Below are 871,760 nucleotides of genomic sequence, written 5' to 3' on the forward strand. Positions count from 1 at the left end.
ATGGCGTGGTGTGTGGCCACGAGGTGCACCGCGATTGGATCCTAGAATGGTGACAGCGGCAATCAGTTTGAACCTCTTATCAGCGTGAGAAATGCAAAGGAATTCTCCACTCACACCACTCACACCAATGGCTGTGCCCCGAAGGAATTTAGTGGCCCGCTTATCCCGTCCTCATCATGTTACTGTCAGGGCATGGGAAAGACAAGGCATAACGATCGACACGGATCTAAACAACCTCGGAGGCCCATTCCCCCCGGTACATTCGACCCATACGATCAACATGTGGAAACTCAACTTCTACGCGGGGCCTACACAAGAAACTAAGAAGAGACTAAGAAGCCCGGCTTATCCATGCCTCTTTCGGGGATCATTCTCATCTACCTGCATGAACTTGAGCAGTTATCGCTCACCACTTGCCGATCAAAGGCTCAGTGTACAGACCGGATCATAAAACAGTCCGGATTGGCTCTGGTCTTTTTTCTTTTCTAGTTTCATATGATATTCGGCCAAAGTACAACAGTAATCCCGTACACCGTAAAAAGAACTGTTTCTCGCGTAAGTCGTGATAACCCCCAAAAGTAATAAACGGCCCCAATTAGTTCACAAATGGTATACCTGTAGATACCATCGATATGATATCGATCGTCTTCTATCACCTTTATTGGTTTCTTTTATTTTATTTTATTTTATTTTTCTTACAGAATAATCCAATGAGGGAATTTTCGTTGCCTTTCGTAACATTTGAAAGTCGCCACATGGAGTTCGCGGGATTTTTGATTTTTCTCAGCTGTAAGGGTTGTCGCAAAAGACATGTCAAAGCACACCAAAGGCACCACTTAAAAAGAAAAATTACAAGAGGCAAAAAAACAAAATACAAAACAGGAAATCTGTCCACTGTGATGTCTTCCAGTTGCGCGGCCTACTGCAGGAACAGTGTTGTGGAGGCACAGTCCGAGAAAAGAACCATCACTAGGTACCATCATTGGCTGCATGAAGCAGAGGCAAGGCTCAAAGATGCAGTGAGGTTCAAGTTCGCAGTCAAATCAGCAGAAAATTCCGGAGAGAGAGTTCCGATTACTCTAAGATTCTCTCATGATTGGATCCCTTCCCCCGAAACAAACTCACCCATGACATCGCGCCTACAGGCTACAGAGATAAAACTCTCAGCTGGAGTCCCAGCTAGGCTCAGTCCTTGTCTAAATCATGTAAATTTATGGTTTTTTGGGTCTTTTTGTGTGTGTGTGTTCAGGGCTTCATATGGTTATGTGATACATCTTATTGGTAAGGTCAAGTTCAGCCACGTCGCCAAGTAATGTGTTCCGATTGCATGAGATAGTGTGATGGCACTGCTTTTACTCTCAAATGTTCAAATGTCCTTGGTAGATCCGGGGAACAGCGCCTGTGATCAGTCCTTCGAGGAATCCGATACATCGAGTTGCCCTCTCTCATCACTCCAGTCCCATACGTGCACACCACAGCCACCCTGCACGCCCAAGACCGCCACGCAAGCAAGGTCGGGTGTCAATCTTTGGGTAACGCACTTGAAAGCTTGTGGCACAAACATGATAATTCACTTTTTCCCCCTATCACTTCTTCTTTAAGATTCGTGGGTTAAGTTTAATCGGAAGTTTGGGTTATTCCCACATCAGCTTCAGTTACTGGTTCAAGTTAACTTCCAAGTTATCCACAATTATACCTAATAAACAACAAACATTGGAATTATTGCATCATTTTTGAATTTCACCATAATCATACAGTAATGTGAAATATTTCATCTCCTCTCAAATTTGAACTCGAGTCCAGAACAGACTCGAATTCCATCATCGTCCATCTTTTCCTTCGGGGGACCAGAGCGCACATCAACTCCGTACAATTGGCCGCTTCTAAACATAGCGCGTCTCCACCTCTTACCACTATCCCCAGAACGGATAAAGTGGACAAAAGTGGCTCGTTGCGGACGGGATTCGCTCATCTTCCGCTGCCAATCACAATCTATTATCGAGCCAAGTGCCACGAAAGTGGGAAATTGGAAAAAGACGTGTGTAACAATCCTGGTCTTCCTAGTCCAGGTGGTGTCTTGATCACCTCTCCGTACTCCGTACACTGCCAACTCCACCACCTTGTTTAGTGCTCCTTCTGGTCCACAATCACTCAAGGAGAAAAAGTCCAGGTTAGGTTAGTTGGACCGGGCACTCTTTTTCCCCCCTTCCCAAGCATTTGGGAGAGTGAGAGAACCTTTTTTTCCCATGCATGGAAGGCTGTCAATCCTTCTTCGAGAACCCAATTTCCCCATGAACTAAGGACTAGGGAGTTTTTTTAATTCTACTAAGGATAGACCTTGCGTCGGAAATGGAGAACTTTTCCGTCTCATGTCAATTATGTCAATTAAAATGTGGTTATTGCCTTCAAACATTGACAAACATTGAATCAAAATGTTGTTTTACTCCATATCAATTAAAAGATGATCATGAGACTTTCTATATGTGAATCATTCATTCAACTTATATTAAATACTTTCTCACTTATGATCCGCATAAAGATGCCCAAATTTTCGTCCAATTTTAGCTTTCCTACTATTGTCCCCTGGTCATAGCTATCGGAGGTGCCTGGCCCGCCGTTGTCGCACAGACAGTTGTAAAAAGACTTTCGAGACCTCAAGGCAGCCAATGCCACACATATCCACTCAATGCAAAGAAAAAAAGCAAAGAAACAAAAAAGAGCTCAACTATTGAGAATGAAGCCCTAATGATTAACGTACTAGAAAAAGCAAAAACTCACCGGCTATCCTCAATTACACTATGACCTCATATTACTTGCATTTACGAGATAGCTAAAAGGAAAGCTCCGGGCTACGGGCTACGGGATACCCCAAGGACGGCTAGAAATGAAAAACGGGGAATGATCCCAAATGGTGATGGTGTCTATACGGAGAAAATGAATTGGGCAAATGAATTGGCGAGCACTCTGGATTTTCCGGTGGAGTAAAAACTGGAGATAGCGCACCCGTACCGGGCGGCTGCTAGCTCGAATGGCATTTGTCGCGGAAGGTCCTTGGACTAGCCGAGGGAGTTATGAGTGGCTCGTATGAAGGTGAGTCCACTGGAGTGGATGATGAGCTCTGCCGAGTCAACTTACTCCATGGTTATCATTTCAAATGTTTCATTATTAACACAGAGTATGTCTCCGAGGTCTTGAGAGGCAAAACGGAGTATCATACGTACTCCGTAAAAGAAATGTATAAAATGGAAAATTCCAAGAAAATTATGTACAGAATTAAATGAAGCTAGTGAGTGATGGGTCACGCTATTACAATTAGAGACGAAAATGGTCAAAATGAGAGCGACCATTTGTCCATTTTTTGCCTCTTCCCCGACGAATCAGAGCTATTCTCTTTTCTAACAGAGAAGATGGGGCTCTCGGGATTTGTAACTGCGAGATGCGAGATGCGAGAAACCGTTGACGACCATTTTATGCTTGTATCCGAGTGACAGGATTTACAGAGCTAAATTGGATTCGTGCAGGTCCAAGGCATAGGAAAAGATTGATCAGTCGAGTTTCAAGAATGCACTTCGTGTATGACACCCGTTGTAGATCGTTTGACCTCGAGGTTCAAGTTCAAGTTGGCGTGTAAAACAGCCTTGCTGCAAGGGTCCAACGGGGAAGTGCACATCAGAAGGCGTTTCGAATCTCTCATACGTCGGACGAGCTTTGCCTTCATGCACGATGGCCGGTGCGGAGCACGCCACTGGACTCGTAGTCTCGACTGGTCGTATGATTGTCAATAATGATAGTTTATTACTCCGCTCATATCATTTATTATGCATTATGTATTATGTTTTATTTTTTTTCTTCGGAAGATGTACTCCGTGTGAAATCCTCGAATCAGAACTCTCTTTTTATTATTTCCTTAAAGACAAAAGAAAGAAGACATGCTGTGGATCTAAGTGGTTCAAGTGGCGCTCACAGGAATGTACAATTCTCGTAGTATGACAGATGGAATTTCATTTATTATTTTTCTCACCAATAAGATGTTTATCACAGAGTAGATACGTATGTTTCTCCGCCGCTTCTTTCACGCGTACGCCATCCGGCCATCCGCCGGGGGCCCTGGCCAAACGAAAAAAACGGCCAGTAGTCGCCGCAGGGTTTATCGGAGCTCCAATTTCTAATTTCTGTCCAATTCATATAAGTGTGGAGTGGATGGAGTACCATGATGACGAAGTCATGAACAGAATCACACGCACGAATCAGGTGATACTTAGCGATACATTATCAGACTCCGCTTGATTCCGAATACATAGTATCATTACGGAGTACAGAGTACAGAGAGTACAGAGCAAGTGAGTGGTTCTGGTTTCTGCGGAGTAACTGAATCATGCTATCTCCCGACCAAGACAAATGCAGCCACCCAAGCGCGGCGGATATAGCGTCTGAATCAAAACGGTTACCAGCTCGACGTTACTGATACTAATACTGGTACTGATACTGAAATTGAACATTGAGTTCTTCACACTTTGAGTTAACTTCTTTATGGATTCGAAGCTTCGCCTTTACTGAACTCTCCCCTAATTACCAACTCTTACAACCTTAGAAAAGAAACTAGTACCGACTAAACTCTCTACCTTCTCCGGGAAAAGGGTATGCCAAAGGGTGTTTACTTCTCCGCAGATCCTCAAGGACCCAAAGTGAAAGCCGACCCGTGTGTGTACTTGGAAACTTGGTTTTTTTGAATTCCTTTGAATTCCATGTGGAGAGCATGAAAGATACGACCCAGCCACGTCAAGCCACTTACAATTCCTAGGTACACACAAAAAAAACCCACCAAAATCAACAAGCTCTAATTTTCCAAGCTACGATAATCTCGGACATAGTGTTGTCTTTTTTTTGATTTAATTCGGGCCTTTCCGCGTTACTATCCAGGTAAGCTTGAAATCTGAAACACCAAGTTCACCGTACCATCGCTTGGCTTCAACGGAACACGCGTTTTCGAGGCTATGAATGGCGCTAGGCATGCGCCGGAGCCTTGGCTATTCGCCCCACGCCCCCAAAAATTCGAGACCCTCTCATGCCATAATTTCTAAATTTCTAATTGCTCCGCGCTCCTTCTCCCCGAGACTCTGGTAGCGGTGTAGCTTTAGAATTCTCGCCATACACTTGCTTTGTTACTTTGACTAAGCGAGTTGATCCCCGGGGGCCCTAGAAAGGCCCTAAAAAGTACTACCGCAGAGCTATAAGCCGGAAGGATTTTCGGCTTGAAAGTTCAAGGTTTACAAGGGTTGAAGGGCCCAGACCTGTAGTGAAACCGAACGTGTTCACTTTAAAGACAAGCTGCATGGCAATCCTAATTAGGAAATAAGTCATGGCCAAATTTTTGGTTTAGTGAGAGAACTATTAGATCTATCAATCTCACTATGTACGCGAGTGTCATAAGCCATGGTACACTTTCTCATAAGCACTTAGATTGTACCAGTTAAATAGCATCAAACCAGAAGCTTATGGTAAGGCCGGCTAGACAATGTCTTGCCTCGGATGGCCCGGGCTCTCTGCCCCATTGCCACGTCGTGGACAATTGATTCATGTAAATTCGTTCGTCTATGACTGGACGCCTCTACTAATCTTGTCATCGTTGCCGATGTTAACTCTCTCTAACGGTTTATCGTTGCTAAGCCCCATTCGCTACGCTCAGGGCGCCCGCCACGATGCCCACAATAGTCGGGTCAACAGGCAGTTGGTAAAATTGTAGTGTGGGAAAGTGGTAAAAACTCGGGAAGACACCACGGTCCCCATATGTCTATCTCATGTGAAACCATAGAACCTCAAATTAAACATTGATAAACGTGGTTCCGTAATTTGTACTGTAGCATCGTATTTTGTTCCTACCTAGGTAACTAGGTAAGATAGAACCAAAAAAAAAGAAATGCGGGGAATACGATTTCAGACCATTTCCCTCGTTTCTCGGCTAAAACCAAGTTCACGGACGGCGATCCATGGGACAGAATACACACCGGTCAAATCTGGGTCAATCTGGGTCAACCTGACCGGGTAGAACATCTGGATCAATTACCCAATCGGGGATTTCCTATCATTACTAGGTACTTCCAGTGCTTCCAGTGGCTAGGTACCAGGATTTGAATCCACCTTTTGGTATTCTTATTTAGTGTTTATTGGATGAATGGTATGGGAACTAATAACTGGGGAAACAAATAATTGACGGCTGATTCCGATTGTACTGTAAGATCCCATCACTATCACAAATAAATTAGAAAATTGTACATTCAAGTTCCTATATGTACTAATTGTACATGAATATGATGTAAGATACTAATAATTGCACGTGTGAGTCCGAATCCTCGGTATCAATGCACCTCTTAAGTGCTAGTACTTACTGCTAGTACGAAGTCCCTGAACACGTAATTTTTACTCCAGACTATTCCAAACTTTCCTCTGTTGCACCCGACACTAATCCCACTCCAGTATTTGATCCCCCTGCCGAGCCGGCAAATGCTGAAATTTGGTACAGAAGCTATGATCACTCTGCTATCGCGTACTTTTCCCGGGGATAATCGAGCCAATCTGCAATCCGAGTTCCCGAATACGCTCAGACTTCCCTTCGTTGACAGGATAGCACCCACTGGCACGAGCAAGAATGAGAGAAAAAAACCTACACTTGGACCTTCTCCCCGGTACTCTCTACCAATGTGGCGTTCACGGGTTCAGGAACGTGGAAATAGCACCAAGATTCTTCCAGGCAGGATCTGCTGTCTATCACAACTAAACATTGGAGTCTAGTGGGACTGTAATCCTAGCGTCTCGGCATCAACTCATTTGAACCAATGGAAGTTTCTCATCTTGAACTTTCCACCAATTTCAACTAGTCTATCTCCGCAACCACAATCTTCACAGGTTTGGGGCAAACAGATTTTACTTTGCTTGTTCCCTCTTTTTTTCTTCTTTTTCTTCAGTTGTGAAAAAAGCTTCGCTGATCTTATCGGAAATTGGTTGCGTTGTCTTGTTATCCTCCCCCACTCGTTCCACTTTCTGATTACGGTGAACCGCAAATCATTCATGCAAGAAACGCTTTTCCGGTACTCTTCGATTCATATTGCCGCGATCGAATATGATCCCGATTGATTCAATTCACATACACTTCTGTGCAATTCCCAAAATTGCAAATGCGCTAAAAACACAAAAATGCGGAGTTGTACAAAGTTCAACTTGTGGCAAATTGGAATCCACTAGCGTGACTCTGTACTGTTCCTGGACCTAAAATGCTGCATTAGGGCTCCCGATCCTATGCAGGTCCTGACCCAACTGAACCAACAAGATAACGTTCTTGGTTCCCAAGAATCTCCACGATGGGTCAACCTGCAGTTCTGGTTTTATTTTCCTTTATCCCAACTTGTGAGGTTCTCCGCGCCTGGAAGTATCGTAATTGGTGTACTCAATCCGAAACGTGGTACCTGGGGGTCAACCCGCACTTTCAAACGAACGCCTGGGTGGTTTGGTGGTTCGACTCAGGTACGGAGTCCCATGTCTCCATTCCCAAATCTCTCTCTTCCCATATCGCCCCCACTTCACCCAAACACTCCGTCCGGAAGTCCGTGTCTCGTCCTATCCGCACAATCTACAGCACTCCGTTACCACACCCTCAATCTTTGGTTCTGGTTCACTACTGGATCCCACAACATGCAAGTCCCCAGTGAAATGATGCCATTCCGCTTACCATGCCGAAACCCTATCGGACGAATATAGCAATCAATGGTTCTTATGAAGTCATATGAGTCCATTTCTCCAGCTGAGCCCTTATTCTGACCCGGTGCACATCCGATTTCGGTCACTAGATCATTTTCCCTCTAACTAGTATTGAACACTTTTAACCTGTGCTTCACAAAAAGATCATTACTGGATAGCAGTCCCTCTTCCGTTTCCCCATTTATTTCTGTGAATCTCCCGGAAACAGTGGGAACTTCCAAGGACACTCAGCCCGTCTCACCGAATCACAGAGATGAGTGTAGGAATGCTGAAGTTTCCGAAGCCGTGTCCACATCGTTGTTCCTGGATATTCGTTCTCTTTTCCCTATTTTGCGCGATCCAGATCGACGACCCCGGTTCCTTCTCTTATCTGATAGTTCCACGACACGGCTCATAACCAAGGAAGTGGACTCTGCAGACAATCTGAGAACCGGAAGAAACAGACAATCCTCCGGATTTTCAAAGTATCGTTTCGTACGTAATGATAAGATGATTTTAATGAGCAAGAATGTATCAAACACACCACTCCATATCTCATACCACCACTGTTCGGGAGTGCCCCAAAAAAGAAAAGAAAAAAAATTATAGAATCCACTTCCCAGCCCGCAAATCCAGAATTCAGCGTGGCGATTAGATTAGAACGCAACATTAAACTTAAGAAATCCTAATAGAATTTACCTGAAACTTGGCCCTGTAAACCTTCGCGCCTGGAACTAGTGCTTTAACAATTAACATTTTTTTTAACCCACTTGATACGACCAGCAATTAAAAAAACAGCACCGCCTCACGCCTCACTAGCGCTGAAGAAATTTTTGGCCCCTGTTAACGGAGTACTCCGTTTCCTTCGAATCCTTCTGGAAGGTCAACTAGCCAAGTCTTACGCTTGCACTAATTTTTAGCGCATCTCATGGTCTTTGCCGACAATATAGCTTCATACTAGTCAGATACCTAAATGGAGTACATACGCATGTTCTGACCGCCGTCCGACGGGGAGAAAAAAAAAGATTGCACGTACAAGACCACGACAACAACTCCACCATTGTGAGAACTGGCGCGCCAAAGAAGATTCATGTATTTCTACACGTGTATCCTGCTGTGGGGACATACCCTTGAGCGTGTGCTGAAATCGTCAAAGCAGTGGTCAGTTACTGCGGGCTCTCGTGTCGAGGCGGGTAATGACCTTGGAAGCGGGTCGTATCCTACTCAGCACCCGATATACCCACGAGTATCCTCCACGGAAAACACTGAACTGCGAACTGCCTCGCTAAACGCGGACTGACAAACTATTAGCAAATAAGTTATGTGGAATGGAATCGTCTGAACCGAAAATGGGTCACTACGCTCAAGGCTGTGGATTTGAGAAATTGGTTCAGGTGTTTCAGCCGCGCACGTGGATATATTTGACGAGATGTGCCCACAGTATGGCATGATGAATGCTGCCTACGAGGTTATTACGAACGAACCAGAGTTCTGTCAGTGACGATGGCACCTGTCACTCCACCGTGACGATATTCAGATCTACTCAAGTGCTCCGACGTCGGGAGTCCTTACTTTGTACATGCATCGAATGCAACTTGAATAACCATCCAGATTCAGACATCAGCACCTTAAGTCAAAGCTATGCAAGCTCCAGCTACAGTGGAGTCCAACTACCAACATTCACAAGAAAATCTTCAGCCCTGTTAGCACCTCCTGTATACGGCAATCTCACAAACTAGCGCAGTACTACTCAGTGCTAGTATATACGGGTCATCCCCATCAAGAGATCCATATCATCCATACCGACTCTCGAGCGTATCGGAATACCAGCGATGTCAGACCGGGCCGGAATCAGTGGACATTCGGCCCGCAAGGTATCGTGGGTCTGAGTCCATAAGTGATTTTTTTTTCCCTTCCTCTTTCGTGCAAATGGGGATATCTGCCTCTCCGCGGGAAACAAAGAGAAATTGAAAATGGGGCCCAGAGAAAGACCTTGAATGAATTGCAAAAATCCTCGGCCGAAGGCTCCATCTGTGCGTCCAGGGTCCTCGTCTTCGCTTCGCTTGTGGCGGTTCAGGTTGGATTTCCAGGTTTGTGATGTCCTTGGCAAGAAGGGACGGGATGGAGATACGACGAGTCGAGATTGATGGAGTGAGAAAGGGAGCCTGAGCTGAGTTTAGGTGCTTAGGTTTCCAGGTGGCTTGCTAGTCACTGCAGCCATGGGGATCTGGTGCTTATTTTAAGTCCTGCAGGAGAGCTTCTAGCGCGGCTTTATTTGGGTGTTTTCATTCAAATTTGCTTTCCAAGGTTCAGGGTCATCATAGGCTGAAGTGCCAGATGAAGATCTCCAGTCGTCTAACTAAGGGTTCAAGTTACAACATCATTTTGTTGTAACTAGGCTTCAGGGATGGTTCAGTTGAGATCACGCTCCCAAAGGGAGTCAGTCTCTTCCTATCATAAATTTCCATTGTTCTCATCATAAGCCAAAATATATAGAGAAAGAAGAAAAGGAAGAAAACAGAAAATTAAAAGAAAAGTTCAACTCTGATGATTATGTAATTGAATCGGTTAAGTAAAAAAAAATCGGAGATATGGAAGAACCATTAATCCGGGACCCAGTGGCTCGCAGCTATAAATTCTCATCTTTCAATTCGAAATTTCCTCTTTTCTTTTTTCTTCTTCGTGCGGCGGCGCAACTATCAATATTACCCGTGTTGCCTGGACATCCACAGTTTCCTTCTGGAGGCTTTCAGTGATGTTACCCAGGTGTCAGTTGTGCCACAGACGAACGGAATTGCACACCGGTTCTTACTTTTTTTGGTCTTTCTGATTTCTCAAAGATGAGACCTCCTAGTATGGAATCGGACATACTTTTTAGAATATTAGCGATTTATTAATGGATCCATATTTGAACTTCAACAATATTCAATGTATCATTATGATATTTCTTTTCGGACTTGGCAATAATGGCAGTAGGACTAGGACTGAGTAGTGTGCCCTGATAATTCCCATATGGGCAGCTAGAAACTTGAACATGGAACATTTGAACTCCGGGTCTACCCATAGCTTTGTCAATGGACATGTAACTTGAGCTTTGATCCTCAAGTTTATATCCAGCTTCTATTCCATAGGCACATTACTCGCCAGGCTCATCACCAATCTTCTCCAACTTGCCCATTTCCCTCTTCTCGCCCGCATCACCAATGATACGAACCCGATCCACACGCAACTTCTCACTATCACCATCACCATCCACAAAGAAGACCACCAAAGAGGTGACATTCTGAAACTTAACAAACCGCAAATCCACCTTCGCAGTACCAGTCTTCGCATCCCAATCCTCAGCCTTAATCTCCACAGTCTGCACAGCAGGGATATCCTCCGCCTCATCAAAACCAAGCACATGAGAGCGGTTTGTATACAACGAAACGGTCTTCGGGCGCATAGGAACCTCATCATCATTCTCGTCGGCATTCGCATCCGCAAAAGAAGTAATATGTAACGAGTGCACCTTCAGCGTCGCGTTGAAGGGGATATACAGCATAAGCTGTTCATCCGTATCACTCTCCACCCAATCACTCTTGCTCTCGGCTTTTCCCTTGCCCTTCCCAGAGAGTCCGGATGGCTTGCTCTTGTCGAATAGTACGCGCGCTTCGCCTCGCTCGCTGTCGCGGTTCAGTAGTTCCAGTCCCTTAATCTCTACTTGGTCGCTCACGTCGCTGTAGCCCTTGGCTGGTGTTGCGCCGATCCAGCTACCGCCTGTGCTGGATTCACCGGTGCCGCTTGCGTCGGACTTTGTAGCTTCGGATGCGAGGGTTTGGATCACTTCATTTAGTTTGCGAGGGTCTGCGCCCGCGACGGTCTGCTTCTTGCGGCCATTTTCGAAGACGATGAAGGTGGGGTATCTAGTTTCGTTGTTAGCTGGTGCTCGTAGATTATGGGATTCGGTAGATTCTTTATGGAGCGGATTGAGAAGATGGGGTATGGGATGGTTACGTACGCTCGCACGCTGTATGCCTGTGCCAGTTGCTGCTGCTCATCGCCGTTGATCTTGGTGAATGTGATGTGGTTTGGACGGCTCAGCTGGCTAGCCAGAGAGTCATACACTGGGGCGATGGCTTTGCATGGTCCGCACCAGTCGGCGTAGACTATATTCGAGAAAATATTTGCATCAGTGATGGGTCCAGACGCTCAAGTATCTCATCGTTGAGGGGTGCTAAGCAAGGCGGGGCTGGAAGGGATTGACATGCGGGGAGAGCGGTGGGACTTGGACTTACAATCGGCGACGACAAAGCGAGAGGAGGTGAGGAGGTTGTTGAATTGCTCAACGGAGGAGATGTTGACGACCGCCATTATGGAGGGGGATGTTATTTTGTAAAGGGGTGATGGTGGTGAAGAGGTTCAAGTTTGAAGTTGCCGGAATCCTTCAATATGTCATCAATCCTCCGCGTCAACAAAGCTTCCATTGCCGAACGTCAACTTCCAGGATTCTATATGCAGGGTTAACAATATATGTAACAGTATCAATCGCAGTGAAATTCTTGTTTCTGTTTTAGAATAGCGTTTTTTTTTATGATATTCGGGAGTCTTATCCCATGTAGCTGATTTCAAGTTCAACCTTGGAAGTTGAATCATAGCTATGAACTCAGCCGAATATATAATGGGAGTTACTAGGTAGTTAGTAAGCTCAGAGTCTCTCTCACTTCTCACGCCTCAATGCCCAGGTGCTAAAATCGAGCTTCAAGTTCAAGAGAGAATCGACATAATCGGCTGGAATAATTACATATATTGTTTTCAAATCTCAGGTCAATATGCCCTGGTGTAGACGAACCGAATTTGAGAGCATGAAGCTTCGACTGTTCCTTACCGGAGCCAAGACCAAGCACTTCCAACTTGAAGGTGTAGCTTGCGACCACCCTCTGCTGCAAGATGAGGTCACATCTGTAGATTCGAGCATGATGATTAGCTTTAATCAAGAACTATCGCAGCCTAAATAGAAATCATCTCTCGGAAATTGGCAGTAAACATCGCCCCTGTTGAGTGACCTGCCTAATAAGGAAGACATGCAAGCACGGATCCACCTAACGCCACACTTCGCAGTCACTCGCAACTATAACGCAAGCGTTTAAAGGAATTAGTTTTTGTCAACTCATTTCATCTTCCTATCCTTTCTGAATACCCCTCTCTCACGAAGCCTCAATATCGGAACTACCTAAACGTCACCCGACATGACTACCTCGAAAGAATGGGCAAAGATGCTCCGCGGCGAGCTGTACAAGCCCTGGGATGAAGACCTCCAGGCCAACCGAACACGCTGCAGAAAAGCATGCGATGAGTTCAACGCAGCTAGAGATGCAACACGCCGACAGAAAGTTGAGTTATGGAGAAAGTAAGGCTTGTCTTTATTCTTCATTTACTTTGACTGTACCAGGGTTTCAAATGTTCTATCTAGCATGTTGGAGGAGATGCATCGCATCTCTTCAACTGAACGACTGACATATACCTTCAGCACCAGCCCGAAGTAACGCTAACTCTTGACAGAATAATCGGAGACACTCGTCCACTCCCACCAGTGAACCCCAACCCCAAAGAAGACGAGGAATTATTCGATGAGACAGACCCATTCGTCGACGGTCCTCTCTCTGTTGACCACGGTCTCAACTTCAAAGTTGGAGCAGGGACATTCCTTAACTTCAATCTGTTAGTCCTGGATACCTGTCTAATCACCATCGGTGAGCGAGTCCTGTTCGGACCCAACGTTTCTCTCCATGGCGCTATCCACCCACTTGATCCTGCTGTTCGACAGGGTCTGAAGGGTCCGGAGGCTGGAAAGGAGATCCATATCGAAGATGATGTGTGGATTGGAGGTAATGTGATTATTCTCGCCGGTGTGAGGGTTGGGAAAGGGAGCACAATCGGTGCGGGATCGGTGGTTACACGAGTAAGTTCCTGAATCATTCGAGTCCATGGGCGTATCTGTGATTTGTTCGGTGTGCTGATGAACACTTAGGATGTCCCTCCGTTTTACTTTGCAGCGGGGAACCCGGCGAGAGTTATTAAGCGAATTGAGAGTAAGATGGACCCAGAGCAATGTTAGACGAGGAATGGAAATGCCGAGAAAACACAGAATGGTTTACAAGATCGATAGAATGGTATGACAGATCTGCAGCGAATTGCTGATACAATTCAGTTGTATATTGATTTCTTTGAGTATGTGATTATGACTAGATACCCAAGTGGAGGTATTGCGACATGTAGGGTTGTGTTCCATGAATGGCAAGATGAATCGGGCAACGGTTATCCCAAGTGCCACAGTCATTGCCAATTATCTCCATCGGAGATAGCGACTGTAACTTCAGACCATGTTCATGTATGTTCACAAAGTCAATATTGTAAGACACCCAAACGCATAGTTTGATGCGAGTACGGATTGAATCAGGATTGGGCAAAGCCAGGACCAAAGGCGTCGACATCGCCAGAGGAGACTATGTTACACTTCGCCGATACTCTTCGCCGATACTCGACTGATTCAGGCCATCCGCTTACCTGCAGCGTGCAGAAGTAAGACACAACTTCCTAAGTTGGTCTGAAAACGGTTCTTAGGCGTTTCGGGTCCTTGTACCACTGGCATGCGCCCATGTTTCAGAGCGCCGGACGAAAGATCGGGCAGAGATAGTGCGACTTGCCGCATTATCCAAACGAGCTCGTATAACATCGGGCAAGATAAAGACCGAAAGTTCGGATTTCAGTCGTCATCTTTCAGCCATCCTCAACAGCAAAAAGAATCTTCAGCCAGAGACTGCATCCGCGACATCCGATCACAATCTCCCCATGCTCCGCCTCCCTTTCTAAATCATCTTCAGTCACCAAGAAACCCCTCTCATCTCCACATCGACAGCCACGGTACCAGCAAACCACATCGGTTGTTCCATCACCCTCATCACAAGCCAAATCCTCTAGGTCCACAATCTCTAATCCGGTGTGAAACACGTCGCCCGTCTTCTCCCGCTCTGCGACTTTCAGTCGATCCAGACGAAGGGTACGATCGTATTCGGCTCGCTGTCCGGGGTCTGATAATGTCTTATAGGCCGTTGTAATTTCGTCAATGGAGTAGGTTTCAGTGCCATTTCTCGACTGGGTGGAGGTGGAGGAAGCATATGTAGAGCCTTGGATACTCGAGTCCGATGTGACTGCGCTGGCTTTATCAGGATGGTGCTTGAGGAGCGCTTTATGGTATGCGAGTTTGATTTGCTGCTTCGAAAGGGCGGCGGAGGAACTCGTAAATGGAATATTGAGAATTTGATAATAGTCCCTCATGATGGGCAAATCTTGGGTCATTATGGGCGATAGCCCTAAGCCTCTTGTATATTGCGAATGCGGGGTTGTGGTGGACGACGACGAATTCGAAAAATCTGGATAGCCGCAGCTGTAGTCAGCAGGGCAGAACAAAATAGCAGAGAATAGACAGCCCGGGAGGCGACACGGACAATGGAAAACCTAAGCAAAGAAAAGAGGATTATATCGTCTAGTTCTCAAGTTGATATCATCCAAGCGTGCCAGATGGAATTCAACTTCAAGTCGATACAGAAGGCTGATGGGCGCCCATACTAGGTACTGGATACAGATGGAATACGAAAATCTTGGAAGAAAATTTGCATTGAAATTGACTGGAATGTTCGTCGTAGAAAAGTCCTGCTGCTCGATTGGGGACGAGCACCAGGGTGGAGTAGACGCAGCCCTGCTAAAAGCTGTTTGGTTTTGATATGCCACGAACGAACGATATAAAATCACCCAAGAGACGTCGATGCCAATAAAAGGCACCTCGCGGGTTATGTGGGGTTATAATACTAATAAATACTGATAAACTCTTGACAGTAACTTGCGGTCCTCACATTACAGGACCGAAGAACTGGGAGTAATTCAGTGTTCAACACAGAGGAGTGTGTAGAAGAGAAGAAGATGAAGTTGCAAAAGAAAAAGAAATATTCAATTCCAGGATCACGTGAGAACACGACACACGTGACATATATCCATTATAGAGAAGGTCACGTGTACATTTGTACTATTTCAACGGGAAAATTGATCCCAATTCTTCCTCTTTCTTTCTTTACACTTTTTACGAACGCATAATCAACCTCCAATTTCCTCCTAATTTTAGGTCATAGGATGGCAGGTCATATTGGCGTACTAGAAGAATCTCTTAGTATCTTAAGGCTCCTCAACGGCACTCGTTGGCTTCGGCTGGCTAAAGTGCAGTGGGTGAGAAAGCCACCTGGTGCTTGGACATCCTATGACCTTTAGTCCCATATTACCAATATGACCAATATGACCAATATCATTTTGATCCAATTTTTACCGATAGAATCCGTTCTTATCTTCAACCAAGAGCAATCCAAGTAAATCTTACAGAGCAAATTACCCGGAGACAAGCCCTCTTTTAGGACTTTATGTGCCCGAGTCCAATGGCTTAATGCCCAACCCCATCAATAGCAATCCCATTCTAAAACCGTTCTAGAAGCACTCTCTGTGACGAATTAACTAGTGGAGCTATGAATAGAACCAAGAAAGTGGCCGCGTGTGAGTTTACTAAGGAGCTTGTCTGGGGTTGCAATGCCCCTCGATGATTCGATCTTCCCTTTCTCCGCCCTGGAACTTTTTCCTCTTTCCCCTATTCATCTCTCACGTACTGTGTGTACGCTGTCCACTCATTTCATTGTTTCATCATGCCGAATGGCATCAGCAAGCGTCAGCAGCTGCGCAATGAGAAGGCTCTGGCCGATTTGATCCGGACCGTCCCTGGTAATGATCGATGTGCCGATTGCGATGCCTTGACCCCAGGTTAGTATTCCTCCCGCAAAAACAGTATCAACACGCCAGACTAACGGGATATTGTGAATAGGATGGGCAAGTTGGAACGTATGTCCTTCCCCTGAATCGAAACGAAACCACCACCTCCATCCCCGTATATTCAATGGCTGATTTGTTCCTCAACAGATGGGTATCTTCCTTTGCATGCGGTGCGCTGCAATCCACCGCAAGTTGGGCACACACATTTCCAAGATCAAGTCATTGTCCATGGACACTTGGTCTTCAGAACAGGTTGACGTGAGTAGTCATTTACAAGACTGAATAATACCAATTTCCGAAAACTGACGTGAATCTTCCATTAGAATATGAAATCCCATGGAAACCTCCTGATGAACAAGATCTATAACCCCAAGAATGTCAAGCCGCCAGTTCCGACAGACATTGACGAGGCCGATTCATGCATGGAACGATTTATTCGTCAGAAGTACCAATATCGATCGCTGGAGGATGGAAAGCCAAAGCCTCCTAGCCGGGAAGACTCAAGCTACACCAAGTCACGCCATGATTCACGACGTGGTTCCTCACCGGACAGATCGCCCAGGTCGCGCGGGTCACCCGAAGGCTCGCCGCCTCCCCTGCCACCAAAGTCGGGCAAGTTCTTTGGAATTGGCCTTCGATCATCTTCGTCTACCTCAAACCTCCGTCGATTCGGTACAAAGAGACCCCCGTCCTCGGATCAACGGCCATGGTCCCCGCCTTTCTCGAGTCAGACCACCGGGCTGGGTGCGCCCGTTGCTGATGTGACCACTGCATCACTCGAGGCAAAGATGGCAGCGCTGCAGGAATTGGGCTTTACCAACAATCGACGTAATGAGATGGTTTTGAAGGGCCTTGACGAGGATTTGGACCGAGCGATTGATACATTGGCGAGACTGGGCGAGGGGGATCCGTCTTTGATACGGGCTAGGAAAGCCGCAATGGCAAGCAACGCAGCGCCAGCAAGATCTGTATCATCGGCTGTGCCTGCGGCTGTTTCTAGGCCAGACACATCGAACAATCCCTTTGATAGGGCTGTTTCGAATCCGGTTCCTCAAATATCGCAACCTGCACAGCCTGCCCAATCACTTTCATACAACCCCTTCGACCAAATGGGCCAGCAGCAGCAGCAGCAGGGTGTTCAACCTTTGGAAGCTTCTTTCCAGAACCTCCAGGTTTCTCAGCCTCTGTTCCCCCACTCTACTGGCGGTTACCCAAGCCAAGCAAGTTCTTTGATGCAGCAGTCTACATACCAGCAACCTTATACACCACCGGTCACATCGACATTCTCTCAAGTCGGATACGTTTCCTCGCCTCAGGCTCTGGACAACAACTATAATCCTTTCTTTCAGACAGCACCCCAGCCGCAGGGCGGCATCGCTAGTCAGACTTATCCTAACCCAGGTGCTCCGCAAAACAACCCATTCTTCAGCAGTGTGCCACAGACCCAAGCTCTGCCACAGCAAGCTCAACCAGTGTCAACAATGGTGCCTCGTCCACTTCAACACGCAAATACCATGCCGGTAATGTCATCTACTTCACCATTCGGCACATCTCCATTCGGCCCGACACCTACTTTCCAACCCCAACAACAGCAACAGCAACAGCAACCACAGATGACCCAACCGGTCGCTCAAGGCTCTTATAACCCCTACCAGCAATCTATGGGACAACCAACCCCTCAGAGTGCAGGCGGCTATCAGAACCAATTCCAGCCTCAGCAACCGCAGCAATTGGTACCCCAAGTCACCGGTCGAATGGATAAAAATAGCATCCTCTCTCTATACAACCTTGCTCCTTCTCACACCAACGCAATCCCTCCTATTCCAGAGCAGTACCGGGTCCAGCAGGGTGTTGGCGCCAGCCCTGTTCCCCCTCTCACCAACTCTTACAATTCCACTCCACAATCTCAAGGGGTCTTTAGTGTTCAAACGCCCCAGCCCCAGCAGATTAATGGTAACCAACCTGCTCCATCCCGAAACCCATGGGGTGAATCCACCCCTAATACCGGGGCTGGTTCAGGTCTAGCTGCCCAAGCAGGTATGAATCCCTATTCATCCTCTGGGCTAGGTATCGGAATGGGTGGACATGGTGCTACAGCTCCTGCTCCTCCCCCTGCACAGTCAACGGGAATGGGCCTTGGTATGAACACCGCCGCTTATAACCCCAGTCCCTTCACTTCCGTCAATCCCTCTCTGCCTAGGACTCATATGAGTCAACCAAGTGTTGATATAAATGGGTTCCAAAGCGGGCGTCATAGCCCAGATGCATTTGCCAGTTTGAGTTCGCGTTACGGTTGATCTATATGCCAAATTTGATTGACTAAATGAGATGCTGTGCCATGTTTATTCTCATGAGATAAGATGTGGTCATGTACCGTCTTTTTTTCCCTTTCCTCTCTTTGCGAAAATAGATTGTTTTCTTTTGTTACTTTGTCACAGGAACAAGCCGTTATGGATATGCAATGCCTGCAGATACTAACCTAATGACATGGATATAGATGGATCGATGAGATGTGGTTAAATGTACATGGTGCTCGGTTGGTGCATCTTGGGATTTGTCTGGTCTTTTCTGTTCATTCTCTAATACTGTTTATCATTCGTTCCTTTCCGGGTACTTCATTTGGGCCTGTATACTCATCATTTCCTTATTTGAGCTTTATTTATCAACAATTTACTATGGGATATAAAAATTCAAACAGATCTGCATACTGCTAATGATAGTAGACCTACACAATGAACCTCAAACTGGAAGTCCTACATGTCGAACCAAGAACTCTAGCCCTGGAACCACAAAGTCCAAGAATTCTTGATCCCCTTCTTTCAATGTCAAATCAAGCATATGGTCCTTCCCAGGAACAAGCAGTATCTCCGTAGTTACACCCAATTCCTGTAACTGCTTATGTGCCCTTTCGCTTAAGGCACAGCTGGTAAAGGTATCAGAAATCCCATGAACAAACATAGTCGGTGGATAAGTCTTCGAAAAACCAGTTGTACCATCAACGCGTGCAAGATTTCCATCCTGAACAACCCCATTCAACCAAGTCCCATTCTTCAAGTGACTCGTAAGCCACGCATCCCTCGGCGGAGGAGTTTCAGTTCCAAGGTACGGATCCGCAAAAGAAACCTGAGGACCCTCAAAAACATGATTCGCATACCCCTCATCCCAAGATACAACTATATTAGTATACCAGGGATGAGGCTCATGGTAACTAGGATGATCCAGGTATTTCGCACCATAGAAATCCAGCACAGCCGAAATCTGAACTGGGAGATCGGATTGATTAGGCTGTAATAAACGATCAGCTCAGCACAATTTAATAATGGGAGAAGTAGAGTAGATATACCATAGTCAAAGCAAGTCCACCACCAGCAGAATGTCCCATCACAGCCACCTTCTCCGAGTCTACCCGATACGCATCAGCTGCGTCAGTCTGGGCTAGCAGGGAATCTGCATTCTGAATTGCCCAAAGGAGACAATCCTTTGAATCAGTGATCGGACCTTCGAAGGCTGATACCTGTGGACAGAGACGGTAGTTCGGTATCACGACGAGAAAACCGGCTCTGGTTAGGTATGTCATTTGAGCGTATGGGATGATTTCCTTTGCGCCGATGACGAGGCCGCCTCCGTGGAGGATTAGTGCTGTTCAACCTTAGCTCCATTACTGTGAGAATGAATATCTGGGATGACCAAGCTGGGTTATAGGGTGGATACCAATTGGATGACCGTTGCCATTTATGGTTGGAGAGTCGTTTTGCCAGTGCAAGTCAGCGAGGAGGGGGTTTCCGTTGATTAATTTATATGGTTGTGTTATTGTTTCCATCTTGATGAGAGGATTCAGAACATTTTTGAAGCGACTTGGTGGTTGAAGTAGAGACTCGGAGTGTTCGATATGATTCCAAGTGGGATAAGCTCACGCTTGACTCAGGCTATACTAGATAGAACTAAACTTGATACTTCAACTTCATTTCACGATGTTCTGAGGTTGCCCACCTGGTGACTTATTGGCGGGGGCCTGAGGTCATGTGGTTCGCGCCTATGGGATACATAATTGATTAGTATCATGATCATTTATCCCGAGATTTATAACTATCTTCAAGTTACCAGAAGGGCTCAATCCCAAGTTGACTGTCTCTTAGTCTCGCTCAGCTCCTATGTGAAGAGGACTTGTGACCAATGGATATTTCAGAACTTTCGATTCTACTGAATAAGGAGTTGGGATAAACTTTGAAGAAGGCGACGTGTGAAAGTGTACAAAAAGAGTTTCATTTAGTAGTAGGTAAATTACAGTGTATATGCAGATATCACCGATTATTCTATATAAACATTGAAAGAAATTGTCCACCATGAAAAGACTGAAAAGCAGCGTGAACCAGCGCGCTGACCCGGGATAAGACCCGACTTATCCTTTCAAACCCTGTCTCAACTTCCAATTATTCGGAGTCGAATTGTTCAACTAGGTCGGAGTCCTCTTGACCGTATAAGTCTGCCATTTCAAGTAACAGTCGGTAAACGTAGATCGACATATCGATCTCCCGGAGAACTTCTCGTGACCAAGAGGACCCAGCCTCAGCAATCTCAGCAGATAAAGACTCACCAGCGGGATCATTGATGAGAAAACTGATGACCGCAGGGAGCTCTTCCATGGTCATAGTCACTGGAATATAGTGAGCCCACGGGACCAGGCGATCATCGTGCCATTCGTGAAACCAAGTTTGCTTTAGTACCACAGCATTCTGAGCCAGGAGACGATAGAATCGAGTACTCATACTGTTTCCATCAAGATCAAAGAGGTACCGATAGTGGGTGGCCGTATCCTCAGGCTCAATATCCACTGGACCCAGTGTGCGCTCCATATCTTTACAGGCTTCGTCATCGCACTGGATATACGCGCCCATATGCACATCGAAAACATCTTTGAAAAGCTTGATCTGCTTTCTATCCAAAGCATCAATATTTGCCCCGAAGAACTGTCCTGCATCGAGCGTCTTGGCTGTATTCTGAAGTGACTGGATAAAAGACACGAATCTTTCCCGGTGCCCGAATTGCCAGTTGAAGCGCGTCGCCTTCCCACCCGTCGAAGAGCCGCGCCAATAGACACCAGGCTTCTTTTCTAAGAACGGAACGGGATCTTGTATATCCGGAAACGCATGGGCAAGATAACATGGACACGGAATCAAGATATCTCGAAAGGCGGACATGCGCCCGAAGCTCAGGAGAGGAGCAAGTGAATAAGTATAGGAAAAGCTGCTTGGCGATGAGATGAGAGCATGTAGTTCTCCTGGATGAGTAGCTTGGCAAACATCTTTGGCGACACCAAGACGGCCAGTAAGATTGCGTGGGATCTGAGCGCATGATTCAGTGATCAGATCCTCTATAGACTGTCCAGGGCGATCATGGAATCGAACGGTATCCGGATGTGATTGCCCGCTGGTAAGTACTCTGGGTTCATCGATCGTGCTCATGAAGAAAGTACCATCTGGTAATGCATCGACAAATGGCTCGAGTAGTCTCCTCCATTCATCATCGTACATATACCATATGGATGCAGTCATTGTTCCATTTTCAACAGTGACACGCCGCGTGCGAGGACTATCGACTTTTTTCGCGCTCAGTTCACGGAAAACTTGCTGGGCTTCAGGTGTACGGTAGGGCAGTAGGTCTCGATCAATTTGATCGAAGTCATCGATTATCTTAGATCCATGATCTAGCGCAAATTGGACCCATTTTTCGAATCCTTTCGGAGGATTTCTCTGATAGCGACGGATATACTCAGTCACTGCTTCTTTGGGTGTAGAAGACTGGGACTTTAGACTAGATTGAGCCTGTGCCTGCGCAGATTGAATGCGACAGCGAATCGTGAGAGGGGAGAAGTCATTATCCGCTATTGTGGGTGGACATGATTGTGATGTTGAGGCTAACTTGGCTGAGGGTGAGGGTGAGGGTGTGGAAGTTGATATGCCTGGATCCTTCCAGGGTTCGACTATTACGACCCCATCAAAATTTGGCTGAGAAGAGGTACGAGCTGAATTGTAAATGAAAAATAGAAGAGAAAGAAAAATGGCAGTTATTTTCCGACTCCGTGCACGGAAGAGAGATTCGAAGAAGGATATCATCACGATACCGCATTCGAGCTCAATTTTTTTTTTTAGAGGAATGGAAGACTTAGGAAAAGTGTCGGTACTTTGCATTTATAAGACTTGCCTGGCTCGCACTCTTGCTGGATTCTCCGAGGCGCTAAAAAGAGCACCATACATATCACGGCGCTACACCATTCTGGCCTCAGGGGCCCCCACTACTAGGGGAGACCCATCGTGGCTCAGGGTCATGACCCCCTAAATCCATTATGTGCGGTGCCCCACGATATTGTAACAATAAGCAGACCTTAACGCAATACTAGTTGAGGATTATAATACTATATACCCTAGGTATGCTTACGGAGGATACATCCAGGGAACCTTAGCCTTTGTTGCCGCATAATCTAAATCAAGAACCCAGATTGTCACTAACTCGGGATCATCAACGCCACGGCGTTTCCCGGATAAGGGAAGGATCGTCAAAATGGAGAGCTGAGACCCAGTTACTCCGTACACTCTCCCGTACTGGAAGGATCACCTTGGCGCCATGGTAGATCTTAATGTTGTTTCTTGATATGATAATTCTCTTTTCTCGCCTCAAAGAGAATTCGATGGGCTGGAAATATCTTCGGTATTTGTAATCCACACTCTGTGTCCGTTGACTAGTACTAAAATGAGGGACGTAGCTAGGTAGTGATCTCAAACATTAGTGAGAACTTTGATGTAAGAATTTCAAGTTACCACATGTGCACATGCAGGTTTCAAACATTTGAAAAGATGTCTGAAAAACTTGTAGAGAATCCTGGTAGGTGGCCTTAATTGACGGCTGTGTAGGAGATTGATGTATGTAAGAGTTCTTCCTTCTGATTAAATTATTCTAATCCCTCACACTTCTTTGTAAAAACAAAAACAAAACAAAACTATCTGCCAAAGATATGTCTGGTTGCTCGAAGAATAGATATAGATCGTGCATGACAAGTCGTACATATGGCACACGTAAAAAGTCATTAACTAAGCTCGTAGAAATGAGTGGTGGAACTAGCCATCATGCCATCGGATTTCCTGGTTGAGCTCCGCGGATCGGTAGCTGCGCTTGTTCGTGCCGAGCTCTGTTTGCCATAGTAGGCCTCAACTGAAGGTTCATAACCCAACTCATGCCGGGTATCCCGTCTACCTGTGGCTCCCATCTCCAAGGGTGGACCTTGGTAGATGAGAGGAGGCTCAGAAGAATACCGAGGGGGTAGAGAGTGAACCTTTTTGGCTTTTTGACGACGACGAATGCAAAACCAAGCTGCTAAGATAATGATCACGAGAGCAGCAAATCCACAGCCGGCACCGATGCCTATCTTAGCATCCGTGGAGAGACCCGTGCTAGAGCTTGACGCGGTCGCTGAAGCAGTGTTGGTGGCATTTGTCTGAGAGTTATTGCTGGCAACACTGGATGGAAGGGCCGTCCAGTAAGATGCCCAGGTATCTTCCCAATTACTTGAAGTCCCTGTAATGGAAGTCGTAGTTGGCTCTATGCTGATGACATCCTTGATGAAGTTATAATCTGGCCCAGGGGCCTGCGAGAGGAACCAGTATTGTTCCGACCAATGGACACCATAGAAGGTTGACTGTAGAAAAGCTCTGCCCAGTACTGAGGTACCACTGGTGGGCATGAGAGGGAAATATGCAGTGTCAACTTCCACAAGAGGAGCGGAAAGGGTTAGGTTGAGTAGAGCGAAAGGAACTTTGATGACAATTTCCTCCGTATTCACATCGTCCTTGACGAACCGAAAACCTAAGTAGCTGGGAGATGTGATGATTTTAGTGTAATTCTCATTGTCTGTGTCCCATATGTAGAGACCGAGATTGGCGTTGTAGGTGACAGGTAGGTATGAGGTGATGGCATCACATGTGCTCTGGGGCAGGTAGATGTATGGGTTTGTCGCGTCGATTGCAACATTCTCTCCCGATGATAGGGATGTGTTTGACTTTGCCATCAAGCCAGTGATGTTGGAGGAATCCCAGACTGAGCCACCATCTAGAACGCCGATGTTGATGTCAAGCAATTCGATGGGCAACTCGCCACTGTTGACAGGTTGGATTGATACATCTCCAAGCACTCGGTTTTTGTCGTAGCCTCCAAGATACAGAGATCCCGGGATTTCAAACTTAGGAGTGCCAATATGCATTCCGTACGAATAGGATGGAGTAACATCGTGTTCGTAAAGCCAACTTGTGACGTAGGTACCGTTGATGGGAACTTCATCGGTCCTAGTGAATGTCATGTTGATGTCTGGCGTTCCGAGCGCAAGAATGCCCACTTCCAGAGGGTAGATACCACCCGGGTAAGACAGGTATCCTTGCTCAACGGCAATCAAGTTCGAAGCCGATGTGCCTGTTCCATCAACATCTATGGAATCGAGTGCGCGATAGGCATAGGCCTCAAAGCCCACTGCATCCGTATACCCCCATTGCAACGATTCCCAGTTGCGGTCAGGGGCTAGAGAGATAGAACTGCCATCCCAGTTGTCCGAGCTGTCTGGATTGTAAAGACCAGCGAGATCACCATAGCAGTAAGATGCGATTTTTGTCGTATTGTCGCAAAGTGTATCTAGGAGAACATAAGATACCCATGATCCGCCCGGGTACATGGCTAGTTGCGTATCATTGCCACCCATCTTGATGATAACCGCATGCCATGGTCCATCATAACCGTATGTTGAGTCAGACCAGGTCATCTCCCAAGGAGCAATGGAGGCAGAAGCATGGTTGGCGAACACTGGCAGACCCAAAAGGCAGAGAATCGTATTAAAGAACAAGGATCTCATTTCTATGCACGTAATATAGAGAGTTAGCTATGATTATATGTGAATAGAGTATGATAGTATTTGGCTCAGGCTGTAACACGATCATGATAGTATTTGGCTCAGGCTGTAACACGATCATGATGTGAAAAGGAACCAAGAGGGTTTAAATGGTGAAATGTAAACATACCTGCCCAGGAAATAGAAAGGGACATAAGAAACCGACCGTAACGAGAGGAATTGCGATGATTACTGGTAATCAAAGCACCTGGACAAGATTGTAATTAAAAACAATCGACTTCTTCCAAAATACCGAGGATCTGACGGGCGGCAAGCGGTAGAAGTATTATTTAATCTTGGGAGATCAACGAACGCATAAAGGAGAATCTACCTTACCCCGAGGCCTTAATCTACAACCGAGCCTCATAGCCAGTAAGTCAAATTCAGAAACCAGGAGGCGCTGTGGGTTCAGAGGAGATTAAAGGAAAACAGAGAGGGGTTCTGAGAGGGTCTGAGATGTGATATTTCCTGGCAATATGCTTCTCAAACCCCCAATTTGGGTAAGTGGTATGGGCCTCCAATTCCATGATTTGTCCCGCCCTACACTAGTAATAATTAGAAGCGCAGGGATTCAAGCGCCGACATAACAACCTAGTCCCATGAAGGATTTGAATTCTTTTTTTTATCCAGTTCAATCTCTTCCACACACAATTGTCCACGCAATGACGTTCACTGGGAACTATCATTGGAGTTGATGAACTACTCCAGAGACATGGGTCGACGATCCCTGGCGGCTTTCATGCATGATTCCGACAATTTTAAGAAACAGTTCGGTTTTATGTCGATGTTGATATCAGGTACACGTATACTGAGACTTCGCTCAAAGTGGGTGCCCAAAACATAAGACCCAGGCGCGTATGGAGGGTATATAAGCGGTCTATCATGATTCATGATGCCTCCGTTCATTTTGTATCCGAAGGGTAGAAATTAGGGTTAACTTCAAGTAAACCTTGTTATTATCCCGTTCCTGTTAATCGGTATAGTTCATATGTATTGTTATGATGATAATGATAATAATAATAATAATAGAAATAATAATAATAGTGAAGAATAAGGATGCTGATGCCATCTGAGCGCTGGGCCTCTTTGTGGTCTGTGTTTTCGCCCCAACTAGTTACATGTTCGGTGGAGTCCACATGGCATCTGCCCTATCAGTGTATTTCAAATGAACAGGGTTGCTCCCGCTTGGACCGACGATCCCGGTATAAAGACGGAGTTCTCTGTAATGAGTCCGTATAATCATGACCCACATAATGTGATAGCCCTCTTTATTGGGTTTACCACGCGCATTCGCGCCAGGCTATTATAGCTCGGTTTCATTTTACGCCACTCACAGGCTCAGGTCCGATCCCCCAACGAGCACGAGACAATTTGGGCGCGAATCTAGTGGAGGCGCTAATGCTGCTGGTACCGCCAATTGCACCGCGCTCCATAGATAGTGCAGATGCAGTGTGGTTTTTTACTCGTGCGTGCTATAGCGATGACGCTCATTCACTTTTGATTGACCCCTGGGCCAATTGCTGAACCCCCCGCTGGGTTCTGAATCTATTTCAAATTTCCCAGCTGCAGGCCATAGGTTGATTTGGTTTGAATGTCTTGGGGCACTTCTCCGCAACAGAGACAAAGAGCATCGGAAGCAAAGAAAGCCGGTCTGATAATCTGGTACCGCGAGGAGATCAGACACAGGAGATCGGATAGATGGACTGATAAGTTGTTCATCATTTGACATGACTTGATCAACTATCAGCGGAAGTACGGAACCATGGAGTCCGGCACTACCTACCTCGTCACCGCTATCACTGCGATCGCTACAGAATACCTTAGAAAAGAATTTCAATCCAGCTTCGATATTCGGGTTGAGTTGCTTTGTTGGATAGTGCTGTATCTTGGACTCATCTTGCGACGCGCCGCATGGAAATCACCGGCCGCAGATCTGGAGGACGGACTGCTGTCACAGAAAGTTGAGTCCAACTTCACTTGGATGGCATGGAGTACTTCATTTTGCATCGCGCTTGCGCGTCTCTTGATGGTGTATTATGGTACATCATTAGCTATGGTATGCTCTAACTACAATTTATACCCCACACTTCTACCATTGTGACTCTTGCTGACATGTCAGCTAATCCCATCTAGCCACTGACAGTAGTCTGCACCTCCCTTGCGCTATCATATCGAGATTCAAAGCTAGCTATTCTACCAAAGACGGGATTCTCGACCCGGTCATCGCGATCAATCTTTCAATTCCCATATTCTTTCCAATTACCAACTCTCGGTTTACTCGCCCTGTCGTCCCTGTTCCTTTTTCTAGATATTTCAAATGGGTCTTCCGTCTTGGTACTCGTCCTTTTTCTCTCGGCAAGATCGTCCAGTTTTGTTTTACTTGATATGTACAAGGAACATAGCCAACAGCTATCGCATCCTAAGATGCTCGAGGCAATTGTCCTCCGAGTATCCGTCATTCTCGTTGGAGCTTTGCTGGTCATTCCTCCATCTCCCATGTTAGCATGGCCCATGATACTGCAGGCTCTCTGCACATCGGTCGGACTAACAGGTACTACTTATTTGGTTCGTATTGATCCTCTCTTGAGTCAGTGACTGTCCTAGGATGCCAAGCTAACAGAGTAAAATCTCATTATCGACAGGTATTGGGTGGTCATACATTCGTAGCCACCACGATTGATTCCTATTCTACCTCCGCAATCCAGAGTTTTTTGCCAGGAACAGTCCACAAATCTCTCATTATGCCTCTAATCTCGATCACTTCATTAGCGTTGGGAGTGACCAGTCTTCCTCCATCAACAACACGACGGAAGATCTTCGCCCTCGCCATTATCCCATTCTTATCCATCTTGACCGGTAACTCAGCCTTATTGCACACAGGCTCATTCCAATCAGCGGTTGGGAGAATTACACCAATGGGTCTGGGCTCATCAGTACATCCAATCCAACAGCTTGCTGAAAAAGCCAATCGCAAATACAATACAATGATCAACACGCAGTCCCAAACATTGGAAGCCTGTTGCGCAGAGTACGAACGAAGATATGGACGAAAGCCTCCTCCACACTTTGATACCTGGTTCCAAGTAGCCCAGGAACAAGGATTTTTGTTAGTTGACGAGTTTGATTCCATGATGGCAACTATGGAGCCATTGTGGGGCGTGGCACCTTCTGATATCCGAGCTCGAGTTGAGAACGTCATCGAAGCAAGTCAGGGACAAGGCATGTATCGATTGACGGTTTCTGAAGGTTCGTTCACTAATATCGGTAACTGGATGTCATCGGTATTTGGGACTTGGTTCAAGCCCAATGTTCTTGAAACCTTACCTAACATGACCCTTGCGATGAATACGATGGATGAGCCTAAGGTCGTGGTACCCCATGATATGCTCTCTCATGCCATGAAAACTGCAAGAAATCGCCGGAAAGACACACCTTCTCCTGGGAAAAATCCCGATCTCGCACAACATGTCGATTTCCTGAGTATTGGAAAGCAGAATACATGGGATGCTTTATCCGTATCCTGTGCCCCTGACACTATGGCGCGAGACTTCTCTCTAGAGGCCAGGAAATCCCCATATCTAACAGAAATGGGCTTCCTTTCCAATGTGACACTCAGCAAGGATGTTTGCCAGTTTCCTGAACTTCATAATATCCATGCTGGTCTTCGTCACCCAGACTCAATGACATTGACCCACGCACTCGTTCCAGTTTTCTCTCAGGCGAAAGCAACCTGCTTCAACGACTTGTTATACCCAAGTCCGTTCTACGTGGAGAAAATGCGAATGGAAGAGTACAAAGAAAAGGAGGACACAGAATGGGAAGAAAAAAAGAACATTGTGTACTGGACCGGATCAAATACCGGCGGTCGCTCCACGCACGAGAACTGGAGATCTCTACAACGTCAACGCTTAGCACTAATGACACTCGATAAAAACCGGCCTATCAACCTGCTCAACCGAGTCCAAAAATTTGGGGGACTTAGCTCAGAATGGGTGTCTATCAATTCAACTATTGCATCGATATCCAACAACACGCGGGTCCGAATCTCAGCCGCTATCCAGTGCGAAGAAGACGCATGTGCTGAGCAGAACGAGGAATTGCAAATTCAAACTGGTGAGCGAGATGAGATTAGTGCAGGCTATGAGGCCCGGTATAATCTCGACATTGATGGAAATGGTCTCAGCGGACGCTTCTATCGTCTCCTTATGTCTAAATCAGCCGTTTTGAAACAGACTCTCTACCAGGAGTGGCATGATGACTGGTTGATTCCATGGGTGCATTACGTACCACTCAGTATGGATTTGAGGGATTTCCCTGAGATTGTTCGTTACTTGACTCAGGAGCCCGAAGGAGAGGCACTGGGGCAGAAGGTTGCTCAGAACAGTTATGAGTGGTCGCGTCGTGTGCTTCGCAGTGAGGATATGAAACTCGTTTGGTGGAGGCTTATGCTGGAGTATGGGAGACTTTTTAACGACGATCGGGATGAGATGTACTATCGGGTTTAGCTGCCATCGCAGTCACGGCATTAACGGATATCCTACGGACCTCGGGAGTATGTAGAATGCAATAAACTGTGAATTATGTTTTCATTGTTTCTACTACTCTGGAAACGCATCGCAAAAGATTCCTTGGTTGAATAAATGCTCGATCCGACAACCTTGGAAAATGATGGAAGAAAAGTTCGGGTACAGGCCAAAATTGTGAATGCCGAGTATGATAGTGATATATACCGACTGTTGTTATTCAAGTTCAAATGTTTAGGGTAGGGTGATGTCATGATGGGGACCTACTAAGTATGTAAGGTGCCAGTGAAAGTAAGCTTTTCCGAGTCCTTTTTATCTCTTCCGTTAATCTAATACTACCTATTTCTAGTAAGAACTCGAAGGGAGTATCTGGTACTTGATGCCGCGGAGTGATTATGATCCGGAAACAGAGGCAAAGTGATGTGAAGGCTGAATATCTAGATGAACTTGAAATACTTGGGGGCTAATCGAGTACAATCTCATAATCAATCTTATCGGGATCCCGGTCTCTGTATGCTTCCTCGTTCATGAGCCCATCAACAAAAATATCTCCCATAAGTTTGTAGGCACTTCCACTTGCAGATCGACGGATTACAAAAAGCCGATCAGCGCCTTGCATGGCTACAATACTGTCACCGTGGCACACATTATCCATAGCATTAAATAAACGCCCTGTGGCAGTACGTCCAATAATTCTGCCTTGTTCCAGGACGTATCTCGAAATTCGGTCGTATGCAACGCTTTCAATTTCAGTCACATCTTCAAGCCCTTGCAATGCATATTTGTCAGCATCTGAGAGTAATTTCCCGGTGTTTCTCAATATCTGATGGCAACAGTTGATTAACTGCAACACAGCTGGATGATTTCCATTGGAAGAGTCTGATAGCGTACGCAGCCTATGCCGAAGATAGGCCCAGAAGTGGAAGACTATGATTTCATCTGAGCCTGCCTGAAGGTTAGAAGGGGCAGACCATGGGCCTTTTGCCGTGATTGTGCGGAGCAGACAGACGATATCCTCGATCGAAAAAGCGTCACGTATCAGATATTCAACGCTGCAGAGGAACTTTAACTGTAGTGGGACACTCGGATCCTCAGTCAAGGAGCAGGTGATGTCTGAGCCTGGAGTAGACACGTAGTCCAGAATTCTTCCTTTGACTGCAAGTAAAGAGTTATCTGTATGGAAGTGTGCCGGAAAATATCTGTAGGGTCTCGGATGTGGCGTGTACACCTCAAAGGGAAGAGGCTCAGGAGTGTTGAGACTCACAGGTTGATCAAGTGTCAGACACCAGGACGGGAGTGTGGAATTTAGTGAGCGCCAGGAAATGGCGTAGATGAGTAACTCGAGATTGATAGCTTTCTCCAGTACTCGAATCGATAGCTGCTTGGATAGTAAATCTACAGTATTCAGAGGCGAATAGTCGGGTATAAGATCTAGCACATTTGCGTCACGCGAGATAGCGAGGATGGCGTAGACTCGATCTCGGGCATCTGCACAAAGCAGAGGTTGATACCACTGCAGATTGTGAAAGAGTGAAGACCATGAATACTCATCTCCGTGTTCTTGCCGAGCGTGTCTGTCCCACCATATTCCATACAGAATTCCCTCCACTTTATCCCAAGTAAGCGAGGTTTCACCCATCATGATGTTTCTTCGACCTATATCATGGTACTGTTGAGGTAAATGCCCAACTGCAAAGAGAATAGGTATGGTAAGAATGGTATCCCAATCTATCAGTCGAGGACCCCGAAGCATAATGATCTCCTTATTTAGCAGTTGCTCTTGTACAATCCACAGTCTCTGAGTCAGTTCGCTGTATGCAACACCAAAAATCCACTCCCAGCCTTGCTCAGCGTATCGTTTGGATAATTCATCATCGTCATATAATTTTCCAGCCTCGAACTGCAAATCTGGCGAAAGCTGCCTGAGCTGTATGCTTCCATCAAGTATCAGCTCCTGGATCTGCTCTAAACTTCCAGCTTCCTGCATCTGACCCCAAGCTTGATCTGGGATGCTTCCGTATATTTCCTTCAATAATTTAATTCCTCGTATCTCTTTTGCCTCTGGACCAGCAGGCCCAAGATAGGAAATCACCCGCTTTGATTGCGTGTATATCTGCCTCATCATGGCAACCTGATAACCCTTCTCTGTCTCATCTGCCTGATTGATGCAGATCTGATCGATCCAGAAAATCTTGCTCTCCAACTCTTCGGCATCTCGGAGGTCGCTCATCGCATTTCCCAGGTTCATCGTTAATGGGATCCATCCGATTTCCGTGTCCGATTCATCACAGACAACAGCATAGTTTGCCTGATCTGGCTTTCCCCACACGTATGAGAGTGCCTCGAATTTGCATTCTGACACTGAAACATGATAAATGTGTACTTCGAGGCGAGTTCGAGTTGGTCTGAGTTTAAGCACACGAATCTCATCTGGCTCATTCAAGGCCGTAAAGTCGTATCGAGGGATATCCATTATGTTTGTTTTCTGTCCCAGATCCTGGGCTCTTTGTACGAAATGCTAATAGAATTCCAAGGTTGGGGGATGATGAGGAAGGCGGGGCACATAGACTTGGGGCAGTGCTGCTTACACACTCTTGCAGTGTCTGGGATCACTGCTCAGGTGGTGAGTGATTTCTGATGGACAAAAAAATCTCGATGGTTTTTTAGTTTCGGTCGTTCACTCCGGCATCATGTGTTGAGTAAGTTGAGAACATTCTGTATTCAAGTTCTTGGATTAGTATACTATCATGGAGTTTAGTACTTGGGGGTGGGGTACCTGGTGCGCTGACTGCATTTTGACAACTTGAAAAACTACAGGTTGTGGTAAAGAGGACTCTTCCAATGATATGTGAACAGTTTAAAAATAATATCTAATAAACAATATTTATTGTGAGAGGAAACTGTCTGTTACTCTTCCAATGTATGCCTTTCACGTGACTCCCTCGCTATATAGCAACTTGAACTGCAATTCCGGCGTGTAAAGGAAAAAGTGGACCCGCGATCGCTGCCAAATTTCATCATTCGATATCACTAATTCCAGTCAACCCCACTGGAATATAATCCTAAATTGGGACTCAAGCACACTTTAATTCCCAACTAGGCTCGAGGACTCCCACAAAGCTGGATGCCATGGCCTCACCACAAGAGTATGTCACAGTCATACCAAATCGTTTTGCGGCCCTATATACCCACCCCACAGTAGCAAGCATTGACTAAATCCTTCCCAGGGACAAAACAAATCACTCATTGGAAGCGCATCATGCCCTCCTTGAATGGGTTTGCAAAAATGGAGGGTACCTAAATGATGCTTGCTGCATAGCACATGATACCCAACGGGGTGTCCACGTTCAGGTGAAAGCCGACTGGCCTACAGCCATTTCATCAGAGACCAGAGTGATCAATGCTCCACTAGGCGTGACAATGTCTTATTTCAACGCGATAGACTATACCTCATCCAGGGGAAGCTTCTCATCTCACGGCGTGCAGTTTCCGCGTGCATTTATTGATGCTGCCGGCATCAAGGAGACCATGGCTTTCTTTTTGATGGCACAGTTCCTGCGTGGAGAGCAGAGTTTCTGGTATCCGTATTTAAGGACAATACCCCAGCCTGGCCAGCTGATCACGCCTCTTTTCTTTGGAGAGGAGGATGTGGATTGGCTGCAAGGGACTGGAATTCCGGATGCATCGGTGCAGAGGTTTCAGGATTGGGATCAGAAATATGATTCTATGATTGAGAAGTTGGATGCGGCTGGATTTGAAGGCGTAGGAGCATTTACCTGGTGAGTTTACGCAACTTGTTAAATCATTCTATTGAAGAGTAGCCTTGAGAACCAAGGTCTTGATCCAGTAATTTGCTAATTTTTTTTTAGGGACTTATATCTCTGGGCATGGACAATTCTCACTTCCCGTGCTTTCTCGGCTAAGGTACTATCCAGTGCCGTGGAACCCTCCGACCTCCCTGAGGAAGGACTTTCAGTCCTCTTGCCGCTTATTGACCTACCTAATCACCGACCACTGGCCAAGGTCGAGTGGAGGGCGGGTGAGCAAGATGTCGGCATGATTGTTTTAGAAAATGTTTCTCCTGGTCAAGAGATTTCAAACAATTATGGCCCTCGGAATAATGAACAATGTATGTGCTCTCCTTGAAATACTTCCAGATGACCGAGGTGGTAGGAACAACAGCTAATTTGTGTTAGTGCTCATGAATTACGGATTCTGCATTGAAAACAATCCAACCGACTACCGCATTGTGAAACTAGGTGTTCCGTCAGACAGTCCACTTGGTCAAGCCAAGGCTCGCCAGATCCAAGAGTTTCCTCATCTAGCAAAGGCTGACGACCAGTACTACATTTTCAATGTGTCATATCCACTACTGGCGTCAGAAAGATCCATGGAGCAAGGAATTATATCGCCAGCCTTGTTCAACGCTCTAACCATCATGGAAGCAAATGAGCGAGAACGGAAATCGGTGGAGATTGAAGAATCGGGGATTTCAATCCGAAAGACCTATGGCAATGGTCGCAGCGCACTGGCCGCTCTGTCTCAAACTTCTCTTGAGCTTATTGCACACATTCTTCAGCTGCAAGCCAGTGGACAAGACCTACCAGCTGAACCCGCAAACCTCAAGCAAATTTTTGCGCAAGTCTACCGCAACGGTCAAATTACAATGGATAAGACAGCATTAATTATTGCATCCTGGACACTTGCTCGGGCAAGAGAGCATCAGCGAGGCGAAGAAGTGGAAGATATCAAGATCCTTTTGCATGAGCACTTGTCTAAAATCCCAGCTGGATGCTTGTCCGATGAGATTATGTCTCAAGTACGCGTTCTTATTCTTGAACGCCAATCACTGGTCCCTAAGAATGGCGAACTATTCCGACTCGGAGAACTTTTCAGTCTCCTGCCAGAAGATCTGCAGGGCCCAAGTCAGAATTTCTTCATGACTCGTCTTGCAAATGGGCCTTGGGCCACAGACCCGCAGGTTATGTTTGCGCTTGCAATCAATTTCTTAGCTACAACAACTCTGTCAGATAAAATGAGGCCCATGCTTTCCTCTCGGTTGACTCGATGGGTAGACTTCTTGATTGCTGAATACCCATTGTCCACCATGATTAGCGATGATGCCGATTCCCCTGCCCAGCAATTGCTAAGAGTTCTCTCGAAGGACCGAGAGGCATTCATTGAGCTGGCAGTGCAAGATGGGATTACCTGGTTTGAACAAGATAGCAGTTGGTTGGTCTCAGATTGGCTCCAGTGGGCATGCACAGTTGGTGATGCTGAGCGGGTCTTAATACCATTTGAGCCGCTCCAGGTTCTGGGGACAGATGATCCAACAATGGCCAAACAGGCAGTTCTGTATGTGCCACAAGAGGAGTAAATCAACACAAACAAAAGAGATAGATGAGAAATGGAAATGAAATTAAAAGAAGCTTGAAGTCATATACAATTTATAATTTTATATAGTAAAGAACGTCAGGTATCCCAAATAGGAAAGTACTGACTCAGCATAAGGATCACATGACCTCTAGCCAATCACATCACACGTAAAGGCGGATCGTTCAGCACGCAGGAATTGCCAATTAACGCAAGCTCCCCCTTCCCTTTCTGTTCATGACCGCTTGACCCTTTGCAAAGCATAGCTGCCAATCCGCCATCATGATATCCAGAGCGGCGGCTCCCTCCACTTCCTCCCTCTCATACCTCTCTTCCCGCTCCCTCCGCGCCCAGGGGGCGGCCGCCCGCTCCTTCGCGACCGTGCAAGAGGCTCCTCCAGTTAGACATTATGGCGGACTGCGGGACCAGGACCGCATCTTCACCAACCTCTACGATCACCATGGCGCAGACCTGAAGTCAGCAATGAAGTATGGTGACTGGCACCGCACAAAGGATATCGTTCAGAAGGGCGATGACTGGGTAGGTGGATCTTAACCTTGGAGATTGGAGAGATAGCCCGGATTGGGCGGATGGATGGGACCAAAGATTGTGTGCTAACCATTGGGATCAATAGCTCATTTCCGAGATCAAGGCCTCCGGTCTGCGTGGCCGTGGTGGTGCTGGTTTCCCCTCCGGTCTGAAATACGTAAGTTGGACCGCAATTGAAGCATTGGATGACCCTCGGCATTGATATGTGTCTAACCGTTGCTCGCTTCTTCAATTTAGTCATTCATGAACTTCAAGGACTGGGAGAAGGACCCCCGTCCCCGCTACCTGGTCATCAACGCCGATGAGGGTGAGCCCGGTACTTGCAAGGACCGTGAGATCATGCGAAAGGACCCCCAGAAGCTGATCGAGGGTTGCTTGGTTGTGGGTCGTGCGATGAACGCCAACGCTGCCTACATTTACATCCGTGGTGAGTTCTACCACGAAGCCACCGTCCTCCAGCGCGCTATCAACGAGGCCTACGAGGCCGGTCTCATCGGCAAGAACGCCTGCGGTACCGGTTACGATTTCGATGTCTACATTCACCGTGGAATGGGTGCCTACGTCTGTGGTGAGGAGACCTCATTGATCGAGTCCATTGAGGGTAAGGCCGGCAAGCCCCGTCTTAAGCCTCCTTTCCCCGCTGCTGTCGGTCTGTTCGGTTGCCCCAGTACCGTCACCAACGTCGAGACTGTCGCCGTCGTCCCTACCATTGTCCGCCGTGGTGCCAGCTGGTTCTCATCTTTCGGTCGTGAGCGCAACGCCGGTACCAAGCTGTTCTGTATCTCCGGTCACGTCAACAACCCCGTCACTGTCGAGGAGGAGATGTCCATCTCCCTGCGCGATTTGATTGAGAAGCACTGTGGAGGTGTTCGTGGTGGCTGGGACAATCTGCTCGCCGTTATCCCCGGTGGCTCGTCGACTCCCGTCATCCCCAAGTCTGTTGCTGACAACCAGCTGATGGACTTCGATGCCCTTAAGGACTCACAAACTGGTCTGGGTACCGCCGCCGTCATTGTCATGGACAAGTCCACCGATATCGTCCGTGCCATCTCCCGTCTGTCTACCTTCTACAAGCACGAGTCTTGCGGTCAGTGCACTCCTTGCCGTGAGGGTAGCAAGTGGACCATGCAGATGATGCAGCGTCTGGAGACCGGTAACGCCCGTGAGCGTGAGATCGACATGCTCCAGGAGCTCACCAAGCAGGTTGAGGGTCACACTATCTGTGCTCTGGGTGAGGCCTTCGCCTGGCCTATCCAGGGTCTGATCCGTCACTTCCGTCCCGAGCTTGAGGCACGTATCCGTGAGTACGAGAAGGAGCTCGGTGCTGCTCCTTTCGCTGGTGGCTGGAAGCCCGAGAGCCGTGCTGAGGGCAAGCTGATCTCCCCCGGCATGTAAACGCAAAAAAAGCTCTCTTTTTCTCACCGTCCTCTTACCTCTCTCCGTCCAACACCTCTGTTCTCCCTACGCCATTTTTGCCTCTAAAAAAAACGATGCAGGAACAGATCAGTTGTTTCATCTATACAAACTAGATCTCTCTTAGATCTCCCTCTCTTTGGCTGGTAATGTCTACGTCCGCCCAGCGAGGGAGGTTGTTTTCATACTTTCCCGATTTCCTTTACCTGTTCTATCCCCTTCCTGTCGCGTCTAGGTTTTCCCCTTCTATGTACAGTCGGTAGCAATTGATGCATTTTATGTCTTATTCCAAGTGCTATTCCTTATATTTTAATTCAAGTGGAGCGTAGATCTAGGTAAATATAATTGTGACTTTCAATCTGCCACCATGAACTGACTGGGGAATCTTAAGTTGGATTTATTGGTCTCTACCTATGTATTGAACTTGAAGTAATGCTGCTGGCCCGGGATTCATTAATGACTCGGACGCGGAGTGACTTTACTATGTACGAGGACTCGCGGGTGGGTGTACTGCAGCCCTGGAGATGCTACAGCCTTCAGCTCACAATGATAAGCCCTGGAGCCTTTACGAAGTGGAAATAGCACTAGCAAAAGTCTCTTAGTGTTGACTAGCAATTGATAGATTGGTCAAGTAAAGTACATGTTCACGTCGGGGATGGTACAAAAGGAATTATTGGGGAAACATGAAGCATGCTGAAATAAAATGAGTAGGAAAGGAATTCAAGGACGTTCAAATGAGCAACAGATGTGCTTTTGATCTTTTCAAAATCTTAGAACCCGCCAGCCATAATGGTACCATAGTACCGTCGGCTCATCTCAACAGTTTGTTGAATGCGTGCATCACCATTCAAGGGTAGACGAAGGGCAGCAGCAGAATCGATGGACTAAATGAGATCAATTAGTATAACTGTAGAAAAGATAAAGTGGAACTTGCGTTCCATAGAAGGAAGCTTACCTGAACGTCTTCGTGAGTAATCCAGCCAGCTAATGTACGGCTCATCTCCTTGAAAGCAACAAGCTCTTCCAGGCCATCAATGCCAGAGCCAGTACGGACACGATCGCCCATGGCTACGAGGGCATTCACCAGGCGACTCAGACGAGTAGGGTCGCGTCTGCCACGGGGTGCAGTGGCCAAGCGCAAGAAATCTTCATAAACACCACCACCGCTGGCCCAGCCGCGCATCTTTCGTTCAGGGCTGTCACCGAAACCGGTAACGAGCTTGTCGAGAGTTGGATAGTCTCGCGAGATGATGGTAGTAGGACCGACGATACGGCAGAAGGTTTGGTGAGCATCATTCCAGTGTTTGCCGCGAATCAAGCAGTCAACTTCACGGATGGCATCACCACGGTCACGGGCATCGAGAGCCTTGGCAACCCAGATCCAAGCATCAGGAAGCTGCAAATCACCGGTAAGTTGGAGCCATCCTACTTCAGAAGCAGGGTCAGGTAGTTGGGGGCCGAATCGGGCGAGGGTTTCTTGGACGGCACGCTTGCGATCTTCGGATTGCGAGAGGTGGAGAAGAACGAAAAGAGCTGGGGTCAGTTCCCCACGAGCAATGATCTCAGATGCATAGTCCCAGACAAGTCGATCGGCCTGATCTTGGTTGATCTTGATCGCCTTGTTCTCTCCCACGACCGAGGCGAGAACATGGTGCATCTGGAAAGAAAACCGGTTGCTCAATACGTCACCAGACAAGGACTCAGGGAGAAGAGCTGCCGGAAGCTCGATGGGTGAAATCTTTGCTTGTCCAGAAAGTGCCGAATGGGCCTTGAGAAGAACCCAAAGCGGAGACTCACGACCAACAGTGTCGGAACCAGGCTGCGCAGACACATGAGTATCGGAAATGTGCGCGGGGTGAGGGAAAGCAGGCTCGAATCCGGTAGATAGATCGTCAAGGAATTTGGTGACAGCGGCCTCGATTGGCTCATCCTCAGAGGTACCATACCAGAGGCGAAGACCAAAGGCCTGTAACCAATCCAGTTCAAAGTGCTCAGAGAGAATGAAATTTGAAGCACGGTTTTCCACCTCAGCAATCAGGTTACCTTCGCTACGCATACAATTGCCAGCAAGTAGCTCGTAGATAGCGCGAAGGGGCTCCACAATCTCCCCCAATGTGGACTCGTTGCGCCAAGTCTCAAGTTGTTTCGCCATATCGGCTCGTGAGGTAGCGTCTCGGCCAATCTGCGCAACCAGTGTAGCCAAGTGCAGGTTACCACTGTCCATCAAGGTTTTGCAAGCCTCGTCGATACGATGAGAGCAGAGAAGGAGGAAAGCACGTTCTTCTGGGGAGCGGACAAGATCCAGCGCTTGAGTGTGACGGTCACGAATAATGCCTTCCCAAAGACGTGTTAACCGATCTTTCTTGATGCGATGAGCAAATTTGGATCGCAGCTGTGCAGGTACACCCGCCGAAATATCATCCTCGATATCATCGTCGAACAAGACATTGGCAAGCTGCCAGGTCAGCCGCTCTTCCTCCGGTCCGTGGGAAAATGCGAATTGGCGAAGGTTAATTTTGGCCATGCGAACTAAGGGAATGCCATCGATGCGCTGAATTGTAGACTGCTGTCTTTGAACTTCAAGCATCTCCTGAGACTAGATTCTGAATTAGCAAGGATGGCCGGTATGAAGGATTAATAAGATCTGGAACACACCTCAAGGGGTTGGTTGGCATCCAAGATCGCGACATCTCTTCCCTCACTGAAAACAGAGAAACGCTCGCGCCAGCGATTAGTTGCGCCAGGGATAGGTGCGGTCATATCATTCTTGGCGCAAATAATTGTGTCCATGGGACCCCAGCGAGGCTTGAAAGACTCATGGAAATCGTAATCCTTCTGATCCATTGGGTTTGTATCATCCGCGAATGTTTTCGGTTGTTTGTTGTATGGCCACTGTACAGATGAAAAGAGAGAAGTTTAGCTCGTATGGTCTCGAATTCAGTTAAACTATCTGTGGAAAGTGAGGTGGAGGTGACTAGGTACATCATTGGGAGTAGTGAATGGAAATCTGAACAAAGAAAGAAGAATCAAAAGGGAATGGTGAAAGGGATTTATGCAGGGAAAAATGGGCAAAATGGGCAAAATGGGCAATGGGAAAATAAAATTACGCAGAAGCCAGAAGAGGGGAGCGAACCTCAAAGCCCTTGGGCTGGGATTTTGAAGCATTGAGCTGAGAAGCGGCGTTCTGCTTCGGGGGTTGCTCGAACAACGAGCGCATCAGATCAAGACTGTTGGTAAAGCCTTTCTTCGGAGATTCAATTTTCTCACTTTGGATATCATCCTTGATGAGGTGTCGGTCAGAGAAAGCGTTGGCTTGAATTTCTCGCAAAGCGTCACGATTCTGCTTCCGGGGGCTGATTGTTCGCTGCAGCTGCTCAGTCCAGTCGCCACTGAGATTCAGACGAGGCTTAGGGGGAGTGCCAAAGGGCTTGAAAAAAGGCTGGGTGGTGTCCAGAACGCTGGTCTGGTCATCGTCCTGCTCCACGGTGCGATGAAGATTGGGGAAAGAACCCGCCATGTCCATTTCCTCATTCTCATCAGATCCAATTATCGAGTCGCCAGAGTGTTGGCTTTCGGTGACGTCGTCATCGTCCTGCTCAATAGTTGAACCCGCGGAGCCTTCCTCTAAAAAAGACTCGGTCTCGCCTTCGGAAAGCATCTCTTCATCGTCGATAGCCAGAGCCTGAGCTCCGAATGAGCCCGGGACAAGTTTGTGCTTCTTGAAATCGAAGGTGTCATCCTCCATACCAGCCATTGAACCAACGAACGATTCGTCAATAGAAAAGGTCGCAGACTGCTCAAAGCTCACAGGGTGGTCGCGATGGGCCTTAGGAGTTTGATTGTCAGGGCCTGCACTAATAGTGCTTTGGTCAAGGCTCTCACCTTCCTCATCCTCATCATAATCAAGTCCATAAGTGGTGAAGTGGGGCACCTCGAAAACCCAAGTACCGGTATCGATCTCATAGTCGACGAATGTGGTATCCGTAACCTTCTGAAGACGGTCAATGTGCTTGTCGAAAAGAGGACCACTGGTGATGGGAGATGGCTTCTTCTTGTCGCGGCCACGCGGCCAGGAGTTTTCAATGCGAAGGGTGGAAGGCACGTTAAGACCCTTACCCATGGCGGGCTTGCGCAACTCGTCGGGGTACACGGTGATCTTTCGAAGACCGATGTCAACGATGGATCCGAAAATGTCGTTGATGTCAACGGTGTTGAGATCAACAGGACCGTTGAAAGTGACCTGTCCACAGTTCTGGCGACCGACAGTGAAGTCCACGACTCGCTTCAACTGTTCACGGTTCATCTTGGTCAGCTCAGCAAGGGGAGGCTTCATGAAGTAGTCGCCGGGCTTAGGATCAGTTTGCGGAACGGTTATAGGACGCTTGGAAGTGACCTCGGGGGAAGGTGCAGGCTCGCTGTTCTCAGGGACAACAGCAAGGTTCATCGATTCCATCTCTGGGCGATCAGAGCTATCAATACCGTTGAGGCTGCCACTTCTACGAGTGGAACGGAGGAATCCGAGCTCCTGAGGTGTAGGATCGGGGCTTGTCGAGACCGCAAGGACAAGCTCTCCACCGGAACCAGTGGGAGAGCTAGAGTCAAAGCTGACCTTCTTCTTCAGCTTGTCAGCCGATTGAGATGCATCCTCGCCATTGGTGATGGGAGCAGGGGAAGAGCTGGATGGGCGAGCAAAAAGATCATTGCGCAGACTGCGATCAATAGTAAGGCGTTTCAAGCCGCTGCCTGTGCCGCGTCCACTGCCAATTTGCAAAGCACCAGGGGACAGAACACTGTCGGACTCTGGGTTGAAGGAGTTGCGAAGGTTACTCGTAGAGTAACTCTTGCTGAAACTACGGCCCATGCTTCCACCGCCACCAATGCTTGCGCGAAGACTGCCGGTGCTAGGACCAGATGCTAACAGGCTGCTGCCAAAACCTGGAGTGCTGCTTGCACTGGAAGGAGTGCCATAGGTCGAGTAAGAAAATCCGTAGCCCTGGCTTTTCCTGGGGGGAGTCACAAGGCGGTTGGCAGCACCAGGGGTCATATTGTACATAGGCAGGGGGGGTTCGCTGCTTCTGTTTCATGGTAGAGGCGAGTGGCGTAGCAAGAGGACCAGGGGATGGCGCATTTGGCGTGGGGAGACCGGAGAAGATAGATTGGCTACCATACGGGTTGCCTTCAAGGAGAGATGAGGTCAAACTTCCAGGAACGGGCTGCTGGGGTTGCTGCTGCGCAGGCTGTGAAGTACCGAACATGCTGGCGCCAGCTGGCTGTTGCTGTTGACCTGGGGTTCCGAAAAGGCTACCACCAGCATTCTGGCCAGGAGCGCTTTGATTGAAGAGACCGCCACCAGTGGTGCTACTAGGTCCGAAAAGTGAACCAGCTGGCTTCTGTTGCTGCTGGTTTTGTGGGTTACCAAACAAGCTACCGCCAGCGTTCTGCTGAGGCTGGCTGGCACCAAATCCTCCACCGAACGCACTACCGGTGGCCCCAGTGGTAGAAGGACCGAAAAGACTACCAGCAGGCTTCTGCTGCTGCTGATTCTGAGGGTTGCCAAATAAGCCTCCGCCGGTGTTGGCGGATGGAGCTGCGCCGCCAAAAATTCCACCGGTAGCTGGTTGCTGTTGCTGAGCAGCAGGTTGACCGAACATCGAGGTGCCCGTTGCTGCGGCACCAGTGTTGTTGCCGAACATTGTTCCGCCTGGCTGTTGCTGAGTGTTGGCTGCGCCAAAAGCACCACCTGTGCCGCCACCGCCAAAAATTCCTGGCTTGTTCTGGGTCTGGTTTTGGGCACCGAAGCCACCCAAGGTGTTTGTTGCAGGTTGCTGCTGAGCTCCGAAGGGCGAGGCTGTCGCTGGCGTGCTTCCGAAAGCGCTGGGGGCACTGGTTGTTTGTTGATTACCGAATCCGCCAAAGCCACCAGTGGTGTTGGTGGTAGCAGCTGTACCAAAACCTGTTTTGTTTTGTTGATTGTTTGTTCCGAAGAGAGATCCGGCACCCGAGTTTCCAAAGGCGTTGGTTCCCGTGTTACCTCCAAAGCCACCGGTAGTTGCACCTGCGCCGCCAAAGGCAGACGGCTGAGCTGCACTAGTAGTTCCTGCGCCTCCGAACATTGTGGTTGCAGGCTTAGGTCCGCCAAACAAAGGGTTTGAACCTGTGGAGCCAAATCCACCGGTGGTCTGTGTTTGTCCAAATGCGCTGGGTGCAGTGGTAGCAGCAGCGCCGCCGAAGGGAGTAGCAGCAGCGCCAAACCCAGTGTTTTGCTGAGTTCCAAAACCACCACCAGTACTGTTACCAAAAGCAGTAGAACCGAAAGCACCAGCACCTTGACCACTTCCGTTGCCAAACCGACGACCTTGTTGATAATCCGCAAGCCTCAGCTCCTCAAACGAAAATTTGCTGTATGGCTGCATGAAGCTGATGCTCTGGTAATGGTTGTTGGTGTTGGAGGTTCCGTCCTTTTCGGTGAATGCGCTGAATGGAGTGCTGCCTGTTCCTTCACAGGCAGGCGGGCCACCCTGAAAAGCGGTTCCAGAGGCTCCGAAGCCAGTGGCAGGCGTGGTAGTGTTTGTTGAACCGAAACCAGTGCCACCAGTGCCAAATCCACCAGTAGAGGTGTTAGAGGCACCAAAACCTGTCGTGGGGGTTTTGCCAAAAAGGCTTCCACCAGCCGCGGTGTTTGTATTGGCATTGGTACCAAAGCCACCTGTGTTTGCAGCCCCAAATCCACCGCCAGAACCAAATGCTCCGGTTCCTGTAGAGGCCGTATTTCCAAACATACCGCCGGTTCCAGTTGTTGTGTTGGTTGTCCCAAACCCTCCAGTGCGGTTTTGCTGACCGAAGAGAGAACCAGATTGATTGGCGGTGTTGTTGTTCGTGCCGAACCCTGTGGAATGAGAACAGTTATCAGTAAACCCAGTCGGAAGCAAAGTGAAAAGTAAAAAAGCAAGCTAGATGGAAAATTATGACAGGTGCAGGTTGACTGAATGTTGTGGGCCACTCAGATTTCCCGCGAATCCAAAGGCTTGCCGATCGACGCTAGTGCCCGTTGTTATCCCGGCAAGGCAATGAAAAAAGCATTCAGTGTATTTCCCACGCGCAATTGTTGATAAAGATCCCAGGAAAGAGCATGAACCAATTGATAGAGCACAATGGAAAGGCGCTCCCAAAAAACCGCATGAATGAATTCACAAAGCGCTGTCGTCGTGAGCACGTACCTCCACCGCCGGAGCCAAAGCTGCTGGTCGTATTACCACCAAACATGCCCCCGCCAGTTGATCCAGTATTTCCAGATCCAAAGGCAGAAGTGCCGGTAGATCCAAAGCCTAGATTGCAGGGGGGATCGCGGTCAGAGGGACTGGTTTTTCAAGCTGGGATTTGCACCCCTGGTTTTGTCGCAGCATCGCGGAGCATCGAAATTAACCGCACCGAGGTCCAGCGTGGCACCGCACAGTAATATATTGCAGGAAGAAGGAGGCTAGTTCCTTGCGCGTGTCATGGCCATGGCGGGTTGATATCAGGAGCGCCGGTTGTTGTTCAAAAGCAGAATCGAAGGGCGCGAGAAACAAGCGGTACGCAGAGGGGAGAAGCTCCAAGGAGCTTGGGGGAAAGGAAATCGCAAGGACACAAAATCTGAGACCTACCTCCAGTGTTATTATTGTTGCCGAATCCAGTAGAGCCGAATGTTGAAGGTTGGTTGTTCTGCCCGAACCCTCCTCCTCCGCTTCCAAAGCCGAAAGACATGTTGTCGGTCGGGAGCTGAGGACACTATGAGTGCATAAGGTGGGCTCGTGCTGCCAAAAGAAACACTATCGCGGTGAACGATAGATGGAATGACGAGAGATGCGCGTGCAAGGAAGAGGAGAGGGAGGGACGCGACAGAAATAAAGTCAAGTGTGCTGAAGGCAGGAGAGGATTATGTCAGCGCGGTAGACAGTGATCCGTCACGTGTTTGCTGCCTAATTCGGAAGCAGTTTGTGACTTGACAGATTCTTGCAGGAGTTCCGAGGTTGTGCATAAACGAGGTACACAAGTTTCTGTGGCTAAAAAGAATTCTTACCAATGTGACACAGAAACCTGAGAATTGAAACGAAAATAAAACGTGGTCGGTGGAATTATACATTGGCATATATGTTTAAAGTGAGACCTTGCTCATCATTACATACTTCTAATTACTTGGAACAACTTGGAAGCTCTCAATATTGACTTGCGATACCAGGACATTAAACCAGGGCCAAAAACGATATTCAGGATACTGCTGGCTATACTGATAGGGAATCTCAAATACACCAAGGAGGAAATTCATAACCAGATTGCGAGGGGAACAAAAGGAAATTTCCAACTCCCACCGGAGCCTCTGCTATCAAGCCTAGTACTAGAATGTTAGCACATGATCAGTACTAATAGAAAAATTAACGAAAAAGTGTAACAAACATACTCTTTTGATACGTATCATCATAAAATCATCAACTGCTTTACTTCTGACGAGCAGCGTGGACGGTTGCAATTATAGTGTCCACAACGGAGGGGTCAGAAAGCTATCATGTCAATTAGCATCACCGAAACAGAAAGATCAGTAAAAAGAGAAGATTCATACCGTTGATGTGTCACCCAAACTATCTTCTTCGCCACTGAGAATCTTGCGCAGAATACGACGCATAATCTTGCCGCTGCGGGTCTTAGGCAGATCCTCAACAATAAAAATGGCTTTTGGAGCGGCAAATGGACCAATTGACTTGCGGACCTGCATAACCAGATCCTTGCGCACTTGATCGGTAGTCTCATTACCCTCCTTCAGGGCAACAAAGGCATTGACAGCTTGACCTGTCAACTCATCGGCAATGCCGACCACAGCGGCCTCGGCAACCATAGCTGTTAGAAGTTAGTTCTTTGTTCTTTTGCAACTCATGAGCAGATAAACTTACAGTGCTCGATAAGAGCTGCTTCAATCTCGGCAGTGGAGAGTCGGTGACCGGAAACGTTGACAACATCGTCGACACGGCCACGAATCCAGTAGTATCCATCATGATCACGACCAGCGCCATCTCCAGTGAACTAGAAAAACAATCAGAATATGAAGTGCAAAGCGAGTGCAGTTTATCACTTACGTAGTAGCCCTTGTAAACGTTCAAGTATGTGTCCATGTAACGCTTGTGAGCACCCCAGACGGTACGGGCCATGCTGGGCCAGGGCTGCTTGAATGCCAAAACACCCTCGACATCGTTACCTGTAATTTCCTCGCCAGAGACAGGGTCGATAATAGCAGGCTCAATACCGAAGAATGGCAAAGAAGCACTACCAGGCTTAGTGGGGGTGATACCACCCAGAGGGGTAATCACGTTAGAGCCTGTCTCGGTTTGCCAGTAAGTCTGCAAAACAAAAATTAGTAATAGTCATAGGTGATATCACGGAGAAAATACAAACATCACAAATGTGGGCCTCCTCCTTTCCAACAGCCTCGAAGTACCACTTCCAGACCTCAGCAGCGATAGGCTCACCAACAGAGCCCAGAATACGCAGGGACTTCATCTTGTGGTGGATGTGCTCATCACCAGCACGCTTCAACAAGCGCAGTGCAGTAGGAGCGACATAGAATTGGGTGACATCGTACTTGTCAATGACATCCCAGTAACGGGAGAAGTTAGGGTAGGCAGGGGTAGATTCGAAAACAACAGTGGCACATCCCAGGAGGAGAGGAGCATATACGACGTAAGTGTGGCCAGTAATCCAACCAACATCACCACCACAGAAGTAGCGATCGTCGTCATGAATATCAAATACATACTTTCCGGTCATAGCTGCGCCGAGCAGGTAGCCAGCAGTTGTGTGCATGACACCCTTGGGCTTACCAGTTGAGCCGGAGGTGTATAGGAGGAAAAGAGGATCTTCGGAGCTCACAGGCTCTGGGGCAAGGTAGTTGGGGTACTTCTCAACCTCCTCGTGCCACCAAATATCACGGCCGGAAGTCCAGGGAACCTCCGCGCCAGTGCGCTTGTAGACCAGGCAAGTGGTCACATCGGGGCACTGCTTGAGCGCCTCATCGACGATTCGCTTAGTGCCAATAACCTTGCCACCACGCTTGCCCTCATCAGTGGTAATAACGACCTTGGACTGGCCGTCAATGACACGGTCCCGCAGGGAGTCGGAGGAGAAACCGGCAAAAACTACAGAGTGTACAGCACCGATACGCGAGCAGGCCAAGAAAGCAATGACTGCTTCCGGGATCATGGGAAGGTAAATCGCAACAGTGTCACCCTTCTTGACACCGCGCATCTTCAGAGTCCAGGCAACCCGAGAAACCTCACGCATGAGCTCTCCGTATGTGATGGTGCGGCCCTCGTTGGGCTCATCGGCCTCGTAAATGATGGCCACCTTATCGGGGTTCTTCAGCGCATGACGATCGACACAGTTGAAGGAGGCGTTCAGGGTGCCCTCCACAAACCAGGCATTGTCACCGTTCTCGAAAGAGCCGTGGTGTGTGGTCTGGAAATCTTTATCGAATGTGAGGAGCTCACGGGCCATACGAGCCCAGAAGGTATCGGGGCTGCGAATTGACTCCTCATAGAGCTTCTTGTATTCGTCGAGATCCTTCAAGTGTGTGCCGGTGGGGTGTTTATCGTGGAATGCCTGAGGAACGTGGAAGGTGTCGACCTCGTGGGCCTCGAGGACCTATATCGCGGGGTTATGTATTAGCGACGGAATATCTCAAACGCGCACGGGCGGAAAGTGTAACACATCCGAGGGGAACAATGATAATAATGAAATCAAAGACCAACAACGGAAGGATTCCAGTACTTACCACTGAAGGTTTAGGGGCAGTGGACATGATTGTAGCTCCAAGGCGCAAAGAAGGACGAAAAGAGAAACGACGCAAACCTCTGGTGATAAGAGTTAGTGGGCGAAATCCCATGAAGTCAGGGGAAAAGTTGAGCTAATTCACGTACATAGAGGGGTTACAGGAAGAGATGAGAAGTTAAACCCACGGGGGATCCGCGAGGGTTTAGTAGTCGGTCCATTCAGACCGTTGCCCACACAATTGAACCGGGCAGGTGGAGATTCCATATTCCCATTAATACGGACGGAGTACTGGACCTGTCAGGACTCAGTGGGGATTCAGTACGAACTCCCCAGTATCGTTAATTACCAAAATTACGATATCCTAGACCTCCAGAGATGTTTCTTAACATGACTTAACCTGACTCTTATGCATAGTAAATTAAATCATGGAGTTCGTTAATATTGAAGATCCTGGATGAATCCACCTTAATCCGAGTTCCGAGTATTTGCCATGGCTGTTTAAACTACATAGAACTACGGGCACCTGCCAGTGGGACTACAGTATACCTTGGAAGGCTCCAGGGCTTACAACTGCATCAATGCGCTTACTATATTATTGGAAATAAATATCAATCGGAAGAAAATAATGAGATTTTTCCATCAATGAGCTAGTACTATTAGTACTGTTCCAATGGTTGATTCTGTTTAATCGTGATCATGGGGTCAATTGTCCGCTAGCACAATAAGTTAATATAGTTCCCTCGTTGATAAACACTCAAAACATCCATTGAAAGATGAAACAAGATACAACCTTGGAATTTCCAATCTGTATTATCAATTACCACCCTGAGCCACCAAGGCTCATAAATAACCGGAGTGTAGCGCGCCCAGCTGCCTCATGCGGCATGGGCCGTGCGTTTCCCGGTAGCTAAGGAATGCGGACTCGCGACTGAGTGCAGCAGTGCTCAACCATAAACTGAATTCTATTAGTAGAGATCTGATGCCTGCACATCTGAGATCTACGTTCGCATCCATGGAAGATGAATCCGGAATCAAACAGTATATGTATTTTCTCTCGTAGAACGTTATGTTCTTCCCCGTAATTCTGAGCCAAGACGTGCTAGAACTCCAGTTTTGGGTTCGGTGACGGTCATGCGGGGTCCATGGCTCTTCCGTTCCTCCGGGCAAAGCTCAATAATTGGCCTCCTTTCTCTTTTCAGATGTTTCCCGTCTACCATTAGACCGAAGCGATCGACCATAGTCTAGGTTCTGTGTGGCGTGGGGTTTTCTCACTCAAGGTGGGATGTGTTGTCCACGGGATAACGGGATAAAAGGCGGGGAATCGAAGCTCGGTGTAAGCACTTGAGTGTTCGTCTTTGGGTAATGCTCGATGTGTTGAAATAGAATCCGGGAACCCGTGAACCCGGATCTATCAAATGGTGATGATCTTGCCACTGCGATGTCATTGGTAGTCTCGAATGTTCTTTTTCAAGTTCTCTTGTCTTAAAGGTCAGCTTTATGAACCATGATCTCAACTCCGAAATGAACTGGTTCTTGAATCTCACTCGTTCCTCATGGAAATCTAGGAATGCTGAGTCAGTCGTTGATAAGTCCAAATGATAAATACCTAGAAGTTAATTCCACATGTATTGTACTCGTGTCTTAACTTATATGCATACTACTACCTCGGGAGTAGTAGTCTCGGATGTGGATTGGGCAAAGGATTTAACCATAGGCTTTAAGTCACACCTGATGTCCATCATCTCCCTTTTTATATCCAGCCTAGCGACTAGCTAGTATACACTTAAGCACAATAGTGGAGAATTACGGGAGCACCTCAACAAGTGTGGTAAAAGGTCCGTAATGTCTCCTGGTGGGGGAAAACGATAGAAAACAATAATACCGAGTGAACTAGGTGGTGATAACTCCGTCTACCGGTACGGAGTACTCCGTCTTGAGTGGGAGATTCGCAGTTTGTGGGGTTGGAATAAAACAAAGGTGGGACGAAAGGGGCGTGTGCCTGAGTAACCCAGCATTGATAGTAGCGGCTTATATGTACCAGGTACTTATGGTATTGTTTGTCTGCCGAGATCATCGGTTGCATTAACAATGGGGCTCTGGAGCCTGATTACGGAGTACAATAGCGTCTATTGAAGTGAGGATCTTTTACGGTGTCGACTGCGTAGTACTGTAACACCGAGAATCGCCCTCATGATGTTGTGTTGCCTTGAAGAGTCTAGAAAAATCACTCTTAGTCCATGTGAAACAGAAGATCAGTGGGAATACGAGATGCATATCTGCAGTCTGAAATACTTAAGGTTCATCGTTAAAATAAAACAATTTGATTAAAAATAAAAATAAGAAAAAAATACTTGAAAACACCCCTGAGGCCCACTCATCCCACTTCGCGTCCCAACGAGCTCTCCTAGGCTCTTCCAACCTTCCAAGGTTGGACCAAAACCGACCTGGGCGTTAAAAGATTCACCCAGAATAAAATACAATTCGTAATCTCAACTCACCGGAGAGCTCTGGAAGCCCAGGATCCAATAGTGGACGCGGGAAATGCTTTACCGTGGGGCAGTCCAGGGTGTGGATCGCCGAGAAAACACCGTGTTATCTCCTTACAATGGAAAACTTGACCTTTATCTTGTTTGACCATATGCAAGATCTATTAAAGCAGGATGGAGTCTACGCTGTAGTTATGATCAACTGGCTCCGTCGTCTCCTCTAAATTATCCATATATCCTTGATATGTTGGGGAAACATTGACTTCCGCGTCAGCCCGCTCCCATAGTGGTTTACCCACCTCGGGCTAATGCGAGATTTGCTTAACTGGCGTGGTCATGCAGATATGGAGTACTTGTGGATGAGTTGGCGCCATCTATATGCAGGTCGGTGATATTGATGACGATTGCGCTCTAGACGGTGTTGGGGCAGTCAACAAAATATTGCTGAATCGCCACTGTTTATCAAAGAATATTTGTGATAGGATCAAGATTTGAGGTATTCAGATGAATTGGAGGGCCACGTCACACCGGAGATTTTCAGATTAATCTGATCTATTGAATAACTTTCATTTGATTTTTTGTATCAAGCTATGCTCTCGCATCTTGACTAGCCTTTGTCTGGTCGTAATGGACGACGGTTTCAAGTAGAGCCTGTGTTCCGAGAGCGCTAGAAGCATGATGAATTAGTATCATGATGGAACCATTGCTGTAGATATTCTCAATACTCACCAGTCTTCTGGAGAACAATATTCTGTTGGATGGTGACTGACTCCATCCTTACAAGGCACGAAAATCATCGCCGTAGGACAATGCTGATTGGTGTAAACACTATCATGACCAGCGCCACTAGTCATGAGCATTGAACCCTCAGGTCCGACAAGATTATCCGCAGCTGCTTTGATAGACGCGATACATCCCGAGTCGAACTTGACAGCAGGTGAGTCGGTGTCCAAAGTCCAATCGAAAGTGACACCCTTGCCATCCTGAGCCGCGATCCTGGCAAAGGCTTGAAGGCATTCATCTTGTACAGCATGAACGACATCATCCTGTGGGTGTCGAATGTCCAAAGTGAAAGTCACATCCGATGCAATGGTGTTGGTGGACGCATTCGAGGGAATCTTAATGATGCCTGTTGAAGCAAGTGCATCATGGCGCTTGGCAATATCATTAGAGACAGCAATCATCCTGGATGCTGCAAGCAGTGGATCATGGCGGGAACTGAAAGGTGTTGTTCCAGTATGGGCATCTTTGCCTTGAATATTGATGGTTGACCATCGGTAACCCTGAGCACCCTGAACAATTCCAATCGATCGCCCGTTCGCTGGCAGGATGGGGCCCTGTTCAATATGTAATTCGAAGTGAGCACCTAAACGGAACCCATTGACTGCGTCACAGGGAATGTCCCCCAGATACCCGTGTCTCTCAAGTTCAGACCGAAGAGTCACGTTTGGGTCATGGATATCCCTCAAGTCCCAGGCTTTTTCAATCAGAATTGCACCTGCCCAAACACCTGAAGAGCACATAGATTTCGGGAACCGAGCTCCCTCTTCACTGAGAATTCCAATGATATTAGAATTTGGAGCTGGCAGGGAGCCGGGTTATGATTATTGAACTTACTTTGTCCAGTTCACCACTCCAACATCAAAGTTCGTTCTAAAGTTGTTCTCTTTCATCGTCCGTAAGACTTCCAAAGCAGCCATGACGCCCAGAATCCCATCATATCGACCACCTCGAGGTTGAGTATCCAGGTGACTGCCCATAGCGGTCATAGGGGCAGTTGAATTGAGCTTTCCTGATTGGCAAGCAAACATATTTCCCATCTGATCAATGGAGAGAGAACATCCTAACTTTTGAACTTCAGCAGCAAACCATCCACGCACCCGAGCATCGTCATCGCTCAAAGTCAAGCGGGCCATTCCCGTTTTGGTTGTGTCGCTATTCATGTGTTAGAACCTCACGAGCATTCGAATGTTACTTCAATTGATGGATAGAGGAGAGTGTGTGTGAGAGGAATGTCCATACTCGCCATATATATGAGCCTTACCCCAGTTGCATGTCTCATGCAATGTTTCCATAAGCCGATCAGCATTAATCTTCAGTCCTGAGCTTGATAGTCGGGATGCTGTGGTGAATGTCCGTGTCGGTGCAAAGCGCAAGGCGTGTGTCAGGTAAGTTCTGGTATACATCTCGTGGTGGATGCAACTTGAAGTTACCCCTGGGTTTGAATTCAAATAACAGGGAGTCCGGAACTTGAACTTGAGCGATACTAGCTTGAGGACTCGAAGCAGAAACTGACTACTATATAGTCCGCCTACTATGACCCTGTTCGATGAGGCTTGCTAACTTGAAGATGCGGCGAATCCTTTTTCGACGCCTTCTTTGAACAAGTGGATATGGTGGAGTATTGGAGCTTATCCACTCAAGCATCCCCCAATTGGAGTCTTATCAAATCAAATGCGTGATTTTGCCGATGCAATTGAGTGCCGGGATAGAAGAGACGGCGCCCTGGCGGGGCGGCGCCCTCCCGCGACATCTGCAGGCACCGGCAGTAAAATTGTTTCCCGAGCGACCACGGCAGGGGCATTCAATATTGGAGGAATGAAGTGCTTTTTTCTTTGAAGAGACCAAATCTCCATTGACCTTAAAATTCAACTCGTCCGAGTCGTTCATATGTGCATGGATGCATAATACTTCAAGCTGATTGTCTGCTGTTTCAAGTTGATGGCGATCTTCCACGATTTAGGTACATTGCACAAACTTGACATCCAATCCAGCCTTGATAACATATAAGTAGGTATAACTATTTGGTCACATACAAACCCAGCTGCAAAATCATAATAAGGGTTCAGCAGGTAAACGATAGCCTGAGTTGAACCATTCCAACCATTTCCAAGGGAAGATATCCAACTCCGAGCAGTTTACCGAAGAATCCCTCTTCCCCGACAACAACTACCAAAACACTGATCTCCTGGGAACTGTCAATAATCATTGAAATGGTCAACTGGTTGATTCAAAGTGCAGGAATACCGTTATAAGGAGTTGGTGCACTCTCTGATCTTCCTCTAGAAGATTGAACACTGGCAAGAGTTAGAGGACATGACGTTATTATCATTGAGAACACCTTACTACACTGTTCTCATGGATTCGGTTTCATAGTCTTTGGATTTGAAATCATCATTTGTAGCCAAAATGGACCGGACTTTGGCCTTGAGGCTTTTGCCATCTTCTTTGCCGAACATTTTGTGTATTGTACTGGTGGTTTCACCGCAGCAGATGGGAGTTTTGTCTCAGTGTTGATTTTGAGATCAGATCGGATTGATATTGAGACGAAAAGGCGGGGAAATGATCATTTATATAGCTTCAAGTTTCAATCCCTTTATAACATTTGAAAGATCTGGGGATCTCCCTGGGCGTCATTTCAGATCAGCGTTCTATGTAACATGATGCGTGGTGACTGCCGTGTTGATTTCGGTGGACGCCGATATCCACGCTTTACATTAGATTATCATCCATAATCTCATATTCAAGATGAAGAATTTCGGCAGGTTCCTATTTGATCTACAAATTACTTAACATAAGGAGCTAATTTCCAATTCAATCATAATAGAGACTCTATTGTCGACGTATCCGAGACTCATGATTAGTCCTTAGATCTTGACTTTGACCTCGCAATAGCCTGTCATTCCCTTATCGAGATTCTAAGTGAAATCCAATATATGTAGATAATATTATTTGACGTAATGGATTGAATTTGGCGATTGAATAGATTGCGCTATTAGTTAAGGATCTTTGGAGCTTAGACCTTATAGTGGCGCGATGGAGACGATTGATCAATGTGCATGTTTCTCCTTAAAGTTTCAACCTAAAACTCTCAGTACTAATTTAGTCTGAAAGGTAACAGACGCTTTAATTTGAAGCATAGTCATTTCATCTCATATCGCATCGATGAAGATATACGACAAAAGCTCACTTTTCCGCAACCGGACCAAGGTCGAAGTCAGCATCTTCCAAGTAGCTATTACTCCTATCGAGTATTCCACAAAGGATGAAAATTAATGACAAAAAGACGATATTAGAAAATGACTCAAAGGCCATGGAATCGCGTATCTCTTAGCTCCGCTAAAATACTGTGTTGAATTTTCGCGAGCTCCACCTACTCGGCATTAGATGTTGTCAGAGGGCGCTGTTATCAGAAGGCGTTCTATGTCACTATGTCCACAGAAGGCCACGAATCAAACATTTAAATTGCCGAGTGACTAAGTCGGCATTTATTACTCATAAATTGAATGACAAGCCGCATTCAACAAAGCATCTCTGAATCTCAGAATACAGAAAAATCCTTCAATGTCCTCCAGACGTCCAATCTACTTGAACCCCGCTGCCGCGGGCGAGCGCTGTGACTCTGTGGTGTCTCCCCACGCGGCCGAATTTCACAAATCGCTCCCCAAGTATGCACCAACTCCGCTTGTACCTTTACCAGAGCTTGCAGCTGAGCTCGGAGTCAAATCGGTCTTCGTGAAAGATGAGAGTAACCGCTTTGGTCTCCCCTCATTCAAAGTCCTCGGCGCTTCATGGGGATGTTTCCGAGCTGTTACGCAACATCTTGGATTATCGCCAGAGCAGATCACTTTGGAAGACCTTGCCGCTAGACCTGAGATAAAGTCACTTATTCTGGTCACTGCATCTGAAGGAAACCATGGACGCGCAGTTGCGTATATGGCGAAGCTGCTAGGCGTTGCCGCTGAGATCTTTGTACCTCAATCTATGGATGATACTACAAGCAGTCGCATTTTATCCGAGGGTGCTCGGGTGACTGTTGTCCAAGGGACATACGATGATGCAGTCAAAAGAGCAGCAGATCAAGCGCACAAGGAAAATATACTCTTGATTCAGGATACTGCCTTTGAAGGGTACGAAGATGTGCCCGCCTGGATCGTGGAGGGGTATTCCACCATGATGAACGAAACTGAAGAGCAACTCTCCCAACTCGGTCTACCCGCTACCATGATGGTGACCCCTGTCGGTGTTGGAAGTCTTGCGCATGCGGTGACTATTCATTGCAAATCAAGAAACGTGGCCGTTGTGGCCGTAGAGCCTGATTCTGCACCCTGTCTATATTCTAGCCTTCGTGCTGGGAAACCTGTTCCTGTGCAAACATATTTGACCATTATGGATGGCATGAACTGTGGAACCGTATCAAGCACGGCTTGGCCAGACTTGCAGCGCCTTGTTGATGCTTGTGTCACGGTGTCATCGTATGAGAGCCATTGTGCAGTCCGGTATCTGACTTCGAACTCGGTTCCTGCTGGTCCATGTGGTGGAGGGTCTTTAGCTGCACTGAGACGTCTTGCTAGAGAGACTCCTTTGTTGAATGCTGATTCGGTGATCGTTCTTCTGAGTACAGAAGGGGCGCGAGAATATCAAATCCCTAGAGATGTATCTGTGGAGGACGCTGTGGGCCTGACTCAAGTGCTCACACAAATCAATTCATCCAACCCTACATTGTCTGTTAGCGACGGAGCAGGCGAAAGCGAGATCGCTGATTACGTGACAGCATGGTTCGCTCATCGTGATATAGAGTATCATCGCATCGAGTCTGTTGCTGGTCGGCCCTCTGTCGTGGGTGTTCTTCACGGAACTGGCGGAGGCAAGTCACTTATGTTCAATGGACATATCGACACTGTCAGCCTTTCAAGCTACGAGCATGGTATAGATGCCCTCTCAGGAACCATAGCCTGGAAAAATGAACAGCAAGCTGTCTTCGGACGAGGATGCTTGGACATGAAAGGTGGCTTGGCAGCATCACTCGCAGCGATAGCAACTATCAAAGCTGGAGACCCTGATCGGGTACCTCGAGGCGACATTATCGTGGCTGCTGTTTCTGATGAGGAGGACGCTTCTCAAGGCACACAGGACCTTCTAGCTGCCGGCTGGAGGGCTGATGCTGCAGTTGTCCCAGAACCTACCATGGAGGCTATTGTCACTGCACACAAGGGCTTTGTATGGGTTGAAATTGACATCCTGGGAGTTGCTGCTCATGGCTCCAACCCTGCAGCAGGAGAAGATGCCATTATGCATGCCGGATGGTTCCTTCGTGCCCTGGAACAGCACCAATCAAAGTTACCAGTGGATGGTCTCCTTGGCCAAGCGTCATTGCATTGCGGTCTCATTCGAGGAGGTGAGGAGCCTTCTTCTTATCCTGCAAAATGTACAATTACCATTGAATTCCGTACTATCCCAGCTCAGAGTGAGGCATCGATACTGGAAGATATTCGTGCCCTCCTCGGGAATGTGGCAGAGGAAAATCCTCGCTTCAAATATGACCAGCCTCGCATTGCCATGTCACGACCACCATTCAAACTGCCAAGAGACCATCCTCTAGTAAAAAAGGCAGTTTTATGCGCTACCACTACTTTTGGAAAAGCGCCTGCTCTTGAGTGCGCGCCATTCTGGTGCGATGCAGCGTTGCTGGCAGAAGCAGGGATTCCGGCAATTGTATTTGGCCCCTCTGGTGACGGCTTGCATGGTAAAGAGGAATGGGTCAGCGTCGCGAGTCTGCAGCGAATGGAAAGAACCTTCGTTAGCTTGATTGAGGATTTTTGTAACTAATTAGTGAACTTTGAACAGTATTAGGTTTTCTATAGACCAGTTTACGGAAGAATCAGAAGATTCTTTAAAGGCATCGGGGGTTCGATGTACATGACTCAGTGGACCTGGTTCCGACTCTCGCCTGGGTACCTAGGGACGAAACTAATGAACGGTCTAGACCTCCGGACGGAGCTTAGGAGATAGGATCAATTATGGGAACAGAGTCCGGGCGAAATATACTAAGTAGTACCATACTAGTACATGTGTGAGCCCAATAGACTAATTATTGAACTTCTAAGTGATTACCACTAGCATAGTGCTAGGAATAGATCAGCCTTCAGATAGCTACGAGAAAGCTAGAGAATGTGGGACTGGGCTCTCACTGCTCAGTAGCCCAATCCACACAACTCAGTGAGCATTGGTTTAATTGGCTTGGTTCCTTGCTAAGGAGACGGCCCGGTTGTTTCTAAAGTGGGGTGTTTAGATTTACTTCATTGGACGGTAGAATTGATCAATAATGTGAAAGAGATATCATATCCCTCCACCGTCTCAGGCCTGTCGGCGAGTTTGAAGAAAGAAACAGCCTTCAAAATCACCCAGGAATTAGTTTACATGGGCCAAATAGTTACTAGTAGCTCCGGTGTCTTTCTGGTCTGGGGAGCTCAACCACTTTCCCTCGAGCGCTAAATAACGCCAGTGCCAGTAGTGTAAGGCTAATGCATGCAGCATAACAATCGCAACACTAGCGTGGTGTATTGTCTTGCATGCACACGTGTACATAACACCTCAAGATATTTGAAAGCGCAAGATTCAAATATTCGAAGAAGGATGCACATGTGCACATGTGGCGTTTTAACATTTCTCTGCATCGGAGCTCGTTCATGTATACTAGTATGTTAGACCAGTCAACAGATCTCTCAGCACTTAATCTCGTTTTCAGTCCAGAATCCCAGAAATGGTTCGTTGAATAATTGGCCAAGGCTTCAAAATGGGGCCCAAAATAGTATTCAGTGGGGCTATTATTTGTGACCCAGGTTTTAATATCAAGGACCGTGACCCCACTGATACTATTATAGTATGCATTGTTAGTAGGAATAATTATAATTGGGGCTAAAAAGTTCATCAAATCTCCTTTTCGCTCCAGTAAAGCTTTCTCTTTCGGAGATTCGCAACTTGGTTTCTGGTATCTTCATCTCATACGATATATGCACCCACTGGCAATAAGATATCATGGCTACCAAAGATGCAGCAAAGCAGGATGTGATAGCGATTGCGAAAGACTATGGTTTCATCAATCCTAGTGACCTAAACGAAATTGGTCAAATCCGTGCAGCGTTTCGACGCGAAGTGGAGGTTGGGATGTGGGCGAAAGACAAGAAAATAGCACACTCTATCACAACGTGAGAAACATCAGCCTTTTACGCACGGAGGCCCTGTGAATTATCACTGGAACGCTCAAATTCTTACTTTCTTTATCATATATTAGACTTGCCAAGAACGTCTACAGCAGCAACGCTCGTTTTATTTTTGAGCTGCTTCAAAATGCCGACGATAATCAGTTCAAGCTGGCGGTTTCGAGGGATGAACAGCCCTTTATCTCCTTCAAAGTTTTTCCAGATAAGATCATCATCGAGTGCAATGAAGATGGATTCACCAAGGCAAATCTTTCAGCGATTTGCTCGGTTGGAGAGAGCACCAAGGCGGCATCCCACGGCTATATTGGAGCCAAAGGCATTGGCTTCAAATCTGTGTTCATTGCGGCTTGGAAAGTCGAAATACAATCAGGAAATTATAGTTTCTACTTCAAACACGATCGGGGCGATCTTGGCATTGGAATGATTCTTCCTGTGTGGCAGGATGTCAGCGATGAATTACCTAACTCATTGACTCGCATTACCCTACATCTTCACCAGAAGGGCGACCCAGAAGATATCGATCATCTTCACCAAACAATCTTCAAGCAGTTGAACGATTTGGAACCGACATGTCTTCTTTTTTTGAGGAAACTTAAGGAAATACGGGTGTCATTCTACGATCAAGATGAAGAACTCCAAAGATCTAAGATGTTTTATCTCAAAGGGAATACCACAGGGATAGTTTCTCTTACGACTGAATCAACTGATGAACATGGCGAAGAAAATATCAATATTAGCAAGTACTATGTAACTCGCTATATAGGCTCTCGTCTCCCAAAAAGCGACAATCGAGAGCTTCCTGCAACTATCGAGGCGGAAACTGTTCTCGCATTCCCGATGGGACAGGATAATCAACCATTGTTTGCACCTCAGTCTGTTTTTGCATTTTTGCCCATACAGAAGACATCCTTCAAGGTAAATAATGACCCCAACTTGATTATCGAACAGTTCCTCATTTATCACAGTTTCTCATCCAATCCGACTTCGACACGAGTGCAAGTCGGCAGAAGATATCTTCGACATCCAGACGAAACATTAAGCTCCTGGATCATATTGCTGCCGCATTCTGTCAGGCTGTCCTGTATTTCACATCAAACAAAGACTTTTTACATACGTGGCCAATGTATCTTCCTTCCCCAGAAGATGCCACCGAAACATTCTGGAGCGAACTGCACCTGAAGATTCTTGCAAGTATTTCTCAGCACAGAATTATTCACACTCAATTCAACAAGCTTGCAAAGATAGCCCAAGTAGTAATTCCAGCTCAATCCTTCAAAGATGACCATGGAAACGTCCTGCTTAATCACTATGAAATTGACCCGTTCATCTGCGACCACTACTCAAAGGAAGCTATAAGCTCCCTTCAACACTATGGCCTGAAGATCAACAGGGCTGGACTTGTGATGCGTATCCTTAAAAAGGATCTGGAGAGTCCGTTTTCGCGAGTGAAATGGAATAATCTTAGCGAAGACTTCCAAAGTCGCATGGCAAAGCTTTTGTCTCAGTTTGCAAAAGAAAGCGAATCGATACGTTCTGAACTGTCATCTCTCACTCTGCTCCCCTTGAGGAATGGACATTGGGTTTCTTTCTCTTCAGGGTCTGTTAGCTTTCCACATTCAAATGGCATAGTCATACCTCCAGGTCTTGATTTTCGCATTCTGGATCCAGTTGCCACTTCCAATCCAGATCGCAAAGCGTTTTTCTCAATCCTCGGTATCCAGGAGCCAGCAGTCGACACAGTTCGAGAATCAATCTTGAAAAGAAACTGTTCATCATTTCTCGATGAGCATTCAACAATAGGTGAATCAAAAAAGCACTTGGTATTCTTATATCAAGCACACCGATTTCCAACAACAGCCTTTGGAAAAGGAAATATGCTCAGGAACATACATATCTTCTCTGATGAACTTCGTCTCATATGCCCAAGGCGAGATGGATTGGAGTGTTATGCTCCATCAAATGATCCTTATGGACCAAAGTTGCTCTTGGGAGCCACAGATGCCTTGCCTGGTATGAAGTTACCCTTTGTTCATCCAAAATACCTCGAAGAAACTCCAGAAAAACCGAGCCCTGATCACCCTTCCTGGATTGAGTGGTTTAAAGAGACCTTTGGCGTCAGCGAAAGACTGAGTCTTATCGCTCGGGATGGCCATAGTCTCTCACCTACCTGGTATTACCTGGCCAAGCACCAGCCACAGAAATTACTCGGATATCTCAAACAAGCCTGGAAATTTGAAGGAGCGCAGATAATTTGCTCTGAGTCACTCAAGCTGCTCCTTCAAAAAACAGATGTGAGCCGACTCTCGAATTGTATCGTTAAGCTTCCAAGGCAATGCCGTCTCGACGAAGCATACCTTCCATTGCCGAATCTTGTTGAGCAAAGCAGGGTATTTTTGGGAAAAAACGATGCTTTTCCATTCTTGCATTTGAAAGGAATGTCAAGCGAGGAGCAAATCAAAACCAATTGGTTTTTTCTCCACTCTGAGCTTGGTGTGAAAAAGGACGATGACATTGAGTTTTTACTTGACATCTTGAAGTGGTTGAAGATTTCAAATTCCAATTTCTTGATGAATAAACACGTCCAACGAGTTTTTGACCTATATAGTGCCATTTTTACAAAATACAGTGGGTCAAGGGATAAGATGCAGTTGAGGGAACGCATCAGGTGAGTTGATATATCAACCAAAACCTAGGAATCATCTGGATTCTTATATACTCAAGTGCCAGTACTTGTGCTAAATACAAAGAGCAGTTCATTTTTCAAAAGTGATGACTACATATATGCTCCAAGATTCGCTAGAGCTAGTGTCACCGTGGCCACCTGCCCCAGGTGGATTAGTACTGAGCTTTGCTTATTGAAAGGGCCAGAGAACCTAATCAGCAAATATCCGCTTGAGACAAGATATCGGCGCTCTTCTGCTGATGAAAAAAAGCTCTCCTCTATCATGAATCTCTTTTCCCAGGTTCTCAACATCAACTCTCCATCTTGGCATGACTTGATAGTTGAATTGGCCTACCACAGAGATCATCAAAACGACCCTTACTTCACTTCCTTCACACCAAGCTCAATCTTTGATTTGTATAAATGCATTCACGGGATGAATTCCGTTCTTTCCGTTAAGGAACTCAGGTAACACAATGAGTCCAATATCGATTAATATCCAAGACATTTGAACTGACTTTCTATTATAAGGCGGGAGTTCCATGAGAATTCTCTGATCTTTGTAAAAACCGATTCCCAGACTGGCTGGTACAAGTCCTCTGAGTGTTTATGGTCGAGCACCACAGAGATCCGCGGAAAGGTTGCTTTGAATGACCATTACAATGAACTGGAAGAGTTTTTCCTCCATACTCTTGGGGTCCAGACGCTCACTCTTCAAATGGCATACGATGATCTTCTGGCTATTTGCTCCGAAGCAACAAGGGAGGAGATAATATCAAAATTGTGGTGTCTCAACGCACTTCTCCTTATGGACGATACTTATGTTGACCCGAAGCCTCTTTTGAGAAAACCCATATTTCCTGTTGTCTTCCCTGATGGTTCAAATGCTCTCTGTTCAACAGATACGGAATTTGCGATTGGGGATCGTGAATATTTGGCATCCCGATTCCGAGGAAAGATCAAAATTCTTGAATTCACCCAAGAAGAGGTTCGTAGTCTGAAACCTTTCTTCGATTGGACCAATCTTTCACATCGCTACCTCTCTGCTTCCCTCAAGCCACTGACATCAATTTCTGGCAAAACGACACCTTTCAATCCATCGCCTATGCGTGACTTGACTCGAAAAGCTCATGCCCTTCTTCGGTAGGTTTGCCCAAGGTTTTACACAAAATGAAAAGCGGCTTATAATCATGTGACAATACAGTATTGCATGTAGTTTCAACAGCCCCAGATATCAAGCCAACAGGCTAGAGCTTTACAATCTCCTTCAAATGGTGACTTTTGAAGTCAGTGATAGCATTGTCTCTATCCTGCGTATTGTTCAAGATGGCAGGGCAGCGGATGTGGAAGAAACAATTGCAAAACTTCATATTTCTGAAACCCCTCTCGGACTTATCATCTATATCCCGCGCGACAGAAAGGCCCAAGAAATTTGCTTCTGTGATATCCTGCCAAAGAATATTGTTGATTGGCTTATGAGGGATCCCAAGACGCAGATTCTTGAACCGTTCGGACCTGATATGTTGAAAATAGTCATTATGATGTTCAGCATTCATCCTTTCGCGATAGATTCGGTTTTGGATCGTGAGGGTATAGCCGAAATCGATATAGCTAACGAGGATAATCGATCTCATGGTGATTTGCCCGAGGAAGATGACTTGTCCTCGGAGGACTCGGCGCAATCCGATGCAGACCGCAATGAACTTTTTGGGCAGCCTGCGTACATTGAAACTTCCACCACCCAGAATGTACGATTTCTGGCTCAATCTTTTGCCACGCGAATTTTGACGAAGTTCAAAGAGCCTGTTCCCAGGGAAAATCCTCCAATACCGGCTCCATTTTTGAATGTTCCTTTGTCATACAACTTTCAATATAGGTGCCTACTTGATCATGTACTTCTAGCCGCCCGACGAATGGTTTTCCCTTCTCGTGGAGCTTTTAGCATGGCCCAGTTGAATCAAGCATTGCCAAGGGAGGAAGAGCTCGGCCAACACCACGGGTGGGACGGCCTTAGAAGAGTTTCCTTTTTTTCTAATAATCAACCTCAGTTTGAAAGAGACAAGAAAATTGGAGCTGCGGGAGAACTCTATGTAGGTGTCATTTCCTGGCCACCTCGTTGAGCATGACTCCCTCCGATATTCAGTATCTAATTTCACAACAGGTATTCGAGCTTCTAAAGGGTCTTTCGTTACCAGACTGGAGTGATTTAAATTGGCGAAGCATAATTCGTCAATATGTGACTATTCATCCAGACTATGCTAGAATGGCTCTGTGGCACGAAACAGAAACAGCGGAAATCGTTTATAATGACACAGAGGGTATCTTTACGGCCTTGCTGATCGAACGTGGGTATATGGAAGCCGGCGAATGGAAAACCATGCGTCCGAAATATTTCATGAACATCAAGACGACGACGGGACCAGTTGGCACGCCATTCTACCTGAGCAAGAATCAATTCGAGCGAGTAAGTGAACGAAAGACCCATGAAACTATGCACCCCTAACCGAATCTAGATGGGCAATAAGAATCGCAGAGGCGGCTGGTCCGAAGTGTATCTGATTCTCCGCGTGTTTGAGATACGTGGATCTAGTATTGGGATGCGCGTATATCTCGATCCGGATCAACTCAGGATGGAAGGTGGGCTGGTGTCTACTATTGGGACGTGGCAAGATTGATGTTCATGGGTAGTTTGGCCCACTGTCACGTCACGTTCATGAAGGAACGGAAATCAAGATGTTTGAGTTTAATTTTCGATAATGAATTTCCTGATACACATTCAATTTAAAATTTAGGTTTTAATTGATTGCGTGAGGGTGGTATGAAGTACCTAGATAGTCCTGGAGATAGTAGTGGTGGGAAGTGAGTTGGTACTGGCAGGATGACGCAGATTCGACGGATGGCCAGGTAAGCTTGGAATTACAGATTAATGACTCAGATTGGGATGAATAATTTTTTAGAGAGATATAAGCCTAAATTTTCTAAAAGCGAGAATTCTAGTCATTCCGTCAGATTAAAAGCTATATTAAAAACGCGACTTCGCACATGCAGTTCTGAACATGTGCACTCCTTCTTTCTTCCTAAATGACAGCAAATCCATCTCACTACTAACACAATGCCAGAAGTTACTTGGTAGTGCATTTAGCTTGAGGTGTCATTGAGTAGGGCACCCGATCTTTATATCTTGCAAGGCTAGGTCAAGCGATTCATTGATAAGGTTTATTTGATCTGGATGATGATTAGCTTTCAATGTTAGAAGTAGTTTGTAATTCACCTAGGCAAGATCATACCGATTCCAGTCATAATCAGCATCCCTAAAGTAGTCATGGTAGTATTTAAAATGTTGCATCCTCGGCCAAGCAAAATTTCTCTTAAACTCCACTTTATATTGTGACGGGGCCTTTAAGCGTGATACCACATGGGAATAACTGCACTTCTGGCAAAATTTGGATCTTGGGATTCGCCGATTGCTCAGAGCTTGAATTAAATCCAAGACACTTGTATGGGGGCAAACCATAATTTTCGGTGACCCAACCTCTATCTGATCCGTAAAGATCAAATAAGTGAAATGAAAGATAATCAATTCCCGGTAGGTGAGAGAAGCGGAAATTTCTGCTTCATATACAAGTTTCCCATGTGAATTGACGAGGTTGCACTTATGCCACTTTGGAATGAGTCTTTCAAATCCATCCTCGTCAAAGCCTGCTTCTGTGAGCTTGTTCCCAATATTTATCAACCTCTTGGGTGATAGTCTGAGGCAAGGGCAAAGTACAATAATACCTCTCCACTTGCAGCACAGATCATCTCTTTCAAGTCGAGTATCAGAGAGATCTCGGAAAACAATTTCCGTGGGCCTATGTAGCTTCAAACATGAAACGCAGTATACCCAACAAGTAGACTTGGGGTAACAAAGGGATATGGAGATTGGAGCTTTCTGAGGAATCGTCCTCGGGTTTCGATATCCACTGAAGGATTAAGGCCATGTTTGGAGTAGGGATGCTGAAACATGGGTTCTTTAAATATGGGCTTAAATTGTCCATAGAGCCTTTTGCAAGTAAGTGCTAAACAGCCTTGCCAGACTCGAGGAAGAAACCTGAAAATCAGATCCAATAACTCGTAAGGGAGATCGATCAAAATTTTGACTTCTTTTTTATGAATCACTGTAGGTGATACATCCTCGAGCGACTTGCTCGACGCGATGACGCTGGGCGATAGTGTACCATCAGTCAAAGTTTTGACTTCATCTTTATGAATCACTGTAGGTGATCCATCCTCGAGCCTCGTGCTCGACGCGATGACACTGGACGGTAGTGTACCGTCGATCAAATTTGATGAGGACCCTCGCCTGGAGCGCACTGCAGCTATGTGAGTTGAAATGGCTTTAAAGAATGACATGATTCTCTGAATATCGATCCAAGTCACCGTGACGTTGTAGTAGTTGGCCAGGTCGTGAAAATGTGAAGTATGATGTTTGATTTGCGCGAAAATATTTTTGAATGTTCCAGGTTTCAAGTCCAACAATTTGATGTCCAGATGTCAAGATGACCAGTATATAGACTTCCGATTCCGAGTTGGGATATTACCTAAATACCTACTGCTCCGCCCGGGCGAGAGTCTACAAGTAGTTGAAGGTTTTTCTTCCCCTGGTTCGACCGTTATATCAACTTGAATTGATGCGTGTACCGCAGGGCACATATGTGCATCCCGATTAGTCGCGCGAATACTACTCACCTGGGCAAATGTTAAGGCCTAAAAGATGCTAGACGCAGAGGATATCCAACTGATTCCAAACTGATTATCTTAGCAAAGAAAATGTTGCTTGTTGTCAAATGTCGCGTATAAGAACCTTCAAATGTTTTATGCCATGCTAATCATACTAATACAATTAAGAAGACGCAGAACCAGCAACCTGCCATTCACGAGTGTACCAGGCTCCCAATCCCAATGCAAAAAGAATCAAACTGCCATCACGAATAACATCCTTAACAATTTTGAATACCGTGCGGATTCCCTTTTGTCCCCCAATCAATACCCGTCCTCCAGATAGAAGCAGCTCGCCCGTAACAAAGATAACAAATGGATTCTGCATAGTCGCAGGCTTCGGAGGCAAGCTACCGAAGACTGCAACAGATGTTCCAATGATAAAGAGAAGATAGAAAGCCACAGCAAAGGCAAAGAGGATGTGCAGGGTCTTCCATACTCGTACACTCTTCGGGTCTTCCTGCGGTGTCTGGAGAGCTCCACCGATCAGGTTGGCAATGAAGGGCGGCAGACCGAGAGCAGATGCGATAGCCGCAACTCCGAGTCCAGCACCCGCGCCTGCATCCTGGCCGGGGAATCCACCTGCTGGGCCTGGTGCGCCGGGCATTGATGGAGGCGCGTTGGGGTCGCCGGGCATGGCACCAAGGAGGGAGTTAAGCAATTTGAGTGTGGGGTCCTCTACTTCGTTGGCATCTTCATTTTGTGCCATTTCAGGAGCGGCTTGTCGGAGTAGCGCGCGGAAGGCATCCTGCTGAGCTTGAAGGGCTTCTATCGATTGCTGGTCTTGCAAGGATGGGGGAGGAGATTGAGAGATGGCGGGTTCGGGGCGTAGGGTGGGTTGAGGAGAGGGGGAGGTCTCTTCGTGGACTATCAAGAAGCTTTCAAGTTAGCAATCTAGCTTTTGCATGTTCGATATTGCTAGGTCTCTTTGAATGTCATACGTGACTGCGGGGTGCGACCGCTGAGACTGGTGATCTTGTCCAGACGTGCGGAGCCTCCTTCCCTGATTTTGGCCTCGCGACGCTCACGACGAATGCGAGCGGCTCTCTGTGCCGGTGAATCCTCCGCTGTTGACATTTTGATGCGATGAGAACGTTGAAATTATCCAAGGTGGTTCTCTGGGCGTGGAGAGACAGGTCCGTGATGTGGATCGGAGGTTACTTGATGAGTCGTGGTCTAGTGCGATAAGATCCGCTGACCAGTTGACCTTTGACGGTACTATAGCTTTTCTATACTGTCAACCATGATGATCACAATGGTATAGCGCTCTACAATAAATTGATTCCATTTCTCCAATCGAAAGGGCAATCGGCATATTGATAGTTCAATGCACTACTATCATATATTTTTATGGCATGATTAATCGAATAGCTTTCAATATGGTACTTAGCAGAAGCTGAGATGGCCACATTGAACTTCAGCTCAAAAGTATACCACAGAAATCTTTCATTAGTACTCGAGTCCGTAGGGGTCGGAGCGATTTAATGAGAACGCACTTTAAACTCTGAGTCCCCATCTTGTCGTGCATCTCAACTCACAACCCATTATAAATTCGCCTCCGCGATCTATGAGACTACCGACAGCCCTGGAGGAAGATGCCTTCTTCCAAGGTTACCATCATCGATCAGCATGAACAAAAATAGCAATTTCATAGCAACCAACCAGCTAGCTCTCGCTATCCCTTGTCAGTGAACGCGATCTACCCCAGGATCAACCTTGATCTCATAACTAATGCTGTCGATCTCTGAGCTGAGATACCTACATTCATTCGAATTTTGAATTCGACAATTAGCACACAACCTGCAACCGCAGAAATACGTGGAGCTTGGCAAAGTTCATTGGGTCCAGGGACAGATCAATTTTTTTCATGGCCAAGCAAGATTGAAATAAGAAAAGTGTTGGCATTGATTTACAGCTGCGTTGGTGACATCATGTACGGGTCTATCCCTTGGTGATGTTGACGATCGATCGTAAATGATAATGATGGAAAGACTGAAATTGTCAGCTAGACTCAATCATAATTTTCATTTATTCAAGATAAATTTATCAAAATAAAAACAGAATCTTCATTAATAAATAAATGAGAATGAAGAACTGACTAGATCTCAAGTATGAACTAAATGCCAAGACCGGAATCCCGCTGGTCCAGGACGGAGCCTGAGATACCATTTCAACTCTACTACTAAAGTGGAGAAAGAATTGATTGAAAGACTAATCGTTATTGCCTAGAAGTCACAGATAAAGTACTGGAACCACAGATGACACCGCGTTTGACATCGTCATAGCAGATTTCCGGGTTGTGTCCACCGATGACGTAGTCCTGGGGAAGCTCTCGGCTGCTCCATCCGCCCAACTTAACAGCGGAGTTATCACTCTTGGTAAATGTGTTTTAATACCTATATGAGAGGAGCTTATAGCTACTTTTCCTTGAGATCAACTGCTTAATCAAATCATCATCAACGTAGGGGCTGTTGTCGACAATTCAGTTACTAGTCTATACCTATACAGCCCCCATCTAACTGCTTTTCCGACTAGAGCTAGGTATTGACCTAGCTCGGTGCGCAAGAACAGGTCTCAAAGAGATCGCGATGGCCGAAACTACGCGCGAGGTCGAAACGACCGCTTCGCCTCAGCGACACCGTGTTGGGGAGCACTGGAGTGGTGCGAATCCCGTCCCAACTGTGCAAAAGTTCATTGAGAATCTCGATCACGAGAAGAAAGAGCGTGATCGTAGAATTGATGAAGAGAACCGACTCAAGCTCGAGCAGGCTCGACGGCGGCAATGGGAGGATACACGTGGGAAACAGCATGCTGGGGACCAGGGAGATGTCTATACTCATAAAGCCCGCGAGGTATCCAAGGCCAAAACACGCACAGTGACCGATCCGACTACTGGTAAAGAGATTGGAGTGGAGGATCAAGACGAGACTTCCATGGAAGCTGTTAAGAACCCAATGGTTGGTACTTCAATAGGATGGCATGATGCCTTCAACCCCACTAACGAGTATTACAGTTGACGGTCCCCAATGCTAATCTTGGACAACCTACCGTGAGTCTGATCTGTAAGAAATCTTTGGACCAAAAGCTAACTCCAGACTAGGATGTACAAACTAGCCACGACCAAGACTTGCCCGAGTACAAAGAAGCACAAGATATTACCGCACCTCCCGATCCCATCGCCGAAGGAACTACGTCTGACGTCCCCATTCGTGGCGAGAAGACCAATGTACTCTTCCATCCGACGCCCACAATCACCTTCGAACCCATGTTCAAACAACTAGAATCTCGTGCTACAGCGCTATGCATCGGTATTCCACTTGCGATTATTATACTTGGTCGATTCTTCGGTGGTTCGCTCTGGGGTCTAATTCCACTGGCTCTGTGTATCGCTTGTGGAATATGGTTATGGGTACAAGAGGTTATTCGAAGTGGCCGGGAAATGGAATGGAGCAGTGAGCAAGTTCGAGGTCAGACGGTATGTATTCTCATTTCAACATATCCAAAGCTTATATTAATACTTACACTATTCAGGCCACCGCAAACCTACTTCCTGAGTCTGTCGAGTGGATGAATTCATTTTTGGGTGTAGTCTGGGGTTTGATGAACCCTGAAATGCTCACACCAATGGCCGACACAATCGAGGACATCATGCAAGCCTCCGCTCCAAGCGTGGTTGAGAATGTCCGTATCGCAGAAATCGACCAGGGTAATAATCCATTTCGTATACTCAGTATGCGTGCTCTCCCAGATGGCCATGTCCAAAATCTCAAAGACAATATCCACGAGGAGAATTTGAAGAATAAGGATCCCCAGGAAGCTGCTGCCACGGAAGAAGGAGGTAGCTACTACAATCTGGAGGCATCGTTCGCTTATCACGCCAAACCGAGCGCTGGAACTGCTTCATCCAAGGCGCGCAACATGCACATGCATCTGGTGTTTTACTTGGGTATCCGCGGTCTATTCGGTGTTCCGTTCCCCGTCTTTGTTGAACTCACCGAGTTAGTTGGTACAGTGAGAATACGTCTTCAGATGATGCCGGAACCTCCATTTGCGAAGGACCTTACCTTTAGCTTGGTCGGTATCCCGCATGTCAAGGCTAGCTGTGTGCCGATGCTTCGCCGAGGTGTCAACATTCTCAACCTGCCACTGATCTCCAACTTCGTCAATTCCGCTATCGGTGCCGCATGTGCCATGTTTGCGGCGCCCAAGTCCATGACTATGGATCTGAGCATGATGCTTAAGGGTGACGATATTCACAAAGATACACTTGCATTGGGTGTGATGTGGATTCGTATTCACCGAGCTGTTGGTCTAAGCAAGCAGGATCGTCGTGGTAGTGAAGGAGGTGGCAGTGATCCATACATTAATCTTTCATTCTCGAAGTATGGCAAGCCGATGTATTGCACTCGAGTAATTACAGATGACCTGAATCCCATCTGGGAGGAAACCGCCGCGCTACTTGTCACGCCTGAGCTGATCAAGGCTGATGAGAACTTGAGTATTGAGCTCTGGGACTCAGACCGGAATACAGCCGATGATATTGTCGGCAAGGTCGAACTGCCGATTCGTGAAATGCTTCAGCATCCAGGCCGTATGTTCCCACAAGTATCTAAATTGCAAGGCCTTGACGAGGGCAGTGAGATGCCTGGTCAATTGCATTGGGAAGTCGGATACTTCGGTAAACCAAAGCTGAGACCTGAGCTGCGGACTGATGGTAAGAAGAAGGATCTTCCTGAGAATCTTAAAGGAGATCCTACATTCGAGGATGATAAGGGTATTATTAATAATGAAGAGGAGGATGCTGTTGTGCATACACCTCCCGATCCCATCTGGCCCAGCGGTATTGTTCATGTTGTCGTGCATCAAATCGTCAATCTGCAGCTTGCAAATATCAAGGGCAGTGATGGAAATCGCAAGGGCAAGGAGTATGAGTCCGCAAAGCCTTTTGGCGAGAATACAGAGGAACAGGGTGGTGATTTACCCACAAGCTACTGCAAGATCATGCTAAACGATCAACTAGTACGTTGATATCACTACACAGCCGCCAATAGCAACAATTCTAACATTGAGTACAGATCTACCGCACCCGCCCCAAGGCCGTGAGCTCCAAACCAATCTTCAATGCCGGAACGGAGCGCTTCGTCCGCGACTGGCGCTCCTCCATTGTCACCATCACCGTCCGGGACTCTCGCTACAGAGAACACGACCCAATTCTCGGTGTCGTCCCAATCAAACTCTCCGACATCTTCCAAACCAGCTCCCAAGTAACACGCTGGTACCCACTAGACGGCGGTATTGGCTTCGGTCGTATCCGTATCTCACTACTCTTCCGACACGTCGAGACGAAGCTCCCACCAAAAATGCTAGGCTGGGACGTGGGGACCTTCGAGTTCGCCGGCGAGAAGATCGTTGCAAAGGATTTCGGACGTATCGCCAAGATCAAGATGCGCACTGGCGGTAGTACAGGCAAGATCCCACGACCTAGCGGAAATCTAGATGGTAGCGACGTGGTCTACGAGACATCTGATGAGACTTTCCGTGACTCTCTCCGCATGCCAGTAAAGCACCGATACAGATCCCCCATTGTCTTTGAATTCCATACTCAGGGTAAGCGTGGCTCGGCCGCGTACGCTATTCTCTGGTTACAGCATCTAGTTGATAACGAAGATACGGATATCGATATCCCGATCTGGTCAACGAAGAGTGGTGCTCGTCTTACGCAGAACTATATTACAGAGGAGAACTGGCGCGCGAAAGAAGTACCAGGATTAGAGGATCTGAAAACAGTGGGTAGACTACAGTTCCGGTGTAAATTCTCACCAGGAATCGACGAGTCGCATGAACAATTCGTCATTGATAACGATTCTCGCGAGACGTTCGAAACATGGGAAGCGTGTGTTTCTCAAGGTGTACGCTCACGCAGCGTCTCCGTTGAAGTTCCTGAAGAAGTTCAGGAGAAGCATGAACAGAGTCTAATCGACTCGCGCGATGTGCTGAAACATGCTGAGCCGGCGGAGCGTCGACGCTGGCTTGATCGTGAAGGCCATGATTGGAGTGGTGCGTTTGGGCATGATCCACGAGCATATACGGATTCCATGGGGAGAAAGGTTGCTGAACCGGGTCAAGATGAGCCGAAACATGATCCTATTACACCGCCGCCGTTGAAGGGGCAACCTTCTGTGCATCGGAATACCCTGGAAGAAGATGAGAATATGAGTGAGGACTCGATGGATGATGAGGATAGTTCTCAGGTTCTTTCTAAGGGTCCTTCTACTGTTAGTGAGAGCGGGGCGACAGCGTCCTCGTCTAAGGGGAGTCTCGATCAGTCAAATAAGGCCAATCGGAGGAGTGAGCAGCGACAGCAGCGTGGAATGATGCAGTGGCGTCCGGCGCGGAATGCTCTTTTCGCAAAGGATGAGGCTAAGTTTGCGCTACGCAAGATGAAGAAGAAGATTGGTGTTGGTGGGCTTACGGGCCGTGAGCCAGATGTTGAGACGGAGACTTGAGGCTCACGATGCCCGGGTGGTGGTGTCATATTCAAGTGGGGGCTGTGCCCGGGTGCCTCACTGGGCAGTTCATATCTCCTGGGCATCTTGGAGTATGCCATATGGCAGTGTATACTCAAAAGGATTCGGCTATTTATTTCAAGCTTATTTTCAAGGTTGTTCATAGTATACAAATGACGACATTATGAATCCACTTCTTTTTGCGATCGGCTATCTAAGAGTGTAACATTGCCCGCATGTGCAGGTGGCATTTTGTACTCTCGAGGCTAGGCATACTCCGTACTACTGTGGTACATAACTCAAGGGACCCTATTTAGGAAATTATTGCATCACTAATGTAAGTGACGACTTAGTCTCTGCACGCACAAGGTACTGGGAGATCTTTCTAGGACATACTGTTAAGCGATTGGATGTTCTGAACTTGAGTGTTTATTGTGGCGCCGTCATTATGCATGATGCGTCACTTCTGCCAAGACACATTGGCGCTGGCTAATGTGATGACGGAATTCATTGGAGCTTCATCGTAACACAACTATGTACAATTGGAATAAATTAAGTGGATTCTAGAAATGAAATCCAATGAAGTTCCTAATAGAACCAAAAATGCCCCTCCCAAAATAATGGTGTATCGCTTATAACCAACAAAGAAAAAAAAACAAATGCCATCCAGCGCCTCTAGATGAAGAAAACATGAATCGTTGGGTGTATACATCACCATTATGCATCAGAGGAAGGATAAGAAGTCATAGCAGGATCATGAGTGTTGGCCCCCAAATGGGTTATTGTTCCTGTTCCTGACAGATAGGAAGATCAGATTCAGGTTTCAGATCATCCACTGTAGAAGCCGAAGAAATGGAAAGAGTCTCCGGGCTAGTCGAGACTGAGGAAAGACTCCAAGGACTCGTATTTTCAAGACTAGATTGAGATTGAATCGGTCCCAAAGTCCACTTCCACTCTCGACGGCGCTTAATTCGCCCCTGTCGCGGGGTTTGAGGCGTCGAGGAAGCAGTATAGTGATCCGAATCCAGTCCATCCAACAACGCCACAGCGCGCACTTGTCGCTCCGTCCGCATAGTCCGCCTTTTCTTGCGTTCCAGTTTTGACAATGTTGATTTGGGTTTATTTTCTTCTGCACTGGCCTCGTCCGATGTACTAGACAGGCTCGAGTCCGAGTCATCAGTGGACTCGGCGGGTACCTGCTGTTCTGGCCCCAGACCTGTCTCAGACACAGCCTCACACTGGGTCCTTTGTTCTGGTTCCTTTTCCTTTTGTTCCTCCGCTTCATGGACTAGGTCCAGATGTTGTGCCGTGTAGCGTTCCGTGTGGATAATATCTTCTAGTGGTTGTCGGTAGCTCACTTGTTTCTTTGCTGGGAAGAAGACGCGGCGAGTCCCTGCGCCTCCGGGCCCACCGGCACCTGCGGAGATGGAGCCAGAGCGTCGCCGTGAGGCAGTGTCGAGTGGAGAATTGCGCAAAATGCTCCGCACACCCAACGGTAGTTGGTATGCGCTGCGATGGTTGAAGTTATTATTGTTTATGGGATGGTACACGTAGGGAGAGATGGCCTTATCAGTCGGAAATCGGTGACTGGGACCTTTTGAGGGAGAGACTGTTGCCGAAGTCGGTGATGGTACATCGTATGCATTTTTAAAAGTGTTTCGTACAGTCGGTGATGTACCTGGAGCAGTTGTAAAGGGACGAGAGAGGCCTGTTGTTGAAGTGCCAAATGTTCGTGGGAGAGAGGATGTTTGTAGTGTGAGTTTTGGTTTAGGTCGCGCAATAGGACGGTCACCGGGGGTAGATAGACAGGACATTGTGGATGAACTTGAAGAACATGAGGATCTCAAGTCGGAAGGATAGAGTGACATTTTAGTAGTTTTTTTTTTCTCCCAGGGAAATTCTTCTAGGCGGGGTTAATAGGCGCTTCTGCAATGTGACCGGGGAGAAGACCCAGTTTAACCAACACTAATGATAAGGGGAAAACAACATTTCTATATTAAATCCTACTTTATGTTCCCACTTAAGTTTATTTTATGTTAGAGTTATTTGGACTCGATCTTCAGGTGCAGAGTTTTTTTTTTTCCTTTTCCTTTTCAGTAAAATCAGATTATTATTTTTTTTTCCTTCTCTCCCACGATGGATTTAGAACTATCGACGCCACCGGAGGTGGAGATCGGCCTGGATCATTGCCCGTTCTAAATTAATCTTCAACTGGGAAAATCCCGACCTTTTCCTAAACATTTTGGGGGGCGCAGTAATACTTAGATTATGGATCTTAGTTCTCCTTAAATATTATCATCTGAATTAAACCATTTCATTTAATCTAGACTCTCTAATAAATTTAGGAGCCTGGATGTTCCGGTATTCACAGTACATTCATAGTATTCAGTGTTCAGTCTCTGTTTCTATTTAAAGATTTCGGGACACGAGCATTGTGGGGCGTGGAATGACGAGATCAAGGTGTTGAGATGATCATTTACATTTTATGCGGTCTTATTTGCCTCTCGATAGTATAGTAGTACTCCATAACAAAGTATAATTGTATAATAATATTATAATGTAGATACCTAATTCTTCGTATCTCGCACTTCCTCGCTTACGAATATCACTACTCCAATCATTTACATCAAACTTGCTAACTTCTGCCCCGTGCGCCAAGTCTAAGCCAGTGGAGTAACCAACAGCGCCAGTCATGTTAAGCAGCAAAATACTAACAGCGCGATCTTCCTGGTTGTCAACTTCTGTCCCTTCTCTTCTCTACATGTTGGCTACTCTGATCTCCACCCTGACGGCTCACGGCTCCTTGCAGCAACTTCTTTGTGATCGGCGCCTAACGTCTATTGGACTATAATCCAACTGGATTTTGATCATCGCTTTTTCGCGGTCTTGCGGCCCCATATACGGGGGGAGAATAGGCCTCCCGGGTCGCACAGGGTCTTCATCGTCAATTCGACCATTCTTGGAGCTATGTGCTCCTGTGTGCTCCTGTACGGCCTACCCATTGCTATCATCAACCACTCAAAGACGAGCTCACCCGCATAGCTTTGATATATCACATCACCCACATCCCTTTCCTTATACATTATACCCGAAAGCTCTCAAATATTTGGAGTTTTGTTACGAGGCATCGGGGACTCGGGGACCCGCCCTCCGTCACCTCTTTGTTCCTCCTACTACGGCACTTCGCACTTCCACTGACGTCTTTTTGAAGATTAATATCTATGGAATTAGTAGCGGGGACCCGGGGAGCAGTCCCGAGTATGATCAGCTGCGTCACTTGATGTGCGGCTTATTCAAATTTGATCTTACATGCGATGTTCAGGAGCCTCAGTCAGAGAACATCGCGGTAGCGATCAGTCCCAGTCTCTGCAGCTTATGATGATCTCGCAGTAATGCTGACAGTCAATCCCAGTTATAAGTTGTCGGTAGCCTTCCAAGGTTGTAACTGAGAAGATCAATGAAAATCCTCGTATCACTCTGAACAGATGAATCCCAGATGGTTAGGAACACTCCACATGTTCAGGATCACCACTCCGTTCATGTTTTCGACCCCAGACTACTGCATAGATGATCGCGCCGATCGATTCCTTCCGTTGAGGGCTCTTCGTGCGCGGAATAGGTCGGATGGGGCTGAAGGATGGAATTGGAAGCGTGGATGACAAGTTATTGCATATGTTTGTATCGGTTATTCGGTGGTTCGGTGGTTCGCAGATGCATGGTGATGTCGTCGGTGAGGTGTACATTCACCTGGGCATCCATATGGGGATGATCAAGCGAGTCCTAAAATACTGACCAGTAAACAAACTCGCAGCATTCAGGCTGCTTTTAAGGATGGTGGATAGTAAGCTCTCGGAGATCTCGCGGACGCGCATAGTCTATGCGCACTTGTAGCTCCGAGCTCTGTGCATTAAAATGGAGGCCCCGGGGGCCATCTTGAGGTTAGCGGTGCCATGCGCAGGTCATAGTGGACATCAGATGATAGAATCAAAGGATACAGTCACGGTATTGTCTGTGCTCAGGGCTTGATTCAAGCTTACCTTTGAATCGGCATACGGGACATCATGATATGACATATGCGACCTAAACCTTGGAACATTTACAATATGAGTCTTATTTTTATTCATCTCATTTATTCACTCTCTTTGAGATCTATCTCTAAATATTGTCCTACTAATCAAAAGCCCGCGATATACGCTCCAAAAAAAGGCTTTCATTCCTTTGGCCAGTTTGTGGTGGCAATATTCGGCAACGCCGAAGCTGAGTCCTGGAGGGATGATTCCTTCAGATTGAAACCCACTATTTCCATCTTCATGGTCGATTGATATACGAGCTTGATTTTGGGACCAAAGTCTTGGAATGCTTCAAAGTTCCTTCCAAGGTTGGAGTGTATGGCAATACCAGTAATCCATCATGATTTAACCTCGGGCTCCAGGCCGTTCTCTAATCCCGGATCTGACCAGTTGAGGCAGGTCAATATTTCAGCTTCCATATTTAAGCAAGTGATACTTATTCAGAATCCTGAGAGTTCAAGATCACCAAAAACAAACATTTTACCAAGTTTTATTTCGGGTTGTTATTGCCATGGCGTTGAGCGAAGCTCACCTGGAGGTGATTGCCATAGGCACCTGGGCAATGTTAAACACTTCAACCTTCGAACTTGACATCTGAACCTTGGAAAGTTTAAGGCGTACTTAGGTATGAGATGAATAATAGAATGATCTTCAAGCTTAGCTTTGATGCAAAGATTCACGTTTAATTGAACTTACTACGTGTAGTATGCTCATGGATGCTAGTAACAAATATTCCTTGCATAGATATATCAGGAATAGATAGATATATCCAGTGCTTCAAGTTGAATCTTCGCTAATACTAACGAATCTCAAGAAAAAGTACTGATCCCTCCAGGGCTGACATATTTGCACATTTTACATCCATATCGACTACTATTCCGAGTCCCTTGGTCTAAAGTCAAGATTTCACCTATATTATCTGGCCATTTTCTATGTGTGACACCTTATGATGGTAGGCAAACATTTGAACCGTGGAAATAAGCCGAATAGCCAGTGGTCCTTATGTATAGAATTAAAGTATACAGAAAATCAATCTAGTTTCAATAGAATCATATCTCACAATATGCATTTTAGAATAAAAAAAAATTTGATGAATTGAAAGGGTCAATATCAATGCAGTGATCAGTGCAGTACCTAGTAGTCTCCCAGCCACCCAATTATCCGTGGGCGGAGACGCGCGACCAAAACATTCCCGGTCCCAAAACAAACCCATCAACACTTACAATTTACTACTACCTCCACTTTCCTCCACATGAACCACTTGGTACGGCTGTGTGAAAATGCCTTTTTCCGATGCCAGTCTAACAATGTCTGACTTCGACCCTGAACACGAAGCACTGGCCTCCACTCGAGAAATTGGCAGTCCTCGACTTCCTAATATGCATGATATGCACGACGACGACGAACCCGATTTCGCTATCAATACTTCCACCCTCGACCGTGCCTTCCCCGAATTTTCTCAGTTACATAGCTCCGAAGAAGAGCTTGAGGCAGATCTAATGTCCGACAATAACAGTGAACCCTCAATGGAACTAGGTCGCGCCGCAGGCAAGTCCGCGCGTCGCCTGGACGACTCCCGAAGCTCCATCATGAGCTTCCAAAACAGCGTGCGATCCTCGTCCCCAGCTGTGCGCGTGGAATACCCCACCCCCCAGAAGAGTGCTCCAGCCCGCTCGACCACAAAACGCGCTGCCAGCGAGAATCTGCGAAAGGACGCCCAATTGCGACGGGCCAACCAGGCACAGAAGGAACATATGATGATGACCTCACAAAGCTCCAAGAACCAGCGCGAGCAACGCCGTACTCTCTCAGATATGCACGAAAAAGTGCGAGAGAACTACGAAGGCTCATTTTTGGGTGATGAACGCCCCGCGCCATACGAGGCCAAGTCCCGATCCACGCGTTTTGCCCACCCCAACAACTCCCAAGAGATTGCGGATGCAATTGAGCGCGTCTCTAGAGAAGCCTACGCGAAAGAAATTCGCAAGGCCAATTCAACAGCATCTCCACGCCGCCCAGCCGCAAATAATACACACACTCATGAGATGGGTGATACCATGACTCGCAACTCCTTCCTTCTTCCCGACCTCCCCAACATCTCTGAATTGATTTCTGGCGTATACGAGGATGGAACTCCTGTCTTCTCCCACAAGCGTTCTACTCGATTTGTATCTCCCCCTCATGACGCGATGGAGGTGTCTATGACCCGTGAGCACCTGCCTCTCGATGCTGTTCCAATCCCCGAGGATGAAAAAGCTTTGTTTGTCTCTCTCCGACTTCTACAGGACAAGGTGTCCGAGCTCGAGATGTATAAGTCAGATGCGGAGAAGAGACTCGAAAATTACCGTGAAGAGAATGCTGTCCTTAAGGCAAGTAAATCTCGAAGCCACGACAAATATGCTATGGATGAGGGTGAGAGCAGGAAGATGTCTAAGCGAGCCGCCGCCGAGGTGCAAAGTATGTGTCTACCTTTTTAATTGATCCTAAGTGACTCGACTAACGATTTGGCCCAGAACTTCAAGCAGAGAGCATTGCTCTTCAAAACCAGCTCGACATCGCCGACCGGAAGGCTCAGGTCCAGGAAGCCGCTGTGCGACGTCTGAACCAGGAAAGAGAATCCGCCATTTCTCAGTTGGGCGTGGCTTATCTCGAATCACGCGAACTCAAGGTCGAGAATGAGGAGTTGAGACGGGAAAACGCAGACCTGAAATCCCAGCTGAGCCAATGCTCCAACAGAAAGACTCGTGAAAAGGAGACTGTCGAATCTGAGACTAGCCTCACTGGGTCGGATCTCGATGACAGTCAGATATACACAGAGCGCAGTGCCGACATGAGCCGCAGTACCAGGGACGTAACCTCGAAGAGTGCCCGCTCCGCTACCAAGCCCAGACGCCAGGATGAATCTCGGACCAAGATCTCAACCCAGGTGGACAAGGAGATTTTGCGACTGGAGAAGGAACGGGCAGAAGAAGCACTATTCTCGATCGAGATGCCTGCCACGAAGCGTTCGTCCAAGTCATCAAAGGAGTCAAGGAGTGTTCGAAAGCAGCCCAACACTAGCAAGCAGCGAGTCAAGCGGGTTGTTGTCGAAGATGTGAGCGAGCCAGTGGAGGCGACTGAGCAGAGCAAGAGTTCCTCCCAGGTGGATGAGCTTACCCTGCTGAGCATTATTGATGTGAGTACCCCTACACGATGCTACATATTAGCCCTCGCTAACATTTGGATTTTTAGGAAAATGAGATTGCACGTCTTCGCAAGACACTGGAAGAGGAAAGATTATCACGCAAACAGCGCCGTTCTAGTGCTACAAAGGAACCAACTACTACCGCCACTACCACCACCGATGCCATCAACACTACCCGCCAGGGTATTCTCAAGACACCACTTCCGCGCAAATCGTCTCTGCGTGAGCCCAAGATCCAGATCCCTCGACCTGCATCGGCCACCGGTGATATCACCTCTCGATCAGTAGCAACAACTGAGGGTGAAAACAGCTTGGTGGTTCCTATTGTCGAGCGTCCTAGACGCCATTCCGATCATTCAGTGGCTTCAGTCGCCTCTCAGCGCAAGAAGCGCAAGAACATCGAAGACATGACATCCGCTTTGATTCTCCCTGATATTACCCTGAGCCGTGTAGAGCTGGCTGCCAGTAACCCGACTCGCCTCCCAGAGGCTGACCAACGAGCCTTGGACAACCTTGCCCAACACGAAGGCAAGAACTGCATGATTTGCAAGAACGTGCTCCCCAACGACACCTGCAACCACGAACCCGTTAAAGTTCCCAAGCCTGTTCCAGTTTCGGAGCGCATGCCCAAGCCAGCGCCCTACACCGAGGAACCGACTATGCGTCCTTCTCAGCCTCCTGCTGTAGCGCTCGCTACTGTGCTCAAGACCCTCGAGGATGAGTTGGCTCATTTGAAGATGCAGCTTGCTACCTACCAAAGCGCATACAACAAGCTGGATGCATCGCTTGGCAAGCGACAGCGCAAGGCATTGTTGGAGAAAATTGAGACTGTTTTGAGAGACATTGATATGAAATCTGACCAGATCTATGCGCTCTATGATGTTCTCGAGGGCCAGAAAGGCCGCCGAGAGATGACAGAACAAGAGATGGAGATGACATTGGAGTCTATTGGCCTTGATGCCACTATTCCAGACGTGACTGGAACGACAAATAAGTCGTCACATCTGGCCGAGTCTGACGACGAGGATGAATTGCCCTGGGAGGGCATTGAGAGCACTGCAGAGTTGACTGGACGTTCTTAAGGGCAGATTGTGCCTTGTGACTTAGCATTGAAGAGTGTTTTAGCGTTATCCAGGTTGTTGTAATCATACTGGTCTTTACTGACCACTATCGTCTTTACATTATGGTTCTTTTGTTATGCAATGAATGAAATTCATTTCGCAATTTTGATAGCTTACTCAACGTAGTACTAGACTGATTGATAGCAATATAAGCTCATATTAAAAACGCCGTCGCTATGCCTTATGCCCCATAAATCAAGCTCTTATCAAACAAAAAAGGCAATGCACTTCCACCTAATTGCCACCTGCTGCCATTGCAGCACCAGCTGTCGCAGCAGGCTTCACATCAACTCCAGCATCTCGCCGCGAAACCTCTTCCCCAACAAAGCATCCCAACCCTGCAAAAGCCTCTAACATGGTACGTGAGTAGTACTCCCGCAGATCATAGCCACCAGCCGCCATGCGCGTATCATTCCTGATCCGATCGAGATATGTAGACGGATAGAACGGCTGTAAGGTATAGTAATCCCTCTTCTCCGGAACGTACCCCATAAACGGATCATAAGGCTTCTCCGGCTCAGGCGTCTTAATCCTCCGCAGACCCTTAATAAGACCCGAGTCAGACGGACCTCCCACTTCACCAGCACCAGATCCACGCTTCATCTCGCTCCGCAGGGCAGCCTGCTTCTGTCGGATTCGATCCTCCTCACTTCGTCTCGCTGACGACTTCTTCAACATCACCTTGTGACCCTCACGAGCGATAGCCGCGGCATCAGCACTTGATCCCGAAGCTAATCTGTTTAGCATATCCTCGCGGCTTGCTTGTATCTCGCGGCGCTCGTTTTCGAGTTGTTCGCGGGCTAGTTGGCGACGGAGGCGCGCTTCTTCTTGTTCTTGCGTCATGCGGGCTTGGAAGGAGGATGCCTCTTGTTCCTCCAGTGCTTGGTTTGTGCGGATGGACTGCATGTTCTCGGATGCGTACTTCTGGAGTTGGGCTTCTGTTCTGGAGACATCAATGCGGGAGACTAGGTTGGCGATCATATCTTCGCGTTGTTCGAGGAAGTCATCGTAAGCACGTTTAGAGTCGAATTCTTCTTCACGGCGGTTTAGACTAGAATATTGTTAGTTGCAATTGTACCTTGACAGAGTGTCTTCTTTGTGAGAGGCGTAGGTATCGTACATGTGCATCACTCGTCGCCGGATATCCACTTCCCTCTCTACCCCGATGTCCTCGAATGTCTGTGCCCGGAATCGTTGCTTGCGCAGCGTCTTCCGACAGCCAGCTACTGGGCAGTTCGAGGGACCGGAGGAGAATATTCGCTCCACGCAGGACTCGCACATCTTGTGGTAACATTCTGGATTGATGAGGAACCGCATGTTCGGGTTGAGATATCGAGAGGATTTGCAGACGGGACAGACCTCTGAAGGAGTTGAATATTAGTCCTGTGCATATAAGATCTGAGCTTGAAGCTTACCGTCCTCATCTCGACGGTCGATATCATCCTTGGAAGCCATATTGAGAGAGAAACACCTAGGTGATTGAGGATGAGAAGGTGGAAGATCGGCTTAACAATGATATAAGACCCACCATGCACGGACCACCTCCGGCGGCATTCACTCTTTACTCTTTTTTTCTCCCTCTCTTTTTTTTGCACCTCGACCGTTGGACTTTTCTTTTTCCAATCCTTTTATGAGCGAGATCTCACTATTTTGAATAATAGCGGATCTTCTAATCTCTAAAACCATGGGTGTACCCGCTCACAATCTCGACGCCCTCGAGGAGCGCCGCCTTGCGCTGGAAGGCAATATCCTCGAACTCCAAAAATCCCTCTACCACTGGCGCACCTGGGAGGCAGAGTACGATGGCCTCCGCGACGAAATCAAAGAACTCCCGAATTCCGCCACGACCGAAGACTTTCTTGCCGTGGGAAACGAACTTGGTGGTTCCGTGGTGACCGAGGAGGAAATGCAGACCATCATCGGGGCGCGCTCTCGTGGACAGATCGTTGATCTCCTCGGTCGACGAATCGACTATGTGAAGCAAAATGTGGCGACAATGGAAAAGAGACTGCGTGCCGCAGAGCAAGAGCTATACTCGTTGGATGCGGGCGAAAACATGCCATCCGAAGAGACTACGGAGTTTGCCATGAGGGAGATCATGGAGGAGCTGGATGAGGAGGGAGAGGTTGTTTCCAGCTCGGTCAATACCCCTGGTGAACACGCACCGCAGCTTCTGGAAGTCTTGAAGAAGGTTGGCGTGGAGAATATCCCGGACAAATCTAGTGCAGGCGAGGGTTCGAGCAAGGCTGCACCTGCTGCGTCCCAGACGAGTGCTGATGTGGTCGATGCTGGCGCGGTGGAGTCTCAAACCAACGAGACTGTCCAGGAACCAGCGCCTGTGCCGGAAACCAATGGTTCTCAAGAAGAGGCATTGGATCTCTCAAAGCCAGTCTCTATTGTGACCGAGGAGGACCGTCAACAAGCATCCCTCAGCAACGTTGATGAATCCGAGGAAGACGCACAGTTGCGCAGAGAAATGATTCAATACGGCATTGACGAGGTCGGCGCGATTGTTGCTGAGTTAGAGCTTGACGAGGATGCCAGTGATGTCTCTTATGATGAGGATTACACCTGGGCTACAGATGAGGAGGATGAAGAAGAGGATCAGTTTGGTCGTACTCGCACAGAGTTGGGTGATGATTATCACCAGCAAATGCGCGAGCTAGAAGCGAAACTCAATGCTCGCGGAATGTGGAATATGGGCAAGGATACAGAAACCTTCCCGCTTGAAGTTCAACAAGAAATTGAAGAGTCAGCCTCCACCGACAAACCTGAAAAGGAAGACGCTGTTGAGGAGTCTGCCAAGACAAAGAAGCCTAAGAAGCGGGTGGCGTTCGCCGACGAACTCGATATTGCACCTGCCCCAAAGGCACCGCAAATTGAGAAAACCCCTGCAACTGAGCGAAAGACTCTTCCATCTGTGTCTGAACCTTCTCCATTGGCAGATGCCATTGTTGAACGTACAGACCGAGTGCAAGATGCTAAGCCAAGCGCACCAGCTCCTGCTAAGAAGGCATCTCGATTCAAGAGTGCCCGATCAGCAACTACAGACACCGAGACAAAACCCACATCTTCCATTGAATCCTTGTCAAAAATCTCCAATGCCGCAGAGCCCCGCGAAACTTCAACGCAGGCTAATGGTATTACCAACCCAACATCCCTACCTCTCTTCCCTGCGAAGTCTCAAGGGCCCAAGCCATTTTCCGCTCCGATTATGGATATTTCTGAAGATCCCTCAGCCCCTCAGCCACCAAAGGGAAAGACCCTGGCAGATAAACTTTTTGAGCGTAACATTGCTCCTGGATCAGCCCGAGCACCAGAGCCAGACAAGCTGGATGAGGCCATGCATCGCCGCGAAATTGCCTCCGAATTCTACAAGATGCGCAACCGCATGATCCAGCAGAATGGTGGCTTTGTGAATGAAGAAGAGGAAGAAATGATTCCTATCGAGACTGAGGAACCACCGAAAAGGGTCAGCAAATTTATGGCGGCTCGTATGAAGTAGCTTGTCATTACAAGTTCTAACGATTGTCGATCCATACTTATACCCAAATACAAAACATAGACATTTTCTTCCCATCATTTTGGAGTTACGATCTCATAACTTTTACTTTACTCACATGATCATTTTCTTTAAAAGAGGAACTCATTGCCATGGAAATTTCCATGACAAATATGGACATACCGTTCTATGGTGTGCCCCATTCTGAAGAGTTCCAAGATGAAATAACGAGGGCATCTCTGGCTATATCACCATCAGATTTCCATACTGATTCACCTGAACACAGATGATTCTCTGTATTGTGCTCGTCCCTTGAATACCTAGTATTCATTGGGCACAGAGTACTTACGAAGATTGACTCCCAATCCAGTTGGCCCGGGACGGCGAACACTATGGTTATCTGATTCATTAAAGTGGAGATATGGATATATTGAACCCCCCGACATCATGGTCTTTGATTTAATTCTACATTTTAGTACTAGAACTACATGTACTTTTTCATCAAACCAATTGTAGGAATTTCTCAAATTCATTCATTTTTCCAGGAAAAGTCCTTTTCACACTCCAAGAAAATCACACTGGGAAACCTCCCAAAGTTTGTTGCTTTCCTCATTCATATCAACCTTGGAAGTGGTTTTGGTATTGACACGAAGAAAGCATGTCCGCTGATTGCTATTGACACAGAAAGTAAGAATGCACTATTTCAATTGGGAAGTTAGAAGATATCATGGAATGCATAATCATGGACGATCGTTAGTGTTTCGTATGCGATATGTTGAAAAAAGAGAAGAGGTATCAAAAAAGCGTTGGGTCTCCATGCCAAGCGCAAAGCATGTTCGTACGCACACCGAGTCCAACGACTAGCATATGTACTGTGATGGCGATACCCTGTACTCGAAGATCATGGGTACCGAGAGTTATGGCAGCAAGAAGAAGAAGAGGGTAGAGGATCCATGGCTTGACAGATAGAGGTGAGCATGGGTGAAAAATGGAGGCAACCTTAACGAGAAAAAGCGAGAATTGTACGCTTGGCGAGGAGATAGACGATGATATGTAGTCCAGCGAAAGGAAACGGCTTGGGGGGAGGAGGAAGAAGTTGTTGCTGCCGTGAGAGTCTTTGTGGTTGGTCATGGATAGATTCATCATCGTGTAAGGGTCTGGTTGGAGAGACGGGTGGTGATGGAGAATATCTGGGATGTACAATGATATTGCGATCAGGGCTGAAAGACGGACGTCCATCTATGATTTCTGGTCCAGAGGCTGGGCTACCTCCAGATCCACTGGAGTCAAACATCGAGTCACGTCGGAATGCGATATTGCTGTGAGATATCTTCTTGACTGGCGAGAGAGCTCGTCTATCTGAAGATGAATGGGGACTATCAACAGGGCGAATCCTCGCGCCAGAAGGATGTTCAGGGCTAGAAGAGCTGGCTCTTTTAAAGCGGAATTCGTTGATAGTCGCACCGGGTTGAATCCCATTCAAAACTTCCTCTGCCGTAGGTCTGCGATTAGGATCTACCGCAAGTAGCCTTTCCAAGAAGGAGTACAGCCTCTCTGGGAGGTCGGGTCGCTTTCTTCGAGCTTGGTCAAACCCAGTCCAGCTGGTGATCTCCTCACGGAGTTGATCCAAGTCCTCTTTCTCCTCGTTGATGATATCGGCGCTTGCATATGGAAGTTCCGCAAAGCATAAGAAATAGAGGATCATTCCCAAGGAAAATATGTCGGACTTGAATGTGAAATTTCCGAATGGACCATCTGGATATTCACGACGAAGAACTTCGGGAGCACAATACGATAAAGTCCCTGTCGCACCGGTCGACTTTCGCATAGAATCTTGTGATTGGACCTCACCAAAGTCACTCACCAAAACTCGAATACCATCTGGAGTTTCATGGAGAAGACAGTTCTGTGGTTTCAAGTCACGATGGATATATCCATTGGTGTGCAGATGACGTAAACCCGATGTGATATCTCTGAAGAAAGAATAGATTTCATCCAGCTGTAAAGCCCGAGGTCCAACTGGATCCAAATCTGGCTCTCCCTTTGATTTTCGTCGAAGACGTGCCTTGAGCTGCTGGGCGGTGGTTGAGGTTTGCACAGACCCGCAAATGTAATTGTGCAGATCACCCGCATTGCAGTATTGTTGCAGAATGAAGGCACATGGTACGCTGGGTCCAAAAACGTTAATCTTCGCATCTTCCAGCCAGACATGGCGGTAAGATACAAGATTCTGGTGAGATAGATGCTGCAATAGCTGTACCTCACCCAGCACCTTCTCTAGCCATTCGTGATCATCTCCAACGGGGACACGTTTGCAAGCATATTTTCCAAGGGAAACACCATCCAGCACATGTTTGACGAGCAGGACAACACCTTTCCCTCCTTTTCCAAGAAGCCTTTCTTCCACAAAGAACTTTTTGAAATAATCCTGACTGAACGCCGCAGATGAGATTCCTTGGGATGTAGTGGGGCGAGGGGCGCTTGTCGGTGCACTGGCTTCACCATGACCAATTGTACCATTGCCGTCAGGAAGGGCGGGTTGAACTAGACGTCGACGAGGGGATGGAGGGGCTGAGGAGCTGACAGAGCTCGGGAGGCTGTTGTCAAGCATGCGAAAGTAATTTGGGTTGATAAATTCCCGCTCCGAATCATCAGAGCTTCCATGTCGCTCCCGACTGCTCTCGCTCATGGGACGGTGGCATAATGGGCAGTTTGCAAGCTCGACATCACTCCCATGTGTATCGGCTGCACTGCGGAGAACTAACTGCTGCGAATCATGGTCATAAACGACGACCGAGTCGTTATGTCGGCTATGAACGGAGTACTGGTTAGTCAACAAAGGCACTCATTGATGTGAAATACATACAGTACAACATCGAGATTTCCCCCGTTGTAAGGGATCATAGACATATCTTCTGGCATGGCTGCAGAGACATGTCGAGTCAACTAAAGATCATGAGCTTGGGCTGGTGAGGTGACGAAGGTGGAGACCGACACTTTGAGGCGGTGAGACCCCACAAAGAACCACAGTTGACGCTTGAGATCAATCTATTGTGACAAAGAGAGCAGGTACTGATACTTAACCGTGAGCAGCTACTAGAAATGTCTACAGTAGAGATTTGAACATAATGTAAGATGGAACAAGTAATTTTCATTCAATTCATTTAAGAATTGGGGTATCTAAAATCCCAGGTGTCTCACTTGGAACCCGAGGTTTGACCCAAGACGTCCTGTAGCTGACTTGTACACCGTGTGAGCGTACCCGGGATCAGAGTCTACTGGAAAGGCCAGGAAGGTGTCTCTGGAAATGCCGCTGCTTAAAAGTGAAAGTTCATCTCTCAAGTGGTTGGCAACCGACTCTGTAGAGTCGACCCAGCGCTAGACGGCGGAGGTGGGGATAGGTGAGCGTAAAGCTCTGTGCTCTTAAGAGCCGCGCAAGTCATCTCGTAATGTTGAGATGATTCAGGGTTGGAAGATTCACGTGTTGAAATGTGAATGACTCAATCTTCTTCACCACTCTCCACATCGCTGATCTCCAAGTTGGCAATGGAGTCATCATCATCGTCGTCCTCATCAGCATCAAGGCCTTCAGATTCCTCATCCGGCTTGGAGTCTGATGACTCGCTAGCGTCAGCGGTTTCGGCGTTGGTCTCATCAAGCTTACGCTTGCGACCCATCTCTCCAAGGCGGCCGTCACGTCCTTGGATCTTCTCATCTTCACCAGCAGCGCCCTCTGGCTTGGGAGGTGGGGTGAACCAAGGAATCTTTCCACGAAGGAAATCGTTGATAACCATCTTGGCCACACCATCCAAGTCAGGCTCGCCACCCTTGAGGAGACGACCGCCCTTACGAGCGAGACGGCTGAGGAAGTCAATGGCATCAGTGGGCTCCTTAATACCGTAGGTACGCTCCAGGTGACGGGGTTGGACCCGGCTCATCACAGCTGGAATGTACTGTTTGGGGTTCTCAACGTTCTCCACACGGCAGACACCACGCAGAAGAATGTCAGTCTCAGTGTCGTTCTGGTTAGGAGGGACAACACCAGGACAATCAATCAGGTAGATTCTCTTCATCAAAGTGATGTACTGCCACACCTTGGTCTCGCCAGGAATAGGAGCAACTGTGCAGACCTTCTTCTTTCGAAGAGTGTTGATGATGGAAGACTTGCCGGTGTTGGGGTAACCGATGAAACCAACAGAGATTTGCTTGCGGTCAGAGTGCAGAATAGAGAATTGGCGCAGCAGCGTAATCAGAGAACCCTTTCCAAAAGAGTTGTTGATGGAAGCATGGAAAGCCAGGGCAGGGTAATCCTTAGACAGGTGACGAACCCAAGCAGCCTAGTGAAAGATGCCATGTTAGCAAAAGATCACCAGAATCAACAAATATGATGAAAAAAAAAGAATGTGTGGAATGTTACTAAGAGTTCTGCTATGAAGCCACCAGAAAAGGCAGAAGCAGAACTCAACTCAAAAACAAGACACATCTGTCCCTTACGACATGCTTTCAAGACGAAAGCAAGTCAACCTAGCTTCAGAAAGAAATTCGGTGCGGGACAGTCTTAATCTACCAAAGCTGTAACAGACATACTCCCACTGAGAATAGCACGACATGAAATCGTAGGAGAAGCCTTGACTTAGCGATGGAACGGCACGAAGGCCAACGAAACGCATGGCAGAAAAACAAAGAAAAGAAAAAAGAATCATATAAAATAAAAAGGCAAGCAAGATGTTTGATGGGGATAACAAGTGAAGAAATGAAAAACTTACAGCTACACCGGTTGGGACGAGATCAGTCTTGTTCAGCACGAAGACAAGATGCTTGTGAGGTGCCTCCTCGCGGATGTATTTTTCAACGCTCCGGCAGCGAGTACCAATGGGATCACGAGCATCCAAGACGTGAATAACCACGTCAGAAGAGTCAATGACCTTGTAGAGTTCGTTCCAGATACGCTTACTCTGACCCTTGGAGAAGACAGCTTCACGGGCAGTTGTGAGAATAGCGTCATCGGGGTTGGCATTATCGCCAAGGACAATGGGTGAACCGTCATCGTGGGTGCCTTGGTCCAGCTTCTCGATATATGTATCCATATTCTTGACAGTTTCGCCGGCCAGATCCTCCAACGAGGTAACTCCGAGCTTGACACGCTTGCGCTGAGCCTTAGGTCCAAAGGTATCACCGAAAGGATTGTTCTCAATCGCCATCTTGGCTTGATGTTGCTTGATTCCATTAACGGTATCGCTCTTGTCCCGAATCAAACTCATAGGAAGCTTGTTTGTCTTGAGCAGAACCTGGTAAGGATCCTTAGTTTGCTCAGCGACAGCCTCACGGAAGGAAGTGAGAGCCTCCTGTGAGATGACACGAGTGTTTCCGAACCATTTACGGTTGGGTTCAATGCGAGCAGTTGGAGTCTCACGAGACTGGTAGGAGGCAGCTACGGTAATTTCACCATGGGCGTTGCGTCGAGCTTTGCCATCCTTGAACATGTTCAGGGTCTTAATCTTCTTCGCATCGCTAGACGATAGACATTAGTCTTCCATATTCCCATGTATCTTCGACTAAACTCGACTGAGTTTTCAGGAGACATACCGGTAGAAGTTTTCACCTTTGGTTTTGACATTGCCCATGCCATCGTCAACCTTGCCCTGCCGCTCCTTACGAGCGGCCTCCTTCTTTCCGGTACCCATGATAGATGGGATAACCTGTAATAAAGGTGTAAAAAAGGTTGGGTTGACCTTCGGAAAATTTTTTCGAAGGCAAGACCAAAACAATTAGGAATGGCAGAGAGCGAAGAAAGGGAAGAAGAAAAAATAAAGGCGGTAAGAACTATTTTTTTTTGGCGCCAAGACTATCCGGGGCACGGACCACGGGCAAAATCGCTTCATGTTTCTCCCGACTCTTCGTCTCCCTGACCTCCTCTCCGCGCAATTGTTACGGTCCTTTTGACCGATTCTATTGTTTCCTAATATCTTCTTTCATTCCCATCTTCTGTCAATTCCTCTCCCCTTTTTTGCGCGTAAAAGAGGGTTGATTGGTGCAGCATGTCTGCCATTCGCTACAGCCGGACTGCCAGAGTGCAGGTCCGCAGTTTCACAACCTCCCCGAATCTTCGCGTCGGACCCGAATCTCCTCATTTCGTTGATATCCCTCAAGTCCTTCAACCAACCAATGCGAGCAAGCCCAGAGTTAAGGGTACTCTCCCAGTCCCTCGCGAGCTCTTCCCGAGCCGCCGAACAGACAAGCCCGGAAAGATGTACCTCGATGCCGTCACACCCGCCCCCAAGACCGAGCGCAAGGTCAACGTGAAGAGCAGTGATCCCGAGAAGCAGGCCTTCAAGATTAAGATGGCGGAATTGCGGAGAGAGAACCTCCGGGAAGGTCTCGAGGGTCTATACAAGCGGAAGACATCGGCGGAGGCAGTTATGTCTCACCGAAGTCGCGAAAACCAGAAGCGACGAGAGAGTGTTCTCCGACAATCAGAGCCAGAAGATGAACGCTTGACGCGGTCCTCAATTGTACAGGCGATGCAGAGTCAGAAGCATGTCTTGGCCGACCCCAACCGGGAAGAACGCCTGGCCATTTCCAAGGCCCGTGTTGAGGCTCAGGAGGCACAAAAAAGTGCTGAGCGACAGGATGATCTGCACTCGCTCTACATGAGTGCCCGTACTTTTATTACCACAGAAGAGCAGCTTTCTGCTGAGATCGACCGTGTGTTCCCCGACGGTGAGAACACGGCCTGGCGTAACGACTGCCAGCCTGGTGACAACATCTGGAACCTGGGTACACCTCCGACCGTGCAGAGTATCGTCAATGAGTCTCGGAAGAGCGAGGTTGCCCGTTGGGACGTCCTCCAGGGCCGAGTCAAGAAGCTCGGTGAGCAGCTTACTGGCGGAAAGCTGTAAACTGGTATTATATCATCATGTACAATAATTGTTTGACGCTACTGCATTGGGATTCTGTGCATTTTCTACTTCCTACATCCTGTCCTGGATTTCTAAGGAATTTTGTTCAATATAAAGTCTTTCACTCTCAGGTCTTGATGGCAATAAAATCCCCATCAGATGATGCAAGCATGATTCCTAGGCTCCCACTTAACTAGAGTACTGGCGAGGAAGAATAGTTACATCTATCTTTGTCGTCTAAGGTCGAGTTGCCATTATACACAATCATCTGGTTGGTGCGACAAGGTGACGAAGGTATTCCATTGTGTATGAGGCGAAAGTAAGTCCTTCCGGGAAGTCTGTTATCCCACGTTATTCTCGCGTGTTCGAATAGTTTCACGCGGATCTCGATGCTAGCTTCATTCATTGGAGGCGCTAGACCATTCCCGATCACATCTTGGTTGATCTTGGGAACTTGCTCTTCAAGGATCAGGAAGTGTAAGGGGCAACCCTGCTATCCGCAGATCCCAGTTGCCTGAGCTATTAGGACCTGATCGACCTCGAGAAGATGCAAGCTGAGCTCCATCTCGGCGATGAGTCCGCAAGGACAAGAGTGGTGGTTCTTGGTTCGAAGATCAACTCAGAATGCCCACAATACTCATCACCCATGGAAATGTTAACTCGGAATTGAGTCAAAATGTTAGATTTGAATTGGTTCATAAAAAATCACTTCATCCGATCTTGAATTGGCGTTTTCGAATCGGATGCATGGGAGGATTCTCCATCGTTTCCAACTCTTTAATGGTATGACCATGGTCAAACTCAACAATACTCTTCATCCTTTCGTACATCGCAGGCGGACTGAGCAATACATCCGAGCCAGAGGGCTCATCTCGCACCAAAGCCAAAGCTTTCAGACGAATCGGCAAGTACCGACATCTCAGAATTACCATATCCATATGTGCACCCAATTTAGATTCCATTCGAAATTCCATCGAGGAAAGTCTTGATTGGACCTGAGCTCCAAGTCTGACAATGCGCTCGAATTCGACAAGATGCATCAAATCACCCTTTGGATCACTCTCTGCCTCGTCTTCGAGGAGCGTACTCAGATTAATTTTGCAGATAAGCCAACGTACTTCAAGAATCAGAGCAAGGGCTTTGTGCTCAGGAATGGATCCGGGATTGGCTTTGAGATTTGAAAACAAGACTCGCCATTCTCTGAGGTATGTTTGGGCTTTGCGCTGCTCTTGAAGGATGTATGATGGCCACCCAGGTGATTCTGGAGAAGCTGCAAAATGATCATCGACAAGGCGCCTCGCTCTGAAGAAGTAGTATTCAACGAATAACAATGCATCTTGCGCTCGGCCTAAAGTCGTGAATGGCACACTTGCGAACGAACATTTTCCTCCTGGGAAGCACTGTCCGTTACACGCACCATAGGGACACCCCAGATTCGTGAGGAGGGGGATGAACCGCCGTGCCTGTGTATTGGACAGTGGGGCAACGCTTATGTAGCGAAAGTAACCCGCCAGATCAGAATAAGGACAGCATGTGTTGATGATTGTAATCCCATGTTTCATATGTTGTAACACCGCCATAAAGTTGCCTCGGACAAAATCGAGGGCTGTAAAACACATGCACGCCGTTAAGATGCAGTCGATCTCATATTGACTCAGTGGGCGTTCCTCGACTAGGATGAGCTGTCGAATTCCTCTTATAGCAATATTGTAGTTTTGATCAATGACGGCATCATTGAATGGTAGGTCTTGTTGCTTATGCACACGTTGTTGGAAGCATCCGGCGATAGCAATCAGAGCATGTCGGGGAACAGGATCTTGAATGGCTCCTGGGGTACCATGATGTACCCAAAAACTCCGAGTCGATGGGAAGGAAACCTCTGAAGATGTTGCTTGGAAGACGATATTGAGACTTGTAAGGGCTTTTTCATTGACTCCAGGTATCGACGATAATCGAACATGGCGTAGGGCTCGGTTGAATACTACCGCTGTTGAGGTCCTTGAGGATGATGTAGGGTTGCGATCGTTACTAGTAGTATTTGTTGATTCAGGTACCGTATATCCATCACACTTTCGTCCAGTAGATAGACATCTGTTGCAATGGGGGCGAGTCTCGTCACACTTAATTTTGCGAATTCTAGCTAGCTGTGAGCCTCATCCTGTCAACGTCATAGGGATTGTCCCGTACTTGCATGTAATACATCCTGTCCGAACTCGCTTTCTACCTGAGCGACGCGTACTAGTGTCAGGCTGTGTAGCCTTGCTACTTTCACTCTCAGCCGACATCGTCCAAAAGTACTGAGGTGATATGGAATCCTGCCTGGAAATTAAGTATTGCGACGCTATGAAGTACTTAGAGGCTCGGAAGGGTATTCCCCCACCTCCAAGCTACGAATGATAAGAATCAGGGGGCCAAGCCCTACGACATGGTGATTTGGAATGATTTGCACAGCCCCATTTAATAGCATTAGGCCATACTTAATTCAGTAAAGATTATGATGAAAGAAAGCATCTAGCTTTTTCTCGTTCCATAATTTCTCGTAGCACTTTGTCTTTTAAGCATATTGATCGACAAATCTCGACTAATGGTATCCACAAAAATCTACCACAACTCCGTCGCTAGCCATTCAAAGAATTTTTTCTGATTTTGTGGGGATTTTTGGAATACGAAGAAAGTGTAAAACGAGATTTTTGAGGCTAAAGGCGGGGCAGCTGGAATGAAAGAAGCACCAACATGTGAACATGCATCTTTGCAGGTGAGAGGTTTCAATTACTAATGACTCGGATGAAGTGCCTATGCGGGCAACTGTGCCTAGGTGGATCTCTAGATAACACTAGTTCGCCGGAGTATTCGGTTCAATTGAGACCTACTTCCGCGCAAGAACAAGAATTGACGTATAAGTGGAGGCCACATAAGTATGGATTTGTTCAACTCGCAGACCAACGAGGTCGACAAGGGAATACCATTGTTGGGTTGATCGCTCCTTTCCCCCAAAAGCAATCATCATCGACAGATCAGCCATAGTTGCTTGCCAGTGTGCCCCAGTATCAGGCAAAACGACCTCGTCAATCAAGATACGTGAGTCGGATGACATGACGCTGCTTATGTTGCCGAGAATGACTGCAGCTTCCTTGTCGGGCCAATCGTGCATGATTCTACGCAGATAGTAGAACTTGGCATCTGCAACAACATAAGCACATGTGAGCTGTGCATAAGATTTTGGAAATATTATGCGGGGAAATAGGTACCTGTGATTGTTTCTTTTTGAAAGAAGTCGTAGGCTTCAGCCTTCACACCCTCGATCGGAGGCAGTCTGTCTATTGCTTCGGGCAGATCCTGCAGTACGAGACGTCCGAGGAGGTGGGGATATTTTTTGCCCAGTTGAACACATTGATGACCATGGCCACCACCAACATCGACAAAAAATGGTCTTTCCGATGGCTGTGGGCTTGATTGGATCTTTCTGGCTTCTGTCTCAATGAGATCAAATCCAACTGTCCACTCTGCACCTTCAAGGGCAGTCATGACCTTTTGCAGAGACCCAAAATGCTTGGGATGCTGAACAAGCCAGTCAAAGCAGCTGAGATTAGTATTGAAGGCTTTCTGGAATGGCGTATCGGTATTGCTCGTAATGTCTCGATACTGATTGTTCTTGAAGAATTCGGGCATGACTTGAACAATAGGACCAAACACATCAAATCTATCAGAAGATTAACACATAAGACCGAAGAATCGGAAAGTGGACTCGATTTACCCATGATACGCCATTCCCTCTCCTCGAGGATCGGCGAGAATGTAGGTGATGGTGTTTGCCCGATATTCATTCATAGAAACCTCGGTTATCATGTTGTTGGAGGCGAGATAGCGAAGAACTCGTTCTGGTAAGGAAAAGGTTAGACTTTACGTCGAGTAGTATGTGCCAAGGGCTATGAAGATCACTCACGCATAAAAGATACCGATGCATCATTAGCCTCAGCCAGTTGCTGTACAGTCAAAGGACTATGGGATTTGGTAAGTTGCCGAAATATACCAATATCGACTGCCAGACGAAGCATTGCGATAAGTAGATTCTATAGTAGTCAGAAGTGGGTCATTGAGGCTATCTCTCAGGAGCGCCTACAGCGTTTCCAAATTGCATCAAAACATCCTGCGGGGATTGAATCTCCATTTGCACATTTTGAAGAGCTCTTTGGATGTTCAGTCGACCCGCATCATCGGTGGCATGGGCCAAAGTTTGGATTTGAGCAATAAGGGCATCCATTTTGAGTGGGAGAAGAGATGAAGGGATGGTATTTCACCCGCAATCTCTCCAAAGAAATTGAATTTCGGATTCTGATGATGAGTATATCCAAAATCAGTGTGACAATTCCTGATTCTTATAATCGACTGATCTACTGTATAGATTCGATCCTAAATCCGAGCCCGCGGGAATTCCGCGGAAGGTCACCGCTCACTGATTGGCCCACACCCCTTTACTCTCACTTCATCTCTCTCTGTCGGTGATTATTACAAAGTTTCGGTAGGCTATTCAGTCACATTGATTATGGGTCGGGTTGAAAAGAATTTGTCCCGATCAACCCGGTCACGCCCGGTCTCTTGTCTGTTTTGTCGATCGCGGAAGTTGAGGTGCAGTCGGCAGTTCCCTTGTCCCAATTGCACTAGTCGCGGTCTTGCGTGCCAGCTTGGTGGTCCAGCCCCTTCTTCTGCTGGAAGCATCGAGGGTTCACCTGAAGCCCCACCTGATACCTTCAGGCAAGATGTCTTGGAACGCTTACGCCGGCTGGAGGAGATCGTGGCTGAGAAAAGGAAACCACCAAACATTGTGGATGAACAAACATCACAAGAACAACCTCTTCGGCCTTGGCAAAAAGGCAATCCCCCTTCAGCATCTGTGAAAGGACCTCAAGATTCAGATATCGATGTGGATTGGCTGGAAGGAGAGGTTACATACTCTATCCCGACGGTATGCTCTATCCACCCAGAGGAGATAATACAGTTGAAGGTTTGGAAGTACTAACTACTCTGTACACAGGACTCACTTGTCGCTTATGATATAGAGTTCAAAACATGCTCAATTAAGAAGGCTGCCCATGCTGCTTCCGTCTTCGAAAAGAGGCACAATTCGGCTGTTGCAACTAGATGTGTTTGGTTGCCCTTTCATGATGAGGCTAAAGAAATTGTCAACAAATATCTGACGGACATCACATATATTCACCATGTGGTGCACATACCATCAGTGAAATCAAGTGTGGATGATCTATACCGGGGCTTATCTACAGGTGATCCGGGTTCAATAAAGTTGGGACATGTTGCATTGCTCCTTGCAATTCTAGCGAGCACTACTTTTTTCTGGACTGAACTGGATATGAACTCGCCATTATTTTCCTCGGTCGCGGAGGCAAATGAACAAGCAGCTCTGTGGTTGAAGATTTCTCTTGACGTGCTTGAGTACTCTCGTCGCAAGGCATTGGACTCACTCGAGGATGTACAGGCAATGATAATTGTTGGCTTTATGGTCACCAACCTGGTTGGTGTCGCATCGCAAGCGTGGTATGTATTCTCAAATGCCATAGCCGTCGCACGTCGATTAAGTTTACATCGTATCGATCATCCCCGACATGGCACAATTGATGGCTCCCACCCAGGCTCGATTCAAGCGGAAATAGGTCGGAGGGTATGGTGGTATTTAGTCGCGACAGATTGGCAATTCTCCCAATACGCAGGCCCACAAAAAGGGACATATTCCATCAACCCAAAGCACATGGCTACCAAGAAGCCTCTCAATGCAAATGATGAAGATCTTGTGGACGGAGCCACTTATGTGAACAAGCCGATGGACCGACCAACATCGATGTCATATTCTCTTCAACGAATTCAATTAGCAGAACTTTGCCGGGAGGTAACTGATAGAATTCCCTTCGCAGAATCGTGCTATGAAACCTCCAATTATCAACATATACGGGACGTCGACGCGCAGATCTGCAAAATCATCAACGAAATGCCTTCGTTCTTTTCTCTTGATAATAGCTCAGAGAAAGTTGCTTCGGATAACCCACAGACCCCACCTGGAATCATCATCCAGCGCTATGTAATCAACTCTTTGCTTCATGCTCAAAGATGTAGGCTCCATCTACCCTACTTGTCTCGAGCAGCCGTAGAATCCGAGGACGATTTCTCAAGAGAGGCATGTTTACAAGCTGCGCGGATGGTTATACGGATGGAGAGACTGCTAGCAACGGAGCGTATCCCTTTTGTGATCGCAAGATTAAGATTCTCGGGAGTACTACATTGCGTGTGTATGGCAATCATCGTCTTACTGATGGATGTCTGCCTTAACAAAAGCATTCGGCCCGAAGATGACCAACAACGACGGGCGGAGATTTACAATGCATTCAGCGTACTGGAAGAAGCCAAGGGCCAGTCTCCATTTGCCGAGAAGATCTTAGAGTCATTTTACGCAGTCCTTTGGCGACACAAAGCCCCCATTCCAGGCGTTAGTGGCAAGACAGTGGTCCGAGCCGAAAATGACGGCGAGCACCCACCCTCTGAGTCGATCACGGATTCTACAACGTCAATAAATATCCCGATTGAGTGTAACGAAAATGGCCCATGGGATCCGACTCTTCCGACATTTGATGATCTTTGGCAACAATTTGATAACAGTGTGGACCCTAGTGCTTCCTTCGACTGGACTTCTCTGTTCGCAGAGTTGGATGCACCTTTCGTTTCGATCTCGAGGTGATCAGACCTATGATCATACAAAGGCGCAGCATGCACATGCGGTCGCAACGAGCTATATCGTGCAGCTACTTCTACTTGTTAGCTATGGCCAAGAGCTCATTTTGGATCAACAATTAGCTGCCGTACGACCGACCGCAATTGATTGATCATATCAAATTTTTGCAACAACTTGATTTATTGTCATATTAATTATTCGATCATTGTCTCATACCACAAAATAACAGCAGGTTCAGATCTTCTATGATGCAAATTACAGAATCATTTTATGTAAAGATGTTGCCTCGCGTTGCCCCACTCAGACCCTGAGATGCTGAGAGGCCCTAAGATATCTCATTCAGGGACCGAAATTTGAAAATGGGGCCGTTCGGGGCCGCCAAAACGAAGCCACCACACAGAGAAGATTTACAAAAACAAGCAAATTTGCTCGGATGATCGCTACCTCTTGGCCACATTAATTGGCCACATTAATTGACTTGGCTCGAGATAAGACTGCAGTATCAATCAGGAATCCAATTGGTATCAAAATGGCAGAGCAGGACAAGTGACATTTAAACACTCCCATCATTGAGTTAACCTGAAAATATTGCACAGCCCTGGAGTCCATTTGACAGAACTTTTCAACCAGTACGGCCTCGAGCCTTGCGATTTTGGGACCGAAATCTCCTATTAGGTGCCCAGTGCTCTTGTTTCATTTTGTTGTTGCAATCCATCATTATCAGTCTCCTTCTAAGTTCACCCTGTCACTTCAAACTTGAAATAGAATGGTTGGACGCCGGGCGTTCAAAGCTCAGACATGCTATCGCCATCTGGCTGGTCTTCAATGTCCTCTGTTTGTCTGACATAGTATTCAATCAATGTCAGAGTGAGATCGTGGAATTTTGCCAGGTTTTCATTATACGGAGTATGCACCTTGAAAGATCCCTTGCAAGATCCCTTGCTCTAATAGATCTTGTTTCTTTTAGAAGAAGATCAAAATGTCTATGCCTGACTTCTCGCATATATCGTTTTTGCTGTATACTTGGTGAAAATAACATGTGGACATCGGGATTGACGACACCGAAGATTCCCGCCGCAAGGGAGACGGACGAGAGAGAACACACAAGCACAATGATAATGAGAACAGTATTGCTGACCATTGTGATTTATTGGGTGATTGTTGGAAAACTCAGGCTATCTGCTAGTTATAAGCGGGTCTAAACTATCCTTAAATACTGAAGCAGAAGACCAATTTTACGAAATTAAACAAACAAAGTGGAGTGAGCTTCAAGTTCTCCCTCTCACTCTTCTTTTTAAAACAAAAATAGCGAGTACTAGTTCGTGCCAATGTGAAATTAGAAGATGAATTAGATAATTTTAGGACAGAAGAAACATTTGAAACTTGAATGTGGATGCCTAAATATTATGTTGAAGTTTTCAAGGGTTTTCCACTGGTATGAGCCTTGGAACCACTAATTCATCCTGGCGTTAAACTTGTGAAAAGGGAGTACAATCAAATCACTAGTAATTGATGCTATCCTATGTATCCGAGTGAGAAGCGTGAGAATGAACTGTGCCACGCACACCGTATTTTGACCAGCGGTACTATACTCTCTCATTCGACTGGGAGATTAAATTATTTAGCTTAATTTCTTTTAACTTACAAAGTCCATACAAGAAATTTATCGAAGTTATCGTTCACTATTAGAAGTGCGTTCCCTGTATAGAGCGTTGGGACATTGGACAGTTATATTCGGGCTCGGGTTCGTATTCGGGTTAAATTTTCAATTGGTCCAAATGTTCTCCCTTTTACACTATATACGTAAAATATTCAAAGTAAATCAATAAAATCTCTGAGCTCTATACATAATTGGCCTCTTATATTACCTACTCAAGGCAACCGTCTTTTCTGGTTATAGGCTTCAACCTCAGATCATTTTTTTGATTGATTGGTGCTATGTATAAATACCTCCCGAGCCCTTAGTATAAATCAAAACGCGTACATTTATCCCAAGTGCTTCATACTGTCTTTTGTCGAATTTTCAGAGCCACTCGTTCATCATCTCTCCGTTATCGCATTTTTACAGCCCCGTCTTCATCAATCATCATGTCCGATTATGTCCTCTACAACTATACCCCCTCACTTGCGGCCGCAGTTATTTGCATGCTTCTTTTTATTACTTTTACGTCCGGCCACATATTCTTCGTTTGGAAGCATAAGACAAAATTCTTCATTACATTTATAATTGGTGGCTTATTCGAAACAATTGGATATGGAGCACGAGCAGTCAACGCCCACGAAGCCCCGAATTACGCCACTATGCCCTATGCCTTACAGAGCCTTTTTATTTTACTGGCCCCCTCTCTCTTTGCCGCATCGATTTATATGATTCTTGGCCGAATCATATGTTTAGTGGATGGTAATTCTAGATCTCTGATTCGCTCAACTAAATTGACAAAGATGTTTGTGCTGGGCGACGTGTTGTCATTTTTTATTCAGAGCGGAGGTCAGAAGTTATATTTCCCCCATAATATTCATTTCCTAACTTCCATATATAGGAGGTGCAATTATGTCTGGTGCTAAAACATCCAGTAAACTGAAACTCGGTGAAGATGTTATTGTCGTTGGTTTGATCGTCCAAATTATCTTTTTTGGGTTCTTTGTCGTTGTCTCTGTCGTCTTTCATAAGCGCATGGAGAGCAATCCCACCTCAGCAGCAATGTCTACTCCAGTGAAGTGGCAGCAGTACATGTTTGTACTTTATTCAGCAAGCGCTATGATTATGATCCGTTGTCTATATCGCGTCATTGAGTATATTCAAGGATCCACTGGCTTTCTGCAAAGCCACGAGTATTTTGCGTACGCATTTGATACTTCGCTGATGCTTATAGTCATGCTCATCTTCCTGATTTTCCACCCAAGTCAAATCACTTCTCAGGGACGTGCTAAATTGGATGATGTGGAGCTCATGCGTGGAGACATATAGAAAGACCGCACGTACTCGGTCTTCCAAGGTTAGTCTCGGATCAATTTCTCCCTCAATTATTCAGACTCGAATGTTTAGTTTAACAACCTTAGAACATGGATCGTTCCAAGGTTGGTACTGGGCCGTCGATACTGGACGGAAAATTGAACACATTTTCATGTATTTTCAGATGTTCACTCCACAGAAATGGATTCATCCCATCTGATATGTCAGGACCACCAGTTGACACATGCATAAAACTCTCTTTCCGAGGTTCTACCTAGTAGCTACCATCAAAATAATCCTTGCACAGGCGGAGGGTTCTCAATGATGTCCTCCGTATTCAAGAATTCAAGTGTTTTAAGTTGCGATGCTCAGCAGCTACAGCATCTGGAACGATCCATGAAGAGATATGGCGCTTGACAAGTCTAGATAGCGCAGGGTCTCGGTCGATCTCAATACATCAACACTCGTCCATAAAAGCCGCAGCTAAATTCTAAGAGGTACAGTCAAGACTTAGATAGAGAGCCTCAAAAATAACAACTTTCGATTTCGACAAAATGGCAATATCATGGAAGTTGAAAATGGCCGAGCGGAAATCAAATCAGGGTCGAATGGACAGGTGAAACAGGAATAGTAAGACTGAGGGGAAATTTCTGGTGAAAGTCCTGGAGACCAGTTGACAGTATACCTGGCCAGTGTTTATCCGATGTTGATGATTGCCCAGATGATGGTGTAGCCTTGGAACTGTTTTTGGAACAGAGTCGTAGAGTCATCCATAACTTTGGAACACTGACAGATCCCGACCCTCATGGTGGCGAATAAACCGCTACTTCCTCGACCTGGGCCTTCAGTAGATACGACTCACTACGACAACTTTCACTTTCATTTTCTAATTCTGCAGTTCATTTAATAGCTGCATTTGCAGTTATGCAAGACCTTCGCCAGCCGCGTTGCATCTTATAATCGTGATTAATTCCCCGGGCTGCCGCGCTATGGCTGCATCCTCTCCAACTTCGTTGATGTCCGCAGAGCCAACGCCAGCGCCATGGTTGAGAATGACAAATACATTATTGGTAGCAATTGGAGTTGCTGTAAGTACCAGTTGTCTCCTGATGCGTCTTCATACCAAAATACACATCATGAGGAGCTTTTGGTGGGATGATGGTAAGATCTCAGATTTTTCAGCATTCCAACCAACTCGGTCCACGGGTAATAACTAACCTGGGAATGTCATTTGATCTGCTAGTCTTTCTCATTTTTGCTTTGGTAAGTAGCCCTTTGATACATCAAGAGGAATAAATATTAAACATTTACTTCATCTAACACCCAAGTTTAATACGACCAATAGATATTTTCGATTGCGGCTCAGGCGATTATACTTTGTCAGCATGAACATCTTGAACAATCTTTGGGAAGAATCCAGCTAATTTACATCTTTCAGATGGGTTTAATAAGGCTGGGATCGGTGTTCATATTACAGAATTGTCGACCCCTACTATCGGCAAGTTGCAAAAGGTGAAGTCATAACTTCTCACAATTCTTCAAACATTCAAATGAATCTTGATAAGGTCAATTTTACTTGAGGCTGGTAACTGATTTGATCCATAATGGTTGCTAGAGTTAGACGGTTCTAGCAGCCTCGATCATTTATATCCCTTGTCTTGCATTTGCGAAACTTGCCTTGCTTATGCTATACTACAAGCTCCTAAACTTGATAAAAGGCTGGGTATACACTCTCTACTTAGTCGGGTTAGTGATTGTGGGATACAGCATAGCATTATTAGTGGCATTGATCTTCGCATGCGACCCGCTCGCCAAAAACTGGACTCCCAGCTTTGTTGGGGGGGTCGTGCATCAACCGTCCGGCCTTATACCTCACAACAGCTGCCACAAATGCCGCCAGTGATCTAGTGCTGTTATTTATCCCAATTCAAGTTGTCCGGAAACTTCAAATGCGATTTGTCGAAAAGATAGGAGCGATTTGTATGTTTGGTATTGGCTGCTTGTAATGACCCCCCTCTTGCTATGCAATACCCCTCTTTTTGCGGTTGATTGACTCCTTTACTGATGAATCTTCTTCATTTAAGAACCACCATTACGAGTGTGATACGCCTAGCAACATTATGGCCACTTATTACTGCGACTGACATCTCATACAAACTTGCATTGGTTTGTACCTTTGTGTAAGCTCTTTCCATCTCACTAAACCCTCCTTTCTTCCACATACAACTTTACATCAAGACTGTAAAGGTCAACTGACATTATTACTGGATATAAATTTGAGAGGACCTCTAGCTCTATTGAAGCAAACTTCATCATTTTATGTGGATCTATTCCTTATTTCCGCCAATTCTTCCGCCATTACATACCAAGATGGGTTCCAAGTTACTCTGAGTCCCAATTACGATCTGACGACTAGCAAAGATCATAAGAAATTGTTAAAGGATCTCATGGATGATAAGAAGTGCAACTGTGTGTGGAGTGGTAAGAAGTGATGAAAGCGATGTCAATATCACGTCAAGAGGAACAGGTAGAGCGGGGATGGGACGAATCCCCAAATTCTCTGACGCAATGAGCATTATCAAAAACCCTGGAGCAAAGAATACGGCCAAGATAGCAATCGTAATTGGATATCTCGCCAAGCTGCCAAGGGCCACCCCCGCATTTTCCCCATAATCAGTGTCTCGAACCTATTTTCCCTATCCAGATGTCTAATTCATCCCCGGATTTCCCCGGATTTTTGTACTTGAAGTCTTGAATCTAAAGTTCCACTTTTTCACGCCTCTCTATTTCCCCTCCTTCCTTGTCGAAGAATTATGATGCCTGGGTCTTTTGAAATGCTGGCTTTTGCCAATGAACCGAGGCACTTCGCCTATTCAGTCCGGCTATTATGATCTAGATCAGGCTAACAATACTGGGCATATCTAGGCATACCTGGGCATTCCTAGAGACTAGGTTCAAATAAGCGAGAGAGTTCGTGCTGTTTCAGAATCGTATTGTCCAGAACTGTGGATCATATCTAGCATCCGATCGACGCTCTTTTGTATACAGCGGGGTAGTATATGTATTTAAAGCTGGGATACTTTCCTGTGGAGCTGGGAATCGGAGGTCTATAACGTCAAGTTGAGACCAGAGCATCCGCGTGCGGTTATTATTCCAAGGTTCTGGATAAGACAAGTTTGTTGCAACCTTATCTCCAACTTGATACTATCATTTGTCTCATTTTGGGGGGAAAATGGCCTCAATCACTCCCAGCGATGAGAAACCACCTGGCGTGGAGCGTGTTGAGGACGTAATGGATAAAACTCTTAGCCAGGGAGAGGAAATGTCACTCGAAGAACAAGCGAAGATCATTCGTCGCATCGACTTTCGTCTGGTGACAATGACCGGGCTGGCTTACTGTATTTCTCTGATGGATCGGACGAATTTGAGCATGGCGGCCATTGCTGGGTAAGGCGATACATTCAAATTTTGCCTTCAAGCGTTTCCCTTGAAGTTCACGCACTGAGGCTAACTTGAATCGCTCGGTTGACAGTTTGACGACGGAATTGGATTTGGAGCGTGACAACCGCTATGTTCGAGCTCCATTTTACCTCCATGTCGTCTTCTAGACTGATGCCAGTGAGCGTCATACTAATGAACCTGTGGCTAGTCTATCGCAGTATTGATGTTCTTCGTGCCGTATGTCATATTCCAACCGCCGATGACTATTTTAATTCGAAAAATCGGTCCAACCATTTTCCTTTCGACAATCATAATGAGTTGGGCTGCGATCATGATTGTATGGTGATCAAGTTCCGTCTGCTGGCTGTGATATCTCAAAATTCGAACATTGAGCGAATGGGTGCTGTGCTTAAAAGATAGTATATTTTGCTAACTTGAACTCCCCTATTCACAGGGAACTGGTTTCGCGAAGAACTTTGGGCAATTGGTTGGACTGCGAGTTCTCCTTGGTGTGTTGGAGTCAGGATACTTCCCAGGATGCGTATACTTGCTGTCTTGCTGGTATACTCGATGTACGTGTGATACTGTACCACGATCAAGATCTGGGCTGACCCAAGTGAATAGATGATGTCCAGAAGCGATTCTCCATTTTTTACCTGATCGGATGTGTTGCATCTGCGCTCTCAGGTATTCTAGCATTTGGATTAATGCAATTGAACGGCAAACATGGCTTATCAGGCTGGCGATGGATCTTCATTTTGGAAGGTGTGGTAAGTGTACAATTCACACTTCACGTCTCAGGCGATCACTCACAATATGTCATGGACTCTAGATCAGCGGAGTGATTGGCATTCTTTGCTACATCTTCCTTGTAGACTTTCCCGACCGTGCATCCAAATCATGGCGGTTCCTGAACGAGGCCGAGTGTGCCTTTATCGTCCGTCGGATTGACGATGACCGAAAGGATGGCCACCCGGAGGCATTTTCGCTTAAGAAGTTCCTGAAACCAGCGCTTGATTTGAAGATTTGGGCCTTTGCTATGATCTTTTTGTCAGTATATTCTCGTTCTTCGAATCAAGTCGTATTCTCTTCTAATGAGCACTTGCAGTTGTCTCACCACCGTCACCTATGCCATCGCTTACTTCCTTCCGATCATCCTCCGCTCCGGCATGGGCTTCGACATCGGCCAGTCGCAATGTTTGGTCGCACCCCCTTACGTGTTTGCGGGCATCGTCATGTACACGGGTGCATGGATCGGTGACAAGTACCACATCCGTGGACCGGTGCTGATTGCTAACGCACTCTTGGCCATCATCGGACTTCCAATGATGGGTTTCGCCAAGGGGAATGCCACCCGTTATGCTGGAGTCTTTCTGACAGTAGCAGGAGCAAACGCGAACATCCCATCATGTATGGCGTACCAAGCAAACAATGTGCGAGGACAGTGGATGCGCGCGTTCTCCAGTGCTACTCTGGTAGGTTTTGGTGGGTTGGGCGGAATTGTGAGCAGTTTGGTGTTTCGCGACAAGGATGCGCCTGGGTATCGGCCAGGAATGTATGCGGCTCTAGCGTAAGTTTCCCGAGGCTCCAAGTTGCATGTCTTCCTATGTTGATAACGTGCTGAATTTATCCTCTGCAGATGCAACGTCTTGATTATTCTCATAGTGTGCGCTCTGAGCGTGTGGTTCCGGTTTTGCAATCGACAGGCCGATCAGGGTAAGCGAGTCATTGAAGGTGAACCCTCATTTCGGTATACTATTTGATTGAACATTTGAAGGCGATGTATAACCACTGCCAGTGGGAGTGAACATTCATGTTGAGTTTTATACCTCACTGGAGCGATTGACGATAGTTCACATAAATCAATCGCTAGGCAATTTATTTCACTGCAATGGCGTAACTTAAACGAAAATTTGTGTATCACCCAGGTGTTTTTAAAAGCTCCTGAGGTCATTTAGGTTCAATTTCCTTGTAGTTTTACTCCATTATTAGAGCCCTGGAGGGGGACTTCAAATGTTAGGATAAAACCTTGAAATGCTCCGTTCCAGATATAAATCTCTTACATACTATAACTGCTCTGCGAAACTACCACATAACGCATTGCCTCGACATTCTTACCCCACAGACTTTGATAATGTCTCATGAGCTCCTGGAAGCCTTCTCCATCAGATGTATTGGCGGCAGTGTCCCAAAGGCTCGATGTCATCCGAATCCTCACAGTCAGCCAATTGATCTTGAGGCTTTGGAGTTTATAGCCAGTATCTTGTAGTCCAAGGAGATCTTTCGATGACAAAAGTGAGTTTGCCCACAAATCCAAGTCCAAATGCACTGCTCGCTCGGCTCTGTGCATCATGGAAGGACTCGTGGTAGAATTATGCTGCGACAGGTGTTCAGAAGTACTTTTGCCTAAAGCAAATGCAGCTAGTAATGGCCAGGACTTGGCTACAAGACTTGCAAAAGATTGATGGGCTTGTTCCAGGCTACTGAAGCCTCCGCTGGGTAGGAGAAGCCTCGGCTCACTCGAAATGTCTTCAGTTGTAGCATGGTGACCAGAGAGGTGTTCATCAAACAATTGATACGAACGAGCAATTCCGAGGCTACCGATTCCGAGGTTATCCTGACTTGACTTGAAAATTCCCGCACCATGTCTGGAATGAAGCAGTGCGCCTCTCGGATTGCCCTGTAGAAGCTCGATATCCGAAAAAAGGATGGTGCATATATGGATGAGGTCTAGATTTCCCTGTTGCGACAAAATTATGGCCTGTTGGATAGCCATATCATAATGAGGCAGCACAAGCTTTTCCCTGGGGTTATCAATCATGGAGAGAGTGGAATGGTGAATCTCTTCATAGAGATAGCTTATAGCTATAGTTGCATGCCGAACAGCGTTTTCCGTATGTGTCATTTGAGGTATAAGTTTGGTCCAAAACGAATTATGTAGCGGGCCAGGCAACGATGGCCCTACCATTCGGCGAAAGAAATCCAATGCCCTCATGTCACAAGCCCCCGCTCCTGGGATGGTAGAAGGTTGTATGCGTCGTAGGGCTTTTGGGACCCATGCTTGGTATCCGCCGCATTGCCAGCCCGATGCGAGGCATCGCTGACAGGATGGATGGGTCTCGTCGCATTTCACTCTTCTGGTTCTGGTATCTTTTAGAATAGCCTATTAGACCATGTGTAGAGATGGGATACTAACTTGCAGGTTATGCATCCTGTATGAGTTCGGCGAATCCCTGCGCGTGCCATTTTATAGTGGTGTATCAATTTTCGGACAGATATTGTTCAATGAAAGCAAATTATCCAGGATGATGTTGAGAGTATTCTCTTGACTTTTACCTATCACTGGTATCAATGAGCTATTTCAAGAGAGGGAGAGAGGGGAAATGACAGCAGGATCGGAGCTAACACACATGAGGGATAGGTCAGATGACTTGGATAATACATTTGGGCTTTAACCGAAGATACCAATTACTACTACGGAGCAGTAGCAATGGAAATGGAACGGTTTTATTAGATATGCGTACTATGTACCTTCTCGCAAGTTTTCAAATGTTGAAACATATCATGTTCAATACCAATATTTGAATAAATAGAGATCTTCAAGGCCCTCAGCTTTCAGGGCAGCCGAAAGCTTATTGTTTTTATTTGGTACCTAATAAGGTCCACCTGGGCACTGGCAGGTCACAGGTGGTGATAATGCTATAATCCAGCCTTGGAACTTTCCATGCTATCAAGTATTCTCTGCGTCTTTCAAATCTTCAAATGTTCGCCACACATGCACTGGCATGTGCACCTAATAAATACCGACGTAACCTTGGAACTTTTCTACTATGATTATATCAGGCCTTGAACTCAAACAGCACCAGTTGACACACTCAAGTGCTGGCACCTGGGCACGTGCGGTGGTCCTAAGTGCTTATAGTAGCTAATACATTTAGATACATAGAAAATAGACTGTCTTTTATGGATATTTTTAAAAGTAAATATACTCGAGTAGTAGCGCCGTCCCAGATCGCAATGTGGGCCTACTTCCGGGGCGTATGGACTGAGAAAGCGGGCAGAGACTCTGTATAGAGATGAATTAAAATTTAATTTTCAATAAGTTGTTACTCCAAGTTGATGCGCATCACTTGAGCTTTATGAGCTTGAGAGAACTTGAAATGTATGTTTGGCATTGCGAGCCCTAAATTTATGTATTTTCCAGAAACGAGCATCTCAGGCTATCACGAGCACGGCCAAGTTCACCGGCCAAATGTCAGGCAAAGACCGAAGTTTTAAGCCGATACACCTTTGATGTGGTAGCTCTTCAGCTTTGTGAATCCTTCGTAGGCTCTGGGTCCAAGTGTGCATCCAAGTCCCGATGCCTTCCAACCGGTCCACGCGAGATCCTTGAGGAGAGATTAGCGGTGTATAAAAATTGAAGACGGAGGGGAGGCTTACCGGAGCTGGATAGTCACAGCGATTGATAAAGACGGTGCCAGCTTCGATCTTATCAATCAAACTCTCACCTGAGGCGATATCCTTTGTCCACACACTAGCAGTCAGCCCGTAGGTACTATCATTCATCAATGAGACAGCCTCATCATCACTGGACACCTTCATGATTGGCATCACAGGCCCAAAAGTCTCTTCCTTCATAGTCACCATAGAATGGTCCACGTTAGCCAGAACGACTGGAGCAAGCCAGTTGCCCGTTTCAGTGTTTTTAGCTGAAGCAAAGGTGGCGTTTTCAGGAGTGATATCAATGGCACCCTTAGCTAAGGCGTCATCGATATGTGACTGAATATTCTTCTTTGCGGCAGCTGAAATGACCGGCCCAGTAGTTGTAGTCTCATCGAGTGGATCACCAAGCTTGTATCTATAGAATAATGATTAGCAATAGCCCGTGCAGAGTTAAAAAAGAGAAAGAAACGTGGCAAAAAGGAAGATGGATGTAGAACGCACGACTTAAGTTCCTCTTGTACAGCTTGCACAAATTGGTCGTAAATCTTCTCATGAACATATACACGTTCAACGGAGCAGCAGCTCTGTCCGGAGTTGAATACGGCACCATCAACGAGATTCTCAGCTACATCCTTCACGTCAACATCGGGGCGTACGTATGCCGGATCCTTGCCACCGAGTTCCAGATTTACAGACTTGATCTGATGTGCGGTAGCTTTTCGTAGTCTGAGTCCACCAAGTGTAGAGCCTGTGAATGAAATAGATTGAATTTCAGGAAGTTGAGCAACTTCGTCCAGGACATCCAGACTTCCAATATGCACAACCTGCAAAACGTTTGGAGGCAGACCTGCCTCGGTGAAGATCTCCAAAAGGCGGTCACCGAATAAGGGAACCTGGGGTGAAGGACGTAAAATAACACTGTTGCCAGCCAGTAGTGCTGGGACCAAGGCATTCACAGTAGTGAGGTATGGGTACTATAAGGGAGTTAGCGGTCTAGAACCTGCTCTGGTCGGGCCGTGCCCCTCGATCAGGCCTGCTTACGTTCCAAGCTCCCGCAATCAAGATGGGTCCAACTGGGACACGCTTCACCATCCTCTTAAAGTTTTCCTCTGGTTTACCCGGCAGGTCATTCAAGCTCTCTTCGGCGATATCGATCAGGTGCTCGGCGCGAAGGCGTGCGGTCTTGATTTCGCCAGCGCAGTACCGGATGGGTCGTCCCATTTGCAGGGTGATTTCCTTGGCCAGCTCATCAATTCGAGCGGAAATAATGTCTAAGGCTCGAATAATAATCTGCTTCTTGGAATCGAGGGTCAAGGATCGGTATGATTCGAAAGCTTCCTTAGAGGCGGCTGCGATTTTCGTTGCTTCGGCCAGAGAGGTGCCTTGGTGGCTGTAGATCACCTCATGGGTGGCAGGATTGATGGTGTTGATTTGATTGGACATTCTGAATAAGTTTTCGATTTGAATTCAAACAAGATATTTCAAATATGTTGTAAGTGTGAAGAGGGGAGTGGGCGGTTATATAAGTTGGAGGCTTATCTACTTATCACTTCCCCGCGGTCCGCTTATCGGTCTTGTCGACGTCAACTTCAAGTTGAGCTTGCACTATGGCTTATTATCATTTGTTCCGTTGTCGTGTTATATTACATAGGGAATTGACCTTATGTATGTGCTTTTTCTATCAATTCCTTAAGAGTAATCTACTCATCATATATATTATTCATTATAGCACTGTCCTAGTTCGCCGTGCTCTCACCTAGGTTCGAGTTATTAGCGCGCTTCTGCGCTGGTGCCAGTGCCCCACTACGCGGACCGAGGGGCCACTACTTGCAAGTGATAAATCATCCATGTTGGCCGTAAATCTGTGGAAATAGCAAACATTGAAGTTAATGGATTTGAGTTAAACCATATGTGCTGCAAATTTTTTCTGCTGTCTTTTTGAAGAACCTTCCAAGTATTCAATACCACATGGGCAGGATAATTAAAGTGGAGTTAGGCTAATCTTTGTGTTAGTTGGGAGACTACACTTTGGAAAATGCCACTTTATATTTATTTGGTTCTTATCGAGTAATTGAAGTGCGAAGGCAGGGAGTAGAGATAAGCCAATCTAGATATCGACATTGCAACTATAAAGTGACTCCATTCACCAACCCTTCTGAAGCTTCTGTTGGGGGAAGCAATACCCAGTCTCGGACACCACCCTTCCAATCGGCAATACGACCCTCACGGACTTGCACAGTCACCACACGAACATCGTTATCAATGGAAATGCTGGGGCGACGCTGAGTCTGGCCTTGGAGCTGCTGCTGCTGCTGGCCAAAGAGATTGATCTCCTCCTCCTCAAAGGTGTTGTTTTCTAGATGACGTTCCTTGCACCAAGCTTCTTCCTCGGAGCCTGGTTCAAGGAATCGTGCCTCCCCAGTGATGGTGGTCGAGATACTGGAGAGAGCGCTGGTGTTTAAGTTCAAGAGCAAACTGGCCAGAGATGAGCGAGTTGCCGCTGGCGGGGGAGAGCCGTCACGCCCACCGCTGGGATTCACTGTGCGAGTGGGCGGACGATGAGAAACCCAATCGTGGACCAGTAAAGACACCCGTGGATTGGAGAGAAGATGGTTGGTCTTTCGAGATGCCAGGTTGGTGGTCATAATAATTGTTGGGTAGGGATCGAAGGGGGTCGAAGGAAGGTATGTATAGGACATGAGCGAGATATGGGGGGTCAGATTGTCGCATGTTGCCAAGTGCAGCTAATTTGAGATCAGAAATTACTCTAGCTTATGGAATAAGGGAAGCAATAGGAGGTGTGATCATAGGATCGAGCACATACGAAGCGGGAGTTCTTCAGGCACGAAATGACTTCGGCAGGCAAAGAGGTGGCTTCATGGGGGTGAGTAGTGGTAGCGGACGCCTCATATGAGAGAGGAGGGTTGATTGAGTCAGCCATGGTGTCAATATTCTCACAATGTTGGAAGAAATGGTAGATGTGAAGTTGAAGATCTCGAAACGTCAATGGGATCTGCCGGGCGGTGGGCTGATCTCGACGTCATGCATTGATTCCATTCGAGTTCTAAGGGACAAGTTGTCATACAACGATTTGTGTATAGGTAATGAGATAAATAGTAACATAATTATTTTCAAGGTTTGATTGAAATTTACTACAGAATTTATGATGCATATTGCTGTAAGTATAAAACTACCTAATATTGCCAGGTGTCATAATGCATAAGAGTAATGATAATAACACAGTGCCAGTTCCTGGTGAGATCTGACCTCAGGAGCGGAGGGGGAGATGCTGAATAAGCGGCAGAAATTATTGAAAATAACTTGATGATAATTCTTGACCCCTCCAAAGATCACCAACACAAGATCACCAAGACAAGATTCTTTCTTCACTCCCCGACATCATGTCGTCGCCACAACTTGCGACAGTCTTGTCGACATCTACTGCGCTCATCGCCCAATTCCAAGACACTCTTGCCCAATCGACGCAGCCCACGCAGTCTACACAATCACCAAACGATGTAAAGGCCCTGCCCCTCCTTTCAGCCTCATGCAGCACCCTCAAGGCCCAAGTCACCAAACTCTCACTCCTGGCCATTACCACTCCTTTCACACACTCCGCTTTGGTTACCGTGCTTCGCGCCTGCAATGAATCTGTTCTCCCTTCTTTGTTGACAGCCACCCTCCTCGTGAACCCCGCCGAGTACACAAACGCCTTCCATTCCGAGAGTTTGTTGTTGACGAAGACTACTTTGACTGAATTTTCTCAATTGGTTACCCTCGTGAAGAATGTTGCCGATAAGAAAGACCAGGCAAAGAAGGGGAGCCCCAAGGCAAAGGAGAATGAATTATCCAAAGCTGAAAAGAATACCGTTACCCTCGCGACTGGTCGCGTGTGGGACGCATGCGACGCGGTCGTTAATATGGCAACGAATGGGGTGATTGGATTTATCGCCCGCCGGGTCGAACAATGGAGAGATCTGGTACGGGATGCCGTGGAGGAACTTGAAAGCTGGGACCCAGAGGACGCAGACGATGATTTCTTCGATGACATTATGGGAGACAACTCGGATTCCGAGGGAGAGAACAGCAAGTCTGATGAAGATTCCGAAAATGACAAGGATTTTGCGGCCCTGCAGGAACACAAGAAGGCCACCCTCCGCTTCCTGAAGCCCGTCATCCAGGTCTACACTGCCATTGTCAAGAACCGCCTCAACAGCTCCCAGGAGTCTCACTTGACTTCTTCCGCCATTGCACGTCTGGAAAAGTTAACGAAGCACCTGCAGAGCATTCCTGGTCAAGTAGACGAGGCAGCCGGAACATTGTACGAAGATGATGTTGACTCATCGGTGGATTTCCTGAACAAAATTCAGTACAGTGCTTCGGAAGCCATGAATGTGGCTGTATCACTATGGATCTCAGATAAGGCTGAGGTCCAAACGAGCGATGATAAATTTGTGGTTTGGTCAAAGACTTGGTCGAAGGTCATGCACGAGGTCAGTAAGCCATTTCAGCTCGACGCTGCGGGTGGAGAAGAATAGAATCATACCCAAATGATAAAGAAATAAATCCCAAAATTTCCATATCCTTCCGTGAAACTTTTTCGATATCATTGAATTGCTGTCCGAGTCAGAAGCATCACTGTTAGACCTCCAAATGTTGAGTACATAATATGTACCCGGCATTTGTTGCGCGTGCTGATACAGGAGATTCAAGTTCAAGTTACTACTACTGACCGCATTAACATCGATAGCCTTCACTTCACAAGTTTTCCAATGTCGAAAAGCTTGAAGCAGATATCATGTGCTAGATTACATCATGATATTCACAAGTGTACATACTCAGTCAAAGGTCTGACCACTCCCGAGGTCTCTATTAGTATACATTTTTGCACGTATGAGTCTAGGTGTCTGCATAACATCCTGTATAGGTACTCCCGAGGTCAAGTTACGGTGCTAATGTACAGACGTCAAAGAGATGAAGCAATACATATGCTGTGTTATTCCCTCGTACATGGCAAGTAGCATTCCAGTTCCTCGCGATGATAGAGCCAACGTAAGAAGCGGACATTTTCTGGAAGTGCGAAATGTTTAGGGCTGTGAATCCCAAACAATCATTTCACTTGCACTTGACCGGCCAATCCCGTACGACAGACCCACTTGAGCTGTTGTGGTATCATGTCGAGTTACAATGCACCACCAGGAGTAATCACTCATGAAAGACAGCATATACTTAGCCGGAATTGAGTTGATGACAGATGCAGCTATACGGCACTCATCATAAGCCCATTTTACACCGAGGCCAGTCCAATGAAATCGTCCATCGATGGTTACCGGGCTGCAGAATGCGCACGTCAATTAAAACTCTTTCTTTGGTAAATTGCACCTTTTGGATCCTGTTTGATCATCTGATGGCGGTTGACCGTTCTGATGAGAATCCTGACTATGATGAGGCATTCTTAAGTGGCGCAAAGATATTTTCCCATAGCTCACTCGCCTCACCCAAGTAGTAAGTTAAGCTCACATCGGCCATACTCGCGTCATCTCCACCAGCCATGGTCTCCAGCTGCGAAATTATGTTTTCCAAGCCAAAGGCTTTCCCGGTAGCCTGTGTAGCACCTGCCTCCAGCATAACATTAACGACGTGAATATGGAAATGGTAGTAAGTGGGTTGATCTAAGAGATAAAATAGTTAGGAGTTGTAGCCATCACATAAGGGGAGGAAATACTCACAGTGGACATAGAGTTTCAACTGATCCTGATCTAACTCGGGGTACATTGACACTGTGGCCTCTAATACTCGCTGTCGCAGGTATTTCAGCCAATGAATATGTTCTTTCCGTAGATCACGCAGACTCCAGATATCTCGTCGGTGCACTAATGCCAGCAAATGCAGGGAGCCCATGGTCTTCCGATCCCAGTTGAGATCCGGCAGCATCAAGAACGCATCCTCTGGGCCGTGCCCTGCATCCCGCATTATCACATCTTCCTGTTCTGTTCGTCCCTCAAGGATGTTCAAGACCCAATTCAAGCGGCCCTCTTCACGCTTGGCTTGCATGTATGGGCGCACTTGATTCTTATAAATCTCCGGCGTCTCCGTTACCATTCGAACTTGCTGGTCGGAGTATTTCTTGATATGTTGCTCAGTGCATGGCCAAATGAGGTTGAGTTTTAGATCGTGTCGCAGGCTCGGGTGAATAGAATCGCTATCATTGTTTGAGGATGCAAGGTACCAGCGATAGATGTCGTTATCGCCAAGATTGGTGATCTGGCGCAGAGCTGTATGGAAGGCCTGGATAACTTCGACGGATTCGGTTGCGAAGGGCGCGCGTTCGGCCGTCAGAATGCCTTGCTCTCCATCGATATTTCCAAGCAAGGCAATGCGGCGACCATTTTGATCTTTGGACGGCCAAGTGTTATTTTCAAGGCCATGATCAGTTGCTTGCTGAGCTCACTGAGCTTACTGAGCGGGAGCCACACTTACCTTGCTTTAATAACCTGGCAACTTGGAATTTCGAAATCAACGCTTCTGGGGTCGCCATATTGATGCAGAAAAAGTGTTTTGATGGCCTGGGGGTGTGATTGTGAAGTTGAAAGGGAGAAAGATTGCCGGTTGAAGTTCATCAAGCTGCCCAGGTGTAGAAGAATGATTGATACTGTATGTGGGGCCGCTCATATGGAGAAAACAACCTTGGAAATGAACACCGTAATTTCCAGGCATCAGTTTACTCTCATCAGCCTTGGAATGAGTTCTTGTTTAGCACCATACCCGTAATGATTGGGTTACGATGAGAAACAAGTGTAATTTTTATAATATGGTCCTATGACCGTATGTGTAGTTACTGGAATTAGTTACTAGCCTGGGTTTTAAGTTCTTCAACTTGAAAGTTTTCTACTCAAATTCAAAATGCTTCAACTGGGCATGATATTTTCAAGTTCCCGAGCTCAACTTGTTGAACATTGAACTTGAAAGATTGAAACATTTGAAACAGAACCTTGATTCATTCAATTGCTAAGGTTTGGATACCTCAACCTTGGAAGTTGTAGCCCTCAAGTGCTGCACATGTCACGGTGGAGTGATCTCAAATTTCAAGTTTCAACCTTTGAAGTATGCCTTACTTGGGCGAATGACAGAGTACAAAAATGCCCACACCACTTGCCAGAACATCCATAAAAAGTCCCTTGTTGGTCCATTCATGTATTTCAAAGGACGAGGGGATATTTCGGCGGCAGTAAGAATGGTGTTTACAAGTGGTGCTGGATATTTTTCTCGTAGATATTCAATCACAAGATCATTGCCATTCGTGATTCCACCTAATATAGAAGGATATTAGTATGAAGACAAGGCTCTAATGTATAAGTACTAGTAGCAACCACTGGCAGTTGAAGACTCGGATTCTCATACCACACATCCATAAATTCCCATCCCTAGTAATGCGAACTGTATCATCCCAGGCCTTCGCCTCCGGAAATGTCTTCCTTAACTGTGGTATCAGAAAACGTGGTGCGGTAGAGATTCTGTTCTTGGTGAGACCTGCATATGCAACAACCAATGCGCCTGTGCATACACAGAGGATTGTCGTCTGAACTGCATCATGCCGGCGGAGGAAATCAAGATATTCCTTTGGAGGTGGCATATGCTTAGGTGGTGGACCAGGAAGATAAATCAAGTCCAATTTTCCGGGTGCAACGTCCATATCAGTAAGGGAATTGGTGATAGGAATTGAGGTATGAGATGTCAAATCTCGGCTCGTCGTTGGACCACCCAGTGCAATGTAGGAGACTTTACATGGTCGTCCTAGCTCCACGAGAGGCTTTGGGACGCCAAGTTCCCTAAGATATTCCGGGCAGGTCATAAAGAGCAGGTCGATAGCGGCCAAATCAAGAAGCTGGACAATGTCCACGAGAAGAACACCGATATGTAACGGACTTGAGGTCATTTTCAATTGAAGTATTGGAGGATGGTAGGAGGTACACCTTGAACTCTCCCAAAGAATCGAAATATGAGTTCCAAAAGGCTATGTAGTAAGAGAGAAGCTCACCAGAGTCAGTTTTTAGATAATATCAATCCCTCGCTAACATTCTGAAAAATCTTTAGCACACACCTGGTCATATAAAGGAATAGAAAATTACACTGTAGCGTCACGACTTAAGATACTCTCCAAGGTAAGCGGCCATTAACATATGGGGCGCAAGACTAATATGCGCAATTCAACGCATATAAATGCTCTCAATAAGTACATTGACGTGTTACAATCTGAGAATTGGCTCTTTAAAATTCCTGTATATAATCGAAGATGAGTCAACCAACTGACCAAACATGAACTGAGTGTCACACGGACACAACAGGATCCAGATTGTTTGACAGATTCAAGTCGGTGAACCAAAAATTGAACCTTAGTGGCCAGCCCCGGGCTTGAAGTTGATACACATGTGCATGTACTAATCTAGATGGAATCCAGATTAATCCAATTCAAGTGTGATATATCGTATCCAAATCCTCTATTGGATTTGATAGATGGTTTTCTGCTCTTCTTATGGGTGCCGATGCTGGATAAAATAAAAATGCATGCTTTGAGGGACCAAGAAAAATTTGACCACCTTGGAAGCTCTGGTGATGACTACTTAGCTGACCAGTGTAGAGACATGAAGGACATGAACAGGACCATCGGCGGTGTGACGAAATGACTAAGTAGAATATTGCCACCCCTGGAGGTGCCCGAGGTGTAAAGGCAGAAGGAACAAAAAAAAAAAAAAAAAAGAAGGCCCGAACCCGGGATTGAACCGAGGACCTCGCACATTCGTATAACACTACTATTTCTAGTATATGCCCAAAGCGCGAATCATACTATCAATTTGTTAGAAGTGATTCGAGTGTTTTTTGGTGAGAACACATGACATACCCACTAGACCATCCGGGCTAATCGTTACGTAACTGGCGAAGAAAGCTTCCCATATCCTAGATAAACCTCTAGTAACTAAGTGTTGAATAATGATTTGTTCAGCTCTATACAATGATTTTCCACTCTTGCACGCATATTTGTCACGAATGACGCGGTTCAACTGGCAGAATGACTACTCTTTACCTACTCTCCAGGGCTCATGGTCCACTAGTCAAGATGAATATGAGAGGAAAATATATATTTTGACAAGCCCCGGAGGCAAGCTTCAAATGTTGGATGAGCGTCGAAACTTGGTGGATATTACTACATAGTACATGTCGCATTCAACAACATTTGAATGGCTTCTTTCAATGTTCAAGTTGTCAATACATAGCATGGCCACCTCAGGCTATGGTTTCAAGAATTTTATCATCCATGGATGCTCTACCAGTTGACCTAGGTAATTGACGCAGCTTGGCGATATCCTTGAAATTCATTTCAACTCACGAAAATTTAAAGTCTGAGACGACTGACTTCCAAGGTTGCATATGCAGAAGCTTCTCAACCGGTGCGGGAGCCTTCCAACTTGAACCGCGTTACTCCATTTTACTACAGCGGATTCTTTTTTTTTTGGAACCTTGGAAGTCAATGTTTGCGATGATTTCAGCCATAATAAGGAGCTTCAAGGTCACGCAATCTGTCTCGGGTACCTAGGTATGATGATCACAGGTTTTTTTGACACCGCAATTAAAGCATCTCTCTAGATGTTATACTATCTAGGTAGTAGCCTTGACACTTTGAAGTGAGATGCTACATATGTCCGGAGTACTAGGTACGCCATCAATAGTATCCCACTACCAGCACTTCCAAGGTTGAGCGGTTCTTAAAGCATCCAACTTAAAGCTATCAATGTCACCTTTCCCTACCTATCTATGGATGGAGTACCTAGCTACCAAGCTGAGTACACATACCCCAGGTGCCCCATTCAATTTTGCATTGGCACTTGAGCCCTGGAGGATGTATGTACCATGCAGGCTCGCAGGGTACTTCTGCATCTGCATTTACAACTTCCAATGTTCAACTTGAAGCAGTCGACCTACAACTTCCAATGTTCAACTTGAAGCACTCGACCCGAATTCAAATGTTCAAGCCCGACATCGGCTTTGGAGTAGGACTCGAGAGGATTTTTGCAATCGGATCCAGGCTTGGCTGCCAACTGCGACTCGGAATATCGCGATAACCTGAAGATGATGTATGTTGTCGACTTGAACTTGGATTCAATACAACTCTACAACGCATGCCCATAAACATGATTGATTCCAAGTTTTTAACGTCAACTTGAGGACCAACTACGAACTTGAAACAAATATTTACTCTTAACACTTGAAATGCTTCTGAGGCCAAGGAACAGTGAACATTTTGAAGAGATATTGAATTCATGTGCGGAGGACTTCACAGTCAATGCGCACCCAAGTGTTCAAGCTGGCGGTGTCGCGATCTACAGATCTTCAGACGCTATTGAATTGCCGCGACTCCACAGCCCAACGCGGCCCAAAATTTGAACTAGCCATCGTCATCTTGCATAAAGTTCACAGAATTTTGGACTTGACTCAAAATTAGTGGACTAATGAATGTGATACCTCGGCTGACTCCCAAGGAGACCTCTCTACGCTAACTACTCCAGATGCCTGTACTCGTGCGGGTACTCCGTAGCACGGGCATATGAAAGTACATCCAAATGTCATATCCATTGATGTATTTTGATGGGTAAAATAGGCCACTGCCTTGATTGAAATCAAGCTCCACTCTAGAGTACATGCTTGCAGTCAGGCCCGGGGTAACAATCCACTTCTTCTCTTTGCGTGCTAGTCATGCTACGAAATATTATGGAGCAATGAAGGACTTTAGATCCACAGGAAGTGGACCATGGGCCATCTTTCGCAAGCGCACTTCAAGCTGTGCTACTGATCGTATGACTTGGTTCCCGCTCTGAGTATTGGAAACTTGGAATTCTAACATTTTGAAGGATTCATAGTAGAATTTAGGGCGGAATCCAGATCTTTAAGTTTTGGGCACAGGCAGTCATCCGTCTATCTCAAATCAGATCTATGCAGGTAGTATTGTGTATGTGTGGAGTATCTCAGGCTGCATCTCCCTATCACATCCGTCACGCTGCATACATATGGGCATACTCAAGCCTGCCCAGTTGAGTGCTTCAAGGCTCCCTACATACTCCATACATTTCACCCATTTTTGAGGCAGAATGCGACACTAATAATAATAGAAGCGTTACTACTAGTAACAGTCTTGAATTTTAATACATGTAGTATCAATCAATTCAAACATCCGAATTGTTATTCATTCATCGTATATTCGGGACAAGACTCCATTCAGCGCTACACTAAGCTCCTATCCAGACTTGAGATAACTGATAATAGCATGTGCAGCCAGTGCCTTACATGAACTTAATGCAAGGATACCTGAGTGTAGCGGCAGTGAAACTTTAGCCACAGCCCCAAGATTATGCGTACAGACCTTTATTATCTCGAGGAACCGAAAACGATCTAGTACACAATTCAAAGAGTACTCCGCTGTTTCAATCGGTGGATTAAGGCGGGTCTACTGCGTAGGAATCGACCATGTCACATCTGGGGCCCGATTAGTGCCATTGTAATCTGTTCAAACCAGACGCTTGGGATCAAATGGTACTTTTGTCCCAAAATAACAGTGGACTATTCTCAAATGATAGCAATTGTGGAAGCAAATATGGACCAAAAGGGAGTGGATCAATGCCGAAGATGGAAACACGGGAAGAAGCCCTGGAGCTAGATTGACTCTTCTTCATTAGGTAGTCCTTCATTAGGTAGTATGGTTAGTGCGACTCTGTGCGAGTATCTTTGCAATAAAAGAATCTTAGCCCCTCCTGCTCTTCTTGAATGTGAGTTTCCACTTAACAACCCCCTCATTAACTCTGACCCCTCTAGCACCAACCCACTGATCCCAGTATGTCTCAGTATTGATATCCATTGATAACCTCCTGGAATATTTGCTAACACCTCACCGTATGGTAGAGAGACCAAAAATGGCCAACGCATCCCATGTCGAGCTCTACCAAAGCCTCAGCGCTTTATGGAGCTTCCCCGATGATAATCACAAGTTATGGTGGCATAGCACCGCTCCTATGTTCGCTCATATGCTGCAATCCGCAAACTACGACTTAGACAGCCAGCGCCATCACCTGGAAATTTACAAGCAAGCCATCATCCCCATGCTGGGCGCTTATCCTATCAACAACCATCCCCGCTGGATGAGTATTCTCACAAGATATGGAAACCCATTTGAGTTATGTCTCAATTGCTCCAGTAATGCCGTCAGCTACACATACGAGCCGATCTCCTCAATGACAGGAACCGCCGATGATCCATACAACACGCATGCTATCTGGGACGCGCTACATCGCTTGCAAGAATTCCAACCAGATATAAACCTTGAGTGGTTCACTCATTTCAAGAAGGCTCTCACACTCTCCTCTGAGGAATCAGTCTCCCTTCTGGAAACCAATATTGTCGGCGACCAAATCAAGACCCAGAATAAGCTTGCTATGGAGCTCAGGGACAACTATTTTGTAGTCAAGACATTCATGTACCCTGCCTTGAAATCTCTTGTTACGAACAAGTCGATTCATGACTTGATCTTCGATGCTGCACATGACTTGTCACTCTCTTATCCCAGCTTTGCAATGCCGTTGAAAGTTCTCGATGAATACCTCAAGTCTCGTGCTCCCAATAGTACAGTCATGCCTCGCCTTTTATCTTGTGATCTGGTAGATCCATCTGAGTCTCGCATCAAAATCTATCTCATGGAGCAGATGGTTACATTGACAACATTGGAGGACCTATGGACCTTGGGAGGTCGGCGGAACGATTCATCGACGCTGGAAGGTCTTGATGCACTACGAAAGCTCTGGAGCCTTATCAACCTTCCGTCGAAATTTTGCTCATACCCAGCTGGATATTTGTCCCGTGATGATCCGGTGAATGAGCAGCTACCCCTGATGGCTGATTTTACGCTTCATCCGAATGATCCCATTCCCGAGCCTCAGGTTTACTTTCAAACTTTTGGAAGGCGAGATGCGAAGCTAACCAAAGGATTGACCACTTTCTTTGAGCGACAAGGATGGTCAAAGATTGCACAGTCTTATGAAAATGACCTACGATCATGGTAGTAAGTGGAATTCATTGGTCATAGGTGACAGGAATGCTAATGATCCACAGCCCATGGGCAAATCACAGACACCTGAATAAGATACATACATTGGTATCTTTTTCCTACAGGAATAATAAGCCATCTGTGAGCGTCTATTTGCAATCCTTTGAGACAGGCGAATGGGAAATCTGTAAGGCTTCACACTCTTTCCTTATTGAGAACAGATCAGCTAACAATATTGGCACAAAAGCAAAATTTGTCGGAACCTCGAACCTTTAGCTTCGCTCGAGCGGTAAATGACATTGAGAAACTATTCAGGATCTACTGCACAGAATACGATTTTCCCCGGGGCCATAATGCTTTCTTATTCTTCAAGTTTAGTTCAATACACCAGCCTTTATTTTGCACTTGAAACCAACTTTAGTACTGAAATGTGCCTAAAAATGGCAGACCATAGCTCTCAATAAGAACAAGAGGAGACTTGAAAGTCAAAGAGCAAGTTCAATTCTAGTATCTATCCTTTTTTTCCCCTCCTGTTTCTCAACAAATTTCTCAAACGATAATCTGGCATAATAGGCCATGAACGGAATGTAGAAAAAGAGCAGAGAGATTCTACATGACAAGTACTAAAAAATAACAATTTGTGCAGGCCATATATAAGGGATTAAATTGTAATCGATTGGCTCATGCTCAAGTGCTTTGGACTGAGGTTCTCTTCCGATCATTGGACTTTTCCCCTGGAGTCAACAGGCCAAATTTCCTCAATGACACCTTGACGGTGAGCATAATAGAAGTCATGGAGGTTAACAGTCGGATCAATATGGCTAGGGATCATTTCCACGCGATCGCCAATAGCCAAATCGGGCGTACCGGTCTCCCAGCTCAATGAACCATGCTCATCACCCAAAACACCATAAGAGTATCTGGAATCCTTGCACTCAGCCAGACCACTATCGGTCGTCAGTGACTTCAAACCAGTGTCAATTGTAACAATCCGAGGGCCTTGTTTGCTGATGACAGTTGACAGGAGAGTAAGACTGTTGGAATAGAACGTGCCCACAGCATTTCTGTAATCAGTGTCCATGAAAATGAAAGATCCTGGCTGCAGCTCTGTTACTCCGGGTACGGTGGCACAGAACTCTGCTGTGCCCGTACCACCAGTAGTGACGACGTCGATTTTGAAGCCTGCAGCTCGGAACGAATCGGCGGTGGCAGTGAGAATTCTCATAGACTCTAAGCACTGAGCTCTCCTGTCTTCCTTGTCATGCAAATGCTGTAAATGGCCTTCGTATCCTTGTACACCAATCAAAGTCAACTGTTTCAATCCTGCAATGTGATGGGCGAGTGCCATAGCTGGCTCTCCGGGCTTCACACCCGTACGGTGAAGACCAACATCCAAATCGATGAGAACGGTGATCGGTTCCTTGATACCTGAGTCAATCAAAGCCTGATTGATAGCAGATGCGCCGACTTCACTATCGACCACGATTCGAATACTTCGGTACTTGCGATACAGCTCAACCAGTCTCTTCACTTTGGCAGGTCCGATAATTTCGCATGTAATGAGCAGGTCGTCAAACCCGGCAGCGGCAATGACTTCGGCTTCGCTCACTTTCGCTACACAGCCTCCCTTGGCTCCGGCCTTGGCTAGCTTGGTTGCGAGAATAGCACTTTTGGTTGTCTTGAGATGTGGTCGGATGTTCAGCCCGGTTGGTAAAAGCCTATCCATCAGTTTCTTGATATTGGCTTCACAGAGATCCAGGTCCACGATCATCGAGGGTGTATCGAGGCTATCGATGTGGTCGCCGACTTTGGGGGAGATCATGATGACAGAGGGAGAGGATAAGGTAAGCCCAGAGGAAATCAGTCAATGTTTAGTTGATTTGGCGAGGATTCCATAAACAGAATCAGATCAAGAAAATGGGAAAAATGAAGTGAGAAAAGTAGAGAATGAAACACTGATGTTGGGAAGTAAGGGGTATAACGATAAATATGCGATAAAGTCAATACATACAGTGTTCACCATATCCCACTTTAACCCCTCGATGGAGACCAGAATCCCTTTTCATTCGTGGGGGTGGAGGTGCTCCCACGTTAAAGAGTGGTACTCCCCGCATGTGTCAATAAAGCTGAATACTACTATGTAGTAGTATTAAGAGTATTATTATTAGTAGTAGTAGTATCGTTTGATCGGAGTTGTGCCGAGGACTAGACCACATTCCCAACCCTCTTTGACTCTTTATGACTTCATCCGTTAGGGACGGAAGTGCTTTACCAGTTGACTGTCATAACTTCGAAATCAGACACAATTGTCCTAATACGAATATCGAGATCATTAGGTTGGTTTTTATAAATAAAGAAACAAATTCGAGTATAAGAGAATCTTTGCATCATAAATAAACATTTGAACTATACCAATTTTCATCACTAACAGGTTCGTATCCTCGCTAAGCGCCGAAAAAGAGAAAAGAAATCCAGGATATCAACGTTTGAGGTCCGAAAGAGCAAACAGTTTTTCAATTTGGGAATCATTTCGCCAGGTTCACCCTTTCATGACCTACTTCTGACGTCCACTCATGAGGACGTACATGTTAAGGGGTTTGATGCTGAAGGCACCGTTGGCATGAAGCTGGTAATTGGGATCCTCCAGCTCAAAGGTCACATCCTTCAGGATGCTAGCCAAGGTAAAGAAGGCCCATTGCCAGGCCCAAAGTTTACCGATACACTCACGCTTGCCGTTGCCGAAACCCTTCTTAGCACCCGCGGGCAACTTGTCCCACTTCTCTCCAAGTACTTGTTCGGGCTTGAACTCTTCTGGGTATTCGAATACCTTCGGGTCACGGTTGACTGCATTCAAGATAGCAATCATGGCCTGGCCAGCAGGGATCTGGTATTCACCCCCGCCGAGGAGAACAGGGGATTTGTCATGGGAGGGGATGGGCTCAATGTTGAAGCCTGGTGCAGTGGCAGAGAGACGAATGGTTTCGCGAAGGATGGCCTCGACGTAGTTGAGCTGCTTCAAGTGAGCAAGATCCAGGGGACCGTCGCCAACAACAGAGTCGATTTCAGCTTGACCCTTCTTCAATTCTTCGGGGTTGGTGCTGAGGTAGTAAACTGCATAAGATAACAGATTGGCAGCGGTCGCTGCACCAATAAAGATCGTGACGATCTCGTCCAGAACCTCGGCGTCCCTAAGCTTTTGCTTAGTCTGAGGATCCACTCCATTCAGCAGTGCATTAAGCATATCCTCGCGTGCCTGTTCGGGGTTATTCTTGCGGCTGTTCACAATATCGGCGGCATAGGTACGCATGGTCTTAGTAAGAGACGAGAAACGACCCTGGTACAGCATATTCAGGAACTTAGGTCGGGTCGGGCGCTTCATCGCTTCCATTGTAGCCCCCTCCCAAGCCTGGACCATGTTCCAGGCCTTTTTCCGAGTCTCATCGTTCTCGCCCAGGACATGCACACGTTGGTTGAAGAAACACTGCATACACGATGCCAGCAGAATCAGATCAAGGTCATCACTCGCCTTGACGCGCTGCTTGACACCCGAACTCCACTTCTTGGTCAGATCGGGAACAACCTCCATCATATCGCTGTACAAACTGTCGGTCGCTTCTTGAGTAAGATAAGGCTTCATAATTTGGTGAGCGACGCCCCAGCGCTCATCGTCGTCGTCTGCTGTAAACAGACTTTTATGGACCGAGTATCGAATCTCTTTCACCGGGCCTTCCACGGCTTTGCGGAATCGAGTTTGGTCGCAAATTTCCTCGAGGAGAGCCACGCTGCAGATGAAGACGATCTGCTGGCCCAATGGCCTGATCTTGAAAATCGGTCCTATGAAGGAAAAACAAGTTAGCGAGGCCTTATACTACTACCACAAACTATACTGTAGCATCTCACATACCATATTCGGCTGCCAATTTGTTCAGAGAGTTCCAGGTTTCGTTAGGATTGACATCAAAGATGTTACCCAACAAGGGCACACCAGGCGGGCCAGGAATCTCAGACGGCATATCGCAGGAGTAAAATGTCAAATGGTCTGCAGCACTTCAACTTCCAATGTCGAAGTCTTTCTGGGTTCTCTGGAGTAAATAGAAAAGTGAAAATAGCCTTTGAAATGGAGAAGATCAAAGGACACGAGAAGAAAGGAGAAAAATAAACTAAAAAATCAAAATAAAAGAGCTTTTCATTCCGATAGAGCGGGGGGATGATGATGACCATAGTACAAAAAACCTTCAGCTTCCACCAATCTTCAGCTGAGGTGGAGGTCCTCGATCATAGATAATATTTAATCCAATCATTTGACTTCAAAGGGGGTTGGTGGCCAAGGAATTCCCCATCGTTCACCACCAGTCCAGTTTGGTTGGTAAGATCAGCGCGATCGCGATGTAATAGCGCAGATTGGCGAGCGCCGATCGAACCTGAATTGGTAGTCAAACAAGCTATCTGGATCCCAATCTGCAACTAAATGGGCCCCCTACGGGCTGTAGTGCAACTTCTAGGGGGGGCAATGGGGTTCCTCAGAATTGTCAGCGTGCGCCCACTGCAGGTTTTTTCCCGAGGTTCGTCTCCACCTTTGACCGCTCCCACCTTGAAGGGTCAATTTGCAGAGAATCAGAGGAAGGAATGCCATATGAGTAATGAGTTCTCATCTACTCTATACATCTTGCTTCTTCAAACATACACAGATTTCCAAATTCATCCAGCAATTCCACGGTTTTTCTGGTCTCGGTGGGTCATGACTCGTGTGTGGGAAACTTGACATCATCCTCTGTGGGGCTCAGAGGGCCCAAGTTCCAGCCACCAAGAGGACCTGCTCCCTGCTCTGTATCTGATATGTGGAGTGTCAGATTGGAGAATGAGGAAGATCTCAATGTTTCGACGACGAGGCAGAATCTGAATGGGGGATGTAATGTGCTCCTGTGTGGTGTATAGGAGTGAGGAGGAACGTGATATCTCACGGAGGATCAGGTGTTCCACATCTGGTCTCAACAGACGGGCTGATTCCCATGCTATCATGTTACGACTATAAAGGTGAACTGAGAACCTTGAAGAACTTGAGATAATAATTAATCAGATTTCGAGTTTGAAGATAGATTTATAATGTATCTTCACTTGGCTTATCATCCAGTACAAGTACCTTGGCAAAGCCAGACTGCTCTAATGGTAAAGTATCTCCGCCCGAAACTTCAACCACCAAACTCCTTACATCTGAGGGTCCGGCGAAATGATTTCTTGCGCTTGTAAACCAGGTGATAAAGCTGAGGAGAACGACAAGACCTATCGCTGCACAGGTATAGTTCATTGAGCTTGAGGTTATCGGGGCTTCAGAAGGGAAATTAAAGGTAATTGAAGCAAATAATAGGAATACCAGTCCAATCGCATTGAATGCAATTGAGACGGAAACCGGAAGAGCGTATGGTCCTGTAAAAGTGGACGTATGATGGCTAAAAACATAGCCTAGAATCCGTGACAAAAGAACAAGACCGTAGGATACATCTGGTAATAGCCATGGTTAGCAATGTATCCTCAACGTTGCTTCTATCTCCCTTGGGTATATCCACAAGATGGCTCAACTTACAAAACCCAGTTGTGGCGATAGAGATTACTGTTTCAAATCCCGTCTCTGTTCCAAAATATATGGCATTCAAAGCTAATTGAACGATAAGGGTCAGGAAAATGGCGTAAAGAGGAATCTTCTGTCTCGGCTCGACTGTGGCCCAGATTCTTGAGAATGGGAGTCCTTGATCTCGGGCAAAAGCATATACCGATCGTGATCCTTCAGCAATGAGACTCACAGATGCAACCAAAATGATGATTGTCATCATACTTGCCAGTATGCAAGTGGCAGCTTTGTTCTGAGTTGAATGGTAGAAAATCTCGAGAACAGGCACTCCTGTCGTCGAGTTGGCCGTGCTTTCAATATCGCCCATACAGAAACATAAGGTAAGAATGAAAAAGAAGCCTGTCACACTGCCCATAACGACTGCTAGGATGATTGACTTTGGAGCGTCTCGACTGGGATGCGTCATTTCTTCTGTCATATGACAAGGTGCATCATAGCAACACATGCCGAAGAAACTCTGTAGAATGCCAACAATTGTCGCCATTGCAGCTCCCAGGCCAGTCATATTGCGAAAGTCCTTGAAAACGAATTCTGCATCTTGTTTATGGTCATTGGTCGCCAGAAGTGTGATAATGATAATCACAAACGACCCAATATTCCATACTAGTATAAGGCGAGAAAGTCGATGTAGCGCATGCGGTACAAAGACATTGACAGCCAAAGCAAAAAGCGCTACGGCCCAGGCAACTAAAACAGTATGCCATCTTTGTATGGTGTAGCTGGGGAAGACTAGATTTGCCTGCCCTAAGATGTAGTTGGACGCCACAGAATTGTTCACTGAACCCATAGCCAGAATACCTAAGAGACATGTTATAAATGATCCTTGTAAAAAATAAAGTAGCGAAGACAAACCTATGATCATGAACCATCCAGTAATGTAAGATAATTGTCGGGATACTCGTGGTGGTGCAAGCAGGGCCACCCATGAGTACTGACCTCCAGCCACCGGCCATCGGGCACACATCTCAGCCATAGCAAGGGCAATCAGTATCGTAATAGCACAAACTCCCACCCAACCGAATATCATGACTGGTGGTCCGCCAGCCTCAACACCAATGATGAATACACCGCTCAATGCAGTCCAACTGGGTTCACCAAACAGAATCAGCAATTGGAAAGGTTCCACAGAATCAACTTGAATGAGCTCTTACCATGTCACAATACTGAAGCTAAATCCTACCATGTCAAACAAGCTGAAAGTCCGTTTGAATTCTACAATAAAGATTAGCTGCAAGATTTATGATCAGATTGATGTTCGCTTTGTGACCTTGCTGATATCCGAGATGCTCAAGAGCGACATCCTCGTCAGTGGACGTATCGAATACTGTCTCCTTGCCTGCCATATCCGCTTTCTAGGAGCCGATGAAAATCTGACGGGTTGAGCGACATGGATGCGGGGGTGTGAGAATAAAATATAAGTTTCTTAACCAGAGTAGGGTCGCCTTATCTGAAATAGACCTCGTTATCACGATTTTTGGGGGTAGAAATGACACCTGCTCCAGGTGCCTCGGGTTATCAACTTATCACCATGCTGCAGATAGAGACGCGTTCGGTGGGGCAGGAGATAAGACTGTTGATCCATGTCCAGGACGAATGAGAACTCATTCAAATGTCGGGGATACCGTTGTCTGACTATGAATAAATAATCAATTTTCGGATTGACCGACCTAGACTCAGGCTACATAGTGATGCCTGATATTGATTTGATCACCCCGCACTCGGCATTTGGATGTTCGCAGTTCAAGTTTGGATTCCTGCTAGTTAAAACTGCACGTGTGGAAGTTCCACTTTATTATTTACTTTTAGGAGAGAAGGGTCTACTTAATCTCCATATATCAATCGAGGCTCAGATCAAACCCTCAAAAATAACCACCCATGTCTTTCTTAGCAAATATGGATTTCACCGTACTGGTGTGGCTGGGACTTGTTGTTGTGATGGGGGGGCCTTGCCGTCAAATGGATCTACAGACTTTACATCCACCCACTTTCGAAAGTACCGGGCCCAAAAATTGCGGCATTTACCTCCCTTTGGCTTGCCTATCACACATATATTGGTGATGAGTGTACTGTTGTGTTCAATCTGCATCGCAAATATGGCTCAGTATTACGGGTTGGCCCAAATGAGGTTGACATCTCCAACGCAGACGCAATTGAACCGATTTATATTACCCGCGGTGGATTCCCCAAATCTTCGGCATACTCCAAATTTGACATTGATGGACACAATACGATTTTCTCCACTCTGACCCTTGCTGAAAGAGCGACAAGAGCCAAATCTGTCGCGCCTCTTTTTTCCAGGGCCTCACTTCGCCAGTCTGAGCCATTGCTGTCGCAGGTTAGCAACGACTTTGCAGTGAAGATCCGAAATGAATTGCGCACTGGAAAACCAGTCGATGTCCTCAATCTGTCTCGTTGTATGGCGATTGATTCTGTGACTGCGTATCTATTCCAAAATCGGTATGGTGCGCTCGGAGAGAACTTGAAGAGCCTGTCAGCATCTCCTTTCGTTGATGCCTTTGTAGGTGTCGGTGCACTCTTTAATATGGTTCCTGGGAAGATCAGCAATTTTTTCATGGCAATCCATGGAAATATAATGTCAAGTGAGGGGTCAGTAAAAGCCTTTGGGATGATCGATCGCTTCACAAGCAACCTCATCAGGACCGCAGTTCCTAAAAGCGGAAGTTACCAAAGCCGTCTGTTAGAGAAGCAGACGTCGGCACAGTCTCGAATTGAGGTTAAAGATATCTGCTTTGCTGGAACAGACTCAACTGCTATGAATACCGCATCAATCATTTGGTATCTGACCAAATACCCAGAGATGTAAGTTCAAACCATGACCATAAAAGCGAATGAGACTTGACCGGTGTGAACAGATATGATAAACTCCATGAAGAGGTCCAAAATGCAGTTTCAAAAGGAGACGATCCTACAAAATGTCCCTATCTTCGTGCAACAGTAAAGGAGGGACTCCGATTATCTTGGACCAATCCCATTCGGCTCCCGAGAACAGTTCCTGCGATGGGCTGGAGCTACCGCGACTATTACTTCCCTGCTGGAACAAATGTTGGAATTTCAGCTTTTCAGCTCCATCAAGATGAGGCTGTCTTCCCAGATCCCCTGCGTTTCTCGCCTGAGAGATGGCTATTGCCCACACAAAACATGCTAGACCACTTCTTTGCCTTTGGCAAGGGGACTAGAAGCTGCATTGCACAAAGTTTGGGCACGTTAGAAGTTACTATGGGGGTTTGCAAAGTTGTAGAGCAAGACTTACTCCGTGGAGCAAGAATCTTCGGCGATGAAAATATTAAGATAAAGCAATGGTTTAACTCTCGCGTGGAAGGAAAGGGTATCATGATCCAGTTCAAGTTGAATCATGATTAAGTCAAGGTTGGGAGTCTGAGGCTTCATCAATCTAGATAAGATAGAGTCATGCTACGTTCAAGGTAAAATATTACTACACAAGGAACATTTCCAAGGTTGAAATTTAATCTTCTTCAGACTCTTCCAAAATTGGCGACCGGTCTGATACGGGATGTTTTTAATTTTATTCGCAATTCTCTCATTGAATCCATCCATGTCATTATTCTATGCACATGTGTACTTCTTTTGATATATGTACATGGCGTTTGAGACATGAATATTTCAAAGCACAGCGATACATTCGATTTCCACATCCGTGTTAAGTGGCAACGTCTTAACCGCAACACACCTGATGTATGTTAGATTGATTTCCAATGTGATTTCCCAGATCCGCTGCTCAAGATGATCGACTCACGTTCTGCATGGCTTTACATCGCCCCAATATTGCATATAGACAGAGTTCATTTCCGCAAAATCATCCATGTTGGACAAAAACACATTAACCTTCACAACCTTAGTGATATCAGTACCCGCCTCTTCCAAGACGTGGGTCAAATTCTTGATGCATTGATGCTGAATTATGGCAAGATGTATAGTCAGCATTGCAAGGCTCTTCAATCATAAACAGCCTGAATATCATGGAAAAATTAATGAACTCACAGTATGAGCCTTGACATCACCTTCAATTAATTTACCGGTAGTCGCGTCCATCGGGACTGCGCCGGAGCAGTAGACGACTCCATTGGCAATGATAGCCTGTGAATAAATGCCCGGTAGTGGCTTAGGAGCCTTCTCGGTAAGAATGGCGGCCTTGGTCGTCATGTTGTATGAGAGAGGAAGTAACCTTTTGAAAGAAGTGTGAAATGTTGTAGTGAAGAGAGTACTTGACACTGGATGGATTCAAGTAGAGACGGAGGTAGCCGATCACGTCTCAATTATATGCTGCAAGGTTCGGTTGTGGGATTTGAAGCGGTGAAGTCAAAGACACACATGTACACGGCTCAGGATGCTGAGGGGTATGTGGTGTATCTACGATCCGAAACATGAAGTATCCCACCTTGCGCGTGGGGGTGGCATTGCGTGGGAGAAGAGATCCCGCCATGGTAGGGAGATACAGTAAACTGAAATTGTTCAAAATGCAAGTCCGATGCTCCAGTGATCTAGATCTCTCAAAGTTACTATTGCTACTACTATTAGCTCCAAACTTGAACCTTTGAACTCTGCCCTAACGCCAGTGCCCTGCCAGTGGTGTATAGTAGTAGCGGGTATACTACAATGCGACTAGTGGCCGAGTCGTGCACTGGATAGTACTGCCCATAGTGTACCTGTGGACCGTGGTACCATATAAAAATTGAACCACCTATCAAAAAGGACATTCAAAACTACTACGTAGATATCAGAGCGTTCTCTATGTATTAGTGAACTAACCATCATGATCTCCAGTGTCAGTATACAGAGAAGAACGATAAGAGATAAGATAAATAAATTCTTATCTTATCTTATTCCTTATCGATAAACCCCCATTTTGGCTTAGTGTTGCTGGGAAATTCTCAAGATAAGTTGACGAGTTCACAGCAGAAGTGACAAGCACTGCGCCGTGGAACATAATGCGATCATATAACCCCAATGCACGAAGGATCTGGGCATCCTTTCCGAATCTCCACCGATCGCCCATTCCGAGTCAGTCTTGCTTCACTCGCCTTCGTTTCCAAAGCTCGTCTTCCAACGACCAACCGACACGTCATGAACCTTTCAACAATAAAACCTCCCATCGCCGCCGGTTAAAGTCACAGGCTGTGGCTTTGAAGCTAGAGATTGGAGTGGACTCGTTGGGACAGCCCGGTGAAATAGTTGTTCTGCCTCCGCGGCGCAACAAGACCTTGCAACAGCTACGTCGCAAGGACCAGCTTGCAGCTAGAAAAGATGCGCCAATGACCATATCTTCCATCCTGGGGGATTTGGAGGACGAGGCATCTGTAACCGGGCCTGAAACTGTTCGCAAGAGACTGGAAGAAATACGTGAAACCTACCAGCCCAGTCAAAAATTGACTGTCGAAGACTGGGAAGACCTTCAAACCACCTTATCATCATCATTCACAACTGAGCAGCTCTCCTCCTACCTCGCTACCCTCAAAAACGACGAATCTATACCAGAAGTGCATGCGGACCACCAGCGACCGGAGGGTTATATGCCGTTAGGGACTAGCACCCCATGGCAGGGTACAACACCGAGCCTGACGGGAAAGCCTATGCTCGCAGAACGGATCATTCGAGAGCACTGGGAACTTTCTCTCGTGGATGAAGTGGGCCATTTGGATCTTTACCTCTCTCGACCGATTATTACTCTGCTATTGAATGCGGATCACTTCTCATTTGACCAATTAGCAACCCTCCACCAGTCTAGCATCGACATCACTCATGCCCTTGGATTGGTGAGAATCACGGGATTGAAAGCTGCGTGTGGTTCAGTTCGCGATATCATCCAAGATGCTACAACAAGAATTCGCGAGGATGACACGGGCATAGATCTCGCCGCCTATAGTTCACGTTTGACTCCAACTTTCATTGACTGGGTGTGCCAAGAATACAACGTGATGATAGACCAGGGACGGTCTAAACGTACCGCCAAGGTACTTTATCTCGTTGAGAATAAGACTGGCGCCGACCATGCCCGAAGAACGTTAGGATTGGCGGTACATCATCCTAGCCCCACGAATCGGCTATTCTCCACATACCTGCCTGGTTCGGAGCCTGCGCATATTTACAGCTATATTCCAGGAACCAGTGGATCCTGGTTTGACAAGCAAGGATCATGGTTTCGATGGGCCATGCCCGCTGTTCAGACTGCGGTCCCGGCTCTCTACCGCACTCCATTTTTTCTTGCTCATCAAACACGACTGTCTGATGAATTACTCAAACTTCTTCGCAGTCAGCCTCGCACAAGGATACTCAAGGATCATGAGAATAGCTTCAGCATCCGTGAATCAATGACAGCCACAGTTGGACAATGTCTTTTCGGCCAGAAACCCATGTTGAATGAGACGGCTGTTACGGCATCACAACTTGGAAGGCTTTCCCTTCCCCGGACATTTGTCAATAACATCCCTCGGATGAAGCCTTTCCTGGACACTCTCCCAGAAACAGAGCGCGAAAACGATGATATGGAAACCCATTTTATCCGACTGGTTCCTTCGCCTAAGTTTGCTGCCCGTCTTCCCGAGATAGATGTGCAAATTCTATCCAAGCCTGGCGAAATCGAGCTTCAAAAAATCAAGATCATCCTAGACACAAATAATCTTGACTATTTGCTTCCCGAAAATGGCCTCGATCTCCGCTTCACCCACACTCGTTCCTTGGAGTTGTCCGCCGATGCCATTGCTGAATCAAGCGAATACGAAGGCCTTCTAAGTAGCGTTTTACGACCTATACGTGACGCATTCACAGCTAAATCATCCTCTGAGCATGATTGGTCCACACCCACGCATTCTTCATCTCTTCCTCCGTTCTGTCAGGTTGACCTACCGCGAAACATTCTTTCATCCTTGGTCTCTACAGGGTCTCCTCTTCCAGCTAGCGAAGATCAGTCATTAGCCGAATATATGTTCTTACCTTTCAGGGGTGTGCGAGGTACTGCTGTACGATACTACGATTTCGAAGGCAGAAGATTCAGATACCGCTTCTACGACAATGGTCCCTTCCTTGCGTCGCAGATCAATGAGGTTCAGCTAGATTTGGAACTTCCCCAAGCCGACATCAAACCCTCGGATTCCCAGGTTGAACTTGAAGATCCCGCGGAAGAGCAGTTCCATTCATTTTATCAAACGGCATGCAATTTGGCATTTGAAATTCACAAATCGCGAGATGTGTACGAGCATGAGTGAGATGGACTCTCTTTCTTGACTACACAGTGTACTATACTTACTTCGACAGTCTTCACCAACATTGAAATGGGGTGAATGATTCGAGAACCTCATCATATATAATGTAAATAACAATGCAAATTTGGAAATACCCATCTCCATCTATTTATTCAAATTTAGATCCTACTGATCAGAACGAAGAAGTTGAAACCCGCTCGCGAGAGCATATTTCTAGTGATATTTTAATAATTTATTTCACATATCCAAAGTTAACGCCGCAAGGTTTCATATCTGAGCCCCAAAAGCCCTCAAGTGCTTGGGCATTGCACTTGACGTGTAAAATCCCACTTAATGTTCGGGAAGCTAGGTCTACTCAACTCCTCAACTGAGTCTGCACATGTGAGATACCGCGCTTCCCGACCGTCCGAATTTTGCTTTTAAGGATTCAAGCTCTGACTATGATGACATATGATGAATCTCCAGCTGACTTGACTGGGGCGACTGTGAGCAGACCATGCAGGCTTCTGGTGTAGCTCTCCTCATCTTAGCTGTATAGCCTTGCCACCCTTGCAATTTCTCCGGGGCAAGGTTTTGTTTTAACAAAAATAAGCCATAACTTGGAACCCAATGACGGGTATGATGGATAATGAATTGTCAAATCATTGATAGTTTGACTTTTGTCAAATGGCGACCACGGATTGAGATAGCCATTTGTGTGCGTGTGGCATGTTGGAAGCCTTGTTGAGAATATGGGCATCTCAATCAAGATGTTCCTGATCGAGGCCATTTGAATAAATCAAGGATCATTTCCGCCTTTAGAATGAAGTGACCGTATTTGTTTTAATTGTGTCGAATAGCTTTTGAAGCGCCAGGAATTCATCCATCATACATCCATTGAGCAGAGCCATGAGAGATGAAAGCGTCCTGAATATCATGAATGTCCTCTGGGGCGAAGCACTCTTTTGGATTCCGACCATCTGAATATGAGCATGATCCAATTGTGAAGCCAGCATTTGGATCTACCGGAAGCCAGTTGCTGTTCCTGCGAGTGGATCCGTCGGGCATCTCCAGAACTGCAGGGTAGTCATTGTCGGTTGTGAGGGGATGGCAGGTAGTCGACCAACTAGGTCCACTGCGATTCTGTGTCCCAGAGTGAACATCAGACATAGAATCTGAGATAGGGGAGCGGAATTCGTCACGGTCTCGGTCAACCTCCCACTGGTTATATGTGATGTGGCTGAATTCCGTTGTACTGGAGAGGTCGGATAATGGGGAACCTGGAAAGGTAGAGGTAGATGTCGCTTGGGTCAGAGGAGTCATGAAGAGAGCTCTCTCTGCTGCCAAACGCGAGAAGCCTTGTTGTTTCTGTGCTTCGTCTGGATGTTGCATAGTTTGTATGTCGCCGTTGTTGTTCAAGAATCTGCAAGGAAGGTTCTCGTCAGTCATAGTCTTAGCAGATTCTAACGAGATTCAAATCAATTTACCTTGTCATGAATAATCCCTCGTCGCCTTCTGGATTAACAAGGTTTGCCTGATTCCAGAGCTGCCATTGCTGATCATAATCCTTGGGTAGTCCTAGTGGGCTACCGAAATTCATTTGATTCTCGAACGCCCATGCGTCTGGGTCATTTGAAAACCCGAGTGGGTCGCAAACAAAGGATTGCTGCAGCATCTGCACATCAACCATCTCATTGAGAAGATCGTATTGGGTCTCTTGGTCTTGAAAATGGACCTGTGGCCATTGAACGGCACTAGCGCATTCTTGATTGTTGCTCATTTTGAAGGAGAGCACAGTCGTGCTTTTTGATTCTCTCAAGATCGATCAAGAAGTCTAAGCTCAAGCTTCTCGGAATAAAGGTGAAGAAATGACCTTTAGAGCTTGTTTTCCTCGTGAGGTCGGCACTGTGAACACTTGAGTAAAATGCACATGAACAATGTACACCAGAATAAGATAAAAAAAAAACAAACGATCAAAAAAAAGAAAAAAAAAACTGTTTCCCCGCAAATCCGGGGCATATTTCAATTAAAAACAAATTGCGGAGAAAAAGCGAGGAAGCTCTGCAAGCGAGCTAGGAAGCTCAACCTAACGGGTCAATTCATGTAAGGCACGCTTTGATAACGTTGCACCACATGCACATGTGATGTATATTAACCGAGTTCTTTTCCCCAGATTATATTACATTATATTAGGCGGATCGGACCGAGTCTTATGATGGACCAATCGGTCAATTCCACTATGCTCGGTAACCAGGTCTACATTCTCTATTAACCGAGTAGCCCCGCAGGAGTAAGAGAAAATTGACTTGATTTATGCACTTGTGCAGGAAGATTCCCCGGATTTGGCTTATAATGTTGAATGATCTTGCAGCAGACCACATGGAGACCAGGTTTTCTTCACGCAAGGTACAGGAATTCAAGTTCCCGAGAACCTGGAGATTCAAATGTTATGTAGCACTTGAAAGTACACTATAAATGCTAGTAGATTTCAACCGAGGATGACCGGAAGAATTCACATCCACCTGGGCAGCCCTGGAGGGCTCAGACTTTTCACGGCTATTTTACCTCGATTGAAGTGAAGGCTTGAATAGAACATACTTTAAGGCTGAAATCTTCATCTACACGGTTAGTTTAATTTAAGGCATACGGAGAAAAGAGTGCGAGTACCCATGGCGATCGGTAAAAAGAATTTGAAATTATCATTAATCATTAAATCCCTCTCTCAGAACTTGAAACAATATACTCTAAGTGTATCATAAGTTGCTCAGACTGCTCGGTTGAGACTCCTTGTCATCTGTGCTAGCGGCCTTTCTGCGCTGAAAGTAGTACTGCACCGAGAGGAATGCTCCTTGCGCCCATGCCACTCCAGCCAGAGCACAAATTGCCGTTAAACCCTTCACATATTTGGGAGCGTCTGCAGTACGGAAGATCTGGGAACCTGAAATACCAGCACAGTTCGCAGCCATAACAACCAGCCTGATAACATATTAGCATTTTATACAGATCAAAGGGGGCATGGTGAACTTACGCCATGGAAACACTTCGTTCCTGAGGAGTTTTGCAATATAAGGACAGCCATCCGACATTAAGAATACTGAGATGAAAAGTCAGTTCCGCTTCCAACCAATTCGGAGTGAGAAATACATACTGCATGCTGCAATAAGAGACGTTGGCGATGGTGATCACTCCATATCGGTGCCATTTGGGAGAGTCGTATGAATCAGTCCGCAGGCAAACATAGGAAATCAAATTCCAGGTGAGTGCGAGCATGACGAATGGACCACGGTGACCAGTTCGATCCCTATTTCCCAGTGATTAGTTACTGAACAAGTTTTCAACCTAGATTTTCGATGGACTTACGAGCAGAAGGCCAGAATAGTCAACCACACAATACCACAATAAACACCGACAGAGGCTAAGGCGTTGGCTTTAACAGCACTGAACCCAATCGACTTGATCATAGACGGGCTGTATTGAGTCAAGCCCTGGAAGCCGGACATGGAGACGAGAGTCAGCATGACATGCTGCCAAATACGGGGCTGCTTGACAGTCTTCCAGATATCCGATCGAGAGATCTGAATCTGACCACGAGCCTTGCGTGGATCATCCAACAAAACTCGGTTGACAATGATTTGAGATTCGCGCTCGGTGAAATAACTCCAGCGGCCCATGGAAATAAGTGGTCGGCCATCGCCCGCTTTGGGCGGTACTAGGAGTGTGAACACAATTCCAATGAACAAGGTGATCAGACCCTCGACTGGGGTTGAGATTAGCCTTTGGACTTGATTCTGACAGAGCTAGTCTGACTCACTGAGGAAGATCCATCTCCAACCCGCCATTCCGCAAGTTCCATCCAACTTAAGCACTCCAGCAGAGATCAAGCTTGACGTAGCGGAAGCAAACATCTGACCATAGAAGAAGAAACTTGTGCGCATGCTGGTCTCCTCTTTCTTATACCAAGTCGAAAGGTAATACAGAGCACCTATGAGGAAGACAAATATTGTTAGTATGATGGAAATACGGGGCTAATGATATGAAGGAGATGTTAAGTACCAGGAATGAAACCGCCTTCACAGAGACCGAGCAGGATGCGAGTCACCAAGTATGCGGGGTAGGACTGCACAAAGGCCTGGAAGGTAGCCACCAGACCCCATGCGAACAATTGTCCTGAAAGCCAGACACGCGGTCCAATGCGTTGCAGGATTATATTTGAAGGGATTTCTGCGAGCACGATACCAGCCGACAGCAGCTGGGTACCGACATTGACTTGATCAGTGGTGATACCGAGATCCTTGGTGATGGTTGATGTGAGTACGGCGCTGATATTGCCTCGGTCGAGCTGCAGGGCGAAGAAAGCGAGTGCAAGGGTTGGAATTAGGATGAAATCGATTCTATTCATTCGACTGTTAGTGGTCATTGTTCCCAATCTTCATCATTGTTGAGATCAACAAGCTGAGTATAACATACTTGCGTCGGATACTGGCTTCTTCATTGTCCCAGTCTTTGATGATACCATGTTCTACCTCGCTGGGAGGAGAATCAATGATCTTTTCATTGACTGCTATCTTTTCAGGAATGGTATCCTGATCAGACATCTGGTCCAGGGATAACCTTGTCATGATGAAGTGCACAAGACTCCAAACAAAAGTCTTAAAAATGTATCTCAGTGAAAAGGGGAGGAATTGAAGGGTATGAAAGGTCTGGATCACTTCATGATTTCTCTTTTCACCTGGATGGGCAGCTCCCTTTATAACAAACACTTTTTTTTCCGATCGCTTATCGGGGATTGCGTAGCTCCCTCATTCCAAAGTAATTGGCTTCTAGATCTTGTCAAAGCCTGTCACTGTGGCCCCGTTGACTGTCGCGACAAGACGTGGAGGTATGGCGCAATCATGGCGCCCTTGACGAGCTGCGGAACAACGGACCCACTGTCAGTTTGGGCTATAGGGAATTTCTGTGTGGTCATTATCTCTGCCGAGGGCATATACCGGCAGATTTTAATTATTTTATTCTGTAGTCTTTTTTTAATTTCAGGCTCAGTGCACATGGTATGATTGATCCTGATGGTTCGGTTGTGCGGATTATGCATGGTAGTATGAAGTAGTATGAAAGGGCTTCCTTCACGTTCCTCATCTCTCTTACCTGTGGTTTTCTCGCGTGAATTCCATTAGAATTATCGGTCTCAATTTTAATTACTACTTCAAATAATTTCTAAATAGCGAATTGTAGAATCTATTCCACTTCCAATGCTATCTACTAAACTGATCTTGTCATATGGGGTATATAAGTTGAACTTGAAATTAAGATCTTAAGAATGTTACACCCAGATGTGCCAGGGAGCACCATACCTCGTGGTTAACGGTTCCTGTGCACCCTCAGCTGCTATGACATAGCCAGTGTCACACCAGTTGAATGAGACTTCAGGCTGCTGGCTATACGCCAGATCGTACCGTTCGTCCAAGGCTTCACGTAAGGTACTAATGGACTGTCCCGGCTGAACGCTCTCCCAAGGCTCGATGCAAGTAAATCCCTTGCAGGATTTAAGAACGAGCAAAAGGGCATCAAGTCGTCGGATAGTGTGCGAGATGCCACGTCCCAAAAGTTGAGGCTCGATCCCATCGTTGCGAAGACTACTTGGGTAGAGATTGTGCAATTGATACGGATCCGTCTTGTTGAATCTATTAGCCCGAGCTAAATAGTTAGGGATTTTTGGAAAACTTACAGAAAGATCGTAGAGCTCATGCTCATTAGTACACCAGACGGAATAGTAGAGGTTGTAACCCGGACCCAACAGACGAACGGATTTGTAGGTGTTGTTTGGCATGAAAGTAGAGCCACCAATGCCTAGTAATCCCTTAAGTTAGCCTCAATTTCCATGTTTAGTGGGAGACTGGCTGCCCAGGTGGGTTAGTCTTACCAACATGACCGTAATCTCCTTCAAATACCGAAGAACCCCAGAATTCCACGGTGACATGTTCATGTCGTGGTCCAGCAAAATTGGGCGTCACTGGGATCGCAGTACCGTCAAAATCAGAACGGTGAGGGATGCCCGCAAGTTGGAAGATGGTCGGCGCAAGATCGATGTGGGTTGTCACGGCATCTTGCACATGCCCCTCAGGCACGCCTGGGCCACGAACAAAGAGCGGGACTCGAATATCCTCCTCGAAGCCACAGGTCTTTCCTGGTGGCAGACGGTGCTGTCCGATGTGGAATCCATTATCGGATGTGTAGATAATATATGTGTTGTCCAGCTTATCACTCTCTTCCAAACGTGTAACAAGAGAATCGACAAGTTCATCCACGCCCTGAAGAGCTTGTAAACGGGAGCGATAGAAGAAATCACCATAGTCGACGACGGTTTGGTTCTGCTGTTCTAATCCCTGTATCCAACTGACACCACTGGGCTATCCATTTTGTTAATATGTATTCTTGACACCCAAGTCGAATTGACTCGTTACTGACCTCATTCGGGTTGAAGTTTTCGGTACGAGGCACTTTCACATCCTGGAATAGATGCTTATGCCTCTCCAATGGAATGGGCGCTGACATTGAAATCCCCGTGTGATCACTCTTGTCATGGTTGAGCACCATTGGATCGACATTTGAGTGGGGTGCAATAGGTGCCACTGTGACAAAGAAAGGTCGATCCCCTTCCAGCGCGTCCTCTAAGAATCCCAGTGCCTTTTTCGTTATAACTTCAATTGTATGTTGCCCTTCGTAGCTCACTGGCGGGTCATGATTTCGTTGATAGGTAGAGTTTAGGTAGGAGTAGGTAAAGGGATCGAGGAGGAAATCGGAGCCGTTGAACCCATTAATGTGAGGGCTATGGTAGTTATCGACTGTATGAGAGTTGAACATTTTCCCTGTATAGTATGTATCGTAGCCGGCTTCTTGCAACCAGACCGGCAGGAAGTTATCATTGAATCCACGGTCCACGAATTTGGGATATCCGCCTTTTGCTTGATTAGTCGTATTTTTTTTGGCTTTCGGTCGCAGGGGCCACTTACCGTGTGGTGGACTGACATCTGTAACATTAGTATTATGTGCTTGACGGCCAGTCCATAGGCTAACTCGAGATGGACAACAAAGCGCAGTCGTGACGAAATGATTTTGGAAAAAGGTTCCCTTATCCCGCATATGCTTCAAGATGTGCGGTGTGTATGAGATTGAGTCCAGTTGAAGATCCTGGTCATCAGTGATCACAAAGAGGAAATTTGGTGGTTTTGTTGATTGATGCGATTCTGCTATGCTGAGCACTGACTGAAGTACATTTTGCACATCGATGCCATGTCCAAGAGCAGCGCCCTCGGCTGCCGCGACAAGACTGGCAATTGTAGTGAATAGCTTCATCTTGGTATAGGGTATGAAGACCACATCAATGGGGGGAAAATGAGAAGAAAGAAAACCAAAATGAAATTAAAAATAGAATAAAATAAAATCCATCACGATAGCCGAGTAAGTACCGTTATCAGTGACGATGATTTCGAATTAATCTGGACTCTTATGCGGAGACTCCATAACGGCAAAGCACGAGGTGGATCCCCCCCATGTGGAGATGGTGATGATGCCATCTTTGCTCACAATGGCGGAGAGTATCCACCATCATATTCCTATCATCCTATGATTATTATATTATTCAAATTTTATATAGAAATCATTATCAAAATTGGGAAAGAAGTACAGACCCTGTGTCAAGTTGCACCAAGGATAATTGTAACCTCTGTGTCGGTAGTGGACGTGGATGAATGATAAGATTGATATGTGATGGAGAATATCAAGTGGATCTCAAACTTGAAGCTCTTTCCAGGTGGAGCCTCGTCTTAATGACGTGCTTTTCAATAAGAATGATAACAGTTCATGCACATGTGTATACGCAAGCGTGGACAAGAGTGAAATTGATTAGATCCTAACCATTATCGGATATTCCGAGCTCATGCAATGTACTCTATACACCGTATTTTGACAATGTTCAGATGATTATATTCCTTGGAATACATCACATTATTTTGAATAGATCAAACTCCAGGGATTCCCATATTGCAGGATAGTACTAGGTACAATGCCAATACGCCATACTCAAAAGGTTGAAAATGTACCTCCCAAACACCTAGATACCCCAAAACAAGCCATACGCAGAAAGCGGTAGCCCTGAAAAAAAAACCTCACAATGCCAGTCCGGTCCCTTTACGAGTCCATCTGTACAGAGCCAAAACAGCCTTGCGGCGATGTCGGATCTCACTGGGGTTGACAGGTCGACCACGAGCCTGTGCAACCGCACTGCGCATGACCTGTCGAAAACTCCGTTGATATTCCGTGTTGAGAGTGACGACACATGATTCAGTGGCCCGAATCATTGTTTCGCATGCGTTGAGAATTCCTTCGCCAGCCTCCTTCTGTAACCTTTCGACGATAAGAAGTAATAGAAAACTGCCCTGAAGCAACTGAATGCCAAAGAAATACGGCATAAAACTGATATCCGCGTCGAACCTTAAGATCTGCTGCACCGAATCTGCAGCTTCCAGAGCGTGCGAGATCGTAGATGCAAATGCTGGAGAGGATGTCCAGAAATCCTTATCCTCGATCAGGGACACAGGGTCCCACTTCCCGACGAGTAAAATGTGGAGAACATGAACAAGGTAGGATGCATAGGCGATCACGGTTTGCGTATGCCACGAGTAAGCTTGTGATAGTTGTGCATCCACGGGCGGGTCGGCTTTGGAGCCAAACCCACATGCAGTGGAGAGAGAGGAGTCGGGGTCAGCGGCCGTTGCTGCGGCGAATGTCGTGAGGCTCGCTTTGTAAATCTCGAGTTGTCGCAAGACCTCCGCAACATGGACCTCCCATGCTTCTTTTCCTTGTAGGCGTAAGCCAAGCGTGGGGTGATTGCGCGCTTGATTTAGATCAATCAGCTCACCAGTAATGGTCATCAGGGGGAGGAAAAATCCAAGAATGGAATGGTCGTGACAGATAAAGTTTGGAAAAACCCGACGTTTGTTACGATCACCGGATCGGATACATTGCGGTCCATCAGAGCGCGGGCTGTTGGTGTGGATATTCCCACTTTGCCATGCGCCCTCATCTAATGGCAATAGTAAATCTTCACTTTCAGCATCAAGCAGGGCAAGTGGTCGATTGTAGCACAGTGCCAGGTGACGGTCCATGATGTATAGAAGCCACCAGGTGCGTCGTCGTTCTTCGCGGTACTCTTCAGTAACGATGAAGTTGTTATGAGGATTAGTATTCTTCTCCTCGCAGACACAATTCAAGCTAGGGCGTGAAGGGTTTGAATAATCAAAGACGGGGCCACCTGGGGAGCTTGCCCAGCCTGCCAGAGGATAGTCAAACGAAGGGCTTGATCCAGCGCTCTGCCCTTCTACATTGGAGGCGATTTCAATCTCTTGATTGAGCTTCAGCTCTCGGGCCAGTGTAAAAGCCGCATGCCACCTACAGTCATATTAGATAACTCAAACCCCAATAATTGAGAGATTGTGAGAAGTGAATAGAAATAGTACGTACCATCTCATACTAGCAGCCTTTTGCTCACTAGAAGAAATAATGGAGGCGACATGAATGTATGTTATCACGTCATCGAGCGAGCCAGCTGGACCGATCAGTCCCTTGTCATCGCCCGCTCCTTCAAACGGACGGTGGGTGGAAGCTGAAGCAAAATCCTGAGATCCATGGGAATTCTCTGACTGTTCTTGGTCCTTGAATGAGACATGAATCAGCGGTCGAAGCAGTCGCATGGTCAATGCGCAAAGAAATTGGCATATCTTGCGGCGTTGCAGCGGGGAAATAGACAAGGAGAAAGCTCGGTCATCGACAGCAGCAACCCAAAGCATACTCGCCAGCAAGGCCGGGCTACTCGGTCGAGGATGATCGGGACTCAAAAATGAAGCCTTTCGCAAGACATAACAATGAATATGGTGGCACACTGGATGCATGTGAGTCGAGAAAGCGCTTGTGAAATAAAGCTCCAGCAGGTCGCATACCAAACGACGGGGAAGATTAGACTCCAAGAATGGCATGATCGGTTCCAACACAGGGTACTTCAGCGTGGATCGTGGCGCAGGAGTATGAGGTGGACCAGGTAGATTTGGCGCTGGCATGGATTGAACTTGCGGAGGTCGTGGAGGGTGGTGGCCCGTCAGGTCCACTGGATTCCATATATCCATCAATCGAGGTAAAGGGCCATCTCCTCCATTCATTCCGTTTATCCCTCCAAGCATTTCATATGAATCTGGCGATAATTGCGCCGCCGACAGCCATTCCTCCGTCGGATTATTTCCATCGGCAGCCGATCTGGAGGCACGAGGGCCATCCCCGACACTGGGCGCAGAAAGACTCAAGTCATTAGTCGCGGGCGAGGGTTGGTGAGAGGCTGAATCAGAAGAACTCGGTCGCGGTGGTGAGACCGACCGTGGAGGAAGTTTCGGATCTCCACTGGATTCCCTTCTAGTATAGTTTGAGGTAGAAGTCTCTGTAGTTGGAATAGTTCCTCCTTTGACACGCGCGATTCGTCCTCGTTTCCTTCTTTCGCGAGTGAACTCACAGTGCGTATCACTGCGTAGGCATCGTGAACAGGGGAACGCCCGGTCGCATCGGACTCGGCGAGTATGGCACGAATCGCAAGCCACGCGATTTCGACGCCATCGTCGCTTTCCATTTGGAAGGTCAACGGGACCTGACTGTAAATCCCCTGGTTGGGATTCCATGGGAATAATTATAAGTCATTAAAGAGAAGGTATGAAAGTACACGAAAGTAACAAGTCTCTCTCTCTCACTCATTTTAACAATTTGGCTGCGGGGAAATTGTGGAGAGAGAATGTCTTAGATGAGACCACCAATCGGAGAGGAGATATGATTACTGGGGTATTTGGGGTGCATGTTCATCTATCATTGCTATTGATTGTTATCCTTGCATAGTATTTATTATATTCAGATGATACGATATAGTCTATATATAAGAACTATTTAACGTAGAGCTTGAAGTTATTATTCTGGAATTCAAGTTGATTATACAAAGACTGCACACCGTAACTTCATGCAAATACTAGTACTAGGAATAGCCTTGAGCTACACATTGGCAACTCCAACCGAGGGTAATTTTGATGTTATTGAATATATTAAAAACATTACGATTACATCAATCCGTTCTGACATCTGGACATCTGGACGGTCGGACCGCTTACTTCTGGAAGGCACTTTTGTATTTTGCCAATGCACGCTCACGACTGGCTGAATGGTCTACCATCGGTCGAGGGTAACCATTCTTCTCAGCAATGGGTCCGGCACCGCGTTCATAGGGTTCATGGATCGCTTTGCCCTGTACATCTCGTAGCTCAGGGATCCATTTCCGAATGTAGTCGCCGTCAGGGTCAAATCGCTCGCTCTGTCGCAAGGGGTTGAAGATTCGGAAATATGGCTGTGGATCAACTCCAGTGCTAGAACCAAATCCCCAACCTCCATGATTCGACGCAAAATCTCCATCGATCAGATTCTCCATGAAATATCGCTCTCCTCTTCGCCAGTCAATCAAGAGATCCTTAGACAGAAAAGACGAAACCACCATTCTGGTTCGGTTGTGCATCCATGCAGAGTGCCGCATCTGGCGCATCGCAGCATCCACTATGGGAAACCCGGTCTTACCCTCACACCACGCTTGAAATTGATCAGCATCGTACTCCCATTCGATATTAGTGCTCTCCGGTTTGAAACACTTGTTCATACTAGGATTACTCTTCGTTAGCTTCAACGCATCACTAAGCTAAAGAGGACGGGCGCTCTCACCAAATGAAGGGCCAATGTGCCAGTACATGTTTGTAAAAGTCACGCCACGCAACCTCGCTGATCCAGGTAATGAATCCGTCGTCATATCGATCGAGATGATTCTTGTTCGCACGCTTGGCTGTCACTACCGCAGTTCGAGCACTGAGTGCCCCAGATGCAAAATAAGGGCTGAGAGCCGAGGTGTGCTCGCCGGACACGATACTTCGCTTGTCATTGTATTCGCGAGCTTTCTTTTCCAAGAAAGTATCGAGACGACGGAGCGCTTCATGCTCACCAGCAGGATATAGCTCCTCAAACCGCTTCTTTTCTTGGTCAGTGAGCTTCTTGTTTTCAGGAGTAGCCGGCAGTTGACAATCAAAGAGCTCCGATAGTGTTTGTCGAGCATCCCCAGGGTTCGGGCCAGGTTTCTCCGATAGCTCCAAGTAATCGGGGTTTTCCTTGAGAAAGGCAAGCCAAGAGCGATACCAAGGGGTGTAAACGGCGTACTGTCTACCCTGCTGAGTACTCAAGGCACCGGGCGGTATGACACAAGTGTCATGAGAGGGTGCAAAGTCGATATTTTTCTCAGCACACAGGCGAACAAGTTTCGCGTCGCGACGCAGCTCATCCACTTCGTACTCGATATTGGCACAGAGGTGGTTAGCACCCCACTGTTGCATTAACTCCACAATGCGACCCGGTATATCCTTGCGTTTCTCTTGGGTCTCCATGTAAAGGGGTATGTCCAATTCGGCGAGGTCGCGCTGAAGCTGTCGCAAAGTGCGCAGCGTTAAATCGACGCGGGCAGGGCTTGCAATATGAGCGGTCAAGTCTTCTGGCGACAAGATATACAGGCAAATCAGAGGTACCTGGTTCTCCTTGGCAATTTCGTAGGCCATATGGAGGGCCCGATTATCCTGAAGACGCAAGTCACTCTTGAACCAGTGGACAACCGCTTGACCTGCAGACACGTCGCGCACTCGATCGGTTGTCTCTTGGCATGCTTTCTCCAAACTTTGAATGGGTCGTTCGAGGGTCCCATCGTTGTATGCCTGACAACGCTCGTTGCTCATTTCGGGAGGGTAGAATTCGCATAGGACAATACCGAAATCTTCGGTTTGCTGGGCATTGGGATGCGGCGAATTGAGATCGAGCCGGCGCTCTTTCTTTCGTGAGTGTTGGGCTGCTCCGGCATCGTGATCTGCCTCCGGCTCTGAGCTCTCCTGTTTAGGTGCTTTTCGCTTTGGTGCCATTGAGACTCTGTGAATAAAGAATCGGGTGGGAATAAAGGGACGGCAAGGGAATACAGACGAGGATTGAAGCAAATGTTCCGGTCGCAATCGCATTACCCTCGATGTTTTTGTTGTGAAAGGGACGCGTGCCAGGCTTTTGAGCTCTGGGAATGTGTCCGAGTCCAAGGATGTCATGGATCGAGGGTAGATCGAGGTTCCTGACGTCACCCGATCTGGGATCGTACGGGTGTTCCAGTTCTGGCCATGGCCTATTTCCATGGCTGCTTTGGTTGAAAGTCCTTGCAGGATCAAGTTCAGGTTTTGGGGGTTTGGATGAGATTGAACGGGATATAGGCGACTGGATTGTTTATATGGAGTCTTCAAATTCTTCCACCGTGACAAGTGGTAAGTTGACGTTGAAGTAGAACTTCAAGTTGAAATGGAATATATATTTGGCACCTGAGACCACCGCCAATCCCGTGACCTCTCAAACCACCAGTTGACTACTCAAGAGTCCTACTTCAAGTTGGACTACTAGTATGAAAGTGCTCATATTACTAGGAAAGGTATCACGAGTCAATTGATAAACTTCAAGTTGAATATTTGAAATCCATGTTTCCGAGTCACTGACCATGTTATCATCAACTTGAACCCGCCACTATGAGTATATCTTCAAATCTTAACTTGAAGCAACGCCAGTTCAATGTTGGCCCCTTTTCAGTATGTATGGAGTACTAGTACGCGCCACATCCATATGTAACCTTGATGATAACTTTAACATAATTAAAATTACCTCAAACCCCGCATTCAAGAACTTGAGTTCAAGTTTGAGATCTAAATAGGAGACACTGGCACGAATTGGTCCTTATTATAGCCGGGGAATCCGGGTTATAGCCCCGAGGATATGAAGCACCAATCAACACATACTCTTGTAGTGAAGCTTTTTTCAGCTTCAAATTTTGATACGCAATGTGCATTAGTCTGAACTGCAGATCCATAATTGTGACTTTTATGAAACATCGAACCTTTCAAATGTTAATCCCACATGTGCATCAGGATCGAGATGAAGTCCCTCAAGTGCCAGTGCTCGTATTCAAACGTTGATTTGAACCTTCAAGTTCTAACTTGAATTTGCATATAACTTTAACGTTACAAAGCACTAATAGTATTTTGTAACAAGTTCCTAGTACACACTTCGGTGTACTGGTAGTGTGCAGCAGGCATTGAGAACTCGACTTTGACTGTTCTCTACTACTAGTAAATGCAGAACATTTGGAAGTCACCATCCACATTCTTCCCGTCCCAACTTCAAATGTTGAACCCCTTACATCCAATGATGTCCACCTTTGGAGCAGATTGTCTCGTCGATCCCGAAGATCCACCTGGGTACAATGGGGGGTTTCCCTCTCAGTGCATGAAACATCACCGAGTGCAATTTTTGGAAATCCAAAGTGGATTTTGGATCGTCTTCCCCGCAAGTCGAGTTTCTCATAGGCTGGGGATTCCATGGAGACAACGTCTCTATATCCATGGAACCAATACCCCCTGAGCTGTCAAGCATTTCAAATTCTGCGTGCGGGACTCCGCAATACTCTTCGTCCGCTTCCCCTCGTTCTTGTTCACTCGCCTCCCGGAGTAGCGGAGAAGCATAGAGCGCAGGGAGACCCGCACGATCACATACAAAATGGTCTGACCGCAACATCATCAATAGTGTTAGGGTCCAGATCTCCGACCAGCAGGAACCTTATGAGAGATCGACAGATCTGTGAACTAAAACCCTTTCCCCTCTCCCGCGCAAGGGTATTCTTTTTTGGCACCCTTTACCCCCTTAGAGTGCTGGAGGAGAACTTCAAGGGAAAAAGAGACTTCTTGTTTCCAGTCTTTCCCAATTCCATGAGCCATGCGCACCCTTCGCTCATGATATGCCGGTTGATAGCGCTTCCGATGTCGCGGACGCCCTAGTACGCAAGTACTCCGAAGGAAACAATGTCCTTACAAATGTCTTTGCGGCCTTTGCTGCAATTGCCTGGCACAATGCCATTGAAGTCATTATTCTGTGCTTTGCATCATTTAAGCGGCGTCGTGGATGCTACTTCTGGAGTTTGCTTATTTCGTCCGCGGCTATTATCCCCCATTGTCTCGGCTACGTTCTCCTCTTCTTCCCAACCGGCGTCTCATCCTACGTTTGCGTGACCTTGATTATCTTGGGTTGGATTCCAATGATCACAGGCCAATCGATGGTCCTCTGGTCTCGTCTACACTTAGTGCTGCAGAATTCGAAAATCCTCTGGGGAGTTCTAGGCATGATCATCATCAATGCGATCTGCCTCCAGATCCCGACAACAGTGTTACTCTACGGAACTGTGGCAGAACCGACCAGTGCCTTCGCAAATGGATACAACATCATGGAACGAATTCAGCTCGTCGGGTTTTGTGTCCAGGAATTGATCATCTCCGGTCTCTATGTCTGGGAGACGGGGAAATTGCTACGTCTTCGTCCACAAGGCCGACCACATGGCATTCTGCTTCAACTTTTAGCGATAAACATCGTCATTCTTGTCCTTGATGTGGCCGTCGTCGCCATCGAATATATCGGCTATTATGCTGTGCAGGTCATGTTCAAGCCTGTGACCTACGGGATTAAACTGAAACTAGAATACGCAATCCTTGGAAAACTCGTCGCTATCGCTCGAGGATCATACCAAGATGAGCTGCCCTCCAGCTCTCAGGATATCATATCGTTCCCTTCCTCTCAGATATCGCCGTCGAATACCGACTCTCGCCGAAACATTCATCAACAGTACAGCGTTCCCTGGTTCATGCAGAGATCGCATCCCTCTACCTATACATCTACAGGGAACTGAAACGCCATTCATCACTGGCGCTATTTCTTTTCAAATGTTATATGTAAATATTCCTCGGACCTCCTTCCATCATGCTCTCATTTATCTCAATCCTTCCCTTCACTCTACATTTCGCATGTCAATACTACAGCGTCACGGTACAAGGTCGTAGTTGTGCCTTTCAAAAAAGTATAGTGTTCAAATCCAAGTTGATAATACATAGACTTAATCAATCTACACTAGCAATTTAATCGGATAGATTCATTATTTACATACATACATCTCAGTGCACATGTGTCAATGTTTGGAATCTCAGAGCTACACACATGAGCAAATACTACTAGCAAATATTAACGAGTGTTATCCGAAGATACATTAGTACCAGCCTGAAGAACCAATATGCTTCCATTCACCTTATTCTCAGGCTGCACCATCACAGAGCCCACTGCGCCCAGTGCCTGGCGAGTACGAGTATCGATAACCTGATCCTGATCTAATTCAACGATTGATTCAGTAGGGTCATTGCGGCGACCAACTACCACAATGCTGCCAGGCTTATTGGTAGCGTGAATCAGTTCCGCCCGTACAGCAGCAAGGGCAACCTGCGCGGGATCACTAATGGTGTCCTGCGCCGGTGATGATTGGAAGACAACTCGGTCTTGAAGTTCCGCGGGGATAGAATCACGTAATGTTTCGAGGAAGACTACGTCCGATGTATCACTCGATGACCCAGTGCCTTTAGGCGAGCTGGATCGTGAAGAACCGATCTGAATGATAGTTGCGGTGACATGATCGCTTTGAAGCAATTGTATGACGAAACGAAGAGCAAATCGGTCATCCTCGCCACCGAAGAAGGGGAGTACAAGGTGGTGGGAGCGACTACCTGTTGGCGAGGGCCGAGTCCAAGTAGTGTCCTGGGTACCGAAATCGCTTGGTGACCGCTGCAAAGCCGGCCGTTTGCTTGAATCATCCACGGTATGATCAATCAAGATACCCACATTACCCGAGACTCGGTTCAAGATCTCAGATACAAAGCCGGCGTATTCACCGTTTGCGAATCGGCCGCTTGTATCGAGCTCAACTCCATTCTGTCGGTCTGCCAGTGCTCCGGTCTCACTCCATGGAAGTAGAAGTAAGTCGGAAGTGTCCTGAACAGCCGTGCTGACAATACTGTCTGCGTAGGAATGTTCGGGTACTACAGAGACACCGGCCATAAGCGACAGATCATGCCATTCGCCAAAAGCGTGGAATGTGTTGATCACAGGATCTGAGAACGCGTATTCACCCGCTGAGACCTTCATAACACTAGAGTCACGATCTGTCAATTCCACAAGTCGCATTCCTTTGACACGAAGAGTGAGATTTTCATCTTCAACCTGTTGAGCAGCAAGATCTTCCAAAGTCTGCTCAGTTGGCTTCGGGATCTTTGAAGGGTGCACCTGAGGAGATGACAGGGTCGCATTTCGGTTGGGACTCAGGAGAGCGGCCAAAGTACAGAGTCCAGACAGGCCATCCAGGCGGAGATAGACCAGCAGTTTCCGCACAGGCACAGTCTTGAGCTGATCCTTGACAGCCGTAACACTATCCGAACGATCTCCCTGTGGGAGCGGATTCTCATTCCAATCAATCTCTCCACGTCGCCAGCGAGCCACCTTGATCTGATACCAGCTGGGATAGAGCGACATGGTCAATGGAGTAGTCATAAATGTTGTGACAAGAGCCATGACAACAAACATGGTGAATGTACGCGTGCTGAGAATCTTGGCTTGGAGACCAATATTCTGGAATTTCCGATCAGTGATCCATTTTCCCCAAGACGAAGATTGACAATTGAAGATTTAGAACTTACCAGAACAATCAGCTCTACCAATCCCTTGCAACTCATCAAAACTCCAATTGAAAAACTTTCGCGCCACAACATACCGCAGTACCGGGAAGCAATAGCGCCTCCAGTGACTTTAGCGATAAAGGCAATGGCAATAATACCCACAACATAACCCCAGACGATGCCAGAGTCCAGGAGTCCCAGATTGGTGCTCAGTCCAGATAGAGCGAAATAAAGAGGCAGGAAGATGGTCGCGACCAAATCTTCGATTTTCTCCGTCAGCTTAATGGCAAAGCCTCCCTCATGTGGACACATCAAGCCAAGAACAAAGCCTCCAAAAATGGCATGAATACCAATGACCTGTGTGAAGAAAGCTGAGGCGAGGGTACAAACCAAGGTAGTCATCACAACGGCCTGACTTGGACCTTTCTGCAAAGCGCCAGTATACTTAAGGAAACGAATGAACAGAGGTCGAAACACAAAGATTAGAAACAGCACATATCCGGCAGCCACGAGCAAGACGTATAGCGCAGTGATACCACTATCAGCATTCACCAGGGCGACACAGAGGGCGAGCAGAATCCATCCCACCACATCATTTCCGACACCAGCTGAAAGCACAATGACACCAACATCAGTTCCGAGAAGTTTCAGCTCGGTCAAAATACGACACAGCACAGGGAAAGCTGTGATCGCCATCGCGATACCAATAAACAGAAGAAAAGTGCCAAAGGACGTCGGAACAGTGTCCGGATCATCTTGAAACTGATTATATAGTCCATAGGAAATGGCACAACCCAACCCAAAGGGCAGAACCATTCCCAGAGCTGAAACACTGAATGCCACGCGCCAATTTCTCATAAGGAAGCGCAAGTCTGTTTCCAAGCCAACCAAGAATAAAAATAAAATTAAACCCAGGTTAGCCACAACACTTAGCGCGGGAGTACTTTCTGATGGGAATATAGTCTCGGTAAATCTAGGAAATGATCGGGTTTAGTTATCGGGTTTTCGGACCCCACGGTAGAAAGAGCACAAGTACTTTTGCACACATTGACACTTACTTTGGGATTCGTCCAAAGCAACTTGGGCCCAAAAGAATTCCAACGATAATCTCAGCGATTACAGTGGGTTGACGAATTTTGGAAAGAGGCCAGTGGACGAGTCGGCAAAGGATGATGATGATACCCGCCTAAATCGAGCCATGTTAGTATCTATGGAGATTTCTTTTAACGCCGAAGAATAAGAGAGAAAAAAAGGAGTCAGTAGGGATACCTGGATAATGAACATCACGATAGGGTTCGAGGAATCATATTTAGCGGGATTCCCTCCTTGGAGGATACCCTGGGCGGCAGCTCGAGCCATGATGGGTAGCTAGAACAGCTAATCGTAGCCCAGGAGTAGCTTAGTAGCTCAAGTTGCACAATATGAGGGGGAAAAAGAAGGTGAAGAGAGGAAGTTCAGAAATTAGAGCTATACCACGTTTGAACGGGAGCTGACAGGTGACAACGTAAGACCCGGGACAAATGTACCTTCGGAACCAATGAAGTTGATTGAAGTTGAAATTGTACCCCAGTTCACCAAACCCCGCATGGCTAGACTGTGCCAAGCTTTTCCATGTGGTTGAATACGAACACGAGTCACCTGGTGATCTATACATGCACGTAGCACATGGCTATATGTACATGCAGCTCTCGGATAATTTGACTTGTATCACAGTTGGGAAGTTGAATCGAGAGAAAATAAATTTAGAATTAAAAAAGCCCATATTTGCTATGTATGGCAGGATAATTATGAACATGAATGAGTAGAGTCTATGGTATACTTCAAACGCCAGTGTCTCGGAAAAGACAGTGCCTCAGAAAAGAGAAGAAGAATTTTTGAAGAGAAAAAAAAATCACATGTGCCCACCTGGGCAGTCATGAGTTCCATGGAATCTTGGAACTCGACTTAACCCCGGGCAACTTTGGCTTTGGAGGTTCTCACTCGGAACAAATAGTACAAGACGATCGCACCAAAGATATTGAAAACGAAATAGCACCAGAAGATGCCATAATCCCGCCAGCGATCATCATAGTAGATCTCTCTGCCAGCAAGGTAATCATCTGCAGATGTCATACTGCAGTATTCACAGTTCGAAGTAGCGTTGGGGTTGTAGATTGCTCCACCAGCAGTGTCAAGATACTTGGACATGTACTGATAACAGGTTTGGTTGGCTGGAGGATCAAAGACGTTGAGCTCATCGCTGCTACAGATCACCTCACGACCATGTAAAGCGGCACCGCTGATTCCACCGATGTAGTAGGTAAATGGAGACACGCGGTACATGAAGATCCAGAAGCGCGGCAAATCACTGGGTGGTTGCATCACTCCATTAAAGAGGAAAGACAGACCAAACATGAGAGTTGCGATCATAGCAGCAAGGGTAGGCTCGGGAATAGCACAGACCACAAACTGGGCCATACTCGCTGCGTACATGAAAAATTGACAGATAAAGAGGAGCACAATGACGGTGGATTGAGAAGATTGCCCTGTGCCGAAGACTGCCCAGTAGAACGAAGCCCAGGAGCAAACTCCGAGACAGAATTGCCAGGGCACCTCTACGAGGATTTGGGAAAGGATGAACACCTTCCATGAGTATGTTCTGGACGGTCGCTCACGAACCTCATAGAGCGATCGCTGTGCCACCACATTGGGCATGATCGCATTGGCCAAGGTGTTGAAAATCGTGCAAAGCAAGAAGATACTGAACAGGGCATTCTGGAAACCCTGCTCGGAGTTATCCGCAGCATAGAAACTGAAACCGATGAACAGACCAGAGACAATACCAAGAATGAACTTCGAATAGATGTAGTCAGGTCGGCGGAAGTAACCTTGGAAGCAGCGTCCTAGGACAACCCAGAGTTGTGTCGATATGGGCATGGCAAATTCGGCATTGTCGTCATCGCTATCATTTTGAGAGTGGATGGAACCTTCATCTGTCGAACTTTTCGCGGAATGAAGACGGTTGACCTCATCTAACACTGCCACACACTCCGGGCTTTCCTTCCAGGCCTTAACCCAGTCAACATCGGGGCAGCCATCTCCGGCAACCATGTCAAGAATATACTCGGCGGGATTCTCGAGGGTCTCACATGGTCGGGCTCCGTTCTGCTCAAAGTAGTTCAGAAGGGTAGTGGATTGATCTCCAACTTCACCAAAGTAGACTGTTCGGCCTCCCTTGGCCAAGAAAAGAAGATGGTCAAAGGTTTGGAATAGCGTGGCGCTAGGCTGATGAATGGTTGCAAGAACAGCTTGGCCATGGTCTGCGAGACGTCGCAAGAATTGACAGATCGTCCACGAACTTTGTGAATCCAAACCACTGGTGGGTTCATCGAGGAAGATTAGAAGAGTTGGCTTTGCAGCAAGTTCGACTCCAATACTGAGCAGTTTGCGCTGTTCAACGTTGAGTCCTTCTCCTAGAGATCCCACAACGGCCTCGGCGAAATCCTCCATACCCAGTACCTTGATGACCTGTTCCACGTAATCATACTTTTCTTGCTTGGAGACTGTTCTCGGTTGTCGAAGAATTGCACTGAAACGAAGAGCTTCTCGCACGGTGGTAGTGTTCATATGAAGGTCTTGTTGTTGAACGTAACCGGTTCGTCGGGGGAAGTTGGCCGCTGGCAATTTTCCATTAACAAAAACATCTCCAGTGACGACTCCAATCGAGACTCGCTGGGCAAGAACATCTAGGAGCGTGGTCTTTCCAGCACCAGAGACACCCATGAGCGCAGTCAAAGTTCCGGGCTTTACCCATCCGTTCACGTCGTCAAGCAGTCGCCGAGTGCCCTCCTTGACAGGGATGTCGTAGTTCAGTGACTTCCACGAGAAAACGTCAGTCTGTTCAGGTAGGCGAATGGTGTCATTTGTCGCTTGGATTTCGAGCTTAGTGAGATCGGCTTCTCCAGTTTCAGAGTCTTGACTCTCTTGAAGGTATTGCGGCGCATGTCCTGGTCTAAACACTAGGGCCTCAGCCTTGGATGAGTCACGAGAGATGTACTCTGTTGCTACCAGGTAAACACCGTTGAAGAAAATCAAGAAGGCAATCAGAATGCCAAAATTCCTCCACAAATGAGAGTAATAGTACTCATAGTTGTCATTGATGAACCGATCGCCGTCCACATAGTTTTGGCCAGCTATGGAGCCCACAGCTGAGCATATGTAGTTTGTGCCGATACCATATGATGGAATAAGCGATGAACATTCATACTTCTTGTTGTGGAACTCATTGGCGATCAAGGCTTCAAATGTGTAGTAGACCGGGTTAATCCATCGAATCCAGGAAAACCAGGGGTGCATGTAAGGCTGTGGCAATGTGAACCCAGTGTAGACGACAATGCAAAGAACCAAAACACCGGCCATCGCCATTGCTTGTCCGACAGACTTGGTAAGAGCTCCCAAACTGCGAAACATTCCTGACATGGTCAAGACAACAACGATGAGGAACAGATAGAAGATGAAGAAGGGCCCAGGCTCCCGGCGCAGATTTGCCATAAAGTATAGCACAATAGTGAAAACGGAGATTCGAACGATTTTGATGGGGAGGTCAATGATAATGCTAGCCAGAGCTTCGGTAAAGGGGTGAACAAATGCGTAACCAGCCTGTTTTTCCACTATCGGGCGTTGGCTGTAGAGTTGAAGAATTTCGTTGATTGTGAGAAGGGCATTCATAAGGACAGCAAAGTAACACACTCCGCCCTTTTGAAAGAAGTAGGCTGAAGTATCCGGGGTATTGTAGAAGACCGAGCCGATGATAAGTGACAGGACTAGCTGAACGACCAGAGGAGATAGTGCGGTTGGAAGATCGTTGAGCATTCGTTGGTATGCTCGTTGAGTACAGAGACGAATTTGCATGGGAATAGAGAGAAGGTAAGGGCTGCGAGTGCGAGTATGCTTTGCCTGCTGTTCCTTGTGGCTCATCTGTAAATGCTTGGCAGCTTCGCCATTTGGGGAATTTTGTTTCTCGTAGGTGATGATTTGCTCGCGCAAGGCTTGGTACTCTGGGCTTTGTTTCCAGTATTCAGAGAATTCCTTTGCAGTACGTGGCACCTTGCCCTCCATTCCATCGCGTGCGGTCCGCTCGTTAGGGTTGGTGATAGCAGTCAAAAAGTCGCCTGAAACCTGACGCTCTGGTCGAACCCATCCTTGGGTTTCGAAGAAAGCAACAGCATGCTCCCGAGGTCCATAGTAGATCTGGTGTCCCTCATAAAGAACCACAATTTTATCGAACAGATCGTACATGGATTGAGAAGCCTGGTAAGCGGCGATAGCGTGACAGGAGTTCCCCATATCAGCTGCAAGGCGCTGGGCTCTAATGAACTTCAACGCAGAAGCTGCATCCAACCCACGAGTACTGTTGTCCCAGGCACCGAGACGACAGCGACTTAGGAACATCTCGGCGATACTGACTCGCTTTCTTTCTCCACCACTCACGCCACGCACGAATTCGCTTCCTACCTTGGTGTTGTAGGTATGAGAGAGACCAAAAACAGACATGACGACCTGAACAAGGGTTTCGCAGTACTCAGATCGGCTCACTTCATCTAGTCTTTTATGCGGGGCTCGAGCATGGGCCGCAAAGGAAAGTGTCTGGCCGACTGTAAGGTGGGGAAAATGGAGATCGACCTATTTAAACTCTGTCAGTTACTGCTTTCAGCATTTCTTTTTATTCAGATTGAGAAAATACATACCTCTTTGTTGTAGGTTACCTGGCCACGATGGAATTTGATCATATCTTCAAAGGAAATTCCTTCATAGTGTATCGTGCTCTTTGGGTCCATGGTCAATCCTCCCAAATGGCCGGTGATGGTCTTCAGAAATGTGGTACAGCCACTGCCGGGGCGTCCCAACACAAGTAGAAGCTCACCACTCTGTAGGAGACCATCGAAGCTCTGGAGAATCCGACGAGGTGGAGAAGACTGTCCTGACAAGGCTCGTGTAGCTGCACGGAAAGGAACAGTCAAAGCTGATGTCAAAGTTTCTTGATATTGAAGTGCGGAGCCAGAACCACTGATAGATAGATCTTTGAAGACCACTCCTTGTCGAGGAACCTCTATTCCTTCCTCGTGCATCTGGCCCAAGATTGATTGAGCCCATCGATAGTGATCAAATTCTGGATTTGTTGGATCCAGTCGTGGATCATCTTTAGCTGCTGGGGCCGAGATGGTGTGGCCAAGTTTACTCGAGGCGATTCGGGTCAACTGTTGAATTTCTCTTTCATCTTCTATGGTTTGTGTTCGATGAGTAATAGGCTCGAACTCCACCGATGAATCGTTGGAATCATCGTCTTTCAAGTTCTCCATCTTAGATAGAGAGTATGAATTCCGAGTCCGTCCACGGGTTTGCCTACTAGTAGACTATAATACTAGTAGCCGGCTGAACTTCAAGTGCTCGGGGATTCCACAGGTAGGTAAAGCTTGAAAATTGAATTTGTTACACTCCTTAATGGTTGAAGAGAGCGGACACGCATCCTATATTATAAATCTAATGGACTTAACCGGCCTGCATCCCTGTTCAAAATTTCCTCTCTACTTGCCATCGGGGTCGGGGACGGAACAAATTGACCGACTTATTCATTATTTACCACGGAATCAGTCCACCCGACCCTCTTATATTACTCCATAGTGATCCATAATCTATGATAAGTTTCTTCCCCAGGCCTCTGAGCCACTCAAATTGGCCACTACGGAGGAGCGGAGCACCGAAGTACCGAATATTCCCAGTCGGAGTTAAGCGGCGCGGCTATTTGCGAATCCCGTTCTGACTCGTGGGGTCTGTGGTGTCTAGAGTATCATTGATTGGGTTAATATTAAGTCCACCGGAGGTATTTTCAGGGAATTTCTTTTATCTTTTATGGTTTTATGGTGATAAATCTCCGCAACACGTTGCTCTGAAACTTTGCTTTTTTCTCTCTTTTTTCTGTGGCGTTCTATAAGGCATCCCGCGGGTACTCCGTGCATCTACGCAGTAAGTCCGCATTATCATACCTCTTAACTCCGGGAGCCCCTGAGCTTCATGTCCACTATCTGTGACTCAGGCTCCATGCTTCTAGATTAATGCAGCCTGCTCAAATGCTCCGTCCATTTTGGTTTTGTCTAAATACATAATGATGTAAATAGCAACTCCGTACTCCCATACATGTGCTCCGGTATACGTTATGTTACACAAACTGGAGCTCAAGGGCTCCAGGGCTTCAGGGGTTACTACATAGTACTAAATCGGGATGCCGACTAGTACCTACTAGGTAGGATCCGGAGTAAAGGAGTACACGCAGTTCCAAGGTTCCAATATTCAGACCATCATAATTAGAGACTAAGTAGGTACTAGTAGTAAATATTACTAGGAATCGTTAACTCGGACGTGACAATTGCCGTATAGTGGGGGTACGTAGTAGTACTCCGCTAACCCTTGTATAGCCTGAGATGACGATCATTCAATTCAATTCCTAGATCAATGTTGAACCCATGTTGATCCTTCGAAAGCACTCTAGAACATTTGATTGGTGTCCTACTAGTAATAGCAGCCGCGCGGACAACGGTTTATTGTTCCACCCTGCTGAAATCACTACTATTCTGATAGTTCAAGTTCAGTTGAATCCAAGTTATACATAGGCAGTCTGGAGGAGCATTGACTTATGCATGCTGGAAATGCGCACATTGATCTGTATCGTGATATAATCTACATCACTGCGAAGTGGCGACTCATGGACGTTGAGAATTCTGCTAGACCGCGTCATGATGCATGAGATCTGCGCCACCCGCGGACGGTGACCGCGCCCGCGGTCATTCTGCCGCTTAGTCAGCGTAACGTCGCGTCCCGCCGCCCGGGCGAGGTCGCCCTGGAGAACCTTAGCCGGCAGCACCCGCGCAAGGCTGGACACCTGAATAGTCCGGAGCTCGGACAAGGGTCCAACCTCTAACTTTGAAATTTTTTACGCAAATGTTTTAAGTGTCCGGGAAATATCAGTGAAACTACATCGATGATCTCAAATGCCTGAGTTTATCGATCTCCCCAAAAGAAAAGGTTCGGCGGCTCCCCACCGAGTCAAAAGATAGGCTAGAGCCATGGCTGCGGATATATTAGATGCAGCTTTCGGGTACGAGGAACCCACGATCACAACTCTCCTTAACCAGACAGGATTTCTGTTGATTTTAAATATCATCAATGTCTGTCTGGATAAGCTTCTATACTGCGGCTTGGTCGGTCAATTGTTTGTTGGTATTCTCTGGGGTACGCCTGGAGCAAAATGGCTCAGTCGGGACACAGAGACTGTTATCCAACAACTAGGCTATATCGGCTTAATCATGCTAGTATATGAAGGTAATTCCACTACTTCAATAAAAAAAAGGGTACAGTGCTGACTTATCCAAAGGGGGACTATCAACATCTATCAAATCCATGAAAGCAAACCTTCTGGTTTCACTCAGTGTGGCCTTGACAGGAATTGGAGCTCCAATAGGCTTATCTTTCAGCCTTATGAAGCTGATTTCCGCAACTCCCCTTCAAGCCTTTGCTGCCGGTGCAGCTTTGAGCGCTACCAGTCTCGGAACCACATTCACTATTTTATCAACCACAAAGCTGATTGATACTCGCCTCGGCACTGTTACGACAAGTGCCGCGATGTTAGATGACGTCGTTGGTCTCATCATGGTGCAAATAATCTCAAATCTCGGTGGTGATGCCTCGTCTTTTACTGCAGTCACTGTGATAAGGCCCTTACTCGTCTCTGTTGGTTTTGCTGTGGGGCTGTTTATTCTATGCAATTTCTGCTTAGAGCCAATTTTGAAGAGAGTCTTCGCTCTAAGGGAGCATTTTCCGAATTTCATGGGTACTATTCGATTTGCCTTCCTATTTCAAACGGCCGTTCTCGTTGGAATGGTTGCTGCCGGCACTTTCGCTGGGACCTCAAGCCTCTTTGCTGCGTATCTTGCGGGAGTGTTAATCTCTTGGTTTGACGAACTGTCTGTCAGACATATGAGTTCCACCCATACAGAGATATCTAGTAATCGTCAACCAAGCTCCGGCGTACTAACAGAGACCACATCGCAAACTCGGTCGCATAATGCTGATATGCACAAAGCGGATAGGACCCGGGAGTCTACGGATCCTAGTGCTATTGATAATACTACCACAGGGAGAAAAGTATACGAAAAGTATTACAAGGAACCTGTTGGCCGAATCCTCATTCCATTCTTCTTCGTATGCTTCGTCCTCCCTCCTCTTTATGTTCAATACTAACGCAGAACTTACATAGGCCTCTATTGGATTTGCGATTCCAATAACAGAAATGTTCCAGGGCAGAGTTGTATGGCGGGGACTCATCTACGCTATCCTCATGATAATTGGAAAAATGCTCACTGGATTATGGCTTGTGCGCTTAAACCTGAGTCCGATATCCAATCTCATCTCGTCAATCAAGACACACTCCCCCTCTATTCTCTTTCGATGTACTACTTCTCTATGCGGTGGTCAAGTCCAACAAAAGCCGTTGGGAACCACCGATCATTCTACGGTCCAATCCCCAGTTGCCACAACACATTCTGAGCGAAAGCAACGCCCAGACGCAAATAAGCAAAGTGAACCTCAAAATGACTCGTCCTCGGACCGCCAGAACCCCTCAGCATCTGGAAGCGACCCTCAAACCCCTTCCGGTCATCCGAACGCCATTTCATCCCCTCCTCGTCCTAAATCCCTCTACCCGGCAGCTTTACTTGGGCTGGCGATGGTGGCTCGGGGAGAAGTTGGATATCTCATCGCCTCCCTCGCAGAAAGCCAAGGCATATTCTCAAGCGAATCTAATGAGGGAATCTCTGACATCTATCTTGTCGTCATATGGGGAATTTCGATTTGCACGCTTGTAGGCCCAATTTCGGTTGGAACTCTTGTCAAACGAGTAGAGAAGCTTCAGAGATCCAGGGAGTTCTCTGGTGTGGATCCCTTAGGAGCTTGGGGGATCTAGTCTCAACCTTAAAGCTTTAACTTACGTGGCCCTACGGTATTATGTACCCACTAGCATCCTCCAAAAGTTCAAATGATAATTTATTTTAACACTAGTTGCAGAAGGTAAGGCCCAATGATTATATGTACATTGAAAATCAATTAGACAAATTCAAAACGAACTTGAAATCAAAGGAAATGCACCTACTAGCTAAACGACTTCGACAACCCTTTCCACCGTGACACGCAAGGTTAACTATGCCTACTAGTACTACTACCACCACCTACTACCTGGTACTCATATCGGTCATCATACATAGCATCCAAATCCTAGTGATGACAGTGGATGTCAACTTGAAACATTTCGAAGCTCAGCCTGAGGTACTTGGAATATTTGAAGTTCTCGTGCGGCTACAATAGAACTTGGAATTCAAGTTCAACTTATTCAAATGCTATATACTTGAACGATTCATGGGCGCATGCATGCATGCCAGTGCATGTATGTGTCAAATGAGCAACATTTAAACCTTGGAATGTCCGACTTCATGACTCGGAATGATTTGAAGGGATATGGGTAGCCCGTACTATGATCGTGCCAATTTTCATCTATCTGATCCACGAACCTTGACTTGGGAAGAACTCGAAAAATTCCGAAGAATCTTCCATCGAAACTCTGAATTCGCCGAGTATATTAAAGTGGGTAGAAGTGAGGTAGAAGTGAGGATTGATGATGCAAGCCTGGTCTAGAGCTCAGTGGGCCCTGATTATCAATTCCCTTATTAAGTCTAGTCGCCGCATTCTCATGATAAATGGGTCTCTACCCGGGCACTAATTTGACACTGCATGAGTTCACTTGGGAAATAGACATTCAAGGTTGACTCTATGAAGTGGTTTCAAAAACTGATTGGTTTCATCATTCTTCAAATACTGGACTGTGTTCAAAGTGTTCTATAATTCTACAGGAAATAGGACTGGGGAACATGCACAGTACGACATCACTACTCCATAGTAACACCGAACCATGGAAGAATTAAGATGGATCTTCAACTTGAAATGCCTGACTCCAACGGTTGATCACCCCCTTCATCCGGTAAGATTCTCCGCGTTCGAACACAAACTGCCTACTCAATTGACTGATAATCCAAGTTTATCCAGAGTACGCGCGTCTAGAGTATCAAATGGGACTCTTTAGTACGTTTCAGACCTCGACCATGGCCTTCCAGATACCATCCAACTCAGACCACGGTAGGAGGATGAATTCCGAGGAGTGATGGACTACAGGAGAGAAAGCTATAGAGGTCGCAGATCAGCTGCTGCTGATCTTCAGAATTCAAGCTTTTCTTCTCTATACTTCCCTCCCTCGTGTTGATTGACAAGATCTTCCGGGCTGTACAAGATGAAGAACTCATTCATCTTCCCTCTTATCGGACTGGCTGCAGGTGTCCAAGCTGTCAAAAACTGCTCAGTAGCCAGCATCTCCCAGTTTCTGCCCAAAAACGCAACCGTCTACTTTGCCAAAGATTATCCTGCGCACTACAACTTTACTCCTCCGATCAGCTTGAACTATGGTTTGACCTCTGATCCCATGGGTATCAGTGCCTATGAACTCCCCGTTGCTGCGTGTATTGCCCAGGCGAACATCACTCTTCCCAACAACACTCAGCACAGTGTTGGCTTTGTCTTACCCGACGAGTGGAATGGTCGTTTCCTGACAGAAGGAAACGGTGAATTCTCTGGATCGGTTGGATGGGACTCCATTATCAGCGCCTCCTGGTATGGATTTGCGGTTGTATCTTCTGACCTTGGACATGAAGGCAACAATGGCAGTTTTGGCTACCACAACGAGCAGGCTCTTCAGAACTGGGGTCATGTGGCTCTCCACAATGCTGTTGTCAACGGAAAGGCTGTGACTGAAGGTTACTACGACCAGAAAATCTCTTACTCATACTACCGTGGATGTTCTGCTGGTGGTAAGCAGGGTCTGAAGGAGGTTGAGGAATACCCGGAGGACTTCGATGGTGTCATTGCCGGTGCCCCTGCGTGGTGGACCACTCACCAGCAACTTTGGAACGTCCTCACAGCTGTGTGGAATCTACCCGAGGACGCTGATTACCATGTAACCGATGATCAAATGTCAGCTGTTGCTACTGAGATCCTTAAACAATGTGATCCGCAGGACGGCGTGACGGATGGCATTCTTCAGAATCCATTTGGATGTGTTTTCGACCTCACCCAGCTCACTTGTAACTCGACCTCAAGCAATGACACCTGTTTCACCTCTGCGCAGATGCACACCGTCAACAAACTCTTCAATCCTTGGGTTGACGCGAACGATACCTTCATCTTCCCTGGATACACACTTGGTACAGAAGTCGGGGCACCTAGCCTGGATTCAGACTTTGTTACATACATCCAGTACATGCTTCAAATCGGTGGAGACTGGACCTGGGAGGACTGGAACAGCCAGGAGCTCATCGCGCTCTCTGATAGACTGAATCCTGGTAATGCCACCGCAGACAACTTTGACATCGAGCCTTTCTACAAGCACGGCGGCAAGTTGATTCACTACCACGGATACTCGGATCCTAGCATCGCCACGGGTGCATCCTTCTACTTCTTCAACCATGTCGCGCAGGCACTGAAGCCCAAGGGTGTTCCCATCTCGGACTTCTACCGCTTCTTCCCTATTCCCGGCATGGAACATTGTACCTCTACTCCCTCTGATCAAAATGCTCCGTGGTACCTCAATGGTGATGACCAGTCTGACTCTTTGACCGGCACTGTCTGGGGTGTCCCCGGTTTCAATGATAGTAAGCACGATATTGTGTTGGCAATCATGGATTGGGTTGAGAATGGTACCGCACCTGATTATCTGATCCCGACAAAATGGTGGAATGATAACCCCGATGATGGAGTTGAGATCCAGCGCCCGATCTGCTCTTACCCTGAGTTGGCCTTGTATAATGGAACTGGAAATACCAGTCTCCCAGAGAACTGGCACTGTGGTCTTTTGTATTACTACCTTCAAGCCTGAGTTGAAAGATGTAGCTGCTAGGTAGATTTGTCAGGTTAGTCATTCCAGTGGTTGATGTACCTAATACATATCATTTTTTATCATAAGGTGAAGGATATTATTACAAGAATAGAATCAATAGTTAAGCTTGGAAAAGTGATATATCATCTAAGTTCAAGTGCCATGTGCCTCAAAAACGTAGATCGCCGATCTATGATGATCCAGTGCATACCCATAGTCATAGAATAGGGGGCGACAGAAAAAAGCCGGTTTTTGGCCACATTTCAGACTCCACTTTGTGTTCCTGAACCAAAATTCATGAATTGAAGGAACATAGGTTAGAAGTCAACATTTGAAGTACAAAGCTGATTGTCTTGACAGGATAAAATAGGAACAATCTAGATCATACTCCATACTCATCTCCGAATCTCTGGATGATCGACACCATGTTAAGCTCCCTCGAATAGGAACCATGTCGATCCAAGTGGACCCCGCGTGTTTATGGAATAATGTATACATGGTACATGGTACATGTTAGCAGTGATCTGATGATCCCTTGCAGGAATTCAAAGTCCATTTTTAGTACGGAGTATTTCATGACTTGAAAATTATTTCGGAACTCCACATATTCCAAGAAGTTCAAAGGACTTAACACGTTCCAAGACTTTTAGCTAGTAAGCACTTGAGACATCCGCGGGATCCGACCACTGACCACTTTTACCCTCTTTTTCCCTCACCTGCAGTCGACCCGACAATCTCGGATTTCAAGTTTCCCCGGATAAATCCTATATTCGGATTTTGATCTGGTTTAATCCGAGCTTGCAGTTCTCAGTTTGTAACTTGCAACATCTCGGAGATACCAGAATGGCTGACGGTAAACAAAGCTGGTCAGTTTCAAAACCCCCCTCAACAGAACATGAAGAGAGAGACTAACCATTCGGCACTCACAGGTGGCAGGCTCATTATCGATGGGTGATCATGGTCATTGTTTTAGTGATCGGGTTCGGTTTAATCGCCGCTGTTGGAGTTTGGTTACGACGTCGCCATGACCTGAAGAAAGGTCGACTGCTTGGTCCTGGTCGAGTCTACGGAAATCCTCTCGTTAATAAAACACTACCACCACAAATACAATCCGCCTCTCTTTCGCAATCGCAATCGCAATCCGGTGTTCTACCTGTCTCTACTGTTCCAAGTCAACAATCACGCAGTATCCCAGCCTCAACGAGAAATAGTTCCCATTCGAATATCTCCAGTGTACCTGTACCGACTAGCAAACGATTACAAAAACCAAATACGGTCGCTGAAGTTGAGCATCAACCGGAGACAAGTCAAGTCTCTCAATCATAAAATTATGATATTGCTCTGTTGATTTTGTCTTTCTTTTTCTCTGGAGGGGGCATCTTGCTTTCATTCTTTGTCGTGTTTTTCACACATTCCCTCTCTTTTTTTTTTTGCCATTTCTGCGACTTACTTGCATTTATCCGGTGTTTTAAGGGGAAGCATTTCATTTGTGTCATTACTCGTTATCAACTTCCCAGGACTTGCATCATGGTGGGTATCTCTTTTTTTCTCTCTTTTTTTTCTTTGAAGTTTCACTAGTACTTGAGTTCAAGTTTTCAAGTTGGATAAATAACCAGATTTTGTTATGACATCCAGAATACGGAGTACATAGAGGGTCCAGTTGAATCCAAGTTCAAGTTTGGACTATCAGTGCTCATTATTTCATACTATTGATATACATATATGTACGGGTACCTAGGTACGGGTTCACTCCTCCCTTATGACACACTGATACTCACAATCTTGATATCCACGGTCGGCTTTTCTTTGAAAGTCGAGGTCTTCTCAATCTTGTGGATAACATCCAGTCCCTGGACAGCCCGACCAAATACCGTGTGCTTATTGTCCAACCACGGCGTCTTCTCGGTTGTGATGAAGAATTGACTGCCGTTGGTGTTGGGTCCAGCATTAGCCATAGAGAGTGTGTATGCTTTATCGTGACGCAGGCTGGAAAACTCGTCTGCGAATTCCCCACCCCAGATGGATTCACCTCCTGTGCCGTCGCCCTGTGGGTCGCCACCTTGAATCATAAACTTGGGAATCACACGGTGAAAGATCGTGTTGTTGTAGTATCCTTGTCGAGCGTGGGTGACAAAGTTCTCCACGGTGCGAGGTGCCGCCGATGGGAAAAGTCGGAGGTGGATATCACCCATAGTCGTGTGTAGAACAGCTGCAGTACCACTTTCATTGGCCTTGGTGACACTGGCCTCAGCACCGCCTGTAGCTTGGGTGGGCTTCTCGTTCTGCACATCTCGCGAGGATTTCGAGATATCGATGTCGTTGGTAAACATGTAGAAGCGCACCTTGGCGAATCCCGTGCTGACCAGGATCGCATCTCGCTCCTCGGCTTCCTGAAGCAATGGGTTACTGCTTGCAGCCATAGAAACCGTCACGACGCCTTTACGTTGAGGCTGGCCCTGGTAAAGAGCAATATTCAGGGATCGGAACGGTTCATCCCGACCATACACGCGTACAACACGGTTCGTGTAGGTATTGATGCACTTGATGCCATACAGAGATCCGTAAAGCAGAAAATGGCCAGACTCGTCAAAGGAAACATTGACCTGGTTGCGCATCGACTCATTCTCTAATTCTCGCTCGACTCCCAACCGTCGCCCAAATTCCACCTCATCCAACTGGTATGGGGCAGTTCCTGCTTGTTGCATCTCCATCAAAGTGGCTATTGACTCGTCATAGGTGCGGTACAGCTTTCCTGTGGCAAACTCAAAGACCCGGATTTGGCGATCCGGGAAAGAGACGGTCGCAAAGTGCTCCCCAGAGGGGGAAATGGTGATGGCCGTGGCAAATGACTTGGCCTTTTTGAATGCGAAGAGGTTGGTGGATGATTTGAGCTCAAACACATTGTCAGGCTTTTCGAAAGATCCATCACCCGCTCTCCAGTACTCTATCATGCCGGACTCATCGGCGGAAACCACGCAGTCATAGGCATCATTGAAGGCAATGGAGACCACGGGACTCCGATGAATCGACCGCACGGTATGCAGGGCCTGAGGATTCTCGCCTCGTCCATCGAAGATTTGAATGGTGTTGCTGGATTGATCTGTGACGGCGAGTAGTGGTAATGACGCTCCTCGGCGATGAACCCAGCAAACACACCGGGGTACGAAATCCAGTGTGTACATGGACAATAAATCTGGCTCCGTATTAGTACCTCGGTAAATAATTTAACTGCATGAGACATGCGTCTAGCTTGCAATGGAATGAGTAACCCACCGAAGGTAATCACATCGAATATCTTCACCGTCTTGTCTACTCCCGCTGTCGCAAAGCTGCGCCCGTCCGCACTAACACTCGTACTGGTGATCTCGCTCGGATGCGCACGAAATTCCTTAACGAACTCGATTCCCTCCGCCATCTTTTTCCAGAACTTCACAAATCCATCAACAGAGCTAGTAATGACGAAGTCGGTTACTGGGGTCACCGTCACGAAGGATAATTGCTCCTTGTGCATGAGGGATTTGGAATAACGTGGGGAAGCAGGCAGCGCCTTCACATAGACCTTCTCGAAAGGAAGCTTTCTGCGCTTTTTCTTCGGCGCAGCCTCCGAAGGGAGCGCTGGACCGAAATCATCGTCGGAGGAGGAATTGTCATCATCTGTACTTGCGCAGTTAGTGACCGTTAGGTGGAATTTGCGGAAGCTCGGAGGAGCTGCATACGGACCATTGTCTTCACCATCAACAGCAGAGTGTGGACGCTTGGTGGGAGGCACAGTCGTACCTTCGGAACCCGCCATCTTGAAACAACAACCAGAATTCGAGTAGAATATAGTGGTCAGTTAAAGAAGAAGACGATCAAGGAGCAAAGTAGTCGGAGAAAGCGGGCGGTGGGAGAAAGCAGAAGCTCGGGCCACCCAACTTTTCTCCTTTCCATTTCCCCCCCACTGTTGACGAAATCCATTGCTTTCTCTCTTCTCTTTTTAGTCGTCTGAATCGGTTTGAGTCAACTTTTTACTCTACACTGATCAATATGGTATGTGTCTGATTCCAGAGGCCCTAATTATTGGGTTTATGGTCGAGAAATGGCCGTGGTCCTCATCTATTCCCCTCAAACTGCTAACACAGTCTCCAGGCGTCATTCGGCAATCCCACACAGATCTTTGGCGACAATGTGATCGAGGAGAAGGGCGAGAACGCCCGTCTGTCGGCATTTGTTGGTGCCATTGCAGTTGGTGATCTTGTCAAGAGCACTTTGGGTCCCAAGGGAATGGATAAGATTCTACAGTCTGCGTACGTGGGGCAACAACCCAGTCCCAAAACCGCCAACGACCTACTTCTTGAGATATCTATGGGCGAGGGAGAGAGATATATACATTTGCTGACATGACACACTGGGACAACAGGTCAACCGGAGAAATCCTCGTGACGAATGACGGTGCTACGATCTTAAAATCCATTGCTCTCGATAACGCTGCGGCCAAGGTGTTGGTCAACATTTCCAAGGTTCAGGATGACGAAGTAGGCGATGGAACAACATCTGTCACCGTGCTGTCCGCCGAGTTGCTGCGTGAGGCAGAGAAGTTGGTCAACGCCAAGATTCACCCCCAGACCATCATCGAGGGATATCGGATAGCCAGCCGGGCTGCGCTGTCCGCTCTTGAGAACATTGCCATCGACCGAAGCACGGACCCCGAGGCTTTCCGCAAGGACCTTCACGATATCGCCCGTACTACTCTGAGCTCGAAGGTTCTGTCGCAGGACCGTGACCACTTTGCCCGATTGGCCTGTGAGGCCGTTCTACGTCTCAAGGGTTCCACGGACCTTAGCCACATCCAGATCATCAAGAAGGCCGGCGGCAAGTTGAACGATTCCTACTTGGATGAGGGTTTCATCCTGGACAAGAAGATTGGTGTCAACCAGCCTAAGCGTTTGGAGAATGCGAAGATCCTGGTTGCCAACACCGCCATGGATACAGACAAGGTCAAGATTTTCGGCGCTCGTGTCAAGGTCGAGTCGACCGGCAAGCTGGCCGACCTGGAGAAGGCTGAGCGCGAGAAGATGCGGGCTAAGGTGGAGCGGATCAAGTCTCACGGAATTAACTGCTTCGTTAACCGACAGCTCATCTACAACTGGCCCGAGCAGCTGTTCACGGAGGCTGGTATTATGTCCATTGAGCACGCCGACTTTGACGGTATTGAGCGTCTGGCTCTCGTCACTGGAGGTGAGATTGCGTCAACCTTCGACCACCCCGACCAGGTGAAGCTGGGTTCTTGTGATCTGATTGAGGAGGTCATCATTGGTGAAGATACCCTGATCAAGTTCTCTGGTGTGGCTGCTGGCAAGGCCTGTACTATTGTTCTGCGTGGTGCTACCGAGCAGCTTCTGGATGAAGCTGAGCGTTCTCTCCACGATGCCCTGGCTGTGTTGTCCCAGACCGTCAAGGACCCCCGTGTCACCCTTGGTGGTGGTTGCGCCGAGATGGTGATGTCCAAGGCTGTTGAGCAAGCTGCACAGAACACCACCGGCAAGAAGCAACTGGCCGTGGACGCGTTTGCCCATGCTCTCAAGCAGTTGCCCACCATTCTGGCCGACAATGCTGGTCTGGATTCCAGTGATCTGGTCACTCGTCTGCGACAAGCTATCAACAATGGCATGACCAGCTCTGGTCTGGATCTGCTGACCCCCGGTGGAGGCATTGCGGATATGCGCGAGCTTGGTGTAGTGGAGGCATACAAGTTGAAGAAGGCGGTAGTGTCATCTGCCTCTGAGGCTGCTGAGGTATGTGCATCTTCTAATATAGAAGCCCCCACTCATTCTGATAAGGTTCTTTACTCACATTCTTTCTTCCCCTTTTTAGCTTCTCCTGCGTGTGGACAACATTATCCGTGCCGCGCCTCGTCAACGGAACCGGATGTAAACATGAACGATGCGATGGGTGATGACACTTTTGTACCTTTCCAAAATTCTTCAATAGAAAAAAGCACCATTCCTGTGTTCTAGTGGGATTATGGTTTAAATTTATTATCTAAGTTTATACTTCTGGTCATGTCAGATCAAGGTGCTTTTCAAAGGGTGCCTTAATGCCTTGTTGCCTTGTTGCCCTGATTATTAGGCTACAAGACTAACCAATCTTGGATAGTGCGGGGTGTATTAGTCATTATCCTACTAAACCCCATTTGGTCAGTTTTGGACCCTGTTGATCACTGCTTAATCCTTTTGAGATCTCCTTTTCAACTTGCATAGATCATTTTCCATTTTAGCAGCTTATGCTCAAAGCTCAAATGTTCCGGATTGACCTTGATATCATATGGATGTATCCCATGATGTCCTTCATGCCAAGGAATTGGCAATAGACTATTGTCAATGGCCTAGTGTTCAGGTTCCGCCATCCCATGACAGGGTCCAATGTGGCTTTCTTTGGGTTCAAGTTATTTTTAGACAAATCCAGATCGTGACTATTTGAATCTTGGATCTCTCAAACTGAATTTCATGACTGGAAATCATATCATGTATTAATGTCTACTCCGGTCTTCAAGTCTGCCCAGGTGTACACCATACTTCGTACTACTAATACATTCTGCTATGTACAACCCTCAGGCTCAAAGTTTCAACCTCTTGACTCCCCGTTGTCTATACTAGATTATGGTCCATACATACCTTCAAAAGTGTCTTTACTGGCACAAGGGCCCAATTTACAATCTTATTTGATTTTTAGAGAATACCGATACTCTCCCCTATTCTAGAAACATAACTTTATTCGTCTTATTTTAACATTTGAACCTCGGGTCCCACCCAGGGGACTCTCACTCTTGGACTCCTGGGACCTGTCACCCCACAACTCTAGGCACTTTCCCCTGCTTCATCTTTCTCCTCCCCCACTTCTCAAAGATCATCATATTCCTTTCTCTCCCTTTCACTCGTTCAATATGATATTCTCTTCATGGGTTGTCACTTTGCTGAGTTGCACTCTGGCAGCCCAGGGTACTCTCGCGATCACCGTCAATATCGATGATCTAAGTCAGTGATCATCATCCCGGAGCCGCACCTTCTCCCTCACATGGTGTCGATCATTCATACACATGGACTAACAGCGGTGCATTTCAGGTTCCCTAAAATCAGCCGCCAAGACCGTCGCTTCGGATATGATTACTTACTACAATGACCGAGCCTCCAACAATATTCCAGGAAAGCTGGATGACACATGGTGGGAGGGTGGATCGATGTTCATGATTCTCATCCAATATTGGTTCTTGACTGGCGATACTCAGTTCAATAATGTGGTCCAAGATGGCATGTACTGGCAGAAAGGCGACGACAACTTCTTCCCATCCAATTACAGCCAATATCTCGGTAACGATGACCAGGTCTTTTGGGGTTTGGCCGCTATAACAGCCGCAGAACTCAACTACCCGGAGCGTACCGGTCAACCTTCTTGGCTTTCCTTGGCTCAAGGTGTCTTCAACACACAAGTTCCCCGTTGGGATACAAGTAGCTGTCATGGGGGTATGCGCTGGCAGATCTGGCCCTATCAGGCAGGCTACCAGACCAAAAATGCGATTTCCAATGGAGGACTCTTCCAGCTCTCGGCACGCCTTGCTCTTTATACTAACAACGACACGTATGCGACCTGGGCAGAGCGGATTTGGGATTGGAGTGCAACCACTCCACTTCTCCGAAAGACCTGGGTGATTGCTGACAGTACCAGTCCAGAAAGCCAATGCACAGACCATGGCGATTTTCAATGGACGTACAACTATGCAACTTACATCAGTGGTGCTGCCTACATGTACAACTACGTATGACGCCTTACTTGAATTGATATATAGTATTTTACTAACTTGAATATGGGCTGACTCCTTACTATATAGACCAAAGGGGACCAAAAATGGATGGAAGGAATCACCGGCTTGATCAAAACCTCGGATCAGTTCTATCCAACAGGCAAGACCTTCGATGACGCGGATGGTAAAATTCTCAGTGATATTACCTGTGAGCCGATTGGGAAATGCGATCGAAATCAGATCACGTTCAAGGCATACTTTTCCTCGTGGCTTGCATTCATGACAACAATTGTGCCTGACACATATGATCTCGTCATGCCGAAGCTGAAGACTTCAGCACAAGCCGCAGTCCAGACCTGCACTGGACTGAGTAGTGGCACCCGTTGCGGTATCAAATGGTACGCGCAGAGTTGGGACGGGACTGATGGATTGGAGCAGCAAATGGCGGTACTGGGGGTACTTAATGCGAATATGGTTCAATCCAAGGACCAGGCGCCATTTACTTCTGATACCGGTGGTACTTCTAAAGGCAATCCGAGCGCTGGCACAAACAGCTCTGACGATGATGTACCGCAGCTCAACACGGTCAACACTGGCGATCGAGCTGGTGCTGGCATTCTTACAGCTGTCTTCGTCACTGGGTGGGTTCTAGCTGTCACCTGGATGATCCGAGGAGGTTGAAATGCTTTTTTTCGCTGACATTTTCTTTTTTTCTTTGTCTATTCTAAGTCCGATTTATAGCTACCGGTATCTAATAAACCTCTTTTGCTACTCGGGTACTAGGACTTTTAGTATCGAAGACTTGAGATCAAAGACTTTTTATGGGATAAAAGTATGATAATCCACCTCTAGGGCTGCCATCCTGCAAGTTAAAACTTAATGACATAGCTATGAGTATAAAAGCTTCAATTTGCTTTTTGTGAATTATGAATCAGAGATCGCGTAACAGACGGGGTCTTACCCAATACTACTCCTAATATAAGCCCAATCATATCTGACCAATTTTCAACAATCGAACCAGCGAGCCGCCCTCGGGGCCGTGGACACAAGTTTTCTCCACTGACTAGGATCAACTATGATGTGTCGTCGCCTTCGTGGGTCCGTGTCTTGGGGGCCAAAAGATTCAAAAGTTGAGGCCATTCATCTTGATATTTCTCCTCGGCCTTCAATCATTACTTTATTCCACTTCTGCCCAGATCCAAAAACTGAAACCTGGTGCGTTGCTCTCAAGTGCTTCGTTCACATTCAGTGCTTCCAAGATGCATCCAGCAACATATCTCATTCTCGGCCTACTGATAGGCTTTTACTTTCTTAAACGGCGCAAGTCCACCTCGTCTTTGCCTCTCCCACCCGGACCCAAGCCACTGCCGATTATTGGCAATGTACACCAAGCTCCCAAGTCGCATGGCTGGCAGACGTACCGCGAATGGAGCGAGGAGTATGGCCCGATCGTGCATGTCAATATGCTTGGTCAGCCTGTTATTATTTTGTCGACCTCTAAAGTGGCCCACGAACTTCTAGCCATGCATGGACCCAACTTTTCAGATCGACCTCGTCTTTTCGTAAGTTTTCAAACTCCATCATTCTGGATATGCGAGGGCTAACCCTGACTACAGTTAGCTGAATTAGCTATGAAGGGTCTTAATATCCTCATGATGAACTATACAGAACAGTTCAAGGAGCATCAGAGGTTACAGGTCTCTGTATTAAATGCAACACCGGCAGCAGCGTATCTCCCGTTCCAGGCTCTAGAATCTCAACAATTGCTACTCGATCTCCTGGAGAATGCGGGCGGCAGTGGTATTGATGTTCAAGGGAACTTTCAACGCTCCACTGCTAGTATCATCCATACATTACTATATGGATTTCGTATCAAAGACTTCAACGACCCCATACTTCAGACCGTCGTTAAACTGAATGAGGAGTTTTCGGACTTTATTCAGGTTGGCGCACATATCGTGGATCAGTTCCCAGTACTCAACAACCTCCCTAGCTTTTTAGCTCCATGGAAAGCAAAGGCCGAAAATCACTTCGCGACTAAACGCAGTCTGCGCGACAAGAACTTCCAGCGTGGCATCGAGTCAAACTCATGGAACATTTCAAAGCATCTCAAGAAGACTGTCGAAAAAGATAATCTCACAATGCCCTTGGACGAGCTAGCATTTGAACTGGGCGTTATGATCGACGCTGCACTAGACGGTACTTCAGATAGCCTGATCTGGTTTATAGTGGCTTGTATTACACAAGACAACGGCTTTATTGCCAAAGCACGCGAAGAACTCGATGTGCATGTTGGGCGCGACCGACTTCCAGTTCCAGATGACAAGCCCAACCTGCCGTACATCACCGCTATTGTCGAGGAACTATTCCGCTGGCGACCGGCTGGACCCGAAGGTGTTCCTCATATGAACAGAGAAGAAGTCAGCTACAATGGATACACTATTCCCAAGGGATCAGTGGTTATACCCAACATTTGGACAATCTCCCGAGAAGAAGCTGTATTCGGCCCAAGCCCAGATGAATTTATCCCAGATCGCTGGATGGGCAAAGATGGGAAAACACTGCAACCTTTCCCTGCTGCAGCATTTGGCTATGGAAGACGGACATGTCCAGGGCGCCATTTTGCTCGCAATGTGATCTGGATCGTCATCGCCCGACTTGTGTGGGCATTTGATATCAAGGCGGGCTTGTCTGAGACAGGCGAACCTACTGTAGTTGATCCCATTGCATGCACATATGGCATGGTTATGAGGGCTTTGCCATTCAAGGCTTCTTTCAACCCTCGTGGACCTTGGGTTCGTGAGATTATCACTCGAGATGGTGACACATACAGTAAGGATATTGGAGCTATGCTTGACCAAATTGGAGGGGAGTTTACTAAGATGTAGCGAGACTTCTTCTTGTTTTACTTTACTTAAGTTACACATACATCTCGCTCCTTCAAGTTGTACAGCTGGTATATCAACGGAACAGACTCCCACTGACCTAAAATCCCGAGTCGGCACCTGGGCATGTCTTCATTTCTGTCGAAGAACCCCAGATGAAGGAACCACGGTACTAGTGGATATCAATGCCTAATCTACCGGTAGACCCACCACAATCGAATTCCGCCGCTCAAAGTGAGTGGGAAATCAACCGTTTCAGGAATCCAAAGCCGTGAATTCCGCCGGTCCCCAGATTCTAGTTTATACCACCGTATTCCTTATCAGGCTCTGCGTAGCATGAATAACTCTGAGATCCCTCGACTGGGCATTTAAATTTATCCGTTGGGTCTGCAATTAGGCATCTTGATTTCCGTGTTTCGCCTCCTTTTCTGGCAATCTCGGGGGTATACGGTACATTCTGGTACATGTGACTTCAAAGAATTTCCAACCAAACTAACTAAAAATGCAAGACTAGATAAACCATTAGAAATTGTATTTGATAGGGATTTATTCAAATTCTTGCTAGCTTTGGAATGAGCGAGGTTCAACTTGAAGTCTTGAAGGCTCTAATGAGAGGAGGAATCGAGATATAGAGCCATGTATGTGAGAGCTCAGAGTAGTAAGAGTACCACGGTCTTAATTATCCTGGGAGTACACACAACTCTATCAAGGACTAGAGAATCACTCAGACACCAGAAGTATATGTGTTCAATATTCCATTGGGTCTATAACATTTGAAAGATGTACAATGGGTTTGGCCGCTGATCTCGGTAAGCCGACCCGCTTATCGGGGGATTATATTACTAGATTGGAAAAGAGGCGGTTCACCTGATCGGATAAGTCAACAAAGGTTGGTAGCATGAAGAGAGCTATAAAGAATAATATAAGATCGAGGAGATATTACTTTGATTGATCTATTCATTGTGTCAATATTCCTTTCAAGGTTATCAGTCTACTCCATCAGAACTTGAAACCCTCAACAATCCTAGATATCTCCATTTCAATCTTAAATCTACTATCTTTCAACTAAGTTGCTGGTACAATTTAGCTTGAACCTCTATCATGACATCCTCCATGTTACACTATTTTGGCTTCGGCAGCAAACCCCCCCTCGTCCGATGAGCAACTCAAGGATACACCAGTTCGTGCATTGCCTGCATCATGGTATACATCTCCAGAGATGTATGAACTCGAGCGCCGCGCCATCTTTTCACGCAGGTGGCTTCTTATGACGCATAGCTCTCGAGTGAAGGAAACCGGGGACTGGCTACGCTATGACATCGCAGGATTCAACTTCATCATCACTCGCGACCGACAGGGAGAGATCAACGCATTCCATAATGTATGCAGACATCGTGCATACCCAGTAGTTGAGAAGGAGGAATGCTCTGGAAATGCAAAGATCCTTTCTTGTCGGTACCATGGCTGGTCGTATGGACTGAATGGCAAGCTTGCAAAGGCCCCCGGCTACAAGGACTTGAACCAATTCGACAAAGATCAGAATGGGCTGTTCAAGATCCATGTGAAGGTCGATGTCAACGGGTTTATCTGGGTAAATCTGGATGCCAATGAGGTACCAGAAGTTCCATGGGAAGAGCACTTCCGAGACGTTGATAAGCAAGAGCGATACAAGGCCTATAATTTCGATGATTATGATCTTGACCATACCTACGAACTTGATGGTCATTACAACTGGAAAATCCTCGCCGATAACTTCAACGAATGCTATCATTGCCCGACAACACACCCTGATATTCCTGAGTTTCTGAACCTCGACTCTTTCGACAGTGACCTCAAGGATGGACACATCCAGCATCATTGTGTCTCTACGCCAGAACAAATCGCAAAGGGTCTTTACACAGCCAGTACCTACTACTTTCCAATGACTGCTATGGTTGTCTCGTATGTCCCCCCCCTAATATCATCGTTCTTGACTTGAAAAGTATCTAATGTTTCAATCTCCAACAGACCCCATTTCATCATGATCCAAAAGTTCCTCCCCAACAGCGCGAGAAGCTCCAAGATGGCCTACGAGATATATAAGAACAAGAACTCCTCTGATGAAGAATTCCATCTGATCAGCGATATGTATGAGCGGGTCATGAGAGAAGACAAGGTTCTTTGCGACAAAGCACAGAGAAACCTCGACCGTAACGTTTTCATCAGTGGGCAACTGCATCCTAAATTCGAGAAGGCCCCCCCTCTTCTTCCAGACTACCGCCCGAGAAGTCGTAGTCGAACATTTCGAACGAGAGAAATGCGAGGGACATGAGGTATGGCCGGCAAAACAGAAGGTTCCAGGTAACTCCCAAGTGAGTGATAAGGACGAGGCATTCTGTGCAGGTTTGAGCTGCGGGGTTCAAAAGGAAGTCTTGGCATGGTGATATGGTGATGATGATTCGGAGTGTGAGATTGATGACCTGGAGTGCGAACGACATATGCGAATAAACATTCAATGAGACAAATTGAACAAATTGGAAGATTTGATATTTCAATTCTGAATATTTCCATAACTAAACTTGGGTGCCCAAAGATCATAATGGGTTGCAGAAAGCTTGGAAGAGAGATAATAAATGGACATGCTTCAAATGTAATGACGAATATATGCAAGATGCGGTGGACTTTTCTCGTCAGCATATCGAGATAGCCTCATGCTGGCAGCTATGTACGTAATATAGATTTTTGACAATAGTGAAGACACTAGATCATGCCTTGCGAATATCTTCCAAGTATGCCGTGACTCTCTGAACCAAGATCTGTCTTGGTATAGCTTGATCCGGGTCACTTAATTGATGCGACGCATTAGGGATGACCAGACTGCGCGAATCCCAAAACTTTTTCCCGTCCACATTGACCGCTGCCTCCCATCGCTTGAGAAGGGCGCCTTTGTTCACCGATGGTGGGACCGATTGGTCGCGACCGGAATATAACACCAAGAGTTTCTCCTTAAGCAAACCTCTTGCTCCGATCATGCCAAAGGTCTGGGCTAGTCGCTCATCACTTAAATCCGAGCTGAACAGATCATCTTCTTCGGGATTTTCCGGGCTGTCGGGACTCGTCAAGCTTAAGAACCGGCGACTGCTCACGGGCGCGGAAGTAGGATATCCAATGCGACCGGTGACTGAGAGTGGTACCAGGGTATCTACGGAGTTCTCGTCATCGTAAGTGTTGTCTCGAGCATTCTGCACCGCTTTTTCGTATATATCACGCATCTCGGCTGGTGTATTTCGGTCGGTGCCTTGTTTAACAACAAGGAGAATCCCTTCACGATCGGAGACTGGCGATTGCATAATTGTACCGTCAACAGGAGGACGGGTGATGGGATCCCAATCACGATCGAGGACCGGGTGCGCCGGTCGCGGATTTGGGCAACTGATGTAGTGCATTACATCTTGGCTGCCGGTTGAAGAGCCCATTATGACAACCTTTCCAGGTCCATAATGAGGTTCCTTGTACTCTCGAATATAATTGACACAATGTGTAATCTCATCAATGTCCTGACCTAATCGGCCCATGCCCCAGCCCCCGTAAGAGCAACTCAGAACCAAGTTGAACAGTGTCCATTGGGTTCCTTCAAGAGCTTGTGCAATATCCTGGAGATAATCCACAGTACCGAGACCGTCGCCTAATCCGCCAACAAAGAGGAGTGTGTGAGGTTTAGAGGGGGAGCCGCGGGTATGCTCGAATGCGACCAAGCTCGATGTCTGCATGGAATGGATTGTGTCAGGGAGTTAAATTGAAGGAATTGAAGCAGGTATCACATACAATATGGTGGAGAATACCCGGTTGGCCGCGAGCCAAGGAACTAGTTGATTTGATTTGCATGATGTGGTAGTTGTTCTTGGAAGAAGTTGAAGTTGAAGTTGAAGCTCTCGCGACGGGAGTACGTAAGATCAGATAAGCCTATTTCCAAAATTGGATACGATAATACTGATACCGGAGAGATACGGAGTGCAGTTACAGGGCATAATTACACCTGGGCACTGTTTTATCACATTTTAACTCATCCATTTTACCCGATCTATTATTGTAAGCATATTTGAAGATGAAAAGAAGGTCTATGTATTCTGTTGCGTTCAAATTCAAGTTCCACTTCGTCTCAATCTTGGGCTCATCAATAGAATTAAGATATACTAATTAAGCTCGGCAGGGGTACATCTCAAATGCCGAGGCTGTCATTCCGAATCATTCCCCACTGCACCACTGGCAGTTTACATAGTATCAAGGGGAAGCTCTATTCCTCGATTTTGTATCCATTCTCAGCGAGATACTCCTCCAAAAGTCTATCCTCCTCAGCCAAATCAAGCTTGCTACTCTCAGGTAACAGACAGTATGCGAGAATACCAACAATGGCAACCGCACCAGCGAGATAGAACGTCGAACTATTTCCATAAGCATCTTCCAATGGCGTGAAACACTGGGTTCCGACCGCGGCACCCGTTCTTCCAAAAGCAGTTGCTACAGCGAATCCCATACCCCGGACTGCGGTGGGGAAACTTTCAGAAGAAATCAATCCAATGGTAGCGCCTGGACCCAGGTGTCCGAACGCCTGCAACAATCCATAGAGAACAACAAAGGCAGCGATGTTCTTGGAGAGTTTGGAGTAGGTTCCTCCGATTACGAATCCGAGAATAGCACAGCCTGCGAATCCAACCATACCAGTCTTTCGTCGACCAATTGAGTTCGTCAACCAAGCACCAATGAGAACACCGGGAACTGGTAGAACAGACAAGATGACTTGCCAGATAGCTGTGTGACGAATGTTGCTATCCTTGACAAGGGATGAGATGATAGAACCCGACATGATGCTATTAGGGAAGTTGATGAAGTCGTAAAGGAAGTAAGCCAGCGAGGTTGTGAGCATTGGCCACCAATAACGACGAACAAGCAAGAGATAGAGTCGAGGTGAGCGACGCTTGTTCTTCAGATTGGATTGGTGGAATAATGTCGAGTCCGTCATAAAGAAGCGAAGCGCCACGATACCCAATGGGAGGATTGTCGCGATGGAGTATATGGCATGAAAAGTGATTGTCAGGTTATTATCACTGGCAATAAGACAAATCAAGTAAATGATTTGTAGAATTGGGCCTGCAAGGGTAGCCATGAGAGTAGTGAAAGAGACGAACATCGGACCACGATATTTGCTCATCAACTAAAAGATTCAGATGTCAGCCAATGTTCTGGGGCTCTATCCCAGCGTCTTTCAATAATTACTCACAGCCTCAGACTCTTCAATTCCAGCTGCTCCACTTGGAGGATACTCTCCTCCTACTCCGAATCCAGAAATTCCACGCGCAATGACAAAATACCATAACATGTTCTGAGAAGAATGAACTGAGAGAGCGACTGTCGCCATCAGAGTACCAATCACCACGAAGGATGCAGTGACCAAAAGACCACTTTTTCTAGAGTACATATCAGAGGTGTATCCGAATACCAGAACTCCCAGAATGGCTCCGACGATTAAAGAATTGCTGATGCGAGTTTTCATCGCGGATGAGAATGCCTCAGAGCCAAGCAGTCCCTTGAATATGACATTTGTAGGGTTCGAGATATTGTTTTGAAGTCCATCACTGAAATTGGCCATATACTGTACAGGATTAGTATTTTAATTCGAACTGGAAACTTGGAAGTTGAATGGTTAAACATACACAACTGAACAAAGTGATATTGCTTTGACTTTTAGTAGGACGGTATTCATCTTGCGATCCCTTTTCAGTAGCTGTGTTCACGACGGCCTTGTCATCTTGATGTTTTTCAGGCCATGCTTCCACATTGGAATCATTGGTGGATCTAGCGTGTTCCATGTTGAAGTTGCTTCAACTTCAAATTTGAATATTCACGAGAACTTAAATGTTTCTGTGCGAGTCCTTCACTCTATAATCATTCTAACCTGGTTGGGCCTCAACAGGATGATTTCAAGGTTGTTCCACTTTTTTCTCATTCTCGGCTCGGGTCCATTCGGTCTGTACTCCATTACGAAGTACGATATTCGGCGAAAATTTTACTTATCTCTCCCGACCCACGGCCGATCCCGTTGATTCTGCGGAGAATCTAAAGACGGGAGACTCCAGCCTAAATTCAACTTGAATGCAAGTTTGGAACTTATTTAGTGCAGTGAATGTGTGTTTAATTCGCTAATCACCATATGTGACGGGTCCTATTAGGTAAATGGTCAGTATTTCGGCATTGGATTCGGAGAAATCCCGTATGCAGGTCTTACATGCAGATACCCATGGCTTTCGGTATTGGTCAAGCCATTCCAAGCATATCGGGATCAGGACGAGAATGGAGTACCCATATCGTTCAAAGTAACCACACTCTAAAGGTTGAAGCTGGTTGGAGATTTCAATATTGCTTAAAAAAGGGCAGTTCCGAGTCTAGATCCTCACCAGCACTCGCGGTGGATTTCCAAAGATCCATTCGAAATCCCGAGATCCACCAAAAACATCAGCTGCAGGTGGGTACTGCTAGTGTTCACGATGTTCTTGTTTCCCTTCTCATAGTCTGTGATGTAAAATCATCTCGTAGTAACTTGAAGCGTGTAAATATCAATTCCAAGCTTGCACATTTCCGGTCCAATATTGAACTTGTATTGAAAGTGAGCACGATATTATGCCCACGGTAAAATTGGCGTATTCACAAGATGTATTGATGTACACAACGTCGACAGGTCTATTTGTACAGAACTGAAAGCTTAGAGCTTAGCTTTGCCAGGCGCAAAATTCGAGCCATTCCCCCCTCCAATGGCCTCCACGATAGCATCCACACTGTTCAACATCCAAGTATTACCCTCATCACTGGCCAACCAGCGCATACCTTGCTCACTCTCAACATCACTGGCCCAACTGCCATCTTCCAAAGCCTTTCGAAGACCAAATATATGCGACACAACCTGAGGTCCGACACCAGTTTGAGCACGCAGACAAGCAACGGCGGCGATAGAGGTCAAGACGCGACCGACCACAGCGGTGCCAGAAAGTAAGGCACCATAATTGCTGTGTAGAATATGAACAGGCAGATCTGGATGCGAGTCCCCTAGCTTGTTGTATAGCTTCTTATCAAAGGGTCGATAGATAGAGTCCCATAGCGCTTGACCCCGTTCGCTGATCTCAGTGATATTTGCTGGGGTTGGGAGGCGGGTCGGGGTGGTTGATAGTTGATTGGTGACATTCTCTGGTAGACTAGCCTTAAACGCATTCAGGCAGTTGATCGATCGGGGAATTCCGTTGAAACTGATGCATTTCAACCCAACCTCGCGCATAAGCTCGGCAGCTTGGACTTTATCGAGGGAAGTGGAGGCTAATTGGTAGAGAGCGGCAAGGGATTCAGGTGAGTTCATTGTCATTGTAGCTGCAGTCTGAAACAGATTTTGATTAATATCTAATTCTCTTTTTCTCTGTATCAAGGCATGGACTAACCGACAGGGCGATCCATGATGGGGGTGAAACCTGCTGCGCTTGGGCAGTCTGCTGGATCTTGGAATATACAGAAACAATATTAGCGGGCGCTGGCACCGTGTGTGGCCGGGCAGCCGGAGAGTTGATCAATGCCTTGAGGCTGCTGGAGAGTTTCGACATGTTGTGTATGGGAGTTGAAAGTGAAGGAGAGGGGAAGAGGTGCCGATGCCGGTTTTAACTGCGCGTCATTCCGAGGTTGCTCGGCATCCAAAAGTAAATGCCGAAAGACCCACACCGTATGAGGCGACAACTGAACTTCCAGGAAAAGAGAGTAGAAAGAATACGTAAATCGTGATGATCTTGGTAATAAAGGGTTTGATTAGGATGGCTATCCACAAGCTGAAGCCCCATTTACTTGCTCTCCAATTTTCTCTTCAACATCCCACAGAAACTCTCAAATAACACACTGTCTGTTCCTCTGATCCAGCTAATCAAGACCTCCACGGTATTCCCTGAGGATCCTTGCACATGTGTGAGTTTTAATTGAACTCGCACTCCTAGCTCAACCTCGGGGGGGATGTTGGTTAAGCTGGCCATCGAACCTTGCTCCCCTGCAATCTTCAATTTGCGACGTGCCTGGCGAGACCAGACATTCCCAGAAGCAAAACCGACACCAGCACTTAGTGATTGATCCCAATTCCAATACCACGGGAGCGATCCCAAATCAGCATTCATTGCAGTCATCACAGCATCATAGGTTGTGGATGAAAGAGTGAGTGTGTAATCAGCGGGGAATGGAAGTAAATGTTTTGGGAAACCTGGAATTCCTCGCGCGGAGGTCTTTCAAACTTGGGATTAGATTCGGTTGAGGTGTATGAAAATGGTATATGAAAGGTGAACATACCATAGAAGGTCGCATGTCCCCCCAAGACCAAGCAATGGCCCAGCGTTTCGTCTTATTGCCTTGAACAAACTCGGTCACGGCATAGTTATGGTTGTCTCGCTCCATGAGCGCTTCAACGAGAGTCGTGACACTACTCAACTTGCCAAGCATAGACGTATACCACTGTATCTTAGCACGTAGTTGAAGACTTTCATCAATCATCCGTATCACAAAAGCAGCTTCCCCACCGGGCGTGATCATCTCCACATCAGCCCCAGTGCACGTCTGTAGAAGCTTAGTACGTTTACGAATTAGAGATATGTCAAGGGAGTCCTACTGAGTGGGGAGCATGCGATTTAAGTTCAGCAGTTGCGGTCATCTCTTCGTGGGAGGAGTAAAATGGCGGGTTGCACATTGTGAAATCAAGACTGCCACGGCGTGAGCATAGGATTCTCTATACTTGGGAATTGATACTGACCTTTCGGCTCCAAGTCTGCTTAATGGGAAGAATGGGCCACTAGGGCTGGTCTGAAGAATACTGATCCGCGACTCCAGGCCGTTCAATTCTACATTAGCTTGCGCAGTTTGGATATTGCTCTCGTCGATATCTAGCGTGAATTAGTGACATGTGCCCGCCTCCAATGGGGATATCATACCCGTTGCAAAGAATTTCCACTGGTCTCGAGTCTTGCAGCCTAGCAGAGGATAGATGCTACAGCATCCGGTGCCACTATGGATCTTGTTAGCATGTGTCATGGCAGGGGCTATCGAGATGGCATACATGTCTAGACCTGATACCTTTCTGTTCGGGTCGAAGCTTCTTCGAATACTTCCAGTCGATAAATCAAGCAAGTCTTGAATCCAGAGAATGTAATTTAACCTGAAATGTCAGCAGGCATCCGGCTGAGATTTTCCGCTTTTGGCAACATACCTATTGGGTACCTGTGGTCGTGTCAGTCCGTGATGTTGACTAGAAAGGAAAAATGACAGCTGTACTCACTGGAGGGCAAAGTCGATCTTCTGGTAGTTTGACTTTGAGGCCAAAGTCACGTTGCAGTAAACTGATGGTAAGCTGTCTGAACTCGAGTTAGCCTCTGTAGCACACAGACGCTGCATGGTTTTCTTCTACCTCACAGCGACTGGATCATTGAAGTCTAGCTGCTTGTTCGATTTAAGGCTGGTTTGCTATCAGCATTGACTCCCTCAGTTTTCTAGCTCTTGATTGAGTCTTTTCTCCACACTTACTGCTTGGCGAACTCCGATGATTGTAACGCGAGGGCTTCGAAGTCGACGTCATTCTGGTAGAGGGCGCGTGCGTTCTCCATCGCTGTGATTTTGATAAGATGTCTGGATTTCTTCCTTGATTTGTCGTTTGTTATGAACCTGGATTAATCTGCAGTGTTTCGATTTAGAGAAGTCCAGTGAAAGACTGCCCAGGTGATGTAAAGGTGAAAAGGCAAGAGTTCACCCGTTGTGTTGCGGTGATGAGCTTAGTGCCTGAAATATGAGGCCTCAAGTCTATCGCGTCGGTGATATGCTCAAGTGCTCTGACTCTCTACTACTTTTTATGCTTATTTGAAGTTGAATAAATAGGGAGTTATAAATATTAATAGGGATGTTTATCATGCATATGTAAGCAACGAACCAATGGAAGACCATGAAATAAGAGGAAAGATCATTATGCTATATTGAAATCTCACACCACACGACTCTATAAGCGGGGTTTCGGCTGCTTCTGCAATGTTTGATCGATGAATGGCTTATCATCAAGCAGGCGTCTTGAATCAGGATCATAGAGTGGATCATTGGCGACCGTAGCTTGAATTCGACGACCAAAGTATTCGATCTCAACAACCTGCCCCAGAGAGACAGTGGAAGGAAGCCAAGCATAAGCCACTGGTTTGCGAACCGTGTAACCAAACGCAGCAGTTGTCACATATCCGACTGCTTTTTCGTTATAAAATACCGGCTCTTTACCAAGAACCATCGAACGACCATCATTAATAGTGAGACAACGTAGCAGACGGGTAGGTTTCTGCTTCACAAGGAGTTCAAGTGCCGCTTTGCCAACGTAATCCTCCCATTTGCTCGCACGGACAGCATTCGCGACACCTGCCTCATATGGATTGTGCTCTGAGTTCATATCCACACCGTAGGTACGGTAGCCCTTTTCCAGACGCAAGGCGTTGAATGCACCTCGACCGGCTGCAATGATACCATGATTCTTGCCTGCGCTCCATATGCTATCCCAAAGCCGTCCACCGTATTCGGCGCTTGTTTGAAGCTCCCAGCCTAGCTCACCAACATATGACTTGCGCAGAGCTGTAACTGGAATGCCGTTGACGGTAATATTTCTGACGTCGAGATATGGAAACGATTTGTTGGAGAAATCATCCGGGCTGATAGTGGTTATCACATCTCGTGAGCGAGGACCCCAGAGACCGATGCAGCAGGTGCTACCAGTGATATCTCGCACTTGGACCCATTGTTCCTGTCCGCGAGCTTCTCGGGAGATATAAGCAAAATCAGTTGCTGTGTTGGCACCAACTTGGAAAAGGTCTTTGTCAAGCCGAGCAATAAAGAGATCACTACGGATACCCCCGTGGTTGTTGAGAAGAAGACCATAGCCGATGACGCCCGACTTGGTATTGACATCAGCGGTAGTCAGACGTTGGAGCAGATCAAGTGCACCCGGACCTGAGACTTCAAACCGATGAAAAGACGTCATATCGTACATGGCCACAGCATTGCGGGTCTTCCAGGCCTCAAATGCAACAATGGGGGAATGAAACCTGGACGACCAGGGATCTCTCTCAATGGCTTTCCACTCTGATGGAAGAGAGTTCAGCAACTTCCGGTTTTCCTCGTACCAGAATGGGCGCTCCCAGCCTGCAAGTTCGAGGAAGAAAGCTCCTTGGTCTTTTTGGCGAGAGTGGAATGGGCTGACACGAAGATTGCGGGGAGATTCTTTAGGCTGTGAGGGATGAAGAATGTCATAGATCTCAACAAAGTTTTGTGCGGAGGTTTCGTTGATGTAAGCGCGAGTAAGTTGTACGTCCTCGAATCGAGATAATTCGCACTCGCTTAGATCGATCTGGGATCGACCCGTGGTCAGAACCTCAGCCAAAGCTCGAGCAACACCAGCAGAGTGGGTTACCCAAACCGCTTCAGCTACCCAGAAACCATCTAGATTTGGGGCTTGTCCAACGATGGGTCCGCCATCTGGAGTGAACGAGAAGATTCCATTGAAGCCATCTGCAATTTCGGTGTCGCGGAGGGCAGGCAAAAGCTTCTGGGACTCCTTCCAAGCCGGTTCAAAGTCCTCCTTCGTAAAGTCAAGACGGGATGGCATGTGCTTTTCATCGACATGCTTGGGGGTGAGACCTAGTGACTCTGCGACAACAGGCATCGGGCGATGGCCATAGTATCCGATTCCATATTGCTCGCCATGCTCACGGTAGTAGAGATCCTGGTCTTGGTGTCGTAGTATAGGCAATGTTGCATTCATTCCATTTATCCGTTTATTGACTTCACGACCAGCAAGTTTTGGTACAGCCGCAGTCTTAGCATATTGATGTGCCAGTGGAAGCAAAGGAATAGACACGCCCACCATCGCGCCCAGCTCTACACCCCAGAATCCAGCACAAGAAATGACGATATCGGCTGGAATCGTTCCATCAGGGGTAGTTACGCCTGTCACTCGCGAGTCTGTCTGTTCGATTGCCGTAACAGGTGTCTCACCGATATAGCGGACTCCGGCTTTGCTGGTTCGTTCAATGAGTAGCTGCGTTGCGCGAGCAGCCAAGGCAAGTCCGTCACTGGGAATATAGAATCCGCCTAGTACGACATTTCGATCGAGATGTGGATATAACTCGAGACATTCCTGAGTATTAAGAAGTCGTGACACAATGCCCCATGACGAAGCAAAGCCATGTCTGCGCTTCAGTTCCTCCACTCGAGCCGGCGTCGTGGCTATCTCGAGGCCGCCAACCTGATTGAAGCAACTTTGACCGTCTTTTTCAATTGAGAGCAGTTTCTGGATTGTGTAGCTTGCTAACTTGGTCATAGTCTTGGAAGGACTCGTCTGGAACACAAGGCCCGGTGCATGAGAAGTCGAGCCACCCGGCATATGTAGAGGGCCCTGTTCGACAACGGTAATGTCAGTCCATCCCCGTGATACCAACTCGTCAGCAACATTGGTGCCAACGATCCCGGCACCGATTATGACAACACGCTGTGTGGGGTTCATCGTGAATTAAAATATTAAGTTTGGTACTCGAAAACAGCGGAGTAGCAGGGACTTTGCTTTATTTCAATACTTAATTGATGACACCTCAGCCAAAGCTTGCCCCTCTTGCGGAGAGCTTCTTGTGCCCCTCCCCCGCAGGCATGCTATAATGATTCAATGCGATAGGATTGGCAAATGGTCACAGACGCCCCGCCTCAGCTGGTGGACAGCAGGCTGGATTGCGATACAGGCACTGGGTACACGGTCCAGATGTGAGAATCCGAGCCGGGTCTCGGGTTGTTGGATAAAGTTACCATTTTAGATGGTCGCACCGAGTGCTGATTGGTTTACCAGACATGAATCCTGGAGGAATTCGGATAAGAGCCGCTCACGTGTGCGGATTAAATGCATGATGATACCGGGAAAGGTGGAGAAATTGGGTTAACTTGGCTCGGTTAGATCCAGTAGTGCCATTAATAGTTATCAAAGGTCAGTTCATGGTTGAATTGTGGTAGGGATTGTGTCCAAGTTGGACCGTGATCAACTTTGCTGAGTGGCCATGATAAAGTGAGTCCTGTATTTTGACACTTTTTATTCCGGGAAAACGCGATATTGAACATTTGAAGTCCAAGATTGTATCCGAAGGTCAAATCATGTAAGTTGTGATTTAAGTGTCATTTTGGACAACTTTATGTACTCAGAAGTGTCTTCAAAGGTTGAGGATCTTGAGGATCGAACCCCTTCAATTGGATCGGATTAACTCATTATCCCGAGACCATCATGATTAATAATGAGAACCAACTTCAACATCCATTTGAATCCTCTGCTCTTCTAAGAGTCTTGATAATTGATGATCTATTGTATGCACGCCTTGTACTTCCTCCCTTGTCCTTATCGGGCCGATCATGGTGGATTTGTCCCCCACGGAGAGAAAACGTCAACGAGATCGCCGAGCCCAACAAAATCTTCGCGACAAGAAGTTACGCTATACGGCCAGCCTTGAGCAACAGGTAGCTCACTGTGAGGAGCATCACGATGAAAAAGGTGTTAAACGCCTTCTTGAAATAATTGCAGGACTTCGCAAACAGAATGAAACTTTAATAGCGCGTCAAGCCGCTTTGAAGGGCTTGGTTTCATCTTGGGATGACAAAGTCCAAGAGACCAATGTCCCGAATCCGTGGCTGGCTCAAGGCATGGATTCCGGAAAGTCCAGCAATCCAAAGCCAATGCCAGTTCCAGAAGATTCTGTACCTCTGACGATAATCAAAAATGTCTCGTCTTCCAATATTTGCTCGGTTGAGACATCTCCTTGGAATAAACTTCCGCTTTACTCGGATGATTTTTCGGATATGAAAACAGTGTCTTGTCCCTGGTTCGCCTACCCGGATAAGATCAACGCCTGTCCTGACACGCCATCTTCCCCGCTGGATATTCTCTACGGTAGCCAGACGAACATACTGGCAAACATGATCCACCTTGCGTTAGAGCGTCGTCCAATCCGTGACCCAGAGAGACTGGCTATTGGCTGGATAGTGTATCATTTCTCGCGTTGGATTGTGGCACCCAGTCCAGCAAATTATGAGAGACTCCCTTCTTTCTTGAGACTCACTGAAGATCAACTGACCATACCACACCCAATTGCATTGTCTGGTATTCCCTGGCCCAAAGTACGGTCAAACATGATTCGGCAGTGGCATATATACGATTTGAATCGGGAGGCCTTTTTTGGAATGTTTGCTTGCTGTATAAAAATCAGATGGCCCTGGGGCGTGAAGCTTCTGGAGCGTACAGATGACAACCAGCTACGGATCAAACCCGCTTTCTACGACACGTTTATGAGAGAAGAGGGGTGGGGTATTACCACAGAGTTCATAAGTCGATTTCCTGATTTGATGACGGATGTAGATGTTGATTCGATCATTTTCACAATGTGATTCAAAATGAGATCTATGCCCATATTACCGCGTATGTTCTTTTACCTACCTTTGACCTGTGAGGCCATCCATAAGCATCCAAATTATGCGTCAGTTGAGAGTGCCCAGCAGCGCCGGCTTCAACGTCAAGCTTCGACTTGCAGAGTCCACGATGGATAAGGCATATTGAAGCAAAAACCTGAACTTGAAATGAATTTCATTGACAACTCGTGAACATGTACACATGCGGATGCAGTTCTATTAACAATTATATGAAGAACCTTGAAATATGGAAGTTCTCCGCCAACCGTTCGCCGCCCATGCAAAGATGATCTATATACTATCTAAATCTATTTTGAAACAACTCCAACCTTCGAAGTTGCCTTTGAATTAACTCGCCAACGGCGTATGATTGCCCCGGCGCCTCGGATCCTCCAATTTCACTCCAGCCTCTGGCTTACAGGTTGATAGGCCACTTCTCCCGAATCGTCTTTCCATATTTGACAAAGATGATAGGGACTGGGACGAAAACGAGAGCAATGAAGCCAAGAAGCGAGTTTCCCCAGCCCAAACCAAGAGAGTCGAACATGGGTGTACCAGCTAGGGGAAGCAGAGCACCAACAAGCGATCGAGTCGCTGTCAGAGCGGCATTGGCAGATGCGGCGTAAGCGGGATAACAATCAATGACATATGTCTGAATGGGAATGAAGACACCCATCATGCCAACGCCGAAGGGGAACATGCCAATGATTGGAACAATCCAGAACACATGCTTATCAGCAGTCCAGCCATACCAGAAGAAACTGATGGGGATGATGCAGGCAAAGATGATCATAGTCGGCATACGCATCTCAGGCTCAAACTTGCCACCATTATTAGCGGTCATCTTGCTAACGATCTTATCGTTCGTGATAGCCATGATGAAGAGACCACATGCAAAGCCCAGTCCGATTCCCAGGTACGCAAGTCCTGATAATCCAACACTGAATCCGTAAGTGCTGGTGAACACATCGGAGATGGTTGTGAAAAAGAGGTACAAAAGTCCGTAAACAAAAGACTAATCCCAATATTAGCAACTTTACCATATCAATAATTCATGATCCACTGGTCTTACCATGTATATGCAAAGGAAAGCAACAATAGGCGACTTAACAAGTAACAATGCCGGCCGCAAGAGGCTGCGCTTTAGAACCTGGCCAGGCGATAGTTTCTCCTTTCCAACATCATAGACACTTTCCAAGTCGGTACGACCAAGCTCCTTTGCCATCTTGGCCACCTTCCATTTAATGATAACAGGAGCGTATGTCTCTTTGTTGAATACCTCAATGCCGAGCTGCATAGCACCACCAACGATGAGCAGAAGCCAGAAAATCCATTGCCAGCTCACCTCCTCACCGAGGAAGCCGCCAGCAATTGGACCGACCACGGGGCCAATCAAAGGACCCATACTCCAAATCGAAGTCGCTTTTCCACGAGTCTCTCGTGGAAGAGATCGGCAACGACACCAGCACCGAGGGTGATACATGCGGATCCTCCGATACCAGCGAATAGACGACAGACGATAAGAGTTTCAATGTTCTTCGAGAGGGCGCATCCAATCTGCCAAACCACGAAGAACCAGTTGGCGACACTTAAGACGACCCGACGACCATAAATTTCACTGAGAGGGGCGAGAAAGAGAGGACCGAACTAATAGAGACGAGCTTGTTAGATAAATAGTTTCTCCAAATATACTGCAAAAGATAAATCTCCCAGGACATGGTGACATCAACTTACTGTGTATCCAATAAGGTAGATGCTAACACTGAGCGCCAGAATGATTTCATTAGTCTCACCAAATTGTTCACCCATGTAAACAACAGCTGGTGAGAACATGCTAGAGGCAAGTGGTGAAACTAAAGTGAAAGCACTGATCAAGCCCAGTAAGATCCATTTTTTGCTGTCAGGGAAATTTTGAGGGTTTTCAGGATCATCTTGACCCTCCCAGCCAATTATCCCCTGGCTGAGATCGGTTTCTGGGTATAGTGGTTGATTCGTAGGTTGTTTGGTAGGCTCATCCAAGTTGCTAGGCTGTTTTTCAAGACTAGATTGCTTCTCGAAGGATAATTCCTCCAAAGTGGAATTCGCCGAGCTTGTATTGGGTTCTTCTTCTCCCATCTTTGTTGAAATTGGAACTATTGATTATATCGATAGGAAATATCAAGTAGGAAGTTAGTGTAAACGTCGTAATACCCTGGCGTCGAGTGTAGAGGGAAGGTTTACTAGTAAGGGCTTGTACTAGTAGACTAGTGAAAATCAATATAAGAAAAAAGAAGGGACGAAATCACTAGATGGATAAGAAAAAACTAAATTATCAATAGGGATATTTACAGGCTATATATGAGTCTACTAGTATTGATCCACCTACACAATGGGCCCAAAAAATCAATTTCTATACGTGCTTAGCGACCTTCCAAGGTTGGGGGGGCTTCGTTTTGCCGTATAAGAGAGCTCCACATAAGACAGAAATGATTCAGCGCTGCTAAAATGATCATATAATATCCAATTAACGTGCTTAAAAGTTATCAAAAGTGGAGCTCTGAATCAGCCCCCAAATTTTGTCCAATTAATACATAGAACATATTTTATTATGCGATTCATAGTGCACTTCTTCATTTATGCTACCTATTATGTGTCCATTTTTATGTCTTCGGATGTTAGACATCCACGGATTATGCAGCCTTGTGCCATCAATCCATGGATACACCCGAGTCCGTAACTGAATGACTCCGGTGTTCTTAGGATGAGATCTTCCGACATCTAGAGTCGTGGGTTAAGTTCTTAGACCAACCTCATCTCCGGGTAAATAGTATAACTCCGGCCCCCTTTCCGAGTTCAACTTATATGGCCTCCAATAGTCACCTGGGCAGCCCTGGAGGGGTTATCGCATGATGATATACATGTGGAGCCCAAACTAGGGGCAAGGATATAAATGATCTGGAATCACAGCACAGAGCCAAAGGTGGAGCCCTGAAGAGAAAGACTCGTGGCTAATCTACCCACTATACAAAATCACGGGCCCGCTCTCCTAAAATGGGTAAAGGTGCCCAAGAAACTTGAAACATTGAAGATCAACAATTGAACATTGAATGGCTCGAAAATAGTCATATTATAGTACTGTGTCAATGTACATATTATGTGATTCCCAGACAAGCAAAGTATAACACAAAGGGGTATCTCGTTAACGTCGTATGTATTAATGCATAAAATAAAGTAAGCGGGCTTGACCCACAAAAGTAAGATTCAAGTTGGAAGATTCCAGATGAAATCTAAAGCACCCCCTTCACACATGGGGAATTGGGCACTATTACTCATTCCGAATGGTGCCATTGAGGGATCAAAAGGCAAAGAGAGCCAGTCATCTGACATGTCATTTATGGATGGCATGAAGCCTAGGTCGGATGGTAGGTCTTGTGATACCGGAGTATTGATTTCATTGGTGCGGTCGCCTGCATCAGGCCAACCAGGAGGGCCCATGGATGACCGACGAGGAGGACCTCTACTGGTTTTGATTGCTCGAGAGGATGCCAACAGATGATGGCGCAAACGAGCGACATGCATATCCAAAAGCGTGGCGTAGCGAGTGCTGAGATGAACATCATCCAGTGCATTGGATTTGAGAGCACTGATGCTTTTCTCAAGCACTTCGAGAGACTCTCTCAATGTTGCTTCTCTAGTTCCTAGACTGAGAGCCTTCATTAGAAAGATCGAGGCACTTGTGATGCGCAGGACAATGCGAACTGGTGAGAATCGCAATGCCCCTGTCTCGGCAAGGTGGACAACTTTGCGCAGTATTTGACAACAGCCGTCAATGACCTCTTGAATGTACTCATAATCAGTTGGATCAATAGTCATCGGGCGCATATCATCGAAGTTTGGGTCAGCATCTGCGATGGCACGCTCGACAACAGCTTGCATACCAACCGAATGTGTGTACACACGGACAAAGTGATATTCGATAAAAAGATCATTATAGAAGAAATTGTCCAGCATCTGCGGCTGCAAATATTTGTCTTTCCACTGATTGAGTAAAGGTCGGAAATGGTCGAGCAGTCCAACATAACGACCACTGTGTAGTTGTTGGCGTGCAAATTTAGCTGATGGAAAGAACATATCCGTTACCGATTGTGCCAACTTTGTCAGTTCGATCCAGGAGTCCATAAAAACTAGCCAGGTACTTCCAGGTTGACTTAAGCCTCGAGGCTTACGTCCGCCTAAAACGGCATGATTGAGCGATTGAGGAATGGGTGACATGCACCCAATGCGCCAGGCCAGCTGGTTGATATAGACATATAGCAATCGTTGGACTCGCTGGCGCCTCAGAGCCATTTGCTCTCTCCATTGTACATCATCGTCTGTAGACTCGTTTTCCTCTGTCTCAAAAATGCCTAATTCGTGTGCAAGAGAGAGCGCACAGCCCAATAGCATCCACGACATCTGGTCAGACCTTCTTGATGGTTCAATCATATCCTCTAACCATCTATTCGCAGATCGGTCACTGGAATCTTTAGAACCTGAGACTTTCTGTGGCGTAGAAATCAAATCATCATCCCAGCCATCAGTCTCGGGTGGAAAGTGCAATGACCGGGGGTGCCACTCTGCCATCAACAACAATGCCTCAACGGTACCGAGACTTCTAACCTTGGACTTGGTTGACTTTTCTTGTCCAAAGATTAGTCGCATCGTCAACTGCTGACAATGTTGCCAGAGTCGGTGGTGAATGAAAAAATTCCGCGACTCGCCACCAGCTCCTGGCAAAATATGATAGCGAGAAGAGATCATGAGGATTGTACAGCAAAGAACTGGCTCGCGGGTGATAAGAGAGTAATGGTTTTGATGATCGGAATAAAAGTCAGTGAGAATGGGAGATAAACATGACATGTTTTTGAAGAAGCTGCAAGTTTATTTGTCAGTAAACGAGCTTGGGTTTGTTTCAGAGCCAGACAGAAAGATAGGCATAACCATATAGACTTACAGGTCAATGAAGGTCACTGCCTCTCGAGCTGTGAACCATCCCATTCTGACAAAGCGACATGCTTCCCATATGTCCAGAGTACTTTGCCTTGTTTCAGCTAGGTCTACTGGATGTGCGGTACGCGGAACAGGCTCGAAAGGTATTGGACTTTCATAGTTGCGTGATGTATGTCTTTCCTTCATACTCGAATATCCATTCTTCGAATTATCGCCACCTGATGGGCTGGGTTCATGCAGCGCATTATCCTCTTGGTTTTGCGCTGTGGCTGCCTCGAATAGAATATTCAAGGCATCATTTCCACTCGCAACGACTGTTCGCATCATGGAGTTCGTCAAACTTGAATTGGACAGGTGCCGATGATCTTTGCTAGCATATGGCGATGCATGATTTCCATGGCTTAGGATGTCCGCTGTAGTCCTTGGGCTGATACCGATACGAGGACTCTGGTTGTGTTGAAGGGATGCAGAACGTGTATTACTGGGAGGCCAGCCAGGTTGAAAGGGACTTGAACCCGGATACTGCGAGGGTGACTGATCTGAATGTGCAAATCTTTTTCTGGATGCATCTGAGATCGCTTCAGGAAGTATCTGCTCTGTTCCTGGAGATATTTGATCTTCGGCGTCTATTGATCGACCTGCATAACTGGTGAGCGAGAGCTAAAAGCTGTGTTATGGGTTCTAGGATCAACGAACCACGCTTGCGGGACCTCTCCCAGGCCCGCTTCTCAGGGAATACGCAATCCCTCATTTCTCTGCGACATCGAGCACAGGGTGGGCCGATCGGTAACCCATCTGGGCCGGTACCTAAATCGCACTTAGCCTTGCGTTGCCGACAAGGAATGCAGGCCTTGTATGTGCGCTGATACGGCCGGTCTGGGCGGGACGGCCTTGCATCCATGATCAGCCGTGCCGCTTTGAGTCAAATGGATAAATCAGACGACTGATATTAGCAATAGAAAAGGCCGTAAAGTGCCTGGTGAGTGTGGATGTTTTGGAGGGGAAGACACGGAACATTGGGTGCGGGCCTCAATTAACCGACGTTTTCCGCGTGAAAGTTCCGTCGATAAGCCGATAAGATACCTCCTTATCAGCTTATCGAGCCTTGTGCTGCAAATCGGATGAGTAGATCATATATAAGCCTCACTTGATGTATCAATTAGAATATCTGGTCTCAAGATTTGAAACATTGCAAGGGCGATGTTTGACTTCTTATATCTGAGTTATAACCTTGGAGAGACCTGTGGCTTCTCACTATCTTAACAGCCTGAGTGGCCCTACCTAGTATAGTATGTACTTGTGAAGATGGAGGGGAAGGATACCATGAGTATAAAGAAAATGCCTACCTGGGCACCTGGGGTGTTTGAATCAATGTCCACGGTTTATGTTTGAACGCACATGTGCATGTGGTATATCTAACACGTCACGGTCCTAGGTAGGTATATCCGAGTCCTGGCAATTTGGGATTGAGGAAGGTCAATAACTCATAGTCTGTATGAAATTGAAAGACATCTCGCTTGAAAACCACTGGAAATTAGGTATAGATACATCATTTTGAACCAAACATTGAGGAACTTGCGCAACCATCATGTGGAACATCGAACAGCTCGAGTCGGAATATCAGAATCACAATCATATATGTACTAACAAACAGAGCATCATGATGAAGAATAAAGCTTGAAGAACTGGAAACATCAAATATCCGACATTTTGAAACAGGCAGGCATTCAACCTGAACACATGAAACAAATAAAAAGAAATCAAGCAGAAAGTTGTTAAAAGCCACTGGCATGAATTGTAAGAAACCAACAAGCATTTGAAAGCCACAAAAATAGGGACTCAGAGCATGAATCAAAGATTACCTTCACAAACCGCATTACTTTCCACCCAGGCCGAGCGCATCTGTCAACGAACCCAGTCCCAGTCCGCTGATCAATTTATCCAATCCCAATCCTCCCAGGATACCATTCAGAAGACCACCCAAGCCAAGACCATCCAAAAGACGGCCAACCAGAGTCAAGACACCATTCAACAGTAATCCAACAGCGGCAATGATCTGGAACAGTGGCTCGGAGAGTAAGCCCCAAAGAGGGTTGAGCTTCTTCTTGGCATGAGGCATGTCTGCAATGAGTCTCTTTCCTTTATCAATCGTTGTGACAACAGTCTCAGTCAAGGTCTTCAGCAGGTCAGCCAGTTGATTCTCTTCCGGAGTAGCATCACGCGAGGAAGCGCGAGCCTTGGCTGTTGCTGCGATACGACCATCGGGATCGAGAGCACGGACTGCACCATTGCACTCTTGAAGGATCTGGCCTCCTTTCTCGAGAAGGGGCTTGACATCCTTCACAAGCTTCTCTTCGTCAAGTTCGTCCTTCGGGGTGCGATCGGCTTTCTCGATTTTCTATAGTGAAGAACAATGTTAACATTTATCCTGGAGTCTCCATTCAGAGGCTTGGTGGGCAACATACATCGGTGATCTGATCGCAGATCGGCTTAATTTGATCCAAGGTCTGTCGAAGAATGGAAATCATCTTCTCCGCCAGCTGACGATCATGTTCAGCTTTAGCTCGGGCTTCTAGCTCCTCTGGAGATGGGCCTTCTTCTTCCACCTCGGGCTCCTCCTCAGGCTCCTCCTCAGGCTCCTCCTCAGGAATGTGCTCAAGCAGAGTACATTCACCGATCTTGTTGCCCTCATTATCAACAACATAGCCGTTATCGTCAATGGTCTTGCCAACCAGAGTGGCCAGGTTTCCAGAAGTCAGCTTGCCAATGAGTTCTCCATCAGCATCGCGGACTTCACCAGCCTTGTTGATCTTGCGACCAGACATTGGGCTGATATCACGGGCCTTTTCCTCAGGCTCCCACCGTTCGGCCTTGCCGATGGTGTTGCCGTTCTTGTCCACGACATCACCATCCTCATCCACCTTACGGCCAAGCAGGCGCTTGGCATCGCCCTCAATCAGACGTCCAATGATTCGACCAGCATCAGTGACGACACCATCCTTGCCGACTTCAGCACTGTCAAAGCCGAAGAATGGACCTTCTGCCTTGTGTTGTTGCCCGCCAGGGATGAGCTCGGCACGACCAATGACTTTGCCATCATCGCCCCAGATTTGACCTTTGCCATCGACCTTACGACCAGCGAGACGCTTGTCACCTTCGGTGATTCGTCCAAAGATAGCGCCGGTAGCAGGATCAACGACATTGCCGGATTTGTTAACAACCTTGCCCTCGAGGATTGACAAATCCTCCTCAGCGGGGGCTTCCTCCTCAGGAGGCTCATAAGGCTCAGCACGACCCTTGACATTGCCGTACTTGTCAGTGATCTCGCCATCCTCGTCAACAGCACGACCACGCAGTCTCTTTGCGTCGCCTTCAACAAGCTTTCCAACAATAGAACCTTCTTCATCCTCCACAAAGCCATCCTTTGTGACAACCAGGCTCTCCAAGCCAGCAAATGGCCCTTCAGGCTTGTTCTCAAGTTCCTCTTGAGGGATGAGTTCGACGCGGCCGACAACCTTCTTGCCGTCATAGATTTCGCCATCCTCAATCTTCTTGCCGGCAAGTTCCTTGGGATTACCCTCCACAACGCGGGCAATGGGGAATCCCTCAGGTCCGATGACATATCCGGCCTTGTTGCATCTCAATCCATCGAGAACAGAAAGGTCATCGACAGGTTCCTCCTCCTCAGGCTCAGGTTCGGGTTCTTCGTATCGCTCTGCCCGTCCAATGACGGAGCCATGACGGTCAAGGACTTCACCGTCCTCGTCAACGCCACGACCAAGAAGCTTCTTTGCGTCGCCTTCGATGAGCTTTCCGACGCGTGTCTGGTTCTCGTCTTCGATCCAGCCGTCTTGGCCAACAACGAGACCTTCCAGGCCAGCAAAGGGACCCTCCTCGTCTTTGTCATCTTCGACTGGAAGGGCCTTCACCTTACCGATGATATTGCCTCGGTTGTCCCAGAATTGACCCTTCGCATCAAGAGTGGCACCAACCCGTGACAGCTTTTTGGGATCGCCCTCGATAACTTCACCAACAGGCTTGCCAGTGGCTTGATCGATGACGTATCCGCGCTTGTTGCACTTTAGGCCTTCAAGAGTATCAAGGGTTGGAATATGCTGGGAGACCTGGTCGACTGCATCCTCGGCGGCCTCTTCAATATCTTCAGCGATGTCTTCAACGTTCAATTTTTCGTTGGCGTCGTCCAGGACCTCTTCAGCATTGACATCAGCTCCGTCAACAGCGTCTTCAGCGGTCTCCTCGACTTCATCGAGATCGGGAACATTCTCTTCGATGGTTGATTTGGCTTGGTCGACATGGTGGATGTTATCTTCAGCGGTTGACTTGACTTGGTCAACTTCTTCCGGTACGGCCTCATCAGCCACGTTGTCTGCAACATCCTCGACATCGTCTAGAACGTCGTTGGCTTCATCAAGAGGTAGACCATCTTGGGCGTCTTCGAATTCGTCATCAACATCCTCCTTGGCGCCATCGACTTGTTCGGTCGCATCGCCAACAGCGTCTTCAATGGCAGCCTTTTGCTCCTCCACAGGGATCAACTCAGCGCGACCGATGGCATCACCTTCGTCATCGACAATTTCACCCGCATCATTGAGGGTGTATCCAATCAAGTCCTCCGGATCACCTTCAACGATCTTGCCAACAATCTGACCTGCGGAGTTCTTGATAACACCTCCATCCGAGACTGGCAGACCTTCAAGCTGAGCAAGATCGGTAACCACATCCTCAAGATCCTCGAGCTTCGACTGAGCTTCGTCTGGGATGTTTTGAACTCCATCAACTGCATCATGCAGCACATCGACACGGCCGATCAAGTCACCTTCCTCATCGATGATCTCACCCTCATCGCCCACAGTCTGGCCAACGAGGTCCTCAGGATCACCTTCGACAACTTCACCCAAGGGATTCCCATTTTTACCAAAGATCTTTCCACCATCTGCGACACGGAGACCGGTCAAGGAAGACAAATCAATTGGGATAGCCTGAGAAATCGACTTGGCACCATTCTGAACAGTATCCTTGGCCTTTCCAGCAAGGCCCTTGACCTTACCGGTAAGACCAGAGGCAGCTCTCAAGGGAGTAGCGGAACCAGAAGCTTGAGAAACAGCATCATCGCGAGGGGAGATAGGACGACGTTGTTCGGAGGAGAGAGACTTTTTCTTTGATTTGGGGAAGGAGTTTCGGGGATAGATTGCTCGTAGATATCATCTTGAATCGGCTTAGGCTCCTTGGTAGCGAGCTTGCGGGTGGGTGTCTTCTTCACAGCCTTGGGGCTGTTAGTGACACTGGGTTTCGAGGCGGCACTGGAGCCGGAGCCTTTTCTTGATTTGATAGGGGTTCCGTTCTTTGAACCGAGTTTGGGGGGTGCTTTGCTCACTGCAGGGGATGACATCTTGATGTTGCGATTGGAACCTCTGAGTTGATAGCAGTAAGGTTGGTTGAGAGTAACTAACTAGTGTTGTAGTATTGAACTTGGATAGATCTCGATCAAAAGGGTCTCAGACTTGAACTAGAGACTGCGATGCTTCGTAGTGACGTGTTCTGAAGTTCGTAGCGTTGAGATTGTAGATTGAGACAAAAAGATAGGAGTACAATAGCTTAGACCAAATAGCTAAGGTTTCGGACTAATGCAAAAGATATTAAGAAATTGGAGTAGGAACAGGAAATTTCAAAGAATTTTGGAATGGCCTGGTGAGTGTTTGAGTGAAATATATTGGAATTCTAATATCATTCAGGTTGATCGTGAACTAGGCTGGCTATATACCTCCTACGATGTATCCGGGAACTGAAGTATGAACCTGAATTGAGATAGAAACCCTACTACGTCATGGGTATTGATATCATCTTTCATCTCATGTCCTCGTCCAATCCCTGCTATCCAAAAGGTAGATCGATCCCAAAGCTTCTGCAGGGTGCAACAGGGCAAAATCGTAATATGGAGTGGATTCTAGAGCCACAATGTACCCATCAGTTAACCCTTCCCGCATCATCATGGTGGGTCTGGCAGCTCGGCGTTTGATCAAAACGTGTCGACAGATGGACGATCCTTGTGTCCAGCCCCGATGATGGACGAATGAGCTTGTGGATCTCGTGTGACAGATATTGAAGGATGTGGAGTATTGTATGACATGACGCGGAGGAATAAGTAAAGTTGCATGAAAGTTCTAAGAGTTATAGTTTTGTAGAGAATTATCTAAAGGATTACTGCCTTTTTGTATACTGATTCAAACTTGAAGGTGTACGACATACATGATAGAGATTGTTGTATGTATCCATTCCACCCCCATGCTCTTTTGTCTCAATATCTTCCAATATCCCTGCAACTTCATATAAGTCGAACTTCGCAGCTCATTCCCAAATTCTAATACACAAGATACTGGATATACCAAGGGGAACTTTTCCATATTAAACAGGCACTTATTATGACTGGTCACCTAGGCGTTGAGCCATGGAAACAAGTTGGCCACCTCATTTGAATAAAACAAGCCTGGACGAATAAGATATCAGTATGCAATATCGGACACTTTTTCCACAATGCGGTGTAATTTGCCCCCCTCATAAGGTGTTATCAATTACTATTTCGTGTACCTGTGTGGCTGATGACTTGGAAAGATGAAACTTGTTTGGTCAACCTGTCAGCCTCCACGTCGAACTTGCAGCACAATTTCATTAAATTTACTATGAGGCGATAATCATGGATCATCATTACATCAGATAGGGACGATGCACATGTGCCAGTGGTTGTTGGACAGTGCAACACGGCTAAAATCTGACAGTGATCAGTCTATTACTAGTACAAACATTCCAAGGTTAACTCAAGAACACAAGCAACTACTACGGTTGAGTCTCTTTTTCTTAAGAGAAAATTAGTAGTCATTCTCGAACAACTTGAATGTCATTATTTTCTCCAGTCTGACCCAACTTGGATGATGCGTTTTGGAAATACTCGAATTTCCGGGGTAGTACCTTCAAGTTGTTCTTTACCATGAGAATAAACTTGGCAGAGCACATGTGCAGTACACACCTGGACACCATATATTGCTATGACCAGGGTCACCTTGTTAACCGCCACATTACCTAGGTAATGGGGGGAGAACCGAGCACCAATGACCCAAAACCCCCCCTCGGCCGGATGAGATCATGATCGATCGGGCGCTTCATCATTTTTAATCTATTTTGAGTGGAGCCTTCAGCCACACAAGTCATCCTCCACGACAACTGATATCATCAAGAGAAGTTGAAATTCAAGGCAGGGTAACTCGTATGTTCAACATTGATTAAATGATGTCCTCATCTTTTGATATTCATTTTTTCATCAATTCGAGATCTGTTGAGGGTTGTAGGTAGGACCAGGTCTATATACTTGACATACTTGACGCGTGGAGTCTCGGGCAAAATCAAGGTTCTTAGTGTCAATGTCTTCAAGTTTCCAAGGTTACACAGGTTTTTTTTTATTCATGACTCATTATTCATTATTCATGATTCTTTTTGATTTTTCTTTTCCTGATTCAGCTTTGGACCATGTGTTGTTCTAGATTTTTTGAGACTAAAAATAGCGTCAAATTACCCCAGATAATGTATCTCTCAGGCTACTAGTAAGTAGTAACCACTAGTGGGGCTGCTTAGATCCACCTATTTAATGCATCGAATTATTACCCACCTGTCCACCCACATAGATACAGCTTCATTTCCCTTTTTGATCCTCAAATCTGATTCTGACGTGAAAGGTCGCCTTCCAAGGTTCAAGTTTTTCAGTTGCCTTGAGATTTCCGGTACTCTTGCGACCCGTCGCGAAGGATGAACCAAGCAGGCCAAGACATTAAAGACGTCTTTAACTTATACCGGGCGACCTCGGATTGAATTGACAAGCCATTTATTCTATTTTCGACAAAATGCCGCTATCGCTATACACACGCGAAGTCGCTAGAATTCTTGCGACCGTGACGCGCTGGCATTCTTACTCCAGCTGGAATGGTATGAGTACCCGTCTCGACGACACACTATATTGATCTTGCTTCAGGGCTTTTAGCCCTGGAATATAGCAAGAGATGTGTAAGGTTGATATTGCAGGTTTACTCTCAGTCGGAGCACCCTCTTGTGACCAAGCTTGAAGTTGTTTGCAGCACGCGCAATGAGGAAACTGGCTAGGGAAAGGTCCCGGGCTGCGCCATCAGCCTGATCAAAGGAAATTTCCTCGTATTTCAACGCCTGTATCAGTTGCAAGGGATAGAGAGAAGAAGCTCCTATCATCTGCCATGCGCAACCTCGCCACAGCATTCGAGCGCACTGCTGGGTTGTCGAAACTGGAACCCAGGAATTCCAATGCATCATTGACATCAATCTCCATCCACTTAGGCAATGGCTCAATAGTTGAGGTTCCCCATAATCACGCCAGTTTGCCGATTTGGTCAAAGCTCGCTTCTCTTGGATCAGATAATAACTGAATATCCATACGAAGTGCTTGCCATCGGCGGTGAGAGACTGAGTCGGCTCATCCGATAGGATATCTGCCAGAGTAAAAAAGGATGATGATGGAAGATGTGCTACTGTGTGGCAGTATGTAGTGAGGAAGGAAGTCATGCGTGTAGAGCTAAGGACTACAGACTACCTCGGATCTCGGACCTACAGTGGTCCGATGATATTATCTGGGTATTCAACTCATGCCGGATCTTTGGTTTCGGTTTCAGATCTTGATCCATGAATCCAGCTCAGTGGCTTCGAATTAATCACCGAACCCAAAGTAAACCTCAAAATATCCTTACTCACTGGCAGCCCATAATGACCAGGGCTGTTCAACCTCTTCCAGAGACTCTCGAAGACCATGATCTGAGACTCAAAATGATTGCTTGGATAAAATTAAATCCAAATGATGCTATTACAGTTGTAAACATAACCAGTCACGCGGTGTGAACAAGAATACACATAAATTAGCCCAGTCCATCATACAGAACTCGGGGTTTCAACCAAAGTAGCACAGGAGTACACGCAACATCTCTCCGTCATGCTATCTGGGAGCTCTCGGTCACCTTAAACGTGTGTGCTGGTGGTATATGCTGAGCTTCATAATTTATCGTTCTCGTATATTTGAGAGTGCCAGTGTCTCCTTCCATAGTTTGATGTTTTCCCTTGAGAGGTAATAGGCTGATGATGAACCTTGGAAGTGGAGTAGATGAGACCTCGTGGGAAATGCACCTAGACATACCGAGTACATCCATATGTTAGTGTCAAATCAGTGTCATGCTTTGCTCGCTCGCGGTTCAACGCTTAATTTGCACAGATTCCCCCGGCATTAAAAGTCACCGGACATTTTGGGCTGGTTGCATGGGTAGACTGGTCTCGTCAATCAGCGGTCAGCTGGGAATGATAAAAAGCCAAGTCACGCCACAGCGACGCCAGTCCAGCACTAGCACTTGAGAGTCAGTGCGTTAAAGGGCACGTGCGTATGAGCAAACTTGGTAAGAGCTCTAGGTCAAACCGTGACAATATAGCATATGCGCGCATAGATGCATGGACGCACGGGTCACGGCAGAGAGTCGGGGGCCGATGGAAGAGCCCCGGGGGCTCCAGCCCGCCCATGTGAGCTCATTATAAATGAGTAGCGCAGTACATTAGTATCCCTGCAGTGCAGGGCTGGGCTGAGGGACCACGGCACCTGCCAGTGGGAGTTTGAGGCCACTTCCCGAGATCATGTAGTAATCAAGCCGAATGAGTCGGAAAATATGTGTTCCAATAATTCTGAATAAGAAAAAGTGTTTCTCGTCACTATAGAACATCCAATACACCTTGCATCTGGAACAGATTGCAAATTGCATCGGTACATTCGGCCACCAAGATCGCGGGCCTGATTTCCTGTTTAGGTAAGTGTGCATTCGAGTTAAATAAATGGATGGAAAATCGAGAAAGCCGTTCCGCTCAGTCAGCATTAATTGAACTTCATATATGGAGCAAGAGGGAGGGAAATATCTGGCGATAGTGGTAAAATGGATAAGGCCCCCCTTTTTTCACCCGAACTCCTCTAAGGATCGTGTCTAGCTGGATTGGGAAAAAGCAGGGTACATCGGATGTGAGGCCCCAGAACGTGGCGCCCGTCAGTGACGCAGCCTCAATAAAGACCAAGCTCTAATATATGCAACGTGGAAAAAGAAATATTTAGACTTGTTCCAGAAGCAGATTGGAATCATTCAGATTCATTCATCCTGTAGCCTTCTCGTCCCTCAATGTTCATGGATGTATGAGAGAAGAGAGAGAAAAATAAAAAATGAAAAATAAATAAAAATAAAAATGAAATCGCAAAATATTGCTGACTCTCTCAGACAACAATCCAACATCACGTAGATTCATCCAATCTTGAAGTTCAGCGCTTAGACGCAGAAAGTACTGTACGAGGCTGGCTAGCAAGAGGATATCACATTGCAGAAAGACGCGTAATCAAGCCATCATATAAGGCGTGAATCGGTTGTCACGGCATAGAGATGATCCACATTATGCACAAATTATCCTCATTATCCGTAGAGAGAATGTGTAGATCAGGAGCCCAGTCTAATTCATGCAACCCAGGATGAACGGAAGGCCCTTGTGGATCATATTCAAAAGCTGTAACCTATCAATTGTGACTAACATGCATGGACCATGTTACGTTTACCCTAATTTGGAAAACGCATGGCTCAGCGATACACTTAATGCGGATAGACTCGACCTATAGAATGGTGTTAATGGGTCGCGAAGTGGAGAAGCCGCAATTTATCTTCATTTTTTGTCTTTTCTTTTTCTTTTCTTTTTTTCTGGCCCCCGGAAGTTCTTGGTGGAGATCAAAATTGGTGGACGGTGCTGCACTATCTAAAATCACTAACAAGCAGCAGGAAGTCATTGCCAATGGTTTGGTCGTGGGTCTGCAATAGTGTATGTTGATCAGAACTGAGATCCTATGAACAGGCATTTGATTGGTGATTTATCACTTATTTATGACACAAGCCTTCAAATGTTGTCACCAATTGCAGATTGAGCTGAGACTGAGCTGGCAATATTAACAGAGTGGACTCAGTGGAGTACTAGTGACCCGATCATGTCACTTCTCGAATAGAGCTGCATTTTCCAGTTTGGGATATCTCATTCCTTTTTTGATTTGATTTTCGCTCCATTCTTTCCTTTCACAATGATTCTTCAAGTGTCCACTTTCCACTTTCACAATGTAGCATGAAATCATATCATTCTAGTACTCAGCTGGCGTAGTTTGTCAATCCTACCCTCGCCCCAGCATGCATAGGATTTGCTCGGGGCGAGATCCTTCTTATTCTGTTTTGATCTTGTTTATGTGTTGAATTTTCCATCAAATATAGATATTTAAAAGATCCTCCTTACAAATCGAAAAGAAAAGTCATATGGAGTTTCATGTCAAACTGGAGAATGCCTGATTGTTCAAAGAACATGAACCCAGGCCGACGAGCGAGTATCGAGTTTGAACCCCAGGTATTTATTCTAACTCTTTTCCGAAAGCTTACCAGTATGAAGCCGGTATCCATGCTTTCTCATGACTCCCTTGGACCTCCGTGGCGCCCATAGCTCCATGCATCATGACCCCACCCTCGTTTACTAGCAAACATTGAATTTCTGACTATTACCACTTGTAGTCCTCCGAGCCGAGCTTTGCTCTGTGCCTCAATCAAAACAAGGTGCCAGGCCAACAATTTTTGCGACCTTGTCTGACTCGACGGGATACAAAGGCTCGTTCAATCTCGCCGGCTTCAAGTATCTCATTCGCAGCCAAATCTATCACGTCTCCACCGATGATGACCGATCCGAAGCTACATTGGACTCACATCTCGACAGAGACAGATAAGACCAATAGTGGTCTACCAGTTGATATGGCCTCGGAGGAGACGTTGGGTTTACAGGATCTGGAGCTTATGATGCACTGGTGCACCACAACATATCGATCCATGGCTCGAGATCGTGCAGCAGAAGCTCTGTGGCAGACTGTCATTCCGCAACTATCATTGCGATTTACACCATTGCGACATGGTCTTCTAGCCTTATCCGCACTGCAGGTGGCTGGGAGTACCACTCGTCCAGATCGGAAATGGCGATATCTTGTTTCAGCACGAGAGCATCAGAGTCAAGCTTTGGTGGGGATCCAACTTGACACAACAAAAGATCTTACGGATTCCCAATGCAATGCCCATTTTGCACTTTGCTGCGCCTTGACGGTATTTTCTTTTGCATACTGCCTGATAGATGACGACATCGAAGATACAGATGAAGAACAGCCCGATGTCCTGGATGAGTTCCTGGAAGTATTCCAACTGACACGATGGTTTGTCAGTGCCATGGTGCCAAATGTTGAACGTGTGGGATCTGGCGAACTTCATTCATTGGTTCGACCTGAGCAGGCGAGGCCAACAATGCCTGATATGTCTCGACTGGTGATCTTATGTCTAAGTCGACAGAATGAGACTGAGGCCATGCGAGACCCCAATCATGAGAAACATACATATACCCAGGCCATTGAGCATCTGGGTAATTCATTGGAACAATTGATGAATGGAGGTGAACCCAAAGACTTTGCATTTTGCTGGTGTTTTCGTATTCCTGACCGATTTTCGGTACTTGTCGCTGCGCGCAAGCCTTTCGCATTGGTCATACTCGCTCATTATGCGGTTGTATTGCATCACCTACGAGACTCCTGGTGGATGGGGGATTGGGGTATCCGCATTTTCAACAAAATCGTGGAGACATTGAATTGTGAATGGCATGAGTCGCTCAGCTGGCCTGCTGATGCCATGGGGGTTTTTCTTCCTGCATGAGCAGATACAAATACGAAGCTATATGTGCACTGTGAAGCTCTTAGATGAGAGAATTTTTTTTATTTGCGTGATTCATGCCGCATATCAGCTATGTGAGGGGGAGGTAAGAAGATTGACCGAAGGATGGAGGATTCGACATGCATTGCGACCGGGTGATTTTGCTATCAACATGACAAAAGCGACCAATCTTCTGTTTCTGTGCATGCATACCTATTCCAAGGTTATTAACTTGAAAAAAACCATAGGTACGCCAGTTGTACTGCATAAATAACGAGATAATGAGAGCGTGTCATTATAGAAATTCTATTCATAGCGGTTATCTTTTCCACCGAATTGGCACTGTTAAGAGCGTATTGGACTAACATAATCAAAATTCTCTTGAAGAAAATAAAAATAAAATAAAATAGAATCCAGACACCATGCGCCAGCCCCTTTTCGCAGATCTGGTAATTCATGGTCCCATTGTACAAGATAAAGGGGGTGAAAAGATAAGGGTGAAAATATGACCAAATCACAAAGAAGAAAAATAATGAAAAGCACAAAAAAAAAGAAAATAATGACCGAGAGATAAGGAAGAAACCCTACCACAACCCCGCATTATAACGTATTAAAGTCGTTCTCCGTACTGCCTGCAGTACTTCTGGCAGTTTTGTCTCTTCCAAATTGTCTCTGGAAGCGGACTGAAATGATTGAAAAATAGCGAATGCCCTCCCCGTTCGTTACTCCAGGGGAACAAACGATACCGCTAACGCTAGGGAACTCCACTCCATGCCCTCGGACAGTCTATCGAGTCTATGGCATCGTTGATTGACGATTAACTGGCAGGGGATTGATGGCGCAGTTCTTGTCGTTCGTGTTCGATTTCTTTGATGCGGTCCTTGTCCTGAGTACGCACACGCATGAGTTCAGCCTCCTGCAATCGCGCTCGCTCTTCCTCTTCTGCGGTAGGGATATAGGCATTGGCGACACCTCCTATCGAGATCAGATTGGTTATTTATTGTGTTCTTGAAATGATTTCGGGGCTGCTCCATATTTGCGTACCTCGTCCTGTATGGTGGGGAATCTGCTGCGCCCGCAGTGGAGGAGACTCAACATCTTGACTCTCCCGAGCGATCTCCGGTCGTTCCGGATCATTTTGGACCATATTTCCTGATCCTCCGCGACCAGTGGTATAGACTTCCTGCTTGATTGTCGGGGTGACAAGGTCTTTGGGCGTGGGCGCGGTCTGTTGGCGGGAGATATTGCCTGCGCACAATGGAATGTTAGGCGCTATTCAATGTCATGGAGGAGTTTGACAGTCTACTCACCGGCGCCACCACGGCCATATGAGATATTTCGGCCACTCATGTTGATGTGATCTAAGCGATCGAGGAGGAGGGATCTCAAGCTCGACCAGAAAGTGGGGGAGACACGGGCAGATTCGGTTCCGCCTCGTGACCAGGTATGCTGATCTGGTTCAAAGATTGACCCAAGATGAGAAAGAAGAGGGAATTCTTTGTTAAATTGAGATCAAATAAAGAGTTCCGAGTCATCACAGGGTTGTGTGTTTCCACCCTGGATAGTCGCAGCCTCACAGTGTGGAAATCTTTGTCAACGCCAAGCATCATCCGATGAGGTCATGCACCCGGATCGGGATTGATCTGATATTTCCATTCTGATATACTACAATTCTAGAGATATGCCTACTGGTTCCCTGCTAAAAATGTCCTTCTTTATAGCCAAAAAGGAAGGGATATCCCAACATTCAAAACGAAAAACGGTGGTTCAATTCGCTATAAAGTCCTCTATCCTTTAACACTTGTGCAGCACTGACGACGACTCCAAGCTTGAGGGATTCAAAGAGAAAGCATTGTACTACTCGATCACTCACTTACTTCCAACTGCCTAATATCACCATGAGACGTGTCTTAGGGCACAACGTGAACTTTGCAGTGTGTTTCATCTCGTCAACAGTATCACTTGTCAAAACCCAATATCAGAGCACCGAATGCTGTCCTGGGAAAAGACAAGATTTCTGGATCTAACATTTGAATAATTTTAGAGCATATTTTCAAGTCCACCAACATTCCCTCGATACGTATAGCAGACACCCATATTTTTGTTAAGCTGCGAGTTATCAGTTGTGAAAGCGGCCATCAAATCACCAGACTACTAATACGATATTATGTACTACCTATTCCAAGGTTCAGGATTGAAATTGGGACTTCAAGTTCCACATACGAGCTGTAGAAAGCCAACACATTGAAAGAAAATCCATCTCAAATACCGCTCTGGGTCCTAATGTAGAGTACCCCATCGATGGAGCTATTTTTCTACCATTTCTCTCACCTTGTGTGTACTATCTAGTAGTAACATTGATCGGTCCGAGTCATTCTTAAGCTTCTGCGGAGTAAAGGGAATAAACTTCATTCAATTAGAAAACCTGAGCCTTTCAAATCTTCCAATATGAAATTTGAAGTGTTTATTCATCCGAAGTAGTATTTTAGTCAATTTTGTAGAGTTTCCAATTATGTTCTCTGTCCGTGAAATGTTCAGATGCTCGAAAGGGCGATATCTAGGATAGTACATTCAGACAAAGGCGTAAATTCTCAACTAACCATAATATAAATGATGCCCTGGTATATGGGTTTTCAGCTAGGCACTAAAAGTCCATGTTTCAAAATACTACTAGTACTTTTCACCGCTAGTGCGAATCCGAGGAATAGCCCCCACACAGGCTTCCCCGCAATGTCAACAGCCGTGGACACCGAGCCGAGGTCACTATTTTATACGAGAATAGTAATCAAAGAGAGTCTGCATAAATCTTCAGATTATATAACTGTTGATAAAGCAGATAAGTACTCTTTCTCACCGATTCTCTTCATCTCACTCTCATCGTCTGCATATCTTCAACTCTGTGTCCACCATGATTTTCGACCCAAGCCCCTTAGACCTTCCAGCATCATATGAGACATTGCCAACATCAGGGCATGTTATTGTTAAGCATCATCCAGCGGGCTCACCAAGTGTGACACCCGTAGTAGTGGTCACACTCAATCGTCCCGCTAATCATAATGCCTTCACTGGTAACATGGTTGAAGATATCGAAAAGCTGTTCCCCTTATTTGATGTGGATGAACGTGTCAAGGTTATCATCTTGACAGGCGCTGGCAAAACATTCTGTGCTGGAGCAGATCTTGATATAGGATTTACTCGACACCTGGCAAATGAGAGACCAGCTGATCACCGCGATGGGTATGTTCTTCCTCGTCACTTCTAAAGAGGGTTGATTCGCTCAAGTGCTAAGAAAAGTACCAGAGGTGGACGTGTGTCACTGGCCATTCATCATTGCCGTAAGCCAACTATCGCGGCTATGCAAGGGTCAGCAGTTGGTGTGGGCATGACGATGACTCTTCCCGCAATTATTCGGTAAGTGGAATCAGTCAACTTCGGCCCAACAAGTCTGACTTGCTATATCATTAGAATTGGCTACGCGAAGGGCAAATATGGATTTGTCTTTGCACGTCGAGGAATCACAATGGAAGCATGCTCATCCTTCTTCCTGACTCGTCTAATCGGTCACTCGAACGCTAGTTACCTGGTTAGCACAGGAGGCGTGTTCCCACCTACTGCAAAACATTTCGGGGATCTGTTTAATGAGATTATGCCCGAGTCCTCTCAAGTTCTACCTCGAGCCCTGGAATTGGCTTCGGAAATTGCTGAGAATGTCAGCCCGATTGCATCATACCTCAATCGGGCTATGATGTGGCATGATGCGGGTTCGCCTGAGTTGGCGCATTTGATAGAATCGAAAAATATCTATCACATGTTCAGATCAAAGTAAGTGCCTTACTCCCCTGCCATCTCTGTCATATTGAGAACGAGGGAGTGGAATATGAGACTGACTGTAATACAGAGATCAGAAGGAAGGAGTCACGGCTTTCTTCGAGAAGCGTAAGCCAAACTTTCGCGCGAATTTGGATGATGATGTACCTGCACATGTGCCTTGGTGGACTGAGGTGGACACTGGCCGGAGCCCCAAGGCCAAGTCAGCATCAAAGCTGTAATGATCGTCTAGCTATTAAGCGCAATGCTTCCAAGTATTTCATGGATCTTATCATTGTACCATGGGTGAAGGTAGAGAAAACATATCCAATTCTATAACAGAGTCTCGTCCAAAACTCCCCGGAACACCTTGAGCGCAAGATTGAAGATTTTGATCAGTTTCATATAATAATGGTAGGTATTGGTTTTATAAAAGGTCATTTTGAATCACATGTAACACCGCAGATCGCATAGACCGCTAATGAGGTAAGAAGATAAAAACACAGAACACCGATCCATATCCCTATCAAGAAAAGAAAATGGCTAGGCTTGACCAAAGGCGAGTATTGACAAAACAAGGTGAAGTACAGGTTTTAGGTATGAAAATTAAGCAATGAAGTTGCGGCGCTTCCGGTTATAGGCCCGCTGGTCCTTAAGCCACTGGCGATATCCTTGCACGCTTCCGATCTTCTCGCCGTAGTAGTCGGGAACGGGGTTCGCGATGGAGTTGGTTGAAGGGTCAACACGGAATCGGCGAATGCGATCGAAGAATTCCTTCTCTTTCTGAAAAACAGGAGGATTAGCGATTTTCCCATTTAATTGCGTAAAAGTGATATAGAAAAGTATGGCTGACTTACAATTGCAACAGAGGGTGTGAAACGACGGTAAACCAGACCCCAGAGGCCATTTCCAACAATTGGACCGACAAGCCATCCAACCGCACCACAAGCAGCTGTGGCCATTCCCAAAACCACAAAGGGGTCCAGGCCCATAACTTGAGCACCCAGAGATTCCAGGTCCTGCGATGACAGAACCTGCACACCAACAGTAGTGGTCACCAGAGAGCTCATGACAGAGGAGGCCAAGGAGTAGCGGCGACGGGAAGCACGAAGCTTGAAGAAAGAGTTCCAGTCCAGTTTCACATCATCCTTTGGAGTAGAGGAAGTTGACTGCATGCGCAAACCCCGGTGGGAGATCAAGGAGTTAGGTTGGACATGACTTTCGATGGCAGTCGGCGATGGACGGAAGACAGTAGAATGGAGTGAACCAAATTGTCGGAACCCGATTTGTGAAGGGAGGGCTGTGGCGGATTTGATTGTAGGGGCAGCCGTGCGGCTAAATACTGGAGCAAACATGCTGAGAGTATTGGCAAGGAGAGTAATTTGCGGGAATTAAGAAACAAGAGATTGATGCTAAACAGTGATGAGCTACGGCGGTTTATTAAGGCCATGAGGGACAAAACCAAATTGCCCAGTTGATATTCACCGCCTTTAATACCGCTTTCCAAGGTTATAGATATCCATCAGAACACCCTAGACCAACAAAAAAATATTCCAAGGCACAAATTTATGCTCTTGCCTGTTTTAACATCTAAAATACTATCTTTCAGAGCCCCAGTTTGAATCCACCCCAACTCAGGCGAGAGAAGACTCCATCCGGGTCGTAAGCAGCACGAATCTCCCTCATGCGTTCGACGTTCTCCTGTGGAAACCCAAGGAAAGGATCCTGCCACTCTCCAGCATCGCCCATATAGACAAATTCAGACGCCAGACCCTTCTCTTTATTGATGGAGTGAAGATGTTCCGTAAGCTGACGAGACCAAGCATCCACACGAAGGTCATCTTGAGCCAAGGCCCACCCAGTACTAAACTGCCAGACTAAAAGTTTATGTTAGCTACGATCTTGGAATATTGATATATTCAAATTGAAAGTACAACTCACTCATCAGGGGCTCGGGGTCGAGACCCCAGACATTACCAACACCGTTGGTCTTTGCTACTCGAAGAGATGATGGAGTAATCTCGTTAAGTACCATGGTTGGATACAGTCCCTCAACGTCGGCAATCTCATTAACAGCCGCCTTCCAAGCTTCGTAGATGGAAAAGATCGTATCAGAGTCGGGTTTCATTGTCTTGTGAGAGATCATGACACTTCACTCATTGTCAGTTACAGATACCAAGAAAGATAATAAGGGGAGAAGAAATACCGGAACATTTGCTTTGGTGAGTCAAGCTCTGCAGACCACAGGTTCATTGTGGTCACATTGTTGATCCGTTCTGTCGCTGGAATCTTGGTAAAATTGGCGAATTGAGAGGGAGGCAGACTAGCCCCTTCCTGAACTCCAAGAAGTGAGGCAGATGCCGCTTTTGTAGTAGCATTATAACTGATCGTTGCAATCATTCCAGCCGCAATGGGATTTGTCTCATCTACCTTGGCAGACTCGCACATAGCGTCGATGAACTGAGGGAAGTAGGTTTCGTTATAGACTTGAATGGTCGTGGAAACTTTTGGAACATCGTAGGTTTTTAAAGTAAACTTGGTAACAACACCGAAGTTGTTGGCGCCGCCTTTCAGAGCCCAGAAAAGATCAGGATGAGAGGTCTTAGTGGCAGTGACCTGAGTTCCATTGCCAAGAACAATATCATAACTGACGACATTGTCCATAGCATATCCATATTTGTTGTTGAAATAATGAAAACCCCCAATCAAGGTCAGTCCTGGAACGCCGATTGTTTTCATACGACCGCCAATCGCGGCACGTCCGTAAGGAGTCAATGCCTCATAGACATCATACCAATTGAGACCGGGGCCTACATCAATTGTGTCTTTATGGACGGCATAAGAATTCAAGCTACTCAACGCCACAAGGACGCCACCGTCGATGTTGTTCGATCCGGGATACTGCACGAGAATATTAGCTAACCTCATCCGGATTGAGGAAGATGGATATAAAAACTCACATTCATATGTCCTCCGCCACGCACTGCGAATTGGGCATCGCAAGAATATCTTCATTGCACCGGCAACTGCGTCTGCCGTCTCGGGAACAAAAACACATGCCGGGGATAGATCAGCCCGTATATCCCAATAACCATCCACTGTCTGCTCGGTGTAGTTGGCTTTCCCTGGGAAGATCACTTCGTTCTTGAATATCTGAGCAAGTCCTTTGCATGCACATCTCTCTGCCGTTGTCACCTTCAGGGTACCTGTGGGTGTACTGATAAAGGCCCCGATTGAGACTGCACTAGCACTGGCAGACGCGCTCGAAGCATCACAGCCAAAAGCCAAACAGGACAGCACTACACCGATATGGGACAACTTCATGTTTTCTGTGACTTTGGTTCAAAGGAATGGAGCTCAAAAAGCGCATACTAGCCAGGAACGAGAGACATCGCCTGCTATTTAACCCCTTCAACCGTTCGCAATACGGAATATCTCTCATTATTACGATGCCTAGTTCCTTGTCAGAGAGCTGGTTTCACCCCCTCTCAAGGGCTATTTCCAGGAACTGTATGCCGATCACGGCTCATTAACTGGCCTAGTGTCCTTCTGGATGGAAGTTAAACATCAAACAGTCAAGTTTTCCCGGTATGAGTGGATGCATTACGTTGTAGATCAGTCTCCAATATTCATTATGAGGAGCTATTATCGAATATCCCAAGGCAACAATGAATGTATGCAGATTAACATTGTTGTGGAGACTACTTCTTATTTAGATCAGATAACTACAGCATCATGATTTGACATCCATGGACCAGGGATACCCCAGAGGCGAGGAACCTTGCTCTACACCGAATACGAACCCGAACCCGAACCCGCCGTGTAATTGCATGTGCACATCAATGGAGTTCGCAAATCCTGCATTGATTCGGATTAAAAGGTCGGATTTCAAAGTTTATTTCAACTGTTTCATCCTCGGTATTTCAATATCTTGATATGGGTGCAGAATTACTATTATACCTTACTCTAACATTTGAAAACTTGGAAGATTTCGGCTATAATGATGATACTACTCGTGTGGAGGGCTATGCCTACAAGGCGAAAACATTCGAGAAGGAGCATCGTACCATAGCTAAGAGGAAAGTCATCCTGGGCGCTGTGAATAACTGTGCTATGGACTGCAGATGGCAGGCGTTGCTCATGGCTACTGCAATTTCAGTCATGGAAGAACATGGACAGGCCACCCACGTCTCACTGCTGAGCCCGAGAAGTATCCAGCGAAAGATCAGGAGTGCTAGGAAACCACTACCCGAATAGTTGCCGAATCGGTATATGATCAATATCATTTTGAACATTGACATTTATTGGAGGATCAAGCTTCTTCAAATGATATGGATCAATAGCCTTAGATTGCAAAATTATTCTGGTCATATTGCTCTTTCATGAATCATGATAAGCTACCGTGATATTTCTTGTTGTTCTATCCCATATTTTCGTTTCGTTGTTTCAAGTTTGCGCCAATATGTAAAACGACCTTTCACTGTAAAGTTGTAAATACTGGAAGTATGACCGAAAAAAAAAGAGCTGCAAGTGTGCGAAAATCAAGCTAAATGGCTTCTCAGTATGTCAAGATCGAGATACCGGACTATGTAAATGCAAGGCCTAGTTTTCTCATCAATTTACCAGAGCAGACTCTTCACAGTTCAAAGACCATCCTTTCGCTTGATATCACCAGGGCGAGATTGTGCTGGAATGGGAACACCGAATCCGTTGATTCGGCCATACAGCCACTTGAGTGTGGCCGTGCTCAGAGCCATCACGACAGCACTCATTGAAAAGAGTGCAATGCGACCGGGAGTTGGCAACTGCTCGAAGATGGGGTATGGGTACCAGCCATTGTATTGGAAGCATCGCTCGACCCAGAACCAGTAGCCAAAGGCAATGGACCCAGATAATCCTAGTGATGGGAAAATTGTGATGGTCCATGGAGGAGATAAAAAGAGCAAGTCTATCAACATCACAATAGATGGAATCGCGTGGAAACTGATATCTGTGTCTTGTCAGTACAGTAGGGTGATATCAGAGGGCTGCTTTGTAACGAACCAGCATGAAGTGGAATCACAGCCCAATCCGGTAGGACCAAGCGCTCGTCAATCTAGAGCTCTTTGTCAGTACTATATCAAATAGATCAAATTTCCTGAAACCACCCACCACTCGAAGTCCCCAGTATAGAACGCTAATCAGAACCTCCATTGGGGCGCTGCATACTGACAGCAAATTCTTGATCAAAAAGAGACGGCGTGATAAAGTAATATCCGCGAGGAGCGCAGCAAGGAAAGTTAATGTGGACAATGTTAAACCAATGACAGTCAGATACTGAAAATGCCAGCCATAAGCCTCATTTCTGCGCTCATTAGTATCTGTTTCTCACTGCCAGACATAGTGAATATTGTTCTCATTGAAGACATACGCCATATTAGGGTTTTCATGCATGCTATTTTCACTTGTTAGCGGTCGAGTACAATGCGAGGCTCCCAATGAGAGTCACAGTCACTTGGAGAACTTACAACTTGAAAGACCACAGGAAGCTTGCAAGACCCGTCAACTGCATTCATCAGCCATAATTTTCTTCGAACACTGAATCCATAACCAGACTATACGGAACATACGTGAACCAGAGCGGAGATCCCCCTTGACGGACTTGTGAGCTTCTGCAGCGGATGCCGCCGAATGAGAGGCTCAGCCATATCGGACGAGAATCGAAATCCGAGATTCAGGGGCAGAGGCTATTGACACAAGTCACTTGCCGCGTTCCAACCTCCACAGATGAATGAACTTTCGGGAGAACCAGGTTAACCAAGGAAACTATGTTGAATTCAGGACAAATCGGAGTCCGCGGACGCCCTATGACGATGACTCCATGTGACCGGTATCCCCCGGCATCCCGTGTCGGATCAGAAAATAATCCGACCTCCGGCTGAGTCAGCCTTATCGTGGGCTTTCCCCACACTTTCTCGGGTCTCGAGCACTGTCATTCCTCAAGCGTGCCTTTTTTTTAATTCTGATTGCGTGCGAGATATACAAGAAAAGGATACCACCTCTTGGTGAATATTTGGGTAAGAAGTTACACTCTTGAAGTGGACCCTTACCCCAGGTCTTCCCAGGTTCTGCCAAGTTCTGCGATCATCACTATCGCCAATAGTCTTATCAATCTTGGTTCTGCAGCTGCAAGTCACTACTGCCAAAATTCCCATTGCTACAACCGTCGCTGGATTTTGACATTTTTCTTGAGCACATCTCCCTCCCATACCTCGATGGGCTTGTCTACTAGGTGTGGGTGCTTGGTCGACTATCGTTTCGTCGCCACTTGGGGACACAGTTCTAGACGCAGAAAGCGATCCAATTGCGTCTGGAGTGTTCTGTGAACAACCCTCCACAGATCTTCTTGGACTTGGGTTCTTGCTGAATGGCCGTTTCTTACATCCATCCGTCAATTCTAGTATTTGCCTGTTTGTTGCCCTTGGGGCTCAGGCATTGATCTAGTCCTTGATCTGAAGTGAAATGCCGCGTCCTCGGAGGCCTGGTGCGCCGGAGCCAAAACGAAGAAGCCGAAAGGGTTGTTGGTGTGTATTATCTTCCACTAAAAAATTCACTGCGGGCCTACTCAGATGACTAACTGGTTATTGAGATTGTAGGCCATGCAAGGCGCGGAAAGTCAAATGGTAAGCAGGCATCGACTCGTGAAATATACCAAACTTGCTGACTAGGTTATACAAAGTGGTGAGGAAAAGCCTTCTTGTGTCAATTGTCAACGGCAGGGCGAGGCGTGCGATTACAGCGTTCGCCTGAACTGGGGTGGTCGAACAAAACGAGCGTCTGTTGACTCACCCTGTTCTCAGTCCAGCGGTTATGGGGGTACTATTATCTCGTTCTCAGACGCCCCGACAAATGCTGTGAGCTCCAATTCCATGCCGATGCCGGCAACCAGTGCGCCAGTGGATGGGTTTGTCAACATGCATTCTGGTGACCTGGGCTCCATCTCGCCAAGCACTCCGGCTGTTGGCATTTTCGAATCTCCAAGGCCTCCCTCGATATCGGAAGGTATTAACTCTCCAGATCGAATTGATCATCATTTTTCGACCTGGCCAGAGCAGCCCCCACTCTCGCCTCCCGTTTCCTCAGACCCGTTGTCGCATTATCCGTTTGGCTCGACATTTCATGGAACATTTTCAGCTGCTGCCGACCAGGGAGTGGGTCTTCGATCTCTCTCTGCGTTTACATTCCATGCCAACTCCGTATCTCAACCTGTCTCTTTTCTGCGAAACTCCGTGGATACCATGAATCACGTATCCGATCAACATGAAAGCCCTCCATCGGCTTCCATGACACAGGATGAGCACAACCTGGGATATTCCGTCAATGGAACGTCGCATCAAGATCATAATTCATCTCTTTCAAATGCGGGTAGTGCATCAGCGTTCCTTCCTGGGTCCCATCACTCTATGGCTCAGAACGACGCGTCATCATCTCCAGGCTACGATGGAATGTCATCCTTCAATCATACGGAGACCTCTTCAAATGAGCTTTTGGAGGACCGCAAATCTACACGGGAGTTGTCCGTCGCTCAAAGTAAATGGCGAGCGTATCTCACGAGCGTGACCGATAATTATGGCTTGGACTCCGGGCGACCAGATCAAGATCTCACACTGAATAATGACCATGCTGCAATTGATGTCAACTCTGCTCTAGATATGATCAATTCGCGTGGAAAATCTGAAGAGGGGTCACCCAAGGCATATCCCACGCCGACGGGTCGTCCACATGCAGAATATGGCGGATACTATGCATCAGCAGTGCCTATCAATATCCCGAGGTATCTGTCTCCTCTTCCGTCTTCGCTGCTGGAGAACCCAATCAATTTGATGTACTTTCATCACTTTATCAATCATACCTCTCGGATGCTAGTACCACATGATTGCGATAACAACCCGTTTATGTCAGTTTTACCATCGAGTAAGTTAACTCCGCAAAACCATAAGAGAAAACAAGCAAAGTGCTGGAATCCAGCCCCTTATACTAACGCTGTCCCACAGTGGCAATTGCCGATCCTAATTTGCTCAATTTATTACTCGCATACTCGGCGAGTCATCGTGCGCGGTATTTAGGACATGCAGAGCCCGCCAATCGGATTGCACACTGGGTCAGCAACGTATTTCCAACATTGCGTGTCGCATTGGAAGCATCCCATGAGGAAATTACCGACAGCCACTTAGCGACGGCTATTCTTCTGTTATCCCTGAAAATCGTCTCTCCCGGGACATTCGAAGTTCCGATTACTTGGCAGAGTCACTTGAAGCTTGCTCGCGACTTGTTCCTGGCACGTAGCGATCGCATCGCTCGACCCGGGAACAAGATCGGGGCTTTCTTTGCACGCTGGCTAGGGTACCTTGATACAGTCGGTGGCTTGTCATGTCGTCACGCTGGTCGGCCGTTGATATTATACCATTCTGTTCTAGAAGCTTGCTCGAAGCCCGAGGGGTTTGACGAGTATAGCGTAGATTGTTTCACAGGATTCACGCCGCAGACCGGACTTTTCCTCATTCGCCTGGCAAAACTTGTACAGGAATGCGATAACCAGCAGTTTGACGAACTTGGGAACTTCCGATCGGGTTGGCATCCATCTGCAGATATGGTTCTCGAAGCGCAGGTTGTACTTGGTGAAATGGAAGGATTGAGTGAACGTGCTCATGCCGACCCAAACCATCACCATGGTATTGAAGCCCAGGACATGATGGCAGCCGAAGAAGCGTTCCGATGTGCTGGGCTGATTCATCTCCATCGCCGTGTGTTGGGATCATCGCCAGACTCGTTTCCCGTCAAGGAGGCTCTTCGCCAGCTGTTGAGTGCATTGGATCGAATGAGACTTGGAGCCTCAACTGAGGTTTGCTCGCTTCTACCCTTGTTCACTGCTGGCTGTGAGTCTCGAGATGCCTCGTCGCGATCAAAAATCCTCAATAGGTTTCTAGTGCTAGAGAAATCAGGCATGAAACAGGTAATGTTGTTCTCTATCAAGTTTTGGGAAAATAAATTAGTGTCACTAACTTTTGAACTCAGATTCAAGATGCGCGTCAACTCATGCAACGATGCTGGGAGGAGAATGTACCGTGGGTTGCATTAGCAGGCGGCGAGTTTTTCGGATAAATTTCAAGTTTGAATAGGGCATCAATATACTAGAAAAATAGCTTCGAAATTCTTGAGATGTAAGTAGTCGTATAGTTCTTTTGATTTTCAATTGATCTTTTTTTCTTTCAAATATGCATGTGATTTTCTTTCATCTCGTTGTGCGAGACAGTGAAGTAACAAACGGATGGAAGGCCACCACTGTCGCTGTCGCTGATATTGGCTCGCTTAAGCTTCGCTAAAAACCTCGCGTAGTCTTCACAGCTCTCACCCTTCCTCTCTTATAACTCTCTTCACTCTTTCATCTCTACCTCAGCGACAGACTCTTGGACTCAATTTTCTGGGTCCTGTAACATTCTCAAGGGTCAATTCTCACTATTTTCGTCATGTCGCTGGTATGTCTCTTGGAAGAGGCCGTTCAAGGCAGAAGTGAAAAGGTCCTTCCTTCACTGTCTGAAATGAGCTTAGCCCAAAAGACTTGTGTTAACCTCCCCACCCATACCTCTGCTATTGCTAAGCTCTCTATTCAGACCCTGATTGACCGAGAGTTGGACCCTATTCCCCACGCAGCCCTTCTGCCAGCAAAGTAAGTATACGCGGGTGTACGCGGTTGATTTTTTTCTTTTTGGGACTGAGTGGAACCTCTGACTTGTTTGACAGAGAGGACAAACCCAACACCATGGATCATCCCATCACTCGCGTGAGAAAATCCCTTTTTCAGTTCACAATAATAACAACTCTCATTGTCAGTATTAACCATTATCCAGTACGTTCGCAGCCCGACTGTTCTCCCATTTGGAGAGGATCCTTCGACTAAGTGGCACACCGGAGGCGCAGTTCTCGGAGTGTTTTCAAGCGTTCATGAAGTCCTCGAGGTTTTCAAGCGTTCGGGCAGTTCTCGTCACGATCCCACTGAAAGTCTCCTGCTCAAGCATGGCATCCGATATGAAGCCGAAGACACCGATACGGAACTCGCTCGCCGAACCGTTATTATCAAGGGCATCCCATCCAACTTCACCATCGCCCAAGTTCTCTCTGAGATTCGAGGCGGCCAGGTTTTTTCCGCAACACTGATGAACACCACTACCTTGCTTGGGCGTGAGAGTGCACTGGTCACTTTTGTGACTGCGCGGGGCGCGAAAACTTTTGTCAATACGCTTGCCCGTGGAGACTGCGGCCTTCTTAGTCTGGTGGGACTTAATGCGATTGTGCTGGGTTCCCCTACCTTCCCAATGAATGACATTTTGCAGGATCGTATTACACGCGGAAAACTCACCCGATGCATTCGTGTTGAAGGCAACAAGATGAAGAAAGCCATCTCAAAGCTCAACAAAAGTACCACTCGCAAGATTGAGTTCATCTGTGTTGGCCGCGGAGCTGAGAATATTCTTGAATTCGCCTCCGTTAAAATGGCAGATTGGGCATTTGGAGTTCTGACTGAGGACCCATACTTTGATTTCAGTGAAGTGAGATTTTACAGGGACCCGTGCGATGTGTGAGGAAAAGTGAGAGGAAGGATTGAATTTGGTTCGTTTTCTCTTTATTCTCCCATTACGATTTACGATCCGTTACGCGACCTACGCTCCGTCAAGCTCTGTTTGTTGTCAACCTCTACTATAGTAGGGACGTATGCTGATCCGCTAATAATCAAACAAAAACGAAAAAAAAAATTGAAATAAAATCTGTCAGTCCCTATTATCGAGTTTATGACTATTATCAAAGCCCATATAGACATTATCCATAGATGTTAATCCCTCAATCCCCGATAATTCCGACTCGGATCTATGGATCTATACAGAAGAACCATAATTAACTTCTTCCGAGGTCTATTTATTAGCGTACTTAATGTTACACCCGAGGGTACTTCAGCAGTATATAAGTTCATATCATGATATACACTTATCAACACCTGGGCATGGATTATACCAGGATATTTTCTACTTATATGCAATATTCTTGAATTATGCAGGTCCAGAAGTCAATCTTTATTATAGAACGTGTCCCTGGTATTCAGATTCCCCTACAAAGTACTCTGGTATTCCTCAACAACCCAAACAAGTATATCCCCGCGATGAACTTAATTCCTTGTCGATCACCAATTCATTGGAGTTCATAGCAATAAACAGCGATCTGTACTTAAATTAGAATATACTCACTCTTGTAAGTTTTCCCCTAGACTTGAATAACTTCTTTTAATTGGTTATTTTAAACCTTGAGTCCCTTGCACTGATAATCCCCAATTCATAAGCTTGTCTTCTTCTCCCCGCTCCGTTAGCCCGTTCATGGGAATGTCAGGTCCTTGAGTCCTCAAACTTGACTCCTACACATCTTGTCTTCCTGATCCTTTTCCCTGCTCAATTCTCAGCATATGCAACTTTTTATCTTTATTTTTCAACTTCAACATTTGAACATCTGAACTTTCCCATTCTACACATCTCGTGTTCCTTTCCCTTTGTGACTCTTCACATCTTGTCTTCCTCTTACCCACAGCTTTATCTCTTTCACTTTTCAACTTTAACACTCGCGCTAACAAGTATGTGAGTCTTATACCCGTCTCTCTCATAAGTACTCCTCTCTTTGTAACTTTTGATTTTCTCTCCTTTACCTCTCACATATCTCTACCTTCCCTTCTCGCGTCTTAGATATTTTAACATATCCATTTTATATCACTCCTTACTTTCTCCCTCTGTTCGACCTTGACTAACATCTTGCGCTAGAGCCAAGCCCTCCGGAACATACCCGATCAACCATCCAACCCCAGTTGAAACTTATGAACAATACCTTAGTTCTAAGGGTTGGATGATGGCGACTATCGAGAGCGCCCCGGGTAGCGCGGACTCAGAGAAGGATCCAGTGACGGAGGTTAAGGTCGGGCACTTGGAAGACCCAGATGCTGGTCTGAGTGAGGAGGAACAAGCCAAGATTGTGCGTGGAAATAACACGCCCACATATTTATTGTTTCCACAGTGCATACTAACATGTTATTTATAGGATCGCCGCCTTTTATGGAAGCTCGATCTTCGTCTCATACCTTGGCTCAGTTTACTGTACTTGGCCTCATTCCTTGATCGGTCTGTATTACCTCCATTTCTCCTTGAGGAAAGCATGGACTCACATAGTGTAGCACAAACATTGGAAATGCGAAGCTTGTTGGTCTGACCAAAGAGCTGAATATCTCTTCCAACCAATACAATGCCACTCTAACCATCTTCTTTGTCTCCTACTCCATCTTTGAGCCTGTCACAAATATCCTGCTCAAGCGCCTCCGCCCGAGTATTTTCATCCCGATCATCATGATCTGCTGGGTAAACATCTCCTCGTATAGGAATTGCATGTGATTAGTCTTGCTAACTACCATTCTATCTTTAGGGAATATGTATGACCCTGATGGGCATCGTTAAGAACTACGCCGGGCTATTGGCAGTTCGCTGGTTCCTCGGTCTTAGTGAAGCCGGTCTATTCCCAGGAGTGGGCTACTTCCTCTCATGTTGGTACAAACGCTCTGAATTCGGCGTTCGCATGGCCATATTTTTCTCCGCTGCCGCATTGGCTGGATCCTTTGGTGGATTGCTAGCAGCAGCCATTGCCAACATGGACGGAGTTGGCGGTAAATCTGGCTGGTCATGGATTTTCATTCTCGAGGGTCTAGCTACCGTGGTTATTGGTGTTGCTTCCTTCTGGTGTGTGCATGACTTTCCAGATCAAGCCAAGTTCCTCTCAGACAAAGATCGCGCACGTGTCATCCGTCGTCTGGCATTGGACCAGCAGTCGAGTGCGGAGCATGAAGATTTCAAGATGAGCTACTTCTGGGCCAGTGTGAAGGATTGGAAAACCTGGACTGGCGCTATCATCTACATGGGCGCGGATGGCTCTCTCTATGCATTCTCCCTTTTTATCCCCACAATCATTAAAGAACTAGTGGGTTATTCCCTACAATGAGCTGTTTTAGTTCAAAAATTTGTGAGCTTAATGCTAACTTCTATCCAGGGTATTAATTCAACTGGAAAGACCAACGAAAAATGAATGAATGCTTACCTGATATGTTACAGGTTACAGCTCAATTCGGGCACAGCTTCTCAGTGTCCCTCCTTATGCTGCTGCTGCCATTTTGACAATCAGCATTGGCTTCATTGCCGATCGAACGCGCCAGAGAGGGTTGTGTAACATCGGGACATCGATTCTCGGAATCGTGGGCTTTTCCATGCTTCTGGGATGTGAGTCTGCAGGAGGTCGTTATGCCGGAACCTTCCTTGGTGCGATGGGAATTTATCCAGCGATTGCCAACACAATCTCATGGGCAAGTAACAATATTGAAGGTACGTAAAAGCCTATCCAACAAACCATACACTGGGTGCTTCTTCGATTTCTCGGATAGCTAATTGATAAATAGGTGTCTACAAACGTGGTGCTTCATTGGGTTTTATCATTGGATGGGGTAACCTCAATGGTATCATCTCATCGAATATCTACCGCGACAAAGACGCCCCTCGCTTTTATCCCGGTCATGGTACTGTGCTGGGATACCTCGTGGTTTTTTTATTCGGTGGATCTATTTTGCAGTATTTCTTGCTTCGCCGAGAGAATGATAAGCGACGACGTGGCGAGCGAGACCAGCGGATCGAAGGTCTAAGCCAAAGTGAAATCGAGGCGCTTGGTGACCAGCGTCCTGATTTCAGCTATACTTTGTGAGCATCACTCATCCTTGGGAAATTTGCCTGTGTGTTCCTGTGAGTATTTAGCATAGTTGCCAGTCACGCTGAAATGAACTTTTCAATTTTTAACTTAAAATTCAACTCAAGGCTTGAACTTGAAGTTTACAAGCTCTCTGGAGTCCGAGTCCTACTACATAGTAGTTCATTATTACATACTAGTGCATTATATATAGTGCCCAGGCGATATTCCAGCTCTGGACTCAAGAGGTTCGTTCGGATGAAAGCTTCAAGTTTTACTACTCAATTCGAAATTCAATATCCATCATGTTTCCCACGTTACTGCTGACGAAAGTCAATTGGAATACCGTGACCGCGTCTCACTTGAAAATACACAGTGAAGATCGGTGAAGATCGATGCCCGATGTTCTTCAGGCTGAACGGACCAAGTGGGGCACCAAGATGCTGGGGTATGCACTTGGTATTCCATCCATGGTTCCCCAAAACTTGAAAATCAATATTGATGTCATGTACATATCGATATCAGTGTAACCATATTGCATGCAATTGCATATGAGATTACACCTCACATCTCACACCTCACACTATTCTCTCACTTTAACCGTTGGGACCAACCTAGATTCTAGTCTAGATTCTAGACCAAGAGTCATGTGACACCCCGGGATTGTTTTGATCAACTTCACCCCCTGTTTCTCTTGTTTGCCCCATTTCAGAATTTCAAGGCAAAAAAAGAAAAACAGTAAAGAAACGGCCGATCATCTAAATTACGGTGGCAAGTGTCTGCATTTTGTCCGCTTCCTCAATTCGAAGGTTCCAGTTTCATGTTCTCCTCATCACTCTTGGCCCGGGCTCGCCCGCGCCTGGGTCGCGTGACCACATCGACACGATGTTTCTATACAACCAAAACAGCATCATCAAACTGGGCAAGAAATGCCATGCTGGGAGGCGTCATTAGTGTTCCAGGTTTCTGGTGGGCAACATCCACACGGGAAGATGTGTCAGATGTGCCACGGCTAGACACTCACTCCAAGGAGCAGTTGATCTCGGAACAGGGCCTTTCCAAAACTCAAGTGACTGAGATTATTTCACAGAATGCCTACTCACATGCAGTTAAAGATGTGACTGGTGTCACACGGTATGATGGGACGCAGGTAGCATCCAACAGTCCCTGTGAGGATCATTTCTTCCACGGACAATTTGCATCTCCGTGGGACGACGGTAAGCAGTGGATGGCCTGGGCTGTTTTCGATGGACATGCCGGTTGGCAAACATCAGAGCTTCTGAAACATCAGCTGCTGCCTCATGTACGAGATAGTCTCAGCCAAGTCGGTTCGTCTCATAACGGGTCGGCTGTGCCGCAAGACATGATTCAGCAAGCACTGGTCAACGGGTTCTTGAATCTAGACGCCTCTATTTTCAAAACAGCTGAGGATGCGTCCCGAGACAAGACTATGCCACTTGCGGAAAGAGTCAGGAAGTTGGAACCTGCGTTTGCTGGTTCATGTGCTTTGTTTTCAATCTACGATTCCGTCACGAGTACCCTCCATGTAGCCTGCACTGGTGATTCAAGGGCAGTGCTGGGCCAGCAGAGATCAGACGGCACCTGGGAAGCGATTCCTTTGTCTGTTGATCAAACTGGCTATAACCAGGAGGAGATTGCACGACTCCAGAAAGAGCACCCTGGTGAACAGACTATGATCAAGGATGGACGATTACTCGGACTTGCGGTCTCTCGTGCATTTGGTGATAGTCGGTGGAAATGGTCTTTGGATTTCCAAAAGGAGATGCGCGAGCGATTCTATGGACCAGCACCCCTGACACCAAGGTATGATGTTCGGACACCACCATATCTAACCGCTGGACCAGTGGTGACTAGTACGAAAATCGATCTGAGTAGGCCATCCTTTTTGGTCATGGCCAGTGATGGGTTGTGGGATCATTTGTCTAGTGAACAGGCTGTTGGGCTAGTGGGCAAGTGGTTAGGATCGGCAGTGGAGAACGGGAACAACAAGTCCGCACCAAGCTACAAACCACTGGATTTCGGGGACTTTAAACAAGGAACCAAGGAGAGATTTGAGGATGGGAGAACGACTGTTCAAGATGAGAATGCAGCCGTGCATCTTACTCGTAACTCCCTGGGAGGGAATCATCACGAGTTAGTCTCTGGTCGACTTGCCTTTGGCTCTCCTTTCTCTCGATATGCCCGAGATGATATCACTGTCCAAGTGGTATTCTTTAATTCAGATCAGAAGGGTATCTAGATAGATTCGGATACAGGTTTAGATTCAAGACTCCCGGCACCGTGACGGGTGTGGCTGCATCAAACCCGACGCTTGAACCCCGATCCGTTGGACGGGATATCGACCAATTATCTATAGTATCTCGGTGTTCCAAAAATTGTTCACTCCGTCCAGAATACACATGTGCACACAGTCCACTTCACATGTATCTAAGCATCCACCTGCTGCCTAGTGATTCAATTAACACCTCGGGAGAATTCCATTCCAACATCTGATCCATAGAATGTTTGCATTTCAATTAGTCAAAATTTCTTTGCCAGTCTTGAAAATGCACCCTAGCGCATCCGTCACCTCTTTTTAACGGAGGAGAGAACTCCGTCGCAACCTTGGAAGTGGATTACAATCTTGATATCCAACCCGGGCCGTGCATAACGGTTCAAACGGAGAAAGCACGGCGATCTATATAGCGCTAAGTATCCTTTGCATAGACAACACGGCTGAGGCGTCCAATAGAGGAGAACTTTAAGAACCAAAGATCCAGCGGTGACGCAAACTTTATCATTTTCTCATCTTACGGCGTCAAAAACCCGCACGCTCCTCCTGAAGAATCCGAAATTTTAGTCGTCGGATAGTGGAAATTGCGGCATTTAATGATTTTTTATTACTACGAAATACGATGATCACATCTGGCCATTCTTCTTCCGAGCTGAAAAGAATTTAGGCAGTTAATAGATAAATACGATCAAAACTTGGTCGAAGAGGAGTTGGTGGGGTATATTTGCTGTGTAATATGTATGGGACTGCGAGGGGCCATGAGAAACGTGGCAGTGAATCAGGTACAAAGTATGAGAGCCAGGGACCTCAGATGTGGCTTGGTTTGGGGCTTTGGTGGAAATTCATTGATTTCATTTGATTAGAACAAGGGGCATCTACCAGACTCTCCAGTCTCAATTATTCTATAATCAGTCACCGCGAGCCCTATATGGAATGAACGTTCCGATTTCCCACGATCAATGGTAGTTAGTGGCCAATGATATTAATGAATCTATCAAAGGGTTTAAAGGGGAAGAACATAATACCGTAAAGAGATCCGAGATATTCCGATTGAATCTTGAATTTCAATCTTCACCTAAAACAGAATTAAAATCAAAATAAATTAGAAATAAAATTATATTTTATTTCATTCGTTTTCATTCGTTCCAAGGTTCTTATTCGTTTCGGTGTTCAGCATCATCGGCAGCATTATGTCATCGTGAATGGTCACTGAAGACGGGAACAGTTACCCTAATCAACCCAATCAGAATCACTAGATAAGAACCCGCTGACTAAGTCACTCTCCAACATTCCGAGTCCCGTGACTTTCTCCGTCTTCAACTTCGGCATCGCTTTGACCCTTTTCACACTTAACGCCACCCAAATCGCCGAGATCCCCGAAACAAAAAAATCTCTGTACTCCGTATTCGAATCCCTTGCAATGCACCTTTTTGTTTCGAATGCACATTTCTCCTGCGGCAACCCGCAGGTTACATCTCCGACGCCACCCCATTCACAGTGGATCGGAATCCACCCGTATCCACAATATGTCTCCTTTCCGGTTAGCCCGTAATGGGTAAACCCGGAGGGGTTGGAAAGGAGAGAGGGAAAAAAAAGTCCAATGCATGGTCGATTATTGGCAAATGCCACTACGTCATGGAGGGGTTCAATTCAGGAACTGCAATGAACTTCAAATGAATCTTATGGTGAAAGATGAAGCTACTGAAGGGTATATGCTGAAATAGTTAAAACAGCAACTATAGCGTTCAAGGGTCCTTACTCAAGGCAACTTCCCCGAAGCTCCTGGGAGAGCAGCAAGCTTAATCTAACATCCCACATGTTGCAAACTTGAAACATTGTTCACAGTCAAGGTTTCTAGTGACGTCAACATAGGAATTTGGATATCTGTCTTGCATAAAAAAAAGGGAAAAAAAAGACAGAACTAATTCATTAGGTTCATTCCGTTTAACGATCTCAAACTGATCCTCAATGCCACGTCATTTTATCGGCTCCAATTATTTATTCTTTTTGGGCTTAACTAGTCTATGTTGAGACATTCGGGCGTTTGGTTGGGCGTTGACCGTACAGAGATGAAGGAAAATATGGGTCTTTACACTCAAAGCTCATACAACTCGGGACTACTGGTTAAGGGAACCGATCAGCGCGTCATCGTTTATGAAATTGTATAAGTAAACGCTGGTCCCAGTTCGTCATTATCCCACTATTCCACTTCTTCGGTACTCTACTCCGTGACCCAGTTTTGAGGGGTCTAATTGAAAGCTTCCACACTTTTTATTTTTTTTTTATTTTTTTACATATACCCAATATATACCCCAATTCTTTCATTCTTCCTTTGACATTTTTCACACCTCGAAAACACACACCTTGCCCACCATGCCTCGTTTCTCTGATGCTGATTTGGGCGTTGAGTCCGCCGCCCCCAGCGATGCGCCGGCCGCTCGCTCCCCACTAGACCAGGCAAGCATTGCCATTCCTACTCAGGATGGCGAGACTATTGAGATTCCTGCCACTCGCAGCTCAATGAGTGGTACTTCCGCCATGATGCACCATCTGAGCCTAGGTCCCTCCATGCGGGATCGTCGTGGCTCTCGCAATTCCTTTGGAACTTCTCTCCCCATCCCGCGGTCCCCGCGGATGTCCCGCAGCTCCCGCTTGTCGCGTGCTTCTCGCCCAAGTGTTGTTGGCCGCGATATCATGGCTTCGCAAGTGCAAGATCTTTCCCCAGAGAAGGTGGCTGCTGTGAAGAACATGGCTTTTGCCTTCGATATTGATGGTGTCCTGGTTCACGGTAACAACTACATCCAAGAGGGCCGCGACGTCCTCAAGATGCTGAACGGTGACAACGAACTCGGTAAGTCCATTTCAGCAAAAAAAAAAGTATCAAAATTCAGAATTGATAGTCTAACAAACCTTTTTATGCAGGTATCAAGTTCCCCTACATCCTTTTGACCAACGGTGGTGGTAAGACCGAGCAGGCTCGTTGTGACCAGCTGTCCGAGATTCTCGATCACCCCATCTCCACCGACCAATTCATTCAGTCCCACACTCCCATGCAGGCTCTTGCCGAGTACTACGACACCGTGCTGGTCTGCGGTGGCGAGGGCTACAAGGTCCGCGAAGTTGCCGAGAGCTATGGTTTCAAGAACGTGATTCACCCCAAGGACATTGTCGCCTGGGACCCCACGATCTCTCCCTGGGGACGATTCAGCGAGGAGGACAAGAAGCACGCCAAGCCCCGCGATTTCTCCAAGGTCAAGTTCGACGCTATTCTCTGCTTCGCCGAATCCTGGGACCAAATGACCGAGTTCCAGATCATCAACGATCTGCTCATGTCCGAGAACGGTGTTCTCCTCACCCGCACCAAGAACCCCAAGGAGCACAAGCACATCCCCATCTACTTCTCCCAAGGTGATCTGCTCTGCCCCACTGAGCACAAGGGTCCCCCACGTCTCCACCTGGGTGCTTTCCGTCTGGCTGTTGAGGCTATGTACAAGGCTACCTCTGGTAACGACCTCGAGCGTGTTCTGTACGGTAAGCCCGAGCGTGCTACCTACATCTACGCCGATGAGGTTATGCAGGACTGGATGGAGGATCTGCACGGCGAGAAGAAGCTTCCCCAGAACATCTACATGGTCGGTGACAACCCTGCCTCTGATATCGTCGGTGGTAACATGTACGGCTGGAACACCTGCCTTGTTCGCACTGGTGTTTTCCAGGGTGGTGAGAACGATGAGGAGAACCCTGCCAACTTTGGTGTGTTCAAGAACGTGAAGGAGGCTGTTCAAACTGCTATTCGCAAGGAGATTGGTGATGACTTCAAGTTCAAGTGGGAGCACAAGATCAACCCTGTTATGCACGGTAACTCTACATCTGCTATTGAGTAGAAAAGGAAACTCGGAAGCAAAACAAAAAAAATCAAAGCCACAAAAACAGCAAAAAATTGGTCAAAACCAAGAACTATTGGGACATCTGGATCTGGATCTGGATCTAGACCGAACATGTATTTTCGGCAGATGAACAAACCAGTGGATTTATCACTGAACGAGTTATGGATTATTTTTTTACTATATACCACGAATAGAAGTGCATAGAGGAACTTTCAACCGTTCACATTCAACTTTAAGTTATCGTTTTGATTTTCATTTAGTCTAGTAAACATGTGCAGTGTAGCTGGCCCTATTTATGACTCGGGTACTAGTAAGAGTACTACTAGGTAGTAGGTATAGTATATGGCTTGTGGGCTAATAGACGCCAGTGCTCGGACCTACGGTCATATCTAATGGATGCGTGCTGCATATCCAATGATGAACCATTGATAATCTAAGCCCATTTTACTACTTTTATTGTTGAAATTGGAAGAATTTTAAGTTGCCCACGGTCGGGCATGATATCAGAATCAGCCTCCAGCTTCAAGCTTGGAAGTTATTTCTACTAGGGCTGCCAGTGCCTTTCATACTGTATGTACCGGTCACTCTTTCCCTCTTCATGCTCTGCAACTCAACCAACCTTCATTCAGTCCCCTATTTGGCTTTTATTGAGTCCTTAGGTCCCCCGTTCATTTGATTTCTGAGCTAGAGGAGCGAACTAAGGAAAGGGAGGCTGGGCATATCGGGTAAACAACCTGGGTGATTTCTTCTGGTTTTAAAAAAGACTCCCTTTGATGCACAGCTCTGTTGGGGCTGGTGTTGACTTTGATTTTTGATGACTAGGTAGTGAGCCGTGAAAACTGAGGCGTGGCCCTTGACGGTCGCATGGGGTTGCACTACAAGCCCTTGGTGAAACGATTGTATAGATCAATGAATTTCTAGGTATAGCTGCAAAGAATAAAGCTTGAGAACTCAAATTCAAGTATGAAGTTCAGGAATGAAAATCAGTTTCGACAATAGGCACTTGAGAATAGGTACAGAATACATGCTGCCCCTGTTGCATATGTGGCAGCGCTTCATGCAAGTATCGACTTGGATCACATTATTCTCAGCCGTTCTCAGCCCCGCGCCTGGCGCCTAAATACCCCTCTCTATACCGCCAGAAAAGCTCATCTTAAAATCCCTAGCTGAAAAAACTTATAGCTGACTCGCCATCGCACCTCCTTTATGTGAGATATGTGCTTTATTGCCGCGTCTCTTGTTATTTTCTTTTTTTTCGTACGCCTGGAAGGTTGTGAAATCTTACTATCCGTCACACCTGTGATTGCCGCTGAGGTGAGGCTCTGATCAGCATAAATCAAGTTGACGACTGCACCTGGAAAGTTTCGCCATCAGGACTACACGGTCGCGTGGATCTGTGCCCTTCCCTTGGAGATGGCCGCGGCCGTGGCCATGCTGGACGAGAGACATAATGATTTACCTGCCAGACCGAACGACAGTAACACATACATCTTAGGTCGGATATTTGGTCACAACGTGGCTATTGCATGTCTTCCATCGGGTGTTTACGGTACAACGTCCGCCGCAGCAGTGGCTATACAGATGCAGTCCACTTTCAAATCGATACGTTTTGGCCTCATGGTAGGCATCGGAGGAGGGGTTCCAAGCGGAAGCGCTGATATTCGGCTGGGTGATGTGGTGGTTAGCAAGCCGACAACAAACTTGGGAGGAGTCATCCAGTATGACTATGGGAAAACAGTGGCTGGTGGCCGCTTTGAACGCACTGGTGTGTTGAATAAACCACCACCCGTGCTCTTAACAGCGGTCTCAAGACTACAGGCAGAGCATAGACTGAAGCCAAGCAAAATTCCCAGTCTTCTTTTAGAGGCAGTGGCTAAGAACCCTGAGATGAGGAAGAAGTTCACATATCGTGGTGAAAATCAGGATATATTGTTTGGTTCTGAATACGATCACCCTGACTTGGGAAATAGTACTTGCGACAACTGCGATGCAGGAAGACGTGTGACACAAGTTGCCCGGCCTAGTCATAATCCGGTAATCCATTATGGTCTGATTGCATCTGGCAACCAGGTGGTGAAGCATGGCCGCAGCAGGGATTAGCTAGCCCAAGAACTTGACATCCTCTGTTTTGAAATGGAGGCAGCCGGCTTGATGGACAACTTCCCTTGCCTTGTGATTCGAGGGATCTGCGACTACTGTGACTCGCACAAAAACAAGCAGTGGCAAGAATACGGAGCACTCACAGCAGCTGCTTATGGCAAAGAACTTCTCTCCGCGGTTCATGCAAGCCATGTGGTGGACACCCTGCCAGCCGGCTCAATTTCCGACGGTATGTTGTCTCCCCAGCTCCAACAATGACCACAAAGTCACTTTTAACTAACCAACCCTAGTATCATACTACCGAGAAGGCCCATTGTGCATGGCCCGGCTCCCTAGGGGCGAAATAATTCGAGCCGGTGAGTGTTTTAATAGTCTTCATGAAGTGCTAACTGATGAATTGTAGATACCCAAATAGACGATGAAATACTTGAGAGGATTTCAAGTTATGACTACGAGAGGATCCACCAAAGATTGGCTCGAAAACGACTCACTGGCACCACCCACTGGTTCACTGATCATCCTGATTTCAAAGCCTGGCTCACTGAGAAGACAATTTCAAGTTTATGGTGTTCAGGAAAGAATAAGTCTTCTTTTCATAGAGATACTTCGAATTTAACACTGATGTTTTACTGTTCGTTAGTTGGCTCCGGGAAAACAATCATAGCGTTTGTCTCACTGTACTCTTCCTTTGGATATGATATGATCTAACAATCAATAGAACCGCAGTGATAGACGCAGCGAAATATGAACTCGGATTTCCCATTATGTTTTTCTATTGCGAAACTGAGTATCATACAGAAATTTCTGCCTCATCTATTCTCTCCAGTTTTATCAGACAAGTCTGTGAATTCATGCGGCGGACGTCTCGACCTTATCCAAGGGATCTCTCAAGAGATATTAGGGAAGTTTTTTGGACACAAGCGGGTCCAGGCAGATCTTGACGACCTGAAGGATATTTTCACTCTCTGTTTCCGCTGCGTGCCAGACACAGTGTATGTCGTTGATAGACTTGATGCTTTGGATCAGGAACATACCAAATTCTTTTGGGCCTCTTCAGGTCCCTATTTCACCACTCTTGGTCTCAACAAGGATCGCGCATTTTGCCACTAAGTAGGGACCAAGTTTCAGGGTACATAAACATAAGCACCTTCATCCCTGGGATTCGTCAGATCTCGACGTCAGCCAATATCATGAAGGATATCGGCACTTATATCGAATCCAGTATCGCTGATAAGACCATGTGCGGAAAAATTACAGATGACCTTCTCCTGATCCAGAAGATTCAGCAAAGGCTTCTAATAGAGTCGTCTGGAATGTATGATAAACCTCACACTCTATCTGTCACGGTGGACTATACGCTGACTGATGTAGGTTTCTATGGGTATATCTCCAGCTGGAGATCCTCTGGGACACATGCCACACAGATGCAGCAATACGGTCAGCATTATCTGCGCTACCAAGAGGCCTTGAAGAGACATATAGCTGTTGTATCGAGAGGATAAATCAAAAGGACAACCGGGCTCTCAAAGTACTCAAATGGGTTAGCTTTGCCACAAGACCACTTCACATCGAAGAATTGCGAGAGGCGGTTGCCTTTGGCTCAGAAGACCTAGCATGGAATGCAGAGAAGGTTCCACGCCAGGAATTTGTTATCGGCTGTTGTGCAAACCTTGTCGTTGTGGATGCGACTGATTACCATGTGCGCTTTGCACACTCTTCGGTAGAACAGTACCTTGAGAAGGGCCGAGAAAGGAAAATTATGCCATGGTATCCAACGACAGCACAGGGTGTGTTAGAGTGTGGGGAGTTCTGTCTCACTTATCTCTCCTTCTCGGACTTTAGTCTTCAACTAAGCATGCAAAGGAACGAGAAAGCCGCAGTCGCTGTTTCGCCTCCAATTTTACTTGCGCAACAGACCCTCCCTAGACTTCTCACCAGAAAATTCTCGCAATGGCCTCGGAATCAGAAGCCTTCCATCTCCGTCCAATTCCGTGAAATACGCACCTCATCAAAGCCAAATCGGATGCAGTACAAGTTCCTTGCTTACGCAGTTACAAATTGGGCTTTGCAGACCAAAAAGATACGTCTTAAATCATCATCCTGGTATAAGTTCGAACAACTCGCAATGTGTTTCAATGAGACTTGGAATTTCCACCCTTGGACCCCTGGTGGCCGTTCGTTTTCCTCTCATCTTCACAGTCTCTTCGGATGGGCGGTAAAGGAACAACATAAACCTCTCCTGTCCGTTGCACAGGGTGCAGGGCCTGACTTCTAACATATTTGCGACCTTCCACTAATTGGTGAAAGCCTCCCTGCCCTTCATGTCGCGGCAAAGCTTGGGTATAAAGACATAGTTGAGATTCTCCTAGGTTTCTGCAAAGTAAACATGCCTGACCTAGAAGGATATACTGCCTTGCATCATGCAGCAAGCAAAGGTCATATTGAACCCTGCAAGCTGCTTTTAAAAGTAAAGCTGACGAAAATGCACGCTGCATCAAAATCACAATGCACACCACTCTGGCTGGCTGCAAGTAACGGACATGAGGATGTTGTGTCGTTCCTTACTATCCTACCGAGGGAACAGAATATTGAGGCAGAGGACACTTTATTTCAACAGACACCTCTCTCACGAGCTGCACAAAATGGACATACTGCAGTAGTTGAACATCTACTTAGAAACGGTGCTCAGTTAGAGTCGAAAGATGCGGATGGCCGCACATCTCTATGGTGGGCCGTAGAAGGATGGCATGAGGCGACAATGAAAATGCTGCTCGGAAAAGGTGCCAAAATAGACATAGAAGATTTTGATATACAGACTTTGCTACTGTGGGCGACGGAAAATGGACATAAGGCGATTGTCAGTTCACTTGTCACCAAAGTTTTGGAATCCAACTTCGCGGATCATGATGGTCTGGAACTACTCATATGGGCTATAGAACATGGTCAGGGGACTGTGGCAAATATTTTACTTGACAACGTGTCAATATTGAGTGGAAAATTGTCATGGGTCAACCACCTCTCTCATGGGCTGCAGAAGGAGGTTATGAGGGTATGGTGAAGCTGTTGCTTGAGAGAGGTGCTAATGTTGAGTCGAAGGATGAGAGAGATCGGACACCTCTCTTATTGGCTACAAAAAAGGACATCAGGCAGTAGTCAGACTATTGCTTGAGAGGGGTGCCAATATTGAGGTTGAAGATCGGGAGCTTGGTAAAATACTGCTCTCAGTGGCTGCGGCAGAGGGGAATGAGGCTATGGTGAAGATCTTGCTTGAAAATTGTGCATATATTGAGGCTAAAGATTGCCCATTTGGTCGAACACCACTCCTATGGGCTGCAGAAGTAGGGTGTCGAGCGACAGCAAGGCTATTGCTTGAGAATGGTGCTGATATCGAGGCTAAGGATGAGAGACGGGGTCAGACGCCACTATTACTAGCTGCACACAAAGATCATCGGGAAGTAGTAGAACTATTGCATGAGAGAGGCGCCAAGTCCGAGTCAGCCCCAGTTCAGTCAACCTAGCTTTCGCAGGAAGACACTCTCATGTCACGAATATGCTCTTTGCCCTTTGCCGCTGAGTCCGCGCTGACGAGGCAGAGCCTCGCCGTCTTCAAGATGTTTCAATCATAAAACAGTCCTTTTTCTCGAATATAAACATCCATGAATTCAGCCTTGTTAATATCAATGTATTTCATGACGTAAATTCCTAGACACCTGGCCCCGGGGGCGGTTCAAGATGTTTCATTGTTTTTGAACAGGCTAAATCCCCACCACTTCTACATAACTCCAAGTTCCTCCCACTTCGACATCCATCGAGTCTCCTTTATGTCACCACGCATCAAAATTCAACATAAAAGTACCCAGATATGTCTTTCCTACTGTACACACACCTGCTCACATGCAGATATATGCTAACTATCTGAGCTAGCCCATCGCCTTGATTCTCAAGCCCCACAGTTTCTACTAGTATTGCCCCGCTCCAAGTGCTGAAGCTATCTCTACAACCTACAAGATGTTCGACTGGGTCAAAGGCAAAGGGTCAACAAATACTATCCAAATCACGAAGAGCGAAGAATCCCAATCCGATGAAAAGGCACGGAAACGCATTTCCAAGGAACATAGTAAACGAGTTCGTGCGCGAGAGAAGGAGCTGGAGAAGGAACGTAATGATAAGAACAGTATTTAATGCAAGGAAGCTTTCACACTGCTGGAGGAGGTGGATGTTGAGCACACTGAGTCGGTTTATGCATAAGTTTTGAGTGTTTCTTCGTATCTTTGATTTTCCACCTCCATGTCCTCAAACAGATGCAAAAATCATGAGTCCATGAGTCTTACTACTCAGTCAATACTTTTGAGTGATGCAAGAATAAAATATGTGTATTTATTATAAACAGTAGTGACCGGCTTGACGAGTCATGCTCTGTATAGGCCAAGACAAGGTCACGGTTCAATGGGTATCCCACAAGGAATGGCGACGAGAAGTCGTTACTTCCTCATGATAAATATTATGCAAAAAGAAGAAAGAAAAAGAGCAAAATGAGAAGAGAGGAAAGAACTTATTACGAGGACGAGGACCAGGTATTAACATTAGACAAAGCCGCCAACGCGAAGTGACTGCCGAGGGTTGGACGCGCACGGAACGAATCCGACTCACCAGCGGCGTAATCACCACTAGCCGTAACAAAATACTTATCTGAGAAAGGAGCAGTATTCAGGCCATTGGAGATATACGTCCAAATATCATCAATGAAAATATCGCGGGCGTCACCGCTAACAGTTGCGGCCGCGAATCCTTGCCAGTTAGTCTGGCCCCAGGCTAGGGAGCCATCCAAGGGAACACCGGCATCTTCTCGGACGGTCGGGTAGAAGTCCGAGGTAGCATTATAAGCATCTTCTGGGAAAACGTCCAGACCGAACAACACGTCCGGGTAGTGGTTGTAGACAAGGAACCAGGGGGTGATACCATACTGGATCAAGAAGCGAGTTCCGTCTGCATCTGTGCCCAGGTGGTTTGTCCAAATCTTGTCACCCCAGTCTCGGCCAGTAGTAAGGTATGAGGTGTCATCGGCCAACTTTCCATAGACTGCTAATCCGACAGCAGCCTTGACTGCCAAGTTCGTCTGGTTGGCCAGGGCACCGAGAGCGTCGTTCAGAGAGAGTTGCGCGACAGGGTATAGTCCGTTATTGTATAGGTAGGTCGCGTAGGTCTCGAGCTGGGAGGAGTAGGTATCGTATAGGTCGGTGTCTCCACTGGCAACCTGGTACGCATAAGTGAGGAAGAGGACATTGCCACTCTCCTCAATAGGCATACTCTCGCCAGAAGATTCATGACCGGTCGCATTGGGATAGTTCGATCCGATGTCGTGTACCGCGTAATTCTCCGAGTACGCATCCGTGGCCATGTACTCAAACACTGGGGTGATGAGCAATTTAATAAATTCAGGGCTCAGGATATAGAAGATTGGGAAGGTGGCATAGATAACATCGACCGTGTTAATGTTACCATCGCTGGAGATTTCCTTGATGAAAGCACGGACATCACTGGTATCCAAAGAGTCGTTCGGAATAGTCACTTCAGTACCGCCGTAAACTTGACGCACAGAGAGGGCCAGAATATCAGAGTATTTATCTCCAAAAGTATCTGAGCCTGCATCCGAGATCAAGTCATCCAGCTCAGTAGACTCGGAGTTCGCATCGTCATAGTCGTCGAGGAAGTAGGTAACAGCATCGATGTTATCCGCGTAGGTTGCACGGTAATAACCAGTCTGCGTGGTGCCGAGAAAGTTGATGGAATCCTGTCGCACGTGACCAATAGCAAAAGTGACAGCAGATTCATCCGCAGTAGTGCCCAGATCATGAGCAAATCCTGTTACTGCACCAGGGGTCCAGTCCGCGTAGTCACCCGTGAGAGTTCCATCATCCACGAATTGCGCCCGTACAGCGACGCGCGGGCCCGCCTGAGTGGAGAGAGTGCTAGTACTGGACGGGCGGGTGGCGTAGACGGCACTGCCCCACAGAGCCTGACCATAGCTGTTTTGCGAATAGATCGCCTGGCCGACCGCTTCGATCTGAAAGATGCTTGTTGATCCACTAGTGGAATGACTCCAAGTGGAATCGGTGGACTGGCCCGTCCAACTTCCACTAATATCGGAGTAGATCTGGACAGAGGTCGAGTCGCCTGCAGCGACTGTCACCGTCAAGTATGAGAAGGGCAAAGACTGACGCAGATAGTTTTTAGGTGAAACTGGAGAGAAAAAGTCCAATGTGAAGCTCCGAGCTCCGGCCGTCACTGTGAACGTGGAATGCGTTGACGTGTACGTGGCCGCGGTGACAGTTCCTGTTTCGGTGTCGTCGTTGGGACTAGCGACACCAAACAAGTTGTATGTTGTGCCATCTACACGAGCAATCACTGTCCAAACCAGGGCATTTCCAGCCCAGAATTGGGCATTGCTATTAGGCAGAGATGCAACATCGTTGCCAGGAATCCACGCTATATCGATTTGTGTTAGCCGGATCAGCGAGTTTGAGATGATTTTCCGGGGAATAGTCAACACCAGACTAAAAAAGGGGGAAGATCAGCGCTTACCTGATAAGTATGGACTTCGCACTGCCAGGGGATATGATGGAGGTTTTAATGGGTCATAAGTAATCCCAGAACTAGGTGATATCAAACAAGATCCTGCTAAGGCAATTGCCCCAAGGGCTCGAGTGAACATCATGATGATGAGCAAAGATAGGATTGACCTTTTGGTCTGAAGCTTCCAATGATCTCAACAGGCTCCTTGTATAAGTATCTCGGGAATAAGGTGGGAAAAACAAAGGAATATCAGGTTCAACCCAGAACTAGGGATAGAGGAACCTGAATCAGATAATGCACCAGGAACCTAACTCTTCACACGCTCAGTCCAAGCTAGAATACTATCCCCGGAAACGGGGGAATTCTACGGCTTCAAATACCTGAACGGGGGACTCCACGCGAGAATACAGTATCCAATCTCGCATGGTTGCGGTGATCAGCCCGATCACAACATGTCAAGTGCTCCTTGCGCGAGAAAAGCCCTAATGCACATCAGCACGGGCAAAGAAGGTGGGGAAATATCTTTTTTTTTTTTTTTTTTACTCCCAATGATGTGACATCTGGATTTCTGTGCTGACCAAGTTTGTATAGTTCGATCTAGTTAGATTGGAGCTAGTCGACGCTAAGCACGCCATCTAACGGATCCATGGTGAGCCACCCATTAATATGAAGTGATGGATGATCGACCACTCTAAATGTTGTCATAGTCGAGAGGCGAGAGCCGAGCAGATATAAATTACTCGCAAACTCTTAGCAGAATCGCGTCATGAGGATTCACATGAAGCTATTTGATTTACTGTCTACAATACTTTGTACTCCAGAGAACTTCAAATTTTGTTTAGTGGGGCGCCTTGCCAGCTCATCTTACAGCTAAAAAACTTATAACCTTGGAAATGAAGCGACAGGAACAAACATTTGAGCTAGCTGGTTGCCTAAGTTCCCAAATGAGCTGGAAATAGCATAGACTAGACAAGGGATAGAGAAGTGGCTTGGAACTTGACAAGTGGAATGTATGGAATCTCTAAAAGAACCGCTAAGGGCATGGGGTCCTGGGGTGGAAATAAGGCTCCACCTTTATCTTTCACAAAGATAAAAAGCTTGTAAAAAACAAAAGAAAGTCGTACTCACGAATTTCCACTCGGAACGAAGACTCAATTGTCAATAGTCAATAGTCGGATGTGCATGTGGATATGGAGGCATCACACCAATTCGGGCGTGGCATGCGCCATATCATTCCCAGTGGATCTGCAGAGTCCTTGCAAAAATTGAATTAATGTACAGAGTATGTACGGAGTACTCAAAGTATTCCCTTCTCCATAAGCGGAATATTCTTTTTCTCTCCACTTATCCACACGTTTAATTCGACTCTCTTTCACCGCTACCACTACAGTTATGGCCGTGATGCTCCGTAAGACATCCGGTGCCCTGTGCGGGGGTACCTACAGCCTACAGATATCAATCCCGATTCGACACGCCAATCATCTCATTGATGAGGCTACTTTTCTTTTCCCGGATCCTGCGATCTAAGTGCACGACCCTTGGGGCCATTTGGTCATCAGGCATCTATCACAACCTTCGCTTATATCGGGCCTTTGTGCCGAATATGAAAGTGCATGGCCATGTGTCTCTCGTCGTATGACTCAATGAAACGGGCTGCATGAAAGCATCGCGTCACCGCTCTTGAATATGATCTATTCCTTGCTCACCATCCAAATAAACTCGGCCCTTGCCCCAACCGAGGGAACAGAAAAGAACAGAAGATACAAAGAAGTCTTGGCCCCATGTGAAACCCATTTCCCCGCCCTGTGGTGTTGTTTTTAGCGGTATGGTATGCGAGTCTCCCGTTATTGATCAGCAGAGCTGGAAGAGAGGGGAAACCCAAATTCCGAGTCTTGAGATATCTTCTTCCCTGTATACAACAGAAATCCTCTTATCGCACACAGCCCCAGATCTTTGGTACGACAGTGGGCTCTCAATATTTGCTCTATGTTAATTTCAAGCCTGCATGGATAATCAGGGGCATGCAGATCAGCTGACGACAGCTGACGACGACTTTGGCCTCAATCACCACTCATCGACCTCGACGCGTGGTAACTCCCCAGACGTTACCAAGAAACTGGGCTCTTCATTTAAGGATAACTGGGCGATACATCTGCAAGGGGCCGTTCCTTTGATTGTTTTCCCCTGAATTTAGGGCCCTTATGCGGAAGTTCGGTTTCGGCTGCTCAAACCAACCCCGAGATATCGATCGATTTGTTTCCGACCGGGAGAAGAGTTCACGAGGAGTCGATTTTAGATGCCTAGGAAGTTGTTCGCAAATGCGTGGTATATCGACTTGCGACGATAAGACACCTCATTGATGACGAAGGAAATTAAAAGGTGCTGCTGTGGAGATGAATCATATTTACAATTCAACGGGGATCTGCTAGACCTGAGTCTAGATGATCTGTTTATGCGGGATTCCACTTTCCACCCCCTGAATTTATTTATTGAGGCCGATCTAGGAAATTAACACCGCGATTTCTACTTCTTACTCCGTAGATATCTTGTTTTACACAGCCGACAAAACACGCAGCCTATGGTGTGATCCAGGAGTGATATGTATAGATGAGGAAATAAAATATACCTCACATTGAAGAACACCGTCAAATATTTGAATGGTTCATTTTGGTTTAGTCCCATCATTGCCCAGGTGGTTCAATCTTATCAATCAGTTTTTCGTACTTCGGATGGGCGCTTGACCGAATGAGTGACTCGAATCTAGATCATCTAGGTACTTGAGCTTCTGCATCCGCGAATGTGACTGCGACATTCTACAGCAAAATTCAATTTAGACTCTCCAGGACTCATCTGGTTCCAAGGTTACTGGTTCGAGTATCACTCAGTTCACTCCAGGACCCGTGGACCAATATTTGAAGTTGAAGTTCAACAGCTATCTCCACTGACAATGCTGTCTCTCAATAACACTATTTTCAACTCTCGACTTCGATCTTGTAAGCAATTCAATTCACATTCATGATGAACCGTTGCCTTGTGAAAAGTTACAACAGCATGCATGTATAGTACTGGCAACTTAGAACTGCTGACTGTTCTTACCTAGGTAATCGACCTTGGAAATTTATACACATAGTTGAAGACTTGACAAGGACTACGCCTGTCGGGAGAACTTCAAGTTGAGCTCGGATACTATTTGTTAAACTGGACAGCTGTCAGTAGACATGATCTGCTGGGTTCACCGAGGTCACGGTATACCACCCAATCCAGATGTCTTCAAGCCTACGATCTGATCTCATGCACATAACATATGTACTATGTGCATTCAAGTTCAAATGCTGCTAAGACAATCATAACATTTGAAAGTGTACTACCTAGGTAGTGAGAACACCGATTCAACTCCAAATGTTCAAGTTGGCATGCGGCTCTCGTAAAATTTGAAGGTTTAAGTGGCATCCAATGGGATTATGGGCCTTTTTCGAATTATCATATTCGAGGCGGCATCCCAGTAATCTGTAACTATCGCCTTCCGTGAAACAGATAGACATGCTAGGTAGTTTGACTTTGGCGTCAATCTCAAGTGCTTAGATATCCTAACATTTGAATGAGGAAAGAGGAACCAACCTTGGAAGACTACCAGTGTCAGCCCTGAAGTGCCAGGCACTTTCCATTTTCTACGTATGCTTGTCTGCTACTAGTAAATAGTACCTAGTCCAGGTAGCAGATCGTGCGTCCACATGTGCATGATCAATATACCCACCTGGGCAAAGTAGTAAATCCATCTCAGCCTACTGCCAAGTTAGGATGTAACAGCACTTGAGCATATGCACTTGAGGCCCCGGAGACGGCGTACCAACATTTGAACGTTAGGGTCAACTGGTGTGTTGTATCAGTCTACTAGTTCTCTCAATGACGGCGATATGCATGATATCGCACAGATCAGTAATAATTGCAACTGTTATATATTATGTACTACATAGTATGGTTATGAGGCTCTGTTTCTCATCATCCACGGACGTGATATCCCCGCATCTACCACCCCTGACAGATCGTACCACAGGACAAGCGGATGAGGATCGAGTGTTCTTGGAACAGGAGGCGTGCAGAAAAACATGGGCCGCTGAGGTATAGTTCCGAGGGACAAGCTCGGGACCTGTCTCCAGCTCAGATTAGAAACAATGGATCAGGGTATTGTGCATCTCAACGTCGAGAGAGAGACATTTCAATCTCAGCCTACACCATCAACTTCGTTTTGTACCACCAAAGCTTCAGGTGCCTGCGGGACATTCATCTCCCCCGTAATCTCCGAGTAGCGTGCACGGCCCCGAGAATCAGCCGAGTGGCAGCCAATGCGAACTGTTTAAAAAAAAATAGTAAATGAATGACTGAACCAAACCTCTTCCGGTCAAGTTTAATTTTTTCTTGGTCTTAGCCGTGGTGGTCCGGTGAAAGGGACCCGCTGAGTGGGACGGAGATTTCCGTTTGCGGTAATGACAGGAAGTCTCGAGTGAGAAAAGAGTCTTTCTTCTTCTTCTTTGTAATGATTAATTTCTCGAATCATTTTAAACAAAGGTGAAACCTGCAAGATCGCGGGTTACATGGAGCAAGTAGAGTAAATAGGTGAATCTGATTCGTCAAGACCGGGGTTGTGAAGGAAACCCGAGGGTTTGGGTTTTGGGTGATGGTGGCAGACCAATTGGTGACAAAGGGTTGACCGCCCTCCTCTCCGCCGGTCTATATATGATCTATACTCTATTAATTGAACATCTAGTATTGGAACATTGAATTGGAATATATTGGAATATTGGTTGAAATTGAATATTTCTCAAGTTTCAATTTTATCTCAAATATTTGCATATCTCGATCATGTCACCTGATTTAGGAAGACCTATCATTCCTCGGATCTCACTTTAAGAATACCATAGATCTAGAAAGCCCTTTGATCAAAGCATCCAGGGATACCATGCATTAAGACTTGAATTATCTATTCTACCAGTGATTGTTGTCCTTTATATTCAAGATGTATTTATTTAATAATATTCCTCTTCATTCCTCAACTTTTATTAAATATCTCTCTCACGCACTCTACTACCTTCAGGTATCAAATGTAACTCGGATTCTGCCGGTCCAACCCCGCTTAGCTAATGGCCGCAATCGTTCACAGTTCTAGGTTCCTGCGCGGATCTTGCACGGCGAGACTGCAACCAAGGTCTGCTTCGAGAACGTCACTCCTTTCTCTCTTTTTCCTTCTCTTTTTTTCTTTCCCTCTTTCATCCTTCTCCTTTTTGGAAGAAAGAAAAAGACAAGGAGAAAAAAGACAAAGGAGAAAAAATATTAGGACTTCTTTTCCCCTCTTCCCTCCCCTCCCTTCTTCCTCTCCCGCGCTGCGCGACCGCCCCAACCCCGGGAAGTCGATGCTTCAACTCTGACGTGTGGATTTCTAGCGGGGTCGCATGCCACTTGTCTCCCCGCCTCTATTCTACACCTTTTTGGGGGTCCACCATATCCCGTTCCCCAGAGATAAATAAAACAAGGGACCCGTTCTTTCGATCGCGAGCGTGGCCCTCGGTTCATTGCCTGCACGAACCATGTACGCCGTCGAGCAGGAAAGGGCCCATCCGGTGCCGCCGCCACCTCCTCCTCTCTCAATGGACCGCATCTCTGGCCCGGCTGGCGCCTACCCTACCCCAGGCTCGGCACCACTAAGGACCGCCGATCATTTAGCTCCTGTAACGACGATGCATGATGGCCGACTGTGGTCTTTGGAAGTCGTCCAACAACCTATCCGAGCTCGCATGTGTGGCTTTGGCGACAAGGTATGCGATTTTTTTTTCATTACTCCTCATGCAATGCACTAGAACCACTGGACTGTTATCCGCATCTCCCTACCACCCATGGCCTCTTTTTTATCTCATCTAACATATCTCTTATAGGATCGAAGACCAATTACTCCACCACCGTGTATTCGGCTCATCGTCCGAGATGCGCAAACAAACAAAGAGATCGATATCAAGTAAGCTGCTCATCTGAAAGCTGCCATTCGTCTTTTTTACCCGTCTAACCCTCCTCAGTGAAATCGATACTTCATTTTACGTTCTCACCGTCGACCTATGGAACGCCGACGGCAACAATGAGGTCAACCTCGTGAAGCACTCTGCCACCTCCCCCTCAATCTCAACCGCCATGTCATCCTCCTACCCACCTCCTCCTCAGCAGAGCATGTCTTCCGCTTACCCATCCTACACCCAAAACGCATACGGCCAGCCCGTCGCATACCCACCCGTCAACAACTATTACGGCCAACAACAGATGCAATATCAGAACGCGTACGGCCAGACAGTGGGTTATCCCCAATATGGCTACCCACCCGGCGCCCAGATTCCACCGACCATGTCACCCGCACCTGTCGGGGGTGGTCCGGGAGGAATGTTCACGCGCAATTTGATTGGAAGCTTGAGCGCCAGTGCTTTCCGACTGACGGATCCCGATAACAAGATTGGCGTATGGTTCATTTTACAAGATTTGAGCGTACGCACGGAGGGTACTTTTAGGTATGTGATTCCATCTCATGACTCATTTTAGCACCTTTGAGAGCTCTTTACTAACGAATAACAGACTAAAAATGAGCTTTGTCAACGTCGGAACTCAGTCTGCAGAGGCCAGTAATGGGGCACCCGTGATCAACCACGGCACTGCACCCGTTCTGGCATCAGTCTTCAGTGAACCATTCCAAGTATTCTCCGCGAAGAAGTTCCCGGGTGTCATTGAGAGCACGCAATTGAGCAAATGCTTCGCGCTGCAAGGAATCAAGATTCCCATCCGAAAGGATGGAGTGAAGGGACCTCGCGGCCGAGGTGGTGATGGTGACGATGATGACGAGGGATACGATTAGAAAGAGCATAAAAAGTGATCTTCTAGATGGGAGCAGGGAACCATGCTCCGATACGAAACGAGTCCCCTCCCTGGGACATTTTCTTCTCGCGAAGATGGATGGGATCTGGGTTATTCTTTCTATTGCTTGGGCGGATTAAGACGTGGGGAAACTAAAAGGAGGGGGCGTGGTGGCTTTAACGGTGTTTTCGGCGGCCTCTTTTATTCTTCCTGATTCTTTCTTCCCCTTATATTTCTTCTTTGGGGTCTTTTCTATTGCTACACGGTTCGGTGCCAGGAGGGGAGTGTCTTTGGCTTTTATTCTTTTCTTTTTCTTAATTATTTCTATGTTGGCCTCGGTCATGTTCATATACCTCGGAAGGCGACTTGACTGTCGTATAAATACATATTTTATTTGGTCAACTTGGGTCTTCAGCGGTATTAAGAGTATCATCCGATCACTTCAAGATTGAAGATGTCATTAGACTGATGAGTTCGAGAAACCCCAGAAATGGAACTCCGAACCCTGGAACTTCCAAGGTTGAGCTTGAAGTTGTCATACTAATCATTCGATCCATTCTGGGATCGGAGGCAGCAGGGCATTCGAATGTTGACATCACACCATTTGTATCGTGCGAATGGATTTCTCATCAAATTTTCTTGCTCATCCCCAGTAGCTCTAGTACCCAATCCCACCGTCACCACAAAGATTGCAAGTTAAGCAAACATGGAGCATTGCAGATACGGGGCCCTGATGGGTCTCTGGTATATTATCAATTGTCTGGTGGTCGCAATGATGGCTCTCAGTTTACTCGGGATGATCGCCTACCAGTGCACATTATTGATCGTATCCAAGTTCCAGGGGAGCGAAATCGACATCTTCGAAGTACTCGAGACACGTATGTGTCGAGCGGGATGGGCATATCGATGGCCATTGATAATGATCAACAATATTGCCAAACAAAATACGTCGTTAGAAAGTCGACAGATCCAACTTGGATTCCTCACTGAAAAGGAGAATATCCTTAGTCGACTATGTGAGCTCCAGCAACAAGAGATATACATGGTAGAGCAAGGCGAGAGCGTTCAAGTTGTAGAGGAAAACCTACCTCAATATCAACGTATCCCGGAAAGAAGGCATTCAGTCAACTCCCAAGAGAAGCTTCAACAGATTGTGGGCGAGGCTCGGGATCTATGGATAAGGTATAAGGAGTTACCATTTCGGCAACCGAAAGGAGCGTGGATCAGGGAGGATATGAGGAAGACGAAACGGGAACAACATCACAGAGATGAGCATCAGTGTCGACAATATCGAGGGTGTTGCACCTTTGATTGTGGGTGTTGCATGAAGCCTCGATCCACTCTAAATGGTGAATCCCCGATAATTGTACCGTTGTCTACTTCACATTGTACGGCTTGGTGTTCGTGTTGTCGTAAACGCGATATGCCGTTTCTGGTTACATCTGACGAGGCCAGGAGGCGAAGTGAAGAATGAGAGATAAGAGATCACCAGGAGAGCCACATGCAGGTGGATCTGTGCGCTTATCAGTTTGAGATCAATGTTTACTTATTGCTTTTCTTATTGGGTGGCCTTGCAGGAGTACCATTTACTAAACATGTATATTGCTGTCAGTTACTCAAATACCAATGCTTCAATGGGTTTTGCTTCAAGGGCATCTCTTATCTAATAGAGACTCGGCAAAGATACTACATCAGTAGGAACTCCACTTCTCAATTATTTTATCTCATAGTTGGATCTTGGCTATCTAAGTAACAAGACCAGATGCATGCCTCTTTCTTACATGCAGGTATATGCACGATGACGTCTGACTTTTAAGGTACTTACTACCTGAGTATTATACATGGAATATTTCTCCACTAATATTCCATTCCCTTATAAGATGAAACTAAACTGTATATAGAAGTCACTATCAAAGTCATGTTATCATCTGGCCAGAAGTCCGAGTCTTCCCCGCACACCACGCTCTTCGAGCCGATGTCAACACAGAACAAAGCTTATATCTCGGATTCCTCAGTATAAGTATGGTCTCAAGACTTAAGGACGCATGACTTTACCTAGGTATTTTGTTATAACTACTATACCAGTTGAACCAGCTATAAATAGCCTCATCTAATATCTTTTAATCCCATCATGCCCGGCCTCACACAGCCTACACTATTCAACCACCTCACTATCACAGAACTACATCCTAGCTTCGGCGCCGAGATTAGTGGTGTAGACTTCTCACGCCCAGTGGAAGACGATATTTTCCAAGAGATTCTAAATGCCATCAGCAAGGTATGTACTTCTCCAGTAATAACAATAGTATGCACTAAACCATATGGGTATCTAGTACGGCGTATGTGTATTTCGAAAAACGGGTCTCGACGACGCTCATCACGTCCAGTTTGCATCTCAGTTTGGCGAGCTGGACGATGTTACACCTTACATAGCCGGTGGACGGGCACACCGACTTTCCGATGAGCGTTTATTCGATGTTAGTAACATTGATCTAGATGGAATGGTATTTCCATTAGACAATGTGCGACGAGAATGGAATAAGGTAAGATGTTCTTAACATAGTTCCTTATCGGATTCAAATTTTGTCTTTGTATTCCAAGGTTCAATTCCAGGATCTAATAGATAATAGGGAAATGGACTATTCCACGTGGACTCAAGCTTCAACCCTCGGCGAGCTGGTTACTCACTCCTCCGAGCACATGAACTCCCACCATCAAATATGGGCGGCGAAACCGATTTCGCCGATGTGCGCACTGCATTTGCCGAGCTTCCTGCTAGTATCCAGCGCGAATTACGAGAGAAAGACTACATCGCCGCACACTCACTCTGGCATTCTCGTAAAGTCGCAGCGCCGGCTACATTCGCAGACATGAACCCAGAAGATTACCCAATGAGTCGACATAGACTCTTACAATGCCATGAATCTTCCGGTCGGGAAACCATGTATCTGGCAGCGCATATCCATCACATCGAAGGACTAGACGAGATAGAGTCTAAGACACTATTCGAGCAGTTATTCACGCATGCGACGCAACCGCGATATGTACTTCGGGTTGAGTGGAAAGATGCAGGCGATTTAGTTCTTTGGGATAATACGAGTGTTATGCATCGAGCTGTTGGGGGAAGTTTTGAGGGGAAGTATCGACGTGATATGCGACGGGCTACAGTTCATGACGGGAGTAGTATGGCGTGGGGGTTGAATGAACACAGTGAGATTCGACAAGGGTTACCTTGAGATGACAGTGGATGTGACATCCTGTGCATATTATTCTTTTAACTTTGAATGACATTTTCTCGTATTTTTCTGGATCATATCATCTTGGCGAACCCATCAGCATAAGCTCCATACATAATACAAGAATAGAGTGAGACATGGAGCATACCTCGGTACCTACTCCACATCTCCCCAGTCAATTGTTATCCTAGCCTGGAATAATTTCATCAATTCAAGTTTCTATGTGGAGACCGGATATTCACTTTCGAGAAAATTCTCTACTATCATTTAGTACGAAGGATCTCGAATCCTCGATGATACTGAAAAGTCACATTCCAAATGTTATAGAATCGGTTATAAACGGGTTGCTCGATAAGCGAACCAGATCATCCTGGAACATGGCAAAAAAACCTTGGAACAACCACTGGCATACACAGGTGAGCTTGAACATACTCAAATGTACTCCGTACTCATTGAATTGAAGTGGCTGTGATGACCCTGTTGAAGTTCAACCACGGATACGACACGGACCCGCCAACGTCCGTCCATTAGACCCTTTTTCCTTGTTTACTATACCGCTTGTTTCACTCAAGCACGGCCATAATTGACACTGCACTATACCATCTCTGGATTGTGAAGAGAGACATTGGTAGCTCGGCGCCACCAGCGATCTCTTCAAGAGGGTCGGTGTCACATCACAACGAGCCTAAAATCATCTTGTCTCACTCATGGCCAATCGTAATCGCCACTCGAAATCCCCGCTGATCGGGTATGGCCGACCCTGAAGAGCTCTGTCCTTGTCATCGACTTTGGTTCCTTGGGACATACCACGATGGACCCTTATTTTATTTTTGGACGCGGGGTGATTGCATTCCTTATGAGGGATATGCAAGCTCCATCCCTGGCTATATAAAGAGGGGGAGCATGCAGCTCGAAATCTGAGAAACAATCAACCCGACAAAGAACTTGAACAATCTATTACATCTCACCTTCCATTCTTCTATTCAACTGCCAAAATGAAGACCGTCATCGCTTCTATCGCTCTCCCTCTCTTGGCTGCTGCTGCTCCAGCTGCCTGTGTCGCCCCCTCCACTCCCCCATCCTTCGGTGTGATGGCCGTTCGCTCCGGCTCCCCCATCCACTACACACAGATGAATGCAGACGGTCAGAAGTTCTGGCTCGGTGGTAGTACCTCTTCATACTGCCCCGACGTGGATGGTATTGTTTGCCCTCCTGGTAACCAGACCATTTTTGCTTCAGGTGGCAACGCTATGGTACGTGATTGGCACAACCCTCCAATTCCAGATAGCATGGGACAGAAAATGTGAATATAGAGAGACTAATATGAAATCAACAGGACGTCGAAGTTCCTGGTGGTCAGCAGGTCTATGTTGACCCTACTGGTGCCCTGAGCTTCACTCAGGCTCACTCCGCCTCTATCCCGGCCGGATCAGCTGTCGGTGGTCTGTCTTATGAGGCTGGCTCGCCCTGGAATCACTACACTTTCAATGGCTGGGGTGCTACGGGATTCATGGCTTGCCCAACTAGCGACAACCGTTGGCAGGTGTTTGCCGCCATGCAGAACGCTACTGTTCCCTCTGGCGATGTGGCTGACTGCCTTGGCTTCTCAGCTTTGGCCTTGACATACACAGGCGGTGTTCCTGCCTGGCAGTATATCTAAGCGTCATAGAACCTGAGTGTCTTGGCAAGTGTTTTCATTTCTGGCGTTCATAGTATTGCTTTATTTGTTGAATACGTTGCATAGCTTTGTACATAATTCCAACTATCTCCAATTCATGATTTATTAAGACTTGATTCAACTTGAATCATCTGTAGCTCACTACCAGTGCACACATTGATCGATTTTATATAAACAATTCTTTTGATTGATGTATATCAGGAAAGGGTATCTGTCATTCTATACTTTTGTCTAGTTGCGCCAAATCCGAATCGCCTTGTCCTTACCTCCACTGCCAACCTTTTGACCATCGGGACTCCAATCCACAGCAAAGACCTCGTCTTTATGACCAGGAAGATCCACAGACAGCTTGCCGGTGCGGACATCCCACACCTTGAGCGTTGTGTCCTTAGAAGATGAAACCAGAAGACGTGAATCTGCAGAGAAACAGCACTGATAAACGGCACCAACGTGACCACGGAAAGTGGTGATAAACCTAAGAGGAACCGTTAGCAACTGGGACGAGCAAAATATCATGAATGTTCAACATAAACCTACTTTCCATCTCGTCCATTCCACAACTTGACATGGTTATCAAAACCAGCAGAAGCGATATAAGCCATATCCGGCGAGAAAGTAACATGATTAACCTCCTTCTGGTGACCCAGTAGTCGGGCAACCGGCTTGTTCGAGCTAGTTGGCTCCCACAAGTACATAGTGAAATCATCACTAGCAGAGACCAATCGCTCAACAATCTTATTATTCACCGTCGCAGCCTCTTCAAAGCGTTTCTTGGCCGCAGCAACCCTCTCAGCTTCTGTCGCAGGAACCTTGCCAGTATGATCGTGGTAAGAAACACGCAAAGCGAAATCGGTAGAAAGAGCGAGATGGTTCACACGGTGAGCATGCGCCACCAGAGTCTGAATAAGTGTGCCATCCTTCGGGTTCCAGATCTTGATAGTCTTATCATGGGACGCAGAATAGACGTTTCCAGTACCACCCCATCTCACACAAGTAACAGAGCTCTTATGTCCAGTCAAAACAGTCTCAATGCGTTTCGACACAACATCCCACACACGAATAGTCGAGTCCTTAGACGCCGACGCCAGAAGAGGTCGTCCAGATTCTTGCAAGTGGTATGGCTCCCAAGCCAAACTAGTGATCCACTTCGCATGTCCCTTCAAAGGTCCACCAAGCGCCTGGCCCTTCTTCGCATCCCACAGTCGCACTGAGTTATCCATACTACCAGTTGCGATCATGGCTCCGTTAGGCGAGTAAGCAACGGCCAAGACCCAGCTGGTATGACCCTTTAATGTGTGCAACGGGGTTCCTGTATCGCAGTCCCAGATTCGAGCGGTCGAGTCGCCACTTCCGGAGACCATGGTTGAGGAGGAAACGGGAGAGAAAGAGGTTGCGAGAATAGCCTCGCCATGACCGGCGATGGAGGCAGCACAGCGGGAGACTGCCTTGACTCGGAAGACGGCTTGCGGGGTAAAGTAAAGAGAGATTGTGTCTTCGGTTGTCTTGATTCCGGGTTGAAGGAGCGAGTGGTACACATCGCGAAGAATGTCAATGGTTTGTCCTTCCTTGTCGGACTGGTGGGTGAATCGGTAGGGAACTCGTCCATCATCATCCTGTTCAATAATTATTTGTTAGAAAGGTACCAAAAATCAAGGTGACAGAGGTTGCGCCAAGGAAGGAATTGATTCCAATAACACAATACATACATTTCCTTGCAATGTATTCAACAAAGTCTCGAGGTTCTTAACGTTCGCATCGGCGACGGGGACCGAGACTGCGGGACCGGTGGCATTGCCAGTGGCCTGGTCGTAGAATTGCACACGGACACTGCCGAGATCAGTAGGGATATTTTCAATCTCCTGTTGCTCCCGGGCCTTTTCGGCCTGAGCGAGCTTCTGGCGCTTGCTAGGAGGGGGCAAGAGAGTCGCCATTTTGTTCTTCTTTTCTTAACGTTGCGGGAGTTGAAAAAGGAAGAAAATTTATCGCCTTATCTTATCGGGATAAGCGGGATCAGATCTATGAGACATCTATCTTAGATCTACATGAGATTGATAATTTATCTTAAGATCAGTCTAGAATTTAGTATTCCAGAGGTTTTCTTATTATGCTGGTGGTTTCCCCCATTTACTATGATAGGAGAAATTCTAAGATTCAACATACTACATTATCACACAATCATTCTCCATCGTCAACAGAGCTTTACTCAACCAAGCCACTGGCAACACAGACTAAATTGCAGAAATAATTCAATAAATTCAAATTCGAGTCCTATTTACAGGAAACTGACTCATCCTATCATTTATCACTTTTTCAGACCAATGACTGCCAAGTTGCGTGGACTGGCACTATAATCAAAAACAGGTTCAACCCAGCATTCTTTAACAGAGTCCTGCTCCCGTAAGAATTGCCATCGATCCACCACAATGATAGCCTCAACAAGCTGAGCACTGAATCCCATCAAGCTCCACATAACACTGATATGCTTTTTCGCATGAAAGTAGCGGGTTTCATACTGGTGGATTTCCTCATCAGTCATGGTAGCGATATGCTCCTGCACCCGAGCACCATATATTGGATCTTGACTCATTTTAACCGTAGCGGCACGAAGATATGAATTGAATGACTTGTAAGCCGCCTTGGAAACCGATCCAATGATAATGGAACGCTGGGCCGAGTGGGATCCCTCAGAGGTGTTGTCCGACACATGGGGCTTCGCAAGAACATTTCGATCAACGAGAATACGCTCGAGAAGAGCACGAAAGTAATGCCGAGTAAAAGACATCTCACTATCTTCAGAGCCCCAGTTGTATGGAGCTTGCACGGCCAAGGCACGTGCTGTGATATTAAGCTTCATGCCCGTGGTTGCACCGGGACTTTGATAATCCTCGTAGTATTTCGACATAGGGAACCCGTGCGGATCATATGATTTGCCAGTTTCATCGAGTCGAGGATGTAAAGATTGAAGGATAGGGAGATTATGAGTGGCTGGACCGAGGCGTTCAGTCAACAAATTGTAACAGCAGCCGATCATAGCGACGGCCACAATCGAGGGATTCAGAATCAGAGATCGCAAGCCGTGATGAACAAGGTTTCCGCAAGAGTGAAGGGAAACAACCATTATTTGGGCATCATTATGTGCACCGTCTCCTGCATCTGAAATCTCAGTAGAGTCGGTGGGTGGATTAACGACATGGTCAATGATAGGCTCCAAGTAGCCATCCTGAATTTCATGTTCGATATAGCTGAGAGTACCTCGATGATCCATCTCTGGCTTCACCGTCTTTGTTCTTGAGGGATTTTTGGTGAGAGATCCGAGTAACTCGTCTGGCTCAAGGCTGATTTCGTCCAGCATCTGTGTCACAGCTGTATCCTTGTTGATCGAGATATCATTTGTAAGCTGATGACTATCAAGGCTTTTAGGAATAATCACTTCCACAGAAGCTTTTGACCCATCCTCTGACTTCAAGTCTTTATCATTATTCGAATATACAGCCTTTGGATCCTTGGCCAACTTGGCTCGAATATCCATGTCTCTCGCCCCGCTGATGTATTGATGTTTACGCTCAATTGCGATAACATGTTTATGATACGGCGAGCTGGCCAGTGTTCGTCCAAGATAATTCTGCCCAGAGCCAAAATCCACAATATGAGAGACTGGTTCACCTCGAGACTCATGAACAGTGTCTGATAGGGATGCAACATATCGCGAAAGGCATTCGACCTCGTGAACTTTCTTTTTGTTCATGCGCATGGCTACCTGCTTTGGCAAGTCGACCTTTTCCAGAGTTGAGGTACAATTTTCTCGTTGAAGTGTCAGTTGGCGAACATTGGAAATGTAGTCTAAAAGACTCTGGGGAGGGAATGCCCCTCCCTTCCAAGTGCGACAACTAGGGTCGACAGCATGTTGTAATTGTTCAATATCCTCTCGTAGCAAGAGATGGATAATATCTTGAACATCATGGTATTCAAAGAAAACTCTCCATTCTTCCGGCAGTAGTGTTGTATACATATCAGGTTGGCGGGTCAAAAAGTCGACCATATGTACGCCACCACACAAATTCAGGAAGAGTAGCGATGTAGTTGAGAAGGAGAGGAGGGCCTTAATGTAGGCATCAGGACTCTCCCATACCCCAGACATGGGGAGTGGGCGATGAGAAGACATACTGTATGTTGTAAGATTATCCTGTCAAAAAGAATTCCCTTAACGCATCATCTCAAGTCAAGAGAAAAAGATCATAAATTACTGAGAAACTTCAACTTGGGTTCCGCATTTTCTTCGCCTGATATGATTGGATGAAAATAAAATAGGAGCATATAATTGGTTTATAGGATCAAAGGATCCACATTTCTATACTATAGGAATTTCTATGCTATTATATAGTAGTAATATATTCTACTCTTGATGTGCAATTCATATTAATGAGTATAAATTCTGAATACTAGCACTTTCCTAATTAGTATACTTCATATGTGGTGGGATGTCACATGTTCAGGACGAGAAAGTAGTCTCGTCTGAACTTCTCTCTCTTTCTCACCAAATTCCCAATTTCATTTCATTCGACAAAATGTCCTTCTCTATCCGGCAATATTCAGTAGATTCATTCATTCCATTGAATTCAAGACCGTCTTCAAGTAGACGCCTGGGAACTGCCAGACCGACCACTACAGCAACAAGTGTCGCGGCTCAAGAGATTGTCTGCGCTGTGAGTGAATCACGAGGAATCTCATCCACAGTTGGTCTGGCTTTTGTCAATCTCGTCACAGCCGAGGTTGTTCTATGTCAGTTTTGCGATAGCCCAACCTACGTGAAAGCCGTCACCAAGATTGCCGTGTTTGAGCCAAGTGAGATCCTATTCATGAACACCGCCAATGATTCCAAGCTGCGCCGGATGATCCAAGAAAATTTGTCAGATCCCATATTCACTTTCTTGGATCGCAGATACTGGTCAGACAAAACAGGGTTGGAATACTTAAATCGACTGTCATTCCCAGACGATGCCGACTCACTGAAACTAGCTTTGTGTGGAAACTACTTTGCCGCCTGCTGTTTTGCTGCGGTACGTTATCGTATCTTTCAGACGATGCATTCATCTAACCACCCCACTATTGTTCACAGGTATTGAAGTATGTTGAATCGGAGCTTCAACGTACATTCGTGTCTCACTCCTTACGAATCAAGTTCGAGCCATCCGAAGGGTCCATGACAATTGACCTACAAACCATCGTTTCCCTTGAGTTGATTCAAAACCTGAACAATGCCAAGTCCCGAGATAGCCTTTATGGCTTGCTTAATGAAACACTCACACCCATGGGAGCAAGGCTACTCCGAGCGACCATTCTTCAGCCTTCCGTTCAGAGGGTCAAATTGACGGCCAGGTATAATGCGGTGGAGGATCTGTCAACCAAGGAAGATATGTTTGTGTCTGTTCGAGAGGCCTTAAAGGGGTTCATTGATGCCGATAAAGTCCTCAGCTTGGTAGGTATCAACCATTCTCAAGATTAAACTTTTCTGACCCTGTATACTTAGGTCGTTCAGGTCCCTACTAAACAGACCATCCAGTATGTCGAACAGTCTGTCAACAACGTAATAATGCTCAAAACATACGTATCGGCCATCAACAAGATATATCAGGCGCTCGGTGCAGCCGATAGCGAGCTTCTCATGAGTATTCGCGAAGTATGTTGGTTTTCCTCAGTCGGGTACCCAGGCTGACAATTTAGTTATGCCGTCCTGCGGGCCATCGCGCTGTCGAGGAGCTCATCAATAGTGTGTTGAATGAGCACATCACCTACCAAAGCAAACCTCTTGATCTTCGGAATCAAAGAATATACTGCGTTAGAGTAAAGCTTAATACTCATTTCCCTTCCAATTAACCCTTGCTAACAGATTTGGGTAGGCTGGTGTGAATAGTCTTCTCGACGTGGCAAGGCAGACTTACAAGGAGGCAAATGCTGATGCCGCGGAGCTTGTCGCAAAGCTAGCAGGTAGCTATTGATATACCAATATCATTTATCCCATCCCGTTGCTGATGCAAGTATTTGAAGAAACATGTGACATCGAACTGGATCTCAAATACGACTCTGCCCGCCAGTATTACATTTCGCTTCCTTGCAACGATACGGAGATCCCTGAGATTTTCATCAATGTGTATCGGAAAAAAAATCACCTCGAATGCCAAACTCTTGACCTGTTGAAAATCAATCAAAAAATCACAGATGCTCATAACGAAGTGATTGGGCTTAGCGACGAGACAATTCAAAAGCTTCTCCATGATGTCTGCTCAGAGATTTCAGGGCTCTTCCGAATCAGTGAAGGGATTGGCATGATTGACATGTTGGCAGCATTTACTCAACTAGCAATGAATAATGATTATATTCGCCCAGAGCTGACGAATACCCTGGCCATCAAGGCTGGGCGCCACCCTATTCGGGAGCAAATCCATGCACGACCATTCATTCCGAACGACGCTTATGCGACACCCCAGACCCGTTTTCAGATTATCACCGGCTGCAATATGAGTGGCAAGTCTACTTACATCCGATCGCTGGCCTTGATGACGGTCATGGCGCAGATTGGGTGCTTCGTACCGGCTCAGTATGCATCCTTTCCGATTGTTCATCAGCTTTTTGCCCGTATAGCAACAGCCGATGATCTCGACGCCAACGTCTCAACATTCGCTGCAGAGATGCGTGAAATGGCCTTTATTCTGCGTAACATTCAGGCCCAAGGCATGGTCCTCGTTGATGAGCTTGGGAGAGGAACAAGCACAAATGATGGACTCGCTATTGCCGTTGCGCTGGCTGAAGCCTTACTTGCCAGTAATGCATTTGTATGGTTTGCGACGCATTTCCATGATCTAGCCCGAATATTTTCCGAGCGGAGTGGTATTGTCAATCTACATCTGGCTGCTGATATTACTCCCGATGCAGCCAAAATGAGTATGCTGTATCGCATAGCGGAGGGTCCTGTTCCAGACCGTCGATACGGCATTGCACTCGCCAAATTGGTTGATCTTCCACCTGCCATCCTCGATGTCGCTACCACGGTCTCAGAGGCTCTTGATGAAATTAGTCAGCGTCGAAACAGTCCATCGCGTGCTATCTGCATCGCTCGAAAAAGAAAGCTGCTACTCTCTCTTCGTGAACAGCTTGTTATCGCTCGTGAGGGTATAATGGATGATGACTCTCTTCGACGTTGGCTAAAGAAGCTTCAAGATGAATTTCCAGCTCAAATGGCTCGTATTGATCAGGATTTTCCACAAATTGTTGAAACCGGTAGCGAGTCTGTGCAGCCACCCCAATCTCGAGGACTGTCATTGTTGTCTGAGCCTAAACAAGATGATTCGATGCAAGAAGATGAGATGCAAGAAGAGGAGAGATCATTCCATCAACATAATTCTGCCTCGAGTCCGATTGTAATCGATTCGGATCCTATTAAAAACGATTCGAACACTGACTCCGATACTGACAGCCAGGAGACCGACTCAGATTAATCAATTATGAGGGTGACAGTCAATAGCATGACTTTAAAATCTTTGCAGGGATATTTACTATCAGCTTCTATATGCTTATTCAAAGGTGGGGAGAGAGGAGACACTCGCTCAAGTTCAAGTTTGGCCTTAGCTGATTATTTTCAAGTTTTGCATGTCTACCTAATCATCATTGTTATTATAGGCAAGAAGCATGGACTGTGGATTGAAACACCGGAGTACTGTCAACTACCATTAACCTTGACATGTCATGCTTATTCTACTCTGTTTGTATATTCCAATATCCTCTCACCAAATACACCAATACTAGTACTTCATTTTCTTTCCGTTGAAATGCTACTGATTTAAGGATTGTGGGGCATAGAATACCTTTCACCAATAAGAAAGAGCAAATACCGACTGCCGCCGACGACCGAGTATAATGTGGAGTAGTGGATCCAGAAGCATTGCATGCTCACACGATTTGATCTTTCTCCGCCATTCAATTTCCTGCAAGAAAGCAGGCTGCGGGGTTCTCAAGAAAAGTGTCGCAAATGACACTGCAATAAGATCCAACTCACTCCAATGGCGCAACCCAGCTTTAAAATCATGCCTTCGCCCTCATAGCTCCCCTCCTATTTTAAATTGCAAGATTTCCCAGTTACTCTCTGTGAATCATTTTTGAATTTGATCTGTTCTTTTACCGTTTAGCATCATGACTGACCCATGTCCAAACATCCTATTCATCATGGCTGATGACCATGCCTCCAAAGCGATTTCCTGCTATGGAGCGGGTATCAACAACACTCCCAACCTCGACCGGATAGCCAACGAAGGAATGAAATTCAATCACTGCTATGTCACCAATAGTATCTGCACACCTTCCCGAGCCGCGATTCTCACCGGAACCCACAACCATGTGAACGGTGTCATGACCCTCGACTCCAAGATCAACAAGCACTTACCAAATGTAGCAAAGCACCTCCGTGTTGGCGGCTACCAAACCGCAATGGTCGGCAAATGGCATTTGGGCGAGGGAGAGGACCACGAGCCCACAGGCTTCGATTACTGGGAGGTAGTTCCGGGGCAAGGCGAATACCACGACCCACAATTTATCGGACCGAGTGGGATCGTGCGGGAAAGAGGCTATGCAACAGACATCATTACAGACAAGAGTCTCAATTGGATAAAAGAGCGAGACACAACCAAGCCTTTTTTCCTTATGTGTCATCACAAGGCACCTCACCGCAGCTGGGAATGTGATTCCAAACACAAGGACTTGTATAAAGACCCGATCAAAGTGCCAGACACATTCACAGATGACTACAAAAACCGTGCCAAGTCTGCCGCCGCTTCCAAGATGCGTGTTGCAGACGATTTGACATACATGGATCTGGGACTGGCACAACCAGATGGACCAGCCCACATCGTTGGAGAAAAAATGCTGGATACATGGGATTTCTACGAACGAAAGATTCCCAATCCGGAAGACGTTACCAAGATGAAGTTGATCGATAAAGAGGACGGCACAGTGTTCACCTTCAAGACAAGCAAGGAGCTCGCCGAGTTCAAGTTCCAGCGGTATATGCAGCGCTACCTGCGCACAATCCAAAGTGTTGACGACAACGTGGGTCGCGTGTTGGATTACCTTGATGCAGAAGGGTTATCCGAGAATACCATCGTGATCTATACATCCGACCAAGGATTCTTCCTCGGAGAGCACGGGTGGTTTGACAAGCGACTTGTCTACGAAAACAGTTTCAACATGCCCTTCTTGATTAAGTATCCACGGGAGATTGCTGCTGGAAGCGTCTGCAACGATATCATCTGCAATGTGGACTTCGCGCCAACCTGGCTAGATTTTGCCAAACTACGTCTGCCCACCTATATGCAGGGTGTGAGTTTCCGTGCGCTATTGCAGCAGAAGACTCCTGCCGACTGGCAACAACTTGCCTATCATCGGTACTGGATGCATCGGGATATTATCCATGATGCCCATGCCCACTATGCTGTACGGGATACGCGGTATAAGTTGATTTATTGGTACAATGAGAGCTTCGGTATTGAGGGAGCTCGGCTGGGTGGAGAAGAGAAGGAGTGGGAATTATTTGACCTTGATGAGGACCCATTAGAGCTATTCAACTGCTATCATGAGTCGAAGTATAGCGATGTGGTGAAACAGATGACACATCTGCTTGAGCAAAAAATGGAGGAAATTGGCGATGAACCTGTTCATCCACGACACTGAGCTCTGTTGGGTATTCTATATAGCCATTTTCAAATATTTGTTTAATTTGCTAATTTGAGTTCTAACAAAACGAGTAAGTAGTAGGTATAAAATATTAAACCTTAAGATATCTCCTTTAAAATCCTTCCTGTAGCCCGTTATTCAGACGGTGAATAAAATAATCACTGGTAGTTATTCTAGTATATAAGTATTATATTACTTTAGCTACCTCTTGACCTTAATCTTATTTTAAGTACTGTTAGTATCTATTCACCTTAACCTCTCACTTTACCTTAACCTTTTACTTCTAAGGCTATCTCTTACTTACCTCTTAATTATCTCTCATTTGTCTCTCACTTATCTCTTACTTACCTTAATATCTTACTACAGGTACTCTAACACAGCCTCCTTATAATTATTTGTCTTTTCTATTGACGTATATAACAATACTTACAATAGCTCTTGTTCCTAACTCTCTATGTCAGCCAATACCCAGAATGACCTGCTGTCTACCATATCCTCCATCTGAGTTTATCTCATGCCTCCCTAATGGCTACATTAGCTGACACCTTCCTTCGAATCCACATTTACACTCAGCTATGCAAAAAATCCAGTATGTTCTTTCCAATGGAACGTCAAAGAACCAGTGGCTTGATGCACGACAGTGGCTTGCTATGTCCGATGGTGAACGACGCATGGTAATGGTGATCGATCAGTTTCGGGCGCTCTATGATCGAGATTGAACTATGGCAACTGGCCCCAACTCCACCATGATATACGATGGTGGTACGCCAATTCGGAGTCAGGGAATGTGCACCACACCAAACTGATCATTGCCATCAATACCAGAAAGACGCCAACTTACTGGGCTGAGATTGAAGTTTGGTATGAGCAACCAAACCCGCGTCCAGGGCCAGCAGGAGCCCGGTTCCCTTGAACCTTCCCTACATTGCCACGCTTTCGCAGCAAATTCTTAACATCTCGTCAGACAGCCCGCCGTTTCCCAACAGCCATACTGTGCACAGGACTCGGAGATCACAATTAACGAGAATGCCGTTGTGGGCGCACCACTTATATTACCATTTGTGGCTCTGTATGAGAAGAACCCGACATTCTTCTTTACTGCACAGAACTGCCGTGACATGGCCCGCCATTATTGGTAGTTGCTTTCGGGGTTCAAATTTTCAAATCGCTTTCGCTTCATATTTCTTACAACAGCGCAGTTTACTGCATGAATATCACCTCTTATTAGCTGTTGCCCAGGTGCTGCGACCATTTTCCTAAACTTCCATGTCATAGATTAGATAGCCCCATGAGGTTAAGGATTATATGAGATTTCCAAGGTTAGAATATTCCTCATATAGAATGGCAGGTATGTGGTATAGAACTTCCCCTGTCATTGACACTAATATGAATGATGTTAGCGGTGTAGTAGAGCTGGCAGTAATACAAGGCGGTGACATGGACCCTGCCGAACTGATCGACGCCTAACTTGGCGTTGATCCTCGTGCTTCCGATACGTTGAGGAATTCTTTTTTTTTTCTGGATTGAGTTTCTGTATCCGACAAGGCTTTTCCCACGTTCGTTGATATCACAAAAAGGCTTCACTTTGGGGTTTGGGGTGGCTGTGGGATCAAAACTACTATCTCCGCCCCCAGAAACACACACCCCGCGAACATTCTGGCCGGGCCCCGATGAAGATTCCGAACAACAGATATGCCGAACGGGAAGAAAGGGACGGTTCCGGCCAAGCCGCGCAGGGATGTGCTGGCTTCGCTGCGTATGGCATCGCTCGAGGAGATCTCTAGAGCCTCGTTACCTGCAGGTACGCTTCGAGAATGAGTGGCTGATAAGGAAGGTACTGACCCTTTACAGAGATCGTTTCGTCGATTCTCGATTATCTTGGTCCGGTAGATCTTATTCGAGCGGCACGTTCGTGCAAGCTGCTACACGAAATGGCATATGACGACACTCGATGGGTACAATTGCTGAAACGAATTGGATGCTGGGATGAGTCCAACGCACGAAAGCATTCGGAGAAGGTTTATGGGACAGTTGCCGAATTCGATGCCGTCGAGGAACAGGATATTTTGGATGAAGCAAATGGTGTCATTCCGAAAATTGCAGTTGAAGGCGTCCCCAGTTCTGGGGTTGATGCTATATCCGACGGCTTCGACAAGATCGAACTTGGCAAAGCAGCCGCTCAACTTGAACCTTTGGGAAATGAAGCAAACGATCCCGATCTGTTTGTGTTGAAGCAGGTCAGTTCAATACGAGGCGAGGCCCGTCAGGAATATGGAAAGATTCACGCCGCATTGAGCCCCTTGTACGACGACATTGCGAAATCCGGGCCCTCTACTGAGAATCTGGTGTTCACCAAGTATAAAGACCCTCAAATCCAAGCACAAATGCTTTTTCAATTACAAGCGTTCTCAAACAGTGATATGACTACGGGATGGCAATGGCGGGTCCATCGCCTGGAAAGTGCAATTTCCATGTTTGAAACAGCAGCGTTAAACGAGTTTCGACAGGGTTACGAGACGGATGACATCGATGGACTGATGCGTAAATACGCTCATATTCTGTACAGTCTTAACGGTGGACAATCCGCCTTGGAGCTGTTCATCCATCACAACCATCTAATGACTCGAAAGTCCGAACTGGGCACATTGGCAGATTGCATTGATGGTGTGGCTGGGCAAGTGAAAGTCCAACATACCCAAGCCTTTTTCACCCGGTTCAGTGTCGCCTACAACGAGGAGGTTACGATCATGAATCGTGCATTCCCTTCTGAACTAGAAGTGGCATTGCCATTCATGGAGAAAGTTCGACAGGACGTTCTCTTTCCATTTGTGACAGCTATATTTGACGAGCTGCATCGTACCAACAAGGAATCCTACCTCACTGCGGTTTCCGTCACATTCATTCAATGTATGAATCTATCCGAGACTTTACTGCCAATCCGAGATTCTAGCAACAACTTCGACCAGTATCTGGATACTGTTGTGACCAAAATTTACGAACCTCATATTGAGCTTTACTTGGCGGAAGAACTTGACTTCTTCCGCAGGACCTCTGAGGGGACAATTGATGACTGGGATCGCCAGCTCTCGGAGCAAGCTGCCTCGACAGAGTCCTTTTTGATGTCCAATGTCAATCGCCAAGCCGACAAACGAGATTTCTTGACATCTTTCAAGAAAGTGATCATGATGCCAGTCAACATTCTCCCCAGTTTTTCAAGCACAAAGAACAACGAGGACGCCAAGTCTGATTCAGACACAAATGGAACCAACACTCCCAAAAACCTCCATCGTTTCTCAACGATCTCCTCGCCAGCTCCATTGCCCATCGAAGAGGCGCCCAAGACGGAACTGGCAGCCAAGGCTTTGTTAATGAAATCGAAGATGGAAGGCATTCGATCCTTGTTCAGTATTGAGATTGCTCTCAGCCTGGTACATTCCGCTAAATCCAGTCTTGAAAGAGCCGCACAATTTGTAAGATTGGGTGGCGAATATGGAAAAGCAGCCAAACAACAATGTGAAGCCATTTTTGTCTCTCTCCTAGGCATCTTGGGCCATCGACACGTTATCATTGGTTTCAATAAGGCCGTTGATCATCTTTCGAATTACCGGCCCCGAGAGCAAGACGAACGCGATCAGTCAGGTGTTGAGCCTCTGGTAACATTTTTGGAGTTGGTCAACGTCGGAGACCTGATTCTGCAAATGGTGGATGTATTTTATGAGCAAGAATTGATCAGTACTCGCCTGACCGACCGGAGCGATTTCTTAGATCCAGCCGTGAAGGAAAAGAAGAAGTTCGAGCAGATGCTGGACGAGCAAGTTGCAGCCGGACTCAACAAGGGTATTGACGTACTCATGGAAGAAGTGGACTACATTCTCGCTACGCGGCAGCTGGCCACCGACTTTAATCCTGAAGTCTCGGCAGACCCTCATCGACAAATCATGGATGTCGGCCTTAGCGAAGCTGCCGCGGCAGTTGTTGATGTGGTTTCGTCGCACACGCAGATGCTGGTGGGGAGTACTGACAAGAGCACTCTGGATGTATTCAACCAGGAGGTCGGGCTACGTCTTTTCACCGCACTGTGCAAACATCTCAAGCGTCAACGGATCAGTGTCGAAGGATCCTTGAAACTGATCAGGTAAGGCATCAATCTATTTCGATTCTTTGGGCCACGAGTAGCGCTAACTGATTTTAGTGACATGAACCACTACTTCAAGTTCGTCCAGACCCTGAAGAATAACGAGCTTCTTCTGTACTTTAAGGCATTCCGCGAACTCGCTCAGATCTATCTAATCGACCCGTCTGATGCTAAGGAGCTAGCGACACTCATCGCCGATGCCGACCGCTTCCAGGGGATCTGGCGTGTGGAAGAAGTATACGAATTTGCGGAACGCCGGGCCGATTGGTACCAGGTGAAACGCGATGTTGAACGAGCCATGTATGGTATTGGATGCAGCGTGATGTAAACAACAGATACCCCGAGAATTGCATAGCGTATTGGTTGTATAGAAAAGCGAGTCCTCGAGGTTTGTATGGGTCTATGAGACTATCACGATGTACATAGCACGAGTGCTGTAGCTACGAAGTCACTTTTTACATAACAAAATACTCGGTCATTTAGAATATTTCAATTATATAATGCTTTTTCCCATTAGACGAATTCAGATCTCTTCTCTAATTCATCTCCATCTCATTGTTCCCACTCTTCCTCGTGACGTCAACGGCGGCTAATGGAACAACACACTTGGGCTGAAACAAGATCCAAACCCTCAATGTTTCTGAAGGATCAATCACCTGTGTGCATTTGCAGTCTAAATCAAAACAAGATCTCAAATCTAGAAATCTATTCGCTGAAATGCTTAACTTCTGCACGGAGACTAAGCTCAGAACCCACCCATGTTCCTGGCACGATTGGATATGACGCGTAGATCTACTTCAAGATGCGGGTCCATCTTAACAGTCTTAGCAGCTTGAAGGCTGATAAATGGTTCCAGAACTATTTTTGTTGCATCTGAAGAAAATCCTCAAAGTCATTTAGTCCTATAAATATGCTCTGGAGATGAGACTCTGACACACCTTTGTTCTCATATTCATTGTTCTTTCATTCTCTAACAGACCTGAAACCATAAAGATCAGATTAAACAAGTGAATGACCATACCCTACTTGAATCATGTGGATCTGCAGACCAATCGGTGCCTAGTCTCTTTGAGTCGGTATTTTCTTTTTTATAAAGTAGAAGAGAGTGTTATTCTACGAGTCACCAGCATCATAAACCCTGCTCAACTCATCGACTATTCAAAATGTTGTTATCAATAATTTTCATGTGGATCGGCATCTATACGACTGCTATCATCGCCCAAGAAGTCGTTGTTGTTACTACCTTTGTAACCACTATCGAAGTCACGACTGTGAAAGCATCCCTTACCGTTCCCAGTCCAGCATCATACACCTCACTCACAGACTTCGAGGACACGGTACTAAAAGTCAGCAACGAATATCGAGATGATCACGATGCAGAGGCATTAGTCTGGAATGAGACGTTGACGGAATTTGCTCGCAAATGGGCTGAAGGGTGTATTTGGAAGCATTCAGTAAGTACTCAACAAGTCATATTACACTGGCACAGCAAAGCTGACATTTCAATCTACAGGATGGACCATATGGAGAAAACATCGCATTCGGATTCGCGAATGCCTCTGCTGCTGTCAAGGCTTGGGGCGACGAAGGAGAACTATACAATTTCTCTAAGCCGACTGGATATACTGAAGAAACAGGACATTTCACACAGCTGATCTGGAAGTCTACGATACAGGTTGGATGCGCAGCAGTGAACTGTGGATATCCAGATGATTCCAGTACCTCCAAACGAGATGTCCTAGCTCCAAGATCTACGGGCAGTGAGTCTCGGGCTCAGGGCTGGTATGTGGTTTGTGAATACACGCCAGTGGGAAATGTGGTTGGAGATCATGACGCCTATTTCAAGAAGAATGTACTGCCGAGTAGTTCGTTTAACTCGACAGGATCGAATACATCTACCAGCAGTACCACTGGATCTGCGTCTGCATCGATGACTGATGCAAGTAATGGTTGTGCCAGTATACAACCTAACATGGGAAGGATACGAACCATGTTACTATCCCTCATTATTATAGGGATCGGAATAGGCATATACCAATGAAAATTTTAAGAGAAGAAAAAAAAGAAACTGGAAATGACGAGAACGAGTTGTTTCGTAGGCATTTCTCATGCTTATCCGCATTGCACATCAAATGAGCTTCGGACGCAGATAGCTCAATCTAAAGATTTTTGGGACGCCCCGATCCTTGCTACAAAAAGACAGGACCAAAACACACGGGGGGCAGAAGCCCGGGCCTCAAGCGCAGAGAACACCGGAGAAAAAAAAGGAAAAGAGAAATTGAAACACATTATATGCGAAGAAAAAAAAGAAGAAAGGGTTCGTTCAGGCAATGACCTCCTCGGTCTCCTCGATGATCTCCTCCACAATTTCCTCCACCACGGCATCGCTTTGGTCGTCCACGTTGACGGGAGCATCCTTGGCCAACTTGGGGGAATCGACATCCTCGGGGTAACCGAAGGCCTCCTTCTCCTCGCTTGACATCTCCTTCTCCCGACGCATCCAGGCGAGCCATTCGTTGAGAACACGCTTGCGCTTCTCCACGACGGCGGTGTTGGCGATATCCACGGCGTAGCGGTCCTCCTCGTCGAACTCCTTCGAGTACTCGCGCAGGTTCTTGCGGACTTGCTTCTGCTCCTCCTTGCTGAGGAAAGTAGGGGGGGCGTGGTCGCCAGATGAACTGCTTGAACTTCTCGGTAGGGTTTTCGGAGAGAGTCTGACCGGCGAAAGTGTGCAGGTTCCATCCGTTCTCCATCTGCAGGATTTAGTTAGCTTTTGTAATATAGATAATCAAAAAAGACAGTTCTCATAATCTTACCGAGTGAGTCCAGACACTAGCACTGCTGACCACGAAACGACCTGTGGGGTCCCACTCAATATCTGTGACACCATAGTGCTCGTTGGTCTTCATCAACTGCAAGTTGGCAGCAAGATCCTTCTCGCCCTCAATCTTCTCACCCTCAAAGTCCATATCCCAGAAGTCAATATCGAAGTTAGACTGGGAGTGAACGGTAGCCACAACGACGAAACGACCCTTGGGGGACCAGTAGATTCCGTTGCTGGTCTTCTTCTCAACTGTGCGAACGAGCTTGAAGTTACCAGCGGTGTTACCCTTCTTCTCAGGAGCGAAGAAAGAAACGGAAGACTTGGGGGGGAACGGCAGCACCAACGGGGTTCTCGCCAGTGGTGATAAGAACGAAGCGAGATCCATTAGGCTCCCAAGCGAAGTTGATAACAGTGTCCTTCAGACTGTCAACAACCTCAACAGGCACACCCTTCTCACGAACGCGGAAAATCTCCAGGTTGGTAGCCATAGACTTCTTGGACTTGGAGTGACGGTCGACCTTAACACAAACGTAGGCACCCTGTGATTGCCAGTGCAGCTTGACATCTGAAACATTGAACAGGTTACGGGTACGGACAATCTCCTTGGAGGGAACGCTCATCATGCCGACACGGGCAGGGTTGCTGCCAATCTCGGGGGTCCAGAAGCAGAGCAATTGCTCGTACACCTTAACACCCTCCCGGGTAACAGTAGCCGGGGACCACTCAAAGTCGTTCACACCCTCAATCTTAACTGAAGTCTTGCCCAGAAGGTTCATGTTGGGCAGCTCGTAGATAGAGAGGGACTGGCCCTGGAGCATACGACCAACGTACTTCTCATCAGCAGACCACTTGAAAGCGGGCCACTGCACCTTCTTCTTAGGCTGAACCTCACCCTCATCGGCAGGACCAGCAGCCAGATCGTGAGACACGAAAGAACGGAGGGGCTTTCCGGTCTCAATATCCCAAACAATAATGTTCTTGCCGTCCTCCTCGTAAGTCAAGATAGGTTGGCCTTCCTCGACCTGGATAGGACGGGCAGACCATGTGGTCAGGTAACCCTCAAGGGGAGAGAATTCGATGAGTTGGACGAAGGGGTGAGGGAACTGTTTCTGTTTGGAGAATGAGGCTCCACCCCAGAGTTGGACACCTTGAGGGTGGACGGAGGCGAGGAAGGTACCCTTGGGGGACCATTGAACGAAAAGTTGTGTCCAGTGTGCGCGGTCGACGACGTTCTCTGATGGGTTGGACTTGTTGTTCCAGAACACACCAACCTTATCATTTCGGTACAGGGCGAACTGATCACGGGCGTTGGAATCTCCCATCCAGGAGCGCAGGTGCTCCTTCTCCTTGAATGGCTCCAATTCGGGAGCGACGTACTCCTCCTCAATGCGACCTTCACGACCATAGCGCTCGATATCCATCAACTTGTTCACGGAAAGGGTGTGCTTCTTGTCGAGGGGAACGCCGTGCAGCTGCTTAACGGCGGCGATAGCCTGCTCGGGGGTCTCGTACTCGACAAAGGCGAATCTATTAAAAAAAACCAACGTTTCCAGTCAGAATATTCCACCTTATCATTCGCATCCACCTCTCAAATAGGCCATCTTCTGTGTCTCGGGATACGCACCCTTCAGTTGAGCCCTTGTCGGTCACTGGCATAAAAACGGCATCTTCGGAGGTGTTGCCAACGCTGGTCAATTTCCTCAACAAGAACTTGACAAGCTTCTGGCGAGATTCTTCGGGAACGATGGGGAGACCGTCAATGACGACGAAGGTATCAAGGCCCTCATCGAGTTTGACATCGAGCTGCTCCTTGAGATCTAAAGGCGATCATTATTAGAGAGGAGGGGCTTTTTCGGGGAAAAGTTTTCTGCACACGCACCGGAGAAGTCAATCTCCTCCTCCTCCTCCTCGTGGAGGTCCTGCTCGGATAAAGTGTCGAAACTGGGCGCCATGCTGGGTAGATCGATATGCGACAGCCGGGCAGCAAGAATGGCTTTTGGGAACTTCAAAGGGAGATTTTTCGGCCAGAAACACAAATCCACAAATCCACAAATGCTGCTTTGTGCGGGCTGACTAAGATCAAGTCATGTGACTTTATCTCTGCTGAGTCAGATTTCCCAGATCCCGTGATCTAGGATTATGTCATCCTGTCACCGGTGCGCAGGTGCCAGAGATGCATCTATCAACTGGTACATATGATCTATTCAACAATCCCTGCTGCCGGAAACTCCCTTTTCTCGAAGTTTAAAAACATCTTTTTTCATACCTTTCTCTCATCTATCATGTCCGTCAGTTATTAATGTCTCTATTTGGACAAAAAGAACTGGTTTCTTTGTGTATTTGACTTAATAGAAAGTCAATCCTTTATTCTTTGGTTACCCTGTCGGGGTCTCCCGTACCTTCTTCTTCCACCCCCACCGCCGCTAAGCGCCAGTGCGACTATACCCACCTGACACCATCAACCTCCAAGTACCTATACCCCCCATTGCGCAATCGACATCACTCCGATAGAAAGCTCTGGAGCTCCCCGTCATATTCACAATCAATATACCGCGGTCATCTTTACACAATTCCACCGGCGATTTACTCGATTGACCTGCAAGATGTCGCGTAGGTTACCTCGGCGTTGTCCCGGGGCCGTTGTCGGGTTCTCTTCAGCTGGCATTCTGTGATCCCTAATCTGTTGTTATAGTTACAACCGACATGCGCGATCGGTTTACCGAAATTATAGACTCGATCTTGGCCAAAAGTGACCTTAATACCATCTCCGAGAAGCGCATTCGCAAGGGTCTGCAAGAGGAAGTCGGCTATGACCTCACTAAACAAAAGGTCAGTTTTTCGCCCGAGATCGGACAGCCAAACCTACGAACACAATCAATCAATCGAGGGAAGCAATAACTGATATAAAAATGTCTAGAGTGCGCTCAAGGAACTCATCATGCAACGCTTCGATATTTACGCGGAGAAAAACGGAGTAGGCGAGTCTCCCGAGGAACCCGTCAGCAACGGTCACAAGGATGATGAATCCGCCTTTGTGGCACCCTCTCCACCCCCGTCGTCCTCGCCTGTCAAACGCCAGGCTGATAGTGAAGAAGCATCTGATCCGAGCGCCTCCTCCCCGCCACCTAAAAAACACAAGCCAGACGCCGATGCCGATGTCGATGCCGATGCGCTGTTCGCGGCCAAGCTCCAGGCGGAAGAAAACATGCGCGCGCGACCAACACGAGGAGGCAATAGCCGCCGGTCAGCTCCTTCGAAGAAAAAGAGCAAAGCCAAGACGTCCAAGAGAGTCAAGGCAGAAGATGACTCGGATGTTGGGTCAGGTTCAGACACCAAGAAGGAGGTGAATCGAACAGGTGGATTCCATGTAAGACCCGACTTGATATTTTTGTGACATCAAGCTTTTCTTTTGCTCACAGGCGACTAGAAACCTCTCAACCTATCACCTGCATTGTCTTCACTCCTCGGAGAGGTCACAGTAAGTTCTATCCCACAAGACTGTATTAAGTTGAGACCCCCGACCTCCTGCTAACACAACTGGTAGCTTTCGCGACCTCAAACTGTCAAGAAAGTTTGGCAATATATTCGCGAAAATGATCTACAGGACCCGAGTGACCGACGCCAGATCCGTTGCGATGAACCGATGCGCGCGGTGTTCAAACAGGACCGCGTACATATGTTCACTATGACAAAGATTCTCAACCAAAACTTGTATAACCCCGATGAATAGCCCCTTGGTCTTGGATGACCTTGGTTCGCGATAAAGTATCAGATTGGTCCATCATCTGATCTAACGATTCTTCTTTTTAATTATTAAACTATTGGGCTTTTTTCTCTGCGATGCATGGGGATGCTGGCGTGACTTTTTCAATCTTTCGGCCCTTCGAGGCTTTGTTCTGTTATACTTGATTCGAAGATTTGTCTTCTGCCCTCCAGCGGGAGTTGGTGCAGCCCTCCAGTGGTGATTATTATTAGCAATTGCATCTGTCTTTAAGACTTCCATAGATTGGTGATTACAGTAGATTGACATTGACCTGTTATAGAAAGTTCTAGGCACTCACCTCATTCTTGGCAATACATCTTTTATCCAATGCTATCTAGATCTGACCTGGCGCTGATCATCAACAGGTGCTTATGCAGGAAGAGTGGAGAACTGTCTTAGTAACAAGAGGGGCAACTCCGAGAATGGAGATTCCGCTTCATATGCGGGGTGGAGTCATCCAAGTGGCCTTATCTCTTTACGCCGTGAGTACCAGGGCTTCAATATGCCGTTCCGACATCGATCCTTTCAATTTGTGGCCAGTGATGTCAATGGGCTTCCTCAGAATCGCAAGAAAGCTCAACGTGCATGCATGAACTGTCGCAAACGGAAACGACGCTGTACTCATGGATCACAACGACCCCAGGTATCCGGAGATACTCAAACGCGAGTTATCTTGTCTCCACCAGTGAACGAAGAAGAAGAACCCACCAATATTCCGGGTAGTTCTGAAGTGAATGAGCATCAGAATGCTCAAGCCCCTCCCCAAGGGGCATGTATTGACGGCGAATCCTGGTTTGTGGGTGATTTAGATCCAGAAGGTGCATTCCTAGTTGCAGCGAGTCCATCTTCAAGCTCTAGGTCAATGCGGCGACATGGTGATGTTGGCGTTTGGTTATCCGCAAGGAACGCATATTCTCAGCTTGCAGTCAAGAAGCCCAGGTCCAGTCTGATGTCTTGTCTGGATCCTTTGCTATCTTCAGTCTTTCTGCCTTACTTGGAGCATCAATGTTTGGGGGCACTTCCAGCTCCCAACGATATGAAGGAGCTTCTCAAGATTTATCTTGAAAACGTACAGCCTATGTTTCCAGTCTTGGATTATGAATCCTACCAAATCCTCTCTGACACATCTCCCGAAAAGATCCTCTTATCCCAGTCAATTTGTATTGCGACGAGTATAGATCGGGGTGCAAAGGAATACCTCCGTCTACCAACTGTTAGTAGTCCCGACAGCGATTTTTCTCGAACTCTTTTAGACGCGATGAATACTTCAATCGCACTGGGTCTAGTGAGGGATAAATTCATTTTGATTCAAGCCTTGTCATTAGCTTCACTCTTTACTCAATTCTCAGGGAATCGACAAGAGTCAGCAGAGCTTTTATCTCGTGCCATATGCCATACATATACCCTTGGCATACACCATCATTGTCCTTCATCAATGCATCGAGAGCGAATCTCGACCCGAATATTCTGCTGTCTCTATGCACTGGATGTGCTCACTGCGGCATTTCTAGGGAGACCTATGCAATTTCATCGACGGGATACCAACCGTGACATGAAATTATGTATAGCGGCACAGGATAGCTGTTTTCAGCTATTCCTATATACCATTCATCTTATGGAGCGGGTAATTGAGCTCTACCAGCCTGCTGTGAACTCGACATGGAAAGAGGAGTTTCCATCATTTGAGGATTTATTGCAGCAAGTTGGTGCATCTGACATTCCACTACATTTTATAGGTAATACCATTCATATCGTCTAAATGATAGGGTGAAGCTCTAACAGAAATAATAGCCACGATTGAAGTTCTATACCATGCAGCTGCCATTATATCCTGTCGCTCAGCAAGTCCAGATGGTGTTTCTCCAACCTCAGAGTCCAAGTTGCGCCAAAGCTTCTCAGCATCTAGGGTGACCTCTATAGTGGGCGAGGAGATCCACAATGAGTTGCGCTTGTTCCCGATTGTTCCCTATGCAGTCGCTCTATCCTTACGGGTATCATATCAAACTTTGCAACAGAGCAAAGCGCAGATCTTCCAAGCAAGGGCACGGAAGCAGCTCGTTTTGAACTGTCAAATTCTCAAAGAGCTTGGGAAGGTCTTCTACTCGGCCTCGCTCATGGCCGATCTGGGTGAATACCTCATTGACAGAAGAGATGGTCAGACAGCAGCAGGTGGAGATGGAATGCCAGAACGGAATGATGGGCCTAATCTCCTCACTAGAATGAATATTGATAATTCGCTCCCTGGTAAGATTCCTGTGTTTTTTACTGGTTTTTCTTTACATTAAATCTTCATTCTGTATAGGAAATTCTGCAATGCAAAGTAATCAACAAGCGGAAACAGAGCCTTTCCAAACACCATACCAGCCATTCGAAACAGGATTCTTTGATTCCATGTCGACATTAGGCATATTTGACAACTTCGATCTCGACTCTGGAATTTTCGGTTCGATGAACCAGGGATCTGCATGAATGATTATGATGACTGGAACTTATGGGAGAGATATTTCAAATTCTTTTAAAATTTCTTCTTTGAGTTCCTTGAACTCCTTGACTGGAGAATCTATAAGGTGGTTCTAGGTACATAAAGTATCAGTTGGGAAGCTCAATGATATCCATCCCAATCACAGTTCAACTTTTGTCTGATTTATGGCAAGGTATAGCCTCCATCAACGACCAAATCCGCACCAGTTGTGTAGCTAGAGGCATCAGAAGCAAGATACAGAAAAGCTCCCTTAAGCTCCTGTGGCAGACCTTCTCTGCCCATTGGAATCTTGCCCTTCCAAATCGTCTTCGTCTCGTCGGGAATAAATGTAGAGATCTCTGTCTCAATATAACCCGGGGAAACTGAATTTGCGCGAGCAAATCTTACCCATTCCACCGCGAGAGACTTGCCTATGTGCAGTCAGTATAATGTACACTTACTTCCTCCTTGAAAAGCTCCATTAAATGCATCAGTAGTGTATCAGGGACTTACAAAGATGAATAACACCAGCCTTGGCAGCGTTATACGCAGCCTGGAGCTGAGGAACATTGACAATATGACCACTCATAGAAGCAGTAGCAACAAAGCTACCGTAGGTGAATCCTTCCAGTGGCTTACCAAAAACATCGGTCTTTTCAGTCTTTTGTCGCTTCCAGTGCGTGGCAGCAGCTCTCGCACAGAAGAAAGTTCCATCCAAGTCTGTCTGGACCACATCCGAGTAATGGGAGATAGGAGCATCCACCATCGCACCTTTAGTCCAAGGAATGCCAGCATTAGCAATGAAGATGTCCAGTCGGCCATTAAATTCTTGGACACATAATTCCACGGCTTTTTCCACGATCACATAGTCCTTGGTGTTGACTTGGTATGCTCGGCCTAAGTCGTAAGCAATCATAGTTAGTCACCACCACGATATTCATGCGTGGGAATATTGAGAACATACACTGAACAGCATAGGTCTTCTCAATGTTTGATGCTTGTTCAATTGCCTTCTTGTTGGAGTTGTACCAAATAGCAACATTTGCACCAGCCTCCGCGAGGCCATGAGCGACACTCAGACCAATACCAGCACCTCCTCCGGTGACGATTGCAGTCTTTCCTTTTAATGAGAACATCTTCAACACACTGTTTTCTCCGGTGTATGTGTTGTTGTAATGGCAGAAATTGCCATTGACGACTGGTGATTCGGACATGATGGATATGGTATGTGGGGTTGGATAGTACACAACTTGATAGTAACCTTGAAAGTTTCAATGTTAAAAGTAGATAGGAATCATTAGTATATTGTGCAGGGAATACCCATTTAAATAGTTACAATTGTACACTTTTAGCTAAGATCACGAATCAGCCCAAAATCCCTTTCTGTTATTCCGCATGAACCCAACCCGCCCGCAACAAGTGGACGCGGCTGCGGCTCTTCCTTATATGGTAATAGCCGCTAATATAGTATGGTATTATATTGATTTATATGGATATTAATTTAACCTGATTAAGGCTACTATTTTCTGCAAGTTGAACTACCAGATACATAGTGACTATCAATCTATCGCTAATAACCCAGGAGATAGATAGATACTCACTGTGTGCATACTCCAAACTTGAAACTCTTATCAAGCAAAATCAATAGCACTTCAGATGTTAAATTTTTATTAAAAATTTGATTCATTTTTCTATATTAACACTACTAGCAGGCCTCAAAGGATACATTTTCATACTACTTTCCATTCAGCTTCCAGACATCATCAACAGAGTCCACATGCACGGTTTCCAAGGTTCCAAATGTCAGTAGTAACATTTGAACCTTAATGTTATAAATTCAAAAATTCAGAGCCTTTTTAGCTACTAGCTAGCATTAATTATGTCTGAATGTGACTATAGTACAAGCAGTACTTCAAGTTACACGTATGTCATCATCTGGGCAAATGAAAACTACTGTATCTAGATACTACTACTAGTATGTATATATACCCGTGGCACTTCAAGTTCAAGTTCAAGTTCAAGTTGAGTAGAACTTCCAAGCTGTAGCGTCATACTACTACCACTACTAGTAGTAATGCCTGAATAGAACAATCGAGGAAGCCTAGGAGCTGACTGTTAACAAGAACTCCTCGCTGTATATGGATTTTGCAAACCGCCACTAGCGACAGGGCTCTTTGTTCCAGTCGACGCTTGTGGCTATGTCGTCGCGGAACGGATCAGTCAGCCACGACACAACTTTTTTTTCCCATCCCCCACTCTAGCCCCGAGCTCTCTAGCTCCTCAGCTCTTTTGTTCTAGAATATTGCCATTGACTCATTGATCAAAAAAGTTCTTCTTGTTTACTGTTTTCTCCGATGGCTGATAACGTGTCCGCCACCCCAGAGTCGTCAAGCCGGGGTCGTGGTGGTCGCCGCCGCGGCCGCGGAGGGGCTGCCCCCTCCGGCCAGCCTAATGGACAACATTCTGCAGGAGAGGCTACCAGAGGAGCCAGGTCTCGAGGCCGAGGAGGCAAGGGATCTGGAGGTCGTGCTAAAGAGGGCCTAGATGGCGCTCAAGATACCAGTACTCCGACTGCGCCGGCCTCTACTACGACTACTGCGACGGTCGGATCCAAGATCCTCCCCGCTGCTACTGATGACGCCGACGATGGGGAGGTTTGCTTCATTTGTGCGTCCAAGGTTGAGCATACATCCGTATCTCCATGCAATCACCGAACCTGCCATATCTGCGCCTTGCGACTCCGCGCATTATACAAGAATAAAGGCTGCGCACATTGTCGGGTAAGAGGTGTCCTTTTTATCCTTTCGTCAGCGACGCTGAGAAAAAGCTACAAATCTGACCTATTAATATTTAGAGTGAATCGAGCTTTGTCATCTTTACCGACGACCCAAACCGACGATTTGAAGATTTCCAGAAGAAGGACTTCGCGCGGACCGACGAGAACCTGGGGATTCAATATGAAAATGATGAAATTTTTGAAGATACGGTCCTCTTGCTGCGGTATAACTGTCCGGATGAGGGCTGTGATGAGGCCTGTCTGGGCTGGCCGGATCTACATCGCCATGTGAAGAGCAAGCATGGCAAGGTTATGTGGTAGGTTTTCTAAACAGGAAATGTTCAGAGGATCACTGGTACTAACTGGAGGATAACATTGTAGTGACCTTTGCACACGAAACAAGAAAGTCTTTACTCACGAACACACCCTTTTCACTCGAGAGGAACTGCGCAAACATGAAAAGCATGGAGATGATAAGCCTGGTACCGTCAACCAGAGTGGATTCAAAGGTCACCCAGAGTGTGGATTCTGCCACCAGCGATTCTACGGGGATGATGAACTGTACACTCACTGTCGAGACCGCCATGAGCGATGCCATATCTGCGACAGACGAAATTCCAACCGACAACAGCAATACTACGTGAACTACAATGCCCTCGAAGACCACTTCCGACGCGATCATTTCATATGTCTCGACCAGGAATGCTTGGAGAAGAAATTCGTGGTATTTGAATCTCAGATGGATCTCAAGGGTCATCAGCTTGAGGAGCACCCTGATGGTGTGTCAAAGGACATTCGCCGCGATGCACGACTGGTCGATCTGTCCGAGTTCGATAATATCCGCAGTTCTTATCAACCACAGCGCGGTGGACGACGGGGTGCTGGTCGTGGTCGCGACCCTAATGCGGAGCCAATACCCGCCTCAAGTGCACAGCCATTATCAAGAGCCGAACTTGCTTACCAGCGGCAGATGGCCATCCAAAGCGCGCAGTCGGTCTCGACTCGTAGCTTTGGTGGTCAACTCACTAGACCGGAAACGCAACCCGTACAAGCACCAGCCCGATCTGCGGGTGCTACGCCGGTATCATCCAACTCACGTCCTCAGGCCCCTCCCGCCGAGGAGCTTGAACGTCTCAATCTTGCGGCCCACCCAGAGTCATTGGGTCCGCAAGACCAAGCGCGAAAGCTCCGCCATACAGCCGTAGTAGAGCGAGCCTCAAATCTCCTCCACAACGATGCCACAAAGCTTACAGAATTCCGCACTCGAGTATCCAGCTACCGAACCTCTGCAATCTCCGCCACTGGACTTATCGACGCATTCTTTTCTCTATTCGATACGTCTAGCACTGAACTCGGCAAGTTAATCAAGGAGCTCGCAGATATCTACGAAGATGAATTCAAGCGCACCGGCCTTCTCCAAGCCTGGAATGACTGGCGCGCCATCAACGAAGATTATCCCGCTCTACCCGGACCTGGCGGACTTTTACCGGGAATGTCACCGGGCACCGTGAATACAGGCGGCAAGCGCGTTCTGCGTCTGAAATCGTCTACCGCGCAATCCTCGCGCTCAGCCGTCGGGCGCAGCGGTGCCCTGCCATCAGGATCCTCCAATCCTTTCCCTCCTCTCTCCGCTGCAACAGGACCCTCATCTGCACGACGATCTCAAGCCACAGCATCTACGCCCTGGGCCGCATCTAGTACCCCTCCTCTTGTTCGACCAACCTTCCCCGGTCCCAGCCGTTCTTCATCATCCACCCCTTCCATATCTATTCGCCCCTCACCTGTCAGTGCCAGTGCCAGTGCCAGTAGCAGTACTGGTGCGGATGCATTCCCAGCTCTCCCAGCTGCGGTGAAACCGAATGTGATGATGGCAGGTAAGACACGCGGATATGTTCGCTGGGATGATCGTCGGGGACCGGCACCGAGTGCATGGGGCTCGAACCCTTCATCGGGGTTGGCATCACCGGCCGAACCGGCGGATTCGGGATTTGACGAGGAAGGAAGTTCGGGGAAGAAGGGAAAGAAGAAGAAGGGAAAACAGACGCTTTACCATTTTGGTTAAATGAATACCCTGTACATAGCACCCGTGGGCATGTCTGTGCACGGATCCTATATGAATTCAAAATAAATTAGATTACACCTGCCATTAGGCTACTGTAAATGTAAATGTCTATTAGTATACAGCTAGAGCTATGGCATATAAAATGAGATCCCTTAGTATAATCCATTGTTGACTCAATTAGCGCACGTGGACTCAGTTCATAGGGATATAGCGACTGTCTCGGAAACAACCGCCGTGCGTCGTTAGAAGTGGAGAAGGGGTTTTCAAATCATCCCACCTGCACAGCACATGTGCGTGGTATAGTGGGTAATGCGGTTCCATATGATCTGAAACTGGGATATGGGGCTTTTTACAGATCACCCGAGTGGTCCATTGGCGTTATTAAACCTATGGGGCTAATAGCATAGCTTGAACCTGAAATCTTCCCAAGGTTCATGGTACCTATGGTAGTGATGGGGTGAGTTGACGGGTGAACTTTCTCGAATTGCTTGGAATTGCTTGAGTTCAAGTTGGGTAACTCAAGTAGGATGGTAATCGCGTGATGAGGATACTTCCATATTCCTGATTCGGAAAGATCATGGCATGATATTTTAACTATGTTAACTGGGTAGTACGAAGCAAGCTCTGAACCTGAACGTAATGGGAATCTAGACCAGTCAGTCCGCATAACCCATACGGGTGCTCCATAGTAACGCCCGGCAGACTATAGGGTAACCGGCAGTTAGCGTCTATCATTACGGAGTTCAGCGAACTTGTAATGAACGGAGTATCCGCTGTGCAGTGGATCTCTCGATCTGTGGCGAAAGAAGCAAGGAAGAAGGAAAAGAACAAAGGAATTGGCCGTCGGGCTGCAGGGTCTCCCGATCGAATCAAGTCGGATAGCTGCACCAGGACTAATCACGCAACGGCCCCCTGTAAGAATAACCAATCGGCATGACCCGAGGGAACGCCATAATAGCGAGTCCAACCCGGTTAGTTCAAGTGCGACAGACTTGAGAGACTTGGAGTGAGTATTTGAGAAGGATCGACCAGTCGACACGGCGATCTGGGAGCACGTTCCTGCATGACACGGTGGGGGGAAACCATGAACCAAGAATTTTTTTTTTTAGTTCCTCGTGAGCTTCTGAGAGTAAATTTGGCACGGCGTTGTCCGTTCGAGGTTTCACGCGTCGAGGGCTGAACTAGTGAAAACCTTGCATTTGATGCAGGATCTAAGCGATCCGACGCGAGGTTCTCGCATCTCGGATTTAGCGAAGTTGATATTAGTACTCCTGGGCTGCGTATGCCTAGAACGCCTAGTGTGTATCTAGGACCTAGGTACGCCCGACAAGGCTTCATCACCATAATAAAATTGGAACCAATTAGATGATCGGTATATGTGATGCCGCTGATGCGTGCACGGAGGATAGGTCTCCATAGTTAAAACGGTCAGTGGTCGTGTGTGGCTCGTATTGGGGGCACATTCTTAACTTCCCAGACCCAGACCAGACCCTCAGTGGAAATTCTGATAACCGCGGTGACGGGTACTCCGGCATCCCCAGATGCCCACGTTGTGTACTTGGGAGGTCCCGAGGTCGTGTGCAATGTGATGGTTCCATGGGTGGAGATCAAATTGGTGGTGTGTCTTGTGCTTGCTTCATCTCTCTTGATTAAATCAGTCTAAGCGATCGGGTTTCTTACTCGATGTTGGATAGAGTGGGTAGTATTGCAGACGCATATAGCGGGGACTAGCATGACATGGGCCAATATAGGTGGAGCTGAGAATGGAAGGTACGGATGTAAGTTATGAATTACGCCCGGTTTAGGATGGTGGATGATGGTTTGTCAATTGGATAGTGTAGTTGACCATGTGCGTCAAAGAAGCGATGTGAGTCGGGGAAAAAAGTGGAGATGGGGGAGGAGGAGAACAGAAGAGTAAGAAGAGAGATTATTGGTCAAATAAGATTTAGCTTCTAGACCAAGTGGGGATCCCGTGACCTTTGATCATCCTTGAATTGAGCACGGGGTGGAATGATCACTAATGATTGGATAATGGGTTCCCCCGGTTATATCAACCCCCAACGACCATGATCAAACCATTCAAACCATCCAAACCATCAAATGTGTGTAAGAAGTACCTAAGTACCTAAATCAAATATATAGAAAATTCAAGCAATATCTAAGCAATAAGTTAAGAAGACCAAGCCAGATCAAGCCTCTTCCAAGGTCGCCAAGTTGGCGCCTTCCGGCTTGGACATAGAAAATTGTGTTATCCGGAAACGTCTTAATGTTCAATGTTAAGAGTAGTTGAGTAATGTGATCCTGATCAATTGATCACTTTTGACTCAAACTCCTACTTCTCCCGTATATGTAAGAATGAAACCGGGGCCAAACTCGAAATCAGATTCTATGCGTGTGTTGCGGTTGTTCTAGAAGGGATCGAATGTGGCAAGAAGGAAGGCACCTGGGCATGAACACTCTCAGCTGGGTGGCACTTTCCCAATCCTAGATAGAAAACCCGACTCATTTCTCGCCCCAAGTTCAATTCATCCAATTAAATAAGCAATCACCAGCATATCCTTGTAAATAATATAATACTAGTAACAATGAAAATAATCTATATTATAATAATATAATAAAATAATAAAAATAATAATATAATAATACAAAAAAAAAAAAGAAATAACATAAAACGCCCCAAAATGGTACTAAAATGTACTAAAAAGGGAGATTGCCCGGCTCCACTTCAATCGAGAATCGTGCTCTCATGCATGCATACGATAGGTCCCTTCTCTTCTTGACTTTTTTTTACTTTCCAAAACTCGTGGTTGAATGGGCGGGACCAGCTTAGGTTCCCGCGTGTCTCTCTCTCGTACATTGTACCCATAATCCTTGGAAGAAATTCCACCCTCCGAGATAAATATGTCTTGATCTGCTCCTTTCCTTCTTTTTTCTTCGTCGCTCTCTCCCTCTTCCAACCAACCCCCTTCCAATCAACCCTACTTTAGCCTCATCTAAAAAACCCATCGGGTTTTTAAGATCATTCCACAATGGAGGCCCCTAAGGAGATCTTGTACCACTTCGAGGAGATGGAGGTCAACGAGAAGGTTGCCTTCGATGAGATCATTCGTCCCGCCGACAGTTACACCCCCCGATGGTCGTTACTGGGCTGATCTTCCCGTTGGTGAGCGTATCGGATTCTGTATGAAGCAGGATCGTGAGGAGATGAAGAAGGAACGCCAGTGGCTCTGGAACATGATCAAGGAAGATCCTCTGTCTCCCATTAGCTACTACTTCCGCAACTTTGTCCTGCCTGGTGCGGGTCTGGGTCTGGAGGGGTATGTACATCCCGCAATTGGATATATCAGAAACCCGTTAAAGTTGAACACCCACTAACATTTTGATTTTCTACACAGTTACGTTCTCTTCTCCATCAGTAACGTTTCCAGTCTGTTCGATGTTTCCTTCAAGGACTGCTGGAAGTCCGGCGTCACTTGCAACCCCAACTGGGTCGCCGCTGTCAACTACCTCGAGGTCGCTGGTATCATGGTCGGTCAAGTTCTCGTCGGTTATCTGGGTGATGCGTAAGAATATCTCAACTCCTATCAAGAAAAGTGGAACTCATAACTAACCGCCTCAATTGATTAGTATCGGTCGTCGTTGGGGTCTGATTCAGGACGCCACTATCATGTTTATCGGTCTTATTATGCTTACTGCTGCTTGGGGTCTTACTGACAACGGTTGGGTTATCTGTTACGCTTGGTCCCTTTTCTTCTACTCCATTGGTGTCGGTGGTGAATACCCCATGACTGCCACCATTGGTATGGAGAACGGATACGGTTCCGGAAAGGTCACTACCTCCCACGATCGTCTTCACCGTGGTCGTTCCGTCGTCGGTGCTTTCACTATGCAAGGTTGGGGTCAGGTTGCCAACCTGCTTATCCTCATTCTGACTCTGCTGATCTTCAACGGCGGTCACTCTACTGGTTTCTCCAAGGTCACTACCCAGTGGGTCTACCGTGTCTCTTTCGCCATCCCCGCTGCTGGTACCCTCTGGCTCGTCTACTACCGTACCTACCACATGCGTGCTGCCAGCAAGCAGCTCGATGCCCAGAAGAAGAAGTCCTCCGTCACTGGTTACGATAGCGAGTCCCTTGCTCTTACCTTCAAGCACTTCACCCCTCGTCTTATCGCTACCGCCGGTGGTTGGTTCGCCAACGATATCTTCTTCTACGGTAACAAGCTCTTCCAGAGCAGCTTCATCAAGGTCATCAGCCCCCACAACGACACCGTCATGACCAGCTGGCTCTGGACCCTTGCCAACGTCTTCGTCGAGATCGCTGGTTACTATGGTGCCATGTGGACCGTTGACAACAAGCTCTACGGCCGTAAGTGGGGTCAGATCATCGGTTTCATGATGTGTTTCATTCTCTTCGTCGTCCCTTGCTTCAAGTACGAGTACTACCAGAAGCCCGAGAACATCCACTCCTTCCAGGCTATGTACTTCCTGTCCTCCTTCTTCAACCAGTTCGGCCCCAACTGTATCACCTTCCTGGTCGCCGCCGAGGTCTTCCCTACCCCCATCCGTGGTACTGCTCACGGTATCTCCGCCGCCTGCGGTAAGCTTGGTGCTCTGATCATTGCCATCGCCGGTTCCTACACCACCACCCAGCAGCACTTCTACATTGTCCCCTGGTTCGGTCTCATGGGTGCTTTCGTCACCTACGTCTTCCTGCCCGATACCACCGGTCTGGATCTCCGTGAGCAGGAGCGCCGCTGGCACTACATCCGTACCGGCCGTGAGCACGACTACCACGGTCCTGCCGTCCACGCCAAGCACTTGTCTCTGTACGAGCGCTGGACCGGCAAGGGCAAGCACTACGATGCTGCTCTTGACTACAAGATGAAGGTTGAGGAGTTCCGTGGTGAGTGGGAAGCCGCCATGGCCTCTCGCGCCACCGAGTCCGAGGGCAGCGCCGATGAGATCTTCGACATTGATGAGACCATCCTGTCTGGTGACATGCACAAGTACTTTGAGCGTACTAGCCCCCGCATGGAGGCTATGAAGAAGGAGATCCACGAGCCTTTGGTTCTTCCTCCTGCTGCCTCTTCTGAGGGTGAGAAGACTCTTTCACAGGAGTAAAAGTGCTTGCGCTTTCACACTTCGCCCTCAAACCTCGAAAACAAAAGAAATATACATACTTTCGCATTGACGCGCAGGTGCTGTGACTGGTCCACCTCCTGAACCTACTTGGATATATGTCCCCGTCATTCTTTGGTTTTCTGAACATATCGATTTCTTGTGGAGAGTGGCTAGCAGCTCTTGTATAATATTAATACTTTTTCTCGGGTCTGTATGTTGATGGAAACGGGAGATTGTACAAGGGACGCCCGATTATGCTGTTGTTAGAATTTGAATACCCCCAATACCCCTAAATATCATCGTCTCCTTTTGTCTATATAATTGTTTTGAATATAAACTTGCTTGAGTTGCAATCAATCAGTCCAGATGTTCTGAGTAGAGTTCAATGTTGAGTAGTCGTACCTTTAAACATGTGGAGCCATGTCAGTGACCCTGAGTCGTAAGATGGGCCCTAATCTCAAAGACATCCCCAGGGCTGAACCTACCATGACTTCGAGTCTTCCGAGTCCAAGTCACCTGTAGACCGAGACTGCGCACATTCACATGTGCAAGTACTTCCACTCTCGAAGCTATAGGTAGTATTTTTCATTTCTCATACTACATTCAATAGCACCGAGACTTTGAATGCATCATCTATTAGTATGATCGTCGACACGACTCCAAAGCTTTCATACGCCACCTATTCTGATATTCAAAGGGCTATCCCAATTGCATACGTTCCCAACAGTGCCCCGGGTCTAACCAAATGTCAATTGGAACATTGAAGAATGTCCTAAACCTAGGGTATGTATGTAATGAGAGACGTTAGTCTTCGCCTCTAGCAAAAACGTTACTAATGGAATGATCCTATTAGCTAACATTCTGGATTGCATGGATAGAGACGACGGATAGGGCAAATATGATATCATCTTCTCGATCTGAGATCTTGCCATCACAATTCTCGATAGTTCCAGAAATGAAGAGGCTAAATAAAATCCCGTTCATCTCTCGGATTGTTCGGATGGCTGTTTTTTTAAGGACTTGTGGCGGTTGAATGACGAACCCGGCATTGACTCTCGCCACGAGTGGATTAAACCAAATCTTTCTTAAACTTAAAATAATATTACTGGAAAATAATGTGATTTTGAACATGGCTTCGTTTCTATGTAGTCTATATCTATAATCATATGCATAACAATCTTATAATCCACGAAGCATGACCAGCACGCAACAGGAACAAGAAAGAAAAACAAATCCGCAAAAGTTCACGGGATCAAAAATCAAGAAGAAAAAGAAAGGAAAAATGTGATAAGAATCAATCCAGTCTCATTGTAAAGAAGGGAATCCTGAGCCAAGCAGGAAATAAACCAGAACATTTTAAAATCATCTGTCATCAAAGCAAAAAAAAGCACAAATACTCTAGCTAGAGCCCAAAGTCAAGGTGTACTTGGCGCTAGTAGAGCAAGAGTTGGTATCAACATCATCAGGCTGCTGGTAAGATTCCAAGCAATTGGTGTCACCAGCAGAGCAAGAAGCAGAGGTACAGCTATCATCGTTGATGGTAACAGAGAAACCAGAAGTAATGAAATCCGAATCAGAGTCGAGGTTGATAGAGGAGAGATCCCAGTAAAGGGTGTCACCTTCCATAGTGTACTCGAATTGAAGGACACTGTCCTCGTTCTCGGAGGTGGAGAACTTGATGGAGATACCGCCACCATCGGGGTTGGTCTCCCAAGAGGACTCGGTGTGGGTACCACCATTAGAATCGATAGTCTGCATGGAGCCAGACTCGGCGGAGGTGTCCCACATGTAAACAGTGGAGTCCATGTTGTTCACGATCTCCAGACTACCGCCAGAAGTAGAGGTGGAGCTAGCACTGGTGCTAGTAGTAGTGGCGGTGGCATCCCGGCGAACAGCGTTAATATGAGGGAGAGCCGCAGCGGTGGCAGCAATGATGCTGGTGATGAAGACGTTGGTGAAGATCATCTTGAAAAATGATATGTATATCAAAAAAAAGATTGGTTATAAGAGATTGGAATGTGTCAAAAGACTAGCTAGTATAGTGATTGACTTGAGACCAAAAGAAGGACGTCTGTTCAACAGACAAGAGAATGTAAGTGTCTAAAGACACGAAAAAGAAAAGAACAAGAGAGTGAAGGTAAAAGACTGGACTGGTTGAGGAAAGAAGAAACATCTTGGAGGTGCGAATCTGTTCCTATTTATCCTTTCAGGTGGAGGCGAACAACGGTCGACTCCCGATGGGAACGATGGGAACTGGACACCCCCTTCGTCATGGTTCCGCGTGGGGATAAAGAAAATAGAGAAAATCGGATGCAGATCGGATGAAGACAGATCAATAAGGTTATCTGGAGTGGATCCACATTCGTAGTTCGAAGTGTTCGAGAACATTTCATTCATTGTACGCGTAGGATCAGACTTTTTTCCAAAGTTCTAGATTTTTTTTTCCATTTTTCCTTTTTTTTTATCCATATCCATTCTTTATCACTCAATGGTACGAGCTCTTGTTCGTCCACATTCTTGACATAAGCTGTTCCTGTTCCCCCGAATCCTTTGCCGAGTAGAATTCGCCTCTCGTTAGTCGGAACCAGACAAAAATGAGAACAGTCAACTTTTACCGGATTCTGACCTCGGGAGATCAAAGAAACAGGCAAACATGATTGATCATGAGTCTAGATTTCTCCAGAATCCCCTGGCCTGATCCATTGACCGGAATTTGTATCGGTAGTGGAATAGACGTCACTGCTACCTTCCATATTGAGCAAATGAGAGTACACGTTTAGCCGTGGCAATCAACCTCTGGAGGTTACTCCTTAAGGATAACTTGAATGGCAAGACTCATTCGGGAGCGGAACGTCTATGGCAGCATACTTGAGCACTATAGAATGATCTAGAATCATTTCTGGATTCCTTTGTTGAAATATTCGCCTTCTCTATATTAGTAATGTCACCTGGCAGTGCCCAGGTGATCCATGCCATCCAATAATTTGAACATACAGTCATAATCTCAATAGAAGAAGATCGAAGCTTCGCAGTCTTAGTAAAAGAGCTGAGGGGGTTTGTAAGAAACCCGAATTCACAGTCAACTCGGGTGAAATATAAGGACTCGAACGGACTCGGACGAATTCGTCCGAACAATAGGAATTTCACAGTATAGCTTGAAGTATAAAAGGGTTTTGGATACTAATAGAGAATGAAAGACTCAAGCAATCAGAATCATCTTTCATATAAACTCTGGAATGATAATATCACAATGACAGTCAACAGACTCACCAACAAGAACATCCTCTTGATCGGCGGAACATCAGGCATTGGGTTCGCCGTTGCCAAACAAGCACTCGCATCTGGTGCAAACATAACAATCAGTTCCTCCTCCAAGGAGAGAGTATCCCAAGCGGTTCAAGATCTCCAAGCCAGCAATCCAGCTCGCGCATCATCAATCCGGAGCCAGGTGACCGATCTCTCTATTCGAGAGAATCTCGAAAACACAATCGAGTCTCTCCTGAAATTCAGCGCCGAGATCTCCCCAATCGATCATGTTGTGTTCACAGCTGGGAACGTTCCTCCACTTGTGTCTCTCCCAGAAGCCTCCTTCGACGATGTTGAAGCTTTCTTGACGGTTCGCTTCTTCGGTGCAATGGCTGTAGCTAAATACGCACCTCGATATATGAACCCCAGCAAATCCTCATCAATCACCTTGACATCGGGTTCACAAAGTCAAAAGCCGACTGCTTGGTTACCACCTGCTATTTGTGGGGCAATTGAGGGTCTAATGAAAGGGTTGGCTGTTACTTTATCACCTATCCGTGTGAATGTCGTTTCGCCAGGGTTTGTCTTGACAGGTTTGATTGATAGATTGCCAGAGGAGATGAGAAATGGATTGATTGAGAAATCTATGAAGCAGTCGTTGACGAAGGATATTGGGTATCCAGAAGATGCAGCCGAGGCATACTTGTATCTTATGAAGGATCATTTTGTGACGGGTGCTACCATCGCTACTAATGGAGGTGTGTTTTTAGTTTAGCTGAAATTTGAAAGGTTGATTGAATGAATTATTCCATATTAGATCAATCTCCCAGCGTCTATATTAGATACAAGCCCTGGAGGAGCTCATAGACTGAGCACATAATAGTAGTAGAAGGGATCTTGCATCTGCTTCTACATAGAAGCACTATTGGGTTTCAGATTCAAGTGTTTCCACTCTGTATAGTCATAAAATCCAAATTTTCTTAAAGAAATCGAACGTCAGCCAAGAACTCTGAAACATCCAAGATGTTCTAGATCAGGCACAATTCATTCTCCTTCTATATTGATTCGAGAAATTTCAACTTCTAAGGTTGAAAGTCTAGACTCTCGTGGAAATCAGAGCAGAGCCGAAGTTTGGTTGAGCGGGTACAGGAACAGATGACCAACGTATCAGAATCAACCATCATAAATTTCATACCCTCCATCGATAAAATTAGACTGTCGGATCAGGCTATGAACAGCCAGGTGGCTGTGGCGATGAAGACCCTGATCAAATGGTGGCAATGGATATCGAAGTTCCTGGTAAACGGATTCAGGTCCCATTTTTGACAAGTTCACCAGATTTTCCATATCCAAAATCATCTTCTCCGCAGCAGCCGACTTGGCGAAAAATCGCCTTAGAACGGATAGCGCGACATCAGCGGTCTCGGTTGCACTAGACCAATTATTCTGTCTATTCAGATCTGGTGCACAAGGCAGAAAGAGTGTCAAGCGGGTCGCGTGGTATGCGCACACAGCGACGTAGGGTGGAAGTAACACTGGGAGCGGGGAAAAGTCTAGAATTCCACGAATAATACAATTAATATTCAGGACATGTTCTTGACATTTTTCCAGAGCCTGAGTTTTGAGATCATGGTCGATAGAATCTGTGATTATTTTTGGGGCAGCTCCGTTGTAATCTGGTAGGAATAAGCGGTACAAGTCACAATGTGCCTGGTTCCAGGTGATGGAAATCTGAAGATAGCGCACAAACCAGCGCGAGCTTCTCATCTGGGCTACTTGGGCCGGCGATGAAACCCGGTATTGGAAAGAAAGCTCGACATCTGTCTGGAGTCTCCACAGGTCGTTCTGGATTTCCTGGATGAGTCCACTCAACTGTGTGAGTGGTTGTTCCGAAAGAGCAAGCTGCCGCGTAAGCCGCATAATATCCTTCGAGATTTTGGCAACACGAATGCACGCCGCAAATAGGCTGCAGCCTTCTGCGGAGTCATTGTTACCCCGCCAGAACCAGTTGGTACCCGGCGTAAGTGTAAGCCGGCCGTCGCGGAATGCTGCTTCTGAACAAGGAAGTCGCTGGTAGATAACTGCATGGGGGATGGTTTCGTATTCGGGTAGTCCGACGGAGAACGAGCCATCGATAGAACTCAAAGCCCATAGGACTCTTCGTCGGGTCTCTTGGGCGATGAAACTCAGCTCGGGCCGTTCGTGGTTGAGTCGCAGGGCAGTGGCTCCTCTAGCGGCCAGCCCAGCAAGCATGTAAGCTCGTGAAAATCGCCCAACTTGGATAAAGTAATGAATCACGAGTAGTAAACATTGAAGACAAATTATGTCGGGTCTCTCTAGTTGCTTCCAGATGTGTGTTTCCACCTGCGCTATCCGAAGCTGACACTCATCCGAGTAGCCTGGGTTCGGTGACAGGACCTCTTTGACCACAGCAGCAATCGAGCAGGCTAAATTTTGATTCAGTGTACCCTCAGTACAGTGTTGTCGGATGGATGGCTCATGTAAAAAGGCGTATAGAGGAATAGGGTAAAGATATTTGAAATAGTCATCGACCCTCTCCTCTAATTCCTTGCGATGGATAGCCTGCCCAGATCTATGTCACTGTTAGTAGATAGTATCGAATAACTAGACAGTGAAATTCAAAATTACACTGACATCTCTTCATTCCCATCCTGACCAACGTTGTCCTGGTCTGGTGACGAGTGATGCTGTGCCTTGTGGCCAAGCCGGCTTGATGAGCCCGGGTATCGACATGGCCTTCGTCGTCGCTGACAATTGGTACATTCAGGGAATTCTCCTGAACATCGTGCTTTCTGACGATGACATTCTGTGCACGCCTGGATTCCTCGACGTCGGCCAGGGTGGTCAGTCTGGACTCTGGAGTCTGCGCGCACGACAGAGTCTCTGTCCGACACTTTTTGAAAGGAGCAGTTGAAGGAAAGACGTTCACAATTTCCACATTGATCTAATCGGCGATCACATCGAACCTAGTATTGAATTAGTACTATGCTGATGTATCAAATACTAGTATTGGTAGATGTCAACTAATATCGCGTACTTTGCGGCACCGGCATTGGAAGCATGGGGGACGTTGAGCACGGCCCATGGAGGCGATACCCAAAAGGGCTAAATAGGGATATTGCAGTCCATACACAAGTCAATAGATCTTGGCTTAGACCTCAGGTCAACTGGTATCAGCAACAAAACATAGAAACTTCAAGTTATGCTGGTCATCGGCAAAAGTACAGGTTAGTTTTCTTGCGGGGCCTAGAACTGATGCCATCCGAGGCCGAATCACATCATGAGGTCTAAGGGTGCAAAACTTATATCCCTCTCCAAATGAATGTTATTGAATGTTTTTTTTTCAATTCAAACTTGAACTCGCGTAAAAATAGTACAAGTAGTAGTAGTAGAGATCTACTAATTGTTTGAATCTTACCAGTTGACTGGATAATACTAAGCGGCTAAGCCTATAACATGATTGCCGAGATAATATTATGATGCAACATATTAAATCAATGACAATTAATTCAGTCTAATATACACCTATAATAAGACTAAACCGAGTATAATACCACCAACTAATAGGATCTTGTGATATCTTTCTCTTTACATCACCATTAACTATTCCACATCGTTGATAGGCGCGTGATCATTTTCGGCCCGACTATTTCATCCGGTCCCACCCGGAGCATCTTCTCTTCGCCGTTAAGAGTAAAATGTCACGATCAGACGACCCCCTAATGCATCATCTTTCCTCGCCTACATGAATCCGCCATCATGAAGTTCTTCGAAAACAAGTTCACCTACGATTATTCTTTCCCTGCTGTCTCTCTCGCTTACTTCCTCCGTTACCCAAACCCCTACTCCCGTCATGTCTTGACCACGGATGTGATTGATCGCTACGTCGATCCTACTACCCAACGTCTCCATACCACGCGACTCCATCTGAAGAAATCTAAGGTTCCATCCGGTATCTTGAAGTTACTTCCCAAAGGAATGGGTGGCTCCGACAGTTCCGGCCAGAGTTATATCCTCGAAACCACCATCGTCGACCCGAAAGAAGGCTGGATGGAGACTGAATCGCGTAACATGGAATGGACCGGTATTCTCAGTGTGGTGGAAAAGCAACGATACCAGCGCATTCACTTAGATGACGAGGTTCGTGCCCTTGATGGACTCTCTATGGAACACAAGGAAAAAACCACCGTGCGCACTACCGTCACTTTCAAATCTCGACTCGGCCAGGGTAAATTGCTAGGATGGAAGAAGGCGGATCATGATGGAGATGAAGACGCTCCCAAGAAGGGTTTCTTCTCGTCGCTGTCTACTGCTGGTATCCAGCGAACCATCGAGTTGATTGGAGTCAGCCGCACCCGGGATGCCGTGCTGAAGAGCAAGGACGGAATGAACGTGGTGCTCGAACGTCTACGCAGTGGTGGAATTGTCGGCGTCCTGGAAGGCATGCGACGAGACCGTGAGGCATTGGGGCTGGACCTACATCTCAAGCGCATGTAAATGGTGTATGGGAATACCCTTCAGGACCACGCCTATTGCGACAATGATCACAATTAGGCCCCCCGGGTATAACGTTCTCGCTCATTGCGAAACGCATCTTCTCACCCATCTTTAGGCTATTCTTTCACATTTCCTTTTCAGCGCGGAGTTATGGAGTCATGGGCATCAACGGACACTCTCCCACGACAAATATTTTTGATGGTTTGATTTCTGAATTCGAAAACGACAAACACTCACTGTTGGTCTTGCATATCTGAAGCATTTGCTCTATTGTTGTATCATAGGACGCACTTGGGAATGAGCCAAGTTATGAAATTATCTGTACAATATGTATTAACTTATCAGCATGGACTTCTTTTTCTTTTCATTTTGCATTTCTCATTGCAATCTCAATATTAATTTGAACCTCATTTGCATAGTAGATCTATACGTGAGTACTGAATCTGGGGTAGTCACCTGATTTCAAGTTTATGCCTCGGGCATCCGCGTGAGGAGACACGTCCCAAAGAAGTGGAAGGCACCGACATCTATCACTGGAGTTTATACTGATCACATCAACACTTTGCTCACTTTGACACTCCACCACTTCTCAACCAACACCACTGACCACTGAAGAAAATCAGCACTTTCCATCCTACTTTGGTGAGCATATATTGCCTCACCTATATTTTGGAGAATATCACGCTAACCTATTTCAGGAAATACACATGATCCCTGTCAACTACCCTCAGGCTACATGGACTCGGATTGCCGAGACATAGGCCTCCGGAATATGGATAACATAACACCACAACAGGGCAGTGGTGAAGGCGCCACAATGTATCCGGACCAGCAAGCTCGTCTCACTTTTCAAGCGTTCCCGTTCATGTTGCCGATTCCTAAATCGGAGGATACTCTAGAATCCACGGCAAGGAAGCTCGATGGCCTAGCTATTGCTATTCGCAATGGTGGCAGCTTGACATTGACGAATGGATCGGTATCCACTCCACAAAGACACAATGCCGAAGACTTCGCCAAGGAACGGATGACCGACATGGAATTGATCCAGTACAACGAATGGAAACAAAACACGTTCTCGCTGCCACACATCAACTGGGAGGCAAACCGCTTACCTGTGAAGGCAGCAAGTTCAAAGACCTTCTCCCAGCGCGCCATGGCCATGAACATTATCTGGGGCTGTCAAGTCGCATTGCCCGAGAATGCTGCATGGCTCTCCAACAACATCCCCGATATCCTGCCATTAGTGAAGGCTATCACCAAACTCCTCAGTGCTCAAGCCCATCTCGAAGTCTACGACCCACACTCAAGATTTACCGACCAGGAAGTTGTGGAGATCCAAACACTCCAACTCATTACTGCCACCGCTGAAGAGAACGTGACACGGGAAAGGGAGCGTGTGCGTCAATTAGCCCGCTGCATCCAGGAGTCACAGACAGTGATTAGAGAACGCCTCAAGAGTCTGAAGAAGTAGCAAGATCTCTTTATGTTTACTTTTTTTCTGCTGTTCTACTTAGCCGGCTATTCCGCTTTGTTTTGATCTTGATTTAGCTCTTGATTTCCCCCATGTTATTTTTCCCGAGGTGAAGGACAGGAAGATATGATTTTATGATGCAAACGAATCCAACGAACTTTCTTCTGGCATTTAATCATGCTCAGATTTCAATCTGTCTTAATATTGTTTTATGAAATGGGCCTTGTATTTGGATGTCTTCGTATTCGCTGACAGTGTTATCTAGAATTTGTACGAGTACGAGAAGTTCTCATCAAAAAGTCAACCAAAAAGTCAACCGCCAAGATCAGACCCTCATGTACCAACAAGACCCAACCTGGATTGGCAAATACACTCAAGTTGACATATCCACGGAATCCCTAAGACCGTGTGATCTCACCAATAAGAACCAGCATGTTTCATCTCAGCCCAATCTATGACGCAGGGCGATATGTGTAAGGGCTCCTGTCGGAATGCGCCGAGTGGGTTGATTGGATCAACCTATTACGTCACAGGGATTTACAGGCAATTCATTTGAGGTTCCTGGTGATTGACAGGAGAATACCCGGACTGATCATCGTCTCAGATCTGATACCGCAGTGATATTCGCTATGCAGCAATAAGGGCCGGAACTATCGACGGCCTATTGCAGATACACAAAGCAGTAAATGCAGTAACAATCTGCATCGCAAAGCCCGGTGTGACCAAGACTGTGTCTCTACTTGCCAAGCATAGCGGTCTCTCTCCGTATGGAATACTCAAGAAATTCATTTGGGTATACTCCATACTTCCGTAATAAGCGCCAGAAAAAAAAAGATAATTTGAGTGAATCCAAGGTTTGGTTGAATTTTTTTTTCTCTCTACCCGAGCTCATCAAAATCAGCGCTTGTACCATTTTCCGCCCCCCTCGTTATCTCTTTTTGAACCCTTATTTTTCTCTTCTAGTGGGAACTTAAATCTGACAATGATCTTGGTCTAACAAAATTAACAGATTTAATAGGTTCAAGGTTGTGCCAGCCCAGCTTTTTTCTAGGCTGAGATACACGAAATTGGCAGGGTTCAATAGCGCCACCAACAGGAAGGGGGAATGGGGCCACAACAAGGGTCCTACCCAAGACCAAATAGGGCCTGAGACTATGGATAATGGATCGCATGCTGCACCTTTGGACCCTCTTAATCCGAGCCTTCAAAGCCATCTGAGTGGCTGGTCCCTGCTGAGCTCTGCAACCCTGACTTGGATCGCCGCCTAGATTTGCCTGTTTTAGTGGCGATAATGCGGGGACTGAGCAATTAGCGCGTTCTCGGCGAAAGAAAAGAAGAAAATGCGAGAGATTCCAGTCATGAACAATGCTGAGAGAAGAAGAAGGGGGGGAAAAATAAAAATCCAGGCGACATTTCTTGGAGTATCACACTCTGAGAAACGAAGGTATCCCGAGGTACACTTCGTACTCTGTCGTGTTTATCTCCCTGTTTCACCGGCCATTGATGGGAATGCTCGGAAGAGAGAATCCCTTTTAATCTATTTATTTTAATTTTCCGGATTATTTCAATTATTTCCAACCCTTTTAGGATCATTTCCTGCATGTTGAACGCCGTGGCTGCACCGAAAACGAGGCTCCTCCCTGGTTTTTGACCTTCTCCCCGGAACATCCATTCCTTGCACAACTGGGACTGGTTCTTTTCATTTCCCTCTAATCCACTCCCAGGACCCTTTTTTTCTTCTTTGCTTCTCGTCTCTTGGTTGTAGACTCCACCGACTAGTGAATTCCATTGACTTGACTGGTTGCTAAGCGGACCCAGTCGATTAGGACAGGGTCAACTTGAGTTCCTTAGTGCTGCGGGGACTGTTTCCCTGCATTCGGGTCGCCATAAGTGGGCTATAATTATCAGCGTCGGCCGTTTTGTCATAATTGTTTAAAGATTTCCCTCCTGGTCCACTCCAACCTTCCTATACCGACTTGCTCTACTGCTATGATCCGTTGAAGACGATGAACCTGGAAACCGTCGTGCTGACCAGTCACTGCGCGCGTCGTTCCAGTTAAACTGAGGACCTGACACGGTCGCTCTGGCGGTCATAATTAACACCCCTTGTTGCTTTCGATCGTGAATTATGACCCTATATCCAGGCCTTGGGTGCCTTACCCAGCTCTGGATAATTTTGGTCGCGTTGGGACTGGTACAATGCGGCTCAGCACAATTCTGCTCTTTCTGGAATAGTGGATGCATCGACCCTCTCGCCCAGGCTGCTGTATCCTTTCAATTCGAACCTCTATTCGCCGATCCTCTCACCCTATACTATGCTTTCGACTCCAGCTTACACGGGAAAGGCGAAGGGCCTATGACAAAGACAGCATTTTGGCTCGGATATAAAGATAACAACATCAACCCATACGCCGTTGATATGAACCGTACTTCGGAGATTGCTCTACGCGTGGGGAATCTAACAGGCACTCCATCGGGACCAAATAACGGATGCGATGGTATTTGGGGTCCCCATTGTTCCCAGGATATCCAAACTGCTCTACAGACCATCATCTTCAAAATCGCTACATCGGGTGATTATTATACTCAACCTTTAGCAACAGCATTGGACCAATTCATCGTCAACCAGCCTGAGTTGCCTTCCTGCGGAGCATCTGTCTTCGATGTTGCTGCCATCCCTGTGCAGGGTGGGTTTCTCAGTAACCATCGATATGTTGTCTGAAGCTAACTGAACTATCATCTAGATTTTGCATATGAGCAGGTCCCTTCGCAAGAGGTTACCATAATGAAGGCAGGCGCGGGATATCATCCTTGGCAGGTTTGGTATATCGATCAGATGACGGACATCCAACAAGCCTCGCAGGTCGCCGTGGGGATCGCTAGTCGTGCCCCTAGCTTTGGTGATCAACCCCCGCTTACGCCTAATGAGATTCAAATCGAGCTAGTCTGTCTACAAGCACCACAGGGGCCATCCGGATCAAAGGACAATGATTGAGATTGATATTGTCAGGGCACTTCTATTTCGATAGCCCTTGTTTCTTATTCTCTCGGCAGATGCCACGGCCTTATTCCTTCTCCAAGACAGTATGACAAGCTGGTCCTCAACTGATCCTCTTTACATGCCATCACCCCAGCTGTGTGTTAGCTGCATATCAGCTATACGGAGTCACTCCATCGATGATGCGAAGTCACCGATGAAGCCAACACTCGACCAAGCACACTCATGGAGAGCGCTACAAAGTGGGCCAGCTATTATCAACAGGCTTCAAATCCCCGGCACCTCGGAAATCCTCCAGAATATCAGCCTGTTCACTCAACATATGTCGATCCGTCTGGATACCCAGTCTCGCAAGACCGCGCCATCTTTCAAAATCCTCCGGATTCCGCTTATCCCCGTGAGCATCCGCTGCCTTTTCCCAATGCCCTTTGGAGAAACCAAGCAGTGTAGTGATTTTCCGGCTTGCGATATCATACACCAGTGAACAGATAGTTCCCGTCTCTTCCAGCCAGTTACATTGCCACAATTCTCCAGGTCGAATGCATTGGTAGTCGGCGGTTTGGAAATTGATTCGACCTGCCATTGGACCTCCGTGGATAGCATAGTTGATGCGATCTTCATTTTCGAACCACATCTCATATCGCCATGTCTCCGGCTTGCCATTCTCGTCCTGTGCCGCATAGTCATAAATCAGGTGTCGGTCACGCAGGTCGGCATCGAATGTGGACCCTTCTAGGGAAGGGTGAACGGGCATGTTGGATGTTGGGTTCGTCAAGCGGTTCGAGTTGTTGGACGTGGATGAAACAACACTTCAGTGTTCTAAAAAGGTACAAGCATGTATCACAGATTTTCGGGGCGTACATAGATCTCCAATCTGGACTTTAAATAATAATACAAGAATTCCTCTGGTCCGCAAAGTTCCTCTCTTCTACCAGGAGGCTTAACTTGAAGTGGGCCCTTTGCGTCATAGACTCCTCGTTCCAATTACTCTAGTCCAAGACCAGACCTCAATCTAACTTTTCCAGCTATACTGAATTTCCAAAGACAGAAATGACATCAATATCTTCAAGTCAAATCCCGGCAAGTCTACTATACAGCCATACCCTGACCATCGCGGTGCCATGAAATACATGTGTTTACCCTATATTTCGATGCCCAGCCTGGTGCATACAGAACGACAGAGATCATCCCAAATGCCATTTTGCCAACTTAAAGAGACTTGAACACTATCAATCACTGGCACTCACATCTCTAATTCAAGTTCCTCCGTCGACTAATCTCCTCAGTCCCAGCCGCCTTCTCAAAATCAATCTCTTTCCCCAGATCCACTCTCCTCCCAAGTGCCCTCCTAATAGTCCACTCCTTACTACAAACCTCCTGCTCTGCAACCTGTAACTCCGGAATATTACTTCCATCCAATCTGCGTAAAAGAACCTGATCCTCAGGCCTAGCAAAATAAACCAAACTATACCTCATGTAATCCGCCTGAGCACCAGGAGGGGCATTAACACGATGAATATTGGATCTCAATAATCCATTAGTAAATTTGACCATGGCATCACCAAGATTAATCACCGCAAATCCTGGCATCGGACGAACATATACCCATTCACCTTCACTTCCATTTGCAGGTAATTGAACCTGTAAACCACCAAGTCGATTCATCAGAACTGTTATTGAACCAAAATCTGTATGTTGACCCAACGCTACCCTTCTATCAGAGAGAGGTTGTGGGGGTGCTTTAACCCAGCGGACTTGATCACCACTTGGAGAGGTTTGACGATGGAGATTCGGGAGTATGTTTGGTTGAAGACCCAATTTATCATTTAGGATTTTAAGGATGAGAGTAACGATTTTGTGAGAGTTTAACATGAAGGATTTGAGGAGGGGACGGGTTTCTTCCTGTTGGAGGATATTTGGTGCAGGGAGTTGATTCGATATGCCCAAGATATCATCTTTTGATGCCTATAATTACAACTTGATTTAGTATTGATAATAGCGATGCCAGTAAATTCACAAGATTGATGCGGATCATAATAAAGACTTACATTATAGAATTCATTTCGATCCAAATTCCCATCTGTATCAATCACCGCAACTCCCTGTCCCTTATACCCAAAGTAGGAGTTCTGAGCACTGAAGTCATGCTTCTTTTTCTCCTCCAGACTTAACTCGAAGAGTGTCTTCCCAACATTAAATAGCTCATCTGTATCTCGTAGCAGAGATGCTCCAAGCTCTGAGTCCCGGAAATCGAGATAGAAGAATCCGATATCAACTGATGCTTTGAGAAAAGTCGGTCGAACTCGGTGGGGTCTCCTGATAATAATTTCCCGAGTGAAAGTTGGAGGAGAGGTGCAGTTGGGACGTCCGTAGGGAATGGAGGGAGGTTTGGGAAGTTCAAGATTGACTCTTTATCGATAGAAGACATTTTGTGATGGGATCATAGATTGACTGATTTGAGCTTTCAGGTATGTACTGCGTCTTGTTCATTTCTTCATAATCCCTTATATACTAGTATGGGCGTTTAGCTTTGACATAATGCGGGGAGAGGTGGTAGCCGAGGAGCACAATGTGCCTAGGCAGTTACTAATAACTGATCAGAGTAGGTAGTATATTGATTTAAACCAGTTAAAACGTTGTAAATTTCCAGAAATGACAATATGCAACTTCATTCAAGTTACTCATTCCACAATATCGTAGACAAGATTGGTATATAACATTCAAAAAGCGCCGCTTCCACCACATGCCCAAGAACTTGAAACGACACAAGAATTCCCCAGAATTCCCACAAAGTGCAAAGAAACGTTAAACTTCAAAAATCTCACCCATTCCCACACCGGCTCCCTCAGCACCAGCACGACTATCAACCAGATCCAGTCGCCATCCATTCCAGTCGCGCAGTTTCCGCTTGGTATCACGGACCCATTCCACCCGTTTCCGGGCCTCCTCCTCAGCCTGGGCACGACTGAACTCCGCCTCATCGAAATCATCTTCCAGATTCTCTTCGGAGAGGAGTTCAAGACTACCACGTGTTGCAGGGGCATGATGAAGTGGGTTAGAAGAGCCAGCTCGGGCGCGATTAGAGTTGTTATTGTTACCACCAGTGAACGCAGCAAATCCACTAGATAGAACAGTCGAGAAGGAAGAATGGTGTTGCTGTTGAGCCATACTACGACGACGAGCGTGGTCTGGACGACCTCCAACGAGATCAACGTCGTCAAAGGCATTAGCTGCGGCGTCTCCGGCGGAGTAGTCCAGGTTCTCTTCTGAAAATGGCTGGCCTGCAAGTTCTTGACGCTTCTCTTGCCAGACACCACGGCGTAAATCGAAGACTTCTCCTTCCAGCTCCCGGATGCGACGTTCAAGACGCTGACGTTCCTCATCTTCGAGCTCGTCCAGGGCTTCGTCATCTGCTCCGCCGGCATCTCGCTTGCGGATGCGGTCACGTTCTTCACGGAGTCGGAGATTTTCGTTCTCAATGCTGGCTAATTTCTTCCGAAGAACAGCAGTCTCCTTATCCGACTTCTCGGTCTCACGGAGACGGGTTTGGTGACGAGCCTCGGATTCTTTGTGTAGATTACCCATCGCCTGGAGTTTCTTCTCCAGCGTGTCAATCTTCTTGTCTGACTCTGTTTTCTCGTTCTTAAGATCCTCGACCTCCCGCTGGAGACTCTTGATCAGAGTCTCTGTAGAGGTCTTATCCACTCCTTCTTTGACAGCCTTCTCGGATGCCCGTGTCAGCGCTTGCTTCGTATCAGCCAGCTCACGCTCGGACTTCTCCAGAGCACCCTGACTTTGAGAGACCTTCCCTTCCAACGCAGCGAGCTGAGTCTCGTGCGCACTATCGGAAGAAGAGTGGGAGTTGATTTGAGCCCGCAGATTAGAAATTTCTAATTCCATAGCCTCAATAGTAGCCGATTTTGACTCGAGCTGGCGCACAAGATCAGCCGGTGGAGAGTCTGATGGAGGTGGGATAGAAACACTGGCATTATTACGGTGTGACCGGGATTGAAGCTGTGAGTTTTGTCGTTGTAGTGAGGCGATTTCCTCTTTCTGTAGGAGAAGAATATACAATTAGTCCAGGATTTCTTTTGTGATAAGTTACTCCAGAATTCATCACAAGCACATACCAATGACTCGATACTCGCCGCCTTCTCCTCCGCTGCCTTTAGCTTCTCCCTTAATTCCGCTCCATCAACGCTCGCCTCTCGGAGATCCTCCAATTGATCCTCTGTTTTCTTCCAGCGCGTCGTCGCATCACCGAGCTCCTTCTCAATGCGCTTATTCTCCTTTTCCAGTTCCTCAATCCGTGTCGACTGCTTACGGAACACTTCGTGCACTGAGTCCCCGTCTCCAGTCAGGGGTGGTAGTGACTGCGGGGGCGATTTGAGGGATGCTGGAGAGGGCGAGTGGCTGCCCTGGGATACGGAGGTTTTGCGGAAGGATGAAGAGCGCATCTTCGACTGGATTGATAGCGAGGGTTGGCGTCCATGGCCTGCGCGAGGGGTATCTAAACGAGCAGGTTGCGGGTCGGCCTCAGGGTCTGGAGAGGTAGGCGCGGGGGGGCATGGGTTCAACGGGTGATTCTGTAGATTCATCTTGTTGCTCTGGTGACTGAGCAGGCTGAGATTCTGATTCTGGCTCCGGTTCGGCTGGTGTCTCTGTACTAGTCTCTGCGGCTGTATCTTCCTGCGACTTGTCCTCGGCGGGGTCATCTGCTGGAGGTTGGTCTGCTGTGGACGCTGCAGCCTCAGCTTCCTCTACCTGATCGGACTCCTTGGATGAGTCGGCTTCCTTTGCTGTATCGGTGGCGGGAGTGGCCTTCTTGTTGGCCTTTTTCTTTTGTTTTTGGAGCTGGGCCACCTGCAAAACATTAGTATATTAGAGCTGAATGACAAGTCAGAGATGGGCAAACGCACTCTTTTTTTAGCAGCGGCCAGCTTCTCAGCCTTGATGCGCTCCTCCTCATCAGCCATGACGAATATTGATCAAGCGGAATGCAATGGAGTAAGTAGTGGGGAAGAAATGAAGTGCACAGGGAGAATGGACAGCTTTCCCCATTTGGCGCACGGACCACATACAATCTACACGGGTCGGCGCCACCAAGAGTTATACAGGTACGATGTAGGGAGTACTATCGAGTATTGTCTTGCACTGTCAAGTTCAAGTACATCAAAGGCTTCGAGCTGGACTCGAGTCTGAGATTTGGGTACTCGGATGATGAACAATGATCTAATGTTTGGCCCTCTTTCAACGGATCTCTACACGTATAACATCAGACCAAAGGCAGACTCAGAGTCAAATTTGAAATTCAAATATCAGATATATCATTAAGTGTGTTAACACGAATTGAAGAACAAAAAAAACTCAATAACGAGGCGTATTTCATATCATTCTTGCCTTGAACGCCTCGTGTGGATAAGAGATATGCAGGTTGAATTGCGCCACGGGTCCATAATACCATCCGAACGCCTCCAGCTTGCATAAAAAAACAAAACAGAAAGAAAAGAATAAAACATAAATATAACTGCCGGTCAACGGAAGAAGAATTAAAGAAGAGATTCCGAGTAAATATACTCAAGGTTAAGTTAGACCTCCATAGTATCCATCATCTCCTCACTCATGGCACGGACCATGCCCTTACTACCAGAGCGCGAGCGCATCTCCTCATCGCTCAGCATAAACTGATCCTCATCATCCAGAATCCGAGAGGGTTGACCTGGGTCAAGCTCATCATCACTATCAGCATGACGAAGAGACGACTCCGCCCGACTGCCAAGCCAGTAGCGGGTGCGCTTGCTGGAACTCAGATCCGGGGTGAGGTAGCCATCGTCGAAGGTGCGCTTTCCAGTTGGGGTAGCAACGCCCTCGTCCGGAGGAGTATGGCTGAGGATGGGGATAGCTCGAAGATAGAGATAACAGACCCGCTTGCGCAATGGGTTGAAGAAGAAATAGTGCAAGCTCCAGATCGCTCCATCATCCGCGTCCGAGGGATCCTCCTCAGGAGAATACGAGTAGACCGAACATTCCTTCAAGGACATGTGCTCATCCATGGTGCGCCACATTCTGGGGCCCCAGGATCCAGTTCCTGTATTGTATGACCCGGACAGGGTTGCCGGGGAGGAGGGAGATAGATCGATTGATTCGCGAGGTCGAAGATTGTACAACGTAGAGTTGACTGTATTCATGACTCGCTTGAGGTATCTCTCACGACGGAAATCGGTAGGTCGGAGAACATTTGAGAAATCATAGTCGGGATGACTGGCGTTCAGTGTTGCAATTAAGTAGGCGAACGTACGACGACTCGAATGCTCACTCAGGGGCCCAAACGGACTGGATCGGGAAAGATTCAAGGCTTCAGCAGCATCGTGAGCATTGGGAGGGGACAAAGAGGCAGACAACCGCAGGATTGACTCATATTGCGCTTCGAGCGACTGTTCGATGTGGTTGTACAACTTGCGGTCGGATCGGGCAGCCTTGGTCGTGTACAGATCGCAGGCTCCCACGATATGGCAATCGGCGGTGTCGAAGTTCAAAGAGCCCGTAACATCCTCCAACTCTGGTAAAGGAAGGAACTAAAAAAATCAAGCCGTTAACATCACCGCATGTAGAAAGCAAGATGGAGAATCGGTCGGATCCTATGACTCCCCGACCGATATCCGTCACCGCACCACCACACTAGGGGGGGAAGGAGGCAACCACCAACCTTCATAACTGCGAGTTATATGAAATATCCAGCACTTTCAAGCAGTAAACCCAGAATCCGATGAGGAACTGGATAAATTGGAGAGGTGGTTGACGGATTGATAGTTGAACAGGGAAGATAAGGCGCGCGCCGAAGACGGAGACGATATGACGGGTATGGGGGGGATTTCACGATAACCACACAAGAGTGTGAAAGAAGGCGAAACTGACGAAGGGGGTGAAGATTAGGTAGAAAAGAGAACGGGGAGGGGTGGGAAGTTGATCCTTTCTTCAATGAACTCTCCTCCTCTTCTTCGTCTCTCACAGTCACAGTGACTTGGGGGTCAGTGATGCGGGATCACGTGGAGACCCCAACCAGTGAGAACCCGCACTGACCTCACGGTGTAGGCTAAACCCATGGTTCATCCTCTAATCACAATCCAACTCGGGCCAAGTTGCGGGCCACATCTTCTGAGTCCTGAATCGGCATTGTGGTATTATCAGTATCAAACAAATCGCTAAGAATAATCAAATTAAAAAAAAAAGAAAAGAAAACAAAGAAGACGAGAACACCCTATACTACATGATCTTGGTGACCACATCTTCCTCAACCTGGGGCAAATGCGCATTAGCCCGACTGCGCAAGGGAATGGAGTAATTTGTGTAGGTAGTACACGATAATGGGAATGAATCAAAAGGGGAATGGGAGAATATCTAAATCCAAGCATCATGCAAAGATAAAGACCAGGGGAATCAAGTAGATCCAAAAGATTCAGGGTATCAAGGTATCAAGGAATCATCAGGGAACTCACCTCCATATCTTCAAGACTGTCTTGTTGACTGATGCAACGAAGTACATTCTTCTTGCTGCTCTCTTGCATCTCTCCAGCCAGTAGCAGTTCATCCAAGATGAAGTAGGCCTTCTGGAAATTAAAGATGATATCCAGCTCACACACATTTCCATAGTATTTGTCCATCTGTTCCACGTAGCGGTGCACCACCTCCAGGGTGATCAATTCGTTATCGGTAGAGGAGCAGCCCGCAATGAAGAAAAGGGAGGCATAGCGACGGTAGACAACTTTGGAGTCTAAAGAGATTCTCCTTGATTAGTTCGGGGGTATTCATCGAGAGAGAGGGGGAAGCTCGGGGAAGTAGACGCCACCTTTGTATTCGAGGAAATTGCACATGCGGGTGCGACGCGACAGAACCAGCTGGGTCACATCTTTAATGATCTTGGCCTTCTCCTTAGGAGAGAGTGGTGAACCACTTAGCCAGACGCTAGAAATCAAAAAGAAAAAAAAAGTCAGTGGTGAGGGTCCCGGAATAAGGGTGGGCCACGAGGGCACATACCACTTTGCCCTGGCGGGACAGAAGAATCAGGTAGCTAGAACATCAACATTAGCGATAAATCGATTGGCCCATAGAAAGCTCATGGAACTGACCTGATAGGCATGATGGTGGGGTTGTTGAGAGAGAAGGGAAAGGGATGGAGAAGGGGGGTTGAAACCCGTGGCGGATCCGAGCTCTGGACAAATTATTCACTGGTGGAGTCTGAGATGATAGCCCCGCCGAGCCCTAAATAGAGGAATTTGAGCAGTTGAGAGATGGGAGAGATGAAGAAGTAGAGAGATAAGATAGAACTGATTATGTTAGAAGAGAATGGTTTTTAAAGACTGATAATAGATATTGGGGTCGGCGCACGGTTCGGGCATGAGTCAACCTCCAGTATACAACAGGTACAGAAGTACTACGTCAGCCAGTTGGTTACTATGTTCAAGCTCTGATATTCAACTTTTACTAGTAATGATGAAGTAGTTTTGATTAAATGGAAATTCCATTTTGAATTCCATGATATTGCCAGTGCATTAAATATAATAAATTTCAAAATTAAATCCCAGTACCAGGTATTATTAATGACATAGAAACACTCCCCCAAGTTACGCCGATTAAGACAAAACAGATCCAATACCCAACATCCGACCAGTATCCGTGTTTCAGTTTTCCAAAGTGGCAGGGATCAAAGAGAGACAATTCATGAACTCTCAAAGTCTCCTGAACCAACGCCATATCCACCCATACCATGTCCATCAGTTCATGGTCATCATAATCATATCAAACAGAGCGGAAAATTGGTGTAGTACCCTATCCGAGAGTCCGCCACAGAGATCTATTTAGGATGATATATATCCATTCGTAGATCCAAAAACGTCTTCAGCTCATCAGGGTGACCAGACTTAAACCTGGGACATGCTGGGACGAGCAGGGCGACGGGCACTTCCGCTGCGGCCGCGCATGTTCACAGTCGATGAGCGAGACAGGAGCACCGAAACAACAGTCGAGGCCATATATCCAGCCCAGCCGAACCATAGGAAGGCAGTCACCGCTTGAGCCTCCTTACAGCGCTTCGAGGGGTTGTGAGAGCCGTTGGTAATTTCGTTGCTGCTAGTGTAGGACTATATGATAAGATTAGTATTGACCTCGCTAAATCTTCAATTCTTTTTTTATTCCTGGGTTTTTTCTAAGCCACCGAAAATTTGTGAATCTCACGTACCGAGTTACCACAAGAGTGCGCTCCCAACTTCGCAGCGAGCGCGATCGCAGCGCAGAAGAAGAAAATGGTGTTGAGCACATCAACTCCGAGCATGATAATTGGGTGGAGAGCCCAGTCCAGGTTAAACGACGCGGGGACCAAGTAGATGAGGGAAAGCATGGAGAATGCCGACAGGAACATTGTATAGTTCACGGAGCTAGGATTACCGGCGAAGGCCTCGTTGATCATGTTACCGACCAGGGACATAATGAGGAGAGTCCATACGAACTATTCGTAGTTCCATGTTAGTATAACTGTGTAGTTTGGAGGGGAATCTTTTTTTTCTCGGCGCGTTTGTCATACCTCCCACACACGTAGACCCAGCTGCACACCCCGCAAACTCATGATGGCTGATTTCCAAGGAGAAAAAAGGTCGAATAATAGTATATTTATCACGTAGATCGAGGATCTAGGTGACAAGGTTAAAAAGTCGTACAAGGAAACTTTAGAATGCAGGAACTTGAAAAGAGATCAAGTTCAAGTTAATAAAGCGCGGATCAGCCGGGAGAAGGTTGATGACGATATAGAAAACCTAAGCTTGAAACTCACTACGTCATGCATCGACGCGCCCGGGAGATGGCGGCACTGAGATGTATGTAGTATAGAGGGGAAGTGAAAATCTTTGGAAGTCTCTGCGCAGGTGTCATTGACTAAGTAATAAAGAGGGGTTTGTGGGGAAAATTCAATCGATTCTCAACATTCCACTGCATGTTGTATCTTGTACTTGAAGTCTTGAACCTTGAATAGCCGAGCTCCACCCCTTGCTACTACTAAGGGACTACAATATCTCCAAGGCTGAATTTTTCAAATGGTATCCCTTTGTCATTTAGCACCTAGTGGTCTCGGACTGTACAAAGCAAATTGAAACAGAATAAAGGCTTCGAGTTAATACTATTCAGGAGTACTTGATAGTAGTACATATAGTACTTCAAGTTGAGATACACCATGGCCTAGTACCTACTAGGTCAATCTTCAACCTTGAAAGTTTGACTTGTATTTGGGAAATCTGAAATTATATAATTAGATGCCAATGCCTGAGTTCAATTTTGGAAACAATTCCTTTCAAGTGCTATTACCTGGTCTAAACCTGGGAACTTGAAACCAGTTTCTTAGATAAAGAGCACCTGGAGACATCTGGAGCTGAACAGTTTCAAGTTCTTTAATGCCCAAATGAAAGAGCTGTGACGTGATATTCTCTGAGGCCGGAGTAGTAATTCTCATATGATTGGAAGGAGCTAATTCTGAAATGCGCCTCGCCGAACAAGGTATAGATTCTTTGATCCACCGCTGTGTTGTTAAGACAGGGGTTTGGAACCGAGCAAGAACCTTGGAAACGCCACATCCGTTAGTTGCGTCGCAGTCTAACAGCTAATTAGTATTAGTATCAATTAAAGATATAAAATAGGAAAAGGAAATAAAAAGCAAAAAGCAAAAAGCAAAAAAAAATAGGAGGTGAAGGGAAAAAAGTCTCGAGACAAAATGACGCTGGGCAGGATTTATAATCCCGAGAATCGCAAGAGGTCCCCTATTTTGCAGTGAAGGGACTCTGCACGGATCCATATCTAGATGAAGACCAGTTAGCAGCCTGAGACGACCCGCGACAGATCTAAATAGCATGTTGAACATACCCTTGAGGACAAAGATATCCCAGTCCAGCACTGCCACTACGCATGTAGCAGATCTTGGCTTGCTGACAAGCTGGCGTATCACAGACGGGACTCTTGACACTCAGCTTACCCTGCAAGGAATTTTGCAAGGTTACGAGGCTCATATTCTTCTCCATTGCTTCAGTTACCTGGTGCCAAAAGGTGGCGTTGAGAGGCGAACGCTTATCCCATCCAGCTGCTGGACCATAGGTATCACGAGTAGAGTATTCAAATTGAAAAGTCGGACCTGTTTCATGCAGACTAGAATATTCAGACACATTGCTGAAAAAGGTATAGGCTTCATAGATGTTGAAATCACCCGTGTCAACCTCGTAAAGTCGGAACCCGCTGTTTAGATCCGTCAAAGGCGTCACACTAGGCACAACCCAGCCAGTAGAAAGAGCAGTGTCAGAATTTTTGATAGTCCCATTGTTTGCATAGTATATCATAAATTGGTCCTCGTGATTGTGACCCCAGAAAGTGTTGGCGATGACATGAGGAGAGTACCGGTCCACGATTTGATAGAAGAGATTGGTCGGATCGGGGAGTGGGTTATAGCCATCCCAGCCGCTGAGAACATGCCCAATAATCCATACACGCTCGCCTGCATCTTCAGCCTTTTGCAGCTCATCGATCATCCAGCCGAGCATGCCTGAGTTATCCGGATTTTCAGTGTTGATAAAGTTGAGGATATTGGCCCGATACCAGAAATCTGCAGACATGTAGTGTTAGTATATTGATCAACCTCCAATACGTGCAGGGTTACTACTATATATGGGCAATCTCTGAGGGTGGACACACCGGTATTGAATGAGATAATTCGCAACCCATGATGCGTTTTGATGGAATAACCAGCATAGTGCGTTGCTGCTTGCTCTGCCTCCTCTTTGCTGATCCACCCTTCGTGCTGCCAGAGACCAGCCACATGCTTGTAGTTCCAACTCGACTGCTCACCAAGGCGACCTGGAAGAAAGTGGGGAGAGTCGATATTGGATGGCGCCGAGTCATGATTTCCCAGAGTAACGAATACAGGTCCTGTGAGGTATTTCTTGAACATCTCAAACACACTTGTCTCAGTGTACTCCAGATACTCCTGGGAGTTTTGTTGCTCTGGATCATGAGCTTGCAAGTCTCCAGTATACAAAGTCCACGCTAGGGATTCCGCACAACGACCTTGTCCTGTACCCGTCAGAGGTCCCACAGCTTGCAAAGCAGCCAAAGCAAGGTTGTATGGTGTGTCGCATTTGAAATATCCATATGGCGACGCAGGCCAGAGAACCTTATCTTCTGAGTGCTCATTGTGATTGTTGCTTCGGCAGCAGAGATTTGATGTGCAATTTGCTTCAGAGTTGACTGCATATCGGGCATCTAGATGCAGGTCTGACATGTGAAGCACCTTGATCCGCTCACCACTTGCCTTCGGAGCATAGGCGTTGAGAGGCTTAGGCTTGGAAAACAGGACTGAATTGTTCAGTGGGCGAGTATGGGGCTGGGGGCAGAAGCTTTTGCTCAGGTGATTGCAGATGTACTGGCCATCGAGGCCTTGCACGTCTGCACAGGCAAGAACTTGCGTCCAGGTTGCACCAAATGTGTGTGTAGAATGTTGTTCTTCACAGCTTCCGCTAGGCGCAAAATTAAAAGCCTTGCAAAGACTGACCATAGTATCGGGGACCATGGTTGGAGCCAAAAGTGCTGCAGGTTTTGCCGCAACAAGGGCCTTTTTGCATCTATCACATGAGTTTTCCGAGCTGTTACCATTAATGATGCCGGTCACATTGGCTGATATAGCCGCAATGAAAGCATTTTTCTCATCCGGTAGCATGGTCCCCTGACTAGGAGGGAATAATGGCTCATCCATGTTTTGAGGAATGGGATCAGGGGTTGTGAGCTCTAACGGGAACGTGTAGTTCAGAACCGGGTCATGAATGATGGGCTGAGGCTCCTTAGTTGGCAGAGCTGGCGAGTCATAGTATGATCTGTGAGAGCATGACTTAGCGACTAGAAAGGATTTGGTATAGAGCAATCAAACATACACGAAGGCAGAAGTTGGGAACCCCGGCGCAGCAATGTACGACGCATTCCCAGGTAGAGAACATGCGGTGACGGTTCTCAGCAAAAGAAACCAGATTATAATTTGTAGCATAGCGAGATCAGACAATTTGGCATCGACTGAAACTGGTTGAATAGAGGAAACATAGAGTTGAGAGCAAAATAATTGAGATTGATTGAGAAAATGTGATGTATAACATGCGAGATGAACTTGAAGATAATAGTACCTTCCCCTGGTAGCTCCTTGGAACCCTCGAATGATCACCAAGGTTGGAAGAGGCATGTGGTACTTCAAGGGGATATATATAAGGAAGGAGTGATGTAGATACTAGTTACTTCTAGATGTCGTTTGGATAATACTATTCATCCAATCTTCTAGTGTTAGGTATACTATCATGATGATCATCGGTAGAGAATGACCAGTTGGCCCAACCTTCAAGCTGCTCGCAGGGAAAATCAAAACAATATTGACTCTATACATAATAGAGACCATGCATATGTGGATGCTACCAATTGAGAGTACATAACAAAGGCCAATGAAATCAACTTGAATCTACTATGTATCAGTACGCTGAAATTGAGTCAGTTTACAAAGACCCGGACGTCAGAAGATCTCACACATATCAGGAAACATTTGAACTTGAATAAAGGGGGAAATACGCCGTAGTCTCCTAATTCTGTCAAGATAGATAGATGTATAAAAAAAAGAAGTAAATGCAAACGATGAATTGATAACTTTATAACCAATGATTCCCAGAGATCAATCTGAATAAGGCTTCAGGTTGCCCGTTAAGTAGCCCTCGGACTGCTGTCTCTTCCTCCTACCAGCAATGTCTCCAGCCCAGCCGTAGATCTGATAAAGCCAACCACCAGTAACAAGAACGCCACTAACGGTGTTGATCAATCGGATCACAAGCGCCAGGAAACCCCCGCGCTCTTCGCTGACAAGCAACAAGATCGGCTCAATGTTGTACTTGAAGAAGATACCCGGAACAAGAACTGGGGTCTCGGGAATCTCGTCAGACTGGCTAGTCGCCGCGTACTGATTTGTGAAGATAGCGTTGCGATTAGCGCGGGCGGTAGCAGATGCCGGAGCCCGATTATACGCATCCAAAGCACTTCGGCCCTTCGTGTAAAGAGTGGGCACAACAGAGAGGAAGTACTGGTACTTATAATAATGAGCGTCTGTCTCCGCAATGGTCTTATCCAGAGGGTTCATGAGGGTTGGGAAGTGAGGACCGAAGGAGAGTTCCGTGATCATATGGGAAAAGTTGAAGGCTGTTATCCAAATTAGTTCACAGAGCTGAAGTTCAGAGGAAAGAAAGCAACATACTATTGTGGTCCAAATGAGGCGCAAACTCCCTGTAACCATGGCCTCTGGCCGTAATATGGAAATCACCCTGGACCTTATTGCCCTCCAAGCTTCCGTAGATGCGACAAGAGTCCACAGTATCGCCCCAACGCAAAGATGGACCCCTCGCAAACTTCCGACGAGGGTTCCTCCGCACTTCACCCAGGACATGATGCGCATGCGCATCTGCCTCCTGCTGAGACAACCGATCCTCTTCCTCATGGGACAACGTTTGGTATTGATGTTTATCCTTGTTCCGCTTCTGCATCCACAGGCTCCAGCTCGTTTCTTCGCGCTTAAGCAAATCCCCCGCAACAATGCGGTCGCCAGCGGCATCCTGGATGTTTACACGAAGAGTATCGCAGGGCATGTTGACCACAATGTCAAGGTTAAGGTGGAGTTCATGGGAAACGCCCTTCTCCACACTGAAGTGGTGCTTTTCTGTACCGCGCCACCATGTTTTGAGTTCCGAGAGGCTGAAGACTGTGCAGATGATGAGGATCAGGACGGTCCATTGGCCACCACGACGAGTTGGAGTTGTATAGGAGGCTTTTGTTTTAGCTACAGAGGAGGGGTTAGTTAGATCACTGGATCAATAAACATTTTCAAGGTTGTTGAATTGGGGTAGACGGCGATTAGAGGATCGCGTGTTATGTATACGTGCGGGGAGTGGAAGCAACTCACGGAAAGCGTCAAAAGTTTTCAGTCCTGATAGATTGCTCTTTTCCCCAAAGGCATCCTCATCGAGGCCCTTGGATTCAAAGCCATTCATTGCGGAATAGAGAGCGGCGGCATTGAAGGTCGAGAAGAAGAAAGGTGGAGTACGGGTCAGATAAGGCGATGAGGCCAAGTAGTCCGATTTGCAGTGACCCACTCAAGCCAGGTACAGCCTCAGTACAGGTACAGAACCTACGTTGTACACTTCAATATTGTCTATCCATTTCTTTTTTTAACCATTTACAAGTTCCCAATATATAAATTCATAGAAAGTAAGAGTATAAAAGATGTTCACTGAATTGCTTCATTCTCTATATTTTGTCCTGAACATAGGAATGGATTTCAGTCTAGGTAGTGTTGAAATCGGGAACATCATTGTCATCCATAGTTCTATGTAGGTAGCAAACTTGAACCTCTCCTACTACATAGCGACGAGTTAATTGTTGGACCAAAACACAGAAGATCCTCTCATCTTAAACTCTGGCGCTGGGCTCTTTCCACCACGGTACCAAAGTGCCTCGTTAGAAGGACCTGTAATCTCACCCTCTCTGCGCAGTCCAAACATTCTATCTTGACTGGTGCTCTCTTCGACCCACTGACATTCTCTGAATGAGATTTTGAGATCTTCATATCGGAATTTCTGTCGTTCGTGGTAGTGTTTTCCCAATAAAGGAATAAGGGCTTGACTTGCACTTTCACAATAATAATGTGGAATGCGTGAGAAGAGATGGTGGGTGACATGATCTGTGGAAATATGGTGGAAGAAGTGAGTTCCAATAATCCCAAAATCACGATCGACAGTTGCCGTTGCTCCACGTAGAAAAGTCCATGATTTGGCTGTATATTTTGGCACAGATGGATGCGTATGGTGAAGATAAGTGATCATGACTTGATAGAAAATGAATTAGTATACTATTCAAGTTCAATATGCCAGCTGGCCTTCTGATCAGCACCTGGGCAATGGGCATCATACCAATCCAGTGATTCAACCACATCCAAGGAACAACGTATACCCAAAATACGATTCCAAAAGATCCAATCCTTTGATAAAACTGATAGAGAGCCGCAAGTGTAGTGAGACAGCCAATATCAGACATCAGAATTGCCAATTTTTCAGAATCGCGGAATAAGGCACCCCATGGATCGAAGTGAGTGTGACGCCAGGCTGACATTCCTTGCTTGAGCACCGCCGAAGGAGGACAGGTAATGTTAGATAGCAGATACCAGTTCCACCCAAAGATTTGTTGGATCAAGATCCGAGTCAACAAAACTAAGGGAGAATCTTGACCTGCTTCATGTAGTAACTCCACTGCCAGTCCAATCTTTTCGGCATACTCGCCGCGACGCGGTGGTACGTAGTTGAGATCCTTATCCATATGATTCGCATAAATATGATGACGCCGATGTGTGGACTTCCAAGAAAAGTAAGGTGCCAATAAGCTAGAGTGAAGAGTAAAGCCAACAATATCATTCAAGACTCCCCATTTCGAGAATGAACTATGGCCACAGTCGTGCGCAATGACCCACAACCCAGTCCATACTATGCCCTGGCAGAATCCATAGGTATTGACCACTGCATAGTATGCGATGGGAGAACTTTGAACAAATTGGGCTTGGAGAGAGTAATGGAGGACACCGAGAAGAATCCCCGAGTATATCAAATCTCTGACGAGATAGAAAGTAGACCAAAATAGAGATGGTTGGAAGCAATAATTCGGGATTGCATTGCGAATTTGTTGAATGCTCACTTCCTTGTCAATGGACTAATCAATAATAATTGTTAGCCTAATGAAACTCGACAACTGGGAAGCTGAATTTAGCAAACATACACCTCCTTCAACCAATTCAGTTGGATGCGGCTCAGTCTGAGTTTGAAATCCGGTTCGTCTAGTCTCCATCTTTGATGAGTTGAAATCCTTTTTGTATAGGGCGCTCCGAAAATGTCAGAAACTGGGACTAGCAATGGCAATTTGTCCCTATTGATGCAAAGATGAGGCCTCCTAATATATGATATCAGGCGTCCTAATTACTAGGTGCCACCTGAGGCTCCCAGTGCTTACTGGGAAATCTCGACATTACCACTTATAGACACTTGCATTCCTTGCTAAACTCTTTCTTGACAAGATTGCCAACCATGCCTAGGTGATCTACATAAACAAGGGTCTTTCTGAAAGAGGAGGCCTTGCAGGGTTACACTTTGAACACTGTGGTGACAGCCTGATGCAACTTGAAGCTGCGAACATCGAAGTCCTGAAAATCGGATCACTAAGTTTGAAGACTCTGACCATAGAAAATATCTCTTGAAAGATCAATATTCTCAAGTGCTATGGTACATATATGCATTCCCCGATTCAAGTGGGCACTGGCATTTGAAGAATTAGTATAGAATTTATAAAATGAGATAACACGAAGGATGAAATGGGTTCTTTTAATCAGACCAATGTAAAAATATAACCTGTTGAAATTGTGTAAGTTTCAGTTTCCTTTCATCTCGTTTTCAATCTGTCATTCAAAATTTCTGATTTTTGTAAAAATTGTTGTCATGTACTGGCTTGGCATACTTTGAAGCTTCCAAGTTCCACCTTCAATCTCACCGCTGCTGTCGCCTTTCTCTTTTTTCGGTCTATCCTTCCAAGATTAATTCGCTTGAAGTTTGTGTGACCTGATACAGGCCCTGGATACTGGACTTTCAGATAGAAGTTCAAGTTATAAGTGGATATCTTCAAGTTGCATAATATTGCATGTGACTGATCAGAATCTGACTTGAATGCGGACAACCAGATGCCGTTATCTCCGGTTGAGAATGGAGAAAGTGCGCTTAGGGAGGGAGGAGAAGAAGGTGAGGTGTGAGGTGATATCAACAACGACAGTGGACCAATGGTCCCGAGTCTAACATTTCCAGATGACTTGTACCGCGTGCCCTGATCAAAGCTGATTAGTGCACACAAGCTACCTGAGTGGCATCGGTGTCCTTGAATTTCCTAGACCGTAGTATGTATGATCATCAAGATTACAAACTCCACACTGCTAGCTCCACCATTATTGAGACAATCCAGGAGGGATGGAATGTGTGATTATGCAAGTAAACACATAACCTGCTTCTACCACGAGTCCACGACTGTGGAAGATTTTCCCGAGGGTTTGCGATAATCAAATGTTTGTTTCTTGGAGGAGGGTGTGCCAATGATAATTATGTATAATGCATGATGCAGAGGAAGATCAATGTAGATCAGATCAATATTGCCTTTTTTGTGTTTGATTGGGACATCGAGGCTCGCAGTCTAACATGCATTGTGGGGCTCAGTCCCAGATGATCAACTGGTGGCTATGCCTGTCACACGGTGTTGGTTACACGGTTACAAGGCTGGCTAGCCAAATAGAATAATTTTATTCCAAATTGAACAAACTAAATACTTTTCTGGTTGTACGACCTGCCAGTTCACAGTCGTTGGCATTTTTGAGATCTGCAGCCTTTTAGTACCAATATATCAAAAATACCCCCCAAAAGCAGGGATTTATCGCTTTCCCTTAAACATTTGAATTTGTGAAAATGTGAAGCCATGTGAGATTCCCCATTCCTTCGACAGTACTTGTATCACGAGGCACTGGCATAGATGCGTCGGCCTCCAAGTTCCGAGAACAGAGAGATGCACATGTGCATGTGTATAGAATTTCTGTTAATAATAATGAGGGTCTGATCAATTCATTGCGCAGCTCCCGGGGACAGGTCATTGTTCAAGCCATCATGCCCATCTTATATACTAATTTTCTTCTTCGAGCCATGCATTTACAGCGTAGACAATTATGTATGTATCTGGGGCAGATATGTTCCGGCAAAATAAGCTGTCGTTGAGGATTGATATAGTCTAACACGAGTTGAAATGGACTTCCACCTTATCCAGATGTCCCTTCTGCCTCCTCTAAGCATTCAGCGCGAAAAATGAAGTGGGCAACGCTTTCAGGGGCCATTGAGTCATGAAATTCGCCCAGCTGACAGGTTTAACTTCCGCATATCGATCGTTGTGCAGGTCTTTGCCTAGAAGAGTCTGACCGTTGATCCAGTAGTAGTAGAAGAAGCTAAATTGATCCATGGTGTAAGTTTTTTTCAAGACAAAAGGTGAGATCTTCCACATACAGCGATATGTAACTGTAAATATCCTCGGGAATCTTTTCCCGCTTGACGTGCATGAGCTTGTACAAGTCATCAAGAGATCCGTTGCTTTCCAGAGTGGGCTTGATTCCGTAGACCTTTTCGAAAAGAAGAGGCGAGTTCTTTGATGGTAGTTCGGCCACCGAGGACTATCAGAATCTTAAGTTAGCAACGAGAAGCGAAAACTTCGGGATATTGAAAAAAGTTACATTTCAAAATACCTGTCGCCTTCTGATCAACGGCAACAGCCGCAGTGAACTCCGCAGCATTATTGTAGGTAGTTCCTTCCATTATCTCATCGCCTGAGCTCCAAAAGCGTAGAGCCTGGGATTGAGGGTCGTAGATGTTGAAGAATGGGCTAAAGATGGGCTTCATGAATCCTCCAATGAGAATGTGAACTCCCTGAACCTTCTTTGTTCCGGCATACGCCTTAACATGGATCATTGGGTCTTTAGGGAACAGCTCGCCTAGCTTAAGCTTGGTGTAGTCCAACGCCCAATCACTGGCAATGTAACGAGGAACTTCGCACTCGTCACAAACGTCGATCAACATCTTTTGTCCATCCACCATGAGTTTATCATCTCCCAGATAGCAACACACGATCACATCGCAACCCTTGGCAAATACAGTGAGCGCATCTTTGTTGAACGCATCACCTTCGAAGAGTGTGACTTGCGCCGAGGAGGAAATTGTCTCCGGTGCCTTGCTGGGATCACGGCAGTATCCACGAATGGAAACGTTGTGCCGTTTAAGTAGATGAGATACAAGTCGCTTGGCGAACTTGCCAGTGAACCCGGCAATACCAACAGTGATGGCCATGGTTGATAGATGAATCGAAAAGGAAGCGGAGTAGACAAAGAAAAGAAACTTGTAGTGAGGTTAAGATGAATCTAAAAGGATCTGAGACTTTATAAATACTGCAATTCTTAATCGGTCTCATAGTTTGACCATGTATCTATAATCCGGCCCCAGCATGATTATGAATAGAGATTAAGCTTAATCACCTCGGGCGTTCTAATAGCCCCGGACCCACACGTTTCCAGGGATTGGAATGCTTAGAATGGTCTTCATCTCGGGCGTTATAATAGTCCCGGGTCCACACTACAAATTACAATTTCGGAACTAGACGTTTTCAAAGGAACTAAGATTGAGACTGAACCCCGAGGCCTTGTCTAATGGCGATATTAAGATTCCCACGGAAAAGAGGTAAAATGTTCAAATTGCGGTGGATGAGAATGAGATGCAGCACTTGAGGTTTCCATACAACGTTCTACCTGTCCAGGTGTGAGAAATGTATCGCCTCGTTCACGATGCTTTGAAATCCACGTTCACATACGCAGATAGCTGAGAGCTATAGCTACAAATACTAGGTCCATCCTCATCTTTAGAACGGTACATTTGTAGATGATGACAGTGTTCCACTATCCAATTGCTATAGAAGCAAAGTTGAAGAAGCGAAAGGTGACCGTTCACATGTACTTGCTACTTCTTTGCACTTGGAGCTATATGGCGGATAAAAGAGTTGAGATTCCAACATTTGAATAGTTACAAGTTCTTATTAAATAATGCGATAGTATCAAAATTCTCAAGATAATCTCTGGAATATTGGCTGTACACATGCCCATGTGTGAGTCTTCATATTATGCGCTATTACTTCAAAAATGCGCTTTCTTCTCTAAGCCAAGTCTGAAAGTTTTTCATCGAGGGATTGACCTCGCGCAGTCTTTTGATATCAGCCCCGTAGCCCTCATCGTGGAACAATTTGAACATATAACCCATATCCTTCATGGCAGCCATGAAGAAAGAGCAGATTGGTCTGAAGGTCAGAGGCAAATCTTTCCCTAATTGACGGGAGAAGATTTCCTCCATTTGATCGAAGGTCAGTTCATCACCCGCCAGAGAAATTCTCTTGCCTCTATACTGGTCGGGATTCAAGAACGCATCAGCTCCGAAATAGCCAATGTCACTAATAACAACAAGCTGAAGAGGTTTGCCTTTCAAGGACATTTTGAAGCATGTGGCAAAGACCTTGCCGAAGAAGTCTGGAGTAAGATTTTCGTAGAATGCCGTAGGCCTCAGGATGGCTCAGTCCATTCCGCTGTTCTTCAAATCTTCGAGGAGGTGTTTTTCGATGTTGTGTTTCTTCACAAAATGTGGAATCTTGGTTGGATTCTTGTATGAACGCTCATCCCCACCACGGTCAACGGAGCTATACACGAAGAACTTGACATTTTGTTTGATCGCCTCGTCGACTAGAGCTTTGTCTTGAGACTCCTCGCCGCTATTACCGATAGCTGCCTATGACATTGAGTTAGCCATTTTTTTCTGAGCAGAGTGAACAAAAGCAAATCCAAAAACCAAGAGCAAGCTTTTACTTACCTGAACACTGTACACACCCCAGATTTCAACTGAAGTCAGACTCTGCGCCTTCTGGAATATGTCGGCCGGACTGTCCAAATCGCCCTCGACAAGTTTGATTTTGGAGGATAGACTCTTCAGTTTCTGAGCGGATGCAGATGTTGGATTGCGTGTGACAGCCAAAATCTCGAAGGGGGCATTTCGGGAGACGAGACTCCTAATGAGCGAGCCTCCTTGTTTGCCTGTTGCTCCAGTTATTAGAACAGCAGCCATACCGAGTGGGTTAGAAAAGAATGTGTAATATTTGGAGTGAGAGGTTGGGCTTTTTTGAGGTGAGAAACAAAGAGACAAGGGGTTTTATAAGGTTGAATAAAGTGATGATTAATGTCGGGATATTACCGGGGATGAGACCGAGACTTTCGAGCAGATCCGAGCCATGCTGAATAATTGACTAAACATTTAATAACCAATTTTGAAATTACAGAATCGGTGCTGTTGGAGAATTATACAGATGGTCCCACTTTTCTAGCTTCATCCATGTGGATGCGGCGTAGATGACTAAACCTGCTAGTCTCGGCCTCTATTTTAAGCCCGAGATGACGGACTAGTTTTGTCATGACGTCCAACTCCTAGTACAACACGATGAAGCTCGATTATGATGGCCGACGCTGCAAATCCTGGTCATTCGCTACCTTCACGTAGCAGCTATCGATGCAATCAAAAGAAAATTCGATGCAGCAAGACTCAGCCATGCGACAGCTGCGTGAGGTCCAGGTCCGTATGTACATTTCCAGGGCCAGGTCGCGCGCCCCGCCGCAGAAAAGGAGCTCTAAAGGCCGAACTCATAGCGCGAGTACGGAACTTTGAGCAAGAACTCCGACACTCAGATAGTGGGAGCAAAGAGCTGGTTTCCAAGGGTGCACCTGTCCGGGGTAACGCTGTACATGAACTTGAAAGAGTGGAGGATCTATCTGATACGGAACATACTCCACGAGGATTCTCAGAGGAAGGGCCCTCAAATCAATATCTCGTTCATGGTATATCCACGAATCCCGAAAACCAGGTCAGATCGAACCTCTCAAGTGCTGATCTTCTTTGTAGTTGATGAGGAATTGCTGACCCAAGACTATTACCAAAAGATTGAAGAGCCGCAAAGTCTCACGGAGTCACCACAAGAGATTAGTGGTCTCAAGTTGAATCTACACAGTATCCATGATACATTGCAAAGAGGAGACCAATTCCTATTCGGTTTTTCGTCACAGGCACTTTCCCTTGAGGCATTCCATCCCAGCGTGCCACAGTGTCAGAAACTTTGGAACATTTACCAAGAGAATGTCGCTCCAGTGTTGATGATTTTCCACAAACCTACACTCCTCAAATTGATTTATAAATCCGCTGCCAACACTAGCTCTTTAGATCATGCCTCCGAAGCTATAGCCTTCGCGGTCTATTTTGCTGCAGTGAACAGCATGAGTGAGAAACAGTGTTCAGAAACAATGTCCCATGATCATTCATCACTCCGCGAATATTACAAATTTGCGACTCGGCAAGCGCTTGCGCGGGCAGGTTTTCTTCGGTCGCGGAGTCTGGAAGTACTTCAGGCCTCTGTTCTCTTCCTCACCTGCCTTCGGTCCCGCGAAGACGCAGACTTTGTCTTGACCATGGTAGCTGCGATTCATCGAATGGCACAAGCTATGGGGCTTAATCGGGAGAAAACCTTTGGAGGACTCAGTCCTTTCGAGATCGAAATGCGTCGCCGGTTATGGTGGCACGTATATCTGCTGGACTCACAGTCATCAGAACTTCATAGCATTAACACGCAGATAATTGAGGGCGAGTTTGACACTGAAAAACCTCTCAATATCGACGACTCTGACATATCTTCCGATTCCACCGAGATACCACACTCTCGAGTCGGCTTTACAGGAATGACTTTTTGTTTACTCCGAATCGAAATGATCGTCCATTACCGACGCTCCGCCTTGGTTGGTTACAGAAAAATTGACAACTCAGACACTAGAAGGAATCCAGATTTCATTGATAAGCGCCTCCAAGAGTTGGAAGAGCTTCACTGCTACTTACAAGACCACTACCTTCGATTCTGTGATTTGTCAATCCCTATACAATGGGTCACGGCCACCATCATACGCCTGGCGCTAGCTCGATTATGGCTTACAGCTAACTTCTCGAATGAGCCAGCGACAGACCTGGTATTGTCTATTGAGGTTGTTCAAAAAGATCTCGATAGAGACCAACTCTTTGCAACAGCTCTAGAAGTAGTTGAATTTGCACATCTGCTTGAGACAGACTCACAGACGATGAAATGGTCATGGTTTTTTGAGGGGTATCCACAATGGCTAGCCGCTGCTATTGTGCTTCTAGAGCTTTGCTCTCGACAGCGAACTGCGGAGACTGATCGAGCTTGGCACGTAGTCCAAACAGCTGTTGAAAATTGGATTAGAAGGAATTTTCAAGTGTGTGGTATTACTATGCAGGCAGTTGTCAGTCTCATGGAGCAAGTGGCCAAAGCACGGGGCTCTGTTTGGAATCCACTAGAGAATACCTAGACTTTAGGGTCAACAGACTTCGCCAACGCCTACCAGACCTATCGATTTAGCCAGTTCCCAAATTTGAAGGGTATGGTGTGAATTAGAACTAGTAGACAGTTTATACGCTAGTACTCAGTTCGTCAAAACCTGGCCCAGGTCGTTTTGGATAAAATGTGTCGATTTAGACTTACCCTCCAAGTAGTCTCTTTTCTAGTGATGCATTAACTACAAATCCAAATGCTCTACATGAGAGCTCACTTGGTTGTGAAGCTCTCTCGGAGAGATGCAAGAAGGTAAAAAAAAAACAACGTCAAACTGTACAGTGTAGGACCGAAATGGAGGGCCCTGATGGAAGGGGTAAAGTATGGGTCATCATGATGAACAGGGGATAAGCAACAAAAACCAAAGACATAAAATGAAACCCCATTGCATGAATCATATCAAGGCCCAGATGCAAATGCTGTCAACGAACATAACGGGTATACGATGGATGTCGTCCTGTTCATCACTGTGGCTTTACCAAACCGGATCAACAAATGCTCACATGACAAACCACCTGATGCATAAGACATGAGACAAGAATAAACAGAAAAATAGCAAAGTAATCAAAGCAGAAAAGAAAGACAGAAGAATAAACAATTATGATTACAGGGCATGAGAGAGGAGGAAGAGGTGCCGAGTTATTTGGTCCTCTGTTGGCTGGTCAGCTTGGGATTGTCCTTCTTGGCATGCGGTTTCCGACCACTGGCTCCATCTTAACTCACTAAGCTGGTCGCTGCTGCCGCGGTAGCAAGATCGGGCTTTCCACTGATACTTCGTACTGACGCACGAGGTAGCGCAGTGCTGCTTGTGGAATTATTGGAAGCTCGCTTGGCTGGGCTGGATGGTGGAAGACCGCTGACGGTGGAATGTCGCTTCCCCGAGCCCTTAACCGGAGAGGTACCAGATGCATCACGGTTACGCAGGAAGCTGCCTGTCTTCAGAGTTGAACTGGGAGGCTCAGGCAAAGGTCGCCCGCTTGAAGTGGTGCCGCGCTTAGCAGGGGAGTTGGTTTGAGCATACATCCTCGAACGACTGGTAGACTTGATACCTGTGACAAACTCGTGCTTGAGTGCATCGTGAGGCGACATCCGGCGAGTCGGATCCCAGCGTAGGCATCGACTAATGAAATCCAAGAAAGCTTCATCGTCGCACTTGAGAGCTTGACGCAGTTCTTTGGAACTCGGGCGGCGTCGGCGTCCTTTGGATGAGACTGTCAGACGTGGCTTGCCCATAGAGTCAAAGAATAACTTCTTTCGTGTGCTCTTCTCAATCAAGTGCTTTTCAGGAGGACCGAAGATTTCCATGATACAGGCCAGTTGTTCTTGTTCATTTTCACCCGGGAAGATAGGATAACCAGTGAACAATTCAGCCAAGATACATCCAACACTCCACATATCAATGGGCATACCATAGGACATGCCCAGGATGACCTCTGGTGAACGATAGAAACGACTCTGAATATATGTGTAGACCTTCTCGTTTTCGAAACAACTAGATCCAAAGTCAATGACTCGAATCTCGGAGTTCATCGGGTGGACAAGGAGGATGTTCTCAGGCTTCAAATCACAATGAATGACCTTTTTGGCGTGCAGAAGAGTAAGACTGCCAAGCATTTGCTTGGTGAAACGTCGAATCAGCTTCAGTGAGAATCCCTTAAAGTCATGCGCCTTGATGAACTCATAAAGATTGATCCCCAGGAGTTCAGTTGAGATACAGAGATGACCACGGAAATAAAAGTTTTCCACAAAGTTCACCACACTATGACAGCGATCAGGATCCCAGTCCTTCAACTTGCGGAGAAGATTGACCTCGATCAGTGCCTGCTGGTGGAATCGCTTTTTGTTGCGAATGATCTTCACAGCGACCAAGTCGCCAGTCTTATGATCGACACAACGTACAACTTGTCCAAAACTTCCCTTACCAAGGACGTCCACAACTTCATAACGATATGCCAGGTGGTCGCCTGTCACAATGTTATAATCACCGCGGTCATCGTCATATCCGAAGTTCGCAGCACCCGAGTGAAGGTCACCGACATGTTTCTTGGCATTCTGTGTACCGCAGAAATAGATGTCCCGATAGTCAATGATCTCGCCGCGTTCGAAAATGTTCAAGTTAGCCATCTTGAGAGCTGAGGCGGGATTGACACGGTCTTTAGGTCCTGCTTTACGACGCAATTCATCCAAGAATTTGGCTGCAGTCTCAAAATCCTTACGCTTGGCTCCTAGCCTGCGCATTTCCTCATCAGCCACCACAACATCTGCATCAAGATTGGAATCAACGGAGCGAGAGGATGCAGCAGTGCTGGAACGAGCCGAGTTGATGAGTTTATGGACCGGGGACATGTATGCACTGCTCGAACGAGCTTGTAATGGGTCACCACTCGCCGCGGAATCATTGGACCGAGTTGGCTCCAAGGGGATGCTTTTCTCGCTGCTGACACTTGGCTTGCGCCCGGCAGGCTGTTTCGTGATGCTGGAGATGGAAGATTGACGGCGCGGCTTGAGATAAGAAGAAGACGTTTTGATGCTGGGACTAGTGGAAGTTACAGACGAGAGATTGTTCCATGTCGCGGAGGCCGGGAGTTTGGGTGGCGGCATATGGTCATATTTGGCAGAATCAGTGTCCAAGTCAGACGGTTGCGCCGCCTTGGAATTGCTGCGAACCCGAACCACATTGAGTCGGTCTCGAAGAGAGGTACGCGTGCCAGTACTTTCAGGCTCAGAGGGCGTCGAAATTTGACTCAATCGCTCGGTAGCAGGAGTGAAGATCGCACTTTGCGTCTGAGGGCGTGGACCGGTCAACTTGTAGGAATGCGATGCTCGGTTATTGGAATAATCCCCACTGGCCTGGTGGCGGAGAGCATTAAACTCGCTACTACTCTTAGGTAATGTGTATGACGCGTAAGGGGAGATGTTTCGGTTGGCACTAGGAGTAGTATCGAGGGACTCAAAGGCACTTGTGCTGCTAGCTGCTCGTAAGGCCGCCGCCGTAGAGCTTGAGCTTATTGCGAAATGAGAAGTGCTGCTGCGAACTTGAGTGGCAGGCGCTCTATCCTCGTCATCATGGTAATTCCAGAAATTAGCTGACGCCTTTGATGCAGTCATTGGCGTGCTTGGAGTCTTGGAGGTGACCTGGTTAGAAGGCGTGTGTGATTTCCGCTCTTCTGCTTCTCGGTCTTTCAGTGCCTCGATCTTGGTTGTCATTGGAGTTCCAAGTGGAAGAAGGTTCAAAGGCGGTAGCTTCAAAGGCTGTAAGCCCTTGCGACCCAAGACTGTTGAGGTTCGCGTCCGCGACTCAGGTGTTTTCGTTATTCGCCCATTCGTAAAGTCGTTATCATCACCCGTTGTACTGAGTTGGCCATGGGTTTCTGTGTGGGAATCCCGCGCAATATGCAATTGGCTAATATCCACCGGTAGACTGGACTTTCTTGGCGCAGGAAAGATAGGTGCATCGAGTTCAGCCTTCGGGGATTCATAGGCCTTGGGAATTGCGGGAACAGGGGGTACTTCTTCGTCCGTGTTGGATGCCGACTGCTCTGTTCGTGGCTTCGGGGTGGGCAATCGAGACGAGGAGAGATTTTGGGAAAGACGGGGTTGTAGTGAGCTACTGGAGTTGCGCACGGAGTTGTAGCTGGTGTTGGATGACAGGGATAGTCCAGAGCTGTATGATTTGCGGTTCGGATCTGGCGTGGTCCGGTTAGAGGATGGAGTGACGCTTTTTCTTGGGAGGAAAGATGGGGATTGGGTCGACGATAAAGGTCGAATGGGAAGGGGCTCTGTTTGTGTGGGTGGGGTATGTGGCATAGGAGGTGCAGGAGGAGCAATTGACATCCGCTTCATGCGCCGGGCATCCGTCGGGCTGATAGTGCGGGCGCCTAAGCCAGTTGCATGCGGCATAACAGACATACGCTTGGAATTAGATGAGGAGGATGAAGGTGTTGTGGCAACTGTTGCAAGATTTCCGGATGCACTCTTGACTGGCGTACGAACAGCATTCGTAGACGAAGAACGAGTATGATCAACGGAGCCAGAGCCCGTCGCCGTCAAATAAGTCCCCCGCGGTTCGCGAGGAACAGGCTGGAATGATTTTGCCTTGAGATTTCGAACCGAGGAGGGAACTTTGGGCTCTTCTCGACCTGAGTCTGGCTGCACACCACGTGGCCGGAGAAAAAACACTCGCATCCGCTCGTGTTGGATCGGCGGCGCTAACCTTGCGGGCACTTAAGCTGGCGCGTCTTGCAGAGGCGCTGGTGGGAGCGAACGCGCCAGAGCTGATTGACTTGCGGGAGCTCCGCGTCGCAGCAGTCACCGCATGAGCATTATTAGTCGAGGGTTGTGCAAGACTTTGGCGGCGCGATCTGGTGTTGGCAGAGGTTGCTGATAAACCCGGCACTGTGGGATGTTGGCCGTTGAGGCGCGATACTTCGCTTTTCCGACGAGCAGCGGCGGCTCTCGTACGATCCGAAATATTGCTCTCGTAACTATGGTTGGTCCAGGAGCTGGTGGTTGAAAGTCCGGAGTCTCTATTCTCAGACCCGGTACCTCCGTTTCCAGGCATGGGGAAATGATTTAGGCTGGGTTCCGCCATAATGCTGTTGTGGAAGTCATCGAAGTTGATCGGCGCCAAGAAGTCCATGTTATCCGGGGCAATTTGGCTTGGATCATGCTTCGCCAAATTACCCACGCTTGTGGATCGGAGATTGTAACCTTTGGGATCATTGGATTCGATTGATGAAGTTTCGGAGTGGAAGTAGCCGCCAGATGGTTTGCTATTTAAAGTAGTAGTCAGTTATCGTAATTCTTGAAATGATGATAATGATGATTTTATCCGCTGAACTGAGCCAGCTGAGAAATAGGAGGGGGGGCGATGGTAATAACCCTTACCTCCAACGCGAAGCGTCTTGGGGACGAGGCCCCTGAGGCGCATGGCCTCGAATGGATAACCGCCTGCGACTCTTTTCTTCGACGCGGGGACTTGCGACCCCCCTAGAGAACTGAGAATCAAGATTGTTTGTAGAGTTTATATGGAAATTGGTTGATGCGGCTTTTTGAAGGCGCCGGCGAGCGGGAGTTTCAGCTGTTATAAAGCGCATTAGCTTGTTGTCTCCTGAACACAAAATTTTTATTAATGGTGTCAATCTTACCACCAGAACCCGAGTCATCATTTCTGGATGTGTTAGATGAAGCAGATTGCACGGAACCGGCATGACCCCTCCCCGGAGCTTGGGATGGTTGAACAGGCATTGTTCCCAATCACAGCTGCAGCAAACGGCGACAACCCTCAAGTCAACAACCGGTTTTGTCAACCAACCCGAGAAAGGTTATAAACTGACTTGCAATGGCATTCAGGAGAAGTGGGTTTCGAATGCCCACTTCAAAGAGTCCTGAGCACAGTCGCGCGACTCGTCGAATGGCGGCTACCGGTCCATATCGAGATGGAATGAAAGGAACAGGTGTATGCGATAACCCAAACCCAAGTGGAGATTTGGAGGGGGGAGATCATACCAGGTGGAAGGGTTTCCAATCACCAAGAAATAATTTTGGCGTAGCTTTGGACCGTGTTGCTGGGGCAAGTGCTAGGGCGGTCGCAAAAAGGATATCAGGGATCCACCAACAAAGCACCCACAAAGGTGGACCAAGAACAGATGAAATCTCAAAGAATCCTCTGTTAGGGGGAAATAGAAGAGACGAGAAGAGGAGAAAAAAAAACATGGAAACATAGACAAAAGGAGGAAAGTCGCAATACACATTGATAGTGTAGGGGAACTTCCCCTGATTGTGAATTGTATGGTACAACGCCATACGTTATTTACTCCGAGGGCCACTAGTTAGGAGGAGCTACCGTATTAAAGCGGGGGTGAACCTGCCGATCAACGGTGGTAACAATGTATTGATAATACAGGTGAAAGCTTCAAGATTCAGCTTGATGCCTTGTTGGTGCCTCATTAATCAGGCGCAAATTTATGTATGCCTTGTGTAACTGGCATCAACAGCCATAACGTAACGAGCATGTGCTTTCCATAGAACAAGCTTCGTCCTCGGCAGACTTCCTTGTTGCTTTTCTTTGTATCTACATTTCTCCTCATTATTTGGGAAGGGAATATCATGCCAAAATTAGTTCAAAATGGATGATCATATTCCAGAAACTCGGGCAACTCGCCAGGAACCCGTTTCGGCTCTAGCTATGTTGAAGGCCAAACGACAAAGGCAAGGTTCGCCCGACAGCGCGCACTCGCGCTCTTCTTCCCAGTCGAAGAACTCCATTCAAGATCGACTATTTACCAAGTAAGTGTCTGCCTAATATATTTTTTGTCGTTTTGTTTTTTGCATGTGAGATGGATAGATTTTTAATATAAATTTCTAGGCTTCTCCAACAAGTCATTCCTACTGATGACGATGAGGAAACCCATAATGGGGACAAAACCATGGCGAATTCCCCGCAGAAACCACCATTCAGCTTGCCAGCAATGACTAACAACTTCCGCCGATTTAATGGAAGGTAAGGAGCGAACTTGCAGCTCAATCAGGCAGTATCTTTAGCTCATGCGCATACAGAATCGGTGTCGTATTTCTCTTTCAAGCCCAAGCAGAGGAACTGTTCTGCTGGGAAACACCGACTCATACAGTGTCTTTCCTCTTCGTCTATTCATTTATTTGCTTGGAACCACACCTCTTACTGGTACTGCCACTTGTGATATTTCTTCTCTTCATCATGGTGCCAGCCTTTTTGACTCGCCATCCACCACCACCATCTACGTCGACCTCTAGTACGACACCATACTACTCATACGATGGCCCGGCATTAGCCCCGGCAAAAACTATCAAACCGGCACCTGAAACTTCAAAGGATTTCTTCCGTAACATGCGCGATCTACAGAACGTCATGGCGGATTTCTCTGACGGTCATGATGCGGTTGTATCGTTAGTTGCGCCACTAACCAATTTCTCTAATGAGAAACTCTCCTCGGCCCTTTTCTTGGGCGGCAGTGTGGCTACTGTACTACTTTTCTTGACAGCGCATCTTCTGCCAATCCGACTGTTTCTATTAATTGGCGGCAATGCAGCCATCTTGTCAAACAATCCTAAAATAAGACAGTTCTTCCAGGGCCTCCTCGAGGATGTGGGAGGCTTATCGGACTTAGACTCCCCTCTGGGAGAGGAAAAGGAACGTGAGTTGTTTGGACAGCCGATTCCCCAAACGCCAGCTGCGGCCGTGTCTGCCCTGGAGAAGTTCGCGGATATATCGTTGGACACGGACCCGGAGGAACGTGAAGTGGAGATTTTTGAACTTCAATACCGCGCACCGGGCACTTCAGAGTCAGGTTGGGATAATTATCTGTTCAGTCCTCTTCCATACGACCCACTATCTCCATCACGGATCGCAGGTGACCGGCCTCGTGGATGTCGATTCTTCGATGACGTTCGTGCGCCATCCGGTTGGAAGTGGAAGACCAAGAAGTGGGAACTTGATCTGGACTGTCGGGAGTGGGTAGTGGAACGTATGATTACAGGTGTGGGCTTTGAGGTTCCCGGTGCCACTTCTGAAGGCAAAGCTATTATCGATGAAATAGGAGGGTGGGTATGGGATCTCCCTGCCGATTCACCTTCTCACGAGGAGGACGAAATACCCACAATGGCCTACGGAGATTTGCAAGCAGAGAGCAAGCATGAGCCTAAGTCATCAAAGGATAGTGGCAAATACACCAGCCGAGATTGGGAAGAAGGAGCCACTGCTTACGAAGTAGGAGAATGGCGTCGACGTCGATGGGTGCGAATTGTACAGCGGATGAATGTCCCACCAACTGGAACTACCACAGTCACATACTCTACACTGAATCATTAATGCACGAGTCACGATATTAAACTCAACATGATATTTTGCTCCATTTCGAGCCCACTATACACTGTCCAAAGGCTATCTGTCATGGATATGCGTAACTTAAAAAAAACTTAGACACTCGTGAACACTTTTTCTTTCTGAAACAACAGATTCCCTGAGAAAAATAAGAACGCCCGTATCGCCGTAACCAAATGCAGGAGAGAGAAAATCCAAAAATCACTCTTGAATCTTCTTCCACTTGTTGATTCTCCGGCGCAGATCACCCACACTCTGTTGCATAGGGTTGAGCTTACGATCTCTGAACATAGCATTAAGATCATCGCCGTGCTTGGCGACCAGTTTGGAAATCCACTCTCCCTCGCGCGAGCTCTGATGACGAGGCTTCTTAGCCTTACCAGCCACACCTTCCAGATCCGCCTGACGCTCTAATTGCTGAACAATGCTTGTGCCCGGCGCACGGGCGTGGAGCTCAGCCTCCTTAGCCTCAAGATCATTCAAAGCGTCATTCAGCGGGTTATCAGCGCGCAGCTTGCGACCTGCGACTTCAATTTGCTCTTCCTCCCGAATAACACGTAGAATCTTTCCAGTCTCCGGATCACGCTCGACTTGGATCTCGCCGAGTTCGATCTGGGCGTCGGCCTTAGCGCTGCCTCTGATTTGTAGCGAGTGGGATGCCTTAGCGTCGTCTTCGGTTCCGGGTAGACGTTCGCGACCACCGGCGGGGGCGTTGAGTTTGTGCAAAAGACCGAGGTTCTTGTAGTTTTGGGTCAAGGTGAGTTCCTTGTTCCTGATTTGAGATTTTTGTAAGCGTAATTCATGTCGGAGATTTTCCTTTGGATACATACCAGTTCTCAGCAATGATGGCGTTACCCAACACATTGATCTTCTTGTTACCGCTCTTAAGGCGGTTGTTCTTAGCCCGAGCCTTAGACAAGCCCGAGCGGTTCTTTCTCTTCTGCAAAATCTTTCCCATTTTGTGTGTAGTGTAGGTTGATATAGTTGACTTGAAATTCGATGAACTGCGCAATTATCGTTATCGAAACTTTTTTTTTGGAGTTTGTACCGAGTTTGGTCTGTTTGTCATGTTTGTTTCAGGGCCCGCGATAAAGCACTTGAGTGGTCCGAGTACGGAATCAGAGACCAAGAAACAGACCTTACTAGGTAATATTTAACAACTTGAAACTCTCAAATGTGTATTCCGGATTCATTCAAGAGGGATTTGTGATCTGTCTAGTAAAGAACTACGGTCTTTATGTGTCGACCCCATTCTATGGGCATTTGTTTTTGTCTGTTTCAAGTTATGTCAGGCAATTCATTGACCAGTTGAATGAGAATTCAACGGAGAAATTCAGAACATTTTGGACTCGAGCATTTGAAGTTTACTTCTATAACATTGCCTATAAAATGTTGAGACTTAAGACTCGTATTTTTGGGATAGAAATACATTTGAGCTAATCTCCTTCAAAATGTTGCAGGCATGGATAGTGAACTGCCTATCCAATGGACAGCCATAGTTAAACCCTGGAAGCACCTGGGCTATATATGGGAGGAAAATATTATTAAAAGAGTCCAGATGTCTTTGGTGTGGTTTACTGGCAGCCTGGAGCGACTCAAGTGCTTCAAAGCAAATTGATGAAACCTTGGAAGCAAATTCAAGTTAATGAAAGCAGCGAGTCACACTACACGTCCTAAGAAGGCAAGCTGAAGATGGCTAGCAGACAATATTCAAGGCGGTGGAACAGGGATCCACCTATAGTATATATATAATGCTCAAGTCCAGGTTATTGAAGCTTTAAGTTCAACATTTGAATGTGAAAATTTTTTGGACTGTTAAGTAAGCAAATTCGCCATGCATATCATCGATGTACCGGAACTTAAAGGTCAGCCTGACCTATTGGGATTCTATTAATTGGACATTCAAAGACTTGCACAGTGTTGCAAGAATCACAACTTGTTCATCGCCTGGACTGTTCATCCTAAGACATACAGGTTAGTGTATGTTATTCCAAGGGACAAATTGGACGCAAAAGCGGTGGAGGAAATTTTGGAGTGTTTCTTCACACGTGGATATACCGTTATAAAGAAAGTCGTCGAAGACGGCTGCCCAATGAAGAAGCTACAAAAGTCTACAGCCCCGCGTATTCTGTTTTTCAATGGAGACACGAATCAAAACCGGCAGCAACGGGTTGAATGGCATCAAAATGCAGGGCCGGAGCGATCCTCTGTTTATGAACATTACACGATGTTAAGAGAGCCAACCGACAAAGAGGTATACATACATGTGGCGAAGTATGGCTATAAGGTGACAATATGATTATTCAGACATACCACATTGCCCAGGTGGCTCAACGATATTCCTGACGAGGAAACATGGAGGCCTCAAGAGGGGTTCCAGATAATTAAGAAAATTCCACTGGCAACGAGGCTAATGGCTTGCTGAACAACATGGACTTTGGAACCTTGGCAACAGTATACTGATGTTTGAGAATAAACACGCGAAAAGCCCAAACACCAAAAAAAAGAGGAAAACATAAAAAACGCTACAAAAAAAAGTAAGACTGGGAAAATCCGGGGGAGACAGTTATGAATTTCTTACTTAGCTAATAACATCTGCTCCTTTTTACTATCTGCTATTCCAAAATAACTAAATCTAAACACTTCGAGCAAGCAGTCACTATTTCTGCCCGGTTCAAAATCAGCTGACCGAGCCTCCGCCTACCTATTTTGGAAGCGGTGGCAGATCATTATAATAGTAATTCGGGTAATAATCATTTTTTTAATTCCCAAATAGGCATGTGAGCTGTGACCACTATAAGATTCCGTATCCGAGGCCGGGACGATAAGAGGCCCCCACGAATGCATGTTTGTTTAAGTTCCCGACACCCTGACCCTTTACTCAGGGAAATACTTGTCGCTTATACATCCCAATGGCTTCACGGTTCTTTTCTTCCCGTCGTACGGGCTTAGCTCTAGCTGCAGGATGTCTCTTATTTGCAACATTGGCTGCAGCCAATGTTCGTCCTGAAGAGCTCTCTATTAGCCAGATCGAGGAGCAGCTCCAGGTATTTTCGAGTTCTTTCATGCATTTCCTCCTATTTACCTAACTGAACGCATTAGAATTGCCCGCTCGTTGAAGCACTCAATGAGCACAAACGAGCCACTGCTCCTGAAACTGCTAGTTTGACCTCGAAGATCTTCGCCGTTCTCTTCCCAGGCAGCCCAGCAGTGAACTCTCTGCTCGCAACTCTATATATCTCCGGACCGCCCAGTATGTCCTGCGAAATCACCCGATTGTTGAATGGCGTTGAATCTTACATCTTCTAGACTTCCTCCTTGCACTATGCCCACCAAACATCGACCCCTCCTCCCTATCCGTCATGGTTGCATTCGCCGTAGGAGGTCTTCTCGGCGATACGCTCTTCCACCTCCTCCCTGAAATCTTCCTCGGTGAAGATTCCCCAGACCACGTCAGCTTCGTAATGGTTGAACCAAACAAGAACCTCCTTCTCGGTCTAGGAATCATGGTTGGTTTCTTCACCTTCGTGGCTATGGACAAGACACTCCGCATCGTGACAGGCGGCGAGGGACATGATCATTCCCACGGACACGCACACGCAGAGACCTCCACCGCACTGACAACTAGCGCCGAGACAAGTGATAAGCGTACCGGAAACCTCAAGCAGCGCAAGTCGGCAACCGGATCTACTGATTCTACCCCTACTGAGATCGAGGATAAGGAAATCAACCCCAGTGTCAAGCTGGGAGGGTACCTCAACCTAATTGCGGACTTTACACACAACATCACCGATGGATTAGCCCTTTCATCATCTTTCTACGCTTCGCCCACCATTGGCGCAACCACTACCGTTGCTGTTTTCTTCCATGAAATCCCGCATGAGGTCGGTGACTTTGCACTTCTCATCCAGTCTGGCTTTTCTAAGCGTAAGGCTATGGGCGCTCAGTTTGTGACAGCTGTTGGTGCGTTCCTGGGTACGTTCATTGGAATTGCAGTGCAGGAGTTTGGCGGGAATGGCGTGATGTTGGACGATTCACCTGCACCTGGTATTTGGGGAACTAGTCTTACATGGGGTGATATGCTACTTCCTTTCACCGCTGGTACTTTCTTGTATGTCGGCACAGTGGCTGTTATCCCTGAACTGCTAGAGACCGGCAAGGATAAGGCTGTTGAGGTGCGCAAGACCATTACACAGTTCCTTGCTGTTGCCCTTGGAGCAGGAATTATGCTTGCGTGAGTATATGCCTCCCTGCTTGATTTGTCTCTCGGTTACTAACGAATATCACAGAATCTCTTGGGATTGAGCATCAGCTTGAAAAAACTGCAGGGTAAACATGACATCTTGTACGGTTGTTCATCATGGACTAAACCAAAAAGCAAATACTGGAGGTGACCAGGCATCACACTACCTAGGTAGTACTAGGACCCCCTATATTTCTACTAGTCATATACAAATCACCATATCGTTTCCACCAGCGACGGGCGTAAACATTGGAGCAGCCTGGGCACTTAGGTATTCAAACTCGAATGTTGTATAGTGCATTCCGAGCGTAACTTATGAAAACCTAGGAAATCATAATGGAATAAGAACAACCGTTCCATATTTCAAGAGTTCGAATGTAGTCCTCAAATATAGTAACGCCTCACGAAAACTCCCAATCCCTGACCCAATCATATAGACCAGTCATTTTCATCATACAGAAAGATGGATCTCAATTTCAGTTGATACCGAGACAAGAAATGCAAAAACAGAGATAAATATGGGGTCATCGGCTCAACCCAACAAAAATACAAAGATCCAACCGAAAAGAAAGACGCCGAGCGATGTTGCATGAAGATTTGCGAGTCTCCCTGACAGAAAGCGGGAGATATGATCGGCGCACAGCGCACGATCTCTATGCATGAGGTTAATCTGTTTTCAAAGAACAAGAAACAAGGTTTTCCGATCATTCGTTATAGTGATAAACCTGGGATGCGAATGTTAGTATAAAGTAGCGTTAATGAAGACAGACAGCACACATACGAAATAATCCGGTAGCCCAAAGACCGCATATCCAAGACGTCGGGCCATCTTAGCGAATCCCTCTGTTTCTAGAAGATGGTAAAATGGAAAAGCAGGGAACATAGCACCATCACGATGAACATCCGCCTTAACCATCAAAGCCGTACCCCCCACACCATCAAGGGCAACCATTCGATGCGGATCCAAAGCCGAGAACTCCGGTAAATAGGCCATAAGCGTCCGATATGTTGGAAGTTCCGCATAACCCTCCAACAGGATATCATCCGGACCCATCTCAGTCGCTAGTCTCTGCGCCTCTTCACTATCTACCCAGGAATTATAGTCGTAAGGACGAATATCCCATTTCCGCTCACTGGAATCATAGTAACGCTGGAAGCAGTTCGGTACGATCACTGGCTGATTGTGTCGGGTCAGATCCTGGATTAGAGTCGCGGGCGTCTCGACAATATCAGCGTCCAACCAGAGAACCCATGAGGTACTTGGTCCGAGAGTAGTGAAGACCAGACTGTTCCGAGCGCGACTCATGGACTCGCGGCGTTCTTTCTGCGAGGATAATTTATGGCGGATCTTCTCATCTTGCGATTGGAGTGGTGGATCGAAATCTTGACGTAGGATGGAGATACTAGCGAAGCGATTATCGATGGGACCGGATTGCGTACGAGAGATGGATTTCTCCAGAGCGGAAACAGCGGTGTTCCCGTCCTTTGTTTTCGGTGCGATAAAGCCGAGAGAGATCAATTCGTGCGGGTAGCTCAATTTCTCAAGGTTATCCCAGTATTCTTGGTAAAAGCGAGCTAGTGGGGTGAGGATGAGGATGCGCTCGCCGTTCATAGCAGAGTTGCTTGTGCTAGTAAGGTTGTTCAGGTCGTAGTGGACGACGGGAGGGGCGGCTTTGTAGCCATCACTTCGAACGGGCTGGGATTTGAGGAAAGGCTTGGTCGGTGGGGGAGAGAGGATGCTCAGCTGCGTCTTGTTGTCGTAGCTGAGATGTAACCGCAGTCGCCGCGGAAGGTGTGGAGGGCGATAACATAAAGCAAATGAAGCCGAATGCCAGCAAAGCTGCCAGCACAAGGCTGATAGGACTTGTACGTCGCATTGAGCGTGCGACGGCCATGGCCGTTGCGACCAAAATGTCCTAGTTGGAGATGTATAGGTGGTTGGAAAGTGGCCGGGCGCTCGATCTGAAACGGCGATCGCCCTGATGCCTCAGGCCAGCATAGGGGTCCGATCACTTTAGCCTAAAAAAGGTCAAGCTTCCTCTCTTTCACAAGAGATAAAGATAATAGTGATTTTCTCACTATTTAAGAGGGTATTTAAGAGGAAATGAGTGATCTAGAAGGGGAGAAATGATGGGAGGAAAGAAAAAAAGTATTTGCTGATGTGTTTTGTGTCCGGAAATAGAGATCACGTTGTGGCTTGCCCTGTCACTATAGTTCTGTACCACATTAACTCCCCCCTATAGGCCCGAGGATATCAGCCTCGACCAGCATAGACCCAATGACAGCTCGCATGGCGTATTCGGGATTGATTCTCCGATTATCTCGGGATCCCAAAAGCAGTTTGCCGACTCTACTGAATGCGGCTATCTATGTGTTATGGTCAGGAACATTCCTGAACTCGGACAATCGTGCCGAAGTTGGAATGGAACTCGAGTACATAGGGACTACAGGGACTACTAGTAGAAAAGATTCCTTCGTAAAGAAATCCAGGTACCTAGGTAAGGATCTGTGGTATGATCATATTTCATACATTCATACTATAAATACACTATAAATACATGTCATGCCGGACTTTACCATAAACAAGCTAACACTTATTTATGTTGACTTGTTTATGGTAAAGTCCGCATGACCCCCTCGAACGCAACCAGGGCCATTGCGTTCGCCGGGAACGCCCTGAGGAAGCAGGGCAGGAAGCCCCGCCAGTACCCTCTCCACCCACGTTCTCGGCCAATGGCCACAGCTGCGTCCTTCCAGCTGCGGAACTGCCTCTGCCCATCTTTCAGGGCACCGCCCATCGGGTCGGTCATCAGGCGCTGTTTCACCACGTCTGACGGGTAGGAGGTCATCCAGAAGATCTGAGCTGAGATCCCACCCGCCCAGAAGTTGACCGCCGGGGCTGAAAGATTGGTGTTTTGTTTCATGTAGCGAGTAATCAGGTCGTATGAGCCCCACCAGAAGAAGAAAAAGGATCGGAAGAACATAGTGGCGCATAGTCCGCGGTACAAGCCTCTGATGCCGTGTGCGTTAAGCTATAGAGCTCAGTTAGTAAATCTTCATATAATGGTCACCGCACAGTATAGGAACCCACAATTTTGCGAGTACAGTCTATCGGACCACTGTACATGCGTTTGCTCTTGTCGGCAGCATATTGTATTTGAAGACGGGCCTTGATATGCTCAACAGGTGCAGCAATCATACTGACTGTAGTTCCAGCCATGACACCAGCAATTCCATGACCAAATGTTGGGAGTATCGTCAAGTCAGGTTGGCAGCGTGTGAAAGGGATGTAGGATCGTAAGTGTGGCTGGGAGAAGACGTTCTCTTGCAGAAGTCGTCGGTAGAATGTTAATGAACCTAGCATGCTGCCTCACAGAAATATTGTTAGTCATTGGTTATACATGCGATCGGCAGAGGCACATACACAGAGTCCATCATCATCCACCCGACCAGCGGTGGAGATGCGCCTTTGTACAAACCGCGCACACCTTCCTTTTGGAGTGTCTGCATAGTACAATCCATTGGGCCCTTAAAATGTCCATCTTTGCTCGTTTGAAGGCGGACTTTAATAGTATCAAAGCTGTGTCGTGGGATTGGGGTTAGTATGATAGAAACAGCAAGTGGATATTGAGACGCGGAAAAGACATACGGATGGCCAACTAAGAAAAAAAAAATAAGATTGTAAGCAAACGGTCATGCATAGTGCCATCATAAAGACGCGTCGCGGTCGCGTCGTAAAAGAGAAACATACCACTTAATTTCGCAATACCTGAAAAGATGCCACCCACAAAACCTTTGTAGTCTTTCGTACTTGGCGGAGTAGGTGCGGATACTGCAGATGCAGGCGCAGGGACCGCAGCATTGTTATGGCTGCCAGGGGCGCTTCGTAAAGAATCGTGTGAAGCCATTTTGATTGCGGAGAGAGTTAATATTGGCGCCTAGTTAATCTTGGCGCCTGCGCCGATGTGATGAAGCAGAGGAAGAGATCAAGATTGGAGATCAAGATTGGAGCGCTCAAAGTTTTTCGGAGAAGGGAAGCTGGTCCGCGGGTAAGTAAGAGTGAAGGTAAAATCGAAAATTTCAACCGCGTTTTGTGTTGTTCTTGGAGTGGGAAAAGAGTCGCGTAGAGGAGTCGCGTAGATGACCGCGACAAGTTTGTATCAACAAACGAAGAGAAGGTGAAGGAGGGGAGAACTCTTGAATGATGAAGGCCCCGCATCAATTGATTTCCTTCGGGGAGCCTTGACCTAACTCCGGGACCTCGGGATCTAGATAATCTAAATAATTTTAACTCCACTTAGAAACTCTCCCCCATGTGCCAAGAATCTATCAACCAATCAACATAGATAGATGTGCAGGACCTTAATGCATGTTCAAAACTGAAAGTATAAGCAAAAGTATGGGACAAAGTATTATCGAGAGTATTCTCAGTATCATCGTCAGTATTGTCGAGAGTATTGGCGATAGTATGGGCGCAATGACATCTTCAATGCTGTGTCCTGGAACTAGAAAGAGAAAAAGGAAAATTGAAAACTCACCATTTACATGGGCGCGCACCCTTACAAATGCCTGTCTCCTGGTTTTCACATCGTCCGAGCCAACCAGATTGCCCACTTTATGTCCCTCTGTAGATTCGCCGACGTTCGGTATTGGAATTCGATACTCGAAATGATCCCCCAGATTGCCCACTATTCCCACTGCCCACTGTGAAGCCCTCGTCCCACCTGCACGATCCATCAGACAGGCAAGTTGTCTCTGAGTGGCGAGATGACTGCGGTTCAGCTCAACACTAGAGACAAGTCGTAGCTTCCACTGAACGCTTGTGAGGCTGTCTACGCTACAGCCAAGTCGTCCTCTTGGCAGCCCCTTATCACTCCCGGTCCATTGGGTTAGACCCTTTTTAGGAGAGAGTGAACAGTCATCCCATACCTGAGCGAGACTTTGCAAGCGTCGAGAAAGTGTTGTCGTTTTGTCGTTTTGTCCTTTGTGTTATCTGATCGAAAGTTAGTATCAGAGCTCGGAAGTGTAAATTCCAGTTAATTCCAAGACACAGCAGTTAAGAAGATGTCAGTCATGTCGAGAGTCCTAAGGAAAACAAGGTGAGTTGATACGTGTCCCTCATTTGATGACTAGCCTGTGAGATGTGCTGTGATCACGGGATGAAGGCCACGGCCAAGGTGAAGTATAAGACGATGAAGAAGGACTGAGGGCGTTGTGTGATGGGATAGACCTGAGAGTGATGAAGAATGATAAAGGATAATGAAGGATGATGAGAACTTATAAGGGAAGATGAGAAGTGATAAGGAGTGATGAGGGGCGAGGAGGGGCGATGAGAGAGATGAGGGAGAGAAGTTCGGAGATAGAAAAGAAGGATTAAGGAGAGGGGTGAAATGAAACAGGATGGCGTCTGAGATGTCGAAGTGATAGGAGACAGAAGGAGATGATGGAAGATGGAAAATGGAGGGAGATGGGTGATGGGGAGCAGGATGGGGAATGGAAGAAAGAAAAAGCAAGAGAAGTGAGAAGAGGAATAAATATTTTGAAGGGAACTGAGTGAAGTACGAGTAAAGGAAAGTACGAATGAAAAAGGGAAAGTAGGCAGGCACGATGTTTGGGTTCTTTCCCTCACTTGGTCGTTATTTCCTATTTGGAAATGTGTACATACACCCGTGGACTGTTCCAGCGCGGCCACACGCGCCTCTTTCAAATTAGGACGCGGAGGTACTCTGACTATGAAAACAAGGAGGACCTTAGGATGCACAACGAGCGCAGGCAAGGCAACTAGTATGAGTGAAACTTAAGTTTTATAAGAGACCTAGTATAGTACAACTTGAAGCACTTGAGATTCGAAACCGCAGATTGGCATCATGATATCCACTATATCATAGTAGGGTGATTCAGTGCTATTCAATATTGCCCGCCGGCGGGCTGCCGATATCCACATCACGATCCATGTTCTGGTAGTATATCCATCAAGAAATGAGAATTAATAGTTTACTACCTACATCAATCCTATGTATTTAGCAATGCTCACATCTGGATGACAGGACTAGCAATAGTAGGTAGCACTGCTACAGTCTAAAGTATATACTGGATCAACGGTCTGGACTCGGGAAGTATTGATACTGAATACTCTTGAAGGAAAATGCTTATATAGACTAAAGGGGTATAGATACATGATAACGCAATGCAAAGAGATACTATCAATCTGATAGATGCCTAAAGGCAGGAAAGAATATAACGCAGAACCCCATGCGCGGCCTGATGCTGTAGTTCTCAAGACCCTCTTGTTTTCATACCGAAACACCAGTGAAAAGAACATGCAACATTCTCGAGAAAATAGAAAAAAGAGGACCAAGAAGAAAGGAAGAACACAAGGAAACAATGAAACAAATGAAAAAGTCCACGGTCTAGATGCAGTAGCAGTAGCTACATCAGGTGTCCGTGCTCAAGAATTGGCGTAAGCCACCCCGTCATCGGCCCTTGGCAGATTTGCGGCTCAGCTGTCGCGCTTTTTCATTTTCTCGCGCGATCAACTTTTCCACCAAATCTGGCGGTGGGCCCGCATGTTCGCTGGAACTGTCTCGCGGGACGCGCTCTGCGCCAACATAGCCAGCAGCCAAATAGTCCCCAGATTCCAGAGCCAAGGGAGTCACTGGTCCAGGACTACGCAGTGGATCCAGTCGCGGTGCAGAGGGACTCTGGCTAGAACCATCGAGTAGATCACGATACTGCCACTTCACATCTCGAGCAGAGCCCGATGCTGTGCGGTACGTGTGTTGGCGAGATTGGCGTGGCGAAGGGGGTTGACCCTGTGTTGTATGAGATGAAGTAGCAGGTTGATAGACTGCGGGGTGAAAGCGGGGCAAAGTTCCGAGATGGAAGCCCGGCACGGACTTTGCTGGTGCTTGGGTTCGCGAAGAGCGCGAGGGTTGCGGAGAGCTGGGTTGTCTGGGAGACATTGTAGGCGAAGCAACCGGCGAGTAGAAGGGAGAATTATCAGAGCGCATGCTTGAGTGACGGCCGTGGCGGCCGGATGAAGGAGGCAAAATGTGCCTGGACTTGGCTGATAAGGAAGCACGTTCCCAATCGTCAAAATAGTCGTCTTTATCAAATCTCCCTGTAAGAGGGGTGACTGGGAGATCGTCGTCGTAGACTTGTACGGCTCGTCTGGGGATTGGAATAGGACGAGTTGTTGCGGATAGAGAGAGGGAGTCAAAAGCGTCAGTCGGCGGAGAATCCGAACGGTAACGTCTCGGTCGAGGGGAAGGGGGATTATAAGTTGAAGTAGTGGCCGTCAAATCCCGCAAGGAAGACAGGGAGACAGGAGTGGGGTAACCGTGTCTGGAGATCAAAGTTTCAAGATGACCCCGAGGTGATAGAGAGCGTGATTGAGTGGATGAGAGACCTGACAAGTATAATGCAGGCGATCAGAAATGGAATGCTGATTACGGAATGTACACACGTGTCTCTCTGTTGGGGTGGAATGTGTATAGTGATGATTGGGGAATTCCATTATTGACTTACCCGAGTATGAACTGTTAAGCGAGGAGGGGTAATAAGATGACTCGGAGGAATAGGACGATTTTAAATGTTTCCTGCGCATCTATTCTCAATTTATTAGTTCATTTTCTTTTTTTTCCTTGGTCTTTTTTCCTTCTAATTTTTTTTTCATCTCCTGTTCCTTGCTCTTGTTGCGGGGGATAGTCTCCACTTCATTGAGGGGCCAAGTCCAATGACTCCAATCATGCTAGAGCATGTCGTCATTTGGGATCTAATTTTGTGGTTTTGAGAGAGAATAATTCGTAGACCCTCTTCAATCTCCCCTTAGATCAGAGTCTATCATTCATAGTGCCTTCCTACCCGGGTCCCCACATTGATATTCCATGGCTCATATCTCGGATGGCGTTGGTTCCTGACGTCTTAAGACTAGAACATTGAAAGAACTTACACTGGGAAAATGGGAGAGGATAACCTCACAGCCCGATAGGATCCACCGAATTTCCGATTCCTCCAACTGATTCGTTGCTGCACAGCATATGCCGTGTAATCCTCCGGATCTGTTGGGCCGAGTGTAAATGATTGTAAATGATTGTCAATGATCCACCGCGGGTAGAAAAGGTAGAGTAAATGAAAGTGATGTAGACGGATTCAAAACGGATACCAGCATTTGAGCATATAATAGAAAGTAAAACAACAGAAAAGAGAAAGGAGAAGAAGAAAACCAGAGGGAATTTTCCAAAGGAATAAAAAGCCTCTTCTTATACAATAAAAATAATAAAATAATCTATCAGCTCTCCGCGCGGCCAGGCACCTGTGAAACCACTCTCTTCCCAGGTACATTTTCTCCACGCGGTAATGCCTGGTGACCCTACTTGTTCGTTCCAAGGAAAAACCAATATTTCCTCTGAGTGATAAGGGTCTTGGAATCAAATTATGATCCTGGATCAAGATCATCCACAATTCCTAATTCAGTAGAAGTGGCTGAGCTCAAAGTAATGGAGGATCTTCCCCAAGCCCTGCGCGGTTGATCGCCCCCCTCGGGTCATGCGTAGGCGGCGACCCGATACGACCAGATGGGAAATAAGTCATCCTGTGATTCGTGTTCAGACCCGGAATGGAGCACTTGCCATGATGCACTCCTTTTGGCGTTCCGGACACTACTGTATAACTTAGGAGAGCAGTGACCATTCAGCAATCGTTTAGATCCATGCTTTCATGCACATCAACCAGATCGTTTCCCATCCACTTAGAGTTTCTCTCTCTGTCAACGTTCCCCTCGATCAGCCGACACCTATCAACGTGCGAGGAGGGAGGAAACCATTAAGATTGATTGGTCATGATCCATGACGACTGTCACTATTATTGCGCCTCTCTTGTCCGCACACCTGCTTCTGGTTTTGGGGGGAGGTGCGGGTGTCTCGGAAGAGTGACTGATGCACCTCTCTCTCCACCCACACCTCCCAGACTGTGTGAGTCAGAAGATGATAGCTCTCAAGTTGCCTTGATTCTTCATGCTTCTTTTGACTTTTGGGTTGCAGTAAGCTCATCCTGGCCGTTGGGTCCGATCGGGTGTCCCTGCTTTTTGCCCACCATCAAGAGTCTGCAGAAGTTCATCGAAGTCAAATCTAGTCTAGTGCAGAAGTTGGAGCTATATCATGAAAGGGTTACCAGCACTTGAGTATAACATACTTTACCCATTCCAGGTCTTGAGTCATAATCAGTGTCTCTCCAGGGTGCCCAGGTGCGCGATTTTCTAGGAATTCTATATATGGATACCTGCAGATGATCCCAGTACACTATTGAAAGAATGTTGTCTAGACCTGACTCACTTTTATGGATTGATGTGGGTGTCTGTATACATTTAAAAAGGAACAGTCTCGGAATAGAGTCCAATACTTCTCATCTGGGTAAAGACGTGGCTTAATGTAGACAAGATCGGTGCAACCTGATTCCCATACCCCTGCATACCGGGGTTAATCCGACTTTTGTTCAACCCGGTATCAACCTTGGAACTCACTGATCCTAATACTAGTTATTTCTTTTCAAGTCGGATGACGCGGTTGATTTACCCAGGTGTGCTTCAGCCTTGGGATGAGCCCTAAACTGCCTTGTGACGGATTCCAAAATAGGAACTCAGTACATCCAGCACCTACCAGAGCTCAGTAAATACTCCGAGTGTACAGCCTGATGTACGGGTTCTTCATTATGAAATGAGAATTCAAAATGTTCCGAGTCGTTCCCCTGTGCATTTCACAGTTCTGGCCCCGGGGGCGACATCGCAGTTCAAGTTTGCGGCCTGTAACCTATAAAATACTCCGCCATGATTGATAAACAATTTTGAAATCGGTCTCAGCCACATGTGCACTGAGCTGCAAGGCGGGAATGCATGGGTTTGCGCATGAGTGTACTTCACCAGATCATTCGGCAAGGTATAGTAGACTTTGAAGAATTGGTAGAGCGAGTCTGCATATCAATAAATATTTCATTAATGAAAAGAATTTTCCTATTCTTTGTCATGTGAGATGACATCGCAGCTATTTTTGCATCAAATGGAGATCGTATCGCTCGTATCCAAGACTCCAAGAGGACCAAGCCTTCTCCCGTTGACCCCCACCTCCCCCTCCACAACATTTGAACCCACTAGCACCCAGACCCAGTATCAAAATTTTGATCTCAGGCCTCTCAAAAATGGGCATGAAAGCACGCTGTCAATGTTCCAAAATCGAGTTCACAACATCAGCAGATAAACCTCTAGCACTTTATGCTTGCCACTGCACCGAATGTCGTCATCAAAGCTCCTCCGCGTTCGGCATAACAGCCGTCTTCCCATACTTCGAGCTTCCGGAATCCACCTCTGATCTAGTGGGGAGTTATACTCGCGTTACTTTGAAGGGAAGGCCTATGGAATGCCTTTTCTGTAAAAACTGTGGTGCTCGAATACTACATCGCTTTCGTGATGCGATGCCTGCGCCTGGTGAACAGTCAAAGCCAACCTCGACTACTAATGTGAAGGGTGGATGTCTTGAAGGACTGGATCAGGAAATGATGAAGAGTATTGTCCATATCTGGACTAAGCATGCGGTTATTAAGATTCCTGAAGGGGTGGAACAGTGGGAAGAGGCGCCGCCTTTCGCGAATCCCTTGGAGCGCCCATAAAGTGAGCTTGAAGTTGTGTAGTAAGGGTTTTCCTTCATTGTGATATAAAAGAAAATTTCGCAGTTGTGTAAATTTTGTGAATTTGAATTAAATTTCAAGTTTCCACCCGAGTAAACCTTGAAACTGGTCTTTCCACCAAAACGCTGATATACATAACCCAATTAAGTTTGGATGCCTAACCGACAAAAGAGGACCAGCCATTGTCAGCAGCAATACAAGCTCCGTTGACGATACCAAATCCCTTGCCAATAGTCAAGTTCAAGCACAGGTCAGCCGCAGTATCCACCTCACATAGGGGAAGATTCAGAGCTTCCCGAACGGCATTGGCCTTTTGAAATCCTTCCGAATTCAACCCAGTTTGCATTGACTCGAAGATATTGGTATGCATACCACCCATCATCAATGCGTTGCAGTGAATACCCTTGGTACCGTAGAAAGAAGCAGTGTTCTTGGTCAATCCGACAAGACCATGCTTGCTAGCAGTGTAAGCAGCACCTAGAGCGGGGAACTCGGTTAGATATTTTCTCCTCAAACATGAAGCACAATAGCGAGAGTAAGACTCAACATACCAGATGCCCATCCAGCCTGCCCAGCTACAGAAACAATATTGATGATCCGACCATCAGGCGTCGGCTGCGCCAGCATATTTCGAACAGCGAGTTTGCTCAACAGGAATGGAGCTGTAAGGTTGATAGCGATGACGCGATTCCAAAATTCGGGATCAAGGTCTCCAACAGGATCGAATTTATCCATAATACCAGCATTGTTCACAAGGACATCGATCTTGCCGAATTCTTGAATCAGCTGCTCGAATAGACTCTCCACTTCAGTTTCTTTGCTGATATCCGCCTTGATTGCCTTGAAAGATCCCTTCGACGAGAGCTCAATTGAAGTCTCTTGCAGACGCTCCTCGTTGATATCACAGATCACCACGTTGGCTCCGGCTTCGACGTACTTGGTTGCGATGGCTTTGCCGAGGCCACTAGCCCCACCGGTAACAAGACAGGTCTTGCCAGCAAGAGATTGGTCTGTCATGATAAAAGGAGCTAGGATGTTCTGGTTTTCGACAATGGGTTTTTGATTGCGTTTTGATTCTGAAATCTTTGTCGTTCATGTGCGGGCCTTTTATAGTGCCAGGTGTTGGAAGCCTGATGACGGCGGAAGGCCTCGTATCCGTACTCCGGGGAACTGGGGCCCCTTACTGTTGATTATAGCGCCACATAGGCTTCTCGGTCCAGAGGTTGTCGAGTCATGTCTCTCAACGAACCGAGTATCAGACCACTTTTGGGGACTGCATTTGCTGAGGGGGGAGATTTATACTGGTTTGTCATGGAGGTTGAAACTAGAATGTTAGTTTGAAATTATTATGGCATTGATTGCTCGTTGGCAGAATAAACAGTTTTTTCTGTGTTGAGTCTGAATAAGTCCAGATTCTTTGAGTTGTTGTATTATTTAATTGATTGATTTTTGAACTTGATGGAAGTATAGAGTATAGAGTACATATCCCAGCTTTAATGCTGCGTAATACATTAGCTAGGTGCATCCATTGGAGGTCTTTTGGTCACCTTAATTCGGAGGATGGACTTCCCGGTGCCCTAAGCCCTATAGCCAAATCAGGAAGCCGCAATGTCAAATGTTCAAATGTTCGGACCAGCCTCGTTCCGGGTTTATCGTTGCTCGGTATGACTGCGGAGTAGATACGAAAACATTTGAATAGACATGACCCTGGGATTGATGCAAAATGTAAAGATAGGAACCTCTGTTATCAACATTTGAATTATGAAAAACTCCACAATCATCCAATGTTCTTCCTTGACGCCTCCCTATGTAGGGAAGCTAAAACAACAAAGGCAATCCTAGGAGATACGAAGACTCACTCCAGCCGCGTGACTATCTGATTACTCAATTTCCACGACATATACCCCACGAATTCGGTATCAGCCAACGGTCCACCAATTTTTCTAGACAAATGGTAGTCTCTGTTAGTTGCGCAGCTTATCGGTTCAGCGACCGGGCTGGAAGCGTCCCCGCAAAGTGAGTGAACAAACTCACTTGCTCGCTCGGCATTGGTCAAACTGGCTCCACCACCGTCGCGCAGACCTTCTCAATAAGGAAGTCGGGCATGACTATCTATCTTATCGCCTCTCGCCTTCTCCATGGGGTCCTGGGCAAGCATGGGGGATGTAGGGGAGGTACTCCGATGCTGGGAATATTCTTAAGAAGTCTGTCGCCCTTGAAAAGTGGGAACCTGTCTGCTACATAGTAGAAGGCGAATTCCTGCCATCAATTCATCATGTCTAAAGACGACGAATCACATGTCTTTAAGGGCACAATTAGCGAAGATGTTCGCCTGGAGGATCTGGGTTATGAGCAAGGTGAGTCAACTTCAGATGGCAATTGGCGGGGATTCTGTGCGATTAACTAACATCATACATTATAGAGCTCAAGCGTTCATTTGGACTGCTCAGTATGATTGGATTTAGTTTCAGTGTTGTCACCTCGTGAGTATACTACACCTGCTATGGTTCGCGGTAACAACAAGACATAGTCGAGGCTAATTGATTACTATCAGATGGACAGCTCTTAGCGGCGTGTTCATTGTCGGTGTCACCTCGGGTGGCCCGCCAGTGATGATATACAGTTTCATCGGTGTGAGTCTTGTAACTCTAGCGGTCGCCATTCCCATGGCAGAAATGTGTTCCATGTACCCCGTTGCAGGTGGGCAGTACTCATGGGTTGCTGCATTGGCGCCACCAAAGATTGCTAGAGGGCTATCATACGTTGCTGGATGGTTTATGCTTATCGGTATGGCAATCATAATATCTCTGCAAACCATCTTGATTAATATACTAAATTGAGTCATATTTAGGTCTTCTGGCTATGGGTGCCACGAATAACTCAATTGCCTCCAACTTCCTACTGGGGATGGCAAACCTGGTGTTCCCAGAATATACGATTGAAAGGTGGCAAACCGTTTTAGTAGCTTACCTTGTTGCTTTTCTCTCGGCTGCTGTGAATCTTTGGGGATCCCATCTGCTTCATAAGATCTCGAAATTTATCCTCATCTGGAACGTTGGCTCCTTCATCGTCATCACGATAACACTTCTTGCAACAAACGATCACAAACAGTCCGCTAGTTTTGTCTTCTCGGAATTCGAAAACTCAACTGGCTGGGGTACGGGAATGGCCGCGATAATCGGTATCTTACAAGCCTGTTTTGGAATGTGCTGCTACGATGCGCCATCGCATATGACAGAGGAAATGAAGTCCGCCTCGAAAGAGGCGCCCAAGGCCATTGTCCTCGCAGTCATTCTTGGAGCAGTGACAGGCTTTGTCTTCCTTCTCACTCTTTGCTTCTGCATCGGTGATATCGCAGCGACCGCTAACTCCAGTACCGGTGTCCCTGTTATTCAGATTATCTATGACTCGACCGGAAGCAAGGCTGCAACTTGCATCTTGACCACCTTGATCACAGTGATCGTCATTGTCGCCGGAAACAACATTCTAGCCGAAGGATCCCGCTCTGTGTACGCCTTTGCTCGCGATAACGGATTACCTTTCTCCAAGGTTTTCAGCAAGGTCAATCCCAAGACCCAAGTACCAGTAAATGCTGTCTTGCTCACGCTTGTGGTACAATTGGCTCTTGATGCTATTGAATTTGGCACTACAACTGGTTTTGAAACTGTCATTTCAATTTCAACAGAAGGATTTTGTAAGTCTCAAAAGCATCAAAACGATACGTTTGATAGGGTCAAGTCTAATAATATTCTAGATCTTTCCTATGCCATGGCACTTGGCAGCAGATTACTCGGATATTTCTCTGGCCATGTTATCAAGATGGATGGTCCCTACGCCTTCTCAACCCCAGTATCGATTTCATTGAATTTTATCGGCCTCCTCTTCCTCCTTTTCGCATCCATCACTTTTAATTTCCCCAGCACATACCCTGTCAACAAAGAGTCGATGAATTATACCAGTGCCGCGATTGGTGTCATTGCTCTCATCAGTCTTGTGACATGGATTACTACGGGCCGAAAGAATTTTACTGGTCCTGGGGCTGTGAGCTTTCTGAAAGGACAAAATGATGTGTCCAAGGAGGGAACACAACCAGTCGATGTGATTCAAGAGAAGAAGCACTAGGGACGGTGGGTTGTATGTACAAGTAGTGATTGATTTCTGCGACGGTCTAGGTAGTGGATAGATGAATATCTGTATTATTACACCGAATCAACCTGTGGAAAATTCCAAGGTGATAGACAAATTCTTACCAACTTCTTCTGTTCCTACCTTAGAAGAAACAGTGACCAACATGCGACAGCAGCCTGATGAGGAATTCGACTCTAGCGATTCTTTTCGCCATACTGTTGACTAGCCTGTTAAGGAGATTGTGAATGAACTCTACTCTGATCTGAGAGTAAGGTGAAATTTTGTATTGAGATGTTGAGTACGATTTGAAAACCACTCAAGCTGTTCATCTGAGCCTGATCTCTGATTTATCACCCCTCTACTTCTCCTCCTCCTCCTCCTTCTCAGTGCGGTTCTACTCACAAAGCACATCAAGTCCTGGGAAGCTTGAGCACTCAGAAAGACTGCAGAATGTCAAGATTAACGGTCAGCCGCAGCAATATCGGCGCGATTGAATGTTCGAAAATAAAGAGCAGAAAGCACCGAGGAGAGATCTTCCCCGCAAACTCGATCGCCGATGAGGAGTATCGGCCCACAATTCTACCTCTGTATGTGCAACACATCCTCGGCCAAATATCCGAGACAACCTACCGCGTTACAGGTTAGTATATCAAGGAGTCTATGTTCCCGCAGACAATGTCTGAGGCTCTGCTGGGTGGGACGAGGACTTGAGAGGTCCAAATAGACCCCATCTGGCAACAATTGTGTGACAATATGCGGCTTTCACTCGCCGACTCAGATTGTTGAAACATTTTCTTCAGAACCAAGTCTGGGGGAAGTGGTCAAGCCATTGCCAGGTTGATAAGTGGAAGTCGAAGGCCTTCTGGAGAGAGTTCATCGAAAAGACATACTGACCCCTCGCAGATTCATACACTCTCCATGTATCCGCCACAACTCACTCGCAGACAATAAAACCACAGGGTATACACACATTCTCCTCCACCTGGAACCATAGCTACAACAATATCCACGGTCTGAATGTGCCTCCTAGAGATTCGGCCCACATGTGACATGCCTCAGGTGTGTGTAGCCTTCAGTGGCATCCTGATTTTGAGATCCTTAACAAAGCTGCTAGTGCTGATTTAGCGCTTCATATTTAATTTTAGCAGCCTGAGATAGAGTGATATTTAATGGATACCATGTTACAGCCTGGGCACATGTGCAGTAAAGGTTCAAAATGGTATTAGCCTGAGGTTATGACGTCATTAGTACATAGTAACCAGGGGCGGAGGGTGGTGCACATTGATTTCTCTAACTTGAAATAATCTATATGATTATTGTGCAATATGCTCTCCTCTACGACTTCAGATATAGGTTGTGGAGTAGAGCCATGCATGAAAATGCACACGAATACCCTCCTGGAAGATGGTTGTCGGCTCCAACTCGCGACATCAGCAATGTTTTTTTTTCGGCGTCTGTCATATGAATTCTGCTTCATGATTATACATCCTAGGTTACCAATAACACCAAGTGCTTATACCAAGGGGAGGTAGTGTACCACCTTCATTTGAAGTTACAAAAAAAAGTGTATGCATAAGGATCAGTGCACCAGGCCAAGACTTAGGTACAACACAATGACAACAGAGCTGCATGAACTGCATGAACTGCATGAACTATACCTAGGTAGTTAACTGCCAATCTTATCATCCCCAGACTAGAGGATCATGATTTGTTCTTTCCATGGTGGTGGTGTCAAGGTGCACGATTCTCCTCGCGGTAAAGAAAGATCCCTGTTGTATAGAGTTATACATATAGATACCTACTATGGCACCAACCATGATATAGCTTTGATCTAATCTACTCTCTACTTTTATTATTCTGATCTCATAAAATATTAAATTTGCCATCCACATGTGCATATGTGCATCATGATGTAGGGAGTATAGTGAAACTTGACCCTATTTGGCCCAGCATGGAGAATCTCCATCGGGTAAATGGAAAACAGTTCAACATTGCCACCTGGGCACATTTTATAGTAGTACCTAGTGTGGACGCCCTAGTAAGGTTTCAACCAAAGGCTACCACTCAGTGCTGACACGTAAGTACACACATGTGCTGCTATAAAGTCGTTACATAGTACGGCCACTAATGTACCTACTTGATACTTCTATTTAAATACTTATGAACAGAAATAGAAATTCCAAGATCTGACCATACCACATCTTGAATATGGGGCAATAAACGAGGGCCAGAAATTCCCGAGCCACAACTTCCCTAATGTGGAATCACGGAAGATAGTTTTGAATTGTGTGCATGATTCTGACTAAAAAACCTTGGAAGTGATGGATCACACAAAATGACTGGAGTCGGTAAAAGATAGACACTGCCAACTAGCGGTCTAACCTGGCGGTCTCCGGCTGATGGGCCATTAGAGGGGCCTCGATCACTAGGAGTGGATCCTCTTTAGGACCCATTGACCCCATCTCCAAAGGATGAAGGGGCTGGAATCCAAACGAAGCAAAAAAATCAGACACACCATGCATAAGCGTCGATGAGAGAGGCGGTATGAGGAGGAGGTCCACCAATAAGCCTGGCTTATAGGGGTCATGCCACGATGCTTGTACTCCGGATTCTGTATGTGGGACAGCCCTAGGAGTAATGGCCCGTGTCCGAGATAGTGTAAAGAAGAGTGCAAATATCCTTTTTTTCCCTTCCTCTTTTTTACCTTTTATTTACTTGCGTATTTGTACACAAGAGTGTGCTTTGATAACTTACGCTTGGATGTTAATGCTGTATCACCACACTCTTCAAACGGAAACATCCACCGCGGGGTTGAAGATTAACCAGATAAAGGTCAACTGGTACGTGAGAGATCAGATTCAGAGAAATTATTCTCATTTTTGAAACTATACTTACAGTGTATAGAATCAAACACATCATGATCGCTTGCTTCTTTTTAGGCAGTGTGGTGGCCTATGGCTTGGTGATGGCCATCTACCGACTCCACATCCATCCCCTCAGCAAATTCCCGGGACCATGGCTGGCATCTGTCACCGGTCTATACGAAATGTACTTTACTGCATGGGGAACTGAATCATTCGAAGATAAGATCGATCGAATGCACCTAAAATATGGTAGGAATCGAGCTCATGTCCATCTAAATGCTTCACTGAGTACTAACTATACATAGGACCGGTGGTGCGTATAACCCCCGACGAGATCCATGTCCAAGAACAATTCCACAACACCAACTACGCCGATGGATGGATCAAAGGCTCCAAGGCTTTGGATTCAGGCCGAGCCTCTCCAATCCGGCCACGATCGATCTCCCGAATGCGATCAATTCTCCAAATGGAGGTTCGCCAGATCATTCGTCGTCTGGCTCAAAAACACCAGGTACACCGGCTGTTCAATGCACGCATCCAGCCGTTAATCCCCCTGGGAATGCATGAACCGCGGGTTGATCCCTCGGACGAAAGCGAACTAGAAGACGGCTATCACAATGTCGCTCGTCAAATACCTCAAATACCCGATAGGCGCTCGGAGATCTACACCCCTGCATCTGAGTCATGATCCGGAGCCACAAAGTGCCCAATGGGCATGCTCTCCTTAACGAATGAATGATTACAATGACCCCTTATCAAGAAAAAGATCGACTTCATGAGGTTTTCCCAGAGAAATTTTCGGGAACATATCGCCCGGAGATAATCAAGATCGAAATTAACCACGCCCCCATTTCAATGGGGACATAGGGAAAATCGCTCAAATTGACCGGGATTCCAACAAAGAAAAACCCGGAGCTAAAGCACGGTCCCTTGGGCGGAGCTGATCCGAGTCTCCACATTGAATCTCGATTTCTAATTCTCAACTCTCCCTCGACTCTACTCTCTATCCTCTACTCTCTATCCTCTACTCTTTCAAATATCTGCTTGTCTTGCTGTCATCATGGTATGTTACTCTTGTGTCGCGGACTCTCCTTCCCTTGGCGCATTCAATTGAACATTGGCGCCAGCGTCCATCACATCAGAACTCCGCTAACAAAAAATTAGCCTCACGCCGACTCCTCCTACTTTTTCCCTGGTTCTTCCAAGGCCGACATCTACGAGCAGGTCTTATCACAAGCAAAGGGTCTCCTTGACGGACAACGCAATTGGGTAAGTAGCTCCGCGCCGCGATCCCAACAGTCAAGATCGCAACCCCGCGTCAGAACCAGCTAACGATGAATTTCTTCTAAACAGGTCAGGTAAGACATACCGGACTATAATCACACTCTAGTCCTAACCAGCTACACCTATGCAGCTGCAAAATCTACCTGAATATCCAAAACTAACCACAAAAATAGCAACCTCTCCAACGTCTCCTCCCTCCTCTGGCACGCCTATGCCGCCCTCCCCTCCCCTTCCTCCGCCGTCAACTGGGCCGGCTTCTACATCCGTGATGATAAATTCCCCGCTCTTGCCTCCCCAGTCTCCTCCCCACCATTGCCAGGCAGCGATGGTATCCCCGGTGTAACCATTTCCACCACATACGCCTCTCCCGAGAACCAAGTCCTGCTTCTGGGTCCCTTCCACGGAAAACCAGCTTGTCAGCAGATTAGTTTCGGAAAGGGTGTCTGCGGCACAGCGGCTGCTAGTCAGCAGACTGTTGTCGTACCGGATGTTCATGAGTTCCCGGGCCACATTGCATGCGATGCGGATAGTCGTAGTGAGATTGTGGTTCCTATTCTTGTTCGAGGCGAGGTAAGTCATTCAATGAGATGTGTGCGAAGGTGAATGTACTAATGTGTTTCTCTTTTAGACCGTCGCTATTATTGATATCGATTGTACCCTCCCTTCTGGGTTTGATGAGGTCGATAAGAAATACCTGGAGCAGCTGGCTGAGATCCTGGCTGAGAGCTGTGATTGGTAATTGCAATTTGTTGACAGATGCTTCGTGATACCAAAAACCTTTTCTCTTTTCTTTCTTATGTGTTACGGGTAATATGATTAAGATGTGTATAATGCAGGATTTCGACGATGAGTATACATGAAATTTTTCATAAATATGCTCATCTCTGCAATTCTTCATTGGAGTTGATGTACAAGATAGCGTGCTACTAGTATTTATTTGTGAATAATAGTATCTTGAGACCACTCTCTTTTGTATCGCTTGTAGCATGTATGCACATTATAGCAAGACCTATACTCAATCTCTGTAGATCATAGCTTGAAGATCGGCGTTGCGGGGAATTAACGCAGGGACCAGGGACCAGGACCGTGCTAAGTGATACGGCGCGTCCGAGCGTGTGGAGTGTTTCAAACATGAACTTTCAAGATCTTAGATCGAGGCATGAAGCTGCGATCTTTTAAGTGCGATATTCGTCGGTGTGGTATCCAGCAAGATGCTATATGAGATTATGATACTGGTCTGCACTGTGTACCCATAAGGAAAGACACCCATACTATGTAGATATTGATATGCCGTAAAGAAACTTGAACATAGTAATAATACTAGTCAGCCGAGTACATAGCTTCACCTTGCGTATATGAACATTCGAATTTTGGGACTGCAAGAGAAAGACAATCGAGATCAACAAACGAGGACTATCCAACTTGAAGTTGGACATATCAAAACCCAACAAAAACGGTATACCCATCATCAGTCTCCACAGTCTGAAATCCAGCCTCCCCGACACAATCCCCGTACTCATAAGGCTTATCCAAGCTCCCCAGCTCCCCAGTCTCAGTAGTAGGAATCCCAAAGGTAACCTCAGTCATGGGCAAAGCAGCACAAGAATGTTCAGCCTGGGAATTCCAGGGATAATACTCAACAAAGCCAACCTGGCTTCCCAAAATGCCACCAGAATCCTCAGGAAGCGTATAAGCCCCAATATGCGTTTCATCATTGGTAACGACATCAATCAAAGTTCCAGACCAAGTAGTTCCACCCGTATTCTTAATTTGTAGTCGATAACCATGTGCATAGCTTGCATCGACATCAACAGAACAACTAACCCCAGCACCACCATCTGCTCCATCACTGCAGTTACTATCACTGGATGTGGTTCCGTTGATGAAACTGGAGAATACGGCGTGGATGACTGATGAGGACTCGGTATCCTCGCGAGGTTGGAGACCGGTATATCCTACATCCGATTGGTCTTTGAAATTGAATTGTTCTGCGAAGTAGAAGCCTGAAACATGGGGTGCGTTGGGCATGGAGATTGGGAAGGTTATGTCTTGGAGACCTGTTGAGGGGGTATTGGATATACTCCATGATAGACCGACTAGGGCTTCTGAGGCTTGGAAGATGGAGGCCAGGATGGCTGATTGGAAGAAACGGGATGGGGGTTTCATTTTGATGTTCTGGAGGGGTTGCTTTGCTGATGTGATGGAACTGGAATAAAGCCCTGGAGATGGATGTGGAATACTCTTATATTTGTAGATGAAGAGTTCATTTGGACCCTTAATCAAAGCGAAACATTCCAAGATTGTCACGTTTCAGTGTAGATGCCGATCTGCAAAACTCAATCGAATTGTAGACGAGGTTACATGAAGACTTCCATGGATGGAACCTCAACATGTGAAGTAACCTAAGTATTCAAGTTAGAATATAATTTCGGTCCTTGAATGAAATTTGTCCTCTGGTACCAGTATGCCATCGACTATTATTAAGTTTGTCATAGCTGATCTTCGTGGTATCGCGAGGGATGGATAATTGGTATTCATGGATATTTTCGGGATCGAAAGACAAGAATGTACTATTCAGAGGGCTGAAGGAAACTCTGGACGACAGTACTAGTGTTCAATGCCCGAAACAAGCAAGCCTCGCTGTAATTAGAGGTAGAGACTGTCTAGTATGAACAACCATGCGATATAACCTGACAGGTACATGTCCACCGAAAGACACGAGGGGAAAGTAATGTAGTGACCGCTCAAGCATCTAAACTCATCATAACAACACAGGGGGGGAAAAGAAATCATGAATCTATCCGTGAAATGGTCTTGATGGATGCAAGCCACATGCGGAGTATATCGCAGAAACGCCAGTGACAAAACGATGGGAAGGTATATATGGTCATGACAAAACAAGAAGAGGAAAAAGATATGAAGGAGGTTATGGATGGTTGGGGAGTGGTCACATATTGAGCAAGCTCATTTGTCGTCGCATGGGATTTGGTGAAAAAGCATCGCCATCTTCACTAGCACCGATACCACTATCAGTACCGGTAGGCCCAGTGTCAGTGTCGATATCCCATTGCTCTTCTTCCTCGCCGTTAAGATCGGGATCACCATCTGCAGCACCATCCCAACCTTTTTGAACGGCACCTCGAGTGTTCCAACGAAGAGCGCGCTGAACACTGGTGAACCACTCGCCGCTGTCGGAGACAACTGTGGGGAAAGGATATTGACTAGCTTCAACGGTGACATAATCACCTTGACGAAGCTCGACACGACCTTTACCATCGAAGGAACAGTAAGCGGTCGATCGCGAAGTATTTGGAACTGCAATGCGAAGGAGGTGGGAGTCGGAGAGGACCATCGGACGGAAGGAGAGAGTGTGAGGACAGATGGGAGTGAGAAGAATTCCAGGGATAGAGGGATGCATAAGGGAGCCGCCAGCGGACAAAGAATAAGCAGTTGAGCCTAAATGAATTGTTAGATTTGAGAAGTAGGATGGATGCAATCAGGATCAGAACAAACCTGTGGGCGTGGAGAATATACAGCCATCCGCTTGGACCACAGTCAACAGCTCATTATCGGCATATAATTCCAGATTCGACACATAAGGAGATGGCCCTCGGTCGATTACAACTTCATTCAATACTTCAAACTGTTCACCCTCCTCAACTGCCCCGACCTCCGCTCCTTTACTCCGATCCTTTCGAAACACTGTACAAGTGAACCGCATGCGCAAGTTGACACGCATACCAACATCGCCCATGATAGCATTAAGATGTGACCTGTATTCCGAAAATTCGAAATTGGTGAGGAATCCCAGACTTCCGAGAGAGAAACAGAAGACCGGCGGCACAACACGTTGGAACAACCATGAAGTAAACAGCACCGTTCCATCTCCTCCGAGTGTCAGAACCAAATCAAATTTATCCGGTGACGTCCAACATAGATCAGGGGTCCAGAAGTGCAGCATCTGAGTGAACCGTGGTTCCTTTTGCAGGAGGCCCGGCGCGTCGAACCGTTTGGAGTTCCGTAACTTAGCATCAACATACACGTTCACCCCAAGGTCACTTCCATAACGCGGGGTTGAAAGCAGCCACTCTGCGAGCTGCCTTGTTAAGAGGACCAAACTATTGTCGCGTGCCTTAGTAACGATCATGACATTACGAACTGCGCGTTTGATTGGCCGTCGCTGTAATTGTTTTGATACCTCTCGAACCCCCGTGGCAGTTTGCACCAGTCGCGAATGCGACAACCACTCATCATCGGCGATTTCCTCGAGTACTTTCTTAATGTTAACCGCATCGTCAAAGCGCTGATGGAAATAACATGGCGATTGCATCACCATTCGAGCTGTGGCAGGGTAGCTATTGAGTTGCAAGTTGGAAAGCGCGGCAGATAATCGCTGAGATGACGCATTGCTACACCGACGTTCCCGTTCGTCTGATGAGGGCGGGCTCTGGTTGGCACTATTGTTTTTGTTGGCGACCAGCTCAGACCAGGAACTTGTCGAGGTCGAAGAGTTGTTCGAGCCGGAACCGAGACTGGTATTGGACAGAGATGTTCTTGAGGCAAGGGCTTTCATGATGGTCTGTCGTGGGATGCAGTCGGTGGATAGCGCCTTTGCCTTTTGCGGGCGAGGTCCAGAGATGGATTTCTGACGAAATCGGCGCAAAGTCGAGGAGGGCAGCGACCAAGCGGCCTCCTCCTGTGTCGAGTCTATCTTGTCGGAAGGCAGCGCGCCGCTGCCAGGGTCTCGTGGGGTAGATTCTCGTTGGGGGGATATCGTGTGTCTGGGAGGGCTCTATGTGGAGGGCATAATCGCGGAGGAGCGCCGCGCCGACGGTTGATGTGGACGGGGGAGGTGGGGCGCTGGCAGTTGGGGACGGAGATAAATGTGAGCGCAATGACGCGGATGTCGAGGGTAAGTTGTCAGATCGGGGTGAATTATTGCCGGGCGACGCCATGAGTTAGATTGGTCCTCGGCAGGATTCCAGAGGGATAGTAAAAGACCAAAAAAAAGAGACCCAGTGTGTCGCGAATTATGCGAAAGCCGCGAAAGCCGGGGTTCGGATGTAACAAGGGGAACTTTTGGGACGCCCTTATTTCTCTTCCCAGGAAATTGAAGAGATCAATGCGTGAGGCGCCTTGTTTCGGGGCCTTTCCAAATAAGATGATTTTGGACTTGCTTTTGCTTCTTTGATTCTACCGTCTTCTAACCCCGTGGATCTGCGACCAGGGATATCGGCGCTCGGATCAACTCCTAGGGGGCCGCCCCGATCGGTGGGGGCTTTCAAGGGTACTTGTGAGCTTGGCCTGAGGGAAAAAGAACAGGGATATTGTGTGAGATTTGCGGTGAGATATGCAGTTGATGTGGATGATATGTAGAATATTAGTAGAGGGTATGCTGCTATATTACCCTGGTGAGAAATCAGACCGCAACTCTGATGTGATTTCATCAAGAATGTACCCAGAGCAAGGAAGACCACATTCTACCTAGTAGGCTCTATTTATTATTCGGTAATTTTCAAATTATTTAATTATCAATCCTTACTAGTAGTACTTTGGTCCATTCTTCCTTTCCCTTAACCGGCGATGCGGCATCCAATCTAAGCGAAGTGACGTCTACATCCAAAATTTTGCGTCTTGCATCTTGCACACAGATTATATTGATGATTGGAAATACATGTTATCATCAAATGTTACCTTTTCGGTGAGCTATTATTATCGACTCGAAGGAGTGGGAAATTATGCCAAATCTTAAAAAATAAGACGATGCAAGCTATGGCTTAAAAGAGGGGAAACTACTACAACCAATGAACAAAGATGATAAGCAGGCTAGGAGCCCTAGAGTACTTTTCTTTTTTAAGATAGGAATAGCTTCTATCTATTATTGGAGCACACTTTATGTCTACCGTTATTGTTCTGGGTAATCACCGGGGTTAAGATCGTAAGTCTGTTGAATCCGATCCAGTGCAATTAACTCCGCTCAGTCCTTTGTCTGCTGGCTCGCGAGAAAGTGGACATCACTTGAAGGCGATTCGAGGTTTTGCAAAACCGGGGGAGCATGCTCAAGTCCAGGAAAGTGTATCCATTCATGGCCGAGGGGTCACAGCGATTGACCCAGAGGAGAGCAGGTAAGAAATGTGCTTCGTAAATTTGGTGGCGGTCAGGTGATAGTTTGTGCGACGAAGCCACAATGCTCGTCACACTCCGCCCTCGTATGGTGAGATTAGATGAAGGGACCGTGACCGAGATAGAGATGATTGTTGGTGAACGGCCTGCTCTCTCGGAAATTGTGTCATCTGAAGCTGTTGGCTAGAGAGACCCCTTCAATAATCACCGATTTGCGCTGGTCCTGAAATGTACTGCCTTGTCGTATGAATTGAACTATCCTCATAATGTCTCAAACTCCCAGCGATAGTCACGGCGCAGACGGTCCTCCACGGTTTCACGAATGATTCCACCGGGAGCATTGCTCGACTCTTCATCCATAGAAATATCGCCGTCGGGACCAGGTACCGCAGCTCCCTGGTAAATATCCTTGGCTTGTTGCCGAATCGTTGCCCAAATTTCCAGATCGCAAGGCCCCTCGACTAGGTCCATCAGAGTGCGCCCTGTGGAGGAGAAACTGATAACATGAAGAGACTCCGCATCTTTTGTGGTCGCTGGGGATGGATCGCGAACAATTTCACCCGAACGAGTCACGGCGAAAAAGAGAGTAAGGAAGGTACATGACAGAGGAACGGCAGCGGAAAGTAAAGCGAGCAAAGAAGAATGAAGCAGTGCTGGCATGAGAGGGAGATACTGTGTCTGTTAGTGCCTCGAAAATCATTGCTCTTGGCTGGGCCATGGAAAACTCACAGTGCCAGTTCGTCCTACCGGCTCACCTTCCACCACTGCCAGTGTGATAACCACACCGCGACGAGGGTAGCCCGCTTGGCGACGAAGGATCACACTGCTCAGCATACGACGCAGAATTGACTCAGCCGACTTCTCTACAACTGATGGAGAAAGCTTTCCAGGTCTGATAGAAACTTCAACGGTAGCTTCTTGGGGTTTGAGAGCACCCTTGCGAGCAGGCAGCTCAACGGGAGCGTTCACAGCGGCGAGCACGCGGTAGCCTGTGATGGGACACTTGTAAGATGCAGAGCCATCGGCCCGGAATGCATTTGAGATTGATGCAATAGGCGCAGCCATTGTGGTATCGAGTCCGTATTAACAAGAGTGGGGAGGTGAAACGAAGTGTAGAGAGACCAAGTTCAAGATGAAGCTCAAAGTGAGATTTTTGACCAATAACAGAGTGGGGCAGTGATTGGCTGCCACAGATTCTGCCGCTCTGTCACCGCCTATTGTTATAAAAGAGCAACAAGTTTGGAGTTCTCTGTGTAAACTGCAATAGGTGGAGATTAAACGAATTAGAAAGATTATGTCTTGATGAGTTATTTTTTGTCTATTCACCTTTTTAACGGTTCATACATATGTATGGGATTCCAAAAACCTCAATAGTAGTACATAGGAGCACTACATGTTGAGATCTGACATCAATCTCAGGCTGGATAGCCCTGGAGTATCATGTGGATAGCCATAGGGAGTTAAAAGTCTGCGCATATACCATAGCAGTATGGAGCACTCCGTACATACATAGCCATTTTAGGCACTTTTATAATACTTGCCAAGATGTATACGTCAAGCCCTGGAGGTCGACTACGTATGAAATAAGCTAGGACCCACAATAATTGGGCATTTCAGCTGCCGATTGCCGACATGATAAGCTTAAGTAGCTCTGTAAATGATGCGATTCTATAGATTCGAAAATAATTCGATTTCACATCAACCTCTTGTACAAGGAATACATGTTTTTCAGACAACCAAATCATACTGAAATGTTTATAATACGTCAGCGAATGCACGTGACTCGATGGCGTGAGCTCTTGACGCGCGGCAGCACTGTCCGCTTGAATGATCAATCTGACCAATCCTGAAATCCACATGAGCATTCTTGAGCCTATGCATTACCTTCATTTACTAGTGCAAACCCTCTCCACATTTCAAAATGCCCGCTACTAGCCTGAAAGCCGTTACACTACGCAGATCATGCCAAGCATGTGCCAGGGGTAAGAGGAGATGTGATCAGCGGTCGCCACGGTGTTCTCGATGCGAGATGAGAGGTATAGGTTGCGAGTATATCAATGCACCACTGGCAGTCACGAATAGTGCTGGAATACCGTCAAGAAAGCGAGCAAGCCCTCATAGCCGGACCTCAAGCACTCCGTCCCCTACGATACATATCCCTCTCCGGCTGGAGATCCCCAAGGAATATGACCCAGCAGCCATTCGATTCCTGGTGAATGGCTTGCGCACGTTCCCGATCACTTTTGCGACAAGCTGCAAGACAATGTTCGTCCACCCGGACCTCTATACTTCTGGTCTTCCTGCCTCAATCCGCGACATGCAAGCACTTTGTAAACTGCATATCCAAGCCGAACAGGGAGATTCACCTGGTAATCTTCTTCCCCTTCTTCATCAAAGATCTGCTGAGCTGCATCGTCGCTTTAATCAGTCCCTGTCATTTGAGGAGTTATTGGGCTGTTCTCAAGCTTTGCTTCTGGCGCAGTGTATTCTGGCTTTGAATAAAGGTGGTGATCCTGATCAGTACTCGGAGAATATCAGTATCATGCTCGACGGAATTGCAGGACGATTATGGCAGCAGGCACCTGTTCAGCTACCACCGACATTGAGCCGCCGACATGCCTGGCTTTTAGCAGAGAGTGTTCGACGAACTATTATTGTAAGCTTGATACTGAAGAGTACATATTCTCTTGATACGCGAAATTACTCCGTCCGTACACCTTTTGTGGATGCACTACCTTTCGATGTACGGACCAACCTTTGGGATGATGACTCGGATGAGACGTGGGCGACTGACGCACCGAATGCGGAGGACTCCATGATTTCTTTACATGGGTACTCTGATGCTTTGGAGAGCGGTTGTTTCCATAATGTCCCCCCGTTTGGCGCGTTGATTCTAGCTGCATGCAAAGGGAAGAGGGTTTCCTCGATACCATTTCCTCCACCAAAGCCATATACCATTTGAGTCTATATGCATATACTGTGGATATGAAAGATAATTGTGATTATTTGATGCAAATGATGTGATGTATATGAAATGCAAAGCCTTCATCTAGGGTATGTCTATATCAAATCGGTCTATGCGAACATGTAAAGCAAATTCAAAATTCAGTGATTTGGCATGTTTACCGCAGGAACTGCTTGATCAAACCTGACAGCATTTCCGTCATTTGATGGTACAGCTCCTGTCGCTTGACCTCAAAAGCCTCGTAGATGTCATTGGCAGAACCGACGGCGATCTGATCCTCTCCATTGGACAGACGAGTCCAGACCTCATCAATGAACTCCTGCAGCGGCATGCCGATCAAGTGGCCATCCTTGAGATCGGGCTGGTGCTTAGCATCGTGTAGCTCCGTTTGGACGGCAGGCGGGTAAATCTCCAACACTTTAACGTTGCCAGGCCCATCGTTCAGCTGAGTTCGGAGGGCAAGGATGAAATGGTGAAGGGCAGCTTTGGATGCACCATAATTGGGACAGCGCATCATGGGGACGAGAGCCATTTGGGAAGTGGTGAAAGCAAGAGCAGTCTGGGTCTGTTGCTTCTGTAGATGAGGAATGAAGGCCTTCGAAATACGAACAGCCGCGGTATAGTTGGTGATGAGTTCTTGGTCGAAGATATCCAGGTCGACGGTCTCCGGCTTGGAGAAATCGAAGGGCCGCTGGATGCCAGAGTTGACGAAGATACAATCCAGATCCGGATTCTCAGCAATAACTTCCGAAGCGAACTGAGTGATCTGTTTCCAAACGATTAGATTCCAGAAAAAGTGATGCATTCAAGATCATGGAGTACACACCTGGTCCAGTTGCATAACATCGAAGACCTTGGACTTGACCTTCTCGGCACCGTGTTGCTGCACAAAAACATCGAGATTCTCCTTTCTTCGGCCGGCAATAATCAATGGGGTTCCATTCTCCACAAACTTGTTGGCCAGCTCCTTGCCAATGCCAGATGTGGCACCGATAACTAAGACCTTCTTGTATTGGAATGGCATATTGAGAATTCAAGAAATCAATATATGGATGAAGTGAAGAGGGAAGATGATAGAATGATTCTTTTCTCATCTGTGAGACACATGGCATCCATTTTATATACCCATCAGCATTCCACACTTTTCAATGGTAAATGTCATTCCCCAAGAGTACATGCTGAGCTAAGCGGCTTTGATGCTGAAGCTGCGGAGACTAAACCGGATTCGACGATAGCGGTGTAAGTATATCATGATTCTATTAGTTGACAATATTTCTGCCAGCTCAGAAGTTTGCATCAGTTTGCATTCTCGACGCCACATCGATGGAGGTTAAACTACAAACGGTAATGCGCACAGGGTCCAGGGAACTATAGTGGATCAATCGGTTGGAAGATTCTTTCCAAGCCAGTAAAATTTGGGAAATTTATAATCATGGTGCCTGATATCAAAGCAAATCTCGCCTCGGTACTTGATCGACGCGAGCTTGATAACTTGAACCAGCATGAATATTCTTCCGAGTGGATTTGAGTAGAAGCGCATGTACATGTGGCCCGTGGGTCATAGTTACAGTGAAAAGGGTGGATGCAACGTGGGAAAAATAAGGAGCATTAAGAAAAAAACAACAGTTTTATGAAAAATAAACTTAAAATTATGTTGAATCATTACTGGTTTCAGAGGAGCAGATACCAAGGTTGCATAGACTTGTACGGAGTATAGGCTTCATTATTCATTTCATGCTTGGACAAGTACTGAAGATGATGATACACATAAATGCATACTACATTCAAGCACTTGAGGAGTTTCCTCAACGTTGTATACCAGTTTCTTTCCGCTGACCTTGCCTTCTTTGAGAAGTTTGAGTCCCTCCAAAACACCCTGTAAGCCACCCTCGCCAACCAAATGCGGATGAAGCTTCATTTTACCTCCTCGGATAAGATCCTCCGCCAGAAGAACAAACTTCTCTGCATGTGCCCTGTGTTCGGGAAAAGCTGGGAAGTCAATGTCTCCAAATTTGAAGGCTGCGCCGAGACTGGTATACCCCAGAATTCCGCGATCATTCACATTTTCCCGCTCGATCTTTACCGGCAAGAGAGCCAAGTATTCCCCGCCCGAGGTAGAGATAGCATCATCACAAAAGTTCGCACTCGGTTGCAATGAAATACAGTCAAGGACAAGCTTCAGGTTATCCTTTGTAAGTCTGCGAATCGCAGCCGCACAGCCTGGTTCATTGTAATCGAAGAAACTATCTGCCCCGAGACTTCGCACTAGATCAAAGTTGTGCGGGGAGCACGTAGTGATGACAGTGTAACCCGACAACTTCGCATATTGAATTGCCAGAGTTCCGGTCGCGGTAGAACCACCATATATAAGGATAGGCGTCGCATCCGTGATGGGCTCTGTGGGTGAAGCGAGGTTCAGATTGGCCGCAGCTTGACCAATAGTGATGATGCCAACTCCAGCAGTGGTAGCCTCTTGAAAGCTCAAGTTGTCAGGCACCATTATTGCAATATCTCCTCTGGTCACAATGTACTCTGCAAAAGTTCCATCTTCGTGCTGAACAATATTGGAGCCATGAGATGTTCCACAGATACGATCGCCTTTCTTCCATGCCTTTTTGACACCAGGACCGACGGCTTCAACGGTGCCAGAGAAGTCATTTCCCACCAATGCGCCTGGCGGAGCAAAATCTTCGATACTTTTCCAATCGGCCGGGTTCAGGCTCACAGCAACGGTTTTGACAAGGATCATGTCATCGCGCAAAGCGGGGATCGGTCGATCAGTAACCAGAGATACCGTCCCGGGTTGGGTGACTACGATCGCCTTTTGGGTAGTCATGCTTGATACCAGTACCCGGTAAGTACGAGGTTGGTAGAGCAGGAATATAAATGACAAGCTGAAGAAAAATCACAATGTATAAAATGATCAGTCCTTTATGTTTGCAATTTATGTTAATGCAAAGGTTCCGATATTATTGACCAGGGAGTGGGAGATTGAGGATGTGGGTTGATGTTGGTAAAATGCGGATGAGGAGTCGATCCAAAGAGAAAATCTGGGAAATGTACGACGTACAACCTAAAATAGACGAATGTAAGACTAATCGATCTACCAAGTTCAGAAGACTTTATTGGTCAGTGGCGGTACTTGCCCGATGCTCACCTGGACATGTGGTGATGTATCAGATTTAGATCAACAACCCTTGCAGGTGAGTATGCCAATATAAGGAAACAACTATTTCCCCATAAATCTGCGAGGGCAAGAACCTGCGAGACCACGTCACTTTCTACCATGACTGTCACATCTGATACTGGACGACAATCCGACCATAATTCCAAGATGGATCGGTCCAATCTTATCAGTCGAGCTGAAGAAATCAGTGAGGCTGCTCGGTTTCTAGCAGATAAACTCGCGAAACACAATCAACCAGAGCCGACCTTTGAACATGGGTTACCGCCTGCTCTTAGAAGTGATTTGGAGGAAGCGGATACTGCTGCGATGTCTATGTGTCTGAAGTTGACCTGCTTGTTGGATGAATTTCGCGACCTTCTCACCGAACCTAGCAAGCATCTCAGTCCAGAGACTGTAGGTGAACCAAGTCGCTCGAGTTGTTCAACATGCTGATCATTACAGCGAAATCCATCTTTGAGTATTTTCCCAATCGTCCGACTGAAGATTCATGACCATGTACCAGAGGAGGGAATTTCTGTGCCCGATTTGGCGAAAAAGATCAAGATGGACGAGAATATTGTCCGTCGACTTATGTCGCATGCCGCCACTTACCATGTCTTCTTCCAGTCCAGGCCTGACTACTTTATACATACTGCGAGCTCACAGTTGCTTGCGGAAAATGAGGGGATGCAGAATTGGTGCTTGTTCGGGCTGGGAGAGACGATGCCAGCTGCTTTTCGAGTATGTTTTATTCAACACTTCCAATATCCCATCTATTCACTACTAATGAAGTCTTTCCCTAGATCCCTGAACTTTTACTAGAAAATGGATATTCAGAAGAGCCGAAAGATAGTGTACGTCTTAAGCATGCACACGTATACAGTGACTAATGACATGAAATAGGCTTGGAGTTTTAATAATTCAACAGATCTACCGGTATTTTCAGCTGTGGCCAACACGCCAGAGCGAGCAGCCATATTCTCCAAAGCGATGGCATGGCATAACCGTTTACCTGGCTTCTCACCAAAATATCTTATCGATCATTTCCCATTCAATGATGGTGAGACCACAGTCGTTGATATAGGTGGTGGCATTGGTCATATTTCCCAGGCACTAGCATCTCACAACCCCAGCGTGAAATGCATTGTCCAAGATCTTCCTGAATATGTGGCACAGGGAAAACAAATGCTCCCCACAGAACTCGAAAGTCGGGTTCGGTTCCAAGCGCATGACTTCTTTCAAGAGCAACCGGTGAAGGATGCAGATATTTATTTGTTACGACATGTGCTCCATGATTGGTCGAATACATATGCACGCAAGATTCTCAAAGCGCTAATTCCTGCATTAAAACCGGGTGCTAAGATCATTCTCAATGACCGGGTCATCCCTGGATTCGGAGAAGCCCATTATCTTTTGGAGCGAGAATCGAGGTATGTGTTCTAATACTTCTTCCTAGCGAAATATAGGTAATTGTCGAAATGTAAATTAAAGCTAACCGAGACTAGGGACTACGACTTGTATATGTTTACTCTCACGAATGCCCAAGAGCGTACACGCTTGGACTGGGACCATCTATTTCGGGACACGGACCCTCGATTCAAACTAATGCATGTATATAAACCGGAAGGATCAATTCTCCATATCTTAGAGGTCACATGGGAGGGATGATAAGACACATGGCGTCTGAAGTCAATGCTAGTACGGAGTACGGAGTATACATGAAGTACGAGTAGAGGATGAACGGAGTACGGAGTCCAGGATCCATGGTCTAGAACATTCTGATGCTCAGCTGAATAATTTCTTTACTCTGAATCACTACTAGTGTTACTCGATCACCAATAGTTTTATTATAGTATGCAGACATCTGGATACTCCGAGTATCGCTACTTTAACGCTGAGCTGATGCCATGTCATAAACCCCCACTTATCCCGAATTCCACGAGGTACAAATGTAAATGTCGGTCTGCATAATATTTAGTCCCTTACTTGAATCAGTCCGAAATCACCGAGAGAATGCTCTAGATTATTGATTTCACAATTTCCTTTGAATTTCGATGAGAATAATCCGAGTCAGATTTGCTTATTATGGCCCCCAAAATAACCTTGGAATCCTTGTGTGTATCCACCGTCAGCAAACTTGAAATATTCGCAATATTTCACTCAAGAGAACTTTCCTCCTACACCAATTCAACCATCCAAGCGCCATCTTCAAAATAAATATGAGAGTTCTCTGTCTTCATGGAAAAGGCACCAGCGGTTCGATCTTCAAATCGCAGACGTGTAAGGAAGGATGATCCCCTCCAAAAAAGCCACCGACACCTAACCCCGCCTAGCATCGTTTCGGTCGCAAATATCCAGAAAAGACATCGAATTCGATTGGGTAGATGGACCCTTAGATTCAAACGCCGCACCAGGGATCGATCTATTCTATCCTCCTCCTTATTACTCATTTATGGACAATACCACGCCCGCAGATACATACGCGGGCATTAACTGGCTACGAAACTACATCGATCAAAATGGTCCATATGATGTAGTGATGGGATTTTCTCAGGGAAATGTCCTCGCTTCTTCATACCTTCTTTTACACGAGCTGGAAACGCCTCATCTCCCACTTCCCTTCAAGGCAGCTATCTTTCACTGCGGCGGCCTCTCATTACCCTTTATGACGGAACTTGGGTTTATCATTACCCCCGCAATTCGGGAGCGCGATGAACAATCACGAATGGCACTGGGTGTAATGGCTAGCTCGGAGGCAATTTTACAAGGAGGTGGGAAGAGATGGAAGGGTGATTTCAGTGAGAAAGGTCTCACGGAGGAAGAAATAAGAGATGAGATCAAGGGTCCTGTTCAGATTTCGATTCCAACTGTGCATGTCTATGGATCTAAAGATCCTCGATTTCTCGCTGGGCTGCAGTTATCTGGCGCTTGCAATCCTGAAAACCGTCGAGTATTCAACCATGGAGGCGGTCATGAAATTCCTCGCACATCGGTTGTGAGCAGTGCGATTGGGGAGTTGTTCAACTGGGCTATAGATCAGGCGTCCTAAATCAAACAGGCGTTCAGTGGTGGCGAGTCCAAGTACGTGGTGTTATATTAGAACTGATTTGATAAACTGGAGAGAGAAATATTGGAAAGCTGGAGGATTATCTACATGGTATGGTTCGGTTGTTGCGATAGAAACATTCAAGGTGACAGCGTTTAATAGCGGGCATTTACAGGTTGACTAGAATTGATCCCATGTAACTGTACTTTCAACAGTACAAAGCAATGAATGGACTTTCTATAACTATACTTCCAGTCTTTAAACGAGTTCAAAAAGTTTAGTTATCTTCATCCTGAAATTCCACCCAAGTCTTCATCTTCGCACGAACATGCTCACCATACAAAACGAATCCCTCATCACCATCCACAGACTTTACCAAACAATTTTCACCAAGCTCAAAAAAGGAACACTGATACGTCCAAGAGCTTTGGCTCCAGCCTCACCATTCTGTCGTCCTATTGCTGAAGCGGATGCATTCAGCGCAGGGGCGCGAACCCGATGCATGGTAGCGACGAAGCGTCCACCGGAGACCTTGGCCATTAGATCCCCGATATTGACTACGAGAGATTCCGGGATATACGGAGCCGCAATCCACTCACCGGTGGAATTGCGCACCTCCAACCCACCAGTTGAATCCTGGTGCAACAGAGTCAAGATGCCGCTATCGGTATGTGGTGTACTACTGAGCTTGACCTCATCTGAATTGGTGGATCCAGAAACAGAGGCAGTAGATGCTACAGGCGGGTAATGTAGAAGTCGCAGGGTGCTTAGGGAATCTTCCAGATAGGGTGCGAAATAATCTGCTGGTTTGCCCAACGAGGTCGCCAGGAGGGACAGCAGGTTAGAAGTGAGGGCTTGTAGTTCGGCGTAGAGAGCCTCTAGTTGAGAGCGCCTATGGAAGATAGTCGTATCGGGCCAGATATTCGGTTCAGTCAAGTTGAATTTGGAGGAAGGCGATGTAGATCGCGTGCGGATTGGTTGCATGGGGCCCATCTCAAAGCGTTCTTTCAGATTGTCGTTCGCTAACTCTGGTTGCGTGGGAAAATATCTACCATTTATTTTCATCGGTATCGGTCTTCTCTTGAAATATAGCAAAATGGTATTGACCCTCGGTAAGTGTTGTGTTGGTCAAGTCGAAAGGACCATTTGGCAAGCTTCATTTTCTCCTCTTCTGGAAGTGCGAAGAATTCTCGCGAAATATTGAACACTGTCTCATGGTTGTAGCTGAGAAGGACATTCACAAGATATGCAAAACCTGTTGTCGCGAAAACATCGTAAAGACGCTCGCTGAGAGCCGTCAATTCCTCCTCAGATGCTCCACCGGGAGCTCCAAGAGGCCCAACATCGACAATTGGTAAAGAAGAGAAGGTGGTTGTCATGATTTCTGTGCAATTAGCGCAAGTATTGAATTTGGAAGTCGCTCAGGCTACCAAAGGGAAATATGCCATGTGGTCACTGAGTCCAATTCCTTTCATATTCTTAGGTCTCCAATTCGTAGATCCACTTAGACTGACCCCATGGCGGCGGGTGGTCGTGTGTCATAATAAAACAAGAGAAACCGAACAACTTGAATTAAGATCAGCATCGCAGAATTTGCTTTCTTTGCTTTCCTTGGTTAGTCTCCAGGGGAGAAGATGAACGACATGCCCGTCACATTGAATCATGACTCTGCTGGCCTATTAAACATCGAAAAGAAGACTGACTGTAGCAACAAATCGAGTTCCCAGGGGATTGGCAGCGGATGAGAAGAAGACGATATTGATTCCATATTGGATCCCAATAGGTTGAATGATTTGATTGAGCCTACAGACTCAACTTGCCGCTCAGGGCGCAACAGCGGCAAATACCGCTTCGGGATCCACTATACGGCATGGCTTCAGCCACTATCGTCGTCTAAAGCCAGGAAATTGCCAGTTCCTGTTTCTTGTGGGGTTGAGCGTGGGGTAATCTTACAAAATAATAACCTCTTAATGGTCTGTGCGATGTTGCTGGTTGGGTATGGGATACCGAGGAGAGCCGAGAGTGTGAAGCCTTTGTCATAAATAATGATATCTGGAATAGATCATCGCTCCGTGTGAAATTGAATACCAGACTCTGAGCAGATCGGCTGACGAGTATCCTGAAATTCCATCCATTCACGCCACACATGTGCAGTCCTAGTAATCGCATCTGCCACCTGGGCACCTGGCAGTGTCTGGTTCTCCCTGGAGCCTACCACGTACATACTTCCGAGCCATTTCCAGTTGACCACTACCAGTTCAAGTTGATATCATCATAATTTCAATAGATATAGATTGTTCATAATATACTAGCATTCATCTCAGCTAAAACATTCAACATATTTACGATAACTCCAACGCCAGACCAGCCTGGTTTTAATCCGTTATAATCACCACGAGAAGGCTTCTTCAAAAAGATCCACTGTCTTCTCGCCCTGTACATTACGAACGGCTTCACGAACACTGTCACCAAGACCACCAGGGCCACAGACACTGACTGCCAAAGCACCAACCTGCTCTGCTTTTTCATTCTCCAATAATTTCTTGAAGCATGGCTTGCCATATTCAACGGCCACAGGCACGTTGGAAGGTGCGCACTCCGTCCACGGAGTCTCGGCTGCTGGAAGATACTCCTCAACACTCTCCTTATGACCAGTAATATGGATTTTAATAGACAGCATGAGACCAGGGAACTGGAAATACGTGTCTCCCTGAGGATCGATGGACGTGTTAAGCGCGTCGTGTCCAAGAATGTCAAGCATCCATGTTTGAATCCATGTCAAGTGATCTAAGAGATGTTAGTAAATCTATCTTCCGATGTCAAGGGATAAGTCTTACCAAGACTTCGGATCATCCAAACTAGATGAACTTTTCGTGTTGCCGTTTTCCGAGATGTGAAATTGGTGACAACCTCATGCAAGTAGGACATTGCATGTGTAACGCCGATGCCTCCAGCTACCAGTAGCAGAGTTCCATAAGATGCCAATGAATGAATACCGCCTATTAAGATATTAGCTTAAGTTCCTTGGATGAGACATCGTAGCTCGGGTTAATATACGTACCGAAAGGACCCTCTGCCAACGCCATTGCCTGAATTCTTCCATCGGGCGAGTTTTCCGCTTTTTGAAGCAGCTTCTTAGTAAACCCATCTTGACCCTTGATCAAAACTGACATAGTAGTCGTCTGATTACCACCAATAAGTGCAGCAAAGGAATCACTTGAGCTACGCTTCTCGCTCAGATCCAGCGACGACTCTCTTGTGTATGACCAAGCAACGGTAAATGGATGTGATGTCCACAGCCCTAAACAAGGCATATAGAGATACATATACTGACCAGGGCGGAAATTCCAAGCACGTGAGACCTCCACATCAACCTTTGCAACTGAGCCTGGAAGAGCTTCAATGGTAGCGGTTGTGCGGCGCTTGCCACAATTTCTCCAAATAAGGATTGCAAGTCGACCAGCTCTATCTAGACCCCACAAGATCAGGGTTCCCAGAAGCACTCGCTGTTGCGTCAGATTTTTGAGATGATACCATAGAGCCACGAAGGACATGATAGCCAGAGCAATATGTAAATGAAGGAATAGCTCGTAAAAGGAATGACGGAGTGGTGATAGAGATTGTAGGACGATGAAAACGAATCCCAGGAGCGCCTATATGAAACAGGATTGTCAGAATTGTCATCCTACAATATCAATTGTGTTGTGAATGAAGTCATACCACAAGACCGAAGATATAGAACGATTGCTGCCAAATGGTATAGAGAATGTAATCCACCCCATCTAAAATCGCATTGTTAGCTTTGATTTGATCATCGACCTGTGAATCTGGATAGCACCTACTGACGTAAGCCTGGTTCGCCAACACAGCGCTCATATGAATGATAGCATTTGCTGCAATGATGCGTCCAACCCAACGATGCATGAAATTGAAGGTGTCAAAAGAGAGTCCAAGCATAGCCACCAACGGATTGTTGCGTCCTGCACTTAAGACGAGACCTGGCGTGTTCATTACAGCCAGGTGACCTGCAGCATACTTCAATTGAAACATCTTCATGGAAAATTCCTCCCACCAGTCCACTGTCACGATGACAAACACGATATTGAGACAGATATAAACAATCAAGAGAATCAGTTCTAGCCGCAAGGGCAGTGAACCCATATGCAGGCGAAGAAACCGAAACTCTCGACTGTGGCGGGATCCCCAAAGCGGCGCATACAGAATATGCTTTTTCAAGTTTGCATTGAGGCCATTTGTTTGGGAAATTTGAGTCTGATCATCCACCTGCAAGGCTGTTTTTGAGCGTCGGCGATGGCGAATCCGAATCACACTTCGATATAGGAACATGATAACGACAATTCCCCCGAGAACAAAGAGAGGAACCGCAACCTCTGGATTCATGGGCGGCTCTCCATGGCCATTTCCTTTGAGTTGAACACCCATCCTGTCATGTATATGGAGAGCCGTAGTATATAGATCGGGGGAGGAAGGAAAGCGTCGAATAATATGCCGTTATCAACCGTCCCACAAGCGTGGATGTCCAACAACTCCTCGGACGCATAGACCGGGAAGAAAGGAGAGGCGCGATTCTTGAAGATTAAGAGGACGTATTAAAAGAAGAAAAGAATAAATAAGAATGAATGGTTTTCGCGTGGAGAAAATGAAAGTCAATCTCATCCGAGTCCATGATTGAGTGGCATTGGGTGCATCCGTTCATGGATGCCGTCATGGACCCCTGAACGGCTGGGCCCTGGCTATTGATTCCTGCCGAATTGAAAATATCGTCATTCCTAGGCCCACGCAAGCGTGAGTGTAACCAGCCGAATTGGGGGGGAGTTAAATCGAAGGAACTGATGGAGACTATCATAAGCTTATTCGGCTTTATGCGCACGGTAAGTGGCCCGAGCATGCTAAAAGTTTAAAGTCTAGATCTTAGATCTTGGAACCAAGGATCAATCAAGGAGAGACCTGAATGGAAGGCCCTCTCGTGTGTGCGTGGTGCATAAACTCCATGGTTGATGTGCATAAACCAATCACTTGCGGACTAGGATGTGCCCTATGACATCTGCCGGTGACGAATAACAAGATCCTACACAACTTGGGCCTTCACAAACAGGTTCAAGGGATGACAGGCGAACATACCGGCTTAGACGCCGATCATTCAATTCAAGTGAAGTTCTGAAAACGGAATGTTATATAGATGGTCCGAGCTTTCTCCCCTTCCCCGTGTGCGGTACCCTTAACACTTGCCCCTTGACCGAATATGACATTCAGCCTCTAAAAACTTAATTATTCTGACACAATTGCATCGGAAACTATGTATTGAGACTGTGTGTCCTAATACTTTCATCCTATATATCTCTTTTGGCCCGAAAGGCTTCACCATGATTCATGATAGCCGGAGTGGCTTGAAGGCGTTCCGACGTCATAATGTACTATACATCGACTCGGATCTCGGTCTCCCCGGGGAAATAGCCTGAAAAAGAACTTAATTCTTTGGAACGCAACTGTAACACTACATTTTAACAATAGAGCAGCTCGATCATTGTGGAGACAAGGTAGCATGGCAGAAACATGCACCCGTTGACACCATGCTACGCAATTCCTTCCCCACAGCACCTTCTAAGAGAGGAATAGTTGGGGCATGAACATGGAGAAAACTGCCAGTGATGTTCATAGGGCTCTTATAATCTCGGAAGCTGACTACTAGAAACTATGACACAACTGCCGAAGTTCTCAGCTCCTTGTACACTTCCGAATCCCACTTCCGACAGTGATCGAAAGCCCACATGTGCATTTTCTCGATCATAGGATCTAGACTGCGTAGGCCCTCCTCGCATTGATTCTCATTTGTCCGCTTTTGTGAATGTGGAGGATCCTATGAAGTGCATGGGGTACACTGATTCTCTTTTGAGGAAGCTGGCGTTACTAGACCACAGAAGACGAGCCATTCACATACATGAGTAGTAAATTAGCAACCTGAAGGAACAAAGTGAATGACAAAGAGTAAGCATTTTAATCGCTCAAGTGTGTAGATTTTGTAGTCTTGCGTCATGAGCAGTCTGGTTTGGCATAGGTGTTTGATACAGTCGAGGGCGTAAATGTATGCACCAGCAGCGAAGCGAGTCGAGACCCCAGGCAATTCAACTTCCAACGGTCCATGGGTATAGTAGGGCGAATATGATGACTCTAAAAAGACCTTCCAAGGGTGAGGTGTCCAGGTACTAGTACTATAGTATCAAGCAGCTCAAGTAAGCACTGGCAACTGTATTTAGAATCGATGCAAAAAGGGACAGTGAAAGATATGTACTACTAGTGAGCCAAGATCATTCCCAGAATAGGGTACAATTAATTCATACTAGTAGTTCTACATACAAGTAATGTACCAGTTGAGATGAAGCCCAAACGCCTCTGTGCGCCGAGTCCGCATTCCCAATCCATATTTTTCTCCCAAAACCATCGCAAATTGCGAGGTGGCTGTTTTTATCAAACATAACCATTTAAACAAAGAACAAAAACGCCATCGCTATAAGAAATCCATCCAAGGAAGAACATTTGCAACTTGATGTCTTAAACCTGCTCAGGAACAGGGGAATAGTCGGAACATCCTCTTCGAGGCTAAGACTTCCATATCCTGTATCATTACTAGCAGAGCGTTCTCGACCCAGGGGCTTAGCAATGCGTGTCTCGATCAAGTCTTGATCCGCATCACTCTGGAAGCACTGCTCCGAGCCACCTCGGCGACGTCGAGATTTCCGCTTCCGAGAGGGGATTGGCTCTGGTGGCGTGTTCAAAAAGTCATCGACATTGATCCCGGCATCTTTGCAAAGGGAAGTGCAGGACTTGACGATTATTTCAACGAGACTAGACGAGAAGCCATAGAATGCTGGGTTGTACGCATTTCGAGACCAGTAGATGAGCTCAGCAGCGACACGTCCGAGATTGGGGATGTCGCGTGGGCAGAGAGCGAATTTGCGAGAGATGCGTGGCTTTTCTTCGGCTTCGTCGTCGGCGGATGATCCAGGGTCTGAGACTTGAGAAGATGGTGCAGATGAATCAGAAGAAGCGATGTAATCAACATCCGAGGCCAATAGATGTAGCAAGTGGTAGACTGAAGAGAAGCCAATCAGGCTCAGCTCAACAGGGTCGATTGGCAATTGGTTGAACCAATTTATGGCCTTTTGAATAGTGAAGGAGGCTGGGAGAGTAGTGTCGCCATTGGATCGAGCTGTAACAATGGCGGCAATCATGGCACAGCGGACAGCAATAGAGATCTCATCACGGACCGATACTGGAAGTGATGAGTCAAGAAAGTTCGCTGCCTGGTTCCATTCACCCTTGCGCTTGTCCTTGGGCTTGGGAAGAGCAGAAAGTACAGCGCCGACATTCTTGATGCGGTCCTGATCAAAGAAGACCGCCTTCATAACCAAAGCGCGACTGTAAGCTGCAGAAAGTCGAGGAGCAACATCAAGAGCCATGCAGATCTTTTCCTTGAAGGTGTCACGGCTCGCTTTGGATACAGGACCGCCCGCGCTAGCTTCCAGATACTTCAGAATGGCACTCTGGAGAAGATGACTTGACCACCAAGCTGCAAGAGCATCCACGGAGCATTGAATAGCTGGGTCCTCTTCAACCACGTCAAGCAGGACGGCATCATCTCCAGCGCCTTCTTGAGTTGGACGATTCCAAGTCAAATTCACAGCTCGCTGGATAATAGAATCAATCATCACATCGTCGCAGTCGAGTTTGATAAGTTCTGCCAAGTGAGGAGGAAGTTGGTCGGGGTGGCCCTCAGGGAGAGCATTGTGGATTTCTCTCGCAACGCCCCACTGGTAGTTCGCAAGAGCGCGAGCAATATCATTGGAGACACGGAAAGACCAAGAGCCATACTCCCCGACTCTATAAAGAAGAATGCGTACATGTAACGCCTTGAGAATCATTCGCATGGGGCTGCTGGGAAGTGTTCCTGCAGCAAAGATGGTCAGGACCAGACGGCTCTTGCTAATCTCAGCATCACCTCCAGTGAGCTGAGCATCGATAGCAATATCCCATGTTTTCACACGGCCCTTCTCATCTTCTTCTGTGATTCCTGTCGCCCAAGAATAGAGTTTCCAGCCCATGAAACATCGCAGAACATACTCGAAGCATCGCGAGGTCACCACATACCATTCGCGGAAGAAGCGATGACGTGGAACACCAACTCGTTGCATACTAGTAAGCCATGCCTGTCGTCGGAAATCACTGGAGGTGGGTTGTGCATTTTTGCCCTCGCTGACTGCCTTTGGAGGGGGATGTCCTGTGACGGGTTGAGCGTTGAAGAGATAAACAAATACAATGAATGCACTTCCAACTACCAAAGTCATAAGTAGTAAGAAATGAGAGATTGCCCGAGCATGCCACGAATACCAGAAATTCTTCAAGTAGAACTCCCCGTGAGCGAGAATGGGGGACCGCAAGCGATGGAGTAGGTTCAGAGGGAGAGCGAACAGGCCTTTCGCCTCAGACTCAGACTCTTCTGAGCCAAAGCCCTCAAGTACCATGAGACCGGCAAGAGCTCCCAGCATGTATTTGTTGGGCAACTTTGAGCGACGTCGAGACCCATTTTCGTGGCCCAAGTTGGAGTCACCATTCCTGGGCGTGGATGTGATGTATGATTCGCCAAAGATGCCTTTCTTGCCCTCCTCACGCATCCGCCTGAATGCATCAGGTACCTTGATCATTCCCTCGGGAGGATGGGAAGCTGTTGGGGAACTATCGCTCGTAGCTTCTTCAGGCTGAGAGAAGACGCTTGGTGATGTTCCGGCGCAGGATTCACTGGAAGCAGTGTAGTTACTAGGCGATGAAACGGAGGCAGCGGATGTAACAGCCTGGTCAGCTGCTTTGTCAACTTGGCGAAGGCGATTCTTGAGAGCGGTATTCTCGTCTTCCAGTCTCTTATTTCGGATCTCGAGGTGTTTGATGTATTCGGTAGCCTTGGACAAGATGGAAGCTTTATTCAACTTGCTCGCAGATTGTGTTCCCTCCCCATCATCGTCATCTTCATTGGAGTCACCATTGGCGTTCTTTGTTGTTCGTAAACTCGGCACGCTGTCACGCAATTCGGCGATTTTCTCGTTTAAGTTGGCTCGGTATCGTTTTTCAATCACATTATGGGCACGCTTCTTCGCCGGCATCTTCTTGGCCGGTCCCGATTGGATAGGTCCAGTTACAGTTGTAGCATCGTCATCACTTCCAGTTTTCCGCTTTCTGCTGACCCCCACGCTAGAGATTGGAGAAACAAGACCGGACTGACCCGGGAAGTTGGAGACGATTGAACCTCTCTGGAAGTTATTGTCGGATGGAATTTCCATGAGTCCGAGTGGAAGCTGTGGGGAGAAGTCCTGATTTTGACACTGATTGGGGGAGGAGTTCATAGTCGTATGTGGGGAAATGAATGAGTGGTCGACAGAGGAATCGATATGCGTCTGACCATTCTCGGTAAAGGCGGGTTCATCCCATCGCATCCACTGGGTCCAATCTTGATTATGATTATCCATGGTTTGGTTCTGATACATCCCACGAGAATCCCCTCCGGACTGGCGGCGTGGAGAGAAGAGCTGGAAGTCACTTTCCATGCCGGGGGCTGACATGGTGGCAAAGGCTGATCATCCGTAGCGAGGAGCTTCGGTCCACGCTACAAATGTGAAGTTAGATATGGAAAAGGGCAACCCGTACGGTGTTCCAGGCTAGATCATATGTTAGCTATGAATGCGACATGAATGGTTAGCAGAAGCTTCAAGGGACTAGCCTTGCTAGACGCAAGCTTCGGCCATTGGCGGATAATCTTGAGATATCAAATGCTGCCAGTGAGCAAAACTTACTGAACTCGATGGCTGGATTTGAGGACGTAGTATAAATCCGAGTAGTACTAGCTAGCGATGTTGAACAGCATGTAGGGAAAGGTAAGAAAACTTGAGAGAGGGGGAAACAGTTAGAGTCATGAGCGCATTAGGAGCAGCTAGGCAGAGAGATACCCACACTTTGCAGTAGCGTAAGTAGCGCCGGCGGGCCCTTTGGAAATGGGGTGAGTGGATTCTCCAATTCAATCTTCCACGAAGCCGATCATCGCCAAATGGTGTGAATTGTGGACCAGGGTGCAGGAAGCGCTACACAGAATCGGTCAATTCAAGTATCAATAGTTAAATCGGTATTCTTAATGGTCATTGAACAAGTGTTGTTGTTACTGTCTTCTGCCAGCATAAAGGAGCGTAGCAGTTTGCCATTTTTAGCCTTTCTAGTCGTATGATCGCGGCTCGCTGCACTTCCGGCTCCTCGGCAGTCACGGAGAAATGTATTTTAACAGTAATTTTGATTTACTGTGTGGAACACAGCCCCAGGGGCGGAATTTGGCCGTCCCAATACCGTATTGACGTCGTAATCTATATTGATTTTCATTGGTGGCCTTTGATACACCCCTTTTCTTGATGACTCAGCCATTGACATGTGATCGTGACTCTCTTTGTTCTTAACAAAACACCATAATCCTTCCCACAGCACTTATTATCATCTTCTCATGTGTTCAAAATGTCTTTTCACGCAGTCAGAGTTTTTCTTACCGTCTCAAAATTTGCGCAAAACCCAGGATCATCAGCCTTGGCACCCCACTGGGTGGCGCGCGGGTGAAAGAATGAGTGCGCGGTCTGATCTTATCAGATCTTGTAGCGTCTCCACTTCACCGCACCGGTTGCCCCCGGAACTTGAGTGACGGTGACAAGGACGAATGAGAGAGCATCAGGCAGGGCTAGAGCGACATGTGGGTCAAACATCCGGTGTCGGGGGGTTTTGTTTTTTTTTAAAGAAAAGAGCAAAAATGCCCCTCTCTCGCAAGGGGGCTACGGTTCAAGAAGCCTCGAAAATGGAGCCCAACGCTCTTCGGACTGACAAACTTTGCGTCATTGGCCCGACTAGCTCCATTACTCAATTCGTGTAAATGCTACTCTGCGCATTGAGTGGAATTGGGACTCAAAACAAGGTCCATAGCTCGCCTTGAATCATGGATTGTGTTGCTATCTGCTGTCCATCTAACTTGTCTTCCCTTATCATTTATGTATTGACGATACGAAAGGGTTTCAACCTCCTGCTAACCTCATATGGTGCGTGGCCAGCTATCCAATTTATTGGATTCAATGGATGGAGTAGGGCGCAATACACCGCCACCGCATATTCGACGGAGGCAATCCCGCCTTTTTCAAGCGTCGTCTGCCACGCCAATTGCCGTCACAGCCATTCCTTCGATCCATGAAGAACTGACTCGCTAACTTTCATGTAATATGTGAAAACTATACTAGGCAGCGGGAACAGATCTTATCCGCTCATGTCTGATGGCAGTAATGAGGACTTATTGAGTTTAAAAGTAGCAAGGACCTTCTCAATTTAGGATAGCTTCATTCTATGGACTACTACATATCCATATACAGTCCCTACGATGTTTCTCAAGTGAAGAAAAAATGTGATTTTGATTCCAATCCCAAGTGTAATGCTCAAGTATGAACTCATGTAAATCCTAGAAAAAAATATCCCGAAATACGACTCCCTTCTCCGCTCCTCTATCATCAAATTCTCGTGATGTCATACCGTGTTTAGTGCTGCAAAGATGTTAGTATGTACCCACTGCCAGGTGGACAGCGGAGTTGCTTCGGGAGCTAGTACTTACTGTAATATCCTCCCATTTCTCCCAGCCACGCCCACGAACCTGAGCTAATTCATCCATCGTAAATTGCTTTCCTGTTGTGAAGTAGCCCGCATTGATCTTCGCATCAATCTCCACGCGAGAATCATCAGGAATCATATCTTCAGGGATAGGAATTCGTTCAAGAATCTTGATCCCACTGTCCACGATGGCGTCATGCTTCATGTTAGACATTGATAGCATGTAATCAATCTTCTTAATGCCAAGCCAATGAAGAATGTCCGGCATCAGGGCTTGGAATCGCATCTATATATGAAAAGTCTCCGTTAAGTCGACAGAACACCATCATGGAGTGACAGGGAATTGTTTACTTACATCTCGAACTCCAGCAATGTTTTCTGTTCGGGTGAAATACTTATCCGCAGTGTCTCCACCACGTTTGCGCGCATTGTAAACCAAGTACTTAATCACTTCACCCAAAGCACGGCCTTCTTTGCGGAAATAAATCACCACGCCGCTTCCACCATTCTGAGCCTCGCGAATTGCTTCTCGAATACCGAAGGCGAGATAAGGTCGACAGGTACAGATATCCGACTGAAAGACGTCGCTGCCATTGCACTCATCATGGATTCGTAGCGCAAGCTTGACATTCTCATCCGAGATTCGTTCCGGTGGTCCAAAGATATAAACGGTAAGACCTCCAATCGGTGGGAGGAATACCTTCAGGTCCGGCCGGGTGATCAGCTCGGGATAGCTACCACCAGTATGTTCAAACAGAGTTCGACGTAGAGTCCCCTCATCAACTCCGAATCTTGCTGCTACGCCAGGTAAATACCATACCGGCTCAACAGCAACCTTCGTCACCCGAACTTCACCAGAGGAGTCCACGACAATTGTACCATCAACCTCAAGCTGACCGTCACGTACTGCATCAGCAATCTCAGCAAGTTTCATGTTTGCTCTGGTAACTGCCATAGTAGGTCGAATATCCCAACCAGCCTCCAACTCCGCCTTATATTGGTTCACGATATCATGGCCATAAGGGTCCATCGATACTATCTTCGCCTTATCGGCCCAGGCAGGTTGCCAGGGAAAGTTGAAGACAGGCTGACTATTCCGTAGATCAGGCTTGAAGTCTGCATCTAAATCACCGGAGGCAATAGCTAAGGCGTTGTAAATACTATAACTGCCTCCATGGGCGCCGATAGCGTTGCGGCGTTTCACCAAGTTACCGCTACGGGAGACGACAATCGGGCCGCGAGCTTTTGAATCCGATGCACCCCATTCCAAGGGTACGGGGTCAATTCCACTTTGACCGGGGTATGTTGTTAGCTGTAGATAACGTTTGTCAGCATTTCCTCTTTGTCGGTGTGTCAGTACAAGTTCAGACATGTCCCTACGATGATATGTTTGCTGTACCGCGACCTCGGGGAAGTCGGGGATTGAAGGGGTAGGTTCAGGCATTTCAGGAGTAGGTTCAGGGTCTATCATGATGAAAAGAGGGATGAAGAAAGGGGAAAAGAAAGATGCAGGACAAAGCCGGTTTGATTGCAGTGTCGGCCATGTGACCTCCCCCGCACTGCTATCGGTTTACTTTATCTTCCACGTCATTGTTTTGATTCCAATAAGAAGTAAACCAACATCGCTGAGATTTGGGTTTCTCTAATCTTGCGCAATCTGGATGATTTTAATCTATAGATATGGTTGACATTGGATCTGACCCACATAACATTGTTTTTTAGTTCTGGGCGGCGGCCACTGATGGTGATCGGCTGGGGGTCACTACCCCACTTCCAAGGTTCAGCTGAATCTGTGCCAGTGTGGCAGTGACATGGAACTTCTAATCTTCATTTTATGAGTATTATTTGAGATATACCCAGTCGGTAATGAATATGTTACTAGTAGGTATTGGAGAAGAAGAAAAAAGGTAACTTGGTATCTAATTGTTCTTGCAGCTATCCATACAGATTGCCGAGAAGCAAAGAAAAGATGGGGGATTCGTAAATCTTCATACATGAGTGGGCGATCATTGGGATCAACCAACCCGACGAGGTGCCTCCTATTACTGGGCAAACTTGGCCTGAGCACGCGAGTTCTTGATCGTCTTCTTGATCATCTCCTCGACGCCGTCCCAGTCACCAGTGTCGATGCGGTCGATCTGGCACAAGAAGTGGGTCTGGATCATACGAAGCATCTCCCACTCCTGGCGGTTCGCAACGAAGGTGATAGCAACGCCAATACGGCCAAAGCGACCAGTTCGGCCAATACGGTGCAAGTAAGTCTGGTAGTCGGGCTCATTCGTGCGGCTGTTGTTTTCGAAGGCCTGGGGGATATCCTATAAAGGAAAAAAGGTTAATATGATTAAAGAAATCAGAATTCCCGTCACCAGGGGAAACTCACGTAGTTAACAACCAGGGAAACGGTTGAGACATCAATACCACGAGCAAGAACGTTGGTGGTGATAAGGACCTTAGCCTCTCCGGAACGGAAAGAGTCAATAACCGCATCTCGCTGGGTTCCCTCGATGCCACCGGTAAGCGAGGCAACGGTGTGACCCTCGGCAAGCATGCGACGTTCGATCTCCGCAGCGGAACTACGAGTCTGGAATGGTTGTCAGCGTGGAAGATCTGAGAGTAATAGATAGTTACTCGCCTTGACGAAAATAATAGAGGAGCCGACGGTCAGCAAGCCGTAGAGATGAACCAGGTTGTTGTACTTCTGCTCGTCATCATCACAGTCCATGTAAAGCTGCTTGATGCCCTCAACGGTCAACTCGTCATGCTTCAGCGTGATCTCGTTGGCACCAGGAGCGAATTTGCCTGCATATTGGTGGACGTGCGCGGGGAAAGTGGCAGAGAAGAGAACGACTTGGATGGTGCGCGGGAGCATACTGTTGGGTACCGTCAGTTAGACTTGCGAGGTTTGGAGTGGACGCCATAAACTTACGCCTTGACACGGATACACTGGTCACCCATTCCTTGCTGGTCAAGCATGTTGTCGGCCTCATCCAGCACAAGAACCCGGAGCTGAGTGGGGTTCATGATACGCTTCTTGATCATATCTTGGACAGTACCGGGAGTACCAACAACGACAGAGCATTGCATGCGGGTAGGACGGTTGGCGGCGTCGGTAGGCACAGCAGTACCGATGACCAGACCCTCGAGGAACTGGCCCATCATCTGGATCACACCAACGATCTGACGCGCCAGCTCACGGGTCGGAGCCAAAATCAGAGCCTGGGGAGTGAGCTGCGCTTCTTCGGTAGAGAGGTCCAGTCGGTTCAAAATGTTCAGGGTGAAGGCCGCAGTCTTTCCGGTACCAGACTGGGACTGACCAACAAGGTTCTTCGGAGGGTTGCTCATCAAGAGAGGCAAGGCACGTTCCTGGACCTTGGAGGGCTTGCGGAAGTTCATGACGGACAGACCCTTCAAGATAAGTGGATCCCTAGAAGCGCACAGATTTGTCAGTTTCAAACAGCAAGAACCATAAATCAGAATGTTGATCTGAGAATACTCACAAGCCAAGCTGCTGGAAAGACTTCACTGAGAAGAGGGGGTTATCCGGGTCCTGCTGCAGGTCGCTCAGCTTGACTTCGACGGAGTAGTCAGGCTCCTGGAGCGAAGAACCTCCGCATGCGTCTCCTGCACCATCCTCTTCGTTCTCGGCGTTCGGGGCATCGACTAGTAGTAAATAAGATCGTTAGTCATTGATGAATACTTGAGATCATTTCCTGCTGTATGTAGCTTGTTTGGGGTATGCAAGTCTGTTTTTTTCTTTTTTGCGATTGCGCTTTTTGGTCTTACCAGGAGCAGCTGCAGGAGCCTCGGGGGTAGGGTTGGTAATACGGTCGGCCAGTAAACCACCAGTAGTAGCAGAGTCAGACATGGTAGCTGTTGATAAATTCGAGGGAATTGGGTAGGTCGCGCGGGATGTAAGAGATACTGTCGCGGGGTAGCTAAAGATGGCCGTAAAAATGAAGCACGCGCGGTGAAGAACGAGAGAGAGAAAAGTTCACGAGAAGGACAGAAGAGATATTGGACCGATCCCGCCTGTGACACACGTTCAGTGAATCTGACAGTGAAGCAGAAGGAATTGGCAAGAGTGAGAATAAGAAGATCTAAATGGAAGGAGCAACCCACGAGCCATGACGGAATTAACTGCGCTAGTCCTAATTAGGTCAGGGATAGGCAACGTATCCACTTGGTAATAACAGTATTTAATGGCTTTGTTCTGCCTAAAATGGAGCTCCATTCGCCATACTGTATTGTCACAGGAACCACTAGGCAATGCTCCCCGCCTTTACGATCATCGGCCTCGCTGCCCCAATTTAGCCTTTGTGAGTCTCTGGCATATTGTGCATGATTATTCTATGCCATAGGAGATACAATTCAAGGAAGTCTCTCTGGTGTTCACTCGTTTTTTCATCCCGAAATTTCTCCCCAGCTCATGCGTGATCTGATCTTGCTCTCCATACAGCCATGGCGGCAACAGACGTGGCTCCCCAGTTTGGAGCGGAGCTAAAGGTATACCCTCCCCAGGAACGTTTAAAGTCTTCGCATTTTCATATCTAATTGATTTCTACTTCATATAGGACTCGTTCAAGCCTGTCAACGCTTGGGTATGTTCCCATTACCGACTCCCCTTTCCATTCCCCCGCACCGGCAGCGCGTCATCTTACCACGTTTCCGAGGCGGCGCTAATGCAACCACGTTGCACAGGTATCAAATGGCATAACATGGCTGGACGAGATTCAAAGCTTCTACCGGGAGCGCAGTGTGATTGAAAAGGAGTATGCTGCTAAACTGTCAGCCCTCTGCAAGAAATACCATGATCGCAAAGCCAAGAAGATTGGCCCGCTTAGTGTCGGTGACACTCCAACTATGACTCCAGGGTCTCTCGAAAGTGCTTCTCTGACAACATGGACAACACAATTGACTACAGTCGAAGCACTTGCAGCAGAGCGCGACAAATTTGGCACGGAGTTAGTCACTCATGTTGCCGAACCATTGAAACAAGCGTCGTTACAATATGAGGAGATCCGCAAGTGCCACTCTGATTATCATGGCAAATTAGAAAGAGAGCGGGATGCATCATACGGAGAATTGAAAAAGGCCAAGGGCAAATACGACGGTGCTTGTCAGGAGGTCGAGTCACGCCGAAAGAAGATGGAGTCTTCGTTTGATCATGGTAAAACCAAGGCACAGAGCGCATTTCAGCAACAGATCCTGGAGATGAACAATTACAAGGTAGGGCCTAAATGGTCTAAGGTCGGGTTTTGATCTAACAAATTCAATAGAATCTGTACCTGATCAGCATCAATGTGACCAACAAACAGAAGGAGAAATTTTTTCATGAGTATGTCCCGGAGATTATTGATGTAAGTGATGATGTCTGATTAGCCTGTCATTATTGCTCGCAATGGTTTACTCATAATATCCAGGGTTTGCAAGACCTCAATGAGACTCGTGTGGCAAGGTTGAACGCTATATGGACCCTGGCCATACAACTGGAAAAGAACGCATTAACAAACTGTGTCAACCATGCTTCGCATCTTCTGACCGAGATCCCTCGTAATGATCCTCGACTTGACTCCATGATGTTCCTCCAACACAATGCCATTCAGTCGCAAGAGCCCGCCAACATGGGCTTTGAGCCAAGCTCAATTTGGCATGACGACGATGCCATCATAGTCGATGATGCAGCCAAGATCTTCTTGCGCAATGTGCTTGGAAAGAGTAAAGTACAGGTTCGTGAACTCCGGGTGGAGGCGGACTCAAAAAGACGCGAAGTGGAGGGAAGTAGAAAGATCAGGGAGAACATCCGCCAGGGCAAGGACAAACGCAGTGAAATTGAGATTGTGCGAAACATCTTCCAGTGGCAAGAGAGCTTGCACGAAGTGGATCGCAAATGGCTCACCGCTGAGGTTGAAACGGCTACTATTATTGCGGTCGCTGGCGACCTGTCTCTTGGAGCTCAGAACCATAACTTCCGATCGCAAACGTTCAAGATCCCCACAAACTGCGATTACTGTGGCGATCGCATCTGGGGTCTCTCTGCCAAGGGCTTCGACTGTCAAGACTGTGGTTATACATGCCACAGTAAATGTCAGATGAAGGTTCCAGCAGAGTGCCCGGGTGAACAGTCCAAGGAGGAGAAGAAAAAGCTCAAGGTTGTTCGACAAGAACAAGCTGGAGCTGCGCCTGCGATCGACCTTGAATCGTCTACCACCTCAACAGCCGCGCCATCCCTTACTCGCCAGAATACCATGAACTCTCTAAGTTCAGGCTACGCTGCTAGCGGGGCGCGCTCAGTCTCAAATGTGGCTACTCATCCCACCCCCGAGGATGCGGCAGATGACGCCCCAGCCCCTATAGCCGAGACGAAGCCAACCGCAGGCAGAAGACACCGGGTGATGGCCCCACCCCCAGCTGCATATGTGAGTGCGCCACCTCCAATGGAGTCTAGCGCATCCTCCAAAGCAAAGGGCAAGATGATGTATCCATACGAGGCGGCTGGCCCAGATGAGATAACAGTACAAGAGGGAGATGATGTGATAATCGTTGAGTCTGATGGTAAGTTTGACCAACACGATTACCATGGAAGCTAAAGTTGCTAATCATTTCTAGACGGATCCGGTTGGATGCGTGTTAGCATAGGACGACAAGACGGCCTTGTCCCCGCATCATACGTGGATCTAGTATCGACTCCAGCACCATCAGCTAGTCCAGGTCTCCACGAACGACCGGGCTCCACCTACTCAAACTCATCAGCCTCGCTGGCTGGCTCCGCGGCACCAAAGCGGGTGGGTCCAGCGGTGGCACCGCGAAGGGGCGCGAAGAAATTACAGTACGTCGAGGCTTTGTATGAATATGAAGCTCGAAGCGATATGGAGTGGAGTATGGCGGAGGGCGATCGATTTGTTCTGATTAGCCGCGATGGTGGCGATGGTTGGGCAGATGTGGAGCGCGGTGGGGTTACCAAGAGTGTTCCAGCGAACTATATCCAGCAAGTGTGAGATAGGAGACCCTGGAAGTGAATATCTGTATAGATTACCCTCGGCATAGTAGCAGAGTGATGTGGTCCATTTCTGTGTGCGTTCTGCGTTGTTCTATCATTCAAGTTTGGCGTTTATTTTTTGCCCTCTCAGCATTTGCATCAGCAGAGGAGCGTTTGCGGTTGTGTTTGCTCCAGTTTCCATTCTCAATTGATTGCATTTAGAAATTCATTCTCATGAAATCTAGTTTGAAAGTTCGCATTCAACCACTGGAATTGGCATTGTTGAATAGCGGTACTATAGTGCAATTCGTATACCATGATTGCTTGCACTATTAACACCTCCAACACTGACTCGGATTATCCTAGCCAAAAAGTATCCTCTCATCATTCATAATCATCATCATCAGTCATGACATTTTAATTCCCTACAGGGACACTTAATTGTCATCGTGTCACTGGGGGGTATCCCATATCTAAATGCTCAAACCCAGTCTCCGGCGACCACATATACCTCGACCAATCCTCCACATGAAACAGATCCTCCGTCAATCCCTCAGTAACATCGACATCCATATCCTCCAAATAACTCAAAGTGCCCGCATCCATTCCCAACGCCGGATCCAACGGGAAGTCAAACGGATTAGCACCTTCAAGAGGACTAATCATAGGCGCAGTTTGCGTAAACTGAGCTGTAGAGACAGACGACGAAGGCAATAGGGAGTACAGTGGATCAAAGATGTTCTCCGTGACCGTCGTATCCATCATCTCAGTATCTGGCGCAGAACGTGCAAGACTCTGCTTACTATCAGAAGCCTCGCCGAGCATTACATTCGAACGAGCCTGATCCAGTTCATTACCCGATCCCTCAGAACCAGACCAGTACTCCGCAGTAAGAGACGAGTCACGACGAAGCGAAGCCGAAGAAGGGAGACGCTCGTCGCGAGCACGAGAACCGGGAGTATAAGAATCGGAAGCGGAAGCGGAAGTAGAACCGGATCTTGAGACCTGCGAAGAATTGGGGGCGTCCTTTTTAGAGCCCGATGGACGAGGGGCGATAGGAAGGAAACCGTTCGGATTATGGTGGCGCGGATAGAGTCTAGCGTGCGTTGCTTTCTAAAACCAAAAAGCATCAGCACCATGCCGTCTGCGTCTCTCTTGATTCTCGAGACGATCTTGCCTTCCTGGTGGGAGGAATGGCATGTTGTGCGATGTGTGTGTTTGCGTTACTTTTGAAGGATGTTTCAGCTCTGCCTCGCGCTTCTGTCGCGCATGTTCTGTTGGTGATTCACAAGGTGTTGAGTTACAGACGGAACAAGTTGCAAATGGACGTCCTTTGCGTTTGATACGAATCAACGGTCGATCTAATTGTGGTTAGTGATTCAATTTTGACTTGATAACTTTAATTCGAAATAAAAAAGCAAAGAGAAAAATTGAATTGAAGAGTTCTATACCATGATGTTTGCAACTAGTCACACGGTGACCTCGTATGCAAGCTTCACAAGCCCACTTATGACCGTCGATAAGCATCCCTCGGTAAGATGAAAATAATAGGTATAGCAATGCCAGGTGAGGAGAGCTTATATATTGCTTTTTGGTTTTCGCTTTTTTAGTTGACCCCATTGATCGTCTCAGACCCATTCAGGTTTGTTTTTTTTAATTTTAATTTCATAATTACTTTTTTTTAATTTTTTTACCATAATGTTTCTACTACTATTTCAGGTAGGACTGACTCCGACTGAGAGGGGCCATGGAGCTATGACATATGATGACACAAAAAAATTCCCCTTGAGATCCATAATTCCTTCAAGTTCTGATACATGTAGGGCATGATACCGATGTTTCTGTGTGTCGTGGGAAACTATCCTGCATCTTTGATTCGATTCCACAGCCACAGGATCGACCATGGGTGGGACTGGCGCGTGCATTTCGGAGGGTTCCGTACTTTTTGATATATTTTTTTTGCTTTTTTTGATCTTACCATAAGAGCTTGGACCTAAGATACTCTACTATAACCGGTTGTTTTTCATGCGGCACTTTTTGCACGCGCATAATCTACTAGTGATCTTAGAGACGTGGGTCTTTAGGTGGAGCACGGAGCACCAGGTGGCTAGTAGGGTACATGTACCTGATTTAGTATATGTTTTTTAAATATTCCAATTTGAAGGTAAAGCTTGGGAAAAAATTGATATTCGAGAGCATTTTAAAAGTTCAAGTTGTATCTCTAGGGCTTAGAAGTACTTGAGAAAGGAAATTTTCATTCTACTAGTAAAGATAAGCATGAGGGATTTCTTTTCAATTCTACTTTGGTTGCCTGGGAAAAGTACCAGAAATTTCCACTAGATTGTTCCCACGGGAAGAGACCAAGTACTCCATAATGTACTACTAGTAGTCTAGTAAAATAAAAATGGCGCGGGAGGAGAAATTTCCCTCCCCGGTACGTGTTCACATTTGATACTCTCCCGGGCTGCCAGATCGGTGCTAGATCTTAACTACAAATGCCTCATACATATTCGGAATGGTTCTACGTAGTACCGGCTTCCGGTTCAAAGTCCTTTATCCGCCTACTAGTACTAGTACTATGTACTATGTACTATAACTAGAACTACTTTCAATGTTACTAACCGCCAAAATGGTTCTTTAGCTCGGCAGAAGAAACGGCCGCTCGGTTCACAATGGGGCTGGTGAATGCATTAGGGGGAGTGATCCCCACCTTTTAGCTTGATTTTCAGGAGACCAACAGTGATGAGTTGTTTTGCATAGACCCCGGTCAGCATGATCGGTTTGTCTTTTACTGGAGGTGGCTGTGCTGTCTTAATTCGCTTAAGTGGCGTTGCACTGGAGGAATAAGAATTTTCTTGACAGGCGCAGTAGCCTTGGGGTTTTTTTATTTTTTTTATCTAATTTTCATTTTTCAACTTGTTTCACCGATATTCACTAGTAACAATATGTCATATTAATATTATCTGCACATGCAATATTTTACTACTAAGGATTTGCGTCGATCAATTTGATCAAGTTTGAGATTCTCCTATGCACATGTAGATGCACGTCAGCCTCAGTCTTGGAGTTCATAGTATCTAAACCACTACAAAGACCACATAGAAAATATCAAACACACTGAATTACTCGAGATAAAAATTAAAAAAAAAAATAGAAAATATAGGCTGAATTAAGGAAATTTAAGCTACTCAACTCACCAATAAAATCACAAAGAGAGCTTTCCAAAAAAAAAAAATCCAAGGTACTGTAATTTGCATCCCCACACGGCTCCAGTATGCGTTATTTTGTATATACCTGAGGCATTTTTCTTTTCCAATTGTTCGTGCCGCTCACCATTTTTCAACCGAAATGAAAATTCCCACTCCTACACCGTATCATCCCCAAATACGACATCCCACTTGCTTTGCTGTACTTTTTCTGTGGACAGCTAAGCAGCTGAACCCCAATTCATTAGAACTGATACGTACAAGAGAGGGGAAAGCCAGCACGGCTCGGGGAACCTGAACTTGTCCTTCCGCTTCAATCCTACAACTTTTTGCATCAATGGATTCCGGTGGAGATGCAAGTACAGTTGGCCTTGCAGCTGATAGTCATAGTTTGGTCTTCCTTTTTTCTGTTTTCTTTTCATCCCGCCCCTCCCCACAACTCTAGGAAAGTCCGAGTCCTTGCCACCGCAAGATCAGTGTGACGACTCAGAGTTATTCTTTGAACAGGGTTCACCCAATACCGGCGATCCTAGTTGAAAGAACACTTTCGAGTCCTCTAGGAATCCGCTGCCTGAAACTTTTCCCTGTGTTCAGACGCTACGGAGCATCCTGATAGGTGTCGAGGACTGGGCTGAAGAACCAGAAACCAGAAACGAAGAATAAGTCGTGGCTTCAGACAAAGAATTCGGACAAAGAATGCCCCCTCCCTCGTAAAAGACTCGGATCTTGTCAACTGGCCTTGGATCGAAATCTCAAGCTGGAAAATTCCACCAGAGACGGACGGGGGTCAACGACTATTTAAACCTCGTATGTGTGACGGTCAACCTGAAGCCTCCGTTCTGTGTAATGGTCTCACCAAACCAGCCGGCCATTCTATTTGGTCCAGTTATATTGCTCAACAGCGTGAAGGCTTGCATAGATAGGCAAACTGTTGGGATATCTGGCTGGTCACCAAAATTCGCTCTTTGCTAATAACTTGGCCCCTGTCCGAAAGCACGGTTGTTCTCTGCCGCAGAGATAAGGACCGTAGGCGGAGTACTCGGCCTTTGAAGTTCCCAGTGTGAAATGTCTTTGAACGGCTCGAGGGTCTGAGGGACGGGAATTGTCTGAGAAACTTATATCAAAACAAGCGGTCTAATCAATTGAAGCAGAAGATCATGGCAAATAATTTTTATAGGTGCTTCTGTGATGCTGTCTACGGGTCTCAACAGCGTAGAAATATCCAGATGAAATATCCCGAGCTACCAAACACTTGCATCTAGGTAATGTATCGTCCTCAACCTTGGAAACGTCTCAAAGCCTGCCCAAACACATAGAAGATACCAAATCGAGCTAATCTAAATGGTAAATTTCAAGTTAAGCCCTGGAAGCCCGTGTTCTCTCTAGTCTGCACACGCCATTGACATGGGAAATTCCTCATTCCATGAGATGCACAATAGTATTATTCGTCTGATCTGTTATGAAAATTTGTCAGACCTCAACTGCTCCAAATAGGTTCAAGTTGATACATACTATTGGGACATCTGGATGAAAGCATCATGATGTTCCTACTCGCAACATTTGAAGAGACATCTGCATACATAAAACTGGATGAACTTCAAATTTTTATATCTGACCTCGGAGTTCGCACATGCATGTGGTAGTACTTCAACCTTGGAACTTGAAGTTGAGGTTGAATAGTATTCAGGTTAAGCATTTCGAGGCAAAGAAAGAAATTCTGGATATCCTAGTAGCCCGGGAAATAAAAAAGTGTAGTACTACTACTATATATTGCCAACTTGAAGCTAACATTCAAGTTTGAAGATAACTAATCCCAAGATATTATGAGAGTCTTTTTTTGCAAGGCTACGAGTAAGTTCCTGCCCAGGTGAAGGATGCTATAAGAGGGTTTTGATGATCATGTACCGGAGAATGATTAAAAAGAGAATTGGGCATATTCATAGAGCCAGGCATGTTGTGGACCTGGTGTAACAGTTCCAAGGTTTGGAAGGTAGTCGCGTAAACGCGGTGAAGGGAAATGAGAGATCCCTCATAGTTTAGTTTAGGGGGAGAAAGTCAGAAAACTCAGCCCAGCTGGCCTATTTGTCAGCGGTCTCTGGATTACCTTGGCGGGTGGGAGGACAGAGGCATTGATCAGGAAGGTCTGGCCCTGGTCAATAGCTGAGTTAACACCAGAGGGTGGGCGGGAATCCTGCTACGGCAGGCGACAATCTATTTTGCAAATTTTTGATATTTTTATCTATACTACTTTCAGACTCGCCATTTCCATTCATTTTTCAAGAAATCAGAAATAACCAAGAATGAGTAAGATATCGAGGGTGTTGTGGTGGTTCTGGGTGTATCAAGTGAGGCTATTCACAGCATCTCACTACTCCCTCTGATGCACACCTGATTTCAAGGTCCCCGGTTCGTTTCCAGCTTCCATCATTTTATATTGTACAGTGAGAAAGACGACGGCAGAATAAGACCTTTTCAAAGAACCCCTTGTGTTTACACCAATTTTCCCATGAAGTCCAACCGAGGAATAATAAAACTCATGACTTGATCCGGACTGCTGAAGATTGCCAATTCAATATGGTATCTGTGAGGTCTGAAACGCGTCTGTGGATAAGACGATCCATGACAACGCTGGAATGATTATGGAATAATGAGCCTGCTACGCGCCATTTTCTTTTGTATAAGCTACATGTGCAAGCGCATATTGCTACTAAATCGAGTATGGCCCAAGCAGTTTTATTGTGGAACCCTTCCTAACAAAGCTGGCAGTACCCTATCATCTTTTCTGGAGCTACATGCATCGCACAATCTTCGATTTAGCCTCAGATTTGTCGCAATACAATAAAAGTACCAAGAACAGGAAGCGGCAACTCTTCAGTTTTGGATCTGTCCGAGTCTAACAAAAGGCTACACCAATCGCAAAATTTGGAAGCGACAAACAGGCGCCAAACCATCCTAATTATCGATCGGCGACCCAAGCCACTGCTTAGTCTCCGGATCAAGATTTTGTTTCTCCGCCTCTTTCCATTCTTTAGTGACGAGATCCGCTCTTTCCTGAGATCTAGGGGTAATTTTGGCAGGAAACTCCTCCGGCATACAGACAAACCCTTGAGTCAAGAGATCTGGATCAGGTAGAACAGGCTTGCCATTATCATCAAGTACCGGCTCAATATTGAAAGCCCATAGAATGCGAGACATCGCAAGAAAGAGACTGCGCTCTGCAACATGGATTCCGGGGCAAATTCGACGACCAGCTCCAAAGGTAAATGCATCCCTTTTGGCAGCATCGTTATTTGCGGCCGCGTCGCTGAGACTTTGATAATCATCTTTGTACCGATCGGGATCGAATGTTCGGGGTGATGGGTGTCGCTGTGGATCCATATGGATGGCCCATACGTTGTTCAGAACTCCTGCACCCTTGGGAATGATGAATCCCTTATAATAATCATCTTGTGTGACAGCATGGGGGGACCCCACCAGCAATAGCTGTTGGCATCCAGCGAAGTGTTTCTTTCATGCAACCTCGGATATACTGCAAATCAGGTAGATCATCCATGGTCGGTAGTCTCTCCGAGCTGACGACAGAGTCAATCTCGCGTTGGGCTCTTTTCTGCACGTCGGGAAATAGTAGCATGGCCTGTACAAACGCGTACAAAGTACTCGATGTGGTTTCCGAGCCGGCCTCAAGCAAGGTTCCTGCGATATAGGCTGCCTGGTCATCGGAAAAGTCATCATTCAACTGCGCATCATACATTCCTGTACAGAAGCACGACCCGATAGTGCCTTCATCTTTTCCTTGTTTGGCATTTAACCAATGACCCAGATAGAGTTTCTTTTCACGCTTATGGTGCTCCTTCGCCTTCCTCTGGGCTGGTATTAGGAACTCGGGAAGAAAGCGCAGGAAAGGGAAGGAATCAATAATGGCGGCCGTTCCAGTTTGAGCCATGATTGTAAATTCCGCAACACCTTCGAATAGTTGCAAAAGCTTTGGGTCGCTATGGGTAGGTGTGCGCCAGCCATAGACAATTGTTGTAGTGAGTGCGTTAGAGTAGCGCTGGATGTGTTGAAGGAAGTCATTCGGCTCGGTCAAAAACTCATACAGCATCTGCTGATTTTCGAGTATCTGATATGGCAGATACTTTTTTGAGATCACCACGTTCAACAAACCATGTATCATTTTCCGAAACTATTGCAGAATAAGCCATCAATGGTTAAATATTTAATGTGAAGAATAGAGGATACCTTTCGCCATCTTGGACCATATCCCTACATCGAACTATTAGTACTTTGCATTTCATTCAAGAAGAGAGATCATGGGATTACCATCATGAGTAGCCTGAGACCACCACTGCACAATTCCTGCCCAATGTACATGTCTTGTCGATGAGAGTAGATGTTACTCCGCTTGTCAAGGAGGTCTTTCACAGCCTCGTCAGTTGACAGTACGACCAGCGTCTTTGTGCCCAGAATTAAGCTGTAAATGGGTCCATACTCCTCTGCCCACCTCTGGAACTGTAAATGAGCATCTCGAGTTGGCATCTTGATACAGGTATTAGCTAGGATAAATGAATATCAGAGTAGAATGTTTTCGATGGAACACACCTGATGGATATTTCCAATGATCGGCAGCGTTGGAGGGCCAGGAGGGTAATTTTTCGGGCGGCTACCAATCTTCAAGACACGGAATAGAGCCGCCAGGGCTATGAGGAGGCCGATAATTGAAGTTGCTGACGGCATTTCGTTCTAGCAGAAAGATAGGACAATTGTTGGACTTCAACGAGAGACTCAAAACGTCACGGAGGGCAAAATGCAGCCTTGGTGATTATTGATTATTTTACTGTCTGCTGTTTGTAATTTCCAATGTTTGAATAAAAAACTCGAGATGAATTGAGCTATATCAGTTTAAAGCATTGAATTCAGGAACAAAACTTTTTCATTGATAAGAGGGGAAGGACTTGTTACCTCAAGGTCCATCTAACTTTCACTACATGTCACAGACCTTCAAATTCTTCACATTTAAGTGGATAATGAATTATTGTACTGTCAAGTGGCGTACGGGTGCATCAGACTATACGGAAGATGGTTAATTCCCATGTCGATGCAGTGGGGGCCATTGTTCGCTTAGCCATGACTTTGAGAAGCTGAATCGCCATATTCTTGGAAAATTGTTTTACTTTCTCCGGTATTTCTTTGCCGAGCTGACAGACCTTGTCAAGATCAACTTGAATGAATTTGTAGAATTGAGGAATTGAAAACAACTGATGTTGTCGTTTTTGTTGTAGCTCATTATGCGTTAAGCAATGTCCTCTTCACAAAATCCACTTCCTCCATTGTTCCACAGACTAGGCCCGCTCTCTCATTACAATTGTCCAATGGCCGACTCAGAATATCTTCTCCGCTCGAAGGATCGACAGCCTTCCCTCCAGCACACTCGACGATCAATGCAATAGGGAGAAGCTCATACAGCCGGCGCAGCTTTGCCTTGCTCGCGCCCGTGACAGGTGAAACATAAATCCCGTGTCCCTTAACTAGCGCATGGACTACATCCGGGACCAATCCACCACTATAGCGCAAGGTGTACTTTTGCTCTATGTAGTGCGTGACAAGGCGCATGTAAGCCTCACTCTCTGCAGCAGCACGAAGATTCGCAGGGGCGAAATATCGTGTCTTGAATGGGGCTTCGGCGAGTCGCACGTTCGTTCGTACGATCTCATAGCTATATGGCTCCTGTCCGATTCCAATTTCAAGACAGCATGGTTCGCTTCCAGGAACTCTCACTGCGACAATGGCTGTGGTGCGTGGGCCGTAAACACCCAAGATTGCGGCGATTTGTTTATCCACTGGCTGATTTAGCGCAGAGTCGCCTTCCCAGATCCCAATGATAGTCCCCACAGTCCAGTTGGGAGCTATGATCGAGCTCCCATCTAGAGGGTCAAAGGCGACGGTGTATCTTTCAGATCCGAGAGCGCCACTCTGAGCTTGGTTGAGTCGTTCCACAGGATCCTCTTCACTGCTTGCTGTGATGACAGAGGGACATTTTGCGAGCGCTTCTCTAATGAGATTCTCTGAAGAGACGTCGACGTTCAGTTGGCCATCACCAAATGCGTTGTTGGTCCCAGCAAGACTGATATTTTGTGACTGGTTGAGCGCCTTTGCGATGCCGGAGATGCCCTCTAGGAGTGCTGGAAGGACCGAGTCGCATAGAGAAGGGCGGCCGTATGGCGACAAAAGAGCTTTAAGATCATTTGCCATGATTATCGGAATGTGCAGTCCAGCCTAGTTGGACCAGGAAGTTTTGATCGGCCGAATCAAGCTAACGGGAAGGCCGTTGATGTAGGTAGCGAGGGGTAACAGAGAATGAGGTCCACCGGGAACCCGTTCAAGATTGCTCTTGAATTCAAGTTCTTTGATTCGGCTCTGTCACCCACTGTCATAACACTGTGAACTGAGTGACTAAAACTATAATTGATATATCTGTTTATATTATGAAACAATGACCTTTATTTCTTCTTTCCTTCAAACATGACATAGCTCCCAGCCTTCGCTAGAAATAGCTTAGTGGGGCATGTGGCGCTGCATAATATAGTCAACTGGAAAACTGAAACCGCACGACGATACCCTTGCTATACTAACCTTGGAAGATCTTCCAGGTCTGAGATCTGACAACCAAATTCTACATCTCAGAGATGATTGGATAGTGGGTTTTCATGGCGTGACTAGTACATGGAGTCTTTAAGGATAATGTGATCGACTCCTCAGTATCTCTTTGCTTCAGCACAAATAACCATTGTCAACGTCACTCTTCAAACATCAAAGTTCAACTTGAAGTTATCATATCTCATCTTTCCTTATGCGTTCAAATGTTGAGTTCAGTGAACCACTGAACTCGACATTAACTTGAACTTGAACTTGAGCCCAACCATCTTACCTCCCGAGGACATACAATAACTGAAACGTGATCTCTCAAAAGTTACGACATCTGCACCCACTCAGAGGACATCAAGAATCATTGGTAACTTGAATTGAGAGCAGAGTCACCTCGAACCTCTCTTTGACATTTGGTAACTCAAATTTGTTGAGAATTTCGACAAAGCGTGAGCTTAAAGAAGCCCGGACAACAGAATTACAGGACAAAAACAAATCATCTTCGAGACCATATCAACAAGACAAAACAATGGGCGTTCTCAGATGGCATCAACGCACTACTGTCCGATTAATTGACTGACATGAATTTCTTACTGCTTTAAACTCATTCTCAAGTCATCAAGTCCGGATAAAAGCTGACATCTCAAAAGCCGAGTATATACTTCTGGGTTGCGACAAGTCTCACAGGTACGCATTTTATCTTTCTCTCTTAAGACTCCCGGCTTCAACAAGCATTATAGGCTAAAAGATGGATTCATAGCAGCAACATCCAAGATATCTCTCATTTACCCCTGATACCAATATATCCATGTCACATCTAGCTGTAGATAGTTATACAAGGATTGGAACGAGAACCTTCAGCATTTCCAGTCTTATGCAAGCTCATTCCAAACTTGAGCGGACTGGACGATCAATCACGAGCACATGATGGCTTTATCATGACCCCGTTCAACTTTTCCACATTATGTGGTGGAGAATCTGAGGTACTACCGAATGGGTGGGTGTTACCATGATTTAGAATTGGGAGAAGTACTGTCTTGCCAAAATGAACATTCACAGCAATCCAACAGTGTGCCGACAATAAACGGCAGAATTTGCAGCGTTCCTCAAGCAGAACAACATTCGAACACTCGCCAGTTCCACGTCATGGTGCTGTCTTTTGGTGAAGCCTATGTCGAGTATATTCGTGATGGCCAAACCAAGGCTTTTTGGCGATAGAAAACACGAGCTCCTAAAAGTCAAGCGTGCTGAGGTTACGAAGCATTTGCACACATAAGCGATCCGAAGCGGCCTGTTCATGTCCAAGCAAAGATTACGGACAGGCACTCATGTGAATATCAAATTCTTGGTGCAGATGAGCGACTGGAACTCAACCATGCGAGATGTGCTGAAGACGTATCCACCGCAAGAAACGGAGCCTGGGCGCGAGCATCAGCCACCCTCCAGAATTGTCATGGCTCCAAAAATTCATTTGCAGAAAATGAATTGTCCAACCCATTCACTGGTCGAGATCCCTGAATGTCAGGGATCTTCGGATCGCAAAGGAGAGGCCCTGAACCAGGAGCGTCAACTGAATCAATTGATATATCAGGCCCAGATCTGTTAAATGAATATGACTAGGAATATGGAAACCTTGAATAAATTCTATACTATGCCGTACACATAGATGCTCTACATGCGGAATATACATGTATTAGTCTTCTTCGGACCGGAAATATTATGTGCCGGCACAGGTCCAGCTCAGGGGTCATGTATCTCATGTAACTCACTTGCATATTCAGCTTCAAGTTGTTTCTTTTCAATTGTTTCTTTTCAAGATTAGAGAGTACAACATTGGAAGTGTCTATGCGTCTTTATTAAAACTGGTCACATTCCAGCCATGGCGCCTACGCGACATCTTCTTAAAGAAGAAATCACACACTCACAAGCAAGGGACCGAGAGTTCAATATACTCCATCAACTTGAATATTATGACCAACAACAAACATTCCTTTCCCATTTATCGGCTAGGAAAGAGTGGATGAAGGGTGTGATTGCTCATCATCTTGGGCTTAAATCAACACAATCATGCCAAATTGCTGAATTAGAAGATTGGTTTCGTGGTAGCTTTAACTTTTGTATCCCTGTGACAATTCAAAATTGGACAAATCGATCACAGACTGGCTCTCGAGTGATTCTTCGTTTTCCGCTTCCATACCGCATCGGTGAAAAGACTTATCCTGGAAATGGAGATGAGAAGCTAAAATGTGAGGCGGGTGCCTACGCTTGGCTTCAGCAAAACTGTTCCGATATTCCAATTCCCCACTTATATGGATTCGGCCTAGCCACCGGGGAGGCTGTATGATGCCAAATTCCGAGTCTCTTCATGACAAAAGCAAGGCTAATTGAAAATTAGTACACGCGATGCGATAATTTACCTTTCCTGAGTCGCGTCTTTCAATCTATACGACGTGTTTTTTTGCGCCATTTTTCTTTCCCATTGCCATCGAATTACACTTTTCATTCAAATGGATGATTACTCGGAGAAGAGTGCTGATGTCGGATATCTACTGATTGAATATATTGAACAAAGTCGAGGTGCAATGCTTTCAACCAGCTGGAATGATTGCCGAAATGACATGAGGCTCAGAACCAACTTCATGAGAGATCTTGCTCGTATTCTCCTGAAAATGAGTAGTATCCCTCTGCCTTGCAATGGGTATTTTACTATCGACAGAAGTGGTGACTTGGCCTTGAACAATCGACCGCTCACAATGCAGCTTCAGATATTGGAGAATGAGAACATTCCAGCAAGTCTACCCCAGGAATATACTTATTCTACCGTTGACTCCTACATAACGGATCTATTGAGTACTCACGACAGTCGATTACAAAATCAGCCAAACGCAGTGAATAATATTGGGGACTGTAGTAATCAAATGTCAGCACTGACCGCAATGCGGGCGATTGCTCCGTTGTTTTACGACCAGGATCAACGTCGAGGTCCTTTCGTCTTCACGCTCACCGACCTTCACCAAAGTAACAATTTGGTTGGTCAAGATTGGCATATAACGGTGTCTACTCGATCTGGAATGGGCTTGCTCCCAGCCGATGCAAATGATCGAACTTCCATACTGGTTAACAAACAAAGCCGTCGATATGGTTGATGTCGAAGAAGTCAGCATATATCAAACAGAGCTGATGACCGCGTTACGGAAAGTTGAGGCCGCAAAGTCTAAAAATGCGCCACAAGATCACCTCTCAAATCTTCCCCAGCTGTCGAGCGTAATGGAAGACGCATGGGATACTGGTACCTTTTGGTTTACCTTGGCCCTGTCCAGTCCACTCGGTCTTTTACAATTTTCTACAAGCGCATACAGCCCTTCTTATCAAAGCATCGCTCAGATGAAATCAATGAATTCATGCCTTTCTATTGGACAAGGGATGTTGGGAAATTCTTGGCTACTAAAATCCAAGACAAAAAGAGATATGATATCGCACTCGAGAACGCCTTTGAAGAGACATGATTGATACCATCCTATCTGCTAAGTTTCTCGATTTTTGCTTACCACCAGGTCCTTAAAACAAGGAAATGATTCCTTTATTTGCTGAGGGCGTTGGCTTGAACACTCACACCAGCTATACACCGTGATGTCTGGATATTACATATGCTCAATCCGGGCACTCAAATGACGACTCGAAGGGACTCGGACTTCAGGAGATAGACTGCCATAAAAATGTTTCATTAATCTTAACTTGAAGGTGAAAGCTAATGTGAAGTCGCGAAGAAGTGATATAATAATCCGCCCTTCAGAGTTGGTGATGTTTGGCACAGTCTCTGATTTTGCCGACCCCACTTCAGGTCATCCATGTTATCCCTAACCTCGAAAAGTACATGCATACAGCACTTGAGTGCATATGCGCACAGGTGGCGTGGCAGTTTTCCATAGATTGTTTTAATGATACATAAGAGCCCCTATCAACTTTACTCTGAACTGGCAGCGGCTACAGAATTACCCGTACTACTTTGACTAACTACCTAGCGACTTCTAGCCTGAGGTACTACCTAATAGTAGTACTACTATAGGAGCAATATTTACAATTTCAACTTGAAGTTTGAGTGTCTGTTGAGCGCGCAGGGTGCAGAATTTATGAATTACAATACAATAATTTGAATAAAAACAAACATTTGAAATCAGGTATGAAAAGAAATCTATCATCTCCGTCCACCGAGTCGGGGCCGATGTATGTTCCACGGTTCAAGTTGATGGTTGAAACAACTTCAAACTCCAAGGAATTATTACATCCCGCCATATTCCTCTTGCAACACCTTGTGTAGTATCACATTCTGACAGCTCTTTGATGATAATAGCTCAGAATGGCTATTATCAATCTGAACCAACCTTCTCCTTGGTCCGGTGCTTATGTTTTCGTCGCTTTACAACACCCTTACCCTTTGAGGATTTGCTTTTCTTTGAGCCCTTCTTAGACTTCTTAGAGCCTCCCTTTCCTTGACTACTGAAACTGTGGATTTTGATCTTTTGGAAGATACTCGATACGCTCTCAATATGCTCTGCCGGACCCTTTTTATAGCTCTCTACTGGGACATTTAGCGGGTCTTCTCCAGGGGCCCTACGCCTCTTAGGACTCCTCTCCTCACTCGAGTCACGGGAATGTGCTCTCTCCTCTCCCTCATCTTCCTCTGCTAGCCACTCATCCCATTGCAGTTCATCCTCTGGTGCTGTATTCTCTGGAAGCCAACCTATAATCATCTGTTAGCAACTTAAAATTCGAAAACTCTTCATTAGGTATGCTCACCGCGGTCATTTGGCCTGATGATCATAGTGAAGTTAGGCCGGATGCCTGGTATCACACCCCGCTGATCATTTCGAGGACCAAAAAACCATGGGTAGTGTGTGTCATAGCTATGGCGGACAACAATAGGGAAATCGGCATTGTTTTCAATAGGGACTTTATGATCCTCGACCCCCATATCAAGTGTATGCACAGGTACATGGCTCCACCATATACTTCCTTCTGAAGTCAAATATCCTTGATCAATGCAAAATTGTCTCATCCAATCGAGTTGGAGCCCTTCGCTATTGAGCCACATCTCATCAAAGCTCTTGTATGCTGCATCCACCTCTGGAGCTGGAGCATATACTGCACCGGCGGGCGCTCCATGGTCCGGTACTGGGCGAGGCAGAAAGTCGCTTAGACTCAGCGCGAGATATAGAGGGTTCTCCCACATAACTGCAACCACCACAGGTGCATTAAAAAGCACATTCTCACTGTTATGGCTAAACTTCCCCCCGTCTCCGGGCGCAACTAAGGGAGCCGGACCAGGTGCCGGTGCTGGTGCTGATCCTGGTGCCGGTGCTGATCCTGGTACCGCTGCTCCTCCTGCCGCTGCTCTTCCTGCTGCTGCCGCTTCTAGTTCTGCTTTCTTTTCTGCTTTCTGTGCGGGACTCAATAGAATCATCTGCCTCAGCAATGTCCATTCCGGTGTTTGTTTTATATCTGCCATATCTTGCCTTTCCAGGTCAAACTGTCCTTCTAGCGCAATTTTTCGTACTCTGTGATATTGGGTCCAAAGTCTGAGTAGGTCTCTCATAGGTTTGCTATCATACGTCATTCTACCTAATAAAGCACCAGGTAAATCACCTTTTCGAGCCATAATCGCATTTCTAAATGCGTCTTGATTGGGTAGGCTTTTGTGCTCAACGTATCCTTCTGCTTCCTCGATTTCCTCCATAACTCTGATCACAGTATCTCGATTATCAGCATTGCTGGGATGTGTTAACCCCAGCTGCGTCCAAAACGATTTGAATGGAATTACTCCCCTGTTTGGGGTAATCCATTTCGCCGCCATGTTTAGTACTAGTACTGTGACGTAAATTCAAGCGTAACTTTGACGATTTGAGAAGGGATAAATGCTGGAATCAACTGATATGATCCGAGTTCAAATGTCACAGTCGATCGTGCTAGTTGTTCGAGTTTCGAGTCTCAATGACAGTTGATATTGAACCTTGGAAATCGCATGTGTATGTCTCTAAAACTCCAGGGATCCATAGAACATTTGAAGTATTTATGTTGAGTTCGATACTAAATATCAGTTCTTTGAAATTCTTCAGCCCTCTTGAGGTCAAGTCTTTACACCAAGCGCCATTGACCGGAATCTGGATTCGGGAGTTTCAGGTTACTTTGATTCCAAGGTCACTTCAAGCTTGAGTTACTGGTAGTAGCTTCAAGTTGCTATACATAACCTTTGATAAAGGGAGTACGAGTCCTGTATCATGACAGAGATATTTTTATATGCTCACATCTGGGCATACAAGGTTGGAATGGTTCTAAGATTCCTTTTGAAGACTTTCTAACGTTGAAAGGTCACCACTGCACATTCATCCCTAGAGGAGTGGTAATTTCTAATTTCGGACAGCATGATGCTTTGATCCAATATCTTCATTTTTTTCATTGAATGCCAGTGGACTCCTATTTGACTGAAGTACGGGCTTTGTAGTCCTTCAGATTACTCTTTGTTATAGAAATCCTTGTTCTCGGCGTGTTTCAAGTTTTATTTTGATAGAGACCTATTAATAATACTAGATTCGCATATGATCAGGCGCTGCCAGTGCATACACTTAAGGTTGAAGAACTTGAATGGCTAGAGAACTTCCCTTCAATGTGCGGATGGTTGGGTAATCAAAGGTCCCCGATAGTATTTCAAAATATCTTGTATACAAACTCAGGGGGTAGGCTTTGAAATGTTGTCCTTTGACTAGTAGATAGAGTAATAATAGTATCATATTATTATGTAGCTTAAAATAACAACCAAGACAACTCAGACAACTCAGACAACTCAAGTGCTTCCAAGGTTGAACTTGAATCTTCAATGTGAAGATGATACTGAACAACCTCAACTGTTAATGATTTTTGTCTCATAAACCATCAAATGGAAATTGAAAAAATATCATAGTGCGTAGTGATCAATGACAGAGGTCCTAGTACTACCTAGTCATCTTCAAAATATTGCATATGTAAGTATTGAGATGAGTTAGCTTAATTATGATCATAGGCAGTAAAACAAACAAATACTACAAACAACTGAGGGGCTTACGTGGTACTCGGCAACCTCTCAAGGTTCAGAACTATGAGATAAACTAGCTTTGAAAGTGTTTAAATATATATTATCAGTTTGATCGAGGCTGCAAGTGTGTATTTCGTTGAAGCCTATGATGTTTGATGATTTACTGGACACTTAGGCCCACTGAGACATAAAGAGCCAATTGCTAATCAGTAAATCCAGATAAGCTGAGAGCAAGGCTTCAAAAAACTAAAATACAAATTCATTCCCATGAACAGGCAGAGTTGACAGCTTCAAAATGGTTGGGAATCGATGGAAATTTTACAGAAGAATGAGGCTAGCGCCGAGAAGAGTGGACAAAACAGTCACAAAGCCAACCGCAATGGGAGCCATCGCAAAGCGAGGTGGCTGAAGACCTGCGGCAGCACCCTTGGAACTGGTGCTGGAAGTGGAAGATGTAGCAGTAGCGACAGCGCCGGATCCTGCTGTGGCAGTTGTGGTGGATTCGGTGCCTGCATCCATGCTGCCTCCACCACTGAATCCCTTGCCCTGTCCAGCACCAGCTGTCAGATACTTCTTGGCGGGTGCCGGCATGGCAGGCAGGGAGTCACTGTCGACATCCCAGTTGGGTGCATTCTTTGTAGGACAGGCATCGGCGCCACCGGTGCTGTTGTAGTCGCCATCACCCTTGGGGTTGGAGGTCTTCGAGAAGGCTGTCTTCAAGGAATCATAGTCGGGAAGCTCCTTGACTGAATCTCCACTGATCTCCACAAGGCCGTACTTGCTTGACTCTTGGGAATACTCGTACACCAGGCCACCGGAGTAGACACCAGTCATATCAGTGGAGTACAGAGAGCTGACCTCCTCAAACTTTCGGGTGTTGGTGTTGCAGCCGTATTCGGAAAGGAAGAGTGGAAGACCATAGCCTGTGAAGTTCTTCACCTTTTGGTCCCAGCCAGAGATCTGGAACGAGGATGGGTCGCACCAAGAGTAGTCGTTGAAAGCAAAGAAGTCACTACGCTCATCATCGGTACCACAGTTCATGTATTGGGCCATCTCGAGTCGGTTTGTGTCAATGTCGGCCTATTTTAAGTTAGCGCAATGCATGGAAAGGCAAAACAGGATATACCTACTGCAGAGTATCCGACTGGAACATGACGGAGGTCACGAGATCGCAGGTATGAGCGGAGATCGCGAGTAACGGCTTTAACGTAGGGAGCGGCCTTGGATGAAGGTCCATCGTTGATGACTTCGTTGCCTGAAAAGAACGCCAGGGTGTTGTCATACTTGGCAAACATCTCAACAGTGGCGAAGATGTACTGGAGATAGACATCATTGTACGACTTCGAGGGATCGGCGCGGTTGATAGCGTATTTCGGGGTGTTGACATCAAGTACCAGGTAGATTCCAGCATCGGCTAACGCATTCATACACTCATCATGATCCTGGGAGTTATCGACGGAGTACACACGGACGGTATTCAAGCCCAGATCTTTGAATTTCTGGATATCGCGCTTGCAACCATCGGCATCGGCAATAGGGTCTGCGAGCTTGGATGATCCACCGGGCTGATAGTCGACACCGCGAATGTAGAAGCGGTTATCACCCTGGAAGAAGGCGTTGCCTTTCACTGTGATGGGGGTGATACTGCCGCGTTTCTCGGTTGTTTTTGTTGTCGCGGCACCCAACACGGTGGAAGTGCTGAGCGTAAAAGCTACCGCAAGAGAAGCGATATTGACCTTCATGATTTTGGACGTCGAAATATCTGTAGGTTGGAGTATGTTTGAGAGGGGGAGGGTGAAAGGGTAAACAAGAGCTGGATTCTGGAATGAGAACGAGTGACGTGTGAATGATAGGCGTTACAAAAGGAAGAACGAAGGACTGTAAAGAACGTAGGGATGAAGAAAGGACGACCAGGAGTTTTCACCTATGGGTAGTTGCCAATACTTATTATGTACTTTTCAGGTCTCTATGTTGCACTCATATATCATAACAAGCGCCCTTTTACCATCTTAATTAGGATCTGATCCACACTGCCGCCATACAGTGACTGACCACAGTAAGGATAAACCAGACACTGATGAAATAACAAACAATCATTGGACCACTCGCACAGTGTCACCACAATTCTCCTGAAGGAGATATCCTCCGAATGGTTGATCACTCTGCAAGGGGCTTCTGCGGCAGGGACTCTGGGCAGGCTGGGCATTGTGGGGTCGAGGACCCTGACCCTGAATTTAAGGACGGGGATTTTCGAATAAATGGGATGATTGACATCTGGGCAATGGCTATGCTCATTTGCGATCTTCTTGTTTACGGTGAGACTTGTCTGAGTGGCCAATGTCTCGCTCCATGGTACTTCCAGACTACCATACAAGAAACACTTAATTACTATTCACTTCCTTAACAATACAACTTCTACCCAGTATCCAAGTCCGTCTCAAGTCAATTCTCATAGCAGACAGGCTTCTATTGATGATCTTGCTATTGACTTGCTCGAAGCTTGCAAAGTTGGCACTGAGAGATAGACAAGGGATGCATAGTATTGGCTTGGCGCCAACTGGTGACGCGGGTTCTGGCCACAAGGGTGGAGAATAGTTGTCGATCGCAACCTTGGAAGTAGGCAGCAAGTTCAAACTCCAATTCTCTGTTTCATGTCTCACCCATTCTAATGGGTCGCAGAGTTTAACATGTGGAAAGGATATACATGTGGCAGGTGACTCCGAGTCTGATTCGGAGCCCAACATTTGAGCTTGAATGAACTTTTTAAACAGCATTTGTGTACACAATCACCCCTTGAGATCAATCATGAATACGTTCAAGTGTAAATGCTTGGGACTCGGAGTTCAAACACCTTGCATCCATGAATAAGTACATCGATCTGCGCTATAAATGGTGATCGGTCTATTCTTAGATCAGAAACTGGGATCGTGCGAGGTCTCCATGGCTGCCAGTACCCGTAGGTACTACATTGTACCACTTGACCACACATTACATTCTTTCAAGGCTCTCTCGATTGAGCACTTGAGGGTATCTCCTCCAAGTGTATTATAGACATACTAGTATGTATGGGCATTTCGAAAGTCGAACGATTCTCATGCAGTGGATCTCCAGGGCTCTGAAGTAACTACAACAAAGACTCATATTTCACTCAGAATGTCTCTTCCCCAATTTATCTGTCCCATGAAGCCAATCGAAGAGTCCAATCGACCCATAATTCAGATTGAACTTCTCATGATGCAGGTCGTGCATCTTCGCTTTGTTATGGAAAAAGTCGTAGCCACTATGTACCGTAGCCGTGTTAAACAGTTCCCATGCAAGAAAAACCCAAAAGGTCAAAACATGGCTCCGCAATAATTGAGGTGGCAGGGAGATCGGTAATGCGTTCGCAAAAATCTGCTCGATAGGATGCGCAAATTGAGCAGCAAGGGCAATAGGTGCTGTAAATTTGTGATGTTTTTTGTGAATTCGACGATATAGATACGGCACATGGAGCAATCGATGACTGTAGTAGAACATGGCCTCGCGCAAAAGTATACTGATCAAAAAGTCGCGGATAAACTCTCCCACACCAGGGAGAGATGCTTCAACGCGGTATGCGGATTGGGATCCCGCTTTGCTAGATAAAGTGAGGAGAGCGAGATGTAGCACAGATGAGAGTATCTGATTTCGCGTCACCACAAGGAAGCATTGTAGGATGTCGCGTCGTGTAGGTTGTTTTGGCGCGGGTTGGATTTTGTGTTTCTGAGAGAATGCCGGCGCAGTAACATCTAAGACTAGGCACAATATCGAAGGAAACCAGAATGACAGCACCTGAACCAGCAGAGTGCCCACAAACTCGATTCTCTGTGGTGAGTAAGACTCTACAATGTCTGCCCAAAATGCTTCAGCCATTGGTAGCAACTGGCCACTGTAATCTGTCAAGGTCTCCATACTCGTAGAATCTGGGGTATGATAGAAATGACTTCCCCGCAAGATCGAGTCCGTGAGAGTTGTAAGTTCACGCTATTTTGTTCAGCAGGGTCTTGATACGAGCCTCGGTTCATCCAGCAGTCTTTTCCCGCGTCCCCCACAATCGATCCACCAACACCATTGCCAACAGTGGATCTCGGCAAGATCTTGGTCCCATGTGAATTTCCTGGCGTTAAGAATTGATCAGCCAATACTCTGGATATCATCACCTTACTTTTAAGCTACAAGTAAAGGCGCCATGATGGCCGGACTCTTTCTCGGCGAATAAACGGCATCGATGCGGTGTTCGGGCTCGTGGCCGGCCCGAAAACGGCCCGGAAACGGATCAGGCTGAGTATTAAAGAGCAGAGAGCAGCGACGATGAGCAGGATCCATAAACACAGAACAAGCAAAAAAGTTTAAGCACTCATCTATTCCATTCAGTCTGCAAATAATAATCTCACATACAATATGGTAAGTTGTGGATCCAGATCTTGCAGCGCAACCCCACTACACTCAAATCTCATGCTGACATGGATCCCGGCACAGTCAAAATATATTGAATACGGTCTAAGCAAGCTATTCTACAGCGCTAAAGGGCGTGATGCAGGTCTATTTTCCAAGAACGCTGCATTCGCGGACTTCCCAAAGCCCACTATAGAGCTTGAGTGTCCTGAGGTTGGCCCATCAGGATCCCAACTACACAAGGACCACTCCGCAGACGGCGCGGGACGATTCCCAACGCTGAGCTGGCCAGCCGCATCTCCAGAGACCAAGCAGTTCCTTCTTGTCAGTGAGGATCCCGACGCGCCTCTACCAAAGCCTATCGTCCATGGCATTTATATGGGAATCCCACCCACGGTGACGAGTGTCAGTGAAGATGACTTAGCCCAGACGGCAGAGACTGGGGTGCTGAAGAGTGGATTCCGATATGGCAAGAACCGACGGAGTACCGTGTATATTCCCTGCAAGCCCCTGCTGGGACATGGGCCGCATCGCTATTTCTATACGATTGTCGCGCTTAGTGAGCCGATTGACATCACCAAGCTTAGCGAGTTCCCTACTATCGAAGAGGTAGCAAGTGAGATCGAGGGCAAGGTCATTGGATGGGGAGAATGGATTGGTGTGTATGAACGGGAATGGATCTAGGCCAAGTTCAAGTCTTCTATATTTGGTTGGTTTTTTCCTTGGTAGCGCGTTATATCCTTGTTTCATCATTTTCTACTACATGTCCACCATCTTTAATTCTTACTAGTAATGTACTCATAGACTATGAAATTCAGTTCAAGTTGTTATCCAAACTTTTCAGTCCTAGTAGCTGTCCGAGTCTGTAAAGAACTTCATTATTTTCACCTGAACTACCCATCGCCCATATTGAACATTTGGCTTATGGTTAGGGAACTGTATTCCACTCACATAACGGAATTCCTTTCATATACTAGTGCCGAATGGAAAATAGCAGCAGTTTGTCTAGGTCTATGACGACTGCGCAGGATATTTTAGTTTTTTCCGAGTGCCAGGTGAAAAAGTCAACAATTGGGCGATGCCCACTGGCAAGTGTAGTGCATACATTAATGCCAAGGAGATACTAGGCGAATCAGCACTTGCATACATCCAGATGTCAGGATGAATGATATGCAGGCCGCCTTAATTTTGGAAGCTGACTTGAAGGGTAGTTTTAATGTTCATAGCGGGGCATAGCGGGGATGAAGTTGATCTAGTCCTCTGATACTGCCAAGGTCTTTATCTCCGTTATTTCAACTCATTTCAAGTTCATTTCCAGTTCATTTCGTACCATCTTCATCCTGAGGCGTGTCTGTTTATTTTCTAGTTAGGTAGCCTGAGGCATCCAAACAGAACCACGGAACCTTAATTTACGATTACCTCATCATCCTAATCATGTGCTCCGGTGAGACAATTGACTGTTTTTGGTGAGATATCAGATTTCTTTTTTATGGACAAAGACATTCAAAGTTGGGAATGACTGAAAGAGTCTTCAATGTTTCAAACTCTCGGGTTTTGCTCACAAAATTTACGGCGTAGCCGGAGATAGTAATACTCCACAGTGGGCTCCTACATAGCACCATCTAAACACTAAGCTATTTGTATATCCGGTGGTGGCTTAGAAGATCAATGTCGATCATACCATACTGGGACGAACTGCCGTGATTCCCGATCGTATAGCCTTTAGGCGGCCACTAACACTTATTTGTGCTTTTGCTTTCAGTCCGAATCATGATATGGACTTCGTACTCATACTCTCAACTGGATTTTATAGTCGAAAACCAGAAATTGTCTTAGGTTGACCCATGGTTCCTGACATTGGGGACCCCTTTCTTTTCATATGAAAATTGCCCCTCAATTCTCTCCAAATTCCCCCTAATATTTGCTTCGTATGACAAGTATGACAACACGACTCAAGTGCTTTGCCGAGAGGTTGCGTCGGTCCTATTTTCAGCACTGAGACCGAGCCAATCACCATGACCCGCTATAGGCAGCCTCGTTGCTTCAATCTTCGGGAACGAAAATCTTTAACATACGTTCAATGTTGTTTTCTCGGGGAGTATATATGAAATTGTTTTGAGGTATAATTACACAAGAGATTCAATTCAGGGGAAATGATCTGATCGTACGTGGTAGAATTAGAGCTAAAAAAAACAACGTTGTTAAGGTGGCAGTGTAGTATGTATGCTATAAATATAAAAAAAAATTAAAAAAATTCTTTTAGTGACCCAAGCTTCTTGAACTATTCCATCTCTTCCACTAGTGGGGATTAGCGTCAGATAGAAACTGGGAAATAGAAAAACATTTACATTTAAATCCCTGATATCTGAGGAATTGGTGCTTTTGCTATCCAAGTTTGTTGTTTTTTTCTTCTAGCTTCTGGTCTTATCTCCTGCAGGCTTAGTTTACTCCTCACTTCAACTTCACTCTTTCTCTTCCTCTACTCCATCTTTCTCTCCACCTCACCCCTCCACCTTCCTCCACTTCAATCCCTGATCAAACTTGATCTTCGTCATCATGCTGCGTGTCAATCTGCTCCAGGTGCTCTTCATGGCACTGCTCCTAATGTCTGGGGTCTTTGCTTCAAACCAGCCCTCCGAGGAGAACACTGTCCACCGTGAGTCTTTCCAGGACATGCTGGCCGATCTCAACGTGAACAACATTCACGATGCGCTGCATGCTTTGTCCAAAAAATTCAAAGACGGCATTTTTCCCACTGACATCAGTGCCGCCGAAGCCTTGCAAGCCGAAGATGAGAAGGTTGCCAGCTTCCTCAAAGTCATGAAGCGGGATGGCAATTCCACCGTCTCCTCCGAGCCTGCTTCAACTTCTTTGTCAAGCTCCGATTCTACCACCACTGAGGCAGCTACCACCACTTCCGAGACAACTACTGAAACTACTACCTCCACCGAGCCGAGCACCACTTCTACTCCAACCAGCTCCAGCTCTACAACTACCTCCAGCTCGACATCTACTACCACTACCCCAATCCCCTCTTCTACCGAGGCGACTACCACCGAGACAACGACTACTCCAACCTCGACTAGTCAAACTTCTAGTTCCACCTCCACCACAACCTCGGTACCTACCACTCTGTCCACCACGACAAGCTCCTCTTCGACCTCCACTTCCTCCACGTCTACTTCGACTACCTCCCACACAACTACTTCGGCTGCTACCCTCTCTACCTCAACATACAAGACCACCAGTACTTTGCCTAATGGTAGCTTGAGTACCATTACCTCAATCACTGTCGTGCACATCACTCCAACTGCGACTGCCGCGACTACCACTAGCCACGCTAGTGCTGGTCTGCAAACCGGTGCGGCTGCCTTGACCACTGCGGGTCTTACCCGTGAGGTCGTCGCCATGCTCGGTGGAGCTGTTATTGTCGCAATGGCGCTCTAAACGGAGAGGCTCAGTTTCAATTGGCCCTAGCCCATGGTCTGCTCAGTTTGCATTTCATTGCAAGTTCTTCAGCCCGCATCAATTATTTTGCATAGCACTTGTCATTATCACCTTACGATCCTTACGACCTCCCACTGATGTCTCTCCTTCATATCCCACCCCGGCGTTTCCAAATGTGCTATTTGGTTTGGACTTTATTGTTTTTAGTAATGGGTTAGAACGGGAACCATTTTGAGCGTGCTTTTATCACCATATTGGTATGTGATTAGATCTTCATGGAAGACAAAATTGAATAATATTTCGCGGATTGCCGCCAAAAGCAGCCAAGTTTCAAATCAACTGTACAAAATGTACTTCGTAGTAAAATATATCATCATCGCATGTGTCAAATCAAAGTATATCATCGGAATGTAGCAGCGGGGTATGTATGGGGCCACAAGTGCGACCGGAATGCGCGCCAAATAAGAAATAGAACCATCACATCTCCTGCTCTTAGACTTCCAAGAGTGACCATCTGGGCATCGTAAACTCACAGATTCCAGGGTCAGTATGGAACAGTCGAAGTATCAGCATGTTAATATCAAGCTGCCAAATTACCACCTCCTTGCCACCGCTCCTCACTTGTCCAATACCGGACTACACTCTCCCAGGCAGGAAGATCTCCGTCGCGCAATAGTGCCGCAACGTCCACATTGAGCGGCGAGTCCGGTTGAGGGTCGGTAAGCAATTGGTGAATAGCAGTGAGAGTGGACGAAAGAGTATATACAGGACTCCAGTGCTCGGTTGTCAACAGAGTCAGACAGATCTCGCCGGTTGTAAAGGAGATATTCGGATGCGATATACGAGTGTTGAAGGTGATGGTCGGCGGCGCGAGAGGGTAATTGGGTGGGATGACAATACGGAGATGCCAGAGGCCGCCTAGGTCGCGTAAGTATGGGGGTTGAGCCAACAGATATGGAGATGATAAACGCATCGCTAGGATCAAGAATAACGATGCATCGAGAGAGTGAATAAGTCCATACCTTCGTAGGGAGAACCCTTGACACCCCTCAAGACTGCCTCCCAGCGCAACAAGTCATCATCCTCGACAGGACCGAGATGCAGCAGAACCTCATTTGGAGACTTGGCATATTCTTTCAGCTCGCGCAATAGACGCTGTGTCGTTTGACTTGTCGGGGCAGCCATTGTGGAATGTATGGGGGGGGGGAGGAATGAGAGAAGCGCAAAGTCGGGAAGTTGGAGCAGAAAGACCGAGGCTGGGGAAACACTCATTATGCCCCATAACCATGGATCCGATCTTCAGACCCATGTGAAATTCCCGTCTCCACTTCAATTTTCCTCCCTTCTTTTTAACCCTGAAGATCATTGAATTCAATCATCATGCGTACTTCAAGGACTTCAAAGGAGACTGCTAAAGTCCTGCAAGCGCTTTCACCCCCTGTGCGCCGCTCAACTCGCAACACGTCTCTGAATACAAGCGCCCTGCGCAGTTTTGCGTATACTGGCGACTCGACAATCAAAAATGAACTGATCCCTACCATCGCCAGTATACCATCAATTAGAGATGACGATGAGTCCTCTCTATCATCTGCTAGTACAACCGATATCGAGGATCTCCTTGAACCATCGTCTAAACGACAAAAACGCAATACCCGTGCCCCTGTGCTAACCACCTCGAATCGCACCCCGAGAACCCCGAGGAATCCAAAGAACCCCTCGTGAAAGATGAACCAGAGCAGAAAACCAAACCACCTCCAAAGGCTCGTCGAATGCCCGCACGCAAGACCCGCGACGCAGATGGCGCTACAATTGTGGAACCACCATCCAACTGGGAAACAATGTACAATACCGTGAAGAAGATGCGCGAGGATAACCCGACCGCACCAGTTGACACGATGGGTTGTGCAGAGCTATACTGGCGTGCCTCGGCACCAAAAGACCGACGTTTCCAGACGCTCATTGCTCTAATGCTTTCATCACAAACGAAAGATACAGTCACAGCCGTCGCGATGCAACGTCTACATACTGAACTTGGACAAAGCGAGGAAGAAAGCGACATGGTACGAATCAAGATGGAAGACGAGGATAGCAAGGATGTGAAAACCGAACTTGAAAAGGACAGCACGTTGAAACTGGAGAATATCCTCGCTGTTTCACCGGAGAAACTGAATGAACTGATTCGCACGGTTGGTTTCCACAATAATAAGACGAAATATATCAAGGCTGCGGCTTTGATTCTGCGAGATCAGCATGGTGGTGATATCCCGCCTACACCAGAAGAACTCATGGCTCTACCGGGTGTCGGACCTAAAATGGCGTATCTGTGTATGAGTGCGGCATGGGGCAAACATGAGGGCATTGGTGTTGATGTGCATGTTCATCGGATTACGAATCTGTGGGGATGGCATAAGACGAAGAATCCGGAGGAAACGCGGATGGCGTTGCAGTCTTGGTTACCCAGGGATAAGTGGCATGAGATTAATAAGTTGCTTGTTGGATTGGGGCAGACCGCTTGTGGGCCTGTTAAGAGACGGTGTGATGAGTGCTATCTTGCTGGGACGAAGCTCTGTAAGAGTGAGATCAAGGGATTGGCGAGTGGGAATCGCATCAAGGTGGATCTTGCTAAGGTGGAGGATGAGCCGAAGATCAAGATTGAGAGTGTATGATCTAGAAGAAGATTTAGACTAATGAATTTGTACACTATTTGAAGTTAGCGATTATTCGAGTTGGATGTAGTTCGGGACGATATGATGGATGTGTAGGACTAGGGATGCGCGCTTCTTGTATTAGAAGCAATTGCAAATAAGTTTAAACCATAAAATTTGAAATCTGTTTATGGAAACAAAGAATATTAATGAGAGAGATAGGCATGAAACCTTTGTACCTCATGGACCACCTGGCAGGACTCCTGGGCTGCAATGTATAAGATGACTAACATGCGGGGCATGAATCGAGCATCGAAGCTCCAACTTCAACGTGAACAGCTCCCACATATCGACAGACCGAACCATTACCCAGTATATCGATCAAGGGACTTCGGAACTGTCATGACCAGAGACAGCCCTACATAAAACACACGAACACCTCAACTCGATCCTCACAATGTCTCCCGACCCAATCTCCATCCCACTCTTCGCCGAAACACAGCTCCAGCTCCTCCTACAAGAACACGAAGCCGAAGTCTCCTCCTCATCACTCGCAACAACTGCCGCATCCGTATCCCCATCTACGCGCCGAACTCTACAAGCAACCGGATACGCGCTCACGGGTCTAATCCTATCACAATGCCGTACAGGTCTAGGTGGGCGCGTAGTTGGTGAATTCGCACCAGACCCAGCCATTGCGTCTACAGAGTCCGCAGATGGACAACCACGTCTTGGATCTCATGGGATTCGGGTTGGGGATGTGGTTCGTGTGAATGATGTGGCTGGGGCAGCGAAGAAGGTCGGGAAGGAGAAGGAGAAAGAGAAGGGTAAGGATGGTGCGAAAGGTGGTCCTGAGGGCGTTGTGACCAGGGTCAATGATAAGGGAATTTGGATCGCATTTGGACAGCAAGGTGGAGGAGCCAGATCAAAAGAAGATGATGAGGCGATTGAGGAGTTATGGGGCAAGAAGCTTTGGTGGTATGTTCACGGTCCAGGTTTGGATGAATATAGGATATCGCTGACGGGCTCTATAGCATTAAACTGGCGAATGATGTTACGTACAGACGGTAAGGATTTAAATACCACTACCATGTATGAGTTAAGTTAGACTAACTTGACTTAGAATGAAACAAACGATGGAGAAGATGGCTAAGTTAACAGAGACGGATCATTCGCATTTTATGCGCGTCGCTTTTGGGCACACAACTCCTCTACAGCCAGACTATGACTCCGCAGGAGCGATTGAGTTCCTTGATCCTACATTGAATGATTCTCAAAAGGATGCTATTCGCTTTGCGCTAGCTTCGAAAGACATTGCGCTTATTCACGGCCCACCTGGTACTGGAAAGACGCATACATTGATCGAGCTTATCTTGCAATTTGTACAGCGGAAGAAACGGATTCTTGTCTGTGGTCCGTCAAACGTGTCGGTCGATAACATAGTGGAGCGATTGGCACCCAAAAAGGTGCCAGTTGTTCGTATCGGACATCCAGCACGTCTACTTCCATCGGTACTAGAACATTCCCTCGAAGTTCTTACCCAAACTTCCGACGCAGCTAGTATAGTGAAAGATGTGCGGAAGGAAATGGACGAAAAGCAGGCTAGCATTCGCAAAACTAAGAGCGGGAGAGAAAGAAGAGCGATCTACGACGACCTCAAACATCTTCGAAAGGAGTTTCGAGAGCGCGAGTCCAAGTGTGTGGATAATTTGGTTCGCGAGAGCAGTGTTGTCTTAGCAACCCTGCACGGTGCCGGTGGTCATCAATTGAAGAATCAGAAATTTGATGTGGTGATCATTGATGAAGCAAGTCAAGCACTCGAAGCTCAATGCTGGATATCACTGCTGTCAGCCAATAAAGTGGTTCTAGCTGGTGACCATCTTCAACTGCCGCCTACGGTCAAATCATCCAATCAAAAGTCCAAGACTTCAAATGCAAAGAGCGATGCGCCACCAAAGGAGATATCGAAGGGACTATCCCTCGAACGGACATTGTTTGACCGCCTACTAGCATTGCATGGACCCGACATCAAACGCATGTTAACCACGCAATATCGTATGCATGAGAAAATCATGCGTTTCCCTTCAGTCCAACTCTACGAGTCAAAGTTGATAGCAGCCGACTCTGTCAAAGAGCGTCTATTGGCTGATTTGCCATATGAAGTGGAAGGCACAGACGATACTCAAGAGCCCCTTGTTTTCTGGGATACGCAAGGCGGCGATTTCCCCGAAAAGGCGGAAGACGACGACATTGGCAAAAAGGAAGCACTCATGGGTGAGAGCAAAAGCAATGAGATGGAAGCTCTGGTTGTTGCTAGACACGTTGGCAATCTGGTGGATGCAGGCGTCAAGCCTGAAAGTATTGCCGTTATCACTCCTTACAACGGTCAGCTAGCAGTCTTGTCTCACATGCTCCGAGAAAAATATCCTGGCCTAGAATTGGGAAGTGTGGATGGCTTTCAGGGTCGTGAAAAGGAGGCTGTAGTTGTCAGTCTTGTTCGTAGCAATGACAAGCATGAAGTGGGATTTTTGGGCGAGAAACGACGTCTGAATGGTAAGGATTTATGCATCAATGAATGATTATGCACAAACTAACTTTTTCTCTAGTGGCTATGACTCGACCCAAGCGACATCTCTGTATTTGTGGAGACTCAGATACCATCAGTCGGTATGTTCCCGCTCACACCATTTTACATTGATTAATTCTGACCGAAATCGCTATAGTGGTAGTACATTTTTGAAACATTGGATGGATTACTTGGAGGAAAATGCCGATCTACGATACCCCGATGCCGGCGACTTACTCTAGTGTGGAGTCACGAAAAGCGGACAAAAGAACAGGATACGAGTTTCCAATCTCGATCAAAAAAAGAGATCAAAAAGAATGCCGATCTTTAGGTGAGATCTGTAAGAGTCTAATCCTTGGCTTGTAGGATCGTAGCACAGCATAAGCCCGGGCACTGGTGACCCTGTCTTGGTTTTGTGTCTCTTGTAGATGAAAGTCTACATAGTATGGGGTACGAATAGCCCAAGACTTCAACTTCCCGAGACCACGTACACGGGGAGTAGCCAGCCGTGTCTTGGAGCGATGGAACGGAACAGCTAGGGCGGGGCATGTTTCAAGACAACGCAGCTCTCACATGTGGGATGATCATGATCATGCCGGAGATAGGTTACTAGAAGTAGGACAAGCGTGAGGGGCTGTTGATCGACCTCATCCCTGGCACTCGATAACCTCGGTCTCATTGGTTCATCAACAACACACCATGTCAGCATAGCGGCCTAACGTCTAGAACCTTTGGAAGCTTTTAAAAAAGGATCTCGCTTGATATGTTCCCGCTTTCTGGAGTACGAAACCTGACGTCTATGGATGAGCTCTGCCGTGAATCCTCGCGCAAGCGGCCCGTGCGGCGTTTGAGGAATTCCATTTCCCATGAGATCATCTGCCATGTGGTGTTTCAGACTATGCATAAAGTTGCGAATCGAATCGTTTCTTTCATCTTCCTTCATCATCATGTACGGGGATCCCCCTAGCAGGAAAGTCGTAGACCCAACCTTGAGCCTAACGGAGTACATTGAGTACATTGTGTAAGGACCCATTTTCGAGGGATTGAGACATTCTGGACGCACCTGGAAGCAGTCCAAAACGGCGGTTCCTCTTTGAGATCCACTTAGTCTCGGCTCGTGGATCCAGCGCGGCATTGGTTTAACATGGAGCACCGGAGCACCGTTCGCTGATTAGCCCTCCTGGGTTCTTGTTTTCCGTTTAGCATTTTAGGGTTGATTTCAAGAGGTCCTGTTGCCAGACTAGTCCATGCTAGCTTATCTAGCGTTCCTTTTTTGCACTCCAGTCCGGTTTTAGACCTGGACTTGGGGTTAATTCAAATAAAAAAAAAATAGTAGATGATCCGCCTTGCGCCAATGTATAGAACCTTGCGCTCGGTCCAAAAGTATGGTGTGAATCATTGGAATTGTGATCTGGTCCAAGTTCTGGTAACAGCTTCGGTTGTGGCGTGAAGCAAGTTCCAATTGTGGGGGGAAAGAGAGAAGAGGAGAAGAGGAGAAGAGAAGAAGCTCTTTCTCTCTCCTTAACTTTCTCCTTTTCTCATCTCTCACTTCTTTTTTTGAACTTCCCCTACACTCGTTTTTTTTGGGCCTTGCTTGCTTTTTTTTTTTTTTTTTTGAGAATTGATTTCTTTTCATTATTGAATCCTGATTTGAAATTCTCGTTTTTTTTCTTCCCCCTTTCTTTTCTTTTTCTCCTATCAACATATCAATTGTGGAACCTCGAATCTAGCAAACGGCTTATCCGTCGGAACATTGAATTGCAATAATGAACCTGATTCAACCTGATTTTGTACGTCATGATGAAGATGTTGGGGATTTTGTGTGTTTTCATCAGTTCAGACACTAACTTGCGTTTGTTAGTCCTTCATAGTCCATCGATTCCATTGAAGCTCTCGACTTGAAATCACATTCCGCTGAGCGGCCTATCCTCCGCGGTTTATACCCCCGAATCCGATTCTTCCTTTTCTCGACATTCGTTTTGGTCGGTGAACTTCGATCCTAGACCTTTCACCTTTCTTTACCGCGCCTTTTCTCTTTATTTCGTAACGAGATACCCCATGTTCCGCGACGAATATCTTTAATGATCAACGTGGAATCCTCAGGGGATCTGCTTTGAAACTTCACCCTGATTTTTCGGGTTTAATTTCCATTCAGAAATGTCCAAAAATTACACACGCTCTATTGCTAGTGCTGGGAGTGAGTCGGTCCAGAGTGTTCAGCAGCGAACCTTGTCCGCGCGTGTTGAACGTTCAGCTTCAAACCCGGCATCATTTTCCCTAGAGCCGAACCACTATGATACTGCCCTGCCGCCAATTCAATTTAGTCCATCACAAAACACCATCGCCCATCGACGCACAGGAAGTACACTCAAAACTGTTATGCGAAAGATTTTCAACAGGAAACGACAGAGTCAAGCAGACGGCCTGGAAGAGAATCCAAACGAAGCGTTTTATCCATCAGTCCTAGCGAAACAATCGAGTCCAGCGGAGGGTAAAACCTTCTTGGCGATCCCTGCGCCTTCTGAATCGAAGCGCAGCAGCCCATTATCAGAGGAGAACCTGCAGCTTCAATTTGCAGAAGCACACCTATCACCAACTTGCGCAACAGGAGGCTCATTGCCGTCTCCGGGTATTCCACGTCGACGAAGGAGAGCGACCCTTCCCAGCGTGATATTCTCCGACGACGAATCACGGTTTGCAGTTGCATCCAGTGCAATTAGTGCAATTTCCGACCCGCAGGAAGACCGACCTCGCACCCAAGATACACACCGTAGACACAGTATGCTTCAAGACCGCCGAATATCGAGGAGCGCAGATGCGCTACAGGAGCTTGCACACGAACAGCCAGTAGTGGAACAAACTCCCTCGTCCTGGCCGGCCCGCTCTACATCGATTCCCACACCTGTCCCGGACTCCAAATCGGCTGCTCTTGAAGTAAGCTCTGCTAGCGATCATTCCGCTAGGCCATCAACCGGTACTACCGTGACCAGTCTCACTCGCGAATCAGTGGCCCCATCAGCTTCTGAATCAGAGGGGCGAGCGGACCGGATGAGTCTGCCTCCAAATGTCCGCAGTCTGGTACATACCATGCAACAAGGTGATGGGCTTACGGTGGAGCAACGGCTAAACACACTGGAGGTGAAGATGATTGATCTCGAATTCGCCATTGCCCGAATGCAATCTAGCCCGGTTGATCCAAATTACACAGAGCGCTCGTCACGACAGAGATATACCCCTACAACAGAACCATACTCTCCACACTCGCGCAGCAAGTACTCGACTGGATATCTGAGCTCAGCTGATCGCGAACGGGAGCGGGAGCGGGAGCGCGAAAGAGATGAATCTCCCACCCCTCTTACTACCTTCTCTGCAGTGCGTCCACCTAGCACTAGCACCATTCGACCAGATACTATGAGCTCACGAATGATTCGCCCAGCGCCATCCACGACTTCGTTATCCGAGTTCAGCGGCGTCTCCATTGAGCAGTACAGTACTCTTGTGACACTCCTTCGCCGAGAACAAACTGCACGACGAAATCTTGAAAGTCAAGTTTCCGGCCTTCGCGACGACCTGCGTCAACTCCAGCGAGCAGCGCTCCAATCAATGGAGATGGGTACTATGTACCCCATTCACAATGTGGACTCCCAAGAGTTCCTCCGATTCCGCCGCGCATTGGACGACTCGGACTGCTCCTCGCCTAACCCAACTGAGAGGGAGAGGGAGAGGGAGAGGGCACATGCAGGGTATGATGGCGATTCCAACTGGGGACCCGATGACCCGATTGGGCCTCATAAATGGGATCAAGTCAATGGACCTCGAGCTGTTCCGAGCCCAATGATCTGAGTGCCGACAGCCTAAAAATCAGACATGGTCTCCATATTTGCTAGTGGAACCACAACTTTAACATTCACTTCACGCAGGTACACGATGTACCTCGGTCATATTAATGGACCCTCTTTACACAATCTCGACTTTACAGCACTTCATCGCATTGGAGATGCTTGGTTCAACCGGGATTATCTTTTCTTGGAGATGTCTTGTCATTTCCGCGACCGGATCGCGTTGTTGATACTGGTTTGAGATTATTTTTGCAAAGTATCCCGATACCCAGAGCTAGATTTGAATTTATATCATTCTCATTCAGTTGATCATGAGCATTTGTTCCCATCTTATATAACATTCCATTATCAAGCTTGGAGCATTATGCCTAAGGTCAAAACTCACGGGCTATAAGTTTATCAGTTCCTTGCTAATAAACTTGGTTACCGGTTGATGTGGCCCCGGGCGACTTGAACCCCGCAATCCTGATACGCTCAGACTCGGACTATATGAAAAGGGGAATCCAACTTGAATATAGACAGTGCTACGCTGATGAATACGCCCATCTGGACTTTCTTCCATTCTCATCATCTACTATACCATCTTCAATCTATGTCACCTCCAAGGTTGATTGTACAAAATGTCAACCTCTCTCCCTCAGGATATTCCCACCTCCTCCAAAGACTTCACCATAACAATAATTGGCGGGGAATAGGTGGCCTAATTCTCGCAGCCGGACTCATCCGACGACACGTCCGTGTACAAATCTACGAAGCTGCAACCGAATTCAAAGAAATTGGTCTCGGTCTATCCATCGGTCCAGCAGCACATCGCGCATTACGACTAATCGCTCCCGAACTTCGAGATATCTATGATTCCCTTGTAACAACACACGCCGATAGTCCTGGTTATGAAGCATTCCGACAAACCTGGTTCGAGATTGTTTGGGGGTGCGGACCATCCGAAGGAGATATTTTGATGGATTTAAAAGCATTACCATCCGGACAGACGACTGTGCGACGAGCTGATTTTCTTGATGCACTCATCACTCTTATCCCTCAAGATATTGTGCATTTCGGGAAAAGAATGGAGAGTTTAATCGAAGAGGGCGAAGATCAGAATGGATTAGGAGGGATCTTGTTGAAATTTGAGGATGGAGATGAAGTGCGCGCTGATGTGGTGGTAGGTTGTGATGGGATTAAATCCAAGGTGAAAGAATCCATGCTTGTTGAAGAATCGAAACTCAAGCAGCCGCAATATAGTGGGATGTATTGCTACCGAGCTGTGCTAGACATGGATGATATGGTTAAAGCGGTCGGAGATCAGAGAGCAAGGGTCTCGACTGTATATCTTGGTGAAGGGATGTATGGAATTTCGTATCCAATTATGCGAGCTAAGAAGGTTAATGTGGGTCTTTATGTTCTACAAGAGAATTGGGATTGGGATACATGGATTCGACCTACTCTGAAGGAGGATCTACGACGTGATGCTAGTAAGATGGGTCGGTACTGGGAGACTCTTGTTGAGGTGAGTAGTATCACATTCTTCAAGAAATATTCAAACACTAATCCTTTTGAATTATTGAAAATAGTACATGCCAGACTCATCTCAGTGGGCGCTTTTCGAACATCCTCATCTATCCACATTCTGTCGATCCCGCGTAGCCATTCTCGGCGATGCCGCTCATGCTTCAACCCCACATCAAGGTGCAGGCGCTGGACAAGCAATCGAAGACGCACACGTTCTGGCTGAGTTACTTGCAGACTCACGGGTCCAATCTACTCGCGATATCGTGTCAGCATTTAAGGCGTATGATGCAATAAGGAGGCCACGTAGTCAACGAGTCGTCACTAGTAGCAAGGAAGGCGCATATCTTCTTTGTTTGTGCCTGGACGGGGTGGGAGATGATGGAGAGAAGTTAAAGGAGACCTTGGAAGAGCGAATGAAGTGGATTTGGGATCTTGATGTGGGAGGTCAAGTGGAGGAGGCAAGAGGAAGCATGGTGATCTAATAATGTTGGAATATTCAATGTTCCAACTTGAAGGTTACCAGACCCCGCTCTACTAGTATAGATGGTACTGCAAACATTGAGTAACGCCTGGGCATCAGCCTACTCTTAATCTGAGCCCGTACCAGTACTAGATTGGACCATCGGTTACGGAGATTCAGTTATCTTTTTCTTAATCAGACACGGGATGTCTTCGAGTGCTTTCGGCCGGTCCACACTAGCACACCACTACTAGAATACTATACGAACAAGTCGTGTAAAACCTCATGCAAGGGCCCCTCTTGTTGTCACTTATTGCTTGTTGCACACGGTCAATTACTCTCAGATTGCCTCTTGCTCTATATAATCAAACAAAAACCTGGAAGGATATTGCAGTGGCATTTCAACACATTAGAACACCTTCTTAGACCATGTCGAGAGTGCTTATCAGTGACGATGACTTGGAAGGCCTTGAAAATAAGGTCATTGTGATTACTGGCAAGATCATCTCCCAGATATTGTACCATGATATCGACTAACAGATACATAGGCGGATCATCTGGAATCGGAAGAGCTACCGCTCAATTATGCTTGAATCTCGGCGCGAAGGTCGTCATCGGTGACCTCAATCCACCAAGTTCACCATTTGAGAACGATGAGAACTTAAAATTCCTGGCGATCAACGCAGCTAAATGGGAAAGTCTACGGGAAATGTTTGCCAAAACAGTTGAATGGTTTGGACGAATTGATCACGTCTACGCCAATGCTGGAATTCCCACAACGCCCAGTTTCCTTGATGTCAAGCTAGACGAGGCCGGCAAACTAGAACCACCTCCCTTTTCAACTCTTGACCTAAACTTCACCGGAACTATCTATACAATCCACCTGGCAAATGCTTATATGACAGAGCTTGCACCTGAAAAGACAACAGGAACAGGCAGTATCGTGCTCGCCTCCTCCGAAGCTGCATTCAGGCAAATGAAGGGGTCCGACTATATAATCTCTAAGCACGGGGTTCTAGGAATGGTTCGTGGTCTTACGGACTCACTCAAAGAGAAAGGAATTCGCTTGAATGCAGTTGCTCCTTCGTGGACTGATACAAAACTGATCTCTCTTGCTGCGCGGGCATATTATAAGATGAAAACACAGACCCCGGAGGTTGTTGCACGAAGCGTTGTGTTATTATTTGTGGACCAGAGCCGGTGCGGTAATGTTCTTTACAGCAAAGATGGCATATATCAAGAGATCAATATGGGGAAGAATGGCCTCTTGGAAAAGGCTCTTCAAATACTATTTAGAAAGGATGATGAGTTCGCATCAAAGTTATGAAGTGTTTTGAGTTATGGCCGCAAAACATAGATTGAGATTGAAATGAGTACTCGCAAGATTCTTTCATCAACGCAATATCAATCCATCCAATAAAGAGTACCTATAGAGTGTAGTATTAGTAGAGCCTAATGATCAAATTGAAAAGGTAAGGCAAGCCAAAGGTACACAATGCAGTCATCGTGCATCTTTCCCCTCTTTCTCCACATCTTGGATTCTACCTCAACCGAGCTACCCCGTAATATTATATGCGCCTCGGTATTATCTCTTGAAAGATATTTAAGTCAAAGAGTTTCGAGTTATTTTATTCTCTGACTATCCTCTACAGACACTCTGAACTTCAAGGTGATTTACAGATCTCAAGATGTCCTGCTTTTCACTTCAGAATCCACCTTCTCGGGAGTTGACCTGTGGAGATCTACTTGCGCAATCATTGAAACAACTTGGTGTTGAAGTGGCTTTTGGACTTCATGGCGGCCACTTAGACGCATTTCTGGTCGGTTGTGAAATGATCGGAATCCGTCTGGTCGACACGAGACATGAAACTGTAGCGGTTCAAGCCGCCGAAGGATATAGTCGAATTAGCACGAAGCCCGCAGTATGCTTCGTGACGGCCAACAGTGGGTGGGTGAAGCAAATCATCTCTTCTGACCATGAATACTTTGCTTAAGAGCATATTAGTTTCTCAAATGGCCTTGCTGGTCTAGCCACTGCGTATGGCGACCGAAGTCCGATTCTGTGCATTACTTCATCGCCCCCAACTCGGGATACGGAGAACAATTCTCTTCAGGGATTAGTCGACCAAGTTGTTGCGGCACGTCCAATCACGAAATTTGCCCATCGGGTTGTCATTCCGGAAGAATGTCCCAGAATTGTATCCCATGCTTTGAGAGTTGCCCAAGCAAGTCCACCAGGTATTTTCTCTAGGGCTTTGAGTACTTCCAGATCTCTTCAAGCTAATAGGTGCGCATAAGGTCCTGTTCTTCTCGACTTCCCGATAGACGTTCTTTTTTTCTCCAATCCATCCGAAGCTCATCTCTTGGGGTTCAATTACATCTTCTCCGACATATCCACCGGGTCCTCATAGGAAGGCTATCGAAGCGGCAGCTGAACTGATTCGTAACGCCAAGCGGCCAGTCATCATTACAGGAACCGGCGCAAGAAGTGTTGAGGTACAATTGCGCTTCTATTAATTAGTCTAGTTACCCTATTAACAAATGTTAGGCCCGAAATAGCATATTCAAACTGGCCGAAAAATGTGATGTCCCAGTATTCAACAGCTCGAAATATGCATCGTTCAGCCCAGAGTCGCCGATGCTCTCCGAAGGGACAGCTGGAGTGCTTGGAAGATTGGCGCATGCAAATCTCGCCCGACCAGACCTGATCCTACTTCTTGGTGCAAGAACAGGCATGTTCCTTGGTGGCAGGAACGGGGCCATTATTCCTGATAAAGACTGTGCCCTCATTCAAGTTGACTGCGACGGTGGCGAGATCGGACGCTCATTGCCAGTCGAACTTGGAATCGTTTCTGATATTGAAGTTTTTGCATCAGCTTTGAACAACAAACTTGAGACAGCCTACTCTCAAGGATCCGTTGATAAAGCATGGGTACAGTCTATGCTCGGCTTGTCATCTGCAAAATCTCCATTTGAGAATGATGCCCAAGAGTTACCATCAGGTTGTCTCCATCCATACCACGCTTTGAGACACGTTTTCTCCGCAGTTCAGCCAGGAAGCATAATCATCCTGGATGGTGGAGAGGCTGGGGCTTGGGCAGCTGATCTTGCCCGGTACAGCAATCCCAGTACGGTTATGACATCTACAGGATACCTCGGATTCCTGGGTACTGGATTTGGATATACCCTAGGATGTGCAATCGCGGCCCCTGATCGGAAAATCGTGAATATCCAAGGCGATGGATCTGCTGGATTCCACTTGATGGAACTCGATACGTATAAGAGGTTCGAGCTTAATGTGATGACAGTCATCGTGAACAATTCGACTTGGGGAATGAGCATCAATGGTCAAGACATAGTCTATGGGAGCGCCACTCCAGCACGACCGATCAGTTCTTTAGATGCAGGAACTGAATATGATGTTGTGGCAAAGGGCTTGCAAAATGCTTCGGCGAAAGTGTCACAGATCTCCGAAATTTACCCTACTGTTACCAGGTTTCAGGAACAAAAGGGTCCTAGTTGTATCAACTTGATTGTGGATCGCAAGCCTGTGCATCCTATTACAACTCTGATGGTTGGACTCACTGATTCGCCTGATGCTGTTGTTGTCCCATATTATGACAACATTCCCCGGGCTCATTACAATTTTTGAGCGGATTTTTGACATACATGGAACTTTCTGGTTTGTTCTGTCAAATACATAGCAATCAACCTTGCCCAGGTGGATCCCATACTTGTAACTTTGTTATTTAGTAATAATTTCATTCTATTAAGACATGATGCATTTGTTGTACTGAAAAGGAATATTGAGGTATCAGAAAGAATGCGCAGGGAAGAAAATTCTAGAACATCTTGAAGGAATATACAAACATAGAAGAAATGAAGAGGCTTCCTTGGATCATGATACCACCAGCCATCCACACCTGGGCAGGTCGCGGGAGCTAGGTAGCTCCAGGTATACTTGCAAGTTGCCACTAAGGATAGCTTCTGCGCACTCACATCCCAATAGCTGAGATCACCGCGAAGATTGAACGGAGCCTTGGTCATAGTATTGACTGTTCAAAAAGTCAGATGATACTTGCTAGATCTGCCCTGGAATAAGTCGAGTGTATCCAGCAAACGTGCTCCACGACGGCACAGCGAGCAGACAGTTCCAGTAGATGAGCATTCATCTGAGCTGTAATTATTATGAGGTCGATCAGAATGTACTTCATACTGCCTTCAAGTTGCACTTTAATGATTCAAAAGCGGGGTCGTCACGCCGGAAGCCACTCAGGCTGCAGAGAGCAGCGGCGGTTCTGCCACGTCATCTCACCACGAATTTGCAGATAACTCGCTTGCGTAGGGCAGCTCTTCGAGTGCAAGTGAGCATTCCCGATCCCCTAGTAAGTGGATTGCACGAGGCACTTTACAGCCACAGGAAATGCATCGCTCAGCCACTCTGGCTCAAGCACCTATCGATTACCGGTAGGAGGCTCCGCAGTAAGTAAATCGCACCCCCACTTCTGCGTCTTTATCGCACTGGCAGCGCTAAGTGTTTCCCAGCCGTCAATATCCCTACTTACTTCCACCGAGGCAACTTTCTTTCTTCCCCCAAAATTCATTCTTCCATTCAAGCCTATAATTTCGAAGGTCGTTCCTCAAGTCACTCATGTCGGACCGTAAGGAATACAGCGTCGGCTGGATTTGCGCCATCAGTACGGAGTACACTGCTGCAAAGGCCTTTCTTGATGAGACGCATCCACCTCCAGAGCCTTTATCCCCGGCTGACAACAATGCTTATACCGTGGGCAGGATCGGAAAGCATAAGGTCGTTATTGCAGTCCTACCCGACGGCGAATACGGTATATAGTCTGCAGCAAGCGTGGCAAGGGACATGCTGCATAGCTTTCCAAACATCAAGGTTGGGCTAATGGTCGGCATCGGTGGCGGCGTCCCAAGCTCAAAGCACGATATTTGCCTTGGCGATATAGTGGTCAGCGCCTCTCGAGATGGTAATGGTGGCGTTTTTCAGTACGACTTTGGTAAAGCTATACAAAATCAAAGCTTTCAACCAACAGGAATCCTAAATCAGGCACCAACATCCTTGCGAACGGCACTCAACGCATTGAAGAGTGATTACGAGAGTGAGGGGCATCAGATTGAGGAGTTTATTAACAGTATCCTAGAGAAAAAGCCAAGACTACAGAAGAGGTACAGGCGGCCACCCCCTACCAGCGATAGGCTATATCAGAGCGACTTCACACACCCTCTTGATAATGAAGCAAGCTGTGTGGTAGTCTGTGGAGATAGTTCCTCGCATTTAGTATTACGACAAGAACGTCAAGACGATGAGGATAATCCTACGGTTCATTATGGCTTAATTGCTTCCTCCAACCGACTGATGAAAGATGCCTTGGCACGAGACAGACTTTCTACGGAAAAGGATGTTCTTTGCTTTGAGATGGAAGCGGCCGGGCTTATGAACCATTTTCCATGCCTCGTGATTCGCGGCATATGCGACTACGCAGACTCACGTAAGAACAAAGAGTGGCAAGAATATGCAGCAATGGTGGCAGCTGCGTACGCGAAGGACCTTCTGAAATGGGCCTCGCCAAACAGAGTTGCAACGGAAGAGGGGATCAGTGACAAGTTATCTGGTTAGTTTCAACCAATCTTATAGCGAGAATATGAAATAATATTATTCTCTGCGCTAGAAATTGATCTTCACTTGAAAGAAATATCCAATGATGTCACCGAAATTTACTTACAGCAACAGAGTGATGAAAATCAAAAGATCCTCGATTGGATCTCCAAGAATGACTTCGGTCCCAAGCAGAGGGATTCTTTTAGAAGGCGACAACCCAGCACTGGCCAATGGTTCCTGGACTCGAAATATTACCAGATTTGGCTCAACTCCGAGAAATAAGCACTCTTTTGTCCAGGCATCCCAGGAGCAGAAAAGACAATCCTAGCATCAATTGTGGTGAACGATCTTTTAGATAAGTACCATGATGACGCAACTGTGGGAATTGCTTATGTCTACTGCAACTTTCAGCTCAAAACTGAACAGAAGACCGAGGACCTTTTGGCGAGCCTTCTGAAGCAATTGGCCGAGAAACAGATTTCTTCAATGGAAGTTTTGAAAGAGCTCTATTCTCGAAACAAAGCAAAGCAGACAGACCCATCATTGGAGGATATCTACGAGGCTCTCCAGTCAGCAGTAGGCTTTTTTTTCGCGCGTCTTCATCGTTGTCGATGCGCTTGATGAATTATCCCAAGATTCCCGGTATGATCTTTTGTCTAAGCTTTTCAACATTCAAAGGGCGGAGAAAACCAATATCTTGGTTACTTCGAGATCAATCCCGGAAATTTTCCATTACTTCGGATACAGTCCATCGTTGGAAATAAGAGCGAGAGAAAAAGACGTAGAGAGCTATATCGAAGGCCACTTGAAGCAGCTACCATCTTTTGTTCATCGAAATCAACAGCTGCAACATGAGATCAAGACCAAAATCAGCAAGGCTGTTGATGGAATGTAAGTCTCCTCTTGAAGTATAGAAGTTCTTACACTAATTATCCTTCAGGTTTCTTTTAGCTCAGATCTATCTCAATTCACTCGATGATAAGACTACACAGAAAGAGATGCGACGTGCATTGGAGAAACTTCGGATGCATAATCAGGAATCGAATCAAGAGGAATGAAATCAAGTATTGTCTCAAGCATATTACCAGGCGATGGAGAAGATCAGTCAACAAAGAGAAGGGTTTGCGATCCTCGTTAAGCGTACTCTTTCGTGGGTCACTTATTCGAAAAGGCCTCTAACCACTCTGGAGCTTCGGCATGCCCTTGCTGTGGAGGTCGGCGAATCAGATCTAGACCTAGAGAATCTCCCCGATATCGAGCTCATATTTTCAGTATGCGCTGGTCTGATCACTGTCAACAAAGAGAGTGGCGATATCCGCTTGGTACACTTTACAACACAGGAGTATTTTGAATGGAGCGGACGTACCTGGTTCCCTCATGCCCATGAAGACATCACAGCTACGTGTGTGAAGTACTTATCCTTCAATTGTTTCGAATCTGGCTTTCTTTCAACGCAAGAGGAGTTCCAAGATCGATTGCACTCAAATGCCCTTTACGAATATGCTTCAAAAAACTGGGGAAGTCATGCTCGAGAGGCTTTGGAGCAGCCGAGGGATTTGATTTTGAGATTCCTCGAAAGTCAGTCTTATGTATCCTCCTCCAGCCAAGCGGTGATTCCTCCTAGAAGCTATATACCAGCGCGAGCTTATTATACGCAAATTTCTCGGCAAATGACAGCACTTCATCTGACAGCTTACTTCGGTTTGAAAAGCCTACCCCATATACTCCTCGAACATGGACACGATGGAAATGCGACGGACTGCAAAGGACTAACTCCAGTAACATATGCCGCGGCGGAGGGGCACGCCTCGGTAGTTGATGTGTTTTCAACAGCTGGAGTCTTTACGGACCCGAAAGATGAGAACAGACAAACGCCACTTTTTTGGGCTTCCATGAAAGGATACGAAGCAGTAGTGCAGCAGCTTCTTGACATGAGAAATGTTGATCCAGACTGTGCAGATAGGTTTGGAAGGACGCCACTGTTCATTGCGGTCCAACGAGGACACGAGACGATCGCCAGGTGCTTGCTCAAGGAGGCAGTTAATCCAGACGCAAAACATGAGAATAGCGGGGACCGTCATGACCCCATGAGCAATCGGACAGCTCTATCGGTTGCAGCCGAAGTTGGGCTAGCGAGCATCGTCAAGCTTCTGCTAGAGACTGGGATGGTCGATACAAACTCGAAGGATCGTTTCTTGCAGACGCCACTCTCGCACGCTGCCGAAAGATGGCATGAGTCTGTCGTCAAGATATTGCTCGAGAATGGAGCTGATCCATATTTGGAGGCCATTACCAAAGATATGGACGGACGAATGCCACTGACCTTTGCAGCTGAGAATGACCATGAGAAAGTAGTCAAGCTGCTGCTAGACAGAGGTGTTCATCCAGACTCGAAGTCCGATACAGCTGACAGCAGTGGCCGCACGCCACTGCTGCGGGCGGTCTCAAATGGACATGAGGCGGTCGTCAGAATATTGATTCAGAGGTGAGCTGATCCGGAATCAAATCGCGGCGGATTACTGTCTCTGTTGCAGAAGGCAGGAAGACAGAAGGCTGTGGTGCTGGTGCTGCTTAAGAAACATGGGGTCGACTTAATATCGAAGGACGGGCAGCAACGAACGCTCCTGTCACATGCAGCGGAAATGGGACATAGTTCAGTCATCCAGCAGCTGCTCAATATCGACGGTATCGATGTCGACTCCAAGGATGACAAGGGACGAACACCCCTTTCGTACGCAGCGGCAAGGGGACGGGCCACTGTGGTTTACCAGCTGCTTAAGAAGCAAGTGGTTGACATCAACTCTAAAGGCAAAAATGGACGAACACCCCTATCCTATGCAGCGGCTTGTCTATTTCATCGTAAGGGTGAGACAGTGGTGCAATTGCTGCTTGACAGAGTGTAAGTTGACGTGGAGGGAAAAGATAATAAGGGACGGACACCATTGTCATATGCCGTGGAGAGGCCTTACTTTGAAGTTGACAGGCTATTGTGGTCACGAATTGGTCCTTATGTCAACGAGCAGGCTATAGCATCACCCTCCTGAGGTCGGGTTCGTCGTAGCGGAAGCCTGTCTATAAAGATTTGGACATTTCTCATGGAATACAAATTCCTGAGGTTATTCACCTCAATCAATTCCTTTCAAGGTATTCAAATGGATCATATTACTACTTGTGCCAGTACTCGTACTGATTAGTTCCAAGATAGAGTAGTTGACCTAGCAACTTGAACTTGGAACTTTGATACTCCAGCACTGGCACTTGAGGGCTGTCATCTACAAGTTGCAATGACGCATTTTTTCCAAGCCTAAGAGTATATAGTACACTAAACTCACTCTTCTATCCCATATGCAAAAGAGCCAAAACATTTGAATTGATTAATCTTCTCCAGATTCCAGAATTTCCGATGCCCCCCCACATACACTAATCCCCACATGGACATGAACTCCGAACTGATTCGACTCATTCGGGCTAACACCGCTAATCCTGGACGTTTATGGCACCATATTGTGTCCAAATTAATCCAAAAGGGGTCCCAGGGTAGCAAAGTAATGCGGGGTTGCGGGGATATAGTTCTCGAAGGAATATTGTCAAGGTTTCGCTAGAAAATATTTAGCCGGAACTGTAGATGGGGTTATATACTCCCATTTATCCTTTCACTATGCCCGTTCAAGCTTTCAGTGCACGTTTTTCAAGGAACTCAGACTCGGGTATAGCACACTTTCATCAATTAGATGAAGTTACTCACTTCAATTGCGGTATTAGCCGCGGCACTCGGCAAAGTAAATGCTGCACCATCCAGGCATGTCAGAAGCACAGATCATGGGAATGGTATCGAGCTGGAAGTTAGTACTTCCAGTGGCAAAAGTGAGGCAGTTAAAATCCATTCCTCAGGTGAATCCAGACTAACAAAAACCCCAAGTCGTCGGACTGATCAACGGAACCACACCCAGCGTCCGTCAATTCCTCAACGTCCCATATGCCAAACCACCACTAGACGAACTCCGCTTCCTCCCACCCGAGCCTCTAAACCAACGCAATGAAACAATCGTCTCCACTGCTCTAGGACCAGCCTGTCCGCAGATCCCAAGTACAGGCGCCTCAATCGATACTGAAGTGGTCACACAACTCGATTTCAACGGCCCCACCGCAGAAGACTGTCTCAGTCTCGCTATTTGGGCTCCCCTATACCGCAAGAAAGAGTTAGTCCCGGTGCTCATCTTCCTTTTCGGAGGTGGATATACCACCGGCGGGATAGAAGTCCCCTATCAAATCCCTGCCCAATGGGTCCAACGAACACAATCTCAGATCGTGATCTCAGCAAATACCCGTGTAAATATATTCGGGTACCCTGGAGCAGCTGCTTTGAAATACCAGAATCCCGGTCTTTTAGATCAGCGGATGGTCATCGAATGGGTACAACAGAATATTGAAGCCTTTGGCGGAGACCCAGAAAGAATCGTTATCTGGGGCCAGAGTTCCGGAGCTGGAAGTTCTGATTTACTCAACTTCGCATACCCAGATGATCCCATCGTTAGTGGATTTATCTCTGACTCCGGTTCTGTCTTTCTGAATAATCAGAAATCCGATCCTCTGTTCTCGAATTTCAGTTATGTCGCTGGCCAAGTGAACTGTTCAGGAGACGCCGACTCCGAGTTAGCGTGTATGCAAAAAGTGAACTACTCCCGAATCGAGACCGTGATCCAGGATTACTCAGAAGCAGGCAACAATCCACTGAAATTCGTACCATTCGTGGATAATATCTCTATTTTCGAAAACTACACGGACCGATACGCTATAGGTGCTATATCTAATCGACCTGCTATCTTCGGTACAAATCTACGCGAGGGATATGAGGTCGCGACGTGGCCAGACGATCCGAAGACAACATCTCCGAATTCGACAGTAGCAAATGCGTTTACTGCACAGGCATTTTTGTGTCCTGCGATGCTGACAGCAGGATATAGAACGGGACTGGGACTAGATACCTTCCGGTATCAGTATCGGGGGAATTTTAGCAATATCTCACCATATTTCTGGTTCGGGGCATTCCATGGATCTGAGTTACCCTTACTTTTTGGTACTTATGGGGATTATCGCGGACCACCTACTGTGTTTGAGACTGAGGTTAGTGATACTATGCAGGATCTGTGGTTGGCATTTGCGAGGGATGGGGCGAAAGGTGTGGAGAAATTGGGTTGGAAGAGTTCTGCTGATGGGGATGAGGTCAATATCTTTGCGGAAATGAGAATGCGAGATGCCTCTGTGTTGTTTCCAGCGGAAAAGATTGATACAGCTTGTACACAGAGTGTTATTGATAGTATTCTCGGGGGTGTGAACCCCTTTTCTACTATTGTTTAAGTGTGAGACCTACTAGTGCTATAAGTCATCACTTATAGCACTAGTAGCCGTCAAGTGGTGCAATACCTAAATATATTTCATTCACACGACTTGAGCTTGAAACTCTCACACTCTCCGAGTCATCGAACTGAAGTAGTTTTGATCTTCTGGAACCCTCACAATCTACTCCGAGTCCACCATACTCTCAATCTCCTTCATCCACTCCAGACAATCGCATTGTATGACCTCTTTCGTCCTCTTGGAGACGAAAGGTTTCATCTTGTAAAGCCTGTACTTCCAGAAATCCCATCGCGTACGTCCTCTCAGTGACATCTTATGAGAAAAGCGTCTTGGTCCGGGCAACCAGTCATCATAATCATTCTTTGTGGCCTCAAAAATGATCGGCCCAACTTGAAAAAGCCATTCACCCATGACAGTGACAAGGTGATACTTGAACTTTGGGTATTGGGGCTCTACTGCTGCGTGGAACACTTCAGCCGCCAAGTCAAGACTGATGACAAGATCAATGTCCATCAGCGTGGCCAAGAAGGATTGGGTACTCAAGTTTCATTTCTCCCATCGTGGATAGTAGAGGTCCGACCAATCCTCATCCGACTCATTGTATTCCGAAAGCGGACGTACTAAGGAAAGCAATAGGGATCAGTTCTCACAACCTTGGAAATTTTCAGAGATGAGTGAGTGTCTACTTTTCAAATGACGCCATATGCTCAATTTGAAGATGGGCGTATGATAATGTTCCTCCTCCTCCTTCTCTAACTCACAGGTGCAAACCCCATGCCCATCCTACCGGTGTGTTAGCGGGTTGAAATGCAAATGCAGAATTCATGGAACCAGACTCACCAGGTTCATCCAAAGCCCTCCCCACCATGTCAAGGTGAGTTCTTCAAGAAAAAGGGCCATCAGATATATGCTGAAATGTTGGGGTGGGATCTGTCGGACTATCCAGAAAAACATTCTCTCCACGGTCTTAACAAATTGCCAAGCCTCTTTGCTGATAATGTCCTTGTGTTTTCTGCTGCCTAGGGGGAACAGGTTGTTCAGTTCTGTCACCAATGCCGGTATGCGTGGTCTTGGGTCCCATTGAGGAATCTGCTTGAGAATATTGAGGATGTGTCATTCAAGATGATTTGGCTCGATAAGCTCATCAAGCTTGATGGGCTCAGTCTCCGAGTCGGGATCATCGAGATCATTTAAGTTATCCATTTCGTTGGAATGAGACTTTGCGACAATGATACGATAGAATGGAGTTAGGAAGAAGAGTGAACCTGGAAGGTTGCGGTGAGGAAGGAGAGACCGAACCAAATGAGATGGCGTGGTTGATAAAGAAAGTTTGCAGTGAGAGAAAGAATGTGTAGCAGTATGGAAACCACAACATTTGAAGGATGACATTTTTCGCCAATCCTAATGTCAGCTTGAAATCTGTGCAGTAAATCCGATTGGGATTTCAAGTCTATATGCTTGATCCTTATTCACGGTTGGTTCCCTAGTACTATTCTATGAGAAAAGTGAGTATGTTTATATGTAAACTTAGGGTAGTGTGTTTTATGCAGGTTCAAAGTTCGATGATGATTCTGGCCAAGCAGCCAAGTATCAATTGATCAATTAGATGACTATCTCGCCATGCAGGGAAATAAATATGGTAATATGCAATCACAGGCAGAAAAATGTCCACGAACACGGCCTCGATTCTGTCACAAGCTCAAGGCAAATCGATAAGAACGATTCATACCGAGCAGCTGCCAATTGAGAGCAAATAGATATCATAATGGCAAGAAATGTTCAGAGAAGCGAAGGAGGGAGCAGCCCTCGGCCATGGCCAAAAAAACAAATGGGAATTCAAGAAAAAGAAAAGAAAAAGAAAAAGAAATGATGTGAAAAAAGGCCACAGCGAATGGAAAGATTTGAGAAGCGAAAGAAAAAAATAAATAAGTCAGACAAAGAAGAGGGTATCCACAAAGAACTGAAGTATTATGCCCGCGAGGCAGGTGGATGGAAGGCGAGTTCACGTCCAAATGCTCGAAACAGCTTCCCAGGCGGCTCAGGTAAAGGTTGGATGTGCTTGAAGGGAATAGAGCAAATAATAAGACGAGAAAGAAGAGAAGAAATAATAAGAAGAAAAAAAAACAAGAAGAAAATAAATAAACGAAGGGAAAAGTATGACTCTCAACGGCCTGCGGTAAGGATGAACAGCCAGACCACATAATTTCGGCTTGGAACGCTCCAAAAATGCGTTGCTTTGCAATGCAATTGTAATTTGACAATGCCCCGGAGTAACAGACGAGACTGTGTTCATAGGTACTGCTATTACTCGGGGACAGACTTCTTCCGCTGGAAGATGCTGCGCGTGCGCGACTTATTGCGCGGGTTCTTTTTATCACCACTGACAGTTCGTCCGCGGGAGCGACCCTCCTTAGATTCTTTGCCGGGTTCTTCACCCATATACTTGTCTTTGTAGATCCTATTGAGAAAACGTTAGTATGCTATGGTTGAGATGCACCGGGTGATGTTGGGATGCTTACCAGCTGTTGCCAACCATGCTCATGCCATTAGACTCGGCCTGACGGTAGAACCGTGCAGCCTTTTTCATGTCCTTTTTGCATCCAACTCCTTCGGCATAGCAGAAACCTGCTTCGGCCATGGCGTCCACATCGCCCCATTGTCCAGCAATCTCAAAGCAACGTAGAGCTAAGGACTTGTCCTGATCAATACCCCAACCATTCAAATGACTAACACCGAGTTCGTAAATGCTGAGTGCAAACTGGGCACGATATGCTTTTTGCAACTCTTTCGCTTTCGACGCACCGAGTGCGTCAGGGTTCTCTAGCATTTCCAACCCAACGGAATCCACAGCTTTTCGAAGCCATCGCACACCTTCCTGCTGGTTTGGCCGCATTCCCCAGCCAGAACGACAGGCAAGCGCATACATCAACATTCCAGTAGGATGGTTTTGCTTCGCGGCAATTCTAAAATGATATGTAGACTCATTCAAAGATCCCTTCTCGTGCAATTCAATGCCCTTAGTAACATGATCATCGGCCGTTGATGGTACTTGTGTTGTGGCAGTCTGTGGCCGCAGGGTACTGGCAGAGTCAGCAGATGATACCGTCTCCGCCTTCTCGCTTGCCTGGCGACGAGTTGATTCCGTGGATGGGCGCGAGGGTTTCTCGGGTTTCTCGGGTGTTGTGAGTGTTTGTGCAGAAGGTGGCCTTGGCGACACTTCAGGAACGAGAGTAGTCCGTTTGGGCTCAGGCGTGGTTGGTAGTGTTGGTTGTGCTGGCTGTGCTGGCTGTGCTGGCTGTGGTTCCGGTGCTGGAACTTCATGCATCGAATGGGGCTTGGGTGAATGATCTACTTGGGGAAATGTGGTAGGGGGTGGTGGAGTTCGAGCTGAACGAGGGATATCCTCTGAACGGCGTGGCGGCGAATTTTCAAACAAAGGCTCCTGCCACTCAAAGTGCGGAGTTTGCAATCCCGCAAATACTACGGAGTCACGGCCAAGCTCACGACCACGCGGTAGCGCATATTTGGCATACACAAATGATGACACGGCTGAGGAAGGTTCGCCGTCAACTGGTCGAGTTGCAGCTGCCTCTTCAGTAGCCAAAGGTAGAAGGATCGGAGCAGGCTTGCTCGGCCGATGCATGTGGCTAGACTGATGCGGTAGGCTGGTCTGCAGCTGAGGGGTTGGAGCTGCTGACTCTGATGCTCCCGGCGCAGAGAGACTGGTACTGGACCGACTCAGAGGGCGGGAGAAATTGAAAGAAGGTCTCGCGAGGTAACCGGTTCCCGTGGAGGTTTCAGAGCTCATGGAAGGTGAACGAGGATGGGTTCGAGCTGGAAAGGTCGACATAGGTGAGTACGGAAGCGAAACAGCACTTCCCGACGATAGTTTCCGCGGCTTGGAGAAGGTCGAACCTGCATTAGAGCTACTGTAATCATCATCAGAGCTCTCCAATTGATTCACCCGTGCACTACTCGATGGCCGCGAATGCGGCGAAACGGGCGGAGCCAGTGTTCGCGGGATATGTAGCCTAGAGTCGGTCGAGGACTGTCGCGAGGGACCTGTAAAGGCCTGGCCCACAGAGATACCCTCTGTATCATCTGCGTACATAGATTCTGCATCAGGGGATTGCGCCCGCGGAATACCATACTCGCCAGGCTCTTCCTGGATCATAGTTGTCCTGGGGGTCGTCTCATTATCATCGTCATCGTCGTCATAGTAGATACTGCCATAGTTACTACTGGCATGCGAGACAGAGCTGAATCGAGGGTGTTCGGAGACTGGGCGGTATTTCGGCTCTTCCACCTCTGGTTGTCCTTTCTGTGTCGGACGGCGGGTCAATTCCTGGGTATTGGAGTCGCTCTTCGGGGAACGAAAATAGCCCGGTCGGGGTCGAGATAGCGATCGGGCGACACTAGAGGGCGGAAGACGACTCATTCGTCGCTCTCCTAGTCGCGATTCATCCAACTGGCGGGCCAAGAATCGACCCTGGGCGGCAAAGGCATCGAGAGGAGACAGAGCCGGAGGAATCTCCCCATCGAAATGTGAAACCCGCGGGGAGGGCATACCGCCTCGTAGCGTATCGTGAGAGTTGGAGCGACAGTCGCTCAATTTACCTCGCGAAGGATTCATCGTTTGATTTTGTCGTGTTTTCTCACCCAATCTTTTTGGGGGTCGGAGGGGGGTTTCAAAGATCACGGGGTCGAATATCACGGGATTCAAGATCACGGGGGGGTCTTCCAGATTATGAAACTCGATATGAGGACATGAGGAAGAAGGGCGGATGAGGCTAAAGGAATGACAGCCCTGGTAAGGTAATAAGGTAGGAGGGGAAAAGAAGTGCGTCAGAGATCAGAGGTAGAAAGGAGAAAAACGGGCGAGGCCCTGACGATCACAATGCAACATAACAAGCGCCCCGTGCACTATCTGGGGGGGGGAAATAGGGGGCACTTTGTACTCAGTTACTCCTTTGTATATAGTAATGAAGTAGTTGGGATTAAACAAATAATATTAGCTATTGTAGCTATTCTATTCTGTTATGTTTTCTCCATCAATCAAGTACCCTTGTCATATTTTAATGAAGCTCAGGGGTTGCCAAGCGTCATATTCCCATATCCCCATCTATTGACGCCATCATAGGCTAGTCCACGATCAACCCTTATAGGCGCTGAGGTGGACTAAGGTGGATTTTGTTTAGGCGTTCTGTTTCTATTCTTGTTCACATTTTCCTGATCTTCTAGAAGAATGAGTTCTCTCTCCCCACACGGGTTGTTTCATGCTCCTAAGGTGGTTCTCCAATGATAACGTGGTTAAGTGGAGTCTTCAACATGCTTTAACCAATAGATAGATTATAATAGTTGATGGATCTCGGCATCCTTCCTGTTTGTTCTTTTTTTCTTTTTTTATTACCTGCAGAAATTGGTTTCAGGGGTTGGGTTAACCTGTAACATGGATGCTATATCATTATACTACACTAGTATAAGATCTATGTCTATATAACATCCAATATTCCCTATACCTACTCACTCCGAGTCCTAATGACCATCCACTGGAACTAAGTAAACTTCAAATTCAAGTTCTTTATTCCACCAATCCAATATTTTGATTCTATTCAACTCGGCAATTAGACTCGCAGTAGCATCTCGGCCCAATCCCTAATCGAGATTGGTTTAACATGCACCCAATCCGGTCATTCGCTAGTACTCTCCAATTCCACAGTTGTTCACTGCGGAATCCAGATCTTTTTAGGCCTTAGTCTCCCTGACTAGGTATAGTTAAAACCATAACTTCGGCTAAGGCTTTAGAGCTGTGATGCGGGCCATAGTGGACGTATGTTCCTGGACTTCTGTTTAGGGAATGTCCACCGATGAAAAAAAAACTTTGCGTATATGTAAGGTCGTAGTCCCATGATACCTAAATTTCTTAATCCGGAGAATATTCACATAATTCTTCAAGTTCAAGTTCTCAACTCTATCCTTGGATCCTGGTGCTTACTAGGTTACCAGGTAACTATAGCATCAGCTTGGAGGATCAGGCGTTCAACTTGAAGTTCTGAGCACACAACCTGGGAGGCCTGCCAAGGTTCGCAGCATCTACTACCAGAGGTAGTATATCACCGCCTAAATTAACTTCAACTTCATCTCGACAACTTGATCATCAATCTACTGGCTTCGAAATTCGTTCCTAGTGCGTAAAAGCACTGTCTACCATCATGCGTCGCAGTTGTCACATCTCGCGCGCAACACTGCTCGGCGATCCCATCCAAGACAACCTCCACCGCTTCGAAACCTCATGGCTCATATCCCCCACCATTCTGGCTTGTCTGCGTGGTCTCATTGCCCTCTACATTATCACCACAATTATCGTGATTTGGGTTTGGTATGGCACCCATAATGAGCGTGTGGAGATTGGTGAATCCTTCAGCTACTTTACCTGGTTAACCTACTGGGGTCTGTTCTTCTACTTCTTGGTCTCAGCGATCCACACGGCACTTTACGCACGGACAGGTCGCTCCGTCTTGTTTGATCGCTGTCCCCGTGTGTTTCGAACACTCCATGCTATTCTCTATGCCAGTATCACCACATACCCGTTTCTGGTTACGATTGTGTTCTGGGGCATTTTATTCACACCACCCTTTTACAAGACTACTTTCCCAGGCTGGTCCAATGTAAGTTATTTTCTTTTTGTTTCTTTGATCTGTACAACTGTACAAGGATTATTACTTCATATTACTTGATCTCCATGTCTCACATGCATCCACCCTTACCTTTCCCCGCCTTCAACACCTTGCACTTTCCGCCTTACGCCCTACGCCCTATACTACATCCCAGCACCCCTACATTCCACAGATCCCTATCATACCATTAATCAAGCCCAATAACCTAATACTAACGTACAATAGATCTCTCAACATGGCTTAAACTCCTTCTACGCCTTACTAGAAATCTTCCTTCCAGCCACAGCCCCACACCCGCTCGTTGCTATCCCTGCTCTGATCCTTGGGCTACTCTTCTACCTCTGTGTCGCATACATCACCTACTACACACAGGGCTGGTACTCCTACAGCTTCCTCGACACTGAACACGGCAAGAAGAGTGGGACTGTTGCAGGATACTGTTTCGGGATCCTGGCTGCTATTCTGGTCATCTTCGCTATCTCCTGGTTCTTCATTTGGTTGCGGAAACGTTTGACTGGTGATAAGATTAAGCAATCAAAGCATGACTCTGGGACCGAGGTTAACGAATTCTCACTTGGGGACGTTGATAGTGAGGGCCAGATGAAGGAGACTAAAGACGGGGTTCAAGTTTGAGATGAGATGAGTTTCATGAGGATGAGAATGTGGAAGATCCATTGTATGCATTATGGATATGAGTGATGCGTACGGGAGGATATCTGAGTATCTCATTGAACATAGTCTTACGCCTAACGTGTCTACGTGATAGTGACAGCAATAATGTTAATCAAAAGCCCAAATATTTGGCGCCATCAAGAGCGAAGAGGTCAGATTTTCGTAAGAACTATATACAACAGATCTCAAATTAAGCTTTAAAGAAAAGTGGAGAAGGGGTTTGTTTTGATGCTGGGTTAGATCAATAAGGATTATAGCTTAAACGCGCTCCCAGCTGGTTTCGCTGCCTGAGCTGGGACTATCAGAGCCCATGGAATATCCACTTCGATATCCCATCATCAGGCCGACGAGTCCACTTGGGATCCAGGTCCCAATCACGTTATACGATCGTGCGCCCCGACCCGCGTACATGATATGTTTCTTGGATCTCTTCTGTCCAAATATATTCAGTGATGCGGGTTCGAGGGCGTCCATCACGGCGTGGTGAAGGAATCGTGCCGAGGTACCTCGCACGGTCTTGGGTCCAGCAGAGGCGACGGGTCGCTGCTCAACGCTGGACAGGTACTGAGAGGCGTAAAGAGATCGCTGCTGTACGCTCCATGCGAGGACCTCGGTTCCAGCGACCTGACTTTGAGAGTCACGGTACGTCGGGCCTAGATCGATGTGGCCCAGTCGGAGCTCCACAACGTCGACGTTCTTACGTCCTACGAAACGAAGCTCCTGTCGGAGAGAGGTTGCGAATCCGGAGATCGCACGGGTTGCGGCGACTTCTGGACCGGCGAAGGGTGCAGATAAGGAGGATGAGACGGACGGGCATGCGAAGACGATAGTGCTAGTGTTGTTGCGGAGAGTCAAGAGAGGGAGGAAGGCCTGTGCGGTGAGAATTGGAGAGAGGATGCGGGTGTTGACGGTGTCTGCCCATGAGGATTGTGGGATAGTGACGACCGGCCCGGAGGCGAAGTTGGCGGAGGGTATAATAATGAGGCCACTTAGTTGGCAAGTATGCGGAGGTACTCGTGGATGAGGAGACTGCGGCTGGGTGATCAGATTGTGCAGCTCTTGCAATGCCGGATGGAGATCCGAAGGGGTTGAGGATGCCTATAAGAGTAAAATCGTTAGATACTATCGGATACAGAGATGCCCAAAATACTCACAGTAGTAAGATCCAGCCAGAGCGGTTTGATATCAGCGCGCTTCTCAGACTGAACAATATGTTCCTCGTCTGCAGATGAGACTGTCACATAGACGATATATCCCCGACGTTCCAAGTCTGCTGCGATAGCCCTAGTCATAGGTTCATGTGGCGACCCAGCAATAACTGCAATCCTAGTCTTAGCGCAAGCTCAGAATGACCGGCTGAAATTTTGGCTGGCAACTCACCCACAATCTCCTTCCGCGCACCATTACCAGCCTTTCTGGCTTTCCTCCGTCTTCCATTCAGTTTCTTATTTCCATACAGCAAGATGAAACCCGTTCCGACAAATGCAAGCAAAGCCGCGGTCCATGCCCGGTTTCGATTCATCCAGTCATAGACCCGGTCTGTCAAGGCAGTGGATGCCGAGCGCTTGGGCGCACCACGCATAGATGGGCGCACAGATCGTGGCAGCCATGACTGCTCAGACAAGGTATTCCGGATGGCGGTTGCAGCGTGGTCGACATGTTGGTCGATCGAGTCGGCGACTTGAACAGAGTACCGCCTTACGTCATGGGGTATCGACGCGAGCTGTCCGAAGAAATGTTATTAGCACATGGGATAATCGCAGCTGTTATATTTGGGTTCAAAGCATACATAATCGAAGAAAAACTGGTCGTCGCTGGTCATCTTGCCTGAGTTGATAAAACTTGGATGGAGAAAAGCGCAAAATGATAAGATTGTATTGATCAAGTCGTCTCCTCTTATCAGTCACATGAGCTCCAATGAAAGAACATCCACCACAAGCACTTGTGGACATGTTTGTGGGTTTATTTGATGTTAAATCAAAAAATTATAGTAGTTAATTCAAGCTAATTGTTGGCTTCACTGAATCCTTCCAAATATGCACATGCTACTATATCCTGCCCAGGTGGCGGAGAGGACTCCATGCTCTACTCGGATGTTCTATATTGCAGCCGTAGGTAGTACAACAACGACCATGAATTTCAGTAGCAGTCCACTAAAATTATTACAACTATAGCCCAAAGTCCGGTCATGCCGCAAGCCAGTTGGGATGATATAATATACACAACTTGAAATATCAAGCACTGTTCACTCCAAACTTGGTTAAGCACGTGATATTTGATACCTTGTATATCAGGCCAAATATTGATTATCCTGCATCGATGCCTTCCAGTTCTTTCTCTTACGAATGCCGCTCGTTTGTGCTTCTTTATCATTCTTCGAAATTCGAACATTAATGTCAGCAAAAGCGCCTAATTTGACATCGAATTTAAAGAATGACGTCAGGAGGAGGCCCAGCCTCATAGATTAATGATTCTCTATCCTTGCATTCAACTGGACTACGAGAACCATCGCCAATATGCCTGAACTAGATGCCCTTATATCAGAATACCGACATGAGAAAAAGCGACCACGCGAATCAGAGGCCCTTTTCATATTGCGCAAAGTGGCTTCCATAGTCAAGCCGATTATGCGCCAGCGCGCCTGGAGAGTAGGAGCCTTGTGCGAGTTTTACCCGAAACAAGGGAATCTACTTGGTATTAATGTGAACGGTGGACAGAAGATATGCCTGAGACTGCGGTATGCTTCCGATCAACGACAATTTCTTCCTTTTGAGCAGGTAGTGGACACGATGCTGCATGAGTAGGTTATCATTTCTTTTTATCCTGCAAGTCTCCTATGAAAAAACTGACCTGACTGATCACTCGAAGACTATGCCATATTGTCCACGGACCACATAATCGTGATTTTCATGCGTTGTGGAACCAGCTTCGTGATGAACATGAGGAACTTGTTATCAAGGGATACACTGGAGAAGGCTTTCTTTCCCAGGGTAAACGTCTTGGTGGAGCTAGAATACCCATCGACGAAGCACGTCGCCAAGCGCGTGCTGCTGCTGAGAAGCGGCGAATTCGCACCAAAAATGCGGGGACAAGACTTGGTGGTGCGCCTGTGCTTCGAGGAACAGACATGCGGAAGGTTCGAGCGGATGCCGCCCAACGGCGCATCGAGGTGACGAATGGGTGTGCTTCTGGAACAGACCGAGAAGTCGAGCTCCTAGAGGAAGAATCTCGAAATGGGTTCCGAACAAAGGCAGAAGAAGATGATGCGAATGAGGAGGCGATTCTCCAAGCTTTTATTGAATTGATCCAGGAGGAGGAACGGGAGAAATACGGATCCTCTTACGTGCCTCCCAGCCAGGAGAACCCGGCAGGGCCACGAGCGCAGGAATCAGAGTCCCACTCAGATATCGAGGAAATTGCTTCTCTTCCAAAGAATGTTACGGATAAAGATAAAGAAGCTCCCGCGACTTCATCTGTTTCCACACCCAATGCTAACAATAGTTCCTATGATTCTGCATGGACATGTACAACATGCACGTTGGAAAACCCGCCTAACTTTCTATGCTGCGATGTTTGTGCCTCGGAAAGGCCCACTCCATCCATTATCAAGTCTTCCGAGACCTCTGCAAGAACAGCGTCAACTCAAAATAATAGCGCCGGACCTGGAAGGCAAAAGAAGCGCACATTGTCTAAGACGAATGTTCAGGACAGAGAAGACCTTCCTGCGCGAGATACCTTTGCATTTCAGAATAGAAATCGAGCATTGGATACACTGGCAGACTTGGACCGAGATGTCAATAAACGGCCATTGGGATGGGTTTGTTCATGTGGTGCCTTTATGGAAACCCAATGGTGGACATGCTCTGCATGTGGATCGATGAAAGCATCCTCTTGATCTACTGGATCCGCCTGGCTTGGAAATGACTTTATGTGAACATGTTATGCAATGTATAGATATCCAAGAGGTAATGATATTCAAATGTCATAGTAATATTAGCTCCTCCGAATTGAAAGTGTCAACTGGATAATTAGCATATCTAGATATGAGGTCACGTGCTAGATGACTAATCATAAGCTCCACTCAAACCAAACGATTTTATTTTCGCGAGCTCGAGCTTTTCCTTCCTTCTCACACACCACCTATTTCACCAAACCAGTGTGAACAGGTTCCCAAAATGACCTGTATACCTCGTTCACACTGGTTCAATCTCTTAATGGTACGTTCTATCAATTGTATTGTACACCACATCGTCGAAGGAACAGCACAACGAAAACGTCGCTGTGAAGAACGGAAGTCCGAAACACTCTTATATGATGAGACATTGCATTAGAACCGGAATTATTAGGAAGAGCCGGAAGAGGTATGGCAGACTGGTATACCCAAAGAGGATACTGGCTGTCGTCGATGCTTATAATGGTTCTGCTGAAGGAGTGTTTCGAGACTTTTTCTTGCTGTCTTTTGACGATGTGGGAACTTTTGTCTTTTGTTGATACATTACTGACTGTATCTACTAGGATTATGATTTTTTTTATTCGTTAATTGCAACACGATGAGGAGTGCATAGTGGTTGTTGGATTGTACTGGAATTGAGCCAGCAAGTGTTAGATGATTAGAAGAATCCATTACCTCCTTTAAACCGTGGAATCCACATGTGCAATGATTTCTTTATTCAATTTGATTAATTATTCTTTCAAATCGTATGCATTTATCTGGACTCCCCTTGCACATGCAAGTACTTATCACAAGTCCTCAGCCCGCGCTTCGAGCGGCACTGGAGCAACAAAACTTTGCTGTTATTTATCTTTTTATCCCCCAGGCATGTGGTCTTGATCCTTCAAGTTTCTACTAGACCGACGCAAATAACTAGAAGCTCCCCTGCAGTAATAAAGATTCAAAATTTCATTGGCTTCAAATTCGAGTCTAAGTAACGAAGTATCCCTCCTGGTGAATATCATTTGCTGATTGCACACAAACAGAGTAAAAATGCCTTCATCAGTGCCTCACTTACCAATCCAGCAACACCATGTGCTGGAGATAAATGAGTCTTTTGAAGAAACAGACGGGGAATTCAAGTTTGCAGGAACACTCATTGTCTACAAAGCCGAAAATGGATTGCACCATGCGGTCTTGGAGGGCCGCTACACTTCTTCCGCCATCCACGCTGGGCTTTCAAAAACGATATCCAAATTCCAATCCCTGCCTACTGCCCTGAGTTTCCATTGGAATTTACGCTGACACCTGAGCCATTGCTGGTGAATTGCTATGTGAAAAAGGCGCCGCTTATCTCTTATGATAGAATTCGCGATGGCCCTGAACCGGACTTGATTGCCAAGTCTGTCCTAATGGAAGGAGAAATTTGCGAGATCTTGAAAAATTACCCTCATCCAAATATTGCAACTTACTTGGGATGCCAGGTTTCCGGTGGCAGAATCACCGGTCTCTGCTTCGCTAAATATCGATATATGCTGATGCAGGAGGTCAATCCTGAAAATCTGATGAAACGACAGTCGAGACGCTCACGTCAGAGCGTAAAGGATTATAGTGATGTGATAGCTGGGATTAAGAGTAGTCTTAGACATCTTCATTCTTTAGGGCTTGTCCATAACGAAATCAACCCTAGAAACATCATGCTTGATTATGAAAAGGCTGTTATCATTGATTTCGACTCTTGCCGGAGAATTGGGGAAGATTTAGAAGATGTTGGTCGCACCTATGAGTGGTTTGACGAAGCTCAAAAGCAGTCAAATATTGAGAATGATCTCAGTGCTTTGGAAGAAATTAGAATATGGCTAGGTGATGATTCGAAGGAATTTCAGTTTAGTGAATAGCCGGCTTAGATACAAAGGACGAATTTCCTGCAGCGAGATGGACAAACATCGAGAAGGTGTTCCCAATAACCTTGGAACAGTTATAGAACCCGTCCGATACATCCCTCGCTCATAGATGATCCGAATATAACAGATGTGTGCGATCAAGGTTTCCTAGGGGTCGCGATGGCGATGGCGATCAATTGGTTGGATCTTAAACCTGTGTAGTAGACTTACTTGTTGCTCTGCGGCTCTGGGTCGGGCATCGGAATAGCCCAAATTAGGGAGGTCTTTGGTGATAGTATTATTGAAAGAAATGGACGTTTTGATACGACAGATTTTGTACATAAGTGTGAAGAGGTTTTGTCAACCTCAGGTGGAAGCACTAGTAAAGCTTCGAATAAGCTACTCGTACGACACAACTAGTAGCTACTAGTCGTATATCACCGTGACTTCAAGTTCAAGTTCAACTTGAAGTTGGACTGAGACTCGGAGTAAGCTTGAATACCCTTTATATATTGTCACGGAGGTGCCCTGTGGGAGTATAATCAGGCCATTACAATCCGTAATGCTCCAAATCTCATCACCGGCATAGAAGAAAACGACCTCGTTGCAATTTCGGCAAAGGAGCTGTCGATCGTATCGCGCGGGTTTAATGTACTGAAGGGACACATATCTGTTGAGGCCTTCCAGCCGGTCGTCGTCCGAGGAGAGAGATTCCCATCGCGATTCCTATCACAGTGCGGAATCAGATCAGTCCTGTTCGCCATACTCCTAAAGGTAGCATACCAAGTCCTCTTTCGTTGTTGCCATAACAATCTGCGCGATCACTGTGTATGAAGATACAGCGTTTGATGATTTTGATATCAGAGCGAATCTCCACCGGGTAGTTAAGGAGTTGGTGACTTTAAACCACAATACCTCATGGGCATATACGTTCATGAAGTCGTGACAGGTTTGCATGAGCGGGGAGAAGTATTTACATGAATCTGGTCAGCTCTCTGAGTCTGAGCGCCGTCGTAAAAGCGGCGCCATCTCAGAAAAGAGACGGGGAATACTAGGCAGAGTGACCTACCTACTCTTCTAGTGGTGATCTACTGGCAGCAGATGAGATGAACTTGAAGTTGATTATTTGAACCTACTACTAGTACTACTACACGGACACTCACCGAGTCCTCCTTGACCTGGGCTCATTACTAGGACAGAATAATCGGAAGATACTCGTGAAACATTGTATATACGATGCAAGTGATCATTTAACAACAGATGTAGTATAATACATCCCTTGATCTTGGCTCTCTGAAACTCCCAAGGATATCGCAACTTTTGTAGAACCATAACATAAACCAAATCAAATCAAGGTCAACGCCCGTGAACATGCTCGTCCAGAAGAACACTATCCTCATGCCACGCTCACAAATTGCCGCTTCTTGCCTGTTCCCTTCTGAGCTTGAGGCTCTGTCCATTTCTCCTCATCAATGTAATTCTTCGTGCTATTTTCACGGATCTGGTTGCCAATGAACTGCAGCGCAGAGAGATTGAAGCCCATCTCGTCCTTCTGGCGGGTGAGGACCCGACGCAATGCCGCTCGAATACTATCCAACATGGGACGCATCATCTTACTTACGACGATCTGGCGGTGGTGAGTCTTCAGCATAAAGAAGAGGACACGGCAGGTAAGAGGCACGTTCCATTCACGCTCGGCCCAGATGTTGAGGAATGTGAAGAGAGCAGGAAGCTTTGAGAAAGGCAAAACCAGAAGAGCATCTTGCAAAGCAGCAGCAGGGACCTTTTGAACGGTGTTCAGGACATGTCGCTCGGCGGAGATGTTGCCAAAGGCAAGGTAAAGTGGGTTGCGGTTAGGGGGGGTTGCCGCCTGGGTTGGTCTCGCGCCACTCGCGAACCAGTTCAAGATCCTCCATGCCAAGGTCTAGGGCTTCCATGATCTTTTCTCCGGCCATAAGTGTGCCTGTAGTCTGCTTACCAGCATCAACGGCCTCGGCCTTCTCACCATCTTCACCGTCCTCGTCTTGCTCCAAAGATGCGGTAAGAGTGTTGTCGTAGGCCTCCTCCATCTCCTTCTCCCGCTCTTCCTCCAGGAACAGTGGCTCATCGGTTTCCTTCCAAATACGAATGCTCTTGTCGTGACTGGCACTGACAAGGAAGCCACCAGTGTGGCTGATAGTCAGAGCCCAAATCTCTCCGTGGTGACCGGTAAGTCTTTGGATCTGCTCAAATTTATCGCCGTCCCAGTACTTGATAACCTTGTCTTTACTCGCGCTGAAGAAGTTGTGTCCGTTTTGGTCCTTGTTGGTGGGGATAAATGCGACAGACATCACACTGTCCTCGTGGGCCAGTAGAGATTTGTGGCAATCACCAAAGTCCAGACCCCACAATCGGACAGTCTTATCAGCTGAGCAGGTGACAATCAATTTGCTATCGTAAGAGATATCCATGCTCAGAACGGGAAGCTTGTGGCCGTAGAGGTTAAGGAAAAGCTTGAGCGAGTCGACGAAGAAGACCTTCACAGTGTTGTCGAGAAGAGACACAGCGAGCAATCGCGCATCTGGGGAGAATCGGAGACTGAGGATATCATCATTGACCTTCAGGGTTCTTGTGTGAACCAACTTGAGGCGAGGAGTAGTACGCTTGGTACCGGGAATTTCCTCTTGGACAACCTTGAACTCCCAGAACTTCGCTGTCTTGTCGGCACTACCACTGACAATAGACTTGCCATCCGGGTGCACGTGAATTGACCAGAGTGGGCCATCGTGAGCCTTAATCGTATCCAGTAATGTTGAGGAAGCGATGTCAAAAACTTCGAGTTCTCCGTTCTTGTTACCAACAACCACGATTTTGTCACCAGGAAGGAAGGCGGAACAGAGCGCATAACCACACTCCAGAGTACGTAGGCAGGTTTCTGTGCGGGTGTTCCAGATCTTGAGACTGCCATTAGATGCGGAGGCGAGCATGCGGTCATCAGAGCTCAGAGCAATGGACCGAATATCTGTGCGATGACCGGGAATATCCACGGCCAAGTTGCGGGTGTAATCGGAGTCATCCTCGTCCTTCTTCTTGTTTGCCGGAACAACGCTGTAAGACTCCAACTGATTATTTGTAGTCGCAGCAAGAATGTTCAGACTGCTTGATTTGTTTGTCATCCAATCGAAGGAACGGACCTTTCCACCGGTTCGAACAATGACATGCGAGACAAAGACCTCTGTGATAGGAGCCGAAGAAACATCCTCAGGCTTGTCTGCATCAACTGTGGAGGCCTTCTCTTCTTCACCCTCGCGCTGAGCCTCCTTCTCCTTTCTGCGCTTGCGCTTTCGCGCCAAACTCTTCTGCACTTCCGTGTCGGAACGAATGCGCCAAATCTCGACTGACCTTTCTGACCCGTGGACACCAATGTAGTCCAAGCGAGGGTGGAATCGAATGCCAATTGTGCGGTCTTTACCATGGCGGTAGAATGTTCCTCGGTCTGTGAGAATTCTTTGACCCTCTGCGCCCACCTTTTCCTTCGAAATCTCGACCATGGCGCTCTCGTCAATTGACCAGACCTTCAGCTCTCCATCGTTTCCTGCAGTGATACAGCCGCCCTGGTCAGGCGACAAGCCCAAGCTCCAGCACTCACCATTTGTCTGTGCTACATGTGTCTCAATGCAGTGCTGAGATGCCAAATCCCATACCTTGATCAAGGCATCCTTGCCGGTTGTCAACAAGAAACCAGCGTGATCACCAAGTCCGGAGGACTGTAGTAATTCCGGTGAAGGGAAAAGGAAGTGGAGGGAGGTAATTTGGTCGGTGTGGCCGCGTAGCTTGAAAAGGCCTACTTCGGAGATCAAATCCCAGATGATGATGTCGGTGTCCTTGGAACCACTGGCAAGTCGCACTCCAGCATTATCGAAGACTAATTGAGTGATGGCGGATTTGTGACCGTTGAAGGAAATAATGACGGTGCTGGTACGAGAATCCCAGACGCGAATACTGCCATCTTCATAACTATATAGAGAGAAGAATTATTGTTAGCGACCGAAACAAAATGCTTGCGCATTGTAGAAAATTTGGGAGCCCTACCCAACGGCAAAGATATCTTCATCAACCTTGCTCTGGGTGACAACAGTGACTGGAACTTTGCATACTGAGTCGCGCCACCGGCCCAATAACTCTCCCTTCTTCACATCCCAGCAAAGAACTTCCTCGCTAGCTCCGACAATTGCGCGACCGGCACCTGTCTGACGGGCCGCACCTGCAATCTGCTCATCCTTAGCCCAGATGGCATTGGACGACGCTGAGGCAACGAGCCCGAACGTATTCGAGTGCTCGAATTTGCTGGTACAAAGATTAGCAACCTAGATATTCTCCCACGTAAGAAATTGACACATACTAGTAGGATTTCACCATCGTGTAATGGGGATGGGAAAATTTTTGGAGTATCGGAGACTCTTGCTATCGATAGCACAAAAATTAATACGGGCGGTGAGAGCGACCTGTCTGGCCTCCCCCCACCGCCCAGAGATGACGATCGCGGGTTAAGCCATCCTCCAACTTGCCAACCTGTTGACATTCTACCCCCCAATTTGCCCGTCATGTTGCTCTTGGATTATCAAAATGTTTTGATTCAATCGCTGCTCACTGAGCGGTTCTCTGGGTATGACTTCACTCCACCCCTGAGCACCTATACATCTCCCTCGCCCCCGCATTGTATACACTCAACCACCAACCGCTAGGCCCCCAAACTAACCGGTTGTCCGCAGTGCTCCCCCGGTCTCCATTGATCAAGTGGCTTCTGACTTTGACGGTGTCACCTTCCACGTCTCTACCCCCGAGTCCAAAACTAAGATTCTTCTCTCTATTCATGTTAAATGCTTTAAGGAGCTCGTCCAGTATGGTGCCCAGGAGGTGCTTGAACGGGAATACGGCCCCTACATCGTGACACCCGAGCCTGGCTATGATTTCTCAGTACAGGTGGATCTTGAGGACTTGCCTGCTGAGCAGGAGGCCCGTGATGAGTTGATCATGAAGCTTGCTCTGTTGAAGCGCAATGCCATGGCAGCTCCCTTTGAGAGGGCATTCGATGAGTTCAACAAGCTTGCGGAGGAAGCTTCACGGTACACCTCAGAGTCAGCGCCACAGGGTGTGAAAGAGGGTGGAGAGGTGATGGCTATCCACTACCGTGAGGAAGAGGCCATTTATATCAAGGCTAGCTACGATCGTGTGACCGTGATCTTCAGTACTGTGTTCCGGGAGGAGACAGATCGCATCTTTGGCAAGGTCTTCTTGCAGGTCAGTCTTATATGCTGGATTATTGTCCGTTTAGATCTCATTCTAACACCATGCAGGAATTTGTGGATGCCAGACGTCGTGTTGTGACTCTTCAAAATGCCCCTCAAGTGCTATTCCGCAACGACCCCCCACTTGAATTGGAGGGTGTCCCTGGTCTGCTGAATGCAGGCGAGGGTGAGATTAGCTATGTTACATTTGGTAAGATTGATATATCTCTGAATGTGCCTCGCCGACTAATGTGTTAATAGTTCTGTTCCCTCGACACTTGACTCCCCAGCGCCGTTACGACAACATCTCCCATATCCAGACCTTCCGTGACTACTTCCACTACCACATCAAGGCCTCAAAGGTATTTCATAATCCTATAATCTAATGTAGAACCCATTGACTGATTTCACACGACAGGCTTATATTCACACCCGAATGCGTAAGCGCACAGCAGACTTCCTGCAAGGTATGTTCACAGCTGACCGTGCCTCTTTTCTACTATGTTGATCACTAATTGGAAATAGTTCTTAACCGAGCCAGGCCCGAGAATGAAGAGCGTGAGCGGAAGACAGCTAGTGGTCGGACATTCCGTGTGCAAAGCTAGATGCTTATTGCTTTGTATGTTGATATCATCAGGAGGCGAGCGTTTTTATGAACCAGCAAAGTATTTTGATCCTACTTTTCTTTCCACATGCTTAGTAGAAATTCTTTCAACCTTCCCAAACATTATAACCCATAGCTTCAATGTTCGTACTGCCCTGACCCTTTTTTCCTGTGATCGTGGCCTGCAGTTTCAAGCTACGATGCCTACTAAACTGCTCTATATTGAAAATAGCAAGAACTGAGATGCCGCTGCCTCATGTGTATAGTCGATACCTGGCTAAATTAATGAGATCTCATTTATAAATGCATCGTTCTTTTTCATTCTCATTTTCGTGTTCATGCTCTCTCTTTTCCTGATTTTTTGGTGCATTTTGAAGCATTTTGAAGCATTTTCAACTGCAGCTCTCACTTCTCAGGGTATCGAATCATCGCGACAACACTCATCGCCGCGGCGACTCATCCACCCCACCGTCACATTCACTCTTTTTCTCGGCGCATCGCGTCCCCACATTCACTATGGTTTTAATTCGGCTCCCTCGCATCCTTCACTCTGCCCTCTTCCATCGCCATCGCAAACCCAAGCCGCGACCAGTGATCCGTCTGATTCTTCCCCCCAAAAGTCCTGATATTGAAGTAGCCTCAATTGCTACCACTGATATCTGGAAATCCCCCATCACGGAGCCTTGGTCTGACATCATGGAGGACCCAAAGGAGGAGGCCAACCGTTATTCGGCCTCGGTCTACAGTGACCATCCAGAGAAAATTGGATTGGCAATCAGCGATGATTCCTCCGAGCCTTCCCCCAAGGTGAGTATCTCCTCTCTACTAATTTTCAATCACGGTGGTGAGTTTACTCGAAGAATGGATCTCAAGCTCACTTGTTAAGCAGTGGTCTGTGGTGCCTCGAAACCCGCGCCCTTACACGATCGGCAGCGATGAGTGGGTTGAAGTCAACACTATGAACCCTGCCTCGCCTCTTCCCAGCCCATCGCTTGAGCCAAAGGATGTCAGTTATCTGGAGGAGGATGATCTGAAATTGCACTTGGATGTTGTGGTCGGAATCTTCGTCAAGGTCTACGCCATCGCTAAGATCCTGGAGGTCGCGTTCATGGGATACGGCGTTGAGGTATGCACCAGAAATGAAAACTTAATCACTAGGCATGATTAGACTAACTCACCATGATAGCTGGACATGACCGTCGGAACAGGCCTGATGTACTGGATCGCCTGCGCGCAACGAAAGATTCGAACCCGCTCACTGTGCCTTCTCATCAAGTGGACCGAAAACCTTTACTATGCCTGCTATGCCCGACTTACGCTTGACATTGCCGCGATTGAGCTATGTGCAGCATTCAGATCAGAGGATCGCTCTGGGTTCATTTGCAACGGAACCTTCTGCCTCCCTGAAGCGAGCCACCTCTATCGCATCCTCCTCGCGTGCAAAGATATTCTCGATTATCCGGAGTTTTCCGCCCATCGTGACGAAACTATGGTCACCCACTTCCAGCGGGCGTATGTGCGCGTACTCACCGACATGCAGAAAGAGTTGGGACATTTTATCGCCGATGACATCTTAGGGTTCCGCCGCAACGCGCGCAGTGTTGTCTCCAACCCCGAGTCCGCCTTTAGCCAGAAATGGAACCAGATTATCCCGGGCTTCTCTGAGATCCCTGCCGAAGTCGTAACGATGCTCGCCGAGAAATTCTTCACCATGTATCCCAAGGACGTGCCTGCACGCGACTACGAACCGTTCTCTTTTATCAGATTCGATGTGGATCCAACTCCGTCGGAGGATTATGAAGCGTATCCACAGGAGTGGGTAGAGTGTGAGATGATCCAGTACCATCGTGAAGCTGCAGAGGCCCGCTTGGAAGGACTCACTCTCGGAGAGTTGCGTCGTCGCGACTATAACTCTGCTGAGATGGTGAGAACTGCTCGACTCCGCTCCTGCATCTGCAAAGAGACCTGCTTCTGTGCTGAGGAGTGTTCTTTCAACGTGGAGCGCAGCTGCCCCTGTGCCCAGCGACAGTTACGTACGTACCATTGCATTGACCGCAAGTGTATCGGCCGCGGCACCTACCTGGAACGCATTGACGCTGTCGCCCTCAGCGGTTTTCAAGGATTGGGTGGTCTCAAGCGAGAGAATGATGACTCGATTGTCGCGCTTGAGCTGGAATGGGCCCTTGGAATCATTGAGATTGAGGTTCGTCGCGACCGAACTATTGGCCCTGAAGTTGAGTTTGTGGGGCTCTAATCAGCTGGAGCTCTACTCAGTGCTATTATCCTTATGGATGGCGTTTAAAGGGGTTGGGGAGATATCAAAATGGTTTTTATGAATGAACGTGATGATGAAAGTTTCAGGTGAATATCCGCGACGAATGTCTGCGATGAATGTCCGCGATGAGTGATGATGAATATGATGAATGACCACGATACATGACTGTTATGATCAAGGCGTTCGGATAGTCAATGATACCCCAGTGAATTCCCCATTTTACTACTAATCCCATATCTAATGGTATATTGCAGCCTCCAGAGCTGTTGAATAATAACCAGGCATCTCTTATAGGTACGCATCTTGATGCCATATCCATGTTCGCTATGGCCGACACCTGAGCATAGCTCGAGCTACCATCAAGCGTTTACCAGTGAGTTTGGATCCACTTATAATCCAGCATAGCCTCTGGTTTTTATTCATTATGTTCTGGTCATCTTCTTGCACGCTAAGGATCTAGACCGGGACCCCGGACTATCTGTCGATCTCAAGCTATCAAGATTGCGCCAAGTGGGTAATATATTGCAGGATATTGGGCCAAGCCTCATCCTTGCAGTCAACTTCTTGAACTCGGACTTAGTACAGCTTCCAAAGTCATATTTCAAGGTTCAAAGGTTACTAATAGAACTTGAAAAGTGAGAGTTTTAAGGGTTCCAATGTTATTTACTCTGAAATTACTAATTAGTTCAGCAACCAATAAAATATGAATAGTATGAAGCCTTCAAGTTCAGGGCTCAACCAGATTACATAATAACATAGTCACGTGGCTTACCAGCTGATCGCCATAAACTACTGCACATAGTGTAAAGATAAGTAAGTCATGTGGATCTGATTTTTATGTCAATAAATCTATAAATAATTTCAATCAAATGCTGTAGATGTGATCATGCAAACCATGGAATGAGCTACATGGAATAGGAGGTACTACTACAGTCTATCTCGAGAGGTTAAGCTGGATTCACCTTCGAATTTAATGTGGGAATCCACAGATAAAGATTTGCTTCGGGCATTCTCGGTGCTTTCAACTTCATGATTCACGAATCCCCTCATTAAACGCTCAAATTAAAGTAAAAATAAAGAAGCCAAACTCAATAAAGAGCCTGATCCACCTTCGATAAGGGGGGTTGAATGACGGTGAACGGAGGGGGCCGTGGTGCTTTTTTCATATGACACGCCCTACTCCGTAGAGAAGAGTACGGTCGGCGCAACAAGCCAGTGAACAGTCGCGAATTCCCTAAAATACAACATCCCTCACCTTCACCGAATAGACCCTCTTGGTTATTCAAGAAAAATCTCTGTCGTCTTCTTTCTCTTCTCTTATCATCTATCTAAATTGAAAAAAAAACTACCTGGTGTCTCTTTTTTCTCAAATTCTTTTATTGAGCTCCAATCCTTCAAAAATCTTGCTTTGCCCCATGACTTCATTGCTCTGACCTCCTTCCATCACTCGGTTTTCTGAAACCAAGTCAAGGCATGGTGACCACAGCAAAGGTTTCATTACCATTATCTTTTTCACGGTGGATCGCATCATGTTTTAGATCGATCACCCCGGTCCAGGTTCCTTTAGCGGGCCGCTTGCAACTAGGGGCGTCCTGCCGACAATACAACCATGCGGCTGTGTGGCCCTCATATGGTATCACTACGCCCGTTCCTGGCCACCACAAGAGCCTCGCCCATTCGCCATTTCGTTTTGAGACGGGCTACGCCCTATGTGCCAAACGGCCTTCCCGCCCGTTCCCCCCACCCTTTTTGTCTCCGCCTTCGTCTTCCTTTTCCGACCCCTTGACTACTCACTCCCTGAGTCAGGATAAGAGATTATCCGTTCAAGGAGAGCCGATTCGTGGCTTGAATAACGGAGATGATGCTATTCTAGTCTCTGAGAACTTCCTTGGCGTCGATGATGGCGTAGGCGCTTGGGCTACAAGGCCCAATGGCCATGCAGCGTGAGTTTAATTTCCTTTTATCTCAGAGCCTCATTCTTCATGGCTCCCGCTCTACCCTTTTAGTAGACATCAATGAAACTAACTTTTGTCATCCACATTAAATAGGCTTTGGTCTAGACTCCTGTTACACTTCTGGGCTCTTGAAATTGAACGTCGTCTCTGCGCCACAGCTACCACCGTCGACCCAGTTGAATATCTACAGTCCGCCTATGAGGAAACTGTACGCGCTACGACCCAACCAACAGAATGGATGGGAACCACCACATCGGCTACTGCGCTACTACATTGGACAAAGGGACCCGATGGTACTCAAACACCCATGCTCTATGTGACTAATCTGGGCGACTGTAAGATCCTGGTGATCCGGCCCAGCGAAGAGACAGTTCTCTTCCGCACAAAGGAACAGTGGCACTGGTTTGACTGTCCCATGCAGTTGGGTACCAATAGTGTCGACACTCCTCGCAAAGATGCAGTGATGAGCAAGGTTGCTCTGAAAGAAGACGATATTGTCTTAGCTGTGTCGGATGGTGTCATGGATAATCTGTGGGAGCATGAAGTCTTGCAGATTATTCTCGATAGCCTCAAGAAATGGGACCAGGGAGTCCCTAACAAAGGGGAATTTGAAACTCCTCCAGACCTTTCAAACGATCGCATGGTCTATGTCGCTCGCGAGTTGCTGAATGCCGCGCTGGCTGTCGCCCAAGATCCCTTTACCGAGAGCCCATACATGGAGAAGGCTATCGATGAAGGTCTTGCGATTGAGGGAGGTATGTTTACACTTGATCCTATTTCCATTTGTTAATAGAAGTGATATTAACTTGATACAGGAAAAATGGACGACATCTCTGTTGTGGTTGCGTCTTGTCAGAAACGACCAGGGTGATCAGCGCAAAGCTATCGATACTCTTATCTCATACTGGTGACTGGGGGGGCATTACCTCCAGTGGGCTAGACATCGCGAGTGCGATGAATCACTACAATCACATGCCATCGAAGAACACCTCCTGGCTTCACAGGGCCACGTTCAAGGCTGCATTTCCCCGTATTCATGCCGATACGGGATTCCTTAGGCTCGTCGCCATTCGCTTCTGGGCAGGCCTTGAGACCTGAGCCAGCATACCTACTTTCAGGACGAAAACTGTCTAATGAATTTACGACTACTACACCTATTTTTCGGGACCAGGCACTTCCATTCAATTCATTCGCCCTCTTAATGAAACTATCGCAATTCGGGTGGAATAACCCTTTAATGACTGCATTGCATGCGCTTCAGCCAGCAGATCTCTTTTCCTTTATATCCTTAGCTTTTCGTCTTCTCATAGTCAATAATAAACCTCATAATTCGAATGAGATATTCAAAAACATCACTACCAAATCGTACTATTAAACCTTTAAAGTCGCTGTAGTATGTATCTGGATTCTGGTCTGGTCTATACTTCGCACGGACCACACCGCCTCGCCCGCCGCCCGGCAAAATGAAAAAAGTTTCGTCCGCGCATCACCTCGATCCGCCGATTCTTTGCAACCTCGTTCAATTCTTTGACCTCAACCATCCAAAATGAGGGCCAAACGTTCTAAGAAATACCGCAAGCTTATGCACCAATATGAGACGACCTTTGGCTTCCGTGAGCCATACCAGGTGCTCGGTAAGATGATCATCCAAAGCTATCACCCAAAGAAATATGCTAACCTGAACAGTCGACTCAAACTTCCTGCATGCGACCGATCAATTCAAGATGGACCTGCTCCCTGCTCTTGAGCGAACTCTCCAGGGAAAGCCAAAGCCACGTTAGTGCCCCCGCAGCCATCCCAGCTTGTCCGACGATATTGTATTCTCCAACTCGGAGAAGAAAAAACTTCAAGCCTCATAGAATTAGACTAACATGAAGACTCATTACAGTTCTCACAAAATGCTCTCTTGCCGCTATTTTGGCCGCGCAGCCCATCAATCCTAAGACAAATACACCCTATCGACCACGCCATCTCCCCCCACCAACAGAGCTCCCTCTCCGCCACTGTTCCCACAACCCAGATTCTACTCCCATCGATGAGGTAGAATGTCTTCTCTCTCTCTTGTCCCCAAGCCTAGATGCCAAGAAGAACAAAGAGCACTACATCCTCGCAACTGCCGACCCGCCAGCTGCGAAGAAGGCCGATAAGGCCGATAACCCAGCACAGCGCAAGCGCAAGCGCGACGAGGAGCGCGAAGAAGAGCGCGCACTGCGCCGCTCCCGTGCTCTGCGTGCTGGAGCCCGATCCATTCCCGGTGTGCCAATTATCTACGTTAAGCGGTCCGTCATGGTTCTCGAGCCTCTGAGTACGCAGTCCGAGAATGTGCGGGATGGAGTTGAGAGGGGCAAGTTCCGTGCTGGATTGGACGAGCCTGGTATTGGGGAGAAGAGGAAGCACGATGGCGAGGGTCCTGAAGGTGGTGAGCGGAAGAAGATTCCTGGGCTTAAGAAGGCCAAGGGAGCGAATCCGTTGAGTATGAAGAAGCCTAAGAAGCGAACCGAGAATGCGGCTGCTTCCAAGAAGGATAAGCCATCGGGCGAGGGTGACCAGGAGGCTGAAGTTGAGGCTGATGGCCCCGAGGGTGAGCAGTCTGGTGCTTCTAAGCCGAAGCGCAGACGTCGTCACAATAAGAGTGGTCCCTATGCCGGTGGTGATGATGCTGGTGCGGATTTTGATGCGCCTGTGGAGGCTAGTCAAGCTATGGAGGTGGAGGCCTGATTGGGTCTACTTATATAGGTTGACATTGCATGATACTTATTGTCCAAGGCATGGCGTTCGGATTGGGATATTTCTTACTTCAAAAGTCCAATTGTACATGATTTTCAATGTACATTCTTTTCACGTATTGCCTACTTTCCATCATTTATTGTTCCATCATTTATACTAGTAACGGATTCGAAGAAACGGATTAAAGACTCGGCCCTTAGACCTTTTAATGAACACTTGATTGCATGTAGGTGTCCATTGTATATGTACATCCACCTCTAGTATCGTACAACATATCCACTGCTAGTCTCTTTGTTCTTAAAAGAACATGCCTGCAATGGAAACAGAGAAGAGAGAATCGTCTCCATAAAGTAATCAACCCAAACTCCAAACACCAATCAAAGCGCACATATCATAATACAAGCTCAACTCCAACAATCAGCTCATTGCTTGGAAGCGCCATTGTTCTCAGCGCCAGTATCCACAGTCATAGAAACCGCACTGGCATCCTTTGCGCGTTCCTTGGCCCAGATATCCTCGATCCGCCGACGGTTAGAGCGCGCTTCGTCTCGGTTCCGCTTGGCCCGGTCGAAACGCTCTGCAGCGAGGCATTTGTTCACATCGCGCTTAATATCATTGCAGTTTCCAAGGGCCTTGTAAAGGAATCCACGGGCGTGGCATTCATCGAGGGCAGTCATGATTTCCTCGCAGTCTGGAGGTACGAATTGATTAGTATTTTGAGATTGGATTGAACAGACTTGAGCAATGCTTTCTTGACAAACATACTGATATTGTAGGGGGTATGAAGATGAGAATGCATGATGACGGTAGTGACCAGCTAGTAGTGTCTACTGGTAAGATCGTAAGTTCTTATGTTAAATCGGAGTCCCAAATGCATTGAAACCAGCCAATCGCAAAATCCCAGGCGGTGAGGAGATCGTCCAGTTCTGCCGGGCGGAAGACCCCTCACCACACCGATAAAAAAAAATATCGCCGATAAAAAACTGATCATTGGAGGTTGCTGTGATTTTGATTATTCACAATGTCTTCTATGATCACTACTACGGCCTGGGTGCGGCGTGGTGTCGCAGCCCAGTTTCCTACCAAGTATGAAATTGACGAGAAGGAAATGGACCGGATATCCAAGCTTGCTCGCATGCAGCTTGAGGATGCCCAAGAGGATTTGAGTGCTGCAAAGGCCGAGGAGGAAGATACCGCTATGGATGAGGATAAGAATGAGGATGCTATGGAAGATGACTCGAAGGATGAGACCGCCAAGGAGGGCTCTGATGCGAAGACAACCGAGTATGAACTACGTTTTCATCTTATAGTTGGGAGGCATTCGACTAATTAGGATCGTTTCTTTTTTTAGGGATGATGACGATGTTCTCAAGGAGTTCGATCTCGACCACTACGACAGCGATGAGATCGATGAAGATGGCGAGAAGATTACTATGTTCGGCAATGTTCAGTCTTTGGCTTACCACCAGCCCAACGAGGAGGATCCTTACCTCGTTATTCCCGAGGACGAGGAAGATGAGGACCGCGAGGAGCTCCAGATTATGCCTACCGATAACCTCCTCTTGGCTGGAAAGGTTGAAGACGAAGTCGCACATTTGGAGGTCTACGTTTACGAGGACCGCGCCGATAACCTCTACGTGCACCACGACATCATGCTGCCAGGCATTCCTCTGTGCCTGGAATGGCTCGACATGCCCGTTGGCAAGAACACCGAGGGACGTACACAGGGTAACTTTGTTGCTGTTGGAACTATGGAGCCTGATATTGAGATCTGGGATCTCGACGTTGTGGACTCTATGTACCCCAACGCCATCCTGGGTCAAGGTGGCCAGGACGAGGACCGCAAGAAGTCTAAGAAGAAGAAGCCCAAGGCCAACGACGAGTACCACATTGACTCCATTCTGGCTCTTGCTGCTAACCGTCAACACCGCAACTTGCTTGCTTCTGCCTCTGCCGATCGCACCGTCAAGCTCTGGGATCTCAACACCACCTCCTGCGCCAAGTCCTACTCCCACCACACTGACAAGGTCTGCTCATTGGACTGGCACCCTAAGGAGTCTACCATCTTGCTGAGCGGTAGTTACGACCGCACTGTTGTGGCTGCTGATATGCGTGCCCCCGATGCCAAGGCCCGCTGGGGCGTCGACTCAGACGTCGAAAACGTCCGCTGGGACCCTCACGACCCCAACTTCTTCTACGTTACCACTGACGGCGGTCAAGTCTACCGCTACGATGTTCGGAATGTTCCCGCCACTCCCGCCGAGTCCAAGCCCGTCTGGACCCTGCAGGCCCACGACTCCTCCGTTTCTTCATTCGATATCAACCGCACTATTCCCGGCTTCTTGGTCACTGGATCCACAGACAAGGAGGTCAAGTTGTGGAACGTCGAGAACGACAAGCCTAGCATGGTTGTGTCTCGAAAGCTGGATGTCGGAAAGGTCTTCTCCACTGGCTTTGCTCCTGATGCCGAGGTCAGCTTCCGTCTTGCTGTTGCTGGTAGCAAGGGTAACGTTCAGATCTGGGATGCCTCTACCAACGGTGCTGTCCGCCGCGCTTTCGTTTCTCGTCTGCCTGACTTTGAGGGTGAGGTGAAGGAGCGTATCACCGGTTTGAACCGGGATGACGACGAAGAGTCCGAGGATGAAGGTGTTGAGCCTGGTGCTGAGGGCGCCAACATGGGTCCTGATGGATGGGAGTCCATGGATGAGGATTAAATGATTTCGTCGAGGAACACAGATACCCGTGGAGTCCTGCTTTGATGTATACAAAAATAGATTCTTATGTTTTATGTTTATTCCATGTTGCATGTCATTTTGATGAAATATTTTGGCGGCTACCTAGTGAAAATGGCTTGAGCCATGCTGTCAATACAAAAGCAATTGAACATGTTAGTATGTTCAGAAATTCTTACTTTTCGATCCATAATTCTACTAGCACTTGAGTACACGAGGGGTTAAACGAGACAAGTCAACTGCCCAGGTGGTAGTGCTACGGCACTCAAATGCAAGGTACTAATAGGTACTACTCAAGTCCTAGTAGTACATGCACATAATGTCGTGGTCTCAAGTGCTACTAGTAGGAGTAGTAGATAGCTCTAGGGCTACGAATAATTTGGCAGTAGTATATGCTAAGAATTTAACCTCGTGGATAGTACTATCATAACCTTGGAAGCTTATCTTATATTCCAAGGTTGCGCCTCTACATGTATACACATGAGTTTGCAGTGATGCATTGCCAATTTCGTAAAACATGAGAGGGTAAAATCCCAAATAAACGTCATATCATAAGACCGCGGCGTACATAACCATCGAGGCCTCAATTACTCCTCAAATCCAACCCCAGGGCCATGACTACTCTTCGTGGCATGGTCGTAGTGCCGAGCCGCATTAAAATCTGCCCGATCTCTCTCTTCTTGGCTAAGATGATGGTTGTCACCATGATGGTGTCCGTGGGAGTGCTTGTCTACTCAACTTTAGATTTTAGACACTTAATATAATAAAGTTTGAAAAAAAGTCAGAGTTTATCATTGGTTGAACGTACCTGTAGGAACCTCAGACTGCTTAGCATCCCTCGCGGGCTCAGCAGACTTGTTTTGATCGTGGTGGTGCAGATGCAAAGCATCTTCAGCCTTGTGTAAAATGCCAGACATTATGAATATGAAAGGTGAATCGGTGATTCAAACGGGGATTTTGTTCGACTGTGTGTTCAATGGAGTCGACTACGGCTTCAGAAATGCGAGTATAAGTAACCCCACCCTGACCCTATGACGTAGGTAGAGAGGTGGCACGATCATACTGATGGGGGATCGGAGTTAGTTCTCTTGCAGTCCCTGACAGGATACGTCAATCCAGTTTATGCGGATATGAATTCAGATTGATTGTGATAAGATGGACAGTGGTATCATTGCATCATGAGTGGAGCCTGATACGCGTAAATCCGGTTGCCCCGTATGTAGAAGACTACGCCGGCGGCTCCGTCAAGAAATCCGAGTCTAGAGACCCACTTAAATCTATATCAGAGCGTTAAGTGGCTTGTCTGTGATTCAGACACTTACACGTCATTGTTTCCTCCGATTCGATCAATAGGTTATGGTCTGATGCCAGTGAATGAATTCAGATTTGCCCATTGAACTACAAGGTCCACGGTGGAAAGGGCAGCCTGATGCAATGTAGAAACCATAACTGAAAGTGACTCGCTTAATTTAATGCAGGCGTTCTTCAAGGTCACATGTGTACTGTCCCATCACGATAGAAGAAATCAATCAAACATTTAAAGGACCTGAACTACTGTGTGAATTTACTAGTACTACATACCGAGACCACGAATTTCACTTAAATCTAGTCCTAAGTAAGCTTAGTGTCGACACGAACGCCAATCAAACTACAGGAAGTATATAATAAGGTTCAAATTGTCAATTCGAACAATGAGATGAAAGCAGCTCACTACCCCAGATGATGCAGTCTAATTGCACTGTGGTCCTGTAGCACAGTTCAATGTTGATACATTGAATGTAATTCAAGTTCGAGATAATTGACACTGGAGGGTAAGAATACTTGTTGGGAGTCGGACTCGGAGTCCTGAGCACTGTCTCAATCTTTTATCTTTCTAAGGGTACTGATGACTACGATAGAAATCACATTAACAACGTCTTCCCCAGCCTCCCAAAATGCCTTCAACTACATATTACTAGCTACACTGGTATTTTCATATGTAAGGACTACGACAGACACATGCATCTGGAGGAACTTGTCGCATCTACCAAGTGGACCTCGGGAGCACGCCTGGGCGGGCGCCGCCGGCTTATACAAGCCCGCACTGTACTCCAATTACACGCCACCTGGCAGAGATAGCAGAATTTTACCACCCGCCGTGGACACATATGAAGCCTCGTTCAAATTGGTGCTACGTGCTGACGAATAACTGTATATTCGACAGTCATGAGCCCGAATTCCCTCATATCTTGCTAAAATAGGCCACTATTCAGTCTTATACAAGTCGTTGGCGCACACACATGTGCAGAACAACTACTTTTACGCTTTGATCCCCTGAATTGCATCACAACATGTTTCCTGAATTTCTCAACATTTCTACGAATGAGAACGTGGTACTTGCCTACCAAGGCCTTAATATCTACGGGGGCATTGTACTGCGTACCTTGGATGCGTGGGACCCGTGTCATTGGAAGAAGTGGCTAGCGCAGGTCAAATCGACAGCTCAAATTTGCGACGTCTGGCACCTCGTCGACCCCTTCAAAACTGAGCATGAAGTGGCAGAAAAACTCATTCAGAAGCCTACACCCCCAGAACCACTTTCAGGCGATGAAGTTAACATAGACTTCAAGTATGTCATCTGGAAGAGCAAATTTAGGGTTTACAAGGCTCGATACAGAGAGTGGGAGGACCAGCATATAGGCATCATGGCAGTGAATATTTATATCACGCAGCACCTGGACATTAGGCTTCTTGTTCAAATGAGCGACGAACTTAAAGACCCTGATAATAGTAGCTTTGAACCATACGGCAAACTCACCTACCTCAGCGGTCGCTTCGATCACACGGGGGTTAGTTCTATCGAATCAATGCTGAAGTGGCGGCGAATTCAAATGGTTCCACCTTCCAGGGGCGTCGACGTGTTAAAATGGCTTACTGAATGGGATATCGCACGCCTTAACGCTATTGCGACAGGCATGGAGACTGATTCGAATCATGTTATCTGCTTTGTCGGCGTAGCGCAATCCATTCTGCCTGCCTGGGGGAAGCGGAAAATGGCAGAACTTGCTCGGGGGACTAGCAAGAGAACGAGAATTGAGGATGTTATGGCTGATTTTCGCAACGCTGTCAAATCCCGTTCGTAGACATGTTCAAATATTGGGTCTACTACGTGCTGACAGATAATCGCATAGGTATTCGACAGAATTAGCCTCTCATCGCGACTCGGATTCTGATGAGATTCAAACTCAAGTGCTTGTAAGACACTGGCACTGCATAAATTGAGTACAATCTATTGGTAGATATTTAAACTTGGCAAAATTGGATATTGTTCGAATTCAACTTGAAATGCTATAACCTTCAAGTTTGAATGCACATGTTACTCCGAGTCGTCAACATTTGAAAGCTGTACTAGTAGATATGCAACTTGAATTCGTAGTCACATAGTAAACATTCGAAACATTTGAACATTCAAAAAGGTATATACTATTCGGGTAACAACCTGAGCAGCACAGATGCAGGCTTGAACTTGACACCTGGGCATCTGGAAGTTTATTCGGACCTCGGGATTGGCGATGAATTACGTACTCTGTCAACGCTTCTTAAAGACCCTACCACGCCATGTAGAGATTTGATATTGACTAAAGATTTTACAGAGATCAAGAAACACTTGTCAGCTAGAATCAATTATCTCAAAAGATTCCATCAAGAATTGATGGATGGCTGAGGTTTCCAAGGTTCGAGATAACTCGCTATCGCAAAAATACAATACGGTAATATCAGTATGGAGTTACCGGCAAGCTTGACCCTGGACCGGCCCGGTTTCTACCTCTGGTAAGTTCCCGAACACCGGCTTCCACGCCCGACTACCGGGTGAGCCATCCGATACATTCAAGTTCTGATATCCATATCTCAAACCGGCCTTGAAATTGGCCCAACTTAAAGCTCAATCGAAACCTGAACTCCGAAGTCATGCTATTCACAAAGTCGATTGGACGTCTCCCATTAAGGTAATAGAAAGCTCCAGATGTTCCTTTACAACCAATCTTCGAGAAGGCTGATTGTTTACTAGATCTCGGAATCTTATTTGGGGCTATGAGATTCAAAATGAACCATGGAAATATTTTCGAATGATCTGTTCCGCATCTGCTGCCATCAATACGGAGCAATGTGACACAGTAGCAGCCGAGAAAAGTTACAAGATTGTCCAAGATATTACCAATTTTGCGGAGACTGAAGCCCAACGCCAAGAATTCGATCATGACAGGCCTATTGAAATCACGAAATCACCTTACTCTGAATGGAAATATGGTGAAGGTGTACCAGATAATGGAGCAAGTCTTGTTCAAAAGCATCATGAAATCGATCCATACCATCCCGATCGACCAATGATCAACAACTATCGCCTACTGGTCTCTGGCATCGCTCCCCGACCAGTCGGCTTTTTGAGTACTGTCAACAAGCAAGGGCAGAAGAATCTCTCGCCTTTTAGTTACTTCCAGGTCATTGACCATGATCCACCGATGTTTATTGTTGGGTTCTCATCTCGCCCTGGACGTGTTAAGGATACATACCGCAACTTGAAAGAAACTGGGGAATGTGTCATCAACACTGTCTCCGAGAATATGATCGAAGCTGTCAATGCCACTTCGATCGATGCACCCTATGGTGTATCGGAGTGGGAGATCTCTGGTCTCCACGAAGCCCCTTCAACAACTGTGAAACCTCCGCGCGTTGCAGAGTCTGTCTTCAATATTGAAGGTAAGGTGATTGATATTAAAGAATTCCATGATCATCAAAAACCGGGAATGAGTATTGCTGCGACAGTCCTGATAAAGGCCACTCGTTTCTGGGTCAAGGAAGGCACAGCCAATTCAGATTATAGCCATATCGACTTGGAGAAGCTACGACCGGTTGCACAACTTGGTGGTGTCTCGTATGGTCGTATCGGATCGACATTTGAACGACCACGCAAAAAGTGGGATGAGGAAGTCTCAAATAGTGAACTTCTGGCCAAATTGGATAAGAAAAAGATCTAAATAAGCCATGTTAATAGCCCCCTGCCATACTCGCGACATATATTGCAATCTTACTTCAAATGTTCTTGGGCTTCTCAGAACCAATCAGACATCGTCCCTCAATCATTTCCCCACATCTAAAATATTGCATGGCCATGAGCTCTTCTTCCTTTAATCATGTTGTTGTAATCTTCAAGTTGAAATTTCTCGTTCACGAACGATAGTCGCCTACCTCATGCGAAAATTCCGGACGCCACTTCAAATTTTATGGACTGCATGAATTCCGTTTAATCAAAGCAGAAAATAAAGCACAGTAGGAACTTGATGTGTTGAATTCAAATTTGGGAAGTCGCGTGCGAAGATATGACACTACCCAAAATCGGCGTATAAGGCGTTTTTGAAGCACCGGGTGGCCCTTATGAAAAAGAAAGAAATTGATTGAATGAACCACTCGCTCCCTTGAATCTTTAGTGAAAAAAATACTTCAAATGTTGGTTGGTGCTACACTGCTACTTACAATATTTTTCGGATATTGATAGTTGAATCGCCCACATGGTACTCGGAGTTATTTCGGGTGTTCTAGTTTGGGGTCGCACTTCCAAGGTTTGAATCTATGGAAATGACATAAATAATCACAAAACATGATCCGACTTGGGCTTGCCACCTACGTACCTGTGCATGCCAGGTGGATGGATGCCCAGGTCCACGGTGGATCAATTTGATGATGACAAGATGCTCAGTAGAACCTCCAGGGCTCGGAGTGGCAAGGCACTGAACTATGGGCGATTTCAAAGTTGAAGTGATAGATCTAAGATTATATTTGTAATTTTCGAACACCAAACACCCCAAACACCGCTAATGTCTATATATATGATGGGTATAATTAAGCCTCCTGAGAGTGAACCAAAGTCGTTAAATCGAGGAGTCGGTTAGAGTATCCCCATTCGTTGTCGTACCAAGCCATAATCTTGAAGAACTGCGGATTAATTAGCAAGGATGCACAGTATAAAACGTGATAAAGCAAATAGCTTACCTGAGGGTTGAGCTCCGCACAGGCAGGAGCATCAATAATAGCACTGTAAGGGCTACCGTTGTAGTCGCTGCTAACAAGCTGCTCATCCGTCACTCGAAGAACACCGGCCATTGTGGATTTAGAGGCAAGACGGAATGCGGACATGATCTCGGCGAGGGAGGTAGGCTTTTCGGTGCTGACTGTGAGGTCGATCATAGAGACGTTGGGTCTAGAGTGTGTTAGTCATGGAATTCAAAAAGTCCTGATGGTTATAGACTTACGTGGGAACACGAATGGAAACACCAGTGACCTTGCCCTTCAGCTCAGGGAGCACAGAAGCGACAGCCTTGGCAGCACCAGTGGTTGTGGGAATAATGTTGTTGAAGACGCCACGACCTGGAAGAAAGAAAGTTAGATAAGATATTATGAAGATATTCAGTATTAACTTACCCAATCGAGCATTCTTCTTGCTGTATCCATCCAAAACTTGTTGAGAGCGAGTAGCAGCGTGGATTGTGGTGAGGAAACCCTGGGTAATGCCGAAGGACTCTTGAAGAACCTTCAAGACAGGTGTGACACAGTTGGTTGTGCAGCTTGCGTTGGAGACAACGCGGCACTCTTCACTGGGGGAGTAGTCATCTGAGTTGACGCCGTAGACGAATGTAGGTGAGTCGGAGCTGGGTGCAGAGATGAGAACACGCTTGGCGTTTCCATATGTAATGTGATCCAATGCAAGGTCTCTCTTTGTGAACTTGCCCGTGCATTCAAGAACATAGTCGACTCCCAACGCAGCCCAGTTAAGTTTCTTCAAGTCTCTCTCCGAGGTAAGGGCAATCTCGGCTCCATCGATGGTAATAAGGTTGTCAGAGACGGCGTGGATCTCCACTCGCTCATCCAGGTTACCCATGGAAGAGTCATAACGAATAAGGTAGATCAGATCTTCAACAGTGACACATGTGTGGTTGATAGCGACAACCTGGATATCAGATCGAACTAAAGCGGCGCGGAGGACATTGCGGCCTATTACAGGTTTACTCTTAGTTGATATCCATGATAGTATGGCTTCATGAAATGCTTACCGATACGACCAAAGCCGTTAATGCCGACCTTGCAATCCGAAGGGGAGCTTGCTTGGCTGATAGGAGCGTCGTTGATAGAAGGAGCCATGATGAAATGGATATCTGTCAAAAGGATGATTTGAATGTGGAATGATATTTTTTTCTTTCAAATTTGACTATTCAGAGAGAATTAAGTGAAATTTATGCTACTATCAAAGAAAATCTCTGAAGAAAATTCGATCTATAAGTATAGATCCAGACCAATCCTAGACCCATTTCCTTGTCATAAAAACATCATCAGTCCGACTTGTTCCGTAAGTAATCCACGTTGAAACGGATAATGATTCGGCTTCCAATATGCCCGACGAGTGATAATTAGATATGATTGAATTAAGATAATGGTGTTCTGTGAACAGCTACTCCATACATGAACCGAGATACAACTCCTTCGGTACCCGCCATCGGAAATCCGGTGGATATGGGGCCCATCGGGGGCCCATCATAACCAATAGCGGCGTCTCTTGTCGCCGAAAGTCCCGCGCTCACGACCCGGGCGACGCGGACATGGCATCCTCCGCCTATAAACGTGGTGAAAGAGGCTCGTGTCTCGGCTCTGCCCTTTGGGTCTGATGGGGCTGGTCAACTCCGGGGTAAAAGTAGCGAAAATCGGAGGAATATTTAGTAGAATTTTACTATCCATTGGTTCTTCTTGACGCTTCGGACCATAGTTAGGCTGAGAACCACTTTTTTCAATGTCGGTGCTTGATTAAAGTCGGTTCTGAGGACTAATGACATATCTAGAAACTTTGATTTGCGGAAGAAATCTATTCCCGGTCTTGTCTTCCTCCGCATCGGCATTCCGATATATGCTTCAACTTGAGCCCTGTCATCCCGTGTCCGTGGCAAAATTCCGGTTTCGCCGACGGATGATGCCGAGTGTTTCAAGTCAGGTTTTTTTTTCTTTGGTGGTAGCATGTGAATGTGAAAATTCAAGCAGAGAATCAAGTTCCAACATTTTGTTATTATGGACTCATATCCAATGTTGGGATACTTACCTCATATTGCATGAACACACCCGTGAACTTGAGAGATTCCTCATGACTTTTGTCTCATTTACAGCATACATGGGAAGTACAAATTTTGTTTGTGGTCATGAACTTATATTCTGAGATCTCATCGACACAATTCGGAGCACTATGCTGGCGATGCTTGGCTATATACAAAAATGCATCCCTTGATTGAATGCTCAAACATTTGAAACACTCATCTTACACATTCTCCTCCATTTCAACAGAGCAGTCATCCTTCTCTTTGTTGTGAGCAATAAGGTCCATCGTATTAGGCTCGCCTTGTGGCAAATGACGTGCCATTGAAACAATCTCCCATGGAGAAGATGCATCCCGGAATACATGATTCAGCATCTCCAAGTTCCGGTTCATAGTCTCCGGGAAAAAGAAGTATACCACGACAGGGATACAAGCTGACAAAATCGCGTACATGATATAGTACCGATATCCAATGGTATCAAGAGCTACCGGCGTGATCATGACTACCACGAAATTCCACAGCCAGTGGTTCGCAGTTGAGATGGAAGCCATGGCGACTCGCAGACGGACAGGTGCAACTTCTGTGCAATACAAGAAGTTTCCACCCAAGAACCCAATGGGGTAGAAGAAATTAAACAAGAAGATGAAAAAGGCAGACGCGATCGATGCGTGCTTATTGTCCGAACCGGAACTGGTGGTGATGGCCATTGCAGCCATACAAACCGCCATTCCCGCTCCACTGATCATGAAAACCACACGTCGACCAAGTCGATCGATGGCGAAGAATGCAATGAAACAGCAGAGGAACTTCCAGGTAAGTGCGCAGGCAGCCAATATAGACGAAAGACTCGAACTCATGTTCAAGTTCTCTTTGAAAATCTCCGACGCATAAACAGAAATGAGATTTCCACCACACATCTGCTGGAAGAATTGTAGCACAATACAAAGACAGAAGCGGTATAAGAGACGCTCCTTGTCGTTCTTCGAGAACATCTCTCTGATAGCCCCCTTTGATTGGGATGTAGCCTCTAAGGATAGCTCGATACCTGCTATTTCAGACTTGATTGTCTCGTCTTCAGGAGATAGACCTTTGAATGCCGCTAGGTTTTGAGAGGCCTCTTCAACCCTGTTGACGCGCACAAGCCAGCGTGGAGACTCTGGGAGAAGGAAGACAGATACCAAAACAATAAGAGAAAAGAATAATGAAATAGCAAGGGGTCCACGCCATTGGCCAGTGCTTGTATCAGGAAGTGCGGTGAATGCAAAATCAATCCAGTTGCAGAGAGCATAACCAAGACACATAAAGATACCAGTGGCAATGACATGTTGACCCCTATTTCTGGCAGATGAGCACTCCGATTGCCAAACAGGTACAGCAACACTAAACTGGCCGGTACCAAAACCCAAGATGACACGGCCGACGACAAATTGTGGGATAGAATAAGACGAGACTTGGAGCACTTGGCCAATGATTGTAAGAATCGAGCCAAGGAAGACTGTCTTCCTACGTCCATATCGATCGGAGAGCAGTGTACAAGAGAGGGCACCCAGAAGAGCACCTAGTTGAAAAGAGGCAATAACGGCTCCCTTTTTTGTTGAGTTGTTTGCCTCCACAGAGCCTGAGGTGTTGACTGTATCGATTTCCGGGAAGGTGTGAACCCAGCTTTCAAGAGATGCGAGAGGACCAACACCGGCTTGGTTGTAACCAAAGATAATAAAACATGGAGCGACGATGAGGCTGATTTGAGCCAGACGGAGAGCTCTCCCTTGCAAACCAAGAGCGTTCTGAGGCAATCCCATCATGAAGGACCCCAGGGTGAATTATTTAAAAAGAAATTATAATGAGGAATCCAATTGAGAGATTCTTGAAAAGATTCCATGATCATGGCAGTGCGAGCTGATCTTTATAGAAAATTATTCCCTGTCGTACGATTTCGTGGTGCGTGAATCTTTCCCCTATGCATGCTCCTGGCCTTGGCCTGGGGACCCCATAAAACTGGGGTAAACGGACGAAGATATCCCCGCAGAGTGTGGGGATACGCTTGTCTGATCTTATGTTCCTGCATTTGGGTCCTGTAAGTGGTCAGATTTCAGAGGGCAAAAATGGCGTGGGGACTTGATCCACCTTTCCGGAGGATGCTATGTCCGAAATGTTGAATTCATCATATAAGGTCACCCTTTATTTCTGACGTAGGAAGCTTTTGAAAAAACGGTTTTCTCAATGGCAATTTGAATATGAGACTTCATATACACCAGCTCCTGCAAGGATTTGAGTTGGAAATGGCGGTCGCATGGCGCCTCTTTTTCTTTGTTCAGCATACAACCTTGGAACCTCACCGAACGTTGAAACCAAAGCCGGAATCAGACCGAATGACTATCAGCTAAATTCAATTCCGAGATCATCCTCGGGCCATTTTTGTGGGGGAAAAGACTGTGTGCCAATCGAGTGCGCCCATCGTGTCATGAGTGAAATTGGAGGAATGGGAGATCTAGGCACACCCTATCTGTCACCTGTCCAGGTGGGCAGCGGACCCGTCGGCTCTAGGCCCTGGGGGTGCCTACGCCTACACTTACGCACTTTAAGTAGTGTCAACATTTGAACTTAAAGATGGACCTCAAGTGCTTTATCTAGGGGTGAGATTGATTTTCAAAATTTCAATACAGCATCTAGATATAAAGCAAGAAGTAAGAGAGCATCAAAGTGCTCATAAAAGAAAGAAATGACGTCATGTGCTTAAGAGTAAGTGAATATTCACGGGTGCAATCCGATACATGTAAAAAACATCAATAACATCTCAAAGGAATGATCTAAGCTTCAATTGTGTATCTGATAACCAACTTCGAATCGAGTTGTCCGAGACAGCTGTAAAATCACTGCGGTCTGTATCCGTTGAGCGGCGACGCATTGAGTCCACAAACTTAGCCCATGTATTCGTCAAGACCAGGTCCTTAATATGTTCTTCCACATTGTTAAAGATAGTGATATCAAAGCCACTCGGAACATCTCCAGTATATTGGACGCCAGCAAACTCTTGAGATGCGGGTGTGAACGTCTCGGAAATAAATGGTGCGATGGGATTCGACTCGGCCTTTTCTCCGAAGAGGATACGGGCGGGTTTCTCGAAAACAGCCTGTAGTTGTTTGAGACTCTGAGAGGAAATGTTCAAGGGAAATTCGGCATCGTGGGGGCTGACAAAGTCCGCATAGATACGGAGTGCTTGATTAAATGCATCGTTCTTGTTGTGCTCGTCGAGAATTGCGGGCCAGCGTGATCGTAATGATGCTACCTCGTTGAGGAAGGCAATATTCTCTCCTGAAAAATCGCTTAGAGCGGCAAATTCTTGCAGTTCCCCTGGGTTCTTGCTGAGAACGTGTTCAAGAGCCTCCAGAGTATATAGACGGTCACCCATAAATCCATGGATGGACTCGACAGATTGACCCTTTTCAGCAAGTGTAGATGTGGATGTACTCTTCCAATCTGGCAAAGGAGGCTCATTGATAAATGTTGACATCGAGGAAGACGAGCGCTTGGTAATTGAATTCTTTATGTTCTTGTTTAGAGCCCATAGTCTGATAACTTGGAAGACGGGAACGAAGACAGTGAAGATCTCCCACATCATGATCGACACGTCAATCCTGTGAGTTGATTAGGACCTAATAGTTCAATATATATTGACGATCAATATCCATTGATATTATGTTTGACTCACCATTGACTCTGAGAGAAGTAAGCATTGATTTTCGCAAAGGCAGGCGCGTATGTCGCAGCCATGAACATCGGGGTCGCATGGAGACTGATAGAGCTTTATCAGTTATGAGTCGTTGAAGCTGCTCGTTAGAGCTAACTTACCCAGAAACACAGCATGCAATTGTTTGGGTACGCCATCCCATGGTATCGCGAATACCCCAAGCTTTCCAAATGAGGATCGGAGCGGCCTAAGTGGCAACACGGGTAAGCAACTCTCTCTATTTCTTCCCTTGCAAGTTGCAGCCATTTCACTTACAATCCATGTCCAGATGACTTGCCAAAGCACCGACTGCCACCATTCCCATCCGCGACCGAGGTAGACCACTTGTTCTACAACAGTAGCACCTTTGATCTCTGTACCTGGAATACCATATGTCGGATGGTATTTCTTACAAGCGAGCCACATTGCGACCGTGATTATAAACTAATGAAGTTCAAATTGTTAGTTTTTGGTTAACAGACTTGGAAAAAAAGAATTCATACCTGCACTACCATTCCAATGCCGATGAAAATCATAGTCCTCTTCATATAGTCCATGTTTCGCAAACGGCATAGCCATGAGCTATTTCCACCATTGCATCGTCTTTCGGCTCGGAGTTCAGGGTGAATGAATTGCTTCTGCATCTTGGCAACATGCAGAAAACGAAGGTTGGAAGCTTGAAATAATGCGATTCCAAGCGGGAAATAGACGCCCATGCCGAAATACTGGATATCATAGGCGAGAACGGTCGGCATGGTCGCCCCGATGGGATAAACCAGTTGTCCCAGGATCCAGTATACGTGAAGCAGAGCGATTGCAGCAAATGAAAGCGATATACCTCGGACTCGTAGAATAGGGATACGTCGGTTGAACCAGCAGAAGACCATACCCGCGATCAGGAGGGTGGTCCAGGTAACGCAAAATGCGATATAGAAGACGCCCACTTTGTCATAATTCGGTGGCGAAGTCGGCATGTTATAGACCGTAATGTCGGCCATGCTGGATGCCATATTGGGGGGTAGGTAAAGGAGTGACAATAGTGGGTATGAACAAGTGAGGGAAAACACGTGGAGGAAACGGAGGAGAAGAGATCCAGGAGAAGATAAATGTTAAACCAATGCCAAAAGGCATCCAAAAGGCAGCCATTAAGATGAAGGAAATGATATCCGTCAGGGATTGCCAGACATATGGTCCCGATCGATCGGATCGATGACGCCAAGACGATCATCTACCGCGGAACAAAATAGTTTCCTGAAAACTGGGACAGAGACGTCCGTAATAAGGAGAAGATCAACAGATATTCATAGCAGTGTCACCATGGTTAATCTCCTCCACGAGTGAAATTCAATTGCACGTGTGGGGGGTATGCGGAATTCCATGCACTAAGACACTAGATCCATTAGTCTTCATTTCCGAGGAATCAATAGGGATCCTATGATTGATGATCACCCTCTTCGTATGCACTAGACTCGGAGTAACTTTATTATCTTTTAAGGAATTTGAAATAGATCATTCGAGTTCCAAGGTTGGGAGTAAAAGACCAACTTGAAAATCTGGCGCTATGGACTTTTCCAAAGTTGTGGCCTCCTTACATCATTGATATATCGAGAACCACTGGCAATCCCTAGTACCAGTTCGTATGTATTCAATATCTGAGGATCTAATCAACTTGAGGCCCGGGGGCAAGTCCTTTCCAAGGTTCCCGAGGTCCAACTTGAATCACAAAGGAATTCCAAAATTTCACAACATTGACCATATCCCCATCTGAAGCTTTGATGCTATAAGTCTCCGAATCGCTAGTCTGTGGCTTCTCCGCGGTCAGACACTGATTTCCAAGTGGACCTTCTTTAGTCTTTGGTGGAACCTTGGACGAGGGTAACCCCACCAGAACATCAATCCGGTCCTACTGAGTCTAGAGCTTACACTGGGAGCAGGTTCAAGTTCAAGTTAGGATTGAAATATAGTATAACTTCTACAAATTTGGAAGGCAATGATCCTATTATAAATGAATCTAATGCCTAAAACGTATGATATTTATCCTTTCTCTCGCTCATATACATATACCAAATAACTACTACAGTAACAGATTAAAGAAAACAATAATGGACGAACAATGGAAGTAGTGCTGTCTACCTACTGGTAGGTAATACAAACAGGTCGGGTAGCATAATGCCACTGGCAGTGGCTGCTGGGCAAACTGTTCCACTGGCAGCCAGCCTGATGTTTATTCTTCGGGAAGAGCAGGCACCATCGCGTCATATTGGTCATCCCAATCGTGGTCCGGTACAAAAGTGAGCGGGTTGTATACAATAACTTTTATGGGAGGAATTCAAGGTAGCAGATGCATTCACTAGGTATGTAGCAAATCGAAGTTAATATTACAAGAAAAACGAATAGAAAACTTACTATCATCAGCCGTGTAATCCATTTCAGGGATAGGCACACGCACATAGTCTTCGGTGAACTGAGCGCGATTAACCTCCTTGGGGTAAATTATCGTTGCATCATCTTTAATATGGATATAGTTAAAGAAATCATAGTCTAAGGTCTCACCTCCAATGGCTATCTTGACGACGTTCGCTGTGTTAAGATGGCATAGCCACTGGGACCTATCATTTTAGAAGAGTTAGTTCAAGTTTGAGAGATTCCATAGAGAATCAGGTAATCCTTAAGTCATGAGAAAGGGAAAGAAAACTAAGAAGGGGAATATAAAATGAAACTTCCAAGGTTGAAAGGGGAGACTCACATAATATCCCTACATCCGACCGCAGCAGTACCGTTCTCGTAATTAGTGAAGGCACACGGAAGGATGCTAGATTGCGCAAGAACGCGAAGAAAATCACCGACTGTTTTATGACGGTAGCTACGTCCTCTCCCTATCATAACTGGAATTGCCTGTTCATAACTAGCCCGGCTATGGGGAGGGGCATAGCTGAAGTTTTTAATTTGCACATGGGATGGAACTGTAGTACCATCAGTCCCATTATGGATAGCCCAATCAATGACAACGCCCCGAGTACCCGCGGGTGCATGAGCTTTATCCTGGGCCTGTGGGTGTATATAGTTCAGCCGCATAATGGAGTGGTTGAATTTAGGCGGTTTCTCTCCCTCTGCCACTTCCCCTCCATCTACCATCAAGAACTCTATATAACACGAAGCAACTTGCTTATTCAGAACACCCACGGGGACATCCCGCATAGAAGTGAAAATCCAATATTTACTTCCTCCAGCGGTGACATTTTCTCCTACCACGATTGCAGCGGCGGGTGCAGGGGCTGGTGCAGCAGTACCGGGCTCATCAGCCTCAGGGTCCTCCACAGATGAACGTGCGGATGAAAGCCCAGATGAAAGATCGGCTGCAGCGGCAGCTCCAGCAGCAGCTCCAGTGATAAGTCCAGCGGCAGACACTTTAGCCTTCTTCCGTGCTGGGTTACCAGCATGGTTCCCTGCAGTACGCATACGCTTTCCTGTAACGGGCATGATGAACTTAAACTAGCGTCGCTCCGAGGTTATTGGTATAGAGAAGTGTAAACAATTATATACAGAAAAATTCTTTTCTCGAAATTGTTTTCGATAGATGAGATAAAGCTGAATGGGATTAATTTTGTTAACTTGCTCCAAGGTTGTTTTAATGGCTTGAAGAACCATGAGACTGTAGGACGACATGATGGCTCTATTTAAGTAATTCACTTCAATGGTGTAAACAACTTGAATGCTCAAGTCTTTGAAACTCAAATATAGATAGCTGCGTAAACAATTATATGAAGGGATTAAATAATGCCCTGAAAGAGAGTAATCGATCGCTCTGGAGGATTCATTACTCGAATTCGAACTTGAAGTCAATCTGCACAAATAACGCTGTAAAAAAACTTATTCTAAGTGGGCTTGAGTCTTTATTTAGACTCAACCAGGAGAAAAAGCTTGAAATTCCTCAATTGGTGCCCAATTTACTCCGTATAAGCCGCAAAAACAACTTAGAATGAATGACCAGTCATCTGACTGGAGTAAGACCTCGGGAATAGTATAGCTTTCAATCTTGGAAGGAGTGCGTCATCTAATTGAAGATATACACTGATCAGAGAAAATTTTCAAAGATGAAACGACCATGAGACATCACATTCATTGCCTTTCTTGTAGATTTCTTTCAAGTCAAACGGTAAATAGCTCAAGTCGACTTCCAAGGTTCTTTCCCAACTCAAAGACTTGGTCATCATGAGTGAATCAATACCTAGGTGGAGATCCTACGATTGACTGTCACCCTCTTTGTATGCACTAGAGTAACTTTATTATGTTGTAGAAAATTTGAAATATGTATAATGAATTTGAAATAGATCATTCGAGTTCCAAGGTTGGGAGTAAAAGACCAACTTGAAAATCCGGCGCTATGAACTTTTTCCAAACTTGAAGTTGTGGCCTCCTTACATCATATATCCCGAACGAATCCCTAATACCAGTCCGTAGAGAATCTGATCAACTTGAGGGATAAGTGCTTTCCAAATTAAATCACAAAGGAATCCCAAAATTTCACAAAACTGACCATATCCCATCTGAGGCTTTGATGCTATAAGTCTCCGAATCGCTAATCTATGGCGGAACCTTGGACGAGGATAGCCCCACCAGAACATGCATTCGGTGAGTCTAGAGCTTGCGCAGGGAGCAGGTTCAAGTTAGGATTGAAATATAGTATTAATTCTATCATGAATTTGGAAGGCAATTGTCCTTTCTGCCACTGGCACATGATCTGGCTGCTTTGAATACTGCTATATAGAAGGTACTACGTACGTGCACATGTGGAAAGTGATCAATAGTATGATGTGTTTGAAAATGCATCGTCAATTCAAATATTTATAAACTCAAAAGACTCTAGTCTGCTCGAGCCTCCCAGCCATATAGATGCTCCAAATAGTAACTCCACTCATGCACAGATAATAAACAATCCGATGCTAAAAAGTCCGAGTCATGATATCTATTAATCCCTTCTCTCCCTCCGATGTACCAAATAACTGCAAGAATAGGTTAAAGAAACCTTGGAAATAATAACAGATTAATCTTCAAATGTTGGAAGTGCTGCTTTATACTGAAGGCAGGTCGAGGAGCGGAATGGCGACTACTAGTAGCCAAACTGGTCCGGCCTGTCCGATGGTTAGGTATTAGTCTAGGGCATAGTACGGGCCAACATCGAATTATATTCTGCAGCCTCTTCATCGAATGCTGCAAAAGTAGTCGGGTCCCATGTAGCAACTGTTATAAGAAGAATTCAAGTTAGCAGATTCATTGACTAGCAAATCGAAGTTGATGTTACAAGGTAAATGAATAGAAAACTTACTGTCTCCATCGTAATTGATCTCAGGAATAGCCGCACGCACATAGTTGTTGGTGAAACGAGCGCGATAAACTCCATCGGGGAACGCTCCCTCTTCAGTGTACAAAGTGGAAGAATTTGTAGTCTAAGGTTGCACCTCCGATGTCGATATCGACGACATTCGCATCGTTGAGAAGGGTTAGATATTGGGACCTGTAATTTAAAAAGCGTTAGTTTGAAAGATTTCAAAGAGAATCAGGTAGTCATACCATCAGGCGAAAGCAAAAAAGAAACTTGGAGGGAGAATATCATACATATGAAAGGGGGAGACTGACGAACAATCCCTACATCCGACGGCAGCAACGTTCTGCCAATTAGTAAACGCAGACGGAAGGAGGTCAGATTGCGCAAGAACACGAAGAAAATCACCGACAGTTTTATGACGGTTACGTCGTCCTCTACCTGGAACAAGTGGAATTGCCTGAACAAAGTTAGCCAGTCTATGGGGGAGGGGCATAGCTAAAGTTTTGAACGCGCATATGAGCTGGAACTGAAAAACCGTCAGTTCCATTATGGACATCCCAATCAAGGATAACACCTTGAGTGCCTGCGGGTGCATGAGCTGTATCCTGGGCCTGTGGGTGTACATAGGTTAGCCGCATGATGGAGTGGTTGAACTCATGGCCATGCACTGGGGTCAACCTGTAAGAACTCAATATCACATGAAGCAACCTGCTTATTATGAATACCGAGAGGGATATTCCCTATAGCACCATAGGAAATCCAGAAGTTATCTCCTGTAGGAGGGGCGGGTCCAACTCCATCGAATGGAAAGGCGGGTCCAGCCTCAGCGTCCTCAGATGAAGGCTCATATATAGAGTCAGGCTGAACAATGTGTTCACCGTGACCATTGGTAAGTTCACCATCAGCTAATTTAGCCTTCTTTCGTGCCGGGTCACCAGCGGGTTGCCCTGCAGCACGCGTACGCTTTCTTGTAGAAGGCATGATGGACTAGTGTTGTTATTGGTATAGATAAGTGTAAAGGTTTGTATATGAAGAGATTTGTTTTCACAAAAGTTCTTTTTGTAGATCAGATGGAGCTGAATGATGTTGATTTGGTCAATTGGTAGTTTGAATGGCTTGAAGAACCACAAGATTGTAGGACAACATGGCTCTATTTAAGCAACTCACTTCAATATTGTAACCGGTCTGGATGCTCAAAATAAAGTTGTTCATTGGGTACAAGTCTTTCACACTAGAATATAATTAGCTGAATGAGCAACTTCACAAAGGAGTTTAATAATACTCTGAAAGGGAGCCATCAATTGTTCAGGAGAATTCATTAGTCGAGGTCAATCACCACAAAGAATATTGGAAAAAATATTTTAAGTGAGCTTGAGTCTCTATTTAGACACCAGGACAAAGCAATCACTTCATTGATGCTCGATTGACAAGCCGCAAAAACAATGGATGACGAGTCGTCTGACTCAAGCGAGAATAGTATAACTTTGGAACACAATGCCTCCAAATGTTTCAAGGCTATTCATATATCAAGAACAATGGATATCCATGGAAGAAGTGCTTTATCTATTTGAGGATGTACACTAAGCATATAGCAAGTCCTCGAAAATGAAACAACCATGAAAAGTACATCAATTGCCCTTCTAATTCTAGATCTCCTTCGAGTCAAACCACAAACATCTCAAGTCGACTTCTTTCCCAACTCAAAGACTTGGTTATCATGGGTAATTGTGTTATTGACAGTTGCAACATTCCGAGAATAGCTCTCAACAGAACCATCATATGCCACGCCCTTCAATGTCATAGTCTGATTCAAGCTTCCAAAGTTCTCGGTTGGGCTGGTGGTACTCAAATCATCACTGAAGTAAGTTCCAGTCGCAGACTGATAAGTGTACAAGTTTGAGCCATAACCAGAATTGGCAAAGGTCTTCTCAACAGTAGAGAACTCAGACTGGGCCTTCATAGCTGAAGTATCAAGTACCGATGATTGAACTCCGTTGGGGAAAACCGCTGGTCCGCCAACATCAAAGGTGAGCGCGCGGGAAATATTTCCCCAAAGACCGAGGTCCTCGCCTGACTCAATCCACCACCAGTCACAGTTGATTGGATAATCGTATGAAACAGAGTACCCGATGCCTGAGCCCGTTTTATCAGTTCCTGTGGTCTTTTGCACGGTGCTTTGGAACCAGCCGTAGTCTGAAAGCTGGTTCCAGTTCTCGTATGTGATGTCCTGACTCCAAGAAACCTCTTCTTTTCCACTGGAGGTCTTGATTGTGCTGCTGATAGATAGCGACCTCTTAGCCGTGGTAGTCTCTGTGAGAGTGTCGTTGTAGCCGGTGGCGTTGAGTGCAAGTGAGCGTGTGATATGAAGCGATGGAGCAGGGTCCTTGATAACTGGCATGGTACCGGTGGTGACATGACCCTTTTCGTCCTCGAACAAGAAGATCTTGCCAGTCACATACCAAGAGTCGGTTGTGGTATTGGACATGGTAGCGTATTCGCCACCATTATCATTGATGCCCATAACACGGAGATCAAATGTGTGAGGCTTTCCATCGGAGAGGTAGGGGATAAATGCTGTTCCAAGAGGTTTCAGCGAACGAATTCTTCCAGAAAGAAATTAATACTCCGTCACTTACGAGTAATGTCAATCTCATGCTCACGCAAGTCAAATGCATCAATACCGACAATTGGCTTCCAGAATCCAGGTACGATTCCTACCCGTTGTTAGTCTTTGAGATCGGTCCAAAGATCAGTGCACATACCTCCGGTGAAGACAACTGGGAATGGCCATGAGACACCAGCCAGCATCCCATCAATCAAGACCTGAACTTCTCTCCAGGGTCCATCACCATACAGAATACTAGACTCATTCACGAATGTCTCGGTATCAGAGGAGAAGACATTCTGGTACCAAAATTCCTCATCAGCCTGTCCACAAGCCGAAACACTAATCACAGCGCGCTTGAGATTCTGGGGCAAAGTGTAAGAGACAGCAGTCTTCTCGCTAGGCAAGACAGCCACACTGCTCTCATTGCTAGATCCGAGAAGGCGGGAAATAGGTAAGATCTGATCGGCTGCAGCGGGGGTATCGGGGACAGTGAAGAAGGTAGCTGTCAAAGTTGTGTTCAAGATTCCAGTGTACTCGGAGTTGACAATGTTTCCAAGGTCGAAAATAATCTTTTGAGGTTCCTTCCAGAGAGGGAGGTATTGGTGCATTTCCTTTGTGTAGGAGTAGTAGATTCCATCCGTGGTTGGCTCTGCTGTGGAGGTTCTCCAAATTTCGGTGGAGTTGAAGTATAAAAGAGCCAAGCGATCATATTGTCTGAAATTCAAGTTCTTAGTTATCGCTCTTGACATTAATGGAGATCTCCGATTCAAATTTAGTCTTACCTGCCCTTGGATGTCAATGTAAACTCAATTGTAACTCGGTTGAAGTCACAGTCTGGAGGTGTATAGAATCCTGTAGAATACTCAATTAGCATTCCACCTTTCATTGTATCAGTGAACAAAGCACATACCAACATATGGTGTGCCATAGCTATTGGCAAAGTCAAAATCCATCAACGTCTGCGTAACGACACATCCATATTCATTTTTGCCTTTCCCATTCGCTGATGGAGTCAGAACAGGCGGAGCGACCTGGAAATCATGAAGTTCCCCAGAGTCAGAGGCACTCGCTCTCTTCAAGCTACCCTGAGGTCGCTTTGCATCGACAGCAAGAATAATCGAACAAGCCGCAAGGCCCTTGACCAATGGACGCAACAACATCGTGACGGCAGCAGCGATGAATTAACCCAGACTATCAAGTGACCAACTCCCCCCATTCGGGACTTTAACACTTTAAATATTTCATTCTGGATCGCATGAGCTTATCAAAAGTCGGACAATGTGAGTAATACATCGGAAATTATCTACACTTTTCCTCCAATACTATCTCGTTACTAGGAAGCGGGGTTAAAGAAAGACTCCACATAGCGATAAGTGCAGAATTGATTCCTTCGGCAATGCGGCAATTAGTTAAATGGCTGGGGTTGGGGAGATGAATTCGGTCTAGTACTAAGAGTCTTGTGCCTTAACGGGTTACGATAGGCGCTGTAGCGATGTTGAGTGAAAGTGCTCGGCAAAGAAAACAAGCATCGGCTGATGCAGCCACTAATACCCCTGAATGGACCGAATGAAGTACCGGGGAGTTAAAATATTGATTTCTGCATAGTAAATCCCGGCGGCTTCGGTTTCTCGTATAGTGTGTAGGCTAATCTAGTTGTCCGTCGGTAGTCCGGTTCGTCTCCACGATGTCCTCAAGATAATGAGGTCGACAATTGATTGACAGCAACATGTTATCAATTACCCGAATTCTCCGCTTCAACATCTTGCTACCTTACCAGCATGGTAGTATCAACTGATTTTGCATATCTAGCACGAATTTGCCAGAATGTAACTGTGCTCTCTGTTGCTCCGAGTCACTGGCACTGGAAGTCATAAGCGACATCATGATGGATATATCATATAACTGACCACTGACATACTACTAGTAGATCCCATCGGTTTGGAAACCCGACCGCTTCAAGTTCAAGTTTTACCTTTATTTACAGGTCCTTCTCCAACTTGATAATCCCTCTACTATATACTACAAATTTGAAGTAAAAGATTACTCTTTCACCCACCGAACCTCCCCAGAAATCCAACACCCCACAAGCACCCCGCACTCCCGCCTAAACCAAACCCGAATCTCCGACGGTTTCCCCATCAACCATCCTTGCCTCACAACAATTGGACTCTCCGTCCGAGCATTCTGTACTTTTAGTCCGGGGACCAGGTCCGTTTCTTTGAGATCGAGACTGTTCAGGATCTCGAGGATGTGCTCTGGGTCTATATCTTCGACTATACCTGTAGGCTGGGAGACAAGTATAGAATGTGAGGACGGTGCAGTCTCCGAGGTTGAGTCAGGATTGCCAGTGGGTACTACGCGCACCTCCACTACTCCTGATAATGTAGAAATCCGAATACTCGGCGCGTCAGGTAAGAGCTGTAGATTTCGTAGCACCCAGACTGCGCCAACGATGGCATGACCGCACATCTTCATCTCGTGGTTCGGGACCCAGTAGCGCATTGTGTAGTGGCATGATGCGTCGTTTTCTGGAGCGGGGAGAATAAAGCCACATTCATGCTTGTGTTTCGGAGCGAGGGATTGCATTTCTGATGCGGTGAGTGTATCAGCTAGGAAGATGGTGGTTGGGTTTCCGCCATTTTCGGGGTCAGAGGGGGATGGGAAGACGGTTAGGTTGTAAGTTTTGATGTGCTCCATATTGTAGCCCTGGGAAGAGGATTGTAGGAACTTGAAAGTGCAAAATAAGAAGAGAATTAGAGACAAGGCTATGGTTTTAGTGCGGGGATTAATGTTGAAGCCAAGTCCCAGCCTTGTGATATCCTTAATATGTGGAGCTGGTGGAGTTATATTCAAAGCGGGATATACTTCAATCTCACTAAGTAGATGTCAAAAAAGAGTACCGGAGCGGAACAAACCTGGGAGTCTCTGATTTTGAAAACCAGGACAATTTTAGGCAGGGTGCATGGAGGAGGAGAGGTAAGATCCTACGAATGGCTTCACTTGATACATCGGATGACAGTTGACCTACAACTACCTACCCCATACCGCATCGCCATCTAGATCTCCTTCATTCCGTGTTATTTTGGGGATGTGAGAAAATGACTAGACAGAACGAGTCCGATAGTACACATAAAATAACAAAAAAAAAGTTCATTATCCCCGACCTAAGCTGAGTTGGTGCTTTAGACTCCTGTTTATGATAAGGCATCTCTTACTTCAAGTTTGATAGAATTCTATCCCCAAATTTATTACGTATTTTGATGTAATAAATGTTCAAATTTGGATGAGCCGAAATCGCCAGTGTAAACATAGTATTCGTGAGTATTGCACAAAATTAAATGCAGTATTATGTACAGGTTCAGTCAGTTTATGACTTCTTAATATCGATCGACAGCGACGACACTGAGAAGGTGACATTCGTGTCCGCTGAGAATGCTTCGGTTCCGAATTGGAAAATGCCCATGTAGTCTGTCTTGGCCGGATAGTTGCTGCCAGACAGAGAGTAGAGATCGGTGATGAGAGGATAGATATCACCACTGAACTCCTCTGTGGTATTGGCAGCAATCCAAGTCAACACGTTCTGACTGTTTGAATTTGTTCCGCTGTAGAGATCACTAGAGAGAGAGTGTTAGAATAAAATATTATATCTCAGATGTGCTTTAGTCACTTACAAGGTTGTGCCGTTCACCGTGTGGGTGGTTACCACACCTTCAGAATACCCAATGGGATCTGACGAGGCACCGAACCGCGCAAACCACACCATGACCTCGAATTCAGCGGAAGTACTGTTCTGTGCGGTAGTCTTGTCACTGTCAAAGAACATATCGATGGCAACGTTGCATTGGAGTGATTCAGTGTTGAGGCTTGTCTCGTCTGTGGTTGATGCAGCTGTCGTGCCTACTCCATAGGTCCAGTGAAGCGCAAACTCGATCTCATCCATATTCTCCAGCTCCAGAGGAAGGACATCGTCAACTTGAATATTGGGGTACGCGTGAACGGGCTGTGTCTCTGGACCAACGTCGTACTGCCAGGTGACTGACCACTCGGGAGCGGTTGTCTTGGTGGGGTAGGTCTCGTTATTGAATGTTGTGACCTAGTTAGGGTCAAGTTAGAGATGAACAAGTCGAAAATGAAATGGGTGTGAAACAAGGGCCCTTACATTCATACACAAACCGCCTGTGGTTGAGGCTGTGACACCCCACTGGTTGGGATTGACTGTAGGATGATCAGCGGATAATTCAGAGAGCGATCAGTGATCGTCCAGGATGTGGACGAACACCTCGATCGGAGGATCATGATCTCCAGGATCTACTTACATGTGAATAATTCACCCGATGATGGTGGTGAGATACCATATGATGATTCACAGTATCGAGTCACAGTAACGCCGTCATTTGTGGTGCTGCCATTTCCTCCTGAGCCTCCGCCCGTACTTCCTCCTGAACTTCCACTTCCATCACTTCCCCCTGAGCTAGAGTCGCCGCCATCACTGTGAAAAAGTGGTTTTTGACCGGTGGCTGCTAGGTGGGCATCGATACCGACGAGAGTCCCCACGGATCCTCCTAGCGGGATAGCCAGTAGGACAGCATTGACCAGTAAAGAAAGCGCCATGACTGGATGTGATCAGCCAAAGGTGGATGGGGGGGTATTGTTGAGATGTGAATTCTTTTATGTTGATTGTTCTCTCTTGTTGTATTCAAAAAAAAGTGTTCACTGATAACAGAAAGGAGAATTCAGGTTGTCTGACGCGAAAAGAAAAAACGGAAATCTGGTTGTGGTTTAGCGGCAGGTACTAAAGCGGGAATCCAAGACTTTCTCCGTTCACATTACCCTGATTACCCTGGTTACCCTTGATTAAGAACCCTTAGGGGAGATGCCGTGTGGGATAACAAGGAACTAGCCCGATGGTCGATTGGACTAAGTGGATCCCGCGCCACGCACTTTGAACGCACTGAAGTGCTTCGCCCCCCTGCGTAGTACCACCCGAAAGCGGTTATGATGCATTGTACATGATAGGATCATCCGACCAGTTAGATTGGTTAGATACCAAGCTCTCGAGTCAAAGCTGATGCTTTTATTGCTTTATCTCAAACGTAAATTTCAAGAGTTTCTCATTTTATATTAACAGATATAATAAATGCAAATGAAATGCAGGGAAATCTACCATGGATCGGGTTAACCGGGATATAAAAATAGAAATAAATAGAATAAAACACACAAATCCACATAAAGTGATTCAGGCAAAAGGATTAAGGCAATGATGAATTCGGGGGTTTTACTATTTATTTTATTTTATTCAATAAATATGAAATCTGAAAATTCAGTTCTCTTAGGGAACGAATGATTCGATAGACCGGACAATCATGACGAAAGCGGATGGGAGGGACGCAATGGAACCAGGGTAACGTTCTATTTATACCCGATTAAATATCATTAAAAACGTCTAAACGGGTTTTCACTGGTAAATTAGAGACAAAAAAATATTATTAAATATAAATTAATTAAAAAAGAAAAATTCCAAAAAAAAAAGAAAATTCAAATTTGATCCATAAAATTCTCCTTTTACTGGTTACCTAGCATTGGTACCTGTAACTAAAGGCCCAGGTTCTCTGATCGGCGTGATAAGCCCCATCACTTGTGTGTGGTCAAGGATTCACTTCTCTTTTCCCCCCCAATTCTTTTTCCTCTTTTAACTTGACTTCTCTTTCTCTCAGTTTGAACAACACTCGTTTGTGTCAAATCTCTCGTTTACTTTGCCAAGTCCCGCATATTCGATCTTATCTCCCTTTCGATCCCATTAGCGCATTCTTTGTTCCTAACCCTGGCGTGCGGCTCGCCTTAATTCACTATGAATGGGCAACGGGACCCTCGTTATTATTCCCAAGAGGAAGAGGAATTGACCACTTTGAATGGTTATCATGGAGTTCAGAATCCTCCGACCAGCCCTAGCAACTTTGACTTTGAGTTCCATGATATTCCCTCCCCAAGACCTGTCGTGCCATTTCGACCTGGCCATACACAAAGCCCAGGCCCGGGAACCCGTAACAGTCCGCCCGAATATGGTTCTCCAGGTTGGCTACATCCAAATCGAACCTCTGATGTCCCTGAAACATGGATGAACTCACCGTATGAGTCTCGTTCGACATCGCCAACTCTTGTAGGTGTTTTTCCCAGTCTCGACCTGATGATTCCCCCGCGGAGGAAAAAAAAGCAAACAAAAACTAACATCTGACGCCGACCGGGATCGATTAGTATCAAAATACTCCCGTGCAGCAAAGTCTCCAGAGTCTGGTAGCACCTCTCGTCAATACACCTGCCTCTCCCGGATACGCCAAGGAATGGGTTCAAGCTGGTTCCGCATCAATTGCCCGGATCAGTGATCGAGATGATGCAGACACCTGGAAAGGATGGAAGCGCTGGGTCTTCTTCTTCACTCCGTTCCTCACGTTCGCTAATACCGGTATCTATTTGTTTTACTTGGGTTTGCGAATCTACTGTATCATCATGGCTCAGAGAGAGGCGGATGTCACCTACGCCGGAGCCTGGGTTTTCGTCGCAATTGAGATCGCCGTTGCTATCCCCTCCCTCATGCATAACTGCTGGACAATGCTTGCATTGAAGAAGCGTGGTCGCCCCAAGCTTCGATTAACTGGAGACGATTGTCCGACTGTGGATGTGTTTGTGACCTGCTGCGGTGAAGAGGATGAATTGGTCCTCGATACCGTGCGAGGCGCTCTGAACCAAGATTACCCGAGCGACCGATTCCGGGTTATTGTGCTAGATGATGGTCAATCGGCTATTCTCGAAGACATGATTAACCAACTGAAGCCCGCTCATCCCAACGCTTTCTACATGGCTCGTGAGAAGATTCCCGGAAAGCCCCACCATTTCAAGGCCGGTAACCTCAACTACGGTCTGGATGAGGTTCACAAACTTCCTGGAGGTGCTGGTGAATTTATGGCCGCATTGGATGCTGATATGGTAAGTCATGAAGTTGTTCTTACCCTTCGGCAGGATCGAGAGTCTATGATCTTGCGAGTCATGATTCCCCCACTTACCCGCTGATGATGCCATACTACCATCGCGAGCCTTGTGCTAATATCTCACCTGTGTTTTTTTAGATTCCTGAACAAGATTGGCTTCGTGCAGTGGTTCCCCACTTGTTGGTGGACCCCAAAATGGCCCTTGCTTGTCCTCCGCAACTTTTCTATAACACCCCTGCATCGGATCCCTTGGCTCAGAGTTTGGACTTTTTCGTGCATGTTATTGAACCTATCAAAGATGCCCTTGGCGTTGCTTGGTGCACGGGCTCCGGCTATGTGGTTCGTCGCGTTGCGCTAGATGAGATTGGCAATTTCCCTCTTGGCTCCTTGGCAGAGGATGTTGCGACATCAACGCTCATGCTGGGTAAAGGATGGAAGACTGCTTATATTCACGAACCGCTTCAATTCGGTACCGTGCCCGAGGATTATGGTGGTCATTTGAAGCAGCGAACTCGATGGGCCATCGGAACTGTCGATACCGCATTCAAGCTGAAGTTCTGTATCTGGGGTGATGCCGTTCGTCGGATGACCATTGCTCAGCGCTTTTCTGGATTCCTCTATGCCACTCTGAGCTTATACACCCTTCTGCTCACGGCCTCCCTGTTCGCCATCCCCATCATTCTGCTCTGGGGCAAGCAACTTGTCGCCTACGCCAACGAGACTGAGCTTCACTGGCTGATCTGGGCTTGTTTTGCCGCCACGCTGTCCAACCGTGTCTGCGAATTTGCCCTGTTTATCCCCGCCGGCTACAATACCGGTCAGCGAGGATCTCGCTATCAGCTGTGGATGTCTCCCTACATCGCCTTGTGCATTGTTCGCTCTTTCATGCTGCCCAAGTGGCTTGGTGGTCAGACCCAGGCTTTCAAGCCCACAGGTTCCCTCGGCTCCGCTCTGAATGAGCGAGACCCCAAGACCCGAAAGAACATTTTCGTGCGTCTTCGAGTCATTCTATTTAACTTTATGGCTCTCTTCCACTTTGCGTTCGTCTACGTCACGCTGGTCGCAGTAGTGATCTCCTCTTACCGCTGTTTCTATGTTGCCCATGGCTTCAAGGATGTGGTTAAGTGCCTGATCACTCATGCATTCTGGCCTCCATTGACCTTCCTCTTTATATGCACATCTCTGTGGACCCCGGTCTCCTACGCGATCGACCCTCCTTCAATGCCAGAGCGTGAGGACCTCTTGGCCCGTGATCCCAAGACCGGAGTCGCCCACCCAACCACCAAGAGTAAGAAGATTGCTTTTGGTGGCCAGGCTGCGTGGTTTGAGCTCCAGTACACCGTCTCCACGGTGGCCACGATCCTGATTTTTGTTTACTCATTCTTCTGGTGATCTCTTTTAATGTATTAATGTATATCACATATGGCATGCGGAGTTCAAGTTACGATACACGAATTCAGGTCATTTACTCCAGGTCGGACGTTCATGTTCTTTGTTTTTGACAGGCGGTTATCATCTGTACAACCTGGGACTCGGATATGCGGAGTCTGCATTCGTGTTCATCTGGTGTTTGTTTTTCTTCTCATCTTTCATCTCTACACACATTTTCCCCCCGATCTACCATTCATTTTTCTGTTTTTTGGCGTTTGTTGGACTTTTCATTCCCTTCATCCATGTGGAACTTCTTTTCCCATGATCCATTCATCACGTCTTCATCAGCTCCATGCAGACCGACGTCATAGGCGCTCTTCATACTATCGAGGCAGATCTGCCTCCGTTGATCGAAATCAAACATCGGTTTTGGATAGGTTTGACCATCCTCCGACTTCGAATTACTTCCGTCTCCCGTAACCCGGCATCCCCATTTCTTCTGATCTGCAATCGGTGCTTTCCAAGGCTCGTAGATGTACTTCTTATCAAAGTCCGCTAATTCGGGGACATATTTCCGAATCAAGTCTCCCTGCGGATCCCACTTCTTGCCAAAAGCAATTGGCGAGTAACAACGGTAGAACTGCGCAAAGAAGGCTGTACATGACAGCCACATCCAGTTACCCACATTACAAGCGGTTTCATCTATCCAATGGATCAGCCCTGTTCCCCAAACTTCAAAATTCTTGGCAAGTGGATGTGCTCCGTAATCATGCAGAATGTGGACTGAATCTATGTATAGTACTCACGATCGATCAACAGTTCCTCAAATACTTCGGCGCCCCGCTCCCAGCTGACGTAGCACCCGCCACGCGTCAAGAAGCAGGCAACACTGTGTCTACCGAGATGGTGGATCCACCCTTCTTGCTTTAACTGCCGCATGAGAGCGTCGATCCACGGGAAGCCCGTTCGACCTTCTTTCCAACGTGTGAACCATTCCTCTGCTTGGGGGGAATCGATAGTGTATTCGCGTGTGCCATCACCCTTCTTGTCATCTGTACCTTTTTTCTCCAGATTTTTCGACTGTAAATGCCAATCAATTAACCTCACAACAGGATTTCCATGGGTCGTCGCAAATGCCGGACCCACTGCTGCCTGCGCCGCAAAGTACATATCGCGAAATAGAAGCTGGCCCGGTAAATTAGTAGGCACAGACGACGTAGGCTTTTTTGCGCCCTTGCGCTTTTCCAATACATGCTGCACATCCCACCAGAATTTCCGCACAGACAGAGACCCAAAGTGGAGATGCGGTGAGAGTAGCGTGGTAGATTGTGGCTCAAAGTCCGCGGGGGAGGTATTCGGCTTCTCAAACCGTCCAACATACTCCTCATCCTCCACGCACTCTTTCAATATCTTCAACGCCACTTCCTCTCCACCCCGATGCGGCGTAGTCACCGATGATTCCGAGATCCCGATCTCCTTTAACGTCGGGACGCCGAAATCCCCCTTCGGTCCTGTTATCCGTTCATACTGATTCTCCACACCGCCTCGAACCTCCGCATTCAGATCGGGAGTTGCATCGATCTCCTCCGTCTTAATCCCTTCTACCTCTTTCATCTTCTCCATTCCCCATGCATCAGGGATCTCCTTCGGACCCGCAACCGGTTTATCGGGTTTGCCACCATTGATTTTCTCAGCTGCTTTCTCCACTTGAGAAATACTCATCGTCGCTTTGCCTCCATTCTTTCGAACTAGGTCATCCGGATCAAAGAGATTACGTCCCATGCGAATAACAACCTCCACTCCGGCTTCTTTCGCTAGTCGCTGAACCTCCTCATCTCGCGATCTTGCATACGAGTCTGTATCCTTCTCGAAGACTAGATGTGTCACGCCCCATATTTTCCATAATTTCGGAAGAACACTCGTTGGTCCTTCGCGTACAACCCAGAGCTGTTGATTTGGATTCAGGGATTTGTATGAGTTTGATAGTGAGGTTTGGCATTCTAGTAGGAATCGCCAGCGATTGGCTCCTACACGGGAGTGGTATACGTAGTGCGGATCCCAGGTCCAGACAGGGATGAAGATTGAGGGGTTAAGGGAGAGTGCGGCGTGGAGAGCTGGAGAGTCGTGGAGGCGGAGATCAGTGCGATGCCAGTAAAGCACGACTATATTTTTGGGAGACATGGTGATTCAAATGTTGTAGATGTTGAGTTGATTTGCAAGAGGCTTGAGTCCTGATGGCTTCAAGTTGACAAAGTAAGTATATGTAGACGCTGGGACGTAGAAAGGATCGAAACAGGGTTGAAATGATTAAGAATCAAGACTGCATGAATTCAGGTTTATATACTCATGAACCCTGGATCGTGAGCTTAAAATGCATGACGTCAATCTGCGTGAACCTTGCTTGCAAGCTTCGGGCAAACCTCCGAGATCAAAGTGTAGATAAGCTTATTTGTTGAATGAGACATTAAGGTAAGGGTCGTGTTACTTCAAGTTAGTCCATCAAGCCCTGGAGATTGTACGACGTCATCTCATATAATTTAAGGACTTTCTGATGTTGACTTCAAGTTTGATCAATTGATAAAATTGAGGCTACCTGATCTTGCGCGCCAGCGCTTGAGTAACTTCAATCCGGCCCAAGCTTATATGTGAATGTCATAGTCATTTGCAATCACCGCGAGGAATTATTATATGACACTCCACATGCAGTGCTCCAACTTCAAGATTCGTGACTTATATTCAAGCTTTTGTCTGATCCACAATATACTAGCGTTATTGACTCCCAATTAGTTTGTTCAAATGTTTTGTCTTTACTTTTCAGCGCTCTCTATTCCACTGGCATAACTACTACGTAGTAACATCTGCGACTGTTCTTACCAATAAATGGGATATAAATCTAGAGTAATTTCGAGTCTTCTCAGACTATTATAAGCCGACTTGTTTTAGAGAAGAGTCTGAGCTCTAACACTTGAGGATATTCTTCAGTTCAACGCTCATTATATCTCATTCAAATAGTTTAACCGTTTAACAGCTCTATACGGGTTAAAATGCTTCATTTTTCAAGGGGAATACGGGCATAATAATTCACTCCCAGATCTATTTCAACTTTAATGATTATTCATCCTATGTATCAAACTCTATGCTCTCAAATGCTGATCAGTTCGAGTATAGTCCGTATAGGTACCAGTACCTCAAGATGTCGGTCTAGCTCGGCGCAGATAAGCATACGTAGCACGATTTAGAAAGATTAGATTGATTGAAAATCTGTCAAATAACTGCATATTGATGTGCATGCCATATGCTCAAATAGTAATTATTGCCTGTCTGCCTCGTAATAGTATCTTCATGAATATGATACATTATCAAAAGTACTGATCCTTCATGCTAGAAATCAAGTTTCCATCTGGGTAGATGCATTGTAAATGACGGTAAGAACCTTAGAATCCACCAACTCCACGGGTGCCGAACTCCGAGTATCGGTGTGGACCGTGTGGCCCCAATGCACTCAAAACGTGCACACGGGCTGCATGAAATGGTCCACGATTACTAGGGTATACCAGATTACATGGACAACTTGAAATTTTTCATTGAAAATCATGGCCGGATTTTCAATATCTCTTCCCTCACCTCCCTCGTAAACCAAAATGGCAGGTAGAGATGGCAATCCACTAGCTCATCCCGTGAAGATCCCAGCTTGGCGCATGCTCGTCGATCATGGCGCAATCACGCAAGATGTTCTCAATTACGAATATCAAGGTTCAGGTACTGAGGATGATCCTTTCGCTGTGACCTGGATCCCGAATGACAGTCGCGATCCACAACGTTTTAGCTTTTCGAGGAAAATATGCATCACGCTCGTTGCGGCGTCGTCAACTTTGATCGTCTCGTTAGCATCGTCCGCGTACAGTGGATCGCTGGATGAGATTATCGCCGATTTCCATATATCGACTGAGGTCGCCACGCTGGGGTTATCGCTATATGTTGTTGGTTTTGCAGTTGGTCCACTATTCTGGGCCCCGTTTAGTGAAGTCTGTGGTCGGCAGATCTCGTTCCTTATCAGCTTGATTGGCATGGCAGCGTTCTTAGCTGGTTCTGCCGCTGCACCAAATATTTGGTCACTTTGTATTCTCCGTTTCTTTGCGGGCTCGTTTGGATCGGCGCCATTGAGTAATGCCGGTGGAACTATTTCCGATTGCTTCTCGGCGAGACAGCGAGGTCTTGCTTTGAGTTTATATGCTGCGGCTCCATTCCTCGGTCCATCGCTAGGTCCTATTATTGGTGGGTTTCTTGGTATGAAGGCAGGGTGGAGATGGGTGGAAGGGTTTCTTGCTGCGACTTCTGCTTTCGTTTGGGTATTGACTACCTTGTTGATTCCGGAGACGTATGCGCCCGTGCTTTTAATTCGACGTGCTGAACGTCTCTCTCAGATAACAGGGAAGGTTTATATCAGCAAAATTGATCTCCAGAAAGGACGAAGCTCACTGAGTGCTCTTCTGAAGAGATCCTTGTCCAGACCGCTGGTCCTTTTATTGAGAGAACCGATTGTTATGCTCTCTGCGCTGTATGTGGCGATCGTGTATGGAACTCTGTATATGCTCTTTGCCGCTTTCCCTATTGTATTTGAGGAGATCCGTGGCTGGAACCCTGGTGTGGGAGGCCTAGCATTCCTTGGAGTTATGATTGGTATGATCATTGGGATAATATGTACCATCCCCGCGAACTTCCATTATATGAAAGTCCAAGACCTTCACAATGGATACGCTCCCCCAGAAATAAGGCTTATCCAGTGTATGCCTGGTGCATTGGCTATCCCCATCAGTCAATTCTGGTTCGCATGGACAGATTATCCCTCCATCCATTGGTCCGTCAGCATTATCGGCACAGCCCCGTTCGGATTCGGCGTGATTTTGATATACCTGGGTATCATGAACTATCTGATCGACTCGTATACCATCTATGCTGCATCTGTGTTAGCGGCTAATACCGTTCTGAGATCGATCTTTGGAGCTGTTTTTCCAATCATTGCAACATACATGTATGACGGGATTGGTATTCACTGGGCGCCGTCGATACCGGCGTTCTTGTCCTTGCTTTGCATGCCGTTTCCATTTCTGTTCTATAAGTACGGGGCTGCCATTCGTCAACGCTGCAAGTATTCTGCCGAGTCGGATCAGCATATGCAGAGGATGAGAGAGAATTCAGTTCAGGAGAAAACATCTCAGCCTATTGGCCAGGAGCCAATTTCCCTAACCGAGGAGGGGGCTGAAATGGAGAGAATTGCTACGATGCGCTCGAAATGAATGAGTCACTTTCTTCAAGTTCCAGGGTTCTTTCATTCTTTCACTTCTTTCACAATCCATTCGCTGGATGCATGTATGCCCAGTCTCTGTGCAAGTCCAAGATCAACGTTTGGACTTCAATGAACATTTGTTGAACACCAATGTAAATACTTGACAAATCATGATAGAGATCCTTTCAATATCGCTCAATTCAATTCTTATAATATCAAACCCCGAGCCATTGCCAAGAAGGATTAAAGTGACTCATGTTGTCCAAGCGTTGCCGTATGTGTACCCCGTACTCTGACAAGTCTTACCGGATTTAGGCTGTCAGCGGGTCCAACCGCAAAACTGATAGGACGCCACGGGGCGGGGTGTCTATTTAAGAGAAAAAAATATTTTCCAAATCAGCCGTGTTTGATTTTATCACAGTTTCAACGTCAGTTCTTGTTCATTGAGAAGAAAATAAGGGATAAGATGGCATCCGACATGGAGATAATTGAGGCTCCGTCTCACAGAGGAAAACTTCGCATTGTGGCGATCATGTTCGCCCTCTCTGTAAGATGGATTATCACTTTTTTGACAGAGAAATATGCTAATAAAATTACTCTAGCTGTCCATGTTTGTCGCTGCACTTGATCAGACTATCATGGCGACTGCTATTCCCACTATCGCAGCGAAATTGAATTCTGCGGCTGGATATACTTGGATCGGTGGTGCATATCTTCTTGCCAATGCTGCTGGGTCTTGCATTTGGCCTCAGCTCTCTGATATTTGGGGTCGCAAGGTCATCTTGCTGATTGCCGTTGCTTGGTTCTTCATCGCCTCGATTATTTGCGCTGTTGCTGTTAACATGCAGATGGTAATTGCGGGTCGAGCTATGCAGGGTGTTGCTGCTGGTGGATTACTTCAGCTTGTGACGATTATCATTTCTGATCTTTTCAGTGTTCGGTATGTTCAGTCAAAGGTCACTTTTGTATCTTCATTTTCTGATTGCTTGGCAGACACCGGACTCTCTATCTTGGATTGATGGAGGTTATGTGGGCGTTGGCCGGTGGTATTGGTCCGCTTATTGGTGGTGCTTTCTCAGAATACGTCAGTTGGAGATGGTGTTTCTGGGTCAATCTTCCAGTTGCTGGAATTGCATTTGTCATTCTCCTCTTTTGTCTGGATGTGCACAATCCCAAGACCAAGATGAGTGACGGCATTAAGGCGATCGATTGGTTCGGCAGTCTGTCAGTTCTGGGCCTCACCCTTATGCTTCTTCTGGGACTCGACTTTGGTGGCGAGACATTTGCCTGGAGCTCATCGCAAGTGATCTGCTTGATTGTCTTTGGATCCCTCTGTTCTCTCCTCTTCGTTTACAGTGAGAAGCGACTGGCCAAGTACCCCCTCATGCCACTCAACATCTTCTCGCGTGTTTCGAACATCGCCGCGCTTGCAGTAGGCTTTGCCCATGGTTTCGTAAGTCATTCTTGAACAGTATACCACCCTACAGACAGGAGGCTAACAGTGGTAATAGGTCTTTATCGCGGGAGAATACTATGTTCCCCTGTACCTGCAATCAGCGAAAGAAGCATCCCCAATGCGATCCGGTGTTCTGATTCTTCCACTCGTCCTCGCTGAAGCTTTCGCTGGAATGCTCACCGGTATGATAATCCACCGCACAGGAAGATACCTCGAGCTTATCTGGATTGGTATGGCCTTGATGGCTATCGGCAACGGATTATTCATTCGCCTGGGTGTTTCTTCCTCTATCAGCGAAATTGTCGGATATCTATTCCTGAGTGGTTTCGGAGCTGGATTCCTATTCCAAACACCAATCATTGCCATTCAGGCTATGGTCTCTCAAGAAGATACCGCGACTGCAACAGGTACCCTCGGCTTTATCCGTAATATGGCTACTGCTTGCTCTATTGTCCTTGGAGGTGTCGTTTTCCAGAACAGTATGGGCAAGATGAAGGGAAAGCTTCTGGCTGCTGGTGTATCGGAAAGCCTGGCTGATAAAATGACTGGTGCATCCGCTGCGGCTAACATCGAGTATATCAAGGATATCGAGGATCCTACTCAGCGACTTGCCGTGAGGGAAGCTTTCGCTTGGAGTATGAGGAACCTATGGATCATGTATACCGTTGCATCTGTTCTGGGTGTCATCGTCTCTGCATTCATTTTGAAGACTCGTCTCAATAAGGAGCACGTGGAGACCGTCACGGGGTTGAAAAGTGAGAAACAGCCGGTTATTGAAGATGTACAGCCTGAGCCTGAGACTGCTAGTACATAAGGAGGGAAAAGAACCTTGGAAGGATGCTATCAGGATGATGAGTTGTATATATGTGAATTAAGAAAATAATAACAAGGGAATGAACATATATGTACAGCGAAAGTGCCATGGTCGACCTAGTAGACATCAATATGAAAGATATCCGAGGATGGTAATAGATGATTAAACAAGAATGAGAGAGAAAGAATAGAAGCGAAAGGGGAAAAAGGCTGAGAGGGAGAAAATTAGGAGCTGGAGCAGCCTTCACCAACTGAGCAAAGGACAGGTAAATCAGCAACACTATGACCAATCCACACCTTCACACCCTCGCCTTCGACAGGGGCCATCCAGTCCTGTACCACCACATCCCACACACTTAAGTCTTTGCGTGTGATATCGAGGGGTTAACGTCTGACTCTGTCCAGGCGCCAGTTCTCTAGTCTTTTCAAATTGACGTAGTTGTAGAGATGGGGTGTCAAGACCCAGGCTGGAAGGCAGCTCAACATAAAGCTGTGCAACAGCCTTTCCTGATCGGCTTCCTGTATTTGTGACATCAACCTGAGCACTGAATGCAACATCATAGATAGCAGGGTTCCCGCCTTGGCCACCACCCGCACGAGCTTCAGGTAGAGGCGTTGTAGAGTAACCATCAGGGTAGGGATAAATATCCGACGCCGTGATTGACTCAGGGTCATCAAGGTATGGGTAAAGGTAGCGCCAAATTTGAGTAAAAGTTACTGTGGACCACGAAACTTCCGACGGATCGGGGATTGAATCGTTGTACTGTGGTGTAGATCCTTGCGAGGGCCTTGTAGGCGGATAGGTGGTGTTCAGTGCCGTCACTACTGAGATGGTAGGATTTGAAAAGTTGAATGTAGTGTATGAAAGTCCGTGGCCAAAGGGGTATCTTGGTGTGATATTGGCTTTGATGAAATAGCGGTAGTCGATGTAGAGGCCTTCGGTGAATGTATCTTGGATTTGACCGAAAGGTTGATCGATAAGACTCACGCTGTCTGGATAATCTGACTCGCTCTTAGGAATGGTATATGGCATATGACCGCTTGGGCTGTAATCACCAAAGAGCACATCAGTGAGTGAGTAGCCTGCCTCTTGACCCGGGAGATGGGCTACAAGCACCGCCTTCACAGAATCCAACTCAATCCATTCCTCCATGAGGATTGGACCCACAGTGTGAATTACGACAACGACATTGGAAAATACGTCGGCTGCTGCTTTGACCAGGTCATCACCGTCATGCCAGGCATTAAGACCAGCATCGAGTCGGTCACCGGGATTGCCGTCAACAGTGATATAGTTCTCACCAGAGTCAGCATTGATGAAAACAATAGCGGTATCATTGGTGCTGGCGGTAACGTCAGATGGGAAAGTATCTGTGATATAAAATTCCACACTGTCGGTAATGTTGCCAATGGCTTCTTGGGGTGTGATAAGATACGGCAGGTTTGCTGTTCCACTGCCCCATCCCATGGTCAAGACACCATCGTCACAGCCTTGATCCGTACAAGAATTTAATCCGCCAGAATTGGCTCCAGCATCTGTGCCAAAGACTTTCAGTGAGTCGTTCCGGGACAGAGGAAGGATATTATCCTCGTTTTTAAGCAGTGTAATTGCCTCGCGTGCAACAGCCCGCGCAGTAATGTTATGGTTGCCCTCGACATTGACGTATTCATTGACAACACCAGTGGGAGAGAACAGAGCAGCGGGATAAAGCTCTCCTATTCTGTCTTCGGTATTGGATGAGAAATTAGGCAGCGGGTAGTCCTCATCCTGCCCCATCTTGTACCATGTAGCCACGATTCTAGTAACCTAGATGACATGTCAGAAATAGCCCAGGGAAGAATTACTAAGGTAAACTTACCATGTCGTTGAGTCGTCCGACCGGGACACTCCCGTTCAGAATAGATCGGGAGAGCTCGGAGGCCCAGTAGCTATCTCCAAGCAGTGGTATAGCGCCATCTCCAGGCATGGCCATATCAAGACCAGCAAGCGCAGAGGCCACGCCGCTATACTGACCCAGCCAATCCGTCATGACGAATCCTTGGAATCCCAGTTCATTTTTCAGGATGTCATTGAGAAGTTTGCTGTTTTGGCTGCAGGCAGAAGTATTGACCTATAATACAAATCCAAATAATTAATTTCACACTCCAATCCAGTTGCTTGAGAGAACTTACGTCGTTATATGCAGTCATAATCGAGCCGACGCCTGCTCTAACGCCCTCTGCAAAAGGCCAGAGGTACAGCTCGTGTAGGGTTCGATCATCAATATTTGACGAGTAACCTGTGGTGATAACGCTGCTCATGCGATACATCTCCTGCTCGTATCCGATGAAGTGTTTGAGAGCCGCAATGACACCGGTACTTTGCATTCCTTTGATTGTATAAGCGCCCCCAATGGCCTGAAGAGTTGGATCTACTCCAAATCCTTCCCAAATCCGACCACCACGCGGCTTGCGCCCGAGTGGTGCCACAACAGGACCCAGCTGGACATTGACACCTTTACCTCGAGCTTCTTGGCCGAGTGCGACACCGCGCGCATACAGCAATCCCTTATTGAACGTCGCGCCGACGGTGATACCCGCCGGGAATGCCGTATTATGATCTGTGTCTCGGACTCCCAAAGGTGAATCCTGTAGGCATAGGTTCGGAATTCCGAATCGTGGTGCGCTTCCGGTTTGACCGACGCAGGGTCCCATCCAGTAGCCTGTTCCAGTAGTCAAGTTAACCTTTTCCGCCAGCGTCATGTTGCTGACTATCTGGTATGCTTTCTGATAAGCATCTTCCCAGTCAGATACCCAACCACCGTGCGGGGTTGGATAAAAGGGCGGCGATTCGTATCCCACTTCATAGCGTGGAGCCAGTCGCGCGGTGTCAGATTCTGGGCTAGAAACAGGTGTTGCGACAGACAGATGGGACAAAAGAGGCACGAGTGCCAAACAAAACAAACGAGTCATGGTGCACAGTGAGTTGTTTGCTTGTTCGGATAACAGCAGACCAGACTCGATGACCCGTCCTGGACCACTGTACGAACAGTTAAGGAGGTAGCACAAGGTTCGGTCCCAGCTTGATATGTAATTCGATTCTCCCCGCAACAGGGCCACAAGAATTAGATCCACGTGCCATTCTGAATAAACAAGTTATCGACGATCCTGACACGGAGCAATGGATCGTCACGGTATGCAACCTTGAAGAGTTGGGGTGAACTGCCTAGGTCGCTTGCATAGCCGAGGTGATAGTCCTGCCTTAGTCTGACAATCTATAGGTGGAAATCTTCCTGGCGCATGTCATTTGAACTAAACAAGTCGTTCCTGAACCAGACTATCAATGCCGATCCCGCAACCCCCCGGATTATCACTTCCGAAAACAAACCCATCAGGGGCTAACAGCATTGAGAACTAGGAATCGACAACAATCGTCGCCGAGGGGGACTATTGAGCCGAGATTAATCCGATGAAAGAATTACTCCATCAAGTTAAACCGCCCACGTCAACCTACTTTTTGCGTGATCGTGATCTGCAAAATTCATGCATTAATCAAACATTTGATTTCGCAAGACTTGAATTCTCCGTGCGGAGTAAAAACTATTTTGATTTCAAATTTGCCTCCAACGACAAAGTACGCGCTTTTTATCTCTAGATCTTGGTATAGCGCAGGTAAGGCTTAACCTCCCGAACCTCCCCGAATTTCTTCTTCGCATCAGGGGTGGTCACAGAAGGAGGAACGATCACATCGTCACCAACTTGCCAGTCAATTGGAGTAGTGATGCCCTTCTTATCACCAGTCTGGAGTGAATCAATCACACGAAGTACTTCCGCAGAGTTGCGACCAGTCGAAGCGGGGTACATCATAGTCAGGCGAATCTTCTTGCTAGGGTCGATAATGAAGACAGAGCGGATGGTGAATGCGATACCCTTCTTGTCAATGTTATCCAGGTCCTGCTGGTCGATCATGTCATAAAGGAAAGCGACTTTTCGGTCTGCGTCGGCAATGATGGGGAATTGCACATCGGTCGAGGCGACTTCGTTGATGTCCTTGATCCACTCGCCGTGAGAACCAATGTCGTTGGCACTCTAACAGATGCGTATTAGTTACGTAGCTGTAGTATATTGACATGCTTTGATACTCACCAGTCCAATCATCTTCACACCGCGCTTCTCGAATTCATTCTTCAACTTAGCAAATGCACCTAGCTCGGTGGTACAGACGGGCGTGAAGTCGGCAGGGTGGGAGAAGAGGATAGTCCAGCTATCGCCAATGAACTCATGGAAATCGATTTCACCCTTGGTGGTCAGAGCCTTGAAGTTGGGGGCTATCCTATGTCAAACGGAGTTTTGGTTGAAATCAGATCTTCATATTCACATACCGGTTGATCCAAGGCGCAGACGCGGCTGTTCTTGAGCCCGGGTTGCAAAGAAGCGGCGGAAAGCCGGCTGAGATCGGGGGAGCTGGGCTGAGAGCTTTGCCCAAGGGACTGCTCGGGGAACAGTACGAAAGGCACGGAAGGCCATCTGAGGAGCGACCATAGAAGCCATTGTTAATTGGAAGATTGCTTGAGAAGCTTCCCAACTTTGGAAGTTCTTTCCCCAGCTTTACTCCATTATCGTGGTATGACGTCATTGAGCACGCAATCGGAATGACACTAACCATATTTGGTGAGCTATAAACAGCCCTGGAGCTCTACTTACACATCGATTTCAAAAGTTCTGTCTATATTTTATAATTGCTTTTTTTCAATAAATTACTATTGTATATAGGGCGTATGGCCTGCTGTAAGCTGTATCATTAGCTGTATCACTAGGCTAAATTAGCTAATTCGGCCACGCACACACACTCATTCAATTTAATTTCCTTTCTACCCTCTCTCCGCTCACCCTGTACGCCCTAATGAGAACCGATACTGCGCGGCGGGCAGCTGTGATTGCCCTTAAGGCCGTAGGCTATACAACCAAACAAATTGAGACGATTCTTTCGATCCCACATCGCACTGGTGATGCGATATGGCATCGTGCAATAGATAGTCGTTTCGACCCTACCCAGCTTCCACTAAATATTTCCGATGCAATGTTAGTCGATAGTCCGCGGTCTGGACGCCCATCTTAACAGGCAGATGAGACCAACAAAAACACTAGTATTGGGACGAAAGCCCAGATAGATTGCTGCGAACGTGAGGGAAGCTGTGAATCATTAGCAGCGCAATTAACTGATGAATCTGGTATGTTAAATTCAAGTTAGTATCTCTATTAGGCCTAATTTGATATTGAATATATTGGATTTGGTGTCAAGTTTAGTGTCAAATTTAGGTAATTACCTTACTAATATTTGATTCAAATGTTATATTAGGTGTTCAAATATCAACTACTACAAGTTCAAGTTGAACAGTTTGGCGTGATGTATGATCGTCGAAGAGCAAATTAAGGCCTGGATTCAGCGAATTCTGTGACACATACAGCACTTGAGCAAATTATCAATCTAGATGGGGATAATGGATGAGGACTGAGAGAGACGTGATAAGAGGTGAAATGTTAGTAGTTCCTAGTGGAATATCAGGTGATATCAACCATGGTGGCGACAGTGATGACGACTCACGGTGTCTAGGTGGAAGGAGGACAAAAGTTTTCGGTCTGTAATTAGCAACATTTAGCTGCATATTTCAATTTCTTCCAAGGTTTGAAGAGTGCTAGTACTCGGTATACTGAACTTGAAGATCATGCCATTGAAATCTATCTTTGAATTCACGCTTGGCTCACACTGGCACTGACAGATTACATCAATCCTTCATAAAACATTGACCATATCAACCGAAAATCATTATCCAGTGGGGAACAGCGGCCCCTCGGGATCATCAAATATATCCACAATAAGCCGTGCAAAGTCAATTCGAACTGGAATTGTTTACAGAGCAAACAAAACTGCCGCAACTGCGGCTCCACCCAGAACGGCACCCGCTGTAACGGCAGGTGCCGCATTTCGTGTCGAGTCACCCGTAGTGTAGCCCGTCGAAGTGGGGTTTCCGTTAGAATCGGTGTAGGTAGAGGTAGCGCTCGCAGTGGTGTAAGCAGAGCCATCAGTAGTGGTAGTGCTGGTGCCGGTAGTAGTAGTAGTGCCAGTGGTATGACCTGACGAGACAGCGGCAGACACGATACTGGAGTAATCATTTGCGGTGAAGGCAACCCGGGTGATGCAGTTGGCCTCATTGCTCCAGGTCGATGTGGGGCCGTCATAGTTGGTTCCACTGCAGAAGGGGAAACAGCCGGAGAGGGCTGAGTGAACGTCATCTGCGGTGTCGCGGTACTGATCGTAGTCCATTACACAGCAGTAAGGATCATTGTTGTCCTCGACTGTCAGGGAGCCGTGGCAGCAGCGTCCGTCACCGTTGTAGTTAATTGGAGTCCAGTCAGTTGGACAGTTTGTAACCAAACGCTTGCCAAAAATATCTCCGCCCTGGATTGTTGCGGTGAAAAGTTAGTGGGGTGGGTGTGAGATGGAGTAAGGCTGTGTGGTATTACCAGGTTGAAGCGCGCATTTGCAGCCACGGCAAAGGACATGACGGCCGGGATGAGGAATTTTTGTAGTGAAGGCATTTTGGAAGATAAATAGAGAAGATTCGATCAGAAGATTCAAGGTGAGAGTCGTGATGGACGTGATTGACCCGGGGTAATCGGAGGTTTTATATGCAACCGATGCTGGCGGTATAATCGTGGAAGCCTGGCAGCTCGTAAAAATATCGAAATGAGATACATCATATGTCTTGAGTGGGTCCTCACAGATGTTTGCTCAAGGGGAGGATGGTATTGAGCATCTCCAAACTGGAATATCATTGGAAGATGCTGGGAAATGCCGCACGGGATGAAGCCTGAGTGCTCCTTGCTGACCCATATGGTAGTCAAAACTAGAATATTTATTCATAGACATAAGCGACCAGCGAATGAATCATGAACTGCATGGAATCTAAAAAAACTCGGAAGTCAATTTTTCTCAGCTTGCAGATCATTACTGTACCCGATATGCAAGGGTCTCGGTCTATTTGCTTCCTCCGCGAGGGTGTTCGAGAGAAATACTCCGAAGAAGGGAGAACATTTCATCGCCAATGCGAACATTACTAATTGGCCCTTGCTTCATAACTATGATCCGAACTGAAGACGATGTCGTAATGCCAATCAAGGATCTTGGACTTTATCATGTGGTCCACAGAACTTGGAGAGATCCTTGTCGACTTGCAGGCAGTCTTCCAGTCAACTGGTGCTAGCTTAATGAAATTGCTTCATAGCATGCTCGCATACATCTGAGATTTCCACTGAATATTGGCCAAGAGGAAGTGTAACCTGATATTTGAGACGGATTGATCAATTCTAACAAAGTCTAGTCTAGAGTTTAGTCAAATGGGCAGCGCGGCACGCCTCCAGACCAGAAGGTCCATCGAAGATTTGCTTTTCCAGCATTCGAATACTAACCTAAGTTTTGCTATTAGCATTCGACTCAAATAGTGGGTAGTTGACATGTAATTGCGTTGAAACTACTTACATGCTGCATTCCAAGCTGGTCGACTCTTTGAACGCCAAGCAATCGCATGCAAGTCTTGGTCTCGTCCGCGAGGACTATAGATTCATTAGTAAACAGACTGTCATGTCGATGACGTCGCCATTCACTTACGTTGCAAAACTTTCTTGACACCATCTGGGCCGCCAGCAGCTAAACCAAACAAGGGGGGCCGCCCAATGCCAACACCCTTTGCACCTAAGCAAAGAGCTTTGACAACATCAGTTCCTCTCTTGACTCCACCGTCAACCCAGACTTCAATCTTGTCAAAGACCTCTGGACAGTATTTCCTGATCTCAAGTAGAGTATGCAAAGCTGGAGGGGCTGTATCCATAGATCTGCCGCCGTGGTTAGAAAGAATCACGCCCTTCACTTGAGGTAGATGCAAAGATGCGATATAGGTATCCTCGTGAGTCTGAACGCCCTTGATAATAACTGGAAGACTTGTATGCTTGCTCAACCATCCAAGGGTCTCCGTCCAGGTCAAAGTAGGATCAAGTCCGAAAAATACTTGCTTGTCTTGAGACTTGTTCGAAAAGTCCTTGTCGTGCTCTTCTGTCAACTCATCGAGGACATTACCACCACGCAGATCATCTTCTCTCTTGCCCATGACCGGGGAATCAAGCGTGAGCACTATGAATTTAATCATTTTCAGTTTGTTAACCCGAGCGATCATCTTTTCGCTCCTGCTTCGGTCGTCCTGCACATAGAGCTGCCATCCAAATACTTGGTCTGGGGAAGCGTGCTCCACGATCTGTTCCGGTGTCATAGAGGCACTATTTGAGATAATCTGTAGAGTTCCAAAGCTGCGGCAAGCCTCCGCGATACCCGCCTCGCCAGTTGGATGTCCTAAACGGGCTTGTGCCGCAGGAGACACGTAAATGGGCATAGACACCTGATTGCCTAGCAATTTTGTCTCGAGGCTACACTCCTGACAATCAATAAAGACTCGAGGACGCAGGAGAATAGAGCGATAGGCCTCCGTGTTCCAGCGCTTAGAGAGTTTGTCGTCCGCGGCTGAGTAGTAGTATGCCCAAGCTTTCTTGTTGATCTTTGCTGTTCCGAGCTGTTCGATCTCATCGAGATTGAGAAGGGACTCAATAGGAGGATGTTCTTGGGCTGTCTGTGAAGTTGCTGGCTTGTCCGCTTCCTTAGGAACGGTTGTAGGGTCTACAGTGCCTAGCAAAGCCTCTGGCTTGAGACTTTCTTCCAGAGTCCCCTCTGGGTGAACTGGGTCGAACTCCTCAGTCGCATCTTTACCAGCAAGCCTGAGAATCACCTTTGCGCCTCCCGGGTGATTGGCTACAAAGTCGGTCACCTAAGATTTTGTATGAGACCGACGGACACGTCACGGATTGTAGGGGAAGTATCCTGGCTCCATGCTCTTACATCGTAAACCTTGCCATAAAGGATGACCCAACAACTCTTGTTGCTGTTGTGCTGAGCGACTATAATAAGGGACTCGGAGTCAGTGATTTGAACTTGAAAGCAGTGAGATGAAAGGTTAGCAGAGTATTGTTGGTTTTACCTTCAGCAGCATCGAATACTTTCAAGTTGCTCATGTTGCCAGATGAGGTTGGATTCTTGACTAAACAGGGGGGGTTATTTCTCCAACAATGGCGCTCTTAGCTCAATTTAAAGCAGTCGGCACGTCCAACCGAACAGCACCTTTCAACAACATTCGGCGTTCAAACACCAATTTGTCCAGTGGGTCTTTTGCCCTTCTGAGTTATCCCAAAATCCCTATCTGGTCCAATAAAGAGGAAGGTGTTAGCGAAGAGATAAGCGGTGCGGGGAATCGGTGTAACCGCTACCGGGAGCTCCATATGGGCCATATCCACCTGCCCAGCCCAAGTGGTTATGCCGCATGCGTTATTGTGACAAATGTCAGCTTAAAATTGAGCTCAACGATTCTGCGCAGCTTTCTAACTTGAATTTTCCCAGTTTTCCCAGCTGAGCAGACTGCTATACCTCAGTAGGGGTGAGCCGTCATACCACCCCTGGAATCCGAGAGGAATGACTTCAACCACAACTTCTGGTCCCCGGTGGCTGGGTTACGGATGAAATAGCCACAATCCATACAACACTAAAGAGTCCGAAACTTGGATATCGCAATGCGAGCTTTATTTGAGAAATTGAGGTTTCACCTCCGCAGTGACTAAATGGCACCAGAAATCACTACGTTTAACTGTTTGGGTCTGGCCGGCCATTCCCACACCCCCTTTCTCTCCCGGGCTTCCCCATTTTTGCGCGATACTCATACCAAGAGCAAAAAGCACATGGGCAGTGTCCGGAACTTGAGTTTCCTTGTCAACCCTTGGGAGTCGACTATGTGCCCTTTCGTATATTCTTTTGATGCTAAGTGCTCTCGGGGTCAACGGGGAAATGGACCGCTCAATCAGACCGAGGACAAATTGGAGATTAGAGATTGTATGCGGGGTATATGGGGTACTAAGAGAGGCTCACGGCGAATAGGATCAAGACAAGGAACTAACTAGCTGTATACAGGTAGTACCATTCTGCCCAGAAGGAACGATGAAACTCTGAATCTGAAAAGACTCAGGTGATTTCGAAACTCTCGTCTGCTTCAAATGTGCAAATATTCTGACTCCTATGAGGTCCCATTTTTGCATGCTACAACCCGTTCAATTTCATAGAAGCAGCTAGCACCAAGGCGAATTGAGTACAAAATCATACGAAAAGACTCTTATACGCCAACTGTCTTTGAAATAAGAAACAGAACCCACTTTCAGCCTGGGGAATGAATACACGCGGAAATCATTGAGCTCTCCCAACCTTCATGTCAATGGAAATAGTACCATTCTGCTAGATTTTCAATTTTATGACCCGGCCCTGCTCAAAAACAGCGTCCTGGCCTCGAAACTACAGCTCGTGTCATACAGCTAGAGCGAGTCATCGTCAAATTCCCCGTTTCTTGAGCCAGACCACCAAATTCTCAGTCGATCCCCTTTACCCCGTAGATCGAGATGACATCTCCACCCAAAGCAACGTCCCTGAACGAATGGACCAAGGAAGAGCCCACTGCGACAGGCGTCCAGACCCAGAATCGTGACAATGGATGTGAAGAGGCAGCGGCTTCGGAGCGGCCACGGGCACCAGCTTTGAAGCGGAAATTGAAAAGTAGGCATCTTCAGATGATCGCTATCGGTACGTCCCAACGAACTTCTTTCTCAGACTATCCAACTCACTCTTCTCAATGCAGGCGGAACAATTGGAACTGGTCTTTTCATCTCCAGTGGCGAAGCCCTGGCACACGCTGGTCCTGTTGGTGCCTTGATCGCCTACATATTCATCGGTAGCATTGTGTTCTCAGTTATGACATCTTTGGGCGAAATTGCCACGTATCTGCCCATTCCAGGCGCTTTTACATCTTATGCGACAAGACTGATTGATCCAAGTCTTGGATTTGCCATGGGCTGGATTTACTGGTTCTCATGGGCTATTACATACGCACTTGAGTTGACTGCTACGGGTCTCATTATTCAGTACTGGGATTCCACTATCAACATCTCTATTTTCATCGCCATCTTCTGGGTTGTCATATCGCTTCTGAATCTACTGCCCGTTAACTTCTATGGCGAGTTAGAATTCTGGCTGTCAACAATTAAGGTAATTCCCAACCGCTGAAATTCCAAAATGAGGACCATTCTCTCTAACAATTCTAAACAGGTGCTTACTGTGCTGGGATTTATTATCTTCGGCATCTGTATCGATGCCGGTGCCGGAGACCAAGGGTACCTCGGCTTTCATAACTGGGTCCATCCAGGACCATTCGTCGACTACCTTGTCACCCCCGGACCGACCGCAAAGTTCGTCGGTTTCTGGGCCGTGCTTATCCAGGCCGGATTCTCATGTCAAGGCACTGAGCTAGTCGGCCTTGCAGCCGGTGAAAGCGAGAACCCACGACAAACAGTACCAAAGGCAATCAAAGCAACATTTCTCCGAATCCTGCTTTTCTATATATTCTCGGTCTTTTTCATCGGTCTTCTCGTCCCATCTGATAATAAAGATCTTCTTTCAGGCTCATCAAACGCATCAGCATCGCCATTCGTCATTGCAGCTAAACTGGCCGGTATTAAAGTCCTTCCCGGCCTCATTAATGCGGTTCTATTGACTGTAGTGCTCTCTGCTGCGAATTCAAATGTCTACTCCGGGAGTCGCATGTTGATCGGTTTAGCAAATGACGGGTATGCGCCCTCATTCTTTGCAAAGACGAGTAGGAGCGGCGTGCCATACTTCGGTGTCGTGCTTACCGCTGCCTTTGGACTGCTTGGTTTTATGAATCTTTCAACCTCCGGAACCACAGTGTTCAATTGGCTGTTGAATATCTCTACAGTTGCGGGATTCATTTTATGGGCTTCGTTAAATGCCTGCCATATTTCATTTATGCGTGCGTTGAAAGCTCGAAGAATATCGCGAGATTTTCTTCCTTATAAGGCTCCATTTCAACCATTCCTCGCTTACTATGGGCTCTTTTTCAACATTCTCATTTTGTTCACTCAGGGTTTTACAGCGTGGATCCCTTCATTTAGCGTGGAAAGTTTCTTCGTCGCATATGTGAGCTTGATTCTTTTCGCTGTGTTGTGGATTGGGCATAAGATTGTCTTCAGGGATAGCCTGGTGTCTCCTCTTCAGGCTGATTTAGATACTGGGCGTGCTGAAATCGAGAATGAGCACTGGGATGTGTCGGTGCCCACCACATGGTACGGGAAAATATGGTACTGGCTGAACGGTTGAGATGTCGGTGAATGATGCGATGCCCTCAAAATTGAGGTATCCGATAGTAAACAGTATCAACAGGACATATGAAGGTGTTCTTGATTGGGTATTAGGTTCCCTAATAGAAGAATCTTCCATTGAAGTTCCAACTTCCAGGCAATTTAGATCTTGGATGCATCGTCATACCAACCAATCTTTTACCATATGATAGGTACAAGATGCTGGTGGTGACATTAATTATTTTATCCCTCATTTCCACCTGGGCATGGTAAATATTAACTCAGAGCTGAAGAAGAAAATTTCAAGTGTCCTTCAAGTTCCAGACGTGTCAGATAGATCATATTCCTCTGCGGCTTCCAATGAATCGAGATCCACACTTGATGGGCTCGCTCCCCGTCTTAACAGCATTTCCACAATCTGCTGTTCCCCAAAGAAAGTCGCTAAAGATAGTGCCGTGAATCCACCTGCTCTTTCTTCATTCTTGATATTGATGTCTGCCCCTTTGTCCAGCAAGAACAGCATCATTTCCTCATTTCTCTCCCTGCAAGCCAACAACAGTGGAGTCTCGCCAAATTTATCTTTTGCGTCAATATCTGCGCCTTTCTGCAGAAGCAGAGACGCAACCCCTCGGTGCCCGCGGTGCATAGCCCAGTGCAGTGGATATTCTCCCCGAACACTTCTCGTCATCATATCTACACCATCTTCTAGTAGCAGCCCAACAGTAGCTTCATCCCCTTCACGAACTGCATTGTAAAATTGCGCTTGCTGAGTCCACTTCTTTGCTTCGGACTCAAGACCTTGGTATCTCAAAAGGAGCTTTAACATATCCTCATCACCATTTGCTGCTGCTTTTTGCAAAGGCGTTTGGCCGTTTTTGTCTTCTATCTTGGGGTCTGCGCCGTGTTCCAGAAGCAGTTGTGCAACTGCAGTGCGTCCATGAATGGTTAAATGTAGAGGTGTTGAGCCACTCTTGGTCTTTGCATTGATACTAGCTCCTTTTTCCAGTAGGAGAAGAGCGATATCCTCAAACTCACGGCATGTCGCTAGATGTAACGGTGTCCACTTGTCATTTATGGGGCCTTTAATTGCCTTTGTGACATCCGCCCCATGATGGATCAAAAGTTTGACAGCCTCAAGTGACTGTTTTTGGCGGTAAGGGGCTGACCCGTAGTGCAAAGGCGTATACCCCCCCTTTACTCCCAATTGCATTAGCGTCTGCCCCGTTTTCCAGTAGCAGGGTCATTATTTCAATATGGTTGAAAGATGTTGCCACAGCCAAAGCAGTATCACCATCATCATTACGCTCATCCAGATTGAAAGCAGCAGATAATGCCTTCTGTAACACGCCATAGAAGCCCCAGGCACATGCCGTAAATACTGGAGACTTGGTTGGATTCAAGCTAGCCTTGATCCTCGGATACAACTCACGGGTATCGACCTCCTCTAAAACATCTGCCCAGATTTGCAAGCATGTGGTGAAACCATCGCTTGGCTCTCCAGGGGATAGGAGCTTGCTGACAAGGTTCTCAAGGGGTTGTCCTTTTTCATCGTCCACCAATGCTTGTGAATAATGGAATGGCCAGTACAACGCTGTATACTGAAGGAACCCATCCCTTTCCGTCGCGTCCGCATCTCCCTGAGAACATCCATTAAGCAAATGTAAGAGTGAGGTTCTCGCTACCTGAGTATTTGCATTGGCGGTGGTATAGCGATGCTTTAAGCCGCTGACCAAATATTCTCGAACTGAGAGATGCGCAAACTGAACCATTTGGTTATGATCAATGATGATGAAGTTACTGCAGATTGCCAGAATATAGTCTTCATCCACTGCCTCATCGGGGTCGCCATTTGAACCAAGAGACACCGCTTTCACGAGGATTTCGATGCTCAAAGGTCCTCGGGAACACATTATCCATTTCAATGTTCGTTCTGCAGCACTGCGGTCCTCATCTGTCGACACGTTCATATCGTAAATCTCGTCGTACACCTCCTCCAGCTCTGGAATCCCAGATCCTGATTCAAGTGTTTCAAGCTTTTTCCTGAACACATCTGGTCGCCTGATTTTAGACTTGGAGCTAAAGAAAATATCCAGCTGCAGTTCAACCCATCGAAACCTATATCCTCCATTAATTAGTGAAATATAATAAACATTAGGGGCTAAAACTCTTTACTCACATTCCTTGAGCCCGGTCGCTGAGGGTCTTAATGATTCGATGCTTGAGCGCCGATGATTTGCATTGATCCAGACGTCGTTGATTCTGCTCAATCTTGGTTTTGATGAAAAGTTCGATGTCATCTTTGTTATCGAGACCGACTTCTATCCTGACATTGTCTGGAAATACATCCTGAACGGGGACATGCATTCGACTCGAAAGTAGAAATCTGACTCTCCCTTGACCTGCAACCATTATTTCCTCTAGATTAGACAGGAGCTCGTCAAAGTCGGAGCATTCGTCCAAAGCATCAATGATGATTGTAGTGTGATTGTTGGACGCGATAAGTTGATTTAACAGCTTAATGCAGTCATCTGCTAGTAGCTCACGGCCACCATAACCCTGATCTTGCTGCCATTGTCGGTAACTCTCTTTCACAATGGGTGCAACTGAGAGATTGGTTTTTGACCACGCTAGTTGACGAAGAATACTTCGAAGAACGGCTTTTGGACTATTTGCCTCGTTTGTTCCCTGTTTTCTCGAGCAATAAAAGAATGCCATTCGATCGGGTTCTTCGCCAATAGGTCTTGATTGATTCAAAAATTGTTCCACAACAAGACAACTGGAAATTTCTCTGGTTAGATTCAAAATTCACATCAATAAGAGGCTGGCTTACACTAAAGAGCTTTTTCCGGTGCCAACTAGATGTCAGGTACCAGCTTAGCGATTGAATGCAACCTGAAAAGTGAATTTCGCTCACCTGGTCCGGGCAACCAGAGGACAGACTGGCTCTCATCACTGGTATTCCGCCACGACTCAAATTCCGACCGACAAAAGAGCCATTTTCCTGACTGTGCGTAGTCGCTGTTCAGCTTTCCATGCTCCAGGATTCGGATATGATCATTGTGAGGCATGTTAGTTGAGACCCAATCAAGGATTTCTTTATGTTCTGGGCAATAATTAGTTCAAGTTATCTGTGCATGCTTCTGAGCCTGATACGTACCACGCCGATCATTATCATTGATCAGTGCCTCATTTTGGTCCTTTATATGACTCAAGTCAAAAGACACTTGCTCCATCTGTTGATCCTGTTGTTCCAAGATATCCTTTAGCTCCCAGTATCGATCCGTTTGTTCTAGATATTCACAATCATTAGTCTATCCGCCGGTTTAATGTGAGAGCTTGTCAATAGTATACCTTCGGAGTCGAAAATCTGAGTAAACTTTCTGCACTCTGCATCCAGGTTGACAATATCTTGCAATAGTGTGTTCCAGTCGTCGACTTTTGGAATTGCTCTCGCATACTGCACTACAAGACGGTAAATTCAGCATTGTATAACCAAAGTCGGCATTGGTTGAAGGGAAATAGTAGACTCACCTAAGCGATTGCGTTTACTGTGCGATATGATTGTCCCCTGGTATACCAAAATAGTGGTGTAGAGATTGACGACCTGCGTTCTGAAGTCTTTGTTGAGATCTATAGCCTGACTTCTCTGTCTTTGCTCAATATAGATCTCCTCAACCTTTGCATATCTCGTGATAATAGGGGAGATTTGAGCCAACCCTTGAAGCGCGGCAGCATTCTGTTCGGCGCCACTCAGTATCAGCTGTAAGCACGTTTTAGTCATTTATCTCTAACAAAAATTCACTTGGATATGTGAAATCGATACCTGCAAAATCATATTGACGCCCACCCAAGCGACTCCCATATGGGACGGGTCGACATTGGCGATAGCATTGCCCAAATTCTTAAACACAGACACAGCCTTGAGTATACCATCCATGGCTTTCCGTAATTTCGCTTTCTCGCTCTCATCACGATGCTTCCAAGGGAAAGGAAGGTCTCTTTCCTGAATTCGACTTTTGCTTTCCAATATGGACTTCGCTATTTGGCCTGATAAATCTCTACCGCATGAAGGCTGTACCTCCTCTAATTGGGCGAATAATTGAGGATGTTCCGTACGCAGCCTCTGGGAGGCTTCTTCCCAACACGGTTTTTCGCAAGCAATATCATTGCAATAGGACTTTCCTTTGTCCATATTTCGGATTTTTATTCCTATGAGTTAGTCCAGATTTGTGACAAGAGGACTATAGGATAAGTGAGGCGGTGCTTGGATGATGTGGTTGCTCAGAGATGGGTCACCTGATAGAGGGGTAGTAGATATTACACTAAAATTCCCTTAATTAGCTTAGTCGCAACATTTGAAGGATTGCTGGGGGGGATTTTGTGGCTTGGTTTCAGCCGTCTCCCAAATGAGCCTCAGCCTGTACCGATTTCTGATGATGAAAGTGGAGCATATGGGATGCATTATTTAGACGGACGTTTGATTAACCCAGCTATGAGGTTCCCGGATTAGGCATGATTAAATGAACTAAAGAGGAGTAAACGTGCGAACATGAGTAGTAAGAAACTGTAGATTTTTCAGAAAAGTCCAAAAATTTCCTGTAAATAGTATGCATAATTTTACACTGGCAGATAGCGCAAGCAGCTCAGAGAAACCTAAGCGCCATTTACTCTTTGTCAACAAGATGAGCAAACACATATCGGAAGATCTCTCGACTTTTATAGAGGTTCTCCACCCGCATGCGCTCGTTGTCCAAATGCGCATTGTCACTGGCTTGTCCGCAAGGCAGGTTGGCTGCAGGGGCTGAGAAAACCTTCTCCAAGAAACGAATTGTCGGGATGGATCCACCTTCACGAATAAAGATGGGCTTCACTGGCTTTGGAGAGGTAGATGGAGTGAGAGCTTCATCATTGAAATCAGACTTCTCAGCCTGAGATTCTGACTTGGTTCGAATTGGCAGGGAGAAGTCATCGGGAGTTGCTGGTGGTTGAGTGAGGGTGGAGGACGTCGGAACCGTAGCGGATTGCAAAGAGCGTTTACGATCAGCGGCCTTGCGGGCGGAGGACGTAGTTGTTGAAGTGATGACTCGGTCAACGCGCGATGCAAGACTATCGGAGGAGTCTTTGCGCAGAAGGCTCGGACCTGAAGACAGTGCTTTAGGGGTTGAGGATTCGCGTTCAGTTTTGAGAGGGGAGATAGGCGGGTATTGGTATTTCGACTCTTGTTGACTGGGAGTCCATGCAGCGGTGATCGCTTCGGAGAGGGTCGCAAATATCTCATTGTCTGGATCTCCGAGCCAAGCATCCGATTTTCCAGTGATCTCAACAGTGAGGTCGTTTTCAGACTCCAGTAGCGCGAATTGCTCCTGTGCATAAGCAGTGAGGTTTGCAGCGACTTCATCCGCCTGCTGGTCGGGAACAATACGGATCGAAAGGCTAGCCTTGGCCCGTCGTGCAATAGTGGTAGTGGCATTCTTGCTTCCCGGAACTTCCATCGAGTGGATTGTCATTGATGGTTCGCGCCAGCGGTACATGAGCGATTTGATCAGGGCCTGACGGTCTTGGATCTCTGGATGCTGAGGAAGCAGGATATCTGCGATGGCCTCAAATCTCTTCTGCTCAGCGTCCGTGATAGGACGAACGGGGTCGTGGAATCCGGGTAAATTGATGCGTCCCTTTCGTCCTACCAAAGTTGAGACCAATACAGAGAGATCCTTCACAGGTTCATCCAAGAGAGCACTACCGTCGATACCACTGTGAAGATCGGGGTGTTCGCTAGATACGACCAAATTGGCATGTACCACGCCTCGAAGGCCATAAGTCAGACACGGGTTGTAGTCATCCAGCCAATAACTGTTGGCTAGAAGGATCCAATCCACCGTCCCGATCTGGGCTGCATGCTCTCGTACAGTTTGATGGAAACCTTGTGATCCCGATTCTTCTTCACCTTCGATGAGGAACACGACATTGCAACGTAGTGATTTAGTTCGAGCGAGATCAGCAGCAGCATAGAGAGAAGCGAGAATAGGACCCTTGTTATCAGAGACACCGCGACCGTATAGAAACCCATTGATCGATGTAAGCTGGTATGGGTCAGACTTCCACTTGGGCCGATTCGTATCGGCACCAACGACATCATAGTGACCATAGAAGAGAATCGTCTTGTCGACGTTATCTGTGGAAGTGGCGTTGAATCGAGCATACACGACAGGGTTAGTATCCTTGCCTGTTGTCAGCAACTTCGTCTTTGCACCAAGGTAGTTGCAGTGGCGACGAAGGAAAGCAGCTCCTTGGTTGCATTCGCCTTTAAACTTTGGGCTGGCGGAAATTGTCTTGAATGAGACAAACTTGGCGAGTGCGTTCACCATTTCATCTAGGCAGAGTTAGCTGCAGTCTCTTGATATTCCTGGAAGATCAAAAATATACCGTTGCTGATAGGAGGAAGCTCCTCCTGGGTGAGGAAAAACTCTGTGAGGTCCCAAATACCAACAGAGTTGTCGTTTCCGCCGGTAGCATAAATGTGTCGGTCTTTGACTCGACCAGCCGCCGATGCAAGCATGGTCCCTTCATGAGCAACCCATCCACCAACTTCCTCGAAACGGGAGTTGAATTTCTGTCAAAGTCAGCGACATTCTCCTTTGAGAGAAAATTACAAACTGTGCATAAAACCTACCTTGACCGTTCCTGTGGCATCACCACAGATTGCAACGCCTTGAATCACATGCACAGCCCACAAATCACCAGTATGACGAACAATTCGCTTCACCAGTTGCTGAGAATCCAAGTTCCAGATGTTCAAAGCACCACCTGCAAGACCACAGTAGAGCAACGAGCCCTCGACAGCGATGGAGAGAACCGAATCTCCGTTCTGAAGCTTTGCGATTTGAATGGGAGTTGCTCCAGGTTCTTGGCCAAGGCGCCACAGCTTTACAGCCCCGTCACCCGATCCCGTCAACAAAGCCTCTTCCGAAGGGGCAGACTCAATGAGACCCTTCACCAGAAGCATCGAATACACGTAGCCATGATGGGCGAATAACTTGTGATGGTCCCGCTTAAAGGTAAGCACTCGACCACCCTCAGGAACGGCATGAGCACCATCCGAGGAACGTGGAGCCCGCGTTCCATCTGGACCTCGGGAATCGAAAAAGCGATGTGTTCGCTTAGATGGATGGGCTGTGGCTGTTGATGGTTGACTCAACGCCAAACTCTCTTCAGATAGATCGCACCACTGGATGCTGGTGTTTTGTGCACCGCAGTAGATAGTGCGATTACTGGCGGAATAAACCACAGTGAAAATATCACCAACATCATGGTGAGGGTATATCTGATAGAGTCTTTCAAATGTTCTTGTTGACCAAACCTGCAGTGCAATTTTTAGTATTTCTAGAATTTGATCATATTGGAGAAGAAATTGCCAAAACCACTTACATTGATCATAGAGTCTCCGCCAGTAGAAAAGAGCAGACTTTTATCATTAGACAGGTACAGTCCTAGTACACTTTCCTTGTGAGCATGGACGGATAGAACCAGTTCGTAGGTTTCCAGCGACCAAGCCTGAATATGAGTCAGATCCGAACTCGGCCAATGTCCCGCCCTGCGAATTCATCGCGATTCGCAAGGACAACGATTGAGAATAATAGAGATTTGGGGTAGATTGGGGCGCAATCTGGTAACTTACCACAATGTCACCTCCTTGGAGACCGGCAAAAACACATTCCTCATCAATGACCAATGCGAGGACGGAGCGACTGGCCATCACGCGATGTCCGATCCCGCAATCACTGGCGGGATGGGTGTTGGTCGCATCGTTCCCCAGAGATTGTGCATCGGAACCCCAGGTCTTAGATTGGTCCTCCACTTCAGAGGTACTTCCTGAATCCACTATATCCATGTCGTGGTCTCCAGTTAGCCGATGATGCGTTTTGATTAATTCAAGGGTGAAAGTTGTGTGGAGGATCTCCCCGCGCCGACTGATGGGGATCCACCCGGAACACGATCCTTGGAACGAGCTGAAAGGCAGTATTTATTCAAGTTCCCAAGTTCAATGATTTGGGATAGAATAAAATAGTATAGGCATTATAAAATAAGAAGGAAAAGGGGAATAGAATGGGAATAAAATAGGGGTGCGCAAGGTCCAGTTCCTCCCAATCACTCAATTCTCAACTCTCAACATTGAATATGACACCATCGATAAAGTATTCGACTCACCACCCCTTGAATATGATTTATGATTCCAACAACATGCAGGCCTGTCAAAAAAGGGGCAATTTAACAGTCAGCCATCATAGTATTCTGAGTGACCAGTGCAGCTCAAAAGGTTTTCTATTGCATACGGTCGCAGATAATCTATCACCGAGCATGGAACCAGTTGACATCATAGTACGAGGTACAGACAATTGGAGTAGAGGAATGATAGTAGTAGTACTCACTTTGGCTCCCATTGTAGTCGAGCTAGTGGAGGCTGATAATATTCAAGCACCGCCATTTTTGAGTCCAAGAGAATTGATAAAAAAAAGAAAAATGCACAGAGGAATTCGAAAAGAAAGGTGAAACGGACACACCGCAAGATGGTCATGCAGATAAGGGGGAGATACACGTACTCCGGAGTACAACAAAGTAGCAATTGGCCAGCATTCAAGTGCTATTAGTACACAAACGGTCAAGTGTGTATGTAAATACGGAATGGAATAACATTTGAAAGGTTTCAGAATGGTAAACTCGAGTATATCCCTCTGTAAGCCCCTGATTCAAGTTCTATTGTTCAATTCATTGCTGTGGTTTCAACTAGCTACTGGGTAGATCCTCAAAGCTGTCACTAAACCGCCCATTGTTACCTATTATCGGACACAGGTGGGTCAAAATAGAATAAATTCATATCCGCTCTAGATTTTGTCCAGAATTTGACTTCAAAAGTCTTTAAGTTAGCACCATGTATAACCTATACAAGAGTTAGTAAAGTGCATGTATACAAGGTCAACGTTTCTCCCTTGAGAATGTATAATTTGACCACGCCACTTTTAGCGCTAGTAAGTTATACAGTACGTAACACCATAAATTGTATGCGGAAACTTAAGTTTGTTACCTTGGGACTTTCTCCATGAAAGTAGGATACAGTATACTATGACCTAATTAGGTAAAGCGGTACAGTGGGCTGTATTTTGCGTGCACCAGCCAAGGTAATTCGATAAATGACCTCGGGAAAGACTTGCGTTTGGCATCAGTAGTATAATAGACAAAACATTTCGAGGACAAAAGGGGTTAATATGCTAAATGATCAAAATCAGGTCCTAGTTCCTTAGAGTGTGGTAATGCGGCTCTATATGTACTAGTAAAGGTCAATGTTGGGATGAATTCTATAGAAAATCATGATAGTACTAGTGGTTGCTATTCAGAAAGTACATGTCACTTTATTAGAGTAATCTAGAGTTAGCATACTATAATTTGGGTCATCGAAGGGATGGAACGCTGCATAGGAAGCTTCCCTTAGTAAGATGGGCCACTTCCAAGGCTGTTGAGTCACTGGCGGTTATTGCAGAAAATCTTCAACAAAGTCTTTGGCTTTCAACAGACCTAGGTCAATTTTGCCCCTGTCAAGGTTTCCTTGTAAGGCTGAACTGGCCAGCTGGTCAAAGGGCTGTATTTAGTTTCAGGCGCTGGGTCTGTCATGTGTAGCTGCCTATCATACCAGTACTCCGAGTCCGGAGTCCGTACATAGGAACAAAAGTCATCTTTAATTACAGCCATCCTGACCTTGTAAGATAGTTTCAAGATTCCGCCCGAGCTTTGATGCTGCAAGTTTCACAGAAATCGCGCCATTCGTCGTCACCGTCTCCTTTTCAATTAATTTGGTTATTGGAGGACGCGGAGGCCCGAGGAATCCGTTGAAATGCACCGCCACATATTGTGGCTGTTATCTCGAATCATGACTAAGTAATACACCAGCCACAGTGGCGGTGACTCTTGTCACATTCATCTAACCCAATAAGAAACAACAAGTCACCGCTTCTTTGCATGTCTGGATCAGAAGGATGTTACTATTATTAATCTCAAATGTGATTCCGAGCCGCCCATGGGTATTCAAAGCATCCGGAGCATCCATATCCTCCAGAATATCCAGAATTCAGGATCGCTAAGAGCCCCCGACTTTCCGATCAATCATAAACGAACAACACTTGACTCCACCGCTCTAAGTGGTCTTCGCGCCCGATTCTCTAATGTGATAGGAGCTGCCAATGAGAAATTGCTGCCTTCTTCGCATCACTGGAAACCCAACTGGTTCTTCGGGCTGATATGGAGTAAACGAGCTCCTGCAGCTACTACTCTGCCCAACTGGTTCCATGCAGGCTGATGCCATCACCCCAGCCTCCCCTGTTTTCGCCTGCCCCAGTCATAAACTATCTATGACCCTGGTCGGAACTGGTGGGTTTTTTTAGCACGTTTCCGATTTTATTAAAAGAAAGAAAAAAGACGAACCAATCTTGGGGCTTTTGACATCGTCTAATTTTACATCCGAGTCCGTACTTATACTTCGGGCTTCTACTTCTTATTATTCTCTCCTTCATTGGTATCTGGGGAAATTCGGAACTACTAGCGCTCTGTCAGCTTTGTCACCACTACCCATCATCGGCCCAATAAAACAAGAACCAGTTCAGAATTGTTCGCATGAGGTGACTTGTACCAGCCGTTGTCAATATCCCCGATGGCACCATTCGGCCAGACGATTGCTGTGATTGACAAGTCCGGCAAGGTCGTTAGTACGGTAAGCTGGCCCGGATTCAAATAGCCAATAAGTTTATTCCAAGTTCTATGCTGACACCATCCTAGAGTAAACAACTTTTCGGTGTCTTCAGTCACGCCAAAGCCGCCTACAAAGAGCGTAAAGCGCAAGTGAGTTCGGAGCGCAATGCCAAAATCGCAGAGCAGCAGGCGCTTCAAGCGCTCGCCACTTATACTATCGAAGAGGCGCCCTCGGTAGCACCATCACGACGAAGTCGGGCCTCGAGATCACGACATCATTCTGCTCGCAGTCATCATGATCATCGCCCTCCGTCTCAATATGGCCAGTCTCAATATGAACAGCTTCAATATGAACAACTTCAATATGAGCAGCCTCCATACGAGGAACTTCCATATGAGCAGTCTCAATATGACCAGGACTTACACACATCCGCGCTACGACACGAATCTGTCTATGATCCCCCAATGGAACTCCCTCGTCGACATACTCACCATGAGCTCATCGTTCAGGAATCTGCTCCTCGACCTGTAGCCGTGCGCTCTAAATCAGATGCTCATATCGACATGGATCTCGCATACGGAGAGGCTCACCCCGTCACCCTGGCAAAGTATAGCCCTCCGGAGGAGAACCCCGACGATCAAAAGCAACTAGACGGTCTTGTAAATCGCGCCCAGTGGCTACTGGAAGAGGCCCATTGTCTTCAACATAGTGCAAATGCCACGATCGACCACTTGCAAAAGAACCCCGATGCCATGGCCGCGGTCGCTCTCACTCTGGCGGAAATCAGCAACATTGCTACGAAAATGGGTCCCACGGCCTTGACTGCATTCAAGGCCGCCGCCCCTGCTATTTGGGCCTTGCTCGCTAGTCCGCAATTCCTCATCGCCGCAGGAGTTGGCCTAGGAGCGACAGTAGTGATGTTTGGTGGATATAAGATCATCCAGAGAATCTCATCGGGTGTCAACAAGTCAGGTGCCAACGAGAATGAAGTCGCCCAGGATAACGTCGAAATCCAAGAACCAGAAGAGGAGGAAATGGAGGAACTGATGGAGCTTAATGTGCCACTGGACCGAGTCGAGATGTGGAGACGTGGTGTGGCGGATATGGAAGCTCTCAGCCTCGGGACGTCAGTAGATGGAGAATTCATTACCCATCGTGCCGCTGCATTGTCTGGTATTGATGTCACCACCGCCAAGCTGGAAAGAGATCCGCGATTCAAGTTCCACGATGAGGATTCGGTCGCCTCATCTCGTCGTTCTCGTCGCTCGCGGGCGTCCAGATCGCGGACCCATGCACCATCGACTGTCCACTCCAACCGAGAATCCCAGGCACCGCCTAAGAGCTCATTGAGCTTTTTCTCCAGATCTGCCAAGGAGCCACCAAGGCCCTCCAGTCGTGCACCGAGCCGAGCACCGAGCCGAACACCGAGCAGATCGCACAGTCGGGCTCCTAGTCGAGAACGTAGTCGAGCACCGAGTAAAGCACCAAGCCGAGCACCTAGCAGATCTTCTAGCAGAGCCCCCAGCAAAGCCCCAAGCAAAGCACCTTCAAAGGCTGAGAGCCACGTCTCCGAAAGAGAGAGAAGAGATAGAAGAGATAGACGACCGAGAGAGAAGGAGAAAAAGAAGAAAGGTCCCAGTCGGCTGCGCCTGATGTTTACCGCTTAAAAGCATCAACATTTTCTCCGACATGATTTATACGCTTCAATGCCCCTTTATTCTCATCATATTCGATCGCCAGCTCAGATGGCCCCATTTTTGCATATTGTACATACATCATGACAGACATCATCACAAACCAGCATCAGAACGACCATCCTATTCTCATTCATATTCAACAATTTACCAATGCATGCATACGCTCCAATGAGGTCTTTTCATATGCGCACATTCTCTTCTTGTCATCTTTGTCCTATTCAACGCATTGGTCGGAGTCCCTGGTCTTTTTTTCGCTGTGTGTCAATAACGTCAAATGCATGAATTATCTCCTTTTCATACTAAACCAGCCCTCTGGCTCCACACTTATGTTTCATCCAGGCCACTAATATAATTGACTTGGTGGAGCAAGCAAACACAGTTCAAGTCGTGATCATTTTTCATCCTGGAAGGTCATATGTTTAGGCATCAGGTTCGGAGTAGTACATTTCACCTAAACAGTGGCAATACCACGGCCACCTATCAGTTCCCGACAACTTCAAATCTTCAATTAGAAGTGAGTCATACTACGAGAATCATGCTATCATACCTACCTAGGTAGGCACGAGTGTCACAAGATTGTAGATTTTGAGCAATAATGGCCCAAGCGCAAGTCAGGTGACAGGATCAAAGTTGCTAATCATCCCAGACAACCCCTCAGTCCCCTCCAAACTGTACTACTATTGACCCTACTACTAGTAGTAGTACTAGATCACCCTTTGAATTCGAAAGAGTAGGAGTCATCACAATAAAGGGTCAGTCTGTTCAATTCTCGCCCGGGAGCGTCCAGCGCTGCTTGCGACGATAATGACGTTTCACGCAGGCAATAGATACTTAATTGCTTTCTACCCCGCATGATCAACATTCGCAATGGCTAATGACATCCTCCCCTCCGTTGTCTTATCTCTACCAACCGTTGTTCCTTTGAATCAAATAGAGGCATGGGAGGAAGTTGAAAAAGACGCAGAAGCTATTGCCAACAACGGGTCTAAAAGGAGATTAAACGCTGATGTGTTCCCCCCCCCCCCATCCACAAACCCCAGTGCATGTAACGCTGTTTTTCGAGGGTTGATACTGGATTACGAAAAGGTGAGTCCGAGTCACGTCTATCTTATAGACATTTATGGTGTCTCTGATGATGTCTCATATAGAACGTAGAACGGTTTCCGGGTCGGCCCAACAAGATAACGCGCTGTAGGAGAGGAGGGTTGATATTTTTACCTGGAAGAACACCAAACAGCACTAATTTGATGATTATTCAACCGATTCATTGCGAAGGAAAGTCAACCATTGGGAATGTGAAGGTAGACATGAATCATTACTATGTGATTTTGAATGAGTGTGACATTGAGGTCAAACCTGGGAGCAAACTAGTAGTATTGGCTATGCCACATATCGAATAATAGTGCGCCACTCATCACAAGCTCCGTCCAAGTTCAAGTTGCCAATATGCCTTCAAATTGACTCAAATTGATACATCAGTCAGTTGGTTTCCGCTCCAACTTGAACCTTTGACTATAGGGACTGATCCCGAAAGGTTTTGTTCAATCTATAGATGGACCTGGGCGGCATTCCAGACCTCCAACATCGGACAAATTCTTCTCAATGATTGATTCTCGATTAATTTGACTATCAAATCTAAGGTACCTATCCATCTGGCAGGTTATGGTTGTTTAGGAGGAGACTCCCTGAATAATAGAGGTTGAATTTGCAGCATTAATTGGAATACGTTTTGATCAATGCTTGATTTTACTATGATCTTTCCTAATGACCTTAACTCCATCCGAATCCTCTTTGGTCCTTGACATCTATGATATCATTTCCGGGTAGTTTTGCAACCTCGTTTGGCACACTTGTCTATACCTAGGTAGTCTATGTTCAGACGGTATAAGCTAGTACGTTCGATGACATTGAATAATTAAATCAAATTTGGCAATACTATACTGAGATCAAGAGAGCATTTTATCCTATAGCTAGGTAGTAGTAATAGACAAGGGTCTTCATCCCCACAAAACCCCGCATGCACTATGCACCCTTGACAATAAAGTCCGGGCAGCCCCACCGAGTATGTACTATTCCAAGGTTCAGTTTCATGTACACACAAGTAATTAGTAATAGTATTGAGAGATTGAATCGTCTCTAGAAAGACCTCTGGAAAGATCTTCAACTTGAAGCAAGCTCTTTTGTTTTCTTCTACTAAGCTGAAAGTCTATGTGAATACCCAGGTAATACCCACTTGACTTTTACCATGAGGGTGTCAAATGAGGATCAGACCGAGCTTGAAGTTTATTGAAAATGTGGGTCTGCTTTTCAAGACAAGCTGAATCTATCAACTTGATTTCTGATTGCGGGACTAGATCTCCTCAGCTGCCACTGATCCTCAATGATATTGCCCCACGAAGGACCATCCCGCATTTTCGGCACCTCAAAGGCGGGGTTTCCACTATAATTCAGGCTAGAAAGAACCTGAAGTTGTAATAGAATTCCTGCGATTGGAGTAGATCTCACTTCTCGAATAACCAAGCTTATATGTGCCCACTGCCCAAACATCCAGTGACTTTGAAACACAACTCTCTAATACCGAGCTAACACGGGCTCAAAACATCTGAAAACTACTAGGTAAGATCTTTCATATTTTGAGAAATCACAGATGATTCTCGAAAAAAATAGAGGGCCTTGTGTCTCTCACTTCTGTCCAGCGAATCCTCAGTTCTATCAAAGAGCACGACGTGGACCCGATAGCGGCGGTCTCTCTTATAGTGATTATATTCGTGTCAATACTCACATTAGACTATGGCTACATGATTTACCTACACTACAGGATGGTTAGTAAATCACAGCTCGGGTGATGATCTCTCTAACAGTCCAGCTAGCCTCCAGGTCCATTCCCACTTCCTCTGATTGGAAATACCCATCTCCTCCCCGCCCAAAAACCATGGATTTACTTCGAGGAATTGGCGAGAGAATACAGTACACCGATGATAACATTCTGGACTGGTCGTCGACCAACAATATGGATATGTGACGCATGGACAGCTCACGAGCTCCTCGACAAACGAGCTGCGATTTACGCTTCAAGGCCACGCATGGTGGTGTTCAGTGAACTCGGTGCTGGTCAATCCAATCAAGTCAACATGTATTACGGAGATCGATGGCGTCTGCATAGAAAAATGACTCATATGGGAGTCGGTCTGCAACAAGTTAGAAATTACCGTGATTTCCAAAATGACGAAAGCAAAGTAGTTGCACTTGATCTGATACACAATCCCGAGGAATATGTCAAGCATTTCGAACGCTATGCGACGAGCGTCGTTTCGATCATTGGATTTGGGAGAAGAGTCTCTTCATTCATGGACCCGATAATCACGGAAGTCATCGCCGTTATGCAGCGTGCAGCCGAGTTAAACGTACCAGGGAAAACCTTTCCGATGCTGATGGAATCTTTTCCATGTAAGTTTCGGAGAATAACCAAATCGAGATCCTGTGAAACATGACAGTCACTATTCCTTTTCACCTCATCTAGTAATAGAGAGAAGTTTAAGCTGACATAAAGTCAGTTCTTGCCAACTTTCCAAACTGGATGGCACCCTGGAAACATGGTCTTGGACAAAAAGGACGCGGTAGACCATTTTTCTACGCTTTGGCCGAAGAAGCCGCGACAAGCGCAAGTTCACAACAGTGCTATGCGAAGAAAATCTTCGATGAAGCACCGAAGCACAAACTCTCGAAAATGGAAATTTCTTCACTTTCGGGAAACCTGTTTGGGGCTGGTAGCGATACCTCCAGCTCGACATTGGTCACTTTTGTACTCGCATGCTGTGCCTTTCCAGAGACAATGATGAAGGCTTGGGGTGAGCTCGATAGGGTGGTGGGACCACACCGGAGTCCAACATTCCAGGATGAACCGGACTTGCCATATGTGAAAGCGTTTGTGAAAGAGGTTTTCCGGTGGAGATCCGTCGCCATTATCGGAGGACAGCCGCATGCGCCGATCAAAGACGATCGTTATAAGGTATATTCAATCTAATCTCCGTGTTGCTAAAAGCGGTTTCTTTGCTTTTCTCGAGTGGATATACTGATGAGATGCATCGTGGTTTTCTAGGGTTGGTTCATTCCACGGAATACTTGGGTCCAGGGGAACGTGTGGGCCATTCATCATCATGAACGCGAGTTTCCTGAACCAGATCGATTCAATCCCGATCGGTATACAAAAGGGAGTGCGGAATCTCGCCCTTTTCCTGGTGAGAAGGGATATATGACTTTTGGATGGGGCCGACGAGTATGTAGTGGACAAGGCTTGGCGGAGCAGGGAACATTTATCACCATTGCACGTTTGCTTTGGGGATTCAAGATAGAGAAAGCCGTGGATGAGCGGGGGAAGGAAGTCGGTGTGGACATTTTCGATTTCACGTAAGTACTTGCACTCTCTTTGTTTCACCTTGAACCTTGAAAGTATTCCGGTGAACTGATCGTCGGGACTGTCCCGTGTCGGATAGGAATGGCCTCAACATGAGGCCTAATCCATTCAAATGCCGAATCACTCCTCGAAACTTGGAGATCCGTGCAACTATTGAACGAGAAGGCCAGCAAGCCTTGCAAGACTTATCTCAATATGACGGTGAGACAAAGTACCGGATGAGCACATATTACGCCACGGAGAAACTATGATGGATTCAGATGCCCGTTCTTCCATTTACAGTCACTGCATGAAAGAGGTTTATGCAATCTCCGGTCCCGAGGCACTGTCACGAGGACTTCCTTTGAAAGAATCGCCATTGAGAAGAGGGAAAACCGTCAGACACGTATATAGTCCGGCAGGGAAGTAGCCAGTATCAGCCGAACAGGGATGCTCATAGGAGGATCTTGCATTGTGGAGGCAAGTATAATGTGGAGTCTAGACTGTGCTGATGCGGGCATACCTTGCGGTAGATCACATCACCCCTCTCCAGATTAAGACCCTTGCGTACACAGCATTGATCCCAGATGTTTTCTTAACTTATCTTTGAGTCAAAGCTCTAAACAGAATCAAGATCTTGGAATTGAGAATCGAACTTAAAAACCAAGCATTGGAAATAATGACCACAGGTTAGATGCAGTCTAGAAAGACACTTGTATATAGATTCTTGAGATTCCAAGTTATACGAAGCTCATTCAAACATCAATTTCGAATAGAGCCGCAGAGAATGTGCAACAGCGACTCGGCAATGATTGAAGCTATAATCTGCCGTAAAAGTAAATCTAGATTGAGACACACATATCACAAGATCAAACCCGGGGTGAAGTGACCAGGATGGCTGCGACGAGGCGTGGGTCTGCAAACCCCGATATGAAGGCACGAGATATTAGGTAGCGGGCTATGTATTAGAGTGTATTGCGGAGACGGGCTTAGTTGCTATACTGGGCGATGGTTCGGCAGATGAATGATGGAAGAAAAGCCGGACAACTTATATGAAATCTCCAGAAAAAAATGTGCAGTGGCCAATAGATGTGGAGCCCGCGCTCCGATCGCTTTGTTACCGAGCGAAAGAACTCATTTCGGGCTTCCGGATGCACGCCCCAAAATCAGGAAAAAGGATGGAAAATCAATTCATGAACCCCTCATCTACGGCAGTTGCATGATACCGAACATATTGAGAGGAGTTATATAGACAATCTGAGTGTTAAATGTTGAACGGATCGGAATATCCCCGGTGCTCGCATGGCCCGTTTAGCCCCGCAAGAGAGCCGCCAAGTACCGCCTCGCTTTGGCCACTGAACGGCCACCAGCCCAAATATGACGATAGCGGTACTTTAGACCTAAAGAACTGCAGGCTCATGTACACTCAATCCGTTATGCGTCCCCGGGTTTGTGGAGAAAGATAGGGGGCCGCTCTCGAATGGCCGATCAATGTGCCACATCCCCCAAGGGGCAAGATTATCATTTGTAAAAAAAATTCAATAGATGATAAGTCTGGCTTCTCGGATAATAGCGTACCTGTGGCACGGGTGGGACGGCAGACCTTCGGACAACTAAGCTCGGAAGTAATTTTCTGAAATAGCTGCCGGTTGCATTTATTCAAAGCCTGCAACACGAATTCTTCACAGGTGTTCGTGGCATCATTTTTTTCTGTTGTGCAATTGCTAGTAATTCAGCGAACTTCTTCTTCTTTTTGTATATCATTCATTCGAATTGTTCAAATTTTTCAACATGGATATTCCACAGGCAAATTTGCCCTTGGACGTGATCATTGTCGGGTATGCTGATTTGCTGTCGTTCATGGTATAGAGTCTGCTTGCTAACATTGCATATCAGGGCCGGTACAATCTTCTGAAGCATAATAATCATGGACCTGAATGTTCTTATTGACTCTTATCTAGGCATTGGGGGTATGTCTGCTGCCCTAACTTTGGGGTTGCGAGGCCATCGCGTGGTGATTTTGGAGGCTGCACCAAAGGCATGTTCCGAATAGCCCTCAAACAATTCCATCTCAAAGAAAATTTTGCTGACTGTTTGTATAGTTGATGGAAGTTGGTGCTGGAATTCAAGGATCTCCAAATATGCTGCGTCTATTTGATCGTGAGTCAATTTTCCAGTTTCGTAGTGGGATGATTGCTGACCCACATCAGGATGGGGTGTTTCAGACTTGATCCATAGTCAGGATGTTGCTTTAGAGCATATCCATGTTCGAAGATGGCAAGACGGCTCTCTTCTCGCCACTATGCCAGTGAACAAGACCTTTGGTCAGCAAGTGGTCATTCATCGAGCAGATTTGCATAATGCCTTAATTGAGAAGGCATTGGCATTGGAGAATGTCGAGTTACGAGTGAATTCGATGGTAACTGATGTCGAATTCAGTCCCGCATCAGTCACACTGGCCAATGGCACAGTAGTCCGTGGTGACATTGTCATTGGCGCTGACGGTATCAAGTCTGCCATACGAGGTCAGCTACTTAATGACAATTCGATCAAGGCCATTCCCACTGGAGACGCAGCATACAGAATCCTCATCCCTCGCAGTGTCATGGAGAAAGATCCCGAATTGAAAGAGCTCATTGACGAGCCACAAGCAATTCGATGGGTAGGTCCTGGACGCCATATTATTTCTTATCCTGTTCGCAATCATGAGCTGTACAATGTCGTTCTTTTGCATCCAGATAACCAAGAGGTTGAGGAGTCTTGGACCACCAAGGGTTCCAAGAAGGCCATGGTAGACAACTACCAGGGATGGGAAAAGACAGTAACGAAGCTGATTGACTTGGTGGACGATGACGAGGTTCTCGAGTGGAAACTGTGTCTGCACCGCCCCCTTAAGACCTGGATTCGAGGATCTGTGGCTCTAATTGGTGATGCTTGTCACCCAATGCTGTGTGTGAATTTCCGTGTGCTCTTGGCTGTGCGACGCTAACCAATCTCCAGTCCCTACGTGGCCCAAGGCGCGGCACAAGCAGTTGAGGATGCGGCAGCCCTAGGGATCCTGTTGTCGAATATCACTTCCCGTCATGAAATCCCAAGCGCGTTACAGGTGTATGAGAAGTCACGAAAACAGCGCGCGGAAACTGTGCAACAATCGGGCTCCGACAACCGCGTTACATTGCACCTCCCAGATGGACCTGAGCAGATTGCGCGTGATAAACAATTCCGAGCAGCGGCGAGCGGCTCCAACCCCGATAAATGGACCGATCGTGAAACTCAGAAATTCCTATGGGGCTGGGATGCGGAGAAAGCAGCTTTGGATGATTGGAAAAGTATGTGCCCACACAAAAAGAAAAGTTCCAAGGTTGTTATTGTGAAATTCAAGGCTAACATTACCGGTTAGAAGCAGCAACAAATGAGGTCAAGGTCAACGCTAGCCTGTAGTAGCAATCAGCTACTTCAACCTTGCAGGTTATTGTCTCAACTGAAGAATTATATAAGGATGTGTCAGAAGACTGGATCTTCGATAGACATCATGATCCCATTGGTAAATATCATTATTTGAAGTTGTACATATGTCACATCTACGATAGAAATTACGCTTGATACACGAAATATTTTGTGCTATTGCCGCAATTTCAACTTTTCATCATACAATCATAGAAATGAGAAAACCATCCCAAATACATCAGAAATGGTAGTCAAGAAACACATGTGCAACCAAGATCCGGCATATCGTTTCGGATAAAAAAGAACCAGTGATGATCAACATATGGTTACCCCATTTTGCAATTCCCCAACCCGGGTGAATAAATCTCAGAATTTCTGAGGGAAAATTTACATCTTCTCGCCGGCGGCGGTCTTCATCTGGCCGTACTTCTTGAGGCGGATGGCAGACACGGTGATGAAACCAGTGGTCTCGGCGGGGAGAAGTCACCAATCTCGTCCATGCTGGACTCGGTCATGTCGTAGAGCTTCTCAGTCTCGGAGGAGCGACCCAGGACGGAAACGCTGCCCTTGTAGGCACGGCAGCGAACCTGACCGTTGACGCTCTTCTGGGAGGCAACAATGGAAGACTCGAGGAACTCGCGCTCGGGGGAGAAGTAAAGACCGTTGTAAAGGAGCTAAAACTCAATTAGCTCAAGAGTCAAGCCGATGTGGAGAAAAAGAAAACAAACCTTGGAGTAGTTGAAGGTGACGAACTGGTCACGCAGGGCACGAACCTCACGGTCCATGACAAGACCCTCCAGGTCACTGCAATAGAGAGATTAGTACGTGGTACATTGATTCCTGTGTGAAGGAGTCTTACATGTGAGCAGTGCGCAGGCAGGTAAGACCAGGGGTCTCGTAGCAACCGCGAGACTTGATACCGATGAAGCGGTTCTCAACCTGATTAAGAATTTAGTTACTGTTTCCATGGAAATCTCAGCATCGGACTTTGCTTACGATATCAATGCGGCCAACGCCGTGGCGACGGGCAATGGTGTTGGCAGTCAGGAAGACGTCGACGGAGTCGGTGACAGCCTTCTTCTGGCCATTCTCAGTGAACTCGAGCTTGACGGGGACACCCTTCTCGAAGTGGAGAGTGAAGTCCTCGGGTTGATCGGGAGCAGACAGGGGGTCCTGGGTCAGCTTCCACATGTCGGCAGGAGGAGTGGTGTCAGGGTCCTCCAAGATACCAGCCTCGTATGAGCAGTGAGCCAGGTTCTCGTCCATGCTCCAGGGCTTAGACTTGGTGGAGGTGACGGGAATGCCCTTCTCGGCGGCGTAGGCAAGGAGGTCGTTACGGCCAGCGAAGCGCTCGTAGAAGACAGGGTCGCGCCAAGGGGCAATAACCTTGATCTTGGGCTGGAGGGCATAGAAGGCAAGCTCGAAGCGGACCTGGTCGTTACCCTTACCGGTGCAGCCGTGGGAGACGGCGAAACAACCCTCGGCCTAAGAAAGCAAAAGAGTCAATTCGAATTCCTTGGTCGATTGGAAAGTATATTGATATCACCTACCTCAGCAACAGCAATCTGAGCACGAGCGATCACAGGGCGGGCCAGGGAGGTACCTAAGAAAGACAAACCATTATTAGTGCCTCATTCGATCAATGACTCAGGACGGGGGGGGGATAGCATACCGAGCAGGTAAACGTTCTCGTAGACGGCATTGCAAGCAATAGCGGGGAAGCAAAGCTCCTCGATGAACTCACGGCGGAGATCAACAATCTCGCACTTGAGAGCACCGATCTTCACGGCCTTCTCGCGGGCAGCCTCGAAGTCCTCTGTTGGTATTGTTTAGTACTGCACTGTCACAACATATGAGAACCTATGAAACTGTACCTTCCTGACCAACATCGGCCACTGTTATGCGACGTTAGTATTTAACCTTACGTCTAATGATTCTTGTAGCACGAGAACTTACTGAAACAGACGACCTCATAGCCCTCCTCAATAAGGTACTTGACTGGAATTGCGGGTCAGCATGAGCGATTGTAAACAACACAGCTCTGGGTGAGATCGTACGGATGCAGCTAGTATCGAGGCCACCGGAGTAGGCCAAGCAAACCTGTGCAAGCAAGACAAGTCAGTGAGAGCCCACTTAGAGCGATCGAAGGATGGAAGGTGGGATAAAGTGGCGGTCTGAAGGAGGGATAGTGGATATGAATATGGCAGCTGCCACGACTGTCACGTCAATTGAGGTAACATACCTTTCCCTTAGACATGATTAATGAATTGAAGAGTCGAATAGGAGAAAATGGAAAAGTTGGAGGAGACAATGGATTGAAGGAGGGATTGAGTCATTGGGAGAGAAAAGGCTTTTGGTGCGGGACGGGGGAGTCACGCTTCTTGGCGCCGACACCGGCCGATAAGAGTCCTGATAAGGACATCACCTCAACATTTGAAGTGCTACCGGACCTCAGACCTTGGATTTTTTAATGAGGTGTACTCAGGTGTGTCCTTGGTCTACTTTCGCTTCAAACCTAGCATGTACTGTGGATAATCCCCATTAGCACTGGCAGGTGAACTTCAAGTTGAACTTGAACATTTGAATAGTAGTACTGCCAGTGTGGTGTCTGAGTGCCTACGTAGAAGGATGAGATATATTTTCACGTTCGCCGGCAACTCGGAACTTGAACATTCAAACCTTGGAATGTTTGAAGAGTTCCCACTAGCAGGTTAAACTTGAATGATGCCATTACTAGTATGTACATAAAAGTACATATGACAAGGTACCTATCTACTACCTACTACATCATCTAGATGTCAATACCTGCACTACATAGTACATACCTAGCCCTGCATGTGGAGCTCTGGAGATAATAGGTAACTGAAAATATCACCTGACGGTACTACTAGTACCCGTGGACCTAATACATTATGCACCTATGTAGATACTATGTACCTAGGTACCAGTTCCGAGTCACCTTGATCCTTGAAGGCCACTGGCAGTTTAACTTCAAGTTTCAACTGACATCAGAAGGTTCAAGTAGTGCCAGTGGGCAGCTACTCCAGAATCAAGTACCCCAGGCAAGATGGTACTAGCACTTGAGTACCACTGGCATCAATCATTGATCTATGCCGGGCGGCAACCTATATGTTTGAAATACCCTCCCCACGACGGTAGTTTAACGGTGTTTGAAGTTGATTTTTTATATTAAAAGAATTATTTGCCTTTTTTTGAGGTGCTAGTACTTCTTGTTTATATTTTACACATCTACCTATGCATGTGGATCTGTTTATATGTTTACTTTACGCGTCCCATAGTATTCTACATCAATGTTTACTCTGAATTGTTAAGTGCTTTACTCAGGAATTGAACCAGTGGACTTGGAGATTTATTTATTGTTGTGTTTACCCCTAGGCTATTTAGTCGATTTAATCTTTTCAATCCCATTAATATCGATAAGAGTCCAGATGTCTGATGTACTCCGTACCTAGGTAGTATGGATATTGTCGCATAACGCGTCAAAACTTTGCCCCGAGGTAAACATTTTTCGAATACTGTATTTCACCAAACACCGTAGTCGATGGAATACCCAAATAAATACTATTATCAAAGAGTATCATCTTTTTACAGTATTCCACACGGTATTTGAGATATATGAGCGGCCGACGCATGCATGGATCATTTAAACGTCCGACTCGGATAGCCTTACAGTCTAACCATTCTCTCAAGTGGCAGGGAACCTTGGAACACTGGCACTAGATAAAAATTTGAATATATACCTGCATATGATACTAATTTTCCCTACGTACTAATTCGCAGCCTGATTCCACTCCTATAATCTAGGGACTCGGAAATGATCTATTGGAATATTCCAGATGTCAAATTTCAAGTTTCAATACTCGATATCTGGAATGTTAATATCGCCAATGATTGCCGCACTAATTATGGATAATTCAACTTGAAGCTGCCTAGAGAGGTTTGGACATTTTTGACGCGTCACGGTATTGTGAGTATTTGAGTATTCATCTACTAGCCCGAGCCCGGTGGCATCTGCTCATCCACCGACCTGGGCTCATATGCAGGCGTGAGCAGGCCTGTACGTGGTCCCCGATGTCGTGACTCACACATCCATATGAATACGCGCCCACGCGTGGCGAAATCATCGCCTGAGCATGCCCGACGTCTTTAAAGCCCTTTTATGATCCAACGCCTGCATGAGCCCTTGTATGCTACTATTAGGCTCTCATTATTCTGGCGCCGTTGCAGAGGTCCACAAATGTGATGCGGCCAACATTCGTCAATCTCAGTCAAGAGTTAATCTGAACGTGCGTTGTGTAATCCGGAGCTACTTACATATGAGGAAATTCATATAAAGAGGCCTGGGTAAAAGATTTGTTTATTTCTGGGTTAGCCTTGCGGCGTCTAGTGACGAACGCTTCCGAGGTTGCACGAATTCTTCCTCTGGCTCATTCAAAGGGCTCAAGCCTGAGATTCGTCAGACGACGACCTTGTACATACCATTTGGGATCTCCAGCCGAGCGGCCACAGTGTACGTCTAGCCCCGGTAAGCTGCACTTTGGAAGTCATACAATGTCCCAAGTTCGACTGGGCATATCCCAAGTCTAACTGACTGACTGATCTCCCAGGTTGTCACTGTGACTACAGTCTGTCGTCCGACTTCGCAAGACAAATATCTCGGATGGGCACGATTCAAGTTAATAAGTCTCCTGAGCACTGGCACTATATGTCTGTGGATGATAAAGAGACACATCATAATCTTGAAACACCGATTTCACGATCTTCATCCTGAGTCCCCGATCACTTGGGTACTTTAACACGCTCTTGAAAGGCTGGGACTCAAGAGCGCTGCAACTTCACAGCGCGGTTCTATACTGAGACCTTCACAGAGTCTGACCTGCCTTCTATTATTGCCAGTCTACTATTCAAAAAAGAACCCACATACGAGCCAGTTACGACCTGACTCGGAAATCACTGACCAGGCTCCGAGTGAGGCGCAGGACCTGCTTTGTTGACGGTCTATTAGCTCAAATATCCTCGGTCCATACCTCATTCTACATATGACAGAACATCTGGTTTATCATGATGATCTTTGAAACCTCTGCCTTTCGAAGTCACTTTACTCGACGACACGAACCACTTACTTTCAAATGGAAAGATCTAAAGGGTCCGTGATAGCGCTCAGGTTCAAATATTCTTCACTAGATGGAGAGGCTCAGATTAGCTATCAAGGCCCTGATGAGTGTGTTCTTCCGGTTCCTGCAGGGAGATGTCTCGACTTTGAGAATATCTTCATCTCGTGAATTGTCCAATGTCCCTCGAAGGAAACCTCAGATTTCATCTATCATTCAACAGTTGAACCTCTATGGAAAGGACAGTCTTATATGAAACAGGGAATCCCCACGTCCAGGCTCTCAAATGAAAAGATTCGGCTGGGTCATAATTGCCGTCATGGAGATGCCAAGAATTCTTCGGCATTTACGAGGGTACATCGGGAAGACTTCGGTATCCCGCAGCCGCAGGGACCAAGCCCCACGCGGCCCGCGAAGCTTAAATGTGACAACCTTTATCTTATATCGCATCTTGGGCCTTTGGCATATCGATTTCAAAGACATAAATTGATAAAATCCATACAGGGTCAAATCCAATCCCTTGATGCTGAGATTATTTACGGCGTATGAAAAGAGGAATAATAGAATAGTGTATTCGGAATACCCAAAACCTACGCAGTAGTAGTATCGGGATGGCATTGCTTTGCAAATCTTTGATACATTGACTCTGGTTTGGCAATTATAGTAGATGGGGAGAATATAACGAGATATTTGAAAAGCTACTAAAAATAATAGAAGAAGTGGAAGCTGTACGGAGTAGAGAATATGCGCGGATTGCTTAAGGACGGCATTCGAGGCCATAGGACAGAGATGTACCTGGAAACCTGATCTAGTGGGAGGCCAAAATAGAAGATAAAAATCTGGACAGTGAATGAGAGACATAAATATGGAAAAGGGCATCACTAGGCGAAGGAAATTCACTGTTAATAGCAAAATTGTTTGGCGATTAGGCAGAATTGACCCTTAATTCACTTCAGCGCGTAGTTAAGCTGGGGTCGCCAGCCATTGAAGGGAGAAAAGTGAGAGAACGCTGTCAGGCAGCCCTCACCGTCGCGTCGCACCCCAACATAAATAATTTTTCCTGCACTCTCACAACTTCTCTTCTTCAACAACCCCCACCACCATTTTGCCTGCGCTTTGCACGTCCCAAACACGTGCAACACCATCTTTTCTCTTTCGCTTTCGACGACTCGTGCATTCCAGCACAAAGAAAAACTTGCGCATCGCAAATCTCCTCGTCTTGTTTCATTGGTCACCATGAACAAGATGATTCTCAGCTGCGTTTTGGTCTCTGTGTGTGCGTTGTTGGTCGCTGCCGTCTTGCACGGCCGCAACGTACGCGCTCGCCGTTCGCAGCCCCCGCCCCGACCTGCTCACTCTCTTAATGAGTGCGGCCAGCAGGAAGAAGCCCTGCCCGACTCGACAGCTTCAGGACCGACCAACGAGCAACTCTTGGCCACCAGAGTACTCCAGTTGGAAGGTCAACTGAACGATTACAAGTCCGTATGCGACAAGGTTTGCGCCGAGAACACAGATCTCGATATCGTCAACTGGCGGTTGAAGTTTGACCTGCAGGAATCACAGGCCTCTCTGGCTAGAGCTCGCCAACAGGCTGATGTTCGCCGTGAGGCTCGTGTTGCCCAACAGGTGAACGGTCCCCTACCCGTTCCTCAGACTCCTGCCAACGCAAACCACGACGCCCTAGTCGCGAACCTTGAACAAACCGTGACCCGCCTGGAAGAGTCATTGGCACGTGAACAGGTTCAGAACGAACACGTCGCGAACCTTCAACAAACCATGGCCCGCCTGGAAGAGTCATTGGCAAGTGAAAAGGTTCAGAATACGGAGTACCAGAATACCCTTCGCGCCAACCAGGAATTATATTGGCAACATTTGATGTTTTTCCGAGCATTGAGCAAGGAGGAGTATGACGAAGCTGTCGGCAATGCCTTTCCGGATATTCTCAACTGTTTTGGCGAGGCTTTTGACCGTTTGGTTGAAAACCGAGCTGCCAGTCTGATCAGCCGCCAGGACGAGGCTATTGCTGCCCCAGTCCCACTGATCAATCGAAATATTCCGCAGATCGGCACCGATGAAATGGACCAAAAGAAGAAGCCGACATCGACAGAGTACCAACAGACCAATATCGAGGTCATGGAGGGGATTGAGGACTCTCCTGAAGTTCCTCACATGGACGGGGTTGAGTATCCCACGGAGTCATCCGTGTTTGCTCAGGTTTCTTCCATGGAGGGAATTGAGGGTACTGCTCCGGTCCCCTGCAAGGCTGAGGTGGAGGTTGACTCAGTGTCTGGCTCCCCGAAGGAAAGCGAGGCCGTCCGGGAACTGTACAACGTGGCGAAGGAAATTGCCCAATTGAAGTTCCCCGAATCGCACCTGCAGGGATATTACACGGCCATGAATCGGCTCAAGAGCGCCCTCGACAACCAAGAAGCTGCACTCGCGCAGCTTGGCTCCGAGAGCCGTCGGGCAGTTAAGGAGGATAGCCGGGATGACCAACTTGCGCGCGGCATACGTACCGGACTTCAGGCTCAAGACCCAGTGCAACAGACAGAGGCCAAACTCCGAGAGGAACTGCGTCTCTCGCAAGAGAGTGTAGCCGCCTATGAGGAGACGGTCAAGCAATGGGCCGAAGGATACCAAGAAGTCGAAGAAATGTACAACGAAGCCAAAGAAGTATGTAAGCAGTGGTCATCCAAGTACCAACGACGAAAATCCGAGATCGATGAGCTAGTATCGGAGATTGAAGAACTAGAATCGGAGATCGCAAGCTTGAAAAAGCAACTCTCAAAATGATTCAGTTGAACGACTCGACAGATTCGGCTCCACGAGAGGATTTAGTCCAACGACCAGGAAATTGGAGGATTGTTAGAGTCGACATGGAGTTTGCGACCTGTATCGGTGTTCTGGGAGTCGGAATTTGTGGAGCCCGTCAAACCGCAGTCAGTGCGTTGATCATTCCCGGTTGAGGTTTTGCCCCGACCATGATCCGTTCCGCTTTCTGCTTCGAAACCCAATTCCATTTACAGACCCCAAGAAAAAACGCCCCTACCATCGAGTCGGATCACGTCAAGGTCTCGCCCAAAGGACTTTTTGTTCGTGTATCTCGTGCTCTCATAATCGCATCCCTTTCGCCACATCCCCTTTAGACGTCTTCATTGTACTTCCGGTTATACCTACCTTGGCTTCTTTCTGCATTCCTTACCCCCCCCCCCCCTCCCCCCTCTCATTGCGATGTGTTGACTGGAGCAGCGTTGAAGTTGACAGAGTTACCGCCTCTCTTGTCTTTTTTATCTCCCTTTTTTTCACTTCTAGCGCTTTTGCAATTATCTGTTGACTTGTTGACCTGTTGACCTGTGACCTGTCTGTCACCCTGACCTTATCTTACCGTTGACTGTTGACTGTTGACCTGGGACTGTTGTTAAAACCTTACCTCTATTTCGACGTGTGGTGATGAATCGTTCGACTACCTCTCTTTTCGCCGCTCGGTCCTTGATACTGGGCTTGGCAAAATGTCTATTTCTCACCTTTTCCTACCTCCCTCTTACCTCGGCTGCGCCATTGCTCTCGACCTCCCTTACCTCTCACGATGTCGAACCTCCGAAAGAACCGGATGATCCAAGCTTATGGCTATACCTGGGAATCTCAGCGGCTCTTGTCCTAAGTGGCGGAGCCTTTGCGGGACTTACAATTGCATTAATGGGACAAGACGAAGTGTATCTGCAAGTGATCCAAACATCTGGAGAGGCATCTGAAAAGAAAAACGCCGCCAGTGTTCTGAGCCTGCTACAGCGTGGAAAACATTGGGTTCTTGTGACCCTCCTGCTCAGTAACGTTATCACCAATGAAACACTACCTATTGTCCTGGATCGGACCCTCGGCGGCGGTTGGCCGGCGGTCCTTGGAAGCACTGCTTTGATTGTTATCTTCGGCGAGATCGTCCCTCAATCGATCTGTGTCCGTTATGGTCTGCCTATCGGAGCTTGGATGGCACCTTGTGTCCTCGTTCTGATGTATATCATGTCTCCCGTTGCTTGGCCAGTCGCTAAATTGCTGGACAAACTTCTCGGCGAGGATCATGGTACCATTTACAAAAAGGCTGGACTGAAAACCCTCGTCACCCTTCACAGAACCCTAGGTGAAGCTGGAGAACAACTCACCTCTGACGAAGTGACAATCATCAGTGCTGTTTTAGATTTAAAAGAAAAATCTGTTGGAAGCATCATGACCCCGATGGAGGATGTCTTTACCATGTCCGCTGATACTGTGCTCGATGAACGCACCATGGATCTCATTCTCTCTCAAGGATATTCTCGAATCCCCATTCATGCACCTGACAACCCTTTGAACTTTGTCGGCATGCTCCTAGTCAAGATGCTTATCACCTATGACCCTGAAGATTGCAAACGCGTTCGCGATTTTGCTCTCGCCACTCTACCCGAGACCCGACCTGAAACCTCCTGTCTGGATATTGTCAACTTTTTCCAAGAAGGCAAATCTCATATGGTTTTGGTTTCGGAATACCCCAGTGAAGATCGGGGTGCTCTCGGAGTAGTTACTCTTGAAGATGTCATCGAAGAACTCATTGGCGAAGAAATAATCGATGAGTCTGACGTCTTTATTGACGTGCATAAGGCCATTCGGCGCATGGCCCCTGCACCCAAGTCTCGCGTACCCAAAGGAAAGATCGTTGAAGAGCCACCAATGGCGCCTTCAATCACGGAGGGTGAGCTGCTCGACGGAGATGATAATATATCCACTTCTGCTCCATACCCGTCAGACCTCCTTCGTCGTCGCAGCTCCGTTGAAGCTCCACCTCCTCGTTTCCAACTACGCAGACATGCTGACAGTGATGCAAACGCACCAGATGTGTGGATTACCCAAAGAGGTGCCACTGATGAAATCCGGGAACACCTAAAACACCTTGGTCCTTCAAACCTCGCGAGTCGACCTCGACAAACTCGTTACCATGCTGTCAAAATCAAACGCAGCGGTAACTCACCTTCCCGTTCAACGCAGACTGACCTGGAGTCTGCACAAAGCACCTCTGACTCTCAACGCCAACCCTCTTCCATTGGCTTTCAAGGGGGCATTGGTGCAGGTCTGGTCAATCCCGGATCAGATGCGAAGGATGGTGCCCATGCTCTAAAAATCGGCTATGGTTCCATCACTTGCAATGACACCGTCAGCAAAAGTACGAGCTCTCAGCAATACAAAGAGCTCCCCCAAGTTTCTATCCCAGAGGCGGTCAATGAAGAACATGAAGACCAACAGCCTCACCCCGCTTCATCTCGCAAAGCCAGCAGTCGAACTGACAGCCTGGAGTCCACGGAATCCCGTTCAGATCTTATTTATCACCACCGTGGACCTACTCGAAGCGGAAGCATCACTGAGCAAATTGTGGATGTCAATGGCATTCGCAAAGTTGTGCTTCATACCAATGGCACAAGCTCATCTGAGGACGAGGGCAAATCATCTCCTTCTCACACTCGTGGTTCTTCTCCACGTATCAAAAACGGCATGGTCGATCCACAGAATTATTTCATCGATCCTGCGAGCTCCAATTCGAATACGAAGAAAAGACGTCGTCGCAAGAAGCGCGGGCAAAACTCCAAGCCTGCAGATGGCGTCGTTGGGGAGGACCAGCCTCTCCTTCAGCATTAAATTATTGGCACAAACCTCAATACTTGCCATGAATTCAAATTAACCAAATGGCTGGTCCGATGGGCATCCCCATGCACACATCTTCTTTATTCGAATGCGATGATTGCTTACATGGCCGAAAAGCTTAAACAACACCACTATACTTATTTCAAACTCAACATATCCTCCACGATGCCCAAATTCTTTCTCTCATGGGCAGACACAAAATTATATTCAACAACTTCCCTCCTCGGCCCATCCAATCCTCTACATACAAAAAATGATGGGCCGAGGGGAAAAGCCACTGCCCCCTGTGCACATACTTCCGCACAGGGGGCACTCTTCTACGACCTACCTCCTCTCGGCCCATCCCATCTTCGATCCACATGTATTGATGGGCCGAGAGTCGAGAACTACACAAGACAGTGCAGGCATCCTGCACCGGGGCCATCCCCATCATCTACCTCCTCTTGGCCCATCCTATCAATCTATACAATCATAATGATGGGCCAAGAGTCGAGAATCACATCTAAAAAATGCAGACACTCTGCACCGAGGCACGATCTACCCTCCTCTGGGCCCATCCTATAAATCCACACGCATCGATGGGCCAAGAGTCGAGAACCACATACAGCAGCGCGCGCACTCTACACGGGCCATCCCCACAATTCACCTGCCTCCTCTTGGTCCCTCCCATCAATAATCACATTGATGGACCAAGGGTCGAGAACACACAGCAGTGCAAGCACCCTGCACCGGGGCCATCCCCATCATCTACCTCCTCTTGGCCCATCCTATCAATTTATACAATCATCATGATGGGCCGAGAGTCGAGAATCAACCCACATACAACACTGCAGAGATACTCTGCACCGGGGCATTTCCCCACAATCCATCTTCTCATGGCCCATCAAATCCTTCAATCCATCAACACTGATGGGCCGAGAATCAGAAAACAAAAAACAAAAACAAAAAAGAAAAAACAAAAAACAAAAAAGAAACGAAAAAAAAGAAACAGAAAAAAAGAAGGAAAAAAAAGGGGAGAAGCAAAAAATATAGCCGCTTCTCCATTCCACAATTGTCACGAAGATACAAGAATAGCCTCCTCTCGATACGGTCCATTCAACTCTCCACTACTCTCAAGAATATCCGCAACCATCGAGAACAAGGAGAGCAGGCCAAAACACCCTCCCAGAGGACCAAACCTAAAAAAAAAAAGAAAAGAAAAGGCCGTCTTCTATCTTCTGTGTCCCTCAAAACCACCATCTCCTGAGCCTTCGCTTCGAGACATTCCTCTTCTCAAACTCAAAGTTCCTCGAAATGCCATGAGCATCCTCTGATTACAACCCTCTGAGCGTGTGATTATCCCGTTTAGCGCATGTAACCAACGCGGATGTCTTTTTTTGTTCTTTCTTTCTTCTTCTCCTGTACATGCGAATATGTTTTATGCGACCAGCCTGTGGTTCGTCTGTTTCAGCGTTTCAAGTTCATGTGTTATACTTCTTATATTGTCATTTGTCATGTTTTATTCAAAATGTTGGTTCAGTTGTCATCTTGCACATTTTGCCATGACATGCCAGTTTATTATGCTTCTTATTAGCGCCTAGAGATTCCTGACTGAGAATGTCCTACTCGTCAAATCAATGTTCCAAGGTTCTTTCCATCAAATCCCTACTTGTAGATATCATGATTGTATGATATAAATGCCCGTACATAGGTGCCGATATCAGTATTTCAAGCTACATGCACACTAGGTAGTAGTAGAAAGAATAACGAACTAGAATATCTGAAAAAAAATGATATATACATGTTCAGTACTCCATGTATACGTAGTAATCCTAATGTCTTCCAACTTGAAGTTTTAATCTATGTAGTTCCAACTTCAAGTTAGTGTGGATATTGGTGGGTCACGTATGAACAGTTTATCCGATATTCCGATACTAGTAAGCGCCCCAGGCATCAAGACACGGGGTTCTGGGGCAATGATATCAGTCAGCGAAACGCTGGTGATTCCCTTACTCACATCTCACCGTCAACACATATCCGCTGGGCCCGAAGAAGCTACTGGATTCTTTTCCTAAAACTTTTGACCTGGTTATGCGACTCACTTTTCTACAATGACCAGGCTCCGAGGAGCTTCCCTCGATTCCCCTAACGCCCAGCCTGGCGGCGGCGACCGACAGTACTGTCGATCCAAAGTGCCCCCAAACGCGCCGGAGGTCATAATCCAGAACACCATCGAAGTTTCAAACTCATCACAGGTTCTTCCATGGTATCGGGATGAGCGTAGGCGGCGGTTCAACGTCTTAGTTCGAAGGTAAAGTCGCAACCCAGTGGTGCAAGAGCCTCGGCCTGGAACAACTATAACTGAACTACTCTAACGGATCTCATGGGCTTAGATATAAGAATCAGCTCCTTCACGGCTGCGATGACCCGGGCTGTCCGACTCCGACATGTGCCAGCCGTCGCCGCCGGCTCAGCGAGGGACCGTATCGTCGATACACCGAGCTTAGCGCCCGAACCCTTGCTTGTTACCTCGCCAGTTTGGATGACGCAGAGAGCGGCCTGTGCTGCAATAACCCCAAAGACTCTTCCAACTTAATGGCTCAGGACTACCACCGTATCCCCTCACAACGGCCACATACTTCCCAAGCACAAGTGACAGTCGCTGCAACCGCATCGGAGGGCCAAAGCAGTTATCTTCGCCGCCAAGATCGCCAAAGTGGCAATGCATTTCGGAATAGGATGAACCAATCACGGATATCAGGTCCTTCAAAGGGAATTGATGCGATGGGTTCCCCGACTCCGAATGGTCACCCCAGCGCTTATTACTTTCAGGACCTCGACTACGCTGCGGAACAGCCATTAAAGGACCCAAAGTCATTCACACAAAACCTCTTCGATACCCTCTCCCTCCGAATGGTTGAATGGCTTCCGCTACGTCGCACTGCAGACTTTTTTCCACTCAATTTCAAGCAAGAATCGTCGCAGCCGAGAAACGAAGGGCCCCGTCCGGAGCAAGGACATGCATCACAGGATAAAGAATCAGGGAAATCGAAGCCACATGTGGAGACAACAGCTTCGACACATTCGCAGAATTCCCATCCACGTACCCCTTCATCCCGATCTTCAGGAAACGCAACTTCGGCAGTCGAGCTCAAGATTCAAAATCAGCATGTCAAGCGAGTTTCATTGACAGAGGTTGATCAATGGCGGCAATCCCCTCGGTCAAGTTTGGATGATAAAAAGCGGCCTGAATACAAGACGCGCAAAGTCTCCGTTAACTCACATCTTGGTACAAACGATTTCGCGAGCATGCCATCCCCGCCAGCACTGAAGCATCGACCACAGAAACACCGGGGTAGAATTGGCGAATTTGAGAATGCTCGACCAAAAGAACGTTCCAAGAATGAACGCCGCGTGTCTTGGGATAGTCAAAAAGTTATCAACCAGCCATCTTTGGGACAAGGCCCCGCGAATCTAAATTTTCTACCCCCACAAAGTGACATTGAAATCGAAACCCCAAGCAACCGCAAAGCTAAAGCTGGTGCTCGTCATCATTCACCAGACACCATCCCAATGGCCCAGACAGTAACTCATTTCACGTCGGACATCATAGATGGGCTGGGTCAAATCATGATGGAATCTGCAGAGGAGGAAGAAACCTGGAAGGACGAGTTGGAGCGCATTCAATCGACAGGAAGTTTTGATAATCCTGAGTGGCGGTTTGCTACGCCACGTCAACGCCAGGTATTCCCATTTATCTCACAAAGTGTATACTTTGTGTTTAGTAACACAACACATATTCTACGCTCCTTCGGAGTGGATTCGGTGGCCCTTTCTGCGCTTACACGTGAAGGGATTGACAATCGCCTTAATGTGCCGCACCTTCAAGGCTCGTTGAGACGTCTCTTTACTGTTTGTCCTTGGGATATCGCCTTGCACAGCCTCTGGAGTGCACTGGACAAGCTATTTGTGCCCCCGCAGGATTTTTCATCTTCTGCCCGACACTCCCGTCGTTCTTCTCGCAGCTCGACCATGACTGGCCCTACTACAGCCCCGGCGGCAGTTCGGCGTATCTCCGAGGGTGCAAATGATGAACATTTATCCGACGTGGATGCTGCATATGTTGCTACGGTTGCGCTATTCGCTTTAGTCAGCTCGATTCCGGATATCGATGTCCGAACATGGCGTCAAATCCTTCAAATGCGGGCTGCGGGTGGCGTTGCGTCATCCACTGTTATGCGCAAGTTCTCTTCGGATGAAGCTCAACAGGCCGTTGAAGCCACTGACAAACTTGAACATGAACTTGGTCTTCGCTTGGTCAATCGGCTTGTCCGCGCTCTGAGCGCCCGCCTTGCATATCATGAAATATCCAAGGCACGCCAGGTCTACACGTTAGATCTTCCGAAACAGCACAAGATTAGTGTTCTGGATCGCATAGTAGACCACCTCAGCGAGCATCACATTATCCAACAGTCTGCAGATGATGGCCCATCGCACCAGCCGACTGGCCCCGCACCTGTAATTGTGGAATGGTTACGAACGCTTTTGCTGCGTGAGTGGGATGGCAACCCTGAGATGGCCCGCAGTAGTGCCGCAGGAGGTGCAGTGCAATTATTGGCTATGATGTACAAAGAGCGAAATAGGCTGGGCCTATTCCCAGAAGACTTCCATACACCCCTTCTCGCAGAGCGGCTGGACCCTCTGGAGATGCCTGTGGCATGGGTGGGTAGCCTGCCAAACAACCGCACGATCCACCTCATGTCCTATTCCTTCCTTTTCCCACCATCCTTCCTCGTCATTTATTTCCGAGCACTGAACTACTCCGCTATGTCCAAATACTACGAAGCTGCCATGACCACCACCAGACATGTTACCCAGACTGCATACAGTAATGCAATCACCATTCGTGATGAGTCGCTATTGCAACGGATGAAGGTTTCTATGTCGACCTATTTCGTGCTGAATGTTCGACGAGACAGAGTTCTTACCGATGCTCTGAATCAGCTCTGGCGACGAGAAAAACGAGAGCTGATGCGACCACTTAAAGTTCAGATGGGCATGGATGAAGGCGAAGAAGGTCTCGACCATGGTGGTGTTCAACAAGAATTCTTCCGAGTTTTGATGGCAGAAGCCCTGAATACATCATATGGCATGTTTACCATGGATAGCCGACATCGAATTTCCTGGTTCCGGCCGTGCTCTTTAGAGCCTCTTTACAAATTCGAGCTTCTCGGTCTTTTGATGTCTATCGCGGTGTACAATGGCTTAACATTACCTGTCAATTTTCCGGTTGCATTTTACCGCAAGCTTCTAGGACTGAAGGTGAAGCACTTGGATCATATTCGGGACGGGTGGCCCGAGCTCAGTCAAGGTCTTGAGATGCTTCTGTCATGGTCTGACGGTGACGTTGGGGATATTTTCATGCGTACATACGAGTTCAGTTTTGAAACATTCGATGGCATTGAAAGCATTGACATGCAGAAAGTTGACAGAGATGCGGTTTGGCCAGCTCCGAACAAAGCTCCTGCAGCAGGTCCTGTTGGAGATTCTACAACATCCGATGTCTCTGTTTCTTTTGACCCGCCAAGTAGAAGTGCATCTGAGTCTCTCACAGCGGAGGGAGACAACCTCCCTGCTCCGTCCGTGTCAGAATCCTCACCGCTATCATCCACCGCGCCTCCATCTGACGAAGCTCCCATGGTGACCAACCAGAATCGGCAACAATTTGTGAGCGATTACATCTTCTGGTTAACCAACAAGTCTATTCGACCTCAGTTCGACGCTTTCGTTCGAGGCTTTTACACCTGCCTTGATCGATCTGCTCTTTCGATCTTCACCCCTGAAGCACTCAAGGCTGTGGTAGAAGGTCTTCAAACGATTGACATGAAGGAATTGGAGACCCATGCCCGATATGAAGGTGGTTTCGGACCGGAACATCGTATCATTCGAGACTTCTGGAGTGTAACTCAAGCTTACTCGGAAGAGAAAAAAGCGCGCCTTCTGGAATTTGTCACTGCTAGTGATCGAGTTCCCGTCAATGGTATCTCAAGCATCATGTTTGTGATCCAGAAGAACGGCGTTGGAGATGAGGTAGGTTTTTTTCCCCTTCAAATCTTCCATATTCCCATACCATTGATCAATATACTGACTCATATAATCAGCGTCTCCCGACAAGTCTCACATGTTTCGGTCGACTCTTACTGCCCGAGTATACTTCTAAGGAGACTCTGGCAGAGAAGCTCGACAAAGCTCTTGAAAATGCACAAGGATTCGGCGTTGCATAGTTATTTATTCGGATTTATACATACCCATCTTTATTTCGGTGAACACATTTGGAACCCAGCATTGCACCATTCTTTTTTCCAAAACCTGGAAGTTTTAAATATTTTCTTGCACTTGTGTATAGAACTTGGATTGTAACCTTGGAATACTCTAGCATCATATATAGTTCATGCATGGGTGTCTAACCATGTGGGGTTAAATATTTCTATAAATCCTGGAGTAAAATAAGAACGAATCAGAACTAGAGAGTATCCCCATCAGCTCTGAAACTGTGGCGTGGTTCGTTCATAACTTGAAGATCCCAAGAGTGGCGATCAATTTCTTCCAAGGCGGACTCCTGAAGTCCGGTCTGACTCACCTACCAAGATTTGAAGTTCGAGCTTCAAGTTATTAGATACATTCGTTGTACATATTGTCATCTCTTTGACTTCCCTTAACTTCATTTCTCTGTGAGTCCTAGTCTGCCCCAAGTCACAATCCTGCAAGCCGTGTCCCCGCTCCCCCACGTTTTCCGATAAGAGTCATCGGCAGGGTCCGCGAGCTTTTCCACAACTCTTTTATCTCAATATTAGACAGGAACAGGAATTAACAGACTGTTTAGACCACGGAATCATATTAATTGATCCTCTTTTTTGATCATGGCACCAACAGTCCACTGTGTTCGCCACGCCCAGGTACGTCCATGCCACCCCGCTCATCGGCATGCAATCCGGCCTCCCTTGCAACTGGGAGCTTCGGACTTAGCTGTTAACCAATTGATCTGACAAATGTCTTCACAAAGGGTATACACAATCTCTGTACTGCCAACCATGTTATCCGCGATCCCCCCCCTTACAGACCTCGGCCATGAACAATGCGCTAAGCTGCGCGATTCCTTCCCTTTCCATGACAAGATCGACCTTATGACTGCTTCGCCGCTGCGTCGCACCATCTACACGGCATTGGAGAGCTTCGAGCCTGTCTTCTCCATGCACCCAGAAATGAAGCTTCTTGCTCTTCCGGATGTACAGGAGACTTCGGATGTGCCCTGTGATACCGGCAGCGACCCTCAGGTCCTGCGAGAGGAGTTCGCAGACAAGAGCGTAGACCTGGAAATGGTTCACGAGGATTGGAACAACAAGGTATGTTTTACACCTTTGATATCACTAGTCTTGTGATAGCCTTGTTAACTTATGGTGAATCTAGGCTGGTCGTTACGCCCCAACCAACGCAGCCCTAAAGGAACGAGCCCGCGCCGCCCGCCGATGGTTGAAAGCCCGTCCGGAGAAGGAGATCGTTGTCGTTACTCATGGTGGATTCCTGCATTACCTCACCGAAGACTGGGAAGATAGCAGCACATACCAGGGTACAGGATGGTTGAACACTGAATGGCGATCATACACTTTCTCTGATGAGAGCCACGGTGATGATCTGGATGGAAAGGCGCTGGATGGAGAGAACTTCACACTCATCGAGACTGTTGAGTCACGGGAACGCCGTGGAAAGGAGGGCCCTACGCCGGGTCGAGAGGAGCAGAAGACGCTTTACAAGAAGGGTACTCAAGGTTGGGATGACCAAGGTCTATTCCAGAGCCAGGAGGAGCGGGATGCGGCTAAGGTGCCGGAGGGTGAGGAGATCAATGGGGTTCGAGTATGATTGGATTGTTATTTTGGACATCTGGATGAACATTTGAAACATCTAAACGGAAATATGGGGACATGAACAAAGATGCTCAAGATAGAAATGATAGAGCATGCACATGTGATGCAAATAGAACAAAAAACCATTCAATCGTGATTTTTCAGCATTCATCTCTTTATACAACTTGAAACATCATACGTCGCTTGCCTTTGTTCGCCTTGTGATTAATTCCTGTTGCTTTTTAATAGCATGCATAACAAAGGCTCTCTATGGTTTAGTTTCATAATGTATTCGTTTTCCTTGTTAATGATCAATGGCAATGATTTTCCCATTCAGCCTCCAAACCATGAACAAAGCTGCCATTGATTCGATAATGGCATTCGAGAAGTGAGCTATTGTTGGATTCGGAGTCTCTCAATGTCTATATAATGAGGCTCGATTCCGAGAGTTGAAGCCATCAGTTCAAGTTCCACAACATCATTGTTCAGACAAGCAAACACAAGAACAATCTTCAACGTTGTTCAAGTGCCAGGCTGAGTTCACACAGAATCCTTCTCAAACAAACATATGCCAAGATTGCAGATACTAACCTCGAAATATAGACTCAAGTGCTTGATCCTCTTCCAGATTTCGACCCAATTGCATGCTGATATCACCAGCATAGAGATACGACTAAGTTTATTTTCTTCAATCACCTTTTTACCCCTGTGGAAGGACTGATGAACTAACGCTATCGACTAGGATATCCAGTAGTCTCATTATTCCCCTCTGTCCATCTGGGCATGCAGTACTAGTCGTACTAGCAGCATTCATCATACACTTATGGCTGAGTTCAAATGTTTCTTTCCAAGACTTGATTGATCACCATGGGCTAACTTTTAATATAGGAAATATTCCTGGCAATGGATACGACTATCTTAATCAATTTCAATGAGGTAGGATCCATCTCAATGCCAAATTTTTGACTAACATCAGAATATAGGAACGACCGAACGAACAAAGGAGATTTCACCTGCCCAGGTGGTTGTAGTAGAGGACATAACTCAGGATATGGATTTGGCTAAGTTCAAAGAACTGCCAATTTTCCTGATGTCGCAGAACATTTCACTAATAACATTTGAATAGACAGATGACCTCAATTCTTATAAGGACATATGTGCATATTCTATAGGAAGAGTAAGATATTTTTTAAACTGATATTTACTAGGATAACCATGTCCTCGTGACCTCGAAATGAGCATTTGAACAATGGCCAAGTACTTTCTTTACATACCTTTCCAGTCCCAACTATTAGTTTTTCTTTTATCCTAGGATGTCCACATATAACTGACTTCTTTCAAAAGTATCATTTGAAAATGGCCACTTTTTTACTCCAATAGGTATGACTTTCAAGCTGTAATAGTGGATTCCCAGCTACCGGACTTCAAGATATCGATTCCCTCCAACGATGGAACATTTGAACCTGTAAGTTTCTCCATATATCTAAAGGCTAACAGGACATCTTAGTATTGATATTGTTGCTCTGGATATGGAAGTATTTGCGAAAGAAAGTAAGTTTGCCCCCGAATTCTGCAGGCTAATGCATACAAGGTTCTTAGATTTTGCCCTTCAGAGTATAAAAAGCGAGGTAAGTGATTCGAACTTTGGTTTGACCTGCTAAACCTTCTACCTAGGCTTCCAAAAAATGGGACCATCGCGTTAATTACCTCTTCAAGTCGAAGGGTCCGATGGCTATGTATCAAGTGGTGGAGGCGCCGATCACCTAGTGCCAGTGGAGGATGGTGGCTTAGGAACCCCCAAACAACGGTATGTTTCCAGGCTGACAAGTTATCTGTTATTTCATTTTCTAGAACGAAGAGCTGACTCGGAGAAATTGCTTTTAGGACTGTTGATCATAGGGGACTCCTTGCTTGGTCGGATTTGAATCCCGTATAGCCTGAGCTTACTCTTGCGCGGTCATGGTGATCCTGCATGGAATTAGAGAATGGGACCATGAGTAAAATAGAATTCTATACAGATAGGCAGCTAAGTTTCAATCTGCAAAACATTCAGTGCATATACATAGCCCATTTGACAATAGCATAGCCGTGAAGTGGAGCCCGGAATCTTGATGCCTCAACGCCCATCGGGCTCTATTTTTAGCTGTGAATGCCGATCTGCATCCCGCAAACTCCTCATTCTGCACTGCGGCACCTATTAAGTCCCGCCTCTCTGCTCTCCTCTCCAATCCAGTGGGCAAAGATGCTTGATGAAAACCTGCCCAGTAAGATATTAATCCTTATGTATCCGTGGTTTTTGGTCCCAGGGTGCACTTGTTTTGTTTCCCCTGACCTCGACGTCATTGACATTGACATTCCCATAACTGACTCCACTTAAAGCGTTCTTCTTGAAGAACAACTCACAGACTCCTCAGCAGAGTACCATTTACTATCGCCAGAATGGAGATGACCCCGAACCAGCATATACACTCAAATACCTTGACCCCGCCGCCCCCTACCTCGCAGAACCGTTACGGCGTTGCCCTCTATGACCCCTACGTCCCGGAAATTGTATATGGCGAAGTTGCTGTGACCCCAGAATGGTCACAACCCAGCTTGTCAGCAGACCAAATCCGCAATAATGGCGGGAATGCGCCACCTCCAGAACCGATCTTACCTACTGAGTTCTCTATTCAACTGTATAACCCCGACCAGCAAATCGTGATCCGTCACCAAGCCAAAACGTGGAACAAACCAGCGCGATGGGAGTTCGAGATGCCCCAGCGGTCATTCCGGGTGCCGTCATCGTCAACACTAGATCGCGTACAGAGTGACCCAGCCGCTGCGGATATTACACCAAGGTTACGTTTCAGTTGGCGCAAAGATGGGAAACTCTCGAAGGACCTTTCATGTCTGCTTCATGGGAAAACCACCACCATTGCCGATACGAAGAACAAGAGTCGCGAGCCGGATATTACTGTGGCGATCTTCCAGGGATTGAAGGAACTCACAATGTACGAACCGAACCTTTACCGTGTTGAGATGGAGGATTTCAAGGGATTGGAAGTTGTTTTGTTACTTGCTGCAGTTGCCATCCGGGATATCTTCTTCGGTCCTGCTAAAGAAGCCTTTCACATCGTCGCTGGTGGTGCCACAGCAGTCAACGGCAAGGCGCAGGCAGTTGTCCCAGGTCGGAAGAGCCCAAAAGCCCAGGCCATGGGCGCTGTGCCCCCTCGCAGGCTACCAGCCACACGGCTTTCTATTCCAAACGCCCAATCCCCTGCTCCAGAACTACGCCAGCGACAAGATCAACTTGCAGATGAAGAGGAACGTCGAACCCAAGAGCTCCTCGCCACAGAGAAACGCGAACAGGAAAAAGCCCGACGACGCAAAGCGGCTGAGGTGGACAGCGAAACGATGCGGTTACAACAGATCTACGGACAAGAAGAAGCACAAGCTCGGATGCAACGACCTTCGCCTTCCTCAAGCTCCAGACCAAATCTTCCTGCTCGTCCCAGTGGACCTTCAAAACCATACAACTCGCACCAATACTCCCAGTCATACTCCTACCTCCCTTCTCAAGCACCACAGCAACCTCCGCGCCAATCGCGACCACAATCATATTATCCCCAACCTCGACCTACACCTGCACCTATCCCCGAAAATGGTCCATACACTCAATCATACGGTCGACCCGACCCGCGCATTCAATCTACTACCAACTTTGCACCGGTCCGACCTGTACAGCCTCGACCACAATCTTTCTATCAAATCCCTACGAGTAGTGGAGCTTTGCAGCCAGGTCAACCGGGTCCACAACAAGCTCGTCCACAAGTATTGCAGCCGAAGAAGAGTAGTTTCTTTGGATTTCGACGTAAGGAAGAAGGGAGTAGTCCGAAGAAACTTGATAAAAAGCGGAGTTCGATGTTTTGATCATTCGTCTCAGTTTTCCAGCGATACCCCAATTTCTTTTTGTTTTTGTTTTTCATTTTCACTTTTTTTTTCTTTCTTTGATTCCCTTCTATCGCACGTTTAGCATTTTCGGGGCATTTGGATTCTTTGCATTTCAGCTTCACGTTTATGACTTAGAAAAGCATCTATCAAAGTATTGAATGGATTGCGTCTTGATCCTGGACGATAGTCTTGATCATGACAATTGATGACCAATTATACACCTCAAATCTTCATCGCTCAACTATCATTTTTGATCATGCTAACATATCAACATGGCTTGCATAATTGTCTCGTATAACCACTGGCATGGCTGATAGGGGCAAGTAGGAAGTTGAAGTGCAACCCTCACAACACACTAGTATGTTCAAACCTGACCATCCTCTATTTCCTGCTCGTAAATTTCAACTCCATAGGAGCAGCCACCAAGGTAAACGCATCAACCTTCCCATTCCAAAAAGCATCCTCGCTAACCTCTGCAGCAAAGGAGACATCGTACCGCGTCAAGATCTCAGCAGTGACACGACGAATTTCCATCAAAGCGAGTTGTTTTCCAACACAAGCATACGGGCCTAGGAAGAATTAGCGGAGATTCAAGTGAGTTGGAACTAGGAATACATGCCTCCTCCAAAAGGAATATACGAAGCAGGTTCCTTGATAAGTTCAGGTCTTGTAGACCATCTCTCAGGAATAAAGTCATCTGGGTTTGCAAAGACGCGCTCATCTATACGAATGATTAGTATCTATTATTATCAATGATAATATGGTGAAATACGCACCTCGGAACATTGCATGCATAGGCATCTGAACCATAACATCACCGGGGATATAAATCTCTCCAATCTGGAGACCCTCAGGTGGAGTCATACGCTGAAGACCGGAAGGAACCACAGGATGAAAGCGGATGGTTTCGTTGATGATAGCTTCGAGGAACTTCAATCCTTGTAGGTTTTCTGTGGATAGCTCTGAGAGTCCGTCAAGGTCTACTTGAAGCGCTTTTTGGAGATTCTGATCCTTGGCTAGGTGGAAGAAGACATTTGTTAAAGTTGCAGCAGTAGTATCACTATTCAAATTAATTTCGATCATATTTCAATGCATTTTGGACTGGATGATTCGTACCTTCCAGCCACACTGATGAGATAAGTATCACCATGAAGATTGAGATGATCCTGCTCAGTCTTAGGACCTTGTTCGAAGGCACCTAGAAGCCAAGAGAAAACATCCGGACGACTGGGTGGGTTCTAAATCAAGAAATCAGTACTAGTCATCTCAATGCGTGATACCAACTTACATCCTTGCGATACTGAACTTGCGCATCAAGCCAACCCCAAAACTTGACATAATCGGCATTGATTCCCGGAATGCGCTTGAAGAAAGGGAAAAGCCAAAGAAGATGACTGAATAATCCAATCATTCCCATATCGGCATGCAGTTGGGTATAGAAGTACTTATCCTCTCCATCAGCAACCATATCAAATGATCGACCGAAGGAAAGATCTCCCATCACATCGATCGCATAGTAATTAAACCATTTGGTCATGTTCATGGGCTTGCCCAGTCCATTCTCAATAGCCTTAACAAGCTGTGCTGTGTAAAAGGCCACACGTGGTTCATAATCGCGAAGTGCTATGAAAAGATCAGTTAAGAATCAATAAGCTTGCGTAGGCGGTTTGGTTATACCTGAAGTGCTAAATCCCTGATCCCAGACTTTTCTCCGTCGCGCGTGAGATGCCTTATCCCGATCGGTCTGAAGTGAAACACGAGGTTCAATACAATTATACCAGGGTCCCTTGCGAGTTCTTGCTTGGGAACTGTAGATGAGCTTCACAGCAGCTGGATCGGTTATAGATAGCTCCGTGGGGCCTGGTTAATACGGAAATTAGTTCCATACGCTAATGTAAAACGCAGCAGGGAGGAGAATCCACTTACCCACACGTACATAATCACCATATTTCTTGTGAAGTTTTTGAGTCTCAGCATAAAGGTGATGCTTCTTTGCTGATAAGTAGGTGATGTAAAAGTTTGAAAGTCGGGCCAAAACAGGTCCTGGGAATTTGTTTAATCGGTGCAATAATCCTCGGTAAAGAAGCATGCTACTGTACAACCCCACGAGATGGTATCCAAGTACTTTGAGAGACCAATTAGTAGCAGAAACATGATAAATTTCCAACTTCTCCAGAATATCAAGATACTCCAGACTCAGCAAAATAGCACCCAAGATAATGTAGTTAACTACGATTGTTGGGGCCTTCACGTCCCACTCTCCATGACGAAAGAGTAGGACATGTATGCCTACACCGGTAAGACCTGAGGCCACGAACAAGGGTAGCGACATGGTTGTAGGGATTAAATCTTCAACGTCGCACGAGCGAGGAACGACACGAGTCTAAGTAACATTTCCCCTCTTCTCTTTTTAGGCGTGCATATGCATATGCACGTTACAAGTTCCATTTCATCCAATCAGATCCAATCAGATACGGAGCAATTCAAAAGGTTAACCTTGGAGGTTTTTTGCGCAGCCAGCCACCTCAATTGAACTTCCTAGCGGAGCTACACCGCCGTACTCGAGAATCCGCTAGATACGAGGTGTGGATGACGGGAGGAGTCAGGACCAACTGATAAGTTATGTATGTCAACCCTGCCGGGGGAGAGATTGATAATAGGAAGTTTCATGACATTCTTAGTGGCGTTAGTGGCGGATTCCAGTTCCTCCGAGTCCTAGTTCAAGTTCTCTCTTCAGCATGACTCTGCCAAAGTTTATCCAAGATGTGTACAGTTTAGCATGTGTAGCATGTGTAGCATCCTGAGACAAGCTGAAAAACGCCGAGTGGGGGCGGAGAAGCGATTGGTTGAGATCTGTCCTTAATGTTCCCGTTGTCAAAACGGTCGGCACTATTAGAGTCTAGACTGAACATGTCGCTTAGATGGCAAAACGTCATGGAACTTGGAATGATCGCGTTCCAGGACTTTCAACTGGAATTCATCAGAGTTTGTATTGACGTGCCTCGGTCCTTTCCCGTGGCCGGGCCGGCCCGACGAAGGTACATAACAAGGCGACTAGGAGTAACTGGAATGCCCGTGAAGAAGGACTGTGGCATGTGGAGCGTCTCTCTGAAAAGACCTTTTTTCTTTTCTCTTGAGGAAGACCGAGCCGATTATAGTATAATAGTAAAAGGTGGGTTGAACCACATATCGATAACTCTGGGGTGATTTAGCTATAAAGGAAACTAAAAACAGAGTGAAGAACTCGCAGCTAGTCGTTAAAAGCAAACAGGAAAAAGCAAGCTGCTTCTATACTGGTGCCCCGCTGCCTAGCTTATAGAGTCACCGCACAAGCACTCAGAACGCCTCCCTCCTTGACCAGGTCAGTCGTGGTCTGCAGCGGGATGACCCGATCAACCCCCAAAATCATGAGTGCCTCCTTCTTTCCAAGAACCGAATCATCTGAGAGTACTACACCCCTGTCACTCTTGGTCAATTTTGCCTCACTTGTGGTCAATTTCGAGGAGATGGGGGCGACAGTCATGAAGTTGATGTTCACTCCTTCTCTGCCAAGGATACTGCCAACAACACCAATCTTTCCAGGTGAATCATAGTTCTCACAGATGAGCAATGTGCCCTCCGGTTCGAAGGTAGCTTCAAAGCGTCCCAACCGAGTTATTAACGGTTGCCCACCCCGGCAAGTCCCTGAGATGATTCTCTGGTGTTGAAGTTGAGGAGCATTATTTGATGGATCCGATGCATCAGGTGCCCGAGAGGATGCACGGGATGGTGGTCGTGCAATGAGAGTAATCAGAGATGAATACGAGGAATCCTCTTGAGGGTCTCGAGAGTGCTGCTCGGACACGAAAATTCCACGCTCACGGGCCACAAGTTCAGCGTTGACAATGTTAATGTTGAACCCTTCCTCGCCACTGATTGGTGCAAGCAAGCCCTTGATCAATGCAGCAAAGAGCGGCTTTGTATTGCCGATACTAGCCACCTCACCATGATAAACAAGATCGAATGTGTTTCGTGCCATTGAGCCACCGGGAAGGGAAGCATAGTGCTGAGTATACAGAGTACCAATCTTTTCCACCAGCTGAACAAATGGTTGGAGCTTTTGATACTCCTCCGGTAGAATGATCGGCGCATTCACAGCGCTACGAGGCAGTGAACCCTTGAGAATTTCCAGCACCTGCTCACAAACATCGACTGAAACGTTTTCTTGAGCTTCCACTGTGGACGCGCCCAGATGTGGTGTCACCACTGCCCGAGGGTGTGCGATCAGCTTGGTGGCAATGGAATCCTGCTCAGGTGGCTCAGAGGTAAACACATCTATCGCTGCGCCCGCCAAATGACCTGAATCGAGTGCTGCCAGCAATGCAGCTTCATCGATAGTCCCGCCACGAGCTACGTTGAGTATCCGAGCGCCCGGTTTCATGAGTGCCAATTCGGCATCACTGATCATTCCACGAGTAGAGGCGATAAGGGGAGTATGGATTGTAAGAAAGTCTGCGGATGCGAGGAGTTCAGGGAGCGACGATACCAGGGTCACGGGAACTGAGGCTGCTGCCGCTGGCGATGCATATGGATCTAGAGCATTGACAGTCATACCGAGACCCTTGGCAATACGAGCTACTGTCAATCCAACTATACATGAAAGAATTAGCATAGTGCACATCAAGCCTTTCGAACTCGATCAAGAATCACCTTTTCCGAGACCGATGATTCCAAGGATTTTGCCCTTGACCTCTACTCCAACGAATTTACTGCGTTCCCATTTCCCATCTTTCAGGCTGGAGCATGCTTCGGGGATTTTTCTAGCCATTGACATCATCAAGGCTATGGTATGCTCGGCAGCCGCACCAATGTTTCCAGAGGGTGAGTTGACAACGACAATGCCAAGCTTGGTAGCTGCTCCGACATCTGACAGTGAGGGAGATGAAAGAATTAGAAGCTATACTATCTAACTCAGAATTTCTCTGGAAATTACTTACCAACATTGTCAACTCCCACGCCCGCTCGAGCAACCACCTTCAATTGCTTTGCAGCCTGCAATACAGTCGCTGTGATTTTGGTCTCCGATCGGACAAGTAAAGCATCGTAACTTGGGATTATCTCGAGAAGCTCATCCGGAGTTAGGCCCTTGCGTTCGTGAACATCGAGAGTGGTGCGCAGTAAAGCCAGGCCATCTGGTGATAGCTTCTCAGGTACGAGGACCTTGGGCCGGCTGTGTGTGAGGGATGGCATTTCTCACTTAGAGCAGGAGATGCCAGATATTAATCGTATGATTGAGTAGTATTGTCAGGAGTAGAAGGATTGAACTTGAAGGTGGAAGGTGAAAGTAGGCAAAGTACTCGAGTTATAACCTTTGGGACTTATAATTGGAAGGTGCAAAGTCCGAGTGTGTACCTTGTTCGCGGCAGGCGCGCCCATTAGTCCAGGTTGGTCAAGGGGAAGGAGCAACCCAGATTGACTACAATTGTGTTTTCCCATTCAAGTTGTGCTATGATCTTGATTATTCTGGTGACTATGATTTCTCCAATTCAAGGATAACTTTGCTCATATACCGATCATTAGAGTGTTTTCATTGCCCACTCCCTTTTCAATGAACGTCTTTCAAGTTATTTCAATCTCAATTCGAGATCTCGATACCCAATATATGATCAAATTCCTGGGGGATGCAGGGTGAAGCCAATCAATGGAGAGTGACATCCTTCACGCTACACAAACGCGGGGTAAATGACATGTCGTCACAGATACGATCTCGGTCATTTGGTGCTGTCATTCTTTTTATTCATGGTTTAAATGATAACAAATCCATTGAAATGTTTCAAATTTCTATACTCAAGTGGTGGAAATAAGGAGAACTAATCACTGGCATCAAATAGTTCATCCGCGTCGATCTGCTCGATCTATACTGGCACTAGTACTAGTACTAGCACCTGGCATGATTCGAGATCGAGATCTCCACCCATGTTTATTGCTCCATTCAGGTTGAATATTGAACAAACACCAGTGATTAAACAAGGGTTTACTTATACTGGAGCACAGACAATTATATACCTACTTATTCATAGTTGAATTGTGCAAGATCCGGGTGTATGTATACCCACCATAAGTGGAGCGGATCTCAGCAAATGACAGAACCAAGGATGAACCAAAGCCACAAGGAAAATTTTGCTAAACTCTCAATGAATTCAAATGATGTTTTATGCAGAAGGATGCCAAATTGTGAGTTTTATACATTCTATAATCACTTAGGATCTCTAAACATTCAATAACTTCCTCGACAGGTGTTCACAGAGCTTTGCATATGCATTGACACTCATTGAAAAACATTCAGTACTCAGTCGGAGTCAGTCCATGGTACGATTGATCTGTTTCTGTAGATCTAAACAGGCCCACCGATCAATTCCCGGGATCTACTCGAGAATCTGTTTGGTGGAATTAGAAATGGGGATTACGCACTCTCTGTATGGTGGAGATGAGAAAACACACGTTCCAATCAGGGGAATAACCTTGTAACCCACTCAGCTATGAATAAGTTCCTGAAATCTTGACGTTGGGATGAAATTTCAAATCAGAGATGCAGCTTAAGAATTCTGATTATCCTGATTCGCATAGAGTAATTCATACCTGATGTGTTGTCAATTATCTTGAACATAACAACATCATCGAAACTTGAAATCATCTGTTGCCTTCTCAAGGCAAGATGCATCAGATGCAGCTAACCGCAAATCAACAGCTGGCCCCAACGTACCAACGGCCCAGAATGCAATAGTGGGACGCAACGCCAATCCTTGGCAGCTTTAGGGACTTTCTCCACTTAACGAGTCAATATCGGATACACTCCGTTCTTCAGCCTCTCGAAGTTTCTTGTTTTTTTTTGATCTTCTTTCACTTTCAGTTTCAATTTTCATATTCTAGACTGTTGTTGCTCATCCTCTAACAATTCACTGGCGGATTGCGATGCGACCCCTCAGCGTCATGCTGACCTCGGATTGACATTGAGTTCCTGATACCCGATCATGGTGGGGGTACCACACAGTACTGGCTGTGCTCTCTGTCGTGAAAGACACATTAAGGTGAGAATCAGAACCCTTTCAAGTGTAAACTCGCGTCATGCTAAGATAATGGGACAATAGTGCGACGAAGCAGTCCCTGAATGCACGCAATGCCAAAGATATGGCCGTGCCTGTCCTGGATATCGTCGCACCTTCCGATTCCAAGATGAAGGACCCAGTCTCGCGCGACGACACCGTTCTGTTCCACGGAAACGAGGACGACGTCTCTCCTCGGGTTCAGCTTCGGTCGCGTCGACTTCAGCGTCTGTTCCTGTACCTGCAGCCGCAGCTACGCGGCAGATCGAGGCGCTCGGGCCTGTGGAGAACCCCGACAGTGCTGGCGCCGCGAGGGTAGTCCGTCAGAATGCCATCGCATTAATGCGCCGACATTCGGCAACCATGACGCTAGATGAGAATGTCTCGCCGTCTTTAGTACGGAAGACTTTCAAAGCGGCGCAGCCACAACTATTCTTGGATTTTATCAGCGCGTCGTTCCCGACACTGTATTTTCATAATCGGTTTCGTGCGGGGAATGACCCGGGGTTTGCGGAGTATATTATCATGAATTTCGGACAGGATGCGTATTTGGATTCGGCGATTTGCTGCTTGAGCTCGGTTTACCTGGCTCATTTGACGCAGGACCCGGTACTTCTTCGTACTAGTCGAAGAATGTATGGGGTTTCTTTGGGAGAGATGATTCGTGCAGTTTCAAAGGGTGACTCGTATGATGCATTGTCAGATAATATGCTCTGCACAGCGATGATGCTGAGTGTTTATGAGATGTATGCCCAAACAAGTCCCGATGCTTGGGTGGTTCACTCGGATGCAGTGAGAAGACTTATGATGAGTCGCGGGACTCAGAAGCACGAAACCGGATTTGGGAGGTCTTGCTGGATTGCATTTCGAGGTTTTCATGTCGCAACGTCTGTTTACCAGGGAAAGCCATGTTTTCTCGATCGGGAAGAGTGGCAGGACTACGCCACTCAGATCATGGCTGAAGATGCTCAGAAACCTGGGGAATGGGCTGCATACGCCGTGATCTCTGACAAAGCATTTATGGAAATAGCCAAATGTCCACGATACATCAGTGAAAGCCGAGATCTCCTTTCCAGCTCAGCGGAGTCCATCCAAGCCGATGCCGAGGCGCTTATGCAACGTATCCAGGATACTTCGCGTCGCTTGTATGATCTGTGCTCTGAGCTTCGATCTTGCATCAGTGCACACAATCAGCGGCAGCAGGGTATTATTAGACGTCCTGGAACCTTCGTTGGCCCTGTGCCGGAGATTTTTCCTGAGACTGGACCATCTTTGCTTTTGCGTGGAGCGGAAAACATTCAAGGCACTCTCCGCCAGTTGTGTCACCGTCTTGAAGATCGATTACGATGTCAGGTTATCGAGGATCATTCTGATTCTGGACTGGGCACTTTGAGCGATGACAGTGTGTATACGCCTACGCCACCTGTCAGTCCAGGAACCATGACATTACCCTTTCGCATATATTCTGAACTTGGTCGAGGCCCTTCGCAAACATCTGATCAGAATGATCCTCGCGCGGTGATTTGGTTGGATCGCGTTGCTTCATCGATGGGTGTACTGGGGACAAAACTGATTCCAGAGAGGGAAACACCTTTTGAGTCTGTGGCAGAGGACAGCAACTAGGATGGTCCTCCAGGGCTATATCAACTGCCAGTGGCGATCCTGAGCAACTTGAACATGCGAACCCATACGATGTTTTCTTCATCTTCGCCTAGACTATGACATCTGAATTGATTTCTACTTGCATGACCACGATTCCCCTTGCATATTTTCAAGTTTTGATATCCAATTTTATTCGACATAGCCCAGCATCGACATATATGTACAACCGTGACCCCAACTTTCATGAGAAATATCAATTCCTTGTCCAAAAAAATGCTTAATAATCCATAGACTCCTCCAATAAACGTCGTAGCTCACCCTTCTCAGCCTGAAGCTCCTCACTCAAGTTCGGCGCCAACATCAACACCCGCTTCTGTGGAATAGTACCCTCAACCAAACCATCCACATCAGAAGGCTTGAATCCCAAATGCTTAAGACCACGTGGCTGATCCCCCAGCTTAACCAAGAACTCCGCAATCGCCGCTCCAAGCACCTCGCCCGCACTCTCACGCTTCACATTGGAAATATCAACACCGAAGGCCTCCGCCGCAGCCAAGTGACGATCCGGGTTCGAAGCAGCCGTGAATCGGAAAACAGCAGGAGCCGTAACCGCGACAGAGACACCATGCGGAATGATGGGGTAAGCGACATCATACCCAGCATGCTTGTATCCTGGATTCTGGCTAGAAATCGGATAACTCATGCCGTGACAAAGGTGAACACCTGCATTTCCGAATCCAACACCAGCGAGCGTTGCGGCGAGGAGCATGTTAGACTGAGCCTCGTGGTCATCAGGATCCCGTACAGCGCGAGGAAGATATTTGACGGTGCTGCGCAGCGCCTGGAGAGAAAAGATATCTGAGATGGGGTTCGCGCCTTGATAGGCGGGACGGTTAATGGGGTTTGTTGGACGAGGAGTGCGCTCGTTGTAAGGAATTGCAGTCCATGATTCGAGAGAGTGGCACAACACGTCTAGACCGGATGAAGCATGCACGGCTGAAGGCATGGTACGGGTGTTGAGAGGATCGCAGATTCCCAGTGTGGGCTTGAGGTTTCGGTGGGCAATGCCTGTCTTGGCTTTCTTGTCGACTAGATCGAAGATGGCTGTTCCGGTTGTTTCGGAACCTGTTCCTGCAGTTGTGGGTACGGCGACGAGAGGTCGGAGTGGCTTGTCAACTGGAAGACCCTTGCCCAATGGTGCATTTACAAAGTCCAAAAAGTCGGCCTCTGGGTATGCAGTATAAAGATTCATGAGTTTGGCCGTATCGATGACGGATCCACCACCTGTACATGTGTTAGAAGTACATCGGAATCTTAATGCTGTGATACATACCGACGGCTAAGAAAGCATCAGGGTTATAAGGTTTGGCAAATGCAATAGCTTCTTTAACACTATCAAGAAGTTCAGTATCATGAGCAATACCTCGGGTTTCTTCCAAGGGGGTACCACTTACGAGCTATCCTTGGGCTCTACGCGGACTTTATCGAAAACGGTAAATTGAATACCCTCACGAGTAAGTCCCTCAACAGCCTGCTTCATCGCATCAAGCTTGAGAACATTTGAATCGGTCACAATGCACACGCGCTTAGCTCCCATGTTCTTAAAATCCATGCCGACCTCCTTGGTTGCACCAGGGCCAAATCGGATACTCGATGCTGCCATTTCGAATGCATATTCCTTTTCGCGTGACGGATCCACCGGAGTGGCTAAATGACGGCGGACATTGTTCATCATCGCGGGGGTCTTGTGATGGTGGTGGTGATTGGGATTGGAATGGCAGGGACAGCTAGGAGGGTGAGTGTACTGCACGGTACGCAGTAGATTCAGCGCGCGGTTGGCCGCTGTTGGGGCCACTCGAATTGCTGGCACCATTATTGGTTTGCTTTGTATATATGATAGTATATGATTGTGTGAATTAAAAGGGGTGCAAGGAGAGGTTTAAGTTAAGAATGTGGGAGCGGAAGTTGGAGAAGAGTAAATGCGGGGGAAATGCAAATCCGCAACTTCGGTCTTCTGGCCGAGAACTACTGCATATTATGAATCTAAGATCTCAAATTTGGGGCTACTTCTTTGGAGATTTAGTGGATTCCACCTTATTTGGTTTGATCAATTAAATTCCACCTTTTCATTTCTCTCCAAGATTTGATACTTTGTTAGACTGGTCCAACAGCCGAGGTACTCGGGCCATGACATCAGTTCTCCATATAAAACTTATGCTCCAAATTGGAGATCTCGGAGGGTAAAACCAGTGAAGAGAAAAGGACAAGAAACATGATATAATTGATAGCTCAGGTTCTGCTAACTTCATATATTTTCCACTCAGCCGATTGCTCGTATTTGTGATCCCAACTTGCACAGCACGTACTGGCACTCAGGCTGGCAGAGATCGCCGAGTTGATTCCCCACATGAATCTCATCCACCGGAACATAGTATCAGACAAATTAATGAGTCCAAATTTAACACAACGTCAGAACCAAATCACTGGCAGCGCTACGAACTCGAATTGCACTCCCAGAGCGGGGAATTCCATCCGTCCAGGTAATTTCTGGTGAGGCTGGCGACAGAGCAACACGATAGCCCTTGAATGGATCACCGAAGACATCAGATAGGTCATACCACACCCGCTCATTTGCCGCAAGGTTGTATGCAAAAATCGTCAAGGGCGAGCTGGTAAGTAGTCCATCGTGCTTGGTACTAATTTTGATCGCGATGCCGCCACTCCCAACATCCCGGTGGAATGTCTCCGAATAGCGCCCTTGCGATGGTGTCGTTACCACTGGCTTAATGGAGCTGCCGACGGACCAGATGTAGACTGGGAATTTGCAATGATTTATAACAACAGCATGGCCGACCTGTGCGAGGCTAATCGTATTATCGGGTGTAACCCCCGGCGTCGGTGTCGGGTAGAGTACGAAGGATTCGCTGGGGTCTGGGAAAGCACCGTAGGGAATCTCATCTGCCTGGTCGTTTTCGGTTTGAGTTGCAGGGAAGCAGGCTGCTAGTGTAGCAAGAGGGAGTATAGACAAGATAATAGAGATCTTCATTGTGAGGGTAGAGTCCGGAAAATTCAAGTTTCCAATGTGTCAATAAAACTCGATGTTAAATGATTGCAGCACACTCCGAGAACGAAGGGCAAGTCCGTCAGTAAATTAGAGGTTTATATAAATGCCGATGTAGAGCTCAATGGTACTGAGTAGTGTTATTGTCTATTTTACACTCTAGGAATGTATCTAGGAATATTTTGTACTACGATTGCCGATATCAGATCAATTCATCCAGAGTAAGACGCAACATTCTGAACCATCTTACTGGACATCCGCGTGAATTTACTAGACAAGGAAAGCATCAGCAATGAATAACATCAACGCCCTTGGATGGAGGGCAATGAAGGGGTCAATAGTCATACAAGGTCACAATCCAGACCGACAACCCAATTCCCTCATGGAGAAGCCGATGAGAATGTTACATCTAGCGAGGCGGAAGCCATGCAACTTTGTGGGGAAGATCGAAAATAAAGTCCCGAATGACAGCTCAGAGTCCTTCACTAGTGGGCAGAATGAGATCCTTCCTTCGTCGGATAATTAACCGCGTATTTGACGACGGCATGCGGCATGGAGAGGATAGCTTCGAATATGCCGAGTAGGAGGAGCAGCAGGAATTCTCGAGGTCAGCCACAATCTGCCCATTTAATCCGAATCAATGAAAAAGCAAGTCAGTTCCATTCTACACTTTTGCATGTTTCTTTTCCTTCAACCTTTCTTTTTTTTTAGAATGGCAGGTACTAGCATTGGCTAAACAGCTTATATCGAATGACGGTTCGGGCAGTCGATAGGCCATAGGTGATAGGTGATAATATTACAATTGACATCCCGACATCTGGATGCACAAGGCCTAGAACTTAAAGTTTCCAGAATTAAATGTCCAATAGGAAAATTCACCAATACACAGAGAGCAAGCGTGGTTAGTCGTCCCTGGTAGCACACTGCCATGCCTTGCATAGGAGGAATGTTACTACCCCCAACATCACGGTTCGTCGGCTTATAACACCCCGATTAAATCTTGAAAATTGCCTAGGTAGTGCTGGACTGCCAGTGGATGAACATTTGAAAAATTCGCCCAAGAAGATTTGCATAATTATACAGGCATTGTTATATGATTTGTTATTTGAATGTGAGATCGCTGAACAACTTGAACATTTGAATGCTCAGTCAAGGATGTCAGGCTGAGATAAAATAATGATTTTTAGAGCTTCCTTTGCAGGAACAAATATACTATGCAACCAGGAAACGTTTTATTAGAAGCCTTCATGCAATAACGTGGGAAAAGTGGTGAGTAGTCGGTTCATATTCAAGCGCCTTGGTTACACCATGACATTGTTACACGAATCTGGTCCATTTGGTGAGACAGGCGGGAGTAGATCTCATAAGTAAGCAAGAAATGACTTCTAAATCACCGACATCTTGATCCAACACATTCCCACAAGTTGAAAACCTTCTCTAGAAAGCGACGATATCAGAGGTACCAAGAACATTGCTCCCCTGTAAAGCGGCTACCTGAATATAGGCCGTGGTCACATTATTCAAAGTAACAGAAGTCTCAAAGCCTGTACGCTTGGCAGAACTGATCTGCTGATTGTTGGTAGAGTTTGCGGAGGAGGCAGAGTACACTGCCCAGCTATCATAATCCGTGGCACCATTCCAACTCATATACACAACTATCCCGGAAGAGGTCCGAGTGACATTCAGCGAAGGCTTCCAGAAGGGAGTAGCACTCCACTGATATCGGAAGCCACGGTACGAGGAAACGGTGTTACTTGTACCAAATGCAGCGCTGAAGACGACATTCCCATCACCGTCAAATTCTTTGACCTTAGAAATAGAGCCATAATTTATAAAGACATGGCCGTTCGAGTCTGGTAGAGCCTGGTAGCTACCCTGACTGACAGAGCGAATAGGATCGCTCGGATCATTTAGAGAGCGAAGGCTTGTGACGGTTTTCTCAGTAAGATCAATAGCCAGGCTAACTCCGGTGGAAGGGCCCTCACTCCATGTTGGGGTATTGGCGTTGTTGAAAAGAGTTAAGACCATGCTATCATCTGTTTCATTCGAGACGCGGAGATCATGTTGCCAGGCAAAATTAGTTTGGCCCACTGGACGGAAATCTGCCCCATTGTCACCGCTGACCTGCCACAATACTGATCCATCCGAAGAAAGATAATATCCAGACCACATATGGCGAAGGGAAATCATGTACCCATGATTGGTAGTAGAGACGGCGTTGACATGGTAGGCATCGTATGGGTTTGCCTGTGTACCCGCACTTCGAGACAGCCTTTGGTGTGAAGAATTCAAAGGAATGGAGTCTTGGTGATCTAACGCGCTCCAGGATTTAATAATCTGATTTGAGGCAATATCAATCTCGTAAAACTGGCCGTCCAGTATCCATTCCGACGAATTGCCGCCGATAGAAGTCAAATCATGCTGCGTGACATTGTAGACTGTCACCAGAAGAGTATTGCTTGGAGTGATATAGCTCTCATGCAGATCAATGTATGAATTCTTCTGCGAGCCATCTGGAGTAACAAAGTTCCCAGTCAAGGTGACCGTGTGGATCTCCTGATAAGTATTGTCAAGGATATGAACAGATCCATATCCATATCCAATAGAGACTGCATCTCCAGACCAAAATGTAATCACATCATTACCATTCAGTTGCTGTACCTGGAAATTAGATACGGATTCCTGAGGTCCTTCATAAACTAGATTTCCATTATTATCGTAGATGAGAGCCGCCTGGCCGGAGGGTTGTATAGCCCCACGAGGCCCGAGGAAAATGAACCCGGGATCAGTAGGACCAGTGTGAGCGATTTCGAGTTTGGGAGGCTGAAAGCCGGTTGACTTGAAGCTTGAGTATGGCCAGGCCGTGGCCCTCAGTGAAAGTAGAAATGCAATACTAGCAGTATGCCGCCAATGGGTCATTGTTTCCAACGCTTCTGGTCAAATCTTCAAAATTTTAGAAATTTGAAAGGGAATTATGATAGTTCAACGAGGAATACACCTAGGTCAAGTTAAGAGGATGACGAGAGTGTTGGTAATGAACATTTTCTTGGTAAGGCAAGGACTAGTTCTTGGTTTTAAAAAGTCAACAACAGCGAGAATCGATGAAACCTAGACCTTGAGTATCATCGCCACTGAATGGCTGAAGATAGAAATTTAAAACCATTCAGCCGAGCGACTCAATGAACATGATCGCATTCAATCATTGCTTCTTGTGTAAACCCTCCGGAACTTTGGATAGACATGCCTTGCCAGCGTCATTCTATAAAGTCATTCTATAAAGTCAAGCTCTTCCAAGGTTGAAGTTGAAATGGATCTATATACTAAGCGGTGTTGCAAAATAGTATCCGATCAAGGAATGTTGGTTCACGTGTCGAGGCATATTTGAAGCAATAGCCTTCACGACTGGGGACCGACGGTCTTCCGGTAGAGTCTTTACAGCCCCAAGCAAGTTCATCCGCCCAGAGTTGAATTCTAGGAGCTGACAGTCTTGGCAGATTTCCACAAGGCCGACGCCATAAACGGACTCGGAGGCCGAAGCCGTAAAGAGTGGGCTGTGTCGCTTGACCTCGGATGTGGCGCATATTTGTGGTGTTGAATGGGCTTCCAATAAGATCAGAACCTTGGAACCTGCAGAATGGTTCCTTGATGTTCACTTGTGCAGGCTGACGATACGCTTGACACCTCGAAATTTGCTGGCGCTTATGAATAAAAGAGGATGCAATGAGGTGGCTTCAATTTGCCGATAGGTCGTTATTCTTCTTCCATAGCTCGGATGGTTCAAGTTTTCAAATGTTTTAAATCATTTTAAGATTCAAATGTTCACATTCATGGATGCCTGTGTGTCTGGCTCTTGTTCTTTTTCGAATATTGCTGTACGCCTAGCTACTATCTTATATTAGCCACCAGAATGCTGGCAAAAGCCGGTATTCAGAGCGAACTATCGGCTATTTAGGTGCATGGTGCGATTTCAGTGCGTTGTTCACTTAAAATGGCCTCATTATACCGCTTCCGAAGTTGATGTTGGACGACAATACGATGCGAAGGGTGTTTTGTGAAGTACGGGAAGATAGTCACCATCAATAGGTATAAGACGTGTCCGAGCACTTAAGCGGTCTAAAGTGCAAGAGATAAAGTAAGAGATAGAGCGTGACGCCATGTTCCCCCGCATAATCCAAATCCGGGGTTGTGGGGTCACCCTGTACCAATAGAAAGTTATCAACATCCAAGCCACACCAATCAGAATGAAATTTATGAGTCTTGACAGCACGCAGGGACTGAGCACGCCATAAGAAGGGTCCATCGCATGATATTTATACTATATCTCGATCTAAACTGTTTAACTCAACGATATCCATGCGGAATTCTAGACTCTTTCGATGAGCTCTCAGGGATAACCCGACTAATTTCATATGAAATCCGCCCCTTGCGGTACTTCAAGTACACGGCTGAGCTATCCACAAATCAGCGGTCAATCCTAGCTGCATGCCCAGTCTCTGAATCGATAGCTATTTCCCGGGGACCAATAAGGCCTTTCATGGGCCATAGATCATCCTCGGGTTCCGAGCCGTTCGGCTCTCGCGTGGTGCTCGGGTAGTTTACCCAGTCGAGACGACGATCAATGCAATGAGAGGTCTGTGAGGTAGCAGCAGCTTGGATTAAAGCTTTCAGACCATTTGATCTCTTCTTTCGTATTTCTCCACTCTCCGCTCCCCACCTCCACTCTCCACATCTTTATCAACCCCGGATTTTCCACCTCTTTGCTTCAACAGACGCCCTGCTGCTAAAAGCTTGCCAGCCAATATCTTATGATCTAAGACCCTTCTCACTCTTTCCCTTTGGACCTGGATTTTCAACCTCCGTGTTCCAGCAGTGACAACAACTCGTCATCATGGGCCGCAGGCTTGGTCTTCTTCGAGCCGCATACCTGGTTTCGGCCAGCTGTATGGGCTCTTTTGCATTTGCATTCGACACTGGTGTCATCAGTAGGTTTTTGACGGTGTAATTTAATTCTGCTAGTTCTCGTTGAAGTCACTAATTAGATCCGTTTATGTTCCAGGTGGGGTTCTTTCGTTGAGCTCATTTCAGAAGGATTTTGGATACAGTCACTACACCAGCTCACAGAAAACAACTGTTAACTCGAATGCCGTCTCCATCCTTCAAGGTGGTGCCTTCTTTGGATGTTTCCTGATCTCTCCCATCGCAAAATATCATGGTCGTCGCACTAGCCTTATCATCAGTTCTCTGGTTTTCACATTGGGCACAATCTTACAGATCATCAATTCGCACACTCTTGGAACTTTCTATGCTGGACGCGTGATTGCCGGGCTCGGGATTGGTGCGGCCACTGTTCTTATTCCGATGTTCGCGGCCGAGATGTCTCCCAAGGAATTTCGTGGTCGTTTGGGTGCTTGCTTCCAGCTGTTCTTTGCAATCGGTGTTATGATCGCTTACTGGACTACATATGCTGTTAGTAAGGATCAGAAGGTCGGTACAAATCAGTGGCAGACTGCTCTTGGACTACAACTTTTGGGTTCAACGCTGCTTCTCGTTGGTATGTGTACAGTGCAAGAAAGTGCACGTTGGCTTGCCTCGAAAGGTAGACTGGAAAAGGCACGCGAGTCTTTGAAGTGGGTTCGTGGTGGTGAGGAGACTGAGGAGCTAGATCAAGAGTTCCAGGAAATTCTGGCTGGTCTTGAGGAGGAAGCTCGAATCAAGGAGAACCTTACATTCAAGGAACTATTCCTCCCTGCTGTAAGTATCAAGTTCGATAACACGGCGAAGAACGATGGGGGCTAACAATTTCATTCTAGAACCGATACCGACTTTTCATTGCAGTCACCATTCAACTTTGTGCACAGCTTACTGGTAACACCTCCCTCGCATACTACGCCACGCAAATCTTTGCAGCAGTTGGTGCCGGCAGTTCCGCAAAACTCGTTACCGGATTCTTTGGTTTAGTCAAGGTAATCGGTGTCAGCACATTCCAGCTCTTTGTTCTGGACCGTGTTGGTCGTCGGATCCCATTCATGGCCGGGGCACTTGCTATGGGATCTTTCATGCTGATCATAGCATGTATTCTGGCTACTCATCCAGCCAACTCCAACAGTACTTCCTCGGGTCCTACGGCGGCTGGCATTGCTTGTATTATCATGACTTATGCTGAAGCCTTCAGCTACAATATGTCGTGGGGTCCGCTGCCTTGGCTTTACGTTGGAGAGATTTTCTCCAGTCGCACTCGAGAAGTTGGTCTTACAGTTGGTGCAGCCTCGCAGTGGCTGTTCAACTTCATGATGTCTCAGGTCACCCCACATGCAGTTACTAATATCAAGTGGCGAATGTTTTTGATGTTTGCTATCTTCAATTACGCAATCGTGGGGTATGCCTGGCTCGTTATCAAAGAGGTATGTTCAAGTCACCTATCTGTGACTTTCTAGTTCTTAATTGCTGATCATTACTTAATAGACATCTCAACACTCACTTGAGGAAATGCAAGAGGTCTTCGGTGGGCAAAAGACCTTTGCCAAGCATGTTGATGATGTGGAGCTCTATGAGCACGCAGGCATCCAGGGAACTCCTGAGCCGGCGCGATCCACACATGAGGCGACCATCAAGGAGTGATTTTCTATCAATACCCGCATCTCTTACCATTTTCTACCATTTTCTACTATTTTTGAGACATTTCAAGGACTTCCAATGATTTTATTGGGCATTTGCTGAGAATCCAACGCTCACCTAAATACTGGACATGCTGTAGATGAAAAGCTCAAAGTAGGGACCATGTAAAATAGAACCACCTTTTACGTAGCCTCCGAACCTTGGAAGTAAACACGTCTCTAACTCCGTCTCTATTTCACCACAGCGAGCAAGAATCCATCATAGCTCTTTGCACCAACAGTCTGCAACATAGTAGCCTCAACACGAGAATCAGCACCGACCTTAGCAACCAAATCCGTCGCATCATCCACACGTTCTTGATCTCCGACAATCCCACTCTCCAAAATTTGTTTCACGGCATTATCAACATAAATAGCAGACCCAGGACCCTTCGACAATTTAACCGCCCAGTCAAAGTAATTCCACTGATTCTTCCAGTCCGCATCAATGAAAACAAAATCGAACTTCTCCCGTTTACCCTGCACGATCTCTTCCTCCAGTTTCGGGAGAATATCAAGTCCAGCACCAAGAAGGACCTCGACATCTCCGGGGACTTTCAAACCTGCATAGTGAAGATTCTCAATCGCAACATCACGATGATGGGGATCAACTTCAATGCTTGTGAGTTTGCCTTTTCCTTGTAGTCCTCGAGCAAGCCAGATACCGGAGTATCCGCCCAATGTACCGATTTCAAGGACATTACGTGCACCGCGGAGGGCAACGAGTAACGAGGTGAATTTTCCCTGGACTGGAGAAACGGCTATTATGGGAAGGTCCTTCTTGATACTGTTTTCGTAGGCGTGTGTGTGTGCTGGTTCGGAGTGGAGGATGTGGGCTTCGATGTGGGATTCGAGCTCTGCTCTGGCTTCGATGTACTTAAGAGACATCTTGGTGGTGGTTTGAGTGAGCAGACTTGGATTTTTGTGGAATCGGATTGCTGAGAAGGCTCTTGCAAGGCTAAGGTGGTTTTTTGAGTGCTGTCTGTGTTATTTTGAAGAATTTGGGTTCGCTTTATACCTCACTCTTCATACTGTCATCTGTTTGCCGATCAAACACTCGGAGCTCGGCTCGGGATTATGAGCGATGTTATCAGATCCGAGCGGGATTAATTATCTAGGCTCCGCCGGTGGTTTCAAGACATGCATAACTTGCATACACATGTGCATAGGCTTGAGCATAGATTGGACTGACTACACTGACAGTAACCATACTCACCAATCTTACAACTACTAGTAGCATCAAGTATTTGGAAATGAGCAGCGATAAAACAGTACGATCAACTTCTCTATATGCGGTAATTCAGAATATGTACAAAGTCTAGGTGAAAGGGGTTGGGCATATCCAGTTGTTCGGGTTTGGCCTCGGTCTTGTCGGAGTTCGGATGACAGGATGTGGATCTCTGCACGGTGCAATAAATTGTCTTCATAGCGAACCAGGCGAAGAAAAGCCTCCAATCATCTGTTCAACCGTGTTTCTTTTCCTCGCGGCTTGGCTCAACGAGTTTGGCCATCAATGGAACAGGCCAGGCCAAGCGACCGGTGGAATCTTCATGCACTTCGCCCGAGGTGATGAGGTCCACCGTTACAACTGCGATATAACCACCGATGGCGGTAAAAATATGCCACCTATATTCATTAGATAACGTATCAATTTATTGGATTGAAATGACTTACCATCCATGGAACTCGAAGAGAAATGCCAAGGGTAACCCGGTTGCGTGTCGAATCTTCGTGAGAGATGCACATGCGAACTCGTCAATGAGCCATACGAAGTAGCCAAAGAGAAAGCAGACTGAATAAGTTAGCAATGATGAATTACGTGGTTGGTTCTGGGGACATACAGCAGCCAAAGAATGAAAGACGTTGGATCTTCTTCCGGAACCAGAGATCAGGAATCTGATTAGGGATCATTCGGATAGTACGGTTTGCGATCAACCAAACTGCCAGTCCAAAACTGACGGCATGAACAATAAACTCATCCATAACCATATGGACAACCATGACAATTGTGAACATGGTCAGCAGAATCGCGCCAATGAGTCTGGTGCGTTCTGGTGTAGCCTGGAATGTGAGAATTCGATACAAAAGTGGAGTTGTGAGGAGATGCATGGACAATTCGTCCGCTAGAGGTTCAATGTAAGCATAAACCTGGACAGAAATATCAAAGGTGACAGGAAAACATACACATCTGAGTGTGATATTTGAGAGTCATATGGTATCCCGCTGAGCATAAGCCGACTCCGATCAGTCCGCAGTAAGAAACGCGGCGCATACCAGCGTTCGGCTTTCGGCGGACTTGAATCAAGCCATAGACTCCAAATAACACTATCCAGACAATGTATCAGCATTAATGCATCGTCATTTGTATTTCAGTGATCTAAGTCACACAAAATGTGAACTTACTGTACACAAGGCTGCTGAATGTGTTGATGAACTCAGCCACGTACCGAGTGATGACATAGTCCTACTCGGTGACCTGAGTTAGACTGGGTAGACAATAGGTATAACCCTAGAATTATAGCATACCTCTTCACAAAAACTGAAAGTCGTTAGATCAAATTAATTGCAGGGATGATATGGTCCTGGTTTGAACTTACTTAAGATAAGAGGTTTGGGGACCCCAGAAGGCATTTAAAGAGGCCATGTCGACTATGACGTTGGCAAATATTGGCCGTTTGATGCCAAGAGTGTAGTGAGTAGATGATCCTCGGGTTGATCATGAAAGTTGATGTGTTTCATGAAGATCGAATCTGGACCCCACTAATAAGCTGACTGATCTGGACAGAGTAAACCAGATGCCTTCAACAAAGACGCATGTTTGTTTGCTTTCATTGCAAACATTCCCAGGTGGATATGCTGAGTAAGAGGCTCGTATAACAGACTCTTTCTGTACGTAGTAGGCGGTCTAGATGGCATGTAATACAAGTCTGATTTTCTCTCATCCTATCACTATCGCACATAAACATCTGCCGGACTCAAGACACGTGATTGGTCATGTGACCATTCTGGTTCTACCAATCAGCGTGCTCTGTTCCAGTGGGATTATGATTGGCTCAGTTCTGCCGTGTGGAGACACGACACTGAACTGGCTGACATCGTAATTGCTGCCTGATATATATGGTGTCATTTTGTTCCACGCCCATTCTCCATTGTGACTCGGAGGCAATAGCTTCAAGTATACTTTGTTAAAATGTAGGCCCACTGCTGGTGGTACTATTGATCCATTGCTCCATGATGCCAGAGGTGTTTTTAAATACCCAAGTTGGTTGATAGATCTTAAAGACGCCTCATTGTATACTCCGTAGTACTCCACAAGTCCTCACGCCGCGCTTCGCGCGGCACTGCCAGTGTACATAGCAGCGAGCATTTGAAATTGGGAAAGATATGTCCCCAGCACTCAAGTGATTGGCCAGGTGTGTTCACATACTTAAGTACATGGCTCAGTCCGAGTCAGTAGCATCTACATGTGACTGATGACCGACCCCTCTTTGTATGTATGTACCTACACGGTTACCTACAGGGTTAGCTGGAGGTTTATCTGGAAAGAAAGCTAGCTGTTATATTGTTGGATATAGGCAACGGGTATAGAGATAAGCTGTAGGCTATCCTCAGGTATCAAGACAGGCGGTGAATAAAAGTGCAGGAACCCAAGTAGTAAAAGAGGTCTACTATACCTCAATTCCGGTGGATTGATGGTAATTCGCCTGTCAGCAATATTTGTCCGATTTGAATCCAAATGAGATGACGATGCCAAGATTTGTAGTTTTTGGAAATGTCCATGGGTATGTTCAATAGTATGAGAAGAATGCGAAACAAAGAATTAGCGACAACTTGAAAGAGTTATGACAAAAGGTTCAAATGTTGCCATCTATTCCTCTGATCTCGATATTATTTGAAACTTGAACTTGAGCTGGTACTCAAGTGCTACAAGTAGTAGCCGATAGGCGACTCAAACCAATCTAAAAGCATAAATGTATGTAGCTCTTGCAGATCCTCCCCACATTCATGCCGAGAAATCAACTTTTCAGAGCTGCATCTACTCCGTACTCACGGAGAAATGACTCGGAGAAATAGACCCATATCGCCGCCAGCTTAGGTGATGGTTAATTTCTCCAGTCGAGCCATAATCTCGATGACCCCCACATGAGCTTCTGCTAACCTACTAAAATCGGAAAAGCATCTGGAGAAATACGATAATACTCCGAGAGATTTCGTCCCAGCTTCAATATTGCCACCGGGTATGCACTTGACCTCTCTAGCTCGTACCCCCGCACCTAACATTGCAGATGATCCTGTGTGGGTCTAAGTAGGATCGCGATATTTGTTTTGGTTGGTATTGGAATTGGAGAAGGGATGCAAAGCTCTGTGTTATTGTGACATCCCACGCGCCACTCGAGGAACCCCCGCGTCGATGTTCGTGATGATGCGAACCAGACTGGTCTGTGAGGAGGTCATATGAGTTCTTGACAAATTGATTTTCTACTATGTCTGCTCGAGTCCAAGGACTCAATGTTGTGATAGAATAGATATAAATTAAGGGCACTTCCTCTTGGATGCAAGTATTAATTCCCTTCAACAAGATTCTTCTAGACTGTTCATTTTCAATTCACTCCTCACTTAAACATGGGTTCAATCGATATCCCCCAAACACAAACCGTCGCCCTTGTGCGCAGTCTCGGTGGAGAAGTCGAGTTCAAAACCGACTATCCCGTTCCATCTCCCGGTCCCAACGAAGTTCTCGCAAAGGTGCTTTACAGTGGTGTCTGCCAAAGTGGTTAATACTAACCAAAAGCCCTTTCAGGTGACTATGCATTTACTAACCTCTGAAAGACCTCCATACCAAGGCTGGCACAGCAGCCGGTTCAGACGGAACCCCAATCACAAATATTAAACTGCCCCACGTTGGCGGCCACGAAGGAATCGGTCAGATCGTTGCCCTAGGTCCAGGTATCACGCACACTGCAGGAATCAAGATCGGTGGACTAGTTGGGATCCGGTTCTCGAGTCGTATTTGTCGACGCTGCGAATTCTGCCTTGCTGGTGTAGAGCAGCACTGCACTAGCTCTACGAACCATCTGCACCATGAAGATGGTAGCTTTCAACAATACATTGCCTTGGATGCGGATTACTTGACTGTCTTGCCGGATGATGTTGATCCTAAGGTTATGGGACCGGTTTTGTGTGCGGGTTTGACAGCTTATAAGGTATGTGTTACCAGATGGATCATTTTTTTTGAGAATGGTTGTTGACTGTGGGACAGGCGGTATTGAATGCAAACGTACGACCTGGAAACTGGCTTGTCGTTGTTGGCGCAGGTGGAGGTCTTGGGCATTTGGCAGGTGAGAATTACCCAAGTGGTTGATACCGACAAGCTGTTAATAAGTCATGTAGTTCAATATGCTCGAGCTCAGGGAGCTTTGGTAATTGGTGTAGACACTGGTGCAGGAAAAGCAGACTTCGTCCGGGGTATTGGAGCCCAAGAATTTATCGATTTTGCAAAGGAGGATCCCATCAAGAGAGTGCACGAGATTACTGGTCTGGGAGCTCATGCAGTAGTCGTGACTGCGGGGAACGCCAAGGCATTTGCTCATGCGTGCGAGATGTTGCGAGTTGGTGGTACTCTCAGCTGTGTTGGAATACCACCTGGAAGCCCCGCCCTCGAAACGCCAATTTGTACAATTGTGATCAAGGGTCTGAGGATCACTGGTAATCTGGTTGGGTCCTTGAAGGAATGTATGGAGGCAGTCGACTTGGTTCGACGAGGTGTTGTGAAGCCTGTGGTCAAGGTCCGCCCGTTCAAAGATCTGCCTCAGATTTATGAGGAGATGGAGAAGGGTGATATTGCTGGTCGGATTGTGGTCCAACTCACTGAATAAATGATCGGGATGGAGGAGCATGATATGGAGGCCTAATTCAAAGAGTGTGATCTAATCATCTGTACCCAATGCCAAATCTTCATTTATGATTTCAAATATTGGATCAGTCATTTGCAGAGTCGACTGGTTCTGGTTTTCATCCAAGGCCTGTTGAAGGACATTCCAATTCAAGTTATGATCATCGATTTTCCTTGTTAAGAGTCGTGCGGGTGCCGTGACTAGGACCTCCGCCGTTTTGTTTCGAAGAATCGATTTGAGAATTGGGTCCTGCTCAAGAAAAGGCAGCAATTTCTGATAGAGGGCATGCAAAAAGTCTTGAGGGGTTAACTCGAATCCTGGGTGTGAGCCAGCAGAGGTGAGAAGTACGGTATCTGCCAACGAATTTGCAACTTCAAAGCATTTCAAAAGCTGATGCAAGGTTAGGTCTACTAGTCTCGTATACTTAGTAAGAATATACTTACCTGGTCTCGTCCCAAAGGCAACAAATCCGCCTCTGAGAAGCATCTTAACGAGTGAAGCAAGTCACGACCGACTTGTGTCGGGAAAGCAAAGGTCATAAAAGAGGTACCTGACGATGAAGAGAGTAGGCCAGAGGAAAGAGCCTCTTGCCAAAGGATAGTTCTCATCCATTCTCGAGTGATGTGACAATCTGCTGTTCTGGTCGAAATATTATCTGCGAGCCTCAAATGCAGGGTAGACAGCTTTGTCTCAGTATCAGCCAAATCTGACATCAGACTTAGTCCGACCTGGGACTTCCGGCGAACAGAGATGCGATTGAAAGCCACAAAAAGCTTGATCAAATCCAAAAGACCTTGAGCGTGAATATCGGCATCGGGACTATTTTCAAGGCCATCCAATGGAGGTGGATCAACGTATGATGGTGATAATCCAAGATGCATTGCGTACCCTCTACACACTCGGTTAGTTATGTCCACGGACAATTTCAGTACAAGTGACTAACCTCTCTGAAACCCACAGCAAAGGAAACACAAGTTCCTTATTTGCTATCAGGTCATCATCAGCCTTAGACCCAGTCACATCTCCCGATAATCTCGCTTCATCCAGGCGTAATATCCGAGCTCCGGAGATAGCTTCTTGGATATACATCATGGCTGATGTACGCTGATTTACCTTCGCATGATAAACATGCAAAAAGAACGCGACCAGGAGACTGCTTATATCGAGATGTTCCCGATGACTCTCACAGCGGGCTCTTATTCCCAGACAGGCTTGCGCCATAGCCGTGCTATCCACTGTATGTGTTCCATCCATCACCGGCGCAAGATGCAACTGCGCCATGGTCGCCGCGCAGAGTGCCATGACAAGACATGCAATGTTTTCGTCGTCATGGCTTGTATGTTCTGGAACCACATCGTCTAATCGCTCCAAAAGCACGTCTGCATTAACAACGGGCCACACGCTATACGAATATTGCTGGTAAAGGCGGACTATTGGTGCTAGCACGGCCTTGGATATTCGATGCGGAGTATGGGACTCTGTCAAGGGCCCTGTGGGCAGTTGCTCAATGTGATTCACTCTCCTATTCTCTCCATTCTGCTCTGCACTCAATCCATCAGGAGGGATTTCTCTATCATCGTCATGATCCAAATGTTGGACCCTGGACCCTCTTCGAGTCTTGGGACCTCTCTTTCGCGCGGGTTTCAAATAAGTACAAGCCACACGCTTAACAGCATCACGACAGGTGTCGCAGGGCCAAGAGCCACTGCATTTGACTTTTCGTGAGATACAAGGATCGCAAGCTCGTTTTGGGGGCATGAGGTAAGAGTGCCATAAGACAATCTTCAAGCTGGAAATTGAACTTGAAGTCTAGAAACTATGCGGAGATGATTGCGGGGCTTGGTCCATACGACGGAGATAAATCGGGCATTGACCGATCCACTTCTCGACTGGACCTTCCAACCTATACAGGTGGACCTTTGGACTCGTGACTCGTGAAGATTATAAATATGACTAGATGGTTCTATCCGGTCAATTGATGTCTTGAATTTACTGGCATTTTCACATATCTTCTCATCAGTCCCTTATACTCCACCCTACCCCGGCTCTACTACATAATCTTCTATTCTCTCCGCCACATATCCCCGGACCACCCCGCCTTCTCTTCTACATCTACTACACTCCAACTCCATTTACTCACCATGGCCCTCGCTGCCCCCAGCACGGACGTAAGTCAATTACCCATTCCCCAAGCTACAAAACATCAATACTCAACTAATCCCCCACAGCCCCAAGTCCTGATCGCCCAAGAAACAAGCCCCGAACAAACCTTCCAATCCTTCACCGCAAGCACAGCCTGGACACTCGGCACAGCTCTGCGAACCCGGATCCTCTCTTTGCCAGAAGGAACCCGCAAGCCCGCCTTAATCTCCATCGCGCTCGCAACCGCCACAAGTGGCGGAACCCCACTACACGTGGTATTCCAAGCTGTGACAGAGAGCGGGACAATCCCCGATAACGAGAACTGGGTTCGTCGCAAGCGGAATACAGTTCTTCGATGGGGTGTTTCGAGCTGGGCGATGCGACAGAAGGTTATCTCTGGACTCGGGGCTTCGGCTTCTGCGAATGAGGTTGAGAGTGCCTTTGTGAAGAAGTTTGCGCTCGCTAGTGCCAATGGCGGTGCTGTTGCGGATGAGTATGCTATTCATGGTGGTGGATACCCTATTCGAGTTCGTGGGGTCGATGGGGTTGTTGCGGTTGTTGTTGTTAGTGGGTTGAAGCAAGAGGATGATCATCAGGTTGTGGCTGATACTATTAAAGAGGTTATTGCCCAGGGTAACTAAAGGTTGGATTAGACTTGAGATATAGATTTCCTTTAACTATGCCGCGTTGTACGGAGTATTTGTTCATTTACATAAAAAATTATGAATAGCTAGAAATTCATCTCTATCAAAGGTACAAGGAGATAAGTATAGATGAGAACAGTTGCATTCAATGTATAGGTATCATGGTATTGAAAGAGTCGATTGACTCAAGTGAGGGATACCACCTCACAGATTCGGGAACAAAAAAGAAAATCAAGTACTAAACTCCATGGGTAATATGCCTCAAAAGATAATTTTACAGTTCGTCATGGTCCAAGGGCTCATCATCCTCAGGAGGAGGAGCAGAGCCGTACAGCTTGCTAGTGATGGGGTAAGCGACACTAGAGAGCTGCTCCTTCTGCTCCTCGAAGTCCTCGGCGGTGGCAGTGGCGGCGTTGTCCTCCAACCAGTCAACAGCCTCCTTGACAGCGTCCAGAATGGTCTGCTTGTCGTCCTCATCGATCTGGCCACCAAGACCCTCATCGTCCTGGACCTGGTTCTTCAGGCTGAAGGCGTAGTTCTCCAGTCCGTTACGGGCCTCAATCTTGGCCTTGATCGCCTTGTCCTCCTCGGCGAATTCCTCAGCTTCCTGGACCATACGCTCGATCTCCTCGGGGGTGAGGCGACCCTTGTCGTTGGTGATAGTGATGGACTCGGCCTTACCAGTGCCCTTGTCACTGGCGCTAACCTTGAGAATACCGTTGGCATCCAGGTCAAAGGCGACCTCGATCTGAGGAACACCACGAGGAGCAGGAGGAATGCCAGTCAGCTCAAACTTGCCGAGCTGGTTGTTGTCCTTGGTCATCGAGCGCTCACCCTCGAACACCTGGATCAACACGGTGGGCTGGTTGTCAGCCGCAGTGGAGAAGATCTGCGACTTGCGAGTAGGAATGACAGTGTTACGGGGGATGAGCTTGGTCATCACACCGCCAGTGGTCTCAATACCGAGAGTAAGAGGGTTAACATCCATAAGAACGACATCAACAGTGGCCTCGTCACCGCTCAGGACACCACCCTGGACGGCAGCACCGAAAGCAACAGCCTCATCAGGGTTAATACCCTTGCTGGCCTTCTTGCCACCGAAGAACTCCTCGAGAAGAGCCTGGACCTTGGGAATACGAGTAGAACCACCAACAAGAACAATATCATCAACCTCAGACTTCTTGACCTTAGCGTCCTTGAGAACCTGCTCAACAGGCTTCAGGGTCTTCTTGAACAGATCAATGTTCAATTCCTCGAACTTAGCGCGGGTCAGAGTCTCGGAGAAGTCATCGCCGTTGTGGAAAGCCTCGATTTCGATACGGGTAGACATCTGGGAAGACAGAGTACGCTTGGCCTTCTCAACCTCACGCTTCAGCTTACCCATAGCCTTAAGGTCCTTAGCGACATCGGCGTCGTTCTTCTTGTTGTAGAGCTTAACGAAGTAATCCATGACACGGTGGTCAAAGTCCTCACCACCAAGGTGGGTGTCACCAGCGGTAGCCAGAACCTCAAAAACACCGTTATCGATAGACAGAAGGGAAACATCGAAGGTACCACCACCGAGATCGTAGACGATGACCTGGCGCTCATCACCGGTCTTGTCCAGACCGTAGGCGATAGCGGCAGCGGTAGGCTCGTTGACAACACGGAGGACGTTCAGGCCGGCAATGGTACCAGCATCCTTGGTGGCTTGACGCTGAGCATCGTTGAAGTAGGCGGGAACGGTAACGACGGCGTGGGTAACAGTCTTGCCCAGGTAGCTCTCGGCGATGTCCTTCATTTTGCCGAGAATCATGGCGGAGACCTCCTCGGGGGTGAAGACCTTAGGGGAGTTGTTGACCTCAACCTTGACGTTGGGCTTGCCATCCTTGTTGACAACCTTGAAGGGGAAGTGCTTGGCGTCCTTCTGGGTATCACGGTCATCGAACTTGCGACCAATCAATCGCCTATTGGTACATTAGTTTTCACATATTCCCTAAGATGATGTTGTCCTCTCGCTACTCACTTGATATCGAAGACAGTGTTGGTGGGGTTGGCGGCGTATTGGTTCTTAGCGGCGTCACCGACAAGACGCTCCTCATCGGTAAAGGCCACGTAAGAGGGAGTGATACGGTTTCCTTGGTCGTTAACGAGAATCTCGACCTTGCCATTCTGCATAACACCAACACAACTGTAGGAAGTAGTTAGCAACGTGTCATTTGACCTCAATTGAATGAGATAGTAGCCCAAGATAAAGGAAGCCTTACGAGTAGGTGGTTCCCAGATCAATACCAATAACAGTGCCATATTCATCGGTGGCGTTCTCCTCGGCGTGAGCAGTGGAGCTGAACAAGGCCATAGGCGCAATCAGAACCAAAAGAAGGTAAAAGACAGTGGTCCAAGAGAAAGCCTTGGAGGCACCATCGCGGCTCGTGAGTCGGGCCATTGCGATGTGTGTATGAAATTCAAAAAAGATCTTTCACTCCAAAATACCCCAATGGGAAAAAAAAAAGAAGCTGGTGCAATCCAAAGCTTCAATGAGTTCAACACAAGTTAAAGTGTTGTACTCAAGACCCTTTAAAAAGTGGGTTGGGTTTGTCGACTGGGGAGGATGGAGAAAGAAGGGAATGAGCGAGGTGAAGGGTTACTTGTATTAAGGGTTCGAATAGCGCCATGCTGTCCTTTTCAGTGCACGGGGTTCAGGTGACTTCTCGCATGATCATTGGTGGATAATGTTATAAAAGTGGGTCTATTAACCAGTCAAACCAATCGAAATTACTAGAAGAAAATGACCGAAACTATTAAAACTGGAGATCCACAAGGATATAATGGAGCTGGACACGTATACAAGAATAACTAATACTTATAGAATTGGCTTAGGTGGCAACTTGGGTCATTATATCATAGGATTTATGAGTAATTGGAACTGGAAATACCTAAATGAACACATATACATTCAAATGTTGGGGCTCTCGAACTAAACCAGGATCACCGGAGCCGCAGGGTCACTTACTAAGGACACTCTAAGGACAATTCACCATATTATGCCCGACTCTACTAGTATTATCATGATGAAGTAGTATATGTACTAAACTCCATATTGTTGACAGTAATATAGAGATAGCTCTGGAAAAAAAAAAATACAATGTAGATGATTGATAGGGTGATATTGGGTATTATTCTTGTTTGCTCCTTGCTTTCATGGTTGACCGCTATCTATTCCAATAACCCGGCAGCCACAGTCGATCCCCCAGTGCGCAACACAACCCGAGTAGGTGCCTCGAGTGGGACAGCTGTATCCATCTCAACAACCACGCGTACCACCGTACCCGGAGACACAATCTTCGGTCGTTTCTTGATAGTTGCACCTGAGGCTTTATCCAGAGAAGCAACCAGCTTGCTAATCCGGGCGGGTACATGAAGACGACCACGGTGCACATCCACAAGCATAGGCATAAGGTGCTCAAATGCCAGGACCTTAGCGGTAAATGTAGTAATCGTAGGAATTGGCGACGATGAGCGACAGACGACATCACCGGAGCGCAAGTGAATAGGATCAATATTCGCCAGATTCAGTACCACATTCTGACCCGCTACAGCCCAATCATTCGGTTCTCCATCAACCTCGATACTGCGAATTAATGCCGACTCACCACTGGGCATGGTCAGGATTTGGTCGCCAACTTGTAAACTGCCTGCATCCAGACGACCCGAGATTGAAATCGGACTTTGAACACCACCACGGAAAACATCACCAATAGTCATTCGCAAGGGCTTATCGAGTGCGTGAGTGTAAGGCTCCGAGGTTTCCAGCTCTTCAATCAGAGTTCGTCCAGTGTACCATGAACCATGGGCGCCTTCACTGCGTCGGCTGATGTTGTCTCCCAGGACACCTGAACATGGCACGAAAGAGATATTTTTGGATTGAAAGCCTGCCGTGGTCAGGAAAGCTGAAATTTGTTGTTCGATCTCTTCGAAGCGGTCCTTGTCCCACTGAACAGTATCCATCTTGTTGACAGCCACCACGATCTTCTGAACTCCCATGCTGCGAACAAGCAAAGCATGCTCTTTAGTCTGGCCCTTGAGTCCCGACTCGAACTTTCCAACGCTAGAATCAATTACCAAGACTGCAAAGTCTGCCTGGCTAGCACCAGCAATCATGTTAGGCACAAAGTCACGATGACCCGGTGCGTCAACAATCGTAAAAGCAGTATTCTCGGTTTCGAACTTGTTTGTCGCAATATCAATCGTCACTCCCCGTGCACGCTCCTCAAAACCCTGATCCAATACCCATGCCAGGGCAAATGATCCCTTTCCAATCTTCTCCGCCTCTTTGCGATATCGGTCCAATGTTCGCTGGTCGATCGCACCTTGATCTGCCAACAACCGACCCATTAATGTACTCTTTCCGGCATCGACATGCCCTGTAAACTAGTTAGACAATGTATTCAATTTGACAAAGTTTCGAGGTAATCTCTCGCAGGAGGTATAGCAGATAACTCACCAATCACCACAAAATTCGCAGATCGCTTCCGTTTAGACTTGTTGTATTCAGCAAGGACATCCAAGTTCTTGCTTTTGACAGTAACTTTCTCCTCGACTGAGAGCTTGTTCATCCCACCGGCAAGATCAGCTTGGCCTTTCTTGCTGGCATCCTTCGCGGCACCGGCCTTCGACTTCGACTTCATCCCTGCATTGTATTAGGAAATTTGTTTTATTCCTTTTTGCGGAGCGCCAAACCTTGAGATGCGCTTTGAGCTTTGAGTATGACATCGTCGGGGCTAGGGCCTGAAAAGTCAAAATGTTCAGTATGGTGTCCATAAATTTCATCAAAGTTCACAATCATCGGTCGTCCTTGGTTTGGCTCGGTGATTTTTGGTCTGGTTTCTTTGCCAATAAGAGCCGTGGCGAAGACAGAACATGGCGCTCGTAGATCAGCCTTTGGCGGAGGCCCCAGGTCGACTTGTTTGATAGTCGTCTCCTCAACCCGTGCAGGCGCAGGTGACTCTGAAGGGGCTGGGGAGGGAGCTGAAGATACTGCAGGCGATGGCTTTCCCAGTCGCCGTAAGCCTGCGAGGCCTTCAGTGGGCTTAGGAGATCTGCTACTCGCCGCAAGCCTCTCTTGTAACGAAAGCTTTGGCTTATCTGCAGGTGCAGTTTCAGGTTGCGAAGCCGACGACTCCGATGCAGGGGTGCTCTGTCCGCTCGCTTTCGCTTTTCGTGCAGCAGCCAACGCAGCAAGTTTAGAGCCCTTCTTGGCTTCCGGTGCACCACCCAAAAGCCCAAGTCGAGGATAAAGTGGTTCCACTAGGATCTCGGCTTTGCGGTGGGCAGGGACATTGAGCCAGGGACAATCGCGGAAGAATTCAGCCGCCGAGAAATGGGAGGTTGGACGAGGCGCAGTCGCTGGATATACCGGCACTGGGAGACCTGTTAGAATATTTTCCCACACTTCGATGAGTTAGTTGCCAAGCTCTGAGCAATTCAAATCAAACTTTTAGAACAAAACTTAGGAGCAGACTATAACCCACCCTCTTTGATACATTGATCATATAATAATATCCACATCCGACTCTGAAGCTGACAAGCCACTTGTTCTTCCGAGCCCAGCCACAACACCACCGAGAAAACCAGGATATTCCAATGATTTTAGAGCTTACCTTGCACCTTAGTCTTTAATGCAGAAGCTGTTGCTTGTTCCTTCTGAGCTTCCTTCTCTTTTTTGCCTTTATATTTAGGCAGCGGTCAGTGAGTAATTCTTGTTTGGCAGCGCAACATGACTCAAAAAGTCGTGTAGGGAGCTCAGGAAGTTTTCCAATTACCTCTTAAGTAGTTGACGGTCTTTTCCACGTCGTTGTAGTAATGCCATAACGCCTCTTGGATCTCCTCTTTCGAGGCAGTCACAGATGGTTGTCCCGTCCGAAGATGCGACGAAACCTCATGTGTGCACCGCTTCAGGTGCTCCTGCTCTTCGGGATCAGGCGAATCGTAGCCATCGTCATCATAGAAGTCATCGTCTTCATAACCAACGTTCTTCACGCGGTTCTTAGACATTGGATCGGTGTTGGATCGGTGGTATTTGAGATTGTGGTGGGGACGGCGGGGTAGGTACTAGGGGAGGTCAAAGGAGGGTGTTTTCGTTTCGTCCGTGGTTGAAAGAAAAAGGACGACAGGCTTGAATCAGGAAATCTATTTCCAGATCCCTGAAAGACAGAAGGGGACAAAAAGAATCGTGAATGGAGAAAATAGAGAGATGTTCAGAAAAGACGAAAGTCGTGTTGGCGGGAATCAGGGATCCACGTCATTCCCCACTATGTGCGGAAATACCAGTTGACCGCTGCCTTCTCAGAGTGAGCTCCAAGGTATACCGTATTGAGACGCTTTGGGGTATGCATGGCGTATTCAATTTGGTGAATTGCTGCGTAAATGTGAGACGCTATACAAGTGCTAAATTTATATAGTAACTACGGACGAATAATACGTCGCAAGTAAGTAATTAGGTCAAGATGTGCACGTGCAGATAGTACATATGAGACGGAATCCGCCTGAAATATCATGCAAATCCTTTAATGTAGAACATTCATCGGCCATCTTCCTGCACTCTGAATATGTGAATACACATGCATCAGAGCAAATCAAAAACAAAAGTGTGTGGCTCTTTTTTTGACTCTCCCCCTCCTTCTTTGCTATTTCTTATTCATCGCTACTGCGCATGCCACTGGCATTGGTTACTGCTACTCAGGCACGAAATGTACCCATAATTAGACTACACGACGAATTCTTTTGGAGAACATTGATGTTTCAAGTTAAATGTATTTCCATGCTATGGAGAGAAGGAAAGGCTTAATCTGACATCATGCAGACATCGTAATCAAAAGCAAAGAACAACCTAGCGCAAGGGACTCCCACCGAAGAAATCCGCCGCACCAGGTCCGGAGAAGCTAGTATTACTTGGTGTGAGAGCGATCGATCGACGGAAAGCCTGGCGTGGGGTAGTTGGGGCGCTTGGAGGTGCGGTATTGGCTGTGCTAGTATTTGTTGTAGCAACAGCTGGTGTGGATGCACCAGCATCGGGAGTAGAGGGGGTATTGCGGCCGCTGTTATTCTGCATGGTAACAGCAGTGCCGGGGCGGGAGAGAACAGTGGCTACAGAGCCGCCATTCTTGGGTGGTGGGCGGAATCCATGCTTGGAACCTTCGCGGAAGATTTCTTCCAGCATTTGGGCAGCAACACCTGCGTCTTCGAATTCTTGGAATTTTTTCCAGAGACGCATGGCCATGCGTGCATCCTCGATTGAATCGTGGCCTTGCACGGTATCTGGGTTTGGTTCTTCTTGGATGTACTCCTTGAACACGGCCCAGGCGAGATAACGCAAGCTAAGACGGCGGTTTTTGCTAGGATGGAAAAAGAGATACTGTGTATCGACGGTCTGAGACTTCGGTACCTGGATGTTGATTTTCCGGAAATCCGAGGCCAGACCATGACCCACGAACACACAGCCAAGGTTAAGAAGTAGCCACAGCTTCTTGTAAGCGGCTTTGAGTGGTACGAGGTTGTGCTCACTTGTTCTTGGGTCCAGGTCGCCTGGCTTGATACCAGAGTACTGGGTGACATAGTCGACGATCGGCTCCCGGATGGTGATGTAGTCATCGATGAAAGGGACACCTTCCTTGATACCCGAACCACGCAGTACGGAAACTCGAGCAAGACCACTTTTGTTAGGTCGAACCATTTCCTGTGATCCGTCGGCTTTCACATCGATCTCCGCTTTCTCGAGATCGACAAATTCAGTATCCAATGCCACGGGGGTTCCAGTTTGCGGCTTCTCGTCCTCAGCCAGAGCTTGACAAGACTCAACTTGATGGCCACCATTCAGAGACCACTCGCGGAAAAGCAAAGTGGTATCCAGGTTCTTCTTCCATGAGTCATCGACGGCGTGGCGAGCATCGCGTACCTGGAAAGCCAGCACACATGGCAGCTTCCACGGCTGTGTAAATCGCAATGCCTCATCGCGATCCACTTCTGTGACCAAGAAGTCATTGAAGAGGTGCCATTTGCTCTGTTCTTGTTGCTCTCGGTCCGAAATCGATACATTAACAAAAGACACTAAATGCGGCTTTTGGTGCTCGGGGACATCGATCTCCGAAACAAGTCCAACGAGATCATAAATGATCAAACCGGGGGTATTGTTCTGAATGCGGAGTCGGAGATCTTCACCTTCAAAGCACATCACTTGGCCATTGTCAATGACAATACCAATTGAGTCGGGTAGCCACCCAGGGGTAGACCAGAGACGACGACAGGGTGCATTGTTTGCAACTGCGGCGTTCAACATCAACACAAGAGGCATTCTGCGGATTGTTTTCCGGATAATGACCTGCTGGTAGCGACGGCAGTAATTACACCATCCTCGGTTTGTTGTTTCGCGTTCAATGCTTGCCCGCAAGATATTTGAGAATCGGAAGGCCGGATTGCGTCGAGAGTTCTTCACATTAGGATTAGGATCCATGTTCGGGTACAAAAGTTCATTGGCCAGAGAGTTCCCTGGTCGTACTGTCTCATTTTGACAGAACATGCATCGAATGGATTCAGAAGCAATCGTCGCAAGCCGCTGCTCCAGCTCCTCTGAGCTAGGCTGTATCGTGCGGAAATCATGTGCTATCTGTGTCAAGAAGAACCGATTCACGGCTTGGATCGCGGTAGACAAAGACTTGTTGGTAAGGTTCTCTTCGAGAAGTCCGAGATTTGAAGCCTCGCGAAAGCTACTGAATGTTTTCAGCAGATTGGTCGCCTGGCAGTTCTGGCCGTTGGCTTTCTCCAGCATGTCGAAAAGGTATCCAAGTTCACATAGCAAACAGTTCTCGAAGATGCAGGATCCGGCCGCATGTTGAAGGGCAAGGTTTCGGAAAAGAGGGATGAACTTGAATAGTTGAAGGAGGGAGTTGGTGAAGGAGTTGGAGATGTGAGTTTCGAGGCCAGAAAATTGGGTCTTATTGTAGAAGCTAATTTATTGTCAGCAAATTGAAATTCTGTATAACAAAGATTATAAAAGAATATTCTTACCGGAAGTCAAAGTCGTCAACACCAAACCGACTGTACTTGATTTCGACATTGCTGTATTTCAGGAGAGGATCGTCGTCACTTTCACCATTGATCTTGGCACCGGCGAGTGCCTCAGCTGCATCGGTGATAGAGCTCTCAGACTTGGATTTGCTGTGATCGCGGGCCTTTTCACTCAAGAATTTAGGGGCAATGAGAGCCGGTTCCGCTGTAGTCAGAGCGCGAGTATTCTCAACCTGGTATCGACGCGTCTTCCGAGGATTGGGGGCGTGGTGACCTACTTCTGCCGGGCGAAGATATGGAAGCAAGGATTGGTCCAGAAGTGCAGGGGGGCTGCCAACCTCGAACATGAGATGGCTAGGCCATGCGGAGAAAAGGCGGTCATGATAATAGGGCATTCCAACCATATTCAACGGGGTTTCAGGCGACCAGTCAATCGGTGGTGGTCGTGTGGGTACATCTGCAAACTCAGGCTCTTTGCTTAGCTCGTTGAAGTGGATCTTTGACGGTGACCCCCAGAGGTGAATGGAACACTCTGCATCGTTGATGGCCAAGGCTTCTCCTGATGGCGAAAGCTCGAGACCAAGCATCAGAGAAACATTAGCCTGTCGCAAATTGACGGCATTGGGATTCATAAGATCCACAACTTGGAGCTGCCCAGTTTGTGATGCCACAAAACTTGTTGTGTGCAACTTTGGGTGCATCCGCACATAGGCGGCCCCAGCATGAAAAGGAATGGGAGGTAATGGGGACAATGTTTTGAGATCATAGACATTTGCCAATGGGTCAACAATCGGAGAGCCAAGTTGTCGGACGGAAAAGCCACAGGTTACCAGTAAATCGTTCCGCGCGTCCATGTCATTAATGGCAGTGCCATGGGCCTTCCATGATTTGACAACACTAAAGTCCGCAAGGCTAAGGGCGTTTACGGATCCCGAATCTGTAGCGGCACAGAGATACCGACTCTTCTTCATAATCGTGTAGTCATGTTCAGTCGGCAACTTGTCGACGATAACTCCCTTGTCAATGTCAATGGTGAACATGACTCGCTGGCATCCTGCAACAAGAATTCGATTCGTCTGTGCCGTGAAACTCATGCAGCGAAGATCAACCATCTCATCATGCGAGATGTGCCACTGCGTCAAACCGCGTCGAGTAATCATATGCACGCTCTTCGAAGACAAGGAGATCACACCACGGTCGTGAAAGATAATTTGCCGAACCATACCTTCAGCGACAGGATGCGCACGCACTGAGGTGTATCGCTGGAGTTCGGGACCATAGAAAGAAGTGACACGGCCCTAATTTAGAAAAGAAGAAAAAAAACACAATCAGCCCAGTGCTCTTTCTCAAAAGTAAATTCAAACCAAACATTGAATTCAAAGGCACATATTTGTACTCACATATTCATTTCCCGTCCATAAGAGCTCCATTACATCGTCAAATGCAACAGCAGTCGCATTTGTGGGCATCCCATGCGCGCTCGGCGGCGGCATGGGGATACGCGACAGCTCATCCCAATCTGCTTCCATGATGACGGCCTAAAGCCGGGCAAGCGTCCAGATGATACCAAATTTAGAAACTGCCGTTGAAATTGTTGTTTTTTTCTTTGATTAATTCAGCAGATATGCCCTTCACCCTTGTGGCAATGCGGCAGGGCCGGGCATCGCCTGCGAGGGGAGGACGCGATTGCGGGGAATCAATCTATTGGGCAGCAGATTCGGGATGATATTCGGTAGTATGATCTGAGGTTATCGTGATCGAAAGAGTGTAGATTCAACACCACGTGGTTGTGTGAAGGGTTGCGTCTGATGTTAACTCCAGCTCAGAGATGACACCTCCGCAATCGGGAACAACAGCAAGCTTGTTGTCGTCCACGGGTATGGTGCTGTAGGGTTCGAGGACTGAGGTGTCGAGCTTGTCACGTGGTGATTGATGATAACGTTGTGACTTTGTGAAGCCGTTGATGGTCACATGACTACTTATTTTAGCCTGAGGTGTCAGGTCACGTGGCGATTGATGTAAACCTTAACTGGCACGTTTGACCGCTTTGTCCCTTCGCGTGGAAATGAGATCTGAGAGCGTGTGTTTTAGTGTTGAAGTAGGAAGGTAACAAAAGTTGCTCTATCAAATTTTAACCTGAAAGCCTTAAGTCTACATACTGGGTTTCACTTGAAGGACACCTAGAATTACCAGTACAAAGTTTGTAAGTGAATAAATATTTCAGTGAATTCATCGCATTGAGAATGGATTGAGGTATAAGAGACTATTTACTGAAAACATACAACATGGACCAAGGGTAAATGAGCGGTTAAATGTAGTCAACAGGGAACGGCCTAGCAAGGAGGAAACAACAAGCATCCAAAGCATGCAAGGAATATCAATCAGTCCACTGATTTATCAACCCCCGTTCAAGCAACCCAAAAACTAAGATCATCTGTAGAAAGAAGCAGGATTCGATGTAGACACGCCGCCTTGGGGAGCCTGGTATGGCTGGTACTCTCCAGCAGCGGGTGCAGAAGTCGTGGGATTAAAGGCAGTGTACTGGGCAGGGGGCTGTGCTGATGGGGGTTGATGAGGAGCTGGAGAATTGGGGTAGGGGGGATGCTGGGTTTGTTGCTGGGGTGGGTATTGAGATGCAGGTGGCACCTGTTGAGCTGAGTCTTCGTAGACCGATGGGGAGTATTCCTGTCCTTGCGATTGCTGCGCCTGTGGATATTGCTGGTGACTAGCTGGAGGTACCTGGCCGTTAGGAGGGTAGCCAGGACGCTGTCCGGTCGGGTGCTCCACGGGCGAGTCGTATACAGAAGTTCCTAGCTCCTGTGGGTGATCGTATGTAGATTGAGGACGGTGGTGCACGGGTTGGTAAGGGTCAGACTGTGGTGCCTGTTGCGGTGTCGGTTGTTGCTGAGGTGGCACTCCTCCGGCAAACTGGGCTCGAGCATCGGGAGAATGAGATGCAGGGCGATACGGCATGGTCTGCTCCGCACCAGCGGCACCGTAGTAGGCATTTGGCTGCGATTGTTGGGGCTGAGAATCTATTCATATTGGTTAAAATACTTCAGTCATGATAGTAGTAAGCTATGGAATCCAACTAACCTTGAGGCCGAGGGCTAAGGTATCGCTGATCTGGCTGTGCAGGGTATGCAGCCGGGCCACCGGGGGCAGCACCTGGATAACCATACTGCGGCTGGCCAGGTCTTCCATAAGGCTGTGCCGGCTGTGTCATAGAAGCCTCCAGCAGTGACTCGTAGTCGCGGCGGGCCTTAATAAACTTTTCGTTGAGCTGGGTGAATTCATCTGAAAAGAGGTGAAAAGAATGAGCATCAGTACAAATTTTGAACTCAACCCAGGAATATACTGACCTTTCTTCTGTGAGTACTTTCCAATCAATTCAATGAGCTTTGGCCGGATAGCAAGGGTGGAATGATAAAGAGTTGTAATCTCTTCATTCTCCTGGACATTAAGGTCGGAGCTTCGGGTGCTTAGCAATGTCAAAAGTTTCTCAACGTTTTTAATCTGGCCAAAGACGTCGCCTTCCATTTGGGCTTCACGCTGCAACTCCTCAACTGTTGGATCCGATAGTTTCTCAACATAGTTAAGAGGGAAGATTCCGGTTTGCCCTCTCAAGGAACCCTTCCACCAATCTTTATAGACGGATTCCAGGACAGCGATGATATCACCCTTGCGGAATTGAAGCTCGCCAGGCTCGGAAGGTTGGAAGTCGAAGAGAGCTCGGACGCGCGATACAGTAGCGGCTGAGGTACCTGATGGGACAGGGCCAGAGGCCGCAGCCTGAAGCTCAGCTGCAGGGGTGCTCGTTTCAGGTCTAGGCGCTGCGGCCACGGCCGCGGCTGCAGCCGCCGCAGATGGCCCAGCCTGGGCTGTAGGAATTGGGGGGAGCTTTATCCTTAACAGAGAGAGCCAGAGCCATCTGCAATTCTTCTTCCTCCTTCTGCCGGTCGATGTCCGTGATCGCACTTTTGACAGGCTTAGATGGGGGCTGCAGATTAGGGTCTACAAAAGAGTTAGCTGGGTTCGACGTAGTCTCGATCAATTTCATGTCTTACTCTGAGACTTCAGCTTCATATACGCTTGTTCCATGATCCCAAAATCAGGGTTCGATGAGAACATCTCAGTCCACTCCTCCATGCGCTCCAAGATCTTAGACTTGACTTGTTGATGCGTGTTCTACCGACACCCCCAAGATTAGCAAAGTATACCACACCCCCATGACATCGAAAATGTCTTACTCGGTCATTTGTCAGGCGCAAAAGCGCATCTGTAAAGCTCCTCGATGCCAACTCGCGATGGATTTTAGGGCCACAATTCTGAGAGAGGGCATTACCCAGCTGAAATATTCAAGTCAGTATAACACACCAAACCACGAAGTTTGTCAAAGGCAAGTATATGCATTTTGCGCACCTCAAGAGTATAAAGTTGCACATTGGCATTTCTATGCGCCAGTCTCTTAATCATGGCAGCAACCGCCTCCTTTGCGCTATTCATCGGACAAGAAAATTAGCATACGGCCTCCTCACTCAGGCAGTTCTCACTTCCAACACAATTATTCACGTACCCTGATTCCTCAGCACCAACTTTATCACAGACATCCTAAATCGCAAAAGATCATCATCAGCTTCGTATGTCCCATGCTCGCTGAGTCGCACTCGGCGCGATATTGAAACCACGCACCAGAATGTATTCCCAGTTCTCGGAGGTCAAGTTCTCGTCCGTCGCCTTGGCTAAATAATGAAGTTCATGTCAGTAATCTATCCTCACTGGTGTGCATTCCCGCAACCCCATACTCCTATTATCATGTCTTCACGGTCCTCATAGACCACCCAGGTAAAAGAAAAGCGAAGTAAGGTTGTAATGAGGATATAAACGTACCGACCGCATCATCGAAAGCATTCTGCTGTGCGCGAAACATCGCTACTATCCTAGCCCGGAAAAGGGCAAGCCGTAACGAGAAGGAGGGAAGTTGGGCACCGGTTCTGGGCCTTGGGTCGAACTGCTGTCAGGGGTTGCACCTAGAGGGCCAAGGAATACGTGTATCGTATCTGCGCAGAACGAATGCAGCTTGAAGTTTCGGTGCAGGTGATGTGGAACGTGCAAATAGTGTTCCGCGGGTCCTGCGAATGGCTGGTCGAGCGCTCGATGCGGGGAGTTGGTTTGTGTTAACTTGCGAATTAACTGCGAGTCGGGTTGACGTGAAGAGAACAGAGTTGGGAAGTGAGGAGGGGATTCGGAATAACTAGATGTTTGCTATTTCCAATATCTCTTCCAAGTTCAGGTTCTGGACTGGTGAGTTGAGTAGAAATGGCCTCTAGGTTGCCAATGTTGTGTCCTGGAGGCGGTAGTGGTTCCTGAGTCAGCAATGACGATGGTGCCCGGGCACTGGCAGGTGGAGAGCTCCAGGTGTGGAGCTCAGACAAAATAGCCCTGTAGTAGGGATGATTATTTTAAGATTTTACAGAAAAATAGATCTAGTAGTGCATGTGCAGTAGGTGCAATGAAAATTTGAAATCTGCATTTGTTGCTAATACATAGCATGGAGTACCACTAGCAGTGGCACCTGGCAGGCTCCGGCTTTTTTACACTTCTGATTTGCCTGTTGACTTGTGGCTGAGTATATATACCCCCACTACTCCGTCCCAAAAAATGCGTATGTGCGAACACTTTGAAGTACATGGATACTACTAGTAGTATATAGTAGGAGCCACCTGGGCATTGCTTGATATCACACCAACAAACCTTGAAAATTAGAAATGATTAAGGGCCAGGAATACTAGGGTCCTATGTTAATTCAAAACCCGTGGACGCTGCCACCTGCTATTACACAGTAGCACAAATTCCAAGATGCCCAGGTGGCTTCATCAATTCCAAGGTTGATTATTCGAGTCCACGGGTCCTTAGATACACATAAGCGTCAAAGACTCGGAGCTTGAATATTTGAATAATTTTGTGATATTTGGCATTACTTAAGTGCTAGTACACATGTACTGAGAAATACATGATATTGAATGAACTCAGCAGTAGTTCCAGCAACACTTGAAGAGCTTCAAAGTGACACATGAGATAAATCAAATACAACGCTTCCAGCTCCAAGTACTTGACTTAAACGCAAATTGAAAAGGCTATGTAGCAGAATCTTCAATATACGCCTTCAATAAAATCCTAGGTATGGCTTGAATACAAAACCACTGGCAAATGTCATATGGCGGTACCTAGGTATAATTTTAAAAACCCACGAGGCTGAAAAACAAATATAAGACAGTGAGAGGAAAACTGGGAGTCGCGCCCAAAATACCACATAAGACCAGATTGAGATACTATAAGGGATGGAGTTCAAATGTTGGAAAGCAGTGGTAAGACACGGGACACGCACGTGCCTTTGCATAAACTAAGATCCAAAGGAAATACACCAGGGAGGAGAGGGGGGAAATAAGGTCGGAGTCCAAAAAAGGCTTGCGAGATCAGATCATTTTCATCACAAAGGGATGTTCATCAAGAAATAAAAGGTTAAACAAAATCGGTATAGGAACGGGACTACGACACGATAGGCGGGTCGGTATGGGATCTAGAAGAAGCATCGAGTGATGTGAGGGGTATCTGAACGAGACGGAAATAGTGATCAAGAAAAAGGGATCAAGAAAAGAAGTGGGAAGAACTGAACCAGCGGGGGACTAAGATATAAATATCTTAAGGGCTAGTCTTCTGTGCCTTCTCCTGGGCACGGCTATGGCGAGCTGCCTTGACCAGAGGGGCGAGGTGCGACAATGGTGAGCAGATAGACATGAATGGGTGCTAGAAGGAGGTTAATCGCTGTAAATAATGGACTGGGGAAGTAAAATTACATACCTTAAGGAGGTCGTGAGCAGAAGCTCGCTTCTCCGGGTCCACCTTGAGGGCAAGGTGTAGGAAGTCCCGGAACGTTGATGACAAGTTATGCTCATCTTTGATGGTGGGGGTACCATTTGTGGCGATTAAGTATAGAGCGCGAAGCGGCGACTCCGTCAAGTATGGTGGCTCGCCATCGATCATCTCAATAGCCATAATACCCAGACTCCAGATATCAACCTTGCGACCGTATTCCTTGCGGGTGACAACTTCAGGGGCCATCCAGTATGGTGTTCCGACCATGGTGTTGCGCTTATTTTGAGAGTCGTTGATTTGGGCACAGAAACCGAAATCGGCTGCAAAATGGTTAGTTTTGTGCTTTAATTTGGGACATCGGAAGAAGTAGAATTTGGAAAAAAGAGACAGCTCAAGGGACACTCACTCAGCTTAATGTTACCATCCAATGAGAGAAGGATGTTATCAGATTTGATATCACGATGAATAACACCCTTGGAGTGCAAGTGCTGAAGTCCGCCGAGTGTCTATTTTAAGCATGTCAGCATTTGAAAACAAAGAAACAGGATGAGACTGCATCGGTAAGATAGTATAAAAGAACTTACCTCTCGGCAAACGGCTGCAATTTGACCCTCACTCATGATGTTAAATGTGACCACGTCTGTAAGACTGCCTCCCTCCATATACTCCATGACAACCCATAAATCGAGACCGTGAAGGAAACTCTCTAGGAAATTGACAATATTCCTGTGCTTACTGTCCTTCATAACCAGAATCTCGTTGATGATCAAGTCTTTCTTAGGTTGAAGGTCCAAGTTCATCTGCTTGATGGCCACACAGTTGTTGGTCCCATTTTCATAGGCGGTAAAAACACCACCGGAAGCACCTTGACCGATCTTGTTGAGGTTGTAATATATCTGGGTGGGATCGCCCGGGTGACATATACTCAACAAGCGCTGTCGTACGTCCATGAGGTTGCTTTGGCGCTTAGGCTGACGAGGTCGAGCGGCAGGGGGTGCCCGGGCTACTGATGCCTCGGCTGAGATTGGAGGAATATTCGTCGCAATCGGGGCCACTTGAGGGTGCTGCTGGGCTTGGAGCTGCTGTTGTTGCTGTTGAGCCTGGAGCTGTTGCCGATGAGCTTGGGCCTGTAACTCTTGTTCGTGCAGTTGTTGCTGCAATTGTTGTTGTTGCAGCTGTTGCTGTTGTTGTTGTTGCTGCTGCTGCTGCTGCTGCTGACGGCTCCGGTCTAGTTGTTTAGATGCGATCGCTTGCTGGGCCGCAGCCATAATCTGTTCCTGCTGTCGTTGATACTGGGTCGGATTGGCAACAGTCGCTGACTTCGGGGTCGGTGTGCCATTGCGAGAGCTGATAGGTGTACGCTGGTCCGTGGATAACGGTTGAGTCTCGGGGATTGGCGGGGTGCCGGGTCCATAGGTATCTGGCGATCGCTGGGAGGCGATTCCCTGCGATATGGGAGGCTGCGGTGGTGGCCTTGCTGGAATCATGCTGGGAGGCTTGGGAGGTGCGCGATGCGGTACCAGGCTTCCCAAGGGCGGAGACATGGGCACGGTAGCCATGGGAGCTGGTGAAGGTGCGCTAGGAGGTCCACGAGGGACGGGTGGGGGTGACCGAGGATTCTCAAAACTACCTTCGTGATTCTGGGGAAAGCGTGGACTTCCGGGCGGAGAGGACGCTGGTTCGTTGTTCTTGCTGGCATATGCGTTGTCAAACTTGTGCCACACTTCATCGTCATCGCCACGGGTATTTTTCTCGTAAAATCGCATGATATCCATCATGGTCTGCGGGTGCTCCTCCTGTTCCTTCTTCGAAATACCATTCTCCTGCAATAGTCGCTGCCATTCCTTAGGCAAGCCTGTGAACTGGCCGGTCTGGTTGTCATAGCCGACGTGGGTGACATGAACAGGGTTCTCCGGGGCGGAGATCTTGATATTGCGAGGGGAACCCAGCATACTATTGACGAAGCTGGAGAAGCTGGCCTTCTTACTCCTCCCACGGGTGGGAATATTGCTTCCATTGCTCGCACCTGCCTCATCCGAATACCGCTTAGAGGTCTGGGCCCGCTCGGTATCCCGGTGTGCGAAGGAATCCATTCGAGAGGGTAAAGTGGTGAAACTGGCGGATTGTCTGAGAATTGAACGATGGCGGGTATCTGGACTAGAGTGCTGGGACCGTATTGGTGGGGGTTGATGGGATGGCGATGAGGCGTCTGTTTCAGTATTCTCATCCAAGGCACTCAGCATGCCCCGCGTCTCGTAGGGAGTACTACCCGTAGTATTTAATTCATCCGGGCTGTGCTGGTCATAGGAGAATCGATTTTGGCGTGATCGAGAACTGTAGTTGGGGAAATATGAGGGATCGGTATGACCGGACGACTGACTGTCGCTATGCTGATCCGGTGACGAAGTAGAGGAGCCGTAGACGGCAGCGGCGTTGGATCGTGAGCGGGTGTGCTCGTGAGTACCGTTAGGAGAGGTGCGTGGATAGACGGGGGCGGAGGGATGACGTTTGAGGGAAGTTGCGCTTTGATGACTCCGAAGAATGCGCGAACTGAAGCTAGGGGGATCCTTCTGCAGTTTGCTCGATGGTCGACGGAATTTCAATGATAACCTTTCACTCATGATGGGCAAAAGAGTGTGTCTCTCTCCACGAGACACGGATTGGAATTGGGCCGAGGGGTCAGGAGAATTTTCCAACCAGCCAATTCGCAGAGAATTTGGCGCCCGAGGATGTACCACGGGAGGATCAGCAATGTCGTTCTCTCTGTCTCTCCCCCCTCTCTCTCTCTCTCTCTCTGACTTGTGGGTCTCCTCTTTTTAGAAATTGGGAACCCGGGTACAACTTTCGAGTATAACTTTGGTTCGTATGATATTGAAGTCTTTCTTGTAAAAAGGAGAATCAAATGGGATGATCAAGAGAAACAAGGTCCGTGAGAGACAGAGAAGGGGGGGAAGGTATTAACAGCCAATGAAGAGCAAATCACACGTGGAGAGGGAAGGGAAAAGGAGTCGAGTGGCTGGGTTTTCCAACGGATGACGCGGGGACCCGTATATATTATCTCTATCAGGGTACTTTAAAAGGACGCTAAAAGGTGATTGAATTGTTCTATCTGATTTCCCCCGTTTTTTCCCATCTTTTCATGTTCAAATGTTTGTTTGATAGTGCCCGAGTCTACGGGGTAGAAGAGTGTACAGTATACTACGGAGTTGACATTGCGCTAATCAATTGGACTTGAAGCGCTCTTCCCCCTATATCTCTTCACCCAATGTACAAATGTTCTCTCCTATAATTATTGATATTTTCTTTTTTATTATATTTCAATTCTTTTTTTTTCTCCTTCATCCCTTCAGCAGGTTCATCCCGCCCTGTTCGGGTAGTTAGCCCCAACAAATTCGTCATCTTACTTGGTAAAATCCATGGTCGATCAATCTAATATGGATCTGTCATTAGCGGCTCAACGTCTGACGGGGTTTCGGTTACGCGCCGTCAGCCTTGAACTATCCGAAACATAACATCTAACACTTGGGAGTAGTTCATTCTACAAAAATATTCCATGCAAAGGTGATTTGACTCGGGCAGAAACCATGCACTGTGTTGTCTTGGCAGGCCCTCCACTAAGCCTCGGTCTCCACTGTGGCATGCGGGAAATGAGAAAATGAGAAAAAAAGGGTCAAAGAGAAATGAAAGTCAATTCAAAGCGAGCCGCTGATAGGGAGTCTAGACATCTATGACCATCAATCTATCTCATACATGAAACTATGGATCCGCGAAAGCTCCCAGTGACCGGTCACGTGGATCCCTGTCTTTGCTTCTGTCTCTGTGCTAAGGCCTCCACCCGCACATCGATTTTCTTAAATGACCAACTCTCAAATCCAGGAGGGTAGACAAACGGTCTCAGATCAAATCGATGATCATCCGGGCTGTAACTTTCCGCGTGGTAGGCAGGGGTGGCAACGGTCTGCTTATGACGGTTAATCTGATAGAAGTGAAAGAATAATTTCACTTTCCGAGCAATCTCGGCCGGGCTAAGTTTCCCTTCTCCCTCACCACCCCACTCATCCAGGAGACGGAGGAACATTCCATATGGTCCAAGATGATCCACTTTGCGCAGGTATCCAAAGCGAGAAAGTTCTGCGTAGGTCATCTGCATGTCCACCTCGTCGCTTTGCACGTAGTTCGCCGTAATAGGCTCCAGTTCTGCCGTCGGGATGGCGTCTAGGAAATCGACCAGGATTGGCATATCGAAATCCTTCGAGGCCCAACCAATAAATCTTTTCAAATCGACCTTACTGATCGAACCAATGGGGTTGATGTCAGCGGAAGAGCCTAGTACGGGAAAGATGTCAGCAGTCTAGATCTGTAAGCACATTAAATCGCCCCCAAGAAGAAGTCACATACAGTCGTATTTGGTCAGATCTATTATAAAGTCATGGGGATTAGCATATGACTTTGAATACCGATATCGAAGAAAGACTCACATCCACGAAGACATTCATCAACATTGGAACTTCCAAGCACCAGCAAAGAGCCGCCTTTGGGCCGTCCTCGAACTTCACACAATTCCTGAGCAAAATAGTAAGCAAGAACCATGCGCGATCGTGCCTGAATATTCTGCAGAGCAAGATTGGATGTTTGAGAGCCACCATGGACTATCAGGAGACAGATTAGCGTGATTCACCCTATGATCCAGATTTACCAGCTGAGCTTCAAGCTGCAGACTTACCCTTGAACTTTGGCGTAAAGCCCGTAGCCTGGGTGAGAATGTTCTTTGTAGAGTGGAACATATCATCAATATTGACATCAGTATGATACGAACCGATACGCTCAGAGAGTGCCTTCGAGCGGTCCCGTGTTTCCTTGCTGCTCTGGTTCTCCATTCCCATGTAACAGGTGCAGAAAATTTGGTTACACAACTCCTCGGCTGTCTCAGGCAACTTTTCCGAGTACGCTGCAATACGTTTGACATCGGCGATCACCTCTTCATTACCATCTTTGATTGCGGCAATGACCAGGCGACACATGGAGTAGACGATTGTAGCGGTAGCACAACTATCAATTCCGCCAGACAGTGGGACAAAGAATCCAGCGGCCTTCGAGCGACGGAGGTAATCCCAAAGCCAACAGGCAGGTCCAAGAGCAATTTCCTCCTCCGGGAGATGGTAGCGGGCTGGTCGGGCAGCAGTAGGTCCAAGACCGAGATCAAGATTCTCGTGGGAGAGGGAGAAGTCAACCTCAATACGCTGGTATTCCGGCGCTGCCACTGCCTGCATTCCACGCGAAGGGGCAAATCGATAAGCCCGGACTTTCTCCAAGTCAACAGTTGCAACAATGACCTCAACCTCATTTAGAGAGAATTGGCTCGATTGGCCGACGATATCGCCATTCACGAAGATCATAGCACATCCATCATAGTACAGCCGATCTCCATCACATCCCAGTTGGTTGGAGTACAAGTAGACGCCACCATTCTTACGAGTAGCTTCTTGAATGAGAGCAATTCGTTCATCTAGCTTGCGAAGAGAGTGGTGACTTCCACTACTGTTGGTGAAGATTTCAACACCATTCAGACCCCTAATTCATAAAATTAGCCCTAATGCGCACTGTCAGCCATAATGAGGTCATCTTACATATTGATGTGGGGACTATTAGGCGTGAATAGCTCCTCGCAGGTCTCCGCTGCCAGGCACGTGTCAATTGTCGAGAGAACAACATCACCGATCGGGACATGTCGACATCCCTGATGCTTCTGAATTTTCGGTGGGAGATAGTACTGCTCCACATGGCGAGGTCGATTCCATGGTGTGAAGAAACGCATCTCGCGGAAGTTTCCATCATTGGCAAGGTACAACTTTGGGCGAAGACATAGGATCTTCCCATCGAGGATGATGGCGCGGGCATTGTATCTGCAATTCCGATGGAGCAGAGGCAATCCTACATCAATCATGATCCCATGCAAAGTTTCATCAGTCAGGATGGAGTAGAGTGAGTCCCATGAGTGCTCATAGACTTCTGTCTCCAAGAAGTGATCCAAGCAGCCTATCGCAAAGTATTAGCATCATAGGTCATTGATGCGCAGTTGAGCTTATGATGGTTGTTTATGCTGGAAGACTTACCATAACCAGGGATTTCTAATTCAGGGCCAACGCGCAGAGTCGCACCGGCTTCCTTAGCTTTGATGATACTCTGCTTGATGCGTCTCAGATTTCCTTCAAAGTCCAGACTCCACTGGTTGAGCGCACAAGTCGCCAGTGTCACCAAGGGCGCCATCTTGTTGGTTCAATTGCCAACAGCTATCAAACCCCAAAAAAAGACAAATATCCGTCTCTGGCTTTTTCACCTGGATGTTGATAGATATCTGACTCACAGCACAGGTTCCAAGTGCACCGCACTGTCCCGCTCTGCTATCGGAAAGTTGGATGTGGGGCAGAGGGGCAACGTAAGCAAGTGATATCTCCGACGCTTTTTTTTTAATCAAGTGTCTTTTAATTGACAAATGAGAAAACGAATAAATGCCTATTTGTTTGCGAATATCGGTTAGGTTATACTGGTGAGAGTCATTAAGCAATCAAATGCTGTCTGCCTGAAAATGCAGGCATTGATTGTTTTTTCTTTTACCGCCACTTGCATCCAGATGTCTACATCTTCACTTCCCTAACCTTAGGTTGTCATGATTCAAGTCGTTGAAAATAATTATGGAGGTCAATATAGAACTTTGAGTCTTGTCAAAAGAATTGTGCTTCAATCACCACCAGTAGACTTTGGAATCCTTATCTTTCGCTCGGGTGTGGCTGTGCCAGTGTAGTGCTCTTCGACAGCAGCGAGTAGTTCCTCCACCAGTAACATTTGAAAATGACCGGTTTCTTTTTACTCTTTGAAGAATTGGTACTTTTATCACTGAGAATTACCATATAGTCTCTCATGCGGTCGGATAATACCATACTGAGGGACATCTTCCAAGTTCTTTGATCACTTCGGAGCTTATTATTGACTCTTCAATATGATATCGGTAATAGAGTCATGAGAACCCGGGAAGGGTTGGATTATCTGTACTAGTCAACGATGATACTATGTAGAACACCCAAGTGCTCATGATTTTATGATAATTTTGAGCTTACACCATGGGATTAAACACGACCGATTGGCATGGGTTCAAATTTCTACGCTGCACGTGAATTTATGATCCTTCAGTTGTTATTATAGTCCCGACAAATAACTTTCAAATTGAGTCAAATTACTTAGCCAAAAGAACACCTGCCCAGATGCCTAGAGCTCCAGCTAGTAAACTCAATGTGCACACGGATTGACAACCAAGTCCAAGGCTCTATCCCTTGCTGAGTACTTAGCGTGGAGAAGTCAAATCCCCCTGACAATCATTCTAGGGCTGTAAGAATAAATTATGATAAAATCAATCTCTATTCTTAAAGTTTGACCCCTTCCGTTTCTCATGTTCATGCTTAAAGGATTCTTATCGAATCCTTTAGTAATCCTTTAGTACTTCGCGGTCAGATGTGCAAAGCGGGTCGAGAATGCTAGGGTTGTCAACACCCAAAGTCAATGGGCCAGCCCCTACAGTCCCATCTGCAATCCAACGATGAAGTTTGGAATTCTTCGTCGAAAAGACGACCCTCACTTTTCAAAATATTCTCCCAACATGTTGCATTACATGTGCTTCAAGCTACTGTCGCACTAGGCACTCTTCATTTGCAATCATTATCAGGCCGAACAAAATCCAGTAAGGATGTGTTGACACCGATAGTTTTGATCTACCTGTACGGCCGATCGATTCATGCGATTCTGGTTCAGGCAAAGTACTTGAGTGCAATATGTCTACCTACATAATTGTGTACTTGTCTCATATACTGGCATCAAGTTTTTGACATTCGAAATGTTACTTTATGCATTTTTTTACTAGTACTAGTTTTCATTCAAGTTGTATAATTTATCTGCTCTGCATATACACTTAGTACCTAGTACTATATATGGAGTATAGTAGCATAAAGTTGAAAATAGAATTCTAATTGAGTAATTCAAATGTCGTTCCATCTGATTTATCCAATGGGCTTCAGCTGAGCTGCCCATTGGATGAAAGGTTATGAAATTTGTCCATAAATGTTTCGATTATGGTCCAGGCTTGCCGATTTGAACAGCCAGAATCAAGATACAACGCTGTATATGTAATATGATCACAAACAGGTCTTGGTCCTACTTCTACACATGCATGTTACTACTGGCACAACTTGAAGTTGCAACTTGTTGCTTGAACAGGTGACTTCTCTGGTGCAAAACACAAGTTGCGGTCTTGGACAAAACTGTCGACAGTTGCACGTTACAGTCAATAAAAATGCCCAGGTGAGGAATGGAATGTATTCAATTGAAATGATTGAGTGATAGCTCCCGGGTTGGTACGTTTATAGTTCATCTCGAAGTGATTGAAGATCTACATTCCAGCGATGTAAAGAATGTTCTTAGTATCCAAATCTACAGGGCTGTACTTCGTACCTGTTGATCGACTCACTGTATTCGCTTGTGCCTCTGGACTCTTCAGAATTTGAACGAGTACAAATTCGGAGCTTCTCCGATTATGTATCATGTTGAATGTGAATCTATACCGAATCAAGGCTAAAGTCCGCTGCAGTGCCGTTTCTCACTTAAGTAGACATGTGCAGAACCCACCCAACCCGTTATCCATACTGGGATGGGTTAACCCCCCTAACCCATGGGTTGCTATGGAATGGGTGGGTTAACCCATAGGACATACTCCGTACTTTGCACATCCCGAGGTCTCTACACTTCCAGGGTTGAGTGATACCCCGCAAAAAGGGCATCATCTTAAGTCACACCATACAAGAAATTCCTGTCACACATCTCTCTGTCTCCTCCAAACTTCATTTAAAACCCCTGCAACCTTAAAATTCAGAACAAACATTTGAACCAAGCGAAAATCCAATCTTCAAGGCAAAACCTCGGGAAATCTTCAGGTCTGGATCTCGGATCGGCTGCCGATCTAATCGATTTTGGGCTCAGCGCCAGGGAATTATAGAACTCCACCACGATCTGGTTTGTTCACCTAAATGAAGTGAATTTCCTGACATCATTTGACTCGTCCAAAAAAGAAACAAAAGCTTGGCTCAATTGAGACAAAATAATTCAACAAACTTGCAGGGCTACCCCTGACGAAACTACGTGTACGGAGTACCTTGATCAGTATACACAGCACACGAGTGCTATTGAAAGAGCTGCTCGACAAAATGACTACCACTTTCTCATCTGCCGCCTTCCCGGCCAACACCTCAATTTCGTCTGCTTTCAGCGTGCACGACAATAGTTTCTACAACATCCTCGGATCTGCCCCGTAGCTCGAGGTGATCCTAGAGAACGATGACTTCCCCTTCGCCCACGAGGCAAGCGTCTACGTCCCCACAACGGACCAGCTATTCATGTCCAGCAACATCTTCACCGACCCCATAACCAACCAGTCGACCATCAAAATCTCCAAGGTCAACGTGACCGCACACCCGTGACAGCTGAAATCGTCAACGCGACCATCCCGCTCCCCAACGGCGGCGTGAATCACAATGGTGGTATTCTCTGGACCGGCCAGGGAACCATGAACACAACCGGTGGTCTTTGGCAGATGTCCGTAGAAGAGCCTAATAAGGCTGAGTTCATTGTTGGTGGTTTCTACGGTCGCCAATTCAACTCACTCAACGATGTGACCGTTGCCAGTGATGGCTCGTTCTGGTTTACCGATCCCATTTATGGATGGCGTCAGGGTATTCGACCAAAGCCGAAGCTACCGAATCAGGTTTATCGCTACGATCCTGATACTAAGGCAGTGCGTGTGGTTGCGGATGGATTTGGTCGGCCTAATGGAATCTCCTTTTCTCCTGATGAGAAGACGGTATATATTACCGACACTGCGGAGACAAACGGCGATGGGTCGAAGGATGTGTTGAAGCCTGCAACTATGTAAGTGGCGCCTGCCAGTGTTCTAAACTCCGAGTCGTTGAACGCATTAGGCGTGCTGCCATCATGTTGGGGCGAAAAGACGGAGTTTTTTCCATGCAGGAGACTTGGAAGCTAATCTAATCTATTTTTGTAGCTATGCATTTGACTTATCAACTATCAGTGGCCAACCGTTCCTGACCAACCGTCGTGTTTTCGCTATGCCTAGCGATGGTATTCCTGATGGACTAAAGGTTGACCAGTATGGTGACGTGTATGCTGGTTGCGGTGATGGTGTCAACGTCTGGTCTTCTGGTGGCGTTTTGCTGGGCAAAATCTTGATCAAGAGCGGAACATCGAACTTCTCGTTCGGCAAGAATGGACATATGTATATTCTTAACGAGAACAAGATCTATCGCGCCCAGCTGAACAGCACTCTCCGGAGCATACTTTGGAAGAACTAAGCGGGGCGAAATAAAGCAATACGATATCAGTGACAACACGAGCCATCGCTAATGCAGGAAAACGCCACAAGAAAACAAAGCCCTTGAGAACTGAACAGGTCAAAATGTACATTTGGACAAGCGATACGTGGATACGACATCTGGATGAATCACAAACTGTTAATAGTACATAGTAATATATCCACCGATACTAGTCTGATTCCGAGCTACGTGTTTAATGATGCCTCGTCGCTTTATCTCTCCAATCGGTATATTCTGCCCTATACTACAATCTAGACACCTGGAATAGTGGCCGGGGCCGTCCACTGTAGAGATATAATCCCGAGGTGATAAGACAAAAATGCATAAGAAAAGTCGGTCTATTGGTTTATCGCAAAGCCAAGCTTCAAGAGAGCGCCGCTTCCGCATTACATCTCATCACATCTCAGCCACCAAATCCAACTGCATGTTCCAGCTTACACAGAGCCCGCAACGTGGGAATACATGCAGTTTCTATGCATTTGACACGAAAGGGGGCGTCCACATGTACAGCTGCATGATTTCAAATCCACCTCAAAAAAATGTCCGCCTAAAACTGCCAGCCACCATGTACTCGGAATTATCCCGACGGCCACATCGCCCGATTCAGACAGATCCGATCGGGCAGGAATTCTCTATACGATTTACATTATTGGCATGGATGTTCACGGAGTACAGAGGTGTCATATTTCGAACCGGTCGGACCTTTGAGCGTTGTCATGGTCAAGGGTCACTTGAGAAGCGAACCTTGAATGGTAGGAGCAGCGACTTCATGTCAGCCCTAGCATAAACTAGGTTAAAATAACCCCCAGATTTGAGCAACCTTCATGCACCTTTGGATAAAGTCGATCCCGCTTCCAAGAGAGGTGTGCCATGTGTTCTACGCTCTTTCGTCATTGCATCAGAAAACCATGTCATATCGGTACCTCGACACCTGACTGCAGGGTTCTGATTGTTGTCATGAGGGGTCTATGGTGATCCAGTAGAGCCCGACCCCACGCTTCATGACGAGAGCCAAGATGGCGGGGCTCAATACCGACGAATACCGAAGACTCTAGGTTTAAGGTCGTATTTTTAGGCTCCTGGATATGAGTCGGTGTAGGCTCGCACTCTGTGCAGCTTGGCTGCTTAGGGGCTTTACGGAGTATTCTTAGCCTCTAAGAGCGATTAACGAGTTGTAAGGCCTGCCACTAAGTACGAGCTATGTATTGGGTCGGGCCTCGGCTTTCGCTTCCCAAGGAAGCAAAGGGTCCACTCCAAGGCTGTTCCACTCCCCTGCTCAGTGCTAACATCATGATCCTCCGATTTACTCCCTGCTCTGGGTCCAAATTACAGTCATTATTGTCGTCCCTCTTCCCCTTTGATCTTTGTGCCTTGCAACATTCGCAAGCTAGTTCATTTTTCGCTCACTACAATTCTCTCAGGTCTCCACTGTAGCCGATCTACCACCAGTAGATCCGGGGAGAACATCTGCGCCTTGGCAAAAAGACGGGAGCTTTCAGGAATCTGGTGAGCCTCTTCCATGAAGGTTATTGGTGATATGAGAATACCGGGTCCCACATGGGATGTCGATCATTAGCCTCCCCGGACTCTTGTACAGCGCCATCACCAAACATCTGAACTAAAAATCATCCGAGGGTCCATCCGGCTGACGGGTTGCGTGATTTCTTGATTATTCTACTGGCATAGCAACAAATTGACCCAATATGCAGGCTTCATAGATGGTCCACCATGATAACAAGAAAAGAAGGAAACAGACATGGGGGAAAAACCCGCAAATCAATAGTCTAACAAAGCCGGGTGATCCCCTTGCCTTCCCACGCCAGGCCCCCGATTCCCGCAGGGGTCAATGGGTCCATGCGCCTGCACTGCCAGATTGCGATTCATGCACGACTACGCCCCTGTTGACCAAAAAAAGAGTCTATAGGATAAATCGAAAAATCCAAAAATAATCATATTTGTTTTTCTAATTCAGTCGGACAGATGTGGATCCCTTTCTCCCTGTGGGCCTGTGGGGATCGAGTTGTAATCCAGGCTTCGTGCATTACTCCATACAGATGCGAGACATCACATAAGGGATAGCCAAGTAACTACATTTCTGATCTCTCAAAGCGGGTCTGTTTGCAAATTACCCAGACGGTCCATGATCCACTGTACTCGAATTCTGGGCACATACTCCCCTCTTCTCGTTTAATGCTATCCCTATTGTGGCGTTGAGCCACGTCGGGGCCGGGCCTACTACTGACATGTGCCTTACATTCATAGGACCATGATGCAGTGTGAAGAAAGTTGTGATTGGACTCCACTGGTCCCAAGACCTTCCATCAAGGCGAGAAATCCACTCTGAAAGACGACATCTGCATGACCCTCCATCAGCGGGCCCCCAATTCGAATACACGGAATATTTCAATATAAATACGGGAAGTATCGCCGCTCTTTTCACTTTCCTCGCATCTCATTCTCGACCAACCTTCTCCCCTTGTCGACATCCCAGCTTGTTCCATCCGACATCATGCTTGGCCTTTTCTCATTCTTCGTAGCGTTGGCTGCGGCTTACCCTGCTCGGGGGCCATGCACAGGCGATTGCTGGACACACGATCCTTCTATGATTCAGCGTGAGTCGGATGGCACATACTTCCGATTCTCCACAGGTACTGGAGTCAATACGATGACTTCGTCGTCCCTCAAGGGACCTTGGACCAATGTTGGAGCAGCTCTACCTGATGGATCCAAGATCTCTCTTACTGGAGTGAACAGTACTGATATTTGGGTATGTATAAACCAAACTGACTTAGATCTTGTAAGAGATAGCTAATACTTTCGTAGGCTCCGGATGTTCACTACTCAGATGGCAAGTACTACATGTACTATGTGCTTTCTGAGCTTGGAACCCAGAACTCTGAGATCGGCGTAGCTACCTCCACAACTATGGAGCCTGGCTCTTGGACTGACCACGGCATCATTGGACTTCCCGCCAATACCGATTACAATCGTATTGATCCCAACTGGATCAACATCGGCGGCACACAATACCTTCAGTTTGGTTCTTACTGGCAGGATATTTTCCAAGTCAAGCTTGAGAGTGCTCTGGAGGTCGGATCCAACACCCCATACCAGATTGCATACAACGCTTCCCTTAACCACCGTTCGGAAGGATCTTTCCTTTTCGAATACAACGATTACTACTATCTTTTCTTCAGCTCTGGCATTGCAGGTTCATACACCGCTACCTACCCTGCTCAAGGACTAGAGTACAGTATTCGTGTGTGTCGTTCCAGCACCGGAACCGGTGACTTCGTAGGTGTTTACCCTTTGTTTGCCATTTGCCTTGTTTACTTGATCATCCGCAAATAAGGTGCTTTGGGTACCTTTCAAAAACGCGTCATAACTAACGGGGTCTATGATCTGCAGGTGGATCAAGACGGCACCGCCTGTACGAACTCGGGAGGTACAATGGTATTGGCTAGTCACAACCAAGTTTATGGACCTGGTGGAGAGTGAGTTATTGATCGAATCTGCACTCCACAAGGCGTAATTTCTAACCAATAAAATCACAGGGGTATCATCCAAGACAGCGATCTCGGTCCCGTACTTTTTTACCACTTCTATCTTTACTCTGAGAAAGAGGCTGGTGGTGACGGTAACGCAGGATATCGATACGGATGGAACGAGCTGAGCTGGGAGACTGGCTGGCCTGTCGTCAAGGCTACTTAGGCCTTTCCCCACACCCGCATATATCACGTCATTTACACAATACTACCACCACAGCGGAGATATAGTATCCTGCTGAAGTATATTTCTATACATATTGATCTTTTTTTTGTATGGGTCGGCTCTCGGCTTGCCTGGTGGGGTCGGCTAGTTGTGATTTTCTATTTCTTTTCTGTCGAGTTGGGTCATACTTTGTTTGAGTTGCGCACTCGTTTTATACTGGATACCCATGTGTGATCATTCAAATTTGCGATCATGGCAATTTGTGTCGGACAGAACCTGATTGACTTTAATTTTAATCGTCAGCATGAATGCCTCGCATTTACTGCTTGCACAGTCACCCGTTTCTGATCCTGTTAAATAAGGAATCAGTCTAGTCAATACAAAAACTTCGTTAATCACGTCATTCTACGTACTCATTGTCTTTTTATGTGGGGTAGTTTAATTAAGTTAAATCTATACCATATTCAACATTGCCCGCGTGATCGTCCCATAAAGACTGGGGACTACGAATGAGGTGATTTTCCATCCACACTGCGTCTATAATACAGGGTGCAGCTCTTTGAATGTTGCGTCAGTTGTCATTCACCCACTTCTATCAGTGGCAGCTGACGAGTAGACTATTCTGTAGATCCTGATCATCATCACCGTCAGGGGTAGATAACCCGACAAAAAGCAATACTCAGCGCATTCGTAATGCTCGCTGATCCATCATCCTTGCAATAATATTCGCGTACCTGATCTTCAATAGAAGAGACCCGTTCGACATGAAAAGGCCGCTTTTTCAGCGGAGCTTATATGAACGTCACAGGGGTTATCCTGCCAACGCGTAAAATGGTGTGATGTGAAGTACCCGGGACATCTAGATGGGCGGGCCTGAAATACCCAGTCGAAAATGAAGAGTGAGAGTTCAATACCGATGCACTTATGGTCAGAAGACTAAGAGTATAGACTGGAAGAAGCTTGATTGGAGAAGTACAATTATTGATTCTTTGGATTTTTAACTCGGATGATCTACAGTCAACTGTATCTCATCAAAATTAACCTTATACGCCGCAGGTGAATTTCCATAACTCTGTACGGAGTACGGAGTCACGATACAAAATAATCGCTTCAAATCTTTGCAGATGCCTAATTCTGTGTGAGGGCTGACATGCATTTCGTGTTTGCGGGACTTTTGGAACATTTGGATATCAGAATGGAGTTCGTTCGTATTGACTATCTCCATTACTATTTGAGGAGTAGGCAGCCATCATAAACACGACGACACATTTTTTGGATTGTGAGAGTTGTTGGGCTCAGAATTATCGAATCTGTCTGATAAATGAAAATCTTCAAGATAATTCTCAGGCTAACGAATTCAGCGGGTACCAAGTCTCATATCCGAGTCAATAAAGTGAATCGACTCCGTATAGGAACTTTTCTGTACTCCGTACAAGAATATTATACAGCTGGACAGTCATAACAAGCAAGTAATACTATTGAGCTTAAAGAACTTAAAGAAGCGAAGGGTCTAAGAACATTTTGAGTGATGAAAAGGTCTTCTCATGCACTAGCGTATTCTTCAGAGCGAATGATATTCCAGTATCTTCAAGTTTAGATCACATTTGTGGTTGACAAATTCAGTCTTGGTGGGATGTTCACTCCAAGAACTTGGTATGGGCTCGAGCGTCTGCCGTGTAACTTGGAATGTACGAATATAGAGCATCTCAAGATGATCTCAATTATGCACAGCCTACCGAGTTATTACGGAGTACTCCGAGTAAGACCCGTTATTACGGTGTCCATAGTTCGTATACTACTCCGTACTTCTTGGATTTTGACATGTTCGAATTCGCGACAGACTATTGAGATCAAGCCCGGTTAAGCTTCAATATTGGATTAAAGAAGAAAAAGAAAAGAAAAGTTACTTTTCTCTATTGAGCTCAGACACACAGCCCCACCTAGTAAGAGTTGGTACCGAATCTCAAGGTTTATTGACAACCAATACTCAATATGGGGTAGAAGCAATGCGCATGTACCGTACCATAGGTAGACTTTAATAATCACATATCAGAATAGTAACGATTTTCAGATATGCTGAGTCAATTTTGTTTTCTACGGAGTAGATATTCTATACTCCTATAAGTCATCTTTGGTCAGGGGCTTAGGGCCTCATATACACTGAATCGGGGGTGTGGCGTTTTACCGTTGATCGACAATCTTTATAGGCTTCTGGAATTGGCGCATGGACAATGGACAACAAAAGACTTGCTCGTGCGCTCCTTAATAAAGGCTCGGATCGGCCCATGTGTACTCCTCACTCCGTGGAGTATTTGGCTTGCGAATTACCTTATAAATGCTTGTTCATCACCTTGGACCTGTTCGTCAAATAGCTATCTCTGGCGCTCATATGGCGACCAAGTGTCCATCCCAAGACAATCATGACTAATGAGTCATGGTTCACAATGCCATCTTCAAGTATGACTGGATTCATGGCCATTGGAGCATGGGACTGAGAGGTGAACGAGTGATGCTCGAGGTCTGAGGATACAGCATACAGATAAGCACCCCCTGGACAAGGCATAAGCAGTAGCACCAACATGAACACCAAATTCAGATGGATATGTGGTATTACTAGTAATTGATGAAGCACCAAACTGAAAATTTTCTATCTCACTTTCTCACTCATTCAATTGTCATATCCATTCACTGTGTTGACATCTGGTTGATACCGTTGGTGGACTCGGATTCGGAGAAAACTTCCCCGGAGCCTCGAGCTGGCCTTTTCTGTCACTTTGTGTACTTCCGGGGTTCTCGAACCATCATCACCTTTCCTCCTCTCCAACCCACTCCTCCTTTTCTTCTCCCCCACCCACTCTTCTTTTTCTTTTGGGGGTACAGCCTTCGGGCATTCTGTACATTGGTTTTTTCTTTTCTGGGTGCTTGGTCCAGATCATCATCTTCTTATCCCCTTCCGGTCCATTCTCCGGGGAATTTGCCCACTGCCGAATCTACTGGGCATTGTAACGGGTTTGAGACCTCAATTCAAAAGAGTATCCGTCACTTGTGAGTTCAATCCTTTGGTTTTTCCCCTTCGCAATCCATCGTTCACTCATAATCGTCTCAAATCCCTCCATGTTTTTGACGGCCTCGTGACGCCTCGTCGCAATACTGATTCGGTCTAGTTTTGATTGCAGGTTACATTTTCTCGGTCCTCTCGCCATTTCTCCTCCTTTCTTCTCCCATACTTCTCTCAATTGCGAATATCCATGATGGCTGCTGAAGCGTCTACCACCATCAATGGTGGTGCCTCTAAGTCTCTTGCCGCCATGTTGGAGGAACAGCATGCTGAGAACCATCACGCCACCGTTGAGGAAACCGTTGATGAGGAGGATCTCAAGCACATCGCCCCATCTTCTATCGTGAACGATCAACCTCTGGCTCCTGTCCTTACTGCGGTGTCTGAATCCACCACACCGGCGGAGTCGACCACCCCACCCCCCGTTTCTAAGCCTGTGGTGAAGAAGGCCCCCGCGTTTGACGTTCAGTCAGATGAGCTCTTCCCAGCTCTGGGAAGTGGTCCCAAGCCTGCTGCACCTGCTGCAGCCACGTGGGGTGCAAAGAAGCCCTCCGCAGCTGCGGCTGTTGCCCATGGTCAACCCGCGAAGTCAATGGGTAAGTTAACATTCTAATCCGAGATTGCATTGACATGTCTTTAATGGTGTATGTTTTGTGAATAGAAATCCCCCCGAATCATGTCCCTCCCTGGCAAGCACATGGAGCAGCTTCGCCTTGCCCCCTCGCAGATGCTTCCCCGCGGACAGCTGAAGAAGCCTCTCCGGGATATCCTCCGTGACATTTCGCGCGGATCTAAAGCTACTGTGGATATGCGCGGTGGCCCCGGCGGTTCAATCATCTTTGAGGGTAAGGGATCTGTGGAATCCGTTCGTCAGGCTTTGAAGGAGGTCGCACTGCAGGTTGGATCCAAGGTATGCCTATCGTTTTCCCATTCACGTGTGACTTGTCTAATATTCTGATTTCTTTAGCAATCCGTCCGCGTTCCGATCCCAACATCCGCCCGAGCCCATATCATTGGCCGCCAAGGTGCGGTTGTTCAGGATATCCAGACCCGCACTGGTGCTCGCGTTCAGGTTCCCCGCGCCGACGACAACGCTGCCCCCGCCGATGATGATGACTGTGACACCATTGATGTTCTGATTGAGGGTAATGCGGTGGCCGCCGAGATGGCCCGCCGAGAGATTGAGGCTATTGTGAAGGAGCGCGGCTCAAGCATGAACCTGCGGTTGAAGACAATCCCACCTGAGTTCTTCCCATTCATTGCCGGTGCTCACGATGCGGCGCTGCGTGAAATTGAGGAACGCACCAAGGCCCAGATCAACGTCCCTCGCTACGACACTTGGACTTCTCAGCCTCCTCCTCAAGAGGCTCACCCCGGTCAGGTTCAGTTTGTTCCCGTTGCAGACAAGCATATCATCATTTCAGGAGAGCGCGCTGCTGCCCAAGAAGCGCGTGCCGAGATTGAGCGATTGGCTGCTGACTTGCAGCGAAAGCTGACTCTCCGCCAATTGGCAATTAACCGTGGACAGCACCAATTCATTCTTGGCAATGAGGCTGATGCTTTGCATCAGTTTGTTGCTCAGACTGGCTGTGCCATTGTTCTGCCTCCTTCCACAGATGACAGCGAGTTCCTCACCATCACCGGTCCTGCGGATCAGATTGAGGCTGGTATCAACCATGCGATGGACCTTGCTACTAGCATGCAGATGGCCAGCATTGACCTGTCTCGCCAACACCCCACTGCTCCTGCTGGTCCTCACGTTCACGCCCGTGCTCTGACCCGTTACCTCCAGCGCCGCGAGATCATTAAGCAGCTTGAGTCAGCATACGATGCTCGCATCGCTTTGCCCCCCCAGCTTTGAGAGTCCTGTCTCCTGGGAGGTCTACTCCCGTGATGGCAAGAACACTATCCGCGCTCGCTCCGACATCATGAACCTTGTTCAGGCCTACCCTCCCTCTCGTCTCTGCCATGTCCCAGTTGACCCTTACTTCCACTCTTACCTTCGTACTCGCAGCGCAAGCAAGCTGCAAGGTGACTACGGTGTTCACATGCTCGTGCCTGAGGACATCAACAGCCCAGAAGTTGTGCTTGTCTACGAGGGTCCCAATGCTACTGCCTCGAACTTTGAAGTTCCCCGTCAACGACCCTCCCCCGCAGAGCTTGCTGAGTTTGAGAAGACCCTGCAAGCGGCCCAGGAGTTCCTGTTGAGCACTCTGGGCGACCAGAATGATATCGTTGCCCAGCAGGCTTCCATTCCTGCCAAGTACCAGGAGAAGGCACGCAAGTTCGTTATCCGTGAGCAGGATAGCAAGGGTGAGGACAGTATCCCCGTGCGTGCCATCTTTGGTGAGCCTAAGGGTGCCAAGTGCGAGATCGCGCTGCGTGGTCCCTCTAACTTGGTTACCGAGCTTGCCGCCAAGCTGGACGCCTTTGTGGTTGAGCAGGAGCAGGATGACTTGGAGCGTGGCTATACCAACACCTTTGATTTCCCCCAGAAGTTTGCCAATTTCCTGATTGGCAAGCGCGGTGAGAACATCAACAAGCTGCGTGAGGAGTTTGATGTTGACATCAAGGTTGAGAACGGCAAGGTTGAGGTCAAGGGTCCCAAGGCCAAGGCTGATGCTACTCGCATGCGTATCCTCAGCATGGGCAAGAAGTGGGAGGATGAGACTACCCATGTTCTCAAGATCCCTGCGCAGTACCACCGTGAGCTGATCGGACAACGTGGTAACCAAGTGAACCGTCTTCAGGACCGCTACAATGTCCGCGTTCAGTTCCCTCGTGCGGCCGCCGTCCCTGCCGACGACCAGTCCGTTACTGAGACTGCCAGCGATGCCGGTGCCACTCGTAACCGTCCTCAACAGGCTGCCGATGAGGTTCTCGTCAAGGGTCCCAGCAAGGGCGCTGACTCCGCTCGCGATGAGATTCTCAGTCTGCTGCAGTGGGTTGTTGACCACTCGTTCAGCGCTACCATTTCTGTCGCCCAGAGCCAGGTCGCCTCCTTGATTGGCCAGCGTGGTCGTGAGATGGACAAGCTCCGTGCGGACACTGGTGCTCAGATTGATGTCCCCGGCGCTAACGACGCGCCGGATGCTTCTGGTCGTGTCCAGATCCGTGTCAAGGGTACTAAGCAGCAAGTGGCTGAGGCCAAGAAGTTCTTGCAGCAACGCGCCACTGAGTTTGATGCTACTGTCACCAAGTCCATCGAGGTTGACAAGAAGTACCACAAGGCTCTTATTGGTGGTGGTGGTACGTACTTTCCCTATCGGTTTTTTTCATTCTAGTATTCAATTTGCTAATAATTTACATAGGTGCCAACATTCGCAAGATCATTGTTGATGCCGGTGGTCCCAACGACGGCAGCGCTGCCCGCATGGTTCGATTCCCCAAGCCTGACAGCACAGAGTCCACCATTCGCCTTGAGGGCAATGGAAAGATTGTTGACAGCATTATTGCCGCCATCGAGGAGTTTGTCAAGGAGCGCCAAGATCAGGTCACTGAGACTCTCGACGTTCCCACTGCCCAGCACCGTCTTCTGATTGGTCGTGGTGGTGACACTCGTCGCGGTATTGAGTCCAAGTTCAACGTCACTCTGGACATCCCCAAGCAGGGTTCCGGTCGTACCGATGTCAAGCTGCGGGGTCCTAGCGGTGCTGTCGCTGAGGCTAAGGAACATGTTCAGGCTATGCTGAAGGAGCAGCACGCCGAGACTGCCTTTGTCCCTACCCACTTGCACCACGCCATCTCTGACAATGGTGCTTTCTTCCGCCGACTGCGCAATGACCACAAGGTCACCGTTGACCACGCCGGCAAGTCTGTGCCTAGTGCCCGCGCTCCTGAGGCGACCCGCAGTGCTACCAACGGCAATGCCCTTCCCCTGATCACCGACGAGCCCAACCAGGCCACTGATGTCCACTCTTGGAACGTTGTTGACAGCAGCACCGATGCTGATGCCGATTTCACCCCCTTCCCTTGGGTTCTGAGCGGTTCCCCCGAGAACGTTGCTAAGGCTCGCGCTGCGATTGAGAAGGCCATTGCTTCTGCCTCGCAGCAGTCTGCTACTGGATACCTGATTCTTCCCGACCCCAAGACCTACCGCTTTGTTGTTGGTCAGGGTGGTAGCCAGATCAATGCTATCCGTAAGAAGACAGGCTGCCGCATCAACGTTCCTAAGGACCAAGCGCGCGGTGAGGCTATTGAGATCCGTGGCAACTCGGCTGGTCTGGAGGAAGCCAAGGACATGATCTTGGAGGCTGTGCAGAACGGTCTCAACGGCCAGACCCGTTAATCATCTTCTTGAATTTCTTGCAGTTTTTTTTTTTCATTTCTTTCTTTTTTAAAGGCGAAGGTGGCGGAAAGAACATATTGCACTAAGCATATATACTACCATTCTCTCCTATGAGAGAGCAGGGCATTCTTGTTTCTATTTGCTTTTACTTCTTTTCACATTTGGCATGATCTTAAAGTTTATTTCATTTTATTTTAAAAGAATGATTCTCTTCTCATATTACTCATGTGCTGTTCAATTTTTCTCTGTAAATTCCAGTGTCTTACATACCCCTAGTGCTGCCAGGGGTTCCAGGCTTCAATGCCGCTTTGATCCCCACAAATAAATTAAGATAGATTAAAGAATACGCCACTGCATGTGGCTCATATAAGCTCTCCTCATTTGTGCATTTATAGCCAGTGGTATTCTTCTTTGACAGCCATCGCCACTCGCACATCATCACGCATGTAATCAATGACATCATAGGCGATATTATCAGGTATCACTCTCTCATTGTCTTACTATTACGCATCGGATCAACAAGTAATAGATCTATTAAAGAGGACTCTAATCCTCATTCCATCCATAAACTAAAGTTGCATATCAAATTGCACTACTTATCAAACAAAATACCTACCACAAGACCATACTTCCCAAGTCTGAGCCATACCTCTATCGATCTCATCCATCCAATCTATCTATCAACACAAACACAATGCCTATTGGTAACTCTCAAGACAGCGGTGTCACAGGTGCTGCCAAATTTGCAACTTCCACCGTTGGAAACCTCGTCGGAGGAGTCAGCCGTACCGTTGGTGGCGTTACTGGTGCTGCGACGCGTGGTGTCGGCGATACTATTACCAGCGCTACAGGGAGCGCGGGTAAGCCCCTTGGTGATGGGCTAAGCAATGTAGGAAGTGGAGTTGAGGATGGAGCGAAGAGAGTTGGGAAGGGGGTGGAGGATGCTGGGCAGTGGAAGTCATCTTGGTGAGGGTATCGCACTTCAATGGCAGACGCCCAGGCGGCTGATTGATTTGAATGTTTGATGGTTTACCTGTATCTTTAATCACATGTGCAAATTGTGTCATTTATAATCTATTCTATTGATGAAATCTATATCTAAAGGTCTATCTATCGAGTTTATATCGCACCCATAATCATACAATCCGAATCCGAGTCCGAGTCCAAAGTTGCCAAACACAAAGAAAAAGAATCAAAAAGCACAGCCATAATGAAGTAGAAGATCTCAAATATTCACCAGGAAAGCCTTCCGATCAACCTGTAATCCCAAAGCCATAAACGCCCCAAAGCTACCACAAGTCATAAACACCGGTCCCCAAAATGCAGGCACAAACTGTCCTACAAGAAGATATCGTCTCATAGACCAGTACCGAAAGAATCCATATCCCAAGCACCAAACACCCAAGACTTGACAAAGTCTAGAAGCCGGAAAAGCATGTGCCAAAGGACCCGGCAGAGTCTGTACAGAGGGTATAGCGTTCGCCAGAGTGGAAGAATCACGATCCGCATTATCCTGGCTTTGGTTCTGATTCTGAATCTGAATTTGGTTCAAGTTCTGATCTTGAATAGAGGGTCCAAGGGGCCCTAGACCAAATTTCGAGCATAAAACTTTATCAATCGCGTCAAGACGATCTAGTGCAAGGGCCATAGCGGCGAATCCGAGACCTGCACGCGTCCATGAGAGGAAAGTACGCTCGTTGGCGTGGTGGTCGCGTTGTTGAGAGCCATTGTTTGCGACTCGCGCGGGGATGACACGACGGAGGAAAGACATCAGCCCCGGTTGACTCGGAATAGTGACAGTGAAGTCCTAGTCCGTGGTTTAATTGATCTCAATGGTAATGATGATGTGATGGAATCGAGATTCAATGTTCGGATAAAAACGATCGGGTGTTTTAGGGTGTTTGCACGTGGCGGTGGGTCTCGCGGATTCAATAAGAATGAAGTATACTGTATGGTGTATACTAGTATAAAGCTGGGTCTATACATACGTTTCCTGTTTTCACCAAACCTGCAACTATCACAGTCATAAAATAATAGCTTGGCTGCAGGGGCTTGGCATCTCGCGATGCTCGGAACTCCAAACATTAGCATGAACCGTGACGTTGTTACTGGTTAAGCTTGAAGCTAGTGTTTGAGGGGTAGATCCACTTGACGTGATTTAGAAGGCCAGAAACGACATACACTAACTCTCGAATATATGATTTGCAGTGCTTTTCATTTGATGCCAGTGCTTGCTTAAGTGTAAATATGACTCTTTGAAGAAAGGAAATAATACCATTTGAATACAAACTTGTGCAAGATGGCGCCCGACTCGAATTCCCCATCCTACTACTCTGTCCCCTACAGTGCCCGGCGAGTATTCCAGCAAGGCATCCTCGAGAATGCGAATATCAATAAATACCTGCCGCTTGAAGTGCTGGACTTTGCGAGTCAAATCACCTTCTCTGGAGACGCAGAGCCCAGTATTCCAGTCAACTGGCGGTTTGCCGAGTCCGCAGCTGCCCTCAAGGCTTTTGAAGCAACTTTGATCGCTGCTTTAATGAAGCGAAAATGCAATCTACCCTTTCAAGGGGCGACTATTGATACCGTCCATGCTCAGCTCTTTCTCATGTCATGTTTTCTCTGGGAAATCAACCCGGGGTCTGAACATCCGATTTCCCTAACCAAAAACCCCAAAAATCATTGGACAAATTAATCCCAAACTACAACTTCGGTGGAAGGGATTCGAGCATGTATCGCAACATGTTAACAAGTATTTATAAAACTTCAATCGTTATTTTAACCTACATGGGGGCTTGAATCCGGATGTCACTCTAGATATGCTGGGCCTTCTGCATGACCTTCCTGTGGCTAACAGGGAAGAAGCAGTTGCTCCTTTCATCGAGCGCATCTCTCGTATCTCGAGTGAAGAATTGCAATACCTGGCTGCGGATGTGCACAAGCAATCTGGTGTGATATGCCAATCTGCTGCGTCCTTCCGGGAAACGAAGCATGCGAAAGCAAATTCCCATGTCTCACTATTCGAGATTCACGACTATCCCTCATCAAAGCAGGGACCAACATGGTGGTCAAATGGAACTACCCAGGATTCTTCATCAAGGCCACTTGCTGGACTGAAGGTCGTGGACATGTCTCGCATTATTGCCGCACCTGCTGTCTCGCGGGGCCTAGCTGAACTGGGGGCCTCGGTGATGCGAGTGACATCGCCGCATCTTCCAGACATGCATGTACTCCACATCGACTTGAATTGGGGTAAGTGGAGCTGCAGTGTGGATCTCAAGACGGATACTGGGAAGCAAGCACTGCGTGATCTGATCTGGGAAGCGGATGTGGTCGTGCAAGGCTATCGGCCTCATTCGCTGGAAAAATATGGATTTGGTCCACAGGATATCTTACGTATGACCAAGGACCGAGAGGGAGGGATTGTTGTACTTCGGGAGAACTGTTACGGCTGGTATGGGCCTTGGTCAGATCGTGCTGGATGGCAACAGATCAGCGATTCGTGTGTTGGAATCTCCCATGGCTTCGGAAAGGCTATGGGACATACAGATGGAGAGAGTGTAACGGCGATTTTTTCGAATAGTGATTACATGTGTGGTGTTTCCGGTGTCTGCGCTACACTACTTGCCCTTATGAGAAGGGGTGAGCATGGCGGTAGCTACTTGGTCGATGTGGCCTTGAATTATTATAACCAGTGGCTGGTCGATTGCGTTGGGGAATATCCAGAGCACGTATGGCAATCATTGTGGGAGCGCCATGGCAAGCAAATATTCCGGTAGGTGAACCTTCTATCAGATATCATCGGAGAATTCAAGTTGACTGTTATTTAAATAGTTCTTTTGAGAATCCATCGGTCACGACAGGCAAGGTACTGGCCTCGATGTTGAAAGAAAGAGGCAGCATTCTATTCAACCCCTCGTTCTTCGAGACTCGGGAAAGGCGCTGGGTGTCGATATCAAAATGGTCAAGCCTGTAATCGACTTTCATGGGAATGCAATCAATTTGGGCTATGACATTGGGACTCGGGGTAATGGACACGATGAAGCTCGATGGCCCGAGGATTTGATGACCGAGGAGATTAAGTGAGCCCTGGATGTACCTATGATGTCTTGTTCATTGGGAGTTATTCATAGCACCCGTGTGCTGGGCACAAGTTAGTATGTATCAAACATTCCAAGGCCATTCATTGTATTAGTCTCTCTTACATAATTTGACATATTATGATGGGGGATAATTTTATTAGTTCCAATTTCTGTCTAGTTCCTTTTTTCACTTTTGCTGATTTCAAGGTGAGGTATTGGCTGGCGAGGCGTCTGAGAAGCTGAGAGGCTGAACCTTGCCCAACTACCCCTCCTTTTCAACCTCAGCCTTCGAGCAATGTGAGAATGCAATCTACTAGTATGCTCCAAAATGTCGATTTAATACATCAAGGTAATCCATGAGACTATTTCCTTTTACAAGTGAGTATATTGCTGATGCCGGTGGTAGCAAACGTTGAAAAATGGCATTTCAACACCATGACTACACGGTCGCGTGGATCTGTGCGTTGCCGCTGGAGATGACAGCGGCCAAGATGATGCTGGATGAAGTCCACCCTCGTCTCTCTCAGCCAAATTCCGATCACAACGCCTACACACTCGGCAGCATCAGTGGACACAATGTTGTGGTAGCCTGCCTCCCATCCGGTGTTTATGGAACCACCACTGCAGCGCTCGTACTTGCTCATATGCTCGAAACTTTTCCATCTCTTCGATTTGGGTTGATGGTGGGTATCGGGGGTGGTGTACCGAGCAAGGATGTCGATATCCGTCTCGGCGATGTGGTCGTCAGCATGCCAACTGCAACCTCTGGAGGCGTGGTCCAGTATGACTATGGAAAGACAATGCGTGACGGGCGCTTTGAGCGCACTGGGTCCCTCAACAAACCACCGCAATATTTGCTGACTGCAGTATCTCAAATGCGCAGTAGCCCGTGGGCGAAAATAAATCGATGGATCAGAGCGCTTCAGAGGCACTTCAAAGACATTCTAATCTCCTTAAGCGTTTTTCACGGCCCGACGAGGACTGGCTATTCCGGGCGAACTACGAGCATCAATTCAAGAATGTCGAATGCTCAGAGTGTGATTAAAGTCAACTTGTTACTCGCGAAAAACGGGATTCTAACATGACCACTATTCATTATGGCTTGATTGCGTCTGGGAATCAAGTCATGAAAAATGCCAAGACACGAGACATTATTGCCCAGGAGCTAAAGATTCTCTGCTTTGAAATGGAAGCAGCTGGGTTGATGGATCAGTTGCCATGCCTGGTGATTCGAGGAGTTTGCGACTACTGTGACTCGCACAAGCATAAGCAATGGCAGGCATACGCTGCTCTTACTGCCGCTGCATATACCAAGACTCTTCTAGAGGTGGTGCCTCGATATGACTATGGCCCGAATGTTCACCGAAACTTGAAAGAAGCCCATCACTGGATGGTCCCATTTGCTCAAAATTCTCGATTTGCTGGTCGTCAACAAGAGATTGACCGGCTTGAACACTTGATTTCTCACACATCCGGTCCGACCAAGATTGCTATACATGGGCTTGGAGGGATTGGGAAGACACAGATCGCACTAGAGCTTGCTTATCGCATACGAGAGTCGAGTACTGGATGCTCTGTATTCTGGATCCCATGCGTCAGCTACGAGAGCGTGGAACAGACTTACCTGAATATCGCCGCAGCCCTTGGCATATCGACAACAGAGCCAGCCAAAGTAAAGGAACAAGTGAAGGCCTACCTTAGTCAAGGGAGCGTTGCAAAGTGGCTTCTCATTTTTGACAACGCAGATGACTCGGGAATGTGGATTGATGGAAGCGCCACTACGCCACCACTCAAGAATATTCTGCCTCGTAGTGGGAATGGTCATATTCTCTTCACTTCTCGTAATCGGAGGCTAGCAGTCAAGTTGGCGGCGCCTAATGTCCTATCTGTTCCCGATGTGGATCAAAGCACTGCCATTAATATATTCCAAAAATCAGTCATCCAGAAAGACCTGTTGCATGACAACAACCACAGCCAATAATCTCCTTGAACAGCTTGGCTTTCTTCCCCTTGCAATCACTCAAGCCGCGGTATACATCAATGAAAAGGACATCTCATTATCTAAGTATCTGTCATTATTGAAACAAGAAGCGTCAAGCGCGGCCGAGCTTTTAAGTGAGGAATTTGAGGATGATGCTCGATACGCCGAAATTCAGAATCCAGTGATTACCACTTGGTTGATCTCTTTCTAGCAAATCCAGCAACTTGATGGACTGGCAGCAGACTATCTATCGTTCATAGCTTGCATCAACCCAAGAGACATACCCCAGGCAATTCTTCCACCTGCACCTTCAGCGAAGAAGAGATCGGATGCATTGGACATTTTAAAGGCATATTCTTTCATTATTGAGCATCCCTATAATGGCCTTTTCAACCTTCATCAACTTGTGCATCTGGCTATGCGGAATTGGATGAGAAAAACAAAGGTTATTGAGCACTGGGTGCACCGGACTGTACAGCAGTTAGATGAAATCTTCTTTAATCCGGACTACAGCAATGCGGGATTGTGGAGAGACTACCTGTCTCACGCCCTGTATTTGATGAATGCAGAGGCTGAGAATATGCAGCGACAAGCACTAAAGGGCAGAGAGAAAGTTCTAGGGCCAAAGAACCTTAAGACACTCTCTAGTATGAATCATCTTGGCTTAGTCCTTGGGCGACAGGGCAAGTTTTCACAGGCTGAGGCCTTGCACCGACAGGCGTTGAAAGGACATATTGAGGCTTTAGGGCCAGAAGACCTTAAGACACTCTCTAGCATGAATCACCTTAGCTTAGTGCTTGAGGGCCAGGGAAAGTGCACAGAGGCTGAGCTTATGTGCCGAAAAATACTAGCAGGTTATACAAAAGCTCTAGGGGTAGAGCATACAGACACACTCTCTAGCCTTGCATGTCTTGGCGGAGTGCTTGAGAAACAGAGCAAGTATGTTGAGGCTGAGGCTATGTACCGAAAAACACTAGAGGGGTTTACAAAGACTCTAGGGCCAAAGCATCCTGACACGATGAAGATTATCAGTTATATTGGTTCTGTGCTTGAAAAGCAGGGTAATTATAAAGAAGCTGAGATCATGGACCGGAAAGTGCTAGAATACGATGGAGTGGCTATGGGGCCAGAACATCCCTTGAACTGGTCTAGTATGAATCATCTTGGCTTAGTGCTTGTGGAACAGGACAAGTATATGGAGGCCGAGGCTATGTACCGACAGGCATTAAAAGGCTATGAGACAGCCCTAGGGTCAGAGCATCGCTATACTCTTATTACTACCAATAATCTTTGTAAAGTACTTGAGAGCCAGGGCAAGTATGCAGAGACTGAGGCTATGCACCGAAAAACATCCCGAAGGCTGCAAGAAAGCTCTAGGGCCAGAGAATCCTGGCACACTCGCTAGTCTCGGTATCCTTGGCTTGGTGGTTGAGAAACAAGGCAAGCTAACAGAGGCTGAGGCTATATACCGACAGGCACTAGAAGGCTTGATGAAAGATCCAGGGCCAACGCATCCTGCCACACTCGATATTGCTAGACTTCTCACTGGACTGCTTGAAGACCAGGGAAAATAAGAAGAGGCCCAGGTCGTGCATCAGCGGCTACTACAAGAACCTGAAGCTCTAGGCTTGGAGCATTCCGCCACTCCTGCTAGTGCCGAAAGCCTTGTCTGCTTAAACCGGCATACACCAGCTACAATATCCCGACGTCTGATCAAGGATTTCCTGTCCCAGTTCTTGAGAAAAATAAGGCATTGGACTCATGCACACAAGTTTCGTGAGCATGACCCTCTTTTGGACACCTCTCGAAGTACAGATAATTTCGAATTAGATTCCGACCTGGATGGAGTTGATTCGGAGTATTCATGATCTGAACAGCATTCAACACTGGAAAACCTCGGAGATCGAAAATTTGAAGCATGTTTCTGATCCTCATTCCATGAATCATGATTGGCATGTGCAATATTGGTAAGCGGGCCTTTGCCAGAGACTTTAGTTATAATATCTCCAACCTTCGAAGATCTGACAGTGTTTCAGGCTCAGCCCACGTTGCCCTCGCTGCAGTTGCACTGCATAATGAAGGTTGGGGTTGGAACTGAGGTTGGGCCTTGCATAGCGTTGAGTTAACAGATATTCAAGGTTCTATTCCGTTTCCATGCGTTTCCATGTCTTGTCATGTAATTTCTTCTCATAGTATCTTGGTGTTTTTGTTAGTAGCGATGAATCCGATGATATGTATGAGAAAGGTCTGATGAACCCATTCCCAACTGGTCAGTGGTCACAGCCCTGGAGCGGACCTGCAAGTCTGCGTCATTCCCGAAGGTCGGATTCATTCCCTGGGCAGCGAAGTTGATGCCATTTTCATACCAAAATAATTATTCTACAACCTAAAATTTTTGATCGTTTCTCAATTTACTTCTCATGTAGGAAAATTCTTGTCTTGAAGACATTCGCCGACCATCTCGTACCTATAATGTCCATTTCGGACGAGAAGCCTAAGCTCGGGCGAGAAAACGTTTCACTCGGGCGAGAGACGATTGCATCATTTTAATTGTATGGGTATTACCAGCACCTACATATATCGACCCTTTACAGTCAATATTTCAGAAAATAGAACTGATGAAACTAAAGAAATAATTAAGATAAGGATCAATATTGTCACTTAACTAATATTTGAAGGACTTTTTGTATGGAGCTGGTACTAGTAGACATACCAAGAGGAGTGCATGGTACATTCATGGAAGAAATCCAATACTAGTATTCCTAATATTCACCACTCCAACCCATTCAATTTCAATGGAAGATGAAGCATCCTATGCCCTGAGTCCAGCGGCTGGGGAAGCCGCCCAGCCCGAATATTAACCTGTAAAGACGGATGAAGCAGCCTGGGTGCATTCAACTTCGCATCTCGTTCCGTCCGCATCGCCACAAACTCCTTCTCTGATACATTCTCTGCAACATGTTTATTCTGTTTCTTGTGATCCGCCACACTCGTCCATGCTATAGGCGAGTCTCGTCCATCTGGCGGGTAATCGTGACCCGGCCATATCTTGACATGTTCTCCCAGAGCTAGGAGCTTGCGACTTGATCTATATAGATCTCTTGCATCACCACCTGGGAAATCACAGCGTGCTGTACCGATATCGGTATGGAAGAGTGAGTCACCACAGAAGACATTATCTGTAGTATCATTAGTCATGGATCGGTGCAACTGGATAGATGCATGAACATACCTCCAATTTGATATCCCAGGTGATCTGGTGTATGGCCAGGAAGATGAATAGCCTTAGCACTTAAAGAACCAATATTGAATACCTCATCGTCTTCGAAAAGCTTATCGAAGACAGTTTCATATTCTTCACTAGGAAGTCCGTAGCGTTGTCCGAATAACTTTTGTACCTTCTCAATACGTTTGCCAATACCGATAGATGGCTGAAAGCCTTGAAGCTGCATGAGCTGCTTTTGAAGATAAGATGCTGCTGTCAAGTGATCTGCGTGTGCATGGGTTTCGAGAATTCTTTCCACTTTGTAGCCCTTTTCTTTGATTAAAGAAAGTAAGAAGTCGGCGGAGTGAGTGGTGATGCTTTGGGTGGTAGGATCATAGTCCAGGACTGGATCTATGATGACTGCAACACGGGATGATTCATCTGACACAATGTACTGCCATGTGCCAGTAACAGGTTCAAATACATTGTGGACAGTAGGAGCAGTGGCAATTTTCGTGCTGAAGAACGCTTGGTTGTTCAAGAAGCTCCGTTGCGTTGGTATTTGTCGATGGGAGATAATTCTGTGAGGTAATCCAGGCGAATAGAGATGGTGTTTTTGGTTATACTCTCTAGATGAATTGGAAACCCTTCTCCTCTGCTGACTCGAGGGATTGAGATCCGGAACTCGAACCCGATGGCTGACGGAAGGGATAATGGTTGATGATAACCCACGCCGGGCACCTGTTGATAGGGCATCCCAAGTGGCTGGCGATCGAAGAGCGGCCATTTCTGGTCTAAAAATGGAAATCACTTTTGTCAAATGTACAAAAAGCCAAGGGGTTTGGAAATTGAGTGGTCTTTAAAATAGGTAGAAACCGCCCGGGCGTAGAATGCGGCTCGGGCTTGATGGTCGCCGATCGCCACCTGGTCGCCGATTGAGAAATGTCTCCGAGAGTATTTACTTTGGTGAAGTGCTAGTTGTATTCGATAATACCATTTGAATCGGAGACCTCAAGTTATTTGTCTAGGATTGGTCTCGTAAATACTAATCTGAAATGCAACTTGAAGTTCTCATCTAAATCGTATCGGCCTTCTCATCCTATCGTTTTCTAAGCGTATATGCCGTAATAAATTCCATCACCTGGGCAAGGTTCCCCTCATGTGCGCACTGCGAGTCCTGCATAGACAGTCACATACCTATACATATATCCATAACGATTATCAGAACTTGTAATCTCCCAAAATAGTATGTCTCCGAAGACGTGGTTTCTCCCTCCCGATTTTACGTTCCTTGAGAACGGTCTCATCCAACTAGGAACGGTGATACCCCACCCTCATCACCCCACTCGAGTTCTCCTGCAGCCCGAGGAGCTGTCCATAGCAACACCCCCGATCTGCCTACCACCGGTCCAAGCCCTGGTAGAGAACAACCATAGTCATGTGGACAGCCGAAGTAACACCATAGGCGGCGAGATCTGGGGGAACTTTGTTCAGATGGCGTCAGCATCCCTGAAACTAGATACCAAGTGGATGAAGGAAGTCCAGTATGGGGTCGTGGACCACGAGGTGCAATCATTTTCACGGCCTTTCACGATGGATACACTGGCGAATATTGTGGCACAGCCCGCCGTGCGAAAGTACATGGATTCAGGCCTCTGGGTCAAGCGACCTGTGTATATTGTATCAGGACTGAGGATCACGAAGATGGGGATGAGTGTGACCATGGGCCAGAGTAAATCTCGAGGCGGGGGAATCGAAGGCTCGGTCCCGGTACCAGCTGGCGGAGTGCCAGTTGTGGTTGGAGCTGGGATACATGGTGAGAGAAGGCAAGACAAGACGGACTCATATGAAACAGCTCCGAGGATCGTTTTTGCCTATCGGTTGAATATTATTCGACAAAGGCAGAGTGGAAATTTGGAATCGGCACTCTTCTCGCATAGAACGGCATTCATGACAGGAGGAACTGAACAAAGTATGGAAGTGGAGGTTGCTGAAGTGGATCTTTCAGTATTGCAGGATGTCCAGGATGAGGATGAGGACCCTTTGCAGTTTATTGAGCACAAAGTTGGGGAGACCGATGTGTGCGTGTCTGTTGGATGCCTAAACTTCATGTTTTCGTTGATGAATCAATCTGTATAGGATATGCAGCTGATGACACTTGATTTCATTATAACAATGGAAATATCCATATTTCTGAGTATGGATGAATTATGCCAGGAGGAGATTCAGGTACAGATTGATCGATGGCTAATTCATATCATGTTTGTTTATATTAAATTATTTTCCCTGTAGGCTATCAAAAATAGCACAATATTTGGCTAACTCTGTCGGCTTGTCTAAAAAGAACTTGACCGGGTTCAAGAATCGTTTCCGATTACCCATGTCGCCTGACATTCGATTGAAGATTTTTTGCATCCCTTCTGCCGTCCATGCTCTCAAGAGCAATCCTGCTTTGTCCTCCAATGGCATTAGTGTTGGGAGAATTGTGACGTAGGCGAGTATCATAGCTGTCATCCCTCCCACTATTGCTGTAGCTGCTGAACTACCAGATTGGCAGATTTGGGGTTTATACTCGCGAAGTCGTCGAGGGATATCGTCTACATATGTCCCAAATACAGGCGAATCATCATTTCCATTCATCGGATTGGTGTCTAGAAAAGTCCCCAACGATGTAGTCGCACGGAATCCAATTACAGCCGAATGACTCGCGGGAAAGGCGTCATCTTGGTACGGCCCGAAGTTACCAGCATTGGCAAGAAAGATGGCTTTGGCGATCTCCTCGATTGTCTCTGGAAATCCAAACGACATTGAGATGACGTCTGCCTTTTGCTCGATAGCAGCCCATCGGATAGCATGCACATATATTTATCAGCATCGATACAAAATGATAGCCAAACATCTCAGGTTCAAAGAATTTAAGGAAGGGGAAACCATACATTTGCAATATTTGATGAGCTATGTATGAACTTCTCAGTGCTTTCTGCGACCCTGGCGATACATAATTCAGCAACGGGCGCTGACTCTATCACCAATGTCGCCATAAATGTGCCATGTCCAAAAGTGTCAATAGGTGTCTCTGACGCCGATACAAAATCCTTCCACTCTTTTACTCGACTCGACCGTGCTCGGTCCTGGAGAATTGGAGCTGATGGATCGTAACCTGTATCCAATATTGCAACGCGAACACCTTTGCTGCCAACGGGCCGCTTGCGGAGGGTACTGTGGATTTTTTGGTTGATTTGCTTCAAGTGATCGAGCCAACAGTGCGGATCTATCCTAGTGCCTGCATGGAATGAAGGGGTGGATCTCGACGTCTAGTTGTTTGGTGACGGAGATGATAAGGCCGGAGGAACTGGTGTTGTTCTCTCAGAAAGGAAGTTAACCTTGTTGGAACTGCTCTGGAATCCGGTTTCTGCCAAACGCTCGAGAGACCACACTACCTTTTGGTAGAATACCTTCCGACACTGGTCAATCTCTACAGACATTCGAGAATGGGAATCCAACCGGCTAAAGGTTGTAGTATTAGTTGGAGCGCCCACTGCCTGCTGGTTTCTATAATGCCCACTCTGTAGACAATTCTCGAAAGCTGTTGTATATGTATCCTTGTTGGCAAAGTTAGGCGAGGTCATTTCGCGGAGCTCGACCAGAGCTTGACTTGCGACTTCGAAATGTGAGTTGAATCGAGTGACAGGGCTATCAAACTGTTGCAGCTGAAGCGACCTGCCGAGGCCGATCTCCAATAATATTATGCAAAAGAGAGGATTTGTGGAAACCGGTGCACAAGAAAGTCCATATCTAAGTACTCAGCAGTCTGTTCCCTCTCGGCTTCAAAATGAATCGAGACATATGCCTTGTTCGGAAGCCGCTGTCTCTGGCCGACTTCTTCCGGCATAAAAGAGATAGAATCGCTTGTCCACTCGTGTTGTAATATGTGTGTGTCGTAGAACTACCAGAATGATGAAGCTAATACATAGGCCAGAGAAACCTTATCTTTCACTTCAAGAGCATGTTGCTGCAAAACAGCAGAAAGCGGCATGCCGATTCCTGGAAAGGGTCGCTGCTGAAGAGCAAAGCCGTCTTGCAACCGTACAAAATGCCCATCTTCCAAGTCAAAGCAGATACGAGCAGAAGTCGTATTAATCAGAAGAAGACAGAAATCCGCTGTCTCGGGCTTATGCTGCTTAAGTGACGGAGAAGAATTTTCATCGGCGAATCGTAGGGCTCGTTTTGTCACCCTGAAATCAAATCAGCAGGTATCTTTTCTTCAGAGGCTAGCTGGGGGAAGGCATTACAGGGGTATTCTTAATCCAATATCCTGCTACACGTCGATCGGGTCAGATGAAACAATAACATCAAAAGACATGATACTTTCACTCTGCTCGAGGCCCTGCTTGAGAAGTAATCTGGTTGGATGCCACCGCGACCTGCCTCTGTTCCTCGTACCACCCGGACACTGGGAGCAACGAGACTGACTTCGCAAGCCTAAAAGAAACTTCTTCGTAAGGGCCAGCTGCTGACTGACTAAACACACACTGGGCGGGGGTACCCCTAATATTGCCGCTCTCCAGTGGCTATTTAACCCTGTTCAGGAAAATCCGGGAAGAGACTACTCACCCGTAATACCTATGCTGATAGATTTACTTGGAAAGCTCTGAAGATTGATAATAGCCCGCAGGCGATGTCAATGAAAAAAAGAGAATAAAAGAGACAGGTCAAAATACAAAGTAGCGAAAAGCAACCCAAGTACTCGTCTTAATAGTAATTTGGCGTACAAAATTCATCATCGTTCTCATAATCCGCATGACTGTCTTCAGGATTGTCATCACTAGATCCAGGAACATCAAACATGGTATCAGACAGACGGAACCGCCTCGATTTTATCTGATTGGCCGCGACACCCAACAAAATATCATCATCTGCTGATGTACTGGATGATGCTCTGGCCAAAATGTCTTCATAGTTGTGTCCTAGCTCTTCTACCAAAGCAAGTAGCATATTTTTGGGGATATACGGACCTGGGGTTGCCCAGCAAAACTTTCCGCTCTCATTTCTCAGTGCAAGCGCTGCTACCTCTTTGTTATTGGCCTCTCCAGATCCGGAAAGCTGCCATGTATGCCTAAGCACCTGGATGCAGTAATGAAAGTAAAGGTAGCGAGTGCAAGGTCGGAACTCAGACTGGAATGCCAATGGTCTGTTATGCAGGTCTTTGAAGCGTAGTTTCGAATTATCACTAATCTCGAGCTCCAGTTGATCCCAAAGTCCAGTCTAGAATTTTGATTTTGAATCCCCTTGGCTTGGATCCAAACAGCCAACTTATCATTTCTGTAGCCCCATTATTTTCAGCAATATCGGGCACAATAGCCAACTTGCCGGCATCAAAGAATCGCTCAAACTCCTTACTGACCAACAGGCCATTTCTAGGGTCAAAAATATGCGAATCCTGGCCAAAGATCGCATTCATAGTGGCTTCTCCGTGCATATAGCCAAATAGATGAGCAGCAACCACAACATCTCTTGATCTATATGCATGTACAATCGGACACCAAAGCTGGTTTGAATAGAATGTTTTGCATTATAAGCTTTGATCATCGCATTTCGCCATTCAATCTGGTCGCTCCTTTTCCTCTCTCCAGATCCGGTCCAGTTGATATTGATGCCCATTCTAGACGTAGTAAACAGCCGCATAAACGAAGCCCTGAGCGTTCTTTCGGGGTTCTTCTCCTGCAGGCGCTCTGCCCGGCCGGAACAAAATCTCTCGGCTTGCTTGTGGGCATTCAGACTCTCGAGAATACCCTTTGCCTCCTCTGTAGCTTCCCAGTCAACTTCCTTTCCGGAAAAACTCTCGTGTGATATTTGCCTCTCTGTGCAGGCTCGCTGGATTGCAAAATTCTCAATTTCTGCTGCCTTTTCCCAATATGCGGAGTCAAATAAGCCAGATGGTCTCCACAAAGCCCTCGCCTGGTCGATATCGCGATCGAGGGAAATTTTCCGCTTCTTCAAGACAACAAGGTCATCCTGGTTGGTTTCTGGGAGTTTCTCTAGCGAATCTTGTTCATTATGGTCAATCTTAGTCGATGCCATGGTGAAAATTGTTGAAGGTGTTATGTAGCGGGCAGTGGCAGGGACTTGAATCTTGATTCACCGTAATAATGCTAGACGGCGCTACTGATGGAGCTGGGGAAATTAAGGGTGAACAAAACAGGGGGAGCTGAGGGGATGGCTATGGCGCAAAGAGGGAATGGTATAGGCTTTCAAGGTTGGCAGGGCTCCTGCACAACAGGAATAGGCGGGTTAGGGGCCTTGGTCAGGACTAAAGCTTCGTAGTCTAGTTCAAGTTGGGCTGGTGCTGCAATGTGTGAAGTTCCACAACATTGAAAGTAACTATATCCTGGGAAAGAGACCGCAAATTTTGAACTAGGCCTAATTTAGCTCGGCCGATTATAATCTAAGGTTCCCGAAGTTGGGTCCAAGGTTTCAACTTGCCAGACACTATGTGTTTCATTCCGGGTTCCGGAATTGGATGTTCGGAATTGAATCGGTTATTCTGAATCGAACCAACTATTTCTGGGACATCGGCTTCCATAACAGAGAGCAAGTTACTAGTAAATGTTCAAACTGCGAAAAGACAATCGTCACAAGTGGCGATGACGACAATCACCACTCTAACGGCCGCAGCACGGTATCCCAAGCCTCCGAAATTGCAAGAAGAGGCGAGAATGTTCAAGTGCCCCTGCTGCTGCCAAACATTACCCGTGGATATTGCAATAGAAGAGACGCGGTGGAAGTATCCAATGCCCACAACTATTTCCTAGTCGGCTTACATAGCTAATGAATTTTGCTAGGAAGCACATCTTCGAGGACATCAATCCCTATACTTGTCTTCTTGAGGACTGCTCAACTCCATTCGCCACATATGCTACCGAACGTGATTGGGAGAAACATGTCAAAGACAAGCATCCGCCTCGACGACTGTGCCCTTTCTGCCAGGATAGCAGCACTATATTCCTGAGTATGGAAGCTTTACTGGAGGACGTTCAAGTCGAACATGCCGAAGCGGCATCTGAAAGTCTCATGATGGCCGTTATGTCTCATTTGAGCGTCGTCACCATTGGTGTTCCCAACTGTCCCCTTTGCGACTCCACTGGACCTGAATCGGATCCTGAATTTATCAAGCATGTTTTACAGTGTATGCATGACTTCTCGCTACGGTCCCTTCCTTGGGCTGGACGTTCTTCAGACAAGTCCAGATGCGTTCGCACGTATAACCTGGAATTGGCCGAATATGAGGGTATATCGCGATGGTTGGCAGACCTGAAACCGGAAGAGACGAGCAAACTTCAGCTATCGGAGTATGATAACTTCGAGGTATCACCGGAGAATCATTTGAACGTTCATTTTGAAAATAACGCCTATTTCGATCTTGAGTCTGCACAAGACTCAATCGAGGCACTGGAAAGGAGCTCAAAATCATTCAGCCAGCAGGAGGCCGATCTTGACAGTACCGAAGAGACAAAGAACTTTCATCTTCCTTTTCCTACCCCATCATACCTAAGAGAGTCTTCATATATGTCCCGCTTGAATGCTGCCTACCGTGGAATGACACGAGATAGGATAGATCAAATTGACGATCAAGATCTTTTACCTCTCCCATCGCGATGGAATGACGACGATAAAGGGGAGGGATTAGAACTGACCGACGAGGGATTGGAAGTTAAGTATACCGGTTTAATCAGTAAACATGACCATGAGGCATCAGCTGTTCGTGCGGATAAACCTATGTCGCCACAATGTGCGATTTACTACTTCGAGGTTCGAATAATTTCCGTTGACAGTGGAGGGTCATTCTGTCTTTTATCTTGTCATTTTGACTCATATTATTCAAGAAAGATGATACCCAGGTGTGAATTGATATATTAACTATTTTAGAATGCTTGCAATCGGGTTCGCAAGTACAAAGGCATCTGTCGAAAGACTCCCTGGGTGGGAAGCGGAATCCTATGGATACCACAGTGATGATGGCAAGTCATTCTTAGGTGAAATGCAGGGTCAAGGTCGACCTTACGGTCCTCAGTTCGGGAGGGGCGATACAGTAGGCTGTGGAACACAATTTGAATCGAGGTCCGTCTTTTTCACCAAAAATGGAGTTTTTCTCAGTATTTGAGCTCCCCAGTAACCATGGATGGCTTGGTACGTATGACTGCCAGTGATTTCAATTAGGAAATGCCTTCCAGGATCTCACGGTACAACACATGGAATTATATCCAATGGCAGGATCAAAGAAGGCTCCCATTCATACTGTTGCAAACTTCGGAGAGGAACCGTTTATGTATGATATAGATTCTCATGTTGAGGTGCGTTGACGATGCTTGACTGTTTTGCCTCGGTGTGTTAGAGACTGACTGGATGAACACCTGCAGCGTGAGGGATCCTTTATCAATCATGAGATGCGAACGACAGGTGATACAGATTTGCAGACGTCTCGGACTCATGGCGACTATCATATAGCATGGATATGTGCTCTACCTATATAGCTGGATGCGGCAAAGTTTATGTTGGATGAAGTGCACCAAATTTTACCTCTCCAGTCGACAGATGAGTATGAATGCATTCTTGGGACTATCGGAGAGCATAGTGTTGTGATTGTGTCTGTACCGATTGGCGACTATGACCCTGAAACACCGTCACCGTTGCCTGCGTGGCTGAAGTTCAGATTTCATTCGATACAGTTTTGCATAATAGCTGGAATAGGTTCAGGAGTACCAAGCAAAGAACATGATGTTAGACTTGGAGACATTGTGGTGAGCGAACCTGGTCATGGTCATAATGGTGCGAGAGAATATGGCCTGGGTAAAACATCATCACTCAACGACCATCCTCAGAGGCCACAGCTTCAGCGCTTACCGATCGATGTGTCAGCTGCCATCTCTGCAATTCAAACCCGAGAATTTATTCAAGTTGAGGGTAGTCCCATCACAAAATTTCTCATCATGGAGCCAGCTTCTCGAGCAGCTGAATTGTCCCAAAGACCAAGCCTAATAAGTGACTGGCTATACGAGGCAGAATATCAGCATAATGGAGAATTCGATACATGTCTCAGTTGCGATAGGTCCAAGCTGGTTTCACGGCCTTCGCGAGATAGTTATGAGCCATGGATACACCTTGAATCGATTGCTGTCATCAATCGAGTGGTCAAAGATGCGAGGGTGCGAGATCGACTTTCTGAAAATATAGCACTTTGCATGGAGATGGGGACCGCCGGGCTCAGCGATGATTTCCCATGCTTAAGGATTCGAGGTATTGCTGACTATGCTGACACGCATATCAATGAACATTGGCAAGGCTATGCCGCGATAGTGTCAGCGGCGTATGTGAAAGCACTTCTTTTACAGGTTTCAGCCGTTCAGGTCGATTCAAGTTGATTGCAAGATATGAGACTTCAAGTTCAAGTTTTCAATTATCAATCGCCGCCCTGTGTCTGAGTAGTCATTCTCATTGAATTATGTAGTGCTGATTGGACAGAGCACATTCGCACAACCGCTTCGATTATTCTCCCTCGGCGTTTAGTTCTGTCGATGGGCTTTTGGCCCAAATCGCACAAAGTTGCGTTGCCAGTGATATTGGTGATTTGAAGAGCCCAAAGATTGCATTTGAAAGAAAAATTTGGGATCCTCATCTGCGCTATTTCATGCTTGAATCTCGAGGGCTACACCTGGGCAATTTCGTACTTCGGACATCTGGAGTCCCAGAGGACTATACCATGGTAGAAGAGCCGATTTCACACACTCGCAACTTGAAATACTTCCTAGATATGAGAGCTTCAATCAGATAACAAAAAGTGTAGCTGATTTTACAAGAAGGCTCCCCAATGTTCTAAGCCTTTTTATTCTCAAGTTGATCTATGTCAAGTTCAAAGTTCGTTGAAGTATAAATGGATGTATAGGTGGTGCAGTGACGAAACCGGGGTTGTAATATACCGTAAAGTTACCGATCACATCATTTACATCGGCCGAGACATTTCAAGGTTCATTCCGATCCTATTTCTTCCTTACAAAGGAGCAATTCAATCTCTCCTTTTCCTCTAATCCTCTTCTATCCCTTCAATCCCTCCTAATATGTTCAAACACCACATCTCAACCGCTGCCCGCGCGGTCTCCCGCACGCAGGCCGTGCGAGGCTTCGCAACTGCCGCTCCGGTCTCGGCCACCCGCAACCACAAGGTCGTCGTAGTAGGCGGCGGGTCCGCCGGTGTCTCTATCAGCCACCAACTCCTTCACAGCGGTCAATTCAGCGCAGATGACATCGCGATTGTCGACCCCGCCGAATGGCACCACTACCAGCCCGGCTGGACCCTCGTCGGTGGTGGACTCAAGACCAAGGAAGAGCTCCGACGCCCACTGAAGAGCTTACTCGACCCCAAGCTGAAGCTGTACAACGACAGCGTCGCAACCTTCGCACCAGAGAACAACTTCGTCACACTTGGTAACGGCGACAAAATCGGATATGACCAGCTCGTCGTCGCACCAGGTTTAGCCGTTACCCCCGCAAAAATCAAGGGTCTCCCCGAAGCTCTTGCCAACCCCGATGCCCCCGTTTCCTCTATCTATACCTACGATACCGTTAGCAAGGTTTTCCCTTCAATCAAGAAACTCGAAAAGGGTACCGCCATCTTCACCCAGCCCGCTGGCGCAATTAAGTGTGCCGGTGCTCCACAGAAGATTATGTGGCTTGCGCTGGATTACTGGAAGCGCGCCGGTCTCTACGACCCAAGTAACCCCAGTAACTCCGCTATCAACATTAACTTCGCTACCGGATTACCAGTGATGTTCGGTGTACCAAAGTACAACGCCATTCTCACTAAGATGCAGCAAGAGCGTGGTGTGAACGGTCTTTTCCAGCACGATCTTATCGCAGTTGAGGGTAACAAGGCAGTTTTCGCTCGTCCCGATGGTGCGGATCCCGTTACTAAGGAGTTCGATCTTCTTCATGTTGCGCCAAAGATGGGTTCACCTGCATTTATTAAGAACTCTGTTCTGGCGAACGAGGCTGGTTTCGTTGATGTCGATGATGCGACTACTCGTCACCGCAAGTTTGCCAATGTCTGGTCTGCTGGTGATGCGTCCAGTCTCCCTACTTCTAAGACTGCCGCCGCGGTTACATCTCAAGCTCCTGTTGTTGTTCGAAACTTGTTGCAGTCTATGGAAGGAAAGCCATTGGATGCGGCTTACGATGGATACACTTCTTGTCCGTTGTTGACTGAGTATGGCAAGGTTTTGTTGGCTGAGTTCAAGTATGGACCTGAGCCTAAGGAGACATTCGGTAACTGGTTTGGTATTGACCAGGGTGAGCCACGGAGATCTTTCTACCATTTGAAGAAGGACTTCTTCCCATGGGTTTACTACACTCATATGGTTAAGGGTAACTGGGCTGGTCCTAAGGGATGGGTTAACTAATATGTCTTGATATCATGTATTGTATGGAGTTTGGGTATAGAGCTTTTTCAAAATGGGATCAGTGCCAGTGTTTAAATATCTAAGAATCAAATCAAAGTTGACTCAATTGAGTAAGAATATCCGGATTACTGTCCTCTTATAGTAAAGAGTAAATCAATATCAAATCTATTAATATAACGATATCGGTGAATATTACCCCCCACGATATGAGGGGAAACACTCACCGAAAAGAGGAAAAAAGCCCCGAGATCAACATTCGGGAATCTTCCAAAAGAACCCGTAGATTCATATCATAGCAACTTGCAAATGTGGAAAACAAGAAAAAAAAAGGAAATCTGAACGAAATAAATCATAATACCCCTCAAAACCCCTCAATGATATCGTGCGCTCCAAGATGCACACGTAGACGCATATGCATCCGAGTATTTCTCTTTTAGTCCAACTGGATCCATCTATCACCCCTCACGAATCCTTCTCCAACTACATTATCTTCCAAGGTTGAACTCTCTTGGATTCTAGAAATTCCCCACTTCAAATCAAGAAACCTTCCCCTCTCCCCATTTACTGTTGCTGCTTCTGGGCCTCAAGATAGTTGTAGACACCGTAGGCAATAGCACCACCAATCAGGATGATACCGTAGAGACCGACACCGAAGCCAGCACTGCCGGAGGAAGAGGAAGAAGAGGAGGAGGCAGCAGCTTGGGCCTTGGGTTGGGGGTCACCGGGCTAAAAGCAATGAGTTAGTATGAGCAAATAGGAGATAAGAGTAACAAAAATTTCGCGGAAACTGGAAATTTGCGAGAACGTACCATGCGCTTAACGGTACCAACGAGCAGACCCTCGAGGATCTCACGGGCCTCATCGGAGTGGCCTACATCCTCGAAAGCCTCGGTACCATCTTGGCCACCGACATCCAGAAGAACCTCCTCACCGCCACTATAGATTTTGTATTAGCGTTTGATTTATTTTTTTTTATGTTTGTATGGATCGCGCAGAGAAGGTGGGGAATTCGGGTGGGCCGACAAGGTGCGATAGGGGTACGGGAGTCATTCTCGCAACCCGACGTAGATAGGGAAAATAGCGTGAAGATTTATGAAGGGACTGGAGGTATAGGGTAATAGGACACGTACGGGTGCTCATCGACGAAGCTGGAGCAGTCGTAGACCTTATCGTGAATGACCATGTAAAGATCCTTCTTGGTGTTGTGCTCCTCAATCTCCTTGAGGGTGAATTCCTTGGAGGCAGACATGATGAATAGAGTATGGCTAGAAGAGGATAATTAGACGAGGTCAGTCTAGCTGTATCTTCCAGAATCGAAGTGGTGAGAGTGGGATGCAAGGGGAGAGGCGAGGATTCGTAATTTTTTTTATTTTTTGATTTATTTTTCTCTCGTTTCCGATCTCCGTTCGGGGAACCAAACAAAGTGATAGGAACAGGGAATTCGCCACGAGAGAAAAAGGTTAAGGGAGAACACTCACAGAGGATTAGAAAGATGAGGAAGAAAGTATGTGCAAGTTCAAACCAGAAGATACAAGGAGGAAAGAGGAGAAGATCGGGGAGATGGAGTACGGGCGCTAGGGCGGTCTCTCCACGGTGTGGGCCTTTGATGTACAGGGACGATGCCGTTGAGAAATCCCGACTTGCCACGATAAAAGAGGGGGTCCGGTTCCAAGGTTCCATAGTTAAGTGGAATATGGAAATTGTAGTTAGTTTCACAAGAATCTTAGTGAGCGTGTATACTCCTAAGTGTACATCATATCATATGATACCTCACTGCGTCTTTGGATTGTAGATGATCCGATAGGTAATGGGCGAATCAGCGGTTGCTTATTAGAGCCTCGGTGTGAGATGATCTGGCCAGTTTACTATGTATTATTATTTGTTATTATTTGTTATTTTAATAATGCGAGAATCATGAGTCAATTATGCAATGCAAGAGATTTATTAATATGAAACTATACTATTGAACAAGGTATATTCCAAGATTACAATCCCAACTTAAAGTACAAACATTCAAATGTTTGAATGTTCATGTTCAAGTTTGGGCATTACTACCTAGTATCCGTGTCTAACTGCCTGCATAATCAGCATAACCGTTATCCTCGGTTGTTCCACTTGTGAAGTGCGGCCCCGGCTTTCCGCTACGGAAGAGTTCCATACTACTACTAACATAGGTACTACCTAGTACTATTAGTAGGTATTATCTAGACATCCATGAATATACTGAGCTATATTCAGTGTACAATTGGAATCTCATTCGATGCCCTGGGTATACCACACTAGGCCTTATGAAAATTTGAACATAATACCCATGAACTCATACACGCCTCTATACATAATCATGGTTAGTCGTGAAATGCAAAAGACCATGTCCCAATTCATGAAAATGAACCAGAACAGAAAAAAGGGCTAGAAAAAAGTATGAAAAAGCAGAAAGAAAAAGAACGCTCATTTCGCTGGAACTCGCTCGTAAAACACAATGTAGGCCTGCTCATTCTGTAACCGATCACGACCTCGAAGGTCACGGGGGTTGAAATCACTCGCTCGCTCATCGTCAAATCGTCGCCAGCATTGTCGTTCAGCATCACGAACAAGTGAAATGTAATGTCCACTACCCATGGAGGAACCAATATGCCGAAGCACAGCAAAGGCGTCATAAGTAAATGGCGGCACAGTAGCACCGGTGTTCGGCACCGCCGAAACATCCGGTGTCTGAGAGGGATTCGGATAAGAGATCACAAAGTCGTCCATCCGTAAACCGTGAAGAGGAAATTCGATTGGGGTGTGGATCTTCCGCGCACTTTGGGTCTTCGATGCAGAGAAGCGCTTGAAGTGTACCACTAAGATTTGTGGCGCCCGGGTCATGATGATCTGTTTGGTAGCCATGCGCTTACATTTGCAATGCGGGCACTTCCAAACTTCATCTCCACTAAGCATTTCTTCCTTACAGTAACTCCGAAGACATTGATAAATATCACCGGTCCCAGTTGGAGGGATCTCCACACTGATGCTGTAGAAAGCTTCGTAGGTGGTGGAGGTCTGGTGACAAGTCGTGCAACGAAGACGACTGGCATGTTGTCCAGCAAAAAGTGACGAAATGAATGACTCTTCCCGATGACAATAGCGATCCCACTCAATCTTGGATACTTTAGGGACAGGCATCCGCTCCCGCTGCATTTCCTCAGAAAAGGTCAGTGGTCGGAGTGGATTGCGCTGCCAGTTGATATTCAAGTCTTCATGGAGGCAATCCACCAGAAAGTCAAAGAACTCCTTTGCATCTTGCTGTCGATCAATCGCCCATTCTCGGTTCAATCGACCGCAGAAGTTCCGGAATGAGGATGGCATGATCACCTCTACATCATTCTTCCACAGAGATCGGATGAGATTGGCAAAGAGCCCAGGCATCACCCCTTGAGACCCTTTCCAATTCTTTTGTACATAGTAACGGAACCGATCGTCAATGAAGAACTTGCTCATCATTACCGTGGCACTGAGACACTGGAGGGTGGAATTCATGTAACAGGTGACGCCGAAATTAGTCAACCCAGTTCGCGGAAGCTTTAGTCGATTGATCGAGCTGGACATGTATAATGCCGTCCTAGTGGCGGAGTTTTGCCGTTCTAGATGGGGTTGGATGTGCCGTCCATCCGAGACGCCGCTGTAAATAGGTCGAGGGACAGCTGGAGGGGGCCGTAATGGAGCGACAGGAATGGGCGCAGCGGCTGCATAGTTGGGAACAGGCGAGATGACCGGTCGCGACTCTGCATGTATCATGGATTGCTGAACATGGTGCGGCTCAGGGAAGCGGCGGAGGAAGTCTTCATAATTATGAACAAAGGGGGACGTGGGTTGCTCCAGGTCCTCTTGGGGTTCCTCAGTAAATTCCTCACCCTCCAGATATGTGCTAGTATCAATCTCTTCATTCTTGGACTTTTCTAACCACGCCTTCAGTTCCTCGGAATTGAGAGGAGTGAACCCTCGAAGTCGCCGCTTGCGCACCTCCAAACTCGAATTAGCACTGGCTATGGTAGGCACCCGGCCTAATGGGCGGCCCGGTTTGGGCACAGGCTTCCTGGTCTGGAGAGAGCTCATAACAGCTGCAGTAGATGATGTTGCGAGAGACTGTTGTCCAATTAAATCAACCCATGCATCCAATCCACCAAGGAGTAGTGCAGGCGGACGTCCTCCCTTCAGCGGTTTATACTCATTGAATTCATAAAGAGTATCATGGAGTGCTCTCAAATGAGGCGCTGATGTCCCTACAGGCGAGCCCGCGAGATAGCTGACCGACGATGTACTTTGGTCATAATAAACAATAAGGTCGAACTCGTTTCGCCGCTCAAATAGAGCTTGCTCATGTTCAGGAGACACGACAAGCCGCTCTTCAAGTTCCTCTGCGGACACATTCTCTTTCAAAGCCACCGGTTCGATACAGATGATCGACTTTGCATAGATGTGGCCAATGTCATACTGGTCCCGAGAACGAACATCCACCAGAAGTATGTTAAATCGTCGCAAATAGTCAAGAAGGTTCTGGGCTGAGATCGCAGATTCGTAAGGTAGTTCAGGCGAGCTACTCCGGGTCTCTCGCGCAGAAATGCCACCATTCGGGGTAAGTGACCGGTAAGGGTTGTCATTGGGGCCACGACTCGGGCTGCCGCGGGGCGAATTTGTGAAGTGAGAATACCTTTGAGTGATAGGTCGCGCACTCTCGGCGGATGTTCTTGGGGGATTCGGTGGAGTTTGCGTGGGCACTGTGTATATTGGACTGTACGCCGGATCGGGAGCACGGGGAAGAGATGTCGTTAAAGGTAGCTTGGGAGGGAGAGTGGGAACCGAGGATGCTGATCCCATAGTACGAGGCCCCAATGGGCGCCTAGGGGGTGAAGTGTAAGAAGTTCCGTTATTGGTTTGTGCCGTGTTAGATGTATATGTGGAAGCCTGTCCTGCAGGGCTCGTGGAATAAGGCCGGGTGGTCGGATTGGTATCACGCGGTGGAGAAAACTTGAGCTTTGCAAAACGTTGCGCCAATATGTCATCGGCCGGACTAGAGTATCGCTTGGGGTTCGCGTTTAGATCTGGTACTCGCTGAAACTGCGTTGGACTCGGCATCCTCATGGCCGCGGCGGTTGGCGACTCGCGATTCTCACGACCTCGGGGCGCAAGAGAGTCATGTTCAGGAGACGCTGGCGCATATGTACCCATTGGCTGTATGTTACTTTGGAGATTGTCTTCGATGATAGCCTGCTTGATAGAGTCCATAGTTCCTTGTTTCATTCGCACGGCCTAACATCGAGTATTCGGTAAGCTTGATTTACCCGACCATGACTTCGACAATAATATTTTTTGGTCCGAATGGATTAGGGGCGGCTTTCGCATTAAAACCATGAACACATACCATAATCAAAGCTGCAAACTCCTTGTACCACCCAGGTCTCTGGGTGATCGTCGCCTTGTAGTCCGGGTGGTGGGGGATGACGTTGATGGTGATCTCCGAAGCTCGGAGGAATTGTACATAGGCCTTGTCCGACTTCTCATCGTCTGCAAGGCGTTTGGCTCGCTCGATAGCCTCAGAGGCAGTCTGAAGGAGATTATCGAGCTGTGTCTACATGAGCAGTCCGCTCCGCGACAACCTTGGGGGAATACAATACTGACCGAGGTATTCTCATTTACGTCCGATAAAATGGCCTGGTCTTGAAGGTCTTTTATGTTAGGGTATCGGGGTCGTCTCGGTATAGAATCGTTTTGATAAGAGTTCAGTCCGGCGACTGGGCTGTTGGAATACATGTTACCCCCCACCGAGTAAGGACGCCTGTCCTTCCACGGTGGTATATCTGGTGGAGATGGTAGCGCCGCTGCATTGGGGGGCATGGTCGAGGCAGCGATGAAGTGAGAGATTTAGCGCATTGTTCAGGATCAAATGATTGGCTAGGCAACAACAATCTCGAGGGATTCGGGAGATTTTAAGGATCACAAAGAAAAAGACAGTAATAGAAAGGCCAGATAATTAGGTAGAAGTCCAGTTCCATCTCAGGAACGCAGAGCGGGTCTGGGGTGACAATACGATTCACCGCCCCCGCCTATGACGCCAGGAGAAGCTTAGTCAAATGGCGGGCTGCCTGGGACCTGGGAGCTTCGTCTTATCCTGCATTCTCCAACCCTTCCACCCTTTTACATAGATTGCAGACAGATTTCGTGTTATATCTGATCAGTCTTCAATCATGGCTGGCTGGTTCTCTTCTTCGTCCCCGCTTGATGAGCAGATCGAGCGGGCGACCGGTTCGTCACTGTATGTGGCCATCCCCCGAACTTCTGCCTAACATTGCTTGAATCACCTACTCTACTTGGAATATATATGGTCTTGGAAAGCTTTGTTGCTGATTCATAATTAGGGAAGATATCTCTCTGAACCTAGAGATCTCTGACATGGTCCGATCGAAAAGTGTCCAACCCAAAGATGCGATGAGGTCTTTAAAGCGCCGCCTGGAGAATCGGAACCCAAACATTCAACTAGCAACATTGAAGGTAAACATTTATGCTCATATACAAACGATTGTATCAAACTTGGCTAACCATCAATTTGCTTCGCCTTAGTTGACCGATACATGTGTCAAGAACGGAGGGACTCACTTCCTCGCCGAAATCGCCTCCCGTGAATTTATGGATAATCTAGTGTCCCTGCTCAAAGCGGAAGGGGCACCTCTAAACCACGACGTTGAACAGAAAATTCTGGAGTTGATTCAAAACTGGGCTATGGCAGCGCAGGGCCGCATGGATCTGATGTACCTTGGGGAGACATATCGCAAACTGCAGACCGAGGGATTCCAATTCCCCCCGAAAACAGAAATGAGCGGTACAATGTTAGAAAGTAATGCCGTGAGTCTATACATTACTATTCTGTTGAGAAATATGGAAGCTAAAATTTTCATGAACAGCCACCAGAGTGGATAGACTCGGACGTTTGTATGCGGTGTCGAACCGCCTTCAGCTTTATGAACCGCAAGCACCACTGTCGCAATTGTGGCAATGTTTTCGATGCGCAATGCTCCAGCAAGACACTTCCCTTGCCGCATCTCGGAATACTCCAACCTGTTCGTGTCGATGACGGTTGCTACACAAAACTGACCTCCAAAGCTTTCACTCCGGCGGCAGGCTTATCAGATCGATCTGCGTTCAAGAACAACTCCATAACCAAGTCTGCTTCCATGGAGCCCCGTGGCGCTAAGGCGGACACCAGCTTTGATGATGACCTTCGTCGTGCACTGCAAATGAGTTTGGAGGAGGCGGAAGGCCGAGGTCCATCTGGATTCGTACCCCAGACCGGCAACGTTCCCGAGCCAGTGACGGCCACTCCCGGGCCCACCAATGTAGAAGAGGAAGATGCAGATCTCAAAGCGGCTATTGAAGCATCACTGCGAGATATGGAGACGCATAAGCAGCAGCACGCTGCCGCTCTGAAGAATAATATTCCGCAAAGTGATACATTTCAGGATTCATCAAACAGCCAGACTCCTCTGCCGAAGAATCCTTATGAGCTCAGCCCCGTCGAAGCTGAAAATATTCATCTTTTTTCTACGTTGGTCGATCGACTACAGCACCAGCCACCAGGAACCATCCTCCGCGAGCCCCAGATTCAAGAGCTTTATGAAAGCATAGGCACACTTCGACCGAAATTGGCGCGCAGCTACGGAGAGACGATGAGTAAACATGGTAAGTCGAACGTTTCGCAAATACTGCCTTCCTTAAAAGACATCTCCCAGACTAACTTTCTTTAGACACTCTCCTTGACCTTCATGCTAAGCTGTCAACCGTTGTTCGCTACTACGATCGAATGCTGGAAGAAAGACTATCCAGTGCTTATTCACAACAGAACTTTGGCTATCGTGTACCTGGGATGCCTCAATATTCCACCATGACTGGGTTCCCCCCGCCCACGCATGAAGGCAAACCTGGTGTCGAAAACTTCTATTATGGAAATGCGGCGGAGCCCTCACACCCCTCAACGACTGGGTATGCGCCGCCGCCAATGAATAACGGAGCTTATGAAGCACCTCCCAGTGGTATCACAAGTCCTGTGTACCCAACACAGGCTCAGCGTGGACCCCCGGGGAACGAGTCGCACAACCCTAGCTGGAGTCAGAATCCCTATCCATCTTTAGGGTCGCCTCCACCTCCTAGCGGCACTGTGACGAGCAATCACGCTGCCCCCGTGCCAACTGGACCGTCCGCCTATTATGCAGCACCACCGGATCAAGACGTGGTCCAAACACAATTCTCCGAGATACCCTATCAGTCATCGCCTATCCTGCGACGAGACTCCCAGTACCAACCTAGTGCACCCCCGGAGGCTCCGATACCCAGTGCACCAGAGCCGCATTCACCGGAGCAGATGCAATCACCCACATACTCCACTATGGCGCCTGTGATGCATCAGCAACCCATCGGGCCCCCACCCCAGTCCTATTATTATCAACCGCAGCAGCAGCAACATCCGGTGCCTTCTGAATACCCGCCGATGGTCACTGGCCAACCGGGAACATATCCGGTAGCCGGACACCCGCAACTGCCCGTATCGAATCAGCCCTCCAAGCCAGTGGTGGAAGAGAGTCTGATTGAGTTATAGCGTATTTGAGCTTTGTTTTCAACCCTTTCTTCTTTTGGTTATTTTGGCGATATTTTTTTAAGTCTATACCAGATGATACCTAAAGTCTCGTTTTGATGTATTTCTCCCGGCTTTTCTTTATTTTGAGAATTTCGAAATCTCCAATGTGTATCTCTAAAAATGGCTTTCTAGTGATGGTGAGAACTCATTTTGTAAGCTATATAATGAACTTGAACTTCACTATGATCTATTTATGTCTTGATATTTCTCTCAGATGCTTTCAACTTGGAAGACCCCGGGACTTCCAGGCTGGAGAGTCTTCAACCCCGTATGGTAACTCATACGGTAATATTACCCGGCCCATCGCCGAAGACAGCGACGACTTCAGTTCCGTCTTTCCCTCGATAGCTTCCCCTCTTCACACCTCTTTCACCTCTGTATTTAATAAGCCTCTTCCAATTTTCATGGGCTCGAGCGCAGCGGTGTAGAGTAAATTTCGACTGCTCCCAGCCTCGTTGCTTTTTTTCTCTGCACGCCCATCTGCCGTGATACCAGCCCATTGCCTCGGCCAATCCCCTTCGATGCCCCGTGTACGCAGCTGATTACCCGCCTCTCTGGTGCTTTCTTTTTACCGCCATGCCCACCAGCACGTCCTCCCCAGTTAAGCGCCCCGGCCTCGGCCGTCGCGCCGTCTCCTCGCATGCAGTCGTCACGCGGACCAACTCCAATAATGAGCTGTCACAGTCGCAGTCCTCCAAGAGTACCATTCATAAGGCCCATCGACCCCATGTCGTCGGTGGTGGTCGCCATCATCACCGGAACCCCTCTCTCGGGAAGAACATAAACAAGCTTTCGCGCCTTCAGCTTGCTCCCGAAACAACCGGTCGTCATCATCAACGAAAGAAATCCGCTCCTGCGACTCCTATTGCTAGTCCCAAGGGCCAAGCTCACGTACGCTGGGACGGAGTTGTGGATGACCATCCTAAGACCACTTCAATGAAAAGAAATAATTCCACACCGGTGCTACGGCGAAATAACTCGGGTTTTGGCAAGAAAGCTTTGGTTTCAGACCGACCTCAGTCGAGTGCAGGGAAGAAGAAGACGGTCGGATTTGAGCTGGGAGATGATGACAACGACGACGCTGAATGGGAGGACACCACGCAATCGCCGGAAAGTACGAGGCGCAACTCCGTCGTACCATCCAACCACAGCGCAGAGAATGCCCAAGTCCTAGTTGATCCCCTTACCTTTGTGAAGCGCCCATATCCGCAAGTTCCTCGAGCGACTAGTCTTCCAGATTCAATAACCAACCGATATCTACGAGAGCAAGAGGACGAGGAGGCGGAACGTCAGGAAGGGGAAGACGAAGACAACAATACCACTCCTGAAGGAGAGGAAGGGTCCACTGAACAGGGTGACATCGCAAACCGCCTTCTAAGTCCATCCCACTCCGCGAGAGCTCCTCCTGCTATGTCTTCTATCTCTGCGATAGCCAAGCCCACAGACTCGGCGTCACGTAGTGCGTCATCCATTAGTCTCGCAGGTGCCCAAGATGGTGCCCGACGCACCTTCTCTAGCTCCAATATGGGACTCGGTAACACCCCCGGCAACCACACGCAAGCAACATCGTCTTCCATGGAAGGTGGTGTCTCTCGATTTATACCCAGCAACCGATCTGGCTTTCATGCCTCATCAAGGACTGACTCAGACCCAAATACCCCATCCTCCTTCCTTCCCCACTATCATCCGCAAACACCTCCATCTCCTAAACGTGCGTCGGGGAAATCCACCGCCTCACCGGCACCTAACAGAGGTGCTGATCTGTCGCGAACACAACAGAAGCTATGGCTTCAACGTACAGCAACATTGAAAAATTCCCCGCCCGATTCCCATGGCGTCTCTCCCACTGTTGCTCCCTCCAACATTGATCCCAACTTTATGGCGGTCACCCACACGCGACCCGGAATTGGTCCGTATGACCCCAATAGGGCCTTGAATGGAGGTGTTCGTGTTGGTATCCCAGGCCATGATACCGAGGCACGTCATATTCGGAAGGCCTATGAGAAATCATCTCTTGAGTTGACTGTCGTGCGGAGGTTCCAGTCACCAACTGGTGATAGTTTCAACCGACTTCGTGCCGTGGCTCGGGCTTCCCAGGCACTTGCGAAGGTGGACCGATCAGCTCTAGGCAAACCAGTCAAATCAGCCCCTTCATTGGCCCTTCTTCAGCACGACACACAGCCTAGCCGACTTGGCTCAAGCTCCGAGTCAAAATCACAGTTGCCTGATCCCCAGTCCTCGGCATGCGAAGACCACGCGAGTCATGGCGAAGGATCCACCGACACCACACAGGGAATCAAGGTTACGAACCCTTCTCAGAAACTCCTCTCTAGTTCGGAGGAAGCTATACCGATACATAATCTCCCTGGCGATCCCGACGCCGAAGGATTCCCACATGTTAATGAAACCGACTTGATGATCCGGCGTATGTGGGAAAGCCGAGAGGTGGCCTCGTCGAGTTAATTATTGAACATTGGCTGCATAATTTTACGTTGATGAACTGTTGCTTTTTCCAAGATTTGCAAATTCCCGGCGCACGGTGGCATATGGTGGCTTTGTTTATCCTTTTTGCGGTTTATCTTTCAAATTGAAGGTTTCAAACCTTGACATTACTACTTTGAGATCCAACTGCTCATACTTTTGTGTACATTGTGGGAAAATTACAAGTTTCAATTTCCAAATATTTCAAATTTATTAATAGAAAAAAAAACTTGAATGCTAATAATCCAATTCTTATTATTGGACTCCCTTGAATTCGGCTGCCCCATCTTCCGGGGGATCTTCCATGGCGTGACACCACTGCCCTAATGATGATTAATGAGTATTCGCATCCTCCTGATTTGACCCCTGCTGTTGATAAATTAGTATATACTTCACACTGATTTATCTTCAAGTTCATTCATCACTGATTACTTGAGCCATGGAACTCCTCGTTCAATTGGTCTTTGGCCAGATCTTGCGCATCGGTTGCTATGTGGTTGGTATCACCTTTTTAGCAGTTTTTGCCAATATAGTCAACCAACAGTTCTTTTATCGACGCAATGAGCCTCCAGTTGTGTTCCATTGGTTTCCCTTTCTTGGAAGCACAGTCAGATACGGCATGGACCCTTACAAATTCTTCTTCGCCTCTCGGGAACAGGTATGTTTTGCGCTCGAATGATCACTACCTGTGATTAGTCCAAATGCTGATGCAGACCCAGTACGGTGACATCTTCACATTTATCCTGTTAGGCAAGAAAACGACCGTCTACCTTGGAACAGAAGGAAATGAATTCATTCTTAATGGAAAGCTTAAGGATGTGAATGCGGAAGAAATCTACGGCAAATTGACGACGCCAGTCTTTGGATCGGACGTGGTTTACGATTGCCCAAACTCCAAGTTAATGGAGCAGAAGAAGGTATGCTCTATATCTCTCTCAGTTCTTTGACAAAACCCCAAAGTTCAAATACTAACAATCACTCTCCCTCCCTAGTTCGTCAAGTTCGGCCTTAGCCAAGAAGCCCTAGAGTCATACGTCCCCCTGATCGAACAAGAAGTCGAACAATACATCAAGACATCTGGAAAATTCAAAGGCCCATCAGGAACAATTGACCTTGCAGCCTCAATGGCCGAGATAACCATCTTCACAGCAGGCCGAGCACTACAAGGCGACGAAGTCCGCGCAAAGCTAACCTCTGAATTTGCGGACTTATTCCACGACCTTGACCTCGGGTTCTCACCCATAAATTTCATGCTACCCTGGGCCCCTCTCCCTCACAATCGCAAACGCGACATTGCTCACGCGCGCATGCGTGAAATCTACCTAGGAATTATCAAAACCCGCCGTCAACAGGCCTTTGATGGTGAAAAGGGACCTCAGGCGAAAGACATGATCGGCAACCTCATGAACTGCGTATACCGCGACGGAAACCCAATTCCAGATAAAGAAATCGCACACATGATGATCACGCTATTGATGGCGGGTCAGCACTCCTCATCTGCGATTAGCTGTTGGATCATGCTAAGACTAGCATCCCAACCCGAGATGGCAGAGAAGTTATACCAAGAACAACTGAAAGCTCTGGACTGTGATGAGAATTCTCTTCGACCGCTACAGTACCGTGACATGGAGAATATGCCTCTTTTGTCGAATACTATCAAGGAAACTCTCCGTATTCACTCATCTATTCATACGCTTATGAGGAAGGTGAAGAATCCTTTACCTATCCCCGGAACAATTTATGTTATCCCAACAACGCATACTCTCCTCTCTTCACCGGGTGTGACAGCGCGCGATGAGCGGTATTTCAAGAATGCGATGGTCTGGGACCCGCATCGATGGGAATCTTGCATCGAAGCCGAAGATGATGAGACAGATACAGTGGACTATGGATACGGTGCCGTTTCCAAGGGGACGAAGAGTCCGTACTTGCCTTTTGGAGCGGGAAGACATCGTTGCATTGGAGAGAAGTTTGCGTATTTGAATCTTGCGGTTATTGTTGCCACGCTTGTGAGGGAGTTTCGGTTTTCTAACCCTGAGGATAGGGTTGGGGTTCCGGAGACGGATTACTCGGTATGTTCAAGTTTATTTATCTGTTTTAACTCCATCGAATGGGTGCTAACGAGTATCTATAGTCTCTGTTTTCGAGGCCTATGCAGCCCTCGACTGTCCGATGGCAACGTCGACATGAGTAGTTCAGGAATCTGAACCTTGGAGTTTCTGGGCACGGGAATATCGAATGATTTTACTTTTTGGAATTTTATAGTCTTATACTCTGGGTTGTTGTGAACGTTGAAAAAAGGGCTGTGCTTATGCAGATGTGCTACTCAAATTGGAATTTTGAATACTATTTTGTCAGGATATAAGAGTTGGATTGAGGAGCGTTTGCCAGAAATGGTCTACCGTTAGTATTTCACGTTGACGCCTAGATTGCGCTTTACAATCCACAAGTCTTCTCTTCATGCCATCTGACTGAGCTTGAGGTTTTGCTGTTGCTTCACCATGTGACTCTTTTCAGCACGCAATAATTCATCTTCCTTCCACAAGTTCATTTCGGCTGTATAAATCGCTCGAGCCATTCCCGAATCCTTCTTCGTGTGCCCTTGCCAGCAAGGCTCTTCACCATTCGTAGGAGGTAAGTTTCTGATACCGGCTCAGGAAAGGGACTGTGAGAGCGAGCATCAGGTCCACTCTTGGTTTGATACCACCGTGATCCTTATAATCATCCATGGAATCACGAGGAGTGGTTGGGAGTGGTTGAAGGATCACAAGATGTGCCGGATGGATCTCGAATGAATTGCGCTGTCGTACCTTGCCACGGACCGTGACCAGGTTCTTATGGTCGGCAGTCGCACTCGCCGCACGCTCATTAGTGTGCTATGGCTGCAGCGCAACGGGTAGCAAACATCATACTGGGGATTTGTATAGGATGGTGCGTTGAGGACCGACCAAAGATGATCATAAATGAAGCATCTGTCTCAGGCAAGGGCGCGCGTAATCCGCTCGTAAACCCGGATTTCTTCACGTAAACCGTGACGTGCCCGCATCGGTACGCTATCGGGATGGATCGTGGGTATCATATCGATTTATATCCACAATGCGTACCATTCCTCTGGCTTCGTCATTCACCACTCCCTGAGGTCGCGTGAATCCATACGCGAATCAATCCAGCTGTTTCACGGAACTTTTGCATGTTCTCGCTAATCTGCCTCATTGGGCTTTTCAAACTTCTTGCGTGTAACGCCAGTATAAGGTCAGGCCGAGTGATATCCGCCGGGTGATTGGCAGCAGGAAGGATTGGCGCACTGGGTGTATAATTTATTAGTCGCTGGTGAGTGGGAAGCAGGGAGTGTCGTGGTACCACAGGTGGCGGTGCAGGAGGTAAAGCAGGTGTACTAGTAGCAACCTTGGAAGTAGGGATGAGTAGACGAAACATGAGTAGATGAGACGAGGAGAGGAAGCATATTGAATAGTGGATGGATGAAATAAACGACTCGATCTATCTTCAGTGATCCGTGGACCAAGTCTCTCAAGTCGATATTGTGATCACTTTCCACTCGAGAATAGCATAAACTATTCGTCTCATCTCGAGCAAAGAAGTGCATTCGACTCTTAAATATTTGCCCTTTCAGATTCAGATATTTGAACAAATGAGCTTGACCCCATTTACCACTTCCTCATCACTTACCGTAGACGAACGTACGTCGAAGAAGGCAACCGTTAGCGAAGTGAGGTCGCAACAGGGTTTCAAAGAGAACTTCAGCCAAGGAGTATTGCTCAAGTCATCCAAGGTTGTACTAGTATTGGCTCTATTCCAATGTTAGTAGGCCATGTATCAATTCAGGGGCCAGTGACAGGAACTTGAAGAAAGCTTGAACTGGGTCTTAGTACAAAGAAATTAAATTCTTGGAACTTCGATTTTATATCCGAGTCTCAACTTGGGAGTCTATTAAATGTCTTCAAGAATGGAATCATAGATCAACGCCGATGTATCTAACAAGATTCTAAAACGCCAAAAGACCACATGAAAGGTCAAACAGAGATGAAAGAGAATTGGAGAACCTTGTTGAAGGCTTCATCGGAGGAAATAGAGAATGTGAACTGAGAATTATTGAAGGCAGAGAGATTCAGACCTACTCACGGTCCCTTCCTTTACCTCTCTGTGCAGTCCCTCCACGACGAGAATTCTTGCCTTGTCCACCAGAAGGAACTTGTTTCCCATTGGTATTTGGCTGTGATGGCGCTGAGGCAGGACCATTTACATTCTTTTTAGGTGTAGAACGACCCGCAGAAGATAATGCCTGTTTCTGGCTTTGAGGCGCAGGACCATCAGGGTTGGCATTTTTATTCCCACGTGGTTTACGGGGACCACCAGATCCACCAGAAGCCTTGCCGCCACGACCAGCCTTGCCTCCGCGCTGTTGAGGCTCGGGTTCAAGAAGACCTTGGACACGCTTGCTTTCTTGATCCCACCATTGCTGGAATTCTTGCTCTACTTGGATATCCTGCAGATTGTGCTTCGCTGTGGCGGCTTCGTGAATCTCGTCCTTTTCTATCTGCTGTTGCTCTAGGATCGCAGCTAAAGATAGGGAACCGTATGATGGGGAACGGGACGAGTCTGGGCGAGGAATGTGGCGGATGGAATGGATACTGGGCTGAGGTGCAGGTTTGGGTGTAGTTTGTTGGAATGGGGATTGGGGTGTAGAGGAAGGTGAAGGTGAAGCCTTTGAGAAAGAAGGCTGTTGCATGTTGGCTGAGCCACGGCGGCCCTGTATTTGAACTGGGCTAGCCGCTGGTCGTGATCGAGGTGGAGGTGTGCCAGCTACAGTTTGTCGCATGGTCATGGAGTGCTTCTGAGGTGTTTTGAGAAGCTCAGAAGGTCGTGAGCTGGGCCCAGCTTGACTTGGCAAAGGGTCGACCTTGCCGAATGTACTCGGTTGAGCTGGGGATGGCATTTGCCATGGATTCTCTCGAGCGGCCTTAGCTTTTTCCTCTTCGGCAAGCTTTTCTTGCATCTGTTGTTGCTGCATCTTCCTCCTTTCTTTTTGAGAGATCTTTGGTGTGAAGTTGCCGCTGGGTTCCCGCTTTCCCGCCATTCCTAGGGTAAGATTTGAGACTCGAGACTGGGGCATCTCCTCCATGATATCTCGGAGATCCTTCTTGTTGTCAGATGCAACAGGCGAAGACCATGGCGCTGAAGATGACTCGGCGGAGGAGGGCAAGCCACGTTTCTGATGCATAGCGAGCGCTCTGGATTCAGTTGGGGACTGTGCGAGCAATGGATCACGCGGGGAAGACATTTGTTGATCCAGGAAACTTCGATTTCCAAGCGAATCGGCTTCCGAGATGCTTGCTCCCAAGATAGGAGAATCGGGATATGATGAGTTCTCGCTTTCACAGAAGCGCGGCCCACGCATGACTCTGCTCTTGCCTTCCGGTGGAGACAAAAGAGCTTCATCGTCCATCTGGAACATTAAGTCACCAGTGGATTGTCTTGGTTTCAGCATTGGGCTGGGTGTTGGACTGGTCACATCCTTGGAAATGCTGGGTTTTCCTTTGCGAACCGACGGGGAAGTAGTCGATTTCTCAGGTACTGAGGCTCGAGGTCGGAAATCGTACGACTCGACTTGGCTGAGGCGAGATTGCAATGTCATTGCATCAATTCGCCGGCGTTTATCAGATGCAACAGAGCTGATAATCTCGGGGTACTTCTCAAATATGTAGGCTTCCGTGTTGCGTCCACGCGAAATAGGGTAGCATGCAAGCTGGTTTTCATGACAGACCTTGTTGAGTTCAGAAAGGAGATCATCATCGAGACCGTCGAGATACCTGATTGAAAATATTAGCGGGGCCATTGTATTTGAGGGGACATAATATAATACCTGTTCGTGAGCATGGATTCGAGGTCGAGACAAATGTACTCCAACGCAGCCTCTTTGAACTCTTTCTTGTAGATGGGCGAAACGGAGTTGAGAAGATATGTGATATTCCGGATATTGACTGCGGTTTATTAGAAGATATTTGCAGACGAAAAACATGCTGGGAAACTCACCAAAGCGACCCAGCATTTTTTGACAGATTTGCGAAAGTCTGTCAATCATCAACTCGTCCGCGACGTACATAAGGTCGATAACGAAGTCGACAAAATCATCAAGAGATTTAGCCCGCACTTCATCAAACAACTGCTCTTCTGTGTCCGCATACAAGTATCGTAGCACGAAATTGAAGATGACTGGGTTAATGTGCTTCAGATCAACAGAAATAGCATCAGATCCGTTTGCTCGTCGCCCGGCAAGCCACCCACCACCAGATTGGCCATTGAAGAGGACATCAAAAAATGGACATCGCTGGCACACCACGTAGCTATGAACTTTCACAGCGTCCCCGTCCAATTCAACCACAACATCAGCATCGTCAAAGAACGAGGAATGATTGATAGCGAGAGCCATGTCATACTTCAGGCTTGGCTGGGGTTCCACCATCAATCTTGCGGCACGTTCGAGAGTTGTCAGACCAAGCTGAAGAGCAATCCGCATGACCTCCGTACGGACCTGTCGGTAGCGATTGGCATTTTTGGACGATGTTCTTCCTTTATGCCAAACATCAAGAATGCTGTCGGTGTAGAGGAAGAATGCAATGTTCATAACAGTAAGAAAATCGAGTCCATGTAGCTTGATTTGTATATGACCTTCCTTGTTATATTCAACATCCAGAACGTCAGGCACTGAGGAGAAGTATGACGCACGGAACTCCTGCAGCGCCTTCCGAAGGACTGGGCTGCGACCACTCAGCAGAAACTCGTGCACTGGGATGCGAGCATCGGACAAGGATGTAGTAAGCCAAATAGTTCCCTCAGTACGAAATGCAAGGAATTGACTTTCCATATCTGAAGACAATAATATGGCTTTTTTGATAGCCGCCGCAGAGGATAATACAACGGGTTCATCCGAAGCATCCGCAAGAATCGTGTCCACGTCATCAAAAGCAGGAAGCAGGAATGGCGAGAGAGGCAAGATATCAGCCCAAAGAGTGCTTTCATTGACATGGATTTGCTCTTTTGTCACATTGCAGTCACGTTGAGCTACGGAATAAGCTCCGAAGGCGTTGCTGCGTACAGCCACCGCCCGTGACAGGCCTGGTATACGAGCAAATTTGTAGTCTTTCGAAGCTCCTTCTTTCTTCTTTGTCCGCTTCTCCTTTCTCCAGGCCGAGCCTGATGTAGTGCAGATAATAATGGATCCGTCTTGACCCACATCAACATCACTTGCAGCCATGTATGACTTCTTGACAGACCAAGCTCTGACTGGAGAAGCTAAAGAGTTACGAATTTTGGCTGGGTTTGTGGTGGATGTTAAGACTGAGGGGCTCTCAGGCTTGTTAGCTTCAACCGTGAAGACATCACCAGAGCTAGCCAAAGCACAGATCGTGTTTCCACCGCATGTAATCTTGACGATCCGGTTAGCCGAGGCTTCATATCTCGTTGCCATAAAGCTGTCACGGATAAATCTAGAGGTGGCTTCAAGCGGAAATGAAAGCTTCGAGTAGCCATATTGCGAGAAGACCCAGACCTCATGACTTTGGAGAAGAACCGCAGTGGCTCTATCAATGGCAGAGACCATCTGAATCGGACAGGCAAAGAGCGAGGCTCCCACCTGCGAGGAGTAGTCTGGACCTCAAGAGATCGGGCGTCAGAGTCAACCAAGCCTAGTTGACCTTCATTCTTGCCAAATGTGTAAAGGCCAGAATTACTAAAGACGACCGAATGGATGGGAGACGCTGCCGCGCCGATAATCATCTCTTTCTTGAATGGATTGAAGATCTGTCGAGGTGTGGTCTGGATAGGGACGTCGTTCTTATTGCTCGTCCGGGGAAGACCATATCCGAGTTGTCCAAATTTATTACTCCCCCAGCTGAAGATTTCGCCAAACTCTGTGATGGCAAGAGTGTGGTCTTGACCCAGAGCAACGGACATAACCTTCTTTCCTGCAAGGCCACCAGTTTCTATGCAAGCAAAAGTGAACCGTGTGGCCTCATCGCCAGTGCCCAAACGACCGCCGGGTCCAAAACCACAGATGTACAGATTGGCTTCTGGGTCATCTGTAACGATTGCAGTGTGAAGCTTAGACATAAAAACATTTTGAATCTTCATCGGCTTGTTCTTGACAATAGTTGGTAGATCATTTGAGTTGGCATGTTCTACACTCTGCCCAAAGCCCAGCCGCTCCATTTCCTCTTGGTATTCAAGGTAAAATCGATCCAACAGATGTTGGGGGCGTTTCAATGTCACTCGCTCGGGAAATTGACGATCGTCTTGATCTCCAAGTCCAAGAGTCAGATTCTTGTTGCTGCCCAGTGTAAACACCTCATCGGCAGCGAAATCCGTTCTAGACTTGAGTGCGGCCCGAGCAACATAGACATCACCATCCATATCTGCTGCACCAGTAGACCCTGAGTTTGAGGCCACATCACTTCCCGCTGTATCGGCATTTATGGCCTCGTTCCACGGCCTCAATGAGACCATTTGCTTAATATCACGGGACGTAATGGTCGCTCCATACACATCAAATGGACTGTAACCCTCACGATCCTTGATTTTGATCAAGGTTCCACTCTGAGCCGATTGTCCCACTTTACTGAAATCCGTCGCATCGCGAGTATCTCGCGCCATCAAAGCGAGCGCAATCGTGGCATTTCCTGCATAGAGGGCACGGTGCAGCGCTGTCCATCCACTCTCCCAGTCTTGTGCGTAGATATCGAGGAAGGGAATTTCGAGGAGGGCGGTGGCGAATTTGATAGCGGTGGTATTCGGCGATGAAGCAATGTGATGGAGTAAGGTCCTGCCATAGTGATCACGGGCATTAACATCCGCGCGCGATAAAGCCGGACCGCCGCGTTGAAAGCTCGGTCTCTCGGGCGTCGATGTTCCGGGTGAAGTGCCAATGCTCTTCTTATGTTTCGGGGGGGTTGGGTGATGAGGCGATTATCGACCCGGGGCTTCCAGTCTTAGATGACAGGTTGGTCGCTGCAGCTACGGCGACACCTCCGGGGCCCCCTGCAGCTCGCGGCCCCGCAAACGTTGCGTTCGCGAGAAACCGCTGAAAGCTCTCCACATCATCTTGAATGAAAAACTCCCAAAGCTTGCTACTCATGTGCCCGAAGTAGTTGTATCACCGAATCTCTTATCAATCCCGAGCCGGAGCGTCGCGGTCACCCGGGGGCTGACTGCGACGAGATAGCTGGGTGATAAGAAGATTCTGGTTCGAAGGGGAGGATGGGTCGAGTCCCGATGAATCGACGCGTCAAATATCAATGATATGTTCACCGAGGAGAGCCAAAACGCGCGGTGATACAAAATTTAGGTATTGTGGGATTCGGAGAGGGGTCGCGGCGCGGTGGCGATGACCGGAGCTTAGATTAGGGCTGTTAAAGGGAATGAACCGGAAAGATGGTGTCGCGGACAAGTTCGGATGCAAGTCGACGATATACAAAAACCGCAGAGATTCAAGGACTTGAGTTGCTTGCGTCAAAAGGTTGAATCTCTTTTTTATCGATGCTCCGTCATCTTCCATGGATCGTGGAACCTTTGTATTGACCAATGACAAAGCGCACGTCCCTCCATGGGCCCGGATGAAAGGTGCGGGTCATTTCGGTGATCTAGAGCCCGTGGGGAAGTGATAGGAAGACAATTCATTTGATTCTATTTAATGTCAGTTGATCTGCTCGTGGCTTGTAACCCCCGCATTCAACATTTCTATCAAGTTCTACAGTACGGAGTATGATACTACCTATTCTTCCGAGGTTCACTGTTCACGTATAGTATAGAAAGTACATCATGTTTTGTTGGGATCTCCTAGGTACAATTACTACCCTCAGATTATGTTTAACTCGGCACACTTTTCACATCCGGTTCTTGGTCCACGATTATAGTTTCGACATCCTCGCTGCTCTCCGAGGCAATAAAAGTGGTGCCTTTCCTCTGATCCCTAAATCATACATTGTTAGTATATCACCTATTATGCAGCAAAAGGCATATCTTACCTTCGATACAGGACAAGAGCAGTAATAAATCCAGCCCAGAGTAAGGTATAGAATGTAAATGCCACCGGCCACCCTTTGATCCATTGCGGTGCACCATAGTGACCTGAAGTTGGAAAGACAAGAAGGGGAACCCAGATCTGGAAAGAGTATCCAAATGTCATCATTGATCCCTATTTAAATCATTCGTTTAATTAGCGGAGTTCTCGCAATGTTTAGATTTCATTCTTACCAAAATCAATGCTCGCTCTTCAGAGTCGTCCTTCACGATAGTATTGACAGTTGAATAGAGGATCGGACTAAGGCAGCCCGAAAGACCGAGCATGTACCACGCAGCAAACCTATAGTACTCCATATGTATGGTCAGTAATTCAATCACCTAGCCGAGGTTGTACATTTGGAAAGACACTGAGACGTACTTCAATCCTGTCGGGATATTCCAGATAATCATGCATAGTGTTGAGAAGAGACACCCAAGCGTGGCAATTGTGTATATGATCCAAGACGGGTAGATCGCAGCAACAGCTGTCCCCAGCCAGGATGCAACAATCTGGATGGCATAGATCACTGTAGGTAGTTTATTGATTTGGGTCACTGAATATCCTTCTGCTTTAAGCCAAAGGTTCATATATGATCCAGGGTATGATGAAATGATCATGCATCTATAACAGCTCATTAGTCACAAGTCCATTAACACTGATCAGTCTACTCACGCATAACTAGTAATGAAGACCCAGATATGCCACCGTTTCAGAGATCGCTTGAACACATCAAGACTCAACTTCCCAGGGCGACGAATCTCTGCTCTACGTATTCGTTCCTTGGCCAAAGAGATATCACTCTCTGTCAGGTAGAATGGGCGAGACGAATCTGGAATCCCCGGGAAAATGATAAAGCCTATCAATGCCACTGGAATAGTGAAGATTCCATCAATGATGAACAGCCATCTCCAACCAGGCATACCTCCAACTCCGGAGAGATTGGTATAAGCAGCGGATTGAAGGTATCCACTAACCATGCTTCCAAGCGGGTTACAGATAAACCAGGTACCTGCTCGCTTGAAAAGTTCGGGGCCTGAATACCAGGAGCCTGAAATAAAAATTGTCAGTATCGGTCTGCCAGGATGAAACCAACTTTTAGAAACCAACTTTTAAAGAGACTTACCAAGAATGAAATGTGTTCCAGCGAATACAGGAGCTTCCAGCATTCCAACGAGGAACCTCAATGCATACAACTGTTCGACATTTGTCACTCGGCTTTGGGCAAATGTGCAAATTCCCCACAAAACTTCAAGTCCAGGAAGCAGCCATCGAGCCCTGGGCGATCGGATCAGCATTGTGTTATGGGTTTAATTTATTGGTCTAAACTCACAATTTTGGACGTGACATCAGAAGTAGTCCAGGAACCTGGAATACGACGTATGCGGTATAGTAGCAAACATTGAAGTAATTAAGCTGGTTGCCGTATAGACCAAAGTCTTCCTTAAGACCACTCGTATAAGCATTGCTGATGTTGGTTTGATCTGAAGTATTCTTGTTAGTCTTTAACATCTGACGTTGAAATGATTCATCCTACCGAGATATTTCACGAAGACTGCGATTATTAGCTTATATTTGAACTTGGCTCATAATAATGTATAAGACTCACAACATAGGCAAGCGAATACAAGGATTGAAACATCGAGCTTGAACAACAATCTAGAGGATGAAAAATGAGCTATTGTCACCACAACTGGTTCTTCAAGGTTTAAAAACATACTTTCTTTCTTCAGCTGGGTACGAAGATGGATACCAATTGAATACCTCCTTCAAAAACGCGCAAAATCCCGGCCGGGTAGCTATCGACTTCTGTCCACTGGCAGACATGTCGATCAAAACATTCAACTTCCCTGAATGTATGCACGCTCAGACAGACAAAACAATGCTACTACCAGTATCGCATTATCAGTCATAAAGGAGCCAATTTATCGGCATCTTTATAACATTTGAATAAAGAACCGCACAAATCACATCAGATAAAAATGGTCCGAGTGTATAGCTAACTGCGATGCCATTTCTCCACTCCCTGTCGCGATCATCTGCATCGGAGGAATACTGAAGGACATTTCCCTGTTAAAGCTCCATTAAGGTTTGTCTCAGTATGAGGCCTGCCTATCATCGAGATGAATATGGCCTATGAAATGTTCATAGGTACTAAATACTTGTTTGTCAAAGCTGACAACTGCGACATACGGCGGAACGATGGCGTGCCCGAGCCCTCGATCCCCTCACTCAATACCGAAAATTAGCCGCTATCTCATTGATTCTACTTGAGTACATCAATGACGTGCTTGTATTATGAATATCAAATATGAGATGTCAGGAAGTGCGGGGTTTAATTTGGTCTAGATGAGGCCTTGGACTTTATATGCCCTGCATATTCCGGATTGCCCATATTGATCTCATATTGCTCAACTGCAGAACTTGAAACTCCAACCTTGGCAGTTGAAGAAAACTTACTCTCAAAATTTCAAGCTGAACTCAATCCAAATCCACGAGCCAATATGCCTGGCAAAATCATCGACAAATATGATCATGTCCCTGTCACGAAGGAAGAGCGTTAGTGTATTGAATTTGATTGCCATATTACGAGACTGACAGTTTTAGTGGACTGGGCTGAGCTGGTCACTCTTGACTTAAGCCTTTATGAGCAACCAGGTGGCAAGGAGCAGCTTGTTAAGCAACTGAAACATGCCGTGCAGCATGTTGGTAAGAATCAAACCATCGGATCGGAGTAATAATTCATCTAAACATGACTAAACTAATATCGACTAATAGGATTCTTCTATGTGAAAAGATTCAATATCAGCCAAGAAGAAGTCGATCGTCAGTTCGCTCTTGGACGTGAATTCTATGCCCTTCCCCTAGAGGAGAAGCTCAAGTACCACAATACCAACGATCTTGTTAATGGAGAGTATAACGGCTACAGGCCCGCTGGCCACCGCATGTAAGACATGCACTAAGTATTAGCAACTGAGTCATCTACTGACTTGTTCTTAGCATGGGTAATGGTGTGAAAGACAACGTCCAGGTTTACAACATCCCGAAATTTGATGGATTCCACCAACGACAACAGCCCCCTGTCATCGCCGATAGAATTGAAGAGATCGAAGCTTTCAGCAGGGTAAGCAGAATCTTTCCTCATTTACTGATTCAGCCGCTGATAAAATCTAGAAATGCCACACCGAGGTAGTGGAGAAGTTGCTTCGCCTGTTTGCCATTCTTCTCGAGCTGCCAAGTGAAGACCAACTGGTCCGCGATCACCAGTACGATGTGAAGGGCGAAGACCACCTACGCTACATGCACTACGCAGCACGCTCGGTAGAGGAAAATAAGAAGGTCGGCAGTCTTTACAGTGCCGGCCACACAGATCTCGGATCCATTACTCTGCTGTTCCGACAGCCAGTGGCAGCACTGCAAATCCTTAATTCTGCAGGAGAGTGGAAGTGGGTGCGTCCTCAAGATGGAACGATCACCATTAACACCTGTGATGCTCTTACTGCATTGACTGGAGGGTATATCAAGTCAAGTATTCATCGAGTTCACACCCCACCTGCGGATCAGGCTCACGTTGACCGTTTGGGAGTTCTTTACTTTGCTCGGTAAGGTCATTCCAAGATGAACTGAGGTGAATTCAGCTAACTTTTGAAAAGACCCAACAACCATGTGGTTCTCGATCCCATCGACAACAGCCCGGTGCTGACTCGCTTGGGTCTCACGCAGAATGCTTTCACAGAACTTGGTCAGCATCTTACTACTGAACAGTGGGTTAAGGTTCGACAGTCTCAACAGCAACGACGCAATAAGGATATCAAAATTTCCGAGACTGGAAAATTCACTTACGGGAAAGGGGATCTTGATATCATTCCTGGTTTAAAGGCGAAGATGTATGATTAAATGGAATTGATGTAGGAATCAGTTTGCTTAGAGTCTAATTCTCAATAAGCGATATCAGACTGGATGAATCAAATGTGAATTTAGCGTCATTCGCAATCAAGAATGGGTCGGTCCTTTTTAAATTTCATGATCTTCAACAAAAAAAATCAATTTTAATGAGGCTGAGCGTGGTAATTGTCAAGATGGCGAATAGGGGCAGACCCCTGAAGCTTAGCTTGTTCTCGGCCCGGAATCCCTCCTCCTTTTCAACCTCCCCGCAGTATCCAGTCAGAATCAATTTGAACTAAAGTCATCACACCGAGCCTTACGGAGTACTTCGGGCAGATATGGCTTTTGATCTTGATACGGCGTCGGTCCATGCTAGCCGAGGACTGGAAGCGCCAAGTCATGATGGCATGCTTGAGCTTTTACTAGCCGTGTTTACTATTGGTCTCATTCTGGTAAGATATCAGACAACATGATACTCGTGAAAAGGAAATGAACAACTTAAACTTACCAATTCAAACAGTTCGTATATGTGAAAGGGAATTTTCATGCAACGCTCATCGCAACTTCTCAACCCGCCAGCAAAAGGCCATTACTCTTCAGAGAACAGCTCCGAGGTCTAATACCAATTATCATTCATCGACTAGCAAAAGTCTTCTTTCTCTCAAGATTCGCCGCAAGAGGCTCTAATCTCAAGAGTTGCTTCTATCTGAACATAACGGCAGAGATTCTCTTCTCGACGCTCAAAGTGTTCAATATCCATATGATCCTCAACCGATCTCTCAAAGGGTCATATTATGAGCGTATATTCAACTCAAACATATGGGTCAAAATTCTTCCAGCTACGCTACTACACAGCGTAACTTCAAGCATATGCTTTTATTACCCCGTACATTTTAATCGACAACTGAGCTTCAGAGATGGAAATGTGAGTCCTTATGGAAGGACTGAAATCTTTATCGTCTTTGCACTCATGTTGGTCCTCTACTTTGGGATTGCGGTGCCTTGTTATGGTATCTTCATTCGTGTGGCCGCGTCCATACTACCATCCCAGTCTCGAGGCGATTCCAAGGCCCCCGTGAACACCCCGTTGAGCATTTGGAATGCATGGACCACATTTTCCCGATCAAATTGCATTCAATTTTACAAATCCCTTGCGATAACCCTGGGATTAGAAATAGGGGTGTCTATTAGTTTGTTTTTGATTTTGATGGCACGCTATCATCCCATGTTGCATAATGATGCGGCTGAGTTTTTTGTCAAATATGCTGGTTGAAAAGGTCTACCAGTGCTCCTGATGTCTGAACCTGGCTCAATTTGCATCAATACTTTTAATATGGGCCAAATAGAATCTTGGAACTTGAATACTAATTACATAACCATCATCCTCGTGCTTCAGGGCTGGCAAAAAGGTTAACGGTCAGCCACCTGGGCATATTCCTTTTCATTTCATTTTTCTTCTCCGCGTCTTCCCAACTTCAGGTCTTTGCTAAATTAAATCATGGACATTATAGAGTTTGCATCCGAGCTCAGACCATAGAGTTTTACACGTGAAGAGAAGAAATGAATAGATTTAGACTTCGTCCGATTGTTCAAGTCGCGCATTTAGACTCCAGCCTGCCCCGTTAGATATCGTATAACTATGTAGTCATATAGTTTATGGACCCTAACCCCATATTTGGGTTACTAGTACATTCAAGTCTAGCAAGGATCGTCTAAAATCTATGTCGTGCACCCATCTCACCGCCTAGTAAATAATATAGATTTGTTTATCAGATTCTTCAAGAGATTTTCTCTTTTCGAAATCATTGTTTGTCCATATTCTAGCTCAGATGAGATGAAACTTGCTACTATGGATTCGGATACCGTGGGGCAACATTAATATATGTGAATACTAGTGGGACCATCAGTTCGGTGAGACTATAAAGCTAACATTCCTTGAATGAACCCTATAAGTGACTAATTTTCCTGCAACTTAGATGTCCTTCCTCGGTATCTGCTCCCAAGATTTGGACCCCTCTGGCTAAGAGTCCAATCCCTGATTTTAACGTTGCTGACCTGGTCGCTTACATGCGAGGGGTCCCTGTCAGTCATTCGGCAGGATTCAGGCACATGCGTCATCGCGAATATTCTTCATGGAGGGTCGCATCAGACCATAGCTTGGCTCCGAGTATCCGCTCCGGTAGGGCAAAGGATGTGTTTCCTGTCGATCATAGCCCTGGGGAGACGTCCGGGGTGCGGGGTTAAGCAGATCATTGGAGTCGCTTATCCTAAAGTTTGCCCGACAATGACCCAAGGAACGAGCGATGAGAACCCGCTGGTTCAGGCACATTATGATTACCAGGTTATCCCTGAAGAAAACCGGGTGATATCTATTGAAAAATCACAGAATACTAATAAATATGTGATATATTGATGTGATTCATCCGAAGCATCCACTGCTTGGGCGGTGTGCCATTTTTTTCGGTCTAGCTTAGAGAGGAATTATATCCTCAGGGGCCATGGGATCAACCGTGACCCGCGGACGTCAATATTATGCTGCCTCGGTTGGTCGATTCAATCACATTCATCATACCTCTGGAGCCATTATATAACCAACTCCCATCGGAGAGAGACTCACTTGAAGTCTTGACCTCAAGCTTCAAGTGATATCTCATTCCAATATGGTCTCCAGCTCTTCGGTACGGTTGGCCCTGGTAGCCTTGATTACATTCCTCCTAGGGCTTGCATCTGCTCTTCCAACAGTCCCACATCATCCGTCTCGTTCGACACCCGAAGTCCCGAGTGAGGATCCTTTTTATCAACCTCCAGCAGGCTATGAATCCGAAGAACCCGGAACTATCTTGCGTCAGCGCACCATCACTGTCGCTTTCCTAGGCCTCATTCCAGATCCAGTGGAAGCTTACCAGCTTTTATACCGCACCACCGCCATTAACGGCTCCGCAATTGCTACCGTGACCACAATTTTCAAGCCCACGAATCCCAAGACGGATCGATTTGTTTCCTTCCAGACGGCCTACGATAGTTCGGCGACAATCTGTGACCCCAGCTATAATTATCAGCTTGGAGCGGCTCAGACAGATATCATATCTTCTGCTGAACAGTTGCTCCTTCAGGCCTACCTGCTTCTCGGCTACATTGTTGTTTCTCCTGACTATGAAGGGCCAGAAGCAGCGTTCGGGCCGGGTCGTCTAGCTGGAATGGGTGTTTTGGATGGTATGCGTGCAGTGAGCAACTTTGATACTCTGGGCCTCTCTAGCAGTACACCTATGATTGTTGGCACTGGCTATTCCGGCGGTGCCATTGCAACTGGATGGGCTGCTTCCCTCCATCCTAACTATGCCCCCGACCTTGACATAAAGGGTTGGGCCCATGGTGGTACTCCAGCAAATCTTACTGGTACTTTCATGTTCATTGAGGACACCCTGTTTAGCGGATTTCTTCCCCTGGCGTGGTTGGACTATCTTCCTCCACTGCTTATGGTGCTGAAATGAATCCTATTTTGGACAGTGTCCTGACAACAAAGGGCCGTTCTGTTCTCGATGCCGCTCGGAGCACCTGTGCTGTTGGAGATATCCTTGATTTTGCTGAGCAGTCTATCCTTTCCACCACTATCAACACTCTGGGTGAAGGTCTTATTTATAACGCGACTATCCAGTCTGTCCTAAAGCAGAATACGATGGGTGTGAACGAGGATGAGACCCCGACCGCGCCCGTCTTCATGTATCATGCTTCCCAGGATGAGATTATTCCGTACGCGAACGCTTCAGCCTTATATGATGCATGGTGTGGCTATGGCGCGGATGTTAGTTTCACCACGTACGGGAATGGTGGTCATGCCACAACCGAGCTTATTGGTCTGCCCGCTGCGGTTAGCTTTATTCAGTCTGCCTTTGCAGGCAACACTACGACTGGTTGCTCCAGCAATAGTGAGTTAACCAGTATCCTCAACCCAATTGCCTTGGGGGGTTGAACTTGAACCTATCCTGGTGAAGATCATTGAGGTTCTAGACATTCTGGGAACGAGTGATTCCAATCTTGAGAATGATCTTGAACTGTTACTGGATGTGGTATCTTGGTAGAATCTAACCAGACTCTTCCTTATCTTGTTCTCTCTGTATCCCCTATCTCTGCAGGGCTGGATTAACTATAAAATCCTGGTAGAGGATCTACTGTGGGGAACGGGAAGGACCGGGGACAATCAATTTCAGATCATTTTCAGATTCAATGTTCTCGATAAGCACTGAGGTGATTTGAATCATATTTATTACTTTATAGTACATACTTTTGTTTATAATGTTTATCCTAATATAATCATATCTAATTTCTCCTCTAGAGCCTCTAGATATCTTCTTCATTTTATAAATTAGCTTTAATAATTCTTATTTCGTGCTCACTTGCGTCATCTCTCCGCGGCTCTGCGCCGCATTTGAAAGGGGGCTCGACCATCTAAGCCCTGGAGGATAATGGGAGATGTCAGCCCTAGAAGTCTTTTCTTTTCTTTTTTCTGTTCATTGGTCATTCTTATATTGTCTTAGTATGTGAGTCATTCACATATTATCTTTTTTTTAAACCCTTTCTAGAGCTTATCATAGCATCTCATTCACGAACTCGTGTCGATCAGGTGGATTTCGTGATCATCCGCTCTTATCCCCTTATCTTTGACCATAAAGAACCCTTAGTTCTTTATAAAACAAGACCCTGTTTATAAAACCACCGATAATAACTTTGTCTTCATATTGCTTTTCTCTATAGAAATAACAAGCATCAATATAATAAAAAAAAAAGAAAAAAGAAAAAGAAGAAATCATGTAAACGGTTGTGATCAGCTGTGGAGTGGCGTAGTCTTGCTCGAGACCGAGTCACCGGGTGTGCGTCACAGACAATCTCCGCCTTCTCCTTCTCCCCAAAACTCACTGTCCCCCAGTTCCTCATTAATAACATTATAAACCCCCCCACATCATGGCTTTCATGGTCTTTTACCCATAAGGTTTCACAACGGATTCTCCGCGCTGTGAAGCGTCTCTCGCTACACTGATTTGCCAGGGTTCATTTATGCGGAGAAGCTTGTACTGAAGGTCCCTTAGGCTCCGGTTTCAACGATGTGCTTAACTTCTCTCATTGTTTGATCCCACGATTTATCACTCTTTTTTCTCTTACGGTGTGACTTTAGATTGTCCATCTCTCCTCCTTCGTCCATTTTTTCTTTAGCATGGCCGTCTTTACCGACTCCATCTCTCTCGCATCGCACTCCTGATAACGGAATTCCCCTACTGATAGCACACGCTCCCCCCAGCTTCCATTTATTGGGGTAAGCTCGTGTGCAATCCCAAATCTCATCCGCATACGTATCCCACTGATTCTCTTCTCAAAAGAGATTCCCAATCATGCATCAAAACCGAGGCCCCTCGTCGGTGCCGGCGCCTAGGTTCCCCTCCAATCCAAACATCCCAAGCACTCTGGGCACGGTTCGCAATGACCCCAGAGACTCAGACTCGGCGCCACCTTCCCCCACCGTTGACTTAAGAACATACCAGACTCGTGGATTAGGCATCGGTCCTGGGACAAGTCATTCTGGACAAACAAGAGGGCTCGCTCCTCCACGTGAAGCTATGGTCAAGCTGAGCCAGATTGTATCGGTATGCCCCCAGAAGGTCCCACACCATCCTGGTTCTATGCTAATTTTCTTCTTTTTTTCTCCCCAGAGCTACTTCGCAAAATCAGCTTTGATAATTATTAGTTCTCGTGTAGATCTTCCCCTCTCCTACAGAGGGGATGATCCGGAACCGAGAATCAACCGCTGGGTATGTCTTGTTGGAAATCCTAATTGGTCTTCGCTTTGGTTTTGCCAAAATTAAATGGAAATTGCTAACTACTTCATATTTTTATGATACCAGTTCAATGTCGAGATAGATGATACCGATGTCCTGCGAGATCCGTTGACGATATGGCGAACTTGCGATCTCATGACCGATCGACCACCGCCCCTCATCATCGAAACATACATAACTACCGAAGCTCTTGCGGATAATCAATGTCTCGCCATTCTGGACGATTTTGGAAAGCGATGGGATGTTCGTGAATCCCTTGCGAACTTGAAAGGCAAGGGTTCCAAGCAAAGCCAGCCAAAATCAGACGAGATCATCCTGGAACGATGGAAAATGGAGTTGACGCCTTCGTCAGGCAGTCCTTCTGCTGACATGGGATCCAACCTGCCGAATGTATACAAGAAGAGCATCGTGATATTCCGATCCTTGTTCACTTATTCCAAGTTCTTGCCCGCATATAGGTTCTCAAAGCGCAACGCAAAGATGCAAACCAGTCCCGCTTTGCAGATTCAATATCGGATTGTGGAAAGATCTCGACAAGAACCAGAGTTTGACAGCTTAACAGTTCCGTTGTATAATGGGCAGGATGATGTGGTCGATAAATACAACTTTGGAGTGGCAGACTGCCCTGTCGGTCGTTTCTCCGCTGAGGTCTTGTATCGGACGAATTGTGATTTCCGAGTCGAGGATTCAGAGGCGCTCTTGAGTTCCCGCTTCATGGGGGATACTGAGGATCTCTTTCGGCCCTCCTTGCCTAGAGAGCTTATGCCTAATGTCGGTGCCAACCCTGAAGTTGGATCGGTTCCTGTTGGGAGAAGAGCGGTAGAGGATCCAGATATTTCGCGTGCGTATGGGAGCATGTCAACATACCACCACGGAGGTCCAGGAACTGGCACAAGTCCAATTTCAGCGTTGCGTGCTGTAAGAGATATTGGTCCAAATTCCCCCTCGCCCACGGATTCATCGTTTAATAAGAAGCTGCTGCCTCCTGCAAATATCGGGGCTGTAGGAGGTCGGACTGCTCAACTTGCAAGTGAGGGTGCAAGTGCAAGATCTGCTCGTCGCCCATCCATTTCATTCCAACCTTTTAAAGCACCTCCCCTCTCTGCCTCTCCCGCTTTGGCCGACACACCTCTGGGCGTTTCTCCCCGAACCGCTTCTGCACCACGAGGAGGCTCTACAGGAACATCTGTGAACTCCCGGTTCATGCCCCCTCCTTCTACTGCTGCCTCAGCACGTCGACCCTCCTCTATTGTTGCAGAGCAAGCCATTTCCTCCTCCAATTCCGCCTCTCCAAAGCCGGCTCCAATCTCCCGATTTAGTAGTTCCTTCAGCCACCGTCGTGGCCGTCCATCTTCCGGTGGAGTGCCAAAGATCGACGATGACAATTCCAGCGGCAAGGCGAGTGCTGCGTCATCTAATGTCCAGCCTGGTTCTGGCTCACTGGTAGACGCCACTGGGACAAGTGCAGAATCCATTCACGCGGAAGACGAAAACATTCGTGAGTTCCTGAAACTTCTCGACTCCCAGAAAGATCTGTTCGATCGACCTGGCTCTTCCACCCACGGGGCCAGCTCCCAGGGACCTCGCATAATTAATCTCGGACCTTATCAACGTATGCGTGCATCATTTGCTACATTGGCAGATTCGATGATGGCATCCACTCACTTGCAACGTTCATCGCCATCCTCGAGCAAACAGCTTTCCGGGGTACCTCCCATGGTTGCTGGTACTTCGATATCCTCGGCCTCTTCTCCTGGCAAACCCATCTCTCCCCATACCCCACATACACCTGCTATCAGATCACGCCTGAGCTCGAACAGTGTGGCAGATGATATTCAAGGTGAATTGGGTCACCGACTTCCTCGAATTGAGCCAGAATCTCCTTTAGAAGAGAATCCCAGCAGGGAGACAACGCAACGTGACCCAGCTACTGCAGCTGCGATCGATATCCCGACCTCCCCACAACCCTTCGCACCAGCCTATCGTCGCTCTAGTTCCGCCGCCCAGCGCGGACGAACTACCGTCCCTGATGATGACGAGATTTTCACGTATGGCATTCGAAGCGTCAGTCTTGGGGGAGCCTATCGGCGCGAGAGTGATGGTGGCGACGTAGACGCCGCTCAACCTGGAGCCGGTCCAGCTTTATGGGCAGAGGACCCCAGTGCCAGAACTGCACGTGGAGGCCCAGCTACATCTACACGAAGTCGAGAGGCTACAGTCCTGCGAGAGCAGACTGTCTCGGTACCAGCTGCGGCATCCACATCATCCAATGTGCCGCATCTGTACCAGCCCCGTTTCTCTGCACCTGGTCGAGGATCCTGCGATGGTCCTCAATCCCTCAGCTCTGCATCGAGCAGCCTTGCCCGCGGAGCTACCATCCCGCCTCATCTCACTGAACGAGATGCAGAGCGGGATGGAAATGCCAGCGGTAGCAATAGCGGGATCTCGATGGAGATGCGGCTTGCTTCCCGTCGACCTAGCCGCCACCCTCCTCCATCCCAGTATGAGGATGATGAGCCCCTGCTCTTTGCAATGAGCGATTTCGGGGGCCCTCGCCGCAGCGTGGAGGAAAATCGTCTGAGCAATCACGGCGGTGGCTCCACTGGTAGCGCTCGACGAGCCAGGTGGTAGACGTGGAGCTGGAGTTCCAGCTGGAACTAACTTCTACCATGCTCTCTCATCTTTAGTTTTTCTTTTCTTCTTTTCCTTCCTCTTTTTCTTTGCTTTGCTTTCTTGTTCCCCTGGTTCCATCCAGGGTTGTTTTCAGGGGTCTATCGCCCAACCGTGAGTTTTCGAATACCCCAGCTACACTTGCGTTTTTTTTTCTTCTTTTTTTCAAAATGATTCATATGTGAATAGAATTTCTGGTTACTTCTACTTTCAACTTTGGGTTTCTTCATTTCGTCAAATTTTCGTGTTATTTTCATTTCATCTCATCCCTGGGTATAGGGAGATTATTTGCTACAGTCTGCATGATCGATACGAAGTTATGTTTCCCTGGCGCTTTGCTCTTAAATTTGTTTCTAGCTTGGGTCATTCTTCATGATAACACGGTCTGTGTTTTGGATGTTTTGTTTCCAGTTCCCTTTTCAATTGTTCTTTTGCCATGATATACTTGCGTTTTAGGCGGCTTGATTTACTTAGAACTGAAGTTAAATTTTACACAAAATTGAAAATCCAAGTGAACTTCAAGTTGAATCTCGAGTAGATATGAGTTGTATTGAAACGGCAAACTTTTATTTCTCCAAACTCGAGCAAAAGGTATCTAACGAATTAGGCTCTAGATGCAAAAAAGACCATCATTGAACGTATGCATGATAAGAATACATATCCAGCTGACATGCTAGAAGATGAAAACCCTGGAAAGGACTAAGCAACGGTCTTTCCTATCAGGATGGGAAGTTTCAACAATCAGCTTGAATCTTAGCCCTCAGCTTTGTACAAACTTTGATAAGTGCATCCTGACTGGGTTGAGGTTGGTTCCAACCTAGCTCATAATCTCAGACCGGATCAGTTCCATACTGGAATGTGAGAATTTAATGACATGGCACCGTGGGCACCAGCACTAATTACCAGCTCACATACCCCGGAAGGCATTATTCGAAGCACTGCGACGGTCCTTAGAGCGGAACGAGGAAGCGGTCTTATCATATTGCACTTCGGGCTTATCCTTCTTGGACTTGGAAGCAGGCATGAAGCTAACTTCCCGCTCGCCGACAGCACCACCAGAGCGTGAGGGGCGGTGTCTAGCCTTCATGTTCTGAGCACGAGAGCCGAATGAACGATCGCGTGTAGAAGTAGTGCGTGCTGAAGAAGAAACCTGCATACGAGGTGGAGCTCGCTTTGTACGCTTGTAATCGGCGGAGGAAATCTTCTTAGTAGCTCCCTCCTTGGTATGTCTTGTTGGCTCGGCTTCGGAACCGGAATCATCATCGCTGGATCCGGGGACCTCATCGACAGCTTCTTGTTCGACAGCTGTAAGGCCACGTTCTTTTCTTTCGGGTTGGGGTTTGGTGCTAGGGTTGATGAGCTTGAATTCATGGGATGTCTCATCAATGGCGAAGTCTTCATCTTCGAACAGCTTGGCGAAACGGCTGTCACCAAGGGCAGTCTTGGATTCGGATGTAGTTGCGGGAGCGTCGACCATGTCGGCATCTCCACCACGCTCCAGAACACGCTGGGCTCTCTTGCGCTCAGCCTTCTCCTCGGCGTCCATCAATTTCTCTGCGAGTCTCTTGTTCACCTTCACAGCAGCCTTCTTCTTGCCACGGATACGGCTCTCGCGCTCCTTGTCGATCTTCTCCTTCACGCGCTTGGCACGCTCCTCCTCCCAGATGTACGGGTTGGTGATTAATCTCGCCTCCTCGTACAATCTCTGTGCCACGAAGTAACCGTGCATGTATGGTCGCAAAAGGTTGGTGCGACCGATAAGGTGCTCCAGGTTCAAGGTACGGAGCTGAGGAACCGTCAAGAACTTGAAGTTGTCGTAGACAGCACCAGCCTGGGAGCTGGTGAAAGCGTTGGGGTCGTTGGGGTCCTCCGCCATCTCTTCCACCAAGTTGTCCAGGAAAGAACACCACTTTGGAGCAGGTCCCAGCTGGGGAATGAAGAATGAGTGCTGTTGTCGGCCCTCGTTGGCTGTGAGGAGCATTCCACTGTCCTTGCACCAAGCAACCGAGTTGATATCCACCGCCGGCTCCACAGAGGTCCATGGGGTACCATCGCGAGGATCCCAGATCTTGATAATACGCTTATCGGCGGACATAATTTTGGGGTCGAGAGTTGCCTCACGGGTCGCAGTCGAGGGCTGGAGGAACTTGAGTGTGTGGATGGGGAAACCGTATCCTTGGTCCTTCTTGAGAAGAGGCATTGGAGATCGCAGATCATAAAGATGGATGAGACCGTTTGAGGAACCAGTTCCAAGAGTCAATCCTGAACGGTGGAACTCCAAAGCAGTAATCTCAGCTCGTCCTTCATCGGTGCTGAATTGTGTAGTAGGTGGCAAAAGAACACCAGCCCGGCCCTTGGCTCTAGGATCCCACAACTCCACCGTTCCAATAGATGTACCAAAAGCAAGCAAATTGTGACTCTCCTCAGCAATAGCACCAGTGTTAATTGATCCGGTGTTAATACCACCCTGCAGGGTACCGCCTCCAGCGGAAGTAAAATCGTCTCCACCAACATCTACCTCAAAACTGCGCATGTACCTTCCCATCTCCAGGTTGAGCCTGAAAACTTCACCCATACCATCTTGGTTAACACCGACGGAAGGAATGAGCGCCTCGGTCGATTGTCGGTCAAATACTAGATCACGGCCGTATCGCGGCAAGCGGGTTGTGTAGTGGCATCCGGATGGAGTGTGGAATTCGAGGGATCGGTCGGATTGGAGGTGGAGGGATTTGGAGTAGTCGGAAGATAGAAGGAGGAAAGTTGTGTTAAGGGCCACTGTATGACGAGCCCAGGATAGAGAGAGTTGAGGGAGATAATGGGTATGGATTTGTGGTTTGTAGGTTCCTGAGAAGGATTCGTTAATATACATCTTCAAGGATATGGGAGCTGCGCTCTACTACTAGTAGTAGTTTCCATATTTTCAAGTGCTTACCTGTACTCATCACCCATTCACCATCTTCACTGACTCGTACACACTGGCTAGCTTCTTCGAACTCGAAATCCTGTAGCAACTCCACTCGGTTCGCATACTCGGGATCATCTTTCAAGCTGCGCTTTCTGCGTTTCGCAAGCCATTCTGGGAGTGGACGAGCAGTGTTAGAGCCCGAGATGGTGTACACGGGCACCTCTGACTGATTTGACAACTTCATGGTTGAGAAATGTCGACCTTGTCGTCGTTAACGAGTTATCGCGAAGATTAAAAAAAAAAAGAAAATGATAGCGATAGGGCCCACGTGATGTACCGCTGCGGATCTCGCTGATTGGTCCGAGCGTTCTCCGTTTCAACTTCCCCCGGAATTGCGCAGCAACTCGGTGTTTTGCATTTGCGACAATCTAGATGAGCGCGTCACTGTTTGATTCAAGGATGACTCGACCCTTCTGATGGGTGTGCGCTTATTATATCTAGCGATGCGCGCGTGTGGTTCTGAACAAAGTGCCCTTCAATCCTGGAAATGACTCCCAGATCCGACCACGATCCATATCTCTATTTGACAAGGCTCCCGGGGTTGTCCGCGACCGCTAAATCATGGACTTTCCCGGAGGTGCAAGCACCAACGTTCATCTTATTGTAAGTGTAATCGCCAAACTCTCGGGAGTCATAACTGACCTGGAGACCCTCTTAGGATGGCTTCTCCACGATCTTTTGGAGAATCTACACAGAAGAGCCAGGCATTGCGAATCAACCGGAAGGTCCTGCCAATGGCTATACTATTTTAAAGCATCTTGGTCGCCTGAAAGACCTAGAGGGTAAATTACGAAATCTGAACTGTTTAGCTTCATGTCCGAGGCGACTCGGGCTGTGGGTTTTCTCCCCCACTCCAGACTTCGAAAGCTTGAACACCTTGTATATCACCGAAGGAACAGAAGTATCCAAACGGATATCAGTTGACACGACTATACTCAAAGGTATGGTCATTGAATGATAAGAGCCCAACATTTACATATTGATAAGTACTAATAAAAAGTAAACTAGTCTCCGCATCGGGCAGCATCACGTCACACGACTTGGTTAGAAGCCTTTCATCCGAAGTCCAAACTGGGCAGCAAAGACCCCAACAAGGTCAGCCTGCAGCTAGACGACCGGATGGCTATAGTAGCTCTGCAGCTATATATGCCTCTTTTATATCTGCCGTTACCGGGGCAATCAGTCTTCAATTTATTCGCTCTCATGGCGCTCTACCGCTCGGATCTCGCACCCTTTTTACGGCCGTCGAAGCTGTGGGGTATGAAAGTCCACGTGTTGATAATGAGAGCTCCTTTGCTCGAGCTTGTCTAACAACATTGTATGTCCAGCTGAACGCTACGGGCACATTAACAATTTCCACGCAAACAATCGCTCAAGATGGCATCCAGCGCCTCCACAGTCCCCAATATGATATGGCAGATCTAGCTCAACTTCAACAGGGTACAGATCTCTGGCTTTCTCCAAATGGAACCGTTGCAAGGCTGGTCACTGCTAACGTCGAATCCCCAACTGCCGTCTCGCCTGGTGTGCCGGCTTCTGTAACTTGGGCTCCAAGAAAAGCACAGTGGAAATCAGATGTGGCTCAATGGCTACTGAATTTTGGCTTGCATGTTGACACGAACGAAGAGGAGCCGTGGGTTGAAATCGAAGTATGGGAGCCATTTTTCGCAAGATTATCTGGAGAGACGCGACGGCAAAATGATGAAGCTCAATCCCCTCTCCCATTGAAACGCATGTTGTGGCCAGCTCGATTCTGCTTTAGACGAGTCAGTTCTCAAGTGCAAAGTCCCAGCATCCGCAATTCATGGCCTCTAGGGTCCACAGATGACCCGCTTGACTTCGCTGAGCGATGGCCATCGCAGGTCGACTCTATTTTAGCAAATCACCAAAAACAACCCGTTCCTATAATAGAGGAACCGCCATCCAAAGACGAAAACATGACATCGCCCAAAGCAGACAGTTTAGATGGGTTTGAGAGTCTTGCTCGAATGGCTCAATATCCTGACCTCCCGGCTGCCAACCTCGTGTATCCCACTCCGCCGGACGGGGCAGCCGTGGTTGGAATCAATAGTAACACGGCTCAGAACGACCTATTTCCCGATGATACATATTCGAATAATCTCTCCCCGGCCATGGCACAGAACCCGAAAAGTATTCCTAATGCTGAGCTGTCTCCCGATATGGATGTCGGAACAGGACACTATGATGCTAGCGATGACGAAGATCTTTTCGGAGAGATGAAAGACCGGGATTTTGGCTCGAAGGGAATCACGGATGCGGATTTCAGCTTTTTCGATGATCCGGAATTCGAGGACATGGATACTGATGCACCTAATGCTCAGCCGGAGGAGGCTGAGCAGCCTGTCTTGAAAGAGGAGAATAAACCCGAGGAGATTTCGGTAGATGATACTGCCACAACTACTGCTGTCACTCCAGCGGCTCCGGATGTCGCTGGAACGGTAGTGAAGGAAGTAAACACCACGGAAGAGGCCCGGAATGAGCCAGAACCAGTTGATGAGCCTATGAAATCACCTTCGCCTGCACCGTCACCACCCTCAGAGGGTCCGACTATAATTAGTCCACCCTTGAGTCCTGTGGAAGTTAAAAAGATTCTCTTTTCGGGGGCGCAGAAACAAGATCCCGGACGCTCTGATCACAGTCGTACTCAACAAGGTCACTACCAACCTGTTGCCTTTGAGAAGAAACTTGGAGACTGGGATCAGAAGTATGGATCTGCCGGTAAATTTTGGTTCTTTTCTGGAAATGCGCCTGATGCCTCAGATCAACTTTCGAATGCTATTCCCACCATTGGAATCCCGCACCGTGGCCGAGTCGGGTCTAATACCACCCAGGGAAAGCTCGCAGGCAAGGGTGCCACGCCTAATACATTGGCGAACAGCAATCAGGCGCAATCGGACTCGTCTGATAGCGAAACAAGCTATGACAGTGATGACATGTCCTCTGAGAGTGCCCCAAGCCCACCAACGCTCTTGTCTTTGAAAAGAAAGAGAGTGCCATCTGAATCCGATATTCAGTCTGCAATGTCGCCAGCTAAGTCTGCAGGTGCCCCAGATCCAACTGGAAATTTTAAAGTCGAAAACTCTGCGTTCTTGGGAAACTTCCTTGCGAATTTCTCGGATTGGACTTTCACTGGGTATTTTTCTTCCTTTCCTGCTCAGCAACTCCCTGTCATTGTGCGAAAGGAAGACCAGATTTCAATCGTTCAACTTCTGATAGACCAAGTCACGCAGTCATCCCTGAATCATTCGCTTGGCGGCTGCATCGACCTTTTTGGCCTTGAATGCGAAAACTTGAGTTGGCGTACTTATCTGGAAGATTCAAGCTCTCTGGGTGAGGCTTCAAAACTCGATCTCAAAAGCTACATATCATTACGAGATGATCTACAAGTAGCGCCTTCTCAACCGGCGTCTAAAGAGATACCTAAGGGCTTGATTGCGAAGATACCGGCTCCGCACGTCCGAATGCGCAGAGGCAAGGAGTACTTGGAAGCACTTCCGCCCTCTATTTCTTTTTGGGAAACATTTGGTCTTGAGCCTGCCCATGGGGCAAAGGATATCTCTGCTTATTGCATCCATCCCTATGCCGCAACAAAAGCGGCCGATGCGTTCTTAAGCCTCTTTGGTCTTCATTACCAGAGCTGTAATCTAGGCAGTCATTCCAGAGGCGACAAATCAATGGCATTTGAGAATGGGCTAAAATCGTGGGATTCTGAAACTTCCAGCTATGCCTCCATGATGCAGTCCTTGAAGAGTATATGCGAAGAACTGGGTAAGTTAGATAAATCACTCCTTTCTACCATTGACCTTACTTACACGCATTTCGATAGGGACCGATCTATCGCAGTACTCACCTAGCGCGGACAATTGCGTTGTATACATTGTCAATCCATTTCCGCACGCTGCAGCATTAGCTGATATCTGCGCGGCTTTTTGGCATCTTTTTCAACAAATAGCCGCGGACACCGATCGTCAACAAGGACAGCCTATCAACGAGGTCGTGTTGCAGATTATCCCACTGAGTTTCATCATGTCCCAGGATTCCATGGTCGTCCCCACACAGTCAGAGTATATGAACCTATCTTTCGAAGTTTATAGTCGCTGTCGACCGAAGGAATCAAGCGTAAGCCCTCTATTATGTGCCCCGGCTGTTCTCCTGGCCGATCCCTTGCCCAAAGCTATCAACTTCCGACTCGCGCCCGACAAAGCTTCCCCTCTTCAAGATGGACGCAGTCTTCATATCGCGTGTTCCAAGAGTTCTGATCAACGATGGGTTTCTGTCTCATGGACAGATGGAACTGGATCCATTCAGACTAGCATGTCCTACTGTCTCCGTTATCGTAACCGAGGCACGACCAGGGCTTTCGCAGAAATCCGAAACGAGATATGGGCAACCACTCGGCATATTATGGACAAGTTCCAAGCTCGGTGGAAGATGATCTTGGTCAATTGCGAGCCTATCGACCCCGAGGAAGTGGAAGGTAAGAAAGATATCATCACAAGTCGTATTAGGCCAGGCAGTTTGCTAATCTCTCTCACAGCTTGGAGTACTCTTGTTGACCAACAGAATAAATTGCGACCAGGCTTTATAGATCTGACAGTGATGACTGTTAGCACTATCCCCGAGTTGGTACTCGAAGCAACCCCATCGCAAATGACCACCAACGTGCTCAACTTTTCATCTACCCCCATCTCAACTCCCAACCCAAGCGTCAGCGTCGCTTCACCTGAGCAATCCGGCAATTCTCTCACCCCCAGCGCAACCTACAATGCCCCCACACCTACCGATCCCTCCTTTGAGCCAGACTCCGATGTCGTGCTCACTGACATTATGGATGAATCATGGGCTGTTGTCCTCTCCCATCGTCTCAACAGTTCTCCTCATGTTACCGAATTCCGCCCCGCGCTGGCTAGCGGGTATCTTCTTCGCCGCAAAGGCATTTCCGACAACGATGGTGTATTCACGATGACCGCCAATCTAATTCACTCTCAGCGGCCTGCGTCCGCCCACGAAGCAGTCCTCAAGGACATTCTAGGGATGTACCGGGATCTCTCATCTTTGGCGCGAGCAAGAGGTATGCGCAGTGTACAAGAGAATACCTTACCCTGGCACATCGCGACTGCACTTCGAGCACAAGAGCTCCTCAGTTATGTCTTCTAAGGCACAATATCATGGTCATATCAAGGATTGGCGACGGCGTTCTGGGATTTGAGTCGAATTTGCGTTTTCTTTTCTTTCTTGTCCTTTTCTCATATTGTTTCTCTTTTTGTACCTACATCATGGTTCTTCTGGGTACGTTGCATGCATTGATGATTAGGAAGGAAGTGAGAAGCGGATATACCATCGGCGGGATGAATTTGATTTTTCGGGGAATGAGCAGCATACTTCCATACTACCTGCATTTCTCTCATCTTCGCATTCAACTTGAAGTTTGTTTACATATACGGACTCGGAGGACATCAATATTGGATTGATGTAGATTATTACTATTTATCGGAAGGAGTTCGATGTTGTCATAAGTAAATGCTATTTGGATTGATCATCGCATATCGTAATATGAAGAACATAAAGATATCGTGACAGGATGCGGAAAGAAAACATAAATGGAAAACCCGAACAAAAGAATAATCATAAACATTCCAGGATTCACCATATCAACTCCTTAGAATAATCAACATCGAAGTATACACCTGGAAAGGCGTAATTGGGTAGGTTGTACAAGAATCGTGGATGTGGCATAAAGAGGTCAAAGGTCGTAGCACTTGAGTCATATCGGCTCATAAGATAAAAACGGAAAGAGGCAAACAGAGTCAGAATTGGCGAGATGGGGTATCGTACGGTGTTTTGGTCTGAGTTTCGAGGCAACAAATCGAGGTAACGGATCGAGGCATAAATCAAGGCGAGGCAGAAACCAAGGCGAAGTAGAAACCAAGGCGAGGCATAAATCAAGGCGAGGCATAAATCAAGGCAGGAAGACGTGGACAAAAAATGGAGATAACACCAAAAGGGTAGAAGCTTTCAAACTTCGTCTTTAGGTGTAGGTCCATGGGTGCCAGAGTCACCCTCCTCCCTCACCTTCCTCCTCGTCTCCTTCCTTCTTCTTGGAGAAGAAAGCGACACGGTTCTGGGCAGCCCAGATGGCAAATCCTGCAATTGCAAGGAGCAGGAAGAGCACAATGATGATAATAGCAATAGTGATGTTGCGCTTCACCATCTTGTCGACCTGGACCCTGGTGGGTCGTGGTGGATAATTGTGGAGGTCTGGAGCTTCGTGTAGCTGGAAGCTAAAATGGAGTAGGGTTTTGATAACTTTTGAGCTCAAGTCTTGATGGTGGCTTGATTTGAAAAGTCACGCGGAGATAGAGGAGATTGTGTAGCAGAGATAGAAAGAATTCTGGATGAAATTGAAATTGAATCGGAGCCTGGTTTGATGCTGAGTCGTTGGCTTAGTCGTCGGAAGTATATAGAGTCCACGGGTCGTGAATGTACCCCGTACTAGACGATCTCGGCGCTGAGAAAATAAAAATTGACAATATTCCAAGAATGTGAATATGGAAGAAGATTCTTAGAAACAGATGGATAAAATATTCTGGAATGCAGCGACTGGGGAATGTTATAAAAGCAGATAAATCCTTCCCAGCCATGTGCTTTTTTTACAAGGTGGCTGGGAATCCGAGAATCCGAGAATCCGAGAATCCGAGATGGCCCAAGTGTGGAGCCTGAAACACGGCTTAAGAGTTGATCTGACTTGTATGGAGTATGAAATAATACATGGTCTATGTAATATTTGTAATCTATAGAGCTGTTAATTGCCTGTTATAGTTAGCACATTCCCCTTTTAGTTTAGCCCCCAATACACTATCATGTATCACGTACCTAGCCTCCCTTCAACGCGCAGATGCTTTATATTGCTGGCTGAAGCACGTTTTTGATCAACCACAATGCTAGGAATTATTGGCTATTTTCCTTGCAGACTGGATTTGAAATCTTATCATGATTAGAATGGCAGCTGGCCATCATACATATTGGTATTTCACAACAATGGCTGTGCATGGTGGGTTAAAGTCATTATGAAAGGGCCTCTGCCAGAATCAATCACGGAACTGGAATATTTAAAGCGCGGGTCGACATTTCGGAAATTTATTGAAGCAATCAATTTTACTCGATTGCAACTTTTGGATAATACATACTTCGTCAAGCCTTGTTTTGACCTATTCAAAGTTCGGTTCCAATTCGAGATAAATTTCAACTCTCCGAGAACTTTTACGTTGCTGTTGCCCATAAAATGCACTGCAATATCATGGAAGACCCAGGGAGAGTTATCTCCCTGACTATCGATCAACGTCACTTGCATGTTCAAGATTTACGAACTTTTGATGCAAGTTGCCTGCAAAAAACTAAGTTCGTTGCTCCTACTGTGTCTACTGTCACATTTGAGCAACAAAAATTTGCGTACAAAACAATTGACCCCTCCGTTTACGAGCCTGGAGACACACAAAACATATTGTATGAGATTGATGCCCTCTCACAGCTCCGTGGACATTCAGATATTGCTCAACTGTTGGGCGTGGTTGTTTCAGAAAACCCATACAAAACCAACCCATCAAATGAGATATCAATAGTTATCACAGGATTCTTACTTGAATACTAACCGGGAGTGTCGCTGGAGCAAATCACCACCAAGGGTGTAGTCCCAAGTGATTCTTTACGGATGCGATGGGCTATACAGGTGGGAAGAGCATAAGAGTCATTATACCAGAAAGGACGAACTCACCTTGATAGCAAGCCCTCAAATATCGTCTTAAACGCGGAGGAAAATCCTATACTGATTCGAAGATATCAGCGGAACTGTAGGCTATGTACACGTGGGAATGGCTCTCACCAGAAATGAGGATATTTTTTGAACGTAATGCTGAAAAAGTCCCTGCGAACATTTGAACGCGCTATTCGATGCACGGGTCGCTACAGACTCTTTGGGCTTATGAGGAAATACTCTCGATCATTGCCAAGGGAAGTGGCCCTGGCTGTGCACGCGAAAAGTTGCAAGTTATCACTGGAGATCTGATGAAAGCAGCCCCTGAAGCTCGCATCGAATTACACGATAGCCTTGCAATGCTTGAAGATAATGTGCTATAGATGCGCACGTTCAAATCCATCTCAAAGCATCCACAGTAGAATTTAAAGAGGTACTAAGGACCTAACTAGTATCCATATAGGCTGGTTTCATAGGAAGCACGGGTAGTTCAATGAGCGGGAGTCCGGAGATCATCATGCACATTTGGTGAATCGGGTGCTTCGAGATGACCCAACACTGAGAAGGCGTTCAAGTTCAAGTTACAACCCCTTAGTAGTAGTAGAGTAGCATACTACACATGTGCATGTAGTAGGTACCTGCTAGTACTCCTCCGGGGCTATATAGTGGTACTGTACATACTATCGATGTAGTATATCCATATATATGCTAGTTCCAGTGTTACCAGTAGCTGCCAGTGGTGCCATTGGACCCGTGTATTCAAATCTTGGAATGTTATATCCCGAAAACAAAACCTTCCAAGGTTCAAGTTGGAATCAAACTTGAAGATGATAAAAAATCAATTGATTGATTTATCCATCCATCTTACCCCAAAACGATAGTGCTTACATGTACAGTAGGTCCGAGTCATCCAGATCATCGTATAGCTCAGTTGGTAGAGTGTACAACTAGTACGTTTTGGAAATCGTGAAGTCTCCAGGTTCATCTCGGCATTCTTTTTGCCTTCTTAGAAGGCTGTCAGGCATATAATGTCACAAAGTCCGCCGGTCTGCATCAACTGGCTCGCATAGCTCAGTTGGTAGAGCGCACGACTAGTAATCGTGAAGTCTCCGGTTCAAATCCGGATGTGAGCATCACTTTTTGCATTACCTCGCATTTTGCTATTTTTATTATTCTGAAAAGCCTGCCTGACATATGATTTCAAAAGACCACAAATCATTTTATTAAGCTTGTATAGCTTAGTAGAGTTTGAACAGTACTTCTTCGGAAATCATGAAGTCTCTGAATTCACTAATATTTCCCTCACACGCGAGCACAGCTCTGATTGGATTCATATCCTTATTTTATTTGCCTCCCACCCCTAAAAATGTCCAACTAAAGGTATATCATCTTAAAGTTATACACTTGATAGTAAACATTCCAAGGGTTGAACACCTGTCTTTTAAAGGGTGGAGGAGGGGACTCGAGAAGTAAGTACTGATGATACTGTGGAGGATACTCCGTAGCCTTCTACAATAAGATCGTGCATACTAGCTCACAACTTGAATCAACTCAGAAATACTAGTAGTTAATTCTGGATCAAAATTATGTAAAAACATTCAAAATTGCATCAATCGCAACATTGAAATCTCAAACTGTCATTTTTATCCTCTTTGATATCGCATATCAACATTAGGGGTTTCTCATCTGATGACCCAACACTCCATGCTTGAGTTTATCTGATGAACATGTGGACTCGGAGTTTCAATAATGTGCAAACATGAGGTACACAATCAATAAAGACTATATTTGGACTATATTTTGACTATCACGAGGACAATAATGACCAACATGCCCATGCCAGGTGTTGCGTCACAGCACAGCGGCTCCGTAGACATTTCAGTTAATATAGTAGGTTGTGGCTGATATCTCCGCATTCGACTACATTCCAAGGTTTGACTATCACTTTTTCTCCTATCCACCACTCAGCACTATCCCTGTTTCTGATTTAGCAGCTCGCACTCATCATAGCGTGAAGGATAATATGCCAGTGCAGTGCAGAGCAGTGGATCACAGTTCATGAAGATCCTCACTCAACAGGACTAGCACCACGGAGCAATACTCTCAAATCAAGTGAAGTGGAGACGTCAATGCCCCCCCCTAATGATCATTGAAAATCACGATTCTCGCGCGCAAGAGACCTGACTCCACCAGGGACGAATCAGGAACCAGGCGCGAACCGTGCGCGTTTAACGATGACCCTCGGTTGGACGGATACAACAAACAGACGAACCCCTGATGATCGAGATGTGGCCCTGGATTTATTTAATTAATACAAACCCTGTCTGATAACCTTGGAAGGCAAGAGTCTTTGACTGATTTTTGTGACCCGGATCCCCGGCAGAGCAGAAGATATTGTGAAATCTGCAAGTGACTTAAAGGAGAAATTCTTTTTCTTTCATATCCCGCCTCGGTACCGATAACCTGCGCACTATTGAAGCTATCGCCCGCCACGATTTCTTGGCCCGGGGTGTTCCTGGGTTGAGTTGACAGGACACTAACCTTGGTTTGGGTCCCCGGTAGAACGGATTCTTGTCTTTACCAAGGAAATCGACCCCGAGCTATGGTGTTCATGATCAGATTTATTGCTTTTGCGTAATACCCCGATCCCGGAACCCCGCTAAACTAGTATACATGCACTGTGATGCACACCCTTGGTAATTGATCCTCGAGGACTTCAAGTTTAGAATTATGATCGGCTTCGTACTCCGAGAAGTCTGCTGCATGGAAATCCGAGAGAAAGAACAAAGAAAACAAAACAGAAACATGGCTTTTTATAACCATTGTAGCTGTTTGGCCAGACTTGAAGTCTCCACTTGATAATATCCATGTTTGCCAATGATTTCACCAGAAATTCATTTTTAACATTTCTATGGCGATCAAGTTCCATGGATCGAACACGGCATATCAAATTTGACACCACGAAAGCCGAGGGGAAATAAAAACATTGCACCAGACTCCAACTCCAACTCTGATATGGATCCCACGTTCAAAAATCAGCTCCGCTTTACGCAGTACAGACCATGTGGATATACAGCCTAGCTTCTTCATGTTCATGGTTCATGATGTGTCTAGACATTCAGGCTCCACATTGCCCTCGAGGATCCCCCTGAAAAACAAAGAAATGTCACATCAACGGACTAGAAGAGTGTCCCACAGTTTTCCGTATGTAATTCGGACTCCCAATAGCCTTGCTCTCCGGGCACTGGGTACATGTGCATCGACTCCAACAGTTAAACCCTGTCAAGGAGCTTTGCCTTACTATGGAATGGTCGATCTATTCCTATTTAATAATATTTGCCACAAATACTCCGCGAACTCCGTACGATTTTTTGGAATTATTTTCAGTTACTGAGGCCAAAATTTGGTAGCGCATTGGTAACGCACCAGGGTTCCAGGTATCATTATAACAATAGATTCTTCCTGGAATCCAATAGTCTTCTATTTTCCCCCTAAGCTTATATCCTCTAGTCCCATCGTGGCTTTTTTGGTGGATTTTTAACTACAAAAAAGCCGAATCATTAGCAACCGTGCTTCAATTCCACTGGATCTCATCATCTTACCTCTTTAGGTAAAAAGAGGGTCCTGCTCAAACCCCCACGATCATTTTCAAAAGTGGAATCAAGTATTAAATAAAGTGGTCCCAGGTCTGATCTTCTTTCTTGGACTTCTTTGTCTCTTTGCTCTATCCATCGGATCTACAGTGGGTTCTTGGGAAGAAAGAAAGACCAGTCTTTTACATTGCATCTACAATGCCAACCCTCTCCACACCTCGAGGCCATGATGCCCTGGTGATCAGCACGGTCTTCACCACTTTGGCCACTTTATTTGTGGCTATTCGGATTTATACCAGGGCTGTGATGGTGAAACAAATGGGTGCTGATGACTATGCTATTCTAATTGGATTGGTATGAGATTATCAGATTCAAGGATATCCTAGAACGAAGACTAATCATTTCATTCAGGCTTTCTCATGGGGATTCTTCGGATTATTCGTGGGTGGTATGTAAAATTCGAGTCCATCAGGTTCACCTATGTCTATATCATGCTTCTAATACTCATCCAGAGGTTTACCACGGAATGGGTGCTCACTACACGAGTATTCCCCACGGAATCTACGTCACGCAAATGGTATGCTTCTGGGCATCAGTCCCAATCTATCAAACCAGTTTGATTAGCACAAAGATGTCTATTCTCCTTCAATACCGTCGAGTCTTCTCCACCACACCCCGCATGCGTCTAGCCTGCAACTTACTCATCGGATTCCTGGCCTTGTATGGTACCTGGACTATTATCAGTGCTTGGGCCAATTGTGTCCCAGTTCGCAAGTTCTGGGATCCCACTGCCAATGGATTCTGCTTTAACAAAGAAGCTCTCTGGTTCTCGAACTCGGGTATCCACATCTTGACTGATCTCATGATCTTGATCTACCCTATGCCTGTCATTCGATCCTTGCAGCTTCCGCGAAAACAGAAGTACGCTTTGATGGGAGTCTTTGCTCTTGGTGGATTGTATGTTCCTTGTACCCATACATGCGCTTCTAGAACCTTACTAACCAATCTCCCTTACAGCGTGGTCATCACTAGTATTCTTCGTTTGAAGAGTCTTCTCGTTATTTCTCACTCAAAGGACCCAACTCGTAAGTTTACAATTGAATCTATCATACTATTGAAACCCAACTAACATGAATCTTTAGATGACAACGTCGGTGCCGCTGAATGGTCCGCAATCGAATGCAATGTCGCTCTAATCTGCGCCGCCCTCCCAAGCACACGCGCTTTCCTCTCCAAACTCCTCCCTCATATCTTCTCTACTCGAAGCAACGGTTACCGCAGCAAGACAACACGTCCCTCACGTATGGGTCGGAGTGCACTTACCGGTACTGCACACACAAACAATCACACAAACGTACACGCATCTGTCATTGGAGGTCGCGAGCTCGATGATCCTCTTTACGACATGGAGAACTTGTCACCATCCCATGATAGTTTCACCAAGGAACATGATCTCAAGAACGGCTTTGTGGGAATCAAGGTTACGACTTTTGTTACGCAGGAGTCGATTTCCACACCCGCTGTCCAAGATGATGCTGGCAGTACGAAAAATCTAGTGTCGAAGCGACAAGATAGTTTCTGATCTTGATCTTTGACTTCCTTCTTTATGATTTATATTTTCTTTTCTTTCTCTTCACTTCTCCACTTCTTCACCTCACTTCTTCACCTCACTCACCTCTTCACCTATCTTTTCTTCATTCTCTACCCTTTTCTTTCACCTTTCTCATTGATACCTCAACTTTTCTTATACCAGACACTTTTTTTTCTCGTCACCACGAATTACCTTTTCCTTTCTTCTTCTCGACCTTCCTGTGTCATTTTCTTTTTTTTGTTGCATATAACTTCTATGGGTGGTTTTCTTATTTTATTTCATGTTGGGAGGATTATTGTTGGATTGGCTTTGTTGGACATTTGATATACCCGTCGCAGTATAGGCGACACAGTCGAGTTTAGAAGAATACATGTGCATGGTAGTACTTCTCAGTACTCGATCACAATACGAATCCGAGTCATACAACTAGTAGTACAATTTCTCTGAAATGGAAAATATTTAATAAAAATTGAATGTCTATTGAAACTAGGGCTCAGAAAACAGAAATCCAAACTGGGCAACATCAACATCAACATCAGCCATGTGTAATTCATGATGCATTCATCACATACTAGCCACAATGTAAAGTAAAAGGATTAGGACAATAAAGCCAGTGTACACGCCAGAAGCAACGAATGTAAAAGATGAGACCAGCCCATTTGCATCCGGGATATGCCCGCAATCCAATGCTAAGAGGTCTTAAGGAGGAGAAGGTTGTGAACAGGACAGGATGAGATGTAGAACGAGTCTTGACGCGAACGCCAGTTATGTGCAAAACGCAGAGGTGCTACCACTATAATGCAAGATAAAACGTGAGGTATAGGTTTTATTTCATTTCCTATCAAATGAAATCCCTTTTTTTTACTCCCACACATTGGAGAATAGGTCGTCAGATCCACCAAACCCGCCTGCCGGCTTGGTTGAGTTGTTCGAGGTAATAGTAGGTCCGGAAGAAACGGGCGCAGCACTTGTCCAGCCTCCAAAGTCTTCATCCTCAGCCACAGCAGGGGCTGGCTTGGATGCCGCACTGGGAGCACTCCAGCCGCCTCCGAAGTCATTAGCGGTCAAGGTATCGGGGACCTTCATCATGGAAGCGGCAGGAGTGGCGGGAGCTGGGACATGTGCTGGGGCGGGATCAGGAGTGCTCCAGGCATTTCCACCCCAGGGATCCATAATACCGGCGGCAGCAATGGTGGCAGCGGGCGCCTGGGGCTTTGGAGGTGCGTGAGACTGGAAAGATGGGCTGGAGAGATTAAATGCAGAGCTCATGTCTTGTTGCGGAGAGGTGACTCTGGGCTTCGGGGGTGCGGCCGAGGTCATAGATGGGGAAGAGAGGTCGAAGAGATCGTTAGAGAAAGCTGACGACGGGGGGTTGGGCTTTGAAGGCTTGGGTGGCGGCGGAGAAGTAAATCCACCGAAACCGAAGTCTTGGGAGTTCGAGAAAGAAGTATTTCGTGACTGGGGTTTGGGTGCGGACAAAGTGGGGGGAGGTCAGGCTATCAAAAAAGCCGCCACTAGCTGAACCCGACGGCGAAGTCACCTTGGGAGCCGCAGGAGTTGACTTGGTGGTCGAGAAACTGGTGAGATTGGCGAAAGGAGACGGCTTCTCAGCCGGCTTGGGCAGGGGAGGGGAAGTAGTGGTGGGGAAGCTCAGTCCGCTGAAAGCGTCTGTCAAACCACCCATGTTCGAAGATGCAGAGTGGACTGCCGGAGCAGCCATGTCTCCAAAAGAATTATTGCGCTCATGCTGCACTGGGGCAGGCTGGGGCTTCGAGTAGAGGGATAAGATCGACTGTTTCAGATCTGGACGGGACATGCCACTGGGAGCGGCAGGTGTGGAAGAAGTGCTCGCCGGGCGACTTGCGGCAGTTGGCTGGGTGCTGCCAAAGAAATCGAGACCAAGTAAAGAATCACCTGGCTTCTGTGCCTTGGGTTGTTGAATAAGCTGGGAGGGCTTTGGCGGCGCGCGACTAGCAGGCTCGGTGGTACTAGGGCGCACAGGAGGAGAGATATCATCGCCGAATAGGTCAATCGAAGGCTGTGGTCGCCGGACGGGAGACTGACTAGGGGCGGCTCTTTGGGAGGCAGAGCGTTCAATCTTCGCTTTTTCCTGTACGACAGCAAGTGGCTGATATTGTCAGTTTATGTTGTTCCATCAATATCGGGATTCCCTGGGCACTCACGACATCGTCATCATCTCCGAGAGTTGAGGGATCCGGCATAGGACCATCCATCACCCAGCGCTTAGACTCATACTTGGTGCGAATGAAGTTTTCGATCTTACTGTTCATGCGCTGTCAGTCATTGCTATCTCAAATTCAAGTCCAGATAAATAACTCACGCATCAGATGGCACATGGCCAGGTGCTAGCTTAGCTTCCCAATACCTATAAGACACATTAGCAGCTTACTCGCCCAGTCAATTGAGTTCAAACTGACTTATTGGCTTTGCTATTGCCCCATTTAATCACACTCTGAAGTTGTTCGTCGGTCCAGGCGTCGAGGTCCACAGACTTGACTCGACTAATGTGTGTACCCATTCCACGGTGGATTCCCGAGCACCGAATACAAATAAAGATACCCAGATTCCATGATGCCCATCGAGGGTCTAAATTGGACGGAGACGGTTAGCAATTCTCTTCTCTTTAAGTACAAATAACAGATATCACATAGGAGCGCGTGAGCAGCCTATTGGAGGGGTTAGGACACTAACGCTTGTTGCGCTTGCAGTCAGCACAGATCTTGTTGGTCTCTAATTTCAACAGAGCCTTAATGGTCTGCTGGTTTTGGGCAGCCTGGCCCGGTGTCGCGCGTCGAGACATGGTCTATAACAATCGCGGGGAGAAGTTGAGTGAAAGGAGTTCAGCGCAGGTGGCGGGAACTTGAAGGGGAACTGGGAGCCGAACAATGCGGCCTAACCTTGGCTTGCAGGCAAATATACGGTGGATCGGGACTGCCACTCCCGCAGTTACATATAAAGTGAAGATCTTTGTCATAAAGAAGTGACTTGCATGAGGAAATTTCATCTTTTGCTTTTGACCCTATGGAATAATATGGTAGTCATATATCACTGTTCTGGTTGGTTCAGTTCTGTCAATTTTGGGGCTACCAAGGTCCTCCCCATGTCTCCATATATATGCCAACGACTCAAGTTGAAGTTGGAACTTGTTTACTACGACTACTAGTATCAACTCCTCAAAAAAAAGAAAAAAAAAGAATGTCACATTTGAAATATTATTTAATTTGATACCATTGACCCTATGCCTTTGATTTCTCAGCAGGTCCTTTAGCAGATCCATCTTCCGTAAACCGCAGACTGACACTGTTAACACAGTGCCGCTCATCGGTCGGCGTTTGGTACCCTTCACCCTCGAAGACATGACCGAGATGACCTCCACAGTTGCTGCAGACGATTTCCGTGCGCTTCATGCCAAAGGTGTTATCAACATGTCTCTTCACAGCACCTGGGATCGAATCGAAATAGGCAGGCCAGCCACAGCCGGACTTGAACTTATGATTGGCCGTGTATAGGGGCGCATCGCAGCCAGCGCAATTGTAAGTACCCGTGGATGGATAATGGGAGTCATATTCGCCAGTACCAGCACGCTCAGTGCCCTTCTCACGGAGAATGCGAAATTGTTCTAAGAAACACTCCTGTATGAGCAAATCGAACTTATTGATTTCCTATCACCTGTGTAGGCACTCACCGGGATTCAAAACCGCTCGCCACTGGTCCTCGCTTCGCTCATCAGGGTACGACATGCTTTCGGTAGATTCTTCTGGTTTGTTGGAGCTGAAGAAAGCACTAAAGAACGGGATTGTCGGAGCTGCTCGGAGTGCCTTGGACCCTGGTGTTTGACGCTTGGTGGTGCGGGCAGAGGTATAGAAAGGTCGGAGAGGAGGAACAGATGAGGAGAGGGCCCGCTGCCTGATAGATGAAATCAAAAGACGTACAGTTTGGGATCGCATGAGGATAAATTTGAAGTTGTTTTTGCTGTGGAATCTTGAAGAAGTTCATGTGGACTGAAGGGTCCAGCCATTTTTACGTCATCACTGCGGGGAGCTTCCAATGGTTCCAAAGGTTCGGTGATTGCTGGAGTATACGGAGTACACAATGTGTACATCCATCCATCCCTGTTCACCTGCCAGTGGCAGACATATAAAAAGGCGGAGAGATGGATACTACTAGTATTACAATAATATCGCATATTTTTTTTATCAGGCAAATTTGAAGTAAAAATGAGTTTGAAGTAAAATTGAAATAACCCACTCATACTCTTCAAACGCCGTCGCTCAATGCTATGTGGGTATTTGATGCTTAAAACAAACCAGACTCGAACAATTATCTGCGCTGCGCTGCGCCTCGAGATTTACCCGTGACGATCAGGAAACCACGCTCGATCTCCACACTCCAGCCCTCCTTCAGGAGCATCTTGCTAACTGCAGGCCCCAAGCGAGCGGTGCCATCGTGGCTATGGTTTCCAACACCAGTAACAATCTTGAAGCCATCATGAGCATGCTTTCCGCCACCACGGACGTATTTGGTATCTCCCAAACCGTCCCACCAGGCCTCGACTCGTTCACGGGTAATTCTGATGGCATTAAGCACCGTAACACCATGCAAATCAAGCTGGCAACCACTTGATTGACGATCGACAAGTCTGTCCGAGGCTGTTGCCAGTCGCTGCATACCGAGTTCCCGGTGTTCTTGCCCTCGCTCACGGTAGACTGCAGCCGCCCCAGCATACAAATGATGAGACCTGGCACGACGACTTGCTTCTACTGCTTGTCGATAGGCGGCGGATCCCGCAGCAAAGTGCTCATTTGCTGCAGCTCGAGCTTGCTCATAACCCAATGCGCTGTATGATCCTCCTTCACTATAGCCCCGGGAGTAGGGAATGTTCTCATCCTCATCCTCCAGATTCAAAGGCTCAGCCTTGAATTTGATTACCTCGTGGGCCGGGGATTCTGGTTGTTGGACCATAACTGCAGCCAACTCGTTGGTTGCAGAAATCATACTACGGGTAATCCTAAGAAGCCCTATTAAGGCAGTCTTTGGGATGGTAAGATGCTCATGTGCCAGTTCAGCGACTTGGCTCAACATGACAGCATCTTCATCAATCTCACGACTGTCTTTAGGGGCTGCTGCAAAGGCCAAGGCTCGGATCGTGAGTGGTACTGACGCGCCATTTGCATGGTACGCCGACTTGACCTTCTCTACAGAGAGGCCAATTGCTCTGGAGCAAATGAAATCAATGTCTTCCTTCGCAGCTTCCCATTTATTGATGGGTGGGCCGTCTGCAGGTGAAGTTGGGGCAGAATATGCCTTTTGCTTCTGCTTCTGCCTTTGCTTCTTCTGCTTGCGTCCACTTTTTTGACCGACATTAGTCCAATCGGTGTTGAAACCTTCAATTCCCTTTGGAACTAAGATCTGGGACTCATCATCTAATTGGGTCTCGCCAAAAAATGAATGATTCAGCAGTTCATCCATGGCCTTATCCAGATCTTGATCCGTTTTCTTCAGGGTGTGGGTGATACGCAGCGTGCTCAGGGTGGGAAACATCTCCGAAAGACTAGCCACTTTATCATCACTACTCGCACCCGACAGCTTAAGAGATCCATCAGCTGCTACTGTGTATGCAGCGCGAGACTTAGGAGGACCAGAACTGGGCCTGGTCTGACTGTCATCCGAAATGCTAGTGCTTTCAGTTGCAGTTCTTAGGGTTGAACGGTCATGCATGGAAGTGCCATGATCAGAATTAATGCCCCATTCTTCGGAAAAATCACCAGAGTTATTTGCTGTTCCAGAAGGATCAAACGGAAGATTCTCTTGTTCAATCGCTGACTCTTTCAGGGTTTCCAAGCATGCACGAAGTTCAGCTTCACTGTCTGGCTGTGACAAGTCATAGTCAGAAGCTATGGCAGCAAAGAGAGCATCATCTATTGGTGGGCAGTATTTCCGTTGTAGCTCCTGAAAGGTCCATCTGTGTTAATTCAAGGAGTCAAGACACTGGTGCATTTCTGTGCTGTATATTACTTACAGCGAGCGAATGCTTAGGTTCCTGCATAGTTGGATGACCTGGGCAGACAGGCGGTCAAGGCAACTAGGCCAGACACGATGAGCCTCCTTACAGAATATTCTTGCTGGTTGTGAACAAGAGCCCTGGAGACTGATAACTCTGATAGAATTGATGAAGGCGGTCAGTGTGATAGAGAAAGCGGTAAGTTGGAGAGAGTGAAAGAACCGATTGTTCAAGAGCGGGGTGAACTCAAGCAGGTGATAAACCACGTCAACAAAAACAGTTTTCTGCCTGACAAATATCCCACCGCCCCATCTTAACGTCAAGTCAATCCTCAAGTGGATCTCTATTTACTACATATGTACGTAGTAGATTCTAGTCTTAACCCTAATAGCAGACTTTCTTTTTCTTTTGAAGACTAGTTCTGAGGTTCAAAACGTGAAATGGGTAAAATTTAACAAAAAATAAGAACTCAAATGGATGTCTTTTATGTTCAAATGGGGGAAGATATTCTTTGTATATTGCCAGTGGTATTCCTGGCTATCACATTATGACCACATCAATCGTGATGTATGTAACATTTGAACTTCAAAGTTCAAGCTGAGCATATTCAAATGTTCAGTTTCAACCTCAAGTGCTACATACTACATAATGGGTACATAAGTTCATGACTCGGAGTTGTATATAAATACTTGCATGTATATGTGCCCAGGTGGGTTCCAAATGTTCAGATACTAGTATTAGTAGTAGTCCACATGTGCATAAGATTGTAAGATTGCACTGGCACATGTACACGAGTCCTTCAAAATGTTTTCTTTCCTTTTACCAGTAGCTCCGAGTTTAAATCGTTGCCTCTCCAAGTTGATTCGTTGCCTCTCCAATTTGAAGTTGATGTATATGCCAACACATGCAGATATTAGATTGATCAATCTAGATAACGAGTCAGCATCGAATTGCAAAGCATTCCTAAAATTGAAGAATATGATCGTATGCCAATGGACAATATAGTATCAGCCTGAAAACGTCACAACGTGCGTAACAACGTGTTCCAGCAACTTGAAACTATCATCGCCGGCGCCCATCAATCATTTGTCGTTTTTGTCGCTTTTTTTTCTCAGGCTGTTGTTTGTTCTCGGCGTGGGGGGGTTTAAAATCCTTCTGCCTCACATCTTTCTTTTCTCCTTCCTTTCTCTCCCCACTGTCCCTCTTATTCCATCAACCCCCCTGTTGTGCAACACAGCAACAGTCATGATGTCCGCCCCATGGGATCTCACGGCTGAAAGCCTAAAGCACCTTCAAATCTTTGACAGTCAAGAGAACTCGAAGCAGCATACAGCTTCAACTGGTTACTCGGCAGAGGAAGTCACAACCGCACCTATCTTCTCTCTCTCTGCCCATCTTTCACTGAGTGCCACCGCAAGAACTGATAACAAGAACAACAAAACCAATAGCAACCATCCTATTTTCCCTCAGTATGGTGTGTTGGGCAGTCAACTGAAGGGCCGCACCGAAAGAGCTAGCCAGGCCGGTCTGATTTACACCAACATTTCAGCCCCGTGGTCAGGCTTCATCTGTGGCAGTCAGGGAAGCGGCAAAAGCCATAGTTTGTCTTGCATCCTTGAGAACGCGTTGATCAAGTCTTCCCCAGCTGGAAAGTTATCCTCTCCCCTCGCAGGGCTTGTCTTGCATTACGACAAGTTCACCTCGTTCGCTAGCACTCAGTTGTGTGAGGCCGCATATCTGTGCTCCGCCGGAATCCCAGTCAGAGTACTAGTCTCCCCAACCAACTTCATGGCAATGAAGGAGATGTACCTCAAAATGCCTGGCGTTCGAGGCAAGACCAAAGTGACAGTCGAGCCCATGTACCTGCCCAAGAAAGATTTGAACATCGCCATGATGAAGACCCTGATGGGCATGAATGATAAAACGAGCCAGCCGCTTTACATGGATGTAAGTTCAAGACAAGGATAAGACGTACTCGAATCAAGTTTCTCACTTTTATCTTCCAGGTTGTGATGAAAATCCTGCGAGAAATGGCGATTACGAACCAAGGCCGTACGACTTTCGATTATCAGCAATTCAAGAAATTGCTCGGCAAGCAGGATTTCATAAAGGGACAGGCAGTTCCGCTTTCGATGCGATTGGCCGTTCTTGAGTCGTTCCTTGAGAAGGATAGTCCCAAGAAGGGTGCCATGCCTGTCGAGAAGATGTGGAAGTTCGAGAAAGGCACTCTCACCATAATTGATCTCAGCTGTCCTTTTGTGGACCCGGATGATGCGTGTGCATTGTTCAACATCGCCATCTCTCTGTTTTTGAAGGAACGCCAGAATGCAGGCCGGATTTTCGCTCTTGACGAAGCCCACAAGGTTAGTTATTTGTTCTAGCTGACCGGATTTGAAGTTTCGAAGCTGATATAGCATGCCAAGTTCCTTGGAGCCAAATCTTCCGAAGCAGCTGAACTGAACGATACCCTCCTTTCGATCGTACGCCAGCAGCGCCATCTGGCCACCCGGGTAATTATTGCCACCCAGGAACCGACCGTTTCTCCCCAGTTCCTCGATCTTTGCAACTTTACCTTGATTCACCGGTTCAATTCGCCTGCATGGTTTCAAGCCATCAGATCTCACCTCGCTGGCGCCAGTGGCGATAAAGTCACAGACGCCCAAGCTTTCGAAAATGACCTGTTCCGCCGCATCGTGAACCTGAAAACCGGCCAGGCCCTTCTATTCTGCCCTACCGGTATGTTCGTGACGAAGGAAACTGGAGACCGCGTGGCTGAAGGAGGGAAGAATTGGAAGGAAGGGGGTAAAAACCAAGTGAGTGAGTGGTGGGGTGACTCGGGTGAGGCGGCGAAGCGAGACTGGCCACCACTTTATTACGAAGACTATGGTTCGGCTAGCAGTGACGACTTGGAGTTGGAGAGCCTTCTTAGTGAGGACCACCGAGTTGTCAAGCTTGGAGCGAACTTTGTCCATCTGCAGATTCGTAACAGAATCACCGTGGATGGAGGTCGGAGCATCATTGCTCAGTGAGGCTATCACTAGGACCCCGGAATAAGGCTTAGATCTTGTTGAGAATGATCCGATGAAGAGGAAGAACGGTGTATGTGGAGAGGCATGAGAAGTGGAGGTTCTACACTGGGCAGGCATGTGGCCTTATGTACGCAGACCACGGGCTCTAACATATCTTCAAATGTTGTTAATATCGCTCAGATAGGATTCAATGTACCAGTATGATTCAAATTTTCTGTGTGAAGGTATGGAAAGAAGATTTCCAATGTTCGAAATCGGGAATCTTGAGAGCACAAGTGACTTGTAGCTTATGCTATAGCACTGGAACTTGGGTAATTCAACATTTGAAGGCTGCGTGAATCTAATAAACTCAGCACCTATCTACTGCCGCAATATTTCAATAGGTTGACGTCAATCCTAAACGAGACATCTGCTAGTGAATTACATATGCGCATGTGGAAATTGCCACAAACATTTGAATAGTTTCAGATCATGATGTACGCCAACACTGGCAGCTTCCAAGATTCTTTACTGCATACCTATTCATGTCGCTATCAAAATAGAGAGAATAAGAAGTCTGGGGGAATGTGCAAGTACCTCCGACAAGTATGGAGGCGTCGGAGAGGACAAATACGCGTCAGGCCCAGGGTCATTTTCCACAACCATAACAGGGATTTGAGGTGCAACAATAGCCGAAGATTGAAGTATTTTAGTTTCTACCAGTTGCTGCCCAATCAAGACTCTTCCGATAATGTCCTCATGCTGTACGAGTACTGTTGGTTGTTGTGGAAAACTAACCTGAAGGCAGCCATGTTTGGTTACTAGTAATTCAAAGCAGATGACTAACATTGAACTTTCAATAGCAATATGACAATCATTCATTCAAAGGTCAGCATCTAAGGACTATTTTGGAGCTCGCCATACATTAATTATTAGCATCCCCGTGTAGCGTGTAGGCGTCGGGTTGCAAACATTAACGAGCTCGGCCCTTGTCCTTGTCATACATAGATCCATGGTCGCTTTCCGAGACCCTGTACAAACAAAGTCCAGCTTTTCCGATGTGCTGGGGCCATCGGGTTCATTCTTGGCGAGGTAATTGTTGGGGCATTGAAGAATAATGCTGCCATCATGATTGGGTTCTAGGAATTAATCATGGTACACTTTGTATGGATGTATGGATGTACAGTGTGTTAGCTAGTAGATATTAGAAGAACATTTGAACTCAGCTCCAAATAGGTATGTAAACTAGCAAATCAACTTAGTATTTTCACATTATTTTTAAATAATATCCACCTTTTTTTGTCAGCGACTGAGTAACCACACTGTTATCAAGTAGAGTGTCCAGTGATCAGTACCTAATATGTACTTATGTTAAACGGGCTGCAGCGGTGACCCCAGGGGTTATATCTTGACCAATAATAAGGATCAAATAACAGTCAAGATGCGGCGAAACCTTCTCGCTTGCAAAACAGACAGGTACTGCACACATGTGCAGGGACTATGACGCGCGGCCGGTTTAAATTAGAGAGGTTGTGTGGCATGAACTCGCCGGTCCAAGATTCAAGTTTGGACGAAGAACCAGTACATCACAAGTGGGTGCATGATAAGGGTCTTGACCTCTTCAGAGTAAGCTGGTATACATGTAGTTGGGGACGAAGGACATAGCCCCTGCCTTCAAGCCTTTGTACTCCTCTAATATGGACGCATGAGACATGACGCATGGGAACATCAACACAGTCCAAAAATAAAGATTGGTTTGGAATCAGGAGAGCCCTTTTCTTCAAGTTTCCAGAAATCATATAAGATATTGTCCTCTCGGCCTTTTCCTCGGTTCTCTTTCCATCCTGCAATGTTCTGGTCTCTACTATAATTTCCGTTTTATACCAGGAACACGGAGTACTCCTAGTACTAGTATTTTCTTGCTCAACATTGCTGCTGATCTTGACTAGTCAATCACAATGCGCATTGCCTTCTCTTCCTCCCTGGTGGCCTTTGCCGCTACAGCTGCAGGTACAACAGTCGAGGCCTTTTTGAAACGATTTGATCTAACAATGTCAATATTAGGTCTCCGTATCTTGACCCCTGCTATCAATCAGAAAGTCCCCCAGGATGACTCTATCACGGTCAGGTGGCAAGCTGTGTCGTGAGTGACTTGAATATTCAACGATAATATCCAGCTCTGGCAATACTCAACATGCTATTCACTAGGACCGATCCCCCGACCATGGACATTTATCTAGTCAATCAGAATGTGTACCCAAACACACAGGAGTTGGTAGCTTCAAATGTCGACACCAGTTTGGGAAAATATTCGATCAAGGCCAAGGATGTTGGCGATGTTGACACTGGGTATGCGAGAGTTGCTGAGGACGCCCCTTTTCTAGACTGGATATGACAGATATTAACACCAAGACTTATCATACAGTGGTGGCTACCAGGTCAACTTTGTTTCTCCGAGTGATGGTGGCATTTTGGCTCAGTCACAGCAGTTCAAAGTGACTCCATCCAAGGCTGAGGCAGCCTCTAGCTCTGGTAAGGAAACCAGTACTGCTAGTGAAAGTTTGTCTACTTCTGCATCTGAGTCGACTTCTATGCCTTCTACTTCTGCGTCCTCGACTATGAGTTCGACTTCTGCTTCTCATACTTCTTCTGCGACAGCTTCTTCTACTTCTTCGAGCGCTACTCACTCCTCCACCAGTGCGTCTACCCATACCACTTCTCCTTCATCTACTACTTCACCTACTTCTACTTCTGCCTTTACATCATCTTCTATGACGAGCCTATCTACCAGTGCGTCCACCTCTCTATCTTCCAGTTCGTGGACTTCAACCCCTTCAAGTTCAAGCACTATCTCGTCATCCTCTTCCCTGTCTACATCTTCCCCATCTTCATCTATGTCCTCCTCATCTATGTCTCGCACTCCATCTTCTACAAGCACCGTTAGCTCCACTATGAGTGGTGAGTGAATGGTGCCATGTATTGGTTTCCAGTTTTACTTGAATTTTGACCACTAAGCTACGAGAGTTCGATTGGATGCTAACTTGGATCTTCTAGCTACTTCTACCATGACTTCCATGACCACGTCCACTACCACCAAGCACACGAAAACCTCGTCGTCCACTGAGACCGCATCGGCTACGACCTCGAATGCAGCTGGCTACCTCATGCCCCCGAACCAGGCCGGCAGCTTGCTTCTGGGCCTCTTTGCTCTGGCACTCTAAGTATCTGCTTCGTTCTTTGGAATGATATGTTCAATTTTTCTTTGAGCAAGATTAAAATATATGATGCGAGCGTACTACTTGGTGTCTATGATGTTTTCGTTTCAACATACTGTGTGCAGGAATAATGGGGAAGTATAGTTTGATATGAGGCTTAATTGTCTGAGATTGGATCTAATGTTTCAATGTTGTGTTTTATGACTTGTGGACTTATGTCCTTGATATTAATCAATTAATGCAAATTGCAATGTTATTCACGTTCATAAATTGCTTTCTCAGCCAATTAAGATTGCCGATATGAACCTCGGTTGTACTTGCATGAGGATTCTCCCCGAGTCCCCGCAGTGAAATCATCGTCTCGAGACTACATACCGCTCTTTTCTTCTATTGTTGATTTAACCAACTTCCAATATTGAAATTCTATCACTCAGTCTCAATTCCAGTTATTGGAAAATAAATCAAAATGCCTGTCTTAACTCTACATCTCCTCGCCTTCGAACCTTCCATCAACACGCAATCATTCATCCATCAACTCAAACAATCTCCAGATATCAATGTCATCGTCGCATCTCGCCCTCAACACATAGTGATCCAACCATCACTACTAGACAAGGACACATTATCAAAAACCCAATGGGATCTCCTTGTCCTTCTACAAAAAAGCAGCAGATCCGATTCTTCAGAACCCGCAACCGCAGATCCAATCCCAAGCACGCTGCGTCGGTTCATAAAAGCCGAATACAAAATAACGACAGGAATCCCATCAAAGCTATTAAGCAGCTATCCAACTCGAGATGCAGTCCTGAAAACAAGCTCCGAATCAATGCCACTCATCGACTCACTAGACAAGCTCCTAAAAGGATCCGACACCAAATCCACATCTCAAAATCTGGAAGTTTCTCCTGAACTTCTAGATTTCATGAACCAACTCTTAAAAATACATTCTGGGCCAGTAACGATGCTTAATTTACTCCATTTCCATCATCCAGACGGGAAGAAGAGTTATTATGAGTATGGGCAGGCTTTTGTACCTGTTGCAGGGAAAAGAGGCGGGAATGCAAAGTTGGTTGGGAACGTAGTTCCTCCAGGCTTTGGGGATGGAGCTGGTGACTCAAGGGGATCGAGGGATCGATTGCAGAGTGAATGGTGGAATGAGATTTCTATTGTGCATTACCCTTCTATTCGACATTTTTGTGATATGCTTGCTGGTGAGGATTATCAGAAGATTAATGAGAAATATCGATTATCGGTGAGTTCGCCTGGAGGATTTGATGGTTCATGACAACTTGATATGCAATGCTTATTCTATATCTACAGGCGCTGAAGGATACATTTTTATTGTGTACGACGGAATTCGATGTTGAGGATGCAGGGAGGTTGAAGCTGTGATTGGGTTGACCATCCAAGCAGACGCAGTTGCTTGATGGAATTCAGTATGAAAATTACAGGAAAATGGACATTTTCTGATGGACTCTGGGTGAAATGGGTATCTGAAATTCAAACTAAAACATCCTACTCCGGAACGCTGAATTCGCCAAAGGGGAAACTATTAAGCCAAACTGTGCATGTTCAAATGCATCGAGCCCGATATTCTTGTTCACAGACTGGTTGCACTATTGATCACACTGTCGCTTGGTCGATCCCAAGTGCGAATGTGGCCTTGTAAACAAGTTAGTATGAGTGTGGAGTGTAATATCAGCAACAAAGTCTTACCTTCCAAGGAGGATGTCATGATGCAATCATTTTGAAATCCGACCCAGCAGATTGGATCCGTACCAACAATCTTAGACTGGTGAAATAGTTAGATGATGATTCGGAATTTAATTAGCACTGTACAATGCGACGTACCATGATTGGAGGCAGCATAGCGGTTCGAGATCGAGGCTCGATGGGGTGGCTGGTTACTGGCTCAAATTCACTGTAGAAGTTCTCAGTTCGTTCCGAGTCAGAGCGCATTCGGTTTGCGCCACTATTAGCACGAGTTCGAGGTGCAGACTGGGAATTAGGTGCGACGAGACTGGTGCGCTGTCGGGTCGAGTTCTGATGATGCTGTTGAGACAAATTAGACAAACTCAACAAAATATGAGAAGAGGGAAACGAACAGCACGCGGGCGATGGAGCATTCCAACGCTGAAATCCCAAAGAAGTAATCTACCGTCGTCACCAACACTACCAAAGCGATAGGTTTTCTGGTCACAGCGCCACGGGTCAAAAGCCACAGCCGAAACCCAGGAGTTGTGGCCCTGGCATCTGGCAACAATTCTGCGCTCGGGGAATGACCAGATCGTAACGAGATCATCCTGGCCGCCTGTCACGATGTATTTACCATCAGGTGACCAGCAAACACAGATCAATCCACCATAGTAACTGCGGAAAATATCCAGAACCCTGAATGGGTTTTATCAGTATAGTTATCAACAGAGAAAGGGTGATTTAATTTACTCTTCCTTTAAGTAGTCCATGAGTCGCAAAGAACCATCCTCCAGAACGACAGCCAAATGGCGCTGGTCCGGCGAGAAGGCGAAGTTAGAAATTCTCTGGCTGGCCAACTTCCACGATGAGACAGGATTCGTCTTCTGGTTTCGTGAGTTGACTGATTTCAAAATTTCTAACGGGATTTCTTTTTCCGGAATTCCCGTATTCTCTGGTGTGAACAAAGCATCCTCCTTCTCTTTGTCATACACTACCAAAACACCATTAGCATGTGAGGCCATAAAGAGATTTTCAGATCCAGGGAGCCATTTGATGTGGGTCACAGGAGAATTGTTAATAACGCCATTCTTGTTAATCCGGGCGTACTTTTGAGACATAGGCTCATACCAAATGATGTCTCCAGCAGATGAACCCATCACAATATCCAAATGTGATGAGGTCTTGGTTAAATCATTGATATCATGGCATAGCATATGAGCTTTTGTGAATAGAACTTTGGTAAGATGGTCCTCTTTGGAAGCGGAGGTGATATCGAGCCATTGGAATGCACGATTGATGTTGGCAAATGCGAAAACGCCATTTGGGTCGCGTTCATTCAAGCGCTTAGCGGAAGTTTCGTGAGTGATCACCCGAGAGACAAACGAGGAACTGCTTTTGATGATATTGTTCTTTGGCTTCCGTCTCTTGAGCGCATCTTTCGCGGGTGGTGCTGCTGGCGGTGCAAGCGCGGAGTTCCCATCGCCAAACTGAGGAGCGGAGACAGCGGCCTTAAGGAAGACTGGGGGGTTTCTTTCGGGGATCGAGGCTGACAAGCGACAACTTTACACCGCATGTTGGCGGGTTTGGAACGGTCGCAAGAGGGTTCGGATTGATGATCGGGGCTTCGGAAGGATGAGGGGGTGGTGTTGCCAAGAGAAGGTCATCTTTAAGTGTGTAGGTACCTGTACGTGAAACTCCCGGTGATTAGCAAGTTGGTCAATCTTGGGGTACAATAAAGGGGAGACCCTGATTTGACACCCCATATGGTCACGAAACCGCATCTGTACGCACCTTCTCCGACCTGTAAGGGACAGCCACCCTCCGGGTGACTGATTGTATTATTCGTCTCAACAACTGGGACCGCCATACCATTTGCTGCCCCCGCCGCATATGCGACAGGGATAGTATAGCGGGGAGGTGGAGGTGGTAGAACACTGTTGAGTCAGTTAGTGAAACCAAAAGGTGAAGCGATCTTAATTCTCATGTAATGAGAAGCATAAACATTTATGTTCGCGTCGATTATGACGTGGTTTAGCATATCAGTTCAACCTTGGGGCGGAACTGTAATATAACGTCTCATTATATCTGGAGATAGCATCGGCGGTGATAGACTACCTCCGGAATACGACATAGGACGAAGAAAGTACATAATGGACAGGGTTAACTTACAACATCGCGATTGGGTTATTTGTGCTATAGTCTCAACGCCAATCAACCTAACCGGTGCAACCTAGGCTGACTTGCAGGCTGGCTGTATCCACAGGGGAAATGGATTATGATTCGACAATGGGCTCTCTGGTTATCACTGCAGTGACAAGCAAGAACCGGAATAACTTTGTATTCCTCGGAGTCCGAAATATTCTTAGATGCGACAGTATAGGCTTAACTCCAACTGGTTATGCGTAATTTCAGTCTGAACAAGTGGTTTCCCGGGGAGAGTGGCGAAGGTCTTGAGGTTGCACCAATGCAAAATAAATGCGCAATGTAAAATTTTCCCTTAGTAACCTATGGAATGAAAAGGCAAGGTGGTTGAAAGAGATGTGATATTTGAGGAGGAGAAGGAACAGATCAGCGAGATGTCCGGGGTAAAGAGGCGAGCGGAGAAGTCTCGTGCCTGGCGGGGCGCCGGGTTAACTCCGAGCCAGCCGAATAATTTTCAGGGTTCAAATGGGAGTAAATTCTATGAAAAGTTGTTAGGAGTCATATAAAACTACTGGAGAATATAATTTAGATACAAAAATCATTGCCATGGGGGTATTATAGTACAAGAATGAGCAGATAAAACCTGCATTTGGCTCAGTTACCACTACCGCTGACGCGGCGCCATATCATTACTGCGGCCGCACCGGCACAGACCACTGCCCCAAGCGCAATACCCCACGACATCCATTTGCCTTCGACATCCTCTTCACTACGAGGGAATGCTGTGCTTGGTTCCATCGCAGCTTCGGCAATGTGCACAAAGACTTCTTGAATGGAATTCCAAGTGACACTGACATGCAATGGAGGACTCGGCATGTTCAACATGGCCGTGTACTCGTGAGGTTGGTGCTCCGCCCGCTGAGTGGTCCGATCCAAGTCGGCTTTCAGGGCAATGAAAACACTAGGAAGCTCTTCTAGATGAGGGTACTTTGCGCGTAACGCGGGGATATAAGAAAATGAATCCGGGTCCGAGGAGTCGTATGTATACGCGACCACATCGCACTGGTCGAGTAATTTCGCCTGATTCTCAAGAATCGCGGGCTCCAACTCGCCTAACTCATCCATTATGAGATAGCATTGTTTACCACCAGGCAGTTCTACCGTGTTCACAGCAGTACGCGGCTGGATCGTGGGATGATATGTTGTACTGAACCCACGCGAGAGGAGACCATCCAGCAAAGCGGATTTCCCTGATCCAGGAGGTCCCAGGACATGACACTGTACCACATTTCGACCAACTCGGCCAGGCCGTCGGCGCCGCTTGCGCGGTTTTGTCATCTTTAATGCAGCTGTAATCGAAGGATTACTTCGGTCTGAGGATTCAAATCCCAAGTAAGCCAGGTATTCTAAAGTAGTCTTGGGAGACATGAAAGTCGTCATGCTCCATTGGGCTAACCAGCCCTGAAGGGTCACATGCCCGGCCTCATTACGGACTGTGGAAGAAGGGAATGAACCGTCATCCCAGGATGCGGGCAGACCCGGGGTGGGTGCAAACAAAGATGCGAGTTCATAATCATTGAGACCTCCATCATTGTCCTTGTCTGATAGAAGGAACAAGTTGACAAAGAAACGGTATCCTTCAGGTGATAGTTCAGCAGAAGCAAAGGGCGGTACTTCAAATCGAGGATGCAAGAAATTTTCTTGCAATGAGAGGTTATCGGTATATTGGAATGCTCTCAGGATAATCCAAACCGTCTCGTGGCGTCCCTTCTCCGCATACAACTTATTCAGGTGGATAAAACCGGGACAATCAATGCCGCACTCGGTGACTGATTCGGGGTAGCTCTTTTGAATAGTCTCTTTGATATGGTCCAGATCTTCTTCATTCAAGGGCTTCCCAAAGCATCGAGTTTGAAAATCCTTAATTTCCTTGTCTGATAGATATCCATCACGATCCTGGTCGCTTAAGTAGAAAATGCGTTGTAGTGCTGCCACCGCTGCAGGCTTCAGGGCGGACTCCTTGGAATCAAATAACGGCGCGATAGGATGTGTAACAGCCTTTTGGCAGACGAAGAAGGCTTCATTGACGTTGCGATGTTCCCGGGCACTGGTTCGAATGCAAGAATCAATCTCCTTGAATTCCGACATCAAAGGTAGCATTTCCTCCTCAATGACTTGTGCCTCATTGTGGCCCACTGCCAGGTCTGACTTGTTGGCACACAGAACGACGGGCACATTAACTCCAAGCGATCGAAAATACGGTAGCCAGAATAATGCGACTCGCTCATAGCTATAGTGATCGGAATACACCAATAGAATTACGTTTGATTTCCGGATCTCGCGCGCCAAGTTGTTTCGCTCTTGCGGCAGAGCTGAGGTGTCGACGACCGTCGTCGTGGTTACATTTTCGGGAGTTCCGATCGTGGGAGGGATGGTGATCTGAGGCAGGACGGGCTGAATCTTATTGGTGACGAAGACCCCTTTGACCAGCGAGGTGATCAAGCTAGACTTGCCCGTACCCTCATCTCCACAGACAGCAATTCGAACTAGGCATAGTCAGCAACGCGTCAGACTAGCTTTTTACTAGTAAAGGCATTATACCTGTAGCCATCTTGACGACGACTTAAAATCTCAGCATTCTTTCGTCATCAACAACAATCCGGGGATTCAAGACAAAGGATGTCTAAGGCGGAGTTACGTCGCGCGGCAATAACCAGACCGCTTTGAAGTCTATCAGTGACACGACTGCCAGTGATTGTCATTCATACTGATTTCATGCTTTGCCAGGTATCTTTTATATGATGGCATTATATAAGAGGTACACCGTGATACTCAAATCTTCCCAAACATACCATTTATATCATCAATCAACAGAATGTGTGTTGAATTAAACCAACTCTTTTACTCACATACGGCTCATCTGCAGTCACTGATACCATGGATCCATCCCGAGGTCTTATCTTTCCTGCTAGATTCCAAGGTTGATATTTACTCCTTCGTTTTATCTACACTATCAATTCTCTTCGGAGCATCACATCCACCACCTGGCCATTACCGTATTCTTCAACATATTGTTTTTCCATGACTCCAATAAAGAAAACTTAACTCCTAATATCATGATATTGTTACTTTGGCTCTTAAAATTTCCTCGGCATCATGATGGAAGTGATTCTATATCCGACTCGGAGTCCTTTTTTAGACTAGTACTATCTACTCAAGCCTCATATTTATAGGCATTCTATGCTACAGATAAAACACTAAATTGAAAATGTCTGATATGGGAGTCTGCACTCGTTACTTTCATAGAAGTTACATGTAACATAGTACTTTCAGTACATCCAAAAGCTCATATAGTATCAATATTCTATTACGTAGTGTACCTTCATTGATGCGGCTCGAAGCGAGGCTGCGCCACAAAAGTCAGCAACTGAGAAGGAATATAAGTGCGAGGACCCCGTGGCAAAAGCCTCAATTTACAAAGAATCCTCCTAAACTTTGACTTTAACCTTGAAAATCGAAAGGTCTAATCTGGACTATATCGAGTTCATTTACTGTGCATTGTAGATGCACACTAACAAACCCCCGACAACGAACCATTTGTCCCGCGGCTACCGTCATTGGGCCCACCTTGCAGCCCCATCTTAGTAACCTGACCCTTTGGAGTCGGCCCCGACATCTTTGCTCTGTCAGACCTTCTCTCTTCCTAAGTCTTCACTCATTTCCCTTCGCCGACTGCCTTCAGGATGCCTCTCGGTATCCATAACCCCCTGCCGTCGTCTTTGGCCAGTATGTATCTCCCCGACTTGCTATGCCCGCTTCCCCGCAATTGTTCGCGGGACGTCTCGGCTGACCACTATCTGATGATTAGGTGAATGCAAGAAGGCGGCAAAGATCCTGACTTCCTTTGTGGACCCTAAACAGGCATTTGGTCCAGATAAGGTCATCCCACCAGACATTCTAGCTGGCGCAAAGGTGAGAATATCTACGTGTCCCCCAAAAACCATACGTTTTATCGCGGGGTTGAGGGGTTGCTTGTATTCGGTACTAATATTGTCATGTGCTCACAGGGCTTGGCGATTCTCACGGTTCTGAAAGCTGGCTTCATTGGCTCTGGTCGATTTGGCTCTGGTGTTGTCGTCGCCCGTCTTGCTGATGGCTCATGGTCGGCTCCCTCCGCCATTGCGACCGCTGGCGCGGGTGTCGGAGGCCAGATTGGATTCGAACTCACCGACTTTGTTTTTATCCTGAACGACGCGTCCGCCGTCCGCACATTCTCTCAATTCGGTACTCTCACTCTGGGTGGTAACGTCTCGCTGGCCGCAGGACCGGTCGGACGAAATGCGGAGGCTGCCGGTGCGGCCAGTACAAAGGGCGTTGCGGCCATCTTCTCATACTCGAAGACGAAGGGTCTATTCGCTGGTGTCAGTTTGGAGGGTAGTATGTTGGTGGAGCGCAAGGATGCCAATGAAAAGATGTATCAGAGCCGTGTCTCGGCTAGCCAGCTTCTCACTGGCACCGTGCGACCTCCACCTTCTACCGATGCATTGTTGCGTGTTCTCAACTCCCGTATATTCCAAGGCAACAACAGCCGGGTGAACGGAGATACCATGTATAACGATGTGCCGGTCTACGACGATAGCCATGACGATGTAGTCTGGGAAGGCCGCAGAGGAGATGCCTATGGGCAAGGCGTGACTCGAGAACGGTCCAATACTACCCAAAATGAATATGAATACCGCGATAGGCCACGTCGCGCGAATACTTGGGCCGATGATGTCTATGATCGCCAACCAGGAGGACTGGGTCGTTCATCGACAACCGCCTCCCGAGATGCCCCGCCCAGCTATGACAATGGCTATGGACGCAGCCGGAGCAACACATACGATAACGATGACTACTCATACTCTGACCGTCGACCAACCCGCCCTGCAGCGCCCAAGCCGGTCTTTGGGCAGAAAACGGGTGCAGGTGCGGCACTTCGGCAGGACCAGGTGGTCGCGCGTTACACGTTTGATGCTGATCAAGAAGGGGATCTGGGATTCAAGAAGGGTGAAATTATCACCATCATCAAGCGAACTGAGAAGGCAGAGGATTGGTGGACAGGGCGGATCGGTGATCGAGTTGGTATCTTCCCCAGGTATGGCACACTTTTCTTTATCCTTCTCGAAGATCTAGTCAAGCTAACTATAATGCCCAGCAACTACGTTGAAACCTCTTAAATTCCCGTTGCATGCAGACGTACCTAGGTCATGGTACACCAGAGGCATGATGATCATGATGACAGATACCATGTAGGGAACTGGGGATAAGTGGATATATAGCTTGGGCGTACTATTTGGATTTGTGTTTTCTCTGCTCCTTTTTTTCAAATTCCCACCTTGTTCAACGCTTCATGTTCTCATGTTCTCATGTTCTTCATTTTTATCCACACGACTCGAGCGCTGGAGTTTCTTATTCTCCTTCAAGTTTCGTTTCCTACTGATCCGGGGTCAACCCGGATCAATACGTGATCTTTTTATTTCACGTGGACCCTTCCGTTCAGACTGCACGTGCCTAGATTCCTCGTTCCGCTCTTCTTTCATCTACCTCAACTGCTATCATTACGTGCAAATAACATGAACCTTGACTTTTAGTTCCAGTTGGAATATTGCCTCCATGATTGTGATATGTGGCCACTTGGCTCGACAATATTTGAATAGGCTTACACCAAGACTTGCACAACACGTCTGTACCATCAGGCTTTTTGTCTACTCGGGCGTCCGGGAGTAGAGTAACACAAAATCTTCACTTTTCTATCGCATGATTGAGGTATAGAGACACTAGATGCAGCCCCTGAGCCCTAGACCCTTGTACTGCATTATTGCCACGGCTGCAAGATGGGTTGTTGGCGTCAGTGCTACCCCGGGGGTACGTTCACGTTATCTGAGGAGAAGGACATGGATACCATTAAAGGACCTTGGGGGATGGATGAACACTGCAACACATGTGGGGTAGATTTGAATCCACTGGCATCTCCACCAGTAGTAGATGCATAACACCTACACCTGGGCACCTACACATAGGACACACATCAAGTGCTGGCTCAGGTGTAAACATCAGGGTCAGACCTCGTTACTAGGACACCTGGCTAGCCGTGTGAGAACATATGGACTGTGCCACAGGAACCTTGGAACCTTATAACTCAGATGACTCAGTGCTCAGCTTTGAAAACTACATAATCCGTGGACACGAAGGTACATCTTGGTACAGGTACATACTCGATGGATGGGTAGTAGGTAGTACTTGACTCACATATCGATTGCTCCGAAAACTTGAAGGTTAGAATTAGAACCAAAAAGTGAATCATCAGTCTAGTATAGAAGCTGAGACTCATCAGATTAAGATATAAAAGTGATTTAATCTGTCATCGAATTAGATCATAGGTATTTCATGTTAAATGTGTGTTCTATAGTACTATAAATTGAACATCATTAAGTAGTACTACTACGAGTAAATATCAACCGAGACAGGGGGTCATTTCAACTTGGTTGTTCATATGACCAAATATCTCCAATATCAGGTGAATAGTAGTATTTTTGAAGGACTGCCTGGTTACTAGTACACACAATAGTATACCATTTGGTCCCATAGTATTGACTCACTCTCTTACCTCCGTATATAGTAAAAAATCGGGTCAATGATCGTCCTTGGCCAGGCTCAATCGCCCGGTTCTGCCCTTCCAGAAAGTGGATACTCTCAAGTCAGATTGTATTTATGGAAAGGTTGAATGATCCCTGTTTTCTAATCAGAGTCATTTGGGAAAGAATGAAAAATAAAATAAAATAAGAAGTTGAAAAAGTAGACAAAGAAGTGACATTGTCTTTCCCGTGTAGGAGGGAAGAACAACTTCTCTTTAATAAAAAAAAAGATAGTCAGGTGCTTCTCGCGACCTTGAACTCCGCCCGCTAAATTATCATCCCCAACTTCTCCATTCTTCCCATTCTTTGACCCGGAAGACCTTCCCACTTCCTTTCTTCAAATGACGGTTGGTCTAGTACCATCCTTTCCTTCTGTTCCGTTTCTCCCGCTTCGATGAGCCTTCTCCTTCTCGTGGTACATTGACCCTTTTGTCCCCCTCCCCTCTCTAAGAGAGCCCCATCTTCTGGGTTATCGGTGGGCTTTTCTTGGTTCCTGTAGAGCTGGTTCCCATGCAGGTATGTACTGTTTGGCGCACTCTTTTTTCTCTTTACTCTTTCATGTTCTCGAACTCCTTGCACAAAGGGGCTGGCAAAAGACTGGAAATTATTGCCTGATTGCTCCCCCTCCCCCCCTCTCTCGACGCACACCGGGGACCCCTCCAATGTCCTATCCCGCCATCCTCGTACTTCAATATGGGGGGTTGATTGATTAGGATCCCCGGTCTAGGAACTGACCTGATTCGACCTATACTGACCATCGTCCTGTCATATCTAGGCTTCCACGACTGCCCCTGAGGCTGGCGGAGGACACGCGACGCGGAGACATGTACCCCATCTGTCGATTAGCGATCCAAGCCACCATGTGACCGAGGCGATCGGGCATATGTACGACGATGACTACGACCGTAATGATATCAGGCGCCTGAGCTATATATCATCTCCTCACGCCGAATCCATCACAACCATCCCGCGAGGTCCCGCAAGCCCCAACTCTTTACACACATCTCAGCCGAGTTCACCGATCGAGGGTCAGCACAAACAGACAAATGGACATCTGCGCCCACCACTGGCTACTCACCGGTCCTATGATCGGGACAGTGATCCCGGCTCCAGCGAGTTAACTCGATCACCCTCGGAAACCGCGACATCCTCCTTCCCTCTGAACGATATTAACTACGAATCAGACCCCGCCGCCGTCGTCCAGGAACTGAACAACCTAGCTGCGATCCGGCGAATGTCAATGGACGTCGCCGCGGCTGGTGATCCGGATCTTCCATCCTTTAATAGCAATTTCTCTATTCCGTCTCTCCCTCCTTCTCCCTCCGCCGACGAAAATGATACATCACGGTTATTTTGGGTTCCCGCGAGTTTACATCCCGAGTTGGCACCCAAGGAATTCAAGTCATTCCTTGAGAGTAAGGCCGATTTGATTAAGCGGAAATCGGGCGATTATTCTGCTCTTGGGCCGGAACGTCAAGGATCGCAAAGCAGTCTTCGTCGGAAACGGTCAATGCTGTCGAAGCAGATCGATAACTCTGCAGGTTATACAGATGGCGCTGACAGGTTGGAGCATCAGCGCTCACAGGCTGGTAAACGAGATGGAATGTTGAGTCCCAACCTGCAACAACTGGAAACCTTGGTAGATGACTCTTCGGCCACGTCCAAAGATACTCTGATCCAAGGAATGCAAAAGGCAAGCATTGCCGCAAGCGAAGATAAGCCAATTCTGCCACCAGCGCCTCCAGGGCATAGTTTGCGGCGATCGACACGCACACAGTATCGGAAGGGAAGTTTGAAAAAGGGCGAGAAGCCTCCCTACTCCAAACGAATAGGCAGGGGTCTCTCGGAATCGGCAGATTCCGCACCATCGATCCTCCCCTCGCCCAATGACGCACCAATTCTTGGCTCTACCCGTGCTCCATCGGATTCAGCTCCAAAAACCCGAGCAGCACGGGCTGGATCGGCCTCCTCTCGGAGTACGGCTTACACTCCGGGATCAACGACCAGTTCAACATTCGACTCGATTATTGACCAACCGGAAGCTGAGCAGGAAGCATCGCAGACGCAACAGGACGCTGCATTCAATCAATCAGACGTGGAGGCACAGGCAAGTGCTGCCACTTACGCCCGACAATGGCAATCACGCACGAACTCCAACGGCCGATCGACGACCACCGTACCCCTAGCTGAGCAAACAGTTCCCGTTGTTGCTGAACAACAAATCAGTGATCCAACTCGCACGCCATCTAACGCATCTTCACAAACAAGTCGGTCATCAGAACGTGTATCAGATCGTGATGCCACTTCCTCACATTCCTCCAAGACAACCTCGCCAGGTGACACGACGCCAAGCAAGCGATCCTTGATGGGGCCGAGTCGTCAAGGTAGAGAGACGACGCCGACCCTGAATGATTTCGCCAACAACCCGCAAATGATACCCGGAAACAGCACTCGCACAGATAGCCTGTCTTTTATTCCAACCATCCCCGAAGAACGCAGATCCGATGACCGCAAGACGGAGGGGAAGAAATCAAAGAAAGATGATGGCGGCCGGAAGTCCAGCTGGCATTGGTTATTGGGAAGCGAGGAGAAGGAGAAAAGGAAGGAGAAAGACAGTGATTCAAGGAGAGCCAAGTCGAAGATCTCAGAGAAGGTTCATAGCAGCAACTCGCGCCCAGAAGCACCCGCTCAACAATCATCTCTGGATAGCACTCCCAAAGGCCGAGAAAGTCTTATTCTGGACCGTCTTGATCCGAAACTCGAGGAGGAACGACGCAAGGATGGCGTTCGAAGGGCATCGGGAGATAAGAAAGAAAAGGATGGAATTTTCTCATCGATATTTGGCGGTGGGAGAAAGAAGCATGGTGGAGAGAGTCACCATCATAGAAAGAACTCGTCTCGAAACCTGTCTCCTGACCCGCCAGTGCGGGAGCTGCGGGCTGATGTGGACTATCCTTGGACTCGTTTCTCCATTCTGGAAGAGCGAGCGATTTATCGGATGGCTCATATCAAGCTGGCAAACCCTCGGCGGGCTCTCTACTCTCAGGTATTGCTGAGTAACTTCATGTACTCATATCTGGAAAAAGTGCAACAGATGCATCCTCAGATGGTTGTTGCCTCAGGGTCCCAGAGATCATCCAGGTCTCGAGAACGGGAACAACAGCAACAACAACCAGATGAGTACCTTCAATATCAGCGATACCAAGAAGTAAGTGGAGACTATGTTCATGCGATTGATTCGAGTTACTGACGGGTGGTTTTCAATTTCCTTCCAGGCACAAGAGCAGCAACAACAACAACAACAACACTATGGAGACAGTGGTTATGATGACGGGTCTATGTATGATTACGATGATGATCCACGCGATCGCTACCAGGCCCACGGACATAGTAAGCATGGTTACGAGAACGGCCATTCTTACGACTCGGGCCATTACCAGTATGATCATTCGTCCTTTGGAGATGATGTTCAACTGGATGATGACGATGACGATGATATGTGGTGAAACAAGCTCTGGCGTCTTTCTGTTTTTGTCTTTTTGTTTTCTTTCTGGGACTCCTTTGCCACTACTTTTCTGCTTTCTCATTTTCTACAGCCCACGGAAATACCCATCCATGCGTTTGTCAGTCCTGGTTGTTCCTAGAAGCCTGTACACATTAAGCCTCATTTCCTTCAACCCCCATCATCCTTTGCGCATCTACCTTTCCTCTTTTCCCTTTTCTCTACACTTCCATAGTTCTACGGCCCAGTCGATTCAGACATCCCAGGCCCGTATTCTTACGCACATATCAAGCGAAGAACCAACAACCCGCACTCTATGGTTCCTCCATTTCTGATTCCCTGCGTTAGTGTCTACTGGTACTGACTTGCGCACTGCCATATACTCTGTTGACACGCTTTCATAGTCTGATTTCTCTCTTCGCATAGCGTATGGGGTTTGTGTTTCCTTTCCTTCATCTGCTGTTTTCTCCATTGGCTCAAGTGTCCATACAAGTTGGACCATTTCTGTATCCTGCTTCGAACTATTATATTTCACTTTTCTACCACTCAATCCAAAAGTATATCCGTAAATGCTCAGCCGTCCACTCCGAGTCCGATTGCGCAAGAACGCTGACATCCAATTCGTCAATGTTGCTCCACCTCTAGAGGCGCCACAAAAGCCCGCATGAGCAGCTGTTACTAGTAGAGCATCGATTGATCGATCGAGCGCTTCATTTGTGCCTAATCGAGATGGTGCATCTTCTAAAAAGTCACCGAATGTCCACAAGAGGCTATACCGGAGATCTGTTGGGTGGTGAATTGTCACGTCAATATGAATTGACTTTTTAGTAGTGATTGGATTGATCCGGGTAGGAGGTTGATCTTCGTTGAGTTCAAATGTTCAACTTGAAGTTGGGCTTGGTGTGTGTAATGCCAAGTGGCTGCATGTGCGGAAATATTTCCCGAGACATTTGTGATAACTTCGAGTTGAAGTTTCTGCGATTCAGATTCCTGTTTCCTGGAATGCAGCTTTCATTTTTGGGTGTGCAGTCCATGTGAGGACAGCGAAGTGTGTTGATTCTTGGAACCTGAAGCACTTTTGCTCTGATCCTACACATTTTAGCTTCAAACGAATGCAGCGTGCGCAGGCGGGTTGTTTTTCGTCACACTGAGTACTGAGGTGCATGGTTAGGTAAAACCTTGGAAGTAGTTTGATGTGATGCGATAATAGCATGAGGGAAACAGACAGAACCCTGAATGACCAAGGCGTTAGACTTGGATTGCGTCCGTTGTTCTATTGGGAGTGGAGTTCTTTCTTCTGTTTGCGATATTCGTCGCATGCTCGTCTCGTGAGGACTCTGGGCATGTTGATCAGGTAACACTACTGTAAGATATGTGGGGTGCAGATAAGAAGAGGGGTTGTTATGCACATATTGTCACCAAGCATCAGTGAGCTGTAACTTCCAAGATTGTAAGAAGTGGCTAGCTGGATGATAATCTGTATGTAGCATATAGTTCGAAGTGCTTAGACTCAGACTCAGGGTCCCACTAGGTCCTTGGCGGCTATAATTGGACTCTTCCTTCAGATTTCAACCCTGGGAAGTACCAATTCTCTAATTTTCTAATGGTTCAAGTTTATTGTTTTAGCTCCGTTGAAAAATCTTCATAATCTTTAGCATTGGATAATTTCAGTTTCTCCATGGGCTAAATTGATGGCTTATAAGTTATAGCAGTTTGTAAGAGGCGGTATGCACATGTGTGTTACTGTTACACAGAGTACCTTAACCCCACTGACACATACTGCCTACCTAGTACATCTAGTAGGCATGATCATGCATATACGAACAGCACGAGTAGATATGCAAAGAGCTCCATATAAATTTGGAATCGATCATTATGTGGCATATCCTGTCATACATCAGTTGAAGATGCGGTGTACTATGATGCTCTATTGCCACACGAGGTCAGGTGAGTAGATCAAGAATGACTTATAAATTGGAGCTGCTGCCATACGTTGAAATGACTTGGAGCAAGCAAGTTCATCTCCTCTCAGAGCTAGTCCCGAGGTCTTCACAAAGTCAGATCCTCTATAATATCATTTAATTCTCTGTTATTCTACCCACTGCATTTCGCTCACATCTGCAACTCTGAAAGAACCTTTCAAAATGACTGTCACCAAGATCACGACATGAGTATGCACAAAAGTTTGAGAACCTTGTTCTACCAATATTGAGATCTCAAATATTATAGTCTAGCAGAGTTTGCTGCCGCCATTGAAACTAAGGAGAAAGTCCTGATTTCGTTCACGTTGGAGGGGAGGGCTCCATGAACCCCCAAAATGACTTTTGTGAATCTATAAACCCTTCGTTTGATGAAATGTCGGGCAAGAATTCTACGTTGAAATTCTACCAGGTCATCATCAATCAGACACCAGATATTTCAGAAAAGGCGGGTGTTGATATGATGGTACTTCCAAGCTACAAGTTATACAAAGATGGTGCTGGTCCAGTCAAAAGTGTTCAGGGCTCAGATGCCAAGGACCTTTTGGATATAATTGCCGCTGCTTGAAAATATCTAAATTGGGGTCTAGAAACACAAGACTCGGAATGGCCAGCATTACTTCTGTTTCAGAATGATGTCCTTCGGATGTTTGGAAGTCGCCTGAGTACTTCATCAGCCTGAGTTCAAGCTTCCGGAGTTGAAGACCAGAAACTGTCTTGGTGCTTTTATCTACTTCAAAGTTTCAACAACTTGTGAAGGATCAGAATGTAAAACCTTGGAAACATTCAATTCTACTTATTGGTAGTTTCCAAGGATTCCAAGGATTTGTTCGAATGCTCTTATACAATTCAACTTCTCAATATCACTAAACAGAAAAAAGTAAAAAGTACTAGTAAAACAAAACATCATGATCAATTGAATATCTGAGTGAATTGAATACATGAGTGCCGTCAGAATTCCACTCAAATGAATCTGTGCATATTATTATGATTCCAACTCGGATGACTCGTACTCAGAGATAACGAGAGCAGTCAAGATAAATTTAACCTGATAAAACTGCTTCAATATCGCTATCTTTACGAGTTCACAACGCTTTTAGTTCGACAACCTTGTGAACGTATTGCTAGTCTCATTCAAATGTTGGAAGCACTGCCCAACACATATTGAGTGGTTGACCGGCGTGCAGCCCAGCAAGAAATTCACGACTCCCCACGTTGCTACCATACGCGAAACTTGGTGAGAAAATGCGCTCAGTCTTCGAATTTCTTTGAATACAGCGAAGAGAATTCCAAGCGTTCATAATACATCTTGAAGAGCTTTGACCGCAAATGCGGTCGTAGTGCCCCGATTCCCAATCTCCTTTTTCTCCGTTGGAAAGAGGTACATCGCGCATGGCTTCCATCCTCCATCTTCCTGCTGCATGCTCGCAAGTTCTTCTCTATCGGTATGATTCTCAATACCCAAAGAGCTACAAGCCATCAAACGCATTCCCAGACAAAAGGCATCACCATTGACGCCGATTCGCTCAAGAAGACGTGTTCTGAGAGGGCCCTCAAGCCTCTCTCTGAGACTTAGATCCTTTGAATAGACCAAGAGCCGAGATGCATAGAAGAGGAACCATTCGGGACTCTGATAGTACCGAGTTCCGTAGATGTATGCTCTATTCAGCAGAAATTTCTGAATCCAATCTAGTGTTCGGGGAAGCTCGTAGCCTCGTTCATACTTATAGAACGCGACAAGAACGTTCAATGCGATGACTGCATCCACCCTGGGTCTGAACTTGTCGGTGTATACCTAGAGAAGGCTAGTAAATTGAAGATGATACAGTTGGGAGACGGTATGGGACGCATTATTTACCTGTACGAGTCCGTCCTCATTTACATAATTGAGCATTTCATCAAGAATGGAGTGCGCAAGCTCGGGCTCATAATCTAGTACCACGAGAGCGAGAGCTGTGGTATCCATATCGTCCGGGTACACCTGGCTTGTATACTTTGGCTTCCCCGAAAAGAAATTCCACAGACAGGGCGGGCGTCTCAATTCGACAAGAGTCCTGGTAAACAATCAGCGAGGGAGGATACAAAAAGAGGCTTGGATTAACTTACTCATCATTCGTGGCCTCCAGAATAAGAAGTTGCGCATAGTTCTCATCAATCGGTTCGCCACCAACGGGAATCGAGTAATGCGCCCCGGCATTGCGTCGCAGAAATGCAAGCCCGCGCTCAATAGGGTCACCAGTGAAGTTCTTGAGTTTACGTGATAGATCAACAGTACCGATAATACCACGCATCCCGAGTGACATCGCCGCAAGCACATTCTCCGCCTGGTCATCGATAAAGAGAGTTTGTCGTGGTGCAGCACGTATTACTCGTAGAACATGCTCATAGAAGCCAAGACTGGGTTTTCGCATACCCAGCATTGCCGAGGTAAATATCTCGTCAAATGTGTCCCAGAAGGAGTCCTCCCATCGACGGCGAAGCGCCTGATAATCCGGCTCAGCGATATTCGAGACAAGCACAATCGTAACCCCTGGGGCGCGTTTGACTTCTGTGAAGATAGAAAGAACCTCCTTGTCATAGGTCAAAGTCTCGCGGAGATTTGACACTAAGGCTTTCAATTCTTCCAGCTCACAATCAAAAAGGATTGCGACCTGTGCAAAGCACTCTTGCTCGGTGATCCTGCCGATCTCGTAATCCATCCAGATTGAGGATGAGAGAATTCGACCTAGCTTGACGCTGGATTCGCCGGATTTTAGTGTATACCCCACGGGCGGATGCATGAAAATGCCTCCTAGGTCCACCAATATGGTGAACTTACTGGGGTTCGCGTCACTTTTGCGAGTCATTGTGTGTGTGTGTGTGTGTGTGTGTGTGTGTGTGTGTGTGTGTGTGTGTGCTTGTTGTGAGACTTTGGGATTGAAGGAAGAGACTGGGTGGGGTGCAAGAGCTTTTAAATGAGAGCAACCTTGGGGATTCTTCAGATAAAAGAAAGGGATGAGCTGAAATATTGTTTATCACGTATAACCTTAGATGAAGTCTTAAGCTGATCCCACCCATAGGTATGAAGATAGTTCACACTATTTCTCTGAAGCCTATAGTTTAGACCTCGCTTTTAGCAGAGTCCACGAGATCAGCATCTAACGTTCATGCAATAGACGCTACTCACAACGTTAATTTTACATTGCTCAATCAGAAGATGTGCGTTCTAGCTTTTGATTCGATGATTTATTTTTTGAGGACCTTAAATCACTCATATTGAGCTGAAAAGCGCTTGAAGGAGACTCCACCTGGGCAACTAGCAACATCAAAGTTCGTAACTCACCCAATCATACATAAAACCCCTGTTATAGAAAAAGAAGTCATAAAAATGAATAGGATTTCTGCAGAAAGATCTACAATTTAGATCTTGACAACCTTCACATATGAGATAAACATTGTGGATCTATCATATCTACCTTGTGTTACTATCACTCTATCAGAAAAGTTGACCCAAGCTCAGCCAGTCGAGTCTGCAGATGTCAGCCAGCCTCCGGAGTCCCGCACACATACAACACCTTGACCGGTGAATTTGATTCGAAAGTGTTATTCACCACAGATACCATAGTTCATGCATGATGAAGATATATTGGAAGCTAAATACTTATGTGGGATTAGCGAGCGGGGCGTAGATCATCACAACACGCACGGCCTTGCATCTGACAACATGACATTTTTAATCTGATTTAACCTTGTTTTCTTGGCCAAATTAACTCCATATAGTAGCTCCCAGTGACGGTTTATTGATACTAGTAGTAATTCATGGTTTCTTCCCTCTCACCTAGCCTACCAGTTGTTCAAGACGTGAACCTTCAAGATGTCAAAAAATGACCACTGGCAGACAACCCTCGACTTCGTACTTGCTGACCTACCTGTCAGGAGTTTGAATGGCACTGCCGACTTCTAGGTATGGATATGCAAGCGACAAGCAAGCGGTAAAATCCACGCCCGTGGACGGGAAGATGAGTTGACTTTATCAAAATCCGGCTTCCAATATATCACCCATACGAGCGCATATATCCAACTATTAGACCGAGCAAGGATTAAAACTTGAACTGACTTGGACGCTGAATTAGTGGATTTATTGAAAAACAGGTAAGTTTGCAACGTCTCCCGGATTGATTGCGGTAGTGTTATTGATAACACCAAAAGTCTTACTCTCAAACCAAGCTACGTAAAAGTAGCCTCCAACACAATCCGGTCCTTTCTCTCCGACTTCAATAGCGAGTATACAGGAAAGCCTGGTCCTGCAAGAACGACACACGTGGACCATACTCGCTCAGGTGCAACACGCTATCTGTACGAGAAACTTCCGCAAGAGGATGCATCCCGGCTAAGTCAGACACGATGGGCAATTATTAATGTCTGACGCCTGCTAAAAAGCATGAAACGGGATCCACTTGCTGTCTGTGGTGGGAGTATATTAAAACCTGGTGATCTATTGCCCATTCAGATGGATTATTCAACCAATGAACGTGCAAAAGCACTGGGAGGTGAGAAGGGATTAAAGACGACGGTTGGGTGGGAGATCGCGATGGCCAAATACAATATGGGACAAAAGTGATACTATTTGTCTGATATGGGTATCGAGGATGTGCTCTTAATGAAGATTTTTGATTCCGATATAGTGGGGGGGTATGGATAAAGGGCGTGTGGCGGTGCATGCTTCTTTTGAGCACCCCCGATGCCATAGATGAAGAACCGAGGGAGAGTATTGAATTCAGGTGTTTGGTTTTCTGGGAGGATGAGCCGTTGAAAGATTGATTTTAAAGCCTTTTTCAAATATTCAGGCGAATGTTAATAGAATCTAAAGCGCTTTTCTGCAGGTCGCTCTGGAATCCTTGGTGAGAAATCACAGCCTGAGATGACAACTTCAAGTTGAAGTCGACATCATGAATTTAGATCATACCAAGTTTTTGAAAAGAGGCTCATTTACTTTCATGCCTCCATAAACATGCTCGTATGGACACAGCTCGTATGGACATAAAAGCAGATTATGCCCAGAAATTAAACTATAAGCTCAGGCTAACCGTATCGGGCCACATGTGCCGCTGAGCCCCTACCGACACACAGTTTTTATTGGTTTAGATTGAGGGAGTAAATATCCAAAGACCCATTTACCTCCTTCAGATATCCTTGTTATTCGTGGCTGTGTGCTCAGCCTGAATAAGTGTAAGATCTAAGGCTGATCTTTACTTATCCTGGCTTGATGTAGCGCTGGACCTATGATGTGTTTAGCATTCAACGATGGAAACAGCCCGGAGAAATTCATATTTAAGTCGAAGATATCCGTCCAGAATTGAGCCTATTCATTCCTCGCATCTTCTTTGGTTTAATTCAAGCTTCTTTATAACAAAATGGGTTCCACGGACGACCAGGTCAGCTACTATCTATACAAACCGAGCCATGTGCTACCCGCAGTCTTCGCTGTATTAGTGGGAATTTCCATGCTTCTGCATATATTCCAGAACTTGTATGACCTATCCTGAGTTCAATCTCAATTCATATTCATCAACGTGTACTGACAAACCCCACTTGCAGTTACTATAGATTCTGGCGAATAACCTTCTTCGTCTCATGGGGAGGAGCCCTCTTCACAACCGGCTGGATCCTACGCTGTATATCCAGCCATCACCCCGGAAATATGAACCTCTATATCGCGCAATCCGTCTTCATCTACCTCGCCCCACCAGTCTATTCTGCGGCCGCATACAACCTAGTCGGACGATTAATGAACTACGCCCCCATGCACGCCGTCCTGAATCCCAATCGAGTCCTGATATTCTTCGTCTATGTCGGCGCGGCAGTCGAGAGCATCACAGTCGCAGGTGCAGCGAGAACCGCCGCCGCAGGCTCGGATCTCAACCAGTATAAATCGGGCGGGATCCTCATTGCCGCTGGTCTGGTTCTTCAGTCTGTGGTAGAATGTCTGGTCGTTACGATCGTTGTTACATTTCATCGTCGTGTATCTCGCGCTGGTGCGACTCCACGAAATGTGAAAACAGTCTGCTACACTCTGTACGGCACCTCGACTTTTGTCCTCCTGCGCTGTGTCTTCCGTGCTGTGGAAGCATTCGAGACAATTGGAAAAGTCGGCTGTAGTGAGAATTGTGGACCGGTCTTGAGTAATGAGTGGTATCTGTACGCCTTTGAGCTGGGTCCCATGATGATTTTTACTTATTGGCTGAATCTCTTGCATCCTGGTCGGTTTTTGCCAAGGGAGAAGAAGAGGTTTTTGGATATGGATAGATCCACGGAGCGTTCCGGACCTGGTTGGATGGACCGTCGGTCGATGTGGGAGACTGTGATTGATCCGTTCGACTTGGCTGGTATGAGGAAAGGGCAACCTTCACATGATGAATATTGGTTGAGACCAGAGGAGTGGCCTGTTTGTGAGAATGGCAGTTTTGCGGATGGGACCGCGTCGAACAAGAATTCGGGCACCAAGAGTTCGAAACGGAAGGCGGGTGAAGTCTGAGGGTTTAAGCTTTGTGTCTAGACCTGGTTGAAGCAGTTTTTGTGCAGATATCGATGATTTGATGTTGATATTTCAATATAGAATAGAAATCTATGAAGGAGTAGAACATTGATTCATACTTCAAATGATACCTTCATGTACATACATTGCCACGAAAACTAGAACATTAAAGATGCTTAAAATCTTGTCCCAGGGTTCTCTCTCACTAGGACTGATTAACCCAACGAAGATTGGCACTTTGGATAAGATCGTCAAAAAGCGGAGGTATTAGATCAATTACCCCCGCATTATCAGAATATACCACTAGTCCCCACATAATGTGGCTCTCGAGAGAAGAAAGCGGCTGCACTTCAGTATAGAAAATTCCACAAATCAAGGAGCATTCAATTTCCACATGCATGTGTACGACTAATCATAGTAACGTATCTACAGCTTTGCCTTCTCCACACGAGTAAGCTCGCGCAGTGGAGGTCCAGCCCGACTTCCGTCACCCTTCATAGAATATCCTGCAGAGTTACCCTCTGACGGCGCTAATCTCCACTTTTCGCGCAGTTCTTGAGGAGCCTTGTTCTCAAAGCAGTCTGCAATATACTTGCCCAGGACAGGGAGGAATTTGAATCCACTAAAGCACGTTAGTCGATCATTCGCACAGATTACAACATCCAAAGAGAACGTCGTGTGAGAATTAAACTTACTGTCCAGCCCCACCAGTAGCTACGAAGAGACCGTCCAGTGTTGGGTGTTGGTCAATGATGAAATCACCCTTGGGGGTATCAGTGTACCAGCAAAGTCGGCGGTTCATCCAAGGCCGATCGGCAAACTTGGGGAAGAACTGACGGAGACCTGCACGCAGATCTCGGTCGGCGTCCTCGGGCAGGTATCCGGTTTGCGCGTTGCTTGATTCGAATTTGGGCGATGAGATAGTACGAGTAGTTCCGTCAGAGTTGACTGTCACCTCGTTTGCGTAGCCGTATCCGTGACGGGCGAGCTTGAGAATGTTGCTACCTGGTGAAGGTGGGAAGACGAACACACCAGAGCTCATGTTGATCATAACGGGGGTGTTGTCCAACGACCGAGCCTCTTCTTCGGTCAATTGAATAAATCCGACTGGCTGACCCGAGGATGAAGCAGCGTGTGCGACATCGAGGAGGCGGTTAGTCCATGCTCCAGTGCTCACAATGACCTGGGATGCGAGCAGCGATCCTCCACTGAGAAGGTTCACTCCTACAACTCGGGAGCCTTCCTTGCGAAGAGAGGTAACAGTTCCGCGGGGACCGGAGATAATTGAAATACCCTCAACGCTGCATCGGGAGGCCAACTTCTGGATGCTGCCTGCAGCGTCGGCCCAGCCGCCAATGCGGTTCAGATAACCGTTCATACCAGAGAGTTTAGCCTGGATATTAGGGTAAGACTGCAGGAGCTGGGTAGCATCTTTCAAAGTCTCCACGGTGCCACCATTTGCCAGAACAGTGGCCTTCGATTTCTCGATCCAGTCGTTCCGAGGAGTCTCAGATAGCAAAGCGAATCCGGACTCAAAGTACTGTTGCTTGTACTCGGTTGTCCAGCCCTGGTAAGCCTCACGGGCCATCTTACAGTAAACCGGATCAGCATAGTCGATTCGAATAATGCGTGAGATATCCACACTACTTCCGTCTACTGCCGGAGGTGTGTACCGATCCAAGACTGTGATATCGGTGTATCCGCGCTGTTTCAATTCAAGCGCAGTGGACAAGCCGAAGACACCTGCACCCACAATCACAATAGAACCATTTTTAGAGGGAGCCATATTCACCACTGGTAGGAATTTAAGCGGGGAAATAGTGTTGTAATGATCTGAGAGTTTAATTTTATAATAATAAGTGGAGGGAACCTTGGGAGATATGAGCAAACCCGGAACTGGGCCGGGTTCTTGGCACCCGGAGAACACGGAAGCGGGCCGGGTCTCCGTGAGTATGTAGATTATTGCCTATCCTTCTTCACGGCGGGTTCAAGCTCAGCCAATCCTCAAATGCTTTATCATAATCCTGGAGCTGTAGCATGAGTGTTTCCTCGCCCGCAAAATTCAAATTGGAACCTCTGGCAAGTTCCGAGGGATCCATGGTGGATGACTCGGTACCCGCTTCTAGATGCTCGGCCTGCTCGGGAGGATATGTGACGCATTCTGATGCGACAGTCTTGTGCCCTGAAATACCAGCTGATCCAATCAATGCAAAATCCTGCTCTGCAATCACACCGGCTGATGATATTCCCATGTCCTTTGAGCTTTCCTTGGCGAGGCTAGGACCGAAGATATCGCCTGCCGGATTTGGATCTTTACTCGCATGAGAGTACACCAGGATTCTCCACAGTAACTGTAGGTTCACTGACCACTTTTGTTGTGAGTTCCCAGGGGTACTGGTGTCTGATATAAAACCCCCTGGAGAAATGCTGTCTCGGAGTTGCTCTAGCTGTTGGACCTGTGTGAAGCTTAATATCAACAACTTGGAATTATCAACTGGGCAGTGGAGACCTACCTGTCGATCTATGTGTGGCCAGCGGCGACCCATTGCGCGTAGGAAACGAAAACATTTATCAAACCCTGCTTGCGCCTTTTTGCTGAAGCTACGGTCGTCAGCAAAGCTATGCTGAAGGTAAATCGTGGCAACGATCGCGACACAATGGCCCAGCGTTGGATCCGATACTTCGAAGCTTTTGGCTTCAACCAATTCAATAAAGTGAACGATCCAACCTGAGTGTAAAGTGAGTTGTTCGAAAGAGTTGCGCAAAAACGACTGGGGCATAGTGCGTCTAAACTTTCTCAGTCGCATAGAAAGAAGGAATGGGTGGTTCAGTATACACGGAACCGCATGCCAAACAATTTGGAAGAACAACCAAGGCCCCCAGTAATGCCGATGCGCATGCAGCTCCTCAGGAGAATAGTCTGGGAACCGACTGGCGTGAAGTCGGAATCGTAAGGGCATATAACTCTCATGTTCGATGTGCCAATATGTAATCATCGCATAGTCTGACTGCGGGTGCCAAGGGGGACTAGTGCCATCTCTGCTATGATCCATCGCATAACTGCAGGCTAGAGACCAAATTTCACTGGAGTGCAATGTGGCAGTGCTGATGCCAACATCAAGCTTATAATCACTGTCACCTCGTCGTAGATCGATTTTGGATGTTAATGCGTCGAAGATAGGTCTAGCGATATCCGGGTGAGCTAGTTGATCTGCATGAGCTCGAAATGGCCATTGCTGATGTGGTCCTTGGATATTTTGGAGCATCATGACACTTGCATGACATAAGTTCCGTTCATCTGTCTCTGTTTCAAGGTCTTTTAAAAATTCAAGATTGGTGGGTCGGATGCTCTGCATGAAATAGTTTGCCATCCTTGTATAGAACCCAGCTCTAACCGAGTGTCCAGCTTTATGGGAAGCGTCAGTAAAAATGTGCAGATAGTGGAATTTTGCTCGCATACCTGTAAATTCCAACATGCTGAGAAGACACATGGTTTGTATTGTTGATAGCTCGACATTACCCTCTGCGATGCGCATCATTACCATCTGGCCCGCCTTCTTTACCCTTGATCTGATTTCAAGGTCTGAAAGTCTTTCTTCCAGGCCATGCAAGTGAAATCTCAAGCCCAGAGCCTCCATCGCTAGCACCAATTCTGGGTCTCGCTTGTCCACACTTTCAGATGCTGTCTGAGGAAATAACCTTAAGGGTTGAGCGTGGCAAAAAGTGAAATATTTCTGGATAGCTCCGCCGCTATGAGAGCGTTCCCTGTAGACGAGGTTAGGTAATTATCACCGCTGGACAATGATTCATGCTTACGGGCTGATAATGTTCATAGGTGGTAATTCTCGGGCGGATACCTGATTTGGCGTACATTGGCTGTTCTCAGAAGAATGAATAGTAGTAGCAGTTTGAGCTTGTTGGCTTTTATTTGAGAGTCAGAATACGATCTCAAGAAAAAGTTCATCTGTAACCCTGGAGGACGTACCCGTTGGACGTAATGTATGATACTAATTGCTCAAGTGTGCTCTCAATACGAGAAACTCGATCATCCTAGTGATAGATTGTCAGTTTCATCTAAATGCGGCGAAAGGACACTCCTTACCATGTCCTTTCTCCTGGCTAACTCCAGTCCGTCTTCAACCACGTCGCCAGAATAGAAGCATCTCTGGCCTAAACGCTCGCAAAAAGAGCACGTTGGCTTCTCCCCGGACACCGGGATTTTTTCCGTCTGGATGATGATCAGATCGAATATCACAGATTGAAGTTGACTAGACATACCGACAAGGTTCACAAGCCTGGCGAGCGCGTTTCGTTGGCCGCTCGTCTTCCATAGAGGCCATGTTGTATGGGATGTGCCCATTCCCAGGGTGATGAAGGGGGCTCAAAAGTAATCCAGCCGTCAATATGCTATCAAACTCTGTAGATTTAACGCCTATTCATGATTATGCAGCCCTCCCGGAATGTGTATGAGGGACTCCGAAGTATCTAGGTTGAGAAAAATGCGTGGAGACTCGGACTCGGAATCAAGTGGGGCCCGGATGATAAAGATGGGGCGCCGATGCCATCCCTTTCAATACTATTCAGGCAAGCTTGAGGGATTCGATTTATAAAAAAGTAATGTTCAGATTCGGAGTAAATAGTAGATAGAAACTGGCGAATTTAAGTTGGATACTATTTGAAACGCTCGAATCGACTCATTAAATGCTCTCACGTAGTTCTATCACGTCGCCGAGCCTGGACCATCAAGGGAGCAGCCAAATCACTGATTCCGACACTTATCAACTCGGGAATTTCCCCACGAAATTCATTTTCCAAGGCCTTTTTGGCCTCTATATCATCAGCCAGCTCGAATTGGAATTCGCTGAGCAAAGTACTCATCAGTTTGTAGATGTTGGTCATGGCTACCGTCTTGCCTATACATTGGCGCCCGCCCATTCCAAAGTGCATCAACAGTCTGGATTTAGTTGCAAACTCAGGAGTATTCCATCGTGATGGATCAAATACGTTGTGGTCTAATCCCCAGACTTCAGGATTGTGGTGAAAGGCATGGTTACAAACAGCTATCGAGGTCTGCAAAGAGTCAATCATCGGCTGTTAGAAGTATATCATAGTAGCCTGAGAGTGCCAGTAGGAGTCGACTCCGAGTCGGAGTTCAGCATGATGAGGTCAACTTCAAGTTGAAGCGCCAGCCTGGAGTACTACTAGTAGTGCCAGCCTGAGCCTGAGTGACTCAGATCCAGAGGGGCTCAATCAATTCCAGTACTAACCTTAAATGGGATATGATGTCCAGCAATAGTTGTACCTCCCGGTGCCATCACACGTCTCGCGAGAGGCATTGTAAACACGGGAGTGATACGGAAGTTTTCTTTCATGCAGTTTCGAAGATATGGTAGTGACTGTTCGGCAACAGTGACAGAATATGCGCTCTCATGGGATTGTAAAACAGGCAGATTAGCGTCGATCTCTGCAACGCATTTCGCCATCAGATCCGGATGATGCAGAAGGTGGTAAAATAGTAATGTGGTGGTGGCACTGGTCGTATGAGTACCTGCAATACTAACCAGATACCTCGTTTTAGCAGATGAAGAAGTAAGAAATTGAATATAGAAACGAGAGACTCACATGAATCCGAACGCTTCAGTTTCAAGATCTGTCTGACTTAGGCTTTCGCCCGTATCAGGATGCTTCGCCAGAATTAAATTAGTAAGAATATCCTTCCTTTCAGATGACGAATCGCTTGATCCATCTTTTGATCTAATGGCATTCAGTCGAATGTCCACGCATCGTGACGCAAGATCAGCACATGCTTTGCGACCTTGAAATAGTGCTTGCAGGCCACTATGGGGGATGAGTGGAAGCCATCTCTTCAAACGTGCCGTCATCATTGGCCAAGCGCCTGTCACTGCAGCCAACAAACTATGCTCAACGACTGGTGGGACGCGTGTCTCATCGTCGGAAATCTGGACATCAAATGTCTGACTGAATGCTAGCTCGCCTAAAGTATCGATAACATAAAAGTGCAAAGCCTTTTTGAGATCAAACTCCTGTTGACTGTAAGCGTATGAGGATATTCTCTGACGGAGAATCTTGATATTGGCGTCCAAATACTCCTCCATTTCTTTCACATAACTGATTGAAAAACTGTGGGACATGTGGCGGCGCCGGATGGAATGAACCTGCAAATTTGTATCTATATTTTAGTCCCAGCTCTAAAATGTATAGTATAACCTTGGAAGGACGTACCGCTTCATCACGCATACCGAAGACATTGGGATGAGCTGCTCCGTACGCATCATAGAACTCGGTTTTTGGCATATATCGGGCACCGGATTGATATATTGACTTGATTGAATCCTCGTCGGTAATGCTGAGCTTATCCGGTCCATATCTGACGATGGAGCCGTATTTCTCGTGTAGCTTTGTGAGATTATAAGGCTGCTTCAGAGTGATGTACTGATAGACCTGCCATAGGTCGGTGAGAGAGGCGAGGAAAGGCCCTGGGTATTTGGCAAGAGGATGGAAGAAACGTTGATAGGCGATATGTGTGATCAAGTACAGTAGAACACTTCCCAGGAAGAAAAGGAGTGGGTGGTTCACAACTTGAAAAACTGCCATCGTGTATGTTGAACAGATAGGATGAAACCAAGTATTTTACGTATGTGCCATCTTCTGGGCATATTTATACGGTCTTCCATTTAGCTGCAAGATTAAGGCCACACTAAATGCCACATACCCTGCCACATCCCCATAAACAACATAGTTTTAGCCAATGGTACTTCCCCGCATCTTTAATACTGAGAATGTGGGGGATCCAAAGTCTCCCCCACAATTTTCCCACAGCCCTAAATTCAAACTACATTAATGTACAACACGATCACGATATGACGGGTACTTGGATTATGCCTTGATCAAAAGTGGGACTTGGCTTCAAACCTTGCGCATGTGGAAACTGCCCCAGTGCGATATATTCTTTGAGGAAAGTCACTTCCCAATGGAGATTAATATTACACCAGTGGACCTCTGCCTTGTCCAGTTCAGTGTAATTCAGTACACATGTGCATCAACTAAGAAAAGACCTGCAACTTGAAGCTCTACCGCAACCATCCAAACATGAATCATACAAATGCCCAACATCAGTTCTTTTCACAACTTCCCATAATTTTTGCGATTTCCAATCTCGTTAATGGAAGATAGTTAGTATCTTGATCGATGCCTTGTAAACGAGGCAGGGATCAGGGGATTTTCTTCTTACCCCGCAAATTACCCATGGAGAAGCGGGTCTACAAATCTTTTCGGCTTCTGAACCTCCCAAGTCTTTTTCTTCTTGCGTTTCTTTGGTCACAATGGGACAAAAACACAAGACCAGGCAGCACAGGATATCCTGTACGCAATGCGACAAGACATTCTCTAAAGCAGAGCACCTCAACCGCCATCAACTAGCTCGTACGATGTCCCCAAAGTCTGCCATCATGGTGTAACGGCCGGGTAAAAGGTGATCCGCTAACATCTTGAACAGACACTGGCGAGAAACCATACAAATGCTCTATTTGTACCAAGCAGTTTGCAAGGAGGTAATTTATTTACGAGACTGATGGGTTTGGACCGCTTGCTAATTAAGTAGAGATGTTCTTTTACGGCATCGTCGAAACCATAGGATAGAAGATGCAGCAAAAATTCATGTGAGTGGCAGCAGCCCAATTGAGAGGTCTAGACTTGACCAACCCCTGTAGGGATGCCCGATTGATCCATTTGAACATCTCGTTGCGTACGACCCTGCATCTGACCCTGCAATTGATGACCATGATCAGGATCTTCTCGTTCCTATTAGTATAACAGATCCAACGGGCGAAGCAGATAATTCCATATCCACAACCGAGCCTCCAACTGCACCGAGGCAACAGCTATCTGGAAATGGGATGAATCAGGAATACAACAACAATATAAGAAATGGAACGAGTGCGGAATTGTTAGATTTGTTGTTCAATTCACCTTTCCAACAGCCTCTGCACCCAATCACAGCATCAAATATTCCACCCGGCTTGAACACAAATCTTGCCAGTGTGAATGATGTCTTTCAGACTCCCGTTGATATCAGTCCAAATGGTTCAATATCAAATCGAGGTGGAAGCGAGGGAATGGCAAACAAAATCCAAACAAGCTGGATGGGAACTTCACAATCCGCAGCATCGAAAGCCTCCCCACGATTCTGGCAGGATATTGCATTTGGAGCAAAGGAAAACATCTTTTCAAGTCCTAATTTGCCACCGGGATATCAAATTGATGGGGATTCGGGCAGGTCCGAGATCAGCCTCACTGACAGCTCCAAGGCACGCCTTAGAATATTGAAGGGGAAATACTTAGTGTGTGGGTGTACTGGCTTTTCCGATGATTGGGGATGTGGATATGAGTATCAGTGCATCAACACTACGGAGGTTTTTGAGCAGGGCTTTTATCTTTACTCGCGCAAGTATCAGCCTTTCTATCCTGTCCTCCACCCTGCCACTTTCGACGCCGACAAAACCTCCGACTTGCTTCTTTTCGTCATGTGTATGATTGGCATCTCATTCTTCAAGACGGATGATGCTGTAAGCTTTATTCGGAAATTCTACCCGGTAAGTCTAGATTGCCTGATACACTATGATTCCTGGTTGAAGCTAACCATTTAGTGAAGAGTATCTTGAAAGAGGTCTATACTGAACTCGTCCTTGCTACAACAACCTGCGAAACACCGGCCAACATTCTAGGCAGTCTTGTACTGGCGCATCATACTCTCTTTCTCTTCATTTCAACCGGAGTCCGTTACTCTTACCTTCCTCTGCTGTTTTGATCTAACACGTCCTTAGGGCCATCTCTGTCCTGACCGGTCTCGAGACCTTTATCTTCAAACAATCACTGTGAGTGTTACTTGAATATCTCCCGTGGTGATTTCATCTGATTTTTTTTGTGTTCGCCAGATTGCCCAGCAACACGGATACTTTTGTTCCAGATTCGATCAGATCCATGACCTTTTGCTATCACCACAAATTGACGAGAGTGCACGATGGATTGCCTGGAGCCGAGCGGAATCGACGAAGAAGTACATCCTATTATCCTCCAATGAAGTAAAATTCGAACTAATTATCGCAACAGTCTGATAATAGGATTGGTTCTGCATGACTCTTGGCTCTCAGATCTCTTCTCAATTAGCCCAATCATCGCAACTGATGCCTTGGTGGTCTGTCTACCCATGGAAATCAGCCTCTACAAGGCTTTAACGTCCAGCGAATGGTCACAATTACTTGACGATGCTTCCTGCTCGAATGAGACATTTGAACTATCATCACATCACTTCCACCTACCCAACTTACAAGGTCACCGACACGCACTTTCAATGTATGGCATACTTTGCTCTATCCTTCTGCGCGTTTTCGCAGATACGCATAGATTGATTACCAGCTCAGACCTGGTTCCAGCCGAAGAACACCAGTATATTCCGTGGAATGTCTTTCGACTCGATAAGCGTGCCAATATCGTTGCGCCCCTTCTTTCAAGCGTGATACATACATTTGAAGGAACTCTTCGACAGGCCAATCCCAACTGCATCGTCATATGGCATAGTGTCTGTATGCTTCTAACAGCTGATATGAATGTGCTTTCTAGTGCGGCTGGTCGCAATGGAGCTGAGTGCATGCTTGATGCTCGTCAAGCCCTCATTTCATGGGCATACACCCCTGCTGCGCGTAGAGCATGTCTTCACGCAGCACAGTCCATTCGGATCCTCTCGCATCGAAAACCAGCCGATGGCACTGCGTTCCAGTCTGTTCGAACTTTGTTCATGGCTGCCCTTGTTCTCGCCTTTTATCTTTTAGCTATGCCAGAAACTGCCTGCTTGCAACGTCCCACTTGGACTGATTTTGATTTGGCCAACTCGGATATCGAGTGGACAGTTATTGGCGATCAGGGATTGTCAAATCTTGAATCCTCAGATATTGAGTTACAACCCCAAGTAAAGTTGGAGGACGCGGCGGTGAGATTCGTCCGATTTGGCGGGCCGATATTGATTGATGGAAAGAGATATGAACCTGGTGCCCGACATGCGCAGCGCATAATATTGGAGGTTGCTGGTTTGTTGGATGAGGTAGGGACCCACTGGATGGCTGGATACTCTCAGCTTTTGTATATGATTCATGACACAATGGTCACCCCATGACCATGATACAACTCTGGAGCCCCTAATAATCAGCGCTACTTAGATCTAAATTATCTTTTATTATTCTAGAAAATATATCAGGACACTAATTACACCGTATTTGGCTGGTATAGATCGAGATAAAATCACATGACCTGTCACCGGATTGCCTCCGCTCATTTCCCCGGACGAGCCACTCCATCCCTATTATACCATTCTACTGCCCATCAATCACATCTACGTTCTCTCACTTCATCAAACCACACAGAGCATCTCCCTTGTCATATTTACTAGCGATCAAGATGAGCGACGCCTACGAACGCGAGCAGTATGTGGTCCATTCTAAGTTGCTTACCAGAGCTACCCACCCATCATCATCGTCATCCTTTTCGGTCGCCACATTATGACAGAGCAAGTCGCTGACATGGATATCAACCAGGCAAAATAATGCGCTCCTTAACTCCCTCTCCTCCAAAGTCTCCGCTCTTCGACATGTGACCATCGACATTCACGACAACGCCCGAGATCAAGACTCGATCGATCACTCGGTACGTTCCCCGAAGAGATATGGCAGTGACATAGAGTAGAGGAGTCGAAGAAATATACTCAGTTAAATGGCTAACACATGCGGTCATGCTTAGAACGAGGTGTTCTCATCATTTTCAACGAACCTGAAGGGCAGCGCCTCCCGGCTGACAAGGATGGCGAAACAAGGCGACACCGTTGCGGTGCTCAAGATTGCTGGAATGGTTATTGCGGCAGGTGTCCTGGTGTATATTATTTTGGGTTGGATATTTTAAACGCTCGCTCTCCTACCTCATATCGCCAACCATACGTCTCCCGTGCCTCATCGCCTTCCTCTACTATACCGACGCCATGACCGAGGATGCTCTTGCTGGTACAAGATCCGTTCTTTGTCCATACCCGACAGCTCACATCCTCCACCACTTGTCCTTCCTTTCTGCGGTTCCAATTTATCATATCTTGATACTGGTATCGCCGACTTTCACTTGCGATGAATGCCTCTTTTGCCTACCCTCTTTATTGGGGGGCCGAGAGTTCCAGGGGTTGCTCATCATACAATGAGTAGCAGCCCACTGACCTAGACTTTTCAATCCCTAGATTGATGCGTTAATGATTTGTAAACAGCAACGCGAGCGGAATTTTTAATTCTGGTGCAAAAACAGTTGTCCTTGCATATGGGTTTCCGGGGTGTTTTTTCTTTCTTTTCTGATTCTGTGTTATTAATATCAATATTGAACATAATTACTGCCACCATGCTTTGAGCTTACTCAAATTTCCAAAATTTAGGCGACCTCCGCCCAGATGCCCAATGCCGAGTCTAGGCCAGCATAGGCTATTGCCAGGGGCTAGTTGATCTTGAGGAATAAGATACTCTTTGCCGCCGGTCTGTGTAGTATCACAACTACCGTCGGATAATTGTTTCTGATTCTCTCACAAAGCATTGGCCCCCAGGAAATGCACATATGTGGTTAGTATCGAGGCGCCGATCACCATGCGGCAATTGCATATGCGAATCCAGTTGAACCCAGTGGCAATTACTATGCAGTTTGATCCAGACGCACATACTACATGGTATGTGCAATAGGGTATGCACATGTGCGAGGAGGAAAATCGAGTTATTGATCTTCCGGGCATCACATTTAGATACTAAGAATGGGCTAGTAAGTTGGATGATATGAATTGATCATCATTCTATCTCCGAGTCACACTGGTACTACTGCACGTACTAGAAGCCCTGGAGCATCCCAAAGCACCAGTTGACCACAACTAACATTTGAAAAGCTTTGCAAAAATATAAGTGCGATGTGAATCATTTCTTCTTTGATTACTAGTACAATTGATCCTAGACAGAGCATATCATTGCAGTGTAGATGCTTCGGCGCATCCGAGTCTACATTTCCAAACTTGAACAAACCATTGACATGTGCCACAATAACATGGCACGATTGGCATCTTCGAAGCGCGAGAAGACTTACCCCTTTACAATCTTGGCAAAGAGAGCCTAGAGCCCAGAGCTGGCCCTAAGCTTAGTTCCCGTTCAGTTCGGCTGTTGCCTCCCGACATCAAAGATAGGTGTCGATCACCGGAGCCCCGAAAACATTCAATGAAGCAGCAAAAGTACTTGATACGGATGCTCCGTGCAATGCCCGTGATGGCAAAATGGAATTCCCAGGTTGCTATCGGCATAGCTGTTACCGAGGACTACGAAGTACACGGTAGTTATCCATGTATGTACCTCGTTATGTGGACGACGATCGGGCCATAATTGCAGACAAGGTCGTCACTTCAGGGGTCTGTCAACGGAGTACTCCGTCTCCTCCGATTCAACCTGGTATGTTTTGTCCAATGGGAAATTTTCTCCATACATGTACCTCTCTTCCCTTTTTTTATTGTTGCCGCGTTCGCCCTTAATGGCCGATTTTCGCACTCCGATTCTAACCCGTTAAACAAAACTTTCAATAGGTGCGGTGGGGCAATAGCTCTAGCTATTGTATCCACTGAGGGTTTAAGGGGGGTTTCCCGTTTCTTATTTTTTGATTTTTCAAAAAAAAGTTGAAGATTTTTGGCATTTTATCATACGGAGTGCGTGCTGTATCTCTGTGCGTCAATTGGTAAGAAGTCTCTTTAATTGACCCACACGGATTTTCCATCTGCGCCATCTCCTATCTCTTGATAGGTTTCGGAATCAAGCAGCCGAGACTGATAAGGCTGTTTACGCCAAGCTGAGAATTTTGATCGTGCCAGGTGAAAGTATCTATGAAATAGTACTTGGTCGTTATATGGATTCTTTTCATATCTTAGGCTTAGAGTCATCCATGATGTGCTGAGTGTGATGGCTTTTTTCAATAGCCATCGACGTGATCATGGCTCGTCTTGACGTGCAATGACATGAGTACATGTACATGTGAATTAAGCTTGGAGCTCCTATCCAGGGCTGTGGACTAAAATTAAAATTCTAACTGGGTCCATACTAGTATTGCCCGCAGCTGAACCTTTCAGCTTGGTGCCCAGCTGTGGAGCACATGTTGACTCATATTCAAGACGCTACTAGTATCAATTGATTGTTCTGTGTGTGGTTGTTGCATCATACTGGCAGATAGTATCTCATGCATATTAGAATCGAATAAAAGCGTCATTTCTGACAATGAGGATTATCAGATGAAGACATCATTCGTAACAAAACTTCCTTGGAACAGATAAACAAAGTTGAATCGCATCATTCATATTCAATAGATTAGCCTAGATGGTATGATAAAACAGAATACCCACTCACATACATAGAAACAGGATCTTAATGTTCTGGAACCCAGTTTCACCGAATTCTGGATCCAGCGGGTACGCAACACCAGGACAAACTCCGATCTCTGCCAAAGACTTGAATGTGTTGATGATCTACTAGGTGGGTCCCGTTGAGAGAAAAAAAAACCCTTGAGGACCTTGGAACTATGTCTAAATTTTCATATCCACATTAGGAAAAAGAGCCTGACTTACCATATGAGTAGATAGTAGGTCGTGACTTATTCCAACCCTGGAGGTCTATAGTGTCACAGCGATACGATCTATTACGAATATGATTATTTTATCAATTTCAAATTGAGGGTCAAAAAATACCTCACACAGCCCCATTCTAGAATATGGCTTGAAACAGCACCGTTTTTATTCTTGATCGTCAGGAGTCCGATGGCGACACGGACGCGCAATGGATTGCCCGCGTGTTGTCGGGCAGAAACTCGGGAGATAATCGGGATTCCGAAATCAAGCGGGAACGCCCGAGTCAATGTGAAGGGATCCCGACAGCGCCCGTGGCCGACCAGGCCGAGACCATCATTTGGCTTGGTTGATTTTACCTGAGATCACACCGACTTTCATTGATTAGACAAAAAAAACCGCTTGTCTTTTCATAGTCAATGACCACCACCACTGCAGAGCCGTCTAGACTTGTAAGCGTGGATGCGCCACCAAGGCCAACCACTCTGTATAGTAGATGAGGGTCCAAAATGGGGCGGAATCTCTTATCGTCCAAAGAATCCCGATTTTTTGCTCTCATGGTTCGTAGGTGGCTTCGAGCCAAGGAAAGATACACACGTCAGACCCCCAAATGTTCTCATCATTTGTATCCAAGGAATATCAAAGTTGGGTTGATATGGCCGGTGAGCTGTTTGACACTTGCTAAGTGGGTCTCATTGGTGGAAACAATCATCACTCTATACATAGATCAAGTTACCACTGAAACCGCGCTCGGGGCCATTTAAGGACAAAAAAAGAGAGTCGGTTTGGCCCGAAAATATCGAGACAAAGAAATCTCCTGCAAGTGAACTGAGGGGGAAGCTTAAGTGATAGATAGCACAGGCTAGTCGTGAAATGAATTACCCCTCTGCTTTTAGACCTGCCTGCATTTCAGTGTAGACTAAAATTACAGGGGTCTGCGTGCATGGCATGTCCACATGGCTTTCTTCAGACGTGATAGTGATAGCTAACCCAGTAAGCAGGAGGGTACCACACCTCCATAGGAATTCTCCGTGGTTTATAGCCTATCCCAGGCTTTGATCACATCCAGAAGAGGGGGAGATCATACTTGTCATAGGCACCTTTCCCCTCCGACTGGCCACCATCATGCACCAATACCTATTCAAGTAATAGTTGTGGCACCTATCATGAGGGATCAACAAGGTCTCGAACCCCAGGGGTAGTCACAATGGCGTTGCCTTGTGATACTTGGTACACACCCGTGCACAGACAACATCAATGGTGTCCAATGTTTCACGATTTTAATCTCCTTCTGCAGAACTAACATGCATAGGTGGAGTGCAGACAAAAGAATGCAGTGTAACATGCATGATATGCATCTCAGGCACGATCGTCCCAAAAGAGGATCGATCGCAAGTGCGGGAAGGGCGATCCCGAGGTAATGGCGTGATGGAGTTTCTGGATAAACGAAGGGCCCTCTCTACCCGAGTTTCGGGTTAAGAAGGAGATGGCGTTATCAGGATGGGACTGACAAAAAATAGAAAATAAAAAAAATTCAAGATAAAAAAATTAAAATAAAATACCGAAGTGGATAACGGTAAATAGTCATTTCCTATGGTGGCAATTGAATTAAATGTGTGTGTGAGAAAGAGAGAGTGATCTTCTTACATATGAATGATTCCATCGCTGACTAAAAAAAGGAATATCAGGTTCAACGTGGCCCTCTTGACTTGAACTCTCTTTTTTCTCTCTGTCTCTTCATCTCTCTACTCTCTTTTTTCTTGAATCTTCAATATCTTCTTCTCCTTATCATATCTCGGGCTTAGTCACCTCGCATCATCTCCGTTTCTATCGCCACCCTACCTTACAACCGGAAACGGTACTGACTCCACTGTACTGTGGGACCCGTTTGGTCGGACCGGCCTGCGATTCTGGACATTGTCCGGTAGATCATAGAGGGTTTTCGCCAGAGAAAAACTGTGTCATACCCTCGTGGTTTATTTTTTTCCCTTTCCAACTTATTTCAGACTCGTCTCCTGCTTTTCTTTGCTGACGGTCTTTTCTCATCTTCACTTACCAACCCCCACTCTGCTCTTGCTCTAAACTGAAACGGCTCCCCGATAGCGGTGGTAGCCTGAAGTGAACTCAAAATGGCTCTCAGCTTCTTTAGTGGTGGCGGAAGCTCAAGCAATGCCAAGTACTTTGACATTCGGTGAGTGGAGTTGACATACAAACCATCTCGTTGCTTCGAATATGAGGGCTGACTTCTGACCTGGGGTTTAGTTTGAATGATGACTATGTCGTCTTCCGCGGCGGCGAACATGAAGCCGCAAGCGTCAACCTTCAGGGCACACTAGTCCTCTGTCTGTCGGAGCCGCTGGCTATCAAGCATATCCGATTGGAACTGACTGGCATGTCTCGAGTATGGTATGTTGAGTCATTTTCAGAGTTGGCCCCAGAACAAGGACTAACTGCGTCATAGCTGGCACTTGCCATCCAGCTCCACTGCTGGCGGCCGCAAGTCATGGAGGGAACGAGTTTTCTGGGACAAGACATGGCGATTCCGCGATCCAGGCAAAGGAAAGACGGAGATTCTCCCTGCCGGAAATTACGAGTATCCTTTCAACGTCGTCTTGGAAGGCTCAATGCCCGAGAGTGTCGAGGGTCTATCGGAGACCTGGGTCATGTACCGGTTCAAGGCCGAAATCGGACGGAAGTACGCCAAAGACATTGTGGCTCGCAAACCTCTGCGTATTATCCGAACACTCGACCCTAGCGCATTGGAACTATCGCACGCTATGGTAAGTTCGATCTTTTTCGTTCTGGTCTTCCCCTATTTTTTTCATGGTGGGGTGTAGCGGGGCACTAACAATGACGTGCATAGTCCGTGGACAACATTTGGCCGAACAAGATCGAATACTCTATCAGTACCCCGACTAAGGCGGTTATTTTCGGAACATCCATTCGAGTCGATTTCAAGTTGATTCCTTTGTTGAAAGGGCTCCGTATCGGACAAACAACCTCACAGCTCATGGAAAGCCACGACCTGACCCTCAACCCGGAAGATCCCGATTCCATTCGCAATACCTACAAAATTACCCGCACCATCTTGACCGATGAATTCGATGTGGATCAGGATAATATTGAGGTCATTGACGAGGCGGCCGAGGGATACCAATTCACGCGTTACCTGGATATGCCGTCTTCATTGTCTCGTTGTCTGCAGGATACAGACACCAAGGGTATCAAGATCCGCCACAAGTTGAAGTTCCGCATTCAACTTCATAACCCAGATGGACACATTAGCGAGGTAAGTTTTAACAGTATATGAGGGATATTTTCGGTTTGACCTTGGCTGACCTTCAAACAAAGCTGCGCGCCACTCTTCCAGTCTCGATCTTCATCTCCCCCAACATTGCCATCGACGAGAACAACACCATCCGTGATCACGAAAGCATTCAGTCCGCTCAGCGTCGTGCCGCAGACGAGTTCGCTTCCCAGCAAGCACCCCCGCTCTATGGAGAGCATCGGTTCGATCAGTTGTACAGTGGTGTCGATCCCAACGGGTACCGCACACCAGGCCCCGGCAGCGGATCTCAAACGCCCTTCGGTGCTCTGAGTCGCAATATGTCGGCAGACAACCTTGCCTCCATGAACGCATTGACCAACACCGACATCTCGGCCGTGGCGCTGCACAGTCGTCTTTCGAGCCTACACAATGCCCGCATTGGTCACCTTTCACCAAACGAGAGCCACGATTCTCCCACGGAAAGCCATCCTAACTCACGACAGCTGAACGTTCACTTTAATGACTACTTCGGACCTTCCTCTGGCTCTAACTCACACAGTCCTGGCAGTCCTGAACTCTCTCGTCGGGCTTCTGACGAGGTGGAACATGACGCTATCCCATCAGGAATGGCGACTCCTTTCCACCCACAATATGCCGAGGTTGAGACTCTGAGCCGAGTCCCTAGTTATTCGACTGCCGTTCGCGCTACCGTGGGATCATACGACTCTCATCTTCCTGATTACAATGCCGTCATTGCGGATAGCCTGCCGGTCACCCCCTTGCTGCAATCGCCGCAGCAAGCCTACCTAAGAAGCGGACGTAACAGTGGCCGGGCTAGCGGGGTCTCTACACCATTAGAGGTGAATCGACCCGGCTACTTCAATTCAAACGGCGTCAATGCTGATGACGCCGAACGCAGACTCCGATTAGTACAAGCCCGCGCTAGAGCGTAAGAGGCCGACGACATTCGAGTTCGCACTTACCTCATCTCTCAATCTCCTCATCTCCTCATCTCCTTACCTCCGCCACCTCCGCCACCTCCAAATTCTCTTCTCTTGCCTCCCGACAAAAAAGTGATTTCCCCAGTGCTGGACACTATATTTTCTAATCTCTCACCACCCGAATTGAGGCCGCGAATCACACCTCTCTTCTCGCATGCGACAGAAATATGGCGAGCTTTATTTTTTTCTCTTTTTTTCTCTTTCATATGATCCCCCATACCCATACCCAGTCTCGGCGTTCGGATATTAGACATTATGGGAGTATCTCATAGACGGCTTTTATGATCATTTACCCTTTTTATTTCCTTTACGAGCCCTAGCTGAACGGGAGTACCAGTCTCCGTCAGCACGACTTACGCATTGAGACTGATTTATTATTATCCAGTTGCATGTATTTAATACCAAGCATGATCCAATTAACCATTTGCTATGATTCATCTCGGTCTTTTTTACTACTACAGTAGTAGTAGCAATAACCCCTCCACCCGATCTAGTAATATACACCGTAGATCATATTACTGCACTCGGTCATCTCAATGGGAATAATGGGATTGTTCCCAAATATTGAAATGCAACCTCACAACGGTAGAACTTCCAAATTTCACGTTAAATCTCCAGATACTACAGTCCGCATTCGCTCGTACCTGACGGATCCACCTGTGGCTTACGGCCCCAAGAAGATGGTTCCAAGGTCCAAGGATGCGGACCAAGCTCTGCAGGGGTGTGGCGTCAAAGTATCTGGAATATGTACTAAGTAAGTACTGGTCAATAGCAAAAAAAGATAAATTCAAATCACGTCGATGTACTCTGTACCACTGATGTAGTCCAGCCTTTGAAGTTAGATTTATAAACTGACCAACAGGTGGTCTGTTACATGAGCGCCACAGTGCGGGCAATGACTTCATCGGTATCGATTCACCGATCGGCAGGGTTAGGAATGTGGTCGCATCCCACTTCATTTTAAATAGATCGACCTTGCAATATTTGAACTGGAAATTGATATAATCTTTCTACCTTTACTTCGTATATTCTTGAACTCTTCATATAGCCCCACAAGTATCCAGATCGTACTCGTTTATATCTGCCAGTGGGTTCCACGAACTAGTCCAGCTATAGACTAGCGCTTCCAAAGTTGTTACGGCTCTCCCGGTTCCAAGGTCATTAGCCACACCGATCCCGCATCCCGCATTTTACTCAGGGGAGCAGCTTCAACAATTGATCTTGTTCATTGTGATCTTTTCTCCCTTGTTATCACATAAAACAACACCATGGAGCCCGTGCCTAAGCTTCCCCAACGGTCGGCCACCATGGCTAGCAATATGACTCGTCGTACTTCCGTCAGTGACGATGAGGCCATTCCGGATACCGATAGCAGCGAGGTATGTCTACAATGATCTCTCCGGTGAAGATTTCCACTCAAATTTCTCCTATACTGTGTCCTGGAGCCATCTTGAAACTCTGCGGAAATGCTCAGAAGCAGAAATGGCTGACATTTTGGTTTCGTGACAGACCAGCAACCTCCTGATCGAGCGTCTTCGGGCTTGGAAACATTTGTGTGGAAATCTAGAGGACTATGTCTCGACTACTGCCAGAATTTCCAAGTCTCAGTCAAAGGATTATGAGAAGATCCTGAAGGTTTGTTTTATTGACTGCCAGCAGACTAAAAGCCCGGATACTGACGGCTGGATTTCATAACAGACGGTTAGTGAGCCATTGAAGGAGGCTCACCATTTCAGTGGCAGTGAGGGAGGTATGGCTGGACTCTTCCAGAACATGCGTACCAACTCCCAGGTATGAATTGATCAACCCTATGAATCCGATAATATTCCCGCCTAACAAAATATGCTTCTAGGGAATGGTAAACATGTACCTTGAGACCGAACAAAACCTGAAAGGCAGCGTCCTCCCTACCCTCGAGCGTCTCCACAAAGAAGTCAAGAACAAGGCGCAGGAACTCAAGTCTGGTGCAGCCAAGGGAGCCAAGGCCGTCGAGAAGGCTCGTCAATTGACCCAGAAGCACATCGAGCTTCTCGGCCAACACTCCGCCTCTCACGACTCAGCCATGAGTACCAAGCTGGAGCAACACCATGATCCTTACATCCTGAAGCGTCAGATCAACCACCGACTCAACAAGCAGATCACTGAGGAGAACAACCACCGCAACGACATCCTCACAGTCCAGAACTCCTTCCAGCAATTCGAGGCCCACATCCTGCAAACCGTGCAAACCGCACTAGAACAATTCCACCAGATCATGGGCAGCCAGCTGGACCGCCAGCGCGCCATGTACGCCGATATCCTCGGCACATCGCAGCGCATCCCACCAGACTTCGAATGGATCAACTTCTGCGTCAGCAACGACGCCAAGCTCGTGAACCCAGACTCTCCACCCCGCGAATTCGCCAACATCTCCTTCCCCAACCAAGATCACCGCTCCACAAAGCCTCTCCTCGAGGGCTCTCTGGAACGTCGCTCTCGTGCTATGATCAAGGGCTTCAGCTCAGGCTACTATGTCATCACGTCTGCGCGCTACCTGCACGAATTCAAAGACGACGACGACTTCCGCAAGGATCCCACCCCAGAGCTTTCCTTGTACCTACCGGACTGTATCGTCGGTGCTATCGACGGCGTCAAGTTCAACGTTAAGGGCAAAGACGTTTCCAACGGTAAGGTCGGTAACGCCTTCCACACTACCACGGAACTTAGCTTCAAGGCTTCGACTGCTAGTAGTGCCGAGAAGTGGTGGTCTGTTATCAAGGAGTCTACTAGTGCTGGTGCTGCTTCTGCTGCTGCGGCTGCTGCTCCTCTTTCCACTGTTACTTCCACAGCACCTTCTACCCTGACCTCCCCCGTCTCTCCTGCTACATCTACTAGCCCTGCTAGTAGTGTCTCAGGTAAGAAGGAGAACCAGCCACCAACATACTCTGCTGAGAAATCTGCCTCGCCTACGACCGGCACTGCAGACGTGAAGCCACTGAGCCGTACTGCTAGCTCTGGAAGCTACTTTACTGGACCTGGTGGTTCTGCTGCAGGTGAGAAATCCTAAGTATGATATCCAGAACCAGGATACTCCTTTCTTCACCATTTGCCTTCTAAATCATTTTCTTCTTTTCTTGTCTTCAAATGTTGTTTTGGAATCATCTTTGCTCCTATTTGAGCGCGCCCTGAGTTTATCAGCTGGGTTTTGATGACCTGTGGGTGTATACAATTTTTTTTTCATGATCTTGGAGATATATATCGTCTTAATGACCCACAAATACTACGATCTCGACGAGTGTTGGATTCAAGTTCGAGTTTTTTCAAGTTCCACGATTGAAGCTTGGAAAAGCTCCGAGGATCATAGTATGTAATAGTGCTTTGTAGTACTAGTATGTAGTACATGAATTCGCCACTTCATCTCCACTGGCAGAGCTTAGTACTAGTACTAGAAGATCAAAATTTCTGGATTGCTGGTCCTATGAGACAACGCTAATATTGCTAGGAACACCAAATTTGTCGTAAGGTCATGTACTGATATGTAATACATCTGGAAGGGATCGCAAGGACTGCAGATCAAATGTACCCCGCAGTAAATTCCAAGTTTCAACCCTGCCACAATCTCCAGATACGTTCCAAAGCTTCACTTTCTCATGTTTCCAGGGTCAAAAATCCTCTGGACTCTCCAAGTCATCCAACTTTTCTCCAAGGAATCGACCAAGTGCAGCACATTTCGACTCCAGTGCCAGAAGTACAGAAGGCGAAGCTGAGAGATTCAAACTAGCCAAACGTGCAAGATCAGCACTGCGGTCGATCTCATGTTGGGCATCGAGGGCTCCATTTCGGGTAGGCGGGTTCGAAGATGGAGCGCGTTGCGCATCGCCTCCCAGCGCATCTGACGTGGCCCCATTCCCGGTAGATGAATCTACCCCACCGTCGCTGGTTAGATATTCGCTATCAGCGCCATTGGGCATGCTCTGATCGATTTTATTAGGTCCGATGGCGGCCAGGAGAACTTTGTCGGCGATACGAGTCACCACTGCGACGGAGTCATCGAGCTCGAATACGATGGAGCCCACGTCACCGAGTGACATTGATTGTGCTGTGACGTATGATGAGGGATGACTGGCGGGGTTCACGCCTGTGAGATTGCCACTTGAGGCTGTCTTAGCGTAGCATGTGTAGGCGGCGCCGTAGGTCGCGCTGAGGTTTCGGAGTTGGCGTGATGAAAGGGAGGAGGCGTAGGCGAAAACAGCACCGTTAGTCGCGAACACACTATGTGTCATGTTAGCCTTGAACGATGTAGCTTCCATGATGTACCTTGCAGCTTGGAAGACGACTGAGTTACGTGTGGGGGCAGCATACATCATAGTTGTGATTTCTGGCGGGGACAGGTTATCTTCTAGAAGGTCACCCAGTGCCTCCGAGTCCAGCATCTTGATATCAGGAAGGTCGGGGAGCATGTTGTCGTTGGCGTCCTGGGCAGTCGGGATATCCTCAGGGTGACGATCTGCGATTTCCTTCAAAGGTTGATAGTGCGCTTCCACGACCCAGTCCTTCGGTGGGGTGTAAGAACAATCCTCGGGGAAGAAGAAACAATTATCTGAATAGTCTTCGTCGTCGTGATCGTACTCGATAGGTTCGTCGGATGCGGGGAGGAGGTTCTGAGCACACTGCACGCGACAGCGAGCCCAATACGGAAGGAAAGGGGCGTCGTGGGGCTTGAGATTGGGATTCACAAAAGAATCGGAGGGGACTGGGAGTGGTTCGAATTCAGCCATCTTCAGACCCATGGCCAAATAGATATGCGCAAGCGCCAAGATCTAAGAGATCGTCTCTATCCTTCCAACAAGATTCGAGCAAGACCAGAAAGGGCAGTGTGTTCATAGCTAGGAATGCGGGGAAGAAGATGAAGGAAAGACCGTAGTAAGCGGCTCTCTCTACCTCTCTCTCTCTTTCCGCGAAACTCTTTGGGCTTATTTTTCTTTCTCTCTTCTTTCCTTGTTCAGTTCAAGTTGACTCAGAGCTAGTCCAAATAGCAAGTCACGATAATTCCCGCCGTGCCCGGTGGCACAAAGCCAAGCTCGGAGGAAAGCACGGAATTTATATATGATGCCAGGGTAGGACTGCAGTCATGCGATACCGCGAGGCTCCGCCTAGGGCGCGAGACGCCTCATGATGCGGAGCAAGGATAGAAGAGAACGTGGGCAGATATAGAGATATGATTGGATCGAAAGGAGGAAGAAGGGATCAGACAACATATGCAAGTGTGGTAATCGCGGTAAAAGAAGAAAAAAAAGCAATTGATCAAATATTCCACAAAAAGCAATATGTTGGGGGGTTAAGAAGATGGACACGAGGATTTGAGTCAAGCTTGGGGGGGTCACAAGCCAATCGTAACTGATGGTCGATCTTCCCCGGGGGGAATGATGTGGAGTGCAGGGAGTAGGATTCCAGAACCCACGTACCTGGCCTGAGTGAATATGTTGCCCGGGTGGATAGGCAACCTAGGGGGGGTTAATTGAAGATGATTGGAGGTTTGTGGTTGGAGAGTTGAGAGGAGAGAGCGAGTGGGGAGAGAGGAGAGAGGTGAGTAAGAGCTGAGAGGATTAACGGGCGTAAGGGTTACCGCGGGGGCCGCTATTAAGCAACAAAAATCCTATTGTGAACATTATGCACGTTAGAGTTTAATTATGGAATTAATAGAGATAAAAGTTATTATGTATGATAGATTCATGTAATAAAGAATATTTTATATGAATTTTTATAGAATATAGATTTTATATTATTAGTTATAAGTGAATTTGTATTAGTGATCTCAAACTGGTCTCTCATCTAAGCCCCACTTTCCCCTCACGCTGACAAAACAATCTGCAACTCTTCTCCGAGGTCCAGATCCTCGATCAATTGCTTTATGTTCTTACGACGAATCTCTCCAGTGGTCCTCAATCGAGTCCCAGGTACAAACAAAATATCCACAAATTTTATTAGAACCAATCACTCATCGCTTATTAGTGTCCCGATCTTACACCATGGCTACCAATCCCTCCACCTATAAGTTGAACCGTTCGTGACGTCTCAACCCCTCCATCCTCGAAGCCAAAACTAATTATGGGCTTAAGATACCATGATCCGGGTCAAGGACCCGAAACGATCATTGGAGTTCTATAAGTTTCTTGGCATGAGCTTGATCAAGAAGATGGATTTCCCCGAATGGAAGTTCACCAACTACTTCCTGACCTATGACGGTCCCAAGTCACTCCAAGGCGAAACCCACTTTACCGATCGCAATGCAAACATCGAGCTCACCCACAACTACGGCACCGAAGATGACCCCAACTACAGTGTCGTGAATGGTAACACCGAGCCATACCGGGGCTTTGGTCACCTTTGCATTTCGGTTGACAACATCGAGGCTGCCTGCAAGCGCATTGAGGATGCTGGTTACCCATTCCAGAAGAAGCTGACCGAGGGTCGCATGCGCCACATTGCTTTTGCCAAGGACCCCGATGGATATTGGGTTGAGATCATTCGTCGTAGCGATGAGGATCAGTCCCCCACCACCGATCCCTCGAGCTACCGCCTTAACCACACTATGCTCCGTGTCAAGGATGCCGAGGCCAGTCTGAAGTACTACCAGGAGTCCCTGGGAATGACCCTGGTCCGCACCGTTGAGAACCCCGATAACAAGTTCAACCTTTACTTTTTGGGTTATCCGGCTTCCAACCCTCCAGTCAAGGATGGTGTTAAGAATGCCGTGGCTGAGTGGGAGGGTCTGCTCGAGTTGACCTGGAATTATGGCACAGAGAAGCAGGAGGGCCCTGTTTACCATAACGGAAACGCCGAACCCCAGGGATTCGGCCACATTTGTAAGTTTCACCGTGACACCTGCTCATCGTTCAGCCCAAATCTAACATTGTGATTTCTTTTTTTTCCACTTCTAGGTATTTCTGTGGATGATCTCGAAGCGGCCTGTGAGAGATTTGAGTCTCTTGGTATTCCCTGGAAGAAGCGCCTGACCGACGGTCGCATGCACAATGTGGCATTCCTGCTCGATCCCGATCAGTACTGGGTAGAGGTGATCCAGAACGAGCGGTTCAAGCCCAGTGCTAACTGGTAAATGTAGACTCGGGATGAAACATGAAAAATCCCCGAGCTATTAATTCCTTCAAATTAGGATGCTGGTGTAAATAGTTGATGACTTGAAATACTTTGGAAATACGTAAAAAAGTAGTGCCGGTGGAAATTCCAATCCCTTCTTATTCAAATGTTCTATTCAAAATGTTCAAAAATGGGGCTCCAGCTTACACATATGGTATCACCAGTCGTATTATAGGCCCAAGTGGACCCTTCCCCCGCCCCCCAGACCGGTGACTGACCCAGATCACTTTTGCCCTGGCCCAGAATTTTACTCCCGAAAATCTTACCCACATTCAAATCACGATATATATATATATATATATGAAGGCCATGGAGATCACTCTAATCATGGCCACACCGTGATGGTGGAGTTGACGTTCCTTTACTCCTATCTGATCTGAACTTTGCGTTGCCACCCCCACACTTGGTTGAGAGTCGGCGGGATCCCGAAATCTGGAGCAAACCGAGAAAATCTTCACCATGTCGCCCGATTCTGAGAAGCCGAAAAAGGCGCTGAGAAAACATGTCACGACGGCCTGTGTGCCATGTCGAGAGAGTAAGATCAGGGTATGGTCCTTATTGTTTCCTTGTTCCTTTCACCTCTCTATATCAACAGTATCTAATGTGCAGTACAGTGTGACGGGTCGATGCCTCATTGTCAAAACTGCCAACGTAAGGACAAGGTCTGCAAGTATCAGCACGGTGATGATAAGCGAAAGTGAGTTTACTCATATGTACTACGTACTGGCCTCACAGTGCCTGATGCAATTCATTATTCCTATATACGGGGTGTCTGTCACCGCTGCGGGGCAGATATTCGATAATGACTGAGGAAGGACAAGAAATTATGTATGGGGACTGACATTAAGAATAGAGTATCTCTGCGAGCTGCCACTGAGCTATTTTCGGCTAGAATTGATCAACTCTATCAATTCATCTACGACCAAGGGCTAGAGCCTCCACCCATGGACCCGGAAGATGAAGCTGGTATGAACAGGGTACTAGATACCCTCCAGATCACTCGTGGTGTTGCTCAAAAGAATATCCAAGGAGATAATACAAACGCTGAAATAGAGACAAAGCCAACAATGAGTAAATCCCCAGTGGAAAGTCTACCAGCCACGGCTTCAAATGGACAGACACAGCCAGCACCGGATTCAACAACTCCAGACTCAGCTGCATCTCAGAGCTTCTTGGCTAATCAACAGCGTCAATCACCTGGAGAATCCTGGAATCCGTTCGGTATCGTGCAAGGGGCCCCTGAAAATCAGAACTTCGTACATTGGGGCTTCACACTTCCAACCGCTGAAAGTCTAGACACAATATATGCCAATCTCAACGGGAGACCAGGGATGAATGTCAGTACAGGTCTGAGTCCGGATAGTTTCCAGCTCGGAATGGATATGGCTCAACAACCTGGGGTCCTACTGAGCCAGCTACCCGTGGATCAACACCAAGACTCTGATAGCGAAGAGGAGAATGAAGCTGAAAATGATGTTATCGAGCAATTATCCCACCGCATTGGAACACTTAAAATTGCGGGAGATGGGCATTTACGCTTTTATGGTGCCACGTCCAACCTCAATCTAGTAGATGTTTGCGCAACGCAGCAACGTCAAAGACCAGATGCTCGTACCGTTCGCCATGACGGTCAAGATATTCTTAACCATCTCCGAGTTGGTCAGCCAGTGGATCAAGCCCTGGAAGACCATCTGGTGGAACTGTACTTTACTTGGCAGAACCCTAGCATCTACGTGGTTGACAAAGAGATGTATATGACCGCGAGGTCTAAGTGGCGGAATGAATATGACGATACGCCATTCTATTCTGAGGTTCTCACCAATGCAATGTCGGTCTTTCCTTTCTTGCTAACGTTTATCCGATATGCATATTGACTTTCTATAGGTGTGCAATTGGAAGCGCGTTCGAAGCACGCTATCATCCTACATTTATTACATTTCCCAAATCACTTGCCGAGTTTTTCGCAGACCGCGCCAAGGCACTCTTGGAAATTGAGCTTGACTCCCCATGTGTTGCGACTGTGCAGGCACTGGTGCTTATGAGTTGCCACGAGGGGGCCTCCAACCGTGATGCGCGTGGCTGGCTTTATAGCGGTAGGTGGTTTCTAGGTATCAGGATGAAGTTCATTCCTACTAATAGCAAATATAGGCATGTCTATGCGTCTGGCTTTTGACCTTGGGTTACATCTTGATATGACGCAATATGTCAAGCAAGGAGATATAAGCCCTCAGGAAGCGGATGTGCGGCGCGCTGTATTCTGGGGAAGCTATGTCGCAGATCAGTAAGTTTTCTCAATTGGCCATTCTCGATTAGATTCTGACTTGATCAGTTTTTGGGGGTTCTATCTTGGCCGTCCATTTCGTATGAGTGCAGGTGACATTAGTGTTCCGAAGCCAGCGTCGAGTCTTGATCCCGAGAGGGAGGGCATTTGGAAGCCTTACGGACTTAAAGAAAAGCAATTTGAAGGTGGCTTGAAGAATCCGATAGAGCTAATATGTAGACAGTTTGTGGTTCTCTGGGAGATGATCTCTCCTGTTGGTCACATTTTGTATGTACCATCCAGCCAACCACTTGTCCATAGAAAAGAACTAACAGACATAGATACGGGTGCTCTGATATATCACGTCACGATCTACAACGAATTTGCTTCCAAGTCACAGAAGATTTGTTCGCCTGGAAAGCAAATCTCCCTTCAGCCCTCGATATTAATTTGGATGACGAGACCACGCCTGTTCTGCCCCAACTTCTCATTCTGCAGTGAGTAGACCCGCCAGGATTATTCGTACACTGGGAAGCAATTCAAGCTCTGACAATTATCTAGCATGCAATACCATCAAATCATCATTTTCTTCCATCGACCATGGGTATCCAAGAGTTACATTCAGCCTCGCAGCCCACGCCAGGGACCGGGTTATCACCATGCCCGACGAATGTGTATCGAGTCTGCCACAGCGATAGCTCGTCTCTTGCAAATTTATGAGAAGCACTACACCTTTAGGCGAATGAATAATCTGGCCGTTGCCATAATATTCAGTGCCGCCCTAATGCTTCTATTTGTTACAGTCTCCAGCTCTCCTCTTATGCCTTCCAAACCTGGCGAAATCGCTCAGCCCCATCCTCGCAACGCCGAAATGGTCGCATACCTCAACCTTTGCTTCCGTGCCCTCGATGAACTGGGCCAATCATTTGAGAATGCAAAGCGTACCCGCGACTACCTCGTTACACTTCAGAGACGCTGGCAAACCCACATGCGTCGGTCCGGCCCGCGCGTCAAGCGACAGATCAGTAACACCAATTTGGCATCTAGCTCTTCACGACAAAGAGCTTCTATTAGTACTCCTTCAACTGCCACACATACAGCACATACCTCGCTGGGAACATCAGCATCAGATGCTTCGCGCAAAAAGTCCCGGCTCGCAAGTATGGATTACAATTCCCATGCCTCGAACCGAAACCATGCCGCCTCATCCACTGCAAATGCAGCACCTTTTCCTACACAACCATTCCACTCTTCCCAAGCTCAATCTATCGCGTCTCAACAGAATCAGCTTCAAAACCCATACTCTCAGTCCTTTGGCACACAACAGCCTAGCGATTTCGATTGGATGCAAACAGCGGATCTGAATATCTTAGCTAGGACTCAAGGTCCAGGCTCAGGCTCAGGCTCAGGCTCAGATCCGAATGCTTTGGGCAATATACCAACACCACAATTTCTTGATGATCCAATCATGCTGCCAGATCTAGGTGATACGGAGGGTTGGTGGGCTTCGCCTAACGGGAACCCTGAATTAGGAGGGACCTATAATGATTTGAGCTAGATTTGCAAATTGATCAATATCATACAGTTGCTAATGCTGGTATAGTCATTACCTACTAACCCAAGTTTCAACATTTGCAGTAGTATTATTTATTTCTACGTGTAGAAATAGTCACCCTAACTATATGATAATCTTTATAATCCGATCTATCCTTAAGGCAGATGGCTATTCTTTGTCTAGACTAGACCATTCTATGGTATCAGGCATGGAAAGATAAAAAATCAAGCTTAACGAGCTCATTTTGAGCAAAGAACGGGGGATCAACAACAGGCTTGTTGCCTGGAAGCACAGGCTTCAGTGTGTGAATCGCTTTGAATAGGATCGTGTCAACCTTGAAAGCAAACAAATAGAATCAGGTGACCGTCTTTGTTGAGGATTTCCTAATTTGGCGATGACACCTGGGCAGTGATTGACAGTGGGAGCCTTCGCGTCTCTCTCACTACAAATACTTTCTTTCTTTTTTCTCCTCCTCTTCTTTTCTTTCCTTCTCACCCCTCTGGCTCCACACATTCCTGCATTTTAAACCGATTCCTTCACCTTCCCCTTAATCGGTACTAATTTGCAGATTCCCTGAAGAAACTAGTATGCATGTTGTTGATGTTTTTGCAAGGAGGTGTTTCCATAAGGGATTGTCTATGTGGTTACGCTAGTCAGGGGTGTTCCGGATTCTTATGATGAATGAAGTTGGATAACCTTGATCGGCGAGATCCTCGATTTCAATGATGGGGCTGATGGCTTTGATCCGCGTGGTCAGATTCAACTCTGTCACCAGTATCATATACTCTGAGGGATTCGTCAACACTCTCTGTTTTCCAAAGTTCAGTCTATTCACCATCATGTTGTCTCTCTTTTTCTTCTTGCCTTGCGTATTGTTTTGAATGATCATCTCCCCTTCCCCATCATAATGTCTCTTTTCTTACGTTGCGTGTTGTGTTAAATGATCATCTCCCATTCCCCATGGTGATGTCTCTTTTCTTGCCTTGCGCGTTAAATGATCATCTTCTATGACTCCCAGCCCCGTGTATCTTAGAGCCTCGGTTCTGAGCCACGCGAATCTTAATGTATCGGTTTCTTCTCACATTATACTATTTTCTCTGCGTATATGCCTTTAAATTTGCCCATGCATGCTTAGGGAGATCTGCCTAATTCACTGTGTAACTATGTATGCCGAAGGAGAGAATTGTAGTGCCAGCATGCCCCGAGGCGTCTGTCAATCTTCATTCAACTCCGGATCCTTGAAAACATGTTCAAAGTAGCTTCCCACCTGCTTTCCCAAAGACTCATCAACACTTGCAAGAGACACCCTGCGCTCGCCAAAGCCCTTCTCCCGACCCCAGAAACAAGCCCTCCGCATAACAGAAACCATCTCCTCACCCTGCTGAGCAAGCACCGTATCTCTCGCAGGAGCATCCTTGTTAGCCTGCGACTTGCCTGACAAGCCATCGTCCGATGATTCTCCCTTGGAATCCTGCACAAAGACCCGCACCCACGGCAAAGTCATCTTCAGTCTGCCAATACCTTGATCCGGACCAGACCAGGTTTGTCCACTTGATCTATAATCCAAACCATAAGGCGGCCATCGAGACAGCGCCTTCCGCCGACGAACAGGTCCCACGGGATCCAAATCCATATCTTCATCGGCTTCGGAACCAGGATACACATCCCTATCCCATAGGGATCCTTGCGATGCAGCTTGACGTTCGGCCGCTGTGAGAATTCGAGGACTCCTTAGTACAGGCACCGGATACTCCGGACCAGTGAGGTATGTAGGGAAGGATTTCGGGACATCACGTCCGGGAGAGCGGAGGAAGAGAATGGGAGAAGCGAAGGCATCGAAGCAACGCTCAAATGACGAGAAATATTGTTCTCGCGCTTGGAGAAGGGGGACCAGGTCCGGTGGTGCGGAACCTTTTCGTCGCGCGGATTTCCTTTGTCTTGATCTTGATTTACCAAAGATATCCGTTTCGTCATCTAGATTACAATACTCATCAAGACCTGGCCAGTCACATATTGGTTGTACTGCGGCGGCGGCATGTACGGATTTAGCTTCTGTGAGAGCTAGCATAAGTGCTAACGAGCCTCCGATGTGCGAGCCGAAGACTCCGAGTTTTTCTGGTTGGAATTTGGATTGGATCCAGTCGAATCCTGCTAACGTGTCGTGGACTGGAGTTGGATATTGATGGAATTTGACTGGTTCGGGACTTGCTGATGTAGTCTCTGTTGCTGCGGATGACGCGGTCTCCGTTTTTGAGGGCCCGAGACGGTAGTTCAGTGTTACCACTGTTGCAGATGTCATGCTAGCCAGAGCATGTTGTGGAGATGGACACGCAGAATTTGAGAGTTTCTTAGACTCAAGGCTGGTGCTGGAGTCTGGCCAACTATGAGAATTGAGTTTGTTTTGGATTACATCGTCGTCGCTGTCCAATCCCTTGAATAGGGGACCTGGTGGCAGATACAGAATCACTTTTGATCTTGACAAATCCGCATCTTTTGCTGCAGTTGGTCTTGTCACACTGTATGAATCAGTCAGATAAGTTTTCTATATCTGAGACTTGAAGTTGCTACCTTAATGACACAGTCCCGCTGTTCCCAATTGAAAGCAAGAATGTTTCGTCATGATGGGTGGATAAAAACCGGATTCCGGTGACCAATTTACGCGCTTTGAAATTGGGTTGTCTTAGTAGACAGAATCCCAGCTGGGAACTGAAAATCGGAGGGCGCATAGCGCCTTTTAGTGGAGACTGTTTACTTCGCGCGATGAAAGGAGATGAAGATACGCGCGAAATCCACGTGACGTCCAAAATAGGCTAAATTGATTGCTCTTCAAGGGGAAACCAGATTTTACATTTTTGAACTTTACAAACAACAATATTGATCTTGAATGAGCACTCTACTGCCGTCAAAAATATTTGAATTTTACGCTAGAGAATCGGCATTTGAAAATGTCAGAATTTCCAGTTTTGAAGATTGCATACTACATACTATCGACATATTCAACAAATACTCCACCGTATATACAATGCACAATAGTAGTCCGAGTCACGGTACTGATCACCGTGACCAAGTTCAAGTTCAAGTTCAAGTTCAAGTTCAATGTTTAAAGGATCAACACTCCAGGGCTCCAGTCCCCCAAATTGATCATCATGCGTTTCCCCAAAATGACTTCTCAATAGTGGCAGATGCAGCTGGGTCATCCATATCAAGAGGAGCCTCCGTATCGTCATCAGCCACCGGCTGCATCACCTGCAGGCTGAGTTTCGGGTCCTTCGAGTAGACCCGTAGTCCAACCACACAAACAGCATTCCACGGATCGGGAGCAGGTCCCTCGAGCTCAGGCATCAAGCTAGGAGGCTTTGTCTCCGCTTCCTGCGGCATATCGAGATCACTGTCAAACTCGAAGCCATCCAGCAATTCCAAGTCACTCATCTCCAAGTTGTCTGTTGCTAGACGAGTGTTAAGACTCGGCCGAGGTGACTCATTTCGACGCATACGAGAAGCAGTCGAAGCATCACGAGTATGCAGACCGTTAGTGTCATGAAACTGAATCTTCGGGACCGAGCCATTCAAAGTTTGTCGCCGGCCACTGCCATCACTGGAGATGCTCTCTGTAGGCGATGCAGTAGGCTTCCCACCCAGGATCTGTGTACCATTCGATAAGCCATTCGGAGCAGGATTGGAAAAGATGGCGTCCATGCGCTGGCTCCGAGCGGACCGTTTCTTTTCACGAATGAAATCCTTCTGTAGTTTTCTCTTCGTTTCATCTCGCAACTTCTTGCGTTCCCAGGCCTTTCGACGCTGCTTCTCGGCTTTTTCTTGTTCTGTCTCTGCAACGAGACCCTTCGCGTTGGCTAAATCATACGAGAGTCCAACCTGGACAAGCTTCTCCCTCCGAACTGATGCAAGGCGACGGACAATCTCTTCGGTCGACTCAACCTCCTCGTTTCGGAATGCGGTAATCTTCATGAGAACATGGTACCGACCCGGTTCAAGGTTGATTTCCGCGTTGACGGATCGACGCATGAAGTGGCTGCTGTGACTACGCACCGTATACTCCTCTTCACCTTCCTTCTGCACGCGGAATTTCAGAACGAAGCTGTATTCGCCCTGAAGACCCATGAAGTATCGAGTATCAAGCTTTATAGCTGTTAGTCTTGCACAGGCTAGACAAGAATTAGAGATGACAAACCTGAGATAGAACAATAACGACAGGACCAGCCTGTGTGACGTTCATCATAAACTTGGTGCTGTGGTAATCCGCAGACCAGGGAACATTCAGCGTTGTCCACTGCTGGGTAATTGTCCATTCGGGTCCAAAAAGACGGGTACGGTCAAAATGCTGGTATTTTCGCAGAAGATCTTTGTATGAGATCCAGAAGAACTAGCCAGATGTTAGCATACTGCTCATAGTCCTTTGTTTTTGGGTTATGCATACTCCATCGTTGCCGAATTTATGGCCAAGGAGCTGCATCCACTCTGCTGTCCACTGCGCAGACCCATCACCCCAATCGCCATGCCATTCCTTTTTGCCCCATGGGTTTCTGAATAAGTCAGTAAGCAGTTCCTCCTATATTTTAGTATGACTTGGCTTACCGGAGACGTAACAGTCGATATCCCTTGATCTCTCGTGCCTCCATAATCGAGTACGAGTGATTCTCTGAGATACCTTTTCGATCGCGTGGAGGACCCTTATACTTCGGATCCAGCCAGTTTGAGAACAATCCAGTACCACATCCAAACAAGAATTCCTCGTTGACCTTCATCAGCTCCTCGTTCCAGAAACGGTCTTTATCCAGAATATCACTTGATAGAATCTCTGAAGTGACACCGCCAGTCAAGTCCTCGATTCCTTCACCAACAAAGCCTCCTTCAATTGCAGAGTAGTCACCGTGGGCTTTGGCAAATGCTTTCTCCAGAAGAGGCAACCAGGTTTCATTTGGATCCACACACTGTGCAAAATAGAGGGCACGCGAGCCTGTCTGCCAGACTCGGCGGTATTCTTCTTCTGCGTCTGTACCATTGATATCATCCCAGAGAGGACGCTCATCAACCGATTCATCATAGTCTGCTGCACGAAGATACAGCTTGTCATCAACAATGCACTGTTGCCATTCGCCGTCTGTATACAACCATCAGTCCTATCCTCACAAACACAATAAAGAGAACCTGGTCCACTTACCGCGATAGAAGACAAATCCATAAATTCCAACCTTCTCATCCCGGGAAACACAGATCTTATCAATTAATTCTGTTTTGTTCCCCATAGTACACAATGCTGCCATCAACCAGCAATCACCATCATATCCCTGACGAACATCCGACGCAGTCGGTCCATTCACAAAAAAATGGGGTTTCTCAAAGATTTCCTAATCATGGAATTAGTTCATGCCTAGGAATTCAAGAAACAAATTCAACCACTCACCGTAACTCGCTTAACACCTCGTGGCCTCATCTCCTCATTCGTCTTATCCAACCCATAGAGATAATTCTTTCTCCCCGATTTCAAATCCAACTCAATATCAAAATGAGGATCTGTATACTTTTGATTCACCCGCTCACACTCCTTAACAAGTCGAGCCACAGACTTCTGACACTCCTTCTTCGCCTGTTCAAATGATTTCACGGCCTCATGGCCCTGAACCACACCGTTAGGTACTCGCTTCGCGCGAGTGCGCGCATAGGGATTGTCAGGTAGTACCGTGTACACTTTTCCAGGGTACTTTGTGTTAAATTGTTCCCAGAATTGTTTCACGGACTCCTGCGGGGCTTGGGAGCGCGCCCGAGGCGGAGGACGGCTGTTAGAGCGTGAGGAAGTACCACAGTACATTTCGTCTTCGAACTCCATGATGAAGTTTTGTGGAACTCTCAACTAAGAAACAAGGCGCAGTCTCTATGATCTTTCCTTTTTTGATATTAAGATCAGTGAGGAGGAATGTGTATAAACAAGTTTGAAAAGGCGGGTCTTGTCTTATTTAGCGTGTTGATATCAATCACTTGACCTGCGACGATCTCATAAAGATTTAAACAAGAACCAGGCAGTGCAGATTCCAAAGTCCTTAAATAAACTAATATCCTTAACAATGCCCCAGATACGGGACGATAGCCATGTTAGGGCGTGACCTTGGAACCCCACGAATAGCACTACTTTGCACGGCCTCCGCCACGGTCATCGCCGAGAGTAACGCCCATAAGCACGGGATCCAACCAATTCCACGCTCTCGTAAGGCTGCAGGAGCGTGCGTTAGACTAGATTGAGTCCACGAATGAACATCCATGCAAGCCAAGCCGAGTGCTCATGGCCCCCAAATTCAGCCGTTTCCCTCTGGTCTCGTTTCCAGGTTCAACCTATCAAAGTGTACACTTGCCAGGATCAAAAAGAATTCGGCCCCCCTATATTTGTTTTCTTCGTGGTATTTCTTTTTCTAACTTGCAGGAACCGGGCAGGGTTGTGGTGTTTCCAACAATAGATATTGGTTCCTGGTCTACTGCAGTACTAGTGGGGCACCTGGTTCAGCTCTGACATCAAGAAGGGATTCGTACTGGGTTTAGTGGACAATGCACTAGTACTGTGCTTGGGAGTTACTTCCCACAGTTCTGAAAAATAAAAAGATAGGGAATTTTTAATTCTAATTGGTAGAATTGCCGTAGCTGAAAAATGAATCATAATGAATTTTTGATGCAACGTAACTTCATTTCATGCCTGGGTGCGCAGGATACAGAAATTTGCACCTAAAATTTGAGGCTGACAGGGCTGAACATCCCGATGCCATGATAGCATCGACCTCCAAAGTCCCATGTCAACATGAAATGGGGAATGTCAACTGTCTTTGTTGCCTGAAATGGGTATGTGCGCCTTGTATTGACGAAAATAACATAAGAGAAAGCCCACCCTGGTCACTCCCCAATCAACGCCAGATAGAAAATAAACAAATGTCGGAAATAATAGGAAATGGAGCAATGAGACGCATTGCCCTGGAAGCTTATGGGTTACCACCCAAAGCGATGAAGCTCACCGTAAGAACTTAGAAAAACGTGAAAAATGCCCGAATGGTCGAGTTAACTCGCTCACTGGAAAAGGCCATTGGTCTTGGTGCGGCCTGAGTAGTGGGAGCTTCCGTTGCGGAAATAGGGGTGCATGCAAGCTTGCTTAGCGGAAAGTCGGCGAACGGGGTCATATTCAAGGAGTGCATCAAGGAGCTCCAAACCGGCTTCCTCCAGTCCATCGACAAGAGCAACATCAGGACGCTTCCACTTGGGGAAGGTTGCCTTGTAGTCGGGGAAAGAAGTAACACCGGGCCATTCTTGCTCGTCGGGAGTACCGAGAACACTATAAGTAAAGTTAGCGCACCGCTTTAAATCCATCAGGAGTTGAGATAACTAACCGGAAGATCTTGAAGATCTCGTCAATCTCGGAGTCACCGGGGAAAAGAGGTTTGCGAGTGCACATCTCGGCGAAGATGGCTCCAACGGACCACATGTCGACTCCAGTAGAGTATTGGCGACCACCGAGCAGAATCTCTGGGGATCGGTACCACAATGTGACGACCTAGAAAACAACAGAGTCAGTAATTGGATTCTCGGAAGCGCTTTCAAGCGATAGAGACTACTCACCTCATGAGTATAGGTACGCAGGGGAACACCGAAAGCGCGAGCAAGACCAAAATCAGCGAGCTTAAGATTACCCTCGCGGTCAATCAGCAAGTTCTGGGGCTTCAGATCACGGTGCAGAATGCGGTGACTGTGGCAGTATCGGACACCCTCAACAAGCTGAGCCATGAACTTCTTCACCATAGCGTCACCCAGGCCCAAGTTGGGGCTCATCATGGATCCATCAGGCAAAGCCTTTCCACGACCACCCTCGCTAACAGGCAAAGCTTCCATGTATTTCTTCAGGTCAAGATCGAGGAACTCGAAAACAAGGTACAGTTTGTGACCATCGGCGTGGACAATGTTGAACAATTGAACGATGTTAGGGTCTTTCATCTCCTTCAGGAGAGAAATCTCGCGGATGGCGGTACTGGGGACACCTTCATCTTCGGCCTCGAGACGAATTTTCTTCAGGGCAACGATTCGGTTGGGGTGATTGAGCTCCCGAGCCTTGTAAACGACACCATAGGTACCTGAGAAAAGACATTGATATGTGAGCAAGGGGATAAGGAGACCACCAGGACGCGTCAAGTCAACAACACGTACCTTCACCGATCTTCTCGATCTTCTGGTAGTTTTCCATGCTGGAATTGATGTTTGATAGAATACTGGGTCCGGACCTGTTCAGCAAAAGCGAACTAAGAAGGAATAAGAGCGGATGCAAGTCCAAACAAGTGTGGTAGAGGATGAATGAACGGAAAAAGTGCGGGAAGGTGGAAAATGTAGCAGGCGAGAGATGTAAGGAGGATTAGGGAGTATTTAGGCCCTGGATTGACTCACGCCTCGGATAATTGTGTCGTCTGGCCCTCGAATTAGGTAGTTATTGAATTTGTGTCGTTGAATACGTAAAACGTAAATTGTGTCGTTAATTGTGGTCTGAGGGTCTTTTTCTCCCAAGTGATAAAGTGGGGAGAAAAACAAGTAAACACTCCCCGCGTCAAAGGCGGTCAGTCATTCATCTTACATCTATGGATGTATAGTGTCTGAAGCCTTTTTATTTCACAAAGTCCATTAAGTCTAATCAATTCGAATTTGAGTATATGTAGCTAATTTGCGAGAAAATGACTTGGAAGATTACAAAATTTGACACTTTTGTCCGTTCCCCCCCTAACTTCAATATGTGCATATGACATTTGGTGGGAATTTTCATAGGACCACAAGTCAAAATAGCTTCAATCTTTCCAATATCTTTGGATAAAAAGTCCAAAAAACTATTTTACAGTTCGACTACCAATGAAGCATCTATATATTGTATAGAGAGATATCATGCCCAGGTGGTTATAATTGTATCCCAAAAACTGAAGTAAATCTACAATTTTTGTATACTAGTATTTCGTCCGACAAAGCTGTAACATTGCAAGTGTTATGATGGTTTGAATAGTTTTAATCTTAAGAGATAATTAGATTTAACTGGCTATTTGAAAATGTCTAATACAGTTAAGTTTGAGACTATCACGCGTAATAATGATGTGTTCCAAGGTTGGAGCATACACCGAAGCGGCATATACTGTGATCAGATAATGACTCGTGATCAGATAATGACTCGGTATGCGACGAATATACGACAAAACGAACAAGAATCCAGCACGTGAATAGGCAGATAAGAAGCTGAACTACCAACTACTCGTCCAATGGGACTTTTATCCAGGAAAATTCCGAGGTCCTCGTGTTGATGCATGTTGAGCACCACCAACCCCAAATGACCCCAACACCCCCGCTCCTTATAATAAGCTGATCGGCCACCTCATACGCTCAGAATCTTACAAATAAGATGTATGCTGGTATCTTTTCAATATCCACTCATTTCAGCTTGAGTCAAGCAACTGAGCATCATGGCGAACACTGCTGGAACAGAGTATCTTGTCAAGGGTGCCACAAAGCGACAGGCCATTCTTGATGCAATCCCCGCAAAATGGCGACTTGAACATCCCATACCTCCAGCGACTGAGGTCCGTGATTTTACAGGTCATTATATCCAACAGTATCTGAGCGAACGTGAGATCGACATCACAGAATCAGATGCTGTCGATATCGTCGCGGAAACCACTTCAGGTCGCTGGACTGCTTTGGAAGTCACCGAGGCGTTTTGTCACCGAGCAGCACTGGCACATCAGTTCGTAAGTTGACACTTCAAAAAGATACTACAAACCAATCTAATTACTGCACAGGTAAGCTGTCTACACGAAATATTCTTCGATGCAGCCATAGAAGACGCAAAACAGCTTGACGCCTACTTCGCCCAACACAAAGCTCCTATCGGCCCATTACATGGCCTACCAATTAGTCTGAAAGATCAATTCCATGTCAAAGGGGTAGAAACCACAATGGGATATGTAGGCTGGATCAATACATTCGAAGGGAAATCCAACGACCCCCGGCGCACTGTAACAGAAAGCGAACTAACAAGAGAACTCCGCAACCTGGGCGCAGTACTCTACTGCAAGACTAGCGTTCCTGCAACTCTCATGTCTGGAGAAACAGTCAACAATATCATCGGCTATACCTGGAACCCTAAGAACAGATTCCTATCAAGCGGTGGCAGCTCCGGTGGCGAGGGCGCATTAATTGCACTGCGTGGCTCTCCTGCTGGATTTGGGACAGATATCGGTGGGAGTGTGCGAATCCCTGCGGGTTTTAATTCTTTATATGGGCTGAGGCCATCTGCGGGGCGGATACCGTATCAGGGTGTTGCGAATTCGATGGATGGACAGAATTCTATTTTATCTGTTATTGGACCACTTGCACTAACGGCTCGCTCATTGGCATTGCTTTTTAAGGCGGTTTTGAGTCAACAACCTTGGTTGCATGATCCCCTTGCGTTGGAGTTGCCGTGGCGGGATGATGTCGTTCTTCAGACAAGAGATTTGATTCAGAGAGCTGGACGTGGAGAATCGACTCTTGCTTTTGGGTTGATGCGATATAATGTTGTGGCCAAGGTTCATCCTCCCATTGCAAGGGGTTTGAATATCGTTGAGCAGACTTTGAAACGACTGGGACATAGAGTCATTACTTGGGATCCACCATCTCATATGATAGCCCATGAGCTGGGTGTATGTTACCCATATGAGTCGATATTAGTTTCGATTTGATATGCTGACACGTAATAGGGCGAAATATTTGATATGGACGGCGGTGCAGATATCAGGTATCATTTTGGACTATCTGGTGAGACGAAAGCAGAACAGGTTATTCTCACTGAGAATGGCCCCGAGATAGCTGCATCAGCTATTGCTGCGCTGAATATTGCAAAGCGCGAATACCAGAAACAGTACATGGATTACTGGAATAGTACCGCAGATCTTACAGGAACAGGTCGTCCAGTCGATGGATTACTTTGTCCTTTGGCTCCTCATGCTGCGGTCATCCCTGGCCAGTATGGCAACGTTGGCTACACAACCTTTGTGAATGTGCTGGACTATACCAGTGTGTCCATTCCTGTGACTTTCGTTGATAAATCCATCGACGTCCGTCCAGAGAATGTATCAGACACTGAACTGGACCATGTTGAGTGGGATTGTGAGTGCATATTTGACCTTTCTTCCGTGACTTTGAGCTAATAGCCATAGATGACGCTGAGACATATGACGGTGCCCCGGTGGGTATTCAGCTGGTGGGAAGACGGCTGCAAGAAGAGAAGATATTGACACTTGCTGAGTATATCGGAGGGGAGGTTGCTCGGGAGGTGGCAAACAGCACTTGAAGAATCCATAGTTCAACCTCTGGATTAGATCGACGATTTTCCTAATTTTCAGATTATCTTCGCGGAGATCATTGGGACAGAGTGAAATCTTTTAATAGTTTAATTGAACAATCCAAACCCAGCTCTTATTACATATAACAAATCACGTTCAATTTATGACTCCAAGTGTACAAAGGGTATTGATGTATATGACCAGATCATCCAAGCATTGCAAAGAAATATATGACAAGGGCAATCAAGGCAATGTAAACATATCTATGTGCGGAAGGGCATTGTGCGTATTCATCCCCTGGTAGATGGAGGTGGTGTTTGGCCCGAAGGCGCAGCCAGGTTAGAGAGTATAGGTGTGGAGGAAGAAGGCGGCCAAGGACCCACAGGCTTAGCCGAGGAAGGAGCTGAGTCGGAAGTAGGTGCAGTTGGGCCGTCTGACCCATTTATCAAGCGGGGACGCTTAGACTGTGGGGGTCCAATGTTTCCAGCTGGTGGACTGCGGGGATCTGCATGGGAGTATGGAGACGCATAATTTGCCGAGGACGCCGGCGTTGAGGCACCTCCATCTGGGCTCATCGCCATGGCCGATTGTAAAGGCCGGAGACGATTTGGGTGAGATGAGGTGTCTTCACCTGGTCTTGGAGGTCGCGCGTCAGGATGGCTGGGGTCCGAGTCAAGTATCGAATTGCTAGGAGCATAAGTTACTCCACTCCGACCTATGCCTTTATCATGCATAACAACGCGTTTCCATTTCGCGACCACGTTGTCGTAGTCCCATCGTGCAGAACCAGGACTAATCTGACTTTCCTTTGCATCCAATTCTCGAGCCACGTCCCTGGAAATCGGGAGAATGTCTGGAGGGAAGAGTGTGAATTCCCGGGGCCACTGACATGAGCCGAGGCGTTCCACTTGCGCTCGTAACTGATTTGCTTCCTGCTGAACTCGGGCCAATTGCTCATCCACGGACTTGCGGGAATCGACTTCGCGGACAAACGCGCGAGCTGTTTCTAGCTGCCACTGCTCGCGACGGGTTTCGAAATTGAGTGAGATCCAATGACTGAAAGCTAGCTCCAGATGTCGCACGGCAATTTCTTCATGCTGTTGGGCTGTTTGGCAGATCATTTTTTGATCCGGTGTAGTTCCCACATGTTTTGTATGGGATTTCGGGTCCGCAGAAAGCTGATCGGACATCCATTGCCCAATCTTACGAGAGAGTGCTTGGCGAACGTTATCAAGGTGCTCATGACCAGGCGGTTGGAGAGGAAAGCTGTTTGACGAGGCGAAGGGCTGGGTTCCGAACAGTGTCGGAGGAGGAGGAAGGAGTTGGAGGCAAAGAGAGGGGAAGCTCTGGGTTTGGATATCGAAATCAAAGGGAGATAGCCGAGGTCGGAAACGAGAACTAACAAACGGAGTATCATCAGTATACAGCGATTCATATTGTAAAGGTCACCAGTACACAATGGCGGAGACAGAAGAAATTATAGAAAAAAATGGATCCATGGGCACTTACGTAGCAGCTTTAATATTGTCAAGCACCTCATGTAGCGCCAGCTCGAGCGCCTTAATGGTATCCGGATTATTAGGGACGGCACCTCGGCTTGCATAATCGGGTAGCTGTAGGGATCCTGATCGTGATTGAGGTTGTATGGGTCGAGGTCCGTCCAGCACGCGACTCGGGTTGGGAATATCATTGATGACGCCGGTGGCATGCCAAGTCGGTGTGTTGAACATCATGCGTGGAGGAACATCGCGTGATTTGGAGGCGGAATCTCCCGTTGTGTAAGGATCGACCGAGGGCTTTTTCTGAAGATTATCAGGGCTATCGTCGCGCTTGCTTGAGCCGGTGCGAGCCTGTCGTCGTGTGATCCCACTGCGAATGCGACGGATTTCCTCTACATCGTGAACACCATCAGGCTTCTTCTTAAACAGGAACTGGTCAAGATGGCGACCCAATGATGATGATGTGAATGCTTGGCCACAGTACTGGCATTTCCGATCCTTGCCCGTCTGATTGGCTCCAGATTTCTGATCATCGACGCGTGAATCTTCAGGCGTTTGTCCTGGGGTTTCGTCCTTCATGGTCGGCAAAGCGGGTCGGGGAGTGGGGGAGTAGCGTCGTAAGGAGTGGTCAATCAGGATGATTAAAAACTAAATGAAGAACATAATCGGGACGTGAGAGGTATTTTTTTTATATAGATTCATGGAATAATTTTTCTTGGGTTTTCCGGGCACGAGCGATCAGCGCGCCAGAGGAGCTGGGGAAAGGGAATTTGGGGGCGGAGGAACTTGGGAAAAGATGAGGAGGTGCAAGACTGCAGCAAAGAGTTAAGAGCCGCCAAGCTTTTTTCTTATCCCAGATTCCCTTTTTATAGATTGAGATTCATCATATCATCATTTTACTCTACATGTTCATGTTGATCATGCATGTGTTTCCACTTTGACATTTAATAAAACACTTTGCTTGAGATTAAAACATTAAAGTCACTGTCTCGATCACTTATCACACACATCACCTATTCCAGTACTCTGTACTTATACTATGTCTCGCCAGAATGCGCCATCTTTTTTGTCTTGCGGGTACTAAACCACCGTTTCACATCTCGGACCCCATGCAGATACAGCCAAGAAAAGGCAAAGACAGCCATAAAATTGAAGACCACATATGCCCAGAAGATTCCCTAAAAACGAGTGTCAGATTCGTAATGAGACCATCTAATACGGGAATACGAGAAAACTCACATAGTCTCGCCATTTGTGTGCATAGAAGACATTGAACCCGGCAGCCTAAGACCAGGAATTAGCACTGGAAAGAAGAGATAAAGGAAATGTTGAAACAAGCAGTTCCAAAATTAGACAAGCTGGAATACTCACAAATTCATCGCCCGACGAATATTGACAATACGCACACATCCCATTTGCGGCATCACGGACATAGCCACCGGCCTCCCGGGCATAAGTCCCCGCATATTGCTGGCATGTCATACCCGAAGGTGGACTGAAGTGAGCTTCTTCCCTTTCAACACAGCGAACGGGAATGTTGTGAGTCAGAACCCCCATGAGACCTTCAAGGAGATAATGGAAAGGGGTGAGCCAGTACATCCACGACTGCCAGAAATAAGGCAATGCGGCATAAGGAACAACCACACCACAGAATGACACAACAAACATGAAGAAGGCAGGAACGAGAATCGATGCGAAGAGCTCATTTGGTGCGAGAGCTGCAATAAACTGTCCAAAGCCAACATAGTAGCACTCGAATAGCATCAACATCATCCACGTATAGCCAGAACTAAAAGAATCTCGTGGAAACCACACTCCCCAGTACCTATGAGTAATAAGAAACCAGCCTTGTTATTTGTTGACCCGTTTGATCACTTACCAGCAGTTGAAATATATCGATCCCGCGACAATGGAGTAGGGAAGCTCAGGTAAAATAGTGCTCACTACAAAGGCGCTCCAGGAATAAATCTTGGAGTTAGACTCACGGGACTCATACAATCCTCGACTATGCAAGTATCGTGGTTGTAGCTGTTGAATTAGGGGCGGTGAGATGGTTAACGTCATGAAGATGGAGAAGAGTCTTGATTGCATATCGATATAGCTGTTGCCCAGATGCCAGAATGTGAATGTGTTGAAAAGACCGGTGAAGATATGTAGCATGAATTTTCCCTGTGACAGTCAGCTCAAGAGTCACATCAATAATCCTAAAGTTGACATACAAGAATGTAATCAGGAAGTCTCCAGTAGGCGACGAAGGTTCTTCTCGTTACTGCCATGATCTGAACATACAGAGGCATGGCGTATTCGCGATCGTCTTCGGCGGCTCCATCAGTCCTCATGCCGCGGCGCGAGCTAATAATGTCATTCAACTCCATGGAAAGATTCTTGGACTCTGTTGATTTGGCCCAAACTTCTCCCCAATCCTGTCCATCATAGTCTGGATTCCCAGCTCCGATGACTTCTAGCATGTACTGAAATTTGGAGTTATTAGAAGACCCTTTTTAAAAAGGGATCATGGGACTTACCTCGGCCGGATTGGCATGTGGTGAGCACTGCTTGCCTCCATTGTTCTGAAAGTACTGGATCATGTTATGAGAGTCGGACCCCAGAGGTCCATTGTAAACCACCTGTCCACCACTTTGGAGCAGAAGTAACTCATCGAATTGCTCAAACAAGACAGCAGAAGGTTGATGGATTGTGCAAAGAATAGCCTGCCCTGCATCGGCAAGTTTGCGAAGGAAACGAACAATATTGAACGCAGCCAAGGAATCCAGTCCTGATGTTGGTTCATCCAGAAAAAGCAGTAGCTCAGGCTTGCTGGCCAATTCCACAGCAATAGTGAGTCTTTTACGCTGCTCTTGGTTCAAGCCCGAGCCAGCAGAGCCCACTGTAGCGCCTGCTATCGATCGCATCTCCAGAAGATCAATCACCTTTTCGCAGTAATCGTACTTCTCTTGCAGTGGGACTTCCTTTGGCTGTCTGAGAAGAGCTGAAAATCGTAATGATTCGCGGACCGTTGCTGTCGGCTCATGTATGTCCATCTGCTCAGCAAAACCGGTTGCACGTTGAAAGCTCTTTGGAAGAGGGCTTTATAAAGTCAGGTATGACAGAAGATTTTGAGTAGTGATACTGGGTCTACTTACTTGCCATCCACTAAAAAGTCTCCAGTGATCACACCGTAGTTGATGCGCTGAGCCAAGGAGTTAAGCAGCGTTGTTTTTCTGTATCCAAATTAGACATCGCCCTATGGCTGGAATGATCAAATTGACTCACCCTGCCCCAGATGCACCCATCAAAGCTGTAAGTCGACCGGGCTTCACATATCCACTGACATTCTGCAATAGCTTTCTCTGACCACCTTTGTAAGGAATCGTATAGCTGACATTCTGCCATGTGAAAATTGATGTATTTCTGGCGATTTCCTGCACAGTATGTTCCGAGCTTTGATCCGTCATTCTCGACGGTATAGGTTTTTCTTCAGCAGACTCGATATCCACAGGGGGTCCAGTATGCTGGATAGCATCTTCAACCTCTTTGGGAGCCTCTCCTCGCTTGAAGATCGTAACTGAGCTTCCTCCCTTGTTGGGCTTTTGAATCTCCATTCCGATCATTGTCAAAACGACGAAGAAAATAAACCAAGCAACGATGATACCAAAATTCCGCCAAAGATGGCTTCTCGAATATGTATACGCAGCCTTAATGTAATCGGCCCCTTGGACCGTCAGCTGATTGGGAGTACTGCCTTGGATTGCGCAGCTTTGGTGACCAGACTGTGCGCCAGAGCCCGCGGGGACAACGTATGGCGTTTCACACTTGATTGCAAGATCATAAAACTCATTCGCCATTAATGCTTCAAAGGCATACTGAACTGGGTTGATCCAGATTAGCCATTTGAGCCAGGGATGCATTTTCCAAGGTGGGATCAAATAGCCTGCATAGAATATATCAGTCTTGTACGCGACGAAGAATCTTCGAACGGGGCGGCATTACCTGTATATACGATCAAAGCTTGGATGGCGACTCCAGTGATGCGAGTAGCTGAAATGTGTAAGTCACTTGAAATAGTTGGATCAAGGGAAACAGAGTACTCACCAACATCCAATGATGCACAAAGCGCACCGAGCGAACGGAAGAAAGAGTACATCGTCATGGTTAGCATAAATATGAACAACAAATTGATGAAGAATTGAGATGCTGTTCGTGCAAGATTGGCCATGCTGAAAAGGAATTAGCTTGGATGATTCTATCAGATGGAAACTGCTCACAAGTAAACGATCAAGTCGAACAGCACAACTTGGATAAAAACTAAGGGTACATCAACAACAACCTGGGCGAGAGCATAGGCGGCTGGACGATAGAATGAACTATGAAGCATCAGTCATGCGTGGCACACGATTCCCAAATTGATACTTACAAGCTCTTGTGTTTCATTAAGATTGGTCTGCTTTGGAATGCAGCTGTGAGCTCCGCAAGCGCGAGGAGGGCGTTGAACAGAAGAATGAAGAACATCACACCTCCTCGAGTAAATATTCCAGAGCTGTCAAAAAGGGATCAGTGATGGGACAAATTCAAATAATCATAATCGCCATTTACCTGGTATTTGGTAAATCATAGAACAAACTTCCCACAATTAAAGCCTGAAAAACGATAACTCCCCATTTACCAGCCAGAGCGGCTCTGTCGCCAAACATCACCAAGAATTGACGATGTGTGAGAATCATGACCTGTTTCCAAAATGGCACTGTATAATTTTTGGTAGTCAAATTCTGCCTGGCGAGTTCTCTGTCGTGTTCTTGAGATTTCATTTCATTTTCAAAGTCATCAATATCCGCAAGTGTGGCTTTGTATACATCGCTCTGGCGATATGCAGCTTGGAACTCATCTGCCGTGCGAGGAATGCGATTTTCCCACCCAGGCTTGATTTTTCTTGCATTCGGATCGCTAACAGATGTGAGGAAATCCGGCGTGGTCCATCGTGGTGGGCACTCGAATCCCAGTCCCTCGAAATGAGCCTTCGCGTCTTCTGAGCGACCGAAGAATGCACATTTCCCATCCTCAATGAGAATCACTTTATCGAATAGGTTGAAGAGATTTTCTGATGCTTGGTATAGAGCGACCAAGGTCGAGACATGGGCAGTGTTGGTTAAGCTACGTAGACTTTGCACATATTCGAGTGCGGTGCTCGCATCTAGTCCTCTTGTTGAATTATCCCAACACTGAGTACTAGCTTTGGTTACCATAGCTTCTCCAATTGAAACTCGCTTCTTCTCGCTTGATAGTCACCAGACATGTTAGTCTATGTAGTATCAATTTTAGAAGATCACTTACCCTCCCGAAATTCCTCGAATAAGTTCGTTACCAATCTTCGTGCCCATTGCATGTTCGATCCAAAATAGTTTGGCAATCGCAGAGAGAAATGTTTGCTGGTAGTCTTTACGGCTTTCTCCGGGGATACGAGATGATTGATCTGGAGTACGAGTCTTCAGAGCAAAGAGCAAGGTTTCTCGCACGGTCAAGGTGGCATAGTGCAAATCATCCTCGGGGTTGTAAGAGACTATCATACCAATCTCAGTATCAAAACCAATAGGTTTTCATTTTTTTTGACTTACCCTCAGACCGATAACTCTTTGCCATCGTCTCCGAATCTGTCGCTCCATATTCAACATCACCCTCGATGCTTTCATAACCGTATCTTTGGTTTCCAATAACCTTGAGAAATGTTGAGCATCCTGACCCCGGTCGGCCGAGTACAAGTAGCATCTCCCCTGGTCGTACACAGCCCTGAGGTTTTAATTTTTAGCATTCATCTAATAATACTCAAACCTGGGAATCATACAGTGAAATCATCCAAAATCGTCCGCAGTTCAGGTCTTCCAGCCCCAGTACCTTTTCTGCCTCTCGTCAACAGTCTTTTGATAAGCCGTGGAATACCAAGGAAGATATCTCCATTAGTAGGCTGAAGTGCTGCTCCAAGTCCTACACCTTTCACAGTGAGACCTTTCCAAACCACTCCAGCATGTCGCGTTTTCTCCTCTTCCGAGTTGGCCTGCCGCTCATTACCGAACATCCGTGAGATTAATCTTTCGATTTGCTCCCATTCTTTCCCCTCATGACCGGATGCATAGCTTTTCCGTTGAGAAAGCGTGCGTGAAAGAGCAACCTCTTGCAATTCGGCATCATCCTGGGGTGTTTCGGATTTCGACGAACCCGTGCCACTGATTGGTGAATCCTCTAGTTGATCTGATTCAGAAGAGTCACTGATACTTGGAGGATCGGATTTCTTCTCAGAATTTCGAATAAGTGTGTCTTCAGTACTGGGTGAATTTTCCGGATCTGTTTGCTGAGCCATGATGATGGCAGATCTCGGGAGCTGAATTATGAGTTGACTGATGTACTTATTCTTCTTGAACCTGGAGATCGTCAACTAGAATTTGTAAAAAGGAATATGCAGCATCAGGAAGGAATAATGCTGACACTGAAGATAACTTGAAACAGGTATAACTATATGGTCTTCTCCCCGGTCAAGGCAGTCATGCTAGTACAATGCATAGTATTACGTCAAGTATTATGATCCTCCAACTAGAAACGACTCGTGTTCGGCCTCGGGACGTTGAGCTCTCCGACCAGATTCCAAAAGCCGCTTATCTCCGAGATCGTAGAGAGATTGAACGTCTCGCTAGGATGACGAGGGTGGAATATCCGATTATGTGATATGCATGTCCCGATCTAGGCTGTACAACCATGTGAGGAAGATGAGAGATACCAAGGTTCCGGACGGAAATGACATCTTCGATCATGAAGTCATCGAACCAAAATATTTCTTACTAGTTTCCATCAATTAGAAGTTGCGTATCTGTAAATCCGTTTGGTTGTTTCTGCTTAACTGGATTTGTCTTCATTCCACACAGAGATTCGAGCCCCTTGCTTCATACTAATGGTTCCTAGCCGCCGTGAGGGATATATGAAGCCCGGTTCAAGTTTTCAAGGAAAATATTCTGCGTGTGCTTATCTCTTCTGGAAAGATACTACTCGATTCCTTGATCATGATACGACCTTCTTATCCTGGTTCTGGTAACTTGAAGTAGGTGTATCCGGAGCTCAGTCAGATTGCCGTCACTCACACATCACCGCTGGTCACATAAAACAGTAAGAAGGGATGACGAATGAACAAGCCGGATATCCGAATCTTCCCCTTGTTTAAATGTAAAAGCGCTCAAGTGCTGCATGTTGATATCAATGTCCAAGTTGAGTCCGACAAGGAACTGACGACCTAAACCAAGCTCAGATATGGCGACACTGGCATATAACCGCGACTCGGACTAATACCCAAGAGACATCACCCAGAATCCCAATCGAAAGCTGACGGAAGATCAATCATGACGGTATGTGATCTTTTGATTCAAAGATAGCACGCCAAGCAGATGACTGCGTAGATGAACAAGCACATATGCAGCTTAAGATTCAAGAACAGATCCCGTCGACAAAACCACACATGTGCATGGGGCAGGGATCTGGGACTCATCAATTGAGGTAAAGGGTGGTGAATCCTATAGGATCAGATTTATCCTTCCAGGCCTTGCACATCTGGGCAGCGTTCATGTTTCATCAAGTCGTACGGTGCCAGACTTCGATTCTAGTCTCAGCGAGACTCGAAGTTATGTTGTAGAGCCAATTCTCTCAAACATAAGTGTGATCGACTGATGCAAAATATTCCATTCATTTACTCGTGAGAAACGTTATATACTTGGAATACATAACAGTTTCAAATGCACAGATCCAAGACATCTAGATCTATTGCAGCCACTCCCCAACCCATTTCTCAATCCACTCTGACTTTACCGCATCGACTTCACGTAATTTATCACTAGCCTGAGCAGTATTCTGTGTATCCAACGCACTTTCAGGGGTCGTGTGGGCCACCAAACCCTCGAAAAACTCAAGTAGCTTAGCAGCTGGATTCTTGGCAAGATGAGCCTGTAGTTCCGCCTCCTTCAAAACCTTGTCACCCTGGCTGGCAGCCTCCACGTCCTTTCGGACACGTATTACCCAATCGCGCAGAGGAATAGTCTCCACAGTTTTTCCAGCAATCTTGTGAAGAGCATCCACAACAAAGGGTTGAATTTCCTTCCAGGACTTGGGGTTCAGGTTGACAGGGTGATAGACACTTAAGCTGGAATTATTGAGAAGAGCCACATCAACTAGGATCTCAGCAAGTAGATCAATAGGCACCCAGTCGATACGGTCCAGACTAAGGGAATCTGGAAGAGCTTCAAGGTGCAATGAGCTCAAAACCACGCTCGGGAACCACTCTGATTTGTTCCACAATCCAGGATAACGGATAGGACCGGCGACTTGACCAACACGCGCAAATGCAGGGTGGGGAAGGCCTTGTTGTGCTGCATATCCAAGGAGATGCTCGGAGATGTACTTGCTATTAGCGTAGCCGTTCGGAGCCGGAGTCGTAGTCGTGATAATAGTTTCAGGGATAAGCCCGGTCTCTGTCTGGTGACCCAGAGTCGAGCTGATTGAGGAAACAAAGAGCAGGCGTGGAGAGCGAACAGCCTGACTGCTAAAGTTGATGAGATTAACCACACCTGTCAAATTTGGCTTGAATGAAGCCAGGGAGAGGTTGAAGTTAACGGGCCAAGCATTGTGAAAGACAAGTGTTGCTTGCTCTTGTAACTTCTGAAGCTGCTCTTGCTGTAACCCAAAGTCAGCTTGGCTGAGATCAGCTTTCCAGAAGCTGACGCGAGCCTCGTCGGCCGGGGCAAGCCCATAGGCTGCTGCGCGTTCCAGCTGGCGATCGCGGGCACGGTCATCTCGGTCGAGACAGTAAACGTGCTCAACCTGGGAACTATTCGTCAGAGTGTTGAGCAGGTGTGTACCCAGTTGGCCTGTGGATCCTGTCAGGATGACCGAGTGGGTGGCTGGGGGTTCTTCAGGCTTCTGTGTCTCGGTAATCTTGATCTGTCCGATCAGGTCCTTCAGCAACTGATCCCGCTCTAGAATCAACGCTTGATTCTTAGCCTCAGTAGATTCTTCACTAGTCTGGTGAAGATTCTGGAGCGCGTGGGTAAGTCCGACCACGGTTGGATTCAGATAAATCACGTTCGGGGTGAGACTTTGGAGGTTGAGGCCTCGCTTAAGCACACGGGTAGCTGTAATGGCCTGAAGAGAATCCAGGCCAAGGTTGAACCAGTTCTCCTCACTAGTAAAACTCTCTAGGTTCCAGCCTGTGATGGCTAAGATTGATGTCTTGATATACTCGGCCACCTGGGCGGTATCATCGACCCCACCAGGCCCATCTTGGTGATTCGCATCGAGCTCAGCTAACTTATCTGCATCAGCATAAAGATTTTCAATTTCCTGTGCATAAAGCATGAGTGTTCCAGCGCGCTGGACGGTTCCCTTGCCTGTACGAGGTATCGGCTTCTCAGGCGAGGTGAAGATAATATGGCTCTTGGCGATGCGAGCATGGGCAGGAGTGGGGAAATTGGCTTCCTCGATGCTGGGCCAGAGTTTCTCGATCATTTCTGCGCGGTCATTCACGCTCAGGGCCTTACCACCGGCAAGTTCGATCATAAGTGAAGCTTGGAATCGTTGAGCGCCAACCACGAGACATCCAGTGACCTCTGGGTTTGCGGACACAATTTGGTGCTCAAATGTGACAGGATTTGTTTTCTCTCCATTGAGGAAGACAATAACATCATCCACACGAGCAGAAGGACGCCAGAGATTAGGCTTGGTAGGGTGGCGGACCATAAGATCATTGGTATGATATTCTTGCTGATCCGGGAAGATGGTGAATGGGAACTGGTAGGCTTGACGGGACGGGGTACGGACCACAACCGCTTCATACTCTTCCCCGGAAACATGGCGATGCTCCACTCCCAGCTCTGGGTTGAACTGGAGATACCGCCAGTCTTGCAGTGGATCACGGTCAGGTGCGTGGATCACATTCAGAATTCCCAGCTCTGACGCGCCATATCCATTCATTAGAGGGATCTTGGCTGCGACTGTATTTCCAATAGCCTGTGGTAGATCACCGCCACAGTAAACAATGTGATCTAGATGAGTGGAACAGTAGTCTAGAAGCTCGGGGTCTTGTGCCAACTCCAGTACAATAGATGGCACGACTAGGGCATTGTCGAACGGAGTTTGCTTCCGCGCCGCTACAAGGCCAGCGGCAGTAGGCAGACCAGCCGATGTGGGCATAATAAGAGTAGTCATTACCGGCATTGTGATGAAAACAATAAAGCCAATTCCAGCAGCCTGATAGGGCATTAGTATTCATTTTTGACATTGGCTCATCTGCTTATCAACTTACATGGAACGGAGGCATTGTCATATACATTCTCTTCCCAAAGGACTTTCGGTCTTGTCCCTCACATCCCTCGGGAATTTCCATTCGGTTCATACGCATGTGCGTCGCGGCAGACTCGTGAGTCCATTTAATGGGCTTAGGAATACCTGTCGACCCGGATGTATGTAGGAAGACAAGAGGTTCTGATCCAGCTTCAGGGTATGTCTTGTTGAATTCAAAGTGCGGATACTCTGTTGTAAGTAGTATTTCCAGGCTTGGAATATCTATAGGATTGACTGAACATCCTTCTAAGATAGGCCCCACGAAAGGGGGCCTCGGCACAGGAGTCAAGAAGGTGGTGCAGTCGAGTTTTTCCAACAGATACTTATGAGCTGCAGTGCTGTTACGTGGAGATGTAAAAAACATCTACCATAGTACAATTGTTAGCTGCCACGTATTCTGGAAGACCATTTTTGAGGGGTAATTCGTACGCAATAACCAGCCTTCACGGCACCCAGAACCAAAGCGGGATACCGGAGGTCGTTTGGACCCACGTAGCAAAGCACTTCGCCATTACCCGGACCCAATGTCTCTGTTAACCAATATGCGAGACCATTGATGGCATTGGCAAAGATCTTGTAAGAGATCTTTCTATATCCATCATCGTAACTCATAGGATTGGTGGGGTATTCAGCATAAAGAGCATCAGGCTTAGAGGCCGCATAGTGATCAACTAGATTAGGGATTAGTTGAGCCCGGGGATCGAAGTCCGATGGGTCAAAGGTAGCCATAATGTGTTTGATTCAAAGAATCAGAAGGATAAGGATAAAGAAATATTTTGAATCAGCACAAGGAAAAATAAAGAAAGAAAAACTGCGCTCTTCTTTTCAAGAGGGGGGGCCCTTTATGTGAAATAATAGAGAGGGGGACTATCAGTGGGAACAGGGATCATAACGAGACAAAGAAACTTGCAATTTAAACCGGGATCCTACGGGCGCATGGCTATGCTCCAATACATTTCTTGAAAAAATATTTCTTGAAAAATTCTAGGGCTGTTAAAATGTCCCACAGTTACAAGACTCAAAAAGACAAGTGCTGCTGAATCACAGCCAGAAAGATGGGGGCCAAATGTTCAAAATTGAGTCGGGTTAGCATCTATCCGGGAATCCGATGATAGTACTTGTTGTTGTTCTAGTCTCGCAGCTGGCTTTCATACATTAAGTGACTAATTTGAATATATTTTTTTTTCTAAATTCATAATTCCATGTAGTGTATAAAATTATTATCATATAAATTCTTCGTATACATATATGTGACAATACTGGGTGGTCCTCATTACCCCAAAAATGATGCTATACATTGTAGATGTTACCCTGGCCCGGAGCAACCTCCGAGTGATGATGCGCACTAGCAATTGGGACAAGTCCGACTCCATCCTCTTCATCAATAGAGAGAGAATCTCCTTTTAGTGACTGAAAACGTCCACCATGTTTGCGCTCATTTGGTGTCCGTTGGAATCGTGATTCAGAGGACTTTGTATCGTTAACCGAATCACCTCGGCTATCTCCCCGTGAGGTCAAGTTCATTTTACGTCCAATCAACCTGACCAGCGGGCGATATAATGGGAAACAAGCAGCGACTTGATAGGTACCAGACTCAATCACGCACCACAAAACAAACTGGGCTCCATTCCAGGTTCCATCGACCTCAGCGTTGGTCACATAGAACTCGTAAAATCGGAGAATGGAAGAGATCAATCCGATACTCCCCAGGAAGAAAGTGAACGCGATACCCAGCTTCAAGCGTATAGAGGCATGAAGATTCCATACCATAGGGATTGGAAGTACAAGCATGATGGTATCTGTGAGGATATTTCCCAGTCCACTCCAGCGGAAGAAAGCGTTGATGTTGAAGCATTTTCCCTTCTGTGTCCAGAAATAACTCAGTGGGTGACAGGCAAGGAACCCGGCAATGGTTGTTCCAAACCAGTTACCCATGATGATTGCTGCAACAACCCAACATGTTATGCGAAGCTTTTTGTCTGTGAAGATGTGGAGGTAGAGGTGGATGATCGCGAGTTTGGCTGGAACTACTGCCGAAAAGTAGATGAGGGGGATGATGATAATCCAGTGGCCCCAAACAACCAGCATTCCAGGGTCAATCTGCTCCACTCGAACCTCATGAAGACCAACACCGCCTTTGTATACATCATCTATCATTCTCCTGAGTCAGTCTGACACCCATAGTCGATTGAGGAGAACGAGAGGACCAACATACCTAAAGAGCAAGCAGCCACTGTAACGCAGAGAACAAATCCCAAAGCAATCAAAAAGTCATCCCATCCTAGGCGAAGTCCTCCAACGTATTTGGAAAGTTGTCGCAAGGCGAGAGTGATAGTCTGGATGACGATGTAGAAAATCGCTACACCAGCCACGATTGACTGGCGGCTCTCGTGTAGGTACGCCTGTGAATACTCCTCGCTTGCCACCATGATGAATGCTTGAAAGTAAAAAAGACAAAGGAAAGAAATCACAACACGACAGCAACAAGGAGGAGATTTGAAATGGGAAGAGACATAACCAACGATGCTATAGTTAGTATCTCGCTTGGGGCCATGTCGACTACCATGTAGTGTAACACATGCAACGGGAAGTGTCCGTGAGGAATTAGGAATGGGGGCCAAAATCAGTGGGCAAAAAGCAAATCAATGATATTCTGCAGGTGAATCCTGCGCTATAATGGGGGCCAAAGAATGGGGAGTACTAGGGAAATAAAGTAACATTGGTGATATGCATCTTAATAAGGGATTGGGGAAATGATAAACGATTGCACCAATAGGCCTCCATAGTTGCCCCATAAAAGCATGCTCCTTTTTCTTCATTAGTTCTTGCAGGCTTGGAACTTGTTAAGTTTGTACTCGGCACTCCGTACTCGGTACTTCGCATCTCTTTTTTATGCATCCCTGATCGCCATGCGGTTCCTCTGTTTCCATGGCCGTGGGACCAACAACCAAATCTTGGAGACCCAGCTGGCCGCTCTCCGACATGAATTAGGAGATAGTCATACCTATGATTTTGTTGAAGGAATCCTTCCTGCTTCCCTCGCCCCCGGTAGGTTATTTACTTAAACCCCCAAACCCCCGCTTTAGTGGAAATTAGATTAATCAATATGATTCCCTTAGAACTAGTGGGCATCTTCCCTCTTGAGGGCGCATACTATGATTACTTTTCCCATGAGTCTGCAGAGAGTGTGAATAAAGCCCTTGATGACTTAAGTCAATTTATCGCACTTGAAGGTCCCTATGATGGAATCATTGCCTTCTCCATTGGGGCTGCACTTTCAGCCACGTATCTCATTCGGGAACGGATAACAAATCCTGACAAACCCCTCTCATTCAAATGCGCAATCTTTCTATGTGGCGGGGCACCTTTAGACCCAAATGCTTTGGCGCGGGGTGAAGTTTCTCTTCTCGATCCAGTGCCCGGTAGACCCTTCCTTTCGGGATTGCCGACGGCTCATATTTGGGGGCGAAATGATACATTATGGGGATATCGGAGTGAGAGGCTATCTTCAGTCTGTGACCCGGAAGAGCAAACTATCTTTCTGCACGACGAGGGGCATGCGGTCCCAGGAGCACGGGCAAAGGACGCCTTATTGAACAGTGTTCGGGCGATCCGCAGAACAGTGGGAAGAGCGGTACTGGTGGGGTAAAATTAGGTTACGCACCGTGCCGTGTCATTCAAGTTGTGATTTCTGTGTAAAATTTGAATAGAAATGAATCAGTTAATGGATCTGCAGACTCGGAATTCCCAGCTGGAAGTGTGGGTTGGTTAAGGTCCACAGTAGAAATTGCAAGGTTGTGTTATTGGGTATAGGGCACATGCATACATACGACTATTATTAGTCTTACGTTCAGTTTTAATTCGGTTTCGAATGGGCAGATATGTATTGAACATGAGACTATGGGATGATCTTTTGTTCGTGAAGAGTAATGGGTCTTGTAAGCACTAGACTCAGCGCTAACCAAGAGGCCCCAATTTTTTGAGACATCTCCAACTCCCAGGTGGATCTTACATAAAGTATGCACTCCAACGTGCGATGTCGATCCCGAGGTAAATATGCCCAGGTGATGATCGGTGCAAGACTTTATGTGGATGTTCAATAAGCACTCAATCTGTTTGTTTTTCTTCTTTCACCTGGGCATTATGGTCTTTTCTTTTTTTCAAAAGACAAGTTCAAGGCAACTATGATTTTAATTTCATGGAAATGGTCCTCTACCCCTTTAATTTCATGGCGCCAAGCTCGGAAGCAGATACTTGGTCTTGTGAGTACGTACTACTAGTAAATAGGAATAGTAGTGAACATTTTAGTCCAGTATTCAGAAACAACTAACGTGGACATGGTTGCGCTATCATCCCAGGTACCGATTTTCAGCGATAACTACATAATTAATGTAAATGCGAACTCGTAATGCGTACTCGCTACATGCCAGTGGCCAATTTGACCTTCCAAGGTTGAGAGTCAATGCATGTCAGAAATTCAGAATAATAAAACGGGGGCCGCTAGGTTAAATTCCATCCTACTGGTACTATTAGCGCCATAGTAACCTTGGAACAGTCTTGGAACTTGAATGCTTGGATGATGATTCCGGAGCCAGACAAATCATGCATAATTCAAGCCATTTGGGCACTTTGTAATATTGTTTTGATCGGTTGAGGGGCGGGTTTTATATCAATTTGACATTCAATGTTTCAAGTCACTCTAGGGCACAAAAAAACCAGTTAACGGATGGGAAAGTCATATATACATCAATGAATGACTTACAACTTGAATAATCAAGTGCTTGATTCGATCCACGAATTCTGGAGAACTTACCAATGCATAAGCGTAGAATTAAACCCTCGCTTCGTGGTTAACAGTGGATTTCAAGGTTCAAATATTCTATCAGCGCGGGACAAAGCGGCGCGGGCCTAAGAAACTTCAACTTATGAATTCATCGTGTCCACGGGTGCGTTGTTCATGTACTAGTCAGTCATTACCAATGTCAGCTTAACCCATAATCATAGAATAAGTTCTTTAAATTCTGTCGATTATAATGTTCATCAGCTAGATGGATTGCACATCTTTCCCCTCACGTTCTCGGCCGCAAAACTGCGGGTCAAATAGGTATCAACGTTCTTGCAGTAGGCCCACTAGGGGTATGTACGGAGTACAGTAGTAAGTGGAGATTTCTTAGTATGAGTATCAATTCAAGTTCTCCCGCTATTATAGACTAAATATCGGTCAGACAAAAAGCCACCTATTCAAAATACATTGTTAAGAGCACAGACGGCAAGATGCCACCCAAGTCGGGACAGTTACCTTGTCTGGTCAAAAAAGACCTTCTAGCCGCTTGGCTTGACTCCACTATGATGCAGATGTCAATCTAGCGCTCATCTGACACGGGAAAATATAAGCAAATCCTGTGCCTTCCAAGGTTCTGTATGGACTAGTACAAAGCCCTTCGGAATAACTGGTATTAATTAAGTTAGTTGAATATTGATATGAAGCCGCGTAACGGGTATCATGATCTCTTCATAATGCACATCTTTTGGCATCGGAGCCATACTTTCGGGTTTCCTGATGAAGTGTCAATTCTTCACCGGTCTTATGGGTCTTTCAACTTCCAATACAGTGGATTCGATTAAACGGGAAAGACTTCATAGTGGACCTTGTGGCGCCGGTATCCAGATAACTGGCAAAGGGCTTGAGGGTTTGGAAGCCAAGGAGCCGGATAGGTTGGTTTCCACGTTATTATGGGGGCGAGTCTTTCCACCTGGCATGAGCGACTTTCGAATCCAATTCCTGAGATTGGTATTCCGCGTAGACAGCGATCAGACGGCTTTTCATAGGTAGTATATACATAGCCCACATAGCTACCTGGCACTTGGGTGGCTTGAATCTCAAAATAATGTGATTTTGTTTCATCTCCGGCTTTTCTTATTTCTTATTTCATATATCCCACAATGGCTCCACTTATGTACGAAGACCCTGATGTACTTGCAGAACAAGCCAGCGGTCCTGCATGTACGTTTAGTTCATGCAAGCTGGAGCCTATTGCTGTAGTGGGTTATTCATACCGATTCCCTGGAGAAGCTGTCAACGATGGCGACTTCTGGCAGATGCTCATAGACAAACGATGTGCCATGACAGAGTTTCCTTCTAATCGGATCAATGTATCTGGATGGTGTCATCCAGACAAGAGGAGGCGAGGTCAATTTACAGCACGAGGTGGCTGTTTTTTAAAAGAAGATGTTTCATTATTCGATGCGGCTTTCTTTTCCCTTTCCAGTGATGAGGCCGCGGCTCTGGACCCGCAACAACGCCATTTACTTGAAGTCACATATGCAGCATTGGAAAACGGTACGTGACTAGTCATCCTCAGATATAATAGAGTCGAAGCTGATGAAATGACCGTCAGCGGGAATACCAATGGAAAAAATGGCCGGTTCCCAGACCTCAGTCCATGTGGGCTGTTTTGGGAGTGATTACCGACTTATGTGCCTGAAGGATATCGAGATGACTGCCGATTATGACACCGTTGGTGTGAATATGTGTATGAATGCCAACCGTCTGAGCTGGTTCTTTGACTGGCGAGGGACAAGTATGAATATCGACACAGCTTGTTCAAGCAGTCTAGTAGCCATGGATCTGGCTTGTCAAGGTCTGTTAAATGGTGAAGCTGAGATGGGTATTGTTTCCGGAACCAACCTCATCCTATCTCCCGATATTATGCAAATCGAGTCAAACGTGAATATGTTATCGCCGGACTCTCGAAGCTACAGTTTTGATCATCGTGCCAATGGCTTTTGTCGGGGTGAAGGAACTGGTACCCTGGTGCTCAAACGTCTTAATGATGCTCTCCGTGATGGCGATACTATCCGTGCCGTGGTGAGATCAACGGGATCTAATCAAGATGGGTTGACAGTATCAGGTATCATGCAGCCTAGTCCTGCTGCTCAGACCCAACTCATCCGCCATACATACGAAAAGGCAGGATTAAGCCTCGAGCCCACTCGCTTCTTTGAGGCGCATGGAACAGGAACTCCAGTGGGTGACCCTATTGAATGTGATGCCATTGGAGAAGCCTTTCGAGGCGTTCGAAGCACCGCCGATCCACTCATTGTCGGTGCTCTTAAATCAAATATTGGGCATCTCGAAGGTGCAAGTGGTATAGCTGCGGTTATTAAGACTATAATGGTACTGGAGAAGGGAATTATCCCACCAAATACAAACTTTGAGAAGCCGAATCCTCGCATTGATTTGGAGTTACTCAATCTCCGACTCCCGCTTGAAGCTATGCCATGGCCATCGCCCGGTCTCCGAAGAGCCTCCGTTAATTCCTTCGGCCTGGGAGGTTCCAATGCTCATGTGGTTTTGGATGATGCTTTTAATTTTCTCCTTGATCATGGACTAGACGGCAATCATTGCACAGTCCAAACACCATCTCTGGATTCCTCACCAAGCCCTTCATTGTCTATGGACTGTCTTCCTGTATCTGTTCCAAAACTCCTCACAATCTCTGCATCGAGCAAGGCAGGTATGAAGGATTTAGTCAAAGGTTACAGATCGTATTTCAAAGGCCTCCCCATTTCAGACGGAGATTTGCCAAATTTCATGGATAGCCTGGCTCACACATTGAATGCACGCCGGAGCGAAATGACACATAAGAGTTTCTGGGTTGCTTCAAGTCTCGAAGATCTATGCAATGTGGAACAAAAAATATATCCAGCCCAAACCACGCAAGATTCTCCTGTTCTAGGGTTTGTATTCACAGGTCAAGGCGCTCAATGGGCTGAAATGGGTCGAGAGCTGTTGCAATATCGAGGTTACCGTAACAGCATTGAAAGATGCCAGCAAGCATTAGATTCATTCGGCTGTTCGTGGTCCTTGGTAACCGAGCTTCTTCGTCCTAGGACCAGCAGTCGAATTAATGACCCAGAGCTAGCGCAGCCAGCAAATACTGCTATGCAAATTGCTTTGGTGGACCTACTCCACGAAATTGGCGTTCGACCTGCAGCTGTAATTGGACATTCATCAGGCGAGATTGCGGCTGCATACGCAACTCAGGCTATTTCCTTGTCGGAGTCGATGCGAATTGCATATTTCCGTGGGGTATGTGCGGGAGAGCTAGCACAAATCAGCCAAGTTTCCGGTGCAATGCTTGCGATAGGACTTTCCGCAGAGCAGGCACAAGCATATATTGACCGTATCTTGATCAGCAACATGAAGGATGACGGTAGAACATGTATACTTGGCATCGCATGTGTCAATAGTCCAAAGAGTGTCACAGTCTCGGGAGAGTCAGATCAGGTAGATCAGCTGCAGAGTATTATTGAGGCAGATAAGGTCTTTGCACGCAAACTGCGAGTCCCAGTGGCATATCACTCGGCTCAGATGAACCAAATTGCAGACTCATATCGGGCGAATTTGACAGGTCTCAAACAACAAACCCCGGTCAAGTCATCCAAAGGCATTATGATGGTCTCCTCGGTAACAGGCCACGCAGTCCAAGCATCACAGTTAGCCAGCCCTGACTACTGGGTTGCCAACCTTGTATCCCCGGTCCAGTTCACCAAGGCGATTCTGGGAGTATGTACCGAGCCCGGGAGGAGGATCCGCAAGAAGCTGGACTGCAGTCACCGAGGTCAACCAGGAATTAACACTTTGGTTGAAATTGGGCCTCACTCGGCGCTCCAAGGACCCATCCGTGACACCCTGGACACTCTGACTTGGGGCCAAGATATCAAGTACTGCACAGTTCTTCGTCGAGAAGAGCATGCACAGCATACATTCCTGGATACCATCGGGCGTCTCTATTGTTTGGGCGTTTCGGTCAATATGAAAAATTTGAACCGACTCAGCGACCCAGTTCAAAAACATCAACGACTCCTTGTTAACCTTCCATCATATCCCTTCAACCACTCGACTCCGTACTGGCGAGAGGGACGAGTGAGCAAGCGAATCCGCCTCGGAAACGGTCGTCTTGATCTTCTTGGTAAGCAAACTGCAGACTGGAATCCCCTGGAAGCTAGATGGAGACACCATATTCGATTGACAGAGATGCCCTGGGTGGACGACCATGTGGTCAAAGGGAGACTCATATATCCCGCTGCTGGCATGATTGTCATGGCTATTGAAGCTGCTCACGAAGTGGCTGTTGATCGTACTCGTCGTATCTCGGGCTTTGAGATTCAAGACGTGGCGTTCCAACGTGCTCTCACCATTCCCCGAGATAGCGAAGGAGTTGAAACCAATTTCCTTTTACGCACACTGACTGAGAACGGCCGCCCACAGCCATGGATGGAATTTCGACTTTGCTCATATGAGAACGATGAATGGCATGAGAATTGTCACGGTCGCATCAAGGTGGACTATGATGAACCTGTCGATTCGATCCTCGAGGATTGGTTAGAGGCAAAGAATCAGATCGCCAGTGCATGCACCACTGATCTGGTCCCTGAGACTCTATACTCGACTCTCCATCGCAATGGATACGAATTCGGTCCAGCTTTTCAGACAGTATTGAAAGGGAGGTGCAACGGACAGCAGGCGACAGCGGGCATCAAGGTGTTTCAGTGGCCTGCTAGTCAATACCCGCAACCTCACATCATCCACCCGACGACCCTTGATGGAATCCTGCATTTTAGTGCCGCTGCTTTGACTGGAGGAAACGATTCGAAGATGACGACTGCGGTACCAACTGGAATTCGACGTCTGTGGATTGCACGGGAGGGTCTAAGTGGTCCTTCAGCATTGAAAATTCGGGCTTCAGCAAGCATGAAGACGATGCACTCTCGCGGCCATGAGTTTGACATCGGTGCCACTGATGAGCAAGAAGAGCGTGTTTTGGTCCAATTAAATGGTCTTCAATCCACCAATGTGGCAGATCAAAGCGATTCAGCAACACAAGAGAGCAATTTTATTCTTCCCACTTACCATATCCAGCATGTTCCTGACGTTGAGTCAATGAATGCGACACAGGTAGCCCTTTATTGCGCACCAGCACTACCTCAAGAGGCTGAACCCCTCGAATTCTTCCGTGAACTGAACTTTGTCGCCTATAAATTTTTAGATGATGCTCTTAAATCACTCTCTGCTGATCCGGCAACTTCCAGTTCAATCTTTCCCCATATCCATCGATACACAGAGTGGGCTCAACTGCAGCAAAACCTGTTTCGTTCTGGGTCTTTGCCACTCAGCCGACCAGAATGGAACGATTTGTTAAATGACGAGACATACTTCGAGACTGCCTGTAACCGACTTGCTCAAACCAATGACCTGGGATCGATCTATGTTCACACCGGTCGCAACCTCCTGAGTATCCTTCGAGGCGAGCAGAACCCGCTGCAGTTCCTCTTCACTGGAGATCAGATGGTGAAATGGTACACCGAGCTCAATAACCGACCCGGCTCATTTCGTCCATGGGGACGGTATCTTCAAGCGCTCGGTCGGAAGAACCCAACGATGCGAATCCTTGAAATTGGTGCTGGTACAGGAGGCACAACTACTCAGATGCTGCACATTTTGTCAACAGATATAGGTCTTGCTGAGAAGGATGCTTTGTATGGCAGCTATGATTACACAGATATCTCGTCTGCGTTTTTTGAGAAAGCCGCAAAGCGCTTCGGTCAATTCCCTCGCATGGGATTCCAAATGTTGGATATTACCCAAGATCCCGCCAGTCAGGGATTCGAACTTGCATCGTATGATTTGATCGTCGCGGCCAACGCTCTCCATGCGACTCCCGAACTACGGAAAACAATGCAAAATGTTTGTCAACTCCTGAAACCACAGGGCAAACTCATGTTGTATGAGATCACGCGGCCTGAAATCATTCGATCGGGCTTCATCGCCGGTTTGATGGAAGGGTGGTGGAGCGGAGTGGACGAAGGGCGGTTGTGGAGTCCAGCTCTTGCAGTTTCTGAATGGGATACCGTGCTCCAACAGTCTGGTTTCCGTGGGGTTGACGTTACTTTTCCTGAGTACCAGGAAGATGAATGCCAGGAAGCCAACATCATGGTAGCTACCGCAGGCAGTGCCGTGCCTCCAGCTCAATCATTCCCAGTGTGCCTCGTTGTCGATGAAACCTCGCCTGTGCAGCAAAGTGCCATAGCGCAGGTGAGCTTGGGTCTTCAATTGCGATACCCAGGGTCAACACTGTCCGTCAAGAGCTTGCAGGATCTGAGTTTGCTTCCAAGCATCGCAGAAGAGACTCTGATCTTCCTGGTGGAAACTGAGAAACCACTCCTGAGTGATATGAGCCGTGAAACTTTCTGTCAGATTCAGCAAGTTACCAATGAGTCCAAATCCATTCTCTGGGTTACAACCGGTGGTGGTGAGAGCTCGAAGCGTCCCGAATATGGTCTTGTTGATGGTTGGGCACGAAGTCTACGAAATGAAAAGGCCAGTCGACGGATCTGTACATTGGCTCTGGATCTTGCAGATGGATTCCAGAGTCACCATGCCCAACACATCATTTCCATCATCGATCGCTCCCTTCTTGACATACTCCAAACGACCTATGAGCCTGAGTTCGTTGAAATTCAGGGTCAACTTCATGTGCCGCGACTCGAGCATGCATCTGCATTGACAGAAGAGCTCCACCACGCATCCCAACCTTATGAATCATGTATAAAGCCATTAGACGAACTTCCTTCAGTTCAGCTTGCAGTTCGCTCCCCGGGATTGCTTACAGCTCTGCACTGGACTGATAATGACGACAATAAAGCTCTTCCGCTTCTGTCAGATGAGGTTTTGATAGACAACAAGGCCGCTGCGATTAGCTGGGCTGATGTATTGATCGCTTTGGGCAAAACTCCTCGCACTACACTTGGGCTTGCGTCTGCAGGATATGTTATTCATGCGGGTCAAGATTCAGGCTTCTCTCCAGGTGATCGAGTTCTCACGTTTGGTGCCGGAAAGTTCAAAACTCGAGTCCGAACCAAAGCAGCCACTCTCTATCCTCTCCCAGATGATCTTCCTTTCCCTCAAGCAGCAGGTATTCCCGTGACATTTGGTTTCATGTGGCATGCTTTGATTGAAATCGGTCGCATGCGTCGAGGACAGAGTATACTCATTCATGATGGTGCTGGTGCAGCCGGTCAAGCGGCTATTCAATTAGCTCAGTATTTCGGTGTTGAAATTTACTCCACTGCAAACAGTGATGAGAGCAGACAACTGTTGATTGAGCGATATGGAATCACCACAGATCGAATCTTTGACGGTCGGGGCACTCATTTCGCACGCGGCATCCTCAAGATGACGAAAGGTCGCGGAGTAGACCTGGTTATTAACTTCATCGAGGGAGAATTCCAACAAGCATCTTGGACCTGTGTTGCATCCTATGGTCAAATGATTCATCTTGCTTTTTCACCCCCCAGCTGCACGAACAATCCTCTCTGATTTGGCCTGCCAAGCATCGTTCACTCAACTTGAGATTGTGAGCTGGATGAATGAGCGACCTGATATGGTTCAATACGCATTGCAGAACATCTTTCCACTTGTTCAGTCAGGAAACCTTTCTCCCGGTAAAATTTCCCAGGTGAAGGATGCAGCCAGTATCGAAGAGACATTCCGAGCAATGCAGGATGGTGACATGATTGGACAGCCTGTAATTGATCTTACACTGAAGAGCAGTGTTCCAACTGAGCTGGCCGTTCAAGTTCCCTTTACTTTGAGCTCAGATGCGACATATGTTTTAGCTGGTGGTCTTGGTGGACTTGGTCGAGTCACGGCCCAATGGTTAGCTGCACAGGGAGCTCGAAACCTCGTTCTACTGGGACGGTCGGGCCCTAAAACTCAAGAAGCCCTGGATCTTATTCAACAGCTAGAGGCAATAGGCGTGCGTGTCTATGCACCTCCCTGCGACGTTATGGATGCAGTTGCTGTTCAAATTGTGATGAACGAAGTATCCAAGACCATGCCACCAATTCGTGGTTGTGTCCAAGGTTCAATGGTCCTTCGCGATCAGCTGTTTGGCGAAATGAGTTACGAAAATTGGCGCGTCGCGGTGGAATGCAAGGCGCTTGGGTCAAAGCACCTTGCGGAAAACCTTCCCGCAGATCTGGATTTCTTCGTTCTTCTCTCCTCGCTGAGTGGAGTTCATGGACTACAAGGTCAAGCAAATTACGCCGCGGGAAATTCCTTCTTGGATTGCTTTGCTCGAAATCATGTTGCGCACGGTCGCAAGGCGGTTTCCATTGATCTTGGTGCGATGGTTGATGACGGACTTTTGTCTGAGACAGATGGCTTTCTCGATCAAGTTATTAAATACGGTTCTTTAGCACCAGTGACTCGGGCACAATTCCTGGCTTTATTGTCACTCTACTGCAATCCTGCTCGGGCGCTGCCTACCCCAGATTGCGCCCAGGTAGTCGTCGGACTCTCGAGTGGCTCTGACGGATCCCATGGAGACAACACTATCATCGAACAGCCCTTTTTCAGTCGACTCAGGCTCGAACGTGCAGGTCTCGAAACTGTCAGTCAAGATACAGGCAAGATCAATCCAAGAGGCCTGTTCTTGAAGACCACAACCTTACAAGAGGGACGGGAGATTGTTAATCAGGCACTTATGGACAAACTAGTCCATTCGTATCGCTTAATCTCGGAGGACACAATAATTGACGAGCATGCTCCATTGCACACTTACCGAGTCGACTCAATGTTGGCTGTTGAGCTATGTAACTGGACTTCAAAGGAGTTTTTGGCTGATCTTGCGGTTTTAGAAATTATGGGAGGTGCAACTTTTGCCATGATCAGCACGATGGTAGCTACTCGGAGCCAGCTGCCTCATCCTCAGTGGGCGTGATCCTGATTCTTGTCCATTTTAATTTTGATTTGTTTTTTTTTTTGTTTTTTGCTGTGTCTTGTCTAACGATTTTTGATGAGTTACTACGAAGCACGCTTCCAACGTTTGCATATTTGTATATAGTAACGAGCCATGCTCAATTTTATGAATGATGACGAGCATCTGAGTATGCACTTGGAAGTCTTCATAAACCTAAAGGATACAGAAAGCCCCCATGAACTTGAAAAGGCGTAGAGAGATCATGAGAGCAGAATACCTCCAAGATCATTCCGAGTTGGTTCCAAGGTTGATCTTGAGATAATCTTGACGTATCCCATGACAATTTACATGGGATCTGTCAAACATTTGAAGGCTCAGCGCTACCTATTAAACAGCATCCTCCCTGTGTAAGTTCAATGTTCTACTGAAATCGTCATTAGTTGGATAAGGTATATCCATCACTCACAAGGTATTTTTCAAATTTGCCAATAAGTTGTTAACACGCCCTTTTCCTGATCTATCGCCGGATTTTGGGTTCCGAAATAACCGTTTCGATAATGCGTTCTCCCTACTATGTATTATTCGCTATTAGTCCTGTTGAACTAGTCATCAGCTAAGTGGGGTAGATCCATGACTTACACGCCCGACGCTATCTCGTTACCGACGTTGGCTACAGCCTGAAGACCACTTGCGACTCCATCTCCAGCAGCACCGGCTGCAGCGCCCGCGTCTTGTCTCGCCGGCAATTCCTTCAAGCTGTTCCTATTTATTATGCTTTATTAGTTCTGTGGGACTATTCATTAGTTAGCAAGATAGATTCATAACTCACGGGATATGTGCTACATCTCCAAGTATTCCTTCATCATTTGCTACCAATTGGTACCGGATTGGTAATTCTCATTTTGTCGTTCCGATAACGCCTGAGCTCCTTGGCTTTGGACTGGCATCGCCAGCGTAGTGCCAAAAAGGCAAATCAAAGTATAAGAAAGAAGCCGCATGTTGAAAGTACTGAAATACTTAAACTGATTTCGAATGTAATTAGAATCTTGTTTCGAATGCTGAGAAGACCAGGCGAATCTAAATATTTATAACCTTCCAAGTTCTCGCCATCCAGGGCTCTCAAGCCCTGGAGTGCTACTAGTATGTGGTACACCGCAACTTGAAGTTGCCAGTGCTTGATTATCGCGCTATTAAGCTACTGGTAGTACTCCAAGGTTAAGCTATTGAGTTATTAACGACCCCGTTCTCCATATAAAGTCCAATTTTTGGTGGATCCACTCGTGATGTCCACCATAATTGGCTATTGAGGTGGCAGGTGGAACCAAGAATCTTTTATTCTACCTGTTATGGAGTACTCCGTACTGACTCTACTGATCTACTGACCACGCAAACTCAAGGACGAGATGAATTTTCAGCGTGATGATATCCAGCTACGCCTTTCAGCTACTATCAGCTGCAACAATGCTGCGACCTAAATATTCATTTGGCCCCGTGAATTTCGCGTTAACCTGAATTTGGCCCCCAACTTCAAATAAGCAGCCCTGGAGGTGGATTGAGGCTGACCAAAAAATGCCACAATGCTACCTGCCCCTCAATCTCACCTGATTATCCTGCACTGAAATCTCACAGTGCTCTGAAAATTGCCAAGGTTGCCATGACATCTGTCTCTTCCTGAAGTCCCTGGCAGCACAGCAATCATCATGGCCGACTTAAAGTTCATCTCGCTTGACACAAAGCCCACCGCTCAGATCAGCTACAGCTTTCATGAAGCCGCACAAGGAGCGCGGCCATTGCTCCTTGTTTGTCTCAATGGACTGGGACTCCCACAAGAGGCCTGGAGCCCTGCAATTGCCAAGTTCAAGGAGCTTCAGGGAGCTAGCTTCCCCGCCATCTTGACTTACGATCGTTATGGTCAAGGACAAACCGTGGACCGAGATCCCAATGATGCGAACGCTGCTGATCCCTCTCACGGACACGATGCCGTCGCTGTTATCCAAGATCTACGCCAACTCATCAGTCAGATCGCCAAGGACAAGCTAAACATCCCCGACATAAACAGTTTGCCTCTTGTCTTCATGGCAAACTCCATTGGGTGTGCGATTTCTCGTCTTTACGCACAAGAGTACCCTGGAACAGTGGCTGGACTCCTGTTACTTGACAGCTATATCGCCAACACAGACTTCGTCTCCGCTTTTCCAGACCCCGATGCCGAGGGCTTTGATCTCAGTACTCTCCCCACTGGTATTCCCTTACAGGCTCTGCGTGGTACTCGAATGGGTATGAAGAAGATCTTCCACCCCGATGTTGGTAATAAGGAGGGTTTTAGCCGCAAGAACTTCCGATCTCTACTATCTGAGAGTGATGGTCCTGCTTTGAAGGGACCAGGTGGTCATGGTCCTTTCCTCACTGTTGTCGGTCATGACTTTGATACATTTGCGGCAGAGTCAGTTAAGATGGGTAACTCGGAGGCTATCATTCAAACGTATTTCAATCCTTACTGGCACAAGTACAATGAAGGCTTGGCCAAAATCACAGACGCGGAACGGAGTAAAGGCCCCTTGCAGGCGCCAAACACGGGTCATTTTATTCAGCGTGATAACCCGGACTTTGTGGCACAGGAATTACATGAGTTGGTTTCGAAAGTCGCTTCAAGTGCGGTACAATCCTGACTCCTGAGGGTACATTTAAGGTGCATATCGGCCTGCCGGGAATGGTATTCTTACAGTGACTTCGATACTGAGGGCTGATTTCCTTGCGTGAGCGTGGAAAAAAGGATTTGGCGAGTCTTCAAATGACATATGATGATTGCCAGCAGGTGTATCTTTGAGTTCCGCAGAGTCAGAGGTGATTGTGTTGACGGCTGCCGTGAATTTAGCCAGAAGGATGAGGAAAGGCAAAAGAGAGAACTTGAAATAGCAATTTTGGTCGTTCATTTTATGACTGTTGCCAGCAATAATCAATGCCTACTACAAGGATGAATTACGAATGTATTCTTCCGTGGAACTGCAGTGCTACTATTTCATTTGGAGCTCTCTATCCCTGGAAGGTCTCAGACTAGTTTGAATGATAAATATTTATTGGGAATAGGCGATATCCGATCAGAGTGCCAAAAGCCAGATCGTGATGTGAGCACCTAAATAAAACCAAATCACCCTGATCGAGGAGGTCCACCACGAGCGGAAATCATTCGCCGACCAGAAAATGATTGTCGCATCTTATTGTATGGAATACGCGTCGAGGGAAAGATGATCGTTACATTCTGTAATGGCAACGACTCATAGGGAGTCTACCGTATGGCTAATACATAAACTAGAGCTATCCCCAATCAGAGAGTGGTGTGCAAATACCTGGAAGGGCTACAGATGGTAATGAACTAGAACTGTGGCAAGGACTAAGCCCGCAACACATCCATCTGATGAACCACAGTAAGCCAAAGTCCTGTGAACCCCTTGATCACAAGCCCAACTTTCCGTGCTAGTGTCTCATTCCCATCAAACCCCATCTTCTGCACGACGGCCCATCATCAGAACATTTTGAGAGTGCTCAATGTCTGTTTTCTTTCACACACAGGTTTCTCAGCAAGGCAACATTCACCCACTGTGTAACAGGTTTTCTTTCCCAGTCAAACCCTTTTGACCAATAGTATTGTCCTTGATCCAATAAAAATTGACATTATAGTTGATTGATTTTCTCGGTAAATATTGATCGATCCTCGGAGTATGTATCAAGGCCACAAATTTGAGCCTTGATTGTTATTTTGGTAGGCTTCAGTGGAAAGGAAGGCGGTACTCTGGCGTTACATCACGCTTGGCTTTTGGACCTATGTACAAACTGCTCTTTGTTTGAGATCAAATTGGGCTTTTCGATGAATTCCAAATTTTTTTGCCTTCTCCTGCCAGTTTGCTGATCTGATTCAATCATGCCAACCTCCTCTTTGAGTACAAGTATCTGTACCATTAAGCTGATCCCCTTTTTGTTTGCAGCTACCTTGATTCCGATACGCGGACGGCCTTCCTAGGACCTTGTCCTCAGCGTACTCTGTACCCGGTCAAGATAAGGCTGAAGCAGAATAGGTATATTGAGAGAATTGCTTTTTCCCAGAAGAGAAAACCATGGTCATGCTGTGTGCCGAGCATGTTGAATATTCCAGAGTTTTGCTCAGCTTGGCGTCACAATGGCAGCCTCTCTTCAACTGAAGCATGGAGCCTTTCGACCGTGTCTTCGTAGGCAGTGCGACAAACCGAGCACTCGATCTAGATTCGATATCCGTACTTGGTTTCGTTGCACTCCAATTTTCCGAACACTTATTGGTAGTATCCATCAGCGCCCATACTGCAAATACTGCAAACATTAAGGGGGATTGCAATTTGAAAATCCTACCTGCATTGAAGACACCCCACGGCGCCTTGGACACCGTGTTCATCTGCTATCACTTAGAATACCATATTGATCCATAGACAGTGCGAAAAAATCTCTTCCGTAGACTGAAATATTGATGATGGGATAAGGCTTATTATCGTCGGTTGCGCTAGGATAGTCCCAATGCCTGCCACGGTGTACACGCAAGTAAGTCTCCGGTACACACTCTTGTTGAGAATGGCATCTGGCGACCAATTGCAGAGGACAGTCTCAGAAGCCTAGGTTATGGATTTCTGCACTCCTTTCAAGGTCGCTCTGCGTTGATGACCGCAATACGTAATGTGCCACTATGAAGCTTTGGCTGGTAGTTTCAGATTGGGATTTGTGGCCTCGAGCGCTGTCAGCCATTGAGAGAAGATTTGAAGGCTTAGGGCTATCGATAAGCAGCGTTGTAGATTGATCTACTCAATCGTTGCTTAGTCCAGGTATATGCCTCTCTCTCTCAAGTCAGGCATCTCTTCCAAAGCATTGAGAAGCCGATAGGTTCCGTCTTTAGTTCCCGTGACGAATTCTTGCTCGTTCGACAACCAAATTTCACCACCCTTAAGGCGATATCGAAATGTCGTTATGTTGTGCGTTGCTGAGTGGTGCCATTTTCGCAATAAGAGTCTTATCAATCAGGGCACCTCCGTCAATGTTGAACTCTTATTCTAGCATGACCACATGGTGCTGCATCCAGCGCTAAATTCTCATCGATAGTGAGTTTAAGTTGATTAGTGGTCATAAATTCGACTGTGAATCCAGTGATGGACTATGTCGCGCAAGTTTCGTAACTTTTGGCGGGCTCTCCCCTATTGGGCTGACAGAGTCCGTGCGTGTAATGCCAGTATAAGCTCATGTTGCGTAATGGGTCGATGGAGTCGAGCTGGCGAGCCATATCGTGGGTATAAGTTGGAACCACTTTAATCAACCCAGCAGCCCCTCCCACTGAAATCGGCCAGGCAATTGTGTTTTTGTTCAACCACCATCTAGCTGCTTTCAAGAGGCGACAGGACGACTAGCCATTTATTAGCTTCAACTCTCTCTTCCTCCATCGGCCGTCTCTCAACCCCCTTAGTGTTGATCTGAAGTTTGTGGAATTGCAAAAAGAACTGCATGATGTAGTAGGGTAGGAGCCCCTTTAGCAGAGAGACAGACTAGTGCATCGGTGCTGCTAATAGTCAACTATGCATTGGTAGACTGGGTGTTGCGTGGAAGGCTTCTACCAACATGAGGAGATCTCCCTTACCCGCGTCCTCTGGCACTGTCATCCAGCCGTATTTCACGCATGCCCATCCGTAATATACCGTAGATAAACGCTCCGGGCCATCGATTGTGGACTCTTTGTCAGTTGCAAAGGCAATATCAGCACGCTGGAAGAATGAGAGTGCAAAATTGGAGTCAGCTAGGACGGTTGTTTGCATTTTTGTGTCCATGAGATAGGGTTGGTGAAGGCGCTGAAATTGCCAATGAAGCTAAGAACATGACATTGATTTGGTGCTTCCAAATTCCAATCTCTTTTGGTGGATATTGCCCTCAAGGGGCTTGAGCAGGCCTGAAAAGCTGTCCAGATAATGCTGTAGAAAAGGTCATCGTTGTTGTCTGGCCGACAAAACTTTGAAGGTCGCAACTGGGTTTTGATGTCGCCTCCGCCGTTGAAAGTTGTGAACCATCTCTTTTCTCGATCAATCTGCGGAACTGTCTTGAAGAGGAAATACAATTGCTCTTCTGATATTTCGGCTTTGTTAAGGGCTTGTCTCAGCTTCTGACAGTCCGAATGGACAGCCCATTTCAGGATGGCGTCGTTAGGTATGACCATTGACAGCGAACAGTTGTGGCCGGAATGTGAGGGGTTCGCGTATGGCAGAGCTTTTTGGTCACTATCATCATAAAAAGTTGAATTTACCGTGCAAGCCGCCTGGCAACTTGGCCTAGACAGTGTCTTTGACACTCAGGCTTCAGCTTTTCGGTCAATTTACCCAGTCAATCTGAAAACCGCGAGCTATTGCTCTCATTGGCTCTGCAATCTCTACCTGAAATTCGAGCATCCAGTAAAGCCTTAGCTTAATGTGATATCGCCTGCCGAGAGGATGGATCGTGCACAAAGGAGACCATTACTGCTGGCGGGTTTGGAACTCTTCCTTCTGACTAGAAATGTTCGGTGTTGAGACTTCAAGTTCACCTTTGAGTCAGTAGCACGAACTCAGGGCAATCATATACTGGTTCTCAGCTTTCAAGCACTCCTGTCTTACATGCCCAGCAAGTTACTTAGCTCGAGGCTGACTGGGTTTGGGCAAGGAGCCCCACGTTGGACACAAAGAAAATGGCACGGAGCTGCCAACAATGGCGTAGAATTTGGTGATATTGCATAACGAGCAAAATCTCACGATGACCCTGGAAAGTCAGTCAAGGGAGAACTTGGATAGATCGCAGAGTGATCAGATCGCGCATGGCAGCTATTTCTCAGCCCTTTATCAAGTGACAAGTCCCAGATCATCGCCCTCCTCATCGGAGATGGGGTATTGTTCCATAACCCAAATTCTGCAACCTTCTGTTTGGCTTCTTTTGATGAGGATGGCTGGGACCTTTCATAGCCTTTCAGTATTTCTTTGTCTGGTGGAAAGTCATATATCAGCTGCAAATTGATCATTTGGTGTCATTTAGTTTCACACCCGGTCTGTTAGAAAGACTTCTCCAGTGTTTTAGCTGCGGATGGTCAACACCCCAGGAGCTTGGAAATATGAGCTCTTATAAATGGCTCCCTCTGAATGCCTGCTGGTTGTATATTTTGGTATCCAGAGTGTCGATGGCTTGTTAACTGGCTCTTTCACGCCGCCAAACATACCTAGAATGGTATGCCTTCAGGTAGCATACGGAGATCATATTTCCCTTGAACAAACAGGTAGATTTCTGAAAAAGCAAATTATTCGGGTCCGTTTGGCTAAATCACTGGATGGATTCATCAATTTGAAAAGGCTGGAATTCGAGTCTCCCCCTTTGCAACTGTAATTGTACATGACAGCAGTACAATTACTTGAGGAGCTTTCCCTTTAATCCTCTCTGATACCTTTTTCTCAACCTGGCCAGGACAGCTTGTTTCGTCCGTGAGTTCGACACTTTTTCAAATAACTTCGTGCTCCCTCTTTTCGTAGCTATTGAAAGCCGAGATTCAGCGCATATCCGGATCACATGTCTGATGGCAGAATGCGAAGGCTTCATACTGCACTCATAGCTTGACCAGGCCTCTAAGCCAACCAAAATCATAGTTACTGGAAGAGGAACTTTGGCCAGTTAGTAATAGGGTTGACCGGGTAATGGATAGTGTGAGCCTGTCAGCATGTGGTGACGTGTTTGTTGTGCATATGAATCAAAAACAAGCTCAGACAGGGCTCTGAAATGGATTGTGTCATGTTGGATAGAGCATACCAATTTGGAACAGGCAGGATCAAGGAAACGCAGCACGCTGTAATATCTCTCAGCTGGGTGGTTTTGGTACTCAAATTGTACTCCTCCAACGAGAATAAGTGAATCAAGCTAGTAAGTTTTCTCCCTGGAGGTTCAGCCAATCTGTTCAAGGATGGTAGGTTATCGTTTCCAAACATCAATTTGACACACAGGAGGGACCTATGGTCTGTAGCTCGATTCCGGTTCATCCATGAAAGGGATAGGAGAGTTAGATATTCCCTCGGAAAATTTCCCCAACCAGGTTCCAATGGAAGCTTTGAGTGACAAAATTATATCTTCTGTGGAAATTCTCGCATTCTTGAACCGGTGCTAGTTATGGGCCTTGATTGAGACTGCAATAAACAAGGTGGGATTCTTTCTTGAGAATACCTTTCACTCGTTGACAGATTCATGGCGAGCTGAAGTAAGGTCAGCGAAGGGTGCCCTTTGATTTTCAAGAAAGCAAACAAAGGCAGCATTTGCGCTTGCTAAGCTTAACAGACATGGCAGGAGTGTCAAGCTGTAATAGACGGCGACTTCAAGATGAGCGTTTGTTGAGAGGCAGTGGAGTGCAGTGTCGCGACCCTCTTTAGGCTGCCTCCAAATGGCCTCGATCGATAGCAGGTATCTTAGCTGGAAGTCACCACTCTGTGGCTTTCAGCAAATACACAGTGGCTTCCACTTCGTTGTTAGGGGTTTCTTTCGCTTGCAAAATTTGCTCATCCTTGTCTCTTTACCTACCTCCCGTCAGCTGCTGTATGCGGACATACGTGCGGGACAGGGTATGATAGAATGTATTATTGGAGGATAGGCATGATAGAAGACAGAGGATAGGTATGGCAATGAGAACATAATAGGGGCACTGAACAAGCTCATGGTTGACAGCGAGTGCATGATCAGCATTGGGATGTTTGGTTTCATCCGGTGTTCATGACGCAGGAATGAGTTTAAGGCAGTAAGAGACTCTTTCCCGGTCGGGAAATTAATCGGTAGCGCGTTGATGTCATTCGTGAACTCCCACTGCTTTGTCGTTTTATCTAAGGGTCAAATGGCAAGCATGAGTCTTCATCCATCCGAGGACCGTCAAGCAGCCTCTGCAACTTTACCAGTTCTCTGATGGATTAGATCCAAGGCGTTCGGGTTTAAATCATGGAATGCTGCTTTCCCGGTGGTCTTGATCTTTTAGATGGCGGTGGCTGTTCAGGATCATTTGGGCAGTCGCCAAATTGGTCTACGGACTCCAGGAATCCCATCATCTTTGAAAAGGAAACTGATTATGGCCCCTGTAGGGTCAAGAGAAGGGAGTCGCCTCTGTAAACTTCCTTCCAATTGGATTGAAATAGTCCCAGCAGGCTATGCAAAGAGGCTTCAAGCTCGCCATGGGCCTTTGATGAAACTTTTCACCTGCAGGACATCATTGCATTATATGATCAAAGTCTGTATCAAAGCAGTCTCCCGATTCAACAAAATCAGTCGACCGGTTTTTGTTTCTCCCTCCAAAATATCCCAAGCATTGCCCAAGGTCATCTTGTGGAATTTGAACAGTGTGCCCTCCGAACCAAGTTCACCTGTGCAGGATGTTCTTTGGACAAGCTCTTATTCGACTGACTTTGATTTATCAGCAAAGGTTTGACTTAGGATGCCTCTTTGGGAGATATAAAGGGCTGAGAGTCGGGCGTAGGTCGATATATTTGATAATAATCAACTCAAGCTTTGCATTGGATTCCGGGAGCACTCTGGGCTTTTGGGTATGGAGTATCCGCGTACAGCTGTCCAAAGATGGTCTTGGCTAGATTGTTTTTTCCGATCTTCAGATTGCTGGCAGGAGTCTTTCTGTTGTTGACAGCGCAGACCAGAAAGCCTCGTCAGGTATTGCTTGAGAAAAGCTATGTATAGTTATGATGACCTAATTTCATTCATGATATCAGGGGTCGACCTTTCTCTACCGTCTCGCCAGCGCGAACGCTGGCGGCGGTGTGGACCGAAGTCACTCCCCATCTCACCGAGGTGAAGAATCGCCCTAAGCTGGTCTGTCACACATATCATTAAACAGGTTCGACCTGTATCGACGTTATATCTTACACCCCATTCGGGTACACTGAGCTTGACACGCGACTTGCAGTGGGATGACACGAGGTTGTACGATTCGGGAAAAAGCGACACGCTCAATGGTCCACAGAGTCCAAAACGGTCGTTGTTGAAAATCAGCAGAGATTGGTCCGTGGCTTTGATTTATCTCCTGCGTGAGATAAATCAGAGCCTCTTGTCCGGATATCGGTGATGACGAAAACCTCTTCGGACTTTTCGAGGCCGTGAGCAAGTCTCTAGGTGCTGCACCTGTCATGACGGACGTACGGTAGCGATTAATTGTGGGAATTGTTAACTTCACGGAACGCTGATCCATCAGCGGAGTCACATCAGATGAATCAATCCCACGATATGATCTTTGTTTTTCAGTTGACCCTCCACAAGCCCTCATGGGGTAATGTAATCTTCTCGTTCATGCGCTTAGAATCTGACCAGCATCTGAGGTTAACCGAGTGTGGTCTTCTTCGCTTGTTTAACTGTGCAATATAAAGCCTAGGGCGAAGGAATTGAGAAAGGTTTTTTGATACTTCTAACTTGAATGCCGGTGGGGAAGGAGATAGATGTCTTAGCGTGAATGGCTCTTTAAACCTCGGCGACTGGGCATGGAGTTAGCTCAGAGGCATGGTTGATGGGTAGTCGATCGCTCGATCCTGCTAGGTCGAATCGGAAGAGACTAATCTCAACTTGCTTGTCTGTGCATTCTTTTGGATGCTTTTCATCGCTGATATAACACATTGGAACCCACTCCAATCATTTTGATATCATCTCGATTTCTTTAAGCCAGTGTTGCTTTTCTGTTCATCATCACAGATGAGGCGTTGCTTCGACTTCCAGCATAAAACAGTTATGAGGAGTCATTATGGCAGGGATATAAAAGCACAACAGCTCTGTAGGCTAGTTCATGCAGCTCCAATCGAGGGTAATGTTGTACAGCTTGCCTTGTTGGTATCTTGCCCTTGTTTCGTTGCAACATACCGTAGACCTGTCGAAAATTCCTCAAACTGGCGTCTCCAACCACAGAATAAGAAATTTCCGCTTCATTTGAGACAGCCGCAATAATGCATGCAGTCACATGGCTAGTCAAACATAATTCTTCGCCCGACAACCAGACGAGTATAGTAGGTACCAAATCTCAAGGATACGCGTAAGAGTGGGCGGCGTATCAGGTTTTTTGAGCACATATTGATCAATTGTGATGGATTTGAGGGAGCCCCTTGCGTTCACAATAACCTCCTCTGTCGATGCGCCGTGACTGTATCAGCTTTCGCGGTCGCTTCTCATTACCCTGTGAATCAATTTCCCCTGGAACTTGGAGGGCATTGGCGTCAGCGGCTCCGTGACAATTAGGCATGACTGCAAAGTCAGCAGCATAGGAGCTACAATGATGACAAGGAGGCTGAGGGCTAGAGTTATAACAACTCCCTCATCTTGCTGCGTCCTCGGCCATGCGTGAAGCGAACAGAAAATTTTCGAATGGTTGTGAACTCTCCAGTGAGTTCCCATCGATTCTTGACGCTGTCAAAAGCGGCTTAAGAGAGCCGAGCCGCAATTTGACCTGATATAGTATCCGGAAACCTGGTTTTCATTATGACCACTGAGAGGCTATAATGACTGCGCACTCAGGCTTCGGACGAAGTCCTATATAAGCTTCAACAGCATTGGAATAGCATTGGAATAGGTATCGATATGTGACATTCTTCCGGAATATCCCATATGCCGATGAGATCCTAAAGGAAAGTTGGTAGTTTCTTGAATTATCTCAAGGCCATAACTCATCAGGGACCCGATGCATTTATTTCCCGGCGCTGTCTGCTGGCTCATTGGATTCATCCAATCTAGCTTTTTGAAAACGCTCAAGACTCGTAGGTTGGCAGAGTTGGGAGAAGGGTAAGCGAAATTGGACTCTTCCTGCCTGGCTTGTCCAAAGTTTGAGGCTGTTCCATCAATTTAGATAAGTTGTTGTGAAGAGAAGAAATATATTGATCAATAGTGGGACTTACCACTGCCGGCACCAGTAAAGTTAAATGTGTAGGAATCGGGGAATGAACAAAATGCAGGAAAATAAGAATGAGAATTGTTATGGCCTGCTTCAAGCTCTGTTAAGAGTCTACAGTCAGTCTTTCCTCATTCCCGAAGTTGGGAGTATATTTTGATACTTGCCTTCTCGTGCTGGTGCAATTGCCATAGGAACAATATTACCACCGTCACACTGAAAAACTCCCGCCATTGCTTTTCCCGTATCTCAGGAGTGTAAAAGGCTCTAGTGGCTTCGGCGTTGGCCCAAAAATCTTGGTCTTTCGATTGAGCTTTGATCCAGGACAATATTTCTGCTATAGTTTTGCATTGTCTGCAGAATGAATCATGCAAAAAGCTTAATCAGGATTCAGGCGGGACCAACTTGTCAAGCAATTTCCAGCATTCAACGGGTGACTTTGAAAACATATCAACTCACTTGGAGTTGGTGTGTGGTGTAAGGGTCTCTTTCTGGGTTCAATTAGGATTGCTCGCACTTGATCATTCATGAAGGCGAAGGCCATTAGGATGCAGAGACAATTTCAGCCTGTAATATCACTGACTCAAGCAGAATAAGTGACGGGCTGGAGCACCTATCGTCTTCCCCACTCATCCTGGTCTTGAATTAGGCCAAACCCATAGATGAGCAGGGCTCGGTTGTGGCCAGTAAGAAGTTAGCTTCGAACTTGAATGCTGGCACCACAAGACAGTCATCTGGCCTTTTCGCCTCCAGGAACTGAATGGTCTCCACTTTTAGCAAAGGTTTAGAGAGGGTGGGGGGGAGGATTGTATTCTCCCCTGGGCTCACATGAAGCACCTTTTCCAGGGATTCTCATCAGTCAGATGAAGTTGCTTGAATTCTGGTTGCTACCCATAGCTTGTCCTGCTGATCAGGTGGTAGCATTAGTCAATTTGTTCGGCCAGCCATCTCTTCCATACGAGATTTAGGAATCTCAACGAAAGCCAAATCCAGGATGATTGATGCTTTGTCCTCCCCAGTCGCTCTTGTTTCTTTTTTTTTGCTGTGAAAGTAAGTATCACAGGTCTCATTTCCTCCAGTAATCAGAGTTGCCGTCGTTGTTTCTGAGGCTCCATTTACCAGAGTCTGTAGTTGAGGAAATTTTAGAATCTGGATGACGTGGCGGAGGGATTTCAATGTTCGTCTCGGGCAAGGGTCCTTGATTGAGTAAAAACATCAATTTTCGATGTGCTTGTTGGAAGATGTCGAGGGGAGAAATTTGAAGTGGAAGTAGAGGATGATATGATGTACTAAGAAAGCAAGAACATGTGACCTACTTTAAGTAGCTCTGCCTCTGCTAACTAAGCAGCAGCTGAAACCCCTCCGCCCTAGCATGAGGGTTTAATCGGTTTGTGTGACCTCTGTAGTAGAGGTTGAATCATATCTGAAGGATGAATGTATGAGATAAAGATTGAAGGTTGAAGAATGTTAAAATGAATAAGCTTGAAGAATCAAAGTGAGGTATGAGACTGTGCGACGCTCTTGATAAGTTTCAAGCTTTAGGATAGAGTGATAAAGGAGTTGACCAGTTGCCGGAAAGATCTAGTCTTCCGAGTTTTACTTCGTTTGTTTTGAAGTGTTTGGTATTTCAACTTTGTCTGAGTAGACAATCATATTGACCTGTCGGTTTCGAATTTTGATAGGCAGGACTTTGTGCAATCAATTGATAAGAGGCTTGGTCACTTTATAGCAACTCCCTCAGTCATGATCATACAGTGCCAGATTATAATTTGAGATTCGCATAAGGCTGGGACTTTCAAATCTACCCTTGATCTCTTACTTCAAGTGATGATTTGAAGAGGCTGAAGCATGTAACAAGCGATGGTCCAGATCATCATAATTCACCAAAAGGAGAATATGAGAGTGAAACAAAAACTCATTTTATTCCTTTGTTGAGTCTCACAGCTAGATATAAATTTCAATTCTGGTCACTTTGTCTTTGTAATTTCATGAGTTAGTCCCATAGATCATCCCTTAAGTTCTGGCAGACTAAGCAATAACAATGCATGCATAATATCCATACCAGATATAGACATAAGTAAACCAAACTGGACACTCTAATGAGAATCTGTTAGTGTTGGTTTCTGCCACTCTCTTTGCCGCCGGAATTCCCGGTGTTCCCGAACCCTCTTGCCGGTCTATTCGGACCGCAGCCGTGGCCCGTGAACATGCCGAGTCCCTTTCCGCGGAGTGGAACAAAGCTCGGGATCTATCTAGACTGGTCTGTTAATCATGATCTGTAAGGGTCGTTGGGACAAGTGGATTCCAATGTTGGTGGTGAATTGGATGGGGGTTGGATTGTTGTGGGGCGATGTGATTGAGGAGTGTGCATAGTACTGCAGATGAAGTACGTGGGAGGGTCCAGGGGACTCAATGGGCGCTTGGCGATAAGTTAATGTGCACGGTGTGAGTGATTGAGTTTCAATTTAGATGAGTCGTTGTATTATGGTGGGATATCTGTTGGGAACTTGGGATGAGTTGTATACAGTGTTGATGATACCGGGAGATCGGAAATGGCCGCAATAGGTATTTTGAAATTTGAAACAATACTGCTATGGTGAGATGGATGTTGGACATCCACGGGAAACAGTATCGCATCTACAAGGTACTTCAAGGTCCGGACTAGGCATAGCCCGTAGTTCGTTGTTGCCGGATGGCCATTTGCCCAACAAACACCCCTGGCTTAGAGTGTAGGACCGGGGGTCCTGAGCAATAACCTGAATCGATTTAGTGATTTTCAGTGGACCGTAAACTCGTATACGGAGGATGTCCAGGCCTCCAGCCTGATCGAGCTCCAACCGAGTTTCTTCCGCGTGGCGGTGTCAAGTCAAGCTGTTACCCGGGCTATCTGCCAGGAGAAATTATTGATTCATAGTTTCATATAGTCTGGCTAGACGGCCGGACTGATCTCCTCCGCAGCATCTGGGCTATGTATCCACAAGGAACTGTCGTCAGGATGCGATGAAAGCTTAGTTAGAACTCCGATAATCGACATCTGGGGTTGAGAAGTGCGAGTGAATCCTGAGAGGACCAATGAAAGCTTCCAAATGGACCATTCCAGCCCATCAAGCGCCGGTCATCGGCAGAAAAGTATGGTCTTCACGATAGAGATCGGAGGATTCACAGCAGTGGGGCTCAATTCTTTGCCTCAACAAAGGGCCGTTCCCGCCAGGGGGATGATTCTATTGGCATTGGTAGTGGTGTTATTGGCCCCCGCGGGTTAGTAGAGCGGGGATAGTTGGTGGTAGATAGCAGGTGCCCACATCAGTAAGACCCACACTAAGATTGGTGATATGATATATCCTCCCTCGGTATTCCGGGGAGCGGGAGCGGGAGAATATTACTGAGGAGGAATAGCCGGTCTGGAACTGGAGGATATCCATGATATCCATGTACCCGAAAGGATAGCCGAATGGATCTGATTTCTATAGAATAATATCTATTAGTGGTTTCATAATATATTTTAATGTAGAATCAAGCGATTTAATCAACATATAGCATACTCGTTGAGCTGATCTCAGTTTCCCTCGGATTCATGTCAGACGGGTTCCCGGTTCTCGTGGAGACGGAATGTAAGTGGGGATTCCGAGTTTAGCTCGTGGCACTAATGCGCTTGATGGTCTGGGGTCCATGACGTCCCAAGAAGATCTTCTTTATCATACTCCATAGTTGAACTGAAAACTGGTAGAAGTGGACGTAAGGGGAATCACACAACATGTAGAGTCTGTAGAAGTATTAACCGAGTATCTCGTGATTCTGCATCTCCCCCGCTTCTTTTTTCCTCAATCCGGCCAAGCTTTAATCCCCCGCATTCAGGAGATTCGCGGCTTGACAATAGAGATCGACGTAATTGGATCAAAGAAGTGGAGTAACAAGAACAACTTGAAAGGACTTTGTGCTTCTCCTGATTTACCGGAGAACTCACGGCGAACAGTCGGTCTCGGTTCAAGCTTGATACGGTAGTGGATATCGGTTGTTCGCGGGGTGGAGCTAATGATCTAATATTGTACATAAAAGAGTAAATGAATAGAAGCTGATCAATCTGAAGAAGTTATATAGGTCAGCTTAGACCCCCCAGGTACCTGTATAGTATCGATTTTTTCAATTATTCCCGGTTTATTCCTAGTTGTACACCAGGTAACCAAGTACTACACCTTCTGCCTTATTATTTCTATTCCCCGCACTCTTCTGTTTCAACTCCCCTCATTCTCTTTCTCCTCCTACATCTACGCTTCGTTCCCTTCGAGTCTATCCATCTTAAGCTCTTGTTAAGAGAGTCTTAGGATATTAGCTTCGACGTCATCAGTGAGTTTCCACGTTTCCATGTTTCCATGGGCCGCATGAGACTTCCGCCGTGGCTTCTGAATCCGAGAGCAAAATTCTAATAAGAAAAAAGATCCAAACCTCTAGGAAATTCCCTTGAATTTTCTCAATTTCGGTCAGTGGATGGTAACCTAACCCTGAACATTGATTTTTGTGTCGCAAAACGCGTCGCGTCTGATAGAAACATCTAAAAGACCAGCTTGACTAACCATCCTTTCACTCACAGATCTGGTGTGAAACCTGCATGACCATTATGGCTTCCAACTCTGTGAAGGATTCTTCCAATGGCGCTGCGGTGTCGCCTGGTATCCTGCAGCACCCATACATGCGCGCTGCTCTTCCTTTCATCAATGGCGGTCTTTCCGGCATGTGCGCTACCACTGTCATCCAGCCTGTGGACATGGTCAAGGTTCGTCTGCAGCTGGCCGGCGAAGGTGCAAAGACTGGTCCCCGTCCCACGGCTCTAGGAATTACTCGCGACATCATCGCATCTGGAAAGGCTCTTGACCTCTACACAGGTCTTTCTGCTGGTCTTCTCCGACAGGCTGTCTACACCACCGCCCGTCTTGGTCTCTTTGAAACTTTCATCAAGTCTTTCAACGGCAAGGCTGAGGCCGCAAACCGCAAGGTCACTTTCGCTGAGCGCGCCGCCGCTGGTCTTGCTGCTGGTGGTGTCGCCGCTATGATCGGTAACCCAGCTGATTTGGCTCTTATTCGCATGCAATCTGATGGTCTCAAGCCTAAGGCGATCCGCGCTAACTACCGTTCGGTCTTTGATGCATTGGTTCGCATTCCCCGCGCTGAGGGTGTGACTGCCTTGTGGGCAGGTGCTCTTCCGACCGTCATCCGAGCTATGGCTCTGAACATGGGTCAACTTGCTTTCTTTGCGGAATCTAAGGCTCAGCTTAAGCAGCACACTAGTCTCTCTACTCAGAACCAGACTTTTGCAGCCTCCGCGATCGCAGGTTTCTTTGCTAGTTTCCTTTCGCTTCCATTCGACTTTATTAAGACCCGCTTGCAGAAGCAGCAGAAGGACATTAAAACTGGCCAGGTTCCTTACCGTGGTGTCTTGGATTGCGCCCGTAAGGTTGTTAAGGAGGAGGGCTGGTTGCGCTTCTACCGTGGATTCGGAACTTACTATGTCCGCATTGCTCCTCATGCGTTAGTTGCCCCCACTTTCTTTTCTTTTTGAATGACCCACACTAATTGATCGGCAGGATGGTGACCCTCATTGTCGCTGATTACCTGAACCTCATTACCAAGTAAACGGTGATCTAATTCCCCATTTACCCCGTGATTACGATTACATGACCATTTCGCTATCGAACAACCGCCTGAAAGAACCGCCGTGAGCCTACGTGAATTTACCCGTAAAGTTATGCATACAATCCCATTGACGACATGCGATGAACGTATTCCCTTTTCGAGCACAAAAAGATGAGGCTTTCGCTCTGAAGATAATATGTTTCGATCCCATCATACAATTTTCCGTGAACTCTGCTACTCTGACCTTTACCCCGGATTTGAACCCCGGGTTTCAACTTCACTCCGGATTAGCATGATGCTTGCGCAAGGAGCCACGGTTAACATACACCATCGAAAAATTTCCCATACACACTGCATGAATGTCTGATTACTCTGATATCTTATCTCGGTTCACTGGGGCTACATTGGAGAAATCAGACTCGAATTGATCATCTTAGCGCGCGCGACCCTGTTGACCCTGACTCTTTAATTCCCTTTTGGTTGAATTGGAGTTGGAGTCAAGAGGTGAGTTACTTGCACAAAGAAGATCGATATGCTCATGCCAGTTCACATCCGTTAATGCTTTTTTGCTGCTTTTGTTACGACAAGCGAATACCCCCAGACTTGTCTTTGCTTTCCTTTTTTGTCTTTCTGCCTTTTTCGGATGGAGTATGGTGACTTTTTATTTCTTACTTATTCTTATTTCTCGGTCGCTTTATCTTTAGCTACTTCCTAGCTAGGAATGACTATTTCTTAGTTGACCTGAGATATTATGTCCTTCTAGTTTTCTATCTCACCTCATTATTACTTTCTGTGTAATTCTACTAGATAATCCAGGGTCAAGGTACTATCGGGTAAATCGTGGGACTCGAATGAGACATCTCACGCGGCATGGGTTCTCGGGATCTACTTATCGCGCAACCTTAGAATCACGTTGCACATGTCTATTGTATACTTGAAATTATAATTCAAAAAGTGATCCACAATGATATCACCCGATGCTTATGGAAATTACCTATTAATCACAAAAGGGATCAGGTACTACTAGTGGTACTTAGAACTTGAAAGGAGAGTTTAGAATTGAGCTGGCGAAACTCGAAAGATCATTTTGAACTCCTAGGATCTGTAAGACATGTCTCATGATGATCATAACAATTCCAAGGTTGATCATGATAATGCATTGTTCAATAATGCATAAAAACAAACGTATGGGGATATCGTGAATTGCAGGTATGCGATAACAAGCAGGAACCCAACATTCTGAAAACAACATTCAACTGAATGAAAAAAGCCAAAAATTAAAGAAATATCACCCCGTCACCCTAAATCGCCAATCGAAAAAATGCGCTATTAAGTTGAATGTCGTATCAGTTCAATTGAAGGCCTTAACCGTGAATGGCCTTATCAGCCGCACCGGGCGGGAGAACATCCTCAATGGTCTCATCAGTACCCCTCAGGTCCTCCTCGATAGGAATGGAATCCTTAATCTTGAAGAAGATGACAGGTGCGGCACAGAGAAGAGAGCCACAGAGGAGACCCCAGTTGGAGGCAAACTCGGACATGTAGGCAAGGTTGTGCTCTCCATCCAGGGACCACATAACAGCGGCACCGGCAGACTGAAGACCCTTGTAGAAACCAGCCAGGTTAGCGAGCTTGCGGCCGGAGTTGCCCAGGGCGCCCATGAGCCAGTACACGGTTCCTTGCCAGACGGCATCGTAGAATCCGTAGAAGAAGTACAGGAACATCGGGCCGACGAATCCAGAGGTATTCCAGTCCCAGGCTACGAAGTTAGAATCATTGATAGTAGCACGGGTGTATCCCTTCTGCCAAGCGTAACCACCACCCCAGATGGCCATGGTCAGAACGAAGAGAACGCCGAGGGCGATACGGGCACGAATACTGCGGCGGACGGAATCGATATCGAGGAGGGGGCCGATGATGGAGGCGGCGACGATCTGCGCAAACCAGTAAAGGAAGTTGTTCAGGGACTTAGTACGGGTATCAAAGTAGGCGCTGTTGATGCTGTTCTGCTGGTAGGTGTAGAACCAGTTGGAGGACCAGAACATGGGGAAAAGAAGAATGATGTAGGGCTGGTTGTAGATAGTCTCCCACAGACCAATGAACTCGGTCTTCCAGGTAGGACTCTTCATGAGAATGACGCGAGAACCATCAGGGCGCACGATCTTGTCAGCGTCACAAATGAACAAGGCCAGGACGGCGCCGAAAGCCATGAGCACGATAAAGCCGATGTAGGTTCCGTCAGTAACGTTCTTCTTCTCGGTGACATGAATGTTTTGACCGAGAGGGATCTAGCGTAAGCAAGATCGTCAGCAGGATTCTCTATAGTAGTAGAAAAGAAAATATCCAAAGTGGGACCCACCAAAGCACCAATACAAGCACCAACGTTGAAGATACTCCAGAACCAAGCAAAATAGCGACCCTTACGGCCCTCCGGAGGGTAAGACATCATGATGGCACCTTGAGCCGACCACAACAGACCGGCGCAGACACCCAGCAGGGCACCGGCGAAAATGTTGAAGCCACCAACACTGGCATGCTCGGAGACCAGCAGACTGATAGCGTAGATACAGTAACCAATACCACCGAAGGAAAGCGCGAAACGAATACCAATACGGTTGACGATAGTTCCGGCAAAGAAACCCACGACAGCGAAGGTACTGTAGAGAGCAGTGTTCTAGATGCGGAGAAGGATGCATTAGCCAATTGATGAGTCCACGCGAAAAACGCCACGTGAGGGGGTTGCATGCGGCGATCACGGCAGATAAGCAGGAAAAATAAAAGTACATACCATGTTATCGGCGAGTGTGTTGGTGGTCTTACCACCTCCTCCGAGTCCACCAAGCGCATTGAACATACCGGGACACATGAAGCAAACGAAGGCGACCATACCCAACTGGAAGCTAGGCGATGCATACCAGCTGGTAAGCTTGCCAATCCTCAGGGTCTTGTACATCCATCCTGCAGGTCGAGGGACCTCCTCATCAGAAGTGGAGTAAGTGATAGCTTGATCCATGCCGACAGCAGCAGACTTTGGTTCAGTTTCAAGGTCTGCCATTGTTGGCGAGGTTTAAAAAAGGGAAGAAAGAAAAAAGTTGGGGATGTGGAGAGGAAATGGGTGATCAGGGTGTTGTGGGGGGGAAAGTAAGAGAAGGAAGGAAAGAAAGGTGGATGATCAAGTTTTTAATAGAGAGAAGATCAGACAGTTTTCAGCTCTTACTCTCACTTGTAGAATTTCTATAACTTTTTTTTAGTTTTCTGATAAAAAAAAATACAATAAATACGACCACGAGTCAAGGTAACATCCCAGCATCTGAATTGCGGGGACACTTAATATGACTGGTAAAGTAAGCTACGTCTACTCCGCTTTGATAGTAGAGTTACACTCTACCCCAGAGATATAGCGGAGAACTTGAAGTAGTAAGTGATCGTTACATATATAATAGTGGCTTTATCACTTGACTTCTTTATACATGCACACCTCATGGTTTATGGCTTTTTTTCTATTCCGAGTCTATATACTAGAGTCATGGTACTCTGTGCATGTACCCTATCTATGCACTATGGATCACGCTAAAACACCCGAGGAAGTGGAGATACATCCCAATCCTAGTCAACCATGACCAATAAAATCCTCGGAATCAGAACAAAAGTACGAATTTTAAGGGAAACGAAAAAAGGGGGCTGCAGCTATGACTTCTTCTAGCTTAGTGCTATCGGCTACTAAGTGAAACATCGGATATTTCTCACAACGCTAAGTAACCCCTGTAACTCTCTGGGGCTCTGGGACGACCTCGTGTCTATACTACCTTGACGACTCCAAGATTGGATATATGTCAAATTACATAACAGAATCCGGGGAAGCATGACAGCTATACGAGAAAATGGACATGTGGGAATGAAACAGATGCATCCAACCGAGGGTATCTAGTTCCAAGGTTCGCTACTAGTAGCGAGAGGACCCATGATAGTGGATATGGTGGTAAATGGTGGAGTAGATGCTTGACTCTCTTATCTTGCGCCATTCATAGGGCAGCTTCATATCATTCTGCTTATCGTACTAATACTACTCTTCCTCCTCCTCATCATCATCAGACATCTCTTCGTCGCTATCTGTGCGAATCGTTCGCTCCACAGGCTCGGGCTTGACTCGCGCACTCGGCGCCGGAGTCGAATCTGCCATGTCTACATCAACGTCCGAATCATCGGGCCCAGCCGCATCACTAGCAAGAGAGACATGGTTAGGCCGACTGGGTGTTTGAGATTGCCTTTCGAGTTGATCCTCTGCTTCTCGCGCAGCCAACTCCTCTGCACGCCGCACCCGACGCAACAGAACAGGATCGGAACGTAGATCATCCATCGACAGAGGTGTATTACACTCAGGACATTTCACCGCACGAACCCGTCGACCACCACGACCCGGTTCGGTTGGGACGTTCATATTACTGCGGGCTATCATATCTGAGATCGCAGTTCGCTCGAAGCTGTGCGGGCACTTCATACTCGTCACAGGATCGCGGAAGGGAAGCAGAGTAAGTGGACACTTCAGGGAGATACGCTCGCGCTCAATAGCAATGTCATCGTCGGATTCGGCAGAAGGTTCGCGTGCCTGGGTCATCTGACCAGCGGAGGCCGCATTGGGATTCTCCAGATGCGCAAACCATGTAGAAGAGTGTGGCACGGGCGGAGCCTCGTCATTGGGGAATTTTGCATCATGCACAACACGATAGAACCCAATGTAAGAATTATCACCGGCATATCTGCGATGTGGGGTCAGTTATCATGTATAGTGAGCCGTGCACAGTAAGAACTTAGTTCCAAGAAATGAAACAAAAAAAGAATATCATACCTGCTACTCAAGGATCGCTGATTCCATGCTTGTGTCTCTTCTTGAAGGGCCTCATTGAGTCTCTGATTCAATGGGATCCTCCTTTCCCCTTCCGGCACCTCCTGATTCTTATCCTCGTGATCCTCACCGTCTTCATTCTCACCCTCCTCTCGCTGTCGCCTTTCTTGTCCCCGGGTTCGCCGAGGTTCCATGGAAGCAGGCTGGGCCTCTCCTTCTTCCCTCTCAATCTGTCTAATGCATTGCTTAAGGGTTTGTAGCCCCGTCTCGGAATCAATGACTTGTCGCATTCTCTCTTCCATTTGACCTGTCAATGCAGCCGCCCGGCGCTCCATATCACCCAATCGCTCAAGTTCCTCGGTTTCATCCGTCTCATCATATTCTTCGTCATGTTCCTCGTCGTTGTCCTCGGTTTTCTTCGTCCGCTTCTTCTCCTTCGTTTTCTCGAAACGAATTCTTGCATCGAGGATTCGGTCATTAACTTGACCAGCGGACTCGGTCAACTTCTCCGTCGCATGCTTTAAGTTGACCTCTAACTGGCGGTATTCGCGGGAATTGATGAGCTGGAGGAGCTGGCGTTGACCCTCGGCGTTGAGGGGGCCTTCTGGGGCTTCGTAGGGAGGTAGTTCAGGGAAATCGATATTCCGGGGAGCTCTTCTTGATTGCACGCTTGAAGGAGCTCGTGATTGTGCACTAGGAGGTGCGCGGGATTGTGAGGTGCGCTGGCGCGCGGGGGTTGCCAATGAGTGCATCATCTTAGACTCGGTGCATCGGCAGTCTCGAGAGTTTCAAGGAGATTGAATCAAATGGGAGAATTCAGGACGTAGATTTTAATTTTAAGTGAGATATTAAGAGTCGAGTATTCAAGGAAATGTATGTTCGAGAATTAAAAGGTGTAGGTCAAAGAATTCGAAATCTTGAACGCGTCGCGATCCACTGGCACTGATAAAGTTACAATGATAAGCTTATCGCAGTTCAAAATCTCCAGAGACAATGTGAAGCACACCTGGGCATTCCAAGGTCAACGATGAGAGCAGTACATTAAGCACATCCAGGAAAAATTACGAGTGCAAAATAAGAATAACATTCATATGTTGATAATGTGTATTACATTGAGTCCAGGAAGTGTAGTGGCATTCAGATGTACGATTCTCACGACCGTACCCACTTAGACCTTGTAGAAGCAAAAAGCATGGTAAAAGCCTATGGATGGTCAGTAAATTGTAAAATAAATCCAACTTCAATTGGAACACTTACTAACTGCATCCTTCTCCTCCTCACTCATCAGAAGAGCACCAGTAGCCCTGTCTCGAACACCCATACGCTCGCTCAATGGCCCCAAGTCACGGTCATTCTTCTCCTCTTCCCAGATATCCAAGAAGGGTTTGCGGTATTGCAGCTCAAGGTTATAATCCTCGGTCAAACTAGTACCCAGCGTTAGTGATAGCAATAAAGTATGGACTCCAATGTAGACATACGCTCGGAAAGCTTCCCAGGGAACAACGTATTCAGGAACCTCTTCAACAGCCTCACGCATGAAGTAGGTATACTTCCATCCAAATGGTGGACGGAAGACACCATTCTCGGGCGTAGCTCCAGGGAAACGGACACGATAGATATCATTGCCCCATTCGCACCGTTCCTCCTCCTCGACCTCTCCATCCTCAGGACCTTCAAATTCGGGAGCCTTGGCAGCCTCTCGGTTCTTTCGTTGTTCATGGAATGCACTCACACGGGTGGTGATCATATCCGAGTTCGGGCAGACACCAATGAAGCGACCGCCTTTCTTCAGACAACCAGCAACATTGCTCAACATCTGGCGTGTCTTCTCCTCGCTCTCAAAGGCGTAGTGAATCGCAAACATAGATGTGACAACATCGAAGCCACCTCCACCGAATCGCGCAGCCATCAGAGATCCACCCGGGCCAGCATTCGCATCAAATCCAACTTCCTGGATGATCCGAACATCACCCAGTGACTCGCCGAAGCAATCCTTCGGGTGGAACTCACCATGGAACAGCGTCGGAGGTGGACGACGACCGCGCTGACCACGACCAGATCGCATAGTATGGTACCGGTCCCTCGCCTGATCAATAGAGATATCGGCAGGGTCCAGTCCAACATAGAGATCAACCTTCTGCGGCGCAAGCTGCCACTTGCCCAAATCACCACCTTTTCCACAGCCCAAATCAAGGACAAGTAGCTTCTTATCATCCATAGGAGGTGGGCCCCCGCTATCCTCAGCCCAATCCTTCGTATCATTGAACCGCGCACTGAAGTCTTCATCGGGCGAAAACTTCTGAATCAAGGTACTCTTAACCCAATTGTTAAAGCTGCGTAGTCCCTTGATCTTACTCTCAGTCTTGCGCCACTCCCGTCCTCGCTCAGGGACCGCATTGTAATGCTGTCGCACCACGTCCGATACGCCCCGGTCTCGCGACATACGCACCGCATCTTCCTCCTGCTGTCGGTCGCGTTCCTCTTGTCGACGACGCATCGCCTCGGGATTCACTCCTATTCTAGAGCCGCCACCGGGTCGCTTACGTTTGGGCGCATCGTCGGCAGGCGGAGGGCTGCGAGGTGGGAGCGGAGACCGAGAGCGTCGGGAGTCATGGTGTGGGGTAGCATTTTGAGGGCTGCGGGAACGATCACGACGAGAAAAGACGGAGGGAGGTGTACGGCCGCGTTTACGGTTCTGGTGACGTTCTTGCACACGTCTGCGCTTGGAATAGCCTTGGGATTCGCCGGGTGTGCTTTGGTCGTCGGTTGGCCTGCGCTCGGAAGCGCCTGGTGAAGCTGATGAACCATTTTTGGCAGATTCATAGGTTCCATATGAATTGGATGACCTTTGGCCTCCTGAACCAGATGAATGCTCCATTATGAACGAGGAGATGAGGGTTTGGCGTTGAGTTGAGCTGTAAGATTTTGAGTTGAGATTCGGAAGAGTTAGGATTGAGTTTAGTCGTGGGACAGTGGCAAAGACTGGACACTTCGAGGGAGTCTTTTCAATGACACAAGTTAGAACTAAGAATCAAGGCAGTCGAGCTGAGGTCACAAAGGAAGTAGAAGTGTGAGGAAGTGAAAGCTGCTCTTTGCTCTTTTGCACCAAGGAGCTCGGATGTGGGTCTTGATGGAGGAGCCAATCAACTCACTTCATGAACTAAATTTATATCAACTTCCAAGGTTGAATTGATCACTCCAATGTTATATATAGTATGTCTGGTATTAATGAGGGTTGAATTAAAGATGTCTTAAACTCCAAATGGTCCATTTTTTTGGTGAGTTAGCAGACAGTATATCTGGTCTAACAAAAAGACGATGCAGACTGGATATGGTGCATCAAAGAGGAAAATGGTAGACACAATCAGTCAAGTGCATAGCATATGTAAACTCAAGTGCTATATTATTGATTGAATCATTGGAGAAAGATTTGGGCATCATCACTAGTAATAGAGGAAGATAAGACAAGCTGGACTGTGGGGTATGGCCTTCTCAACTTGAAGTTCCCACTGTCTCTATAATATGGATCTCAAGCCTCCCGAGGTCATGAATTGTGATATCCTGCCAGGAAGTGTATTGCCGGCGTTCGAGATCAGAATAAAAATGCTCTGCAAGCCCTGTGGAATGGATCCATTGCTGTATTATTTAGAAAATAGGTTTAACTTCAAGTTGGTAGCCGGCGAAGGCGTGTCTTTGCTTCAGTTCAATTGAACCTACTTAATTATGTAGTCTCTGCCAGTAGCTGGTGAGCTGATTGCCTCAAGTGTTACTTGTGCTCTATTAATGACATTGGAGATATCTGTGATATTGATGGGACAATCTCAAATGCTGGTACTGTCTACTGTCAGAAGTTCTATAGTGAAGCAGAGGGCCTCAGAGGATTCCCAAGGCTTGGGACATAAGGAAAAGCAATTTGATTTTTGCAACTCTGACTACCAAAATTCCCTGATTCCATAAGAGCAAGTGTGCATGAGTGATTGATTTGAGAGAAAACGACTTGCAACATAGCGATAAATAGCATAAAAATCAAATTGAAGGCAAAAACTGAAAGCAGAAACTGAAAGCAGGAATTCACTGCGCACGGAATAGCACAGCCTTTTGATTGCACCTCAATTTATTGCATGCTCATATTCGTGCAGCATGGAATTGCGACGAAAAAGCATCATTCATCTCAAGGCATGCCATTCGAAGTTGATAAAGCCTGAGCAGGGATCGAGTCATGGATGCCTGAAGATCAAGGTTTCGACCCCAAGCATGTCTTTCGAGAAGAGCTTTATTGAGCCGATTAATCTGCACAGTGATAGAGCGGATGAATTCCATCAGTCCCTTAGGATGAAAAATGTCAGGGTAGTGCAGAGGTCTCGGCTCAGGTGGCTTCGGCAGAACTCTCGCTTGATTGAGATCTAGAAAAGACTCCATACGGGCGAGATCTTGGTAGTTAGTGGGAGCTGAATTGACCAGTTGCATGCCATTGTTTTGATCAACTTGGAATGGTACGTTCGGGCCAGACTGGGGGATAATTTCTCTGCCTTGTCCAAGAAAATCATTCTCGTTGGCAATTAATTCATTGACGGTGAATAAGGCAGAAAATTCTTCCATATGGCCCTCGGGAATAGTTCGGGATACTTGTGGTGTTGGGCCAGGCTGAGCGACAAAAAGAGAATCATCAGGCGGAGGTTGGTTCTGACTTTGAACATGGACCTGAAGGTGACCTTGAGCTTGGGCTTGGGATTGGGCTTGGGATTGGGCTTGGGATTGGGCTTCGGCTTCGGCTTTAGCTTTGGCTTTGGCTTTGGCTTTGGCTTTGACTTGGGCTTGGGCATGAGCATGAGCTCCAAGTTGATATCCGGCCCGTGATAGCCCAGAGTTAAGCAGGGTAGGATCACGGTTCCGTCTTTGAATAGGTGTGCTCATATTCCGTCTGCCCGTATTTTGTGACACCGTATTAGTGTCGTTTTGCTTTTTCTTCTTGATCTCAGCTGATGGCCGTTGTTCTGTCTGCTTTGCTGGTCGCTTCACTGCTTGATTTGGCGTGGCAATTTGTCGCTGAGGCTCCGGCTCATGAGCACCTTCATCTTGAGAGCCTTCATCTTGAGAATCTTCATCTTGAGCATTTGAATGCACACTCGATGATTGCACGCTAATTTGACGCCTTTCAAAGCTCCTCAGTCGTTTTTTCCAGCCTGATACGTTCGATGCCATGACTTCATCCGGGAAGCATAGCTCTCCTTTGTCGTTTCTCTCGAATATAAGAGGATAATACTCGGTTCGAAGGTGTCCTTGACCACGGAAGTATTGCGGATATGACTTGCGAATGGCAGGTGCGCATTGAAACAACACGCGCAACTGATCTGGCTGCAAAGGTTCGTCTTCCTTGGGAAGTGACTTAGGCGTAAGAAAGGTCATACGCTGACGTGGTGCCCGAGTTGGAACAGAGGATGCATCAGGTACCAGAGAAGCCGAAGAGGTCTCAACAGGAGCGGGGGGAGGCTGTCGAAGGTCTGGAAACCACTTCGCTCGCTTGTTCCGCTGGCTCATTCTCAGTCTGCAAGCGTGAATTCAAAGAAGGATCGTTGACTGCCTCTTTTTCGACATTGGCATTCGAAATACCGAGCAAATTTGGCAGATTTAAGGGAGAAACGGACCCGGAAGGATGCTCCCCTTGACTTCACCTTCGCCGGTCAATTTGGAAGCCATGACTGGTTCCATTGATTGAGGAGGAAAGTGATTTGTTATTTGGGTGGTCAAAGCTCCGAATCGACCAATATTGAATAAATCCAGCTTAAACGAGGCCACAGCTCGCAGTGATTTCAAGAGAAGTAACCTGGGATGGAGAGGTGCGGGGTTGGGTTAGAAGAAGCTGAGTGGTGTTGATAAAGCTTGTCAAGATCTGAGAAAAGGGTGTTGGCCTGGGAAAAGAGTATCAGATTACCAAACGGTGCGGGAGGCTGGACCAGTTGATGAAAGATATTCTTCAAAAACGTGTAAAATAGAAAAAGCGAAGAGGTCTTCAACGAAATGAGTTGTACTTGGAGGTTGGAAAAAGAAGGAGCTGGCAGGCGTTGCTAAGACCTACGAAGATTTGAAAAAAAGGGTGTTAACCTAAAGAAAGAGTAGCCAATTGGAAAATGATGTATAAAAGGTAGAACACTTTCGATGAAAAAGTTTCACTGACAAGACGTAGGATAGAGAAAGGTATAGAGGCGGTGGGGAGGTGAAAAGCTGCAGTTCGAGGTTGGAAACAGAAATAAGCTAGTAGGCATGGAAAATACTTACAACCGTTCAAGAAGAGGGTGTTGACCTAAAGGAAAAGTACGTAATTAGAAGAGATATGGAACGTAGGTCTTCTGATGAAAGAAGTTCACAGAGTAGGTGTATGATGGAGAAAGATATAGGTTTACGAGAGCCTTGGAATAGGAGCTACTCCACAGGTCCACGAGGAGAGCAAAGGTCAGTATGAGTACGACGAACCTGCACTTCTGTAGAATTTTCAGAAAATGAAACTTGCGGGCGTTCGAAGAATCGAAGTTGTATGGTCGAGGTCGGCAATCGGAGAAGAAGAAGCTGGTAGGTGTGGAAGATGTGCAACTGGAAAGCAGGTGAAAGTGAATTAAGGTTCTATAAGAATGTAAGAGTAGCTTTGAATGTGAGTAGTAGAGTGAGAAATAGGCTACATGCCCTATGAGAGCAGAATTTACCATATAAAAGTCATCAAGAACCGCTTAAGGATTAGGTTCAACATCTTGATATAGCTATGCGATACAGCTACAAGTGAATATCATATGCTGAGAGCGCCATAGAGAAATACTAGACGTTGAAGCTTCAAATGTTGTTGAAAACCCTCCATAACATGATATTTGGGTACCATTATGTTGAAATAATTCGTTAATCCGCGAAATTCTCGGGCGCATTCATGGCGATTATCCGGTCCATCTTGGCATACCATTCCTCATCGTGATATTGATAATTCAACAGCTCTTCATCATCATCTGAGTCGAACTCTTCATCATAATCTAATTCGTATTCGGGTGTTTCTGGTCTCATCACTCTCGCATATGCGAGCTCCATCCCATGCCTCGCTTCACATGCTGTAGTCACCATCTCCCAACCACACTTGGACGGAAGCTTTGGAGCACTTGGTAAAGTTCCCCCACTTTGAGCCGCTCGGTTGATCCACGGGCAATAATCCATGTGCTCTGCGGCCACATCGAGAGAACTGTAAACTGGCTCGTCTCCATTTGGCTTGGGCTTATACAACCATAAACCTAAACGTTGGAAACATGCTCTGCAATTGAGAATACCTGCGTGTCCATCGACCGAAGGCTCCCATCCTAAGAAAGCCAGTACAAGGGCAGCCTTGTTAATGGAATTTGGAGTTTCAGCTGGTTGCTGTGGGGTTGACTCCTCGACACCCTCCATGGGTTCTGGGCCAGTACCACTGGATTCTTCCTGTGCATCGGATGCCTCAGAGGCCTTTTGCAACTCTTCAGTCCACATCTCAGGTAAAGTTTTCATAACTGTCTCCAAATCAAACCCATCGGGAATCTGGATAACATCTATGGCTGGTAGTTGATCAGCCATCTTCATGATATTTTGGTACCTAGTAAGAACTCCCCAAGTGGCGGCTTCATTATTGTAGATCTGTATGTGTTGGATGGCATCTAAGAATAACAATTAGAGGTTGAATGTAAGAGAAAGAAATGATAGGTACTAGATACTCACCATCAGAGCTCAACCTCCGCCATTGACACCATTTGCCATGGGCTTCTAGCATTTGCTCCTTATACATCTCCACAAGCTTATCTCCTGTGGATATAATTAGCATCAAAGCCAATATCTGCACGACAAGTTGCAGTAATTAGTTACTTACGGACTTCCGTGCGCACTGCAATTTGGTCTGCATCAAAGTCATCACCTAGAATTTCGCCATCATCCGGCACGTCCACAAACACCGAGCCACCGCACTCAGAGACACATGTCACTCGGTGGTCGCCGGTGCATATCCAACCAAGTTTTGCCCACGCGACTTCGTTGATGGGTGTAGGTTTTGAAGGCCACTGATTCTTGCCATGGTATGTTTCCAGTCGATGGAGGAAAGTCTCCCGACTCAGAGGACTCCATGCCGGCAGCTTTGCAGGTGGGGACTCTAGATTGATTTTCCGTTCTTTCGCAAGTTTATCAAGGAGTTTCGTTAAGGGTCGTTCAGCGTGGCGGGGCGAAGGGGGTCTTGCAATCTTGTTCTGGTTTTCCGGTAAAAGAGGATTGATCTTGCCCTTTTCATAGATATCTGTCAAGATTCGAGCAACATCCTTCTTGTGTGCCTCTATGCGTTCTTGCATCTCCTCGTGAGTAAACATGGTTGATGTGAGAAGTGACGTGTAAGTGTTGACAAGGTGAAAGTGGAACTTTAATGTTGGAGCTCCAGCTGCAGATCAAAGAAAGTGGTGCCTTAGGCAAACAATTACCACGTGGGGGGGAAACTTATGGGAGAAAGAAGTTCTTGACATCTGGGAAACACTGGGCATCATTTGAAATTAATATCTTTTTCTCTATCCCTAACCCTACGCCCAAAAATGGAATTCTCGGCATTGTCGAGTCAGCGACATCATATGACTAGGCTACGATTTCATTCACTTGTTACAACTACACTCCAGGCCGCAAATCCCACATTCCTAATTGGTCGTCAATCGCTGCCTTGACCCACAATATAAGTAAGTTCATCATCTCCTTCTGTCGTCGATCAGCTTTCTTCCACTTCTCTCCGCCTTCCTTTACGAACCATTCGCCATGGCTCTCCTAGGCACGACTCTTCGGGGTCTTATGCCTCGTGTTTCCAATGGCATAGGCCTTGTCTGTCGCCTTCGCAGCCAGGGATGCGTTACCAAGTCCATCCGCCAGTATGGCGCCATGCCCTCTCCGCAGCCGACCAAGATTCGTTCCTCGCTGTTTACCGACAAGAATCGTCAATTCTTTACCTCGAGCTTCAGACGCTCAACTGCTGCACCTGGAGTTGCCAGTGCAATTGAGGATGCCGCAACCAAGGTGAAGCCGAGCATGCCTGAGATCAGCCACAAGTCTGTCGCATACTGGCTCCTGGCTAGCGCTGCCAGTGTTTTTGGCATTGTTGTTTTTGGCGGCTTGACTCGTCTCACTGAATCTGGGTTCGTATCAAGCTGACTTCCTGCCCATCAATTGAAGGAATGAGATCATTCGGAAGCTAACAAGGCAATCATTATGAGCAGATTGAGTATCACCGAATGGCGTCCTGTTACTGGTTCCCTCCCCCCGATGAATGACGAAGACTGGGAATCCGAATTCGCAAAGTACCGCGCCTCCCCCGAATTTAAGATGTTGAACTCGAAGATGGGATTGTCCGAATTCAAGTCTATCTACTACATGGAATGGATCCACCGCCTCTGGGGCCGATTTGTTGGTCTCTCGTTTGTCGTACCTGCTGTTTACTTCGTTACTCGGAAGAAGGTCTCAACTCCTATGGCCTGGCGCCTTTTGGGTATCTCGTCTTTGATTGGTTTCCAGGGCTTCTTGGGTTGGTGGATGGTCAAGTCCGGACTGAAGGACGACCTGTTTGCACCCGGAAGCCACCCTCGTGTTAGCCAGTATCGATTGACTGCTCACCTCGGAGCTGCCTTTGGCTGCTATGTTGCTATGCTTTGGAACGGTCTTGCTATTCTGCGATCCCACAAGCTTATGAAGGATGCTGCTGCTGGTATCAAGAGCCTTGATGCATTGAAGGACCCCCGCCTCGCAATCTTCCGTCGTTCCGTCGCAGGTCTCGCTCTTCTCGTCTTTACTACCGCTATGTCCGGTGCATTGGTTGCCGGTTTGGATGCTGGTCTGATCTACAATGATTTCCCCTGGATGGGTGTTGGTCTTACTCCTCCCAAGAAGGAGCTTTTCGATCCCCGTTACTCTCGTCATGAAGACAACTCTGACCTCTGGTGGCGCAACATGCTGGAGAACCCTTCCCTCGTCCAACTTGATCACCGCATCTTGGCCATGACCACCTTCACCTCCATCATGGTTCTCTGGGCTTACAGTCGCCGTTCACCTACTGTCAAGCGCCTTCTGCCTGCTGCTGCCCGCAAGGGTATGCACGGAGTAGTCGGCTTTGCCTGTATGCAAGTCGGCCTTGGGATCGGAACTTTGTGGTACCTCGTACCTACTCCCCTGGCTTCTGCCCACCAGGCTGGAAGCCTGTTGCTTCTGACCTGGGTCCTTGTCCTGGGTAGCCGGGTCTGGCACCCATCTCGCACAGCCAAGCTGTTGCAGATGGCCGCCAAGGCCTGCCGCCACTAGGCTTCGTCTTTCACTGTAGGGGCAGTGAATAGACTTGTACATACCCCCTAAAAATTTATCATTATCATTGTTATTATTATCATTGTCATTATTATCAGGAAAACAGAAAAACAAAAAAATACAAAAAAACTCCGAAAAAAAAAGAAAAGTTTCCTTTCCATGTACGAATAGCATGTGTACGATACTAGGCTGTGTTTCTCTATATGAATAGTGCAATATGATACCATCTCCATTCACCATAATATGATCTCCATTCGACGTGAATTTAACTGTGAAATTATCTACCCTAAGGGCTTTTCACTATTGCATTTTGACCTCAAGCTACTCAAACTTGAAGATATTAATCTGCCAATTTTTACGTAGATTTGACTAACCATAGCTACCATAGGTAACATTTGAACTATCTAAAACGCCATTTCCGTGATCAACCGACCCAATTGATATCAAAACACCGCACCATTCATCTCAAAGCACACCCACCGCAGCGGGCAAAAGCATAAGTCAGGAAGATAGTACATAGATAGTACATATCAAAGAAGAAACCAGAAAACCAATCTTGAACAGATGTTCAAGTCAAACGTGACAGACAACCTTGGATCATGTTCAAATCCAGCAGAAAAGTCGATCTTGGACGATAGTAAGGAGAACCACTTCAAATGAAAGATTCATCCCGCACATAAAATGCTAAAACCTTCGTACCACGATAACAATTCAATGCAGATTTGAACTTACTCCTTCATGTCGATCGGTCTGGCGCGGCGAGAAGGATTGCGGCGCACGTTGTCAAACTCCTCACCAAAGGGAAAATCCATATCATCAGTCGACCACAGCATTGAGACCTTGGTATCCATAGCTTCAGCATCGCGCTCCTGAGTAGGGGCGGAACTAGAGGCCTCAGCTGCACCATTGCTAGACAGTGAGGATTCCGAGCTCATATCCATCAAGAGAATTGCAGCTTTGGCTTCAGGAGTTGCACCAGCAGAAGAAGGGCGAGGAGCAGCGGACTCTCGCGCAGATACAGGAGCACGAATTTGCGTAGAAGGAGCAGGACGTGAAGGCGTGTTAATGGATGAAACAGCAGTAAAGCCCGAACGCCGAGCAGGTGTAGGTGAAACAGAGGACTTCGCAATGGATGAAACAGAAGGGGAAGCCGAACTCGCAGTAGTCGTGCCGTTTCGAACTGGGCATGGAGTATTCAAAGTTGCAGCTGCAGCGGATACAGAGGCAGAGGCAGAAACAGAGGCAGAGCGAGATCCAGATGCAGATGCATTGGCTGCGTTTCTACGGGTGGACAGGCCTGGCTCATCCACTGGGATGTGAATGCAGGTGAAAGAGGGGTGAGAGCGGTCACCAGCGCGGTTGGTGAGGCACTTGCGGCAGCACTGCCATCCACAGGCACAGCAGCGACTCATCCCATCCCTGTTACGACCGTTGCACTGATCACACTTGGCTGTATGGGCGGCAACATCGGTGAACTCGACGGCAACGTTAGGCTTCGGGCGCTGAGAACGTGGGGTAGAAGCTGGTCCAGATGAGTGCCTGTACTTCGACTCGTGAGGAGTACCCTGCTTTGAGGCGCTTGTGCCCTTGCCGCGGACCGGCAGAGCTGTGTTGTGCTTGACACGCTTGCGAGGAACCTCGTACTCGGTGGGTTGCTTTGAGGATGAGGCGAAGCCCTTGAAACCTGGTGGTTTCATTGGGGTTTTGTGATATCCAGGGCTCATACTTCCTTCTGTTGCTGGAGGGGAAGAGGCAGCAAGCCATCCATAATCCGTAGGAGCTTCGTAATACTGAGGTTGCGGGGTTGGGTTAAGAAGCTGGTTGACGGTCAAAAATGGATTATGCATGCCAGGGACTGGGTACGCTCCATTCTGAAAAAGGCTCGGGTGATCGGGGCTGGACATCTGTTTCCCCATATTAGCTCACTGTATGATAAACATGTGATAGGATCAACTTGAAGGTATTGAGATACGAACCCAGGATGGCTGAGGCATAGGCAGGTGACGGCTCACGTAGAATGACTAAAAAAATCATGTCAGGGAAAAACGGTGATGAGAGGGAAGAAATGATGAGGAGCTCACAGGATCAGAAGGAGAAGGGAGAAGCATTTGTCCTTGCATAGAGTCAGTTGAAGATCCGGAAGGATGATCATCAGATTCTTGGACAGGCGAGTTAATGAAGTCGGATTCCTTGGTACACAGTGAGGTTCCATTTGCAGGGTTGACGTGGAGATCATTCAGACTGTCTTTATCACAAGCCTGTTCATCAGTAACAGGTGCCATTTCGTGAGGTGGGCCTTTCTGAAGCCCCGGAGATTCTTTCTCCATGACAGGGGAAGAGGGGTAGCGATATGAAAAATGGTAGGGAAGAGGAGGCTGAGGGTAGAAAGAAGATATTTTGGTGGTTGATGAAAAGGATGGTAGAAGGAAGAAAAAGATGGACGAAGTGTTGAAGTTTGACCTTTTATGCGACACAACACTAGGCGGGGGATTCCGATTCTTGTCGAAGATCGGACGAGCGAAATGTCAGTTTATGAAAGTTAGGTAGACATCTTTCTGAATATCTATTAAGTGTCGAACGTTAGATTTTGTGACAACCCAAAGCTATCGGTGCCTATATGGCCTTGGTAGGAACAGCTTCAAATGGCGAAATTTAGACCAGTTAAAGCATACTATGATCAGGAGGGAGGTATAACACAACAGATTATCGGAATATTGAACAGTTCATTTCTTTTTTTGACTCCGTTACATTCTTCGTAAATCCCGCTTAGTTCACCATGGAAAGCCGGATCCAAACCGGATCCATATATCCAGCATTGCCAATCCTGCAGGCGATGGACTCAGATCAATTATTTGTGGGCTGTAAAGTGCATGTTAGTGATATCGGTTCGTGGAAATTACAGGAAAGTAGTAACATACGGATTCCCTCCTCAGGCTTGGGCTCAATTCCAGCAACCTCCGCGGCAGACTTGCCCTCAACGGCAGTCTTGTCCTCCTTCATGAAGGGGAAAGTAAGAACCTCACGAATACTGTAGTTGTCTGTGAGGAACATGACCAAACGGTCGATACCCAAGCCCCAGCCACCGGTTGGAGGCAATCCGTACTCAAGGGAAGTGCAGAAAGTCTCGTCAATCATCTGAGCCTCATCGTCACCCTGGTCCTTTTGACGGGCCTGCTCTTCGAAGCGCATGCGCTGGTCAAATGGATCATTCAACTCGGTGTAGGCGTTGGCCAGCTCCTTCTTCAAAGCGAAGGCCTCGAAACGCTCGCAAATACCAGGCTTGACACGGTCATACTTGGCCAATGGGGACATCATCTGGGGGTGGCCATAGATGAAGGTGGGGTTGACGCAAGTGCTCTCAATAAACTCTCCGACCAAAGTATCCAACATACGGGCGTTGGTCAATGGCGGTGTGCATGTCACGTTCATCTTCTTGAGAACTCCACGGAGGAACTGGTTGGTCTCGTCTGTGTGAAGCTGGTCACCGGGAGGGAAAGTCTCGCCACAGGCCTCCTCCAAGGCGGGGATCATCTCCACTCGCCTCCAGGGGCCCTTCCAGTTAACAGTGTACTCTGTGCCATCGTGGGCATGGAATGTAGTCTCGTAACCGCCGGTAAGGTGCTTCACCATGCCGGAAAGAAGCTCCTCAGTCATGTTCATCAAGTCGTACATATCGGCATAGGCCATGTAGAATTCACAGGTGGTGAATTCGGGGTTGTGGGTAAGATCGGCACCTTCGTTACGGAAAAGACGGCCAAGTTCATCTGCAAACTCAAATTAGTGATCTTGAAACAATCAAAAGTACGGGAGTGACAATTCGACTTACAGACACGCTCCAGACCACCGACAATCAGCATCTTCAGGTACAGCTCGGGGGCAATACGCAAGAAGAGGTCCTGGTTGTATTCGTTGTGGTGGGTGACGAAGGGCTTGGCAGTCGCACCACCAGCAATGGCGTTCATCATAGGTGTTTCGACCTCAGTAAAGTCCATGTTGTCGAGGTAGCTACGGATGTAGGAGACGATCTTGGCACGGGTGCGGAAGGTGTTGCGAGCACGGTCGTTCATGATAAGATCAAGGTAACGTTGACGGAAACGTTGCTCCTTGTCCTGGAGACCGAAACGCTCGGAGGGAATGGCGTGCAAGCAAGGGGACAGGAGGGTGACCTCGTTGGCGAAGATGGACAGTTCACCGTCGGGGCGGTTCTTAGGGGCAGTGCGGCCAGGGAAACCGACAATACCGATGATATCACCTCGGCGCAGCTGCTCGTGCTGCTCCTCGAAGGGGACATTGCCAGTGGCATGCTGAGCCTGGCACATCACCTGGATCTTGATACCTTCGGCACGGATATCGTAGAAGTACAGCTTGGTACCGGAGGAGCGCTTGGTGTAGATACGGCCAGCAATGCGGATGGGAACATCGGGCTTCTGCTCGCCAGTAGCCAGAGTAGCGTAGTCCTTGACGAATTCGCGCAGGTCGTGGGTGACCTTGAACTTGTGGGGGTAAGGGTCCGGGTTCTTGGTCTCGCGCAACTTGTTGATGCGCTTGCTGCGGATCTCGAAGTATTGCTATAATCATGGGTCAAAGTTTAGAGGATTGCACGAAAATCAGGTGGAAAGACTATATGCAGCTTACGTTAGGAGTCAAGTTGGCTTCCTCTTCCTCGGCAGAGACCTTCTTCTTCTCGGCCTTGGGAGGAGCAGCAGCGGCCTTCTCCTTCTTCTTGGCATCCCGCTCACGCTGCTTCTGACGCTTCTTCAATTCGGTCTTGGAAACTCGCTCGCCGGTGACATCGTCGAGCAAAAGGTTGGCCATGGAGGCCTCGGCCTCTTGAACAGGGTTGGAATCCGCCATATTGTTTGAATATGGATCAAAGGTGGGATGGTGGAATAGTAAAGGGAGGGGCAAAATGAAATTTTGGGCGGGAGTCACCCCGGTCGACCCTGATTGGTTAGGGAGGAAGCCGGCTCAATGAGTCATGATTCCCCGCGGTTTTGGCCTTTGTTTATATGAGAGATTAGTGAACTACAGTAGTAAATGGAATATGAACTATCATTATATAGTTTGAGTACTTTTTATTGATCTCAGTATACTCCTAGGACTCGAAGTCCCTTCATTATGTGTAGAAATATAGTATATTCTCTATATAGGTTTTAGGGTTTAGGGCAGCTCAGTGGGGCTCTTACCCCGCCAACCTTAGAAACCCTACAATATCATTGAACTATACCTAGGTACAGACATAGTACTCAACGGACTCGATACTACCACCAAAGACATTCAAAATGTTTATGTTTGCCTTCAACATTCGACCATAGAATCCACCACTAGTATGGCTTGGTAGTTTCAAACCCTCTAGTATGTACTAGTAGTCGTCCGTACACTAGATACATATCGTGCACGGCAGTCAACTGACAGTAGCACTGACAGTAAGTAGCCCTAGGTATGGCCTGAGAATACTATATACGTCCGTGGTAGATTTCTTCAAGTTTATAGCATAAAATCACAACATCACATACTATACATATATGGCTACAGATGCAAGTGTCTCCACCGTGACCGTATAAAAAGATCTTACCTATATAGAAGACTCCGAGGTCGGTACTAAACCAGCGGATTCACCTGGGCAGCCCAGCTATGTTTGTCAATCTAAAGGAATTTTCCGATTCTTCAATGTTTCTTTCTTTTGCACCTGGGCAGTCTGCTATTTAACCATGATATTATCTATGTATGTACTAGTAGCACTTGAGTATTTCGCCCCTCTTCTTCTCTTCCTGCCCTACCTCCATCCTCTTCCCAGGTGCCCTCTTCTTTCCCTCCTTCCTTCTACTACATTCAACCAAGGTTTGGTAACATCCATCCATCTACCTACTACCATCCCCTTTGTCGCTTTGAACTTTCTCCATCATCCAACTTGAAGCTATGCTTACAACCTCATTGTCTTTCCCCATTGCTATCTGGTCATCGTTGACCTTCAAGAGAACTTGAAGCTCTCCCAAAACGGCGAGTTTGCCATCTCGGGGTAAATTTCAATATCATAATGTTCTCTCATTCAAGGTATCGAAGATCGCCACCACCCAAGTCAGAGACACCACCAGAAACCCCGCGTCCAGACAAACAGGACTCTTTCGCTAATTTTACAAATACGAAATCATCATCCCTCTTCTGTTCACCGGCAAGGTCTGACCAAGAAGTTTCACGACATACATCGAACTTGAATCTAAACGCCATGCCTCATCCGAATCCTCAAAATATGCAGACCACCGGCAGCAACCCGTTAGAGAGTAATGTGTCATCATCTCTGGACCTGCTCACACTGGACATGAGAGACCTCGTTCGCAGAGTTCAGCAGCTGGCCCATCTCGGTATTGAGGACAACCGTATCGCCTTGCCAAAGATTTGTGTCGTGGGAGATCAAAGCACTGGTAAAAGTTCTCTTATCGAAGCCATCTCGGAAATCAAAGTTCCCCGCAGTGCAGATACATGTACCCGTTGTCCTATGGAAATTGTCTTGCGTGAGAGCGAGCCGGATCAGCAGTGGAAGTGTGTGGTTTCCCTCGTTCAAGGCTACTACTATGACCCTCAAAAGCAACTCAAATCTAAGGGTCCAGAGAAGTCTGAATATCTTGGCCCTTGGCTTCGCAAGTCTAGTCAAGACGACTATAAGTTCATCACCCTCACTGATAAAGGAGAAGTGCAGGATGTTATCTGGCGTGCTCAATTTGCAATCCTGAATCCGACTACCGACTCCCAGGATTTTCTGCCGCCACGAGACATTCAGTTTGCGGAGAAAGAGGTCAAGTTTTCACCGAACGTCATCAGGCTGGATATTTCTGGTCCAGACCTTCCAAACCTGTCCTTCTATGACTTGCCAGGTGTCATCAACCAAGCGGATAACGATCGTGAGAAATATGTGGTCGGCCTCATTCAAAAATTGGTCAGGCAATACGTTTCCCAGCAGAACTGCATTGTTTTGACCACTCAGTCAATGACGGATGATGCCTCAAATTCAAGTGCAGGCCGTCTGGTACGAGATGTTCATGGCGCGAAGGAGCGCACACTCGGTGTGATGACGAAGCCAGATCGCTTAGAGACAACCCAAAGCAATTACCACCAGTGGCTTGAAATGCTAGAGGGCAAAAAGTTTGAGTTTGGCTTGGGGTGGTACATTGTTAAAAACAACCCAGATCCAAATGTCGACCATGTAACAGCACGACAGGAAGAGGAAATCTTCTTCGCAGATCCTTTCTGGTCCGGGGTCATGGCATCACATCAAGAACGTTTTGGGGTTCGCAAATTGGTCACGACTCTTTCTCACTTTTTGCGATTGCAGATTCAAAAATGTTTGCCTTCCATAATCAAGCAGATCGATGAAAAGGCTATACGCATTGAGAATGAGCTGAAGAGTCTACCAGATCCACCTCTCGTTAATCATTCATTTGTTTTAATTGACAAGGTGGTGAAGCTGGGCCAGCAGTTCAACTGCTTATTCAGTGACGGCTACGAGAGTGCTTTGCTTCAGAAACCTTGGAACGACCTTGTGTTAGATTTCAAGAAGGCTTTGGATACAACCAAGCCACTCATTGTCCTAAGCGCTCCGTTGGACCAGAAGTTATTAAAAGAAAAAAATAGATTCAGACTGTGAGATTATTCCTGCGCCAGGGCCAGGACCAGGACCAGGACCAAGCCCTCGCGGTGTGAAACGAAAGGCCCCCGCCTCGGAGAACTCGATCAAGACCCAGCCGGGGACTTCCCAGTCCGCCCCAGAGAAGCGGGTGTATCTCACTGATTCTTTCGATGGGTTAGAGAGCCCAAAGCGGTTTACACTTGACCACATTCAAAATTTGAAACAGGAATGCCAGCATGCCGGAGTCCCAAATCAAATCGATCCCCGTGCCATACAAAAATTGAACCAGTCGATGATTAGCCACTGGGAAGTGGTGGTGAAAAGTTTTGCTCAAGCCCTTCATGGGGTATTGGAAAAGGCAGTGTTGAGTGCCTTGAATGATGTAATGTCAATGTACCGGCAAACTGGATTGTATCGTGAGTTCCAGAAGATCATCCATGATTTCCTGGCCAAAGTGACAACCGACTATGACCAGCAAGTTTTGGCCTATTTCCAGATGGAGTATGAAACTCCATTTACGATGGCACAGGCAGAGCACAAACAAAAGACCAGCAAGGTTCTGGCTGATCTTTCCAAAGCCCGTGGACTCGCTCGATCAAAAGTCTGGCAAAAGGTCCGGGGCTTGTCTGACGACGACAAAGCTAACGTCCACGCGGATCTCGGACCCGATCCTTTCTCACAAGAGATCGAAATGATTTCTGTAGGTCGCTCTCTATGATTCTTCTCGTTGATAATTCCCAACACTAACAATCGTATAGAGTTCTCGGGGGTATTATGAGATCGCGGCCATGCGATTCACGGATATGGTTTGTCTGCTGGCCGAGTCCAAGATCAGAGCTCGATGCAGAGTTGAGCTAAAAGAAACGTTGGAAGGTCGATTTGGATCGACCAGCGAAGAGCGCTGCCGGGAGCTGATGGCAGAAGATCCCGAGCGAGAACATCGGCGCATCGATCTGACGAAACAAAAAGCCAGACTAACACAGGCCTTGATGTGGCTATCCGCTATGCATAAAACGGACGAGGATGAGAGGACCCCATCCGATGATACAATGGATAATGGGGAAGATCTCGCCGATTGGGACACGGACACGTTTATCTAAACGATGTCTACTTTCCCATCTGAGCGGAGGTAAAGGGAATCATTCAACATGATATCCCGGTACGAGCTATGAAGAGGCCTTGGTTGGCCCGAAGAATGACAAGTGGGTCATAAGACTCATAACTTGAAGTTGGCTGGTCAAAAAAGTTTTTGAGATTGATTGACATTGGAAGTTCTAAATTGTACCAGTGAGATTTTCAGTTGTATTATTTTGATAGAATGAGCAAAATTGAGAAAACAGAAAATGATAGAAAATAGTCAAAAAGATTGGCAAGATGATGCTGTGTTGTCCCAGACTCCCAGTACTATATAGAGAGACCTGGCTCCTGACTCCTCCAGCCTGAGTAGTAGTAAGTACCTAGTCACTTGCATACTAGGTAATTTCAGTTCACTTACAAATTATGAATAACTTTGGGAGTATTTATTATCTATTTTTGAAACAGAATATAAATAAAACCAAATTGATCCATATTACCTACTATTGTTATTGTAAAATCTATAGATTGTCAGGTGAGCCCGCAAGCGTATGTCTTGGCGCCCGAAGCTTCTCCAAGACTAATTCCGGCCACCTGGTGCTTTCTTGCGATAATTGCACCTTTCTTTTCTCCTCTGTTATCTTTTCACAATAATCATGCTTCAAGTACCTATTCGGGAACACTCCAGTCAGGCCTCAACAAAGGCTGTGATCCTGGTACGGTGACGCAACGATGCCTACCCCTCACTGTTCACCGACTGACAGATCAACAGGTTGGAGGCCCCTCGCGAGGCACTCGTTTCCGCCCATTGTCGCTCGATGTGCCTAAGGTATGTGCTGAATACGGACTGAATTTCTTTTGAGAGTTCAATAAAGCGCGTATCTAACAATTTACGCCCACTCTTAGCCCCTGTTCGAGGTCGCTGGCCACCCGATCATTCACCACTGCCTGAAGGCCGTTGCCAAGGTCCCCGATGTGCGCGAGGTTATCTTAGTCGGATACTACGATGAGAGTGTCTTCCGTGACTTTATCAAGGATTCTACAAAGGAATTCCCTCAGTTCCGCATTCAATACCTGCGGGAGTACACTGCCTTGGGCACCGCTGGTGGTCTCTACCACTTCCGTGATGCTATTCTCAAGGGTAAGCCAGAGCGATTGCTTGTTCTGAATGCAGATGTCTGCTGCTCATTCCCCTTGGGAGAGATGCTGCGTCTTTTCGAAGATAAGGATGCAGAGGCCGTGATTCTGGGTACCCGGGTGAGCAACGATGCTGCCACCAACTTTGGTTGCATTGTCTCGGACTCGCACACCAAGCGTGTGCTGCACTACGTCGAGAAGCCTGAGTCACAAATTTCCAATCTGATCAACTGCGGTGTCTACCTCTTCGCTACCGAATGCATCTTCCCCGCCATCCGCAGCGCAATCAAGCGCCGTCACACCCGCCCCCGTCTCCTCTCCTACCCCTCCTCCGAAAACCTGGAATCATCCTTCATTGCTTCGCCTGGCGAGGATGACGATACTGAGAAGAGCGAGATGCTACGTCTCGAGCAGGATATTCTCTCCGACCTTGCAGACAGCAACCGATTCTTCGTCCACGAGACTAAGGACTTCTGGCGCCAGATCAAGACCGCTGGTTCTGCCGTCCCCGCCAACGCCCTTTACCTCCAGAAGGCATTCCAGGCCCAATCTGAAGAGCTCATGCCTCCCTCTGCTACTATCGTGCCTCCAGTTTACATTCACCCCACTGCCGAGGTTGACCCCACCGCCAAGCTTGGTCCCAACGTCTCCATTGGACCCCGCGTGGTTGTTGGCGCCGGTGCCCGTATTAAGGACTCAATTGTCCTCGAGGACAGTGAAATCCGCCACGATGCTTGTGTGATGCACTCCATCATTGGCTGGAGCAGCCGTGTTGGTGCCTGGGCTCGTGTGGAGGGAACCCCCATTCCCGTGGGCTCCCACTCCACCAGCATTGTCAAGCAGGGCGTCAAGGTCCAGAGCATCACTATCCTTGGTAAGGAGTGTGGTGTCGGCGATGAAGTCCGTGTGCAAAACTGTGTTTGCCTTCCTTACAAGGAGCTCAAACGAGTATGTTCAATTCTTTTCATCTAACTTCGAGGTACTAACATCATTTTAGGACGTTGCCAACGAAGTTATTATGTAAACGCAAGCGAATTTGGTCTTTGGTTCTTCCTTCAAAAATACCACCCTGCCCATCTTGTCCATATCGAGCGGCCTTCATAATTTTGTCTTCAATTTTCGCGTGCCATTGGATGGTTACTTGCTTCGCACCGTTCATATTATCTATCTACTTTTTACGCTAGATTGCAGCACATTGAAGATCTCGTTAGAGACAATCTAATTCATCTATTGATCTATTCTATTTTTTCAAAATTGCTCAAAAGAAGCCTCTCTAGGCCAAACATGGAAAATCGTAACTAACATCAATCTGAGGTATGAAGCTCAAGTCAAAGTCGCCAGACCTGAACTATCGACATTTCCATAGATCCACTGGCTGAAATTGCTTGGCGCAGCTTGGTTGCAAGGAATGCCAGAGCTGTTCACACCGATAATATTCGTGCACTGGAAGATCTCATGCTGAATATCGGTGTCGTAGTAGGGCAAGTGACGTGTCGTGTTCACGCCAGTGATGTTCACATTGGAGAATGTGATATTGGGACAAGGACGCTCATCAGAACAGTAGATGGACGAAGCGATATTGAATCGTGAGGTTCCATGAATATTCTCCCAATGAACATCCTCAATCTGCAACTTTGAGGTATTGCAGCCCTTGTTTGAATCATCCGAGTACACACACTGTGACATCTGAATTGGAAGTCCGACGTTCACCATCTCGAAGTTCCGGAAGGTAACGTTCTTCACCAGACCCTTCCCACCACCACCCCAGTCACCGTTACTAGGAGTATAGATCCGTGTTCCCTGCCATGTCTTCACATAGGCTCCATCCATCGAGTTCACAACCTTCACATTCTCAAATGTAGTATTGAGATTGTAATCCGGGCTCTCGGGGTATTGACCAATGGATCCAATCGTAATTCCAGTTCCACCTTCACAGTAGACGTTCTTCACATGTAGATTTGTAGTATTTCCCTTAGCGGCGATACAGTCGTCGCCGTTGATGATAGTAGCATTCTCAACAAGAAGCTGATCGCTCTTCCAGGAATCATAACCATCGGTATTCATAGTACCCCATTTGCTGTTACTGGTAGCATTAACGAATAGATTCGTAACAGAGACATTCTTGCTATCCCAGACAAACGTAGCCCAGAACTGTGGCTGGATGATACGCAAACGATCAACGAGGAGGTTGGTTGAGTTGTAGAATGTGATACTCATAGGACGACCAGGCTGGTTGGACTCGTTCCTGTTGGCATCATACCAGGCTTGACCCTGGCCATTGTAGAAACCACCTTCTCCGTAGAAGTTCACATTCTCACCACCAAAGAGCCAAGCAGTCACTTGGTCTTGTAGAACGACGCTGATAGCATGGGTTCTCCAGTAAGGGATGTTGGTTGAGAAGCGTAGTTCGCCGCGGAGATGGACATCGCAGTTCAATAGGTTGGTTGTGTTGAGGACGGTGTTGACGTGGAATAGGTTATCGGAGAAAATGACTGTGCCATTTGTTCCACACATGTCAAAGGCTTGTTGGATTGATGGAGAGTCATCCACAGGTTGTCCGTTGTGAACGAGAGCCTCGGGGTATAGAATGCATGTTGTTCCATGGTTAACGACCCAGGCGTTTACCAGAGGGAGACAAAATGCAAGGAACCATAAATTCATGTTGGCTTTTGACAAAACCTGCAGGTCTCAAGGCTGCAGCTTGAGATCGTTAAGGTAAGATGAATTTCTTGTATTTTCTAGTGAGCAAGACTCCCTTTATACTACGTGACAGGCGCAGAAGATCTACATTTGAGCCATTTTTTGCGCTGACAACCCCCACACTGATGAAGAAGAACCTTGGAAATAAATTAGAATTACATCATAATCTCCAGTCTTACCGGGTCAGGCAATAGCCGCTTAACTAGAAAATTAGAGGGAAATGTTCAGATTATGTAGAATGTAAGACGGCAATTGAGTAGAAGGGTTCAAAGGGTTTAGGAAGCCGAAAAAAGGCGGGGAGAAAGTCGGGAACTTTCCGATAATCCCATTGATTTTATTCGTCAATTCCATATTCTTCGTGGGGAATGTTAGTCAATGTCCCCGCTACACTAACCATCTCGGTCCATCTGGAGATGAAATTGACGTCAAAATGGTAAAGACCCGGGATATCACTCTCTTTAACCCCCGTATACGCCGTATACGGGTTTCGTGATGATGATCCTTCTCGCTAGTACCATAGATGGCTAGATTAATATGCCCGAAACAGGCTGAATTTCGATGCTCATCTCCATCTTTCGCCCTAGCATTGTCCCGAGTCTTGTCTGTGTCCGTTCTATGCCGATCTGGGGCCTCGTTACGAAGACTTAGCCGAGATCGGCTGAATGAATTTCGGGATATACGGCATTCGCTCATGAAAATGTGACTGTGCATAGTACGGCAATATTCGCGTCTTTAGTCACTTCGGCCCGGTTATGGAAGGTAACATAATAGGTGCTAATGCTACTCAGGGAACCAATGTGAAGCATACCCACTACTCGTGGACCTGGACAGTCACTCAAGGTTCAAATTGGAAAATTTCATGTTGCGTGCTTGCTATACTAGAACCGCTGGACGAGGTGTACTAATTCATAAGCATGTTTTTATATCTATTGGGACTCCAATTCTCAAGTACCAATGTATACCGAGTTCATCATCAAAGGCAAATGGCTAACAGATAACGCCATAGATCATGCCTATACAAAATCAAAAACCAAAAGAAATCGCCAAATATCAAGTCCGCCGAGCGTAGGACCAGCCAAACCAAGCACTTATCTGTCACCAAACATCCGAAAGATACCGTGATTCTTATCTCATCAACGATGCATAATAGGATCATAACCCGTCGCCGCAGAGTGGTTATGACCTTGATCATAATATTGCTGAGCCTCACCAACACGAACAGGCTCTTGGGAATGCGAATAAGAAGTATTCGGGAAACTACCATGCTGTCCATACCCATGCCCGACAGGATGAGGCACAGAGTCATACGCAAAACCCGAGGTAGACTCATTACGAGAGCCCGCTAACTTCAACTCCATGTTATCCTCAGCTGGTCCTGCAAGTCCGTACGCACCGAATCGGTTCTGGCGTCGACAGACTACACCGTCTAATGCAACCGAGGCAATGTAGGATGCTGTGGCGAGGACGGTAAATGCAAATACGGCCTTGTACATCTGACACACGCTTTCGCCAGTGGAGTTTCCCCAGTATTGTGTGGAGCATGATGTGAGGATTGTGTGTGCTACATTGTAGCTCATTAGACCTAGGCCGATAGCCCAGATTACTAGGCAGAGGGCGTTCATCACCATTGATAACATGGTGCTGAGGCCGCAACTGCAGTTCATGAAGGCTGTGAGGATGACATTGACGAGGGAGAGGAGGGCAGCGATGAGAAGCTATTTGGAATTTGTTAGTGACATTTTCCTTTTCTTCTTTTGAATATTTATTGAAATTTTTGATTGGATTTTTTTCTGGATTTTTGGTGTGTTGTGGTTGCCAGTGTTATATGTGGGTATGTTTATTTATTGGGTTGCGGGAAGGCCTTACGATGAGAAAGGCATAGGGTAATTTGTACCCGTCGGCATGGAGATGATAGATAAAGACGGCAAGGATGATAGCGACGATTAACGAAGAGATAAAGGCCGAGATGCGAATGATATGAAATGGCAAGGCCGGGTAATCTGATGGTTTTGACCGCATGATGGATTAAATCTGGGGATATGAGAAAGAAAGAGAAGTTGCGTTGCCCCCTTGATTATTTGTATCAGAGTAAACATGATCGGCGCTCCACTCGACACGTTGGGGCGTGCGTCACGGGCTATTAATAACGCGGCTGTGTACGCAGTACAATATTTCTGGGCGGTGTCTCAGAAATTTTCATATAGAAAGGTACCTAATAGGAATTTAGATATTCATATTTAACTTCATAACTGGTAGAAATAAGTAATTTTTTGCTCTATAACAGGTTAACCGGTACTGAATAGGGAGTTTGAAGTTATCTGTGGTTATACGGTGCATCAAGATTTGCCTCTAGGCTGTATCAGAATTTACACATCATCGTTCATGCAATTAATTGTTTTTTCTTATAGATCTACAAGACTCGTATATCAGTAGTAATGCAGCAATAATAATTGCCTGAAATAACACTTCAATAATAAGAATTGATTATATGCATACTTTTACTTATAACGTGGATGAATATCACTAATAATTAAAATCTTCCCACACCACCTTTTTCCCAGTTAACCAGGACAGAACGCTGCGCTGTAATTCATGTCCCGCACATAGATACCAAGTGTCAGCCAAGGACTGTTCCAAATCATCAGCTTGCATTCTGCGTAGTTCAATATGAGCTTTGGAGGCCTGAATTGTATCATAGATGGACTTTTGGCGCTCATCAATACTCGAAGGGGACCCAGTAATGAAAAGAGTGGTGGGTACAGCTAGATCAGGCCATTTCTGGAATAAGTCTTGAATAATCCCTAGGTCATTAATTGAGATAGACCAGAATAGGCGCAGGCGTGAGAGATCAAGGCCCGGAAGTTGTCCTAGGAGAGGAGTAATTCCAATCCCACCGGCCACAAATGGTATAATTTCATTACTTTCAGTAGCCTGGGGTAGTCGGAAGCTACCTCCAAATCCTTTCAAAGGCACTTCTATTCCGGCACCCTCGTAAGCTCGGAAAAGATATTCACTAACTTTGCCGTGGAGACGAACTGTGATTTCGAATTCATTGGATGGTAAGTCACGACCTGGGTAGGATGAGACTGTGAAGGTTCGAATATAGTCATCGTTCAAACTAGTTGGATCATCATCTCGCATGTGGCTGTATCCCATATTGAGCTCTTCGTCGAATGAAAATGTACCATATTGACCTGGCACCCATAACACAGGGCTATGACTTGCGACTCGAAATCGAAATCTTTGAATAGTTGGTGTGATGATTTCCTTTTTTATAAGAGTTGCTTTCATGTCTCCAGAAATATCCGTGGAAGGGATAGTCTTCTCGGCCAAAAGAAAACGAACAGATGGGTTGTAAGGAGACGCGTCTCCTGGCTGGCCGCGAAAGGCGAGTCCATTCTGCACATATTTCGCTGCATCAATAAAAATTCTCACAGCAAGATTTGACCGTGGCAACACTTCTGCGGCTTCTTTTCCAGCGAGGATTTGAGTATGACCTGTGATGTAAAGAACATCACCAGTTTCAAAATCAGGGATCACGTATCCCGCCAGAGGGTTGACCTGCATGTTGCCCAGGGTCTGGTAAAATCGATTTCCAGAATATTCTGGATAAACCAGAACTGCTCCACTTGGTCCATTCGACTCGACTCTAACGAACCCTGGGGGTCCACCGCGGATGTTGGTGTCCATATCAGTTTTGCCTCTTGAGGAAGACACAAATATCGCGTCTGCGCGAGATAAAAGGTCCATGGCTGATTGGCTCAGTTGAGGGGAGTCAAAGATAAGTTGAGGATTTGACCGAGAGGGTAAGATGTGTTTTTTGTTCAGGTATTTAGGACAATTCCCCAAACTTTCTTCAATCTTAACCACCAGTTGTGCTTGTCCTACGTCTCCATCATTCCGAGATCCCGCCACCATATGACCAAAGAGCTTCACTCGTCGTCGGTTCTCTAGATCGATTGCCAGTCCGGAAACCATTGGATTATCAGTAGTGATGCCACTAGGTCTGTTGCCAAAGAGTTCGCTGAAAACGGGGTCATATCTGGTGTCAACCTGAGCTCGAAGTCCTATAATTGACTCAGCGATGGGACCAGCGAAACCTGCCTGTCCACCCCATAATGTTGACCACGGTCTTCCCTCCTTATCCACGGCTCCAAGTGCAACAAGGGGGGGCCCTCTGCAGGAAATCGGCTGCTCTGGCACTCAGGTATGGAACTGATGGGTTATCACGAGGAGGTACATGGAGTAAGCGTTGCATTCGTTGTTCCCCATCATGCCATGGCATAGTGTCCATAAGAATGGAAGTCATTTTGAGGAACGATTTCTTTTCGTCAATTGAGGATGGTCGAAAGGTATTTTCTGAAGGAAAAGTCCCTAGAGTCCTGAGGTGATGATGTTTTTGTCATCAGCGCAGCTTCCAGAAGGTTATTATTAATGCCGTATGGCATCATCAACGAGCTACCCGTGGACCTACGTAAGCTCATCATCGCAAGTACAGTCAACATTTTGCAATGAATACTTGTGAGATCTCGATGTTTAGCATGAATATTGGAGACTTCCAGTGTTTTCATCTCATATTATCTCCAAACATCTGATCACTTCGGGCAATGACCGATATTATTTTCATTCCTCCACACTAAAAGGCTTAGACGCGGGGTACACCCCACGCCAAAACCAGATAGGTGGAAATACCTCACGATCTGCACATACAGTTACATCTTCATTCAAAATATTAAATCGGCAAAATTGCAAAGTGGGGTGACATGGTCGTTTATTGATTTTATCGTGAGGAGACCTCCGGTGAATCCGGAGAAGACGGCGTTTTCAAGATAGGGGAATTCGCTTCAGTACCCCGTACTCATCTAGATAAGATACTGAAAAAACATCACAGATAAGCAAAGCTCTCACTCACCTACAATATTTCCTTGGTTATATCTATGAGTTAGCGTGATAGATACTAAACTGAGTTGACTAGTTGACTGCCAACTCAGATCGCCGGCAAATACGGCAGAAGGCCGGAGGACACCTTAGTAGCTATACGGGCAATCTTCGGCTCTCTTAGCGATCGTCCCACTTTAATAAACAAGTTTGATCTATTGAATGGAGGTATTAAATCCGAAGTGAGGGGAGAAGAGATAGTAGCTCTTCCGGTAAATAAAAGGTGCACCCCGGCCTTTTGAAATGGCTGTACTAGAATTGCTTTAACCTATAGAATGCTTGTTCAATTGCCAAAATGAAGGTAAAGACATTTCTAGTTGGACTCAATGTCGTTCAATTCACGGCCCTGGTATCAGCTGTGCCTCATGCACGAAGAGCCAATTCAAGTGGAATGACACACGCGGAAGAGATGTTCAACACAGCAATCGAATGGAATGATGGCTTCTGGGATGAAGACGCGGGATACTTGATTGCAGCAGCGAGCAATGATGGTCGCTATGACAGTCGTCATTCAGGCTGGTATGCTACTCAGCTGTTGGCCCGGAACGGACCTGGAGATGTTGCAAGAGCCATCCGTATCTTTGACAATCTCATCTCTGCTCAATACCTCAATCCTGAATGGCAATGGTACGGTGATTGGCAGGGGTCACCGTCACAGCCCTTACCTGGGACACCTGAATATGTCGATAGCATATACAATTCGGTATGTCACTCTGGTTGTTGACAATATCTCGGACTCGGACTGTCGTGAACTAACCAGAAAATCACAGTGGGATCCCAATATCCGCGATTTCGTCGGTTGTGCCTGGCTCATGGCTCTGAATGATTACGATCACCTCCTCCTGCGGAAACAGTCACCAAAGTTGAGAGCTCATTACACGTTGCTGCTAAGGGTGACCTTTACCGAGTTGGTGGCGTTGATGGAGACAATCTTTACCCATGTTATTCGAACCCGTGGTTGATGCGAACCATCCTGCAGAACTGGGTTGGTACACGTCTTGGTGACAAGAACTTGACCGATGCCAGTAACAAGTTTGCTCAAGAGTTCTATGATCTCTGGAGCCAGCACAACACTCTTTCCGAATTCAACTCTCCAACATATGCAGGTGTTTCCATGTGGGCACTGTCTCTCTGGAGTAAGTATTCGAGCGAGGATAGTTTGCTGAAGAAGTACGTGCCGGAGATCCTGACTACGACTTGGAACGATGTCTCTGATCTATATAATGCAAATCTTCGCAATTTGGCTGGTCCCTGGGACCGCACATATGGTTACAATATGAAAAAGTACACCTCGCTGGTCGCTGCCGTCATCTGGGGTGCTGTTGGACGTGCACATGCGCCATTCCCTAAGCAGACATCTGGGATGTACCATCAAGATGATTTTGCGTTTTACCCTCTCTTCGCACTCAGTATGCCTGAAATGTTGAAGTATTTGTCCGAGGAATCGAAATCGAAGTTCATCACATTCCCTGGCGAGCACTTCTTCACTGGGCAGGCTTACTCACCACCTTTTGATACATACCCTCGAAACATCACAACTTGGATGTCAGAGAATATTACCATTGGCGCCGAGACGGTTTCTGAAAGTGTGGTTGGAGGACCAGCTGAGAGCACTAGTGCTTTCAGTCCTGCCGTCATCCAGTGGGCTATCAATGATTACCAAGTTGGATGCATTTCACACTGGGTGACAGAGTCCTCAATCCATGCGGTGGCATCTCCAGGGTCCTTGAAACTCTCCTATCCCAACGTGACTGCATCGGATAGCCCAGTATCCTTCAACTTCTTGTTCAGTGGATTCGATATCCGTCATCCCAGCTTCAATGTTACCGGACTTGAGGGCCTGCCTAGCCTAGCTCTGAAGGTCGAGACAAATGCTGCTGATGACTATACTATTGTTTATGACACTGACCAAAGTGTCAATGATTTTATCTTCTACAATATCACCTATACTATGCCAGAGGGTTTTACTGAAGAGCCATACATCTCTCTCCAGGTTGTTTAAGTCGGTTTTACCTGTCAGATTCTTGAATGAATTATGATTTTCATTACTTTTCAAACATCATTTGATCAATTTTACCTCGCTGTCTACTACTAGTACAACTAGTAGCAGTATTGGTAGTACTCGTACTATGTAGTGCTACTAAGCTGGTAGTAACTGGGTACCGCAAACTTGAATATGTTCAAGTTCAAGCTAGAGTATTACTAGTAACATCAATGCCTTTAGAAAAAAAAATGGAAAAAGGATTCATTGATATATGTAATTCTTGTCATATTCAGAAAAATTGAGTTTAATTTGATAAATAATGCACAAAGAAGAGAAACCAGTACTGAGATCATATTGAAGCTATACCACGCACGGCCCAATCAGCCGTTCCCCGCGCCGCGTTATCACTTTGCTGCCTCCGATCCGCAACACTAATCATCGAATCTTCTCGTCTCACGCAATTGACGTCTACAAAACTCCCTGCACATATCAACCTCATCTGATCCGATTCTCATCATACCGAGTACGACAGAAGCAAACAAGTCGGTGTCACAACCCACCACTTCAACACGGGATATCCCCGTCCACATCTTTCATCCTCCCGCACCTACCCAGCAAAGAAACAATGTCGACATACGAAGGTAAGAAGTCACAAATTCATTCCCTTATATCAAGATCAACCACTAATATTCTTGTAGTTGAGCATGGCACTGCCGACCCTGCCACAGCCTCGACTAAAGCCCCTCGTCGTCGTCCTGATCTCTCTACCTTTTTCGCGACCCTGTCTGAAATCACACCTGACCCTGAACACCCTCAGCACCGTCCACATGCTGTCCCCGTACCTGGGGATGTGAGTGCAGCTTTCTACTCGCTCGCTGAGGCATTAAGAGTGATGCGCCAGGATTCTGCATCTGGCGACGCGGAAAGAGAGACAGAAGGCAATGCTGAGCTTGGAAACGATGATCTTCTCTCACAAATGATTCAAAATTTGTTAAGTGGAGCAGATATGCCACCCAGGGAGGTTGAGGGTGTGAGCGATGAGTTCTGTGATAGTAAGTTCATTGAGTGCGGTGTGCTACGTGGACTTTGTCTTGGAACATATGCTAATTGAATTGTTCTAGTGCTCGATCGCGTTCCTAAGTCCTCCCTTAAGCCTGATCAAGCTTGTCCCATTTGCAATAATCCTTTCTTGGAGGATGAGTTTCCTCTTGTTGTGAGATTGCCTTGTCACCCGACTCATATGTTTGATATGGAGTGTGTGAGACCTTGGTTGCGGCTGCGTGGAACTTGTCCACTTGACCGAGCGGACTTTGCTAAGCAGCTACGTGAGAAGGAAGAGGCTAGGAAGAAGCTTGTGGAGGAGGATGAAGAGGACGAATGGGATGGAATGTACGGTTAAGCGGATTTACATCGTTCTGTTGTGTTGGGGAGCTATGGAGTGTGGTTGGTTTAACACCTGCATTGAGGTTGAGCGTTGAGATAAGCGTGACGAATGAATGCATTATGTGGTTGATTACTCTAAGAAGTATTGTATGCATATTTCAACTTCTAGAAATAAATATTTCGTCATTTATCGAAACTGGAAGATTGGTCGAAGAAGTTGCGAGAAACTAGCCAGATCTAGTGATACAGTTTGTTAAGGTAGGTATCCCTGAACCAATTGACAGGTATCTAGGCTGATTGAATACAAGGAAAGCTTTTGTTTGTTTTGCGTTATTCAAGACAAGTCATAGATAGGTGAGATCAAAGCTTAACATTCGCTCCATCTAGTTTCCCTCTTTTGATTTGATAGCAAGTTTGCCAGCTTGATTAATCATAGCTTCATAGCCATTCTTCTCCAGAATGCCGCCATCATTACTCACAACCTCTCGAGCTTCCAATTCCTCAACAAGACGCTGGTTCTCGCGGTTGCCCTCCAACAGGAACTTCAAGCACATGACAGCATGTTCCTTGATGTAAGGGTTGTGTGCATCAAAGTTGGTGCAGCAAAGAATAGCCTCAACACCGCCATAGCGACGGATCTGTTCCTGAACTTCTGGGCATTTCCATACAAGAGATGAAAGAACCAGCACAACAAGTTTCTTAAGATTGCGCCACTCGAACTCTGAAGGGTCTTCGGTGATGGGTGGAGACTCTGGGCGTGAGTCGACGCTGCCAGCGACAGTGTCAATAGGGTCTGGGTCGCTGGGGTCGTAAGGCCGCTCAACTGCAACAGGGGCTGGAGACGATGGCTTGGACTGATCGTCTGGAGATGTGCTTCTGGGTGGAGGCGGAGGAGGAGGAGCAGATCCAAAGGGCATCGAGTTGAGTTGGCCCTTAGGAATACTAGCCTCAAGTTCCTTGACCAATGTTACCAAATCATAGACGATTTCCCATTTAACGAGGAGATTCTTCCAGTCATTGTTCTCGGTGAGCACAGCGAAGAATTCGAGGAACTGATAAACACCCTCGTAAACACGCTCCATGTCCCAAAGGTTAAGAGGGAAATCCTCAGGCAGGGCACGCTCTGCGCGGATCTGGCCTTGTAGATAGATCAAGGCACAGGTCTCGGGGATAATATTGCCACGGAAAATGGTGAAGATATACCGAACTGTGAGAATATCCACACGGCTCAGCGGCGCCGGCGTTCGTGGCACACTGTTTTTATTATTATTCTGTGAAGATCCTGAGACTGACGCTGGGGAGTATTTAGCTCGGAAGATGTGCGTGAGGATCTTGATCACGACTGCCTGAGCTGGAGAGATAATGTCCTTGGGCTGACCAAAATCAGAGTAAGCATGCGACATCAGTCCATTTTTGAGAACGGCTTCCATGATTTGGACCATCATCTTGAAATAAAGTTCATCATCAGGGAGATCCCAAGCGGCAATGAAGATCAACAGCTCGCGAAGTAGGTTGCGCCCAGTCTCCTGGGCAAGCAGGATGTGGCATCGGAGGGCCTGCATATTGCGTGACCCATTGCGCTCACCACCTTTGAGACCGAAACTGTCAACAATTCCTGCTTGCACAATCATAGGCAATGCTTCAATTTCAGCGGGACCAAGGACAAGAGGGATGTCAGTTAGCAGACCCCGCTGTTGATCACCGGGACGACCGCGGTAATCATCATCGTCTTCCTCGTCATCTACTTCCGCACCATCATCATGTCCATCGACATCATCGCCGTCATCATCCTCATCTCCTTCAATGCTGCCGTCTGCGTGTCCCTCTAAACTATGGGAATCTTCGTCGCCGACTGTTCCAGCATCTGCAGTGTCGTAATCCGCGTCGCCATCGCCCAAATGAGATGGTTCTTGAAGACGAGCCATTAATTCGTCTTTGGCTTCCTGCAAAGTCTCAGCTGCAGATTGTGATGAACGAGGCATGCTTATATCCTCATCCGTCACTGCTGCATCCACAGCGTAATCATTGACCTCCGGTAAGTCAGCCCAGCATAAACGAGGGAACCCTGCAGTCAGGCTACGATCAATAGTGAGAATAGTTTTCTTTTTGGCGGGTTCATGCTCCTCTTCCTCAGGCAAGGCAGGTGGCAGCTCACGGGCCCTATCTTGGAGGTCTGACCATCCATCTACCTTTGCCCCCAGGATTGAGGTCAAGGCCGCACGTATGTACTTGACTTGCTCGGGATCTCTGCCCATTTCTTGGATATCAGTAAGGTCTCGTCCCAGGATTTTCTCCATGTGGTCCTTGATGTTCGCCAAAAGCAGCATTGCAGCTTCCTCCTTGATCGTAGAAGGCTCGCGTGGGAACTTCGCAATGGTTTCAAGTAGTAGATCTTCGGCAGTTTGATCATAAAGCGCTCGAATGGGCGGGTTGATTACACGTTCGCCAATTTTCACAACTGGCGCAACACCCTCGGCCCGAGCAGCTGGGTCCAGCGCATCCTTGGGTTTGATGATATTTGTGTCGGCAGTCGAATGGTATCCAAAAAGATCCAGCCAAAGAACCATTTTCCGCTGTTCGTTGTGCATAATGAAGTTATGCAGGTATTGTAGACATGTGATCAGCAACCTTTTGTAGAGATTGACCACTTTTTGCCACCGTTCCTCGTTTCGGGCATTAGTCTCGCCATCAAATCCCCTCGCTGTCACTCGCACGCAGGTATCAATCAAGGCGAGAATTCGCTGGTCGAACCCTTTGGCAGCCGCAAGATTCTGTGCCTTCTTAGTTGTAGCAAGCAGATTTCGCGCAATTGTGCATAGATCATTCAAACGTTCGATATCCTTGACTAACGAGAAATAGTTGTACGCAATCAGGTTCGACGACGAATGTTCATATGTGGCGGCAGGACTCTTCCATGCAAAGGACTGCGACTCGAGGACAGGAATCGCCTTAGTGAGGACGTCCGTAAGGCCCTGCCAGATGTCCGGTGACATGCCAAGGTTGTGTCTAATATTCAGAGTCATTAGATAATGAATTTTTCATCCCAAGGTCAAAGCACACTACATACCGAACCTCACTTTCCTGGTGTGTCTTGTAGAGTATTTGCTTTCCAGCAGCAAGCATATGCTCGAGACGTTTGTCATCAATCATGCCCCGGGTCTCATAATGGCTTAAGGTCCCGGCCAATATGACTTTGAGCATGAGCTCCGCTGGGGTACATGATGGCTTCGGGTCGGCCATTTTGCCGTCGAAAGAAATGTGCGAAGACTGCAATAATTGCCAACAAAGACTCTGGTGGGATGGAACTTGAATAATGAAACAAAATTGACCATGTTCTTCGCGACCGCCAAACTCACCGCCTGCGGGGAAATCCACCTTGGCAAAACACTAGTCCCGCTCAAGACTAGCGTAGACCTAGGGTTCCAGCTGTATACTACGGAGTTGAAGGTTGAAACGGACGACTTGGAGTAGCATATGTGCCTATTTAAGTATATAATAAGTGTCTCCCGTTATTCACTGGGTTCAAAAGAGATATCCACAATTTAGCATTGTAAAGTCAGGGAACTTTATGCTCAACCTGCCATTTAAATGCAATTTTTTCGTCGTACTGACATCCCGATCGCATCTCGCAGATTATTCCAAAAACCAAGGTCATAAATATTGTCGACTTCCTTCATGCTGTGGACCGGTCTCCATCGTGAGTCAATTGGAACTTCTCCACTGAAATTGTAAAGCACGCGATTAGAATCCGGTGCTAAAACGTACCCCTCCATGGGCGGATCGCAATCAGTAACCAAAATCTGATCGCTCTGCACCGGCCAAGGTTGGTCGCCGAGGTCAGTATACGGAGGCGCATTTTCGATTTGATCTCTTTTGGCTTTGAAGACAAACCCATCTTCAACATCGTCTTTCAGGTCTGACCATTTAGCGCTCTCATTTGTCGTCGTACCAGCCCAGATGAGGTAGGTATGGTAAACCAAGAAGGCTGCCGCCAGCGGCGCCGTCATCAGCATGAGCAATGTCACAGTGCCAATTTTTGTGTCGGCAGTGATGACAAGGGCCCAAACATGGAAATATCCAGTCCAAGCCTCCATAGCTACCAGTCCTTCTGCCGTCACCCGCGTTTCGAGTGTTTGGCAGAGAAGCCCATAGCCGACTAGCGTACCGTAACTCAACAATACAGTCAATGAGAGCAGCAGCGATAGAAAATAGACATAATTATTGGCTCCAACGCAATTCATCAACCAGACGCAATGATGATCGAGTCGGGAAACACAGCCTTTGCAAATGTTACAATGCTTGCTTCGGGGTGGCTTTGGAAGATCACAGGTGCGGCAGTTGTGTCCAGGATGGAAAAGTATCCGGTCATATGGATAACGCTTCATCTCTTGGTCGTGGTTCTCCGGTGTGATGAATGATTTGGTAGTCACACACTTGTAAAGCAGTATATAAGGTAGAATGACTACCGCAGGAACCCATGGTTTGTGTACACTCGACAAGCGTGGCCAAGCTGGTGGAAGAAAAACACTCTCTCCTATTAAAAGCAGGCCCAAGAAAAAGATCTAAGATATCATGTCAAAAAAATGCGTTTTGAGAGAGTCTCTGGTGAGAAGACTTACAAGGATGATTGGATGATTTTCGTTCAAAATATAGCTCCCTGTCTTGGTCCATACACGCATAAAGCGCCCATCAAGAAGGCGGGAATCAATGAAGGCAACCCCATTGGGAATATGTACCCATAGGACTCGATACAAGAATGCAATTGGAGTTTTCCTAAAGCGCTATGAGCGACTGTCAATTCATAAGTGCTTTCTGATCTTACCTAAATGCTGGCAGTCTTCCAAAAAGTGCAATAAAAACAAATACTGAGATACCCACAATCGTCAGCGCAACGATACGAATGACGCCCATTTCGGTACCAAGTACGGGCTCCAGAGTACGGAGTACTGCCCGGGCGCTGATCACAGATTTGGATGGGTTAGATGTTTTCAAGACTGCAAGAACATCCCAGTAACGCAGGTCTCCACTAAATTATTGATTTCACGTCTCATTCTCATCGATCACGAAAATCGGATGTGTTTTGATCAGTGGTGTTGACTTGACTAAGGTTGTTGTTTCCCGGCGCGGTTTATTGCCTGGGCGGTCACGTGGTATCATCACAATATACCCGCCTGGCGTATCTACAGCTAACATCCACCTGAGATACTCCACCTTCAACCTCACTTTTGCATCACGAATCTTACAGGATCCAACCCAACAAGACGAATTTCTGATTGCGTCAAAGGTCATTTTCATTACTTGAAATGTGCTTCAAATAGCTTGACAAGTGACAATAGCGTAGCTCATTGTGAAAAGGCAAATTCGCTTCACGTTTCCAGATTTAACCCCTCCAACTTCACTCAAAGTTCAGCATGGCAAGTCCAACTCAGCGTATGGTCTTGAACACCCTCTTCGGTGGCACAAGATTCTGGGTCTCATACAATGTGCCTCAGCGCACCAGATTCAAAGAAATGATTGAGGTATGTATGCCTCGGTATTTGATATAATTCACGCAAGTGACGCTAATATGGTTATAGGAACATGGTGGTATCGTTGTGCTCTTGGAGACACATGCAAATGTCAAACTGGTCGATCACACAAAGAAGAATCTGCCCTCAGACGTGTAGGTTACCCATCCTGTCCAAAATAGATGTACGAGGCTCCTAACGATTCCTTCAGATATTCTTATCAATATGTAGAACGCTCTGTCCGTAACGGAAAGCTCGAAAATCTGGAAGATCATCGGGCTGGTCCCTCTGCCCAGCGACCGATGGGCGCATCACACATACCCCAAAAAAGGACCAGAACAGAATTTACCTTGAAAGATGATCAAATTCTCTTTGATTACTTAAATCCCTATGAATTGGTAGAGAATGCACCAATTAGTGGCCACAGGATCTACCAAGCGCTAGCTGAAAAGGTATGCATTAATGATATTTAGCTCGATGCCCCACGTTGTCCCACTAATACTAGGTCTACAGTTTCCTCAGCATACATATCAGTCATGGCGCAATCGGTATCTCAAAAGTCTACGTGGGAGACCTCGACCCGGAGGTGGAGAGCCAAGGTCAGACGTGTTGGATGAAATCGACCAGTCACGACCAAGTTCCACAACGGCAAATGAAAGGGCACCTAGTGCGAAGGAACCCAAGGTGGCAGAACCAGAGCCAAAGCGTCGATCAACTTCAGATCTGACACGCAATCCTGAGGTATCCGTTGAAATAATAACCTCCAGAGCACCCAAGGGACGGCCAGATACACCAAGTAACTCCAAAAGCAAGCGCGAGAGGCCTGTTGACTCGCCCTCACGTCGGCGCCGCGACTCAGGGCCACCATCCGCAAAAAAGGCGATCCTAATGACACCCGAAGCAATCAACTCCATTGTTCGAACTATTTCGAACCCCCGACCAAATCAGCACAAATCTCCATCAAAATCTCCATCAAAAGCTTGTCTACCCCCAGTTGATTCCGAGACACGGTCACCCTCTACAACCTCACAATCTCACAAGAAACAACCCAGCCAGCCGAAACCTGACACTGCTACTCATCCCACACCAACGCCAAACTCACCCACACTAATTCAAAGTTTCTTTATAGCATTGAAGGAACAAGGAGATATTGTTATTGACCCTCTATTTTCTGAGCTGCCACTTCCTGAAGTGAGCTCAGAATCAGAGGTTGAAGAGACTGATCAGGAAGACACAGATTTGGACACCTGGATTGATTCTCAGCTTTCACGAGGAATAGAATTGGCAACCGTGGGCGAGGTATTACGACGTACTAGTATGAATCCAGAATACGCCAAGCCTGTGCTGGACCGCTGTGTTGCGGGGGAAGGGATTCCAAATGATATGCCCGGTGTATGGTCAGCAGAAGACGACAAAAAGCTCGATGGAGCCGATGGGCGTGATATCCAAGCCTTGATTGACAAACATGGCAACGACTCGGTCAACGCTAGGTGGGAATACCTTCATTTTGCTCGCAAGCAAGGTATCCTGTGATTTAGTGAAGCAGTCTTAAGGGTGAATGAAAGGATCAAAAAAAGATGTGTAGATTACATGAAATTAGCCTAGTCGCATCCTAATAACATTGGTTCATGGATACAGCTCAAGTGAGACGAGGCAAAAAGAGAGGCTGAACGAAGACATGAGCACGTAAAATCAAGGGCCCCATAAAAATCAAGATACTCTCAAGTGCTGACCGTGTGAGTATCCCAAGAAAAACATATGTGCCACCGAGTCTCTGGTCCTACCATGGACATCGGCGTTGAAAATGTCAAAAGAAACAGGAGAAAAAAAAGAAACCAAGACTCCAACTCCAAACAAGCTCCCTTGAGAGAAAAGAAAACTGATCCAACGATGCTATCTTTCAAAGATTTCTGCTGTTGGACTTCAACCTGGAGTGAATGGGCGAAGCGACCTGTCTAGCCGTCCTTGAAGACCCTAAATAACGATCAGTGACTGGGTTTTATTGTCAATATTCCACAGACTTACAAGTGTTGTTCATAGAACTTGAGCATCTAAATAGCGCATTAGTGTCTGCAAACCAGAAACAGAGCCAATGGTGACGAACCTTCATGGGACATTTTTCATAACAGGTCTCGATGGAGATCTTTGATTTTTTGCCATTGGTCCACAACAACAAAGCATAAAGACCACCGGTCTCGGGGTCGCGAATGATAGTGTCAACTGTATCCAATTCCTTGTCCCAGTTGTCGCCTCGGGGGGACCCAGTTGCTCTCGGCCTCAGCATCACTGGTATCTTCGGTCAATGCCGGGGTTTCGGAAGTAGTGGTTCGGGGAGCAGACTTTCGGCGCTTCTTGGGTTCAGCCGCTGGAGTTAAGGTCGGTTGTTCTTCCTCCTTTGGCTCATTCATTGACTTGCGCTTGCGGCCTGGACCCGCCTTCGGGATGGGCTTGAGGGAAGGCTTCTTAGGTCGGCCACCGATCTTCTTGTAGTAAGCTTTCACCGCATCGCTGGCACCCTCCCTAAATAACATTGTAAGCATTGCACAATTTCCGACAATATGATCAATCACTCATCTGTGTACTTACTTCAAGCCTTCCTCGGGCTCATAAGTCATATCTTCCTTCTTTTCATATCCTTTCCACTTCACAAGAAGCAAGAGCGAACCCTAATGGCGAGTTAGCGCAATCGACGCTGGATTTCCACCTAAGAACATACATCATCCAGGAAGTCATGGCCGGTGATCTTCTCAACGACGTAGCTAATTGAGAAAGGCTAATCAGATTAATTGGTCATGTTGAACAAACAGCCGCGGGCAACTCACACACCCTCCTCATCATCGTCATCGCCGTCATTGGATTCGTCACTGTTCTCCTCAACTGGTTCATCCTTGAGGGGCTCTTCCTGAGCAGTAATGTAAGGAACGTCACCAGCTTCCTCATCGGAAATATCCTCAACGGCAGCTAGTTGAGGGGGTTGAATTAGCAAGTGCGCCGCGCGGTGCGATCAAACACGGATTATAAGACTTACGCGGCATATCGGCTTTGAAAGGAGTGAGTTTTAGCAGATGGGAAAACAGTTTGGCGGCAAGAGGCACAAGCCTCAACAGATATTGAAAAAGAGAGTAACGATTGGCGCGCGCAACAGGAAGCTATGAGAGTGAGAACTTTCGGGGAGCGCGTGGAGAGCTGAAGGCGGACAGTCCAACACTAAACCCAATTAGGCGACCCGAATTTAATTTGCAGGAGGCATTTCACCGAGCTTCGATTTCCCCCTCCGCATTCTTACGATCAACGTCAATAGTTCTATTGATATTTGTGCTTTCTTTTTCCACATTTTCCTTTTATTAACCCCTGGTTGATCCCCTACCAGAGGGCAGTCTTCCGTCAAAATGGCGATGCGTATGTTCACACTTATCCATTTGGCTCCTCCTTACCTCCCGAGATGCCCCTCATTATTTGTGATGATGACTGACCGTTTCTTTTGATACCCATAGAGCTTGATCTTTCTCAAGGTATAAATTATTCGATTGGGGAATATCTTTGTATCAGGAACACAGCGCGCTGATACCCAACTATAGCTTCGGTGTTGAAGGATGAGCAGGGCCGTCCATTTATTGTCGTTCGCGAGTACGTCGTCCTATGATATATGCATCATCCTACATCGAGCAATTGCGACCAGATATTTTGAGAAATGATGGATTTGAAGCTGACAGAGGAATCTTTCCAGCCAAGGCAAGAAGAAGAGACAACATGGTACCGAGGCCGTGAAGTCACACATTGTGGCCGCTAAGACCGTTGCCAACATTGTCAAGACTTCTCTGGTATGCATACCGATACTTCGTCAATCTGTCCAAGTTCTTATATTTCGTCATAGGGTCCCCGTGGATTGGACAAGATTCTTATTTCCCCCGATGGCGATATTACTGTCACCAACGATGGTGCAACCATTCTCGGCCAGGTCTGCTTCCCTCCCCCGACCCCTTTTCATACCAACCAACCCCTGTCTTGTCAAGTGCTCATACAAATTGAAATGATAGATGGAGATCACAAACAACGTTGCCAAGTTGCTCGTCGAGCTCTCGAAATCGCAGGATGAGGAAATCGGTGACGGCACAACTGGTGTCGTGGTGTTGGCAGCGGCCATGCTGGAGCAGGCTTCGGACTTGATTGATAAGGGAATCCACCCCATTCGGATAGCCGACGGTTACGACCAAGCCTGTGAGATTGCTCTCGCCGAGCTTGACAGAATCAGTGACGAGATCCCCTTCACCAAGGAAGACACCTCCAACCTGCTCAAGGTTGCCAAGACCAGTTTGGGCAGCAAGATGTACGCACGCCCGCTTCATCTCTCTCGAATGCTTTGTGCATTCCGCTAATTTATTTATAGTGTTTCCAAGTCCCACGACCAGTTCGCCAAGATTGCCGTCGATGCTGTGCTTTCTGTTGCTGACCTCCAGCGTAAAGATGTTGACTTTGAATTGATCAAGGTGGATGGAAAGGTCGGTGGTTCCCTTGAGGACTCCCTACTGGTTAAGGGTGTTATCGTGGACAAGGATTTCTCCCACCCTCAGATGCCCGATGAGGTCCTGGACGCCAAGCTGGCCATTTTGACCTGCCCATTCGAGCCCCCCAAGCCCAAGACCAAGCACAAGCTTGACATCACTTCAGTCGAGGAGTTCAAGAAGCTCCAGGATTACGAGCACGAGAAGTTCACAGAGATGATTCAGAAGCTTAAGGACTCAGGGGCCAACCTGGTTATCTGTCAGTGGGGTTTCGACGACGAGGCCAACCACTTGCTCCTCCAAAACAAGCTTCCTGCCGTCCGGTGGGTCGGTGGTCCCGAGATTGAACTGATTGCTATTGCTACAAATGGCCGCATCGTGCCTCGCTTCGAGGATCTGACCGCGGAGAAGCTGGGTACTGCTGGCCGTGTCCGTGAGATGACTTTCGGTACCACAAGAGAGAAGATGCTTGTTATCGAAGACTGTGCCAACAGCCGTGCGGTCACTGTTTTCATTCGTGGTAGCAACAAGATGGTATGACATTGATGATATTACAATATAATTTGCATTAACTAACCAAACCTGCAGATCATTGATGAGGCCAAGCGTTCACTACACGATGCCCTGTGTGTGGTGCGCAACTTGGTTCGTGACAACCGTGTTGTTTACGGTGGTGGTGCTGCTGAGATTGCTTGCTCTATTGCTGTTGAAGATGCTGCTGTCAAGGTTCGTGAAGCTTTCTCATTGTATACTGCTTAGTCCCGCCAAACTAATTCCTCTCAACCTACAGAGCCCCGGTATTGAGCAGTACGCCATGCGTGCCTTCGCTGATGCCTTGGATGCCGTTCCCTTGGCCCTGTCTGAGAACTCTGGTTTGAGCCCTATTGAGACTCTCGCCTCTGTCAAGTCCCGCCAGGTCAAGGAGAAGAACACTCGTCTCGGTGTTGACTGCATGATGACCGGTACCAACGGTAAGCAACCCATATTATTGAAATTCTCTATCTCAGCCACTAATATATTACATTCATAGACATGAGAGAGCACTTTGCCATTGATCCCTTGATTGGCAAGCGCCAGCAACTTCTGCTGGCTACCCAGCTTTGCCGCATGGTTCTCAAGGTAATCCTTACAACTCTACGTCCCTCTACTTCATATACTAACGTGTATCCAGATCAACAATGTCATTATCTCTGGTGACGAAGACGCTGAATTTTAGGTTACCCGCAAATAGTCCTAATGCTTGATAGATAGCACCGGGGTTTAACATCTGGTGCGTCGGCTCAAAACAAAAAAAGATGATTATTGTTGGACTCCTATGTAGAAAATGGTCCCTTACATAGAGCATTCTAAGTTGCAATGAGAAAAAAAAGACTTATGACGATCAACCGGTGTACAACTTCCAAGGTTTTCTCTACGCGGTATAATAAGCAGCACCTGGGCAATGGACCAGATCATACTAGAACCTAGTACTAGGTAACCTACATAGTAAAAACTAAGGAGAAGAAAAGAAACAAATCGAGACTACCTAGCACAATCCAGCAGATTAGATCTCCGCGCCTTTCCCTTATCTTACATACTAACACCATGTAGCATCTAGATTTAGTTGGATACGAATCTTGGAAGTTTCGAAGCGCTGACATCTGGATGGTCTCGTGTGACTTCCACCTACTACTCACAGTGGGCTGCCTTTGTACGCCTCCCCGAATTAAAAATCAATATTTTCGTGTCAGATATCCCGCATTCCTATTATCTACATACTTACACAAGAACAAGCCTACGTGGGGGTCGTGTTCCCATGTGCAACTACATACCAGGTAGACCTAGGTATCCGAGAACGTTCACGAGGATGCTCAACGCCTAATATGTCGAGGAACGACATATGTCAATGTACTACATCCTTCCCACCCTCCATCACATACTATATCGACGTGGCCGCAGCTGCAAAGATTGCCAGTGACTTTGTTTATGACGTATAGAAATCTCTAAAAAGCAACCAAATAGTCTTGTGAGGATTTGAGTGATGCTTGTGTTACTTCGAAAACGAGGTGCAAGAGCTCATATGGATTCCAAAAATGATTTTCATCTAATAGCTCATACCAGTCTATTCTTTCATACTAGCTTCACATGCTTTAGATCTAATATCCTTGCCCGGACCCCGTGGGGGTCTTCCGTGAGAAATAGCTAACTAAAGGGGGTACCTGCTTCTAAATGAGGATGACAAAATGTTATTGCTTGTAAAGAACAGATATGAGGTAATCTGTATCACTATAATCCAGAGTAACTTCAGATAGGTGATGAAGATCCATCTCAACGTCTCCAGTAACAGATGCAGAAGAAGATTCAAACACTCAGTGTCTGACAAGATGTACCGGTCTCAGAAGCTTGATACTTTGTACTGCCTGCGCTTCACGGGTATCCATAAATTATTGAGTTGTATCCAATAGAGAGCCTATGGGAGTAGGTGGAATGTTGTTAATGAATAAAGAGTCTGTTGACCCGAACGCCCAAATCGTAATATCTGGATAGGCAACGCAAGAAATATTTAATGGTACTCTCTTGCTCGGAATCCGAAGACTCTCTATTGCAACGATAAATATGTGTTTCAAGTTGTGCCAAGTGCAAAGGTCATATCTCTCAAGTGCTCTTATCGAACCACTCACTGTCCGAAATCTTCAGACTCTATTAAGAGCTGCAGGACTGAATATGGCCTAGAGAAAGTTACACAGCCTGTGGAAGTCGGACCCCAGTTCCCCGCGACTCGTGGTCCACAGAGTTTTGAATCTTGCAATCACTGCGGCTCACTGGTTTTCGATTCCCTTGTCCTTCTTCCTGGTATTTTTTGCTTGGCGTCGAAAATGTGGCAGCTTCTGTGAAACTGTTCCATTGGTCTAGATCGGAGTTGTATGCATCCATATTTCGCTGTGGAAATATAGACTGTTTTGGGCCTTCTGTTGCCTTATCTCCTGATTCATACCTCCCAGTGAAATGGCTGAATAACTTGAAACCGATCTAGATCTGCCTAGAGCGATCGGGGAGTTTCAAAGTTTGAATGAGAACCCATCAAACTTGAAGTAAGCAAGCCATGAATCCGACACTAGTATATGTCAATTCAGTTCATATCCCGAAATATCAATACTCCATGGTATATCCATCCTGCAGTTTCGATCCGTCCAAGGTTCAGGTTAGTAACAGTATTGCGAAATCATGAAATAACATTCGAATGCATCGATCTATTTGCATAATTGAAGGGTAAGGCTGCCTCTTCTCACGTGGAAATTATCATATCTACCGCGCAATAATCATCTGTAGCTGCAGCTCTATCCAGCACGCAATGCCAAGGATAGATATACGTCGGCAAGAGCGGATCGAATAAAAGCAACCCATAATCCGTAATAGGGCGGATTAGGAAAAACAATATGCACGGAATGCAGCCGATGGCTGGCGCCATGAGCAATGTCAGCTTGAGCATTTGCATAACGCATTAAGAATAGACTTGGATTGAAGCTCCGGCATCGGTCCAGATGCAAACCCATCACTCCGGTGTGACGGCATTGGCAGGTACGGGGCAAATCTGATCTGGTGAGCTTTTTTTCTCGTACCCGTACCCAAGGTGAGATTAAAATAATGTAAAACCTGGTTCTCCGATAGTCGTAGTTCTGAGTATAGGGTGGAGTGAACTGCATTTGTGGCTTGCTAGCCTGCTGCGATCTAGATGCTAGAACGATGTCGGGCCGTAAAAGAGGTGGGCGCATGTATGGTCTCTGCATGTTTGAAATTTCCAATAGAACCACCAGGACTGGAATCATTTTGTTTCTATTCTTGACTCGGCTTTCCTGGTAGTCGACATAGCCGCGCTGCTCTGGGAGCTTCCCTTTTTGGGTGTGCTGGCAACACAAACCATGGGGTTCAGATGACCCGATAGATGTCGTGTAAATCCTGTGTTTGGTGAGACAGGAGGATCAACAGTGCAGCAAAGAAAAGAAAAGAAAAGAAAAATCAAAGCCATGGTCTGGCCCGCACCATTTCTTCTGGCCTAAAGGTACAAAATGGGGGATTCGGTCATCAGCCTCATCAGTGCCCACTCCCTTTTGCTCACATGGACAGAGCTATTGACGTGGCTTCGATTCGTTCGCGAGAATAAAGGTCTCGGGTCTTAGGGAAATCCCTTCGTGATTCTCGTGATGGTGAAATGTAAGCTGGTAACGAGACCATCAGCTTCGTCTACTTTTGAACGTTTGAGATTGTTGTCACTCATCGGGCTTCCATCTATACCGCTTTTTCGGGGGATTGTTGTGTTCGTCACACGACGGCCAGCGAACCTGTCAACTGTCAACACATCATAAACCTAGCCAGTTCGCTAAAATGCTCGTACTATGACATCAATGATCATCGTCTGTTTTTGGCACATTGATTTGCCCGGTCGCCTTTGATATAGACTCCGGAGACTCGCGGCAAAGTAGGCTGTGTTTATCCATCTGGTACCTGAGCATGTATGTAATCGTATTCTGCTATGACAATACCTATTCTATGTGGTAAATTTCGATCAGACTATTCTAGATTTTTTGAACCTATCGTATCAACTTGGTACTCTTGATGGTTGATTGCCCAGGTGGTTTATTTTGGGCTGCAAACTTGGGGTGAAAGACTTCCAATGCAGATCACTCTTTAAGGGACGATGATGCCTGAGCCCGTACCCGGGGACTCCGTAGACTCCAAAGAAATGTTTAGATAATAACTATTTTATTAAAATGATAGTACTGGCTAATAATCTATGGCTTTAGTAGAAGATGTCAGGGTACATACTAGTATACCCGTGGACATATACTACTAGATTAGTCTCATCTACTATTCCGTACTCTAGTACAAGCTAGCATTTCCAACGATTTTTTTTAAATTAGGATATGTGCATCGTACCCAGAAATTTATAGGCAGTGATAGGCCACCACTGGCATGAACCTCCACTGTTTCATCTATGACTCGGATGCAACCGATTTTGCGGGGATCACTGGAAACCTGAACCTCCATGTAGGCAAGCGGTCCGCAATGCCCAGTTAGGTATATACAACCTTCAGATGATAGGATCAATCTCATGATGAAAGATTCAAGTTATATCTTTGAATGAAAGTATCCCAGTCATATTACACAGGTCAACTGAAATCCTCCAAAGCCATATCACATATCACAAACTTCAAGTCCATGATTGGCGGGAAAATAACCTGATCCCGAAAGCCTCAAACTACAAAGCGCCCGAATGCCGTCCACCCGTCAAAGAAATGAAGCATAAAGTGTAAAGAGCCTAGATATCATTCATGAATGGTTCATATCTCAAATCCTCAGCGCCTAAAAGCATGACGACCGACCGAGCAGGTCACGCAGACCATCTTCATACGCGGGGCACAGACAACTTTCAGGCCCCTGGCGAGTGACAGTGGAGCACTCTAAACCGATCGACCAGGGGTGATGGTCTAGATTCTCGATGCTATCAGTCCTCCTGACCATGAGAAGTCTCTCAGTCATAAGTCAAACAAAGCGCCACGCAGCGCCAGATCAGCCACGATCACACCGAGAATCGCCGGATCGTGCACGATCCGGACCCCCTTTGATCTGGAGCCGCTGCACCCGGCCAATACGAGAATGAACACATACTAAAAAAGCAAAGAGACAAGTCAGAAAGCGATGACTCCCAATTTGATGTTGATGCACATGGCTAAATCGATCGCATGTTCGTTTCTGGTAGAATGTTATTGGTGGATTATGTTTGGGCGCTGATGAACAGGGGTGATCTGTTATCGCTCCAAACAAAAGCAATTCATAGACCCCTGACCTTAACTCGAGCTTGTACGGAGTAAGTCTGGAGTCATCTGACCACTCTGATTAGGATCTCTTGGGGCAACGTGGTCAAGAAAGAAAGGAGTTTATTTCAAACTGGCGGCTGTTTTATTTTGGTGTCCAGGTGGTCATCCGAACTCCTTAACTTTCTTGATACGGTAGAAGGGGCCCGTTTTAGAAGCATACAATATGGATCAGGTGACTTTTTCTTTGCTATGTACGGAGTACAATGACTGAATGTACGAAGTATGGGGTATATGCATCTGTAACTCGTACATGACTAAATACACCGAGTGATTAAGTCGAATTAGGTCAATTTCATCCAAATTGGATTCATCGTACCCTCGCATCGATCTCAAATAGTGATGACGAGGTGGCGGCGAGTATGCTGAAAGAGGAACAAAAGATTCGCCTGAGAAAGTACTCCGTGCAAAAATGATGTAGAACATTTGAACAGACTCAGTGCTTACTTTAGCCTTGATTGTGGGTCCATGGCTTGTACTCCACAAAATGGAAAGGCATGCCAGGGTTCCCAAATGCCTGGTACAGCCCTGGAGATCTGCAGAGGCGAAGGGAGCTCGATAAACTCACATATTTTTGTACACATGCCTAAAACAAGGGGAACTTGCATCTTCAAATGTTGATGGTTCTGCATTCAAGACCAGTCCAGACCCTCTATTGGAATTCAGGCGGGACTGTATTCTGTATAGCGTACACCTAGGTACTAACAGGGATCTGAGTTGGTGGCATTTGAGACCGTTATTAAACATTTGAACAGGTATCAGAATGGAAGGTTTCTTGAACTAGCTTTCACTTGACCAGATTCAATCACCGCAATGCATGGGTGGTTTATTCATTGATGGAGCTGTGTGACGTGTGATCTATTAACTGAGAAGGGGGCATGAATACACTCGAAGTGAGGAAGCAAAATTGAGCTGTAAGAAGTACGACTAGCTAGGTTTCTATTGAGGAAGATTTGCAGACTCCTAAAGTGTTAAAGATTGACGGTGTCCCACATTCGACTGGACTGCAGGGCGGGAAACCCAGGTGCCCCATCTCTGGGTTTCAAGTTTCAAACTTGTTTAAGATGATAGACAGGTTTTACCTAGGTAGTCGCTTACAAGCTCCAGACTCTCCATATTTGACACTTCAAATAATGCTTGAAAGTACCCCATGCATATCAATAATCCCTGGCTCGGACATAATGCATAGTACATATACATACATAGTAGCGTTGCAATCAACCTTGGAATACTATCATTAAACTTGAACAAACTTGAACAATATTACCTTTTCATCTCAAACAAATTAAGATAAAAGTAATCTTAAAGCATCTAAAACTAGTCACTGGAATGAAGATTTGAATGCAGATTGACTTTATCACTCACCTGACCCTATAAATCTAGAAACTATGTCCGGATTCCACTCCCGCACTCCCCGATACAAACATCCCTTGCTTTAACGAATCACCGACTCGGACAATTCCATACTCCTTTCTTCCCACTTTTTTGTACTTTTTGAATATCTTGCGGGAGCCGCAAAAATACCACCGTTGGACTTTTGTTCTGCAACCCTCTTACTTAACTACTTTTTCGGTCTCGCAGCAGCTTCGTGGCTCACAGGATGTGCCGGGGCAGGCGGGCCGAAGGTAGGGCGGTTACGATCTGGAATGTGATTTGCCTTTCTGACTTGATGTGTGATACAAGGAAGAGAGCTTTGGAACCGTTTCCTCCTACCCCTGTGCATATCACCACGGCTTAATTTGATTCTCGGTGTTTATACGTCGGAGTTCGATAGCCGGTCATCTAGCCAAACGTGAACAACCCGCATTAAGCGGTTATCTCTCACGGAAACCTGAAGAATTTTGCTTTTTCGCCTGATTTGCTACTATTTAGTTAGGATCAGCAACTAATTTAGATCAAGAATATCACTGATTAGGAAACTTTCACTTTATCACATTTGGATTATATGTTCTATCCGATGGTTTGTCAAAGACAGGCTTAAAGTGATTCAGATGTCGTGTTCTCCGATTCTAGTTTCTCAACATAGTACTCCGTACTAGCTAATTGAATTTCATTTCTCCCCTTTCTTTCAGTAATTGGATCATGGTTTATGGTATTTTGCACCTTACGCCAGCCACATACTCAAATAATGAAACCTCATGGAAGTCGATGATCGACATCAGTCTATTTACGCACGCCCAAAAATGGGAGAGGGCAATCAACATCCCCCATGCATGGCTTTGCACAGTGAGATCATCATATTGAAGAGGCCGAGGATACAGTAGGACATGGCAACTTGAACATAGTTCGTCGGTATGTAAATATCGACCGGTAATTTCCCTGGAAGCCCCAAATTCCGGGGATATCAATATGGTCGGCAGCTGACATGGGGAACCCTGGTCCATTCATTGGATCTGACCGGTAACTGTCATCACAGCCGCTTTGCCTCACACTCCAGCCCCAGAAAAACAAGACTCATAATGCCGAATGGAGTTCCGTCGCCCCTGTCAGTACGAAAGTACCAAACCGAGACGCAAAATGCAATAAATTTCCCTGGTATGAAAGGTAATGAGTACGTCACCGTCACAAGCCCCTGCCGAGGGCGGTTCCCCGTCATGTGATATGCTCTCGTGACCTTGCCACTGGTTTCGATCCATTTCAAAGCCTGCAATTTACCTGGTTACAATAGTCAGTATTATCCGTACTGTATACCCCATGTTGCAGTACAGATACCCTAGCTTGATCGACGGCGAGCCCGAACTTGAAGCGCGCTCCGAGGCGACCTTGTCCCGGTCAGCTGTTCTCCTGGCCCCATCTCCCTCCTGATCCACGCCTCGGCCGCCATGCATCGCCGGCTGAACGCCGGCATTTCATGGCGGCTCCTGTCATTTCCCATTATAGTTCACCTGTATACTTTCGTCGATGACCTTTCATTGTTTAGGGGGTAAATTCGGCCAAAAAAAGGACCCACAATTCGGACCTCGGTATTTTTTTCCTATTCTTCAATGTATTTTCCTTTTTCTAGAGCCTCGGTAATAATTCTTTTTAATGTGAAAACAGCCACTTTTTTGATGATATTATTCCACGGGATGAGTTCCTGATAATATTGAAACTATGTACCGTGTTAGGTGAGATAAACCCCGGAAATGCAAGTCCGTGGGGCATTAAATTGGGGAGAGCTTCAGATCATTGGTGGAACCACATCAGGTCCAGGAAATCGGTCTCCACGGAATTTCCAGTTTTCAGATCGCCACTGCTGGTACCACCCGAAAATACTTCAAGTAAGACTGAGACAAAAATAAATTAACTGCTTCAGAATCGAATAAGTTGTAAGATCATCAATAATATCTTCAAGGGAGGACCACCCTTCTAGATGACCATCAGAAATGATAGATAGCCGTTGTGCAAAGTTGTCAAGAGCGGGTCAGGAGTGATCCCAGCAAACCCAAAGGCTGCACGAGCGGGCCTCGAAAAAAGAAAATGCTTTGCATAAAATGCTGTAGGTGATATTGGCATGTCATACATCCACAGGGAATAGTCCTGTCACCAGCAGAGATGTTTCAATGATCTTGTCGAATCAGAAGATGAGGTGAGGCTTTGGGAATTGGGGGTATACCCCATATTTTTGATGACTGTATTTCTCCTCCCCGGGTACAGTAATCTTCCTTCAGACTGTCACAGTGTAGACCTTGTAGCTATTGAGTATGCTGGCCTGGACAGCTACTGATAGCAAACGACCAACGACATCTGGAGCTCCAGCTTGTTGGGTGCCTAAGTGGAGCCCGGTGGATTTCATTTTTTTGCCTCTTAGACTGACCGACTGTTAGGAAGTATGCAATCCCCGCAATTTGATGTTTACTGTTGCCCCCACACCCTGGTCCACCCCCAGATGATCAACAAATCCATGGACAAAAGGTTAATGACAATCAGAGGACAAAGAAAAGCCAGTTCGCAGATGATGGCTTCACACTTCCGAGGCGACAACGATTCCGCTGTTTCTCGTTTGACGTGAAATATCACATGATGGATGAAACGTGCATCTTGTGCAACTAAGCCCCGACGGCGCGTCACAGTGAAGTCGATCGGTCTGCATCTTCCAATCTCTCAGGTTGAATGGGATTTTCCATAAGTGGAGACCAATAATGATATTAATAATAATCTTCTATGTACGGAGTCAATCTCCGCCAGTCCGAACCTCCCTAGGTAAGGGCGCTAATCTGGGCCCCGTGGACAACCCGCTTGCTCCTCTCGGGAAATGAGGGGAGAGTGAGGCAGACAGAGCAAGCGAAAGGCTCTCTCTTACTCTCATTATCTCTATCGAGACAGGTCCACTCCGAGGCCCGATCTTTGAATGTAGCATGCTGATCCTTTCCCCCATTTGAGATGACTTCGCCCTCGATGCCAGCGGGCAGACTCGTGACTAGGACGGGCTGTGACACTAGGACTGCCGTGTTCTGCTAGAAGTTCATCGTCGTCCAGGATGTGGCATCTCGGAAGATAAGGACACAAAGGGGCGGTAAGAGCCTTTCTGACTGATTTTCTTTTTTTTTGGCTCATTTCCCCTTTTTTTTGACCTTCTGGCTGACCAAAAGTCTATCCCACCTGATGCCTGTCGAACGAAGAAAAAAAGACTAAAGACTAATCTGAAGAATTAGGTATCTCGAAATAGACCCCCAAGAAAAGAAAGAGACATCTCTACAATGAAACCTATAATCCTGATCTCACGTAGTAAAGTAAGAATGAAATAAGCGCCGTTCAGGTGTATTGAGATGAAAACAAACAGGGGAGTTACTGCGTGATTGACGGAAGTATTGAACTGGTTCCCCGGTATGTAGTCTAGCCTGGGAGTTAATCGATCGGCCATCCCTTCCTCTCGAATACTGGGAGCCCAGGTGCGTAGATTGGTATTTCCTGGCCGGTATGTTTCCCCAGAACATAACTTCAAAATCCAGGAATCAAAATATTTCATTCAAACGAGTACCACACCATCACCTGGGGCTGAAAGGGTTTCGCCCCCTCCAATTCCGACAAGGGATGTTGGTTGAGAAGTCCACGACCCCAGGATTTGGTCTGTTGACCATCAACGTGGCTTGAAGATCTTGAGTCAGTCAGAATTAAGAACGGGATAAAGGGAAAACACCAAAAAAAGGCAGATCTTGGCCGTTACCTATGGTACATTGGAAGTAAAGGATCCGTGACGAGATTAGTTTAACCGCGACACCGATACCTATCAGTTGGCAAGTCAGCCGGCTCTTGATCTAGTTAGGCGGCCAATAGCTGGTGGTGCGACAGTTCATCAGTCAGTAGGCCTTCTATCAAGTAAATTGCAGTGGCGAGGACTGGATTCGATTCGACGACTGGTGGCGTGCAAAGCAATCAAGTGCTTTAGAGAAGTTATCTCGTCTAGAATATTTTCCCGGGAAAAACAAAATGTATACCGGATTTGACCAGTCTCTTTTTTTTGATGGCTTTTTTACTTTCTCTTTCATTTTTTTTTACCTATTATTGATGGCTTTTTAGTCCTAGCATCACAATAAGCAACATCATCATCCCTGATTGTTTCGCCCGACAGGTCACAGGCTCAAAGGAATTTTTTTCTCTGTCTGATGGACACCCTTGGAAGCTGACAATGTATCATTCTTTCTCTATGATCTCTATCACTTTGGAACTTGTATACATTGAATTTCCTCTCTATTATTCCTTACAACCTTACAAATCAATGGGTCCAGGTGGAAGTTCCGGAAACAGACCGGTATTGTAAATTAAGTGAGAATACTGTAAGTTACAAGAAGACGGGGATATCGGGAATGAGAGATGATTGGGTACTCTTCAGGTACCGGGGTAAGACCGGGATTACCGTGAACAGATCAAGTACCGACCATGTCACTGGCCACTGTAGGACCCCGTGATGCGACTGAATTTTTTCTCTTCACCGACTCCACTTGGGCTACTGGGTCTCGGTCTTTTTGGGTCTTTGGTGTCTCTTTGGTCGTTTAGGCCCAGTGGTGTATTAGTACTTGTAATTTTACCAGTAAATTTTACCTAAATGACAAAATACCAAAAATTCTCTTATATTTTAATTATTCAATATTAGGAATATTATGATGATTATGGCTTTCTAAGAGGGGGTTTGGGTCATTTTTCGATTTTTATTCGATTTTTCGATTTTTCGATTTTTTTTTAATTTCTAATTTTCGATTTTCCTTTTTTTCCTTTTTTTTTGTATTTTCGATTTTCCGAATTTCCCATTTTCAGTTTTTTTATATTTTCCAATTTTCCCCCTCTTCCAACTCCACTCCACAGGTGCCGCCCCCGTCATTCTTATTATCGTTCCGACAGCCCTTCCTCTCCTCCCTTTCTCTCTTCCTACCCGTCTTCAACCATCCTTTTCAACACCCCAGATCCCCAGGAAACGCATCAATCCCTCTTTCGACGCGTTCCACCCCACGCCTACCGCCAGGAACTCTCCGCAACCTTCTGCTCCTGCTTCCAACGCGACTTCCAACTCTCGAAGATCGCTACCCCGAAATTGAATTTTCTCGACTAGTCTCACGATATTGGAATCCTAGTCCGGAGCCATTCGATTGCAGCTTCCTGACTGAATTCCTGATTGATTGACTCGCTCCAATATCCCGCGCAGCCCAGACTCGAGTTTTTGAAAAACCCCCGTTCTACCGAACCCACAACTTTTTCGAGACATCTTTCACCCGGTTTCCAACCGCCGTACGACCACTCTCGGGGAAGACGGCGACCCCGGAACACCATTCTTTGTTCATCTTCTGACCGCAGCCCTGGCGCTCTCGAATTCTAACTGTGGCGTCGCTACTATGCCTTTAACAACCCCCGTTTTGACGGTGGACGCCGATAATATCCATAAGGTGGACACTGCAAATGCTCAAAGTCTTCATGGCATGTGGATGGGTGAGTTGAAATACCAAATATGCAAATCTCGTTGTGATTGATAGTTCGGCTAACCTCCAATTCTTACTTAGTCTTCTCAAAATGTGCCGACTACATGGACCAGGGCCGTCGGCTCGAGAATCTGAGCTGGCGCCTGTGGACCCGTGAGACCTTCTGCGTTGAGCCCGAAAACTCTAAGAGTGCCGCCATGCTCGCCAAGTTACGTTCCGATGCCGGGGATTTGCCGGAGCTCTCCGCCAGTGTTGAGTCGGCCGCATCCGATCAAGCTGAGCGCATTGAGGCTCACATCAAACGTCCCAAGTTTTCCGATTACCGCCCTGCTGTGGTTCGTGAGGACTCATTGGCTAGCCTTGGTCGAGGAAAGGAGAAGCACATCACATCTCTGGATCTCGAGCGCATGGTTCTCAACATTAAGGAACGAAAGAATCTCGAACCAATTCCCACTCCCGAGCACGCTGCTCCTGTCGTCGATATCACTCCTCGCCCATCTACTCCAACCCCAACTCCTCCCTCAGTTTCGACAGTTTCGACAGCTAGACAGGTCCCGGTCTTCCCTCGTCCTACTTGCAAGCTCCGCGAGTCAACTGAATCTTGCTCGACTACTGCGCCCGAAGGCAATGAAAGTGATGGGGCACAAATGGATGGATCTGACACTAGCGTCTCTTCCTCTGGTGTTCTTCCTGCCTGTGCAGAATTGATCAAGTCGCCTAGCATTATCCGTGGTTTCTCCCCATCCTTAATCTCATCATCCTACCGTTCGCAGCCCAAGCTCTCGATCGAGGCCAGCCCGTCCCGTTCGACTACGCAATTGAAACCCTCGGCACTAAAGAAGAAGGGAGGCATGTTTACTTTGGGAGGATCCTCTGGTGACGACGACGAGAGCTCATTTGAGGAGCGCATGGTCGTAAAGCCGACACAGGAGAACCCGACCAGTGGATTACTACGACCTGCGACTAGTAATCCTACTCCATCTAAGAAGGTCGCCTCATTCAGTGACGAAGTTGCATTCCGCCCCAAGAGCCCCAGCCACCTCGACGAAGACGCCATTGAAACAGACGACGAGGTCTCCGAGAGCGCGATCGAGGATGACGAGGATTCGGATTGGGAGGACTCCGTCACCGAGAGCGGCAAATCTAGCGTGGACGATCGACCAGAGCTATTCCAACGAGTGGATTCTAGACCGAACCTGGTTTCGCGACGATCTCTTCTTACTATGATGATGCACCAGCCAAGCAACATGAGGCAAGGGAACGCATTCCGGTCCAGTCCTGCGCTGCAGCGCTCCCGCTTGACATCACCCAACGGCCCGTCCATTCCCGCCTCGCCCCCAGAGAACGATGATGAAAGCCTGACTATGCGTAAACCCGATGTTCCCCGATCAAAACCCATCATCATGAAGCCTCCGCCTCCACAATCGGTCGCTCATTCGCCGCGCACCACTCGCCGCAACATGCTTGCGACCGAGTTGACCGAGTCTCTCCGTCGACACCTTCTCTGGGAGCGCCAACAGAAGAGCGCAACCGCCAATGCTTTCCTGAAGCGACGACACACCGCCCATGATGTGAAGAACCTTCAAGAATATCCAGGACCAAAGGGACCCCATCGACTCCCCGGTGCCGGTACATCTGCTTCAGGCGAGGGCAATCACGCTCGGGATAAGGACCTCGCTAAGAATGGCTCCTGGACCAACTATGCGACCGATTATGGCCCATGGGAATACCATGCCAAGGGATGGTAAAAAAAATTATTTCCAACTCCGACGACCTCCTTCAACTTGTCACCGATTCGTTTCGACCCTACTTGATACCTGTCTCCGCACGGAACGAGTCCTCATCCATCTTTATTACCGACACGTATGATCACGACCATGCATTGCATCTAGGCGCATCTATGGATTTGTTTTTACTTGATTTTGAGTCTCATCGACTCCGGGGTTATGAGGTGTTTTCCTACAAGCATTCAACTGGGCGTTGCCCCCGACTGGATCTTTCCGACCACCTTTTACCTCCTGCTCGGGAGAGGTCGCCTTTAATGACTTTAATATTCATGTACAGCTCAACCTCCCTCGTGCTTCTCTGGAGATTTTCACCATTGGAATTCTCCAGGTTTCATGACCAAAAGATCAAAAACAACAAAAAAAAGGGTTCATCATCAGCGATACTTTCACCCAAGCCTTTTTAACACTGGCTGCAGAAAACATGCTAGCATTTCTTTCCGTGTCTTCCTTACTATGGGAACGGGTCTGCTTTTTTTTCTACTTCATTATTTCCTTTCGATACCAGATACCATGCTTCTTCCTCTTTACCCAAGTCCAGGCTGCATTGCAGGCCTAGACCATATGTTCCCTGTACACGCTACTCATGAATTCCTGAGCGCCTCCAAAAAAACCTGGAACAAGTCCATGAAATGAAACATTTAATAAAAACTAAAAAGCTCTCTTCTATGCATCTCGTATCTAGTAGTAGTTAAAGCATGTAAATGTAAAGTGAAATACCTGCATTCGAGCTCAAAAATCTTGGAACATGGCTGGCGCCATGCATACTTCTCAATTGGCGGTCTAGAATCTCCAGCACTTACTATGTATGTACTTTATCAGCACTTGAGTGCGCTTGGAGGATCTCCCGTTGTAGAACAAGTCGAGTCTCGAGTCCCGGGCCCCTACTAGTATTAGAGGTTTACAGAAGGTTTCCTCGGGGCAGTTATCCCTGTCATACCGACAAATATTATCATGTGCGTTCTCAGTGTTCATTAAGGCTTGGTGGCGTTGACACGTCAGGGCAAGGTACATCATGGAGGGGTGGATGATTACCACCTAGTCAGCATATTACTATGAACTAAATTATTTCCATGTTACATGGAAGGTTTGATCAATATTAAAATTGAATAGTTCCTTGATTCTTGAAGGATCATGATTCAATAATGGTCATCTTAAGAGCTTTGTACCAGTGTGGTTGTATGTACGGAGTACATGGAGTACAACATGAGCATACTTGTACATAATAGACAAGTGCTTCATTTTCTTAAAGTGTTCAAATGTTCCATGTGGCATAGATTTATCAGTGGACCATGTTGCATTAGGTTACTATGTACGGAGTACTATGCAGAGTTCGAACTATAAGAAACTTACATATGTCGTACTCCGGACTTGGTAGATAAGTAAAGTACATTAGATAGTAACCTTTGGGAATCGATAAGCCTTCGGGATGGAATCGGAGTACTCCGTTCAAGCTTCCAAAGGACCTGCCTAGCTGGGTATTGAGTTACGATAATAAGTCCCGACACAAAGGGAATAAATAGGAAGGAATCGAAGATCTTCAAGCCGCGTATAACTATGTGGATAGACCCGAAAAAAAAAATTTAATGAAAAGGGGGGTGTCAGGTGGTCGGAAAAGATCATCAATCTAATTCAACAAAGGGGCCAGATTAGTACCTTTATTCTGATATCTCAAGTTAATCAAGCTAAGACAAAAGTACGCCGTGGTCGGAACTTGGAAGTCCTCCGTGGAGAAGGGGGAAAATCTCTGTATCTGTTTAATGCTGCCTGATTTTCACTTCATGTTCTTTGTTGAGGCTATCCTCGCACTGTTCGCCTCCACATGCGGAGACCATGACATGTGTTCTGCATTAGTTCCTGCGACCAGAGCTCCCTGGATGGTGGTCATTGCGATACTACTTGACCAGATAAGCGCTTAGTCCTTGAGAGAAACATTCTAGGAAACTAGATGCGGAAATCCCCCGACCAGGTAGTAGTATCTGTCCTGCAAACTTCGAGGATGAGGGATTGAGAGGGGTAACAGTCTGGGGCTCTGGGGATATATGATCAATCTGTACTCCGTAAGATCGGAGATGCCGATGAAGTGAGACCGCGAAGGGTCTAGACTCGGCGAATATCTAGAATGTACTTCCTGAGGTACTTGGAGGTTTGTGTGAGGATGTACCGATATAGCCTCATTATGACGCTACCGGGGTGTATGGATGTTTTCATTATGATGTCCCGGTGGTGTTCAGGTAGGAAGATCTTAGGTAAGGTTGGGGGTTCGTAATGGGGATTCAGACTGCAGGGTTGGATGCCTACTTCAGGGCTGCAGATTCTGAGAGAGGAAGGCCTGGCGAGGCTATTCTCAAATCAGCCGATGACTGCAGTCAGTGCAGTGTACTACTGTTGGGTACTTGATAAGTGGGGCCTAATTAGGATGGCAATGCTTTTCAAAAGGGCGCTTAGACTCCAAGACTCGATGACAGGTGAAAGGCCTAACAAAGCTGTAGTTCTACGAGTTGAAGAAATCTTGAAATCTTATGATGAAACTAATCATCTCTTGGTAAAACATGTCTCTGCCTCTAGCTCATCAAGCAAATAAACTTGAAACCGATATCAGCTGGGCGAAGTCCAAAATATCTTCATGTACACACATCTCGTTCAATGATTGAAGCTCAGACTCACTCTATCCCTAAATTTGCATCTCAGCACATATTCACAGCCCTTGATTCTCAAGTATGGTTCAAAAGCCGTGAATTGCGGTATCCCAGACTTGCTGCTTCGGGCTCATTATCTTCACTTTGGGTATCTGTCATAGTTATTTCAAATAAATTGTGTCGGGCTTTTATCCATCAAGATGGGGTCTTTCTCCAAACCAAAATACCATTAAGACAGAGTATGTAACCTGTCACTGTATAAATGGATATAATGTGGCTTGATATGGATATAGACTTGATGTCATGCTTGCCTGCCTCGGTTGGTCATGTGGCCGTGAGTGGAGATCACGGGATCCTCGTGACTCCGGGGAGATTTTTTTTGTTAAATTTCATCCTTGATTGGTTACAACTTTATTCCTCGTTTCTCTTGACAGAATCCTTGGTCGATATCGCTGAAATAGTTTGTCGTTCCCCATTTCAATTCACATACTGAACACGATCAGTCTAAACTCCCCGATACATTATATTGGAACCTCAAAATGACGTCGCCAAAGGTTATTCCACGCTTACCTCCTTTGGTATACCCGTGTGTTGCATTCAACATTTGAGGCCGCTGTGGATCCATGAAAAACATGAAAACCCTCCCCACACTTTTCTCTCCTAAATCGCCCGATTCTTCTCCTCCGGGATCCTCTTTTTACAACCCGAGCGAGCCATGACTGGCTAACTTCCCGGCGCTGCCCGATACTTGTGGATCTCAATTGAAAAAAGAAGAGGAAATTTGAAGAAAACCACCTCCGACTTCAATATTGAAATGGGGATCCAGGGCACCTTTAATGACAGGAAACATGGTCAGCACTCACCGGAGAGGAGAAAATACAAAAATCGGGACCTGATCTGGGATGTCTTGATATTGATACTGCAGTATCCCACTTGAGTGATTCTTCACTCCCGAGATCGCCATAGCTGCCTGAAGAGTCACCATCGGCCAATTCTTAGCCCTCTTAAGTAATGGCGTCGGGAAGATTCCAGCCACCTCCAGACATTGATACACCTGTCCGAGCCCGTTCAAGCTACAAATTCCCCCAAAATATCCACATCTTATGTCCACAAGGAACGTTTATGCGCCTCCAGACTCGATCTCAGCTCGCCTTGTTAAGAAGCTAACGGATTTACCGTACGGTGGGTCAACCAGAACTCTGGAATCAGGCTTGATTCGCAGAATTGTGTCCACTTTTGTTTTCTGGGTCACCTCACCGGTACGGAGTACGGATTACAATGGTCTGTTTTTCCAGGTGTATTGTCTAGTATTGAATTGACATCTGGGGCCGGGATTACCCTTTTGGGTGTTGACGTTGTTCTCCACGACATGAGTATAACGACGAGCCTCGTAGGCTAACAACAAGAAGTGTTCTCCGTGAAAAAGTGGATTGAATTCTATTATGGATCTTGTTTCAAATCTTTGATGACTTGCGTCAGTGGACTCGGCATGCCGATGATGCAGCTGCATGTTGACGCTGTCTCAGGGACTTAGTCCATTATAGAATTGAGGCTGACTTGGAGTATACATAGACGACCATCAGACTTGCTTATACTGCAGATATGCCCGACTATAATCGAAAGACAGTATCTAACTCTGATATCTCAGATGATCTTTAGTCTGATGCTAGCATCTCCACCTGAGCATTTATCCTAAGAATCCAGGGCTTTCATCGCTATTCAACATTATTGATGGAGCCGCTACTATGGAGAACAGGATTCCTGTGAATCTAGATCAATCATCACCGGGGCACCTATTTAGAATTGCAATAGCAAACCTGTTTACACATCCTCTAGTCAATCATGATTCATTCTCCACGCTGTTTATAGTGATACGTGTCGAGTATACTATGTAGTAGCGATCTTCATGGTCTGTTTCACCCGGCGAGACTCCGAGTCAATTCTTCCTAGGTTTCTCCGAACCTACAGCGATGGCTAGAACATCAAAAAGGGGGAGCTAATAAAACTATAAAAAAATGCATAATGTATCTTGATGGCCTTCGGGATCCCGAATTGGGCATCACTCGGGAATGCAGCGGCCCAATGCCGAAATTATGTACATACGATTGTGAAGCACTAAGATTGCACAGATCAAAAACAAAATGGACAGGTCATAAGTGGTGGTACAAAATAAGCCGACCATCTCCACCACGCGGGAAAAATCCGACATTTAAGTGCCGCATGATTGGTGTTCATTCAACGTGGGTCGAGCCTCACGTGAACCGATTGAGGAGCTCTGTCCTCCGACGAATCAGTACAGGATTCCTGTATGAAGAGATGCAAGCCACACGCAAGCTATAAATCCTTTCTATAAATGGCACATATAAGTAATG

The 871,760-nt window shown here is 46.9% G+C and overlaps 323 protein-coding genes across 323 annotated transcripts; 153 read left to right on the plus strand and 170 right to left on the minus strand.

Moving 5' to 3' along the window:
• Positions 1–7,293: 7,293 nt before the first annotated feature.
• On the plus strand, positions 7,294–7,752 carry N7483_009267 (uncharacterized protein; the record flags this gene model as incomplete). Its single annotated transcript, XM_057092694.1, has 1 exon — positions 7,294–7,752. One exon carries the CDS (start codon positions 7,294–7,296, stop codon positions 7,750–7,752), a length of 459 nt encoding a protein of 152 aa, XP_056943868.1.
• A 3,115-nt stretch (positions 7,753–10,867) lies between these two features.
• Positions 10,868–12,084, minus strand: N7483_009268 (thioredoxin-like protein 1; the record flags this gene model as incomplete). Its single annotated transcript, XM_057092695.1, has 3 exons — positions 10,868–11,636; positions 11,732–11,879; positions 12,009–12,084. The coding sequence occupies 3 exons, from the start codon at positions 12,082–12,084 to the stop codon at positions 10,868–10,870; spliced, it is 993 nt and encodes a 330-aa protein (XP_056943869.1).
• An 875-nt stretch (positions 12,085–12,959) lies between these two features.
• N7483_009269 (sugar O-acetyltransferase) lies at positions 12,960–13,828 on the plus strand (the record flags this gene model as incomplete). The annotated part of the gene is made up of 3 exons (XM_057092696.1): positions 12,960–13,120; positions 13,273–13,672; positions 13,742–13,828. 3 exons carry the CDS (start codon positions 12,960–12,962, stop codon positions 13,826–13,828), a joined length of 648 nt encoding a protein of 215 aa, XP_056943870.1.
• A 662-nt stretch (positions 13,829–14,490) lies between these two features.
• On the minus strand, positions 14,491–15,069 carry N7483_009270 (diphthamide biosynthesis protein 4; the record flags this gene model as incomplete). The annotated part of the gene is made up of 1 exon (XM_057092697.1): positions 14,491–15,069. The coding sequence occupies one exon, from the start codon at positions 15,067–15,069 to the stop codon at positions 14,491–14,493; it is 579 nt and encodes a 192-aa protein (XP_056943871.1).
• Positions 15,070–16,454: 1,385 nt separating this feature from the next.
• On the plus strand, positions 16,455–18,875 carry N7483_009271 (uncharacterized protein; the record flags this gene model as incomplete). The annotated part of the gene is made up of 4 exons (XM_057092698.1): positions 16,455–16,569; positions 16,631–16,647; positions 16,726–16,836; positions 16,902–18,875. 4 exons carry the CDS (start codon positions 16,455–16,457, stop codon positions 18,873–18,875), a joined length of 2,217 nt encoding a protein of 738 aa, XP_056943872.1.
• A 442-nt stretch (positions 18,876–19,317) lies between these two features.
• On the minus strand, positions 19,318–20,398 carry N7483_009272 (uncharacterized protein; the record flags this gene model as incomplete). The annotated part of the gene is made up of 3 exons (XM_057092699.1): positions 19,318–19,863; positions 19,922–20,217; positions 20,290–20,398. The coding sequence occupies 3 exons, from the start codon at positions 20,396–20,398 to the stop codon at positions 19,318–19,320; spliced, it is 951 nt and encodes a 316-aa protein (XP_056943873.1).
• A 610-nt stretch (positions 20,399–21,008) lies between these two features.
• Positions 21,009–22,691, minus strand: N7483_009273 (uncharacterized protein; the record flags this gene model as incomplete). Its single annotated transcript, XM_057092700.1, has 1 exon — positions 21,009–22,691. The coding sequence occupies one exon, from the start codon at positions 22,689–22,691 to the stop codon at positions 21,009–21,011; it is 1,683 nt and encodes a 560-aa protein (XP_056943874.1).
• A 968-nt stretch (positions 22,692–23,659) lies between these two features.
• N7483_009274 (uncharacterized protein) lies at positions 23,660–25,468 on the minus strand (the record flags this gene model as incomplete). The annotated part of the gene is made up of 1 exon (XM_057092701.1): positions 23,660–25,468. One exon carries the CDS (start codon positions 25,466–25,468, stop codon positions 23,660–23,662), a length of 1,809 nt encoding a protein of 602 aa, XP_056943875.1.
• A 3,020-nt stretch (positions 25,469–28,488) lies between these two features.
• Positions 28,489–30,009, plus strand: N7483_009275 (uncharacterized protein; the record flags this gene model as incomplete). Its single annotated transcript, XM_057092702.1, has 1 exon — positions 28,489–30,009. One exon carries the CDS (start codon positions 28,489–28,491, stop codon positions 30,007–30,009), a length of 1,521 nt encoding a protein of 506 aa, XP_056943876.1.
• Positions 30,010–30,490: 481 nt separating this feature from the next.
• N7483_009276 (uncharacterized protein) lies at positions 30,491–32,500 on the minus strand (the record flags this gene model as incomplete). Its single annotated transcript, XM_057092703.1, has 1 exon — positions 30,491–32,500. One exon carries the CDS (start codon positions 32,498–32,500, stop codon positions 30,491–30,493), a length of 2,010 nt encoding a protein of 669 aa, XP_056943877.1.
• Positions 32,501–33,156: 656 nt separating this feature from the next.
• N7483_009277 (SET domain protein) lies at positions 33,157–35,404 on the plus strand (the record flags this gene model as incomplete). Its single annotated transcript, XM_057092704.1, has 4 exons — positions 33,157–33,173; positions 33,255–33,806; positions 33,897–34,156; positions 34,224–35,404. 4 exons carry the CDS (start codon positions 33,157–33,159, stop codon positions 35,402–35,404), a joined length of 2,010 nt encoding a protein of 669 aa, XP_056943878.1.
• Positions 35,405–35,682: 278 nt separating this feature from the next.
• On the plus strand, positions 35,683–37,344 carry N7483_009278 (NADH-quinone oxidoreductase subunit NuoF; the record flags this gene model as incomplete). The annotated part of the gene is made up of 3 exons (XM_057092705.1): positions 35,683–35,940; positions 36,035–36,106; positions 36,187–37,344. 3 exons carry the CDS (start codon positions 35,683–35,685, stop codon positions 37,342–37,344), a joined length of 1,488 nt encoding a protein of 495 aa, XP_056943879.1.
• Positions 37,345–38,132: 788 nt separating this feature from the next.
• Positions 38,133–45,105, minus strand: N7483_009279 (uncharacterized protein; the record flags this gene model as incomplete). The annotated part of the gene is made up of 7 exons (XM_057092706.1): positions 38,133–38,246; positions 38,318–39,958; positions 40,018–40,254; positions 40,496–42,314; positions 42,397–44,248; positions 44,580–44,687; positions 45,006–45,105. The coding sequence occupies 7 exons, from the start codon at positions 45,103–45,105 to the stop codon at positions 38,133–38,135; spliced, it is 5,871 nt and encodes a 1,956-aa protein (XP_056943880.1).
• Positions 45,106–45,836: 731 nt separating this feature from the next.
• Positions 45,837–48,187, minus strand: N7483_009280 (acetate--CoA ligase; the record flags this gene model as incomplete). The annotated part of the gene is made up of 6 exons (XM_057092707.1): positions 45,837–45,899; positions 45,959–46,233; positions 46,287–46,416; positions 46,470–46,730; positions 46,786–48,030; positions 48,161–48,187. 6 exons carry the CDS (start codon positions 48,185–48,187, stop codon positions 45,837–45,839), a joined length of 2,001 nt encoding a protein of 666 aa, XP_056943881.1.
• A 3,046-nt stretch (positions 48,188–51,233) lies between these two features.
• Positions 51,234–52,831, minus strand: N7483_009281 (M20 family metallo-hydrolase; the record flags this gene model as incomplete). Its single annotated transcript, XM_057092708.1, has 4 exons — positions 51,234–51,312; positions 51,375–52,196; positions 52,263–52,580; positions 52,668–52,831. The coding sequence occupies 4 exons, from the start codon at positions 52,829–52,831 to the stop codon at positions 51,234–51,236; spliced, it is 1,383 nt and encodes a 460-aa protein (XP_056943882.1).
• Positions 52,832–53,490: 659 nt separating this feature from the next.
• N7483_009282 (uncharacterized protein) lies at positions 53,491–53,884 on the minus strand (the record flags this gene model as incomplete). Its single annotated transcript, XM_057092709.1, has 2 exons — positions 53,491–53,620; positions 53,772–53,884. The coding sequence occupies 2 exons, from the start codon at positions 53,882–53,884 to the stop codon at positions 53,491–53,493; spliced, it is 243 nt and encodes an 80-aa protein (XP_056943883.1).
• Positions 53,885–54,989: 1,105 nt separating this feature from the next.
• Positions 54,990–57,254, plus strand: N7483_009283 (uncharacterized protein; the record flags this gene model as incomplete). Its single annotated transcript, XM_057092710.1, has 1 exon — positions 54,990–57,254. One exon carries the CDS (start codon positions 54,990–54,992, stop codon positions 57,252–57,254), a length of 2,265 nt encoding a protein of 754 aa, XP_056943884.1.
• A 1,209-nt stretch (positions 57,255–58,463) lies between these two features.
• N7483_009284 (uncharacterized protein) lies at positions 58,464–63,985 on the plus strand (the record flags this gene model as incomplete). Its single annotated transcript, XM_057092711.1, has 8 exons — positions 58,464–58,633; positions 58,720–59,563; positions 59,614–61,313; positions 61,401–61,778; positions 61,842–62,453; positions 62,515–63,400; positions 63,472–63,774; positions 63,824–63,985. 8 exons carry the CDS (start codon positions 58,464–58,466, stop codon positions 63,983–63,985), a joined length of 5,055 nt encoding a protein of 1,684 aa, XP_056943885.1.
• Positions 63,986–66,192: 2,207 nt separating this feature from the next.
• N7483_009285 (uncharacterized protein) lies at positions 66,193–67,145 on the minus strand (the record flags this gene model as incomplete). Its single annotated transcript, XM_057092712.1, has 2 exons — positions 66,193–66,935; positions 67,010–67,145. The coding sequence occupies 2 exons, from the start codon at positions 67,143–67,145 to the stop codon at positions 66,193–66,195; spliced, it is 879 nt and encodes a 292-aa protein (XP_056943886.1).
• A 1,511-nt stretch (positions 67,146–68,656) lies between these two features.
• Positions 68,657–72,574, plus strand: N7483_009286 (C2 domain protein; the record flags this gene model as incomplete). Its single annotated transcript, XM_057092713.1, has 5 exons — positions 68,657–69,025; positions 69,082–69,117; positions 69,169–69,543; positions 69,600–71,087; positions 71,144–72,574. 5 exons carry the CDS (start codon positions 68,657–68,659, stop codon positions 72,572–72,574), a joined length of 3,699 nt encoding a protein of 1,232 aa, XP_056943887.1.
• A 779-nt stretch (positions 72,575–73,353) lies between these two features.
• On the minus strand, positions 73,354–74,388 carry N7483_009287 (uncharacterized protein; the record flags this gene model as incomplete). Its single annotated transcript, XM_057092714.1, has 1 exon — positions 73,354–74,388. The coding sequence occupies one exon, from the start codon at positions 74,386–74,388 to the stop codon at positions 73,354–73,356; it is 1,035 nt and encodes a 344-aa protein (XP_056943888.1).
• A 3,536-nt stretch (positions 74,389–77,924) lies between these two features.
• Positions 77,925–80,910, plus strand: N7483_009288 (uncharacterized protein; the record flags this gene model as incomplete). The annotated part of the gene is made up of 3 exons (XM_057092715.1): positions 77,925–79,101; positions 79,158–79,819; positions 79,876–80,910. The coding sequence occupies 3 exons, from the start codon at positions 77,925–77,927 to the stop codon at positions 80,908–80,910; spliced, it is 2,874 nt and encodes a 957-aa protein (XP_056943889.1).
• A 273-nt stretch (positions 80,911–81,183) lies between these two features.
• On the minus strand, positions 81,184–82,404 carry N7483_009289 (TFIIH/NER complex subunit TFB3; the record flags this gene model as incomplete). Its single annotated transcript, XM_057092716.1, has 3 exons — positions 81,184–82,000; positions 82,070–82,310; positions 82,365–82,404. The coding sequence occupies 3 exons, from the start codon at positions 82,402–82,404 to the stop codon at positions 81,184–81,186; spliced, it is 1,098 nt and encodes a 365-aa protein (XP_056943890.1).
• A 229-nt stretch (positions 82,405–82,633) lies between these two features.
• On the plus strand, positions 82,634–84,454 carry N7483_009290 (prefoldin-like protein; the record flags this gene model as incomplete). Its single annotated transcript, XM_057092717.1, has 1 exon — positions 82,634–84,454. The coding sequence occupies one exon, from the start codon at positions 82,634–82,636 to the stop codon at positions 84,452–84,454; it is 1,821 nt and encodes a 606-aa protein (XP_056943891.1).
• Positions 84,455–85,451: 997 nt separating this feature from the next.
• N7483_009291 (protein kinase IKS1) lies at positions 85,452–87,373 on the minus strand (the record flags this gene model as incomplete). Its single annotated transcript, XM_057092718.1, has 2 exons — positions 85,452–87,261; positions 87,318–87,373. The coding sequence occupies 2 exons, from the start codon at positions 87,371–87,373 to the stop codon at positions 85,452–85,454; spliced, it is 1,866 nt and encodes a 621-aa protein (XP_056943892.1).
• A 578-nt stretch (positions 87,374–87,951) lies between these two features.
• N7483_009292 (putative GTPase NOG2) lies at positions 87,952–90,135 on the minus strand (the record flags this gene model as incomplete). The annotated part of the gene is made up of 3 exons (XM_057092719.1): positions 87,952–88,788; positions 89,218–89,962; positions 90,038–90,135. The coding sequence occupies 3 exons, from the start codon at positions 90,133–90,135 to the stop codon at positions 87,952–87,954; spliced, it is 1,680 nt and encodes a 559-aa protein (XP_056943893.1).
• A 354-nt stretch (positions 90,136–90,489) lies between these two features.
• Positions 90,490–91,350, plus strand: N7483_009293 (uncharacterized protein; the record flags this gene model as incomplete). Its single annotated transcript, XM_057092720.1, has 1 exon — positions 90,490–91,350. The coding sequence occupies one exon, from the start codon at positions 90,490–90,492 to the stop codon at positions 91,348–91,350; it is 861 nt and encodes a 286-aa protein (XP_056943894.1).
• A 710-nt stretch (positions 91,351–92,060) lies between these two features.
• Positions 92,061–93,310, minus strand: N7483_009294 (uncharacterized protein; the record flags this gene model as incomplete). Its single annotated transcript, XM_057092721.1, has 2 exons — positions 92,061–93,261; positions 93,285–93,310. The coding sequence occupies 2 exons, from the start codon at positions 93,308–93,310 to the stop codon at positions 92,061–92,063; spliced, it is 1,227 nt and encodes a 408-aa protein (XP_056943895.1).
• A 906-nt stretch (positions 93,311–94,216) lies between these two features.
• N7483_009295 (S-adenosyl-L-methionine-dependent methyltransferase) lies at positions 94,217–95,611 on the minus strand (the record flags this gene model as incomplete). Its single annotated transcript, XM_057092722.1, has 5 exons — positions 94,217–94,530; positions 94,599–95,050; positions 95,105–95,228; positions 95,294–95,420; positions 95,471–95,611. 5 exons carry the CDS (start codon positions 95,609–95,611, stop codon positions 94,217–94,219), a joined length of 1,158 nt encoding a protein of 385 aa, XP_056943896.1.
• A 282-nt stretch (positions 95,612–95,893) lies between these two features.
• N7483_009296 (uncharacterized protein) lies at positions 95,894–98,092 on the plus strand (the record flags this gene model as incomplete). The annotated part of the gene is made up of 2 exons (XM_057092723.1): positions 95,894–96,313; positions 96,383–98,092. The coding sequence occupies 2 exons, from the start codon at positions 95,894–95,896 to the stop codon at positions 98,090–98,092; spliced, it is 2,130 nt and encodes a 709-aa protein (XP_056943897.1).
• Positions 98,093–98,871: 779 nt separating this feature from the next.
• Positions 98,872–99,227, minus strand: N7483_009297 (uncharacterized protein; the record flags this gene model as incomplete). The annotated part of the gene is made up of 2 exons (XM_057092724.1): positions 98,872–99,030; positions 99,081–99,227. The coding sequence occupies 2 exons, from the start codon at positions 99,225–99,227 to the stop codon at positions 98,872–98,874; spliced, it is 306 nt and encodes a 101-aa protein (XP_056943898.1).
• Positions 99,228–100,156: 929 nt separating this feature from the next.
• N7483_009298 (RTA1 domain-containing protein) lies at positions 100,157–101,054 on the plus strand (the record flags this gene model as incomplete). Its single annotated transcript, XM_057092725.1, has 2 exons — positions 100,157–100,574; positions 100,627–101,054. Coding segments are annotated over 2 exons (846 nt in total), but the record flags the coding sequence as incomplete, so codon positions are not given.
• A 3,217-nt stretch (positions 101,055–104,271) lies between these two features.
• N7483_009299 (putative phthalate transporter) lies at positions 104,272–106,200 on the plus strand (the record flags this gene model as incomplete). Its single annotated transcript, XM_057092726.1, has 8 exons — positions 104,272–104,486; positions 104,572–104,611; positions 104,689–104,817; positions 104,935–105,052; positions 105,105–105,250; positions 105,313–105,530; positions 105,589–106,050; positions 106,146–106,200. The coding sequence occupies 8 exons, from the start codon at positions 104,272–104,274 to the stop codon at positions 106,198–106,200; spliced, it is 1,383 nt and encodes a 460-aa protein (XP_056943900.1).
• Positions 106,201–106,468: 268 nt separating this feature from the next.
• Positions 106,469–107,301, minus strand: N7483_009300 (4'-phosphopantetheinyl transferase; the record flags this gene model as incomplete). Its single annotated transcript, XM_057092727.1, has 2 exons — positions 106,469–106,476; positions 106,548–107,301. The coding sequence occupies 2 exons, from the start codon at positions 107,299–107,301 to the stop codon at positions 106,469–106,471; spliced, it is 762 nt and encodes a 253-aa protein (XP_056943901.1).
• A 1,453-nt stretch (positions 107,302–108,754) lies between these two features.
• N7483_009301 (aldehyde dehydrogenase family protein) lies at positions 108,755–110,366 on the minus strand (the record flags this gene model as incomplete). Its single annotated transcript, XM_057092728.1, has 4 exons — positions 108,755–108,868; positions 108,921–109,338; positions 109,425–109,897; positions 109,965–110,366. The coding sequence occupies 4 exons, from the start codon at positions 110,364–110,366 to the stop codon at positions 108,755–108,757; spliced, it is 1,407 nt and encodes a 468-aa protein (XP_056943902.1).
• A 683-nt stretch (positions 110,367–111,049) lies between these two features.
• On the minus strand, positions 111,050–111,864 carry N7483_009302 (pyridoxamine 5'-phosphate oxidase family protein; the record flags this gene model as incomplete). The annotated part of the gene is made up of 2 exons (XM_057092729.1): positions 111,050–111,667; positions 111,748–111,864. 2 exons carry the CDS (start codon positions 111,862–111,864, stop codon positions 111,050–111,052), a joined length of 735 nt encoding a protein of 244 aa, XP_056943903.1.
• A 460-nt stretch (positions 111,865–112,324) lies between these two features.
• On the plus strand, positions 112,325–113,461 carry N7483_009303 (uncharacterized protein; the record flags this gene model as incomplete). The annotated part of the gene is made up of 1 exon (XM_057092730.1): positions 112,325–113,461. The coding sequence occupies one exon, from the start codon at positions 112,325–112,327 to the stop codon at positions 113,459–113,461; it is 1,137 nt and encodes a 378-aa protein (XP_056943904.1).
• A 901-nt stretch (positions 113,462–114,362) lies between these two features.
• N7483_009304 (putative mRNA decapping hydrolase) lies at positions 114,363–115,461 on the minus strand (the record flags this gene model as incomplete). Its single annotated transcript, XM_057092731.1, has 3 exons — positions 114,363–114,595; positions 114,653–115,318; positions 115,404–115,461. 3 exons carry the CDS (start codon positions 115,459–115,461, stop codon positions 114,363–114,365), a joined length of 957 nt encoding a protein of 318 aa, XP_056943905.1.
• A 554-nt stretch (positions 115,462–116,015) lies between these two features.
• N7483_009305 (uncharacterized protein) lies at positions 116,016–116,859 on the minus strand (the record flags this gene model as incomplete). Its single annotated transcript, XM_057092732.1, has 2 exons — positions 116,016–116,233; positions 116,325–116,859. The coding sequence occupies 2 exons, from the start codon at positions 116,857–116,859 to the stop codon at positions 116,016–116,018; spliced, it is 753 nt and encodes a 250-aa protein (XP_056943906.1).
• A 4,024-nt stretch (positions 116,860–120,883) lies between these two features.
• Positions 120,884–122,026, plus strand: N7483_009306 (dimethylallyl tryptophan synthase FgaPT2; the record flags this gene model as incomplete). The annotated part of the gene is made up of 1 exon (XM_057092733.1): positions 120,884–122,026. The coding sequence occupies one exon, from the start codon at positions 120,884–120,886 to the stop codon at positions 122,024–122,026; it is 1,143 nt and encodes a 380-aa protein (XP_056943907.1).
• Positions 122,027–122,728: 702 nt separating this feature from the next.
• On the minus strand, positions 122,729–123,832 carry N7483_009307 (DSD1 family PLP-dependent enzyme; the record flags this gene model as incomplete). The annotated part of the gene is made up of 1 exon (XM_057092734.1): positions 122,729–123,832. The coding sequence occupies one exon, from the start codon at positions 123,830–123,832 to the stop codon at positions 122,729–122,731; it is 1,104 nt and encodes a 367-aa protein (XP_056943908.1).
• A 732-nt stretch (positions 123,833–124,564) lies between these two features.
• On the minus strand, positions 124,565–126,023 carry N7483_009308 (uncharacterized protein; the record flags this gene model as incomplete). Its single annotated transcript, XM_057092735.1, has 2 exons — positions 124,565–125,844; positions 125,915–126,023. The coding sequence occupies 2 exons, from the start codon at positions 126,021–126,023 to the stop codon at positions 124,565–124,567; spliced, it is 1,389 nt and encodes a 462-aa protein (XP_056943909.1).
• A 1,085-nt stretch (positions 126,024–127,108) lies between these two features.
• N7483_009309 (uncharacterized protein) lies at positions 127,109–128,979 on the minus strand (the record flags this gene model as incomplete). The annotated part of the gene is made up of 5 exons (XM_057092736.1): positions 127,109–127,509; positions 127,592–128,434; positions 128,489–128,721; positions 128,788–128,848; positions 128,904–128,979. The coding sequence occupies 5 exons, from the start codon at positions 128,977–128,979 to the stop codon at positions 127,109–127,111; spliced, it is 1,614 nt and encodes a 537-aa protein (XP_056943910.1).
• A 550-nt stretch (positions 128,980–129,529) lies between these two features.
• On the plus strand, positions 129,530–131,017 carry N7483_009310 (cytochrome P450; the record flags this gene model as incomplete). The annotated part of the gene is made up of 3 exons (XM_057092737.1): positions 129,530–129,549; positions 129,605–130,456; positions 130,510–131,017. The coding sequence occupies 3 exons, from the start codon at positions 129,530–129,532 to the stop codon at positions 131,015–131,017; spliced, it is 1,380 nt and encodes a 459-aa protein (XP_056943911.1).
• A 261-nt stretch (positions 131,018–131,278) lies between these two features.
• Positions 131,279–131,818, minus strand: N7483_009311 (putative L-PSP endoribonuclease family protein Brt1; the record flags this gene model as incomplete). Its single annotated transcript, XM_057092738.1, has 3 exons — positions 131,279–131,345; positions 131,412–131,569; positions 131,657–131,818. 3 exons carry the CDS (start codon positions 131,816–131,818, stop codon positions 131,279–131,281), a joined length of 387 nt encoding a protein of 128 aa, XP_056943912.1.
• A 785-nt stretch (positions 131,819–132,603) lies between these two features.
• On the plus strand, positions 132,604–134,877 carry N7483_009312 (putative respiratory complex assembly protein Rmp1; the record flags this gene model as incomplete). Its single annotated transcript, XM_057092739.1, has 1 exon — positions 132,604–134,877. The coding sequence occupies one exon, from the start codon at positions 132,604–132,606 to the stop codon at positions 134,875–134,877; it is 2,274 nt and encodes a 757-aa protein (XP_056943913.1).
• An 855-nt stretch (positions 134,878–135,732) lies between these two features.
• N7483_009313 (uncharacterized protein) lies at positions 135,733–136,633 on the minus strand (the record flags this gene model as incomplete). The annotated part of the gene is made up of 2 exons (XM_057092740.1): positions 135,733–136,276; positions 136,341–136,633. 2 exons carry the CDS (start codon positions 136,631–136,633, stop codon positions 135,733–135,735), a joined length of 837 nt encoding a protein of 278 aa, XP_056943914.1.
• Positions 136,634–137,606: 973 nt separating this feature from the next.
• Positions 137,607–139,472, minus strand: N7483_009314 (uncharacterized protein; the record flags this gene model as incomplete). Its single annotated transcript, XM_057092741.1, has 7 exons — positions 137,607–137,829; positions 137,882–137,947; positions 138,002–138,154; positions 138,214–138,610; positions 138,665–138,835; positions 138,907–139,244; positions 139,321–139,472. The coding sequence occupies 7 exons, from the start codon at positions 139,470–139,472 to the stop codon at positions 137,607–137,609; spliced, it is 1,500 nt and encodes a 499-aa protein (XP_056943915.1).
• Positions 139,473–140,170: 698 nt separating this feature from the next.
• Positions 140,171–142,203, minus strand: N7483_009315 (sulfatase family protein; the record flags this gene model as incomplete). The annotated part of the gene is made up of 5 exons (XM_057092742.1): positions 140,171–140,521; positions 140,576–140,697; positions 140,771–141,257; positions 141,316–141,806; positions 141,861–142,203. 5 exons carry the CDS (start codon positions 142,201–142,203, stop codon positions 140,171–140,173), a joined length of 1,794 nt encoding a protein of 597 aa, XP_056943916.1.
• An 812-nt stretch (positions 142,204–143,015) lies between these two features.
• On the minus strand, positions 143,016–145,519 carry N7483_009316 (fungal specific transcription factor domain-containing protein; the record flags this gene model as incomplete). Its single annotated transcript, XM_057092743.1, has 3 exons — positions 143,016–144,297; positions 144,370–145,331; positions 145,406–145,519. 3 exons carry the CDS (start codon positions 145,517–145,519, stop codon positions 143,016–143,018), a joined length of 2,358 nt encoding a protein of 785 aa, XP_056943917.1.
• A 522-nt stretch (positions 145,520–146,041) lies between these two features.
• N7483_009317 (deoxyribodipyrimidine photo-lyase PHR1) lies at positions 146,042–148,133 on the minus strand (the record flags this gene model as incomplete). The annotated part of the gene is made up of 2 exons (XM_057092744.1): positions 146,042–146,582; positions 146,644–148,133. The coding sequence occupies 2 exons, from the start codon at positions 148,131–148,133 to the stop codon at positions 146,042–146,044; spliced, it is 2,031 nt and encodes a 676-aa protein (XP_056943918.1).
• A 1,643-nt stretch (positions 148,134–149,776) lies between these two features.
• On the plus strand, positions 149,777–150,718 carry N7483_009318 (uncharacterized protein; the record flags this gene model as incomplete). The annotated part of the gene is made up of 1 exon (XM_057092745.1): positions 149,777–150,718. The coding sequence occupies one exon, from the start codon at positions 149,777–149,779 to the stop codon at positions 150,716–150,718; it is 942 nt and encodes a 313-aa protein (XP_056943919.1).
• Positions 150,719–151,047: 329 nt separating this feature from the next.
• N7483_009319 (Kha1p) lies at positions 151,048–153,884 on the minus strand (the record flags this gene model as incomplete). The annotated part of the gene is made up of 4 exons (XM_057092746.1): positions 151,048–152,478; positions 152,547–153,498; positions 153,584–153,711; positions 153,795–153,884. The coding sequence occupies 4 exons, from the start codon at positions 153,882–153,884 to the stop codon at positions 151,048–151,050; spliced, it is 2,601 nt and encodes an 866-aa protein (XP_056943920.1).
• Positions 153,885–154,469: 585 nt separating this feature from the next.
• On the minus strand, positions 154,470–158,863 carry N7483_009320 (uncharacterized protein; the record flags this gene model as incomplete). The annotated part of the gene is made up of 2 exons (XM_057092747.1): positions 154,470–158,186; positions 158,252–158,863. 2 exons carry the CDS (start codon positions 158,861–158,863, stop codon positions 154,470–154,472), a joined length of 4,329 nt encoding a protein of 1,442 aa, XP_056943921.1.
• A 1,761-nt stretch (positions 158,864–160,624) lies between these two features.
• Positions 160,625–162,519, plus strand: N7483_009321 (cation:proton antiporter; the record flags this gene model as incomplete). The annotated part of the gene is made up of 3 exons (XM_057092748.1): positions 160,625–160,880; positions 160,933–161,759; positions 161,815–162,519. 3 exons carry the CDS (start codon positions 160,625–160,627, stop codon positions 162,517–162,519), a joined length of 1,788 nt encoding a protein of 595 aa, XP_056943922.1.
• A 1,374-nt stretch (positions 162,520–163,893) lies between these two features.
• N7483_009322 (tannase and feruloyl esterase) lies at positions 163,894–165,531 on the plus strand (the record flags this gene model as incomplete). The annotated part of the gene is made up of 1 exon (XM_057092749.1): positions 163,894–165,531. The coding sequence occupies one exon, from the start codon at positions 163,894–163,896 to the stop codon at positions 165,529–165,531; it is 1,638 nt and encodes a 545-aa protein (XP_056943923.1).
• An 843-nt stretch (positions 165,532–166,374) lies between these two features.
• On the plus strand, positions 166,375–166,857 carry N7483_009323 (uncharacterized protein; the record flags this gene model as incomplete). Its single annotated transcript, XM_057092750.1, has 2 exons — positions 166,375–166,397; positions 166,461–166,857. 2 exons carry the CDS (start codon positions 166,375–166,377, stop codon positions 166,855–166,857), a joined length of 420 nt encoding a protein of 139 aa, XP_056943924.1.
• Positions 166,858–167,288: 431 nt separating this feature from the next.
• N7483_009324 (WD40 repeat domain-containing peptidylprolyl isomerase) lies at positions 167,289–169,324 on the minus strand (the record flags this gene model as incomplete). The annotated part of the gene is made up of 2 exons (XM_057092751.1): positions 167,289–168,742; positions 168,805–169,324. 2 exons carry the CDS (start codon positions 169,322–169,324, stop codon positions 167,289–167,291), a joined length of 1,974 nt encoding a protein of 657 aa, XP_056943925.1.
• Positions 169,325–169,557: 233 nt separating this feature from the next.
• Positions 169,558–171,444, plus strand: N7483_009325 (chaperonin-containing T-complex subunit CCT2; the record flags this gene model as incomplete). The annotated part of the gene is made up of 4 exons (XM_057092752.1): positions 169,558–169,560; positions 169,660–169,817; positions 169,931–171,305; positions 171,385–171,444. 4 exons carry the CDS (start codon positions 169,558–169,560, stop codon positions 171,442–171,444), a joined length of 1,596 nt encoding a protein of 531 aa, XP_056943926.1.
• Positions 171,445–172,453: 1,009 nt separating this feature from the next.
• N7483_009326 (glycoside hydrolase family 76 protein) lies at positions 172,454–173,989 on the plus strand (the record flags this gene model as incomplete). Its single annotated transcript, XM_057092753.1, has 3 exons — positions 172,454–172,544; positions 172,632–173,323; positions 173,396–173,989. 3 exons carry the CDS (start codon positions 172,454–172,456, stop codon positions 173,987–173,989), a joined length of 1,377 nt encoding a protein of 458 aa, XP_056943927.1.
• Positions 173,990–174,567: 578 nt separating this feature from the next.
• Positions 174,568–176,196, plus strand: N7483_009327 (cytochrome P450; the record flags this gene model as incomplete). Its single annotated transcript, XM_057092754.1, has 2 exons — positions 174,568–174,870; positions 174,925–176,196. The coding sequence occupies 2 exons, from the start codon at positions 174,568–174,570 to the stop codon at positions 176,194–176,196; spliced, it is 1,575 nt and encodes a 524-aa protein (XP_056943928.1).
• A 784-nt stretch (positions 176,197–176,980) lies between these two features.
• N7483_009328 (aromatic ring-hydroxylating oxygenase subunit alpha) lies at positions 176,981–178,504 on the plus strand (the record flags this gene model as incomplete). The annotated part of the gene is made up of 3 exons (XM_057092755.1): positions 176,981–177,002; positions 177,333–178,134; positions 178,201–178,504. The coding sequence occupies 3 exons, from the start codon at positions 176,981–176,983 to the stop codon at positions 178,502–178,504; spliced, it is 1,128 nt and encodes a 375-aa protein (XP_056943929.1).
• Positions 178,505–178,937: 433 nt separating this feature from the next.
• Positions 178,938–180,057, minus strand: N7483_009329 (uncharacterized protein; the record flags this gene model as incomplete). Its single annotated transcript, XM_057092756.1, has 2 exons — positions 178,938–179,936; positions 179,998–180,057. 2 exons carry the CDS (start codon positions 180,055–180,057, stop codon positions 178,938–178,940), a joined length of 1,059 nt encoding a protein of 352 aa, XP_056943930.1.
• Positions 180,058–180,466: 409 nt separating this feature from the next.
• N7483_009330 (uncharacterized protein) lies at positions 180,467–182,039 on the minus strand (the record flags this gene model as incomplete). The annotated part of the gene is made up of 3 exons (XM_057092757.1): positions 180,467–181,384; positions 181,451–181,822; positions 181,884–182,039. 3 exons carry the CDS (start codon positions 182,037–182,039, stop codon positions 180,467–180,469), a joined length of 1,446 nt encoding a protein of 481 aa, XP_056943931.1.
• An 890-nt stretch (positions 182,040–182,929) lies between these two features.
• On the minus strand, positions 182,930–183,812 carry N7483_009331 (uncharacterized protein; the record flags this gene model as incomplete). The annotated part of the gene is made up of 2 exons (XM_057092758.1): positions 182,930–183,592; positions 183,654–183,812. The coding sequence occupies 2 exons, from the start codon at positions 183,810–183,812 to the stop codon at positions 182,930–182,932; spliced, it is 822 nt and encodes a 273-aa protein (XP_056943932.1).
• A 231-nt stretch (positions 183,813–184,043) lies between these two features.
• Positions 184,044–185,840, minus strand: N7483_009332 (DUF890 domain protein; the record flags this gene model as incomplete). The annotated part of the gene is made up of 10 exons (XM_057092759.1): positions 184,044–184,472; positions 184,537–184,800; positions 184,853–184,943; positions 184,994–185,123; positions 185,172–185,245; positions 185,297–185,395; positions 185,447–185,457; positions 185,516–185,591; positions 185,645–185,692; positions 185,761–185,840. 10 exons carry the CDS (start codon positions 185,838–185,840, stop codon positions 184,044–184,046), a joined length of 1,302 nt encoding a protein of 433 aa, XP_056943933.1.
• Positions 185,841–186,226: 386 nt separating this feature from the next.
• On the minus strand, positions 186,227–188,764 carry N7483_009333 (GcvT family protein; the record flags this gene model as incomplete). The annotated part of the gene is made up of 1 exon (XM_057092760.1): positions 186,227–188,764. One exon carries the CDS (start codon positions 188,762–188,764, stop codon positions 186,227–186,229), a length of 2,538 nt encoding a protein of 845 aa, XP_056943934.1.
• Positions 188,765–189,648: 884 nt separating this feature from the next.
• N7483_009334 (bZIP transcription factor) lies at positions 189,649–190,677 on the plus strand (the record flags this gene model as incomplete). The annotated part of the gene is made up of 1 exon (XM_057092761.1): positions 189,649–190,677. The coding sequence occupies one exon, from the start codon at positions 189,649–189,651 to the stop codon at positions 190,675–190,677; it is 1,029 nt and encodes a 342-aa protein (XP_056943935.1).
• A 436-nt stretch (positions 190,678–191,113) lies between these two features.
• N7483_009335 (MFS transporter) lies at positions 191,114–192,813 on the minus strand (the record flags this gene model as incomplete). The annotated part of the gene is made up of 4 exons (XM_057092762.1): positions 191,114–191,713; positions 191,771–192,046; positions 192,106–192,345; positions 192,433–192,813. 4 exons carry the CDS (start codon positions 192,811–192,813, stop codon positions 191,114–191,116), a joined length of 1,497 nt encoding a protein of 498 aa, XP_056943936.1.
• A 1,125-nt stretch (positions 192,814–193,938) lies between these two features.
• Positions 193,939–196,567, minus strand: N7483_009336 (uncharacterized protein; the record flags this gene model as incomplete). Its single annotated transcript, XM_057092763.1, has 3 exons — positions 193,939–195,589; positions 195,671–196,304; positions 196,363–196,567. The coding sequence occupies 3 exons, from the start codon at positions 196,565–196,567 to the stop codon at positions 193,939–193,941; spliced, it is 2,490 nt and encodes an 829-aa protein (XP_056943937.1).
• A 975-nt stretch (positions 196,568–197,542) lies between these two features.
• N7483_009337 (LEA domain protein) lies at positions 197,543–201,076 on the minus strand (the record flags this gene model as incomplete). The annotated part of the gene is made up of 3 exons (XM_057092764.1): positions 197,543–198,064; positions 198,132–200,729; positions 200,774–201,076. 3 exons carry the CDS (start codon positions 201,074–201,076, stop codon positions 197,543–197,545), a joined length of 3,423 nt encoding a protein of 1,140 aa, XP_056943938.1.
• Positions 201,077–203,709: 2,633 nt separating this feature from the next.
• Positions 203,710–204,264, minus strand: N7483_009338 (phosphoinositide 3-kinase; the record flags this gene model as incomplete). Its single annotated transcript, XM_057092765.1, has 1 exon — positions 203,710–204,264. The coding sequence occupies one exon, from the start codon at positions 204,262–204,264 to the stop codon at positions 203,710–203,712; it is 555 nt and encodes a 184-aa protein (XP_056943939.1).
• A 3,206-nt stretch (positions 204,265–207,470) lies between these two features.
• On the plus strand, positions 207,471–208,484 carry N7483_009339 (uncharacterized protein; the record flags this gene model as incomplete). The annotated part of the gene is made up of 1 exon (XM_057092766.1): positions 207,471–208,484. The coding sequence occupies one exon, from the start codon at positions 207,471–207,473 to the stop codon at positions 208,482–208,484; it is 1,014 nt and encodes a 337-aa protein (XP_056943940.1).
• An 814-nt stretch (positions 208,485–209,298) lies between these two features.
• N7483_009340 (DUF3602 domain-containing protein) lies at positions 209,299–209,831 on the minus strand (the record flags this gene model as incomplete). Its single annotated transcript, XM_057092767.1, has 3 exons — positions 209,299–209,456; positions 209,526–209,729; positions 209,792–209,831. 3 exons carry the CDS (start codon positions 209,829–209,831, stop codon positions 209,299–209,301), a joined length of 402 nt encoding a protein of 133 aa, XP_056943941.1.
• Positions 209,832–211,389: 1,558 nt separating this feature from the next.
• On the plus strand, positions 211,390–212,530 carry N7483_009341 (enoyl-CoA hydratase/isomerase family protein; the record flags this gene model as incomplete). Its single annotated transcript, XM_057092768.1, has 4 exons — positions 211,390–211,718; positions 211,782–211,892; positions 211,947–212,303; positions 212,380–212,530. 4 exons carry the CDS (start codon positions 211,390–211,392, stop codon positions 212,528–212,530), a joined length of 948 nt encoding a protein of 315 aa, XP_056943942.1.
• Positions 212,531–212,894: 364 nt separating this feature from the next.
• N7483_009342 (presequence translocated-associated motor subunit PAM17) lies at positions 212,895–213,643 on the minus strand (the record flags this gene model as incomplete). Its single annotated transcript, XM_057092769.1, has 2 exons — positions 212,895–213,071; positions 213,146–213,643. The coding sequence occupies 2 exons, from the start codon at positions 213,641–213,643 to the stop codon at positions 212,895–212,897; spliced, it is 675 nt and encodes a 224-aa protein (XP_056943943.1).
• Positions 213,644–213,893: 250 nt separating this feature from the next.
• Positions 213,894–215,612, minus strand: N7483_009343 (FAD-binding oxidoreductase; the record flags this gene model as incomplete). The annotated part of the gene is made up of 3 exons (XM_057092770.1): positions 213,894–214,165; positions 214,230–214,438; positions 214,495–215,612. The coding sequence occupies 3 exons, from the start codon at positions 215,610–215,612 to the stop codon at positions 213,894–213,896; spliced, it is 1,599 nt and encodes a 532-aa protein (XP_056943944.1).
• A 612-nt stretch (positions 215,613–216,224) lies between these two features.
• Positions 216,225–216,545, plus strand: N7483_009344 (uncharacterized protein; the record flags this gene model as incomplete). Its single annotated transcript, XM_057092771.1, has 1 exon — positions 216,225–216,545. One exon carries the CDS (start codon positions 216,225–216,227, stop codon positions 216,543–216,545), a length of 321 nt encoding a protein of 106 aa, XP_056943945.1.
• A 386-nt stretch (positions 216,546–216,931) lies between these two features.
• On the minus strand, positions 216,932–217,975 carry N7483_009345 (androgen-induced gene 1 family protein; the record flags this gene model as incomplete). The annotated part of the gene is made up of 6 exons (XM_057092772.1): positions 216,932–217,278; positions 217,332–217,383; positions 217,440–217,632; positions 217,699–217,722; positions 217,796–217,833; positions 217,898–217,975. 6 exons carry the CDS (start codon positions 217,973–217,975, stop codon positions 216,932–216,934), a joined length of 732 nt encoding a protein of 243 aa, XP_056943946.1.
• An 814-nt stretch (positions 217,976–218,789) lies between these two features.
• N7483_009346 (uncharacterized protein) lies at positions 218,790–222,907 on the plus strand (the record flags this gene model as incomplete). The annotated part of the gene is made up of 7 exons (XM_057092773.1): positions 218,790–218,851; positions 218,924–218,950; positions 219,007–220,241; positions 220,322–221,203; positions 221,772–221,994; positions 222,069–222,108; positions 222,176–222,907. 7 exons carry the CDS (start codon positions 218,790–218,792, stop codon positions 222,905–222,907), a joined length of 3,201 nt encoding a protein of 1,066 aa, XP_056943947.1.
• A 1,300-nt stretch (positions 222,908–224,207) lies between these two features.
• On the plus strand, positions 224,208–226,097 carry N7483_009347 (allantoate permease family MFS transporter; the record flags this gene model as incomplete). The annotated part of the gene is made up of 6 exons (XM_057092774.1): positions 224,208–224,333; positions 224,400–224,479; positions 224,533–224,713; positions 224,778–225,330; positions 225,458–225,724; positions 225,799–226,097. The coding sequence occupies 6 exons, from the start codon at positions 224,208–224,210 to the stop codon at positions 226,095–226,097; spliced, it is 1,506 nt and encodes a 501-aa protein (XP_056943948.1).
• Positions 226,098–226,899: 802 nt separating this feature from the next.
• N7483_009348 (PP2C family serine/threonine-protein phosphatase) lies at positions 226,900–228,339 on the plus strand (the record flags this gene model as incomplete). The annotated part of the gene is made up of 1 exon (XM_057092775.1): positions 226,900–228,339. The coding sequence occupies one exon, from the start codon at positions 226,900–226,902 to the stop codon at positions 228,337–228,339; it is 1,440 nt and encodes a 479-aa protein (XP_056943949.1).
• A 2,406-nt stretch (positions 228,340–230,745) lies between these two features.
• N7483_009349 (uncharacterized protein) lies at positions 230,746–232,256 on the plus strand (the record flags this gene model as incomplete). The annotated part of the gene is made up of 2 exons (XM_057092776.1): positions 230,746–231,223; positions 231,295–232,256. The coding sequence occupies 2 exons, from the start codon at positions 230,746–230,748 to the stop codon at positions 232,254–232,256; spliced, it is 1,440 nt and encodes a 479-aa protein (XP_056943950.1).
• Positions 232,257–233,672: 1,416 nt separating this feature from the next.
• Positions 233,673–234,359, plus strand: N7483_009350 (uncharacterized protein; the record flags this gene model as incomplete). The annotated part of the gene is made up of 1 exon (XM_057092777.1): positions 233,673–234,359. The coding sequence occupies one exon, from the start codon at positions 233,673–233,675 to the stop codon at positions 234,357–234,359; it is 687 nt and encodes a 228-aa protein (XP_056943951.1).
• Positions 234,360–234,392: 33 nt separating this feature from the next.
• N7483_009351 (uncharacterized protein) lies at positions 234,393–235,469 on the plus strand (the record flags this gene model as incomplete). The annotated part of the gene is made up of 3 exons (XM_057092778.1): positions 234,393–234,588; positions 234,650–234,715; positions 235,186–235,469. The coding sequence occupies 3 exons, from the start codon at positions 234,393–234,395 to the stop codon at positions 235,467–235,469; spliced, it is 546 nt and encodes a 181-aa protein (XP_056943952.1).
• Positions 235,470–235,549: 80 nt separating this feature from the next.
• On the plus strand, positions 235,550–237,417 carry N7483_009352 (ankyrin repeat domain-containing protein; the record flags this gene model as incomplete). The annotated part of the gene is made up of 3 exons (XM_057092779.1): positions 235,550–235,674; positions 235,731–236,600; positions 236,667–237,417. The coding sequence occupies 3 exons, from the start codon at positions 235,550–235,552 to the stop codon at positions 237,415–237,417; spliced, it is 1,746 nt and encodes a 581-aa protein (XP_056943953.1).
• A 1,497-nt stretch (positions 237,418–238,914) lies between these two features.
• On the minus strand, positions 238,915–241,074 carry N7483_009353 (glutaminase family protein; the record flags this gene model as incomplete). The annotated part of the gene is made up of 2 exons (XM_057092780.1): positions 238,915–240,845; positions 240,942–241,074. 2 exons carry the CDS (start codon positions 241,072–241,074, stop codon positions 238,915–238,917), a joined length of 2,064 nt encoding a protein of 687 aa, XP_056943954.1.
• Positions 241,075–246,514: 5,440 nt separating this feature from the next.
• On the plus strand, positions 246,515–247,818 carry N7483_009354 (velvet factor family protein; the record flags this gene model as incomplete). Its single annotated transcript, XM_057092781.1, has 4 exons — positions 246,515–246,742; positions 246,860–246,939; positions 246,998–247,477; positions 247,542–247,818. The coding sequence occupies 4 exons, from the start codon at positions 246,515–246,517 to the stop codon at positions 247,816–247,818; spliced, it is 1,065 nt and encodes a 354-aa protein (XP_056943955.1).
• Positions 247,819–249,948: 2,130 nt separating this feature from the next.
• N7483_009355 (TauD/TfdA dioxygenase family protein) lies at positions 249,949–251,053 on the plus strand (the record flags this gene model as incomplete). Its single annotated transcript, XM_057092782.1, has 3 exons — positions 249,949–250,095; positions 250,151–250,360; positions 250,448–251,053. The coding sequence occupies 3 exons, from the start codon at positions 249,949–249,951 to the stop codon at positions 251,051–251,053; spliced, it is 963 nt and encodes a 320-aa protein (XP_056943956.1).
• Positions 251,054–252,048: 995 nt separating this feature from the next.
• Positions 252,049–252,713, plus strand: N7483_009356 (putative IgE binding protein; the record flags this gene model as incomplete). The annotated part of the gene is made up of 2 exons (XM_057092783.1): positions 252,049–252,306; positions 252,390–252,713. The coding sequence occupies 2 exons, from the start codon at positions 252,049–252,051 to the stop codon at positions 252,711–252,713; spliced, it is 582 nt and encodes a 193-aa protein (XP_056943957.1).
• Positions 252,714–252,962: 249 nt separating this feature from the next.
• On the minus strand, positions 252,963–254,662 carry N7483_009357 (WD repeat protein; the record flags this gene model as incomplete). The annotated part of the gene is made up of 3 exons (XM_057092784.1): positions 252,963–253,206; positions 253,269–254,344; positions 254,438–254,662. The coding sequence occupies 3 exons, from the start codon at positions 254,660–254,662 to the stop codon at positions 252,963–252,965; spliced, it is 1,545 nt and encodes a 514-aa protein (XP_056943958.1).
• A 371-nt stretch (positions 254,663–255,033) lies between these two features.
• N7483_009358 (uncharacterized protein) lies at positions 255,034–256,893 on the minus strand (the record flags this gene model as incomplete). The annotated part of the gene is made up of 1 exon (XM_057092785.1): positions 255,034–256,893. One exon carries the CDS (start codon positions 256,891–256,893, stop codon positions 255,034–255,036), a length of 1,860 nt encoding a protein of 619 aa, XP_056943959.1.
• Positions 256,894–257,296: 403 nt separating this feature from the next.
• N7483_009359 (MutS family protein MSH4) lies at positions 257,297–260,224 on the plus strand (the record flags this gene model as incomplete). Its single annotated transcript, XM_057092786.1, has 6 exons — positions 257,297–257,788; positions 257,848–258,207; positions 258,259–258,408; positions 258,453–258,572; positions 258,629–258,716; positions 258,777–260,224. The coding sequence occupies 6 exons, from the start codon at positions 257,297–257,299 to the stop codon at positions 260,222–260,224; spliced, it is 2,658 nt and encodes an 885-aa protein (XP_056943960.1).
• Positions 260,225–260,948: 724 nt separating this feature from the next.
• Positions 260,949–262,448, plus strand: N7483_009360 (sulfatase family protein; the record flags this gene model as incomplete). The annotated part of the gene is made up of 1 exon (XM_057092787.1): positions 260,949–262,448. The coding sequence occupies one exon, from the start codon at positions 260,949–260,951 to the stop codon at positions 262,446–262,448; it is 1,500 nt and encodes a 499-aa protein (XP_056943961.1).
• Positions 262,449–264,143: 1,695 nt separating this feature from the next.
• N7483_009361 (uncharacterized protein) lies at positions 264,144–266,914 on the plus strand (the record flags this gene model as incomplete). The annotated part of the gene is made up of 3 exons (XM_057092788.1): positions 264,144–264,252; positions 264,303–266,586; positions 266,644–266,914. The coding sequence occupies 3 exons, from the start codon at positions 264,144–264,146 to the stop codon at positions 266,912–266,914; spliced, it is 2,664 nt and encodes an 887-aa protein (XP_056943962.1).
• Positions 266,915–267,713: 799 nt separating this feature from the next.
• N7483_009362 (putative extracellular SCP domain protein Pry1) lies at positions 267,714–268,627 on the plus strand (the record flags this gene model as incomplete). Its single annotated transcript, XM_057092789.1, has 2 exons — positions 267,714–268,040; positions 268,100–268,627. Coding segments are annotated over 2 exons (855 nt in total), but the record flags the coding sequence as incomplete, so codon positions are not given.
• Positions 268,628–268,909: 282 nt separating this feature from the next.
• EifCb (translation initiation factor eIF3 core subunit b) lies at positions 268,910–271,362 on the minus strand (the record flags this gene model as incomplete). The annotated part of the gene is given in 6 exon segments (XM_057092790.1): positions 268,910–269,264; positions 269,275–269,339; positions 269,403–269,729; positions 269,743–270,937; positions 271,035–271,227; positions 271,290–271,362. The coding sequence occupies 6 exon segments, from the start codon at positions 271,360–271,362 to the stop codon at positions 268,910–268,912; spliced, it is 2,208 nt and encodes a 735-aa protein (XP_056943964.1).
• Positions 271,363–272,013: 651 nt separating this feature from the next.
• N7483_009364 (SWIB/MDM2 domain protein) lies at positions 272,014–273,140 on the plus strand (the record flags this gene model as incomplete). The annotated part of the gene is made up of 5 exons (XM_057092791.1): positions 272,014–272,020; positions 272,103–272,239; positions 272,328–272,777; positions 272,838–272,888; positions 272,955–273,140. 5 exons carry the CDS (start codon positions 272,014–272,016, stop codon positions 273,138–273,140), a joined length of 831 nt encoding a protein of 276 aa, XP_056943965.1.
• Positions 273,141–273,675: 535 nt separating this feature from the next.
• On the plus strand, positions 273,676–274,435 carry N7483_009365 (uncharacterized protein; the record flags this gene model as incomplete). Its single annotated transcript, XM_057092792.1, has 2 exons — positions 273,676–274,386; positions 274,427–274,435. The coding sequence occupies 2 exons, from the start codon at positions 273,676–273,678 to the stop codon at positions 274,433–274,435; spliced, it is 720 nt and encodes a 239-aa protein (XP_056943966.1).
• Positions 274,436–274,788: 353 nt separating this feature from the next.
• On the plus strand, positions 274,789–275,642 carry N7483_009366 (fungal specific transcription factor domain-containing protein; the record flags this gene model as incomplete). The annotated part of the gene is made up of 3 exons (XM_057092793.1): positions 274,789–274,909; positions 274,965–275,417; positions 275,476–275,642. The coding sequence occupies 3 exons, from the start codon at positions 274,789–274,791 to the stop codon at positions 275,640–275,642; spliced, it is 741 nt and encodes a 246-aa protein (XP_056943967.1).
• A 175-nt stretch (positions 275,643–275,817) lies between these two features.
• On the minus strand, positions 275,818–276,848 carry N7483_009367 (putative carbonyl reductase; the record flags this gene model as incomplete). The annotated part of the gene is made up of 3 exons (XM_057092794.1): positions 275,818–276,065; positions 276,148–276,531; positions 276,599–276,848. The coding sequence occupies 3 exons, from the start codon at positions 276,846–276,848 to the stop codon at positions 275,818–275,820; spliced, it is 882 nt and encodes a 293-aa protein (XP_056943968.1).
• Positions 276,849–277,988: 1,140 nt separating this feature from the next.
• On the plus strand, positions 277,989–280,472 carry N7483_009368 (E3 ubiquitin-protein ligase HEL2; the record flags this gene model as incomplete). Its single annotated transcript, XM_057092795.1, has 3 exons — positions 277,989–278,414; positions 278,489–278,727; positions 278,792–280,472. The coding sequence occupies 3 exons, from the start codon at positions 277,989–277,991 to the stop codon at positions 280,470–280,472; spliced, it is 2,346 nt and encodes a 781-aa protein (XP_056943969.1).
• Positions 280,473–283,501: 3,029 nt separating this feature from the next.
• N7483_009369 (uncharacterized protein) lies at positions 283,502–285,594 on the plus strand (the record flags this gene model as incomplete). Its single annotated transcript, XM_057092796.1, is given in 4 exon segments — positions 283,502–283,580; positions 283,594–283,789; positions 283,868–284,035; positions 284,100–285,594. 4 exon segments carry the CDS (start codon positions 283,502–283,504, stop codon positions 285,592–285,594), a joined length of 1,938 nt encoding a protein of 645 aa, XP_056943970.1.
• Positions 285,595–286,992: 1,398 nt separating this feature from the next.
• N7483_009370 (uncharacterized protein) lies at positions 286,993–287,559 on the minus strand (the record flags this gene model as incomplete). Its single annotated transcript, XM_057092797.1, has 1 exon — positions 286,993–287,559. One exon carries the CDS (start codon positions 287,557–287,559, stop codon positions 286,993–286,995), a length of 567 nt encoding a protein of 188 aa, XP_056943971.1.
• Positions 287,560–288,844: 1,285 nt separating this feature from the next.
• Positions 288,845–289,615, plus strand: N7483_009371 (uncharacterized protein; the record flags this gene model as incomplete). Its single annotated transcript, XM_057092798.1, has 1 exon — positions 288,845–289,615. The coding sequence occupies one exon, from the start codon at positions 288,845–288,847 to the stop codon at positions 289,613–289,615; it is 771 nt and encodes a 256-aa protein (XP_056943972.1).
• Positions 289,616–290,013: 398 nt separating this feature from the next.
• Positions 290,014–291,946, minus strand: N7483_009372 (uncharacterized protein; the record flags this gene model as incomplete). The annotated part of the gene is made up of 3 exons (XM_057092799.1): positions 290,014–291,433; positions 291,496–291,827; positions 291,899–291,946. The coding sequence occupies 3 exons, from the start codon at positions 291,944–291,946 to the stop codon at positions 290,014–290,016; spliced, it is 1,800 nt and encodes a 599-aa protein (XP_056943973.1).
• Positions 291,947–292,620: 674 nt separating this feature from the next.
• On the plus strand, positions 292,621–293,358 carry N7483_009373 (MSF1 domain protein; the record flags this gene model as incomplete). Its single annotated transcript, XM_057092800.1, has 1 exon — positions 292,621–293,358. One exon carries the CDS (start codon positions 292,621–292,623, stop codon positions 293,356–293,358), a length of 738 nt encoding a protein of 245 aa, XP_056943974.1.
• An 817-nt stretch (positions 293,359–294,175) lies between these two features.
• N7483_009374 (uncharacterized protein) lies at positions 294,176–294,829 on the plus strand (the record flags this gene model as incomplete). Its single annotated transcript, XM_057092801.1, has 1 exon — positions 294,176–294,829. One exon carries the CDS (start codon positions 294,176–294,178, stop codon positions 294,827–294,829), a length of 654 nt encoding a protein of 217 aa, XP_056943975.1.
• Positions 294,830–296,957: 2,128 nt separating this feature from the next.
• On the plus strand, positions 296,958–297,824 carry N7483_009375 (uncharacterized protein; the record flags this gene model as incomplete). The annotated part of the gene is made up of 2 exons (XM_057092802.1): positions 296,958–297,516; positions 297,574–297,824. The coding sequence occupies 2 exons, from the start codon at positions 296,958–296,960 to the stop codon at positions 297,822–297,824; spliced, it is 810 nt and encodes a 269-aa protein (XP_056943976.1).
• A 238-nt stretch (positions 297,825–298,062) lies between these two features.
• N7483_009376 (uncharacterized protein) lies at positions 298,063–298,581 on the minus strand (the record flags this gene model as incomplete). The annotated part of the gene is made up of 1 exon (XM_057092803.1): positions 298,063–298,581. One exon carries the CDS (start codon positions 298,579–298,581, stop codon positions 298,063–298,065), a length of 519 nt encoding a protein of 172 aa, XP_056943977.1.
• A 497-nt stretch (positions 298,582–299,078) lies between these two features.
• On the minus strand, positions 299,079–300,317 carry N7483_009377 (putative oxidoreductase, 2OG-Fe(II) oxygenase family; the record flags this gene model as incomplete). The annotated part of the gene is made up of 3 exons (XM_057092804.1): positions 299,079–299,792; positions 299,876–300,236; positions 300,304–300,317. 3 exons carry the CDS (start codon positions 300,315–300,317, stop codon positions 299,079–299,081), a joined length of 1,089 nt encoding a protein of 362 aa, XP_056943978.1.
• Positions 300,318–300,632: 315 nt separating this feature from the next.
• N7483_009378 (uncharacterized protein) lies at positions 300,633–302,803 on the minus strand (the record flags this gene model as incomplete). Its single annotated transcript, XM_057092805.1, has 4 exons — positions 300,633–301,880; positions 301,958–302,441; positions 302,524–302,690; positions 302,747–302,803. 4 exons carry the CDS (start codon positions 302,801–302,803, stop codon positions 300,633–300,635), a joined length of 1,956 nt encoding a protein of 651 aa, XP_056943979.1.
• Positions 302,804–303,415: 612 nt separating this feature from the next.
• Positions 303,416–304,539, minus strand: N7483_009379 (RNA polymerase III-inhibiting protein MAF1; the record flags this gene model as incomplete). Its single annotated transcript, XM_057092806.1, has 2 exons — positions 303,416–304,402; positions 304,534–304,539. The coding sequence occupies 2 exons, from the start codon at positions 304,537–304,539 to the stop codon at positions 303,416–303,418; spliced, it is 993 nt and encodes a 330-aa protein (XP_056943980.1).
• A 760-nt stretch (positions 304,540–305,299) lies between these two features.
• N7483_009380 (AP-1 complex subunit sigma) lies at positions 305,300–305,964 on the minus strand (the record flags this gene model as incomplete). The annotated part of the gene is made up of 3 exons (XM_057092807.1): positions 305,300–305,598; positions 305,674–305,789; positions 305,954–305,964. The coding sequence occupies 3 exons, from the start codon at positions 305,962–305,964 to the stop codon at positions 305,300–305,302; spliced, it is 426 nt and encodes a 141-aa protein (XP_056943981.1).
• A 781-nt stretch (positions 305,965–306,745) lies between these two features.
• N7483_009381 (MARVEL domain-containing protein) lies at positions 306,746–307,446 on the minus strand (the record flags this gene model as incomplete). The annotated part of the gene is made up of 3 exons (XM_057092808.1): positions 306,746–306,964; positions 307,063–307,329; positions 307,405–307,446. The coding sequence occupies 3 exons, from the start codon at positions 307,444–307,446 to the stop codon at positions 306,746–306,748; spliced, it is 528 nt and encodes a 175-aa protein (XP_056943982.1).
• A 1,180-nt stretch (positions 307,447–308,626) lies between these two features.
• N7483_009382 (PPN1 endopolyphosphatase family protein) lies at positions 308,627–310,890 on the minus strand (the record flags this gene model as incomplete). The annotated part of the gene is made up of 4 exons (XM_057092809.1): positions 308,627–308,663; positions 308,730–309,459; positions 309,549–310,723; positions 310,781–310,890. 4 exons carry the CDS (start codon positions 310,888–310,890, stop codon positions 308,627–308,629), a joined length of 2,052 nt encoding a protein of 683 aa, XP_056943983.1.
• A 666-nt stretch (positions 310,891–311,556) lies between these two features.
• On the minus strand, positions 311,557–312,919 carry N7483_009383 (endoplasmic reticulum-Golgi intermediate compartment family protein; the record flags this gene model as incomplete). The annotated part of the gene is made up of 3 exons (XM_057092810.1): positions 311,557–312,074; positions 312,130–312,708; positions 312,832–312,919. The coding sequence occupies 3 exons, from the start codon at positions 312,917–312,919 to the stop codon at positions 311,557–311,559; spliced, it is 1,185 nt and encodes a 394-aa protein (XP_056943984.1).
• A 381-nt stretch (positions 312,920–313,300) lies between these two features.
• On the minus strand, positions 313,301–314,762 carry N7483_009384 (uncharacterized protein; the record flags this gene model as incomplete). The annotated part of the gene is made up of 3 exons (XM_057092811.1): positions 313,301–313,752; positions 313,838–314,627; positions 314,694–314,762. The coding sequence occupies 3 exons, from the start codon at positions 314,760–314,762 to the stop codon at positions 313,301–313,303; spliced, it is 1,311 nt and encodes a 436-aa protein (XP_056943985.1).
• A 2,022-nt stretch (positions 314,763–316,784) lies between these two features.
• On the minus strand, positions 316,785–317,833 carry N7483_009385 (NmrA-like family protein; the record flags this gene model as incomplete). Its single annotated transcript, XM_057092812.1, has 3 exons — positions 316,785–316,941; positions 317,000–317,163; positions 317,201–317,833. 3 exons carry the CDS (start codon positions 317,831–317,833, stop codon positions 316,785–316,787), a joined length of 954 nt encoding a protein of 317 aa, XP_056943986.1.
• An 831-nt stretch (positions 317,834–318,664) lies between these two features.
• N7483_009386 (uncharacterized protein) lies at positions 318,665–319,021 on the minus strand (the record flags this gene model as incomplete). Its single annotated transcript, XM_057092813.1, has 1 exon — positions 318,665–319,021. The coding sequence occupies one exon, from the start codon at positions 319,019–319,021 to the stop codon at positions 318,665–318,667; it is 357 nt and encodes a 118-aa protein (XP_056943987.1).
• Positions 319,022–319,099: 78 nt separating this feature from the next.
• N7483_009387 (uncharacterized protein) lies at positions 319,100–319,645 on the minus strand (the record flags this gene model as incomplete). The annotated part of the gene is made up of 2 exons (XM_057092814.1): positions 319,100–319,312; positions 319,394–319,645. The coding sequence occupies 2 exons, from the start codon at positions 319,643–319,645 to the stop codon at positions 319,100–319,102; spliced, it is 465 nt and encodes a 154-aa protein (XP_056943988.1).
• Positions 319,646–320,030: 385 nt separating this feature from the next.
• N7483_009388 (Zn(II)2Cys6 transcription factor) lies at positions 320,031–321,939 on the plus strand (the record flags this gene model as incomplete). The annotated part of the gene is made up of 2 exons (XM_057092815.1): positions 320,031–320,409; positions 320,474–321,939. 2 exons carry the CDS (start codon positions 320,031–320,033, stop codon positions 321,937–321,939), a joined length of 1,845 nt encoding a protein of 614 aa, XP_056943989.1.
• Positions 321,940–322,676: 737 nt separating this feature from the next.
• On the minus strand, positions 322,677–327,209 carry N7483_009389 (putative protein kinase; the record flags this gene model as incomplete). Its single annotated transcript, XM_057092816.1, has 4 exons — positions 322,677–326,111; positions 326,140–326,734; positions 326,850–327,072; positions 327,110–327,209. 4 exons carry the CDS (start codon positions 327,207–327,209, stop codon positions 322,677–322,679), a joined length of 4,353 nt encoding a protein of 1,450 aa, XP_056943990.1.
• Positions 327,210–328,089: 880 nt separating this feature from the next.
• On the plus strand, positions 328,090–329,808 carry N7483_009390 (PEX28-32 family peroxisomal membrane protein; the record flags this gene model as incomplete). The annotated part of the gene is made up of 3 exons (XM_057092817.1): positions 328,090–328,250; positions 328,330–328,464; positions 328,521–329,808. The coding sequence occupies 3 exons, from the start codon at positions 328,090–328,092 to the stop codon at positions 329,806–329,808; spliced, it is 1,584 nt and encodes a 527-aa protein (XP_056943991.1).
• A 213-nt stretch (positions 329,809–330,021) lies between these two features.
• Positions 330,022–330,778, minus strand: N7483_009391 (nucleolar protein 16; the record flags this gene model as incomplete). Its single annotated transcript, XM_057092818.1, has 2 exons — positions 330,022–330,592; positions 330,651–330,778. 2 exons carry the CDS (start codon positions 330,776–330,778, stop codon positions 330,022–330,024), a joined length of 699 nt encoding a protein of 232 aa, XP_056943992.1.
• Positions 330,779–332,732: 1,954 nt separating this feature from the next.
• N7483_009392 (Zn(2+) transporter YKE4) lies at positions 332,733–334,125 on the plus strand (the record flags this gene model as incomplete). The annotated part of the gene is made up of 4 exons (XM_057092819.1): positions 332,733–332,867; positions 332,923–333,073; positions 333,130–334,054; positions 334,110–334,125. 4 exons carry the CDS (start codon positions 332,733–332,735, stop codon positions 334,123–334,125), a joined length of 1,227 nt encoding a protein of 408 aa, XP_056943993.1.
• A 642-nt stretch (positions 334,126–334,767) lies between these two features.
• Positions 334,768–335,958, minus strand: N7483_009393 (mannosyltransferase complex subunit MNN9; the record flags this gene model as incomplete). The annotated part of the gene is made up of 3 exons (XM_057092820.1): positions 334,768–334,788; positions 334,845–335,813; positions 335,839–335,958. 3 exons carry the CDS (start codon positions 335,956–335,958, stop codon positions 334,768–334,770), a joined length of 1,110 nt encoding a protein of 369 aa, XP_056943994.1.
• A 717-nt stretch (positions 335,959–336,675) lies between these two features.
• N7483_009394 (uncharacterized protein) lies at positions 336,676–337,971 on the minus strand (the record flags this gene model as incomplete). The annotated part of the gene is made up of 4 exons (XM_057092821.1): positions 336,676–337,095; positions 337,155–337,428; positions 337,488–337,722; positions 337,815–337,971. The coding sequence occupies 4 exons, from the start codon at positions 337,969–337,971 to the stop codon at positions 336,676–336,678; spliced, it is 1,086 nt and encodes a 361-aa protein (XP_056943995.1).
• A 2,565-nt stretch (positions 337,972–340,536) lies between these two features.
• N7483_009395 (uncharacterized protein) lies at positions 340,537–341,579 on the minus strand (the record flags this gene model as incomplete). Its single annotated transcript, XM_057092822.1, has 2 exons — positions 340,537–341,471; positions 341,525–341,579. 2 exons carry the CDS (start codon positions 341,577–341,579, stop codon positions 340,537–340,539), a joined length of 990 nt encoding a protein of 329 aa, XP_056943996.1.
• A 2,675-nt stretch (positions 341,580–344,254) lies between these two features.
• N7483_009396 (GFA family protein) lies at positions 344,255–344,722 on the plus strand (the record flags this gene model as incomplete). The annotated part of the gene is made up of 1 exon (XM_057092823.1): positions 344,255–344,722. The coding sequence occupies one exon, from the start codon at positions 344,255–344,257 to the stop codon at positions 344,720–344,722; it is 468 nt and encodes a 155-aa protein (XP_056943997.1).
• Positions 344,723–344,897: 175 nt separating this feature from the next.
• On the minus strand, positions 344,898–345,757 carry N7483_009397 (SDR family NAD(P)-dependent oxidoreductase; the record flags this gene model as incomplete). The annotated part of the gene is made up of 2 exons (XM_057092824.1): positions 344,898–345,217; positions 345,292–345,757. 2 exons carry the CDS (start codon positions 345,755–345,757, stop codon positions 344,898–344,900), a joined length of 786 nt encoding a protein of 261 aa, XP_056943998.1.
• Positions 345,758–347,015: 1,258 nt separating this feature from the next.
• N7483_009398 (putative GABA permease) lies at positions 347,016–348,862 on the plus strand (the record flags this gene model as incomplete). Its single annotated transcript, XM_057092825.1, has 5 exons — positions 347,016–347,097; positions 347,163–347,223; positions 347,295–347,527; positions 347,592–348,434; positions 348,495–348,862. 5 exons carry the CDS (start codon positions 347,016–347,018, stop codon positions 348,860–348,862), a joined length of 1,587 nt encoding a protein of 528 aa, XP_056943999.1.
• Positions 348,863–351,785: 2,923 nt separating this feature from the next.
• Positions 351,786–352,420, plus strand: N7483_009399 (uncharacterized protein; the record flags this gene model as incomplete). Its single annotated transcript, XM_057092826.1, has 2 exons — positions 351,786–351,981; positions 352,038–352,420. 2 exons carry the CDS (start codon positions 351,786–351,788, stop codon positions 352,418–352,420), a joined length of 579 nt encoding a protein of 192 aa, XP_056944000.1.
• Positions 352,421–352,792: 372 nt separating this feature from the next.
• Positions 352,793–353,755, plus strand: N7483_009400 (GAF domain-containing protein; the record flags this gene model as incomplete). The annotated part of the gene is made up of 5 exons (XM_057092827.1): positions 352,793–352,795; positions 352,897–353,001; positions 353,086–353,090; positions 353,190–353,586; positions 353,645–353,755. 5 exons carry the CDS (start codon positions 352,793–352,795, stop codon positions 353,753–353,755), a joined length of 621 nt encoding a protein of 206 aa, XP_056944001.1.
• A 698-nt stretch (positions 353,756–354,453) lies between these two features.
• On the minus strand, positions 354,454–355,182 carry N7483_009401 (uncharacterized protein; the record flags this gene model as incomplete). Its single annotated transcript, XM_057092828.1, has 1 exon — positions 354,454–355,182. One exon carries the CDS (start codon positions 355,180–355,182, stop codon positions 354,454–354,456), a length of 729 nt encoding a protein of 242 aa, XP_056944002.1.
• Positions 355,183–355,963: 781 nt separating this feature from the next.
• N7483_009402 (putative NAD+ kinase Utr1) lies at positions 355,964–357,589 on the minus strand (the record flags this gene model as incomplete). Its single annotated transcript, XM_057092829.1, has 2 exons — positions 355,964–356,472; positions 356,530–357,589. The coding sequence occupies 2 exons, from the start codon at positions 357,587–357,589 to the stop codon at positions 355,964–355,966; spliced, it is 1,569 nt and encodes a 522-aa protein (XP_056944003.1).
• A 1,811-nt stretch (positions 357,590–359,400) lies between these two features.
• On the minus strand, positions 359,401–360,204 carry N7483_009403 (putative exosome complex subunit Rrp46; the record flags this gene model as incomplete). The annotated part of the gene is made up of 2 exons (XM_057092830.1): positions 359,401–359,811; positions 359,869–360,204. 2 exons carry the CDS (start codon positions 360,202–360,204, stop codon positions 359,401–359,403), a joined length of 747 nt encoding a protein of 248 aa, XP_056944004.1.
• Positions 360,205–361,060: 856 nt separating this feature from the next.
• Positions 361,061–362,101, plus strand: N7483_009404 (Zn(II)2Cys6 transcription factor domain-containing protein; the record flags this gene model as incomplete). The annotated part of the gene is made up of 1 exon (XM_057092831.1): positions 361,061–362,101. The coding sequence occupies one exon, from the start codon at positions 361,061–361,063 to the stop codon at positions 362,099–362,101; it is 1,041 nt and encodes a 346-aa protein (XP_056944005.1).
• Positions 362,102–362,261: 160 nt separating this feature from the next.
• On the minus strand, positions 362,262–363,128 carry N7483_009405 (putative short-chain dehydrogenase/oxidoreductase; the record flags this gene model as incomplete). The annotated part of the gene is made up of 2 exons (XM_057092832.1): positions 362,262–362,870; positions 362,931–363,128. The coding sequence occupies 2 exons, from the start codon at positions 363,126–363,128 to the stop codon at positions 362,262–362,264; spliced, it is 807 nt and encodes a 268-aa protein (XP_056944006.1).
• A 708-nt stretch (positions 363,129–363,836) lies between these two features.
• Positions 363,837–364,940, minus strand: N7483_009406 (zinc-binding alcohol dehydrogenase family protein; the record flags this gene model as incomplete). The annotated part of the gene is made up of 2 exons (XM_057092833.1): positions 363,837–363,853; positions 363,884–364,940. 2 exons carry the CDS (start codon positions 364,938–364,940, stop codon positions 363,837–363,839), a joined length of 1,074 nt encoding a protein of 357 aa, XP_056944007.1.
• A 498-nt stretch (positions 364,941–365,438) lies between these two features.
• N7483_009407 (O-methyltransferase family 2) lies at positions 365,439–366,938 on the plus strand (the record flags this gene model as incomplete). Its single annotated transcript, XM_057092834.1, has 5 exons — positions 365,439–365,684; positions 365,733–366,011; positions 366,074–366,124; positions 366,174–366,700; positions 366,776–366,938. The coding sequence occupies 5 exons, from the start codon at positions 365,439–365,441 to the stop codon at positions 366,936–366,938; spliced, it is 1,266 nt and encodes a 421-aa protein (XP_056944008.1).
• Positions 366,939–367,489: 551 nt separating this feature from the next.
• On the plus strand, positions 367,490–368,319 carry N7483_009408 (putative EF-hand calcium-binding domain protein; the record flags this gene model as incomplete). The annotated part of the gene is made up of 2 exons (XM_057092835.1): positions 367,490–367,550; positions 367,604–368,319. 2 exons carry the CDS (start codon positions 367,490–367,492, stop codon positions 368,317–368,319), a joined length of 777 nt encoding a protein of 258 aa, XP_056944009.1.
• Positions 368,320–368,688: 369 nt separating this feature from the next.
• N7483_009409 (isopenicillin N synthase family dioxygenase) lies at positions 368,689–369,695 on the minus strand (the record flags this gene model as incomplete). Its single annotated transcript, XM_057092836.1, has 2 exons — positions 368,689–369,364; positions 369,424–369,695. The coding sequence occupies 2 exons, from the start codon at positions 369,693–369,695 to the stop codon at positions 368,689–368,691; spliced, it is 948 nt and encodes a 315-aa protein (XP_056944010.1).
• Positions 369,696–370,705: 1,010 nt separating this feature from the next.
• Positions 370,706–372,759, minus strand: N7483_009410 (ferric reductase family protein; the record flags this gene model as incomplete). The annotated part of the gene is made up of 5 exons (XM_057092837.1): positions 370,706–371,103; positions 371,154–371,315; positions 371,378–371,969; positions 372,037–372,098; positions 372,159–372,759. The coding sequence occupies 5 exons, from the start codon at positions 372,757–372,759 to the stop codon at positions 370,706–370,708; spliced, it is 1,815 nt and encodes a 604-aa protein (XP_056944011.1).
• A 2,057-nt stretch (positions 372,760–374,816) lies between these two features.
• On the minus strand, positions 374,817–377,945 carry N7483_009411 (basic helix-loop-helix domain-containing protein; the record flags this gene model as incomplete). Its single annotated transcript, XM_057092838.1, has 1 exon — positions 374,817–377,945. One exon carries the CDS (start codon positions 377,943–377,945, stop codon positions 374,817–374,819), a length of 3,129 nt encoding a protein of 1,042 aa, XP_056944012.1.
• Positions 377,946–379,934: 1,989 nt separating this feature from the next.
• On the minus strand, positions 379,935–381,475 carry N7483_009412 (putative GTP cyclohydrolase II; the record flags this gene model as incomplete). The annotated part of the gene is made up of 4 exons (XM_057092839.1): positions 379,935–379,940; positions 380,009–380,290; positions 380,360–381,316; positions 381,404–381,475. The coding sequence occupies 4 exons, from the start codon at positions 381,473–381,475 to the stop codon at positions 379,935–379,937; spliced, it is 1,317 nt and encodes a 438-aa protein (XP_056944013.1).
• A 571-nt stretch (positions 381,476–382,046) lies between these two features.
• dbp5 (ATP-dependent RNA helicase DBP5) lies at positions 382,047–383,869 on the minus strand (the record flags this gene model as incomplete). Its single annotated transcript, XM_057092840.1, has 6 exons — positions 382,047–382,319; positions 382,385–382,585; positions 382,637–382,874; positions 382,931–383,428; positions 383,502–383,664; positions 383,788–383,869. The coding sequence occupies 6 exons, from the start codon at positions 383,867–383,869 to the stop codon at positions 382,047–382,049; spliced, it is 1,455 nt and encodes a 484-aa protein (XP_056944014.1).
• A 593-nt stretch (positions 383,870–384,462) lies between these two features.
• N7483_009414 (putative actin polymerization protein Bzz1) lies at positions 384,463–386,999 on the plus strand (the record flags this gene model as incomplete). The annotated part of the gene is made up of 6 exons (XM_057092841.1): positions 384,463–384,507; positions 384,576–384,602; positions 384,703–385,230; positions 385,281–385,361; positions 385,425–386,556; positions 386,611–386,999. The coding sequence occupies 6 exons, from the start codon at positions 384,463–384,465 to the stop codon at positions 386,997–386,999; spliced, it is 2,202 nt and encodes a 733-aa protein (XP_056944015.1).
• Positions 387,000–387,424: 425 nt separating this feature from the next.
• Positions 387,425–388,180, minus strand: N7483_009415 (uncharacterized protein; the record flags this gene model as incomplete). Its single annotated transcript, XM_057092842.1, has 2 exons — positions 387,425–388,089; positions 388,150–388,180. The coding sequence occupies 2 exons, from the start codon at positions 388,178–388,180 to the stop codon at positions 387,425–387,427; spliced, it is 696 nt and encodes a 231-aa protein (XP_056944016.1).
• Positions 388,181–393,138: 4,958 nt separating this feature from the next.
• Positions 393,139–394,920, minus strand: N7483_009416 (cytochrome P450; the record flags this gene model as incomplete). Its single annotated transcript, XM_057092843.1, has 5 exons — positions 393,139–393,600; positions 393,656–394,369; positions 394,426–394,449; positions 394,507–394,722; positions 394,786–394,920. 5 exons carry the CDS (start codon positions 394,918–394,920, stop codon positions 393,139–393,141), a joined length of 1,551 nt encoding a protein of 516 aa, XP_056944017.1.
• Positions 394,921–395,469: 549 nt separating this feature from the next.
• On the minus strand, positions 395,470–396,435 carry N7483_009417 (sedoheptulose-1-7-bisphosphatase; the record flags this gene model as incomplete). Its single annotated transcript, XM_057092844.1, has 1 exon — positions 395,470–396,435. The coding sequence occupies one exon, from the start codon at positions 396,433–396,435 to the stop codon at positions 395,470–395,472; it is 966 nt and encodes a 321-aa protein (XP_056944018.1).
• A 2,900-nt stretch (positions 396,436–399,335) lies between these two features.
• Positions 399,336–399,974, plus strand: N7483_009418 (uncharacterized protein; the record flags this gene model as incomplete). The annotated part of the gene is made up of 1 exon (XM_057092845.1): positions 399,336–399,974. One exon carries the CDS (start codon positions 399,336–399,338, stop codon positions 399,972–399,974), a length of 639 nt encoding a protein of 212 aa, XP_056944019.1.
• A 34-nt stretch (positions 399,975–400,008) lies between these two features.
• N7483_009419 (uncharacterized protein) lies at positions 400,009–400,334 on the plus strand (the record flags this gene model as incomplete). Its single annotated transcript, XM_057092846.1, has 2 exons — positions 400,009–400,156; positions 400,213–400,334. 2 exons carry the CDS (start codon positions 400,009–400,011, stop codon positions 400,332–400,334), a joined length of 270 nt encoding a protein of 89 aa, XP_056944020.1.
• Positions 400,335–401,195: 861 nt separating this feature from the next.
• N7483_009420 (uncharacterized protein) lies at positions 401,196–401,579 on the minus strand (the record flags this gene model as incomplete). The annotated part of the gene is made up of 1 exon (XM_057092847.1): positions 401,196–401,579. One exon carries the CDS (start codon positions 401,577–401,579, stop codon positions 401,196–401,198), a length of 384 nt encoding a protein of 127 aa, XP_056944021.1.
• Positions 401,580–401,611: 32 nt separating this feature from the next.
• On the minus strand, positions 401,612–402,679 carry N7483_009421 (uncharacterized protein; the record flags this gene model as incomplete). The annotated part of the gene is made up of 1 exon (XM_057092848.1): positions 401,612–402,679. One exon carries the CDS (start codon positions 402,677–402,679, stop codon positions 401,612–401,614), a length of 1,068 nt encoding a protein of 355 aa, XP_056944022.1.
• Positions 402,680–404,212: 1,533 nt separating this feature from the next.
• On the minus strand, positions 404,213–405,636 carry gel1 (1,3-beta-glucanosyltransferase gel1; the record flags this gene model as incomplete). The annotated part of the gene is made up of 2 exons (XM_057092849.1): positions 404,213–404,974; positions 405,025–405,636. 2 exons carry the CDS (start codon positions 405,634–405,636, stop codon positions 404,213–404,215), a joined length of 1,374 nt encoding a protein of 457 aa, XP_056944023.1.
• A 1,402-nt stretch (positions 405,637–407,038) lies between these two features.
• On the minus strand, positions 407,039–407,824 carry N7483_009423 (sterol desaturase family protein; the record flags this gene model as incomplete). The annotated part of the gene is made up of 1 exon (XM_057092850.1): positions 407,039–407,824. One exon carries the CDS (start codon positions 407,822–407,824, stop codon positions 407,039–407,041), a length of 786 nt encoding a protein of 261 aa, XP_056944024.1.
• A 489-nt stretch (positions 407,825–408,313) lies between these two features.
• N7483_009424 (YbhB/YbcL family Raf kinase inhibitor-like protein) lies at positions 408,314–408,991 on the plus strand (the record flags this gene model as incomplete). Its single annotated transcript, XM_057092851.1, has 2 exons — positions 408,314–408,316; positions 408,392–408,991. 2 exons carry the CDS (start codon positions 408,314–408,316, stop codon positions 408,989–408,991), a joined length of 603 nt encoding a protein of 200 aa, XP_056944025.1.
• A 1,872-nt stretch (positions 408,992–410,863) lies between these two features.
• On the plus strand, positions 410,864–411,754 carry N7483_009425 (putative GPI anchored cell wall protein (Dan4); the record flags this gene model as incomplete). The annotated part of the gene is made up of 1 exon (XM_057092852.1): positions 410,864–411,754. The coding sequence occupies one exon, from the start codon at positions 410,864–410,866 to the stop codon at positions 411,752–411,754; it is 891 nt and encodes a 296-aa protein (XP_056944026.1).
• Positions 411,755–412,334: 580 nt separating this feature from the next.
• On the minus strand, positions 412,335–412,939 carry pex4 (putative ubiquitin conjugating enzyme (UbcJ); the record flags this gene model as incomplete). The annotated part of the gene is made up of 2 exons (XM_057092853.1): positions 412,335–412,672; positions 412,777–412,939. The coding sequence occupies 2 exons, from the start codon at positions 412,937–412,939 to the stop codon at positions 412,335–412,337; spliced, it is 501 nt and encodes a 166-aa protein (XP_056944027.1).
• Positions 412,940–413,134: 195 nt separating this feature from the next.
• N7483_009427 (endonuclease III domain-containing protein) lies at positions 413,135–414,516 on the plus strand (the record flags this gene model as incomplete). The annotated part of the gene is made up of 3 exons (XM_057092854.1): positions 413,135–413,416; positions 413,446–414,414; positions 414,469–414,516. The coding sequence occupies 3 exons, from the start codon at positions 413,135–413,137 to the stop codon at positions 414,514–414,516; spliced, it is 1,299 nt and encodes a 432-aa protein (XP_056944028.1).
• Positions 414,517–414,856: 340 nt separating this feature from the next.
• On the plus strand, positions 414,857–417,207 carry N7483_009428 (putative DNA helicase; the record flags this gene model as incomplete). The annotated part of the gene is made up of 5 exons (XM_057092855.1): positions 414,857–415,377; positions 415,434–415,466; positions 415,523–416,952; positions 417,006–417,066; positions 417,123–417,207. The coding sequence occupies 5 exons, from the start codon at positions 414,857–414,859 to the stop codon at positions 417,205–417,207; spliced, it is 2,130 nt and encodes a 709-aa protein (XP_056944029.1).
• A 1,915-nt stretch (positions 417,208–419,122) lies between these two features.
• On the plus strand, positions 419,123–420,808 carry N7483_009429 (uncharacterized protein; the record flags this gene model as incomplete). The annotated part of the gene is made up of 1 exon (XM_057092856.1): positions 419,123–420,808. One exon carries the CDS (start codon positions 419,123–419,125, stop codon positions 420,806–420,808), a length of 1,686 nt encoding a protein of 561 aa, XP_056944030.1.
• Positions 420,809–421,396: 588 nt separating this feature from the next.
• N7483_009430 (uncharacterized protein) lies at positions 421,397–422,795 on the plus strand (the record flags this gene model as incomplete). The annotated part of the gene is made up of 2 exons (XM_057092857.1): positions 421,397–422,311; positions 422,376–422,795. The coding sequence occupies 2 exons, from the start codon at positions 421,397–421,399 to the stop codon at positions 422,793–422,795; spliced, it is 1,335 nt and encodes a 444-aa protein (XP_056944031.1).
• Positions 422,796–423,202: 407 nt separating this feature from the next.
• Positions 423,203–424,100, plus strand: N7483_009431 (uncharacterized protein; the record flags this gene model as incomplete). The annotated part of the gene is made up of 2 exons (XM_057092858.1): positions 423,203–423,291; positions 423,314–424,100. 2 exons carry the CDS (start codon positions 423,203–423,205, stop codon positions 424,098–424,100), a joined length of 876 nt encoding a protein of 291 aa, XP_056944032.1.
• Positions 424,101–424,461: 361 nt separating this feature from the next.
• Positions 424,462–426,425, plus strand: N7483_009432 (thiamine pyrophosphate-binding protein; the record flags this gene model as incomplete). Its single annotated transcript, XM_057092859.1, has 4 exons — positions 424,462–424,721; positions 424,779–424,971; positions 425,129–425,269; positions 425,322–426,425. 4 exons carry the CDS (start codon positions 424,462–424,464, stop codon positions 426,423–426,425), a joined length of 1,698 nt encoding a protein of 565 aa, XP_056944033.1.
• Positions 426,426–427,424: 999 nt separating this feature from the next.
• Positions 427,425–428,681, plus strand: N7483_009433 (uncharacterized protein; the record flags this gene model as incomplete). Its single annotated transcript, XM_057092860.1, has 3 exons — positions 427,425–427,617; positions 427,747–428,412; positions 428,470–428,681. 3 exons carry the CDS (start codon positions 427,425–427,427, stop codon positions 428,679–428,681), a joined length of 1,071 nt encoding a protein of 356 aa, XP_056944034.1.
• An 809-nt stretch (positions 428,682–429,490) lies between these two features.
• N7483_009434 (ankyrin repeat domain-containing protein) lies at positions 429,491–430,888 on the plus strand (the record flags this gene model as incomplete). Its single annotated transcript, XM_057092861.1, has 1 exon — positions 429,491–430,888. The coding sequence occupies one exon, from the start codon at positions 429,491–429,493 to the stop codon at positions 430,886–430,888; it is 1,398 nt and encodes a 465-aa protein (XP_056944035.1).
• A 153-nt stretch (positions 430,889–431,041) lies between these two features.
• Positions 431,042–431,302, plus strand: N7483_009435 (ankyrin repeat domain-containing protein; the record flags this gene model as incomplete). Its single annotated transcript, XM_057092862.1, has 1 exon — positions 431,042–431,302. One exon carries the CDS (start codon positions 431,042–431,044, stop codon positions 431,300–431,302), a length of 261 nt encoding a protein of 86 aa, XP_056944036.1.
• Positions 431,303–432,057: 755 nt separating this feature from the next.
• On the plus strand, positions 432,058–433,757 carry N7483_009436 (uncharacterized protein; the record flags this gene model as incomplete). Its single annotated transcript, XM_057092863.1, has 2 exons — positions 432,058–432,154; positions 432,319–433,757. The coding sequence occupies 2 exons, from the start codon at positions 432,058–432,060 to the stop codon at positions 433,755–433,757; spliced, it is 1,536 nt and encodes a 511-aa protein (XP_056944037.1).
• A 2,304-nt stretch (positions 433,758–436,061) lies between these two features.
• N7483_009437 (tetratricopeptide repeat protein) lies at positions 436,062–438,390 on the minus strand (the record flags this gene model as incomplete). The annotated part of the gene is made up of 2 exons (XM_057092864.1): positions 436,062–436,215; positions 436,277–438,390. 2 exons carry the CDS (start codon positions 438,388–438,390, stop codon positions 436,062–436,064), a joined length of 2,268 nt encoding a protein of 755 aa, XP_056944038.1.
• Positions 438,391–439,969: 1,579 nt separating this feature from the next.
• N7483_009438 (uncharacterized protein) lies at positions 439,970–441,067 on the plus strand (the record flags this gene model as incomplete). The annotated part of the gene is made up of 2 exons (XM_057092865.1): positions 439,970–440,425; positions 440,660–441,067. 2 exons carry the CDS (start codon positions 439,970–439,972, stop codon positions 441,065–441,067), a joined length of 864 nt encoding a protein of 287 aa, XP_056944039.1.
• Positions 441,068–441,364: 297 nt separating this feature from the next.
• Positions 441,365–442,928, minus strand: N7483_009439 (DUF1776 domain-containing protein; the record flags this gene model as incomplete). The annotated part of the gene is made up of 4 exons (XM_057092866.1): positions 441,365–442,204; positions 442,261–442,424; positions 442,487–442,829; positions 442,896–442,928. 4 exons carry the CDS (start codon positions 442,926–442,928, stop codon positions 441,365–441,367), a joined length of 1,380 nt encoding a protein of 459 aa, XP_056944040.1.
• A 694-nt stretch (positions 442,929–443,622) lies between these two features.
• N7483_009440 (metalloendopeptidase WSS1) lies at positions 443,623–445,001 on the plus strand (the record flags this gene model as incomplete). Its single annotated transcript, XM_057092867.1, has 2 exons — positions 443,623–443,906; positions 443,975–445,001. The coding sequence occupies 2 exons, from the start codon at positions 443,623–443,625 to the stop codon at positions 444,999–445,001; spliced, it is 1,311 nt and encodes a 436-aa protein (XP_056944041.1).
• Positions 445,002–446,090: 1,089 nt separating this feature from the next.
• Positions 446,091–446,935, plus strand: N7483_009441 (uncharacterized protein; the record flags this gene model as incomplete). Its single annotated transcript, XM_057092868.1, has 2 exons — positions 446,091–446,149; positions 446,209–446,935. 2 exons carry the CDS (start codon positions 446,091–446,093, stop codon positions 446,933–446,935), a joined length of 786 nt encoding a protein of 261 aa, XP_056944042.1.
• Positions 446,936–448,316: 1,381 nt separating this feature from the next.
• N7483_009442 (snoRNA-binding rRNA-processing protein DIP2) lies at positions 448,317–451,318 on the minus strand (the record flags this gene model as incomplete). The annotated part of the gene is made up of 4 exons (XM_057092869.1): positions 448,317–448,790; positions 448,819–450,916; positions 450,992–451,246; positions 451,302–451,318. The coding sequence occupies 4 exons, from the start codon at positions 451,316–451,318 to the stop codon at positions 448,317–448,319; spliced, it is 2,844 nt and encodes a 947-aa protein (XP_056944043.1).
• Positions 451,319–451,503: 185 nt separating this feature from the next.
• N7483_009443 (actin-related protein 2/3 complex subunit 2) lies at positions 451,504–452,792 on the plus strand (the record flags this gene model as incomplete). Its single annotated transcript, XM_057092870.1, has 6 exons — positions 451,504–451,565; positions 451,672–452,200; positions 452,257–452,398; positions 452,449–452,549; positions 452,606–452,654; positions 452,713–452,792. 6 exons carry the CDS (start codon positions 451,504–451,506, stop codon positions 452,790–452,792), a joined length of 963 nt encoding a protein of 320 aa, XP_056944044.1.
• Positions 452,793–453,307: 515 nt separating this feature from the next.
• On the plus strand, positions 453,308–455,045 carry N7483_009444 (uncharacterized protein; the record flags this gene model as incomplete). Its single annotated transcript, XM_057092871.1, has 3 exons — positions 453,308–453,598; positions 453,681–453,917; positions 453,978–455,045. The coding sequence occupies 3 exons, from the start codon at positions 453,308–453,310 to the stop codon at positions 455,043–455,045; spliced, it is 1,596 nt and encodes a 531-aa protein (XP_056944045.1).
• Positions 455,046–456,539: 1,494 nt separating this feature from the next.
• On the plus strand, positions 456,540–457,892 carry N7483_009445 (uncharacterized protein; the record flags this gene model as incomplete). The annotated part of the gene is made up of 3 exons (XM_057092872.1): positions 456,540–457,009; positions 457,115–457,776; positions 457,837–457,892. 3 exons carry the CDS (start codon positions 456,540–456,542, stop codon positions 457,890–457,892), a joined length of 1,188 nt encoding a protein of 395 aa, XP_056944046.1.
• A 675-nt stretch (positions 457,893–458,567) lies between these two features.
• Positions 458,568–459,739, plus strand: N7483_009446 (rRNA-binding ribosome biosynthesis protein UTP23; the record flags this gene model as incomplete). The annotated part of the gene is made up of 3 exons (XM_057092873.1): positions 458,568–458,655; positions 458,708–458,797; positions 458,910–459,739. The coding sequence occupies 3 exons, from the start codon at positions 458,568–458,570 to the stop codon at positions 459,737–459,739; spliced, it is 1,008 nt and encodes a 335-aa protein (XP_056944047.1).
• Positions 459,740–460,170: 431 nt separating this feature from the next.
• N7483_009447 (COX assembly mitochondrial protein) lies at positions 460,171–460,547 on the minus strand (the record flags this gene model as incomplete). The annotated part of the gene is made up of 2 exons (XM_057092874.1): positions 460,171–460,439; positions 460,514–460,547. The coding sequence occupies 2 exons, from the start codon at positions 460,545–460,547 to the stop codon at positions 460,171–460,173; spliced, it is 303 nt and encodes a 100-aa protein (XP_056944048.1).
• A 222-nt stretch (positions 460,548–460,769) lies between these two features.
• Positions 460,770–462,462, plus strand: N7483_009448 (rRNA-processing protein PWP1; the record flags this gene model as incomplete). Its single annotated transcript, XM_057092875.1, has 2 exons — positions 460,770–461,032; positions 461,100–462,462. 2 exons carry the CDS (start codon positions 460,770–460,772, stop codon positions 462,460–462,462), a joined length of 1,626 nt encoding a protein of 541 aa, XP_056944049.1.
• A 605-nt stretch (positions 462,463–463,067) lies between these two features.
• Positions 463,068–463,397, minus strand: N7483_009449 (uncharacterized protein; the record flags this gene model as incomplete). Its single annotated transcript, XM_057092876.1, has 2 exons — positions 463,068–463,210; positions 463,289–463,397. The coding sequence occupies 2 exons, from the start codon at positions 463,395–463,397 to the stop codon at positions 463,068–463,070; spliced, it is 252 nt and encodes an 83-aa protein (XP_056944050.1).
• Positions 463,398–464,810: 1,413 nt separating this feature from the next.
• N7483_009450 (uncharacterized protein) lies at positions 464,811–465,602 on the plus strand (the record flags this gene model as incomplete). Its single annotated transcript, XM_057092877.1, has 1 exon — positions 464,811–465,602. One exon carries the CDS (start codon positions 464,811–464,813, stop codon positions 465,600–465,602), a length of 792 nt encoding a protein of 263 aa, XP_056944051.1.
• Positions 465,603–466,586: 984 nt separating this feature from the next.
• On the plus strand, positions 466,587–467,495 carry N7483_009451 (flavin reductase family protein; the record flags this gene model as incomplete). The annotated part of the gene is made up of 1 exon (XM_057092878.1): positions 466,587–467,495. The coding sequence occupies one exon, from the start codon at positions 466,587–466,589 to the stop codon at positions 467,493–467,495; it is 909 nt and encodes a 302-aa protein (XP_056944052.1).
• An 862-nt stretch (positions 467,496–468,357) lies between these two features.
• Positions 468,358–469,653, minus strand: N7483_009452 (type I glyceraldehyde-3-phosphate dehydrogenase; the record flags this gene model as incomplete). Its single annotated transcript, XM_057092879.1, has 5 exons — positions 468,358–468,450; positions 468,508–468,715; positions 468,768–468,882; positions 468,937–469,506; positions 469,566–469,653. The coding sequence occupies 5 exons, from the start codon at positions 469,651–469,653 to the stop codon at positions 468,358–468,360; spliced, it is 1,074 nt and encodes a 357-aa protein (XP_056944053.1).
• A 1,159-nt stretch (positions 469,654–470,812) lies between these two features.
• N7483_009453 (uncharacterized protein) lies at positions 470,813–472,390 on the minus strand (the record flags this gene model as incomplete). Its single annotated transcript, XM_057092880.1, has 1 exon — positions 470,813–472,390. The coding sequence occupies one exon, from the start codon at positions 472,388–472,390 to the stop codon at positions 470,813–470,815; it is 1,578 nt and encodes a 525-aa protein (XP_056944054.1).
• A 995-nt stretch (positions 472,391–473,385) lies between these two features.
• Positions 473,386–475,328, minus strand: N7483_009454 (uncharacterized protein; the record flags this gene model as incomplete). The annotated part of the gene is made up of 5 exons (XM_057092881.1): positions 473,386–474,226; positions 474,301–474,384; positions 474,441–474,526; positions 474,595–474,762; positions 474,822–475,328. The coding sequence occupies 5 exons, from the start codon at positions 475,326–475,328 to the stop codon at positions 473,386–473,388; spliced, it is 1,686 nt and encodes a 561-aa protein (XP_056944055.1).
• Positions 475,329–476,542: 1,214 nt separating this feature from the next.
• On the minus strand, positions 476,543–477,777 carry N7483_009455 (uncharacterized protein; the record flags this gene model as incomplete). Its single annotated transcript, XM_057092882.1, has 3 exons — positions 476,543–476,631; positions 476,725–476,927; positions 477,065–477,777. The coding sequence occupies 3 exons, from the start codon at positions 477,775–477,777 to the stop codon at positions 476,543–476,545; spliced, it is 1,005 nt and encodes a 334-aa protein (XP_056944056.1).
• Positions 477,778–479,473: 1,696 nt separating this feature from the next.
• N7483_009456 (uncharacterized protein) lies at positions 479,474–480,282 on the minus strand (the record flags this gene model as incomplete). Its single annotated transcript, XM_057092883.1, has 3 exons — positions 479,474–479,559; positions 479,645–479,734; positions 480,180–480,282. The coding sequence occupies 3 exons, from the start codon at positions 480,280–480,282 to the stop codon at positions 479,474–479,476; spliced, it is 279 nt and encodes a 92-aa protein (XP_056944057.1).
• Positions 480,283–480,298: 16 nt separating this feature from the next.
• Positions 480,299–480,625, minus strand: N7483_009457 (uncharacterized protein; the record flags this gene model as incomplete). Its single annotated transcript, XM_057092884.1, has 1 exon — positions 480,299–480,625. One exon carries the CDS (start codon positions 480,623–480,625, stop codon positions 480,299–480,301), a length of 327 nt encoding a protein of 108 aa, XP_056944058.1.
• Positions 480,626–481,322: 697 nt separating this feature from the next.
• On the minus strand, positions 481,323–483,412 carry N7483_009458 (uncharacterized protein; the record flags this gene model as incomplete). Its single annotated transcript, XM_057092885.1, has 5 exons — positions 481,323–482,218; positions 482,281–482,358; positions 482,407–482,966; positions 483,035–483,086; positions 483,163–483,412. The coding sequence occupies 5 exons, from the start codon at positions 483,410–483,412 to the stop codon at positions 481,323–481,325; spliced, it is 1,836 nt and encodes a 611-aa protein (XP_056944059.1).
• Positions 483,413–484,292: 880 nt separating this feature from the next.
• N7483_009459 (uncharacterized protein) lies at positions 484,293–484,949 on the minus strand (the record flags this gene model as incomplete). Its single annotated transcript, XM_057092886.1, has 1 exon — positions 484,293–484,949. One exon carries the CDS (start codon positions 484,947–484,949, stop codon positions 484,293–484,295), a length of 657 nt encoding a protein of 218 aa, XP_056944060.1.
• Positions 484,950–485,619: 670 nt separating this feature from the next.
• N7483_009460 (glycoside hydrolase family 12 protein) lies at positions 485,620–486,863 on the minus strand (the record flags this gene model as incomplete). Its single annotated transcript, XM_057092887.1, has 4 exons — positions 485,620–485,866; positions 485,924–486,345; positions 486,412–486,467; positions 486,569–486,863. 4 exons carry the CDS (start codon positions 486,861–486,863, stop codon positions 485,620–485,622), a joined length of 1,020 nt encoding a protein of 339 aa, XP_056944061.1.
• A 1,237-nt stretch (positions 486,864–488,100) lies between these two features.
• On the plus strand, positions 488,101–490,627 carry N7483_009461 (glycosyltransferase family 2 protein; the record flags this gene model as incomplete). The annotated part of the gene is made up of 3 exons (XM_057092888.1): positions 488,101–488,409; positions 488,505–489,233; positions 489,374–490,627. 3 exons carry the CDS (start codon positions 488,101–488,103, stop codon positions 490,625–490,627), a joined length of 2,292 nt encoding a protein of 763 aa, XP_056944062.1.
• A 232-nt stretch (positions 490,628–490,859) lies between these two features.
• N7483_009462 (cryptochrome/deoxyribodipyrimidine photo-lyase family protein) lies at positions 490,860–492,787 on the minus strand (the record flags this gene model as incomplete). The annotated part of the gene is made up of 2 exons (XM_057092889.1): positions 490,860–491,389; positions 491,413–492,787. 2 exons carry the CDS (start codon positions 492,785–492,787, stop codon positions 490,860–490,862), a joined length of 1,905 nt encoding a protein of 634 aa, XP_056944063.1.
• Positions 492,788–494,247: 1,460 nt separating this feature from the next.
• On the plus strand, positions 494,248–495,903 carry N7483_009463 (MFS transporter; the record flags this gene model as incomplete). The annotated part of the gene is made up of 1 exon (XM_057092890.1): positions 494,248–495,903. One exon carries the CDS (start codon positions 494,248–494,250, stop codon positions 495,901–495,903), a length of 1,656 nt encoding a protein of 551 aa, XP_056944064.1.
• A 456-nt stretch (positions 495,904–496,359) lies between these two features.
• Positions 496,360–498,163, plus strand: N7483_009464 (MDR family MFS transporter; the record flags this gene model as incomplete). Its single annotated transcript, XM_057092891.1, has 4 exons — positions 496,360–496,440; positions 496,496–496,833; positions 496,887–497,346; positions 497,405–498,163. The coding sequence occupies 4 exons, from the start codon at positions 496,360–496,362 to the stop codon at positions 498,161–498,163; spliced, it is 1,638 nt and encodes a 545-aa protein (XP_056944065.1).
• A 224-nt stretch (positions 498,164–498,387) lies between these two features.
• Positions 498,388–501,114, minus strand: N7483_009465 (beta-glucosidase; the record flags this gene model as incomplete). The annotated part of the gene is made up of 4 exons (XM_057092892.1): positions 498,388–498,517; positions 498,552–499,969; positions 500,022–500,273; positions 500,335–501,114. The coding sequence occupies 4 exons, from the start codon at positions 501,112–501,114 to the stop codon at positions 498,388–498,390; spliced, it is 2,580 nt and encodes an 859-aa protein (XP_056944066.1).
• Positions 501,115–501,792: 678 nt separating this feature from the next.
• On the minus strand, positions 501,793–502,692 carry N7483_009466 (peroxiredoxin; the record flags this gene model as incomplete). The annotated part of the gene is made up of 3 exons (XM_057092893.1): positions 501,793–502,230; positions 502,288–502,469; positions 502,524–502,692. 3 exons carry the CDS (start codon positions 502,690–502,692, stop codon positions 501,793–501,795), a joined length of 789 nt encoding a protein of 262 aa, XP_056944067.1.
• A 1,360-nt stretch (positions 502,693–504,052) lies between these two features.
• On the minus strand, positions 504,053–504,741 carry N7483_009467 (uncharacterized protein; the record flags this gene model as incomplete). The annotated part of the gene is made up of 3 exons (XM_057092894.1): positions 504,053–504,239; positions 504,297–504,601; positions 504,667–504,741. 3 exons carry the CDS (start codon positions 504,739–504,741, stop codon positions 504,053–504,055), a joined length of 567 nt encoding a protein of 188 aa, XP_056944068.1.
• Positions 504,742–505,524: 783 nt separating this feature from the next.
• On the minus strand, positions 505,525–507,258 carry N7483_009468 (FMN-dependent alpha-hydroxy acid dehydrogenase; the record flags this gene model as incomplete). Its single annotated transcript, XM_057092895.1, has 5 exons — positions 505,525–505,611; positions 505,682–505,755; positions 505,811–507,014; positions 507,086–507,144; positions 507,225–507,258. 5 exons carry the CDS (start codon positions 507,256–507,258, stop codon positions 505,525–505,527), a joined length of 1,458 nt encoding a protein of 485 aa, XP_056944069.1.
• Positions 507,259–508,683: 1,425 nt separating this feature from the next.
• On the plus strand, positions 508,684–510,454 carry N7483_009469 (Arginine permease CAN1; the record flags this gene model as incomplete). Its single annotated transcript, XM_057092896.1, has 3 exons — positions 508,684–508,864; positions 508,920–509,326; positions 509,387–510,454. 3 exons carry the CDS (start codon positions 508,684–508,686, stop codon positions 510,452–510,454), a joined length of 1,656 nt encoding a protein of 551 aa, XP_056944070.1.
• Positions 510,455–510,748: 294 nt separating this feature from the next.
• N7483_009470 (uncharacterized protein) lies at positions 510,749–514,372 on the minus strand (the record flags this gene model as incomplete). Its single annotated transcript, XM_057092897.1, has 10 exons — positions 510,749–511,576; positions 511,623–512,072; positions 512,118–512,550; positions 512,612–513,211; positions 513,266–513,290; positions 513,350–513,538; positions 513,593–513,724; positions 513,787–513,897; positions 513,967–514,195; positions 514,259–514,372. The coding sequence occupies 10 exons, from the start codon at positions 514,370–514,372 to the stop codon at positions 510,749–510,751; spliced, it is 3,111 nt and encodes a 1,036-aa protein (XP_056944071.1).
• Positions 514,373–515,099: 727 nt separating this feature from the next.
• N7483_009471 (glutamine amidotransferase subunit DUG2) lies at positions 515,100–518,323 on the minus strand (the record flags this gene model as incomplete). The annotated part of the gene is made up of 5 exons (XM_057092898.1): positions 515,100–516,805; positions 516,859–517,045; positions 517,106–517,792; positions 517,861–517,986; positions 518,111–518,323. The coding sequence occupies 5 exons, from the start codon at positions 518,321–518,323 to the stop codon at positions 515,100–515,102; spliced, it is 2,919 nt and encodes a 972-aa protein (XP_056944072.1).
• Positions 518,324–521,131: 2,808 nt separating this feature from the next.
• On the plus strand, positions 521,132–522,837 carry N7483_009472 (uncharacterized protein; the record flags this gene model as incomplete). The annotated part of the gene is made up of 2 exons (XM_057092899.1): positions 521,132–521,191; positions 521,257–522,837. The coding sequence occupies 2 exons, from the start codon at positions 521,132–521,134 to the stop codon at positions 522,835–522,837; spliced, it is 1,641 nt and encodes a 546-aa protein (XP_056944073.1).
• An 897-nt stretch (positions 522,838–523,734) lies between these two features.
• Positions 523,735–524,267, plus strand: N7483_009473 (uncharacterized protein; the record flags this gene model as incomplete). Its single annotated transcript, XM_057092900.1, has 2 exons — positions 523,735–523,953; positions 524,016–524,267. 2 exons carry the CDS (start codon positions 523,735–523,737, stop codon positions 524,265–524,267), a joined length of 471 nt encoding a protein of 156 aa, XP_056944074.1.
• Positions 524,268–525,950: 1,683 nt separating this feature from the next.
• N7483_009474 (cytochrome P450) lies at positions 525,951–527,532 on the plus strand (the record flags this gene model as incomplete). The annotated part of the gene is made up of 4 exons (XM_057092901.1): positions 525,951–526,314; positions 526,422–526,876; positions 526,967–527,274; positions 527,361–527,532. The coding sequence occupies 4 exons, from the start codon at positions 525,951–525,953 to the stop codon at positions 527,530–527,532; spliced, it is 1,299 nt and encodes a 432-aa protein (XP_056944075.1).
• A 1,519-nt stretch (positions 527,533–529,051) lies between these two features.
• Positions 529,052–530,701, plus strand: N7483_009475 (putative salicylate hydroxylase; the record flags this gene model as incomplete). Its single annotated transcript, XM_057092902.1, has 7 exons — positions 529,052–529,098; positions 529,157–529,161; positions 529,222–529,274; positions 529,363–529,420; positions 529,471–530,209; positions 530,261–530,589; positions 530,661–530,701. The coding sequence occupies 7 exons, from the start codon at positions 529,052–529,054 to the stop codon at positions 530,699–530,701; spliced, it is 1,272 nt and encodes a 423-aa protein (XP_056944076.1).
• Positions 530,702–531,120: 419 nt separating this feature from the next.
• N7483_009476 (argininosuccinate synthase) lies at positions 531,121–532,964 on the minus strand (the record flags this gene model as incomplete). Its single annotated transcript, XM_057092903.1, has 10 exons — positions 531,121–531,381; positions 531,436–531,511; positions 531,567–531,646; positions 531,704–532,192; positions 532,258–532,310; positions 532,380–532,523; positions 532,582–532,602; positions 532,664–532,705; positions 532,765–532,807; positions 532,950–532,964. 10 exons carry the CDS (start codon positions 532,962–532,964, stop codon positions 531,121–531,123), a joined length of 1,224 nt encoding a protein of 407 aa, XP_056944077.1.
• A 4,111-nt stretch (positions 532,965–537,075) lies between these two features.
• On the plus strand, positions 537,076–538,677 carry N7483_009477 (uncharacterized protein; the record flags this gene model as incomplete). Its single annotated transcript, XM_057092904.1, has 2 exons — positions 537,076–538,512; positions 538,654–538,677. The coding sequence occupies 2 exons, from the start codon at positions 537,076–537,078 to the stop codon at positions 538,675–538,677; spliced, it is 1,461 nt and encodes a 486-aa protein (XP_056944078.1).
• Positions 538,678–539,289: 612 nt separating this feature from the next.
• N7483_009478 (putative DUF21 and CBS domain protein (Mam3)) lies at positions 539,290–541,500 on the plus strand (the record flags this gene model as incomplete). The annotated part of the gene is made up of 1 exon (XM_057092905.1): positions 539,290–541,500. One exon carries the CDS (start codon positions 539,290–539,292, stop codon positions 541,498–541,500), a length of 2,211 nt encoding a protein of 736 aa, XP_056944079.1.
• A 2,096-nt stretch (positions 541,501–543,596) lies between these two features.
• Positions 543,597–547,769, plus strand: N7483_009479 (HECT domain protein; the record flags this gene model as incomplete). The annotated part of the gene is made up of 3 exons (XM_057092906.1): positions 543,597–543,796; positions 543,879–547,575; positions 547,647–547,769. 3 exons carry the CDS (start codon positions 543,597–543,599, stop codon positions 547,767–547,769), a joined length of 4,020 nt encoding a protein of 1,339 aa, XP_056944080.1.
• Positions 547,770–548,405: 636 nt separating this feature from the next.
• On the plus strand, positions 548,406–549,402 carry N7483_009480 (uncharacterized protein; the record flags this gene model as incomplete). The annotated part of the gene is made up of 3 exons (XM_057092907.1): positions 548,406–548,441; positions 548,631–548,888; positions 548,953–549,402. 3 exons carry the CDS (start codon positions 548,406–548,408, stop codon positions 549,400–549,402), a joined length of 744 nt encoding a protein of 247 aa, XP_056944081.1.
• A 2,423-nt stretch (positions 549,403–551,825) lies between these two features.
• N7483_009481 (uncharacterized protein) lies at positions 551,826–553,298 on the plus strand (the record flags this gene model as incomplete). The annotated part of the gene is made up of 1 exon (XM_057092908.1): positions 551,826–553,298. One exon carries the CDS (start codon positions 551,826–551,828, stop codon positions 553,296–553,298), a length of 1,473 nt encoding a protein of 490 aa, XP_056944082.1.
• A 402-nt stretch (positions 553,299–553,700) lies between these two features.
• N7483_009482 (cytochrome P450) lies at positions 553,701–555,651 on the minus strand (the record flags this gene model as incomplete). Its single annotated transcript, XM_057092909.1, has 7 exons — positions 553,701–553,888; positions 553,939–554,040; positions 554,096–554,379; positions 554,436–554,557; positions 554,608–554,942; positions 554,997–555,179; positions 555,246–555,651. The coding sequence occupies 7 exons, from the start codon at positions 555,649–555,651 to the stop codon at positions 553,701–553,703; spliced, it is 1,620 nt and encodes a 539-aa protein (XP_056944083.1).
• Positions 555,652–556,632: 981 nt separating this feature from the next.
• N7483_009483 (uncharacterized protein) lies at positions 556,633–558,548 on the minus strand (the record flags this gene model as incomplete). The annotated part of the gene is made up of 3 exons (XM_057092910.1): positions 556,633–557,948; positions 558,009–558,224; positions 558,296–558,548. 3 exons carry the CDS (start codon positions 558,546–558,548, stop codon positions 556,633–556,635), a joined length of 1,785 nt encoding a protein of 594 aa, XP_056944084.1.
• A 1,781-nt stretch (positions 558,549–560,329) lies between these two features.
• N7483_009484 (Zn(II)2Cys6 transcription factor domain-containing protein) lies at positions 560,330–562,024 on the plus strand (the record flags this gene model as incomplete). The annotated part of the gene is made up of 2 exons (XM_057092911.1): positions 560,330–560,386; positions 560,447–562,024. The coding sequence occupies 2 exons, from the start codon at positions 560,330–560,332 to the stop codon at positions 562,022–562,024; spliced, it is 1,635 nt and encodes a 544-aa protein (XP_056944085.1).
• A 256-nt stretch (positions 562,025–562,280) lies between these two features.
• Positions 562,281–563,876, minus strand: N7483_009485 (hydroxyacid-oxoacid transhydrogenase; the record flags this gene model as incomplete). Its single annotated transcript, XM_057092912.1, has 3 exons — positions 562,281–563,287; positions 563,337–563,395; positions 563,458–563,876. The coding sequence occupies 3 exons, from the start codon at positions 563,874–563,876 to the stop codon at positions 562,281–562,283; spliced, it is 1,485 nt and encodes a 494-aa protein (XP_056944086.1).
• Positions 563,877–564,461: 585 nt separating this feature from the next.
• N7483_009486 (Bys1 family protein) lies at positions 564,462–565,049 on the minus strand (the record flags this gene model as incomplete). Its single annotated transcript, XM_057092913.1, has 1 exon — positions 564,462–565,049. The coding sequence occupies one exon, from the start codon at positions 565,047–565,049 to the stop codon at positions 564,462–564,464; it is 588 nt and encodes a 195-aa protein (XP_056944087.1).
• Positions 565,050–566,501: 1,452 nt separating this feature from the next.
• N7483_009487 (arylsulfotransferase family protein) lies at positions 566,502–567,983 on the minus strand (the record flags this gene model as incomplete). Its single annotated transcript, XM_057092914.1, has 1 exon — positions 566,502–567,983. One exon carries the CDS (start codon positions 567,981–567,983, stop codon positions 566,502–566,504), a length of 1,482 nt encoding a protein of 493 aa, XP_056944088.1.
• Positions 567,984–569,952: 1,969 nt separating this feature from the next.
• N7483_009488 (uncharacterized protein) lies at positions 569,953–571,682 on the plus strand (the record flags this gene model as incomplete). The annotated part of the gene is made up of 4 exons (XM_057092915.1): positions 569,953–570,050; positions 570,104–570,815; positions 570,875–571,465; positions 571,548–571,682. The coding sequence occupies 4 exons, from the start codon at positions 569,953–569,955 to the stop codon at positions 571,680–571,682; spliced, it is 1,536 nt and encodes a 511-aa protein (XP_056944089.1).
• A 227-nt stretch (positions 571,683–571,909) lies between these two features.
• N7483_009489 (O-methyltransferase) lies at positions 571,910–572,605 on the minus strand (the record flags this gene model as incomplete). The annotated part of the gene is made up of 1 exon (XM_057092916.1): positions 571,910–572,605. The coding sequence occupies one exon, from the start codon at positions 572,603–572,605 to the stop codon at positions 571,910–571,912; it is 696 nt and encodes a 231-aa protein (XP_056944090.1).
• Positions 572,606–573,180: 575 nt separating this feature from the next.
• N7483_009490 (ceramidase) lies at positions 573,181–574,361 on the minus strand (the record flags this gene model as incomplete). The annotated part of the gene is made up of 7 exons (XM_057092917.1): positions 573,181–573,343; positions 573,392–573,509; positions 573,559–573,840; positions 573,902–574,042; positions 574,121–574,181; positions 574,244–574,256; positions 574,315–574,361. The coding sequence occupies 7 exons, from the start codon at positions 574,359–574,361 to the stop codon at positions 573,181–573,183; spliced, it is 825 nt and encodes a 274-aa protein (XP_056944091.1).
• Positions 574,362–576,340: 1,979 nt separating this feature from the next.
• On the plus strand, positions 576,341–577,593 carry N7483_009491 (zinc-dependent alcohol dehydrogenase; the record flags this gene model as incomplete). Its single annotated transcript, XM_057092918.1, has 4 exons — positions 576,341–576,491; positions 576,548–576,921; positions 576,978–577,056; positions 577,109–577,593. The coding sequence occupies 4 exons, from the start codon at positions 576,341–576,343 to the stop codon at positions 577,591–577,593; spliced, it is 1,089 nt and encodes a 362-aa protein (XP_056944092.1).
• Positions 577,594–577,644: 51 nt separating this feature from the next.
• Positions 577,645–579,369, minus strand: N7483_009492 (putative C6 transcription factor; the record flags this gene model as incomplete). The annotated part of the gene is made up of 3 exons (XM_057092919.1): positions 577,645–578,001; positions 578,055–578,502; positions 578,555–579,369. 3 exons carry the CDS (start codon positions 579,367–579,369, stop codon positions 577,645–577,647), a joined length of 1,620 nt encoding a protein of 539 aa, XP_056944093.1.
• A 383-nt stretch (positions 579,370–579,752) lies between these two features.
• N7483_009493 (DUF967 domain protein) lies at positions 579,753–580,394 on the plus strand (the record flags this gene model as incomplete). Its single annotated transcript, XM_057092920.1, has 2 exons — positions 579,753–579,779; positions 579,840–580,394. The coding sequence occupies 2 exons, from the start codon at positions 579,753–579,755 to the stop codon at positions 580,392–580,394; spliced, it is 582 nt and encodes a 193-aa protein (XP_056944094.1).
• A 277-nt stretch (positions 580,395–580,671) lies between these two features.
• On the minus strand, positions 580,672–582,822 carry bipA (Hsp70 family ATPase KAR2; the record flags this gene model as incomplete). Its single annotated transcript, XM_057092921.1, has 3 exons — positions 580,672–582,343; positions 582,403–582,567; positions 582,644–582,822. 3 exons carry the CDS (start codon positions 582,820–582,822, stop codon positions 580,672–580,674), a joined length of 2,016 nt encoding a protein of 671 aa, XP_056944095.1.
• Positions 582,823–583,592: 770 nt separating this feature from the next.
• Positions 583,593–586,430, minus strand: N7483_009495 (putative translation elongation factor EF-1 subunit; the record flags this gene model as incomplete). The annotated part of the gene is made up of 5 exons (XM_057092922.1): positions 583,593–584,800; positions 584,881–585,066; positions 585,117–585,827; positions 586,037–586,102; positions 586,199–586,430. The coding sequence occupies 5 exons, from the start codon at positions 586,428–586,430 to the stop codon at positions 583,593–583,595; spliced, it is 2,403 nt and encodes an 800-aa protein (XP_056944096.1).
• Positions 586,431–587,265: 835 nt separating this feature from the next.
• pan2n2 (poly(A)-specific ribonuclease) lies at positions 587,266–590,968 on the minus strand (the record flags this gene model as incomplete). The annotated part of the gene is made up of 3 exons (XM_057092923.1): positions 587,266–589,378; positions 589,440–590,737; positions 590,840–590,968. 3 exons carry the CDS (start codon positions 590,966–590,968, stop codon positions 587,266–587,268), a joined length of 3,540 nt encoding a protein of 1,179 aa, XP_056944097.1.
• Positions 590,969–591,869: 901 nt separating this feature from the next.
• N7483_009497 (ESCRT-0 subunit protein HSE1) lies at positions 591,870–594,369 on the minus strand (the record flags this gene model as incomplete). Its single annotated transcript, XM_057092924.1, has 10 exons — positions 591,870–592,474; positions 592,536–592,736; positions 592,802–593,242; positions 593,283–593,453; positions 593,507–593,627; positions 593,690–593,788; positions 593,862–593,937; positions 594,016–594,050; positions 594,132–594,181; positions 594,330–594,369. 10 exons carry the CDS (start codon positions 594,367–594,369, stop codon positions 591,870–591,872), a joined length of 1,839 nt encoding a protein of 612 aa, XP_056944098.1.
• Positions 594,370–596,141: 1,772 nt separating this feature from the next.
• pakA (mitogen-activated protein kinase kinase kinase kinase STE20) lies at positions 596,142–598,936 on the minus strand (the record flags this gene model as incomplete). Its single annotated transcript, XM_057092925.1, has 4 exons — positions 596,142–596,246; positions 596,301–596,635; positions 596,722–596,821; positions 596,900–598,936. 4 exons carry the CDS (start codon positions 598,934–598,936, stop codon positions 596,142–596,144), a joined length of 2,577 nt encoding a protein of 858 aa, XP_056944099.1.
• Positions 598,937–600,102: 1,166 nt separating this feature from the next.
• On the minus strand, positions 600,103–602,582 carry N7483_009499 (uncharacterized protein; the record flags this gene model as incomplete). The annotated part of the gene is made up of 6 exons (XM_057092926.1): positions 600,103–600,641; positions 600,714–600,731; positions 600,794–600,964; positions 601,039–601,886; positions 601,943–602,351; positions 602,429–602,582. The coding sequence occupies 6 exons, from the start codon at positions 602,580–602,582 to the stop codon at positions 600,103–600,105; spliced, it is 2,139 nt and encodes a 712-aa protein (XP_056944100.1).
• A 2,981-nt stretch (positions 602,583–605,563) lies between these two features.
• N7483_009500 (SMP-30/gluconolactonase/LRE family protein) lies at positions 605,564–606,724 on the plus strand (the record flags this gene model as incomplete). Its single annotated transcript, XM_057092927.1, has 3 exons — positions 605,564–605,639; positions 605,792–606,284; positions 606,418–606,724. The coding sequence occupies 3 exons, from the start codon at positions 605,564–605,566 to the stop codon at positions 606,722–606,724; spliced, it is 876 nt and encodes a 291-aa protein (XP_056944101.1).
• A 2,530-nt stretch (positions 606,725–609,254) lies between these two features.
• On the plus strand, positions 609,255–610,456 carry N7483_009501 (arabinan endo-1-5-alpha-L-arabinosidase C; the record flags this gene model as incomplete). The annotated part of the gene is made up of 4 exons (XM_057092928.1): positions 609,255–609,512; positions 609,569–610,039; positions 610,154–610,239; positions 610,300–610,456. The coding sequence occupies 4 exons, from the start codon at positions 609,255–609,257 to the stop codon at positions 610,454–610,456; spliced, it is 972 nt and encodes a 323-aa protein (XP_056944102.1).
• A 3,251-nt stretch (positions 610,457–613,707) lies between these two features.
• N7483_009502 (uncharacterized protein) lies at positions 613,708–614,127 on the plus strand (the record flags this gene model as incomplete). Its single annotated transcript, XM_057092929.1, has 1 exon — positions 613,708–614,127. One exon carries the CDS (start codon positions 613,708–613,710, stop codon positions 614,125–614,127), a length of 420 nt encoding a protein of 139 aa, XP_056944103.1.
• A 63-nt stretch (positions 614,128–614,190) lies between these two features.
• N7483_009503 (uncharacterized protein) lies at positions 614,191–617,802 on the plus strand (the record flags this gene model as incomplete). Its single annotated transcript, XM_057092930.1, has 4 exons — positions 614,191–614,424; positions 614,482–615,332; positions 615,370–616,763; positions 616,826–617,802. The coding sequence occupies 4 exons, from the start codon at positions 614,191–614,193 to the stop codon at positions 617,800–617,802; spliced, it is 3,456 nt and encodes a 1,151-aa protein (XP_056944104.1).
• Positions 617,803–618,496: 694 nt separating this feature from the next.
• Positions 618,497–618,772, plus strand: N7483_009504 (uncharacterized protein; the record flags this gene model as incomplete). The annotated part of the gene is made up of 1 exon (XM_057092931.1): positions 618,497–618,772. One exon carries the CDS (start codon positions 618,497–618,499, stop codon positions 618,770–618,772), a length of 276 nt encoding a protein of 91 aa, XP_056944105.1.
• A 255-nt stretch (positions 618,773–619,027) lies between these two features.
• Positions 619,028–619,573, minus strand: N7483_009505 (uncharacterized protein; the record flags this gene model as incomplete). The annotated part of the gene is made up of 1 exon (XM_057092932.1): positions 619,028–619,573. One exon carries the CDS (start codon positions 619,571–619,573, stop codon positions 619,028–619,030), a length of 546 nt encoding a protein of 181 aa, XP_056944106.1.
• Positions 619,574–620,101: 528 nt separating this feature from the next.
• N7483_009506 (uncharacterized protein) lies at positions 620,102–620,497 on the plus strand (the record flags this gene model as incomplete). The annotated part of the gene is made up of 1 exon (XM_057092933.1): positions 620,102–620,497. The coding sequence occupies one exon, from the start codon at positions 620,102–620,104 to the stop codon at positions 620,495–620,497; it is 396 nt and encodes a 131-aa protein (XP_056944107.1).
• Positions 620,498–620,621: 124 nt separating this feature from the next.
• On the plus strand, positions 620,622–621,581 carry N7483_009507 (uncharacterized protein; the record flags this gene model as incomplete). Its single annotated transcript, XM_057092934.1, has 1 exon — positions 620,622–621,581. One exon carries the CDS (start codon positions 620,622–620,624, stop codon positions 621,579–621,581), a length of 960 nt encoding a protein of 319 aa, XP_056944108.1.
• Positions 621,582–622,303: 722 nt separating this feature from the next.
• On the plus strand, positions 622,304–625,439 carry N7483_009508 (Tetratricopeptide-like helical; the record flags this gene model as incomplete). The annotated part of the gene is made up of 5 exons (XM_057092935.1): positions 622,304–622,773; positions 622,932–623,781; positions 623,822–624,046; positions 624,077–625,116; positions 625,178–625,439. 5 exons carry the CDS (start codon positions 622,304–622,306, stop codon positions 625,437–625,439), a joined length of 2,847 nt encoding a protein of 948 aa, XP_056944109.1.
• A 1,195-nt stretch (positions 625,440–626,634) lies between these two features.
• Positions 626,635–627,857, minus strand: N7483_009509 (MBL fold metallo-hydrolase; the record flags this gene model as incomplete). The annotated part of the gene is made up of 2 exons (XM_057092936.1): positions 626,635–627,044; positions 627,098–627,857. 2 exons carry the CDS (start codon positions 627,855–627,857, stop codon positions 626,635–626,637), a joined length of 1,170 nt encoding a protein of 389 aa, XP_056944110.1.
• A 461-nt stretch (positions 627,858–628,318) lies between these two features.
• On the plus strand, positions 628,319–629,209 carry N7483_009510 (uncharacterized protein; the record flags this gene model as incomplete). The annotated part of the gene is made up of 1 exon (XM_057092937.1): positions 628,319–629,209. The coding sequence occupies one exon, from the start codon at positions 628,319–628,321 to the stop codon at positions 629,207–629,209; it is 891 nt and encodes a 296-aa protein (XP_056944111.1).
• Positions 629,210–629,347: 138 nt separating this feature from the next.
• On the minus strand, positions 629,348–629,878 carry N7483_009511 (S8/S53 family peptidase; the record flags this gene model as incomplete). The annotated part of the gene is made up of 1 exon (XM_057092938.1): positions 629,348–629,878. One exon carries the CDS (start codon positions 629,876–629,878, stop codon positions 629,348–629,350), a length of 531 nt encoding a protein of 176 aa, XP_056944112.1.
• Positions 629,879–629,985: 107 nt separating this feature from the next.
• Positions 629,986–630,962, minus strand: N7483_009512 (uncharacterized protein; the record flags this gene model as incomplete). Its single annotated transcript, XM_057092939.1, has 3 exons — positions 629,986–630,384; positions 630,424–630,804; positions 630,852–630,962. The coding sequence occupies 3 exons, from the start codon at positions 630,960–630,962 to the stop codon at positions 629,986–629,988; spliced, it is 891 nt and encodes a 296-aa protein (XP_056944113.1).
• Positions 630,963–631,822: 860 nt separating this feature from the next.
• Positions 631,823–633,151, minus strand: N7483_009513 (uncharacterized protein; the record flags this gene model as incomplete). Its single annotated transcript, XM_057092940.1, is given in 3 exon segments — positions 631,823–632,335; positions 632,427–632,589; positions 632,604–633,151. The coding sequence occupies 3 exon segments, from the start codon at positions 633,149–633,151 to the stop codon at positions 631,823–631,825; spliced, it is 1,224 nt and encodes a 407-aa protein (XP_056944114.1).
• Positions 633,152–633,898: 747 nt separating this feature from the next.
• On the plus strand, positions 633,899–634,987 carry N7483_009514 (uncharacterized protein; the record flags this gene model as incomplete). The annotated part of the gene is made up of 1 exon (XM_057092941.1): positions 633,899–634,987. The coding sequence occupies one exon, from the start codon at positions 633,899–633,901 to the stop codon at positions 634,985–634,987; it is 1,089 nt and encodes a 362-aa protein (XP_056944115.1).
• A 632-nt stretch (positions 634,988–635,619) lies between these two features.
• Positions 635,620–636,489, plus strand: N7483_009515 (uncharacterized protein; the record flags this gene model as incomplete). Its single annotated transcript, XM_057092942.1, has 1 exon — positions 635,620–636,489. One exon carries the CDS (start codon positions 635,620–635,622, stop codon positions 636,487–636,489), a length of 870 nt encoding a protein of 289 aa, XP_056944116.1.
• Positions 636,490–637,182: 693 nt separating this feature from the next.
• Positions 637,183–638,520, plus strand: N7483_009516 (NAD(P)/FAD-dependent oxidoreductase; the record flags this gene model as incomplete). The annotated part of the gene is made up of 1 exon (XM_057092943.1): positions 637,183–638,520. One exon carries the CDS (start codon positions 637,183–637,185, stop codon positions 638,518–638,520), a length of 1,338 nt encoding a protein of 445 aa, XP_056944117.1.
• Positions 638,521–639,081: 561 nt separating this feature from the next.
• N7483_009517 (cytochrome b5-like heme/steroid binding domain-containing protein) lies at positions 639,082–639,769 on the minus strand (the record flags this gene model as incomplete). Its single annotated transcript, XM_057092944.1, has 3 exons — positions 639,082–639,246; positions 639,330–639,456; positions 639,651–639,769. 3 exons carry the CDS (start codon positions 639,767–639,769, stop codon positions 639,082–639,084), a joined length of 411 nt encoding a protein of 136 aa, XP_056944118.1.
• A 1,199-nt stretch (positions 639,770–640,968) lies between these two features.
• Positions 640,969–644,391, minus strand: N7483_009518 (putative ubiquitin C-terminal hydrolase; the record flags this gene model as incomplete). The annotated part of the gene is made up of 3 exons (XM_057092945.1): positions 640,969–643,806; positions 643,919–644,119; positions 644,176–644,391. 3 exons carry the CDS (start codon positions 644,389–644,391, stop codon positions 640,969–640,971), a joined length of 3,255 nt encoding a protein of 1,084 aa, XP_056944119.1.
• A 350-nt stretch (positions 644,392–644,741) lies between these two features.
• vps27 (ESCRT-0 subunit protein VPS27) lies at positions 644,742–647,143 on the plus strand (the record flags this gene model as incomplete). Its single annotated transcript, XM_057092946.1, has 5 exons — positions 644,742–644,809; positions 644,913–645,045; positions 645,115–645,396; positions 645,456–646,230; positions 646,296–647,143. The coding sequence occupies 5 exons, from the start codon at positions 644,742–644,744 to the stop codon at positions 647,141–647,143; spliced, it is 2,106 nt and encodes a 701-aa protein (XP_056944120.1).
• A 615-nt stretch (positions 647,144–647,758) lies between these two features.
• N7483_009520 (uncharacterized protein) lies at positions 647,759–649,645 on the plus strand (the record flags this gene model as incomplete). The annotated part of the gene is made up of 1 exon (XM_057092947.1): positions 647,759–649,645. The coding sequence occupies one exon, from the start codon at positions 647,759–647,761 to the stop codon at positions 649,643–649,645; it is 1,887 nt and encodes a 628-aa protein (XP_056944121.1).
• Positions 649,646–650,102: 457 nt separating this feature from the next.
• Positions 650,103–651,857, plus strand: N7483_009521 (cytochrome P450; the record flags this gene model as incomplete). The annotated part of the gene is made up of 4 exons (XM_057092948.1): positions 650,103–650,321; positions 650,383–650,580; positions 650,656–651,735; positions 651,798–651,857. 4 exons carry the CDS (start codon positions 650,103–650,105, stop codon positions 651,855–651,857), a joined length of 1,557 nt encoding a protein of 518 aa, XP_056944122.1.
• A 424-nt stretch (positions 651,858–652,281) lies between these two features.
• N7483_009522 (uncharacterized protein) lies at positions 652,282–653,098 on the minus strand (the record flags this gene model as incomplete). The annotated part of the gene is made up of 2 exons (XM_057092949.1): positions 652,282–652,539; positions 652,820–653,098. The coding sequence occupies 2 exons, from the start codon at positions 653,096–653,098 to the stop codon at positions 652,282–652,284; spliced, it is 537 nt and encodes a 178-aa protein (XP_056944123.1).
• A 697-nt stretch (positions 653,099–653,795) lies between these two features.
• Positions 653,796–658,811, minus strand: N7483_009523 (BTB domain and ankyrin repeat protein; the record flags this gene model as incomplete). Its single annotated transcript, XM_057092950.1, has 5 exons — positions 653,796–655,491; positions 655,545–655,662; positions 655,715–657,261; positions 657,315–658,604; positions 658,651–658,811. The coding sequence occupies 5 exons, from the start codon at positions 658,809–658,811 to the stop codon at positions 653,796–653,798; spliced, it is 4,812 nt and encodes a 1,603-aa protein (XP_056944124.1).
• Positions 658,812–659,696: 885 nt separating this feature from the next.
• On the minus strand, positions 659,697–661,562 carry N7483_009524 (uncharacterized protein; the record flags this gene model as incomplete). Its single annotated transcript, XM_057092951.1, has 9 exons — positions 659,697–659,870; positions 659,930–660,038; positions 660,117–660,359; positions 660,411–660,786; positions 660,862–661,013; positions 661,069–661,219; positions 661,273–661,290; positions 661,345–661,394; positions 661,456–661,562. The coding sequence occupies 9 exons, from the start codon at positions 661,560–661,562 to the stop codon at positions 659,697–659,699; spliced, it is 1,380 nt and encodes a 459-aa protein (XP_056944125.1).
• A 677-nt stretch (positions 661,563–662,239) lies between these two features.
• Positions 662,240–663,632, plus strand: N7483_009525 (iron/ascorbate family oxidoreductase; the record flags this gene model as incomplete). Its single annotated transcript, XM_057092952.1, has 6 exons — positions 662,240–662,294; positions 662,343–662,444; positions 662,514–662,682; positions 662,736–662,859; positions 662,910–663,337; positions 663,389–663,632. 6 exons carry the CDS (start codon positions 662,240–662,242, stop codon positions 663,630–663,632), a joined length of 1,122 nt encoding a protein of 373 aa, XP_056944126.1.
• Positions 663,633–666,280: 2,648 nt separating this feature from the next.
• N7483_009526 (uncharacterized protein) lies at positions 666,281–667,590 on the plus strand (the record flags this gene model as incomplete). Its single annotated transcript, XM_057092953.1, has 2 exons — positions 666,281–667,071; positions 667,128–667,590. The coding sequence occupies 2 exons, from the start codon at positions 666,281–666,283 to the stop codon at positions 667,588–667,590; spliced, it is 1,254 nt and encodes a 417-aa protein (XP_056944127.1).
• A 1,414-nt stretch (positions 667,591–669,004) lies between these two features.
• On the plus strand, positions 669,005–672,079 carry N7483_009527 (uncharacterized protein; the record flags this gene model as incomplete). Its single annotated transcript, XM_057092954.1, has 3 exons — positions 669,005–669,256; positions 669,323–669,421; positions 669,515–672,079. The coding sequence occupies 3 exons, from the start codon at positions 669,005–669,007 to the stop codon at positions 672,077–672,079; spliced, it is 2,916 nt and encodes a 971-aa protein (XP_056944128.1).
• A 946-nt stretch (positions 672,080–673,025) lies between these two features.
• N7483_009528 (WD repeat NOL10/ENP2 family protein) lies at positions 673,026–675,267 on the minus strand (the record flags this gene model as incomplete). The annotated part of the gene is made up of 2 exons (XM_057092955.1): positions 673,026–674,962; positions 675,051–675,267. The coding sequence occupies 2 exons, from the start codon at positions 675,265–675,267 to the stop codon at positions 673,026–673,028; spliced, it is 2,154 nt and encodes a 717-aa protein (XP_056944129.1).
• A 377-nt stretch (positions 675,268–675,644) lies between these two features.
• Positions 675,645–680,261, plus strand: N7483_009529 (uncharacterized protein; the record flags this gene model as incomplete). The annotated part of the gene is made up of 5 exons (XM_057092956.1): positions 675,645–675,686; positions 675,742–676,024; positions 676,092–678,872; positions 678,931–679,581; positions 679,642–680,261. 5 exons carry the CDS (start codon positions 675,645–675,647, stop codon positions 680,259–680,261), a joined length of 4,377 nt encoding a protein of 1,458 aa, XP_056944130.1.
• Positions 680,262–680,380: 119 nt separating this feature from the next.
• N7483_009530 (uncharacterized protein) lies at positions 680,381–681,378 on the plus strand (the record flags this gene model as incomplete). Its single annotated transcript, XM_057092957.1, has 2 exons — positions 680,381–680,393; positions 681,137–681,378. The coding sequence occupies 2 exons, from the start codon at positions 680,381–680,383 to the stop codon at positions 681,376–681,378; spliced, it is 255 nt and encodes an 84-aa protein (XP_056944131.1).
• Positions 681,379–682,102: 724 nt separating this feature from the next.
• N7483_009531 (uncharacterized protein) lies at positions 682,103–682,752 on the plus strand (the record flags this gene model as incomplete). Its single annotated transcript, XM_057092958.1, has 2 exons — positions 682,103–682,321; positions 682,360–682,752. Coding segments are annotated over 2 exons (612 nt in total), but the record flags the coding sequence as incomplete, so codon positions are not given.
• Positions 682,753–686,645: 3,893 nt separating this feature from the next.
• On the plus strand, positions 686,646–688,029 carry N7483_009532 (putative integral membrane protein; the record flags this gene model as incomplete). Its single annotated transcript, XM_057092959.1, has 5 exons — positions 686,646–686,801; positions 686,859–686,895; positions 686,960–687,404; positions 687,465–687,532; positions 687,590–688,029. 5 exons carry the CDS (start codon positions 686,646–686,648, stop codon positions 688,027–688,029), a joined length of 1,146 nt encoding a protein of 381 aa, XP_056944133.1.
• An 870-nt stretch (positions 688,030–688,899) lies between these two features.
• Positions 688,900–690,859, minus strand: N7483_009533 (uncharacterized protein; the record flags this gene model as incomplete). The annotated part of the gene is given in 6 exon segments (XM_057092960.1): positions 688,900–689,496; positions 689,516–690,166; positions 690,222–690,321; positions 690,380–690,424; positions 690,477–690,645; positions 690,751–690,859. 6 exon segments carry the CDS (start codon positions 690,857–690,859, stop codon positions 688,900–688,902), a joined length of 1,671 nt encoding a protein of 556 aa, XP_056944134.1.
• A 436-nt stretch (positions 690,860–691,295) lies between these two features.
• Positions 691,296–692,006, minus strand: N7483_009534 (peptide-methionine (R)-S-oxide reductase; the record flags this gene model as incomplete). Its single annotated transcript, XM_057092961.1, has 2 exons — positions 691,296–691,678; positions 691,745–692,006. The coding sequence occupies 2 exons, from the start codon at positions 692,004–692,006 to the stop codon at positions 691,296–691,298; spliced, it is 645 nt and encodes a 214-aa protein (XP_056944135.1).
• Positions 692,007–692,379: 373 nt separating this feature from the next.
• On the minus strand, positions 692,380–694,105 carry N7483_009535 (uncharacterized protein; the record flags this gene model as incomplete). Its single annotated transcript, XM_057092962.1, has 2 exons — positions 692,380–694,005; positions 694,079–694,105. 2 exons carry the CDS (start codon positions 694,103–694,105, stop codon positions 692,380–692,382), a joined length of 1,653 nt encoding a protein of 550 aa, XP_056944136.1.
• A 1,203-nt stretch (positions 694,106–695,308) lies between these two features.
• Positions 695,309–697,089, plus strand: N7483_009536 (uncharacterized protein; the record flags this gene model as incomplete). Its single annotated transcript, XM_057092963.1, has 3 exons — positions 695,309–696,007; positions 696,067–696,423; positions 696,484–697,089. 3 exons carry the CDS (start codon positions 695,309–695,311, stop codon positions 697,087–697,089), a joined length of 1,662 nt encoding a protein of 553 aa, XP_056944137.1.
• A 1,937-nt stretch (positions 697,090–699,026) lies between these two features.
• N7483_009537 (GPI anchored serine-threonine rich family protein) lies at positions 699,027–700,289 on the plus strand (the record flags this gene model as incomplete). Its single annotated transcript, XM_057092964.1, has 4 exons — positions 699,027–699,211; positions 699,277–699,417; positions 699,494–700,026; positions 700,123–700,289. The coding sequence occupies 4 exons, from the start codon at positions 699,027–699,029 to the stop codon at positions 700,287–700,289; spliced, it is 1,026 nt and encodes a 341-aa protein (XP_056944138.1).
• A 460-nt stretch (positions 700,290–700,749) lies between these two features.
• Positions 700,750–701,675, plus strand: N7483_009538 (uncharacterized protein; the record flags this gene model as incomplete). Its single annotated transcript, XM_057092965.1, has 2 exons — positions 700,750–701,535; positions 701,604–701,675. 2 exons carry the CDS (start codon positions 700,750–700,752, stop codon positions 701,673–701,675), a joined length of 858 nt encoding a protein of 285 aa, XP_056944139.1.
• A 208-nt stretch (positions 701,676–701,883) lies between these two features.
• On the minus strand, positions 701,884–704,152 carry N7483_009539 (WD40 repeat domain-containing protein; the record flags this gene model as incomplete). The annotated part of the gene is made up of 8 exons (XM_057092966.1): positions 701,884–701,945; positions 702,000–702,075; positions 702,135–702,335; positions 702,389–702,674; positions 702,729–703,497; positions 703,547–703,660; positions 703,770–703,912; positions 704,148–704,152. 8 exons carry the CDS (start codon positions 704,150–704,152, stop codon positions 701,884–701,886), a joined length of 1,656 nt encoding a protein of 551 aa, XP_056944140.1.
• Positions 704,153–704,774: 622 nt separating this feature from the next.
• On the minus strand, positions 704,775–706,731 carry gem1 (ERMES complex Ca(2+)-binding regulatory GTPase GEM1; the record flags this gene model as incomplete). The annotated part of the gene is made up of 2 exons (XM_057092967.1): positions 704,775–706,666; positions 706,722–706,731. The coding sequence occupies 2 exons, from the start codon at positions 706,729–706,731 to the stop codon at positions 704,775–704,777; spliced, it is 1,902 nt and encodes a 633-aa protein (XP_056944141.1).
• Positions 706,732–707,863: 1,132 nt separating this feature from the next.
• Positions 707,864–709,339, plus strand: N7483_009541 (SYLF and SH3 domain-containing protein; the record flags this gene model as incomplete). Its single annotated transcript, XM_057092968.1, has 4 exons — positions 707,864–707,906; positions 707,989–708,092; positions 708,188–709,257; positions 709,318–709,339. The coding sequence occupies 4 exons, from the start codon at positions 707,864–707,866 to the stop codon at positions 709,337–709,339; spliced, it is 1,239 nt and encodes a 412-aa protein (XP_056944142.1).
• A 2,120-nt stretch (positions 709,340–711,459) lies between these two features.
• N7483_009542 (putative telomere silencing protein Zds1) lies at positions 711,460–714,303 on the plus strand (the record flags this gene model as incomplete). Its single annotated transcript, XM_057092969.1, has 3 exons — positions 711,460–711,480; positions 711,573–714,005; positions 714,073–714,303. 3 exons carry the CDS (start codon positions 711,460–711,462, stop codon positions 714,301–714,303), a joined length of 2,685 nt encoding a protein of 894 aa, XP_056944143.1.
• Positions 714,304–716,654: 2,351 nt separating this feature from the next.
• N7483_009543 (uncharacterized protein) lies at positions 716,655–716,846 on the plus strand (the record flags this gene model as incomplete). Its single annotated transcript, XM_057092970.1, has 1 exon — positions 716,655–716,846. One exon carries the CDS (start codon positions 716,655–716,657, stop codon positions 716,844–716,846), a length of 192 nt encoding a protein of 63 aa, XP_056944144.1.
• Positions 716,847–717,575: 729 nt separating this feature from the next.
• Positions 717,576–719,124, minus strand: N7483_009544 (HAD-like protein; the record flags this gene model as incomplete). Its single annotated transcript, XM_057092971.1, has 3 exons — positions 717,576–718,073; positions 718,137–718,332; positions 718,385–719,124. 3 exons carry the CDS (start codon positions 719,122–719,124, stop codon positions 717,576–717,578), a joined length of 1,434 nt encoding a protein of 477 aa, XP_056944145.1.
• Positions 719,125–721,671: 2,547 nt separating this feature from the next.
• On the plus strand, positions 721,672–722,792 carry N7483_009545 (uncharacterized protein; the record flags this gene model as incomplete). The annotated part of the gene is made up of 2 exons (XM_057092972.1): positions 721,672–721,787; positions 721,856–722,792. 2 exons carry the CDS (start codon positions 721,672–721,674, stop codon positions 722,790–722,792), a joined length of 1,053 nt encoding a protein of 350 aa, XP_056944146.1.
• Positions 722,793–723,218: 426 nt separating this feature from the next.
• Positions 723,219–724,578, minus strand: N7483_009546 (NAD(P)/FAD-dependent oxidoreductase; the record flags this gene model as incomplete). The annotated part of the gene is made up of 2 exons (XM_057092973.1): positions 723,219–723,414; positions 723,488–724,578. The coding sequence occupies 2 exons, from the start codon at positions 724,576–724,578 to the stop codon at positions 723,219–723,221; spliced, it is 1,287 nt and encodes a 428-aa protein (XP_056944147.1).
• A 190-nt stretch (positions 724,579–724,768) lies between these two features.
• N7483_009547 (fungal specific transcription factor domain-containing protein) lies at positions 724,769–727,152 on the minus strand (the record flags this gene model as incomplete). The annotated part of the gene is made up of 6 exons (XM_057092974.1): positions 724,769–725,248; positions 725,306–726,198; positions 726,253–726,557; positions 726,609–726,713; positions 726,778–726,842; positions 726,895–727,152. 6 exons carry the CDS (start codon positions 727,150–727,152, stop codon positions 724,769–724,771), a joined length of 2,106 nt encoding a protein of 701 aa, XP_056944148.1.
• A 347-nt stretch (positions 727,153–727,499) lies between these two features.
• On the minus strand, positions 727,500–729,407 carry N7483_009548 (uncharacterized protein; the record flags this gene model as incomplete). The annotated part of the gene is made up of 4 exons (XM_057092975.1): positions 727,500–727,883; positions 728,060–728,348; positions 728,415–728,968; positions 729,036–729,407. 4 exons carry the CDS (start codon positions 729,405–729,407, stop codon positions 727,500–727,502), a joined length of 1,599 nt encoding a protein of 532 aa, XP_056944149.1.
• Positions 729,408–730,135: 728 nt separating this feature from the next.
• N7483_009549 (uncharacterized protein) lies at positions 730,136–733,760 on the plus strand (the record flags this gene model as incomplete). The annotated part of the gene is made up of 11 exons (XM_057092976.1): positions 730,136–730,235; positions 730,309–730,363; positions 730,414–730,471; positions 730,523–731,404; positions 731,464–731,586; positions 731,636–731,686; positions 731,747–731,868; positions 731,922–732,895; positions 733,255–733,288; positions 733,400–733,508; positions 733,602–733,760. 11 exons carry the CDS (start codon positions 730,136–730,138, stop codon positions 733,758–733,760), a joined length of 2,667 nt encoding a protein of 888 aa, XP_056944150.1.
• Positions 733,761–738,602: 4,842 nt separating this feature from the next.
• N7483_009550 (arrestin family protein) lies at positions 738,603–740,694 on the plus strand (the record flags this gene model as incomplete). Its single annotated transcript, XM_057092977.1, has 5 exons — positions 738,603–738,664; positions 738,736–738,879; positions 738,935–739,253; positions 739,337–739,762; positions 739,825–740,694. The coding sequence occupies 5 exons, from the start codon at positions 738,603–738,605 to the stop codon at positions 740,692–740,694; spliced, it is 1,821 nt and encodes a 606-aa protein (XP_056944151.1).
• A 1,316-nt stretch (positions 740,695–742,010) lies between these two features.
• On the plus strand, positions 742,011–743,788 carry N7483_009551 (PH domain protein; the record flags this gene model as incomplete). Its single annotated transcript, XM_057092978.1, has 4 exons — positions 742,011–742,121; positions 742,252–742,377; positions 742,441–742,533; positions 742,595–743,788. 4 exons carry the CDS (start codon positions 742,011–742,013, stop codon positions 743,786–743,788), a joined length of 1,524 nt encoding a protein of 507 aa, XP_056944152.1.
• Positions 743,789–744,383: 595 nt separating this feature from the next.
• On the minus strand, positions 744,384–745,511 carry N7483_009552 (uncharacterized protein; the record flags this gene model as incomplete). Its single annotated transcript, XM_057092979.1, has 1 exon — positions 744,384–745,511. The coding sequence occupies one exon, from the start codon at positions 745,509–745,511 to the stop codon at positions 744,384–744,386; it is 1,128 nt and encodes a 375-aa protein (XP_056944153.1).
• Positions 745,512–746,750: 1,239 nt separating this feature from the next.
• On the plus strand, positions 746,751–747,838 carry N7483_009553 (lactoylglutathione lyase GLO1; the record flags this gene model as incomplete). Its single annotated transcript, XM_057092980.1, has 3 exons — positions 746,751–746,784; positions 746,841–747,587; positions 747,663–747,838. The coding sequence occupies 3 exons, from the start codon at positions 746,751–746,753 to the stop codon at positions 747,836–747,838; spliced, it is 957 nt and encodes a 318-aa protein (XP_056944154.1).
• A 500-nt stretch (positions 747,839–748,338) lies between these two features.
• On the plus strand, positions 748,339–751,697 carry N7483_009554 (transcription factor domain-containing protein; the record flags this gene model as incomplete). The annotated part of the gene is made up of 8 exons (XM_057092981.1): positions 748,339–748,425; positions 748,494–748,576; positions 748,733–749,707; positions 749,764–749,972; positions 750,028–750,160; positions 750,209–750,427; positions 750,481–750,636; positions 750,701–751,697. The coding sequence occupies 8 exons, from the start codon at positions 748,339–748,341 to the stop codon at positions 751,695–751,697; spliced, it is 2,859 nt and encodes a 952-aa protein (XP_056944155.1).
• A 1,210-nt stretch (positions 751,698–752,907) lies between these two features.
• N7483_009555 (uncharacterized protein) lies at positions 752,908–754,420 on the minus strand (the record flags this gene model as incomplete). The annotated part of the gene is made up of 2 exons (XM_057092982.1): positions 752,908–754,210; positions 754,263–754,420. 2 exons carry the CDS (start codon positions 754,418–754,420, stop codon positions 752,908–752,910), a joined length of 1,461 nt encoding a protein of 486 aa, XP_056944156.1.
• A 418-nt stretch (positions 754,421–754,838) lies between these two features.
• Positions 754,839–757,539, minus strand: N7483_009556 (uncharacterized protein; the record flags this gene model as incomplete). The annotated part of the gene is made up of 6 exons (XM_057092983.1): positions 754,839–755,831; positions 755,884–756,075; positions 756,130–756,235; positions 756,288–756,813; positions 756,874–757,060; positions 757,117–757,539. The coding sequence occupies 6 exons, from the start codon at positions 757,537–757,539 to the stop codon at positions 754,839–754,841; spliced, it is 2,427 nt and encodes an 808-aa protein (XP_056944157.1).
• Positions 757,540–758,759: 1,220 nt separating this feature from the next.
• nimX (cyclin-dependent serine/threonine-protein kinase CDC28) lies at positions 758,760–759,924 on the minus strand (the record flags this gene model as incomplete). Its single annotated transcript, XM_057092984.1, has 4 exons — positions 758,760–759,021; positions 759,077–759,240; positions 759,306–759,814; positions 759,888–759,924. 4 exons carry the CDS (start codon positions 759,922–759,924, stop codon positions 758,760–758,762), a joined length of 972 nt encoding a protein of 323 aa, XP_056944158.1.
• Positions 759,925–761,173: 1,249 nt separating this feature from the next.
• On the plus strand, positions 761,174–763,041 carry gmdA (putative general amidase GmdA; the record flags this gene model as incomplete). Its single annotated transcript, XM_057092985.1, has 4 exons — positions 761,174–761,458; positions 761,510–762,391; positions 762,449–762,857; positions 762,908–763,041. The coding sequence occupies 4 exons, from the start codon at positions 761,174–761,176 to the stop codon at positions 763,039–763,041; spliced, it is 1,710 nt and encodes a 569-aa protein (XP_056944159.1).
• A 282-nt stretch (positions 763,042–763,323) lies between these two features.
• N7483_009559 (uncharacterized protein) lies at positions 763,324–765,111 on the minus strand (the record flags this gene model as incomplete). Its single annotated transcript, XM_057092986.1, has 2 exons — positions 763,324–764,431; positions 764,543–765,111. The coding sequence occupies 2 exons, from the start codon at positions 765,109–765,111 to the stop codon at positions 763,324–763,326; spliced, it is 1,677 nt and encodes a 558-aa protein (XP_056944160.1).
• Positions 765,112–765,569: 458 nt separating this feature from the next.
• On the minus strand, positions 765,570–770,881 carry N7483_009560 (putative ABC transporter; the record flags this gene model as incomplete). Its single annotated transcript, XM_057092987.1, has 16 exons — positions 765,570–765,710; positions 765,772–765,816; positions 765,904–766,357; positions 766,412–766,701; positions 766,752–767,003; positions 767,058–767,619; positions 767,676–767,753; positions 767,806–768,463; positions 768,523–768,570; positions 768,625–768,749; positions 768,798–768,896; positions 768,947–769,069; positions 769,126–769,803; positions 769,861–770,086; positions 770,142–770,313; positions 770,369–770,881. The coding sequence occupies 16 exons, from the start codon at positions 770,879–770,881 to the stop codon at positions 765,570–765,572; spliced, it is 4,464 nt and encodes a 1,487-aa protein (XP_056944161.1).
• Positions 770,882–772,323: 1,442 nt separating this feature from the next.
• Positions 772,324–775,626, minus strand: N7483_009561 (NRPS-like enzyme; the record flags this gene model as incomplete). Its single annotated transcript, XM_057092988.1, has 3 exons — positions 772,324–774,804; positions 774,860–775,086; positions 775,335–775,626. The coding sequence occupies 3 exons, from the start codon at positions 775,624–775,626 to the stop codon at positions 772,324–772,326; spliced, it is 3,000 nt and encodes a 999-aa protein (XP_056944162.1).
• Positions 775,627–776,187: 561 nt separating this feature from the next.
• On the minus strand, positions 776,188–777,326 carry N7483_009562 (uncharacterized protein; the record flags this gene model as incomplete). The annotated part of the gene is made up of 2 exons (XM_057092989.1): positions 776,188–777,047; positions 777,113–777,326. The coding sequence occupies 2 exons, from the start codon at positions 777,324–777,326 to the stop codon at positions 776,188–776,190; spliced, it is 1,074 nt and encodes a 357-aa protein (XP_056944163.1).
• A 480-nt stretch (positions 777,327–777,806) lies between these two features.
• Positions 777,807–778,546, plus strand: N7483_009563 (uncharacterized protein; the record flags this gene model as incomplete). The annotated part of the gene is made up of 2 exons (XM_057092990.1): positions 777,807–777,945; positions 778,017–778,546. 2 exons carry the CDS (start codon positions 777,807–777,809, stop codon positions 778,544–778,546), a joined length of 669 nt encoding a protein of 222 aa, XP_056944164.1.
• A 2,294-nt stretch (positions 778,547–780,840) lies between these two features.
• N7483_009564 (uncharacterized protein) lies at positions 780,841–788,684 on the plus strand (the record flags this gene model as incomplete). The annotated part of the gene is made up of 3 exons (XM_057092991.1): positions 780,841–781,237; positions 781,296–787,223; positions 787,294–788,684. The coding sequence occupies 3 exons, from the start codon at positions 780,841–780,843 to the stop codon at positions 788,682–788,684; spliced, it is 7,716 nt and encodes a 2,571-aa protein (XP_056944165.1).
• A 614-nt stretch (positions 788,685–789,298) lies between these two features.
• N7483_009565 (uncharacterized protein) lies at positions 789,299–789,661 on the minus strand (the record flags this gene model as incomplete). The annotated part of the gene is made up of 2 exons (XM_057092992.1): positions 789,299–789,425; positions 789,537–789,661. 2 exons carry the CDS (start codon positions 789,659–789,661, stop codon positions 789,299–789,301), a joined length of 252 nt encoding a protein of 83 aa, XP_056944166.1.
• Positions 789,662–790,363: 702 nt separating this feature from the next.
• On the plus strand, positions 790,364–791,332 carry N7483_009566 (alpha/beta fold hydrolase; the record flags this gene model as incomplete). Its single annotated transcript, XM_057092993.1, has 1 exon — positions 790,364–791,332. One exon carries the CDS (start codon positions 790,364–790,366, stop codon positions 791,330–791,332), a length of 969 nt encoding a protein of 322 aa, XP_056944167.1.
• A 2,910-nt stretch (positions 791,333–794,242) lies between these two features.
• Positions 794,243–794,485, minus strand: N7483_009567 (uncharacterized protein; the record flags this gene model as incomplete). Its single annotated transcript, XM_057092994.1, has 1 exon — positions 794,243–794,485. One exon carries the CDS (start codon positions 794,483–794,485, stop codon positions 794,243–794,245), a length of 243 nt encoding a protein of 80 aa, XP_056944168.1.
• Positions 794,486–805,201: 10,716 nt separating this feature from the next.
• Positions 805,202–806,214, plus strand: N7483_009568 (putative mitochondrial dicarboxylate carrier protein; the record flags this gene model as incomplete). The annotated part of the gene is made up of 2 exons (XM_057092995.1): positions 805,202–806,109; positions 806,166–806,214. 2 exons carry the CDS (start codon positions 805,202–805,204, stop codon positions 806,212–806,214), a joined length of 957 nt encoding a protein of 318 aa, XP_056944169.1.
• Positions 806,215–807,578: 1,364 nt separating this feature from the next.
• N7483_009569 (uncharacterized protein) lies at positions 807,579–809,269 on the minus strand (the record flags this gene model as incomplete). Its single annotated transcript, XM_057092996.1, has 3 exons — positions 807,579–808,502; positions 808,574–808,888; positions 809,003–809,269. 3 exons carry the CDS (start codon positions 809,267–809,269, stop codon positions 807,579–807,581), a joined length of 1,506 nt encoding a protein of 501 aa, XP_056944170.1.
• A 1,008-nt stretch (positions 809,270–810,277) lies between these two features.
• N7483_009570 (SUMO ligase MMS21) lies at positions 810,278–811,812 on the minus strand (the record flags this gene model as incomplete). Its single annotated transcript, XM_057092997.1, has 2 exons — positions 810,278–810,971; positions 811,061–811,812. 2 exons carry the CDS (start codon positions 811,810–811,812, stop codon positions 810,278–810,280), a joined length of 1,446 nt encoding a protein of 481 aa, XP_056944171.1.
• Positions 811,813–812,225: 413 nt separating this feature from the next.
• On the minus strand, positions 812,226–813,935 carry abd1 (mRNA (guanine-N7)-methyltransferase; the record flags this gene model as incomplete). The annotated part of the gene is made up of 3 exons (XM_057092998.1): positions 812,226–812,260; positions 812,315–812,481; positions 812,536–813,935. The coding sequence occupies 3 exons, from the start codon at positions 813,933–813,935 to the stop codon at positions 812,226–812,228; spliced, it is 1,602 nt and encodes a 533-aa protein (XP_056944172.1).
• Positions 813,936–815,182: 1,247 nt separating this feature from the next.
• On the minus strand, positions 815,183–816,595 carry N7483_009572 (uncharacterized protein; the record flags this gene model as incomplete). Its single annotated transcript, XM_057092999.1, has 1 exon — positions 815,183–816,595. The coding sequence occupies one exon, from the start codon at positions 816,593–816,595 to the stop codon at positions 815,183–815,185; it is 1,413 nt and encodes a 470-aa protein (XP_056944173.1).
• A 1,347-nt stretch (positions 816,596–817,942) lies between these two features.
• Positions 817,943–819,414, minus strand: N7483_009573 (uncharacterized protein; the record flags this gene model as incomplete). The annotated part of the gene is made up of 3 exons (XM_057093000.1): positions 817,943–818,718; positions 818,780–818,863; positions 818,928–819,414. The coding sequence occupies 3 exons, from the start codon at positions 819,412–819,414 to the stop codon at positions 817,943–817,945; spliced, it is 1,347 nt and encodes a 448-aa protein (XP_056944174.1).
• A 430-nt stretch (positions 819,415–819,844) lies between these two features.
• cox15 (cytochrome c oxidase assembly protein cox15) lies at positions 819,845–821,374 on the plus strand (the record flags this gene model as incomplete). The annotated part of the gene is made up of 2 exons (XM_057093001.1): positions 819,845–820,218; positions 820,300–821,374. 2 exons carry the CDS (start codon positions 819,845–819,847, stop codon positions 821,372–821,374), a joined length of 1,449 nt encoding a protein of 482 aa, XP_056944175.1.
• A 728-nt stretch (positions 821,375–822,102) lies between these two features.
• On the minus strand, positions 822,103–823,290 carry N7483_009575 (uncharacterized protein; the record flags this gene model as incomplete). The annotated part of the gene is made up of 1 exon (XM_057093002.1): positions 822,103–823,290. The coding sequence occupies one exon, from the start codon at positions 823,288–823,290 to the stop codon at positions 822,103–822,105; it is 1,188 nt and encodes a 395-aa protein (XP_056944176.1).
• A 932-nt stretch (positions 823,291–824,222) lies between these two features.
• N7483_009576 (lysine--tRNA ligase KRS1) lies at positions 824,223–826,228 on the minus strand (the record flags this gene model as incomplete). Its single annotated transcript, XM_057093003.1, has 4 exons — positions 824,223–824,233; positions 824,293–825,138; positions 825,201–825,942; positions 826,010–826,228. 4 exons carry the CDS (start codon positions 826,226–826,228, stop codon positions 824,223–824,225), a joined length of 1,818 nt encoding a protein of 605 aa, XP_056944177.1.
• A 1,396-nt stretch (positions 826,229–827,624) lies between these two features.
• Positions 827,625–830,098, plus strand: N7483_009577 (putative dynamin GTPase; the record flags this gene model as incomplete). The annotated part of the gene is made up of 3 exons (XM_057093004.1): positions 827,625–828,982; positions 829,059–829,698; positions 829,757–830,098. The coding sequence occupies 3 exons, from the start codon at positions 827,625–827,627 to the stop codon at positions 830,096–830,098; spliced, it is 2,340 nt and encodes a 779-aa protein (XP_056944178.1).
• Positions 830,099–830,728: 630 nt separating this feature from the next.
• On the plus strand, positions 830,729–832,233 carry N7483_009578 (mannose-1-phosphate guanylyltransferase; the record flags this gene model as incomplete). Its single annotated transcript, XM_057093005.1, has 4 exons — positions 830,729–830,788; positions 830,845–830,901; positions 830,979–832,157; positions 832,207–832,233. 4 exons carry the CDS (start codon positions 830,729–830,731, stop codon positions 832,231–832,233), a joined length of 1,323 nt encoding a protein of 440 aa, XP_056944179.1.
• A 299-nt stretch (positions 832,234–832,532) lies between these two features.
• Positions 832,533–833,870, minus strand: N7483_009579 (uncharacterized protein; the record flags this gene model as incomplete). Its single annotated transcript, XM_057093006.1, has 1 exon — positions 832,533–833,870. The coding sequence occupies one exon, from the start codon at positions 833,868–833,870 to the stop codon at positions 832,533–832,535; it is 1,338 nt and encodes a 445-aa protein (XP_056944180.1).
• Positions 833,871–835,042: 1,172 nt separating this feature from the next.
• Positions 835,043–835,928, minus strand: N7483_009580 (uncharacterized protein; the record flags this gene model as incomplete). Its single annotated transcript, XM_057093007.1, has 2 exons — positions 835,043–835,624; positions 835,776–835,928. 2 exons carry the CDS (start codon positions 835,926–835,928, stop codon positions 835,043–835,045), a joined length of 735 nt encoding a protein of 244 aa, XP_056944181.1.
• A 504-nt stretch (positions 835,929–836,432) lies between these two features.
• Positions 836,433–838,218, minus strand: N7483_009581 (putative oxidoreductase, FAD-binding; the record flags this gene model as incomplete). The annotated part of the gene is made up of 2 exons (XM_057093008.1): positions 836,433–838,111; positions 838,140–838,218. 2 exons carry the CDS (start codon positions 838,216–838,218, stop codon positions 836,433–836,435), a joined length of 1,758 nt encoding a protein of 585 aa, XP_056944182.1.
• Positions 838,219–839,142: 924 nt separating this feature from the next.
• On the plus strand, positions 839,143–840,849 carry N7483_009582 (uncharacterized protein; the record flags this gene model as incomplete). The annotated part of the gene is made up of 3 exons (XM_057093009.1): positions 839,143–839,550; positions 839,618–839,648; positions 839,702–840,849. The coding sequence occupies 3 exons, from the start codon at positions 839,143–839,145 to the stop codon at positions 840,847–840,849; spliced, it is 1,587 nt and encodes a 528-aa protein (XP_056944183.1).
• A 607-nt stretch (positions 840,850–841,456) lies between these two features.
• N7483_009583 (uncharacterized protein) lies at positions 841,457–842,230 on the plus strand (the record flags this gene model as incomplete). The annotated part of the gene is made up of 3 exons (XM_057093010.1): positions 841,457–841,472; positions 841,530–841,883; positions 841,953–842,230. The coding sequence occupies 3 exons, from the start codon at positions 841,457–841,459 to the stop codon at positions 842,228–842,230; spliced, it is 648 nt and encodes a 215-aa protein (XP_056944184.1).
• A 367-nt stretch (positions 842,231–842,597) lies between these two features.
• On the minus strand, positions 842,598–847,239 carry N7483_009584 (uncharacterized protein; the record flags this gene model as incomplete). The annotated part of the gene is made up of 5 exons (XM_057093011.1): positions 842,598–845,220; positions 845,282–845,439; positions 845,823–846,776; positions 846,834–846,987; positions 847,037–847,239. Coding segments are annotated over 5 exons (4,092 nt in total), but the record flags the coding sequence as incomplete, so codon positions are not given.
• A 386-nt stretch (positions 847,240–847,625) lies between these two features.
• Positions 847,626–849,254, plus strand: N7483_009585 (putative transcription factor Rap1; the record flags this gene model as incomplete). Its single annotated transcript, XM_057093012.1, has 4 exons — positions 847,626–847,733; positions 847,791–847,876; positions 847,933–848,173; positions 848,235–849,254. The coding sequence occupies 4 exons, from the start codon at positions 847,626–847,628 to the stop codon at positions 849,252–849,254; spliced, it is 1,455 nt and encodes a 484-aa protein (XP_056944186.1).
• A 683-nt stretch (positions 849,255–849,937) lies between these two features.
• N7483_009586 (chromo domain-containing protein) lies at positions 849,938–850,756 on the minus strand (the record flags this gene model as incomplete). The annotated part of the gene is made up of 5 exons (XM_057093013.1): positions 849,938–850,241; positions 850,308–850,387; positions 850,438–850,480; positions 850,544–850,682; positions 850,750–850,756. 5 exons carry the CDS (start codon positions 850,754–850,756, stop codon positions 849,938–849,940), a joined length of 573 nt encoding a protein of 190 aa, XP_056944187.1.
• Positions 850,757–851,110: 354 nt separating this feature from the next.
• N7483_009587 (chaperonin-containing T-complex subunit CCT5) lies at positions 851,111–853,439 on the plus strand (the record flags this gene model as incomplete). Its single annotated transcript, XM_057093014.1, has 10 exons — positions 851,111–851,120; positions 851,300–851,348; positions 851,449–851,542; positions 851,596–851,679; positions 851,759–852,048; positions 852,109–852,757; positions 852,812–852,949; positions 853,014–853,194; positions 853,254–853,342; positions 853,395–853,439. 10 exons carry the CDS (start codon positions 851,111–851,113, stop codon positions 853,437–853,439), a joined length of 1,629 nt encoding a protein of 542 aa, XP_056944188.1.
• A 1,502-nt stretch (positions 853,440–854,941) lies between these two features.
• N7483_009588 (uncharacterized protein) lies at positions 854,942–855,136 on the minus strand (the record flags this gene model as incomplete). The annotated part of the gene is made up of 1 exon (XM_057093015.1): positions 854,942–855,136. The coding sequence occupies one exon, from the start codon at positions 855,134–855,136 to the stop codon at positions 854,942–854,944; it is 195 nt and encodes a 64-aa protein (XP_056944189.1).
• Positions 855,137–864,881: 9,745 nt separating this feature from the next.
• On the plus strand, positions 864,882–866,713 carry N7483_009589 (uncharacterized protein; the record flags this gene model as incomplete). The annotated part of the gene is made up of 2 exons (XM_057093016.1): positions 864,882–864,975; positions 865,047–866,713. 2 exons carry the CDS (start codon positions 864,882–864,884, stop codon positions 866,711–866,713), a joined length of 1,761 nt encoding a protein of 586 aa, XP_056944190.1.
• Between the last annotated feature and the right edge of the window lie 5,047 nt (positions 866,714–871,760).

Source organism: Penicillium malachiteum, assembly GCF_028827825.1.
Source record: "Penicillium malachiteum strain IBT 17515 chromosome Unknown utg000004l:1.0-4883003.0:1.0-4884900.0, whole genome shotgun sequence".
NCBI lineage: Eukaryota > Fungi > Ascomycota > Eurotiomycetes > Eurotiales > Aspergillaceae > Penicillium > Penicillium malachiteum.